This window comes from Dromiciops gliroides, chromosome 3, assembly GCF_019393635.1.
Source record: "Dromiciops gliroides isolate mDroGli1 chromosome 3, mDroGli1.pri, whole genome shotgun sequence".
In the NCBI taxonomy this organism is placed as follows: Eukaryota; Metazoa; Chordata; class Mammalia; order Microbiotheria; family Microbiotheriidae; genus Dromiciops; species Dromiciops gliroides.
In genome coordinates, this window is record NC_057863.1 from 239230104 (window position 1) to 240383536 (window position 1153433).

The window sequence follows — 1153433 nt, forward strand, 5'->3', positions numbered from 1 at the left end:
GGAAAAAATAAAGTAGAACAAAGGAAAATGCATTAATGAAAAGTGAGAGTCAGAACTTATAATGCATGCCAAAAATCATGTAATCCATTTTTGAGGCAGGCTAGAAGCATACATTAAGAGCTGGAAGAAGTTCTAAATATCAAGTTCAGAGGAACAAAAATTAACATTTAAATCCTTAAAAATAAAATAAGATAAAAAAGTGAACCCCAAACTGGTCATTGATCTAATCTCTTCATTCACATAAGGAACCCCAAACCAAGAGAGGTTTAGTGACTCATCCAAAGTCACACCAGTAGAAAGTGGCAGGGCCAGAATTCAAAAGTAGGTCCCCTGACTTGAAGACTAGTACCCTTTACACTTTAAAGAGATCATGAAATGAAAATTCTAATTCAGAAATTAATTTGGTAGCATTTGCTTATGTAATTTAAAATAGATCTGGTCTTCCTAACTGTGGATTGAGTTATTTTGAAATTAATAAATGAGTTTATATCTATAGGATTTTCTTATTAGAAACAGAATTGTGTGCCTACATTTTTTTTAGGCAGGGCATTGAGGGTTAATTGACTTACCCAGGGTCACACAGCTAGTAAGTGTCAAGTGTCTGAGGCCAAATTTGAACTCAGGTCCTCCTGAGTCTAGGGCTGTTGCTTTAACCACTGTGATACCTAGCTGCCCTCTGTGGCTACATTTTGTTTTTGTTTTTGTTGTTTGTTCGTTTGGTTGGTTTTTTTTGTGGGGCAATGGGGGTTAAGTGACTTGCCCAGGGTTACACAGCTAGTAAGTATTAAATGTTTGAGGCCGGATTTGAACTCAGGTACTCCTGAATCCAGGGCCAGTACTTTATCCACTGTGCCACCTAGTTGCCCCCTGTGCCTACATTTTTTTTTTTTGCAGGGCAATGGGGTTTAAGTGACTTGCCCAGGGTCACACAGCTAGTAAGTGTCTGAAATTGGGTTTGAACTCAGGTCCTCCTGAATCCAAGGCTAGTGCCTTATCCATTGTGCCACCTACCTGCCCCCCCCTTTTTAAAAATCTTTTTATTTTATGTATTTTTGGGGGTTTTTTGTTGTTGTTGTTGTAGTTGTTTTGGTTGGGCAATGAGGGATAAGTGACTTGTCCAAGGTCACACAGCTAATAAGTGTTAAGTGTCTCAGGTCAGATTTGAACTCAGGTCCTCCTGACTCTAGGGCCAGTGCTCTATCCACTGCACCACCTAGCTGCCCCTGTGCCTACATTTTTAATGAGTGTTAATGGACTTTTGTGTCCCTGGTAAGAGCTTCTCAGTTGACTAGGCCTTGAATGGTTCTTTAGCCCTAGTCTGCAAGCCCCCTAATTTAAAGGTTCCAGTAGATTCAGGGTTGGAAAAATATACAGAGGATCAGTTGGCAGCTCCCCCACATACTTCAGATTCTTAGACTTAATAATTTCTGATTCCTTTCAATTTCTCACTCCAGCAATATGTTAAATCTGTCACAGACAATATCAACCTCAACAGAAACTATGAGCCTGGGTCTGAGTAATGGACAGGCAAGTCATAATCCTGTGAGCTTGACAGTAGTGGTGATGCTTTGTCTTCTTGCTTCTGGTTGTCTTAACACGGGTTCAGGGAGATTCAAAATACCAGCAGTCCAGTACAAGGAAAATCGAGCTCCAAGATAGCAAAAGAAGCCAGCTTTATTGAGGGGTAATATTCATAAAGTGCAGGAAAGTCAGGGAAGTTTATGGAAGCTGGGCAGGTCTTCTGGGCCTGCTGGTGGAACAGGGCAATGCATTAACGTCCTGGAAAGGATGGGGCACCCTTTCCTCCAAACAGTTCAATCTTCTGAGTGTTTAAAGGGTTCTTATCTAGGTCTAGCAGAACTAATTATCATGGAGAAGGAGCAAGGAGTTGAGATATGGGGGCTGGTGCTGATTCATGCAAGTGTGGGGGATGGGGAAGAGAGGAAAGACTTCTCAGGAACTGGAAGCCAGTTGATATTAAAACTGTGCTAATAGGAAAAATAATTTTGTATCGTTCTGGCTTTTCTTATTCTCCCAGAGGTGACTTTCCCCTGTCAGGGCTTTGTGAGCTTCTCTAGGTCTTCTTTATTTATCTGATTAGGGAGGCTACTATAGTTATTTCTTAGTCATCCACCATGGTATCTTTGAGTTCTGAAAGGTCTGTATCAAAGATGGAGAGCCAGTTTATAGTCTTTATTTTAACAATTAATGAACATATTCAGCTGCCTGAAATCCTACCACTAGAAATTCATTCTTTCAGGTAAAGACTAGAATTATTTCTCTTGCAAATATCCCTACATTGGAGTTAACACATGAAGTCAATGACAACAATGAACACCTTAGCATGAATTTTTTCAGCACACAGTTGATGAAAGAGCAGGAAAAGGGGTTGTGTCTATATACCCTAGGCATAAAACAGCATGGCTCAGGTGGAAATTTTGCATGAGAAAATCTGCCATTCTTCTATGACTCCTTCTGAGATGTTTTTTCTGACCCAACTAGCTCCCTACCCCAATCCTGCTCCCCTCTATCTCTCTTACTCTGCTACCTTCAGGGTCTGGATCAGTTGTCCTGGAATTCATTCTGAGAGCTCTGTCTAGCCCTATCATCTGGTTACCTCTGTCAGTTCTTTTTGGCAGTTGATCTATTGCAGGGATTTCTGTTTACTCTTTATTACTCTTTCAGATAAGAACTTAAAGAATACCTTTTGTTTCTTCATCCAGACTCTTCTCTCAAGGAATGTTAATTATCCCCAACCCCCATTTCATTTCATGGATTGGACAGAAGTGATTTCTTTCTTTTTTTTTCTTCTTGCCTTCCTGCCTTTCTGTCTTCTTTCTCCCTCTCCCCTCCCTCTTTGATTTATTAAAAAAAAAAAAGTACCACAACATATTTACATTTCCTTTGGGAGAAGGGAATTGTGTTTCCTTATCTAGAACCAAATTTTGCGATTGCATTTAATAAATCCTGTCGCCTTTTAATGTTGTATTACATAGTGTTCTTATAATTATGCTTTCTTTGATCTACATTGACTAAAACAACTTTTCCCTTGTTTCTCTGAAATTTTTATATCCCTCATTTCTTATGGCACCCTGTTATTTCATTATATGTATACACCACACTTTCCTTAGTCATTCTCCAATCAATGGGCAGCCATTTTTTCTAGGTTGTTGTGACTAAAAAGTGCTCCTATAAAGACTTCTGTGTGTACAGATACTTTCCTTTTGTATTTGACTTCTTAGGGGGCATGGGGATAGAATTGTTTTTTTTTTTTTAGATTAGCTTCAAACATTTTAAAAGACCTGAACATATGGGACTCTGACATATATAAACTGACTGTGGAGAAATAGAGATAAACCCAGAACAAATGTCTCTATCAGTGGAGAAAAGATGTACATCATTTTAACAATTTATAAGAACAATTCTGAGTTGCAGAGGAGAACTTGAAATATGAGCGAGAAGTGTAATAGTTCCGGGCACCACTGCAGAGAGAAGGAGGTTACCTAAAGAGGGGTAATAATAACTAACATTTACATAGTGATTGAAATTCACAAAGTATTTTCTACACATTGTATTATTTGAGGTTGTGAGATAAGTATTGCAGGAATTTTTGTCCTCATTTTGCAAACAAACTAAGACTCAAATAAATGGCTTGCCCATGGTCATAGAGTTAGCAAATGTCAGAGGCTAGAATTGAACCCAGTTATTATCAAAGGACCCCAAATCTGTTGTAGTCAATCTAACAATATGGCTGCTCTGAAGAAAGGGCAGGTGTGAAGGCAAACAAGATCAAATACAATCTATTGTAATTTTGTCTAGTGATGAATCTGGACCTGTTACCATACCCTTTCACCTGACCAACATGCAATACCTACCTCAAGGAGACTGGAAAATTAAAAAGAATATTTTTGCAGTCCTTGCTCAAGACTCAGGCTAAGGACTGAATACCCAAAAAAGAAAATCAAAGAAGCAAATATATCTTAATAAAAATGTTCTGAAGATTCACACAATGCATTCTGAACTATATTTCCTTTTGGATTAATTGCCCATTTGTGCACACAATCTATCGTATTCCCTCATTTAGGAACGTTTTATTTAATTGGATTCAGTCCCAGTTTAAAATGTCTGTCAGACATGGAACAAATGATCATACCATTTTGATAAAAACAAGATGATTATCTACTCTATACTCCTAATGAGGGCTTCCATTATTTTCCACCTCCATCAGAGTCCATTCTGAACATGCCTCACAAAAGCTAGCCTAATACTTAACAGTCTCTCACATCTAAGTATAGTCTTTCTGCATGATGTTCTTTGTCTGAGACTATGCTGGGATAATTCATATAATCTGGAGAACTGGTAGACCCTCTCATTTTGGTTCAATTTATTTCTTTTCAAAGCAGTGTTGTATGCATATCAAAAGGTAAAAATTGAAATAAATTGATTGAAAAGTAGATTACCTAGCAGGATATTATTTGTGTTTTCAGCTTCATTAGCGAAGATACCAAATTTCAAAAAATGAAAGTACCCTAAGAGAAGACATTTTGCAAAAATAATATGTAACATCTTAGTATATTTAACATTATATGGTAGTTATATAGCACGTTATTATAAATATAAATATCTAATCGACATAGAATCCATTCCATATTATATGGATATATATCAATCTATAATATTTAATATATCATAACATTTTTTCTCATGTCTTTCCTGCATCACCCTCATTTCTCTTTCCAGTTTTTCCTCTATCTCTCTAACTTTATCTTCAAAGTCCTTTTTGAGCACCTTTATGGCCTGAGACCAATTCATATTTTTCTTGGAAGCTTTAGATATAGGGGACCTGATATTGACTTCTTCCTCTGAGGGTGCCCCTCAGTCTTCCTTGTTACTGAAGAAACTTTCTATGGTATTCACCTTTCTGTGTCTGCTCATCTTACCTTTCTTTTACTTGACTTTTAGCTCCTTAAAGTGGGGCACTCTTTCCAGGCTGCAGTATCCCAAGCTTAAAAAGTCCCAGGTGGTATGATTTAAGAAGGATCAGGTTCTTTACTCACCTGGCCTGTTCTCTGGTGACCCCAGACCAACTTGCTAATCAACCAGCTTTTTGTGTTGTAGTTGTTAGCTCTGATGAGCCTGTGCAGGGGTATAAAATCCAAGTTTTGTCTTAGCACCAGCATAGACCCCTGTAGTCTCCCCCCTGCCCAGGGCTCAGCCCACTCACCAGACTGTGAGCTTAGTTCCAGACAACACTGGCACTTCAGCTGATTCAGAGGCTCTGGGGGTCTCCTTCTCTGGTGAGGCCTTCCGGGGACTGGATCTGTGTCAGTGTGACTGTGGGGTTGGGCTCAACTCTTTTATTAGCACAGCAGCTCCCTCCTTCTGACCTTCCAAGCTGTTCTTGGTTAGAAGATGATTTCAGCACATTTTTCTGTGAGTTTTGCTGCTCTGGGCATTTTCCTATGGTGTTATTTGGATGTTTTTTGGAGCGATTGTGTCATGAGTTCGGGAGCTCATTGCCTTTCCTCCACCATCTTGGCTTTGCCCCAAAAGTCTATCTTAACATTTTAATAGAATTATATGTCTTATAACATTATATATTTATATATCATAAAATACAAAACAAAGACAATATTATATATAATACTTGATGTGGTTTTATATATGTATTATAATGTTACAATCATATTTTATCTTAATGTATTATATAATACATAATAATAAAGCTAAATATATTTAATAATATTTGATATGTTAAGATATAGGATAATTTATAAATATTCTAAAATATAATAAATGTCATAGATTGAGATATTGATATAATGTGGAATGTATTCATAGGCAATATATAATTAGAAGTAGATATTTTTTGTTATGCTGAGTAATATTTCAATGCCACTTTTTACCTTAAGAAGTCAGCAGAATATAAACTCCTTGATGGCAGGCACTTTTTGTTCTTGCTGTTGCACCAGCAGTTCCTAGTTCAGTTCCTGAAACATAATGTCAGAGTGGTTGTTTAATAAATACTGATTGGATTTGAAGTCTATTGTCAGAAGGCTGGGGTAATGAGGCTGGGGAAGGTTCAGTAACTTGCCTAACAAATAATCCTTCTAGATAAAGTCAAGGAGGGAAATCCTGAATAATGTTTATTCTTATATGCTTTCATCAATTTAGACTCTGGACCAAGTCTTTAAGAGTCAAACCTGGGGGCAACTAGGTGGCACAGTGGATAAAGCACCAGCCCAGGATTCAGGATGACCTGAGTTCAAATCTGACCTCAGAAACTTGACATTTACTAGCTGTGTGACCCTCAGCAAATTACTTAACCCTCATTGCACCACAAAAAAAAAAAAGAATCAAGCCTACCAAATAATTTGCAGATCTTATTGAAAAAGAAGAGATTACTTAATGAATAAGAAACTACATATGGGGTATAAGGTTAAAAGCACATGAGTTGCCTTTAACAACAAATTTAAGGAAACACATCAGAATATGAAAATCTTCAGATTCAGGGTAAATCAGAGATAAAACTGCAAGTTAGGCAAAATCAAGCTTTGTGGTCCTTCTAATCTCACAGTTGATAGTTACCTTACAAACACCTGCAAAAGTAAGGCAAGCACATAAAATAACTTACAGTAGTGGGCAGTAAATAATGCATGGTAAATGAGTGCTACGTACATTGTTTTCTGGGTTGAGAGAAAAATGTCACCTATAGACAGGGTGGTCAGGGTAGGCTTCATGAAAAGGTGGGAAATGAACTGGATGTTAGAGGAATGATAACATTTGAACTGGAAGGAAACAAGGAGGATGCTCCAAAGGGGGTGGGGGGGTGGGGAATGGCATAAAATAAGAGAGTAGTGGAAGTTCATGAGAGCCAAGTCTAAGCCTCTGCAGGACCCAGGACCAAGTATGTCTATGTGCCTGTATGTTATTATAGTAGTGAAGGGATTAGAATGATCATCAAAGACAATCTTGAAGGGGGAGTAAGGATGTCATAAAATCACGATATTCGATTGGAGTCAGTATTTGTAAGTAAGTAAATACAGGCCTGTCTATTTCGCCTTCACAAAAGGAAGCAACAGCAAAGTTAGAGGAGCAAAGAGGTCACTGTCAGGCCAGGAGTCAGTCCTAAGTAACTAAGTCTGCACCTGGATACATGCCATGATAGAAATAAAATCAGGCAATAAATGATCTGGAGAAAGAAGCAAAAGACAAACAGGCAGGAATTTAGACAATCAATCAACAAGCATTTCTAAAGCACTTAGCATGTGCCAGGTACCCTGCTAAGTGCTGAGGATACAAATTAAAAGCAAAAATAATACCTGTCCTCAAGGAGCTTACATTCCAGGGGGTGAAAGCAGCAATTAAAAATACAGAGTAGATACAAGTTTGCATTAGGGAAGAAGGCACAAGCTGCTGGAGTCATCAGGAAAGGTATCCTGTAGGAGATGGCCCTTGAGTTGAATTTTTTTTGGGGGGGTTGGGGCAATGAGGGTTAAGTGACTTGCCCAGGGTCACACAGCTAGTAAGTGTCAAGTGTCTGAGGCTGGATTTGAAGTCAGGTCCTCCTGAATCCAGGGCTGGTACTTTATCCACTGAGCCACCTAGCTGCCCCCCCCCACCCCTACCCTTGAGTTGAATATTAAAGAAAGCCAAGGGTTCTTCTAAAAGTCAGAGGTGAGCATGGACAGCATTTCAGGCATGGTGGGAAGTCAATACAAAGGTGGATGGTACATATGTCCTGTCTTCACCTCTATATATACTCTGGCTCTATAATAAAATTTTGTATCCATTCACAGATAGTCTCAAGCCTCACATTTTCTGGGGTTTTGTCTTTTAGTCTTCTTGCTTCTTTCAGTCATAGGATCTAGGTCTGGAAGGGATCCAAAAGCCATCTAGTTTAATACCTTCATTTTATAAACGAGGAACCTGGGGTTGGAGGAGGACCAGTACTTGCCCAAGGTCCCACAGGTAGCAAGTATCAGAGGGAAAAAGAGAACCCACATTCTATATGCCTTGAAAAAAGATGCTTTTTCCATGAGATCACTTTTAGGAATTTTATCTCAGATATAATCTTCTTGCTCCAGCAGAAGGGACCTATCAAAAGGATTTTTTAGACATATGTTGGACTAGGCAAGGGATTCTTAACCTGAATATCTGTAAACTTGTTTTTTAAAAAAATACTTTAATAACTATATTTCAATATAATAAATTTCTTTTGAAATCTCATATATTATATTTTATACATCCCATGTATTTTATTTTATTTTAATATTTGCTTTTTTTTCTAGTGAGGCAATTGGGGTTAAGTGACTTGCCCAGGGTCACACAGCTAGTAAGTGTTAAGTGTCTGAGGCTGGATTTGAACTCAGGTACTCCTGACTCCAGGGCTGGTTCTCTATCCACTGTGCCACCTAGCTGCCCCAATATTTACATTTAAAAACATTATTCTGAGAAGAATATCCAAAGTTTAAGAATGTCTGATCTAGAAGATCTCTGACTTTCTTCCAACTCTCACATGCTGTGATTATTTTACTCTTTTCTCCTCACTCTTTATCTTATTCTTATCTTCTTTCTTACTCTATCCTCAATCTCCTATGTTCTCCTCACTTGTCCTGCTGTCTTATCTGCTTCTTTTCCTTATCTAACTTTTCCTCCACTCTCCCTTTTTTACTTCTTTCTTTTGCTCCTTTCTCCATTCATTTTCACTATAACCCATTTCTCTTTAAGTCTTTTCTTATTCCTCCTTTCTCTCACTCTCTTTCTCTTACAGTTTTTACCAATCTTCATATCCTGCAGTAACCCATCTGAAGCATGTTGACTTTATATTAACAGAAAATTACCCAAGAGAGTGGATTAGCCTAACCATCATATTTAACTCTGTCAGATGCCTTTACTTTAAGCATTTCGGTGTTGCTAGATTGCAGTTTTACAAAACAAACAAGTTCTTTCATGTAGGCCATTTGGTAAAGTAATGACATCTTTTTAATTCTGATTTAGTTTTATCACTAGTTATGTTTTTATTGAAATATGGACAGCAAATAGAAAACAAGTTTTGTGATATTTTTTTTACATTTTGCATTTAATACCTAGTTTAACAAGGATCAAAAAATTATTTTAAAAAATTCAGATTGTAGGTAATATTCAAAAACACTAGGGCAGGCTTTCTGTGAGCCACATTCTTTCCTAGAAAAGAATGGCAATCAAGCATATGGTGGAATCAATCTATACTAATCAGCATTGTGCCCAATTACTTTGTAACTTACAGAATTTTATTAAGGGCTCTCACAGAATACAGTCTTATATTCATATGCATAGACTCTTCAGATGATTAAATATTAAACCAAACTGTTCTAAAAATTGTATAACTTGTAAGTAAATAAAAGAAATACCATTTATTCTCATTTTTTTTCCTCCAGAGAAACTTCCACAAGGTCTTTTAGAGCTATTTTTTTCATAACAAAAATGTTTATTAATTAAAAGTGAAGAGTAGTAAGAGAATAATACAGTGGGACACAATGTCTAGACCTATGACTCCACTGATTTATGGAAACTTCCTTCACCAATGCAGATTGGCAACTGATTGTAACATTTTTATATCATAAATATTTTTATTTAAAGTTTTGATTTCCAAATTCTACCCCTCCTTCCCTTTCTCCCCTCCCTAAGGAAATAAATAATCAGATATATGTTATATTAAAGCTAAAGTTCTAGCTAGTCTGTCTAAAATATCTAATGAGTGGTCGCCAATAAATTATAAGCTTTAGCAAGAGTTAGACTTTTAAGCATTTATTAAGGAGAATAAGAATTTGGTAAAGAGAGAATGGCCTACATTCATCTATCTATTAAAGGGAGAGCGCATTTCTAGCTCCGCTCTCCACCAGAGTCCTCAGGAAAAAGCCCCAGTCAGAGCACCAGGCTCCCCCCTTCTTCCTCCCACCAGCAAATGTCACTTCCTGATGCCAAAGAAAAGACTCCTGGTCTTGCCCTCAAAGACCTTCACTTCATGGTGGAGCTTTTCTACAGTAAGTCTCCAGCAGGTGGTGTCATTCCAATCATTACAGTTATACATATGTAATTATGTAAAACGTTACCATATTAGTCATTTTATATAAGAAAACCCAAATAAAAGGAAAAAGATTTAAAAAGTGAAAAATATCATGCTTCAGTCTGTTCAACAAATATCAGTGCTTTCTTTAGAGGTGGATAGTATGCTTTACCATTAGTGTTTTGGGATTGTCTTGAATCATTGCATTGTTAAAAATAGTCAAGTTGGGGGCAGCTAGGTGACACAGTGGATAAAGCACTGGCCCTGTATTCAGGAGGACCTGAGTTCAAATCCAGCTTCAGACACTTGACACTTACTAGCCATGTGACCCTGGGCAAGTCACTTAACCCTCATTGCCCTGCAAAGAAGAAGAAGAAGAAGAAGAAGAAGAAGAAGAAGAAGAAGAAGAAGAAGAAGAAGAAGAAGAAGAAGAGTTAAGTCATTCACAGTTCTTCATCAAACAATATTGCTGTCACTGTGCACAGTGTTCTCCTGGTTCTGCACACTTCACTGTATATCAGTTCACATAAATTGTTCCAGGCCTTTCTGAAATTGTCCTGTTTGTCATTTCTTATAGCACAATAATATTCCATCACCATCATATACAATGGCTTGTCTAGCCATTCACTAATTGATGAATATTCCTTTGATTTCCAATTGTTAGCCACCACACACACAAAAACACTGCTAGAAATATTTTTGTACAAACAGGTCCTGACAGAACTAGACTTATGAAAGCCTGTGAAGTAGGTGCAACAAGAATGTGTGAGAGATGTCTAGGGTTTAAGCACAGCAGTAGGAAGATGTGGCATTGATGCTCCTTGACTCATCTTTTGTGAAGGAGTAGAGGTAGGGGATGAGGGGAGGGAAATTTTAGCACATTCCAAGAATTCATCATGGAGAAGGTTATAGAAGCATTCCATTTACTGGAATGCTAGGGACTAAAGGAATATTGCAGAAAAAGCAACAAATAGAAGTTGCTGGGGCAACAAGATGGAGGTAGGAAGGGAAGAAAATAGAATATAGAAGCTCCCTTCAGAGATGAGATTTTGCATTATGGAACTGGTTTGGGGCTCACTAGTTTAAGGGTCTTTCAGGCCAAAAGACCATTGAGAGAGAGAGAGAGAGAGAGAGAGAGAGAGAGAGAGAGAGAGAGAGAGAGCGCTAGCTTAGAGACCTTTTAGCTGAAAGACTAGTTGAATGAATATAGTGTTATTCCAGTGCTATGACAGAAGGCCCCTGAAGTCACAGGAGTCACATGATCCCAGGAGGAAGGAAGAAAAGAAGTGGTATATAGGTTCTACTATGGGAAATATGGCTGCAGTGCATGTCACAATGAATTTACCTATTGTCACTGTGAGTTTTTCTTGTAGAGAATGGGGGTAATTGTCTAAGAGAGGTAAGGAAGAATGGAGGAAGGGATCAAGGGAAGAAGGAAGAGAATGATTCTCACAAGATTGTAGGGTGATCACTATTCACTATTGCTTTGGCTAAAGGAGTCTAGGGTTATTGGGCACGTCTTTGTTCTATACATGCTTTGAAATAAATTTTGCTCCATTCATGGAACTAAGAATTAAATAAATATTCTTTGGGAAGCCGTGGAGCTTTGGCTTTTTTGTAGGACAGGAAGTTAAATTTATCTCTTAGAGATCACCTCAGAGAGCAAGATATTGATGTTTCCCAGTGATATTCTAAATAGGGGCATAAGGCATATAGGTCTACCTGTTGTACAGGGTTACTGTTGCTTAGCAGAACTAGTTACTCCCCTTGGCTAAGAAGTATTTAAAATTGTTGAGCAGCTAATCAGATCAAAGCTAAAGCTTTGTAACCCATTATCAGCAATTGGTGAAGGGTTGCATTTTGGAGATTTGTCTGGTATTGTAGCTAGGCTATCTGTGCTAGCTTTTGCTATCAAGGATACATTGTACTAGTCAAGAAGTTCATGCAGCAGGGGATTCCTGGGTGCTTAGGCATTCTTCCATGAAATCCAAGCGAGGGGGCAAGAGACAGCTTCAGAAATGGAAACATTATGGCCTAGAGCTGAATTTTTGAGCTTTAATTGGTCTTGTGACAAAAGGGTCTCTGAAATAAGCCACAAAGGACAACTGATTCCATTGTTTTGAAGGTCTGCTGTCATCTTGATCCTCCCTGCTTCAGTCTCTGTCTCATTAACCCTGTCTAAATGAGTTCATTTGTGTAAATTCTGCCTTATAAGAATGAGTGAAGTATGACCAAAACGTTATTTTGACAGAACACATATAATTTTCATATCTTCTTTATATATATATGTAAGAAGAACCTATGTATATATATATATATATATATATATATATATATATATATATATATATATATATATATATATATATATATATATATATATAGGTTCTTCTTAGAAGTCACCCTTGTTCCTGTTTGAACAAGCTTCTGATGCTCTCTATAAGAGTTCCCAGGGTTGGATGGGGCAAGGGAGGGAGAACTGCTCCGTCCCTCACAGACTCAATTCCAACTTTCTTTTTCTTATCCTACCACTAGTGACAGGCTCCCAGATGCTGGTTTGATTTATTTTCCCTGGCAGACCAGGAAGCAGTGATTGGCTTTCAAGGAGAAAATTTGTGTGGTACTGAAGCTATTGACATTCAGTCGTGGAAATTTTAGTACTGCTTTGCAATTTTGAATCAAGAACATGATCCAACATTTCCATCCAACATACTTTGATCCAGCAATCAGAGCAGGGGACTGGATGAGACCCCTGGGAGACTGTGCAGGATGGGGAAAAAAAGAGTTTCCTGGTCCTGAGGTTGTGAGGTGAGATTATAACAAGGGAGAGGTTCTGCTCTCAAAGAACATTAAGTGGATGTGTGTAACTGATAAACCTTTTATTTTTTTTTTTGTTTTAATTCTGTATTTATTGGGGGGATTTCCAGTGGTATCCTATTTTATATAATGTTAGGCTTTCATTATAGATATATACTTTAAAAATATTTTTTAGCATTTAAAAAAAAATTAAGTTCCAAACTCTATTCCTCTTTCTCCTAACCCACCCATTGAGAAGGCAAGATCTATATCTATATCTATATCTATATCTATATCTATATCTATATCTATATCTATATCTATATCTATATCTATATCTATATCTATATCTATATCTATATCTATATCTATATCTATATCTATATCTATATCTATATCTATATCTATATCTATATCTATATCTATATCTATATCTATATCTATATCTATATCTATATGTCTATATATACAAGATAGATAGATATAAATTATACATGTGAAATGATGCAAAACATATTTCTATATTAATCATGCTGCAAAAAAGCAAGAAAAATTGAGAAAGTGAAAAAACTGCACTTCAATTTGCACTGAGTTCATCACTTGTCCCTTTGGACATGGATAACATTTTCCATAATGAATCATTTGGAATTGTCTTATATCACTGTATTGATCAGAGTAGCTAAGTCTTTCCCAGTTGATCATTGTTATAATATTACTGTTATTGTGTACAATGATCTCCTGGTTCCATTCACTTCACTCTTCATTAATTCATATAGATCTCAGGTTTTTCTGAAATTATCATACTCATCATTTATTATTATATTTTTTAAAGGCATTCTTGTTCATTCTTCATTCTCAAAGAAAACCAATGACACCACAGGGGTAATGTCTTGACTTGTGCTTGAATTGGATATGTGTGGGGCAGAGCTGAACAAAGTCATCACCCTCATTCTCCTTTATAGTCATCAAAGCCCAGTGGCAAGACAAAGATCAAGATGACTGGCAAAGGCCTAGGATGCAATGGGTGGCCTTAGCCTTTCTAAATTAAGGTTTTTCCTAGTTGTGTTATCTATTATGGGGAAGATGAACTCATTTAAAAGTTCAAAATGGCCCAACCATATGCCTCTGCTTTTGCTAAGTTATTAAATAAAGTTTTTAACCATTTAAAAAAAATGGTTCTTAACTTGGTGTGTGGAGACTGAAATAAAGTTTAACAATAAAAATTGCCTTAAAAAAGCATTCAACTCAGCAACCAGTCATTTCAATAGGACTTCCAAAACTTTTCTTAATCAAGCCTTAGAATAAGTACGGACTAAGAGCAACATAAAAGATGTTTTAGGGCAATAGCTTTAGCTGACCTCTTACACTTGGGAAAGGGGATGACTTATGCCATCTTCTGGGATTTGAGGAGAACTTCAGGAAGAATGAAATGCTACTTGGAATGGAAAGGAGTACCACAATAAGAAGCATCAATACGGAATGAAGTTGCATTAAAGCAGGTTTAGATTAATGTGAGGGAAAGGTTACTCACAATTAGAGATCTAAAAGCAAAATAGATGGTCCCAAGGAGTAGTAGATTCCTCCTTAGTGGAGGTGTCCAAACAAAGACTGGATAGCCATATGTTAAGTTGGTATGTTGTAGAAAGAATCCTTGTTTAACTACAGGTTTGCCTAGGTAACTTCTGAGGTTTCTTGGAATACTTGTTGATTGTTGAAGAGAATGTTGGAAGCAGTGAACTGTGAGAAGAGCAATGGAGCCAGATGACATGAGTGATGGGCGGTGATTTTGTGCATATGGTTAGTGAAGCTGAGGATAAAAGTACCACCTTGGATAAGGCAACACTGGAGAACCCCTGCTAGGACCCTACCAAGGGTAAATTTGCAAGGGAGATTAAAAAGGCTTTTTAATAGAATTCCTTAAAGTTAGATATTGTTATTTTTTAGGTGCTCCCATGTGCTCCTTAGTGTTTTCTGACCTGTCAATAAATCTGGTTATTCTTTGAGTCTGTGAAACATTGCTTGAAAACAAATATAGTAACATTCTGGTGGGATCAGATGAAAAATTCTTCTTTTGAGCCTTCTATTCTTTGTGGAATCTGGTTTAATGGAAATGCATGGGTCAATTTCTCCCTCCATCTTCATTTTCAGTAAAATTGTCAAGTGGGCAAAGTCTGTCAGCTGTCAGCTGCCTGCCTAGGACCTCCCATTTCATTGTCCTACTAGAGTGGTGCTTCTCAAAGGCCCAGGGTGATAGGCATGTTGAAAAGTTTTAGATGTTATATCATTGCAGATAAAATAAAATTTATAAATATTTCTAATGTGAAGTGTCTAGTTTAAAGCTTTAACTGCTGTATATAGTAAACCAAGTATAGTATTCATAAAACAAGCAGAACTTTTCTGTTAATTTTATAACCTAACCTTGAAAAAACTCAATGCTAGATAATGAATTTGCAAAGGCAATAAAAGGCTACCCTTCTTAGAGGGAAACTGCAAAATTTGTATCTACTTTCACAATACATTCTAAAATTCTGTAGAGACCTTGAGCGCGCTTTGTATCCCTTTTTCTGACCTTCATGTGAGCACTTGCCTTGTGTGAATTCTCCATAAAATAATTTTTTAGGCAAACATATATTTGACATTTGCGAAACATGGCCTTCCCATTGGAGTTGTGTTCTCTGCAGTAGAGTTTAAATGCCTTGCAGTTCAGCTTGAGAAAGGACCTTGGTGTTCTGTACCTTATCTTTCCAACTGAACTTTACAACCTTTCTAAGACAATTCAAATGGAAGTGATACCATTTCCTGGCATGATGCTGGTAGACTGTCCAGTTTTCATAAGCATACAACAGCGAGTTCAGCACAATGGTTCTGTAGACCTTCAGTTTGGTAGGCAGTTCAATACCTCTTATTTCTCATACTTTCCTTTGGAGCCTCCCAAACACTGAGCTACCTCTGGCAATAGGTGCATCAACTTCAGAATCTACGTGTATATCTCTCGAATGTATACTGCCAAGGTAAGTGAACTGATCCATAGCATTTAAAATTTCACTATTTGCTGGAACTGACAGTTCTATGTAAGGATGATGCACTGATATCTGGTGTAGAACATCTGTGTTTCTGGTTTTGATTGTCAGGCCAAAATTAACACAAGCAGCAGAGAATTGATCCATATTCTGTTGTATCTCAGTTTCAGAGGCTGCACTGAGTGCACAATCACCTGCGAACAAAAAGCTGCATACCAATTCCCCCCTCTAATTTTGTATTGGCTTATAACTTTTTCAAGTTATAAAATAACTTACCATCAGTGTGGTAGCTGACTTTGATGCTGTTTTTGTCTTCATTGAAGGCATACAACAACATTGCTCAAAATAATAATTTTCATGCTAAAAAGTATGGGAGCAAGCACAGAACCCTGCTTGACTCCATTGGTGACTGGGAAAGTTTGTGAGTATTGTCCATTATCCAGAATCCATGCAAGCATCCCATCATGAAACTGGAATACAATAGTGATGAACTTTTCTGGGCAACCAAATTATGCCACGATCTTCCATAAGTCCTCGTGACTGACAGTATCAAAGGACTTCATTAGATCAACAAATATTGTCTATAAACCTCTCTTCTGCTCCTGGCATTTCTTCTGGAGTTGTTGGGCTTCAAACACCCTGTCAACCATTAGTCATCCCTTTCTGAAGCCACACTGGCTCTCAGGTAGATGACCATATTCCATGTGAAGGATTAGTCCATTAAAGAGGACTCTGGCAAGAAATTTCTGACAAAGACTAAGAGAAAGAACATCTGGCTTCTCCCCTCCCCCCATGATTGTCACAGGACAATCTATTTCCTTCACCTTTGTAGAGATAGACAATGGAGGCATCCTTGAACTCCTGGGTGATACCCTCCTCTTGCCATATAACTCAGAATATTTTGGTCAGCTTTTGTATGAGCGACGCCCCCCCCCCCCAACCTTGTAAATTTCAGCTGGAATAGAATCACCACCAGGATTTTTGCCATATGAGAAGAACCTAATTACATTTAAAGTCTCTTCTTCAATTGGAATTTTGGGTAGAGAGAGATTGACTTCAACCTGAGGTATACAAGAATGGCTTCAGCATTTCTTGATGACAGTCTGTTGAAAATGATATAGAAGTGTTCAGGCCTTCTCTTCTTATAACTAAATCAACATGGCCCCATCATGTTGAGTAGCTGAGATGCACCATAGGCCTTTGGCCAATAAATAGCCTTCAAGGCATCATAAAAGTGTTTAGGGTTGTTACTAAGAGTGTAAACTGAATTTCATATGCTTTTTTTACTGAGCCATGAATCCTGCATTTTTCTAAGCTTCACTTCTACTTTACTTTTAATGGAGTTAAATGCTGCCTTCTTAGAGACAAACTATTCTGCTGGTAAACTCTTAGGAGTTTTATTTTTTGTTTAGTGGCTTCTAAATTTCCCCATCATTTCATCAAACCAATGTTGATGTATGTAAGTGTTCTGGCCCAGATGAGTAAATATGATGCTGTACACCAAATCTCTGAAAGCTGCCAGCTCCTTTTCAGATCCACTGTTGCCAATTGTGTGTAGGCTCAGCTTTTCCTCCAAATTAGCAACAAACTGTTCATGTACAGAGAAGCACTCTAATTTGTTGACATCGTCTTCTATTAATCATCTTGCCTTGGGGCCTTCACCTTTGTTCAATGTGAATGTTTAGCTGGAAGAGGATAGATTGGTCCAGCACTCTGCACCACATATTGCCTTCATCATTCTCACATCCTGTCTATTTCTTCTCACAATGAAATTGTCTATTAAATGCCAATGTTTGCTGTTAGAGTGCATGCACAAAATTCTATTACATTTAGGTAAATGGAAGAGTGTTGGTGATGAGAAAGTCACAAGACTCACAAGTCTTCAGTAATAAGTGACTTGCTGTTGCTATTGCTGTTTCTGATTCCATTCCTCCCAAAGACTCCCTGCCATGTATAATAGTCTGTCTTTACTCTGGCATTAAGGTCACCCAGAATTACAAAGGTTGTTTTCCTTCAGCAAATGGATGGTGAGGGACTCCAGGCCTTCATAATTTTTTTTTCTTTTACCTCATCAGTTTTCCTCACGGTGGGAGCATAGACTCTGATGATGGTGGGGTGGCATGTTTTCTGAAAGTGGCAATCACATTGTCATGTTGTTCACTCATTTTGGAGGCATATAAGCTTGTTGATTAGATTAGTTTTGATTGTGAAATTTATGCCCACTTCACAGTGTTCCCCCTTACTGCTACCACTTCAGAAAAATGTGTATCAAGCTCTGACTTTGGTAAACTGGCCTTCATTTACCAGACTTTTTTCACTCAGGACTATGATTTGAATGTAATACCTTCTGAGTTCTCTTGCAACTAGAGCTGTTCATCTTTCAGGTCTATTGGGTTACACATTGTCCATAAGTGTATGCACATTCCATGTACCAATGGTAAGTAGAATTGTCTTTGCAAAAGTTTTTGTATTTTTTTTTCTTTTTTTACTGAAGAATGGGATTCCCACCTCCTGTAGTAAGAGGGCTGGGGTTGGATGAAGTAGACAAATTTTAAGACACTTTTCTAGCCCCTTCCTCATGCCAAGAGATGAGAAGTATGGTCCTTTAAAAAGGCTGATCAGAAACCCAGGGGGCTGCCAAATCCCATTGTTGCTACAATCCAGTGAGAAGACAACCCTATGACCTGGGTCACCTGTGTATATGGTTGTGACTACAGCTCCTCATGTATCTGCACCTGCTTTATCACTTATCTGTTGCCACAGTCCTTTGGGGGTAGATAAAAATGGTAAAATGGTATAGGTAATGGCTTTTCATTTGTACATAAATTAGATTTAAGGGAGATAGAACTGCACAAAATCATTGACCTCAGTCTGTCTTCCAGAGTCATTGGAGTTCAGTAGCAAGACAAAAGTCAAGATCATTGGTAATGCTTCAGGATGACCTTGGAATCTTTGATGTCTAAACACACTCTAATCACTCCATAATACCTACTTCAGCTATCTTCATTGCCATTGGAACAAATTATTCTCATCTACTTATTCCACTAAAGAAGTCTTCGTATGTTTGGCTTGGGGAAAAACACTCCCCACCTCCAACTTACTGACAGGCTTGAGGCTCCTCACTTAACCTCAAGCTGGTTTGACCCATTTACCGAGAAAATTTACTGGAGTGTGGCTGCTGTGCATGCTGTAGCTTCTTGGAGGCACAGGTGAGAGTTGGTCGAATCAGGCACACACTAAAGGTGGATGAGCAGCCCTGAAACAGGCTCAGTAGCCCTCACAACAGAACTATCAGTGCACCCACACATCAGGCACTTATTAAAAATTTGTGATTAGGTTGAAATTGAGTAGCTTTGAATTTCTTTCCTTTTGAAAACCTACTTTCCTCTACAACACCTACTACTATGCTGTGTTTAACACTCTATAGGGGGGCAGCTAGGTGGCGCAGTGGATAAAGCACCGGCCTTGGACTCAGGAGGACCTGAGTTCAAATCTGGACTCAGACACTTCACACTTACTAGCTGTGTGACCCTGGGCAAGTCACTTAACCCTCATTGCCCCACAAAACAAACAAAAAACCAAAACAAACACTCTATAGGACCTGCTCACTCTGTGACCCTTCACCAGAGCTTCAGAACACAGACTGACATATGAGAATGTTATCTTAAAGACCTAACCATTCTGCCCAGGAGAAAAGACTGTGTTCAAGTTGGAACAACAGGAAAGTAGTGAGCAGGAGAAATGGCAGAAGGCTCAGTCATATGATTGAGGAGAAAGTTGTGTCTTCTTAAAATCCTGCCCTAAACCCAAGAAAGAGGCATAGAGAAGAGGAAAAGAATAATTTTTGAGGTTCTGATGGTCAGGTTATGGTTATTCTCCAAATGCAACCTGTTGCATTCTTTCTTGCATTCCCCCCCCCCCTTTCTCCAGACTTGCCCTATGCCTGAGGTGCATACCAGCCTCATCTTTGCCTTTCACAATTCTTAACTACCTTCAAGGTTTGGTTCAAATGTCACTTCTTGCTTGAAGTTGTCCCTTCTTCCTTCTCTCTCCTCAACTTTTCCGAGAATGTATTGTATGAATGACTTTTTCTTTTAATCCCCAGCATCCCCTATCTAAGCTGCTAGAGGTCAGGGACTGTATTGTTTTGGTATTCCCAGGATCTAGCAAGGTGTCTTGCAGACAGTATGAATTTACCTAGTCTTGGTCAAATTCAGTTTGTGTGGTGTTTAAAAACACCTCACTTCAGTATTATAGGAAAGATTCCATTGGAGCAACAGGTTTTAGTTCAGTAGAGGATGAGACCAGGCTTTGGACCTTTGCTAAAGGAGATATACAACCAAAATGTTCTGGTTTCTCTCCATGTGCAACACCTCACCCCACCCCATCCCCAAAACACAAACAAAATAAATCTCATGTTGGAAGTTGTGTCATAAAGATTAACCATTTCTCCCTCTTTTGGTCCATGGAGAGTATGGAACTCTCCTTATACTTCCCGTGGTGAGAAAAGTATCCTCTCCCCGTTCCAGACAGCTCTTTTTTTTCCATTTAAAAATTTATTTTATTTTTAATTTATGGAATGAGACAAATGTCCATAACAGCATGATAACAAAAGATGATGGCACGTAAAATTTAAAATGTATTATGTACAACTTGCTATTCCTTTCAAATATATAATGAATTTATCACTTATTTTTTCCTTTCCCCCTCCACCATCCTACATATTTCTTTTTTTGGTGAGGCAATTGGGGTTAATTGACTTGCCAGGGTCACACAGCTAGTAAGTGTTAAGTGTCTGAGGTCATATTTGAACTCAGGTCCTCCTGACTCCAGGGCCACTGTTCTATCCACTGTGCCACCTAGCTGCCCCCATATTTCTATTATTAGACACAAATAGGTGTGTGCGTGTGTAAAATTATTCTTTATATACTTCTATTTATTAGTTCTTTCTCTGGATGCAGATAGCATCTTTCTTTACATCTTTCTTGAACTATGGAAGTATAAATGATGGAGTTACTTCCCTTTTTGAATCTTCAGTTTCTTCATCCATAAAATGGGGAGATTGGGCTAAATGATCTCTAAAGTGACTACTAGCCCCAAATTCTATAATCCTCTTTTGTCAGCTGCAGATAGGAATACTTACAGAGAGCCATAATAAAGAAAGTGTTTTGTAAAACTCACAGCATCTTATAAAGCTATATAGGATCTATTATTACCTTAGCTTTGCTTACTTTTTTTTTTTAGGCAATGGGGGTTAAGTGACTTGCCCAGGGTCACACAGCTAGTAAGTGTCAAGTGTCTGAGGCCGGATTTGAACTCAGGTACTCCTGAATCCAGGGCCGGTGCTTTAACCACTGCGCCATCTAGCTGCCCCAGCTTTGCTTACTTTTTAGGTAAATAAGCTAGTCCCCAAGACAGCTACATTCCTACATCGAACCAGGCTCTCTACATTATTCTCGCCTTTCCCACTTAAGCCAGCAAGACCCCTTGTAAAGAAAATTCCCTTGAGCAAAGGAGTCTTTGGGCATAGGAAATGCATGCTCCTTCTCTAGGATTTTTAGTCTTCCAAACCTAGGGCATACAGTAAAACAAGACCAGGGACTTGGGCCTTAGGTTGGCATTTTAGGACTTTGGAATTCAAATCCAACCTCCGGTCTGTGTCCTAAAGTTCAGCATTTTGGCTTACATTACATTGTTCTTTGTCTCCTGTTTAAATCTTGTCACTCCAACAAAACATAAAGTTTCCTGACTAGTGACTAGAGGCACAAAAGCCAAGTAGTGAATGCTCTATAAACAAGCACTGGAAGGCAGTGGAGGTGTGGCTACTAAAATAATCCTTCAGTTAAGCTAAGAATTATTTTGCAGAGTAAAATAATTACCATTTAATCTATTTTTCTAATTGGGATTTTCACAGGATCGTTGAATTCATATGTTTGGAGTTGAAGCAGATATTAGAGGTCATTTAGTTTAGTCTCCTCATTTTATAGCTGAATTGTCAGCATGGTCTGAGGGAATAAACATTGGTTCTGGAATAGGAGGAATCAGGTTTTATTCTGCCTCTGATGCACTTACCCACTGAATTTGACCAAGTCACTCAAAACTCTTTGGTACTGTGAGATTAAAATTGGATATTAGATCATAAATCTACCCTACTTAACCTTTCCCTTAATTTATCTCCCAGACTAGTAAATGGAAGAAGCTTCTGGTTTTCTAGATAGAGCTTTTATTGTATGGTAGTCACAAGGTGATGTTGATTAGAAGGATAGGAAAGTAGAAATACAATACAAATCGTCTTAAGTCTAGGCTTAGTCTATATTCCGTATAAAACTCACCAAAAGTGGAAGGCCACCTTTGGGGCGAGAGACCGAGTCAAGCGCGTGCTGTTAACCAAGAGCCGGGCCGAGTCAAACTCCAGTCCTCATCTGTCTGTGCAACGCAGCCAGGAGACCAGCGGAGCAGGAAAAAGCCCCACTTCTGTTCTCTCCTTGCCTTTTAAGCTCGCACCCCGGAAGTTGAGTGCTCAGCAGGCAATCTGGCGTGCGTCACAGGTGGACTGGAGTGCATAGCTCATGCTGTTGGTCTCCTCCCCGAAAGGGTGGTCCTAAAAAAAAACTGGCGTCTCTCCATTATCTAACCGACTGTTAAAACTTTTTACCACAGTACTCACTTTCCTTGTTGGAAAATGAGATGGTTGAACGAGATGGCCTAATAGGTCTTTCCAGAAATAGCTCTATGAACCACCTAGGAAACTGAAGCCCAAGGTTAAATAGGTAGTGTAAGGATGGAGGTTTGGAACTCAGGACCACTATATTCACATGCAATATTCTTTCCATTATTTTTTTAAACTTTCATATTGTTGTAAATCACCTATGCCTTTATGTTTTTATATATTTTAGGAAAGAAAAAGTCCTATTTCTATTCATGGGACAGAACTCATAGTATGTATTCACAATTAGATACCAAAGTTCAGGGCCAAGATAGTCCTTTCTTGGCCCAATAATTAGCATTATTGCATGATAATATAATTCCAACTTTTGGAATAATATATAGTGAGTGACATAGATCGAGTCCCAAGAAGGCCTCACCCCCAAAGCCTCTGAATCAGCTGAAGCACCAGTGTCATCTGGAACTAAGCTCACAGTCTAGTGAGAGAACTGTGCCCTGGGCAGGGGGGAGACCACAGGGGTCTATGCTGGTGCTGAGGCAGAACTTGGATTTTTCATCCCTGCTGAGAACCAGGAGGTAGGCTTGAGTAGCAGTAGCTCGGGTTGGGGAGGGGCACAGGCTTGTCAGAGCTAACAACAACAACACACAAAGCTGGTTGATTAGCAAGTTGGTCTGGGGTCATCTATGGACTAGGGAACAGGACAGGTGAGTGAAGAACCTGATCCTCCTTAAATCATACCACCTGGGACTTTTTAAGCTTGGGATACTGCAGCCTGGAAAGAGTGCCCCACTTTAAGGAGCTAAAAGTCAAGTAAAAGAAAGGCAAGATGAGCAGACACAGAAAGGTGAGTACCATAGAAAGTTTCTTCAGTAACAAGGAAAACTTAGGGGCACCCTCAGAGGAAGATGTCAACATCAGGGCCCCTATATCTCAAGCTTCCAAGAAAAATATGAATTGGTCTCAGGCCATAGAGGTGCTCAAAAAGGACTTTGAAGAAAAAGTTAGAGAGGTAGAGGAAAAACTGAAAAGAGAAATGAGGGTGATGCAGGAAAGACATGAGAAAAAAGTCAACAGCTTGAAAAGTCAAATTGGCCAAATGGAAAAGGAGGTACAAAAGCTCTCTGATGAAAATAATTGCCTAAGAATTAGGATTGAACAAGTGGAAGCCAGTGACTTTATGAGAAACCAAGACACAATAAAGCAAATCCAAATGTATAAAAAAATAGAGGGCAATGTGAAATATTTTCTGGGAAAAACTGCTGACCTGAAAAATAGGTCCAGGAGAGATCATTTGAAAATTATTGGTCTACATGAAAACCACGATCAAGGAAATAGTTTAGACATCATCTTCCAAGATATTCTCAGGGAAAATTGCCCTGAAATTCTAGAAGAAGAAGCTAAAATAGAAATTGAAAGAATCCACTGGTCACCTCCAGAAAGAAATCCCAAAAGGAAAACTCCTAGGAATATTATAGCCAAATTCCAGAGCTCTCAGGTCAAGGAAAAAATATTGCAAGCTGCCAAAAAGAAAGAATTCAAGTACTGTGGAGCCCCAGTCAGGATAGCACAAGATCTAGCAGCTTCTACATTAAAGAACTGGAGGGCATGGAATATGATATTCCAAAGGGCAAAGGAAATGGGATTACAACCAAGAATCACCTACCCAGCAAAACTCAGCATAATCTTTCAGTGGCAAAAATGGGACTTTAATGAAAAAGGAGACTTTCAGATATTTGTGATGAAAAGACCTCAACTGAATGGCAAGTTTGACTTTCAAATACAAGAGATGGGGGACATACCTGGGGTCATACAGTGAGCGACTGTCTTGTGTCTGAGGCCAGGGTTTGGCTGGGATCCCCCTGGGTCCAGGGGTGATGCTTTGTCCACTGTGTCACCTAGCTAGGTGATGACATCTTTAGGGTTAAATTGAGGGGTGAAGGGAATGCACTGGGGGAGAGGAAAGGGCAGAGGTGAAATCCTACATGAAAGAAACAGGAAAAGGCTTATGGAGTGGGGGAAGAGATGGGAGAGGAGCAGGGCAGTAAATGAATTTTACACTCATCAGAAAAGGCTCAAAGACCTTAAACTCATCAGAGCTGCCTCAAGGAGAGACTAACACACACACACACACACCCAACTGGGTGGAGTAATCTATTTAATCCGGGCAGTAAATGAGCCTAACACTCATCAGAATTGGCTCAAAGACCTCAATCTCATTAGAATTGGCTCAAGGAGGGAATAATGTACACACTCAATTGGGTGGAGTAATCTCTCTAACCCTGCAGGAAAATAGGAGGGGAAGGGGACAAAGAGAGAGGGGCAAAAGAAGAAAGGGCACAGTGGGGGAGGGGATAGACAGAAGCAAATCCCTTTTGAAGAGTGATAGGATGAAAGAAGATGGATAATAGAATAAATATCATGGGGAAGGGAATAGGATGGAAGGGAAACAGTTAACAATAGTAATCATGAAAAAGAGAAAAGGGGGAAAATTGTACAAAAAATATTTATAGCAACTCTTGGCGGAGAATTGAGAATCAAGGGAATGTCCATCAATTGAGGAAAGATGGAAAAAGCTGTTCTATATGATTGTAATGGAATGGTCTTGTGCTACAGTAAATGACAAACAGGATGATCCCCGAAAAATCTGGAAAGACTAATGAACATCAATGTATAGTGAAGTGAGCAGAACTGGGAGGACATTGTGCATAGTGACAGCAGTATTGTTCAGTGAGTAATTGTGAATGACTTAACTACTCTCAGCAGTGCAATGATCCAAGACAATCCCAAGGAACTAATGAGGATGCTTACTATGTACCCCCATAGAAAGAACTGATAAAAAGAACCCTTGTGGATTGTACATGTATAACCTGGTTGTGTTCTTGTGGATGGGGGAGGAAAGGAAGGGAGAAAAATTTGGAACTCTAAATCTTATGAAAATGAATGTTGAAAACTACCCTTACATGTAACTGGAAAAAATAAAAAATAAATGTTTGTTGCTAAAAAAAAATGATTTCTTCTTAAAAAAAATAATATATAGTGAGAGTCAGAGGCTTATATTTTGCAGTTTTGCCAAAGAAAGGCCCATATAGCTAAACAATATAGTTATAACTGCAGACCCATCAGAACAGATATAAATGCAAATCAGGTAAGTAGATGAGTCAAAATGTGAGGAAACCAAGCTTAGTTCTTCTACATGCTTAGGGAGGAAAATTCTTAACCACCCATCTGTCTGTCCATCTATCCATCCATCCATCCATCCATCCATTTGGCACCTCTCACTAGTCCAGCTTCTACTCTGCAGCTGAGGCAGGACAGAATCCTTTGCCAGAAAAATCTCTGCACTGTCACTCATTCTGAAGCTGTCATAACACCCTGTTCTTAGGATGGATTGACACAGAGAAATGGAGCCTACCGCAGAACCCTGGATTTCACACAGCAAATAGCAGGGAGGAAAGACTGGGGACACAGGCAATTTTAAAAGAATAATCAATGATTGAAAAATGTGGATTCAATGAACCCAAACCAGCACCACTCCATTACAATGCATTCTGTAAATCCTCCCTATGTGTACATTGCTAACAGGGGCTGCCAGCTCAGCTTTCTGCACGATTCATTCTACCAATGGCCAGCCAACAAGAGAATGGTAGCTTGTTTGTTAGCATCAGAAGGCCTGACTCAGAGCTGGAAACAAAAAGAGCTCTGGCAATTTGTTCCAGGGAACATGTGGGTAACTTCTTTGGATGGCCATTAGTCTAGCATGTGCTACTGTCATCAGAACTGTGGGATGATAATAGATATGGACAGAGTGTCCAAAGTGGTCCAGCTACAATGATAATAGATGTGATATAAATTAATTTGAAAAATAGGATGTAAAAGAATGTGAATTTTAACGAGTTGGGAGAAAATGTCTTTGATCTCACATTTGCATCCCATCTCTGACTCCTACTCAAGAAACCTCCTACCCACATGGAAACAAACAAGTCTATGTAATAAAAAGGATGCCATTTACAGTGAGGCATAATGGCATTGCAAAGGAGGAAGACTGAAATGGAAATTTAAATCAATTTTGTGAGTGTTCAGATGCTATTGGGAGTGTCAATGATAAATAGGTTATCCAAAATGGACAATGGTTGTTTATATGGCCAAATGGTAACTGTGCTTATATTTGGGGAATGAACAGAGTATTTCAATGTGACTTGTAGACCATGAAATCCTAGGAAGGGAATGTTCATAAACAAAAAGGGGCAAGGCTAGAGAGAACCTTTACCAAGGATTCTCTGGTACAGGTCCACTGACTTCCTCAACATTGTGTGGGTCTTTCTTGGAATGCCAAAAATGTGAAATTAGAAGACTCCATAGCTGGCCACTTCATTCCTAATGTCTCTGAAACACAGCTCCCAGGGAAACCAAGTTGGCAGGTTCATTTTCCCATTCAATTAAGAGTAAACTTGGAGAGGGCTGATATGAGAGACTGCTCGTCCTTTCATCTCCAAGGACACATGGAGAGGACACTCAGTCTTACTCAGGAGAGACAAACATATAATTAATTGTATGACCTTCAGAAAATAATAATGCTAATCAGTAAAAGTTTTAAAAAATGAAAAGAATTACCAAATGTTGGCCTTTAAGTCAGTATCACATGAAAGCCAAGGCCTTTGACAAGAAAGATTTTAGGGATGTTGGTATTAGGAATTACTTTCTTTTTTAGGAATAATGAGAAAATCTTAACAACAACAACAGCAACAACAATAATAACCTTTTTAAAGCCCAGCCCATTTTTCATAAGGTATAGTGATTTGGGTGATAGGGGAGGGAGACAAGGACAAAGTAGGGGAAGCTTATATAGGGTGATATGCAATGGAGACACGTGTGCACCGTGAAATTGTTTTGATAGCTTGGAAGGCCAAAGCCTAGAAGCAGCCCTGAAGTGCTGTCCAGTGTATTGATCTATTAATAGTGTTAATATACTGGTTGGTGTGATACAACTACTCCTAAGGGCCAAACAAATAAAGCGGTGAAGGATTATGGGTTGGCCCTACTTCAGAAGGGAAGGGGGAAGGGGGAAGGGAATAAGCCAACTGAAAGTCATTTTAACTGATATGAGCCAAAGCAGTTGAAAGGACAAAATAATTTAACATAAATAAAAAATTTTACTACAGAAGCTTGAGAAGCAATAACAACAAGAAAGGGGAGAAGAAGAAGAAGATGAATGTGGAATATTTCTTATTTTCCATGTGTTTATACCCAATACAAACAGTACAACAGAACACATGAGATCAAACAGAAAACAAAAAGTTCATGCACCATTAATGCAATATTGAAACAATAGTCATATCTAGAGAAATAACTGAAATTTAAGTTTTTCTATAAAAGTGGATGGAGGGGGGGCAGCTAGGTGGCACAGTGGATAAAGCACCGGCCCTGGATTCAGGAATACCTGAGTTCAAATCTGGCCTCAGACACTTGACACTTATTAGCTGTGTGACCCTAGGCAAGTCACTTAACCCTCATTGCCCCCCCCCAAAAAAAAGTGGATGGAGGAAGATCAAAAAATATCTAAAATTATTGGCTCAAACACTTCACAATGACACAAGTATCAATAGAAATCACTATACCAGCTTCCTTTCATATGTGAGCTTGATCCCACCTTTCATATGCAAGCTGATGCTAGATCTCAACATGAGAAAAATACTTTGTTTCATATATTTCTCTCATTTCCCATCTAAACTCTTGTCATAAACCTATGTTTGAGAAGCAAAAATACAGTAAATATTTAAGTTTGAATCTCAAGATCACATTGAAGCAATAACCAAAGGCAATATTCATAAATATCTTCATCTTCTCTAGACAAGATTCATTAAATATAAAGCTATCAAGGAGATAGCTATAGCTAAATATAACATTAAGAGACTTATGTTTTCCCAAAATCTGAATGGGAAAAGCTGAATGGGAAGAATATGTTTAAAGGAATTAACAATTCAAATTACCAGTCAATATATACTTTTGGACCTGACAAATGGAGCATACTCTAATGGGTGAAATAGGTGGTAGGGGTCCTTAGGTATTCCCCTTTAAAGAATTAAAACTCTCATACAAAATCCAATTGGAGTAAAATGGTCTTTTATTTGGGCACTAGAGAAGGTGACCAAGAGGGAAGACTTCTGTCTTGGAGAGGAGATGGCTTAGAGACATACATCTTTTCTCCTCCTCCCAATGGAAGGAGGGCCAAAGCTTTTATAGAGCGTGGATGGGGTGACTGACCACCTGACAATGGAGGGGTGGTGGTCCTGACTTCTAGAGTTATCTCTGTCCCCTGGTGCTGCTCAGGTAGCAGTCAGGCTTAATGGGCTTATCTCCCTTACTTCTTGGGTGTGTCCATCCCTTAGTTTAGATTCTCAAGGAGAGTTACACCAGACCTATATCAATACTATATTTGTATCTTCCCTAGTAAAAACCCATATATTATTAACAAAGTACAAGGTCCATTGTCCTAAGGTAGTTTTGGAAAGATCGATGTTTCCTTACTAAAAACAAGGAAAAGGAATTATACATCAAAAGCTCACTGTTTCAAGGACTGGCATATACTAAACCTTATATTACAAACATAGACCTCAAAATAGCCTTGAAAACTCAACCAATAAACCATACCAGAACCGGACAATTATCACAGACTGAGCTTTGGCCCACAATCACCCAGGAATAATACTGATCCACAAAAATAAAAACAACAATTTTATCATGTTTCCATGCCAATATTCATAAGCTCCAAGTTACATAGAATGAAAAGCTTTCAAGACATGGAGATCTAGGAGAAATCAAAATCATGTGAAACAATATGAGAGACATATCATACCCATCATCCTATCTGTTGTTGGAGTTGTTTTGAGGATAGTGCACATCCTGGTAATTTTATTCAATTTCAAAAAATAGTTATTTTACCCACCTGTGTAAGAATTCACTTAACATTAAGCCTAAAAAAGTAATAGCAGGATAGTGACTTTTTCTAGGATTTTTAAAAATCTGAACTCCATGGAACAAGATAATTAATTTTCAATAATAATAATAACAACACAGCTATATAGTGTTTTAATTTCAATTTAATTCAACAAGCATTTATTAAGTACCTATTCTATGCAAGGCATAGTGCTAAACACACAAAGCTATTTCTTCATAATAACCCCATGAGAACAGTAGGCTATATAGTTCCACTTGCAAACTTTGATTATGTATGTAAACATATTCCCCCATCTTTCCTCCCATTTTCCCCAAATGTATCCTTTCCTCTTCTTTTAATTTTTTTTCTGCAAAACCAAAGATGACCAGATAACAAGAAAGACATGTCAAAGCACTGTTAACAGTTAGATTGACCAACTATATATCAGGACAGACATGCTTAAGAAGTAAGGGGAGATAAAATTCTATAGCAGGAAAGTCACTTAGGTATGGCTACTACTTGATGAAAGGTAGGAGACAGAGATAACCCTGGAGGTCAGGATCATCATTCAAAAAAAAAATCCCTCTGACTTTTAGAAATATGACAAGCATCCAAGCTTTCTCTACCCCACCTTCAGTTTCTTGGAGATCTTTTTTTTTTTTTTGGTGGGGGAGGGGATTTAAAGTCAACAATTTTAACACAATCATGATCCTGAGTGTAGTTGGGTTCCCATATTCTCTCAGGGAAGAAAGTGGCTGGGTTGAGAGCACTACACCTGGAGATAGTTACGTTAGGCTTGGATAGTAAAGAGAACTCTAATCCTTTAAGGTGGCTGGCACACACTGTTAGCTAATATCAAATCACATAAAAACTTAACCTGATAACAAGCAAATCATAAGTTTTCTTTAAATACTTTTATGTCCTTTTTGAGACAAGTATAAAAGGAGAAAAATGAAATAATTTTTTTGAAGGCTGGAGATCAGGGGAGCAAAGGAGTAAATCATCTACATACTGAAGGAGGATGGAGCCAAAAGAAAACTTAAGGTCAGCAAAGTCTGCTTTCAAAATTTGTGATAAGTAGGAGGGGCTCTCTATATAGCCCTGTACTACTGGTCCTCCCAGGTAAAAGCCAAAAGAAATTGGCTCTTCACATCAAAGGGCATACTGAAAAGGGCACTACACAAATGAGCAACAGTGGAAAAAAAGTGCAATCATGGGGAATAATATTTAGGAGGGTATAGGGATTAGGGACCACAGGTGTTCTAGGAATCACAAGCATTGCTGCTCTGAGGTTTTGGACAGGATGCCACCAGTCTGCTGGGCTCACAAACAGGAAGGATAGGAGAATTATGAGGACTAGTGTGGGGGATTAAGAGGTCAAAGGGTAGGTAGTCTTTAAAGAGAGGCCTGATCCCCTTAATTGCCTCACTGGAGAGGGGATACTGTCAGACTCAAGGAAGAGGTCTGCAAGGATCCAAGTGAATCTGGATTGGAGAGGTACTAAGAACCTATCCAATCTCAGAAGAGTTAACCACCCAGAGGGAGGATGAGAATTCTTCAAGGGGTGGAGAAGAGCAAAATAAAGATAAGGGATGTTAGGGGATGGGGGAAAGTAAGATGCATTTAAGGAAGAGAGAGCGAGAGCTGGATGTCATTTTGGGGACAGAACTTGATCATAACTCTGAATGCCTGGAGAAAGTCACAGCCTAGACGGTGGAGAGGCAGATCTTTTACATTTTCATTAGAAACTAATCCTAACAGTCATCATACTTTTCAGGGAGGAAAGAAAAAATAAAGTTAGAAGATAGCTCATTAAGGTGGCTCTGATACATCACATTTGGTATGAAAATGCAGTTTGCCTAAAAATACCATTATAGTGACAGGACAATATTTTAAAAAGTAGATGAATGCTATAGAAATGTGTAAGCCTGGCAATGAAACAAAATTATATTAAGGGAAGGAAAAAGCTTAAAACAGAATGAATGTTTTTAACAAAAACACCAGGTAGTAATAAAACAAATTCCAGTTAAATGGCCTATTTTGAAATAAAACTATTATTAAAAAATAATCAAGTACCTATTAAAGGTATCAAATACACAAAGCCATCATAATATTTGAATGTTAAGAACATGAAAACTTGAAATAACTGTGAAGTTTACAAAAAGACAACAGTGAGACTGAAATATTATGTAATTGGTCTGACTTTTGATTAAGCAACTGCTTAACAGAGTTATTGAGAAAAATTGTCAAATAGCACCATGGCTAAATGGAACACTTTTCCCTGGCCTAGTAGGGAAGCCTCCAGTTTTCAGATTTAAAATTTTCTTTCTATTTACACAGAGAAGCCAAATTATTTTGCCCAGGGTCACACCTTCCTTATGATGAGGGGGTATCGCAGAGAGGAAACTTGAACCCAGGTATTCCTGACTTTGAAATCACTTCTTTGTAAATTCACAGTAAAAAAATTGAAAATAACTATTGCATTTCTAAACAATCAGTTTCAAGCACGTGGCATAAGTCTATTAACAGTTGAATCTATAACAATGTACAACCTTAGGTGTTTGTTATGGGGTAATAAATTCAGAAGATGAAAGTGACCCCCAGTTTATAAAGATGCCTTCCCTCTTCCTGAGAAGTCTGCTTGTTCAGAAGCACTGTCAGGAGCATGCTGGGGCCTGGGGCAACAAGATCCAGCCCATTAAAGCCTCCATCATTACTCAGGTGTTCCATGTGCCCCTGGAGGAGAGGAAGTACAAGGGCATGAACCAGTTTGGGGAAGGGGAGCAAGCCAAGATCTGCCTCAAGATTATGCTGAGGACCAGTGCTCACCAGAAGTTATGCCTTGTCAAAGACCAAGGCCTCTCCATCATGGTCTCTGGGAAGCTGGAAGCAGTCATGAAGTCTCCAAAGGACATAGTTGCAAGGCTGCAGACACAGGCTTCAGTAATGGTGGCCATTCCCAAAGAACATCATCGCTTTGTCATTGGCAAGAATGGTGAGAAACTACAGGACTTAGAGCTCAAAATTGCATCCAAGATCCAAATTCCTTACCCAGAGGATCCTAGCAACAAGATCAAGATCACTGGCACCAAGTAGGGCATCAAGAAAGCCTGGCATGAAGATTTGCTGATCTCAGCTGAGCAGGACAAGCTTGTAGTGGAGAGACTCAATGTGGAGAAAGTATTCCACCCTTTCATTGCAGGGCCCTACAACAAACTGGTGGGCAAGATCATGCAGGAGATAAGCATCCCACTGCCCAGTATGAATAGTACTGAGATTGTCTTCACTGGAGAGAAGAAGCAGCTGGCACAGGCTGTGGTCTACATCAATATGATATATTAGGAGAAGAAAAAGAAGAGCACCACCACTGTGGTGGAGGTGAAGTAGTCTCAGCACAAGTGGGTCATCGGGCCGAAGGGCAACAACCTGCAGGAGATTCTGGAGAGAACCTGAATGTCGGTTGAGATCCCACCTACATGCATCTCAGAGACTGTGATCCTGTGAGGTGAGCCTGAGAAGTTGGGCCAGGTGCTAACCGAAGTCTACACCAAGGCCAACAGCTTCACAGTCTACTCTGTCTCTGCTCCATCTTGGTTTCACCATTTCATCATAGGCAAGAAAGAGTAGAACCTGGCCCAAATCACACAGTCCAAAAAAGTGATATTGTCCAACTGAGAGGACCCAAGAATGAGGTGGAAAAATGTACAAAATACATGCAGAAGATGGTGGCGGATCTGGCTGAAAATCGCTATTCCATTTCTATTCCAATCTTCAAACACTTCCACCAGAACATCATTGGGAAAGGAGGCACAAACATGAAAAAGATCCAAGAGGAAAGCAACACCAAGATTGATCTGCCAGAAGAAAATTGTAACTCAGAGACCATTGTCATCACAGGCAAGCAAGTCAATTGTGAAGTTGCTCAAACTGGATCCTTTCCATTCAGAAAGACCTGGCCAACAACACCAAAGTGGAAGTGTCCATTCCATCCAAACTTCATTGGCACCAAAAGCTGCTTGATCTGTTCCATCATGGAAGAGTGTGTGTGTGTGGGGGAGGGGGTTACACATTCATTTTCCTACTGAAAGCTCGGGCATCAATACTAGTCATCAGGGACCCTGCCTCAGATGTGGAAAAAGCCAAAAGACAGCTATTACACCTGGCTAAAGAGAAGCAAGCCACGTGTTACATTGTGGATTTCCATACCAAACCAGAGTATCACAAGTTCCTGATTGGCAATGGGGGCGGGAACATGAGCAAGATACTTGACCACACTGGAGCCCAAATAATCTTCCCCACATGTGAAGACAAGGATCAGGAGCTGATCACAATCATTGGAACAGAGGAGGCTATTAGAGAGGCCCAGAAGGAACTGGAGATTCTCATAAAAAACCTGGATAATGTGGCAGAAGACTACATGCTGGTGGACCCTCAGCATCACCACCATTTTGTCATCTGAAGAGGCCAGGTCTTATGGGAGATTGCTGAGGAGTATGGTGGTATGATAGCTTCCCTCATTCTGGTACCCTGAGCAATAAAGTGACACTCAAAGGAGCCAAAGATTGTGTGGAAACAGCCAAGAAATGCATCCAGCAGATCATCAAGGACTTGGAGGCCCAGGTAACAATGGAATGCACCATTCCCCAGAAGTACCATTGCTCCATCATGGGCCCCAAAGGTTCCCAAATCCAGCAGATCACTCATGACTGTGGTGTCCAGATTGAGTTTACTGATCTGGAGGAGAACCCAGGTCCTGTTGTTGAGCCAGCTGTTCAAGAAAATGGAGAAGTTGGGTGAGGGGAGGCTCTGATCTCTCAAGCCATCTCTATCCCCTTTATGCCACAAAGACAGCAGCCACACCTAATCTTATCTCCCTAATGGGTGGGGGAAACTGTAATGAAGGGTGGTGGTCTTGAAGCTAACAGTCCAGATCTGGTGCAGCTTATCTCTTTAGGTGAGTCTGTCCTTTGGTTTAGTTTCTCAAGGAGAAGGTTCCTTGATTTCCCCCAGAAAACTTCAAGCCCATAATAGTATTCCTTAATAAAGAATTACATTCTCTCACACAGTCCAATTAGAATTAAAATGTGGGTTTGTTTTTTTTTTACTTGATACCAGGGTAGGTTACTGAGAGGGAAGTTGTCAATGGGAGGAACATTCTCCTCCCAGAACAGAAGGAAGGCAAAAGCTTTTATAGAGCATAGATGGGTTAACCACCTGAAAGTGGAAATTCCTTTTTGGGGTGGGGAGGAGAAAGCTTAGATGCTTGTCATATTCCTAAGAGTCAGAGGAATTTTTTTCAAATGATGGTCCTGACCTTTGGGGTTATCTGTCTCCTTGCTCTGGTCAGGTAGTAGCCACACCCAAATAACTTTCCTGCTATACAATTTCATCTTCCCTTACCTCTTAGGTGTGTTTGTCCACATCAGGTCAGGACCATCATTCCTAATAAATAATCCCCCTCAATTCTCAGGAATCACAATCATCCAAACTTTCTCCACTCCATCCCAAAAGGAACTCAGGTGGTCACCCCATCTATCCTCCATAAAAACTTTTGCCTTCCTTCTGTTCTGGGAGGAGAATCCTTGAGTCCTACCCAGGAGTAAAGTCTTTGACTTCCCTTGGTCACTTTCTCTAGCACCAAATAAAAGACCATTTGAATTCTAATTGGACTGTGTGTAAGAGTGTAATTCTTTACAGAGGAATACCCTAATACCCTCCCTGTCCCGCCCCCCCCCCCCCCGCCCCGCCACAATGTTCTTTTCACCTTCATAGTGATAACTGCTAAAATTTGTGCCATCCTGATGGTGGTGCCTTGATATTTGAGGGTTTTTTTTTTCTTTCTGGGAGCTTGAATTATTTTTCATTTTATCTGAATTTTTTTGGGGGGGTGGGGCAATGAGGTTTAAGTGACTTGCCCAAGGTAACATAGCTAGTGTCAAGTGTCTGAGACTGGATTTCAACTCAGGTCTTCCTGAATCCAGGGCCAGTGCTTTATCCACTGTACCACATAGCTGCCCCCCCATTTTATCTGAATTTTGGCAATGACATTCCTGGGAATTTTCTTTTGAGGGTTTCTTTCAAGAGGTAATAGATGGATTCCTTCTATTTTCACATCGCCTTTTTATTCTAGTAAGTCTGATGATATATGGATGCAATGAATGCTATTGTGCTATGAAAATGAGGAAATTGATGATTTGAAAGAGACACAGAAAGACTATGAATTAATGTAGAGGGAAGTAATGAAAACCAGAAAAATAATTTATAACATCAATATCATAAAAGTGAACAATTTTAAAGACTTTTACAAACTAGTGAATAATGAAATGAACAGAACCACAACAACTTATATAACATCAACGCTGTAAAGTCAAATGACTTTAACAGTTATAAGAACTATGATGGATGCAATGACCACCCATGATTCCAGAGGACCATTGATGCAACACACTATATACTTCCTGACAAAAAGGTGATAGACTTAGTGTACAGAATGTACAGAATGAAACATATGTGTATATGTGTATATGCATGTATGCATGCATGTATATATGTATATATAACCAATGAGGGAATTTATTTTGTTTGTGCATATTTGTTACAAGGAATTTCTCTCTTTTTTCTTATTCTTTTTTCCCAATTGAGTTGGGAATAGAGGGTGAGGAAATAGATTTCTGTTCATAAAAAAAAAAAAACACTTTTTAAAAAGAGAGCAGGGGAGTGCTACAGATACAAAATGTTGCAAGCACTTTCAGATGAAATTTTATTAATTTTGCTTAATTGTTTTATTTTGTTACAAGAGAGTGCTAATGGAGTGGCGGTAATCTGTAAATGTTTGTAATATTAAAAACAAAGCACAGATATCAAACTTTGAAAGAGAGAATAGTAGTGTAAGTTCCTTCAGGGAAAATGAGGGCCAAAGCAGTCAAGTGACTTACTGAAGGTCATACAACAAGCAAATGATAATTTGATCTTGAAGCTAGGTCTCTTGACTGTTATTCTGCTCCACCATACTAACATGGGAAAAACTAGAAATTGGTATTTTTTCCACACTCATTTGGTCAGGTTACTCTAAGTGCTACTTTATCTCAGAGCAGAGAAGTACTCATTTTGAAAGTGAACTTTAGAGATCACCATGACCCTGATTATAGAACCCAAATCTCAAAATATGGAAAATGTTTTGTTCCATATACTTTTCTTTTCCAGCATCGCAAAACCTTCATCACTATCCTACATTTGAGGAGCAAAGATATAGTAAGTGTTTTTTCTTTAAGTTTGTTCATCTCCTAAAAAGGTCTGTGTGACTATAATAATGATGATGATAACCATAGCAGACATTTATATAATGATTTCAGGTTTCCAAAGCACTTTTCTAATATTATCTTATTTGATCCTAAAAACTCTGTTAGGCAGATACTATTATTCTCATTTTACAGATGAGGAAATTAAGGCTAAGAGGTTAAATGATTTACCATGGCTCATATACCTATGAATGTGTATGTGAAGCAAACTTTGAACTCAAGTCTTCCTAAATACTATTCCAGTGTTACATTTAATGTCCTTGCTGCCTAGCTAGGGGACTAATAGGTTCATAGACCTGGAAGGGACTTTGCTAGCTGGAATTTTGTTATGTATGTGGTTATTGCTTGACATAACCCACTATCATAAAAAAAATAGGGATGGAATGGACTCTGTTCTTATTCAGTACTTTCAGTTATATCCAATTCTTTGTGTCTTCATTTGGATTTGCTTAGTTTTGTTGTTTGTTTTTGGCAAAGATACTGGAGTGGTTTGCCATTTCCTTCTCCTGCTCATTTTACAGATGAGGAAACTGAGGCAGAGTTAAGTGACTTATACAGGGTCACACAGCTAGTAAGAGAATAGACTCTGAATCTTCATCAATCTACTTTTCAAATGGGAGTACTTCTCTTTAGAGGGATGGCAAACAGAAAGTGTGTTGAAATTGGAATAAGTCTGACAAGTTTTAATTTCACTTCAAACATTTATTAGCTATGAGACTCTATAAAAGTCATTTAACTACTTTGAGCCTTAGTTGCCTTATCCGTAACATGATGGAGGTTGGACTCAACTTCTATGGTCCTTTCCTGCTCTCAACCTCTAGTCTATACATCTAAGGATGAGGAAGCTCATCAAAAAGGTTCAAATAAAAAAAAACTCAAAAAGGTTCAATTAAATTCAATGAATATCTACTAAGTGCCTGTGGTGTACAAAGTCGTTTGCTTGGTACCAGGCTCAAGAAAACAAAAATACAACATGGATACAACATGAATGTAGAAAATACAACAGGGATACAACATGAATGTAGAAAAATATAATTTTAGGTAAACTGAGGGAGGGAGCACCAACTGATAGGATGACAGAAGGCTTCCAAGAAGTAAGTGGCACTTGAATTGAGTTTTAAAGAGATACAAGAATTTTGAGAGGTGAATGAGGAAGGGTGCATTCTGGATATGAGACATACTTTATGTCAATATACAGAGGCAGGGGACAGAGTTCCCAGGGTAAGTTCAGTTAGATGAGAAACTTAGAGGAGAGGCAATCCTAGGTAGTTAAAGTTGTACTAGAAAAGAGAGAAATCTATATGGCAGGGATGAGAGGTGAGGGGTACCAGTGGTAGTTGAAGGCAGAAGCCAAGAGATGGGCTGAGCACAGTGAGGTATAGGAATGGTGGACCAGAATTCTACCAAAGAGAAGAAATGAGTTTCTACCCATACATAAAAGTACCTTGGGATGAAATTGCAAGTACATGTGATTTTATCCTGAGATATAGTAGTTGTTAAGGTCAAGAGAGTTGCTCCTAAACAGGAATTTTTCCTTGAGTTTGCACTTTTCCTAATGATCTAGGTGACTATCCTAACTGTGGCTCTGATAGCTACAAGTCTAGTTTGACTGAAGTACAGTTTGGGTAAGGGGAGAATATAAAAATGAGCTGAATAAGCAGACCTCTTGAGAAGTCTAATCTGTACAACTTTCATAGGTATTGTAAATTATTCTCACGCTTACTAGTGTTCTCAAAGAGGGTTAGAAAATATTCCTTATGCCAGATCATAACGTTATAAGGCAGCAGAAAATAATATATTGCATATTACAATTTTAAATGTTGTTCCTTTTTTTGGTTTAATAGAAAGGAATAAAAAAGAAAGAAAAGAGAGAGGAAATAATGAGAAAAGAGAAGGAAAAATAAAAAAGAAAGAAAGAAAGAAAGAAAGAAAGAAAGAAAGAAAGAAAGAAAGAAAGAAAGAAAGAAAGAAAGAAAATGCTTAAGCAAGAGATTCTTCTGAGATTACTTTGGGCTACTGTGGTTGGGTTCCTGATCACTGATATTTCTCCTTAGAATAATCCATTCCTAATATAGTGTTTGAACATTCTTCTCTGTGCGTTAAGACATAATAGCCTACAAGACAAGAACAGGAAATCAGAAAGAATGTTGAAAGTATGTGGTGTTGCTTGCTGTGTTATGCATGCTCAATAGTGCTTCTCCAGATATGAGGAAGATATAATGACCATTCTTTGTAAATCTGCATCTCAAAAGGATTTATATCCTGGGTGAAGGCACAGAAAACTCATTATCAGGTGTGGCATTCTTTTTTTTTTTATTTTTTTTTTTTGGTGAGGCAATTGGGGTTAAGTGACTTGCCCAGGGTCACACAGCTAGTAAGTGTTAAGTGTCTGAGGTCAGATTTGAACTCAGGTCCTCCTGAATCCAAGGCCGGTGCTCTATCCACTGCGCCACCTAGCTGCCCCTAGGTGTGGCATTCTTAATGAATTAAAACGAACTACTTAATGTCAGCTGTTCAACTTAAAGTTTAGAATCATAGAAAATCCAATTTGAGAGGCACTTTACAAATCATGTTAGAACATGAGGCGTTTATGCCTTCTAGTACATCTACTAGTAGCAGTCCTATAGCCCGTGACTGAAGACAGTCAGTACTAGAAATTATCCCATCTCTTAAAATTGCATTTGGGGATTGCCCTAAATGTTAGGAAATTCTTTCTTACATTAAACTAAAATCTGCTTCCTTGAAGCTTCCATTTTTGATTCTAGTTAAGTCTTTTGATACCAACCAGAAAAAGTCGCATTACTCTTTTATGGATCAAATCCTTAAAATATGCACATGCATATCTGATTGCTTACCACGTTAGGAAGTGGGGAGGGACAGGGAGGGAGGGAGGGAGGGAGGGAGGGATAAAATTTGGAACTCAAAACTTTAAATAAATTTATTTAAGGAAGGATGGAAGGATAGAAGGAAGGAATGGAAGGAGGGAGGGAGGGAGAGAAGGAGAGAGAGAGAGAGAGAGAGAGAGAGAGAGAGAGAGAGAGAGAGAGAGAGAGAGAGAGAGAAAGAAAGAAAGAAAGAAAGAAAGAAAGAAAGAAAGAAAGAAAGAAAGAAAGAAAGAAAAAAAGAAAGAAAGAAAAAAAGAAAGAAAGAAGCAAGTTTTCTTGATAAAGTGAGGCTGCCAGGGATACAGGATCTGAAAGTGTGAGTATGGCTTTCATTGTTTCTGCAGACACCAATTGTTGCAACCACTCTTGCTTTCTTCTTCTGTTTTCTAATCATTTTCCCTTCACAGTATCCAGGAGGCTCCTGTGATTGAGGAAGGAAGCTGAAGTAGTGACATAGTCTCCCCTTTCTACCTGCTTTTTCATCACTTTATGTCTTGTCTTTCCCCATTAAAATGTAAACTCTTTTAGCATAGTCATCATCTTTCTTTTGCTTGTATTTGTATTCCTAGTCCTTACTTAGTGTAGTGCCTAATACATCATAACCTCTTAATAAATTCTCTCTCTCTCTGTCTCTGTCTTCCTTGACTACTTTCCCTGCCCTATTGCCATGTCTACTAGGGAGAGAATCAAATCCCTATCTGGGTCAGGATTTGTCCTCTTCACTCCCCAAGACCCCAACTTAATTCCTGCTTAGAAACTCCAGTCTGCTGTAGTTAGGTCAAAGAAGAATCCACTGGATATTTCTCCCATTGATTTTTCTGGTCACTTTGTTTTCCATAGTTTAGATGGTATTACAAGGCCCTGGGACTCTGGTTGGTAGAGGAAAGGAAGGACAAAACAATTAATAATTTAAAAAAATTAATAGGCTATGCCTTTAGTTACCTGACCTTAAAATCTATAAATGACTCTCTAAGGCAAAGTTGAGGGCAGGAGAGAGCAGGGTACAAGTAGGGAAGTGCTTTTTTAGCTAAAAAAAATTTAAGACTGAAAAGGTTAGTCTATATTTTAAGGAAAGGGGAAGAGTTTTATTAATGAGTCTTTTGTAAAGTTTTTAAAGGAAAGTTTGGTTGTTAATTTTTAAAATTGTTTGTTGAACTTTTAGGGGTTTTAAATTTTTTTGAGAAATAAAAATATTGGGGTTATTTTGCATTTGATTATTCATCTTTAATTTTTTTAGTTCCCTGGGTATATGCCTCAAAGTTATGCATGGTATGCCAAATATGCCATAATGTTAATTAATGTAATCTCTTGTTTAACTTGTTTAATAACCCTACCAAAAAAGGAAAAGAGATTAGTAGCACATATCTTGTATTTAATGAACCCATGATAGCTTGAAGTGATCATCTCTTCCCTTTCTAATTAAAAAAAAATATTGCTCCTTTAATTCTAGAATATTTACAGTTGTCACCATAAAATTCACTGGCCTATATTTGTAGAATACACTTTTGCATTTAATCTCCAGTCCTCTGATACTTTCCCCATTCTCTACAATATACATTCTCGCACTTAAATACTGATATACAATGAAAAGATCTTTTCACTCCCACACATCTTTGAACTAAAATATGAATTTGTACATTAGAGAAGACTTACACATGCCTTTCAAGATGTTGACTAGACATCTAATTTTGTTTTAAAAAATGGATTGTAAGTTTATACTTTAGATTGATGAACTTCTAAAGTCTCTATTTCATGTTTATATACAGTGAAATTTTTTTCCAGAGCATACAAGATATGGAATTCCCTTTCCAAAATTATTTTTGCACATTCAGCTAATCAACATAGAGCACCATTCCTCTATAAATTAATAGATAATCATGATTTTTAATGGCAAAAATCCATGTTTTGCTAGCCAGTCTTGTCATGAGTCATTCCAAATTTATCTGGAATGACTCTCAAATGTCATATATATATATATATATGTATATATATATATATATATATGTCCATGATTCAAATTTTTTCAACTTTGTAAGACCTGATAGACTTTATATTCTGCTGGTATAATTTTCAGGCATCCAAAGTAGTTACTGTAGAAATTTACATTTATAAAGTTGTTCTACTCCATAATAAGGCAACAGAGTAGAGGTTTAGCCCAGGACTAAATAAATAAGTCAGCTGGTAACATTTATGTCCTAAAAGTTCACCTGTTTAAATGCTGTTAAGTACATAAATATCAAGAATATTTTAATTTCTATAAAAATAACCAGATATCAGATTAAAATCCATCATATATTTAATAGAGATAACCTGTCAACAAATAAATATTATGCTTATTTTGTGCTGACACTGTGCTAGGGGCAGAGGACATGTTGAGTTTAATATGTATGTGGTGGTATGGGACTAAAGCTCAGGAGAGAAACTATGGCTTGATTCACATATCTGAGAGCCATCTTCATAGAGATAATAATTATACCAGTTTGAGCTAATGGGTTACCAAGACAAAGCATAAGAGGGAAAGGGGGTTCTGCAACAAAGCCTTGGAATACACCTACAATTAGAGGGTAGGAGTAGATGATGATCCAAAGTAATAATCAAATAAGTAGGAGGAAGATAACCCAGAGAGGAGAAATTATTTCAGAGGAGAGGCAGTTAAATTTTCTATGCTGTTGCCATTCTTTAAATATTTTTTTATTTAAAATTTTTTTGTTGCATATTAAGTTCTGAATTTTTTCCCTCTCTCCCCACCCAGAATTAGAGAAGGCCACCATTTCGCACACACACACACAGATACACACACACACACACACAACCATACTATGCATACTTCTATTTATCAGGTTTTTTTCTCTGGAGGTTGATAGTATTTTCCTTCATAGTTCTTTGCAGTTGATTTGAATATTTATAATACTTAGAATAACTTAGTCATTCACAGTTATTCTTTTTTTTTCGGGGGGGGGGGGCAATGAGGGTTAAGTGACTTGCCCAAGGTCACTCAGCTAGTAAGTGTCAAGTGTCTGAGGTCGGATTTGTACTCAGGTCCTCCTGAATCCAGGGCCAGTGCTTTATTCACTTTGCCACCTAGCTGCCTCAATTCACAATTATTCTTTAAGCAATATTGCTGTTACTGTACACAATGTTCCCTTGGTTCTGCTCATTTCTGCTTCATTAATCCATGCAAGTCTTTCCATGTTTTTCTAAAATCAATCAGGTCATTATTTCTTACAGCAAATTAGTATTCCATCACAATCATCTACCAAAATGTGTTTAGCTATTTCTCAAGTGATGGACATCCCCTCAATTTCCATAAGCATTTATTTCTAAGCATCGTTGGGAGTGTTTCCTAATATAATCTGTCAACATTATAGAAGTATGATTGAGTTTTCAATTGGCTTGGCTTAATTTTAAAAAGAATATGTGATAAATTCTGTTTTCACACTAATAAAATCTGTTATATGTTATTATGCTAATAGAGATCAACAATCTATAAACTTAGAGCAAAAAGTTCTTAACCTTTTTGAATATTATGAACCCCTTCTGGCTGTCTAGTGAAGGTTATGGATGCCTTCTAAGATTAATGTTTCCAAATGCATAAAATAAAATACATAGAATTAGAAAGGAAACCAATTATATTGAATGAAAGTTATGAAAATATGAAAAAATCAAACCCCAGGTTAAAACCCCCTGATTTAAAGCTTGGAGAAAATTGCTTTCCAGAAAATGTTTCTATGGTTAATTAAATTAGAATTACACTGGGATTTTGTCTTATTAACTCCCTTTATAATGGTAAGATAACAGTGAAATGTCAAAGAAGTTTTCTACATTTGAAGTGTGCAGAAGTGGTCCCCAAAGAGTGATAATATTCAACATGATGTCCAGCTTCATAATGGATTTCTAGTTAGAACTTCATCAGCAAATAATATTCTCAAACCACATACTCAGGAGAACAATTAAAGAGCCCTAATTATAATAGCATGCATGCTTTCCCTAAAGAACATTTCCATGTGTCAGATTATGTCACACATGATGAGGTGGTGCTTTTGCTATTATGAATTGTTAGGTTCTGTTTTACTTTTACTGTATAAAATACTTTTCTCGTAGACCCTAAAAGGATGCTAAACAGACATATGAATGCCTACAAACACAAAAGCTTAGAGTTTTTTTTTTCCCCAGATGTGTTTTATTGAAAAATATTTCCCCCTACAATTGACTCTATGTTTTGAGTTGGTCTCCAGGTCTTACTAAAATGAAAACTGGCCAGAGCCTTTCTCAGAATAACCATAAGAAAACAACAATAGTTACATCATCTTTTTAAGCTCATTGGACTAACATGTCATATCTGCTCTTTATAGTATGTGTGTGTGGGTGTGTGTATTTGTAGTAGATGGATATTTGGCCTCAGAATCAGAAAGTTTAAATTATATTTATGACATATAAAAGTTATGTGATCAGAGGCAGGTTACTTAATTTCTAAGTTCTCTAGGTAACTTCCTTAGAAGTATAAATTACAGGGGCAGTTGGGTGGTGCAGTGGATAAAGCACCGGCTCTGGATTCAAGAGAAACTGAGTTAAAATCCGGCCTCAAACACTTGACACTTACTAGCTGTGTGACTCTGGGTAAGTCACTTAACCCTCATTGCCCCACAAAAAAACCCAAACAAACAAAAAAAGAAGTATAAGTTACATGTGAGAAAATAATTATTAATAATGGATTTCTTGGATCAGGTTCTCAGTCCTTTCTCTTTTCGGTTTTAGAGATCTTCTGGGTCTTCTAGGTCTACTGAGCTCTCAGGTCTCCTTGAGACCACATGCTATCTCTGTGGGCAACAGCATGAGTCTTTTGGGACTTTTCTCCTTCTCATACTAATTGACATGTTGAAGCTCTCTCTCCCTGTTTTCTCTACTACACAACCTGAGACCTTGAGAAGTTAGGGAGACATGTGGTCAATCCTTTACTGGTATATAATAATGACAAATTAAAATATGATTACCAAAAATTGATATCTATGTAAGCAGTAATTATTTAAAAAAACACATACAGATAGGTTTAAGGTGGACAGAGGTTTTCTACACCAAACATTCTCTGGACTAGTGATATCATAAGTTTAGAAAAGAAATTATTAAAATCTATTAAAAATGAGTCCCATGAGGCAGCTAGGTGGCACAGTGGATAGAGCACCAACCCTGGAGTCAGGAGTACCTGACTCCAGTTCAAATCTGGCCTCAGACACTTAACACTTACTAGCTGCATGACCCTGGGCAAGTCACTTAACCCCAGTTGCCTCACTAAAAAAAAAAAATGAGTCCCATGTTCATAAAAGGAATACTGTACCTTTAAAATTTCCCTAATATGTACATATAAACATGTTTCAGTATATCTAATCAATAAAGTAATGATCAAGTAATATATGCAAACTCTATACCTCAGAATATATCTGAACTTGAGTAGGATAATTTAGGAAGCATAGATAGAAAATATCAGATCACAATTGCTTTTACTGGAGTTGATGTTTTCTATTAGTTCTTTACCAAGTTTGTAAATGTGACTCTATTATATTTATAAAATAAATATTTGTCTTTGGCTTGAATTGCCTTTGTTTCTTAAAGAAGCTTACCTATAATGATATAATTTTCATTCATCCATCAAATGATCAAGTTTCTGTTGCTTTTGGGAAACATGGATTGAAATATGGAGTTTAAAAAGTTGAAGATTTTACTCACCTTTGTGACCTGGTGAAGACATGACTTTACCTTCTGCAGAAATGAGTGAAGACATAAGAAACATTTTTTAAAAATCCAGACCATATAAAACCAGAAAAGGCAGCATATCAGTTATGTAAGAAGTTGTTTGTTGTTGTTCAGTCATTTTTCAGTAGTGTCCAACACTTTATGACTCAATTTGGGGTTTTCTTGGCAAAATAACAGAGTGATTTGCCATTTCCTTCTTCTGTTAATTTTCCAGATGAGGAAAACACAGTTGCAAATGAAGCAAACACAGTTAAGCTACTTGTCTAGCATCATACAGCTAGTAAGTGTCTGAGGCTGCATTTGAATTCAGGAAGATGAGACTCCCTGATTGCAGGCACAACACTCTATCCACTGTGCCACCTAGATGCCCACATAATAAGAGGGAAACCTTTAAGACAGGCAGCTCATGTATGAATTACTATCCATGAAATGGTAGAAGACCCAGGGGAAGTTTTCTAGTACATTGGGTAAATCCAGTATGATGGAGCAGGAGGAAGAGGAGGAGGAGGACAATGATGACGGTGGAAAAAGCATTAACTTTGGAGTCAGAAGACCTGTATTCAAATTGTCCAAAGATTCTCACCTTTGTAACCTTGAGCAAGGTTCTCCACTTTTATGGAACTCAGTTTCTTTATCTACAAAAGGAGATATTGGACTAGATGATAGAGCACTGTCCTGAAGTTAGGAAGCTCTGAATTCAAATCTAGACTCAGACGCTTACTAGTCATGTGACTCCGAAAAAGTCACTTAACCTCTGTGTGTGTGTGCCATGGTTTCTTCAGTTTTAAGATGGGGATAATAACAATTCCTACCTTCTAGCATTGTTGTGAGGATCAAAGGAAATAATATTTGTAAAGCACTTAGCAGTGCCTGACACATTGTAGTGCTTAACAAATACTTGTCTTCCCATCTTTGCTCCTCTCTTCTTCCCTCCCTTTCTTCTTCCTTCCTTCCTTCCTTCCTTCCTTCCTTCCTTCCTTCCTTCCTTCCTTCCTTCCTTCCTTCCTTCCTTCCTTCCTTCCTTCCTTCCTTCCTTCTTTCCTTTCTTCCTTCCTTCCTCCCTTTCTTTTTTCTTTCCTTCTTTCTTTCCTCCCAGTTCCAGATCTATAAGTACAAATATACATGGAGTAAGAAAATGGAAGGAGATTCACCCATAGAGAAAGAGAACCATCTAGAACTTCAAAAAATGAGCCATATTTCTGGTCCATCTCATTAGATTTTCTTTTCTCTATAATGAATTTTATATAAATTAGCCACAGATAGCCAAATAGCAAGGGTCATAGAATTGCATATATAGTATTAATCACATATAAGCATGTAAGTCAATGAGAGGCTCTTAGGTTTGGTCTAAGAAGTAAAGGACTCATGTATCTACTTTATCTTTTCTATTTCTATACTCCCTCAAATTCAGAACCATAACTGGAGGAACCCCAGGAAGATAAAATTTAGAAAGTTATCATAGCCTTTGAAGTTCTTCAGCATCTGGAACCAACTGAATTTAGCATCTAATTTTTAAGAAATAATTAACTAAAATAGGAAACTAACACCTGACATTTGATATCCAGGTATAGCCTTGGTATATCAAAGTAGATCAAGACACTGGGAGATAGATGCCTTCTGGTCTATGCAGAAATATCCCAAATTTCTCCTTCACACCAAGGGGATTTGCTCTGACTTTATAACTAGGCAGGCTGTTTTTGACTCACAAGAATGACCCTGCCATTTTTTTTTTAGATTATGGGAAGAGGAAGCCAAAAACCCAAAGGATTCAGAAGTAGGTAGAAATGGGAAGAGGCAGAGTTTCCATGAAAGAATGGGTAGGTTTACTAGACTCAGGAGCTAATACATCTGAGTAAATTCTCCATGAGTCATATTGTGATGACTGTGTACTGATAAAATGCATTCAGGCTGTAGACTGAAGCTGGTGATTCTTCACTCCCCTCTCTCAGAGTGTGAGGGCCTATTTCCAAACCCAACATTTCCTTGGGGCATGAGAGACATGATCCATGTGACTTAAAAAGTTATCTTATTTAAAGTTTTTTTTTTGAGACCACAAATATAATAAAACTGTTCATGAAGGAACTGCTAAACTGTATTACTGTTGCTTGAATGTAGCATTAATGTAGGTGATTAGAAACAGCCTAGGAGGGGAAAGAGAAAAAGAGAGACAGAAATTGACAGAGAGACAGACATAGTGAAAGACACACACAGACATAGAGAGACAGTGACACAAAGAGAGAGACACAGAGAGAGAGAGACAGAGGGAGAAGGACAGAGAGAAAGAGAGACAGAGAGAAAGAGAGACAGAGAGAGAGAGAGAGAGAGAGAGAGAGAGAGAGAGAGAGAGAGAGAGAGAGAGAGAGAGATTTTAGTTGTAATAATTTTGCCAGGGGACGTGGAGTTAGAAAATTAAAAGACAATTATTGATGCATTTGTATAACTACTCAAGACACAGAGAATATATTTACTAGATTTTTCTCTGGTCAGGTGAGTCATTGGCAGTAGCTTACTGGTTTGACTAGCATTAAAAAGCATCCCTTAGCATCTAGATGGCACAGTGGATAGAGCACTGGCCCTGGAGCCAGGAGGACCTGAGTTCAAATCCGGCCTCAGACACTTAACACTTACTAGCTGTGTGACCCTGGGCAAGTCACTTAACCCCAATTGCCTCACTAAACAAAAACCAAAAACCAAAAAACAACAACAAAAAAAGCATCCCTTATTACTAAAGCATGGTTTAAGAGAAAACAAGTACTCTAGAAAAGGAAGAGCTAATGGAATGCAAGAGAAAAAGTCAAACACCAAGGAGGAGAAGCCCAGTCCATACAAAGGTATGCCTGAGTGGGGAGGATGAATGCACCAGAACAATAACACCATAGCTAAATATCACATTTGAATATCGCCCACATGGGGTTGGAAAGCCATCAAGACAGCGAAGGCAAACTGGAATAATAGTAAGAATACTGGGTGCATGTGGTTGAAAAGCTTTAGGTAAGTATTACACACAGTTTGACCAGCCCAGGTGACACTGAAATGGTACCATTCAAGAGATTTTATAAAGTGGATACTCTCATGCCCTGGCTGGTGATTCTTCTGATAGTCCTGGCTAAGACTCCTATATAGATGTCCTGGGCTCCAGTCCACTTATCTTTGGGAGTATATTCCTATTGAAATTATATGTAGGGTTTTGAGACAATATGTTGTAACACAGCCCATGGACTTCTGATTGATTTCTCTGGGTAATTGAGGAGTTCATATCTTCTTCCTTGAAGGTTGGGGCAGTATTTGATCGAATCTTTAAAGGGTTGTGTTTTACTTATTAGATTGCACAGTCTAATTAAATTGCACAATCCATGGCATGCTTGGGGATTATACTTATTGGGGTAATACAGGCAACTGAACCAACTTCTAGTGATAGATTGATGTCAATCAAGATAGAGGAGAGGTTGAGAAGAGGACATATTTCAATGAGATTTTTCTCACTGGTCAAATTAAATAATTGACCCTTATAACTGTAACACCACCAGAAAAAATGTAGCAAGAAATAAGTATTGAAAAACCCTTTAGTTTATGTACCTAATACACCATTTTGATGAGCAGAAAATAGCAAGCAAGAGAAAGATTTGTAGACATCCTTTGTCAGAGAATCCTTTATATTATATTGGATATGTGTGTAGATATATGTATGTATGTATATATGTGTGTATCTATAGATATATATATATGTATGTAATATCCTTAGAACTAATTAATGTTCATCCAAGGGTCTTTTGCTGTTCATCCAAGGGTCTTCTAATGAATATTTAATGAAATATTTTTTGTAATATTGTGAACTGAGTGCTTGCAAGTAGAGATTAAGGCTCAGTATGCTGGAAATTACCACTCATACAGCTTTCAAAGCTGATGGAGTGAGAAGTATGAGCCAAGAGATGTGAGAACATCCCTCAAAGAATACTTAGACCTTTCATATCATAAATTGTTGGCACAAGGATTACGCATGCTATCTGTTGTATGTGATATGCTTGTAGTGATTCTAACATCAAGTGGAAAGCTATATTTAATGACTTCCTTGGGTAATTCCCATTCCTTTTAGAAGACAGTTTGTTGATATAAATCTTAGAGTAATGGCAGAGGAGTAAAGGTAGTTCCTGTAGTTATTTTCTTTGTTTTCCTTGTCTTACTCCTATCCAAGATAAAACCATGAGAAGTCTACAGTGAAAACACACACCATTTAAATTTTTGCTTAGTATTTCAGACATTGAAAAGAGGATTTAAAAAAAAGCTTATCAATTTTGTAAACTGGCTGATGCTGTTGTTTAAAACAACATCTTGTTGATCTTTTGTTATTACATCACCTTCATTTCCAAAGTTATGCCTCTCCATCACCTTCCCAGAAAACCATCCCCCGTAATGGAGAATCAAAAAAGAAAACAGAAAGAAATAAGCTTTCAGATTTCTAAAATAAAAGTTAGAATGTCAATTTTTTCTCCTCCGAATAGTTGCTCCTTCTAAAGCAGTAGGAAGTCTGTTTTTATATGGATAGAATTAACTATTCATGCTTTACTCTGCAAAGAAAGCATTGCAGAAGAAAATGCATAAAGTACATAAATATTTCTGTGCCATAAAAGAAAATATATAGCACTAATCTTGATTCTGACAAAATACTTGGTAAAGATATTCATTGCCTGCTTCCCAGTCTTTCTACATTTTGATAGAATGGGCATACTCATTTCTTTTTGTAGAGGATGCTTTATAAACTTTTAAGCTCTATACAAATGCCAGTTATTCTTATTAATTATTCTTATTATTCCTTCACATTATAACCAAATAATCAAAGAACATGAAATCAAATCTCACCTTTGCTACTGACTACTTGTATGACCTTAGTCAAGTCTCTTTGCTTCAACTAAAGTCCTACTCTGTTGTCCCATTGGCATGTAGAGGTGATCTTGGATTTTGAAGACAATGCCAGTAGAAGGTAAGCCCTATTAGATCCTACATGGCTTAAAATTTTCATTTATAGGCCTGATTATTGACTATATATAACACATATATAGCCTAGTTAAGTTTGGAGAGGTTTATTGTCAGTTTGGCCAAAAAGCGATAATTGTTTTTTGACCTTACAAGCTAGAAAATACTCTATTAAGTCAAGAAAGAATTGCAATCTTTATTGATGGAGTGAATACCTATATCTAGGAAATCATATATTCTTTTAAAAAAATTATTTTCAATTCAAAGGACAAAACAAGTATCTCCATAATAGTACAATAAAGAAGATGATTGCACATGAAACTACAAATCTATCATGTATAATTTGCTATTCTCTCCAAATAAACAAGAAAGTTACCATATATATTTCTTTTTTCCCTTCCTCCATCCTAGAGATGGCTAAGATTAGATACAAATAGATGTGTTTGTATGTGTGTGTAAAATTATTCTATACATACTTCCATTTATCAGTTCTTTCTCTGCATGCACATAGCATTAATTGGGGAAATGGCTGAACAAGGTGTGGTGTATGGGTATGATGAAATACTACTGTGCTATAATAAATGATGAACTCAATGATCTTAAAAAGGCATGGAAAGACTTGTACAAAATCATGAAGAGCCAAATGAGCAGAAACAAGAGAACATTGCATATAGGAAGAACAACATTGTTTTAAGAATGACTCTGAGATGAGAAAATAGACATAGTATTAGATAGTAATTAATATAGTCTCAATCACCTTTTTTTGGTTATTTACATAATTTATCATTGTTAATGCCATTAAAGGAGAATTTAAGATCCCTGGGGACAAGGACTATTTGTCTTGATCTCTGTACCCTCAGTGCCTAGCATAAAACTTTTTGTTGTTGTTGTTGTTTTTTGCTGGGCAATGAGGGTAAAGTGACTTGCCCAAGGTCACACAGCTAGTGAGTGTCAAGTGTCTGAGGCCGGATTTGAACTCAAGTCCTCCTGAATCCAGGGCCGGTGCTTTATCCACTGTGCCACCTAGCTGCCCCCACGCATAATATTTTTAATATACAGTAGCAGGTGCATGATCAATGCTTGTGAGAAAATATAGAATAGTGCAGATAAATGTGCATATATGCATTCAAATATATCTAGATGTCTATAAAAATGAATGAGCAACTGTCATTTTGACAAAAATAGAAGAAATCATAGATTCCCTTTTTTTTTTTTTGCGGGGCAATGGGGGTTAAGTAACTTGCCCAGGGTCACACAGCTAATAAGTGTCAAGTGTCTGAGGTCAGATTTGAACTCAGGTCCTCCTGACTCCAGGGCCGGTGCTCTATCCACTGCACCACCTAGCTGCCCCCAGAAATCATAGATTCCTAAAACACTGATCTATCTTACCAACAAACTCTGATGCCATCTCATGAAATGCAGGTGACACTGGTTTCTGATGGGCCATGCTAATGAGCACAAGTTATGACATATTGTACCCAAACTGGGAAAGTATCAAGGATGGGCTTGGTGATGGACTTGTGAGGCTCAGGCTAACTAAGTATGATGAGATTTATCATTGAATTAACCATTAGGAGATGGATTTTTATTTATTTATTTATTTATTTTTGGCTTCAGATTTAAGATCATCTACCAAGGTCAGAGAGGAGTTGCTATTTGCAGCCAATACTACCACCATTAAACCAAAGACAATAATGAATCATTGACAAGGACAATAATAAAAACCATAGAGCTCTGTGACACTGATGTATCCCCCTTAAGAGGCAGTATGATGCAGTGGACTGAAAGGCACCTTCTAGGGATAAGATTTTATTATTGTTCAGTTGTTTCAGTGGTGTCTGACTCTTGACAAAGATACTGCTTTGCCATTTCCTTCTCCAGTTCATTGTATAGATGAGGAACTGAGGCAAACAGGACTAAGTGACTGCCCAGGGGCACACAGCTAGTATGTGTCTGAGGCCAGATATGAACTCAGGCAGATGAGTCTTCCTGATTTTTGACCTTGCGCTCTATTTACTGCAATGCCACCTAGCTGCTCCAGGACATGAATAGCTAGATTCATTTCCTGTTTAAGACCTGGAAATTGTATGGCCTTGAGAAAGTCACTTCAATTCTTGGTACTCTAGGAAATTCTCTCTAGCTATAAAATGCTACTCCATATTGGTAGGAGCTTCTATACTAACAATTTCTTCATTGATGAAATCATAGGTCTGGACAAAAAATAATAATAATAATTGTGAGCATCTAAGATAGTACAGTGGATAGAGTGCTAGCTCTAGAATCAGAAAAACCTGAGTTAAAATCTGGCCTTCGACAATCACAAGTTGTGTGACCTTGAGCAAGATAAGATTGTTGTTTATCCTTCATTCTCAAAGAGGACTGTGACATCAGGAGGTGATGTCATGACTTGGAGTGAATGAATTTAAGTGAGGGAGGGCTGTGCAAAGTCACCAACCTCACTTTCTCCTCCAGAGCCACCTGGGTCCAATAGCAAGACATACATCAGGATAACTGGAGATGACCCTGGATGTTTGAGGAAATCAGGGTTAAGTGATTTGCCCAGGGTCACACAGCTAGTAGTGTCAAGTGTCTGAGGTTGGATTTGAACTTAGGTACCCTTGACTGCAGGGCCAATGCTCCCTGCCCTGTACCACCTCACTAGGCTGTGTAATCCTGGGCAAGTCACTTAACCCTGATTTCCTCAAACATCCAGGGTCATCTCCAGTTGTCCTGATGTATATCTTGCCATTGGACCCAGGTGGCTCTGGAGGAAAAAGTGAGGTTGGTTGACCTTACACAGCCCTCCCTCACTTAAATCCAATTCAGTGCAAGTCATGACATCACCCCAATGTCATGGTCCTCTTTGGGAATTAAGGACAAACAACAACAACCTTGAGCAAGCTCTTGGAAGGAATAAGCTCTGTTTGCTCAGTTTCTTCCACTAAAAAGTGGGGATAATAGTAACACCTACCTTGCAGGATTGTTATGAAGATTAAATGAGTTAATAAATATTTTTAAATCACTTAGCACATTGCCTGGAACATAGTAGACATTATAGAAATGCTATCTATTATTATTGTTATTATTATTGTTATTATTATTATTATTATTATTATTATTATTATTATTATTATTATTATTATATACCATTCAGAGCTACTCCCTGCCAAACAGTTATCATACTATATTATTAGCCGTAACTAAACTGAGACACAGGTAAGCCAGGTTTGGGGAAGACATACGATGCATAAAACTGGGAGGATGACCTATCATTTTTCCAAATTCTTATTCTCAAAGTAACAATTCTCTTCATAAAATTATCTATGCCTCTGTCATTCTACCCCTAAAATGGGGACAATCATATCTGCAGTATTTAACTTATAGAATTATTGTGAGGAAAGTGTCTTAAAAACTTTAAAGTTGAGGAGGGATCTTAGGTCGATAAAATAAATTGCAAACATGAGATGTTTTTTTTTTTCTTTTTGGTCTGAAATTGGTCACTCTTTATGTTTCTGAAACTGGAAGTACAGTGGTCATGCATGGGACCAATTCCACCATTGAACAAGGGAGCTCCGACTTGCTTCATTTCCAACCTATACCTCTTCACTCCTCCTTAAGCAGCTTGGTGACCGAGAGTTCTCCATCGTGGTGCCAGACTTAGTGCAAACACCCAGTTATATCACTATAGCTCACAACTTCCTTTTTCTTTCTCTTTTTTTTTTGTTTGTTTTTTTTTGCAGGGCAATGGGGGTTAAGTGACTTGCCCAGGGTCACACAGCTAGTAAGTGTCAAGTGTCTGAGGCTGGATTTGAACTCAGGTCCTCCTGAATCCAAGGGCCGGTGCTTTATCCACTGCGCCACCTAGCCGCCCCCTCTTTCTCTTTTTAAGATACAGATTTTTCTTTTTCTTTTCTTTTTTCTTCTTTTGTTTTCTTTTTTTGCAGGGCAATGTGGGTTAAGTGACTTTCCAAGGGTCACACAGCTAGTAAGTGTCAAGTGTCTGAGGAAAGATTTGAATTCAGGTCCTCCTGAATCCAGGACTGGTGCTTTATCCATTCAGATTTTTTTAAATAAAAAAATTAACACTGGAAAATTGTTGTAAATTCCCCCCTTCCACCAGTTTCCTTTTGTCTTCCAATTTTAACAGCATTGATTTCATTTGTGCAAAAATCTTTTTAACTGAATTCAATAAAAATTATCCACTTTTTCTCCTTTGATCTCTGTCTCTTGTTTGGTCATAAACTCTTCTTTTCCATAGATCTAACATCTAATTTTTCCATGCTTCCCAAATTTGCTTTTTTGTTTTTTTGGTTTTTTTTTAGTGAGGCAATTGGGGTTAAGTGACTTACCCAGGGTCACACAGCTAGTAAGTGTTAAGTATCTGAGGCCGGATTTGAATTCAGGTACTCCTGACTCCAGGGCCGGTGCTCTATCCACTGCGCCACCTAGCTGCCCCTCAAATTTGCTTTTTTAATGTCAAAATTGTGTATCCATTTTTGAGCATATCTTAGTATGAGAGGTTGGTCTCTATCTAGTTTCTGCCAGACTGCTTTTGAATTTTCTTAGTAGTTTCAGGTCTGACTGTGACCCGATAATTTCCCTACTAAATAAACTTCAATAGCTCCTTGTTACTACCAGGGTAAAATATAAATTTCTCTGTTTGTATTTAAAATCCTTTACAAGTATCTCTACCTTTTCAGCATTAATAGTTGACTCTCCTTTGTATGCAAGCTGGCCTTGTTCTTCACACACACAGCACCACAGCTCCTATCTCCATGTCTTTGTACCGGTTGTTCCTTCATACCTGGAATATTCTTACCTCTGCTTCTTAGAATCCTTACTTTCCTTCAAAGCTCAGTAAAAGCATTCTCTCTTTTTTTTTTTTTTGGTGGGGCAATGGGGGTTAAGTGACTTGTCCAGGGTCACACAGCTAGTAACTGACAAGTGTCTGAGGCCAGATCTGAACTCAGGTATTCCTGAATCCAGGGCCGGTGCTTTACCCACTGCATCACCTAGCTGCACCCATTATCTTTTTTCTGTAAGATGTCTTTCATTATCTTAACCATAGCTAGTACATCATCTTCATATTTATATCATAAATGTATATATGCACACACATAGATATAGAAATACATACATGTATAATAGAATGCATATTATCTATCCTGATAGAATTGTCTTCCATAAATATACTTGAGGGCAAATGTTATTCCATTTTTGGTTTTGTGGCTCCAGCACCCAACATGGTGCCTGTTGTCTTTAGTTCAGTTGCCCATAGTTTATACTCCAACTAACCCCTCATGCTACTTGCGCTATACAATCATTTGTATATTGGGGCATATGGTGGACAAAGTGGCTGGGGGCAGAGGAAAGGGTGCTATGGGAAGAGAAAGGAAAGTAGAGAAAAGCCCATGACTATCAGGGAGGGTCAAGGAGAAATTTGCTTGTGGCATTTGCTTCTCACTTCAGATACCTATTTTAGCCTTGATGGAATCAAAAGGTAACCCCCCAGATTAACCCTAAAACTGATCAACCCTAAAACATCCATGTGAGTCTGCTGTTTTGAAACAAGAGCTTTTCACCTAGAGTTCATAAATTTCTCTTAAAAATATGATAATAATAATGTTTTAATAACTTAAAATTACACTAATGCTTTTGGGATAGCCTTTAATTTGATATAATAGATTTCCTTTTGTATTTTATTCAGTTAAACACATTATTCTGGAAAGGGGGACAGAGGCTTTAGCAGACATCAAAGGGGCCCATGATGCAAAAAAAATCTTTAAGAACTTCTGAGGAGACTGCTTTTTCATCAGTTTGCCTATATGATCATACCCTCCTTGGGATAAATAACAGTATTGATTATAAATCCGAAGGCCATTCAAATTAATTATGAAAATGAATCATAAAATTAAACATATATAACTTTATCATTAGTAATTTTAGTAAGTAGTAACTTTAACATTAGTAATATATTTAAAAGATAAAAGACAGTCACAAGTCAATAATAACGCCCAGTCACAGTTGTCTCCTCTATTTCTCATTGAGGTTCTTTCGCTTACTTCTAGATTTTAATACCATGGACAACTTCATTGCATTTTCTGGATACTGAAAAGTTAATACCTTCTTTATATTTTTAATATTAAAATGGAGCATCTTTTGCCTGTGGGCAAATATTTATGAGAACATAGCTGAACAGAAAAGAAGCCTTCCATTTGATTTCCTTTCTGCTTAGCAGCTTCCCCTGCCTGTTTAAGGCAATGACTAATTAAATATCAACACTGGAGTCATGTTGGATTCAAATGTTCTACAATTTTTAGCAAATGAGAAAAGAAAGAAACTTAGCCTATTCAGTATCGAGAATTGTCCAGAATAAGGAGAAAGGATAGTATGACCTGGATTATTTTTGTAATGGGGGGAAATGGGGTATGGGGTTGATTAGGGGTTGGGGTTCTTAGGAATTCCTCTTTAAAGAATTACACCCTCTTGCACACAAAAGTAGTTAGAATAAGGTGGTAGTTTATTTAGGGGCAGGGGAAGTGAAGGGGGGTGGGGGTGGGGAAGGGAAACCATGACAGAAATCCTTGGGCTTCTCATGGGGAGATAGGCACAAAGCACGTGGCTCAGAGGTACCAATCTCCTCAAGCAGGAGACTAGAAGGTACTTTTATAGAGGACTGATGGGGGGAGGGGTGACCATTTGACTATGGAAAGTTCCTTTAGTGAGGGAGGACCATCCCCCACTGGTAGTGACTAGAGGAATTAGGTGAGGGGTGGCTATGGATCCCTCTTCAGGACACAAAGGCCCAGCCACATCCAAATTTATCTCCCCAGGGTAAGGGAGACCAGAATGAAGGGTGGGAATCCTAAGCTAGCTCAGTCTGATTTGGTTCCACTTATCTCTCTAGGCCTTATCTGTCCTCTGGTTTAGTTTCTCAAGGAGAAGATTCCTTGATGTGCCCCAGAGAACTTCTGGGGTGCTCTGCACCCTATGACATTTTGATGTAGAAAACCCCATCTACAGTGGAAATATCAACAGAAAGCCTGAAATAAAGATGTTAACCTGGAAATTAAGGAAACAATCAATATAGGAGAAAATAAGGTCTTTAATCAGGGCAGAGGAACTATATAGCTCCTGGTATCTCAAAGTTCTGGAAGCTAGGAATACTCAAAAATGGGAACAGAGGACAGGGTTTTTAATGGGGTAACAGAACAAAAAGGGAACCAAAAGATTGCTCCAGAGTGACATATAGCTAATTAATGTAAATGAACCTTTAACAAAAGAAATAATATAAGTGCTCCTAAGTTAAATATAGGCGTTACTGACTCTGAATAGAAACTAATTAATGTAGGTGGACCCTTTTTACATAATAACATAAAGTCCAGGGAGTAAGGTGGGGAAACATTGGGAGGGGATAAGTTGCTTGGGGGAAGGTACATAAGTCCATCAAGAGTCTGGAAATGACAAAGACAGTCAGGCCCAGGCAATTCATTTGCCTGGGAAAGAGGGGACTGGGTGGGGAATGGTTCTCAGTAAATTTTGCAGTTCTCAAAGGATAGTCATAGTTTGAGATTCTCAAGATAAAATGTTCATTTTTTTAAAAATTGTGTTCCTTTACTCTCAAAGGGTAGATCTTCAACCCTTACCTTCCATTTGCTTGCAAATCTTAATGTAAATTACTCTTTCCTTGGCAACATGGTGCAGATAGCCAAGTATGCCACCTGGTGGTATAAAAGGAAGGTGCAGGTAATCTTTGGGATGATTTTTAAAATCAATTAAGGGGGCAGCTAGGTGGCACAGTGGTTAAAGCAGCAGTGCTGAATTCAGGAGTACATGAGTTCAAATCTGGCCTCAGACACTTGACTCTTACTAGCTTAGTGACCCTGGGCAAGTCACTTAACCTTCATTGCCCTGCAAAAAAAAGTCAATCAATTATAAAAGTCAATAGAAACACTGAGCTGGCATAAATAATGGGCTCAAACACACATAAGGGTTAACTTCAACATTTTGAAAGTAGGAACTGCATAAAAAAGAATGCAAATGTTTTGACTTCTGATGATATTGTTATTTTTTGTCCTTCATTCTCAAAGAGGACCATGACATCAGGGTGATGTCATGAATTGCACTGAATTGGATTTAAATGAAAGAGAGCTGTGCAAGGTCTCTCCTCCAGAGCCATATGGGTCAAGTAGCAAGATATACATCAGGATGACAAGATGGCCTTGGCTGTTTATGGCAATGAGGGTTAAGTGACTTGTTCTGCTTCACACAGCTAGTGTCTGAGGTGACATTTGAACTCAGGCTCCCCCAACTTCAGGGCCAGTGCTCTATCCACTGTGCTACCTAGCTGCCCTGTTATGATAATAATTACATTATTAAATATCCCCCCAACACTCTCCAAAAAACCATAAAAACCTGAAACACCATTTGTCATCACCTTTGGGAAAAGATTCTGGTACAGTAGAAAAAGTCTTAGCTTTAGGCTAAAAGACTCAATTCTTATCTCACACCTGCTGCTTGCTGTTGTGTGACCTTGGGTAAATCACTTAAATTCTTTGGGCCTCTATTTCCTTAAATGTACTGGATGGCCTCCAAGGTCACTTTTCATTTAAAATCTGTAACTGTATAAATGAAATTCCAGATTCACTTCCCTTTAAGAAATGACATATAAACAATTTCTCAGCTTATGAAATAGATTGTCAGATTCTTTGCTCACAAAAATATTCTTCCCTTTACAAAAGAATTAATTGCAAAGTTCCTTTAAATATGTTTACTTAACAGATCTGTATGACAGGCTAACAAATCAAAAATTAGTTGCATCTGCTAGTGGATGACAAACCAGGCAGGAAAGGAAAGCATTTATGAAAAGCAAAATGTAAGTATAAACCAGGCACATTTAGACATGGTTTGTTCACCTAATATTTCTTTTTTTATATGATAATAATAAGCTTTTGATAATAAGTTTTAATAACTTATAAGGAGGTGCCTTTGAGGGACCTTTTAAGCATATCTAGGTTGCCTAGCATGGAGGCCTCTTCCCCCTTTCTCTTATGAGTGAAGGTAACCTCTTTTGATTTACTGCTTTCTGGGAGAATGAGCCGTTCTCTCTTTTTGCTACTCTTTCAAGAGCTTTTTTCAAGGTGTCAAAAAAGTTCCCATTACAGAAAAGGAGAAACCTTGAATGATATAATACAAAAGGAGAAATACAAGTGTTGTATAGAAATTATGATTTCAACAGTGGAGGAAGTTCTCATTAAGGACTTTCTTTACTCTTTTGCAGCTTAAAGTCTTAAAGAGTTGCCTGGAGCACCCAGAAGTCAAATAACTTTTGCAAGGTCACACTATTGCTATATATCAAAGGCAAAACTTGAACTCTGGATTTCCAAGATTTCAAAGCCAGCATTCTATCCATGACTCCACAACTATTATTCCTCATAATCTGTCAGAAGCCTTATTTTGTGCCCAATCTGAATTCTGAAGAGCCATTGAATATCTGGCCATTATGAATTGTCTCTGTCTTCTTCCCTGTGAATCTATGAACCTTGTCTCTCCTCAGTCTTGCTCACCTAGCATTACTTGGTCATATTAATGAATTAGTGAATCAAGATTCCAGCTAACAATTGCCTTAACAATCTCTCCTCCCTTGTACCAGCCCTGGATTCAGGAGGAGCTGAGTTCAAATCCAGCTTCAGACACTTGACACTTACTAACTGTGTGACCCTGGGCAAGTCACTTAACCCTCATTGCCCCACAAAAGAAAAAAAAAGAAAAAATCTCTCCTCCCAACTTCCCTATTTCTACTGAGGAAACCAGCATTTTCTCATTCATACAAGTTTATTTTCTATGAGTCTTCCACAACTCTTTCCTCTCTCTCTCACCCTCCCTTTCATTAATCCAATCAGTTGCCATGGTTTATATATTCTATCTATTTAACTTCTCTCACAAAGGTCCATATGCTTCTTTCTCTATATTTAGATCTCAAACACAGTAGTCCAGGCCCTCATAACTTCTCATCTAAATTGTTACAAAGGTTCTCTCATTTGTCATCTCCATTGATCCAGTCTCTTCCCTCACTAATTTGTCTTCTATGTAGCTGCCAAATGTATGCATATATATATATATATATATATTTGTGAGGTAATGAGGCTTAAGTGACTTGCCCAGGGTCACACAGCTAGTAAGTGTCAAGTGACTGAGGCCAAATTTGAACTCAGGTCCTCCTGAATCTAGGGTCAGTGCTTTATCCACAGTGCTACCTAGCTGCCCCTCAAATTGATATTCTTAAGTGTTGTTCCTAACATATCATTCTTCTGCTTAAGAAACTTCAGTGGCTCCCTATTGCTCTTAGCACAAAATAAAAACTTCTCTGTGATTTAAGGTCTTCACACACTCTACATTGAAGCCAAATTGACCTACTTGCTGCTGCTCCACATATACCGTATTTATCTCCTGCTTCTTTCCACTTCCATCCTGACCCAGGCTCTGTCCCCACCCCAAGGTGAGTTATCTCCTTAGAAACATACATGACTTTCATTACTTGCCAAATAATTATGATTCTCTGGTCATGGTGGTTCATTATCTTCCAACCACAGGCCATTTTTTTCCCTCCCTCCACCCCCCACTCTAGCCAATGGGGAAAAAGGTTCACTACTTTCTGATCCTGTAGTGTTAGTAGATTAGGAGGAAACTATCACAGAATAATTTATTTAAAGCTGTAAGGGACTTTAGAGACAATTATTGCAATCCCCTCATTTTACAATTGAGGGAACTGAGGCATTGATAAGTTAAATAATTTCTATGTTTGGTTATCAAAAATTCAACATTGAACAAAGCACTATTCTAGGCACCAGAGATAAAATGATTTTTAAAAATTTCTACTCTGAAAAAGGTTACAATCTAATGGATGAGAGCTATGACATGCCTTCAAATAAATATGAAATAGTATTATATGATAAGGACATTAGAAAAATCTAGACAAGCTGTTCTAATAAAATCTGATGAAAGACAGTTTGCTTTAATGTGGGAGAATTTTAAAACGCTTTAACAGAGGCAGTGACATTGTCCCTAGGCCTTGAAAGAAGAAACTGACTTACACAGACAGAAATGTGAATAGAATGCACTTTTTTTAGGGTTGGGGAGATGTACCTTCACAAATGTAACAAGATGAAAAGGACAGGATGAGTTCAGAAAACAGCTTCTATTACAGTGTGGCTAAAATGTGGAATACATACAATGGATTTCTACCAAACCACATATTTTACCTCCTTTTTGGAAGCCCTAAGAGGCCTGGTTTTTCCTTTGGTCCTACTTTGACTCCTTGCCTCCTCTTCCCCACATCCAAGACTAGAGTTGTGCCTAAGGCACTTGAATTCAAAGCAACCTAACTCAGGCTGCTACAAGCAGTTCCAGAACCTTTAGCTGAGGAAAAACTGGCCCAGATTCATAGGGACCCTTTTGTCTTTTTTTATTAAGCTTACAAATACCAAATATTAAAAAAATAATCACCAGAAGAACTTCTCATACAAACATAGCTCATCAAGATCTCAGTCATGGAAATCTCTAACATTCGGCAGAAACTTATATTACTGACTTATTTAAATTCTATATATTCTCTGAGTAGCCATTGGTATGTTCCATTAGCCACCTGTATGAAACCAATATGCAAATATGCCGTATGCAAAATTCATGAACAGTCAGGGCTAGTAGAGCAAAGCAAAGCAATTTCAAAGGCGAGAATTAAATCACAAGTTATGAATAGACCAAAAGGACAGAACCAAAACTGAGTTAAACTTCCTGCTATTTGTAGACTGAGACAGAAATTAGAGGGAAGTTAAGTTAATACACACCAGGTTTAGTAACCCCTCAAAGAACAGTAGCTCTCAGCAGAGTTCCTATAATAAACGGAGAAGCTATGGGAAGTCCCAGCTGCATCAACACTCATTATTTGTCCACATACAAAGTTTCTGCCTGCCATTGCACTGTTCTCACAGACTAGTTTCTTTTCTTTTTTTTTTGTCTGTGTCTCTTTCTCTTACTCTCAAATTGCAATCCTAAAGCCCTTCCTGTAGCAGAAACTCCGCCCTTTAGCTCAAAGCTACATGAAAGATTCCCCAGTCTCCCCCAGGAGAGGGAATGCAATTCCCTCCAGGACCAAAACTCCTTGGGTCCCTAGCTAATTTCGAACCTTTTGTACCATCCACAGGGAAATTAATCTATGATTGTGTTATAAAAGGAAAGAAAGAGAAAAAATATCACACCACCAGGATTCAAAGTCAAATCTTCCTCACCAATTAGAGACAGTCCAATGACATGAGGTTTTGTTTTGTTTTTTCTTTAAGGCTACTCTATAGAGAGAAAAAAAACAGACCACTATTCAATCTCCCACCATCTGCTTTATGCACCCATCTTCATTCACTCGATAACTCTCACTTCTCCCAATTTCTCACCTGATCAAAATAGACTGGAGCCTGGGGGAGGTTTTTTTCCAAAAACTCTAACAAATAAGTCATATACAGAGGGGATTTTGGTGGACATGCAACCTGCAGTGTACACATTTTACCAGTTAATTTCATTTAGAAACAAAAAGCTGTTTTCCTTAAACTAATATTGTAGGAACATTGAGTTTTATGCTAAGATGAAGTTGCTTAGTTTAAAATAAAAATTGCCTTATTATTCACATGATAATACTGATGCAGTCTTTCCTTTTCATGTGCTTGTACTTAAGAAGGTATTACATGCTGCTTAGCAGAGAGTTTGTAGAGGCTTCAAAGATCATCAAAATAGGTATCTTGAAAAACTCTTTTGAGAGGCAGTACAGAACAGTGAAAAAAAGCAGTGGACTTGATGACAATAAATTTCAATTGTAATACTGTCCATTCATCTATAAAATAAAGAGGGAGGGAAGAGAATATATGCTTTATAACATCCCTTTCCACACTAAATCTTTTGTTCCTCCAGTAATTTACCAATGAATGCATTTGAATATTGGCAGGTCACTTGATCTTTATGAGCCTCAATTTATTCATCTACAAAATGGAAATGTTATTTAAGAGTTCACCATATAAGAGTTCAAAGTATTTATGATGGAAGAATTAATTGGGGGAGAAAAAACCACAATGTTTAATAATGGACCATATCTTTACCATTTCATAATTAGCTGAAACATGTAAAGAATCAAGATCCCATTGGGAATAATGATTATGAGAAAACTTTTGATCTGGTAGAACAAAACACTTTACAAGTTCTTCTTTTACCACAAGGTATCTTCCATCCATACATCCAAATCACTCATTATTTCTTGGAAGATGTAACAGAAAGACACTGTTCAGTGACACAATGATAAGAAATATCAGGAAAGGCATATAACTAAGGAGATTTTTGCTTTACAAAAGTATTTACCACTCTGAAGAAGGAGATATAGCACAGAGTTCAGGTATAAAAGGATTTCAATGTGGTTGGTGAGATGCTCCTGATGTTCCTGTTTAAAGATGACATTGTGCTGAGTATAATAAGGCCCAAAACATTGGAGAGCCTCCTGGAATTTGACTGTCCCATACCCACATAGGAAAGACCAAATAGATGAAGAATGCCTAATACCCAGAAATTAACAAACATTTGCATGGACACTCTGTAGACTTTTTCCATCAATATGCATATTTTGGACAGATGGACAAACAGCTGGATTGAAAAAGATGAGAATGGGCTTCATAATCTAACCTCAGGCTTTTTGTAAAAGCAGAAGTTCCCAGTTTTCTGCTTTTCTTCTGATCTTGTCTACATTTCCTTTATTTGTACAAAACTTTTTAAATTTAATGTAATCAAAATTATCTATTTTATACCTCACTGCTCTCTATCTCATTTATTCATAAATTGCTTGACTATCCATAAGTCTGATAAGTAATATGTTCCATGTTCTTCAAACTTTCTTATAATATCACTCTTTATATCTAGGTTATGTATACACTTTGACTTTATCTTAGTAAATGATGTAAGATATTGGTCTATGCCCAATTTCTACCATACTGCTTTCCAGTTGTCCCAATAATTTTTACCAAATAATGAATTCTTATTAGAAAAACTTAAATTAAAAATAAGAAAGTAAAATATAATAAAAATGGCAAGGGGGCAGAGCCAAGATAGTGGAGGAAAGACCTTAAACACACAGAGCTCCTGATATAATTACCCCAAAAACAGCAATAAAAGAACCCCTGAAGCAGAAAAACCCACAAAAATATGGGCTGATATTATTTTCTAGCCATAGACAGATTAAAAACAGAAACTCCAGGCATGATGCAGCAGAGGAACTTAACACCTGAGCCTCTGAATCAGCTGCAGCACCAGTGTCTTCTGGAATTTAGCTTGTGGTCAGGTGAGAGGGCTGAACGCCTGGTGGGGGGTGGGGTTGGGGAAGTGCAGGGGTGTCAGCGGGACCTAGGGAGGAATTCGGCTGTCCCACCCCAGTGGGGAACCAAAAAGAAATCCTGAGTGATGGGAGGCCCAGGTGGGGAAGGGGTGCAGGCTCATGGAAGCTAAGAACCACACCATAGAAAGTTTTGCTGGTTAGTTATTTAGTAAGTTGGCTTGAGGTTATCTTTGGATAAGAGAACAGGCCAGGCAAGAGAAAAACCTGCCCTCCATCAAACCAAAACACCTGGGACCCACTGAAGCTAGGGACAGTAGTGTAGCCTAGAAGCAGGGCCCCCAAGTGGGGAGTTAAAAGTCAAGTAAAAGATGGCAAGATGAGCAAGCAAAGAAAGTTGAGAATTATGGAAAGGTTCTTCAGCCACAAGGAAGATAAAGGTGCACCCTCAGAAGAGGATAACAACCTCAGGGCACCTACATCCAAAACTTCCAAGCAAAATATTAACTGGTCTCAGGCTATGCAAGCTCTCAAAAGGAACTTTGAAGAGAAAGTAGGAGAGATAGAAGGAAGATTTAGAGAGAGGGAGGAAAGAATGGAAAGAGAAATGAGAGTGATGCAGGAGAGTCATTAGAAAAAAGTCAACAGCTTGAAAAGTCAAATGGAAAAGGAGATAAAAAAATTCTCTGAAGAAAATAATTGCCTAAGAATTAGCATTGAACAAATGGAACCTAGTGACTTTTATGAGAAACCAAGGAACAGTAAAGCAAATCCAATTGAATGAAAAAATAGAGGGCAATGTGAAATATCTCCTTGGAAAAACAGCTGACCTGGAAAATAAATCCAGGAGAGATAATTTGAAAATCATTGGACTACCTGAAAACCAGGACCAAAATAAGACCCTAGACATCATCTTCCAAGAAATTGAAAGGGAAAATTGCCCTGATATTCTAGAAGCAGAAGGTAAAATAGAAATTGAAAGAATCCACCGATCACCCTTTGAAAGAGATCCCAAAAGGAAAACCTCTAGCAGTATTATAGCCAAATTTCAGAGCTCTCAGGTCAAGGAGAAAATATTGCAAGCAGCTAGAAAAAAGGAATTCAAATACTGTGGAGTTCCAATAAGGATAAAATAAGTTATAGCAGCATCTACATTAAAGGACTGGAGGGCATGGAATATGATATTCCAGAGGGCAAAGGCACAGGGACTAGAGCTAAGAATCATGTCCCCAGCAAAACTGCATATAATCTTTCAGAGGAAAATGGGATTTCAATGAAAAAGAGGACTTTCAGGCATTTGTGATGAAAAGACCTGAACTGAATAGAAAATTTGACTTTTGAATACAAGACCCTGGAGAAGCATATAAAGGTAAAGAGGAAAAAGAAACCATGAGGGACATTAAAAAGTTAAACTGTTTACATTCCTACACGAGAAGATGATCCTTTCAACTCATAAGAACTTTCTCAGTAAGGACTACACAGAGGATACAGGTCTGAACTGAATATGAAGGGATGATATGTAAATCATTCATTTTTTGTTTATCCTTGTTCTTTGTGAGGCAAACAGGGTGGGGTGTCTTATGTCTGGGGCCGGATTTGGGTTCTGGGCCTCCTGGGTCCAGGGCTGGTGCTTTGCCCACTGTTCCACCTAGCTATCCCATGATGACATCTTTAAAATAAGGTTGAGGGGTATGAGGAATAGACTGGGGGAGGCAGAAGGGGAGAGGTGGAATGAGGAGAGGTAGGTCACATGAAGGAAACAAGAAAAAATCTTATGAAGGGGAGGGGAAGAGGGAGAAGGAATAGGGCAGTAAGGGAACCTTATTATCATCAGAATTGGCTCAAAGAAGGAATAACATACATACTCAAGTGGATATGGTAACAAAGTTTTGCGCTGTGGAAAAGTGAGTGGGGAAGGAGATGGGGGAGGAGAAGAGGGGAAGGAAGGAAGGGAAGTTTGGGGGAGGTAGCTATAAAAAGCAAAACACTTTCAAGGAAGGTGAAGATGTTCTGCATAACAGCACATGTATGACATATATTGAATTGCTTGTTTCTTAGGGAGAGTTGAGGAGGGAGAGAGGAAGAAAAATTTAAGAAATCAGAATTAGCTCAAAGACCTTAACCTCAACAGAGTGGGCTCAAGGAAGGAATAACACACACACCCAATTGGGAGGAGTAATCTATTTAACCCTACAGGAAAATAGGAGGGGAATAGGATAAGGAGTGAAGGGTGAATGAAGGGAGGGTAGAGCAGGGGAGGGGGCAGTCAGTAGCAAAACACTTTTGAGGAGGAATAGGGCAAAATAAGATAGAAAATAGAGTAAATGTCATTGGAAGGGAATAGGATGGAGGGAAATAGTTATGATGACTGACTACAATGGCAAAAGGTATGGTACTTACTCTGCTGGGCTACAGTGAAGAAAATTCTTTGTTAAGTTTAAGGTACTATATAAAAGTTTTGATGAACAGGATGCTTTCAGAAAAGCCTAGAAAGCTCTACATGAACTGAAGCAGAGTGAAATGTACTGTATACAAAATAACAGCAATAGTATAAGATGATCTGCTGGGAAGCATGTGGTTATTTTCAGTAAGGCAATGATCCAATATAACCCTGAAAGACTTATGAAAATTGCAACCCATCTACAGAGAAAGAACTGATGGTATCTGAAAACAGACTGAAACACAATTTTTTTTGGACAACTCCTTAATCTGAAGTCGTTTTTATCTGTTCTCTCACAACCTAGCTAATGTAGAGGTATTTTCCATGACTACTCATGTATAACTTACATTGAATTGCTTGAGTTCTTGGGATGAGGAGTGGGAAGGGAGGGAGGAAGAGAAGTTGGAACACAAAGTTTTAAAAAACTGATGTCAAAATTTGCTTTTACATGTAATTTGGAAAATAAAATTCTAAACAATGAAAAAGAATAAGAAAGTAAAGGTTCATCTTTTCAAAACTAACATTCTACCAGTGCTAGCTGCTATATATCACTGAGAAATGAAGTACAATTACCTTTAAAGAACTAAAAATGAATATCAAATAGTGGACATTGGAGAGGGGCACGGTGGATATAAGTTGGCTGCAACATGTAAACAATAAGGATCTTCAAAGAATAGGAGTAAGATGTCATCAAGAAATTATATAATTGGGGCAGCTAGGTGGTGCAGTGGATAAAGCACTGGCCTTGGATTTAGGAGAACCTGAGTTCAAATCCAGCCTCAGACACTTGACACTTAACTAGCTGTGTGACCCTGGGCAAGTCACTTAACCCTCATTGCCCTGCAAAAAAAAAAAAAAAAGAAATTATACAATTAGGAAAAGAAGATGGACTGGTCACATGGCAAGAACAAGAGATGATAAATGGACAACTAGAGTGCTTCACTGAAACCCTCACAATGTCAGGACAAATAGAGGAAGACTTCCATCTTGAAGTCCTTGTGGGAAAAACATGGACAAGGGTTATATTGGATGGATAGGGATGGATGAGTTCAGTATACATTGCTGTAGGGATAAATAAATGAGTTCATAGATCTTTTGAATATTTTAGATTCCTTGGTGTCTAAAGCAGTGACTGGTACATGATAAACACAATAAATTCGTATCAACTGATTTGTTAAAAGGGAAAGAGAGGGAGGGTAGTCTCTTCGAAGACCATATTACAATGGACTGACTCCAAGGAACATGTGATCAACTTATCAAAGGGTGGGAAGATGGGCAACATCCTTTCCTCCCTAAAATAGTCAATATGAGTCAATCTGACACAACCACACCTACTCTGGCTTTTAAAACTCCTCATACTGTGAACTTATTACTTTTCCAATCTTTTTATACCTTATGTCCCTCTATGTAAATAAACATTCACTGACAAACTTTTTCCAGGAGCTCTGGTCTCCTTATTTTTCTTTGCATAAGATACTCCATTTCCTAACTCTACATTTTTACTGGCCATCTCTCATGTTAAGAATGGTCTCCTTTGTTGTCTCTAATTCCTGATTTCCCGACTTCCTTTGAGTCTTTCTTCTGTAAGAAGCCTTTTATGATCCACATTAATATAATCCCTTTCTTCTAAGATGATCTCCAATTTATCCCACAAATATCTTTTTATACCTTGTTCGTGTGTTTTCTCTCCTTTTAGGTTCTGAACTCCTAGAAGGCAAGGTTTGTTTGTTGTTGTTGTTTAACATTCTTTATAGTCGCTGTGCTTAGCAGAGTGCCTGAAATATAGTAGGCACTTAACAAATGCTTCTTGACTTGACTTGAATTGATTATCTTTATTCCCAACTCTCCTTACTTTGCCTTCTCACTCCCTTATGCAATGGGCTCTAATCTCTTAAATCAGCTAAAATCTAAATGTACTCAGGGACCCACAGCAGCATCTCTGTAGGTGCTAATTGGGAAAATTCTTTTTCTCTCCACAACCACTCTCATCTTGGCATCATTTCTATCTCTCCTCCCCCTCCAAAAAAAAATCTCCTCATAGCTGTTTCTACCTCCCTAGCATTTATTGTATATGTCTTTTTTTTTGTGAGGCAATTGGCATTAAGTGACTTGCCCAGGGTCACACAGCTAGTTCGTGTCAAGAGTCTGAGGCCATATTTGAACTCAGGTCCTCCTGAATTCAGGGCTGGTGGTCTATCTACTGTGCCACCCAGCTGCCCCTGTATATGTCTCTTAATCTCTAATAAGAATAACTAATATTTGGTTTTCAAAGTGCTTTACATTTGTTGTTGTATTTTTATTACAACAACTCTGCAAGATGAGTGATACTATTATCAGCATTTAACAAATAAGGAAATTAGGGTCAGCTAGGTGGTACAGGAGATAGAGCACTGGCCTTGGAGTCAGCAGAGCCAGAGTTCAAATCTAGCTTCAAACACCTGCCCAAGTCACTTAACCCCAATTGCCTCCCCCTTACCCAATAAATGAGGAAACTGAAGATGAGAAAGGTTAAGTGATTTTTATAAGGTCACATGGCTAACAATTTCCTGAATCAATATTTGAACTCAGGACTTTCCGACTCCAAGTCTAGAACTCTATCCACTATGACAATTTATAGCTACCTCCCTAATTCAAACCCTCATCGCCTCTCATCTTTACCACTTCCATAGGCTCCTAAATGGTCTTCCTTCCTCTTACTTCTTTCCAGTCCATCCTCCACACAACTGCCAAAGTAATCTTTCTAAAGTGAAGGACTGATCACGTCACTCCTCTACTTAATCAATGATAGTGGCTCCCTTTGACTTTAGGTTATGTTATATTTCATCCATGTCTTATTCTTTTAAAAATTTTTTATAAGTTTCATAATATACATAATTAATGAATAAATTTGTAAATATACACATTTGGAGGGTCACATGCTAATTTTTTTATGATTATGGATACACAATTCAAAAAATTTAGAGACTACAGTTACAGTGGATTGAGACTTCTTCATCAAGAAGACCTGGGTTAGGGGGCAGTTAGGTGGCGCAGTGGATGAAGCACCAGCCCTGGATTCAAGAGTACCTGAGTTCAAATCCGGCCTCAGACACTTGACACTTACTAGCTGTGTTACCCTGGGCAAGTCACTTAACCCCCATTGCCCTGCAAAAAAAAAAAAAAGAAAAAGAAAGAAAGAAAGAAAGAAAGAAAGAAAGAAAGAAAGAAAGAAAGAAAGAAAGAAAGAAAGAAAGAAAGAAAAAAGAAGACCTGGGTTCAAGACCTGCCTTTGACACAAAGGGTCTGCATGTGTCACCAACCAGACAAATCACTAAACTTCCCACCCAGTCAACTCTCCCAGGCTTTAAATTTTGGGATAGATACTGGTTGGCATTAGTTGAAAATGTTTTCTCATGGATAGTTACATAATCACCATCCTCTTCATCATAACTTGTTGTTATAGCTAACATTTACATAATGCTTTATGGTTTACAAAGGACTTTATAAAAAATATCTCATTTGATCCTCACAACAACCATGGGAGATAGGTGTTATTTTTATTTCCATCCTACAAATGAGGAAACTGAGGCAGGTGGTGGATAAGTGACTTGCTCCAGGCCATGTAGCAAGTAGTCAGTCTGAGGCTAGATTTGAAGTCAAGTCTTCCTGATTCCAGGTCTATCAAAGATGGTGAAAGAAAGGATGAGGCCACTAAAGAGAATGAGAGAATGCTTCCAAGACATTTCATTTACTTTAGGGTTTCAGCTTCAAGAAGTCATTTTAATTTGCTTGAGAAACTGTTAATACAATTTACCTGTCCTTTGGATTATATGAAGCCTCATCCTGTGTTTCTGCTTTATTCATATGAACAGGAAAAGATGGCCAAAACAGGAAATGTCTGCAAGAATTGGAAGAAATTAAAGCATGCCAGTTCTCTTCAGAAAGTAAAGCATAGCAATGAAGTGAGCAGAACCAAGAAAACAACATACGCAATGAATACAATGATGTAAACAAAAAGAACCCTCAAAAAAGGAAGCCCAGCTCTGCATCATATTAATGACCAGTTTTGACCCTGTGAGGAGATATAGGAATGGACCCCTTGGCTTTTCTTGGGAAGACTGAGGAATTTGGGTGCCAAATTCTACATATGTTGTCAGATACAGTTGCTATGTCACTGTGTTTTATTTCTCATATTGTGTTGTGGTGGTGGTGATGCTTGATGTTACAAGGAAAAGCTCACTGGCTATAGAGGTGATATATCTGGGGTTTTTTGTTTTGTTTTGTTTTTTAGTGAGGCAATTGGGGTTACGTGACTTGCTTAAGGTCACACAGCTAGTAAGTGTTAAGTGTCTGAGGCCGGATTTGAACTCAGGTACTCCTGACTCCAGGGCTGGTGCTCTATCCACTGCGCCACCTAGCTGCCCCTAGAGGTGATATATCTGGACATGAATATAATTTAAAAAAGAAAAAGAATTGATCAAATGGTATTTTTTTTTAAATGAAAGCATTGTCTCTTTAAAGCAATGACGTTCTCATGATGTTAACTTTATTATTACATGTAAAAATAGAGGCAGGAGGAAGATATAGGGGATTCATATTCCATGCTGAGTATTCATAGAAATTAGCTTTAGTGTGATTATTCTTTAAACAGATGAGTGTGGGCCCAGCTGAGGAGAATGTGATTAGAACTCTGCTTCCATGTCATCCAGACACTAATTCCATGGCACACTGCCTCTGAATCACATGGATTATCACTGAGTTTGAGATTTGGGAGCACTTTAGCAAATGATCTGCTTGAGCGGGCGAGTGGGCAGCCTCTTTGTAAAGCCGCCTTGAAAAGAGAAAAATTAAATTACTTATTTGAATGAGTGAAATAAAATGAGGCATTACTTATTTAAGCTTATTTAAAAGCTATATTATATAAAATACTCCATATTATTCTTGGCTTGCTGTAGTCTAGCCCTTCAAATGTCTTTCTGTCTGGACTGCAGGGGTTCTAAACCTTTCTTATATATCCGGCATCCCTTTTACAGTTTGGTGAAGCCTATGGACCCCTTTCTAGAATAATGTTTTGGTGCCTACATTTGTTTATTGTTGTTGTTGGTGGTGGTGGTGGTGGTGAGACAATTGAGGTTAAGTGACTCACCCAGGGTCACACAGCTAGTAAGTGTCAAGCTTGGATTTGAACTCAGGTTCTTCTGATTCCAGGGCCAGTGCTCTATCCACTGTGCCTACCTAGCTGCCCCTGGTGCCTACATTTGTAAACGAAGGGAATGCTAGATTTAAGTTAATAGGGGAAAATGTTGTCATTTTTCTCCAAGTTCACAGACTTTCTTAAAGGGATTCATAGACCTGAGGTTAAGAATACCTGTTTAAGGGGAAGCTTGGTGATGCAGTGGATGAAGCACCAGCCCTGGATTCAGGAGTACCTGAGTTCAAATCCGGCCTCAGATACTTGACACTTACTAGCTGTGTGACCCTGGGCAAGTCACTTAACCCCCATAGCCCTGCAAAAAATAATAATAATAATAATAATACCTGCTTAAAAGCCACAAATGATTATCTAGGAAGAGATATTCTTAACATTGTTATTGGTTATAAACTATTATGCATGTATATATGTTTCTGTATTAGTCTTAGTTAATATATATTCATATATATATAACATGTAGTCTGTATTTCATTTATATATCTATCTCATCTATGGCTATAGCTATCTGTCTTCCATCTATGTCTATGTCTATATTAATCTATATGTATATTGATCTATCTAGATAAAGACTAGATCTATGATTTCATTAGTATGGGGAACACCCAGATGAGTTAGTTCTCTCTATTAATTCAGGTCAACACTTTCTCTTCAATTTTTACTCTTAGACAATAACCTAGAGCACTGAGAGATTGAGTGACTTGACCAGGGTCATACAGTAAAAACATGTCAGAGGTGAACTTGAACCTGTGAGGAATAATTATTAATAATCAATATCTCGGGGGACCCAGTGATCTCCCCTTATTTTCTAGTCCTTTCTGCCTCCCCCTTCACCACTCAAAGGCAAGTTCTCCTGGAGAGATTCCATTAAATCTCTTCATCTGCATCAAGCCAAAGACAACCTTACAAAGGAGCCTTGGGTGGAAACAGATCCTTTTGTCTAGATAGCTGAAAGACTTTGGCCTGCACGAGCACATCTAGGTGAAAACTATTTTGCCCTGGTCAGCTTGAGTGTGTGTGTGTGTGTGGGGGGGGGGAAACCTACATTTTTTCTGTGATGTCGTCTTACCAAGATCTGTGTCACATTTCCCTGGACTTCATTTTAATATAACCCCTCTAATCATGTCAACCAATTAGATTTGATTGTTGTTAACCAATTAGATTGGATTGCTATGTGATGGACTTCCTATAGTTGGAAGGACATATGAACTGTGACCCCACCTCTCTAGAGGGAACATGGTGTAGTGGATAGAAAGCTGGATACAAAGCCAAGAAGATTTTGGTTCAAGTCTGTATTTGACACAAACTGACTGTGACCTTGGACAAGACATTTAGACTATGTGTATACTAGACACCTTATAAGTTTCAAAGAATTTTCTGATCTCCTTTGGTAGCAAGCATTTCCTAACTTGGGAGTTCCATACACTAATGAAATCAAAGGTCCAGAACCTAGCCTATATTTCGCCCATTGTTTCAGTCTGTCAAGATCTTTTAAGACACTAATTTGTCATCCAAGGTGTTAAAAATCCCTTTCAAAACTGTTACACACAAGGTAAATGACCTTGGGCAAATACTTTAATATCCCTGGGACTTAGTTTTTTTTAATTAAAATGAGGAAGGTGGACTAGAATACCTTTATGGTCTCTTCCAGCTCTAAATCTGCAACCCTATAATCCTATACCCAGTATTCCCTGACTCTTCTTGCAAAAAGTACATAAAAGATAACTGTGAATCTACAAAGGTGTCTACAAGTCTTTGTCCTCTTTTACTTCTTAGTTTCAAACCATATTTTCCATCATATTTTCTATTCTGAACATAATAAGCAATAAAATAAAAGTAGTTCTATAAGGGCAGCTAGGTGGTGCAGTGGTTAAAGCACCGGCCCTGGATTCAGGAGGACCTGAGTTCAAATGTGGCCTCAGACACTTGACACTTACTAGCTGGGTGACCCTGGGCAAGTCACTTAACCCTCACTGCCCTGCCAAAAAAAAATAGTTCCATATATAAAGTCAGAGAAACATGTGTTTATATATATATATATATATAGACACACACATACATATACATATATAGACACACACATACATATACATATATAGACACACATATACATATATATAGACACACATACATATACATATATACATATACATACACATATACATGCATACACATATATATACATACATACACATACACACCTATACACACACACACACACATATATATATATATATATATATATATATATATATGATGACCATAATAATGTAAAGGAAAGCAACTTTGAAAAACTTAAGAACACTAACTAATCATTACTTCAGAAAGTCATCATTTATGTCTCTCATCTCTTGGCAGAATTGGACTAGAGGCGAAGAATGAAACAGATTTATTGCCTTAGCCAATGTGTCAGTCAAGTCAATTTTGTTACTACTTTGTCAAATTTAATATACACTTTTGGGGGGGAAATAACTATGGAACAATTCAGTTTCACATAGAATCCTCTTTTAAAAATCCTTTTTCTAAATGCTCTAGATCATTATTGATCAGAGAAATGCAAATTAAAACAACTCTGAGGTATCACCTCTACCTATCAAAGTGGAAAATATAACAAAAAAGGAGAATATTGGATTTTGGAGGGGATGTGGGAAAACTGGGACACTAATCCACTGTTGGTTCCAAAGGTTTGTCATGCTGGGGTGGGAGTGGGGATAAGCTCCCACTCTCTATAAAATGCTCCAATAGCGTGCGTCTCAAATAGCCTCTGACAACCGAAGCCCAACTCCTGGCCTTCTCGTGGCAGGACTGTTTCCACTAACAGGAGAAGGGGTGAAGGCAAGTCACTGGCACCTTAAAACCAGTCACTTCGGGCAGGTGGGGCTCATTAGCCTTAGCAGGCAACCCGCCTAGGGGAAGGAAACCCTCATTTTAAACCTCCGCTGCCTTGTGGCTATACCCATATATGAGAAAGGCTTCCGGAGTTAACCCCGAGGAAAAATCAGGAGTCAGAATCCCTTAGGCAGTTGGATGTTGGATTTCACATCCCTCTGGCAACTCCTGCGGTGGCACTGGTGCCAAACTGTATTGGCTCTGCCTCTCCTTTGGATCCACCAGTGTCTCGGAGAGGGAAAACCTACTGCATGGGCAACAGCTTGTTTTTCATATTGATCCGCCCAGGCCAGCGCCCTGGAGAGGACACTCCAGCTAAGCCTCATGGGGTAGATACAACACAGGATGTGGCAGTTACCGGTTATAAGTCACTCAGGAGCTGCGGCTCCTGTATTGGACTGCATAGCCACACTGTGGCCTGTGGCTCTTCAAGGCGCTGATCCATGGTTGTCCTCAACTGATGGAGGCCTACTACTAATATAATCCACTGTTGGTGGAGTTGTGAAAAAAATCCAACCATTCTGGAGAGCAATTTGGAACTATGCCCAAAGGGCTACAGAACTACACATACCCTTTGATCCAGCAATACCACTGCTACGTTTATATTTGTCCAAAACTATTTATAGCAGCTCTTTTTGTGGTGACTAAGAATTGGAAATCAAAGGAATGCCCATCAATTGGAGAATGACTATTTACAGCTTATTTAAGCTGTAGTATATAGTGGTGATGGAATTATATTGTGCTATAAGAAATGACAAGCAGGATGATTTCAGAAAGGCCTGGAAAGACTTGTATGAACTGATGCAAGCAGTGAAGCGAGCAGAACCAAGAGAACATTATGCACAGAGACAGCAATATTGTTTGATGAAGAACTGTGAATGACTGAACTGTTCTCAGCGATACAATGATTCAAGACAATCCCAAAGGACTAATGATGAAGCATACTATCTACTTCCAAAGGAAAAAAAAAACCTACTATTGATGGATCACAGACTGAAGCATGCTATTTTTTACTTTCATTTTTTTCTTTTATTCAAGTTTTTTTGTACAAGCTGACTAATGTGGTAATGTTTTACATAATCGCATGTGTATAACCCATATCTCATTGCTTACCACCTCAGGGAGGGGAGAGGGGAGAGAGGGAAGGAGGGATAAAATTTGGAACTCAAAAAAAAATCTTTTTTCTGTTTATTTTTTTTTTTGCCAATGATTAAGTTCATAACATGAGAGGGATAAAACCCAATAAATTCTGTACCTGAACAAGAATTCCCTTTACAACCTAAGTCATTACCCAATATCCCCTTGAAGGCCTTCAGTAATGGGGAACACTCTACCTCCCTGAGGCAATCAATTACACTGTTGAATAGGTCCAGTTGCTAAGAAGTATTTCCTCATATCCAACAGAAGTCTATATCTTTGCAATTCCTACTAAATGTACTATTTCTGTTTTCTCCATGACACTCTTTTCTTCTCCCTCTATACTATTTTATTTGGTGATATCATCAGCTTCCATGGACTCAATTATCATCTCTTTACAGATGATTCTTATATCTATGTATCCAATTCCAAACTTTTTTCTGACCTCCAGTCTCACATCTCCTATTAGATATCCTATTGGATATTTCAAACTAGATGTCTTGTAGATATCTAGTCTCAACATGTCCAAACTCAACACGTCTAGACTCAATATGTCCAAAATCAAACTCATCACCTTTCCCTAAAGCATTCACTTCTTCTTAACTTCCTAACTGCCTGGCATGTAGTACGTGATTAATAAATGTTTGTTTTATTTTTTATTAATAAATGTCAATAAACATTAATTGACTTCACAGTTACTATCAAGGGTACCACCATCTTCCTAGTTTCTAACTCTAATTCTGCTCCTCAACTACTCACTCTCTCAGCCCCCATATCTAATCTGTTCCCAAGTCTTTTCAATTCTACTCTCAAATGTTGTTAGCAACATCTTTTTTGTATGGCCCCTTCTTTCCTCAGATACTGCCACCACCCTATTTTAGTTCCCATCACCTCACATCTGCATTACTTGACTTCAGGTTGGCCTTCCCACCTCAAGTTTCTCCCTTCTCCAGTCTATCCAGATAGTGTTCATAGTAGTCTTCTTAAATCACAGATTTGATCATGTCACTCTTCTATTAAAAAAACTCCACTTGTTCCACAATTAAATATAAAATGCTACGGCTTTTTAAAATTCTTCATAATCTGGCCCCTTCCTACCTTTCCAGTTTTCTTTCACTTTTCTCCCATTTACATATTCTATAATGCACTTACTCTGGCCTCCTGGTTCTTCCTTGTACATGACATTCCCTCTCTAAACACTGCATTTTCACTGTAGTCCCCTAGGCCTGAAATTCTCTCCTGCTGCCTCCCTGCTTCCCAGCTAAAATCTCACCTTTTGTAAGAATCCTTTCCCAAGCCTACTTAATGTTAATTCCTTCCCTTTGGGATTAGCTCCCACTTATATACATATTGTTTATACATAGTAGCTTGCCTGTTATCTTGCTCTATTAGATTATGAACTCCTTGAGAGCAAGACATTTTTTTCCTCTCTTTGAATCCACAGAGCCTTAGTATAGTAGCTGTCACATAATACATGATTAGTAAATAAATATTCATTGACTTGAATTGATATAGTGAAGATATTTTCCAAATTTTGTGTATTCATTCAGTATGTTAGTAATTCCTGATTTAATAAGTCATTTAAAGCTGTATCACACTAAATAAAAATACAATCTTAATTGTTTTTAGATAGAGGCATTTTATAGTTTTTGAGACATATAGCTAAAGAGACAAATAAGATAAACCTCTATCTGAATCTCAGAGTGGAAGGAATTCTTTCTTTCCTTGCCCTTCACTGAGGGCTCCAGAGCTAAAATCAAGAAGGATTCTTATTAATAATTTTAAAAACAAACTTCCCAAAAGGCAGAACCAAACAGAATCTGGAATTTGACTCTCCCCTAGGCTAAAAAAATAAGTAACTCAGAGTGCCATTTTGCTGAATGGTAGAAGGTTGGACTGTTAAGCCACCCTGTCCTTCTCAGTGTTTTCTTCCCAGGTGACCAGGGAGTGAATCCAATACAGTGGGAGGAGAACTTGGAAGAATTGAGAAGAATCTGGCCTACCCATATTCCAAAGGCCAATTACAGAGGAGGAAGTAAGTTCTCCTCCCTTCCTATAAAAGTCCAGCTACTACAGGAACCTTTCTTCTTTCAACTTTAACCAAAGGAACCTTCAAACCCACATACCACAGAAGGCTATGCTTGTATTGTTCTTAAATGTTTTTATGTCTTCTTTATAGGCAGATAAGAATAATAGCTTAAATTCATACAGTACTTTAAGATTTGCAAAGCACCTTAAGTGAATTATCTTGATGTCCATGAAAACTGTATAAAGTCATTGCTATTATTAGACCCATTTTATGGGTGAAGAAACTGAGACTAAGGCATAGGTTAAAAGACTAAGCCAGAATCACATAGATAATAAGGGTCTCAGACAATAAGCAAACTTAGGTCTTCCTGACTCATGCTTTTTCCAGTCATAAACTTCTTGGAGCTGAGACAATGTCTTATGTTTCTCTCATATTCCTCACGTTTCCAAAGTATAAGCCAAATAGCTAATGCACTATAAATCCCTGATTGACTGAGTTAATTAGTTTAATATTGATTGCAAGTAGCCTAATTTTTGTAATTGTTAAATAATTCCCAGCCTCGATTTTTGTTCTTCTAGAGGGGAAGACAAAAGTTAAAAAAAAAAAAAGTCAAGATATGTTAACTGCATAGGCTGTTCAAAGATCATCATATGATGGAAAATTCAGAAATCAGGGCATAACAAAATACTTTCAACCAATCTGAAATTTTCTAAACAATGAGAGAAGATGGGGGGGGCGGGGAAGGGGGAAAAGGTAATGTTGATATTGGAGCTTGGAATGTTGGGGGAAAAACCAACTTTATAACGGGATGTGCTGGCAAATATTTAAGGATATGTTCTTGGGGGGGGGCTGGGGAGGAAGTGCATACAAGACACACCTCTAAGTTTAATCTACATCAATGACACTTTCTCCATGACCTTGTTAAGTCTAGACAATCAAGAAAACAATAAATACGGCATGATTTATAGGGTTTGCTGAATTGCAAGGTAGAAATGCTCAAAATGAAAATTTAGAAATTGGCTCTCCAGAGACTATTTAAGCTGGCTTCTGCTGACTCCTATGTGATTAAATAGATAATCAAATCACATAAGAGATTTAGAAAATTCTAAAAAAAATCCTAGAATGCTAGATGTGGGGCAAGGTACCTCAGGTTTCTTGACATCCTAGAGAAGCGCCAAAAATTTAGATTGTCCTACAACCCAATAGACAAATGCTCAGTTTTTGAGTCATAGCTTGTTATAATAGAGAGAGTACTGGATCTGAAGTTGGAGAATATGAGCTTGAGTGCTGGCTCTGACCTTATGGTAGTTATTTATTTCTTTGAGTCTCAGTTGCTTCATTTGTAAAATGAGGAGATTGGACTAGATTATCTTTGAGGTCCCTTTTCTCTTTAAATCTATGATGTTATGATTACTTTCTTGGAGAATCCAATGAATTAGATCATAAGGAACTGTAGTAGTGTTTACCATTTCTTGCCATTCACCACAACATTTGGATCCTGTTTCTTCTGTGTATTTGCTCATCTCCCTCACCTTGTGAAGCCATTTTTCTTTAAAGATTGTTTCACTTTCTTTTCTTAACTATTGTAGATTGTAAACTCCTAGAGGATAGGGTCAAATACTTCATGTTATTCTTTTGGACCAAAGTGCATTAGAATTACACATGTAAATAAGCGATGAATACATCTTTTTTTTTTTTTAATAAAGAATTTAGATACTATAAATCCTCTAAAGCCATGGAATTTGAATGTGTTTGTGTGCAACTCAGCAAGAGCTTTGCCAGTGGCAAAGGAAGGGAAATGTATTTTTCATCACTTTTTTAGCCTTACAGATATATTTTCCTTGATACTATTCGTCACAAACTTCTCTCAAAATAATTTTTTAAAATTAGGAGGAATTTTAAAAAGTTTGACAATGAGCATTAATTAAATGCTACCCTGTTTAAAGTGATATGTTAAGTGTCATATTCAATTAACTACCTGGTGGCAAGATACCAAGACAACTAGGTGTTTGCTGTACAGTGTAATGATTAGAATAACGCCACCTGCTTGAGATTTACTGTAGAAAAGTTCCGCCATGAAGTGAAGGTCTTTGAGGGCAAGACCAGGAGTCTTGACATTCGCTTGTGGGAGGAAGAAGGGGGGAGCCTGGTGCTCTGACTGGGGCTTTTTCCTGGGGACTCTGGTGGAGAGCAGAGCTAGAAATGCGTTCTCCCTTTAATAGAATGTAGGCCTTTCTCTCTCTCTTTACCAAATTCTTATTCTCCTTAATAAATGCTTAAAAGCCTAACTCTTACTAAAGCTTATAATTTATTGGCGACCACTCATTAGATATTTTAGACAGACTAGCTAGAATTTTAGCCTTAACAATAGGGAGTCTGAAACAAATAGCAGAAGAGATAGGCCCTAGTAGAATGGAAGCTCCTCAATACCAGGGACTATTATGTTTTTGTCTTTGTATGAGATATATCATAACGAATGAAGTAATGTACATAAAACCCTTTGCTAGGGATGCCCATCAACTGAGGAATGGCTAAATAAGCTGTGGTACATAATTGTAATGGAATATTATTATGCTATAAGAAATGACAAGCAGGATGGTTTCAGAAAAACCTGGAAAGCCTTACATGAACTGATATGTGAAGTGAACAGAACCAGGAAAATGTACACAGTAACAGCAATATGAATTGTGAATGACTTAGCTAGTCTCAGCAATACATAGTCCCAAAGGACTACTGATAAAGCATACTACCCACCTCCAGAGAAAGAACTGATATTAATTAAACACAGACTGAAGCATGCTATTTTTAACTTTCTATCTTTCTTTTTTTATCTTTTATTCAAGTCTTATACAAAATGACTAATATGGAAATGTTTTACATAATTGCACATATATACCCTATATCTGCTTGCTGACCACCTCAGAGAGTGGGGAAGGGGAGGGGAGAGAAGGAGGGAGGGATAGGATTTGGAACTCAAAAGTTTAAATTAAAATGTTTATTAAAAATAAAAAAAAATTTAAAAATATTTTGTTTTACATACATCTTAAAGAATTATTTAAATGTAGCATTATATATACATATACACATATATTCATCTCTCTCTCTCTCTCTCTCTCTCTCTCTCTCTCTCTCTCTCTCTCTCTATATATATATATATATATATATATATATATATATATATATATATATATATATATATATATATATATATATATATATATATATATATATATATATATATATATATATATATATATATAAAGAAAATAATGGGCTTTGCCAATGCCCAAAAGTCCCAGCTTGGAGGGATTGATTTAGGCTGATTGGATTGAATGAATGTGACTGACTTTGCTGATTAACACACTTAAAGTTAATCCAACTGAAGCCATACCTGCCCGGCCCTCAGAAGCCTCAATATCGGACCACCCTCAAGTCCAGTGAAGCAATGGATTTGGGTAATGCTAACTTGAAGCAGTATGGAAGGAGTGCCTCTGCTTGGGACACAGAGGAAGCTTCAATGCTCAGTTCCTGTCTTGAACAGGCTGGTGGTAGAGAAATTGAGGAAGAATCAGGTGAGGCTGGAATGCTAGACTAGATAGGCCTTTTCTTAACTTTCTGACCCAGGTGTTCTCTTTTTTGTAATAAATGCTTAATGCCCCCAAACTGGTGCTAAAGCTTCTAATTTATAAGTAAGTCCTAGCTAGCTTTCCCTATACTGGGGACAGGAATAAGGCAACCACACATTTAATTTGAAACCTGTGTGTGTGTGTGTGTGTGTGCATGTGTACCCTGACTTCTTAGAGAAGGACATGTGATTTGGCTCAGTGTTTAAGTATTTGTGCTTTAGGATGAAGTAATCCTTTATCAGTAACCATGATTAGAGAATCATATGTAAGACAATCGGTGACTGGGACAACAAGAGGCACCACTTCAGAAGCCAAGAAGAAAAATGGAGAGCAACTGTTGCAGATAAGAAGTTCTTATTCAGAAGGGCTCTAGGGCATTATTTCCCTTGTATTTCTATCAAGTGGGAAGAGATTTCGCTTTCATCTTCTCCTCCCCCACTGGTCTTTGCAGTGCACAAAACAAGCACATGAAGTTGGCATTCAACATATGCTTTCCTAGATGAGCCTATGAGTGGACTTCAGGTCTTCTTCTTTTTGTGTTGTCTTCCCTGAGTACAGGTTGCAAAATGGCAATTCTAAGAAATAAATGGTTTCATCCCTGATGTTTATCTCATAACTCAGGTCAGGAGGCCTGGAGTTCCTGAACTAGTGCAAGGTATCCAGTTTGAGGTGCTTCCTGCAATAAAGGGGAAGATATAGCATTGCCAGGAGCAAGTAGAAGGACAAAGCTGGAGCTAAAGGGCCTGATAAAGCCCAAACATTACCCTGGATTTCCAGGAGATCTTGACTTGTGAATTGTGTAGACAGATCAGAGGTGAAAATGAAATATATGTTAATTAATCTCACAAAATGCCTTAATCTTTGGACAGAGTATAGTAGTTATGACATGGTAACTGTGTTATGTTATTGCTTTATGTTTTAAATATCTGTTAATGAGTGCTTATAAATATTTTGTATTTTAAGCATTTATTTTGTGGCGGAAGAAATAAATGTGTTGATGAATCATTTTCAGTTGTGTCTGACTCATTGTGACCTGATTTAGGGTTTTCTTGGAAAAGATAATTGAGTGGTTTGCCATTTCCTTCTCCATCTCATTTTACAGATGAGGAAAATGAGAATAGGGATAAGTGATTTATCCAGAATCATTCAAGTAGTAAGTGTCTGAGGCCAGATTTGACTCAGGAAGATGAGTCTTCTTTACTCTAGGCTTGGCATTCTATCCACTGCATCACCTAGGTGCCCAGGAGCAGCTGTCCTATATCTCATACATACTCTATACATTGAACACTTTTTGTCGAAGAGATCCAATTAGTACTTTTAGAGGAGCCCCTACACAAGAAACATACCTAAACTTTGTTGTAAACATTTCCCCTAAAAGTATTGTGTGGGGACTCAAGCCAGAGAATTTGAAAAAAAAATTGATTCCCCCTCTTAGGGGTCTGATTCTCCCACAGTAAACTTGAACTTAGGTCACATGAGTCCATATCTAGAGACACTGTTATTGTACAGGGAGGGACCTCCTAGATCACAGTTCATATAAATATCAGTTGTTGTGGTTATTTGCTTTCCTACTGCCTAGTAGCATGCTTTATACATATTTGGCACTTGATAAATGGTTGCTAAATTAACATGAGTAGGCTGTTAAAATTCCTGAAGATAAAGTGGAAGCATCATACCAAATAGAAGCAGGCACAGGACACTAGGACAGAAAGCAAGACAGATCAGCATATAAGAATAGAAAAGGAGAACAGAAGATGAATTTAAAAAGTGTTAGAATAAGGGGGTGGCTAGGTGGCACAGTGGATAAAGCACTGGCCCTGGATTCAGGAGGACCTGAGTTCAAATCCGGCCTCAGACACTAGACACTTACTAGCTGTGTGACCCTGGGCAAGTCATTTAACCCCCACTGCCCTGCAAAAAAAAAAAAAAAAGTTAGAATAAACTGATTTGTCAGCACCATGGATAGGGATACCAGTCAAACTGATTCTGAGCTGTTCATAACTGAATAGCATTATGTGAAATTTCAAGGGACAGGAAGACAACAATAACAGTAACAAGAATAACAAAAATAATGATAAACAACTACATTTTTATACTGTCACAGCAGCTTTTATTATCCACATTTTACATAAAATGGTAAGATTCAAAGACCTTAAGTGACTTGAACAACATCACACAGCTTGTAGCAACTGCATCTACAATCCTGCAATCTGCAGGAGCATTCCCTGACACAAATATTTCCCTATATCTTTTCTGGTACACTCAACATAGGGAAGGTAACCAGGGAAACTGAAGTTTATATCTGCATTTTTCTTACTCCTAGGGATCTAGTATACTTTGTCTATGCCAGATACTTTCTTATTAGTAGGAGGTCAGTGTTCTGATACAGGTGTGTGTGTAGTGATAAAAGTTCTCCAGAGACTCAGCTTCAACAAGGCAACTAAGATTCTGTCATTATCTTTAGGGTATATTTGAAAGCTCCAGGGATATTAGGAGAAGTCAGTTAGGTGAGGTATAAATATAACAAGAAGAGTTCAGACTGGTGGATGAATGACAGATTGACACAAACACATAATACCTGCTTTAGCCTTGAATCCTTTCATGCAGGGTTTCCATATGTCAGCCACATCCTCTTCTATTCCTTTAAATAAAAAAAAATGATGTGTGGTGGTCATATCACATATGAGTTCCACAATCCAGGCATTTGGAGAGATACCAAGATTAAAAAAACAGAGAGCCCCTGACCTCAAAGAGTTTATAATCTAGTAGGAGAGAGGAAACATATACACAAATAACTTTAAGCAAGATAGAATATGATAAATGTGTAAAAGAAAAAAAAGTATCAAAAAGTGCCACAATACTGGGGAGAAATTTGGCTTAGAGGGGGAGGGCTGGAGAACCAGAGAAGCAACATTTGAGCTTGCACTATAAAAATTCAGATGATAAATAATACTAATAGGCAAAGATAGGTTCAGCAAGGACATTCTAGGGATGGAGAATGATGGAAATATTGGAGAAGTTATGGAAAGCTGAAGGATTTGTGATGAAGATAATTTGGTTTGACCAACAGAGTTTGTGAATGAAAGTAGCTTGAAAGAAGGCTGAAAAGAGGACCCATTTTATTATTTCCCAATTATATGTAAGGTAGTTTTCAACATTCATTTTTTTTGTGGGGCAATGAGGGTTAAGTGACTTGCCCAGGGTCACACAGCTAGGAAATATAAATGTCTGAGGACAGATTTGAACTCAGGTCCTCCTGACTCTAGGGCTGGTGCTCTATCCACTGTGCCACCTAGCTGCCACAACATTCATTTTTATAAGATTTTTTAGTTCCTAATTTTTCTTCCACTCTCCCTGCCTCCTACTGAAGCCAGCAAGCAATCTGATATAGGTTATATGTTATAATCATGTTTAACATATTTCCACATTAGTCATGTTGTAAGAGAATAATCAGAACAAAAGAAAAAAAAACAAAAGAAGATACAACAACAACAAAACCCAACAAAAGTGAAAATAATATGTTTCAATCTGCATTCAGACTCCATAGTTCTTTTTCTAGATATGAAGAGCATTTATCATGTCTTTTGGCATTTACTTGGATCATTGTATTGCTGAGAAGAGCTAAGTCAATCACAGTTGATCATCACGCAATGTTGTTGACACTGTATACAATGTTGTCTTTGTTCTCATTTCACTCAGCATCAATTCACGTAAATCTACGTACTCATAATTTCTTTTAGCACAATAGTATTCCATTATATTAATATACCACAACTTGTTTAGCCATTGCCCAACTGATGGACATCCTCTCAATTTCCAAGTCTTTGCCACCACAAAAAGAGCAGTTGTAAATATTTTTATGTGTGGGTCCTTTCTCCTTTTTCATCATCTCTTTGGGATATAGGTCCAATAATGGTATTTCTGGGTCACAGGGTATGCACAATTTTATAGCCTTTTGGGCGTGGTTCTAAATTGCTCTCCAGAATTGATGGATCAATACACAACTCCACCAACAGTGCATTAGTGTTACAATTTTCTACATCATCTCCAACATTTATAATTTTCCTTTTTTGTCATATTAGCCAATTACAAAGGTGTGAGGTGGTACTTCAGAGTAGATTTAATTCCCATTTCTCTAATCAGTAGTGATTTAGAGCATTTTTTCATATGGCTGTAGATAGCTTTAATTTCTTCATCTGAAAACTGCCTGTTCATATCCTTTGACCATTTCTCAATTGGGGAATGACTTGTATTCCTATAAATTTTATTCGGTTGTCTATATATTTGAGAAATGAGACCTTCATCAGAAACACTGGCTGTAAAAATTGTTTCCCAGATTTCTGCTTTCCTTCTAATCTTATTTGCATTGGTTTTGTTTATACAAAAACTTTGAAAAGGTGGACCTAGAGCCAAATTTAGTGTTTTAAATGCCAGCCTGAAGAAACTGGAGAATGTTCAGTAGACAGTAGGAAATTATTGAAGTTTTTGAATGGTAGAGTGATTTGATCAGAGCTGTATTTTGGAAATAAAAGGATGGATTTGAAAAGAGAGAACTGGAAATAGGAAGGCAAGTTAAAATGCTATTGGAATAAGCCAAACCAAAAAAAAAATAATGAGGGTCTGAATTAGTGTGGCCTTGGGATAAGTTCACCAAAGAAGAGGGTGAAAAGGGAAGAGAATATGGCCAAGAACAAAATCTTAAAGTATGTCTCCAGTAAAGGATGGGAGGAAGGAGATCTAGAAAAGGAGAGAGAAATAAATTTTAAAGGTAGTAGAATCCTGAGAACCAAAGGACTAGAGAGTGTCAAGGAAGTAATTAAAAGAACTAAATTCTACAGAAAAGCACTAAATTTTGAGAAAAAACCCATTGCTGACCTTAGAAAGAAGATTTTGAGGGTGAGTATTGGTGCTGAAAAACAGATTACAAATGGTTAGGGACTGAATAGTTGGTACAAAAGTTGGGTTTTCCAGCACAGACTACTCTGTAGAAATTTAGCAGTGAAAAGGAAAGAGAGATGGGACTGATGATAGTTTGAGATGGTAGTAGGGTCAATGGAAGCTTTGTTTTTCTAAGAATAAAACAGACCAAAATATGTTTTTAGGTAGAAAGGTTTTCAGAAAAGGAGAAATTGAAGATGTAAGACAGGTGATGATTTTTGTTGCTAGGTCCTGAGGGAGGGTAGAAAGTCTCACCTTGTCAAAAGAGTCACCTCTTCTCTGATATTAGACAAAGAAGGAAGGATATTGGTGAAGACAGAATTTGGGGGCTTGGGAAAGGACTTGCTGGAACTTACACTGTATGAGCTGTCTCTTTCCAGTAAAGTTAAATGGGTGGCCATCTTCTAATAGTGAGGGTGGCCTAACCAGGATCTCTTGGGGGTGAAAAGAGTGACTTAAGAGGAACAAGCAAAACTATTTTTTCATCTCTAATGGTTTTTACTGTCATCCACTGTGTTTAGATTATTAAAAAGGAATACATATACATGTACGCTCATATACACACACTTATACATATATACACATATATGCATACACATACATATATATTATTCATATGTGTGTATATGTAAAACCACAAAACCATCATGCTTCATAATCCCCCTCCTCCATTCTTTCAGATCAGTGGAAGAAACTGTCATATTCCTTGATCTTGATATCAATTCAGGTTCATAGCAGGCTATGGTTAATGATACCATGGACATGACAGATTATAGTGTACTAAAACCCTGGCTTTGTGGGGAAATGAGTCGCTTACAATCTTGATTTTATGTGCTTCCCAAGGATTTTTTATCTTAAAAAATATATATAAAATAAATGATGGAAAACTGCAAATTACACTTTAAATCACACTGACAGAGATATACAGGGTTCACAGAGCTTTGTAATAGTCATTCATACTACACACATTCGTTCCACTGCTTGAACATAATCCTTGTATTTCCATTATGAATCAGTTTCCATTTCTTAAATAGCATCTGCTGGAAGATTTAGAAGAATTAGAAGAAGACGAAGGAGGAGAGGAGAAGAAGGAGAAGGAGGAGGAGCAGAAGGAAGGAAGGAAGGAAGGAAGGAAGGAAGGAAGGAAGGAAGGAAGGAAGGAAGGAAGGAAGGAAGGAAGGAAGGAAGGAAGGAAGGAAGGAAGGAAGGAAGGAAGGAAGGAAAGAAGATGAAAAGTAATTACTTATTTTACAAAAAGACTTATACTGGAAATGTGGAGAATATACATGTGTGTATAGTCCTTTAAACATCTGTTTAATACTACTGACACAATTATCACTTCTGTACAACCTACAAGAAATTAAATCTTACTATAATCTAGAACACATACATATTTTTACATGTATTTACACCTTTTCCAGTGTGAAACAAAGGGTGCATGCAGACATTATTTGTGACAAACTCCTCCTAAGCAGATTATCGGAGCTTTATTAATCAGCAAGTGATTGTTATTTCATAAGATCATAGGATTAGTGCCTAGTAATGCACCTTAGAGATCACCTTGTCTAACGCTCTCATTCTACATATGAGGATACAGACAGCTGAAACAAATATGTGGTTTTTCTAAAGTCAGACAGGTAGTACGTTTCAGAGCCAAGCAATGATTATCTCTCCTTTGATTTTGAATTGAATGTTCTTTCCACTACATCAATGATAAGAAACCAAATAGATGTTTGAAGGGCTGGTCATAAATATTCTGAATAAGATTAAGTCTCTGAGGGCAAAACAAAGCAGAGGATGTTTATATTAGTCAGGAATAAAAAGGGGGTTAAAGTACTATATTGCTTAAATTACCAGGTGAAAAAGTTTATTAGGCACATTAATTGCCTGGATGGTTGCCTCAATTTGCTGACCAAGCAATGTCTATGGACTACTTGGTGAAGGTGAGTGGAACATATTTTAATAATGGCATAAAATTGAAAAGTGATGCTCGGGGGCAGCTAGGTAGCACAGTGGATAAAGCACTGACCCTAGATTCAGGAGGTCCTGAGTTCAAATCCGGCCTCAGACACTTGACACTTACTAGCTGTGTGACCCTGGGCAAGTCACTTAGCTCTCATTGCCCTACAAACAAACAAACAAATAAATGATAAATAAATAAATAATAGACTTAAAGGAAAAAAAAAGAAAAGAAAAGTGATTCTCAGTAGCCTGGAGAATTAAAACAGGAAAACAAGAAGATGCGTGGCTCAGAGCAGTGACTTCAAGAATCCCAGGATATAGATGATGTGGAAGTAGCTTGATCAGAAATCGTGAACAAATGTGAACTGACTTCCTTAAGTAGGTGAATATAGAGAAAGAAAACAAAGGATTATGGGCTCTTATGGGGTTTTATATACAGCAGAGGAGAATAAAGAAGAAAAACTAATAAAGAAAACAACAAAAAAATGTCACAGAAGAAATTAGAGAGGGATAGAAAAAGTGTAAGGGTGTTAATGCATCAAGTACGCAGATTCAGGTGATCTTTGTATCAACCAAGAAGACCATGAACTATATGGCCAACTGTTTCTTTTTCAATGGTTTGAATTTCTGTGTATTTTGAAATACATTTTATGCTTGTACGATATGAATGCAATGAAATACAAGTTCTCCTGCTGTTATAGGTCAAGCTTTGATGTTTATCTACACTATAATGCTTTATCCCAATTGGGCCAATTCTACTATTACCAATCAATAGATTCCTTTGGAGTAATATTGCTCTGTAGGGGAAGCGAGGTGGAACAATGGGAACCTGGAATCAGGGATACCCAAGTCCAAATCCAGTATCAGACACTCACTGGCTATGTGACCCTATTTGCCTCAGTTTCCTCATCGGTCAAATGAGCTGGAGAAGGAAATAGTAAACCTCTCCAGTATCTTTGCCAAGAAAACCCAATATGGGGTCACAAAGAATTGTATTTGACCGAACAAAGATAATAAATATTGCTCAGAGTGCATAAAACTCATACTCCATTCATTGGCTAGATTTGAGCCAAAGAGATCTGAATGAGGGTTTAGCATGTCCCAGTCACCAGAAGTTCTGATATTAATCATGCTATTGTATATCCTAGATTTGGGAAGTGCTAGGGCTTTGGGAATTACATGCTGTGCCTGTATTTATCCTTTGTCCAATAAACAGCTAAATTAATTTGTTAACAATTGCACAATTTGTTAACAATTTCCTACTGTCTCACTAGAAAAATTTTATTGGCTTAACTAATACAGGATATAATTATAACATAGTTGATGCTGCTAGACTTCTCTACATGGAAAAGAGGATGATACACAATGCAAAAGGTAGAGGAAAGGTTGATTAGACTAAGAATTTGGTCAATGAGTCATTGATTAATCTAGACAGGTTAGGTAGAATACTGAAGTTTAATCACTTGATGAAGATAAAAGTTGTAGATATCTAAGCAGGGAAATAAAAGCTATAAATAGAAGAGATTAAATCTCTACTCACACACACACACACACACACACACATTTAATTTTTTCTCCTATCTACTGACTCTTTTACAGCTGCCTATAAAGATATTTGGGCATTCCCAATCCAAGAAAGCTCCCACTCCATCCCTCTACCTTGTCCCACTTGTATGCCATTTCTCTTCTCCCTTGCTTGATCTAATTTATTGAAAATGAGGCTCTGATGCAAGATCAATTATGACATCCACATCACTACATCTAAAGACCTTCACCATAAGTTCTTTGCCATTTTCTGTACTATTGACCACTCTCCTTCCGGAATATACCCTTTTCCCTTGGCTTCTGAGTCATTACACTTTCTTAGTTCTCCTCCTACTTCTTAACTCTTCTTTGTATCTTTGCTCCTCTGCTTCCTGACATCCAAATATTGGTGTCCCCTGTGGTTCTATCCTCAGTCCTCATCTCTTTTCTTTCTCATTCATTTCTTTGAGTATTTTATTCACTTTCCTTCCTTCAACTATTATCTATATGCAGTATAATTCACAGATCTACATATCCAGTCCTGACTTTTTTCTGGGCTTTAGATACATAGAGACATATCACACTACTGATAGTCATTTTCATTTAAAATCCATCATAGCATCTGAAACTCAACATGTCCAAACCCAAACTTATCTTTTCCTGAAGCCTGCTCCCTTTTCTGACTTCCTTCTTTGTCAGTAGAACTAATATTTACCATGTTTGATTTTCCTTCTCCCTCCACATCTAATTGTTAGCTCCTAACTCTTCTCCATTTGGTCATGGCCTCCTGAGGTGGTGAAGTAACTTAGAGCAATATGGATTTTTCCAAATACTTTATAGAGTTTTCATACCTCCAGCTAAAAGTGTAGGGAATGGCCTTGATGTATATACATAGTCCTAATGCCTCATAGCATCTGAAAACAAGACACTATATGCATTGTTATATTCCACTATCTTCCCATTCCCATGACATTCCAAGATATCACACCTCCTCCAATTTTCTCCAAATATCACTTAGTCCTCCCTCCTAACCTAGTCATTATTTGCTGTACTTTACATAGCACAAGTTCAATCTTTCTCTTCATAGCTATCTTTCTTTGCTTGCTTTCATTCCATTATTTCCCACAGTTAATAATGGGTCCATTTTCTGGCTATCATAACTTGGCTTTCCTTGATGCTGAATTCTTGTGGTCCTCTTAGAGGTTGTCTCCACTCATCATAGATTTGAATATAAGTGCCAATTTTTAAGATAAAGGGCCTTACCTCTATTCCTTGTCCCATCTCCCTTTACATTTTAAAGATGGAGTAATTTAAAAATAATACATTCCAAACATAAAGCTACATGGACAAATGTCCATTCAGCTGAAAGACCCACTTCCTTCCACTCTAAGCCGGGACTATTCTTTTTTTTTTTTTTTTAGTGAGGCAATTGGGGTTAAGTGACTTGCCCAGAGTCATACAGCTAGTAAGTATTAAATGTTTGAGGCCGGATTTGAACTCAGGTACTCCTGACTCCAGGGCCGGTGCTCTATCCACTGCACCATCTAGCTGCCCTGGGACTATTCTTTTTGTCAGGCCTTTTTCTTTAGCCAGACTTTGAACAGTTTTAATTATTATAACACTTATAAGCTGTCAATCAGATTTTATCTATATAATATTTCTTGCATCCATCCCCTCTTCCCTACTTCCACTACAGTCATATTAGTAGAGGCACTTTTTGTAATCCCTCTGGATTATTACAATTGCCTCTTTTTTAATTTTTATTTTTCTTTGTGGGTCAATGACTTGCCCAGGGTCACACAGCTAGTAAGTGTCAAGTGTCTAAGGCCAAATTTGAACTCAGGTCCTCCTGAATCCAGAGCTGGTGTGTTATCCACTGTGTCGCCCAGCTGCCCCCATTACAATTGTCTTTTAACTGGTCTCCCAAACTAAACTTTCTTCCTTTTTCAATCTAGCCTTTTATACTGCTAAGAAATTAATTAGTTATGCATAAATCCGATCAAGTCATTCCTAAACTGAAAGCTTCTGCTCTGCAATTCCTTGTTATATGTCAATACAGCAAGGAACTATAATCAAATTTAATATCTGTTAACACAGTACTCAAGGAAATTGAAATTTGAGAACCTCTGTATCCTCTATGTTCAGGCTTATTTCTCTCTCTGTCTCTCTGTCTCTGCCTCTGTCTCTCGGGCTCTGTCTCTCGGGCTCTCTCTCTCTGGCTCTCTGGCTCTCTCTCTCTCTCTCTCTCTCTCTCTCTCTCTCTCTCTCTCTCTCTCTATCTCTCTCACACACACACACACACACACACACAAATACACTGCTCTCCTCCACATACATTGTCCTCTAGCAAAACTGGACTACCATCTTCCTTGAATGTCTTCTTTCCTACTTCTGTACATTGGGTACTGTGGTTCCTTACTCTTGACATGTCCTCCCTCATTATCTCACCTGCTAAAATCCTACTTATTAATTAAGGTTCAGTACCTTATATCATCTTCTTCATTAAGGCTTCTATAATTCTGCAAGAAGTAATGGTTCCTTCTCCTTCAGACCTTGTCTAATATTCCAATTGCATCTCTCGTGTGTTTTTTTCTGGTATCTTATAGTATAGCTTTTCATGTGTATCTTTGTGTTTAAATCTCATGCTGTGGGGGCAGCCAGGTGGCACAGTGGATAAAACACCAGCCCTGGATTCAGGAGTACCTGAGTTCAAATCCGGCCTCAGACACTTGACACTTACTAGCTGTGTGACCCTGGGCAAGTCACTTAACCCCCATTGCCCCACAAAAACAAACAAACAAATAAATAAATCCCATGCTAAACTGAGAATTCCATTAGGGTTTGTTTAATCATTGTATTTCCTTCAGCATCTCAACCCAGTGTTTATGGACACTAACGGATGTACAACAAACACATGCTGAAGTTCTAGAGATTGTTCATAAGTGGGAGTAGAGATATGGAAAAGAACCCAGAAGGGACGGTGAGTTAAAATGACACTTTTTTTTAAAATTATGGATAAAAACTGACTGTTTTTAGGTGGTTAGATGACAGGAAAAAGTCATTATTGCCAGAGGAGGAAATAAGAGTAAAAATGCCTTGTAAAACAGCATGATCTCTCTATTTTTTTTAAGTGAGGCAATGAGGGTTAAGTGACTTGCCCAGGGTCACACAGCTAGTAAGTGTCAAGTGTCTGAAGCAGGATTTGGACTCAGGTCCTCTTGAATCCAGGACCAGTGCTCTATCCACTGCACCACCTAGCTGCCCCTCACATTATCTCTTTCTTGCATAAAAAGGTTCAAGCTAAAAAGAAAATAAATGGGTAGTAGCTGGTGAATTCAACAACCTAGAAATAATTTGGATCACGTGTCCAGAAGTCAGATATTCTCTTTCTCTAGGGGGTAGTCCTTTAGGGTAGACAACACATTCCTTATTTCTCCCGAGAAGGGGCTTCTTCAGGACTATTTCTGAATAGAAAACAAACTAATGAGTGCAGACAGTAGTCTAATCTCTCATTCTCTATAGCTACCAGCAGGTGCAAAAGATGTAATATCTTTTCTTTCCTTGCTTCAGACAAGAGGGAGTTTAATAAGAAGTTATGAGAATTACTGCTTCAGCATTCTCAGTAGCTTTATTCCAATGCATGCCTAGCCCATAGCCCATCTTGGCATATAAGACTTTCTTGACTGGTCAATCAGCTATATATTATACACAGAAAAATCACAGAATGTTAGACCTGAAAGGAATTTTCTTAGAGACCATCAAGTCCAATTTTCACATTGGTAAATGAGGAAATTGAGTGATCCACATAGTGTCACACAACTTCTTAGCAAAAGAGCTAGGACTAGAGGTCAAGTTTTCTGGCTTCCAGAAAGTGTATTTCCACTACAGTGAAGACCTTCCCATAAACCTCTCCTTATGTAAACTAGGAAATCATAGCATTTAGAAATGATTAAGCTTTATATTTATGTCTCTCATTAAAATCATACTATCACTCAAAATGATATTAAAGATTTAATATTAATACATGGGTCATAACATCCTTTATTAACTGATGTCAGCAATCACATCTACACTTTAATTACTATGCAGCAAGTATAATTGAAAATCTAACAAAATTTACCATCTTTACAACATCATCAATTAATTTGTTTTTCCCCATGAAAACATTTATTTAGCAATAGCTTCCCAGATCCATTAAATTCATCATAGCAGCCAGTACTATAAAAATGTAATTTCCACCCTCAGGCTAGATCTAATTTAGAAATCTTAAATTTGTCAATGATTTCTACCATTTTGCTGTAATTACAATCATCCTTCTTTTACTTGGGAAATGTAATGCACAGCTTGAAAAAGTCTAATAGTGGGAAACCCCTTCAGAGAGTAATATTCCATTTGGAAAGAGTCCCTTCTCACTTATCTGAAATAATAGAGGACATATATATATATATATATATATATATATGTGTGTGTGTGTGTGTGTGTGTGTGTGTGTGTGTGTACGGTATGGGCGTGCTTTGGTTCAGAGCTTGAAGGAAACTTAGAAAGCAGTCTAGTCAAATCACCTTTTACAGATGAAGAAACTAAGGATCAGAGAAATTAAGTAACTTACTGAGAGTAGTCAGGATCTAAATCCACATTTTTTGAATCCCAAAGCAGTGTGCTTACAAAGCATCTATGTCATAACTCCTCAAACCAATGAGGAACATTTAAAATAACTGATTATGGGGCAGCTAGGTGGCTCAGTGGATAGAGCACCAACGCTGGATTCAGGAGGACCTGAGTTCAAATTTGGCCTCAGACACTTGACACTTACTAGCTGTGTGACCCTGGGCAAGTAACTTAACCCTCATTGCCTAGCAAAAAAAAGAGAGATCTAGATTCTAGTCTACACTCTGTCACTAACTAGTTACATGACATTGAACAAATTACTTCACCTCCCTGTGCCTCAGTTTCCTCAGTTACCAAATGAGTTGGTTAGGGTAGCAGATCTCTAAGGTCTTTTTTGGTTCTAATAAAATTCTATGTCTTTTGCTTGCCAAATTGCCCTCTTCCCCTCTGCCAGGATATCAAGATGCAGATTATCTTGAATAACCATTAGTTTAGGGGAGCAATACAAATCTTATTTGAATCATGCTAGTTTGGTCAGGCTTCCTGCATATGGAAATTCTAAGTCTATAATAAACACTTGGTGTGGGGCAGCCAGGTGGTGCAGTGGATAGAGCTCTGGCCCTGGAATCATGAGGACCTGAGTTCAAATCTGGCCTCAGACCTTTGACACTTACTAGCTGTGTGACCCTGGGCAAGTCACTTAACCCCCATTGCCCCACAAAAAAATAAATAAATAAACAAACACTTGGTGAATCATAAATTCTTTAAAGCTGTTAGCAAGAAGGGTTCTTGATTTTTTTTTCTTGGTTTGTCAAATACCTCTCTGTAAGTACAATGAAAGCTATGAACAACATCTTAGAACGATGTTTTCAAATGCCTAGAATAAAATTCATAGGATAACAAAGGAACCTGATTATATTAAATACAGTTATCAGAAGAAACATACATGCATTCACATATGTATATGAATATATAGTATACATCATATATATGGTATATAGTAAACTCTGAATGCTAGTATATAGTACACGCATTTACATATGTTCATTTACACATGACTATATAGCTGTGTGTATATATGTGTATGGATGCACCTCCTGTAAGGGAACCATTCTCTGTACAGCTATCTAAAAGTTTCCATTACCATTTGGTTCAGCAATAAATCAGCTTGTTGGCAGGTATGATAAAGATAAATCATATATGTATATCTATATTTTAAATGTCTTTATGATGAAGTTAAATACAATTAACTACAGACTCAAGGTTCTTAGTCCTAGAAGGAATCTTAGAAGCAATTCATTTAAAAGCCTTTATTTTACAAATGAGGACACTTGATTAACAGAGGTGTTAAGTGAATTGTCCAAGAACATTATGCTAGTGAGGGTCAGAGTTGAGACTGTAACTAGTTCCTTTGGACCCCAGTCTAGAGTTCTTTCCACTCTGTAAATGACTGAAATGTTATATTTAAAGTCGTAACAAAATATGTACCTTTTTTTATAATGAACTCTCTCTTCTCTGAATCATTTTCAGACTGAAAGTACAGATACATGTAATCACAGTTTGTGTCATTGCTCACCTTTAGCAGATATGCTATAGATATAGAAACTGTCTTTTCTTCACTAAAGTGTTTTCAGACACTTGGGGCACATAAAGAGACATAACCACTGTTAATGAAAAACCTTAAGGGCAGACAACATATTCCTTTTAATCCCATTAGGTGGTGCTATCAGATAGGAAGAATTGAAAAATGTTGTTCAGTAAGTATTTGCAAACTGTACAATTCATATGTTTTTCCTATTATTGCTAACATTTACTCTGAAGGTTAGGAGATTTTAATACAATGTAAAACTTTCTCATGTATAATCATATGATTTTGTAGACAACATTACCTTATCTCTATTACCACTAAATGAAACTAAAAATTTCTACAAAAGTCATTTCTTCTGAAAATATTCTTCATACTCCATAATTTGATTTCTATGGTAAGGAGACTCCAGATTTAGGGTAAAGATTCTCTTTTTTCCTTGTTGGTACTTATATTTTTCATCTTTGATGTCAAACATATTTCTCTTCTAAAACTGTTGCATGGCCTCCAGCATTTTCCCCAAGATGATGCCTACAGTTCAGTAGATAACAAAAGGTGGATGTGATGGGCAAAGTATTGCAATGTTATTGATAGAAAGGGAAATCTAGTTCAGGGCTTCAACGTGTGGTGGTTTCCTTTACTGAGGCAGATCATGGCCTCACAGATCTTAGGAGCTACAACTAAAAGGTCATCATCATGTGATCAGTCTGGGGATGAGCCTTTGCAAACATAGAGACAATGGTTCTGGAACAATAACCATACAGACTATTTACCCTAACTAGAAGCTCTTTTTTTTAAATTAAATTTTATATTTTTAATTAGCAGAAATCTATTTTTTCTCACCCCCTACTCTATTAAGGAAAAAAAAAACCTTCTAACAAATATGTACAGTCAACCCCAAAAAATTTCCTCAGTGACTGTGTGTATGATTTATTTATATATTATATATAATATACAAGATTGTGTATGTATACATATATGCACATGCATATATGTGTATGTAACAAACATTTATAACATATAATAACTAACATACAGAGCTTTAAGATTTGCAAAGCACCTTAAAATGGTATGTCATTTGATCCTCACAACAACCCTGGAAGGTAGGTACTATTATCCTCATTTTTCAGATGAGGAAACTGAGGCAGAGGTTAAATGACTTGTCCAAGTTCACACAGGAAGTAAAAGTCTAAGATTGTATAAATGTGTATGTTTATCATATACCATATATAATACATAATATTTGATGCACGCATATAATTCTACTTCTTGAGTTCATCTCTATTAGAACTGCACCTCTCTGTCAGGAAGTGGATAAAGTATTTCATTGTACAACTTAGTAGAACCTACTAGAAAGTGTTCTCTGCTGGCACAATGGGTGATCTACACATTTACCATGAGCAAATGGAGGAGAACTTTGGCAGGAGGATGTGTGTCAAATTCAAAATATGTCTAAGGGAAACCTCCTGTATTTTTTTTTTTCGGGTCAATTGGGGTTAAGTGACTTGCCCAGGGTCACACAGCTAGTAAGTGTTAAGTGTCTGAGACCGGATTTGAACTCAGGTACTCCTGAATCCAGGGCTGGTGCTCCATCCACTGCACCACCTAGCTGCCCTACCTCCTGTATTTTTAGTGAGTTTAATCATTTCTTTAAAAAAGATAAACCAATTTCTTCCCCAGCCCCCTTTTTTAAAGAACAAAACAATAATGACAACTCTTACATATAGCTCTTTAAGGTTTGAATATGCTTTGCAAACATTATCTCATTTTATCTTTACAACAACATTGGGAGGTATGTGCTATTATTATCCTTACTTTACAGATTAGGAAACTGAGACAGACAGAAGCTGAGAGAATTGTCCATGGTCACACAACAAGTAACTGTTTTAGGTTAGATTTGAACTTGTCTTCCTCTCTCCAAATCCATTGTTCTAGTCTACACACACACACACACACACACACACACACCCCATCACCACCACCACCACCATCACATACATAAACAGAGAACATATATATGGCCAATTCACTTGTTCTAACTTCAGTTTAACGTCTGATAGGCAAGATAAACAATATGTTACAATGTTTTCATAATATGCATAGAATTATGACTTTTTAGAGGCAGCATAGATGGAAAGCCAACCTCAAGATCACAAAGACCTGAATTCAAATTCCAAATAGGATACATACTGACAATGTGACTCTGGGCTAGCTATTTAACCTCTTCGTGCCCCAAGAAACTTTAAGACAAGTACACAAAAGTTATCAATCTGTATGGCTAATAGGATTTCCTTAGACCTGTGGCATGTAAAACTATATGTCTAGTTGCCTTATTTCTGTCCCAAGTTTGGGGAAAATTAGCTGAGCTTCCTAATATAGTTGTTACTTATAAATTAGAAGCTTTAGCTGCAGTTTTGGAGCATTAAGCATTTATTAAAGTATATTAAATATTAGTAAAGAGAACGCACGTGTCTCTGAAAGTTAAGAAAAGGCCTATCAAGCCTAGAGGAAAAATAGAACTCAGCTTGGCCTTCTAGCTTAGAGGAGAGAATAGAACTCAGCCTGGCTTTCTAGCCAGAGGAAAAATAGAAGTCAGTCTGGCCTGCTTCTTCCTCCAAGTCCTCTGCCACCAAGAGTGCCTCAGAGAGAGTCTAACTGAGAGTAACTGGGTGAGGAAGCTTTTTCTGAAATCTGTAGCAGAGACAGTCCTTACACATAGCTTCAAGCTAATTTGCTAGCATCAACCAAATCCATTGTTTCACTGGACTTGAGGGTGGTCCTGTGTTGAGGTCAGAGTTCAAACCCTCTGAGAACACACCCTCTTGAGGGCCAGGCCCAGGTGTGGTTTTAATTGAATTAGCTTTAAGGGAGTTAATCATTCAATTCAAACAACCTTAATCCAATCAATTCCCTCTAGTGGGCCTTTGGGCATTCCCCAAACTCTATTATTTTATCACAGACTAATGAAATCACCAATTTGGGTTTTCCTGCGCTCCAAAAAATTTTTATTTTATATCACTGGCCTAGAATTCAGATTTTATTCTCAGAAACAAAATAGTTATTAAATATCAGATTGAACATTTCATTTACATCTTTTTAAAAGGCTATTTTTGGGGGGCAGCTAGGTGGCACAGTGAATAGGGCGCTGGCCCTGGATTCAGGATGGACCTTAGTTCAAATCTGACCTCAGACACTTAACATTTACTAGCTGTGTGACCCTGGGCAAGTCACTTGACCCCACTTGCCCTCCAAAAGAAAAAAAAGGCTATTTTTTTGTTGTTGAAAGTTAAATTCAATTTCACAATTACTTATTGAACATATCTGTTGTGTGCATAGCCTTGTTCCAGATGTCATTGACCAAAAGAAGTAGATATCTCTTCCTTCAAGGAGCTTAAAATCTTGTCAACAAGATTATGGATCCAGATATGGAATAATTAACTAAAAAAGCAGAGTGGTATATGATTGATATCTATGAGTAATATATTTATACTTAAGTACACTCATGATTTCATCTATGTGGCTACTCCCTCCCCTAGGGCAGGTATCATACCTACTCATCCAATGTGATTCCTGCCCATGTTTTCCATACATTTTCTAATGTGCCTGAGGCCATGCTCTTGTTCTCTTGGAGATAACTTGATAAAATCATTTATGCTGTCACTTATTATTGACATGCTATAGCTTGCTTATATGTGCCACATATTTTTCCATGGCCTTTTGGGTTATTTAAAATTTTCATTCCTTCCAAGATCATTGTACTTTATGATTTCCATCCATATGGCATCACTGGGAGAATCTTGCTATTGCAGAGAAAGAAATTTATAGCAATAAATAATTTGGTATCACAAGAAACACTGTGCAGCTTGTCAACTGAAATCTGGCCCAATATATGAGTGGTATAGCCAATATGTGCTATAGGAATTGGAGGGGTGGGAGTGGGGAAGCATTGTGGATTATTATAGTCAGGGAAGGCTTTAGGTAAAAACAATTCAAGGTGATAAACTTTGATGACCTGGGGTTCACACAAAAAATTACCCTTATTACAAAAATCTTTTCATTCTGCTTTGGTTTGAAATGCACAAAGACTATCTTTTTAAAACAGTCTACTTTGTTGGGAAAGAGCCTTTTCAACATATAATTGCAGGCCAAGTCTGCAATGCCAAAACAAGGGAGTTATCGGTGTATTTTCACATTCACATAATGTACCTTGTCCGTAAAGATGCCTATGCTTTTAGATTGGTGAATCTCTAGCTCAGACCTCCATTTCATGAGATGTCCTAGCTATAGTCATTTCACTCTCAATTCAACTAATTACCCAAATTTCTCCACCTCCTTAACCATTTGGTCTTGCCCCCACTCAGGCACTCCATTTTCTTTTCCAGCTTCCTTTTATGAGTTGTCTTTACCTATTAGATTGTGAGCTCCTAGAGAGTAGGAACCATCTTATCTATTTTTATTTGTGTCTCTAGTGCACAGGACCTGACCCATGGAAAGTATTTAGTAAGTGCTCTGTCTATTTCATCTATTTAAAATAAAGATTAGCTACCTCTGAGTTGCTGGGGAACCAAATGAGATAAAATATAAAGCACTTTGCAAATTTTAAAGCATTATAAAAATTCTAGTAACAATAATAACTATATCATTATATGTTTAATTATATGTATAATTATCATGTTATACAATGTTATATCATTATATGTATAATGTTATATCATTATATGTATAATTATATGTATAATTATCATGTTATACAATGAATGCTATAAGTATGCTATAAAATATTATTATTATACTAAAAGGGCTTTTCCTAGAAGGAATGGGTTGAGACCAAACCCACAACTGAGAGTATGAGAAACCACCTGTCTGGGGTCTGCCTACTGATAAGAACCAATGGTGGACTTTGAAGAAATAGAGCTACTCATTCAGTATGGAGCTGAAAGGAAATTCTTAAGTTAAGGGGTGACCTGTCATTTGGGTAGAGAGTGAGAAAGAGTTGGGACAATGGCAACCATATAACAGTCAAAAAATTGCAGAATTTCAGAGGTGACAGGGACCTTAGAGAACTTCTATTCTAATATAGACATACCTCATAGGTATTGTGGGTTTGGCTCCAGATCACAGCAATAAAATGAATTTTGCAATAAAGTGAATCACACAAATTTTTTTGTTTCCCAGTGCACATAAAAGTTACGTTTACACTATACTGTAGTCTATTAATTGTGTGTAGTATTGTCTTTTTGTGTGTGTGTGGCAATGGGGGTTAAGTGACTTGCCCAGGGTCACACAGTAAGTGTCAAGTGTCTGAGGCTGGATTTGAACTCAGGTACTCCTGAATCCAGGGCTGGTGCTTTATCCACTGCGCCACCTAGCTGCCCCCTAGTATTGTCTTTTTTAAAAAGTATATACCTTAATTAAAAAATACTTTATTGGTTTTTTTTTTAAAGCTAGAAATCATCTGAGCTTTGAATGAATCATAACCTTTTTGCTGGTGGAGGGTCTTGCCATGATATTGATGGCTATTGACTGATCAGGATGGTGGTTGTTGAAGTTTGAGGTAGCAGTGGCAATTTCTTAAAAAAAGACAACAATGAAGTTTGTCACATCAAATGACTCTTCCCTACAATTAAAAACTTAGAAACTATTGTAGGTTAATAATTGGACTAATTTTAATATTATTGTGTCTCAGGGAATAGGGACATCCAAGGAGAAGGAGAGAGACAGGGAATGGCCAGTTAGTGAAGCAGTCAGAGCACACATGACATTTATCCATAAGTCTGCTATCTTATATGGGCATGGTTCCTGATGCCCAATAACAATTACAATAGCCACATCAAAAATCACCAATCACAGAGCACCACAATAGATATAACAATAATGAAAAAATTTGAAATATTGTAAGAATTATCAAAATACGACACAGACATGCTGTGAACACATACTGTTGGGAAAAAATGGTGCTGGCTTTCTAGACATAAGGTTGTCACAGACTTTCAATTTGTTTTAAAAAAAATATAATATCTGCAAAGCTCAATCAAGCAAAGAACATTAAAAAAGGTGTGCCTATACCTTTATTTTACACATGAGGAAACTAAGAATTAGATTACGTGACATGCCTCCAAGCACAAAACTGCTTAAAGTCATTTTAAGGAAGAATTTTAGGATGCTTTTGGTTTTAATACCTCCTTTTGCTCTTTACTGTAGCCTAATACTTTTGGGGAACAGCAGAAGCTCTGGTAGCAGCTAAATGTAGGTTGAACATAGCATAGAACCAATTCATTAGGATTCTATTTTCCTGAAGCCCATAAAGGACTTAATATAATTTGACCCAAATTCTCTTGGGTAAAGACCAAAGGGTAAGTGGTAAATATCATGCCTCAATATATTTATTGATAGGACAGTATTTATAGATGTTACCACTAATGTTATTTCTATGTATAGTATAGTTATATACATATGCATATATATTACACACATAATATACTTTATACTATCATGTGTGTGTACACATTATGATATAGTATTATACTATAGTATAGTACTCTAGAAATGTTACTACTGTGTGTGTATATATAAACCCATATTATCTGTAAGGACAGAATTTATAGATACTACCACAAATAACATGTAACTATTTAACCACATATATTTTAAATAATAAAATCTGTAATTGACCTAGACATCAGAAGCCAACTAGTCTAATTACTCTACTTTATTATTGTGGAAACTGAGACTCAGGGAGAGCAAATGACTTAACCAGGGTGACACAAGTAATAAGTATGGGATGCAGGATTTGAACCCAGGTGTTCTGATGCTATACTATACCAAAATATTATAGATGTGACATCATTCCAGGGTATCAAATCTTGCATAATATCTTTGCCTAAGAAATTGATTTTTTTTTATCCCGGCACTAGATTCATTGCACTAGGATCTTTGATTTAGGATCACATGAGAAGCTTAAATTTTCATTAAAGCTAGTAAAAAATACTTTCTCAACTTAGATATGGCAAAATCTAGTGTAGGCTAACCATTGAATTCAAAGTGACTTTAGTACTCACATTTTCATGGACTGAAATTAACCAATTCAATCAGCAATGTTTATATTCTTAACAGGGAAAAATTAGGAAGTGTGTGTGGGGGGAGGAAACAAGTACAGGTGTTTCGGTGACTCAAGAGGAAATCACAGTGGAAAACTCAAAAGTCCAATTAAATTAAAGAGAAAAATCTTAGTCAAGAGCTGCTACTGGTTCATTTGATCTTTTATTTTTCTAATATTCTTTAAACTTAGTTGGCTAGAAAATTAAGCAAATTCTTCTTGTCTTCACATATAGGATAATGTGTTTCTCCCAATTTAAGGGACTGTGTTCACCTTTTAAACTTTATGTCTTTATATCTCAAGAAGTCTTGAGGTTGGTTTACATGAACCTAGTCAATTGGCTTAATAATCAGAATTCACACTTATATACCACTTTGAATTTATTAATTAAAAAGTTTTATTGATGTGGGGGTTTTTTACATTAAAAACACTTACATATTACTTCTGCTTCATGAGAGGTCTCTTGTAACAAAGTCAAACAGTTAAATAAAACTAACAATACAACTACTTCACCTGAAATTGCATGAAGCATTCCACATTTGTAATGCCTCCCATCTCTATTTAAACAAAATGAACATAAATCTCCTTTTTCTCCTTTCACCCCCATTCTACTGAAATGAAAAGAAAAACAGATTTCTTCTAACAAATATGCATAGTCCTGCAAATAAATTCTCTCAGTGACTGGAGCTATCCCATGCATGCATTTGCATTCATGCATGCGTATATTCATTTATATATGTATATGTGCACAGATACATATATGGCACACATATGTGCACATATTTTTGTGTTCATATATAACTATATAGTGTGTGAATGTACATGTAGGTACAGATATACAGATATACGACATATATCCACATGCACAGCACATATTTGTAATCGAGATATACATACATACATTTGTGCATGTATGTGTGTACACACATATTTGTATGTATCTATCTCATTAGGTACCTTAAATCCACTTTAAGATTACAAAATATTTTTTCTCACAAAAACCATTTGAGGTAATAGGGTAAGTATTACAATACCTCTTTTATAGATGAGAAAACAGACTCAGAGAGATATAAGTGGGTTTCCTATGGTCACAGAGATAGTGAATATTAAGAACCAGAACATGAAGCCAGGTCTAATTACTTGAGGTCAGAATTTCATAATATTTATGAACAAAACAAAATCAAATTGGATGAGAAAGAGCTGGAAACAACAACAAAGTTTTAGATGAGTTGCTTATAAGCATCAGAGAAAAGAGATTTCACACATAATCCTGAACCAAAGGTCTGGAATAGTAATGGTTTTGACAGTGTTATTTCTGTTGTTGTAAACAAAGGGCAGCTAGGTGGCACAGTGGATAAAGCACCGGCCCTGGATTCAGGAGGACCTGAGTTCAAATCTGGCATCGGACACTTGACATTTACTAGCTGTGTGACCCTGGGCAAGTCATTTAAACCTCATTGCCCTGCCAAAAAAACAAAACAAAAACCCTTTTACTACTCAAGCTTATCACAATCAATGGCTGTGAAGATTTTTTCAGCTCAGCTTCCATTATGAATCCCTGTTTTCAAAAAAACATGTTGGTTTCTATGAAATACAACTGAGTTTGGCTGAATTGACTCTACCAGTTTTGGGGGTTGCTTTGTTTGGGGTTTTTTGCATTTATTTAGACACAAATCCAAGTGTGCAAGAAACACAGGACAGTAGATATCTTCTCTATTCTGGTACTGGATTCGTGGTTGCAAAATGACAGGGGAAATTTCTGTACATTTGATAATGGGACCTCACACATACTCAATGAACACATATTTAATAAAAAGGGAAGCAAGAATCTCTGGAAGCCATTTGTGATGAAAAAAGAAGAAGGTCAAATCAAAAGAAATAGCATAACTGAAGCTAGAGATTTTTCCTGGGGCCGGGTTGCATTTATTTGGATTGACTTAGAAACAAATAGGGATGGAGTAGGGAACTGACACATAATTATTTATTTTATCAATACCACTTTAAAAAAATTCATTATTACTGACCCAAGTAACTCTTCCTCTTTCCATGCTGCTTCCCAATTGGCATCCAATAATATTGAAGGAAATGGGGGAATTAAGAGATATGTAATGGCTTTTTAAAAGTACCTTAGAGATTAAACATTCAAAGTGGGAATAGCTTGTCTTCTTTAGATTGTAAGAGGCTTCATTGCAATTTGTCTTTTTCTGCACAAAATGTTTGCCAACTAGTTTTAACTGTGCACAGCATGGGTTGAGAAAAGGAATTGGGCATTTTTGTCCCATTTTTATCACTGTACCTTTGAACAAGCAATCTCAGGTCAAGGATGGCCAGATGTTCAATTTCGGTAGGATTATCTCTGTTTTAGTATTTTTTACTCATCATTTTGACTAATCCTTTTTAGGTAGTAACATGATCCCCTTTTCCCCTTTACAAATCTGGTCACCTTATTCTGTTGTCAATAAGTTATCAAGAATTGTAGAGTGCCTACTTTGTGCCAAGTTCCATACAAGATAATATCTTTCCATATTCATGGAACAAGCAACACTCAACTACCCCCATAACCAAATCTATCGTGTAAAATATATGTCTTAATTTGATCTTGGGCATTTAAAATTGTAGCTAACCTCAGACACCATTTGAGAAACTGTGGATATTACTATTAACACAGTAAAAATTTTTATTTTTTTTCCAATCAAAGCAAACATGGTTCTAAAGTGCATTTTTCAATGTTCTAATTTTTACCATCATCAGTTCAATTAGAAAGTCTAGGGGCAGCTAGGTGACACAGTGGATGAAGCACCAGCCCTGGATTCAGGAGGACCTGAGTTCAAATCCGGCCTCAGACACTTGACACTAGCCATGTGACATTGGACAAGTCACTTAACCCCCATTGCCCCCCCCCAAAAGAAGTAGAAAAAAGAAAGTCTAACTTATTTCTGATATTTAACCTTATGGCTTACTCTAATGTTATCTTTGAATATCTTGTTGTGGCATGGCATGATCTCTAGGTTCTTAAAGGCTATAATATCTAAATACAAATTTTGGAAGGTCATACCAAGCTGGAAAACATTTAAGTGATTGGCTGGCAAGGGACTATCTGGCTACTGTCAAAGAATCAGTCTGGGTAAGTTCTGAGAAATTCACTATCAGAATGATACATTTTTGGCCCACAGCAACTCTTCAATACTGTGAAACCTTAGAGGAAGCTCTTCCCAACCCTTCTTAGTTCTAGTTCCTTCCCTCTGTTAATTATCTCTTATTTATCCCATATGTAGCTTGCTTCATGTATATTTGTTTGCCTGTTGTCTCTCCCATTAGATATAAACTTCTGAAGGACAGGAACTGTCTTGCTTCTTTTTATATTCCTAGCACTTAGCACATTACCCCATATATAGTAAGTGCTTTAAAATGTTTATTTTAATTTGAGCTATAGTTCATTTTTCCCATTTGCATGTATAAACAATTTTTAACATTTGTTTTTTTAAAAATTTTGAGTTCGAAATTTTCTCTGACCTTTCCTTCCTCCTCCCACCCATGGTAAGTAATTTAATACAGGTTATACATGTTCAATCATGCATTACACACATGATTAGTCTTAATAAATGCCTATTGATAGATTGGTCTAGTAAGTAGGGTTGTAATTTGTGTGAGTGGAGGGAGCACTTGCAAGAATTAAATCATATATTTCAAGTATTTTCTCAGCATTATCTTTCAACCAAAACATGTTAACCATCTGTGAAGTGCTATGAAAGGTTCTGGAGATACAAAAATGTGTATGATATGATACATGCTTTCAAGGAGTTTATGACCAAGTTAGAATTGATTGGCTCTATATAGGCTAATAACACAAGAGGAATGAGGTAGTAAAACTATCTCTTTTAGCAGACAATATTATACTTCGAAAATTCCAAAGACTCAACAGAAAAGTTAGTTGAGACAATATTTTTAGCAAAGTAGTGGGATATAAGGTAAATCCTCCCAAATCATCAACATCACTATATAACACAAACAAAGCCTAATTGTGTCTAATGGTAGTCATTGGGGAGGGGGGAGAAAAAAGGAAAGAGAAGTTACAGGATAACTTTATTATATATTAAAAGGAATAACAAGTTGTACATAATAGATTTTCAGTTTCATGTTCAATCATCTTTTTTTAATCTACTATATAATGTAAATCTTTGTTTTATTTCATGCATAAAATATTTTTTTTTCAAATGTGAGGTATAATATATATTTAAGAAGCAAAAAGTATAGTGTAGTGGATGGAGTGCTGGCCCCCCTAGGGTTAAAATTCCACTTCAGGTACATATTGGCTGAGTTATCTGTTGTTAAAGTTTCTATTGCAATGCTGTACTCTTGGCAATTCTATACATTATGGGGAAGATTGAAGCCTGAAGTGGTAAGAAAGTTTCTCAAGAGCAGCCTATGCCAACTTTCCCTAAATTCTTGTGAAATGGGACTCTATACATGCATACATATATTAATATAACCAAATATAAATTTAGAATGGTAAATTTGTTTATGTGTTGTATGTGGGTGTAACATAACATAATAACTTCCTTTTTCTTTTTTATGGATGCCAAGCTCACCTATAAATCCTTTCAGCAATGAGGAACAAAAATCTCAAACATAAAAAAAGAGCTAACTAGAGACCAGAAACTGCAGTTTGAAAAATCATTTTATATAAAGTCCGTGAAATGGAGAATGGGAGTATCTGGAAAATTCAGGTGGAATTCTGGTATGTAGAAGGAAAAAGTATATATCTGAATTACCCTTACTTGCCAAATAATTCACCACTTTGCCCTTAAACTTTGCCTTTTTAGACATGGTTTAAATAAATCAATTTACCTTTTTGCTTCATGAATTTATAAAGTACTGTGTGATCTAAGTCTCAGGTTTGTTCTAAAGCCATTTACAATAGATCACGACTTGTCAGAGCCATAAGAGATCTTAGAGATCATTTATTCCAACTCCACAATGTCCAGATTGTAAACTGGTGTACAGAGAAAGGAAGTGTCTTGTCTTTTGATTCAATTCATTAATAGATATTTATTAAGCACATATTATGTGCTTGGCACTGAGGTATGTACTAGGGATGCAAAGAAAAAAACACAAATAGTCCCTACTCTTAGGAATAGCATTCTATTAGCAGAGACAACATATCTTACATATATACACATGTAAACACACATATATTCAAGTATGTATACACATATGTGTATGTGTGTATATTCTAATCCAGTATGTATGTGTATATATATAAATGGTATATGTATGTATATCCATACATACCGAGTTAGAATATGTGTGTGTGTGTGTGTGTGTGTGTGTGTGTGTGTGTGTGTGTGTGTGTACACTCACATATATACATACACAAGGTGGGCCAAAAGTCACAAGGTTTTAATAACTTTTAAAACATATTTTTCTTTATTTTTTGCCATTTACAAAATTTGATTTTTCACACATAATATAAATTCATTTCCTACATATAGTATATATGATGCTATGGTATGGAAAATTAGAAACAAAAAAAGGAGTTATTAAATATTGAAATCCCCTTTTGACTTTTAGCCCACCCTATATATTTATATGTATCATGTATGTACCTATGTATATGTGTGTCCACAATACATGTATTTCATATGTACATACATGTAAACATACATACTGGGTTCAAATGTGTATTTTATTGTGTTATTCTGTATGTATATACTATTTTATAGAGAGAGCATATATAAATAGAGAATATTATATGATACAGAGACTATGTATAGATAATATATCATGTTATATATGTGTATGCATGTGTCTGTATGCATGTGTATGTATATGTGTGTATATGTGTGTGCTTATGTTCTAATCTAGTTCCAAAAAAGATATGATTCACCTTTAGCAATGCACTGTTGCAAGTTTTATTAGAGTAAATTGTGAGAAACAAAAACAAAAGTTTCTCAAGGAGCATGAAATACAATGAAGTTTGGTGCCCAGATTATGTGATCCCAAACTATTTACAACTTCAAGATGATCACTTGAATCTTATTAAGTTCAGAACAATTCTAGCACCTTGAGTATCCAAGTAAGCTTTACTATAATGCAAATGCATCTTTTCATATTCAAATTAAACTGCAGGAATGAGCAATTCTATGATGAATTTAGGCACAGTCAGACCAAGGCAAGTCAGCCATCTAAATTCACTGGGAAATTGTTGGGTTTATCTTGGAATTATCCAACATCTGGTTAGACACAATCCTATCTACGGTTTTTATATTACATGTTTCTCTTATAGATCAAGTTTGCCAAGTAATTAGGCAAGAAAGAACTAAGTATTGGTCTGGGATTAACAATAGAAGGCCAATAGAGAACAGGGGCAGGTAGCCCTGAATGAGACTAGAAAGTGAAAAGTAATTATAAATGAATTACCGGAATTTCAAAGAAGTTATTTGTCACTTTGATTCTATTATGAAGCTAGATTGTTCAGGGCTACAACACTGGACCAGTAAAAATTCAGCCTTGGACTATAGCCATTTGGACAAATCACTTAATCTGTCTGCCTGTTTCCTGAAGTTTAAAATGAGCATAACAGTGCCTACCTCCCAGTGCTGTGAGGATAAAATGAGATATTTATAAAGTGTGTTGAAAACGTTTGTAGCGTTATATAACTGCTAGCTATTGTTATGATGAGTATGAGGATGTAGATGAACATAATGATAATGATGATGGTTTTCCATATAACTTCTACTTAGCTCTTTATGCACAGAACTTGATTCAGCTGAGGATTGACAATACATGAGAGATAATGACCAACTGGAATAAACTGAAGCCTTATTATAAAGTTTTGTTTGTTTGGTTTTTTTTTTTTGGTTTTTGGTTTTGTTTTTTTAACATTTATTCGATTCAGTTGATCTTCCAAAATAAAAATGCAATTTGATGAAACCTCAGTCTTGGTAATTAGGAGATTTCCTCTTATGTCCACCTACAAACTTCAGCACTTTGCAGATTTACCTTGTTTGATGGCTTTATTGCTCTGGGCATCACTGTGGGTCTCTGATACACTCTGTAAACAAAGTGATATTTAGTCAGTCAGTCCTGGAGGCTTAGTTTTCCTTGCTAGAGTATTACGGAAGAATATCAACATTTGATGGGAAATACAGGTGATGCTAATTAATCATCATCTGTCACTTCCTTTCCTTCCCCCTCCCCAATCAGTTGCTGTAGATTTGCAGTATAGTTCCAGATTTACACTCTTGGTGCAGATTTACACTCACTAGCTATAGCCATTGCAAAATATATACAGTAATAAGATTCCTAAACATATAATTAGTAGTATGTCAATCAGCTAATTTAAAATTTGTTTAGCACCCTCCATTATTAGGACTCTTATTCAAATCTATGGCCTGAAAATCATTTTGGTATATGCAATCTCAAATTTACTCACATACTAAACATTTACTCAGCCATTCTAAATAAACTTTACATCTCAAATAACAGCCTTCTCCCTGACTCCATTCCTCAACCACCTTTCAGCAAATTTCTTTTCCTTTTCCTTCTTTCTTTTCTTCTTTCCTTCCTCTCTCTTCCTTCCTTCCTTCCTTCCTTCCTTCCTTCCTTCCTTCTTTTTCCTTTCTTTTCTCCCCTATCTCACTCAGACTGGAAGCATATTATCTAATCCCACTTCTGATTTTGCCACAGGTGCTTGGACCTGCTCAATTTCTGACATGGACCACTTCATCCCTTTTTAGGCATCCTTGTGGTTCCTCCCCCCGCCCCCCCAAAGTTCTTGTGTGGGGGGAGGTCAACATATTCATGCCATATTGAATGAAGACACCTGATCAGCTTAGTTTACAGAACTCCACCAACTTTATGCTCCACAGTATCAGAGATTATAGACACCCACATCAAACACATCAAATTCAGCAAATTTCAGAGAGACAAAGAAAAGCATTTCAAAGATAAGACCTAAGAACATACACAGTAGGTTTTCTTCCTAGAGCCTGATCATCATGGTACTTTGTATGCAAAACCAAAACAATGTATCCTTTCTTACCTTGCTAGTGCTAGAGGACAAAAACAAATAAACAAACAAAAATATATGACAAGGGACTAGGAAAGTGGATAAGAATGCAATCTGTTCCTGGGTCTGAATTATTTGGTTTGTTAAACCTTTCATGTTAATAACAAGCAAATGACTCTTTCTTCTTGCAGTCCCAATTGGGAGTTCCTAAATAATAGCCAAAATCTAATTGCCTCCTGATTAGCTAAGAAATTTTGCCTCAGCTAAGTTCCCAAGTAGAACACTACACAATGCTTTGGAAAGTGTCCTGGTAGAGTTCATATCATTTTCATATGTAAGGACAATTTTAAAAGTCAACATTAAGTATGCATGGTCGGGAGCACAAAAATCGTATAGTTTTCAATTCTTATGTAAAGTATACAGAAGATGATCAGAATGTAGAGACGTGATTTTCCTTCTATAGGCAGAATGTTGTTTGCTTGCTGGTTTTTGTCTGATGTGTTATTAAATCCTCTTCAGATAGTTGAAATGCAAGGTGACCTGCCCTTTGGCAGCTCAAAATTCGGTTAAGCTTTCCTCTACTACAGATAGTAGAAATAATACTAACACTAATACTGATGTCGTTCCCCAATTAATTCCCATTATCTGTATTTTCAGCTTTTTTTCCCACTACCTTAAAAGCTGCTACTCACAATATTTGCTATATACTGAACCTTTTCCTCTTTGACTTCCAAGTAGTGGTATTGTTGGGTAAAAGGATACAAACACTTATTGACTTTTCTTGTATCATTTAAAACTCCATCCAGAAAGTATAAACTAATTCACAGCTTTACAAAACTTATATGAATGGGCCTGTCTTTTCCTAGCCAGTCCAACATTAACTGTTGTTATCTTTTTTCTCTGTAACCTGTTTGAAGGGGATAAGGTCAAACCTAAATACTGTTTTAATTTTAATTTCACATATCACATTAATTAATTATTAATGTTCACATATCATATACTACAATCTTTCATAAGATTATTGATGGTTTTCAATTCCTTTGGAAAGCTATTCAAATCCTTTGACCATTTTTCTATTGGGAAATGATTCTTGATCTCATCTATTTTGTCAGCTCTCTTTGCCTTATATATCAGACTTTTTCCAGATATATTTAATGTGAAGAGTTTACTTTTTTGCCCCTGAACCATTTGTCTTCTTATTCTAGGGACACTGAATTTGTTCAAGGATAAGTTCTCTTTAAATTGAACTTTGTCTTTGAATTAGCAAACATTTATTTTCTCTCCCTTCCATCTCCTCCCTACTGGAAAAAATAGAAAAGAAAAACAAAACCCTTGAAACAAATGTGCATAGTCCAATAAAACAATTTCCCCCATTGGGCAGGCAGATGGTTAGCTTTCAAACAGCATCTGATATCACATACAACAATAGGCAAATGGGTGCACAGCCTAAATATTAAAGTTCACATCATAAGAAAATTAGAGAACAATGGAGATAGCTTTCATAACTGTGGTTAAAGAGGATGGGGAGAGGGCATCATAATCAAACAAGGGATAGAAAAAATGTTTAAAAAATTAAACATACTGTATTGATTTTATCAAGTGTCTCATATGTCTGCCATCAGAGATACTTGGGAAGACTTGTATGAGATACTTTTTTTAATTTGAAAGGCATCTTCTTTGATTCTTTTCAAATTTTCTTATGATGTGAACTTTAATATTTAGATTGCATTTTGATTTGCTTATTATTGTATATAGTGTCAAGTGCTAGTCAAAAGTTAACATACACCCAAGTGCATTTCAGTTTTCCCATTAATTCATGTTGAATAGAGATTCCTTCCTCCAGACATTTTTGTGGCTGTATTTATTGAAAACTAGACTCCTGTATTTGATTGCTTAGGGGGTCTTGCTAATCTAGTCATTTCCACTGTTGTGCCCATAGTGGACATATTATTTTCAATTCTGGATAACACAGCTTGGAAAAGACATTAATAAGGTAGAAAGTCTCCAGGGGAGGGCAAGCGAAAATGTGAAGGATCCTAAGTCCATATGAAGATTGATTGAAGAAACTGTGGTTATACAGTCTGGGGGTGGGGGATGGGGGGGAAACTCAGAGGTCATGATAACTATCTCCAAGTACTTGATGGCATGTCATGGGAGAGACAAAGTAAACTTGGTCAGATGGTAGTCTGGAAGCAAAGAATGGAATTGTCTAAGAAAAATTAGGTTTCAGATCAAGAAAAATTTCCTAAAAATTTGAGTTCTCCATGAGTGAAGTCAGCTATTTCTGGAAGGAGGAGGTTTTCCCTCACTAGAGGTCTTGTGATTCTTAGAAGCACACCCTTGTCTGTCCATTTATTATGGACTTCTGTGCTGTCTTTGGCAGTTAACTACTTCTCTGTGCCTCATTTTCCCTATCTGAAAAGATGGACTCAATAATACAACACCAGTTTTACTATAAGGGGGAAAAAAGGAACTCCATTTCTTCACCTTGTAAAGGAAATCACATGGTGGTATCTATGGACAGAAATTTCACTGATGAACGTGTGTGGATTTTGTGTGCTGAAGGAGGTGAGTGGATCAGAGAATCAAAGTATTCAGGTTTGTAAAGGACCTTGGAAATCAACTACCCCCACCACCCCCTCCCCCAAATCCATCATTTAAAGAATTCCAGGGGCAGCTAGGTGGTGGGTGCAGTGGATAAAGTACCAGCCCTGGATTCAGGAGGACCTGAGTTCAAATCCAGCCTCGGACACTTCACACTTACTAGCTATGTGACCCTGGACAAGTCACTTAACCCTTATTGCCCAGCAAAATAAATAAATAAATAAATACATAACTAAACAAACAAAATAAAGAATTCCATTGCCCCACAAAACAAAACAAAAAACAAGACAAACAAACAAACAAACAAACAAACAAAAAGATCTGAAGAATTCCAGACAGGTTAGGTGATTTGCCCAAGGTCACACAGGGAGTGAATAGCAGATTTGACTCTTGAATCAGTTTTCTGACCTCAAAATGGGGTTGAGGTTGTGTGAGGTCAATTTGTCATTACTCCTTCTTGGGTTTGTATTCTCTTTTAGTCCTGCTTAATGCAAATATTCAGTCTAATTATAATTGGCATAATCCTGAAGTCCATGACCCAGCTAGAGGCAAACATTTGATTCTAATTTGCTATATTCTTTAAGATGGAAAACCTTTTATAAGGATTATTCTTTATTCCTTGAATGCCATCACATCACACCACTTCTTTCTCCTACTTCCTCATTTCAACCCTCCCAAATCCAGTGTTCATTCTGCTCACCATGATAACACTCCCCTCAGACAACAATCACTCTTTCTTGACACTGATATGCAGTGTGGTATCCAGCTCTCTGCTCAAAGATTCCCAGGACTCAGAAGGGCAGAAAACCACATGGGCCTGGGCTTTCCTAAGTAAATGCATTTACAGAAGAAGTAGCTTATATTTCTCAGCTGACTGTTATACCAAAGCTCATTTCTGGCTCTACTCTACTTCATCCTATAAAACCTTGGGTAAGATAACAGAGTAAGGGACACATAAAAATAAAATGGGTTCTTCACAGGGACAGGTGTCTCATAGGCTAATTTTGATTATTTTCCCCCTACTCTTCATGTATGTACCTGCTAAGTCACACATCAGGAGCTTGACCCTCTGCCGATTGCAAACAGTCCCTTCCCCCCTTTTAGCATCCAGACTAGGGCAATCCTTATGCCTCCTTTCATTTGTTGTCAGTCACATCATCCTGGTCTCCAATGAAAAAAGAGAAAGGGGGTAACGTCGATAAAAACACTACTCACTACTGTACACTATAATTATAGATATAGCCAACACCCGGACTGCGGAGGTTTCTCTGCTGCACCAGTGTACGGGGGTGGGGGGAGAGAAAGGGGGAAAAGAAAAAAAAGAAACTGAAAGGCGGGAAGAGGTGCAGACCCCAAAAGAGAGAGACAGGAAGGGGGAAAGAGGGAGGAGGTAAAGAAAGAAATAAAGGGGAAGAAGGGGAATCAAAGAACGAGAAAGTAGAGAAAGGTGGGGGATGCAGAGAGGGAGGGAACGTCTCTTCTGGGTGGAATACTAATCAACCTGTCTCCCTGTCTGCAGCAACCCCACTGCCTGCGCTGCAGACTGACTGACTCTCTCTCTCTCTCTCTCTCTCTCTCTCTCTCTCTCTCTCTCTCTCTCTCTCTCTCTCTCTCTCTCTCTCTCTCTCTCTCTCTCCCTCCCTCCCTCTCCCTCCCTCTCTTTGCTCCCTCCCGTCAACCCCCCCACCCCCTATTCACCCTGACAGACTCTCACATGAAAGCACACGTTGGATTCCCTCCTTCCCACACCTCTCTCACACACTCCCCCAGAAGCACTAGAAGTAGACCCCTCTAGCTTTGGCGGCGGCTGCTTTTCTTGCAACTTACAGCCGCTGTCTGAGTCTAGTTCCCTCTACTAATCCCTTCTTCCCTGTCTTGGTGGTCCCCGGCGCCTTCACCCACCTTTCCAAGAGCATCCTGCTCCTTTGATGGCTATCATCAGAGACCTTCGCGAAAGCCTCTCTATTTCCACCTGTCACAGTAGAACTGTCTCGCAGCCCAAGTTTGAAGACACTTGGTTTGCTGCTGAAGCTATTGCCGCCGCCGCCGTCGCCGCCGCTGTTTCCTTCTCTACTTCTTCCTCCTCCTCCTCCTTCTCCTCCTTCTTTTCTTTCTCTTCTTTGGTGCGGGCTTAAAGCCGAGGAATACAACTGGAGCCCCGGAGCCCATGGCAGGATTACCAGCCTCCCTAAATTCTTCTTCCTCAGCCTTATCCTTACCTCCTGTGCTCACTCGCTTCCTCCGGGGGCAGCCTTTGGAGAACAACATCTGGAGCAGGTGAACAGCTGCTGAGGAGCTCCAGCCCAAGATCCGAGTCCGCTTTCGCCCCGGAGCTACAACACAATCTCTCTCTCTCTCTCTCTCTCTCTCTCTCTCTCTCTCTCTCTCTCTCTCTCTCTCTCACACACACACACACACACACACACACACACACACACACATACTCACACTCACACACACGCACACACAGAGACAGACGCTACACACTGAGAGAGAGAGAAACGGGGATAAGAAGAGAGAGAGCAAGAAGAACCCCATTTTTCTATATTTTGGTCAACTTGGCACGAACCACTGCAGATGCACCACAGGTTACAGTTGGGGGGTCTCGCTGCCTCCCGGTAGCGGTGCAGCAGGTCACGGTGGCGCCTCTGGTGTTGGCGCTCGGGTGTTGGTGTTGGCCGTGCGACGGCGGTGGCTGCTGCCAGAGACCGTCAGTATCCAACGGTGCCCTGGGATCGCCACCCGCCCCCTCCCTCCCTCTCCCCCGCCCCAACCTCTTTTAACCATCGCTAAGTAACCTTCTCCTCCGGCTGCCGCGGTCCCGGGTGACATGCAGTCCCTTATCTCTCCGGTGACCAAAGCGATTCTGGTGGCTTTGTTCATCTTTGCCATCCTCCTGATCCTCTATGTTATCCTTTGGTATATCTGCCGCGATGTGGATTGCGACCACGGCATCTGAGTCGGGCTGCGGGGCAGCCTTGGAGCTGGAGACTGCTTGACAGTGGAGTCTCTTAAGGGGGGGAAGGGGCTTGATAAAAAGAGAGCCAGACCCAGGAGAAGAGAGCTCGGGTTAAAAGAAAGAAAGAGTGAGAGAGGTGGAGGGAACGGACGGTGGTGGAGCCAAGGGAAAAAGGAGACAAGGTGGGCATGAGGGTGGGGGAAGAAAGGGAGCAGCCGTCAACCCCTCGGATCCGACAACCTGGTCGAAACCTGGCAGGCGAGAACTACATCTAAGCACCGGCGACCTGGAATTGACCTTCAGACAGCAGGGTGACCCTGGTGAGTCTCCACTTCTTGTTTACACGGCCCCGGGAGCAGAACCAGGAATGGGTAAAGGGGGCTAGAGAGAAAGGAGGATGATATGTAGAGAGGGTAAGGACTGAGGTACCACGAATGAAAAAGCCACAACTTCTGGGCAAATATTTGTCAGCTAGGCTCTATGACTAGAAAGGACCCCCACCCTCTCCCACCCAGGGTTGTAATATCAGATTGTTTTGGCTGTCTCAGGCAGTGGTTTGGGTAGGTGTGTGAGGGAAAGATACAGTTCTGGGTTTTCCCACTTGGAGGAAGGTTAACCTGCTCCAATCTTTTTAATTCTTGAGAGGTAATAAAGGAGGGGGACTGGAGGAGGGAAATAGCCTAAGAGTGTTATCTGTATTTCTTGCTATTGATTTGACCTAAGAACATTTCTTCTCCCCATTCTGTCTTAAGATGGGACATTTTGGATAGATGTTGGCGGCACAAGGCTCTATGCTTTGCATGTTTGGTCCAGGGTTGATTGTTTGGAAGCATGTTGGTTTTTTTGTTTTTTGTTTTTTGTTTTTGTTTTGGGTGGTGGTGGTGGTGGTCACTTTACCTTCACTAATCTTTCATAAAGATTATGGGGATGGGGGTTCGAGGGGGAGGTTTGAAAGTAAGTGGCTCTAATAGCTTTGCAGCTCCATATTTGTATGCACAAGATAACTGCACTGCTAAACAGACCATAAAGGTGAGCCCAGGGGATTAGGAAGCAAATGCTTCATCAGTTGTAAAGGGAAACCCATCTAGTAATTGAAAAAAGAAAGAGCCCACAGATTTGAAGCAGATGCTCACATTGGGGGGGAAAAACAGGCAAGTTTTTAGAAAAGAACCCAACAAGACCCTCCTCTTCCTCTCTGATTCAAGAGTAGATCAAAGACAGAAAATGAACCATCCCTTCTAAATAAGGTGTACTTGGAGTTCTGAAAGGCTGAAGCATTTGATTTGGTCTCAATAAATATTCTTCGTGTTAGCAAGTCAATTGCCACCCTTTTGAAATGTTCCTCTGGAAGGGGAAAAAAAAGAACTTGTTAGGAAAAAAAGTAACATACTCAAATATGTTGATAATTTATGGATCTGCAAATTCCCTGAATACATTTGTTTGGCAATCAGGTAGAGCCAGAAGCACACTGTAGCATGCAGAGTCTGCCCTATTATTTATGTATTGTTTTGTTGTACTGCTGATTCTGTATTATCTCTACTACTTTATTATTTATATAATTTGCTTTTCTGCATTTCAACAACTTGGGGTAAAGTATACAATCCTCCCTTAATCCTATCTCCACTAGTTCTCCCAGGAACCTTCAAAAATTGGGATGGGTTGAAAGCCCAGCTTGGAAATATGCTAAAATGTCATTTTCCAGCCATGATTAAAAGCAGTGTTTGAGAGAGGAGGAAGAAAACCAGCTAGCTTCTCCAATATCTACATCTCTAGGATTTTAGAAGGAGATAAACATATTTTCCAGAGAAGATAATGATTTTAAAAATAAAAGGTATTTCAAATAAAAACAATTCATATTGCCAATTTACTTTTATATTCTCATGGAAAAATACGATTTTAGACCTCTATCTAAAACTGTCAAAGTAAGCTTTTTAAAGAGCTCAGTTGTGTACCATCGCAAATTGTATCTTGAAGGTCCCAGATGTTAATATTCCTGCACCTCCAGCTAAGATAATGAAGGCAGCTGAGTTGTCTATTTATTTGCTCTATAATTAGGAATTCATTTGTTTGTTATACATAGACACATCTAGTCCTAAAATACCTCATGACAAAAAAGAAAAATTATCATAACATATATGGCAGGTGCCTCAAAAACTTCAGAAATGTTAGGGACTTACTTTCAGGTAATTAACTAAGTAGTATAAAGACAAAAACCTGATTATAAAAATCACAGATGAAAAACATTGAAAAACATTCTTGGCACTGTAGTAAAAGGCTACTTAAGCTTTACACTTTCACATCTCAAAGCACATCACATGATTTCTCCCCTCCAAAAACCAACAAAGCACATATCCAGCTAGCAATTCAAATAGGAGAAGAAAAAATTAATCCAGTCCTCTGTTTAGATTAAATTGGGGGTTAGCAGGAGAAATGGCATAGAAGTCAATCATCAGCAAACTTGCAAGGGATATTTTAATTTCTATCCAATCCTTTTAAATTACTTAACAACTATATAATACAGATTAATTCTATATTCAGCCAACTCAACAAACATTTAGGCATTGTGCTAGGCACTGGTCATGAGAAGATAGTGTAGCCACTCTCATATTTACTTGGGTTCTGTTCTAATCTAGTCATTTTCCAAGTTGTGTCTAAGCATAGATTTGTACATGAATGCCCTTTATGTGACAAATTTTCATCTCCACAAGGCAAGGATTATTTATTTAATGTTCCAGACAATGTTTCAGGATGAAATATTTACTTGCATTCTATACATGGTATACATACACATTCCACTGAGGAAGAATAGCTTAGATTTCTATTTGCATTATGCAAAAGAATGGCCACATTTAAATTGGTTCTTTGGATGATTTAGTGGAATCATATGATTAATGGTAATCATCATGTCTACTCAGAATTCCAACACAAAATCTTGACAAAGCTTAGTGTCTGAAAATTCAAACTTCTATCATAAGTACAAATTATAATTAATAAAGTTTTCTTCCTATTATAAATTAACCCCAAAATTAATAAATTAGGTGAAATAATATTTCTTCAAATAGTAAAATAAAATTAATAACTTAATAACTTAAACACATAACACTTCTGAGTTTACAATAGATTTGGCCCCATAACTTGACCCTCATAGCAAAGATAAGGGAAAAGCAGATATTTGATATATTTTATTGATGAGAAAACTGAGATTGAGAAAAGTCAAGTGTCTTCCCCAAGGTCATGTGGAGAGTGAGTAGATAAGACTAGATTCAAACCCAGGTCTTCTGATTTCAAGCCCAGTGTTCTTTCCACTCTGAATTTATGAATTTTTAAAAATCAGCAATATTAGTGCCTGTTTTGCTTTGCTTAGATCACTATACATGCAAATCCAGCAGACTCTAGAATTATAAATTGTAAGATTAGGAGTTTTGGAACATTCAGTTATTTTATGTATAAAGAAAGAGTGAAGAACAATGATGTTAAACCTATAGTTAATAAAGAATGCCATTCTCTTAATCCTAGTAATGACGTATGTTTAATAAAATTAAATGGAGATTCTCAGCTATTCAGAGAAAAATAATGCTAAAATTTTAGATCTACAACTCTACTTGATTTTCTGAGTCTCCAACAAATAAAAGTATTGATTAGTTTACCCCCAGCTATATTTCCATAAATGTGTATGAACATATACATAAAACCACATTATGTATCACCTTTATATATAATAGAAGTTAAAGAATATACTATGATTGCTGAGCTTTCCTCAGAGGTTTAGAAGTATTTTTTTCTTTTAAACTATATTGGATTATGGATTTGCAAGTATATTACATAACCCAGAGTCAGACATTGTGCATACTGATTTCATTTTTTAAAGAGATTTTTGTCAAAGTGGCATTTCTTCTTGAATATAGAAAAAATTAACTATACATATTAAAGGGTAATAAGCTCTCATTTACCACAATGTGAATGGTGATTTGGGTTTGGTTATTTGATTTTGTAAGGCAAAGGTGTTGGGAAAAAACCACTAAGATTGTAACTGTTCTAGTTTATTACACCTTTGCCTCACACAACCCCACTATAACTTAAATGACTTTCAAAATATGGAAGGATGGAAAATATTGTTACAAGCTCAGTCAAATATTTTCTCACATAGAAAAAATTATTTTTATATAATACAGTAATATAAAGATATCTATAGGAATACTCAAGTGGTAGTTTCTGAGGTTGTGTTCAATTCAGGGAGCTACATGTGTAGAAAGATATTGTGATTGTCAGTAATTATCAAGTAACCAAAGGAAAGCAGAATTACAAGGGATCTGAAACTTGAGTCATTTGAGGATCATCTGAAGGAAGTAGAGATATTTATCCTGGGGAGGATGAGATTTGGAAACAAGTTTGGTGGGGGTGGGGGGCAGGAGTGATGATAGTGTTCAGGTATTTAGAGGACTAGCACATGGAAAAGGGAGTAAAATATTTCTTTGCTGCTCCAGAACTCTTTGAAACTTCTATTAATGATAAACATTACAGAAAGGTAAATTTTCATTTAACATATGAAAGACCATGAGGTGTTAAATGAATGTTTTTGCTTCCAATGAAAGAAAAATAAGAGGGTGCAAAGACAATATGTTGTCATAGAACATTGTTTAACCATCTCAGGTTAACTAATACAATCCATGTCACCAAGAGTCTACTAAAAGTATTTGGAGACAGTTTCTATAGGGTCAATGTGATATTGAACAAGTTTTGACCAGGCAAGTGGAAGTTTTAGTAGCAATTAGCCTGACCTTCCATCTCCAACTAACCTCCTGTCCAAACGTTTTTTATCTCTTCCTCTATTAATTGGAGTAGAGAAGAATCAAGAGTAGTCCCTATGCAGTGGGGGCCACTGGCTTGCTACAACTTCTTGCAACAACTTGTTCCATGGTCCACTTTTGTGTACTTCTTTTCAAGTTGGTGAGAATCAAATAAAAAGAAATTTATTTTCATTGTTAAAAATGAGATTACACTAAAAACACAATGCAGTGATGAGCTTTCAAGGATGCCTGGCAACTTGGCACCTGGAATTTCGAGAATGCTAGTCTAGATGTTCCCTAAAGTTCAAATCGAAATTCTATGATTCACTGCACCAAAATATTCAGTGCACCAGTAGATATAGTCTCCAAACAATTTAGTAAGAAAATTCAATCAAGTGAAGTGTTTAATCTGAATTGGACAGTTTGAATAAACTAATTGGCCAGTATAATAAAATGGCTAGAATAGCAACTAATCTATCTGTAGACACAGCCTCTGTTTAATAAAAGCACTAAATGGGGTAGGTTTAAATCATGCCTAACTTGTTGATTGCTTTCAGAAATAATGAAAAAATACCATATTGGGGACACTACTTGTTTTGACTCATAATTTTATTTGTCTTAATTAAATAAAAGTCCAATTGAATTTCACAAAGGAAGAGGGTCAGTGAGTTGTTAAATGAGGATAGGATTGGTCAGAAAAATAAGAAGTTAAAAAGTATTATAGAAGACATAAAGAATTCACATTTTGACAATGCATAGTCCATAGAATGCAATGCTTATCTCAGGGGAAAGGAAACAGCATTCCTGCATAAATTAAGTTTTCACATACCTAGAAAAATTAGGTATCGAATGCTGTCTAATCATCAATGATAGATTCATTTTGTCCTCTCTTTTTTTTAACCCTGAAATTTAGGTCTTTTCTATACTTTTTTTTTCAGGGCAATGAGAGTTAAGTGAGTTGTCCAAGGTCACACAGCTAGTAAGTGTCAAGTGTCTGAAGCCGAATTTGAACTCAGGTCCTCCTGAATCCAGGACTGGTGCTTTATCCACTGTGCCACCAGCTGCCCCCTGTACTTTTTCTTTTAAGTAACAAGGTAGGGTGGGAAAGAATATAGAGCTTAGAGTTGGAAGACTCTAGTTCATCTCTGCCACTAGGAAACTATGACCTTTGGCAACTGAATTAACCTCTCTGGGTCTTAATTTGCTTATTTGTGAAATGGGGATAAAATAATAATGGTGATACTTAGCCCAGAGGGTCATCTGGAAGTTCAAATGATATAATTCATATAGAATGCTTTATAAGGATTAAGTGAGGCATAATGCATTTTGTTCATTATTTTGTAAACCTTTCTGGTGAAATTATATGGTGTTGATATTTAAACTAGCCTCAACCACAGGTCCCTCACTAAGGAATATTGCCATATTGAAATATTATGCAGAATTGTATCTTGTTGGCACATAGGAAATGTTGGATGTAGATTCTACACCTTAGTTTCTGCATATACTATTCATTGTAAAATTATGTATGTATATACATATATACATATTTATACACACATATATAATACACATATTTTTAAATGTAAAAGTGATGCAAATTGTAGAATAGTCAATGCAAAACTTACACAAAACTGTATTTAGTACAAAAGATGAAGATAAGGCTTAAGCTAAATATTAATCAATCAATAAACATTTATTAAGCATGAGACAGGCTGTATGCTAAGCTCTGGGGATACAAAGGGAGACAAAAGATGGTCCCTTCCTTTAAGCAACTTACAGTCTGGTCTAATGAGTTTACAGAAAACACCAAATAGAAATGCTGGATTTTGTAAGAACACTAAGGAAAGGGGATCAAACCTAGGCTTAAAAGTGGAAAAACAGTAAAAATCCAGTATGCAATGAGCCTAGCTCGATAATATTTGTGCAATAATCATATCTTTAAACAGAAAAAGCTTTCATACATTAGTTTTATAGATTTGATCTATAAATATTTTTATTGTAAATAATTAAATATGTGGAGTGTGACTAAAAGGCTATTTTATTTTTTGACATTAACAAACATCTCAATGCTGCTGCATCCAAATGAACTTTATTCTTTTCAAGGTGCTCATGGCGGCAGGGATCACATTCATTTCCACCATGCATTGTTTAAAAACTTTTAGAACTTATTTTCTCAATTGCTACCAGAGTTTATGACCATGTATGCAAGTTCTTGGAGGCCTGGGACTATATTCATTTTTGTCTCTGTACCTTCAATTCCATGACAGTGTCTAGCATATAATAGGTGCTTAATAAATTCTTGTTGGATTTCATGGAATTGAATGCTTCTGAATTTCTTCAATGGCATAAAATCTGCATCCTTGGAAAGTGCATTTCATTTTTTTGAAGCAGCCAAAAGTCATCCAGAGCCACTGGATAATGCCATTTGAGGTAAAATATGAGATGTAATTATAAAGTAATGACAGTGATTTTTGTGTGTGTGGTTTGTAAATTGCCAACACAGTTCACAAGGAGTTCCAAAAAAATGGTGTCAGCATTGTCAACATCACTGGAATGAAAAAAAAAATTAATAGCCTCTCAGGATGATGGCTTTTAGGGACAGCACACATTTGGGTACAGTTCTGTTATGTATTCTTAAAATTAAAAGCCTTATTGTTTTACAGACACCCCTTATATACTGAACCATGACTCAACAGTGATGGTTATCATCTAACCTTCAAATACAAGTACTGGATTTGGCAGGAACACTAAAAAAAAAAAAACTTATTATAAAATAAATACCTCTCTCTTTCTCCATTGTAATAAAATGACTTTGTGCTTTTCCACTTATATATTTCTACTAAATGAAGAAAATATATGCCCAGTGGTGACTATATAACTTGATAAGGTTATTGAAATAATAGATTTGCTAAACATAACAATTATAATAAAGTCTTTAGAGAAAATATACTGATTCAGGACAAGTGGGAAAACTATCTCCCTTCAAAACCTCTATCAATTAATAACCTAAAGATAATGTACTATTGCTTATTGTTATCTTTGTGAGATAGGCACAGTTTAACTGGGATTAAAATTTAAGGGATTGTCAAAGGCTTTCCTAATGACTTGTCTTTATTGTTTTTGTACCCATCCACCTAGTCTAATGGGGATTAGAAGAATGTAGAATTTAAATTCAATCAAATTTCAGAGAAGATAAAATGAAGTCATTTTAAACATACAAAAGAGGAGAAACAGCAGCACAAGAGGTGAATGAATAGTAGAAATAAATAGACTGATTCGGAAAGAATTAGGAGAATGAACATTCTAAAAAAAGAAAATGGTGATACCTAAAAATTAGGGAGCAGTGTGCATCACACAGACTTTTCTTCTTAAAGTTATAAAAATAGAAGTTTCATTTTCACGAGGTATTCAATTAAATGTGCTGTAAATTCATCCACAAAAGTCCTCATTGTAGATTGGATGTGACCCCGACTTTCTGAGACTAAACAACCTGATCATTAACTCTCTCTGGCACGTCCTATTAAACTGGAAAGTATGGGCCTGAAATGGATCCTGACACTATCTTTCAATGACTGTACCAGTTAAGGATCGTGAGGACCATTCCCAGGTGTTGGCCACTAAGAGAGGAACTTTTTTTGGTCATAGGAATTCATAAAACTATTTACTAAAGCTTAAAGTAATTGTGATTTGAATGACAGAATGAATGAAATCTCAGACCTTTCAATTATCAAATTTAAAGCTTTCTACAAACTAGCTTCTAGGTGCCTCAGTGTTTAAGAAGTTTTTTCCTTTGTTTTGTTTTTGTTGGTTGGTAGAGCTGAGGGCTGGATCATTTTTTTTAAGTTCTGTAGGTCTTGGGATGTGTTAAGTCTAATTTCCACCCACATAAGAAGCAGTTAGAAAATGCTAATGGTCACACAAGGTAAATGAGCTCTCCATTTTCCAGTTTCAATCAATCAATTTGTCAATTAACAAGCATTTTCTTAAACACCTATATTTTAAACATAACGAAGAAAATTTAGAGAAGGCTTGTATTATTTAAAGTGGCAGCTAGGTGATAGAGTGACTAAAAGTTCTAGACTTGGAGTCAGAATTCAAATCCTTCCTCAAAGATTACTTAGTTGTATGACCCTGAAAAAAGTCACTTATCTCTCTCAGCCTCAGTTTCCATGTCTTTAAAATAGGGATAATAATAGCACCTGTTTCACAGGGTTGTTGTGAGGATCAAATGAGATATAACATATGAATAGCTCTTTGCAAACCTTAAAGCTAAGTTCAATATTATCATTAATATTAACGTACTATTATTAATATTATTAATCACTATTTAGTGTTTCAGTGATATAACTAGGGTGGGGCAACTGGTGTTTTGACTTAGGATGATGAAATTTCAAGAGTGCAATAGCAGTTTCAATCCTATTGCAGTATAGCAACCACTGAGCTTGGCACCTAATTAACAAAAATAATTAATTAAAATGGGAAGTTACAAGGTGACAGCATCCTCTTCCCAGTGTTTAAATTAGATCAATTAGGTGTTATAGTAGATAGTGTTTTGGACTTCAAGTGAGGAAAACCTAAGTTTAAATCCTATCTCAGACACTTCCTGGCTATATGACCCTGGGTAAGTAATGTAGCCTCTATCTGTTTCAGTTTCCTTTTCTTCAAAAAGAAGATAATAGCATTTCCTTCTACGGTTGCTGTGGGGACCAGATGAGATTTTATACACACACATGCATAAATACATAAACATATACATGTACATATACATATGCATATACATATCACTTTGCAAACCTTAAAGCATTATATAAATGTTAGTTATTATTGTGGTGGTGGTGATTAATAAATTTCAGATAAACTTCTTAGTTTTACCTCCTTTCCCTTCCCCAGGTGATTTCCTTAACAGTGGCCTTTTAGTGTCTTAGGTCTCACCCATTAGTACAAGAAAAGGTAAGATCCTTAAAGGCAGGGACTCTAATTTTGTTCTATTTTTAAAATTTACATTTCCAGTGCCTGTCACAGATCATGATACATGGAAGGTGCCTAATATATGTTTAAAAATATTGGGAGAGCATTCTCAACCGTCCATCTACCAACTGAATTTGTGGTGTATTTCTTGCTACTTTCCCCGGGCCCTAGAGTTACTATTCCTGGATCAACGCATGCTAAGTTAATTTTGCTAAATTTTTGCCCCCAAAAGCATTACATTGAATAAATAATTACTCTTCTCAAGGAGAGGGAAAGAGGGGGATATAAGCCAATCCCTTGGAGGTCAGAGTTTTATATAGTACAGTGTGCTATTAAGGGAATTTGGGGACTCTGGCCAAAAAAAGTCAGCAGTCCAATCAGACCAAAGCAAGTTGTTTCAGGGAGCCCAGAATCCACAAATATACTGCTGCTTCCCATCTAAAGTAGATATTTGCAAAGCAATTTTCTGGACAGTTTGGAGGATTTTTGTTGTATTTCTTTTTAAACAACAATGGCAAAATAATAAGCTGGAGCTTCAAATTTTTGTCTTTGATTCTTTCTTGAACATTTAACAACATAGAGACTCGAGTCTTTAATCATTCTCTGAGCTCAAGAAATGCAAGTCCAAAAGACACTAAGATACATTAATCTACTTTATTACTTGTTTATGCTTTATTTTATAACTGGCCATTTTGTTGAGTCAAGGACAAGAAATATGATATAAACCTAGAAGGGAAGTAACATAGAATATATTAATGTAGATAGTTTTTATTGTTATATACCATAGTTGTACCAATTCTTATAAACTGCAAAATCTTTTACATAAAGAGACCAAATTTTAGTCAGATTTTGCTATCTCTAAAAATAAAAACTTCATGTAAGACAATAAAGTAGACTTTAAAAATAATTTGGATATTTTTGAAACTAATGGGACTGACAATAACTATGGCATCTATGGGATTTCTATTCCATTGAATAAGTATTTATTGTCTACAAGACACTGTGTTAGGTGCTGGACCATACAAAGACAAAAACAAAGACCCTGCCCTCAAGGGGCTTGCATTCTATGAAGGCCAAGGACAACGTACACATAGATATACAAATATAAATATAGGAGAATAATTGCAAAGGAGGGAGATAAGTTAATTGGTAGTCTCTTAGGTACTATGGTTAACACTTAAAGGAAACTAATGTTACCAGCATGTGGAAGTGAGATGAGAGGATATTCAAAGCATGGGGGGAAGGTCTTCACAAGGGCATGGAGGCAACAGATGTAATGTCCTAGGTGGTGCAGTGGATAAAACACTGGCCCTGGATTAAGGAAGACCTGAGTTCAAATCTGGCTTCATACACTTGATAATTACTAGCAGTGTGACCCTGGACAAGTCACTTAATCCTCATTGCAAAAAAAAAAAAAAAAGAAGAAGAAGCAGAAGAAGCAGAAGAAAGGACAAGTAGGCCATTTTGACTGCAACATATAGTGAGTGACAGAATAATATAACATGAGCCTGGAATACTAGCCTACAGCCATAAATTCCTTAGAATATTTAAAACTAAAATTTTGTCCCATTGAACTGTTACTGTTGCATTTTCACTGGATACATTCAATTGTGATCAGGAGTCCAGAGCACAGTATATTATATGTAGCATAGCATGCCATGATAATAGGAGTAGGGGAGGCTTAGACATGAGTGGAGTAGGTAGTTGCCTATATAATATAATTCCAAAGATAACAAGTGAACCCATCCTCATAGATAATATCTCTTAATCCAGTGCTATAATGGCTGACGTTTAATAACTATAGAATCATAGAACATCAGCTTTAGAAGGTATCTTAGTGGATAGCTAGTCCAACTCATATCTGAAAAAAAGAATGACTATTACAGCATAACTGATTAGTGGTAACTCAGTCTTTATTTAAAGACCTCCATTCAAATGGAACCCATTACCTCCAGAGGCAGAACACTGCATTTTTATCCTGTTCTAATTGTTAGGGAGATTTTCCTTTTATTTTCTCTAATATATCAAAGATACATTTTTCCTCTTTCCAACTTCCATCTTCAGGTACATGTCTAATCCCTTTCTACATAACAGTACTTTTTTGGAGATTCATTGCATCTCTATTTAGAAATACTCTCTTAAAGTACGGACACCCCTGTACAAAATGGCACATTGTTAGTATGATCCAGTGGAAAAGCAACTGGGCTGGGATCTAGTCCCATCTCTGTCACTAACTAGCAAGGAAAGCTTGGACAAGGGTTCAGTTTCCTTATTCTACAAAATGAATAATTGAACTAGTTAGCCTTAGAAGTCTTTTCCAGCTACAGGATTCCTTATGACATTCTGAAAATCATTTTTTAGATCATACTTTAACAATGGATGATAGGATCACCCTAGATCTACTTGAAACCACTGGGTACTTTGGGGGTGGAAGAGAATTGATGGGACATTGAAAGGAAAGGAAGACAAGAGCACAGAAAAAGAAGGTGAAGGGCAACGAAGGCAATATATGTCTTCCTCATAATTATGCCTTGTGTTTGTCACGGGCGGGCTAGTTCACTGCATTTTTACTTTATTCTGTGTTAAAGTGTTATATAGGAAATATGGATGGATTTATGATATCTTTAGCATGAGGAATTTTCCATGTGTAACCTCTCTCTTTATATATATATACACACACACACACAATATACAATGATATATATATATATACATATATACATATACATGTACATATACATATGTATATGATATATATATGTCATTGTAGATAAGTTCTAGGGAGTTACCTGAGATCCATAAAAGTTAAGTGACTTGCCCAGAGTCACACAGCCATTAAGAGTCAAAGGTAGGGGCAGCTAGGTGGCGCAGTGGATAGAGCACCAGCCTTGGAGTCAGGAGTACCTGAGTTCAAATCCAGCCTCAGACACTTAACACTTACTAGTTGTGTGACCCTGGGCAAGTCACTTAACCCCAATTGTCTCACTTAAAAAAAAAAAGAGTCAAAGGTAGACTTCGAACCAAGATGTCTTCAGTCCAAGCATTATACTTTCTTCACTCTGCCATGGAACCTTCATTATGCAATGCTTTACACTTAATAAATCCCTACTTTTAATGGTTTATTTTGCTTAAAGTATAAGCATATTTTTCATTACATGTAAGCTGGGATAAAAAGAAGTCTAAAAGCTGTTTCAACATTTAAAGACCTCACTTCACTCAAACATATTCTAAGTACACCTTTCATGTTTGCAATTCCTCTCCTGACTCCTTCCACTTGGGAGACTAGACTGCTGTGATATATATTTCTCTTCCATGCTTATCGAACCCAACCTAGGCACTTAGGAAGCCCTATTAGAAAGTTTATTTGTGTGCTGATCTCACCTTGCCTAGGAACTCTTACCTGTTAAAATTCATAGCAAACAATTTCTATAGTGTTTCTAAACCATAGTCAGAAAAGACTGTGGCAACAAAGGAAAATTGTATCTTTTGCCCTATACATTAATTCAATATATAGGATCATAGACTTAAAAGGAATCTTAAAAGATTCCAATGACCTCATTTTGAAGATGAGGAAACTGAGGCCTAGAATAATTCAATGGTAAGTGTCAGAACCAGGATTGGCACCCAAATGATCTGACTCCAAACCCAATGTACTTTTCATCGTACCAAGTAATCATCCAACCCATGCCAACGATTTAATGGCTTATACACTTTAGGATGATTTGACTTTTTTGCTTTTCTTCCCTCACACATTTGCCAATTATATACCTGAAAGACAGTTATCAGTTACCAAGTCCCAGCTCAGATACTTACTAGCTGTAAAATCTAGGAACAAACCCTTGTGTTTAAAATGTGGTTATTAATACTAGCTATGTCTACGTCAAAGGGTTATTGGAAGGAAAACAAAACTCTTTGTAGAAGATGAGTGGAAAGGTAGATGGGGGTCAAACTGTACAGGGCTTTGAATGTCAGCTTAAGGTGTAGAACCATTAAAGTTGAAAAGGGGTGGCATAATCAGGACTATACATTAAGAAGCTCTTATTGGTGAATAGAACTGACCGAGTGATATGTCATGGAGCTACTACAATAGTCCAAACAAGAGCTAATGGAGGGAACAGATTCAAGTAACATTTTGTTAGCAGAAGGAATGGTTTTTGATGACTGACTAACTGAAAGGGACAGGAAAATGATTACAAAGTTTTCAGCTTAGGTGACTGGAAAAATGGTACTGTCGTGAACCAAAAAAAATTAGGGAAGCCAAGAAAAGCAACAGGTTTAAAGATGATGAATCTAGAAGGCAATAGGTAACTTCACTCTCTTCTCCAGCACCATCTGGGTCCAAGTGGCGAAATATACCATCAGGACAACTGGAAATGGCCCTGGATATTTAAGGCAATTGGAGTTAAGAAACAGATTCAGAAGGAACCACTTAAAGGCAATAAATCAAAGTAATAGAACTAGAGAGTAGAAAAGATAGGATTTGGTTGTAGGCAGGGGTGTCCTTATCAAATGAGATAATGTCAAACTTTGTAAACTTAAAAGTACTCTATAAATGTCGCATATTATTGTTATTATTGTTCTTGTTGTTGATATTGTGGTATAGTCATCAGAAGTCCACTCTGGGGTGATGACTTCATTCCTGGGCCTGCTACTGTGCTCCCTCTGAACTCAAACACTAATTACAGAAAAATCAGGTAGCATGCTGGCAAATGTTTAACTCTCGGCGCTGGGGGCTGGAGTGGTGGTGCAGAGAGGAATGTATATACACATTTTTAAGTTAATCTCCATTTTCAGCACTTTTTTAAGTCTAGAAAATCAAGTGATTGACAATTTCTGAGATGTAAATATTTATGCCAAAAATTGAATAATTGACAAGAACAAGCCCAAGAAGAGAGAGAAGTTATAGGCATGTAGACCCTTCCAACAAAGAGGAAGCCTGATATAATGGGTGGAAAATAGCCTCAGAGGTAGGATCACCTCCACTCAAGTCCTATCCCTGATACCTACTAGCTCTGATTCTGATGGCATACTCAGAGCCTGCAGGCAACTCTTTTAGGCTGCTGCTAATCAGTAATTAGAAGGAGCTTCCTCCTGGGCAGTTCTCTATGCCAATGAAATCACAGCCCAGAACAAAATGGATAAGGCTTTTCAATAGATGTTGAGTTTATAGATACCCAAAAGTGAAAAACAAGTCCTACTCTCAGGGAGCTTACATTCCCTTTGGGTTATCAGGATACAGTACTCACAGACAAATAAATAGGAAACAATCAGATGACAAGCATGATACAAAAGGGGATGGTACTTGTAGTCACAGAACAAATAATAATAAAAATATACAATAATGATGTTTTTGGTAAGGTGGCAGGACCCAGATAGTTACATATTATGTTAAATACATCCAAAAAGGGGTCAAGGAAACCCAGAAAGTTGTTAGTTAAAAAGTAGAAAAACATCAGATGAACATTTTTTGAAACTGAAAAACACTAATTTCCAACTAATGTTTTGGATCAAAGGAGGAGGTTGAAGATGCCCTGGAAATGTCTTGATATTATGTGATAAAGAGTGCTTTTGATCATTTTAATTTTCAGATTTTCAGTCTGGCACATAAATTCCTTTCATGACCTCCAAATTGTGACAGTTAATTAGAGCAATCACAGAACTTAACTGGCATATTCAATGGAACTGGTGTAAGAGTTGTACAATGTATTCTGTTTTGTTTTCCTCAAGGACATGGATAGAAATACAGATGTGAACTCCTTAGCCTCCTATAATGTGACAAACCCTGTTCTTATAGAAAGCTAAGCCTTTCTTTTGCTTAAAATTCCAGAATACTCAGAGGGATTTCAGAGGTCACATAATTCAACCTATAACCAAACAGGAATCTCTCCTACAACATTCCCGACAAATGGTCATCCAGCCCCTGCTTAAAGACAAGAAAACTACTACCTCCCAATACAACTTATTCCATTTTGGGACAGCTTTAAACTTTCCACCCATTCATTGCTCCTGGTTTTGCTATCTGGGGACAAGCAGGGAAAACTGAACTCTTCTGCTGCGTGCTAGCCCTTAAAACACTTGAAGACGACAGTACCTATAAACTTTCTAAGTCTTTTTTTCTTCAGTCTAAATATCACCAGTTCTTTCAACCAACCCTTACATGGTATGGTCTCCAGTCTTCTTCCCACTCTAGTCATATTCCTGTTGACCCCCTCCAGTTTGTCAATATCCTTTCTAAAGTGTGAAACCCAGAGTTGAATACAATATTCCAAATGTGATCTAATATAGTAGGCATATATAGGATTTAGGGAGGACAGGGGCATCTGAAATTATTTTGCTACCTCCCCCCATGTTTGACAGATGAGGAAACTGAAGTCCAAAGAGTTTTTGTTTTGCCCAAGATCATATGAGTAAGTCAGGATTTGAACTCAGATCCTCTGTCTCCAAAGCTGGTGCTCTTTCCAATATATTACTCCCACTTCAGTGGGATTATCACCTCCATTATTCAGACCACTACACAGCTTAAGCTCTTATTAACATTTTTGTCTTTCTTTATAGCCTAAGGTGACTCATATTGAGCTTTCTAGAACTTCCATAATTTTTTTCAAATAAACTATTGACTAGCTTTTCCTCTCCTATCTTGTAGTGAGATCAATTGACTAGCATTTATTGACAAAGCCAGTAGGGTGAGCAGCTACCTATTTGGTGTGAGTTGAGAGACTCCCAATAAAAGATCAGTATCCCTGTCTTCTGCAAGATTACCCTAACTTTCTGGTCACAGTGTCTGAAAATTCCACCATTAGAAACTGATTCCAGACTTCAGGTATTATGTTTTCCTAGAAGCATTAAAGTGCAATTATCCTTGAAAAGAGGTAAATGGAATCATCCATTTTTACTCATTGACTTCTCAGTCTAGAAGAGTTTATCAAGTAACTAATTGGCCCCTAGGAAAATAAAGGCTAGGGTTGTGAGAGAAAGAGAGATAGGACAGACACAGATCTTGGACAGAGATTGTTCCAGCTGGAAAGTCAGGCAGCCAATGAAAATTTCTTAAACACCTACTGTGTGCCAGGGGCAATTGTTGTTGTTTCTCCTTCCAGTGTTCTATTCACTGCTCCATCAGGTATAATACTAAGCTCTGGAGGCACTTTGCTAAACTTGACACCTCGGGGACCATGTATTTCAGCCTTTTTATTTTTCATACAAGAAAACTGAAGCCTAAAGGGTTGAAGTGATTTGCCAAAAGTTACAAAATTATTTGCTGGCATTTCTGAGATCAGAACCCAGGTCTCCTGGTCTGGTACTATTTTGACTGTGCCAGACTTAATGTAAAGGAGTAGAATCTCAGAACATGGGAAACAAAGGAGGATAGGTCTAGGTAATACAAAACAATGGGGGCATAAGGGGCATGACTAGTACACTGTTCATTTAGAGGGCACTGAATAATGCAAGGAAGACTGAGAAAGTGGAGATTGTGTTGATGCTGAAAACAAATCCTACAATTTCATAATTTTACATTTATCTGGCTCTGTTATATGCCTATCTTTGGTACTATGTCTATAAAGATATCAAAGAACATGGTTTTGTTACCAAGGAATCTACAGCCTAAAGTAAGCTCCAAAAATAATTTCAATTAAGAAACCCTATAAAATTATTCTTGCTTCAATTACATTGGTTATTTCTGTACTGATTCCCTTGCCAAAATCACTTAGAATACAGTTGTTTCAGAGTAAGATTTTTTTAAATTGAAGGATAGTAGCATAGATGAATTTAAAGGTATTTTGTTTAATAATTTGTTATTATATCATGAGAGGCAGCATAGAGTAGTGGCTAGAGATCTGGCCTTGGGGACACCAAGACCTGGGTGATAGTCTTGCTTCTAACAGAAAGTAACTGTGTGATCCTAATCTCTCATTGCTATTGGCAACAAACACTATAAGGATTTATGTTGCAGAGAAGGTGCCAACCTCCCTTAGTGGAGACAGTGTCCTCATCCAGGATTTTCCTGTACCAAAAAAAATATCAGAGGTCCAGTCCCTACAATGTTCTCATGTTATGGCTAGGTTAACTAGGTGGCACAGGGGATAGACAGAGCATTAGAACTAGAATGAGAAAGACCCTAGTTCAAATCTGGGCTCAAGCAAATTTTAGCTGTGTGATCCTGGATAAATTATTTAAATTTGGTCTGTCTCATTTTCTTCATCTATGAAATGGTATTTGTTGTGATGATCAAATGAAATCATATTCATAGAGTGCTTTGCAAACCTGTAAAACACTCTATAAATGCTGGCTATTATTATATTCACACAATCAAAGCAGATTTGGATATAATTGGAAAACCCATTTTCCTCTGACTTGTATATGTGAATAATGGGAATCTAGGCATTTAGCATTAAAAGGGCATTGCCAAACACTTTTCAAAGTCATTATAAAATAAGGTCTTAGAAAAATAGAGTGAAATGTCTGTCCTGCATGATTTAGCTTTTTTTTTCCATTGGGTTAACATTGATTTTGTTCCTTTCCCCTTGTGTATTTTTTTCTCTTCTTTCCTTCCATTTAGTGCCCAGTGAGGGACTTGAAAGCTCTGGACAGTGTGGAGTCATCCCTTGCCCTACTACACCACGGGCGCAGCACAGACAGGCATACATGGTGCCACCAAGGTGCCATGATTCTGATGTGGAGGGACGCCTTTGAGGGATGGAAGGGGGAGGCTTTGGCCTTGCTCCTGGGACTGCCATGTCAACAAGAATGCCAATGATGCTATTTTGTGGGGATGAGGGTGGGGTGGACACTATATGGATTGAGGCCATCAGCAGCCATCACCCATCTCACCAAATAGTCCAATGAGAACTCATGGTCCCTCTCAACAGCTGGGGCCAAGGCCTCCATCATATCTCTTTGCTGGTATTCTGAGCCATCCCACCTGGCCTGTCTCTCTTGTGGAGTCTTCATCAGCCTCTTCCTTGCTTGTGCACAGTACTGAACCAGCAGGGCTCTCTGTTTAAAATATCTGTGAGGCAGCTTTGTGGAGATTTTTACTTTTACATACATGACTAGAGAAGTCCTGAGGACAATCGGCATCAAATTGTAACATCTATAAGGTAGGTGACATCTGGGCCCTCGCCTACTTCATTTTCAAATGGATTTTCTCAGTCAACTTTGTAAACAAGTTAACTATCTTGTAGCTTGTTTCTGCATGAGAGATGTTCTCAAGGGAACACTCATAAGTAATTAAATTATGGCCCTCTTCTTTTTAATTTTTTCAAAGTTAGCCCAGATAATTCTGTTGTCGTGGTCATAATAAAAAATATGCTGCTCCCAGAGAAAAATAGCCTAATAACTACACTACGAACTTTCGATGTGAAAGAAGAAAGCCAATAGGCCTATAGTACGCCAGCATCTCATTCACATTGGAGTATTAAAAAACTCATTTTTATGACATAATGCAATTTCATTGCATAGTTTGAGGGGCACCAAGGCTGTGCAGTTTGGCACTTTTGTTGAAAACTTCAGGGAAAACACAACATGAGCATGAGAACTGCCAGGTGATATTTGTATTATCTCTATGAATGTATTTGAAAAGTCATAACCCAGCAATGTTAGCTCTCCATACCATCCATATGCATCATAATGAATTATTTTGTAAGCTTTTCTAAATGCTATAATAATTCTGTCTTTCAGGTTTGATGTGGCACCTTAGTGTTGTCTTGTCACATCTCTGTCTCTCCACATGAAAAGAGGCAATAAAGACAATGCTCAGACAGTATGGCTATTCAAGAAAATAAAAAATATTTTTGAAACTGCATAACATAGTACAACTCTTTGATTCATAATGTGCAAAGAAAACCACAGCTCATGAAACCACACATGGCATTAGCAATTTGGGGGACAGTACACAAACACTGCAAATTGTGGTCCTTCTGAAGAGCAAGTGTTAAAAGGATGAAATGTGTTATTATCCAATGGTGAATTCTGCAGACTAAACCTTTGAGGTCATAAGAACATGATTCCAATCTCAGATCCTCTAATGCTTAGGATATATGTTGAAGGGTCTTTTTTATTATGGAAACATCTTTTGTTAAAATGGTGAAAAGTATAAGCAAGATTTTTCTTATGATTTAAAAGTTAAAGATATTTTTGAGATATACTAAATTTCCATTTGTTTTCTTCATTAAAAAGGCCACACTGCTCTATATCTCAGAGGACATAAGCGATACATTCTTCTCTAGAACTGAGAGGAAACATCTCAGCTGGACCATTTCCAAGGTTCTCAGCTTGAACTGGGTTCTTGCCTCATTTGAAGGAAGAATTGATACCTTGGGTGTAGCAGTTCCCACTGAGAAAGTAACTATTATGAATGAATTTAGAAGTAATTTGGATACATATCAGAATGGGCACAGTAATGCCTCAGTGAAATCACAGCATACCAGGGATATTTTGCTTGTGCATAGTCTGGTCCTGCCACTATTTCATTTATGAACCCCATTTTCCTATCCCATTCAGATTCCCACCAGTGTCACCATCCAAAGATTGTTAATTAGATTCATTCAGGGCTTTAACACTCCTTTGCCAAGAAGAAAGTGACTCTCCACTATCCTGTGTCAACACAGACTAATATTCCCACATGGCCTCACACATGAACAACTCCTTCCATTATTCCTAGGGATCCGGGAGAATGGACCTCATCATTTGGGATTAGAAGATGATAATGAATGTTTTAAGCTGCTTGAATGGTTATATGAAAAAACAGGTGTATAATGAAGCCTACAACCATTCTTGCTGATTAAAAAAAAATTGTCCTGTACACAACCAAATAACTGACCACAAATAGTCATTTTACCCACCAAATACTCGGCAAAGTATTTAACTCACTAGAAACATGGTCTAAAAAGAAATGGATTTCCAACTCATGTCTAAAGAATTAGAAGCTAAGGGTTTTGGTTTCTCCTTTCTATTGTAAAGGACTTTATCATACTTTAAAACTATTTGCTCATACTACAGGCTAGATAGGAAGAAACTCATTTTAGTACAAATCATGTGGACCTCCCTTTTACTCTTCCAGAATCAGCACATTTTTGGAGAGAATTAGATGCCAATCAAAGGTTAAAAGATTTGAGATGACTTTAATTTTATGTGGTAATTCTAATGCTTTGAAGATCTAAATTCTAAAACTTTAGAATTGTGGCCTCATTTCCAGCCCACTCCCCTCAAAAGTCTGAATAAGTTTTAGGTAATTCTTAAAAATGCCAACCTGTGGGGCAGCTGGGTGGTGCAGTGGATAAAGCACCGGCCCTGGATTCAGGAGTACCTGAGTTCAAATCCGGCCTCAGACACTTGACGCTTACTAGCTGTGTGACCCTGGGCAAGTCACTTAACCCCCATTGCCCCGCAACAAAATGCCAACATGTCCTATAGTTATATCGGTAAGTAATAAAGGGGGCATTATTTCTGAAATTATCACTAAAAGAGTGAAGTAAAAGATTAATTTAGTTTAAGAATTTTTCATTTTCCTGGATTCTGTCAAGGCAAGAAGTTAAATGAAACTAATGAGGTTACTATAGCAGAGAGAAATTACTTTAGAAATGGAAAAAAAGAGAAAGAATCCAAACCAATCTCTTTCATTTTTTTATCTTGTGAATGGAGAGAGTAATAATTGAGAACTTGTCAAATATTCACACATTTTACTGTTGAAAGAAAGTCATTGATCTTAGCTCTTACCTTTATGCCATATCTCATCCTTCCAAAGATTTCCATATGAAGACTAATTTTACTTCTTTGGAGAGTTATGAGAATATTACATTATCACTGAGCTCCTCGGCAGAGCTAGCAAATAGATCACTTTACCTTGGACTCTGTTCTCCAGCTAACTCCTTGAAATATATTAGAAGAATTTAATGTGGAAAGGGGTGGGAGCCAACAGTGGAGAAATGTGCGGTTTGTTCCAGTATATTGAGTAATGATGTGCTTGGAGTCAGGAAGATCTAATAATCCTATATTTGATACTTACTAGCTGGATGACCCTGGGCAAGTCACTTGATCTTGTTGAACCTAAATTCTTTCATCTAGAAAAGGGGTACAATAATACCTGTAGCATATACTTCATAGAAATTCTCTGAGGACCAAATGAGATAGAGTACACAATATACTTTATAAATGTCAGTTATTGGGGCAGCTAGATGGCGCAGTGGATAGGGCACCGGCCCTGGATTCAGGAGGAACTGAGTTCAAATCTGGCCTCAGACACTTGACACTTACTAGCTGTGTGACCCTGGGCAAGTCACTTAACCCTCATTGCCTTGCAAAACAAAACAAAACAATAAATGTCAGTTATTATTTGTTATTCTAATTAATTATTATTTCCAGTTCAGATGATACCTAGAAAGGAGAAGCAGTACATTCCCTCCCAATCCTCATAAGGAAATCAGTATAGCCCCCTAAAAACATAGCCTGAAGAGGGAGGCAGAATCAATGAGTCTGTTTTCTGTTTTGCCTTCCTCTTGGCTCTCCTTATCCAGAATGTAGATAGTTAGACAGAGGGGATAGAAAGAGGGGCTTTGGGGCAGCTAGGTGGCATAGTGGATAAAAGCACCGACCCTGGATTCAGGAGGACCTAACTTCATTCAAATCTGTCCTCAGACACTTGACACTTACTACCTGTGTGACTCTGGGCAAATTACTTAACCATCATTACCCCACAAAAAAAGAGGGGCTTCAAATGTCCATCAGTTGAAGCCACAAGTAGCATACAATTGGATTTCTCAAAGCACCTTGTTCTCCATTCCTCCAAAATTAGTCCAAGAGAAGAACATTCAGGACTAATATTAGTAGAGGCAGCTGGGTGGTACACTGGCTAGGGTCCCTAAACTAAATTCAGGAAGACATCACTTCAAATCCAGCCTCAGATACTTACTAACTGTGTGTCCCTGGGCACATCACATTAATAGCCATCACTTAACATCCTTTTAATATTCAGTGTCTTCATCTGTTAAAAATATAATAAAAGCACCTATTTTATAGGGTTCTTGTGAGGATAAAGTAAAATAATATTTGTAAAAACTTTGAAAGTCTTAAAGCTCTACGCAAATTTATTTTTAGATTTTGAGCAAGCAAATGAATTTCAAAAAGCATTTATTAAATTTTAAAGATCACTAATTTTTATGTGCAAAGAACTGCTCTGAGCGCCAGGGATACAGATAGAAAAATGAGATAGCTCCTGCTGTCTAGGAGCTTCCATTTTAATGGGGAAACAAAAATATAGAAAATTTCGACAGCAAAATGGAAAGGTCCCATGAAAGGACCCAACGGCAAAGCAGATGAAAACACATCATCTTTAATGTCAACTTCACTGATCAGATTATACTAGTTTCTGATATTGAACCATTTGACACTGCCAAGGATTTAGGTGAAAAGAACATTATTTCCTGGGTCTTCCGTAGCTAAGGCTATAACGTTAGAAGTTAGGCTAAATCTTCACAGGACTTGCTTTCTAGGAAGATGGCCAGTTGGGCATGTTGTAACTCACAGAGCTCTTATCTGGGACATTTAATCCTGAGCAAATCTTTGGAAATCTTGACCCATTAACATACACTGTGCAGATGAGAAGTTTCATGATACATAGAAAGAGGGGCCATGTAGCCTCTTGAAGTATGCTTTTATTCTTTTTTTTTGTCAGGGCAATGAGGGCTAAGTGACTTGCCCAGGGATACACAGCTAGTAAGTGTCAAGTGTCTGAGGCCATATTTGAACTCAGGTCCTCCTGAATCCAGGGCCAGTGCTTTATTCACTGTGCCACCTAGCTGCCCATGCTTTTATTCTTATTGGGGGGCTAGGAGATCCAGCCTTAGACACTTGACACTTACTAGCTTGTCTCATGCAAGGAAAACAGGGAGTCTTCACATCCTGGAGAAGCCCTGGGAAATTCCAAAGGAGAATGTTGGTAGGATAACTGACAGAACTGGTTATTAGTATATTTTGCCTGCAGTTCTCTCATCAAACCTGGTCAAGCATAGCATAAATGGGGGGGCTTGATAATTATGATTTTCTTCTCCTCCCTCACATTACATAGATAATTCAGAAGTCAATACAAGCAAGCATGCAGGTAAGTATCTTCCTAAGCCAAGCAGAGATATTTTTTTTCTTTTTTTTCTCTTTTTTTGCAGAGCAATGAGGCTTAAGTGACTTCCCCAGTGTCACACAGCTAGTAAGTGTCAAGTGTCTAAGGCTGGATTTGAACTTGGGTCCTCCTGAATCTAGAGTTGGTGCTTTTCCCACTGCACCACTTAGCTGCCCCCAGAGATATTTCTTTTTTCCCCCACAGATATTTCTTAAAAGAAAAGTCATAATGCAAAAGGAGGTTTCAGTTTGTCTATATGCCCCACAGGGCATAGATCTCCTTTTCATCATGCCAGAAACCAGCTGTAGTATTTAGTTTTTATATTAATAAATTACTTCTATTTCATAGCTATGCATTGGCCACATTTTGGTTTTGATAGTTAAAATTTCTTAAATTCTAAAATAAAACAATGATAAACATTGTAAATTGTAAAGTACTATGTAAATTGTTATTGTTATTATTAACTGTTAGTTATAAATATTTTGGGTTAAAAAATATCTCTTCTGAATGACTCTCTTGAACCAGCATAGAGCCAGCACTGGAAAGAGAATCAAGATAGAAGCTTAAATCCTAGCTTTGCCACTCATTAACTGTGTGGTCTTGAGGAATCTCCTTGAATTCTTCAGTTTTCTCATCTGTAAAGTAACCGTATTGGAATAAATGTTTTCTAAGGATTCTTCTAGTACTAACACTCTGATTCTAAAAGAGGGCATTTACATGGTACACTGCATGGGACTAAGTTTGTGAGTATCGCATAACCAGGGGCTTCTTAAACTTTCCACTTGTGACCCCTTTTCCCTCAAGAAATTTTTATGCAACCCCAGGTATATAGGCATATAAAACAGGTGTACATAACCTTTTATTGTTGCCAAATGTTTTGCAAACCTAACATTCAGTTACTTAACCCCATGTGGGGTCATGACCCACAGTTTAAGAAGCTTTGGCATAGGCAATGTTAATGACAAAGAAGAGAAGAAATGCTTTTAAGGCAATAAAATAAATGGTTTGTAGAATTAGCCTCAAATACATTTCAGCCCCACCATCTCTCTGTGAAAAAGTATTTTATCTTAAGTCTTCTGGAAGTCTAACCTGAGTTCTCTTAGTAAATAAAATGAACAGTACAGTGGAATGAGTGTCCCTATGGTATCTGCGTGACCTGGGATAAATCACTTAACCTATATCAGTTTTCTCATCTGTAAAATGAGTAGGTTGGACTAGACCTTTAAGTGCTCTTCCAGTTCAAAAACTCTGATCTTATGACTGGTTGTCCTCAACTCTCTACATGAAACAAAGGGCCACCAATGATCTCAAAGGAATTTAGAATTTAGAACACTGAAAGATATGTATATGTATTTATGTGTGCATGTATGTGTGTATGTGTGCATTATGTATATACATATATGCACATGCATGAGTACTTGTCTCCCACATACATCAACATATAATTACATTTGTTAATTTTGGCTCATTTGAGCTGTGATTCCAACTACAATCAAATTAGTAAAGTCACACATTTAAAATTATGTGCAACTATTTTAATTTTATCATAAACTTAATAAAGAGCTTTTATTTTGATCTCACTATTTTAAAAATCAATGAGTGTTCTTTAATTAACTTCATTGTTAAATTCTAATTTAAAATTTGTTTGTGACTAAATATTAATTGCCCATTTAAACAAAGTTATTAAGTGCCTAGTATGAGTGAAGAAGGCACTGTTTAGGTGCAGAGAATATTGATACATCATATCATTGTTCCTGCTCTTTTGGGCCTTACAACTTAATGTGGAATATGCTGGGTGCATAAATAAGTGTGATTCAAAGTAGAACACTGATAAGGAAAACAAAGAAGAAACTTGGTTTCTAGAGACAAGTTGGTAATAATCCTGCTGTACTCTGCCTTCTTCAGACAATAATTCAAATATTGTGTTCAATTCTGGGCATCACAGTTTTACAAATGGGATATTTAATTTATTAATTAATTTAAAAGATTCATTTTGTAATTGCTTATTCTCTCCTCCCTAGTTCCCTTGCATTGAACAATGTTTTTATTCAAAAAATAAAACCCTCATAACAGAGTCCAGCAAAAAAAAATCTCATGTTGGCCATGTTAAAAAATGTACATCTCCCTCTGGATTTTAAGTTCATCATCTCTGTGGCAGGAGTATGGTGTTATGTTTCATATTCAGTCTTCTGGGCTTGGGGTTTATCATTTAATTTATTAGAGTTCTAGAGTGTTTCAAAATTGTTTTTCTCAATAATGTTGCTGTCATTTTATAAATTATTCTCCTGGTCATGCTGACTTCACCATGCATTAGTTCATAGTGTTTTCCCTAGTTTCATATTAAACTGTACATTTTGTAATTCCTTGTGGCATAATAATATTCTATCACATTCATATTCCATAATTTGTTTAGCCATTCCCCAATAGGTGGGCACTTCCTTAGTTTCCACTTTAGGGCTACTCTGAAAAAAGTTGCTATAAATAAATTTGTACATGTAGATTCTTTCTCTCTTTCTTCAGTCTCTTTGGTATAACAGTGGTATAACTAGGCCAACTGGTATGTATAGTTTAATAATTAATAATAACAATAATCAGAATTCCAAATTGCTTTCCAGAATGGCTAAATCAAATGATAGGTCCACCAACTATGCCTGTTTTTCCACAGCCCCTCCAAACATTGATAATTTTCCATTTATCTTTGCCAATCTGATGGGTAGGAAATAGAACCTTAGCGCTGCTATAAATGTTTATTTCTCTAATAATTATTGTTTTGGGATGTTTTTCATCTTGGCTTTCTTTCTTTGAAAATTTTCTGTTAATATCCTTTGACCATTTATTGACTGGGTAATGGCTCTTACTCCTACAAAATTTAATCAGCTCCTTATGTAGCTTGATTTTGATTCCTTTGTCAGAGATACTTGTTATAAAGCCTTTTTTTTTTTGCTAGGCACCTGTTTCCCATCTAGTTTTAACTGCATTAAATTTGTTTGGGGGGGGGGCAGCTAGGTGGCACAGTGGATAAAGCACTAGCCCTGGATTCAGGAGGACCTGAGTTCAAATCCAGCCTCAGACACTTGAAACTTACTAGTTGTGTGACCCTGGGCAAATCGCTTAACCCTCATTTCCCTATAAGAAAAAACAAACAAGCAAAAAGATTTGTTTGTGCAAAAACTTTCAAGGACTATATGGTCAAAATTGAAAAAGGACAATTTTATAAAGGCTATTTATAAATTGTAGAGTGTTATAAGGATGGCAACTGGAATAATAGTGAATGACCGTATATCCATATCATATGAGGATCAATTGAAAGAACTGGGAATGTTCATCCTGTAAAAGGGAAGACCTGGGGAAGGGTCATACTTCAATAGTTATCTTTAAGAATTTGGAAGGCTATTATGGGGAAGCAGGCTTAAACTTGTTCTAATTGACCTCAAAACTAAGACCAATTGATAGAAGTCACAAAGAGGAAAATTTGGCCTTGTTCCTAACCTTTAGAGATGTAAAAAAAAAAAAAAAAAGGAATGGCCTACCTGGAGGGATCCTGGATTCTTCTCACTGGAGATCTTCTAGCAAAGGTTGCATGACAATGCCAGATGTTTCCATTGTGATATCTTTTAAAGATATGGGTTAAATTACATGTCTTCTGATGTCTCCTTTGATTCTGAGATGTTGTGATTCTTAGAGGATCAAAGAAACTGCTCTGAAGATTTTGAAGAGATTGTGTTTAGCTGGTAGGATCAAGAAGGCTTCATGAAAGGAGTAGTACTTGGATTGTTGAGTTCAGTGTTGAAAAAGGAGAATAATTTCAAGAGTCACAGATGTAAAGAGACCGAGAAGACATTGAACAAATGTTTAGGGGTAGGAAAAAGAGCAGGATGGGAAATAGAAAGCTAGGAATCCACTTTGGCCAGGACATAGAATGACTGAAGGAGCACTTATCCAAATAAGGATAGAAACATAGGATGTAGTCTGACTGTGAAGGGTTATAAATTCTGTCTTAAGGAATTTACATTTTTTCCCATGAGCAGTAGGAAGAACATTGAGGACATTTTGTTTTTTTAAACAAGAAAGTAACACTAACAGTAAATTAGAAACATTGTTTAGGAAATTGTGATGGATGGATTAGAAATGGGAGAAGAATTTGGAAGTGATTGCAATAGTCCAGGTTAAAGGAATCACACTGTGAGAAAAGAAGGGGAAGATGCCAAGAGCTGTGAATCATCAGAATCAACATTAACAGAACTTGATAATTGATTAGCTGTAGGAATTAAGGGAGACTGAAAAGTCAAAGGTGACTTCTAGATTTCAAGTCCTAATTAGGTAGAAGATGATGATGTTATCAAAAGAAATAAGGGTGTTGAAAGTGAGGAAACATTTAAGGGGGGAAATGATGCATACAGTTTTGGATTACTGAATTTGAGATGCTAGTGTGACATCCAAGTGAATGGAGATACCTGGCAGGCATCTGGAAATGAAAAAATAGCAACAATCAGCAAGAGATTGAAACTCAATATATAGACATAGAAACCATTTGAATAGAAATGATAAGTGAAATCATAAAAACATATACAAAAACTAAAGATTTATAGAAATAGAAAAGGTAAAGGGCAACACTTTAGGGACATTCACATTTAGTGGATGAGAGGTAGATGGGTAAGCAAAGGAGAGTATGATGAGACAGGAGTAGATCAGTAGAGAGCAGAATCACAACAGTCATGGGAAGATAGTGTATACAGAAAAGAGAATAGTCGATAGTACAAAATACCACCAAAAACTCAAGGAGGATGAGACTGAGGATTTAAAATAAAATGTTTGTCTTGGAATTTAGTCATCGTTCATTGATCTTGAAGAGAAATAGCATTTCCTCTATAAGCTGGGGGACTGAGAAGTGTGTTGGTAGAGGAAAGTAGTATAAACACCTTTTTTTTTTTTTTTTAAATAATGAAGGAATCAATGTCAGGGTCAGCAGACATGGACCACATCTGTGATTTCATTTGCATAAGAAATCCCCTGATGAGGAAATTTCTTTTACTAGTGCTCCTTTACTGCAATTTAGAGTTCTAGAGACCTTTCTAGGGCACTAAGAAGTTAAAAGACATGCTCAGGATTATACAGCCAGTATATATCAGAGGCAGGGATTATTCTTAGACCTTCCTGGATCCTAGACAGACTCTCTATCCACTATATAAGAGGTGACAAATACTCATTGCAGATGACAACACTTGAATGGGGCCCAAACCAGATTAAAATGTAATTGGGAAGCATTTGACAAAATAAAGAGAAATACAACACAACAGAGATAATCTTAATATAGTAAGTAGTTTTCTAAGTCAATATGTAGTCATGGGATCCTTATCATGGTTTAGTGGCCACCAATTCTATATGAGTTTGACACCATAGTGCTATACCAATACTGTTGTTGTTCAGTGCTTTCAGTCATGTTCAACTCTTCCTGACCCCCTTTGGAGTTTTCTTGGCAAAGATACTGAAGTGGTTTGCCATTTCCTTCTCCAGTTCATTTTACAGGTGAGGAAACTAAGGCTAACTGGGTTAAGTGACTTGCCCAGGGTCACACAGCTAATATATGAGGTCAAATTTGAACTCAGATACTCTTGACTCCAGGTCTGGTGCTCTATTTACTGTGCCGCCTACCTGCCCTGATATAACATGTTGCCTTCTCTGAAAGTGGAGAGATAAGGCATTAATTTAAGGTGACAATGAGGTGAAAGGATTTTTTCCCCTTTCTCCACTCCCCTCTTTGTCTCTGACTCTGTTTCTTTGTGTATCTAACTGTTTGTCTCTTCCTATCTTTCTCTGTCTATCTGTCTCTCTGTGCCTATCTCTATCTTTGTCTCTTTCTCTCTCTCAAGCATTATCAATAGAACAAGGTTCTAGGAAAACAGGAAGGAATTGGGACCCAGAGCAAAAACGGATGGTTCATTTAGCCTGGTCATGATAGAGGGTAAGATCATCCTCTGAAACTGGAGTAAAGGAAGAGAAGCTGAGTGAAAACATGGAGAAGTTTTAAGATGTGAAGGAAAGAAGTAAATGTAGTCTATTGTGAACTGCCTCACTTTCAGAAGGTGCTAGGGTAGGGTAAGGGAGTTGAGCAGAGAGGAGAAACTTTGGAATAGTTACTATGGAAAGTATAACTGGGAGTCAGGAAAATAATTTTAAAAAAAGAATAAATAAGAGCTTTGATGTATAGGAGCAAGGATCTAGCTGATATTGTATAGCATGAATTTATTGTGGACCTAGTCAGTAATTTCACAAATTCCTGACAGGAGTGCTTGATGGTTAGAAAAGAGGAGTACAGAAGACCTCTACTCCAACAAGAATTGGAGACAAGAGGAGAAGAAAACAGTGATGGACCTGGATTGTTCAAAAGACTAATTATAGGATTAAGACTATGAAGAATGAGAAGCAAAATTAGAACAGGGGTGAGGCACTGGGAGTCTAGGGAATGCTTAGGGAACTAGAGACATGGTGGTAGAACCAATGAGAAAAGAAACTGGTTTCCATATTTTAAAAAAGTACATTCACATTACATGAATGCAAAGACACTGAGGGTTATTCCTCCAATATTATGATACAGTTGAATGCATGTATCCTCACTTTGTTAACTGGTTCCCCTTACAAAGAAATAACATGTATTTATTTAGGAGATTGCTCACAATACTAGCTAGACTATTCCCACGGCCTCATTAACATAGTGTTTTGTTTTGTTTTGTTTTGGTGGGGCAATGAGGGTTAAGTGACTTGACCAGGGTCACACAGCTAGTAAGTGTTAAGTGTCTGAGGCCGAATTTGAACTCAGGTCTTCCTGAATCCAGGGTCAGTGCTCTATCCACTGCACCACCTAGCTGCCCCAAATTAGGCCTAGTTAATTTTTCTTTTCTTTTCTTTTCCTTTCCTTTCTTTTCTTTTCTCTTCTTTTTTCTCTTTTCTCTCTCTCTCTCTCTCTTTTTTTTTTTGGGGGGGAATGGGGGTTAAGTGACTTGGCCAGGATCACACAGCTAGTTCATGTCAAGTGTCTGAGGCCGAATTTGAACTCAGGTACTCCTGCATCCAGGGCTGGTGCTTTATCCACTGCACCACCTAGCTGCCCCCTAACATAGTGTTTTAACAGTAGGATAAAACATCAATGGATATATCTATGTTTAATCTCATATTTTTCATTATGTTTAGCTGTATATTTATATGAATAAAAACTTGCTATGAATTCATGTAGCTTACAAAATGAAAACATAATTACGCAAAAGTGTCCCACACCTTTAAAAAATAACTTTGAAAATGGTGATTTGATATTCTACAGTACTTGCAGCAGACAATATACTCATGTAACTCTCCCACTTTTTCTGTTCTGCATTATCAAGCTCAGGCAATTTGTATGTATCAAAAGAGAAAGGATGAAAGCAATAAAGAAAATATTGTCTGAGGTTGCTCAATGAGGCATAAAGGATAATTTGAAGAATAAAAAAGTAGCTTGGGGGTGTTAATAACATCAGTTTGTGTTCTTTGACTTAAAGTGACTATCAGCTCTCACCTTCACCTCCTTTTCAAAGTGTTATAGTAATAAAATCCTTTGAAATAAATAATCAATTAGTCAATAAGCATTTATTAAGCAGCTACTACTATGTATATGGCACTGTGGGTGCTGGGGATAAAAAGATGAAAAAGAAATGACCCCGGGGCAGCTAGGTGGCACAGTGGATAAAGCACTGGCCCTGGATTTAGGAGGATCTGAGTTCAAATTTGACCTCAAACACTTGCTATTTACTAGATGTGTAACCCTGGGCAAGTCACCTAACCTTCATTGCCCCACAAAAAACAAGCCAAAAACAACAACAACAACAACAACAACAACAAAAAGAAAAAGAAAAAAAAAGAAACAACCCTGTCCTCAGAGACCTTATATTCTATTGGGGAATACAAAATAGACCCACATGTGTGTACCAAGATTTATATTCTTGTGTACATATAAACAAAAATATATGTGCGCAAGATGAATATATACTTATACCTATATGCACATATATCCATACATGTATACATACACAATAATTTGGGGGCAGGCTATTAGTAGCTAGGAGTCAGTAAAAACCTCATGTAGGAGTTTACTGAAAGAACCAAAGATTTCCAAGAGATGGAAGTAAAAAAGGAATAAATTCCAGATGTGGAGAATCGTCAATTGGTGAATATGAAGGCAGGCAATAATATTATATATCAGGAACAGTAAGCAGACTAATTTGTCAGGACTATAGATTGTGAGAAAGGGAGTAACATAATAAGGCTGGAAAGGTAGGCCGGAGTTAAATTATGAAGGGCTTGAAATGTTAAACAGAAAAATTTGTCCTGGATTTTGGAGGCAACAGAGAACCAAGAGATTTTATTGAGCAGAGAAGTGGCATGCTCAGACCTGTGCTTGAGAAAAATAAATGGCAACTGCATACAGGAGAAACTGGGGCAGGGGCTAGGAGGGAGTTGAGATTTGAGGGAGGCACATGCATCAGGCTTTTGAAATAGTTCAAATGAGAGGTGATGAGGGCTCAGACTTAGAAGGTAGCCATGCAAGTAGAAAGAAGAGGTTGGCCAGTCGGGAGAGATGTTGTGAGGCTCAAATGAAATAATGGATATGAAGCACTTTCTAAACCTTCAAGCACTATATAAATACCAGTTATTATTCCAGTTTGATGATGACTTCATTTCCTGTACCTCCTACTGCACTCCTGCTGAGCCCTAGCAATGTTTATAAATCAATACAAGGGTATTCTGGTACATGTTTACCAACTGGGTTCTCTAGGGGAAAAAAAGCATGCACACTTACTTTTAAATTTAATCTGAATTATTAAGACTTTTTTTTAAGTCTAAACAATCAACAAAACAATGAATCAATGCCAGATTTGTAGATTGATGATTTCTGAGGCATAAACACTCACACTGAAAAGTTAAACATAGCTTTTTGGCTCCTGCATATTCCTAGCTAGAATCCATATTTAGCAACTGGTTGGATATGAAGACTGTTGGGAAAGTGAGGAGGCAAAGGTTATTCGGAGTTGTGAACCTGAGTGACTGAAAGAATAGTAGTTCCATTAACATAAAGTATCACAAGACCCTAGATGTAGAACTGAAATGGATCTTAAAGGCCATCAAGTTCAACCCACTTATTCACAGATAGAACAACTAAGGCAGACTTGACCAGGGTCATAGAACTAGTTAAGTATCAGAGACAGTTTTTGAACTCAGGTTTTCCTAATTCCAAGTCCAACGTGTACTGCTCCCTCTTTAAAAAAAAAAGATAAATTGAGGGGTTTTTTGGTAGAGATTTTTTGTTGTTGCTATTGTTTTCTGGTTGGTGGTGGTGGTGGTGGTGGTGGTGGTGTGTGTGTGTGTGTGTGTGTGTGTGTGTGTGTGTGTGTAGGCTATCAAGATTAAACTACTTGCCTAAGGTTATACAACTAGTAAGTGTCTGAGGCTGGATTGGAACTCAGGTCTTCTTGACTCCAGGGCCAGTGCTATATCTACAGAATAAATTGTTTTTTGTTGTTTTGCATTAGAGCTTTTTATAGGGGGAGAGGGTTCTGTTTTGAACATGTCTAATTTGAGATACTTATGGGGAATCTAATTCAAAACAGATTCAAAATTGAAGACAGTTCAAAATTAGAATACATGAAGAGTAGATTTGAAGCCATTTTCTCAACAATTCAGACCAGAATGACACTTACTACCTTCTTCTTCCCCCTTCTCCTATTATTTGATTTAGATGATCCAGAAAGAACACAGATAATAATGACTTTAAATATATTGATTCTCCCTTTCCTTTGTCTACATAGCAAAAAGATGACTAGACCTGGGCAAGCAGAACTTTGCTCTACAGCACCAGTATTTCTAGGGTGTATGTGTGGCAGGGAGAGGGATCACACTTCTTGCTTTTTAGCAGTGATCACCATCTTTCTGTATCTAATCTCGAGGCTCTCCAGAATCAGAAAGTACAATCATACATAGATGCTACCCACTGAGTCTCCTCACCATGGTCTCTCTCTCTAGTTTTATTTTCCCATTTCCAATCCTGGTAGGGATAGGGACAGGCAATACCTTCCAAGCCTGCGCTCGTTAGAGTCTCTGTATTCCGAGGTGGGCATAGATTTTGATTAATCCCTTTTATCTTATTGTTCTTTATGGATTTTTCGTGAGTTGGACAAACTTGTACATGATATAGTTTGCAATAGTCTCCATGCAAAACTGCTGAGAAAGTCTGATTTTTCCATCTGCTAGATTAGATTCATTATCTAATCAACATTATCTTGAATTCATAATAAGGTATATACCTAGAATAGAAGTAGATATATTTGACCAAATGTTGGAATGTGTGGCTGTCATTTAAATTACCTTGCTATTGAGTTGATAGATAAAATACCATTTAGAGTTAACTTTATGTGTAATAAATATATGAATATCTAATTGATAATGGGTAGTATTCTAAAGTGATAGGTAGGAATAATTTCCTGTCATAACTGAAATTTGGCTCCCCTAATTTGGAGAACTTTGTTTTTTTAATGCAAGGGTCTATTTAGAAAAGAATATTTAAGTCCATCAGATCACAGCATCATTGCTCCCCAATACTCTGGCAGTCATTTCTTGTGCCTTCTATCTGTGGCTCATCCTATCCTCTGCCTCTGACTCTCTGCCTTTCTCATTTTGTCCCTCCATCTTTCTGTCTCTTTATCTCTTTTGCTGTCACTCTCTTTATCTCATACACACATACTACTTGGTATTGTGACCAATATTAATCGTACTTAAATATTCAAACACACTGAGACTAAAGCTCGATAACAATGTGTCCCAGCATAATATTTTAACATTAGTTTAGTTTCCAGATTGATGTTTGTAATTTCTGAAAGGTATAGAACCAGAGGATTATGGTACTTTGGGGAACAATAGTACATGAAACTTTTGTTTCTCGGTCTTAAATTCTAAACTGTTCAAAAACAAGAGAATACTATTTTCATGACTTTGAGTCTGCTGCAATATGATCTGAGATCATAAAGCTAGTCTATCAGGCTTGCCACCACAAAGCAGTATGGTGTAGGACAAAGATTCTTAGATTGGCGAGCAAGACCACTCTGTTCTACACTAAACTCTGCAATTAATTGTGTGACCATAGGGAAGTCACTTATCCCTGATTCTCCTAGCCTACTGTGCAAAATGGAAACAATCAATTAATCCATGAAAAAAGTACTAATTAAGCTCCTTCTATGTGTCAGGATACCATGATAAGCATTGTGGAGACAAGGAAAGGAAGAAAACAGACCTTGGCCTCTAGGCATTCCCCCTCTAAAAGGGAAGACTATGTATAAATATAAATACATACAATGCAGATAGTAGAGTTGGGAGATTAACTTCGGAGGGAAAGGCACTAACAGTTTGTGGAAATCAAAGAAAGACCTCTGGGGGCAGCTAGTTGGTGCAGTGGATAAAGTACTGGCTCTAGATTCAGGAGGACCTGAGTTCAAATCCAGCCTCAGACATTTGACACTTACTAGCTGTGTGACCCTGGGCAAGTCACTTAACCCTCATTGCCCCACAGAAAAGAAAGAAAGACCTCCTGCAGAGATTTGATGTGAGTCTTAAAGAAGCCAGGAAAGCTGAGGGCACTAGCAGCCAGGAAAATCAGTAAAAGATGGGATTGGAACCAAGATGTCTATTGCTTATCTTTGCCTAGCTAGGGTGGGTGTAAGGAAAGTGCTTTATAAACTATAACATGCTATATACATGTGAACTTTAAAAAATTATCTGTCAGGAGAGGGGATTAGGATAGATAAATTAACATGACAGTAGTTTAGATTTACATATGGATTTGAGGCCTACAAAGAGTTTGAAGCAATAATACCATAAAGTAGGCATGATTACTGTTCCTATTTTTCAGATGATGATAATGAGTTTAAGTGACATGCACAGCATCCACACAGCTTATAAGTGTCTGAAGCTAGATTCTCATTTAAAGTCCAGGGATATATCCAGGTCTTCCTGAATTTGGGTCTATCATACCATGCACTATTCCATGATGCCTCTTTTCCAAATGTATTACTCTAGTATCAGACAGGTGTTCCCATCATAACAATCATTTCTTTTCAATTAATAGGCATGTAACATGTCTTTTTTCCTACTCTCCCTCCCCCCATTAAAAATTGTAAAATGAGGGGCAGCTAGATGGCTCAGTGGATAAGGTACTGGCCCTGGATTCAGGAGTACCTGAGTTCAAATCCAGCCTCCGACACTTAACACTTACTAGCTGTGTGACCCTGGGCAAGTCACTTAACCCCAACTGCCTCACCAAAAAAAAAAAAAAAACCCAAAAAAAACAAAAAATGAAAAAAAATTGTAAAATGAGATAAATTTGGGGACATGTCTAATGTGAGAATTTGTGTAGCTTGACTACATCAATCACATGAAAGTGTTTATTGATGTTCTTTTTTAAAAATAATTTTATTTTTTTCCAGTTACACGTAAAGATAGTTCTCAACTTTTGTTTATACAAGCTTTCCAATTTCAGATTTTTCTCCCTCCCTCACCTCCTTCCCCCCTCCCCTACACAGCAGGCAATCTGATATAGGTTATATATACATATACATATATAAAACATTAAACATATTTCTGCATTAGTCATGTTATAAGAGAAAAATCAGAGCAATGAGGAAAAACCTCAAAATAGAAAAATAACAGCACCAAAACCAAAAGAAATAGTATGGTTCAATCAGCATCTATACTTCACAGTTCTTTTTTTCCCCTGGATTTTGAGATCCTCTTCCATCATGAGTCCCCTGAAACTCTTCTGTACCATTGCATTGGTGAGAAGAATCTAGTCCATCACAGTAGATCAACACACAATGTTGATGACACTGTGTACAATGTTCTTCTGGCTCTGCTCATCTCATTCATCATCAGCCCATACAAGACCCTCCAGGCTTCTCTGAACTCCTCCTGCTCATCGTTTCTTATAGCACAATAGTATTCCATTATATTCATATACCATAACTTGTCCAGCCATTCCCCAATTGATGGGCATCCCCTCAACTTCCAATTCCTTGCCACCACATAAAGAGCAGCTATAAATATTTTTGTACATGTGGGTCTTTTTTCCCTTTTCCATGATCTCTTTGTATTCAAGTCACTTCCAAATGATACTTTCCCCAACAGCCCCTGTAGATCCATCTCTTGTCACAAAGTATTTTTAATAAAAAAAATCAACATGTTGACCACATATAATAATATATGTCTCATTTTGTACCCATACTGTTCTACCAAAGGCTGAGAGGAATGCTTCATCATCAGTCCTCTGAAATCATGATTGGTCACTCCATTGTTCAGAATTCTGAAGTCTTTTAATGTTATTTTCCTGTACATTAACATAGTCAACATGTAAATTGTTCTGGTCTTCTCTGCATCAGATCACTCAAGTCACCCAAAATTTCAGGAAAACCCCAGATATTGCTTTCTCATAATTCAATAATATCCCATTGTATTCCTGTACTGAAATGTGTTTAGCTAACTCCAGTTGATGGGCACCCACTTCCTTTTTAATCTTTTGTTGTCCCAAATAGTTCTGCTATAAATATTTTTCTATTTGTGAAAGCTTTACCTCTGTTTGTGACCTCCATGGAGTATATGACTAGTAGTGTTATTGCTGGATCAAAAGGCATGTACAATTTATTGCATGTGAATGATTTGGGGGAAGGAGGTAGCAATCTCAATAGAAAGCTTGATCTAAATCCATAGATAAAGAGAGTATAAGGTGAGCTATGTATGTCTCTGGATATCCCCATTTCCCCCACCTCAATTAATTTAGATAGTTCAAACAGAAGCAAGTTTGTTATTTACTTACCAAGACAATTGTGATTTTAGATGTCTAGATTGAAATCACAAAGGTAACCTACAGCAAAAAAACTTCATAGCTTCCACCCTATGTTAGGTTTGACGCTTTCATTTCCCATCTCCTTGCACTATGCCCCAGGTTCATAATCCTATCTTTCCAACAGAGATAAAGAAACACTGAAGATTTTTCATGTTATTTGCACCCTTTTCAGAAGTAATGCTGTTTGGTAATGAAAAGAAAGAATTCAGGTCATTGAACTTCCTTTTTTTCATAGTTGTCAACTGCTTTGGGGATGGTGTTGAATGGGTAGGGTGGTGGAGAAATCTCTGGCCTGGGAGTCTGGCAATACACTGGTGAGAATCAGGCCTCTGCCACTTACCATGTGAGCATGGTGGTTTGGAAGTTCAATTGATATAATTAACGTAGATTACTTTGTAAAACTTTCCTATAGAAATATCAGCTATTGTTCAAGGAATGCCACAAAAGTAGGGTTGTTGTTTTTTTGTTTGTTTGTTTTTACAAAATCATTTCTGTATGAAGATATCTATTATTATTGAATAAATAAACCTTAGCTCTTGCCATCTTAGTCACAAGATTTACATATAAATGTGGGGTTTTTTAAGGTTCAGTGACTTCAGCAAAGGCAAAAGTTCTCTTGCATAATTTTAACTAAATAAATTAATAGGAAGGCACTGTGATAGAGTAAAGAGAATACTAGCTCTGGAATTAGGGGACCTGGATTCCAATCCTGCCTCTGAGTGACCTTAGGCAATGTAATTAAGTTCTCCAGGCATCAGTTTCCTTCTCTGTAAAACGAAGAGGGTTAGGGTTTGATGGCCTCCAACATTGCTTTAATTCTGCAGACATCTGTGATCCCATATATATAGAGTTGTCCCTCTAAAGTGGTTAATTGCTTGTCACTAAAAAAGTACAATTTGCTGGTAGAAACCAGTGATTAACGATAGTAAGATTTCATACACATGTAAAATACAGTATGGGAAACCCATTTTTTCTAGTAACCCTATAAGCAAATATTAAATGTCCAACTTTTAAAGAAACTCTCTTAGATGGTTTTATAGATTAGTAATATCATTTTTATTATGATCCATACAACACTCAGGAGGCCTTCATATCATTCTTTTCATAGTTGAAAGTCCCACTGTACTAGTCAGGCATAAATTGCCTCTAGTCTCTCTTTACTTATCTCTCATTCTTTCTACATGTGTAGTCCATCTCTTTTTTCAGGCATAGATTTTTTTATGATGTCTTTGATACCACTTCTTGTGGGAGGCCTTCATTGGTAATATGCTACTACCAACTTTCATCTTTCCTTGACGTTGGATAATTTTTATTCTTCAATGGTTGTGGAATTCCATGAATTACAATCATATAGCATCACCAGAAAAAGTTTTGTGTGAAGGGGAAGTTTGTTGTTTGAAGTGAGGTATTTGAAAACACTGAAATTCCCCAAACTCAATCCAGTATAATTGCCTTGTCCTAGTCAATTTGGGCTCAGGTCACCATCCATCAGAGACAATTATCTAATAGATAGACAAACGGACCTATTCAATGAGTTTTCTATCTAGTTACATTTCATAGTCTAATTAATGTATTTTAAATCTACGTTACCCCACTATGGATGGTTAGACAGATCTCTTGTGTATTACCAGGTATTTCAATAAGTAAGTTTTGCAATGTTCCAATGCATGTTATTTACTTATACATGCATTTTATATAGGCTCTTGACTCAAGTCTAACATAAATAGTTTGTTTGAATACTGCCTTTGTTTATTTCTTTCTGTATGACCTTGTCAAGTCGCTTAATCCCTTAGTCCTCAGTTTCCTCATCTATATAATGAGGAGGTTAGACCAGATGATATCTGGGGTTTCTTCCACTTTTAGAGTTAGATCATATTTGTGTATCAAAAAGTTAGGTTTTGGGGCAGCTAGATGGCGCAGTGAATAGAGCACTGGCCCTGGAGTCAGGAGGACCTGAGTTCAAATCCGGCCCCAGACACTTAACACTTACTAGCTGTGTGACCCTGGGCAAGTCACTTAACCCCAACTGCCTCATTAAAAAAAAATTTTTTTTAAAGGTTAGGTTTTCATCACCATATAATTAAACCATATAGTACTAAGGGGAAATAGTTTTGCAGTCCATATTAAATGATAATCTATGGAATAAATGTCTGGAACCTTCTTTTTTATAAGCAGACAGATAACTCTGCAAATAATGCTACTCATGTTAAGAAAACAGTCAATACTACTGAATATTAACATTTCTTTTCTATACAAAAGTAGCATTTGGCAGCTGCCACTTTTCTCTTTTTCAGGAATGATAAGTGTTACAGGCGTAATTTTAACTTTAATTTCATGCAAGGTAACACGAAATACCATAATTATGAGCCACTTTTTCTAAAGAACCACACAAATGCAAATTATCCACAGTGTGTTTAATTTTCTACAATCTTCGTCTTTCTTGAGTCCCAACCCCAAAATAAACATTACATTTATAGCATACACATAGCTGTACCAAATCTGTACCACTAAAAGCAATTTCTTAGTTGATATAATTATTTCCAAAATTGGTGTCAGACTAATTTTCAACCAGAAAGACATATTATCAAATAAAATTTCCTTTTTTTCAGAGGAAAAAATTACAGAATTAATGGTGTAGTATAAACTATTCAGAAAATAACAGGCTACAACACAGTTGTTAATGAAGTATACATGTGATGATAAGAAAGAAGCCTCTCCCATTCCAACTTTATTGGGATAACTGAGAAGGGGGGGGTGTGTGGCAGGAGTCAGTGGAAATCCTGAAAAGAACAGATGTATGAGTCAGTTTGTAGAATGGAAGATAAGAAATCCTTGGATGAGTTAAACTTTCATAAATGAATATTTGGTACAAAATAAGTGGAGGAACGAGAATATAGAAATACAACTCTGAATTCTCTGACCTTTCCTTTGATTTCAGTGTGTTCTTTATACCTATGGGTAAGACAAGATATTTGAGGTACAAAAACATTGAAGAATGGCTATATAACAGATATTCTGTAAGCGCTTATGATGTGTTTTGCCGGTATGAGAGTTACTTGATACAAGTTGCTTAAACCATTCTGAGTCATGGAAAATGTAGGAAAAGTTTTTTGTTAATTGTAATATTTAGTGGTAGTTGGTATCTTTTTTTCTTTGACATGATATTCATTACTGTCAATTACAAGGCAGCCCATAGTCTGAGTTGTGGTTTTTTACTATGAAAACCGTAAGGCTTAATAGTATGGTCTTTTGGGACACTGATATCGTTCGGTTTCCTGCGCGCCCAGCATGCCTTTCATTGTAATGACAAGCAAAAAGGAAATAGAAAAAAAAAATCCGGCTGCATCAAAACCAAAGAATACATCAGTTATGGTCTGACAACATATATAATATTCCGTGACCAAAGGTACCCCACTATTTTATTGTTTGTTTGTTTTTTACAGGGCAATGAGGGTTAGTGACTTGCCCAGGGTCACACAGCTAATAAGTGTCAAGTGTCTGATGGCCGTTTTGATCTCAGGTCCTCCTGAAATCCAGGGTCTGTGCGTTATCCACTGAGCCACCTAGCTGCCCCCCATAAACACTTTTTTTTTTTGTGAGGTGATGGGGGGTTGTGACTTGCTCAGGATCACACAGCTAGTAAGTGTCAAGGGGCAGGATTTGAACTCAGGTCTTCCTGAATCCAGGGCTAGTGCTCTAATCCACTGCACCACCTAGCTGCCCCTGTACCCCACTATTTTAAACAGGGAAGAAGGTGCATTAGGAAATAATTGTAGTAATTAGATCAAGGTGAAAATAGATTGTCATTGAGAGAAGAGCAACTTTGAGAATAATGGCTAATTATGGATCCTATCTTCAAGTCAGTAGGAATGATGCTTATGGATGGTTTAGATGTATGGGAGTATGGGGAAAGTCACTATCATCACTTTTTTCCTATGAGGCAGCTCTCCTTTTGCTCTTCTCCAACATGTCCCAATGTGCCTTTCCCCCTCTTATCCCCTCCCCCACTACCTCCTTGTCAGCTTTTTTTGTGTGGTTGTTCATTATCTTCTCCCTTCAGATTGTAAACTACTTGAGGGAAGAAGCAGTCATTCTTTTTTTATAGTTCGTTTCCCAGCATTTAACATAGTCCTGGGACACTGGTGCTTAATAAATGTTTGTTAGCTAACTTACCACCATCCAACCAATATGAAATTCATTATGGAGAGAATCTCATGCATAAGGGCACTGTGAAGGTCTGACACCGGAGTTGTGCATAGGATGAGTGCTTCCCACCCACCCCTGAGACCTTCTCTAAGGGGGAACTACATCGTGGAGAGAGGACTAAGCAAGCTGGCTTTACTAGGCAACAAAGTGCCCTGAAGGGTGGGGGGGGGACAGAAGACAGGTTAGTCAAACCATTGCTTCCATATGGACCACCTCATTCCCTCAGACACAAGTGGAGAAAGTCCAGAACCCTTTGCCCAAGGAGAATATTTTCTCCTGGGTTAGCATCCCTGCTTCCAGGAAACACCCAATCCAACCATCATCTAGAGAAGAAATCAACCCCTGTGGAAAGAGGTGTTATGGGGTATTACTAACAACAACTGCTGACCAACTGCCACCATTAGCCAGGTAAGCTGAATAGTCCTGGGAAGAGCAACCACAACCCCTCACCTCCCCCCCCCCCCCGTTATTCAAAGAAGCAATCTGTGGACATGTGACCTGGGAGCTACCTCTGTAAGTGCTTCAGCCCCCACCTCTTTAGCAGCTGAAGATCCAAAAAAGAAAGTTCTCACCACCAAAATCCTTGGTAAAGTTAAATGGTTCAACATCAAAAGTGGATATGACTTTATTAATGAAAATGACACTAAAGAAGGTGCATTTCCATCTGCCTTGTTGTTATACCCAAAGCACCACTGAGTCTTTCCAAAGGACTTGCAGTTGAAACCTCCACTTATTAGAATGTAAGCTCTTTGAAAGCTTACTCTTACTTTCCTATTCATATCCCTAGCACTTAGCATGGTTCTTTGCATATAGAAAGTGTTTTAATAAGGGCTTTTTTTCAATTATTTGGTGGCCTAAGGTTAGAAATGAAATTAAAAGAATGACTTTCTAATAGGTTTGGATATTTCGGGTTACAGGGGAAGAATTTCAGGGAGAACCAACTCCCCTGTATCCTTGGAGAGAAAAAGATATAGCTCAAAGTCCACCCCTGCACATGAAAGGGAAGAATCTGTCTATATGAGATTTAGACAACCTTTATCATGCACCAGGGCACCCTTTCTATGTCCAAAGGTTTATCCAAGGGTGATAGGAGAGCTGTTATCCTCTCAGTAATTCTTCCACTGAGCCAGCTGGCTTCCCCGACTTGAGGAGACAATCCCTGGCAAGTAGCCAACCAAAGGCCTCTGTTCTGGATGCACAATAGGAAGGTAGGAGGGTATGATCACATTTTACCTGGCTATTCCCTTGCACGCAATGGGCACTGAATACAGGTTATTTCACAGTCTGATTCTAAAGAAGACAGACAAGAAAATGATGGCAATTGTACTCCCAGATGCTCTGGCTTGCCATAGCTCCAATATGAATTGACCAAACCCCCATTAACAATTCCTGTAAAGAGAGACAGAAAGACCTGCATTGCTTTCTCAACTCAAAACACCCTAACGATGGTTATTATAGCATTACATAACCTTACAGTAGGCAGCTATCCAAGACAAAAAGAGAGAATCAGGTTGAATAAATGCATTTTCAATCCTTTTTTTAAGGTGAGTGATTATTCACATGAAAACACACCTATAATCATCCCAAGATGATAAGTAGCTTGTGAAAGTGATGTTGGATAAACCTGACCACTTTTTGCTAGTATGAAATTGGCAGGATATCTTCTCTATGGCAGATTCTGCAGGCAAGCGCAGCCTTAAGAAAAGATGCAAAAACATTTCAAGCTGGAGCATATTGATCTCAAACATTTTTTTAAACTAGGAACATTTTTCTGAGCAACAATATTGTGTGAAAACGATTTCCAATTTTCCCTACTCCTGAAAAAAATGAATGGAATTTCTCTCTGTTTGCAAATTTGCCGTCTCGTAATGATGCTAGCATAAATCTCTTCAACACAATAATCAACCTCTTGGGCTTTACCATTTCCATCCCTGTCAAACTAGCTAAAGCCATTCCTCATGGGAAAGGGATCAGCCTCTTGTACAGTAATTATGGCCCATGGAATCTGATCTATCATTGAAATTTTTTACTTCCTGTCTAAAACTCTTATTCTAATATTCACTCAGTATCTTTTCATGTGCAATAGTGCTTCCAATATACCCCCAACCTTCTGTAGAATTCTTCACCTGTCATTCAGTCCTAAAGAAAGGTTTTGCACAACACTCTTTCCATAGTATGACAGGTACCAACAAGTTTCTGTCCTTTAAGTTTTATCTAAAGCATTGTAGAATTAAATATTTCTGCATCATCCTCACATTGAACAACATTATACAAAGAAATTCATTCAGGTGATTTGGCATCTTCTGATGCATTCTCTGACTATCATATAATTTTGCCAGAGTTGGTAACAAAGGTGCATGTGTTTCACTAACCCCTTGATCTATGAGCCATCAACCTATAAAAGTCATACCAGGCAAGGCTGCTCATTTTGGATCTGCTTTGCTTTAACCAAGGTTTATCTCTAAGTGGATTAGCTTAGAAACCTTCTGTAGCTGTTCTGGCTTTTCTTAGAACTCTGGGCCACCCCTTTCAAATGATATGTGATCATCTATGAGAAACAAGTATGTGAAGTACTTACCATCATTCCCAGATCCACTTTCCTGATAAAGGTGTGAAAAGAAAACAACAAAAATTTTAAGGAAATATTTTGAAAGGATCTAGCTATCTGATTAAGTCAAAACAAATGATCTTCAATGACAGTAGCAATGTTAGATTTCAATATTTGGTCTTGTACAGCAGAGCTGTTAGCCCCAAATGATAATTTAGACTGATTAGGATAATAACATAAAATATTAGAATGGAAATAAAATATTTTCTTCCAAAATATTTTTATTTTTTTAAACACTGTTCAAATGACATATTTCTGTTCTATAATACATTTGCTATAAGATGTTATGAATTCATTTGAAAGTTCAATCCAAAATAGGATGAGGGGAGTTGATACCATGACTTGACTAAAAACATGACAATGACAATTTTTAAAAATTGGTTTGCGTCAGGGCCTATGGTGGTGTTTAAACAAATTTTTAACATTTTTAGTAATGTTCTGCAGAAAGAACCTCTAGGATACCTTCAAATAGCAGGAAATTAACAAAATTATAATTAAAATTTTTAAAATCTGATTGGAATATTGAATTATTTATTAATATAACAAAGAGTTACAGAAGCATTCCCCCACCCTGAAAAATTAAAACTTGTGAAGGATATCATAAAGGTAAGAAATATGTGCAAAAGAGAATGAACAGGAAAGCTTCATCTGGCAAAATGAAAGCGAATACCTCTGGGAGAAAATAAACAGAATCACAACAGACACTCTTGGGAATAAAGTGGGAAAAGTGCAGCACTGAATTAGACCTGAGGGGAAAATGACCGCAAAGTAATCTTAGATTCATTGTGACAATATGACAGAAACAAACCGGCAGACAGTATGATTTTAGTTGTTATCCTTAAAGACATCTTTTCAGAAGATTTTTTTGGGGGGTGCTACTTGCTATTCACCTCTCAAAGGGGAAAGTTGTGCAACCCCAGTCATTGGGTATGGCTTTTGTGGAATAACAAGAAAAATATGTATGTATTTATTTATCTGTTGGTTTAGATGTACATAAACATATGTATACACACACACATACATATGTACACATACATATATGTTTCAGGCATTCAAAAGACAAATAAGGAGGGAAACCAAAGAAGAAAAATATAGGTGTGTTAGCTAGGCATTTCCCCAATAATTAAGTAGGTTAAAATGATCAGTACTTTAGAAATGAATTTGGAAGCCTTATTTGAATCACTTAAAATTGTCTCAGATATATTCAAGAAAAGGAATTAGCAGGAACACCTTTATTTGCAGGGAGAGGGACATAAATGCTTTGCCATCTCTTGCTTTGTTTTTTTTTTAATTCTATTTCATTTTATTTTCACTTCCAAATTCTTTCCTTCTTTCTTCTTCCCCCAACCACTGAAAAAACAAGAGAAACAAAACCCATTTATTTTATTATGACTTTAAGCATAGAAATCCTTATTGTTAAAATAGAATACTGATCAGAGAATCTAAAATTCTTTGAGACTAAAATTAACTCTCAGATATACATTGCCAACTGAAGAGGAAAGTAAATAGTCTAATGGAATAAATAATACATTATGGAAAAGCATCATTGGTTTAGGAATTAATTATGTATTAAATCTACATACACATATATGTACATTCATGTATAGAATATGTAACTAATATGTTTATTCATATATGTAAACTGGCAATACTATGTATCTGGTTTTCCAAATGTGTTTTTCTTAGATTATTATTATCAGAGGCTGTGTGACATAGTGGATAAGAGCAAGTCTCAGAGACACTAAGAATTGGATTCAAGTTTTACCTCTAAAACATACTGATTGTTTTACCCGGGTAAATTACTTAACCTTTCAGTGCTTTAGGTAATTTTTATTATTATTATTATTTTTCTAATTACATGTAGAAATAGTTTGCTTTCAGAAATTCTTAAGACTAATTGGCAGGGGGCAGCTAGGCAACACAGTAGATAAAGCACCGGTCCTGGATTTAAGAGGACCTAAGTTCAAATCTAGCCTCAGACACTTGACACTTACTAGCTGTGTGACCCTGGGTAAGTCACTTAACCCTCATTGCCCCGAAAAAAAAAGGCTAATTTACAGAAAAGTTGCATTAGTAGAAGGAATTCTCTATATCAATAAAATCATAAGTTCTGTCTTCTTCTTTCTCCTATTATTAAAATTGAAATGGTAAATTTCATATTATACATTTAGAGCTTGAAGACACCTTAGATAGCCATGAAATCCAACCCTTTCATTTTATAGAAAAGGAAAATGAGACACAGAGAGATTAGTGGATTTAACCATGGACTCATAGCTAATAATTTTCTGAGGCAGGAATTAATTCAGATCTTCCTAACCCCAAGTCCAATTCCCTATTGACTGATCCAGGTTGACTTCCAAAATTAGATTATATATTCCCTTACTATATACAAATTGTGAGGTTTCCCAGAGACTGGAGAGGAAGGCAGCTAGCTGGAAGTAATTTCTGATGGCACCTGGCTTCTTAGTAAAGTGTGATTTGCGGTGGTTAATTTTATTGTAGTGGGAGAAACACCAGATTCCTAGAATCTTCTGCATTTGTTCCATATGAGATGAACAGACATGTCCTCTGATTCCTAATCCCTAACCCAGTTGCTGGCCCATGACCTAGTCTTATGCCCCAGTTCTTAACTCTAGTCACTCTCTGACCCTGTTCCCCAGCACCTACCCTTACATATGATCTCTCTCTCTCTCTCTCTCTCTCTCTCTCTCTCTCTCTCTCTCTCTCTCTCTCTCTCTCTCTCTCTCTCTGTCACACACACACACACACACACACACACACACACACACACATATATATACTTCACACTTTCCCTTTCCTGCTCCCAGGCTTGCTCCTTAATCTCTGCCTTAGGCTATTTGCCAAATCCTGCTCACAAGGCAGTGGTATATGTCATCTCTTACCAATCTGTAAGCTTTTTTTTTTTTTCTGTGTCAAAAGATAGCTTGGTCTGCCAACAATAACATTAAATTTGGATTTAGGTGAACTGGGATTCTATCTCAGTGCTTTTGTTCTATTGCTTTGCTCCTGTGGAGATGTCATAGAACTGTTCATTGACTATGGAACTTTTCCTCTTGCAAAATAAGCTGCCTATTCCCAATGACATTTTAAAAACAAACAAACAAATAAACCTCTTGTGTTAATGGGATGACAGATTCAGTTCTTCTGTTCATGAGCTGGAAGGTCTGAGTTATGTTTCTTCCTGGGTAAGAAGGTAAATCAGTATGTCCTACACTTTTATACCCACAGCCCCATCTTCATTATTTTCCAAACCAATAGGACTATCTCTGCCAGAGGAGTCTATAATAATAACATCTTATATGATATCTGGCTAGAGAAAAGGATGGCCAAAAGCCAGAAGCCAGCAGAATTTCCTAAGAGACTTTTCTTAAAATATCAATGCAGCTGACACAAAACTTCATTAACTTAAAAACTTACCCCCCCAGAGAATGAATTACTCTCCATTATGCTTTTTGATAAAATGAGGTAAGTCAATGTTCCCCTTCCACTTAAGGACTTTAAGTGACTTAGCCATAATCAAACAATTAGCATTGGTTGTAGCCATCCTGTCATCCCGGAACACTCAAAAGCTACAGTTTCCTAGGGAAGGATTTTTTTTTTTCGGCAGAAAACAGGACATTTCCCCAGAAAAGCTCTATGAGTACCCTTTCTTTAGACACGAGTAATGACAAAAATAAAATTTGAGCCATTTTCAGGAGTTGCATTTGGGCTAAAATATTACCTCAATGGGGTGTTTACTTCTGCAAATACAGAATAAGACTTCCTGAGGAGTTTTTTTAAAATCCCTTCCTCCTCTTAGAGCTGTTCTGTATAGCTGTTTGAAAATCTTCTCATCTTGTTGCTTATAATAATCAAATTGGAGCTTGAGTTCAGTGACTGAAGCAGCTAGCACTTTGTTGTTATTTTTGTTACCTGAAAATGGCTGTGATAGAAAAGGAGAAATTTTCAGGGTTTTTTAAAATGGATTTTGTTTAAATGACTACAGTGTGAGCAGTAGCTGTCAGAATTAATTTAGGTAAATGAATCAATCAATTCCAGGATTCATTTCTTGCATATATGCAAACATGTATGAAAGATATTCATATATATGTGTATACATATATGTGTGCCTGTGTATATACGTATATTTGTGTGTATACATATCTATATGTATCCACATATATCTATACATTTATCTATTGACATATCTCTCTATATATATATTTGTATATGTATATGATTTTACCAGTGGCCATGAGAAAGCAGGTTATATAGAAGATCAAATAAGAAAAGAGACCATGGAATTACCAAACAGGATGGCAAGACATTGAATTAATCAAATAGAAATTCCTCTGTCATTTAAAGTTCTTTATAGCCTGACCCTTACTTACCTTTCAAGTCTCCTTATATTTTACTGCTTTCCATGCACTATACAATTCAACTATATGCTGTTCTTGGAACACTCCATCTTTTTTCTTCATACCTTTAAACTGGTTATCCTCTCCAACTACCATGAGATGCTCTGCACCTTGCCTTTGCTTAATTTCCCCGGTTTCCTCTAAGACTGAGCTCAAATCTCTGCAGAAGGCCTTTCACTGATTCCCATAGATAGTAGTTCCCTCTCCCCTGAGATTGCCTTCTACCTACTTTCTATATATCTTATATGTTCTTATTTGCATTATGTCCCCCATTAGGATATGAGCTCCTCAAGGGAAGGCACTGATTTTTGCCTTTCTTTATATCTCCATCTCTTAGAAGTTTCTAGAATAGAGTAAGTACTTAATAAATGCTTTTTGAATGACTGACTCATACTTGGCATCAAGCAAAATTCTTATATCCTCACCAAAAAATAAGCAAGATGAGAATTAACTCTGGATTTTTAAAAAAAGCAACATATTACATCTTAAAAAATTAGGTCAAATAATATCAAAGCAAACTGAACATCAGATGTCCATACTACCTACAATCTTTGATATTAAAAATGAAAAAGCTGACTTTAAATGGAAAATGACAGCATAAAGCATAAAACTGGAAACAAAAAGTATTGTGGAAAAATTGTGACTTGAATGGAAGAACAGATTTGAAGCACAGTCAGAGGCAGTTGAGAATAAGACAAAGGCTGGACTCTATCTTGGGCACTGCACAAAAACAATGTGAATCAAGCTGCAACAGACACAGCTGGATGTCAATGTGGTTGAAAGAACTGAATAAGCTGAGAGATGTAGCAATTTAGAGGAAATAAAAACAACAAGAAGGAAAGATATGAGTTTGAGGATGAATGAAAGATTGGTCAAAGTCGATGGATATGTGGGCAGCTAGGTGGTGCAGTGGATAAAGCACCAGCCCTGGATTCAGGAGGGCCTGAGTTGAAATCTGGCCTCACACACTTGACATTTACTAGCTCTGTGACCCTGGGAAAGTTACTTAACCCTCATTGCCCTGGAAAAAAAAATCACTGGATAGAGGCAAGAATGTAGAAATGGCAGTAAAATACAAAAATAAAAAAGACTAAGGACAGGGTTTTAAAGATCACTTAAGTGTAAAATAATTTATACTTTAATACTTCAAATAATTAAATTTATACTTTAATACTTCAAATTTAGTCAGTCTAAATATTCCCTCCACCCATGTGTATCTCAACCCTTCCAACTTAGCTGATGATCTTTGAGAACTACTAAGGCTACAAAAAAAAAAAAAAAGAAAAAAGAAAAGAAAAGAAAGGAAAGGAAACAATTGGGGCAGCTAAGTGGCGAAGTAGATAGAGCACTGGCCTTGGAGTCAGGAGTACCTGAGTTCAAATCCAGCCTCAGACCCTTGACACTTACTATCTGTATGACCCTGAGCAAGTCACTTGACCCCAATTGCCTCACCAAAAAAAAGAAAAGAAAAGAAAAGAAAAGAAAGAGAGAACTACTAAGGCTAAAAAGTTCTCCACTCTGTAGCCACCTTAGCAATGACTCTCTACAAAACTATAGAATTTTATAAAGGAAGATTTCTTCTAGGCAGCACCATGTGTACAATGATGGACTTTGATTTTGAATCTTGCCTCAGACAGTTACTAGCTGTGTGATTTGGGATGTCATTTAATTTCTCTGGGCTACAGTTTCCTTATCTGTAAAATGAAAGTGTAGGAATCTTTAAGGTCCTTTACAGTTCTATATCTATGATCTTAAATATTAAAGGCCTGCACATGGAAATAAGATAGAAAAAAATGAATGAAGCATTTTTTAAAGGTTTTTTTTTTTCATTTTTGTTTTGCAGGGCAATGAGGGTGAAGTGACTTGTCCAGGGTCACTAGCTAGTAAGTGTCAAGTGTCTGAGTCTGAATTTGCACTCAGGTCCTCCTGAATCCAGAGCTGATGCTTTATGCACTGTGCCACCTAGCTGCCCCCAAAAGTTTTGAATGGATCAAATTTATCTTATTATCAAGCTCATAGGCATATTTATTTATTAGTTACTTATTGTAGGAATGCAAATGAAATATAAGACACAGTCTCTGCCTTTAAGGAACTCATCATCTACATGGAGAGCCAGAACATGTGTTCATCAAAGAAATCATCATGTGGCTAAGTGCAAAATGGAGTCTCCAGGTGCCATAGATTTTCAGAACTGAGGTTGGTCAATGCAGGCTGGTCAGTCTTTGTGGAGAATGTAGGATTTGATTAGACCTTGAAACAAAGCTAAGGTTTGAATGGACAACACAGTAAGGTAATAATGAAAAAGAATAAATATCATGTGCAACCAGAAATGAGCATGAATCTTGTTGAGGTTCATGAATGCAATGGTTCTATCATGGAAGTCCTTAATTCATCATTCTATTTTTTTTCCCCTCTCTGATAACACCAAGACATTCTTTTATGGTTTCTCAAAAGTCATAATTCTTCCTCTTCCACTGAGCTCATCCTAACACTCTTTGTTTTGGCCTGTAATTAGTAAATCGATCTGCCATTTTATTTCCGTTGGGTGTGATTCCAAAGTGAGAAACAGTCCCTGAGGACTAGGGGCTTCCACAGCGCAAAATAATGGGTCCAAGAGCATGGGGCAAAATTGTAGTAAGGAAAATCGTTTCTCTTATTGGTTTCTACCCTGTTTTGACCATGGCTTATTGACATGGCTAAAAGAGGTTACTGACAGACTGATTTAATGATGATTTGATGATGAAGTTGTGATAATTTGGGGACTCCCAATCACAGTCGCATTAAAGTCACAGAACACTAAAGCAGAGAGGGACCTTAGAGGCCAATTCTCCCACTTCACAGATAAAGAAATTGAGTTGCAGGTGGCAAATACATAACTCAAACCTAGGTCTTCTAATTCTAACCCTAGTACTTTTCCCATTATACTACATTTTCTGGATCTGGCTAATTCACATTGTATAGCCCTTTGCTTGCTTGCAAGCTCCATTTTCCCTCCCTCTCCTCCCTAGAAAAACAAACAAAAATATTAGGGAACTTGAATGGAATAACCCTGTTGCAAGGTTAACCCTGCTTTTGAGCTTGAATATCCAGCTCCCTCATGGCTGAGAAAAGTCTTTGATTAATCTGTTATAAGAAAGCTACTGTTGCTGTTACTGCTGTTTTTTTATCCCACCTGCCCCACTGTCCTCACATGAACACCTCTCTTCCTATCCCCAACACCATATGGGACTGTGATTCTATACCACTGGGATTCTCCTTTATAAATTCTGTTCACTAATGATAAAAGAAAAGAACCTGATGTGACTAATAAAGCTACCTTGTCTGATATTCAGTGAAGAATAATGCTGTGAAATATCTCCTATTTTTAAGTCAAGGAAGGATTTTGAGACAGACTTTTTTTTTAATAGGAGGCAGAACACACACAGGAAACAGTCTTTGGAATATCAAAAGATTTTGCAGCTCCTTAAGGAATGGCTAATGTGTCTTTTTTGGTTATTGAACTCTGGATTGAAAGAAAGACCAACACATAGCCAGAAAGTCAGGATGGAATGCCAACCACAGATTCTGTATAATATCTAGTGGGAAGACCCATAAGACTAATACCATTATTGATTATGATGATGATGATAACAATAATAGTAGTAGGCATGTAAATAGTGTATATCTATATCTATTTCTATCTATTAGGCACGTATATAGCACTTTAAGCAAAATGTTTCTATTCAGCAACACTAGGTACAAATACATACATACATACATGCATATTGTGAGTCTTGTAATTAATGAATGATACTTCATGTGGAAGAGAATTTAGCTACAATGAAAGATTATGAACTAAACATGTATATGCATATGTATATGCATATGTATATGTGTACATTTATGTCGGTGTGCTTCCTTCTCTTTAAAAAATGATAAAACAAAAAAAAATAAAAATAAAAAAAATGATAAAACCAGCCTTCTGAAGTGAGGGATTAAGAACATTAAAACAAAGGCAATAATCTAGTCAGAGACTTAGAGTTCACCGAAAGTCAGGGACATGTAAAGACTGCTAATGTAGCACCCAGATCTGTCATGTAAATTAGCTCCCCTAGATCACCATAAAAACCTTCAGAAAAAGAAATAAGAAAGATGAATAATTTATTTGTTTGATTTTTAAAAGTGAGCTCTTCACAATTTTGCCCTAAGGCCCAAGCACAAGGAATTGACATTATAATAATAATTTCAAAATAACATAAGGCAAGGCAGGAAAGCATTTTACATACACTTACAACTTTAATAACAAATTGATTTTCTCTACTGGTAAACATATAATATTTTGTCTCTTCAGAGATGAATGTCACCATAAAAGTTTTATTGGTAAATGAAGTAATATTATATATGGTAAAAAAAATTCTTCTTTAAGAGGCAGATGGTACCAAAAAGGGCAGTTCTTGAACCTAATCTCAGTGGAATTAGTTCTTTGGTATCTCATTCGGCTCTTTTAAAATGTCTAAAGAGTAAGTAACAAACTAATTACCCCCTACTATGAAACATAGCTGGGAGTCATTCAACAGAGGCTAAATGTTCAGACCTAGAGCAGGATTAAGTCCTAAGGGATGTTTACTTTATGTTAGTATTGTAATGTATCAACAACAGCACAAGTAAGCCCCAGATACCATCTCCACTCAAGCCATTGGATTTTCTATTAATACACTGACCCATTGAGCTTAAAATATCATAGACATGCATGACATATATGACTACTCTATATTATCTTTTCTACCTTAGATTTTTTTTTCTATAGTAAGGTAATTTCTGGTCTAGGTCATTAGGGCTACCTATGACCTTTTGGTCAATCCAAAAATTATCTATTGAGAAATGAGTATTTCTCTATGGTATTAATAACTAATTATTGTATCAGAACCAAGGGTTTCCCTCTTTTCTACTTCCTCATCCAGAAACCAACAAGTGTGGGAAATCTTAGCCAGAGATATATCCAGACCAAAATCTAAACAGACAGTAAAAGAATTCCTAAGTTTGGGCTAATGGGTACATTCCTGCTCATTGTATTTGTTCAGGCAGGTCTGGGAAGTTGGATTCTCCCTTTTGTTGGGAAGGTGATATGAAAATTGGTAAGTGTTTTTGAAGATTTGGATGATCCAAGTGACATGCCCCAAGATCTTCATTGTTAACATAGCCTAGCCTCTCACTGTAATATTCACTTACTCATTAATTGTTAACCAATCAGAGTTGATTGCCACCCTCAAAAAACTGTGAGCCCACCACCATTAGAGGTCTTTGGTCTAAGAGATATGGCCAAATGACCATCCTTATGTTAATAAATGAGCTGGCTTTGTTAATAAAATGATTGAATTAACCAGAAATTATGTCTCTCCAACCTTTTAAAATGCCATATCTTAACTGAGCTATACTTTTCACTATGCACTCATGCAGTATTTGGTTAAAAACATACAACAAGTCTCATCAAATGATTCGGTGAAACTGTAAATAAAATCACAGTGTTTGTAGTTAGAAGTAGAGATATGTTGGAACTAACTCATGTGGGCTTTACAAAAGCCGATTGTTAAATTATTGGTGTAAGTATTTACACCTCAGATATCAGAAAATGCAAACAAATAAGGACTTGATTTATTGTTTTATTGATTGTCTAGATTTCAGAAAATGATGGAGAAAATGTTAATAACCCAGGTTAAACTTAAAAGTGTGTCATAGTTTTCCCAGAGAGCTAGTTGTTAAACATTTACCAGCACCTTCCTGGTTAGAAGGGATGCTAAATTGAAACTTACTAATTTTATAGTTGAACACATTGAGGCAAAGAGAATTTCACTGATTTGTTCAACATCACACTGTTAGCAAGCAGCAAAGTAAGGATTCAAACCCAGCTCCAGTGATTGCAAATCCACCCTGTTTTGACTGTAATATCAACAAAAAGAGAATAGGGAAAGGAACAAAAAAAGAACAACTACTCTGAGGTGGTATATCAAATTTGTTTACATATCTACATAATTATTTTGGGTTGATGTTTTAAGCATTTGGCTGTCTGCCAATCCAGATGTTATCTGCACACATTTTCCAACCTTTTAAGAAATATGCTTTTAAAATCCAATCTCTAGTTATGTCTTTCTTCTTTTTTTTGTTTAAAGAAGCAGATATTAATATTAATTCATTTGAGAGTTGGATATGCCTTGCTGCACAGAAAATTTCATCAGCAGTCATCATCTGCTTTGTACGAACATGTTTATACTAACTGTATTCCCTCGGATAAGCTTGTTAAGCTGGGAAGACTGACACTTGTACCATACAAATATGACACAGTTATCAGATATTAGAATGATTCATCTGCTCCTTTAGCACAGCAGCTCAATTTCATTTCAAATCCAAACTAGTCTGAGTCACTTTTGGCACCAAGGAGGCAAAGAAAATGTAAATAAGTGGACCACATTAATGAAAATAAAACCAGATCTAATACCACTTATTAAAGAAATAACTATTGCCCCATCCTAATATTCATCCCACAAAGCAATATTTCATAAGGGAACATTGAAAGACACATAGGATGTATGAGTACTCAAGTATATAAAATTATGATTGCTAGCTTAAAATGATTTTTGGTGACACTCTCACCCCCTATGGTAGCTTCCTAAGAGAGAAAAAGAGATGGATAACTATGGGCATATCAGGTCATGGAATAATAACTAATGGTTACTATTATATATAATATATGGTTTTGCCCAATATTATAGGAAAGACCTTAAAATAATTTAAATTTTGAATATATGCTAATTATCTTCCAGACCACCTGAATTTGAGGCTTATAGTATTGTAAAAATGATTTTTTTTTCATTTTTCAGCAGTCTAAATTATTTAACATTTCATTGGAATTCAATTCAATTAGAATTCATTGGTAGAGTTGCTTTTATTTCTCAAAATAATAAGTATGAATAGATCTTAAGGATGTTATTGCTTTAAAAGGACATCAAAAGATTATGCCCTATTTATTATTCATTAGTAAATTTAGAAACCCTGGGTATTCATAAGCACAAACTAGAAATAAGTAAGCACAGACCCTCCAGGTTTAACTTCAATCCATTTAAACAACTTTATTAAGTGCCTATTATGTGTTAGGTGTTAGAGGGAGATGGGAGAGAGAATACAAAGATTCATTCCACATATCTGTGACAGATGAAAAACCCCAAGAGACAGAATTTCTGAGTAATTAATAAGCAAATTTTTATAAATTACTAATTTATTAATTAGGCTAGCTGGCAAGCAATAAATTGATAGCTCTCAGTAACCAAAGACAAGCCATGGGGAACCTGAAAGCTTTAAATAATCCTCGAAAGGGAATTCATTCACTTGACAACTGAAAATGAACCCTGCTTACCAAACATTTAAGGACATTTAAGGAGGAGGTGGGCTAAAAGTCTTCAGCTCCTCCGGCTGAGAACATGACTTGATCATGAGACTCAGCTGTCTCCAGAACTCTGGATAGGGGAATCCATCTCCATCCAGAACACTCAGCTTGGTTTTTTCTTTCATGAGCTGGGTTACCTAAAACTGTAATGGAGAGGTACAAGGACAGGGGCTTTTCCCTAGGGTAAGAACTCCAGAAACTAGATTCTGTTTATTCTCTAAACACAAATAAGGTCTTGGTGTGGTCCCACCCAACATTGAAGAGCATGTTCTTCAGCGACTGAATTTTTAAAGGGGTTGGGCTTTAATGAGGAAATAAAGGAGAAAAGCCTGGTTCCCAATTTGATAATTAGTTATTTATATAATAGTAAAATAATGATTTCTCTCTTGCATTTAAGAATTTTTAGTGTAGAGTCTAGTAAGGGGAAAATATATGTAATAGCTGAAGAGTTATGTTAGGTCAGTAAAGGAGACACCCAGGAAAGTTCTATGAAGGATCTGAGCAGGAAGACTTTAGTTTTGTCTCAGGGTAGGGTGGGAAAGTTTTGACAAGAAGGAAAAAAAAACCCTCATAAATCAGAGCAGTAAGGAAGGAAGGGATTTCAAAAGATGAAATGGTTGAGGCTAAGGGGTGTAATGATTGGAATGACGCCACCTACTGGAGACTTGCTGTGGGAAAGCTCCACCATGAGGAAAATGCCTCAGAGGCATTGTGGCTTTTCCTTGGCGTCAGGAAATGACATTTGCTCATGGGTGCTGTCTATCAAGGCTACCAGCCAATCAACTTGAGGAGCCTCCTATGGTCTGGGAGGAGACAGGAAGGAGGAAAGGGAGCCTGTGCAGAGAGCGCTGGGGCTTTTGGCTTCCTGACTTGATGGTGGTGGTGGCAGAGGACTTCACAGGAAATTTGAGGAAAGATAGGAATGCCAGGCTGTTAGAATTCTGTTCTTAATCTTTTTCTTTCTATTTTCCAATAAACCCTTAAAAACCTAAACTCGTTTTATCAGTGATTTTTAGTCAGTTTCCCCCAAACTGGGGGAACAGATTAGAATCCACATTTAGAATCTTAAATTACACAGTTTGGCTGACCACGAAGAGGAAAACCGAACGTTCATCTTCTGATCTTCTGATTGGGTAAGATTTCCCCTCCCTTGTCCCCTTAAATTGGAAAGAACTACCAAGTATAGGCTATTTTAAATTTCAAATGGATCTTTTAAACATCCTAAGTACCCCTTTTCTAGCTTTACCTTCACTAATCAGAGATGTTGGCCAGTTTGAATTTGAATATATTTTTATTACTCTTTTTGGTTTTGTGGGGCTTTGCGGTATGGTAAGGAGAATTTGGCATGCCCTAGATAATGTTAGAATAAAGATGATTCCCTGGGATTCCCCATTAGGAAAGCTACTTATGGATTGGAATGAGGGAAAACTTAGACTAAATACAACCATGACCAGAGGAGAGCTTATCAGACTGTGTTTTATGTGGCATGAGGAATTACAGGAAGAATGGCCCAAATATGGGTCATTTGATCCCCAAACATTGAGGCATTTGCAAAGAACCCTAAGTAGATGTCCACCTGAACATTTACATTATTGGAAAATCTGGGCCACAGTAAGCGAAAATTATCATACTAAAAATATAAAACAAAGAAAATCCAGGCCCCAGTTTACATCTGAGTCTGCCACCCAAACTGAAACAGTAAACTGGCAGAAAGACATGGCCTCCCAAACCGAAACGCCCAATAATACAACTAAATCCAAGGCCATTCAGACTGAAATTCCAAATGACCCAGCTCTTATTCCCTCACCCTCTTATTCCTCCATGCCAAAGAAAGAAAGAAAGAAAGAAAGAAAGAAAGAAAGAAAGAAAGAAAGAAAGAAAGAAAGAAAGAAAGAAAGAAAGAAAGAAATGATTCCCCTGTAGAGGAGACAGAGAAAGTAAAAATTTTTCCCCTTCAAGAGATCCTCGCCCATGGTCAAAAAGGTACGCCCATGGTCAAAAAGGTACGTATAGACGTAAGCTCAGACAATACACACCTTTTACACCCAAGGATTTGGCTTTATGGGGACAAAGCACTCCTAAATTTGATGAAGATCCCACAGCAGTTATCAGGCAGTTTAGAGCAATTTTTAGAGCATATCAACCCACTTGGAATGATGTTACTGACCTTATGGAAATAATATTGTCCCCAGGAGAAAGAGCAGATATAGTAGCTGCAGCAAACAGCCTGGAAGCCATGGGAAAGGTTGATATTGGATGGCCTATTCAAGACCCTGACTGGGACCCCAATAACCCTAAGCATTTTGATATGTTGAAAGATGCAAGGGAAACATTGCTGAAGGCAATGGAATCCTGTATTAGAAAGACTGATAACTGGAAAAAATTTATAGATACAGTTCAGGGACCTGATGAGAGACCTAATAGATTTTATGACAGGCTGTGTAAGTATGCCAGGCAATATGCTAGACTAGACCCATTAGACAGTAGAGACGCCCATATTATCTGCTCTCATTTTGTAAACCAGTCATTACCAGAAATTCGGAAATATTTTAAAAAGCAATGTCCTGGGTGGAATAGTTTGAGTCCTGACAGACTTAAAGAAATAGCAACATATATTTACGAAGGAAAAGAGAGAGAGAAAGGCCTAGATTTCTATCTATTAAAGAGAGAGCACATTTTTAGCTCTCTTCTCCGCCAGTGTCCTCAGGAAAGAGAGCGAGACTGAGCGCCAGTCTCTTCCTTCCTCCTCCCATTAGCCCGCGTCACTTCCTGATGCCAAAGAAAAGACTCCTGGTCTTGCCCTCAAAGACCTTCACTTCATGGGCAGAACTCTTCTACAGTAAGTCTCCAGCAGGTGGCGTTATTCCAATCATTACAGTTCTCCGCTTTGTTTCCTCAAGAAACGGTACGTTTCCTTGATGAAACAGTCAAAAATAACAGAATATAATAACCTATGCTAACAATATGTTAATAACAATATAGAAAAGGAAGAGAGGAAAGTTTTTGTCCAGAGGGGCGATTTTTTTTTTGTCTTCATGAACCGATGCTTTGACATTAGTCTTGCAAAGGGAGGGCCTCTGCAGAGAATACATGTTACAGATGGTGTATATTATAACAGAAAGAGAAAATAGAAAAAAAACAAAAACAAAAACAAAACAAAACTGTTCATTTAAAGTTTCTGAAAGTCTTTTCTCAGATGTCCTCTAGGTGTAGTAGTGGAATGGAAGTCTTTTCAGGGGTTGATGTGTGGATGCTGGTAATCAGCCAGGAAAATTTCCTACAAAATTGAGCTTAATACAACTTTAAAATAGCTTTGTCAATAATCAAATCAAACAATGAAAGTTCTCAAAAACATGTCTAAGGGAATACAGAATCTTAGTGGTTAACATGTGAAACATACAATAAAACAAAAATTGAACCATTCTTTAAAATTATATTATTATTATAGTCCCCCCTTATGGAGAGTAATTGAGAAGACAATTGCTGCGATATTAATTTTTAAAAATAATTTTTATCTTTGTTTCATCACTTTTTGCATCATCTGCCTAATTATCCTCATGCCATTATGAGAAATTAGAAAATCTAATATAATTGATAACAGGTGTCAAGGCCAAATTCAACACTGTTATTTATCATGACACCTGAGATAATTATGGGGGTTACCATAAAAGAACAGAGAAATGATGGGATATGAGCATTCCCACACTTGAGCAATATGTACTGCCCATACAGTATGCTAGGCTTAAAATAGGTGGATGGAATATATGTCCATGCCACCGAACATATTGGAAGAAACTGAGTCAGACTTAATCAGATGCATCGGATTGAGATGTCCATGGCATCAGGCATATAGGAGGGAGCATAGAAGCCAGGTGTAGATGTGAGATGGGTGGGATGAATACTTCCAGCCATCTGTACAATATTGTGGGGAAAAAGAGAATAAAATATTAAACCAAGAGAATCCAACCTCAACATTTGTCAAAAGCCGTTCCCTCGGCATACCTGTGTTGTTCACATATTATTAGTTAGCAATAGTTATTATATTCTTTTTACTGTTCCATCAAGGAAACATTTTGTTTCTTGAGGAACAAAATGGGGGACTGTAATGATTGGAATGACACCACCTACTGGAGACTTGCTGTGGGAAAGCTCCACCATGAGGAAAATGCCTCAGAGGCATTGTGGCTTTTCCTTGGCGTCAGGAAATGACGTTTGCTCATGGGTGCTGTCTATCAAGGCTACCAGCCAATCAACTTGAGGAGCCTCCTATGGTCTGGGAGGAGACAGGAAGGAGGAAAGGGAGCCTGCGCAGAGAGCGCTGGGGCTTTTGGTTTCCTGACTTGATGGTGGTGGCGGCAGAGGACTTCACAGGAAATTTGAGGAAAGATAGGAATGCCAGGCTGTTAGAATTCTGTTCTCAATCTTTTTCTTTCTATTTTCCAATAAACCCTTAAAAACCTAAACTCGTTTTATCAGTGATTTTTAGTCAGTTTCCCCCAAACTGGGGGAACAGATTAGAATCCACATTTAGAATCTTAAATTACACAGGGGCCAGAGATAGTCTCCTCTACTGGAAAGCTTAGAGGTGGGAGAAGAAAGCACTAGAACAAGATAGATGGAAAACAAAGTTCAATTTTACTGAAATATAGAGAATTCAAAAGGGAATGGAAAGTAGTATGGTAGGTACAAAAGACAGGCAACCTTCCAATTTGGGGGTCTTGGGTTCTAGTCCTGCCTTTGACATATTTCTGGAAGCAAGCCACTTAATCTCTAAATTATAGATCTCAATTGCTTACAAAGTTTTTATACTAGGAGTTCTTTAAATCAATGAAGTTGTGGGTCTGGGTGAGAAAATAACAACAGCAAATGAAGGAAGTGAACAAAAGTGTCAGGAAATAATAGAGAAAAGAGTAAGAAGTAAATCTGGAAAGGTAGGTGAGAGCCACATGTTGGTCTTGAGTAGCAAGGTGAGGAGTTACTGCTGCTTTATTTGGTGAGCACCAAAGATGTTTGAGGTGAGAGAAGAATAAGGTGATTACAGGACCACTAGGACAGCATAGGGAAGGGTGGAGAATGATAGACTGGAGGGAGTCCTATTGGAAGACTGGCAATAATCCAGGCAATAGAAAGTGAGAACTTGAACTAGTAGGGAGAAGCATAAAAGGGGTGTTGGTATGAGAGACATTACAGAGATAAAACAGAAACAATTTGGCAATTGAATGTGAGCAGGAGTTGGGGGATGGAAGGAGGGATAAAAGGAAGAGGGAAGACTGAAAATTGGCATTTTGATTTCCAGTCTGGGTTACTGTGAGGATAGTACAGGAATAGTTGGGAGAGGAATTGGGGGCTGTCAGTTGCAGAGGCTGGGGGTGATTAGGAGTGCATTATGATTAGGAATTTTATATATCTTGCCTATGGTGCCAGACATCCATGTCAAGATATGCAGAAGGCAATAGGGAAGTATGGGAGTAGATCTGGAGACAGGCTGGGGGTAATGGCTTAGATTTGAGAGTCCTCTGCATGGAAGTATTCATTTAAGCCATGGGAGTGGGGAGAAGGAGGGAGGGAGAGAGTGAGAGAGAGAGAGAGAGCGAGCGAGCGAGAGAGAGAGAGAGAGAGAGAGAGAGAGACAGAGAGAGAGAGAGACAGAGAGACAGAGACAGAGATAGAGATAGACAGAGGTAGACACAGAGGCACAGAGAGCGACAGAGACAAAGAGAGAGACACAGAGACAGACAGACAGACAGAGAAACAGATAGAAAGACAGAGACACAGAGAAAGACATGCATACACAGAGACCCAGAGACAGAAAGACAGAGAAAAAGATAGAAAGACAGAGACACAGAGAGAGACATACATACACAGACACACAGAGACAGATAGACAGAGACAGAGAGATAGAGAGTGCCAAGGATAGAATCTTTGAACAATATAGAAAAGGTACAGAGAGCTAGGAGGAGAACCATGAGAGTTCAACGTCAGTGAAATAAAAACTAGAGTTGTCACTTCACCCTCACCTTTAGTTTCTTCATCTATAAAATGAGGAAAATAAATGAAACATGGCCCATGGGATCATTATGAAGATCATATGAAATAGCATATATAAAGTGTTTTACAAACATTAACAAGCTATATAAGTATGATGGTGGTGGTGATGAAGAAGAAAGAAGAAGAAAAGGACGAGGAGGAAGAAGAAGAGGAGGAAGCGGAGGAGGAAGAGGAGAAAAAGGAGTAATCAGTGATGTGAATGTTTGCAAAAATCATGGGACTTTTTTTTAAAAGCCACTGGATTTAGTGGGGTTTTTTTGTTTGTTTGTTTGAGGTATTTTTTTGTGGGGCAATGGGGGTTAAGTGACTTGCCCAGGGTCACACAGCTAGTAAGTGTCAAGTGTCTGAGGCTGGCTTTGAACTCAGGTCCTCCTGAATCCAGGGCCAGTGCTTTATCCACTGCACCACCTAGCTGCCCCTGGATTTAGTTTTTTTTTTTTTTTTAAATAAAGGTCATTAATGTAATTGCAGAAAACAGTTTTCGAGGAGTGGTAAGGAGTAAAAGAAGATTGAAAAGGTTTGAAGAGTGGGTGGTGAGACTACGGAGGCAAGGAACATAGGCTACTCATTCTAAAAGTCTGGCAGTGAAGAGGACAACAAAGAAAGGATGATGCTTTGGGGGTAGTAGAGGACAAGGAAGGATCTTTTTCCCCATGGATGAGAGATTAGTATTTTAAGATTGAGGGAAAGGAACCAGCAGAGAAGGAGAGACTAATGATACATAAGAGACGGTGATGAATGAAGGAGCCTGAATCTTCTGCACATTTTAGTCCTTGAAAAATACATTTACACCTCATAACCATGTGCAAAGAGACAGGGATTAAATTTCTCATTGAACAAAGGATGAGGAAACTCTTTTTAGATACATTAAAAGCTGTGTCATCTGCCAAGTCCAAAAAAAAAGAGTTTCTAGTCAGTTGAACACTGGTTAGCTGTGATTTAAACAACAACTAAAGTTCTTACTCACCTTGATCAGGAGAGAAGCCCCTGGAGCTACTTTGGGTCTGAGGACAAAAAGGATCTGAGTTCTTTGAACTAAGCAGCATCCACCTGTGGTGCAGGGAGTGCTAGATTTGTGTTTTCTACTGTAACTAGGCATCTAGACAGTATGGTGGATAGAGAATTAGACCTCAGTCAAGAAGACCTGAGTTCAAATTCATTCTGAAACACTTCCTAGTTATTTGGCACTAGGTAAGTTACTTAACTCTAGTCTGCCTCAGTTTCCTTATCTCTAAAATGGATAGAATAATAGTACCTACTTCCCAGGGTTGTTGAAGGGATAAAATAAAATATTTGTAAAGCACATTACAAACTTTAAGATACTATAAAAATGATAGTTATTACTATGAACATTTTTACTAAATTAGATTAGTTATATCTGAAATTCTGGTTTTTAAAATATTCTAGCTGACAAAAGTATGGAATAACTCAATTTATGCAGGAATGATATTAAAGCTTCAGCATTTGATAGGGAAAGAAATGCCATTTATTGTTATAGTAAATAGCATCAAAATAGTCATTGAAAGGGTTGCATCATTCATTACCCAGGTCAGACATCTTATTGACATGTCACATGCCTTTCATTTCCTGAATAGAAGACAACTGCAAAACATTAATATGTTCCCTCTAAAATTAGTGGAGGGATTTAAAGGGAAAAGTAAAGAAAAGTTAGGGATTGTGGGTGTGTGGACTCTGAAATCTGACATTTCTAAATATGATCCCAAATGTTTTCTCAGACATCTCTGAGTTTATTCAAGCTGAGAGATATTTGTTCACCTTTCTGAAATGTCAGATTTATGGTCAAAGAAAATGGGCTGAGTACACTTCTAACCAACCTGGAGCAAAACACTACACCAGGACTACAATAAAGTTGGTACCAAAGAACCTCCTTAAAAAACAAACAAACAACAAAAAAAATCTCTTTGCCTTAAATAACCACTTCATAGATAAAAGCTTTAAGTATTTTTTATCATTTCATTTGATATCACTTTACCTTTATCCAAAATCCATTCATATTCGAAAACACATTTTTTACTGATAACCTTGGGAAATCTTGGAATAGGCTTGGAATAGACTTACAGATGAGGAGTTCAGGAACATATCACAAGCCTGGCAGAGGCATGATACTACAGTAATGTCCAAGCTTCTGCAACAGTTCACTGTCTTCTAAAATCAGAACAACTTAACAGTTTCTTGACTTATGTTAATGATGTTTCATTCTTCAAAAAGTGAAGAAAACAATGTGAAATTTTATTTTACATCTTTTTTTACCAAAAGGAGACACTGTTTGTTGAGGTAGAAATAATAGAAACTTTGTTGGGAAGTGAATACTACGTCTCAAAAATTTTGATAGGGAAGAGGAAATTCAGGAATAATCTCACAGGTTCTCCAAGTACTGGGGAAGAATAAATTTCAATGGATTGAAAAAAAGGAAAGGTGGGTTCCCATGAACTAAAACTCTACAGGGAAATTCAACCTAGGAATAATGGGAAGTTCTCAAGAATAAAATTCTGAAGACACAAAGAGAAATCTGATAAGATACAAAGGGAAGAGTTGTCTAAAGTAACTAATGTGTCTGCATAGGGAACTCACCAAACAACTTAGATTTTTTAAAAAAGATAAGTACAGAATATGGAAGTAAGAACATATAACAGAATGACTATAAAGACATGGCATGGATCTTATGATGTTCTGAGTCTGGTGAGGAAAGGTAGAGATAACAATGAGGTTTTCCCCCCTTTTTTGTAGTTATGATTGGAAAAAGACAAGGATCATAAATGGAAGAGGATCACTGCACAGGTGTTAATGTGTCAAAAATAACAGATGACAGATGGAAAACAAAGCTGAAATTGAAAATCAAGGTTAGCAAAGCAAGCAGAAGGATCAGAGTAACAGTGTTAACTATATGCAGCAAAATTACCACTCCCAGAAATAACCACATTCTTTTAATCCAACTAACTTGTTTTCTATTTTTTTCTACCAAAAGAATGTTCTTTGGCTTGAGAAAGACAAAACAAAATGGCAAATTTTGAGTTGATGCCTTAAACATGGAAGGAGCAACTAAGAGAGCTTCCCTTCATGAGCCCAGGTCACTAGTGCCAGATAAACCATATCTAGGTTTGGGAAATAATTGGGAGATGACTTTATTGAGCCACTCTCAGTGATCTCTGATAGTAGTAAAGAACCAGAGGAGAAGTACCACAATACTGAAGAAAAACAAATGCTGTCCTAATATTCAAGAAGAAGAAGAAGAAGATGATGATGATGATGAAGAAGAAGAAAAAGAAGAAGAAAATAGAGTCTATAAATTGTAGACGAGGAAGCTTGACTTCTAGGATGCACTGGGTTAGGGGTAAGAAAAAGGACAAAAGGGTAGTTCTGAAGGTTCAAAGGAAGAAAGTTTGGTCAGAACCTGGTGGAAGGGCAGGACCTAGCTGAGCAGAGGTAACAGGATTGTATGATTATATTTTGACAGGGAAGAGGAAATTTAGTAATAATCTCACAGGTTCTCCAAGTACTGGGGAAGAATAAATTTCAAAGGATTGAATAAAAGGAAAGGTGGGTTCCCATGAACTAAAACTCTATAGGGAAATTCAACCTAGGAATAAAGGGAAGTTCTCAAGAATAAAATTCTGAAGACACAAAGAGAAATCTGATAAGATACAATGGGCTTTGCCCCCAGCATATGTAAGTTAAGGTACAACATACAGTTCTGAAGGTTCAAAGGAAGAAAGCTTGGTCAGAACTTGGTGGTAGGGCAGAACTTAGTTGAGCAGAGGTAACCGGATTGTATGATTATATTGATAGGATGATGAGAGGGGAACTAACATCTCTCAGTTGTTCATTTGAGGGTGGGGGAGGGAAAATGATTCTCTACTGAAGGAGTAACTTCAGTTCAGCATCTGTAGAATAATTCAGAAAGAGCACAACAGCCTCTTGTCCCTGCCCATTTACTATGGCCTGGGAAGTCAGATGTAGGCATCTCTGCTCTCAAGTATTTTTCTACATCTCTTTGATTGTCTCCTAACTAAGCTGAAATGCAGGAATAATCATGGGGATGGGAATAGAAAGCAGTTCCCAAACTCTAACCTTCCCAAATGGGGTGGGCTTGGTTATTGGGGTACAAAGGAGGCGGGGAGGATAGAACTTTGGCTATCCCCTAAACCATATGGTCTCTTCAGGCCTCAGTCTTGGCAAATCTTATTTCCCCTCCCCCTACCCTATCTCTACCCCAAGAATGTCTAAAGAGATACTTGGATAAGTCCAAGAAAGTAACACAGAGTCTGACTGAAGTAGGATCTCTTGTGGCTGGACTTCATCTAAAAGAAGTTGGAGGAGTGGAGAGAGATGCCTGGGCTGGTATAAGCCATAAAACTCCATATGGCTACTATGCTGTTATGTTCTCTTCTGCAGTGCCCTTATTCTCCAAACATATAATTGGAGGGTAAGACCACACATGAAATTAGCTAAGGTAAAGTTGGCAAGTAAGTTCTTGCCATAAAAAAGCAGCTCTTACCTAATATCTTGGAAAGAGAGAGAGAGGGAGAAAAGGAGTGGGAGAGAGACAGGGAGGGAGAGAAGGAGTGGGGAGAGGGAGTGAGAGAGGGGGGGGATGGGTGCCTGAGGTTGAGCCTGCACACGAGAAAAAATATTGGTTGAGGAGAGACATAGGTAGGTAAAATTGGATCTGCTCCACTCCTAAACCACATCCTGGACTGGTTTACATATGGTTTCACCAACATCTAGGTAGCAAGACTCATTATTTAAATTAGGAAGCTTTTGACCCATGCATTTCTTCCATTTCCCAATCACTTCCCCATAAAAGCTTTTTCTACTCTTTCATTCCACTTTAACTACTCTCATTCACTTTCAATCTGACTATAAACCTAACCACTCAAATGAAACCACTCTTTTCAAGGTTGTAAGTAATATATTAACAGAACTGCTAAATCCAATGGTATTTCCTCAGTCCCCAGCTTTCTTAACTTTTCTGCAGCTTTTGACACTGTCAATCACCTCCTCCTCCTTGTTGATACACTCTATTCCTGAGACTTTTGGAGCACTATTCCCTCTTGGCTCTTCCACTTTCTATTTGATCATGTCTCCTCAGCCTCTTTGCTGGATCATCATCCTTATCCTGTGTACTCTAACCATGGGTGTCCTCCAAGTGTCTGTCCTGACTGGAACCTCTTCTCTTCTGTCTCTTCACCCTCTCTCTTTTAGTGTCTTACCAGCTCCAATGGCTTATTAGGGTTAGAATTCTGGCTCTCTTTATCTAGTCCTGAGCTCCAGTCCTACATTATCAAAAGCCTGTTGGGCATTTCAAATTGGACACTCCATAGACATCTCAAACCCAGTGTCCAAAACATTACTGATTCTATTCCTACCCCACCTGCTAACTTGAAAAATGATTGATGTAAAATCTTACGCTTGGGTTCAAGAATTCAATATTACAAGCACAGAAATGGGAATGTATGGTTAGACAAAAGCTCATATTAAAAAAATCTGAATGTTTTAGGGTACTAAAAGCTCAATATGAGTTAATATTATTATATGGTAGCTGAGAAAGGTAATGAGTTCTTAGGTTGCATTAAAAGAGTCATAGATTCTAGAAATAAGGAGGTAATGATTCTACTGTACTCCTTCTTGGTCAGACTATATATAGATTTCAATTCTGGGTCAGACCACATCTGGAGCTTAGTTTTGAGGGTCATATTTTAGTAAAAACATTTTGAATGTCCTTAAGACTATCCAGAGGAAGTAAATTATAATAGCGAAGGTCCTCAAATGTATGCCCTATGGAGATACATTGAAGGAACTAAAGATATTTACTCTGGAAAAGAAAACTTGGTAGGATAGGATAATAGTTATTTTCAAGTATTGTATGTGAAGGATTACCATGTGTGGTAGGATTAGGTTTCTACTTGGCCCCTGATGGCAAAACTGAGAGTAAAGGGTCAAATTTGAAATGGGGCAAATTTAAGCTTAACGAAGTAAAGAACATTGATTCCTAACAATTAGATCTATCTCAAAGGGGATTTGGCTGCCTTAGGGATAACCTGTCACTTGAAGTCTTAAATAAAGATTTGATGATGACTTGTTACATATGTGAGAGGGCATGATTTTTTTTCAGGTATAAGTTGTGCTAGATAGCCTCTGAAGTCCCTGTCAACTCTGAGATTCTGCGAATGGATAGCATTGATCTTAATCATAATTGACAATTAAAGGTCAAGTGTAGGGCCAGAGGTATGGAAGGATAGTGAGCCAAAAGTAAGGACACTAGATTTAGTATGCTTGTTTTGGAGATAGTAAAGTGATCAGTTTGCTAAGAATGGATAAAACACATACAAATATGTATGTCTGCATATATGTTTGTGTGTATATAAATATATATATGCACTTACGCATGCATGTGTGAATGTCTATATGATAATGTGTTTAGAAGCATAAGTTAACATGACCAGAACCATATAGCAAAAGTTTTGCTCTATTTCTCATAAATATAATTGAAACCAAGTCTAGACCTAAGCAATCATCAAGAGTTTTCCTTTCCTTGTGAAAATATTAACTATCCCAATACTGATGTTTAATGGATCTTAACATTTGATTTTTAGAAGTTTTGTACCATTTAGTTTGTATTGCCAAAGTGTTAGGGAAGACACCATATCTCTTTAGAATCAAACAATCTCACATCAACAACTCAAATTGATTATTTTGTTCAGATGAAATTTAATTTTGTGTTCTCATTTCTTTTTCTTTTTTTTTTTTTTTTTGTAGAGCAATGAGGCTTAAGTGACTTGCCCAGGGTCACACAGCTAGTAAGTGTCAAGTTTCTGAGACCAGATTTGAACTCAGGTCCTCCTGAATCCAGGGCTGATTCTTTATCCACTGCACCACATAGCTGCCCTCATTTCTTCTTAATAGTACTCTACCCTTTCTTACATCATTAGATAGGATAGCATCTGTTTGATGACCACAAATGAGACTTTCTCCACTCTAGTGACTTCATTGAAAAGGTGACATCAACCTTCTTCCTCTTTCATTTCCATTTCCAAAGGAAATCATTTCAGTTGAAAAGGTTTTGCCCTATACCTATCTTGCCAAATGACCTAGAACCTCCAGCTCAAAATAGACTTCTCTCCTTATATAAGATTTCTATTTTTATTGCCTTACTAGGACTTTAGACATTTGGGGAACCTCAAGGCTATTATTTCCTCTACATGTAGAATAAGCCATATAGATGTATAGACATACACACATATGTATGTACATGTGTGTTTATGCAGACACACATGTATACATATATATTATTTTAGTATTTCCTCTCAACTATTTGTGTTTGGGGAATTTTTTTCTTATGATATCTCTAGAAGTCTACATAGTCATATATGTGGCAATGAATGAAATATGCAAAGGTGAGCTGAATATCTTTTCATACTGTCACTCTCCAGTGAGGCAAAGAAAATTTTCCAGTCACAAATAGGATTTTTTGTGACATGATTTAAGTTAACTTTACTATCAAGTCACAAGGTTGGAAATTCATTATTTTTCAGTTTCATATGCCTGTGGGAATTTTTGTAAGTATATATTACATTTATATTTTTAAAATGTATTACCTATTACCCAAATATTTAAAAAAAGAACTAAATCTGCTTTCCATGTGACTCACTCAGCTACTAGTTATTATTTAAAATTCTTTTTATTGGAATTATTTTATAATTTCCAAATTTTTCATCAGCTGTTTTCTCCCTTCCACTAAGAGGCAATATAGTTCAGTGGACAGAGGGCCACTTTGGAGTAAGGAAGACTTGGATTGAGTCCAGCCTTTGACATACTAGCTTTGGAATCAGAGACATTTAATCTCTTAGTGTCTGCCACCGGGTAACTCTCTCACACTATGCATGGCTGATCTGGATCAAAGGAGGGAATTCCCTCACTGAGGAGCTCTCTAAAGTAATGAAATCAGAGGTCTATCCTACCCTTTCCCTTGGTCTGCAAAAAATAAAATAATTTATATTTCTAAATGATTTATTATGATGAAATATCCATTAAGTAAAAAAAAAGAGGAAACACCTTGATATCAGGAACTGTTTTGGTTTTGTTATTGTATTTCTAGTACTTAGCATAGTGGCTAACACATAGTAGGCACTCAATAAATGCTTGCTAAATTGACTTGAAAGACAATAACAAGGCTCCACTTTTTTCAAAGTTTGAACTTCAGCAGATGTCTGGATAATTGAAGCTCCCCATCAGTCTAATATCAAGCATCCATGGCAACTTTGAGATTTATTTCCTAAACTCCTTATCTATCAGCTCCTTCTGTCTGCAGGTGAACTTCAAAATGATCCTAATACAATAACAATTGTTTCTGTTTCTCCTGTAGATTTTACTCAAAGACTTTCTGCCTTCCATATATATTCCCTTTTTTTTTTTTTTTTTTTTTTGCTTTTCTTGCAGGGTAATGAGGGACAAGTGATTTGCCCAGGGTCACACAGCTAGTAAGTGTCAAGTGTTTGAGGGCAGATTTGAATTCAGGTCCTCTTGACTCCAGGGATGGTGCTTTATCCACTGCACCACCTAGCTGCCCCCAATCTTCCATGTATATTCAATGTTATTCTATCAGTCATTTGGTCTGTTCACTTCCATTTGAATGAGGTATATTCATCCACAGCTAATTCCAGTTATTCTTCCTATAATACCAAATATAAATCATGACTATAGATAATAAGTACAGGAGACAAAATTTAACTCCTGACATTATAGCATATACTAGGTGCATTTCTGTATAGATATATGAGTCTATGCCTTTTATTGTTGGTTCCCTCCTTGGATGCTGTCTTCTATGAATTACTATGCTCTTTCTTGGTATTCTCCCTGTGTTGTGATTTCTGTGGTATCTAGCTTAGAAAATGTCTGGAGGCACCTTTTTTCTAGCCTCTACATTTTTAGTTTATAGTTGTACTCTTCAGATTAAAAAATAAGACTCTAGGCAAATATATTGTGATCAGCCCTTGTTAGATGAATAACTTCTCATTCCAGGTGCCAATCATTCCATTATTTTAAACTGTGGTCCATAAATACAGATCTCACTTTTAGGCATCCCAGTATTAAACAACTATTCACTCACCTAACTAACTATCCCTTCTGAAAACTTCTAACTTCAATTTGTAGTAGTGATGAAAACACCAACTGTGCCCCTAAGGTCTTCAATTTCTTTCTCAAGAGTACACAATCCTTATCGACATTTTTTGGGTTCTTTCTGGTGATAAGATTTATATCTACATGAATTATTAGGAGTGGGAAGCAGTCATGGATTCAGTAAGTCTTGGAAATTTCTTCATCATATCCCAGATATAAACCCTGGGAATAAAAATAATAACAGCTGGGATTTATGTGGCAATGTAAGGGATGCAAAGCACTTTATAAATATTATCCCATTTATTCATCACAGCAATCCTGGAAGGTAGATGTTATTATTATCCCTGTTTTATTGCTGAAGCAGATGGAAGTTAAATGACTTACCTGAGGTTACACAGCTAGTAAGTGTTTGAAGCTGAATTTGAACTCTGGTTTTCTTGACTCTAGTTCTATTATTCTATCCATTTCACTACCTACCTGCTTCTAACTCCTAATTTTTCATGTATGGTCAATAAGTAACTCTTTTGGTACACCTCAGCTCCAACCATCAGTACTCATTTCTGTCCATTGACCCTAAGCAGATAATCTTTTCCCCAAAATACCAATCCCATCCCCTCCCCAACCCTCCACCTCCATTTTCAACACCAAATTACCCAACTACAAGGAGACTCATACAATCCTTTCCTTTCACCTCTCAAGCCCCAACCTTCTACGTTCCATTTTTCTGACACAAATTAAAATTATTCTCTGCATCTTCAAAGTATTTTTCTGTTTTCCTTTTGAAGACTTTTCTATTTTTTTCATGATGTTAAGGGTTTTTGTCCTGTCATGTTCTTTTGGGAGACCTATGATCCTTAAGTTGTCTCTTCACATCCTGTCTTAAAGATCAGTATGTTTTGCTTGTATAGTGAACATACTTTCTTATTTAACATTATCGTTTTTCTCTTCTCTTGTTCTAAATTGTCCTTCCTTTCTGTGTATTTGCATTCCTAATCTATTGTTCTCTCTTTTATTTTTCTGGTAAGGTTTGCCAATGCAGATTCCAGTTTTTTTCTATTCTGTCCTTTTTTTTTTTTCAGGGAAAGCCATAATTTGTGCTCTCGTAATTCTCATTTCTCTTTTAAACAATGCAGGAACACCATATTATGATTCCATATTCTCTTCAAATTACACGGGATCTTTTGTTTCATCAAGTATGGGATCATTTTCTTTTGTTTTTAGTATTTATTCATAAATGCTGAACTCATCTACTAGATTTGGAGCATATATTTCCTTCTGATGTTAATGTTCTTCATGTTAATTTATCTGAAGGTCTTTGGGTTTTATCTTTTTGAAATCTTTGGCAGTTTCAGTCTTTTTTTATCCTTATTTCACCAATCACTTACTTTCTGATTTCCTCACCTCTGATTATGGTATTCCTGGGGACTGGATCTCAAAGTGTCCCAGCCTCTTTTCATGCTGGGCAATTTATAGTTCACCAGCCTAGGTTTTTTTGCCCAAGTGACTTTTGAGTGATCAAAACTGGCCCCAGGTAGATGCTGCACTCTTTCCCTCAGTCTTCATGTGGAGCTGCACAGTGCTTCCCACTCCCACCCAAAGTATTTTATCCCTGTTCGTCTGGTTCTTAGTTCTTTGGCCTGGCACCATCAATTTGGAGCTTTACAGTGATAGGGCTGTCTGCCCTAGCACTGGTTCTGTTGGGGGATTGGGGTCTGGCATTGGCAGTTCTGAGATCTGCAGCACTGGTGCTACAGGGTTGTGGCCCCTGCCTGGTTTTTGTTTCTGCAGGGCTATGCCAACCTAACTGTTACAGCCAGGGACAATTTTTGTACCCTGGAGCCAGCATCTCCATAGGCCTGGAAATGAGGGGGGAGGGATTAGAATGTGGTAATGAATTTTGTGGGAGAAAAATGCTGAGTGAACTCAGAGTCAATGATTGAGAGTCCAAGGGTTTTTGTTTGCTTCTTAACCTTCTTTTGAGTTTGGGGTATTCTAGACTAAGGAGATAGCTGCAGCTGTTTTATTTTTGGTGCATGATTTCTCTTTTGGAATAGTTTGAGAAGTTGTGAGAATCAGAGAAAATGTCTACTCTTCCATCTTGTTGTTCTCCCAATTTTTTTTTTTTGGTGGGGCGATGGGGGTTAAATGACTTGCCCAAGGTCACACAGCTAGTAAGTTTCAAGTGTTTGAGGCCAGATTTGAACTCAGGTACTCCTGAATCCAGGGCCAATGCTTTAACCACTACGCCACCTAGCCACCCCCCCCCTCCAATTTTTTAAAATAAGGAAAATCACTCTCCTTGCCTATCTGGAGAGTATAAATTCATTGCATCAGCCCTTTTAGCTTTGCTAGTAGGAAAACCACTGTAGTTAAATAATAGAATCTATTCATTCATTTATAGGTTACAAACACTCACAACAATCCTATGAAGTTAATAGTGCACAATTGTTGTCTTTACTTTGAATAACCAAAGAAACAACCTTCAGAGAGGTCACAGAGGGTATGTGATTTACTGAAGGCCACAGAGCTTTGAGTGGCTTTGCTGGCATTGGGACATTTACAACTTTTCCAGTTAAGACATTTTACGTAAAATTTTAAAAATAATAAACAATATTTTAAATTCTAAAATTTAATACAGCCAAATCTAATTTCAAACATTTCCAAATTTTCTGAAAAACCAGCAGTATCTAGTATTGTCTAGGCATATTATTAAAAAACCTATCCTGTATTTCATAGGACCTTTTATATCCAAGTATTAATTACAATAGATTTTCCCCGTACTTTTGGGACAAGGAAAACAAAGTTAAATGGTTTTTACCTTTCCTGCATCAGGTATCTTTTTCCTCAGGCAGAATTATCACATTTAATCTAGAAATACAAACCAATTATAAAAATAGGCAGACTTCACACTTCTCTGCATTTCTCAGATAAATAGATCCTATGATGAAATAAAGACAACTCATATTTACATAAGATTTCAAGGTTTATGAAATGATTTTTTGTAACAACTTTGTGAGTTAGGCAGGTCTTACTATCCCTACTTTGTAGATAAGGAAACTGATGCTCAGCATGATTATGTAACTAATAAATGTCAGGGCCTAGATTTGAACTCAGGTTCCTTCCCTTAAAATGCAGGACTCTTCACTACACTGCATTATTGTATGATTATTGACTGTATTATGAAGGTACCATTTTGTTAATGAAAATTATTTCATATTTACTTTAAAGTGTTAAAAGTAGAGACATGGTACTGAAGCATGTTGTTTATGGTGCTATAGAGAAAAACTATACTTAATTCTTCCCTGAAGATCCCCAAAAGTAGTAAAGGTAAACCTTTGTTTGGAATGATTTTGATCCCCTAAAATATAGATCAGATAATGTGATGGTCCAAGTCCCTTAAATTTTTAACCCTATTTATAAAATAGAGGAGGCTCCAGTGCAGCCTTGCCAAAATTTAAAGGATACAAAGATGAAATATATGTTCTCTTCTAATAGGTGAACACAATGAACTTAGTGCAAAAATGATCAGTGAAAATAGGAAGCAACTTTACAATAGCAAAACTGGTCAATAGGGCGTAATAGTAATTAATTCCCCTTCCACTCAAATGAATTTATTCTAATTATTCTCTTTATTATTTCATATTCTGAGTTACAAAGTTAATTTGAGGACATAGTTTGTGTTGCTTCTTCTGAGTACCAATATTGCTAGCTCTGGCTCTGGAGGTAGGCAATATATCATTGTGGGGGGTGGAGTTAGGGGAAATGGACTTAATGATTTTCTAGAAACCTGGAATATGCTTTAGCTATATGAACTCTTGCCATGATTTCAAACTGAGCTATCTACATATTGCACTTCCTGTGAATTGTTATGGACAGGAAATATGTCACTTTGTTAATCAAAATTTGGGGTTAAATAAAGAATTGTCTTACTAACTGCACATTAGTTGTAAATCTTCAAAGAAGTATAACACCCTATAATATATATCAAACAAAAACTATACTGAACTCATAGCCCTTCTTAATCAAATGTTATTTTATGGTATTAAAATACCTTATATGATCATCACTATGAAGATGAATGTTGATTTTAATATACATGTGGCAGTTATTCATAAACTCAGAACAACTGAACATCACATTGCTGAGATTTTGTAATACAGCATCAGGCCATATAAATAAAAGGCAAATTCCTCTTGCGTCAGAAATGTGACCGAGGGTAACAAGTTCAGTGATTCTCATAGCATTAGGACAAGTGGAATGGTACGGTTTAGTGCATATATATGGGAGAGAACACTTGCTTTTTTTTCAATAAAACCAAATGTTGATAACACATTGAACCAAATATCTCAAAATGATTTTCACCATTATAGTAGTCTTTTGAGGCATCTTGTCATATTCTACATATACAAGAATCATAGAAAAAGGTTTTTTGGTTTTGTTTTGTTTTGTTTGCTTTTTACTGCTGGTCTTAATAAGACCAAGGAAAATCTGAAAAGCAATTAGCTACTTCTTCTTGGTGAATAAATAGATATTATTGTTGGGGGATGGGGAGGAGGAACTGATGAATTGTGTTTTCTTCATTTCTTCTGGTTTTATCCTAGGGGATGCTTTCTCCCTTTGATATTCTCCAGTCATCACAAATAATTTCCTCTAAGGAAAGAATTTACTGACTGAATTTAAGAAAAGTAAAAAGGCTTTACACAGAAGACTATTGAGGAGAGACTTTAAATAGGAAAAGACATTGGCCTGAAAACAAATAAATGGGGAATACGCCTGTATGAAAAAGATCGAACATTGCTTAGAAAATATTGGTTCAAATGAACCATAAATGTAAGGAAAACAGAATCTTCAAAATCCTGGTTTGGCTATATTAAAAGCTTAAGAGTACTAAGTAAATGGTTCCAACCTGATTTGCCACTATCAATTTCTGTGAACATTTTGGAAGGAAGTAGGACACAAGCTATATATAAACATTGCAACAAATGTACAATGCCTTTTAACACTTAAATCTTTCCTCAAAGATAATTTTGCTCCTGGCTTCTTGCTTGATGGATAACATCAGACTGAACTTGTAGCATGAGGGGTGGTGGGGTCTAGGATTGCGCTAGTTTTCTCTCCTCCTTAAATTTAACTATAGCAATGGGATTATATGACTGAATGAAAAGATGAGAATGAATATAAAATTAATATTGTTAAGTACATTATACTGAGGAAACATGAAATAAGATGTAAAATATACTTAGCAAAACTTACAGAAGGAAATGGAATGCATATTTAAAGATGGCAATTCAAGAGAGGAGTCAGTTATATGTGCTCTAAAAATATGTGGGGAAGTGTGTTTGTTGGAAGCACTGTCTAATGATCTTTTTTTAAAAAAAAATGATTAAAATAATCTAGAGCAATAGAATTTCCATGCATCAAGAGTAATTGCTTATGTCCTCATAAAGCATTGGTGGAATATTAATCTCAAAAGAATAAGGATTGTCCATTTCTCATGGCTTCAAGACCTTTATAATCAATACATTTCTTAATCATCAATAGTCTACTGTGAAATAATTTTAAATGACAATAATGCAACCAAAAAGTAAAGAAGCATTGTTCCATATTGATTCATAATGATAAGCTAATGGAGATCTGCCTAAGTCAAAATGTATTATTCTCCCTTCTCTTTGTTTGAAAAGGGGAAAGAGGCATAAGGTAAAATGCCATAGGTGGAGTAGCACACTATTCAAAAACCATAAGAATGGATTTCCAAGATTGAGTCTAATTAGAGAACTTTCTCAAAACTCTTAAAAATTAGAAATACAATATTGAAATTATATTACATTCTTTTCTTTATTAAATGAAATTAGATCTTTTAAGACTCATTTTCCTATTGAATTCAAAACTAATTACTTCATCAGTGTGGCACTGCATGTGGCCAAACAGCTTATTATAATTTGCTTGTCTTACTTTCCCTTCAGGAGCACATAAAGATTTTTAACCTCCATTTTTTTTATTTTTAAAAATTTATTCACAAAACAGATATTCAATGTATTTATCCTCTCAATGTACTGTTACTCTCCTATACCCTATGCTGTTTGTTTGATATCTGAACCCGCACTTTATATTGTATATGGGGCTCAGTACTTAAATGACAGCCATAGAGTTAGAGGAACCTGTAAATCTTCATCTGTGTATAGATGAGAAAATTGCACACATGGTTAACAGTGAAAATACAAGATCAAGCACTTCTATGTAAGAAGTATAAAGCAGAAGAGGAATTCCACTAATTCTGAGGCAAGTTCTTCACATTTGTTAAAAGAAAAGAAAAATACTCTTCAAAAACATGTCTTTGTCTTACATCTTGAAATTTTATTTTTCATTACTGCTGAGTTTATTTTGCAAAAGGATATTTTAATAAAGTTACACTTTAAACATTAAATGTTTGTTGTTCTCTTCTTAAAATAAGATTACACTTTCATTAATTTGAGATGCATCTGTGATTTCATTGGTATGGAGAACTCCAGGTGAAGAAACCCTTTCAACCAATTCAGATAGGACAACCTGTGTGATTCATAGTCTTAAAGAGTTGACTGAAGCACTGAAAGATTAAATGAACTTGCCCAGGGTCACACAGCTAGTGTGTGTCCGAGACCAGATTTGAACACAGATCTTCCTGATCCTGAGGCTGGCTCTTTCTCCAAGATTACTTTAAAGGGTTGTTTGTGTTTATTTTTGAAAGCATATTTCTGGATTTCTTTCCTTCACAAGCATGCTACCTGGTTTAAATAATTATGACAGGTATAACTAAAGGGGGCATTCAAAAGGGTAAGTTTATTTTTAGCACTTGGAGTCATTTTTTAAATTATTGATTTCCTCATGATGCCATGTGTGGGACTCTTCCTTTCCTGTATCACTCTGTTCATTTTGGTTGTAAACTAGAGAGTCAGGAAAATGTGTTCATGCTCTCTGGCCACTACAATACCATTTATTACATTGTATAAGTTACCAATCCAACATGTGCAGTAAAGTAAGGAAGCTAAAAGGACACTCTGGAATTCAGAAGTTCTAGGTTTGAGTTCTACTTCTAATATTCTAGGTGACCCTAGGCAAATTATAGAATGTCAAAGCTGGCAGGGACCTTATATATTTCATCTAAATATCTTCTATTTTTTAAGACTACATGATTTTTTTTTCTTATGATGGGAAAGAGAATTGATTGATTTGTTCTAGTCATTTTTATTGCTTTATTTGGGAGTAAATGCCCATACAAACAAGTGATTTGGTGTTAAATCAGCAGTCATAATAAAAAAGGTAAAAGAGTTAGACTCCTCCCGCCAAAAAAAACCATCTTATGTATCCATATGGCATTTAAAATATTATTAGAGGCTATTTTTCAACTTCCCCAATTGAATGCTATTCTTTAGTACCCTCAGGAGGGCTAGAGAAAAAATAGATACTTTAAATATTTCATCAATCTATTGCTAATGGAGAAAGAAGAAAAGTAGAATAGCAGTAAGTAGCCTTCCCCTTCACCTTTTCCCTGCAAAAATTGCTGCTATGACCATAGGATGATTTAGAACTAAAAGAAACCTTATAAGCCATCTAGTCCAATCCCCTCATTTTATATGTGAGAAAATTGAGGCCTAGAGAGGTTGAGTGACTAGCTCAAGGTCACACACCTTGTAAGCAGCCAAGACAAGCTTGAAGTTGGGTCCTATAGCTTTTTTTGTCTTTTTGTTCATTTTTTGTTTTTGTTTTGTTTTGGTGAGGCAATTGGGGCTAAGTGGCTTGCCCAAGGTCATACAGCTAGTAAGTGTTAAGTATCTGAGGCTGGATTTTTTTGTCTTTTAATCTAGGAAAAGTCACATCTTTGTTAAGTGTATGATGGTGTCACTCATTTTCCTTCCTTCTCAGGGATTTTAGGACAACGATTGTTGGAGAAAAAGCATTACCTATTATCTCTGCTTTCAGAATCTATGGGAATTATAATTGTTTGAGGGGAAAACACATGAGAGAGCCTATCATAGGTAATTTTGGAATATATGATCTCATAGAGATAGGGATTTGCTTGACTCTGAGAAAATTGCCTAGTTTTCATGTCAGTTCTTAATCAAGCATGCACACTTATTAAATGTCAATTATTACAGATAAGATGGTGCAGCTAGGTGGTGCAGTGGTTAAAGTGCTGGCCCCAGAGACAGGAAGAGTCATCTTACTGAGTTCAAATCTCACCTAAGACATATACTGGCTGTATGATCCTAAGCAAGTCTCTTAACTCTATTTGTTTCTGTTTCCTCATCTACAAAATGACATGGAGAAAGAAATGGCAAACTGCTCAGGTATCTCTGCCAAGAAAACACCAAATAGGGTAATGAAAAGTTGGACATGACTGAAAACGACTGAACAACAAAGAGATAGAATAGGAACTGAATCTGGGATTTCAGTAGTATAGAGAATTGCCAGCTGAAAACATTCCCTCTATTAACACACCTTCCCTGAAGGGCAACACTTGTAGTCTTAGAGAATTGCCTGGAATACTGAGTGACTTGCCTAAGGTCACAAAGTCAGTGTGTGGAAAAGCAGCTCTTTTTACATTATGTCATGCTGCTTTTCTGGAGAGAGACAAAAATGAGTATCTCTGCCCTCAGGGAGCTTACCTTGAGGGTGAAAAGCATGTACATAAATAGTAAATACCACAAAATTGCAAAGTACATACCAGGAAAATTTGGAATGAGGTAGCACAAGTAATTGGGAGGACCAGAAAATGACTCATATAGCTTTAAAAGAAGCCAGGGTTTCTAAGATGTAGAAATGAAGAGGAAAAACATTGCAAGGATGGGGAAAACCTAGCAAAAACCTGAAAATAGGAAATGGAATACCACGGATAAGGAATAGTAAGAACAATAACTTGGCTATAACATGGAGGGGAGTGAAGGGCAGTTATGAACAATAAAAGTGGAAAGGCAGGCTGGAGTCAGATTGTGGAGCACTATCTCCTCTTTGGTGGGATTGAAATCAGGCTAAACAGCAAATGCAGAATGGAATGAATAAAAAAGCCCAATTTCTGCCCTCTGTATTGGAAGGCACTGGGACAAATTTTGTATTCTATGCTCCAGTCCTCCAATCAGAAGGGAGAGGAGACTGAGGGAGGTTGTGTCAGTTAAGGCTTCAGTGAATATGGTGAGGAGATTAAAGTTGATGAACTTAACCTGGGAAGAACATGTTCCAGGGGTTGAAGCCAGGCAGAGCAGCAGATGAAGAGTGGAGGACCAAACAATGGTATTGGAGCAAAGATGTTGAAGTTTGTTCATGGCCTGATTTTGTGAATTAACTCTTTTTTTTTGTTTTGTTTTGTTTTGTTTGTTTTGTTTTAGTGAGGCAATTGGGGTTAAGTGACTTGCCCCGGGTCACACAGCTAGTACATGTTAAGTGTCTGAGGCCGGATTTGAACTCAGGTACTCCTGACTTCAGGGCCGGTGCTCTATCCACTGCGCCACCTAGCTGCCCCTGAATTAACTCTTACAGTCTCCTGAGCCTGTCTCTAGATTCTAAAATTTATTAAAGGTGACATAATTTTGTTGTTGTTCAGTCATTTTCAGTCATGTCTAGCTCTTCGTGGGTTTTCTTGGCAAAAATACTGTAGTGGTTTTGCCATTTCCTTCTCCCGCTCATTTTAAAAATGAGGAAATTCAGGCAAACAGGAGTAAGTGATTTGTCCAGAGTCATATAGCTAGTAAGTATCTGAGGACAGATTTGAAATCAGAAAGATAAGTCTTTCTGACTCCAGGCCCTGCACCACCTAGATGCTCTATAGGTATCATAAACAGGTTAACATTTACTCATGGCCTTTGGTTTAATAGTTCATTCAAAACATTGGAATGTTTTGAATCTATGAAATGGGCCAACAGATAATTATCAGTAAGGAAGGAAGCAAGCATTTGTTAATCAACCACTATGTGCTAGACACTTTATAAATATTATCTTATTTGATCCAATTTATAGTTATGGAAACTAAGGCAAACAAAAACCAAGTGATTTGCTCAGCATCACACAGGTAGTGTCAGAGGTGGAATTTGAACTCAGGTTTTCCTGACCCCTGGTCCAGCACTCTATCCACTCTGCCACCTAGCTGCCGCTGTCATATTTACATATGATAACTTATTCACCTATTCCAGAATTTATGGGCACCCCTTAAGATTCCTATTTTTTGCCACGCCAAAAAGAGCTATAAATCCATAGTTAAGAGCATGTTTAGTTTAGAACTAATCCCTCTCTTAATGTATTCTCCCTCTAATTCCCCCTTCTCCCTTTTCCTTTTTCCTTCCTATTTCATTGTCGAGTGAAATATATTTCTGTAAGCAACTTATGTGTGTTTGTATGTGTATTCTTCCCTTCTTTGCCCAGTTCAGATGAGTGAAGTTTGATGCCAGTTAATTCCTTGCACCCCCATTCTTTGTTTGTAGAAATGTCTACTTGTACTCTCTGATTATGTAAGAAAATTTCCCCTAACCTTACTTCCCCTTGCCCAACCAACCCAATATATTCCTTTTCCCTTCTTTTATCATTCTTTTCTTATTATTATCAAGATACAGCAGAACCACTCCCAGGTCTTATCTAGCTGGACTCTATGAACCCTGATGATAATAGGGATCAGAGAGGACATATGCATTATCTCTCCATATTTAAAGGAAAGATTATTCTTGTTTCATCCTTCATGTTTACCTTTTTATGTTTTTCTTCATTGTTATGTTTGTTTGAACTGCAAAGTTTCTACACAGCTCTAATCTTCTTATCAGGAATGCAGGGATGTCCTTTACCTCTTTAAATGTCCATTTCCCTCTCTACCATTATACATAGTTTGTTGGCAAATTATTCTTGACTATAAGCCCATATCCTATGTATCCATGTCTGGAACATCAAATGCCAAGATCTTTACAGTAGTAGGTGCTGAATTGTTTGTGATCCTAACTGTGGCTCCTTGGTACTTAAATTCTTTCTTTCTGGCTGCTTGAAGTATTTTTAATTTGACCTGAAGACTTTGTTTTGGGAGTTTCTGGAGGTGACTGGTGGATTCTTTTTATTTCCACTTTTCCCTCTGGTTCTTAGAGATGTGGGATATTTTCTTTTAAGTGTTCTTGAATTAGGATGTCTCGACTCTTTTTAAGTCATGGTGTTCAGATAACTAAATTATTTTTACATCTTTCTCCTAGATCTGTTTCTCAGGTAAGTTATTTTTGCTGGGAGATGCCATACATTTATTTTCTTCTATTTTTTTTAGCTTTTTGACTCTGTTTTAATGTTTCTTGTTGCCTCATGGTGGCATTAACTTCTATTTGGCCCATTCAGATTCTCAGGAAATTTGTTGATTGGGCAAGGTTTTATACCCATTTTACTAAGCTATTAATTTCCTTTCCAATTCTTTTTTCCATAGTTCTTGTGTGTGTGTGTGGTTTTATTTTTTTGGCAGAGCAATAGGGGTTATGTGACTTGCCCAGGGTGAGACAGCTAGTAAGTGTCAAGTGTCTGAGGCCAGATTTGAACTCAAGTCCTTCTGAATCCAGGGCTGGTGCTTTACCTACTGAGTCACCTAGCTGCCCCCATAGTTCTAATTTATTTTCCATGAACTTATTAATTTACATTTCTGTGATCACTGCATATGGTGCATTTTTGGTTGTACTTCATCAGTTCACAGGAATTTTCCTGTGTTTCTTTGATTTTCTCAGTATTTGTTACTGCCTAATATTTCATTTCATTCAAATTTGTTTCTAGTCATTCTGCAATCAATAAGCACCCACTTTGTTTCCAATTCTTTGCTAATGAAAAGAGAGATTCTCTCAATACTTTGGTATACATTAGGCCATTGTTTTCCTCTTTGATGTCCTTGGGGTATATATGTCAAGGTTTCTGAGTCAAAGAATGTGGATAGTTTAATGACTTTTCTTGTATACTTCCAAACTGACAGACAGAATTATTGGACCAATTAACATATGTTTTTCCCCAGAACTCTTCCAAAATTAGCCTTTCTTGCTTTTTGTCATCTTTGTTAATCTTCAGGGTATGAGGTAAAACCTCAGAGTTCTTTTCATGTGCTTTTCTCTTATCATTAATGAAATGCATATTTTCAAATGGTCAAATATAGTTTGTGATTCTTCTTTTGAAAATTGTTAATATACTTTGACCACTTATTTAGTGGATGAATGACTCTATGGTGTAGTTCAAGGGTTTCATTTCATCATTGATGTCATATATTATATATTCTTCAAATATCTATAATTTTATTCAATGAATGCATTTTCCACCATCACAGATTATAATCCCCGTATAGCTATTGTGACTGAAAAATTCAATACTCTGCAGTCAACCTGTTTTTATTATATATAGTATAATAATTTTGAACCCATAATAATTTTATTACTGATAGTATTTCTGGTTGCTTATCTGGGATTTTTCCAAAGTGCAGAATTAGACATGCAGTGAAGTTGACTAAGATGTTATATTGTCTTTTTTCTTCTTATCACATTTCATCTTGGCAATGTTCCACCTATCTTTCCTGCTGCCAAAGCCCATCTCTTCTTTGGATCAATCATTACCATTTATATCATCTTCCTTCTTGAAGTTTGTTATTGAGGAATAAGCCTGATGTTAAGTGTCCCTTCTAAGGAGGCATCTAGAAAGCATTTATGGAAAATTTTAATAGTTATCTTCTTGAAGAATTTACTTCCCAGTTTTAATAAAATAAGCACAAAGAAGTCAAAATGCTCTAGTATTGAATTTACATAAATAGCCTTTTGGATAGTCATCAGGAAATTCTCTCAAATCAATTTTCTTAAAATTAAATAATTTGTACATTGGTACCAATTTTAGAGATAGGGTTTTTATGGATCTAAATGCCCTTGTGTTAGCCTGTGTGTACAGTGACTTCCAAGATATAATTTTTATTTTGTGGGCTCTCTATATGGCCTTCAACTAAGTTCAAAACCTATCTTCCACAGGGACACATGAAAAATCCCAGATAGTTTTTTGCCTAAGATCATGGTTAGATTCTGTTTTTAAGTCAACATGATGCATATAGATGGGATATAGGTTAGAAAGAGAGAGAGATAAAAGAGTCTTTCATGACACTGTGGCCACAAAGACATTGCTGATCAGAAATCCTTTGATATAATCTAAGCTTCCTAGATTCACAAAGACAAAGGTATTTTCCTGGTAATTTGTAAAGCAGGTATTGTTGTTGTTCAGTCATGCTCAATTCTTCAGACCCCCTTTTTTGAGGTTTTCTGGGCAAAGATACTAGAGTTCTCTGCCATTTCCTTCTTCAGCTCATTTTACAGATGAGGAACTGACTTGCCCAGAGTCACATAGGTAGTAAGTGTCTGAGGCTGGATTTGAACTCATGATTCTCCTGACTTCAAGCCCAGAACTCCATCTACTATACAACCTAAGATATGTCTATATAGACAGTTAGAACTTAGTTACTCTTTTGTTCCACTATAACTGCTCTGCTGTTAGGTCTGCGTACCTTTAATGATAGTGCTGTGTTTATGAAATTGTCTTTCACTGGTGAATCTCATTCCAAGAATCCAATGCCTACTGTTTTGTTTTTTCTGGTGTCTCTCCTTAAGACAAAAGACATCACATATATAGGCACTACACCTTTAAACAAGAGCACTAGTTCTGGAGTCAGTAAATTTAGATTGAAATTCCTCCTCTGACACTTACTACCTGTGTGACCTTAGGCAAGTCACTGAATCCCTGTACCTTATCTTTTTTTTTTTTTTTTGGTGAGTCAATTGGAGTTAAGTGACTTGCCCAGGGTCACACAGCTATTAAGTGTCTAGTGTCTGAGGTCAGATTTGAACTCAGGTCCTCCTGAATCCAGTGCCAGTGCTTTATCCACTGTGCCACCTAGCTGCCTCTAGTACCTTATCTATTGGAGGAGAGAATTGGATGGGAAGGTCTTTGGGGTCCCTTCCATCTCTGTATCTATGATCATATCTTACCCTGGCAAGTCTTTTGAAATTTGCCTTTGTTCGTTCTTTGTTTTTCAAGTGTGTTCATGTACACTCTTCATTTATCATCACAATAGTCCTTTGAAGTAGATAAAAGTAGTAAGATTTCCATTTTATTCATGAAAAATCAGGAACAGAAAAATAAGTGATTTGAGATAGAACTAGAACCTATGTCTAACTTTTAGTTCAGAACTCACTTCACTTTTAGACTACCCAGTCTCCAATGAGCATGGTCCTTAATAAAAAGCCCACCCTCACTTTGCTAATAAAGTCAAAGATTTATTTGAATGTGACATAGATTTCAATGTTTGTGAATGCTTCTACTTTGCTCCTTATTTCATTAAAATGATGGATTATGGGTATAATATCCCATATGATTTTGTTTGCTTACAAAGAATGCTTGAAGGAAATTAGATTGAGAAAGAAATGGGATAATTAATTTTAGAAAACTCACTGATAGGGTAATTGCACAATTGTGAAACTACCAACTTTGATATCTGTGTTTAACTCCAGAGGTTTACGAGTTTAAAGGTTAGGACAAGACCCAATTTCATTATTGAAATATTCTCTCTCTGTGATATAACAATAAATACCAAATAAGGAGCTTAGGTGGCATTATTGCTCTTGGATAAAAATGCCAATGAAAAAGAGGGGTTGGATTATAGGGAAAAGGTTTGAGGTGGAAGAATTTTGGGACTTAAATTAGATCCCATGAGATAACCCTGTTTTTTCCAAAGGTTAACAGTAAGGTAGCATTTGAAGCTTTTCTCAGTCCTAACAAAGCCAAAGAGAAAAGATATCTGGGGAAAAGATATTTTGCCTTGTGTTGAATCATATATTTATTTTTGAATATTTTTTTAATCCCTTGGAAATGTTTTAATATATATTTACATATATATAGTTTTAAATATTGTTTGATAAACCTCACACCTGGGTATTAAAAATATGGTAAAAAAACCTGACTCTACAATAATAAGTTTGATGCATCTATTGGTTTTTAAAATCCTTACTAATTATGGATGATATACTGTAGGGTGAGCTATACGTATAGATTTTATTTGAGGGTGAATTTCACAAGGTTCCTGAGTATTATTATTGAAGCCCACATTAAAGAAAGGAAAGAGGACCTAAGGAAGAGGCAGATAGGCATTACATGGTGCCAAGTGATCTGCACCTGGCTTCTTTGTCATTGTGTTTATAACAATGGCACAGAATACATTTGGATAACAGATTTAGTAACTGATTTCAAAGGCCCCTTCCACCCCTCTTAGTCAGATACTTCAGATATAAACATTATTACATGAACACCCACACAATCAGTAGCTAGTAAGGTCACAGCTGCTCCCAAAATGAAATAGTGCAAAAGAGCTCAAAGACCAAAATGTCAGTGGTTTGGATTTTCCTGTACAAAATTACCCAAAACTGTTAACAAAGACAACACAATAACTGCATAGTTGCCTCCTGCAGTACAAACACCACAAAGGATTTAGGGAAAAGCTTCCATGGAAATTAGTTACAGGAGAGTTTATGACTGCATTTTTCTTGCCACTAAATTTGGTGTGTAACATTTAGAATATGATTTTGAATCTACATATCAAGAAATCTATGTTTACAAGGTACCACCTCATCATGATTATATCAGTTTGTTTATACCTATTGTTTTTTTTCAGATGGAAGCCATAGGCATTAAATACAAAAGTATATGTTGACTTACTTACTGAAGCAGTCCTGATTAGAATTTTGAACTTGATCCCTTAGTCAGAATGTTATCTATCCATGGTTCCAAAAAAAGTATAGAGAAGCAGTATGGTGTAGATAATGGAGTGCTGGATTTGGACTCAGTATTTCAGTTCAAATCCTAGCTGTGATGCTTACTGACCATGTCAATCAGTCACTCAACAAGATTTATTAAGGACCTAATATGGATCAGTCACTTTGCTAAGCACTGAGCAAGTTATATAGCTTCTCTGAATCTCAGTTTTTTCATCTGTAAAATGGGGATATTGGACACGATGAATTCAAATGACTCTTCTAGTACTAAACAATGATCCTATAGGTATACTGAAAGCTATTGGTTATAACCTGAATTGTATTGTTTTAGACCTCTGAAAAAAATACTGTTGCCACATTCTTCCTCCAAAGTGTGAAAGGATGCTCAGTGGAGCAAGGAAGGAAATGAGTACAGTAGGGTTATTCTGCCCCAAATTCCTGCTTTTCTATTTCGAGAATTCAGAATTATAATAAGGGCCCCTTTTATCAAGTTCCCATATCTAGTAATTATAAATGTTAGGGGAAATGAGAAATTTGGGGGCTCCTTAATCGGGCCAAGTTTCTAGAAAACATGGGAATTTTGTACCAAGTAATACAGAAATACTAAGTATCATAAAAAAAAATTATATGTGCAGTTTTAAAAAGGCTTTGGAAAAGCCTTCTGATTTCAATCATTGGGACCAGAAAGTCTAAAATGAGACATTTGAACAGCACAATTAATTCCATTTTACCTTGGAACTAAAATACTGAAGATGCTGTGGTATCCTATAAATCTTATGGTAAAGGACCTTATTTCAACATATAGGCGTAATAGTGTGATCTAAGAATATGGTGATAGGGTGATATTTCAGAAGTTTTTATCTCATTGATTGTAAATTAATTTTAACTCATCTTCCTGAATTCATATCTCACTTTAGACACTATGTGACCGCAGGCAAGTAATTTAACCCTGTTTGTCTCAGTTTCCTCATCTATAAAATGAGGTGGAGAAGGAAATGTCAAACCACACCCGTATCTTTTCCAAGAAAACTCCTTAGGGTCAGGAAGAGTCAGATATGACTGAAAAATGACTGAAAAACAAGAAACTGTAAATCATGTTAGCCTGACTTTTCTTGTTCATTTCTTATTACTGAATCTGAATTGGGGTGATAACAAGGCTTATTATCTGTCCAATAGAGTTACCATGGTATCCATTTGTAATAGATAATGTAATAGAGAAATCTTTTCTTATCCTGGATGTTCCACAAACAAGACACTCCAACTCTCAGTTCCAGGAACCTTCTCAGGCTGTCCCTTATGCCTGGAATGCTCTCCCTCCATAGTTTCAACTGCTGACCCCCCTGGCTTCCTTTATGAACCAAAGAAAATCTCACATTCTACAAAAAGTCTTCCCCAACCCCTCTTACTTCCAATGAATTCCTTCTGTTAATTATTTCATATTAATTCTGTATATAGATTGCTTTGTATAATTTGTTGGCATGTTGTCTTCCCCATTAGATTCTAAGTTCCTTGAAGAGTGGGTCTGTCTTTTGTCTTTTTTTAATCTCCATTGCTTAGTACAGTGCCTGGCACATAGTAGGTGCTTAATAAATGCTTATTGATTGATTGATCATTTGAACCAATTACTCCTATGTCGCTATACAAGAATACAACTGAAACAATTGAAGTCTTTGGGTTTCTGTGGCTAGCAACTCTTGGTAGCTGAATCACAACTGGTTCAACCAAGAAGTAGAACTAGAAATGTTATGGCCTCACAAAGTTAATTCTGGTAATTTTCTGTCCCCACAAGTATATATACAGCATAGAATTACATGTCTAAAATCATATGGTATAATCAGAAGAGGGGTGGCACAGTGGATAGAGTACCAGCCCTGGAGTCAGGAGTACCTGAGTTCAAATCCGGCCTCAGACACTTAACACTTGTTGGCTGTGTGACCCTGGGCAAGTCACTTAACCCCAATTGCCTCACTAAAAAAAAAAAAAGGAGTGAATGTGGAACACTGAAATTGGAATCAAGGACTTAAGTTCACATTCAAACTTTGTCAATTACTGTTTGTGTGATCTTGGGCCAGTCATTATACCTTTCATGGCTTTAGTTTTATAACCTGTAAAAAGTATGTGTGTTGGAATAGATTATCTCCAATGTCCCATCCAGTTCTAAATCTTTGTTCATATGATACAATCCAGTTGTATCAAGCTCAAATAGAAATGAAACCATGCTACTGCACATTGACATAGAAAACCACAAATTAACATCACCTAAGTTGTATTGTATTTTTATTTAGTTAAACATAACCCAATTACATTTTAATCTTGTTCAGGCTGCCCTTGGGGTCTACACACCAACAAGCCCCAAGTTTGACACCTCTAACAGTGAACCTAAGCAGGATTATAGGACATGTTGGTAAGAAAGAGGGAGCTTGAGTTAATAAGGTTTACCTATCAGCAATAGGAAGTGGATAGTTGAAGTCATTTTTCTCACAGTTCAGACACATCTTTTTGTCTAGCTTACTTATTTCGGTTTTTAGAATTTAGGAATTTGAACAAATAGGTATTACTATGGGCTGGTGGGGGGGAGGCAAAAGTAGATTTCAGTAGTCCAACTTCCCAATACCTGAGAAAATCACTATTATCTGATATCGTCGCTCCTTAATAGTTAATAAAACCCATCTTGCACATCTGGTTCACGTTTACTCAGAGGAAATAGCACAAATCACATTGAATAGAGCACTGGCCCTGGAGTCAGGAGAACCTGAGTTCAAATGTGGACGCAGACACAACACTTACTAGCTGTATGACCCTGGGCAAATCACTTAACCCAATTGCCTCACCCCTCCCAGAAAGGAAGGAAGGAAGGAAGGAAACTATCATTAAAAAATAGCACAAACATAAAATTCAGGTAATTAGGTGAAAACCCCCACAATATTTTATTGGCTAGGGTCAAGGATAGGACCTACTATTTCATTGCTATAAGGAGCATCCTAACAAGAAAACTCCTACCATAGAAGGTTAGTGCCTTACTCTATTACTTAAGTATCAGAGAGTTGTCTGGGCTATAAGAGTTTAAGTCAGACTAATACAGCTGATACAGTCAGAAGTGGTAGAAACTTGGCCCTAAAAAGCTGGCAAAACCTTTTTCATTTATTTATGTTTTTTTGTTTTGTTTTGTTTTGTTTTTTTAGTGAGGCCAATTTGGGGTTAAGTGACTTTCCCAGGGTCACGCAGCTAGTAAGTGTTAAGTGTCTGAGGCCAGATTTGAATTCAGGTCCTCCTGAATCCAGGCTGTGCTGCTATCCACTGTACCACCTAGCTGCCCCTAAAAACTTTCTCATAATGCATTTTGAGAACTAATGACAAAAATGGCAAATGCAGATAATTAAGAATAATTATTATATATATACTTTTTTTTAAGTTAGGCAATTGGGGTTAAGTGACTTGCCCAGGGTCACACAGCTAGTTAAGTATTAAGTGTCTGAGACCAGATTTGAACTCAGGTACTCCTGACTCCAGGGCCAGTGCTCCATCCACTGCACCATCTAGCTGCCCCAAGTACAATTATATTTTGAGGTGATCTACCTAACAGGTAAGGGCTGGGCTTTAGTACTTAAATTCTAATACCAGATCTAACCCATACTTATACTCTGGTCAAAACTTATTTTCATGAGGGTTTTTTCAATTAACAAATATACACAATTATACAAATGTTAAATACTATACTATTGCATAATAAATTGATTATATCATCAAAAGCAAGGATGGGGAGAACCTATTCCATGTGTAGAGCTTAGAAAATGGAAGTAGAATCCAGACAAAAAAAAGAAAATAAAAACAAAACAAAAAATTGTGACTAAGAGCTCAAAGGGTTCACCTTTGATTTTTTTCATTGAATAGAATTTTATTTTCCAATATATATATATAAAAACAAAGTTTAACATCAATTTTTAAAAAAAATTGTGTTCCAACTTCTCTTTCTCCTTCATTCCCACCCCCCACCCACCAGAACTCAAGCATTTCAAAATAAGTTATACATGAGTAGTCATGGAAAACATTCCCACATTAGCTAGGTTGTGAGAGAAAACAGTAAAAAAAAACCCCAAACTTCAGATTGAGGAATTGTCAAAGAGGAAAAAAAAATTTTTTAAATGTGTTTCCATCTATTTTCAGATACTATCACTTCTTTCTCTGTAGATGGGTTGCCATTTTCATAAGTCCTTCAGAGTTATATTGGATCATTGCCTTGCTGAAAATAACCACATGCTTCCAGCAGATCATCTTACACTATCACTGTTAATTTGTTCATAGTACATTTTACTCTGCTTCGGTTCATGTAGGTCTTTCAGGTTTTTCTGATAGAATCCTGTTCATCATAAACCTGAATAAAGTACTTATACCTGACAAAGAATTTTCTTCATATTAACCCGCAAAATAGGTGACCATATGTTATGCCACTTCTACTAATTCATCATTAACTATTTCCTCCATTCTATTCCCTTCATGATATTAACTTATTTTCTATCTTCTTTTAACTTATTCCTCCTCAAAAGTGTTTTACTTCTGACTGTCCCCTCCCCTACCTTGCACCTCCCTTTTTTTCACCTTCTTCCTTATCCTCTTCCCCTCATACTTTCCTGTAGGTTAAATAGATTACTCCTCCCAACTGGATGTGAATGTTATTCCCCTCCTTGAGCCCACTCTGATGAGATTAAGGTCTTTGAGCTAATTCTGTGTTCTAAATTTTCTTCCTCCCTCCCTCCTCAACCATCCCTATGAAATAAAGTAATTCAATATGTCATACTTGTGCAGTTATGCAGAACATCTTTACCTTCCTCGACAGTATTTTGCTTTTTACTGCTCTCTCCCCCACTCTTCCCTTCCCTCCTTCTCCTCTCCCACCCCCGTTATCTCTCTCTCCTCCCTCAGGGCAAAAATATATTACTATACCTACTTGAGTATGTATGTTAGTCCTTCTGTGAGCCAATTCTGATAATATTAAGGTTCACTCACTCCCCAATTCCTTCCCCCATAAGCTTTTTTCTTGTTTCCTTCATGTGAACAACATCTCCCCAGACCATCTCTCCCCTTCCCCCTCCCCCAGTCTATTTCTCCTACACCTCGACCCTATTTTAAAGATGTCATCATGGGTTAGTTAGGTGGCACAGTGGACAATGCACCAACCCTGGACCCAGGAGGCCCCAAGCCCAAATCTGGCCCCAGACATAAGACACCCCACCCTGTCTGCCCCACAAAGAACAAAACATAAATGCTTTACAGATATCCTTTCATATTTAGTTCAGACCTATGTCCTCTGTGAATTCCTTACTGAGATAGTTCTTATGAGTTTGAAGTATTATCTTCCCATGTAGGAATATAAACAGTTTGATCTTTTAATAGCCCTCATGAAGTCTTTTTCTGTTTATCTTTTTATGCTTCTCCAGGGTTTGTATTTGAAAGTCAATTTTTATTCAGTTCAGGTCTTTTCATAGCAAATGCTTGAAAGTCCTTCTTCCTCATTGAAATTCCATTTTTTCCCTCTGAAAGATAAAGCTTAGTTTTCTGGGGTATGGATTTTTGGCTGTAGTCCCAGTTCCTTTGCCCTCTGGAATATCATATTTCCATGCCTCCAGTCCTTTAATGTAGAAGCTGCTAGGATTTGCTTTATCCTTATTGGAGTTCCACAGTATTTGAATTTCCATTTTTCTAGCTGCTTGCAATATTTTCTCCTTGACCTGTGAGTTCTGGAATTTGGCTATATTATTCCTGGAGGTTTTCCTTTTGGGATCTCTTTCAGGAGGTGATCGGTGGATTCTTTCATTTTCTATTTTAGCTTCTGCTTCTAGAATATCAGGGCAATTTTCCCTCACAATCTCTTGGAGGATGGTGTCTAAGCTCTTGTTTGGTCATGGTTTTCAGGTAGTCCCATTGATTTTCAAATTATCTCTCTAATTATTTTCCAGGTCAGCTGTTTTCTCCAAGGTGAATTTTACATTGCCCCCTCTATTTTTTCATTCACTGGATTTGCTTTACTGTGTCCTTGGTTTCTCATAAGGTCACTAGCTTCATTTGTTCAATCCTATTTTTTAGGCAATTATTTCCATAGACAGTTTTTAAATCTTCTTTTCCATTGGTTTTTTCAAACTGTTGACTTTTTTCTCAGGGACTCTCTGCATTGCTCTCATTTCTCTGTCCATTTCTTCCTCTATTTCTCTGTATCTTCCTTCTATTTCTCCTACTTTCTCTTCAAAGTCCCTTTTGAGAGCTTCCATGGCCTGAGACCAGTTCATATTTTTCTTGGAAGCTCTGGATGTTGGAACTTTGACCCTGTTATTATCTTCTTCTTCTGAAGTTGTACTGTGGTCTACCTTTCCCCCAAAGAAGTTTTCGATGGTCTTTTGCTTTCTCTGCCTACTCATCCTGGCTTACTATTTCTTGGCTTTTTACTCCTTAAAGTGTAGCACTGCTTCCAGGACACACTGTTTGTGCTACAGCGTGGCCCAGGGGGTGATTGGGCTTCTTCTCAGCCTGCCTGGCTTGTGAGTAATCATGGCCTCACCTTTGATTTTAAACATCATATGAAGTATAGTATTTTGAGTCACCACTGAGAGTTTAGCTTTGACTTAATTCTCTAATCACAGCCAGGCATAAATCTGGCTGCTTTAGGGAGTCCAGCATAGGGATGAGGGAGTGGGAGAGAGGATTCTTTTCATATATGAGAAGCGTAAGAACGAGGGAAGGATCGTTCAATATTTCAAACCTGGGCTATAATTAATCATATAAGCCATGTAAATAATAATTTCATCAAATGGGATCATAGGTTTTAAAGATAGAGTAGACCTTTGAGGTAATGTAGTCCAGCTCTGTCATTTCAGAGATAAGAAAATTGAGGTCTAGAAGGGAAAGTAAGTTGGCAAGACACAGAGATAGTAAGTGGCAAGAGTTTAGATCTGAATCCAGGTTTTTTGTATCTAGTTCATGTTTTCATACCATATCACAATGGCCATTATCTTATATTCAAAGACTCACACATACTTTGATATATCAAAAAAGAACCCTGTTAATTTTCCTTCTATGCAGGATCCTTCAACCAACATAAGTTGTATCCCATCTATGCTTCTTTTTAGATGACTGAATTGCCTAGTCTAGCAATGGGACCCCCAGCTAGTCCAATTTACCCTTAGTCTAGCAATGGACCCATCAGTAGTACAATTCTCAGGTGGAAGTCATGACCAAGCCCTACATAAAAGTCTTTCCTCATTCACCTATCCCTGCCCAAGGGTACCACTATCTTCCCAATCACAGACCTCTCAACATAGCTGTTATTCTCTACTCCTCAACCTTCCTTCCCTTCCCATGTCTGACCAGTCTCTGTTGGTTCTAACTTCATGATATCTCTCATATATACTCCTTTCCCTCCATGACCTTGTCCCACCATACTGTCTGCCTAGATGATTACAATAGCCTGCTAGTGATTTTTCCCCCCGACAAATCTCTCCCATTCTAGTCTATCCTGATTCAGTTGTCAATTGATCCCACCTAAAGCACAGGTCTGCCATACCATGTCAACCTTAGGTCCCCCCTCCACCCCCATACAAAAACTTTAGTGGTTTCTACATCTACGGATCAAATATAAATGTTTGGCATTTAAGCCCTTCACAATAAGGACCCTCCTAGCTTTTCCTTCCATTCTTACTTCTTATTTTTCTTCATGTACTCCATGATCCAGTGAAATTGGCCTCCTTGTATTGCTCAAATACTAACTTCACTTCATCTCCTGACTCTAACATTTATCCTAGCTGCCTCTCATGCCTGGAATTCACTCACTCCTCTTGTCTGTCTCTTGGCTTCACTGGATTCCTTCAAGTCTCTAAGTTCCACCTCCTGCAGGAAGCCTTTCCCAGTCTTCCTTAATCATAGTGCCTTCCCTCTGAGACTATCCCCTACTATATTTAGCCTGTACATATCTTGTTTATACATACTTGTTTGCATGTTGTCTTCCATTAGACTGTGAACCTATTGAGATCAAAGAATGCTGCCTTTTTTTGTCTTTTGTTTTATCCCCATTGCCTACTACAGTGCCTAGAACTAGTAGATGCTTAATCAATCCTAGTTGCCTCAGCATGGCATAAGAATAACCCTTAGCTCTGGAAAGCTTTCTCAGTGGAATGTTCTTGCTTAGGCCTTAACAAGGACTCTTAACTAAACATGTAATAACTTCCCTGATGTAGACAATTCCGTCAGAGAAATATAAGACTGAGGCGATTGACTGGCAGGGACACTGTGGAAAGCTATGTACTGCACAGGTGATATTTTAATTTGCACATTGTTTCCTTGTTGGTATATTGAAGAAGAATCCTATTCTGACATATGATCTTGCATAACAGTTCTCTTCCTATCACCATATGTTGGAAGTGGAGGGTTCCCAACCTGCAACTGACTGTAAAGGGAAATTGAGATTCATCCTAGGCAGTATTGGCTTCATGATGAAGTTACTTGGAGCAAGCAGGGAAGGAAGCAACTAAAGAGAACTAAAAATTATGATGCTGATGATGTAAGTGCTAGGTTTTTCAAAGTTTTCTTCTTATAGCAGCACAGTGATGTACATAGGGCATTATTATAAAGCACATATTGCAGTAGAGGAAAGTGGGTAAATCTGAGTCCTTTGGCAATTGTCCACAGTTAAGTATAATCTTAAAGACGGGTTTTTCAAGACAACTGAAGTAGCCAATGCAGCTTGTACCAAGTATAGGCCTTATATATTTAAAATCAAGAACTTTTTTTATTATGATAATATAGTAGAAAATAGCTATGCTACTATTGGAGGGGTGCGATAATGTGATCATGACGGCTGGGGAGGAAAATTCTATACAGTGGTACAGAGGTCCAGGCCACACTTTGAGCATACCAACTAAAAATGTACTAAGATATACAACAACCATTTTTATTTCCACTTTGTCTATTGGTAAACATTGTAAATGTGATTTTGGATGACATCAGTAGGAAATTTACAAGAAGATCACCAAGTAGAAGGTTGATGATATGAAAAGAATGCATATGCTAAGGGGTGATCAGTTAACCTCTACTTTTATTGCCATCACAGAAAAAGTAATAAGCTTCATGCCTGTACTGTGCAATTCTCAATAGTATGTAAAGTGAATGTAGTTACAGGTCTAGCTCTTATATTTCAATATTCCAGTGGATCTGTGATCTCACTGATGTGACCAGCCTCTCCAAAGATGCAGACCACAACCCAGTCATATCCATCCTATTTAGCTTTCTACCACGTGCTTTCCATCAATTTGTCTCAGGGGTCCACCAAATATGTTCGATTGCTTTCTCTCTCTCTTTTCTCTCTCTCTCTCTCTCCCTCTCTCTCTCTCTCTCTCTCCATACATGTATACACACACACATATATATATATATATATACATACACACACATGTATGTGGGGGGGTACCAATGGACCACATGGGTTGTCCTTTGAATTTGCTAAATGACATCTGCTGTTTTTTATGTGCCTCTAATTTATTTTTCATACATTTAATACATATTTTTCTGATGATGTCCTTTACAACTGAGTAAGGTTTCCAGTCTTGAGGAGTTATAATATATAACAGGAAACAAACATACAAATATAATGCTTAAAAAGACAGTTTCACTATAGTAATAAAAAAACAACTAATGAATTTATATTAGTTTTAGAAATGGATGCAAGTGAACCTGACATTTTCATGAAATATTGAAGGTAGGGAATATTTTTGTCCACAATGGTCTTTGAAGTGTCCCCTGTCTCCCACCTCCTCCATCCCCCTCCCACCTTCCACTGCCTATCTCAGATTGCTATTGTATAGCATTTTGATCAGTATAATCTATGGTGAGCTGTGAATATTACAATGTAGTAAAGCTGGTTAGCTAAATAAAACCCTTAGTGATTAATAATAATAATAGCTAGCATTTGTATAGCACCTTAAGGTTTGCAAAACACTTTATAAATATTAGCTCATTTTATCTTCACAACAACCGTGGGAGGTAGGTTCTATTATAATTCCCATTTTACAGATGAGGTAACTGAGGCAAGAAAAGTGACTTTCCCAGTGCCCACTATATTTGAACTCAAGACATTCTGACTCTGTGTCTAATGTTCTACTGCTCCACCTCCCCCTATTTTTCCCCACCTCCCCTTATTAAAGATTTATCCCATTTGGAACTAACAAAGTGCAAGAATGACTCAAGAAGGCAACTCTATTCTTAAGAAGGTACCCAATGGTACAAACATTTATAGTTGTTCTCCCCAAGAAGCTTCCTTACTCTAGCTGTGAGGAGGGCCACCAGAGGGCCTCAGACTACCTAACCTCCTCCCTCTCTACAGTATTCTCTAACTTCTGTCTTGGCCTCTCTCCATGCCCAGTTAGAGAATCACAGAATTTTAGAGCTAGATGGGGAATTGAAATGACTTAGTCACTTTACAGATAAAGAAACAGAGGTCTGTAGGTGGTTGTGATTTGCCCAAGGTTACACAGAGTGTTAGTAGTAGGACAAAGATCTTAGATTTCTTGACTCTTGGGTCACTGTTCTTTCTAAAAAAACACCATGTTGCTACTTCCCTTTTCTGTTGTTGTTTGTTTTTTTGGAGGTAATTGGTGCTAAGTGACTCAATGTGGGTCACACAGCTAGTAAGTATCTGAGGTCACATTTGAACCCAGGTCCTCCTGATTTCTGGGCCAGTGCTCTATTCACTTTGCCACCTAGCTGCCCTTACTTTTTCTTTTCTTTTCTTTTCTTTTCTTTTTTTTTTTGCGGGGCAATGGGGGTTAAGTGACTTGCCCAGGGTCACACAGCTAGTAAGTGTCAAGTGTCCAAGGCCAGATCCGAACTCAGGTACTCCTGAATCCAGGGCCGGTGCTCTATCCACTGCGCCACCTGGCCGCCCCCGCCCTTACTTTTTCTTAAAGGGGTTTATCAGTCTTGTCCCTTGTATTTTCTTACATGCTAAATTCTACTTTTTTCATCAGTAAGAAAAAAAATGGCTGTTAGGTGGTACAATGAATAGAGCACTGGACCTGGAGTCAGGAGGAAGACTTGAGTTTAAATGTGCCCTTTGACACTAGCTTTGTGACTCTGGGCAAGTCACTTAACCTTGCTTGACTCAGTTTCTTCATCTATAAAATGAGCTAGAGAATGAAATGGAAAACAATTTCATTATCTTTTCCAAGAAAACCCCAAATGAGGTAACAAAGAGTCACCAACGACCAAACTAGAAAAAAAAAAAAACAGTGTTAATGGAAATGCTATCCACAAAGTAAGAGCTACAAGATTTCTACCTATTCTTTTAAGTCCTAGAGTCTCCCTGGGTCAGTTGTATGACTTCTATGTCAGATGCTTTTGAAGATGAAACAATGTCCAGAGGCTTAATATTAAAAAATTCAAGTAAATATATTGGACATCATTACCCTAATCATTTTCCTTTCCTCTGGGAAAAACAATCAAAAATAAAAAACAAACAAATAAAAACCTCTATCTTATTACCTGGAAGACAGTTTTTATTTTCCTCCAGAGAAAGAAAATGCAAACCAATTCTAAAAAAATAATTAAGTAGCGAGTTGCTAATGACAACTAACATAAACTGTGTGGTGTGACCAGCAAAGTGGTACAAACTGTGCCCTAAACAATTAAAAATAAAAGGAAAATACTATATCTTAATACATACTTGGTAAATGGGTTATGGTATGTACAGGGCAAAGCTTCTTAAACTGTGGGTCTTGAAAAACTTTGACCACAGTAAAAGGTTATGTATACCTATTTTATATATCTATATACCCGGAGTTATATAAAATTTTCTCGGGCAAAAAGGGATCTCAAGTGGAAAAAGTTTAAGAAGTCCTGGTTTAGGTGGAGATGTGACAGAGGAGTCAGGGAAATCTAAGGGCACAGTACTGGAAAAGACTCTGATCCATTGAAAACAAAGTGCCCTTGAGTGAATGGTCTTTTTTTGGTTTTGCCTCAACTCTGGGACCACATACTTGCAATAGGAATCAACATTTTTTTTCTTCCTTAAAAGGTCTTTCAATGTCTCTCCTCACCTGTCCCAAAGATAAGGGAATGTGTCTTGCCCTGGAGAAAAGCAAGTGAAAGGAGCACTTCATTCTGTTGCTTAGTCACTGAAACTTTCTGAGCATCAGTTTCCTTATATTGTCTTCTCTCAGTTCCTTACAATATTCTATCTTTCAACTCTGAACATACCTTATGCCTTGAATGCACTCTCCTTATCTCAGTCTCATAAAGTCCCTGTCTTCTTTTAAGAAGCAGCTCAGACACAATATTCCGTATGAAGCCTTTCTTGATCTCCAGGATGCTGGTGCCCTGCCTTGTATTTAAGCTCTGTGTGTTTATACATACACACATATGTTTTTGTATATACATACATACATATATATATACATACATGAATACAAACATAACTTTATTTTTATGTTGCATATATTTTCATATGAACTTACTTCCCCAATTAGCATGTAAACTCATATTGAATAGGGATTATTTCATTCCTTGTAATTGTATTCCTAGTACCTAGCACAGTGGTAAGAACTTAATAAAGGTTTATTTAGTTATTTCTCAGATGATTTGTAACTGTAAATTATGAACCCAGGAGAGTAGAACATTAGGTATGGTATATGTAATCTTTTCTCTATTTTATTGATTAGTTTTTCCTTTTATTTGTCTGTGGATTGATCTATGTCATGAAAGAAATTCTGACAAAGTTCTGAGCATGATATATTTATTATTAGCAAGGCTAGCAATTGCAAATAAATAGGGTCAATGGTTTCTTTACCAAAGGCTCATAATAAAGGCTCATAACAGGGTCTTTTATAGTGGTTATTAAGGTGACAGAGCAAAATCTTGAGCAGCATAGATGTATCTTTTTCTGACTGGTTATAAAGTAAAAGACTGCGTGAAAGATCAAGTCATGAAGCAAGGGTAAAGATACCACTCATAAGAATGGAATTCTGACTCAAAATGAGGTTGCCTGAATTTCCAGAAAAGAATTGTAACCCAAGTGACCTAAGGTTAACTGAATAAATTTGCAAGGGTAAGGAACAGTGAAGGTGAATATTAAATCTAGCTTGATTTTTTTATTTGTTTGTTTTTGTAGGGCAATGAGGGTTAAGTGACTTGCCCAGGGTCACACAGCTAGTACGTGTCAAGTGCCGGATTTGAACTCAGGCATTCCTGAATCCAGGGCCGGTGCTCTATCCACTGTGCCACCTAGCTGCCCCCACTTGATTAAGTCTTAATGAAATAGAATTAAAAATCAGTTTTCAATTTCATACCAACTCCCAGAGTGAAACAAAATGAGAGCCACATAGTTTCTATTTCTTTCAGCAGAAGAAAGTATTACATGTAGACCTGGGGTTTTAGGTTGTATTATAGCTGACTATGGGATCTACCTTCATATAGCTGTGGTATTAATCAGACTGGAATTGCTAGAGATGAAAAAGACATTGAGCAGTAATGATAAACTTCCATATTCTGTTGAGAATCTATGTCCTTTTAAATATGGTACCATAATATGTACTGGTTTTAGTTGATTGGCATAGCATTTGTATTGCTTACTAATACCACTAACTTGTAAGAGGGGCCTGTGTTGTGCACTCTTTAACCTTTCTTTCTCTGTGTGTTTCAGGCTGCCTTCCAAAGGCACATGGAATTCATTTCTTCTTATCCAAAAGTGATTTCCATGCCCTTCATTATCATTTCCATGTTAATGGTTCTTGAGAGAGGAAATAAGTGAAGACAGAATCAGTTGGACTGCATACTTGACAAGACTTCAACAATCTGTAATTTCCTTGTTATGGGTACTCATTCTACCTTTAAAGATCTTAAATGTTTAGTGACCTAGTAGATCATCTTTGAGAGTTCCTGTGTGCAAAACATTTCATTATCCTGAAGCTAACGTGGTGATAAGCCTCTGGAAAGTTAGCTAGATTAGTCTTCCAGCAAGAGAAAAGGACATTTCATCTTTGGGTCCTACTTGCAAGCCTTGGCAGCTTAGCCTAGAATCTGCCAAAAGTTTGTATTCCACGGCACATCTTTCTGGAACCCACAGCCTCATCCATTTCATGCCACTGAACTCCAGAACTTTAGTGGTCACTGACTCAGTTCAGGTACTCCAATACTCATCTCTTCCTCATCTTGGTCTTCTGGCTTCCCTTGCCTTCTTCAAGACTCAGATCAAATTCCACCTTCTGCAAGAGGCCTTTCCTGGTCACCCCTACTGCTAGTGCCTTCCCTGAGAGAGACTACCGTACACTTCCCCTGTATGTGTCTTCTATGTCTAGTTATTCATATTTGGTTTCACCCATTAGAGTGAGAGGTCCTCCAGTGCAAACAGCCATGTTTTTGCTTTTCTTTTTAAACATGCTCAGCACCTAATAAGTGCTTAATAAATATCTCTTGACTGACTAAAGTGGCTGTTGGAAAAAGATAGAGAGAGCCACTGGGGGAAAAAAAAAAGAGAGAGCCACTGGGGAAGACAGGACCAGTGGCTTTAGTTTAAGCATATCAGTTATTAACCAATCAACATTTATTAAAGCATCTACTGAGTCAGGCGCTGCGCTATAGGTCGGGGATACAAAAAGAGGCAAAAGACAGTCTCGGTGTCCTGAAGTGAGTCACAAGTTGTGTTTCCGAGCCCCTCCCCCAAAAGAGCTGGGCTTTGATTGACACCTGTCTTCATGCCTCCCTCGACTGCCACTTTTCCAAGCGGCTTCCGATCCAAAAATACCTTTCTCCTCAGTGTCAGCCTTTGGGTTTCTCTTTATGTGGGGCCCCACTTCCCTCAAACTTCCACTTCCAAAATTTCTTTGGGCTCCTCGCACAACATAGAAGGGGAAAGGATCCGGCCGTACCCGCGGCTGGCGGCAGAGACCCAGAATCCGTAGAGTAAAAAAAAAAAACAAAACGCTTCTAAACCCTCCGGGGCAGGGGGCGCTTCGGGTCTCGGGAGTTCAGGTGTCCGGGAGGAAGCGGCCGACCCGAGGGCCGGGGGTGGGGACGGAGGCGGGGTGGTTGGGGGGATGGCTAGGAGAGGAGCGTTCTCTTCTGTTGTCCTCCCGCGGCCTCGCCCCCGGCTCCGGCCTCGCCCCCAAGGTGAAGGTGAAAGTCTCCTGGGTCGGTCCCGAGTGCGGGTTCAGACTTCCAGAGGCCGGCAGCCGCCACTAGCGGAACTGTGCAAGAGAGGAGCGCTCGTTTCCGCTGGGTGTGGGCTCCGCGGCGCGGTCTGTCACTAGCCCGAGAGGAGGGATAGACATAGACATCGCCACCACCACCGCCGCCACCGCCACCCCTCCCGTGTGCACGGAAGAGAGGAGAAGGAGGAGGAGGAAGAGGAGGAGGAGGAGGAGGAGGAGGAGGAAGGGGAGCAGCCATGTCGCTATTGTCTCCGATCCTCCCGGCCTTCAAGGTCTATTATGCGGCCAGTATCGTGATCCTCTCGCAGCTCTACCAGCGCTACCGCTACGGCTTCTCCTTACCAGGTTAGCAAATCAGCCCCGCTCCATTTCCTCCGGGCTCCCCGGGATCTGTCAAGTGTGGTCCGGGGCGTCCGGGAGGGGGTGTGTGTGTCTGTGTGTGTGCGTATGTGTGTGTTAGGGGGAGGGCGGAGGAAGGAGAGAAGGGGGTGTTCCTTGTTCCTCTTTTATTACGGAGGCGTGGGGGTGGGGGTATGTGTGGGGGGAAGGAACCTGAATCTGGGCCTCGCTTTCCCAGTGGTGCCTTTATTCTTTTTACAGCCTCCGAACTTTCCTCCCGTGGGGGGTGTGCGCGTGTGTGTGTGTGTGTATGTGTCGGTGTGTGCGCGCGCGTGTGAGTGTGTGGGGGAGATTCTTCCCTCCCCCTTCCCCGCCGCGCCTTTGCCTCTCCCCGAACCCTCCGCAGCCTTCTCTCCTAGTCCAGCTGGGCAGGGATGGAGTGGTTTGTTTTGTTTTTGGAAACAGTAGCCCGAGACATAGGGAGGGGGCGAAGGTGGGAGAGATGAGTCACTTTTCTGCTTTGCTCCTCTCCTCCCCCCCACTCTCACGCCAGGACCCTGCGGAGAAGAGAGAGGGGGACGGGGAAGGGAGAACGGAGGAGACCCCGGGGGCTGACTTTGCAGCGTAACACCCAGAAACTTGACCTTGGCCTGGCCCAAAACAATGAGTTTTCTGCCCCCTTCCGCCTCAGCCCTGCCGACCCCTACTGGGCTGGCGCGGAGTTGGGGCTGGAGCACGTTGGGCGGAGCCTATAACCCCCTCCTCTCCCCCCGCCCCCACCGCGGGCCGCTGCTGGAGGGGTTTGCGAGGGGGAGGGGGAGACTGGGCGGAAGCGCAAATCACCGGTCCCCGGACAGAGTTCGGAAGCCGGTCTGGTGCGCAAGCGCCTCAGTGCCTGGGCCGGCTGACTGGCTTCTCATGGCCGCACTATCTCGGTCCCCAGTTGCCAGGTCTTCAGTAGGGGTCTCTAGCTCCGCTCCAGTAATCCCCGTGGGCTGTGGTGCTGGGGGTGGGGAGGACGGGAGGCCAACCTCCGGCCTAGCCCCGGCTGCTGCCTGGCTCCTCCTCCTCCTTCCCTCATCCCCACCCCTCTTCGCACCCCCCTCCCCCCCTTGCATTGCACACTTGGCCGACCTGGCTTTTCTGCTTGCTGCACACCCTCCCTTTCCCTGCCCAACCTTTGTCTCAGCCACTTTCAGGGTCTCTTCTTCTTTTGCTTCTTGAGGGCCAGGAGAGTTGGGCTCTTATAACTTGGCTTAAAAAGAAAAAGCAACATTGCTAAGTTCTTTGTAAGAAATAGCAACCTCTTGTTTATCTGTTTGGGGTTACCAATCTCAGGTCGTTTTCCAACTCCAGATTATTTTTGGATGTGACAGCCCAGGGCATGCCTGCAGTATGTAACTTAGACCAATTTTACCTGGCTCTCTTGCCCTCCTTCATTCTTTTGAGTTTGCTGCCGAACTGCACAGTCAGCATTACCACCTTGCTCTCCCCCGTTGCCCATATGAAGGAAATGTGGGTTTCCAGAGAACTTTAATATTGCTGCAGCTGAGTTGTAGGTAAGGATTGGATTCTTAATGCATGACTAGAAGAGAAATTAAATTTATAATTTTCAACTTCTTGAAGTTGATAGGGGATGAAGACTGGGAATGGATAAAGAGAGGTAATAACCTTTGTAAGTTTTCTTAGGTGCCACACACACAAAATGTGAAATGAATATAAGGTTTGGAAAGTACAGATGCCATCACACCTAGTTAACTGGATAACTTTATTTCTTCAACTTTCTTTTTGTTTTGTTGTCCTTAAAAGAATATGTAAAATTGTTAAAAATGAGGCCGAATTCCCCACTCTTCTAAACAGATTGTAGAGCCTAATTTAGTTTAAAGGTCAACTAAACATTTTTCTAGCCTTAGTTTTTCTGACTGGAGGAATTGGGGCATTCACAGCCGCATTAGGTAACACAAAATCTGTAGTAATTAGAACAGAATAGAAAACATATGCCCCCTCCCCTCCTCCCCTTTTAAAGAATTGTGAATTCTACCTAGTTCTAACTGGTAAATTGAGAAACATTGCTGTTGTGAGAATGAGACTAGAAACAAATTTCTTAGTATGAATCGGACTGATAGTTAAGTACTGATAGACTTAAAACTTTATGATAAGCAATTCATTACTTTGTAAAGGACATCATTAAGTTTAGAGTGGTTAAGTAATAGACATAAAATCTCTTTAGTAAAATAGTTGAAATGGCCACTTTAGACTTTGTTGTCATGCATCTTAAAAGAAAAATGTAAAAAAACCAGTGGTTTGTAAATTTTTCTGCTTAAAGGTAATATAATTGTCAAGAGATAACTTAAAATATAGCACAAACTTCAGGAAATGACAGGTTTTAGAAGTTGTATAACTGCTACTAACATCTCAGATGAGCACCATCTCCAAATAAAAAGATATCAAGTTAAACTCTTAAAGGGGTGCTTTTTTTTCCCTTAAAAAGCTGATCATTCTCTATCGATGAGAATAGTCCTATAGTGGGGAAAGATCACCATTATTTTGTTTATTCTTCAAGATCCATACTACATACTGTTATTTCTTCAGTAGAATTTATCTTGGCTTTTAAATTTATCCAGATATTTCTATTATGGTAAAACTCATTGCTTAGAATGTTGAATGGAACTTCAGTAGGCTTGAAGTGTTCAAAGGTCATAAGACTGCCAAACTGCTAATAAAGTTACAAGTTTCAGATTTCAGAATGGAAGTAGCTGGAAAGTCTTTTGGGGAATGTTGAAATTGAATGGGGTCTAAGGAGTTTAAAAAGATAATTTTAAGAAGGTATGAGTTTAGGGGCTATTTTCTTTAATTGAGTTTAGACTAAGTAATTTATAACCTAGATTAAGTAGAAAAAGTAGGGGAAAATTATTTAAATGGGTTAAAACTTCCTTAAAGTTATTTATATTGTTCTTAATTCAAATTCTTCAAAAACACATCATTACAGATCATCAGTGTTTATTTGACAGTTATGTGTTTACATTTATTACATTAGTAATTACTGTATTCTTCTTCCTCTCCAAATGCTTAGTTTACTTAGAAATTTATGCATTTAGAAATATCTTCCTAAAGGTGTGATATTACCTCATAATCAGGTTTTTAAAACAGAAAATCTAGTCAATATTTTTAGAAGGATGAGCTAATTCTAATTGTGAAATGAACATCTCAACATTGTAATGACTTGTAACCCCTTAAAGGCAGAGAATTTTAGAGCAAGAAACAACCTTAGTGCTTATCTAGTCCAACCTCTTCATTTTACAGATGGGGAAGGCCCATAGAGGTAAATAAATTAAACTGCCAAATATTCACAAATAGTGTGTGGAGGAGCTGGGACTAGAACCCAAGTCTTTTGATACCCAGATCAGGAATCTTTCCACTACACCAGGTAATAATAATACTGTGTTTCATCTCTTTGAAATCATGTTGGTCCTGCTCTACTGAGTAATTGTGTTTCAGTGACAAGATTTCTCCATTTCTTAACTGTGGGAGTTATGCTACTTAGAGAAAATTGCCAGAATATGTGTTTTACCTTCCATTTTTAGTTGTCTTGTAAAATATGTGTTGTGTTTTCTAATTTAGAAGAAGTTTGTTAATATAGATCTTGAGAAATCAATATCCAGGAAAATGTGGCCATAGTTTAGAAGATCTGAGAAACTTACATAGCATTTTTTTTGGGGGGGGGGAGAGTTAGCATCTATAGATTTAAAAATGAATAACTTATTTCATTAAAATATTTTATGTAGGAATCTCTTTTCTTTTTTATCCAGCCAGTTTCTACATATAATAAATATATTGAATATTTTTACAAAGCATCATAACAATATCGAATATTTTGATATTAAGAATTTGAGAGTTTCAACCATCAATCTTACCAGGATATGTGAGGTGATGATAATGTGTGCAGTGTATGTATGTAAGTAATGTGTTGATTTACTAAATATAGTTTATGAAGAGGAAGCATTATAATTTACACTTAGTTCTGGTTAATTGTGTGCTTTGTGGAGAGCCAATGACTGTGGGGCATTTTTTATGACAAATAGGAAAGTGCTTTAAAGGTAAGGTGCGTTATGACATGGAGAAAACTGTCTGTGGACAATAATATTAGTCACTTGATAGCAGGTTGTAACCCTAATGGAGCATTCGGGACAAAAGAATTGTGCCTCAGAGACCAGATGTAGAGTTTTGACCCCTAGAAAAAAATCTGCAGTGAGAGTGGCATATGATCCCACTTGATTGTGGAGATGGTAGGCTAAGCCACTGCTCCTTTGGTTGTGCTATATAAACAAAGTCAGGCTTTAAATATTCTTCTAGTAGAAAGTCATTGTATTTTCTTAAGTGAAATTTTAGAATTTGAGGAAAATTGCCCGTATCCTCTTATAGCCAATTAGAAACAAAGCCCAGCCATGTTCACTTTTGTATAAGCAAGTAATGATAATAGATAATGAGGGTCTCATTATGTTGCCATTTTCAGTACTTTGAACCTTGGAGATGAGATTTTTGTCTGGGCTCTAGGTTGTTTTCTCAGTCTAGGATAATTTATAGCAACATATTTGGAAAGTCCTTATTATTGGTCAGTCATTTTTCAGCTGTATCTGATTCTTTGTTGACTCCATTTGGTGTTTTTATTTTTTGACAAAGATACTAGAGGGGTTTGCCATTTCCTTTTCCAACTCATTTTTACAGATGAGCAAACTGAGGCATCAAGGTTAAGTGACTTGCCCAGGGTTACATGACTCAGTAATTACCTGAGATAAAATTTGAACTTGGACCTTCCGACTCCAGACCTGGCTATCTACCATACTATCTAGCTGCCTTAGGAGGACTATATTTACTGCTTTCAATATCAATCCCATGCAAAAGTAGCAGTAAAGTTCTAAATTAAAAGCTACCGAAGGGGCAGCTAGGTGGCACAGTGGATAGAGCACCAGCCCTGGAGTCAGGAGGACCTGACTTCAAATCCGGCCTCAGACAGTTAATACTTACTAGCTGTGTGACCCTGGGCAAGTCACTTAACCCCAATTGCCTCACAAAAATAAAAACAAAAAAAAGCTACTGAAGGAATGACAATGCTATACTTTTTTCCTTTTCCTTTTTTTTTAATTGATCTGTTATTTTATAGCTTGTTTTTGGTTGGACATCATTCTTTGCAATAAACCTAATTTCTTTTTCCAGGAATTAACATGTTCTTATCCAGTCCAATAAACATTTATTAGGTGTCTACCATGTGCCAGGCACTGTGCTAAGTTCTGTGGATACAATTAATAAAAAGGACAGTCCTTGCCCTCAAGAAGCTTAGAATTTAAAGGGAGAGACAGCACACACAATTTTTTTTCTGATGTTCTTCCAGACTTACTTTGAAGTATATTATAGGAACATAAGCTCATTTAGATTTAGAACTGCAGATGCCCTTAGATTTCATTTAAGTTCAACTATCTCATTTTACACATGAAAAAACTGAGACCCAAAGAGGATATGTAAATTGTCAAAGTCACTCAGATTGTAAGTAGCAGAGATGGAACTTGAACCCAGGTCCTTTGACTCCAAACCCATCAAGCTTTACACTAAACCGTGCTGCCTCTTTCACCATGAATATTTATAATCCAAGATACATTATACTTAAATACATAGGTTCCCTTTTGTATTATAGCCTATTTAAGCCATTATAAATGATACAATTGGAGGCTCATATAAACAGTGATGATAATAAAATGCATAAATGCTTGCCAGCATAAATCCTTAAACAATTAAGATGCACAATTAAACTATTTTTTGTCATAGTTTTCCCCTTCTAAACCATATTAAAGTAATGTATTGTCTTGAAGCCATTGTTATAGGATGTGATCTTTGCAATATTCATATTAAATCACTGAAATTACTTAGTCACAGGAATAAAAGACATACTAAAATTTAAATAACTTGTTATTTCACTGAAATTAATGAGGTTTGTTGCTTATATTTAAGAATTTATTAAGCACCTACTATGTGCTAGGCTCCTATACTAAGCACCAAAAACTCTCTTCAAAGTTCAAAAATCACACCTTGAATGGGGACATGAAGGAAATAGGAACAATCGGACATTTAGCTGATTTCTAAACTTCAGGGGACATTTCAATTTTTGTTAACCAACTCTTGAAACACTCATTTTTATTTGATTTTTTTAACAACAACTACAAAGAACACACTCAGGGCATGTTAGTCAAGAAATTCCAAGGATTAAGGTATTCATCCTTACTCTAATAAAGCTTATTAATATATTATAAACAGAACACTCTGTATGTTAAATAGTGCTTATTTCTTTAGATGGCACAAAAAAGTTTGTTGCTTGTTCAGAACTTTCTTTTGTATCAAAGGTCTTATATAATGGTACTTCTACTTTGTTGACATACTCCATTTCAGGCTAGTTTTTGCCTTAAGTGCTTATAATATATTTCAAGTATTATCAGATTCTCTAGCAAGGCAGTAGCAGTAAAAATGCTAACTCTGCCTTAATTTACAATTTAGTAAATGTATGTGCCTGCATGAAAATGTGTGTGTGTGTGTGTGTGTGTGTGTGTGTATACACTTCCATAAATAGAGTTTAAAGTTTTGCTAATTTTCTGTAAAACTTCCCTATTCAGTACTTGGTAAGATCACCAGAAACAGTTAAAACCAAACAGTTAAAATCAGAAAATGTAAGATAAAGATTTGCCTGCTTTTAATGTTAACTTTGTCTCAAGATGTTCTTTTGAGTGTAAAAATAAATTTTATGTTGGAAGTAATAGCATCAAATTTATTTATTTAGGATTTTTTTTTTTAAGTGGAAGCCTTCCTCCATTAGCTTTGAAAAGACAGTTGTCAAGCTGGGCATCTTTTATAGACCGTAATTCCTGGAGACATCATCCTAACTTCCCAATCTAGTTAGAAGAGTGGGTTTATCATTGAATTTGCAAATGTGCTGATTTCAGTTCTGTAGTGAAGCTGTGATCACACCAAGAGTACTTTCTCATTTTTTGTTTATGTTACTGCTTTTTAGCAGGTACTCATTAATGAGTGAAGGATCAAAAGGCAGGACGGTGGTGGAGAAGCAATGGAGAATAAAAGCTTAGAAAGTTCACCATCAGACCTAAAGTTAGTGGCCCACCCAAGAGCAAAAAGCAAAGTTTGGAAATACTTCGGTTTTGATACCAATGCAGAAGGATGCATCTTGCAGTGGAAGAAGATCTACTGCCGCATTTGCATGGCACAGATTGCCTATTCAGGAAACACTTCCAACCTTTCATACCACCTGGAGAAAAATCATCCAGAAGAATTTTGTGAATTTGTAAAGAGTAACACAGAACAGATGAGGGAGGCCTTTGCTACTGCTTTTTCAAAACTGAAGCCAGAATCCTCACAGCAGGTTGTTCAGGACACTTTAATCATGAAGACCAGCCACAGCTATGAAAACAAAAAGCACCAGGAGCTGACCTCTGCTGTGATTAGCCTAATTTGTGAGGGCATGTATCCTTCCTCCATAGTGGATGAGCCTACATTTAAGATGCTTTTGAAAACAGCAGATCCAAGATATGAACTTCCTAGCAGAAAATATTTCTGCACAAAAGCAATTCCTGAAAAGTACAATGCAGTTAGAGAAATCGTCTTGAAAGAACTGACAGACATTTTGTGGTGTGGAATATCCACTGATATTTGGAGAAGCCAAAACCAGAATAGGTCCTATGTAACACTTGCGGTTCATTTCCTCAATAGCAGCTCCTCTCATTGTTTGGCTGTTAACTCAAGATGCTTAAAGACATTCGAGGTCCCTGAAGAAAACACTGCAGAGACAATTACCAGAGTCCTTTATGAAATCTTCATTGAGTGGGGGATCAACACAAAAGTCTTTGGTGCTACAACAGATTATGGTAAAGATATTGTAAAAGCTTGCTCACTTCTAGATATTCCAGTTCAGATGCCTTGTTTGGGTCAGACATTCAATGCAGGAATACAACAAGCTTTCCAGCTCCCTAAGCTGAGCAGTCTCTTGACAAGGTGCCGGAAACTGGTGGAGTATTTTCAGCAGTCTACAGTAGCCATGTACATGTTAAGTGAAAAACAGAAACAGCAGAACATCATGCACTGCATGCTTGTGAGCGATCGTGTTTCCTGGTGGGGAAGCACACTTGCCATGTTGCAACGATTGAAAGAACAGCAGTTTATCATTGCAGCTGTTTTGGTGGAAGACAGCAATAACCACCACCTTATGTTGGAGACCAGTGAGTGGAACACCATTGAGGGGCTGGTGGACCTGCTGCATCCCTTCAAGCAAGTGGCTGAGATGATGTCTGCATCCAAGTATCCCACAATAAGCATGGTGAAACCCCTCCTTCATATGCTTCTGAACACAACCCTGAACATCAAAGAAAATGATTCGAAAGAAATCAGTATGGCAAAGGAAGTGATAGCCAAAGAATTGTCAACAACATACCAAGAGACCCCTGAGATAGACATGTTCCTCAATGTGGCAACATTTCTGGACCCTAGGTACAAGAAGCTGCCTTTCCTTTCTGCGTTTGAACGGCAGCAGGTTGAAAACAGAGTTGTAGAGGAAGCAAAAAGCCTTTTGGAGAAAGTAAAAGAAAATACTTTCAGGCCTGAAGAAAAGCTGTTTTCAATATCTGAAGAGCCGCCCGTGAAAAAAATGATCATTTCTTCCACCCCACCCCCGACTAGTGCAATTAATAACATGCTGGCAGAAATCTTCTGCCAAACAGGGGGTGTGGAAGATCAAGAGGAATGGCATGCCCAGATTGTGGAGGAATTGAGTAACTTTAAGTCTCAAAAAGTACTTGGTCTAAATGAAGATCCACTTAAATGGTGGTCTGACCGATTGGCGTTGTTTCCTGTCTTACCAAAGGTACTTCAGAAGTATTGGTGTATTTTAGCTACGAGAGTCTTCCCTGAACGACTTTTTGGTTCATCTGCCAATGTTGTAAGTGCTAAGAGGAACAGATTAGCTCCAGCTCATGTGGATGAGCAAATCTTTTTATATGAAAACACTCGTAATGGGTCCGAAGCTGAACCTGAAGATGAGGATGAGGGGGAATGGGGCTTGGAACAGGAACAGATTTATACTTTAAGTGACACAGTTAATGTAAGCAACAATTTCTTTAATATAAGGGACAGTGGATTCATCTGACAGTGATACTAACAATGCATTAAAGAAGAGGTGTTTGTCTTAAAAGTTACCAAAAATAACCTGTTTGATGCTTTCTTGTAAATATAGAACAGATGTAACAGTGGCTTGGTTTTTCATTTTCATGTATTTGTGCCTGCCATCCATGATTTCAAAATACAAAAGAAAGCTGGTCTTTGATATTAACCGAAATGAGAAAGGTGAAGTGTTCACCTTAGGTTTTGACTGTGACTCCTTGCCCCTACATAAATAATAGTGTTGCTTTTTTTTTAAAAGCAATGAAATTAGAGGTTTAGAAACCCACTTAGAAAAAAATCCCTCTGAGGAGTTTATTAATAAAAGAATTAAAGGGGAGAGTTTTGCTTTTAAATTGTTTATATCCATTTAATTCATTCACATTTTAAATAGTATTTTGGAGAGATCAGAGAGCAAGTAGAAAAATAATGCCTTTCTTAGAGCTCTAGGTAAAAGGTCATAGTTTTAAAAAAATTTAAATATGTAAAATATTTACTTTTTAATTTAAGTGGGAACTTCTTTCAGAAAATTCTGAAAGCCCTTTAGTAGAAATATTCTTTAAAGAGAAGGCAAGCTTTTAAGTTTAGTCTCAATGTGCAAATGAGCATGTAGAAGCACTTACCCTCCCTATCCCTCCCCCAAATATGAGGTGTTAAATTTTTGTTGTTTCTTGTCACATTGCCAGTTCTGAAACATATCTCTCCCTTTTGCCAAAATTCATCTTGTAGAGGTGGTTAGTCCAAGCTGTTTCTAAAGTTATTGGATCTTTTTTCTGGTTGATGTATTCTTATATATATGATAGTTTGCTTTGTGTCAGAATGCTTAAGTGTTCTGCATTTCCTAAAAAAGAGTACTTTTTTGCAGGCAGAAATAATGTCTCTCTTATAAAGAGTTGCTTTTAAAACAAAACAAAACAAAACTTGCTAGCCTGCTTTCTGGTTTGTTACATGAAGGTAGCCAAATGCCCATGAGGATTTTTAGATCTTGTTATTTAGGAGAAAAATGATTTAATCTTTTTATCTTTAACTCTCATTAAAAGCAGGGACACTTGTTTTTGTGTTTAAATCCCCAGTACCCAGCCCAGTGCCTTGCACAAAGTAGGCGCTTAATAATTATTTGATTAGTTGAAATGAATTTAATTCTACATCGCTTGTCCAAATAAATTTGCAAAGTTGCCCTCTTTTGGTTTACCTCTTGAGTCAGTTTGAGGTTTTTACATTTAGTAATTCAGGGAAGTATGAAGGAATATGCTAAATTTTGGTCCATTATTTGGTCTTGAAAACTTTGATTGCTAAGGAATTCAGATCTTTTCTGTGCTAGATTCACCTCACTGGCTATTCTGTGCATCTATTTAAGCAACCCATATTGGGAAAGACAGCATATAAATGGTTTAGGAATGACCATTTTAGCTAATTACTAAATTCTGCCCTGGGGTTGGAGTGTAGATATGTTTAAAAAAAAAAAAAAGTTAACCCTGGAGTTGGTGAGAATTTCATGTGCCTTTTGGAGGATAGCATCTGGTCTCTGTCATCAGTGATGCATGGTTTTAGGAAATAAATTTGCAGGCTAAAAGCAATCAGAAAAAAAAATTCCTTTTAAAGGAAAACATGATGTTAACTTTTACAACATACTGTATAATTTTAGGCGTTTTGTAATTCATTTGTTAACGTACTGAGACACTGTCATGTTGGAGGTGAGAAGGTGGTGTCCAGGTTGGTCATGGTATAATATGGCTAGTAGGATTTACCTCTATTCTCTACTCTAAGACTCCTAAGGCTGGAAATACTGTACAGTGCAACTTGTATTTGCCCTTAGTTGTGTTTTTTTTTAATAACAGTACAGTGCACTGTCCTGTTCTTGAAATCTCTGAATAATGAAACTGTAAACTGTTCCAATGAGACTAGTCTCATTGCATTTTGTTTTTGTTTTTTGTTTGTTTTTGTTTTTTGCTTTTGTTTTTATTTTTAAAACCCTTGTTGTCAGTCTCGCCCATTGGCTATGTTTTCTTATTTAATGTTTTAGGCTTTGACTATTGTTAAATAAACCAGAGAAATAAATTAGCTTCTAATTTATTTGTCTGATGTGTGTTCATATTGGTAGCACTTTGATTAAATTCTAGCAGAGAGGTGGTTTTTTTAAAGACATTTTTTCAAGGCATTCATAAAAACTTGATATTTTATTTTCTGACCTTTTGAAATATAGACATGTTGGAATGCACAAAGATCTTTTTGGATTAAAATCTCTAGATATGTAAAAAATCAGCAGGTTGAAAATTTTCCTCAAGTGGGGATTGCTTTCAGCTTCCCTTTATTGCCCTGGGAATAGAGTGGATGTGGGTGGTGAGAAGTTTTGAGGGATTTATCCAGCTTTAGGTAATAATTTTGGTTGGAAACCAAGCCTAACTTATTTTTACTATAGTTAACTGTAGGATATTTTATTCTTTTAAAAAGTGAAACAATTAAAGAAAAGAAAAGCAAGCCAGTTAACAATATGTTGCTTGATAATGTCTCATTCCAGAAGGCAATCAAAACATCAATTATTAAACCTTAGGTCAAAATAGGCCAATCTTTGTTTAAGTTTATCCCTAGAATATTTTTTCTAATTTTTGAATGGAGAAAGCCTTGATTTTATTTGTTGCATTGTTATTTAGGATTATGCATCCTATTAGAATTTAAGGATCATTACATTTCTTGGGAATGTATCTTTATATGTATTTTTTCTGAGCTATTATATTTATCTTAACTGTGTGTATGCATATATATCATATATATACACAGACACACATACTCAAACATATCTATTTTCTTATCAGTGATTGTATGTGACAAACTGTTTCCTTGCACATGATTTTAATATGAAATCATAATTCTGGACAATGATTTTCCCCTCATTGGCCCCCCACCACCCCAAAAATGTTTCTTTCACCTGAACTTGGGGAGAGGCTGGTTAAACTTTTAAATGTTTGTGTTTATCAAGTTAAAAAAAAATTCCATGATAGCTACAAAGTCAATATACTTTAATTTCACTGTTTTAAAATTTTTCTTAGTTCCAGGAAACTTTGAAAATGAAGTAGTTAAATTTAGAAATATTGTGCATAGGCTCCATGAAAAAAAAAATCCACTTAGCTTTGAATGCTGTATCTATTTCAAATCTTGCGCCCTGTCTTTTAGGTTATTTTTAACTTGAATGTCATTTCATATATTGGAAATTCCAGATTTTGCACACCTAAATCAATGTACTGTATTTTTATTGTTAACTCAGGGATAATGATTGTCTGAATTAGAATGATCTGTGTTGTGTCTAATTGTTTCTCAAGTCTAAAAGGGAAACACATTTGATGGTGTAAAAACTTGTAACCTTTATCTCATTGACAGAGAATGTGAAATCAGACTTGGCCTTTAAAAGAAGATGATTTTATTTATTTCTTTTCAAGTTTCTTCTTCAAAACACTTCTGGAGCCCCTTCTTGTCAACTCTCATGTGGCTCATGCTGTCTTAGGCTTTCAGCTTTTATAACCTTTCTATTGGACCAATGTTAGGACTACCAACAGCTTTTTTATATGATGCTTTTTCTTCCATTTTGGATGTTACATTCAAGAAAATTCCTCTGTTGTTTTGACAAGCCTGTTCTATCTCCATGATGCCTAGCACAGTGTGTCATCATCATCAGTCAGGACTGTGGCTGAATATTTGCACAACATGGTCAGCAAGGGACCTGTGTGTTGTTCTAGTTGCTTGAAGATTTAGTTTTTCAAAGATTTTAAAGCGATATCCTTGAAATGAAGTTACTCTGAAAAACTGTTACCTTCCCTTTTCTGTAATTTATTTTAGCAGATAAATTGCACAGTATCTGAAAACATTTATGTGGAGGAAAAAAACCTTGTTTTGATTACATTTTGGTGTGATGTACTTTAGATAACTAATCATACTCTGTATAAATCTTTGGTGTATAGAACTGTTAGTGTGACTTTTCTTTTAAACTTTGTCTATAACTTGCTGATGAAGATCTTTGAGGTTCATTTTCTCTTATTACATTATCTCTGTTACTATTCTGAACAACTTATTCTTTCTTGGATTGAAATCATTAGGAACTTAGCTATGAGAATGTACCAAAACCTAAGTTACGGTAAGATTGCAGGATTTAAAATCTTTTGTTTTTTAATGTCTGATATTTAAATTCTTTATATTTATTTTTATAAATAATAATTAAGTAATATTTTATCTGACCTAGTCCTATGGACTCCTTACTGAATTTTAGGTGCTACTTCTGCCTTTGTTTGAATGGTGGTATCTAATAAGATTATATATTTGCTGTAGGTTGTTATCAGATTACAACTCCTGTGCCTTTTTTATTAAGTTATATAGTCACTGGTGATGGCAAACTTTAAATTTAATACATTTAAAACATGTTACTATGCTTAAAATAGTAATAAATGGTATAGAGAAGTTTATTTCCAAAAGTCTACTAATTAATTATAGGGTTTTTTTTTTCTCTTTTGGATGATATGATTTGAATAAGTATTGATGTACTTAAAGGAGTTATTTTCTTTGGAAATATGTAACATACTGTGATATGCAAAAATGTATTGATATTAAGAGAAGACAAGGTTGGATTAAGTTAACTTTTTAAATAAATGTACTTATATAATTATAACTTGTTTCAACTATATACTGAGTGTCTTGAAACTGAAATATAGGTTTGTTTGTTTTTTTTTTTACAATTAATGGAAAACAAAATCTTGGAGTTAGAAGAAGCCTTAGATGGTCAACTAGTGTTCATAGGGTTTAACATTGGAAGGTACCACAGAGGTCATTTGGTCTAAAACCCTGTGGAATGCAGGACTCCTTTCTGATATATCCCTGACAGTCACCCAGCTTTTGCTTCAGTTGTCTAATGCCAACCTTTTGAGGCAATCTCCCTACCTTCACCCCTGGCCCCTAAGCCTTCTGTTCCTTTTATTTGTTCTTCAGCTCTAAATAATAGAAAGTTACTTTTTCTCTTGAGATGAAACCCACATAACAGAAATTATCCATTGGCTTTAACACTACCCTATGGAGTAACACTACTCCAAGTATATTCTGACTCTTAACATGGAAACACTTCAGAAATTTGAAGGTAGTCTTTACACTCTCACTAAGTCTTTTCTTCTCCAGGCTGAACATTACAGTTCCCTAGATGTCCTTCCCATCTTGTGGTTTCCAGGCATCTTACCATATTGATAAGCTTCCTCTGGATGCCCTCTAGTGTGTTAGTATTTCTGTGGTAATTACATCATTTGCAACATTCTAGAATCTGGTCATATCAGCACCTAGTACTACGAGTTGATTGTTATCACTTTTTACTTGGTCATCATACTTTTATCAATGAAGCCCTGTTTTTGTTGTTGTTTTAGTGTTTTTAGTGGTAGCTTTATCCTGTTGATTTGTAGTCAGTGAAAACTCAAGGTTCTTTTCATGTGAACTTCTGTCAAGCATCTTCTACTCCTGTACAACTGATTTTTTGGAGCCTAAATTGGAGGAACCTTGCATTCATTTATCAAGACATATCTATTGAGTTTTTGAAGCACTTTGCTTGGTGCTTTATTCCTGTTAACCCATTGAGATATCCCAATTTGTTATATGACTTATTAGTCAATCCTATCAGCATTGTTCCCAGGTAATTTGATAAGCATCCTATAAATTCACCCAATATTTTTACAGAAATGATGATCCCATGGCCAAAATACAGCCCTGTTACAAACCATTAAAAACTTCCATCCTGGTTAATGTTTAATCTCTTTGGATATAGCTCATCCAACTCTGAATCAACATACTGAAATTATATTCTTCCATGTACATTATTCCACCAAGTATATAAAAATATTATGAGAAAATATCGAATGCTTTATTAGATATGGATTTTTATGTCAATCAGATTCTGATTCTCTCATAATCAACTAGTCTAATAATTTTACAACTTAGAGGAAATTGTTAGAGTCAGTTTTTATTTTAAACCTCAAAGATGTGGCAATATGAGTTTATTTGTTTCACCTCTATTCTACTTTAATAGCATTCTATTATGTAAGAGCATTAGAAATAATTTTCTTTGTATTTACTAATATCTTTTCAGTGTATATTATCTGTCACTTGAAAGAATACTTTTTTATTAAGTACATTTTTAAGTACTTTTTTATTTATTACATTTTTTTTCATAAAATTATTTTGATGTGGGGGAAACAGTTAAAGTCTCACAAAGGTTTCATTATTGCCTTTGAAGGAATGTCAAAAATTTATCCTTAATATCTTGGCTTTGGGAGCAAATAGAATTATTTTTGAAGGTACTTAAAAGGCGCAATTTTACACATTATCCTTAATATCTTGGCTTTGGGAGCAAAATAGAATTATTTTTGAAGGTACTTAAAAGGCGCAATTTTACACATTATTGAAATAAGTGAATTTGATTTTCCATTTAACTTAGGAATGAAACATTTTTAATTATGTACATTATGTTAAATCATCAAAAGAGGCCTAGGATACAGCTAGAAGATCAGGAGGCAAGCTTAGAAAAGATATATATAGCACTTTGAAGTTTTATCAGTGCTTTTCTCAAGATAGTCCAGTGAGGCTATTTTATCATTTTCCCGATTTTATAGATGAGGAGGATGAGGATTAGAGAGCTCTTATGCAAGGTTATACAACTAGTAAGGTGACAGTTCTGTGACTCAAACCCATGTTTTCTGACAGCAAGCTCATTGTTTTTATCATTTATTTCACTGTCTTTCTTTAGAAAGAGGCCTATATCCTAGCAATCTATCACGAAGCATTTCTGACATCCCTACCATGTGGCAGGCATTGTGCTAGATGGTGGGGGTACAAAGACAAAAATGAAACAGTGCCTATTCCTAAAGAGCCTTTATTCTTTTGTGGCAGATAACACGTAAGTGAATACAAAACATATAAAAAGTATTTTTTTTTTCTTGGAAGAAGGCAGTAGCAGAGAATATGAGGGAGGGCATCATGTAAAAATGTCTCAGGTGGATGTGTTGCATTACATAGCTAAAAATAAGTGATTTTGGCTTATTTGTTATTTTGTATCTTGCCTCTGTTCCCTGTGTGTTATTTTATATAATCAAAAACGGGTTTTTTTGAGAAGCAGAAAGTGAAACTTTTTAATAGCACGGAGAGATAAAGTAATATAGAAAAAGTTAAGAAATAACAGATGTGAAACTGCACTGGGGGATTGGCCAATGAGGGCCCAGTTCTGGGAAAATATAAATGTTTAATGAGCCTGCTTCTGTAAGTGGTGACATGATTTAGAAAAGTTTAGCTCTCCATTGCAGAGCATGGACAGGCATTTTAAAGATACTTTCGGTCTGTTTTCTGTATGGTGAAAGAGTTTCTGTTGATTGGCTGCTGAGCCAGAAGCAAATGCATGCAATAGACAGTAATGGGCCAAGTCTCTCTTTCTTGGTGGTGAATGAGGCAAGGAATGCTATAAATCTCCTTTTAGGGGGAGGGGTCAGGGATTTTTGGGGGGAGGGGGGGAGGGGAGGGGGGAGAGAGAGAGAGAGAGAGAGAGAGAGAGAGAGAGAGAGAGAGAGAGAGAGAGAGAGAGAGAGAGAAAGAGAGAGCGCGAAAGAGAAACACTAATGGGCCACTTTCTAGACCAATTTACAGCCATGAGCATGTTTAATGTCTTTGTTGTGTCACTTTTTCTTGGGTAAGGGAATATTGAAAGTGGCTTCAGACTTTTGAAATTCAGAAGATTGCAGCGATTTAAATTGAGTTATAATATGATAAGGAATTGTTCTTTTAAATATTTTTGTCTAGGCTGATGGATAGTTGCTTTCAAGTGAGCATTCAGAAAACTAGAGGAGGGAGAGTTGTATCTGACTTGATACTCTTTTTTCCATAAACTTGATAGGCTGCCCTTGAAAAGGAATGAAATTTTTCAGTATAATAATTGAATATATCTTTATAAGTAGGATAGGGTCTAATTTAATGGTTTTGATGTTTAAAGATTGAATTGCTGTCCTTAGAGGTATATATGATCAAATTTTGATGAAATGGGTCATTGAGAAGTTAATTATTAAGTTTTCTAAGGTTTAATCTTGCTTTTTATTTAGTGGAAAACTCTTACATTTTTTTTTGGGGGGGTGAGGCAATTGGGGTTAAGTGACTTGCCCAGGGTCACATAGCTAGTAAGTGTTAAGTGTCTGAATCCGGATTTGAGCTCAGGTCCTCCTGAATCCAGGGCCGGTGCTCTATCCACTTAAATTTTTATAAAGATATTAAAGATAAAATTAAAGAATGGCAGAAAAAAAAAACTGTTGAAAAACTGTCTTGCCTAGTGTTCTTTGAACTACTTATTTATCAAGAATTACATTCTTTGGACTGATTCCCAACCACCTTGTTACTCTCTGTGTGGCAGAATTTTCTAGAATACTGGTGGGGATACACACACACACACACACTTAGATATATACACATTACATATATGTTTGTATAAATACATGAATGTAGAAAGAAAACACTACAGCATATGGGAGGAATAAAAGTTTCATTTTAAGTTTAAAAAAGACTAAAAGACACAGTAAAAGAAATGTATGTGGCTTGGAAAAAGTATATAGTTTTTGAATACCCAAAGGGTTTTTGCCATACAGAAATAGTCATTGAAATCAACAATTTTTGTTCAAGGAAATTCTTTTTGAAAAATGGTAGTGCCAAAAGTATGTACTTGAAAAAAAAAATTAGTTCAAACTGAATTAAAAAGTTACTATTTTTATGACCTTCCAGACTTTCCCATAATGAGTTCCCTTGTGTTTTTGTTGTTTTGTTTTATATACACATCTTTATACACACCACTTGCTAGAATTCTCACATTCCAGAAATGCTTGCAGTGAGAACTTTTGTTTCTGGATGGGGTAATTGGTAATCTGTAGCTTAACTTTAGTATAAAGCCCACTGAATTATGAGTAAAAAAGTTGACTGGGTTTTCTCCCCTGTTCTCATATCATGATGGGGCACTTTTTCTGGGTGCATTCTTACCAAAGTTTTGCTCAAAAACTAAAATCAATGTAATTTGTAGCAAAATTTTACTTGCCTGATGTGATAGCAGTAGCCCTTTAAATTATGATCTTCCCTCCAAAACAGGCAATCAGACTAACATGAACATCTTTGGCTCCTCCTTTTTATGGGAGTTTGAGTGAATTCTTAATATCATACATACACTTGTATAATCCAGTCCTGTAAGATGATATAGAATTGCATTGTTAAGTGGTAATCAGATTGATGGGAATGCTACAGGGTACAAGGTTAGGTTCACAAAACCTATAGGTTTTAAAATTTACGTACAGAAATTCTTTACCATATTTGTAGGATTTTGTCAATTAAATACATGCATGAAAATCAGCCATGTTGCATATCTTTAGGGAGATCTTTCATCTGGGACACTGAAAAGGTTTCACCTCACTGATGGATGAGCTGAAAAATAGTACAATCTCATATAATATAATTTCTTATAGTGTTAAAACCTTTTTCTTATAACTATAAAATTTCAAAAGACAATACCTGATTATTTTTTATAAGAAATAAAACCATTTATTTGAGAAAAGATTTCCAAATGTACTATAAAGTATTAAAAGTACCATTGGGCTACTGTAGTACTATAAAAGTATTCATTTGTAAATATTAAGCTTTTATGGTGAGTTAACTTTTTTTTTTTTTTTTAGCAATTCCATCTAGGGCAGTATGGTACAGTAGAATGAATGCTGTATTGGCAGGCAGAGGACCTGAGATCAAATCCTGGGTCTTTGTGACCTTTGACAAGCCATTTAATTATCTCTGGGCCTTAGTTTTCTTACTTGTAAAATGAGAGGGTTGTACTAGATGACCTCTAATGTGTCTTTCAGCTCAAAATATATGATTCTCTTACCAATAAGATCTTTCTAATCTGGTCTGATTTTAGTTATATGGTCCAGGTATGTATGTGTATATATATCTTAGAAGAAAATGGAAATTATCCTTATTCTATCAGAAGCTTAAATGGAATGAAAAGTTTGTTTTGTTGTTTTTATACATAGAAGATAATTCTTTATTTCCTTTTATTCAGATATATAATTCTATAATGAATTCATTTTGAGGTTGACTGGCAGCTTTGTATAGTTGGAAGAACATTGGATTTGGAATCAGATCAAATTTTGAGTCCTGGTTCAGATACTTATTTGCTCTGTTTTTTAACCTCATCTATACAATGGAAATAATTTTTTCATTCCCTATCTTTCAGGATCAACCTGAGCCAAGTACTTTGTAACCCTTAAAGTGCTATGTAAATGTTTGTTGTCATCTCATCAGTGCCCAGTATATAAGTGCTTACTAATGGATTATTTCTTTATTTGACCTTTGTTAAAAAAAATTTAAAAAGTGCCAGATTTGGAGTCAGAAAGACTTGCCTTCTTGGGTTCAAACCCAGGCTCAGATATTGCTAGTTGTGCAAGACCCTGTTTATCTCAGTTTCCTCATCTGTAAAATGAGCTGGAGAAAGAAATGCCAAACCACTCCAGTATCTTTGCCATGAAAACCCTAAATGGGGTCACGAAAAGTCGGACACCACTAAAAACGACTTAACAACAGCCACAAGGACAAGAAGTGGGATAGATGAATTAAAGTTCCACATTTGGAAATATAGTACAAATCCACACATTTACATTTGAATGTGAAGAACAATTAAGCCACAAGGCATTTGTTAACCTGATATAAGGTTTAAAAATCACAGTTCCTCATTCTTCTGCTCCATTTTATAAATTTTGCCCATAATGTACTACTTCTTACTTGAGTCTTTGAACCGTAATTTTAGTACAAGCAACTTGAATCATCTGTCACCAAAAATTTTTTCATGTGGCACAGAGAATGGCCTTTTAAAAAATAATGCTAATTTTCATCCTGGCGGTCACACCCTTACCTCCCCATCCATTGCCTTGCACTCGTTGGATAGCTACATCCTTTTCCTGTGCCTCGTCTTGGTACAGTAAGGACTGTATTTAGCCTTTTATTTATTTTTGGTTTTGTATATCAGGTGACCTAACTGTTTCTGTACAGCTGTTTTAAAAACATGATCTAGCAGAGATGCCTGGGGAATTTTGACTAGCTCTCTATATTTAAGTAAAATTGGATTTTATCGTATAGACACTTATTCACTTTGATAAGAGTGTGTGTGTGTGTGGGGGGGTGGGTTAATGATATTTTAATAATAGATTCAGAAATTGATATTTATTTAATTCGTACAAATAGCCTCATCACAAAAGCTAATAAATTTGAATTTTGTATTGAAGCTGAAGGAGTTACTGATTCTATAAGATAAAACTATGCTTTCACTCTCATTTAATAGTTAGAAAGTAACATTCAGTTGTGAGTGAAGGAAAAAAAAAGGTTTCTTGCAAAAGCAGAAAAAGTGAAAGTACCTTACTAGGGGTAGTACTAGAAATTTCAGATATTTCTTTATGTTTATGTAGGAAATTGCTGATGAACTTTTTGAATTGTGGGGTATTTAAAGACTTTTCTAAGTGTATTATGTGTGTGCATGCATGTTTTGAATGAACATACAATGAATTTTGCCACAATAGTTTTACATTCTGTTAATTTGCTTTGGGGTTGTTGAGCCTGTCTTTTGGCTGAAGTGCTTTATTGTGAGAAGAAGCACAGTATAGTGGGGATAATACTTCCTCTGGTATGGGAGGACCTGGGTTCCAATCCTGTCTCTTATATGACCTATGTGACTGAGCAAGTCACTTAACCTCTACAGGGCCTGGATCTAGATCTGTAAAAATGAGGAGGTTGTATTAGCTAGCTTCTGATGTCCTTTCCAGGCCTAGATCTGTGATTGCATGTATAAATATAAAACCCTTGATTCTCAAATTGTTTCTCTAACAGTATTTAGGGAGGTACATGATCTAATCTCACTCTCTTGTTTCCTTTGAGAATGAGGCACACTTTTTCAGATAGCTAACTGGGGAGGGTAAGGATGCATTCTTCTGTTTTCCAGCTAAGCTAAGTGGTTTATTTAGGGCTTTATTTGTTGGTTTAGGCCTTGTTTGCACTATTCTCTAACTAGAAATTATTCACAGGCATTATTTCTGTCATATTTCTATAAAGTTGCTACTCTTTTTGTTATCTGCTGTGAAAATGGTATGCTTCAGTGACTAGAGTTTGGATGCCAGAGGACCTAGATCCATTATTGGCTCTGCCACTTAACTGTCCAAAGTCACTCTCTCTGCACCTGTTTCCTAATCTATAAAATGAGAGTTGGATTAGATGAACTCTCTAATGTCTTTTTCAACTATAAATGTTATGGTGTGTGAGATTTACAATGGATCTTATGTTTGCTAAGAGAGTTATAGATACCTAGGATTTAGGACATGTAAATCTACTTGTATCTAGGAAGATGGAGGCTACTTTATTGTAAGTGTTTAATAGTAGTAGTAGTAATAATAAGTAACACTTACATAGCACTTAATATGTACCACACACTTTGCTAAGCACTTTACAACCATTTGATCCTTACAACAACCTTAGGAAGTAGGTGTCATTATCCACATTTTTCAGATGAGGATACTGAAGCAAACAGAGGTTAAATGACTTGCCCAGGGTCACACACCTACTAAGTATCTGAGACTAGACACTTGACTCTGAGCACAGTGCTATATTCACTGTTCCACCTAGCTGTCCCTGTGTCAAGAACAAAATGTTAACCAGTTCTACCAAGATTTCTGCCAATACATCTAGTATTCCAGGATGCATATGGGTAGGAAATAAACAATTTAGGATAATTTACTGTAGGCAACGTATTATTCGATAGGTGATTCTTCAGTTTGTGCGTTAGCCAGACACTTTGCCCTTCTTTTTAGTTATTTCTTACTTTTGACCAAAAATCCTTTGATATCCCTACAGTAGGTAGAAGAAAGTATAGTGAGTTCTGGGCTTAGAAGAATTGCAGTCCCAGCAGATCTGAGCCTTGATTTCTTTATCTATAAAATTGAGTAAATAATGCACTACCTACTTCAAAGGATTGTTGTGAGGAATGTGTTTTGTAAACCTCAGGGCCCTCAGTAAATGTGCTCTGTTCTTTAAGAGACCCATAAATTCTATGATGTATATCTAATGACTTCTTCCTAAGCATGGTTCTTTGTTGTGTCTTCCTGTAGCTTGTTGTTTGGTTCTTAGTTTTACCTGGAGTTTTTTGGTGTGTTTCTAAGTAGTGAGGGGTTATGGTTTGAGAACCTTTAGTTTACCTTATTATTTGTGAGGGGTAGGAAAGAAGAACTGTGATTTTTGGGAATCCCATTGAGGAAACTCCCACTACTAATGTAGATTGGCACCTTGTCTGCCACTTACAGCATTAGAGAGTTTCTTGGGGGTGAGTGACTTGCTCAGGGTCATACATGCCAGTTTGTGTATAAGGGGGGCTTGAATCCTGATTGATGTTAGCGCCCTACCCTCTCCACCATGTGGCCTTTCCTTCCTTCACATACTGCCAGATACTGATGAGTGCTAAGTAATGGTATCCCCAATGTCTTTGAGAGCACAGGAGATGAAATGTAAACCTTCTACTTTAAGGAAAGAGGTGAAAGGAAACTAGTTCATTTCTAAAAATTGTGAGCATTTTTTTGCCTTGAAGTTTGATTTTTTAAAATATAAACCTTTAATTTGGGAATCACAAGTTTTGATAGTATAATTTTGACAAACATTTTATAAGAGCAGCTTGGTGTAGTGGAAAGAATTGTCAGAATTTAGTCAGAAGGTCTGAATTTGAATCCAAGCTCTGTTATTTACTACCTGTGTGACTTTGAGAAGATCCCTTAATCTTCATGAGCTGCATTTTCCTAATCTGTAAAATTATGGAGAGGAGTAGTTGATCTTGGTCTAAATCCTGTAATCAATTCAACAAACACTTAAGTGGAACAATAGGAGCTGTGATTTAGTCAGCTTAGGAAGATCCATCTATTACTTAATAGAAAGTCTTAGATGCTTGTGTGAGATCCAGAATTTGTCATATCATAGCATCAAAGATCTACAGCGTGTAAAGCCTAAAATTCTAGCTGTGATGTCTAAAATCTAATGAGTGGTCGCCTTAAATTGGAAGCTTTAGCAAGAATTTAGGCTTTTAAGTACTTATTAAAAGTGTATCAGAAGTTAGTGAAAGGGGGAAGCAATCTTCATCTAGCTATCTAAGAGCCAGCCTTCGTCCTCATGCCAAACCCAAATCCTGAACCGAAAAAAACCCCACTGCTCTGCTGCTTCTCCCAGAAGTCCTCTGTGAAACAGGAAGCAGAGCTGTCCACACACACAGCTAATAGGCTGGTAACTTTGATAGACATGACCCACATGCATCAGATATAACTTCCGGACGCCAAAGTCACATGATTTCTTTTCATGGTGGAGCTTTCCTGCAATATTTTTCTCAGCAGGTTGGTATTGCTCTAATTCTCACACTCCCCCCTGGTCTTAATGCGAAGAAACATCGTTTCCTCACATGAAGCAATAACATTACAGATACTTATGACTAACAAAGTAAAGGGGATGAAAAAAGAGAAAAAAGAAATTGAGCTATGCATTAACAACTAAAAGTAATTGCATAATTTTGGAATGTATACGTATTGAATCATTTTGGCTACCGAATCCAGTTATTAAATTTTTCTTCCCCTAAACTGGAGGTTGTTTAGTTGGGGAGCAGCCATGGTGGGCTGAAGTATCAAAATCCTTCTATAAAGGACATGAGGGCACGGAAAGAGAACAAACCTGAAAACCTCATTTCCTGGTTCTGCCCCCTGCCCCCCACCCCATACTGGCTCCCCATTATTTCTTCTAGTGTTTGCATGTATTTCCTAAGTACTCTTCCTTCCTTCCTTCCTTCCTTCCTTCCTTCCTTCCTTCCTTCCTTCCTTCCTTCCTTCCTTCCTTCCTTCCTTCCTTCCTTCCTTCCTTCCTTCCTTCCTTCCTTCCTTCCTTCCTTCCTTCCTTCCTTCCTTCCTTCCTTCCTTCCTTTCTTTCTGTTTCTTGGGGCTATTCCTTTTCTTTGGTAGAAATGCAGGCAGCCCTTTTGTATTGTCTTCATCCATCGAGCCTGAGTGGCATGTCTTACTGATGCTTAACATAAATATTAGGAAACTAGAACCTTGTATTTGTATTCACATTATACCAAATCAAATATAATCGTTGGGTCTAGATGCAGTATGGGAATCCAATTAGACCTGAAAGGGACATTGGAGATATCTTTTACAGATAAGGAAACAGGCCTATAGCGTGGCTAACTGAGATGTCCAAAGTTCTTTAGCTTGTTAGTGACAGAGCCAATATTAGAACCCAGGTCTCTTGTTTCTCAGTCCAGCTTGCTTTCCTAGCTCTGACTCTTAGATTCATTACAGTTTTCTTCCTTTCCCTTATCTTAATAAGAACTATGGCTTTCCTTTCAAATGCAAGCTTATTTTGATGTGGAAAATTACACGTAGGCTTTGACCTTGTCTGTTGCAGAAAGGCTCTAGCCTTGCCACGTCCCAGCTGAAGCTGTAGTCCGGTTTCTCCTTTGTCATTTGTAAGGTAATCTCTGCCCTCTGACGTTGTCTGTTGCAGACAGACTCTGGCCTTGCCATGTTCCAGCTGCAGCTACAGTCCTGTTTTTCCTTTGTCCTTTGTAAGGTAATTTCTGCCCTCATCCTTGTTTGATGAACTTGTATGCATCTTGCTTTCCTGTAATGATGACTATACCACTATGCTATGCCTACCTCTTTTTGTATATAACCAGGTGGGCTGAAAGAATCGGGGCCCATTGTTGGAGGTCTGACCCCTGTGGCCCCGTGCATAATAAATTCTCTCTCTCTCCACCTCGAGTACCTGGCTGAGTATTTTCTGTGTCTATCGTGCAGTAACAGTTTAGGCCATCTCCATTCCTGCAACATAATACTTGGTTTAGGAATTCTAATGTTGTAATTTTCCAAAAGCAGTGGTTGCTTCGCTTCTTCCCTGTATGTTGTAGTGATACTTGAATATATTTCTTCCTTTTTCTTTTTCATCAGCAGTCAAAATAGTAATTGCCACATTAAGACATATGTCTCTTTGTTTAAATTTTTACTTCAAGGCTAGTGTTTGTTGACATACAGAGGTCTTGTTACAGCTTTATTAGCTTAACACTGTACTAAAACTTTTGGGACACCCTATAATTATTCTCTCAATCTTAACTGGGAAATGAGATATCAGTTCTGTGAATTAAAAAAAAGATTACAATAGGTCATGTACCTGCACACACATGGATAAAGCATGTATTTCTTACAGTATACAAGATAAATAGCTAATGGAATAAATAAATAATTTTCATCTATTCCAACAGTTCACTGATATGATCCCTGAATACCAAAAGCAGACAAATTAGATATTGCTTCTCAAAAAGCCCAAAACAGTTGTACTTAAAAATTGAACATTAGTGATTTTCAATTTGTTTTGTTTTCATTTATGTATTTATTAATTTTAATTCAATAATATTTTCTCAATTTTTTTCTTAAAGAATGGAAGAATTTCTTATCTCTTACCTCTGAGGAAAAATATCTTCATATTATTTTACCCATTTTGGTGTTATTCAGGTCCTCACTTGAACTGTGATTAGGTGGTTCCCAAATATATTAGTTTATAGATCTCTGGATCAAGGCAGGTAACTTTCAGATCACCTGCAGTATCTGTTCCTGTTTGATACTGCAAAATATCCACTTTGTTTTCTGCTAGCCCACCAGCATTTCCTCTCAAGGCCCTGGCCTTTAGACCAGCCAACTTTGCTCTCAGCTACCTGACCATTTCAAACTGAAGATGGAGAGGAAGGAATAAGAGGAAAAGGCTTAGCCAAACATGAATGATAAGTGGAAAAAAGCAAGACCATAGTCTCCAACTGTCAACTGTGGTCTCCTTCAGAGGATTTCCATTGGTCATCTCCTCCTCCCCACTGTTGCTCCCTAGCCCTCACCATCATACATAGTTTCTATTTCCCCCTCCTTACTCAAGATGGTAGCAGCATAATAATTCTGTCCATTACTTTTAAGGCACAGGTTCCAAAGTCACTTAGAGATAAATAATTGTTCTCTATGTTTTCCTTTCTGTACTTATTGGGGCTATTATGCAGATATCAGCACATTTTACTTTGATAATTCGAACCAACTCTAGGGCAACTTGTGGTACTTGGATCAAATTTGTAGCTGTGTGCCTAGGGATGGTATGAAAATGCATATTCTCATAGTACTGATGAGAATTGGTAGTGGAGAATCACAAATATCTTTTGAAAACAATAAATGAATGGAAGAGATAAAAGAAAGGAACCTTCCTCTTTTGGAGAGGTGGTGAAGACACTATATATAGTGTCAGACTTTTGATGTATTGTTTAGTATTACCTAACCATCCTCCCCCCACCCCCTTTCTTTTTTAATTTATTATAAGGCATGGCTCTTGGGGAGGGGGAGGAATACATGAAAAAATATAGAGGACATAAGATAAAAAATAACAATAAACAGAATAAGATAAAAATTTTAAAGAAAAAGCAATGCATGGAATGCATCAACAAATTTTGCTAGATGAGGTTTATTGATAAAAGGTAACCTTAATTAGGAGTGTATCTGGATTCAGGAGGGTTCCTGACCAAGAGAGCACAAGTGTTTTCTAAGTCTTTGTAGGAAGGCACCTAGAAATTTGAGGGAAGTTCAGCTTTCTACAGTTTAGCAGTGAGTGAGTGAGTGTGTGTGTATATGCGTGTGCGCGTGTGATTTCCTATTGTTTCCCAAACAATATTTCAAGATAAACTAGTGAAAATCACTAATAAATCTAGGACCGAGGAGAGGTGATGTTAGAGGGGAAAACATAGTTAATAAGGGCATTAATGGTAGGACAGGTTGGAAAAATAGATGGTAGATAGACACAGGGTTAAATAGTTTTCACTGCGATGGCAGTTATAAAGGAAAAGGCTGTACAAATAAGCCACATTTAACTTCATAATTCTTGTCTTTGTTTCTCTTGTAGCTCCTCTACGTAATTCTCAGGAGGCAGCATTATAGATACATTAGACACCTTATTGTTTATTTGTTTTGGACCTATCATTTTTATTGGGAACTCCTACTGAGGAAACTCCATCTACCCATGCAAAACCATTGACTATTCTGCGATTTATAATCTCAGAGCAAGGGGCTGTGAACTTTTAAAGAAAAATTTAACTATTTCAGTATAGCAGAGTCTCTTTGTAATCCTCTGTTACATTTTATATATTTAAAACATTAGTCAGCCTAAGTTTCTTTTTTCTGTGAAATGAGGCCCAGAGTTTGAACTGGGTGAACTCTGAGGTTCCTTCCAGCACTCCAAGGTCAGGTAATGTTGTTGACGTGGCTAGTCTCCCAGTCTCCATACACTGTATCTCCTCTATGACTTAGTAGTTGACTCTGGAGAGTTGCTAGCTCCAAAACAGTTCCCATTGCCATGAAATAAGTGATGAGATTCTCCAAACTAAGCTAGGATGGTCCTTGAACAGTAGTCACACAGTCAGTCCATTCCTAGACCCATAATTGAAGCCATGCAGCTTTGTTGGACCCACCAGAGCTTACTTTCTGCTGATATAGCCTTTGGGAACTCACTGTCACCAGGAAACAATTATGACGCATTTTGGCAGGACTTTAGTGGAAAAATAAGAAGAATAAAACACGTCCAGGATAAATGTATGCCAATTAAGATCTCATCACTTGGGGGCAGGTAGGTGGCTCAGTGAATAGAGCATGGGCCCTGGATTCAGGAGGACCTGAGTTCAAATCCAGCCTCAGACACGTCACACGTACTAGCTGTGTGACCCTGGGCAAGTCACTTAACACTTATTGCCCTGAAAAAAATCTCATCTTTTAATTCACTACTCTATGACCACATGGTATGAACCAGGAGCTCCCTAGAATTTTTCTTCTCTGGAAATGACTTCTTGGGGGTTCCTGGAAAGGCCCTCTCCTTTTTCTCTTGAAGCCTTCCTAGGACAATTTATGATTTCTTAAAGTGTCCTTAAAGGTTCTTGAAGCTCTAGAGTCTCTATAAGGTTACTATGGTGGTATGCAGTCTCTTATTGCCAAGCAAGTTTAAGGAATAACCTGTAATAAAAACAAAACTCCCATGAGAGGTAGAGAATTGGAAAAGCTCTTGGGTGTTTTTCTGCTCAGCCTGTATTTGAATAAGATATTCTTTTCAATTGATTCTTGTCTGCCTACATGACATTTCTTAGGGAGAAAAAAAAATAGGTTATTTGAAAGTGCTGGGGAAGGATCCTCGTTTAAAATTTTGTTTAAAAGAATCTTCCTGGGGATTGAGCAACCTTATTTCAAAATCAGATAGTGAAGGAGCAGGTCCAGACCTTTGGTAGATAAGTAATGGAATAAGTTAGTATCTAGGCTAAATGTACATTTCTAGGCTGATGCAATATTCAATTAGTATCACTTTAATCTCAAGTTGGAATCTTAGAAACAGGGAAGGTGTAGATGCAAATCATAAGGAACCATGAAAAAGTATTACAGTTTATTTCTTTTGAGCCAATATCAGGAATTAGAGCAGGGGCCATCCTGTACCTCAGATATCATCAATCACTTTTAAGGCTTTGTCCCTGGTGATATTTTCACAAATAGTCTTCCCTTCTCTCTCTCTCTTTTTTTTTTTTTACATCAATGGCATGTGACTTTATCCATTTGTGAATTCCCTTCACCATTGTAACCCATCAGTAAGTTAGAGTCTTACAGAGTCACTGGAGGCTTAGAGAGGTGAGATGACTTACCTATGTGAGCATTGCTCGAATGTGTCAGAGGCAACATTTGAACCCAGGTCTTCCTAACTTTAGGCCCAGCACCCCATCCACTGTGCCACTTAGCTGCATTGGAGACAGGAAATGGGATGTTTTTGAGAGGAATAGTAAGAAGGCCAGTTTTAATGGAACATATAGTGAGTGAGGATACAAGGATACAAGGGGTAGATACAAATAGAGTATATGCATATATATATATATATATATATATATACCTAAACATGAATATATATACTCTTTTAAGTATAATGAGTAGAAATATGGTTACATACACATACATATATATGCATATATATGCACATACACACGTACATACAATAAATAGAAAAATACACAAAGTGTCCCTTTTTGCCTTTTTTTTCCTTCTATGCATTTCCCCCCAAATATGTTCTCTTCAAAGTAGCCTAAGCTACCTGAGGGGCTGCATGGCCATCCCTACTTCAAGGACCTATATATTTTGGTAGAGTGGAAAGAATGCAGGGTTTTTAGTTAAATGACCTGGGTGGGTTTGAATCCTGATTATGCCACTTTCTAAATTATGTGATTTTAACAGTAACTTAATCTCTATTCTTCAGTTTCTTCTTCTATAAAATTAGGGGGTTTAAGTATATGACTTCCAAGACTCCTTTCAGCATAATCTTATGCTCCCATGATTTTGCATTGTGGGGGAGAAGTGAAAAACAGGGAAATGCTTACTATCTGTGTTAACTTTGACAAATTAACCTCCCTAGGCCTTTCAACCCTCATGTCTAAAATGATGAGACTGCATAATCTCTTTGGTCCCTTTAAACCCTAGAACCATGAGCCTATGATGCTAATCATATAATAATGAGTAGAACATGTTTAGAGATTTTATTCTCTTCTACTTTAGTAATAAAATAATGAGATCAGCATGATCAATATAGCAGTCCCTGGATTAGACAGTCTTTTAAGTTCCTTCTCACTCTATCTAAATCTCATGTTTTTATATACTACTTTTCATAGATGTTTGCTCAGAGAAGTATTTATTTACCCCTTCACTTACTAGTAGCCTTTGAGTCAATTTCTTTCTCCCACTCCTATGGTACCTCCATTTTATTATTAGATTTTAATGTGGAACTTTGTAAGAGGTGTATTGAAAGCTGAAATAAATTGTGTCCTCTTTTTTTTTCTTGTCTTGTCAACATACTTAACTTTTGCTCCTCAAAGAACTCTAGTAGGTGAATGAGGCATGATAAACAAATAATAGGTTTATTAGCCACCCTTAAACATAGTCTTGTGTGTTCAATGATCCTAGTATTTATAACTTATGTAGTTTCCTTAGATATAGCTATGGAACTTACTGGTCTATGAATCCTAGGATCCTTGCAGATGACTTTCTATATTCAGGTGTTCCACCTGCCATTCCTCTGGTGTGGAAGCCGTTTTTACTGTCAGGTTATGAATATTAGTCCATTGTTTTTCCTGACCAATTTGAATTCTTTCTAAACTCTTGGCCAGATGTCTCCTGTTTGGTGTGATCTTAATACTCAAATAGTATCTAGTTGGTCTTTTGACTGGGTTTCCTGGCTAATCCTTCTCCCTAACTGCCATTTTTTGAGTTTACCTGTTCTCAGGATGGTTTTCTTGGCAAGGTCTTTCTATCGATCTCCAGAACATCTAGACAATTTTTTATGTAGTTCTGGTCCGGGTGGAGAAGCTTGCTTTTTATTCATTTTGGTCTTATTTATAATTATTTTCCTGGCTTATTTTTGGATATCTGATCAGCTTTACATGGGAGAGAAATAGGGTTTCTCCATAAACTTTCATGTAATCATCTTTTTTTTTTTTGGAACAAACATTTATTTTATTTTTTCCAGTTACATGTAAGGGTAGTTTTCAACATTAATTTTCATAAGATTTTGAGTTCCAAATTTTTCTCCCTCCCTCCCTTTCCTCCCCCTTCCACAAGACATCAACCAATCTGGTATAGGCTATATATGTATAATCCATAAGTGCTCTTTTTATCAGTTCTTTCTATGGGGGTGGATAGTATGCTTCATCATTAGTCCCTTGGGATTGTCTTGGATCCTTGTATTGCTGAGAGTAGTTGTCATTCACAATTGCTCATCGAACAATACTGCTGTCACTATGTATAATGTCCTCCCAGTTCTGCTCAACTAACTATACATCAGTTCATATGAGTCTTTCCAGGTTTTTCTGGGATCATCCTGTTTGTCATTTCCTATAGCACAATACCTCATGTAGTCATCTTAATCAGAGATCTTTATTCATCTTTTGAAGTCCATCTGAAATTTCATTTTCTCCACGAAACTTTTCCGGTTTCTCTTATTAGGTGAATGACCTTTGCCCTCACACCATACATTTCCCTTTGTTTTGCAAAAACTTAATGCATATGTCCTATGATATTGTCTGTCTAGTTATCAGCATTTATCTTTCTCTTCCTGGGCTGTAAGCTCCAGGAGAACATTGTTAAATCTTTTTTTTCTCTCCCCCTCCCCACAGGCCAAGTACAGTGCTATGTACATAATAGGTCCTTAATAAATGTTTACTGAATGGATGGATAAATGCATAAACAAACCCCATGACTATCCATTTTGTGATGTTAAATGTTCTTATGTCTTTTCCTGATCCACTACTGTTTGTTCACTAGGAAATAGGCAACAGTACTTTGGCTTTCTTCTTCTTTTTTTTTTTTTTTGCAAGGCAATGGGGGTTAAGTGACTTGCCCAGGGTCACACAGCTAGTCAGAGTCAAGTGTCTGAGGCCGAACTTGAACTCAGGTACTCCTGAATCCAGGGCCGGTGCTTTATCCACTGTGCCACCTAGCCACCCCCTGGCTTTATTCTTCTTAAGACTCTAAACACATGAGGAAATGAGCCTCAGAGAAATTAACTGATATAAGGGTCAAGCAACAAATTCATTTTGGGGGATGCATTTGAATCCCTCTTGGCTCTGTGCACTCTCTCCTGTGCCAGGAGTCCCAGTTTATTCAACTGTGATTCCATATCTCCTTGCTCACTCTAAACAAAGAGAATCCAGTAGAATACTAAAGGAATCATGGGGATGGGCAGTATAGATTATAAACAGGATTACAATGTTGTGTGCTTTCAACATGGCTAGATTCTTGACCTTTCTAGACCATGTCTTTTCCCCAGTCTTCCCTCTTTGTTTTGAGATCTTCTGGGATGCTAACAACAGCAACAACCATCACAATAGTAACAACAAATGTGCAGGGCATTTTGCAAGGTACTAGAATCCAAAGACAAAATGAAAACTAGTTCCTGCCTGCAAAGAGTTAAGCATTCAAAAGCTGGAGAGTTCCAAACCTTGGATCAGTGGTGGTCATGTACCTATAAGACTTTTCTTTTTTCTGTTTGTTTTGGATAATTGTTGGAATTCTTGTTAATAGGGGTAGGGAACCATGCTTAACTAAAAGATAGCCAAAGTGCTGTTCATAGTCTGGGTGCAGTGATATACTGGCAACAGTGCTGTTTGACTTGGTTTATAGGGGATACTAAGTGGTAGAGAGCACTTGGACCAGGGGAGTGTGTTGCTTCAGCAGGATGTAAGACCCTCCAGAGCAGAGACTAATTTGCTTTTGACATTTCATTTCTAGCAAAATGATGACACTGGTCCTACTAAAATGTAGTCTTGTTACCTTCTTGTTATGTTTGAATCTGGTGTCTTGGATGTGCCCACATGTGGTCCTTCTGGTCTATCACTTCCTACCTTAGTTTAGTGAGATATTATTTGCTTCTGACTCAAAAAGCAAATCAAGCCCTGGTCTTTCATGTAAAACATGAGTCAAGGTGCCAACTTGTTAAATTTGAGTTTGTTAAATTCTTTTTAGGGAAAGAGAGCTATTATCCCTATTCAGCTCTGCCACAACTATTTGTCAGCAACTCTCCTCACCAGTTCATTCAATATGCTCTACTTAGCTGGCTTAAAATTTGCCAATGTAGCTATTTGCACTAAGCAATTAGTTACAGCTCTTTGCACTGTGGAATGTGATACCTTTTATGCACCTGTATTTCACTTGAATGTTTGAATATAGCAATAACTGGAAGATGGAAGGGAGATAGAAGCCAAGCCATTGAGTTGCTGATGACCTGAGACACCATTTAGCATATTATTTTAGAACCTAAGCACAGTGTTGTTTTCACTCTTATTGTTTTTTAAATTTGGTTGAACTGTTTTCAGAAAAGTGTATTCCTCAGGTTTTCTCCTAGTAAGCTACACTAAAGATTAGGTTATGCTGTGTACCTGCACATCAGAATATGAAGAGTACTTTGCAATTAATGAAAAAAAAATCTAAAAGTTGAAAAAACAACAAACTTTTTTATTTTTTAGTTTACTAAAAAAAAAAGCCTCTAATGCCATTTCTAGAATGATCTCTGTCTTCATCTTCATATCTTAAGCACTGCTTCTTTCAAGGCTCAGCTCCAGTGCCACCTCCTTCAAGAGGCTTTCTTGATTTCCCCAATTGTTAATGTTTGCCCAACTGTCTATTTATTTTGTACATATCATTGTATTATCCCTTCTTTATCCCCTGAAGAAGAAAGCAATTTAAGAAACTGACATTCAAAATTTGGGATTGAACTAACTGAACTTGGTGTCATCAGTCTGGCATTGTGGAACAATTGTTGGTTGTCCTTCCTTCTTGAAGAGGACCAATGATATTTCAAGGGAGATGTTTTGACTTGATTTCAAGTGAATTGAGTTTGAGTGAAACTGAGATACACAAAATCATCAGCCTCACTCTCTTCTCCAGAGTCATGGTAGGCCAGTGGCAAGACAAGAGTCAAGAAAATTGGTGATGGCCCAGGATGCAGTAGGTGGCCTTGACCTTTTTAAAATTAAGGTCTTTCCCAGTTCTCAGTTTGTCTGAAGAATTGCACATTCAATGACTGGGGGCTAGGTTAAGAATTGAGGCAAAAGATGGTCTAGTTTACCATCACAAAAGTATCAGTCTGGGAGGGGAAGACTCTCTTGACAGACAACAATTGCTATTTGCACTCACTCTAAGACATCAAAACCCAAACCAGGAGCAACAGAGGCTTAGGAGCTATTATTGACTATTCAATTAAGAGCTAGAGTGATTTGTTTTTAAAGGCACAAGTCAAGTAACTCCATTCGAAGCACAATTTTTTTTTTAAAGTCAGTTTTTTCAGAGCTATACTTCAAAAAATTATAAATGAAAACTGCTCAAGACAAAGAGTAAATTGGCCCAGCTTTTTCAGAAAAAAAAATAAAAATATTAAAAAGAAAATCTAGCCTCCAAACCCAAGATATCTTACAAAATATAAGTGACCAAAAGTTTTTGAATGATTAAGGTATTAACTAAAAGAGTCTTGGGGGTATCATCATCATGGCTGCCTTCTCTGGTGGGAGAGATAAATAGTTTCATAACTTAGATTCCATTGTATAATTCTTAGAAATTATGGTGAATGTCTTATTTTTTCTGCTTCTTAATCACTGTGGTTCCAACGGAACAGAATTCTTGCTGATGTCTGGAATGAATTAATTGAATTTATTAAAATTTTTGGGTGTTCCTCACTTTTATTTTTTCTTAATTGGTCCTTATATTGAAAGAGGATGTTTATAAATGCTGTTGTACATCATATACAGGTCTGACCCAGTCATTTTTCTGCTCAAGCAGTGTCCCCCACCCCCACCCCCATCCCTACTCTAGATACATTTAGGCTAAAATATAAGCTCCTCTTTTAGGTTTTTAAAGCCTTTATACTCCCATCCACATATACCTTCACACAACCCATGATCAGAAATGGGGTGGAGATTTTAGGCATGGGAGGAGAAGTTAATATTAATAAGTCTATTAAGCAAGAGCAGTAGTGACTAGGGTTGAACTTTTACCTACTTTTATTAGAGCACTGCCTAGAGTCAGCTCAAACTGTTTTTTATCAGTTCTCTCTCTAGCCCTGGAAAACTCACTTTTCTAAAATTCTTAAGTTGATGTAGTTCTGAAATTAAGGTGATGAAATTGACCATGAGTTGTCCCAAATGAATTACAAGACTCAGTGACTCAGTTTCACAAGTTTTATTGCAATACTGTGAGTGACCACAGGGAGAGCACCATGGAGGTATCTCTCGAATAGGGGAATGAAAATGGTTATATTTATAATCAGAAAATAATTGATCATCTCCTCATTATCCTAATCTTCACCTTAGGGAGGTACAGGGGAAGGCCTATCCTAATTTGGAGTTCCTAGGGACCTAAGCCAACCCCAGAGATGGGTACTGTTTTCCCTGGAGGTGTGTTTTGGGGGTTTATATTTCATAAGGTGAATTTGAGGACACATTTGGCCTTTTCTGCACATTACCTCAACTTGCCAAGGTCAGAGTGTCCCTGTGTTTTTCATTCTCAGGCCTAGTTTCTGGGTATTAACATTTATCAGTTAGAGTTTCTATAACCTGTCTCTTTATGTTTTTGTTTTAGTTAAGGTCCTTAATGTTTTTGTTATGAGTAGTGATTAATGGGGGTAATTAATAGGTGCCAGACTTCCAGGTACCAGGAACCTAGGCCCTGCTTCTGATGAGGGCCTAAGTCTTAAGTTATACATTTTTTGGAACAAAGTGCCTCAATTTACCCAAATAACTCAAGGAGACCATGAAGTCAAGCAGAGACAGGTTTATTACATCTTTTCAAGGACAGGCAAACTCAATTATAAATTGAAGTTTTGCAAAGATAGGCCCAATCTTTTAGGTTTTTATAGTAATCTTGAGGAGAGGGTATCCCCAAGTGCACTTAGGGTGAGCTCACAATCTAACATCCAATCCCGTCTCACCCAGGGTGCATGCTTAGCTTGTGATCCATGTATGGAGACATGTCCAAGAACAAAGGGGAAAAGGGGAGGGGGTAACAAGTCTGAGGAATGTCAAAGAAAGAGGGAGGTAGAAATCACTCCTTTATCTGACTGCAATTAATCCATGACAGGGACTGGGATTCTGACATGTGAGGGGGTAGACAGACTAGTTGGTTTTTATTACAGGTCATAAACTAAGGTGTAGCTGGCATGTGGGACCTAAGCAGAAGTAAAGTAAATAATACTAATTGGTAGAACTGACAAGTAATAAAATTACTGGGGGACTGAATATCTTCCAGACCCCATCCCCAGAGTTTACAGAACTGACCCAAATCCATTATCACATCAATAAAACTTAAAGGAGACAGTGAGAATTTAACAAGCAATTAACTTTTAGGCAAAGTGAGAGACTAACTATACTGGGGTGGGGCTTGGTATCTTTGAGACTCCATCCTCAGAGTTTAATCTGACTCAAATCCATAATTATCCCACACACCATTAATCCCTTTCAGAACTGAAGTCTGTAACTTATAGCCCCTTTTGGAGCTCAGATCTAAATTAGAGCTTGGGTCTTGGGTTTGTCTATTAACCCCTTCTTTACCTCCTATATCAGTTCACTAGATAATATTGCGTTGCTGTTCCTTATATGGGCATGCTTTTCCCTGACCGAGAAGAGTCCACTACTTTAACAGGTTGTTACCATATCTCAGAGTGGTGAAATAGTTAGAATACTGGATGTGTAGTCAGGAAAATTTGAGTTCAAATCCTGATTCAGACTTTTATTAGCTCTGTGACCCTGGGCAAGCCATTGGACCTCTGCTTCCCTCAGTTTCCTCATCTATATTATTGAGATAATAACACTGTCTACCTTCCAGGGTTGTTGTAAAGATAAAATGAGATTTTAAAAATGCTTTGCAAACCATAAATTGCTATTTAAATCTTAGCTATCATCATCATCATCATCACAGATTGATGTGTATAAGTGCGGCTCAGCATTTGATGCAGTTACTTAGCAGTTGCATCTACTTTGGGTAGGGCCTGTTGCAGTTTGTGGTATAAGGAGATGCTTAGCACTGTCTACACATTTTCAATTATTTCTGTCTCATTTACTGTGTAATTCACTACTATAATCTTTCTTTGATCCATAATTCTGGCATGTAGGTGACCAGGGTTCTCAAAAACATAGTGTAAGCTCCAGTATATCCTACCAAGATGTCTGGCAAGTTACAAGTATGGATGAGCCCAGTGATAATGATATCTACAACATTGGATGCCCTGCCTAGATATGGTCAGAAAGTCTTAACACCAGGTTGGATGCAGGACGACTAAAGGTTAAGGCACAAAAATTCTCAAAGATTGTCCGTAGAGGTATTGTGAGCCCTGGCTCACAATTCCCTTTGGAGGAGGCACCCACAGTTATGCATGCCCATATTACATAGAAATCTTTAGCTTGTTTCCTTTTTGAATTGAGAACTCTCTAGACCGGTTTATTCTCTTTCTTCTACTACTGTTATTTCAAGACACTAAGGCTTCACTGTTGCCTCTTCTAGCCCAGCCTTTTTTATTCTAGAGATCTGAGTCAGACTGAAAATGAGCTGTTCTCTCACAGCCTATATAAATGGTAGTCATTGTGTGCTTTTTCTGTTAGGAACTTTTGGTTGGCAGTGCATCACCAAATCAATGAAATCATGCTCATGTTGGGTTTTGAAGTCTTAGAGTTCTATATTACTAATAACTGTCTTCTGGAGTTCCAGATGTGAATTTCCAAATGCTTGTTGTGTTTCTACTTGGATATCCTGATGGTATCTCAAATTCTACATGCTTAAAACCCACTTTATCATGTATAATATGCTCCCTGAAAGCTACTTCTTTTCCCAGGTTCTTCACCATTCTCCTGGTTGTCTTTGTTGGAAGCAACTCCTTTTCCTAGTTTCTTCACCATTCTCCTGGTTGTCTTTGTTGGCTCGCTTTGGCTTGATATCCCATGTCCAGTTGGAAATCTCATCCTGTTAGCTCTGTCTGCAGTATCTCTGACATTCATCTTCTCCTACTGTCCCCATATGTTGGCTTGCCATTCAAGACTTTCCAGAATTTGGCCCCCAAACTACCTTCTTCATTCTACTTCACACTGCTCCAACTCATGTACTCTCTTTTATAGCTAGATTGCACCATTCACCTCTATATATTCCTGACTCTGACTCTTGCTTACATTGTGCTCCTCACCTGCCATCCCATTCCCCCCTGACCTTCCCCAAAAATTCTGCAGGCTGAAATCATAAGGCTCAGATTAAACACTTTCTCTATCATGAAATCTTGGCAGATCTCATAATCAGAATTATTTCTTCTTTATTTGAATTTATAGTACTTTGCGTCTGTATTATACATGTATATCACACTCGAATTTGTATCATCAGTGCAATAGAATGGAAAGAATACTAACTCTAGAGTCACAGGAACTATGTGTGACCTTGTTGAATTATATTACTTCTCTGGGTTCTTCCCATTTTATCAATGTGGTTCTAACATTCCATGTCACTAGTTAGTCAATAAGCATTTATTAAGCACCTACTATGTACCAAGCACTGTGTTAGGCATTGAGGATACAAAAAAGGGGCAAAAGATATTCCCTACCTTGGAGGAACTCATGTAGGAGGGACAACATTCAGAAACCATGTAAAGCAAATTATATATGGAGAAATAGGAACTAATTTAAAAAAGGAAGCTACATGGTACAGTGGATAGAGTGTCCAGCCTGGTGTCAGGAAGACTCATTTTCTTGAGTTCAAATCTGGCCTGAGACATTCTTTAGCTTTGTGACCCTGGGAAAGTCACTTAACCCTTTTTGCTTCAGTTTCCTCTTCTATAAAATGAGCTAGAGAAGGAAATGACAAACCACTCCAGTATCTTTGCCAAGAAAACACCAAATGATGTCGTGGAGAGTCAGACACAACTGAAATAACTGAACCACAACAACATACAATGGGAAGTCACTAGAAGTAAGAGGAGTTGACCAAGGCTTTCTATAGAAAGTGGGATTCCAGTTGGAATTTGAAGAATGCCTAGGAAGGCAGGAGGTAGAGATGAGGAGGAAGGCATGGAGCATAGGTAGACAGAAATGCCAGAGCTGAAAGATGAAGTATCTTGTTTGAAGAACAGCAAAGAGGCCAGTGTCCCTGGACTGAAGAGTATGATGCAGAAGTGTAAGCAGATGGGACAAGTGGGAGGTGGGGGGTTGGGTAGGTTATAAAGAACTTTAAATGCCAAGCAGAGAATAGAACTATAAGCTCTTTGAGGGCAAGGATGGATGCTATATTATTTGTCTTGATCTTTCCAAAAGCCATACATTACATATAGTAGGATTGAAAAACATTTTTGTTGATTTAATGAACTCGGTTTTTTTTTTCAGAGGCTGAACTTGTTTTTCCTTTCCTCATCCTCTTATTGCTCTAATGTCCTCCCCCACCACAACTACCTTCTATGTAACTATTTTTTCATATATTTGTATTTGTTCTTTTTATCTTTGTACTCTATACATTTATACATGTCCTTCTCTTTCCCATTAGAATGTATTTTTTGTTTGATTGCTTTGTTTGATTGTTTCAAACTTTGTACTTTATCTCCAGAGCATCATGCCTAGAATATGGTAATAATGCTTAATAAATGATAGCTTTAAAAACCCAAACAAACCCAATAACAGCAATCCAGAAAATAGCCCTTTGAATACATGCTTTTGCAATTGGAAAGAAAGCGTTTTCTTTACTATGTGTATTTTGTATATTTCCCTTCCTGCTTATTTTTAGACTGAGAAGGTGGAAATGATTATTCTGGAGGATGCTAAGGAATCTCAAGTATTATTTAGCATGATTTTATCAAAAGGAAGAAGGATGGGGACATTCATAAAGCCTAAAGTTTGGGTATGAGTGGCCTGTTTTAAAATGTAATATGTTTCGGGGCAGCTAGATGGCGTAGTGGATAGAGCACCGGCCCTGGAGTCAGGAGGACCTGAGTTCAAATCCGGCCTCAGACACTTAACACTTACTAGCTGTGTGACCCTGGGCAAGTTACTTAACCCCAATTGCCTCACTTTAAAAAAATGTAACATTTTTTACTCTTCTCTAAAATGTTTTAAATTTGAATTAATGTGATTTCATGTTTTATTTCCTGTGTAATCACTTTCCTTAAATGACACATCTGAATGGAGGAAGGAGGCATGGCTTGAGCGATACTTTATTTTTCCCCCTTTTTTGTTGTTAATCTTTTAGGCTTTAAATCATGTCTTTTTGGAACATTTTTTTTTAATCTCTTAAGGTATCTTTTCTATACTTATGTTAACCCTTTCATGCTTCCCTCTCATCTATATAGAGCTGCTATAAAAATTCATGTTAAGGCAGATATGGTACACATCTGTCCTGCTACAAAGCAGGTTAAGGCTGTCATATCTCTTGAGCTCCGGATTTCTGTCTTGCAGCCAATTGAGTGTCTAAACTAAGTTTGGCATTAATATGGTGAGTGCTTTGGGGAATTGGAGAGGCTACTAGGTTGCTTAAGGAGAGAAAAACTAGCCCAGGTCAGAAATAAACAGGTCAGAGCTCTGGTGTTCAGTAGTCAAATTAAGTCCTTGAGTAGCTTCTGCACTTCTAGCCTGCGTAAGATAGAGAGATGGTCTCTTAAAAAAATAAATATCCACATTAAGAAGCCCCCATTATATTGTGCTTCTCTTGGATTTACCACAAAATCATGGGCCAGAAATTTGGGAAGTAGGTTCTAAAATGAATGATTATCTGCACATCCTCTAGATACACCTTTTGTCCAAGACAAACACATTGTGGCAGATTCTTTGGAATGTGTAAACTGTTACTGGATTGTATGAAATGGCACACTTTGGGATGTGGAATATCACTGGCATACCTGGAAGATCTGGCCTCTCTAGTTCCCTTTATCTCTTTTCATTAGTTAGACTTAATGAGACTCTTAATCATTTTGGATTTTCATGACTTGAATTAATTCTTCATTAAATTCCTAAATTGTTCTGCTCATAAGAAAAATATATTCTGGAGCCATTTGTATTGAGTGCTTGGTGCATGGTGTTTTAAATCTATTTTACACATCTGAAACCATGGTGGAAGATTTTTTTTAACATGCTTTTACAAAGAAGACTTTTATGTTTTTACAAACTGGAGTCAGGAATACCTGGATTCAAATATTGTCTCTGATACTTCCTAGCTGTGTGACCCAGGTAAGTTCCTCAACCTTAATGAGCCCTCATCTGTAAAATGCGAATAATAATACCTATGTAAAGTGTTCTGTAAACTTTAAAGCACTATATTGATGTTACTTATTATTAGCAGCAGAATAAAAAATCCACTTATCCAATTGAAAGTGGTCCTCTGCATTCTGTAGGCATGCTGACCATGAGTTTATCCTTTGTTGCTCTGCTAGATCCTGTGTCATTGCTGTAGTGCTTCAGGGACCTGGCCAGTGGGATCATGATTACTGTTTGTTTCTATAGGGTGTGAATAATTGTAATACTCAGAATAGTTTAGCCTTTCACAGTTATTCTTTGAACAGTGTTACTATATGCAGTGTTCTCTTGGTTATGCTTATTTTATTATTCATTATTTCATGCAAGTCTTTTCTAAAAATTTTTCTAAAATTAACCTACTCATCATTTCTTACAGCCCAGTTAGCATTACATCACATTCTTATACCATGACTTGTTTAGCCATTCCCCAATTGATAGGTTATCCACTCACTTTCACCACAAAGAAAATTGTTATAAATATTTTAGAACATATACGTTCTTTTCCTTTTTCCCTTATTACCTTGGGAAATAGACTTAATGGTGATATTGCTGGGTCAAGGGGTATTCACAGTTTTATAAGTCTTTAGACATAATTCCAGATTGTTTTTCAAAATGGTTGGATCAGCTCACATTTCGACCAACAGTGTATTAGTATCCAATTTTTCATCACCCCCTCTAGCATTTGTCATTTTAGCTAATCTGATAGGTATGAGATGATACCTCAAAGCTCTTTCAATTTGCATTTCTCTAATCAATGATTTAGAACATTTTTTCATATGATTCTATATAGCTCTGATTTCTTCATTCAGAAACTGCTTGTTCATATCCTTTGACCATTTATCAATTAAGATATTACTCATATTCTTATAAATTTGGCAAAGTTCTCTATATATTTGAGATGAGACCTTTATCTGAGAAACTGTTTATAAAATTTGTTCCTTAGTTTCCTGCTTTCCTTTAGGGTATGCTGTGAGTCTAAGGCTAAAATAAATGATTTATTCTCAGATGCCTATTTTTTTATATTACCATCATTTGTTGTTTTAACCCTAGTAAATGTGTTGACCTGGGCATCTTTGCATAGCTTACCCATCTAGTTTTCCTTCTTGGGCTATGTAACTAATTCTTTCAAACTCTTGCAAGTCCATGTCACCTAGCATGGTCACATTAATGGAGTACAGGAAGCCTCCTTAAAAAAATTTGTTTTTGAAGGTCTGAAGTTGAACTAAGGGCCAGGAAGTATCGCCTACTTATGATTTCCTACTGAGGCATTTCTGTCACCATCTCAGAAATGTGGCCTTAAAACATAAATCAAACTTAAAAGCATATGGAATTAGAGAGTCAGGAAACACAAGAACTGAACGGCCTCTCGAATATTGTTGTGGCCCTTCTCATTTTCCAGATGAGGAAGTTGAATCCCAGAAAGAAGTGGATTATTAATGGCAGATCTTCAGGCTGTAGTCCAGCAGTCTTTTCTGTACAATTCTAGACTGAAATAACTAGTCCAGACAGAACATACAAATTAATCTTACTAATATTTACTAACCTGGACTCTAAAAATTTTTTAAAATGAATATACTTGTATATTTTCAGCCTAAAATAATTACATTGACACAATCTGAATGAATTAATGATGTCTTACCTACATTACTACTTCCTTTCTATATGAAACATCTGTGATCTTAGTGTGAGAAGCTCTCTGTATGGAAACTCCTTCTACCAATGTAGATCTCAAACTATCTTTTTTGTTACTTAGTAGAAAAATCCTAGACAGTTGCATTAGGCAAAGAGACTTTCCCAAGATTGTACAGTTAGAGAGAATATTTGACCCTAGGTGTCATTGACTCCAACTCCAGAAATTTGACCACTATTAGATCCTTCCTTCATATCACATTATCACTGTCACATATTTATAACTGTAGGCTTAAATTTGTGAATACTTAAATCTGCCAAAAGTCAAAGCTTCTATCTGTCCATTTGAAGATCCCTATGAAAAGTCAAATCAAAGGAGATTGTCTGTCCTTCCTTCCATCTGTCCCTCCCTCCTTCCTTCCTTCCTGCCTAATTTTCTTCCCTCCCTCACTCCTACTCTTTAAGCATGGACAAATGAGCCATAGTTGTTTTAATGGTAGCATAAGCATTCACTACCTTGTTTATTCAGTAGATTATCATTGTGGATAACAACAACAACAACAACAAAAAATACACAAAAACCCCAGCCTAAATAACATATTAGTCACTGGTATATTGTTAGGAAGTTGTTGATGTTGTGTGGCTTCCAGAATAAATTTATGTATTTACTCATAAATTATATGAAAATATATAAGAATTTTGTTTTATTTCTGGCTAAGCTGGGGCTGGGAAATAAAATATTGGGATTTCCTATCATGTTGGTGGAAGGGTTTGTGAATTTATTGAAGGTTTGCCCCTTGCCTTTCTCATCACCTCTCCAAATCCCCACTACTCTTGGACATCTCATAACCTATAGAACATATATAGATACCAAATCATAGCAGCTTAAAGACCTAGTAAAAATTAGTACACTACACATTGAACCTAGTCCCTAAATTCCAAATCCTTGCTTCTGTAGCCATTTCAAGTTAGGCATAATCTCAGTGTGGTTTCTTGTCATGGATTTTTATCTTGGTTCTCTAGAATTGAGATATCATCTTGCTCTTAGAGGTACAGTGGATAGAGTGGTGGGCCTAGACTCAGTAAGACCTGAATTGCAGTATGACTTCAGACACTAGCTGTGTCACTCTAGGCAAGTCATTTAACCCTGTCTACTTCAGTTTCTTCAGTTGTAAGATGAGATTTAAAATTGCATCTACTTCCCAGGGTTGTGGGGAGGCTTAAATGATATATTTATAAAATGCCTAGCACAGTGCCTGGCACAAAATAGATACTTAATAAATTCTTGTTTCCTTCTTTAATGATGAGTTGCAGGTATTGGGAGATGAGTATTTCCCTTGGCCTTATATTCTTCATCTTTATAATTGAGGGGTTGGATTAGGTGAACTCTATTTCCTTTTGATAATATTATGTTTCTAGGTTAAAGGGATTGTAAAGGGCTTCATCCTGTTATTTCACTGGCAGAGTTATACCACTGTAGTTTCTAGGGATCTGCCTAGGGAATGGGGATGAGACATCAACCTCATGATGTCATTGGTCCTTTTCAAGAATGAGGTACAAACAACAAGGTGACAAACATGTGACTGTCACAACACTCCCTAGTGCCGCCCAGCCCAAACCATATTAAAGTGTAATTGGGAAATATTAATCAAAATAAATAAAAAATACAATAAACAGATAATATTAGAATTTAAAATTTAGTCAACATAAGGATGCAGGGATCTTTATGTACAGATTAGTGTCCCTAATTAGAAATTAGTTTTCAAGTTTTATGCCATTGGCCTAGAACACTAAAGAGGTTAAGTAACTTTGCAGAGTTATATGTGAAAGGTCGTACTTAAACCCATATTTTACTGACTCAGAAATCAGCTCTCTGTCTACTCTAACATGCTACCTCTCATATGATGTTAAACTATTGTATAAATCATGATTTTTATATAATTCTGTCTCTCATTTGAGCTCCTAAAATATGGAGTTCATTGTTGAGGAATGAGGTCAAGATACCAATTTAAATCTGCAAGAGGGGGAATGTAATTAAGGTTATCTGAAGATAATAGATTCTGAAAAATAAAAACAGACCATAAGTTTATGTTTATAATCATGTTATATTTTAATGGCTTTTTTTGAGGGGGCCTGTGTTTCTGTTTAACCTTGGAATTTTAAAGAAGATATAACTCAAAGTAAAGTATAATTTACAAAACTGTGTATGTTTCCTTAAGTTTATGAATAGATTGTGAACTGAACACCTTACAATCCCTTGGAAGATAAAAACAATCAATAAACAGGGTAAAGCATCCTACCTTCTTACACAGTTATCCCTTTCACATCACGGGGGTTAAAAAATGGGATCTGGAAAAACCGCATACAATTTTTTGGTCCTTCCTAAAGCTAATCCTATTTCTAACTATATGTATAATTGGTGTCATGATTGAAATTAAGGGAAGCTGAGGCACAAAGTTCCAAGCGCATTCACTATATTGGAAAAGCTATCAATTACCAATTCAATGGTTCTTTCAGCTCCTCAGTAAGTTAAAAGACCACATAGTAGGGCTTATTGGCCTTCATATAGTTTTGGGAAGTACAAGAGAACAAAGAACAGGAAGCATCACAGATGGAAAACAGTATGATTGGTCACAAAGTCTATAGTGTCATAGATGATGGGAAGCAATATGATTTGTTGGAAGTCTGGAATGTAAAGCTATCAACACCACCTCCTTTATTCTTATTGCTAGGAAAAGCACACTGATGGTGTCCACCTCCATCGCTAGTTAGTGTCACAGCAATAATAGACCGGACTTTCTTGAAGTTATTAATATATTTTTTGAGTTATTAGTGACTTTCCCCCCTTGATGACATTTTTGCAATGTACTTTTTTGTATGCATTATAGCCCTCAAATTAGATTATGATGTTCATAAAGGTTGGACCTCTAAACTTTACCTGGGACCCAGCTTAGTGTTTTGCACATAGTGGTTGCTCTGGAACGTGTTTATTTTGGGGGGAGCTGTAGGTTGACATGTCTGTGTGTGATTACACCATATATCTTATTGTTCCATACTCCCTATTTTGCAGATTGACGAGTTCCAAACCACCTGAACATAACTTCTTGCCCCTTGTCTAAAATACGGCCCTGAGACATGTTTCTAAATTTGACTTCTCCTTCTCCTATCTTGATAACTGTTACTTTTGAGATTCATTATATTCTAGCTTGTCCTCTAAAATCCTGCCTGCTACTTTATAGCTTTAAACTCAACCATCCTAGTTAATCATGATAAAATTCTTGGAATTCTCTTCAGGTATTTTAATTTATGTCAAATATTAGTGTCAGTTATGTGCTTAGCACTGTGTTCAGAATAAGTGATTTGCTATCCTTAAAGTATTATATAAATTCTAGCTGTTATTGTTAAAGTTAATGCTTTGTATATATTTGTTTACACTTTTTCTTTCCCATTAGATTGTAAGATTCTTCAGGGCAGGGACTGTCTTTACTTCTTTTTGTATCCCCAGGCACTTAGCACAGTACCTGGCACATAGTAGGTGCTTGATAAATTTTATGGTTGGTTTGATTGAATTTGAGAATGAAGTAGAATACTATAAAGTGATAAGTTTTGTAGTATAGGCACTACAGTCTGAGTTGAGGAAAGTCTATAAAACTGATAGTTCAAGGGATTCCAGTTTAGAAGACATTTTATTTAGTTCATCCATCTGTCACTATAGGACATGCAAGGCACGTGGACAATGAGCTGGACCTAGAATTGGATAGGATGGAAAGAATGGATTTGATCTTGTTTGGGAAATTGCATTTTCAGTGACCTCATGGTACTCCTCGACTCAAATGCACATCTTTTTTGACATAGATATCTCTTGGTGATCCTCTATGGCTGTGCAATGGAACAGGAGAATCATATTTGCCAGCGACTCAAAAGGCAATGCAGAAAAATATGTAAGAAGGCACAAATATGTGTATGATGTATGTAAGAAGGCAGAAACATGTTGCCAATGTTTTCAAGGAGAGGTAGAAAAGAGATCTTCCAGGAAATATATGAGCATTGTGAGAATGAATGATGGCTGCCCCAGGGGCAGTACCAGTTATCCTATAAAGACTCAGAAGGCTATCTGAATTTCTGTTATCTGTGACATGACTACACACACACATACACACACACACACACACCTATGCATGTGTGTAATTATATATATTCACACATGCCTATAGACATGTATATTGTGTATAATAAAAATACACACATAAAAATGAACCACATGTTAATATGTAATATATATTCTATGTTTATATATTTATATACATACTTAGCATTATATTTATAAACATATATCATATATCATAAATTAAACACACTATATAATATGTATTATACAATATATTAATATAATATGGGTATATACATTTATATATGCACATATATAGAGAGAGACATACATGGAGGTGAAAAGCTATATATGTATGTATAATAGATAATATACATACATACACACACATGTGTACCTCATAGTGCTCCACCCAGAGATGTTAGAATTGGGGCCCACAAGCAGCAAAACCCCCAAATGCTGTTGGAACCAGATTAAAATGTGATTGGAAAATAGTTAACAGAATAAGTAAAAATATAGTACATAATAATGTTAATTTGTCTATTTCGGAGTTAAAATGTGTCCTTCAGGGATCCTTTTTTACTTGAGGTTACACCACTTCTCTAGGTCTATAGTCTCTAAGACTACAAGTTTCAGAGAGGGTGCTGACCTGCATTAGTAAAGGCAGTTTCCTCATCTGGAAATTACAGGTGTAATCCCTATCCCTGTTTTTAAACATATTTTGTCACCACCCTCCCCTTTAAGCCTGTCTTTGCTTTAACATTACTTAGTATCAGTGTTTATCTGTATCTCTCAATCTCTGTAACAGATATTGGAACCTGAATAACAATTGTTATGGTGATCTTTTTGCTTATACCTATTGTGAATATTGAAAAGAGAGATGTACAAGTGATTTATTGCCTTTTGGCACACAATGAGATCAATTCCATCACCTCCTTTGCTTACCTGTTCAAGAAAACTGTAAGCTCTCCTTTCACTTAGCTGCAATTTCCTTGGGTCTTTTGGATTCGTTTTTAGCTCAAATGTCAATATTAATATAGTTCAATTCCTTCAATTGTATATCTATTTATTGGCCATTGTGCAAGGATCCGACACAGAGAATACTAATGATTAAGTTGATGTTTATAGTTATACTAAAAAAGGAAGGAAATACAAACAGTTAAACATATCATAATACTCAAATTAGCTAATAATAATATAAAACCCAAGATAACCTCAAAATACTACATTGTAACCCCTTAGAATGGAAAAAATTGTAAAAAAGTTACAAAACTCTTATCACTGTGGCTATGAGGAAATAGGAACTCTAATGCACTATTGATAGGAATTACAGACTGATAAACAAAAATTTTTGAAAAGCAGTATGGTAATATGCATGTCATAAAACTGATCATATGTTTTGACCCAGTAATTCCATTGCTAAGAATCACTATCTTAAAATACCACAAGAGTAAGAGGATCTATTTATTTTTTAAGTATGCTTTATTGATGTCTTTTGTTTCTTACATCATCAGAGTCATCTTTAGTATCATTCCTTCTTCCCCTCCCAGAATTTCATCCCATATAACAATATAATTTTTTTAAAGTGGAAAAAAATCAGCACAATTATTGATACATTAAAAAATTGAAAACATGTGCAATGTGCAACATTTGTGATCTCTCACATCCAAAGAGGGTGAGTTGAGGCTGTCTTTTCATATCATTTCTATTAAATCATTCTGGACCTTTATAATTTTGTTATTCCCCCCCCCCCATTTGATGGGTATCTTTATTCTAAAAACTTGGTTATTGCAAAAAGTGCTGCTGTCAATATTTTGGTGTATATGAAAATTTCATCTTATTGGTTAGCTTTCTTGGATTATAAACCCAGCAATGGAGCCTCTGATTTAAAAGATATAGACATCTTAGTCACTTTATTTGCATAATTCCATATTGCTTTTCAAAATGGTTCTACCATTTCACATCTCCACCAACAATATATTAGCGTGCCTATCATTTCACAACTCCTCCAATATTCAATATTGCAATCTTTTTGTCATCTTTGCCAGTTTGCATGGTGTGAGGTCAAACCTCAGGTTTGTTTTGATTTGCATTTCTTTTATTAGTGATTTGGAGAATTCCTTCGGCTGGTTGTGAATAATTTGCAGCTCATCTTTTGACTACTGTTTGTTCATATCTGTTGACCACTTATCTATTGGGGAGTGGGTATTAGTCTTATATATTTGTTAATAGTTTATATAGCTTAAATATCAAACCTTTATCAGAGAGATTTGATAACAAAAATTTTCCCCATGTGACCTCTTCCCTTTTTATTCTATGTATATTAATTTTGTCTATGCCGAAGCTTTTTAGTTTAAAGTAATCAAAATTTTTTATTTTATCTTTTGAAATTGCCATTATCTCTTATTCGTTAATACCTCTCCTACCCATAGCTATAAGAGGAAAATGATCTTTTTCTCTTCTAATTTTTCAAAAATAGTATGATTATCAATAATAAGGTTTCATATCCATTCAGAATGTATTGTGGAATATGGTGTACAGTGTTGATTTAAGCCTAATTTCTGTCAGAGTGTTTTCCAGTTTTCCTCACAATTTTTGTCAAATAGGGAATTTTTTACTAGGTAATTTATATTTTCTACTTTATCATACACTGGACTATTTAGTGCCATTGTTTTTATTTTTTTCTTGTTTAGCCTGTTCCCTTGATCCATTTTTCTATTTTTTAATCAATAATAAATGGGTTTGATGACTACTGTTTGGAGGTTTCAAAGTGCAATTCCCCCTTCATCCCTGCTTCTTTTCATTATTTCCTTGGTATTCTAGATGTTTTTTTAAATGCATTTTAAAATTATTTAATCAAGTTCTATAAAGTTTAAAGGAACCCATTTAAAATATTTATAGTTGTTTTATTTATTCTGAAATTGTTTCTAAACAATAAGAATTGGTTTCTAAATGTGGTAACTTTTGGAGAAAGTTATCAATCCATTTGGATTCATGAGAGAAAAGCAGAGGAAAGTCAGGCATGGCCTCATGTGCATCCAAGATTAAGCAGAGTGGATTTCAAAAGTTTTAAAGAAATCATAGACAGGAGTCTATTAATTAAAATTCTCCTAGGAATGCCAATGCAAGAGGGATGAAATACCTTCAAGAATAAATTCTAAAGATATAAAATGCAACAACAACAACAACAACAACAACAACAACAACAACCCAATTTTAATGAAGAAAAGAACTTGTCCAAAGAAGCTTATATGAGTACATAGGAAACTCATGAATCAACTTAGTTTTTTTGTGTGTGTGTGGGGGGCAATGAGGGTTAAGTGACTTGCCCAGGCTCACACAGCTAGTAAATGTCAAGTGTCTGATGTCAGATTTGAACTCAGGTTCTCCTGAATCCAGGGCTGGTGTTTTATCCACTGTGCCACCTAGCTGCCCCCGAATCAACTTAGTTTTGAAAAAGACATGTATTTAAGACAGAAGCAAGGACAAGTAATTTAGGATGAATATGGCATAATAGTGTAAGATTAAAGATGAATGCTAACAATTGGAAACATGCCAAGGTTAGTATGAATAACTATGGTTTTATAAAATTATTTTTTAAAGTTATGTGGGGAACAAGAGATGTATCAAAGAAGGGACAGATCTGCTGTCCTAGATATATGCTGGTGAAGTACTGTGAAGAGAAAGCAGAATTATTTATCTCTTACAGTACTTTGATTGCCATACTGGGAAGATAGAACAAAAATTATTAACAGGGAGTTGAAACTCAACATAACCTGAGGTGAAATGGAGAGTATATCTGAAGGCCATCACTGAGTTCAGTCACTAGGCCTGTATTACCTACAAGGTATAGAAAGAACAGGCAGATGTGATTCCTGAGTTGCTGTTGGTAATCTTTAAAAATCATGGAGAATTTGAGAAGTAGTGCAGGACTGGAGAAAGGCAAATGTCTTCACAAAAAAAAAAAATTCCAAAGACAGTTTAGACTTAGATTCCTAGAAATATATATGATTCCTAGAGTATATATGATTAAAAGATGGTTTGTAAGCATTTAGAAAGGGAATCAAGTATCATTTAAAATCTTTGAGCTTTGCATCTTTTCTAAGAATGAAGGGGGGTTTTGACTATATGTTTTTCTTTTTTTCTTTTTCTGTCTTTCTTTTTTCTTTCCGGTGGGACAATGAGGGTTAAGTGACTTGCCCAGGGTAACACAGCTACTAAATATCAAGTGTCTGAGGCTGGATTTGAACTCAGGTCCTCCTGAATCCAGGGCCAGTGCTTTATCCACTATGCCACCCAGCTGCCCCCAACTAGATGGTTTTTAAAGATTCTATTAGCTCTAAAACTATCATTTTTAAGATCCAAGATGTCCAGATAACATTGTTCCCTTTTTTGATAGGGTTAAGATATTGATGCATCAGTAGGATGTCATAGTTCATGTTCTAGGAGTTTATCAAAACGTTTGACAGTTTGTTTCATACTATCTTGGGGATAAGAAGGAGGCAAGTAGGGTGGATTGGATGTTCGTACAATTATAAATCAGATATATAATTGATAGAGCAGAATTGATTTATAAAGACAAAAGTAGGTTAATTTATTTTGAAATTATTTTCATTTTTTTGTTTTTGTTTGCAAGGCAATGAGGGTTAAGTGACTTGCCCAGGGTCACACAGCTAGTAAGTGTCAAGTGTCTGAGGCTGGATTTGAACTCAGGTCCTCCTGAATCCAGGCCCATTGCTTTATCCACTGTGCCACCTAGCTTCCCCCTAAAATTACTTTTAAAGCTAAAAAGTATTTATTTCTTTAACTCCTAACTTTGTTCCTAACATTGGGGAAAAAAAGCTCTTGTAATAAATATGCATAGTCATGTGAAACAAATTCCCATATGACCTATGTCTAAAGAGGTGTATCTCATTCTGGGTACCATTTTAGATTATCAGGTTTTGGAATCATGGTTGAATATTACATTAAGTCTTTCTTAACTCTTCCAAAATTATTCCTTTTTTAATGTGTTATTATTTTGCTGATTCTGACTGAAAACATTCATTATTTCTTATAGTATAATAGTATTCCATCTATCATTTGTTCCACCATTCCCCAATTTGTTGGCACCACCTTAGTTTCTAGTTCTTTGCCATTAGAAAAGAGAAGCTATAAATATTTTTGCACAGATAAGACATTTTCCTCTTTCCTTGGTATTTAGACATAATAATCAAATCCTTAGTCAAAGAATATGCACAGTTTAACAACTTTAGGGGCATATTCCAAACAGTTTTCCAGAATGCTTTTTAGTACCAAGCCATAGCTTCAACAACAGTGCTCTGTGTGCCTGTTTTTCCTATAGTCTCTCCAGCATTTGCCATTTTCCTTTTTTGTCACCTTTGCTAAACTGATGGCTATAAAGTAGAACCCTAGAGTTCTTATAATGTGCATTTCTCTAGTCATTACTATTTATGAACATTTTTATATGGCTATAGAGAACTTGAATTTTTTTTTGCCTTTGATAACTTCCTATTCTTATCCTTTGACCATTTGTCAGTTGGGGATTGGTGGGTTAATTTCAATTTAGGTCCTGGCTACCTTACTTTGACTTTCTTTCCCATCGTGTAACTTGATCCTCCTTCTTTATTCCCACCCCCTTTTGCTCTTTTTTTCTTCTCCTCTCTTTAATTTGTTTTCAATAACTCCTGAATCACATGCTAGATTCCTTTTGCATTTTAGAAAAAGGGAGACCAATAAGCTCAATCAGGACCATGGCCTTTTAGTACTGTTTCTAATGCACTGGAGTACAGAGGATGTTTCTCATTTTGGGGGCCTCTCTCAGTTTTGCCAATTTCTACCATTCTGCCTATCAACTAATCTTAGAGTGAAGATAATAGGAAATTGTAGCAGTACTAACTTTGAGTAAGGGCAAAAAAATACCCTTCATTCAAATTGTATACCAGTGTTTCATCATGGCATGGAGGAACCCTGTATTCTTTTTTTTTTTTTTTTTTTACAGGGCAGTGAGGGTTAAGTGACTTGCCCAGGGTCACATAGCTAGTAAATGTCAAGTGTCTGAATCCGGATTTTAACTCAGGTCCTCCTGAATCCAGGGCCGGTGCTCTATCCATTGTGCCACCTAGATGCCCCTGGGGACTCTGTATTCTTGAAGGCTATGCCCATGGAGCACAAGCTCTGGCAGGTCCCACCAAGCTGGAAAATCTTGGGCTGGGTGGCAGCCTGTGTGTGTCTATTTTCTGAAGATCATCCTAGCTAAATGCAGAGAGGCTGGTCATCAAAAACAAACTACCTAAGATGGATTCTTCTTTTTCATTGTATCTCTTAAAGGCAATCTAAGATGCACAGTAGTTTGAAGTGGTGAAGGGAGTTCCTACTTGAATCTTTCAAGGTTAGGAAAGAAAATAGATTGAAGGGTTAATCTTCCAATTCCACTCTACAATTTTTAGTTTTATTGAGACTGCTTTTGCCCTCCTTAAATATTTTATGTGCAGTACAGTCATAGATAACTGATTTCAGCATCAGATAGACCTCAGTTCAAATATCACTTCTGACAAACATGCTATGTGAGCCTAGGCATATCACTTAACTTTTCAATCCCCCTGAAAACTCCCTTAAGAATATGAATTTAGGAAGTGTAGTTGGGCTGCATTGGTAGAGGAAATTTCCTTATTTGAGATCTCCTTATGAAAATGAAATCACATATTTTTGGGGAAATACATGCTAGTTGGATTATATATGAATGGGTATAATACTGTGTCTCTCAAACTTTATTATTCTGTAGGGCATCTCTTCATTCAAAATTTTACTACTCCAGACTTATTAATAGACAATTGAGTTAAAAAGTTATTGTCTAATTTTTCAACATAAATATCACAACAATGAATTATTTCTCATTAAATATCTACAAATCATAGGCTTTATTTGCACTTGGATTTGACATGGACAGTTGACAATTAGAAGGCCTAAATGAGATAAAAGTTCTTGAGCCTTTATCACAATACTAGGGTTCTATTATAGCACTTTAAGTCAAGAGCATCTATTGAGAATCATCTGTGTAGTATTTCTAAAGCACCATTTGTGATTCAAAAGAAAGAGAAAACACAATTCCTGCCCTTCAAATCTGTTTGTGAAAAGAAAAGTTTGAGTGCATTTATTTGTTTTTAATTGAAGTAATAATTGCCATTGACTGTATTAGTGTTGAAGTCTCGTGGAGTAAAGGAATAATCACAAACCAGTGGGATTCAGTAGGATGTTAATGGCTTAGAGTTCCATGTTTAGAATGCTGTCCCTCTCACCTGATCCTCTTAGAAATCCTACCTGCCTTCAATGTTTCCTTTTTCAAGAGGCTATGTCTGTCCCCACCTCCTAAATAATGATTATGCATTTATTTTTTTAATGAATCCTATATTTACTTATCTGTGAACGTGTTGAATACTTCTATTGGAATGTAAGCTGTTTGAGGGCAGGGACTGTCTCATTTTAAAATTTTTATTCTTAGCCCCTTGCATAGTGCCTAGCATATAGGAGGTATTTAATAAATTCTTTCTTGCATGCTCTTCTTGTACTTTATGCCCTTACCAAAATGGACTGCCACTTTTTTCCCCATTAATTTCCCACCTATTTGCATTCACACAAGCTCAGAATATCCTTCCTTCCTACCTTAGCCTCTCAAAACTCTTGAGATTCTTCAAACTTCCAAGTATTACCTTTTCATTGGAGTCTTCCTGGATAATATTACCATCCTCTAGAGTTAGTTAGTGTTATCCCTCAATTTACCTTGTATGTACTTAATTGTGTGAATGTTATCTATCTCCCTCCCCCTCCCACCTCAGAATATATTCACTTTGAAGATGAGGACAATTTCTTGATTGTTTGTGTATCTTCAGTACCTCACACAGTGCTTTCTACATATTAGATGTTTAAGGAAGGTTTGTCGAATAGTCGAACCGCTGCTTTATAGCATGTGTTTTGCCCTTGAGTTGAGAAGACCAATTAAAGTAATTACAGCTTCACTACTTATGAAAACTCTGATCATAGTCAACTCATGACAGTAAAAGCTTAAAAGAACCTTTGTTTCATCATCTATTTTCCAGTGCCAGAACATGTTGTCAGGTGCGACAAGGTATTGTTTACAAAAGATTTGCAGGATAATTGCAGCAAGTTATTTCTCGTATTAATTCCATAAATCACTTGCGTGACTAAAGTATCACTTCTGCAAACTTGAGCTGCATTTGTAATTGGCTTCCTAACCTCTTATTTACATTCATTATTAATATTATTAAGTATGCTTGGTGATGTTGGCATCTGAAGATAATGACTATATGAACTGGTGATGCTGTTATGACTACAGATTGTTTTTCTGACGGTATCATTTGAAGATATTGTGATTCTCAACTCCTCAAGGAAGATAAAAGGAATGTATGTGCATTGTATATTTCTCCTGATATATTTGTTCATAGGTCTAACTCCTCTGAAATTTTGTAAAATGGGAATGCTGTTGTCACGTTTCAGATTTCTTGTTAATTCTAAAATCGACACTAGTGCTAAAGAAAGGACCAAAGGGCAAAACTGATCTGCTTCCTGGAAACTGTACGTTTTGTTGTTTTGTTGTTACAAAGAAAATATATTTTTTTCAGTGATTTTTTGGAGGGAAATCCTCAGGCAATTAAAGAGACTTTCAGGTGGATGAAAAGATCATAAGGTAAGAAGATCAGGCAGAAATATTAGAGGTCATTCAGCCCAACACTCTCATTTAACAGTGAAGAAAATAAGGCCTAGGGAGGTTAAACGATTTGCCTGTGGTCATGTATGTAATAAGTAGATGAGTTGGAATTTGAATTCAGGTCCTCTGTAGTTTAATTCTTATAATATTTGAAATATTAATTGGACTTTTCATCTTCAGATCCTAACTCTTCCATCAATATGCTTTCTCTGAAGTCCCTTTTCCAAATGTCTCCTCATCCCTTCATGTCTCCAACCCCATCCTGTCCTTACTCTGACAGAAGGCCATCATCCTAACTAATGTCCCAAGAAGGCTGAGACCATCTGATAAATATTTGCTCAACTCCTTGCCCTCAAAACCTCTATGTCTTCAGTCATCAGATTATCTTTTCTTTCTGTCCCTGTGAAAGAATTGATTCTTCTTTTGGGTAAGTCTCTGTACTCCATCATAACCCTTCCCATCTCTTTCTGGGTCCTACTTAATCTATCATTCCTTCCTTTTCTTCTTGTCACCTCCTTTCCATTAGTGCAGAGTATACCCCGGTTTCTCTTATCCTTGAACAAAGAAAACCAATATCCTAATATTTCCCTTGACTCTGCTGTGTTCTCAAGCTGTCCCCTAGGTTCTTTCTTTCTTACTACCAAATGTCTGATCCATTAGTTTTCATTCATTGCTTCCACATTAGCTCTATGCTATCACCCTTCTATCCCTTGTAATCTGGCTTCTATTCCCACCATTATAAAGATGCTTCCTTAAAGCTCACCAGTGACCTCCTAATTTATCCTCCCCACCCCTTATCTCTTTGTAGCATTTGAAACAGCTGACCTTTTATTCATTTATTCATTCAACAAGACTTTATCAAATTCTTACTCTGTGGCAGGCACCCAGCTATGTTTCAGATACATAAAGGCAAAAATGAAACTGTTCTTGCTATCAAGGAACTTATATTCTTTTCAAGAGGAACTCATATTCTTTTCAACATGTACGTAGCCTATTCTTTTTTAATTTAATAAACATTTTTATTTTAAATTTTGAATTCCAAATTATATCCCTCTTTCCCTCTCTTCCTTCTCTCCTCCCTGAGGCTGTAAGCTATCAGATATAGATTATACATGTACAGTTATGTAAAACATTTCCATATCAGTCATTTTGTATAAGAAAACTTGAATAAAAGAAAAAATGAAAGAAATAAAGTGAAAAATAGAATGGTTCAGTCTGTGTTAAATCAATATCAGTTCTTCCTTTGGAGGTGAATAGTATGCTTCATCATTAGTCCTTTGAGATTGTCTTAGATATTGTATAGCTGAGAATAGTTGTCATTCATGGTTCTTCATCAAACAATATTCTTGTCACTTTGCACAGTGTTTTTCTGGTTCTGCTCATGTCACTATAATCAGTTCATACAAGTCTTTCCAAGTCTTTCTGAAATCATCCTGCTTGTCCTTTCTTATAGCACAATAAAATTCAATTATAAGTAGCATATTAAATGAAAAATATATGAAACAATTTCTGGAGGAAAGGTACTAGCAACTGGGATAGTGAGTAGTGATCAGGCTAAGCTTCTTATAAGAAGTGGCACTTGAGTGAGTTTTAGGAAGCTTGAATTCTAGGAAGAAAGAATACATATCAGACCGGGGGGAGGAGTGTTTTGTTGTTGTTGTGCTGTTTCAGTTGTGTCCAACTCTTTGTGACCCTATATGGGGTTTTCTTGGCAAAGATACTGGAGTGGTTTGCCATTTCCTTCTCCACCTCATTTTACACATGAGGAAACTGAAGCAAACAGGATGAAGTGACTTGCCCAGAGTTACACAGCTAGTAAGTGTCTGAGGCCAGATTTGAACTCAGAAAAATAAATCTTTCTAATTCCAAATCCAGTGCTCTTATATACTGTGGCACTTCGCTGCCATGAGAGAGGTGTATAGATTGTGCAAAGGCATATAAATTAGGGGATATTACGTTGGATGTGAACAACAGACTTTTCCTATTTCTGCTTTGTTCTGGATATTCTTCTCTCTATATAATCTCCCCCTTGGTGATCTCATCTCCTCCCATGATTTAGACTATCACTTTCATGGGCACAATTCACAACTCTAAATCTCCAGTCCTCACCTCTCTCCTGAATTCCAGACTCACATTTTTAACTGCCTATTGGCAGTCTCCAACAGGCTGTTCCACTATTCCCTTAAGTTCTGAAATGCTAAAACTGAACTTAACACCTTTCCCCTAAAACTAGCTCTTTCTGATTTCTGCATTCCTATTGATGGCACACCCAGATTTCTAGTTATCCATGCCTGTAATATAATAATTTTTGACTCCTCTTCCTCTTTCATCATACAGATCCAGTCATTCACCAAGTCCTGCTCTTCCCACCTTCACAATAACAATATCTTTGGCCCTTATCTCTTCCTTACCATTACCATAGCTAGTACAGTAGTTTGCTCCTCATCACTTAATGCTTAGATTGTTGCCTCCGAACAGGCTGGCAGCAAGCATTTATTAAATGCTAACTTTGTGCCAGGAACAATATATTATAAGCTCTGGGGATACAAACATAAAGAGAAAGCTGGAATTTGCTCTCAGAAAGCTTAACTTTTAATGGGAGAACACACATAAAAAGGAGTGGAAAGACTGGAGAGCAGCCTGGAAGATACTCCTGTGGGGTTATGGTGACAAAATCTGCAGAGTTAGAAGTACAATAGGTCTTCTAAAGGGTCTCCCTGTCCCTATTTTTTTTTTTTTTTAATTTTCCAACCTATCTAATGCCAGACTGGTCTTTCTGATGGCCAGGCTTGGCTGTGTGTGCTATTTTACTGCTCAAAAGCCTTCAGTAGTTTTTCATTGCCTACTGAATAAAGATCATATTCCTTAGCATGACAATCAGAGCCTTTCCCCATCTGGCTCCTACCTTTTTGTCTAGAACTTTCTAATACTGACCTTTTAAGCCTTGTATGCTCTATGCTTTAGCCAAACTAAACTATTAATGGTCCCACACTTTCCTTCTCTTTCTGTTTGCTCACTACATTGCCGAAGCCTGAAAATCCCTTCCTTCCAATTTCCAACAACCTACTTAACCTTCATGGCCAAATTCAAAGGCTTCCATTAAGCCTTCTCTTTTCCTTAAATCTGGCAGTAATTTATCTCTCCCTCTTCTGCTCTCATAGAACTTTATATTTCTCTTCTGTATTTATCACTTGCTATTTAGTTGTCTACATATCTATAAATTTCTTTAGGGCATCTTTTTATCTTATTTATCTCTGCCTGTCTCTTAGTGCCTGGCACAGTAGTTACTTAATAAATGTATGATGGGTGAATCTTTATTCCACTGCATAATTTTTAATTCAACAGACATTTAGTATGTGTCTACTATATACAAGGGGGTCTGTACAAGAGATACAATGATGAAGAATGGATAGTACCTACCCCTAAGGAATTTACAATCTAATGGAGAAATAGAACAAATAACAATTAATAATAATAATAATAATAATAATAGCATTTATATAGTGTTTCAAAAAACTTTATGAATATTATCTCATTTTATCTTCACAGCTTTGGGAGGGCTATCTTTATCTCCCTTTTACAGATGAAAAAACTGAGACAGATAGAGGTTAAGTGACTTGCCTAGCATCATATAGCTAGTAGGTGTCTAAGGCTAGATTTGATCTCAGGTCTTCTTAAATCGAGGTCTAGTACTCTAAGCTACCTCACCACCTCACCACCTTGTTAAATCTGGAGAACTTACTCTAGAAAAATTTGAGGAGATAATGATTACTTTCACTTTGTGTTTAGTTGTAGGGGAAAAAGTACTAGACTTGCAGTCAGGAGAGTATTAGGTTTGACCCCTCTTACCTTCATTTAGTCACTTAACCTTTCTGATTCTCAGTTTGCTCATCTGTAAAATGGGGAATATAATGCCTATAGTGCCCATATCATGAGGTTGTTGTGAGGATCAAATGAAATAACGAAATGCATTGTAAACCTTAAAGAGCTTTGCATATATCAGCTGTCATTATTGTTATTATTTAACACTCATAAGTATTTGAAGCATGAAAGGACCCTTTAATTTTTCTTAGGACAAACATCAGAAACAGGGGGATGGATAGTTGGGTAAAAAAGTAAAATAAACTATGGCCCCAGAGAGAACACTAACACCCTATTGAGAGAAAGAAAATACTACTCTCTTCCCACCTATAGCTTTGCTCCACCCATAACAGCAAAGAAGAGAGAGATGGGAAGATGAGAAAGTCTTTGGCAAGAATTGTTTGTGTCATCATAGATTAAGAGCTGAAAGGACCCTTGGAGAGACCATTGATTCCAACCTTCTTATTTTATAGATGGGAAAACTAAGGCACAGAGAAGTTAAGGGATGCCCTAGATCATACATAGTAAATATTTGAAGCAGAATTTGAAATCAGGTCCTCCTGATTCCAAGATCATCATTCTATCCACTGTGGCACTATATTAAGATGAAAGAAAATTCCTTTTTAGGTTTTACTAATAGACTATTAAATTTTTTTTCAAGACAAAATCCTTCATCTTTCCTGTGAGTTTTATATGTTTTTGAGTTAGACTCTATCATGACAGATTGAATCCTGAATTTAGATCTTGGAAGACCTGAATTCAAATTCTTCTACCAAACACTATCTGTGTGACCACGAACAAAATTTACCTTCTCTGTGCCTGTTTGCCCATCTGTGAAAATGTAATAGTAATAACATCTACCTCAGAGGAGAGCAAATGAGATCATATTTAAAGTAATAACCATGATGATGATGATGATGATGAAGAAGATGAAGAAGATGAGGAGATGGAGGAAGAGGAGGAACAAACACCAGAATTTATCTTGAAATCATGAATTATAATTTTAGGACCAAGAGATAATGATCATCTGATCAGAAAGATAGAGGAATGGGCTTTGTAATTTGGGGGCAAAGCTCTTTGTGGGTTACCAGTAAGATGAGAGGTTTTGGTTTTTTGCCTTCCTTAAGAAGTAAACAGTGGATTTCTCTCCCCCAGCTTGCTTCAGAATAGAGGGTTGTTTTGCCTTGTGTACCCAGGACAGGAGGAGAAATTTTTAAGAAGTACTAGTTTATGTTTGATTCTTGAATAGAATTTCAGAGCAAAACCATCTAGTTGTATCTAGTTTAATCCTTACATTTTATAGATGGGGAAATTGAGGCCCAAAGCTATTAAATAATTTCACTGGAGTAATACAGTTAGTAAGTGGCAGTGCCCAATCCAAGGTCTCCTTATTCCCAATGTAGTGTTTTTTTTTCCTGCCATGATATACCAATGTTCTCAAAGTGTTCTCTTTAGTGTACAGATTCCTCTTTGGTGTGACCAGAGTTGAGAAGGTGATTATTTCCACTACCACTACCACCACTACACGATCATCATCAACATAATTATCATTAATAGCAATGATTATGATTGTTATTTAATAAGACATTTAAATAATCAGTTGAAGAACATTTGTTAAGTTCTTACTATATACCAGGTGTGACCTCATTAAACCAAAACTTTTCTCTCCTAAGTGACCAATCATATTTTAATTCACAAATCTAATTACCTTTTTTCAATCTTTATCTTTCTTGACCTCTTTGTAGCCTTTGACACTTCATCCTCTTCTTGATACTCTCTTCTCTCTAGGATTTTGAGACGTGTCTCCTTGTTTCTCCACTTAACTATCTGACCACTCCTCAGTCTCCTTTGCTGGATCATCATCCAGGTCATGTCTAGACCATGAATATCTCTCACAGAGCTCTCTATCTTGAATCCTCTTCTCTCCCATGGATTAAATTATTATCTCTATGCTTATGATTCTTTTTTTTGTTAGTGCATTTGACTTTATTGAAATATAAATTTATTTATTTAGAATTTTCCCCAAGTTACATGTAAAAACAAATTTTCACATTGATTTAAAATAAAAAACCTTTTTTGTTCCTAATTCTCTTCCTCCCTCCCTAAGAAATCAAGCAATTCAATATAAGTTATACATGTACAGTCATGTAAAACATCTCCACTTTAGTCATGTTGTGCAATAAAACAGACAAAATAACTTTAGAAAGAGGAACTAACAAAAAATATGCTAATGGTTTTTAAATCTACTTATCCAGCTCTAACCTCTCTGCCGACTTCCAGTCTTCCATTTCCAACTGCCTGTTGGACATCTCAAATTGAATTTCCCATAAACATCTAAAACTCAACATGTTCAAAAACTTTATCTTTCCCCCCAAATCCTCTCCACTTCACAACTTTCTTATTACTTGTTAAGGGTACCACCATCCTCCCAGGCCCTCAGGCTCGCAACTTAAGTGTCATCTTTGACTCTCCACTCTCTCACCTTCCCTTCTCCCCATATCCAATCTCTTGACCAGCCCTATTGAGTTTATCTTAATGACATCTATTACATATGTCACCTTCTTTCTTCTGACACTGCCACTACTGTGGTACAAGTCCTCATTACCTCATGCCTGGACTATCTCTTAGACACATCTCTGCCCATTTTAGTTCATCCTCCACTCAGCTGTCAAATTGATCTTTCTAAAGCACAGGTCTGACCATGTCCCTCCCTCTACTCAATAAACTCTAATGGCTCTCTATTACTTCCAGAATCAAATATAAGATTCTTTGACTCCTTCTAGGCTTTTTGTATTTTATACACTCCCCTCCTTCCCCACCTTTTACCCTGTGACCCATGGACATTGATCTCCTTGCTGTTCTTTCAAAAAGACATATCATCTCTAGGTACCAGACATTCTCAATGGCCATCCCCCATGCCTGGAATGTTTTCTCTCATTTGCACCTCCTAGGTTCCCTGGCTTCTTTCAAGTCCTACCTAAAAATCACACTTTCTTTCTTTCTTTCTTTTTTTTTTAGTGAGGCAATTGGGGGTTAAGTGACTTGCCCAGGGTCACACAGCTAGTAAGTGTTAGGAGTCTGAGGCCGGATTTGAACTCAGATACTCCTGACTCCAGGGCCGGTGCTCTATCTACTGTGCCACCTAGCTGCCCCCCAAAATCACACTTTCTACAGGGAGCCTTTCTGGATCCCTCTTAATCTTAGTATTCCCCCTTTGAGATTACCCCCAATTTATTGTGTATGTAAGTATATACGTATGTATATCTTTCTTTCTTTTTTGCAGGGCAATGAGGGCTAAGTGACTTGCCCAGGGTCACACAGCTTGTAAGTGTCAATTGTCTGAGGTTAGATTTGAACTCAGGTCCTCCTGAATCCATGGCTAGTGCTTTATCCACTGTGCCACCTAGCTGCCCCTGTATATCTTTATCTATATCTAGCTATATAGTTTGTACAGTCATTTGCTCTAGTCTTGCTCATTAGACTGTGACTTTCTTGATAGCAGGGATTATTTTTTGCCCTTTTTTGTATTCACAATGCAGTGTCTGACACATGGTAGCTAAATGAATGTTTATTGACTGATTGACTACTATGTGCCAGGTATTTAGAAACAGGTTTTTGCTCTTAGTCTATCAGATTGTAAAAGACAGAGTTGGGACTCAAAAGCATATCCTTGAACTCCTGATTCTGCATCCTTTCCATTTTACCCTGTTGTTTCTCTGTATTTTTTTTCTGATTCTCTTTAAAAAAAATCCTTCCATTTTGGATAGAGTTCTGTATGTAGGCCAGGGTTATGGTATGTGAAGACATAATGCTTAATGTGGTTCCCACCCTGGATTCAACCCACCCTTTTCTCCCCAGTTCTCATTTATATTCCTTTTCCTAGCTTGATCATTGTGAGGAGAGTGCTTTGTAAAATGTAAAACACTAAATAAATCTGAGTTCATCACTACCCTGTCTTTGGATTCACTTCCACGGGGTACACCAATTGTAGTCTAACTTGAGCTCCATTGTTATCTCTTCCATTAGGCTTAGTGTCATCCCAGCTGTGTGGCCCACTTGGCAGTGAGAACTGCCTGTTAATAACTTAGTGCTACAGCCCTTTGTGGCCCTCTGCCAAAGAGAACAAATGTGGCATACCCCTTATCTGGAAATGTTATTAGTACCAGAATATTCCTTAAACTTTTATGTCTATTGCTTTTAGATGAGAACAAATTGCCTTTAGAGCTAATTCCTGCTCAGAGAAACCATGACTCTATGAAAGGAGCAATATGAAATTGGAAAGGTGCAGGACAAAATAATTTCTCTTCCTTTACAGTATAAGTAATCTCTAGACTGATTAGTCATAGAAAAAGGAGTTGAGTAAGGATGGTGAAAGAAAGGCATCCTAAAAAATGCCACCTCAGATGAGTATCTTAAAACACCACCAAGGAATATAAACTTAGGCCAGAGCCCTATATTCTTAGTAGCTATTGTTTGTGGTAAATCTGTTGAACAATTTTCAAGAATACATTTGAAATGTAGATATAGGGATTTACTTCTTAGTGTGAGTATCAAGGTTTTGTTCTTATATTTAAACAAATTTCTTTGAGCTTCTATCATCTAGGGCGTTGAGTTCCACCATTTAGCATGTAATTGGTAGGATTATATCATCACACCTTTCTTACCACCACCTACTTCTTGTCCTTATTTCACTCAGCAGAGCATTTTAGTTTTTGTAAAACATCCCTCCTGTGCCAAACTGATTGTAAATAAATGCCTCTAGGAAGTAATTTAATGCCATAGGCTTCAATTATATTTACTTTGTGGGAACTTGTTAGATTGAGCTAACACAATGTTGGGCACTGCCATTTGGGTGATGGGTGCTAATCTTTTTAGTGGCTATTAATATGGGTGCTGGAATGGCCCCAAATTATACAACTGGGGATCAGAGTACTTTCCCTTTCTTACATTTTAGGTTCCAATCTTTACTTGTTAACTCCTTCCTTTGCCAAGAAAGCACAGTATGTTTTATATATGGAAATTAAAATCTAAGATACATTCCAAGAGAACCCATAGTATACTTTTCATGTTGTAGAATAAAAAAAAACATTTATTTGCCTTGTATATAATAAGCAATTGATAAATATTTGTTGGATAAATGATCAAGCTCTGTACTATCTACCCTTTAGAATGTATTTTGGGAGTAGAGGAAGAAACTTAATTTAATGGGCTTCTGCCCAGATATTCGAATTACAAAACAGTTTAGGACTGCCCACAGTGTTTCAAGAAGTCAAGAAGGGACTGTATTTTTGTATTTGTATTGTAAAATGCTTAGCAAAGTACCTGGCAAATGGTAAAATGGCATGCATTTAAGCAATTAATAAACAGTGCTTAATAGCACCTACTTTGTGCCCCAGGCACAATGTTAAACTGTAGAAGTACAAAAAGAGGCAAAAGATAGTCCCTGCCCTCAGAACAACCTGCAAGCACACACACACACACACGTATATATGTATATATATATATATATATGTATATATATATATATATATCAAGCTATATATTGAATAAATAGCAAATACTTAAAAGAGGGAAAGCATTGGAATTAAGAGGGGCTAAGAAGGGGGGCTTCTTGTGGAAAGTGGGGTTTTAGGTAGGTCAGTAGTTGGAGCTGATGATGGAGTCACGGGACACAGTCCCGGTGATGGAGTGTCTTGTTTGTGAAACAACCAGGAGGCCAGTTCATGTGTTGGGGAGTAAGGTATAAGAGGACTGGAAATGTAGGAGGGGGATTGGTTATAAAGTGATTTGAATGCCAAACAGAGAATTGTATATTTGAACCTGAAGACAGTAAGAAGCTACTGGAGTTTATTAAGAAGAGGGAAGAGGGGTAAGATCATTGGAACATCCTCTTAGGAAAATCACTTCAGTGGCTGAATAGAGAATGGATTTGGAGTGGAGAAATTTGAGGCAGGCAGACCCACAGGTAACCTATTGTAATAGTCCAGGTGTGAGCTGATGAGGGCCTGCACTAGTGCAGTGGCAGTGTCAGAGGAGAGAAGGGGGCATATTTGAGAAATGTTGCAGAGGTGAAATTGGCAGGCCTTGGGTGGGGAGTTTGAGAGACAGTGAGGAGTTGAGGATAATTCCTAGGTTGTGAGCCTGAGGGACCTGAAGGATGGTGTTGCTTTCTACAACAATAGGAAAGAAAGGAGAGGAAAGGGGTTTAGGGGCAAAGATAATGAGTTCTGTTTTGGATATATTAAGTTTAAGATGTCTATTGTGCATCTAGTTCAAGATGTCTGACAGACAGTTGTTGGAAATGTGAGATTGGATGTCGGCAGAGAGATTGGGGCAGGATAGGTAGATTTGAGAATTATCATCTTAGAGATGGTAATTCAATTCATGGAAGTTGATGATATTACCAAGTGAAGTAGTATAGAGGGAAAAGAGAAGATCTGGGATGGAACTCTGTAGGACACCATAGAGGGCTTGATCTGGTGAAGATCTAGCTAGGGAGACAGTGGAGGAAGTCAGGTAGGAGGAGAACTAGGAGAGAAGAAAGCATCAAGACTGGGAGAATGATCAAAAGTGCCAAATATTGTAGAGAGGTCAAGGAAAATGAGGATTGAGAAAAGGTTATTGGATTTGGCAACAGAGAGATCATTAGTAACTTTAAAGAGGGCATTTTTGGTGGAATGATGAGGTCAGAACCTGAATTGTAAGCGGTTAAGGAGAGAGAGCAAGAAGTTGAGGCACTTGGAGATGGCCTTTTCCAGGAGATTAGCTAGCTATAAAGCCCAGAAGAGATCTAGGACTCTAATCAACAGGAATGGAAGGACAAGTGAGGGTTTTTTTCAGGAAGGGGGAGACATGGAAATATTTGTAGGTGGTAGAGAAGAAGCCAATAGGCAGGGAGAGAGTGGAAATAAGTGAAAGAGTGGGGATGACTGAGGGGGCAATCTGTTGGTGCGGTTGGTATATAATAAAATCACTTGAACAAGCAGAGGGTTTATCCTTGATAAAAAGTAAGGATACCTTATCTGAAACAGGGGTGTAGAGGAGAGTGACCAAAGGCATCTGAATGATAGGCAATGAGGAAGAGGGGAGAAGAGGGAGTTCACAGGAAATTGCCTCAATTTTATCTGTAAAATAGGAGGCAAGGGTCTCCACTGAGAAAATGGGGTTGAGGAGGAGTCATAAGAAGTTTGAGGAGTGATGAAATGGCTTTGGAAGAGCACCCTCTCCCCACCTTCTGTATGGAAAACTCCAAGCATAAAAAGTATTCACTAACACAGTTGGACAATTTATTATCAAAACAGCTCTAGGACATTGAGAAGTTGTGACTTGCTTCTGCCTACTTTCTGTCAGAATCAGGACCTGAACCTGTCTTTCTGAATTCAAGGCCAGCTCTCAGTTCACTTTGCTGCACTCCCTTTCCATTACTAATTATTATTTTTTTTATGATTAATATGCTACTTAAATATTCTCACCTTTTACTTTTAAGGGTATATTCTAGAAAGTTTAATTGTTCTTTTATTGAGTGCCTAGTGAAGTTTTATTTGTTAATGACTCCATTTTGATAGGTTGTGTTTACAATTCTACCATTCTTGGCTAGTGAAGCAATGATAATGGCCCCAGTGTACTCTGACCCAGAATAAAAAAGGTGGGAACTGTGTGACTGATATTCTCTCAGTTCATCATAATCATCTGACACCTCATTTCTGGCAAGACTGGGAGCTCTTGTAATCTCTTAACCTGTTAATCCTTTTATCATTAGCATCTGGAACCTGACCTTGGCTTCTATAGTTGATTACAGTAATGTCCCCTTTCTTTGGAATTTATAAGCATAATGCAACACCTCATTCTTTCTTTGTTAACTGTGTAATTTATGGGTTGGGAAGGATAGCAACCTACTTGGAAACCTTTTACCTCCTCAGAAAAGACTCCCTTTTGCCCAATAGGATGGTTTTAGATCTTTTATTTCTTGATTTCTTGAGATGTGGAAATCGCCCTTTGGCTCCAACAAAATATAGGAATGCTTCAAAATACTTTGGCAGAAGTGGAGGGTTTTTTTTAATTAGGTTCTAGGCTGTAAGTAGAGAATCTCCTTGATTGACTGAGATGTTTAATGATTCTTTTTTATGTTGTCTTGGACTCAGGTAACATTTCTTTTGGTGGAAGTGAGGGGTCAAGTACTTTATCAAGTGCAAAAGGTAATGAGGATAATTCTTTCCTGAGTACTTAAGTGTTAAGTATTTCATCATCAATAGCTTTATATTTTATTTTGTGGTTATTATTGCATATTATTGCACAAAATTAATTGGCATCAGTAGACAAATGTCATTAAATATTACTTAGACACAAAGACATAGAGTGCCTTTTAGAGAATCAGGGCCTGTAGACTCTGTTATGGGAAAAAGTATTCTTCCATTTGGAGTTAAAGGACTTGGATTAAAATCCAAGCTATGCCATTATATGACCCCAATCAAGCCATGTAAACTTTTAGAGGCTCAGTTTTCTCATGTGGTACATTTGTACCAGATGACCCCTAAGTACTCTTCCATCTCTAAATTTACAATCTTGTGATTATTTGAGAACTCTTTGGCCTGGAATAAATTATGTCATGCCTTTTCAGTCAGTCAACAAGCATTTATTAAAAATCTACTATATTTCAGGCACTGTGCTAAGGGCTGGGGATACAGAAAGAAGAAAAAAGACAGTCCCTGCCCTCAAGGAATTAAAAATCTAGATTTTCTGTAGCCCAGTTCCTTTAGTAGAATCAAAAGATCGTTTAGCCCACTTTCTCCTGCTTAGCACCCTAGGTCTATCTCACCAGAATTAATAGTGAGGAAGATTCTAAAATGGCAGTGTGCTATTTTATTAAATATGATTAGAAAATTATTCTTTTTTGGCAGAAATGAAATTACAGACATTATCCTACCATAAACATGAATATATAAGAATCTTGCCTGTGAATCATCAGTCTAAAGAAGTATCATGAGCTACATTTTGAGATCCACTGCTGGGAACATTTTGTTTAAAAATCAGGTCTTATTACTGAGAAACAAGGACTATAATATTGCTCATCTGCTTCAGAACAATTTCTGAGTTAATATATGTTTTAAATAATTTTTCAAAGCTACTAATGAAAGTTTTCCATAAACACTGAGTTTTAAAATGACATCCTAAAAGCATGAAAGGGTTGGCTTTTTTTTTTTCAGGCTATGATCAGTCATTTTGGGGGGAGAATTTTGCTATATTTGTTCAGTAACCAAGGGAGATGGTATCAGGGATTGATGAGTCAACTGATTTACATTTGTGAAAACATTAATTTATTGAGTTATATATCCATAAGTTAGAAGGAAGTATCCTGAGATTTCTATTCCTCCTTTGCTCATCAATAATTTTAGGTTACTAAAAATATTAGAAAGAGAATCAGATTATTGAATATAAACAAAATTGTGAGTTATGTCAGAATCATGGGATCATAGAAATCATAGGAATAAAAATATATCTGATATGCTTGTTATATGAAATTTACTCTTGAACCTTATGTTATCCTGTAAATATATGTATATATATTTATGCTTCTCTACTGCAAGAGATCTGAACTTGATATAATCTGTCATCAACCTAAATATTTTTTATTACACCAGTCTTTTGTAGCTCTGCCAGTTATGTAGTATATAGGCATAATATTTACATGTAAATGAATTTCTAGAAAAAAAAAGATTCCATAGCTAAGATTGATCATTTCCAGCATCATGGTGTACTCTACAGACACTGAACTAAGATCCAGGAAATGGGAGTGCTAGGCTGAGTTCTTTTACTAACTAGTTATTTGACTTTGGGCAAGTCATTTGACCTTACTGAGTCTCAATTTTCTCACCTGTGAAATAAGAAGCTTGGACCAATTAAGATTCTTTCTTACAGCAGAATCAAGTAGTGCTGAGTGTTACATGTTTGCCATAGCTAGAAATGAAACTGGCATTCTAATAATTTTTGTTCAGTTGTTTCACTCATTTCCAATCCTTAGTGACCCCATTTGGGGTTTTCTTGGAAAAGATGGAGTGGTGTGTCATTTCCTTCTCCAGCTCATTTTACGGATGAAGAAACTGAGGCAAACAGGGTTAAATGATTTGAGGGTCACAGAGCTATTGAGTATCTGAGGCTGGATTTGGACTCAGGAAGATAAATGAGTCTTCCTTACTCCAGACCTGGCACTTTATCCACTGTGCCACCTTGTTGCCCCTTATTATAATATAATAGGTATTATAATAGCTGACATTTAAATCATAGTTTGAAATTTACAAATCATTTTACTTGCAATAATCCTGTGAGAGAGGGCAAATATTACTATCCTCATTTTACAGATAAAGAACCTGAAATACAACAATGTATTATGGTGGGAAGAGTCCTGGACTCCCAGGTTTGAGCCCTAGCACTTTCTTTCATAGTCGGTGCAACTTTGGGAAAAACACATCACCCCCTTTGCACTCAATTTCCTCATCTGTAAATGAGAGGGTTGGGCTAGATGGCTTCTTAGTTCCATACTACCTCTGAATCCAGTGATAGACATATTGAAATCATTAATTCTTTTCTCTCATGCTTCCTAACAAGCAGATCAAGGAGGAAGAATGACATTTTTCCTTACTTCTCTCTGCCATTTCCAGACCTCTCCTTTGCTACTATCACTGGGCAACCCTCTCTCCTTTGAAATTCATTTTGTTTATTTCTATCATCATGTCTAAAGCCTTGTTTCTATCCTCATACCTTAATGAGTTTGATACATAGCTCAATCTTCTTTACCCCTAGTCCTACCCTTATCCTTGATCACTTCAGAATTCATGTTACATTCCAGTTTGAACATTCTGTCCTTAGAATTCACCATCCTGTCTATCACCACTCTGCCTGGGCTGCTCACACCTTAGACTGCTCCCATTACCAAAAAACTGAACCTTCATCCTCACCTTGAATTCCGGAATCCCCTTTTCTAAACAGTCACTTGTCTTTCCTCCTCTTCAATCCCTCATCCAAAACTTGCTCTTTGTTCTCATTCTGACTTCTAGTCCCTCCATCCTTCCCTGCCAAGTCTTTCCATTGTTTATGTCTCAATCCTGGCCACCCCATTATTTGGCTCCTTTGATTCTGCGTCTAAGCTACTGAACTCTGGTGGAGGAAATCAAAATTAAGTCCATTTTCAATTAATGTCATCTGATTTCAACTGGGTCTTGACTGCTTTGTAGAAAGAATTTTATTAACTTATGATGGATTCACTGTTTCAAGTCAACTTTCTCTAAATCCTCAACTTCATACCTCCCTCACCTCACCCCTTTAGATCAGGTCTTAAACTTTTTCCCACTCATGACCCCTTTTTGCCTAAGAAAATTTTATGTGATCCCAGGTATACAGATATATACAATATGTATAAATATTTTTGCTTAAACTTTTACTGTTGCCAGATTTTTCTCAACCCCCACATTCAGTTACATATGATGACCCCCCCCCCAGTTTAAGAAGCTAGGCTTAGATGACTATGCCTACTACTTTACTGAGAATAATGCCATTCCTCATTTCCCTCATTTCCATTATAGGGAGTTCCCCTATGTCAACTCTTCCACACCTTGGAATTTCTTTACATCTTTACCTCACTATCTTCTGTTTTTCCTTATCTACTATGACTTCCTTGCAATTATCTAGAAATATACTTATCTCCTGTGCCTCAAAATGAGCTGAAACCCTTCCTCTGACTCTGCCTCCATCCCATTTCCTATTATTTCCCCCTCCTCCTTTCACTGCTAAACTAGACTCTTCTATCCTTGCTGTCTCTCTACCACCCATTCAGTTCACATCTCCTTGTCATCTCACTTCTGACGCTACCACTCTCCTGAAATTTTTCTGCTCTCTCAAAGATTACTAATGAGCTCTGAAACACTAAAGCAGATCACTTTTTCTCAGCCTTCTTATGTCGTCATCTTTCATCAGAGTTCATCAGTGTTGACTATTCCCTCCTCTTTGACTTCTGTAGGTGTGCATACCAGAATCACAAGATAATATGTGATACATTGGGATTTGGGGGGGGGGATTTTTTCTGTCATTATGATGGTTTCATTATGTGGGAGACAAAGCCCAGCATCACAGGAAGGGTGGAATACCATTCATTTTTCCACCCTCCAATTGATTGAGCATGTATGCTTTGGGATCATGTCATGGCTCTCCCACTTTTGAAAAGACAAGGCCTAACCATGCTTTTTAAGACACTCCAAATTTAGTACAAATTTAGATTTTTAGCATCATATCTCTTATTCCCCTTTACTTACTCTACATTTCAGCTAAGCTCATTTACTCTTTCTTCTCCACATATTGTCTCTTGTTCTAGATATCTCTCATATCTGGAATTCAGTCCTTCCTCATATGTAACACCAGCTTCTTCAAATCTGTTTCCTTTTTTTTTTTGTGGGGCAATGAGGGTTAAGTAACTTGCCCAGGGTCACACAGCTAGTAAGTGTCAAGTGTCTGAAGCTGGATTTGAACTTTGGTCCTCCTTAATTCAGGGCCAGTGTTTATCCACTGCACCACCTAGCTGCCCCCTGTTTCCTTTTTTAAAGAGATAGGGGTAGGGATTTCATTGGTATAGGGAGCTCTCAGATAAGAAAATTTCTATTGATGCATGTCAGCATTTTCTCTGCAACTTAGACTCTTTTAGAGCATTGCCTCATTAAGAAGAGTGTAAGTTATTTGCCTGGGGTCACACAACCAATATATGTCAGAGTAGGGTTCTCATCTGTAAAACAGGAAAAATAATACTTGCACTAACTACCTCATAGGATTGTTCTGAAGAAAGTGCTTTGCAAACCTTAAGCTGCTATAGAAATGTGACTGATTTATTATTGGTATCATATAACTTATATTTTGAAGGGATTCTGTAGATCACCTAATCCCACCCTTGAATGTTACAGTGGATAAAGCTGTTTTATTGCATCGTTCCCTTTCACAGTCTAGCTCCCAGGAAGGCTCTTCTGTCATTACTGTCTCTTCTACTTGGGGGTGGAAGGGGAGGATGAGGACAGGGTTGTGGTAGGGATAAAAAAAAGAGGGATGAATCTGAGAGAATTAGCAGGAGTTCATGACTTTAACCCATTTGCTGGATTTAGTTAGAATGTTACCACATTAGCTGAATTTAATTGGAATATTAGATTGGCATTTTCCCATATGTCTCATTGGCTCATTGCCTTTGAAAGCAAATCAGATAAAAGTGAAAGCTGATTTGTGATTTTTAGTGGATTGTTCTTTGCTTCAGCTTTAGAATTTGGATCAGGGACTAGGGCAGATTTTGACGAGAATTATTGTCTCTACTTCACAATTAGGTCTTTATTACATACTATCTCATTCTATAATTGTTTCAAGTATGCATGTCTTGGCTTCAAGCTAGGCTGTAAGTTCTATGTGTCAAGGACTGTGTTTGTCTTCTGCCAGCAGCCAGGGATATAATTACTCTAAAGTAATAAGGCCAATTACTCAAATTACAGCATTTTTTAAAAGTATGCTATAACACCCAATTAAAGGCATCAGAAAAAAAATAATTGAACAGACTCTGGAAAACAAAAGTGTATTAAAATTCTAGATTTTCTTAATTACGAACTAAAAGTCAAAAGGTTAAAGTGGTATAGGATGTCAAAGTAGGCCCAAAAAGAAGATAAAGACTTCAACCACATCAACCAATAATTTTACAACAGAGACTTAAGAAGCAAAACTTTAGCTAGAGAGAATATTTTTTGTCTTTCCTCCATCATGACTTTGCCAGACAGTCAATAAACATTTAGTAAGCATGTACTATATGCTAGGCACTGTGCTAAGTGTAGAGTCCCTTATTGGTCTACCTACTGCAGGGCTGGAAGCTGGCTTGAGGAAAACAGTAGAGTAACTAAAATAAGCTTTGGGGGTTGCTTTTGATTTCACCTTTGAAAAGTGTCTCTTCTTCTAGGAATATATAACCACTCAAACAAACAATTATAGGTATACAGTAGAAGAAACTAGGACATTATTCAGCTTCACTATCTTGAATATGTCTCAGAATTCCACAAACCATTTACTGAATGGTTCCTCTTCCAACTTCTAAGACATCTATGACATACCACTAAAAAAGTATTATTAATTTATTCTTACTATTCTTTTCTTTTTAAATTTTGTATTCTAAATTCTCTCCTACCCTTTCTCCACCCACCGATAAGACAAGCAAAATGATGCCAATTAATTATTCAGGTGAAATCATATAAAATATATTTTGATATTAGCTTAATCACCAAAAAAGCAAAAAAATTAAAATTAAAGCAAGCAAGAAAATTATGATGCAATTTGTATTCAGAGTTCATCAGTTCCCTCTCTGGAGGTGAAATGCATTTTTTCATCATGAGTCATTTGGAATCATCTTGGATCATTGTATTGATCAGAGTAGCCAAGTCTTTCAGAATTGATCATAATTACAACATTCCTGTCATTCTGAACAATAGTATTCTGGTTCTTCTCACTTTATTGTCTATCAGTTCATATTGGTCATGCCATGTTTTTTCCTGAAACCACTCCCTCATAATTTTTTTTCTTTTTTTTCCAATTAATGAATTAATGAATTTAGAATTTCCCCCCTTACATGTAAAAACAAATTGTAACATCGATTTTTAGAACTTTGTGTTCCAAATTCTCATCCTTCCTCCCTATCCCCTCTTAAAAACTCAAGCAATTCAATATAAGATATACATTTGCAGTCGTGCAAAACATAGCAGACAAAACAACAACAACAACAACAACAAAACTTTAGAAAAAGGAACAAACAGCAACGACAAAATATACTTCCATCTGTATTAAGGTGCCATCAATTCTTTCTCTGTAGATGGATTACATTTTTCATAAGTCCTTCAGAGTTGTATTGGACCATTGCATTGCTGAAAGTAAGTAAGCCATTTGCAGCAGATGATCTTACAATATTGCTGTTATTTTGTATACAATACATTTCACTTTGCATCAGTTCATGTAAGTATTTCCAGGTTTTTCTGATAGCATCCTGTTCATCTTCTTTTTTTAATAGTAAACTTTATTTACATAGTGCTTTATTTTTTTTGAAGGATGTTGATAGATTTTATTACTTTTTACATAACCTTAAACATATTTGTGATAAAACACTTTATAAAATTAGTAGAGACTCTGTTGCCAGATAAGGAAGTACAGGATGGGGAAATAAAAGAGCCTCCATTGATGCCAAAATATTTACATCAACCTCTTTTTTTTTTTTTGTAGTTATATAGTACTTTAAAGGGAGATTTCCTTGCAAAACTCCCATGAGGTTGACTATTGTAACAACAATAATAGCTAACATTTATATAGTAACTTATACCTGACAAAAAATTTCCTAAACAATAATCCAGCAAAGTAAGTACCATCTTCCTCCTCATTATCCTCCTTGTCATCTTACATTGCTCTTGCTTCTGCTTCAAATTTTTTCTGTTACTATTGCTAACTCTCTTTACTTCCATCCTATTTGCTCCCCGATATTTACTCTATTTTCTATCTTCTTTTACCCTATCCTTCCTCCAAAGTGTTTTGCTTCTGATCTCCCCATCCCCAATCTGCTTTCCCTTCCCCTTATCCCCTTCCCTTCCCACTTTCCCTCAGATCAGGATATATTAATATACCCATTTGAGTGTGTATGTTATTCCTTCTTTGAGTCAATTCTGATAAGAGTAAGGCTCACTCATTTCCCTGATCCTCTCCATCTTCCCCTCCACTCCATAAGCTTTTTCTTTCTTCTTTTATGTGAGATATTATACCCCATTACATCTCTCCATTTCCCTTTCTCCCTGTGTAATCCTGTCATCCCTTAATTTTATTTTAAGGTCATTGTGGGGCAGCTAGGTGACACAGTGGATAAAGCACCTGACCTAGACCCAGGAGGACCAAAGCCTAAATCTGGCCTCAGACATAAAACACTCCCTGACTTGCATCTTTTTCTACATGCTCATCTTGTCAGGCTATTTCTTGACTTTTAACCACTTCTTTTTTTTTTTTTTTTTTTTAGTGAGGCAATTCGGGTTAAGTGACTTGCCCAGGGTCACACAGCTAGTAAGTGTCAAGTGTCTGAGGCCGGATTTGAATTCAGATCCTCCTGACTCCAGGGCCGGTGCTCCATTCACTGCACCACCTAGCTGCCCCTAACCATTTCTTAAAGTGGGGCCCTGCCTCCAGAACACACTTTCCCAAGCTTCAGAGGGTCTCAGCTTGATCAATTTAAGGAGAAGCAGGTTCTTTACTCCTCTGCTCTGTTCTCTGGTCTGTAAATAGCCTCAGGCTTGCTTGCTCTTTAACCTGGAAACAGAATTCTGCTTCACTATCTTTGCTAGCTTTGGCGTGCCTGCACCCCTCCCCTACCTGGCCATACAATTCAAGACTGCTTCCTGGTTCCCAGCATGGGCAAGCCAAACAAGTTCCACCTCAGCTCCAGCAGCAACCTCTGTAATCCCCTTGGTGGCCACTCGACCTTCTCACCAGACCCTGAGCTGAGTTTCAGAAGTCACAGCTGCAGCTTATTCAGCAGCTCTGGAGGTCTCTTTTCCTGGTGCAACCTGCCTGGGACTGGATCTGTGTCAGTGTGGTCTGGGTCTGGACTCCACTTCTACCCTGGTACAACAGACATTTCCTGCCGACCTTCTAAGCTGTCTTTGGCTAGAAAATGATCTCACCTCATCCTTTTGTGGGTTCTGATGCTCCAGGAATTGTCTTATGGCATTATTTGGAGGTTTTTGGCATGATCGTGTGGGGAACTCAGAGAGGCCTTTCCTCCACCATTTTGGCTCCATCCCCCCAAGGACCACCCCATATCATTTCTTGTAGCACAATAGTACTCATTTACAATCATATGCCACAACTTCTGTAGCCATTTCCAATAGATAAATATCCTTCCAGTTTCCAATCTTTTTCTCATTACAAAAAGAATTGCTACATAAATACTTTTGGACAAATAAGTCCTTTTCCTTTTCCTTTGATCTTTTTAAGGGTGCAGACCTAGTAGTGGTATTACTGGGTCAAAGGGTTATCTATGCACAGTTTTAGGGCAATTTGTTCATAGTTCCAAATTATTCCCGACTGTGGTTGTACCAGTTCACAACTCTACCAGTTTATTAGTGTACCTATTTTTCCACATCTCCTCAAGCATTTTTCATTTCTGATTGTTTTGAGGTGGTACCTCAGAGTTATTTTCATTTAAATTTCTCTAATCAATAGTGATTTAGAGCATGTTTTGATATAACTATAAATGGCTTTGATTTCTTCTTCTGAAAACTGCCTGTTCATATCTTTTGACCATTTATCTTTTGAAGAGTGGCTCATATTTTTTGTAAATTTGACTCAGGCCCCTATATATTTGAGAAGTAAGGCCTTTACAAGAGAAACTTACTATAAACACATTTTGATATTACTCCATTGTCTATGGTACTTTTTAGCAAATTGTAGTTTGCCTCATTATCTCTTTCAATTAGGTCTTTTTTTTTTTTTTTGCTTTTGCTTTGTCTGAGATCATGATTGCTATCATTGCTTTTTTTTTTTTACTTCAGCAGAAGCATAATAGATTCTGTTCTAGCTCTTTATTTTAAGTCTGTGTGTGTCTTTTATTTCAAGTTAATCTCTTGTAAACAACATATTGTTGGATTCTTGTTCCTAATCTATTCTGCTCTCTAATTCTGTTTTATGGGTGAGCTCTATGCATTTACATTTACAGTTTTGATTACTGTATATTTCCCTCCATTCTAAATTCTTCTCTCCCTCTCTCTCTCTGTCTCTCTGTCTCTCTTTCCCCTTCCCCTCTCTTTTTCTCTTTCTCTTGTCTCTCCTCAAAAGTTTTTATTCTGTTTGACCACTGCCTCCTTTAATCTGCCCTCCCTTTTATCATCTTTCTTCCCCCATATCTCTTATTGCCTTCACTTTTTATTTGCCTGTTGGGTAAGATATATTTCTATACCTATATGAGTGTGTGTGTGTGTATAATTTTTTTCCTTCCCTCTTTGAACCAATTCTGAGAATGAAGTTCAAACAGTGCCCCTCCCCCCTTGCTTTCCCGTCCACTATAAAAGCTCTTACATGTAAGCCTCTTTTATGTGAGAAAATTTTCCCCATTCTACCTCTTCTTTCCCCCTTTCCCTTTTCCCCAGTGCATTTCTCTTTCTCACCTCTTCATTTTATTTGGAGATCATTCCAACCTAATTGATTGACACTTATGTCCTCTATCTATGTAGACTCCTGCCAACTGTTTTGATAATGGTAATATTCTTAGGAGTTACATGTATTGGCTTCCCATATTCACAGAGGACTAATATCTTTGATGTGAGGACTTGCAGAGCCCTTTTCAGGGCTGCTCATTCACCTTTGGTTTTCATCTGGCACTCAGCTCTCTCCTGTGGCTCCAAAGGAACTGTAGTGCATACAGCAGCCATACCCCAGTAAACAGTTTTGTCAGATGGGCTAAACCAGCTAAAGGGTAACTGATGATTTACAAACCCATCAGTGATTTAGGGGGATGCCTACCATGAGCATGTTTAGAATTCTGCTGGTGGAATGGGTGGATGAGAAAAATTTGTTCCAGTAGTCATGAAGGTGATGTGGAGTGCTTAAAGCATGGTCAGACATCAAAGATGCCACGGGCTTCCTGGGCCATCACCAGTCATTATGACTTTTGTTTGGCCACTGGACTTCACAACTTTGCCTTCACCCAAAAGTCAAGACATCACCCTGTGATGTCATTGGTCCTCTTTGAAAATGAAGGAAAAACAATAATCCTCTCCCCATATCTGAATGCAAACAGTTTAGTTTTATTGACTCTTATGATTGCTCTTTCATGTTTTCCTTTTTATGCTGCTCTTGAGTCTTGTGTTTGAATGTCAAATTTTATATTCAGCTCTGTATTTTTCATCGGGAATTCTTGGCAGTTATCTATTTCATTAAATGTCCATTTACCCCCAGAAGGATTATACCCAGTTTTTGGTAATTCTTGGTTGTAATTGTGGCTACTTTTCCCTCCAGAATATCATATATAAAGCCCCCCAACACATTAATATAGAAGCTGTTAAACCTTGTGTTATCCTGACTTTGGCTCCATTACATTTGAATTGTTTCTTTCTGGCTGCTTGCAATATTTTCTCCTTGTCTTGGGAGGTCTGGAATTTGAATATAATATTCCTATAAGTTTTCATTTTGGGATCTCTTGGACTCTTTATATTTCTATTTTATCCTCTGTTTCTAATATATCAGGGTAGTTTTTCTTAATAATTTCTTGAAAGTGGATGCCTAGCCTCTTTTTATTGTTGTTGTTGTTTGTTTTTTGATTATGGCTTTCATGTAGTCCAGTGATTCTTAAATTATCCCTCCTCAATCTATTTTTAGGTCAATTGTTTATCCAGTGGGATATTTTGCATTTCCTCCTTATTTTTTATTCTTTTGACTTCATTTATTGTTTCTTGATGTCTACTGGAGTCAAGCTTCCACTTGGCCATTTCTAATTTTTAAGTAATTTTTAAATGAGTTTTTGTACCTCTTTTTCATTTGGCAAATTCTGCTTTTTAAGGATTTCTTTTGTTCTGCAAATTATCTTGCTTCTTTGACCATCAGGCCAATTTTATTTTTTTAAATATTATTTTTAATTTATTTAAATAGTATTTTTCTCTTTTCCTAATCTTCTTCTATCACTCTCATTTCTTTTCCCAGTTCTTCCTCTAATTCTCTTTTTTAAACTTGTTCATGAATTCTTGTTGGGCTTGGGAAAAATTACCTTTTTTTCTTTGAGATTTTGTTTATAGCTATTCCCAGTGTTTAATTTTTTTCTGAATTTATAACTTGGCTTTCTCTGCCACTGTAGTAGCTTTTGATGGTCAAGTTCTTTTTTTGTTGTTCTTGTTTGCTCTTTTTCCAGCCTATTTCTTGACTTTTAATCAATATGTTAAAGTTGGGTTTCAGCTCATTTCAGAGTGGGGAGGCACTGTCTCAGGCATCAGGCTTTTTCATGCTGCAATTTTCAGAACTAGTTTTATGGGGCTTCAAATTTTTGGTGTTTCCAGGGTGGAGTTATCTGGAGAGCGATGTGGTCACTGCTCTTCTGGTCTTTGCCCAGTAATGGCCTGTGAGAGCCTGAAGCTATAAGTGCTAGGAAATATTTTAAAGTTGTTTGGAGGGGAATGTTGGGAGAGTTCAGCTGGGTTGCCTCCTGTGTTCTGCCATCTTGGCTCCTTCAGATACATTTTTATTTTTTGTATGTGTGTGTGTATGTGTGTGGGGTAAATGGGGGTTAAGTGACTTGTCAAGTGTCTGAGGCCAGATTTGAGCTCAGGTCCTCCTGAATCCAGGGCCAGTGCTTTATCCACTGCGCCACCTAGCTGCTCCCTTCAGATACATTATTTGTAAAAGTAAATAAAACTAAAATACTTTTATTATTTATCTAGCTCTGAAATCACAAATCAGATTTAGGCATTCATTGCCTATTATATTTTAATGCTCAGTTGGATCTGTGATCTCATCTTTGTGATTGTTCTTGACTATAGATTACAACCATTTCATACTTTTCCACCCTGTCTCCTTCTCCATTTTCATAAATCTACAATAGGGCATCCACCCAATACACAGTTATCCTTCCTTTGGTTCTCTGAATGCCTCAGAGGTATGTTTTATGACTGATCTTTTTTCTGATGTCTCATGGATGATTGATACATGGCAATATGCACTGGGACTTTGATTTGGCAGTCCTTCACACCTAAAATGCCCGTCCATCACCTCTGTGTTTACTGGAGAATCTTTTATTTCTTTCCCAACTCAGCTCAAACGCCTTGTATATGAAGCTTTTCCTAATCCTTCCTAACTGCTCCACCTCATTACCTTTTATACGTTTTGTATATACTAAAACATAGCACATTATTTCCTCCAGCAGAATATAAACTCGTGGAAGATAGGTAATTTTATTTTTGTTATTGTATTCCTAGAGCCTACCATAGTTCCCAGCACATTAAAAAGTACTAATAAATGCTTGGTTCTTATTTATACTCACTACATATTTTTGTAATGTTATATGAGTCATTTGAAATTTTGATTTTTCTGAGGTATTGGTATACCATGAATTGTTGCTATAGTGTGGACCTTCCTCAAGTGCTAACTCCTCTCCCTAAATGGCTGATCTGCAAAGCATTCTTTGGGGCATCATCTACTCAAAACCTCATAGGTTCCCAAAGATACTTTCTTTCCTAGAGCAGGCAGGGGACACAAAAACTCACTTACTTGAAATAAAAGGCAAGTTAAACTACATAAGATTAAATCAAGCAGGGTTAATCAATGAACCCAACAAAAAACATGATTGAGTCCTCCATGTATGAAGGAGAAGAGGAGGAATGATAGTATGATAGCATGCAAAGGTGTTCAGTGTCCTCAGCAGTCATATTATGTGCCCTGGACCTTGGCTTTACATCAGTGAATCTTTGCCTCTTATGTCTTTAATCCTCGCCCCCCCCCCCCCCAAGAGTTCACACACTCTATGGTAGAAGGACTCTGTAGTTAACTCATGAGTGAATATTGTAGCTTACAGCCTTTGGTTACTCTTCACTTTGCCCAGAATGGTTGGCCTTGGCATAACCCTTTGGGCTAGGGAAAAATGAACATCTGTTCCTATTGCCAATATGTTTTTGTTTCTCTTTTACTGCTGGTTTTCCAAAGACCTCCAACCTTTGAAAAGGTCCAAGTATCTCCTCTCTACACAATCCTGGGGAAAAGAGTCTCTATGTCTATGGTTCTAAAGACTTATGGGAATATGACATATTTCTATACAGTATCTTTGGGAGAATGTTGGTGTTAAGAAGAGGGGCTGTTCTAATAGTTACTAGCTTAAGGTTATTTTTTGTTTATATTAGCAAAATTATTTGATGTCACTCTAATGAGGATTTACCTGTATTTTTCCCCCCATACAGATTTTTCTTCACAACATGGAAGAGTTGCTATAGTGACAGGAGGGCTCTGTGGAATTGGCTTTTCTACTGCAAAACATTTGGCAAAACTTGGCATGCACGTCATAATAGGTAATAATTTTGATAATGAATATGCATTTTGTGTGCCGGGGGAAAATGAGTTCTTCAGTTTCTAAGATATACCAGGTTGGTTCTTTGAAATATGATTCATAATCAAACAAAACCACAGAATGTGGTTATGTAAAGCCAGTAAAGTAGAATCAGGAATAACTCTCCAAAGGGGAAAAAAAAGTTAGGGCCCCAAAAGAATTAATTAACTGGGGGAATAAATGTGTTCTATTTTTCTATGCAATTTACAAAAATGACTGTAAAAACAAATGTCTATGATGCTTGGATTTGGGCCACACTCTTATCATTTCTCAAATTCTTATTTGCTGTTCATCTACAATATTTTCATACTAGCAAGCCTCATTTATTCAAAGTTGGGTTTCCTAGTAGATTTCTTTTTCCTTCCTTTTTTGCTGCCTTTTTGTTGTCACCTTAATATCTCAGTAGCTTATCCCTAGTTAGTTGCTTCTCTTTGACAAGGAAGGACAGCATATCATCAACAATGAAATAATACCACAGCTGAAATTAAAGTTTTTCAAATTAGTCATTGTAGTACAGATTCTTAATTTAGGGTCTTGTGAATTTTTTTGTGTATATTTGCATTGTAAGTATATATATATATATGTATATATAATATATGTGTGTATGTATGTATGCATATATATGTATATATGTGTACACATGTATATATATGCCCATGCACACATATATATTATTTCAATATAATTAGTTTCTTTTGTAGTTTTCTGTATTCTAATTTATTAACTTAAAATCATATTTTGAGAAGGATCCTAGGCTTTAACTGACTTCCAAAAGGATCACAACAGTATTTAATACAACAGTAATAAAGAAACCTTACAATGAAAGAGTCTTCTTGTTATCATATCACCCAGAGACAAAATTTATTGAATCACGATAAAAGCACCATCAAGGATTCAAGTATGACCATTTGATAACTTTGTGAAATTCAGCAATGGACAAAACACTGTCCAGTAATGAAGTAGGTTACCTTACTAAGTGCTAGGATCTTTGTCCTTGGAAGGTTTCAAGCATGGGCTGGATGATTTGCCACCTCCCTGTAAGGCATGCTGGAGTGGATATTTCTACATGAGGTAAAATGAGATGATCTCTAAGGTTCTTTCCAATTCTAATATTCTGTAATTCTTATTTTCAGAAGACTGGAGTTCCAGCATAGTCAGGGAAAATTTAAATCTCTAAGGGGAAATGGCATTTTGGGAGTGGTTCTGAATTTACATTCTTCATGGCATTTTAACAATCCTGCTACCTGCTGATATTATCTTATCAAGTCTATCTGTACCTGATGAGTAATTATTTTTATTTACAAAAGAAAATCCTATTAAAGAATGTTTTCTCTTTTCTTCAGCAATTTTCACAAGACACTGGCAAAATGTCCTTTTGCTTGTTCTTAAGCCAGTTCCTGTCTCTTTATGAATGGCTCTAGCACCTTCTTTCCGATTATGGAGCTGCACTCAAGCTCATGAGTTTTAACATTTTTGTGTTTCTTTTAACCTTCTTTTCTGAAAAACGACTGCAATATTTTTCATTTCCCTATTCTGTGCTCCTCCTATATTTCACCTGCCTTTCAAATACAGCAATTTCTTCAAATGATTTCCTGCCTCCTGTGACCCATCTTTCACTTGTGTGGAATAGAGCCTGTCTAATGAAGCATATTTATCAGGCTTCACTAACTTTAGCTCATTACTTTCTCTGCTTCAATGTTTTTCTTTCTCTTCAAAAATACTTTTATTTTAAAGTATTTTTACTTTTATTACCACTTATATTTTCTTTCCCTTTTTGGTTATTGGGGGTGAGCTGAATTGCATTAAAGTTTCTTGTAGCTTCTTTTGATATTCAATTATATTAGTGTTTACAACTTTGTGAATTGTTTGATTTTTTTATTTTGGTTATTGTTGTTATTTCTAATAGCTTTGGATTTCTAAAATCATTAGAGACAATTTCCTGACAGAACTGGAGGTCCAGGAATTTATTTTATTTTATTTTATTTTATTTTTTGGCAGAACCAAGAGAATATTGTGTACAGGGACAGCAATATTGTTTTTTTCTGTCATAAAAGTATTTTATTATTTTCTCGTTATATGTAGAGATAGTTTTCAACATTTGTTTTTATAAGATTTCTAGTTCAAATTTTTCTCCCTCCCCTCCTTCCCTTTCCTCCCCCCTCCCCAAGAAGCAAGCAATCTGATACAGGTTATATATATACAATCACATTAAATGTATTTCTGCATTACTCATGCTGTGAAAGAAGAATCAGAGCAGAAAGGAAACACCTCAAAAAAGTAAAACAAAAAAAGTAGAAATAGTATGGTTCAATCTGCATCTAGATTCCACAGTTCTTTATTTTTAGATTTGGAAAGCATTTTCCATCATGAGTCCTTTGAAACTATCTTGGACCACTGTATTGCTGAGAAGAGTCAAGTCTATCCCAGTTCATCAACACACAATATTGTTGATACTGTGTACAATGTTCTCCTGATTCTGCTCATCTCACTCATCATCAGTTCATGTAAGTCCTTCCAGGTTTCTCTGAAATCTACCTGCTCATCATTTCTTCCCATTGATTTTTTTAAAACTTTGTTTTCTGGGGGCAGCTAGGTGGCACAGTGGATAGAGCACCGGCCCTGGATCCAGGAGTACCTGAGTTCAAATCTGGCCTCAGCCACTTAACACTTACTAGCTGTGTGACCCTGAGCAAGTCACTTAAGCCTCATTGCTCCACCAAAAAAAAACATAATAATAATAAATAAAACTTTGTGTTCTAAATTCCTCCCTCCCTCACTCTTCAACCTTCCCCATGGAATCAAGCAGTTCAATATAAGTCATACATATGCAGTTATCCCAAGCATCTTTATAGTAGTCAAGTTGTGAAAGAAAATAGAATAACTTTAGAAAGGAACTAACAAAACTATACTTCAATCTGTATTCAAATACTATCAGTTCTTCCTCTGTTGATGGTTTGCATTTTTCGTACATCCTGCTATCATCCTGCTCATCATTTCTTTCACAGTTACTACTGCTAACTGTATTAACCTCCATCCTATTCCCTCCCCTTGATATTTACTCTATTTTCTATCTTCTTTTACCACATCCCTCCTCAAAAGTGTTTTGCTTTTTACTGCCCCATTGCCCCAATCTGCCCTCCCTTCCTTCATTTCTCTCCCCCCCCCACCTTTCCCCTTCCCTGCCCACTTTCCCTCAGGGCAAAATATATTACTATACCCACTTGAGTATTTATGTTATTCCTTCTCTGAGCCAATTCTGATGAAAGTAAGGTTCACTCACTCCCCCGCTCCTTCCCCATTTTCCCCTCCACTCCATAAGCTTTATTTTCCCACCTCTCCCTTTCCCTTTATTCCAGTGCATTCCTCTTACCCCTTAACTTTATTTTAAAGATGTCATCATGGGTCAGTTAGGTGACACAGTGGACAAAGCAACAGCCCTGGACCCAGGAGGCCCCCGAGCCCATATCCAGCTGCAGACATAAACCACCCCACCCTGACTGCCCCACAAAAAAACAAGGATAAATGCTTTACAGATATCATCCCTTCATATTCATTTCACACCTGTTCCCTCTGTCTAAATATATTCCTTTCAATTTACCTAATACTGAGAAAGTTCTTATGAGTTGGAAGTATTATCTTCTTACATAAGAATGTAAAAAGTTTAACTTTTTAATGTCTCTCATGATTTCTTTTTCCTGTTTACATTTTTTATGCTTCCCTAGGGCCTTGTATTTGAAAGTCAAATTTTCTATTCAGTTCAGGTCTTTTCATCACAAATGCCTGAAAGTCCTCTTGTTCATTGAAGTACCATTTCCCCTCCCTGAAACATTATACTAAGTTTTGCTGGGTATGTGATTCTTGGTTGTAGTCCCAGTTCCTTTGCCCTCTGGAATATCATGTTCCATGTTCTCCAGTCTTTTAATGTAGAAGTTGCTAGATATTTTTCTATCCTGACCATGGCTCCACAGTATTTGAATTCCTTTTTTTTCTAGCTGCTTGCAATATTTTCTCCTTGACCTGGAATCTTTGGAATTTGGCTATTATATTCCTGGGAGTTTTCATTTTGAGATCTCTTTCAGGAGGTGATCAGTGGATTCTTTAAATTTCTATTTTATCTTCTGCTTCTAGAATATCAGGGCAGTTTTCCTTGACAATTTCCTGGAAGATGATATCTAAGCTCTTTCCTTGATCATGTGTTTCAGGTAGCCCAGTGATTTTCAAATTATTTCTCCTGGATCTATTTTCTAGCTGTTTTTCCAAGGAGATATTTCATATTGCCCTCTATTTTTTTTTTATTCAATTTGATTTGCTTTACTGTGTCTTGGTTTCTCATAAAGTCACTAGCTTCCATTTGTTCAATCCTAATTCTTAGCCAGTTATTTTCTTGAGAAAGCTTTTGTATCTCCTTTTCCATTTGGCTTTTCAAGCTATTGACTTTTTTCTCATGACTCTCCTGCATCACTCTCATTCTCTTTCTGTTCTGTCCTCCATCTCTTTATATTTTCCTTCTATCTCTCCTACTTTCTCTTCAAAGTCCCTTTTGAGCACTTCCATGGCCTGAGACCAATTCATATTTTTCTTGGAAGTTTTGGATATTGGAGCTTTGACTTTGTTATTATCTTCTTCTGAGGTTGTATTCTGGTCTACCCCTCCCCCAAAGAAGCTATCTATTGTCCTTTGTTTTCTTTGCCTATTCATCTCCACGTAGAAGCAGATGTCTGATTGAAATCTGATAGTCTATAGTCAGAAGCTTGGCTTGCCTGTGCCCCTCCCATCCTGGGCCTCCACCACTGGATTTGGCACAATGGTTCAGAACCAGGGCGCTTCTCCCCAACTCCAGAAGAGACCGCAGTCCCTTAACCCCCCGCCAACTGCCAAACCCCCTCATCGCTCCCTGAGCTGAACCTCAGAAGAAGCTGCTGATGCTGAAGACTCTGAGGCACTGGAGGCACGGTCTCTTCCTGGCTGGGTCCCAGACATGTGCTGTGCTCCTCTCTCAGTAGGTGATCCCAATTGTTGTCTTTGGCTGGAAAATAGTCTCACTCTGTTCTTATGTGAGTTAGCCTGCTCTTCGTTTTTGTTTGTTTGTTTGTTTTTTTATGGCATTATTTGGGAGTGACTGGACGGGTTTATTGGGAGTTTGTGGGAGTCACAGCCCCTCCTCTGCCATCTTGGCTCCCCCACCCCCCAGACTTTCTTTTGTTAGATTTTTTTTCTCTTTCTTTGCCTTGCTGGTCTCTATCATCTTCTAGCTCACACTCATCCAAAGAGAACTGGGGCCATTGCTTCTCCTCCACCCAGCCCTTCACCTTTACTCCTATAGAAATAGATGTGTAATACTGTAAATAAAATTCTACTTTATATAGGAACAGTACTAAGGAAAGGAGAATTATTCAGAAATATTATAATATACATTTAACCTTCTCTTCCCTCTTGATTTGAAGAGTGAGTTCAATAGGTGGGATTTGAATTCCTATAAACAACAGGTGTTTCACTGTCATATATCAGCCTGTCCCCCACCTTCATACCTTTTTATGGAATCTGAGGTTATCAGTGCACAGATACTTCCTGACTCTTTTTCTGTCTCTTACTGGTTTCCCTTGTATCCATGACTGTTTGGTGGCCAGGAAGAGAAATGGGATGGGAATTAGACAATGGAAATTCCTGTATATTTTCCTCAGGCTTATAACTTACTCATTTAAAGTTTCCTAGATACATGAAAACATGGAGAAATGCAAAGAAGGAGTTTGGAGAAAGATATATACAGTCTTCCTTTTGTGAGATTTAAAATTGGATATTAGATCATAAATCTCCCCTACTTAACCTTTCCCTTAATTTATCTCCCAAACTAGTAAATGGAAGCAGCTTTTGGTTTTCTAGATAGACCTTTTTATTTATAGTTATGATAGTCACAAGGTGATGTTGATTAGAAGGATAGGAAAGTAGAAACACAATACAAATCGTCTTAAGTCTAAGCTTAGTCTATATTCCTTATAAAAACTCACCAAACCGAAAAAAGGCCACCTTTGGAGAGAGAGTCTGTGCCGCGCCGTCAGGAGTCCCGCCAAGCAGGCAAAAAGGCTCCTCTCCTTCTCTCCACCCCGGAAGTCCAAAAAACCCCCGCAGGCAGTCTGACATGCGCAGCAGGCGCACTGTACCTGGCAGGCAGTCTGACATGCACAGCAGGCGGACTGTTCATCTCCTCCCCAAAAGGGTGGTCCTTGAAAAACTGGCGTCTTTCAGTTATCCTAACCGACTGTTAAAAACTTTCATATTTTACCACACTTTTCCTCATGGGGTATGGTCAGTTCCTCTTCCTTAAGTGTTTCTTATGTCTGTCCCAGTTTACCATCTATCCTGATGGGACTGAACTTTTCCATGGCCCACCAGGGAGGAAAGTTGAGTGAATGGAAAGACAGTTAGGGAAAGGGAATTGAGGCAAGGAAGGTTGGAGAAGGAGAGAATAGGATTCCTAACTCAGTCCCAGCTCCTTTTGAAGCAAGGAAGAAACCTGAACCAAGAATCAGGAACCCAAACTTCCTGGTATTTCACTTTTCATTCATTCATTCAAAATTCCTTGCACATTTAGTATTGACAGTTCTTGTTTTACATAAATTCTCATTATGCAAATTTGACTTTGCATAAAGAATTATGGAAGACATAGACAGATGTAACAGAAATATGTGTGAAGAAAGTTTGGAAAAAAGTGTGCCTGCAGTTCATTCCTTATTTTTGTGGACTTGGCAAAGATGAAACTTTCAAACAAATAACAAGGTTGTAAATTTAGTACAGGAATTGGAGCTAGAAAAGGATGAGGATGATGTACCGGAGTTCAGTCTCATGGAGAAAAACTGTCAATTGAGGATCTGATTGACCTCCTAGCTGCAAAGATAGCAGAAGAAACAGAAGCTTCAGAAACTGAGGTTGAAATCGAAAGGTTCAGAACAAAACATTTGGTATAAGCATTTTGCCATTTGGATGAATTTATTTTCTTGTATTGAAAAGATGTTTACAAATACGTCAAGATTTTTAAAAGTTCAAAGATTCATTGAGGATAATATTGTTTGCTATGTAACGATTGGAATAACGCCACCTGCTGGATACTTACTGTAGAAGAGTTCTGCCCATGAAGGGAAGGTCTTTGAGGGCAAGACCAGGAGTCAGGAAGTGACGCGGACTAGTGGGAGGAGGAAGGAAGAGACTGGCGCTGACTCTGGGGCTCTTTCCTCTGGACTCTGGTGGAGAAGGGAGCTAGAAATGTGCTCTCCCTTGAATAGATAGGAATCTAGGCCTTTCTCTCTCTCTTTACCAAATTCTTATTCTCCTTAATAAATGCTTAAAAGTCTAACTTGCTAAAGCTTATAATTTATTGGCGACCACTCATTAGATATTTTAGACATACTAGCTAGAATTTTAACCCTTAACAGCTATCATCAGATATAGAAGGGAAAAAAGGGAGCCGATGTCCATGCATCTCTCTATAGCTTCATTTAAAAAATTTGTAACCGGGGCAGGTATGTGGCGCAGTGGATAGAGAACTGGCCCTGGAGTCAGGAGTACCTGAGTTCAAATCTGGTCTCAGACACTTAATACTTACTAGCTGTGTGATCCTGGGCAAGTCACTTAACCCCAACTGCCTCACTAAAAAAAAAAAAAGAAAAAGAAAAAGAAAAAAGAAAGAGCTGCCTAAAAATGAATGAATGAATAAACAAACAAGCAAACAAATAAATAAAAGTTGTGTAACCAACCACTGGTAATAAAGGTTATATGCAGTGGGTGGGTGGGGAAGGGGTAACATACTGCATACCTATGTTAACTTTTCTGTATAGTACTGTGTACACTTTGTCATTAACTTTACCTTTCATTTTATAATTCTCTTATTATCGGTACAATACTTGCTATGTCTGCCTTCTGGTCCATTTTATGACTTTCATAAAGGTATTATTTTGGGTATGACTATTTTATTTGGCTTAGTGAAGTAGGTATATAGGGGCAAATTCTCATTACATAAAAAATGGCTTTAGGTCTGTGGAACAGTCTGCTTACATAAGGTGAGAGTTGTCTATGTATATGCAAGGTATTAAAGGGTTACCAAGATGAATATTATATAGTCCTTGGCTTCAAAAAGATTACAATATATGTAGGTGTGTGTATGTGTATACAAGGTGTCACAAAAGTCTTTGTTCAGTTTTAAGCTTTTATATATATTGATGAAGGGATTAAAAAAAAAAAAAGAGAACAACCATATTTATTAAGTGCTTACTTTGTGCCAAGCACTGCTTTAAGCCATAGTCATTGCCTTCAAGGAGCTCACAATATAATAGAGACAATATAAATAGAAAATTTCATCTAAAGGGCAGATGTCAAAGACCCTATGGTATTAGGATCGGGGTGCACATTGACTCCTAATAAATGTTTTCTCATTTGATCATTCATTCATAATTCAGTGGTTCAAGGGGTATATTTGCTGGATGAATTTACAAGGCCCAGGCTTCAGGTTGGTGAAGTAGCAAGCAGATGTGAAAAATCTTTCTACAAATATTACTGTATTGGGATTCAAATCTCCACTCAACTTTAATATCTATTCCATTTTGGGGAAGTCACAGCCTCTCTGGGGCTCAATTTCTTCAATTGTGAAATGATTCAATTAGACTAGATGTTCTTAAGGGTCCCTTCCCTGGAACTTTTGTAAGAAGTCAATAATAATAAGAATAATAATTAACAACAACAAAGATAATAATAATAAGCTATAAAGCACTGTGAGAGTTCCAAAACACTTTACAACTACCATCTCCTTTTGCCCACACAACAGTTCTGGGAAGTTGATTCTATTATCCCCATATTACAGATGAGGTAACTGAAATTGAAAGAGGTTAAGTGATTGGCCCAGGGTCACACAGGTAATAAATATCTGAGGCTGGATTTGAACCCAGGTTTTCTTTTTCCATGTGCCATACTCTGTCTGTTATGCTACCTAGCTGTCTGTGCTGTATTATTGGTAATCAAGCAATTCAATTCAATAAACATTGATTCAGCATCTACTATGTGCCAGGCACTATGTTAAGCACTGAAGATACAAAAAGAGGCAAAAGAGAGCCCCTGCCCTCAAAGAACTTAATCAATGAGTGTAATGTTAAACAGATTTTGCTCTTTCATTGATATTTTTAAAATCCTTAGACTTAATATGAAGTCCAAGATTGAAAAGAAAATGTATTATTTAGAAGAAGCAATTAGGTCACTGTGGGGGTGGGGGTGGGGAAAGTGTTATTCCCTTGATCTTTGTATGAGAACACAAAACAGTCAAAATGCTTTTGGGTCGAGAAAACTGCTAAATTATTAGTTTTTTATTTTTTTGATGTTTTATTGATTTTTTAAACAACTATCAGTTTCTAAAGATCTCCCTCCCAACAATCCTTGAGAGAAGTATAATTAAATAAGGCAAACTAAAACATTTTCTATTCCTGACAACTAGTCCCTTGTACTATAGTTTTCTTGTCTATAGTTTTCCATCTCTTTGCTTAGAGAATATGAATTTTAATCTGAATTCAAGATTTGTCATCGTAAAAATTGATAAAATATAACTAACGATGAGTAGATAGACTTATTGCAGACTTTCTGATAGTGTATCCATTAAAAATCACTTGGGATCAGACACTTGTCACTTACTAGCTGTGTGACCCTGAGCAAGTCACTTAACCCCCATTGGCCCACAAAAATTAAAAAAAAAAATCACTTGGGTTATGAAGAATACTGATTTTCTGACCATTGGGAGGTCTGCTTATCCCTAAATTTTTTCTCCTCTTCTTAAAGATAAAGAGAAAGCAAGAATCTTTAAGCCATTTCCTTTGTTTGAAAGAGTTTCTAATTTTCATATTTAATGTCTCCTTTGGGTTTGAGGCTTTATGTACTCAATCAATCCAATTAAATATGGAACATTTGCAGCATAAGGGTGACTTTGAGAGGCCAATTAAACACCTTCTAAAGGGTTCAGTTTTTCATTCTCCATGACAATTTGATTTAATTTCACTTCTTGAAAAATTATATAAGACTTTCTATTTAATACAAGAAATATATTAAGTCAGATATAATTGAATTCTGGTATTTTAAAAGTCTTTTTAATATATTATGAATTATTAGTTAAATAATTAAGACTTTTTCATGGGCTTTATTTTATTCTTAATTTATGAAATAAAACAAGTATTTCCATAGCATAGTACAATAAAAAAGTGAGTATATATGAAACTGCAAATCTAGTATGCACAACTTGCTATTCCTTTCAAATATACAACAAAATCCTGTAAATTTCTTTTTTTTTCTTTCCTGCATGCAACTTTACTGCAACCCCCCCCCCCCCCCCCCGCAAACACACATATACACACAAGAATTAAGAATATAACCTATTTTTAACTCAGGTGACTTTGTGTTGCTTTGAAAATGTTAAACTGTCTGACTTTAAAAACAAGTTATAAATAGAATTGCTTTAAAATACATTGGCATTTTTATTTGGGTTATGAATTTTTTTTTTTGGTGGCTTTTTATGCTTTCTGGTTTACTGAATTCTCCAACTGGGTAAGCTAAGGTTACATTTCTGGTAGGCTAGGTTTTGGTTCAGACCGGTGAAAATTTCCAGTGTGCAAATTCCTCTATAGGCTGTTTCAAAAGTCTTAGGGCCATTAAATGACACTGAGACTTTTGGCACACCCTGTATTTTATGGTCTTAGAGGCATTCCTGGGGCATTGAGAGTTGGAGTGACTTACCAATGATGACCCAGGTAATAAGTGTCCCAGGCAGAACTTAAATCCAGTGATTCTTAACTTTAAGGCCCATCCACTTTCCAGTGCTTCCTTTTAAAGCTAGTAAGCTGTGCCCTGCCAGAAATTTTATTCTTTTGTTCAGGTCTGAAGATGTGCTCTCTAAATGTCTAGAATTGTAGCACTTAAAAATGGAAAAGCTCAGCCCTTCCATCAGTGTAGGATAAAAGTGACAGTGAAGTGAGAACACATTAGCAGCTGGGAAAAGGTAATGTAGTTCCCTCTTCATGCTTTATCAGATGGCATGCATCAACCTCAAAAATAATAGAAAAAGAAAGGAAGGAAGAAAGCAACAAAGAAAGGAAGGGAAAAACAAAAGAAGAAAAAGAAAACAGTTAAACAGAGAAAGAAAAATAAAGAGGAAAGAAAAAAAGAAATTAATTCTACTTTTGTCGAGTTGCTATAGTCTAGGTTTGTGGTGTTCAGTATATTTGAGACATGGAGGGTTTTTTTTTGGCGGGGGCAATGAGGGTTAAGTGACTTGCCTAGGGTCACACAGCTAGTGTCAAGTGTCTGAGGCCAGATTTAAACTCAGGTCCTCCTGAATCCATGTTCAGTATATTTAAGAATTATATTCTTGCCTCTGGGAAAGTTACTCTACAAAAGCATGTTAGCTAAGGAGTGTGGCGTCTCCCATTGGCCCTTCCCTGAGGGGCACAACTTGGCCCACTATCCATGTGCTTCTGTGTGAGTGCCTACTAGGTGCAAGGCACTATTATGTATATATACAAAGAGAAACATGCCATGTTTTATTTTTCTCTGTGCACAGGATAATGCCTTATACATAATAAATGCTCCCATAGTTGTGCATAGACTGTGGGTTGGATGCACCCCTCAGATCAATGGGAACACTTCTTTTTGGTGTACTGGCCGACTCCTATGCTTATTGCATGCTTTTAGGTGCCCACTGACAATGTGCTGTCAACAGGCAATCATAACTTCATAAAACTTATGTGAAAACTAAGTTTATTACCAGAGAAATTCAAATGCATCTGGAACCCAAAGACAGAGCAAAGCATTCATGGTCCTTAGAAATGTTTGCATATTTATGACAGCAGGACAAAGGAAGTAGAGATACCAGATATCTCCACCTAAAGGGGCATGGCATAGGAGGGGGAAAGTAAAAAAGGTGGGAAAGAGACAAAAGCCCTCTGGAAGCGTAAGATCAAGGTGATGACAAAAGCTGCAGTCTTCTCACTCAGGAACTGTTATGAGGGTTTGCTTATCTGCAAGGGACCCAGCTGCCCAAGGGGTTTCTCAGTCTGGCACAGACTGGCTGGCACCTGTCTTACCTTCCAAAGACCCAAAGGGAATCCAGCTTGGGGTGCAAACAACAAATTATGTCACCTTGGGGTGGGGTTGGAGGCTTAGTCCATGGCCCATTCAGCGCCTCCTGCATATTCTGGGTCCTGTGTTTCAGGAAAATACAGCAACTGAAGAAGACAGGGTCAGGGGAACCCCTAACAGTCCTTAACAATGTTTATATTAGATACTCTCCTAAACCTTCATGTTCTTAGAGATAACAAAAGACTTAGCTATTAAATGGCCATGTGTATGATTTAAATAATGAGAAAATAAACAAAATGCATACAGTTAGATGGCACAGTGGATAGAACAGTGTACCTGGAATTAAAGAAGATCTGAGTTCATATGCAGCCTCAGATACTTCCTAGCTGTGTGACTCTAGGCAAGTCAATTAATCTCTGTTTGCCAACCTTTCCTCATCTTTAAACAGAGATAATAATAATAGCACCTACCTCCCAGGATTGTTGTAAGGATCAAATGGAATAATTATTATAAAGCACTTAGATTAGTGTCTGGCACATAGCGTTTATGTAGATATTACCGATGATGAAGATGATGTTAAACATATCACAACTTTTGAAAAAAATTTGTAAATTTACCTTTCTTAAATTAAAAAAAAATAGCACTTAGAGATGGAAAGGGCCTTTTAGATTAGCCCTTACATCTCTTGCCAGTCTAGATGTCCATGAAAGTAAAAATTGAATGTTATAATATATCTCTTTAAGAAAGCTTGAGGTGCAAATTACTTTTACTGATTTGTCTTCCTGCCGTATGCTACTTTGAATTTCAAGAATGTAGTTCACTTATTTATTTGCTTTAGTCTTCACCCAAAGGAGATTTGCTTTGCAGTATTAATTTCGGATTTCTCCAATGTGGGAGAAACAACCACAACCAACTTAAGCAGAAGATGTTTTCAATTTTATGATGACCACTCTCTTATTTGTTTGAAGTCATTCTTGCAAAATCATGAGAGAATTTAAAATGAGGTTTTCACAATGACTTATAAGCAGTCAGAGTGAGTTTGTGGCAGTGGTGATTACACATGTTAATGAAGTCATGATTTTATCAATGTAGATACTCCCTCCTGTGTTGTAGTAGCTTCATTGAGTTAAAGTATACATGGGAATGTAACCCGGGGCTGCACAGACCATGTACAGAGCTCACCTATGTATTTCCAGCTGACCAGGTGGGTTGGCTCAATACTTGTGTGTTTTGAGAATGAAAACTGCAGTATGCTCCCCTCTGTCACGTGGCAGACAGACATTAGTGCTTCAAGATGGTACTGCAAACTCAGTGTTGTCTCTTACACCCTCACTGCATTGAAGGCCAAAGCAGGAGACACTGTCACAACTGCATCAGATAGGTTTGACCATAAAGGAAAAAGGGCTGATCTCTCAATGGACTACCCTTAGAATACTTCTCCTTCCTCCCTTCAGGTGGCATCAGGTAGCTCCGAGACTTCCAGTGAGGGGTGGAGGAAACCCTCCACTCTGGCAGAATGGTAACTACTCCCAATGTGAGCTAGAGCAAAGGGACTCAATTAGGTGAACTTGCCTTTTCCAGATTTGTGTTTCCATTCCTGAGTAGGGGCCTGAACTTCAGCCTGGAGATTGACGTTCCCAGGCTTGAAGGTTACCTTGTTAGTTTGACATGTTTGGAGGTCCTGAATCTATTGGGTGTTGGTGACTAGAGGCTGACTAGAGTTTCTTCTTACAAAAATAAACTACCAGCAGAAGAATGAGGCCAATCCCTGGCCAGCCTTGTTTCAGCTGTAAAGGAGACAGCACAAAACCAAGTTGAAATATGGAATGCTTAACTGGTAGTCTCATAAACACACTTCATGTTCTGATGTTTATGACAGCCTCCCAGCCATTGGTAATGATTATTTTATTACAAATTACTGAAGTTTTGTCAGGTTTTTAAGGTGTGTGTGTGTGTGTGTGTGTGTGTGTGTGTAGGAAATATATCTATTCCATACTGGTTCATAGTATTCATACATGATTCTTACTGTTCAATCTATACCTTCCTATGCAACCTCTTGGGAAGCACCTAGAAATGAGCCATAGCCTGAAATATAAACAATGGCAGGGTGAAGGAACATAGCAAGCCAAAGACTGAGAAAGGTCAAGATCCCTCAGGCTGAGACCTGATCTGAACTAGTTGAGTGACACCCAACAGAGGGGCCTCTTAGGGGACAAAGGATGAGTGCAGTGCCCTAGCCCCTTGAGCTTTGTAACCAGGTTCTTTATTAGGTGGATATAATTTGCTAATACTGATGCATTTATTATTAACAGAAATACATTCTTTTAAAAGAATATCTTTCAGTGTCTTGCCAATTAAGAGAGAATTTAAAAAATGGCAAATTCAGTTCTGCTTAAAGGGAAATCCTATGGAATCCTTGAATAGATTTTCCAGAACCAGTATGTAATGGATTTGATGCTCCCCAATATCAATCTCAGATGACAATAGTGTGTTTCAAAACTCTGTGACTATGAAGCTTTATAAAATAACATCTAATCTCATTATTACTATTGTAATTATTTCTCACTTCAAACCTGCAAAAGATCCCTGATTTTAGAAGTCTGTTAGTCAATGATCACTTACTGAGCTTTTAATAGTGTGAGATACTGTATTAAATGCTAGGAATATACTTTTTTTTTTAAACAGCTAACATGTATATAGTGCTTTAGAATTTTCAGAGCAAACTTTGATCCTCACAACAGCCCTGTGAAGTAGATGCTTTTATTATCCTCACTTGATAGGTGGGGAAAATTAGGCTAGAAGAGATTAAATCACTTGCTCAAAGTCTAAGCTAAGCATCAGACCTATTATTGGACCTTGGGTCTTCTTGACTTAAGTTCAGCACTTTATACACTAAAGCAAAAATAGTCCATGTTCTCAAGAGCTTACATTATAATGGACAATATGTAAGATAACAAGAAACTGTGTCATTTAAAATATTCTGGAACTAGCCTGTTTCTCTCTAAATTATTAGGGAACTAGGCTTTTTTTTTTCTAAAATATTGCTACTTATAAATTAATGGCTATTGGACCCATTAGGTAGTAAGCATTTATTAAATCATATTAAATGGTAGGAGAGCATTGACTGCATTTAGCAGAAGCCAAAAACTCCCCCAGCACCATATTATCTCTAAGAGAGAGCACATGGCTCCAAGCAGAGTTCAGAAACCCTTCATTACCTAGAGGAGAGTGCTCAGATACTGGACAGCCATTTTCGCCTAGCGATTGTCCCAGAATGGCGTTCGCCTGGTGGTCTGTCTTTTTCCTCTTCCAATAGAGGTAGCTTTTACACACTGATCAAAGCTAATTGGCTGGAATCATTTAATTCCATTGGTTAACATGACCATATTAAAATGAGCTATACCAGTGCTTGATGACATCAGGGTCTAGTGGCAGATCCCCAGCAGGCAAAGGCACTTTCAGATAGGTATGGTTTTAATTCCTACTTCACTGACCTAGACACAAGGGAGTCTTATCCCTAAAGCACCTTTGGGCTGACTGAAAGAGACTAGCTAAAGTTATTGAACTAAACCTTCAAGTAGGGGTGAAGAGAAAGCTAAGCCTGGATCCCTGTGTCCCCCCAAGAAATTCATTATTAATAATTATTTTCTCACAATACATAGGGGGTAGCTAAAAGATGTAATTTCTGAGGTTAAAGCATTGGGAGTTTGGGGTGGGGGGGAAGGACCAGGAAGGGCCTCCTGGAATAGGTGAGATTTGAGCAGAGATGTTTCTGGTGAGGCAATTCAACTTTTCCATGCCTTAATCAACACATTTATGGGTTATAGTGCTCCCCCTCATTTCCCCAACATCCCTCTGCTGCATTCATTTTATGGTGAACCTTTCATTTATTTTTTTGTTCAGTCTTCAGGTGATAATCCTCTTGGCACTTAGTTCAGATTATAGTGTTTCAAAGAGCTTCAGACCCGTCCTCATAGTCTGTCCATTTTGGTAGGACCTTCCTCAGGCTGCACTTCACTGCTATGATTTTTGAGGTCATTTCCAAGCCATCCTGAGTCATTGGAGCAGGCCCAAGTAGAGAATTGCTACCACTACTATTATCATTATAATAAGGAAAAATTAGCTAGGAATGAGTTAGGAAATCAGGAGGGCACATTAAATCTTTCCTACTACAGAACAATAAATGTGCGTGGTGTCCTGAAGAAAGCAAAAGAGCCCTCCTAATGCCGAACTTTCTGTGAACCTAGTTGTAACTAGGCCTTGGGCAAAAGTGTGAAAGTGCTATAGGTGGTACCTCCCGACCTTACCTTATAGACTTATGCCCACTTGTACTCCTTTCCATAGATCTGATTGCTACCTCTACTGCCTCCCTCTTCCTCCCCTCCTTCTGCTATGCCCTAACTGCTTAATAGAGGTCCTAGGAGGGCATACTCATGGTGCCACACAAAGCTTTCTCCCCCATCCTCCCTCTAATGAAAACTTATTTCACAAGGTATCATTTCTGCTGGGATTTTGAATTGTTTTCCTGCCATTGCCATCTAGGGTGTTAGTGCATGATGATAATTCCTTAAGGGGATCACCCATTCCAGCTGCTTTTCATTTGAACAGGGAACAATGCCCCTTAACCTAGAAGAATGTCAGCAGTGGCAGAGTGCCTAGTAGGCTAGAATCTGATAAATAAACACACATTTTTTGGGTGCTTAAGAAAGGGGGTGGGGAGAGGGAAGAAAGACAGAGAGCTCAGGAAGAAAGGGAGAGATTGAAGGTGTGGTAATGAAAGACATGGACCATCAAAGATTAATTCCTAGCTTAGGACAAGTGTACAGATCTATAAAAATTATTACTATAGAAATTAGACCTCTTAAGTCTTGAAAATATGAAAAATAGAATTATTTCTGAAAGGAGGATGGAAGTGGATACCTATCCTGGGTTTAGCTGAGCTTCTGTTAGGCCCAAAGTCACTCAGGCCTCCTAACTCCTACAAGAGAGAGACAAACAATTAGAGAAAAAGTGTGTTGGTTTCTCTGTTACCCACTAGAAGAGCAGTTTTCTATGTATTTCTTTGCTCAGAAAAAGTTAAGGAGCCAGGACATTCCCTATTTCTCCATCATCCACAAGGGAAATGAAACTGAGGCAGCCGAAGTACTGACTTTTCTGTCTGGTAAGTACAGAAGGAAAAGATTTAGAAAGCTTAAATGCCCAGTTGAAAGGTTTTCATCTCAACATTAAGGAATGGAAGGTCAAGATCCAGGGACCCTAGGAGTCCTGTGTACTTTTTTTCGATCCCTCTGTAACATCTGGAGTGGTTGATTATCTTGTCTGAGATAATCACCCTTTTTAAGGTTTTTATGACTACTCTTTCCTTCTAGTTGTTCTCAGTCTTCTTTGCTGGTCCACCATCTATTTCAGACCCCTATTCTTGAATATGCCCAAGGGATTTGGTTTTTGGCCATCTTCCCTCTGTATACTGTTTCATTTGATGACATTAAATGCAGGTTTAATTTTCATATCTATATGGATAGTTTGGGGTTTCTTTCCTTATCTCCAGTTCTATATAACTCATTATTGCACATTTCAAGCTATATTTGATTTTGTTTAAACTTATCTCTGGTTCTATATCATCAACTCCCTATTGGGCATTTCAGACTTCAAGTCCCATAAATATCATAAATTAAACACATCCAGAAAATAATTATTTTTTACCCCAGTCATAGATGATGATGATGATGGAAAAAATAGAAATAGAAATAGAATAGAAATAGAAATAGAATAGAATAGAAATAGAAATAGAATAGAATAGAATAGAAATAGAAATAGAATAGAGATAGAATAGAAATAGAATAGAATAGAAATAGAAATAGAATAGAGATAGAATAGAAATAGAATAGAATAGAAATAGAAGAGAAGAGAAGAGAAGAGAAGAGAAGAGAAGAGAAGAGAAGAGAAGAGAAGAAAAGAGAAGAGAAGAGAAGAGAAGAGAAGATAGTCCCTGCCCTCAAAAAGCTCACATTCTAATAGGAGGAAGAGGCAGGGTCCTGCTTTGGGCAAGGATTCTGATGAGGAGGAGAACCAATCCAGAGAGTGAGTTGAGCTGGGAATGGAGTAAGTGTGCTTAGGGCCCCTCATGAAATGGTGATACTGGTTAGGAACTCACCAGTCAGGAGAGCAGGCCCATGGCAGAGGCATCTCAAGATTGTCAGGGCTATTGGTGAAGTGGAGTAGTATGCCAAGTTAGTTGAGCTAGGAGAAAACTTTTGAACTTTACTCTTCCTGTTTAGGGCACCACCATCCCTTCAGGCTTCTAGATTTATTACTGTGGAATTTTCGATGAGTGATCACTTTCCATTGCCCCATGTATCTTATCAGTTGCAAATATTTCTGTTTCTATCTCTATGACATCTCTTGCATCCATTCCCTTCTCATTACTCATACAATCTTAGTCCAGGTTTGGACACTTCTCACCTAGACTGCTACAATTTTCTTTTCTTTTCTTTTTTTTTTTAGTGAGGCAATTGGGGTTAAGTGACTTGCCCAGGGTCACACAGCTTGTAAGTGTTAAGTGTCTGAAGCCAGATTTGAACTCAGGTACTCCTGACTCCAGGGCCAGTGCTCTATCCACTGCACCATCTAGCTGCCCCTGCTACAATTTTCTCATGATTGTTCTCCCTGTCTCTTCTCTCCACTTCATTGCATCTGCCAAAGTAGTTTTCCTTTGATTATCTGTCCATATGTGTTCGTCACTCAATTTATTCTAATGATTTCCTATTGCATCTAGGATAACATATTTTGGGGGGATCATTTTTAATTTTTTGAAAATAATAAACATTTTTATTTAGTTTTGAGTTCCAAATTTTATCTCTCCTTCCCTCTCTTCTCTCCCCCTCCCTGAGTTAGTAAGCAATCAGATATGGATTACACATGTGCAATTATGTAAACCATTTACCAAGTTAGTCATTTGGTACAAGAAGACTTGAACAAAAGGAAAAAATTGAAGGAAAGTGAAAAATAGCATGCTTCTGTGTGTTCCATCAACATCAGCTCTTTATGTGGAGGTGGATAGTATGTTTCCTCAATAGTCCTTTGGGATTGTCTTGGATCATTGTATTGCTGAGAATAATTAGGTCATTCCCTGTTCTTCATCAAACAATATTGCTGTCTCTGTGCACTCTGTGTGTCTTCTCTTGGTTCTTCTCACTCACTGTTTGGGACAAACTGCCTCAGTTTACCCAAATAACTCGAGGAGACCACCACGTCAAGCAGAGACAGATTTATTACATCCTTATGAGGACGGGCAAAACCCAATTACACATTGAAGTCTTGCAAAGATATGCCCAATCCTCTAGGTTTTTATAGTAATCTTGAAAAGGACTGTCCCCACATACACCTAGGGTGGATGAGCTCACAATCTAGCATCCAATTCTGTCTTACCCAAGGTGCATACCCAGCTCATGATCCATGTATGGAGACATGTCCAAGAACAAAGAGGGAAGGGGAAGGGGTACAAGTCTGAGGAATGTCAAAGAAAGAGGGAGGCAGAAATCACTCCCTTATCTGACTGCAATTAATCCATGACAGGGACTGGGATTCTGACATGTGAGAGGGGAGTTTTTTATTACAGGCCATAAACTAAGGTGTAGCTGGCATGTGGGAACTAAGCAGAGGTAAAGTAAATAGTGCTAATTGTTAGAACTGTGACAAGTAATAAAACTTACTGGGGGACTGGATATCTCCCAGACCCCATCCCCAAAGTTTACAGAACTGTCCCAAGTCCATTATCTCAACAATAAAACTTAAAGGAGACAGTGAGAATTTTACAAAGCAATTAACTTTTAGGCAAAGCAAGAGGCTAGCTATTCTGGGGGGGGGGGATAGGTATCTTTCATACTCCATCCTCAGAGTTTAATCTGACTCAAATCCATAATTGTCCCACACACTCACTATACATCAATTCATACAAGTCTTTCCAGGCCTTTCTGAAATCATAGGATAACATATTTTTAAAATATCTTATTCCCTTTTGTTTTTTAAATCCCTTCATAAGCTTTTCCCAATCTATACTTCCAGTCTCATGATATATCACTACTCTTCCCATTTGATAGAATGTCAGGTCCTTGAAAGCAGTGAATTTTTTCATATTTGACTTTTTATCTCCTGTGCCTAGCAAAGTGTCTGGCATATAATTGATGGTGTGATGAGTAAAACTAAATGTATAGTTGCCTTATTCCTGTCCCAAATGTAGGGAAAACTACCTAGGGTTTACTTATAAATTAGAAACTTTAGCACCAAGTTTTGACATTAAGCATTTATTAAAGAGTAAAGAGAGAACACGTGGAGTTCAGAAAGTTAAGAAACTTATCTACCCTAGAGGAGAGATAAGAGTTTAACCTGGCCTAGTTCTTCTCCCAAGTCTTCCTCCACATGGCTGTTGGAGACATGAACTGTGTTTATCCAAGCCCCTTCCTGTGTCCCCGGAAGAGGCAGTACTTACACACTGCTTCAAGCTAATTGGCTAGTGTCACCCAAATCCATTGGTTCACTGGACTTGAGGGTGATCCCACGTTGAGGTGAGTTGAGACCAATACCCTCTTTAGAGTCAGGCAGGTATTATTTCAGCTGAATTAACTTTAAGTAGGTTAATGAGAAAGTCAATCACTCTCAGTCAATCTAATCAGTCCAAATCAATCTGGGACTTTTGGGAGTTGGCAAAAAGCCCATTATTTCCTTACAGTGGTTAGCAAATGTTTGAACAAAGTCCAACCTACTACTTCCCTTCTCCTTAGCTCATATATGCCAGGGCTATTATCTCAAGATCAGTGTTACCTCCCTTTTAAAGAGAAAAACAATTTCAGATAAGTCATTTTGATTTGTTATTGAATCACAAGTCTTGCTCCATTAATAAACATAAAGCTACCTTCTCAGTATAGTCTCCATAATTCAATAGAGCCCTATTATAACATTAAGAGGCATGGCTAAAATTTGAGATATTATCCTCCATTTCCCTCTTCCTCTCCCCTTCCCCATTCCACATAGCTGGATGGTATCAATTGTTAATCATGGTATTGCCAAGGATGGCTGCCTTTAATAGCTAATGTGTTTCCCCACAATTGACAAGCAAAGTTGAGCACAGGATTCCAGAGAGGTTTCACTGAGTCAGATTATCCTTGTTTTGGACACTAGATTTCTATTAATATTGAGATTGAAAAATCTCCTTTCCTTTGTGGCTATTATGTTACCACTGTTGATTCTTACACCCCATCTACTTGTGCAGTTGTTATTTTTGAACCCAAGTGAAGGACTTTACATTTTTTGCTAGTTACAGTTAGCCCATTGTACTACTGCTTTTATTCATCTTTTGAGGTCCTGACATTCACATCCATTAAATTAATCTTGATCTCCCACCTTTGAATCATCCACAAATATGATAAATTTGCCATATATGTCTTCATCAAAGTCATTAATCAGGTAATCAGTAAACATTTGTTTAGCACCAACTATGAGCCAGGTAAGTGCTGGGGATATGTATAAAAAAAGAAAGTTCCTGTTTTCAAAAAGCTTATAATCTAGTGGGGCAAGACAGCACACAAAAGTAAGCTGAAAAGGAAAAGTATCTAATAAGGGATTATGGAGGAAAAGACAGAGAAGTCCCCCCAAAGTGCAGCCCTGAGAAATGAGATGTTCTGATCTGGGCTCACTCTTTAAATGTAGGTTTTGGAGTTCATGGCTCCATTTTTCAATCAGAAGGACTGAGGGTGGTGATGAGGCAGAGTCTCGATGGAATGACTACAGGATGATAAGACTTTTCCCCCAATAATAAACTTCTTGGGGCTTGGTGAAAAAATTACAGAATTCCCAAAGTGAGAAATGTGAGAAATGATCAAAATATGATCAGAACAGGCCTAAGGACTGAATGCTGAGGTCCTCTCTTAGAGACCACCATGCAAGTTGACACAATTTCCATTAGTTGCTACTTTTTGGATCTGTTTTTTCATTGAAAAAGTTTTCCTGAGGCCCCAAAGAATTGGCTAACTTCTTGGTCAATGTATAGGTGTACTTGTACCTGGGGACATAGGGCTTTCCAATGGGCCAAACCTGGAATCATGATCATCAGGCTTTCTGCTCAGTGTGTCACATTATTCATGATAGCCAAGGGCCAGCCAACTGAACTTTTCTGCAATACTTTTGAAGGCCCTGGTGATAAAACAAACAATCCAACCAAATGAAACCAAACCAAGCGAAACCAAACCAAGCAAAACCAAACCAAACCAAACCAAAACAATAACCTTGCCAACTATGGAGTTCCAATAGCCTCTGTGGAGGTTTAATTTAATACTGGATTATGCTAGTTACCATCAGGGCTGTAATCTGCAATCTCAAATGCAACAAAGCTGTCCTGATGGATCAGTCCTGGAAAGTTTGGCCAACACAGTTCAAGATATACTTTCCTGAAGCAGTGACCACTTTTCTGAAAGATTTCATTCATTAGTACTTATTCATAGAAGTATGTTACCAGTCTTGCTCCATTATTGCCTTGCCATCCATCCAGCCCCAGGTCAAAGAAGCATTCCAATACTAGATTTGAAATAACAATTAGGTGGGTCTGGGCTTGATTAATCTCTACCCTCACTATACCCCCCAATTCCCCTTCATCCCCAATGATCAAAAATTTTGCAAGAAAGGGGGGTAGTGATTGTATTAAGAAATAAAGGATGATCTTCCTAACTTGGGAAATGTTAGGCTACAGACAAGAGGCTTACAGAAAAGGGGCTTCTGTTGAAATCTACCTCTATTCAAGTGCCTCAAATGAGACCCATCTGCATTTTCTTGCTATTGGAGTTGATTCTTCCTGCCTCCCTCCCCCCCCCCTCCCGCCCAGGATTCTTTGGCTACTATTATCCAAGAATATCTTGCATTTTCCTCTGAACCTTAGTGTCCTTTTTACTTTAGCTTACTTAAAGGTAGGCTTGCTTAAATTGGTACTTAATAAAATAGTAAATTAAAGGATTGCTTCTTTTAACAGTAGGTACCTTATTGTGTGGAAAAACTCCCATGCTGTAAGTCAGTTGAAGGGTTCAAATATATATTTGTTTTAAAAAAAGAATTAATGAAACAGTCAAAGAATAAACTCCCTTTAAAAAACAAACGCTATTTTAGAAAATTTTGCTCATTATACTTCTGCCTTTTTAGATGTTTTTGGGTCATGACTCTCACATCTGGTATATTAACCTACATCCCTAAGATTTTGTTATCCACATATTTGATAAATCTGCCATATTTATTTTCATCCTGTTGTTCAGTCATGTCCAACTCTTCATGACCCTGTATGAGGTGTTTTTGTTTTTGTTTTTGTTTTTGTGGGCAGCGAGGGTTAAGTGACTTGCCCAGGGTCATACAGCTAGGAAGTGTCAAGTGTCTGAGGTAAAATTTGAACTCAGGCCCTCCTGAATCCAGGGCCAGTACACCACCTAGCTGCCCCCCTGTATGAGGTTTTATTGAGAAAGATAATGGAGCGGTTTGTCATTTTCTTCTCCAGTGGATCACACATCTAGTAAGTATCTGAGGTCTGGTTTGAATTCTGGTCTTCTTGACTATAGAATAGAGGGGCTCACTCCTCTATTCACTGAACCACCTAGCTGCCTCCTAGAGGGTGGCAATAATGTAGAGTGCCAGTGAGGTCTTGATGATGGGCTGATTGTTTTCATCCTAGTCATGGATAAATATATTGAAGAGAACAGAGCCAAGGAATGAGCCCTGCAGCTACTTATAGAGACCTACATCCAGGTAGATACCATTTTTAAAAAATTACTTCTTTTGGGGTCTAGTTGTTCATTGAACAGGTTTATGTTTTCAAAAGCTTTTAGCATAGAAATCAGGCCATTTAAAAGGAAATAGAAGTAGCACCTAATTTATTTATTCACATATTGGAGGAGGAAGGATTCTAGATATCTGAGTTTTTCCAGATAAATTTAATACCATTTTTTTAACCTTAACCATTTTTTTTTGCTAGAAATCTCCCTAAAGTGTTTTATATACTTACCAACCATCTTAAAGGGAATATAGATAATATAATTTACCTGTTTTTGAATACTGAATATGAAAATCCATCATGAATAATGATTATTGGAGCCTGCCCTATGAAGGTGTATGTATGTAAGGGGGGGGGTAGTTCTTTAGGTGTGTAGAACTCTTATTTTGTTTTTGGTAGTCTGTTGACTCCTCAGTCAACATGTTAGTTATTTTCTGTCTTTTGTTATCTAGCAGACAACCCCACCCTTTTTACTTCAGAAGTCCAGGTCAGTTCAGCAGAATAAATTGCATGATCTAGCTTACTTCAGAGTTCAGAGCTATTTTCTAGATTATTCTGTTTCCAGGCCAGATAAGTGAGTTATTTTTATACTTCAGATAATTAGGTTAGAGACATTCTATATTATGCTTAAAAGCAAGAAACTGAACTTCTCAGTCAAGGCCTCTCTCTCTCTCTCTCTCTCTCTCTCTCTCTTTCTCTCTCTCTCTCTCTCCATCACACCCACCCACACACTTACACACATATACACATACACATACCACATACCTATTCACAGATGCATATACACACTTTCTATCTGTTGGTCTCTGTCTCTCTTTCCACATACCCTTTTCTCACATGCTTTCATATAGAACTAACCCCAAGAGACTGCATCTAAATTTTTTTTGTTGTTAATGGAAAAACTAAAATTAATCTTAAGGCTAACTTTTAAAATGGATTATTTACATTTTTTCAAGTATTTTCTTCCCCATATTAACTTTAACATGGGGGAAAAACTCCAACAACTCTTCTAACAAAATATGAATATTCACATAAAATAAATTCCTATATAGGTCACGTCCATACATGTCTGTACAATTCTTCATATTTAGTCCATCACCTCTTTATGAGGATGTGGGTAGTCTCCTTTATCATAAGTCCTCTGGAATCATGGTTGATAATTTTGTTGATCAGAGTTCTTAAGTCATTCAAAATTGTTCATTTTTCAAAGTAAGGTTGTTATAGTACACATTGTTCTCCTGAGTGCTTGTTTCACTCTGTATAAGTTCATACACATCTTCCCCTTTTCTTTGAAACCATCTCTTTCATAATTTCTTACAATAAAATAGTATTCCATCACATTTCTCTACCAAGTTTCTTCAGCCATTGATGGACACCTCCTTAGTTTATAGTTCTTTGCAAAAGGCTGCCATATAAAGAATTGGAAATCGGGGAAATGCTCATAAGTTGGGGAATGGTTGAACAAGTTGTAGTATATGAATGTCATGTAATACTATTGTGCTGTAAGGAATGATAAGTAGGGGGCAGCTAGGTGGTACAGTGGATACAGCACCGGCCCTGGAGTCAGGAGTACCTGAGTTCAAATCCAGCCTCAGACATTTGACACTTACTAGCTGTGTGACCCTGGGCAAGTCACTTAACCCCAATTGCCTCACCAAAAAAAAAAAAAAAAGAAAGAAAAAAAAAGAAATGATGAGCAGGTAGATTTTAGAAAAACCTGGAAAGACTTAAGTGGACTGATGCTGAGTGAAGTAAGCAGAGCCAGGAGAATATATTATGCAGTAACAGCAATATTGTGTGATGATCAACTGAGATAGATTTAGCTCTTCTCAGCTATACAATGATCCAAGAAAATTCCAAAGAACTCATGATGGAAAATGTTTTACACATCCAGAAAAAAAGAACTGTGGACTCAGAATGCAGATTGAACCATCTTGTTTCTACTTCTGTATTTGTTTTTGCTTTTTGAGGTTTTTCCCTTTTGTTCTGATTCTTCTTTCACAACATGACTAATGCAGAAATATGTTTAATGTGATTGTACCTATATAACCTATATCAGATTGCTTTCTGTCTTAGAGAGGGGGGAGGGATGAGAGGGAGGGAGAAAAATTTGGAATTAAAAATCTTATGAAAACAAATGTTGAAAACTATACTTACATGTAACTGGAAAAAAAGAATATTTTTATTATTTTAAAAAAGGCCGCTATAAATACTTTTGTACATATAGGACCTTTTCTACTTTCTTTGATCTTTTTGGACCAACTTCTAAGGAACACATTATTTCCATTAAATGAACTACATCTAAAATGTCAATAACAACACTAGGTTTGCAAAGAGCTTTTCATGTATTATCTCATTTGACCATTTGATCTAAACTTACCTATCTTTGGATTTCATGTATTCCTGTTACCACATGAAAATAAAGATTTTAAAAAATAAAATGTAAGTTATGGGGGCAGCTAGGTGGTGCAGTAGATAAAGCACTGGCCCTGGATTCAGGAGGACCTGAGTTCAAATCCAGCTTCAAATACTTGACACTTACTAGCTGTGTGACCCTGGGCAAGTCACTTTACCCTCATTGCCCTGCAAAAATACCCCCAAAAAACAAACAAAAAAATGTAAGTTATTTCTTAGAGATTGATATAAATGTTTTATTTATTTATTATATTATATCTTATTATGGTATAAGGTTTTATCAGGCTTTTGCAAGATAATTGCTAGTGGAGTTGCAAATTCTGAGATTATTTTTTACTCTGTAGCAAATATATGTGGACTTTCAGCATTTATATCAAATAACAAGAAAAAATATATTGTTTTAAATTTTCTTATTAGGCTTTTATCTACACAAAGAGTCAAATACAATTAAAATGTCTTTGTGGATGTTTATATACATATATATATATACATATATACATACATACATACATACATACACACGCACATATAACTCGTAAAATACTGGCTCTTTCTTATGTAGTCATTTTATTTCATTGAAAGAAAGCACTAGAGGCCAATAAACATTTATTAAGCACTACGTACCAAGCAGCAGGCTAAGCAGACATTTATATGAGAATCTCAGAGAAAAGCAGCTTAAGGAGAAATGTATTCTGAGGACCTGAGAGAAAACAATCCATGCAATAAAAGTACTAATGAAAACAAAATAGAATTGTGTTTTTTAAAAGAGAGATAAACAACTCAGAGGCAGAAATAGTCACTGATATTAGAGATGTCTGTAGTCTATTGTTTCCTAGAAGCTAATTTGAATGTGACTGTTTTCAGTATTTTGCAGTTTATTTTTGGGAAACTGCATCAAAGAATGATCTACCAACTAGGGTATTTGTGTCACATATGTCAAGGTTGTGGATTTTTAGTTTTCCAGCTGAAGTTAGAAATGGCTCACTACACATCAGGGAATTCTGATTTGAGACACAGAAGCCAGATCAAAAGATCAGTAATCAGAGACCAAAGTAGCCAGGTACAGAAGAGAGATCAGAGAAACCACTGAGAAATAGAAGTAGAGATATCAGAAACCAGAACACAGAAAATGAAGCCAATAGGATTGAAAAGCCAAGTGCTTGAAAGGCTAATAGAAACTGAAACCAGCTAAGGAGAAGTTATGTTGTTAATGCAGGGAACTGATCTGCTTGGAGGAAACCTCTGATATTTGATGGAGCTGATTGGAGGAAAAACAGAATCCTTTGCTCTGGATGAAGAGCTGGCTGTGGGAAAGGCTGCCTTTCTCTCTAATGTCATCTATAGTTGAGGCAGTGGTTAGAGCACTGACCCTGATATTAGGAGGACCTGAGTTCGATTCTGACCTCAGACACTTAACCCTACTAGTTGCTTGACCCTGGGCAAGTCACTTAATCCCAATTGCTTCAGACATCCTTTCCAGTTTTCCTGATGTGTATCTTGCCATGGGATCATCCTATTGTATAGCTTGACACTGGTCCCAGATGGCTCTGGAGGAGAGAGTGAGGCTGGTTACTTTGCACAGCCCTGCCTCATTTAAATCCATTTCACTGCAAGTCATGACATCACCTCTAGATGTCATGGTCCTCTTTGAGAAGGAAGGACAAATAAAAAACAACAGCAATAGCCTGATATGGGGAAACCACTCAAAGGCGAGCCTATCTTGCTTTTTACTGTCTTCTATGACTAGAAAATGGGAAAACCCTTTAAAAGAGAGCAATACTTGAAAAGTTTTACATATTTTAAAATTAAAGGGAACTGTTTCTTACAGAAGTGATGTAATTCCAACAATAGCAGGAAATACCTAGAAGAGTAGAAGACATATTTGTCCAACAGTAAAGTAGATATTCAAAAGAGGTATAGGGATCATATGTTTCAGACTCTTTAAAAAGAGGATAGATATCCATACTTATTATGAGTTGCCTTGGGCCTATGTATTTACCTACTCATGGTCCATACTGCTTGGTTTCTCTAAGTTTTTACATGCTCTTCCCTAATGAATACTGTATGCATTGCTGTTATAATGATTATTTCTTTTGCCTTCTTGTTTAGAAAATATCTGATGTTTAAGAGTTAATGGTGAGAATAATCTAGTCTATCACAGTTGATCAACACATAATGTTGATGATACTGTGCACAATGTTCTCCTGGTTCTGCTCATCTCACTCATCATCAGCCCATGCAAGACCCTCCAGGTTTCTCTGAACTCCTCCTGCTCATTATTTCTTACAGCACAATAGTATTCCACATTCATATACCACAACTTGTCCAGCCATTCCCCAATTGATGGGCATCCCCTCAACTTCCAACTCCTTGCCACCACAAAAAAGAGCAGCTATAAATATTTTTGTATATGTGGGTCCCTTTCCCCTTTTCCATGATCTCTTTGGGAAAAAGACCCCAAAGTGGTATTGCTGGGTCAAAGGGTATGCACAGCTTTATAGCCCTTTGGGCATAATTCCAAATTGCTCTCCAGAATGGTTGGATCAGTTCACAGCTCCACCAACAATGCATTAGTGTCCCAATTTTTCCACAGCTTCTCCAACATTCATTATTTTCATTTTTTGTCATATTAGCCAATCTGATAGGTGTCAGGTGGTACCTCAGAGTTGTTTTAATTTGCATCTCTCTAATCAATAGTGATTTAGAGCATTTTTTCATATGGGAATAGATAGCTTTGATTTCTTTATCAGAAAACTGCCTGTTCCTATCCTTTGACCATTTCTCAATTGGGGAATGACTTGGATTCTTATAAATTTGATTTATTTCCCTATATTTTTTAGAAATGAGGCCTTTATCAGAAGTACTGGCCATAAAAATTGTTTCCCAGATTTCTGCATCCCTTCTAATTTTGGATGCATTGTTTCTGTTTGTACAAAAACTTTTTAATTTAATGTAATCAAAGTCATCCATTTTGCATTTCATAATGTTCTCTATCTCTTGTTTGGTCATAAACTTTTCTCCTTTCCAAAGATCTGAAAGGTAGACTATTCCTTCCTCTCCCAATTTACCTATGGTATCACCTCTTATGTCTAAATCATGTACCTATTTTGACCTTATTTTATATAAGGTGTAAGGTGTTGGTCTATGCCTAATTTCTGCCATACTATCTTCCAGTTTTCCTAGCAGTTTTTGTCAAATATTGAGTTCCTATCCCAGAAGCTGGAGTCTTTGGGTTTATCAAACACTACATTACTAGTGTCATTTACTACTTCATTTCCTGTGCCTAGCCTATTCCATCAATCCTCCACTCTATTTCTTAGCCAGTACCAGATGGTTTTGATGAGTGCTGCTTTATAGTAAAGCTCCAGATTTGGTACCACTAACCCATCTTCCTGTGCATTTTTTTCATTATTTCCCTTGATATTCTTGACTTTTTGTTTTTCCAGATGAATTTTGTTATTATTTTTTCTAGCTCTATAAAATAATTTTTAGGTAGTCTGATTGGTATGGCACTGAATAAGTAAATTAATTTAGGTAGATTGTCATTTTTATTATATTAGCTCTGCCTATTCATGAGCAATTGATATCTTTCCAATTATTTAGATCTGATTTGATTTGTGTGAAGAGTGTTTGGTAGTTGTGTTCATAGAGTTCCTGGGTTTGTCTTGGCAAGTACACTCCCAAGTATTTTATATTATCTACCATTACTTTACATGGAATTTCTCTTTCTATCTCTTGCTGCTGGACTTTGTTGGTCATATGTAGAAATGCTGATGATTTATGTGGATTTATTTTATATCCTACTACTCTGCTAAAGTTGTTAATTGTTTCAAGTAATTTTTGAGTTGATTCTCTAGGATTCTCTAGGATTCTCTAAGTATACCATCATATCATCTGCAAAGAGTGATAGTTTTGTTTCTTCCTTGCCTATTCTAATTCCTTTAATTCCTTTTTATTCTCTGATTGCTAAAGCTAACATTTCTATTACAATATTAAATAATTCTTCTCACCAATCCAATGGTACAAGAAAGTTCCAAGGGACTCATGATGGAAAAGGCTCTCCAAATCCAGAAAAAAAAAAAGAGAAAGAAACTGTGGAATATGGACGCTGATTGGACTATCTCTTTTGTTTTTGGTGCTGTTGCTTTTACTTTTTTTGAGGTTTTTCCTTCTTGCTAAGATTCTTCTTGCATAACATGACTAATGCAGAAATATGTTTAATGTTATATATCAGATTACCTGCTGTCTAGGGGAGGGAGGCAGGGAGGGGAGGGAAGGAGAAAAAAATTGAAATTGGAAATCTTATCTAAACAAAGGTTGAAAACTTAAATAAAAAAAGAATTAATGGTAAAAAAAAACAGCACAAAAAAACCAACAAAACAACAACAAAAAAAGAGTTAATGGTGTCATTGTAATTGATTTATGTAAATGAGTAGTATATTGGTGGGAATTCAGGTACCACAGCTGTGTATATAGACATGTACTTCCAGTCTGCCAAGGTAATAACTGGGACTCAGAGTGATTTTTAGCAGAGTGGCCACCCATGGCTAAGCTCCTCTCTTGGAACACTCCTATCCCCATATACTTTTGTGAGTATAGGTTTGGGTAAGGGAATCAGACCAGAGAGTGAGAGGTATTTGGTGTTATCTGTTGGGGCCATATACTTTATACAGGGTTGCATTTTTGTTATGAATATAGTTGGAGGTAGTTAGCATATTTAACAGTTTGGTGATGTGCTCCCTACTAATTTGGATTTTTTTCTTTTTTTGAAGCTGGAAATAATGAGAGAGAAGGCCAAGAAGCTGTAAAAAAAATAAAGGAAGAAACTTTGACCTCCAAAGGTACACATATATAGTCTAATAGCTGTTCTTTTTTAATGGAAATGACTTCACAATTTTTCTTACACCATTGAGGAGAAGGGACAAAAGAAGTGGATGAATAAGGAGACTTTGAATGTTTATATGTAGGTTAAGATGAGTGTTCATTAACAATAAAATCCTGCATCAGAGTGTGGGGGAAAAAAGTGAAAGGGTGCCATTATTAACTCAACTGGTCACCCTGGGAAACTCAGTGAATCTTGGAAAGTAGAGTATGATGACATCAACCAGCTTTGAAATCTACTTTAGGCTATGAAATCTACCATTAGGTCCTTATGTAATAAGGACTCATAGTTTGAGAAAAAATAATGTTCCAAAGAAAATTAATCATATGATCTTTAAATGTTTTGTACATAATAATTTGCTTAGTAGTTTTCCATTCTGTTCATACACACTACATTTATAGACACCTTTTGTCCCTCTTCCTCCCATCCCCCACTATGGAGTTACAGAATCTTAGAGTTGGAAGGAATCTCGAAGGTCACATATTCTGTTTTGAACAAACTATATTCCACTGTACAAATGTAGTCATCCATGGCCTCTTAGTAATGTGGTAGTACCTTTTTAGTACTTTTTAGAGATGTACTACCTACATCTCTCTCCCCTCCTCTACCTGGCTAAATGCTTAGTACTGTTGGGGGAATATGCATTTAAATTTGCTGCTTATGAACCCTCACTGATATCTATTCCAAACCCAATGTCTTTAAATTTAAGAAAGGCATTTAGTGAAAAATTAATTAATTAGCAATTTGTTTAGTGAATAATTATTTACTTAGTTTTAATTTTATTTTAGTTGTTCTTATTTTACTAATTATTAATTAATTTAGTGAGCAATTAATTAGCAAGTAACAACATGGAGTTAAAAGTGTATCAAACTCTTTTGATATACATTCCTATATGGCTTCTGTCCATCTCTCCCAATGTGGTTTTTTTTTTAAGGGTACACCAGTTTCATTCTTAGTTAACCTCATTGGTTTCTCTAACATAATAATAGGGGGACAATATATGTCATTCATGGCAGGTGTAGTGGACTCCTCATGGCTCTGGATCCCACTTTGCTAGCTCTTAGGCTTCCCAACTCAGCACACAGAACTTTCTCAAGACTCTCATTGCTTCTACATTTGCTCCCATCTCTGGTCAATCCATTCCTTACCTCTAGTTATTCTATTTCTTCCTCAATCTCCAGTTACACTAATGTTGTCTATGTTCTTCCTACTCTTCCCAGTAAGATTTTTGGCCTCATTTTAATCCTGCATCCTCTAAAAGCTGCCCAGTTAGTGCAGTCTTCTAGGGGATGTAGCTAACAAAAGTAACCACAAGATGTCCCTTATTGGTCTTTCCATCTTGTACAGACATGACTCTTCTATTATGATATTCTTGATGAATAATTCTCAATCTACTTGAAGACTTCTAGTGATGGGAAAACCACCACCTATTAGAGCATCTTATTCTACCTCGTATCAACTTAAATTTTTAGCAAGTTTAGAGACTTTAAGTCTGCTTCTCTATAATTCTAGTTCAGCCCCCGGGGCCAGTCAGAACTAATCTGATTCTTTTATATGATAGCCCTTCATTTGCTTCAATTCAGTTCAATGAAACAAACTGTATTAAGTAAGTACTATGTGGCAGGCACTTGAAAGTAGCAACCTTTCCACTCCCCACATCCCCTTAAGTATTTTTTTATGGTAAACCTCCCCAGCTCTTTAACTATTTCTTTGTGTGCCAAATGGTTCACCACTCTAAGGGATAGCTAGGTGATTCAGTGGACAGAGTGCTGGGTGTGGAGTCAGGAAAACTTATTTTCATGAGTTCAAATCTGGCCTCAGATACTTACTAGCTTTGTGTGGACCTGAGCAAGTCACTTAACATGTCTGCCTCAGTTTCCTTATCTGTAAAATGAGCTGGAGAAGGAAATGGCAAACCACTCCAGTATTCTAGCCAAGAAAACCCCAAATGAGGTCATGAAAAGTCAGACACAACAGAAAAATGACACAACAGCAATATTAAATCTCTACTCTGGCTGGCTAATTGTACTGTGATTGTTTCTGAGCAACACAAAAGATAATAACTTATATAGCACTTTATAGTGTTCTGTCTTTCTCTTCTTTTCCAAGAGGTAGGGGAAGGGAAGTGATTAAGTATTTATATAGAACTTATGACATTACAGGCACTGTGCTAAGAGCGTTACAAATATTATTTCATTTGATTTTCATTAATCTATGAGTTAGGTGCTATTATGATTCCAATTTTACAGTTGAGGAAACTGAGATAGAGGTTTAAGTGATTTGCCCAACGTCACATAGTTTGTAAGTGTCTGTGGCATAATTTGAACTCAGGTCTTTTTGACTTCAGGCCCAGTGCTCTATCTGTCGCATCATCTCTCTGCCTTATTGGATTGTTGTTAGCTTGGGAGATGACAAGTTAATGGTTCTATAGTTTACAAAGGAAACCTACTTTGCCAAAAAGCCTTCCCTGATTTAGAACTCCTTTATCTGAAATTGAAACCATTTTCATGGAAGTTGGAGACAAAGTGAAGAAAATGGACCATGAGAAAGACCCAAACCTGTAACACTTTGAGGTCTATATCTCATGCCTCCATCACTGCAGGGGATGAAATCTCAAGATTTCTATCATCTTATTATAAGATTCATAAGATAGGACCCTTATAAAACTTATGCAATGTCAATTTTACCTTTTCTCAGGTATCTATTAAAAGATACAAAGTATCCATGGTGAGGTATATAGTTATTCTTGAATTTGAGATATGTAATTAAGATTTCTTTTATTGAATGATATAAGACAGTTGGTGCTGATAATTTTGAGTGTGAAATTCCATCTTTACCAAAGTCAGATCCTTTATTATAGGTTTTTTAAAAGGAAAACATTGGAATATCAATTTTTAAATATCAATTTTTTTCTTACATTTTTTTTTTCATTTTTGAGGTAGTTTGGTTGTAGTGGATTAGAATGTAAATTCTGTTGGTATTGGGATTGTTTCATTCTTTGTATATATATGCCCAGTGCCTAATACAGTGTCTGGTCCATAATAATGCCTATTGATTGATTGCGAGGCCTGGAGTTTGGTAGATTTTTTCAAGTCCTATGTCTGGTACATACATATTGGCTTTGTGATTCTAGGCAAGTAATTTAACCTTCCATTTATCTCTCCAAGACTAACACTTGCAAAATAGTCAATCAATCAGTAGCATTTATTAAGTTCCTTCTTTTGTGCCAGGCACCATACTAAATGTTGAGGATAAAAAAAAGGGCAAAAGAAAAGCCCCTGGCCTAAAGGAGCTTACAATCAAATGCAAACAGATAGAAAGCAAGCTCAAATAAATAAGAAATAATTAATAGGACTAGAAAATCAATAAATAGGAAATAATTAACAAAGAGATGGCACTGGAATTAAGAGGAGCTAGAGAATGTTTCCTGTAGGAGGTGGGATCTTAGTTGGAATTTAAAGGAAACCAGGAATGTCAGTAGTCAGACCAGAGGGAGAACATTCCAAGCATAGGGGACAGCCAAAAAGATTTGCATTGGTAGAGGGTTTCCTTGGTGGGAAGTTCTGCAATTATAGGTCTGGACCAAAACAACAATCAAAAAAAAAATTGACAGTTTAAAAATCTAGTTTACAGGAAGTTGCTTACTTCAAAATGTGACTCATATGAAGGCAATATGTCATTGCATATAACCTTTCACTTTCTAAAAAAGTCAAAACCTTAAACATGTTGAAATAACTACTTACATTTGTTAGAGAAATATATGCTACAAACTGAAAAACCGAGTAACTAAACAACTTGTCCAAGCATCTCAGTTTTTGTGTTTGGCTGCTGAAAACCTATGTGAACTTTAGTTAACTGCAAAATATAAGATTTCAAGTCCATCCTGGCAGGAAACAGAGAGCCAGTTTCGGGGCAAGATTCCATTGATGTGTAAAATACTTCATAATTTATAAGGATTACTCTCACTTAAGATAGCAGTGAAGTCACTATTTTAATATTTGATCACATATCAGGTACTCTAGTAGTTTTTACTTTTCATCAGATCACATCAAGTATAATCACTAAACTTGACATCTAACAGAGTCAACCAGCAATGGACTGTTTGTCTCAACACCTTGCCAGGAGCATCCAGCTGGAGGAGAGAACACAGAGTTCAGAAAGCAGCACAGAGGATGGAGTACCACTTTGTTCTTTGCTTTTAGCTTCACCAGCTCTCTGGCTCGGATGAGTTATTTTATGGGAGAAGAGGCCTTTTTCATCTAGAAGAATATCTATGAATGTTTAGCAGGCAAAGATGCTTTAGTGTCTCTAGTTCATATCTGTAGAGGATTTAAAAACTCTCTATAATGTATCACTAGGTATGAGGACTGGGCCATTACACATTGATGACCAGTCTAGAAAGCAGGAAGACCTGAATTCAAGTTCCACCTTTGATATATAGTAGCTGTGACCCTGAGCAAGTTATTTAACCTCCCAAAGATTTTCAGTTGCAGAGAAGATGCCAGTTTATATTGGTAGAGGGAATTTTCTTAAATCAGGAGTTCCTTGTATCAACAGAATCCCATCAGGTCCCTATATGATAGGATTTGTAAGGTACTTGGTAGTGCTGAAAATAAATTTCCCAAACAGAGTGGAAGGGGTCACTTTGACCTGCTCCTTGGAAATTCTTGCAAACCTCAAGAAAGATATGTGGCATAATCAGTTGGTTCAGGCACCTAACAGGTAAGAGTTCCAGATCTACTGCAATCTTGGTTTAAAGCATTGCTTTTCAAAGGAAAATACCCTTAGGCATAGTGACATATTGCACTCTTATGAGTCACTCACTGTGAATTCATTGAACACATCTCTTTCCCTTAGGACAGCTAACTAAGAGAATGATCTTGAGAGAATGGATGTTGTAATGGAGTGTGGGATGGGAGGGATGGGAGAGATCAATACATGCAAGTGGGAGGGCTGCTCACAGGAGTCAGGAGGAATGGGTCCCATGAAGGCCCTGGACGACAGGGAGCCAATGTTTTGTCTATGTCACACTTCGGTCTAGGAGAGGAGTACTGTGGCTCAGAGTGAAAGGGAGACAACTATTGACTTCCAGACTAGAAGGAAAAAATAAAGCTAGAGGCAAACTTAGCTTTCGATAAATACCTGTACACTATCAATTTAGTAAATTTTAATTTGTTTCTTTGTCTTTAATCTCTTCTCTCAGCAGCTCCTATGGGCACAGCTAATATTAATACCCCACCTCCCTTTGTTTCCCGCCTGCATACCCTTATTATCTACCTCTTATAGGCTCTGATCCTTAGTCTACTTTTCTAACCTATGTCTTGGTATTCTCCTTAATGAACCCTATTTTCCAGCTAAATTGAACCATATAATGGGAAGTTAGGTGTCATGGTCTATGAAGAGCTGGAATTGGAGCCAATAATAATACCTGAGTTCAAATCCAACCTTAGACACTTACTAGCTATGTAACTCTTGGTAAGTCACTTTAACCTGTCTGCCTCAGTTTCCTCAGTTGTAAAATGGGGATAAAAATAGCACTTACCTTCTAAGGTGGTTGTGAGGATCAAATGAAATAATGTTTGTAAAGTGCTTCCCAGATTTTAAATTGCTGCATCTATAACTTTGTTCATGGTGTTCTCTTTGCAAGGAATGGTCACCCCCAGCTCCTTCTTTTCCCCATTCTTAACTAATGTGGCAATGCTACTTCTCCTACCATATTTTTACATTACATTTGTAGTCTCTTTCTATATGTGTCTAATTTTCCCTACTGGAACTTGAAAGCAGGGGCCACATTTTATTCTTCTTGGTATCCCCTGAAATATCAGGCCAGTGCTTTACACAGATCAGGAGCTCAAATGAATGTTTGTTGGCTAATTAAAAATGAATACTGTAAATTGTATTTAGTCATATGATTGCATTAATATGCATTGTTTGTGCTTATCCTTATGTGTACATGTAAAACATTATGTTCTTTATGAGACTTAGAGGTCTTTTATTGTAGCTACCGCCCCTACCCTCTGCAATAATAATAAAAAAAGAAACAGAATGAAAAACAACATATCCATTAAATATGAATGCTTTGTCTCATTGACTCTGATTGAATCACCAGAAAAAGCAATTTGATGTCATCAGTCCAGGTCCAAGAGGACTTGGTCCTCTTTTTACACTTTTAAGAAGACTAGGAGAAGTAAATAATAGTAGTGTCTTGTCCTAGAAATTCTGATTACTTATTTGGACTCAGGACACTCTGCTTAGCATGGTCAGGGGTAGTATTTCATCCTTGGATGCTTCTGGATTGAATATGGAAGTGTATCCTTCTCTGAACAGAAGTAGAAAGGAGCTTTCTTTGTCAAGAAGAGTATCTGGAAACTAAGTAATACAGCAGAGGAGTCTTGCTATACACACTTTAAAGCAGACTTTCAGTGGTAGTTTCTTGGGTGACAGAATGACCGTGATTTTGAAGCTATTTTGCCCCAACTCTTCCTGTTATATTCTAGATCAGGATTTCTTAAAATTCTTCCACTTGTCACTCCTTTTTGCCTGAAAAATTTTTACGTGACTCTTGGTATATAAGTATATAATATAGGTATACATAAACTTTTACTGTCTCCAAATTTTCCATGATCCCCCACATTCAGTTATACAACCCCACATGGGGTTGCAATCCACAGTTTAAGAAGCTTTGTTCTAGATCAATGGTCAGTGGAAGTCTTAGATAGATTGAGTGTCACTGCCATGGCCACCTCCCTAATAAGAATAATTGTTGTTATTCAGTTGTGTCCAACTCTTCATGACCCCATTTTGCAGTTTTCTTGTCAAAGACACTAGAACAATTTACTTTTTCCTTCTTTAGCTCATTTTACAGATGAGGAACTGAAGCAAACAGGGTTAAATGACTTGCCCAGGGTCACTAGCTAGTAAGTGAATGAAGTGTATGAATCTTTGAGATTCAAAGCCTACGCTCTCTTGTTTCCACCTCCTAGATGCCCAGTAATAATAACAGCTAGCATTTATTTAGTGTTTTAAGGTTTGCAAAGCACTTTACGTATATTATTTTGATTGATCCTTATAACAACCCTATCAGGTAGGTCCTATTATTATATCAATTTTACAAAATGAGGAAAAGGATGACAGGTAGCCAAATTTTGTATATTTTCCCATGCATAAATTAGAGCTAGGAAAGACCTAGAAATTATCTCTCATATAATAGCTGAGAGAACTGGTTAAAGAGGATAGGTGATGTGCCTGAGGTCATAGTATGTTATCAATGGATTCTGATTCCAAGTCTCTTAGCTCTATGAGATGGTGGCTGAGAGAACTGGAGAACATTACTTGGCAGAGGTGGTTCCTTCTCTTGATCTCCAAAACATACTTAGGAGCCAGCTTATTCAGTTTCTCTTTTCTGACTCTTGCTAGCGTCTATGCCATTGTTCAGGGTAGCATTCTTACAACTAGGCATGAATACCACTGCATGATCAAGAAATGAGGAGGACATTATTTCTCCATTATGACAATGCATACTAGTAGCCTAAGTGTGTTTATGAAGGTCACTCTTCCTTACTAAGAATTTGATGGCAACCAGGGGAACTTTATTAGAGACAGCTCTGTACCTAACTAGTCATATGTCTTAGGGCAAAGTCCTTAAATCTTTGGGAAATGAAGTGGTTCAACTGCTAAAGGATTCCCAAGGTCCCTTCAATTCTAGAATTCTAGGACCTATCACTTTTTGATCAGATACTTCTTTACGTTTTATTTCTGTTCCATAGTCCCTAAATTGACTAGTGGTAATTATTTAAATATATTTCTTTTTTCATGGAAGTAAATAAAATATTATTTCAGCTTCAAAATTCTTTCCATATTTTAAGAACATCTGTACTCTTTTCTCTACTTATCTTCTCCAATATATTTTCTTTGTTCTTGATTTAATAACATCCTTTTTACAATTTCATAATTCATGCTTTGTGAAATCATAGTCACTTAAAATTGGTATATAACAAATATAATTAATTGAGCTTTCATAATAATAGATGCATAATAATTATTGTCAAGAACAAAACAGCCTGGTTTCTTTCCCTTTCTCAGACATTTTATTGTGGAAAATTTAGAAACTCTTATCATCACTTAGCCATATTGCCAAAACTTTGATTGCTTTTGTGGAATTATCTCCTGTTAAAAGGTCCCTCATTTTGGAATATGATCTTATTCAGAAAATAAAACAATAACCAACCAATCCAAATTGGAATTTTTAAATTGCATACCTTCCCTTCCATATTCCATGTACATTCCAGAAAAAAAAAGTTTTAAAAATCCCAAACAAATTTCATTTCACTAGATCACTCATCACAGAGTCATTAGACACAAGAGGACATCATGAGATTATTTGATCCTCTCCATGATTCTGATAGGTAGAACAAACTTAAAAATATTGTAATCAGTTGTATTCTTTAAAAGATTCAGAGTAGGATAGAGCACTGGCCCTGGATTCAGGAGGACCTGAGTTCAAATCCAGCCTCAGACACTTAACACTTACTAGCTGTGTGACCCTGGGCAAGTCACTTAACCCCATTTGCCTCACCAAAAATATATATATATATTCAGAGTAGGTGATCTTCTAACTTCCTCTATTAACCTGCTTTATTGTCTCAGTGTCTTTAAAATCAGAGATTTCTTCTTTATGCTTGATTGCTTTCTTTCCTATTGCAATTTTAGTCCTAAATACCTCATTGTACTGTTAGTAAAAAGGAGAACTGCTTGTTGCTACTGCTTCATACATTAGATATTTGTGTGGATCCTTCTTGTTTAGTTTTCTCTTCATCAGCTTGATTCATTCCAATTCATTAAGCATTTAATAAATGCTTACTACATGTGCAATATGGTTTTCATGTGTGGGTGAATGGGAGGAGAACTCAATGGAAGGTGAGTGGAAATAGTAGTAAGATGGTTATTGCAATGGTCTAGTTTAATGAAGATGAGAATTAGGGTGGTGCCAGTAGAAACAGAAAGGAAGGGAAATTAAAAAAAAATGTTTTAGTGATTCCTTTTGCCTTTGCTTTATAGGTATTTCTCATTCACCTCCCTCCAGATCAAAGTATATCTTGGGAACAAAAAAAAAAGCAATAAGCAAAAACTTTCCATAAAGAAATCTTGCCTTACAATCTATATGATATTGTGCCTTAGAAGTTCCCTAGCTTTCTGTCATGAGGATAGAAGTGTGCAGTTGTATCTTCTCTAGTACCTTCATTGATTTAGGTAGGAATAGATTTAAGAATTTGTAGAAGTATCATTGAAAGGACCTAACAATGAGCTGCATGTTACAAGGCAACATCCAGAGATGTTTCAAACATGACACCAAGTTTGGGAGCCTTGCTGATTATGAAAATGCTGTTTCTATTACCAGAAAGAAGGAATGGAGAAGAGCTAATTCTAGGCAAAACATAATGCTTGGTTTTGGACAGGTCACATTTAAGATGCTGGTAGAACATTGAAATGGAGATAGGTGTCCTGCTAGATTATTGAAAATGTGGCAGTGGAGCTCTAGAGAGAGGCATACATATGGGAATACATATTTGAGAGTCATTTGTATGAAGGTAATTGGACAAACATGATTTCTTATTCCTCTGAAATAGTAGAAAAGCTTGAAGTCTTAAATCATGTAGGCTGGTAGTTGAGGGAGGTCAAGGAACTATCATTTAATGCCAGTTTAAAAGCAAGTTCCCAGAATTGCAGTAGGAAGAGCTAATTGAGGAGAGGGAGAGGAAGAGGAATAAGCATTATTAAATACATACTATGGGGTTTTTTTTGTTTTGTTTTTTTTAGTGAGGCAATTGGGGTTAAGTGACTTGCCCAGGGTCACACAGCTAGTAAAATGCATACTATGTACGAGGTATTGTGCTAAAGTGCTTTAGAAATATAATTTCATTTCATCTTATTTAATCGAATACAGGTCAGAATTGTAGAAGATCAAATGAGGCAAGAGATTCTTGAAGTGATGGATAGAGCATTGAACTTTGGAATCAGGAAGATCCAAGTTTGAATGCCACCTCAGATATTATTGGTGTGACCATGGACAAGTCACTCACCTTTCCTCAGCCTGAATTTTATCATTATTTGTGAAATGGGAATAATAATATCACTATTAGAAACATGCATATTGAATGTAGGTTCTGTGTCAATAGTGCTGATCTTTGTCAGCACATAACTATCTCCCTGTTAGGTTGTCCTCATGAAGAATCTCTGTATACATGTATAGTATATATACATGTGTTCATGTGGGAACAAACATATGTTTATCTGTGCAGTTTGAAAACTGGTCTTTCACTTTTCTTGATAATAATGGAAGGAGACATCTGTATTAAGTGTTGTGTAGTCCTGACTTGAGAAAGGTGTTCAGCTTAGACCTCTAGAATATGCCTCTCATCTCTAGATTCAGTAATTTGATGGAATGTTCTTAATAGTATTTGTCTGCCTTAGAAGAAAAATGACTCTTTTTTTTTGGTAAGGGAATGGGGATTAAGTGACTTGCCCAGGGTCACACAGCTAGTAAGTGTCAAGTGTCTGATCCAGATTTGAACTCAGGTCTTCCTGAATCCAAGGCTGGTGCTTTATCCACTGCACCACCTAGCTGCCCCCGAAAAATGACTTGTTTAAGGGTTTCTATATGGAGTTCTTTAGACTTAATTTTTGTGACCAATTTGTCACTAGGACACTTTATGTTAGTTTTAAGAAGCTTATTTGTTGGGATTTTAGAATATAGTGTCCAGGGATTAGCACTAATAACATTCCATTAGAAATGTTCAATTCAGGGGACTGTTGTATTGGTACATCTCAGAGACTGTTATAGCTTTCTGCTTCTGCAAGGAAATAATATTAGTCAGCTTTTTTCAACATTTACTGCTTTCATTCTTGGTTCAGGGTCTTAGGCTAATATTCAACTTTTTCTTTTACAAGATAAAAAAACACATATGAGGGAGTTCCCTACATAAAACCAATTAAATTCTGGCTTTTATATCCTTTTTATCCTTAGAAATGATCATTCCACCAGGCCTGCAGGGCAGTCAAGGCCAGAGTGTAGAAAGCTTAGTTGCTGCTTGCTGCAACTTTCTCAGTTATAGATTTTAATGCCAAAAACGCCTCTATGTGATTGTTCCTTATTCCCTTTATTAATCTGGTCAATGAAAAACCTTGTTGTTTCCCATATATCTTTTTGGATGCCTAACAGTTATTTTTTTTAAAGAGGCAGGGTGGCAATCTACCATAGTTACTTTGCAAAGTACATATATTCAGAAGTAAGTGAAAAACTATTGGAATTAGAAAGGACATTAGAGATCAATTAACTCAATATATGGTGAACTACTAAACTATTTGAAGTCTTTATTTTAGATCATGTTGTATGCTATGGCTTTTCATGGTCATCTTTCAGTGGAGAGAGAGAGAGAGAGAGAGAGAGAGAGAGAGAGAGAGAGAGAGAGAGAGAGAGAGGGAGACTTATTTTTGATATTTTTGTTGATACCCTTAATCTATTACTTACTGTTTTTCTTTTGCATACTTAGTTCAGCTATTATTCTGAGACGTCATTGCTATGTAATCTCCATTTTTCTTGATTACTTTTATAAGAAATCAATACTACTCCTATTCTTGATCCAACTAGGTAAAACAGGTCATTAATATATTTGCTACATAATATTTGCCTAGATAAAAATATTTTCTAAAATTTTATCATCTTGATCCGTAGATATCTTGAATCTGAACAACCAAGAAACTCAAATAACTAGAATCTTTTTTTTTTAATTTTGGTATTAGTACGCAGTGGTAATGCATATAGTGGTCCTGAAGCAATATCACATCTGAGGGAAACCTCTGAATCATCAAATAAATATTATCTTTAGTATGGATTCAGGACTAAGTATATTTAATTGCTGTAATGAAATTCAGCATATTTTATTGTACTTGACAGTTTTGAAAATTGGCAGACAGAATCTTCAGAATTGCCTACATCCTGAGTCATTTTGAATAGGTGAAAGAGTTTTATTGTTGTTGTTATTGTTTTTAGTTTTTATCCCTGCCTCAGTATGTACTACAGGACCTAAAGTAAAACCAGACCAAGAATTAATGACATTCAGTTTTTGTTTCAGTGATGGCTTTATTAAAAGACCAGAAAGGCTACTTAGAAGGAATAGAATTAAACAGAGCTGGTTAAAATGAATGAAATGTTGCTTTAATTAGCTTTTTTAGTTCCAGAATGGTCTGAATCCTATGGCATTCAGTTGGCCATTAACTTGTACTTATCACACCCAGAAAGATACATCAATTGTAAACAGAGAAGTCATCTTGTCCCAAGCACTGGTGAGCTATCTTGGGTCTGTAGACAAAAGAGGAAACCAGTAAGACTAGGAACAAAAAAACCCCAGAAAAACTAAACTAAACTAAACATTCCTTAAGCTCTAATTATCTGCCAAGCACTATGCTAAGCACTTAGGGATACTATTAGAAAAGTGAAATAGCTTCCTCTCCTAAGGAGTGCACACTCTGATTTGGGGAAATAACATACCATACAGGAGGGTTCATTTAATGATACATGGAAGGGGCCCTAGGGACCTTAGGAAGCAGTGGTAGGGCAGATGGGTCACAAATGAGCTGAAAATGGAGGTCTAATGCCTGGTAGAAAGTGGGTAATTGGAGTTTTGTTGGAGAAGGGAAGTTGTGTGCATCCTGCCCTAACATCTGATGGAACTTATCCTGGTGGTCAGGGTGCTGTTGGTGAGACACAGTTGGGGAGGAAAAGGTCCCTGGCTCCCTTTCTGGGCATGTGATGGTGTCTAGTGGTCTCTCTAGTCCAACCATATGCTGGTGAGCTCCCTCCAGAATGAACAGTCCCTGGCTCTTGACTGTGGTTATTCACAAAGTTCATATTGACAGCATTTTAAAGTTTGCAAAATACTTTAAATATAGTTTCTCATTTGATCCCCCAACAACATAGTGAGGTAGATGCTTTTATTAATCCCATTTTACAGATAAGGAAACCAAGGCACAGAGCCTTGCCCAGCTTCACCCTGGTAATAAGTGTTTAAGGCAAAACTCATAAACTCATTTTTTTATGACTTCAAATTTAGCACTCTATCCATTATGCTATTGAACTGACTGTCTCATGCATGTTGTGGACGTGTATTAGTTATTGCCTTCTTCAAGTTATCAGGTAACTCATGACAATGTTTGTTTTCTATGCTTCCTTAGCAAACTTTCTTAGGATATTTATACCCTATGGGTTTAGCGATAGGTTGCTGTCTTAGATTAAGTCCATCTTAGTGCTTTCTTTTTCACTTATAAAGTACCCCCATGCTATCACACTTGTCTTCCCAGTCCCTAGTCTCACTGTAGCTGCATGTTTTTTTTTAAATCATAAAAGTATTTTTATTATTTTCTAGTTACATGTAGAGATAGTTTTCAACATTTGCTTTTATAAGATTTCTAGTTCCAAATTTTTCTTGCTCCCTCCCCAAGTCAGCAAGCAATTTGATAAATGTTATATATGTACAATCACATTAAACCTGTTTCTGCATTAGTCAAGTTAAGCAATTTTTCTTTCTTTCACATTGATTTTTTAAAACTTTGTGTTCTAAATTTTCTTCCTCCCTCCCTCCTCAACTCTCCCTATGAAATCAAGCAATTCAACATAAGTCATACATATGCAGTTATGTAAAACATCTTCATATTAGTCAGGTTGTGAAAGAAAATAGATAAAATGACTTTAGAAAGAGGAGCTAACAAATAAAATTATACTTCAATCTGTATTCAGATACCATCAGTTCTCCTTGACCTGGGATCTCTGGAATTTGGCTATAATATTCCTGGAGGCTTTCCTTTTGGGATCTCTTTCAGGAGGTGATCAGTGGATTCTTTCCATTTCTGTTTTACCTTCTGCTTCTAGAATATTAGGACAATTTTCCCTGATAATTTCTTGGAAGATGATGTCTAAACTCTTATTTTGTTCATGGATTTCAGGTAGTCCAATGATTTTCAAATTATCTCTCCTGGATGTATTTTCCAGATTAGCTGTTTTTACAGGAGAAATTGCCCTCTATTTTTTTTTTTATTAATTTGAATTTGCTTTATTGTGTCTTGGTTTTTCATAAAGTTGCTAGCTTTTGTTTGTTCAATCCTAATTCTTAGGCAGTTATTTTCTTCAGAGAGCTTTCGTATTTTCTTTTCTATTTGGCTTTTCAATCTGTTGACTTTTTTCTCATGCCTTTCCTGCATCACTCTCATTTCGCGTTCCATTCTTCCTTCCATCTCTCTAAATCTTCCTCCTATCTTTCCTACTTTCTCTTCAAAGTCCCTTTTGAGTGCTTCCATAGCCTGAGATCAATTTATATTTTCTTGGAAGTTTTGGATGTTGGAGCTTTGACTTTTTTATTATCTTCTTCTGAGGGTATATTCAGGTCTATTTTTCCCCCCAAAAAAATCTCTCTATGGTCCGCCATTTTCTCTGCTTACTTATCTTGACCGAGAAACAGATGTCTGATTGAAATCTGATTGTCCATAGTCGGAAACTTGGCATGCCTGTGCCCCTTCCCCACTGAGCCTCTGCCACTTGAGTCAGCTCCACTGATTCAGAACATGGGCTCTCTGCCCCAACTCCAACTGAGACTGCAGTCACTTCACCCCTGCCAACTGCCGAACTCCCTCACAATTCTGTGAGCCTAGCCTCAGAAGAAGCTGCTGGCACCAAAGACTCAGAGGCCTTGGAGGCAGTCTATCCTGGGCTGTATCCACACCACACTGAGCTCTTCGCTCAGCCCAAAGAGCAGGTGATCCTAGTTATCCAATTAAGCTGTTTTTGGCTGGAAAATAGTCTTGCTCTGTTCTTTTGTGGGTTGGGCTGCTCTGGGAGTTGTCTTATGGCATTATTTTTGGAAGTGTGTGGACGGGTTGTCTGGAGCTTGGGGAAGACACAGCCTTTCCTCCGCCATCTTGGTTCCACCCTGCAGCTGCATGGTTTTCAATGGAATTTGCTGCTCTAATAGCATTGCCTATTCTTGGATTTGATGGTATTGGTTCCTATCCCCATTCTTCTTATTATTAGCTGTTTGGGTCTGGGCAAGTTGTTTGACTCCTCTGGGCTTCAGTTTCTTCATCTTTTAACCTGCCTTCCTTACAAGGTTGTTGTAGAAATCAAATAATTTAATATATACAAAATACTTTATCTTTTACTGGGCCTACCAAAATGCCTTATTGTGACATGAAATAGACCCTGGGTTCTTGAAGGTTAATCTAGTGGAACTTCAGTTCTGGTAGGAAAGGCTTTGAAGTGACAAACTGTAAGTTTTATTGTCCCGTGACCAGCTCTGATAGGCTCAGAAAGGCTGATTATTAAAAGAACTGCCTAATTGGTGATGTGTCATTCACAGTAAGTCATGAAAACTATTGATTAATGCCAATTTTATTGAAATCACAAATCCTTGAGTAATGTACTTAAGTTGTAGTAATGTATTTAATAAATCTTAAAGAGGAGTATAAATATAAAATAGGATTATTATTCAAATTCTACTATATATTTTTAAGTTCTTAAGGGAGTACAGTTTTGATGATGGAATAGTTATTTGAAGAAGGAATTTGTGTTTTCTAAAATGGTACGTTGATAGCATTTTCCTCATCTCTGTTTTGGGAATTACACTTTAAGCCTGGAAGCCTCCTAATTTCTGAGTTTCACTGAGTCTTGTTTCCTTATCTGTCAAAATGGCCTAATGATCTTGTTCTGCCACTTGCCACCTGTGTGATCTGATCAAGTCACTTCATCTCAGTTTCCCCATCTGTAAAATGATGGCTAGACTAGGTGACCTTTAACACCTTTTCCAGATCTACATTTATAATCCCATTATTCTTAAGAGTACACAGTAAATTCTATAGAAATTGAAGACCTTGGACCTTGGTAGTTTGGGAGAAGAGCAAACTGCTGCTAAACTATCATCAGTATCTCAATAAGGGGAATTCTCAAAGTTCTCAGAGACTTCTCAAAGTTTTAGGGGTCATGTTTGCTGTACTACAAGATGAGTAGTAAGGGACAGGGAGTGGCTTTGGGCAGGTTGTGTAGAGGGAGGCAGTGTATAACTAAATGAAGAATTCAAATTTATATAAGGCTCTAAAGTTTGGAAAGTTGGCTTCTCACATCAAACCTGCTATGTAAGTAATTCTGATATTATCAGATCAATTTTATAACTGAGGAAACTGTAGCCCAGCTCATTAAATGACTTGCTCATATGCTGGAGTCTATGACTCTTCTTCATACTACAAGATTTTGTCTTTGTGATCTACCCTTATGACCTTGAACAAATCCCCTACTGTATCTGTGCCTCAGTTTCCTGATTTATAAAGTGAGGGAGTTGACCTAGAAAACCTCAAAATTTGTGTTCGTAGGATAGATTTTATGTATGGAATATTTTAAAGGCAAGTATATAGAATTTGATGAATTCCTATACCTACTTCTGCCTAGGGGAAGCTATATGGTGCAGTGGATGGAGTTATGGGCCATCTGGCCTCAGCCAGTTAATAACTGTGTGACCCTGGGCACTTTATCCCTTCTTTAGTTTCCTTAGCTGGAAAATGGGAATCATAATAGCACCTACCTCCGAGGATTGTTGTGAGATAATATGTATAAATTGCTTAGTGCAGTGCCTGGCATTTACTAAGTGCTTTTATATAAGTGGAATATACTAAGTCCTTCCCTTCCTTCCTTCCTTCCTTCCTTCCTTCCTTCCTTCCTTCCTTCCTTCCTTCCTTCCTTCCTTCCTTCCTTCCTTCCTTCCTTCCTTCCTTCCTTCCTTCCTTCCTTCCTTCCTTCCTTCCTTCCTTCCTTCCTTCCTTCCTTCCTTCCTTCCTTCCTTCCTTCCTTCCTTCCTCTCTACAGAGATCTGGTAGATGCAGGTGAAAGACAACTTAATTAAGAGTGGATTCATTATCCCTATGTTTATTTTCCTCATTAAAGAAAGCTTTGGGGAGAAACCAACTACATATCCAATGTTTTTTTATTAACTCAGGTTAATTAAGGCTATTAACTTCAGTGTACTGATGGAAACTATCTTATAAAGAAGGGGAAATGTACTGGATAAATTTGATTAAGTGCAGAAAATGTTGATATGAAGATATTTCTCTTTTTCATGAGATCAAAGGGAGAAAAACACCCAACTTTTCTTGTCTCCCTGTTTTTCCCACCTGTTCTTCCCACTTGGAATAAGTAACCTTTGGTAGATTAGACCCATCCTCATCATCAGTTAATTTAAACTTATTCTTTCTTTTGTCCCAACTTTTCCATGGTTCCATGTGGTAATAATAAGGAAAACCTTCCTGGGTGTGTATTATCTTGGTTTTGATTTGATTTAAAGCATTTTAAGCTTATGAGACACACCCTTTGGCCATTTGCCTAATACTCTACCCTGTGTGAGGTGATGTGCTGATTTGACACTTGCTTGGACAAGTCTTATGGGTGTTTATGATTACAACCTTTAATTAATATAAGTACATTTATATTTTGACAGTGGACAGATAATAAAGATATCAGTGCAACATCTTTGGCAGGTGATAACTTCCAAATCCTGTCATTCTATGGCTTTCTTCTCAGCTTATACCTCTGGAACACACTGGAGGCAGGTTCTTGTTACCATCCTCCATATCCAGACTAGCCCTTTTCATTTGGAACAATTTCCAGGGGAGGAAAAATAAGAATGAGAGCAGCCAAAAATCTTTAGGAGTATTAATTGTGAAATGCATTTTTATATAGCTTGCCTCTTTTCTTTTCCACAAAGCTCATACCAATGGAATGCTAGAGACCTGAGAAGTTTTATATGCAGCATTTACTCACCCAACAGGTTTCACCAGACCTTCATTTGACAGTGTGTCTGTGTATTTATGTTAAGTATGGATCACACCATTTGTGTATTGAGTTTTTCAATTTCTACACATGTTCACACAGGTGGCAAGTTTGCAGGGATTTCTTGCACTGAACGATAGAAAGCAGAAAGAACTTCAGCTAGAATGTAACCTTTTACAATTTTCTATGCTTCCCCCAAACAGATCCTACCTGATCCCTTTGCTTTGCAGCTTCCTGGGTCTGAACTCTGGAATTATGAACTCCTATTGAAATTATAAATCTGTATACACATAGATTTTTTCTATGTACACACATATGTATTGTATGTGCATACACACACCACATGTGTATGGCTTACATATATGACATGTGTATGTATATATTTATGCATATACTATATCTGCATGTATAATTATATCTGCATATAAGTATATACACAGTATAGTTTAAATGTTTATAATTGTAATCCACTGTATATAACCTCCGATGATCTCATAGATCTCAAAAATTAGAAGGGATATTAATTTAATCTCCTTACTTTACAAATGAGGGAAGCTAGGCTCCCAGAAATAAAGTAGCTTTCCTTTACATAGCTAAAAAGTCTTGTGACTTGGCCTCTGTAGATCTGATCCCAAGACTGTGCTCTTTCCATATGGTGCTCCTTACCCCTTTTCATTCCCTTCAGAACCTCATTCAAGACTCATCTCTTCTAGGAAAGCATTAAACACCACTTTTGCCTGGCTAATGCAATCAGAAGCTTCTTTCCTCCTGTCTCCTCATCCATCATCACCATATTATAGGGTCATAGATCTAGGGCTGGAAGGGAATTTAGAGGCCAACTAGTCCAACCCTCTCATTTTACAGTTAAAGAAACTAACATTCAGGGAGAATAAATAATTTATTTACCCAGGGTTACACAGATAATCAGCATCACATATGGGATTTTAATCATTTAATCCTTTTGAATATTTAGTTTTGCTCTCTGGGTGAAGTTGTTTTTTATATACTTTTTTTCAGTTGTGTTCTGGGCATTTGTCTGTGTTCTGTTTCTTCTCATTAATTATTAGGTCTTTGAGAGAAAGGCATCAATATCGTTTGAAGAAAGTTTGGAGTTCCAAGGTACAGTATAAGGAGAGAAGGCAGTCTCCCTTATATACCACAAATGTACACATACAAAGATACCCAGAGTTCCCTACTGGACAGAAAAGGGCTTTTATACATTATAGTGGGCATCACTTTGGCCAGGTTATTCAAGGGATTTCAGCTTCCTCAAGCTTCTTTATTACTGAACAGTAGCCTACTGTGGTCCTTACAGAGAGACTGTGGTATTCATTTCCCTAGGAACTTGTTCAAGAGTGTAAAAAGATACTCAGGAAATGCCTAGCAATGGTTTCCTCTGATCTGCTTTTCAAATGCACTTGTTTAAAGCATTAAAAAAAATTGTTACATAATGAAGATACTGGTTATTTTACAGGTGAATTACCCAGAAGATTATCAAGTGGTTTTAGTGTCATATAGCATATGCATTAGGTAACAGATAAGAAATGGTGAACATTGCAAAAAAGAAATATATATATATATATATATATATATATATACATGCATGTATTTACTAGCTGAGACATATGCATACCCAGAATACTCTGTTATTTATTTTCTGGGAAAGAAAATTAAAGGGTACATCATTGGAAAGCCACAGAGTAATTCTCAACTTAATTAATTTAGTAAAAGTCATACCCTTCCCATCAAAACACTATACAACGTGATTCAAAAAAATCCTGTTAAAGCTAATAAACCACCACATTTTTTGCTAATGAGTTGCATCATTTATCTGGATTCCTTTTTATCTATGAATTGTCCCTGCTTTTAGCTTTCAGATTTTTAATTGCAGGTCGTCATGCTAAATACTTTAAACTCAGATTAGAATTGAATATAGAAAATAAGAGAGCAAGAGAGGAATGGAATTGCCAGAGCAATGCCATTATAAAAAATCAATCAAATAAAATTGAATTTTACAAAAGCTACTGACTAGTTGGTGGAAACAGGGAAAAGTCGGCTACTCTAAAAGCACAGGAAACATTATTTTGTGTGATACTCAGTTATCTCACTTTGTCGAATGCATCATAAGCATAAGCAAATTATGAATAATTGCAGCTTACAAATCTTCTGTTGCAGTGGATGAAAGAGTAGAGAACTATGGAAAACTTGACAATATTTTCTAAACCAAGCCACCATATAAGTTAATATTTAGTGACATAAATGAGAATGCAGATGTGGAAGATTAGTAAAAATACATGTTGCTTTCATTTCACTTTCCCTTCTTTTCTCCACCTCTCTAAATCTTCCTTCTATTTCTCCTACTTTCTCTTCAAAGTCCCTTTAGAGAGCTTCCATGGCCCAAGACCAATTTGTATTTTTCTTGGGGATATAGGGGCCCTGAGGTTGCTATCCTCTTCTGAAGGTGGAACTCGATCTTCCTTGTCCCTAAAGAAACTTTCTATTGTTCTCAACTTTGCTTGCTCATCTTGCCATTTTTTACTTGAATTTTAACTCCCTCTTACAGTGAGGTCCTATTTCCAAGTTACACTGTCCCAAACTTCAGAGGGTCCCAGGTGTTTCAGTTTGAGGGAGGACAGGTTTTTCTCTTGACTGGCCTGTTGTCTGGTCCAAAGATAACCTCAAGTCTACTTGCTAGTTAATCAGCCAGCAGAGTGCTGTGGTGGTTTTTACCTTTGATGGGCCAGTGCCCTTCCCCCACCTGGGCTTCCCACCACTCGAGATTTCTTCCTCGTTCCCTGCTGGAGTGGGATAGCCAAATTCCTCCTTTGGTCCTGCAGACACCCCTGTATTTTTCCCCTGGCCACCTGTTCAGCCCTCTCACCTGACCATAAGCTTAGTTCCAGAAAACGCTGGTGCTACAGCTAACATGGACATTTTTGATTACATAAAATTGATAATTCAGTTAGAAGTTGAAGGTAACCAGTTAATTTGAAGAAAAACATCTTTGCAGTAGATTTCTGATAAATATCTGCTGTCTATGATATATTAAAATAATGTAAAAATGTAAAAACAAGAGCTATTTTCTAATAGCTAAATGGCAAAAATATATGAAAAGGGAGTTTTCAAAAGAAGTGGAAACTTCCAACAACCATATAAAAATGCCTAAAGCACTAATAAGAAAAACCTACATTAAAACAATTTTGAGATTTTACCTTATACCTATCAGATTGTCAATGATTACAAATAAGGAATTGACAATTGTTGGGGGTGTTATATGAAGACTGGCATATTAATGCATTGTTTGTAACTATGAAGTGGTCCAACCCTTCTGGAAAGCAATTTGGAACTATTCCCAAAAAGACACTAAATTGTGAATAAATTTTGACCCTTTGATCGAAGGATACCTAGTAGATATATAGCATAATGGGACGTAAGCCAGAAAATAACTATATTTTTATAGATTCTATATATATATTATACATTATATATCTATATGTAAATCATTCTATATTTTCCCTCTGTCTAATATCTTCATTTCTTCCCTGTTTCTTTGTCTCTCTCTTAACATTGTTAATAGCAGCAGTTTTTGTTGTAGCTAAGAATTGGAGCCCAATCAATTAAGAAATGACTGCACAAATTATAGCATATGAATGTAATGCCATAGTTTTGTGCTATAAGAAATGACAAAAACTTTGAAATACCTTTATGAATTAATTAAAAATAAAGTGAGCAGAAACAGGAGGCCAAAATAGACTATCACTACAATAATGTAAAGGAAAACACCAATTAAATACTTGGAAATTCTGATCATAATAAAGATTAGTCATGCCTTCATTTTTTTGTTTTTTCATTTAATAGTATTTAATTTTTTCTAATTATATATAAAAATAGTTTTCAACATTTTTTTACAAGATTTTGAATTCCAAATATTTCTCCTCCTGAATCCAGCAAGCAATCTTATCTAGGCTATATATGCACAATTATATTAAACATATTTTTACATTAGTCATGTTGTGAAAGAAGAATCAAAACAAAATGGAAAAACCACAAGAAAGAAAAAAAGAAACAAACAAAAAACAACAACAAAAGTGAAAATAGTATGCTTCGATCTGCATTCAGACTCCATAGTTCTTTCTCTAGATGTAGATAGCATTTTCCATCATGAATCTTTTGGAATTGTTTTGTATCATTGTAACACTGAGAAGAGCTAAGTCTATCACAGTTGATCATACAATGTTGCTGGTACTATGTACAATGTTCTCCTGGTTCTGTTCACTTCACTTAGCACTGTTTCATTTAAGTCTTTCCAGGTTTTTCTGAAATCTGCCTGCTCATCATTTTTTACAATACAATAGTATCTGTAAGGGGCTAAAATTCTAGCTATACTATCTAAAAATCTAATGAGTGGTCGCCAATAAATTATAAGCTTTAGAAACATTTATTAACTTTTAAACATTTATTAAGGATAATAAGAATTTGGTAAAGAGAGAGAGAAAGACCTAGATTCATCTATCTATCTCGGGGAGCTACAGTTCTGCTCCACTCTCCACGAGAGTCCTGGCGAAAAAGAGTGAGAGCGCCAGCCTCCACCTCCTCTTCCTCCCACAAGCAAACGTCACTTCCTGATGCCAAAGAAAAGCTGCATGGCCTTGCCCTCAGAGGCCTTCTCTTCATGGTGGAGCTTTCCTACAGTAAGTCTCCAGCAGGTGGCGTCATTCCAATTGTTACGTATTCCATTATATTCATACAGCACAACTTATTCAGCCATTCCCCAATTGATGGGTATCTCCCTCAATTTCCAGTTCTTTGCCATCAGTCATGACTTTAAATGAGGAATCATGCTAAGCGGCACTGTTCATAGAGTGACAGGCCTGGAATTAGGATGACCTGAGGTCAAATTCTGCCTCAGACACTCAATGACAGCATAACTTTGGGGCAAGTTCTTTAATTTCTCTCAGATTCAGTTTCTTTAGCTTTGAAATGGGGATGATAATAGCACCTATCTCCTAGGATTGTATTCAGGATAAAATGAGATAATATTTGTCAAACATTGTTACCTTATACTATACAAAGCTAGTGGTGTTGTTGTTGTTATATGTTTCCCACCTCTTGACAAGGAGGTGATTAAGTAGAGGTGCCAAATGAGATATACATTTTCCTGAAGATGATGATAATCATGATACACCAGCAAATATCTACTCATGTACTTTTCTCATCTCTGTAAAATATTTATGAGACAGACCCATCTGTGTATTGGGGGTATCCTTGAGGAAAACATGAGATGAGCAGGTCAACTTTTACAAACACTTTTCTCTAGTTAGAAAAGATGGGAATGTAGGAAGGAAGGAAAGGAAAAAAGGAGCGAGGTAGGGAGAGAAGGCAGGAGTAAAGGGAAGAAAAAAGGAAGAAAAAGGAAAGGGAAGAAAAGGGAAGAAACAAGCATTTCTTAAGCACCTGCCATGTGCCAGGTATTGTGCTAAGTACAAATATTATCTCATTTGATTGCCATAACAACCCTGGGAGATAGTTGCAATTAGGTTAAGTAACTTATCCAGGGTCATACAGCTAGCATCTAAAGGCAAATTAAAACTAAATTCTTCTTGACTCCAGACCCGGAACTCTATTTACTGTCACTCTTAAGTGTCTCCATGGTTACATGATTGATCGATAGTAACAAAAGGATTTGATTTGGCTGTTTATTATTATTAATATTATTGTCATCAGTACTGAATTTTTTTTTTTCTAGACATGTAATTTCATTGCTTTAATGAACTTCATATAAGGAAAACTCCCTCCAATGTGACTGTTTTGTAACTTATCGTTTAAGAGAGGTGCTGGTTAAATGTTAGCTCAGGGTCACACAGATAATACAAAGTTGTCCCCTCCCTTCAGAATCCCATCCTTTTAATATTTATTCTTCCTGGGGTACTATAAGTTTGTAAAACCTTATAAAATCTCTTTAACCAGAGAGAAAAAGTATATGATGACTAAAAACAGTGTATTCCCCATAATGATTTTTGCATGATAAAAAATAGCATTAGAAGTATCATTGGGAACTGCTGGGAAAACTGGAAAACAGGATGGCAGAAACTAGCTATAGATCAACACATACTAAAATATAGTCAAATAAAATATACTAAAATAAGGTCAAAATGGGTATATGAGTTACAAATAAAGGGTGATACCATAAGCAAATTAAAGGAGCATAGAATAGTTTATCTATGAGATTGATGGACAGAGGAAGCATTTAGGACCAAAAAATATATAGAAATGAATACAAAGTGTAAAATAGATAATTTTAGTTATATAAAATTTAAAAAGTTTTTGCACAAACAAAACTAATGCAACGAAGATTATAAAGGAAGCAGAAAACTGGGAAAGAATCTTTGAAACAAGTATCTCTGATAAAGGCCTCATTTCTTAAATATATAGAGAACTGAGTCAAATTTATAAAAATACAAGTCATTTCCCAATTGATAAATGGTCAAAGGGGATATCACCTCACACAGACAACACAGATTTAATCCCCCAGGCTAGTCACCCAGACCTGAGTCACACTGACACAGATCCAGCCCCAAGCAGGCCATGCCAGAGAAATTTACCACCGGAACCTCTGAATTGGCTGCAGCACCAGCGTCTTCTGGAACTAAGCTCACAGTCTGGTGAGAGGGTCAAGCAGGTGGTGGGACATGGGGCGAGGGGGGGGGGTGGACTACAAGAGTCTTTGCTGGAGCTGTGGCAGAATTTGGTTGTTCTACACTGGCTTCTGGGAACCAGGAAGCAACATTGAGTGGTGATCCCAGGTGGAGGAGGGACGCAGGCTTGCCAAAGCAATGAACCACAGAGAAACAGATTTTTTGTTTCCGGGTTAAAGAGCAAGTAGGCCTGTTGTTATTTACAGATCAGAGCATAGGCCAGGGGAGTGAAGAACCTACCTCTCCTTAAATTGTACCACTTGGGATCTCCTGAAACTTGAGATAGTGCATATTGGAAGCAGTGTCCCACTTTAAGAAGTAGTTAAAAGTCAAGATATAGGCTAGCAAAATGAACAGACAGAAAAGGGTACATGCAGACCACAGAAAGTTTCTTTGGTGACAAGGAAGATCAAAATGCACCCTCAGAAGTAGATAACAAAATCAAAGCTCCTACATCCAAAATTTGCAAGAAAAATATGAATTGGTCTTAGACACTCAAAAAGGACTTTGAAGATAAAGTACTAGAGGGAGAGGAAACAATGAGAGTGATGCAGGAAAGTCATGAGAAAAAAGTCAACAGCTTGAAAAGCCAAATGGAAAAGCTCTCTGAAGAAAACAATTGCCTAAGAATTAGGATTGAACAAATTGAAACTAGTGACTTTATGAGAAACCAAGACACAATAAAGAAAATCCAAATGAATAAAAAAAAAAGAGGGCAATGTGAAATATCTTCTTGGGAAAACAACAGACCTGGAAAATAGAACCAGGAGAGATAATTTGAAAATTGTTGGACTACCTGAAAACCACAATCAAAAAAAGAGCTTAGACATCATCTTCCAAGAGATTGTCGGGGAAAATTGCCCTGAAATTCTAGAAACAGAAGATTGAACATGGACTGAAGCATGCTATTTTTCACTTTCATTTTTTTTCCTTTTAGTCAAGTTTTCTTATACAAAATGACTAATATGGGAATGTTTTAAAAAGTATCATTGGGGAGGTTCATAACTGGAAATTCAGAGATGTATTGAAATCAAGGGATAACAGATTGGCAGTCCTAATGTTGCATTGGTACCCACGTTATATAAAAATAAGCTCCAAAAAATGTTCAGTGCATTGAGTTGATACCCTATGGAGGAGCTATAGAAAGACGTGGACAAGGATTGCACCAGAAGAGAAGGCATGGGTAATGCTAACTCAAGTAGTGGAGGGAATGCTCTATTGAAAAGATCACAGATGAATTGGAGTATCTGTTAGCCATTGTTGGAGATTAGCATTGGTTGAACTAAAGACAGTGTTATGATTCAGTGTTGGTCTGGGTCAGATTTTGAAAACTTAACAAAAGCTAAAGCATTTAATAGCTTCCTTTTTTAATCAGTTTCTGTACTCATTCTTTTCTTGCTTGTTTCTAATTCTGGTCCTTAACATTTAGAATCACAAAATTTTAGCTCTGGAAGGATTCCTAGAAATCATGTGGTCCAACCTCTTCATTTTACAGAGGAGGATACCGTGAGACAAAATGACTCAGTGACTTGCCTTAGGTCACATTGCTTGTTATTAGCAGAGCCAGAATTATGGCCCAGCATTCTTGACTCCCAGTCCTGTGCTCCTTCCCCTATACTAGGATGCCTCTTGTTTTTCACAGGAGAAGCCCATTAATTCTGAAGATTTGATGTGCCATGTGTTGTGATCATATTTAATTTTAGATAATTGTCAAAATGAATGTTGGGAGAAATTAATCACATCCCTCTTCTTTTTAAGCTGTTTGTCATTAAATGATTTTTCTATCTTTAAAATTTCTCCCTTGGGCCTAGTGATCCAACTTTTATTCTAAATATAAATAAGTCCCTTCCCTCTGATGAGACCAAATGAAGGAACTCATGTTTATGTTTGCAATGCCACTGATTTTCAGTTATGCCTACTTATTCAAATATTCACATAACATGACATGTATTCTGCTGGTATAGAATTCATTCGGTTCAACATTTATGAAGTGCTTACTGTTATAATGTTCTGTGAGAATTGGAATGACACCCTCTGCTGAGAGAGATATTGCAGGGAAGCTCCACCATGAGGAGAAACTATGTGACTTTAGCATCTGGAAGTTACCTGGCGTCTGAAAGTTACATCTATAGAACCACCCATGGAACCTGTCAATCAGAGCTACCAGCCAATTAGCTTGTGGTTGTGCATGTGAATGGCCCTGTTTCCAGTTTCTCAGGAGGCTTTGGGGAGAAGCCCCTGAGGAGGGGTCTTTTTGGGTTCCTGACCTTGGCTCAGATGCTGGGGTCTATTAGATAGTTAGAGAAAGTTTGCCTTTTACCTCTCTCTCTCTCCTCACCAACTTCTGATGCACTTTAATAAATACGCAAAAGTCTAAACTCTTGCTAAAGCTTCTAATTTAAGGCGACCACTCATTAGATTTTAGACATCATAGCTAGAATTTTAGGCCCCTTACAGTTCTGAGGTTACAAAGACAAGCTCCAAGAGGTAGAACTCATTTCAGTTTGGCAATTTGGGTTGGGGAGTGGGGCATAGGGAGTGGCAGTTTAGAAGGAAGGATCAGGCACTGGGGCCTCATGGGGAAGCAATATCTGAACTTGACTTTGAAGATTTGCAACAGATAGAAAAAAAAAATCTTCCTTTCCTGCTGTATTTCATGTGACTCGTTTTCAGTCACTTTGAGTTCCAGCTAATGTAGACATTCCATTTCCTGCCCCTCTGAATCTAAACAGGTTACTCACCCCCCCCCCCACTCCAATCCCACTGGCCTGGAATGTATTCTCTCCTATTATCTAGAAGTCAAAATCATATCATTCCCCTGTCCCTAGGTTCTTATGTCACTTATTCCTGGAAACTTTTCTGGTTCCACCTATTTATTTGATAATGTTCACTACCTCCTCAAATAGCCTTAGATTACACCCTGATTTATCTCCTCCTCCACTCAGTTTAATGTAACCTCCTTGAAGGTAAGGACTGCTCTGTTTTTCTTTAGGTAATTCTAGAGACTTGCATAGAGCAGGCGGGTAATAAATGCTTGTGAAATTGAATTGAATTGAGAAAGAGTAAGGTTTAATTCCAGGAATCAATGGAGGAAAGCATGGAATTAAAAATAAAAAAAGGACAAGATTAGGAAATGAAGGGAAAAACCATCATTTAAAGCCCAATTCAAATGACATCTCCAAGACTTCCCTCTTTCTTCCAAGTGGTAATGACCTTTCCCTGTAGTTTGCAAAGAATTGGTAATAAATTCTTCCCTCCTGGAGCTAGCATAATTCTTTGTTTTACACTTCTTCAGTGTACTTAGTCTGTACTATAGATATTTGTGTATTATATCTGGATATAATATGTTGTTATATGAGAGAAAATACCATATTTGGAATCTTCTCAGAGCCATGAGAAAAGAAAGTAAGTTTAGTTTCAAATCACAATTTAACTTTGGTTTCCTAATACAGAGCATTGTGATAAGGAAGAGCTGACACTCTTGCCCAGAATATATTAATGCCTGGTATCATATTTCATACAATGTGATTGGTAGACTTGGTATGATCTAATTGGTCGATACTGTATGTAAATAGAGGGATGGTAATACTGTAATAAGTTTGGTTGGGGAGAGACCCTTTGTGTATATAAATAGCTGTGTGGGTCTTCATTTCAATGACTCTCTGCCACATTCAGTAGAGTGCCCACCTTTGCAAAGACGTATTAAAGAAGCTGTAAGGAATTAATTGTGATTTGGAGTTTTTATAACCCCATCTTTGCTTCATCATGGTCAGACTGAAAAGATGCAAGCTTTAAAAGCCTAAGAGAAGTGTAATAATTGGAGTGACGCCACCTGCTGGAGAGTTATTGTAGGAAAGCTCCGCTATTAGGAGAAAATGTCTGAGGGCAAGCCATGTGGCTTGGGAGGTCAGTTCCTTGGCATCAGGAAGTGACTTTTGATGTTTCTAATTGAGACAAGAGGCTTCTGGGAGGAAGAAGGAGGCATCTAGTCCTTTTTTGTTCCTGACCTCTCCATGACAGGTTGGATGATGGGGTCTCTTAGAAATAGTTAGATTTTTACCTTTCTCTCTGATCATTAGATCCTAATGCTCTTTAATAAATACTTAAAAGCCTAAACTCTTGCTAAAGCTTCTAATTTATTGGTGACCACTCATTAAATATTTTAGAATGTATAGCTGGATAGCAACTTTATAGAATATGGGTATGTTTAAGGGATTATAGAACAAACAACAAAAAGAACATTTATTGAGTCAAAGTATCAAAATTAAGTACCTAAGCCCCATCTGGAGTTCCCCCATTCCCACATGGGCTTGGCCAAATTATAATGGAGACAACCCAGGGGGTATGTTGAGCCAATTGGAGACTCAGCCTGGCTATAGAACCACCCTTCCTGTGAGAGAGGCAGGAAATGGGGTAGAGAGTACTCTCTCAGGGAGAGACAGAGGAGGAAAGTTGAGAGAGAGAGGAGCAGGTGTGTTTTTAATCTTCAGACCTAACCAGGAGACATTGCAAAGCTGATGCTCCTTGGGACTACAGATCCCAGGGGGTGGTGGATTTATGTTCCTTCCAGCGAGGCTGGCTCGTTAAGCCAGCTGAGCTGGAAACAAGTGTAGAGTTAGTTTTTACCAGACCTAAGCTGTTCTGAGTAGCTGAGGAGGCAGAGCTTATTCCAGGTACCTGGGGGCCTTTTTACTCTCCACTTGTGTTGTAAATTTTGTTACCATTAATAAACCTGATTTGTTTGTGAAAAATAGGCTGTTAATCTCCTTTCTTATTATTCTTGGAGACATAACTGGGAAAAGAGGCAGTGTGGAGAAGGGGAAACTCTGGACCTAGAGGTCCCCCATTATTTTCTGAACCCCAGTATTACAGCAAGCTGCCCAATTAACTCTCCATACTAAATGTGGCCCTAACAAAGCCTTCAACCACACTCTGCTGTAAACTTGGATTCTTTGAGCTGCAACACTTACTGAGCTGTGAGCCTCTTTCCTAACATGATATATTAATATTAATAATAATAATAGCTAACTTTATATAGTGCCTACTATGTGACAGATGCTATGCTAAGCACTTTAGAAATATTATTGTTGTTCATTCATGTCTGACTCTTCCTGACCTGATGGACCATATCATACCAGGCCCTTCTATCCTGCACTCTCTCTCAAAGTTTGTCCAAGTTCATGTTTGTTGTTTCCATGACACTAATTATCTCATGCTCTGCTGTCCCCTTTTCCTTTCAATCTTTCTCTACCTAAGGATCCTTTCTAGTGAGTCCTCTATTCTCATTAGGTGGCCAAAGTATTTGAGGTTCAGCTTCAGTATTTGACCTTCCAGTGAATAGCCTGAATCAATTACTTTATTGACTGATTTGATCTCCTTGCTGCCCAAGGGAATCTCAAAAGTCTTCGCCAGCTCCACATTTTGAAAGTGTCGATTCTGTGATTCCAACTCTCACAGCCCTACAGCGCAGCTTTGACTATGTGGACCTCTTTCTCAGTAAAGTGAAATCCCTGCTTTTGTAGCATGCTGTCCATATTTGCCATAGCTTTCCTTCCAAGGAGCAAGCATCATTTAATTTCATCATTTATAAATATTACTTTATTTGATCCTCTCAAGAACCCTGGGAAGTAGGTGCTATTATTATGCCCATATTACAGATGAGAAAATGGAGGCAAACAAAGGTTAAATAACTTGCCCAAGTTCACACAACTAGTAAATGTCTAAGACTGTATTTGAACTCAAGTGTTCTTTACTCTAGGCCTGGTGCTCCATTCAAGGCTAGATTTGTTATCTTCCTCAATGTCTAGTATGCTGTTCTGCCCCGAGTAAGCACTTATTAAATGTTTTTGGAATTGGAATAAATTGAATTGAATTTCAGTTTTGTGGGAAAGAGAGTATGTGGATGGGAGAAATGTAAGATGAGGTTGGAAAGTTAGAGGCTGACTCGGAGCCAAGTTGTAGAGGGTCTTGAATGTCTGACTAAAAAGTTTGTCATTTATGTGATAAGCAGGGGAGTGGTGTGACTGGAGTTGTATATTAGGAAATCAAATCTAGCCACAGGATTTAAAATAGATTGGATTTAGAAGAGACTAAGACCAAGAGAATAGTTAGCTGTTGCAATAATCTAGGCAAGAAATAATGAGATACAGAACTACGGTTGCACTAGTGATTGTGATAGCAAGTGAAAATGGAAAAGAGAGATGGAATTTTTCTCTCATCATTTTATAATACCTTTTGACTTATGTATTTGTCTCTTACTATAATACCTAGACACTATACAAGTAAACTAAAATGAAGAATTCTCTTAGTTTGGAGAAACATGAATATATGGGACAATTTCAGAATCTTGGTGGAACTCTCCAGGCATTTTGTAACCATCTTAACCTGAAAACCTGTAATTGCAGCTTGATTCCAAAAATTTTCCTCAGGCTCACATATATACATTGCAAAATATGTCATATTATATGAATAGACTATCATTGTTTTGGTCACGTAATTTAAATATCAGAAAATAAGGAAAACCTAGTCACTCCACATTCTCTTTCTTACATGTGCATTTTCAAATATAAGAACACCCACAGATAGTAATTTATTATATATTATAAATATGTAATATATATTTCATAAAGATAATAAAAGTACCTTTTATAGGGAGATACATATACATACTTATATACATATAAACATGTATATACTTATGTATATACACATATATGTATATGTGTGTAATATTTTTATATATTAGACTGAAGTTTTTATTAGTGTTAACATGTATCCCAATGAAAGGAACTACTTTGAGGTTGTTTATTCAATGTATGATATATACAAATTCCATTCATCAGAGAAGTGATCTTTTCTCCTAGTACATATAGGTAGTATAATATGAGAATAGGAACTTGGGGTCCATTTTTCAAGCAAACATCAATTGAAATTAGTTCCCTTGACATCTTTTTGACTGTTATATTGATACATTGGCTTTAAGTGTGCATGTGTGCACTCACACACACGGTTAGACACAGAGACACAAGAATAATCTTTCAACAATTACTGAGATGGGTTATTTAACTGAAGTATCTTTGATATGCACACATGGTTGTGCTCCAGATTTTTCTGTGACAAGTGGTGCCATAATCACTGGAGTTGTCTGAGGAGGTGAGCTTGGTAATGCCTATTTCTCTTAGTAGGAACTGCGTGGGACTTAGTCTCAACCAACTATAGCAGAGGCCATGAGCATACAGCTATAAGATCTCTGTCTGTCTGTCTGTTCATCAATCTAGACAAAAAATATCTTTCTCCTCCTTAAATTTGTTTTGGTTTAGGAACATAAAACTGGTTTTTTTCCATGAAAATGTGTTATTTTTGTTAACATGTAGTACATTTTTTATTATTACTATTTTAAGGTTAATTAATAAATACTTTAAATTTTATTAATTTTGAACACAGTCTATATCAATAGATATAACCCAAAGAAACAAAAGCTAAGTGTGTAGAGTGGTCCTAAGAATAAAAAGTTTGAGAAACATTGATAGTGTGTAAAGTATATTGGATCTAGAGCCAGAAGAACTGGGTTCAAACTTTATCTCTATTGCCTACTACCTATGTGACCTGTGAAGGAAATAAGACAACCTGTTCTGCTGTTCTGTTAACAGACACAACAGTTCTCTTATAGTTTTCTTTTTCCTACTATTTTATTACTTCTGAACCCTTTCCCTAACCTTTTAAGAGTTAGAACCTATATGAATCACAAGTTAGAGTCCTGTTAACAGGATTGCATTCTAGGCTCTGGATTAAGACAAGAGATTGACTTGTTCACATTCACATTTAAGAAATATTTATTAAACACCTATTGTGTGGACCATGAAGGAAATTTAGAAAGTTTAGGGAAGATTAGAAAGGCTCAGTTCCTGCCCTGATGGAACTTATTTATAGTAATAAGGGGACAAACACAAATTATCATAAGACAAAACAAATTCATGTATAAGAGATGCACAAAGTATTTTGTAAAGTATTGCAGAGAGGGAATTAATGTTTTGGAGATTCAAGAATGTTTCATGAAGGTGTTGGCATTTAATTTAATGGAGGAGTTGGGCTTTAAAAATATGTAGGAATCCAAGAAAATGGAGGGGAAGAGATTGGGGGAAGAAAGAGGATATAGGTAAAGGAAAAGAGTGAGCAAAATGTTTCAGAAGTTAAAACAAAACAAAACAGTGAGGAGCATGTTTAGGGAATGGCTAAAATATAGATTATATCTATATACTCTATATTTACATAGGGAGTAGTATGACATAAAGCTGGGGAGATAGAGTAGTGTCCACTTGTGGAGGGCCTTTAATACCAATAGAATCTGAACTTTTTTTGGTATACAATAGAAATAATTTTGATCAGGGGTGATATAACTTTTGATCCATCCTTAAGGAATATTAATGTCAGTCATATGAAAGATGAATTGCATGGAGAATAGAGTGGAGGTAGGAAGTCCTACGATAAGACTACTGAAGTCTTGGGGGTTGGAGAGAATGTGTCATAGAAATGAGGGTCTGGTCTTTGGTAGCAACAATAGCAATCAAGAGGAAGACTCAAATGCAACTGATATAGAGGTGGAACCAGTGAACTTGACTGGGAATGAGAGGAAAAGAAATGAGAAGAGTTAAAGACAACACTGAAGTTCAAACATCAGAGGATATTTGGTTCAATGATGGACATACAAAGCAAAAGCAGAAGGAGAAGCAGGTTTGGAGAAAAAAATAAATTAAAACTGATTTTGCTGTGCTGGTAGAACAATAATTCTGGTGGAGATGGGCTGTATTACTGTTAACAATTACTTGGGTTCACTTTTTTTGCTGTTTTGTTGTAGAATACACTTACAATGGGAGATGTAAGCCATCAGTAGCTGATTTATTTTCCTTTCAGAGGTTTCCCTATGTTTTAAGCCTTTATTTAACATTCCATATGCCAGTATGCTCCCTAACTGAGATTGCTATTGATCCCATGCTGCTTGAGAAGGGGGGCTCTTAAGAGCCAATGTGAATTGGGGTGACAAAATAAATCAAATCATCTTTCAAACATTTAGTTTGACCTAGTTGAAGAATGATGTTGTCAGTATTCTATCTACTAAATATGAAAATCTATGGGCTTGATAACTATATAGCTATTGGGCAGGTTCCTTAGTTATGTAAGTCCTTTTATTATTGTCAAATCTCAACAGATCTCCATATTCTGCAATAGTTGAATAACATTTAAGGGAGGAAACCTTTGTTTTGATGAGTGTTGACATATTCCACAATTGTAAATTGTTACATATTCTTAGAAACTTATATGTTCCCATATAAATATATGTATGGGTGGAAATGTGAAAAGAAGAATAATTGAGGAACATGTGTTTTTTGGTACATTTGACCTAGGCTAAGTATAGCATAGTAGGCTTTATTGTTGTTAAAAATAAGGGTTAATTTATTTTTTCATGCAAAAATATGGTATATGACATCCCTTTCTAGGTTTGTGATTGGCTCACTTTCTTACCAAATGGAAATAAATTGAATAGATTCATTTTTATAAGTTTATAGCTCTTAAATTCACCATATTTTGATCTTTTCTCTTTTATGGACCCAGGTGAAATTTTTTTCATTAATTGTAAAGACAAAACCTGATTGTCAGTAAATGAAAAGAAACATTTTTAAAAAGTCATTCTCAGTCGTGTCTGCCTCTTTGGGACCTCATTTGGGATTTTTGGGGCAAAGATACTGTGTTGGCTTGTCACTTCCTCCTCCAGCTCATTTTACAAGTTATACAAATTAGGTAAACAAGGTTGAATGACTTGTCCAGGGTCACACAGTTACTAAGCATCTAAGGCCAGATTTGAACTCAGAAAAATTAAACCAGGTTTTCCTGACTCCAGGGCTGGCACTGTATCCACTGTGCCACCTAGCTGCCAGGAATAAACATTAGCAGAATAATTAATCAGGGTGTTGTTTGTAGTTTTGTTGTGAAACTTGTTCATTCATTAGCTGAATATAAGCACTATGTTATGATAATAGTTATATTGAATTAGTCTTATCTTTTAGTCTAGATTTTGTATAGAATTTAATTAAAAAAAACACCACCACCATTTCATCTAATATTTCACGAACATCATCTTATTTTGTTGATGTCTCTTTCTTCCTCTCATCCTCCCCTGCCCCAAACCTAGAATGTATTCAAGGAAAATATCCAAATATAGCTTAGGTATAGCTCAGATCTTATCTCACATTAAAATTTTTACCTTTGCATTCTGGTGTCTGACCTTACCATTCAACTGTAACTGCCTTCTCCAAAGTTGATAGTAATCTGTTATTGCCCAAATCTAAAGGCTTTTTCTGGATTCTTATCCTTACCTCTGCAGCATTTGACAGTGTTGATGACTTTCTCATACAGGATGTTGTTTCTTCTATGGGTTTTCATGACATTGTTCTCTCTTGACTTTCCTACTTGCCTACTCCTTCTTATCTCCATTACTGAATCTCCTTCCATATCATGTCCCTTAACTGTCAGTGTTTCCTCAAGGCTTGCTCCTGTTTCCTTCTTTTCTTCCTAAACTCTTTGTGATCTCATCAGCTGCCATTTGTTCAATTGTCATTTCTATGTAAAATATTCCCAGATGTATAGGAATACAGGTCTTGTCTCTCTCCTTAGTGCCCTTCTTGCATTGCCAGCTGCCTAGTGGCAGCTTTTCTTCTTAATAGTATTTTATTTTTTCCAATTACATGTCAATACAATATTTGACATTGATTTTTTTGTATTTATTTTCCCCTTTTCTCTTTTTCATGTTAACTTTTTCCCTCCATCGTATTCCCTTCCCCATGATATTGACTCTATTATCTATCTTCTTTTACTCTATCCCTCTTCAAAAGGGATTTGCTTCTGTCTGTCCCCTCCTCCAATCTGCCTTCCCTTCTTTTGCCTCTCCCTCTTTATCCCTTTCCCCTCCTATTTTCCTTCAGGGTTAGATAGATTACTCCACCTGATTGAGTGTGTAGGTTATTCCCTCCTTGAGCCAATTCTGATGAGTGTTAGGCTCATTTACTGCCTAGATTAAATGGATTACTCCACCCAGTTGTGTGTGTGTGTGTGTGTGTGTGTGTGTGTGTGTGAATACCTCCTTGAGGCAATTCTGATGAAACTTAGGTCTTTGAGCCTATTCTGATGAGTATAAAATTCATTTACTACCCTGCTCTCCTCCCCCATCTATTCCCCCACTACATAAGCCCTTTCCTGTTTCTTTCATGTGGGATTTCACCCCATGCTACCTCTGCTCCTCCCCCTCCTCCAGTGCATTACCCTCACCCCTCAATTTAACCCTAAAGATGTCATCATGGGGTAGCTAGGTGACACAGTGGACAAAGCATCTACCTTGGACCCAGGAGGATCTCAGCCAAAATCCAGCCTCAGTCACAAGACAGTCGCCCACTGCACGACCCCAGGTATGACCCCCAAATCCAATTTTTTATGGTTCTCTAGGGTCTTGTATTTGAAAGTCAAATTTTCCATTCAGTTCATGTCTTTGCATCATGAATACCTGAAAGTCCTCTTTTTCATTGGAGTCACATTTTTTCCTCTGAAATATCATGTTCAATTTTGCTGGACTCGTGATTCTTGGTTGTAATCCCAATTCTTTTGCCCTCTGGAATATTATATTCCATTCACTCTGGTCCTTTAATGTAGAAGTTGCTAGATCTTGTGCTATCCTGACTGGGGCTCCATAGTACTTGAATTGTTTATTTTTGGCAAATTGCAATATTTTCTCCTTGACCTGAGAGCTCTGAAATTTGGCTATATAGGAGTTTTCCTTTTGGGATCTCTTTCAGGAGGTGATTGGTAGATTCTTTCAATTTCTATTTTACCTTCTGCTTCTAGAATATCAGGAAAGTTTTCCCTGACAATTTCTTGGAAGATGATGTCTAAGCTCTTTCCTTGATCATAGTTTTTAGGTAGACCAATAATTTTCAAATTATCTCTCCTGGACCTATTTGGCATTAATTTTTAAAATGAAATTTTGAGTTCAAAATTTTCTCCCTTCTGCCCCTCCTCCCTCTCTAATGCTATTGGTCATATATGTGCAATCATATAAAACATATTTCCATATTAGTCAAGTTTTGAAAGAAAAAGTAGAACAAAAGGAAAAACTATGAAAAAATAAAGTGAAAATAGTATGCTTTCTTTTTCTGGATGTAGATAACATTTTTCTTATGAGTCTTTAGGAATTGTCTTAGATCATTGTATTGTTGAGAGGAGCTAAGTCTATCATAGCTTATTACCACACAATGTTGCTGTTACTGTGTACAATGTTCTCCGGGTCTGGTCACTTCATTTTGCATCAGTTCATGTAAGTCTTTCCAGGTTTTTATAAGATCTCTCTGCTCATCATTTCTTATGGCACAATAGTATTCCCCAACACACATTTCTAAATGGATATCTCATAGATATCTCAAACTCAACATGTCCAAAACCAAACTCTCCCCTTTTTCAAACTTCTCTATTTTAATAGAATATTCTGCCAATTTTCCAATCACACAGATTTGCAACCTTGTTGTCATTCTTGGACTTCTCACACTCACCCCCATATATATACATACATACACATATATATACACATATATATGTATGTATATATATGTGTATATATATGTATATATACACGTATATATGTGTATATATACATACTCAAATTACCAAGTGTTATTTTTTCCTCCACAATGTCTCTTCTATATATCTAATTCCCTCTACTTATTCAGCTATCACCTTTCTCCTGAACTATTACAGTAACTTTAAAAAAAATTTTTAATTTATTTTTTTATTTTTAATTAATTAATTAATTAATTTTAGTTTTCAACATTTGTTTAGATAAGATTTCCAATTTCAACAGCACCAAAAACAAAAGAAATAGTATGGTCCAATCAGCGTCCATATTCCACAGTTCCTTTTTTTTTTTTTCTGGAATTGGAGAGCTTTTTCCGTCATGAGTCCTTTGGAACTTTCTTGTGCCATTGGATTGGTGAGAAGAATCTAGTTTATCACAGTTGATCAACACATAATGATGATAATTACAGTAACTTTTTAACTACTCTCTCTGCCAAGCCATCTTCCCCATAGCTGCTAAATGACATCCTGAAAATATAGGTGTATCCATGTCATTCCTTTACTTGATAAACTGCAATGTCTTTTTTTTCTAGGATCAAGTATAATTTTATTTCACATATGAAGCTCTTCACAACCTGGCTTCTTCCTCTATTTCCAGTTTTCTTACATATTACTGCTGCCCATGATCTAACCATAGCAACCTTCTTGCTGTTTCTCACACATGACTCTCCATCCCCCCATCCATGCTTTTATACTGGTTGTCCCTCATCTCCAGAATGCTCTTCTTCCTCAACTCTGCCTCTTATAAATCAATGGATTCTTTTAAGATTAAGCTCAGGAGATCTTCACTGGTTCCCATTGCTGCTAGCTTCTTTTCCTCTAAGGAGAATGTATTTACTTTCATGTTGTTTTTCCTATTAGAATGTACAAGAAATGTGACATGGATTCATCCCAATGCAACCAACATTGCTGGAAGTGATTGGAAAGAGAGAGCTACCATTTGTTCCTCTCTAGAATCTCAGTCAGCAAATTTTACATATACACACACATAAATGTATATATGTATGCATCTATGTATATATATGTATTTGTGTATATATATATATATATATATATATATATATGTATATATGTATACACACACATAGTTTCATTTCAACATGGTTGTAAGCTAGTCATTAGGGTAGTCAGGGTTAGGAATCATTTTAGCCTTTTCTCCAGGATCTCCATCCTAAAAACTCTGGCTCATTTCACTGGCATCATGGGAGACAGTGGTCTCCAGTACCTGGCTGCCTGAGAAATAGAAAATCTTTCTATATGGGAACATGACTCTATCCTGGTGGTCTCTCTTTAATGGTGGGTTGTGAGGTTATTTGACATGGTTGTTTGTTGGAAGTGTCATCTGATCCTATGTCCTATTATCTCATTTTACAATACCCAATTCAGCACAACAGTTTAAAGTATTCTTGTCCTTTTTCAGTTCCAGGCAGCTTTCTCATAATTCTCTGATTATGTTTCCTCGAGTATATTTGCAGTTCTAGGTACTAAAAACTGTCTAGGTAAATGCTATAATTGTAATCATTCAAAGAGACCTCATTTCAGACTTTAAACTTTCAAATTTCAAATAAGCATGGCCATAATTAATTTTATAATAATTAATCCCTCCTAACTAGATATTACTTGAGGTTCTATCTTTATCCATGATTTAACACCTTTGCCTGACCATCTTTCATTAACCTTAAAATATGTATTCTGTCTAACAATTCCTACTTTTAAAATGTAGTAAACAAAGAATTTGTTTATTCCTTAAATCTGTATTTAATGTGATTTGAAATGAACTAGTCTTTACTTTCTGGGATGTGCATACATAGCTTAAAGTTAGGATATGTTTATAGACAAGCTTAGTTGCTAGATAAATTTTATGGAGTATGTTGTTTACTTATCAAATTATGATAGTTTTTAAATGGAACGAAGGACAGGAAAATATATATCTCATCGTAATTGATAGAAGCAGGGTAGTACAATGGGAAGAACACTGGCTTTGGAGTCAGCGTACCTGGGCCCAAGTCCTGCCCCTAATGCCTACTACCTGAGTGAACTTGGACAAGTGACTTGACTTCCCTGGCCTCATCTGCAGAATAAGGATGTAGACCTGCATGGCCGCTGAGGTCTCTTTCAGCTCCAGAGCTATTATTTCTTAACATCATAAGGTGGTATTCCTGAATTTCTTAACATCTTTAAAATACTACATGCTGCTGAGAGCATGATAGAGTGAATGGAGAGATAGCTTGGAAGCCAGGAAGATTTATGTTCCTGTTCTATTTCAGACTTGCTGGGTATGTGCCCTTGGGCAATTCACTTAATCTCTAAGTGCCCCTAGGCCAAGATCTAAAACTATAAGTAATAGAGTAGATGCTAATCAGTTTTAGTAGAAGGAGGTTCCTCTTGGGAACTGGGAGCCTTGGTAGGAGTTTCTTGATTGCCATAGCTCTCCTATATCAATAACATTAAGTCTAGTCCTTCAGGGCAGTTTGGTGGCAAAAAGAATACAGTGCTGGACCTGGAGTCAGGAGGATTCTTCTTCCTGAGTTCAAATCTGGCCTTAGACACTCACTAGCTCTGTGGCCCTGGGCAAGTCACTTAGTCCTGTTTCCCTCAGTTTGCTTATCAGTAAAATGAGCTTTAAAAGGAAATGGCAAAAAAATTTTAAAAAAAGGAAATGGCCAACCATTCCAGTATTTTTTCCAAGTAAACCTCAAGTGGAGTACGAAGAGTCCAACAGAACTGAGAAATAACTGAACAACTGCTGACAAAATAAAAAAGGAACAGGAGGAGGAAGAGGAGGAGGAGGAGGAGGAGGAGGAGGAGGAGAGAGAGAGAGAGAGAGAGAGAGAGAGAGAGAGAGAGAGAGAGAGAGAGAGAGAGAGAGAAAATAAAGCCAAAGATTAGGCTGAGCCTAAAGACTCTGTAATCCCAAACACTGATGCCAAATGTATAGTTTCTATTTTTGGTGACAAATCACCAAGCATATTTTAACCCATTCTAGAAGCAATGAATATAATATTGAACTTGTTCAGTGCCTATCGTTTACTAAAAACAAACTGTAGCTTCCTTATATCTGACACCACTGGGAGACAATTTTTGGATTAATCCTTTTAACTTTCCTTTAACTTCCTATACTTCAGTATTCATTCATTATTTTTGTACATATTTGGTTTCATAAATTGTCCAATTTGCAATTTTTCTTTTACCTTTGCTTATTCCAATAGTAATATCTATTTCGTGGTTTTACAGTCAATCAGCAGTTATTAAGTACTTACTACACAGGAAGCATGATGCTAACTTCTGGCTATATAAAGAAAGGCAAAAACATGGTCCCATTCCTCAAGGTGCTCATATTTTACTTGAGGAGAAAACAAACAAATAACTATAACTATAGATAGATAGATAGATAGATAGATAGATAGATAGATAGATAGATAGATAGATAGATAGATAGATAGTTGGATTAGATGCATGCCTGCCTGCATGCATGCATGCATGCAGGCATACATAGAGATTGAGGTAGGTAAATATATAAGTAGATAGGCAGACAGGTAGATAGTTAGATCTCTATCTCGATCTCAATCTCAATCTCTATCCTGAAGTTGTCTTTGTCCACAATTACTACCTTTGCCAAATTATCATTAACCATAACAGTCAGTCTCATAATTCTTTTAAAATTTAGTAAATACAGTCTAGAGAAAGATGCCAGTTCATCAGCAGATGAATTCATTAACATATTTCTTTCTTAGTTAAATAAGTTTGTAGTAAGGCAGATTCCCTATGAAAATATTCAAATAAGTGATATATATATAAAACAGACACACTTGTGCGTAGGCACACTCAGATGCATATATATATATATATATATATATATATATATATATATATATATATACATATATATATATATATATATATATACATATATATATATATATATATATAATTCATAGTTACCTATCTCCTTCTTGTGGTATATTCTTTCTGTTCTACGAGGAAAATTTGATTTGGTGCAGTATGTTTCACTGGTTCTGACCTTGGGTGTTCTTTGGAGGAAATGTCTGCTATATTCTTCTTGAAATGTTTATTGAACACTTAGATACGTTGATTGTTGCACAATACATGTATATCTTAATATCTACTGCATAGCAATTTCCATTTTAAGGCAGTAAGACACACTCTGCATATCCTGATATAAAAGATCTAACATAATTATATTTTACTGATCATTTTTCAGAGTGTTCTGCAAATGAAAAAGTGCTTCTTTACCTTCAGGCTATCTTTCCATATGCCATGGAATACTGAAGCATCTAACATAATACAATGCACATAGTAGGTACCAAGCAATTATTTTTTAAATATGCAATCCATAAATGAAGACATACCCACAAGAGAACGGTTTGTAGAGTTTGTGATTCTCTAAACCCCAAGTCCCTGCCCTAGCTTCCCTTCCCAGTGGACAGAGACCTCCTGAAAACAGCTACTATACCCTGGATAAGATACAGCGGTAGGGGCATGTGGCTAGAGCATGTGACTGAGGGGAGGTTTCTAGGTTATGTGCCTTAGAACTCTGGGAGTCCAAGTGATTATTGCAAGAAGTCAATGAACTGTGTAAACCAATATAATATTTTTTTTGAATATGGTATATGCCATATATACATTTTATATATAAATGTATATAGCTATTTTATATGCATATTAATGCTACTGTGATAAATGAAATACATATTCCAAAAAATTTTTATTTAATTTATATTTACTTTTCTGTTATATATTTTCTCAGTTAGTGAATAGTCACTGAACAACTATTATTACCAGAAGAGAATGAGACTAGGGTATTTGATTTTTCCCCCCCCCCCGCTATTCCTACTTGGAAAGATTGGGAACCACTGACATAGAGAAATGAGAAATATAATTTATGAATCTTGAGTAGGAAGGCTAAAGATTCAATGGTTATCTTATTTTTGATCTTTGTTAATGTTCACTTTGGTTAGGGGTCATTTGAATCCAAAATCATTTCATTTCCATTTAAACTCATCAAATGTGATTATTTTTTTTTCCCTATGTCTCCTCTTTTACACATAGGCTGCACTTAATACAAGTGACTATGTAACTGCTGAGGTGCTCAGAACCCAAAGAAGGTGTTTCTGGGTTAAAGAATACTCTCCATTGGCTTTTAACAAAGTTAATTTTCTGTTCCCCTCTGTTCATGTGCTTTGTTCTCACACCTTGCAATAAATGGGGTGGGAGTGGGGAGCAGCTATCAGTTTCCTGGTACAACTGGAAACACATTTGGGAGTCCCTGGTTTATTCTTCCTTTCTTTTAGAGGAACGTTTAGGGAAGTGGAGTATGTAGAAGAATAGTAAAGAAGGCTCATTCATCCCCTGTGTCTGAGTACAGATATTCCCAGCAGAGGAGGGAGATACAAGCTGATTAATCTTTCCTTTTTCTTATAAAGGTGTTTGCATTTTTCATAGCTCAGTTGTTGAATAAATATAAGATAATAATAATGACTCTAACAACAATGTGATAATCAGCAATTCTGTGAGTCTTTGATGTTGAATTTAGAATCATTCAAATGAAGTTTAGAGATGTCAGCAGGCATCATTAGTTAACAATATATTAATGGATGTCATCTGAAAGATAATTTGGAGGCACTCAGTTTCATTGCTGTGAGAGCACTGCAGAAAATCTTATAGAAACTATTAAGTCAAATGAAATCAGCAATAGTCAGCTTCATCTTCATGGCTACTAATAGATTCCATAAGAACAAAGCCCTGATATATACTGTGGCAGGTGGTGGATACCAGTTACCAGGAATCCTGAAACTGTGGTTACCTTGACAACTTGTCAGAGAGATTCAGTCACCTTTCTTTCTTGCTCACATCCAAGCTAGTATCTCTCAAAAACTCTTTTTAGTATATTTCAAAGGCAAACCTTTCAAGCCTCTCTACCATGATTTGTCTGAGCTAATAGTCAATTTTACCATTGGAACCTTTCAAAAGTGAGAAATAAAGATTTCTAATGGGTGCTGAATGAGCCATGATGACTGGAGGAATGGTTAGGTCTTTAGGCTATTTGTTTTCAGTCATTTTGCACATTTCATTTGTGTAGGAAAGTGACTTCTAATCTACCCTTCCTGTTTTATATTTGAAGATGTAGATGGGGAAAAGGCAGCATGAAATAATGAATAGAGATCCAGTTTCAGGGTCAAGACAACCTGGATTTAAGTTTGGCTTCTGACATACTGATTATGTGAACCCTGGGCAAACCATTTAATCTTGAAGTACTCTAGGCAACTCACTTAGGACTGTAAGTTGAGGAGTAGAGGGATAGGTAGAGGGATTTTCCTCACCAGGAATTCTCTATACCAATGAAATAACAAAAGGTGGGACTTATAATTGATAGATATAACTTTTGGTACTATTGTCAAATGAAGAAGGAGGAGGAGAAGGAGGAGAAGTAGAAGAATAAGAGGAGGAGAAGGGGGATTAAGGGAGGGGGAGGGAGAAAGGGAGGAAGGGTGGGAGGGAGGGAGGAAGGAAGGAGAGAGAGAGACAAAGAAAGAAAGAAAAGAAAGAAAAAAAGGAAGAAAAATTGCTTGATTATCTATGATCTATCACTGGGCCTTTCAACTTGGTAGGACTTGTCCGAGCTTATAATCTGCTGGCATAGTCTTTGAGAGCCCCAAATCACTCCCATGCCACAGTGAGATTCCAGGATAGTATTTAATACAGGCCCAGCAATCAACTGTATGCCTGTAACCTGAACACCAGCCTAATGACTAGGTTTGGAGAGAGTCATTTACATAGTAGCCACAGAGTGATGAATTTTTCAATAAGATCAACTTTCAAAGACTGTCTAATAAATCATTAAAGGAAGTATCCTTGTTTTAACAAAACCAAAGATTATTAAAGTATCAAGTAAATATCCTTGGTCATGGATATAGTAAGCCATGAAATATATGCCAGAAATACTTTATAGCTCCTCCTCAGTGTCCTACTAGGATGGATTGTTATTTTCTCCATACCAGCTGCACACTTTTATTGTTCTTTGGCCTTAGCAACTCTGCTTTGTTAATACCATTCCCTGCTTCCACGGTTCCCCCCACCCAATCTGTGATGGATAGAGTCCTATCCCTCCTTTGAAGTTATGCTTAAATGTCATCACTGCAGTGAAGCCCTTCATGAAAGGCTTTCTGCTCAACTAGATAAGATCTCTGACTTCCTGTAACTCATTGTTTACATCATTGAACACATTCTGCCTTGTATTATCACTTGTGTAAGTGGTTTACCCTCAGTACCCTCTTAGGCTATAAAGCCTCTTGAGAATAGGAACACTGTCCTATTTATCTTATATCTTTATATTTTTATATCACATAGCACTGTGGCTTGCACAGAGTCAGTGCCCAATAAATATACATTAAATGCATTAATTAACTAAGATCAAGTTGACAAGTGTTTATTATGCACTTACTGTGTGCCTAGCACCATGCCTATCACTGGTGATACAAAGAAAGGCCAAAAAAAAAAAGTACCTGCTCTCAAGGAGCTCATAGTCTAATGTGGGAGAGAGCTTACAAACATCTATGTACAAACAAGATACATATAGGATAAATTGGAGATCATCTCTGAGTGAAGTTAATATGATTAAAGAAGACTGGGGAAGTCTGCATTTAGAAGATAGAATTCTAGCTGATACTTGAAGGAAGTCAGGGGAGCCAGCAGTGAAAGATGAGGAGGGAGAGAATTCCAGCCTTGGGGGATACCCAGTGAAAATTGAGTTTTGAAATTCTTGTTTTAGAGGTATCAGTATTTCTGCAATCAGAGTGGATTTCTGAATTTTGATTGTTCCAGGAATGGGGGTGGATCTCATATATCAGAGACTGAAATGAAAGTAAATGGGTCCTCCTTCTTAACCTCTCTATAGTCTTTAATACTTGATCACTCTTTCCTTCTTGATACTCACTTCTCTCTGGGTTTTGGGGACATTCTCCTGTTTCTCATCCTGCCTATCTTACTGTTCTGTCTTTGTCTTCTTTGTTGGATTCTCTCCCAGATCAGCCTTCTCACTGTAGGTGTCCCTCAAGGTCCTGTCCTGGGCCCTCTTCTGTTCTCAAATATATCTGTTCTGCTCCAGTCTCTTTGCTGACCTCCAATGCCACATCTCCAACTGACTTTCAGATATCTTGAACTAGATGTCCAGTGGACATCTTAAACTCAACATGTCCAAAACTGGATTTATTTTCTTTCCCCCAAACTCTCCCCATTCTTCTACTTCCCTGTTACTTTAGAGGGCAACACCATCTACTCAGTCCCTCAGGCTCCAAACATAGTAGTCATTTTAAATATCTCACTGTCTCTCATTCTCCCTCTATTCAGTCTGTTGTCAAGGCCTGTCCATTTCACCTTTGCAACATCTCAAAAACTCCTCTTTTTCTCTTCTGATAACTGCCACCATTCTGGTATTGGCCATTATCACTTTAAGCCTAGACTACTGTAGTAACCTGCTGGTGGATCTACCTGCCTCAGGTCCTTCTCTACTCTATTCCATTCCCCATTCAGCAGCTACAGTGATTTTCCTAAAGTGCAGGGATGATCATATTCCCCTTCCCTCCTTGCATTCCCCTCCCCCCCAGAATAAACTTCCAGTAGCTTCCTATTTCCTCCAGCGTCAAAATAACTTAGCTCCCTCCTACCTTTTCAGTCTTCTTACCCTTTCTCCCTGATAGATGTACTCTTAGATCCAGTGATACTGACCTCCTGGTTCTCCTGGAACAAGACAGTCCATTTCTCAGCTCTAGGCATTTTCTCTGACTTCTCATGTCTATAATGTTCCCTCTCCTTTACTCTACCTGCTGACTTCCCTGGCTTTTTTTAAGTCCCAACTAAACGCTTTTGCTGGAAGCCTTCCTCAACCTCTCTTTATTCTAAGCTTTCCCTTTCATAGTTGTTTCCTATTTGTTCTGTATATTATTTGCTTTGTATATATTTCTTTCCATGTTGTCTCATCCATTAGATTGTAAGCTTCTTGAGGCCAGGGACTATCTTTTGCCTTCTTTTGTATCCTCAGTGCTAAACACAGTGCCTGGCACATAGTAGGTGCTTAATAAATGTTTATTGATTCTTTAGAGGCAGAATGATTGTATTTCCAGCTAGCTGATGGTAGCCCTGGAGATAGGGATGAGGACCAAGTCAGTGTAGTATATTAGATCTTAGGATAATAGAACCAAGGATCTAGAGCTGGACCTTCATTTTTTTTTTGAGGGGCAGTGAGGATTAAGTGACTTGCCCAGGGTCACACAGCTAGTGAGTGTCAAGTCTCTGAGGCTGAATTTGAACTCACGTCCTCCTGAATCCAGGGCTGGTGATTTATCCACTGTGCCACCTAGCTGCTCCCGGGACCTTCATTTTTAAGAGGAAATAATCCTAGTAAGGTTAAGTGACTTATTCAAGGTAACAAAGGTAAATTAGAATCAGAAAGGAGATTTGAACCAAGGTCCTCTAACTCGAGAGTTGGTGCTCTTTCTAAGGTATCTTATTAGTTGAAGAAGCCAGTTGATTGTTCCCAATATCAACCATGTAGCCATGATAGTAGGGAAGAGGTCCTGGAGCCGTGGCTTCAATAAACTGGAAAGCACTTAGAGTCCAGAGATTTGGGTTTAAACCATACCTCTGACACTTCCTATTTTCCTGTTTTTTTTCCTTAAATTGTTCCACTACAAGAGAATTTTTAAAGTGGCAGTATATAGTTTGTATGATCCCCAAAGTTTCTTAAATAGATAGCCCAATCAAATTCAATTACCCTTCTTGATTCCCTAATAAAACAAACTTTTCTTTTGCTGATTTAAAGGAATATTTTAATGCCACATTCAACCCTCCAATCAGTCTGAAAGAAAATGCCAGAGCAGCAAAATTCCCTCTGCTCCTCCCCGACTTCCTTAACCTAGCCAGTTTTTAGGGTAGCTTTAGCAAACAATTAAACAAAACTTTTCTTTCTAAATTCCAAGCACAAACTTAGACATACAAAATTTTCTTTTTTTTTTTAAATTTCCTTTCTTAATCTTAATTTAGACTGGTTAAAGAAGTTCCAATAGGCCAATTTACCTTATTATTTCTAGTCAATTCTAATCATTTTTGAACAACCTTTGTGCACATCAAAAGCATATTTCGTAACCACTTGCAATGCAACAGAACTCAAAGAGGGCTTTGCTAAATTAGAAATGCCTCCACCTTTTACTCTGAGACATTCTTAGCCCCTAGAAATAGTTTGATGGTTATCCTGTATTTCAAGCCAAAAACTGAATTTAGGCAGTGTGGTTCAATGATTAGAGACCACACAAAAAAAGTATTTTTCCTTGAAACTTCTACACATTACAAATAACTCCTGATTTTAAGCTACTCCACTACAAGAAGATCTCAAGACAGATATATGGGGGGTGGAGCCAAGATGGCGGAGGAAAGACATTAAGCTCATAGGGCTCCCGATACAATAACCCCAAAAATAGCAATAAAAGAACACTTGGGGCAGAAAAAAACACAAAAATGCGGGCTGAGAGTTTTCTCCAGCTATAGATGGATTTCAGGGGGCCGTGCTGAGCCACAAATAAAGCCTAACCCCACAATCAGGCCTACACACCAGACACCTGCCAGAGGAATTTGCCCCAGTGCCTCTGAATCAGCTGTAGCACCAGCATCTTCTGGAACCATGCGAGTGGTCAGACTAAACGGTTGGCCTGGGAGGGGGGCGGGGCGGTAAATGCAGGGGTACCAGTGGATTGGGGGGAAGGATTCGACTGTTGCACCCCAGCGGGCAACCAGGAAGAAATCCTGAGTGGTGGGAGACCCAGGTGGGGGAGGGGAGCAGGGGAGCAGTCTCATCAGAGGCTGAGAACCACACCACAGAAAGCTTTGCTGGTTGGTTGCTTAGTAAATAGGCCTGAGGTTATCTCCAGACCTGAGAACAGGCCAGGTGAGATTAAAGCCTGCCCCCCCCCCCAACCCAAAACACCTGGGACCCTCTGAAGCTGAGAACAGGAGTGGAACCGAGAAGCAGCCCCGCCCCCCATTCCCCAGTGGAGAGTTAAAATCAAATGAAAGAGAGGCCAGGCAGGCTGAGGAGAAGCCCAACCATCACCTGGGCCACACTGTAGCTTGAACAGTATGTCCTGGAAGCAGAGCCACACTTTAAGAAGTAGTTAAAAGCCAAGAAATAGTAAGCCAGGATGAGCAGGCAGAGAAAGCAGAAGACCATCAAAAACTTCTTTGGGGGTATGGTAGATCACAATACAACCTCTGAAGAAGAAAGAAGAAGGGTCAAAGCTCCAACATCCAAAGCTTCCAAGAAAAATATGAACTGATCTCAGGCCATGGAAGCTCTCAAAAGTCTCAAAAGGGACTTTGAAGAGAAAGTAGGAGAAATAGAAAGAAGATGTAGAGCAGGGAAATGAGAGCGATGAAGGAGAGTCATGAGAAAAAAGTCAACAGTTTGAAAAGCCAAATAGAAAAGGAGATTAAAAAACTGTCTGATGAAAATAACTGCCTAAGAATTAGGATTGAACAAATGGAAGCTAGTGACTTTATGAGAAACCAAGACACAGTAAAGCAAATCCAGTTGAATGAAGAAATAGAGGGCAGTGTGAAATATCTCCTTGGAAAAACAGCTGACCTAGAAAATAAATCTAGGAGAGATAATTTGAAAATCATTGGACTAACTGAAAACCATGACCAAAACAAAAGCTTAGACACCATCCTCCAAGAGATTGTGAGGGAAAATTGCCCTGATATCCTAGAAGCAGAAGCTAAAATAGAAATTGAAAGAATCCACTGATCACCTCCTGAAAGAGATCCCAAAAGGAAAACCTCCAGGAATATTATAGCCAAATTCCAGAACTCACAGGTCAAGGAGAAAATATTGCAAGCAGCTAGAAAAAAGGAATTCAAATACTGTGGAGCTCCAAAGGATAAAGCAAGATCTAGCAGCTTCTACATTAAAGGACTGAAGGGCATTGAATATGATATTCCAGAGGGCAAAGGAACTGGGACTCCAGCCAAACATCACGTACCCAGCAAAACTGAGTATAATTTTTCAGAGGCAAAAATGGGATTTCAATGAGAAAGAGATCTTTCAAGCATTTGTGATGAAAAGACCTGAACTGAATAGAAAATTTGACTTTCAACTACAAGATCCTGGAGAAGCATAAAAAGGTAAACAGGAAAAAGGCTTCATGAGGGATATTAAAAGATCAAACTGTTTACATTGCTACATGGGAAGATAATACTTTGAAATCATAAGAACTATCTCAGTAAGAAATTCAGGGGCAGCTGGGTGGTGCAGTGGATGGAGCACCGGACCTGGACTCAGGAGAACCTGGGTTCAGGTGTGACCTCAGACACTTGACAATTAATAGCTGTGTGACCCTGGGCAGGTCGCTTGGCCCTGGTTGCCTCACCAAAAAACAAAACAAAACAAAACAAAAATTCTTCACAATTCACAGAAGACAGGGTTGAATTGAATATGAAGGGATGATATCTGTAAAGCATTTATGTTTTGTTCTTTGTGGAGCAGACAGGGAGGGGTTTCTTATGTCTGGGGCTGGATTTGAGCTTGGGGGGCCTCCTGAGTCCAGGGCTGGTGCTTTGTCCACTGTGCCACCTAGCTAATCCATGATGACATCATTAAAATAGGGTTGAGGTGTAGGAGGAATAAACTGGGGGAGGGAGAAGGGGAGAGATGGTCTGGGGAGAGGTAGTTCACATGAAGGAAACAAGAAGAAAGCTTATGGAGGAGAGTAGAAGAGGGGGGAGGAGTTGGGGAGTGAGTGAACCTTAATGTCATCAGAATTGGCTCAAAGAAGGACTAACATACATACTCAAGTAGGTATAGTAATATACTTTTGCCCTGGGGGGAGGGAGGGAGAAAAGGGGGGGGGAGGGAAGGAGGAAAGGGCAGATTGGGGGAGAGAGCAGTAAAAAGCAACACACTTTCAAGGAAGATGAAGATGTTCTGCATTACTGCACCAGTATGACATATGGAATTGCTTTATCTCATAGGGAGGTTTGAGGAGGGAGGGAGGAAGAAAAAATTAGAACACAGAACTAGCTCAGGGACCCTGATCTCATTGGAGTGGGCTCATGGAGGGAATAGCTTTCATACCCAATTGGGAGGAGCAATCTATTTAACCCTGCAGGAAAATAGGAGGGGAAGAGGACAAGGAAGGAAGGGTGAAAAAAGGGAGTACAGAGCAAGGGAGAGCATAATCAGAAGTAAGGCATCTCTGAGGAGGAACAGGTAAAAAGAAGATAGAGTAAATGTCATGGGAAGGGAGTGGGATGGAGGGAAATAGTTATGATGATTGATTATAATGGTAAAATGTATGGTACCTACTTTGCTGGGCTTTTGTGAAGAAGATTCTTTGTCAAGCTTAAGGTTGATATAGAGGTTGTGATGAACAGAATGCTACTGGGAAAACCTGGAGACACCTACATGAGCTGAAGCATAGTGAAATGTACTGTATACAAAATAACAGCAATAGTGGGGGATGATCTGCTGGGAAGCATATGATTGTTTTCAGCAAGGCAATGATCCAATGTAACCCTGAGGGTCTTATGAAGATTGCAGCCCATCTGCAGAGAAAGAACTGATAATATCTGAAAACAAATGGAAACACATTTAAAATTTTTTTTTTATTTCGTCTTTGACAATTCCTTAATCTGAAGTGTTGGGTTTTTTTACTGTTTTCTCTCACAGCTAGCCAATATGGGAATTTTTCCATGACTACTCATGTATAACTTATTTTGAATTGATTGAGTTCTTATGGGTGGGGGGTGGAAATGGAGGAAGAGAAATTGGAACACAAAGTTTTTTTAAAAATTGATGTTAAAATGTTGTTTTTACATATATTTTGGAAAATAAAATTCTATTCAGAATTTAAAAAAAGACAGATATATACTAGGTGTTTGCTCTCTCCTCCCCCACAGTAGACAAAAGGGAGGGGGGCTTCCTTTTCTTTCTTCTTTCTCTCTCTTTTCTTTCCTTCTACTTTCCTTCTTTCCCTCTCTCAAAAATCCCAACTATTCACTCATAACCATTCATTCCTCCTTACTTACTTAACCAAACTTCCTCTTACCTTCTCAACATGCTTAAACCATCTAAAACTAGAAAAGTGGCAGCTTAGCCAATATTTCACTAAAGGACCCCATTTATATAGACCCCGGGAATTCTCTTCTTTGATCTGCCCATCACAAATTTAGGGTATTCCCTAAGAGCAAATTTATCACATTCACTTTTTTCCTTTGTTTACCTGAGGCTGCAGGGAATCCACATTCCAATGACCCAATTCAAATTCTGAGTAATTTACAATTCTACAACCTCTCCTTCCACTATCTCTCAGTCCCCTCTCTAACCCAAAGTGCTTAGCTTGTGATCCATGTATGGAGACATGTTCAAGAACAAAGGGGAAAAGGGGAGGGGGTAACAAGTCTAAGGAATGCCAAAGAAAGAGGGAGACAGAAATCACTCCCTTATCTGACTGCAAGTAATCCATGACAGGGACTGGGATTCTGACATGTGAGAGGGGAGTAAGCAGACTAGTCAGAGACATGATTTTTATTACAGGCCATAAACTAAGGTGTAGCTGGCATGTGGGAACTAAGCAGAAGTAAAGTAAATAATACTAATTGGTAGAACTGACAAGTAATAAAATTGCTGGGGGGGGCTAGCTATCTTCCAGACCCCATCCCTAGAGTTTACAGAACTGACCCAAGTACATTATCTCATCAATAAAACTTAAAGGAGACAGTGAGAATTTAACAAGCAATTAACTTTTAGGCAAAGGGAGAGGCTAACTATACTGGGTGGGGGCGGGGCTAGGCATCTTTCAGACTCCATTCTCAGAGTTTAATCTGATTCAAATCCCTAATTATCCCACACATACACCATCATAAATAAGTGAACACATTTGTGAGCTTTTTCAGCTTTTCTCGTGGTCCTTTGCTTAGTGGTATTTTCAGGTTATATCAAGTACTTCAGTTCCTCTGTTACTAAGATATTAGTCAGATAATACATAGTCCCTGTTTAGCCTCTACCCCTGTTCTGATTGTATCCAAACCTTGTGTAAAGGCTAAAATTCTAGCTATACTGTCTAAAATATCTAATGAGTGGTTGCCAATAAATTATAAGCTTTAGCAAGAGTTAGACTTTTAAGCATTTATTAAGGAGAATAAGAATTTGGTGAAGTGAAAGGGAAAGGCCTAGATTCATCTATCTATTAAAGGGAGAAAGCATTTCTAACTCCACTTTCTGCCAGCATCCACATGAAAGAGAGAGAGTCAGAGCGCCAGGCTCCCCCTTCTTCCTCCCATAAGCAAACGTCACTTCCTGACGCCAAAGAAAAGATGCATGGTCTTGCCCTCAGAGACCTTCACCTCATGGCGGAGCTTTTCTACAGTAAATCTCCCACAGCTGGTGTCATTCCAATCATTACACTTGTTAATCTCAATATGGATTAATCAGTGAATCAACGGGGCAGCTAGGTGGCGCAGTGGATAGAGCACCGGCCCTGGAGTCAGGAGTACCTGAGTTCAAATCCGGCCTCAGACACTTAACACTTACTAGCTGTGTGGCCCTGGGCAAGTTACTTAACCCCAATTGCCTCACTAAAAAAAAAAAAAAAAATCAGTGAATCAACAAGGCTCACTGTAAGGTGCCTCACCATTTACCAAAATGGAATAAGACACTACCTCAGAACTCAAAGGTCTTATACTCCAACTGGGGAGACAAGATATACATATGTAAAGATTCATTGAGTCATCCTTGGCTGGTGTTTTATTACAAGCTTTCCTCCACCTCCTTGTCTTTCTTTTGAGCTGCTTCCCTATACCACTCAGCTAATGTGTATGTGTATGTGTATGTGTATGTGTGTGTGTGTATGTGTATGTGTATGTATGTTTATCTATATATATGGAGGGAGAATACAAATTATTTTCAGTATTAGCTTGACTGGAATATAATGGAAAAGAATATCTGCAAAAGCACCACATAATTGAGATATGTGTGAATCTATGTTATATTTGATTGTATATATCATTCATACATCATATATAATGTTCATATACATACATGTATCTTACAAACATATATACACATATCATATCCATATATTATATATGTATACATCATACACAGGCATACTACATTATATAATACATATGTGTGTGTATATACATATATATGTGTGTGTGTATATATATATATATATAAACATGGTCTGTCTATCTACCTACCTATCTATGTACACATACACATACAGATATTATATGATGCTTACTTATGATACCTTGCAGTAAGAAGGCTGGATCAAGTAATTTCTAAGATCCATGAGAATTTTAGGCTTATTCTCTTTCTCCCCCTCTTTTCCCCCTTTCTGTCTCTCTCCCCCTCTCTTCCTCTCCCCCTTCCCCCATATTTATGCATTTAAGCATGTTATATGTGTATAAACTCCTACTTGTATGCATGTTATATTACCTATATATATTACAAATATCATGTTATTTTTTTTGCAAATTCCCTTTCCCAGTAATCTCAGTAAACACACATGTGTATACATGTATATGTATATATGCATGTCTCTATATACACATATACATCCATACCTATAAACCAGGTATAAATATAAATATATGCCTTTACATGCACAAACACACACACACACACATGCCTATATCGAGCAGTGGTATAGTGCCTAGAAACCCTGTGATCAAGTTCTATCTGACACAGAATGAATGTGAACCTGGCATCTAGGCCACTTTCTAGAGCAATAATTTACAGAAAAAGTTCTGACCTGCACAATTCTCTCATCAAATCTTCTCTTGTAATAATGAAATATCTATAAACAAAACAAATGGACAAAACTGATATCTGATAGCGTATATAGCATTTTAGCATCCATCATTCTTTACCTTTCTATTCCACTTATAACATAATATGGTCAGTAAATTTTGGATTTTGAAAGTGTAATAATTCTACCAGGCCATTAGGACACTATTTAGTAGTAGTATGTAATTCATAATATTTATAATTCTTTATGTGAATAGTTTAGAGTAGATGATGTCAAAGCCTTTAAAATTCTAAACCCATAATCCTTCTTCATGTTTCATTTATATGATGTTTTAGAGTATATAAAGTACTTTCCAACGCATTATCTTTGAAAAATTTGTCCTATCACAGTTAAATTGGGCCCTTAAATCTAGTAAACAAGCCTAGTATTCATCCTTGTTAATTTCCTAACATACTTCTCATAGTAACTATTTTAAAGCTTTTTTTTTTTTTTTTTTTTTTTTTTTTTACTATCTTACTATCTTCAGGCCCCAAATCTTATCTTTTCTGCCCTTTACTCCTTCCTCAGCCTCCCTGCTACTTTTCTCAGACTATCTAGGCCAGTCAGCACAATGTAGTTCTTCTCAATCTGTACCTTAAAATATCTTTACTCTATATTAGTTATTTCTCCCCTCTCATATGTTCTAGAGGAAGAGGTGTCCTTTATCTCCAAAGAGAATGCTTCAAACTGTTCTTTATCTGACCTTTCTTACCTCCTTCAGTATCTTGATCTTTCAAATGCACCCTCTCTTTTCAGCATTTTAAAAATATTTTTTGTTTTTATTTCACCTAGATTTCTACCTTTATCTCTTCCACTTTATGTCAAGAGGTAAGCAGCATGCTTCATCAGGTGTTCTCTGGAATGATGATTGGTTATTGTATCAATTAGTGTTCTCAAATCTTTAAAGTTATTTATCTTTACAATGTTATTATATAAATTGTCCTTCTGGTTCTGTTCATGACTCTATGCATCAGTTCATACAAATCTTCCCAGGTTTCTCTGAAACTGTCCCCTTAATCATTTCTTATAGATCTATGGCATCCCATTGCATTTATATCCTATAATTTGTTCAGCCATTCTTCAGTGATTAGTATTCTTCAGTTTCTAGTTCTTTGCTACCATAAAAGAGCTACTTTAAATATTATATCCATATATGTCCCTTTCCTCTTTCTTTGACCTCTTTGAGATATAAGCTAATATTTCTGGGTCAAAGGGTATATACAATTCAGTAACTTTGTTTTTTTCTAAATTGCTTTGCACAATAACCCTACTAATTCACAGTTCCACTGATAGTATATTTATGTGCCCCTCCAACATTTGTCAGTTTCTTTGTCTGGGGAAGGGGCAATTTGATGGGTGTCAACTGGAATGTGAGTTGTTTTTATTAAGCTTTTTTAATAATTAGAGGTTTTCAGTGTTTGGTGTTTTTTTTTTTAAGTAGCTTGGCTTCATATCTTTTGTTTACCATTTATCAATTGGGCAATGGCTTATGTTATCATAAATTTGAATTAGTTCCTTATATACTTTGGAAATGAGATCTTTAGCAAAAACAAACAAACAACAACAACAAAACAAAACCCTAACTAACTAACCAGCTGAATTGGACTTGTTTGTGCAAACTATTTTCAATTTAATGTAACAATTTTTTTTTGTCTTGTGTGATCTCATCCTTCGTTTGGTCATGAACTTTTCCCTTAATCCTAGATTTGAAATGTATCATTTTCCTCTAAAATGTGAACTTTTATATTGCAGACATATATCCATTTGGAGATTATCTTGGTACATTGTGTGAGGTTTTGTCATAAGCCTAATCTCTGCCATACTTGTGTCCAATTTTCCTAGGAATTTTTTGTTGTATAGTCTCTCTACTCCAGTAACTGAAGTTTTGGAACACTAGAATACTTAGGTTTATTTTCCTTAGTATGTTGTATACATAATTGTTTCCACTAAACAATTAAAATAATCAGTACCAAATAATTCTGATAATTATTGCTTTCTTCCTTTAAAAAAATCCCTTGAGGTTATTTACATTTTATTCTTTCAGATAAATATTATTTTTTTCTAAATTGATAAAGCAAATCCTCTGGTAATTTGTTGCACATACCACTTGATAAGTAAATTAATTTAGGTAGGCTTATAATTTTTTTATTATATTGGCACAGTCAACCCATGTATAATTAATGTTTCTCCAATTATTTTTGTCTCTTTACTTCTGTAAGAAAATGTTTTGTAGTTGTATTCATATAATTCCTTTATGACTCTTTGCAGGTTAACTTTCCAAGTATTTTATACATTTTATAGTTAATTTACATAAAATTTTACTATTTAAATTCTTCCTGTTCGATTTTCTTGGTAATATGCAGAAATGTTGATGGTTTGTACGGATTTCTCTTATATTCTGCAATTGTGCCAAAATTATTGCTTCAATTAATCTTCTTTTGTTAACTCTATGGGTTCTTTAAGTACACCATTGTTTGGTCTTCAAAAAGTGGTTTGTCTCTTCTTTGCCTGTGTTTATTCCTGAAAATTCTTTTTCTTTTCTTATTGCTATAGTTAGCATTTCTAGCATCATACTTAATAGGAGTACTGAAATTGCTATAATTTTTAAACTATCTGATAGAATAGTTTCTAGATGTTTCTATTATCTGTATATTACTAGCTCTTTAGCTTTATGTAGATACTTAATTTCATATTAAGGAGAGGTAATTTTTTCCTAAGTTATCTTATTTTCTAAGTTTAAAACAAAATTAGTGTTGTATTTTGTCAACAGTTTTCTCTGTAGTTATTATGTGATTTTGTAATTTTTGTTATTCTTATTACTAATATGGCCTATTATATTGATAGTTTTCCTAATATTGTACCATGTTTACATTCCTGGTATAAATCTAACTTGGTCATAATGTCCAACTTTTATGATATGTTTCTGTAGTCTACTTGTTCATATTTTATTTTAAAATTTCCCTTTCTAATTTTATGAAAATTTTTGGCAATTTTATTCATATATTGTAGGGCAAAATGATTTCTATTAATTTCCTTTGTTATGAATTCTTTTTAATTTTTGATACTAGTAATTTATTTTCCTTTCTTTTTTAAAAAAATATCCACCCTATTACAACATAATAAAATTTCTTTTCATTCATGAACCTCATTGTTTGGCATTTAAAAAAATTCTCTATATTGACTTCTTTTTAAATATGGATATTAAAGAGAGAATTCTTTGGGCATAAGGTTCAATTTAATTAAAAATTCTATCAGGGATATAATTTGTTTATATTCTATTCTTACTATGTATTGAGTCAGATATAGAGATACTTAAAACCATATATGTATATATACATATATGCATGCTTGTATATATATATATATATACAGATAATTCATTCATTCTTTCATTTGAAAATATTGACTACTAGTATTCTATATGATGTGAATGAAAGAGAAGTAAAAGTAAAGTACTCATTGATTCTTGGGGATAGAAAAATCATTTGTACTTGCAGGAGTTAGGGAAGTCTTCTTGAAGGAAAAATGAAGCTGGAATGATAGATCCATAGATTTAAATTTTGGAGACACCTTAGAGATCATTTAGTTCAACAGTTAAGGAAACTAAGACCCCTATAAATGAAGTCCTTTGCTTAATGTGACATAAGTAGTGTCAGAGTCAATGTTCAAACCAGTTCTACAAACTTTAAAATCAAGTGTTCATTTGGCTTCACTACCCTATTTCTACAGGTCTAGCCAGGGACTTAGGACAAGTTGAAGAGATGCCTAGATTTCAACAGGCATAGATGGGACATGAGGTTTCAGGAGTGCCATTCTAGAAAATAGCAAATAGTATGAGTCAGAGCATAGTAGCACAAAACTGCATAAAGGATCTGGAGCAGTGGCAAAGGAATACATTGGTTGGAGCATAGTGGAATTTGTGAAATAATGCTGGAAAATATATATTGAGGTCAGCTATGGAAAGCCTTGAATGTCAACCCAAGGAGTTGAACTTTTTATCAGTAAGGAATAGGGAACCATTGCACATTTCTCAACAATAGAATGGAGAGGGTGGTAAGAATAGGAATTGAAATATAAGGGCAGATGTGAGAGATTGCAGAAATGGAAGTGTTTGGATCTGACAAATGGTAATTTAATGTGAATGTTGAGGACTGGAGAGGAGTCAAAAATAGAAAAATATGAAAGGGGGAAGAAATGGGTGGAATGATAAAGAATCTAGGAAATAAAGGAGTTTGGATTAGATAACATAGATCACTTATAACTATCCCTTCAAAAATATAGAAGCCTAACTATTGCCTTATTTTCCTTCTTCCTTTCCACTGCCGAACATTGTGGGTTAGTATGATCTGTACCTCTCCACTGTTTTACTGCCTGCCTTCCATATTCTTTAGACCTATGCAGTATGCAGAGAATTAGGGATATGAATTGAATGATGGACAGGGAAAGGTCACACATTTGGAATAGGACCAAGAGACAATAGTGTCACAAAAACTCAGAGGGCAGAGAGTGTGCAGGAGGAGAAGATGATCAATAGGATCAAATTCTGCAGTGAGATGAAGCTAGATTAAGATTGAAAAAAACCCATCAAATTTTTTCAAATTAATTTTAAAAATATCAGTAACTTTGGAGACAGCAGTTTGACTTGAATGAGGGAGTTAAATGCCAGAGAGTAAAAAACTAAGCGTGTGAAAGGATAAGAAATGGAGGCAAAGAATGGAAACTGCTTTTTTCTAGGAGTTTGACTTTGAAAGGGAAAAGAGAAATAGGAAGACATTGTTTCAGGGGATGGTAGGATCAAGTGAGGAATTTTTTTTCAGGATGGGGGAGATGTAGACATATTTTAGAGATAAAAGAAAGAACCATTAGATAGGGAGAGGTTGAAGATGGAAGAGATAGTGGGGATGATTTGGGGAACAAACTGCTGGAGAAGTTGAAAGGGGAAGAGGTCAAGTATACATATGGTGAGGTTGGCTTTGGTGAGGAGAATGATTATCTTTGCATCAAATTGCGATAAAGTAGGAAATAATAAGAAATGACATTAAAGGATTTTGGGTCAAAGGGGATAGACTGTTTAATAACACATTGGGTATAATTCCAGATTGTTCTCCAAAATGGTTGGATCAGTTCACAATTCTAGTAAGAATGAATGTCCCAATTTTTCCACATCTCCAAAATTTGTCACTTTCCCCTTTTATCATTTTAGCCATCATTTTAGGTAGGCATAAAATGATATCTCAAGGTTGTTTTAATTTTTAATTTCTCTAATCAATAATGATTTAGAGCATTTTTTCATATGGCTACAAATTGTTTCAATTTCATCTCTGGAAAACTGCCTGTTTATATCCTTTGACCATTGACTAGTTGGTGAATGATTCATATTCTTATAGATTTGACAAAATTCTTAATATATTTGAGATATGAGACCTTTATCTGAGAAACTGTCTATAAATTTTTTAGGAGAGAAGAGGGAGCTTAAGGCATAAAGTCTATTTTCTCTGTTAAGTGATAGGAGAGATTTCAGCTGAGATGTGGTAGGACAGGGATGGTGTCCTTGTCTTGAGAAGGTAATTTAGGAAATCCTCTATGAGGAGTGGGTTGGGAAATCAGTTATAGAGAAGCAAGAAAAATATTGTCTTATGGTAAGGACCCACTTTCCTGGTCTTCTTCACACTTAGTACTTCATCTACCATTGTGGTGCTTGCACATTAACTGTCTCCTTTTCATAGAATTCATTCCCTTCTCACCTGTGCCTCTTGGACTCCCTTTTTTACTTCCAGTCTCTGCTACCACTTTCTACATTAAGCCTTCACTGATCACCCCAAATACTGATCATATTCCCACAATAGACAAAATAATAAACCTGACTTCTGACTTCCCAATTTCTGTTAATGGGAATAATATTCCCCCAGTCATGAAGACTGAAAAAAATTTGGTCATCTTTTGTTTTTCCCAGCTCTGACCTATATACATCCCTTTAATCAGTTACCACATCACAGTGACTGTTTGTCCTTCATAACTTCTCACAAATCCTTCTTTACCACTACTCTGGATAATAGTTCTTTGTCCCTTGTGCCTATCTTACCTTTGTCCATCCTATATGAGAATAAATGAAAGATCTATGATAACTCCTGCATAAAGATTTCACAGTATAGGAACATTCTTCACCAACTGAGATTCCAACCAGTCTAGAAGCGAGTATATAATTGTTAGGCACTAACTTGAGACACACAGACAATAAAGGACTTATCCAGGATCACACACATGGTAGAGATTTTGATTCCAGGTCTTCCTGACTCTTAGCCCAGAAGTCTATCTACTATAGCAGTCGATATTTGCATACCATGTACACTCTGACCTATATCACTCTTCTGTTCAACATCCTTCTTTACCGCTTGGACATCAATATGCAGCCAATTCCAGTTTTTTAAAACTGCCTGCAAGCTAACATAGACAGACAGACAGACAGACAGATAGATAGATGGATGGATGGGTAGATGGAGGGATGGAGGGATGGATGGATGGATGGATGGATGGATATAGATAACTTAAAGTCTTGGGGGCAGCTAGGTGGTGCAGTAGATAGAGCACTGGCCCTGGATTCAGGAGGAACTGAGTTCAAATCCAGCCTCAGACACGACACTTACTAGCTGTGTGACCCTGGGCAAGTCACTTAACCCCAATTGCCTCACCAATAAAATAAAATAAAATAAAGTCTTATTCTGTTTAAAAATGGAAAAATAAATATTCTTGGCTGAGGGCCAGATTTGGTCCTCCAGTGGTAGTTTGTTTATTCAAAGCCAACAGCATCAGGGCTAAAATCCAGGAAAGCCTTTTACAATCTGTCACTAACATACCTTTCCAGCCTTTTATCTCATATTCCTCTACATGAAGACTTCTTTCTAAACAAACTAGTCTGTGTGTTTTCTCCCTCCTTATCATAACTTGTATTTTACTCATGCTGGTCCCCCTACTTGGAATACTTCCCTTCCCTTCCTGTCATGTTTTCCTTCCCAGTTGTATGGACCTCAAGCTCACGGTCCTGATCAAATACTTCCTGACTTGCTCCAGTCACAAATGATCTCTCTTCTCTGAGTTTCTACAGCAGACTTGCTGTATGTATTACTTGTAGAGCACTTTCCATATGCTTTCCTTCCTTCCTTCCTTCCTTCCTTCCTTCCTTCCTTCCTTCCTTCCTTCCTTCCTTCCTTCCTTCCTTCCTTCCTTCCTTCCTTCCTTCCTTCTTTCTTCCTTTTCCCCCCCTTTTTTGACAAACTCATTATTTCATTGGTTCAAAAAGCTCCCAGAACTTCCTCTACCCATGCCTATGGTCAACTTCTCTGCAATTTCTCCTAAAGAGTTGTCTAAGAAATTGTTTCCTTACTCAGCCATGTAGCAATGATGTATCAGAGGCAGTACTGGACCCCTTATTGTCCCAGGTTTCCCTCCACTGTACTTTTCACCGCTTTCATACTATGGTATGTGTGGAGCAGTAGGTCTTGAGTTAGAAAGACGAGTTTAAATTTGGTTTCAAATACTTATTAGCAATTTGGCCAGGGTAATGTCATTTAACCTATTTGCATCAAATTCTTCAGTTTGAAATTTCAGCTCAAAAGTATGGATTAAACTAACATTTACCTCCCAGTATTCTTTTAAGGAACAAATGAGATAATAATTGTGAAGCATTTAGCATAGTGTCTGGCATACAGTAGATGCTATATAAATGTTTATTCCCTTTCCCCATTTTAGTCATACACACATATACATACAAATACATACATACAATGTATATAGCTCAATGTATATATGTGTGCCTATATTTGTGTGTCTATATCTATGCTAACTTTCTAACAAACTCAGAGTACAAGAGCCAATTCTTAAATGGCTTTGTATCGTACTCCATATCTACTCAATTAATAATTTGTAATTGATTGGTAACTAAATACAGAGCTAAAGTAAAATGCATTGTGGCTCCCTAGTCTAGTTTTCTGAAAGAGTTAATGCTTTGGATACAGTGATTTGGGAACTGGGGGAGAATAGAGTGAAAAAATCCTTATTATATTTAGATTTTTCTCTCCCTTGCCACCTGCTTATACATTTGACTCAACTCTTATTTCAGGAACTTCTCTCTTCCTCCTAACATTAGGAATCTGAATCGAGAAATTTCAAGTATACAAATGGTTTTGTAACTTTATAATTCTAAGAGATTTTTTCTTTTACTGTCTGTTTTCAGAACATGGGGACAGGAACAACAGATTCACCACAGGAAGCATCACAAACAGTTCTTTTATTCTGCAGTTGGAGAAATTGTTGTTTCACAGCTTCTCTCTTATGCACAATTTGGCTTTCTAAAACTATGGGGTTTACTTTTTCTGTGACTTCAAGCTAATTACATTTAAATAATATTCAAAAAACCCAAATCTGCCCATGATTTGAATACCAAGGAAAAAACAAAGGCACAATGTGCTGCCCAAATACTTGCTTGGTTTATGGTGCTTTTACAACTGCCTAGTGGCAAATTAAGGACTAGAATCTGGGTCTCTCAACTGCAGTACAGGATTCTTTACACACTGCCTAGCATAGAAATAATATTTTTGCCAAACTCCACAACTCTTAATTATTATTTTTTAACTTTTTTGTATCATAATTTTGATGAAGATAAACCACAGGAACATTTCCAAACAAAGGACAGAAAATGGTTATTAATACAGGGAATCTCAAATCTACTACTTACAGTTTACTCCTTTTTAGCATACACTAGACTTAATGTGGTCGTATTAACTTTGCTCAGATTACCTGTGACCTTCACTGAAGCCCTCTCTGGTCTCCACTGTGTATTTCTTAAATGTTTCACTGACACTCTTTTTCTTTCTCCTTTTCCTCCCTCCCTCCCTCTCTTCCTTCCTTCCTTTCTGTCTTTCTTTAATCTCGTGATATATATGCCAACTTGTATTATCACTGGGTCAAAGAGTGTACACACTTCAGTGAATTTGAGGGTATAGTTAAAAATTGTTTTCCTGAATGGTTGGACCAATTCATAGTTCCAACAGTGGGGCATTAATGTCCTGATTTTACTATAGCCTCAGCCTACTCCCCACCTCCTTGCCTCATGCCATTTTCTTTTTTTTCTTTTTTCGTCATCTCTGCCAATCTATAGGATATAAGGTGGAACCTCAGAGTTGTTTGAATGCCTATTTTTCTTACTTGTTCGGAACATTTTTCTTAAAATCATTGATAACTTGGATTTCATCACTTGATGAAAGCTTATTTATGCCTTTTTTAAAAAAAAATGGGGCAGTGAGGGTTAAGTGACTTGTCCAGGGTCACACAGATAGTAAGTGTCAAATGTATGAGGTTAGATTTGAACTCAGGTCCTCCTGAATCCAGGGCCAGTGCTTTATCCACTAAGCCACCTAGCTGCCCCATTATTAATACCCTTTTGCCACTTATCTTTTGGGAAATGGTTCTTGTTCATATCTATTTTTTTCCATTTCCTATATCTCTCAGATAGTAGACCTTTATCAGGGAAATTTTTTTTTGCAAATATGTTTCTCCAGTTTATAATTTCTCTTCTAATTCTCACTGTACTACTTTTGTTTATGGACACCTTTTCATTTAAAAAAATCAAACTTCCATTTATTGACTATAATCCTATGCCTTGTTTGGTGTAGACCTCTTCTTCTATCCATAGTTATAAATAATGTTTTCTTCCTTTATCCTATAATTTGTTTCTAATGTACTCTTTTATATCTATATTATATATTTCCACTTGGACCTTATTGTGGTATATGGTATATAATGTTCATCTAAGACTAATTTCCCTCCAGATTTCTTTCTAGTTTTCCTAGTACTTTGCTGTTCTTATTGTTATTTATTTTTTTGGGGGGGGTGAGGCAATTGGGGTTAAGTGACTTCCCCAGGGTCACACAGCTAGTAAGTGTTAAGTGACTGAGGCTGGATTTGAACTCAGGTCCTCCTGACTCCAGGGCCTGTGCTTTATCAACTGTGCCACCTAGCTGCCCCTCTTATTGTTATTTTAATCAATTATTCTGTAATTCAGTAGTAGGTGTCTTTGTGTTTATCCAACATGAAGTTTTACTGTGTTCTGATACTTCTGGATTTTGTGTACTGAATCTCTCCCATTGAAAAACGTTTCTCTTTTTTGTTAACCAGTAACAGATATTTTTCTATTTTTTCAACCAAATTGGATGATTGTCACTTTGTGGTATAAGTTGAGATCTGATAAAGCTAGGCCCTTTTCTTTTCATTATTTTCCTTGAGATGCTTGACCTTTTGTTCTGTTAGATGATTTTTATCATTCTGTCTATTGTACAAAAATAACCAGTTGGTACTTTGATTTGTTTGGCCCTAAATCTATAAATTACTTTGGGTATTATTTTTATTTTTATTCAATTAGCAGGTCACAAGCAGAATCAATTAATTCTTCTCCAATTATTTGTATTTCTTTATTTTCATAAAAAGTGCTTTATAAAAGTTTAATTTTATGAAAAGTGTTTTGCTTTATATATTATTTAAGTGTGTCTTGGTAAGTGGACTCTCTCTGTCTCTCTGTCTCTGTCTCTGTCTCTGTCTCTGTCTCTGTCTCTGTCTCTGTCTCTCTCTCTCTCTCTCTCTCTCTCTCTCTTTTTCTGGGTAATGAGGGTTAAGTAACTTGCCCAGGGTCACACAGCTAATAAATGTCAAATGCCTAAGACCTAATTTGAATTCAGGTCTTCCTGAATCTGGGGCCAGTACTTTATCCACTGCACCATCTAGCTGCCCCCAATACTCATATTTTTTTATGTTCTATAGTTATTTTGAATGGAATTTCTTTTTATGCCTCTTACTCCTGGGTATCTTGGTAATTTAAAGAAAGGTTTATAGTTTGGAGTTTATTTTACATTCTGCTATTTTGCTGAAGTTATTAATGTTTTCTACTAATTTTAGAAAAACAGGGTTCTCAAAGTAAAATTTTCATTTTTTCTTCTATTTTTCTAATTTATTTTCATGGCATAACTTTTATTTATGTAAAACTTCTTTTCCCATTTTTATTTAATCAAATTTCCATTTATCTACTATGATCATATCTGCTGTTACTATAAGGTCCAAATGGATATGTGGTCTAGATATAAAAGAGCATATCATTTATTCTATTTTTCTACTGTATTATCCATTTTTTCTTAGCTTATGGCTATTTCAGCAACTTCTCTTTCTTCTCCAATTGCTATATTTGGCTAGTATTTGTAGAAGTGTATTAAATAATATTGGTGATAATTGACATTTTTGCATTGCCCCTTACCATTAGAAAGGGTTCTGATGTTTATCCATAATGTTTAATCTTAGTTTTATATTGATACTGTTTAGCACATTAATCAAAAGACCCACTTATTCCTATACTTTTAAATTAAGAAACAGAAATGGTCTTTGTGTTTGGTCAAAAATCTTTTCTTCATCTAGTGATATAATAATGTGTTAGACCTATCTTATTTAGCTTTTTCGAAAATTCACTTCAGTTGGGGGCAGCTAGGTGGCACAGTGGATAAAGCACCGACCCTGGATTCAGGAGAATCTGAGTTCAAATCCAGCCTCAGACACTTGACACTTACTAGCTGTGTGACCCTGGGCAAGTCACTTAACCCCAATTGCCTTAACAAAAAACATTTAACCCTCATTGCCTCGCAAAAAATCCCAAAAAACAAAACAAAACAAAATTCAATTCAGGTTCTCAACATTTCGTTCATAGTTTTGTTAAATTTATTCATATCTGAAGATGGCACAGTGAAATTCCCAATTATTACCATTTTTTTTCTGTTTCTCTCTGTGATCCTTCAAATACTTAGATCCTATTCCATTCAGTGCCTACACATACACCATTCATATAGATAAACACACACGTGTAGAATATCTGTACATATATACATATAAAGTATTACTATAATTTATTATCTATATCTTTAGGCATAATGTAATTTCTTGCTTATTTATTTTAACATCTATTTTAATGTTGTCTTGATGTTTGCTACTCTAGATTTTACAAATTTACCTAAAACTCCATAAATTATTTTGCTTCCTTCTTCCGTTTTATGAGTGATTTTATCTCATTCACATTCAAGTTTATAATTATTGTGTATCTATCAGATCTCCCCCTTGCATCCCAGTTTTACAAAGAAGAAGTAAGAATAGGAAAATGATCTCTCTAGTAGTCTATAATTCAAGCAATCTTCTTTATCTGTATGGCTCCATGTCTCTTCACCTTGCTCAGTCCCAAATGACAGATTCTTATCCTTTGTTTCTTTGTTTCTTCCTTCCTTCCTTCCTTTCTTTCTTTGTTTCTTTCTCTCTCATTCTTTCTTTTTCCCTTCCTTCCTTCCTTCCTTCCTTCCTTCCTTCCTTCCTTCCTTCCTTCCTTCCTTCCTTCCTTCCTTCCTTCCTTCCTTCCTTCCTTCCTTCCTTCCTTCCTTCCTTCCTTCCTTCCTTCCTTCCTTCCTTCCCTCCTTCCTTCCTTCCTTCCCTCCTTCCTTCCCTCCCTCCTTCCTTCCTTCCTTCCTTCCCTCCTTCCCTCCTTCCTTCCCTCCTTCCTTCCTTCCTTCCTTCCTTCCTTCCTTCCTTCCTTCCTTCCTTCCTTCCTTCCTTCCTTCCTTCCTTCCTTCCTTCCTTCCTTCCTTCCTTCCTTCCTTCCTTCCTTCCTTCCTTCCTTCCTTCCCTCCTTCCCTCCCTCCTTCCCTCCTTCCTTCCTTCCTTCCTTCCTTCCTTCCTTCCTTCCTTCCTTCCTTCCTTCCTTCCTTCCTTCCTTCCTTCCTTCCTTCCTTCCTTCCTTCCTTCCTTCCTTCCTTCCTTCCTTCCTTCCTTCCTTCCTTCCTTCCTTCCTTCTTCTTTCTAACTCTACTTTGTGAAACTTCCAGTTTGAAGTATTATCTACTTGTGATTTTTCTTTCCCTCTCAAACCTGACCCTTCTCTTTCCCTGTGCTTGACTATTTCCCCATTGAGCTTAATGTATTTCTACCCCAAATCTTTGTGTTTGAGTGTGTGTGTGTGTGTGTGTGTGTGTGTGTGTGTGTGTTTAGTCAACCCTCTTTTTTCTGGTTGTGAGAATCCCACTCCTGCCATTCCTTCTTCAATATTTGTGTACGCTTCTCATGTTCTTCAATTATAATAAATAGAAAAGGTCTTCCTTGTTCCTCATTCCCCCCCCCCCAAGAGTAATTCCTTTTTCTTTCTTTTGCTTTTCTCTCTAACCATTAAAATGGAGTAACACAAGACCTGACCTTGTGTTTGTGTTATTTAACTCCCTCCATAAGCCTTGAAGACATTAATATTCTCAAAATACATATTTCCCTTCTATTCTTGTTATTATGTAAATGCGACATCATCATTTCCCCATGTGAATGATTACAATCAGGCTTTCAGGGTACCTTGTTCCTGGGCGTAAATTTATCTTTTTTCTTTTGAAATGTTCTATTCTAAGATTTTTTTTCTTCCTTTTAAAAATCTATTGCTATTATAGTGTAATCCTGACTGTGATCCCTTGGTACTTGAATTCTTTCTTTCCAGCTGTTTGCAGGTGTTTTGTTTTGGTTTTTACTTATGCCATTCCTGGACTTTTCAATTTAGGGTTTCTTTCAGAAGGTGGATTCTTTCAAAAGGTAAATTTCAGAACTAGATTATTTCTATTTCCTCTGCCCTCTGACTCTAACAGATCTGAGCAGTTTTCATTTATGCCTTCTTGAAATATGACATCCAGATTTTTTGCTTGGTCATGGTTTTCAGGGAGTCTAATTATTCTTACACTATTTCTTCATCATTTTTCCAGGTCAGTTGTGGTTTTCTTTTTTTGTTAAAGAGTATATACCTTATGGTTAAAAAAAAATTGAAAATTGAGGGCAATGCCCATCAGTTGGGTTATGGCTGAACAAGTTTTGGTATATGAATGTAATAGAATACTATTGTTCTATAAGAAATGATGAGCAGACAGATTTCAGAAAAACCTGTAAAGACTTAATAGACTTATGCCAAGTGAAGTGATCAGAACCAGGAAAATATTGTATATGGTAACAGCAACATTGTGTGATGATCAACTGCGATAGACTTGGCTCTTCTCAGCAATATAATGATCCAAGACAATTCCAAAAGACTCATGATGGAAAATGCTCTCTATATCCAGAAAAAGACCTGTGGAGTCTGAATGCAGATGGAGGAATATTTTCACTTTTGTTTTTGTTTTTGTTTTGTTTTTTTCCTTTCTTGAGATTTCCCCCTTTTGTTCTGATTCTTCTTTTATAACATGACTAATGTGGAAATATGTTTAACATGATTGTATACATATAACCTTATATATATGCATATACATGTACATATATATGCATGTATACTATATATATATATATTCTAATTTATTCTATTCTTTAATCTGTTGATTTTGTTCTAATGATTTTTTATTTCCTGGAATCACTGAGTACTGTTTGTCCATTCTGAGTATCAGAGGGTCTACTACTTCTGTTCTGTGCTATTTATTTTCCTTCCAGTTTTCTCCTCATACCTCTTATTTCATTTAAAAAATATATCTTGTTTAAATTCTTTTGGATGCTTTTGCATTCCTTCCATTCAAGCCATTTTTTTCCCTCTGAGTTTCTGTTTATAATTATTGTAGAATTCTTCTCTTTTGAGCTTATGTCTTTTATGTTGTTGGTTTTTTTGGGGGGGTGTGAGGCAATGGGGGTTAAGTGACTTGCCTAGGATCACACAGCTAGTAATTGTTAAGTGTCTGAGGCTGGATTTGAACTCAGGTACTCCTGAATCCAGGGCCTGTGCTCTATCCACTGTGCCACCTAGCTGCCCCTTCCTCTTCTATGTCTTGACACTTTTTTCATTGTGTTTGATGCCCTCTGTTTACTCACATCACTATACTTTATTTCCTGATTTGAAACAGTATGCTAAGGCCAGGCTTCTCTCCCTCCTGAATTCTTGGATGAGGTGTCATGGCCCCTAGCAATAGCCTAATCTCTTTATCCTTAACAGGTTTGGATAGTTTTTCCTTTAAAGGTATTGAGACATTCCTTAAGACTGGGCTGGCTCTGGGGATAAAGGGCTCAGACTGCTGAAGGCACTTCTTCCTCTCTCAGGTACAAAGTAGACACAGGGAGCTGGGGGAACATTTAGATGCTTTGCTGGGGATTGTGATTAGCAGTTTCATTTAGTCATTCAATCCAAGGGGTTCTCAATGTCTATCCTTTTTTAAATATCCTCCTCCTCCTCCTATGGCTAAGTAAACCTCTTTTATTAACTGTTGAGTGACTTAGAAATATCTCATTTTTATTGCAATTTTGAGCTTAACTCACCAGAAAATTGGCCTCAGGCCCAAAATAGAACAAGTGGTCAGGTCTTCTTTACCTTGATCCTGACTTTGCTTTACTGAGTTCTTGCAGCTAGTGTCTTCTCTCCAGTTGTGTCTTTGCTCAGAGTATCGGCCCAGTTTCTGGGCCTCCCTAGATTGTCTGAGTTCAGGGTTCATGCCCTTCCTTCCCCTCACCCTGGACTTGCCCTACAACTGTAGGGCCCTACTACTTGCTCTGCAATTGTAATGTTTGGACAGAAATCTGACAAGCTTCAGGCTTATTTACCTGATCGCAGCCTGTATTTATTCCCTGGTGGGATCCCTCCCCACGTATGCAGGTTTTTGACTGTCTCTGCAGTCTCAGGCTGAATAAATGTGTTTCCTTTTGTTTCTTTTGGGTTTTTTGATCATTATTATATCTAGTTCTATTTTTAGAGCTTTTATAAAGAATATGTGAGAAAGTTGGGCTCCCATGTATAACTACTAGAAGTTTATTGAAATAGAATTGAGACTTGTACATAGTTAATTGTATTAAACATATTTCTTCATCCTTTACTAGTCTAAAGACAAATCTTATTGTTTTCATTGAATTTCTTCTTGAAAATAAAATGTGTTGGATTTTGAGAGGGTTTTTTTTTTTTTTTGCTTTTAAAAAAAAATGTTTTTACATCTCAAAGGAAGTCAGTGAGGAACTCTTCCCACCAAGTATACAATCTGTCTGCAGTACCATACACAAATCCCCAAACGCATTAAAAATCACACCATGGTTTTTAGATACAGCTCCTAGAGTATATTTGATCAATCATTTGCAATTCAGTTGGCATACATGGAAACTTTTATGAAATCAGACAGCGTATTCAAAGGAAACCTCTGGAGACTTATACAGCTCAGAATTGGCCTTTGACTGCAGAAGAGCCTGATGTTGTCAAGGTTAAAAAAAAACCCAGCCCCTCACACTAAAAAACTTAGTGATCTATTCAAGTCAGAAACACATTGGTTATTTTGAACATGAAATTGGCTTCTGTTTAGTCTTGTTCTTGGAAAATGTATAAATAAATATTAGCCTTTGAGCAGGTTCTTTCCCTACTTTAGCTGCCAGGGTACTGAAGAAGGCTATAGAGCCAATTCTGTGTCAGAGAGCTAGAGAGTACCGGGGTTGGGGTCTTTTAAGCTAAAAAATCCTGATAGGTTTCCTCTATAACTTGCCTAAAGCAAAATTGTTGTTTCTAGGTAGCTCATTTTTTAAAGCAAGAACCTTTTTATTTCTGCATAAAATTGATTCAATTACAAAATTGCTGGAGGGATCATCCTTTAATGTTTAAAAACATGATATATTCAAGTTCCAAAACAATTTCATAGTTAATAAAAAATAAAATCTTTCTGAGGATAGGTCACAGTGTGTCTAGACTCTAGGCTTTGGGGTCAAGAAGACCTGGGTTCAAGTCTCATCTAGGACACATAATATGTGACCCAAGACAAGTCACTTAACCACTCAAAGCCTTAGACAAATGTCTAAGACTTTAAATTTCATGGAACCAGTTCATTTATATTGGTAGACAAAGCTCCTCATGAGGACCTCCTTTTACCATGAAATCACAAGTTCTATTCAAAACAAAAAACTAGAAACTTTTTGAGTACATTTTTTCTTAGGTTTAGCTTGGAGTAGATGTCCTCAGAATTCAATTCTCACTTCTAGAGTGTAATTCTTTTATGCAAACAACACATAGTAATCACAGTGAATTCAGTCAATCTTGTTTTTCAAAAGAAATTAAGTAAACCACACTTCTTGATCAAAGTTAAGGTTTCTATACCCTGTTGCAGTTCAGTAAGATGTTGTCATTAATGGTAAACCCAAGGTGTACGCCTTGGCCTGGGAAGAATAAAACCTGGGAAGAAAAAAACTGGAATCCAAGTTCCAAACCACCAAAATCTAGGGGAAGGAAATTCCTTCTCTTCCCCACTTCCCCTCTATGTCTCCCTGCTCTGATCCACTATAAATCAACACTGTCTTCAGAGGTGGGTAATAAACTCAATAAATATTATGAAGAAGGAAGGGGTAGAAAAAAAGTATTATGTTGAATTCATAGCCTCAATTTTCTCATCTGTACACTGGGGAGAATAATGCTTCGAATGAATAAACTAAGATTGTTATGTGGAAAGCCCTATATCCACTTGAGAGGCAGTATGTTGTAATGGTTGAAGAGCTGTTAAAGTGATCCAGATGTGGATGTAAGTTTTATCTCTGATTCAAAGTGGCTATGTGATTCTGAGCAGGTCACTTAACCCTCAGTTCTTCAGCATCTGCAGTAACTTGCTATAAATTTCAGGGCTGATGCTGATTTGCATTGATAGGTGAAATTTCTTCACTCGTGGTTCACAACACTGAAGAAATTATAGTTTTGCAATTTTTTAAAAACCTGACTCTTGTTGTTATTGATACCAGCTCACTGGACCCACATCTTAGATAGTGGGTCCTGGGCGTTTTGTGCTTTTCCCTATTAACGTTTCCCTCTTCTGAGAAATTTCTTATGTACCTGGAGTTGCAGCTTTTCCAGTAATACTTTTAAAAGTCTTAAGTGCATGCTAATTGTATTTGATCCTATTTTAATACCCCAAAAGAAAGCCAGGTAAATCATGGGGAAAATGTATCTGCTGAACTTTGGGGAATAGAATTAGCATATATTCTTTTTTCTCTTTATGTAGGTTTTAATAAATGTATACACTTTGAAGGATGGCTAGGAAGAAATGATCAGTTCCTATATCTCTCATCATTCTTTCCCCTCCCCTTCCCCTTGGCTCCCATGATAAATACAATGTTGGCTACTTCTCTTTTCCTCCTCTTGCTTTTATATGAAATAAAAAGGGAAAAATTATAAATATTTGGTTTCATCCTTGAAAGTCAGAAATGAAAATATGCATGAAATCTCCTATCTTATAAAATAAGGCCTACCTAAAATAGCTAAACTATCCTCTCCCTTTGTTTTCTTACATGCATATGTTGGCTTGTCCAGATTCTCTTCTTTTCAGAGATCTGTTCACTATATATTTCATGGTAAGTCTTCTTTACTGTACAGGCATAACTTGTTTTATTGTGTTTCACTTTATTGCACTGTGCAATGTGTTTTTTTAAACAAAAGATTTGTGGCAATCCTGCATCAAGTAAGTCTGTTGGAGCCATTTTTCCAAAAGCATGTGTTCACATTTGTGTCTCTGTGTCACATTTTGGTAATTCTTGCAATATTTCAAACTTTTTCATTATTATATCTGTTATGGTGATCTGTGATCAGAGATCTTTGATGTTACTCTTTTAACTGTTTTGGTGTGCAAGAACTCTGCCTATGATAAGATGCAAACTTAATTGATCAATGTTGTGTGTGTTCTGACTGCCCCATTGACCAGCCATTTTAGTCTCTTTCCCTCTCCCCAGGCATCCCTATTCCATGAGATGAACAATTTGAAATCAGGCCAATTAATAACTTTACAATGGCCTCTTAGTGTTCAAATAAAAGGAAGAGTCCATCAATAAGGAAAAATTCATTGTTGTTGCCACAGTGACCCCAATCTTTAGCAACCGCCACCATGATCAGGGAGAAGCCATCAACATTTAGGCAAGACCCTCCACCAGCAAAAAAGATGACAACGACAAGACCCAGATGATGGTTAGCATTCTCTGGCAATAAAGCATTTTTAATTAGGGTACATACATTTTTTAGACATAATACAAATGCACACAATAAACTATAGTATAGTGTAAACATAACTTTTTTATGTACTCGGAAACCCCAAAATTCTTGTGACTCATTTTATTGTGATATCCATTTCATTGTGGTGGCCTGAAACCAAATCCATGATATCTCTGAGGTAGGCTCCTATTTGTTTTCATATCTTTACCTCCCTTTTTTATGGCCACAAGTGTACTGCAAGAAATTCAGTTTAACCAAAGAAGACAGACAGAAAGGAAGGAAGGAAGGAAGGAAGGAAGGAAGGAAGGAAGGAAGGAAGGAAGGAAGGAAGGAAGGAAGGAAGGAAGGAAGGAAGGAAGATAAAAAAAGAAAGACAAATTAGTAAAATTAAAAATTCCTTCATTAAAAAAATACTGCTTCCACCTGAATTGGATTAAGTGCCTTCCCATATGTTTTTGTTCCTTTAAATTGTTTCCTTAAGATTTGCTTCAGATGGAAAGATCAGTGTTTATGTTTGTATGCATGTGTGTTTTCTTTCAAGCATAGTGACTATAAGTGCTTACATAGTGTTTTGTACTGATATCTGAGGCGTTTCTATTTTCTGAATCTCTGCTTACTTTCATTCAGTTTATTGCTCATGTAATCTGAAGGCCTGTTTGAATTTTCCTTGGCTTTTGTGAATGGAAACACTCAATTTTTTTCACAGGATCATAGAATCATTATCTAAGTGAAAGGGTTGAATTGTATTTTTTTGTTGTTTTGTTTTTGTTTTTTTTTTCAGGGAGACCTATTAATGGTATTATTTGGCTGCCTCTGAAGGCAGGAAGTGGGTTAGACTATTGTTTTTATTTTTTTTTTAATTGTATCAAGATTTCTCCTGTGCTATTAGTTTTCTTTGACTTCGTAGTGAGGCTTCAGACAGTCATCAGACCAGTGGGATCAGAGAGAAAAACATAGTTTCAACAAATTTATTTTTAAATTTTTCTTTTAAAAACAACATGAACTTAACTAATATTGACAAATGCAGACATTTCTATATTATTCTGTTTCATTTTGACAGATGCAGACATTTCTGTTTCAAAGAACAAAAAAAGGATTGCATAAGAAGTCATTCTTTATTTTGTTCAACTTGGAAAAAAAAATGTTTCACAGGCTAGGACACAGTCCTGCTTGTCTGAGTCTATTTCTGAACTTCCTTTTAGTCTTTCCTCAATTGAGAGTTTCAAGAGTCACAGGAAAGCAGGCTGTCCAGTGTAACACTTTTTAGCAAGAGTAGTATTTTACTTGAGCTGATAAAATAGTGGTATTGATGACAAAATAGCTCATACATATAAATAATTTTTTTTTGCTATTTTCAAGGCCCTTTCAATTGTAATGTCTTGCTTTTGTTTTCACACTAACTCAGCCAAGTAGGGGCAGTTATTATTTCCCCTCTTTAAAAGATCAACAGACTGAAGAAATAATGGCCCAGCTTTGTAGTTTCCTTGGCCATTTCATCACAACTAGAAACTAGATCTTCTAACAAATATTTGGTACTATCCCCATTTTCCACCTGCCCATTTATGTTCTAAATATTGATTTCTAGATTATGCTAGATTTCCAATTGCATGTTAAATATATTTTTAAGGACACAGAGCAATTGGGTAAGGGTAGAAGCATTTATTAAGCTCCCACTGTGTTCCAGTTCCTGCCCTAAGCGCTTCACAAATATTATTTCATTTGCTCCTTATAACAATCCTGAGATGTAGGTGTTATATCTCACATTTATACCCATTTTACAGTTGAGGAAATGGAGGCAGAAAGAGGTTAAGTGATTTGCCTAGGGTCACACAGGTTGTAAGTATTCAAGGCGAAATTTAAACTCAGATCTTCCTTTCTCCAAGTCAAGCATTTTATCCACTGTCCTGCCCATATTATTGATAAACTCTTGATATTCTGAGGAGGCATAGTGAATAAGTATACAGTTCAGGGGTAGTGTTAAAAAAAAATAAAAGCCGAGTGTCCTCAGAGTCATAATCAGCAACTTTTGCTTCCAGGACAAGTGGCATTAAACACCTTCAATCAAGTTGGAGAAGGGGTTGGTTGTCATCTTTAATAATTGAAGAGGACCAATATGATGTCACTATATTGGGGTTAGCGTACAATGTGTCTGACTATGGCTGATCAGACCAATACAGGTTTAGAAGTCTCTATGACAGGTTGGGTGCAGATAGTCTATATGAATTTTTGAAATGCAGATATCTCTAAATTTGTGCATCTCATTTCTTTTGAGCTACTGCAATTCTGCTTTGGTTGTAGAGCACAGCACTTTCTTTGATATGAGCACGACATACTGGATGGTCCTGTGCCAGTTTCTCCTATGCCTCACAATCCATGCTAAAGTTCTTCAGAAAGGACTTGAGGGTGTCTTTGTAATGCTCCTTTTTATTTCCATGTGAATGCTTCCTTTTTGTGAGTTCTACATAAAATAGCCTTTTAGGTAAACATATGTTTGGCATTTGAGCAATGTGTAACTGTTGGAAATCTAAGGATGAGTTACTGGTGCTTTATTATCATGAAAACATTATCATGCTGCATAAAAATACTTATTTTTATTAGGATAGCTTAGGGGAGAAAAAAAGATCTGTAAGGAAAGAATAAAAGAACTGTTACTTACAAGAAGAAGGCAATGACATTAGGACCATCAATCTAGATTTGAAAATGACTTTACAGCCCATCTAATCCAATCACCTCATTTTCCAAATGAGGAAACTGAGACCCTGGGATTTTAAGTAACTTGCTTAAGATCACAGAGTTAGTGAGGATTTAAACCTAGCTCCTAATTTTTTACAGCCAAGGCTTTCTGTACATGAAGGGTTGTGGTTTATTCATTAGTTACCTATAAGAAGACTCCTTAGAGGTCATATATATATCAACTTCCCATTCAAACTAAAAAAAAAATGTGGAATTTGTAGAATTCCACATGTCGGTAGATGGTCATCAGAATTCAGCCTTAGTTTTTCCAGTGATGATTGCCTACTACTTTGAGACGCCCTTCTATCATCAGCTTTCATTGTTGGACAGTATTTTAGAGAATTTTTTTAGAGAATTTTCTTATTTTGAAGACAGAAGTTTGATTTGACAATTATAGGTTGATTCTTGGTATACTCAGTGAGTAGTAGAAGAGCATTTATATAAAAGTTTTAGTAATTTTCTGTTCAATGTACTGCAAAAATATATTCCTCTCAAATGCTAGAATTGCTTTTATGGATTATTTTTTTCTTAGAAGTAGGTGAAAATTATAAACCAGGATTCAGGTTCATAAAGACATACATTCCATTTGACCACAGAGTATGAGATTTTGGTTTTAGCTATTGTCCCATATTTGTCTGATGGTTTTTATGTACGTTTGAGGAGGTTGAGATGAGATACTAACTGCAGAGTAGCCAGCATCTGACAGATGTTATTCTAAAAAGAGAAGGAAAAGTATCCAATATTCCTCTCCATGAGCTGCCCATCAGACAGTCTAGTTTAATTCAGTGTAGAAATGTCAGTTTTATATCTGGACAGATCATAAAATAAGATAAGAAAGTTTAGAGGATTATGATTATATGCTTTGGAACAGAGAAAGCCCCAGGGTGACTTGGTAAACAGTTCACTATATGAAAGGTTAGGCATTTATTTGAATAATGGATGCCAGCTTTGTTCTATTTTATTTCAGGAAAGGAGTAAAGATGATGGCAGCAGGAGGCATTTAGTTGGATGAGAAGAGAAATATTTCAGTAGAGTAGAAAACATTGGAATCTATTATAGAAAGTGGTACCATAATCTCCTTTTCTTAATTAAAAAAAATATTACAAATGTCCAAATGTGTAAAGTAGCTAAAGTAGTACTACTAGAGGCAGAGAGAATGTTCAGTGGTTCTATAAATGTTCAAGAAAATGACCAGATTTATTATAATAAGTAGCTTTGTTAGAAGGTTAATGTGTTTTTAACTGCTTAATTCCTGTTTTCCCTCTACTTTACCATTCATTATTCATTCTATTTCATGTGGTATCTGCCACCTTTCTGATTTATAAAGGCTAGTTAGAGTGTTTTTAAATCTAATCAATGCTTCTCCACAGTTTTGTAGAAAGGGTAGGATTCTCATATGCCTGAAGGTCTGGATAATAAATGATAGACTTTAAAGTGACCACATAAACCTTATTTTGGTCACCTTGAAGACTGGCTTCATATATAGTCATCTTGAGGACTGGCACACACATATGTGTGTATGTTTGTGTATCTGTATTCAATCAAATGAAGTATTCCATTTCTCCCCCGTTGTGATTTTTGAGGAGCAAAATGGAACCCCATTTTCTTAGCTTTCTATCTACTAAAATTGCAGCTTCAGCTATTGAGACCATTGTTTAAATATATAAATTAACAAAATTTTATGGCTTGCAAATGGTTTCATTACAGTCCTCCAGCCCACCCCTTCAACTTCCTGCTCCCTGACAAACAGATATTTAGTTTCTAAACCATTTGGACAGAACTCTTATGATATTGAGCAGTGCTTATTTTAGAGGAAGATTGTTGTCCATTCAAAAACAGCATGGGCTCGAAGAAAGACTCTGACTGTAAAGGAACTTGTTTTTTAAAAATGTGTTTCATTTTTTTAATCGCTTTGTCTCTGGAGCAATACAATAGATCTGTCTGTGTATATGTGTAAATTCATATGTATGTAGGTGTTTGTGGATGTGTAAACAGTTCTCTTCTGCATGAAAGATTGATTGCATAGGGAAATAAAAGAAGACAGGAAGGAATTGCATTAAGATGAAATTAATCAGATGGAATTAAAGTATTTGTCTCTAGAATAAGAAAGGGAACATATAATTGCTGATAAGAACTGGATTGTCTGAGTTCTGAGCTGGTAGCCAAGAAATATTTACAGATCCAGAGAAAGTCTTCTATTATGATTCTCTTTGGGGAAGTTTATGGATAGATAGTGATAAGAATTCCAAAGAATGAGAAGGTATGTATGTGACAGGCTCTATACTGTTGAAAGTATCACAGATAGTGATACCATCACAGGTGCCATTGAAACCTAAGAATAAACTTGATACACTTGAGAGTCACATACCTACGAAAATTCATGTGCATTGCACCATGGAGGGCCTGTTTATACAATTCTAGTCCCTGGTATCTAAAAGCACAGTATGCCTGATCTATTACATATTTTTCTTTAGCAGTAATGTAGATCCTGACTAAATGAGTTGGTTCTTTGAATACAGTAGACATTCCAAGAAATAAATTATATGTTTAAGATTTTGTTCATGAATAAATTGTACCTTTAGAGTAGAGATAATGTTTGTCCTAATGTAGAAGGGATTTAGAAATAATTACTGTCCTGGGTTTAAAGGCAAGTTTGATTTAGTTTTGAATGGAATTATTTTCTATTAACAGATCAAAAGAAAGTTGCTTTATTCCTATGAGATTAGCTTTTTTCTCTCTCAGTTTCTTCGTTATTCTCGAAGTGCTCCCATTCTAATATATTTGTTGTTCAATCGTTTCAGTCACGTCTGATTCTTTGTGACTGCATTTGGGGTTTTATTGGCAAAGACACTGGAGTGGTTTGCCATTTCATTCTCTAGCTCATTTTACAGATGATAAAACTGAGGCCAACAGGATTAAGTGACTTGCCCAGGGTCACACAGTGAGTAAGTATCTGAGGTCAGATTTGAACTCAAGTCTTCCTGACTCCAGTTCTAATGCTTTCTCTACCGTGCTACATAACTACCCTATAATAATGAGTCCTAGTCTGTATTCACAGTCCAAGGTCCAACTTGACTGACCCTGGGCTGGTCTTAAAAGTTTAGGCAAGGGGGTGGAGCCAAGATGGTGGAGGAAAAGCAGTAACTGCTCAGACTTCTTGACACAATTACTCCAAAAAACAAACAAACAACAACAAAAGCAAAAACCTTCAAACACAGCCAGAAAACAACTCCTGGAGCAGTAGGAACCCAAAAAAGACAGCTGAGATTATTTTTCAGCCAAAGATACCTTAGAAGTTCTATAGAAGGGGGAGCCAAGCTGGTAGTGAAGTCCAGCCCCAAGAATCACGCCAACATAGATACAGCCCCAGGCAGGCTTCACTGGAGAAACTTACCCCTGAGCCTCCAAATCAGCTGCAGTGCCTGCATCTTCTGGAACTAAGCTTACAGTATGGTGAGAGGGCTGAAAGACTGGCCTGGGAGGGAGTCTATGGGGGTGTATGCAAGAGTTAAGGGGGAGATTTGAATGTCCTACCCCAGCAGGGAACCAGGAAGAAACCTTGAGCCATGGCAGCCCAGGTGGGGGTGGTGTCTAGGCTCATCAGAGCTAGCAACCATGACACATATTGTTGCCTGGTTAATTGGCAAGTTGGCCTGGGGTTATCTACGGACCAGAGAAAGGGCCAGGCAAGTGAAGAAACTGTCCCTCACTAAATTAACACCTGGGACCCCTTGAAGCTTGGGACAGTATATCCTTCAATCAGGACCCCACACTAAGAAGGAGTTAAAAGTCAAGTGAAAGACAGGCAGGATGAGCAGGCAGAGATAATTGCAAACCATAGAAAGCTTCTTTAGTGACAAGGAAGAGTGAGACTCACTCTAAGAAGAGGATAGCAACATCAGGGCCCCTACATCTAAAGCTTCCAAGAAAAATATGAATTGATGTCAGGCCATATAGGCATTCAAAAAGGACTTTGAATATAAAGTCAGAGATGTAGAGTAAAAAATAGAAAGAGAAATGAGGGTGATGCAGGAAAGACATGAGAAAAAAAAGGCAACAGCTTGAAAAGCCAAAGGAAAAGCTCTCTGATGAAAATAATTGCCTAAGAATTAGGATTAACAAATGGAAGCTAGTGACTTTATGAGAAACCAAGACACAATAAAGCAAATCCAAATGAATTTTTAAAAATAGAGGGTAATTTGAAATATCTCCTTGGAAAAACTGCTGACCTGGAAAATAGATTCAGGAGAGATAATTTGAAAGTTATTGGACTACCTGAAAACCATGATCAAGGACAGATCATAGACATTATCTTCCAAGAAATTGTCAGGGAAAATTGCCCTGATAGTCTAGAAGCAGAAGGTAAAATAAAAATTGAAAGAATCCACTGATCACCTCCTGAGATTCCAAAAGTAAAAGTACCAGGAATATTATATCCAAATTCCAGGGCTCCCAGGTCAAGGAGAAAATATTGCAAGCAGCCAGTAAGAAGCAATTCAAATACTGTATAGCCATGGTCAGGATAGCACAGGATCTAGCAGCTTCTACATTAAAGGATTGGAGGGCATGGAATATGATATTCCAGAGGGCAAAAGAATTGGGTTTACAACCAAAAATCACCTACACAGTGAAATGGACTATTATGTTTCAGGGGGAAAATGGGACTTCAATGAAAAAAAGGACTTTCAGGCATTCATGATGAAAAGACCTGAACTGAATAGAAATTTAGACTTTCAAATGCAAGACCCCAGAGAAGCATAAAAAGATAAACAGGAAAAAGAAATCATGAGAGATGTTAAAAGGTTAAACTGTTTACCTTCCTACATGGAAAGATAATATGTCTAAATCATAAGAGCCTTCTGATTATTAGGGCAGATGATAGTAAGCAATTTAAACAGAGAGCACAGGTGGGAATTGATTATGAAGGTATGATACCTGTAAAGCCTTTATTTTTTGTTTCTCTCTTTTTTTGTGTGTGGGGGGGCTGGTCAGGGTTAATGAGTGTCTTGTGTCTGAGGCCGAATTTGGGATTGGGTCCTCCTGGGTCCAGGGCAGGTGCTTTGTCCATTGTGTTTCCTAGCCTCCCCATGATGACATCATGGGGGTAAAATTGATTGGGGAGAGGAATATACTGGGGGAAGGGATAGGGGAGTGGCAGAATGGGGTGAAATCTCATATGAAGGAAACAAGAAAGGATGTATGGAGTCCGGGCAGGAAGAGATGAGGGAGATGTGGGGAAGTGAAGGAGCCTTATACACATCAGAAATATCTCAAAGACCTTAATCTCATCAGAGTTGGCTCAAGGAGGGAATAACAAACACACCCAATTGGGTAAAGTAATCTATGTAACTGCAGGAAAGTAGGATAGGAAAGGGACAAGGAGGGAAGGGTGAAAGAAGGGAAAACAGGGCAGGGGAGGGGGCAGTCAGAAGCAACACGCTTTTGAGGAGGAATAGGGTAAAAGAAGGTAGAAAATATAATAAATATCATGGGAAGGGAATAGGATGGAGGGAAACAGTTATGATGATTGATTATAATGGCAGAACATATGGTACTTACTTTGCTGGGCTATCCTGAAGGAAATTCTTGGTTGGGTTTAAGGCACTATATAAAAGTTATTATGAACAGTATGCTATCAGAAAAACCTGGAAAGACCTACATGAACTGAAGCAGAGTGAAATGTACTGTATACAATGAACAGCAATTGTGTAAGATGATCTGCTGTGAAAGACGTGGTTATTTTCATCAATTCAAGGATCCAATATAATTCTGAAGGACTTATGAAAGTTGCAGTCCATCTACAGAGAAATAACTGTTGCTATCTGAAAACAGATTGAAAAAAATTTTTTTTGGATAGTTGCTTAATCTGAAGTTTTGGTTTTGTCTGTTTTATTTCACAACCTGGATAATGTGGAGATGTTTTGTATGACTACTCATACATAACATATTGAATTGCTTAAGTTCTTGGGGTGGGGGGTGGGGAGGGAGGAAGAGAAGTTGGAACACAAAGTTTTAAAAATTGATGTCAAAATTTGTTTTTACATGTAATTTGGAAAATAATAATCTAAAGATAAAAAAAAAGTTCAGGCAAGGCTCTGGAGTTAGCCCCTCAAGTGGGGGGGGCCTCTGGGTCCCCCAGAACCCCATTATTTTCTCACAGTATATAACATATGTTTCTTATGCATATATTTCAGTTATATATATTCTATTTGCTTGTGCTCCCCAGTTATTTGCCTTAGCTACACATCTTTCCTAAATTTGCCTACTCCTTCCATAGATGTGGTTGTTCAGTTGTTTAGTCATCACAATCCCATGGAACATAATGTCCATGGAGTTTTCTTGGCAAATATCCTAGAGTGATTTGCCATTTCCTTTTCCAGTACCTGAAGATAATGGATATATTTTCCAAAGATAGGGGGTACATTTTTGGAAAATGAGTTCCAGTTTTATGGAACTTTTCTTACTATACTCTTCATATAATATAATAAACTCTGCACATATATAAAATATATGATATATAATATAGGTAATATAAATATATAATAAATTGTATATAATATGCTATTCTCATATATGTATAATGTATGAATATATATTCATAATATATATGAGTGGTATAGTAAGAAAAGTAGTATAGATAAACAATATATAGAGAATAATTTAATTCAATATATTATATATACATATTGAATAGGGAAATGTTATTCATATATGTATGTGTGTATACATATATATGTATATGTATATACATATACACACATATATGTATGCACACATCCATGAAAATGCCGTTTATATATATAAACAGTATATATGTGTGAGTATATCTATCTATCTATATATAAACAATATTTCCCTATTTAATAGTAAAAAGAAATTTCATGGATTGAGCTCATCATCTAAGATTTTTAAGTGTATATGGACTCATAAAAATATAGCACAAATATTACTTATTGACAAAATCAATGTCATGCCCATGTAAATTCATTTTATAATATATTTGATATGTAGTGACATGAGAAACCGATGCAATTTTGGCCACAATTAGAAAATTATTCTAAGTTCTATTAGTATATTATGATGGAAATATGTGGGAGGAGGAGATAAATGCCAGATCTCCAATTCACAAAATGATTACATCCTGCCAATTTTCTTAATGAAATTTTCCTTTTAATATGTCTCTGATGCTTTTATATTCTTGCCTTTCCTTTTGGTAAATTCAGATTAAATTAATACTTTTATTGCTATTTCCATAGAGCAGAAGAAAGAAAAATGCTGATAATATTTAGTGCCTAGTCCTGGTTGAATTAAATTTCTAGTTGGCATTTCAAGAAGAGAGCAACAATGCCTAATCTTGCTGTTTTCGAGCCTAAATGGTATATGGTATTATTTGATTTATATGAGATTATAAATGTGCTTTCTTTCTTTCTTAGTAAGGGAGAAAAATAAAATTATATATCTAAAAAATAAATAGAGTCCTAAAAGGAAAGGTGGCAAAGTAATTTTACTTATTTATTTATTTGTTTGTTTGTTTATTTTACTTTTTCCTCTGCCATCTTGTCCTATGCAATTTTATTTTATTTTATTTTTATTATTTTCCTGTTACATATTACATATAAGGATAGTTTTCAACATTTGTTTACATGATTTTTAGTTCCAAATTTTTCTTTCCCACTCCCCTCCCTTCCCTCCCTCCTCCCCAAGAAGGAAAGCTATCTGATATAGGCTGTATATGTACAGTCACATCAAACATATTTCTACATTAGTCATCTTGTGAAAGAAGAATCAGAGCACAAAGGAAAAACCTCAAACAAAAAAAAAAAACAGTCCAAAAGTAGAAACAGTATGATTCAATCTGCATTTATAATCAACAGTTTTTTTCTAGATGTTGAGAATATTTTCTATCACGAGTTCTTTGAAACTGTTTTGGATTGTTGCACTGCTGAGAAGAGCCAAGTCTATCCCCATTGTTCATCACACAATGTTGCTGTTATTGTGTACAGTGTTCTTCTGGTTCTGCTCCTCTCAGTTAGCATAAATTCATATAAGTCCTTCCAGATTTCTCTGAAGTCCTCCTGCTCATCATTTCTTACATCACAATAGTATTCCATTACATTCATATACCACAATTTGTTTAGCCATTCCCTATTGATGAGTATTCCCTTGATTTGCAATTCATCAAAGTAATTTTAAAGCACTAAGTAATAGTGTAGAGCAGAAGTATCAAATTCAAATAGAAATGGGGGCCACTAGTCTGTACATGGCTGCATATTGATTTAGTTTTAAAATGTTATGTTATGGGGCAGCTAGGTGGCGCAATAGATAGAGCACCGGCCCTGGAGTCAGGAGGACCTGAGTTCAAAGCCAGCCTCAGACACTTAACACTTACTAGCTGTGTGACCTTGGGCAAGTCACTTAACCCCAATTGCCTCAGCAAAAACCAAAAAAAACCAAAACCAAAAACAAGTCATGTTATTTATGTTTCATATTATTTTATAATATTTTATAATATAATATTTTAATTTATTTTGTTAAATACTACTCAATTACATTTTAATTTGGTTCAGGCCACATTTTGGTGTGTTGTTGATAAGTATTTCACACTTACATTTCTGGTATCTAGGATAGAGAGCCATAAGCAGTAGTAACAATAGTAGAATTGGAAAACTTGACCACATTATCTCTAAGTGTCCCTCCACACTTGGTGATTCTTTGGGTTTGGATTCTGAGGCAGTGGCTATAATGGATAGGACACCCATGTTAAAATCAAGAGGACCTGAGTTATAATACTACCAACGACACCAAGTGTCTCTGAGCAGACCAGTTAACTTTTCTTGGCTTCAGTTTCCTCATCTGTAAAATAAGGGGATTAGAACTGATGACCTCTGAGGTCCCTTATCACTCAAAAGCTAGGATCTTGTGCTTCAATTATCTATTTAAAAGCATCTCTTGTGTTTCAATTACTCCAAATTAAGTTTCCTTTCAGTGACCTTTTAAAGTGCATTGTTGCAGTCACTAATCTCCAGTGTTCTTTTGCTTTTGCTTAATTGATTTTGCATTTGCTAATTCAAGTCTCATTTTTCTAAATTTCTTCTACCTACTATTTCTTACTGCACACTATAATATCCCATTGCATTTATATACTATAAAGGTTTTGTTCGTTTGTTTTTAGCAGCCTTGCCATAGCAGATGGGCATCTATTTTGTTTCCAATTCTTTGTTATCATAAAGACTATTGCTTTGAATATTTTGATGTAGAATTTTTGTTTCAACTTTTTTTCTTGGCATTTCTTTGCATTTGATTAGGTATGGAATTTCTGGGTCAAAGGATATGGACAGTTTCATGAATTTTCCTGCAAAATTCTAAATTGATATCCATAATTGTTAGATCAATTGATAGGTACACTAACAGTATATTAACATGCTTGTGTTCCTATAGCCTCTCCCAAATTAATTGTTCCCACTTTTTGTCATATTTGCCAGTTTTCAAGGTATGAGGTGAAATCTCAAAATAAATTTAACTTACTTTTAGTGATTTTGAATGTTTTCATATATTCATTTAAAGGTGGTAGTTCCTTGCAATACCCTTTGACCCAGTGGTACCACTGCTAGGTCTATATCCCAAAGAGACCATAGCAAAGGGAAAAGGACCTACATATACAAAATATTTACAGAAGCTCTCTTTGTGGTGGCAAAGAATTGGAAATCGAGAGAATGCCCATCAATAGAGGAATGGCTAAACAAGTTGTGGTATGGGGCAGCTAGGTGGCGCAGTGGATAAAGCACTGGCCCTGGATTCAGGAAGACCTGAATTCAAATCCGGCCTCAGACACTTGACACTTACTGGCTGTGTGACCCTGGGCAAGTCACTTAACCCCCATTATCCCACACACACAAAAAAAAGTTAACAAGTTGTGGTATATGGATATAATGGAATACTGTTGTGCTGTAAGAAACAATGAGCAGGAGTTCAGAGAAACCTGGAAGGACTTATATGAATGGATGCTGACTGAGAGGAGCAGAACCAGGGGAACATTGTACACAGTAACAGCAACATTGTGTGATGAACAATGGGGATAGACTTAGCTCTTCTCAGCAGTGCAACAATCCAAAACAGTTTCAAAGAACTCATGATAGAAAATGTTCTCAATATCCAGAAAAAAGAACTGTGAATTATGTATGCAAATTGAATCATACTGTTTCTACTTTTGGACTGTTTTTTTTTTTTGTTTGAGGTTTTTCCATTGTACTCTGATTCTTCTTTCACAAGATGACTAATGTAGAAATATGTTTGATGTGATTGTGCATATACAATCTATATCAGACTGCTTTCTGTCTTGGGGAGGAGGGAGGGAAGGGGGGGGTGGAGAAAAGAAAAATTTGGAACTAAAAATCCAGTGAAAACAAATGTTGAAAAATATCCTTATATGTAATATGTAACTGAAAAATAATAAAATAAAATGTAAAAAAAGATGGTAGTTCCTTTTGGGGAAACTGTTCATACCCTTTGAATACTTTCCTAATAGGGATGCAGTGTCATTTCTAATTCCAAAGGAACACTCTACACTTGGATGTTTCTCCCTTACTATCTTTTTGGAGAGTGGAGGAAAGATCTGTGATTAAATTTTTTTTTAAATAAACATTTTTCTTAAAAAATTTTGAGTTCCAAATTCAATTCCTCCTTCCCTCCTCTCCTCCCTCCCTGAAATAGTAAGCAATCAGATATAGGTTTTACATGTGCAATTATGTAAAACATGACCATCTTAGTAGTTTTGTATAATGAAATTCAAAGAAAAGAAAAAAAGTGGAAAAATAGCATGCTTCCGTTGGTGGTCAATCAATATTAGTTTTTTCTTTGGAGGTGAATAGTATGCTTCATCATTAGTCCTTTGGGATTGTCCTGGATCTTTGTATTGTTGAGAATAGTTAAGTCATTCATAGTTCTTTGTCAAATAATATTGCTGTCACTTAGCACAACATACTCCTGATTCTGATCACTTCACTATATATCACTTCATATAGGTCTTTCCATGCCTTTATGAAATCATCCTGTTTGTCATGTCTTAAAGCGCAATAATATTCTATTACAATCATAAACCACAGCTTGTTCATCCATTCCCCAATTGATGGGCATCCTTTTGATTTCTAATTCTTAGCCACAATAAGAAGAGCTGCTATAGATATTTTTGTACAAAAAGGTCTTTTTCTCTTTTTTGGGATGCCTTTGGGATATAAATCTAGCAGTAGTATTGCTGGACCAAAGAGTATGCCCAGTTTTATAGCCCTTTCCCAGTTCCAAATTACTATACAGACTATACCCAAAGGGCTATGGGACTGTTCATACCCTTTGACCCAGTGGTAGCGCTGCTAGGTCTGTATCCCAAAAAGACTATAGAAAAGGGAAAAGGACCCACATGTACCAAAATATTTATAGCAGCTCTATTTTTGGTGGCAAAAAATTGGAAATCGAGGGAATGCCTATCAATGGGTGAAAGGCTAAACAAGTTGTGAACTATGAATGTAATGGAATACTATTGTGCTGTAAGAAATGATGAGCAGGAGAAGTTCCAAGAAACCTGGAAGGAATTACATGAACTGATGCTGACTGAGAGGAGCAGAACCAGGAGAACATTGTACTCAGCAACAGCAACATTGTGTGATGAACAATGGTGCTAGACTGGGCTCTTCTTAGTGGTGCAACATTCCAAAACAGTTTCAAAGAACTCATAATAGAAAATGTTCTCAACATTCAGAAAAAAGAACTGTGAATTATGAATGCAGATTGAACCATACTGTTTCTACTTTTGGACTATTTTTCCCTTCTTTTTTGAGGTTTTTCCCTTGTGCTCTGATTCTTCTTTCACAAGAAGACAAATGTAGAAATATGTTTGATGTTCTTGTGCATATACAACCTATATCAGACTGCTTTCCATCTTGGTGAGGAGGGAGGGAAGGGAGCGTGGAAGAAAAATTTGGAACTAAAAATCCTGTGGAAAGAAATGTTGAAAACTATCCTTATATGTAACTGGAAAATAATAAAACACTTAAAAAAAAACAACAAATTGCTATCCAGAGTGGTTGGATCATGATTCAGTTGTTATAGGGAGCTCCTGATGTGGAAACTCCCTCTAGCAAAGCAGATTAGAAACAGTTTTGCAATTTATAGTATCAGAGAATTCCCAGGAAGATGTTATTGTTGCTGTTGTTGTTTGTCTTTTTTTTTTTTTTTAAGAAGAAGAAGAAGACCAGTGACATCACAGGGGATGTCTTGACTCTCACATGACTTGGATTTAAGTAAGGCAGAGTTGCACAAAGTCCTCAGCCTCACTCTTTCTTCCTGAGTCTTTGAATTCCAGTGGCAAGACAAAAGTTAGGACAGCTGGTGATGGCCTGGGCAAAGCTCTAAGCCCTCCCCATCTCCTGCTTCAACTGCCTTCATGTCCATTGGAATGAAGTGTTCTCATCTGCCCATTCTGTTGGGAAAGTCTACATATGTGTGGTAGACATCCCCCTAACTCACCAATATATTTGAGGCCTTTCAGTTGCCCTCAACCTGGTTTAGCTTGTCTGCTAAGACAGGTTTACCAGGGTGTGGCCACTGCACATGCTACAGTTTCTTGGAGTCACAGGTGAGAGTTGGGGCACAGATGGACACCAGAAGTGGATGAGCAGTCCTGAACAGGTCATGGCAAGCTCTGGGAGGCACTGAGAGGCTAAATAACAGGATCACATAGCCAATATACAACTTCACTGATCTGTCCATTTCAATGCTTGTGGATCAGCTACCTCAGAATCCAAATCCATAGCATCACTGAGTCAGAGGGGACATTAGAGCTCCTATATCCAGATTTTTTATTACTACTCTTGCCATTATTGCTTATTGTGCCATTGGTAATATGCATTCCTATTGTGTTACCTGAAAAACAATGTTCAAAAGATCCAAATCCACAGCATCACTTGATGAGAAGGAACACTAGATGTCATCTAGTCCTTGCTTCTACCTTATCTTGTTATCAGTTGTGTGACTTTGAAAAAATCATTTAACTTCCCTGGATTTCAAATGATCATTAAAGTGCTTTAAAAATAAATTATATCTCTACCATTTCCAAATGGTATTGAAATAATCCAGGTGAGAGGAAATGATGTTCTGAACTAAAGTGGTGCCTATGAAATGGAAAGAAGGGGATGAAAGATACTGGGTGTTTTGTTTTGTTTTTGATTTTGTTTTTTATAAAAAAATATTTTATTTTTGTTACATGTAAAGATATTTTGCAACATTTTTATAAGAATTTTAGTTCAAAAATTTCCTCCCTATCTCCCTTCCCTCCCCCCTCCCCAAGACAGAAAGCAATCTACTATAGGTTATATATGTACAATCACATTAAACACATTTCTGCATTAGCCATGTTGTGAAAGAAGAATCAGAACACATGGGAGAAACCTCAAAAAAAAGAAAAAGAAATAGCCAAAAAGTAGAAATTGTATGATTCAATTTGCATTCAGAATCCACAGTTCTTTTTTCTGGATGTGGAGAACAGTTTCCATCATGAGCTCTTTGGAACTGTTTTGGATCATTGCACTGCTAAGAAATGCCAAGTCTATCACAAGTTGATCATCGCCCAGTATTGCTGTTACTATGTACAATGTTCTACTGATTCTGCTCCCTTCACTCAGCATCAGTCAACTTAGTCAACATCAGTCTTTCCAGGTTGGATGGAAGATATTATGAAGGAAAAAATGACAAGGTTTGACAGTGGATTGAGACAAGAGTAAGAATGTGAAGTCAAGAATGACAATAAGGTTGGGAAACTGGGCGGCTAGGGGTATAGTGTTGCCTTCAGCAATAATAGAGAAATTGAGAAGAGGGGAATGTTTTGGGGAAAGATAATGAGTTCTGTATTAGGTTAGTTGAATATAAGATATCTATATGACCTCCAGTGTGAGATGTCCAAAAGGTAGTTGAGGAGGTGGGAAGGTAGCTAAGGAGACTAAACCTAGACGTATGCACCTGGTTGTCACCTTTACTTTAATTGAACCCATGGGCATGGATGAGATCACCAAGTGAGAAAGCAGAATAAATATTTGTTGAATAACCTGTGAAATGCAATTATATGTGTGGAAATTCAAGCATTATTTTTTTTATTTATTCTGGCCAATAATGCTTTAGTGAAGAAATCTTTCTTTAAATCAACCTTATGAATAGAAATCTAAAGAAGAAGGCAATCTGGCCTAATGGAGAAGAGTTTTGGATTTGATTTCAGAGGACCTCAGTTTAAATCCCACTTCTACTATTTATTATTTATGTTTCCTTGGACAAATCACTTCATGCTCTGGACCTTAGTTTATTTATCTGTAAAATAAGAGGACTTATCTAGATGACTTCTGATATCTTTCAGCTTTTGGTCTATGATTCTATTCTCTATCACCACAAATAAATTGTTCTTTATGTGAATGTTGGCAAATATTTGGTAACCATGATATATATATATATATATATATATATGTGTGTGTGTGTGTGTGTGTGTATATGTATATATATATTTATATATATATGAATACACAAGTATAACAACATTATGACCGATTTCTTTGAATATAAAATTAGTATGCATATTCTTATTTATAGTGAGTTAATAACTATTTAGAATAAAATCTATTCTAGTATATAACTTTTGTATTCATTATAGCTTTTGTATGATGACTGTCACATGATTTAACTCCATCTTAAACTATAATAATATCCTTGAGAAGGTACAATATGTGACATATTTATACAAAATCCAAAGATTAGTCAAAAAAGCACCCATTTCAAATTCATATTTTTGTCAAATTGTGTTAATAATTGTGGGTATGAATAATTCTGGGTAAGAAGCACAGAGGTAAATTTTATGCACAGAAAAATTCTCTTGTGCATTTGCTAGCCCACTGAGTTGTGCCACACCAACCAAAAGCAGTAATGACAAACATAATTGAAACTAAGAAATACTTGCTACTATGACAAGAAAAGAGAATAGAACATTCACAGAGCTTTCTAACAAAATAAAAATAACAATCCCCCTCCCCAAAGACAGAATTGTTCTATTGAAAGGCAGACCCTTTCTATAATAGAAATAGGTTTATTTATTTCCTGAAAGCAGCTAGCAGTACACATAGGAACAAAACAGTGTTACAGAATGATAATGCAGATTCAAAGAAAGACTTAAAAAAAAACCTGTTCTTTGGAAACTGTCATTCTACACATGTAGCATAATTACTAGGTAGAATTCTGAGAGCACATCTGAGGGCTAAGAGATTACTTTCCTGTATTGCTGTGGAAATATGTATTTTCTCTACTGGAAATATATGGAAATATGTATTTTCTCTTTATTTATCAGGGGTGGATTTTTTCCATGGACATGCATTCAGGTAGCATCTTTGTGAACAGTATCTGCTGAAGAATCAGGCCAGGATGGTGTGCTTTTAAATGTGTTAATGTATTTTTTAAAAGGAAAACCAGATGTTCCCATTTTAGTGCTAGCCATTTAAGTCAGGGATACAAATATAAATGTGTTACTCACAGGTCCATACTTTTCTAGTTAAAAATTGGAGGGAGTGGGCCCCATTTAGGAATGATGGATAAATCTATTACTTATTCTTTTTACTTTTGTTAACCTCAGGTAAAACTTGCTTTTGTCAGAGCATTAGTTACTATCTCTACACCCTCCCCACCTTTACCATTTCAGGCCTAAAGAGAAACTGTAACTTGATCTGAAATTACCCTACCTCTAGGCAGGAAACTGTTAACTTGACAGTGATTATGTTGTTTCCTGCTTCTCAGGGCCATCTCCTTTGACAGAACACCTGTAAAAGTAGAGCTGAACCATTTGCATGCATTATCATGTTAACAGGTGAGATACTTTGATTTTGAGGAGCCAGGATCCATGGCAAGTTTGAGGTAGTCTGTATAAATATATAATGCCCTACTTTATCATTTATAAGACACTTTCAGATGCTTTTGCACATTTTACATTTTTTCCTCTGTCTTACAATAACCTTGTAACATAGGAAGAGCAAGTACCATTATTCCCATTTTACAGATGTGGAAACTGAGGCTTGCTACTCTCATTATGTACATTAATTCAGGGGTGCACTGGAGCTATGTCTAAAATATATATTAGTTATTCAGTCATTTCAGTCATCTTCTATTCTCCGTGACCCCATTTGGGGTTTTCTTGGCAAAGATACTGAAGTGCTTTGCCATTTCCTTCCAGCTCATTTTACTGATGAGAAAATTGAGGTATACAGGATTAAGCCCTGACTGTTAAATTTTCCGTGAAAGCATTTACACCTCAGAATGCAGCAAGGAAGGCTTGACATATTGTTATGTTGATTGCCTAGACTTAAGAAAGTGTTAATAAATAAGATCAAACATAAAAGTGTGTGTATACATTTCCCTCCTAACCCCCAGCCTGAATGTCAAATGAAGTTATCACCAGATTTGAGAGACCTGGTAACTAGCATAACAACAACAATAACAATAGATATTTATATAGTGTTTTAAAGTTTACAAAGCACTTTACATCTTTTACTCATTTGAGCCTTGTGACACCCCTGAAGTAACTATGATTTATGTAATAATGTAGTACAATATGTTATGCAACAATAAGATCATATGAAGAATGATAGCCAAGCTATGTATTAGTAAAACTGTTTGTGAAGTCCTGTACCTCAATACTTTTTAGACTTCTTACCAATATTTGCTTGTCTAGTTCTGGGTTTGCTTTTTCCCTTAAATATTCTGTTGAGCTGACTCTGGTGAGATTTTTTCCATCAGTTATATTTTTGCCCCCCAAAATATGATGTCTACTTTATATAGCAAACTCAATTGTTCTAGTTTGTAAAAGCAACTTCCTTAGTCTAGAGCACTTTGGTACCTCTCTGGGCACTAAGGTATCATTTGGTATATAAAAACAAAAATTTACTAATTTATTTCATTAGCTTGAAAGGACTTACATGGTGTTTCCAAACTAGGGAATGGCTTCTAGTTCAATGGATAATATATATGTTCATCATTATTAATAGATTTATTTCATCCTCTTCTAAAGGTAGTGTGGTATAGTATTAAGAACGCTAAATTTGGAGTCAGAAGAGCTGAGCTAAAATGAAGGCTCTGCTGTTTCCCAATTTCATGAACGTAGACAAGTCATTAGACTATCTGAGTTCTCATTTGTCCTAAGACACTTAGTAGCTGTGTGACTCTGGGCAACTTCTGTCTGCCTTAATCCACTGGAGAAGGAAATGGCAAGCTACCCCAGTATCTTTGTCAAGAAAACCCTATGGACAGTATTAGCATACTGTGGCCTACCAGGTCACAAGGAGTTGTACACAACTGAACGACTTTACAGTAACTATGCATTGAGCACTTTGCTTACTAATAGGGATATAAATTCAAAGAATGAATCAATTCTTCTCAAGGAAGTTACATTCTATCAGAAAAGATGTACATAAATGCTCTACTCTTTCCTACTTTACCCTACCCTACTCTACCCTACCCTATCTTACCATTCTCTCCTGTCCTCTCCTCTCTTCCCCCACTTTATGAGGTTATTCTATACTATAGCATTCTATATTCTACTATTCTATATTATATGGTATTATACTATTCTATTCTCTATGATTCTGTTATCCTATATTTTATTATACTCTACTGTTCTGTGCTATAATCTTCTATGCTATGCTATTTTACACTATACTATACTAGTCCATTCTATACACTATTATTCTATATTATTTATTCAATATTCTTCTGTACTGTGCTATACTATAATCACTACCCTATACTATATACTATATGCATTACAACACTAGATTACACTAAAATTATATAATGTGTTTTATTATGATGTTATAATATACCATACTCACTACCCTATATTATATATACTATATATATTACTTGACTGTACTACTTTACTGCTACAATACTATATAAATTTAATACTATACGTTATAGTCTACATATAATATAGGATATACTCTACATGATATATTTTAGAATACTTACCTCATACTAGTGCTGTGAAAGAAACTTTGTGAATTGTAAAGTACTATGTCAATTATGAGATAGTATTGCAATTACCCCTACCACTTTGCCTAGAAGAATAATCTGTTTGAACTCTACAAAACTCTGCAAAACAAAAACCCTGAGGTGTCTTCCTGGAATTTAAAAATATTGTGACTATAAATATAATATGTAAAAGTTAAGGGCAAAAGTCATCGTATACAATAGACATCCTCAGGCATTCTCTTATTTGTTTCTATGAAAATCTAAGGCTAAGAGCAGAAATTCTCCAATACCTGATCTAAATGTCTCTAGGAACTCTCTTCAAACTTTAAGACATGCCACTTCACCATCCTTAACTCCCCTCTCCCCTTAGAGCACTTCTACAAAACCAAAATTATGAGAATGGTGAGCCATAAATGCTCATTGAGGAAATGTAGCTATAATGTCCTTTCATTTTCTTAGTAAAGAAAATCCTTAGGATGACACTAAACTCATAAAAACCAGGACATAAAACTCAAGACAGTGTAGCTAGGGGAAACAGCAAGTAATTTCTATAAAATCATAGTTAATAAATTTTGAAGCAGAACTGCATGCTGCTCGTATTTAAGTATATTTAGTTAAATATTCGACTGAATGCATGAGGTATCTTTGCATCTTTAGAAACAGTGAATATGCATGGCTGTCTTTACCTGATTCAATAATGAGTTGAGCTTAGGGTCTAGTCTTCCTTCTTAATGGCTAGGTGACCTTTGCTTAGTTATTTAATCTCTCTGATTCTCAGTATCTGCCTTTAGAAAAGGAAGTTGATCACACTCACATTACTACTCATAAGATGGTTGTGAGAAATTAATGAGCAAATTATGTTAAACACAATAGAAATAAAAACATTAACATTAGCTCGTATCTTATATGGTTTTGTGGTTTGCAAAATGCACCTCTCACAACAGTATGGTGAGGTAGGATCATAGATTTACAGCTGGCAGGAACTTTAGAAACTTTAGGAACTTTAGGCAAATCCTCTTATGTTACTGATGGGCAAACCAAGGCCAAGAGAGGTTAAATAATTTGTCTAAGGTGATACAGTAATGTGGGAGAGCTGGAGTTCAGGCCTAGGTCCCCTTGATATAAATGCAGTGCTCTTTTCACTGTACCACACCACAAGTGTTTTATAGCATTTCACAAAAGATGAAAGTTATTTGTAAGTATGACATTATTGTTATTTAAAGCAGAGAAAACAGTTTGCAGTTACTTAGTTTCTTAGAGCAGCAGATTAAAAATTACCAGACCAAAAAAAAAATCACCAGACCAGTGTGATGAAATAATGAGATTTAGCAGATACTCAAAGACCCACCTGGAGATTAATCTAGACTGATTGAATCAAGTGAGAGTGATTAACTGCTGATTAGCCTACTTCAAGTTAACTGGATTGTAATCACACCTTGAGAACACCTTCAGAACCAATGGATTTGGATGATGCCAACCAATCAGCTTGAAGCAGCGTGTAAGGACCGCCTCTGTTCCAGACCTATAAAAAGCTTCCACAATCAGTTTGTTAGAGAGAGTTTGTGATTGAAGCAGGCTTGGTGCAGAGGACTTGAGGAAGATCCAGACCAGGCTGGAACTCTAGGCTAAATAGGCTTTTTTCTTAACTTTCTGAACTCCATGGGAATATCTGTATGCTTCAATAAATGTTTAATGCCCAAGGACTGGTGCTAAAGCTTCTAATTTAAGGTGACCACAATTTTGATGTTAAACATCACACCAGCGTGACTATATTAGATGGCTTATTGACTAAGGTATATTTGATTGAAATCAAGTAAATTATGATTTTAAAAAATGATTTTGAACAACATTATATAGTCATCCCTCCATATAAAAGTGAATATGCAGTGAATGAATATCTAATCATAATTATTTACAATTCAGAGGTAGAAATGAGTTGTTCTAAATAATATATACTTAGAAGGAATTATGTTTTTGATATTTTTCAACCTCCCCAGAAAACTCAATGTTGGTTTGGTCATTTAATTTATAAGTATTGGAAGATGAACTATCTTTGATTAAATAGATTAATAAAAAATATTCAAGGAATTTTTCACTGCACTGTTTTAGGTTGGCAAGATGCCATTATATTGCAAAGAAGCAAAGGGACAATATGGTTAGGTTTTGTTATTATTTTGTTTCTTGCCAAAGTGAGTTGGGAGGTTGGGGCTGGCTTCAATCCCTCCTGTTTCCAAAGCTCATACAATGAAAAAGCTGTGATCCTTAACACCCCCACCCCTTCTCTCTCTCTTCTCACCAGCTTTCCTCTTCTCCATCTCCCTCCCTCCCTCTATCATTCTCTTTATCTACTAAAATGAATCTTAAGAAAAAAATATGGAAAAACATTTCACAAAATATAGGTTAGAGTATATTTTTAAAAGAACATTTATTCTAGAATTACTAGTTTTTCTTTAATCATGATTAGATCTCTTACTATGCATTTGTAGCTTTAAGGAAACAGAAGAAATAATCTGACAAAAATAGAAAATCTGAAAGGAAATATGGTAAAGAAGACTCTATGAAATCTATTTCAATTGATAGAGAATTCTTAGAGAAGACCATGAAATCAATAAGCAATAAACAAATACCTATCAAATGGATACAAGTACAAGGAATAAAACCCATAGCTACTTGTAATTGACCTACATTCTAAAGGAGGAGACGTAAATATCAAGTTAATAAAAACATTTATACAAAGTAGTTAAATACAAGGTGTTATGGGCAGGAGGCACCAGCAGCTCAAGAAGGGGATCTTTAATATTAATATTTTTGCCTTAACACAAAACCTCCTTGTCACAGGGGAAATAGGTGGTAGGGGTCCTTAGGGTATTCCTATTTAAAGAATCACACCCTTATTTAAGTGCATAGAGAAAGTGAACAAGAGGGAAGTTAAGGACTTTAGGCAGTAGCTACTCCTAATGGGCTCATCTCCCTTTTTTTTTTTTTTTTGGGTGGGGCAATGAAGGCTAAGTGATCTCTCTTACTTCTTAGGTGTGTCCAACCTGATAGACAGTTGGCCAGTTTAAACTTCAATCGTCCCAACCCCCATGTTACTCCTCTATAGAGGGTATGCCCTTATGACTACATCACAAACAAATGATCAGAACTCATGAGTAGACTTAATAGTCATTCATCTGGGCTATCAATTGCCCTTTAATACATATGCTGTATTAAAAGGAAGGTAAATATACCAGAAAGATTCATATTGTGAGTTAATTAGAAAGATAGTCATGTATAGGAATGAAAAGTTCAAATATAGAACAAGAAAGAAAATGCGTCTATAATGGGTTGGCTGGATTTACCAAAGTTCTGCATCTTTTTCTCTAAGACACCAATTTTAGGTTCCTTCCTCATCTGTTAAGCTGGTACTCTTCTCATAGGCAATGTGATTAATGACCACTGAATGGAAGGGTTTTTTTTTTGTTTGTTTTGGTTTTTTGGTTTTTTGTTGTTTTTTTTAGTGAGGCAATTGGGGTTAAGTGACTTGCCCAGGGTCACACAGCTAGTAAATGTTAAGTGTCTGAGGCCGCATTTGAACTCAGGTCCTCCTGACTCCAGGGCCGGTGCTCTATCCACTGCGCCATTTAGCTGCCCTGAATGGAAGTTTTTAAGTTAATTTTCAGGCAGGTAAGATACTATTATATCATCTTTGGACAAAGTTCTGCCTTATCTGTGTGTCTGTAATGTGCAGTGAAATTAAAGCTATATGCGTGTGTGCACCTGAAGAGAGAAAGGGTTAATTTGCTCTACTTTCTTTAATAGAAATATGTAGAGAACTCTGTCTTTACATTGGTCCCTGAATTTCCTTTTGCAGTCTATGCTTCATCCTGGCCAGACTACAGTCTGGTACACTTGATAACAAGCTAGGCATGTCTTGTGGTTGATGCTTGTCAGACTCCTGTCAGCAGTATCTAGAAATATTTGATAGCATAGCTTCTGATTCACAGAGTTGATTCTTAATATCAGTAAACCAGCAACTTTTATGCTCTTGTTCCTCATCTGAATACTATATAAATGCTACACTTTTAAAAGTTTCTGCTTAATCTGTCTGGGGGAGAGGGAGACTAGGAAAGCAAGGGCTGTATTGAAAATATTGTCAACATCCTTTGGGAATTGGTTGTACCTACCAGGGGCAGCAAGGTGGCACAGTGGATAAAGCACTGGTCCTGGATTCAGGAGGACCTGAGTTCAAATTTGATCTCAGACACTTGACACTTACTACCTGTGTGACCCTGGGCAAGTCACTTAACCCCAATTGCCTTACCAAAAATACATAAATAAACACATAAATAAATAAATGGATGAATGAATAGATAAAAATAAATAAACAAACAAATGGAAAATAAATATATAAATAAACTAAAAGCACCCACCTTTCAGGGTGGTCATGAGAATCAAATGAGATAATAACTGTAAAGTGCTTAGCACAGGCTTGGCACATACTAACCACTATATAAATGTCAGCTATTGCTAGCTATTATTATTATGCTGAGTAGACATGGTTTTTGAAGATGTTGACTCTTCTCTGAACCATCTTGACTAGTTGCGAATCCTGGGAGACATGGGATTTAAGAAAAGCATGAAAGAGAAAGTTACTTGACAAGTAAGAGGTGAGAAGCAGTAGATGTTTTTTGAACCCTGTTTGCCTCAGTTCCTCATCTGTAAAATGAGCTGGAGACGGCAAAACACTTCAATATCTTTGCCAAGAAAAGCCCCAAATGGGGTCATGAAGAGTTGGATTTGACTGAAACAACTGAATGACTAAAGGGGTATAGAGGAGGGTTTAACAAATAAGAAACAATTAAGCTTGTTCATATGCTTTAGGAAAATGTATTCTATATTTGCATTTAAATTTTCTATAGAGCATAAGTTTTGAGAACTATTGCTATCTCTATCAGTTGGGGGAAAATAGTCACTGTAGTTGTCTAGTTCACAGGATCGATTTGTGCCTTAAACTATTTTTCAAGGTTTCTGGCCCTTGCTTCTGGTGCCAAGAAGCAGGGGTAGCTAGCTATCCATCTGATCCTTGAAACTGCACCCTGGATTCATCTGAATCTGTGGTGTAGAGGGAATACAGATGACTTGGCTTTGCTGTTTTGCCCCCTAACAGCCTCCAGGTTTTCTCTCTTCTTTTTTGCTTAAGGATTTATGTGATTTTTTTTTTTTTTTTGTAATTGAAAAGTATAGTTCTGGGTAAATGTCTTTTGAGAGTTTTATGCTTTGTGCATTGAAAGAACTATTGAATTTTAAATTTGTATCACACCATAGAACAAACACACACACACACACACACAATTAACAGTAACTATGTGTTCCATTAAATACACCCTTCAGCAAGTCAGAAAACATTCTACTTGTTTCTTTTATTTCTTGACTTTTGTCTTGCCCCTGGACTTTGATGACTCTGGAGGAGAGAGTGAGGCTGAAGACTTTGCACAGCAAGGCCCCACTTAAATCTAATTCACCTGCAAGTCGAATCATCCTCCTCCTGATGTCATTGGTTCAAGGACCTACAGCAACAACAATAACCAGTGGAAAAGTGAATGATGAGAAAGAAAATCAGGCAATATCCTCATCCCATTCCCTCAAATCATCTTCAACGAATCCTTTCTAAGAAATGTGTTCTAACTTTCCATATTTAAATCTGATGCATGCCCCAGGTGGCTATGTTATAGAGGAATAGTTGAAAGGATCAGTGCAGGAACAGGCGTGATAACTGGTGTTTGCACAAAAATGACTCTATTTGGTTTGCAGCTATTCCCACTGTTTATAGAGTCAGTTATTGTTTAAAGCTCTGCCTCTCTCTGCTGCCACTGTTCACTGGCATCCCAGAGCTGTATTTTGCTCTTTGGGGTTGCATTTAACCGTTCTGCTTTTGTGCTTCTTTTGCCTACTCTAATTACAATTGTCCTAGTTCTATTAGTCCAACCTTGCGGTCATGTTAGCTTTTTTTTGCATAGTTGTATCATCTTGTTGATTCATACTAAACTTTCAGTCAATCAAAATCCCTAAGTATTTTTCATACAAATTACCATCTGGTGCCAAATTCCCCAATCTGTATTTGTGCAATTGATATTTTTTTTTTTAGGCTAAGGTGCATAATCTTGATACTCAATTGTTTTTCAGTTGTGTCCAACTCTTCATCACCCATTTTGGGGTTTTCTTGGCAAAGATACTGGAATGGTTTGTTATTTCCTTCTCCAGCTCATTTTACATGAGCAAACTGAGGAAACTGAGGCAAATGGGTTAAGTGACTTGCCCAGGGTCACATAACTAGTAAATGTCTGAGGCCAGATTTGAACTGAGGAAAGTAACTCTACTTGTCTCCAGGCCTTCAGTCTATCCGCTGTTCCACCTAGCTTCCCCTGGTTCCCCAGAATTAAACCCCAGTCTCCTGTGTGACAGGTGGGATACTTACCACAGTACCAACATCTTCCTTATTAGATGTAATTTTGTTATATTTGACCCATTAATGTATCTTTCCCTGGTCTCTTCATAAAGGCATCCAATGAATTTGCTATTATTCTTGCCTTCCTGTCATGTGAAAATTTGATAAGCATGCTATCTTTGTCTCCATCTCAATACTTGATAATAATATTGACTTGAACAACAATAATATTAATATTGATATTATTAATAATAAATAATAATAATATTGACTAGAACTGGGCTCTCTCAGTGGTGTACCACTAGAGACCTTCTGCAAGTTTACTATTGATCAAAATGGGTAAAAAAAATGAGCAGTGGGTAAAGGAATTTACCCAATTTCAATTACTAATCTATTATCCAGCATTTAGTTTTACTTTAAACACATGACTATTATACAATACTAGATAATTCAGTAGATTAAAGATTGATCAATATATAGATAGAAAATAGACTAATTATTAAGTACGTGTTGTGTTCCAGGCAGTGTGTGAAACACCAAAAATACAAACACAAGAAAATAATAAAGTGAGGGAGACAACATATCAAGGGGAAGATGGCCTGGGAGTCCAGGGGGGTGTTACTGAAGTGGAAGTGAATCAGTAGGTCTACAGATGGATCAGACAAAAGTGAAGTGAGTAGCATGTCCTGGACTTCTAAAAATATGGCAGTTATAGGCAAGTACTCAACAATCAGAGTTGGCCTCAGGGAGAAGTTATCCTGGAGGTTGGGGAGTGGGAATTAGGAAGAGACTGCTAGGGTGGATGGAGGTGGAGCAGAGCTGAGATTAAGCCTGGAGGGAAGTGAGGAGTGCAGCTGAGACTTCTGATGATAATGGCAGTTCCAAGCAAGGACTTGAATTTATTATGTCTACAATATTCTCCTGATCTTTCAGACTATTAAACCCATCAGTAAAGGAAATGAGGTTAACCTCATATGACTTTTTCTACAATGATTCGACCTAGTTCACATTCCTATCATTTATCAGCATTTTTCCTTCTAAATGCTTGAAAATCATCCATTTGAGAATTTGAACACAGTTCCCGCACATAATAGGTGGTTAATGGATGCTTGTTGATTTGAATTCTGTTAATATTCCCTCAGTGCTGTGAGTATAGAATCAGATAATGTATGAAAAGTGTTTTGCAGCTCTGAAGTGACACATGCATTTAAATCTATTGCCATCATCATCCCCGAAGCTGTCACAACCAGCTCCTACTGCCACTATAATCATTTTTTTGAGGACAGTTAATGTTACATTATAGGGGATTTGCTAACATTTTCACTACCCTGTATGGCTTATAGCTGCTGTTCCAAATTGGACTAAATAATCTATAAGGTTTCTTCTATGTGCAGCAGCCTATGATTCTAAAATCCAAGGCTATAAACTCTTACGTGGCGATGAAGGAGTCAAACAACAGTATGTTTCTGATTTTTGTTTTTCCGAGTTCACTAGACTTCTAATAAAATCCATGCCCACCTGTGTTTATAAATATAATTGTGTTGGTGATATTCATAAACATTTCCATAGCTACTTATAGCTTTTTCATCTAGAGAAAACCAGCCAATAACATTTCTTTTGTAGTGGTAGCATACCAGGTTTTCACTGAATATATAACACTGTGCTAATAAAAAAAAGTATTGTGTTTTTTTCTTTATCAATGCACTAAAACTACTTTGTAACTGGGTATTCAGCTAGACATCTGTCTTGGCACAGAGAGTTTCTGAAACCAAGTTGTGAATTCTAGTAATTGTTATCCTGGGCAAGATGATACTGTTTTATACTTGCCATGGGTAGGAAAATGATCACTGGTGTGCTTGGACAGCCACAGAGGACACAGCCAAGGCATCTAGGCTGGAATCTGTTTCAGTTTTGAAATGAGTCAATGGGGTAGTAGTTTGTGGATGCTCCAAGGGTCTTTGAATGGGAAGTGAGATAGTGAGCTGACAGTGTTCTCTCTGTCTCTATTTCTTTGTCCTTTCTCTCTCTGTTTCTGTTTCTGTTTCTGTTTCTGCCTCTGTCTCTGTCTCTGTCTCTGTCTCTGTCTCTGTCCGTCTCTCTGAATCTCCAGGAAGAGGAGGAGTGAGGCTGGATTGTACCAGAGCTGTGATTAGCAAAAGGGTGGTGAAAGTTGAATCTTTCCTCCATCATCTTCTGTCTGCAGATAACAAAGATGTACTTTTACATTTCTCTATTTCTTTAAGGTCTTCTTAATTTCTCATTTTGACATTAAACAATGACACATCATGACCTCTTTGCAACTATTGTTAGTTTTAGTAGGCAGATTTAAATATTGTTCTAAAATTGCTGGAGTTTTTTGGTTTTGCTTGTTAAATCTTGGGTTAGGGGTTCTGAGCTATCTATAATCAGAAGAGAATCTCATGGCCTTTATTTTAGTAATACTTCTTATAAGCTTTTCAAAAGCAGAGAAGACTAATCTCATGACTCCAGGACCAGCCATCCTTCCCCTCCCCCAATTTTATTAAGTCATGAGGAAATAGACTTGCATTGCAAAAGGAGGCAGGTTTCCCAGACAGAATTCACTTCCCATTCTTTTTAGGCAATGTATAGTTTTCCCAGGGCTCTGAAGTGAAGGGTAGAGGACATAAAAGAACTAAAGAATGATAGAAGTAGCATATCCAAGCACATAAGTAAAATGTTTTTAGATCTGTTCCCTGTTAGATGCAAACCACTCCTTCTCATGCTACTCTCCCTCATGCTCTGTCCTCCTTTGGCAAAGGGAACTCAGAAGTGCTGCATCTAAAGGTTACCAGAATCAAAGGAAACAACAACATGAAAATGGATATCACATGAAACATCACATTGCGTCTTTGGTTATATTGCCAATCCATAGTTCTAAAGAAGTTCATAGTTCAGGAAGAGCTTAGTTCAAATCCTCAGTTCAAAGCCTCAGATATTTTCTTACTAGCTATTGCCCCTTTAAAAAAAAATACTAGTATAATCCTACGCAGGTCATCTCTGTCTACCTCAGTTTTCTCATCTATAAGATAAGGATACTAAGAATATCTACCTCCCATTGTTCTTGTGAGGATCAAATGAAATTATATTTTAAGTGCTTTGCACAGTGCCTGACACATAGTAGGTGCTTCAAAAATGCTTGCTCCCTTTTTAGTGGAGCGCCTCACTTGTGTTTCCTGATTACTACTTCCTTCATTCCTCAGAGAATTATTCACTTGATGTTTGAAGCTATTTATGCCTTTTATTCAAGACTTATATAACCCAGCCCTATTAAAGGATCTGTGGTTCATCCAGGTACACTGAGAGAACCTGGACACTAATCTATGGCAGATATGGACATAGAAAACAAATTTGTGTATGTTTACATCTAAAGGACATATATGTGAAATTGGGAAGAGAAGATATTTTGCTTTCATGTTAGTCTTAGTGTCTATTTCACTGGTAAGGTAAAAGCTGTCTGGGAAAGGACCTCTTTCACTTCTTTATCTTTTGCCACTTACATACCTTCCCTGTTGCCGATGGTCTTGATAACCATTTGAAATATTCTCTTTTGGTCCAGCCCTTGACATTTAGCCTCTTCCTATCCTGTGACAAGATGTGCTAGGGAATATCTTGTCTGCCCTCTCACAGATGATCCTGCAGAGTATTATTAGCCAGGGATTACTGAGTCATAGTGACATTCATAACAGAGGCATTGTTGTTTGGCCTAAAGGGCAAAAGGTAAGTTTCCTGCATCTTGACTGTTTAATCCATTATTTTATTCCTGATGGTTTTATTACACTCAGTTTTTGCTCAATGTCATTATTTAGTCCATATTTTTCATTCCTGATCATTTTAAAATACTATCATATTAATCTTTCCTTTTAGTAATTAGTTTCTGTCTTTACTTTGTTTCACTTAATTCACCTAAATGGGTATTTGCTGAGCTTTTAGTCTCCTTCCTGAGTACTTATTTTTTTTTTTTATTTCTTAGAAAAATATCCTTAAAGATTACATAAGAGTTATGGTAAATTGAATACCTCTACAATGTGATTGACTCCAAGAAAATAAAGGTGCAATCAAGACATTTAAAGTGGCTTAGTTGAAGAAAACAGGTTAGAAATGACACTAAGAGAGAGCCATCATGGAGTAGTGGATAAAGGGTCTGCCTCAGGATTAGGAAGACCTGGGTTCAAACCCTACCTCTGGCACACTGCCTGTGGAAATCTGACTAAATCACTTAACCTCTCAGTGTCCCAGACAACTCCTTAAGACAGTAAATTGCCAAGCAGCTACAGATCACATTGATAGAGTGAGTTTCCTTACCAGGAAGTTCTTAGACCAATGAAATCATAGATCTGGACTTCACTGCCCAACAAAAATAACCACAATAGCAAGTGTAATTAAGATCAGAGATTTAGAAATCCAAGATGGAAAGGAATTTAGAGTGTGCTTGTAGGCTAACAGAACATTCTTTACTTTGGTTACCCTTTACCAACAACAATCCTTTATGTTTGTTCCTTTCCCTTCAGTACTTTGCAAATAATACTGTTTGGTTTGAAAGGCTAAAAGAAATTTCATAATATTCACAATAGTCAGTTAGGATAATGGCATCGTCAATTTAGTACTTAAGGAGGTCTCTGAGGTCATTCAGCCCAGTAGTATCAAACTCAGATGGACACAGGGGCCAATAAATCATACAAATGGATCCATGAGGCCTTCATATTGACTTAGAAAACCACATATTAATGACAAATATTGGAAAGAATGTGGAAAAATTTGGACACTAATACACTGATGGTGTAACTGTGAACTGAAGTAACCATTTTGGAGAATGAGATGGAATTATGCCCAAACAGTTATAAAACTGTATATACTGTCTGACCCAGAAATACCACTATTAGGTCTCTTTCTCAAAGTGATTGAGGAAAAAGAAAAGAACCTATATCTTCTAAAACATTTCTACCAGCTCTCTTTGTGGTAGCAAAGAACTGGATATTGGAGGAAGATGCTATCCATCTCCAAAGAAAGAATTGAAAAATAGAACTATGCATCGTGTAGTTTTACATATATTTATAAATCTGTGTCATATGGTGGTCTTCTCCAGTGTGTGGTGGAGAGGAAGGAAGGAAGGAAGACAGCTTGGAACGTAAAACAGTAGCCAAAAAAAATTAAATGAAAAACTATTGTGTTCTATTGCATTTTTATTTATTTTATTAAATATTTCCCAATTACATTTTAATCTTGTTTGGACAGCATCTGAGAGTATTGTGAGGAGCTGAGGTGTGACACTTCTGATCAAGGCATAGGATTTTAAGATCTTAAATATAGAGTTGGAACAAACTTGGGGGATCATCTAATCCATCACCCTCATTTTACAGATGAGAAAAATGAGGCCCAGAGAGGTTAATTGACATGCCCAGTGTCACACAGATAAGTGGTAGAGCTGGGATTCAAACCTCACTCCTTTGACTAAATCTAATCCCTTTTCCACAGTAGTGTGCTTTGAAATCATCAGTTAACAATCAATATCCTGAACATTCTACATTGAGAATATTGTTTTGCTGAGTCCACTTTCTACTGAGATACTCATGTGAAATCACACTATTTTAAAGGGTAAAAAAGGGACGTTATTGGGCAACCTTGAATTATTTGGTTGCTCAGTTCAATTTGTAGGATTCAAAGTCTTAGTTATCTGTAAAGTCAGGTATTCCTATTTGTCGTTTTCCCCTGTCATCATACATGCTTGACTACAAAGCTCCCAAAGTACTCTGTGTATATTTTAGGATATGACTGTTCAGGAATCTGTAGAACTAGAATTAGTCACGGAGTTCAGGTAACCTTTTTGGAATATGTCCATGAGAAGGTCATTTTTATGGCTTATGGAGAAAGAAAAACACACACATACATACAAACACATAAACCTTTTCCTATTCAAATAAAAATCTTCATTTTCTATATCATAGGAAAGCAGATTTTCTTTTATTCTGAGATGAGAGGCATATTTTTAATAGAAAAGTATTATTTCCCAAACCATGGAATGATAGCAAAAAAGCTGTTCAATCAGAGATAGAAAATGTGGCTCTTTTCACAAACTACATTTTATCCTTAAATCCCGATATTGTAGGATTAAAAACTACTATATTAAGTGTTCAATAATAATAGCTTTTTTACTTAACCCACTGGAATTTGCTTTGCATATGATTATGTAACATATACTCAGGATAAGTTGGTTGAAAAATAGAACATGAATGCCCTTAGCATAGTGCCTGGCACATAGTAGGTACATAATAAACGTTTATTGAATTCAACTCTCAGACTCCTTTGGACCTAAAGAATCACTAAGAAGAATTTTGTTACTCATAGATTCAAGATGTGAATAAAAAGAGGTAACATACATGGTATGGTTGATTTTGTACTAGAAGAAGTACAATGTAGTATAAAGAACATGGGTCTTGTGGTTTGAATCCTGCCTCTGACACTTCATAGCCTTGGAACCATGTCCAATTTATCTTTTTTGTTTGTTTTGTTTTTGGTTTTGTGGGGCAATTAGGGTTAAGTGACTTGCCCAGGGTTACACAGCTAGTAAGTGTTAATCAAGTGTCTGAGGTCAGTTTAGAACTCAGGTCCTCCTGAATCTGGGGCTGGTACTTTATCCACCATACCACCTAGCTGCCCCATGGCCAACTTATCTTTTCTGTGCCTTGGTTTCCTCATTTGTAAAATGGACATAATAATACCTACCTCATAGGATTGTGAGAACCAGATGAGTCAGATTGTGGGAAGATGGTCATGCATAATGATCCAGAGGAGCCCATACCCACTATAAATACTCCAGTAAAGTTCTAAACCTGCACCAGAAGGAATGCTAAGCAAGGACATCAAAGAAAATCCTCCATCCAGGACTTCAAAAGAATACTTCTGGAAGCTCTCAGCGGAGACAAACCCTGGAAGGTAGAAGGAAAACACGGATGCAAGGCCAGACTAGTACTCAAGCTGTGTAAGCTGTCTAATGCCTAGGCAGCCTAGCATCCAACACCCCAGCAGCTCAAAGCTCTGACAGCCCAGTGCCCAGGAAGACTTGCCCAAGGCAAAGAAGAAACCACAACCAGAGGTAGGCCTAGCACCGTGTCTGGAAAGCGCCTGGGATCTTAAAGGAGGCCTGTTACTAATACCAGCCTGCCAGTTATATTTATTACAAGGGCTTTGTCTTCTTCCCCTTCCCCCGACTAGGAAATTTTGGGAAATTGAATATAGATAGGGGTAAAATGGAGGAAGGAAGGAAGGAAGAAAGGAAGGAAGGATAGAAGAAAAGAAAGAAAAAAACAAAGGAAAGGAAAATGTATGTTTAGCAAAGACATCAAAAGGAAAGCAAGAAAAAAAAAAGAAAGATGAAGAAAAGAAGAAAAAAGGAAGTTTTTTTTTTACAGAGTAAACAGAAGAAAAAACAGAAAGAACCACAGAGAATAATGCTAGCCCAGCAAAACAAAAGCAAGCTGTGCATAATGCAGATCTGCAGTTTCATACCCAATCCTCTTCTTCTGTTATACTATATTTCTATATGCATAAGTATGTATATAAAAATGATGATTTTATTTGGTGTTTGTTTAGTTCAGGGGGAAAAATGTATTGGTGCCAACCCAGAAATTTGTAGATGTTATTTGGTCTTAAATGTTTGAATGGAATTCTTTGTTATACACGAGACTTACTTTATTGCATGGAATAATGATTGAATTATGTCAGCAAAACCTCAAAGCCCATGATAAAATGTGGTTTCCTAGAACATAGTTTTAGTGCTGGAAAAGACCTCAGAGGTCATCTAATCCAACAATCGCATTTTATATATCAGGAAACTAAGGAACAGTGAAGACGTGTGATTTGTCCAAGATCACACAAGAGACAAGAGGCAGAAGTGGGAATCAAACCTGGTTCTAACTCCAAATGCATTGCAACTCCTGACAAATCAAGACCTGAATGTTCTGTGAGGAAAGTGACAGACACTCTATACTCGCTAAGCATCGGGGTGTGAGGCTCACTATAATGTAGCTTTACTAGGCACATCATGAATAGTTGGGTAAGTGCAATCAGTGTCTAAAAAAGCCCTCAGAAATTTAGCCCACTCCAAACTATTGATGTTACACAGTTATAAAAAGATAACAAGGATAATGTGCCAATGAGTTTTGTTGGTCACACATTTTTCTCAACTATCTGTCTGTTTTCTGAGAGGCAAAGAAGCATATTGTCATTTCAGGACAACCCTCTCTTCTCAGAACTAAAGATTAGGGCTGAATTGTGTCAGCAGCTGGAATAGTGCCGTTTTATATTCAGGCAAGCAAAGGGAGCTGGATCCTTTCTCAAATCAAGAATAAAGGACAAACAACAAATGCATTAGGCAGAAGTACTACAGACACCTTTTGGACACAGCAATCATGAGTGAACTAAAAGATGAAAACAAGAGTTTCTAAAAAGCTATCTGGTGTCATGGACCAAATTCATAATTTCACGAGTCATTCTAGCTGAATCTCTCTGAATTCTACTCTGCTTTCTCATGGTAGAAGGGATTCCATCTAGCTAGACCATATCAGCATGTGAGCATTGAAATGGAGTATATCATTTAAGATGTCATTTTAGGTGATTCTGCCAAACGCATTAATATTCCCTGTAAATTTTGACACTGTACTTTCTCACGTCCATATTAGTTACATCAAATAACTGAAAAGTCATCAGAATAATGGAAAAAAGAGTTTTCATTTATTTTTAATTATATTTTGGGAACATTGACTGTATTTTCTTAGCTTTTCAGCTTTTAGTTTCATGGTGTTAATGATGTTTTGTTGAATGTCTATTTTGCTGGGATCCTTTTCTGTAGCACATAATGTTATTATTTGAAAGATATTTGAAGTAGGAGTTAACATTCTATTTTTGAAAACCCTGACTTGTTTGGTAAAGTAAAAGGTAAACTAACTTTTCATTCTTGTTATATAATGAGTAATTATTTCAAAATAATAAGAGAATAGGAGCTAAAAGAGGAAAAAGAGGAAGGTATTCAATAGTGAGCTGCCAGGCTGTTTTTAATGCCCAGGAAAAAGGGAGGAGATGTCTTGAGAAGGGAAGGAATCATGGTTAATATTGGGGGGAGGAAGGGAGGAAGACAAAAAAAAATGTACATGGTTATTTTGTTGTATATTTGAAAGGAATAACAAATTGTACACAGTAGATTACAGTTTAATACCCAATCATCTTTTTTATTGCACTGTTACGGAAATGCATGTTTTATTCCATAAACTAAAAATAAAATTTAAAAAGTCACATCTAAATCTAAGACATAAATTGTGGGAAGTACAAGAGTCAGGTTTCTGAGTCTGAAAGCAAGATAAAACAATGAATTATGTTGTTTTTGTTTGTTTGTTTGTTTTTTGGTGAGGAAGTTGGGGTTAAGTGACTTGCCCAACGTCATACAGCTAGTTAGTGTCAAGTGTCTGAGACTGGATTTGAACTCAGGTCCTCCTGAATCCAGGGCCAGCGCTCTATCCATTGTACCACCTAGCTGCCCTGTTGTTGTTGTTGTTTTTATGAAGATTGTGTTCCCTGGATGAGTACACATATTTTGGGTAGTCAGCTTTGATGGTAAAACAATAACAACAAAAATCAAAGTACCTCACATTTATTAAATTGACAAAGTTAATATAAAATTCTTGATTTATAAATATCCATTTTTAATTTTTGAAAAGAATTCATTCTTTGGGGATGTTTATTTGAGGATCAAGTTACACATTTCATGTTTTTTTAATTCATAAGACTGCATGGTATGGTGTAAACAATGCTGCATTTAAACATGTATAGTATAAACAGTGCATGAACTCCTCCAAAAGATTTCATTTTAAAGAGGGTTCCTAGGCCCTCTTCATTTCCCACCAGGCTTCCCTCCTTTGGATTATACTCCATTATGACCCTGTGCTGAGTACTTTTTCTTTCCCATTTTTTCAGCTTCCTTTTGGTTGTTGTCTTTCTTTGTAGGCTCTTTTAGGATAAAAACTGTTTCCTTTTAAAATCTGTATCCTCAGCAATTAGTACAGGGCCTAGAACATAGAAAGTGCTTATTAAATGTTTATTGACTGAGTGATTTAGAATGAAAAGATTTGGCTTTCAATTCTAGCCCTGCAACTTGCTAACTGTGATTTTTGACATTTCACAATGTTTTTAGACTTCAGTTTTCTCAGTCATAAAATAAAGAAGTTGGAACATATGAATTCTAAGGACAATTTCAGTTCCAAATCAATCTATATTTCAACTTTAAGTTTTTCAATTTTGAATAAAAGTCTTAGAATATTCAAAATAGTTGTTGTAAAAATATATATGGCCTGGCCTTTCTTCTTGGCTGAGTTTAGAATCAACTCTTTGCTATTGTAATCTCCATGCTTGCAATAGTGTGCATGGGGGAGTTAATTTTAGTTGTTATTGTTTTTCTCCATTGAATCTTATGAAATCTGTATCTCCTTTCCAATCAGGCAGGAATTGTTTTCTATGATTTTCTGAAATATAGTAGTCAGATTCTTCTTCTCCATGTATTCTTACTTCTCCCCTTGATCAATGATTCTTAAATTATGCTTCAAATGTATCATACATGTTTATGATTGATTTCTGTATTTCTTCCAGAAATTTTTCAGTTGAACAATTTTCTGGAATTTTCCCCAATTACTTCCATTGTTCCATCCATCAGTATGTATTTTAGTAAAATTATTCTAGTTTTCAACGATTTTCTTCTTTTGTTTTAATATCCACGTTTGTTTCTAAATTCTTGTGCTTCATCATTATCTTTTCCCTAGATCTCGTTTTTGCTGTTCCATTTTTCTGCCCTTCTTTAAATTTTTTTGTTCTGCTAATTTCATGTCTTCTTTTAATTCCTTAAGTTGAGAGAATTCTAGCTTTTTTCCTGATGTATTGCTTAATATAATTTTATTACTTTCCTCCTCCCATACCTCTTGCTTTGTTTTTAGCATTTGTGTCTTTTCATTCATAATATATTTTCATTGTGTTAGAGTTCTTCTTTCATTTCCTAATTCCTTTGAGTGATTTTAAAATTTTTCTTTTGAGCATATGTGGTACTTTTTCTTACTTTTGGTGTTTCTATCATTGTTTTTTCAGGAAAAATAAGGAGGTAGATTCTTTCTTGACCTTCCAATCCACCATTTTCCTGGAAGTCATTCTGTTGGGGGAAATTTAACTCTGTATTATAGCAAGTTTTATACATGCTTTTAAATACAGAGGAATTAAAAGGTGCTTGCTTGTGGACAAAGGAAAGGAATCACTTCTTATGTTCCATCTTCTTTTTATCTACTCAGCCTTTACAGACTGTTGCTCAATGTACTGCAGACAGCTTAAACTCAACATGTCCAAAACTAAATGAATATCTTTCTTCCCTCTCTACTTCCAAAATTCTCTGTTACTGATAAGGCAATCACCTCCTCCGCCTGCCTTCCAGACTTTCAAACTAGATGTTATACCTAACTCCTCACTACTCTCACCTCCCCATTTCCAATCTGTTTTTGATCCCTGTTGATTTCACCTTTGTAGCACCTCTCAATACATGTCCTTCTTTCCTCTGATATGCCTCTGCAGTGGTATAGGTCATGATCTCCTCAAGCCTGGTGATTGCAACCTTTTCTTGGTTGATCTTCCTTTCACAAGTTTCTCCTCATTTGAGTCCATTCTTCCTTCAGCTAACTACCAAAGTGATTTTCCTCAGCTCCCTAATCAAAAAACCTATAGTGGCTCCCCTACCACTTCCAGGATATCACTTCCAAATATAAAACCCTCTATTTGGTGTTTAAAGCCTATCATAACGAACCCTTCTCCCTTACTTTTCCACTCTTCTTACAGTTTATACCCTTCACCTGCCCTACTCTTCAATCCTGTGACACAAACCTTCTTGCTTTTCTTAAACAAGATACTTCATCTCCAGACCCTGTATATATATATTTTTTTTGGGGGGGGTGAGGCAGTTGGGGTTAGTGACTTGCCCAAGGTCACACAGCTAGTAAATGTTAAGTGACTGAGGCTGGCTTTGAACTCAGGTCCTCCTGACTCCAGGGCCGGTGCTCTATCCACTGTGCCAACTAGCTGCCCCTGACCCTAGATATTTTCACTGGCTGTGCCTCATGCCTGGAGTAGCTAGGTAGTATGATAGAGTGCTGGACAGGCAGTCAAGAAGACTCACTTTTCAGAGTTCAAGTCACCAGCCTCAGATGCTTACTAGCTGTGTGGCCCTGGGCAAATCACTTAACGTTGTTTGCCTCACTTTACTCATCTGAGAAGGAAATGGCAAATCACTTCAGTATATTTGTCAAGAAAACCTCAAATGGTGTCATAAAGAATTAGACAGGACTGAAAAATGACTGAATAGCAAGCTCTATGCCTACAATTCTCTCCCTCTTCATCACCAACTCCTGCTTTCCCTGGCTTCCTTCACATCCCAGATAAAATCGCACCTCCTACAGGAATCCTTTCTCAATGATACTTAAATGGAATGCTGTTTCTCTGTTTGTTATTTCCTATTTACCTTTTGTATAGCTTGTTTGTGCATAATTGTTTACATATTGTTTCTCTGGTTAGATTGTGAGCTCCTTGAGGGGCTGGACTCTATTTTTGCCTTTCTTTATATCCCCAGGTCTTAGTGTAGTGCTTGGCACATAGTAGGTACTTAATAAATGCTTATTGACTGACTGATTACAACTGCATGTACGTACTCCTTTGAAGAGTTTCTCTGAACATGAAGTCTTACCAGGACATAACATAGAAAGGAAAGGAATAATTCTACCAGTTGACTTCCTGAGAGCATTGTTGTTGGACACAGGCACTCGATCTTACAAGGAAAATAGGACATTTCCCATGCAATTGAAAGAAAAATATCTAGGCTAAGAGTTCAGTCTCTTATGGTTGGAGGAAGATTAATCTGGAGTATTTGAGCTTAGTCCATCTCCTGTCTCTACTGACACATACAATTTGACATTTCTTCTAGTAGAGTTAGGGCATGTAAATTGAGAATTGGTAGTTCAAATTTAGATTTTTGAGAAATTGCCAAGATTTCCTTTATATACTTCAGTATCATTCTCTTAAATTTTCTTACACATGCTCTTATGCAATGTGGTCATGGTAAGAATTATCAAATGAAACCTGTTTTATCGAACTAAGATCTTTCTCCTAAGGGAGGGAGATAACTAAGCACTAGTTGTACAAATAATTAGAAAATTCCCAATTTACATTCAGGGAATTATACTCTGTAATTAATTTTAGCACAAAGGAAAACTAAATGCCTTACTACTGATGAACATCCAAAGTATTATCATCAGAATGATATTTCATGTTTATTCCTATTTTAAAATCAGTTCGATCAGTTAAACTTCAATCAGTTTAAAAGTATTTCTTGGGGGCAGCTAGGTGGTGCCGTGGATAAAGCACCGGCCCTGGATTCTGGAGGACCTGAGTTCAAATCCAGCCTCAGACACTTGACACTTACTAGCTGTGTGACCCTGGGCAAGTCACTTAACCCCCATTGCCTCGCAAAAAAAATAAAAAATTAAATTAAAGTATTTCTTGAATATCAACAGTGTTCCTAACTAGGTGGCATAGTAGATAGATTTCTACGTCTGGAGTCAGGAAGACCTGAGTTCAAATATGACCACCATTTTGAGATCCATCAAACCAATCCGTGTTTTTCTTGCTAGGCTCCAGTATAGACAGTAATATGTATTTAAACTTAACTTTAAAGGATGGATATTGATTTTTCCCACATCTTCATCTGAGCCTGTGATATATACTTTAAATACTCTAATAAATGTTTGTTGCGTGAATCTCTCTCTCTCTCTCTCTCTCTCTCAGTGGAGGGAGTTTAACTCCAAACTTCCCAATTAGCCCTAAGGGCAGATATTTTTAATTAAGAAAAAATATATATTAAATGTCTAGAGAGGTTAGATATACAATAGAAAATTTAATTTAGTTGGTATCTAAGAGATGTTGTGATATAGTGGAAAGAAGGCTGGTCTTGGAGTCATGAAAACATCTTTAAATCCTGTCCTTGATTCATATTGACTGTGGGACCCTAGGTAAGTTACTTAATTACTCGAACTCCAGAAGAGTCTCTAGTAGAAATAGTTGCAGATAGCTTGATTATCTGAAGTGATGGAAGGAATTTCTACCACAGGAGATTACCCACACTCAATTTACTGCGCCACACACCTTCCTCTGTGTCATCTTGCTGTTTCTAAATCATGACATACTAGCCCAGCTTCCTTAGGTCTGTTGAGGCTCTGAAGTAAGAGCCCTTGAGTGACATGAAATAGGGATGGAGATGCTGAATTCTGAGAAAAAAATCTAATTCTGGACCTCCAGCCTTAACCGCTATTTTGAACTCCAGATCTGAATTTTTATTTCCATCTGGCTGCCCTGTCGATGACTCAAACTTCCTATTTCCAGGAAAAACCAAATTCATTACTTTAATCTTCAAACCAGCTTTTCCTCCTGACTTCCTCATTCCAATCAATCCAACTGTCTAGTTAGTTTCCCATGTTTAAAACTTTAGCATTGTCTTTGACCGTTATTTTTTCCTTGCCTGCCATATCTGGTCCAGTTGCATATGCTAAGGAAATTTGTTTCACCTAAACACTACTCCTAGGTTCAGTTTAGCCAGAATTTTGAGCTAACTATAAAAACTGATCCCTGCTATTGACATAACAATGTTGATGTAAAGCAACTCATCAAGTTGACTATCTAATGAAGAAAACAGAATCGAATAGTGCATATTTTCCCAATTTACATAATACCAAAGAACAGGATTGTGAAACCAATCATTAGCAGATATTTTATTATAATTTCTTTTAATTATATTAAGTGAAGTATTATGTAAATGTGTTTTCATGCCTGCCATTTATGTGGACTTTTTGATTAAAACATTATTTTTACAATGGTGATCATAACATGGTGATGGAAGTGTACTTGTAGCATTAGATATTTTGATCTTTAATTTAGACAGAGATGGCCTAGTAGAAAGTGCTTCATATGTGAAATTATAAATTCCAGTTTTAACAGTCAAAAGATTAATTTTTTCTGAGATCTTAGATATGTAATTTTCCCCCTCTTGTGATTAAAAAAATGCTATTTTATGGGAAGATGGCCTTGCTGTAATCTTCTTGCCCTGTTTTTGACTTATAGCTGACTCTAACCTGGGGTCCCATGCTTCCGATCAATGAGTATTCATATCTAGCCTAACCAGGCCAACCAAGATACATACTCCCTGCTATCTTTTTTTCTTTTCTTTTCTTTTTGTTTTTTTGCTGAGGCAATTGGGGTTAAGTGATTTGCCCAGGGTCACACAGGTAGTAAGTGTTAATCATCTGAGGCCAGATTTGAACTCGGGTCCTCCTGAATCCAGGGTCGGTGCTCTATCCATTGTACCACCTAGCTGCCCCCTCTCCCTGCTATCTTCATGTGGTATGTGTATCATTCCTTACTTTGGTCCCTTTACCCTATTAACCACCCTCTCTCTCCATTCACATTTCCTTTGCTCTCTCTTGGAACTGTAATCAGATCAACATGTTCCTGGAAAGGGTATATCCACCATTTCCCAATGATTCCACATCTCTGGAATTTCCTTTCCTTCCACTTCCTCCTTTCAAATGTAAGCTTTTAGAGGGCAGGGAATGTCTATTAATTATTATCCAAGGAAGATGATCATATAGTAATATGATGATCATTGGATCATGGAACTATAATGGAAGGCAACAGCCAATCTGATTCAGCCCTACCTTAGTATAATTCTGCGGCCAAAGCATTCAATGGAAGAAAACACATTCCTCTATTAATTCAGCATGTTGAGCTCTCATGTTGAGCCCTCTATCAGTGCAATTGGATACCTTTTCTAAAGCTTATAGTCTTACAGAGTTGCCTGTGAGTACTAAATTGAGTAACTTGACTCTCTCACACAGTAGATGCATGTCAGAAGTGGTACTTAAGCCTAAGTCTTCTTGACTCTGAGGCCAGCTCTTTATCATCTACTCTGTGCTGCCTCTCAGCTTGATTATATGTGATTCTATTATAGCAGATGTGATCTAGAGGAATGTTAGATTTTCCAGATACTTGGTACTAGGCAATCCTCCTTCCTACCCCTCATTGCCTTTAGAAGACTTTGAAAAGTAAGAACTCTTTCCCTCTAGATACCTTTCCTTATAGCATAAGTTGTATTTTCGAAGTATGGGCCCCTCCATACTTAGTTCAGTATAATGGAATTATGTTATATGTTATGATTTATGGGTATGGACCTCTCCATAATTAGTTGAACTAATCTTCAGAAGGCATACTAGATCTGTTATTAGGACTGTACTGAAGGCCTTTACAGAATCATAGAACTTAACAGAGCTTACATTGTTGTTGTTGTTGTTGTTGTTCAGTTGTTTCAGTTGTGTCTGACTCTATCAGCATAGTCCAGGGTCACAACTCTATGCCAGGCCTTGGTCAGTTAAAGCTCCTAAATCTTCAAGAGTAATTGAAAAGTAGGGCCAGTGAAAAGAAATAATATAGGAAGTAAAACGTTTTCCTCTATAAAAGCAAGATTAATCCAGCCTATAATTGCTCAAGACTTTTCTCTCACATGGTGGTTGTTTTAATACATTGAATGTTTGTGGAAAATCAAGAATTCTGTAGTTCTTGAGAAGTATACCCTCAACTGGAAGCATCTACTACAAGATTGGAATCTTTCTCACTCCCTGTATTCTCAATACATCTGAGATAACCAGCTTGAGCATATCCTTCAAAAACTTCTACTGCAATGAGTATATCTATCTATCTATAGATCTATAGATAGTATGTATATGTGCATGCATACACACATGTGTATAGATACAGATACATACATATACATATGTATATGTATATGTATATATAAACATATATAGGGATTATGCATTAGGTTTCTCTTTTACTTTTCAGCCAAGAGATAATATTTTCTATGTAACCATCCATTTAGAGAACATTTGCTGCTAAATGTTGGGAAATGAGTAGTATAATTTGACCATTTCTGTAATGTTTAGAATTAAATCCATGTATCTAGGTTAACCAAAGAGAGCCTCTTCATCTATAGAATCATCTGTTTGAAACTTTACTTAGAAAACAACAACTTATTCTTTTTTCTTGATGACTCAGGAACTTGGAAACCATGGAGCATAAAACATTTTATATTGCTCTCTTTGGTAAATAATGCAAGGGCCTAGTGATTTATATGAGATGATTGTGTATCCTGACACCTACTTACATTTTCAGCTGTAGGTACTTTCTGATATGCAGAGCCCAAGACAACTTGCTCTGAGTGACATCAGACCTCTCCCTCATTCAAGCTGCTTCTTACTCTCATTTTTTGTTTTTAGTTTTATGATCTTTAAAACTTTATTTAGGGGCAACTAGGTGGCTCAGTGGATAAAGCACCAGCCCTGGATTCAGGAGGACCTGAATTCAAATCTGGCCTCAGACACTTGACACTTACTAGCTGTGTGACCCATGGCAAGTCACTTAACCTCAATTGCTTCACCAAAAATAAAATAAAAATAAAAATAAAATAAAACACTTAGATCTGGCTGCTTCATCTTAAAAAAACCCTTTATTTAGCATCAAAATCATGGGTTATTTATATGAGAAGGTAAAAGTACTGAATAACCATTGAATAGAAACTCAGTGTGTGTTTGTTTTTACTCCACTGAAATTATATTTCCTTACATTTTCATTAATAGCTTGACTTGTTTGTCACCACTTACTTCTCCTGTCACCCCTTAACCAAATGTGCTATGTTATTTTATTCTGCAATGTGTCATCCTATGGTTTTCAGCCATAACCCGATGGATGGCTTTTTATTTAATTAGCCAAAATTCAGTCATAAATTAAGGGCAAAACCTTTACCTGGAGAGTTTGATTTACAAAAATATAATGCATCTGAGGCTTATTATGTTTATAATTATTATGTAGAACAGTTCATCTATCTTGATAAATTTTTCAGGTTTACTATTGAAAAGGCTCACCTTAATAAATCAGAGTCAATTATTTCTCCCTTGATTCATTACCATGCAGTTTTTTTTAAATAAACTGTGATTTGATATCTCAACAGGATTTAATATGTGTCCTAAAGTCATAGGATCACAGATTTTAGAGCTGGAAGGGGCATAAAAAGCTATCTATACACCAAACCATTTTTGAGTAGAAATCATTTAAAAAACATCTCTGATAAATAGCCATGCAGTCTTTGTTTGAAGACATTGGAGGAAGAGGTAATCTCCACTGAGGCAGCCTATTCTACTTTTGATGATTTTTTTTTGGTAAGACAATTGGGGTTAAGTAACTTTCCCAGGGTCACACAGTTAGTAAGTGTCAAGTATCTGAGGCTGGATTTGAACTCAGGTCCTACTGAATCCAGGGCTAGTGCTCTATCCACTGCGCCACCTAGCTGCCCCTCCCATTCTACTTTGAACAGGTGTAAATGTTAGCAAGTTTCTTAAGGAAAACAGACCTAAATTTACCTCTTTGAATCTTCTATCCATTCCTTCTAGTTCCTTGGGGCCAAACAAAACAAATCTAATCTTTTTTCCATATGACAGCCCTTCAAATATTTCAGGATCATGTTCCTGCTGAATATAAATTTCTTTAGGCTAAAAATTCCCAATTCCATCAACAGATCCTGGCATGAATTCTAGGGTCTTCAGTATCTTGGTTGCCATCTTCTAGATAGATTCCAGCTTATTATTTGTTGTTCAGTCATTTTTCAATTGTATATGACTCCCCATGGCCCCATTTGAAATTTTCTTGGTAAAGATACTAGTGTGGTTTGCCATTTCCTTCGCCAGCTCATTTTAAAGATGAGGAAACTGAGGCATATGGGGTTATGTGTCTTGCCCACGGTCATACAGCTGGATTTGAACTCAGGTACTTCTGACCTAGGTACTTGCCATCTAGCTGCCCAGTTGTGTTTATTATTATCTTTATCCAAATGTGGTACCCATACATGAGCACAATTAGAGCTCTAGGTATGTTCTAACCAGGACAGACCAAGTGAGACTTGTATGTCCTTAGTCCTAGATACTTTGTTCTCATACTACTACCTAAACTGCATACCTCAACCCTGGAGGTAAACCATTAGTAATTCCTTTGAATAGCCTTGATATGTTGTTCTGTTCTTGTGCTATTGATATGGTTTAGACAGAAGCAAACCTTTTGGGACATTCTCAGCCTCAGAATAACATGCTGAGTCTATGGCTGGTATCCTTTACGTGGTTCAGATTGAGTGATAGGGATCTGGGGGAAAAGGGGATTTCAGATAGGGCCAAGTCTAGGAACTGAAGTTCCTCACAAACTCCCAATTCACCTCTTTGGATGGTATTTTATTTTCAGAGATTGGTTGATTTGAGGCCATCCTGTACTACTGTGTACTAACCCTTATTTGGAGTTGGATCTTCTGAAGTGAACTGTGTTGTACTACTTTTGATTTCCCAAAGGTAGCAAAATGTCAGATTCTTCTCATACTATTGACAATTCTAATTAATTAAAATGAGTCATCTTAAAAACTCTTCCTCTGGAAAGTTGTTGGTACAAAAAAGTAGTGGTTACTCAGGGGAAATGATTTTATTATCCTGTGTTCCTATAAAACAGAAGGAATTTTTGATTTATGCTGTTTCTGATTTATATTGTCTTCCTAAAAATTTAATTCAATTATTTTGAATTAAATAATTGAAGTCAATAACTTTCTACTCTTTTAGTTGCATTTGTTCCAGACATAGAGGTAGGTAGCTATTCTGACACCTTCATTGATTAACTAAGATTATTCAAGTCTGATATGATTTTGTAAGGAGTTTTATTTAAACAAGAATGTTTTCATAAAGGAGATAGAAGTAATTTTAAGGCTCAATGAAACTTACACATTAAGAAAAAACAACAACAAAGTTTCAGTCACTTTAATCATCTTAAATTTAGGAAATCAATTATAATTGAATGTTTAGGAGGACCCTTATTTTTTATATTAGTGCAATAGAATTTTCAAGATCTGGAAGTTGGGTTACCCAAATCAAAGCAAATCAAAGTAAAAGAAAACAAAATTAAATACAGCAAACAAAAAAACTTGGATACAACATGACATGTTAGTATGAGTGACCCCAGATTATCATTACTTGGCTACCATACATAATTTGTCACCAGTCATTATCACTTTGACTCAGTTTAGATTGATGATGGTAATGATGATGATGGAGGATAGCTATCATCTATATAGCACTTTGCAATTTACAAAGTACTTTACAAATGTTATATCTTTTGACCCTCACAACAACCTGAGATATAGATGCTTTTATGATCCCCACCTTACAGATAAGGAAACTGAGGCAGATAGAGGATAAGTGACTTGTCCAAAGGTGGCAAAGCTAGTAAGTATCTGAGGATGAATTTGAATTCCAGTCTTCCTGATTACAGGTCCATGGATCTCATATGGACAACAGCACAACTCCAATACTACTTCCGTTCAGTCATAGATCCCTGCTAACAACCAGATTTTCAGCTAAAACACCTGGCAAGTCAGTCAAAGACCAAATGGCTTCTCTTGCTGAAAGCAAACTTAGGGCACATGTAATACAGTCCCCTCATTTTAAAGATAAAGGAAAAATCAATACTCTTGTCTGTGGTTATTTAGGGAGTTATTGCTTGAACAGGGTTTAGAAACCACATTCTTTGACTCTCAAAACAGTGCTATTTTGAGAACCCACCCTTGTACAAAAGGAAGGAATCAAACATTTATTGTGTCTAATATGTTCCAGGCACTGTGCTAAGTACTGTAGAAATATCTCTAGATAGTCATATTGGCCCTGGGGGAAAAGGGGGTGGGGCAAGGGTGATGGTGTTGTAGAAAACAAAATAAATTTACATGATAACTTTTGTATTTAAAAGGAATAGCAGGGGTAGTTAGGTGGTACAGTGGATAAAGGAGCAGCCCTGGATTCAGGAGGACCTGAGTTCAAATCCAGCCTTAGATACTTGACACTTACTAGCTGTGTGACCCTGGGCAAGTCATTTAATCCCAACTGCCTCACCAATAACTAATTAACTAACTAAATAAATAAATAAATAAACAAACAAACAAATAATGAATGAATAAATAAATAAATAAGATAAACAAACAAACAAATAAACAAACAAACAAAATAATTAATTAATTAGATAAACAAATAAATAAATAAATAAAATTTTTTAAAAGGAATTGCAAGTTGTACATAATAGATTTGCAATTTCATGTGCAATCATATTTTTGTTATAATGCTATGGAAAGTATTGTTTTATTTCATAAATTAAAAATAAAATGAATTTAAAAAGTAAAAAGTAGAAATATCTCATTGACAATAATAATGGTAGTGTATTATCTTCATTTTACCATTGAAGAAACTAAGGCAGATAGAGGCCAAGAGACTTGCATAGAAACACTTAGCTAGTAAATGTCTGAAGCCAGATTTAAACTCAGATCTGACTCAGGGCTCATTGCTCAAGCCACTGAATTGCCTAGTTGCCTCGAAAGAAAAACATTTAAGAAAAAGCAACTGTCAGCAATGTCATCTGTCAGCATATGCAGCAATCTGTATTCTTGGTCACCTAGGATCATAGCTTTGATTTAGAAATTAAAGGGAAATGTCTTTCATCATCTATTTTTTAAAGACTGAAATTGGTAATTACAATTATTTAGAGTTCACCTATACTGCAGTATCATTTTTATAGCTTGTATACTTCAGTAACACAAATTCAGATTGGTGTAGAATTGGCAGTTTCTTCTTTTAGGAAGCTCAAGAGAAAATTGCCATGAGGAGGCCAACAACCACCACAAAATTGAGACAACTTTTAAAAAATCAGTACATAGTGGCGCAGTGGATAAAGCACCAGGCCTGGATTCAGGAGGACCTGAATTCAAATCCGGCCTCAGACACTTGACACTAAGTAGCTGTGTGACTCTGGGCAAGTCACTTAACCCTCATTATTGCCCTGCCCCCCCCCAAATCAATATATAAAAGCACCATCTGGATTAAAAGGCTAGGCCTCAAAACTTAAAGGTTTCAGACAAATCAGTCCTTGCATTAATTTATTCAGCAAATATTCATTGGAATACTTTCTTATTCATCAGACATCAAAGGAGATATCATAGGTAAACTTTAAAATGCTATAATATGTTGGCTCTCATTTTTTATAAAGAAATAATCAGCTAATGAGAGAACATGATATATGATATATGGCATTAAAATACATTACTAAGGGGGGCAGCTAAGAGGCACAGTGGATAAAGCACCACCTCTGGATTCAGGAGGACCTGAGTTCAAATCCAGCCTCAGACTCTTGACACTTACTAGCTGTGTGACCCTGCGAAAGTCACTTAACCCCCATAGCCCCTCAAAATAATAATAATAATAATAATAATAATACATTACTAACCTAAGCAATTAGACAATAGGCCATTTTAAAATAAGGTCATTTGACTTTATTACAGTTAGAAAGGACCTTAGAGACCATCTAATATACATCTTACACATGAGGATCTTGGCTGTAAAGAGTTTAAATTGATTTGTCCATTGTCCCATAGTTATTATTACCAGAAACAGTATTTGAACCAAGTTCCCCCTACTCCAAATCCAGCATTCTTTTCCTGTACCACAGTTTCATATTTCATAAGGCATCACAATCTGGCACAAAGAAATAGATATAGGAAAAGTTAATATGTGTTAGAGTTGTTTAGGGAGGCTTCATAGAGGAGGTGAGTTTTTAATTGCATGGGGAAATTTAATTTGCACTGAACTTTATGACAGATTGGAAATGAGAAACCTGGAGGACATTCTGGTATTTTAGGTATTTGGTGATCATGGATTCTTTTTAGGATGCTGAAAGTAGAAATAGAAATAAATGAATAAATAGGGGACATTTTATGAAGGAAATATTTTAAAGACATTGACCAATTAGATATACAAGGTGAAGGAAAGAAGGAGTCAAAGAAAATGTATTGGCCTGAAGCTTGAGAGTCTGAGAATTGTGATATCATCATCACAAATGAGAAGTTTGGAAAAAGAAGATAATCTCGGCAGGGAAAATGAGTTTGTGTCTCATATATTAACTATAATCCTTTTTGACATTTAGTCAATCCAGTGTTGTGAATGTAGTAGTATCTCAAATAATTATTTAATAAATGAATGGTCTAAAATGACAGAAGGCTATATCTTCCATTAACCAATTATGCTGATTCTAGATCCAGCCTAGTATTCCCTCGATTGACCAACATGTTACTTATCACAGAACCCATCACTGTCAATTAATAAGTCAACATAATGATTCTTGAAACCTGGAGAATAGAGTTAAGATAGATCTAGAAGCAAGTGGAAATGAACAAGGTTGAGATTCATCAGACTTCAGATAACCCTCCCACCCAGGAACTAGAAATAGTATGATTTTCAGAATAGCTCCTTAAGTAAAGCTGATCTAGTGGGTGCCACAGGCAGGTCAATATCATTAAGCATTCAGTAAACGCTTAAAAATATGAACCTACCTATTTGTAGTCTGTTTCTGCAAGCTGCTGATAATATTGGGGGAAAAAGCAGCAAGGAGTTTAGTAATTTTTTCTTAACTTCTGTTCCCAGTTGTAATAATGTATTCCCTTACCCTTTCCACCTTTGCTCATGCTCATGAGTGTTTTAGATTCCATTTTGTCTATTGCAGTTATAAGCAGAGGTCAGTGCTACAACCTAATTATATGGTCCAATTCCTGGGCAGGGATTTCTTCACTTTATGGTCCTTCTACTTTTCATTTAACTAACACCTTTTGCCTGAAGAGATCAAAGCACTTTGCCAATATTAACTCATTAATCCTCTCAACAGCCTTGTGAGGCAAGTATACATGCATTGTTGATTTCTTTGGCTATATTAAAGTGAGTGACTAAGAGCTCTGACTCAACCTGTTGACAGCGTTAAGAGAGGAGTACTTACATCCTTCCCATAGGAATGATGGTAATATACTTAGATGACATTTTCCTCCCACCCAAATCAGGCAACTTATGACTTCTTCATATATCTTCAACCTTAAAAAAGCACACTTCAGCATATCTAAGCTGACTATTTCTGCAGGCCATCTGCTTTTCTTGAATTCTGCTTTAGGTCTGCTCCTCCAAGACCACCAATAGCTTTCCTTTGACTAAAAATATTTCTTAAAAATCAATGTTTAAGAAACTCACCTGCCCTTACTTTACCCTTCAGTTTTCTTGCTGTTTAATTCCCATGATACTTAATTTACATTCCATCTCCTTCCCTGACCTGACAGAACATGTGCTGTGAGTTGTAGGAGATGCATAAGTCATCTCATACCCATGACATGTACCCTATCATTCCTCTTTCCCCTTTAATTTTAAAATAATTTTATTGATATCAATTATATATCACCAGAATTTCTTCTAGGATCCTTCCTCTCTTCCCAGAGAGTCATCTCATGTAGTAAATTCTATTTTTTTAATTAAAAAAGGAAAATAGAAAAGAAAAAAAAATAAGAAAACTGATTAATATGTTGAAAGGGATAGGTGGGACATCTTCTCATATATCTTCTTTGGAGTGATGCTTGCTTTTTATAATTTTGCAATGTCCACTTTTGAATTGTTTGTGGCTGTTCTTTTTGTTTTCATAGTTGTAGTCACTGGGTATGTTCTTTTCTTGATTCTCCTTACTTCACTCTGCCTCAATTCATACAGTTGTTTTCATGCTTCTCTGTATTTATTATATTTGTTATTTCTTACAAAGAAGTAATATGCCATTATATTCATGTACCACAAATTGTTTAGCTATCTTTCAATTGATAGTCCTCTATCTTGCCTCCAAGTCTTTGCTACCACCAAAAAAAAATGCAGATATAAATATTTTGGTGTATGAAGAGACTTTTCCCTTATTATCAACCTTTTGGGGGCATAAACCTGAAATCTCTGGACCAGAGTATGAACATTTTAGTCAGTTTATTTGCATAGTTTCAAATTACTTTCCAAAATGATTGACTTATCATAGCTCTACTATCAATAGGTTAATATTCGTGTTTTCTACAACCTTTTCAAAATTCACCCATATGCTTTCATCTTTGCTCATTTTATTTTTTTACATTTTTTTTTTTTTTTAGTGAGGCAATTGGGGTTAAGTGACTTGCCCAGGGTCACACAGCTAGTAAGTGTTAAGTGTCTGAGGCCGGATTTGAACCCAGGTACTCCTGACTCCAGGGCCGGTGCTCTATCCACTGCGCCACCTAGCTGCCCCCCATCTTTGCTCATTTTTAGGGTGTGAGATGAAACCTTAAAGTTGTTTTTGCATTTCTCTTATTATTAGTATCTTTGAATATTCTTTCATATTATCGTTCATACTTGGCAATGCTTCTAGTATTTTTGTATCCTTTGCCCACTTATTTTTTGGGTAATGGCTTGTGTGTGGTCAATGAGCATTTATTTATTGTCTACATTGTTCCAGGTACTATACAAAGTGTTTGGGATACAAAGAAATAATGACAATGATGATGATGAAGGTCCATGCCCCCCAAGCAGGAAATAACATGCAAACAAGATATACATTAAGTATAAATTTGACACAATATCAGAGGGAAGGTGCTATGATTAAAGAGGAGTGGGAAAGGCTTTTTGCAGAAGATGAGACTTTAGCTGAGACTAAGATCATCTCTATATATTTATATATCATGAATGCCAAATCCTTATGTAAAAATATTACATGAAAATTTTCCCTATGTGACCATTTTCCTTTTTCTTTTATCTTCATTAATTTTAAATATTTTTCCAGTATCAATAATTTGCCTTCTTTCCCTCTCACCAACACACAAGTACGCACTAAAGAAAAATAAAACCCTATTACAAACATGTAAAATCATAAAAACCCAATTTTTTTCATTAGTCATGGTCACAAGAAAAGAAAAATGTTTATATTATATATAGTATGTACATATATATGCATGTGTGTTTATGTATACATGCATATACATAGATTGTGTATGTGTGTATATATAGGTCTTAATTCTGCACTTTTTATCTTTCACTTCTCTATCAGTATGTATGTATCATATTTCATTATTCCTCTGGAATTATGGTTTCTTATTATGTTAATGAGGGTTCCGAAATCCTTCATAGTAGTTTGTCTTTATAAGGTTGTGGTCATTGTAGAAATTATTCTCCTAGTTCCACTTACCTCATTCTTCACAAGTTCAAACAACCTATCCCAGGTTTCTCTGAAACTATTCCTTTATCATTTCGGTTTTTTCTTTTTTCTTTTTCTTTTTCTTTTTTTTTTTTGGTGGGGCAATGAGGGTTAAGTTACTTTCCCAGGGTCACACAACTAGTAAGTGTCAAGTGTCTGAGGCTGGATTTGAACTCAGGTCCTCCTGAATCCAGGGCCAGTGCTTTATGTACTGCACCACCTAGCTGCCCCCTACCTTTACCATTTCTTATAGCACAATAGTACTCTACCAAAGTTATATACCATAACCTATTCAATCATTGCCCATTTGATGGACATTCCTTCAAATTTACCTTCCTTCCCACCTCAGAATGAGCCATAAATATTTTACAAAATAGTGTTTGTTTGTTTTTTACTCTGTGAGCTGTTCTTGCTTATAAGCCTATGTCCTTTGCTCTCTGAAATATTGTGTTCGAAGCTCTTACTCCTTTTTGGTTCTGGCTGCTAAATTGTATGTGATCCTGATTGTGGTTCTGCAGTACTTGAATTCTTCCTTTCTGACTACTGGCAGTATCTTCATAATCTATGTATTTGTTTGTATGTTTGCTTATTTATTTATTCATTCATTCATTTGTTCATTCATTCGTCTATCTATCATCTCTCTATTTATCTATCTATCTATCTTTCTTTCTAGGCAGGCTTGGAAGCTGTGAACTTGGGCTATAATGTTCCTTGACATTTTTATTTTGGGGTTCTAGATGTATTAATTTTATTTTTGCATAAGTTTTTCAATTTCACCTAATAAATGTTATCTACTAAATAAATAAATAAATGTTATCTACTTTGTGTTTGGTAATTGCTTCTATTCCATGTTTAGTTAAGAATATACTTCCTACCTATGACTCTGAAAGGTATGTGATCTGTTTGGTCTAAGCCTACTGTCTGGCAGAATACTTTCCAGTTTTCTAATAAAATTAATTAATAGTGTATTTTGTTGTTTGCTTTTAAAAATCAGTTTTATTTATTAATTTTATGTTTTTTTACTTTGAATTTTTTAATCTCTCATTTAATTTTTAGGATTTCTTTTTTGCGTTTAATTTGGAAGGGGTTTTTGTTATCTCATTTTTTGCCTTCTCATTTCATCGATCAGCTCTGTCTCTCTTTTATTGATGAAAGAATTTGGAGATATTAATTTTCCACTAAGTACTATTTTGGCTGTTTTTCCAAAATTTTGATATTTGTTATTATTGTCATTATTTTTAATGAAATTATTGGTTCTTTTGATAATTTGTTCTTTGAACTCCTATCCTTTAGGATTAACTTATTTAGTTTCTAATTCAAGGCCCTTTTTTGAATATAATTTTTATTGGATTATGGTGGGAAAAGATACACTTAATATTTCCTTTTCTGCATTTGTTTTTGAGGGGTTTATTCCCTAATTCATTGCTGATTTTTGTAAATGTGCCATGTGCATCCAAAAAAATTGGTATACTTCTTTCTATCCCTATTCAGTATTTGCTAGAAATCTCAATGTATCTAACTTTTCTAAAATTCTACTCAGGTCAATTTCTTTTTTGGTTTTTGGCTTGATTTATCTAGGTTTGAGAGGGGATATGGTACTTTTTAAGGAGATTGTATAGTTATCCCTCCACATTGCAACTTTCCCCTTTGCAGTTTTGATATATTGAAGGTCTACATAAGAAATTAAGTGGTAATTTTGGGGGAGTTTTGCAGAAGCTTCAGATGACATGAAAAGGCCAGCCGATGACATAGGAAAAGTTTAGAAACTTCAAAATGCATATAATATATGTATAGTGCTTTGTAATATCAACCCAAATTTTATAATAAGGTACTGTAAACATAAAAAGAAATTGGATTTTCCAGATTGCAGGGGCACTGCATCTCTAACCCTCAGGATGTGGAAGGGATAACTGTAGTTTTTTTTTTTTTTTTACTTATCTCTTTTACTTAGGTCTGGTTTTGCCTTTGCTTTTTTCAAGATCATATTTTCTAGCCATGCCTTTATTATTTCAGCTATAGCATAGTAGATTCTTCTCCTTCCCTCTATTATAATTCTGTTTTATCTTTATGTTTCAAATGTGTTTCTTCTACACAACATATTTTTGGATTCTGATTTCTAATCCATTCTATTATCTTTTAACATTTTATGGGGGCAGCTAGGTGGTGCAGTGGCCCTGGATTCAGGAGTACCTGAGTTCAAATGTGACCTCAGATACTTGGCACTTACTAGCTGTGTGACCCTGGGCAAGTCACTTAACCCCCATTGCCCCACCCCCAAATAAATAAAATAAAAAACAACAGAAAAGAAAAAAAAAACATTTTGTGGATGAGTTCGCTCCATTCACATCTACAGTTCTAACTATTAACTGCTGATTTCCTTCCATCATATTTTCCTGTACTTGCCCCTCTCTTTTTTCCCCTTTAAGAGTCTGTTTTGCTTCTGACTTATGCTTCCCTAATCTACTCTTTCTTCTTCTCCCCTTTTCCCTTAACCTCTTTCCTTCCTATTTCCTTATTGGGAAAGATGCATTTTTAAATCCAGTTGTCTGTATATTTATTATTTCCTTTTTACCTACTTCAGATGAGAGTGAAGTTCAACTGTTGTCCACTATGCCCCATCCCTGTTTGTGTACCTCCTCTTTGTGTTCCTGATTTATGTGAAATAAGTTACTTCATTCTTTCTCTTCACTTATTTCCCAGTGCATTTCTCTTCCTTACCCATTTTATTTTAAGTGATTATAAAATTCTGAGGAGCTACATCTCATCATATAAGAATATAAATAGTTTAACCTTGTTTAGCCCCTTATGATTTCTCACTCATGTTTACCTTTATGTTTTTCTTGACTGCTGTGTTTATATGTCATATTTTCTATTCAGCACTGTTCTTTTTATTAGGAGTATTTTGAAGTTCTCTTTTTTGTTAAAGATCAATCCCCTGTAAGATTATACTCAGTTTTGCTAGGTAAGTTATTTTTGCTTACAAGCCTAGATCCTTTGCTTTCTACCAAAGAATATTCTCAACTCTATGTACCTCTATAGTGATGGCTGCTAAATCCTGTATCATCTTAATTGTGGCTCCTCAGTACTTGAGTAATTTCTGTTTGCTGTCAGTATTTTTTCCTTACTTGGGAACTCTGGATTTTGGCTATACTGTCCCTGAGACTTTTCATTTTGTGGCTTCTTTCAGGAAGTTACTGGTGGATTCTTTCAATTTTTACCACATATTCTGGTTTTAAATATCTGGGAAAGTTTATGATTTCTTAAAATATGATTTCTAGGCTCTTTTTTATTCATGGCTTTCAGATAGTCTAATTATTCTTAAAATATCTCTCCTCAATGTGTTTTCCAGGTCAGTTTTTTTCCTGTTAGATATTTCATATTTCTTCATTTTTTGAGTCTTTTTTGACTTTTTTTCTATTGTTTCTTAATATCTCATGGAGTCACTAACTTTTATTTGTCTAGTTCTAATCTTCAAATTTATTTTCATCAATTAGATTTTATATTTCTTTTGCCCAGTTTTTAATTCCCAAAATCTCACACCTAGCAAGTGTGAAATTTGAGTTCAAACCATCCTTGCTCTAGACCCTGTGCTCTATCCACTGTACTACCTCACTGTAATAAATGCAAAAACACCCAATTTTTAAAAGTTATAGGACTTGGATTAGGAACAATACCTAGGAAACATCTAGTTCAGTTTCTTCATTTTGCAGATGAGTAAACTGAGGCAAAATGAGGTCAAATGACTTTTTCAAAAATAAATAGGGCGGCTATGTGGCGCAGTGGATAAAGCACCGGGCCTGGATTCAGGAGGACTTGAGTTCAAATCTGGCCTCAGACACTTGACACTTACTAGCTGTGTGACCCTGGGCAAGTCACTTAACCCCCATTGCCCCCCGCAAAAAAAAAAAAAAAAAAGATAGATAGCAGACACAAGATTTAAAACCGAGTCCTCACTCCAAATTCAGGGCTCTTTATCTGAGACAATGTTTCTTTGCTTCCAAGTAGATTAGAGGCAAATGTCAACAAATCTAACAAAATTAAGTGTTTATTTTATGAAAAAGCACCATTTTTGGTACTAGGGATCCAAGGACAGTAATGAAATCATAATGCTTATATGTTAGTCAAATAGAGCTTACCATTCCCATCACAGATATCACTGTAATTGAGAATTCCTTGGATCACTGTGATTGAGAATTCCTTGAAAGAATTGTTTTAATGAGTATTGATATGGTATGGCAAAAAGCCCTAGATCTAGCCCTAGCTCTATCAATTCACCTTGTGACCGTGAATATATTATTCTACCATCCTAAGTCTCATTTCCTTGTGTGTAAAATAAAGGTGTGGGATTGAAATAATTCCCCCCTCTCTTCACTTTTTACCCCATTCTAATTTCTAGGAAAATTGTTTTTATTCCTGAGTTATTACTTTATTGCCCTAATGTCCTGGAAGAATGAATACCAGTTCTTGAAAATGACATGAGTAAATGCTTACATAAGTAAATGATGTGCCCAAAGATTAGTTTATGTTTTGTCACATTTAATCCAACAAACACCCTTTGGCATTTGACCTCTAGCTTGTACAATTTTATATTTTAATAAGAAACTTTATTATGGGAAGAAAGATGTATTAACTTAACTGCTACCACTCCATAACCAAAATAATAATAATAATAACCTTCCATAAACTGCTACATTTAACTATAAATTATTATAGACATCTGGTTTAATATAGCATGTTAAGAAACACTTTAAATTTGCTTCTAAGTAATTTCTTGTAATTATCTTAAATTTTAAACCCATTAATGAGATACTTACTCTTCAGAATCTGATTAGAGGCTTTAAATTTCACCTGCTTTGTTTAGACTATTTAGTCACCTTGATAAATGGCAAATTTCCTCTCTCCTCACTCCTAACCTCCAACTCTGATGAAAGAGATTCATAGCACAGAATGAGCTAAGGCTGGTGAAAAATGCTAAATACAAAGAAGAGGGGTTTTTTTTAAACTTTTGATAAAAAGGTTGAAGAAGTAAAAGACCCCATTGCTTTGGTTGATTGAGTTGATGGTAACAGATTTTATAGAGAGAAGATAGAATGATTCCTTTGTCTCTGTTTGCTCTGCAAAAGAGGATGACATTTATACTGAAATGGACAAAATAAAAATGACAGATATGAAATTAAAACACAAGATAATAAGGAGGTAGCAAAAAGAACCCCCATCTACTCATGATAATTTCAAATTCCCATGCCCAGAAGGTGACTACCAAAAAGATATCTGTCCCCAGTGCCCTAGTATAATCCCTTGCCCATGACAGGCACTTAATAAAAGATTGCTTACTGATTATTCTAGGAACGTTAGGCTACATCTTCTAAGATGAAATTTAATAAGAACAAATGTAAAGTCATATAACTAAGTTATTTTTTTTCATAAGTATAAAAGGGCAGTGATGACTGCTAGGTAGTAGGTCATATAGAAAAAGACATGGAAGTATTAATAGATTATAAGCTTGATATGAGTCAATTCTATTATATGGTAGCCAGAAAGACTAATGCAGTCTTGGGCTTCATTGAGAGACAGTATTAATGGGGAGATGCTAGAGTCCCATTGAACTCTACTCCACTTAGACAGTATCCGGAGTATCCTGTTTAGCTATGGTTACCACATTTTAAGAAGGTCATTAGAAGCTGAAGAGCATCCCAAGGAAATTAATTTGCATGATGAAAGTGCTACGGAACATGCTCTCTCTCTTTTATATATATATATAGATATAGATAGATAGATAGATAGATAGATGTATGTATATGTATTTGTATATGTATACATATACACACACATATATACATATACATACACATACATATATATACATATACATACATACATACATACATACATACATACATACATACATACATACATACATATATACATATATATATACACACACACTCATATATTAAACGAGCTGGAGATATTTGGCCTGGAAAAAAGTGGACTTAATGGAAATAAGATAATCATTTTTAAATATTTGAAGGGTCATATGGAAGATGAGTTAGACTTTTTGTGTGTATGTTCAGAGAACGTACTTAGGATCTATAGGTTGAACCCATAGAGAGGCAGCTTTAGGCTCAATGTAAAGAAAACTTTAGTCCCTAAAGTAGAATGGACTGTGTGGGGAGGTAACAGGCTTTTCATCACCAGGTCTGCATAGGAATATAAAAAAACCACCTGGGGAAGATGTTGGAGAGATAGTCATGTGTCGACTGATGTAGTTGGCTTCTGTGGACCCTTCAAACTCTCACGTTCTATGATTCTCTGAGATGCTGAGCTAGAGAGATGTTGAGAAAATTAAGATTGGGCTAATGTTTACTTCAGTAAAGCTTAGCAAATTATTGGCTACTTTTAAAACCTATTTTTAAAAATTAATCATCTTTTTAAATATTTGGCTTATTTCCTAGTTGTATTGGTTTGCTACTTGCATTATTTAATGTTGCACAGAACCAGCAAATTAGAATTCCCTTAAAGAAGCATGAGTTTTTTTATTTTAAATTAAATTTATTTTAACTGAGTTCAAATTCAGCCTCAAACTCTTATTTTTTAGTTGGTAGCACCTAGCACATAGAGGCATTGCCCAACTGCTTGTTAATTGATGGGCTATGTTAAGTAAAGGCAATTCATTTGACTCCTCTGAGTTATGATTTTTCATCTATTAAATTAGATAATGTACATGAAAATCTTATAATCTGTGAAGTACTGTTAGATGGAAAGTATTTTATGACGAAGCTTGGATGCTTTGTTAAAAAATGATTTTACTTTTTTTTTTTCACAACATGTTATGGTACCTTTCATTTTGTTACAGTCTGACAGCAGGTGCTACCTAAATATACCTAGAAGCAGAAAATGTAGAAGCCTGGTAGACAAGGTTAGGAAACTACTACAGAACTTATTACTGTGTACAGCACCCATCTATCAAACTGAGAATGGAAACGTAGTGAGAAGAATAAGGTTGGGCTAATGATTCTTTCAGCAGAGCTCAGCTAGCTGTTACTTTTCACTTTAGATTTTCAACCTTGCACCATCCTGGAAGATGTTCATCAACGCTTGTCACAATTCCCAAAACATGATGTCCAGATGTGTAAATGACAATACTGGCTCTATCACAAATATGTTGACTTTTTATTTATTATACTGGCAAAATACAGAAATAAAAAGCATATTGGATCAATCATATTTTATCTGGGATAAACCAGCCTTAAAATACTAATCAAATAAAAAATTTTGGACAAACTCGAAGAACAGAAAACCTTTGGAGTACATGCATGCCCTCTTGAGCTACAAGCGGATGGGAGACAACCACTTCATTATGGAGCAAATTTGTTCCAAATCCTTTCTCCTAGGACTCTTTATCATGTTTCTTTTTTGTTTTGTTTTGAGTTTTTTTGTGGGGCAATGAGGGTTAAGTGACTTGCCCAGGGTCCCATAGCTAGTGTCAAGTGTCTGAGGTCGGATTTGAACTCAGGTCCTCCTGAATCCAGGGCCGGTGCTTTATCTACCGCGTCACCTAGCTCCCCCATCATGTTTCTTAATAGCTTTTATGTTGGTCACAATGAACCAAATAATTCTTTCCAGAAAGCAGAACTTTTATTCCCAGTTGTCTATGTCCTTGGAAGAGAGAATAACAAGGGCCACCTACTACTTAGATTTGGAGCAAACATCTTTAGTTTGGAACACCTGAGACAAATGAAAGCCAGTAAATGGGGAGGATTTCATAATTCTAAAATTGTCCTGAAAAAAACATGACTTTCCAGCTGTATGGTACCAGATTCAATCATAGAACATTTTATTGAGAATATATTCTAAGAGGAACCTTTCCAATTAAAAAGTATTCCTGCAAATCAATCTATCATAAAAAGAACAAAACATAGCATTGTTGTTTGCGGTCTTTTTTTTTAATTAATAAAAAAGTTAAGTGATTAAGTGAGAGAATGAAAGTATATGGGAATCATCAACCTTATATCACCTGTTTCAGGATGATCCACACATATCAAGCATGAAAAACATCACACAATGGAAGATGAGATAGGGTTACAAAATATACTTTTAAAAACTGGCTCCTGCTTAACTCAAAGAAATCATTATAATAGCATTTATATAGTGCTCAATGGTTTAACAAGTGCTTTACAATATTCTTTATTTTGATCTTCATAGCAACCTTGAGAGATAAGTGCTATTATTATCCCTATTTTACAGTTGAGGAAACTGAGGCAGATAAAGGTCAGGCTCACACAGCCATTAAATATTTGAATCTGGATTTGAACTCAAGTCTTCCTGACTCTAGGCTCCTATCCACTGTACCATCTAGCCAGCTCTCATATACCATCATAGTAGCCCCCCTTAAGATGGGAACAGGTTTTTCCAAGAAAAATAATTCCTATTCATGCCAAATTTTCTACCTTTAGAAATAAAATCTGGTTGTATGATTTAATCAGCTTCCTGGGAACATGAGAATAATTTCTTGGATCTTTGCCAATACTACCTTTGAGTTTTAGCAAGAACATTTCATACCAAGGATAATCCCTCAAAGCAGCTATTTCAGATAGAGTAATGGAGAGAGTGACTATTTGACCTTTATTCACAAGGAAAGACATAAGAATGCAGGAAAAATTTGCTTTCATAGCAAATTACAAATATATTATAGTCTATATGAGACAGGTAGACAGCCAATTTTTACTTCCATTTTATATCTGGAAGGAACTGGTTATACTACCATTGCCACAACAAATGAGGAAGTGAGGAGTTCCAGATTGGCTTTCCTATCCTACCCACATGTTTATTTGTTTGTTTTTTTTTCTTTATTTTCTAAGCCTATTAAGTGGAAGTGATAGCACTTGTCATGTAGCTTTATCTCAACTATAATCAAGCCAACATTTTTACAGGAGAGTAGAAAAAATGGTAGACTTTCATTTATTTTTTAGGTTATACAGTACAATCATGTTAAACATTTCCACATTAGCCATGTTGTGAAAGAAATATCAAAACAAAAGAGAAAAACCACAAGAAAGCAAAAACAAATAGAAAAAAAGGTGAAAATAGTATGCCTTAAAATATTCATTCAGACTCCATAGTTTTTTCTCTGGACATGGATAGGATTTTAAATCATGAGTCTTTTGGAATTGTCTTTTATTGCTGAAAAGAGCTAAGTCATTCATAGTTGATCATCGTACAATGTTGCTATTACTGTGTATAATGTTATTCTGGTTCTGCTCACTTGACTCAGAATCAGTTCATGTAAGGCTTTCTAGATTTTTCTGAAATCAGCCTGTTCATCATTTCTTATCATGATCTCTTGCCCAAATGATTATGATAGCCTCAAGATAGTTTTCTCTGCCCAAAAACTGTCCTGAGTCTTCTGTGCCTGGATTATACTCCCTCTTCACTCCCTCTTCACCTAGACTTCTTAGAATTTTTAACTCCATTCATCAGTCAGCTCAATGACAACCTCTTCTTTGAGGCTTTTCCTGACCTCCTCCCTAGCAGCTACAGACTCCTGAAATTATTTGGTGTATTTATCAATATACATGTTGCTTTCCTCTTTTAGAATGTAAGTTCTTTGTTCCCCCAGAACCTAATAACATTTGACACAAAATACGTGTTTAATACATGTTTGTTGACTAATTAATTGATGATTTAACCTTTTTTCAAGGATAGGAGAAACTTCTTACAAGTATGTTTTATTAGCTTTTTAGACTTGAAATCAAAACAATCCACTGTTGCCAAACTGAAAGAATGCAGGAATATACTATGGAATGTTCCTTTGGGGAGAGGTTGTGTTAATTCCAAATCCCCACCATCACCACCCTTTTTAAAGTTCTTTAATTCTTTTGTTTTTCTTCCTCTTCAATAAAGGCTAAACTATGCATTGAATGACCTTAAGCCAAAGTTTCTATTCTAAAATATTACTCATCTTTATAAAAATGATTTCTGACCAGTTCAAAATATAGTAGAGGATATAATATTAGAACTCCATTTTCATACAGAATCTTCCCCCTAGATGCTTTTAGAAAGATCAACATTTTTATTTCTGACAGGGGAGTGCCTTTTGCTAGTGGCAAGGTCCTTTTAAGACAGGATATTGACTCTATTTGTTTGATTTCCTCATAGTAGTTCAGGATGGCTGCAGGTGGATGCAGTGTGGCATACTGAATATATATTGAATTTGGAATGGAGACCTGGATTATTGGCATTTCTTTCCCACTGATTCTGTATTTTTGTAAAAAATGTGACCAGAATTTTACACTGGGACATAATTGTTCCCTCTGTTCATTATTTTCTGATCATCTCCGGGATAGTGAACAAGGTGACATGTCTTAAACTTGGGATATACTATCTTAAGGAAATAATACTATGAACATAAGTTTAGTCTCAAGTTGAAATTATGATTTCTATTCTTTATGCAGTACTTCATCTCTAGGATAAGCATAAGTAAGAATAACTTTTATTCTTACCTATTCCCTTTATTCTTTGGAGTTTGTTAAGGGATCTATGAGGAAATGTTATCATTTTCTTACCTCTCCTTTGCCTAGGATTTCTGTGAACTCCAAAAAATAGTAAGAGATCAATCTATTCATATCACTTTATGATTTATGACATTGACTCTCCTCCTGGTTCACTGCACAAGACAATAGTCATCTTAAGAAATCTTTTTTTTTTAAACTTTTCTATGATGGCAGCCTTAAAGAGACAACAATAATAGAATTTCCAGAACATTTTATTCAAGAAATATATATTATTTTTTTTTCTCCTGGTTCTCTTCACTTCACACAGTATCAATTTTTATGACTTCCTAGGTTTTTCTGACACTATCCCTTTCACCATTTCTTATAGCATAATTTTATTATATGGCATTTATATATCTTAATTTGTTCAGCCATTCCCTAGTTAATGGACATCTCTCGTATCTCTATTCTTTACCATCTTGAAAAGAATTGTATTATTTTTTGAGAATTGTTTTTTTTTTACATCCATAGAGTTTATTTTGCTTAGGACTAAGCTCTCCCTTAATTGAATACCACTTTTACTGAACCCTTTTCTCCTCCCCCATTCCCCTATTTCCCTGTTATGTGCAATGTTTTTTTTTTTTCCTGTACCTAACTCTGTGTGTGTATTGCTTCTTCCTTTCACTTATTCAGATGAAAGTGAACTTCAACAGTAAGCTAATACCTCACCCCTTCCTCCTTGTTTGTATATACTTCAACTTGTGCATTTTATATAAGATAATTTTCATGACTTTCCTGCATCACTCTCATTTCTCTTTCCATTCTTTACCCTACCTCTCTTACCTTATCTTCAAAGTCGTTTTTGAGCACTTCTATGGCCTCAGACCAATTCATGTTTTCCTTGGAAGCTTTGGATGTAAGAGCTTTTATATTGTTATCTTCTTCTGAGGGTGTATTTTGATCTTCCTTGTCATCAAAGAATCTTTCTAGGGTCAGCATCTTTTTCTGTCTGCTCATTTTGCCAGCCTATTTCTTGACTTTTAACTCCTTCTTAAAGTGGGGCACTGCTTCCAGGGCACACTGTCCCAAGCTTCAGGGGATCCAAATTTGTATGATTTAAGGAGAGGCATGGTCTACACTCCCCTGACCTGTGCTCTGGTCTATAAGTAACCACAGGCCTGCTTGCTCCTTAACCTGGGAACAGAATTCTGTTTCATTGTGGTTCGAAGCTCCGGCATGCCTGCTCCCCTCCCCCACCTGGGCTGCCATTCAAGATTGCTTCCTGATTCTGTGCACAGCCAACACAACAGAGTTCTGCCACAGTGTCAGCAGAGACCCCTACAATCTTCCCCTGGCCAACCTCTTGACCCCTTCAGAACATGAGCAGAGTTCCAGAAGTAGCCATTGCTGCAGCCAATTCAGAAGCTATGGAGGTCTGTTCTTCTGGTGCAGCCTGCCTGGGGCTGAATCTGTCTGGCAGGCCCAGGTCTGAGCTCCACTCTCATCCTGGTACAACAGATCTTTCCTGCCAACGTTCTAAGCTGTCTTGGCTGGAAAATGATCTCACCCCCATCCTTTTTGTGGGTTCTGCTTCTCCAGGAATTGTCTTATGGCATTATTTGAAGCTATTTGGAGGGATCATGGGGAGAGGTCCAAAAAGTTACTCTGCCTTTCCTCCACCATCTTAGCTCCACCCCCCCGTAATATAATTTTCCCTAACCTTCTGGTTCCCTACATTCAGGGCATTCCTCTTTCTCTTCCCAGTCTTCTTTTAAGATTATCAAGATATACAGAACTACTCCCAGGACTTTTGTCTAATTAAACTTTATAATCTCCAATGATGAGATGGTTCAGAAGGGACACATTTATTATCTACCCATATTAAAATGTAAGCCCTTTATCCTTGTTTAGTCCCCTATGATCATTTTTGTTTACCATTTCCTTTTCTCCTATCACCTGTGTTTGAACTTCAGTTTCTACAAAAAGCTCTAGTTTTTTCATTAGGAATGTTTGGAAGTCCTCTATATCATTAAAAATCCATTTCCCCTCAGTATGATTATAATCAATTTTCTTGGGCAAATTATTCCTGCCTGTAAGCCTTTTGCTTAAATGTCTTTTCCTTTCTGGTACATAATATTCCAAATTCTCTACTCCTTCATAGTGGAGGGTGCTAAATTATATGTGATCCTGACTGTGGCTCCTCAATACTTGAATTCTATAGTATTTTTTTCTTTGACTTTGTAGCTCTGGATTTTGGCTAGAAGATATCTGGGAGTTTAATTTTTGGGCTATTTTTCAGGAATTGATTTTATTTCTAGGGTTTTTTTTATTCTAAAAGATTAGGGTGATTTTCTTTTACAATTTCTTGAAATGTGTTGTCTAGGCTTCTTTTTTTCCCCTTTATTTATTTTTATTTATTTTTGGTTGTAAATTTCAGGTAGTCTAAAGATACTTAATTTTTTTTCCATTTTGATCTGTTTTACAGGTCAATTGTTTTGTTCTATGAGATACCTTACAATTTTCTATTTTTTCAGTCTTTTGATTTTATTTTGATAGTTCTTATCAACGCAGAGTTATTGGCATGTATTTGGATGATCCTAATTTTTAGCGAGTTTGGTATTGCAACAAGATTTCCCAATTCTTTTGCCAAGCTGTTAATTCTTTTTCAATGCTTTTTTCCTTATTTCTCGTTTTTTCTAATATTTTCCTCTAACATATATTTCACTCATTTAAACAAAACACATTTTAAAACACTTTACTTCTTGCTTCATATCTTTAGAGAATTCTAGTTTAATTTATGTCCAGGCTATATTTTTCTTCGCAACTTTGCTAATTGATATTTTGGAATACTTCTCTTCTAGGTTTTAAGTTTCCCTGTTACCATGATAGTTTTTCATGGTGGGATTGTTTTTCTTTCATCATTATTTCAGCTTTCTTTTGGATTTTTTTTTTATATTTAGAATTTAATTTTCCAAATTACATGTAAAAACAAATTTTGACATCAGTTTTTAAAAATTCTGTGTTCTAACTTCTCTTCCTCCCTCCCTTCCCACCCCCTGCCCCAAGAACCCAAACAATTCAATATAAGTTATATGTGAGTAGTCATGGAAAACATGTCTACATAAGCTAGGTTGTGAGAGAAAGCAGATAAAAACAAGATTTTACATTAAGGAGTTGTCAAAAAAAAATGTGTTTCAGTCTGTTTTCAGATACCATAATTTCTTTCTCTGTAGGTGTATTGCAATTTTCATAAGTTCTTCAGTTTTATTGGATCATTGCATTGCTGAAAATAACCATGTGCTTCCCACCAGATCAACTTACACTATTGCTGTTATTTTGTATACAGTACATTTCTCGCTGCCTCAATTCATGTGGGTCTTTTCAAGTTTTTCTGATAGCATCCTGTTCATCATAACTTTTATATAGTACCTTAAACTTGATAAAGAATTTTCTTCACAGTAGCCCAGCAGTGTAGGAACCATACATTTTGCCATTGTAGTCAATCATCATAACTATTTTCCTCCATCCTATTCCATTCCAGTGATATTTACTCTATTTTCTATCTTATTTTTTCCTATTCCTCCTCAAAAGAGTTTTGCTACTGACTGCCCCCTCCCTCTCACCCCGACTCTATCCTCCCTTCATTCACCCTTCCCTCCTTATCCTCTTCCCCTCCCAAGATTACTCCTCCCAAATGGATGTGTATGTTATTCCCTCTTTGAGCCCACTCTGATGAGGTTAAGGTCTTTGACCTAATTACCTTTTCTTAAATTTTTCTTCCTCCCTCCCTCCTCAACTCTCCCTATGAAATCAAGCAATTCAATATATGTCATACATGTGCTGTTATAGAGAACATCTTCACCTTCCTTGAAAGTGTTTTGCTTTTTTACAGCTCCCTCCCCCAAACTTTCTTTACCTCCTTTCCCTCTTCTCCCCCGCCATCTCCTTCCCCAACCCCCCACTTTTCCACAGGGCAAAAATATATTACTATACCCACTTGAGTATCTATGTTATTCCCTCTTTGAGCTAATTCTGATCATAGTAAGGTTCACTCACTGCCCTACTCTTTCTCCCTCTTCCCTTCCCCTCCATAAACTTTTTTCTTGTTTCCTTCATGTGAGCTACCAATCTCCCCAGTTCACCTCTCAGCTTCCCCCTACCCCAGTCTATTCCTCCTACCCCTCAACCTTATTTTAAAGATGTCATCATGGGTTAGCTAAGTGGCACAATGGACAAAGCACCAGCCCTGTATCCAGGAGGCCCATAGCCAAAATCTGGCCCAGACATAAGACACCCCTCCCTGGTTGCCCTACAAAGAACAAGGATAAACAAAAAATTAATGCTTTACAGATATCATCCCTTTATATTCAGTCCAGACCTGTGTCCTCTGTGTATTTCTTACTGAGAAAGTTCTTGAGTTGGAAGTATCTTCTCATGTAAGGATGTAAACAGTTTAAGCTTTTAATGTCCGTACTGATTTCTTTTTTCCTGTTTACCTTTCTACGTTTCTCCAGGATCTTGTATTCGAAAGTCAAATTTTCTATTCACTTCAGATCTTTTCATCACAAATACCTGAAAGTCACTTTTTCCTCTGAAAGAGTATACTCAGTTTTGCTGGGTACATTATCCTTGGCTGTAGTCCCAGTTCCTTTGCCCTCTTGAATATCATATCTTGTGCCCTCCGGTCCTTTAATGTAGATATTGTTTTATACTTATTGGAGTTCCATAGTCTTTGAATTCCTTTTTTTTAGCTGCTTGCAATATTTTCTCCTTCACCTGGGAGCTCTGGAATTTGGCTATGATATTCCTGGAAGTTTTCCTTTTGGGATCTCTTTCTGGAGGTGATTGGTGGATTCTTTCATTTTCCATTTTACCTTCTGCTTCTAGAATATCAGGGCAATTTTCCCTTACAATTTCTTGGAAGATGATGTCTAGGCTCTTATTTTGGAAATGGTTTTCAGGTAGTCCAATGATTTTCAAATTATCTCTCCTGGATTTATTTTCTAGGTCAGCTGTTTTTCCAAGGAGATATTTCACATTGCCCTTTGTTTTTTCATTCAATTGGATTTGCTTTACTGTGTCTTGGTTTCTCATAAGGTCACTAGGTTCCATTTGTTCAGTCCTAATTCTTAGGCAATTATATTCTTCAGAGAGTTTTTTTTAATCTCCTTTTCCATTTGACTTTTGAAGCAGTTGACTTTTTTCTCATGACTCTCCTGCATCTCCCTCATTTCTCTTTCCATTCTTTCCTCCCTCTCTCTAAATCTTCTTTCTATCTCTCCTACTTTCTATTCAAAGTCCCTTTTGAGCACTTCCATGGCCTGAGACCAATTCATATTTTTCTTGGAATCTTTGGGGCCCTGAGGTTGCTATCCTCTTCTGAGGGTGCACCTTGATCTTCCATGTTGCTACATAAACTTTCTATAGTTCTCAACTTTCTTTGCTTGCTCATCTTTCCATCTTTTATTTGACACAATTAAGTTTTTATTTTTCATATACTAGTTTGATATATGGGGAGAAACAATGGTATAGTAGAAAGACTGCTACATTTGGCCTGAACTCTGGATTCCAATTGCAGTTTCTCTACTTGCTAACCTAGAGACCATTCATAAGCCACAGTTTCCTCATTTGTGGAACTGGATTAATAATACTTGTATTATCTTCTTCACATGGTTGTTATCAAGAATTTGCTTCATAAACTCTAAAGCATAAATGAGTGTTCTTGTTATATACTTCAAGGAGAGCTAGCCTTGTGGAGTGAATAGGGAGCCAGTCATAGAACCTAGAAATCTTGGGTTTAAATCTCTTATCTGACACAGATTGGCTGGGTGATGCTTAGCAATTTCTTTAATTTTTCAGTGCCTCTAAGCAATTCTCTGAAACTAAATGTTACAGATGAGTTGCTTACCCAGCTTGGCATAGAGTTTTTCTACTCTGGGAGTTGGATATTGATGACAGTGTAAATCCAGTCAAACATCTTCCCCCTGTCTCCAACTTCACTGTCCCAATACTTAAATTTGTGATATTACAAATAGGGATACTACTTACATACGTACATATTGCAACCTATCAGGGCCTTCTAATTTTATGAGGCTTGTTCATGTTATCCTACAAATTCTCCATAAAGAACCTCCCAAACTCATTGGAATCCCTTCCTCTAGGTCTTTTTCAAGCCTTTAAACATTTTGTTTGTACCCAGGTACCATTCAGGCTACCTATTTAGTCCCCTACTTTTGTTCCATGACCAGACCACCTCCTTTTCCAATCAAACATTTCCTGAATTATATCCCTTACATCACCTCACTGAAAAGATGCTATGATCTACTTCCATAGATGTTATTCTTCTCCCCCTCCCCCCTCCCATACACATATACACCATATTGCTCCATTTTCATTTTTATCTTCCAAAACTTTGGTTCTTTAAAGATGTTTATGTACCAAGATTTTGAACAATATAGCATCATTAGAAAAAATGTTGTTGTTAAAAGATTGTTTTATTTTTGTGTCAGGAAACAGTTTAGGATTATTAAAGGCATTGCCAAAAATGCAATACAGTGTTTGATCTTCCTCCTGCTCAATTCTGGGCTCAACTGATTGTCCATCTGGGCTTCGGGTTGGGGAGCACAAAACCTCCAGTGTAAGACTTCTTAGAACCAGGTTATCTTGATGGATAAAATCAGTTTAGTGGATAACAATGCTGCTCAATAGTTCAAAATAAGTGAGCATTGGAACAAGTACTACAGATAGAGAGTCAAGGCCAAGATTAAGCATTTCATTAGGAAGTGGTATATGATAGTGATTCCTATAAATAATATAATGTCATATAGTTACTCTATACTATTATATACTACATTATTCTTATATGTTACTGTTTTAAAATTCCACAATAAGAATTAGACCTTTCATTAAATCTCATTTGGTATCTTTTATGGTAATTATTTTACATTTTTTTTAGCAAACTAAGGGCATTTCATTCTGTAAATAAAATCCTTTTTTTCAAGCAATGCCCCTTCATTTTTCTAGATTCCAACCCTTTCCTCCCTTAGTAAATTATCCTATTAAGTCATGGTACCAAAAAATTTAATTACCTAGTAGATAACATTATCACCTAGTGATAATACTTTCTCAATCTATCTTTGCTAGTCTTTGGACTATGAACATACAGATTGTCACTGAACCTGAACTTGAAGCCTTTCCAGCTTATTAATGCCTATTGGGACTTGTGCTCTGATGGCATAACCTTAGAGAATCTATCTTCATGCTATATTACATCATACCAAAATAAGACATTAGAGAAAATTGAAGTACATATTAAAATTAAAATCTTAATGATAATGGATACCTATATACATTATTGTTCCCATGGTCTCATTTTTTAATGTCATGCCTGATTTTTTCTTTAGGGAAAACCCAAATTGTTTATTGGAAAGAACATTTTTTTAAAAAGCTGAATTCACAAAAAACGTGGATAGCTGAAAAAATTATGGTAAATAAATGTAATGAAATATTATCACATGCTAAGAAATGAGGAAAGGGACAGAAACATGGGAGGTATTAGATGAATCTTTACCTGTACCAAGTGAGTAGAATCAAGACAACATTTAGGCATTGTGATGAAAAACCACCATATAAGACTTAAGATTATATATGATCATCATACTGACTAATCATGATTCCATGAGACTAATAATGAATCATATTCTCCCTTCTGCCCCTCACCTTGACCAAGAGGTGTTGAACTACAGGTGCAGACTGAGCCATACACTTTCAGACGTGGCTAATTTGTGAATCTATTTTGCATGACCATACTTAATTGTTAAAAGGGAGAGATTTTATTTTGTTGTTGTTGTTGAAGAGAGGAAGGGCAGACATAGTGATAGTAATACTGAAAAAAAAGAGAAAGAAATGAAAAAATAGAACATCCGAATCATTCTTAAAAATACATAGAAGAAAGCAGAAAGAAGTTCAGAATAGAAACAAACAAGCAGCTGCCAAGTTTAATGAGCAGCATACACACTGTATATAGTGGCACTCCCAAATTTCTGATGCAGTCCTCTTTTTCTGTTCTTCTTTGTATGGGAAAATGTTCAAATTGCTTCATGTCCATCAGGTTCATCATCATCATCATCATCATCATAAAATGGAAGATTTAACAACAACAAACTAAAATGGCAACAGAAAAGTTATATGATCTAATTCAGTTGAATTTCAACTCACAGTTTCAGAATTCTTAAAATATTATTAATTCAAATGAGGGAAAAACCACTATTAAGAAATTTAAACCACAATTGAGTTTACTTTTATTTTCCCCTTTTCATTATTTGTTGAAATTTCAGTATGAAAACCAAAAGTGACACCTTTATTCTTGACATATTTCTTGTTATTATACTATTTTCACTCTTGTATGAAAAAAGATATGGCTGTCTTTTCATTAATTTTGTGTTTAGACTATGTCTAGTCATATTTGCTTTGGCTTGATAGTAACCTGTGGGAATAAGCTTTGTGAGGCTGCAATTTTTCAGAAGTTGTTCCTTGAAAAGAAAAATAAATACCCTTTTAAAAGGTAGCCTTCAGAGAAAGGAAGTCCCCCTCAGGACAAAAATTCACTCACCTGGAAAAAAAACAAAATAATTATGGTATCTTCATGCTTTGTTTTCCCATCAAAGGTTTAACAGTCTTGATTAACAGGTTCTGCCAAACCTTAATGTGTTCCCTTCCACCCCCAAGTTAAATGATGCAGAAAATTGATATGGCATGACATCAAAATTATCCTAATCATTTTGTGGATGCCACCAACCTTACTCCATCCATGATGGGGGCTCCAGAGCTCCATGCATACTGTTCATAGCAACTGAGCCAAACTGTTTTGCCTCACAATGAGAACAGTTATTTCTTAGTAGAGAGAAGAAAAAGAGTTGTGAGTGGTTTACTTTGTGAGAGGCAGCTAGGTGGCACAGTGGATTGAGCACTGGAGCTAGAGTTAGGAAGACCTGAATTCAAATCTAGCCTCAGACACTTACTAGCTGGGTGATCCCAGGAAAGTCAATTAAACTCTGTCTGCATCAGTTTCCTCAGTTGTAAAATGAGGATAATAAAAACAACTACCTCACAGGGTTGTTATGAGATGATATTTGTAACACACTAGTAAGCACTAAGCACTTTGCATGCACTTCATAAATTCTGATTTCCTTATTTCTTTTTCTTCTTGACTCCCACTGCAGCTTAGCAGGAAAAACTGTTAAAAAGGTTGTTGTCATTCCAAATCATCTCCTTCAGGAGTGCCTTTTTGAAATGGAAGTGAAATCTGTAGAGGATTACTAATGATCATTACAATGTAGCAGATGAGTTGTTAATATACAAGTAATCCAAAAATACATGTATACAAGTAATCCTTTTTTTCCAAGGTTAAAGCAAACTAGAATCATCTTGTTATCAGTAGTTCAAAGCTATACATGCACCTGCACATACACACACACGCACACGCACGCATCTTATGAAACGAGACTACATCGCTAAATGATAAACTATGGGTAGTAGTATAAAGATTTCTAAAAGATGATGTCCAATCAAAGACTTTAATGCTAGAGGAGAACTCAGGGAAATCCATGATGATACAATTGTGGAGTTTGGAAGAGACATAAGACATCATCTAATCCATTCCTTTCATTTTATAGATGAGGAAATAGACCCATAAAATTTAGGTGACTTACAAAGTCACATTGATAGCATGCAGCAGAGCTGACATTCAGACTTAGGCCCTGAAATTCCAAATTTACAAAATCCTGGGATTCTAAGTTCACAAATTCAACACTTCCCAATCTGCCAAGTTGGAAGTCTTACTCCAAGCAAGAATATTCTCCATGTAAATATAGAACTGTGGAAAGATACATCAACTACATTGCCCCATCCCAGAACACCTATGAGGCAAAGTGGCATAATGGGAAAAGTACAATATTTTAATTGATATTCAGCTTTACTTCTTATTACTTTTGTAATCTTGGAAAAATTACTGGTTTCTTCATTTGTAAAGGAAGGGTCAAACTATATAATCTGTAAGGTCACTTTGGACTCTGTATGGGGCTAAAATTCTAGCTAGTCTATCTAAAATATCTAATGAGTGGTCACCAATAAATTATAAGCTTTAGCAAGAGTTAGACTTTTAAGCATTTATTAAGGAGAATAAGAATTTGATGAAGAGAGAAAAAGAGGCCTAGATTCAGCTATCAATCTCTGGGAGCTACAGTTCTCCTGCTCCACTCTCCACGAGAGTCCTGGAGAAAAAGAGCAAGAGAACCAGCCTCTCCCCCTCTTCCTCCCACAAGCAAACATCACTTCCTGATGCCAAAGAAAAGCCACCTGGCCTGCCCTCAGATGCCTTCTCCTCATGGTGAAGCTTTCCTACAGTAGCCTCCAGCAGGTGGCGTCATTCCAATTGTTACAACTCCGAAGACTTAAATCCTCTGATCCTTTTACTAAGTTACTGTGATACTTTGACAGAGGGGAAAACAGATTCCTAGGATTTAGAGTTTAAAGCTAACTCTGAGACTATCTAGTCCTACCTCCATATATATCATGTTTGAGGGAATTGAGACCTAAAGAATTTAAATAACACCCTAATGTCTTGTACACTTCTTTTTGGTATTAATAAGACCTGTGGGGGGTTTTTTTGCATGCCTTTGCTCTACCCTACTACTAATAAAAAGGGAAAGGAAAAATGTATACGCATATTTCCTTTTTCCTTCCTCCTTTCATTTCACCTTCCAGTGGAAGAGAAATGGTGATTGGAAGAGAATATTCAAGCTGAATTGGACTAGTGTGAATTTGGAAGGGTGTTAAAGTCTTCTAGATAATGTTATATCTGGCATTACTAGGGGCACCCAAGCTAGCTCTTGCACCATAGGGAAGATCTCCCAACTTCTTTTCTAAAATTTTAGCATATTAGCATTGTTGGGGACCTTTCATCTCACAGATAAAAAAACTGAGCCCTGGAATGTGAAACATTTTACCTCAGGTCTACTAACAAGTAACAGCTGCCTTGGTACAAAAACTCAAGAACTTCTTAACTCTTTGTCCTCCCTCATTTCTCCATATTCCTTGTTTACCCAGGCCACTCTGGTATATTAGGACTTCTGTAATTTCTTTACTGCATTTTGGCCTGACTTCCCACTCCTAAATGTCTTTTTTTTTCCTTAAATGTCTTGCCTAAATGTCCTTCTAGCCCCAATCAAACCCCTATATTCTATGAATGGTATAGTAGGTGTTGAACTGATTGTCTAATAAAAAATGATTCATACTAAGGTGTGTGCCTAAGACTTAAGACATAGTTCATTAGGGAGCCATTTGTATTCAAAAGTAGAAGTGTGTTTGATTATTTGGGGGAGTAGATTCTGAAGCATATTCTGGTGCTTTTTGATTACTTTTGATTACTCTGACTTCCTGCTATCTTTCATAACAGGAAGTGAACAACAGGGAGCTAGCAACACAGTGGTAAACAATCTACTTGGTTTCCCCATCATTGTAATGCTACTCACTAGACATTGAAACCAGGATCAACAAAATACAAATATTCAAAACTGTGTTTCATGATCCCTAGAATCTGGGTAGTATCCTGCAGTGCCATTTTGTGTTGGCTCAAAAGGTTGTATTGATAATCTTGGGAAAATAGAGCTGTTACTAAAAAGGGAATATCTCTGTGTGTGTGTGTGTGTGTGTGTGTATTGATATGCATACATACAAATATACACATATACATAAATGTGGCCATACTTATTTGAACAGCTTTATTTACCATACATTCTTTCTGTGTGGGATAATTATGGATTTGAGTCAGATTAAACTCTGAGGATGGAATCTGAAAGATACCTAGCACCCCCTCACTCCCCCAGTATAGTTAGTCTCTCACTTTGCCTAAAAGTTAATTGCTTGTTAAATTCTCACTGTCTCCTTTAAGTTTTATTGATGAGAAAATGGACTTGGGTCAGTTCTGTAAACTCTGGGGATGGGGTCTGGAAGATATTCAGTCCCCCAGTAATTTTATTACTTGTCAGTTCTACCAATTAGTATTATTTACTTTACTTCTGCTTAGGTGCCACATGCCAGCTACACCTTAGTTTATGACCTGTAATAAAAACCATGTCGCCAACTAGTCTGTCTATCCCCTCTCACATGTCAGAATCCCAGTCCCTGTCATGGATTAATTGCAGTCAGATAAAGGAGTGATTTCTGCCTCCCTCTTTCTTTGACATTCCTCAGACTTGTTACCCCCTCCCCTTTGTTCTTGGACATGTCTCCATACATGGATCATGAGCTAAGAACGCACCCTGGGTGAGACAGGATTGGATGTTAGATTGTGAGCTCACCCTAAATGCACTTGGGGACACCCCTCTCCTCAAGATTACTATAAAAACCTAAAAGATTGGGCCTATCTTTGCAAAACTTCAATTTATAATTGAGGTTGCCTGTCCTTGCAAGGATGTAATAAACCTGTCTCTGCTTGACTTGGCGGTCTCCTCGAGTTATTTGGGTAAATTGAGGCAGTTTTTCCCAAACATTTCTATCCCATCCAAAGAGGTAACTGAGTAGATTTCTTTGCTACCTGAAAATTGAGAGGAGAGCTGTTATTTATTTAGATACCCAGTTTGTTTAGCTTTCCCCCTCAGCCACTGTTTTCATTTTGTTAGAAAGTGTAACTTTTAAAATAGATTTTTTTTAAAGGACTTTCTTTTAGAGCCCTTCCAATTAGCAAAGTAGTATTTCAAAACAAAACAAAGCAAAATATGTATAGTGGACTTTACAAAAGGACCTAGTGGGGCAGCTAGGTGGCACAGTGGATAAAGCACCGGCCCTGGATTCAGGAGGAACTGAGTTCAAATCCAGCCTCAGACACTTGACGCTTACTAGCTGTGTGACCCTGGGCAAGTCACTTAACCCCCCCTTGCCCTGTAAAAAACAAAACAAAACAAAACAAAAGGGCTTAGTACCAGGAATAACCAATAAAGGATAGGTGAGAAATCAAATTAATGAATGTGAAGGGTCTATAGGAACTGAGATGTTCTTTTTTTTTTTTTTTTTTTTTTGCAGGGAAATGGGGGTTAAGTGACTTGCCCAGGGTCACACAGCCAGTAAGTGTCAAGTGTATGAGGCCGGATTTGAACTCAGGTACTCCTGAATCCAGGGCCGGTGCTTTATCCACTGTACCACCTAGCTGGCCCGAGAAGATATTCTTGAGGGAAAAAAAAGGAGGAAGTCTCAGGGATTATTGGAGAGTTTTAATTTTTTTTTTTGAGGTGGGGAGTACCACACCTATGACTTTATTTTTATTTATGTATTTCCTGTGAGAAAACTCCATTTATCAAGGCAGACCTTCTGTACAACTTATTGCCTTGAAGAGATGCCTAGATCAACAGGCTAAGTGGCTTGCCCAGAGACACGCTGATGTTTTGAGGCCAGCTTTCTACCCACTACAGTGGAAAAAAGAACAGCATTGCTACTGGAATGCACATGGTGGAATTTCAGGTCTATCACTTATTATCTATGTGATCTTGGGCAAATCACTTAACCATCCTTGCTTCTGCCTTTCTTATTTGTAAAATGTAGAGTCTCTAAGATTCCTTCTGGCTTTGAGTCTAGGATTCTGTGGTTTTATATTATTCTGTATCATCTGTAGTGGGCTGCCTCATTGGCTATGAGGGCTCATAAAAGCTAAAGTCTGAATTTTATAGCTGCTCCTATGGGACTATATATGTATACATGTATAAATGCATATGTTTATGCATATATATATATATATATATATAAATGACATAGATATATATAGCTATGAGGAGCCCACTGCAATAATTAATTACACCATATTGTGTTAACTAGGTAAAACATTGTGGCTGCCATAACTTCTCTCATCACTCCATCGTATCCATCCTCGCTCTCATAGCTAGGGATTCTTTCTCCTAGTTTTCTACTCTAATCTCTGGGAGACAAATATAGGTTCATCACTGGTAGCCTAAGATGTCACCAGGGCACATGTATATCATCACTTTGCAATTCTTGCCTCCTGATTCCTTTGGGTCTAACCAGCATGCTATGTGTACTAGCATTTACTGTCAGCAGTAGTCATAATAACAGCTGCATCTGGGAATGCTTTTGACACATAACAAGTTTAGATGGTTGGTTATACAACTTTTTTTTTTTCATTCTGTGACATCGTTTTGCTCCTCCATCAAAAGCAGAACAGAAAAGGTGGAATTTTCATGTTGTTAAAGGTCAGAGAGTGCTATAAGCGCAAAATTTGAGACAGGCCTATTGGTTTTTACCAGTTTGAAGATGTTATATATTCCTAGAGTGGCAAAATGTACAGATGATATAGAATTGTCTAAGAGGAAACAGCAGCACAATGTATAGTTTTAGATCATTTGGTTAGCTTAGTTTTAAATAAGAAAGCACAAAGTAATAAAATTATTATATAGAGAGAGACAGTACTATATAGTGAGAATAGCAATGGCCTGAGTCAGGAGACCCAGGTTTAAATCCTGTCTCTGGCGGGTACTACCTGTGTGACTTTGGACAATCCAATTTGTCTTTCTGGGCCTCAGTTTTCTTAACTGTAAGTAAGGAGGTTGGACCAGATGGCTTCTGAGTTCCTCTCTACCTCTAGCTCTAAGATCCTGAGTCTAATTCAAGATCTGCCATTATATTTACTATGTGATCTTGAATAGGTTACTTTGTATCCATTTCTTCATCTCTAAAATAAGTTGGATTTTATTTCTTAAGTTTTTTTTTTTCCTCTTAGGTCACTGTGGTTTTCTACTATATATGTTTGTGTGTTTATCTGCATATGAAATATATATGTAAACAGACATGGCTTTATTCGGTTATTTAAGGGATCTGAGCTATCACTGACATATGGCTGTCTCCACAAAAGGGACAGATCACAACCCATGTACAACTTCTCATCCTATGAAATCTTCATTATATTCGTCCAGCAATCCTCCAGAGAAGATGCAATGGAGATATTCCTCTAGATGTTTGAACATTTTAAGGGTACAAGTGTATCATTCAAGTTATTTCTGTGAAACAGAAAAGGTTAAGTCACTATCCTTTGGTCACACAACTATTAAGGGAGGATTTGAAAAGTGGGGTTTATACCTCAGTATCCCTGACTCTAAGTGTAGTACTCCTTCCATTATTTCACCCTGCTTCAGTGGTTTGGTATCTTAGGAAATCCTGTATGTGATACACACAGATATACACATATACACATACATATACACATACATACATACACACGTGTACATGCATGCACATATATACATGGACATATACACCTATATTTATGTGCATATGTGTGAATGTGTGTATATGTATATGTGTAAGGATACATACACAAACACATACATATAATGTTTATTATAGGAATGCATTTAAGTCTACATTTTATTTTACTAAATCAAATTTAATTGTGTTTTATTTTATAATTAATAAACAGTTTGCCCTAATGCATCACTGGTAGAGCTGTGAATGTACCTATGATGGTAGACATGTGATTCTTGAATGGAATGGAATGTAAATGTTCAGTTAGAAACAGTGATTAATGATGAATATATGGGAACCATGGGAAGACTTATAGAAACCAATATAAAGTGAAGCAAGCATAACAAAGAAATAAGACAGAGATAGATAGGTGGATAGATAGATAGATAGATAGATAGATAGATAGATAGATAGATAGATAGATAGATAGATGTATATAAGCATAATACAAGGTACATATATATATATATATATATATATATATTTTCCATTGGCTCTCAATAAAATTGTTCTCATTCTAGTCCATAAAACCTAGAAGAGTTTATTGATGTGGGATTCTTGGAATTATTGCCCCTGGTTTTTTCAAAGGTGTTTGAAGAACAAAATGTAGAGTGAAAAGCAGACAACACCCAAGAGGCATTCAGCAGTGAGTACTCTGCAGTGGGAATAAACATCCTTTTAATTTTGGAAAGCTTTCCATGGTACAGTTATGACATACTTGAGTTAAAGCATGATGAGCTACTTCAGTTTAAACCATATCCTTCCAGCAGCATGTCATTATGTTGATGCAAATCACTTGGCTGAACACCTGTGCATTTTCTATCTCAGAAAGCAGAAGAGGAAATAATTTTTAAAAGTTATACAAACATGAGTTGAAGCAAAGTGTCTTATAATGAGTGCAGGTACATATTGGGGAAAACCAGTATGGCAATATTAAGCAACATTCACCTTTTGAAAAAATGGCTAATAAAATAGATCAAGATTAAATAATCATCTTTGGTATTCCTAGTTCTTTCATTTGCTGATTGTGTTATGCTGGATTATATATCTATATCCATATCCATATCCATATCCATATCCATATCCATATCCATATCCATATCCATATCCATATCCATATCCATATCCATATCCATATCCATATCCATATCCATATCCATATCTATATCTATATCTATATCTATATCTATATCTATATCTATATCTATATCTATATCTATATCTATATTATTCATTCAGTCAAAAGAACATTTATTAAGCACCTACTATGTGCCAGACACTATGCATAGCACTGGAGATACCAAAAAGTACAAAAGGCAAAAACTGTCCCTCCTCTCAAGGAGCTACTGAATGTTAGAGATTCTATTCTAGCCCTTACTTCTATGTGTATCTTTATTTCAAGTGTATTTCTTATAAACAATTGATTCTGGTTTCTAATCCTGCTATCTGCTTCCATTTTGTGGGTTAGCTCATCCCACTCACTTTCACAGTACTGATTACTAGCTGTGTAGCGTGTATTTTCTTCTGTCCTATTTTCTCCTGTATACCTTTCTTTATCTTTTTTATCCTGTCCCTCTTCAAAAATCCCTTTTGTCAGGGGCAGCTAGGTGGCTCAGTGGATAGAGCACCAGCCCTGGATTCAGGAGGATCTGAGTTCAAATTAGGCCTCAGACACTTGACATTTACTAGCTGTGTGACCCTGGGAAAGTCACTTAACCCTCATTGCCCCGCAAAAAAAAAAAACAAAACAAAAACAAAACAAAAAAATCTCTTTTGTGTTAGACCACTGCCTCCTTTAATCTACTCTCCCTTTTATCAATGCCCTCTTCCCCCATTATCTCTTATCCCCTTCCCATACTATTTCAGTATTAGGCAAAATAGATTTCAATACCCAAGTGAATGTGTGTATGTGTGTGTGTGTGTATCCCTCTTTGAATTATTTCTGATGAGAGTGAGGTTCAAGCATTGCTCACCCACCCATTTTCCTCTCCACTAGAAAAGTTCTTCCTCGTGCACCTCTTTTATGTGACAAAAAATTGCCCATTCCCCTTTCTCCCAGTGTATCCCTATTTCTCATGCCTTCATTTATTTATCTATATTTAAGGAAAGATCATCACAACATAATCAACTTACACTCATATCCTCTATCTATGTCCTGATTGGCCTAATAATGATAAAGTTCTTAGGCATGACATATATGTTCTTTCCATATAGTAATGTAAACAACTTTATTAACTCCCTTGTGATTACTCTTTCATGTTTAACTTTTTATGCTTCAATTGAGTCGTGCTTGAATGTCAAATTTTCTATTCAGCTCTGTTCTTTTCATCAAGAATGCTTAGAAGTGGGGGCAGCTAGGTGATGCAGTGGATAAAGCACCAGCCCTGGAGTCAGCAAGACCTGAGTTCAAATCCGGCCTTAGACACTTGACACTTACTAGCTATGTGACCCTGGGCAAGTCACTTAACCCTCATTGCCCTGCCAAAAAAAAAAAAAGAAAAGAATGCTTAGAAGTCCTCTCTTTCATTAAATATCCATTTTCCCCTGAAGGATTATACCTCAGTTTTGCTGGGTAGGTTATTCTTGGTTGTAATCCTATCTCCTTTGCCTTCTAGAATATCATATTGCAAGTCTTCCATTCCTTTAACTTGGAAGCTACTAAATATTGTGTGATCCTGACTTTGGTTCTAAGAAAATTTGAATTGTTTCTTTCTGGCTGCTTGCAATATTTTTTTCCCTTGATCTGGTAGCTCTGGAATTTGGCTATAATATTCCTGGTATTCCATTTTAGAATATCTTTCAGGAGGTGATCAGTAGATTCTTTCAGTTTCTATTTTACCCTCTGGATCTAAGACATCAGGACAGTTTTATGTGATAATTTCCTGAACTATGATGTCTTGGCTCATTTTTTTTTATCATGGTTTTCAGGTAATTCAATAATTCTTAAATTATCTTTGCTCAATCTATTTTCTAAGTCAGTTGTTTTATGATGAGATATTTCACATTTTCTTCTTTTTTTCATTCTTTTGAATTTAATATCTTATAGAGTCTTTAGCTTCCATTTGTCCAATTCTGAAGTGACTTGCCCAGGGTCACACAGCTAATAAGTGTCAAGTGTCTGAGTCTGGATTTGAACTCAGGTACTCCTGAATCCAGGGCCGGTGCTTTATTCACTGTGCCACCTAGCTGCCCCCTTCTTCAGTATTTTTTGAGCCTCTGTTACAAGTTATTCTCTTTTCATAATTTTTTTGCATCTCTGCCATTCCCCCTTCCCCAACTTTTCTTCTACCACTTATCTTTTTCCTTAAATCTACTAAAATTTTTATTGGGCTGGGGTCCAATTAGCATTTTTCTTTGAGGCTTTTTCTGTAGCTGTTTTCACATTGTTGTTTTCTTCTAAGTTTATGTCTTGGTCTTCTGCAGTTTTTTATGATCAAGCTCCTTTTTTTTTGTTGTTTGCTTATTTTTCTATTTCCTGACTTTGAACTTTTTGTTAAAATTCAGCTTTGATTACCTGAGGGTCAGAGATAATATCACAAGATTCAGGCTTTTTCATGATGCTGTTTTCAGAAATAGTTCTGGGGGTCTAAGTGTTTTTGCTACTTCCAAGGTGGCATGATCCAAGGAGATGTGTGGTCAGTACTCTCCTGGTCTACACTCTGGTGTTTACACAGGAAGGGTTCCAAACCCCTGCAAATTTTAGTGCTGCTTTTGGTTCTGCAACTGTGTCCAGGTCTTCCGTTCCCCTGCAACCACAAGTACTAATGCTCCTCTCTACCTGTAACTGTGATGCAGAACTATGTATAAGCTATAGAGTTGCCTATCTATACCAGTTTCACCCAATATCAGCAGAGGGTTCCCTATAATCTCTTTCTGAACAGTTGTCCAACCACCTTCCCATCTCTGGACTGAAAGCTACCAAAGTTGCCATTATTGCAAAAGCCCCCAAAGCTTGCCTCTGGTGCTGCTGCTTTGCCCTAAACTGACCTCAATCAATTCACAGAATACTCCTTCCAACCTCTTAAGTTGTCTTAGGCTGGAAAAATGTGTCACTCTGATCTTTGGTTGGCTCTGCCACCACACAAATTGTTTTGAGGAATTATTTTAAAGTTTCTTTTGAGGGTATGTTGGGAGAGTTCAGCCACATTGCTGCCTGTACTCAACCATCTTTGCTCTTCCCAAGATGGTCCATTATTAAGATTTACAGAAACCGCACTAGAAAATTAGACCAATAATTTAAAGCCAGTAGGTTCTGAATTTGGCTTGTTTTAGGGAAGGCTATGTGGCTTATTTAAATATTCCCCAAAGTAGGAGAAAGACAACAAGAGAGAAGAGGACAAGCACACAACCAGGGTGATTGTGAGGATCAAATGAAATATTTGTAAAGCACTTAGCACATTGTCTAGCACATAGTAGGCACTTTAATAAATGTCTGTTCCTTTTCCCTTATTTTGTGCCCCACTGTGAAGCATTTCATTCAAGAATTATTGATCATATCTGCATCCACAATTTTTCAATTCTTCAGAAAAGCTAGAGTTTCAGTAACCTCCTTGACATAACCATTTTGGTTTTTGTTATATTAACAGTGGAAAAAGTTTTCTGTTTCATGATTAATCCATCAGTGTTGTTTGAAGTGTTAGACTTTTTGAAATCATGTAATTTCTTCTTCTTCTTTCTTAAAGGATTATGTTCTTCCCTGATGTTTTTGCTTCTCTAGCCTCTGAAGCAAATTTTCTGATTAATGTTGAATTATTTTTTCTTTGTATTGATTTAACTTCTTGCTGCACTTGAAGATTTTGATATTTGCTTTCAAATGCCAATTAAGGAAACTTAGAATTTCTCATATACTTTTGTTTCCTGGATCCCAATCTATATGTTTCATTTTGCTCTCCTTTAATTGGGTAATATGATGTCCTTGTCATCTTCTAAATGTACCAGCTAGATCTTGATGAAATCTTTCAGTACCTTTCCACCCCAAGTTCTTCAAAAACTCTCTGAAGTAGATTTTGTCATAGTAAGATCTGATGCCTATACTTGGTGATACTACTCAGTGGTGCCACCTTTGCTGCTGTGTATCCCACCATGGCTACAGTCACTATACAGACTGTTGTGTACAGGTCTAGAAACAATTTGAAACTCTTTGTTAAATATTGGGGGAAAATACATTTATTCATGATTGCTTTGGCAAATGCCAGCTTTTAAAAAATTACTCTATTTTGGTAAAGTTGCCTGCTAGTTGGATTCATTACATCAAAATTTTAAAAATTAAAAAAGGGGGCAGCTAGGTGGTGCAATGGATAGAGCACCGGCCCTGGATTCAGGAGTACCTGAGTTCAAATCCGGCCTCAGACACTTGACACTTACTGGCTGTGTGACCCTGGGCAAGTCACTTAACCCTCATTGCCCCGCAAAGAAAAACAACCAAACAAAAGGGATTTAAAAATTAAAAAAAAATAAAACCACTTTTCAAGCTTCTGGCCTAAATTGTGTTTCTATCCTACTATAATCAGTTCAAACGTCACTTTTGTTTTTGCCATCTATTTTGTTATCAGTTTCTAGTGTTTATATTAACTGACAGTTTTCAATGATCTCAGGTTCTTCAACGTTTCCTTCTTCAGTTTCCTTCTTCAGTTTTCCTTCTTCAGTGTCTCTTCAATGTTGGCTGTTATTTCACTTTTTTCATAAGACTCCACCTGGGGCAGTGGAACCGCCAATAGAGGCACCCTTGAAATGGTCCAGGAACAAGTCACTGTCCTACTATTATTATTTTTGTATTTTATCTTCTTGAACTATTACACAGGTTTGATAAAATAACTTTTTTGTAGTTAAATAAAGGTCTTAGGATATAAGCTTACCTTCTGTATGCTCGCTGAAAGCATCGTTGGTATAACTCTAATAGCAGACAGGACCACAGGGATGAAATGCACCTCAGCGTGTTCCTATGTGATTTTGATCACCTCTGCAGTCTCTGATGTTTTCAAAGCTTTTCACTCCCCCTCTCTTGGTGATTAGAGAGGTAGCATGGTGACATCTGTTAAAACCATCATTCTTGAATTTTTTATGGGTCACTGCCAAACCTATATGATGATTTTAGGATGATAGATTTAGAGATGGAAGGAACTTTAGGGTCTGTTTGAGTCCAACCTCTTCACTTTACACATGAGGAAAGCAAAGTGACTTCTAAGGGTCACAGAACCAGTTAGTGTCTAATGCAGGATTTGAACTTAGGTCATCCTGATTCAAAGTCCAACACTGCATCCAGTTCACCACCTAACTGCTGCTACACCATCATCACAATGCAGTGGAAAAGGAAAGCACACAGAATCATTGGACCCAAGTCTGACTGACTTCAAATCTGGCTTCAGAAACTTATTAACTGGGTGAACCTGGGCAAGTCACGTAACCTTGTTTACTTCAGCTCCTCATTTATAAGAAGAAATGAATGAGCTATCAGGAAATGGCAAACCACTTAATTATTGTTGCCAAGGAAACTCCAGATGTTTCTCATGAAAAGTTGGATACAAACAATAACAACTTGGATAACTCGTGTCACCTCTGTGGGCCTCATTTTCCTCACCTGTAAAATAAAAGGATATTAGATTATCCTTAAGATCCCTTCATTTTTTTCACTTTGATTCCTTGGTTCCTGGAAAGTACCATATACTGCATTTCATTTGAGTTGCATGAAGTCCACATAAAATATGGAGTTTGTTAGACCTGCATGTAATCATTCCCCAACATTGATCACTCTCTGAAATAAGATACAAGCTAGAAAAGACATTATTCTTTCCCAGAAAAAAAATCTATATTCAACTTTCAAACTATCCAAAAGATATCCTACAGAAATGTTTATTAAACAGTAAGGAACTCCTATAATATTTTTATACCCAGTCAGTTTTTCAAGATCAATGGTTTAAAAGAAATGGATGTCTCAGTCTCTCTCTGTCTTTCTCTCCTGTTATGTTAAATAAACTATATTGAAACCATCCCATTACCCCAGACAAAATGACAGAATTATTAACCCAAATCCCCCAGATATAACATTTGTCCACAAAATAAACATAATGAACATTAAAAACATTTTGTAGTGTTTGTCAACATGCTGCATAATCATAATTTCCAAGCTACATTAAATGAAAAGCTTTCAAAATATAGACACCTAACAGGAAGAAAAAATACATGTGGGAGCAGAATAAGGTTCATATCTGTCATCACTATTGTTTGGTCTATTCCTGGAGTTTTCCTAGAGATGCTTTCAGTAAGCCTACAGCAGATGAGTTTACAACTTCTTTTCATTTACAACAAAGCAGTTATCTTATCCCCCTATGGATTCATCTTTTAAATACAAAAGAATAATAATAACAAGATAGAGGGAATGTTTTTATCTGAACTGAAGAAAAATGAGAAGGCACCTCATATCTAATAACTCATTTATACAGAATTGTAAGATTTACTAAGTGTTTTTTTTTTGCCATAGTCCTGTGAAGTAGATTGCAGAATTACTATTATTATTCCTCTTATAAGTAAGGAAAATGTGGCAGTTGAGGAGGGAATCCATTCCAGGCCTGAGGAATATATAGAAGAGTGTGATTGGATGTCATGTTAAGGGAACATTTTCATCCTGTTTCGTTTAGTTCATAAAAGAGTAATATGAAAACAAGCTGGGAAGATAAGTTGGAACCAGACTGTGGTTGAGCTTAAATGTCAAGTTTGAGGAATTTATGGTTGAAACTGAAAGCTAGAGAGAGGCTTTAAAAGTTTTTGAGCAGGGGAGGGATAAAATCCAAATTTAATCTATTAAGTTACTACAGACAGCCACAAATTGGATAAATGCTGATAGCCAAAGATTTGGATGAGTTTAAGTACTTACTATCCTTTAATGGTCTTGTAAAGGGTAAAAGCCCTTTCTGGCCCCTCACTTAGTACATACAGAGAGCAAAAAGGGGAGGCATACACACACATCTACAAATCCAAATTCCCCACTTTAACCTTTGTGCCTTTAAAACAAAGTTCATTGTAGAACAAGAGAAAAATGAGACCCCCCAAATTAGAAAATGCTACTGAATGAAAGTGCTTCAAATTAATCACTGTACTTTTATTAATGTTGTTCTCAACAGAGTGCTTCTCTTGCCTTTCCAGGAAAAGTGGCAGTAGTTTTTGAGGTTTGCAAAAAAAAAAAAAACAAAAAAAAAACAAAGCAAAACAAAAAAAACCCAAAAAACAAAACAAAATCAAACAAAAAAAAAACCCAACAACAATAACAACTAAAACAGAAACCCATCTGCTTCAGTGGTTGGGGTGTTTGATATTTTAAAGGGAAACACAATCAGTACAAACTTGATTATATACATTTTTTTCCTTTTCCTGTGTGACAGATGTTATTTTCACACGGCTAGAATGTGTTAAGAGCATCTACTTGCAGTACATAGGAACCAAGTTTAAAGGGAACCCAATTAATAGCACTCAGGATAAGTGCCACATTTGCTAACTTTGCTTTGATAATGGCAGACAGATGGGTAAAGACTCTAAAATGCTTTTTCCAGGGTCTGAGAGTACCAAGCACCAGATTATTACGTTCCCACCATGTATTAGTGCACTGCATGGGAATAGTGCTGTGTCACTATGGTCTGTTTGAAATAAATGTAGTGGTAAAAAATATTATTCTGAAAAACATTATTATGCCTTTTCACCTTTTCACTTAAACTTTTGGAAGCTTAAAAGTAAAGGAACAACTTTGTTATTTTTAAACTGAATAATAATAATAACACTAAACAACAGCCTATTATGTGCCAGGGACTGTGCTAAGCACTTCACAAATATTATCTCAGTTGATCCTCACAACAACCCTGGGAGGTAGGTATTATTATTACCCCCATTTTACAGTTAGGGAAACGGAAGCAAAGAGAGGTTAAATAACTTGCCCAAATTAAGTGTCTAAAGTGAGATTTGAACTTGGGTTTTCCTGACTACTCTATAAACCACCAAGCCACTATCCACTGCCCAGTGCTCTATGTACTGCTTTTGTCTTTCCTCTTACTTTGCCTTTTGGAATTATATATGTTTTATGTAGCCCCACACCCATATATATGTATATATGTAATATAGAAATACACACATATATACATTTTTGCATGGATATATGTCTGTACACATGCATACTTATCCTTTTAGGGGGAGGAGGGTGTCTTTGACACCCTCTAATTCCATTTTCCCATCTTTATTCTGCCCATAGGTCTAATGGCTTTTGAGTGGGATAACCCCTCCTTGACTGGGGTATGAATTAGCCTGAATTCTGAGCAAGAGGGAAAAAGTGGGAGGAATGCAGAAGGCTGTCTAGCCCTTGGAGACAGGAATTGGCTAAATCATAGAGATCTGGCTCCTGGGCATAGGTGGCAAGGAAGTCAAGTTATTCTACTTTGGGAAGAATGGGAGGCATCCATTACTGTCCCTAGGTCCTAAGGCTCATGGGTCCTCATTCTAGGGAGACACTGGCAAGGACCAATGGCGCAAGGATTATGCCATCCCACTCTTGATCTCAGAATATTTGTGGGCAGACCAGGTTCTCTCTCTCTCTCTCTCTCTCTCTCTCTCTCTCTCTCTCTCTCTCTCTCTCTCTCTCTCTGTCTCTCTCTCTCTGTCTCTGTCTCTGTCTCTGTCTCTCTCTTTCTCTCTCCCCCCCTCTCCATACACATATATACACACATGCATACACTTATTCCAGTAAAGATTTGCTAAGGTGAGATTGCTAATATTAATATACTTAAATGTTAGGGAGTCAAAAAGCGAAACCTTTAGTGGAGAAGAATAGTCAATATTCTCAATATTCTAATATCTCAGTATTCCCTACAATTTTCAGCTTCTTACCAAGGAACAGATACTTCTCACTCTAATCATCTTCACTACTCAATGTTTTAACCAGTCTTTTACCTTGTTCAGGAACAGAATCTCTTAGCCCTAAGCTAGTGGTTCCACATTTAGTTGTCAGCCAGACATCATGGATTTACCTCTAAGAGGTACATGTGAACATTTTACAAAGAGAGGTAAATAAAGGGCTTAAAGATCTTTCTTTAATTTAGGAGAAGTTAATTGACTCCAAGCCTCTGAAATATTATGTAGAAATTGGCAATCAGAAGCAACTGAGAATTGTACTGTTTGGCTCCAGGTGGACAGGATGATAATTTCAGAAAATCTGCAGACATCTAGGCTTTTCTGTGATATAACTGGGATGATGCCATAGTCAAGAGTGGTAACTAATTAAATCTCTATGACCCAAAATGCTCCCCAGAGAGTCTAACAAAACAGATGCCATTTCATTACCATTCAATGATTTATCTCATCTTAATCTTTAACTTCATCACAAACATAGACTTTGTCCCAAGAATCTGAATGGGTTATTGATTGTTGTCATTTCCAGGGGGAGCTGATTTAGTTGTTAGGAATGCTTGACTATGTATGATTATGGACACAGGCAACATTGTACATTTCTATTACTTGGTTAAAACTAAAGAAAAATATAATGGAATTTGTAGTCCATTATTCCCATAGATCCATTTTGATAGAAAATAATTTTTATGATCAAGATATTATAAATACACAATTTTAAATCAGTTTAAGGCTAGTGTATTACTAATTTTTATTCTCATGACTTAGAGCAGCACTTAGCCTAAAGTACATTCCAAAAGACATAGATTATTCCTATATAGGAGAATTGGATTTTGACTTAGAAGGCCTGAGTTCACGTGCCAGCTCTGTATGATCTCATACAAGTCACTTAAATTTCCTGGACTCACTTTCCTCATCCGTAACACTAACAGAGTAGAAGTAAAGGGCCTTTTGACATGATCCTATGTTTGGGGCTTTCCTGTGTTAGAGGAAAGGAGACATACTATATTTTCTCCATGTAATTAGGGACCACTGTTTCATTCAGACTTATAGCTGAAAGTAAAGCAAATGTTTCAGAAGGAGCTTTTGTTATATGTTGGCACCTGACACATAGTAAGTACTTAATAAATATTTATTAATTGCCTGTTGTTGGGGATACCGCTTCAGTGACATTTGGCAAGGCATGTAGTTGGTGCTTAATAAATGTTTATTGATTGATTGGGAAGTGGAGAAAGGAGAGGAAGGGGAAAAAAGAATAAGCATTTCTTAAGAGTCTACTATATGTCAGGCAGTCATACATACTTTCCAAATATGTCGTTTGATCTAAATTCAGCAGAGGACGTGAAATTTAATGAGGCTTAGGTATGTTTAAATATTCTGTATTTTATATTCAATAATTTCATGTCTTTGAATATGTCTCATGATTATATTTTTAATAGTATCTCAGTTTAGAAAACCTTTCTTTTCTTTGATAGTGTATCTATTAACTTATTTTTTTTTCCCATTACGGTTTTCAAAGGAAAGTAAAGTTACATTTTCTCTTGAAATCATTGCCTGTAACTATTCAGAATTTTTTAATAGGAAACCTATAATTATTGTAAAACAAAAAAGAAAAGGGCTATAAGGGGCATCTTAGCACCAGAGGGATTTGCTTTTTGGCCCTATTAGTAATATAGTCAATCCTTGAACATCTTTTAGTAGTGGACTGGCAAATGATGGTGAAAAAGTATGTTTAAATTTGTCACAGCTACTAGTATTCATTTATAATAATTGGAGTCCTCAGATTGTTGCTTTATTCTTCCTCCAGATTTTATGAGAAACATCCATTTCCATTTGATGACTAAAATGCTGTTTCCATCTTAATGATAGCTAGTGCTCACTGAAATGAAGAATGTACACATAACACAAAGGAATGGAAAAGAAAAAGAATTTTAAAATATAAATGACATCTATATAAATAAACACACACATAATCGAACTGTAGTGAAGTACCGATTTTCAATGAAAATGTTATTTTTATTTCAACAATAAAATAATTTTCAGATTTAATGGATAATGATCTTAACCTCTCATTTGAACTTTTTTGACTTTTTCTATTATTTCTGTGTGCCGGGCTTTTTTGAGAAATTAGTAAGAACTGAACTTTTTCACTTATAGATAGTCTTAATTAGATTCCATATATTTCATTGCATTTAAAATTATGCTGAAATATTAGCTATATTAGAATAATCTATATTGTTTCATACTTTTTAAAAAGATACATGATTACAAATTCCATAGCATAATGGAATGCATAATGGAAACACACTTATATAGCATATGGGGCCCCTCACATGGTGACATCCCAGGAAAGCTCTGACTGGTTTGCATCATTTGGAGGGTTAGTACCATAGTTCTCAAAACCATATCTCTGTGTTTACAACCCAGAGGATATATTAATCCAGAACAACAACAAAAAAACCAAACACTTAAACAACATGACATATAAAGAAACAAGAAAAGATCTCTCCATGCATACAGAGAATACACTCTCCAACAAGTTAACACAACAGCAGTGTGGAAGGGTACACATTCAGAGCATATCTGTGACTTGGAAATCTACACAAAAATTATACTTGTGACTACACATAGAATTTGTGTTTGTGTGTGGACTCATGTGGCCATAACTTCTTCCAATTCTGTTGCTACTAATACCCTCTGTAGATGATCATCTCACTACCCTATCTGGGTGACATGTTTCTGATCTCCTTTTGGAACTCCTTAGGAAACTCTGTATGATCATAAATCCATAGCTTCCATCTGCTAAGATCCACTACCTAGAAAGCCTTCTCCCCCGACAAACACAGGTTCTTAGCTCTCTACTTCATAGTTGAAGGGCAGTTAGGAGAAGCAAAACTGTTTTGCATAACCTTAATCCTAAAATTATTTTCTTTTGACTGCCAATGAATGGTAATGATTCAAAGTCCATGGTCCTAGAGCACTGTCTAGATAGAGAAATTTTTTTGTAACTCTGATTTAACCCCTGATAGTGGTTTAGTGCCTTCCCCCTAGACAGGCAAACATTTTAGGAGCTTGGCCAACATAACAGGCTGGACTTGTGAAGGAGTTAGAGTGATAAAGTGCATTTCACTGCCTAAAACCTCTTTGATTGGCATGCAAATGAAGTTAAACAAAAACAAAAGCTAAGAAAGCAAGGCCTTGCAACTTCTGGGCTCTCTATGTGTGTGTGTATGCTTTTATCATATATATATAAAGCATATTTATGCTTTTATTTATATACATATATGTATGCTTTTATTATATATGTGATATATATATATATATATATTTGTTACTGGTGTGTGTAGATATACATGTAGATGTAGATAAAGATACAGATATAGATATGAATATCAGTAACAAAAACGACAAGAAAATAACCTTAGCTTTCACTGGTATTCTGGCCAGCATAAAACCATACCATCTCCTTATACTTAAATATGACAGATCGAATTGAATCAAGGTGATTTTAACTTTTGCTTGTGTCCCACAGTATCTTTAGAAGATAACTAGCTGCTTTCTGTTTCTTTCCAGTGGAATTTTTATTCTGTGACCTGGCTTCCATGAAGTCCATTCGACAGTTTGTTAAAGAATTCAAGAAAAAGAATTATCCTCTTCATGTGCTAATCAACAACGGTGAGTTTTGCTCAAACCTCTAGTCCATAGATGATACTGTTATCATAAATGTTGCTGTGAAAGCAAAAGATGGGGTAAATCCTTCAGGAAAAAAATAGCCTGACAAAAAACTAAAAGGTTTTTAGTTTTATTCTGAAATTAAATGGATTTCCTTATTTATTTCAAAATTAAATGTTTTCTTTGACATTACTGAATTAATTTTAAATATTTTACCTTGAAAAACTAGCAGATATTTTGCTCCTTTTTTTTACAAAAACTGTTTCTCCTTGCCCACCATTAATGAATAAATCCATTCAAACAATCTTACTACTGGACATGGCATTCAGAAAAGGAAAATGTTGCATTCTGTACCTTGAGTCAATCACTTAGGAAATAGGTAGCATCCTTCATCATTGGCCCTCCATAATCATAGTTCGTCATGGTATTTATCAGTGTTCTTAAGTTTTTTGAAGTTGTTTTTCTTTAGAATGTTACATAAATTTTCTACTGGTCCACCATACTTAAGTGCATTGATTTCTACAAGTGTTCCTGGATTTGTCTGAAACTATCTTTTCTTATACATTTATCTTCTCTTAGTCATTAATTTTATTCCATTATAATTACATATGATCATTTATTTAGCCATTACCAATCATTGGGTACCCCTTATGTTCTAGCTTCTTTGCTATAACAAAAAGAGTAGATGCCTATATCTGTCATGTATATGATATATAACATATATCTACACACATATATTATATGTACATTAACATATATTATATGTACATTATATATATATATATACACACACACACCTATACCTACAATAACTATATCATCCATCTCTATATGTTTATCTATTTATATTTATGTATGTGTCCTTTTCCTTTGACCTCTTAATATAGGCTTGTAGTGATACTGTTAGGTCAAAAGGTATGCCAAATAATGGGCAGCTAGGTGGCGCAGTGGATAGAGCACCGGCCCTGGATTCAGGAGGACTTGAGTTCAAATCCAGCCTCAGACACTTAACACTTACTAGCTGTGTGACCCTGGGCAAGTCACTTAACCCCAATTGCCCTGCAAAAAAAAAAAAAAAGGTATGCCAAGTTTAGTGACTTTCTGGTATTAGCTTAAATTGCTTTCAGGAATACCTGGTGCACATAAGCATGCCTGTTTTCCCAAAACCTCACCACCAATTGCTAATGTACTTTTTTGGTCACCTTTCCCAATCTGCTGGGCGTAAGATGGAACCTCAGAGTTCCTTTAATTTCAATTTCTCTAATTATTGGCATTTTGGAGCATTTTTTTCACATAGTTGTTGACAGATTGGATTTCTTCCCATGAATACTGTGTACATTTTCCTAAATTATAGATGTTTTAACTGAAACTGTTTATGAAATAGTCATTTATAAGGAATTTGTGCATAGGAGGTGATTAATAAATGTTTGTTGAATGAACAAATAAATATTTAAGAATGAAATGAGCGACACTGATGATGTTACTGTGTACAGGAAAACCTTCATTGTTTGCTCCAATGCACCCACTCCTGTGTCAAGGACAGCTGTCAAGTGAATGGGTTGCTTAGATGGACTGTGAGGCCCCTTCTTGCTCCAGATCAGATGTTCTTAGCTTTCTTTGTGTCTTATGCTTATTTGCAGTCTTGGTGAAGCCTTATAGACCCCTTCTTACAATGATGTTTTTAAATGTATTAAACAAAATCTATAGGAATACAAAAGAAAGTAATTCTATTGAAATTCAGTCATAAAAATATTTTCTAAATAGTTTAAGAACATTTGCTTTAAATCTGTAACCCCAAATCCTCATAATCAGCCCTAATCACCTCTACAGTCTTATCTGCATCTACTCCAACTCATAGATCCCTATGTTCCTATTCAACAAGACTAAATGTTTTCCAAACCAATCTTGTCCCCACTTGCCTTAAGCATCCAGGACTACCTCCAGTCAGTCTGATGTATATCTTGCCACTGGAGCCAGATGGCCCTGGAGGAGAGAGTGGGTTTGGTGACGCTGCACAGCCTTTCCTCTCTTAAATCCAATTCAGTGTAAGTCACGACATCACACTGATGTCATGGTCTTCTTCAAGAACAAGAAACAAAGAACAACAACCTTCCTAACTTTGTATTTTTTTTCATCTACTATTCTCTAAGATTGGAACACTTGTCTTCCTTTCCCCTATTGAAATCCTACCTATTGTTCAATAACGAGTTCAAATATTACAACACTTCATTTACATATCTCTTCTTGCACTTATATTCTGCCTTATGTTATAATTACTTGTATAGTTATACATTTTGTCTTCTCTAATAGTAAACTCTCTGGGCTAGGGACCAGAATCTCATTTTTGTATCCCATTCATGCACACAGCATGATGCCTTGCACAGAGTGGGTAATCAATGAACATTTGTTCAAATAAAATGAATTAAAAGCCTTTCTAAAGCTTCAATTAAATAGATGGCATCTGCACTCTGGGAAAATTTCTCAGAAGTACATGAATAATCATGTAGAGAATGGTAAATGTTCTTCCTGAATAATTAGCCCAACTCCTGACAATCACATGTTGCATCAGAAGACTGATGCTTTCTGACCTGCTTGGCTTCAACACATTATCTATTACTGTGATGATAATGTGCCCATCATAGAAAGTTTGAACTCTTCTTAAAGCAGAAAATGGAAAAATGGTAATGATTCATCTGGGGTGATTAAAATCAATAAAAAAAAGATTAATAGCTTTATTTTGATACCAAGTGCTTTAAATGTTCCTTTGAATAAATTCATAAAACTCAGGTGACAGAAGCCATATATTTTAATATTAAATAGTAGCACATTTTAAGTAAACTAACTCCATTTTTTTGACAGTACTTAGGTGGTCTGCACTATATAATCAACATTTGTTCAAAGTAGATTTTTAAAATCCAATCTGCAATTTGAATGTTGAAGTAGTCCTAAGTCTTTACAATCCAGATATAGCATAATTATCTATGAAAAACTTGAAAATTGAATTTCATCACAGTGATATCCTTATAAGAAAGGCAAAAATTTTAGGACCCCTTATAGTAACATTCTGTTATATTGCCAATATTTTTAATTATATATTTCAAATTTTCTGTTTATTTGTCTTTAATGTGCTTTTGTCAATACGTCACTTGTTTCTGACGACTTTGAGGGTCTCTAGGGGCTAGATTAATTTTTCATAATGATTATTTAATGATGACTATATGAAAATTTAAATAAATAGATACACATATAAATATAGCTCTTTCTTTAATAGTGTAATGAATGACCGGTTAATCTTTGTAAAAATTTAAAACAAAACATAGCTTTGTTAATCTTGTCAAAGTATCAAAAGCTTAGCATATTGTAGATGTCTGGTACTTACCTACTGATTATAAAATTTCATTCCAGGAACCAAATATTTCAATTGCTTGACACTAATTTCTAGGATATTCCCTCCCCTCCACCCCTACCAAAGAATGACATATTTTCCCATCATCTGGTAAACAATGAAAAAGGTTTTGTTGTTGTTGTTGTTTTGGTTTGTTTTGGGGGGAAGGGCAATGAGGGTTAAGTGACTTGCCCAGGGTCAAACATCTAGTAAATATCAAGTGACTGAGATCAAATTTGAACTCTGGTCCTTCTGAATCCAGGGCCAGTGCTTTATCTACTGTGCCACCTAGCTGCCCCATGGTTTTTGTTTGTTTGTTTTATAAACTTGACTAATACCTTGGTTCCTTTGGCTGCCTTCTCTACCTTCCTAAGATGTCCCTTGATTATCATTATATCCAAATATGGTCTTTAATCATGGACTTTGATTTTTTTAATATTTATTCAACTAGTAATCATTTTTATCCCTCTTAATGAATTAATTATAGAAGGCGTCTTTCTTTTCTTGATAAGCTAATAACTGCCTCCATCACTCCAATTTATACCCTTATATATTAATCAAGTTTGCTCTTGACTAATATTTTCTTCCAATTTCTCACTCAATTTTAACTGATGACCAAGAATGCTGATTCCTGGTTCTTAAGCCTCAAGAATCTTTTAAAATCTATGATGCAAGAACAGTGTGACACCAATATACCTTAACCTTTCCTTTCCTAAAACTGTGCTGCTATTTGATATATATTAGATAAGGAGAGAGATAAGGACAAGATACATAATCTCATTGGTATAGGGAACTCCTGCATGAAGAAGTTCTGTTTATCAATGCAGTTTGTCACCTTTCTATTTTTTTTAAATAAATAAATTTTAGAATCAGAGAGCTGCTTAGAGCACTAAGAATAAAGTGATTTGTCCATGGTCACATGGTTAATATGAGAGGAGCAGGACTTAAACTCAGGTCTTCTTGCCTCCAAGGCCAGCTCACTATCCTCTATGCCACATTAAAGACGATGAAGTGCTTGAGAGAAGGGACTCTAAGTTTTCCTTACTTAACACAGTGTCTGCCACATGATAGGTGCTTTATAAATGCTAGCTGACTGCTTGATGCTGCCTCTCACATATTAGATATGTAGTAAAATAAAAAATATAATGTCCTAATTACCTCTTACAGATACTTCTTAGATAATATAGCATACATGTGCAAAGAGGTACATACACATACATCAAAGTGTTGATAAGTCCTAGTGTTAGCTAATCTGTTCTGACTTTGCTAGGTAAAATTATTTACGAAACACATTTTCAAATAAGTCATTGCTTTGTCTAGCAGCATTTTAATCTTAGCTAGTTTGTCTTTTCTGACCTTTTCTCATTGAAATAATGATAGCAGGCATGGCCAGAATAGTAAGTAATTTGACACAATGTATTAGCCAAAATAAACTGGGTTTTTTTAAACTGCAACTAATGATGTATTACAGCTTTGTGTGTCAGGAGATTGGGGATTAGAGGGGGTAGAAGAAAGGAGAGGGAAAGAGGAAAAGGGGAGAAGGAAGAATTGATTTGAAGACTAACATGAATTTGGAATTTCATTTTTAATTGTTATATAATTTAACTACATGTGTTGGTTTCACTATAAAGAAGATTCACTGTATTTTTTTTTTTTTTTGCGGGGCAATGGGGGTTAAGTGACTTGCCCAGGGTCACATACCTAGTAAGTGTCAAGTGTCTGAGGCTGGATTTGAACTCAAGTACTCCTGAATTCAGGGCCAGTGCTTTATCCACTGTGCCATCCAGCTGCCCTGTATTGGGGTTTTATAAAGTAGTATTGCTTGTATAAAACAATCTATGGAATTTCTTTATATCACTTAACAGAAATGAGGTTTTCTTAGTAGTCACCTTTAAATTTAAAATGACATTTTATTAGAGAAAAATGTCTATTGTAGAGATAGTGAAAGGGTCTGACCCTTTTATTGATATTCTCAATGAAATGAAAAAAACGACACTTCATTATATATAAACGAAAAGCAATTCTCCTTATAAACAAAGAAGCATATTTGTTTGACCAGATTCTTCTTTTCTAAAAGATTTCCACCTATGTGGCCATTGCTTGAACCTTTGATACCCCTGAAGGTTTAGAAGACTGTTGACTTTCCATTTGAAATTGAAACATGTATACCTTTTCTTATAGTGTGTTATCAGTGCACTATTTTGGTGTATTATATCTATTACCTTGCCCTGTGAAATTATTAATTTTGTCATGTGTTCTCTTAGAAAGACTATATTCTTTTTTAGGCCTTGTAACAACAAGTTTTTATTCTTGGTGTTTTTTTGTAAACCAGTACTCTGCTTAATTACCGTTTGCTTTTGGTTAATGATTAATAACATTGGTGACTCTAAGTTTTCATGCTGCTAAAAATGAAAGTGGTCATTAGCATGCTATAAGCAGGTACATTACTGTGCATAATTTGTTAGCTCTCTGGTACACTTGCTACTTGAGTGGGGGGGTAGGAGGGTTCTAAGTTAGTTTTTAGATACTTCTGATTTGATTTTTCTCTCAACTTCAGTCTGTAAAAGTAGGGGATCAGATAAAAAATAACTGTGGAGTAGGGAAAAAAAAATCAGTGTAAATTATAATGGGTATCACCACAGAGTCAACATCTCACCATTATGATTTTTTTTTTTTTAGTGAGGCAATTGGGGTTAAGTGACTTGCCCAGGGTCACACAGCTAGTAAGCGTTAAGTGTCTGAGGCCGAATTTGAACTCAGGTACTCCTGACTCCAGGGCCGTTGCTCTATCCATTTCGCCATCTAGCCGCCCCTCACCATTATGATTAATAGTTCCTTCCTATTCAATCAACGTTGCTCAGGTCCAACTGAAACTAATGTGGGTGCTTTTGAATGACTGTTCTCCATTCCTATTGTTATTTTTTCCCCACAATAAGTTAGGCATATTCTGCTGCCATTTCAATGCCCAGACCTCATAGAAAATATTCACTTCCCATCTGTCTTATTTTGTCACTGTTCATTTCCAATCTAGTAATCTTAGATACCCTATATATAAAACTTCATAGTTTTTTGTATCTTAAGGATGTCCTCTGACAAGACACAATCATTTGCAAAAAATGCATGGGATTATCACCAATGACCATAATTTTAGCTGGGTTTTCTAGCTTTGTATATAAGAGCTATTCTTTTTAATGATGGAGAAATCTTCTCACTTACAGTGATGGAAAGAGTGCCGCCGAGACTGATGAAATTGTGAATCTTTGAGGTCCTGAAGTAATTAAGTAATTGAGGCTGTCTGTCATGTGAAAATCCATTGAGTAGGGCATGTGACAAGAAAGACGGCCAATGGGAGCATTGCCTAACCAAAAGGACTGATCTGAGGGCACTACAAATTGCTGATAGAAATCCTGAAAACTTAATGAGATGAACCTTGTTCAGTGATTTGGACAAAAATTAAAAGCATGAAAATGTGGAAACATTAATTTTGTTGTTCAGTGGATCTGCACCCTCATAACAAGGAAATTAGAATATGAATTGGTTCAATTCACAAATAAATATTTTTAAATTGTCCTTCATGCACACACACACACACACACACACACACACACACGCACGCACACACGCACACTTCTTTTATAGAAAATATTCTCTAATTTCCAGTTTCCAGTTCTTGCCCATGTCTTCTTAACCATTTGGTTTTGGGTTTGGAAAATGATTAATAACATTGGTGGTTGTGGGGTTTCACTGTAATATAAAGAGGTACTACTAGGCCTGGTTCTCTAGTCGTCTGGCAACCTTGCTATTTTTAGGGAGAAGGGAACTAAGACAGATTTCCCCCCACAATTTGGGGTTTGAATAATCTGTGGCATGGATTAAAGGAGGGAGTGAGATAGGAGATAAGTGGGAAATAGAAAAAACAATGCTTTCTGACCAGTTCATTAATCCTTCTCTTGAGAGCTCACCTGCCCTTTGCTTCCTTCCTTTTTAAAAATATATTCTTGCACTTAGCCACCTGGAATGCTTCTAGGGAAACCTTGTATCTGAGCTTCCTTTAATTATCATTCACTAATATTTATTATTCACCAGTTACAAAGGTAGACTGGAATAACAGTGATTTTTTCCTGTCTTTATATTCTCAGAAAATACAAAGTTGTAGTGAAGTGCTTTGTAAACCTCAAATAACTCTATAAGCATAGCTAAAATTTTCACCAGGAGCGTTTTCTTACTAGTAAGATAAAATAGTAAGTTGAACTTAGGCAGATAGTGTGAAGATTCATGATCCTATTCAAAGGATAAGGCAGCAAAGGAGATAGAGTGCTGTGTTTGGAGTCCTGAAGATCTAATTTCAAAACTAGCCTCACTTCCTTACTATTTTTGTGACCCTAGCCAAGTCACTTAACCTCTATCTGCCTCAGCTTTTTCAACTGTAAAATGGGATAATAATAGCACTGATTCCCCAGGGTTATTGTGAGGGGGGAAAATGAAATATTTGTAAAATGCTTAGCATAGTGCCTGGGACATAGTAGGTGCTAAATAAATACTTATTCTAACCATCCAAAAGAACAATTTTTGTATTAAATAATTTGAAATTTTATTCATTCATTCATTCAACAAACATTTATTAAATGCTTGCTGCACAAAATGTGCTGTTAGGTATTGGAGTATACAAATATGAAAAAGACATTGCACTTGCTTCCGAGAAACTTCCAATCCAGTTGAATCAATCATCAGTTAGTCAGTCAATAAAACATATTAAGAATCTGCTGCCTAACAGGCAGTCTGCTGAGCACTGGGGATGCAAAGAATGGCAAAAAGACAATCTTTGCTCTGAAGGAGCTCATGGTCCATTGGGAAAGACAAAAAGCAAACAACTATCTACAAATGAACTATATGAAGGATTAAGTTGGGATAATCAACAAATGGAGAAAGAACTTCTTAGGTACTTTTTTTCCTTCTAGATCTTTCTATAGATACTGCTAATGCAGAATTTCTCCTTGCATGATTTGGTATACACCTGGATAAGTTTATTGTGTTTAAATACAGCCTTAGAGATGCATTTCCTGCAGCATCTGACAAAATTAATTTAGCCAGTCTGAGATTCAGTTTCTTCATCTGTAAAATGAAGATGGTACGATAGCTGCTACCTCATAGTGTTGGTGTGAGAATCAAATGAGAATCAAATTTATAGAAAATAAATGTTTTGCAAATTCTCCCAGTACTATGAGATTATCATCTTCTATGATTTTTATTTTTTTATGAGACATACTGTTCTTGGCCAGTACCTATTTAAATAAGATCATTGTAATTAATAAAAAGTCAGAAAATTACATTCAAGGCAACATCATTAAGGCACAGATAATGAGGATGAGGATGATGGCACTACTTTATGTTGCCTTTATGATTATTGACTCCTGATTCACTGCCTGAAGCATTTTAAAGATTTTGACTTCTCACCAAGCATTCTAAAATAACTATGCGTGACTACTATTATATTTTTTCAATATCCCTTGGCCATCAAAAGGATAAAAATTATAGTGGAATGACCCAATTCATCATGGAATTTGACACAACATGGATCTTTTCTGAACTGCTGGCAAGGTAGTAGAATTATGTAAAATATGGTGCAGACCTCATTTATGAATCCCTCTGTACATATTCATCTGGAGTATGAGGCTCTACTTTTCTATCTCACTGGGGATAGATATTTACAACATTTACAACATAAAGTATTTTAACATTTACTAGTATGATATGGAAGAAATGTTCAGTGCCCCCACATGAGAATTCTCCACAGCACAGAAAGAGGAAGTGTCAAAAACATCTTATCAGACATGCACTCTCTAGCACACTCTGGAGTGTGGTTACATTGCTGCCTCATGCTTGTAGTAATCTGACTGATATTTGTCCAGTCCCTGATTTTCTCCTTCCTTCCTCCCTGCATATCATCACATTTTCAGACCTCTAATAGAGGAACCATCCTGCACTGGCACACACACACCCACACACACACAGAAAAGAAAGAAAATCACAGGACTTGAAGTGTCCTTGGATAACAACTACTGCAGCCCTGTCATGTTATGGATGAGGAAATTAAGGTCTGAAGTAGTGAAGTGATTTTTCCAGGATTATTTGAAGCAACAGATCCATATCCTTCCCACTTAATAGTATTTTTTCCAATTATATGTTAAGATAGTTTTCAACATTCATTTTGTAAGGTTGAGTTCCATTTTTTTTCTCTCTCCCTTCCTCTTCTCCCTCCAAGACAGAAAGCAATCTGGTGTAGATTATATACGTACAGTGATGTTAAACATATTTCCACGTTAGTCATGTTGTGAAAGAAGAATCAAAACAAAAAGGAAAGACCACAAGAAAGAAAATAAACAAAAAAATGAAAATAGTATGCTTCTATCTATATTCAGATTTCATAGTTTTCTTTCTCTAGCGATGAATAGCATTTTCTATCATGAATCTTTTGGAACTGTCTTTGATCATTGTATTGCTGAGAAGAGCTAAGTCTATCACAGTTCCTCATCTCACAATGTTGCTATTACTATATACAATGTTCTGGTTCATATTCATATAAGTCTTTCCATGGTTTTTTCTGAAATCTACAGGCTCATTGTTTCTTATAACAAAATAGTATTCCTTTATATTTATATACCACAATTTGTTCAGCTATTCCCCAATTGATGGTCATCTCCTCAATTTCCAATTTTTGCCACCACAAAACGACCTGCTATAAATGTTTTTTGTACATGTGGTTCCTTTTCCTTTTTTACAATCTCTTTGGAATACTTTGGAATACTGACCTAGTAGTGGCATTTCTGGGTAAAAGGTGAAAGAGTATGCACAGTTTTGTAGCCCTTTGGTCATGGTTCCAAATTGTTCTCCAGAATGGCTGGATCAGTTTACAACTCTATCAGCAATACATTCATGTTCCAATTTTCCCACATCTCCACATTTATCATTTTCCTTTTGTGTCATATTAACCAATCTGATAGGTATGAAGTGGTACCTTAGTGTTGCTTTAATTCTCATTTCTATAATTAACAGTGATTTTGATCATTTTTTCATGTAACTGTAGATAGCTTTAATTTCTTCACCTGAAAACTATTTATTCATAATCCCTGACCATTTATCAATTAGGAAATGCCTTATATTCTTATAAATTTGACTCAGTTCTCTATATATTTGAGAAATGAGGTCTTTATCAGAAACAATGGCTGAAAAAATTATTTCCCAGATTTCTTCTTTCCTTATATTCTTTATTGCATTGCTTTTATTTGTGCAAAACTGTTTTAATTTATGGGGCAAATTATCTCATGTAAAAGAGGCAAAAAAAACCCCCACTTTTAGATGAAGAGGAGTGGGTGAACCTTACTGTCATCTGAATTGGCTCAAAGAGGGAATAGCATTCACACTCAGTTGGGTATAGAAATCTACCTTGCCCTACAGGCAAATAGGAGCAGAAGGGGATAAGAGAAGTGGGGGGGGGGCAACAGAAGGGAGGACAGATTTGGGGAGGTAGTCATTAGAAGCAAAATACTTTTCAGTAGGGACAAGGTGAAAGGAGAGAGAGAATAAAATAAACAGAAGGGGAAACAGGATAGAGGGAAATACAATTAGCAATCATAACTGTGAAAAAAATTTTGAACCACATTTCTATGAAAAAGGCCTCATTTCTCAAACATATAGAGAACTGAGTCAAGTTTACTAAAAAAGAGCCATTCCTGGGGCAGCTAGATGGTGCAGTGGATAGAGCTCTAGCCCTGGAGTCAGGAGTACCTGAGTTCAAATCCGGCCTCAGACACTTAAAACTTACTGGCTGTGTGACCCTGGGCAAGTCACTTAACCCCAATTGCCTCACCAAAAAAAAAAAAGGAGCCATTCCCTAATTGATAAATGATCAAAAGATATGAACATCAAAACTATAGACATGAAAAAATTCTTTAAGTCACTATTGATTGGATAAATTCAAATTAAAACATTTCTGAGGTAGTACTTCATACCTAATATTGACTAATAGGACAAAAAAAGGAAAATGACAAATATTGGAGGAGATGTGGGGAAATAAGTTGTGAACTGATTCAACCATTCTGTTGAGCAATTTGAAACTATGCCCAAAGGGGTATAATTAAAAAGGTTTACCCTTTGACCTAGCAGTGCCACTACTAGGTCTGCATCCAAAAAGAGATAAAAAACAAAAAGGAAAAGGACCTATATGTACAAAATATTTATAGGAGCTCTTTTCTAATGGCAGAGAATGGGAAATTATGGGGATGGCCATCAATTGGGGAATAAATGAACAAATTGTGGTATTTGATTGTGATGGAATACTACTGTGTTCTAAGAAATGATCGTGAGGATGCTCTCAGAAAAACCTGGAAAGACTTACATTAACTGGTACAAAATGAAATGTACTGTGTACAAAGTAAAAAGCAATATTGTACAATAATCGGCTCTGCATGACTTGGCTATTCTCAGTAATACCATGATCCAAGAAAACTCTGAAAGACTTAATGATGAAAAATGCTATCCATACCCAGACAAAGAACTGATGGTGTACAAATACAGATTGAAGCATACTTTTTTGACTTTCTTTATTTTTCTTGAATTTTTTTGTGTGTCTATGTTTTCTTTTACAACATGACTAATATGGAAATATGTTTTGCATGACTACACACATATAACCTATATCAAATTGCTTGCCTTCTCAGTGGGGGTGGGGAAGGGAGGAATGGAAAGAATTTAGAACTCAAAGTTTTAAAAATGAATGTTATAAATTGTTTTTACATTCAATTGGGGAAAAATAAAATACTAAACACATGGGGAAAATCCTTTTTAATTTTAATGTAATCAAAATTATCCATTTTGCATTTTATAATGTTCTCTGTCTCTTGTTTGGTCATAAATTCTTCCCTTCTCCATAGATCTGGCAATTAAACTATTCCTCTTTGATCCCATAATTTGCTTTTGGTATCTCCTTTTATGTCTAAATTATGTACCCATTTTGACCTTATCTTGGTATATGGTTGTGAGATGTTGGTCTCTGCCTGGTTTCTGCCATACTATTTTCCAGTTTTCCCACCAGTTTTTGTCAAATAGTGATGAACCCATATCTTTTAACTCCAGTCATATGAGTCTTTTTATTGTACTGTGTTGTATTTAGAGAGCAATAAGAAAAGGGAGTCAATTGCATTTAATTTAACAAACATTTATTAAGTATTTTAAAAAATAGAATACACTATAATTCATAGCGAGGAAACCATGAAACATAAATACATTATCCCTCCCCTTATGTGGCTGTTAGTCTAATCAAGTATTTATAGCACATAAATAAATAACCAGAATGGTGATATGAATGTGATGTATGGGGTCTGAGGGAAGAAAGGCCATTACTGATAGACAATCAAGAATAGGGCCATGGAAGAGATGGTATTTGAGCTGGGTTTTAAAAATCAACAGTACAATACAATACAAACTATTAATGTGCCCAATTCTGCTGTATTGTTGCCATCTTCAACTTTCAGTCTGCTGGGACTCCCCATGGAAAAGAATAACAAAGGGCCATGAACAAAAAGTATTTGGGAAGCACTAGTCTAGTCCAATGGCCTTTTACTTATGAGGAATCTATGATCACACAAAATTAGCATTTTAATTCAGGTTCTTTAACTCTCAATCCATTGTTCTCTCTTCTATAACATACTGCTTTTCTGTTCCATATAGAAATTATGCATATAGCCTTGGGGCCCATTAATACCTCACTCCAATCACATATCCATATAAAAGTCTCTTGCATGAATTGGAAGGTGTGAATTTAAATCTTGCCTCAGATACTAGTTGTATACCTCCTCTTACAACTTCAGTTTCTTCATATGGAAAATAAAGATGCCTCATTTGGCTATCATGAGCAAAACATTTTTCCCTGCTCTCTCTCTCTCTCTCTCTCTCTCTCTCTCTCTCTCTCTCTCTCTCTCTCTCTCTCTCTTTCTCTCTCTCTTTTTTTTGTAGGACAATGAGGGTTAAGTGACTTGCCCAGAGTCACACAGCTAATAAGTGTCAGGTGTCTGAGGCCTAATTTGAACTCAGGTCCTCCTGAATCCAGGACTGGTATTTTATCCACTGTGCCACCTAGCTGTTCCTACAAAACATTTTTCAAATCCTAAAACATTATATAAATGTGGGTTACCTTTATATTCTCTCTTTGTTCTTCATTTAAACAATATGTTAAGAATATTCATTAAATTTATTTTCTTACCATCTTTTCTTTCCTAGTTTTCATTTTCTGCCCCACTACAAAGCTCCCATGTTGCATTATGTTGAATGTTTGGTGCAGTCTCCAGTGTTTCATTTTTATGAGAGGTTTCTCTGTAAATCTAGTATTTTTGTTTGCTTGTTTGTTTTTGTTTTTGGCAATCTTTTCCCAAGTCCCAGATATTACTTCTTTCTCAGTTTCTTTTAGAGGAAGGATTTAGCGACCTCTCTTACTTCCTTCCTGGTATATTCTAGTCGTTTGAATCATGGGATTTTAAATTTATACCTTACATCACTTATTTAATTTTCTATTCTCTCATTTTTGCCTTCCCAAAGTCCAGTGCCCTAATGTTTAACTCATGAAAATCATAGCCAGTGGAACTAAGTCTGAATGGTCTAGTTGTTTGAACAATCAGTTGCTCTAATGGGAGATAATAGTGCATGCTACATTCTATAATGCTGTACTTTGACTGTTACCTAATGGCTATGAGTTTACAATGATTCTGTTTTGACTCTATTTTCCCATTTACTCATCATTTTCTTAATAAATTTCTACATAATAATTGACCAAAAATGTAGACTGATTTGGAAGGAAATTAATTTGAATTAGTGAAAATCCTGAATTTCATACTCTTTGTATAGAGATTAACCTTTAATATTTTCAAGTAGAAGCAATTTGGTGAAATAGAAAAGAGCACGAACCTTTGCTCATGTTTCTATATGGCTTTCATATTAGCTAGGAAGACAAGACAGATGCACACAAAAGTATGGCATAAGGCAAGATATTAAATATTAAATTAGTCCTTCATTCCAAAGTAAGGACTCAGAAAACATACATATGCATAAAGTGATAGATATATATGTGTGTGTGTGTGTATACGTATATGTGTATATAGATCTAGATATAGAAACACTTACATACATATATATTTTTCCCAAAACTCCACTGCATCTTCTTTGGATTAAGGGTTAAGTTAGCAAAGAAAGAGTTTTATTCCTACCTGGACCTAGGGAGCCAGGGAATTTGGATGCCTAGAAGCCAGTAATAGGGTGGTAGAAGTGAGCACTGAACAATCATTTAAGTCATCATCCCATAATTTCAAAGCATGATAAATTTCAAATAATAATGATAATTAGAATAATAACATCTAGCATTTTAAAGTTTGCAAAGTGGTTATTACTAAGACATTATACTGGGGGATATATTTCATGGGGTAGGGGGAATTGCAGTAAGAAAGAGATGGACTTTGACAGAGAGGGGGAAGAACAAGGTGTGGGAGCAGCACAAATAAATGTGTAATAGAAAGAAGTCCCACATTTTTGGTTGTTCATTCATTTCAGTTGTGATGATTCTTTGTGACCCCTTCTGAAGTTTTCTTGGCAAAGATACTAGAGTGTATTGCCATTCCTTCTCCAGCTCATTTTATAGATGAGGAAATTGAGGCAAACAGGATTAAATGACTTGCCCAGGGTCACACAGCTACTAAGCGTCTGAGGCCAGATTTGAACTCAAGAAGAAGAGTCTTCCTGACTCCAGGCCCAGCACTCTATCCTCTGTACCACCTTCCTGCCCCACATCATACATTCTATTTTGGGAAATGATTTGTCTAAAGCTGGGGAACATTTGTGTAACTCAAGATCGCTCTGCCTGCTATTCTTTCAGACCAAATTGTTTTTTGTTTCTAAGACAATTAGAAAATCATACCTTTTTAATCAGAAGGGACCTTACGATCACGTAGGTGAACACTTTTTTTTTTAAGATGAGGAAATTGAGGCCCAAAGAGGTGAGATTTTCAAGGTCAAATAGTTAAGGGCAGAGCTGGGACTGGAATTCAGGTCTTCCATCCCCATCTAGATTCACTCTCCATTATGCAATATATCTAGGATTATTTTCTTGTACTTGTTTGCATGATTTACTGAACCTAATTCCTCTATGCTCTTTGCTTTCCAGCTGGAGTTATGATGATTCCTCAGAGAAAGACCATAGATGGGTTTGAAGAACAATTTGGTGTGAACTACTTGGGACACTTCTTGTTGACAAATCTCCTCTTGGATAAACTCAAGCAGACAGGCTCTCCAAGCCACAATGCAAGAGTCATAACAGTCTCATCAGGCACCCATTATGTAGGAGAACTGAACATGGATGACCTACAAAGCAGGTATAGTTATTCTCCTAAATTAATAATGGTAGCAAACTTAAGTGGTTGGTGGCTGAGAATCATCAGTTAATATTTATTGAAAGTTTTAGGAATTAGGAGGATTTTTGATGGAAGTATGTATGCTTTAGGCAGTTTGCATTTTATTGGAAAGTAAAGGAAAGACAGTGGAGCTTGATGTTAAATTAGGATCATAAGAAAGGTATATGCATGCTTCACTCTGCTATATATTAATGCTTTTGAACTTCAACCTGAATTTCATTAATCCTTTTCCTTCTTCTGTAGTTAAAGTCCTGTTGGAGGGCATCAATGATCTCCTAATTGGCAACTCCAATAGCATTTTCTCAGTCTTTTTATCACTTGACCCCTAAATTTAAGCTTCCTGAAGGCTAGGACTTCTTGTTTTTTGCTCTTTTTATGTTTAGAGCATTGTACAGTATGAAGGGATAGAGACAAAGAAAACACATATGTATGTATATTTGTGGAGGTATATATATATATATATATGTGTGTGTGTGTATGTATATATTTACATATATATGTATACATGTATATATGGATCTAGATATATATGTGTGCATATGTATATGTATGAAGATAGACATATATAGAAAAGACCATTTTCCTATACATAAGTATTCTACATATATGAACACACAATTTGCAAATAATCATAGTAATAATAATTTCAAACAATTAACAACCTTAGGAAAGAATGCTCCAACTCCTCCTACCTCTCTCTCACTAATTTTTTTTTCTTGGCCTTGCTTCCTTATTCTTCTCCTGAGACTGTTATCTTTTATTGCTTATGATTATCTTTTATTCTGCCTATATATTATTTTTCTATTAATGATTTTATCTCTTCCGATAGCTTTAACTATGCAAAAGACTCCAAAAGCTATAGCTCTAATCTGTACTTCTCTCTTGAGGTCTAAGCTCTTGTCTCTATCTTCCTGCCCTTCTGCTATATCAAAAATGATCTCTATTCTCATACTGCTTATCATCCTATATTCTTGATAAAAGCTTCACTGTTCAGCCAACCACCTGGATTCAAAATCTCAACATAAAAGTTTGCCTGGGGGGAGATTTCCCAAAGTCTCTAGGGAGAGGGGCATTATTAAGGTGCTGGCTCCTCTACATGTTATCTTCTCTCCTGGACCATTCTCTTCCTTCAGGGCCTTGAATAGAGTTTGGAACCATTTGTCTTCTCTTTTAAAACTGGAGACAAGAGGATCAGGGTTTCTCTTCTCTCCCAAGCTCTGCCCCTCACATGGGCACAAAGCACTGAGTGATCAATCTCTACCATATGCAATATCCCACATCCATGGTCCCCCACATCTCTAAAGTCTTAGCCTTTAAGATTATCTTCTAAGGCCAAGGATGGTTTTTGCCTTTGTTTGTACGTCCAACTCTTAGTATAGTGCCTGCTGCAAAGTGCTCAATAAATGTTAGTTGATTGATTTCTCATTAAAGAAAAACCAGCAACATAATTTTCAAGTCTTCCTTCTTCCTCCCTACTAAATCCAATCATTAAGTCTTACCAGTTCTACCTTCACGATTCTATTGAATTCATTGTGTCATTTGCAATCCTACTGCCATCACTCTAGCTTAAGTCCACATTAACTGGAATATTGCATTTACCCTATAACTCACATCCTGACTTAAGTAAGTTTTTCCTCCATTTCCATCTTCCCATTCAATTCCAGAGGGAAAAACTCAATTCAGTAAGTATATATTTAGCATCTATTAGGCACAGAACACAGCAAGATGTCAGAATAATATTCCAAAAGCAAAGCTCCCACCATTTCACTCCTCCCCCAATATTTCCTGAATAAATTCAAAACTCCTTACCCTTTCATTCTAGGCTATTTGTGCTTTGTCTTCAGTTTTTCATTTCAAGCTCATCTCCCACTCCTCCCTTCTCTAACTTCATTCAGCTTATACTTCAGACAAAGTTGACTAGGTGCTGTTTACCTAATATACCTTATGCTTCCTGTTTCTCCCTAGAGGAAAGTAATCTTTCTCTTTTATACTCATAAAACTTTTTTCTTAATAAATTCTGCATTATATTATTTTTCTGCTATTTCTTATCATTCATATTATGGTGAAGGCACTTTGAAAAGTTGGACCTAACCTAATTTATCCTCATATTCCCTACATTACCTATCAATAGGACCTTACATTATTGGGCATTCAATTCAACAACAACTAAAATTTAAAGCACCTAATATATGCCAGGCATTGTACCTGGTATAATATTTCTTCTTCACAGCGTTATGATAAAGCAGGTCACAAATAGTTTTGAGAGGAAGGCAATATACTATAAGGGAAAATGTTCTTGAGCTTTGGAGTCACAGGATGACCTGGGTTCCGATCCTAACTCTGTCACTTACTGCCTGTCTGACTTTGGACAAGGCACTTCCCTTGCTGGCCCTCAGTTTCCTCATGTATGAATTAAGGGCATTGGATACACTGAACTTCCAACTTTTACATCCTTTGATGTTCTCCTTCAAGAAAATAAAAGGGGTAAACTTTGGGTTTGTTGATCACCATTATTCCCAACTAGCACAAGGCACCCTCATGGAAGAAACACATTACTGCTAGGGAAGTCTATGGCAGAACTTGAAGCCACTGTCAAGAATGGCTTTGTGCCACCTATGCAGAGAGGAAACTCAATGCGTGTTGTCAAAGGGCCTCATCGGGGTTTTGATTGCTTGGATAAAGATTCAGAAGGGAGATGATTGCTCAGGTAGGCAAATCCCAGGCCAGACACAGTTCTATAATCACCAGTGATTTGAACTGCTCCCAACAGCTAATCAGAAGCTAATGAATAGGGAGTCTCAGTGACAGGTGTCTCACATAGTTTGTACAGCTAAGCGAATGAGAAGTTATACTTTGCATCACTTTGAGCTCTCTAGGGTCTTCAAGGATACAATCAGCAGAAAAGCCTAGTGCTATACAGGGTATAAGAAGCTTTAGTCACCTCTCTTAAGGACTAGTTGAATTACGTAGAATGCTTCTATTGTTCAACATATTGTATCTTTTAATACCACAAATATGCACAATTTCTTTTCTTTTTTTAAAGTTAAAATAAGCAAAAAGTTAATGTTTGTAAAAAGAAAATGAAAGCCAACAGATAACACATAAACACTAGTATTTTTACTTAAAATTTATCTACATATAGCCTATGACCAAATACTTAGCTGAGATTTTATAATAAGGGACTGTAAACACCTCATAAAAAAAAAGTTCAGACCCCTTCTCTCATAAGGTCAAAAATTTTTATTCATATTTTCCAAGATTACGGAGGCATTGTGTACCTAACCCTTTCCCCATGTGGTAGGAATAACTATAGTTTTCTATCCTCTTCCCCTACTGCCCAAACAAATATTCCACTCCTTCAGTTCACTTACCTAACAAAGCTGTCTGATTTAGCTGCTAATCTATTTTAAGGCATTTTAAATATGGATAGGTTTCTCAACTACCTACCAGCATTTTCTGGTTAACCCATAAAAATTAGTCTCTGGTGAAATTTCAGGAAATAATAAGGTCTCCCTCTTGTTCTGTAGGCCCTGAATTCAACCCCAGGGACTTCTCCCAGGCTTGGAAGGATTCAACCATAGAAACAGTTTTGTCATTGTTATTAGTCTGAAAGGGGCCAATGACATCAGGAGGGTGATGGTGATGTCTCTACTTGTAAGTGAATTGGATTTAAGTGAGGCATCACTGTGCAAAGTCATCAGCTTCACTCTCTCCTCCAAAGTTCAGTGGCAAGACATAAGTCAAAATGACGGGTGATGGCCCTAGATGCTGTGGGAGACCATACATAGCATTTTTTTTGTTGGTTTTTTGGTTTTGTTTTTTGCAGGTCATTGAGGGTTAAGTGACTTGCCCAGGGTCACACAGCTAGTAAGTGTCAAGTGTCTGAGGTCAGATTTGAACTCAAGTCCTCCTGAATCCAGGGCTCGCGCTTTATCCATTGTGCCACCTAGCTGCCCCCTGTGGGAGACCATACAGTAAAAGATCTCCATCTAAGTCCATACAGAGTCAAAAACGTCTCCCCCCTTTATCTAGTGATTCCTTTTCTTACCCACCCTCACAAGGACCTTGTCTGATTCCTGTCATTCAATCAGGTGATCAATAAATATTTATTAAGTGTCTGTTCTATGTCAGGGACTGTGCTATATTCTGGGCATGTATTGGGTAATATTTAAAATACTCTCCTGCATGGGGCTCTGGCTAATAGACTGAAATCAGAAGGATTTTGTCCTCCCTCTTGGTTCACCCATGTTGAACTGCCACTTGTGTTTTCCCTTCCTGTAGTTCCTCTCTATCATCCTCTTTTGCTGCCTTATGTTTTATTCTTCCTGTGGCTCAAGCTTTGTCTTTCTTCTTTCATGTGCACATGAATGGAAAAAAAATGTTGTATCTCTTCTTTCTGAAGACAGTTCACAATGCAAGATTAAATGCCATGTACTCTTATCACTAGAAAGGAGTAATTTTCTCTATTCCACAGAAATGATACATGTACCCTTTATTTTACTATTTGTCATTTTGATTGACCTCTATTTTTCAGATATTTAGTCATTTAACATTAGAATACATGTTCTCTATCCTTGTGTCATTTGTTTTGTTCACATTTCACATACATAATTTTTTAAAATCTAGGTTTTGAAATCATAAAAGCATAAAATCACAACCATCAAGCCTCTAAAATATTGTGAATATACCATACACTTGAAAATAAATGTGTTTTTAATGCTGAAATATTGTAAGACATTAGTTTATAATGTGTGAAACTGGCTGTCTTTTTTTTAAAAAAGCAACAACTTAGTATATTAGTGTAGCTTAACAGCTACACTCCATGCTCAGAATATTAATAGCAGTTCACCAGAAGAAAAAAAAAAATTGCAAGCTTCTCTAATGCAGTGAGGCAACTGGCAAAATTGTGGTTATTTTTTCCCGTTTTGTAATTATCACTACAATATATTTTAGTACAAAAATGGAAATGTCTATCCTGATATGGAAGAATGTGATAGAAGTGATTATATAGGGGATGAAGGAAGCTAGGAATGAACTGATGTTCATAATGTAAATGAATAATCTGTGAGTTTCCTCAGTATTGGAGTAAGAGTGTGTGTGTGTGTGTGTGTGTGTGTGTGTGTGTGTGTGTGTGTGTGTGTGTGTGTGTGTGTGTGTGTGTGAGTGAGAGAGAGAGGGAGGGGGGAAGGAGGGAGGGGCAACTGGGGAAGACAGGTGAGTAAGCTTATATACACTAGCAATCTGCTGCTCTCTCTACTATAGCAATAAACATCAAAGATATAGTGACCAGATGCCATAAAGAGTAGCCAAGCCTCATCGAGGACAGCAACATAGAATTTTGTGACCTCTATGCAAACTCTGTTATAGATGATAGAAGGTTGGATATAACATTTGGATACAGAATTTGTGGCTTAGTAAATATAACAGTGGATCTGGGATCAGGAAGACCAGAGTTTGAATTTTAGCTCAGATACTAGCTTACCAACTCTTTGAAACTTCAGTTTTCTTATCTACAAATCAAAAGGTTTGGACTCAATGTCTCTTCTAGCTCTAAATGTATTATTTCAGTTAATCAGAGATAGAGCAGCATAAGCCAAACAACATTTTGGATAGTTTTATTTGAAGCTTAAACATTGCTAAGCCAAAGCCTTCTTGAAAAAGTACTACCAGATAAAGAGTTTTTGAGACCTATCAAATTCAGTAATCACAGTGTCCTATAAATGAAAATGTATGAACAGTTTCCTTCATATTTTTTCAACAAGGTATTGAATGAGGATTTGTCCCTCATACCTTGGCTAGTTTATCTTTTAACTGTAACTGAGTAGAAGTGCTTAACTGAAATCGTAAGGTTTAGTTAAGCAGGTCTTCAAAGATGCCAATTTGGTGACATTGTGTTTTGATTTTGCTTATTTTTCTAAAATGTCTCATTAACCAGAGTAATGTTGACATTGACCAGAAGTTGGACTTTAGTTGTAACATACACATAGACACATCTAAACCGTGCATATCTGATTGATACCTATCACTCACATAATCTCTAATTATAGCAAGTATCTTAGACCTTTTTTTCTACAAACAAGACAATCTATGAATATAATAATATGCTGAAGGTATATTATTCCACATACTACTATTATATTAACAAGTGTTTCATTTCCTTTACCCAAGATATTTTTGACCAAAGAATTCCTCCTTAGCCTAATCAATAAATATTTACTTGATATAAATGTAGCCTTTAAATGCTTTAAATATAAAACTCATAAATGTAATATATTACTGACTTATCCATATACCTATGTGTGATGCCAACCTTCCAAAAAACCTACTTTAGCACATTGAGAATACTCCTCATACCTTTTAAAATTCATTCTTCTAGGAATTATTTTAATTTATTACTTCTTCCATTCATCAAATAGCTCTTGAGTTCTCTGTGCTGATCATTGTTCTAGATGTTGCAGTGAATACAGAGAAGAATAATACAGGATCCCTGTATTTCTAGAGCTTATCCAGAAAGGGTTGAAAAGATAGGTACACATGATTCAAAACAAGGTAGTGTTTTAATGATGTTCTTAAAATACAAGTAATAAAAGAAAGGCCAAATAAATATCCCATAAGGTCTCCAAACTGGCAATAGGATATTTACCTTTGGACATCACAATATAGGAATGATTTGGGGAAGTTAGGGAACAAACCAAGGAGGTCTGCCTGTATAGTTAAAAATCCTCAAGTTCTTGCCATATGAGGATCATTTGAAGGAACTAAGAATGTTTAACTTGGAGAGGAAAAGACTTAGGGAGAATTTTTCTTTTTTTAAGTATTTGTGATTTGTATTTGAGATTAAGTATTGAGATTCATCTTTAAGTATTTGAGAGGCCATACATAGAAAGGAATTTGAATTCTGCCAAGCCTCAGAGGACAGAACTAGGAGAAATCAGTGGAATTTGTAACAAGGCAGACTGGATACAGAGAAGGATTTCCAAACAATTAGAGATATCCAAAAAAGGAAGTGGCTGTAGGATATTTTTTCCCTCACCTGAAGAGGGCTTCAAGCAAAGGCCATATGAGGACTTGCTGAGTATCCTAGAGAAAGGATGCCTATTAATTTATAATCAACAAGTGCTGTGCCCTATAGTAGTCTCTGGAGATGCAAACACAAAATTGAGAGTCTTTGTTCTAAAAGACACTTGCATTCTACTAGGGTGTGATGGCCCATGTTCACAGGAAAATACATACAGGATACAGACAAATTAAATACACCATGATTGGGTGGGGAGCTGGGAGGTCATAAAAAGTAAGGGAATCATCAAAGGCCTCTGAAAGGAGGTAGTATTTGAGAGGATCCATAAAGGGTGCTAGGATTCCAAGAAATGGAAGTGAAAAGGGAGAATATTCTGGGCACAGCCTGGTGTAAAGCCATAGAGGCAAGAGATGGAGTGATGAGTATAAGGTACTGGAAGTAGGCAAGTAGACTTTTGAGGTAGAAATTAGATGAGATGACTTTTTAATCACTTTCTACATCTGAATGCTTGTGATTTCAGGATATTTAACAGAACCTTGGAAATTAAGGAAAAGTCAGTTTTCATCCAGCAAAATCAATTTTTTATTTAGGATCATCTTTTTTTTTCTTTCAGTGTCACTATTAATTTTGCTCAGGAGGCAGCTAGGTGGTACAGTGGATAGAGCACTGGCCCTGAAGTTGGGAGGATCTGAGTTAAAATAAGACCATAGATACCTACTAGCTATGTGACCCTGAGAAAGTCACTTAACCCTAGCTGCCTTAAACATCCAGAGCCATCTCCAGTCAGCCTGATATCTATCTTGCCACTGGACCCAGATGGCTCTGGAGGAGAGAGTGAGATTGGAGACCTTGTATAGCCCTTCTTCACTTAAATCCATGACATCTATTCTCAATATCATGGTTCAATTTGAGGACAAAGGACCAACAACAATAATAACTGTGCTTATCAAGAATAGAACTGACAGGCATATTGGTGAAACAAAGTACTGTTTAGTGCTCATTTGGTTGTACTATTGAATCTTTTTTAGTCACTTGTATCCCTAGCATGATACTTGGCACAGAGTAGGTGCTTAATAAATGTTTATTGACTGATTGATTGATAGGGTATCACTAAGTGAAGGGACAGACAAAAATGTTTTGGCCATATGCTAAGTAGGGACACCTGGAGGAGAGGTCAAGTTTGAATATGAAGAAGCCACTGATGGCAGCAACTCAAGACTCATTGCTTCTATCAAAATGCCTTGGTCACCAAAGGAGTCACACAGGGGAGACTAAAAAAAGCCATTAGCTTCCACAGTGGATACGGTTGAGTGAAAGATCCCAGAGGGTGGTGATGTTGAAAGTGATTGGGGCAGCTAGATGGTGCAGTGGTTAAAGCACCGACCCTGAATTCAGGAGTACCTGAGTTCAAATCTGGCCTCAGACACTTGACAGTTACTAGCTGTGTGACCCTGGGCAAGTCACTTAACCCCCATTGCCTACAAAAAAAAAAAAGAAAGTGATTGCTGTGCCAGATGTGACAGTCAAATCACATTTTACTTGTTCATCAGTCACCCTTCTAGCATCTTCAACCTTATGAAAAAAAAAATCACAAACATTCATCATGGTAACGTTCATACTGTGTAAGCCCAATGCAATAATAGTAGTAACCCAATTCTATATATCCCTTTACAATTTATAAACTTCTTTCATCATAACACCCTCATCAGGTAGAAAGTACAAGTAGTACTATCCCTATTTTGAAAGTGAGAAAACTGAGGTCCAGAGAGATTATGTGATTTGCCTAAAGACATATGAGTAGTAATTGTCAGTGATAAATCTTTACTCTTTCTCAGGAGTTTGGCCAGAACTTCTCTCTCCTGACTTGTTAGATACTGCTACCTCATTTCCAAAATTGACTCAATATTTTGAAAATGACCCAAAGGGCACAACCAGGTCTTCTCAGCTAATCTGAAACATACTTCCTATGGAATGTCACTTTAGTTCATCTAATGACTTTCACAGATTTTTTTTCACTTAGTCTAAAGCCTTTGATTGATTGACTGATGGGCTGAGACATGTTCTCACCTGATTAAGGTATTAGAGTTCAGTATCTTATCACTTATTTTTAAGTATGCTAACTCAATGACCCCCTACCCTTACATTGAACTACATAATACTTTAGTAGCTAAAGAGTTACCAAAGAACTCTAAATGAAAATATGCAGCAGTTTAATCAGGATCCACCCAATATGCCAATAATTGGATTTTTTGTTAACAGCATTAAAACCAAACATAGCAAATTAGAAAAATGACAAGCATAGTGCTCTTTTCCTCATGCCATGCCACACTGCCTTTTCCACAAAGATGTCACTTGCAAAATATCAAAATGAGATGAGACTGAGACTTAAAGTGACAAGTGAACACATAGTTAAGGAGTATCTGGAGTTAAACTGTCTAAAATATCTAATGAGTGGTCGCCAATAAATTATAAGCTTTAGCAAGAGTTAGACCTTTAAGCATTTATTAAGGAGAATAAGAATTTGGTAAAGAGAAAAGAAAAAGGCATCTGTTAAGGGCTAGATTCCTATCTATTAAAGGGAAAGTGCATTTCTAGCTCCCTTCTCCACCAGTGTCCCCAGGAAAAGAGCTCAGACAGAGCGCCAGTCTCTTCCTTCTTCCTCCCACTAGCCAATGTCACTTCCTGACGCCAAAGAAAAGACGCATGTTCTTGCCCTCAAAGACCTTGCTTTCATGGCGGAACTTTTCTACAGTAAGTCTCCAGCAGGTGGCGTTATTCCAATTGTTACAGTGTAGAGTTTAGTCCTCTCATTTAATATTTTGTTTATTTCTTCCTTTGAGAGAGACTAAGTGTATGTGTCTTTTCATAATTTTCAAAGTTTTTACTTTTGTTGTACCTATTAAACATGTTCTTTAGTGGCTCGTTATAAAATAATTTTATTTAAGCAGCAAAAGTCTGTCTGTAGAAGCCTTAACAGCTACTGTTTTAGTGTTATTTCTTTAAGCCCTTCTCTATTAGAAGCCACTTTGCAAGTGTTTGTCATTTCATTTCTTAAAATACACAAACAATGACAAGTCTTAGGATGTCTTAGACAGTGCTAGAACATACTGCTTTGTTAATGTAAAAGGGTTCGTTCCTGGCTTTCACCTGGTGTAAACATTCAAAACAATTAACTTTAATTGCAGGGATTGATTTACTGGCTTGGAAAATTAGAGTTCTTGTAAAGACATAAATCACAATATTGTAAATTGTCGCAAAATACAAGTGGGTTGTTACACATGGGGAGACTTATTTCCTCAAACTTAAACATATCCTTGATAAAAATATATTGTTTTAAATCCAGCATGATGGAAGAGGTGAATGGAAACATGAGTAGTGGCTAGAGCTCAGGAAGTCAGGAAGGACCAGATTCAAATCCCACCTCAAATATGTGCTGCCACATGAAATGTGCATTTAACTTTTCTGTAGCTCAGTTTCCTTTTCTGTAAAATTGGGAGTAGGAAGTTGGGAGTATTGAACTATATAGTCTTTAAGCTTATATTTTATAATATGATTACAATCTTAGGTTATAAATCTTAATCTGAAAGCTCTAAATCTGTGATGCTATGATTTATGTGACTATTACCTAAAAACATGTATTTTGTTGGTGCAACCACCCAACCAAAAACTGGACAGATTAATTAATAAATACCCAAATGGATCTGTGACATCAACAATATGGGTCTTTTCTGTAAGGATTAAGGTTGCATCCTTGCTTCCCCTTTCTTTATGACTCTTATCTATATTATCAAACAAATTCACCTCAGGGAATTCACCCAAATTTCTTCTGTAATCTGTCTTGACGTTGCAAAATCACCAAGGGAGCACATGAGTCCTTTGGCCATCTACTGCTCTTGCCATGTATAATAATCCTATCTCCTTTTTAAAATCACATATTTCTTTGAAGATATCCTTTATACCACTTCATAATTCTTTTTTAAAAATATATTATAGCTTATACATAACGTCATTGGTGTTAGAGTGATCTTCAATCTCACTTCTTTAGAAAATGGTAGTTTTCTATTATTCATAGCCATACCACAGCACCTAAAAATGGTGTTTTCTTTTTTTCATGTTGAATTTTGAGGTCTTTAAATGAACTTTGTTCTTTTTTCAGGGGCTATCCAAGATCTCACTCACACATACATACACACACACACACACACACACACACACACACACACAGATGGAACAGCACTAGAGATTGTCTGTTGAGTGTCATGTAAAACTTTGGATTATAGGCATCATTGATCCACTTGGGTTTTCCACTGTAGAGAGTTAAACCAAAATCATTTGAGGAATTATGGAGCTCCTTTACTAAGTTCAGAAATGTTCTTGGAATTGATGTAATCAATACAACGTCATCCAAAAATACAATCGTCTGCCAGAACTGATTGTATCCTCCTCAAGTTAGACTTTGTATAGCAATGTGATTAGCACGTTTGGTAAACGTAAGTCTCCTTTTAGGCTTCAGTTCACATTAATTATCAGAGAATTATTTAATACGATTATTTCTTTTGTTATGTCTTTCATAGAATCTTATGGTATTTGATGTGTGGTTCGGACAGAGATACCTTGGTAAAGCATAACTTTGAAGGTGGTGTTGGCCGCTACTGAATCAAATTTTCATAGTCTGTAAACAGTCATTGACTTAGTGAGATCCTATATTCTTTACCTATTTCAGTCATTTGTGTTACAGCAAAAGTATAGTTTGCTATGGAGTGGAATGTTCAATAGCCCACCTTATTCTTTTCTAAACATATCAACAATGCCTTTAAAGCAGGAATCAGGTATAAATTATTCTCATAAAATGTTTTGATGTATGGGAAAGTAGGCATGTGGATAAGTAGCATTTTTTTAGTCAAATAATTAGCCAAATCTTTACTATCTTACTTCTTCTTGATGCCTTGAAAAATTGCCTCCAGCACCAAATTCTTCTATGTGTAGGTTCAAATGTTTTCCCCATATTTTTTTTTCTACAGTGTCATTTTGTTTCCCTCAAGAAACACACTCTACACTTTAACAGTATCTAAATATGGTAGCTCCATTGTCCTTAATAGTGAAAATATTTGATTATAAAACCCTCTTGCAGGGGTGGCTAGGTGGCGCAGTGGATAAAGCACCGGCCCTGGATTCAGGAGTACCTGAGTTCAAATCCGGCCTCAGACACTTGACACTTACTAGTTGTGTGACCCTGGGCAAGTCACTTAACCCCCATTGCCCCGCAAAAAAAAAAAAATTAAAACCCTCTTGCAAAGATTTCCCATCTTATGTTTTATGTCCTTCTTTCAGCTTCATCTTTAAATATCTGCAAAGTACCATTGCTAAGTTGGCTCTCTCACCAAGCTTTTTTTAAATTAGATTTTCCCTCCATTATTTATTATTTATTTATCAGGTGATATTGCTCAGAATCTTGCATCATCCCTCTTCATAAAATTTTTTACCAGATTTATTTTGTAAACTGCCATTAACCTTGGCCACTATATCTTTCTATGTGGCAAATGGTTTTTAACATTTACTAACTACAGTTGTTTAGTCATATTGGTCTTCTCATTATTTTTTTGCATCAGCAAATTACTAAATAGGAGAATGAAAGAAAATATGTTGAAAATTATTATAATTACTTCATATAAAATTTCAGCTGATATAAATCTGTTTACTATAATGAGGAGACCAATATGGCTAAAACAACTGTAGTTAAAAACCATTTGCCACATAGAAAGATAGGTTAGAGTTGTACAAATTGCATATGACTTTTTTCTCAATATTTTTGTTTTAACATTGTATTTATTTTGGCCTCTTCTAACAAGTTAGTGATCTGACTTTACATATCCCACTGATTTAGGAGCTATGGATACAAAGAAAGGCAAAAGTGTGGTCCCCACTCTCAAGGAGCTCCCATTCTAATTGGGTAAAATAATTAGATAGATAGTGATAGAGATAAATATATACACACATATATATATACACACACATGTATGTATTTATATAAAACCATGTGTATAACTATATATAGAAATGTGTGTGTGTGTGTATAATATGTGTAAGTAACTGTGTATATATGAGATGCACAGACGATGTAAATAGGAGATAATCCCAGAGGGAAGACATTAGCAATGAAAGAACAGTAAGCAAGCCACTTTGACTGAATTGTAGATAGTATAGACAGGAAATGTGTAAGAAGACTGGAAAAAATAGGGAAGGTCCCTAGTTCTAAATCATTTTAAAGGCTTGACAGAGGAGTTTATATTTGATCCTACATGTAATAGGGAGTAATTTGGTTTTATTGGGTAGGGTTGAAGGGGTCAAGCCTGTACTTTTAGGAAAATGACCTTGGTTATTGTGAAATGGAGAACCTCCAAAAGTCCTATTCTTATGTCTCATTGTAGCTTGGAGGTGACTTTGGATTCTGCCAATGAAGAATAAGCTTTGGCGAATTCTATCATGATGATAAATTCTTTGGACATAGTAACACATCAAATAAAGAAAGAAATGCAAAATAGCCTTCAAGCCTTCCTGGAAAGGTAAAGAAAGGAGTTGACAGAACATATGTCATTGTATACTCAGGGGGCAGCAAGAAGTACTAGTTCATAAGATATTTTGTCATCATATATTACAACATCAATGATAACTATTTGCAAAGTACAATGAAAACATTTGCAGTTTATGCATAAACATTCAGAATTAAGTGGTAGAGAAATTCTAGAAAAATTTGATAAGAACTTGTAAGTCAGATCAACATATGCCCTGATACTTGATGACCTCAATGCAAAGGTAGGAAAATGTGTGAATGGCCAGAAATGTATGAGAATGCATGGTTCCAGACCAAAGAAAAAAGAGTCAAAAACTTGTAGGTTACACAGAATTCTCATGGCTCTAAATGTTCATGAATACTTTCTTGAGAAAAAGAATTACCATTTGCTGGACATGATGGGCTCCAAACAATCTCAAAATAAATGAAATAGATTATTTTAACAAACAGGAAAAGAATTTTTGTTGATGTGGAAGTTAGCCCTGAGTTAGTCATCTGTACTGTCAGACCGTTGACTTGGCAGAGCCAAAATCAAAGTGAGAAAGATACTAGAAGAATGGCAACATGGAAAGGATATAGTATACAATTGAAATTATTTAAACAAGTAACTGAAAATTTTAAAAAAAGAGAAATGGACAACGGAAATGACACCAGACCCAACTTACCCAGAAATCTTATCCAGAGTTTTAAGAAATGTAAATTAATTGTCACAAGATCAAAAGAGCTTAGAAAGCATCTTAGTCAGTAAACATCTGATTTATTTTCCAAATGGAGAAAGCTGGCTGGCAAATGCAACACTGGAACTGAATATAAACTCATGTTAAATTTTATGAAGAAGGATGATGGATGATTATGACATCTCGTAAAGCAGAGAGAATCAGTGAAGGAAAAAATCAATTTCAAGTAAACTTGGCAAGATGTCCAGCTAAGCAAAGTCATCCCAAGGAAATTGAAGTATAAATATGGAAGAAGAGCTACAAATAGAAGAAAAATAGAAAAGATTTGCAAAAATCATTTTAATTTACTTTTCTCCATGAGGGATGGTAGAACCACCATACATGGGCCCTAATCACAGACCCAAATGGGTTCATAGAGGATGTAAGGCGCTAAAATTGTAGCTATACTGTCTAAAATATCTAATGAGTGGTCACCAATACATTATAAGCTTTAGCAAGAGTTTATATTTTTAAGCATTTATTAAGGAGAATAGGAATTTGGTGAAGAGAGAAAGGCCTAGATTCATCTATCTATCAAAGGGAGAGTGCATTTTTAGCTCCACTCGCCCCAAGAGTCCTGACGAAAGAGAGGGAGAGAGCCAGCCTCACTCCTTCTTCCTCCCACAGGGAAACATCACTTCCTGACGCCAAAGAAAAGCTGCATGGCTTGCCCTCAGACGCCTTCTCCTCATGGCAGAGCTTTCCTACCGTAGCGTCATTCCAATCGTTACAAGGAGGGGAAATGGTATTCAAATAACAGACAGGAAAGGCAGTCAGATAGGAGATCTATGCTAAAGAGGATACAATTAAGAGGACATTAACAGAGTGATGATATACAATGTATCTGAAGAAGGGGAAGACTCCAAAGGCATGCATGGGGAAAAAAATTGAACTTTACAAATCCTGGTTGAAAAAGGGATTCCCTGTGTAAAGTCCTCAGTAAGCATTTATTAAGCACCTACTATGTGCCAAGCACTGTTCTAAGCACTGGACATACAAATAGTGGGAGGGGGAACTGTCTCTGTTCTCAAGGACCTTACAATTTAATGGGGAAAATAGTACACAAAAATAAATTGAAAAGTGATGGGAAAGATGGGGGAGAATAGAGCCTGATGGAAAATGGAGAGTTACCTGGGAAGTTATGATCCCTCTATAATGGAAGGCTTTTGGAGGAGTTTATTGCTCTACAGATGGGAGAAGCAACTGAAGGAGCTAAGAAGGTACTGAGTATCAAAAACTGAGTCATTCTGCATGGTGATGAGATATCAAATGGTTAGTTTATCCTGAAGGAGGCATGTAGTTCAAGGAACAATGAAAAGAAATGCTCCACATTCAGAAAAGTAACTATGGAGTCTGCATGCAGACCGAAGCATACTATTTTCACTTTTTTGGTTGCTTTTTTGTTATTGTTCTCATTCTTTCTTGCATTTTTTTTCTTTTGTTCTGATTAATATAGAAATATGTTTAACATGATAGTAATGTATAACCTATATCAAATTGCTTACTGGCCTCAGGAGAGGGATGGGAAGAGAGAGTGGGAGAAAAATTTGGAACTCAAAAAATATCTTTAAATGTAATTGAGAAAAATTAAAAATTTAAATTTGAATGAAAAAAAAAAGAAAAAGAAAAAAAGAAATTAGCCGGTCATGTGGCAAAAGCAAGTGTTACAGGTAGACAGAATACACCATCAAGAGCCACATCAAGTCAAAAGAAAGTTAGCACAATGGGTACACTGCCTATATTAAACTTTCAGGAGAGCATGGATAAGATTCTCACAAGATGGATGGAGCAGTCATAGGCTGCATTTTTGGAGGTGTTATTGTCCAGACTTGACTCAGGCAGGTCTGTTAGTTCACATTTTTATTTGGAATAATGTAGATACTTGCAGACCTTCTAGCAGATGACAGAAGGGAATTTACATAACCATAGCATGAAATGTATATCCAGCAAAGATACAATATTTATTCATTTGAGAATAGCTTCCTTGGCCATATGTTAGCCATTCTGGTTCATTGGCCTAGACTGATATTGGGGTTCCTGACTCTTTATGCTCTGGCTTTAAAATATTAAGGCCGTGAGAAAGCTATGTCAACGGTTCAGGTATCAGCACCCAGAATCAATTAAGTTTCAAGGATAGTTTCAATAACTTTTAAGGAAAAAAACTAGCTTATCTTGGAATGGGGAAGGGTGAGTAGGGCCTTAGGAAAAACTATCCAACCCCATATGGCATGGATCCTACTGGACATTGCCCTTGCCATAGGAAGTAACTTCTAATTCACTTTTCTCACAGAACCATTTGAATTTGGAAAATGGATTGGAATGGGAAAAGACTTAAGGCAGAGAGAACAAGTAGGAAGGTATTATAGTAATCCAGCTTAGAGGTCATGAATTAAAGTGATATCTCTGTGTGAACAAAGGTAAAACGAGTAAAGTCTTTTCTGATGCCTCATTGTAATATGCAGGTAACCCTGAGTTCTTAAAGGCTATGTCTATAGATCACAGGTTCTGGTAGATCTTGCCAAACTGGAAAGGCATTTAATAGTGGCCCCACAATGATCTTAACTATGTTCAGGAAGGCTTAAAAGCAAAAGGTTTACCACTAAGTCATGCATATTTTGGGCCATAACTATTCACAGAGGCCATTATGTAGAGTGGTTGCAATCCACATTGGTACTCAAGTCCATTCTATTGAAATAGCAAATCTGATGTCAAAGCAATCAAGTCAGTAAGCATTTATTAAATGACTACTACATGTAAGGTACTATATTGATGCTGGAAATATGAAGACAAAAACCCAAATAATAGTAGAAGTGCAAACAAATGAATAGCTATTCCATTCACACATAATATTTAACATATATTGAATTTCTATTAGGTTTCTCATCTTACAATTATGCATGAATACTTTAAAATAGATAGCTTGGGGACAATAATGTGACTGATTAAATATACAACTAATATTTTCAGTTCCTTGGATGGTTGAAACCCTGTGTTGTCTAGCTATTTACTGAAGTAAATACATAAGGAATGATAATGTCATCCATTAATCAATATAAAATTAAAATCATCCACTTAGATGATGGCATTACTCTTGCTATATAAGCAAAATGAAACTATTCCTTAGAGACACAGCATTCACCATTCATTCTGGGCACATTTTTTGAAGAATCCATCTTCATAAGGCTTGATCACAGTACGTGCTGTCTACTTGATTGCCACTTGTTTGAGCAGATTTTATTTTAATATGACCAATGAATTTTGCAGAGGAAAAAAAATTTTTAATATCAGGGAGTTTTTCCTTCCCATATTAGAAAGGATGCAAATTTTATATCTTCTTTTTTTCTCCTTGCTTTGAGTCAGGAAGCTAAAATTTAATTACTTGCTAAATAATATCTCGTACCTATTAAAAATTGTTGAATCAAACCAAATAGATATTAATGGTTAGGTGAATACAATTTAGTTCAGTTTTTCCAAATATTTATAAAGCAGTTCCTGTATATAAAACATGTGTTAGGAGTAAGGAGGAAATTTAGATATTACAAGTGTTATTATTAAGTACCTATTGTGAACAGATTACTAGACTAGTATTTTGGGAGATAGAGCTCTTAGAAAAGTCATGCCCTGAGCATTTGGGCCTTATAATCTGGAAGATAAATAATACCCACATCCACACTAATACCCACACCTAGTTGTAATAATATGTTATATTACATAATAAATGCATTTGAGTTTATCCTACAGTTCTAAATTTGAGATTGAAGGAGTAAGGTAATTACTGACAAGGGGAACAGAAAAGTCTTTCTTGGAAAAGTGGCAGTGGATAGGTAGAAACCCAGCAGATGAAGAAAGGGAAGACCTATATAAGGCATTATAGTGAAAGGAAAATAGGACATATAAATGAGCAGGGACATAGAGATAAAGGACAAAATATGTTTAGAAGACATGGTTATTTAGGGCAGTTAGAATGAAAGTGTTTGGAGAGGAAAGTGATATGAAACAAAGTTGGAACGGTATGGTGATGTCAACTTATGAAAGACTTTTAATGGCAGGCAGAGGAGCTTAGACTTTACTATTTAGGCAGCAGGGAACTAGAAAAAGTTTGTGAGCAACAGTGTCATGATCAAGCAGATCACTGCACGAGAAAGATTTTTCCACCTCTGTTATGAGATATACATTATAGGTGCTCTGGAAATTAAAGATAGGAAGCACTTTTAGGAGACATGTATTGTAAATTGAGTATCCTCTACTAGGCTAATGGCAATGGGAATAGAGAGGAGGGGGAGAACAGCTGAGAGAGAGAGAGATTACCAAAGTAGATTCTATATTTTCTGATGACTAGAGTCATAGGTCATGGAAAAGTCAAAGATCATTTTATGTTTCCAAAAATGAGCTGAAATGATGGTATTGCAAAAAATGTTGACTTCAGGAGAATGAATAGTTTTAGGTAGGAAAATTATGATCTTGGTTTTTGAATTGAGTTTGAAGTACTGGTTGAACACAATATAAATGTGAGCTATCATATCTAGCTCTTAATGATAACCTTATTATGCTACAGTTGTATCATTGTGTAGAAAAAGCTTTATAGTTTTAATAGCCAGTTGTCATGCCACAGATAATTAATTGTTCCATACCCCACTACATTTAATTAATGCAGGTAAGAGTCCAAAGGGTTGAGAATTGAAGTATCTTCAAATTTGTAATGTGCCCATTAATTCTTTAGTCAGTTATTAAAAGTGATTTCTTAAACGCATGAGCTATGTAATCTTATTTTTCCATGCACCTTTTAAATCTAATTTGGAAAATAGATTTAAAAAATTAACTCTAATTTTTATCTCCAATTTTATTTGAGATTACTCCTTGAAATGCTATGGCAAGACTTTAAAAACACTGGAGCTTCGATGTAAATGGTTACTTATTTTCATGGGGTTTGTCTTGCCTGTTGCCATTAATTAGAAAATCAATGAATTTAAAACGTAATTTTTAGAGCCTGAGGTCATTTGGATAAGGCATTAATTTCATTCAACTCCTCATTAATTAGGAGACTGCTGTTTCTCCCCATCTCCCCACCTCACTACTAATGACTTTGGGATGGCTCATTTGTTGTTATGCACCTTTTTTTTAAACTAGCTTCAGCACAGATTCCCTTTGTCAGTTCTCATATTTCATTTGTAAACCTTAAAGAGATATGGCAGAATCATCATTGGTCCCATCTTTTCTTCTTTAGCTTCAATGTAATACTTTATCCACCTCTGAGCAATTCTCTCTGTACTCTATTCCTGTCTTGCTCCCAAGGAGGATTTTTTTTTTATTGTTATGGTTTTCAATGGTAGTGCTTTTAAGAGTCTTAGCACTTTGTTCTGCACATTGCACCTATATTTATATTAATATTCTAAGTCATTTCATCATTGAAAAACAAATATATTTTTGCAATTATTCTAAATAAACTCTTCTGAGAGGACTATTAGATCGTTAATCCTAAACATGTTATATGAACTACCTTAGTAATATTGCCCACACTCTCTTTGACTTGTCTTTTTGAGATTTTTACAGTCAAATTGTGCCTGAAGCACTGAGATGTTCAGTACCTTACCCAGGATCATGTAAGCAATACATATAGTATATGTCAGAGCATAAATACAGATTGTCCTAACTCTGAGGTCAGCTTTGTCTACTATTTCACAGTGCACATCTACCCAGAGAAAAGCTCACACCTTCTCCCTTTTTATAATTACCTGTTTACAACAAGTTCTTATTATTGTCAATTAGGGGATGAAGGATGGGAAGAGTTGATCTGAATATACTCTTTTGATAAAGAGAAGAACAAAAGTATGCCTTCAACAAATTGAAGCAATTTAATCTGAGTTCTACAAAACCATTTCTATTAGTCTCTTCAATTTATGTATATTCAGAGCTCCCCCCAAAAAGTCCTATGGCATCCTCCTGCCCAAAACTCTGTGGGGATCCTTTCCCTTGTTCTCTGGTTACATGGTGGGTAATGAATAAAACTGGAGGAAACTGCTACACTGTACCAGGAAATAAAGAATGCTACAAGACATTTCTTCCACTTTTAATGGAACATACCTGTTGTGTTTCTTAAGCCTGAAAATTGGAACGATCTTAGTCTAATGCTGGCTTTTTGCATATGGTATTTCATTAAAAACCACAGCATGATAGCACCATCATATGACAGTTTTAATAAAGAAGACAGAAGCTGACCACAAAATAGCCTAAAATGTCATGCATACTTGCTAGTCCTCCCCTACTTCATCTCCTCACTGCCCCAGGATAAAGACAGATTTAGGGCATTTGGATTTTTATATATAAAATAAGCAAATGTATTTTGGAAAATCCACACTGTAAGCCCAAATTAGATCAATTATTGCTATTGTATCCTAGACTCAAAACATGTATGTGTTTTACAAATATTGGGCCAAATAGAAACTTGTGAGAATCTTTAGGTCCTAGTTGTCAGTTTCTATTCTGATCATTGTAGAAAAAATGTAAAAATAAGTTGAAAGGGAATATTTTACATACAAAGAAAAACATTAAAATGGGTTTTAGTACATCATCAATTCTGGTTATTTGTGATATTCTAGAACAACAGAGAAGAGGGAAAAAATGAATCTATTTTAACTTTTTATCCCCTCAAACTTTACTTTCTACCATTTGGACCAAAACAGTCTAATGCAGGGGTAATTATCTTTTTGTTTGTTTTTTATATCATGGACTCTTTTGGAAGTCTGATGAAAACTATGACCACTTGTATCACAAAAGAGTCTGGAATCATGATCAATCTAGCAGCAGGTCTAATAAGTATAACAACAGCTGTAATATGTTATGAAAAACATGATTTTTATGGGTGACTATCCATGTGGCCTACATCCATAATTATAGGAAATACTAAATTTCAGTAAGGGGTTAGTGAAAATTAAGGTGCATTTTTTCCTATCCAAAGTTCATGAACACCCAACCCCAAATCTTTCCCAAGATCTCCAAGGCGAGTATGGACTATAGTTAAAGAACCCTATTAACTGAGGAACAAATGGAGAAGTGTTCTTAGATAATGAACTGATGAACCAATATTTATTGAGCTCATAAGAAACAAGATAATTGGAGCCTAATAATCAAGAATCAGTTAAATCATGGAGCCTTGGTCTTTCCTCATCTGGAATAAAGGGATGGAGAAGAACATAGGATGATGCATAGGATGGTAGAATATATAATGAAAACCTAAGAATAAGACTTATTTTTGATCCACCCTGGCTTTGTGACCATGGTCAAGTTGCTTGGTCTCTCAGTGCCTCAGGCAGCCCTCAAAGATTATAACATTCAGACAAATGTCTTATTTTGTACCTGGAAGTCCATATACTGAGAAAATTATAGTCCTCAACTTAAAAAAAATAGATAATTTGATACAAAGTGAAGTAAGCAGAACTAGGAAAATAAAATATAGTCTACAAAAAAGAAAATGGAATCAACAAAACAATTGAAACTGAATTGTGCAAAATTATAATAACCAAGGTAGGCCCTAAAGAAGACATAGGGAAAAATCTTTCACTCCACTTTGTAGATATAGGGGACCACAGCTGTGGAATAATGCATATGACATCAGACTTTTTCAATCTGTTGATTGGTTTGCTAAACATTTATTCTCCTTTTAAACAATTCTTTGTATAAAGTATGGATCTCAGGGAGTAGGAAGGAATTCAGGAGAAATGAGGGTGATATGTTTGAGTGAGCTGAGGCCAGTTTGTAATTGACTCCTGAGGGCTGGTTGTTAAACCTTCAATGTGAGCATTTACACATTGAAAGTTATCAAAGGCTACAAATTAGGTCTGGATTTATTGTTTTGTTGATTGTCTAGACTTAAGAAGGTGACAGGAAAAATGCTACAAATGCAGATGAAACTTAAAAATGTGTGTTGTATTTTTGGAAAGCCCATTGTGAAATTCATCGCAAGTTATGTAAAAACAAAATATATCAATAAAATCTATCAAAGTAGGAAGAATATTTGTACTATGTAACTCACAGTTTTAAGAATCAATTGCCTTTTGACCCTTAAAGTGCCTGATAAATGTCAGTTATTGATATTATTATTATTAAGCAGGTGCATGAATAAATGTGTTATAAATACTGTAGTTGTGAACCAACTATGTAGCTTTTCTAGTCAGAGACTTCGTGTTATTTTTAACTTGTATAAACCATAACTATTGCTCATTTTGTTTACCAAAGTTACTTCTGAAAGGTATAACCATATTCTTCTCATTGATTGAATCTTCTTTCAAAATCTTGGGACCCAGTTCTACTTACTTATATTGCTCAAATAGGCAAAATTTAAAGCTCAACTGGCATAAATTTACTCTTTATCTCCATTTTTCCATATATTGAATTAGGATAAAAATTACTTTTTGAACAGCTTTCAAAATCCCTGGATAATGAGTACTACTTTGAAATGTTATCATATTATGTTCAGGTATTCCTCTGTGTACCATTCAATAGAGTCCTGCTCTTCTGATAGAACCACATTCCACAATAAACAGTAATAATGATATCTTTCCAAAGTGTACTCTTTACTGTATTTTTGGTTTTGATGTTGCATATTGGCTCTGATGACATTATTGCTACAAGTGACATAGTATCATGGAAGACTTGGAATAAATGCTTCCTAAGGGATGGGGATATTCATTTGAATTTTTCTGTAGTAGCTTATTATTATTATTATTATCAGATGCATGACAGATATATTATCAATACAGTATTTGTGGAGGTGATAGCTTCCCTTTTCTAGCCATTTTTAAGAGCTCCCACAAGGCCCAGACAATTATTCACAGTTAATAAATGTATATCTCCATTGTGGTTTTTGGGGAAATATGTTTTCCTTTGTTTTGATCTCTTGAACCTATAGTTTAATGTTGCTGTTTTTCTATGACTACAAATAACCCCATCTTGTAGTGGATAGTGAACTATCTTCCAGAAATGAAGTTGCTACCATTTCCTTAATGTAAGGGTGTTTTGAAATATGGAATGGTGCAATATTGTTACTGTATTTCTTTATAGTTATATCTACATCTCTTTGTATTCTTAAACAGATATCCATTTATTCAAAAAAAAACCTTTTTCCCCTGAAATGATTGATTATAGGAAGGAAGGAAACAGTCATTCATATAGCACCACTGGGTGCCAGCCATTATGCTAAGTGCTTTCCAAATATTTTTTATTTGAGCCATACGATGACCCTGGTAGATAGATGCTTTTGTATCTCCATTTTACAGTCTAGGAAACTGAAGCAGATAGATCTTACATAACTTGCCTAGACTGTCAAAGCTATTGATCGTGTGAGACTGGATTTGAACTCAAGTCATACTGATTCCAGGCCCAATACTGTATCTATTGTGCTACTCTCTGTCTCATTAGAATGAATGCTTCCATAAAGAGTAATTATGAAAAGTGGCTAACACAAAAATATGTTTTATTTTATTTCAATTCCATTGTACTTTTTTTAAGTGAATCAGTTTGCTTACAAGTACAATGGTAAATCTTAAATTTTATTTATATCACTCTGTATATTAACTGAAATATAAAATTATTTCTGTTTTAAACAGTGGGGTTCTTTTTTGTATACTCTGACCACCTCTACTACATATTATTAATATACACCTACTTTTTTACATAAAACTAATTTAATACTAGGTAAAAGGATTTCTGTTACTGAAAGGTCTCATAAGAGTTTGGTAAATCCCTGTGATATAATTCATGTTGACTTTTGGACATTTTTTACTGACTTTCTGTTAATAACTTTGTGTAGACTTCAACTTTGACCCAATGAAAATATATGAATGCAACAATTATGGAAACTAGAAAGAGGACATCAGTTGTGAAGGGTGTTAAATTAAATTTTCTATAAGCCTACAATAACAGAAGGTATATTTTATCTGCAATGTGGAAGTGAAAAGAGACATATTTATGTTTGGACAGTATACAATGCAATTAAATTTTATTAAATAGATAATAAAACTCTAACTTTGATTTCATTCAAACTAAATTGAAAACCAAGCCACTTCACACAGAAGTCAAGACATCACCTGATAATCTCATCGGTACTCTTTGAAAATGAAGAATGAATAATAAAACAGCAAATAATTTTACTTTTTAAATTAGAAGCCATAAAGATACTGTTTTTGTTTTTCATATGTAGGTCTGTATTATACATAAAGACCAAATGTAGACCAAAAGAGAATATTCAAAGTCTGAAGTCAGGAAGAAAAAGGAATAAATTCAAAGGTTTCGATACTCTTTATAATGCTGTATGATTGAAGCCAGTAGTTACTATGGGTAAATGATCATGGATTTGAATTTCTGAAATCTTAATCAATGTTTGCTTATATTGACACCTGTCATTAAATATAGAATCTGTCTTAAATTATAATCCTTTACAACAAAACTACAAATAAAACTAAACTGTAGTTCATGAATTTGCTGTGTTTTGCTCTGCAAAAACAAAAACATGTAGCTGCTTGTTTACATACAAACAGCAAAGGGTATATCCAGGAACTACCCACAAAGTATGAGGGGCATTAGATCCAATCAGGTGAAGTACAAATAATAATGACAGAATACAAAATAAGTTCTTTGAGCACTGCTGGGTTACATGACCAATATGATGGAAGACTGCACAATTACTCTGACCTAACAATCTTTCAGACCTCTCCAAAATAGAAATTATGCACAAGGGAAAATGCAATCTCATCTGCTTCCAAAGTCTGACACCAAGAACCCTAAAAGGGTAATCATAGGATGAAGTAACAGCAGAGAAAGCTGATCCTTAACCCTCATGTGTTCACTCAACTCCCCCTCCCCTCCCACCTACCACACCTTCACAGGGCTACACATGCCAACACTTGGATTTGTAACAAAACTCAACTCTAACCCCTCAGTGGCACAGAAAACCAAAAGATAGTAGCTCGTCATGGCTGGGACATCAGCTTCACTCTGTGTTGTAAAAGAGCTCAGCTAGAGAACTGAGAAATGGAAGAACTGGGCTGTATATGGGGCTATGAGGCCCTCACAGGAAAAGAAATAAGCATCTAGATGGACCACATCTGTCCACCCCAGAAGTTACCTGGGAAAGAGACAGAAGCTGGTGAAGTGTGAATTTTCTAGTGTGGCTGAAAGGGTTTGAGGACTTTCCCCTGGGAAAACCCACCACAATTGCAAAGGTGGATAAATCATTGATCTTAGATTCAATTTCTTAATTTGTAAAATGGTCATAACAATATCGACTTTACCTCAGAGAGTTGCTGAAAGCATCAAATGAAATTATGAATGAAAGTACTTTATAAAGTAGTATATAAATGTAACCTACTATTATGTTGGTGATAATAGTACCAATCAATCAATAAACATTCATTACACATTGTGAGAATTAATAACCAATGTCTCGAGGGACCTAGTGATCTCGCCTTCTTTCTTAGTCCTTTTTCCTCCCTACCCCCCCACTCCAAGGTCTGAGTTCTCCTTGAAATTCATCTGGGTCAAAGGAGTCTTGAATGGAGACAGTTCCTTTTGTCTAGATAGCTTCAGGACTTTACCAGTGAGATCTGGCCTGCAAGAACCAGTTCTAGGTAGGAACCATTAGGCTCGGATCAACCTGGGTGGGAGTCTTACATTCTTTCTCTGAATTCTTACCAAGAGTTGTGTGACCTGAGTCATGTATCTCTCCAGACTTCATTTTCATATAACACACCTCCAAATCATGTCAACCAATTAGATTTGATTACTATGCGATGGACTTCCGACAGTGGGAAGGGTATATGAACCCTGAGCCCGCTGCCATTAGGGATCTTTGGTCTGAGAGAAATAGCCGATAGACCTCCTTTTATTAATAACCTGCCAGACTATTAATAAAATGATTACATTACCCAGAAACTATATCTCCCATATTTTTAATCATCACATCTTCTGTGTGCTAGACACTATGTTAAGCACTGGGGATAAAAACATTTACATAGGATTTAAAGTTTGCAAATTTCTCCCTGCCTCAGTTTTTCAGTTATTATTTCATTTTATTCTCATAACAACATGGGACAGCAGGTGCTATTATTATCTCCATTTACAGAAGAGGAAACTGAGGCAGGCAGGTAAAAATGATTTGCCCAGGGATGCAGAAGTAGTGAGATCAAATTTGAACTCAGCTCTTCCTACTCCAAATCCAGCATTCTATACACTGCATCACCTAGCTACCTAGATGATGACTAAGGAATCCCCATATAAAAGATCAGGAAATGCTCTTAATAGGTAACAAGGCACATATACCTGAGCCCATTTGAGAAAACAGTAAGGAGCTGAGGGAAACTCTCATTCACTACTTTTCAAAAAAATATCACTTTCTAACTGGAAAATAAAAAGGCTATGATTGATTTGAGGATTAAATAGAGAAAATGAGCTAGAAAAATTCTGAATGTTTAAATGTTTTCCTTTCTCATGACATTCAATAGAAAAAAAAGGCTTTTCTTACTTTCAGTGATTGTCAAAATACGCAGTAGGAGTTCCTCAAAGCTAAATTTCTAAAATGAGGATACATGTTTTCGTGAAGAGAACATTTGCCACAAGCCTTGTGTTCCTTTAGAAGGATGATTTAGTCTATCACCTAAAATATCTCAAACCAGATATTAAAATAAAAATTAGAGATGAAACAATTTTAAGAAAGTTTTTTTTGACTCAGGACTGTTTCCCAAAATGTCAAAAATAATCACAGAAATAGCGTTTGTTTCAAGTAGGAGTTTTTGGAGAAGATAGTGACACCCCAGCAGGAAAGATTGGGAAGATTTTGTTTTTTTGGTCTGTTATTAAGTAAATGATATGGAAGCATATCTAATACAAAAACTCCTAAATTCACCAATGGTTGTAGAGAGACATTCTCTTATGGTTGGTTGGATCTTAACAAAGACAAACTACAATTGGACAGATCCTGAAGAAAATTTATTTCTACTTACCTCTCATCTCCTCTGTCATGTAAGGATATGAGTCATCCTTCTTTCATCTACATAGTGTGAATCTTTCTATCAATTCACCCTATGTATTAGAACTAGTCAAGTCAGAAATCTTGGTAAAATTCTTTGATAATTTATTTAGGATCCATAACAGCAGATTCTTTTATTCCTGAAAATTTTGTGTTCATAAAATGATTGGCTTTAGTTTTATGAATAAGGGGTCTTTTCTTCCTTTCCATGATTCCTCTCCCTCCAACCAGCTGTCTTTTACACATATGAGAAGCAATATAGAATGGCTAGCAGACTATACATGAGGATTGGTCAAAGAAATTGGGACTGTTTTGCCCAGAAATGGAAAAAGAGTGGAGGGCATCTTAGCTACCTTTAAGCATTTGAAGAGTTACCCTTTGGAAGAAGAATTAGATGCATTCTACTTGTCTCAAAAAGGCTTAATTATCTAGGCAAGATGAGTAGAAGTTGCAAAGAGAGAAGTTTAGTTTTTAATCTAAGGAAAATCTTCCTAACAATTAGCGTTATCCACAAGTGAAAGGGATTGCCTCTAGAAGGATGAGTTTCATCATCAATGGAGTCTTCCAGCAAAACTTTGAATGTTGTAATGGAATTATTTCTTTATATATGAATTGGACCAGGTAGCTTTCGAGGTGGTAATAGCTTGGGACTGGAGTCAGTGCCATCTGTATTCAAATCCCATCTCAGACACTTACAAGCTCTATGACTCCAGGCAAGTTATTTATGCTCTACTTGCCTCAGTTTTCTTATCTCTAAAATGGGGGTAATGGTAATACCTATCTCCCAAGGTTGATGAGAGGATAAAATTATTTAATATTTGTAAAGGGCTTTGTAAACCTTAAGCAGGTGGTGCAATGAATAGTGCCAAGAGTCAACAAGACCTGATTTCAAATCCAGCCTCAGACACTTCCTAACTGTGTGACCCTGGGCAAGCCACTTACCTCTTTTTGCCTCAGTTTCCTCATCTGTAAAATGAGCTGGAGAAGGAGATCAAGAACCACACCAGTATCTTTGCCAAGAAAACTCCAAATGAGGTAATGAAGAGTTGAATATGATTGAAACCACTGAACAACAACAAACCTTAAAGTGTTATAGAACTGTATGTATATGCTCAACTGCATATTATTACAAGCTCATTTTCAATTTAATGAGAAGACAAAGTTTCTCCCATGCAACAACTATGTTAAGAAATTAATGCATCATTAACTGACTGATGAGGCATCTATTTAGTCTGTGGTTTGTTTGTTTTCTGTGCACTTTGGTAAAGTAATCAGGTGACTGATGATCGAACCTTTTGAATTTTCCTCATGGCAGCCACCGTCTTTTCATTTGCAGGCATTGTTACTCACCTTGCGGAGCCTATGCCCAAAGCAAGCTCGCCCTGGTACTTTTTTCCTATCAACTACACCAGCTCCTGGCAGACGAAGGGAGTCATGTGACTGCCAACGTAGTAGACCCTGGAGTAGTGAACACTAACCTCTACAAGCATGTCTTTTGGCTTACAAAATTGGTGAAGAGGCTTACTTATTGGTTGTTGTTCAAGGTAGGTGGTCATTCAATGGATGGGAGTACATATTGTTGTTCTTTTTTTTTTTTTAATACTCTATTTGGCTTTTATTTTGCGGGGCAGTGAGAGTTAAGTGACTTGCCCAAGGTCACACAGCTAGTACATGTCAAGTATCTGAAGCTGGATTTTAAATCAGGGCCTCCTGAATCCAGGGCTGCTGATGCTTTATCCACTGCGCCACCTAGCTGGCCCCTGATGGGGGTACGTGTTTGCATGGGTCTATATCCTTATGGTTATGCTTTTGTGAAATCTGTCTGTGGATCTGGGAACCCCTCAAATCAGCCTGTGGATGACATAGTTTGATGCAAGCAACTTGGCTTTTTAATCTTATATCAGCTAATCAGTCAGCAAGTATTTATGAAGAATTTGCTACAATATACCAGGCACTGGGGATACTAATACAAAGATTGAAATAATCTTTTTTTTTTTTTTAGTGAGGCAATTGGGGTTAAGTGACTTGCCCAGGGCCACACAAAGTGTCTGAAGCCGGATTCAAACTCAGGTACTCCTGACTCCAGGGCCGGTGCTCTATCCACTGCGCCACCTAGCTGCCTCGAAATAATCCTTTCTTTACCAGATCCTTTGGAGCTCTGAACTGTCTGAACAAAGTTCAGGAATTTCAGAATTCGCTACCCAGAAAACTGATTTGAGAAACAGAGTCTGCACTAAGAGTTTGCTTGCCAAATGATGATCCAGTGGAAAGATTACTGCACTTGGTATCAGAGAACCCAAATTCAAATCCTGTCTTTGCCACTTACTACCAGTGTTTAGATAAGGCACTTCTCTTAACTTCAGTTACTTCATCTGTAAAATAAATGTACTGAACTAGATGATCCCTTTAGGTCCCATCCAAGTCTAAATATGTGACCTTCTTCATGATCCTGTGATTTTCATTGGTATAGGCGTGCTGAAAGTCATTTAGATGATAGACTGACCATTTAGAAACTGAACAGGATGTCATTTCGATGACACAAAGGCAGCGTAGGTTTTGGTGCCAAGAGTGAGTCAGACAGTTAGTCATGCTGGCTGTTGTATATCCTCTAGTTTCTCATATCTGACAGAAGACGCTAAGGTAGAGAACAGTCCTACAGCTATAATCATAAAGCAATGTCTGTATTCTTTTGTGGACAATAAAACAGATTTAGAATAGCCAGCCAATGGTAATGCACGTTTTTGAAGACCATTGAAGGGTTTAGGAAAAAACAAAATTACTTTGATGACAGAATGAAAAAACTGCAAAGCAGGGACTGCATCTGGATAGCATTCAGGTTCTAGAAACATGTGGCATAATGTTCCCTGATACCTGATATCTTACTATGTTTGCTGACTAGTAAAGACTGGTACATACAGCAATATTCCACAATACCAATAATGAACATAAAGGTAATCCTTAAATATTTCTTAATGATGCTGCCTAGATTTGACTCTGAGTCCAGTAAAGTAAAAAAAAAAATACATTAAACTACTTGATAATTCTAACAGGGCTTCATCCATTCTTTCTCAATGACTTCATAACTCAGTTGCTCTTCTATTTGAACTGTCCTTCAGTGGCATTTGTCTTCTCCTTTCAAGAGTACTGTTTCTCTTACATGCTGAGGTGGCATATTGTATTGAGTGTTGACTTTGGAGTTAGGAAAACTTGGGTTCAAGTCCAGCATTTAACAGATATTGGCTGAGTGACCTTGGGTAAGTCACTTAACCTCTTGGTGCTTAGGCAAGTCTCTAACACTGTAGTTTTGGGTGGGGATCAGTTGCTGAACTGCACTGGTAGAAAGGGTTTCCTTACAAGAAGTTCCTTATACCACAAGGATCACAGGTATGGACCAAAAAAAAAGATAAAAAACAAATTCCATGAACTGAAATTCCCTAGACAATGAGTGATAGAGTCAGACTCATCTGAAGTTTAAACATGTTATGGACACTGACCACATTTATCTAAGAGTATATCAGCCCTTAAGTTAAAAGGTATGTAGGAACCAAATAAAATAATGTTTGTAAGAGTGTCTTATAAGCTGCAAACTTGTATTCTCCAGATGTAAGGTATGTGGGTGACTTGGAAAATGGATCAGTCAGGAGCATTTGACCAATAGAGGAAGCCTAAGAGTAAGAACACTACTGAAATGTGTCCCATATGTCTATAATTTCTCCCCCTCTATTTTTCTGGCTTTGTACCTGGAGAAATGGGTAAAAAAAACATATGCTATCCTATGAAATCAAAGGATTTAGAGTGGGAAAGAACCTTAGAAATCATCTAGTCTCATGTTCCACCCTCTCAAGTGCTTATCCCAGTCAGTGGCTGGCATGTAGTAGGAAACAGAACCAGAAAGGTCTAGTGATTTGCCCAAGGTCACACAGGTAGAAAGTAGCAGGACCACCATTAAAACCTATGTCTTCTGACTCCCAGCTCAGTGTTCTTTCCTAACAATTACAAAGAACAACAGTGTTGATTACTTATAATGCCTTTCCCTCTGTGGTTGTCAGAATTGAGGAGAGCTTCTATGGAAATTTGAGAAGAGTAATTGGAATATTACATAAGCTTGCTTCATATTTAAGTGGTGGTCAAACCTTTTCAACTCCCTTCAGAATGAGCATTGGCAATCTAGCTGCTACCGGTGGCAGTAGGCTTGGCTTTTCCCATCATCCTATTGGCTATAGTTACCATAAATCAACCCCTCTCTCAAGTTGAATAGTAAATCATTTCCTAAAAATTGAGGGTGAGCAAAGCATTTTACCAGAAAATCCAGGGCTAGAGTTACCAAAGCTGATAAACTTAAATCATGAGGTATATGCTTCTTCTGAAGGGAAAAAAAGTGAGTTGTTATCTAAGAAGAGAATCTGGCTCATGACCCAAGAGTTGATATTTCCCTGTGATTCCCTGAAGTTGGCCAGATAGGGAAACATTGAGCTTCCCTTTTTGTTCAGAATCTTTCAGTTGGCTGGCAGGTGGCAAAGCCTCATGCTTAAAAAATTGCTTCATTCACTCCCTCAGGGTTTCTTAGATACTCATATGTCTGTGATCTCACCATTGTGTGTGTTCCTACAAGTACAGATGACGACTCATCCACACCTTCTTGTCCCATGTGATTTCTGTCCACATTTTGTTTGTTCATTTGTTTTTACTAAAGTTCTCTGTAGAAGATTGAGTCAGTGTGTACTGGAGGACTTCCTCTGCTTGAGTATCTGAAGAGCCACCACAAAGGAAATACTTGGGGATGGCCATCCATCTTCTTATACAATTGATCCATCTCTTTGATTGTAGCTTTTCCCAAACTGATCTCACTATGGTAGAGAATTTGGAAGGATTCTCCTCTGCTAATTCAGACCAACTTCTGTTTTGCAGCTACTAGTTTTAGAGTTGTCTCAGTTAATAAGATGTTAAGTGGGGGCAGTTAGGTGGCACAGTGGATTAAGCACTGGCCCTGTATTCATGAGGACCTGAGTTCAAGTCTGGCCTCAGACACTGGATACTTACTAGCTGTGTGAGCCTGGGCAAATCACTTAACCCACACTGCCCTGCCAATATATATATATATATATATATATATATATATATATATATATATATATGTGTGTGTGTGTGTGTGTGTGTGTATATATATATGTATATATGTATATATGTATGTATATATATATGTATGTATATATATATGTATGTATATATTTATATATATTTATTTATATTTATTTATATGTGTGTATATGTAAATATATATTTACATGTGTGTGTATATGTGTGTGTGTGTGTGTGTGTGTATAGCAGACGCACAGGTGGTTCATCACGGTCTCCTCCCTGAAAGGGTGATCCTTCAAAAACTGGGGAAAAAGTTTTAGCTTGGATAGGAGGGTGACCAAAAAGCACTATGTATCAAAGGCTAGACTTGAACCTAGATCTTCCCAGCTGTAAGGCATAATGCCATTTATCTCCACCTACTTCATCTTGTCATATATTCCTGTCATTATGTCTCCTCTGGTGCAAATCACCATTGTTAATCTCCTGAAGCCTACTCATGCCCACTATACATATTTCAATGTTCTTTTGGGTCACCTATAATTGTGATTCTTCTGAGAACATGGTGTTCCATGATGTGCCATATTCCATCAGGATCCCTAGTGATCTTTTAAAAAAAGAAGAGCTTTTGTGACAATGAACAGTTGGGGCTAACTGAAAGTGCTTTATGGTAACACATTGAGTTTATCACCTACCATAAAAAAGTGAGCAGTATATAATAGAGATTTATAGATTTATATCATATACTCATTTTTTTTTCTGTTCCTATATATATGTATATGAAAAAGGCAATTTGTTTTCTTTTGGTGTTTGAGCAGAATAAAGAAACACATTATTTTTAAAAAAGAAGATAAATGCACAATTTCCACAGGCATTTTATCCAGATCTCCTGCTGCTATTCAAGCATGGGCCCAACTGACTATGTATCTGGGGCACCTGCCAAAGGTCTAAACTATTAGATTGACTCAGTCAGCTGTCTCTCCCAACTACACATCCTGAGCTGGGCAAAATGTGTTTTCCATAGGATTATAGGCTTTAGAATGAGAAGAAACCTTAGAGATCAGAAACCAAGGCCTGGAAAGGTCAAGTAATTTTGTTCAGGTTACATAGCTATAAATTCAGTGTTCTTTCCATCACATTTTTTTTTCATTCTCTTTGTCTTTTGAGTGTGAGTTGTTAGATTAATTCTTTCAAGGGACTATAGGGAACTTTGTAGTTTTCCAGGGCTCCAGGAACTTAGTACGATGGGACCTGCAAATGGGGACATTTGGGAAATAGGATAATCTTTTTTATATACACTTTATTCAAGACATCCTTCATGACAGTGGTGAACACCATAAAGGCAAGAACTTTGCCTGCCTCATATGTTATTAACAAACTTGATAAGTCATTTAACAGAGTCATCTCTGGGGTTCCATCAATCAGGTTATCTTGTATTATTTTTGTTTTGTTTTGTTTTTATTTGTTTGTTTTGGTGAGGCAATTGGGGTTAAGTGACTTGCCCAGGGTCACACAGCTAGTAAGTGTTAAGTGTCTGAGGCTGGATTTGAACTCAGGTCCTCCTGAATCCAGGGCCAGTGCTCTATCCACTGTGTCACCTAGCTGACCCTCTTGTATTATTTTAACATATTTTCACATTCACCTCTCTGGGCATAAGTTTCCTTATCTATAAAATGAGGGGTTCTGACTGGATTGCCTCTAAGATACCCTCCAGATATAAATCTACGATCCTATTTTAACATACATGGATAACCTATGACCATTTCAGTACTGTGTAAGCTCTAATAGGGCCTGCCCAGCTAAAAAATGCTTTGATTTGACTATTGGCTCTGTGATATATTCATCAGTTCATTCATAGGTCTTTTATCAAGGGCATGACACACTGAGGTTCAGAGAACCTCATAAACAAGTTGTTCATAGGGTTAATTTTTTGGCCTTAACAGCTTATGAGGACCATCAACAAGTAAGGGATCACAATCAACAATGGTGGAAAAAGTATCTTCTCCAACAAATATAGTAGATTGTTGAAGTATTGAAGCATGTGTGGTAGACAGACACTCTCTTTGAAGAGAGTTTCTTTAGTACTTATAAGATCATAGATATAGAGCAGGAAGTGACCTTGGAAGTCATATAGTCTAACTTCTTCCTTTTTACAGTTGAGGAAATTGATGGCTAGAGAGGTTATGACTGGCCCAAGGTTACACAGGAAATAAGTGGCAGAATTTTAATTTCAGGCTCTATGACACTTTCGTTTCCAATGTAATAGCCATCTACCTCCCCCTACTACATTTCAGTTGTTTGAAAAAAGTCATTTAAGGTAGAATTTTATTCTACCAAATTAAATGCTTTTATTCATGTATATAGGTATGTATGTGTATATATGTACTCATTAATGCATTAATTCATTCGTTTATTTCTTGATTTGTTGATTGAAACTAGCAAATAATACATACAATAACTCTTTGTACCCCTCAGTTGTGACTGTACTTTGGGATAGGAAATTGTCTATGGATAGAGCATTCACATAACAGACTTACAGAGATGAGAAAGTAGAGGTATCAGCTAATCATCACTGGTGGATTTTTTTTAATCTCCTTTGTAATACTAAATAAAAGTATAATTCATGATCTTTCCTTTTTTTTCCTGTTCCCTTTTAGGTGTCTTTAAAATCAATCTCTGTGTGCCTTTATAATTTGTTAATTCTAGTACAGTTGTCTTCTATCTGTACTTAGATCTTCCATTAGTCTATAAGCTTCTTAAGGTCAGGGACTCTTTTTTCCTTTCTTTATATCTCTAGTACTCTTCATGGCATATAGTAGGCACTTAATAAATGCTAATCAAATGACTTTTTCTGTAAAGTCCATTGGCTCTTCCCCACACAGATATATCAGGTATTAGAGGTTGGGGGCAGCTAGGTGATACAGTGAATAGAGTATCCAGTGTGGAGTCAAGAAGACTCCTCTTCCTGTGTTCAAATCTGGCCTCAGACACTTACTAGCTGTGTGATCCTAGGTAAGCCACTTAATCCATTTTGCCTCAGTTTCCTCATCTATAAAATGAGCTAGATAAGGAAATGGCAAACCACTCCAGTGTCTTTACCCAGAAAATCCCAAATGGGATCACAAAGAGGTGGACACAGGAGAAATGACTAAACAGCAAAAACAGAATGTGGTAGTTCCACTTGTCTTCAATCAGAACATATCATTGTAGGAACCTCAACTAATGTTTTCTCTTTCATTTTTTGTTCATGTCTGTACATCTGTTAGCCTTTGGGCTTTCCCTTTGTTTTTTCCCAAAACTATTTTCCAGTGTAGTTGTGTGGGACAGAAACAACCACCCACTCAAAATAAACATTTGGAGTCAGAGAGTGAAAGTAGAAAGGAAAAATTTATTTTCTTTCTCAAGAAAGGGCACACACCTGAATATGGTAAGTGTGCGCACAAGTTCAAAAGCAAGAGATAGATAGATAGATAGATAGATAGATAGATAGATAGATAGATAGATAGATAGATAAATAAATAATGTTCCTAATGCAATACCCCCTCCCATTTCTGTCCAACCCCCATTGGCTGGTCGTTAAGACTTACAATCTATATGAGAAAGCCTTACCCAATCAAAAGACAGCACGATACATAGCATGACCTGATCACAAGCACATCCAGGAAGAGTGAGGACACAGCAGGGCTACAGGCTCTTAAGTGATAAAAGAATGTCACATATGATTATTATGAGAAGTGGGTTTCTGAGAATAACACACTGCCCCCTTTTATTGCCGCCATAGTTTTGTCCTGTCCTCTCCTGTTTTTACCTTTGCCTTGAAGCATGATGTTGGCTTAGTTTGGAGGATCTTGTCAAGTTCTTTATATACTTTGTGTAATACTCCTTCATTTTGTTCAAATGATCAAACTATCTCAACTACAGTTATATCTCTCCCCATCATGAGCACTGCCATGAGGCACAGCCAAATGCACCATGAAATGAAGTTTCTTGTTGCCTTTAGGCACACAATGAAACTAATCCCACGGTTATCTTTATTTGTCTTTCTGAGGAAAACTTCCAAGCCATCTTCTAGTTAGCTAGCAGTTATCCCTAATTAACTCACTGGCTATTTGACTTAGATTATGTATTAAAAATACCAATTATTAAATCAACACTTGTTTAGAGTCTAACAACTCTGTGATTCTCACCATCCTCCCCTCCCTTCTCTGCCACTTAACTAATCTCTCTGCCTTAAATCTCTCCCAACCACAAATCAATCCTCCACTTAGCTCTCAAGGGGTGACTTTCCCCTAAAGTTTAAACCTGATCATGTCACCACCCTGCTCAGGGAGCTCCAATGCCCCAGCATTAAATATAAAATCATGCTTTTAGACATTTAGTAATTTTCATAATCTGGCTCATTCCTACATTTGCAGTCTTCTTATATGTTACTCTCTTCCTTCTAGCCTGTGATCCTGCTATGCTGGAACTTACCCTTGAGCACAATACTATATCTCTTGTCTCTGTCTTTGCAAAGACAATTTTCTTAATATCCCTGGCCTTCTTCAAGGCTCAACTCAAATCTTACCCTCTTCAGGGAGTCTTTCCTGTTTCTCCCAGCTGCTAAGGCATTCTCTCAGATAACTTATCTAGTCTGTATATATGTATACCTAGTTATTTACATGCTGCTTCCTTCATTAGAATGTAAATTCCTTTAGGGTAGAGACTGGTTTGTTGTTGTTGTTGTTGTTTGGGGGGGGTTGTTTGTTTGCCTTTCTGTGTCACCAGAGCTAAGCACAATGCAGGTCATACAGTAAGTGCTTAATAAACAGTCTTTGACTTCACATCACTTTAGAAGCATAAGGGCATAGCTCTAAAGATGTTTTGGTGTTTTTATCTGTTTGATGGGCCAACAAGTTAATCACCTAGTGGCTAGTCTTCTGGTATTCAGTTTCTCTGTCCTTAGATAAACTACTTCTTGTATAGCAGACACATCTTCTCACCAGACTATAGCATTCCCTGACATTTGATATGAAATACTAATTTTAAAAATCATAAAAATGAGGGGCAGCTAGGTGGCGCAGTGGATAAGAGCACTGGCCCTGGAGTCAGGAGTACCTGAGCTCAAATCCGGCCTCAGACACTTAACACTTACTAGCTGTGTGACCCTGGGCAAGTCACTTAACCCCAATTGCCTCACTAAAAAAAAAAAAAAATCATAAAAATGAGAAAAAAGGCAACAAAAAGAATTCCTGCTCTTTCTCTAAAATATCATTATGAAATTACCAGTCCCCACTCCCCTAAGGAAACAAGCCCTTCTAGGACATGCCCTATTTATCACTTGTATTATCTCTAATCACATTATCACATCATCTCTAATCAAGGGTAAGCATGCTCCAGAAAGGAAGAAAGAGAGGAAACCATTTAGACAGCAAGGTCAAAGTAAACCTTGGTTAACTTTTGTATCCCATTTGTTTTTCATGTACTTGGGTATAGCTGTGCAGGGAAAGTTTGCTTTGAAAAAAATAAAAAATATGACCTCTGCTACAAAAATTAATTTGAAAATTATTTGATTCTGCACAAAAGTTTAGAGACATATATATTGTGTGAGTGTATAGATACAGTTATGAATTATTCTCTACTATATGTTATAAACCACGGAAAGAAAAAACACTTAAAAGTATATGCTGAAACTGGCAAAATTACCTTCTGTAATTAAGCTTATAATGGGTCTGTGTATCCTGTTATCTCCCTCTATTTCTTTCACTTCTTTTTACTTAAGGGCTTTAAAAAGAGACCAAGGAAAACCCTAGTAAAAATGTTATAATAAATGGTCTTCTGCTGCCCTTCTCTCTTCTTTCTTTCCATTTCCCCATCTAGGCTGTGATTGTTTTTGCACTGGGCCTCACCCCTGACACCTGAGCAACCTAAAGCTCCCCATTGTAAAACACCTTCCTTGACCCATCTTCTTTCAATAAAATGCTCTATTTTCAGACTTTCTGATCCTTTCCATCCTATCAAAACTTTCTTCTCCTATGTATAATTCTCTCAGGATTGTCCTGTCTTCTTTGTCTTTTTTTGAGATGCCAGCTAGTTAAATGATAAATTAATCATTGCTAAGGTATTAATGCTAAGGTATTAATGAGGTAATATGTCATTCCTCCTAGAAATATCTAAAATTTCATAGATACTCTTAAAGGGGCAGTACCATTATTTGAAGAAATCCAGAATTAATGGCAGGAACTTCAGATGTTGTGTTAGACTAGTAGGAAAAATATTTTGAGGCAGACTAGCCTTTCGTTGTCCTTCAAATAACACCATGTGATCATCTGTACAAAGGGATAACCCTGACAGGTTTTGCTATTTCCTGAAATCCAGAACCTTTGAAGGGCTTTAATGAACAACTTGAAACTGGGTTCCTACAGTCAAGGGCCAAGTTGGATAGAATGTCTTAACAGCTGGGACATTTTTTATTTTTTTGTTCCCTGCCTCTTGACATGGAAAAAAAAGGGGGGGTGTCATAGACCTCTTCTATTCGCTCCTCACCTTTAAAAGAACAAACAGATTTAGGAAAAGTGAAGGTTCAAAACTAATCTTTGAACAGCAAAAGAATCTGCATTGTCTGTTAGGGATCTGAAGTCAGTACACATCCATTATGATATGAGATGCTACATAAAATGTTAAAAAATAATTCCATTAAAATATATACATATTGCTATTCACATGATTGATTAAATTCACACACACACACACACACACACACACACACACACACACACGTGCGTGCAAACCCCCTTGATGTATGGTTGATATCCTTGAAGAAGGGTTTTGTCACAATGATAGTTTCATAGGACATACAGCTGGGAGGGATGTTAGAGATCTACTAATTTCTGATTTGACAGATGAGGAGGTTAAGACCTAGAGAAGTGAAATTATTTTTCCAATGTCATATGAGCAACCAATAGCACAGTCTGGGTTTGAAATTAGCCTCTCTTACTCTAAATTCAATATTCTTTCCACAATAGGCTACTATCTCTTAGAAGTCATATTAGAAGTAGAAATCAACCACCAGTTAGATTTTGTGACCCCTCTTTCTTTGAATGTACTATTAGAAGTGCTTGCTACAAATGTCTGAACATAGAAAACATCAAGATCAGTTATAGAGAAGGGTGTACTTCAATTTGTTCTTCTGAATGTTTGTCACTGACTAGTATGATAATGTTTTACATAATTGCACATGTATAATATCTACTGATTGCTTGCAACCTTGTTGGGGGGGGAAGGGGAGGGAGAGAGGGAATGAGAGAGGGGTAGTATTTGGAACTCAGAACTTCAAATAAATAAATAAATGTTTGTTAAAAAAAACACTCAAATATAGATACTTTGACATGACCCATTTCTGTTTCTCCATTGATTAGTTTGAGTAATTTAAGTTATTTTACATGTACATATTACCTATTTTTTGTCATTTTATGAGCAATAAGCATTGTTCATCTATATAGTTCCCTGCCCTCCCATTTGAAGTTATCCCAAATTCTTTAGAATGATTGTGTTCACTTAGAAAGCTCTATAGTGTTCTAGGACTTGATGCAATCAGCACAATATCATCTACAAGGGAATATCTGCAGGGCTTTATCATCTCTAAGGAATCCTTCCTTGACTTGGGTTCTGTGCTGAATCTCTTCCAGGATAATAACAAATACTTGTGATAAACATATGTCTCCCTGTTTTATGCCTTGCTCAATGTTGATAAAAAGAATGATATCAAATGACGATATCTCTGTTGTGTCTTTCAAGGGATTTTATTTAATTTTGATACCTTGATGGAGAAGACCTTACAAGGCAGAGATTTTCATGACTGAATCATATTTTTAAATAGTCAGCAAACAATAAACACAGTGATGTCTTGTATTCTCTACATCATCTACTCAATTATATAATAGTAAATGTGTAGTCTATTATTATTATTATTATTATTAAATATTATTCATGAGAGTCTGCTAGCTGCCTAATTATATTCTCAATGTACATGCAGATTACTTTGGTAAAATTTTTATATAATGAGTAAATAAATATATGATTTAGTAGGTGTTGGTCATAGATTAAGACTGAAAGGGATCTTAGAGGCTAATGTCCCATCCCCTCATTTTACAGATCAGGAAAATGAGACCCAGACAAGTTAGGTGACTTACCCAAGGTCACACAGTTGGTAAGTGACAGAGACAGGATTTGAAATAAGGTTCTCTTACTCTAAAGTCAATATTCTTTCATTATACCTCTCATGTTGGTTCAGTGCCTAACATGTTATTCTCAGAGTAACCTCTTTTGGAGGATGAGATTATTTTTTTCTCCATCTTTAGGATCTTTTTATCCTTCAGACACCTTGAAAATGTTTGCCTCAAAGCCCTTGATATGATAAATCCTCCAACATGGACCACTTTTATACATATTGGTCTAATCCAGCTTCTTTAAAGGGATGATATGATCACGTATTTTAAAAATTGTTATATGGAAAAGAGTAGGCATTGTTGACTTACAGGATTTAGAATCAAGAAGATCTGGGTTCATATTCTGACTTCCAATATTAACAAATTGTGTGGGAGATTCACTTAGTCTCTCAGCCATGGTATCCTCATCTGTAAATTGTAGATGATCAGATTTATGATCCCTATTTTCCAGGGTTGTTCAAATGACATATGAGGCTCAAATGATGTTATGTATACTTGATAAATCTGAAAACATTAAATCAATATCAGTTGTTGCTATGACTGCCACTGCCATAATAGTTCTAAGTGTTTTTTATCTTGGTATTCTCATATTATTTCATTGATGTTCATATGGAAATGAACCTAGGACAGAGTGCTATCTTTCTATTAATCTTTATTGCTTAATATTCTATGGACTATTGCAAAAGTGAATAAAATGGTTGCTTTTTATTATTAAATAAAACAGTTGCAATCTCAGCCCATCTTCTGCACTGAAATCATCTTCAGGATAACTTTAGCAGCAGACAGGATGATGGGGATGGTGTATATACTTCATCTCTTTCCACATGGTTTTGATTTTTTTCTTCCATGTATATATTTTGAAACTTTTTCATTTGCATAACTTGGAAAGAGTGAATATTCAGTATCTCTATTCAGAATGTTCTTAAATTCTTTTTAGATTAATTGTATATCCAGATAATTATGGTAAAGAGTTCTATCAGTGATAATGCCACACTCATGTTATTATGTTTTGTTGAATTCTCAAGTATATTTTCAGGTCTGTATTTATAGTTTGGAGATTTATCATCTGTTAGTTTATGAAAGGTAGTGAGCTTCTGATTTATAATTTTAGCTACCAGGTCATGTATTACTAAGCATTCAGTAAGTGCTGAATTTTTGCAGGCAGCAAAGATGTGTTATACAGTTCCTATCATTATCTAAATAATGTGCATTAATCAATGAGTTAGGACCTTTCTCTAATCCCTAATGTCACTGACATGGCCCTAAACTGCCATCATAAAATTCTCTACTTGTATAAACAAATATACATGACTCATCCATTTAGTTGATGTCTCTTTGTCAACATTATTGTTGTCAGAGTGCATTCAGCTGTTACCCATCTGGGCCCATCTCCATCTTGCCAGAGGAATTGATTCTCTATTAATCCAAACAATGTGAGTGGAACTGCTTACTCCACAGTTGGTGGGACTAGAAGAGTCCAGTCCATGACTTTAAAGAAGGGAAAAGCAGGCACTCTAGGCTTTTTCCTATATGGGTGAAAAGTTGGGGTGGGGTGGTTATCGGCATCCATGAAGAGAGTAAAGGAAAAGGCAGCATTGGCAATAAGTTTGGGAAGAAAGTTTCCCTATTGCCCCTGCTCTGCTGACACTTCTAGTGTCCTATTACTTGATAAAGTGCTATCTGTCAGTCAGCCTGCATTAATTAAGTCTTTACTATCTGCCAGGCATTATGCTTGGTATTGGGGATACAAATACAAACAAAAAACCAGTGCCAGCTCTCAAGGAGCTTACAATCTGATGGGGAAAAATACATAAAAGGGAACTGAAAAGCAGGAGGTTGAGGATGCCAGTGGAAGAAGTACCTGCATAAGAGCATGGCAAAAGAGTAAAAAGATGCAGAAGCAGAGCCAAGAAAGAAATGAAGATTGGGTTACCTGGGGCCCTTTCTCAAGATGGAGGTGAGGAAAGGAACTCAACAATGGAAGAAGTAGACTGCAGAGATGTTCCAGGGTAAGAAGAAGGCCGAGTCATGTTAGTAAAGTCCAGAGAGTCAGAAGCACAACTGGTAGAGGAATGATGGCTTAGCTGGCCTGGTACCCTTTGTCTAAATGGAGATTCTGGGAGGAAATCATCAATGGGAGAAGGGTAGCACAGGAGTAAAAGTATGTCTGCTTATTCCAAAAATATTTCTGTAGGTTTCTGACCTATTTGTTATGAGTGTAAGAATGTCTAGACAAAGAAGCATGAATCTCGATCTAGGTGTCTATAGGATGTTGTTTCCTATATTTGTTAATATTGTACGGAATTGTTAGAAGACTTCTGTTATTGTCCATTTTACAGTTCCAAGCAGGTGCCTTCAGAATGATATTGTGAAGGTGTTTTAAACATGTCCTTCCTAATGAACTTTGATTTTAGGATACCAGAAAGTCTCTTAATATTCAGCCATAGCTTTCTCCTTGATATTTTTATGCTTGATGTGTCTTGCTTAGAAGAGACTAAGGTATTTGTAGGTATCTCTTTCATCTGTTGGTTCAATGTGACCTCCACATGTAATCTCAAAGCCTTCAACCTTTTGTTCTTTTGGTACTTGTTAAGACTATTATCAAGTCAAAATAACTTTGTAACATTGGGGAAAGATTTCACAAGATGAAAGAAATATTTAATGTCTTTTGTGGTGAAGTCATGTCATTTAATTGTATTCACATACATAAAGTAATTAATTTTTTTATTCCCTCTTTAATTTGGAAAGTATAGTTGGTCTTGGTAGAGCCATAATGGACTTAAACTTTCTGTCTGAAAAATGCCACATTTTATGTCAGTTATTCTTGATAATGTGTTGGTAGCGTTTCTTAAATAATAGAGGCCTATATTCCACAGTACTACCATGATAATCATTATCTTCATTAGGTTTCAGATAGCAGACCTAGGACTAGGAGGCTAATTTTAGTTCAATAACAAGAACAATAAAAATAATTACAACTACCATATACATAGTGCGTAAGGTTTTCAAAGCATTTATAAACATCTCATTTTATCCTCATAACAACTGTGGGAGGTAGGTGCTATTTTTAATCCTAATTTTACAGATGAGATAACTAAGAAAAAGGTTAAGTAACTTACTCAGAGTCACACAGCTACTATGTCTGAAACCAACCAATATGAGGAAAATTGCGCATAGTTTAGAACATTTAAAAAATGAAATATAGGCTGTGACATCTCTATCATTATAGTTATTCATATAAAGGCCCAATGACACTTGGTAAGGAAAATTGTTCCTCAATTTTTGAGTTAGTTCAATTGTTGAGGAAATTAAGAATTCAAGTAAGGGTTTGGACTACATGGCCTCTATATTTCCAACACAAGAATCTCTTCTATACTTTACCATTTACTTTGTACCATTGAAGTAATATATGACAATCCAATTAAACTCTATTCCACAGATTTATTTAGTACCAATTGCACTCTGTTACTAGGTGCCAGGGATATAAAGATGAATAAGGAATAAGTTCCTACTCTCAATGACCTTACAGTCTAGTAGAGGAGATAAAATATGTGCACAGAAAACTATATTATAAATCAAAACATCATTGGTACAAAGAAGCACCACGAGAAATTCAAGGAGTACAAGAATATTCAACAAACATTTGTTAAGTAACTATTAAGTGAAAGTTATTTATTGCACATAAATATTTTAAGAAATTATTAACAAAATTACAAAAATACTCTGGATGCCTTTAGCAATTTAACTCTTCCAAACTTTTGGAGCCCCAAGCCTATAAAGATTGTCATAGTATGTAAAAAATACTAATTTTATTTTTGCTAACAGCTTTCTCAGTTTGTTTCTAATGTGATTTCTTCTGTAGTTTTTTAAGATTGTGTTTATTCTTATTGTAAAGGTTCATTTCCACATAGATTTTTAAATGCAACTCGGTAATAAACTTTTGAGGGAACACTTATGAGAAAGGAAATTGAATATGTTGTTTTTATTACATTTACTGCCATTCTGCTTCATTTCTGCATAAAGGGAGTAATTTGATATCACACTGACCATTTAAAAACTAAATAAGATGTCACTGAACACATGTAAAGAAAGTGCTTTTGGGACAGAGTTGAAAATCTCCACAGCTACGGCAATGGGAATTGTTCTGTGGCACCAAATCCTTCTGAATTCTTTCTTGTGAAGTGCTAGACTACAGAACATTGCCTTTCTGTTAAGCAGAAAAGGAAAATAATGGTTTTATTTAACTACTATTATTGGTCATCTGAAAGGAGATTCTAAGGCCTTAAAGAATTTAGTGGATTTTTCCAATTTTTACTTTCAAGATTTTAGTCTTTGAGGACTGCTTATATTCTTGCATTATGGGCATACATACATTGATGAAAGCAATTAGTTGTGTCTATTGTAGCCTTTATTTTGACCAAGAAAGATGCTGAGAATTTTCTCTGTTCCTTTCTCCTAAACAGCTTAAATTACTTGTTTGGAAATAATCTCCCTGACCATTCATATCTAGGATTTAGAAATCATTTAAGAGAGTCATGTGACTAAAAGGATGGAGAATGTGAAAGTTGCTCTAGTCCTCACTTATTCCTCCTACCTTCCCCCCCCCAAAAGAATGATGTTGCTTTTGCAAGAACAGAGATCATAATAAATGTAGAACAAACAATGAGTATCAAAACATGTAAAAGATTACAAATCTCTTCTAATAAATAATACAAGGCAAGAGAAGGAAAAACACTTGAAGAAACATGGAATACTATGGATTCCCAGGAGAGTTTAGGAATGTTCCAGGATATTGTAAAATGGCTCAAGAGAGAAATAAAAATCTCGAGAGAAGTTATAACAAATGACAGAATTTATAGCCTGCACAGAAAAAAAATAGAAAAAGTTGAATCAATGGTAATAAGTTTCTCCAAAGAAGCAAGGCAACAATAGATTGGTTATGCAACTATGAATAGACTAATAATCTAGAAGAAGAGAAATGAAAAGCAATCATGTTTTTAAAAACCTGCTCTCTATACAAGCAAAAGCCAATGATTTTGAAGACATGGTGTATAAACCAAACTTAAGGATCATAGGTCTCCCAGAAGAATATTATAGACCAAAAAATTTCAACACCATAATTCAGGAAATAATATACAAAAATTTCACAGTATTTCTGACTACAGAAAACACACTATCAATCAATAGAATCCACAAATTACCTCCAGAAAAAAGGAAAAGAAATACCTATGCTTCCAACTGTAAGACATATAAGGGTTAAATTTAACAATTCCAATGACAAATAACACATTTTGCAAGTGACTAATAGAAAGACCTTCAAATATAAAGGAAAGGAGATTTAAATAACAATGCTATTCTTCACCTACCAAAAGTTGTAGAAGAGAATGGAATAATATATTCTGAAAAACAAAGTAGTTGAAGATGTAATCCAAAAAAACAAACAAACCAACAAAAAGGAAGGAAGGAAGGAAGGAAGGAAGGAAGGAAGGAAGGAAGGAAGGAAGGAAGGAAGGAAGGAAGGAAGGAAGGAAGGAAGGAAGGAAGGAAGGAAGGAAGGAAGGAAGGAAGGAAGGAAATCCTGCAACCCTGAGTCTAATCATATTTAACAAAGGAGGCATCGAATTTTTCTTGGAAACCAAATACAATTATTGACGAAAGAATAACTACTGAAGAAACAAAAATCATTATAAAATGTGGAAATATTTTAAATTATATTATAATTAGACTTTGAATTACCAGGCTTGATCCCTTTTAAAAGGTAAAGTCATCTGCTGGTTAAGATCAATCAGCTTTGACTTGTTAAAGTTCTTGTAGAATTCTGTTAAGCCTTGCACTAATAGAAATAATTTTACAGGGAGTTTAATTGAATGTAGGTTTATAATGAGAACTAATTTTGTCATTTACTCTGTACTAAAACGTCAAAATAACTAACTTGGAATATCAGAGTTAGAAGGAATTTTAGAAGTCATTTAATAAAACCCCCACCAGAAAAAATAATCCCCACTTTAACACACCTGGATGATGGAATTGAAAGAACCTTGGTCTAGGAATTAGGTGATGCTAGTTTTATTTTTGGTCCTTTCTCAAAATAGTATATAACCTTGCACTTATCACTTGAGAAGTATATTCTTTGCTTTCATTGATGGGAAAAGAGGGAGTTGAACTAGATGATTCTAAAGTGAGTCCATCAATATACATTTATTAAGTGCATATTATATGTCAGGTCACCTTTCAGATACTAACTTCCTATGACTACTTACCTTTTAACACTAGGAAAAAGTTGGCATCAATACAGGGTTTAGTACTTAAGGGAGAAGTTTGATATCTTCTGCCTAAAGTATGTAGGCAGCTAGATGTCTCAGTGGATAGAGTCCTCGACCTGGTGTCAGGAAGACTTGAGTTCAAATTCAGCTTCAGACAGTCACTAGCTATGAGATTATGGACAAATCACTTAACCAGTGTTTATCTTAATCCGCTGGAGGAAAAAAAAATGGCAATTCGCACTAGTATCTTTGACAGGAAAACCCATGGACAGTATGGTATGGTCCATAGGATCATAGAGTCAAATATGACTGAATGACTAAACAACAGCAACAACACCTAATTTATGAAAAATGATAATAGTATGATGGAAATAGATAGTGTCACTACTCAGGGTGTCTTTCCCCCACTGCTTACTCTCCTTCCCCCATCTCCAACTCACCAAAACCCATCCTGTCTCTTAGACTGTTCTCATGAGTTGGATGAAAAATAAGTCATCAACTCTATTTCTTCCAGTGAGATAGAGGATCACCAGGCTTATCATTTTCCTCCAGACCATGCCCACTCTTTCCACTGTCATGTGACATAGCTAAGGACCTCTTTATCTTTCCATCAGCCCTACTCTTTTCAAGGAGTCCCCAATTAGAGTTCCTTGAGAGCAGCTTCACTTTTTCTATGTGTATCTTAACTGTATAGCACAAAGTAAGCACTTAATAAATACTTTTACATTCATTCATTCATCATAGTTGTCTTCTCAAAAGTAGAATTCGTGGTTAAGGTTTCTTCTGTGTTTTACAAAATCTTCTGAACACTTTATAGCTTTCTAGGAAGAATAATGGGAAAGTAAATTTTAATGAATCTGAATTTGTTTTTCATAGTAAGGAACTTCACACTAAGGATCTATTCAAAAGGATGCCCTTGGTCCCATACTACTGGAAACCCAGAAAATATACTTTATCATTATTTTGGGGTATGTCAGAAAAAGTGTGTCACCTCATATTAGCAACAGTTGTACAGGAAAAAAACAATACTATAGCTAAAATTAATTATTCTTCAGCTTCATTGGTCTTTTCTACAACTGGAAATCTACAAGATGATGATAACTTTTTACCTTGGGACATGGCCCATAGAAAAAGGGGATAAATTTATAATTTTTCTGCCATTTGTAATGTTTTCTGGGGATAGTTTTTACACTAATAAATAAACAGTGGAATTCTGTACTTCATACAAAATTCTATTTACAATGTTAATGAATTTATGAATTAATAAAAAGAGAATGATTTTCTTACTAGTTTGTAGGGTCCATGAGGTGTAAGACCATATCTTGTTTCTTCATTTTCTAGCACAATGGCTTACACATAATACATGCTTTGTGTGTTTTTAAATTCTTTTTGATTTAAAAAAATTTTTGCATCTATGATATGAAAAAAGTAGAATACGGAACATTGCTGGATCATAACGGCACAAGAAATTGCCTGAAATTCTTTGGTAATGGACACTTAATTAGTGTAGGAGAAGATGGACTAATTTGTGTTTGGGATGCAAAGAGATGAGACTGTTTGAAGTCTATTAAAGCATATAAGGGACATGTGACTTCTTTTTCTGTTCATCCATCTGGCAAATTAGCACAATCAGTGGAAAAAGATAAGACATTATGAACATGGAACCTTATTGAAGGAATATCCACATTCATAAAAAATATAAAAGAAAATGCTCACACAGTTGAATGGTCCCTTAGTGGAGAGAAGTATGTTGTTGTCATAATAAAATGAAAGCTGGAAATGTAGTGTCCATCAAGAAAAGAAAATTAGAAAGTATACTATAAGAGAAGAAAAAAAGAAAATACAAATCACTGAATAAATCTTTGAAAATGTAAAAAATATATTTTTTTTCATACAGAATTCCACAGACAAGTGAGAAGCTCACTGATACAAGAGCTTTAAAAAAATAAGAAGCCTGTTAAGTGCAGGATAATGTTCTGATCTTGACCTTGTTGTAAACAATGTTTAGGATTCCCAGTCTGTTGTGGGACTGAGAATGTTACATAGAAATAGCAAGACCCCAAGAACACTACTCTTAATAGCCTGAGCACAATAACTGCTGCTTACTGACAAAAAGGAATCCTTTCCTAAGAAGGAAATGCTTTGATAATCCACATGAGACACCTCTACCATCAGAAAAAATAACTGTTTTGCTTCACTATTATTATTACTACCTAAATCTGTTCTTCTTCATGGGTGCTAAATATAAGCTCCTTAATGGTAGGATGTTTTGGGTTTTTTTGGCCTTTTTGTTCCCCCAGGGTCTATCAGTGGGATCCCTAGGTCAAATGGAATAGACATTTTAGTCATGTTTAAGCAAAGTACCAAATTGCTTTCTAAAATGCACATAGTAGGAACTTAGAACAGATTGTGATTTTCTTCAAGGCATAGGCAGTGTTGTTTTCCACTGTGGTATCCCAAAGACCTACCAAAAAGTTCCTGGTGCAGATTAGCACTTAATAAATGTCTTCTGAATTAAGTGGGATTAGATTGAATTAAACTGAATTGAATTTCTAGAACTGAGCAATTCATCTTTTGAGATTAATGGCATCCTTCCATACAGCTGTGAAAATAAGCATTTGCAGTCATCAACCTTTGTTTCTCTCGGTTGGCAAATAAGGCCATAAGAGTTGCAAAACCTCCAAGTTAAACAACTATGAAAAGTAACTACTCACAACATCTGAGGTTTCATACTAATTACTGGATATAATTTCCAAGAGCCTTTTGGGGTAAGAGGTATGAATAGGCCACTGATAAATATTTATAGTACTCAGTATCAAGGCATCATGAGGAACCTATTCTAAATAGACCTAAACATGTTAGAAGTTATATTTAGAGTTAAGATTTAATTGGTGTGGAGAGTTCTTAATGAAGGAGCTCCACCACTTCAAATTAACACTTGCTTGCAAATTACAGTCTCTGAAAATGTAAGGGGAGGGGGATGGGAGATTAATTGACTTGCCTGGGGTCACAGAGCCAGTATTTGTCAAAGGTAGGACTTGAACTCAGATCTTCCTGACTTTGAGGCCAGTTTGAGGGAATATGTTTGTTTAGAGACTTATGTAACCATTTTTTCATATTTAATATACAAATTTCCATACTTGATGTATCCATGTTGTTGTAGATACTTTGTTCCCATCCCCAATTTCTTTTACTAAACCCCACACTTATATATATCACAATTACTCTACAGTCTTTTAGAAAGTTCTAAGAGCTACTATGAAAACTTCTCATCCCTAGATGTGAGTACTATATAATCTATTTACCTGGTATTATGTAGTCTATTACTTAGTTGGGCAATCCCTCTTTCAGTTCTAGAACTTTCAGAAGAATTTCTCTAATATGTATGATAAACAAGAGGTACCATAATGTAGTGCATATAGCGCTGGCCTCAAAACCTTAAAGAACTAGTTTTTTAAATCCTGCCACAGATTGTCTGTTTGAGGCTGGGAAAATTATTTAGCCTCTGAGTGTTCCAGGCCAAAGGTGTCAGACATAGCTGGCATGTGGGCAACACTGCCAAGTGAGGCCTAAATCAGATTAAAATGTAATTGGGGAATATTTAACAAAATAAAATTATAATAGAAAGTTAATAATGTTAATGTGTAGTTTTCTAAGTCAGTATGCCTCCATATATCCTTACTCTGCTGTCTTCTCTCACTCAGCCTTCCACTTACTCAAGACAGATGCTTTGGATACTACACTAACCTCAAACACTGACACCTTGTTGTCCACACATACTTAGGTCACCTAGGTTTGTCCTATTTATAGTTTATCACCCACTATACCTTCTACTTATCAGTCACTATCTCTTAGTTAGGTCTTGATGTTCAGATCCTATCTTCTCACTTCATTTTTGACTGCATACACCTGCATCTTTTCCCTCACTGAAAGGTATAGAAATTAGTGAAGAAAACACATCTGATATACTAAAATTGCTAACACAATTTCCTACCTATGGTTCCAAAACCATGTTTCAAGTTTCTTCTTATTTTAGACCTACCATTAGCAGATCGTTTATTATTCTGTGTTCTTTTTTTCCACTAAAGGTAATGGATTATGCCTCAATACAATTTTTATTACTTTCCCCTAGCCTCCCTGTACATTTAGCACTACAGTTTTTTTTTATTCATTAGAGGAGAATAGATCACATCTACATATCTGTATTCCATAAACCAGTCTGTGTGTGTGTGTGTGTGTGTGTGTGTGTGTGTGTGTGTGTGTGTGAGAGAGAGAGAGAGAGAGAGAGAGAGAGAGAGAGAGAGAGAGAAAGAGAGAGAGGCAATTGGGGTTAAGTGACTTGCCCAGGGTCACACAGCTAGTAAGTGTCAAGTGTCTGAGGCCAGATTTGAACTCAGGTCCTCCTGAATCCAGGGCCGGTGCTCTATCCACTGCGCTCCCTAGCTGCCCCCATAATCCAGTCTTGACAGCATACATTCACTAGTGGGTACCTGGGCTGGGACAAAGGAAACAGTCTGTATCCATGAGGCAAATTAAACCTTGTGAATCCCCTTTGAATCACAGATCCTAGAACTGGCAGTACCTTCAAGATTATCTATTCCAACCCCTCATGTTACAAATGAGGAAGCCTAGACCCAGAAAAATTAAATGATTTGCTCAAGGTCACAAACTTGCTCAAGTTCTTGGATTCCAAATCCAATACTCTCTCTGCTTTAGTACTCTGCCTCTTGTGGCTACCCACGAGAAGAGGATGCAATCTGTGACTTTAAAACAGAACTGGGGGCAGCTAGGTGGCGCAGTGGATAAAGCACCGGCCTTGAATTCAGGAGGACCTGAGTTCAAATCCAGTCTCAGACACTTGACACTTAACTAGCTGTGTGACCCTGGGCAAGTCACTTAACACCCATTGCCCTTAAAAATTTTTTTTAAAAATTAAAAAAACAAAACAGAACTGGTTTCTGTTCTAGTCAAGTGGGCCCATTTGGGCATCTAACCCATAACCATCCCTGAGTTATCCAGTGCCATGCTGTGACCCACAGGCTTCCCATGGACCACTTCATAATTAGATTTTAAACATTTTGCTACTAAATGGAAAAGCAGCTTTTCATTATCATGGGTGTGAAAGCATACCAGCTTATGTCAAGATTCTAAAATCTTTAACACTGAAATGCCAACCAGCTCGTTGGTGTATTTTCTACCCAGAATAAGATCACATGTTCAGTTTTGATAGTAAACTAAATTAAAGTGGCCTTTAATTTTAAGTCATCATTTTTAAAAATTATTTTTCTGCAAAAGTGACCCAACCAATTAAAGAATAAATTTATAGTCAGTGGGATAGACAAAACCTCAAGAAGCATCAGCTCAAAGAATACTTTAATTTCTGCCTGTTTATCAGTGTCATTACAAATTATAGAGAAGAAACATTGCAATTATCCCTCAGTTAATATACTTTTGAATCAGAAGAAAGGACAGAATTGTGGTGCAACTAAGCAGCCATTGATCCACTTTTATTTCAAATCACAGATGCTCTTCATCCAAGCTTCCTAATGACATGGTGCTAGCCAACTAACAACACTTGAAGTTTGATAGATGACACTCTACTCTTTTCTTAGCTGAGAAACACTTCTAAAAGATAGAAAAGTAAGGCTCCAAGTTCAGTGTCCAATAGCTTCACAGTCATATGTGACATATTTAGTTGGATACTCTTGAATGATTCAAAATTAAGAACTACATTTGATTCAGCAAATTCAGAAAACATTTATTACTAAAGGAATGAAAGAATGTGTACATGAATTCATGCATGAAATAATGAGTGAATGAATGAATGAAAAAGCATTTATTAAGTACTTTAGTGTAACTAGGAAATAATTATGAAGTGGTTTATCTTAGATCAACTTTGTCTATATAATTAGTTACATTTGATGGCAAAGATGTTATTTTCCCAACTGTAATATAATACATATATATATGATGTGTGTATACATATGCATATGTAATATATATGCATGTACATATGTATGTATATATGCATGTATTCCGTTAGACTCAGTGAACCTAGAATCAAAGGAGCCCATATTACAAAATAGGAAAAGGAGAAACAGAATTATATAGGAAGTATTTTTCAGCATCTTAGAAGTATTAAATAGGCTAATAATAGGCTTAATTCTGCAAGAATAGATCATGATGTAGAAATGTCAGACCACTTTAAAAATATAATCTCCATATATTCATAATGGAATCCTGTGACCACCCTAAAGGACTATATAGGTGCAGTGATGGGCTTTTTAATCTACTCTGCTATCTACTTCCATTTTGTGGGTGAGTTCATCCCATTCACATTTATAGTTACAGTTACTAACTGTATTTTGCTCCATCCTACTTTTCCCCCTGTTTATCTCTCTCTTGCCCTTCTCCTTTCACGCTGTCCCTCCTCAAATGTTTTGCTTCTGACATCTGCGTCTCCCAAACCACCCTTCCTTTTATTGGCACCCTACTTCTTTTATCCTCCATTCCTCTGACTTTCCTGTAGAGTAAGATAGATTCTATACCCCCACTGAGCATATATATATATATCCCTCTTTGAACCAGTTTTAATAAGAATAAACTTCAAGCATTGCCCACTCACTGCCACCATCCATCTTCCTTTCCACTGTAAAAGCTTTCACACCTCTTTTATGTAAGGTATTTTACCTTATTATTATTCTACCTCTCCCTTTCCCCCTCATGCAATGCATTTATCTTTCTTCTTAATTTAATTTTTAGATATCATCCCATCATATTCAATTTACTCTCATGCCCTCTCTCTCTCTCTCTCTCTCTCTCTCTCTCTCTCTCTCTCTCTCTCTCTCTATATATATATATATATATATATATATATATACACATACACACATACACACACACACATACATATATATATATATATATACACACATTCCTAACTGTCCCAATAACGATAAAGTTCTTATGAGTTATAAGTATCATCTTCTCATCTTCCCATGTAGGAATGTAAAAAGTTTAACCTTATTAAATCCTTTATGTTTTCTCTTTCCTGTTTTGCTTTTTATGCTTCTCTTGAATCTTGTGTTTGAATGTCAAATTTTCTATTTAGCTCAGTTCTTTTTATCAGGAATTCTAGAAAATCTTCCATTTCATTAAATAATCATTTTCCCTTGAAGGATTTTACTCATTTTTTTTTCTGGGTAAATGGTACTTTGCTGGAATCCTAGCTCCTTTTGCCCTCTGGAATATCATATTCTAAGCCATATGATCCTTTAACATGGAAATTGCTAAATCTTTTATCCTGAAAGTGGGTACATGATATTTGAATTGCTTCTTTCTGGTTGTGTTCAGTATTTTCTCCTTAACCTGTGAATTCTGGAACTTTCTATGTAATATTTGTTTGAGTTTTTATTTTAGTATCTCAGGAAGTGATTGGTGTATTCTTTCAATTACTATTTTACTCTGTGGTTCTAGGCTCTCAGGGCAGTTTTCCTTGATAATTTCTTGAAAGATGCTGTCCAGGCTCTTTTTTTAATCATATCTTTCAGATAATCGAATAATTCCTTAATTATTGTTTCTTAATGTGTCATGGAGTCATGAGTTTCCACTTTTCCAATTCTAATTTTTAAGAAGTTATTTTCTTTAGTGAGTTTTTGTACCTTCTTTTCCATTTTGCCAGTTCTACATTTAAAGGAGGTGTTTTCTTCAGTTAATTTTTTATACATCTTGTTTTTTTCCATTTGGCCAGTTATGCTTTTTAAACACTTGTTCTCTTCAGTAGATTTTTTTTTGGGGGGGAGAGGGCATGGCAATGAGGGTTAAGTGACTTGCCCAGCATTACACAGCTAGTAAATATCAAGTGTCTGAGGCTGGATTTGAACTCATGTCCTCCTGAATCCAGGGTTGGTGCTTCATCCACTGTGCCACCTAGCTGCCCCTCTTCAGTAGATTTTTGTGCCTCTTTTACTATTTGGCCTATTCTCTTTTTAAGGTGTTATTTTCTTCAGTCTTCTTTGTGCCTCCTTTACCAAGCTGTTGACTCTTTTTTCATGATTTTCTTCATTTATTTCACAATTTTCCTCTACATCTGTTATTTGATTTTAAAATACTTTTTTCACTCTTCCAGTAATTCTGTTTTGTGGTTTGTTTGTTTGTTGTTGTTGTTGTTGTTGTTGTTTTCCTGAGATCAATTCACATTTTTCTTTGAGGCTTTGCATGTAGCTATTTTTAAACATTGTTGTCTTCTAAGAGTGTGTTTTGATCTTCCCATCACCATAGTTAACTGCCTATAGTTGCATTCTCTTTTTGTTGTTTACTCATTTTCCAGCCTATTTCTTGACTTTTAACTTTCCTTAAAGTTGGGCTCTGCTTTTGTTGTTATAGCGGCACTGTTCCAACCTTCAGATTTTTCATTTTGCTGTTTTCATAGCTAGTTTGGAGACGAGGTGAAGGGTTGTGTAAGTTTTCAGTTCATCCTAGGTGATATGCTATAAGGAAAGTTGTGATCACTGCTCTCCTGGTCTATGCTGTGGTCCATGTGTGCCCATGAGGACTCTTTTCCACCCTGGAACTGTAACCAGGGTCCCCACTCATTTTAGTAGTTTTCCTCACTCTGTGACTGTGACCCGGAACTTCATATGGGCAATTGGGCAATGCAACAGAGTCCTTCCCCCAGTGCCAGCAAAGTGTTTCTTGTCATATTCTTCTGGACAGTTGACCGACCTCCTTATAGTCTTTGGGCTGAGAGCTCTGTAAGCTACTACCACTGATTCATTTGTCCCCAAGCCTTGCCAGTAGGCTTGCCTGGCACAGCCTGTGCTGGACTGTGCTCCACTCTCAACGCAATGAGACAAATCTTTCCTGATAACCTTCTAATTTGTCTTAGGTGAGAAAATTATTTTACCCTATCTTTTTGTTGGTTCTGCTGCTTCATAATAATTTTGAGGTGTTATTTTAATGCTGTTCAGAGGGGAATTTAAGAGAGCTCAGAAGAGTCCCTACCTTTTCTCAGCCATCTTGGCTCCTTCCCCTACTTATTTATTTCCTCATTTAGAATGCCCTCTCTTTTCCTTTCTGCTTAGCCAAATTCTACCCATGATTCAAATCCCAGCTCAAATCCTATCTCCTCTAAGAAATATCCTCTGAGACCACTTAAACCTTTCCTCTGAACTCTCATACATTTTATTCCATTACTTTTCAGTTTTATACTTGCCTTGTACTATCCCCTTTTGTTTCATATAAGACTAGGTTCCAATTAGTACAAATAACAGCTCCTATGAAATGTTCTCATTATTTAAATTTTCTCATATATTTCCTTTGGGCTCTAACAAATCACCATAGTTTACATAATTATGACTTCAAATAATGCTCTCTGCATACATGTAATATTTCACAGGATTCATTATTTACACTAATTAGGATCTGGTTATATTAGTCTTATCTCCCTAATTAAACTGTAATCTTCTTGAGTATAGGAATTTATGTCATATTTCTTTTGAATTCTTCCCCCACTGAGTGCCTATTATAATGGTACTTATATGGTAAAAAAGCATTTCTTAGTATTGAAAGATTTACAAACTCTTTTGATAACCAAAATATAAGTGCTGGAATCTCTATCACTGAAGAATCTAAGAATCAGAGAGGTTAGTGATTTGTAGAAGATCACATAGCTATTGTACTGGAGACAATGTCAAAATCCAGTTTTCCTGAATGATCAATTAATCGATAAGCACCTATTATTTTCCAGGCACTGTTATCTAGTACTTTAGATTAATGCTCTTTCCATCATATTGATTGAGTCCTCTAGACTTCAAAATAGGATTCCATGATGTATGTTGGGGATGTGGGAAAACTGAGATGCTAATCCACCGTTAGAGTTGTGAACTGATCTAACAATTCTGGAGAACAATTTGGAACTATGTCCAAAGGGCTGTAAAACTGGGCATACCCTTTGATCCAGCAATACCACTCCCAGGTTTATATCCAAAAGACATCCCAAAAAAGAGACAAAGACCTTTTTGTATAAGAAAAATATTTATAGCAGCTCTTTTTGTGGTGGCTAAGAATTGGAAATCAATTGGGGAATGGCTTAAACAAGCTGTGGTATATAATGGTGATTTAATAGTATTGTGCTATAAGAAATGACAAGCAGGATGATTTCATAAAGGCCTGGAAAGGCTTATATGAACTGATGTATAGTGAAGTGAACAGAACTAGGAGAATATTGTGCACAGTGACAGAAATATTGGTTGATGAAGAACTGTGAATGACTCGACTATTCTCAGCAGTAAAATGATCCAAGACAATCCCAAACCACCAATGATGAAGCATACTATCCACCTTCAAAGAAAGAACTGATATTGAACACAGATTGAAGCATACTATTTTTCACTTTCTTTCTCTTATTTGAGTTTTCTTGTACAAAATTACTAATATGGTAATTTTTTACATAATTGCACATGTATAACCTATAACTGATTGCTTACTTCCTCAGAGAAGGAGGGGAGGAAAGGGGGGATAGAATTTGGAACTCGGAGGCAGCTAAGTGGCACAGTGGATAAAGCACCAGCCCTGGATTCAGGAGGACTTGAGTTCAAATATGGCCTCAGACACTTGACACTTACTAGCTGTATGACCCTGGTCAAGTCACTTAACCATCATTGTCCCACAAAACAAAACAAAACAAAATAGAATTAGAAACTCAATACTTTAAATAAAAATGTTTATTATAAAAAATTATTCCAAGGATAGTGCACCCTTACTCCTTCGTCAAAACTATCTGCTGTTAGAGGTGACTAGAGAGGAAGATTTATGAATAAATTATTTGCTCTTCTGAATCCCTGATAGTTTCACTTAGCCCAGTTTTATTGTATTTTTAATCCCTAAAATACTTTGGCATCTTATTCTAGTCTTCTATACTTCACCTTAGAGACCATGAAACTCATTGGTAGAAGAACTAATTTCTATGCATATGTAGAATGTTCAAGGATCCCTTGAGATGAAGGATGTAATATAAATGTAAGATATAATTAATTGCTATAATTACTGTTTTTGAGAATCTGATTTTTCCCTAGAGGATCATACTTTTATTTTACTAGCTATGCATAGCTGACTTAATAATAATAGTGCCTGCCTTGGTAAAATTTAGAATAAGAAATCATTATTCATCATAATTATATAGAAGGTATTAGAGTAATAGAGTATCCTCTTTGTGACTTACTTAGAATCAAAAAGAAAATAAAAGGTGACCAAATCTTAGGATTTATAGGATAGTTACTTCTCTTTATGGTAGAATTTTGTATAAACATCACTTTTTCTAGTCATCCTAAAATTACTTTGTATTACTTACCTATACCCATACTGTATTCCCTCCAACAGATGGAAACTCTTTGAAAGCAAAAACTTTTTTCATTTATTCATGTGCTCAGAGCATACCACAGTGTCTGGTACATAGTATGTACTTCATAAATGTTTAAGAGAATGAAGAAAGCCTGTGAGCACATTATAGACTTTCTTTAATACTTTCACTAGCTCCAAGAGGTAACTCCAGAGAGATATGCAGATCATTAAGACCATCTAACAAGTGTAACAAACCTTAATGACATCCCAAGTCTCATGTTTTAAATATATATGGCTTTTTTTCATGATGTACATTGGAACTTTTATAAAACCTATTTCCCCCTTTGTTTTTGTTCATCAAAAGATAAATATTAATTGTTTCTAATACCTCACCAGTGGTTTTAAAAGAACACCTGATTTTCCTTCCCAAAATATAATCCAGTATGTTGCTTCTAGGGAAGATGGCATCTGGTGGTTTAAGAGGTGTTATACAAATAATCCTTCATTTTGTTTTTGACACAATAAAAAAAAAAAACAGTGATGTCTCCTGTCATCCAATACCTTGGGAAATAAAGGTCTTGCTAAATTTATCTGCTGGAACTAGATGCCATACCAAATTTTATTCCCTATCCTAAGCTTTAGTTAAAACTAAAATAAAAAAGGACCTTTGTAAAAATAAATAAATTCTTAAGTTATTTACAGGATTTTTGGCAAACCTTTACCTATCTGAACAGAGTTGACCATTTAGGGAACAATTAAGAGGGATAGTCTTCCTTCTAAGAATGGAAATGACATGGCCTTTGTGTCTAGGGAACATAGTAATAGGCCTCTGGTTTGCTCCATTTGATTTGTTCTACAATCCACCAGAAACCTACTGGGCATCTTGCAGATTTACTTTGAAGTGACACCACGGTACGTCTTCTGTTCCCTCCTAGTCGTGAGCATCAATAGCCACAGACAGTGAAAAGCCGTCTTGTTAGCACAGCACTGGGCTTTTTTTAGATGTGAACAGGTGAATAATGTGGTTCTTTTCTTTGAAATCTAGAAAGCCCCACCCTCCCAAAAATGTTAAGTTTGTAGGTCAGTTTGAGTGGCTCTTTTACTCAGTGCACAGAAACACAGATTGAAGGTCAGTGGCAGCAGGGGCTTTCTCAAGAGAACAAAGTTTCTAACAGAAGAATAAAGAGTAGCTGTAATCATACTGAATGGAAGTTTTCATTCTTCAAAAGCACATTTTCTCCCTGCAGATGATCTCAAAGGTCAGAATTCTAAAAGATTCACACTCTGTCCTCAAATAAGGGGGCAGTCCCCAAATACAAGTTAGCAAAGATTGTGGTTTCTATAAGAGTTTCCCCCCTAAGGTGCTGTCTTTTGAAGTTCTAAGGCTATTGGCACACAGCTAGTAGAACACCTACAAAAGCTGCTTTTCCAGGAGTTGTGATGGGTTTGTGCTGATCTACCTGTCTTCTTGACTGTTATCCCTTGTGAGCACTGACACATACTGGTCAGCTATGGTCACAGAGACAGTCTGGGGCCCCAGAAAAGATCTGTTTTCCTTATGCAATCACCTATTTTGAATAGGGATTGAACCTCCAGCCTCAACAATACTGTCCTCAAAGACTGAGCCAAAAGCCCTCAAGGATCAATACTTTTTGCCAGTGAATCTGATGACACCAGGAAGGTGCTATTTGCTTCTCACTTGAGGATATTTCTCTAAAATGAAATCTAAATAACTGGTAGATCAGATAAATACTAATTCAATAGGCTTATTTTATTCATTAAATCAACCAATAAATTTTTATTTAATCCTGGGCTCTGTAGAAGATAAAAAGAGAAGTTTAAGCCATGGTCCTACCCTCAAGGAGCTTGAAGTCATTTATTAGTCAGAGGAAGAGGTGGTCATGAAACATCAAAGACATAGTTAATTGCTAATTATATGGGATAGAGTATAATAGAAAATTCAGAGGAGTCAGCTAGAGTTGCCAGGGACTGAAGCTAGGCCGTGAAAGATGGATAGAATTTGGATAGATTGAGGGCAATAAAGAACTTGGATAGATAGAGATAAAGGAAGTATTATGAGGTAAAGCGGGAAGGAACTTGAAATGTTCAAGGCAAGGTAGATGAGCCTAATTGAATGAGATTAGTGAGAAATAAATTTCCATAGGGAGAATGTGACCAGTTTAGGCAAATTTGGACTTTATACTATATAGAATAGAAAGCTCTTAACATTTTTGGAGGCAGGAAGAGAATTGGAAGGTGAAGAGTATCATCAAAAAGCAATTCATATAAGGAAAATCAGACAGACATGCTAAATTGATTGCAGACACTGGAATGGGGGAAGCCAGTAATAGTTATACGCTATTAAATAAATAGTTCTAGTTATAAGCTGTTAAATACTAGGACCAGGATAGTATGCATAGGGATGGAAATAAAGGTAAGAATTTTGAAGAAAAAATTGACAAGATTTAATGACTAACAAAGTCCATCATGTTATGGTTATAGATTTATATCACTGGGTCAAGTGGTTAATAAATGTTCATTCTGCTATTTCATACAAGTCTTCCCTTATTTCTTTATATTTTTATAGTCAGTCATTATCATACAATAACATCACATTGCTTCTATATACCACAGATCACAGTATTGGAAAGTTGAAACCTCAGGGGACATCCAACTCAGACATGAAAGAAATGTTCAGTATACTTAACATATGAGGAAAGTGGTCATATAACCTCTGCTTAAAGTCCTTCTAAGGAGGGAGAGCCAATCTCCTGTTGAGCCAACCCATCTCAGTTTTGAATGACTGTCATCATTAGGAGAATTTTCTTGACATCAAGCCGAAATTTGCTTCTATAAAATTTCTACCTGTTTCTCTTAGTTCTGTCCTCTGGGGCCAAAAAAAGAACAAGTCTAATCATTCCTCTTCCACATGAAAGCTCTTAAAATACTAAAAACAGTGATTGTCTCCCTGAGGCTTCTCCTCCAGTCTACACATCCCCAGTTGTTTCGACCAATCTTCCTAAGACGTGAGACTCAAGGCCCTTCACTGTGCTAGTTATCGTCCTCTGAATACTCTTCAGTGGCAAGGGGCCTTTCCTTGATCCATGAGATAGATCATCAGATAAATACAGGCGGACTAGAAAATGTTTCCACTATATCTACCATGTCCCTCTTCATATGTCTGCTAACTTGAAGTTTATCTATGAGATGAATCCTTAAGACACAATAATACTTTCTAACATATTATCCATCTTCCCTCTTTAAAAATCATCAGCTTCCTTTTGATTACCTTCTCTGAGATTTGGCAATCAATTACTGGCCCTTTTCCCCTCCATGACACCTCAAAGGGATAGTACAGGGTTTTTTTGGTTGTTGTTGTTGTTTGTTTTTGTGGGGCCATGAGGGTTAAGTGACTTGCCCAGAGTCACACAAGTAGTAAGAATTAAGTGTCTGAGGTCGGATTTGAACTCGCGTCCTCCTGAATCCAGGGCTGGTACTCTATCCACTGTGCCACCTAGCTGCTCCCTGATAGTGCAGTTCTTGCTTCCTACAGAATGTAAATTCTTTAATTTACTAATTATTCTTTCATAGTTAAACTTTTCATTCATTGTCAGTTGACTCTCCTAAGATCTTAATACCCTCCATGTAACTTTCTGGACCAAAATACCCATCCCCTGATCTTGATTCCTTTATATATGTGTTGTCTCCCCTGTTACAATGTCTTTGATGGTCTTAAATTTTTTATTTATATTCCCAGTGCTTAATACATAGTAATCACTTAATAATTGCTTCTTCATTTATTCAAATACATTATTCCTAGTTAAGGATCTTGTTGGGGACATTTTGCATATGGAAGGTCTAAACTAGATTTCCCCGGCTCTTTAGAAATCTCTGGAAGATCTCATGCAAATTTTAAAAACATTTTGTTGCGAAAAGATGTATTCAGTTTTGTTCAATAGGTAACTAAGGTTTGTGAGCCATTATTTCTTGCTTTTTATGCATCTATAGTTCATCTTTTAAAATTTCGCCTTACATTTGAGAATTTCTCTATGATTTAAATTAGTGTTTTTTGATATGTGATGATTCTTCCTAAGCTCTTGCAATTTCTTCCTTTGGCCACTGAAACTCTGCAGTTTAGTGGTTATATTTCTTAGAGAGCTGAATTAAAGATTGCTTTCTATCAATGTCCTTTGTTTTATGTCAATTTTACTCTGTTGTGTGCAATATCTTTGAGACATATTCTTGTATGATTTCCCAAAATATGTCGTTCAGACTCTTTGTTTCTTCACTTTTTTTTTTCCAGAAGAGCATTAATTCTCAGTTTTGCTTTTTTTTTTTTTTCCTGAGCTCTGTCTTCTGGCTCCCTTTTCTTTCATTTATATAATTCTCAAGTATTCCAATTGTATTGTTCTCTGATTTTGTATAGTTAATTGTTCTGCCAACTCTGTCACTTTTTCTTCCATCATAACTTTTCTACTGTCATAATTTTGACAGTTTTGTTAAGAATCTACATTGTATTTTCCAAGCCGTTAAACTTCCTATTAATGTCTTCATTCTTACATTAATTATTTTAATTCCATTTTTAAAGAAGCCAGATCTTTCTTAATTTTTCTCATTGTACATATTAACTGCTCTGGCATATCATGAGGTTTACATGCTTTATTTCCTTCCAATATTTATTCTTCAATTTATTTTACTTTATAATATCCAAGCACTAGGCAACTAGGTGGTGCAGCGACCAATCTTGGAGTCAGGAGGACCTGAGTTCAAATCCAGCCCCAAACACTTAACTAGTTCCCTAGGCAAGACACTTAATCCTGTTTCCTTCAATTTACTTATCTGTAAAATGAGCTGGAGAAGGAAATGACAAACCACTCCAGTATCTTTGCCAAGAAAACGCCAAATGGGGTCAAGGATAGTTGGACATGCCTGAAATAACTCAAAACAACAAATATCTGGGCATATTTGAAACCTTTTCCCCCATTATTCATTTCTTGAACTGATCTTTTTCTATGTAAGGTGATGTTCTTCATGAAGAGTTATTGTTTTAAATTCATTTGTTCTTATACTGTGTTTGGTACATTCCTTCATTTCTGAGGTGATAAAAATCTTGGTTGAAACATGACTCTATTCTCAGCCATTTTGCTTACCCTCAAAATTGAACAGTTTTACTCACTATAAATAAATTTAATTTTGAATATTCTAAAAGTGGGCTTTATTTAACATCACCAAATTGATATACTAGAAGAATGAAACCATATAAATATTGACACGCTTGTTATAAATAGAGCAAAAATGCATAAGGAAGCTGCAGCTATATAAAAGTAGGGCTCACAAGGTCTTCTTAGAAAGGTAAATAAAGAGACTGAGTTAGTGTTATCATGTCCCCAAATGTAACAAGAGACATTTCATTTTTTGTTTTTTAGTTGTTTTTTTTTTTGGTTTTTTGGTGAGGCAATTGGGGTTAAGTGACTTGCCCAGGGTCACACAGCTAGTAAGTGTCAAGTGTCTGAGGCCGGATTTGAACTCAGATCCTCCTGAATCCAGGGCCAGTGCTCTATCCACTGTGCCACCTAGCTGCCCCGACATTTCATTTTTTGTCACTGGACTATGCTCAAAATAAACCTGGGCAATATGACCACCATGAAGATAATTGTAGCTTATGACCAACATGTTAAGCCAATAAGAGGCATTTTATAAGATCCTACAAACCAAGTCATTATACCATTTGATACACGGTGATTTCACTAAGGTGACACAGAGAATGATACAGGAAAGGACAGTGGGAAAATATGTCTGATAATATAATAATAAACAAAAGATGCCAAAGACTTAAAGACTACCAATATCATCATACCTGTGTCACAAGCATCACATATGTTTAATATGCTTTGGACATAGAGATTACTGAATAGTCATACAAAAAAAAGAAATCTATCATATATCAGCAGATGGGAAATGATTGGTTCCTGGTATGGGAGGTATTTCTCAGTTATCTGTTGAAGTATAATAATTTAATAGCAATAAAATAATTAATAACAATAACCAACTGGCATTTATATAGTGCTTGAAGGCTTACAAATATATTTTAATTTGATCCTCACAATAATCCTGGTGGCTAGTCACTATTACTATTCCCATTTTACAAATGATGAAATTGAGGGGCAGCTAGATGGCGCAGTGGTTAAAGCGTTGGCCCTGGATTCAGGAGTACCTGAGTTCAAATCCAGCCTCAGACACTTAACACTTACTAGCTGTGTGACCCTGGGCAAGTCACTTAACCCCCATTGCCCCGCCAAAAAAAAAAAATTACAAATGATGAAATTGAGACCCACAGAAGTTAAAGGACTTGCCTAGCAGCATACATTTAGTAAGTATTTTAACCCATGTCTTCTTGGATCCAGGTCCAGGGCTCTATCTCCTATGTACCTGGCTACCTCTATTATAATTACATAATGATCTAGTTGTAAGAAGCAACATGATAGAGTGAATAGAGTCCTGGGCTTGAAGTCAAGATGACCTGGGTTTGAATTTTACCTTATGTACTTACTAGCTTTGTGACTGTGAACAACAAGTTGCTTAACTTCTGTGGGCATGAGTTTCCCCATCTGTAAAAATGAGAGGAATGATGTGGATGACCTTCAATGTCCATCCCTTCCAGCTCTATATCTGTAATCCTATGGTCCTAGTTAGGGCAAAGGTGAAAGCTAGTGTCATAATTACATGAAAATGTAAAGATCAGAAAATACTTTTTTTTTCTTTTTTGTGGGGCAATGAGGGTTCAGCGACTTGCCTGGGGTCACACAGCTACTGTCAAGTGTCTGAGGCCAGATTTGAACTCAGGTCCTCCTCAATCCAAAGCCAGTGCTTTATCCACTGTGCCACCCAGCTGCCCCCAGAAAATACTCTATGATTTTTATAGCTACCACCTTAACTACTTAAACAAGCTCAGTTCCCCCCCACCATGGGAAATGAATAGAGGTAAAGACATTGAGCCTAATTATCTTCAGTTCATATAGAAGTTTAACTGATTATAAAGTAATTCCCAAAAGGAGGCCAAAAGAACCAGGAAGCAAAGCTGAGATCTCCTTTTTAAGATTTGGTAACCAAGCAAAACACCAGTTTAGAGGACAAACTTATGGCCAAAATATTACAGAAGAGTATTGCAGCAGATTATGTGCAGTATTGTCTCATAGAATAGTGAAAAACAATGGAAAAGAAAATGTTTGGAGAAAGCTTGGCATTAGACAAAAGTGAATCAGAAGATCCTAAGAACATTTATAGATGAAACTGGAAAGCAACCAGTAGATGACACATAGAATATATTCCCCAGTGTATCTTTAGTGACATTCTCATCATGTATGAGGAAACCAATACATTTACACTCTTAACACCTTAGTGTTATGATGGGAGGAAGAAGGAATGGCACAATGAAGCTAAAAAGAGAAGCTAGTCCAGATGAAGTTCACAAAAAGAAATTTATGCTATTTTTTAAAAATTGTAAAATTATTCAAAGATAAATCTCCAAGATATCTAAAATAGGGGATTTGTAGGATTATAGAAGTGACCTCAGAGTTTAGTCTAATCCGACCCCTCATTTTACAGATGAAATAACTGAAGAGTAACAAGGTTATGTGACTTACCCAAAGTTACACACATAGTAAGTAGCAAAGTTGGAGTTTGAACCTAGCCAACCCATATGCTTCCCACTTCAATATGCTACTCTTGGAAAGATATCAAATGATTAGAAAAAATCATGAATGATTTTACCTTCGAATATGCCTGATTAGACTTAAGCATCTACTGATCCATATTCTTACTTTTAATGTAAAATCCTTATAAGAATGATCCATGCTAGGGCAGCTAGGTGGCGCAGTGGATAGAGCACCAGCCCTGGATTCAGGAGGACCTGAGTTCAAATCCGGCCTCAGACACTTGACACTTAGTAGCTGTGTGACCCTGGGCAAGTCACTTAACCCTCATTGTCCCCCCCCCCCAAAAAAAGAATTATCCATGCCCATATCAAAAGTTTGCTTGATGAAAATGAGTTTTTGAAGATGATTTTTGCTGTATCAGAATACATCTTCCAAGCCACACAGTTAACTCAAAAGTTTAGAGTACACAATCTCATCGTGTTGATAGTTGTTGATGATGTTTTTCTTTTTTTTTTTTTTTTTTTTTTAGTGAGGCAATTGGGGTTAAGTGACTTGCCCAGGGTCACACAGCTAGTAAGTGTTAAGTGTCTGAGGCCGGATTTGAACTCAGGTACTCCTGACTCCAGGGCCGGTGCTCTATCCACTGCGCCATCTAGCTGCCCCTGATGATGTTTTTCTTGATACATTTGGCTCAGCATAGTTTTTTTTTTAAAAAAAAGCCTTAAAAGTTTCACACCAACATTGTATTTCCCATGCACATGTTAAAATCATACATAATTTTGGTAGATGTAACACAGGGATAACCTTAGTCATTGATTATATAGACATTTGTATATTAGATGTCATTATTCTGACCCTATCTAGCCACCGAAGATTATAGGAGCTGTTCATTGAGGTCCAAGATCACTTGAAAGAAATTGTCATAGTAAACCCTACTAGAAAAACTAGGTGGATGAAGAATCCCTGTTATCCAGACTAGGAAGGCATTTGGTTGTGCAGTCACAGATTTTGTAGATCAGTTGGATGAACAGATCATAGATTTCAAGTTTGGAGGGAACTCAGAAGTGAACTAGTACAGCATCCTCATTTTTGAGGGCCAAACAGGGAGGGTGGCTTCTCCAATATCATAAAAATACTAAGTGACAGCAAGCATTTTTTTTGGGGGGGGGGACGGGGCAATGAGGGTTAAGTGACTTTCCCAGGGTCACACAGCTAGTAAGTTTCAAGTGTCTGAGGCTGAATTTGAACTCGGGTCCTCCTGAATTCAGGGCCAGTGCTTTATCTACTTTGCCACCTAGCTGTCCCTACTGACATCCAGAATTTGAATCCAGGTACTCTGACTCTAAATCTAGTTTGTCACAGCAGCCTCTTAATGAATTAGTCCATCAGTATTCTGTATTATTGCATTGTGTATCGTTGTTTTTGAGTTGTTTCAGTTGTATCTAACTCTTCATGACCCCTTTTGGGGGGTTTCTTAGCAAAGATACTGGAGTGATTAGCCATTTCCTTCTCTAGCTCATTTTATGGATGACAGGCAAATGTGGTTAAGTGGCTTGCATAGGGTCACAAGCTAGTAGTGCTAAGTGTTTGAAGCCAGATTTGAATTCATGAAATTGAGTCTTCCTGATTCTAAGCCCAGGTCTATCCACTGTACCACCTAGTTGATTTGTGTGTGTGTGTGTGTGTGTGTGTGTGTGAGTACACACAGAGATGTATATGTATATATGTGTGTATGCATACATGCATGTATATGTCTATATGTGTATTCATGCGTGTGTGCATACATATACATATATAGACATATACATATATGTCTATATCTAATGCCTATGTATGTATATATCTGTCTATATGCATGTTATGTAGATATATAGATGTCCTAGACAGACAGTGGATTGAAAACTGGCCTCCAAGTCCAGAAGACCTTGGTTCAATTCCCACCTCTCATCCACAATGGCTGTAGGACATGGACAAATCACTTAAGCTTTCATTGATCTGGGAAATTCTTTAAGATTATAAATTGGGGGGGGGAGTGTCAATCTATGTTGGTAAGAGAATTTCTTCATTTGAGAAATTACCTTTACCAAGGAAATATCTAATCCAGTTCCTATGTCTATATCTAGTTACCAGTGAAGATGGAAAATAAATAAGGCTCAAAAATGTATAGAAGGGTTTGGATTTGGGTAATTGTGTGATACTTACAATGAACACAAACTGTTCACACACACAAATCTCACTTTTCAATACTAATATTCTCCCAATAATAATATATGACTCTCAGGGGCGGCTAGGTGGCGCAGTGGATAAGCACCGGCCCTGGATTCAGGAGTACCTGAGTTCAAATCTGGCCTCAGACACTTGACACTTACTGGCTGTGTGACCCTGGACAAGTCACTTAATCCCCATTGCCCTGCCAAAAAAAAAAACCCCAAAAAACAAAAAAAATAATAATACATGACTCTCAATCTTGCATATCATAATCTCCAAAGAATCAAAATGTGCGTGACTTAAAAGAGTGAAGAGCTACAGAGTGAGCATCAGTCAACTGAATTATATTGCAATGATTACTTGCCCAGGATGTGTAGGATAGAAAGCATCATTCAGAAAACATGTGATCAGCAGACAATGTGGGAGGCCACTTAGCAAGAACAAGCAATAGTAGTTGGATAGTTCTTATGTTAATCTGATATTCATGAAATCCTAGAGGAGGTATTAGAGTGCTTTTCTTTGTGTTGATACCATGTAAAGGATTTATAGGAAACATGGGAAATAATTACAAAGGTAAAGAATGTGAAAGTACATTGCACTCTTCTCTGTTGGAGGGAAAAACCACATAAATGATACCAAAAACCCATTGAAATATTTGTCAATGTTTTATATTTGAGTTCAAATGGTTAACTTCGCATGTACAGGATGAGGGTGGGGCGGAGCATGATTAAACATTAGTTCATGAAAAAAAGACTTGGAATTTTTTGGTGGCTTCCAAGATCAAAATTTTTTAAATGATGTCAGTTAGATGTCCTGAAGTCAAGAAGACTCATTGGAGTTCAAATCTAGCCTCCGTTTTTTACTGTGTTGCCCTTGGCAAAATCACTTAACCCTGTTTACCTCAGTTTTCTCATCTATAAAATGAGCTGGAGAAGTAAATGGCAAGTCTCTCCAGTATCTTTGCCAAGAAAACTCCAAATCATGTCACAAAGACTTGTATATGACTGAGAAATGACTAAACAAGATCAAAATAAGTTGACAGAGTGTCATGGAAGCTGTAAAACCTAACATACTATCTTAAGTTTCATTAAAAGGAGTATAATGTACCAACCAAATTAACTAATAGTATTACTGGTGGTCAAACTATGCCTTGAGTACTGGTTGGTTGGTTTGTTTGTTTGCTTTTCATATATTACAAAAGAAACTGACAAGCTGGACTATATCCAGAGGATGACAACAAGGAAAGGGTCTAGAGACTATACCATATACTATGTAGAACTGCAGGCAGCAGGAGTTGTTAACTTGAAAAAAAAAAAAGAAAAGATTTAATGGGAGCACAATAACTATCTTCACATATTTGAAAGACTATTGAAAGAAAGAGGAATGGTACTTGTTCTGTTCGGGGCTTGCATGAGAGAGTACAGCACAAATCCACCTCAAATGGGCATTATGTCCTTATGTTAGAGAGCAGCATAAAAAAGTCATGATAAATAAGACATACCGTGTCTTTCTCTCCCTGCCACCCCTACCCCCTCATTTCTTATTTAGCATTCATAGACTGTGAGTAGAGATTCTTCCCGTTAGGTCTTTTCCCCAATCTGTCTTATCAATCAGTCAGACAACATTTATCACACTTTGAACCAGGCACCTTGCAACATTCTGGGGATACAAAGACAGTACTTAAAAGGTTATATTCTAATGGTAGAAACAATTTTCACATTAAAAGTTTACATTTGCCTTATTTAACTGCTGTTTGAACTAATCATCCCTATGACTCTCAGTCATTAACTGTCATCCTCTGTAGATAGATAGATAGATAGATAGATAGATAGATAGATAGATAGATAGATAGACAGATAGATGAATAGATAAATAAAGAAATAGAGTGGATGAATGAATGAATGGATGGATAGATAGATAAATGATAGATGGATAAATGAATGGATGAATGAATCAATAAAAAATAAGGAGGGGGTGACAGGGAAGACTGGTTATACCTTATATTAGTTATTTGTATACTTTTCTCCTCAATTTGACTATAAGCTTCTTGTGGGCATGAATCATAGCTTATATTTCTTTGCTTCCTCTGAGTTCATGAAAAAGGCATTATATCATGTCATTTTAGAGCCTTAACTGGGATTGATATTAATGTGTTCTTATAAAAATCTAAAAATGCAAAAAGAGAGAGGCATGGGGTAGGAATGAGATACACAGAAGAAAACAAACATCACGGGAAAGGGGACTGAGTAGAAGAATTGTGCTGGCAGGAAAATATTTGAAAGATGGTAATCTTTCTGGGGGACCAGTGAACTGTAGCAGAAACATCTGGGTGTGGTTTTTCTAACTATTTAGGTAATTCTTAGAGCCTGTGAGGCTGGGGTGTTGAGAGGAATAGAAAATTGAAACTAATTTGAAATGTTGAGAAAAGGCTAAGTTAAAAGAGACATTCGAATAAATTTGAGACTCAATTTGCAGTTTAGCCTTGCAGTTTACCTTTAAGGTCAAAAGCAATGTGTAAATTGAATGAGCTTTAAAACCCACTGGGAAATCTAGAGAATCCAGGGAGACTGTAGTTCTAAAATTAGGTAGGAGTTTATTTGTCTGAATAGTCTATCTCAACTCTTCATTTGGGAGATAAGTATATGTTTAATTACCTATTTCAATAGCAGAGGAGCAGATTTTCCTGAAATATCACATAAATAAGTAAGAGGAGGAGCCTCTCAATATTTCCTTGGAATGATGTCAGGATAATGTATATCATGGAAGAATTTTAAAGTTTTATTTTCTTAGTCTCCAAAAGAAAATAACTTAGGACATTCTGTTTTTATAGCTGGTCCTAAAAATGGTTATGAGAATTGGCAGGGAAGACTGCATGTGATTATTCAGCCCCTTTGGAGGAGAAAACATAGCTTCACTTCCTAAGTGCTTTCATTTCTTTTTATGGGGTTGTCTAGGATCTTGTCTTGTCAGGGCACACTTTCAGCATTGAAAACTTATCTTGATTTAGACTTATGTGCAGACACTTTCAGTGTGGGACATGGAAGCTTTGTGATACATTTGTAAATGTTTAGGTAGTGTGTGTGTGTGTTTCTGTGTGTTGCTAAGATGCTTGCTTTTTGTTTACCTTGTTTTCTATGTAATTTGTTGGGTGAAAGATTGATCTATTTGCTAATCAGGTGGTGAGGATAGAGACTGGCAATGATTAAAACTATTTATTTTGCAGAATGCCAGTTCACTTTGGAATTTAAAAAAAAAAATGAACATTTAATCTATTGCCCTCACTTATTATATGCCTGTGGCTTTGAAAATTTTTGCAAATGACTGTGAATTTGTTCTTTTATTAAACCTGACATAAATAATCTTTTTTCAATTAAAAGATAATAGGCTAAATACATATTATTTATCCTTTTTAGAGGACATGCTAAATTTGGTTAAGAAATACTTCTTTTTAAAAAAAAGAAACACTTCTTTTTGCATCCATTTCTCTGTAAACAAGGCTGCACAACTTCATATACACCCTGAAAGGAATAAAATTTGCTATGGAAACATCTTTGTCAAAATAAAATTTAATCTCCTCTACCTTGTCTTCCTTGGAAATGGCCAGATTTTCTATGAGATCGCATGGCATTTGTACATTAGGAGCTCATTTCTAAGAATATTTAAGGTAGTATCTTAACTTTTAAAAGACAATGTTTATCATTCAATTAGCTTTATTTGTCCATAGACTTATTATCCAAAAATAGCTGTTGTGAGCCTAGAGGTAACACTCAGGTAAGATAATCTTGTAGGTAAATGAATAAAGCAAAAGAAAGGAAGGAATTACCACACCCATCTAAACTGATGACAAAAGAAAATGTGGGAAGTCTTTATGTATGTGGGTTTGATAGAAAAGATAATATCTCCAAATGCAGTTGGCATTATATTTAGCTAAAAAAAAAAAAAGACAGTGACTAAATACCATGAGGAGAAAATAATTGAGAAATTCTGACTCTTAATTCCAATATTGCCTTTGGCCTATAGAAAACCTTTGTGCATCAGTTTCCTCATTTTCAAAGGAATAACAGCATTGATCTGGAGAACTAATACAAGTAAAGCTCTTTGAGACCACTGCATGAAAAGGGATATGGAAAAAATTACAATAACTTCTTTATAGCTGTCATTAGGATTCACTTCTCAGACAACTCATTATCAAAAAGCATTGTGGTAGATTCCATTCAAAACAAGTTAAACATCCTTGACCTTTATGACCTTGCAATCCAAGCCTAATATCAGCACTGTGAAGCATTTCACTATTTTGCTGTTTAAATCATCTCCAGCGACAATGTAGTCATAATTGCAATCTTTAGCTTCTCTGCTTGTAGTTGGATGTTTTCAAGTTATATTGATTACAGTGGAGGAAATTATAGACTGAGGTTCTTGTGGTTTCTGGTATACATTATTATTATTTTTTTTTTAGTGTTCCGTCAAGGAAACATTTTGTTTCTTGAGGAACAACAGGGGGGACTGTAACGATTGGAATAACGCCACCTGCTGGATACTTACTGTAGAGGAGTTCTGCCCATGAAGGGAAGGTCTTTGAGGGCAAGACCAGGAGTCAGGAAGTGACGCGGGCTAGTGGGAGGAGGAAGGAAGAGACTGGCGCTCAGTCTCGCTCTCTTTCCTCTGGACTCTGGCGGAGAGCGGAGCTAGAAATGTGCTCTCCCTTTAATAGATAGGAATCTAGGCCTTTCTCTCTCTCTTTACCAAATTCTTATTCTCCTTAATAAATGCTTAAAAGTCTAACTCTTGCTAAAGCTTATAATTTATTGGCGACCACTCATTAGATATTTTAGACAGACTAGCTAGAATTTTAACCCTTAACATTAGTGAGGCAATTGGGGTTAAGTGACTTGCCCAGGGTCACACAGCTAGTAAGTGTTAAGCGTCTGAGGCCGGATTTGAACTCAGGTCCTACTGAATCCAGGGCCGGTGCTCTATCCACTGCGCCACCTAGCTGCCCCTCTGGTATATATTATGAAGATAAATCAGAGACTATAGCAACTTACCTTGAGCTGTACTGACACAGGTCAGATGTTCTATGTAGATCAAATACTGTACAACTAGTTCTACTTCCAGCTCTGCTGTTAACAGTGATGCTGGGCAAAGTACTTCCTTCCTTTCAGCCATAGCTTTCTCATCTGGAAAATTAGAGTTGGTCCTGACCTCCCAAGTTCTTTCAACACTAACTTTCTATGACTTGCAGGCTGTTACTTGGATAGTTGTAGGTACTTCCTGCCCTCGGGAATTACTTTGTATATATTTTATATTTAATTATCCTTGTATGTGTTTTGTTTTTTTTTACAGTAGAATAGCAGCACCCCCTCAAGGCAAGAATCATTCTCTCTCTTTTTATCTTTTCTTTGTATCTTTATTGCCTAACATGCTTTCTGTCATGTTTAATAAATGTTTGTGGAATTGAATTCAATATATAAAGCTTAGTATCAGTCTTTTCAACAATCTGGACAGGGTATGATGGCATCAGAAATATAGCCTATATAAAACCTTTAGGGACAACCAGATCTGTGATGGCATTGACATAAGGAACTCCCAGTGAGAAACAATCTCCAAATTCAGAGAAGTGCCTCCTAGGGCATTGAGAGGTTAAGTCATCAACTTAGAGTCATATAGCTAGTATATGTCTTTTTTGGGTTTTTTTTTGTTTTTTCTTTTTAGTGAGGCAATTGGGATTAAGTGACTTGCCCAGGGTCACACAGCTAGTAAGTGTTAAGTGTCTGAGGCCGGATTTGAACTCAGGTACTCCTGAATCCAGGGCTGGTGCTTTATCCACTGCGCCATCTAGCTGCCCCAAATAAGTATTTTTTGTTGTTGGTTTTTTTGGGGTTTTTTGGTGGGGCAGTGAGGGTTAAGTGACTTGCCCAAGGTCACACAGCTAGTAAGTGTCAAGTGTCTGAGGCCGGATTTGAACTCAGGTCCTCCTGAATCCAAAGCTGGCGCTTTATCCACTGCGCCACCTAGCTGCCCCCCACTAGTATATGTCAAAGGAGACATTTGAACCCCATCTTCTACTCTGCCATGTTCTTTCTTAATAAAGACCTTATCAATAAAATGTGGGATGGTGGGAGTAACCAGAAGCTCTGATATAGCATATTTTTAAAATTAGGGGAAAATGAGCCCAACACCTTCTTACAAAATGAGGCATGCAAGTATCACTTGTCTCCTCAAAAACCAAACTGGTTTCCTATTCCCTATAAGACAAAATCCTACCTTCTGAGTCTGCCACTTGAAACCTATTTACAAAATGGCTCCCTCCTCCTTTTCCAGTCTTACTATATTTTACTCCTCTTCATGAATTCTGGGCAAGTCACTGTGATGACAGATTCTTTGTACATGGTATTTCATCTCATTCTTCCATACCTTTAAACAGTTGATTTTCCATTCCTGGAATGGACTCCCTCTTTACCCTTCATTTCTTAGTATCTCTAGCTTACTTCAAAGCATATCTCATGTTCTACCTGGTAACTGAGCTTGTGTGTATCTGCATGTGCATGTATATACTTTGCATGTGTATACTTTGTATCTACTTATGATGTATCCTCCCAGTAGAATGTAATTCTTTGAGGGGAAAGATTGCTTCATCTTTGCCTTTTGTATCCCTAGGATGTTAATAAATGTTAATTAAATTGAGATGAAGTTGTTATGATGGTTACCTTTAGCAATTTATTTTAAAATGATAAGCCCATGTTTTAGGATGGATAACTTTAGGGAAGATTCCCATCGATTTCCTGTGGATTTTTGTTATCTCAATCAAAGTGAACAAGATCACTATTATACTGCTATATATTGTAACCAGGAATAAATTTTAAGGATTTCATAGGAATAGTCATGACTACAGATATATATGTGTATACATATATACAGATATATGTATATTTTCACACACAGGGACGCATATGCTTATTTCATTGTTCTAATGCTCTCCAATGAGGAATCTCCTACAAATTCAAATCAGAATTCCTTTGCAGTTTATACTCTTAGAGAATTTTCTGAGGCTTTAAAAGGTTGAATGACTGGCCCAATCAAGTGAAGAAGTCACTAAGCATTTAAGTTTTGTTTTTGTTTTGTTATGTTTTATACAAGGCAATGAGGGTTAAGTGACTTGCCCAGGGTCACACAGCTAATAAGTGTCAAGTGTTTGAGGCCGGATTTGAACTCAGGTCCTCCTGAATCCAGGGCTGGTGATCTATCCACTGTACCACCTAGCTGCCCCCAAGCATTTAAGTTCTTACTATGCACCAGGCACTGTGCTGGGTGCTAGGAATATAAATACAAACACAAAGAAAGACAGTTCCTGCCCTCAAGGAACTTATATTTTAATGAGAGAAGAAATCCAGAGAGTCATAAGTGGAGCATACAGGAATAAAGAACTGACTGGCCTGGAAACTTCCTTTAACAAGGAAGTCCTGGGAGGAACCTGACAGTCAAAGTAAGAATCTGTATGGGTCAAGTGTACTTCCAGGGCAAGAAGTCCAGGAGTGGATTGAATTTTCAGGTTGAAGAAGCTCCTATATCATGATAAGTCTGGGAAGTCAGGGGTAGAGCATGTAAAACAAGCTGTCAGGAACTGGATTTGAATCCAGGCCTTCCTGACTCTAAGATCAGCTCTGTATCCATTATACTATGCTGTCTCTCATATTGCATACAAGAAATCTATAGACTATATATGTTGTTCTTTTTTTTTAATTTGCCAGTTCTTCAGGATCTATAAACCATTATCAATGTCAATACTTTTCATGATGTCAGGAATGGTATAATTAATTATCATCACCATAAGCTTAATGTCCACACCCCATATTTTCAGACATGTATATGTGATCCACACACATATTGAAAAAAGTTTTGGGATCATATTCTTCAATAGCTGAAGTTCTCTTGACCCTAAGCCACCACTTTTTCTCCCATATATTGTAATGAGTGCATCCCAGGACATACAATTCCAAACCCTTCTAGTTCTACCTTAAGTGCCCCCTGCCCCTGCACTTGACAAGACTGGAGTAGTTGTTCCCTTTCTGTCACACCCCAAGCCAGGGAAGGCTCAGGGAACAGAAGGCTTATCATACTGTGGTTTTCCTGCTCAAGGGAGGCCTAGAAACCACTGTACAAAGGTGACGGAGCACCTAGTTTTCATGGTTCAGGAGGAGTGTGCCTTGGGTCCCTCTATTTTTGTGAGACTGACACAGACAGACAAGAGGGAACAAAGAGAGAGTAATGGAAGTGGGCACAATTAGGGCCCCTTCTGTTCCTTTTTTAAATTTTTAAAAGTTTTATTGAAGTATTTTCTTTTTACATTATATACACAGACTATTCCCACAAAGTAAAATAGTTAAGTAAAATTAATAATACAGTGATTTCAACTGAAAGTGAATGTAAAAGGAGCAGCTAGGTGGCGCAGTGGATACCCTGGATTCAGGAGGACATGAGTTCAAATCCAGCCTCAGACCCTTGACACTTACTAGCTGTGTGACCCTGGGCAAGTCACTTAACCCCCATTGCCCCGCAAAAACCTCAAACAAACAAAATAAATGTCATGGAAAAAAAAAAAGAAAGTGAATGTAATATTTCACATGTATATTACACACACACACACAGAGATATCTCTAAAAAAATAACAAAAATCTGTTTTCTCTCCCTCCTACCTCCACCGCATTGTAAAAGACAAGAAAAACAAATTTCTTGTAACAGATATGCAAACAAAACAAATTCCCTATTGTTCCTGTTCTCCAACTCCCAGCACTCCACCTTTTAAAAGTAAGGCGAATCTTTCTCCCAACCCCATCTGACATACTGGAAATTATTGGAAGCCGTTGCCTGGAAGTCCTTAAGTGGAGCCAAAAGCCTAATAAATGCCAATACTGAAGCTGAGCAAGGCAAAACATTGTTTTGAGTGTGTTTCAGTAAAAGTAAACAGTGCCATTAGATCTTTTTTTCCCCTGGTTTGATTAGGGGAAAGGTTTAGAAAGCAATATGATGTAGGTAACCAGAAAGAGAAGCAAGGGCCTAAGGACATAATGCAACTGAGAGAAGAGAAAGGGACAAGAGGAAAGTGGGAAAACCAAGCACAAACTTTACTAAAGGGGCATTGTGCCAGCCCTGTTTATCTTCCTCTGTGTGATAATAATTGCATTAAGAGCTATCCCATGTCATAAGTTGTAGGTATATTGGCAAAAACTATTACAAGTGAGAAGTTTGAACCAAATTAGAGTTATGACTATTTAATATGCTAGGCCCTTGCAACATTTTGTTAACCAAATATGCCAGTTAAATTGCTAAGAAAGGGTTCTTTTCTCTGAAAGGGATGCAATTTGTATCAGAAAATAATCCCTGTGCAGAATTGCAAAGAACAAGCACAACCCCAAAGAAGAAATATGAGAAAACATCTCACACACACACATGCATGCACACATGTGCACGCGCACACACACACACACACTCCTTAGCAGAGGTAGAAAGTCCAGGATTGTCAAACATTATCAATATGCCCTAGGACTCAGGACCATCTGCAGGTATTCCTCACTCATGAAGAGTGATAACTTGATGCTCAATGCCTGTGTGGAGAAGAGTGTGGGAAATGAGAAAGCCAAGTTCTTCTTGCTTTCAGGGTTGAGGGGGGACACTCATGGTTCCTAATTCTTTTCAAGGAGGGGTCCCTGGAGGAAAAGAACGACTTTGGGAAGAAGCCAACATGGTCAAGGCATTGGCTCCTTTTTAAGGATGACTTTGTGTTGATTGTGCTTTGTAATGTAGTCATCATGGTAAAAGGAAAAGGATGTTGGGAGTAGTCCAAGGGCTAAGGTTTGGCAAGAAATTAGTGGTAATAGGTCTAGGGACTACCTATAGCAAAGCATCTTACTATTGGGTCGAGGATGGAGAAGGAGGAAAGAGAATTCAGAATCTAGGGTAATGACTTGAAAAAGTACTGAGGGGAGGAAAAGGGGAGTAGGAAATGGAAGTCTCAGTGAGGACAAAGAATGGGTTTACCTGAGGTGAAACATAGGGAAAAGTTGAATGAGAAGGTTATGGTTAGGGGAATGTCTTGATTTCTAATTAGGGACACAATACATATCTGAATAATTGTGAGATCTAGTGTGTGACCATTCCTATATGTGGCTGAAGAATGAAGAAGTAAATCATAAAATTTAAAGAGGCTAAGGAATTGGGAGAGTAGGGAATTTGCAGAAGAATCTAGGTGAATCTACATGAATATTAAAATCTCTTAGCATAGGGAGGATCACACAACCCTATTCTCTAAGTAGATGATTTTGCCTCTTTTCTAAGAGGCATGTATTGTGACCTCTCTTTGTCCTACTTCTTAAAACCCTTCTAAATCTTTATCTAACTGTTCTTCCTTTGCATCAGTTTCTAAGGTGATGGCATTTTTTTTTTGTTCTTGTTAAGGCCAAGCCTTCAGCTTGTATCCTTGATCCTACCCCTTCCCATAGTTTGCCTAATCAGTAATTACTTCTCTTTCTCTCATCTTCAAGCTCTCACTTTCTCCTAACTCTGATACTATCTACAAACACTCCTAGGTCTTCCTCATTTAAAACACACACACACACACACACACACACACACACACACAAAATGACAACAGCAACAACAAACCTTCACCCTGTTATTCCCTCAAGCTACAAGATTAAATTTCTTCCTTTTCACTGAGGGGTAAAAGGCACCATTTCTTAAAGGATACAGAAAAGAGTAGATTGAAACAGAGACATTAGAAAGAATTTGTCTACGCCTGCTGCTAGCCCTTCCTCACCAGCCACCTATTTCTCAGTTATAATTGGATTTCTGACCCCAACATATTTTGAAACTGCCCTCTCCAATAATATCAGTGATTTGTTTCTTTACCTGCTAAAGCCAATGACCTCTTCTCAGCTCTCATCCTTTCTGACTTCACCTGTCCTTTCCTTTTCCCTCTTTTACCATTCCCTTCCCCTCTTTTCCCCACTTTCACTCTCCCATTTCTTTCCATTAATTCTGCTGAGGCACATAGGATTACTTGTTATGCCCACTGAGAATAGATAAGCATGGTTCATCAGAGATTTTGTGGCCCCACAAAAATGATATATGGATCAAAAAAAGCTTGAGAAATTCTGCCCTCAAAGGATCTAGCTGACTAAGCATTCATGTGCTTCTAACAAATTAAATGGCTGTGAAAAATAATTTGGGAAAAGGCTACTCTGCCAGTGCTTTTAAAATTATTATTAATTGGAAAATCTTGGTGCAGTGGCAGCTTTAGTGCTAAAGCAAATTAAACATTCATGATTCTGTGGGCTTTTTCTGTATGAGGTGCCCAAGACTTGCAGGGTTTTGAAAGAACTCACCATGCTGATACTGAACTGAACATTGATCCGACATGATGCAAAGCAGAATGCCAAAATGAGAGCATTTTCAAAAAGGATCGTGGTTTTAATTATTTTTCCTTTGATTTATTTACTGATTGAATCATATTTGAAAAAAAAACAAAAGGAAGGGATTGTAAGCCATTAGAGGAAGCAGATGTTGCACCCTTTAAAAATCAAAGCAGTCCATTTGGATGCCATCTTGTATTGGGGTGAAGCGGAGGCTTATTTTCATACTTAGACTGCTGAATTAAACATGACAGCTTTGAATATATTCCAGCATTTAAATCTACCATAACATGGAATGAATTATGTTAATTCCATTTAAAATAAATATCTGCTATATGAACAATTCTTAGTATCAATTTAGATGTTCATTCCAAAGATTTGGTGTGAGGAGTGGGGGAGTCTGGGAAGAAGAAAACATTGTTAATATTACATTCCAAAAAGAATATGTCACAAAAAGAAATGACTGGGTTCTATTCTCTATGTTCTTTATTCTTTTAAGAAGATTGTATTTAGATATTCATTACAATGTCTAGGTTACCTGAAATATTCTGCAGTGGATGCGCTTGTCCATACTCTCAAAGAAAGCCCCTATCTCCAGTGGGTGTTACATGCAATTCTTTGAGTGTTAGACAGGACCTACCTTATGAACAGGCAACTGCCTATTCATACTTATATACTGTCCTTTGAAGGGGATTTGACTCAGATCTCTTTTCCAGAAATAGTTCCCTTAGTACAATCTTAGCTCGTTAATTTCACTGTTTAAAAAAAAAACACTTTTAAGAAGACTTAAAGACTCTTAAATCTTGAATGCTTTTTTAGTCTTCTAGAGTTTCCCATTAAAATATAACTTTCCTGGGGACAGCTAGGTGGTACAGTGGATAAAGCACTGGGACTGGATTCAAGAGGACCTGAGTTCAAATCTGAACTCAGACACTTGATTGACATTTACTAGCTGTGTGACCCTAGGCAAGTCACTTAACCCTCATAGCTCTGCCCCCAAAAAAATGTAAATGTCCATGATTGAAATATCACCTTAAACATTGTCAATGGACACTATTGTGTAGATTGTTGTTAGGCAGATAATAAAGGTGTTTTGTGAGGAAAGAGACACAGGAAGAGGAAAGGAGAATAATCTAAGAAGGGGGAGAACAAGGAAAAGAATAGAGGACAAGTGCCAAAGATGAAGATTGCTTTTATAATCATTTTGCTTAAAATAGCTCCTGGAAAGAGACCCTAAATTCAAGGTTCAGACCTAGCGAGATGATGAGACTTTCCTGTTCATTTTCCCCATCATTTAGAAGCATATATTTTCTAAATGGGAGCTTTTTTTTTGCAAGACAGTGCCCCCCCACACCAAAAAATTACATATCTGAAGAATTTTTCAAGGTCCTTGGTCTCATGAAAAGTACAGGAACACAAAATCTGAGCATCATTTTTTTTTTATCAGGGGGTTATATTCCTTCAGGCTTTCATGGTGTCTGGCTTTAAGCCCACTATTGACTGCAGAATTAATAATTAAGAATTGTATTGTAAGCACTAACTCTTGAAAGGAAGGTACATGAAGAAAGCAGAAACCTAAGGATGAAGTCTTTGTCTTCCCTCATATAGACCTTGCCTACTCCTATGGTCTACTATGTTTTTGTTAGTTTCCTTCTTCCCTCAAAAATCTATATCCTTTGAGGCTTAGGTGGGGGCAGGGTCCAAGGCCAAGCTTGCATTTAATTTTATATTAGTTCTTGGTTTTCAGAAACCTTGGACTTAGGTCTCTGGGAAGATATTCTTATCTGCACACTTATCAGAGACCATGAATGATTTTCCATATGAACACTTTTATCTATGGCCCTTTAACTTGTGGTCAGGAAAGGTTCCCTCGTTCTTAGAAATATGACTGATAATTAACAAAAGACCTTTAATATATATTGAATGTATGTATATGTGTTATTTATATATATATGTGAATATGTACTACATACATGTGAGTGTATGTATATGTCTATATATTGTGATATATGTGTGTGCATGTGTGTATTATAATTAAAGGAAAGTTAGCATGGAACAGGTAAAGAACTGATCTCAAAGCCAAGAAGAACTGGACTGAAATCCTGTATCTGATACATGCTGTCTATAAATCCGTCAACAGCTATTTACAAAGAACTTACTGTCTGCCAAGCACTCTGCTTGAGCATTTGAGGATACAAAGAAATTCTGTGTGACCTTGGGCAAATCACTTACAATCTCAGTGTTTTAGGCAACACTTAAAGTTTCAGGGAAGATGCTGCTCTTTGTTGGTTGAGGCACTTTTTTTCACCTTTAAGTTTATTACAGCAGTGAACCCACAGGTTCAGTCTCTATTTTTATATGTATGTATGCCCACTATTCTCACTGATGCTGTGTGAATTTGTGGTAGAGTGTGTCTTAGGTTGGGGGAAGGAGTGTTTTGTTACTACCATTCATGAAATTCCATTTCAGTAAAAAACAAAAACAAAAACTATACATACAGATAATTGTGTTCTTTGGCTAACTTTTAGATGTAAACATGTATCTGGGAGCTTATGAGCTATATAGTTTAGGAATTATAGAATACCTTGAAACCAGGGTAGATGTTCTCTTAGGGGACCCAGCCCACAAATGCAAATTAAGGAGAGAGTACCCTAGAGAAGATGCTACTCAATTATTTTTCTTAACTTAAATCTAGGTTAGGAAATGCTTGCATGCCTACAAAAGACCTAGCATACAAAAACTTCACTATATTAATTAGCAGCAAATCTATTTATCTGCTTTTTTAATTACTAGTATAATATTTCTTCAGGCAAATGGGAACTTATAGGTTTGTTTTTCTTATAATTTGAGCTAGGCTAGTTTAATAGAAAATCAAAGAAGAGATATTAACAAAAGAAAAGTACAGAAATTCTTATGCATTGGTAGGTTTGGTTTAACATATATACGAATTGAAGGATCTAAACTAATCTTGATTTGCAAAGTTATGATGATACTAAAAAAGTACTTTCTCCCTGCTCCCAACCCAAGAAAATCCCTTGGATAGGAGAAAGAGAGCATTTGGTAAGTCTCTATTTTCAGAAAAATAACTTCTGCATTATTTGGAAATCCAAAGGTTGTTTTCACTCATTTAAAAACAAAACAGTGGGGGCAGCAAGGTGGTGCAGTGGATTAAGTAGAAGTGTGTACCTACATTATCATAACTTTACAAATTGGTATAAAGAACTCCCAGTGAGGAAATTCCCTTTATCTTGACCCCTGTTCTACAATTTATAGTAGAGTTGCCTAGGTAACAAAGAAGTCAAGTGACTTGCCCAAGCATGGGGCAAAAAACATTTGTAATAGAATGGTCAGGAGTCAGAAAAAACCTGGACTAGAGAGAAATGAAACTTCCCTAACTAACCTAATGTTGAGAATGAATCCTGGCACAATCTGGCAACTTTTTCTGGCATTTTGAAGGTAAAAGAAATGTATCTTTTCAGAATTAATTGTGGCTTCCTTAAATGTAATTGAGCCCATATATTGGTGAGGAAAAGATGCCTGCTTCAAGGTAATATATTTATTGAAGAGAAAATATTACAAGTATTAAATGAGAGCTTCCAAAAAGTTCAATTTGAGTCTCTGAAAGAGGATAATTCACCTCCCATGTACCTGCTTTGCTTTCACCCCAATCCCAGAAATATTTTACTTCCAAGAGAAAGCAGCATGTTTTACTCACCTTATACCCCTCAGAAACGTGGGTCCAGTAACAGGAAAGGAAATTGAATGGCATTTTAGCTTGAGTATCCCTTTCATAGAAATCTTATCAAAGTCTGGTACTGTGTGTATTACAGATATTTTTGGAAGGTAGAGATAAAGTATTTATAAGGAAGAAAAATCCTCTTATTGATACAACTATAAAAATGTAGCATTTACACCATAGCTGTCCAGTGGCATTATGAGATTAAAGAAAGAGAGCCTTGCTGGTTTCTATTTTTAAATTTATTCCAGTTCAATTTTAAGTTCTTGAGTAAAATTTTTAGAGAAAATTATAATATCCATTTTAGAGTTTATTTTTATTGAGAGAAGATTAAACTTTAAATCTCTCTGCTTCCCTTGTTAAAGTCGATCAATCAAGTAATCAACAAATATTTTTTTAAATTATGTACCTTTCACTATCCTAGACACTGGAGATACAAGTACAAGAACAATCACTACTCTCCATAAACTTAATTTCAGAAGATAGTGCTTGAGCTACTTCTTTAAAGGAAGAGAGGGACTCTCTCTGAGACATAGGTTAAGGAGGGAATTTGTTCCAGTTACTAGAGCAAACAGAATAAATTAATCTCTCTAGTTCTTAGATTATTTAATGTTGACAAGAAGCATGCTACTTGCAATTTTGTATTTTGTTGAGAAGATTTGCATATTCATTGCAAAAGCTAAAATTCTGACTATAGCATGCGTAACTCCATCCTGCTCATATAAATAAAGTGAATTCTTCAAATATAGCAAATCTGTTTTCTTAAGTTATCAAGAAAAGTCTCCTGAGCTTGTCAACTTGTCTTCTCCAATGTCCTTATGCCTCTTTTTCTGACAGGATGGCTTCAACCACTTTCTTCCCGTCTGTAGCATAGATTGGACATTGGAGTGAGTCCAATGTTCTTTCCCAGAGACTATATTGTTTGGATTATGAAAAACCAGTCATTTCATTAGGCTCAATCCCACCCCTTCCATCAAAACAGAATCAGTTCAATTCAATAAGTAATTTTTATGCACCTACTATCTGTTTGTATTAAGCAAAAAGACAAAAATGAAAAAATCTCTGCCCTTAATGGACTTGTATTCTACTGGATCACAAATTCCCCACATTTCATGAATTATTTCATGAATTTCAGTGGCTAAAACAGTTATCCTGGCAGCCGAATTTCTGGTGATTTCCTTTTCTTTTTAAACTTAGATAGGCTGGTCTTTGAAGGTCAGAGATCCATCGTTGACCTGTACTTTAAATCTTTGCATCTTAGTATGACTTCCTAGAGAAGACTTCCTCTTCTGTTAAAAATCCAATAAAGAACCATCTTCTTCATCATACAATGAGACATCAGAATAAGACTTTAGAGAAGGAAGAGACTCCTAGTCCATAACAACATGTTTTCCTGGACCCAGCCTTTCTGGTAACAGGCTCTGTTCAAGTTACTCCTTTCTTGTTCCTGGTTCTTCATTCTACTCCTTTGCTGTATACATCTTTCCCACCCCAACCCTCACCCATTATCACAATCTTCCTTTCTAGAAGCTTCTAAATCCTTTGTAACTTGGTTAAGCAAAGAATTTCTGCCCTTGATATTATAGGTGAGAAACTAATCATATGTACCTAAGAGTCCTTTCCAGTATAACAGAGAGTCGACATATACTCTAGTACCATGAAGAAAGAAAGGAAGTGAATGAATGAATGAAATGCATATATTAAGCATTAAAAAGGCACAAATCATTGTGTTAAATGCTGGAAAAACAAACAGAAAAGCATAGACAAACTGATCCCAAGGAACTGCTCTTCCTCCTCCTCCTCCTCCTCCTCCTCCTCCTCCTCCTCCTCCTCCTCCTCCTCCTCCTCCTCCTCCTCCTCCTCCTCCTCCTCCTCCTCCTCCTCCTCCTCCTCCTCCTCCTCCTCCTCCTCCTCCTCCTCCTCCTCCTCCTCCTCCTCCTCCTCCTCCTTCTCTCTTCTTCTTCTTCTTCTTCTTCTTCTTCTTCTTCTTCTTCTTCTTCTTCTTCTTCTTGTTCTTCTTCTTCTTCTCCTTCTTCTTCTTCTTCTTCTTCTTCTTCTTCTTCTTCTTCTTCTTCTTCTTCTTCCAATGGTTAAGTGATTTGTCCAGAGTCACACAGCTAGTGTCAAGTGTCTGAGGCTGGATTTGAACTCAGGTTGTCCTGAATCCAGGGCTGGTGCTTTATCCACTGCACCACCTAGCTGCCCCCTGGAGCTCTTCTAATGATGGAGAAAATACCTATTGGACATTTTAGCTACAAGCTATGTGGAAAGGTACCAAGGTCTTTAGGATAAAGCAGCAAAGCAGATCATAAAGTATCTTCTTTAATGTCATTACCACGGATAAAATAATATGTTGAACCATTTGAGCATGCCAACAGCTTGAGTGGTAAGAACATTCTTTTTAGTGTCTTCAGTAGCACTTTTGAGGGTGCAGGACTATAGCAGTTGCAGGAATGGTTGCTTATAGTAGTTTCCTGCAGGGACTGCTGTGAGGACTGGTCTGGAAGCAGCACAGGTTGTCTGAGGTATGATGCTATTCCCAGGACTCATAGTCTTACCTGCTGATTGGTGGCAGTTAATTAGCAGTTGGTATTGGTGGTGTCAGAAATCTTGAACTCAAGGGATCCAGCAGCAGCAGGCTGGGATTACAGGTTGGACATGCCTGGCCTCAAAGAACTTCCATTCCAATGGGAGTGAGAACACATGACTAAATTCCTCATATGAAATAAAATGTGGCTGTATTAAAAGGCCAATTACCTGGAGTATTATTAGTAGGCTTGCTTTTTCTATGAACATCTCTAGGTTTCCTAAAAGCATCTATGCTGGGTATGACAAATTAGAATTAAAAAACACAGTATAGTAGAGGTATAAGTAATGGTCCTAAAACAATCTTTTGCAGTATTCGGTGAGGGGATTAGAGATGGGGAATAGATAGTTTTCAAATTCTAATATATTCTTATTTTCCAGCAAGATATTTCTAATTTTTTTTAATTTTACCTTTCAACTTGATGGACAATTACAAGCGGTAAAAAAGGTGAATTCGCAATTGTAACTTGCCATGTTATATTCAAAGCAGGACCTTTTTGATGTCTTGATATTTCATCTCATTGAAAAATGTTGTTAGTTTAAATAGGCTGAGCACTCATCTGCTTCAAGTGAAATTAATAAGCTTTTCTCCTTAATAAAGAGTTGTAAAAATTGATAATTACACTAGGGATTTTAAAATTCTTTGTTTGCTTACTGGAATGTATTAACCCAACATGTGAGAAACATACCACTGGGAGATTTATTAATGTATGCATATGCTCCAGAGAAAACTAACATTAATAATGATGCTTTCACCAAAGAACTTCTTATCACAGGCTACCAGCCCTGCATCAGAACCATAAATTTATTTAAAAAACAACTGTATTATTAGTTAATTGCTAGACCACAAGTAAGAAGACATGGATTCCTATCCTGACTTAGCCCTTAACCATGGGGACCTATGGCAACTCACTTAATCTCTCTGGGTCTGTTTTATCATTTCTCAAATGAAGAGACTTGCCTTTAAAGACCCTCCCAGTTCCAAGAATCTATGGTTTTTATTCTATCATCCAGTCTAGCATCTTGGTTGTTTACTAGTGCTATTGTGACCAATACTCTGAAAGTTGACCATTTTCATCTTTAGTTTTTTGTTGTTTTTTTTCCCCTCCCACAGACTCCAGATGAAGGGGCAATCACATCTATCTATGCAGCGGTTGCACCAGAGCTAGAAGGAGTTGGTGGGCGTTACCTTTGTCATGAGAAAATCATTAAATCTTCTAATGTAACCTATGATGAGGACCTACAGAAGAAGCTCTGGGCAGAAAGTTGCAAGATGGTCGGAATACCTAATGTGATCAACAAAGTCATCTCAACCTAATTGTCTCCTCTTTGGAATCGAGTAAATCTCCATAGTCTCATGTATTTCAAACACAGTGTATGCTGACCCTGTAAAATTGTATTTTTCATATGGACCTTGTGGCTTTGCCCTAAAGATTAATGAGTGCCACTCTGCCAATAAGTCCCCTGATTTCTTCAATTTTTAATGTATTTTTAATTTTGTCATGGTGGCTACAGCCACTCCATCCTTGCCTGCCCATCCTGTGCAATTCTTGTCAATGTTCTCCAATAAATCTGCAGATCTACCAAGGGATCCATGGTTGGGGGGAGGGAGGGAAACATTCCATCCACTGTGCTAGGTGCCTTCCTCTAGTTCTCTTGCCAATGCATGAAAACCAGAGTGGGAGAAAGAATCCTCACACGGAACTGGGTAGGATCTGATACCCAAGCCAATAACATATTTTGTATTCATAATGTTTCAAGTTGTCATTAAATAATCTGTAATAACAAGTCTCTGATATAGGTGTGTGATTTATTTTTCTCTTGGTCATCTCAAAGGAAGAGATTGATTTGCCTCATGAATAATAGGGTAATGGTGAGATGGGTCATCTGAACATCTATCTTAGATACATTTTAATAAGGATAGATCTTGTTTGGACTGTTGGGAAGCTTACAATTTTTATTAGCACTTTCTCTTTTGTTTTGTTTTGTTTTACTCAAATAATAAGTGACCATTGTGCCTATAGGCATGACTTTGACCAAATACACACAATTTCCATTGGCTGTGGGTTTCTACACTAGAGAACTATGTGAGGCCAACTCCATTATGTTGCTTTACTCAAGAAGTACAGTAAAGGTTTTCTTGTGGCTTCCTAACTGCCAAGAGCCATTGTGCAACCAGTGTAGTACTAGGATGTTACTGAGAACTAGAGTTCTTAGCTAAGAACATGCTCTTAGGAAGCACATCTGACACAGGATAAACCTCATTCATTCTTTTTTCTTTTGTTAAAAATTAACATGCATTTATTTTTCTTTCTTTCCCACCCCAATTAATCCTCCCACTGGAAAAAAGAAAGAAAGGGAAAGGGAAAAAGAAAACAAAGGGGAAAGGGAGGGAAGAAAGGGAAAGGAAAGGATGTTGTTCCCAGGGAAAATAAGGGAAGGAAAAGAAAGAGAAGGGAAGGGGGAAAGAGAAAGGAATAGAAGTAAAGAAGAGAAAGGGATTGAAAAGAAAAAGAGAAGGGCAAGGAAAGGGGGGGGGAGGAAGGGAAGGGAAGAGCAAGGAAGAGATGTACTTCCTTCTTACCTCCACCTCTTGGAATCCCCTCATTCCCTTCAAAGCTCAGTTCAAGTACCACCTTCTACATGAAGCCTTTCCTGAGCCCCAGACAGGTATTTGTGACTCCCTGAAAAAAAATCATTTTGTATCTCTCTTGTGTATAATTTGTATATACTTTCATATGCTCATGTTGTTTCCTCTGATAAAACCTAAGCTACCTGAGAGCAGGGACTACAAATTGTTCACGGGTAGACTGAGTCAATATAATGACAATACTGTCTAAATTAATTTACTTATTAATTGCAACACAATAAAATTACCAAAGGAATTTTTAAAATCTTTTTAGTCTAACATTTCACACTGTATACCAAGATAAACTCTAAATGGATATAATTTAAGCATAAATAGTGATATCATAAATGAATTAGAGAAAAAATAAGTAAGTTAATAAATGAATGAATGAATGAATAAATACATGCATACATACATACATACATACATACATACATAAATAAATTAGAGGAGCAAGAAAGAAATTACCTTTCAGATCTCTGGATATGGGAAGAATTCCTGACCAAACAAGGAATAGAGAAGATCACAGAACTTAAATGGATAATTTTGATCACATAAAAAATAAGTTTTTGCACAAACATATTAACATATTTCCCTTCCCTTCTTTCTCTTTCCTCCCTTTCCCTTCCCTCCCTTTTTGTTTCTTTTCCTTTTTTCCCCTTTCTTTTTCAAATATAGCTCTAATTTAATGCTCATAGCTACTCTGAATAGTAGGTGCTATTATCTTCATCATACACATGAGGAAACTGAGGCTGAGAAAGGTTAAGTGACTTGCCTAAGAGTCATATAACTAGTAAGCCTTTTTGGCAGGATTTGAACTTGTCATCCAAATTATAGGTCCAGCATTACATCTACTACCTTTATAGTTTAAAGCCTCATTTCTTTTTTTTTTTTTAATAGTATTGTGGGGTGGAGCCAAGATGGCTGATAGAAGCCAGCGAGTTGCCTGAACTCTCCCTCAGTTCCCTCAAAAAGAATATTAAATCAAGCCTCTGGACAGATTCTGAAACTACAGAACTTGCAAAGAGACAGTCAGGCACAGTCTTCCTACCTGAGATAATTTAGAAGACTTCAGGAAAGGTCAGTCTCACTCAGGTAACAGGGAGGCATGGCGCACCGCATCACAGTGCAGCATGGAGGGGGTTGGGGCAAGTCAGCAGAGAGCTGTAGGCCACAGCCAAGCAACTGAGGCCCCTGGATCCTGGCTCAACAAGCTGGTGGCACAGCAGGCCAGTGGTGAGACCCACCAGCACCAGCTGAGAGGGCAGGCTACCAGCTACAGGGCCACCTATAATACAGGCATGACCAGGCCTGATCATCCCAGCACACCAGGAGCAAGTGCAAGGATCAAGCACAGGGTGGTGAAAAATCCACAAGCCATGGTGGCCTCAGCATAGAAAGCCAGTGACACAGCCTCTATACCCCAGCAAAAGAAGCTTGAAACAGGGACCCTGGTGCCCCCTGAGCAGACCTCAACTTTAAAAATAAAAATAAGCTGCAATATGAATAAGAACCAAAAAAGAGCATTTACCATTGAGAATTTCTGTGTTGACAGGGAAGAAGCAAACACAAATTCAGATGAGGACAATACTCTCAAATTTCCTACATGTAAAGCCTTAAGAGAGAAGATTAATTGCTCTCAAGTACAAAAAGCCTTCTTGGAAGAGCACAAAAAGGATTTTAAAAACCAATTGAGAGAGGTAGAAGAAAAAATGGGGAGAGAAATGAAAGCAACGCAAGAATATTATGAAAAAAGAATCAGCAGCTTGGAAAAGGAAGCACAAAGATTGAAGAAAACAGTTCCTTTAAAAAATCATTTGGCCAAATGGAAAAAAAGGTGCATAATCTCACTGAAGAAAACAAAGCCTTAAAAATTAAAATTGGACAGTTGGAAGATAATGACTCCATGAGACACCAGGAATCAGTCAAACAGAATCAAAAGAATGAAAAAATAGAAGAAAATGTGAAATACCTCATTGGAAAGACAACTGACCTGGAAAACAGATCCCAAAGAGACAATTTGAGAATTATTGGACTGCCTGAAATTCATGATCAGAAAAAGAGTCTAAACACTGTGAGTAAGATTTTCCCCACCCCTTATTTATAAGAGATTTAATATGGTTAAAAGTGATTTAATTATGATAATCAGCATATTAACTGAAAATTGTGATTTATTATATTTAGATATATTATTTTAACTGTATTAATAGATTAAGTCTCTCTTCTTACTACTTAATAATGTCAGTTGATACTTTCCAATGCCAAGCATTAAGTAATATCACAAGATACAATAGTCAGCAATACTATGTTTTAGAAACCACAAGTGTTATTTTTGACTCAAGGGAGTCATACAGCTCACTCATGATATACTTGATTAGAAGTGGTCATGCAGCAGAATTATGACCCTGTTGCCACAAGAAGTATGATATGAGTAATGGAAAAAGTTGACATTTGTCATGTAGGCAGTTCCTCTATTTTCCTGAGAAGATGCTTTAATCTTAGATACCTTTGGATTACGATTATACAGAAGCACCCAAGCTCTGGAAGGGATATAAAAACCCATTGATTTTGTAACTCAGGGTCTTTTGGCAGGTTCACCCCTGCTGGAGGCCAGCTTTGTTGTGAGATAGACCTTCTCTCAATAAACCTATTTTCTATGGCTTGGAGACTTTGTTGTTTCTTTTTCCTGTCAGACTTAGAAATTTTCCTGACAACACCATATTCCAGGAAATTATCAAGGAGAATTGACCTGATGTTATAGAATCAGAGGATAAAATAATCGTTGAAAGAATCCACTGACAACCTTCTGAAAGAAACCCCAAAAGGAAAACTCCAAGGAATATTGTAGCCAAATTCCAGAATTATCAGGGAAGGAGAAAATACTCCAAGCAGCCAGAAAGAAGCAATTTAAATATCATGAAGCTACAGTCAGGATTGCTCAGGACCTGGAAGCTTCAACATTAAAGTATCACAAGGCTTGGAATATGATATTCCTGAAGGCAAAGGAGCTTGGATTGCAACCAAGAATCTATTACCCAGCAAAACTGATCATTCTCTTCCAGGGAAAAAGATGGACATTCAATGAAATAGGGGATTTTCAAGGTTTCCTGAAGAAAGACCAGAACTGAATAGAAAATTAGATCTTAATATACAAGACTCAAGAGAATTTTACAAAGGTAAACAGGGGGAAAATTTTTATCCAATAAGTTAAATTGTTTACATGCCTACATGGGAAGCTAATACTTATAACTCTTGAGAACTATATATGTATTTGAGCAGACAGAAGAATTATACACAGAGGGTATAAATATAAACTCTCTTTGATGTGATTATATAAAGAAATTTAAGGGGTTAAAAAGGGAGTTTATGTGGAGAAGAGGAAAGGGGAGGTAGAATGCGGTGAATTACATCATATGAAGAGGTGAATAAAACTATTACAATAGAGGGAAAGATGGGAGGGGTGAACATTGTTTCAACCCTACTCTCACTAGATTTGACTGAAATAGGGAATAACATACATTTATTTGGATAAAGAAACTTAGCTTATTCTTTAGGGAAGTAAAAGGCTAAGGGAAAAGGGGGGGACTGATAGAAGGGAAGGCAGAAACAAGGGAGAAAAGGGTAAAGAAAAGAGGGTGGTGATAAAAGGGAGGACAGATTGGGGAAGCAGGGGTAAGAAGCAAAATGTGGGTGAGGAGGAATAGGGTGAAAGAAGGGGAAAAAGTACAAAGGGGGCAAATAGAATGGAGGGGAATAGACAGCTAGTAATAATAATGGTGAATGGGAATGGGATGAACTCTGATATAAAAGAGAAGCAAATAGCAGAGTGGATTAAAAACCAGAATCCTGCAATATGCTGTTTACAAGAAACACATTTGAAGCAGAGAGATACACAGAGAGTAAAGGTAAAAGGTTGGAACAGAATATATTATGCTTCAGCTAAAGTAAAAAAAAAATCAGGGGTAGCAATCCTTAGCTCAGACAAAGTAAAGGCAAAAATAAATCTAATTAAAAGAGATAAGGAAGGAAACTACATCTTGCTAAAAGGTACTATAGATAATGAAGTAATATCAATACTAAACATGTACGTGCCAAGTGGTATAGCATCCAAATTCTTAGAGAAGTTAAATTAGTTAGAAGAGGAAACAGAGAGCAAAACTATACTAGTGGGGGATCTGAATCTTCACCTCCCAGAATTAGATAAATCTAGCCACAAAATAAATAATAAAGAAGTTAAAGAGGTGAATAGAATGTTAGAAAAGTTAGACATGATAGATGTCTGGAGAAAATTGAATGGGTATAGAAAGGAATGTACCCTTTTCTCAGGAGTGTATGGCACATATTCAAAAATTGACCATGTATTAGGGCACAAAAACCTCATAATCAAATGTAGAAAGGCAGAAATAGTAAATGCATCCTTCTCAGATCATGATGCAATAAAAATTAAATGTAATAGGGGCAGCTAGGTGGCACAGTGGATAGAGCACCAGTCCTGGATTCAGGAGGACATGAGTTCAAATCCAACCTCAGTCACTTGACATACTTACTAGCTGTGTGACCCTGGGCAAGTTACTTAACCCCAATTGCCTCACCAAAAAAAAACTACATGTAATAAACAGCCAAAGAAAGGTAGACTGAAACTTAATTAGAAACTAAATAATTTCATTCTAAAGAATGAGTGGGTCAAACAACAAATCAAAGAAACAATCAATAACTTCATCCAAGATAATGACAACAGTGAGACAACATACCAAAATCTATGGGATGCAGCCAAAGCAGTGCTTAGAGGAAATTTTATATCTCTAACTGCATACATGAATATAAAATAGAAAGAGGAGATCAATTAATTAGGCATGCAACTTAAAAAAAAAACTAGAAAAAGAACAAATTAGAAATCCCCAATTAAATACTAAATTAGAAATCCTGAAAATTAATTGAAAGCAAGAAAACTATAGAATTAATTAATAAAACTAAGAGCTGGTTTTATTAAAAAAAACAATAAAATAAATAAACCATTGGTTAATTTAATTTAAAAAAAAGAAAGAAAGAAGAAAACCAAAGTACCAGTATCAAAAATGAAAGGGGGTGATTTTACCACAAATGAATTGGAAATTAAAGCAATAATCAGGAGCTATTTTGATCAACTGTATGCCAATAAATTTGGCAATCTAAATGAAATGGATAAATATTTACAAAAATACAAACTGCCCAGGTTAATTGAAGAGGAAATAAAATCCTTAAATAATCCCATATTAGAAAAAGAAATTGAACAAACCATTAATGAACTCCCTAATTAAAAAATATCCAGGACCAGATGGGTTTACAAGTGAATACAACCAAACATTTAAAGAACAATTAATTCCAATATTATACAAATTATTTGGAAAAATAGGTGAAGAAGGAGTTCTACCAAATTCATTTTATAACACACATATGGTGGTGATAACAAAACCAGGCAGAGCAAAAACAGAGAAAGAAAATTATAGAATAATTTCCCTAATGAATATTGATGCTAAAATGTTAAATAAGATATTAGCAAGGAGATTATAGCAAGTGATCACCAGGATAATACACTATGACCAGGTGGGATTTATACCAGGAATGCAGGGCTGTTTCAATATTAAGAAAACTATTAATATAATCAACCACATCAATAAGAAAACTAAAATCATATGATTATATCAATAGATACAGAGAAAGCATTTGACACTTTTTTACACAAATCAAATCAGATCTAAATAATTGTAAAAATACCAATTGCTCATGGAGAGGCCGAGCTAATATAATAAAAATGACAATTCTAGCTAAATTAATTTACTTATTCAGTGCCATACCAGAGAACCTAAAATTATTTTATAGAGATAGAAAAAATAATAACAAAATTCATCTGGAAAAACAAAAGGTCAAGAATATCAAGGGAAATAATGAAAAAAAATGCACAGGAAGGTGAGTTAGCTGTACCAAATTTGAAGCTCTACTATAAAGTGGCAGTCCTCAGAAGTATTTGGTACTAGCTAAGAAATAGAGTAGAGGATCAATGCAATAGGCTAGGCACAGGAGACACAGTAGTCAATGACTTTAGTAATATACTATTTGATAAACCCAAAGACTCCAGCTTCTGAGATAGGAACTCAGTATTTGACAAAAACTGCTGGAAAAACTGGAAGATAGTATGGCAGAAATTAGGCATAGACCAACATCTTACACCTTATACTAAAATAAAGTCAAAGTGAGTACATGATTTAGACAGAAAAGGTGATACCAGAGGTAAATTAGGAGAAGGAATAGTTTACCTTTCAGATCTTTGGAAAGGATAACAGTTTATGACCAAACAAGAGATAAAGAATATTATGAAATGCAAAATGGATGATTTTGATTACATTAAATTTAAAAAGTTTTTGTACAAACAGAAGCAATGCATCCAAAATTAGAAGGGAGGCAGAAAGCTGGGAAGCAATTTTTATAGCCAGTACTTCTGATAAAGGCCTCATTTCTAAATATATAGGGAACTAAATCAAATTTATAAGAATCCAAGTCATTCCCCAATTGAGAAATGGTCAAAGGATATAAACAGGCAGTTTTCTGATGAAAAAGTCAAAGCTATCTATTGCCAGATGAAAAAATGCTCTAAATCACTATTGATTAGAGAAATGCAAATTAAAACACCTCTGAGGTACCACCTGACACCTATCAGATTGACTAATATGGCAAAAAAGGAAAATAATAAATGTTGAAGAAGCTGTGGAAAATTTAGAACACTAATGCATTGTTGGTGGAGCTGTGAACTGATCCAACCATTCTGGAGAGCAATTTGGAACTCTGCCCAAAGGGCGATAAAGCTGTGCATACCCTTTGACCAATACCAATATTAGGTCTTTTTCCCAAAGAGATTATGGAAAAGGGAAAAGGACCCGCATGTACAAAAATATTCATAGTTGCTCTTTTTTTGGTGGCAAGGAATTGGCAATTAAAGGGCTGCCCATCAACTGGGGAATCGCTGAACAAGTTGTGGTATATGAATATAATGGAATTCTATGGTGCTATAAGAAACAATGAGCAGACGGATTTCAGAGAAACCTGGAAGGACTTGCATGAACTGATGATGAGTGAGATGAGCAGAACCAGGAGAACATTGTACACATTATATGTTGATCAACTGTGATAGACCTGACTCTTCTCAGCAATACAATGGTACAAGATAATTCCAAAGGACACGTGATGGAAAAGGCTCTCCAAATCCAGAAAAAAAAAAGAACTGTGGAATATGGATGCAGATTGAATCATACTATTTCTTTTGTTTTTTGTTGCTGTTGTTTTTCTTTTTTGAGGTTTTTCCTTTTTGTTCTGATTCTTCTCTTATAACATGACTAATGTAGAAATATGTTTAATGTTATTGTACATATATAACCTATATCAGATTACTTGCTGTCTTGGGGAGGGAGAAACATTTGAAACTATAAATCTTATAAAAACAAGTGTTGAAAACTATCTCTACATGTAACTAGAAAATAATAAAATGTGTTTATAATTTATTATTTTGTTATGATTTTTAATATTTTTATAATTTTTAAACAGTATTGTATTTTTTCCAATTACATATAAAGTCAATTTTTTTCAATGCAACAAACATTTATTTTATTTTTTCCAGTTACATGTTAGGATAATTTTCAACATTCATTTTCATAAAATTCAGAGTTCCAAATTTTTCTCCCTCCCTCCCTTTCCTCCCCCCTCCACAAGACAGCAACCAATCTGATATAGGTTATATATGTATAATCCACAAATGCTCTTTTTATCAGTACTTTCTATGGGAGTGGATAGTATGTTTCATCATTAGTCCCTTGGAATTGTCCTGTATCATTGTATTGCTGAGAGTAAAGACAATTTTTTAATATTCATTTTTAATAAATTTTTTGTTCCAAATTTTCCTCTCTCCTTTCTCTTCCTCCCTCCTCCCTAAGATGATGAACAATTTGATATGTGTTAATATGTGCAATAATGTAAAATGTATTTCTATTTTAATCATGTGGTAAAAAAGAAACAGAATTTAAGGAAAATACTGGAAAAAATGTGAAAATAATGTTATTCGATTTGCATTCAGCCTCCATGGCATTGGTTTGGATCATTGTATTGCTGAGAAGACCTAAATCATTGACTAATGACTCCTTTCTAAAACATCTTTGAGAATTATATCAAGGAAGGCAAGCAAGTACACTACAGTCTTATTTATTTATTTATTGGCAGGGCAATGAGAGTTAAATGACTTGCTCAGGGTCACACAGCTAGTACGTGTCAAGTGTCTGAGGCTGGATTTGAACTCAGGTCCTCCTGAATCCAGGGCCAGTGTTTTATCCACTATGCTACCTATCTGTCCCTGTCTTTTTAATTTTCCTTTAGATTGTACAGAATCCCATACTCTTCAAATCACCCTTGCTTTTTTAAAAAAAAACATTTTAACTAATAATTATTTAGTGCCTACTATATTCAAGACAAAGATATGTTAAAAAATTCTCATTGTTATACTAGTTAATGGGGATACAGAGATGCAAATGTTTATGATGCTTACTTTTTGCGTGTGTGTGTCTGAGGTAGTTGGGGTTAAATTACTTGCCTAGGATCACACAGCTAGTAAGTGTTAAGTGTCTGAGGTCAGATTTGAACTCAGGTCCTCCTGACTCCAGGACTGGTGCTCTATCCACTGCACCACCTAGCTGCCCCAATGATGCTTACTTTTTAAAAGTTTTTTGGTGCCCTGGATGAGACAAGAACCATAAGAGCAATGTGACACAAGGCAAAATTCAGAATGGGAAAGGGAGTTCTAAGCAAATTACTCTAAGAAATGTGTGGAAGGAGAGTTCAGTTTTAAACATGTTGAGTTTGAGACGTTTGTGGAGTGTGTCCATTATGCAGTAGGAGATGTTCAACCAGATATTACCAGACTGATTTGGGCTAGAGGTTCAGATCTGGGAGTCATCTGTTTAGAGGTAATAAATGAAGCTGTCAAAGTGGATGTGCTCACCAAGAGAAGTGGAGAGAGAGAGAGAATAATAGCTCTGTGAGGTAAGTGTCTCATTTATCCACATATTACAAACAAGGAATCTAAGGCTTGGACAGATAAGATAGTTTGCCCAAAGTCATATTGCCAGCCATTTGATAGAATGTGAGTTTGAACATTCCTAATTCAGTGATCTTTCCAATATACCATTTTACCTCCTTGAATCTGAGCCTCTACCCATTCTGAACCACTCTGTATCTGTAGTTTTTATACCTCCTGTTTCAGCTTACTTGTCCCTGTGCTAAATGGTCCTCCCCACAGGTGTCACTACCTTTGCTATTAAGGTCCCTTTGCAGCCATTCTACAAATGACTAACAGTGTCGTCAACTTCTATTGTTCAAGGAAGTGTAATATTTATAAGCTCTGGGATTCCCTGGGTCAATTCCCATTCCTGCCAATGAATCTGGTCCTCCAGGACAGGGCTCCATCTCCCCGTGATGATATTAGGAGTGTCCCTGAGGAGTTATGAAGGTCTTCTCTTATGCTATGGCTAGGACCATCATTCTAGAGTCTTCTCTCTAGTATCAATTTCCAGTGATTAGCACCCCAGTTCCATTGAAAAGTTAACTTTAATTAGCTTTTACAAAGGGATGTTTCTTGAAAATATTTACCAAGAAACCAAAACAAAGTCCATTCCCCCCAACACCAGAGGGTACTTTCTGACTGCCCTTTACCACCTCAATCCCTGGAGGAAATAGACTTAAACTTAATATGACTACTGCAAAACTTTTGCCCCAAGAAGTTCATTTCTAAGTTTGAGGTAGCTGATAGAAAGAGTTCCTCACTTGTAGAACATTGAATCTAATCTTCAGGGTTTACCCATAGCTGGTCTGAGTGCTGGTGACTTTTTTTTTAAGTTCATTATTTATTTTTAATATTCTTTTTTATTGAGCTTTTAATTTTCTCTCTCCCACACCTCCCCCCACTTATTGTGAAGGCAAGAAATGTGATGTCAATCATACATATGAAACCATACAAAACATTTTCTGTAATAGCCCTTTCGCAAAAAAAAAGGTAAGTAAAATCAAGAAAGTGAAAAAAATATGTTTCAATCTTAATTCAGATTTCATCTCTCCTTTCTTTGAAGGTGGATAGTATTTTTCATGATAAGATTTTTAGAATTGTCTTGGCTCATTTTATTGATCAGAATAGCTGTTATTTACAGTTGATCATTGTGAGAACCAGGGTGCCACCCCCTGCTGAGAAAGACATTGTGAGAACCAGGGCCCACCCCCTAGCAAACATGTGGCTTGGCTAGGCGTCAGGAAATTGTCACTATTCATAGAATCGCCTGTAAGTCATGTCAATCAATGGAACCAGCCAATTAGTTTGGAGCTGTGTGTGGGGACTGCCCTGCTTCCTGTTCCAAAGGGGGTTTCTAGGATAAGCCACTGACAATCACCCCTTTTTTGTTGGAGAACTGGCTTGTGGTGGCAGTTGGTGGTTGAAGCAGGCTCATGGTGGAGCACTTGAGGAAAAACCAGACCAGGCTGGAACTCTAGGCTGGATAGGCATTTTCTTAACTTTCTGAACTCTAGGTGTTCTCTTTTTACTAATACCTGGTATGCTTTAATAAATGCTTAATGCCCAAAGACTAGTGCTAAAGCTTCTAATTTAAGGCAACCACACATTTAGATTTTAAACATCACATCATTCACAATATTGCTGTTACTATGTAAAATGTTTTTCTGGTTCTGTGCATTTCTGTGTATGAGTTCATATAAATCTTCCCAGGTTTTTCTGAAACTCTGCTGCTCACTATTTTTTTTTAATTTTAAATTTTTTTATATTTATTATTTTATTATATTTTCTTATAGCACAATAGTATTTTATCACAATTATATATGACACTGTTCATTATCCAATTGATGTGCACCCCCATAACTTCCAATTCTTTGCCACCACAAAAAGAGGTGCTATAAATATTTGTGTACATATAGGTCCTTTCCCTTTGATCTCCTTGGGATACAGATTTAGTAGTGGTAATGCTGGGTCAAAGGGTATGCATAGTTTTATAACCCTTTGGGCAGAGTTCTAAACTGCTCTCCAGAATGGTTGGATCAGTTCACAACTCTACAACAATGCATTAGTATCTCAATTTTTCCACATTCCCTCCAACATTTGTCATTTTGGTTTTCTGTCATATTAACCAATCTGAAAAATGTGGGGTGATACCTGATTGTTTTAATTTGCATTTCCCTAATCAATAGTGATTTAGAGCATTTTTTCATGTGACTAAAAATAGCTTCTGAAAACTGTCTGTTCATATCCTTTTACCATTTATCAATTGGGGAATGACTCATATTCTTATAAATTTGACTTAGTGCTCTATTTATTTGAGAAATGAGGCCTTTATCAGAGGAATTTGCTATTAAATTTTCATAAGCCTACTGTAGATCCATCTCCACATACTACATCTCCACTAGTCACAGCTACTATGTAAAAAGTAGTACTCGAAAATAATTCTTACTGGCTTTTGAGGTTAAGTCTTTGTCCATACAGCACTCCCACGCCAAGTTTAAATATATTTAATTTTTGTGCCTCCTGTGGAAGTTATCAGGGTTGTGAACTTGAGACTCCATGCCAGCTTCAGGTGAGAGAGGACCTCTTAGGCCCCTCCTCAACCTGGAGGCACACAACAATCAGTCCTTCTATTTGTTCAGTGGGGAAAGAAAATAGCTGTTTCCCTCTTCTGCCCTCCCCCCAACACCATTCTTTTGTATACACTCCCATTTCTGTCTCTACAGTTAATCTAAAGTATATATATATATATTTTTTACCAGATCATTAGCAGTCTTGAAACAGACATACCTTCTTATACTCTGAAGTAGAGAATTGGGTCCCCCATTTTACATTTTTACATACTTCCAGAAATTATTCACCAGGCTTCCCAATGTAGTTTGGCAGCAAACTAGAGCCTATCATGTCTCCTCAGATCATGGGGCTCCCATTGGCCAGCCCAACATCACACATGCTAATAGTGAAGCTCTCCTCTGATTCCCAATAGTAATAATGACTAGATTTCATGCAGGTGAGCAGTAAAATAACTGAATAATGAGGGGTTTTAATATAACTTTTTTAGTCTCTCTTTTTTTGACATTTGTATTGTGCCTATTAAGGCACATGTAGCTCAGTTTTGAGTGTCTGATGATTTTCTAGGCAAAGCTGTCACACAGATGCAACTTTGGCCATCACTATACTGCCCATTGGAATGCTTTCAAGAGAAGTATCATATACATATCCATCTGCTGCACATTCTGTCTGGAGGCAGGTGACCTTCTCTTAGCCATTCATCTACAGACTATATATTTTCTTATTTTACAATAGCTCACAGCATAGGGTAGATTAATAGCTATAAGGAGGCTCCTATTGCACTAAGTTGCAAAGATAACTGGCATTATCCACCTGAATAGGGTTCAGACTTGAAATACAGAACACAGAAAGTGCTTTGGCATGCCCATAGGAAATGGAGTCATACTATTAGAATCAGACCAGCAGTGAGGACCCAAAGCTTCTTTTTCCCCAAGGGGGTAAGGAGTTCAAGGAGATTAAATATCAACTAAGAAGTTTTCTGGGTCTCTTTCCTGCCCCTACTAACATGAATCAGCACCAATCCACAGTTCCAGGCTCTTCACTCCCTTTTCCCAATGCCTGGTCCTTCTAAATCTAGATAAGAAACCTAACCCCCCCCAAAATACCAGACTTTACTGATTGGGAATAGGGTATCCCATCCCCTCTAGAAGTCTGAACAGGTCTACCAGGGACCCCAGAAAGATGCCCAGTTCCACCAGTCTCAGTGAAACTAATCTATTTTCATCATTGTCCCTGACTATCCTTCATTTTGTGATATCTCTGTTTAATAAAGCTGGCTTTATTATATTGTGAGAACCATGTTTCTTTACTATATTGTGAGAACCATGTTTCTTTACTATATTGTGAGAACCATGTTTCTTTGTGCAAGACTGACATTCCAAACCTTGCTAAGTCTATATTAAGACATTTGGAAGGTGTATCTGATACATATATATGTACACACACATATACATATATACTTATATATTATTAAAGGTATGAATTATTAAAAATCAATGAACTGGTACTATAAAATAATTTAATAGATTAATATAGAGATATATAAAATAACTACATCTAGAAAAATAGATATATCTATGATATGTAACATATATAGTTTTATTTCTATATAGTATATATAGACATATATATATAATATATATGTATATATATAATATATATATGTGTGTATATATATATATATATTACTCAGGGTCTGAGTTGTTCAAAGATTGATGACCTTGTGCTAAAAAATAATTTAATACCCATAGTTCTTCTGAAAGAAAGCTTTATTTAATAGCTACTTAATAAGATATGAGATAATGATTCTAGGTAGATTTTGAATATTTACAAAGAACTGGTAATCAAATAACCTTCATTTTACCTTGAAGGGCAATATGGCATTTTTCTTGGTTTGGCTTACTAATGTGCAAGTAACTAAATGTTTATTTTAAAAGATAATGGAGCGGGGCAGCTAGGTGGCACAGTTGATAGAGCACCGGCCCTGGAGTCAAGAGGACCTGAGTTCAAATCCAACCTCAGACACTTAACACCAACTAGCTGTATGACCTTGGGCAAGTCACTTAACCCCAATTGCCTCACTAAAAAAAAGATAATAAAACAGCTTCTTAAAATTTAATATCTCTATCTTGAGGCCTAGAGAGATAAAGAATGCTATCAAGTCAGTATTTTGGTGATTCAAGGTTCAAATTATATGTATGAGTGTGTATATGGAAAAAGTATCACATTAATTATCTTGCATCAGGAAGAATGCAATGTTCTACACAAGTGATTTTATGAAGTAATTGAAACTTACCCTTTTAAATGGTGCATTTTTTTTCTGAATCATTGACCATGCTATGCCTGGGACACTCTCCCTCTCTTCACTTGTTGAATTTTGAGGAATTGGAAAGTGTTGGGTTTTTTTTATTGCTGTGACAAATATAGCTATCCCTTCTTTAAAGTTCAATCCATATTACCTCCTCTGCTCCCCAGCCCTTGGTAAAGCCATTTCCTCTGAGATCTCACATAGCACTTTATATCTCTCTATGAATCATATCACTATGAATCACCTATTGCTTTTATTTTAGTTATCTGTGTTTGTCTAATTTCCCTACTAGATTATAAGTTCTAAGAAACAAAAACCATTAATTCCCCCGATATTTCGTGCAGTATAGATAGTAGGTGTCTGATAAATGCTTGTTGATTGATTCTTTTAAGGCTCTTTCAGGCATGGCCTGGAAGAAGCAAGTGAAAGGACAATGCTTATGCCTCCCCCAAGAAACATCTTATATTAGGAACATGCACAAAAATACTCCCTGCCCACACCCTGGCCAAGGATGTGCAAAAAAACCCCAAAACCAAAAAACAAACAAACAAAAAAACCCAATTAACAGGTGGAATGTGAATTGGAAAGAGAGACCATTGCCTCATAGAAGCACCTGGAGAACCTGTGATGATACATAATGAAAGTACCTTGATCCCAAATTAACAGCATGTATAGACATTCCGCAAGTGGTTATTCTTTTGCCGATAAATGATGTGGAAAAGAGGAATCTTTCTTTCTGATTGACTATGGCTTCAGAACTGAGATGCATTAGAAATGCACTTGTCAGCTAAGATGAATCTCTTGGCTAAAGTTTTCGTTTGTTGGTTGGTTTTGTTGTAGTTGTTTCAGTCTGGCTGGCACAGGTCAAGGAGGACAAGTTGTGGACCTCTAGGTGTGGGAAGGGCCTCACTACCTTTCTCACCTGGAGTCATCATGAGCCTAGAAACTCATGACCATTGCTTCTGTCTCTGTTGTGTCCATACTTTCCTGCTGTAGGTGAAGGAACTTGGAGATGACTATAACTTTGTGAGCTTCGAGAAAGGAAGCCTGGGAGCCAGAGTCCATGCAAAGGTTTGCTAATATCCCGGACAGTGAGGACCAGAATCCCAAAGCCCCAAGCCACCTTCCTTGCTTAGTCTAACAGTAGCTGAGATGCAGACTAATCTACCCATTGGCCATGCTCCATTTGAAAGTGAACTTGGCAGTATGAATACTACGTAGAAAGTACATAAGTCCAAGCCCACTTTTTCCAGGGACTAAGATGGCAAAGAGGAGAGAATGTCCCTAGGTATTGTGGGAGAAAGCTCTTTAATCTCTGACTTTGCTCTATATTCACAGTAAATATCATCCCTTAGTAGAAACTAATTTTTAAAAGACTTTTTTATTTTGTGCTTTGTTGAATTGTTAAGTTCTTTATGGTCGAGGTGGTTAGAGTGTAAGGAGTGAAGGCCCTCTGGTATCATCCAACTTCTTCCAGCTCTAATCCATTGGGTGTTGTCCAGAAAAATCTCTGTTTTTTTTAAACCAATTCTCTCTCCATTAGACAAAGCCATCTACATCTTAGTTGTATCCCTTCCTTCTGTTTGGCATCCTCTTCTTCCTTGTCTCTTCTCAGGAGCCTCTTATACCTGGGATTTTCTTTTTAAAACTTTGTCTTTTTTTTTCAATGAAAAATAATTTTAAAAATAATCTACCCCTCTTGCTATCTACCCTCCCTTGAACAAACTGAAACTGAAACTAAAAGCCTAAATGCAAAAAAGAAAAAATTAATTAAGATTTTAAAAAATAAGCTCTTGGTAGTTAGCTGCATAGTCTGGAAAAACAAATTCTTACCTTGGGGCAACGGTCATATGGGGCAAATGTCATACCTAGAATTTTTTATCCTCAGAAAATATCCATCTGGAAACTATAAGTATCTTAGCTCCAGGGCCACACCCAAAGTGGAGTTCCCTGAAGGCTAAGGGAGGTAAATGCCGATTGACTCTGGAACACATCCCTTCTGCCTGCCATGCCTGAAATTATTCATAAACATCCTGTCCAAAACTCTTTGAGCCCTGCTTCTGTCAACCTCAATCTGCCTTCACTGTGCCCACACTGAAGATGTATGATTCTTTTGTAGAAGAGACAAATCCAGTATTTGACATGTTTATATCCAAGGAATTTAAGTGAATATCAATTGATCTGTGCTTTAACCTAAGTGATGTTTTCAAATAGCTGGTCCTGCATAACCCAAAGTAGACAAGTTTGAAGATATGCATTCAAAGTTCTGGATTTGCAATCCAAAGCCCTAAGTTCAAATCCTCTCTGTCACATTTGGGCAAGTCATTTATCCTCTCTGAACCTCAGTTTCCTCATATGTAAACTGAGGTGGTTGTACTACATAGACAACTATGTCACTTCTTGCTTTGATCTGAGGATGCCATGAATAAAGAAGGGAGTATGTATAATATTCACGATGTAGCAGGGAAATTGACCGAGTGTGCCCCAAATCCACTTGACACAATTACAAGGTATAGATGTCCCACTGAGCTTGTCACTGGGTGTGGTCACTTGCTAAGGGACATAATTGCTTTTGATAACTCCTCTTTCTTTTCCTCCTAACTACAGAACTAGACCTGAAACTTTCTGTTTTCAAGAAGTTTTCTCCTTGATCCAGAATTGTTAAATGCTAGATATAATTATGAGCCTGCCTGTGCTCTTTATGGTCCCTGTGACTCAGTGGTTGTGTCAAAGATGAGCATCCACTGAGGTTTAGAAGGATGGATTTTAGTCAAGCTGTGCATTTATACATATTGGAAACAGCTCTGTCATTTTGGGTATCTCTTTTAAGATCTATGTTTTTCCTTCTTTGGACAATCAACAGAGTAGGGAGGAGGCTACTCTCCCTTTTACCACTTCCCAACCCTCTATAATAGAGGATTGCATCTTGAGCACAGCAACATTTGGAGGGCAGCTGGTGGTGCGGTGGATAGAGCACTGGCCCTGAAGTCAGGAGGACCTGAGTTCAAATCTAGCCTCAGACACTTGACACTTACTAGCTGTGTGACCATGGGCAAGTCACTTAATCCCAATTGCCTCACCAAAAACCAAATAAACAAAAAACAACAGGAGACACATTTGTCTAGACAAGGCTGTGATTTTACTTTGAGACCTTGCATTCTTCATTTTGTTCTTTTCCTTGAGCAAAGGTCATTGATTAGTGATTCTGAGAAATGCACATTACTAATCCTGTTGGTAGGCAGCTTGATGGCTCAGTGGATAGAGAGATAGCCTGGAGACAGGAAGATCTGAGTTCAAATTTGGCCTCAGACACTTATAAGCTATGTGACCCTGAGCAAGTCACTTAACCTCTGTTTGACTTAATCCACTAGAGAAGGAAATGGTAAACCATTCCAGTATCATTTGCCAATAAAACCCCATGGGTAGTAGGGTCCACAGGGTCATAAAGAGTCAGATATGACTGAACATTAACAACAAGTCCCATTCATAAGCTTGTGGATGAGTTCCCTAAATTTGGGATGGAGATTTCCATAACATACTTTTCAGATCTGAAAATCCTCATGGCCAATAGTATCCTATACTTAATGGACAAAAGAAAACCATGCCCTGGCTGATCAGGGGATCTGTCCCTTGTTCACTAGGTCTCCTAAGGGGAATGTGAAATATCTGTTCTGGAGTCTTACAAAGGACTTTTACCTTCAAGGAAAGTATTTTCAATATTTCGTGTTATCTTATTTGTTATACATGTTGTGTTTTGAAATGTTTCTATCTAAGGAATTTTGTTGAATATCAACTGATTTGAGTTTTAACCCAAATAGTGTTTTCAGATAGCTGACTACATATCCTATAGCAGACAAGTATGAAGAGATTTATTAAAAGTGCTGGATTTGGAATCAAAAGACCTGGGTTCAAATCCTATCTCTGTCACATACAACTTAACCTCTCTGGGCCTCATTTTCCTTATATGTAAAATGAGACTAACATCCTTTGGACCTTGTGTAGTTTTGGTGATGGAGGGGAAAAATATAACAGCTCTCCTGTCCCACACCTATATTATTTATTCAATTTTTTTTCTATACTGTAACCTGTTATACACATTTTGGAGTGACATCATATCTAATCTCTGTTTTAGAGATTTCCCTGAAATGACACAGGAATTGGAAAAGAATCAGGAATGGTAAAAGCTTGAGCCATCTCATAGCACAGGATTCCACCTCCCACCCTTATGGCCTCACCCCAGATGAACTTTGGGTCCGTGTGAGTTCATGGCCCCTTCCCTTGTTGGTGCCAGAAACTACAGGGTACACTAATGGTAGTGTGTTTCCAAACAACCTAAAGAGCAATCATAGCATATAATTTTACACAAGTAGTAAATGTTTTCATTAATATTACAAATGTAGCAAGCCCAGTGCATGGCTCCTGAGGAGGTGATAGAATGTCTCCTAAGACAACAAAACACACACACAACCCCCTAGTTCTCCGCTGCTAACCTGGAATTCGTAGCACTTGACAGATGCAACAAATTCCCATGCTGAAAAGACCCGACGACAAGTGTGATTTGAATCTTGTACGATTCTGGCCTTCAATTGCTCTTTCTCATTACATGACAGCACTTGTGTTCCAGCTCCTCCATGAGAGACGGAGAAACAGATTCTAAAAAAGTGAACATGCACTACTCGTCGTCAGATCATAACATTCTCCTTAGTTAGGAGACACAGCATCTTACTGACAGTTGTAAGAATGTCACAGATGGCTGGATTAATTTGGCTGTACTGGTGATACAAGTAAATTCTAAGGAACTCCAGACACTTAAGAACAAAGCTACTGGGGCAGCTAGGTGGTGCAGTGGATAGAGCACCGGCCCTGGATTTAGGAGGACCTGAGTTCAAATCTGACCTCAGACACTTAACACTTAACTAGCTGTGTGACCCTGGGCAAGTCACTTAACCCCAATTGCCTCAAAAATTTAGAAAAAAAAAGAACAAAGCTACTATAAGGGCTTTTGGCAAGGTTCTATCCCTCATCACTTCCCTATACCCCACACCTCAGTGTGTTCAATACACCAATTATGGATATCCCCTTTAGTGTACATGATCTGATCCCATGGGAGATTGCCCCATCATAAAATATTACTCTTGTTATATGTAAGAACTCTCAGATAGAAGAGTGTAACTCTATTTTTATATTCTTTGCTGTCTGTGGAGTCTATGAGTTTTCCTTTGGACCATCAGTAAATAGGGCTACCACAGAATGTGTCAGAATAAAAAAGGAAAGCTTTTTCTAGTTCTGTTCTGGATATCCATTTCATTTTAAATGCCTATTTAGAGTACAATAATGGAATCTGCCTCTTTTATCTGGGCCATAGACTCCTTTTGATGATGAAAGGTCTATTGAGGGCAGAATCCATTTGTTGTTTAGTCCTTGAATCTCTCCCAGTGATTAGCATAGTTCTTTGCATATAGTATGTAATGTTTGCTATTTGAATAAATAATTGAGTGAATTTTAAATTAAACAATTGTTTTATTGATGGTCTTTTTGGGATAACACTGTAAATTCCCAAATGACTTCCCAAATACACACACACACACACACACACACACACACACACACCCCTAGAAGCATCCCTTATACCAAATCAACACCTTGGCTTAGGCTAACAACATGTGCCTCAATCCATACCTATTGTTCAACTCCTCTCTACAGAATGTAGGGAGTGATACTTGACACTAGATTTCTTCAAAAGCAGATATGATCTGATCCCTTAACCAGACAGTGAACTCTCATTTAAGCACAGGCCAGAAATGGAACACACAAAACATCCTTCCACTGCTCTCCCTTGAGCACTCTTGTCATGATTTTGAAGGCATCTTTTCTCCAACTGGGTGTGTAGTGTGGTGAGTAAAACTATATAAGTGGTCGTCTTATTCCTATCCCAAGTGTAGGGAAAGCTAGCTAGGGTTTACCACCAGTTTGGGGGCATTAAGCATTTATTAGAAGAAAGAGAGAATATCTAGGTCAGAAAGCCAAAAAAAAAAAAAAAAGAAAAAAGAAAACCCCCCCAAAACCCTATCTAGCTTAGCGTCCTCAATTCTCCCACCACCAGCTGTTCAAGAGATGTACTGTGTGAGAAAGCAGTCTTTACACACTGCTTCAAGCTAATTGGTTAGCATCATCCAAATCCATTAGTTCACTGGACTTGAGGGTGGTCCCATGTTGAGGTGAGCTGAGAACAATACTCTCTTCAGAGTCAGGCAGGTGTGGCTTCAAATGAATTAACTTTAAGTGGGTTAATCAGTGCAATCCATCACTCTCAGTCAATCCAATCAGTCCAAATCAATCTGGGGCTTTTGGGCACTGGCAAAACCCCATTATTTTCTTACAGTAGCTTGACCTTTGGTTTCTGCAAAATGGAAATAACAAAATCCACACCTAGCTGTGAGTCTCCCTCAGAAAACGGACCATGTGAAAGTGCTTTGAAAAAGTTCCAAGTCCTCTTGAAACATAAGCTATGATGGTGCAATCTATTTTCACACTTTTTAAATTACTGTCATAGAAAGAGCAACATGCAGTTGTGATTTTGATCTCTGCTCTTGAATCATTCACTTGTTTCACAAAGGCCACCAACTAGCCCAGAAGTGGTGCTTAGTTCTTAACCTTGACCAGATTGAAATGGGTGACCTAGAAGGAAGACTCTCTGTCCCTAATTAGGAAGGCCTGGAGCTCTCTGATCCCCTTGGGTCTCTTAAGAATTAGGCCCTTTCTTTCCCAGCCTGAAGCATCAGCCTTTTGATGAGAGATTATTGCAGGTTGAAGGCCCAGTAGGGAAGGAATGGCAAGAAAAACAATTCCCTCTGCTGGGATTTTGCAAATGATCATGCTTTTGGTTTCTGTGGCTTAGATTCCTCTTTGATTAAACTGTTTTTCAACCAAATCTGGGCCCTATTTGAGAATTTCTTGTCCACACATGTTTGCATTTCTATTCATGCAACAATTCATATTTGCAACCTTTCTGGGAATCTTTGTATCAGCACAGAGTGTCAATGAGACTATTGGGGGCAGGAATCTTTCTACCACCTCCTAAACCACCACTAGGGACTTTGAGTAAGTCACTTAACCTCTATTTGTCTCAGTTTTCTGAACTGTAAAATGTGGATAATAATAGCACCTACCTCCCAGGGTTACTGTGAAGTTCAAATGACATAATATTTTTGTGGGGGAGGGGAGAAATGAGGGTTAAGTGACTTGCCCAGGGTCACACAGCTAGTAAGTGTTAAGTATCTGAGGCCAGATTTGAACTCAGGTCCTCCTGTGTCCAGGGCCAGTGCTTTATCCACTGTGCCACCTAGCTGCTCCCCAAATGACATAATATTTTTAAAGCATTTTGCAGAGTGCCTGACACATAATAGGTACTATATAAATGATAACTATAATAATGACCATAATAACTGGTGAGCATGGCATCAATAAAGGTCCATAAGGTATGCTCAAGGGATGGTAATTTGGATCAGATGGTTTGTGTTTGGGAGGTGTGGAAACAAAATCAGAATGGAAAATTGAGGCCACATTGGGGTGGTCCTTGAATGCACAGATAAATATTTTAGGATTTGTCCAGTAGACAATGGAGATTGACCAAAGCATTTTGAACCAGGACTAAACATGGTGAAACTGATGGTTTTTAAAAATAATTAACATTTTTATTTATAGTTTTGAGTTCCAGATTTTATTTCTCCTTCCCTCCCCTTCCCCCTCCCTGAGATGGCAAGCAATCAGATATAGGCTATACCTGTGCAATTATGTAAAACATTACATATTAGTAATTTTGTATAAGAAAACTTGAAAAAAGAAAAAGTGAAAGTGAATTAAAGTGAAAAATAGAATGCTTTAGTCTGTGTTCAATCAATATGAGTTTTTTCTTTGGAGGTGAATGGCATGCTTCATCATTAGTCCTTTGGGATTGTCTTGGATCATTGTATTGCTGAGAATAGTTAAGCCATTCACAGTTCTTCATCAAACAATACTGCTGTCTTTTGTGCACAATGTTGTCTTGGTTCTGCTCTCTTTACTTTATCAGTGCATATAAGTCTTTCCAGGACTTTCTGAAATCATCCTGCTTCTCATTTCGCATAGATTAATAATATTCCATCACCAGCATATATCATAGATTGTTTAGCCATTCTCTGATTGAGGGGCATTCCTTTGATTTCCAGAAATTGATGTTTTAAGGAGATAAATCTAGTAGCAGTGTGCATAATGGATAAGAAGAAGTAAATCTTAGAGGCAAGGAGACCAGTTAAGAGGCTATTGTAGTAGCTTAGGCATGAAATGATAAGGGCCTGAATTAAATTGGTAGGTGTGGGAATGGAAAGGAAAGAACTGAAAGACACATGATGAGGGAGGGAAGGATAAACAGGAACTAATGACTGATTGGACAAGGGGCATTTATAATGACTTCAACTTTTCAGGGTTGAGTGACTGAGGAAATTTAGGATGGTGTAGTAAACAGTTAAAGATAGGCATTGCCATGCTAAGTAGCACTCACTACTTGTGTGTAAGCAAGAGCTAGCCAGCTGTATCAAATTTAAAGGTTCTTATAGAAGAGGGCCCATGACATGTGGCCTGACATAAAAATATAAGTAAGCCAGAAGCAGACTGTAAAGCAAAATAGAGTAACTATGGAAAAATTTAAAAAAAATAAAATAAAATTATTTTTATGTCTTTTTTGGTCTTTTTTTATGCTTTGTAATTGTAATGTCCAAGATTTTCTCCAAGGAAGAGGTGAGAAAATATGTCTCTTTCTCTTCTCTGCAGAGGTGGGAACAGGTATAGATTTGCTGTTGTTATTTGTCCTTCATTCTTGAAGAGAACCATGTCACATGTCATGGCTTGAAATGAATTGGATTTAAGTGAGGGAGGGCTGTGCAAAGTCACCAGCCTCATTCTCTCCTCCCAAACGAACTTGGTTCAATGGCAAGATATGTTATCAGTACAACTGGAAATGGCCCAAATGCAGTGGGAGACCTTGGCCTTTTAAGCTAAGGTCTTTCACAGGTCTCAGTTTGGCTGAGGCAACACCCATTCAATGATTAGGGCTAGGTAAGAAAGGAGGAAAAGAAAGGCCTCTTTTATCTAGTTAAAAAAAAATAGACTGGTGATGGGTAGGGGGAGAATACCCTCAGGTTTTCTGACCTAAAGAGATACAATTGCTATATAAACCCACCGTGAGCCATGATGAAGCCAAACAATGGCAAAATAAGACCTGGGCTGAGTAGACCCTAAGAAATCTTATGAAATTTGTGCAGACAAATTTGTATTTCTTTGGGCAGAGCTCCTGCAGGTATGGGTATGATCCCTTATACAGAAAGAGGGAGAGAAGAGGAAAGAAGAATGTACTGGGGGAGGGGGAAGGGGAGAGGTGGACTGGGGAGAGGTAGCTCACATGAAGGAAAGAAGAAAAAAGCTTATGGAGGGGAGAGGAAGGAGTGGGGGAGTGAGTGAATCTTATTATAATCAGAATTGGCTCAAAGAGGGAATAACATACATATTCAAGTGGGTATAGTAAGATATTTTTGCCCTGAGGGAAAGTGGGAGGGACAGGAGATAAGTGGGGGGTGGGGGAAGAAGAGGGGAAAGAAAGAAGGGCAGATTGGGGAAGTGAGCAGTAAAAAGCAAAACACTTTCCAGGAAGGTGAAGATTGTATGCATAACTGCACATGTATGACTTATATTGAATTACTTGATTTCACAGGGAGGGTTGAGGAGGGAGGGAGGAAGAAAAATTTAGAACACAGAATTAGCTCAAACACCTTCCAATTGGGAGGAATAATCTATCTAACCCTACAGGAAAGTAGGAGGGGAAGAGGATAAGGAGGGAAGGGTGAAAGAAGGGAGGGCAGAGCAGGGGTGGGGCAGTCAGAAACAAGACACCTTTGAGGAGGAACAGGGAAAAAGAAGATAGAAAATAGAGTAAATATCATGGGAAGGGAATAGGATGGAGGGAAACAGTTATGATGATTGAGTATAATGGTAAAATGTATGGTATCTACTTTGCTGGGCTATTGTGACTAAAATTCTTTGTCAAGTTTAAGGTACTACATAAAAGTTACGATGAACTTGATGCTATCAGAAAAACCTGGAAACACTTACATGAACTTAAGCAGAGTGAAAAATACTGTATACAAAATAACAGCAATAGTATAAGATGATCTGCTGGGAAACATGTAATTTTTTTCAGCAAGGCAATGATCCAATAAAACTCTGAAGGACTTATGAAAATCACAATCCATCTACAGAGAAAGAACTGATGGTATCTGAAAACAGATTGAAACAATTTTTTTTGACAATTCTTTAATCTGAAGTTTTGTTTTTATCTGTTTTCTCTCACAACCTAGCTAATGTGGAGATGTTTTCCATGCCTAGTCATGTATAATTTATATTGAAGTGCTTGAGTTCTTGGGGGTGGTTGGTGGGAAGAAAGGGAGGAAGAGAAGTTGGAACACAAAGTTTTAAAAAATTGATGTCAAAATTTGTTTTTGCATGTAATTTGGAAAATAAAATTCTAAATGAGAGAGAGAAAGAGGGAGAGAGAGAGAGAGAGAGAAATAGAATACTTGATCCCAATCATCTGTTGCTGATGGTGAGGAAGTTGGAAATCTTTCTGAAGAATTCAATGAGATCCTCCAGATTAAGTCAACATATACCTTAATTACTCAATGACCAGTACAATTATGGGCACAAAAGAGGATAAAAATATATTGGGGAAATATATTTCAAGGTTAGGAAATAAAAGAGAAAGAAAAGAAGGAAAAACAAAAAGAAGAATGGCCTACCATATAGGGAATGGAGGAGAAGGATATTCAGGAATGAAGGTGATATGAAAAATAAAATAGAAATATTTTAATGGTTTATTAGAAATGAGACAGCATGTAGTATATTGGAAAGATCATTAGAGTCTGAAAACGTAAATTCTTAGCTTACTTTATTATTATGTAATTTTAGGCAAGTAATTTAGCTTTTCTAAGCTCCAATTTCTTCACCTGTAAAAAGACATGACAAAGGAAAAAAAATACCTTAATACTGTACTCATTTCATTCACAAATCTATCAGCAATAAATTTTATTAATTTAATATTAATTTTATTAACCTATCATTTAATATTATGAAACATTTATAACTTTTATAGAAAAATATCCAAACTGGTACAGTGTCTCTTTCCCATACACACACTCCCTTAAGCACATCTTTTACAACAAGACAATTTGAGGCAAATTTTTTTTCTTTGTTACAATTCCTATAAATGTTACCTAAAATGTTCTTGGAAATAGAGACAATTCCATGTTAGCCAATAAAATTTAAGCACCATTGTGCCATGCACTGTGCTAAGGCATCAAGGATTCAAATGCAAAATAGTCACTGTCCTCAAGGATCTTACAATCTAATTGGCAAGAGAGGGGTGAGAAAACTACACCAGTTTGAACATTCCTTTATTTTAGCTATACTTAAAAAGAAAAGTAAGTACTACACAATAGAAATTAATCACTTTACTGACAATTCCCTCCTGATCTACAGTGAGGTATTGAAATGCTAATTTTATTTGGTATGTGTTAAATTCAGAATAAACCAAAAAAGAAAAAAAAATCAAAGGAAAAAAAGAAAGAAAACCTTTCTTAACACAATGATATGAAAGTTATAGTTTATATAACTGTATAATTCTATATGTGCATGTTTCCCATGTTGGTTTTGTGTCCACATGAGAAATACTTGTTTAGATGTGACTCACAGTGAGGCATGAAGATAGTTCTATAGTCTTCTCCACCCAAGAGAGATTTGGATTCCTGTCAGAAGGGGAGAAGGAGATTGGAGTCATAATGCTTGGTCATGCTACTCTCCTTAGACGGGGGAACTGATCTGGAATCATGTCTGTCTTTCTCCTAAATAATTTAAAAAAAAAAAAAAAGAAAGGAAATTGTAAGGTAGGGTCAACCATTTGCATAAAACTCTCCTCATTGGGGGAGATTGGATTATTCAGTGTTCTAGGTGTTCCTGAGAGGCCAGAATTGGTGAGAGCTTGGAAGAGATTTATGGTCCATTTTGGAAGGAAGTTTGTCAATCTTTTGTATATATAGCTTCTTTGTAGCTCTTTCATTAAGGAATAAACATCAGGAGTGCAATTTGAAACTAAAAATTATTTACCGTAGACTAACTGTTCTTAGAAGCTCTTATCATTGTATCATCTGGTTTAATATTCAGATGAGATAAAGTCCCAGCACCCATGGAATGCATTTAATTGAGGGCAAAGCAGTATTCCATATTCTTAGTATATCTAGGATAAGACAATAATATAGATAGCTATAATACACAAAGTCACATACTAAGTGGGTGAGAAAGCTGTAAAAAAAAAAAAGTATTATTCTGCTAGAAAGTAACCTCCTTGGGGACAAATACTTTTCAGTACCTACCACAGTGCCATCTGCTTACCACAGTGAAGCTTAATTAAACCCTTGATAGTTTGAATAGGAAGGATTGGATTAGATTATGTGAAATCTGAATGAGGTCATTATGAATGGGTGAGGGGTGGTCTAATGATACACCTTCTACTGAACCACCTTAAATCCAACAGCTTCATTTTGCACCCTTCATTGAGAAATTTGTGAGATGGGGGCATAATCACATTTTCGCTCAAAGTGCATCAAAGCCATAAGGTAACAGTATCTAAAAGGGCCTTTTTGGAGAAAAGTGTGCCCTAGAAGATAGAGATTTTGAGGTTATATGGTTCTAAAAGCTGCCACAGAATAAATATATTAAAATAAGACTTTTGCATGGTTCCTTGGTTGCTATGCATTGCTACTGTGAAGACAAATTATACTATCACTCTGGTGTGTACAAATGAAAATGCTAGTTGATAACAACATTGTAAAGACCAACAGTTTTGAAAGAGCTTTAATCAATGTAAAGACTAATCATGATTTCAGAGTACAGATGATAGATAAAGCATTCTATCTACCTCCTGACAGAGAGGTGATAAGCTCAGGGTACAAAACAAAAGACACACACACACACACACACACACACACATACACACACACACACACACAGAAAGAGAGAGAGAAGGGCAGATTATACACAGCTACATATAGGTATGGACATGCACACAGACATCTGTATATGTTTTTTATGCAACATTAATACACACATAAATAGATAAATTTTATTCATATATGCACACATGTGTGTACACACATATATAAACATACATACATACTTACGTACATGTTTATAAGTATATATAACCAGTAAGGGAAATTGTTTTGCTTGACTATACACTATTGTTATTAGGGCTTTCTTTGTCTATTTTTACTTTTTTTCTTTTCCAATGTGAGGTGGGGGTAGGGAATCTAATAGAGAGACCATAATTTTTATTCATCAAAAACAATCCATTTAATTCAATATTAAAAAAGAAAATATTAGGAAATTTAAGGCCTTAAGCTCTTTTTTCTAATATTTGCATGTTCCTTTTATTCTTTTACATCTTAATAGTATTTTTTATAATTACATGTAAATACCATTTTCAACATTCATTTTTGTAAGATTTTGAGTTCCAAATTTTTCTTCCTCCCTCCCTTCCTTCCCTCCTCCCTAAGACAGCAGCAATCTGATATAGGTTGTACATTACAATCATGTTAAATATATTCCAAAGGAAAAAATCATATTGCCACATTAGTCATGTTGTGAAAGAAGAATCAGAACAAAAGGGGAAAACCACAAGAAAGAAACAAAAACAAAAAAGTGAAAATAGTATGTTTTAATCTGCATTCACACTCCATAGTTATTCTTCAGGATATGGAGAACATTTTCCATCATGAGTCTTTTGGAATTATCTTGTATCATTGCATTGCTAAGAAGAGCTAAGTTCATCATAGTTGATTATTGCACAGTGTTGCTTTTATTGTATACAGTGTTCTCCAGGTACTGCTCACTTCACTCAGTATCAGTTCATATAAGTTTTTCCAGGATTTTCTGAAATCTACCTGCTCATCATTTCTCATAGCACAATAGTATTCCATTACATTCATATACCACAACTTGTTCAGCCATTCCCTAATTGATGGGCATCTCCTCAATTTCCAATTCTTTGCTACCACAAAAAGAGCTGCTATATTTTGTATATGTAGGTCCTTTTCCATTTTTATGATCTCTTTTGGATACAAACCTAGTAGTGGTATTTCTGTATCAGAGGGTATACACAGTTTTATACAGTTTGGGTATAGTTACAAATTTTTCTACAGAATGGTTGGATCAGTTCACAACTACACCAACAATGCATTAGTGTTCCAACTTTTCCACAGCTTCTCCAATATTTATCATTTTCCTTTTCTGTCAAGTTACCAATCTGATAGGTGTGGGTCAGCTATATGACACCGTGGATAGAGCACCAGCCCTGGATTCAGAAGGACCTGAGTTCAAATCCGGCCTCAGACACTTGATACTTACTAGCTGTGTGACCCTTGGCAAGTCACTTAACCCCAATTGCTTCAACAACAAAACACCACCACCACCACCAACAACAACAAAACAATCTGATAGGTGTGAGATGGTACCTCAAAGTTGTTTTGATTCGCATTTCTCTAATCAATAGTGATTGAGAGCATTTTTTTATCTGACTATGGATACCTTTAATCTCTCCATCTGAAAACTGCTTGTTCATATCCTTTGACCATTTCCCAATTGGAGAATGACTTTTATTCTTATAAATTTGACTCAGTTCTCTTTATATTTTAGAAATGAGGCCTTTATCAGAAAAATTGGCTGTAGAAATGGTTTCTGCTTTCTTTCTAATCTTGGTTGCATTGATTTTGTTTGTGCAAAACCTTCTTAATTTAATGTAATCAAAATGATCCATTGTGCATTTCATAATGTTTTCTATCCTTTCTTTGGTCATAAATTCTACCATTCTCCATAGATCTGACAGGGAAATTATCACTTTCTCTCCTAATTTGCTTTGTTTAAATCATATACCAATTTTGACCTTATCTTGGTATATGGTGTGAGATGTTGGTCACATATTCCTTTTCTTCTTCAGAGCATGTAACATCTCAGTGACTTTTTATACTATATATTGTTTGGTTTGTCAATAGAAGAGATCATGTATAGAATTTGTATAGCCAGAAAAACTGAGGTGTGGGACAGAGAAGTCACACTAAATGGTATTGGTGGCATTCAAGCTTTCAAGAAATGTGGTATAAAAGAAAGATCACTAAGATGAGTATCAGAAAACTTGAATTCCAGAAATGCCTGACCTGGCAATTATATAACTGTGTTATATAGTAGGCTCATTGTTTTGTATAGGCTAGGATGGTTTTCCTTTAAGGAGGCTGTCCTCTGCATTTAGTTGTTGCAGAAAACTAGGGGTATTAAAAAAAGAAACAGTATGTGGGGAATTGATGTCCCTGATTGTCTGCCAGATTAGGTGATCTGGGGTTTGGGGATCAGGATATGATGCTTCTTACTGTATACAATTATTTGTGAGGCATATTAGTGCCTCACAAGAAACCTCCAATACTCTCTGTGTGCTATATAATCAGATTAAGATCCTTCCAAGAAAGGCAGAAATTGGGTATTGGGTCCATTATCAATAAGGACATGGAAGTCATGATCTTATTAATTAAGGACAAGGCAACTATTGCTGTTCAAGAATGTTCCTCAAGCTCATTAGGCAGCCCACCTTTGAAAGAGCAGTATAGAATGATCCAATGTGTTTCCTGACTAGCCTCTGACTAATAAAGTGATCATATTATTTCTCTTCCCCCGTCTCAGGGCCAAAGGTTTGCCCTTAATGCAGTTGGTGCTTTTTCAGCATATGGCATTTGTGGTGCCAATCAAATCTACCACTTCAGTAAATATTATTAATGCTCTTACAGGATATATTCTTTTTCCTTATGGACTCTCCCTACCACTCCTGTACCATTGAGTCTATACCTATTTTACCATGAGGTGGGTTCAAGATTTGGCCTGCTGCCATCACATTCACTGAGTTTTCCATTACCTGTTTCATTCTCCGGTAGCTGGTACTCTTGAGCACTAAAATGGACTCTTGAAATATCAAATTCATCAGCATATCCCTGATTAATGTAGTCTCTCTCTCACTGGTAAGTTCCACCTCAGATAGAAGTTCCAAGGACTCAATGATGCAGATTACTTTTCCATTCTTCCCCTCCATCCCTTCTCCTACCATTTTATTTTTGTTTTCATCCATCAGAAAATGTAAATTATTTGAGGGCAGAACCTGTCATTCTTTTTGCTTGTATTTGAATTCCTGGTGCTTAGCACAGTGCCTGGCACATATTAAGACCTTAAGTAATACTTTATCTCAATCTAATCAACTAGGGTTGAATGACTAGCCTCTCAGAAGTAGTAGTCTATGATGAATTGGTAGAACTGCTCTTCAATGATTTCTTAGATCAGTCCTCTGGGAAAACTCTTCTGATAGAGATGGACTACATTTAACAATCTTTGTTGACTTCTCTATTCTTTCCATATTCCATCCTGGACATGTGTCTTAATGCTTTTGCTCCCCCAGAAGGTTCCACATGTCCTAGGGAAATGATTCATTTTCCCTTAATTGCCATGTATCCTTGTCCCCAGGAAGATTCAGACAACTCTTTTCTAGAAAGTACTTGAGGAATCAGATAGTTGGATTTGGGAAGATTATGCTTTGCTAATGTTTTAGGGGAGTTAAAATCGTGGTCTTTTTTTTTTTAATTCTCATAGGAATGTGCATTCATCTGGAAGAAAGAGGATTCTTCAGGTGACTTGGTGGGAATCTTGAGTCCCTGGATGAAGGTAAGGGAGCCTCTTCATCTAGTCTTCACAGAAAGATAATAATAAGCATTTATGTACAGGGAGGGCCAAAAGTCACAATATTTTAATAACTTTTTGAATATTTTTTCTTTATTTTTTTGCCATTTATAAGATTTGATTTTTTCACACATAATATAAATTCATTTCCTATATATAGTGTATATGATGCTATGGCATTGTAAATTTTAAAAAAATAAAGGAGTTATTACAAACTGAAACCCCTTTGTGACTTTTGGCACACCCTGTACAAACACAGGTGAAGCACATTTTTTGTTTTGTTTTGTGTATTTTAAGATTCTAAATGTGGATTCTAATCTGTTCCCCCAGTTTTGGGGGAAACTGACTAAAATCACTAATAAAACAAGTTTAGGTTTTTAAGGGTTTATTGAAAAAAAAAAGAAAAAGATTGAGAACAGAATTCCAACAGCCTGGCATTCCTATCTTTCCTCAAATTTCCTGTGAAGTTCTCTGCCGCCACCACCACCACCATCAAGTCAGGAACCCAAAAGAGAGAGCACTCTCCGAGTAGGCCCTCTTTCCTCCTTCTTGTCTCCTCCCAGAAAATAGGAGGCTCCTCAAGTTGATTGGGGGGTAGCCTTGATAGACAGCACCCATGAGCAAACGTCACTTCCTGATGCCAAGGAAAAGCCACATGGCCTTGCCCTCTGAGGCATTTTCCTCATGGTGGAGCTTTCCTATAGTAAGTCTCCAGTAGGTGGCATCATTCCAATCATTACAGTTTTTATACAAATAGCACTTGATTTAATGCTCACAACAGTTTTGTGAGATAGATGCTAATATTATCCCAATTTTACAGTTGAGGAAACTGAGGTAGACAAGTTAAGTGACAGCCCAGGATCAAACAACTAGTAAGTACTTGAGTTTGGATTTGAACTCAGGTCTTCCTCATTGGGGGCCCAGCACTTTATCCACTGCGCCACCTGGTACCATTGTTCAGCAGAGGCCTCAAATGATCAAGTATTTAGCATTATCCCTTTAATGGGGACTCTGGGGAAGGAGAAGTTTTGGCTGATGGGTGGTGAGTGAGGGGTGTCATTATCAACTTAGATTTCAGGACAGGTTGCATGCAACGAGCTTATGGCCTTTTAGCTATGTTGCTTTATATGGCTTTGACCCATGATGGAGAACAGTGACAATTTCATCTGTTTAGTTATTCCTGGTGCTATTCCTGTTTATCATTAATGTTTCATATCAAGAGATCTATTGTGAATCACCTCCTATTATCCCCCTTGAATGGCCTATATATATATTTTTTTTTTTAGTGAGGCAATTGGGGTTAAGTGACTTGCCCAGGGTCACACAGCTAGTAAGTGTTTAGTGTCTGAGGCCGGATTCGAACTCAGGTACTCCTGACTCCAGGGCCGGTGCTCTATCCACTGCGCCACCTAGCTGCCCCTGGCCTATACTTTTTTAAAGAGACAATTATATCTTTGGATGTTTTAATCTTTTATTATTTTTATTAAGTTCTTCCTCCAGTATTGCTTCTTCTAAATATCTGAGTTGTCTTTTAAGTGGTCAAAGGTCCCCAAGAGGGTTTTTAGGTCCTTATCACTAAAAGATTGAATGTGATAGGAACAACATTCATTCTAAATATATTGGGATGGTTTCCCTTAAAAAAAAGCAAGGAGACCATCCTTGAGATTTGGTTAGTCTGGAGGACTAGTGATTTAATAACAACAATAACAACAAAACCATAGCCTATAGGAAGTTCATAGCTGGTATTTCTGAGATTTGGTAGAGTTCCCACTGCTATGTGGGACATCTTTTTGATCCAGCATTACTGCCCTGACAAAGGCAGAGGTGGAGGGGATCAGTGTTTATTTATGGTAAGTATAAGTCTCTTAATCCTTTGTTATAAATAAAGTCATTTTAATTGCATTTTTTGGTCCACAAGTATTTCATTATGTTTGAATTCCAAACCTGAGTCACTAGACTGGACTAGAATATTGTGTAACATTGGACAAATCATTTTCCTTAACTGGCCTTTATTTTTCCCAATTGTAAAAGAAGAGGGTTTGTCTAGATGTGATCTAAGGTACCTTTCAACTCTGACATTCTATGTTTCTAGATGCTAATTCCTGCTCTGGAACATAATACATCTCTGTTGCTTCCCCCCCCCCCCATTGCATTAGGAAATGCATATGAAATACTCTCTGAGACACTTGTTCTGAGCAATAATTCCCTATGCATTGAGAATGAGAACACAGTATCAGAGAATTTTAAGCTAATGATTATAGTATTTGCATACATGCAATTATGAATTATGACTAACTAGAAAGATCAACCGCCTCCAAGTTTCCAAGGATAGAGATTAGAGACTAGCTATTAGATACCCTGGATAAAGTTTTCATTTTTTAAATAGGGCAATTGGCATGCAGTTAGATCCTTTTAAAATTGAAATTCCCTTAATTGGTGAAAATGTAATAATTGATTTCTTTTCCAGAAAAAAAAAAACACCCTACAAACTAAAACCAGCAGATTTTGTTTGGATGCTGTCTGCAAAATGCTAGCACTTGGAGTTTTGATGATTTTATTTCCAAGATTCATGCTCCATAATCTTCTTCCATATGCTCCACCACCTTCTCTTTCTGACCCCTCAGGGTGAGTCATGTTGTGACCATCATCAAAGTCTTGATTTGATAAAAATGCATAGCTATTTGAAGTAGCAATGGAGTTAGTGAGAACAGAAAGCAGTGTACTAATGCTGAATTCTTTTTGAGTCTAAAAAAATGTCTTCTTCCTGCTACTTAAAATCTCAGTGGCCTTGTCACTAGGCTCTCTCCATCTGGCAGAATGCCAGTCCCTCTTTCATGTTTCATGGGCCACATTTATTGTCATTGTTATTTTTCAAGATGGTCCATATCAGCTTCACTTTAGCCTTTTATGAGCACCTGGGCCAAGGTAAAGCTACATTATTCCCTTGCTGAGTTATTTCCAAACCAGTTTCACTAATACAGCCTCAGGAAAAATAATTAGTTTTGTCTAATTCAATTTTAATATCTGAGATGAAAAATTCAAAAATCAATGAAGAGCTCTTGGCTACTTTTCAAAAGAAAGATAATATGGTCAATTTGATTCAAACAATATGCCGAGACTCATATTTTTTCCACAAAGGTTTCTCAGCGAATTCTACAGAATTCTATAGAATGGTAATGTATTTAAAAAAGATTCTCATTCTCCTAATCTATTCCCTTGCTGTTAGTCACCTCTAAGAAACTATATTTGTCCATCATAGTCCTGGATATAATGGAGAGCCTTAATTTAACATCATAGGGACGACCATTCTAGTTCAGGTCCTCATAACCTCTTTTGTGGACTATTGTAATAGATTCATAATTAGTCTCCCTGTCTCCAGTGTCTCTCCTCTCCAATCCACTTCCTACATACCTGCCCACTGATAATCAGAAAGTACAAATCTGACTATATCACTTTCTTGCCTTAAAAATCCCAGTAGTTCCCTCATGTCTCAAAGCTAAAATAAAACCTTTTTGGTTTGCCTTTCCTAGCGCTTCACATATGACTCGTGACTCTCTTTGCAGTTTTATAGAACATTTTATCTTCCAGCTCCATGCCTTTGTATAGGCATCCCATAAAATCCCTCCATCCCTCTGATTCATATAATCCCTAACTTCTTTCAAAGATCAGCTCAGGTGTTACCCCTTATCAGAAGCACATCCTGGTCTTTCTAGTCACTAGCACCCTATCCCCAGTAAATATCTTGTATATATTTGGTTTGTTTTCAGTTAAAAATTGTTCCCATATATGTTATTTTTCCTCAACAAAATTCAGTCTCCTTGAAGCAAAACATTTTCACTTTTGTCTTTATAACCCCAGAATCTAGCACAGTGTCTAATAAATAGTAGGCATTTATTAATTGTCTGTTAAATTGAATTGGAGACATTCATGAGACAAAGCTAAGAAGGTAGGATGACACTAGATTATGGAAGACCTTGAATGTCAAGCAAAAAAATGCCAGTAAAAATAAAACTTTACTTGCCGGACAGTAGGGAATCACTATGATTTTTTGAGGACATCTTTTCCTTCAGGCAAGAATATCTATAAGACCTAAAGCAGGCAGCAGATATTTAAAATTATATAATTATATGAACAGATATATGTATATATTAGAAATAGGAAATCATTCCTTTTCATTCTCAACTTATCTGCTTTAAAACATTTTTCCTTATTATTATGAAAGTGACAAACACCAACAAACATGAACATTTCTCTGTACAAAGAACAGAAAAAGGGGCCTACTTATGAAAGTATGAATCTCTACTATGTACAATTTAGTTTTTAAAAGTATATTTCGGGGGCAGCTAGGTGGCACAGTGGATAAAGCACTGGCCTTGGATTCAGGAGGACCTGAGTTCAAATCCAGCCTCAGATACTTGCCATGTAACTAGCTGTGTGACCCTGGGAAAGTCACTTAACCCTCATTACCCTGCAAAAACCCAAAACCAAAAACCATCCAAACAAAAAAGTATATTTCAAATTTAGTATGTTAGTTTCAACATTCCAGAACATCAATGATGAAGAATTCTATCCATCACTTGGAAGAGTAGTGATGGACTCAATATGCAGAATGGGACACATTTTTAGACATGGCCCATGTGGGAATTTGTTTTCCATGATTAAGCATATTTGTTGCAGGGACTTTCTTTCTCAAGTAGGAGAAAAAGGTCTGAAGACACAAAAGTTGTGTTGGGGAGGGGAACAGATTGATAGAAAAGAAGTACTTGCTAATAAAAAATGTTAATTAAAAAAATTGTGAGCTCCTTGGTGATGGGGATTATTTTTGCCTTTCTTGTGTCTTCAGTATTTAACACGGTACCTGGCATATAGTACATGCTTCATAAATGCTTATTGATAAACTGATTAGCACTTCCCTGCTTCTTTCTGTTCTCTTCTGTGCATTTTTTTTTTGGTGGGGCAATGAGGGTTAAGTGACTTTCCCAGGGTCACACAGCTAGTCTGCATCAAGTGTCTAAGGCTGGATTTGAACTCACGTCCTCCTAAATCCAGGGCTGGTGCTTTATCCACTGTGCCACCTAGCTGCCCCCTCTGTGTCTTTTTAAATAATCTATTGGCACTCTTCTCTCTCTCTCTCTCTCTCTTTTGGGGGGTATCACTATCACTTCTATGTTACTCCATAAGTCTCCTCCCCTATCAATAATAAGTGCCTTCCCATATAACATATAAGTAGAGTCAAAGAAAACAAATCCACATATTATTCCTCTTTTTCCACCTCTAGTCAATCACTTTTCTGTCAAGAGGTAGAAAGCATGCTTTGTCATCAGGCTTTTGAACATAATTAGTCATTGCATTGAATATAGTTGCTAAGTCTTTCAAAGTTGTTTACCTTTACTATTTTGTAGACATTATATAAACTGTTATGTAAGTTCTGTTGACTTCACTATGTATCAGTACATAAAAGTCCTCCCAGGTTTCTTTGGATTCATCCCTTTCATAATTTCTTGCACAATAAAAATACTCCATTACATTATTATATCATAATTTGTTCTACATTCTCCAAATAATGGACAACCATTATTTTTCTATTTCTTTGTTATAACTAAATGTATCCTCTCTTTTTGATGTCTTTGAGGTATATGCCTAATGGCATCATCTTTGACTCAAAGTTTAGGATTTTAGGGAGTATAGTTCTAGATTGCTTTCCAGAATATAAATTCACAGTTCCAACAATAGTATTCCTGTATAACAATAGGTCTTCTAACAACTATTAACCCCCTCCCCCTTTTGTAATCCTTGGTAATTTGTTAAGTATGAAGTGGAACCTCAGAGCTGTTGCATTTCTCTTCTTATTAGTGATTTGAGATGTTTTAAATATGATTTTTGATTTCCTTTCTTCTTTTGAGAACTTTCTCATTTTTTCTTTGAACAATTTTTTTTTCTGTTGGGAAATGGTTTTCCCTATATATCTTGAAAATGATAACTTTTACATCCTCCAAAAGAGAAAATAACTTATTTGTACAAAAATATTTATAGCAACTCTTTTCATGGTGGCTAAGAATTGGAAATCAAAGGAATGCCCATTAATTGAAGAATGGCTAAACAAACTGTGGCATATAATCGTAATGGAGTATTATTGTGCTATAAGAAATGATAATCAGTATGATTTCAGAAAGGCCTGAAAAGACTTGTATGAAATGATGTATAGTGAAGTGAGCAGAACCAAGAGAACATTGTGCACAGAGACAGCAATATTGTTTAATGAAGAACTGTGAATGAGTTAACTATTCTCAACAATACAATGACCCAAGACAATCCCAAAGGACTATTGATAAAACATACTATCACCTTCAAGGAAAGAACTGATATTAATGGAACACAAACTGATTCATGCTATTTTTCACTTTCATTTTTTTCTTTTATTCAAGTTTTCTTGTACAAAATAACTAATATGGTAATGTTTTAAATAATTGTACATGTATAACCCAAATCTAATTGCTTACCATCTCAGGGAGGGGATAGGGGAGGGGGGGAATGAGGGATAAAAATTGGAACTCAAAATTATAAATAAAAATGTGTATTATTTTTTAAAATTGAAAAGTATTTCCTTGAGAAAAAAAAGAAAATAACTTTTTCAGAGAAATTTTCTAAAAAATTGTATTTTCCCCCTAATTTTATGTAGAGAGAATTGTCTATTTTATCTCCCATGATCCTCTCTATTCTTTGCTTAGTTAAGAACATTTGTTACATTCATACTTCTGAAAGATATCTCTTCTGTGCCTCTAATTTGTTTATGACATAACCTTTTATAAGTAGGTCATGTGCTTCTTTGGAACTTAGGTGTATGGTGTGAAATGATGGTCTAAATAGAATTTTTGCCAGAGTGGTACCACTTTTTTTTCAGGAGTCTTTGTTAGATAGTAACTCCTTACTACATTATGCTACTTGTGCCCTAGAGGGAGGAGGGAAGTGGGAGGAATGGTATCAAATCCAGGAAAGGTATAAGTAATGTTGAGAAGGAAGTGAAGGATAGCAATACTGGTCTTCAGAATGGAGACACAGAAGGAACTCATCATTTTTAGAAAATAACTGATATGGCAGAATATTTTTCCAGGATGAAAAGGTTGTAGTGGCCAATGGATATTCCAAGGTGAAGAGGTCCCAGGAATTGAAACATGGTGATAAAATCTAGAAAGTCAGAAGAAAAGACAGGGAAGGAATGAAGATAGTCAAGCCTAAGCCTCTCTTCAAAATAGATGCTGTAGGAAATGTTTAGCAGTGGGAAAGGGGAAATGGCACAGTAAGAGGATCTTCCAGAGTGAGAAAGCTACAGTTTCTAAAATTCATTCCAGACTTCTTTCCTCTTCTTATTCAACTCTAAGACAAACTCATTATCCATTTCTACTATCAGTCCAAGCTTTATATATTGACTGACCAAATCGATATGATGTCAATTTAACAGCATGTCAAAATATGGGCATTATTCATTTCTATATATATATTTAGTTCTTCCTTATATTATAAGGCCATTTTGGAGGGAGTGATTATAGATCTTATTGTAGTCTCAGTGTTCCTGGGATTGATGCCCCCGCCATAACATTGTCTTCAAAGAGGAACATCTTACATACCCCACCATCTATAGATTTCCCTCTTCATTTGGCCTTTGTGTAAGACATCTGTAATTATCATCAGTGATGATGGAACTACCACATTTGGACTACACCATATCAGTAGCCAAGGTACTTTATGAACTAAAATGTCACTTCTGATGGAATTGATAACAATTGGTGGTCTTGACCAAATACAGAACAAATATATACCATAAGCAAGACATTTGAAAATTCCTCCAGGGATTATTTTTCAAGATTTTTTGTAAAGAAAGAAAGATTCCAAGATGGCAGATGGCACCATTACCAAACAAACAAATAAACAAAAAGATGGAAAGTGCATCAACTTTCTCATTTCTATAAAATGCTTTATGTACTTGTGGTGAGTATCTGTTATGAAACCAGGAGAAAGAAATGTGCAATTTAAAAAAGAAATCTTTTTCTCTAGGAGACCACAAACGTATAGTCTTACAAATAATGGAAGGAGTAGTGAACAAAATATAGACTCTAACTGCATTCATCATTTGATAATATTAAAAAAAACACCTTGGTGGAATAAAATGTGATCTTAAAATTTTTTTTTTTTTGATCAAGGTATGTCCAGTGCAAATGTTAAGATAGTACATGATTAGGGGTAGTTAGGTGGTGCAGTGGATAAAGCACCAGTCCTGGATTCAGGAGGACCTGAGTTCAAATCTGGCCTCAGTCACTTGACACTTTCTAGCTGTGTGACCCTGGGCAAGTCACTTAACCCTCATTGCCCTGCCCCCCCACAAAAAATAAAGATAGTACATGATCTCTTAACAGAAACAACCACCATGAAGATAATTTGCTTTAAGACTTTAAAGTATCATACAGGGAAAAATATATCTACCAAAGGCATTTTCATTGTCATGGAGGATGTGTTCCTGAAGACATATTTAAATAATCTTTTCTCCAGGGGCCTTTACTCTTGTATGAATTCTATATATCTGCAATAGAGAATTGAGATTACAATTATATTCTGTCAAAGTAGTTTAATCAGGGTGGGGGTTAACATTCCATGTAGATGTCAACACTAGGTTATGAGCAAATTAAGGACAGGGAAGAAGAGAAGGGAATGAAGTGGGAGTTGAAGCAGGCTTGTAGCACAGATCACTTATTACAAGGCCTGAAATTAAAGTCAAGGTCAAGTTTAGGACATCAAGCTAAACTGACTGACTTGAATTTTTGAATATCTGTATTACCTTTCAAACTTGGATTATAAACCACCCCTAGCCTTTTGACTTTGATCTCAAACTTTGCAGCAACTTCTCTCCTCACCAACCTGTTCCAAATTCTGCTCCATCTTCTAGTCTTCTCTGTCCTTCATTTGTCCTCAATGCATCTTTGACACCTAGCTTCAGTGGCAATCCCAAACCCTGACTCAGCTTCCATAATGAACAATCATTGCCTCCTCATTTCCCCATTGGAAAGAATCTAGAAAAAAATCTGGGATTTCCTGTTCAGCTTCACTGCCTTTCTTATGCTAACAGAGCACCAGACATGGTTGTCTATTTAGACCTCTGGTATCTTGACAGATTCTTTCAGTTTGGCTTTTGTTTTTCTGTCCCTTTACTTATGTACAACCCACACCAAAATGATCTCACACCTCCACCAGTTGAAATCCTATCAAGATCTTGCCCCAATGCCACTTCCTCTATGATGCTTTTCCTGAGCCTTCCCACAAATGGAAACAACCTTGTTTAATAGTCTGTGCATACCTCTCATCAACCTTGGTGATTAAGAGTATGATGGTACCATCATAGGAAATAGGGAAGTTGGAAAGAGGGTCAGGAAGTAGGGAGAAGATGATGAGTTCAGTTTTAGATATGTTGAATTAAAGACATAAATGTAAAATCAATGGACTATTGAAAATGTGAAACTGATGCTCAGTGAAGAGTTTGATAAAGGATACAGATTTGAGGGAATTCACATAGAGGTGGTAGTAAAAGCCATGGGAGTATATACATTTGCTAAATCTATTTTGTATTTTAATACTTTTTAAGTCTTATTTCATCTACTAGTCATCTAGGTAGTACAGTGGCTTAGAACTCTGGGCCTGGAGTCAAGAAGCTGCTGTGGTGTTTGAAAATATATGGGGATGCCTATCTCTGTTCTAGGTTTTAGGTAACTTAGCTGGGGTTTCTAATATATTATTACTTATAAAGTAGAGGCTATCGCATCAGTCTTTGGCATTAAGCATTTATTAAAGCATACTAAATGTTAGTAAAGAAAGAGCACACGGCCCTAAATACCTAGTTAGAGAAAGAAGAGAATGAAAGCAGTGTGTCTGCCTCCTCTAGCATCTGAGGCCAAGAGAGCCCATGAGAGAGCATAAGCTCCCCGCAGTCTGGAGGAAAGGCGGCCCTTACTGCTCAAAGCTAATTGGCTAGCATCATTCATCATTTACTGGACTTGAAGGTGGTCCATATTAAAATGCGCAGTACCTGCTGAGGTCAGAGCTCAGAGGGCAAACCCTCTGAGCGGACAGGTAGGTGTGGTTTTAATCTCTATTTTCTCTATTCAGAGTCCTGGCTCCAACTTTACTGACTCTGAGTTAGCTCTGAAAGAGATCAGGCAAGGCTCCAGAGTTAGGTCCTCAAGTGGGGGGCCTCTGGGACCCCCCCCCAAAAACCTATTATTTTCTCACATTGCTATTCAATAATTTCAATTGTGTCTGATGCTTCATGACTCCATTTAGGATTTTCATGACAAAGATGCTGGAGTGGTTTGTCATTTCCTTCTCCAGCTCATTTTACAAATGAAGGAACTGAGACAAACAGGATTACATACTTTGCCCAGGGTTACACAGCTAGTAAGTGTCTGAGGCCAGATTTGAACTCAGGTCTTCACTCTAAGGCCCAGTCCTCTATCCACTGAGCCACCTAGCTGCCTCCTTCCAATGTGATTGCTAAACCAGTATTAATAATTTTTAAAGAAGGATAACTGTGAATAGGAGACACTTTGCAGTACTGGAGGCAGGCAAATAAATGCCCTGGTTTTCAAAAGAAGGATGTGAGATTTAAAATTGGATATTAGATCATAAATCTCCCCTACTTAACCTTTCCCTTAATTTATCTCCCAGACTAGTAAATGGAAGAAGCTTTTGGTTTTCTAGATAGAACTTTTATTATTATGGTAGTCACAAGGTGATGTTGATTAGAAGGATAGGAAAGTAGAAACACAATACAAATCGTCTTAAGTCTAAGCTTAGTCTATATTCCTTATAAAAAACTCACCAAAACCGAAGGCCACCTTTGGGGAGAGAGAGACCGTCTGTGCAGCACAGTCAGGAGACCAGCAGAGCAGGAAAAAGTTCCACTTCCGTTCTCTCCTTGCCTTTTCAGCTCGCACCCCGGAAGTCGAGTGCATAGCAGGCAGTCTGACATGCGCAGGAGGCGCACTGGCGTGCGTAGCTCATGCCATTGGTCTCCTCCCCGAAAGGGTGGTCCTTAAAAAAAAAACTGGCGTCTTTCAGTTATCCTAACTGACTGTTAAAAAACTTTCATATTTTTTTACCACAAGGAGAAGGTGAATATTTCAAATTATAGATTAATAATTTTGACATTAATTCTCAGTAATGTTTCAGAATGGATTACTAAAGAAACAGTTTGTGGAAAGAAGTAGAGGTAAGTGATAGGAACTAGTACAAATTCCTCAAGAATGAGTTATGACAAGTTAATCACATTTCTTTTTTTTTCAGGATTATTCACTTATTAAATCAGGGGAATTTTATGGTTATTATATACCTGACTTATATGAAGGCATTTGAAAAAGTTTTTCATACTATCCTTGTAAACAAGGTGGAGAAATAGGGTTAGATGATAATACAGTTCCAGTTAGGTAGCTTTGAAATGAATGACCTAATCCAAACAATGTTGATCAATGGGTCAACATCAAGCTAGAGAGAGATCTTGAATGGAATGACACAGGTCTCTATCATCCTGTTGTATTCAAAATATTTGCCAGTTATTCAACTGAATACAGAGTTGATATGCTTATTAAATTTTCAGATCCCACAAAGTCAAGAATGATAGTTAAGAGCTGACAGAATCATGTTCCAAATTTTTTTTGACAAGCCATAATTTGGGGCTAAAACAAACAAAATGACATTTAATCATGATAGGTATAAAGTCCTTAATTTGGCTTAAAAAAAATCAATTGTGTAAGTCCTGGATGGGGGCGGGGTGGGGGTGGGGGGAGAAATGGCTAGAAACTAGTTCATATGACAAAGACCCCAACATTTTACTACACATCAAACTCAATCTATGACAACAATATAATGGGAATAAAAATTAATGTAGTAGCCAGGCATGGTGACTCATGTCTATAACAGCTACTGACTAGATGCTTGATCTCTGGAGTTATGAGCTCCAGTAAGCTAAGCCAATTAGGTATCCTCTCTCATGGACACCAATATAATGAACAACCTAGGAATTAAGGACCACCAGGCTACCTATGGAAGGGCAAACTGGCTCAGGCCAGAAAAATGAAGCAGGTCAAACTTCTGTGCCAGATAATACTGGGATAGGTTTTGGGAGTGGCTGTTGAACTTCCAAATTTGGGTGAGATAGGGAGATCTAGGTCTCCCCTAAAATCTACTAAACATAATGTAATCTATTGAGGGAGGAAGATTGATTTGTGATACCAGATAGTAAGAAGATTCTCTCTACCAATGAAGATCAACAAATAACCTACAATTTATAGTCTTAACCTTAAGTCTTAAGTGATTTAAGCTTTGCCCAGTTTCATACAGTCACTATCTGTCCAACAAAACTTGAACTCTGGTTTTTCTCACTCATTTAACTCTCTGGCCATAATACCATGCTTTCTCTCAATATAATCTTAGAAGGTAGGAATAGAAATATGTTTCTATAATTAAGCAGGTGATCAAACCACTCTATACCTTCCTGATAAGATAGTTCTGGACATGAATTTTGCATGCTATATTTTAGAAAGGACAACAATAAACTCTGAAGCTAAGTCACCTTTGTTGTAGGATCAGATATCATCTCATTGTACTCTAATCATTCAACACCTCTGACTTTCCACAAATTGAACTATGACTACTTAACACCTATGGTGTATATTTTAGCAGAATCCTATGGGAATCAACCTCTGTAAAATAAATAGTTTCTAAGATAACTTCTGCACTAAACTTCTGGCTACCACTTTGGTCGCCATGTCCCTGTTGACCAAGCCATACTTGTTCAAGAGAAGACAGAGAGAGCTTGGACAAAAGTTAATCTGGTGTTGGCTCCTTCCCCAAGAAAGCCTTGCCTCTAACCATACCAAAAGTTATTTATTCTCACCAGTGCTCAAAACAAGCCTGCTTCATCTCTCAAATGCTTTTAAGTGGAAAAAAAATATTTACTTCAGACTTAATCTATGAGAGACATGCTGTTATTTTTGTTGTTTTCCCCCCCAGCTATATTCTCTTTATGTTGACAGGCTTTTCTGGTGCTTGAGTTAACAGTGCAAAGGATAGGGTTAGTCAAGAAAAATTATAAAACTGTAACAAATACGCAGAAATTTCTAACTGATCATTTTGTTTATTACTAGAAGAGGACACAGATTTTCCTCTTTTTTTTTATTCCCCCAAACCTTTGATTGTTGCTACTGAGAGAAATGATTATTAATAACTAATGATTTGGGGAGATATAGAGCCTCCCAACCCCACCCACCCCTTTTCTAAAGTCTTGATTTCAAAAGCTCAGTCTCTAGAAGGATGTTACTGATAATGAGATTGCATTAACTTTCTTAAAAATCTTGTTCAGACCAGACCCCACTCAGGTGGGGAAGCCGCTATATTCTACTCAGGTTTGGGTGGGGATAAATTTCTTGAATAGATTGCCCAAGGCTGGGGATGGTTTGGGTATAGGGGTAGTCTCTCTTTGACATGTTGGCACTCTCAGTTCCTCATTGTAATATTCATTCTCTCATTAATTGTTAAGCCATCAGAATTGATTGCCACCTTTGGAAACACCCTTCTTCCAAAGGGCATGTGTCATGAGCCTGATGCCATGACTGCCTTTGGCATTCAAAAGTGCCACTGGTCCTTTTATTAAAATGCTGGCTTTATTATAAATAAATGATTAAATTACCCAGAAATTATGCCTCTTGAACCTTTTAAATACCACACTACTAAATTCACTTACTGCTTTCTTTATGACCTTGGGCAATTGACTTGATTCTGAGCCTCAGTTTCCTCAAACCTAAAATGGGGCCTTATAATTTGCATTACCTACTTCATAGGATTGTTATATGGCAAAAACCTTTTGGATTGTAAAACTCCTTGTAAATGTGAGCTTATTATCGTTGTTGTTATTTGTTATTATCATTTCTCTAAACTTTAGCTTTTATCATGTGATTCCAAAAATCTTAAAAAAAAAAAACCAACAACAAACCACCAATCCTCCAATGGTTCCACATTGCTTATAGAATTAACTCCTAAATGATATCTTTGGCATTATGCATTCTCCACAGTGCAGTCTTACCTAGCAGCCAATCAGGTTCCACTCCTCAAAATAAGGTCATATAAATAAAACATATTGTATTATTCTATTACAATAAAATGTTCTATAGCATAGTTATGTTGTTATTATATTATATATTAAGTTTCTAGTGTTGTGTTTTTTACCACTATATGATATACTACCCATCTAACATGAAAAGTTGTAATTATTCAAATAATTTTAAACAACCAAATTCTCACTGAACTTCATGATTCAGTTTGGTTGTCTTCACATATCAAATGAATTGAATAAAGTCCACATTTCCACTTTGTGCTGAATTTCCAACTGGTTATCATCTTTTCTCAGGTCAAGAAGAAATGAGATCATAAATATAAGTCTCTAGTAGAAGGAAAATTATCTCCCTTTCCCTTTTCTTTCCACCTTTCTTCTACTTCTTTCACCATTAAACAGTATAATGTTGCAGTATAATCCATGACAGAACTCCATAAATAAAACAGTAAGTTAAGTAGCAATATGGAATCACAAGACTGTAAAGGAACTTGAGAGTTCATTAACTATCCTCCACCCTCCACTGCCCATTCCCTCTAGGCAATATTGCAGTAAACCAAGTGAGACAGATTAGAATCCAGTCTAAGAGATTCTAGGCAGAGAAGATTCCCAGAAGGTCTTTGTTAATCCACACATTGTGATATTTAACAATTCTCATTGCCTAGAAATTGTTCTCTATCAACAAATTTAAATCTTTACTGTAGAATGTAGCTGCAAAACTTTATTTCATAGGGGGATTGTCCAAACTGTGTGTTTATGGGATGGAAAGGGAAAGACAAATATAGACACAGAGAGTGAGAGAGAAATGGGGGGTGGGGGCAGGGAGAGAGAGGAAGAGGAAGAGGATAAATGGAAGAGAGAGCAGCCATTTAGCTTAACATCTATTTTGCAGATGAGAAAGCTGGAGGTTAAATAATTTTCCCAAGGTCACACAAATAGCAAGGGTGCAGTTGTAACCCAAATCCCCTGTCTTTGAAGCCAAGGTTTCTTTCACTGTTTGTTTCTCTCAGTGTATGTTCCATATTCAGAGTCATAATTTTTGTTTTTGTAACCCAATCCTAAATAAGAGATCTGGGACACAATAGGTACTTAATAAATACTTGTTCATTGATTGCAAAAATTATTCAACTTCACCAGGCTGAAAGTTCTTTGAAGACAATGGATTTTTCTTACTCATTTTTGTATCCTTCATAAAACCTGGGACAGTATCTTAAGTACAATGACATCTGTTCAAATCCAAGGCAAACCATTCAATATCACAGTAATAAAAAATTTATGTTCCAATCCTTAATGCTGAAGAGGCCAAAGATGATCAGTTCTATAAAGACCTCCAATAGCTTCTAGAAACAATGCCAAAAAAGACATCACATTCATTATAAGGGGTTGGAATGCTAAAGCAATAAATCAAAAGATAATTTCAATAAGAGGCAGGTTTGACCTTTAAGTACAAAATGAAGCTGGGCAGAGACTAATAAAGTGTTGGTCAAGATAACTTGCTTGTCATAGCAAACACTTGAAAAAGACTACTTTACACATGGATATCACCAGATGGTCAATATTGAAATCAGATTGATTGTATACTTGAAGCCCAAAGGAGGAGAAACTCTATACAGTCAGTTAAAATAAGACCTGGAGCTGACTATGATTGAGATCATGAGCTTCTTATTAGAAAATTCAGACTTAAATTGAAGAAAGTAGGGAAAACCATCATACCCAATAGATATGTCCTGAAGAATATCTCCTTATGAATATGAAATGGAAGTGCTGAATAGATTTAAGTCATTAGATATGGCACATAGAGTGCTTGAAGAATTGAGGACAGAGTTCCACTATTGTACAGGAGGAAACAACAAAAAACTTTTAAAAAAAGAAGCACAAGAAAGCAAAATGGCTGTCTGATGAAGCTTTACAATAGCTGAGGAAGATGGTAAGTGAAAAGGAAAGAAGAAAGAAAAAGATATTGCCCAAGTGAATGTAGAATTCCAGAGACTAGAAAAGAGGGATTAAAAAAAAAGGTTTTCTTAATAGCAATGCAAAGAAATAGGAGAAAACAATAAGACTGGGAAAGACAGAGATCTCTTCAAGAAAATTAAAGATATCAAGGGAATGCTTTGTGAAAAAATGGGCATGAGAAAAGACAAAATGGTAGAGACTTAACACAAATAGAAGATAGAAGTGGTCAAGAATACCAGAAGAACTACACAAGAAAGATCTTGACTCACCAAGAAGCACAATGGTATGGTGTCTTGAGACAGACACCAGGGGGCAGCTAGTGGCACCAGTGGATAAAGCACCAGCCTGGATTCAGAGTACCTGAGTTCAAATCCGGCCTCAGACCTTGACACTTACTAGCTGTGTGACCCTGGGCAAGTCACTTAACCCCTATTGCCCTGCAAAAAAAAAAAAGTAGAGATAGACACCTTGGAGAATTAAGTCAATGTGGGCCTTAGGAAGCATAGCTAACAATGACTTGATGGAATTCCAGCTGAACTCTTTTAAATCCTAAAATATTGTAGTAAAAATTATTTGTGGTAAAGATTAATGTCGAAAGTTTTAGCCAAATCATTTGAGAGATTGTGCATGCTACTGAAGCGGCTTTTGAAGGACCTCCCTTTTTGGGGAGGAACATGCGAAGAACTTCTGGGATGCTAACTTAAAAGTGAGGGCAGGAATGGAAGTTCTCTCTTTCTGGCTGTTAACTTAGCTGTGGCGGCACTCTGGTGAGAGGAGTTCGGAAGCACGTGGTTGGAGTTCGGTCTTGGGTGTGCTGCTTTGCGGCCTGACAGGCAGTTTGGGATTTCAGTGAGTTTTATAAAGGAAAATCCTAAATTCCTTTAAAGCAGCTTAATCTCTGGGATCGAATAGACTAAGCTTAGATCTCAGACTATTCATCTGTATTTCTACTTCCTTATTTCCCTATTTGGTTTCACCTTTGCTGTCTAATTAATTCCCAAGGAATAAAAAACTAATCCCTCACAGATTAAAACTCAGAGGCTTCTTTTTTTTTTTTTTAGACTTTTAAGCATTTATTAAGGAGAATAAGAATTTGGTAAAGAGAGAGAGAAAGGGCTAGATTCATTTATCTATTAAAGGGAGAGAGCATTCCTAGCTCTGCTCTCTGCCAGAGTCCATGCAAAAGAGAAAGAGTCAGAGTGCCAGCCTCCCCCTTCTTCCTCCCACAAGCAAATGTCACTTCCTGATGCCAAAGAAAAGATGCATGGTCCTGCCCTCAGAGGCCCTCTCTTCATGTTGAAGCTTTCCTACAGTAAGTCTCCAGCAGGTGGCATCATTTGAATTGTTACAGTCCCCACTTTGTTTCTTCAAGAAACAGGGCGTTTCCTTAATGAAACAGTCAAAAATAACAGAATATAATAACTTATGCTAACTAACAATATGTTAATAACAATATAGAAAAGGGAGAGAGGAAAGTTTTGTCCAGAGGGGCAGTCCCTCACAAACTGGCTCTTTGACATTGGTCTCACAAAGGGAGGCATTCTGCAGAGAGTACATGTTACAAATGGTGTATATAATAACAGAAAGGAAAAAGAAAAACAACAAAACCAAACTGTTCATTTAAAGTCTTTGAAAGTCTTTTCTTAGATGATTCTTGGGATGTCCTCTGGGTCTAGTCATGGAATGGAAGGTTGATGTGTGGCTTCTTTTCTTATTGGCCTGGGATATATATATATATATGTGTGTGTGTGTATATATATATATATATATATATATATATATATATATATATGAAAGTTCAAAGGGGGAGATTAATGCTCCATATATCCTATTCTGAATCTCACAATATGATATCATTAAAGTGCTTCACTCAATATGCCAGAAAACTTAGAAAACCAAACAGTGGCCATTGAATTAGAGAACAGCAATTTACATCCCAATCCTAAAGAAGGGCAATACCAAAGAATGTTCAAATTACCAAACAACTGTGCTTGGTTCACATGCCAAAAAGGCTGTTTACAATTCTACACAAGCTAGGCTTCAGAAATATTTGAATGGAGACTTACCATAAGAGCAGGCTGGTTTTCAAAGAGACAGAAAAACTAGAGACCAAATTGCCAACATTTACTGGATTATGGAAGAAGCAAGAAGTTCCAGAAAAACATCTACTTCTGCTTCATTGACTACACTAAAGCTTCTGATTGTGTGGAATACAACAAAATGTGGCAAGTCCTCAAAGAGATGGGAATACCAGATCATTTTACTTGTTTCCTGAGGATCCTCTATGTAGGACAAGGAGCCACAGTTATAACCTTGATGACAAAGGTCCATATAGTCAAAGCCATAGTTTTTACAGTAGCATAGTATGGCTATAAGAGTTGGACCATAAGAAAACTGAGCTCTGAAAAATCAACACTTTTGAATTGTAGTGCTGGAGAAGATTTTTGAGAGTCCCTTGAATGGTAAGGAAAACAAATCAGTTAATACTTAACAAAATTAATTCAGACTATTCACTGGAAGGTCAAATACTGAGTCTGAAGCTTAAATACTTTGGCCACATAATGAGAAGACAGGACTCATTGGAAAAGACCCTGATGTTGGGAAAGATTGAAGGCAAATAGAAAAAGGAATGGCAGAAGATGAGATGGATAGATGGTGTCATGGAAGCAAATAACATGAGGTTAGACAGACATTGGGAGATAGTAGAGGATAGAAGGGTCTAGTATGCCAGCTATAGTCCATGGAGTCATGAAGACTCAAACTTGACTGAATACCTGAACAACAACAACAACAACAACAACAATGCTGAATAAATATTCATTAAATTGAATTTGATTTCCATATGGTGAAAATATTTGGTTGTTGAAATTGCAGAAGTTAAAGAGACATTCTGCCTATCTTTTAGATCAAATAGGATAATATTTGTAAATCACTATGTGCCTGACATATAGTAGGCAATTGATAAATGTTTATTCCCTTTCTCCCCTTTTGCTTTCATATGCTAATTAACAAGAACAACAACAACAACAAACCCTCTTAGTTGAAATGATGAACTAACTGATAGTAAAGATGCATGCAGGGAAGCCTATTAACCTAACTTTTTCCTTTTCTTCTTTTTCTTTTTTCTTTCCTCTTCTGTTTCTCCACTTATCCTTTATTTCCTCTGCATCCTTTTTACTATGGTACTATCTTCTGAATTTCTTGAATATGACTATATAACAGTAGCAACAATAACTCACATCTATATTTTGTTTTAAAGTTTTTAAAGTATTGAAAACACAAAACCTTCAATGTAAGTAGTATGCACACCATATTGTCACTCCCATTTCACAGACTAGGGGGAAGAGAAATAAGAATTTCTATAGAGCCTCTGTTTGCCAATCACTGTTACACTAAGCACTTTTCATAAATATTATCTCACTTAGATCCTCACAGCAATTCTGTGAGGTAAGTGCTATTATTATCCTCATTTGACAGTTGAGGAAACTGAGGCAGAAGTTAAGTAGCTTGCCCAGGGTCACAAAGGTAGTAAATATCTGAGGCCAGATTTAAACTCAAGCCTACTTGACTCCAGGCCCAGCACTCCATCTACTGTACCACCAGCCTCTAGAAAAATAAAGCTCAGAGAGTTTGAAGCTCAGGGAGATTGAGACATACACATCCATTTCTCTCTCGGCTTGCTTGCCTGCTCCTCTGATCAGCTGGCTCCTTTCACATAGAGATCCCATCCCTGCCTGGGAGCAGAGTACCATTTCCTGATTAAGCAGGTACAGGTATTTTTGCCTTTTTTTTTAATGCCCAGTGACATAAGATCAAAAAGAACATACAGTACCCCTTGATAGAGACTCTGCTAAGGTAACAATCTTAATCTGTTTCCTGTTCTGAAATATAAATTCCATCCTTAGCAAATTGCAGCTCACCTCAGAGTCTGTATAATTCTGTCTGATTGAACAACAGTATTTTGCCACACCACCCCCAAAAGTGTTTATTTAAACAGGAAAAAAAAAAAAGATTGGATAAAGATGTCATATACCTGTGGGTTTTTGGCAACAAATTTCTACTCCACAGGGCTCAAAAGGGAAATCCTCTTTTATGCCCCATGGCATGTCTTGGAAATACCAAGGTGCTCACCAGGAAGTTGCTTGTTGTCCTTTTTCTCTTTAGCTCCATAACACGGGCCTCTTAGATTCTGAAGGCTTCAAAAAACTTGTTTGGATATCGTGGCTCATTTTTAAAAAATTCAGAACAGTATAAGAAATGCCACTAGATAAGATTTCTATTACAATGGGTCCATTCTTGCACGGCAACAATAGGCCCAGGGACGGAGCCAAGCTTGACTTCAAAGTCCAAAGTTCCGAGCAATTGGAAGCTCAGCTTTTGAGAGATACAGTCCCTATTCAGAGCTTCTTTTGTGAATTGGTTTCTTCTTTCAGGTGTACCCACTGTTTCTGCTTGGAAAGTTCAGCGACCCATGACTCAGTCCTAAGAGCTCACTGTGTTCTTTTGTTTGAGAAAAGCCCCTGAAACAAAGATGCTGAACACCTATGTCTCTATGGATATCAAACAACAGGCTTGGTTCTGTCTGTCTTCTAGTTATGTTCCCCAATAGATAGTGCTACTCTGCCTATCTGGGGAACATGGGAAATTGATCCAGGGCATGTAATTGTTATTGTGACTGCTGAAGAAAAAGTGCCATCCCCAGCCTTGTAGCAATATTCCACCCTAAAAAGGAGGCATAAACAGGATCTAGGAATAATATCATCTGAGTGTCACTGCCTTGAGGGTGGAGGAGGCCCTAGTGTGAGGGGCAGCTAGGTGGTGCAGTGGATAGAGCACTGGTCCTGGAGTCAGGAGTACCTGAATTCAAATCCAGCCTCAGACACTTAACACTTGCTTACTGGCTGTGTGACCCTGGGCAAGTCACTTAACCCCAAATGCCACACACACACACACACACACACACACACAAAGATGGCAGTGTGGTGCATGTCAAGAGTATTGACTTTGATTTTAGAACATCTAGCTTCCAATTCTGCCTCTGTTACATGGTTGTAGCTCTCACTGGGCTTACTTCAGTTTCCTCCTTCCCTGTGAGCTCATTCTCATTTAGAGCAATGTCTACTCCTCTCCCCAGGGTTAGAGGGGTAAATCCTGAGATGCTGGGATTTTTAGTACTGTCATTTATGAGCCCTCATGTATTCCCCAATATTGAGCAACCATTTGGCATCAATTAACTTTTACAAGAGGGTATTTACTTAGAAACTTTTGGAACAATAGTAGTTACAGAACAATCCCCCCAACCCTTGGGTATACAAGGGAAGAGTCCCTGGGGAGAGTAAGTTTATACCTAAGAATACAAAGCAGTGAAGAAACAAGAAGAGAACATGTGAGGCCAAGGGGTAATTTGTGTCTCCTGGCCCCAGTAGTCTTTTGCCTTTGAAGAGTCCCATCAAGTTTGCTCTGGGACATTCTTTCAGAGATTAGAGGAATCTCTCCCAGGCTGAATCGGGCTGGCTCCTTGGCGGGTCTAGTGTCTTGTCTGATGTGTCAGTCCACTGCTAGGGTGGGTCATCAGGCCACTCAGATGCAGTGCTGGCTCCTCATCAGACTGAGCTGCCACTGCCATGGGCAATAATTGCTAATGAGACCTTTTTTGATGTGTTTCTCAGTCTCACCAGTTGCCAGGGCACTGTCCTCCCCAGATACTTTTTTGGCCTAAGATCAGGAAAGACTAAATACAATATAATCAGAATTGCCATGCATTCCTGGATATATGAGTGGGAGATAAGGAAGCTGATGCCCTTCCCACATCCTGTGGCTCATGGTCATATAGATCTTGTCTCTCTGCTAGGAAGAAACACACACACACACACACACACACACACACACACACAAACTGAGGGAAGGGTATATCAATCCACTTGTATATAAATGCAGTTGCCTCCTGAAGCAGCAGTCTTTCCAGTCCCAAGGCACTTATATGACTTTCTACACACACACACACACACACACACACACACACACACACACACACACACACACCACAAACTATCAAATCCCTGAGTCATCATGAACAACTAGTTTCCTCCTGTTTTCCATGAGCTGGACTGACAACGAGCAGACAATATCTGCTGGTGTTTTAGGGACTGGCTCTTCAATTGAAAAAAAAAGAAAAGAAAAGAAAGGAGAGGGGTAGGAATTACATGTAAAATCAGGGCGTTGCATGGGATAACCTCTAAGGTCCCTTCTAGCTCTAAATAAATGACCTTAACTAGATATCCATACATGCATTTTTATCGAGAGCATATTCTGAAAAGAAAGCTGGCTTAGCTATTTCCTCCCTGTCCACCTTTACTCTTTCTTTTGTTTTTGTTTTTGTTTTTTTAATTTTGTGAGGCAATTGGGTTAAGTGACTTGCCCAGGGTCACACAGCTAGTAAGTGTTAAGTGTCTGAGGCTGGATTTGAACTCAGGTACTCCTGACTCCAGGGCGGTGCTCTATCCACTGTACCACCTAGCTGCCCATGTCCACCTTTATTTTTAAGGGAACAAGCACTGTACTAGATATTCAAAGCTGACATTTGGTGATGGGGGCTTGTGAAGAGGAGGCTCTGTGCATGTAGGGTGAGGGAATAAGGCTTAAATATTGAGTTTATACATCTATCTAGAACTTTTCTAGAAGGATTATAGGTTTTATTAATAATTTCCCCCTTTCTGCGAGTTTCCCTAAGTTCACTAATAGGCCACAGGGTTTATATTACCCATTCTGGTTTTTTTTGTTTGTTTGGTTTTTGTTTTAACATGAACTCCCTTTACTAATGCACATCAATATCTACTCTATAATTCAGTATAGTCTTAAAGAGTAACCTGGATTGAAACAATGAGAAGCTTTAAGTGACTTGCCCAGGGTCACAATTAGTATATATATATGGTGAGGAGCAGGACTTCTATCCAGGTCTTCCTGACTCTGAAGCAACTCTTCTTGTGAGATAGCTGGTTAGCTTTCCTTCTCACCGCATTCTTCAAGACTTGAGACATAACTGACACTCCACCCAGGGAGCTGGTGATTTAATGTGACAGCAGGGGTTAGGAAAATTGTTCAACTGTGAATAGCTTCCTTCCCCTGAGAACAGAGAGGTTTTGAAGATGCTTCAGAACCACTGCACAGGCAGTTTTAAAGGATGTTTAGGGAATGGGATGTCCTCATAGGTTACTAAATGTTGGTCTTTGATTTGGAGAAATAATGGCTTACTCAGGAAGATATAAAGAAAGCCTCCTTAACAAAGACTTGCTTCTCAGAGGAAGGGCAGGGACCTTGGCTGACTGTTTGCTCAGTCTGAGAAACTAGAATTGGCTAAAATATACTTTTGAGGATGCTGGTTAATGAGTTGGCACAGGCATAGCACTTGACTGCTCCAAAATTTTCCGCACTGGAAAAATCTCACGAGCCCAAATGTATATCTACCACTTCCCACTGATTTTTACCTTTACAAACTTAAGGTCACTATAATTCTCATGAGATTCTGTGAAGTTTAGTAAAGAGAGGTCTGGACTTAGAACTGAGAGTCTTATATTTCACGACTTAGTTTCATTATTGAATAAAAGAATACTCCTTCTCCACCTCAGCTCTCATGTCTGAGTATTGAGGTTAGTCATTTAGCCACCAGCTTTTATTAAGAGCTTATTATGTGCCAGGCATTGTGCTAAGCACTGGGGGATACAAAGGGAAAAAATGCCTGCAAGGAGTCTATGTGTTGAACAAAGAAAGGTGTGAAATGGGAAACGGAAAGGGGAGGGCTAGTGGGGTAGGGTAAAGTGGTGTCCAGGAGAAAGATGTAGCTGCTGTTGAGAGAACAGAGAAATTGAGCAAGCATGCAGCCCTCTATGTCCTTGCATGGGAGATAAACAAATGGAGGTGGAGAAAAATAGAGTATGATAGTAAATCAGTCATGGAGGTGAGACTCTCAGATCAGGACTCCCCTCAGCCATCAGAAAATAATTTGTGGGAAGAAGTTTTGATTGGATTTTCCAAAATAAAGCTGGCAGCCAGAATACCCCTAATTCTGAGTTTAAAAGGATAAGATTAAAGAGGAAAGTTCAACAACTGAGTGGTGAGACCCCTTGTTCTGGATGGGATCAAAGAAGATAAGGAGAAGCTACAGATAAGGGCATATAAAAGACTACTCATGCTTTTGCCCTGATTTTTCTGGCATCAAGAAATTGGGCACCTGTGCCACAATTTACCCTCACTGTTAGTCTTGTCCTGGAAAACATGAGCTTAGGCATCAATATAATGGAATCATCAGTATTTGTCAATTTTCTTTAGAAGGGTCACTTCAGGTGGTATCCCAAGATAGTATGTGAAACCCAAGCCCCTTCTTCAACTTGTAGGTCATTAAGTCCAACTACCTCATTTCATAGATGAGGAAATTCAATAAAGTCACAGGCAGCAACCATATGTCACTGGAATTTAAATCCAGATCCTCTGACTTCAAATCCATGAAAAAAAAATAACCAAACATATAGGAATAGACAGAAAAAGATACTATATAAATTTTGTCGTGGTTTTAAATATTTAATTTAGATAAAGTTGTTTTATTCATTTTTGCCATCACTGATTTTTTTTCTTCTTTGCCTTCATTATCTTTAATCATTGTTGCTCTTTATAGGGTATTGCCAGCTTTGAGAAGGGAATTCCATTCAATCATTAAAGAAATAATCCTGGAGTTCCTATAACATAAAATCATACTATTTACTGAGGAAGCCAAGACAGAAAAAGAAAGTAAATAGTGCTTGAATTCAAGGAACTTCCAGTATGAATTATTGGAGGGCTACCCTCACAGTCAAGTGATATCATGTATGTAAAGAACTTTGCAAAACTTTAAACTCTCTACAAATACTTACCTACTGCTTGAAGATCAGGTATGTCTCATTTCACCTCTTCCCAGGGTTCTTTAGTACTCTCAAGAGGATCTGAGAGAGTCTAGTTTCTCTGTCATTTGTTCAAGCCCCAGAGGCTGCATTCTTGCACTTTTAGGGATCCTCTGCACCCCAATTACACTTAAGCACTTAATAGTTAAAGTAGCTTTTATGACAGCAGCTAGGTAGTGGATAGAGTGCAGGACCTGGAATCAAGAAGAAGAGTTCAAATCCAGCCTCAGACACTTACTAGCCATGTGACCCAGGTTATTACTTATTCCTGTTTGCCTCAATTTCCTCATCTATAAAATGAGCTGGAGAAGGAAATGGTAAACCACTCCAGTATCTTGGTCAAGAAAACCCCAAATAGGAGGCAGCTAGGTGGCACAGGGGATAGAGCACTGGCCCTGGAGTCAGGAGGACCTGAGTTCAAATCCAGCCTCAGACACTTGACACTTACTAGCTGTGTGACCCTGGGCAAATCACTTAACCCCAATTGCCTCACCAAAAAAAAAAAAGAAAAGAAAAGAAAAGAAAGAAAGAAAGAAAGAAAGAAAACCCAAATAGGATCACTAAGTCAGACATGACTAAAAAGGACTGAACAATAACAATATTTACTTTGAAGGTTATTATCGTTGCTGTTTGTCCTTCCTTCTTGAAGAGGACAACAATATCGGGAGGTGATGTCATGGATTGCAGTGAATTGGATTTAAGTGAAGGAGGGAGTATAGGAAGAATAAATATATAAACATTCCTCTTCCTACCCCCCCATCTGTGGGGTATAAATCCTTATCACCTTATACCACTGCATTATCTGAGGAAGAGCGGATTTGTTTTACAGCCTAATTTCGTTTATAACACAATCCCACTAATTTCCAAGTCCTCCTAATATCCAGTCCCAGCACCCTGGCTTCTCAGTGCTTCCCTACTGAGTAGCAGCAATATCTGGCCAGAATTCTGATTCCAAGGTCACCATATTTCAAGCTCTGAGGTCCAGGGGCTCCACCAACTGCAACCAGAACTGAAAAGGACATGTGAATCAGACACAATCTGAAGCCCAGTCCCCAGGGCCACAGGGACTAGGTGGGGAGGGAGAAATGGAGCTTCCTGGAGGAGGTCGTACTTGAAGTAAGCCTTGTAGGAAGATAATGATGGTGATTGGCAGAGAACACAGGGAAGGGTTCTGTAAATTCATGGAGATGGGAGATGGAATGCTGAATTCAGAGAAGGGCAAGTAAGCCAGCTTGGCTGGATAGTGTTATATGTGAGGGGGAGTCGTGCAATCAGGATGAAAAGGTAGGTTGGAGCCAGACTATGAAATACCTGTAATGGCAGGCTGAGGAGTCTGGATTTTATCCTAGAAGCAACAGAAGGATGTCATTGAAGATTTGGGTGTGGGGGAGGGGCAGGGAGGAGAGGCATGATTAGACTTATTCCTTAGGAAGATTATTTTGGCAAGTTGGTAGAGAACAGAATTAGAGAGGGGAGAGAATTGTGGCAGGGAAATCAACTGGAAGACTATTACAATAGCCTAGGGGAGAAAGGAAATAGTGCTAGAGTTGTTATGGGAAGAATGAGTAGGATTTAGCAACTGATTGGATATAGGGGAGAGGAAGGTAGAAGGAAGAGTCATTTGGTTGACTGAAAGGGCAGTAGTAAATTCAGTAAAAATAGGGAAAATGGCAAGAGGGGCAAATTTAACAGGAGAAGAATTTGGTTTCTGACATACTGAACTGGAAATGTAGGCCTAGAACTTAGAAGATCAGAATTGGAGGAAGAGAGAAAGATGTGTATATGCATACACACATATGTATGCACACACATATATACAGATGTGCATTATGTGCTTGTACTTTCATACACACATGTACACTCAAACACACATTTCACATGCAGGTGTAGTTTACATGTGTGTTGTGTGTGGTTTACACATGTGATAAATATTCACATTGTATGTTGCATGTATTTGAGAATCTAAATACAGAATCTGAGTAGTTTGGGGATGCTGGCTTCCCTCTCATAGGGATGGGGGTGAAGGTTTCATGTCCAGTCAGGAGAGGGGAAAGAGAAGCCTGCATTGGCTAGAAGGTCAAGGGAAAATACCAGTGTTACTCTAAAGATACACCTTCCCTAGTAGATATACCTTGCCCTCCAATGTGGATTAAGGAAGGCTCAAGAACAATATTCTCAGACATGAATCTAGTTATAGAATCATAGGATCAAACCATTAGAGGTTTTTTAGTCCATCCAACTCCCTTATTTTACAGATGAGAAAACTGAGGCCTATTTATAAGTTATACGACTGGTCCACTGTCAGGTAAGTAGCAAGTACTAAGTAGAAGAGCTGAAATTTGAATTTGAGTCTTTTTACTCCAAATCCAGAGCTCTTTCTACTCCACCATGAATCAGCTCTCTGGCATACTCTATTTCCCCAATTAATTCAGACTGTTCTCAGTGCTGGTAGGATTGGGGTGAGTGGCATAGCTATTAGCAGTGGCTAGTATCCCTGATAATATCAATCAATTAGAGCAACCCTTTGACTCTCTCCTCTCACCCAGAGATAGATACAGGCCAATCTCTGCTCCCTTAGGAACATAGTTGCCATTTATATAACACATTGGTATTTATAAAGAATTTTCAGGTACATCTATTTTTGTAATTTTTAAAATCTTTTTTAATTTTAATTTTTGTTTATTTTCCCCCTTCTCATCATCTAATTTGATCTTGACCACAACCTCGCAAGATAGGTAGTAAAGGTCTAATTAACTCCATTTCAGAGATCAGGAAACTAAAGAACAGAGAGGTTAACCAATTTGCCCAAGCTAGGTGGCATAGTGGATAGAGTTCTGTTCAGCTGTTTTTCAGTGGTGTCTGACTTTTTGTGACCCCCATCTGGGGTTTCCTTGGAGTGGTGTGCCATTTCTTTCTCTAGTACATTTTACAGATGAAGAAACTGAGACATGTAGACTTCAGTGACTTACTCAGAGTCACATAGCTCCATTTGAACTCAGGTCTTCCTGTCTCGAGGCTCAGTGCTCTATCCACTCTATTCACCTAGCTGCCCATGTTGTCTTTCTATGGCACTATCCCCAAAGGAAATCCCCTTTGGCATACAAGGTTAAGGTGGGAGTAGGAAGTGTCGGATTTCCCTGGATTTCCTCATTATATTAGTCCCCACATGGAGCTTCCTGACTTGATAAACAAAGAGCCACCAACTAGGCAATAACTCCTCAACAGGGTTGGAAAGACACTGTTCATCACCGTCAATGTAAAAGCCTAGGTTCTGCTCTGTAGAGCTTCAGTTTTATGGCTTCTAGGAGGGGGGCAAGAGATACTGATCCCAATAGCTCATGGCTATTGTGGTGCCTCCCATGATGTTGTTTATAGTGCACTGGGCCTTGATGTCTGAGCCCCCGTAGGTGTCCCCGCTGCAGAGCTGTAAACATTGTCACTTGTAAAGGCTCCAAACAGCTGACAATTACACTCAATGACAAGAAATGCCTTGAGTCCTCCTGATTTTGATAGCAGATGACTCTAAGGTTGTTAGGTAGCAGAATCGAGAGCTCAGGGCCACTATCAAATCGAAACACTGAAATTGTTTCCACCAACCTGATTTTAAGATTGGGTCTGACTGGTGTCAAATGCCTCTTGTTGATAGGAACAATTTATGCAGCAAATATCCCCTGCGAAAAGATTTCAGTATTTATTAGAAAAATAAGGATAGCTGTTAGTAATATGGAAATCAATCAAATGAACTAAACATGTTCTCCTTTAGAACTGCATGGATTGATGCTATCATATGAGTGAATTATTTTTTTAAAGGCCTGGCTCCCTCCAGTCTGCTAGCAAATGAGGCAAGCTTTCAGAATCCACTCCATTGAGTCAGAGATCATATTGATTAAAGACTGCACAGCAAGTCCCAGCACAATTTGCCAAGTAATGAGTCTGGTGCTGGTGGTTGTAATTAAAAATAAAGGTTTGTTTATCAATTTGAGTAACTAATGATGTGTGATGTGATGTGTGTTTCTCTTAGGCTGTGATGCCAGTTGTGGGTGTGGGAAGGTAAGGCATCTGGTGCCCACAAAGGTGCCAAGAAACTGTGGCACCTATCCCATGTGGCACAAGCCTTTGATGAAAAAATGTACCAATGTCCCTATGGACTGGACCAGGGTAAATGATCAGCATGGAATATGCCTTTGGCACCCATTCACCTCCCCTCTTGGCACGGCTTTCTCCCTATCTAAGATATCCTATTCCCTTGTGTGGTACTTTTGGCTTCCAAGGCCTCCATTGTCCTGGAACAGTGCTTTATATTCTCTTTTTATTTTTGGATGAGGCAATTGGGGTTAAATGACTTGCCCAGGGTCACACAGCTAATAAGTGTCAAGTGTCTAAGGCTGGATTTGAACTCAGGTCTTCCTGACTCCAGGGCCGGTGCTCAATCCACTGTGCCACCTAGCCGCCCCAGTGCTTTATATTCTAAACCTCTTTCTTCTCTTTTCCTGTATTCTTCTTGGGTCTTGAGGGGATCTAAAAATGAATTCACAGTAAGGTATTAGAAGTTACATAAAGTAGAATGAGCAGTTGTCTATAGGTAATGAGTTCCCCAACACTGGAGACCAAATAACTATTTACTGGAACTATAGAGAGTGTTCTTGATCAGATATAGATTGAGTTAGGTGATTCCTGAGTTTTCTCCCAGCTCAGTGAGTCTATGATTCATGACAGATAATATTTTTCATTTTCATATGAAATTTACAATGTTCTCTCTTCCCAACAACCCTGTAGTGTCAAACCATCAACAAGGATTTAAGTGTCTATTATGTACCATGCACCATGCTAGGCACTAGGAGTACAAGTGAATGACAGTAGCATAGTCCTTCCTCTCAAAGGACTTAGAACCTAGCTATGGGAGATGATGTATGGTACACATATTGTTATATATATATATGCAGGTATGTGATTCAATAGAAAGGGCTCCTGATTTGGAGACAACAGACTTAGAATCAAATCTTTACCTGATAGGTTCTATCTGCTTGACTTTGGGCAAGACCTTCCACCTCTCTGGGTCTTACTCTTCATAAAATGAGACAGTTAAACTAAACAGCATCTAAGATGTGTTCTAACTCTAATGCTATGAGCACTAGCATCAGCCAGTCAGGGAGTGTAGGAGGTTTACAAAGATAAGCACCTCTGTTGTGAGGGCTTGCTGAGCCCTTTACAGGGCTGCTCATCAACCAAATTTAGTGTCTACATGACACTCAACTCTAACGTGTAGCTTCAAGAAGCTATAGAATGCTCATTGACTACACCCAGGTCTGGGCAGATGGGCTAAACCAGGTTAAATGTAACTGACAGTCCTCAAAGCCATTGCTGAATTGTGTGTGGGGGGGTATCTCCCCAAGCATGTGAAGACTTACTCCAGTGGCATGGGTAGATGAGAATAATTGTTTAAATGGCCATTAAGATGACTGATGCAGATGCTATGGAATGCTTAGAGCTTGGTCAGATGTTGGTGACTTTTGTCTTGCCACCATCCCTTAATGACTCTGGAAGAGAGGGTGAGACATTGGACTTTCTGCCTCATTTAAGTCCAGTTCCCAAATGAGTCAATACATCATCCCATGATGTCATCGGTCTTCTTTGAAAATGAAGGACAGGAAAAAAAAAAGAAAGAAAATGAAGGGCAGAGCAGTTAGGTGGTGCAGTGGATAAAACACTGACCTGGGATTCAGGAGGACCTGAGTTCAAATCTGACCTCATACACTTGACTCTTAGACACTTACAAGCTGTGTGACCCTGGACAAGTCACTTAACCCTCATTGCCCTGCAAAAAACCCACTAATATTAAAAATGAAGGGCAAAACCCAATATTTGTTGTGTGCCTACTATACCCCAGGCATTCAGTAAGCACTGGAAATACACATACAAGCAGAAAGACTATCACTGCCTTCAAGGAGTTTACATTCTAATGGAGGAAAACAACACAGAGCAGAAAGTTGAAATGGGGAATTTCCAGTAGGTGGATTCCAGGTCTAGTGTGACCTTCCAGGCTGAAGGGTTCTCTGGGACATTGTGTATAAAACCTAGAGTGTAGCTTGAAGAAAAACTCAGGATCAGGAAAGATTTCAAGGTAGAAGGTGGTGATGGGTGAATTGAGCTTTGAAGATGGCTAGGAATTTGAAGAAGTAGAGGTCAGCAAACAGTATATTCCAAATATAATGTCAGAATTATTGTTCACATTTTATAGATGCAGAAGTGGAAGCTGAAAGATGTAAGTGACTTATCTATGGTCATGTAGGCAGTAAATGGCAGACCTGGAACAAAAATCCTAGTTTCCTAAGTCTATTGCTCTTTTTTTCTTCAGGCTGTAATCTTGCTATTGGTTCATAGAGATAGTTAAAGCATTCATTAAGTACCTTTACTGTGTGCCAGACACTGTGCTAATATACAAGAGGAAGAGGGGCAGCTAGGTGGCGCAGTGGATAGAGCACCAGCCCTGGATTCAGGAGGACCTGAGTTCAAATCCAGCTTCAGACACTTGACACTTACTAGCTCTGTGACCCGGGGAAAGTCACTTAACCCCAATTGCCTCACCAAAAAAAAATATACAAGAGGAAGTCAGTGAAGTAAATTTTCATCCTTTTGTTGATACTTTTGTTTTGCCAAAAGTGATTACATTGCTATATGTCCTCATTTTTGTTGTTGCTATTTGTTGTTGGTTTTTTCCCCACCTCTTTGTGACCCCATTTGGGGTTTTCTTGGCAAAGATACTGGAGTAGCTTGCCATTTCCTTCTCCAGCTCATTTTATAGATGAGGGAACTGAGACAAACAGGGTTAAGTGACTTGCTCAGGGTCACACCATTAGTAAGTATGTGAGGCCAGATTTGAATTTAGGAAATGAGTCTTTCTCACTCCAGGCCTGGCACCCTATTCATTGTGCCACCTAGCTGCCCTACTTTTACTGTGCTCAATAATGTCATCCTTTGCATTGAAGTCAAATCAAAGTATATGATATATTTGTATTGGACAGACCTGGTATTCTTTGTAGAGTTTATTTTTTCTATTTCTTTATTTTCTCTAAGTGATAATGACACATAAACTGTGACTATTTTGTCATATCAGTACTGCAATACAGAATGACCAAATGTCTGAGCCCAGATTTGAATTTAGGAAGATAAGTCTTTCTGACTTTAGGTCTGGTACTCTATGCATTGTGTCACCACTACCTAGCTGCCCCATATATCCTCATTACTAATATCTAAATGCAATGTTTCTGCAATATAAAATTTCAATGTTTCTATTTATTTTTTAAAAGTATTTTAGAGCTATACTTAAGTTTATTTTACTTGGTGACTTCCTCTTTTATCATTCATTACAACCTCCCCATCCCAAGAAGAACTGCATTTTGTTTATTTATTTATTTGTTCATTCATTCATTTGTTTGTTTATCCATCCATCCATCATCTATCTGTTTGTTTATTCATTCATTTATTTATTAATTATTTATTTTGTGGGGCAATGAGGGCTAAGTGACTTGCCCAGGGTCACACAGCTAGTAAGTGTTAAGTGTCTGAAGTCGGACTTGAACTCAGGTCCTTCTGAATCCAGGGCCAGTGCTTTATCCACTGCGCCACCTAGTTGACCAAGAATTGCATTTTAATAAAGGAAAAACCAAAGTAATTTCTAATGTCATTTAATTAAAGCAGATGTTTTGGCCAGGAAGGGGATCGCTGTTCCATCCCCTTTCATCACACCATGTAGGTAAATCCAGAACTCCATTTTCCTCCACCAACATAGTATACCTGCCCTAGCCTTAGGGAAATAATCTGGTCAGAAAAGATTACTCAAATCCATTTAACAAATACTCCAAATAGCACATAAGTATTTCTTATGTGGTTTAGGTAAACCTCTTGACTAGGGAAACAAGAAGTTTAGGGCCATCTTCTGATATTTTAGGAGATTGAGCTTAGCAGAGAAAAGCTAATTACGTGATATACACAAGACACTCAAGTTTCTTTTCAAGCAGTTATTTTGCTGGGTACTTTATTGTGGATAAAGACAATATCTTAATGTATAATCTTTGTAATATGTTGTATTTTATGTGTATAGTCAGTGTTCAATAAATACTTGTTGAATTAAAAGAAAAGACAGTATCTTGTTGCTCCCATGAGCAAAGTTCTCATGAGAACTTTAGAGGCAGATGTCACTCTAGAGATTGGCTACTTAAAGGCCCTCATTTTGTGGATGTGACAACTACCATGTGCCTGACAGTATGCTAAGTGCTAGGGATATAAAGAAGGAAAAAAAGAAAAAGAAAAACAAACAGTTTCTTTCCTCAGGTGGTATACATTATTTCTTTTTTTAATAATAAACATTTTTATTTAAAGTTTTGAGTTCCAAATTCTATCCCTCTTTTCCTTCCTCCCCTACCCCCTTCCTGAGGCAGTAAGCAATCAGAAATAGTTTATACATGTGTAATTATATAAAACGTTACCATATTAGTCATTTTGTATAAGAAGAGTAATAAAAGGGAAAAAAGAAAGTGAAAAATAGCATGCTTCAGTCTATGTTCAATCAATATCACTTCTTTCTTTGGAGGTGGGTAGTATGCTTCATCATTAGTCCTTTGAGATTGTCTTGGATTATTGTGTTACTGAGAATAGTTAAGTCATTCACAGTTCTTCATCAAACAATATTTCTGTCTCTGTGTATAACGTTCTTCTGGTTCTATTCACTTCATTACATATCAGTTCATATAAATCTTTCCAGGCCTTTCTGAACTCATCCTGCTTGTCATTTCTTATAGCACAATGACATTCCATCACAATTAAATACTACAGCTTGTTCAGTCATTCTTGGCCACAACAAAAAGAGCTGCTATGAATATTTTTGTACAAATAGGTCTTTTTCTTTTTTGGGGGGTTATAAACCTAGCAGTGGTATTGCTGGATCAAAGGATATGCACAGTTTTATAGCCCTTTTGGCACAATTCCAAATTGCTCTCCAGAATGGTTGAATCTTTTCACAACTCAGCAAGCAGTGGATTAGCATCCCAGTTTTCCCATATACCCTCCAACATCCAATATTTTCCTTTTTGGTTATATTTGAAGTGGTGTACAGTCTAAAGGAAAAAAAAAAACCTCTATACTATGATTAGCACTGATAATAGTCCCTTAATCTTTCTGTACCTCAGCTTCCTTATCTGTAAAATGGACACAATTATAATTGTCAGAACATCCTTATAGTGTTGTGAGGTGCAAAGGAGTTAATATCTATACAACTCTTTGGAAAACTTAAAATGCTAGGTGGATGCCAGGTGTTATTGTTATTATACTGAGGCCCAGAACAGTCAATCAACTTTCAATGTAAAGTTAGTAAGTGGTAGAAGTGGGATCCCAAACTTAGGTCTATTAAATCTAGATCCTGAGACTCTATACAATGGTGTCTTCACCTTTTAGCTGAAATAACTCAGAAAAAGTCTGGCTGGAATGCCTAATGTTGACTTTACCTTTCTTACTTTGTTTCTTTAAGAATATATGTTGTTTTTCATAAAAAAGATTGTTGTTGTTGATCCTTTATTTTTGAAGAAGCCCAGCGACATCAATGGTATATCGTGACTTGTGTTTGAATTGGATTTAAATGCAGAAGTATGGCACAGAGTCATTAGCCTCAATCTCTTTTTCCAGATTATTGAAGTCCAGTGGCAAAACAAAAGTCAGGATGACTGGTGATGGCCCAGAATGCAGTCGATGATCTTGGTGTCTTCAATGTCTGACCAAGCTCTAAACACTCCACAGTAACCTGCATCTGTCACCTTCATGGCTGCTGGGACAAATTGTCCTCATCTTCCCATTCCATTGGGGAAAGTCTTTACATGTTTAGAGTAAACATCCCCTTAACTCACCAACAGATTTGAGGCCTGTCACCCTCAACCTGGTTTAGCCCATCTGCCTAGATTAGTTTTACCAGGGTGTGGCTGCTGCATATATTATAGCTTCTTGGAGCCTCAGCACTGTGGCTGACCAGTCCAATATGGAAAGCTCTACCACAAGTTGGGCACAGATAATCCATTTAAATATTGGGGGTAGAGATGTCTCTAAATTTGTGCATCTCACATTTCTTTTGAGCTGCTTTGCTCATTTCCTTCTTTGATGCGGTCATGCCATGCTGACTGGTCCTGTACCATATCTCAATATTGATAATAAAGTTCTTTAGAAAGACTTGAGAGTGTCTTTATACCAGTTTGGACCTCTGTAGAGGTGTTTGCCTTGTGCGAGTTCTCTCTAAAATAGCCTTTTAGGCATATATACATTTCATATTTGAGCCATGTGTCCAGCCAGTCCATTAGATCTGCACACTCTACAACAGAGTTTAAATGCTTTGGCAGTTCAGCTCTCATATGACCAAATCAAATATTATACGACGAGAACAATTCAACTTAGGAAACTGAGCTATGAAAGGAAGAGTAGCAAAGGCTTTTCCCTATCATGTAATTTATATAGAAAAGATAACGAGACCAGGTCATTAATGCACCTCTTTTGCTCTCATGAGGCTTCCATGGTCCTTGTGCTGGTCCAGAGTTTTATAGGATGCGTGTAGATGTGCATCAATTTATCCAAGATGGGAAGAAGGGAGTGGTATTCTCTCCCAGACTAACAGAGATCTCATTGATCTGGCTATTCCCCAAAGTTCCCAAACCAATTCTCTCCCACCTCCCCCTTCCCCCCGCCCCATGCCAAGTAAACACATTGGTTCATGGAGATATTCTGGCCTACAGGGCTAGGGCATTTTAGGCCTCTAACTTTCAGAGAAAAATCCATTTGCATTGTCCTAAGGGAAACTGTATTACACGGGCAAATTGAGGCCTTTAAATGAGACCAATACTAAGGCTCAAGAATAAGGAAAAGGAAAAAAAAAGAAAAGAAAAGAAAAAAATAAGGAAAAGGTGGGAAGTTGTGGTGGATTATGAGGATTTTGAAGATTTTGAAGAGATGTAGCAATGATTACAACTAATTTCATTTGGCACAGGATTCATCTTTCCATTTCTTTTTAAAATTTTTTTTCTTTTTTCTTTTTTTTTTTAGTGAGGCAGTTGGGGTTAAGTGACTTGCCCAAGGTCACACAGCTAGTAAGTGTTAAGTGTCTGAGGCTGGATATGAACTCAGGTACTCCTGACTCCAGGGCCGGTGCTCTATCTACTGCACCACCTAGCTGCCCCCATCTTTCTATTTCTAAGATGAAAATTCTAACCTCTGCTCCCTGTCTATGGCTGAGGCTATGTATAAATTCAGAATGCTTAATAGTCGCATAAGCAATGTGAGATGAATGGCTCAGGAAAGTAACTAGGTAAGGTTGGATGGCCTTAGGAATAGTTAGAGTAAGCAACCACTGTCACTTCAGGGACACTGAAGAGAACTCTGCAAGTATTGGATCTACCACTTATTAGTGTAATGGATGAATGATGTCAATTTATGCTGTGGCCATTGGTACAATTTGGGCAGCTTACAATTTGTCCTAGCTTACTTACTTAGCCAGACTCTTGTCTGTGCTCTCCCATAAGTCCTATGAAGAGGAAGCTAGGTGTTATGGCGGAGAATGATGGATTTGGAGTCAAGACTACCTGAGTTAGAATCTTGCCTCAGAAACTTATTAGTTATGCAGTCCCAGGCAAGTCACTTTATCTTTCTCACCCAGTTTCCACACCTATCAAATGAGGAAAATAAAGTACCTACCTCACAGGGTTGTTGTAAAGATCTAGTGAATTAATATATGTAAAAAACTTTGGTGGCAAAAGTATTGGTTAAGTTAGTTAACTCTGGTCAAAATTTCTTGGTCAGATTTCACAATTATATCAAAGAGAAAGGTTTTGCAGCCAATAAGTGAAAAAACTCTTTAAATTCTAAGGAGAGATAATCAAAACAGCACAGACTAATTCTATGGTTACAAAAAATCAAATGAAATAAAATTTATAACATGATATTCTTTTTTTTTTTTGCTGGGCAATGGGGGTTAAGTGACTTGCCCAGGGTCACACAGCTAGTAAGTGTCAAGTGTCTGAGGCCGGATTTGACCTTGGGTACTCCTGAATCCAGGGCCGGTACTTTGTCCACTGCACCAGCTAGCTGCCCATAACATGATATTCTTAAGAATGAAGGAAATTGGTTGGCACAGAGTGATCATATAGCATATAAAACTGAGTTTAAACATAAAAGAAGGGAAATGAGCATTTAGTTTTGTGTGGTTCATTTAACATGCAAACTGACCCAATAGCAGGAATTAAATAGAGGGTGTCCCCAAAACCTTAATTCATTTTTAAAACTTTAATAGCTCTGAGAACACCCTGTGCTTTGAGATAGTAAAAAAAGGACTACAAAATGAAATGTTTGTTTTAATGTGACTAGTGTTAGACAGGGGCACAAATGTTATGGGGAAGTCTTTGTGTTTGTTGTTTAATTTTTTTTTTTTGCAAAAAAAATCAAGAAACAAAACAAGGGGCAGCTAGGTGGCTCAGTGGATAAAACATCAGCTCTGGATTCAGTAGGACCTGAGTTTAAAGCTTGCCTCTGACATTTGACACTTACTAGCTGTGTGACCCTGGGCAAGTCACTTAACCTTCATTGCCCCTCCCCCCCCAAAATCCCTATGCATAATGCCTTGCCTACTGGAAATCTAAAAGGGAATATGTTGTGAACTATGTGATCTGTATATCTTGGGGATGGTGGCCTTCCCCCCTTAAATTTAGAGAAGATAGAGGAAATATCACACTGTATTTGTGGATTGGAGACAAAATTTTGGAGTGGGATAAGCTTGAGTAGAAGAGGGGCTTGTATTGGGACACAATTAGGCAGGGAAAGAAATAACAGCCATGGATGGCCTTTGGAGATGGGGAAGCAGAGCAGTGCTGGGCAGAGCAACTGTGCCTCCCCCTGGAGCAACCAGTGGAATTGTTTCCAGTCCTCCAGTCCTTTGCAATGTTTCTCCTTCCAGTCTAAGGAGGTGAGGTACAGTGTGAGGTAGGGAGGAACTATAATTCCTAAGATGCCTCACTTTCCTGATTCACTGCATGTGTCTCAGAGATTTTTGGCAGCTAGGTTATTACTTGTGAATTAATTGAGTGACAGTGAAAAGGTGGTGGTGGTCAGGGAAGGGGGAGAGACATGAAGACTAAAGAATCTTGTGAATAGAAGGGAAAATTCAAGAGGAGAGCATATAGAAGTGATTAACTATTTTGAGGGAGGGGCAATCTCTTCCCTTTATTAGTAAAACAGTATTACAAGAGTAGGATAATACAAAAGAATGTCTTCTAGATGGAGAGAGGAGAGGGTGGAAAAAAGGGATTCAGAGGTAGTGAGCAGTAAGGACTTGGGAAGAAAGATGGACAAGAGCCTTTCAATTTCTTTCCCGGTCTTTGTGGTAGTAGAAGTATAAGGCTAAAACACTTGGGAGGTGCAGGGTAGGGAGGTCAAGGAAGGCAGGTCACCAAAAGAGGAATGGGAATTGTATACAGCTAATAGAAAAGAAATGATGTGGAAACATCTAGACAGAAAAGGGTCTTGTGGTGAAATCTGTTGGGGGATTTAGACATTTAAGGATACAATTATTTTATGAGAAGGGATTGCTAGCCTCAGTAATAACTCCCTCAAGGGCAGGGGTTATTAACCTTTTTTTGTGCCATGGCACAAACCCCTCTGGCAATCTTGTGAAACTCATTGACCTCTTTATTCATTTAAAATGCATAAAATAAAATATATAGGATTACAAAGGAAACAAATTTTGTTAAATAAATTTATCAAATTAAAAACAAACACACACAAGTTCATGGATCCTAGGTTAAGAACTTTTGGACTGGGAGTCCAAAAAGCAAAAAGAGGATTGAAAGAGATTTAGAGGTAGATAGTGGTTCAGTTAATAGAGTGCTGGACTTGAAGTCAGGAAAACTTGAGGTCAAAGCCAGCCTCAGATATTTATTAGCTGTTTGACACTGGATAATTCATTTAATCTTTGTCTGCCTCAGTTTTCTCACATGTAAAGTAGATTTTAATAATAACATCTACCTCCTAAATGCTGTAGTGAAGATAAAATGAGATCATATTTCTAACACAATTTGCTAAATTTAAATTGCTGCATAAATGCAAACTATTAATATTATTATTAAATAGAAACTTATAGATTGAAGGGAAGAATTGAATGACATTAAAAAGAATAAGTGAAGAGGAAAAGAACAGAATCAGGCCTCCAAAGTTTACAAATTACCTTCCATTATACACTGCTATCCCTATTCAGAATGAACCTTTCAGGGACTCAATTGTACAGAAAAACAGAAGAAGAAAAATGGAAGAAAGGGGGTAGAATTAAAATGATAATTCTTGGAAAGGGATATAAAAAATACTATTGAAATGATAGATAAAAGAGGGTAAGGGAGGGGCAGCTATATGGTGCAGTGGATAGAGCACTAGCCCTGGAATCAGGAGGCTCTGAATTTAAATCCAGTCTCAGACACTTGCCACTTGCAAACTGTGTGACACTGGGCAAGTCACTTAACCCCGATTGCTTCCCAGCCCCTACCCATCCCCCCAAAAAAGAGGGTAAGGAGTTAAGGGATGGAGAATTAGGCACCATACTCTTTTCTGATTTAGGAAAAAGAAAAATAAAATATAAAAGAAAGAGAATAAAAGTAAGTTGAAAGAATTTGATATTTAACATCATAAGAGGAATTGGGGGGAACTAGTGGGAGGAAACTAGATTCACACATTGCAGAGAATAAATGCTAACTAAAAAGAAAAAAATACGATACATACATATGCATGGTGATATATGTATGTATACATATACATACATCTATGTATATTAAATGTAAGAGAACACCAACTTCATAATTTTAATACTAATTGTGAATGGATTGAATTTTCTAATAAAAAGCGAAATAATAGAACCCTGGTTAAGAAAACAGAACTCAACAATTTGCTTTATGTGCTCCTTTGAGGCTCCTTGCCTTTCTTTGTATTATGGCAGGAACAGTGCCTGCCATATAGTAAATGTTTAACAATTAACAAGCATTTGCTTGTTAATTGACTAACTGGAACAGAGAAATCATATTTTAAAATATAAACACAATGAAAATGGGGATGCAAGACAGTCTATTATGCTTTAAGTGACTTGATAAAGTCAAGTGAGACAAATGGAAAACTTACACTGTGCTTAAAGACACCATAAACAGTGAAAAAAATAGCAACACTTTAATTCTGTATGTATCACATGACCTAACATCTCAATTCACTGATAAAATGGCTAGGTGAATTGTACATATATATCTCTAACAACATAATCATAGTAGGACATTTTATATTTCTAGCTCAGGGTTGGCTAATCTGACATAATAATAAAAAATAAGTAAAATATAGAAATGAACAAATTGTTGAATAAGCTAGATTTGATTTACTCAGGGTGACTGCTGAATGGGAATGTTGAAAATGCACATTATCCTACATCTTGTTTGTACCTTTACAAAAATTAATTATGTGCAAGGGAATAAGGAATGATAAATAATTTAAAAGAGGCAGCCATAGTAAATATGTCTTTTATAATGTCACAATAAACATATATCACAATAAAAATCACAAAGGTTTGAGCATGATTAATTTATTAGTATGGCTATCAAATACAGATATAAAGGATCTAAGACTCCTCAGTAGTCAAGGCTACATCTGACAGAGCAGCTCTTTTATACAGTTGAAAAGGTAACACCTTATATAGGGTACCAAAAGTAGTCCAGTGATGCATTTAAACTTGAGATTGTGATTGGTCTGACCAAGAGGTGGAGGTTAGGCTATAGTTGGCCTGACTCAGAAGGGAGTTTCCATAACCCAGGATAACAGAGAAAAAAACCCCACCAAGTTGACTAATTTCCTTTGGAAAGTCTCATAATTGGTATGTCTTATCACCAAATTGACTTGTATTCCCTGATGGTCAGTCAAATTCACATATTAGAAGTTTTATGGTTGGATTGTAGCCCATTAGAAAAGGGGAGTCAGACTCTTACAAAATGTACAAATAGAACCTAGTTTGAATCTGTCAAAGCCTATACAATCAAATATGAATTTGATTCACAAATATTGATCCTGATTAGATATACTCATTGGATGTAATTATCAATCAATAATTAATCATCAGTTCTTATCTAAATTTTACAGTAAATGTATTTTGTGTACATCTAATAATCTTTCTCACTCTCTGTATGTAATAAATACCTGACACAACAACATAAAAATAAAATAAATGAACTATGATCAAAGATACAAAATCGAATGAAGACTAAGTCACAATATACTAAAAAGCAACATGATAAAGAACAGATAGTAAAAACAATTAATATGTTAATGATAATAATAAAAAACATGAAAACCTAATAGTTGTCTATAAAGCATACCTCAAGGGGGAAAATATGTATATGAAAGTTTAGATTAATAAAATAGAAAAAGAAAGGATATATGGATTGAGTATGCAATTAAAAAGAATAGAAATAAATGAACAACTATGTAATAAGTACAAAATATTGAAAATTAGAAGTATAATAGCTAGCATTTTATACAGTATTTTAAAGATTGCATATATTATCTTTACATGTATTATCTCATTTGATCATTGCAACAAATCAATAATTCATGTCAACAGCACTATTTGCCAGCCACTGTGCTGCATTCTGGAGAGACAAATGCAAGCAAAACTAAAGACAATTTTTGTTCTCAAAATGCTTATAGTCTGAAGGGAATAAACAACACATACAAGGGAACTAAAAAGTAGAAACATGAATAAAGATACCACTTGAGAAGATGGTAGAAAAGTTCAGACATTAAGAAGTAGAGGATGGAGAGTAATGAAGGAAAGTTGGCCAGGAGTATTCCTCAAAATGGATGTTCTGGAAGGAACTCATCAATGGGAAAAGGGAGTGAAGAGATATTTCAGAGTCACAGGTCACAGGCACTGAAGTAAATTCCAGGATAAGAAAACAGTTGAGGCAGAATGGTGAAGTCTTAATAGTAAAAAACTATAGGAGAATAATTTGTTAAATAGGTGTGTTTATTATTTCTTTCTTACAGATGAATAAATGATCAAAAGTGACTAAATCAGTTTCTCATGGTCACATAGAAAGTCTCTGAGAAAGAATTCAAACTCAGGTCTTCCTCATCCCTAGGATAGCATTTTATTCATTGTGCAATCTAAGTGCATAAATATGAAAAATATGAAAGCAACATTACTATTTTTTTGTGGCGCAATGAGGGTTAAGTGACTTGCCCAGGGTCACACAGCTAGTAAGTGTCAAGTGCCTGAAGCTGGATGAAAATTAGGTTACCCCCCCAAAAAAAAAACCTCTCTCAATGAAGAAATAAATAAGAACAAGGTAAACAAAACACATACTAGAGACTCTATAGAACTACAGGATCTGAACATGAGAATGGCAAATCTGAAACTCCAAAGTATAGGAATAGAAAAAAAGTGTCAGAGGGGGAAGCAAAAATCAATAATTTAATATGAATTCTATTCAAGTCAAATCAAATGTCCTTGATAATGTGATGTTCAGAAATAATTTAAGGATAATGGGCCTCTGAAAAATATAAATAAACAAAAAATAAAACCTAAACACATCAGGAAATGATACAAGAAAACTGCATAAAAGCTTTAAAACCTATAAAAAGCCTGACTGATAGAATCCACAGGCCATCAACAGAGGAAAAAACCCAAGCTTGGAAGTCCAAAATATATAGTAGTTTAATTTCAGGATTTCAGCATTGAATAACAAACATTATAAACAGCCAGATGAAAAGCCTATAATTCTGAAGGCAAACCAATTAAAATCTTAGGAACACTGAATCTATGAAAAATCAGAAGAGATTAGCACTGAACATTTGGGGAGGGAGATGATATTGAATTGTTCTGAGCTGGGCCTGATTCAAGTTAGTCTCTTGGTAGTTTGGGTTTGATTTGGTATGAAATGAGACATTAAATAAATAAAACAATTAACAAAAATAGGTTTAACTAGACAAGGATATTCAAAGGGGTACTGAGGATACTTCAAGATGATTCAGCTGAGATAGCCATTGTGATATCTAAGCCAAGCATCAGAGACCCCTTGTAGTATTTTTGTGGCTGCTTTTAATTCAGAAGATAAGGAAGTGATCTCAAGAATCTATGCCTTTAATCCCTTGAGGTCGTAAGGAAGGTTTTAAAGGAAATTTAAAAACTTTTTTGAGGAGAAATGTTAAGATATTACTCCAACTATAAGGTTGTATCTCCAAACAAAATGTATCCTGCAAAGCTGAACCTAATAATCAGGAAAACATAGATACTTTCAATAAAAGTCGGCTCATGTGTGTAGTGGGGCAACGAGGGTTAAGTGAATTGACCAGGGTTACCCAGCTAGTAAGTGTCAAGTGTCTGAGGCTGCATTTGAACTCATGTCCTTCTGAATCCAGGGCCTGTGCTTTATCCACTGTGCCACCTAGCTGCTCACCTCATTTCTTTAAAAGGAAGGAAATCAGCAAAGCAATTGACTAGGAAACACTCCAGACAATACTATAGTCATCAGGAAAAAACCAATTAATGAAATAAATAATTTTAATGTTTTGGGGCAAAATAAGAACTTTTTCAGGGCAGGAGATATTATAGAATTGTGATTTTATCTTACTTCATCAGTATGGAGAGATCCCACTGAGGAATTCCTTCTACCAATGAAATCCAGCATCTTCTCAATAATTCCACTGATAAATGATAGTATTACACAGACTAGCAAAAAAGGTATCTAGTTTCTTATCAACAATAGGAATTTCTTGGAAAAAAAATTTCCAAGCTATCTCAGTGAAATCCGAATATGGATAATTTTTGTCACTCAGCTCTCCCTGACTAAATCTCTTTAAGAACTTTTTCTTTTCTTCAAATATCTCTTATAAAATGACTGGAACATGATGTTTGTTTGTGCTCTGCCATCTGGGATATTAGCACAATTTGCATGCTTGATCTTCATTGTCACCTATTTTCAAGGTCTTATGTGTCTAAGAGGAAAAGCTTAATAAAGAATTGTGGTTTTTGTGGGGCAATAAAGAATTGTTGATGGAAGTCATACTCACTACTTGCATGGACCTAAGTGGCTCCTTTTCCCAAAGCTGGACCTATAGCCCTTGTCTATACCACCAAAGCTAAATTCTCTTCTTGAGTGCATGTGGCCTACTATGATCATCTTCTTCACAGATATAACAGAAAATAGTTATGCCTTTTGAGTTTCTCTTGATGGTTAGCCTGGGATGGTCTCTAACACTGGATATGTCCTTCTTGGGATAAACTCTTTTTTAAAGTTAAGACAAAGATAGAATAATCACAAAAAAGAAGCCAAAATTCAAGATCAGGTTTGACTAGGAAGGACATGGGGTTTAGAAGAAATGTGTTTAGTAGATCTTAATTTTTTGTAGGAGTATGGACAGAGTGATCCCTCTCTCTCTCTCCACCCTTCTAGGAGAGCTATTTGCCACATGAAGAAAGGAAGGAAGGAAGGAAGGAAGGAAGGAAGGAAGGAAGGAAGGAAGGAAGGAAGGAAGGAAGGAAGGAAGGAAGGAAGGAAGGAAGGAAGGGAGGGAGGGAGGGAGAAAGAAAGAGAGAGAGAGAGAGAGAGAGAGAGAGAGAGAGGGAGAGAGAGAGAGAGAGAGAGAGAGAGAGAGAGAAGGAATCATTCTCTATGGTCCTTTTGGGTCTTCCTGCTTTGGCCAATAGGAGGATTGCCTTCACATTTTGTAGGGACCAATTTTTAATTGGAGAATGTTAGCTATGCAGCTTGCCACAATATTGGGGCAAGAAGGAGACCGACAGCCTCCCTCAAAAACAGAACAGGATTTATTAACAAGAATGAACTTAAAAACACAAGAAAGGCCTGTAGAATTGAGGAAAAGGAAATAAAATGGGGGGAGGGAAATAGTACAACCTGAATAACACCACCACTGAGGAATCAGCTGAGAACACAGGCCTGCATCCTGTCGCCTTCCAGCTTCAAGCTAGAATGGCAAATCTCCTCCCTTCTTCTTCCCAGCAGACCCCAGGCTGACCACACACAGCCCCAAGCCAATTGGTTGGCAGCCCTGACTGACAGTCACATGATTGCCCTCACTGGGCTTCCAGTCATTATAATTTTGCCAGGCCCATGTAGGCATAAGCAAGTTGTGATGAAGTGAGGTGCCAGTGCCATGGTGACAGCTACAACCAGTGGGTGGAGCACCATGCGGTTTGCGGAGGCACTGCGCCTGAGCCCCAGGCCATTGCATACTGTTTTTTTTTTTTTTAAATTCTAGCCAAAAGATGGAGTCATAAAACCCTCAAATAACAATTAATTCTTTACAATTTCAAAGCACCAGGCTCCTTTAGTTTTAAGCCCCCAAGTGCTGATTGGATATGTTTGTTTACTTGGAAATAGGAAGAACAGCTTTGTACATGCCCTGTTCAACCCCTAGTTCTACAGGCATTTCAACCTGGTATAAAGATGTATCATCACCCAAAATATTTTATACTCATTAATTTGATATTAGTCTTGGGTATATATTTTTAGAGTATTCAATTACCTCATTCATAATTATAATCATGCTTGTAAAAGGACTCAGTTTACTTGGCTAAGGATAGAAGCCTTGGTTTCTTTCCTTTCTATTGATTTGATTCCAGATATCTGAGACATGGAAATGTATGTGCAATACATGTTCAAGGGAAAGAAAGCTGACCTATGATCAGCAGCGGTGGGTCTGTGTATGGCAGTATTCAGAAAGAACTTAGGGGAGGTCAATAAAAAATAGAATACAGAGAACCTTGAGTGTCAATGTAGTTAGAAAAAATTTTATCCTGAAGGTAATAGAGAGCCTTGGATTATTTCTAAGGAGGAAAATACCCTAATCAAAGCAGTTTTCAAAAGAAGATTAATTTAACATCCTGTTCATCTCTTTCTATCTTGTACTGAAGATAAATCTAATGTTTACTTCAGGGCATAAAAAAATTAATGTTTAGAAGTGTCCTTCCCATTCATGGATACTTATGATTTTCCCTCCTTTAATTATTCTTCTTCATAATTGAACATTCAATAGGAATAACATTCAACAGCAAAATGCCATCTAATATACAGGATATTTTTTACAACTTTCATTTTCACCCCACTGTTTTCATTAAGAATCTCATCATCATCAAATATTTCACTTTTATCAGTTTGAACCTAGCCATAGGAAAGTATTTTTAGTATAAAACTCATGCATATGAAACATTTGCCCTGCTGCAAATGACCAGAGAATTATAATCGTACTTTGAAAAGGAACTCATTTACTTTAATTTTAGCACAATGTACAGAAATATATAATTCTGCCAAGCTGTGCATTAATTTAATGAAAGGGCTATAACTGTGGAAACAATAAGGGTAAGCTGATGGGCATGAGCACAGCAGTCAAATGAATAAATTGGCTTTGATTACATAAGTATATTCAAATCTGAAGTATTGGTCTTTTTTCCTCAAATTGATAGTAATTGTTTGCAACTCAGAGTGTGGATAACTGCTTTATAGCAGGAGTTGACATTAAGCAATACTCACTCCTTCACATTTCTGAAAGTGCTGATTTTTTATTTGGGCAGAGAAGGGAAGAAAATGCTGCTCTTTCCACATTTATTTCCCTACTTTGCAGGATTTGAACTCAGGACTTTCTGAATATAAGTTCAAACCTTTTTCCACTGAGCCATCTATTTCTTATGGTATAGGAGAGGATGTGCATTGAAGGCAAAATAGTTCTGGACTTTCTCCGAGAGAGAAGGTGTTTGGAATCTACCTGACACCATTATATTTGAAAGATGATGTGTTGGAGTGAAATGAGCTGTGGCGTGTAAAATTAAATGTGGTTGCCTTATTTTGGTCCCAAGTTTAGGGAAAATTAGCTGGGGTTTCCAATATATCTGTTACTTATAAATTAGAAACTTTAGCACCAGTTTTGGGCATTAAGCATTTATTAAAGCATACCAAATATCAGTAAAGAGAGACCATTTGGCTTAGAAAGTTAAGAAAAGGCCTGTCTAGCCTAGAGCTCAATCTGGCCTGTTTCTTCCTACAAGTCCTCCTTCACAAGCTCCTCTGTCCGAGAGCCTAACCGTGTGGAGAAGTTTCCTCCAGGTCTGGAGGAGAGGTGGCCCTTCCACACTGCTCAAAGCTAATTGGCTAGCAGCATCCATTTCTATTGGTTTACTAGACTTGAGGGTGGTCCATGAGGAGAGCTTGCTGAGGTCAGAGTTCAGAGAACACCCCCCCCTGAGGGCCAGGCCTTCAGGTAGGTGTGGTTCCAGTCAAGTTAACTCCAAGAGAGTCAATCAGCAAAGTCAATCCAATCAATCTTAATATAATCCCCTTGGGGGGAGGTGGGGGCGGTGCTCTGGGCATCCCAAAATGCATTTTCTCAAGGAGCCCAGAATTTAGAGTTGGAAGACCTTGCTTCAGTTCCCATAATAGGTATTTGTAATCTGTGTCAATTAATACATAGTTCAGGGCAGTTTGTTGGTGCAGTAGATAGAGCAGCAGACCTGGATTCAGAAGGACCTGAGTTCAAATCCAGCCTCAGACCCTTGACACTTACTAGCTGTGTGACCCTGGGAAAGTCACTTAACCCCCACTGCCCCACTGAAAAAAATTTAATAGATAGTTGTCAGCAACTCATTTACTGTTTATGAGCCTCAGCTTTAAAATGGAGGTAACAATACAAAAGAGCAGTTAGTTGGTGCAGTGGATAGAACACTGGCTCTGAAGTTGGGAGGACTTGAGTTCAACCCTCACCTCCTACACTTACTAGCTGTGTGACCCTGGGCAAGTCACAACCCCAATTGCCTCAAACATCCTGGGCTATCTTCAGTTGGCCTGATATACACACACACATATATATATACACACACATATATATACACACACACATATATATATATATATATATATATATATATATATATATATATATATATATATATACACACACATACATATATACACACACACATACACACACACACACACACACACACACACATATATATATATATAAAAATATATATATCTTGCCACTGGATCCAAATGACTCTGGAGGAGAGAGTGAGGTTGATGACTTTGCACAGCCCTCTATCACTTAATTCCAATTCACTGCAAGTCATGACACATCACCTCCCTAATGTCATGGTCCTCTTCAATAATGAAGGACAAACAGCAACAACAACACAACAACAGTGAAACAAAACAAGTTGTTGAAGAAAAAGTGCCCTATAAACCTTAACCTGTTTTGTAAATGGATGCTATTACATGCATTGCTGTTTATGTGTATATATGTATATGTATACACACATACATGTGTGCATGTAGATACATATATACATGTGTATATGCACATTCATGTATATATGCATATATAGGTATATATACACACATATCATCTACACACATATATATGTAAAATTTATAGGTGAGGCATCAGTTGTCTCTCTACTCACCCAAATATGAATGCATACCTGATGAGGGATTCTCACTACATTAAAATATCAGTAAAAGAGGGAGTAGAGCTTTAATTTCATTGGGATAAGGAATTCCCAGGTGAGGAAATTCTCTTTATGTAAGTAACTTCTCTGCAACTTATATTTTTAGAGATACTTGTGACCCCTTTTCACCTGTGAAATTTCTACATGACTCTGGGTATAAAGGCATATATTATATTACACATATTATATATAATATATTATGTTATATATTATACAATATTTTATATATTTAATGTTTCTGTATTGCGTATTTGTATATCATACATTATTTTATATATGTAATATAAAAATAATATATATTATATACACATAACCTTTTACTGTTGCCAAATATTTTGTGGCCCCCACATTCAGTTATGTGACCCCATGTGGGGTTGTGACCCAGAGTTTAAGAAGCTTTGGCCCAGAGCACCAAGAGGTTAAATGGCTGGTCCAGGGTCATACAATTAGTATGTGTCAGAGGCAGGACTGGAACTCAGGTCTTCTTCTAGCTAGTTCTTTTTTCTTTATGACCAACTGCATCTCTGGAGTTGGAAGTGTGATGATTATAATAGGAGAAAAATGGAGCCTAGCAATATGCAAACTTTCCTTATTTTAGCTGTCTACACATGAGACTAAATTAAATTGTTTGGAGAGAGTAAACAAATTTTTAAATGTAGCTGGCTAAATGCTTTGTCTATATCAATAACAAAAAATGTCTTTAAAAACTTTTAATTTAAATGTTTTGTCACTATTTACACATAATTTTTGAGTCTTACTAAGCAAACAAGCAATTTCTTTTCCTCAGCACTTGCTAAATTAGCATATGTGCTTTTGAGCTTCAATGGGATTATTTTTTTTTCTGTTTGCTTTTCATATTGTAAGATACTGTAAAATCCTTTTGAATTAAAAAAATAAATAAATAACATGTTGCAAGAACTACCTTAGGAGACAAGACAGAATTCACAATATAGTTGTTTTCTGAAAACAGAACATGTGCCTTGGTCCATGATTGATAGAGAAATTTCATCTAATGATGCCTTTTGTTGTCTTTGCAATGAGGGAGAGATCCCTTAGGATCAATCCCAAATTAAAGACACAATGTGAGCAACACTGGGATGCTTGACAGACTGTAATCCACCAAGAGCTTTTGATCTCTTCCATCTCACTCCTTTTGGGTTATTTTTATTCCTAATGTTTTTGTGTCTGTAGTCCTGAGCTGTAATTAGGGCAGGGTGACTAGAGCTTTTCCCCAGGGTGCCAAAATTTAGAGGGTGCTGACAGCACTTAGAACTCCTTTAGCATCTTAGAAGCAAATGAACTTAACACCTCCTTAGAAAGACTAATTAAGTAAAATAGGAAACTACCATATGGCATGGCTTCCTTCCCTTCTGGTTGTTGTGCTCCAAGTGACCTTTGTCTCTCCTACTATTCCCTACAATGGAGTTGCTCCCTTCTGCTTTGAGTCTCCACCCTTGGGGACTCATATCCTAGGGTCCATGTGTCCACCAACCACTGCCCTAACTGCATTTTTCTTTTCTTTCCTTTTCTTTTTCTTAATGGAAGGGCAATGAGGGTTAAGTGACTTGCCCAGGGTCACAGAGCTAGTAAGTGTCAAGTGTCTAAGGCTGGATTTGAACTCAGGACCTCCTGAATCCACGGCCAGTGCTTTATCCACTGTGCTACCTAACTGCCTCCAAATGCATTTTTCTTAACAAGTTAATTTGAGGGCGCTTTCCTGGGGAGCGTTTTGTGAAGCTCACACTATTTATGAAAATTGCAATTCTGTTGTAGACAGCTCGCTATTACCATTCCCTAATGCAGAGACCCTTAACCTAGGGTTTGTAAAATTTACTTATGAAAATATTTTTATATCTGTATGCCAATATAATTGTTTTCCTTTGTAATTATCTGGATTTAATTTTTTTGAATTTTAAAACATTCAGAGGATTCCATAAGCTTTACCTGACTGCTGAGGAGGTCCATGAATTAAAAAAAAGGTTAAGACACACTCTATTATTTCCTTCAGTGCACCTTATATTCATCTCCTAGGTGTAAAGTACATGTATTATTAAGCAGTATGTAATAGGATCATGGATTTAGATATCATAATCCATCTAATGCAACCCCTTCAGTGTGCAGAGTCCCAGTTAAGTGATTTCCCAAGGTCGCACAGAAAATATCAGATTTGAACTGGGATTTGAACTCAGGTCCTCTGACTTCAGAATCTATTCTCTTTCCACTACATAATGCAATAAATAGCACTTTATGGACATTTATCAACAAAAGTATAATATTGAGATGATAATTCTAGCATCTCTGATTTTATCTATGTAGATAATATATCTTGATGTAGATAATATATCTTGATGCAGATCTCAATCCCTCATCACCTCAGTTGTAGTAGCAGTAATACTAATTATAACAATGATATTTAAAAGCATTTTAACATTTTCAAAGTGCTTTTGACAGACTTAATGTGTTGTTCTATAAAAAAAACCAATCACATGGTAGTTACCTTTTATTCATTTATTCATTCAGCAAGCATTTATTAAATGCCTATGTAACGACTGGAATGATGCCACCTGCTGGAGACTTACTGTAGGAAAGTTCCAACATGAGGAGAAGGCCTCTGAGGGCAAGACCATGCGACTTTTCTTTGGTGTCAGGAAGTGACGTTGGCTTGTGGGAGGACGAAGGGGGAGGCTGGCGCTCTGACTCGCTCTCTTTCCTGAGGACTCTGGTGGTGAAGGGAGCTAGAAATGTGCTCTCCCTTTAATAGATAGATGAATCTAGGCCTTTCTCTCTCTCTTTACCAAATTCTTATTCTCCTTCATAAATGCTTAAAAGTCTAACTCTTGCTAAAGCTTATAATTTATTGTTGACCACTCATTAGATATTTTAGACAGTATAGCTAGAATTTTAACCCTTACACCTATTTTATGCCATGTACCATGCTAGATGCTGGGGATACAAAGACAAAAAAGAAACATGGGGGGGGGGGCAGCTAGGGGGCACAGTGGATAAATCACCAGCCCTGGATTCAGGAGAACCTGAGTTCAAATCCGACCTCAGATACTTGACACTTACTAGCTGTGTGACCCTGGGCAAGTCACTTAACCCTCATTGCCACCCCCCCCCAATGAACCTCCCTTTATCCTTATGAGTATTAAATAGTACTTCCCATAAATGGTTCTTGTTGCTTGGAATAAGCCTGAAGTTTTGTATGGGGTTGATTTTCCTGGGATTACCATGTGCTGTTTTATGTCTAAGAGATCAGAACAGATAGCTGGGAAAATATAGGCCCAGCACAGCTGATTAGCAAATGTATTCTCATATTCTTTTTATATGTGTTTAGCATTTGTGGTTTTTATACAATCAATAATAACAAATGACATTAATATAGCACTTTAAAGTTGGCAAAGCACTTTACATACATCATCATATTTGAGCCTCACACAAAACCCTTGTCATGATCAGAAAAAGAGGCGGCATTAATCATGTAGCAAGAATGAAAGTTAACAGATGGACAGGCAGAATACTAATGCTAAAAATATTTAGAAGAAGAAAGCCTCCCAAAACCCATAGTGGAAGCTTTCCCCCATCCTTTATTAAAGATGTAAGGGAGAAAAAAAGATGAGAATCACCTCAGATGAAAATGAATGGATGGTTTGGAAGGAGTACCCATTGGAAGGAGTGCCCTTATTTTTGACATCATGAATCCATTGATGAAAAGAAGGAGGGAGGGGAAGGAAGGAAGGAAGGAGGAAAGAAGGAAGCAAGAAAAGAAGGAAGGAAGGAAGGAAGGAAGGAAGGAAGGAAGGAAGGAAGGAAGGAAGGAAGGAAGGAAGGAAGGGAAGAAAATAAATAAGCATTTGTTAAGAGCTTACTCTGTGCCAGGCACTGTGCTAAGTGCATTATAAATATTATCTCATTTGATCTTCACAACAATCTCACAAGGTAGGTGCTATTATTATCCCCATTTTATAAAGGAGAAAACTGAGTCAGGTAGAGGTTAAGTGAATTGCTCAGGGTCTCACACTTAGTAAGCATCTGGGGCTGAACTTGAATTCAAGTTTTCCTAACTCCATTTTCAGTGCTCTATGTTCTGTGCCACCTAGCTTCCAAATAGTATTCCAATGTAGTATTATTTTATCACATAGTATAGTAATGTCACTAGAAAAATGTAGAAAGAGTTCAATATTGAATTCTTATTTAATGCATACTTGAAAAGATTTAGAAATATACAAAAGCTTAAATGATAATCAAGCATATGTTATCAAAGGATATTTATTGTGTGACAATATGTAATGTAAGCCTTAGGTTCCAAGAAAAATGTTCAAAAAGTTCTTTTTAAAAGCCTTTTTAAACTGAAAAGTAAATCATTTAAAAAAATTTATTGTTTTATTTCCCCCCAATTTTATGTAAAATGACTTTAACATTTATTCATTTTTTTTAAATTTTGAGTTCCAAATTCTCCTCTTTACCTCCATCCCTCCTCACCCCTCTCATTGAGAAGGAAAACAATTTGATGCAGGTTATACATGTACAGTCTTGCAAACCATATTTCCATATTAGTCATGTTGTAAAAGAAAACATAGATTTCCCCCAAACCCCAAGGAAAATAAAGTTTAAAAAAAAGTATGCTTCAATCAGTATTCAGACTCCATGAGTTCTTTCTTTGGGGATGGATGGCATTTTTCATCATAAGTCCTTCAGAGTTGTCTTGGATCATTGTATTGCTGAAAATAGCTAAAGTCATTCACAATTAATCACCTTGCAGAATTGATGTTACTGTGTATAATGGCCTCCTAGTTCTACTCATTTCACTTTGCATCAGTTCATGTAAGTCTTTCCAGGTTTTTCTGAGAGCATCCTGCTCATCATTTCTTTTAGAACAAGAGTATTTCATTGCAATCATAAATCAAAACTTGCTTTTCCAATTCTTTGCTCCTAGATAAGAGCTGCTATAAATATTTTTGTATTTTTTTAAAAAATCTTTTTGTTTTTTAATCTCTTTTGGGATACAGACCTAACATTGGTATTGCTGGGTCAAAGGCTATGCATGATTTTATAACCCTTTGTGTAGTTTCAAATTGCTCTACCTAATTGTTGAATCTGTTCACAATTCCACCAACAGCGCATTACTGTCTCAATGAAAAATAGATATCTAATAAAAAATGCACCCTACTTCCCTTGACCCCTTCTGTAGTGCAGGGCCTGTGTAAGTAATACATGTTTCAATGCAGTTACAAATAAAGCAAAGTTTTCATGAGCACACAGTATTCAAACCTGAGCATAAAACAATATATCCTACTTTATTCTCATGGGTATCCTGATATTATAAGGAATTGAGATACCCAAGAGCCACTTCTGTTCCCCAAACATTTTCATTTCCTAAGAATGAGGTTTGTACAGTATCTTGATATGTTAACTGAATCTCCAGATTTATCCAGGACTTGTCAACCTTTGTGATGGTTTAACCAAAAAGAGAATTTCACATGTTTTCACTGTCAAGACATTATTACACCTACTTTTAAGAGTTATTGGGAAGATATGCCTGGCACATAGTGGGTGCTATATAAATAAATGTTTATTCCCTCTTTCGATTCATCTCTTTGCATTATAAAATGTTTCCACTGATTACAACTAGTACACAATTTTCAATTCTTCAAGTTACTCCTTGCATTCATTTCAATGTGTAGAATTGAGGAAATTCATAGGAACCTAGAGGATAACATACATCCAAAGCCTAAAATTATAGACAAAAATTTCCTCCGCTAGGATTTTCAATGAAAATAATTACCTGATAACTGTATCATAATCTTTCTACTTTTTGTAAGGAGTTTATAAAATTGACACATAAATACATAAATAAAATAAAATATACCATGATTGTGGCAACTGCATCAATGGGACTTTAAATCAGCAAATATTTAAATTCTTTATGGAAAGAATTAAGAAAATGGTCCCTGTTCTTAAGAAAATTTAAAAATGTGTTGCCCAATGAAAAGGGTCTCCCACCTCTTAATTGTAACACCTACAAATGCTGGTCAGATTATGAAATTGAATGTGTTGATGAATATTCACTCATTATATTTTTTCTCTAGGGTTAAAAAAAAGCCCAAATATGGGTCAAGTCATCTGAAATACAAGTCGTCATAATGTCTTTCTAGTGCTGGTGCTGCTGATAATCTGATAGAACTGATTTCCTCAGTATAGAAAATCTTTTCACAAATGTAGATTGCCACCCATCTACAACTTTTCATCCGTCATGATTCTTTTCACTGTTTACTCATATATCCTTATAAAGGATTCATTCAACGTATTCATTATCTTCCTTATGGATCTTTGCTTTCATGGAGGTAGGAAATTCCAGAGTAGAAATCTTTCCACCAACAGAAATTGCAACTTGTTTGTAATTTATAATCTTACAGAATTATATGAGGCTTATAATAAGTAGTGTGTAGTTTCTAGCATGCATCAGGCACAGCATTTGAACTCTTCTTCCAGATCCAAATTTCAGCAGTTTCCCTGCTATTTGTAAACATTGCCTTCCATATATATATATATATATATATATATATATATATATATATATATATATATATATATATGGTACATTGTATATATTATCAAATACTCTAATGAATATGTAATATTGTTGATATGGATATTGCTTCTAATGATGAAGATTCCAGCCCATTCAATGTTATTCTTGTGTATGTTTTCCCATAAATTGTCCCCAAGATATTCAACCAATATTTGGGGATGCTTTTTTTTTTTTTTTAGTGAGGCAATTGGGGTTAAGTGACTTGCCCAGGGTCACACAGCTAGTAAGTGTTAAGTGTCTGAGGCCGGATTTGAACTCAGGTACTCCTGACTCCAGGGCCGGTGCTCTATCCCCTGCGCCACCTAGCTGCCCCTGGGGATGCTTTTTAAAAAAATTTACTTCTAATAATACAAAACTATTATTGGAGCACATGGGCTGTCCATTCCTCACTCTCAATATGTGACTTTTTAAAAGTCATACATATTTGGGGCAGCTAGATGGTGCAGTGGATAGAGCACCAGCCCTGGATTCAGGAGTATCTGAGTTCAAATCCAGCCTCAGACACATCCCTCAATAATACATAATAACATATTACATAATACTCAATTATTGACAATACTTTTTAGTTTCCTTTTGGCAGTGATTTGACTTTTGATTATTTTCTCAAAATAAAAATATTCATGATGACATATATTTGAAACTTTTGAGTAGACTACATGTATTGCTCCTCTCTTCCTCCAGAATCATGTTTTCCAACATATTTTTGGTTATTGTTTATTTTTCCAATTCTTCATGACCCCATTTGCAGTTTTCTTGCAAGGAAAGAGTGGTTTACCATTTACTTCTCCAACTCATTTTACAGAAGAAGAAACTGAGGCAATTAGGATTATGTTGACTTGCTCAGGGTCACAAAACTGGTAAGTGTCTGAAGCTGGATTTGACCTCAGGAAGATAAGTCTTCCTGACTCTAAGCCCAGCATACATAGCTGCTCTACTTTTGACATGCTCCATAATGTCATCTTTTGCATTGAAGTCACAAAAAATAAAAGTATATGACATTTATTTTGGGCAGCCTTATGGCGTTCTTTGCAGAGTGTTTTTTTTTCTATCCATCTACTCTAAGTGATGAAGACATAAGCTGTGATTATTTTGTCATATGAGCACAGCAATACAGAATGACCAAGCATCCCAAGAAATGATGTTTCTTGTTGTCTTCGGAAACATGATAAAATCAATTCTGTGAAATCCATTTTTTTTTTGCTTCTACAAAGAGAATCCTTTTATATAGCTACAACTTTGTCTTTAGGTTTAGTTTATAGTGAGAATGTCAAGATTAATATCAAATTGTCCTTTCAGTATCAAGTTCACTCATTTGTCACCAGGCAACAGTCTCACACAGATAGCACCAAGAGTTAAATTAGTATTTGTAGATAATCTAAAAACTGTGTAACATTTTATGACACTCTGCCACTGTCACTACAGAAAGTGGTTACACAGGTCTGGAGGTGGTTATTTTTTGTTTGTTTGTTTGTTTAATGGTTTACCATGATAAAAATAATTCTTCACAGCATGAACAGCTATATGGCTTGTGATTCCCATGTCTCTTGAGTATTCTGCATGTGCATTTCGTCTTGTGGTGCTGTAATATCCCATTAATTTATGTGCTATAATTTGGTCATTCCTTGGTTGTTGCATAGTTACTTTCTTTTCCTTTCTTTGCTACTTCAAAAAATGATGCTATAAATATTTTGACGTGTATTATATCTTTCTATCTTTGACCTTGAGGCATATGCCATTTCAAGTTTTCCCTCTGCCACCATTTACAAATCATACTGCATGTTATCTGATCATCACTCATCTTCACCTGCAACCATCGCACCTCAACCTTCTACTCTTCCCCTGGGATACTAGGCTGGTCTGCAATTAAGACTCCATATCTCTTTCCAGCTAGCATTTAATTTGTATTTTTATTATTAGTGATTTGAAATGAGATTTGTTAGCATTGTTGACAGACTGCAATTCTTTCAAGAAAAAATTTGTTCATATTTTACCCACTTAACCATTAGGTCCAAGATAATTATTTTATATGTATTTATTTGTGTTATATTCTGGATATCAGTCCTGTTTCAAACATGTTTGATGCAAACCAATTGACCACATCTTTTCTTAGTTGCATTTGTTAGTGCAAACACTTTTCAATTGCAAGTTGGATTTATACTAAGAAAGCAAAGATATCCCCCCTCAAAAAACAAAGCAAAGATGTCTCCGTGTTAGAAAAATATTTAAATAATTAATCACTGGGGGCACCTAGGTGGTGCAGTGGATAAAGCACTGGCCTTGGATTCAGGAGTACCTGAGTTCAAATCCAGCCCCAGACACTTGACACTTACTAGCTGTGTGACCCTGGGCAAGTCACTTAATCCTCATTGCCCTGCAAAAAAATAAATAAGAAATAATTAATCATATAACAAATAAAAACATCTCAAACTATATGATTATATCAATAGATGTAGAAAAAACCTGTGGCAAAATATAGCATTGTTTTATACTAAAAACACTACAAGGAATAGGCTAAGGACTTTAAAAGGATAAGATAAAAAAGATGTCTAAAGCCTAAGAAATGAAGAAACAGAAACTTCTCTAAATAAACATGGAAGCCAAACAATAATACCTCAATACACGTTATTTAATATGGTTTTAGAAACACTAGGATTATCAATAAGACACGAGAAAGAAATTAAGCATTTAAACATAACCGATGATATGAAACATCATTTCCTGATGACACAGTGGTTTAACAGGTAAACACCAGAGAATCAGCAAATAAATTAATTGTGACAAATAATAGCTTCACTAAGTAGGTTACAAAATAAACCCACAAACATCAATAGCATTTATATTCTGTAATAACAAAACCCAGGAGGAAATCATAGAAAAGGAAGTTCTATTAGAAATAGCTACAAAATGAATAAATTTTCTGTGAGTCAAGGTGCTAAACTACAAAATATTTCTAAAAGAAATAAAGAATGGCAAGTAACAGGATGGATATTCAATGCTCAAGACTGAGCACCAAAATTATATATACATATATAATATTACATTACATATGTTATATGTAATATTGTATATGTGTGTGTATATATGTATATGTGTGTGTGTGTGTATATATATATATATATGTATATATATATGTATATATAATGTTCACAGTATGGAACATGACCTGTGCTTCCCATGTCTCCAAGTAGTCTTCATATTCATAATTTATTATGGCCTATTAATATCCCATTAATTTATGTGTTATAATTTGATTGGCCACTCCCTGTTTGATTGATAACTACTTTGTTTCCCTTCTTTTCTACATTAAAAAATGTTTTGAATATTTTTATATGTATTAGATATTTCTATCTTGGAGTTTGAGGTAAAAATGGATGGATATTCAATGCTCAAGACTGGGCAACACCAATATTATGCACACACACTTAATATGTTAATAGCATGAACAGCTATATGAACTGTGCATTATATAAATATATGTGTATATACCTGATGCTGCCCAGACTTGAGGATTAAATATCTATATGTACATCTATATCTATCTATCTACCTATCTATCTAACTGGTGCAGCCCAGCTTGAGCACTGAATCTATATCTATATCTATATCTATATCTATATCTATATCTATATCTATATCTATATCTATATCTATATCTATATCTATATCTATATCTATATCTATATCTATATCTATATCTATATCTATATCTATATCTATATCTATATCTATATCTATATCTATATCTATATCTATATCTATATCTATATCTATCTATCATCTATCTATCTCTCCTTGATTAATTTATAGATTTGATAATCAAAGTATCAAGAGTATACTCTATAGAACTAAACAAAACAGTAAACAAATATTCATTTGGAAGAATAATAGTTATAGAATCTAAAAAGAGAGAACAAGGGAAAAATATTCAGTAAGTCAACAGGCATTTATTAAGGGACTATTGTGTTCTAGAAGTTATGCTAAGTGCTAGGCATATAAAGATAAACAGCACACCCTAAAAGTGTACCTATTGCCAAATAAATATACATATTAGCAGAGAATACAATGTATAAATGACCATGTGTATACAAGGTGTATACAGGGTAGATGATGTTTCTATAGAAACTGGTGTTTCAACTGAGGATTTAAGGAAGTCTGAAAAACTGGAAGGTGTAGGTGAGGAAGCAGAGCATTCCAGGCTTAGAATTTAGTCTGTATAAAGACACAGATGTGGAAGATGGTGCATTGTGTTACAAGAACTAAAAGCAGCCTAGTATCCCAGTTTTCCCACAATCCCACAATTCAACCATTCTAGAGAGCAATTTGGAACTATGCCCAAAGGGCTATAAAACTGTGCATACCCTTTGATCCAGCAATACCACTACTTGGTTTATATCCCAAAACATCCCCCCAAAGAGAAAAAGACCTATTTGTACAGAAATATTTCTAGGAGCTCTTATTGTGATGACTTAGAATTGGAAATCAAAGGATTGCCCATCAACTGGGGAATGGCTGAACAAGCTGTGGTATGTGATGGTGATGGAATATTTTTGTGCAATAAGAAATAATAAGCAGGAGGACTTCAAAAAAGCTTAGAAAGACATGTTTGAAATGATGTATTGGGAAGTGAGCAGAACCAAGAGAACACTAGATTGATGAGGAACTGTGAATGACTTGACTATTTTCAACAACACTATAATCCAAGACAATTCCAAAAGAATATTGATGAAATATACTATCCACCTCCAAAGAAAGAATTGATATTGATGGAACAGACTGAAACATGCTATTTTTTACATTCTCTCATTAAGTGACACATATGATGATGTTTTGCATGATCATATATGTATAACGCATATCAGATTGTTTGGCTCCTCAGGAAGGGGGGAATGGAGGGAAGGAAGGCAGGATGGAGATTGGAAAAGAAAGATATAAATAAAAATGTTTAAGCTGAAAAAAATAAAAGCAGGCTAGTATAGCTGAACTTTGAATTTCATGAAAGGGAGGGAAGTATGAGAAGACTAAAAAGATAGGAAGGGGACTAATGAGGAAGAACTCTAAATGACCAACAAAATACTTGGTATCTGATCCTGCAGCAAACCACTGAAATGCATTAAGGAGGGACAGGAATGGAGGGAGGGTGTGACATGATCAAACCTTTGATTTAGAAAAAATCACCTTGTCAACTGAGTGGGTGATAGAATGGGAAGTGATTTTTCACAAGTAGACAAGCTAGAAAGTTATTGTAGTTCAGCCAAGAGATTATGAGAGCCTGAACTAGAGTTGTGTCTTCTTGTGTCTATAGAAAGAAAGGGAGGTATATGAGAGATGTAATGGGAGGAAAATGACAAGATTTAGCAAGAAAATGGACATGTTGGGGTTACATAGATGACACTGAAATTCTGGACTTGGGCAGCTAGGAAGATGGGGATAAGGAAATTCTAAAGGAAGAAGGGTTTGATGTTTGAGTTAGGATATGTTGAGTTTGAGGTCTCTGTGGTGTAGTTGGAAATGAAAAGGCAGAGATTTGAGACTGTAGTTCAGGAGAGAGACTAGGGATGAATATATGGATCTGAGAATCATCTGTATAGAAATGGTAGTTGAACTCAGAGAGCTGATGAGATTATCAGTTGATATAGTTTTTGGTTTTTGGTTTTTGGTTTTTGGTTTTTTTGGTGAGGCAATTGGGGTTAAGTGACTTGCCCAGGGTCACACAGCTAGTAAGTGTGTGTTAAGTGTCTGAGGCTGGATTTGAACTCAGGTACTCCTGACTCCAGGGCCAGTGCTCTATCCACTGTACCACCTAGCTGCCCCTAATTATCAATTGATATAGTAAAGAGATAAAGGGCTTCTGTATAGATCTTTATTAGGAAGATGGTAGCAGCAGCAATAGTAACTAACATCTATATAGTGCTTACTATTTGCCAGACACCAAACTAAGTCCTTTTCAATTATTATCTCATTACAAAATCAGCCCGTGAGGTGGTTGCTAAATTTCCCCATTTTACAGATGGAACTAAGGCAAAGGTTAAGTGACTGACTTTCTCAGGGTCACATGGCTAGTGTCTAGGATCCTGGTTTGGAAGAACTTTAAATGTAATACTGTATTTAATCCTGAAGTTAATAGGAAACATTAGGCATTAAGAAGTGATAGTAGGGGCAGCTAGGTGGCGCAGTGGATAGAGCACTGGCCCTGGATTCAGGAGTACCTGGGTTCAAATCCGGCCTCAGACACTTAACACTTACTAGCTGTGTGACCCTGGGCAAGTCACTTAACCCCAATTGCCTCACCAAAAAAACCCAAAAACCAAAAACCAAAAAACGAAGTGATAGTAGTAGGGATGATTGCATGACGTGGTTATGGACGTGTAGATTTGTGGGATTGACATGAATGAAAAATAGGTAAAGGAGGCTAAGAATGAGTCATTGGGGATAGAGGAGGAGGACTAGGGAAGTGAAAACCTAGAGAGAAGAGAATATCCAGGAGAAGAAAGTCACCAGTAGAATCAAAAGCTGCAGAGAGCTCAAGGATTGAGAAAAGGACAATAGCTTGGACAATTAAGAGATCATTAGTAACTTTGGAGAGGGCAGTTTTAATTGAATGATGAAGATGAATGCCAGATTTTAAAAGGTTTGGAAGAAACTAAGAGAAACACACTGATTGTAGATGGCTTTCTTTAGGAATTTATTTATGAAGAGGAGGATATAGGATGATATTTAATGAAGTTAGATTAAGTGAGACTTTTTAAGCAAGAAACTTCTTTGACTGGCCCATTAGTCACTGGGCTACCTCGAAAAAGACCGATGACTGGGGCAACTAGGTGGTGCAATGGATAAAGCACCAGCCCTGGATTCAGGAGGACCTGAGTTCAGATAGACCTCAGACACTTGACACTTACTAGCTGTGTGACCCTGGGCAAATCACTTAACCCCCATTGCCCTGCAAACAACAATAACAACAACAACAAACAAAACACCTGATGATTGAGAGAGATGGGAAGCAGATATTTACCATACTAACTCCCCCCCCCCCGCCATGGTCTATAAGAGTGAACTGTAGAAATAATTCACCCCCTTTGTCCTTACTTCTTTCCTTTGGGATATGGGTAAGGATTATGTTTGGGGGTAGGAATGGAAGGGAAATAACACTTCCAGACCTCAAATTATATTATTAGCAATCATCCTCCATAATATTTGTTACTGTTTAAAAATACAAAAGTAGATCAGTGGAACAGATTAGCTAATTATGGTTTAGAAACAACTAAACTAAAAATTCAGTGTTTAGACTTCTAGGTTACTATGAGACAAGGGTAGGAGGAAAGAATTTTCTCACCTTTAGCTGCAGAAAACTGAGTCAGTGGGAGAAATGTGTTTGCTTAAGTGATCCTGACATTGTAGGTCCTAGACTTCACTCTTCTGATTACCTTCCTCTGAGCTTTCTGTTTCTTTGGCTGAGCACAGGTCATTGACTAATGATCTAGAGAAAAATTACTTCCTTAGATCAACCTGATTTTAAGTATCAGGCACCTGCTTCCTAGAGGGAGAAGATTTCTGTAACACCATGTTTCTCTAAGGAGACAAGGATGATCAATAGGAGGATCCCACAGGTGAACCACTAAAGTCATGCCATGGCTGGCAAGGAGATCTTTGCCAGACTTTTGTGATTACTGCTGTGAGTTGCTTGAATTGTTCAAGCCAAGGTGAATGTGCTGTTCTTGAGTCTCTCAAATGCTATTTACTTTCCAGGGCAATTATGATAGATAATAGACAATTTGTGTATTTTATGTTTCCTATATTTGTTCATATGGACTTGTTCCTTTATACTTTATATAGTTTGTCATGGAGAAAATAAAAGCCTAATGCTTATATTATACATTGAGTATCTTAGGGTCTGCAAAGTACTCTCCTCACATCCCTTGCCCTGCCCCTTATACATGAGCCATAACCAAGCTATGTTTCAGGGATTTTCTTGGAGGGATCCAGGTGCATATGCTAATGAGCCAGAAAGAAAGAAACCGACCTCTCTGGGGAGAGGTTTCTAGGATTGAATCTGGGCTTGTGTGATCCTAGAGTACCTTGGGGGGGGGGCACAGAGGCACATATTGTCATATTCCTTAGTTTCTAGATACAACTGTACACTTACTCGTTAACACTTGCTGATGTTGAAGACAAGGATTCTTGAGATAACGGGCTGACAAAATAGGTCATGGCCTGATAATTCAAAACAATGATGCCTCCATATCCAATTTCATCTGATCAAATTATACTCAGCAATAAGATACTTTTCTTCATCTTTCTCAAGCTGTTGTCTTATTATTCTCTTGCAAATCCTAATAGTTTCCGAGGGCCTTGTTGCTGTTGTTTGTCCTTCATTCTCAAAGAGGACCATGATATCACCCTGATGTCATGACTTGCACTGAATTAGATTTAAGTGAGGGAGGGCTTTGCAAGGTCACCAACTTCACTATCTCCTCCAGAGCCATCTGGGTGCAGTAGCAAGATATATTATCAGGACGCCTGGAGATGACCCCAGATGTTTTTGTTTTTGTTTTTGTTTTTGTTTTTGTTTTTTGTTTTTGTTTTGTTTTTGTTTTTGTTTTGCAAAATGACTTGCCCAGGGTCACACAGCTAGTAAACTCAGCTCCTCTTGAATCCAGAGCCGGTGCTTTATCTACTGCACTACCTTGCTGCTCCAGCTCCAGCTGTTTTAAGGCAATGGAATTTAAGTTACTTGCCTAGGGTCACACAGATAGTGTCTGAGGTAAAATTTGAACTCAGGTCCTCTAGACTCCAGAGCCAGCGCTCTATCCACTGAACCACCTAGCTGCCAGCAAGTGCCTTAGATAGTATCTAACATGATGAATGATAGAATTAATAGCAGTGACAAGAGCTTTGGGTACTGTTTTAAAGTTGAACTTAATGGTCATTATATAGAGTGTATGTAATCATATTTGGGGAGCTATATCTCTGTTTCCTCTCCTAGCTTAATGAAAGTACATACACTGATTGCAGAATAGCCTTAATTTTTCCTCATTATGTGAAAATATCCACATCTGAATTACAAATGCCTTTTTTTTCACTTTCTTGCTTTTTTATTCTTTTAATGTTTAATGTTCTGCAGAATATTGTACAGGTGGGTAAAATGCATTTTGTGATTAGATAAAAAGTATTGGAAGGTAAACTCTTCCTTTTTTCTTTGGAAAAACTCTGAACTTAATGTACATCAAGCAAAAGGAATATTGCCCTATATATGTAGAATGTAAGGAGGAGATTTTATGTGAAACTACAAATCTCTATTATGTAGGATTTATTCTTCTTATAAAATATATAATAAATTCAACATATAAATCTCAGAGCTTCCCTCTTTGTGATTCCTTTTGGTTTTAATGTGATTCTCTTTTCAGATTTTTTGGAAGGACCTGTACCTCCTAACACTCCCACTGGAAAAAAAAGAAAGAAAAAGCAGACCCTTGTAAAAATGTTCACAGTGAAGCAAATTCCCTTATTGGGCACAAAAATTTAAGTCTTATTTTTCATATTGAGTCTATCACCTCTGTCAGGAGGTGGGTAGAATGCTTCCTCGTTGATCTTCTGGAATCATGGTTGATCATTACATTAATCAAAGTTCTTAAGTCTTTCATATTTGTTTTTCTTTACATAGCTGTAGTTAATTGTACAAATTGTTCTGCTTTTTTTTTAGAAATTTAATAATTTTTAATTTAATTTTTTTTTTAATTTTCAACATTTGTTTATATAAGATTTCCAATTTCAAGTTTTTCTCCCTCCCTACCCTCAGTCCCCCCCTCCCCTAGAAAGCAGGCAATCTGATATGGATTATATATACATAATAACATTAAACATATTTCTGCATTACTCATGTTATACGAGAAGGATCAGAGCACAAAGGAAAAACCTCAAATCAGAAAACCAACAGCACCAAAAACAAAAGAAATAGTGTGGTCTGATCAGCATCCATATTTCACAGTTCCTTTTTTTCCCCCTGGATTTGGAGAGCCTTTTCCATCATGAGTCCTATGGAACTTTCTTGTTCTGTTGGATTGGTGAGAAGAATCTAGTCTATCACAGTTGAACAACACATAATGTTGATGATACTGTGTATAATGTTCTTCTGGTTCTGCTCATCTCACTCATCATCAGGTCATGGACGTCCTTCCAGGTTTCTTTGAACTCCACCTGCTCATCGTTTCTTACAGCACAATAGAATTCCATTACATTCATATACCACAACTTGTTCAGCCATTCCCCGATTGATGGACATCCCCTCAATTTCCAATTCCTTGCCACCACAAAAAGAGCAGCTATAAATATTTTTGTACATGCGGATCCTTTCCCCTTTTTTTAATGATCCCTTTGGGAAAAAGAGCCAAGAGTAGTATTGCTGGGTCAAAGGCTATGCATAGCTTTATAGCCCTTTGGGCATAATTCCAAATTGCTCTCCAGAATGGTTGCATCAGTTCACAGCTCCACCAACAATGCATTAGTGTTCCAAATTTTCCACAGCTTCTCCAACATTTATTATTTTCCTTTTTTGTCATTTTAGCCAATCTGATAGGTGTCATCTCTTTAATCAATAGTGATTTAGAGCATTTTTTCATATGGCAATAGATAGCTTTGATTTCTTCATCAGAAAACTGCCTGTTCATATCCTTTGACCATTTCTCAATTGGGGAATGACTTGGATTCACATAAATTTGATTTAGTTCCCTATATATTTTAGAAATGAGGCCTTTATCAGAAGTACTGGCCATAAAAATTGTTTCCCAGGTTTCTGTATCCCTTCTAATTTTGGATGCATTGCTTCTGTTTGTACAAAAACTTTGTAATTTAATGTAATCAAAGTCATCCATTTTGCATTTCATAATATTCTCTATTTATTGTTTGGTCATAAACTGTTCTCCTTTCCAAAGATCTGAAAGGTAGACTATTCCTTTTTCTCCTAATTTACCTATGGTATCACCTCTTTTGTCTAAATCATGTACCCATTTTGACCTTATTTTAGTATTAGGTGTCAGACCAATTTCCCTAATGAATATTGATGCTAAAATCTTAAATAACATATTAACAAGGAGATTACAGCAAGTTATCACCAGGATAATACACTATGACCAGGTGGGATTTATACCAGGAATGCAGGGCTCGTTCAACATTAGGAAAACTATTAACATAATCAACCACATCAATAAGAAAACTAACCAAAATCATATGATTACCTCAATAGATGCAGAGAAAGTTTTTGCCAAAATATAACACCCATTCCTAATAAAAACAGTAGAGAGCCTAGGAATAGGTGGAGCTTTCCTTAAAATAATAAGCAGTATCTACCTAAAACCATCAGCACGCATTATATATAATGGAGATAAATTAGAGGCCTTCCCAATAAGATCAGGGGTGAAACAGGGATGCCCATTATCACCTCTATTATTTAATATTGTCCTAGAAATGTTAGCTTTAGCAATCAGAGAAGAAAAAGGAATTAAAGCAATTAGAATAGGCAAGGAGGAAACAAAACTATCACTCTTTGCAGATGATATGATGGTATACTTAGAGAATCCTAGAGAATCAACTCAAAAATTACTTGAAACAATTAACTTTAGTAAAGTAGCAGGATACAAAATAAATCCACATAAATCATCAGCATTTCTATACATGACCAACAAAGTCCAGCAGCAAGAGATAGAAAGAGAAATTCCATTTAAAGTAACGGTAGATAATATAAAATACTTGGGAGTCTACTTGCCAAGGCAAAGCCAGGAACTCTATGAACACAATTACCAAACACTTTTCACACAAATCAAATCAGATCTAAAAAATTGGAAAGATATCAATTGCTCATGCATAGGCCAAGCTAATATAATAAAAATGACCATTCTACCTAAATTAATGTACTTATTCAGTGCCATACCAATCAGACTACCTAAAAATTATTTTATAGAGCTAGAAAAAATAATTTAAAAATCCATCTGGAAAAACAAAAAGGCAAGAATATCAAAGGAAATAATAAAAAAAAATGCACAGGAAGGTGGGTTAGCTGTACCAAATCTAGAGCTCTACTATAAAGCAGCAGTCATCAAAACTATCTGGTACTGGCTAAGAAACAGAGTGGAGGACCAATGGAATAGGCTAGGCACAGGAGACACAGTAGTAAATGACATTAGTAATGTACTGTTTGATAAAACCAAAGACCCCAGCTTCTGGGATAGGAACTCAGCATTTGACAAAAACTGCTGGGAAAACTGGAAGATAGTATGGCAGAAATTAGGCATAGACCAACAAATGCCTTTTTGGTCATTGTGGATTTTTTTTAAATAAAGTTGTCTTTTGAATTTTCACTGCTTGTGTGTTAAAAGCTTGTTAAAGCTTTCCTTTCAGGACATTTGTATTGATTAATAAAAAGTGAGTAGGGGAGGAGAGAAGAATGCAATTGATTCTCCACTTAAATCACAGCTCCATTTCCTTTGGAAGCCCTTCCCTCCAGCTCTCCACCATTTTCAATTAACTTTTTTTTTTAAATCTTGCTCCTCTGCTCTGTATCTCAGACAAAAAAAAAAGTACTAACTCTCCCTTTCTGTGTTTAGTTCCATGCCTTTATCTGATACTTCTGTCATCTGTTTTCCTGTTTGAACTGAGAAGATGAGTCTCAAGTTCTGATGACAGAGAACATGATTTCCCTGGTGGTGAGAGATATAAAGCATCCTCGTGAAAAACCATCAAACAATAATTACATTGTATTTTTAAAAATTAATAAAGTTTATTCATTTGTAAGTGATTCCTTCTCTTAGTTGCTTTCCCCCTAAATCTGTGGGTAAAATTGTCTGTGCCCAAACAAACCAAAACTGGAACCAATACCAAACCAAAACCCAAAATTAAGGAACCAGTGAAGGTTTGTTGAGTTTGCTCCCCATGGGAGAAACTCCCTGAAGGAAGAGAAGGATCAAGCTTATATAAGTTTCAATTTAGGCAGGAGGTGAATTGGATATGGGATACTTCAGGACTGAAAAGGACTATTGCTGAAGGGTTTGAAGAGTAGGAGTAGGGGATGAGGTTTTCTTTGATTGTGCAGGTTTGTTGCTGGGCTAGTAATAAGAAAGGTGCTTCTATGGGTTAGCTCTCCCTTGTAACCCTGACTTAATATAGAGGACTGTTCTTACTGTTTCAGCAGCAAAAAAGGCCTGGGAGGAGAGGGAGGAGAGGACATACAAATGGGTCAGGGTCAAGATAGAGAAACTTCAGACAAAATTGAGTTGTGTCAGCTGTCTTGGCTACTCACAAATCCAACATTAAAGATTATATATTAAAGAGAAAGCATTTTCAACATGAATATTTATACAGACACATATACATGTAAAAATGATCCATTAACTATATAAAAGCATGTTCAATTTGATTAATGAAAAAGCGTTTACTAAGTGCATACTTAGATACAAATGAAGCATTGGAGATACAATGACAAAAAGTGAGATATTCATTGGCTTGAAAGGAACTTTAATTCCTTTTTTTCTTCAAATTATATTTTTTAAATTATTTAAATTACATCTTTTTTTTTTTTTTTGTGGGGCAATGAGGGCCATGTGACTTGCCCAGGATCACACAGCCAGTAAGTGTCAAGTGTCTGAGGCCAGATTTGAATTCAGGTCCTCCTGAATTCAGGGGCAGTGCTTTACCCACTGTACTACTTAAATGTACCCTACATTTTTTCTAAATTTAAATACTACCCCCCCAAAACCAAGCCCCAAACTGATCATTTTCATACTCAAAGTAAAACATAAAAAGATTGAATATGAAACTAAATCTCTATCCCATGCTGCTTTAAAAAAAAAGTGTATCACAGATTCATTATTAGTGTCAAAACTGTCTTGTTTGTGCTTCTTTTTCTTCTTCACTTTAAAAAAAAGTTACAATAGCCCTCTTTTTCCTTTGCTTCATTTTTTTGGTATTACCATTACCACCTTCTTTTTCTACTCCCTCTCTCTCTACCAATTAAAAAAGTGGGAAAAACTTCTTACAACAAATAACCATAGTGAAACTAAAGAAATCCACTTAATAGTCAATTATATATGTCTTGGTGCCTTGAGTCTATCATTACTTTATTAAGAGATGGGGAACATGCTTCTTAATAGACCTTCTGGTGATTTAATTGACCATTTCTTTAATCAGAGTTTTTTTAAAGTCTTTCAAAGTTGTTTTTCATTATACATTTTTCTTTTTCTTTCCACATCACTGTATTTCAGTTACGATTTCACAGCATTCTCCGATATTGAATCATACTTTTATTTCACAATAATATTCCATCACAATTCATCTACAATTTTTTTGTCCAAGCATAACTCATATGATAGGCACTCTCATAGTTTCTCGATTTTGGCTGTGTTTTTCCCCTCCTTTCAACATTCCCTTCAGGAATAGGAAGTTTATTTTACTTGTAACTATTCCCTACCAAGTATTATTTTTTTCTCTTCTAGCTCTACTTATTTCCCTGAGTTTGAGAGATTTCTTTCCAAATTTCATGTGTGTGTGTGTGTGTGTGTGTGTGTGTGTGTGTGTATATATATATGTATGTATGTATGTATGTATGTATGTATGTATGTATGTATATTTGTGGGTATATGTGTTTAACTCATGTTTCCAACTTAAATGAGAGTTGAGGTTTGTAACGATTGGAATAACGCCACCTGCTGGATACTTACTGTAGAAGAGTTCTGCCCATGAAGCAAAGGTCTTTGAGGGCAAGACCAGGAGTCTTTTCTTTGGCATCAGGAAGTGACGCGGACTAGTGGGAGGAGGAAGGAAGAGACTGGCGCTCACTCTCGCGCTCTTTCCTCTGGACTCTGGCGGAGAAGGGAGCTAGAAATGTGTTCTCCCTTTAATAGATAGGAATCTAGGCCTTTCTCTCTCTCTTTACCAAATTCTTATTCTCCTTAATAAATGCTTAAAAGTCTAACTCTTGCTAAAGCTTATAATTGATTGGCGACCACTCATTAGATATTTTAGACAGATTAGCTAGAATTTTAGCCCTTAACAGGTTTATCTGATTCCTGTTACCTTCTTCTTCTTCATGTTTGTGTGCTCTTCTCGTAATGCACCCTAATTATGAGAAAGATTAAGTCTCACCCCCTTTTTTCTCCTTTTTACATTAACATATTACATTTACTCTTTCTAATCTTGTCCCTCTTCAACCTCTAAGAACAGAACCAATCTATCTTCAGTTCCTCTGTTATTATTTAAAATTTTACCCTTTCAATACCCCTTACAGATATTAAGGTTTTGAAGGGACACTAGTTTCTTCTTTCCCTATTATAATGTTAATTCTTCATTATCACATCCCCTTCCAACTGCTAAAAAAAAAAGTTACCTTTTTTGGTTTCTCTTGACTCATGTTTCAAAGTGCCTATACTTTTTTTAAAGTCCTCTATTCGGTTAACAATCTGTCTTTCTCCCTGACCCACTTTAGAATTATACTTGGCTTTGCAAGGTAAGTCATTCTTGCCTTTAATCCTATATCTTTGCCTTAGGAAATACTGCATTCTTAGATCTCCTCTCATTTATAGTAAAAGCTGTCAGATCTTGTGTGATCCTGACTGGGATTCCTTGGTACTTGAACTTTTTTATGACTGCTTTCAATATTTTTTTTCTTTCACATGGTAGCTCTGTATTTTGCCTATGAAATTCCTGAAGCTTTTTCTTTAGAGGTTTTTTTCAAGAGCTGAGCAGTAGATTCTAATTTTGCTTTGCCCTCTGATTCTAATAGATCTAGGAAGTTTTTGTTTATTCTTTCTTGAATTTTAGTGTCCTAGTTTTTTAAAAAGAGGTTTTTAAGGGAGTTTGATGATTTTTAAATGATATCTCCTTGAACTGTTTTCCAGTTCAGATGTTATGAATGGCAGATACTTTTTTTTTTTTGGCTTGGCAAAGCAGAATTTCTATACAAGGAATTTCCCTAAGTGATGAAATCATAGATTCACCCTTCTACCCCACCAATGTGCAAACATATATGTAGTAATAAAATATAAATAATTCATTACTCAAGGAGATGGAAACACTGATTTATCATCATTAACATATTTCTATTACTGGTTGGGTCTTAGAATGTATGGAAAAAAGAGAGAGAAGTTATTAAGTGGAGATGATGTAAGTTGGACCTGATGCAAAAAGAGCCTCTTTTGTCATCATGATTGATTTGAAGGACTAGGTTCCAAGTCTGTGTGAAATATGGAACTCATTAAGTCAAATAATAAAAACACTATATTTTATTTTTGCTGCAATCTGTTTTAATATCATCCATCTAATAACATTTGTCACTCATTATCTGAATGACTATCTTGTTATCTGCCTCTTTATAATATCTAACCCTGTCCTTTGATGTGTGATGATAACTTTTCAAATTCATTCTCACCACAAAGGTACTCATGGGTGAGGGCCAGCTAGGTGGCACAGTGGATAGAGCACTGGCCATGAAGTTGGGAGGACCTGAGTTTAAACCTCACCTCTGACACTTACTAGCTATGTGACCTTGGGCAAGTTACTTAATCCCAATTGCCTTAAGCATCTAGGGCCATCTCCAGTTGTCCTGATAACATATCTTGCCACTGGACCCAGATGCCTCCAGTACAATAATTTTATTATTCATTACAAGTCATGACATCTGTCGTGGTCCTCTTCAAGAATTAAAGACAAGCAACAACAACATCTCAAAGGTGTTAAAAGTATTAAAATTAAAGGCTATTAAGAAATGGGTGTGAGAGATCTTCTCTTTTTTCTTTCATCTTTCCTGCCACCTTAACGAGGTACTATAGGTGATATAATGCAGTATTGACAAGATCACAGAATTACAGATTTAGAATCATAAGGGAACTTAGAGGTTTTTCTAACCTAACTCACATTTTGTAGATGAGGAAATGGAAGTCCATTGAATTTAACTGTCTTTCTCAATGAGATTATTCCCTGGTTTGAGGTTATCCTTTTTCATCCTAATTCTTGCCCATTATGCTAAAAATCAGAAAAACAAAGAGGTGGCCCTTATTGCAAAGGCAAACTCTTCAGCATGCACAAGTGAACTAATCAATTCCCATAGATTCAATTATCCTCTTCATGAAGATGATCCTTTGATCTACTTATGCTTTAACCTTTTCCCTGAACTTTTATTCCCATGTCTTCATCTGTCGATTAGACATCTCAAACTGAATGTTTCATAGACATTTAAGACTCAATACATCCAAACTTGAACTGATGATCTTTCTCCCCAAACCTTCCCCCCTGATCAACTTTTACTTTAGGGGGCAATACCATCATCCCAATCACTGAGATTCACAACCTAAGTGTCTTCCTCAACTTTTCACTGTTCTTCTCCCTTCCCATATCAAATCACTTGCCAAGTCTTGCTGAATTTCTTTTCATAATATCTGTTGTATATCCCTCCTTTTCTCATCTGACACTACCACAGCCCTGGTAAAGAACATCATTGGCTCATGCCTAGACTACTGCAACATACTTTGGGTTGTTCTCCCTGTCTCGGGATCTCTTTCTTTTTTTTTTTTTTTTTTTATGAGATATTTTATTTTTTCCGTTACATGTAAAGATAGTTCTCAAGGGATCTCTTTCTATACCAGTCCATCCTCCCCTTAGGTGTCAAATTGATCTTCCTCAATGGCAGATCTGACCCTATTATAGACCCTATTATCTTTCTATTCAATCAAATCCAATTGGGGCAGCTAGGTGGTACAGTTATAGAGCACCGGCCCTGGATTCAGGAGGACCTTAGTTCAAATCTGGCCTCAGACACTTGACACTTACCAGCTGTGTGACCCTGGGCAATTCAGTTAACCCCAACTGACACACACACACACACACACACACACACACATCCAATGGCTATTGCCTCCAGAATTAAAATAAAATCCTCTGGCTTTTAAAGCTCTTCATAGCCTGATCCCTTCCTATATTTCCAGTCATTTTATCTCTAAATCACCTCTAACAATTTATAAACCAGTGACACTGGCCTCCTTGCTGTTTCTTAAACACACAAAACATATTTCCTATGCATAGGAATTTTCACTGGCTTTTCCCATGCCTGGACTTTTCTCCCTCCTCATCTCTGTTTCCTCTGTTCTCCCCCTCTCTGGCTTCCTTCAAGTATCAATTAAAATTCTACTTTCTCTAAGAAGTCTTTCACAATCCCTCCTCCTCCCCATTTCCCACTATGTTAGTGCCATCCCTTTGAGATTAACTCCAATTTATCTTGTACATATTTTGTTTGAATACAGTTATTTGCATGTTTTCTCCCCTCTTAGACCAAGTTCCTTGAAATCTAGCACTACTTTTGGCTTTCTTTGTATCCTTGGTGCTTAGCATAGTATCTGGCTTAATAATTGCTTGATGACTTAACTTGACTTAATATAATTATTGATATTCCCTCAAAAATCCAAATCTCTCAATTCATCAGTCTACTCAATTCTCATGTTCTACTCTACCATGCCACCTAAATAGATGGTTACATCCTTTATCTCTCTCTCTCTCTCTCTCTCTCTCTCTCTCTCTCTCTCTCTCTCTCACACATACACACACACACACACACACACACACACACACACACACACACACACACACACACCCCTACAAGTGTTCTACTTCCATAGTTAAGAATTCTGAAATTCCTTTCTTTAGTCATAATCATACCACTCCAAAACCTATTCTTCATTTTCATGATGATTTACAATCCCTCTATCCCCTAGTATTTTTCTGGGCCATCACTCCTGCTCTGACTATACTCTCAATACTTTATTTGTGTAATTCTACACTTTCCCATGCTCTTGATCTCTTAAACACTTGTTCTATCATCAATCATACCTTGTCAAACACTAATCCTGAATTACTTCTACCATGTTTTTTTCTCTCTAATAATTATTTTAAATGCTTGTTGATTAATAAATCTTAATTAATACTAATCATTTCACTCACACTAGGTCATAGAGATAGAAAAAGAGAGAATTGACATTTGAATCCAGGTCCTCTGAGCCCAGATATATGCCTGGTCCAGAACTCAGTTAACACCTCATTGTACTTTTCATGCCTTGTTTTTTAAAAAGACAAGGTCTGTTTTGATACACTAGGTCTATTGGACTTAGGATGAAAACCAGTGGTCGATTTCCATTCGAAACATCTGAGCAATATTCTTTAATCCACGTGGATCTCTTTTCATTACATTAACATTCATCACATGGGCAGTTGACAGTCAAGCAACATTATTTAATTTACCAATCATAGGGTATCATGTTAGGTTAATAACCTATGATAAAATGTCTAGACCAGGTGTTAATCTTGATTAAGTACTAAATATTTAGAAATCTCTCTTCTTTTATGAAGAGCTGGTTCATAGAAATATAACTACCTCTCCCCATCTACTGATGTAGGAGGTTAAAAAAAGGGTTAACAGAAAAACCTAAGACCCAAGCTTTAATTCAGATATTAGCTCTAAAAGGGAGTCAGACCCCAATTAATGGATAACTTACAAGTGAGGATGCTAGGTTCTCATACCAACATAAATCAATGCCCATAAAAGAACAGAGGGAAAGAGACCATGAAGGCCTAAGAATATAACAATAAAGGAATTGATAAGTCTATAGAAGCTTAAACCAGAAATAAATGAAAAATGAATATGTTTTGAAACTAGTCATGGGAAACAGAAAGAGACATGTGCAGAAAAGACCAAATTTGTCCCCAGATTCACCTTATGACATGTAAATCCCCAAAACACACCTCCACTGAAAAAGGTACCTGCCTCAGGGGTTGGCTTAGGACCCCAGGAACTCCAAATTAGGATAAGTTCTCCCCAGTACCTCCCAAAGGTGGAGAATATTATAATGAGTAGGACAGGCCCTCCCCTGTACATCCCTAAGGTGGAGATTATTATTATAATAATGAGACTGATAATCAAATCACTATTTGAGAGATACTTTTCCACTATTCTGTTTCTCTCCCTGTGGTTACTCACAGTATTGCAATAAAACTTGGGAAACTGAGTCACTGAGCCTTGTATTTCTTTTGGGATGACTCATGATCAGTTTGACCACAAATTTCTGCCCACATCACTGCTAGTTTTTCCTTTCTTTTCTAGAATAACTTTTTTACCTAGTCTGTCTATATGCAACCTCAGATGTTGCTATGTTAGGCTCATGTTTGATGAGACAGATTTTATTTTATTTTTTTTCTGTTGAGAATTCTATATTCTAAAATATATGTAAAAACAAATTTTGACATCAATTTTTTAAAACTTTGTGTTCCAACTTCTCTTCCTCCCTTCCATCCCATCCCCAACCCCCAAGAACTCAAACAATTCAATATAAGTTATAAATGAGTAGTCATGGAAAACAACCCAACATTAGCTAGGTTGTGAGAGAAAACAGATATAAAACAAAATTTCAGATTAAAGAATTGTGAAAAAAAAAATGTGTTTCAACCTGTTTTCAAATACTGTCAGTTCTTTCTCTATAGATTGCAATTTTCATAAGTCCTTCAGGGTTATATTGGATCATTGCCTTGCTGCAAATAAACACGTGCTTCCCAGCAGATCATCTTACAGTATTGCTGTTATTTTGTATACAGTACCTTGCACTCTGCTTCAGTTCATGTAGATCATTCCATGTTTTTCTGATAGAATCCTGTTCATCATACCTTAAACTTGACAAAGAATTTTCTTCACAATAACCCAGCAAAGTAGATACCATACATTTTGCCATTATACTCAATCACCATAACTATTTCCCTCCATCCTATTCCCTTCCCATGATATTTACTCTATTTTCTATCTTCTTTTACCCTATTTCTCATCAAAAGTGTTTTACTTATGACTGTCCCCTCCCCCGCTCTGCACTCCCTTCTTTTACCCATCCCTCCTTATCCTCTTCACCTAGTACTTTCCCGTAGGGTTAAATAGATTACTCCTCCCAATTGGGTGTGAATGTTATTCTTTCCTTCAGCCCACTCTGATAAGATTAAGGTCTTTGAGCTAATTCTGTGTTCTAAATTTTTCTTCCTCCCTCCCTCCTCAACTCTCCCTATGAAATCAAGCAATTCAATATGTCATACCTGTGCTGTTATGCAGAACATTTTCACCTTCCTTAAAAGTGTTTTGCTTTTTTCTGCTCCCTCCCGTAATCTGCCCTTCCCTCTTTCCCCTCTTCTCTCCCCCCCCCCCTTATCTTCTTCCCCTCCCTCTTTCCCTCAGGGCAAAAATATATTACTATACCCACTTGAGTATGTATGTTATTCCCTCTTTGAGCCAATTCTAATGTTAGTAAGGTTCACTCACTCCCTCACTCCTTCTCCCTCTTACCCTCTCCTCCATAAGCTTTTTTCTTGCTTCCTTCACGTGAACTGCCTTTCCCCAGTTCACCTCTCCTCTTCCCCCTCCCCCAGTGCATTCCTCTTAACCATCAACATCATTCCAGGTTTTTCTGATAGCATCCTGTTCATCATAACTTTTATATAGTACCTTAAACTTGACAAAGAATTTTCTTCACAATAGCCCAGCAAAGTAGGTACCATACATTTTGCCATTATACTCAATCATCCCTCCATCCTATTCCCTTCCCATGATATTTACTCTATTTTCTATCTTCAGGCATTTGTGATGAAAAGACATGAACTGAATAGAAAATTAGACTTCCAAATACAAGACCCTAGAGAAGCAAGAAAGGATAAACAGTAAAAACAAAACAAAACAAAAAAACCATGAGGAATATTAAAAGATTAAACTGTTTACATTCTAACATGGGAAGATAATACTTCTAACTCATAAGAACTTTCTCATATTAGGGCAGCTGAAAGGAATACACTTAGACAAAGGACACAGGTCTGAACTGAATATGAAGGGATGATATCTGTAAAGCATTTCTTTTTTGTTTATGCTTGTTCATTGTGGGAAAACAGGGTGGGGTGTCATGTCTGGGGCTGGATTTGGGTTTAGCGCCTCCAGGGTCCAGGGCTGGTGCTTTGTTCACTGTGCTACCTAACTAATCCATGATGACATCTTTAAAATATGGTTGTTTTATTGCTGTTTTGGGGAGTAATTGTTTCAGGAGCTCTCTGTGTTTAATGTCTTTTCTCCACCATCTTTGATGAGACAGATTTTAAAAGACCTCAAGTTCATAGCAATACTGCTTTTGGTGAAAATATAGCTTTGAAAAATGAAAGATGGTTTGTGATTGTTAGGGAAGAGACAACTCTCTAACAATGTGTGGGGTTTTGAGACACCAGCTCTACACTAAGAAAAGTCACTTTCCCCCACATGGTTCTCAGAACCGTCCTAAGCCCTCATGTCCCAAATGATGGGACATGAGGAAATACAGGGATGGCAATTTTTGAGAACTAAGGTGTTATTAGTGAGTCAGATACTGTCATCAATAGAATATAAGGACATGATTAGGAAGGGGTGTTTGTTAAAGTCCTCTGAACAAAGATAGGGAAAGCAGAGGAGGTGAAGATCACAAATTCCTTGGGTCTATTTTACCCCTTGCTTTCCAGACACCTGAGGGAGCTACCTTTGATTAAAAGAAAACAAAACAAAACAGTCACATACCCCACACTTCTCTCTTTCGCTTTCACCTCCTGTGGTCTTGCTTGAAGGCTTTGGTGTAAGGAAGGGAACTGCAGATATTGCTGTCACTAGCTGCTGAAATTGTGACAGGGGAAGGACCCTGGCAGTTCTCTTTTCTCCTGTCATTTCTTTTCTTTCTTTAAGAGATTCTCCAAAAATTCCCGATGTAGGAAGAAAACCCTACCCTACAGTCCCTATCTTGTTACCTTCCTCTCTTTCCGTAATGAGGAGAAATATAACTTCCAGGCTCTTTTGGACCGACCCAAGCTATACCTAGCACATAGCAATATGCTGTGGTGCCTGACATCTACTAGGTGTTTAATAAATGCTTATTTCCTCTCTTCTTCTTTTAAACTTCAGGAATTTGAAAATGAAAGGAAAACTTGAGCAGTTTCTCTACTCTTTTCAGTTCTTTCATTTGGAGGCAAATACTCTACATTTTCCATTAGTGGCTCTGTTTGGTTTTGACTCCAGGGTTGCTCATGCCTCCCTACCAAGATAAGCTGATCATCTGAAATTTTATCACCTTTCTGAATGACTCAGTTTTTGATACTCAACATCTTGCCTCTCCCCTGTGATTGGAAGGCTGGAGGGTACATTTTAAATACCTCTCAAAGTCTTCAACTTAGAGGTTAAGAATTTTGCAGATAATCCTGTTTTCTATCAGCAGTTTTGCTTGGTTTCAGTTACCTGAACATCATTTCCCTGGGCTGGCTCCCCACTGCTTCCCCCTTACAGCTTCCCTTTGAGTATTGTCTTCCTGCATTAGATTATAAACTCCTTGAGGGCAGGGACTATAACTGGCTTTGGGACTTAAGTTACACTTATTTGTATCTACAATACTTAGTGCAGTGTCTGGCATATAAAATGTGCTTAAAATTGTTTATTATCATTTTTAAAGACTTCTAAAGGGAAGGAATCCATCCCTTTTAGATTTGGCCCATTCTACTTTCAGACACTCTAATTTTTAGAAACGTTTTCCTGACATGAAGAATATGTGCTTTTTGTGTACTTGACATCACATTTCTTGCCTTGAAAATGGGTAGGGGAGGAGTAGAAGGGAAGGAGAGAATGTGGAAGTCAGCATTTAAAAAAAAATGTTAAAAATAAATAAATAATGCCTTTGATTTTTTTCTTTTTAAAGAACATGAGCTTGAAAAAAACATTTATTGAATTGAAAATGTCTCTCCACATGAGTGATTACATGCTTACCTATGTGATATAAGTAATATGACTGTGTATAAAAGAGATATTTATTGAGTGATATTTATGGCTGGCTAGATATATGACTGGGATATCATGGACCTTCAAATCTGCATCCAGATTGGGGTGATGGTGTGGCAGTTCCCTGGACGGGGTACATGTGACAGCTCCAAAGATAGATTACAAAATTTTGCTTTTGGAATAGGAAAATGTCTATCACTGACATATTAGAAATGGTCCCTTCTTATAGGATCTTCCATGCTGGTAATTAGTGAGGAGCATAATGTTATCAATGACCTATGATTCTACATCTAAGGTTTGGCATATTTGAGCTCATGATTATTTGAGAATATGGGACTGAAATGTTCCCTGCTTTACTTAAAATTAACTTTCAATCTAAAGAAAAGCAGTGTGGCACAGTTTGATGTCAGAAAGACCTAGGTTCAAATCCAGGCTTTGCTACAGATTGACTCTTAGAAAATTACTTAACTTCTCAATGATCTAGGAAACTTTCCAAGACTAGAAATAGCAGAGAAGATGTATGCTTGCTTTTGTATAAAGGGATTTCAGTATCTGGGAGTTCCCTATACTAATGAAATCACAGGTCCAGTCCCTATCCCTAGATAATAAGGAGGATATGGAGAATCTCATCTATGATATTAGGAGCCATGGCTGTCTGAGTCTATGAAGACAATCAACAAGTATTGACAGCCTACTATGTATTAACTATTATGTTGGGAATACAAATACTAATTAAAAAAAATAAAAGAAATAATTTCTACACCTAAGGAGATAGCATGTACCTATTTAAGTATTGAAATACAAAATAAATTTAAGGTAGTTAAATAATACAAGGTAATTAGTTAGGTAGGGAACCAGCAATTTAAGAGATCAAGAAAATATTTCTGTAGTTTGCTGCTTAAGCTTAGTCTGGCAGGAAGGGGGAGTGGGAAGAGGTGGTTCTATAAGGTAAAGGTAAAGAGGGAGTGTGTTATAGGAATGGGGAATGGCAAGTGCAAACATTCAGAGAGAGGAGATGGAATGCTTTGTTTTAGGAACAGAGTGGCTCCTTTGGCTGGATTGTAGAGTTAAGGGAAATAACATAATAAGACAGGAAAAATAGGTTATATTTTGTTAGAGGTTATTATTGAGCAAAGAAAGGGACACTTCAACCAGTCAGTCAATAAAAATTTATTGAGCTCCTCTTAAGTGTTAGGCATTACACTAAGGCCTGAGGATATAAAAAAGGCAAAAAGACTGTCTTTACTTGCAAGGAGTTCACAGTCGAATGGAGGGGACTACAAAACAAAACAAACAAACAAAAAACAACAACAAAACAACCTATCTATATGCAGTAAATTTAGAAGCAATCCCAGAGGTAACAGTTAAACACTAAGGTTTTTTTTGGGGGTGGGGGAAAGCAAAAATCAAGGGATGGTTAACATAGGATTCATACCAATTATCTATCAAGTGTCAGGAAGCTGGCCTTTAGTTCTTCTTACAGGTGAGGAATCAAAGACTTTATAGAGATGTTGATTAATTAATCTGTTTATTATTTGTTCATTCATGCATTCATTTATCTATGATATTTCTGTTCCTTGATTATTAATTGTGACCCATCTCCCTTGGAATTCTGTGAGTGAAATGCAGACTCAGATTCCATTGGTGGGAGGAGGGGATAAATTTCTAATATACAAAGATTCCAATGAGGGGATAAAATCCTTTTTATTAATATAGTTAATGTATAAATATGTGTATGCATTTGATAGTAAGCAATACTGATTCATTTACATTCCTCAGGGTGAGAAACTGCTCTTCTAGTTACAAAATTCTAAGAAGCAAAACTAGATCTTTCTAAACATAATAGAAAAGGAGTAAAGAATTATGGAGATCAGATGTTAGAAAAGGATTGCTCTGGTGAAATTTATGTTGGTCCTACCCCAATATGGTGATCCTAGATGTAAAAGGCAAATATGATCTGAGCTGATTTGTCCTTAAGTAAACCCTCAATACAGAGATGGTTAGACAGAACATAGAACTGAAAAACAGCCCAGTTTCTGAATTTTCTCACTAAGAAATAGCCTCAAGGATCTCTTGTTCATCAGAGGAATTTCAGATAATCACCAGAGAACTGAGAAGCTAAAAACACAGATCCACACTTTAAATATGTTAGTTATTAAGTTGTGCTTTAAAAGAGAGCAATTTACTGGCACCTAAATACAGGACTGGTTTTGTTTTCTTTCTTTCTTTCTTTCTTTCTTTCTTTCTTTCTTTCTTTCTTTCTTTCTTTCTTTCTTTCTTTCTTTCTTTCTTTCTTTCTTTCTTTCTTTCTCCCTTCCTCCCTCCCTCCATCCCTTCCTTCCTCCCTTCTTCTATCCCTACCCCCCTCCCTCCCCTTCTTCTTCTTTGTCTTCTTCTTCTTCTAAAATACATTGCACATTCATACAATTTAAACATTAAGAAAAATACTGAGATTTTGAAAGTGGTTAGACTGTAACTATAATTTTATTTATTTTGTCTCTAAGTCATTTTTGATGATGGGTTTATCTCCATGTCACAATTTGCCAGTGTTTCATTAAAGGATTCCACTTGCCCCATCCCTGATGATTCATTGGCCAGTGAAGGGTTGGAAGAGCAATGAGGGTGGAAGTGGAGAAGGAGTGAAGAGTGAAAGAGAGAAATATTGGGATTGTTATACCCCTGGATCATTTTTTCCTTCACTGTCTCCTAAATCTGAATTATAGAATTATAGGATTTAGAGCTGGGAGAGACCTTAAATATGCAGTAGTCCAAATCTTTCATTTTACCTTGTGAAGAACTGTGGTCCAGAGAGTTACTTGTCTGGGTTATACAATTAGCAAGTGGCAGAATTGAGATCCAAACCATTGTCATCTAAAGCCATTCCAAATCTTATCCTCTTTCCACACCCCTCCATATGATGTTTACTCAGAAAACAAGAATCAATGACTGTTCAACACACCCTGAAATTCAGGCTTGAAAGGCCAAGTTCCCCTGAAGCCAGGTAAGATATTCTGCTGGAGGGAGAGCAGGGAGGAGAAGGAGATGGATATTCAGAAACTCAGCAAACCCATTAATAACAAGCATTTCACGGGGACACTATCTGCACTGTTTGTTTTACTAAGAGACATATAACTGTTGGGCCTAATTTAGGTTTGGCCCTTCTATCACCTTTCTGTCAACTTGATTTCTCCTTAGTTGGATGTAGGTAGAATGGGAGGGTTGGTGCAGTGGAAAGAAGATTGTAGACAGAGATCTGGGTCTGAGATTCAGCTCTGCCATTAACTAGCTGTGTGACATTGGGTAATTCATTTAACTTCTTTGGGCCTTTCTTCATCTATAAAATGAGAGAATTGGATCAGATGAACTCTAAGCTCTAAAAATCAGTCAACTGGATCATAGAGGAAACCTTTGTCTTATCTTTCTGTGCCTATTTATGATACCCACTCCTCTTAGATCCTCATACTCTTCTTCTCCACCCCAACCAACCAAAGGAAAAGAAGGGGCATGTTGAACCTAGAACTAATTTTTGACATCTAAGAACTTTCACAAGCCAAATTATTCCAAGTTACATTATACATTCAACCCTGAGGCTGGCTAAAAACAGTTCTTAAAACATGACATCTCAGATTATATTTCTGAATGGCAAATTTTACTGGATTATCTCCCTCCCCTCCCACAAGTCAGACAAGAGTACCTTGTCGACTGTGTCATTCACTATCACTAAACCTGACTTGCTCAGTTTGGCTTGGACAATTACTTAATATAAGAGAACTAAATTATGTTTCTTAACTGATAAGGCCCAGCCTCTTCCTGGGCATTAGCCTAGATCTTCTACTCTCGACATTTCAAAATGTTTAAATAGAATGGATTTTAAATGAAGTCATATTGAGATTTCTTCAACAGAAACTATATATACCTTTCTCCAAGATTACTTCCCATCTATTATTTTTCTGTTTTTTGTGTTGTTTTTTTGGTTTTTTTTTGGTGAGGCAATTGGGGTTAAGTGACTTACCCAGGGTCACACAGCTAATAAGTGTTAAGTGTCTGAGGTCGGATTTGAACTCAGGTTCTCCTGACTCCAAGGCCAGTGCTCTATCCACTGCACCACCTAGCTGCCCACCCCCATCTATTCTTTACATATCTTGTATGTACCTAATTTTGTTGTTGTTGTTCAGTTGTTTCAGTAGTGTCCAATTCTTTGCAACCCCAGCTGGGGTTTTCTTGGAAAAGATACTGGAGTGATTTGCCATTTCCTTCTCCAGCTCATTTTGCAGATGAGGGAACTGAGGCAAACAGGGTTAAGTGACTTGCCCAGAGTCACACAGCTTGGAAGTGTCTGAGGCCAGATTCGAGCTCAGGAAGATGAATATTACTGACTTCAGGCCTGACAGTCCACCCACTGAGCCACCTGGTTTCCCCTTGTACCTAATTATTTACATGCAATTTCCCTCATTAGAATGTGGGCTACTTGAAGGCAGGGACTAATTTGTCATTTCTTTGTATCCTCTATGCTTAGCATTGTTCTTGATACATATTGAATGCATAATAAATGCTTTTTGATTGATCTTGATTATTTTATAGATTAGACAAATAATATCTTATGATGTTGTTGTTCAGTCATGTCTGATTCTTTGTGACCCCATTACTTGTCCATGGGTTTTTCTTGGCAAAGATATTGAAGAACTTTGTCATTTCCTTTTCCAGTGTGTTCCCATTTTAAAGAGGAGGAACTGAGGCAAATGGGGTTAAGTGACTTGCCCAGGATCACACAGGTAGTGTCTGATGCCAGATTTGAACTTGAATCTTCCTGACTCTTTCCCCAGTGCTATATCTACTGCATCACCTAGGTGCCCCAAAATATCTTATATAGCACACAAATACTACAAGTAAATGAAAATCTATTTTAATAAAAGTAATTTCTTTTGGGGGGGAATACTACTTTCTTTTAATCTTCATGTCTCCAAAGGCCTACCACAGTGTCTGGCATATAATTAACATTTAAGAAATACTTGCTGATTAAGTGATTGTTAGGATGACAATTGTAACAATATTGTGCACTTCATATATCCAGTACAAAGATCCCAGTCCTTTTCCTCTCTTACTCTACAGGCATGTTATTACAATTACAATGACTTCAACTAAACTTCTACAGGGCAGCTAGGTGGTTGAATGGTTAGAGCATGGGGCCTGAAATCAGAAAGATTCATCTTGAGTTCAAACCTAGCTTCAGACACTGACTAGCTCTATGACACTGGGCAAATCACTTAACGCTGCGTGTCTCACTCTCTTCATCTGTAAAATGAGCTGGAGAAAGAAATGGCAAACCTCTCCAGTATCTTTGTCAAGAAAACCCAAATGATGCCATGAAGAGTTGGACATGACTGGAAAATGATTGAAAAACAAAACAAATCTTCTACAGACATGGTACCCGAAAATACTCACATACCCAACTCTTAAGCCCCCCATGTCATACCTGGTGTGACTCTTGTCCATGTCCTCAAAAAGTTCACTACAATGATTCCATCAAACATATTTGACCCCTTTCTAACTTTCTCCCTGTATTGCAAAGGTATCAGTGAAACACTCAGTCCACCTATTATTCCTCATTCTAGCCAGATGACCAGCTCATCTTCCCTTTCTATAATGTACTTCTTTGACATCTTTTACTCATGTTTTTTCTCATTGGTTATGTTTTGAAGACTGTTCAAAGCAGCATGTGCCTTTCTACTTCCATCTGTGTGATATTCATCTTTAATTCTTCAGAGACGGTTGCATTCCATATCTGGCAACAATGGTAGAGAGTATGGGAGAATTTACCATTGTTGCTATCTATTGAGAGCAACAATGGTAAGTTGTTGTTATTAAAAACTAGGTCTTTATTTTCATGGACCCTTGCCATTTGTTGAGGGCAATTCAGCTTACTCTCCTCCCACTACTCTATTCTGGTCGTGATTTGTCCCATCTGTACATTCTATTCCAGGTATACATGTTGCTGGATGAGCTTTATAATGTGTCCATCCAAACACATGTTAAAATATGGGCAGTAGATATTTTTTTATCCACTTAGTCTTTCCTCCCTCTATTCCTTCCTCCCTTCCTCCCCCTTCCTTCCTTTCTTTCTTTCCTTCCTTCCTTCATTCTTTCTTTCCTTCTTTCCTTTCTTCTCCAGAGATTTACCACTATGTCATTGCTTTGAGGAGGATCCATTTATAACTTGACCTTAAGAGGCATTTTGGAATAACTACAATTAAGGAATTATTATTTTTTAAAAAATAGAATTGACTGCTGAAAACATTAGGTATTAAAAATCATATGAGCCTCTCTCATCTCTTTAAACCTCAGAAGTCCTTATTAAAATAATCATAGCTAACAATGGCTAACATTTATTTAGCTCCTTAAGGTTTGCAAAGCACTTTATATATTGTCTCATCTGATCCTGAAAAGAAGGAAGAGCCTTCAAAGTAGTTCATAATGAATCATGAAATACCTCAAGATAGAGAATTCATCTTTTATAGTTCCAAATGGGTTGCCATGGAGTGAAATTGTGGATCATTTTCAGATTTTCACTGTAGAGTTCAAAATCAAAATGACTGTCATCTTTTTATAACCTGCATCTATTGTGTGCAATATCATGGTGGTTTGAGCTGTCACTCTAACAACCACTACCAAATTCCAGAGATTCTTTCACAACAGCCATTATAGCACATTGCAGGTGCTCCTTAAATATTTGTTGACAGTCAAATACAAATAATTGGCACCAACAGGTGGTTTGTTTCATTTAGTGTGTACATACTTTAGTCCCCAGAGTAAACAAGGATACATTAGTATTTCTAGGGATAACATCTCTCCAAGCTTTCTAAAGAAATGGCATTCTGTAATATTTCAGTCAGCCTCATTTGTATATTGGAAGTCTAGTCTACATTTTGTTATTTTAAAATAAAAGGAAAGAAGAAAAGTGATAATGTAAGGATTTGCAAGACTAGAAATTCCTGAAGTATTTGTGTTCATCTGGTCTAAATGAAATAGGAATAGACATGGTTGAATAACTTTAGCAACTGATCTGTTCTGATGGAGTGGGTAGTAGAATGTGTGTGCCTCAATTAGCATTACTCCTGCAAGATAATTTCATAGATAAGAAATAAGTGAGAATATATAAAGCCTTTTGGATGGTTTTTTTTTTTTTTTGGCTGTAACTGCTTGACATTGATCAATGAGAAGGTGTCCAGAAAGATCAGGGCAAACATGTTTAGTTCCATGGCATGCTTCAAGATGCTGGTTGATAAAAAGAAGAGAAGGTTCAACTCTACCCAGCATACAATAGAGAAAAATATGCAAAAAAACCCCATTTCTATTGGATCCCATGACCAATGAGGAGCTCCATAGATAGTCAGGAGTGGCAGGTGTATTGTAGGCATGTTATCTGTGGGTAGGTCATGAAGCAAGGATAATAGACAAAAGATGTACTGGATGACTATCAGACAGACTCATAAGACCATGAATAGTTAGTAAGGAGGCTGAAAGCTCAGAGGGATGAATCAATGTTCTGGATGTTTGGACAGATATGAGAACAAAAGAGTATTGCATTACAGGTCTATTCTTACATCATGATGATCAACAACAAATTAAAACAGAATATCATTTGTAATGATGTCATGATCACTATTTAGCAGTACTATAACAATCAGAAACACATGATCCAGTTCCATTTTGGTTTCATATTCTATTTTAATGACATGTAAAGAATGTTTTCTAAGGGAGGAATGAAGTTAAGGAGGGATGGGCTACTACTTACCAAATTTGAGTATTTACACAAGAAGCAGATAATATCTTAGGCTTAGTTGTAGGAGCAGTCATGTATGTCATCTCCCAACAAAGGGCCACATTGTTGAAGATTCTGGCAGAGTGGGGTGTAGAGTAGCCATGCAAGTTGGAGCAAATAAATACCAAAATGACACATACAGGAAGAGATAAGAAGTTTTTTTACATGATGACATCTTTAAAAGTTTTTTTCCCAACCCCTGCTTCCCACACTCAGTGTCCCTCATAGCTTTCTCTCTTTTTAATCACAGGGACCAAGAAATATGGAAGACTCTTTTTTTTTTTTAAGAAAACTAGAAATTCCTTTGCCTTCCAAGCACATTCATAGAACAAAACACTGAGTCCAAAACTTGGAATCTGTGAGGAAGACCATTTACTAGACCATCTTATTACTCTGGTAAGTTTACCTCAGGGTTCCCCTATCTAAGAAAGAGAGGAAGGAAGGCAGGAAGGAAGGAGGGAAGAAAAAAGAAGGAGAATGAGAAATCCAATAAAAATAAAGAAAAGAAAAAATAAAAAGCAAAAGAAAAGAAAGGAAGAAAGAGAAAAAAAGACAAAAGCTTAGGAATGGAGACATCTAAGTTGGACATGAACATGAGAAAAGACCAATAACAATAACAATAGCAATAGCAATTTCCCCTTCCACTGAACCTCAATTTGCAACATCATAAAAAGGACCCTAGTAGATTCATTGACACTTGAGGTACAAAATGATATGCAGAGCATTCAGCTGACTTCTGCCTAACATGTCAGTCAAAGAATTTGGGTAAAAGTCAATGAGAAATCATGATTTCATGAATAGATAATAAAATATACCTTCCTTTTCTTTACAAAGATGTGAGTGACCAGCAACTGTTCTTTTTGCTTAAGTATTTTAATTTATTATATTGGATTATATTTTTAATTTCAATCTTAATGGTATTTTATTTTTTCCAGTTACATGTAAAGATAGTTTTTAACATTTGTTTTTATAAGATTTTGAGTTCCAAATTTTTCTCCCTCTCTCCCTTTCCTCCCCGCTTCCCAAGACAGAAAGCAATCTCATATAGGTTATATATGTACAATCTCAAGTATTTTTTTTAACAAGAATGGGTGTAGGGGTATGGTAGTATTGAGGTTGGATGTGGGACCAGAGAAAGGCTAAGACAAGAAAGTGCTGTAATATAAAAACAAAAAGGCACCTGTGTAATGATGATGAGGATGAGGATTGTCGTTGTTGTTGTTATTATCGTTATTACTAGGACTGTATTGTAGGCTAGGAATAATATTGAAATTTTAAAGAATTTAAGAATTCTTATCTCTGATGAGTCAGTTGAAATTACCTAAGGAGGGAGAAATCAAAAGAAGAGGATACGAATAGAACAAGGAAAAGTAAAAGAAGATCTAGGAAGAGATAGGAAGAAACCAGAGGAAGTAACCCTGAAGCTTATGGCTTACTGGGTTGCTTCAAGATCCTGTGATTTCATTGGTGTGGGTAACCTTAATGCCAAAGTACAACCCCATTTTTATTTGGTAAATGGTCTTTAAAATTCGCAGTAGGCAAAATATTCATTGCCCTGCAACCAGAGTGATAATGACCTATGTACTAACTAGCTGGTTCTCAGATGACACATGCAAACTGATTCTCAGCTAAGCACCTTATATTTACAATCTTCTGTGATTCTCTTGATGCCTGCTTCTTGGACAGAAGTTTCCTTCATGGTGCTAAAAGGAAGTCATGTTTCTGGCCTTTCTAATGAATCAGTTTGACATGGTTAAGCCCTCAAGGCTATTCTGTGCTTTAAAACTCTGGTCCCTGTTCAACAATAAACTAGGAAGGTTTGAACATTTTCAAAACAATATGCATCATGTTATCACCCACCGACTGAACTTGTAGCTAGCTTTAAGATTTACAAGATGCTAGCCTTTAAAACAGTCCTTTAGATAAAGAACAACTCTTTTTCTCGTCCTCCGTCTCTGTCTCTTCCTCTCCATCTTGCTGCATTTGTCTTTCTATCTTTGTTTCTCTCTACTCTTTCTTCTCTGTTTCTCCTCCTTTCTCTATCTCTCTGTCTGTTTTTCTGACTCTTTCTCTCTGATGGACAAAAACTTGTAGGAGGAGAAGATCTAGGAAGTAATAAACCTCTGTCACTAGCAGGGATCTAGCAGTCACAAACAATTAATTCTTTCCATGAGTGGTCCAAGGTTAATTTTAGCTTCCTAAACTGTCTCCTGCCAGATCTGATCAGTTTCCTCCTTTAACTCCAGCTGTCTGGTTCCTGATGGGATTTGGCTACAAGGAAGTTGGCATTATCAGTCCATTAACCATCACTAGCAGTGGAACTGTGAGGCTGATGAATATTGATCACCTGTTCTATGGGGTTATCAGATGATGCTGAGTGGATCTGACATTTCCTGGTTGCCATAGGCAGCCTTTATTTCACCCAACTCAGAGTACTTTGCTACACAATTTTGCCCATGGGGAAGGAGGAGAAGTAGAGAGGAGAGAAAGAACTTTCATTCAACCTTAGATACCCGAGTTGACATGAACTTATAGCAAGAGAAGACTTCAACTGTACTCCTGTTTATTGCCTCAGGCCAGAGGTGAACACTGAGCTGATGGGAAAGTGCTCTAAATTATCTCTTTCCGACTTGGTTTGGAAAATGCTTTGGTTAAAAAATCAATGAAACAGAAAGATTTCCACTACAGCTTTCTAGAATTGGACTGGGATATCTCTTGCCTGATCTCCAATTCAGGCTCCCTCAAAAGCATTTGACTATCATCAGTGGAACTTTTCTTCTTGGGTTTTTCAATTTACCTAAATCATCATCAAGGAATTAGCAGGATTAATTCAGATCAAATCTGAGTTTTAAAAAAAACACACACCTTTATTTTCAAAAAGATAGTGACCCCAAAGGGCTTCTATTGGCTTTTTTCTTCATATGCAATAGTCCTCAGTCTCCCCACCAAAAAAACTTTCTCTATATTCAAAGGTTCATTAGTTCTCAAGATGAGTTGGAAGTAAATGTATCTTTTAATCAACATTTTTGCCTAAAATCCCTACTGGGAGAGAATAAGTAATCTTTATTTCTCCCCTTTTCCCTCCTTTTAGGAAGAATTTTTTGAAATTTACTCTAGCTCATGACCTATATTGTTAACCAAACTGTTTTAGAGAATTTGTTTGAACAGAGAGATCATCCATCTGAAGGGAGTTTAGCTTCAGGAAAGTTGAGTTGTTACAAACATTAGGCTGTAAAAAGACATCCCAAATAATCCTATTAATGGCTGCTTAGAAAAAGTAGAGAACTGACTGTATTGGAATGGAACAAAAAAATGAATAGCTAGTTAAAAAGTATTTTTTAAAAATCATATAATCCTTTGCTTTAGGTAATATGAAGAAGCTGATTGGCTCATTTAAAAAAATTAATTTAGTTGATTTGAATTGAATTTAGTTCTTGAAGAGGATCAATGAAATCAGAAGGGTAATGTTTTGATTTTCAAGTGAAATGGATTTAAGTGAGACAGAACTATGCAAAGTCCTCAGCCTCACTTTCTACTCCAGAGTCATCATAGTCCAGTGGCAAGACATAAGTCAAGATGACCAGTTGATGGCCCAAGATGCAGGGGTTGGGGGTGCAGGGAACCTTGGTCTTTTTAAGCTTAGGTCTTTCCCAAGTCTCAGTTTGTCTGAGGCAATGCTCATTCAATGATTAAGAGCTAAGTTAAAACTGTGACAGAAGATGGCCTAGTTTGCCTTCCCAAAAGAATCAATCTGGAAGAGAAAGACTCTCAGAGTTTCTGGCCAGAACAGAAAGCAATTACTATTAGCACTCACTCTGAGCCATGAAAATCCAAACAAACAATGACTGAATAACTATTTTGGCATCATATAAACACAGCATGAATTACAGGGAGCACATATTTTATATGATTGAAGGAAGGGAGTGGGGTGGGTTGTGGAAGGGGAGGGGGGATAAAGAAATATGAAAAAAAGTGAATCTAAATAGCAAGAACCTTGAATAGCTTCTTATGCTATTGTAAGAATTGGAATGACACCCCCTGCTGGGAGGGACATTGTGAGCTCTGGACCGAAAAGAAAGCATGTGACTTTAGCATCCGGAAATTATCTTTTCTGGGGTTTCTTGGGGTCAAGAAGTTGTGTCTGCTGTCTGTGGGTAGCTGTCAGTCAGTGTTACCAGCCAATTAGCTTGGAGCTGTGTGTGTGGATGGCCCTGTTTCCTATTTCACAGGAGGGTTCTGGGAGAAGCTATGGGGGAAGCAAGGCCTTTTCAGTTCCTGACTTGTTCTTGGCGGCAGAGGCAGCAGGGACAGGAAGAATAGGGATATTTTATCCATGTGTTTCTCTTTACTAACCCCTAATATACTTGAATAAATACTTAATGCCCAAAGAGTAGTGCTATACACTTTCTAATTTAAGGTGACCACTCATTAGATTTTAGACATCACAGCTAGAATTTTAGGCCCTTACACTACTCTTGGAATAACTAAGAAGAATTGACATTATGGTGCAATTATAGTCTCCATATGTCCTTCTCTATACCAATAAAATAACAGGTCCAGTTCCTATTCTTATTCTTGAACCGTCTTATTATAAAAATGGGAAGTCTTTGCTATCTTTCAACTTTAAGGAGCAGCTCTGTATAATTAGTGGTGTGGTGGATATAGACTAAAAATAGCTACCTTCAGCATGATCTGCCTTCAAACCTTAATTTCCACATACATAGGAGGGATTCAGTTGTTTGTACTCTGCCCTGGATAACCTCAAACTTGAAAGGGTAAATCACTGAAGAAGCTCTTCTTCCTGCCTGACTCCATTTGGTGATGGATTGGGCCTGTCATCAATAAAAGGAACTGAAATCTCTTCTTTGATTTTCATCACAGCCAGCTATACTCCCTTGCCGGAATTAGAAATAACAACAGACATATGGTGTGAGTTCGATGTAATTTATAAAACTCAACTAATGCCCCAAATCCCTTATATGTTACATTACAAGCTAATCCCTTGTAGTGATTTCAAATAGAACAGTGCATATTTTCTTGGTTAAAGGCTGTTGGAGCTCAGTTTCCATTACTGTTTTTCCAAATCAATTTTGAAGATGTATCCATAAGCAATTCCCATACATAGTCTTCTTAGTTAATGTATATGATTGTATTTCCTCTTGTAACAGCATGTTGGAATATTTTATTTGGGGATGAATAGCTTTTCCCTAAAACCTAAAATAAATGTGTTCAGAGCAAGAAGAAACAGACTCAAAAAAAATTGACAGTTGGGTGTTTTGTTGGCTTGTTTTTGGCAGTTCAAAACATCTTTAGCTTTTGCCATTCATTTCTGAAAAAACTAAAATGTCCTAAATGAAGGTTGTAGACTGTGCCTTGGGAATGAGATCACCATTATACTGGAAAAAAACATTAAGGGATCTTCTGAGCAAATTCTCTTGTTTTGAGGCAACTACTACACTTGTGACATCGCAGAAGGAAAAACCTCTGCTCATTTTTTTTTAATGTATTCAGAGGAAGAGATGCTTCTCTCTTTATTGTGGGTAAAAAATAAGTTTCTTGAAGGCACGTCTTGTTTGTTTGTTTCTGGTGTGGTTTTGCATGTCTAGAATCTAGCAGATAGTACAAGCTTATAAATGCTTCTTGAATTGAATTGGTAGTTTATACCAACCTCTTGCAACTCTTATGAGCAATCAGCTCTCCTTCAGTTTCAAGCCACTTCCTCCCTAGAGGAAGAAGGAAAAAAGTTATTTATCACTACTCTTCACTATACAATTTCTTAGACAATGTGTGTAATTTCCTTGATTTCACCACCTTATCAATCCTAATTTCTCTCCAACTGTTTTTGGTTTTGGTTTTTTGGTGGGGCAATGAGGGTTAAGTGACTTGCCCAAGGTCACACAGCTAGTAAGTATCAAGTGTCTGAGGTCACATTTGAACTCAGGTCTTCCTGAATGCTTTATCCACTGCACCACCTAGCTGCCTCCCTTCCCAACTATTTTCAATCTTCAATACTATTGACTATCTCTTTCTTCTCAGAACCCCTTCCTTCTTTGGCCTCCATGACTCTGAATGATATTGGTCTTCCTATTCCCTCTATAATTAAACTTCCCCCTCTTTTTTCTTTGCTGACTCCTCTTCCCATTCAGATAACTGAAATATAGACGTTCCTTAATAGCTGGTACTTGAGAACATCCTGGATCTTCTCTCTGTACTCTTTTCCTGGGTGATCCAGGAAACCATTAACAACTCTGTGCTGATGACTCCCATGTCTATATTTGTAGTCCTAATATATTACTAGAGGCTCTAACTATATGTAAGCACCTGTCTATTAGTTAACAATTTTATATGACACTCAGTATGTGTTTCCCAAACTTATATCATACCCATTGTATTTCTGGTGGTTCCCAAAATGATTATCTTCCCCCTCTCTAACCAGCTCCTTCTCCCAAATCTCTTCTTTGGGCAATAGCACCATCCTGCACCATCCTTCCAGACAGCATATTAAAAAGAGAGCCATCACCTTGCTGACAAAAGTCCATATAGACAAAGCTATGGTTTTTCCAGTAGGAATGTATGGTGGTGGGGCGGCTAGGTGGTGCAGTGGATAAAGCACCGGCCCTGGATTCAGGAGTACCTGAGTTCAAATCCGGCCTCAGACACTTAACACTTACTAGCTGTGTGACCCTGGGCAAGTCACTTACCCCCCATCGCCCCGCAACAAAACAAACAAAAAAAAGGAATGCATGGTGGTGAGAGATGGACTATAAGGAAAGCAGAGCACCACAGCATTGATGCCGTTCAATGGTATACCTGGAGAATATTTTTCAGAGTCCCTGGGAAAGCAAGGAAATCGAATTAGTCAATATTTAAAGGAATTGATTCAGGCTATTTACTGGAAGGTCAAATACTGAAGCTCAAGCTTAAATACTTTGACCACATGATGAGAAGACAGGACTCATTGGAAAAGACCCAAATGTTGGGATAGATTGAAGGCAATAGGAGAATTGGGTGGAAACAATGAACATGTGCTTAGATCGACTTTGGGAGGTAGCTGAGGATATGTGAAGCTGGCATGCTTTGTTACATGGGGTCACAAAGAGTTCTACATGACTGAACAAGTGAAAGATTGAACAACAACAACTATTCTCCCAATAAACCTGAAACCTAAGAATCTTCTTTGAGCATTTACTCCTTTATCCCCAAGTCCAAGTCTGGAGTAATGCTTTCATCTTTCATAATATCATAAAGATTTAAATTTGCACAATGTGAATCAATCGATAAGTATAGATGCCTTAAAGGGAGCTTTCCTTAATTTCTTGTCGAAATAACCTGATTTTGAAACACTGTCATTAATCTGTCTGTTTCTCTAAACAAATCTCAGTTATTTGTTTGATACAACAGTGTCACCATATTGTTTCTTGATTGATGTAGATTTCATTCATGGGGTGCTTTCCCCCCTTATTTTTGCAGGACAATGAGGGTTAAGTGACTTGCCCAGGGTCACATAGCTGTCAAGTGTCAAGTGTCTGAGGCCAGATTTGAACTCAGGTCCTCCTGAATCCAGGGCCTGTGCTTTATCACTGCTTCACCTAGCTGCCCCCAGTGGGGTGCTTTTTTATTCTACCCTTGGCTCTTAAGTTATTGACTCTATCTGTAGGCAAGCAGTATGTGTTTACTTTTGACAAATCCAGTGGTATGTACCGGATTTATCCTAAAGTTATTTCTATAAATTTTAAAATTTGTTTCTTGTGTGATCTGAGAACACCTTTCCTCTTTAATATTGAGGATGTATTAATCTTTCTGTAACTGCTTTGGGACAATGAGCTATATATTTCATGAACATTTTACTAGTTTTTATTTAGACACCTTTTATATCTAGTGTCGTTCATCTCACTGTGCTAAAAAGTGTACCTTAAGATTGATATTGTGTAGGTGTTAATTGCCTTGGTATCAGAAAGCAATTCATTTCTTTGATACATATGGCCTCAACTTCCTTGTTTGCTTGATCTATCTTGCCTTCAGAAGATCAAGGCATTTGTAACACTTTCCTTCCTACTTTTCAAAAATTATCTTCCTAAAATGAACTCTGCTTCATCAAGCCTGTCTCCTAAACATAATATATTCATATTGAATTCCAATAATGATACAGCAACTCATTTCCTCACTTCTCCCAGGGCATTCCTAGTATACTGCACCAACCTAGGTCATAGCCACCTGTGTCCCCATCATTGTCTTCATCCAAGAATCTTTCTTATCAATCTTCCTGCAGAAATCTGCTCTCCTTCTTGTCGCCATCCTAATCTTTTCCAGCACTCTTGCTATACCAATTCAATCCTAGGTCTCCTGGCTTTTATTTTCACCTCAGGGCCTTCTCTAGCAGTCTGTATAAGCCCTGCAGGACAGCCACCCAACTCTAGCCTTTGTCCTAGCTTTAGGGCCTTCTCCTGCACTTCAAGGTGTACCCCACATTAGAATATTCCAGTCTCTCCACCACCACTTTTTTTAGTCTTTCACTCCTGCCACCTGTCTAGGCTTTTTTAAAAAACAGAAATGAGGGGGCAGCTGGTTGGAACAGTGGATACAGCACCGGCCCTGGAGTCAGGAGTACCTGAGTTCAAATCTAGCCTCAGACACTTAACACTTACTAGCTGTGTGACCCTGGGCAAGTCACTTAACCCCAATTGCCTCACTTAAAAAAAAAACAACAGAAATGAAAAGAGAGACTCAGAGAATTTAGGTAATGTTGTATAGTCAATTAATTAACCAATAAACAAAAAATGGCTACCATGTGTCAGAAATAGTGCTAAGTGGTATGGATGCATACATACATACATGTATACATACATATATACATATATATAAATGCATATATGAAGAAAAATAGTTCCTGCCCTCAAGGAGCTTATAATTGAATGGGGGAAGACAGCACATAAAGGGAAGCTGAAAATGAAGGAGGAGGGAGGAAGAAAAGGTACTTTGAAGCAGGGGCAGAGTGGAGAGAGAAGTCAGAGAAATCCCAGAATAGTGCAGCCAGGTGAAGACTGAATCGATGCCTGAGCTGAGCTGTCTTCATAGGTATTACTAGTATGTGGCAGAGCCCTTTGTGAAATATAGGTCTTTTGAATCAAAGTCTAAGACTTTTTCCACTATGTCTCAATTTATCATGTTGAAAAAAACCCCAACAATATTTTACCAAAGAGTAAATCAATGTGTTAAGTTGCCCGTGCCCTTGCCTAAGGAGAACTTCTTTTCTTTTGTAAAACTTACATTATACATTTTTATAATATGAATAATGTTTTTATAATATTTTATAATCTTAGATTAGAAATTTATAAATTTAGATTACAAATTAATATTTCTTTTTATACAAAACATATTTATAATATTACATTACATTACATTATATTATATTACATTACATTACATTATATTATATATTAACCATGTGTGGGCAATATAGTGTAGTAAAAAGAGTACTCGATCTGGAAGCAGAAAACTTGAATTCAGGTTCTCCCTATAACACATACTGGCTGGGTGGCCATGGGCAAACTATCTAATTTCCTTGGGTCTTAGTTTCCATATTTGATAAATGTGCATGATGGACTAGACAGTTTTAGGGGTCCCTTCCTTCTCTAAATCTATGATTCTTGATTTTTCAGTTTGATTTTGGACAAGATCTTTGATTTCACTGATTTAAGAAATACCCAGTGTGAAAACTCCCTCTACCAATACAAAATGGCACACACTTTGCAACTTCTGTTCTCAGAGAATTATCAGTGGGCATGGAGAGGGTTGTACAGACATATATGTCATAGTTTAGACTTGAACTCATTCATTTTTGACTCAGAGGTTGGCTTTTAGGATCTCTAGCCACTATGCAAAGCTACTTTTGGACATTTTCTCTCTCCCTCTCTAATAAATTCATATATATACACACAAACACATGTATAATTTCTTATATATTCTAATATATAAATTTTAATAAGTTCGTATATATGCACATATATGCATACACACATACACATACACATACATATACACATACACATACACATACACATACACATACACATACACATACACATACACATACACATATACATATATGTGGGGAAACTAGGTGGTACAATGGATAGAGCACTGGCCCTGAAGTCAGGAGGACCTGAATTCAAATCTCACCTCAGACACTTACTAGCTGTGTGACTCTGGGCAAGGCACTTAACCCCAATTGCTTTAAATATCTGGGGCCATCTCCAGTGGACCTGATATATATCTTGCCACTGAACCCAGATGGCTCTGGAGAAGAGGGTGTGGTTGGTGACCTTGCACAGCCCTCTGTCACTTAAATTCAATTCAATACAAGTCATGACATTGCCTCCTGATGTCTCAGTCCTCTTCAAGAATGAAGGACATACAACAAAATGTGAGTATATGTGTGTGTGTGTATACACATGCATGTATACGTGTATATTTATATATAAATATACACACCATAAACACACATCCACACAATATGCATATATATTTATATGTACATAAAGCTATATATTGTGCACACATTCACACAATATATAGACAATAAACACACATGTATATGCATACTTATATGTATACTGGTACAGACACATCAATGGGAATAATCAGGAAAGTCCCCTGATCTACTGGACTGGTACACATCCCATAGAACTGTCCCCTTCAGGTAGACGTATGTGCAGACCAGTGTCGGTGTTTCTGAATGGTATACACAGCCAGAGACTCCTGGTTGTTCCCTTTATTGCCATAGTGGGAGGGGGTGGGTCAAAGATGATTAGGGATGATTTGAACTAGGGAGCTCCAGTTGGGGAAAGCCACCTTTAGAAATGATCCATCACATGGGGCCCAAAAGAAGGGCCAGGGCCCAGGTTCAACTCCATGAGAAGTCCAGTCATGTATCTCAGAAGGTTTTGCTGATTACCCTCGTTAAATGTAGAGATGCACATACATATAAGCACATGTACAATATTTGTTTAAATCTATACACATATACATAATGCATCTATATATAGACAAGCACACACATGTATATTCTCATATGTTTGTACATACACATCTATATGTGTGTTGTTTTAGTAATTTCTCCCAAAAAAGAACACACTGCTTTTTAAACTTTTCTTCCTGTTACATATGCCTGGGAAAGCCAATGTGACAGATGAACAAAACACTCAAACTATAAGCATAGACTTTGGAGGCCTGGGTGTCCTGAAAGTGCATTTATTCAAACTATATGATGCTATTTCTAAGAGAGATGAAGGCATCTGCTACATGTCTAGGCCATTCCTGATCTTCCCTCTTCAGGGACAAGTAGAGTTCAGAGGAATGGACAAGATATATCCTAAGCTGGGGTGTTTCAAGGACAAGCCAGTCTAGTGTACAGCAGAACAGTATCTCTGCTGACTCACCAACCATGATTCAGATCCTTGCAGACTATTTTTGTGTTGCTGCAAGGGTCTCATCACATTGAAAATAGACTCCTGAATGTTTTAGTTTGGGGTTGTCACAAAGAGTCCCCCTTCTGCTTTTTAGGAGGTCTTAATGGAAAAAATAACCAGAGAGGGTTTTTTTTTTTTTATTTCTTGATAATGCTGTGTGCCTATTGCATACCAAAAATTTCACTCTACTTTGGTAAAATGTCCCGCCTTGTTCCTTCTTGGCATTGGAAGAATCATAAAATCATAAGGGAAGAATTGGTCCTTGATGATTGTGATTCTGTTGTTTTTATGTTCCAGTGATTCTTACCAGGTCTATAATAGTCCAAGTAAGAATTTAGCTAAGCTTGGGAGATGAAATGTCTTGTGCTAGGAACAACAAATAAGACCCATGTCACTTGATTGTAGAAGGAAATAAGCTGTAACAAGACTAGAAAGATAGGAAGTGGCCAAGTTATGCAAGTTTTTAAAAGGCAGAGAATTTTATATGTCATCCTAGAAGCAATAGGGAATTACTACAATTGATTAAATGGGGAGGGAAGACCTATGTTTTAAGAAAATCAATTTGACAACTAAGCGGAAGATGGATTGGAGCAGGAAGATGAAATAGCAGAATATTGAAATAATTCAGGCATAAGGTGATGGGGGCCTTTACCAGGGTGGTGGCAGTGTCAAAGGAGACGAGGGGGAATGTATAAGAGATGTTATAAAGGTATGATAAAAAAGATTTGGTGAGTCATAGGATATTGGGGATGACAGTGTGAGGAATTAAAGATGACACCTACTTTGTGAGTCTGAGTGACTAGGCAGATGTTGGCACCCTCAAATATAATAGAGATGTTAGGAAGAGAGAAGGGCTTGGGAGAAAAGCTAATGAGTGGTGTTTTGAACATGTCAAGTTTTAGTTGTCTAGGGAACATCCAGATAGAGGCATTCAATGGGCTGTTGGAAATGAGAGAGTAGAGATTAAGAGAGATTAGGACTGGACAAGTAGACTTCTAAATCATCAGCATAGAGATGCTAATCAGAACTAGGGGAACTGATGAGATCACTAAGTGAAATAGTATAAAGGTGGAAGAGAGGAGGACCCAGGACATAGTCATGGGGTTCTCCCACTATGGGTGTGTGTATGTGTAACATGAATGAAGATCCAGCAAAGGACACAGGAGGAACAGATGGGTAGTAGGAGAACCAGGAAAGTGTCATGAAAACTTAGAGAGAAAAGAGTATCAAGGAGAAGAGGGTGATTGACAGTGTCAAAGGCTGAAGTGAGGTCAAGAAAATGGAGATAGGTAATAAGCCATTATATCTGGCAATTGAGAGCTGGTTAGTAACTTTGGAGAGAACTGAAGAGATAAAAATTGAAGCCAGACTGCAAAGAATTAAGAAGAGGATGAGAGGAAAGAAAATGGTAGTTGTGGTTCAGTTGTTTTTAGTCATATTCAACTCTTTGTGAACCCATTTGGGGTTTTCTTGGCAAAGAAACTGGAGTGATTTGCCATTTCCCTTCTCCAATTCATTTTACACATCAGGAAACTGAAGTAAACAGGGTTGCGTGACTTTGTCAGGGTCACACAGCTAGTAAGTATCTGAGGCCAGATTTGAACTCAGGAAATAGAATCTTCCTGACTTCAGGTCCAGCACTCTATCTACTGCACCACCTAGCTGTCTTAAAGTCAATGGAGGCACCTATTATAGACAATCTTCTAAAGTAGGTTAGTCACAAAAGGGAGGATAAACACAGGACAATAGAAAGCAGGTATGGACGGATCAAGTGAGGATTTTCGGAAGATGAGGGAGACATTGACATATGTGATACAGCAAGGAAGATATTGAAGATTAGTGAGAGTGGGGATGATAGATGAGGCAATCTGGTGGAGAAAATAGGGATGGAATGGGATCAGTTGTGTATATATAGAGAGGTTTACTTGGCAAGGAGAAGGACTACTTTGGTATGCAAAGCAAGGCTGAAAGAAGATATAGTGGAAGAAAGCATCTGAGGGGTTTGAGATGACAAACAAGGGGGAAGAGGGAGCTCTCTACAATATCCTGAACTTCTTAGTGAAAAATCACTTAACCTCACTGAATCTCATATTTTTCACCCATAAAACTGGTATAATAATACCTCAGACCATTAGCAGGTCAGAATCCTGAGCCTCAATCTTGGAGTTACCCCAAGACAACCATTAAGGCTGATACTACCCAGGAAACCTCCCTTCCATTTTTAGAAGGACAGATTTTGGGTTACACTGCCTAGGAAATCTATTTCCTTATGAATCCAAGAGGACTATATTGTCCAAATACTCCTCTCTTGGTCCACCAACTATATGTCTTCATCTGGCATGTTTCTTTCAGAAACTACCATTAGTAGCTCTTGGTGGGGAGAAAGACAACTCCTTTCCCTCCCCACAAATTCTACTCTCAGGATCTCTCTGGAAGAAAGGTGGAAAGGAAAACATGACAACAGTCAGTCAGTTCTCTTATAGCACAGATTCTCAAAACTGAAACTGAAAGTCCCATAGACTTTGCAAACCATATTAACTCCTCTTTCAGCTGCTGGTAGGTACATGGAAGAATTGGTGATTGATGCAAATCTGAATGTGGCAGCACCGGGCTCCACCCAGTTCAGATTGTCAGTTCATTAGCATTCCATTCCCATGACTTCATTAGGCAAGCCACAATATGAATTCCATATAGATGTGGTACCTGCTTTTCCCACAATGGTCTCTCATCTAAGATTCTCTCACAAGAGAGCATAGGCCAAGCAATTCTTCTTGCGGGCAGTCCCCATCAGTGAAACCCATCCTTTTCAAGGTGCTATGGGGCACATTCACACCCTGTATAGGAAGATACAATAAAAAATTCCACAGGAAAGCTCACATCCTAGTAAGCTTATCAAATTGATCAGGGAATTCCCCAAGGCAGCCACTCTATTTTGGATTATTTTAGAGATTAAGGAATGTTTTCAGTAAACTGAAATCTGATTCTGCACACTTACTCCTCTTTATTCTATCTTCTGAGAAAAGCAGAAGAAATCTAATCCCTTCTCTTCATGACAGATCTTCACATTCTGGAAGAAAATGATAATTTTTTGCTCTTTTCCAGGCCAACCCTTTCCTTCAGTCAGTTTATATCCAGCATGTTCTCCATTCCTGTTTCAATCCTGGTCACCCTCTTTTACATGTGATTCAGTTTGTCTATATTTTTGGCAAAATGTTTCTCCCACTTTACTTTTAGATAATTGGGGTTTTAAGTCCAGAGCTTCAGAACAGAAAAAGAAGGGTAGTTGTATTATTCCCAATTCTTTCAGTAGATAATTAGCTCAAAATTCAGATACAATTTATTGCATGAAATCATGATTTATACTATTGAATCATGTTTGTCCCTAACTTGGTGACTAGAACAGCTACAACTTGCCCTTTTAGCTTTAGGGTCCCTTGTTCTTAATGGGGACATTCAATAGATATAGGACTTACTGACATGAAGTCCATACTTGTTTGAATTAGTTGGTGGACATGAAGATGCTATAATTAAAGATTTTAAAAGAAGTTGCTCAGTGGAAAGGAATAGTTTGTTAATTCATCAATAAGTTGGATACCATTATATGTTTCTCCAAAGTTGTTTTTGTTTTTCTTTCTTGGAACAGGATCAAGTGGACTAAATTCTGTTCTCATTTTGACTATGGAATTTTAAAAAATATGACTTTAAAATAGTCTACTTCATTACCTTTACTTATAAGATGAAAAGACTTATATTTGTCACTAAGTAATATATCAAAGACTCTTGGAAGTATTCTTGCAGTCTTTTGTGGGTAATCAATTCTTCCAAATTCTCTCCACCTTCTTCAAGAATTATTGCTGTGTCTCCTTGGTAAAAATCAAGCATGGGGCTGAGGATATCTACATGCAACTGCTGGTAACAGGAACTGAGTTGAATGCATGGATAGCCTCCACAGATATCTCTGACCCAAACTTCATTTTTGCAAATGTTTTCAGTTACCTTCCCAGCAAATCTTTTAGTAGAGCTGCTAATGAATAGCAAAATTAAAACGCTTATGTTTTGCCTCCTGTGTATTTCTTCCTTGGTCCTTAAGACACACACACACACACACACACACACACAAAATATGGAATAGATTATCCCATGGGAAATCCTGGTTCAGGACCAGTCAGTCTTCTGGGAGACTCAGAATAACATAAAGGACCTAGCTTCATGAAATCATATAACTATAATGAAATTGTGCAAATGGAAAGATGAAAGCAATAAAACAAGAATTCAACCTTGCATTCCCTGTGTGGAAGGATCAATCCCAAACTGTAGCAAAAACCTGTTTAGGACAGGCTCTCCTCATTACCTTCAATAAGACACATACTGATCATGGGTCATCTTTGTCTTTAAGAGTTTGTTGTTCATGATTTCTTCCTCAATCAAATAACTTATGGAGAAGGATAGTAAGGAGAAAACAGAGAAGGGGGTTGGTTGGAGAATTCACAGGTAGCCCTTGAATAATGGAGAGTTTGCTATTTACAGAGAATAAAAGAGAAATAAAGGCCTTACTGTCTATTCATATTATATGTGTAATAGAGTGACGGGTAGATGAAGGCCCAGTCCCTGAAGCAGGCACAAATACTCCTTGTCTGTTCTGAGTCTAAGGGACCACATGGAAACTTGGGGAGAGCTCTGAAAGGGGAGGGATCAGGCAATGGGTGAACCATTAATGTCATCAGAGGTCCCACCAATAAGTGAAGTATTAAAAGAAGCTATTGGAGAGGTAATGACCAATATTACAAGTGCCTCCAGATGGAGGGGGGAAGTCAATTCCCTAAGCAGGAGGATTGACTTTAGGGATTGTGATCCTTTGTGATAAAGAGTAATCTTGTCTGTGTTCTCTAGAAAGGTACCAATCTACAGAGTTCAGCAGAGAACTACATCTGAAGGCATCAACGAGGACTAGATGAAGAATATAAAAGATTTCTGGGGACAAGAACAGCCACACATTCTCTAAGCATATACCTCTCTAGCATTGTTTTTAGTTTTCTGTTATTTGCTACTGCAAAAAGAGCTGCTATAAATAATGTTATAAATAATGGTCCTTCTCTGATCTCCTTTAGTATTCTTGGGTCAAAGTGCATATGCAGTTTAGGCACCACATTTTATGAAGGATATTGCAAAGCCAACAATAGCCCATAGGAGGACAATCAGAATGGTTTGCATCTGGTATGAGGAATGATTGAAAAAAAATTGGAGATGCTTAGGCTGGGAAATTAAATGCTCAGAGGTCGCATAATAACCATCTTTAAGAGAAGGAAAGGCTATTTGTTCTGTGGAATAGGGATTATACTTGCTTAATTTTGCCCTAGCAGGAAGGACCAGGTACTATGGATGGAAGTTGCAAAGAGGAAGATTTAGATTTGCAATAGGGAACACCTTCTTAATTTGAATGATTCTATAGAGGAATATATGGATTTGAGGGATGGTGGGTTTTCCTCACTATAATCTTAAAGGAAAGACTAAATAGTCACCTAGTGGGTGTGTTGTAGTGGGACTTTTTTTTTGAAGGGGTAATATTTGGATTAGATGGCCTTTGAGGTCCCTATCCACTTTGAAATTCTGAGATTTTTGTGAGTCTGAGAACTTTCTACTATAAATTTATTAGGGTTAGGCTTTCCATGAGTTGTACCCCTTAAAAAGACATCATCTATCCATCTATAGGATAGGGGAAATAGGAGGGAAGGAAAAAAATTATATGTTAACTTTATTATATATATTTAAAAGTAATAACAATTCATACATAATAGATTTGCAGTTTCATGTGTAATCATCTGTTTGAAAATTATTATATTATGGAAATACTTGTTTTATTCCATAAATTAAAATGAAATATTTTTCAAAAGGCAGCAAATTCTTTTTTGTGGTGGCTAAGAATTGGAAATCAAAGGAATACCCATCAATTGGAGAAACTCTGGTATATGATGGTGATGGAATAGTATTGTGCTATAAGAAATGACAAACAGGGTGATTTCAGAAAAGCCTGGAAAGACCTATATGAACTGATGTATAGTGAAGTGAGCAGAATGAAGAGAATGTTGTACACAGAGACAGCAATATTGTTTGCTGAAGAACTGTGAATGACTTAACTATTCTCAACAATACAATGATCCAAGACAATCCCAAAGGACTAGTGATGAAGCATACTATCCACCTCCAAAGAAAGAACTGATATTGATTGAACACAGACTGAACCATGCTGTTTTCCACTTTCTTTCATTTTTTCTTTTATTCAAGTTTTCTTGTACAAAATGACTAATATGGTAATGTTTTACATAATTGTACATGTATAACCTATATCTGATTGCTTACTACCTCAGAGAGGGAGGAGGGAAGGAAGGGGAGGAGGGATAAAATTTAGAATTCAAAACTTTAAATAATAATGTTTATTATTAGGAAAAAAGACAGTAAATTACTCGCCTTAGAAAGACTTTTACCATCTGGGGATTCTCATGAACATTTTTGTTATTTCATGTTAAAAATCCTGGGTTGACATAGCCCTAAGCTCTTGGGTTTATGAGTAAAGAGCCTGACAATTTGATCAGGAAGTCAGTGCCTTCTTTGATTCCCTGAATAGTTTTTAAGCAGTTGGATAGATACTGACTGAGTACAATGTGACTATTATCTTCCTATGTCTAGAAGCTAAATCCCTCTTAATGTACCCTAAGATCAGACTAGGTTGGTTTTTGTTTTTTGTTTTTTTTTGTGGTTTTTTTTGGCTTCCATATCATTCTGCTGACCCATATCAAGCTTGTAGTACACTAAAACTCTCAGGTTTCCCCCTTCCCCAACTTGATTATTTCTACCTTTTCTGTGTTATACTTGTGAGGTTGATTTTTTGTACCTAAGTGCAAGACTTTATATTTGTTCTTATTGAATTTCGCTGTACTAGATTCAGTAAAAAAGCATAGCCTGTGAAGATACTTTGGGATCCTGTCTTTGACAACCACTCCATCCCAGCTTTTTGTCACCTGCAAATTTGATAAGGATACCATCAATACCATTATTCGAGTCTTTGATTAAAATGTTAATAAGATTGAAGCAATTCCCCCCTCTTTTTCCTTGCTTTTCTTTTTGAAAATGTCTAATGAGGTACTATGCTTTGCATGACTGTACATGTATAATGAGTATTGCATTTCTTGCCTTCTCAATGGGTGCAGAAAAAACTGGAGGCAGGGAAAGAATTTGAACTGAAATTAAAAATAAAATAAAAAATGATAAAAGTGTTAAATAACACAAATCCCTTGGGTATCCTACTGGAGATCTGAAATGTTTATATTAAACTCAGTTATCCAACCAGTTTTGAATCCATCTGATTGTATAACAATTTAATTCATAACTCCATATTTTTGATAAAAATAATAGAAGATACTTTATCAAAAGCTTTGCTAAAAGTTAGCTAAATTCTACCCATAGTATTTCCTTTATCTGCTACTTTATTAATCCTGTCAGAAAAAGAAAAAAATAATTAGTTTAGTCTGGCTACACCTATTCCTGAAGTTTTGGGGGCTTTCCAATAATATCTTTAATTATCCTTTCAAGAATTTCTCCAGGAACTGAAATCAAACTCACTTGTATTCTCTTCTATTTTTTCCCCAGGGCCAGGAGAGAGAAGGGGATTGGAACATTTTCTCTTCCCTAGTCTTGCAGTACTTCTTCCTTTTTCTATGGTTTTTCAAATATGAAATGTGACAGGAGTCACATCTACCAGTTCTTTCTGGACTCAAGTATGTATGCCATCTTGGCCATGGTTCTTGAAGTCACTAAGGACAGCTAGGTGCTTTCTTAATATCTCTTCATTTCTGTTGGGTGCCAGCATCTGTTAGCAATTTCTCTTCTGTCCTGAACAGTGTAATTGTCATTCTTCCCCAAGGCAATGAAAGTAAAAGAATAATGGGGCAGCTCTGCTTTTTCTCTGCTGGCAATCCTTATCCAGACCACCCCAAGGAAAGTTCCTGTTCCTTCTTTGATCATGTTTACTTCCAATATTGCTCTAAAAAATAACTAAAGCACTCATCCCTCAAGTTTTTTTATCACCTTCACTCATCAACCTCAGCATTCCACAAACAACATTTATAGGCCTGTGCCAGGCTCATATATTGTTATCTAGACTTGTTTTTATTTTCTGTACACTTCTATTAAATAAGGACCAGAATTTAAGAATTCCTTGAAGGACATGAATAATGTGGAAATATGTTTTACATTACTGCCCATGTATAACCTATATCAAATTGCTTGCTGTCTTGGGGAGAGGAGGGAGAAAAATTTGGAACTCAAAATCTTTCAAAAAATGAATGTTGAAAGTTGTCTTTCCAATTGGAGAAAGATAAAATATTAAATTAAAAAAATATTGAAGGATCAGATGCATCTCTCTTTTTCTCTCTCTTTCTCTCTCTCTCTCTGTCCTCTCTTTCTCTCTCTCTCTCTTTCTCTCTCTCTCTCTTTCTCTTTCTCTCTCTCTCCTCCCACCCCCCTCTCTCTCACACACATACAGTCAAACTGGTGGGGGTAGCATTTCTAGAAAAGAGTGCAAATTCAAAAATGTGAATGCTGATACATTGAACCTATGGGAAATAAGTTAGATTCTTACAATGACTAAAATTATAATATTTCTCTAGAGATTGCTGAAAATATACTTTTCTATATACAATTCTTCATAACAAAACTAATTCTGATAATATGCACTTTTCCTGATACAGAGTAAAATGTAAGGGAGAGGAGAGGAAACACAGGATGGAATGGGAAGGGGCAGGGGCAGTTATGTAAGAAGGAGCACCAATGTAAAAACAGAAAAGGGAAACTTTTGGTTCTGTGGTTGAACTGTTCCCAAATGAAAAACACACACCTTAGCCCCACAGCTCCACACTGCACTGGCTGAGAAGGCTAGCCAAGATGGTGGAGCCGGCGGGGCGGGGGGTAACCACCATCTCATTTACCACAAATAGCTACTTTTCCATTTTTTCAGTTCCCTCATCATGCTCTGTTTTTTAAAAATTTTTCTTTTTTTAGTGAGGCAATTGGGGTTAAGTGACTTGCCCAGGGTCACACAGCTAGTAAGTGTTAAGTGTCTGAGGCCAGATTTGAACTTAGGTACTCCTGACTCAAGGGCCGGTGCTCTAACCACTGCACCATCTAGCTGCCCCACCTCATCATGCTCTTAAGAGCACTTTCTAGAGTACATTCATGAACACTTTTATGAACACTTTCCTCTTTTTCATGGATATAAACTTGCATTCATTGAATAAAGTATTCCCATCTAGATGCACATATATATATATATATATATATATATATATATATATATATACACACACACACACACACACATAAGATAAATCCATAAGACAAAGAAAATAGAGATAGGATTACATTAACATAACATTATGTCCTAAGAAAAGATTACATTACAATAACATTTCTGTAGCAATTGACTTCCCTAGTCCTTCTACAGTGTTAAAATCTAAGGTGGTTGGTGAGTTCTCAATGTATCCATTGGTCTCTTCTGATGAATCCCATTTTCTCTCCTCATTGAATTGCTTCCATTTGAGTCTTGAGAATTTCCTTTTTTGAGTCTCTTTTGTCCCTCCTGGGCTGACTTCCTCTGAACATTTTATTCCTTAGGATTTCTGAAATATGAAAACTACTTTTGCACAATTTAGTCAGGTTGGATTATGCCCAACATGAATTATCACAAACTCTAGGATGAAATGAGCACTTTACCCGAAGGTTCCTATCATTTCCACCCCAAAAATCAGTTTCTCCTTGTTATTGAGAATCAGTACTAGAATAGAGTTTCTTCATGTTCTTTCCTCTAACTTTGAAGGATGAGATTATCTGTGGGGCAAGTTAAGAAATTATTAGCCGTGCTGCTCTTGACAGAAAGAGAGATGTGGTAGATGTCTGGATAATTGACATCACCATCACTACTATTTTTCTGTGCCCGACTTGTGATCTCCTCTGCCCCCCCAAAACCCCAAACAAACAAAACTGCTCATGTATTTCTGTCAAGGTAATCTGTAGTGTACTTCAGTGATAAAAATCACTTACATTTCTCCCTCCTCTGATCTTCACCCTGATACTCTCTGTCATACTTCCTCACTTTTGTTCCTGGATTTCATCATATATACATATATACATACACACACACACACACACACACACACACACACACATATATATATATATATATACTTTCTTAATTTGCTATTCTTCTTTCCCTTCTTCCCAACCCTCTTTTAACCAAGTCTTTTTCTTTGGAATAAAGTATTCCTATCTATAGCCATAGATCAATCCTGACCTTCATTGTACCAAGACTCAGTGATACTTATGAGCTCATATTTGCCCTATTCCTATTACATTTGGACAATGTTTCCTACCATGTGTGTGTGTGTGTGTGTGTGTGTGTGTGTGTGTGTGTGTGTGTGTGTTTGAAATGGACTACTTCAGCAGTCCGGTGAAGGCTATGAACCTCCCATTACTTAATAGAGAAACTGCCATTACATTATATAGGAAAGACTGAGTAATGCTTTTGTTCCCCCTTAACAATTACAAAAAGAAATGACACTAGTTGTTTCTGGTGTTGTTGTGATCCCAATTAAAAATCCATATAATCTGTTAAGATAATTAGAACGACCAGTTTGGCTATTTCATATTAGGTGTATAGAAGTGGCTTTATTTGACATTTGAGGGATAAAGACTGTAAGAAAATAATGCCAATACCTACTGAGACACATGCTCAGCACACTGTCCTGTGGTGTCAGATTGTTTCCCAATGATTCAACATTTTTAAAAAGTCCTGAATTGCTATTTCAAGCCTTTAATTTGTGTTTAATGGGGATTATACAAATTGATGTGAAAATCCCTACTCAGAAGAGACTAGCTAATGCTACACAAATGAGGAAGATATCCCTGGCCCTGGAGGATTTTCAGACAGATTTTTATTAGCTTTCAAAACTAAATTTTCCAAAAAATAAACTTATAACTTTTTTAGGACCTTGTATATCAAGCCTTTTCATTTTACCAAGAAAACTGAAACTCAAAGAATTTCAAGTGACTTACTGAAGACAAACAGTCAGGTAGTGACTTAACAGGTCTTCTAACTTCCAGGACAAGGAAGTTTCACTTTATCAGACTGTAATATAGCATGACTTATGGGTAATTTTGCTTTTATAAATTCTGGATTTGGACATGCCACTTAAAATTTCTGGGATGTGGTAATTCTACAAAACCACATATAAGTTACAAAACATTGCATCTCTACATTCATTGATAAATGTAATTTATGGAAATTTTGGTACCCCAATGAAATCATGGGTTCAAAATTCTGTCTGTCTTTCTCTCCCCCTTTCTATACATATATGTGTATGTATATGTATAAGTATAGGTAGGGAGCAGAAGAGAGACAGAAATAGAGAGAAAGAGAGAGAGAGAGAGAGAGAGAGAGAGAGAGAGAGAGAGAGAGAGTTGCTGTTCACCACATTCAGATTGCATTTTCATCTTGTAAACTGGAACACGTTTCTGAGTGGAGTGGATCCTCTTTTATTTTGTAGTGGGTATAAAATTTTGAGTGGGCTTATATATACCTAGTGAAGGATGTGAGGCTTTGAGGAGCTCATTTGTATTTGAATAGACCAGGAAAGTAACTGAGCAACTATCAGACACAAGGAATTTTCCCCTAGTCCATAGTTTGCTTCTCCAACTTTTTCCAACCCACTTATTTGCATTGAGGAAGAGGAGAGATTTAGAGATGAAAAAGACGGAGGTACTCTGAATCCCAGAGTAGTTTGGTGACTATTGGACAATTAGTCACTGCCTCCTTATGATCTAGTTTACAAGGATGAGGATTTGGGAAATCTATTGGATAATCACCATTTATTAGGAGGAGGTTTCTCACTGATAAGCCCTAGCCCTTTACCAAAAAGGGCTGTTGAAAGGAGAAGCTTAAAATCCATTGGTTTCGCCAGTTTTATATTCTGTCTGTGAAGTGGTTGGTTTATGAATCGAGGCTCCAGGAAAATGAAACTGGGGAGGTTTCTGCCAGTCCAAGGTCAAGCGGTCAAGGTCAAGGAAATGGTCCTACATATAACCCCACCCTACCCCACCCTGGTGACATGTAAATTACAAAAGACTTATGATTTCACCTGTTGAGGGAACTCCCAACACTCTGTAAGGCATCTCTTAACCTCTTAAAGGTGAACTTATATATAACAGTTATTTAAGCATTTGGAAACTGATTTGAGTTATCATGCTGTGACTGAACTGACTTCCCAGAACAACCAAATCCAGTAGAGATGGTTGAGTTTTTATAATGTTTTTTGTTGTTGTTGTTGTTTTTTAGTGAGGCAACTGGGGTTAAGTGACTTGTCCAGGGTCACACAGCTAGTAAGTGTTAAGTGTCTGAGGCCGGATTTGAACTCAGGTCCTCCTGACTCCAGGGCCAGTGCTCTATCCTAGCTGTCCCCCACTGCGCCACCTAGCTGCCCCCACTGTGCCACCTAGCTGCCCCTATAATGTTTTAAATACAGTTTATACGTGTGTTGCAAAAGCCTTTGTGAAATTTTAATTATTTAAGCTATTCTTTAAACTATTAAAATTTAGAAGCACACTAAGACTTTTAGGACACCCTGTAGAATGTTTTAAAGTTTGCCAAGCACTTTATGTAAATTGTTTTATTTGATCCTTATAAGACTTGGAGAAAGGCACAGTGACTTGCCTAGGGCTCATTCAGCATGTAGTGAGAGGTAGAATTCAAGCCCAAGTTTTTCTGACTGTGGATCCAGCATTATACCCACTATGCTATGCTGGGTCTCCATAAACTTACGATAATATATGCATATAGTGTGTATAAAATAAAACAAAAAACTCATGTTAGCATTGTTCACTGAGTTACCAAAGTTAATGAGAACACGTATGTGGAAAAAATAATGCTGTGCCATGCATGAAACACAAAGCTAAAATAGGAATTATTTAAAACCCTTTCCCTGCCCCACCCCTTCAAACAGAACAAGTCTAGTACACTAAGAATGGAGAATTCCATAGGGAACATTGAGCAAAAATTGAAAAGACCCCGGGCACCTAGGTGGTGCAGTGGATAGAGCACTGGCCCTGGAGTCAGGAGGACCTGAGTTCAAATCCGACCTCAGACATTTGACACTTACTAGCTGTGTGACCCTGGGCAAGTCACTTAATGCCAATTGCCTCAAAAATAAAAATTGAAAATACCTAAGGCAAGATAAATACTCACATAAACTGTCTTATCTAAGAGGTAGAATTTCATCATTTATTTTGGATATGTTTGGTGTTGAGGAAGTGAGATCTCCCTTCTCCTTCCTCCCACTTTTCCATGTCTAGAAGTCCCAATGAGCACAGTACTTCGGCAGCACTGATTGCCTGTCATCTTTGGAATATCTAGATAGTAACTTTGGCTGCAAAATGATGCCAGCTTCAAAAGACATAAAATATGCTAGATTTAATGAGTTAATTACTAAACAGATATTCTCCTTTCTAGTTCCCCAAAAGCTTTGGAATCTAGGGGTTATCTCCCTTTTTATGTGCAGATGCTCTCCTTGTATTTCTTACCCAAATGAGGCCTAGCTTCCTGGTACAAGCAGTGTTTTCATAGTCTTCTGCAACACAGAAGGAAATTCCCCAACAAAAACTGCCATGTTCTTCTCCAGACGGCTATGGGCATTTCTGCCAACAGCTTTAATTATGCCAATTAATAAACCCTCCAAGTTCTTTTCCTGGACAGCAGGGGACAGTGAGCAAATGGAGCCATGTAGAAGAAATAAAGCATTTCAAATAGAAGAGCTTCTGATTTGAGGGAATACAGAACCTCAGGATTATTAGTATATATAGTTATCCTTTCCACTTCACTTGGGGTATGTGTACAGCACCCGGCAAGCTGGAAAACCTACATAAATCTCTTTGGCCTCCCTTTATACCAGAGAAGAAATCTGAATTTTTTCTTTTATGGGGTGTTTACAGTAACTTATTGTAAAATTTGGGTTAAGTATTTGGTCATAGGCTATATATAGACTTAACATTCTATAGGAAAAAGTACTATATGAAGAAATATTTAAATATGAAATAATATGAATTTTTTTAAAAAATGAAACAAATTTGAGGAGAATAATACTGAACATACTTCAATATAACAAAATACATTTTTTAAAACAACCATTGAGGGGCAGCTAGGTGGCGCAGTGGATAAAGCACTGGCCCTAGATTCAGGAGTACCTGAGTTCAAATCCGGCCTCAGACACTTGACACTTACTAGCTGTGGGACCCTGGACAAGTCACTTAACCCCCATTGCCCTGCAAAAAAAAAAAAAAAAACCCAAAACATAAACAAAAACCCAACCATTGAGTAGACTGTGTAGTGTGCCTTAAATGTCCACATTACCCCCAATCAAGAGGCTAAAGGAGAGACATTGTGTTAGGTCACATGTAGATGATTTCAGTGCCTTCAATGTTGGATTTATGGGGTTCTGGGTGGTGGTGGAGGTGTGGGGTGGGTCATTCTCTAGAAGCAATAACACCTTAAAGGGTAATTTCTTGCTAGCAAGGTGTTTTCTAATCTCCAGCACAAAACACTGATGGAACCATCTGATTTCTCATGCTGACTTGGTGATATATCAAAACTGTGATGGAGAAAGTCATGATGTGGAATTACTGAGCAATGGCAATCATTACCACCATGTTAAAATACCTCCACAAAGGACTTTCTTCAGCAATGCTTAGTGATATGGAGGTGATCTTGAGTTCTCAAATGCTGTGTATGCCAGCTGAGCACAACCTCTGGCAGATTTTACCAGACTGGAAAGCTTTGAATCCAGGCCTGGCAACAATGGCTGCTTTCTGAGGGCCAGCCTGGATGAATACAGAAAGGTCTATCTCCAATAAACTGAACACATACAGATGAATTTTGTAAAAATTGTATTTTGTCATTTTTTCTAATTTACAAGAATTTATTTTCCCTTTAAGGCAGCAAGGTTGTGAAGTGGATAGAGGGCTGGTCCTGGACTCAGGAAGACATGAGTTCAAATCTCACCTTCAATACTTCCTAGGTATGGGACACTAAGCAAGTCACTTAACCTCTGTTTGTCCCAGTTTCCTCAACCACAAAATGGGGAATTATAATAGCACCTACCTCACTGGGGATTTTGTAAGATTCAAATGAGATATCTCTATAAAATGTTTAGCATATTACCTGACACATAGTAGGTGTTTACTAAAAGCGGTTTCCTTTCCCCTCCTTTTTTTTGCATTCTTCCCTTCTCACACAATTAAACAATGTGTTATTGTTTTTTTAACAATTAAACAATGTTAATAAGTAAATGGATAGATAACTAGCTAACTAAATAAAATAAGCCCCCATAACTAATATGCACAGTCAAGAAAAGTAAATTCTCTTATTGGTCATGTCCAAAAATGCAAGTCTCATTCTGCATTTTGAGTTCACCAGGTCTATAGTATGTGAATAGTACACTCCCTTATTAGTCCTCTGGAATCCTTGTTGGTCATTGCATCAATCAACTTTCTATAGTTTTTTAAATTGTTTTTCTTTAAAACGTTGTTGTCATATGAATTGTTCTCTTGGTTCTCACTTTACTCTTAATAAGCTTATGGTTCTGTTGTTGTTGAGTCAAAAGTACTGGCGTGGCTTGCTATTTCCTTTTCCAGTTAGTTTCAATAGAGGATATGGAGGCAAATAGTGTTGAGTGACTTGCCCAGGGTCACACAGCTAGTAAGTCTCTGAGGCCAGATTTGAACTCAGAAAAATGAGTCTTCTTGACTCTAGGTACTATCCATTGTGCCACCTAGCTACCCGCTCTAATCACAGAGATCTATTCAATTTCCTCTGAAGCCATAAATATTTTCATTTCTTATGACACAATAATATTCCAAAAATTCATATATCAAAATTTGTTTATCCATTTCCTTTATTATCCATTTAGTTTCTAATGTGGGACTTCTACAAAGAAATAAGGGTTTTCCCCCTCTTTTATCTCTTTGAAGTATATAAAACACACACACACACACACACACACACACACACACACACACCCTTATCTATTAGACAACTCTAGTTACTAGAGTATTGCACTTGGAGTAAAAAAGTATTGGGTTCAAATCTAGGCTCAGCTGGATGACCCTTGCTAAATAATTTAGCTTTTGTGTACCTCATTTTACTTACATATTAATAATTAAATAATAAATCCTACCTTTCAAGGTCATTGTGAAGATAAAATTAAATAAAATTAAAGTGCTTTGCAAACCTTAAAGCACCATATGAATGTAGTTATTATTAGCAATTATTAGCAAGGATATCGATGAGTCCAAGGATATGCATAGATTAGTAACTTTTTGGTCATAGTTCCAAACTACTTTACAATGGTCCAATCCAAGGCTTGACAAACAGTTCATTAATATGGCCATTTTCCTATAGGTTCTCCAATATTTAACACTTTCGTCTTTTGTCATCTTTGTTAATCTGATAGAGGAAACAGAGTAGCCTTAATTTATGTATACCTAAGTATAAGTGTTTTAGAACTTTTTTTTCATTTGGTTATTGGTAGTTTGGTTGTTAATAGTTTCTCATTTTCCCCACCAGGTGCTTGATAACTTGGATTTCTTCCTTTGAAAAACTTCCTGTTCATATTTTTGACCATTTATCTATGGGGGAATAGCTTTGTAATTTTTTTCATATAATTTTGAATGAGTTCCTTACATGTTTTGCATCTACCTAAGACTTTCATTGTAGAAACTTGCTGCAGTTACCTGTTTTCCTTCTAATTTTAGCTGCATTAATTATGTATGCTTAAAATTTATATATTCAAAATTGTCCTTTTGATCCTCTTTGATTCTATTTATCTCTTGTATGGTCATGAACTCTTTTTCATCTGTAGATCAGGAAGGTAATTTCTTTCTTGCTCCTCTAATTTGTGTATAATGTGACATTTTACATCTAAGTCATGTATTCATTTGTAACTTATCTTGTGTGTGGGGTGATATCTAGTTTTGTATCTAGTTTGTATGTAGTTTTTGACAGAAGGTCTTCAAGTTTTTCCAACAGTTTTTGTTAAAAAAATAATCCCTACCTTAGAAGTGGTGTTTGGGGATTTATTGAATAATATGTTACTATGTTCATTAACTTCTGCATGTTGTTTACCTAATCTAATTTGATGACAAATGTCTCTATTTCTTAACCAGTAACAGATAATTTTGATGATTATTGATTTGAGGCATAGTTAGGAATCTGGGACTGCTAGACCTCCTTTCCAATTTTTTTCTTAACCTTTCTTGATATTCTTTTTTTTTTTTTTTTTTGGCGGGGCAATGGGGGTTACGTGACTTGCCCAGGGTCACACAGCTAGTAAGTATCAAGTGTCTGAGGCCAGATTTGAACTCATGTATTCCTGAATCCAGGGCCGGTGCTTTATCCACTGCGCCATCTAGCCGCCCCTGTTCCTGGATATTCTTAACATTTTATTACTCCAGATGAATTTTGTTACTGTTTTTTCCCCTCATGTCTTTCCATTTGCTTCCCCAGTGCCATATAGGAAAGAATCTCAAAAGTGTCAATGCAAAAAAAAAAATCACAATTACCCTAAATACCAACTTTTGTAGATCAAACAAATAAATAACATTTCACAAAGTCTACCAAAGATTTGTTATTTGCAAAAACTAAAGGCAACTCCCCCCCCAAAAAAAACAACCAAAAACACAATGATTTCCTATCTTGGATGGAAACCCAGTCCACATAAAGCTTTCCAAGCCACATGGGATTCTTCCAACATAGCTATGGACCCTGGTGTTGAATAAGCATTACCCCTTCACTTTTAGAGGAAAAAAACTGTCCTGGGAGAAAACTCTTTGATAACTCCCTAAGTACTTACAGCTACCTAACTGGGGTCTAGACACAATTTTCTAAATGTATCTTTCTACAAATGGTTCACCAAAATTTCTCCAAGGGTCTCTAAACTATAGGTGATCAATCCATTTAGATGTCTAAGCAAATTTCCCCTGGGTCTTTATTCCAAAGCATACTTGAAAATTTCCCCCAGTGACTCCTTGCCACTGCAAAGGCAATCCAAATGGAATTGTAAATTCACCCAACAGGAAAAGTAGGCTCAATTAGAGAAATAACAAATAAAATCAAACATTTGAAGTATTGTTTCCAGAGTATGCTTTAGTTTTTAATGCAGTTCTGGACTATATGGAAGAATTTATAGCTTATTCTTTCTTTAAAAAATCGGGTAATTTTTAGTTTGTTTTTTTCACGGTAGATCTGGAATCTTCTAAGAAGTATGCTGTCATGTTCTCATTGGCAATGAATTTTTTTGTCCATGAAGCTCTGTAAAAAAGAAAAAAAATCCAAAACAATTCTTAGTTCTCTGTGGCTTTCTTTTTGCCTCTCTAATAATGGTTGCTGAGTGGTGAAAAAGAATTCAGGGTGTTCTAAGAATCACAGTTTTTAAAGCATATAATAAACATTACCTCTTGGTAATCTAAATGTGAGAGTCCTGGGTGGTAACCAACAAGTTTATGTACAAATGGAAGAAGTGAAATAAATGTCTACTGACATTCTTACTTTAAATGAAGACAGAAGATGTAAAAATAAAGTTAGCTGCAGCAGAATGAAAGAATGTGCTTCTGTCCCAAGGAAGCTATTAATGGCTCCTAATGGGAGAGAATGGCATGAATACAGGCTTCCCTCTCTTCAGTTCCCAAATCTGCTCCTCTCTTAAGATCATGAAGACCAAAACTAATGCAGTCAAAATTGGAATGACAAGAGGAAACCAGAAAAAATCAACAAGTTTCTTTGATAAAGGTCATGCTTCTCAATTATTCAGGGAAATGAGTCAAATTTATAAAAATAAAAGCCATTCACCAATTGATATGAAAGAGGATATGAAGAGGCAGTTTTTGGAAGAAGAAATTAAAGTTATCTATAGTTATATGAAAAATGCTCTAAATCACTATTTATCAGAGAATTGCAAACTAAAACAACTCTGAGGTACAACCTCACAACTATCAGAGTGACTAATGTAACAAAAAGGGAAAATCTTGGATGTTGGAGGGGATGTGGGAAAACTAGGATGCTAATCCACATTTGGTGGAGTTGTGAACCAATCCAACCATTCTGGAGAACCATTTGGAACTATGCCCAAAGAGCTATAAAACTGTACATACCCTTTCATTCAGCAATACTGCTGCTAGATGTATATCATAAAGGCATACAAAAAAGAGAAAAGGATCTATTTGTACAAAAAATAATCAGCTCTTTTTGTGGTGGATAACAACTAGAAATCAAAGGAATGCCCATCAGTTGGGGAATGGCTAAACAAGCTTTGGCATATGATTGTAATGGAATATTATTGTACTATAAGAAATGACAAGCCGGATGATTTCACAAAGACCTGGAAAGACTTATATGAATTGATGTATAGTGAAGTGAGAAGAACCAGGAGAATATTGTGCATGGTGACAGCAATATGGTTTGCTGAAGAACTGTGGATGATTTGACTATTCTCAGCAATACAATGATCTAAGACAATCCCTAATGATGATGCATACTATCTACCTCCAAAGGAAGAATTGATATTGTTTGAACACAGTTTGAACTGTGAGGGCCAAAGTTTGATATATGGAGCATTATTTGGGTGACTCATCTTATTGGGATCCTGGAAATATGAGGGACTTTTAAGGTTTATTCTCCCTTCTGAACTGCCCTTTTTAGATATTTCTCCCAGGCCAATAAGAAAGGAGCCTCTAAGCTTTAGTTCACAAAAGGATCAGATTTTATTACTTGGGAATTAATTAAACAACAAAGGTGAATCTAATAAAAATCAAAGATAAGGAAATAGGAAAATAGAAATACAGAGGAATGCTCTTAACTCTAAACTTAGCTTAAGCTGGTTCAAAGGAATTTAGGGTTTTCAGTAAGTATCTCACCAACCTGAACAGCCCGCCAGTCTAAGGTTGCTAGGGAACCACCAACCAGGACCTCAGTCACCAGCCAGAGAGAGCAAACTTGCATTCTGGAAGTCATTCTAGAGTTGGCGTTCCAGAAGTGTCTTGATAGCTTAGCATTCTGGAAGTGCCCTTTAACCTCCCTTCAGGGAGCATTCAATCTTTTCTCCCCCCAAAAGAGAAGTCCTTCAAAAGCTCTCTATACCATAAGTAATTTTTACCACAGAACAATGCTACTTTTTACTTTCTTTCATTTTTTTCTTTTATTCAAGTTTATACAGAATAACTAATGCAGTCATATTTTACATAATTGTGCATGTATAAGCCATATCTGATTGCTTACCACCTCAGGGAAGGAAGATTGGAGGGAAGAAAGGAGGGATAGAATTTGTAATTCAAAACTTTAAATAAAAATGTTTATTAAAATTTTTAAAAAAGAAATGCAAATTAAAACAAGTTTGACCTGAACCTGAGCAGGATCCAGAGCCAGAGCCATATTTGCCAGAGCTGGAAGACTGCTTGGAACAGGAACTATGGCCTTGTTCTCCACAACTGCTTGACCATACACCTGAGCTAGATCCATGACCCTTGCTGCTAGATCACTAACCTGAAGCAGACCCATGTTGACCAAAGCTGGAGCCAGAGCATGAGCCACATTTGCTAGAGCTAGAGGACTGATGGGAGCTGGAACTTTGTCCTCTACGCCCAGAGCATCCTGACTCCTCATCTGAGCTGGACCCGTGTCTTCTGTGAGAGGAGGATTGACCTGAGCTGGAGTCTGAATGACAACTACTCTCAGCAGTGCAATGATCAAAGACAATCCCAAGGAACTAATGAGGAAGCATACTATGCACCCCTATAGAAAGAACCGATAAAAAGAACACTTGTGGATTGTACATATATAACCTGATTGCGATCTTGTGGAGGGGGGAGGAAAGGGAGGGAGGGAGAAAAATTTGGAACTCTAAATCTTATGAGAATGAATGTTGAAAACTACCCTTACATGTAAATGGAAAATAAAATAAATGTTTGTTGAAAAAAAAAGTTTGAGATACCACTTCACACCTCAAATTGGCTAAAATGACAAAAAAAGGAAAATAACAAATGCTGGTAGGGATTTGGAAAGATTGGAATACTAATGCACTATTGGTGGAATTGTGAATTAGTATATCCATTCTGGAGAACAATTTGGAACTATGTTCAAAGCGTTATAAAACTGTGCAAACCCTTTGAGTAAGCAATAGTACTACTAGGTTTGCTTACCAGAGAGATCAAAGTAAAGTGAAAAGGGCTTATTTGTATAAAAACATGGATAGCAGCTTTTTTTGTGGTGGCAAAGAATTGGAAAGTGAGGGGATCTCCATCAATTGAGGAATGGTTGAGCAAGTTATGGTATATGATTGTGATGAAATACTATTGTGATGAAAAGATAAGCAGGATAGTTTTAGAAAAACATGGAAAGACACATATGAACTCATGAAAAGTAAAGTGAGCAGAACTAGAAGTACATAGTTCTTGCAATAATGTAAGGATGATCAACTATAAAAGACTTAGCTATTCTGATTAAAATTGATAGAAGACAATTCCAAAAGACAGGATAAAAAAATACTATCAACCTCCAGAGAGAAATCTGATAACTCTGAATGCAAATTAAAGCACAGTTTTCATTCTTTCTTTTTCTTTTTCTACGTGTTTTCTTTTGCAACATGGCTAATATGGAAATATATTTTGCATGACTTCACATGTATAATCTATGTCATATGGCTTGCCTTCTCTATAGGTGGGGAAAAGATGAGAGGGAAGAAGATAATTTGGAACTCAAAGATTTAAAAAATAATGTTAAATGTTTTTTTACATGTAATTAAGAAATCTTTGATGAAATAAATAAATATAATTTTAAAAGATCGTGAAGACAAAGAATAAAGAAGCTCCCTCATCCTCCCCACCAAAACAACTAAGCAGGTCATTTTGATTAATTTCTTAGGCTAGGACAAAGAAATGGCTTCTCCAACAGATGTTATCTTCCTAAAAGGCTCATCAAAACAAATACTCTTGTGGACCACCCAAGAAACTGAGCTGCAACCAGGATATATGATTTGCCCTCTTACGAAGTTACCAATAGGTTGAATCACATATGTTGAATAAATGGGTATTACACAATCAAAGGTTCCACATAAAAGTTCACCTCCCAGTTAATGCATCAAATTATGCAAGGAACTCACTTGATCAACTCTCTCTCCACACTCACTTTAAAGGTGTAAAATATATTTAGGAAATATATGAGCAAAAAAGAAAGTAGACCAACCATGTAGGAAGAGTAAGAGATGGAAAACCAAAGTACTGCATGTGTTACCCACAGATGTTAAAGGTATTAGGAAATGGTCTTTAGTGCTTTGAGAAGACAGATGGTTGAGAAATTATGGGAAGCCATGGACAAGAAGTACAAGATAAGAAGATATATATGATTTTCGGTGATGAATTGCATAAGGAATACACACACCAATGAGATCATGCATCAATCAAGTTGGTTTTTTTCCCCTCCTTTTCATTCAAGAAATTTCTTTTATATGGTCATAAAAGGTATTCTCCTTTGAGTATATCATGAATAGCTCTTCTTCCCATCATGGACTACATTCAATCACACACATCTCAAAAGCAGCTAGAAAGAAACATTTTTATCTAACTGGCATTAGGATTATATAAAACAACAAATATGCAGCTATAAAGAACAAAAATTTTTTAACATCTACACTCTCTTATAGAGAAAAAGAAGGGAAAGGGAGCCGAATTAAGGTACTTAGGTGCCTTCAAAAGTCCCAGAAATGAGTTCTATATGTCTCAGTCTTTCTAACTAGAGTCCTTCTGGAGTCCAGACACATGAAGATGAAGGCAGCTACTAGAATGCCCAGTTAGTTGCTTCAATGCGTCCTGGTCACTAGTCACTAGTCTCTCAAACCAGCCTCCATTCTATCTCCTTTTTCTTCTGTGTTTAATTTTCTTGATTTGCATCCCCCCAAATCAGAAAAAAAAGCACTGGACTTGGAATAAGAACTGACTTGAATTTGACCCCTTTCTGATGCTTGTAAGTCACATGAAAACATGCAAATCATTGAACCAATCAAAGTCCCTCCCTCATAACCTGGCCCCTTCCTACTTTTCAATGCTTCTTATACTCTATTTTCCTCCATGTACTCTGTGATTCAGTGATACTGCTGGAGGTTTTGGGTCATTTTTTTGGCCATTTCTCAGGGTAGAACCTCTACCACTAAACTTCAAGCATTTTAAATGGCTCTTCTTCATGCTTGGAACAGTCCCCTCTTTTCTGATTCCAGGCTTCTCTGGCTTCATTCAACTTTCAGCCAAAGTCTTGCCTTCTGCAAGAAGTCATTCCTAGTCCTGCTGCATCTTGGTTCTTTATCTCTGAGATTACCCACACTTTATCCTTTATTTATGTGGTTTGCACATAATCGGTTAGCTATTGTCTCCCATATTAGACTATGAGCTTTTTGAGAGCAACAACTCTTCTTCTTCTTCTTCTTCTTCTTCTTCTTCTTCTTCTTCTTCTTCTTCTTCTTCTTCTTCTTCTTCTTCTTCTTCTTCTTCTACTCCTCCTCCTTCTCCTTCTCCTCCTCCTCCTTCTTCTGCTGCTTCTGTTTCTCTCTCCCTCCCTCCTCCTTTCTACTCTCTTTCCCTCACTCTTTTCTCCCTCGCTTCCTCCTTCCTTCCTTCCTTCCTTCCTTCCTTCCTTCCTTCCTTCCTTCCTTCCTTCCTTCCTTCCTTCCTTCCTTCCTTCCTTCCTTCCTTCCTTCCTTCCTTCCTTCCTTCCTTCTTTCCTTCCTTCCTTCCTTCCTTCTTTTTTTTTTGGTATCCCCGTGTTTAGCACAGTGTCTGGCACATGCTAGTTGACTGACTGAACCTGAATTTGTTTTTCGTTCTTGAAGAGGACCATGACAGATAGCATGACTTGCAATGAATTGGATTTAAGTGAGGAAGAACTATGCAAAAATCACATGCCCCACTCTCTCCTCCAGAGCCATTTGGGTGCAGTGGCAAGATATATTATCAGGATGACTGGAGATGGCCCCAGGATGTTTAAGGCAATTGGGGTTAAGTGATTTGCCCGGGTCACATAGCTAGTAAGTGTCAGGAAGACCTGAGTTCAAATTTGGCTTTAGACACATACTTAGTAAGTGTCCTTGAACAAGTCATAATCTCTGTTTGCCTCTGTTTCCTCAATGCTAAAATGGGGATAATAATGGCAACTACTCCCCAGAGTTATTGTGAAGATAAAATGAGATGATATTTATAAAATGTTTAACACAGTGCCTAGCACCTACTAGACTATAAGAACAAATTAGCAAAAATAACAAGGGTAATTATTGAAAAAAATAAAATGGAGGGAGAGATATTTATAATGCAAGATCTCAAGTTATAATATAAAGCAATATTTGTCAGAATTATCTGATACTAGATAATAATGGAAAAAATAAATGTATAAGAAGTGAAAATCCAGAACTAGCACCAAATAATTAGTGTTTAATAAATTTAAGATTCTAAATCAATTGTGGGAAATAAGAGTTTGATAAAAATTGTAAAAATTGAATAGAAGTATGACAAAAATGAGATCAGTCCCATATCTTACAGGATATGTGACAAAAATTTTAAGTCAATTTTTTTTTCTTATTTAGAATTTTATTTTCCAAATTACATATAAAAGCAAATTTTGACATCATTTTTTAAAAACATTTGTATTCCAATTTCTCTTCCTCCCTCCCTTCCCACCCCCCACCCCAAGAACTCAAGCAATTCAATTTAAGTTATACATGAGTAGTCATGGAAAACATGTCTACATTAGCTAGGTTGTAAGACAAAACAAATAAAAACAAGACTTCAGATTAATGAGTTGTCAAAAAAAATGTGTTTTAGTCTGTTTTCAGATACCATCAGTTCTTTCTCTATAGATATATTGCAATTTTCATAATTCCTTCAGGGTTATATTGGATCATTGCCTTGCTGAAAATAATCACATGCTTCCCAGCAGATCATCTTACACTATTGCTGCTATTCTGTATACAGTACACTTCTCTCTGCCTCAGTTCGTGTGGGTCTTTCCAAGTTTTTCTGATAGCATCCTGTTCGTCATAACATTTATATAGTACCTTAAACTCGACAAAGAATTTTCTTCACAATAGCCCAGCAGAGTAGGTACGATACATTTTGTCACTGTAGTCAATCATCCTATTTCCCTCCATCCTATTCCCTTGCAATGATATTAACTCTATTTTCTATCTTATTTTGCCCTATTCCTCCTTAAAAGTGTTTTGCTACTGACTTCCCCTTCCTCCACTCTACCCTCCCTTCATTCACCCTTCCCTCCTTATCCTCTTCCCCTCCTACTTTCCTGTAGGGTTGAATAGATTACTCCTCCCAATTGGGTGTGTATGTTATTCCCCCCTTGAGCCCACTCTGATGAGGTTAAGGTCTTTGAGCCATTTCTGTTTTCTAAATTTTTCTACCAACCTCCCTCCTCAACTCTCCCTATGAAATTAAGCAATCCAAAATATGTCATACATGTGCTGTTATGCAGAACATCTTCACCTTCCATGAAAGTGTTTGCTTTTTACAGCTCCCTCCCCCAAACTTCCCTTCCTTCCTTCCCCTCTTCTCTCCCCCTCCCCCATCTCCTTCCCCCACCCCCCACTTTTCCACAGGGCAAAAATATATTACTATACCCCCTTGAGTATGTATGTTATTCCCTCTTTGATCCAATTCTAATGATAGTAAGGTTCACTCACAGCCCTACTCCCCCCTCTTTCCCTCCCCTCCATAAGCTTGTTTCTTGTTTCCTTCATATGAGCTACCTCTCTCCAGTCCACCTCTACCCTTTCCTCTTCCCCAGTCTACTTCTCCTACCCCTCAACTCTATTTTAAAGATGTCATCATGGGTTAGCTAGGTGGCACAATGGACAAAGCACCAGCCCTGGACCTGGGAGGCCCCTAGCCCAAATCTGGCCCCAGACATAAGATACCCTATCCTGTTTTCCCCACAAAGAACAAGGATAAACAAAACATAAATGCTTTATAGATTTCATCCCTTCATATTCAGTTCAGACCTGTGTCCTCTGTGTAGTCCTTACTGAGAAAGTTCTTATGAGTTGGAAGTATTATCTTCTCATGTAAGAATGTAAAAAGTTTAACCTTTTAATGTCCCTAATGATTTCTTTTAACTGTTAAATCATTTTTGCTAGGTACGTGATTCTTGGCTATAGTCCCAGTGCCTTTGCCCTCTGGAATATCATATTCCATGCCCTCTGGTCCTTTAATGTACATGCTGCTAGATCTTGTTTTATCCTTATTGGAGCTCCACAGCATTTGAATTACTTTTTTCTAGCTGCTTGCAATATTTTCTCCTTGAAGTGGGAGCTCTGGAATTTGGCTATAATATTCCTGGAAATTTTCCTTTTGGGAATCTCTTTCTGGAGGTGATCAGTGTATTCTTTCAATTTCTATTTTACCTTCTGCTTCTAGAATATCAGGGCAATTTTCCCTTACAATTTCTTGGAAGATGATGTCTAGACTTATTTTGGTCATGGTTTTCAGGTAGTCCAATGATTTTCAAATGGTCTCTCCTGGATTTATTTTCTAGGTCAGCTGTTTTTCCAAGGAGATATTTCACATTGCCCTCTATTTTTTCATTCAATTGGATTTGCTTTACTGTGTCTTGGTTTCTCTTAAAGTCACTAGCTTCAGTTTGTTCAATCCTAATTCTTAGGCAATTGTTTTCTTCTGAAAGCTTTTGTATCTCCTTTTCTATTTGCCTTTTCAAGCTGTTGTTTTTTTCTCATGAAGCTCCTGTGTTGCTCTCATTTCTCTTTCCATTCTTTCCTCCCTCTCTCTAAATCTTCCTTCTATCTCTCCCAATTTCTCTTCAAAGTCCCTTTTGAGCACTTGGCTTGAGACCAATTCATATTTTTTGGAAGCTTTGGACGTAGGGGCCCTGAGTTATTTTCTTCTGAAGGTGCTCCTTGATCTTCTATGTTGCTGAAGAAACTTTCTATAGTTCTCAACTTTCCTTGCTTGCTCATCTTGCAGTCTTTTACTTGACTTTTAACTCCCCACTGGTGCTACACTGTCCCAAGCTTCAGAGGGTGCCCAGGTGTTTTGGTTTAAGGGAGGGAAGGTTTTTCTCTTGCCTGACCTGTTCTCTGGTCCGAAGATAACCTCAAGCCAACTTACTAAATAACCAACCAGCAAAGCTTTCTGTGTTGTGGTTCTTAGTTTCCACGAGCCTGTGCCCCCTCCCCCACTTGGGCCTCCCATCACTCAGGATTTCTTCCTGGTTCCCTGTTGGGTGGCTCAGATGAATTCCTCCCTAGATCCCACTGACACTTCTTCACTTTCCCCCACAGCTAGCTGTGCAGCCCTCTCACCCAACCATAAGCTGAGTTCCAGAAGGCGCTGGTGCTGCAGCTGATTCAGAGGGTCGGGGTAAATTCCTCTGGTGCAGCATGCCTGGGGTCTGTGTCAGTGTGATTGTGGGGTTGAACTTTACTGGCAGCCCAGCATAGCCCCCTTTCCTTTGTCTATGGCTGGAAAATAATCTCAGCCCATATTTTTTCTAGTTTTTTTCTGCTCCAGGGCTTCTTTTATTGCTGTTTTTGGGAGCTCTGTGCATTTAAAGTCTTTCCTCTGCCATCTTGGCTCTGCCCCCCCCCCCCATCAATTGATTTTTTAAAAATACCAAGAAAACTTGAAGAAAAAATGACAAATTTATTCCAACTGTAGGAAAGATAAATATTCCTATTTATGGGAAGAATCATTGAAGCTAAAGTCTAGATTAGACTGGTAAATCAAAAAATGTTGTAAAGTTGTTTTATTTTGGGTGCCCCAATCTCAAATATATACTTCTAGAAAAACTACCCTATGTTTAAGCCACTCTGTGGGTCATTACCCCCTAAAAACTAGCTAACAAGCCCTAACCATTATGGAACTTTTACTAAGCGGTGAGAGGATCTATTTATTTAAACAGAAGCCATGTTATCAAACAGAATATAAAATAAAATGTCAAAAAAAATTCCTGCCTTCTATACATTGGACACATTCTTTCATAGGTTACTGCTTTCCCACATGCCATAAGGCAAGACCACTTACTCAGAGGTCATATGTTATTAGGTGCCATACAAGCAAGACACCAACATATGTATAACTCAATACTTAATGACTAATATGTTTTGACTAGAAAACCTCTCCCTGTTAAAAGTAATTCAACAGTGAAGGAAGGACAGTTCAAAAAACTAGGGAGAGTACCCCTGGATTATGTTACTCTTTCATTTCCTGGTGCTGAATTTAAATTAGTTTTCTCAGACAACTAATTCATGTGGAGTTATACATTCCTTATAATTTTTGTCTCTCCTTTTATGCTAATTTTCACTTGAAACCCATTTCCAGAGAGTTCTCCCAAGGGAATTCCACCGGAGTTTTGTAGAAGGTAGGGGTACAAAACCCATTTCACTCCCATTATCCTCAGGGTTTGCCTGCAAATGAATCTAAGGAGGAACAAATAAACAATTAGGACATGATCATTGTCTTTCTCCCTTCCACCCCATATTTGTGCCACCATTATGTCTCTCTTTCAGCATCAGTCAAAGCCAATCAATGAACTAAAAAGAATTCACAAAATAACCATAAAATAACACTCTAACAGCATGGTTAATAGAAAACCTCTTTGTCTACAATTAGATTTTCACAAAATCTCTCATGCTATTCATATGAAAAGATGGAGATATGGGCTAGCTGAGATTACAAGTGCATTTAGATTGATGGTGAGATGAGACCCAAAGAATAGTTATTAATGGCTCAATGTCAACTAGGAAGGAAGTTTCCAGTGTAGCACTTAAGTGATTTGTACTGGGCTTTGTATTGTTTAGTATTTTTATCAATGATTGGAATTATGACATAGATGGCATATTTATTAAAATTTTAGATGACACAAAGCCAGAGAAATAGCTAATGCACTGTGTGACAAAAATCGTAATCCAAAACCCAATCTAATAAGCACTTCTGTATATCATATTAGGTACTAGAGATACAAAGACAAAAGGAAATGGTCTCCACACTGAAGAAATTTCTATCTTAATGCTAAAAGATCTTGAAAGGCTTAGAAGCCATTTAGTTCAACTTATTTTATAGATGAAGAAACTGAAGCTTAGACACATTAGGTGACTTGCCAAAATCATATAGTTAGCAAGTGCCTGAGTAGTATTCAAAGCCAAGTCTTTCTGACTCCAAATCCCACTCTCTGCTATATCACACTGACTTAAAGAGTAGTTTTAATGATGAAATATCAATATGTAAGGAGGTCTTCAGTGGAGTATCCCTTTTCCCCCCTTTCCCCTCCTTTTTTCCCCTTCCTGTTTTACATTAATAATTTGGATAAAGGCAGTGAAGGCCTACTCATCAAATTCAGCCTGTAGGTTTGGGCTAAGTTCTGACCCAAGCTAGCCTTGTGCCCTCTGAAATACCACTTGGAGACTACTACCCCCATGGCTGTGTGGTACCCACCACTACTTTTGTGGCTCTTCCTGTTTTTCTTCCTATTTCTATTTTAATCAATTACTGACTTTATAGGAGCAAACCACTCCCAATCCCCACCTCCCATTCAACCCTAATCCACTCCATTCCCATCCTGCCTGCCTTTTACATTGTAACTTCTGGAATTTTCAATCTATAATAAACTAATTGTCTTTCACACTGGACTTCTTTGTTCCACAGCTCTTCTCCCTCTTAGCCCTCAAGGAGATCTGACTTCTAATGATGACACTGCTTCCTAATTGTACTTTCTCTAATAACTCACCTCCCAGTACACATACTGGTCCTAGAGGGAGAAAAGTCCTTCTTCCCCACTGTCACTCCCAGAATCTTCCTTTACCTCCATCATTTAGTAACCTTTCCTCATTTAATATCCACTCAATCAAAATTTTCCACTTAACCAAATTATGGTGGCTGTATATAGATTAACAGATCATTCCCTTTATTTTCTCAAGGAGTTTAGTATCTGACACATTGTATTCCCTCCTCCCCAGTCCCTGTCCTTATACTGGGGCACTTCAATATTCACATAGAAATTCCCTCAAGTGGTTTAACTTCCCAATTCATCATGACCTATTGTGATCTACTCCTTCAGTCCCCCTCAACTAAATATTAGGATGGTCACACACTAGGTCTGACCATTACCCACACATGTTCCCACTTCTCTAATTAGGAACTCTGAAATTCCTTTGACTACAACCTCCTTTAATTGCACTTCTCCCTATATTTAAACCTCTTCAACTTATTATTTGTACAAATAAAGATCTCCAGTACCAGCATCTCTCAGGCAATTACCCCTGCTCTGATCTCACTTTTCTTCTCTAATTTCACCTCAATAGTTAGTCATTTCAATGCTACACTTTCCTCTGCTCTCAAATTCATTGTCTACTTGTCCTATAACCACCCAATACTTGCTCAACCTCAGCCTTGAATTACCTTCACCATCTGCTTCCTCTTTTTCTACTCATGGTTTTCTAAATGTAGCTGGAAGAAGTACATTATAAGGTCATGCTATTCACCCTCAAATGGGCCTTTTATTATAAAGGAAGACAAACCTCTTATTCTTTAATAGATTCCCTATCTTAGGCCTCACTGAACATATTCCAAACTTTCTATTCTCTCTCCAAGCCTCTCACAGATCCATGTCCCTCTTCTCTCTTAGCTGAGAATCTTGCCTCTTATTTTACTAGAAAAATGAGGCTACTGTATGTAAGCTCATTCTTCTTCCATTCTTTCCATCTCCACTGTCCTCCTTTCCTGAAGCCTGACAAAGAAGTGGTTCCCCTTACCAAAATCAATCCTTCACATATGTACGTAATCCTATCCCTCATCTTCTAATTATCATTATTATGATCAATAAGTAAATGGTTTCTGATCTCAAAAAAAACCTCATTCTAGTGGGGGAGATCACATATAAACATGCATGTACTTACAAGATATATAGAGTATAAATGGGAGGTCATAGAGGAAAAACACGTGTGAGTGAGTGGAGGATGTGGCAGTAAGGTAAATGGTACTAGGAAAGGTCTCTTGCAGAAGGTAGGATTGGAACTGAGTCTTGAAGTGAATCCAGGAAGCAGATATGAGAAGAGCATTCCAGGCAAGAGAGACAGCATGTGAAAGGCACAGTCAGGAGATCAATAGCAAGAAGACCAAAATTGCTAGATAAGAGTATGCTAAGGGGAGTGAAGCATAAGCCTGGAAGGGAAAGGTATCAGGGCTTTAAAGGATAAAAAGAGGATTTTATAATTAATTCTAGAGGTAAAAGTGATCCAGTGGAGTTCATCGAGCAGAGTGACATGATGAAACCTACATGTTAAGAAGATCACTTTGTCAACTGAGTGGACGATGAACTAGAGTAGGGAAAGACTTGAGGCAGGGACACCAAACACAAGGCTAATTGAAATAGTCCAGATATGAGGTAATAGGGACTTATACCTGAGTGGCAGCTATCCAAGCATAACACTGGCTACCTTGCCCCCCATCCCCTACTCTTTGGAAGCCAAGTATGTCATATTCCATTCCAACTCCAAAATTCTCTGATACCCTTAAGTCCCTCCTAATGCTGAGATTCCCTAATCCTGTGATTCTTTGATTTCTTCCAGGAAGATGATGGCATGGGCTATTGGAACAGGTTTGCAGGCACTGTTAGCTAGGCAGTGCCTCTCTATTTGTGGCCTGTTTGAGAATGTGTCTTCTCTGGGAGCTCCAGTGTTCTGTATTCAATACTACCCAGAATAATTGGAAATATCAAAAGGGGTGTTGTATGTTCTGGTTGTCATTTTGGGGTTGAGGAGTCAAGTGGGCCAGAATTTTGGGTAAATTATGGTTTTCATTCCCACCCCTTAACCCCCTAGGCCCCAATCCCTGCCTTGACAGGTTACTCATTCTTATACTTTTACCATGTGCTTAGTGAATAGGCTGAAATAATAAGGAAGCATTTTTCTTCAAGTGATATTTCTTCCATGGAGCACACAACCCAAGGGGAGATAGAAGCCAACAGGCCTGTTCTAATGTCTCATTTCACCTTTCCTGATGATTTGGGATGGTAAGAAGATCTTCGATATAGGCCCAATTCATTAGCACTTGGATTGGGAAGGGGGCACCTTATACACACTCACACATATACACACACATATATATATATGTATATATGCATATATGTGTGTATATATGTAAACACACACATATCTACAAATATATACGTACACACATATGTATACATATACACACATACATACATATATATATATAGAGAGAGAGAGATACACACGCACATATATACATATATACATATACACACACACTATTTGAGGCCTTCAGTGGTAGAGGCTGGGTCAAGCCACACCATGGCTTGGATATGAATGGACCTGTGATTTCATTGGTATGGAGAACTCCTGATGACTAAATTCTTTCTATCAATACAGGTCAATACCTGCCCTATAACTTATTGTCTTAGAAAGTCACCTGGGAGCACTGAGGTTGAATGACTTACCCAGGCTCACACAGTAAGTATGCATAAGACATGGGACTTGAATTAGGACTTTTTGACTTTAAGGCAAACTCTTTAGACAATAAACCACATTATCTCTCAGGCAATACCATAACTTGTATAAATAGTGCTATGTGGAAGGACATATTTTTATCACTGAAAGAAGGGAAGGGGCCTGCTGTAGTTACCTTTCCACTTCTTATGCTTGGGAAAGCATCCTCTGTGGGGGTTGTGTGAGAACTGCTGCACTTGGAACACTGTGTTGTTATTCTTGGTCAGCAGCATTCCTTGTTGTTGGGCCCTTTGCCACCCCTTGACTCAGAGCCCACTTGTTGGATTCACCTCAGCAGCTGGAAACTGTGCTGGACCTAAATGCATAGCTTATAGCACAATAACCACTACAGAAATAGTCCTTTGAGCAGGGAAGGGGGAAAGGAAAGGGGAGGATGAGGAATGAAGAAAACAATAACCAAAGCAATAATAGTTGACATTGATATAGTACTGCAAGAAGTACCAAGTGCTTTCCATATATCATTTCACTCAAACTCCAAAACAACCCTGTGAGGTAGGCCCTTTAGGCAATATTATCTTAGCTTTGCAGATAAGGAGACTGAAACCCAGAGACGCAAAGTGTTTCACCCTCAGTCACATTGTGAGTAAGCAGCAGACTTGGGAATTTGAGCCCAGGTTTTCTGATTCAGAATCCTGGGCTCATTCTCTTCCTACTAAATTACAGCTTCTTCTATCTTTGTGTCCCTCCTTGGGCCCAGCATGATACCTTTCACAGGAAGAAAAGCAAAAATTATTTTTGGAAATGAAATGCAGGTATTATTTCATGTTATCTAAGTGTAACTCCCTCATCATAACTGCACAGTGATGCCTTCATTCATCTCTGATGGTGTCTCCATCATAGTCCACATAGCTGCTCTCATTAATTTACTGTCTCTCCGAAAGATCCTCCACATATTTTTATCAGTGGCAGAAGTTGAGGTTTACTTTCTTTTTTGCTCTAACCAAGTCCCTCCACTGAAGCTCCTGATCCTATTCAGTATTCTTTCTTCTTGCCTCTCCTTTGAAGTGGAGATGTCTAGCAGGCAGTGTGCTCATTAATCATTGAGTACTCTGGTTTCCCCCAAGCAGAATATGGAACAGATGACATACTTTGAACATTGTTTCTTCTTTTTTTTTAAAGTCATTTTTACTGATATATTTAATTTTCATATCACTTTTTTCAACTATCAATCAATTTTCTCCCATTTCCTTCAAACCACTCAAAATAGAGGGAAGGAAGGAAGGAAGGAAGAAAGGAAGGAAGGAAGGAAGGAAGGAAGGAAGGAAGGAAGGAAGGAAGGAAGAAAGGAAGGAAGGAAGGAAGGAAGGAAGGAAGGAAGGAAGGAAGGAAGGAAGGAAGGAAGGAAGGAAGGAGGGAAGGAAGGAAGAAATAATATAAAATCCTTGTACCACTTAAGAGTAGTCAAGCGAAATTCCCATGTTGGTCACATCTAAAAACATATTTCTTATTCTTCATATTAGTCTATCATTTCTTTTCACAAGGTGAGCAACATTCTTCTTTATCATTTCTCTGAAATCATGGCTCATCATTTAATTGTTTGGGGGTTTTAAATCCTTCAGAATTGTTCATTTTCACAATATTGATATTAAAGTATAAATTGCTCTGGTTCTACTTCATTCTGCAGGAATTCATAAAAAGTATTTCCATTTCTTTTTGAAACTATCTTTTCCCTCATTTCGTCTTTATTTTGACTATTTCCCTCATGTCATCCCTTGTTAGAAAGATTAGAAAAGAAAGAAAAAGCAGTTCAGAAAAAAATCAATGCATCAAAAATGCCTGATGGTGTATATAATTATAAAGACACAGTTATCCACCTCTGTAAAGAAGGGGAGTTCTTTTTCTCAAATTATCTCCAGGACCATGCTTGATCATTATAATTCCAGAGCCACCTATTACTCCTTTAAAAGTAAAGAACAGTGTGTGGGCAACTTGGAATTTTTTCTTAAGTTTGCTTGTTTATATTGGTCTCCTTGTGGTCTTAGCATCTCTTCTCACCTCTTGCTTCCTTGTTCCTGTCCAATTTTAGTTACAGGAATACTCTTCTTATAAACTTTAAATTGAATACATATTTAGAAAGTGTAACTTGAAGTGTTCCTGAGAACTGCTTAGCCTACATATTTCACATTACTCTTTCAGACACATCTCAGGTCACCTCTATAAAAAGAAAAGATTAGGAAGAATTAGTTGTAAATCCATGCAGTCTACAGAGTGAGTTCAGTCATGTGTTCTAGAAGTGACAGGTCTAGGTGTTTGCATTTTTAATGTGCATATTATTCTATGTGACCCACAGTTACCTACTGCTGTGCTCCTAGGAAGAGAACAAGAAATCAGGCTAAATATAAGGTGATTTCCAAAAGAAAGAGAAAATGCTAAGTTCTAAGACACAGGCTATCAACTTCATACTTTCTCCTGCCAGTATGACTAATTATTGGCTGTGATGTAATTTAGGTTTAATTTATGCATGCCTGTTCCTCGTTTTAGAGAAACAAAAAAAAGAAACAGCAGTAGGGCTATGAAACTTGTAATTTTAACTGTCATTGCTATATCCCTTTGTTGAGAAATTTTTATAAGTTCAATCTCATAGTTTAGATAAGTATTTGGCCAAATAATAATAAAAAACCAAACAACAATAATAGCAATGATAGATGGCACTTATAGCACACATTATGGCTTACAAAACATTTTGCATCATCGTGTCTTATTTTCAGTCTTCTGTATTATTATGTCCATTTTACAAATGAGGAAACTGAGGCTCATTAACTCATCTTAAAACAATATTTTCAAGTATAATGAAGCAAATTCAATCACTTTACTAAGACCAAAATAGTATTAATAAATTTTTGCAATAATAATTCCAACAAGCAAATATATTTACTGTTAAAATTTATTTTTAAATATTATTTCACCATTGTCATAATCTTTATAATTTTTATATAAATATTACAAAGTGCATAATATATAGTATAGTAATACATGAATAGAAACATGTTATTTAAACATACCCTCTGTGTAAATATATATGTATATATAGGGATATATATATATATATACACACATATGCATATAGACATGATATGTTTATACATATATACATATATATCTCCTCTCTCTCTCTCTCTCTCTCTCTCTCTCTCTCTCTCTCTCTCTCAACTATCTATCCATGGGAATAAGGATGGGACCTAACATTTTAGTGATATAGGAAATCCTGGATGAGAAAACTCTTCTACCAATTGAAGGTTGGCATTTTCTCTGTAGCTGATAGTTGCAGAGAGTTTTCTAAGTCTCTTAAACCTCTAAAGCTCCCTGAGGAGTCTATCACCTGAGAGGCAAGTACTGCTTTAAGGTAAAGGTGAATGGATTCTTGAGGGTTCTTATGTTGGTGGTGAACTTTGAGAAACTGAAGACCAAAAGGGAATAAGTATTTATATAGTGCCTACTATGTGTCAGGCACTTTACTAAGTGCCACCCTCCCTTCCTCCTTTCCTCCTTTTCTCCATATTTTTTAGAAATGAAACTCTCAGTCCTTGTTCATTCTTGAAGATTGTCACAAAGGCTGTTTACAAAGAGCTAAATGCTATAGGCTATGAGTCCTGCAAAGTAGTTAACCCTGATACTTGACAGCTGGTCAAAGCAATGTCCCATTGTCATATTTTATAATAGTTTATTCTGACCCAGAGGCCTTTCTGTCAAAGATAATGGTTAAACCTTCCTCCTCCTTACCCTCAAGCCAGACACACAGATTCTTAGATAGCGAACAAATAGTAAAACTTCATGTGCTCAAGGAAGGGGCAAGAGAGATGCACAAATGTGAAGGTCCAAATGGGAAGAATGGAGCAGTGAGAATCGTACAGTTGAGAAAGCTTTTTATGAGGCAATCAATCAAATATTTACTGAGTCAACACTATGCTAGGCACCATGTTAGGCTCTAGGGACTAAACAATCTTTACTTCCTTATTAAAATAATAAGAATTATATGAATAATAATGAACCAAGACTGGTGATATTATGTGGCTGCTTGCTTCCACTCATCAAATCATTATTGAAACAAATAATTTAATGTCACAGTAAGAAATCTTGGAGCACCTTTCAAATCAGAAACCTTTTTGCCTATGTTATTGGGACTCCTTCCTTTATTGGTGTGAAGTGGTGGAAGGTACTTTCCTTTTGTATAAAGTAGTTTAGTGTTTAAAGGGGAAGAAAAAAATACATTGTGTATAAAGAAAAAGAGTTATGTCAAATATCAAATGATTTAAGATAGTGTCTTCCATGCATGCACACTTTAATGCTTGAAAGAAATTGGAAAATAACTTTCAGTTTAGAATAAACTAAAAATAATCGTATAAAAAGGTTTCAGATGGGGTCTGAGAAGTTTTGGACAGAAATTGCCTTTAGAATAGCTGTAATAGCTTAAATCACTTGTAAAAGATACAAAGTTTCATTTAGATGTAAACATTTTGATGATTTAAATGGTGTTAAAGAAAGAGCATTTACTTATTAAAAATAAGAAAAGATAAGTACAAAGAAAAACAGCTTTCATGAACATAGTATGTTACTGAATTGTGGTGAGAAATTAATAATGGGAACTACAGGAAATCAGTGTCTCAACTCATTTGCAAGTGACTATTTTAAGACTTAAGGAGGTTTGTAAAAAGACAAATTAAGAAATCATATAGCTATAGGAAGAGTGAGGATGATTAAACAAGGACTTGTGATCTAATGGGGTTATTTTTTTTAATCAGTAAAAGTAAGTCACTGAGTATCAAGAGACTAATTTAAGACACTGAGGATTTAAGAGACTGAGAAACTATTGTGGTGGTATCAAAGAAGTTTGCAGGAGGGGCATATTCTGCAGGAAGTAAAACATAGTTTTGTTGAAAACGTTAAAAGAAATAATTTAACTGGCAAAAATACTTCAGCTGCAAGTTCCTGATGACTGACCAAAGATTGAAATTTATTGAATAAAAGCTTCAGTTCCACTTACTGCCCTTTAGTGCCACCTAGAGCTTAAGAGACGTGGTATGTCTCAGAAGTGCCCTTTTTCTCATTGCTAACTCCATCTGATGTGAGAGGGTAAAGTAGAAAAGGGGAAAGACAGATCTTGTAGCTGCTTTGCTGCATAAGAAGAGACACAGAGCAAGTTAAATAATGCAAAGTCCTTGTGAGTGAGACAAGACCTGCTACTTATGTTTGTCTGTATAACCCAAAGAGAGGTAAAGATCATTGTAAAATGAGCTGGAGAAGGAAATGACAAACCACTCCATTATCTTTGCCAAGAAAACTCCAAATGGGGCCACTAAGAGTTGGACACCAATGAAAACAACTGAACAAAAACAAAACCATAAGTTGAAAGAACTTGTACGTTATCAGTTTAAGAATAGGGAAGAAAAGGAATTTGACATGCTGGACAATAGTCAAGACCAGTGGACTAGTAAAAAGCAGAGAAATGACTTCATAGGATGCATTTTCTGAAGAGATATTATATCAAAGCCTGTAGTCCAGAGTTGTGAGTTACACTGATCACATGAGTTGTCCTTTTCTCGTGTACTTCACTGACAGGTTCCTATAAGTGTGTACACTCTCTCCAGTAGATTGTAAGTGCATTGGTGGGGCAGGGAAACTCAGGCTTATGTATGGATTGTAATGTATTTATTATTGCTATCTTTGCTTTAATGTATAAATATTATGATTATACCTTTTGCCTTATTGCTAAATAAATGTCATGTTTAAGATATAAAAACAATGAAAAAACAAAGGAAGAGCTTGTAAATGTTTCTTTGTTTCAAGAATAATATAGGAAGGGGTCTTGTCAAGCTGGAAAGCAGTGAGGACCAACAGACAAGCAGTTATCAAAGAAGCTGTTGTATGTGATACAGATGTTCCTGAACAGACTATTTACACCAAAGCCTATAGTCCAGAGCTATTAATTACTCCAAGGATATGGATTTTCCTGTTTCATGCAGTTCTTTTCCAGGTTGCTATATGGGAATTTTAATGTATGTATTATTCTTGCATTTTTAATATATGAATACCTATGATGTTATTTATTTTGCCTTATTATTATTAAATTGTTATGTTTATAATCAAAAAGTGTCATTGTTGTGAATGGCTGGTTTGGGTTAAAAGGAAACATATTGGTGGGGGCTCAAGAGCTAACAAATTGACTTTTAGCAAGGTTATCTCTAGGACACAGAGACTTTGAATGTAACTGTCTGAAGTCAGGTCTGCCATTCCATGGTAGGCTGGAGTAAGTAGATGTCCACATACCCATGTGAGATGTGTGAATAGCTATAGTTTAGGTATAGACACCCCATATGATGAGTTACACTGCTATGATAGAAAGAACATTGGCTCTGGAGTCAGAGATCCTGGGCTGCAGTATTGCCTCTGATTCTTATAGACATTGTGTCCTTGGACAAGTACCTGGGCCTTAGTTTCTTCAATTACACAACAAAGGGATTGGATTAGGTGGCTTCTAAGGTCACTTTTAGATCTAGATTTATGATCCTAGGTGTCCTTTAAAATACGTCCATTTTAGCCTGTGTCCAGGAGTCACTGTAATATCCTAATTTACCAATAGGGGAAAAAAAGATTGACTTAGTAGCTACAATAATTTTTTTTTTTGGTGGGGCAATGGTGGTTAAGTGACTTGCCCGGGGTCACACAGCTAGTAAGTGTCAAGTGTCTGAGGCTGGATTTGAACTAAGGTACTCCTGAATCCAGAGCCAGTGCTTTATCCACTGCTCCACCTATCTGCCCCGTAGCTACAATAATTTAAACAAAACCAACCTTTGGATTTGATCCTTTGGCAGTGTACCAGGGGAGTAGGTTTCACTCCCAGGGAAAAAGGAGGCCTCCGGAGCTGTGGTGGTTGCTATTGGCCCTCCTGCCCCTCCCTTTTTTTTTTTTTTTTAATGTATGAGGTATTTTATTTTTTCCGTTACATGTAAAGATAGTTCTCAACTTTTGTTTATACATGCTTTACAATTTCAGATTTTTCTCCCTCCCTCCCCTCCCTCCCCCCTCCCCTAGACAGCAGGTAATCTGATATAGGTTATATCTATATATCTCTATACATATACATATAGATATATATATACACACACATATATATACACATAATAACATTAATCCTATTTCTGCATTAATCCTGTTACAAGAGAAAGAATCAGAGCAGTGATGCAAAACCTCAAACTAGAAAAAAAAAACAACAGCACCCAAAACAAAAGAAATAATATGGTTCAATCAGCATCTATACTCCACAGTTCTTTCTTTCTTTTCTTTTCTTGGATTTGGAGATCCTCTTCTATCATGAGTTCCCTGGAACTCTTCTGTACCATTGCATTGGTGAGAAGAATATAGTCCATCACAGTAGGTCAACACTCAATGTTGATGATACTGTGTACAATGTTCTTCTGGTTCTGCTCATCTCACTCATCATCAGCTCACGTAAGACCCTCCAGGTTTCTCTGAACTCTTCCTGCTCATCATTTCTTACAGCACAATAGTATTCCATTGTATTCATATACCACAACTTGTCCAGCCATTCCCCAATTGATGGGCACCCCCTCAACTTCCAATTCCTTGCTACCACGTAAAGAGCAGCTATAAATATTTTTGTACATGTGGGTCCCTTTCCCCCTTCCATGATTTCTTTGCTGCCCCTCCCTTTTGCCTTTTTAAAAGCTTCTCTGGTATAACCTAGAGCCAGTCCTTAATATAACACATTAGAAAACAGGCAACCAGTAGGTAGGTGTGAGGGAAGAATAGAGATTAATTCTAACCACCCTGTATTTCTCAGAATCACAACAGTGATTCTTCACAACAGTGTCCTTTGTCCTCCTCATCTGTTACCTAATCCCTGCTGTGAGTCAGCCTAGGGCATGAATAAAGACAGAGTTGCATAAAGAACAGTAGAGTCCAAAAAATGTGGGAATAGTAAAGTATAGAATAGACTTAAGTAAAGCTTATATTTAGAATCTCCCAACTGTAGTGTCCCAACTAGTCAGTCTCAACATTTGAGAGAAACAAACCTCATCCATCCTACTTGTTAGAAAAAAAATATAGAACAGGGAGGGGAATAGGCTATGGGGATGACACGAGTAATGGGTCTTCAGAAAAAAAAAAAGAAATGGTGGTAAGAAGAATACTTTCCCCATTTATCAAAATCAGCAGAGATTGAAAATGACAGAAAAAAGAGAGAATCGGGAAAAGCCTCATGTTGGAATTGGAGTTTGATCTGAACTCTAAAGAAAATTAGTGATTTAATATTCCAGTATGAAAAGGAAGAGCATTTTATATATGGGGGGGGGAAGATAGCCTTTTCAAATACATGGAGTGGAGAGATGAAATATCGAGTGTGAGGAGTGGCCAAAAGGTCATTTTGGCATATGTGAAGGGCATAATGTACCACAAGCCTGGAAAGGTAGTCTAGATCCTGGTTGTAAAAGGTTTTAGATGAAAGAGGAATTTGGATTTTATTCCAGAAGCAAAAAGCAGTCACTGGAATTTACTGAGTGACATGGTTAGACATATGCATTAGAAATATGACTTTTGTAATTGTGTGGAGGATTGATTGCAGAGGGGAGAGATGTGATCCAGGAAGACCAAATTGGGAGACTATTATAATTGTCCATGTGAGTTGGCGAGAGCCTTAACTATGGTGATGGCCATGTGAGTAGTGAGAATAAGCCAGATATGAATGAGGTGCTGTGGATTCCTTAGATTACTTGGCCATGAGTAGTCCTCCTAGTTACTGTCCCTAATCTCTATACTGAGCAGCTAGATGGTACAGTGGATGGAGTACTGAGCCTGGAGTCAGGAAGGTTCATCCTCATGAGTTCAAATCTGATTTCAGACACTTAAGAAGCTATGTGACCCTAGACAAGTCACTTAACCTTCTTTGCCTCAGTTTCAGTAAAATGAGCTAGAGAGGGAAATGACAAAGACTGCTAAGAAAACTCCCAATAGGGTCATGAAGAGTTAGACATGACAGAAACTACTTAACAACCTCCATAGTTTCTGAAAGCCATGATTACAGAGTTTGATTCAGGAAATGAGTGAAACTTATTTAATGGTGGAGTTATATTGACAAATTGAAAGGTAATTATAGTATATTGGATATGTCTAAAGTAGTTTGTTGTTTTGGGGAAAAACATTTTTAGCACTCATCTGGTGAGCTCCTGATTGCAGACTTAAGAATATGCCAACCAACTGTTGGATGGCTTCTTTTTCTTTTTCTTTTCTTCCCTTTTTTTTACAGGGTAATGAGGGTTAAGTGACTTGCCAAGGATCACATAGCTAGTAAGTATCTAGTGTCTGAGTCTAAATTTGAACTCAGGTCCTCTTGAATCCAGAGCTGGTCCTTTATCCATTGCACCACCTAGATGTCCCCAGATGGTTTATTTTTCAAAACTTTAAGATTTATCAGCTTCTACATTAAAGGATATGAGGGTTTAAATATGATATTCCAGAGGGCAAATGAACTGGGATTACAACAAGAATCACCTACCCAGCAAAATTGAGTATAATCCTTCAGGGAATTCAATGAGAGAAAGGACTTTCAGACATTCTTGATGAAAGACCTGAGATGCATAGAAAATTTAACTTTCAAATACAAGGCTTAAGAGAAGCATAAAAAGGTAAACAGGAAAAATAAGTCAGAAAGTATATTAAAAGGTTAAACTGTTTACATTTCTACAATTTGAAGATGATACTTGTAACTAACTCATAAGAACTTTCTCATTAGGGCAGCTGGATGGAGTATATTTAGACAAAGAACACAGATGTGAGTGGAAATGAAGGGATGATTGTCTTTAAAACTAATATTAAGGGGTGAGATAAGAATGAACTGGGAGAAAGGGAAAGAGAGAGGTGGAATTAGGTAAAGTATCTCACATAAAATAAGCAAGAAAAAGCTTATATAGTGGAGAGGAATATGGAGGAGGTATGGGGGAGTGAGTGACCAATTTCATCAGAATTGGCTCAGAGGGAATAACATATATACTCAATTGGGTATAGAAATTCATCTTACCCTGCGGGACAGTAGAAGGGGAAAGGGATAAGGAATATGTGTGATCGAAGGGAGGGCAGAATTGGGGAGGGGGCAGTCAGAAGCAAAATACTTTTGAGGAGGGATAGGGTGAAAGGAGATAGAGAATAGAGTAAATGTCAGGAGGGAATAGGATGGAGAGAAATAGCAATAGTAACTGTGAAAAATTTCTGAAGCAAGTTTATTTGATGAAGGCCTCATTTCTCAAACATATAGAGAACTGAGTCAAGTTTGTTAAACTAGGAGCCATTCCCCAATTGATGAATGATCAAAAGATAGGAAGTTTTCAGATGAAACAATCAAAGCCATCTATAGTCATGAAACAAATGCTGTAACTCAATATTGGTTGGAAGGATACAAGTCAGAACAATTTTGGGGTACAAGCAGAGGAAAAGCATAAATGTTGTAGGGAATGTGGGGAAAGTAAGTCATTAGTGCACTGTTGGTGGAGTTGTAAAACTGATTCAAACATTCTGTAGAGCAATTTGGAACTATGGCCAAGGGACTGTGAAACCATGCATGCTTTTTGACCTAGTGATACCACTACTAGGTTGGTATCCAAAAAGAGATTTAAAAACCCAAAAGTTAAAGTACCTATATGTACAAAAAATATTTTTGACAGCTCTTTTCTGGTGCAAAGAATCTGAAATTGAGGTGATGCCCTCCAATTAGGGAAAGGCTGAACAAATTGTGGTATGTGGTTATGATAGAACACTATTATGCTATAAGAAATGATGAGCAAGATGCTCTCAGGAAAACATGGAAAGACTTTCATGAGCTGATGCAAAGTGAAATGTACTGCATACAAAGTAACAGCAATATTGTAAGATGATCAGCTACGAATGACCTTGCTATTCTCAGCAATACAATGATCCAAGACAACTCTGAAGGACTCATGATGAAAAATGCTATCCATCTCCAGAGAAAGAACTGATGGTGTCTGAATATAGATTGAAGCATATTTTTTAGTTTTTTAAAGTATTTTTATTATTATTTTATTATTTTATTTTTCTCGAGTTTTTTTGTCTGTTTGCTTTCACAACCTAATATGGCAATGTTTTACATGACTACACATGTATAACTTATATTGAATAGTTTACCTTCTTAAGGTGTGGACAGGGAGGAAGGAAGATAATTTGGAGTACAAAGTTTTTTAAATGGATGTTAAAATTGTTTTTACAGGTAATTGGGGGAAAATAAAATTCTAAATAAATGAAAAAGAAACTATTTTGTGGCTGATTTCAAGCTTCCTATTCATTCTAAGTAGATTCCCATGATTGGGGTTTGGCAAAGTGATTTTCCAACTCCTAAAATACTTTATTATAGTATTTGGTTTATCTGGAGATGACTTCAGTAAACTGCTGAAGGTTCTTGACCAGTGATTATTGATGATTAATGATTGATTAATATAATGCATGATTATAAGGCAGAAGGAAGCCCTATAGCTAAAGCTCAGAAACCAATGGGAATTAGCTGTCCATGATATTCTTCACTGTCATCTTTACTATTCTTCAGATGTGCAAGTTTGAGCAGAATTGCCGTAAGAAGCCTTCTTTGTTCCACAGGTGCCATCCTATGTGCTTGAGTTCCCATCTGAGCCAGTCTTACAGATCCATTGGCTACTCAGAAGCATAGGCATGTCCAAGTTTAGGAATTCCAGATGAATGAAACGTGATGACTTTTTCATAGTAGGCACAGAATCTTCTTTTAAAGATGAATATTTTTATTATATTAAATTTAAAATGTTTTACACAAACAAAACCAACCCAGCCAAATTTATAAGCAAAACACAGAACTGGGAAATCATTTACAGCAAGTTTCTTAGATAAATTTCTCAAATAAGGAACTGAGCCAGATTTATAAAAAATAAGAGCCATTTCTTAGTTGGTGAATGGTTAAACAACATGAACCATAAGAAAAAATGCTGTAAGAACTAGAAGAACATTGTACACAGTATCATCAACATTGTGATGGACTAGATTCTTCTCACCAATGCAATGGTACAGAAGAGTTCCAGGGGACTCATGATGGAAGAGGATCTCCAAATCCAGAAAAAAAAAGAACTGTGGAGTATAGATGCTGATTGAAAATACTATTTCTTTTGTAAAAAAATGTTCTAAATCACTAATAATTAGTGAAATTAATTTTTTCTTTTTGAATTATGAAAGTATTTTATTATTTTCCAGTTACATGTAGAGATAGTTTTCAACATTTTTTATAAGATTTCTAGTTTCAAAATTTTTCCCTCCATCCCCTCCTTCCCCCGCCCAAAACAGCAAGTAATCTGATATAGTTTATATATGTACAATAACATTAAACATATTTCTATATTAGTCATGTTATAAGAGAAAATCAGAGCAAAAATGAAAAGCCTCAAAAAAGAAAAACGACAGCACCAAAAACAAAAGAAATAGTATGGCTCAATCTGCATCCATAATCCATAGTTCCTTTTTTTCTTTCTGGATTTGGAGAGCTTTTCCATCATGAGTCCTTTGGAACTATCTTGTAGCATAGTATTGCTGAGAAGAATCTAGTCTATCACAGTTGAGAAACACATAATTTTGATGATACTGTGTGTGTACAATATTCTTCTGGTTCTGCTCATCTCACTCCTCATCAGTTCATGCAAGTCCTTCCAGGTTTCTCCAAACTCCTACTCATAATTTCTTGCAGCACAATACCACAACTTGTTCAGCCATTCCCCAATTGATGGGCATCCCCTCAGTTTCCAATTCCTTGCCACCACAAAAAGAACAGCTATTAATATTTTTGTACATGTGGGTCCTTTTCCCTTTTTTATGATCTCTTTGGGGAAAAGAATCAGTAGTGGTATTGCTGGGTGAAAGGTTATGCACAGCTTTATAGCCCTTTGGGCATAATTCCAAATTGCTCTCCAGAATGGTTGGATCAGTTCATAGCTCCACCAACAATGCATTAGTGTCCCAATTTTTCAACAGCTTTTCCAACGTTTATTATTTTCCTTTTTTGTCATTTTAGCCAATCTGATAGGTGTCAGGTGGTACCTCAGAGTTGTCTTAATTTGCATCTCTCTAATCAATAGTGATTTAGAGCATTTTTTCATATAGCAAGAGTTAGCTTTGATTTCTTCATCAGAAAACTGCCTGTTCATATCCTTTGACCATTTCTCAATTGGGGAATGACTTGGATTCTAATAAATTTGATTTAGTTCCCTATATATTTTAGAAATGAGGCCTTTATCAGAAGTACTGGCCATAAAAATTGTTTCCCAGCTTTCTGTTTCCCTTCTAATTTTGGATGGATTGCTTCTCTTTGTACAAAACCTTTTTAATTTAATGTAACCAAAATCATCCATTTTGAATTTCATAATATTCTCTATCCTTTGTTTGGTCAAATACTGTTCTCCTTTCCAAATACCTGAAAGGTAAACTATTCCTTCCTCTCTTAATTTACCTATGGTATCACCTTTTATGTCTAAATCATGTACCCATTTTGACTTTATTTTAGGATAAGGTGTAAGATGTTGGTCTATGCCTAATTTCTGCCATACTATCTTCCAGTTTTCCAGGGGGAGTATTTTGTCAAATACTGAGTTCCTATCCCAGAAGTTGGAGTCTTTGGGTTTATCAAAGAGTACTTTACTAAAGTCATTGACTACTGTATCTCCTGTGCCTAGCCTATTCCATTGATCCTCCACTCTATTTCTTAGCTAGTATCAAATAGTTCTGATGACTGCTACTATATAGTAGAGCTTCAGATTTGGTACAGCTAACTCACCTTGATATTCTTGACCTTTTTGTTTTTCCAGATGAATTTTGTTATTATTTTTTCTAGCTCTATAAAATAATTTTTAGGTAGTCTTGTTGGTATGACACTGAATAAGTAAATCAATTTAGGTAGAATTGTGTAGGCACAGAATCTTGGATCATTTCCTATCCCCTCCCATATACATACTGCAGGGGAAAGAGATGATCAATAAAAATAACCCAATACTTTCCTGAGTTTAGCTCTTGGACAACTAACATGAAAAGCCCCATAACTATTAAAAACACAGAGACAAAACATTATTGATTCAAACCCTGAATCCACTGAAATCAAACTATCTCCTCTTCTCAGAGAGGCAACCTCTCCAAGGCCCTTTTGGAGTTAAGACCTTAAGTTTTATAAAAGATATTTTACTTTGTAAGGTTTGTGTTTTGAAATATATATGTCTGTCGATCTGTCTGTCTGTATCTATCTATTTGTCTGTCTCTGTCTGTCTCTGTTTATCTAGTTATAGATTTCAATCTGGAATGGACTTTAGAGGTCCTCTCATCCAGTCCCCTCATTTTATAGATGAAGAAACTGAAGCACAGAGAGCTTAAGTGAGTTTTCTACATAAGCAGGAAATAACTGAGCTGCAATTTAAACCTAGGACCTTTCTAATTCTTTTTCTGATGCTTTTTTCACTACAGGAGGGTATCACACTGAGACATTCCATTTAATGATTATCTTTCCTTCCCTTTTTCCTTCTCCCAACCCTCCTTCATTGGACTTAATTTTTCAAGTCAAGATTGTGATTTTTCTAGTTCTGATAACAGACATCTCTTATTAGTGATGAGTGAATCTCCCAGTTGTAGATGTTCTTTTAGGATAAGCAAGCATAATCAAATTATTTCCTTGGGCTTTAGAAGAAATTTCCATCCTTTTTTAGTTAATTAAACAATAGAATCATAACATCTTACAGTTTCAGAATTGGAAAGTATAACAGAGGCCATCCAGCCTAAATGATATAGAAAAATAAATTCTGCTGCAGTGTTACTGAAACTGGTTATCTATATGCTACTTAAAGACCTCCAGTGAATGAGAACTTACTCCATTTCCTTCACTACCAGATATCCCCTTTCTATTAATCAGAGTTTTCATTTATGATGTTTTTCTTCAAGTTGAAATGAAATCTGCCTTTCTCTTACTTTACTATATTAACCCCATTTCTACTTTCAAATGAGGTAATATTTGTAAGGCACTTAGCACAGTGGCTGGCGCATAGTTAGAGTTTAATAAGTGCTTATTTCCTTCTCAAGAAGCAGAACAGGTCTAATTTATCCTCTTTTAAAACACTTGGAGTATTTGAAAACTGCTATTATGGCTCCCATACTTCTCTTCACAACTGATCCTTGTAAAGAATGATTTCAAAATAATTCTCTTTGGGCTTACCATTTTATGGTTCTTCATTTTGTCAATTGCTCTTCTAAAATATAGCCCTGAATTAGATATAGTACTCTTGAGTTGGCCTGATTAAGATATTTTAATTATATATTTTATTTTTTATCTTAAAAGTATTTTATTCTTTTCCAGTTACAGGTAAATATTGTTTCCAACATTTGTTTTCATGAGATTTTTAGTTCCATATTTTTCTCTTTCCCTCCCTTCTCTCCACCCTCCCCAAGACAAAAAGGAATCCAATATAGGTTATATATGTACAATCACATTAAACATATTTCTTCATTAGTCATGTTGTGAAAGAAGAATCAGAACAAAAGGGAAAAAACCTCAAAAAAGAAAAAAGAACAACAACAAAAAGTAGAAACAGTATGGTTCAATCTGCATTCAGATTACACAATTCTTTTTTCTGGATATGGAGAACATTTCCCATCGTGAGTCCTTTGGAATTGTCTTGCATCATTGTGTTGCTGAGAAGGGCTAAGCCTATCACAGTTGATCATTATACAATGTTGCTGTTACTATGTACAATGTTCTCCTGGTTCTGCTCACTTACTCAACATCAGTCCACTTAAGTTTTTCCATGTTTTTTTTTCTGAAATCCACCTGCTCATCATGTCTTATACCACAATAGTATTCCATTACATTCATATACCACAATTTGTTCAGCCATCCCCCAATTGATGGGCATCCCCTTGATTTCCAATTTTTTGCCACAACAAAGAGAGCTGCCAAAAATATTTTTGTACAGTTGAGTTCTTTTCCCTTTTTTATGATCTCTTTGGGATATAGATCTAGTAGTGGTATTACTGGGTCAAAAGGTATGCATAACCCCTTAGCCCTTTGGGCATAGTTTCAAATTTCTCTCCAGAATTGTTGGATCAGTTCACAACTGGCCTGCTGTGCTACCAGCCTTCTGATCTAGGACCAATGGGCCTTAGCTGCTGATATGTGCTGTGGCCAAGAGCCTCCTGCTGACTTGCCCAGACTCCCCTGTGCTAAGCTGAGCTGCACTGAACTCCCCTTTCACCCAAGTGAGACAGACCCTTCCTGAAATCTTCTAAATTATCTCACGTTGGAAGATTGTGTCTCTCTGTCTTTTTGTAGATTCTATAGTTCCAGAATCTGTTTAGAGGCTTGATTTATTGTTGTTTATAAGGGAAACTCAGGCGACCTCAGGCAACTTCCTGGCTTTTCTTTGTCATTTTCCTGATTAAAGTTGTGATATATAGTTATAACTTCCCTTGCTTTGGATTCTAAATTGTTAAGTCTACCAGCACAGCCTGAGATAGTCTTGCTTCTCTACAGTAATATTCTATAGCCTCATAATTGGGAGGTGCTCTTTGTATTTTTTTTTTTTTGAGATATTTTATTTTTTCCGTTACATGTAAAGATAGTTCTCAACTTTTGTTTATACATGCTTTACAATTTCAGATTTTTCTCCCTCCCTCCCTCCCCTCCCTCCCCCCTCCCCTAGACAGCAGGTAATCTGATATAGGTTATATCTATATATATCTATACATATACATATAGATATATATATACACACACATATATATACACATAATAACATTAATCCTATTTCTGCATTAATCCTGTTACAAGAGAAAGAATCAGAGCAGTGATGCAAAACCTCAAAATAGAAAAAAAAAACAACAGCACCCAAAACAAAAGAAATAATATGGTTCAGTCAGCATCTATACTCCACAGTTCTTTCTTTCTTTTTTTTTTCTTGGATTTGGAGATCCTCTTCTATCATGAGTTCCCTGGAACTCTTCTGTACCATTGCATTGGTGAGAAGAATATAGTCCATCACAGTAGGTCAACACTCAATGTTGATGATACTGTGTACAATGTTCTTCTGGTTCTGCTCATCTCACTCATCATCAGCTCACGTAAGACCCTCCAGGTTTCTCTGAACTCTTCCTGCTCATCATTTCTTACAGCACAATAGTATTCCATTGTATTCATATACCACAACTTGTCCAGCCATTCCCCAATTGATGGGCACCCCCTCAACTTCCAATTCCTTGCTACCACGTAAAGAGCAGCTATAAATATTTTTGTACATGTGGGTCCCTTTCCCCCTTCCATGATTTCTTTGGGCAAAAGACCTAAAAGTGGGATTGCTGGGTCAAAGGGTATGCACAGCTTTATCGCCCTTTGGGCATAATTCCAAATTGCTCTCCAGAATGGTTGGATCAGCTCACAGCTCCACCAACAATGCATTAGTGTTCCAATTTTCCCACAGCCTCTCCAACATTTATTATCTTCCTTTTTTGTCATTTTAGCCAATCTGATAGGTGTCAGGTGGTACCTCAGAGTTGTTTTAATTTGCATCTCTCTAATCATTAGAGATTTAGAGCATTTTTTCATATGGGAATAGATAGCTTTGGTTTCTTCATCAGAAAACTGCCTGTTCATATCCTTTGACCATTTCTCAATTGGGGAATGACTTGGATTCTTATAAATTTGATTTAATTCCCTATATATTTTAGAGATGAGGCCTTTATCAGAAGCACTGGCCTCAAAAATTGTTTCCCAGCTTTCTGCCTCCCTTCTAATTTTGGATGCATTGCTTCTGTTTGTACAAAAATTTTTTAATTTAATATAATCAAAATCATCCACTTTGCATTTTATAATATACTCTATCTCATGTTTGGTCAAAAACTGTTCTCCTTTCCAAAGATCTGATAGGTACACTATTCCTTTCTCTCCTAATTTACCTATGGTATCACCTCTTATGTCTAAATCATGTATCCATTTTGACCTTATTTTAGTATAAGGTGTAAGATGTTGGTCTATGCCTAATTTCTGCCATACTATCTTCCAGTTTTCCCAGCAGTTTTTGTCAAATACTGAGTTCCTATCCCAGAAGCTGGAGTCTTTGGGTTTATCAAACACTACATTACTAGTGTCATTTACTACTGCATTTCCTGAGCCTAGCCTATTCCATTGATCTACCACTCTATTTTTTAGCCAGTACCAGATAGTTTTGATGACTGCCGCTTTATAGTAAAGCTCCAGGTTTGGTACCGCTAACCCACCTTCCTGTGAATTTTTTTTCATTATTTCCCTGGATATTCTTGATTTTTTGTTTTTCCAGATGAATTTTGTTATTATTTTTTCTAGCTGTATAAAATAATTTTTAGGTAGCCTGATTGGTATGGCACTGAATAAGTAAATTAATTTAGGCAGTATTGTCATTTTTACTATATTAGCTCTGCCTATCCATGAGCAATTGATATCTTTCCAATTATTTAGATCTGATTTGATTTGTGTGAAGAGTGTTTGGTAGTTGTGTTCATAGAGTTCCTGGGTTTGTCTTGGCAAGTAGACTCCCAAGTATTTTATATTACCTACCGTTACTTTAAATGGAATTTCTCTTTCTATCTCTTGCTGCTGGACTTTGTTGGTCATGTATAGAAATGCTGATGATTTATGTGGATTTATTTTATATCCTGCTACTTTGCTAAAGTTGTTAATTGTTTCAAGTAATTTTTGACTTGATTCTCGAGGATTCCTTAAGTATACCATCATATCATCTGCAAAGAGTGATAGTTTTGTTTCCTCCTTGCCTATTCTAATTCCTTTAATTCCTTTCTCTTCTCTGATTGCTAAAGCTAACATTTCTAGTACAATATTAAATAATAGGGGTGATAATGGACATCCCTGTTTCACCCCTGATCTTATTGGGAAGGCCTCTAATTTATCTCCATTGCATATAATACTTGCTGATGGCTTTAGGTAGATACTGTTTATTATTCTAAGGAAAGCTCCCCCTATTCCTAAACTCTCTAGTGTTTTTATTAGGAATGGGTGCTGTACTTTGTCAAAAGCTTTCTCTGCATCTATTGAGATAATCATATGATTTTGGTTGGTTTTCTTATTGATGTGGTTGATTATGTTAATAGTTTTCCTAATGTTGAACCAGCCCTGCATTCCTGGTATAAATCCCACCTGGTCATAGTGTATTATCCTGGTGATCACTTGCTGTAATCTCCTTGCTAATATCTTATTTAAGATTTTAGCATCAATATTCATTAGGGAGATTGGTCTATAATTTTCTTTCTCTGTTTTTGCTTTGCCTGGTTTTGGTATCACCACCATATTTGTGTCATAAAACGAATTTGGTAGAACTCCTTCTTCACCTATTTTTCCAAATAATTTGTATAATATTGGAATTAATTGTTCTTTAAATGTTTGGTAAAATTCACCCGTAAACCCATCTGGCCCTGGGGATTTTTTCTTAGGGAGTTCATTAATAGCTTGTTCAATTTCTTTTTCTAATATGGGTTTATTTAAGGATTTTATTTCCTCTTCAGTTAACCTGGGCAGTTTGTATTTTTGTAAATATTCATCCATTTCATTTAGATTGTCAAATTTATTGGCATACAGTTGGGCAAAATATTTCCTAATTATTGCTTTAATTTCCACTTCATTGGTGGTAACATCACCCTTTTCATTTTTGATACTGGTAATTTGGTTTTCTTCTTTCTTTTTTTAATCAAATTAACCAGTATTTTATCTATTTTATTGGTTTTTTCATAAAACCAGCTCTTAGTTTTATTGATTAGTTCTATAGTTTTTTTGCTTTCAATCTTATTGATTTCTCCTTTAATTTTCAGGATCTCTAATTTAGTGTCTAATTGGGGATTTCTAATTTGTTCTTTTTCTAGCTTTTTAAGTTGCATGCCCAATTCATTAATCTCCTCTTTCTCTTTTTTATTCATGTAAGCATTTAGAGCTATAAATTTTCCCCTAAGCACTGCTTTGGCTGCATCCCATAGATTTTGGTATGTTGTCTCATTATTGTCATTCTCTTGGATAAAGTTATTGATTGTTTCTATGATTTCTTGTTTGGCCCATTCATTCTTTAGAATGAAATTATTTAGTTTCCAATTGATTTTCATTCTACTTTTCCCTGGCTCTTTCTTACATGTAATTTTTATTGCATCATGATCTGAGAAGGATGCATTTACTATTTCTGCCTTTCTACATTTGACTATGATGTTTTTGTGCCCTAATACATGGTCAATTTTTGAAAATGTGCCATGTACTGCTGAGAAAAAGGTATATTCCTTTCTATCCCCATTCAATTTTCTCCAGACATCTATCATGTCTAACTTTTCTAGTAATCTATTCACCTCTTTCACTTCTTTCTTATTTATTTTTTGGCTAGATTTATCTAATTCTGAGAGGGGGAGATTCAGATCCCCCACTAGTATAGTATTACTATCTAATTCCTCTTGTAACTCATTTAACTTCTCCTCTAAGAACTTGGATGCTATACCACTTGGCGCATACATATTCAATATTGATATTACTTCATTATCTATAGTACCTTTAAGTAAGATGTAATTTCCTTCCTTATCTCTTTTAATGAGATCTATTTTTGCCTGCACTTTGTCTGAGATAAGGATTGCTACCCCTGCCTTTTTTACTTTAGCTGAGGCATAATATATTCTGCTCCAGCCTTTTACCTTTACTCTGTGTGTATCTCTCTGCTTCAAATGTGTTTCTTGTAAACAGCATATTGTAGGGTTCTGGTTTTTAATCCACTCTGCAATTCGCTTCCGTTTTATAGCAGAGTTCATCCCATTCACATTCACAGTTATTATTACTGACTGTCTATTCCCCTCCATTCTATTTACCCCCTTTGTACTTTTCCCCCCTTCTTTCACCCTATTCCTCCTCACCGACGTTTTACTTCTTACCCCTGCCTCCCCCGATCTGCCCTCCCTTTTTATCACCCCCCTCTCTTTTCTTTACCCTTTTCTCCCTTGCTTTTGTCCTCCCTTCTCAGTCCCCCCCTTTCCCTTCCCCTTTTGTTTCCCTAAAGAGTGAGTTAAGTTTCTTTATCCCAATGAACGTATATGTTATTCCCTCTTTGAGTCAAATCTAATGAGAATAGGGTTGAAACCATGTTCCCCCCTCCTTTCTTTCCCTCTATTATAATAGGTTTTTTTCCACCTCTTCATATGATATAATTCATCCCATTCCACCTCCCCTTTCCTCTCCTCCCCATAGACTCCCTTTTTATCTCCTTAATTCTTTTGTATCATCACATCAAAGACAATTTATATTTATACCCTCTATATAAAGTCCTTCTCTCTGCCCAAATACATTTACAGTTCTTAAGAGTTATGAGTATTATCTTCCTGTGTAGGGATATAAACAGTTTAACCTAATAGGGTAACTTTTTTTTTCCCCCTCTGTTTACCTTTTTAAACTTCTCTTGAGTCTTGTATGTTGAGATCAAATTTTCTATTCAGTTCTGGTCTTTTCACCAGGAAAGATTGAAAGTCCCCAATGTCATTAAATGTCCATCTTTTCCCCTGAAAGAAAATGCACATTTTTGCTGGGTAATAGATTCTCGGCTGCAATCCAATCTCCTTTGCCTTCCGGAATATCATATTCCAAGCCTTGCGGTCCTTTAATGTTGAAGCTGCCAGGTCCTGAGCAATCCTGACTGTGGCTCCATGATACTTAAATTGCTTCTTTCTGGCTGCTTGGAGTATTTTCTCCTTCACCTGATAATTCTGGAATTTGGCTACAATATTCCTTGGAGTTTTCCTTTTGGGGTCTCTTTCAGGAGGTGATCGATGGATTCTTTCAATGATGATTTTATCCTCTGATTCTATGATATCAGGGCAGTTCTCCTTAATAATTTCCTGGAATATGGTATCTAGATTCTTTTTCTGGTCATGGCTTTCAGGCAGTCCAATGATTCTCAAATTGTCTCTCCTCGATCTGTTTTCCAGATCAGTTGTCTTTCCAATGAGGTATTTCACATTTTCTTCTATTTTTTCATTTTTTTTATTCTGCTTGACCGATTCTTGGTGTCTCATGGATTCCTTTTCTTCCAACTGTCCCACTTTAATTTTTAAGGCATTGTTTTCTTCAGTGAGATTATGCACCTTTTTTTCCATTTGGCTAAGTGAATTTTTTAAGGTATTGTTTTCTTCAGTGAGATTATGTACCTTTTTTTCCGTTTGGCTAAGTGAATTTTTTAAGGTATTGTTTTCTTCAGTGAGATTATGCAGCTTTTTTTCCATTTGGCCAAGTGAATTTTTTAAGGCTTTGTTTTCTTCAGCTTCCTTTTCTAAGCTGCTGATTCTTTTTTCATAGTTTTTTTGTGTTGCTTTCATTTCTCTCCCCATTTTTTCTTCTACCTCTTGCAATTGATTTTTAAAATCCTTTTTGAGCTCTTCCAGGAAGGCTTTTTGTTCTTGCGACCAATTCACCTTCCCTTGTGAGGCTTCAGATGTAGACAATTTGAGGCTATTGTCCTCATCTGAGTTTGTGTTGGCTTCTTCCCTATTGATACAGAAGCTCTCAATGGAGAGGGCTCTTTTTTGCTTCTTACTCATTATTGCAGCTTATTTATTTATTCTTTAAGTTGAGGTCTGCTCTGGGGGCACCAGGGTCCCTGTTTTGGGCTTCTTGTGCAGGTGTATAGGTGCTGTGTGACCGGGCTTTTACTCTGAGGCCTTTATGGTGTGTGGAGATCCCCTGTCCTGCACTTCCTGTCTGATTGTGCTCGGCCAGCCAGGCGCCAGACCCCGGCGTCTGATCCCGCCGTTCGTGGCCCTCTCGGCCGGTGCAGGTAAGTTTTTCCACTGTCCTTCTTGGCCACCAGATTTTTGAACCAGGTTCCGGGAGCCTCAGTTGTTCGGCTGTGACCCGCAGCTCCTGCTGATTTGCCCCGACCCCCTCGGCGCTGGGTTGCTGCCCTGCGCTGGGCCTCCCTTTTGCCCGAGTCAGACCGACCTTTTCCTGAAGTCTTCTAAATTATCTCTGGTTGGAGGACTGTGTCTCTCTGTCTCTTTGCAGGTTCTGTAGTTTCAGAATCCGTCCAGAGGCTTGATTTAATGTTCGTTTTGAGGGAACAGAAGGAGAGCTCAGGCAGCTTGCTGCTTCCTCTGCTCTTTGTATTTTGAAAGCCTATGGCAATGTAATTCATGCACTGCCAGGCTATAAAAGGATAGAAAGACTTAGAAAAGGCCTAGTTTGCATGTTGTCTAAGGATCAGGATATGTAAGTTCTAAGCTTGTCAACAGCTTGGTTAGTGATGCATTTTTTCAACCACAGAAATTAATATTGCGTACTATATATAGCAGAGAACCACTGTGATAAGTGTGGGTGAAAAAAGTATATGCACTAATCATGGATCCTTAAAATGTTGAAATATATGATGACATTATATGTTTAAGGAGGTATATCATACTATTGATTCATATTGAGCTTGTAGTCTCTCAAGTCTGTTATATGAACTAAACATTGAAGCCATCCTTGTGACGGTGATTTTTAAAAGATTAGTGTAAGAGTTAATAGATTCTTTCATACCTGTGATTTCATTCCTGTAGATCCTCCCTCAAACTGCATAGTTCAAAGGCCAGTCACATCCTTTCTGTCTATGAAGTCACATCTGCACCCATGAATTCTCCACAGTGAGCCTACCAAATGGGCCCAGGATCCCTTTATAGATCTCTTGATACTATGTGCAAACGATTGGAGCATTGTGGTTACCCATCTGTTATCCCTCACTTCTATTTCCTTCCATACATACTTTCTTTTCCAGTTATACATCTGGCTGATAGTAAGCATATTTTATACTATTTCTATTGAGGATATATTTTGGCTGACACATAGCTACCATGATCTCTCCATTGCCTTTTAAGAAAACGATAACTTTTAGTTTCTGAAGACTATATTCAATGTAGTTAATGAAATATTTTGTGGCCATAAAATATCAGAATATCACTTGAAAAGTTGTTTTTGTTGTTTTTGTTGTTGTTTCATGCCCAACTCTTCATGACTGTATTTGGGGTTTTCTTGGCAGAGATACTGGAGTTGCTTTGCCAATTTTCTTCTCCAGCTCATTTTATAGATGAAGAAACTGAGGCAAACAGGATTAAGTCACTTGTCCAGGGTCACACAGGTAGTAGGTATCTAAGGATAGATTTGAACTCAGGAATCTTACTGATTCTAGACCTAGTAGTTCTTTATCCACTGAGCCAAGTAGCTGGTCCAGCAGGAGAATGAGATCCCTAGTGATGAAGACTTTATCAACCTAGTGTCAACATTGTCTGCCTCCCTGCAAGGGGAGCCCTTGGGGGCCCAGATGCTATTGATGGAATGATGAATGGAGAATACTACTGAGAGGATAATGGTCCATCTAATAGAAATGCAGCTATTTCATAAGTGGGTCAATTACAGTCAGAACCAGAGGAGTATCTGTAATTGGAGAGAAAAACAAATAGGAATTCGTGAAATCCTTGGTGCTAATTCTCAGAAGTAGGAAGAATAATGGGGGGAAAAGCATAAAGAAAGAATACTGTGCAAAGATGAACAGCTACAAAACCCAAGTAAATAAAAGGGCAGCTGAAGAAGCTTTTGTAAATCATGTTGAAAAGACTTTCTCCTGGAACTGAATGGAAACCTATGGCTAAGCTGTGTGACTTTAACCACAAGGATGCTCCCCTCCCCCCAATCCAGTTTACTGAAGGGAAGCCCAATGAGAATACTAGGATTGCAATATCTTAATCTTACTCAATGGAGCTGTTTACAATAATTAGATTAATTATGCTGGGTTCTTTGGGATCAAACCCCTTGTCTTTAGAGCTGATCATTGTGATTGCCTGTTTTCTTCAACTGTTTTCTTCCTGGCATTCCAAGTGGGAGGGAAGTGAGAACCTTCAGGACAATAGCCTCTTGTGCTTTTATGTATTTGACATTTTCAAATATATTGATAATAAAATTATCTTTCAGATGGTTAAAAAAGATGGGCCTTTATTTCAGGAAGAAGATGGGCATGATTAAAAACTCTAACCATTTTTCCAAAGGCTATCCAACCACTCTCCTTCTACTTAGCTATATAAAGTGTTTGTCCAAGATTTATGCCCTACTGGGCAAATTCTAGAGGTTGTCCACCCAATTATATGCCATAATATGGGCAAGAGCCATTACTTATCCTCTTTGGGGGAGGGGAATTCAGGGTTATTTCTGTTTCTGATTAGGCATGTCTCTCCCTCCCCTTTCCCCACACTCCATTCCTATGCTGGGAAACAGACTTAAATGCTTGACTTTCTGACCCTCATTTCTTCTTAGGTGGTTTATAATATATCTTTTTCTTCCACTGGTCCATCATACTCCATTGTCTCACCCTATTGGTGATGGGGAATTCTCCTACTAGTGACATGTCAGCTCTTTGTCTAAAAACTCTATAAATTTGAGTCTTTCCTGTGTTGCTCCAAGCCCTAGAATGAAATAAGCATCCTGTTCTATGTCAGAATCATGCATGTTGACCATGGAATTATGGGAAAATAGAGGCCAAATACTTTTGCTATTCCCTATTGACATCTTTTCTCCAAATTACTGCTATCCCTGTATGGCAGGGTCACTTTTCAGAAATAACTCCCTCTCCTTTTACACTGCATTGTCCTTAACCTTCAAGCTCCAATCCTGTGTATGATATTGTGTCTTAAATCTTACCAGTAAAAGTCCTGATCACAATTAAGACTATAGGCAGATAAATCCAAGATCCCTAGGAAGGAAGGACAGATCCCTCCCAATTCCTTCCCCTAACCACCAGTCCTACTTCCCCTTCAGCCCCTAGAACTATCATCCAGGACAGCAACCCTTATGGAGATAAGACATTGTATTTGTCTCTGCAGGTGCCTTAACCCCTGGGTCCCCAGTAGTTAAAAATATTGAAGAAGGAGATAATACATTTCTTACTGCTAAATTTCTTGGTACTATTAAATCGCTCAACATGTATGGTTTTATGAATGGAAATGATATTAAAATATATGCATTACAATCTTCTTTGCTACTGCGCCATAGGGAGCACTAGGGTCTTTCCATCTGACTGAAAAATGAAACCTTTTGGGGGCAGGTAGGTGGCACAGTGGATAAAGCATCTGCCCTGGATTCAGGAGGACCTGAGTTCAAATCTGACCTCAGACACTTGACACTTAGTAGCTGTGTGACCCTGGAAAAGTCACTTAACCCTCATCACACCACAAAAAATTAAAAAATTCAAAACAAACAAAAAAACCCCAAAAAACCCTTCTAAATGTGTTGCCATCCCTGGTTGTACTATGAACTTCTTAGGATCAAGGATTATCTTTTCTATTTGTATGCTCAGTGCTTAGTTCAATACTTTGCACATAGTAAGTTCTTAATAAATGCTTTTTTTTACTCATTCATTCAAGACAACTAGAAATTGTCTTGGTTCTGCTATGTTTGTGAAAACATTATCTCTGATGTACCCATTACTTACACTTGACAAATCCTTTACATTTTTCATCTCTTTTGCCCTTCCAGGTTCACCCTGAAAAAGCCCTCAGACTGATCTGGCTTAATTAGGAGTCTCATCAAGCTTAATGAAAATTTGCTTTTCCTTCCATTATTATTCTGTTGTGTGGAGTAATACTGTTTATTACCTTCTCCTATCCTTTCCCACAAAACTTTACAAATGAGTTTACATTGTAAGCTAATGTTTTCTTTGGCTGCCTAATTTCTCTGGTTGGCAAGGAGACCAGTTGTTTGCTGCCTAAGGAATTTTCTTGACTCTTTTGTCCCTTCTTTGTAGCAGTTAAATTACATTGCCCAAATTCCTTAATAATGGTAATATTTTGTGGTCATGGCTTATTTTATCAGTTTCCCACTTTCAGCATCAATGCTTTATTCACATAGGTTGCAACTAGCTGGTGCAGTTGATAAAGCACCAGCGCTGGATGCAGGAGGACCTGAGTTCAAATTCGAACTCAGACATTTGACACTTACTAGCTGTGTGACCCTGGGCAAGTCACTTAATCCTCATTGCCCCACAAATAAACAAACAAACAAACAAATAAATAGGTTGCATTTATCAGTAATTTCCTGTTTCATATCATCTTCAAATGTGATGGATATACTATGTCTTTTTTTTGTGTGTGTGAGGCAATTGGGGTTAAGTGACTTGCCCAGGGTCACACAGCTAGTAAGTGTTAAGTGTCTGAGGCCAGATTTGAACTCAGGTACTCCTGACTCCAGGGCCGGTGCTCTATCCCCTGTGCCACCTAGTTGCCCCTATACTATGTCTTTAATATAATCAATAATAGATATGGTGAACAAAACAGGACAAACACAAGATCTCTGAGACATAGGAGAGATTCTCTTCCAAATTCAACAACTTTCACTTTAATGAGCATTTATTAATCCCCTAGTACTAGAGATATAAATATAAAGATGAAATAATACCCACTCAAAGACTTTACAGTCTATTAGGGTGACACTGTATACTAAATATACAATACAAAATAATTTGAGAAGGGAATGAAGAGTGATCAGAGAAGGTTCCATGCTGCAGGTTGTATCTGAACTAAGCCTTGAAGGAGGACAAGGATTCACAGAGTTAGAGTTGAGGATGGAGTACATTTCAGGCATAGGTGACAGCTTGTAAAAAATTGTAGAAGTAGGAGATGACATAATGAGTTCATGGAACGGTTCATATTCTACTTTGGATGGACGGTAGAGTTTGCAAAGGAAAGTGATATGAAATAAGGCTGGACATACTAGTTGGATACAGATTCTAAAAGAGCTTGGATGCTAGGTTAAGAAAGTTATTTTTATCATGAAGATACTATGGAAGCTCTAATGATCTATGAGCTGCAGAATATCATGGTCAAACCTGTCCTTTAGGAAAATTGTTTTGGCAGCTGTGCAGATGATGGATTATCAACAGGAGAGATTGGAATCAAGGAGACTAATTACTATGGCATTAAGATAGTTCAGGTGAAAAGAAGTAAAAGTCTGAGCTAGGATGGTGAGTAGGTAAATGCAGTAAAGGAAAACATGAAAAATCTTAGAGCAACTGAAGGACTTAGGATCTAATTGTATTTGCAGAGGTAGAGATAAAGGAAAATGTAATATGTCTCCTCGGTGACTGGAGTGTAGTGAATATTAGGGAGTTTAGAGGAGGAATAGTTACAGAGGGGAAATGTTAAGTTCTACTTTGGATTTTGAATTTTAGATGCCAACGGGATGTACAAGTAGAAGTGTCTAATCGGATAGTGGTTATGTATAATGTGGGAGTCATTTGCTTAAGGATGATAGTTGAATCTGTGGGAGCTGATGAAATTCGGAATTTAGAGATGAATAAAGGGTGTAGGGCAGAGCTTAATGGGACAACCAAGTTTACAAGATGGATGATGGACCAGGTAAGGTGATATAGTCAGAAAGGAAGGAGAAGCACAGAAGATAAGGAATAGCCAGGAATAGGGGTGGTATTGATAAAGTCTTAAAGCCTTCAAAGAGGACAAAGATAATGGAAACTAAGAAAAGGGCAAAGAAGTTGAGAGAATCTCCAACATGTGAAAATGCACTTTCAGTAGATGAGTATGGTTGGAAGTTAGATGGCAATGGGTCAGAGTGAGTAGAAGGATGAAGCAATGGAGGCAATGAGAATAGATATTCCATCAATCCAAAATATTTGGGCACAGTCAATGAGAAAGTTCTAAACCCACATAAAATGAAGTTCATCTCTTCCCATTTTGTCAACAATGACAAAATGAGAGCCTTTGCTAAAGACCTTGAGGAAATCTAGATATGATATAGTCATGACAAAGTAGAAAGTGGACTGGAATTGGAGGAAGGAGGTTGCATTTAAATCTTGCTGGTATCGTATATTTACCATTTATATCAACATGGGCAAATCACCTCACATCCTGAGCCTTAGTTTTTTTATGTATAAAATGGTATTAATAATAGTATAATTTCTAGTATGCTACATATTAATATGCCATAGCTCACTACACATACTACATTATATTTCACTTTTTAAATAATCTGTCAAACTTGAATATTTAAATACTTTCAGATTCTGTGATTTCATATTTTTGAGTACTCCTACTGACATAGATTGCTACTCTTCTTTAAATTACTGGAAAAGGGCTAAGGATAAAAAAGTTATCATGCTGCCAGCCTGGAGATGAGCCAATCTGAATTTGCACACTGTCATCAGGTCCATACCCCAGGCATTTTCATCTTAATAGAGACTGGCAGAACCTTTGCTCTATTGGCATCACATTTGAGAATACAGGGTCACATTCACAGAGATTGGGGTAAATTCTTGTGCACTGTAATCCTTTATTCACTTATTTTCAGTAAACTGTGAGTACTCTATGGTAATGATATCATTCTATTTTAAGTATTCACAAGTTTTCTTACTAATGATCTTTTTTTCCAAAATAATTTTTATTGTTAGGATTCTGGATCCTAAATCTCCCCCTGTACAATCTTGGTATTCCTGAAACCAACTGGTGCATTGAGTAACAAAGAGACTGAATTCACTTCTAGCTGGGGCATCTCTGTGAGTGGTACATATTTTGCCACTACACTGGTGATTATCTCTTCAAGAGGGATGTTTCATAGGGTTCACAGACATACCAAAGACACAGGACCAATCTTCCTTCTTGGCTTTGCAAGTCAAACTTAAAGATGGGCTTATCAATAGAAACAACATGAAACACAGGTCTATTTGCAAAAATGATAGCTTTATTAGGCCTGAAGGTTGCTACATCTGAGGTTTTTATTTTGTTTTATTTTTTGGGTTTTGGTTTTTGGTTTTAGGACCAGGTAAGATCACTATGTCATACTTTCTAGTTGCAGGGGGATAGGGTTGGGGGGTTGGGGAAGGTTGCCTTGGTTACTAGGTTTTTCTTCTAGCAGCACACAATGCTAACTTTTAGGTATTGTGGCAAGTAGGAAGGCCTTGACAATGTTAATATGAGATTTCTTAGGTTGGGCATATTGACCCATAACTATAATCCCAGCTAACAGGAAGCCTGAGATTGGCAGATTTCTAGAGTTTGGCAGTTCCGAGCTGAAGTGGGCTAAGTGCGTGGGTTGTTCCTATTAAATATGCATTACTATGGTGAGTCTCTGGTATTGGAGGGCTAGTAGGTTGTCTAAAGAGGGGCAAAACCACCTGGATCAGAAACAAAAAAGTTCAAAGCTCTTGTGTTGATTAATAATGGGACTGAGTCCATGAGTAATCACTGCACTTTTGGCCTGGGAGAGATAGAGAGATCCAATTTTCCAAGTAACAACAACAGCAAACAATATTTTACAATCTGAGTTTTCTTGCCTTGGTATATAAATTGGCTGATACGGATGCCATTAGGGGAAATTAACATTTTTTTCTTCTTCTTTAGCTGGAAAAGATCCCAGGAAAGTATGTTTTCAAAGGAAGAACCTCAGTTTAGATGATGGGTCAATTCAAGAGTCAGTAAACTGTGGCTTGAGGGCCAAATCCCACCCACCATCTGTTTGTGTATGGGCTAAAAACTAAGAATAGTTTTTTTTAATATTTTTAAATATAATAAAACTTTATTTCAACTATGCATAAACCATTCTTATCTTAAGGGTACCAAAAAGAGGTCAAGGACTAAATTTGGTCTGGAGGCCATAGTTTGTTTACTCCTGGTTCATATCCTTCATGGTATTCTTTTTTGTTTTTTTTTTTGTGGGGCAATGAGTGTTCAGTGACTTGCTCAGGGTCACACAGCTAGTAAGTGAGGCCAAATTTGAACTCAGGTCCTCCTGCATCCAGGGCCAGTGCTTTATCCACTATGCCACCTAGCTACCCCCAAATGTTACAGCAGATGACCTATGTGAGGACTTCATGGAATTCTTGATGAAGTCATACCTCTCAGTAGTCTTATAGCCCACATCATAGTGGTGCCCATCATGTGCTTTAAGTGAGAGTAGAAGACAGAACCATAACCATCCCTTTTTTTGGCAGGGTGGAGGGATCAGGATAATTCTTTTCTCTCTCCTCCTTTGGAGTGCTTCTTTCTATTTTCCTTGATTCAGAGAATAACAAAATCTCAGAGCTGATAAAAACATGAAGCTATTTATTAAAATAATTATCAATTACATTGAATAACAATTATAATACAATTATTAAGATAAATAATTATTTATTATAATAATAGAGCCAGGGACTAGTCCTGTAATTTCATTGGTACAGGGAATTCCCAAAGGGGAAAACCCTCCTACCAGTTCAGGTCAACTCCTCCTCTACCACAAATAGTCTCAAAAACTGTTCTAGAACATAAAGAGAGGTTAATGGATTTTCCCTGGATCACACGTTCAGTCCATGTCTGCAGTGAGAGTTGAATCCAGGTCTTTCTGGCTCTAAGTTTGGGTCTCTTCCCTTTGTACCACACTGCCTTGCTATTTTAACCCATTCATAAACAAAAAGTCCTGTAAATGACATTTTGGTAAGTGATTATCCAACCTTCACATAAAGACCATCAGTGAGAGGAACCTACTATCACCCAAAAATACCCTTCCCATTTTAAAGTACTTTTATGGTCCAGATTTTTTTTTCATGAATCTGCCATTCTTTATCTCTTTTTTCTGGTCTGATGCCTATGGAAAAAGAGAAGCTCATTCATTCATTCATTCATACATTCACAAGAAATCCCATCAAAAACTTGAAGTTAGCTACCTTGTTCTCACAAGAGCTTGTATTTACAAGGCAAAATGCCAAGTTTCATCAAATGATATTCATATGGCGTGTTCTACAATCCTCTCACATTCCTGACTGTCCTCTTTTGGAGCCTTGTTAGCTTGCCAGGGTCATTTCTACAATATGGTGACCAGGACTGAACACAATACTCTAGATGTGGTCTGGCCAGGACAGAGTATAATGGAAATTGAACACCAGGCCAATCAATGATACCTTTTGGGCTGTCATGTTGTTCTATTGATTTTATTGAGCTTTTTGAAATCCCCCAAATTCCTTATTCTACAAATACTGCAAAAAGAGCCATGCACTTTACAGTGTAATTCAATCCAGAGCTATAAATTGTTTGATGTATTTCTAGGCCCTGTTAATTTTTAAAGTATTTCTTCCACCCACTCTTCTGAAATGAGAACTTTTATTTTGCTGGCTAAATTATGCAATAACAATGTCTCAGCTAAAATGTGCAAATAGTAGAGAAATTGCTTATCTTTATGAAACTGATGCCCAATTTCAGTATTATTCTCCCTCTTCTGCCTCCCTTATTTCTATATCCTATCATTATTTTAAGCCTTTATCAATCCCACACTTCCTTTTTCTTCTTTGTCTCTACAGTGAAGTTGCAAAACTGAAATTTAATGTAGCAAGTAGCCACATATAAAGTATGATTTTAGGGACTCTAGGAATGGGAACTACAGAAAGGTATACCATCTTTTAAAAAAATTTCCATATAAATATTTTATGATTTTCCAGTTACATGTAGAGATAGTTTTCAACATTTGTTTTTATAAGATTTCTTGTTTCAAAATTTTCTCCCTTCCTTCCTTCCCCCCCTCCCCAAGACAGCAAGTAATCTCATATAGGTTATATATGTACAATCACATTAAACATATTTCTGCATTAGTCATGCTGTGAAAGAAGAATCAGAGCAAAAAAGGAAAAACAACAATAGAAATGGTATGGTTCAATCTGCATCCAGATTCAACAGTTCTTTTATGTCTGGATTTGGAGAGCATTTTCCATCATGAGACCTTTGGAACTATATTGGACTATTGTACTGCTGAGAAGAATCAAGTCTATTACAGTTGATCAACACACAATGTTGTTTATACTGTGTACAATGTTCTCCTGGTTCTGTTCCTCTCAGTCAGCATCAGTTCATGCAAGTCCTTCCAGATTTCTCTGAAATCAGCCTGCTCATCATTTTTTTTTTTTTTTTAGTGAGGCAATTGGGGTTAAGTGACTTGCCCAGGGTCACACAGCTAGTAAGTGTTAAGTGTCTGAGGCCGGATTTGAACTCAGGTACTCCTGACTCCAGGGCCGGTGCTCTATCCACTGCGCCATCTAGCTGCCCCCTGCTCATCATTTCTTACAGCGCAATAGTATTCCATTATATTCATATACCACAACTTGTTCAGCCATTCCCCAATTGATGGGCAGCCCCTCAATTTCTAATTCCTTGTCACCACAAAAAGAGCAGCTATTAATATTTTTGTACATGTGGGTCCTTTACTCTTTCAGCTTTGATCCTGGTTGGATGACAAGCTTCCCTCCATGGGGAGGGTTAAGGTGGGGGGAGAACTTTAAACTTTGATGCATCATCAGGACTTAAATCACGAAGGCTTGGCTTCCATTTCTATCTCTGCCATGAATTTCTCCTACTTCCTAAATTTCCCTTAAATATAACCTACTATGCTGGACTGTCATTGCCTCAACCAGCAGCTTAATTAACATTTTGGTTTATTGTTGTTCAGTTATTTTCAGTTGTGTTTGATTCTTCATGACTCCATTTGGGGTTTTCTTTATAGAGTTACTAGTGTGGTTTGCTATTTCCTTCTGTAGTTCATTTTTACAGATGAGGAAACTGAAGTAAACAGGATTGACTTCCTTAGGGTAACACAGCTAGTAAGTTTCTGAGGACAGATTTGAACTCAGGAAGATAAACCTTCTGACTCAAGGCCTGGTGCTCTATTGACTGCACCACCTAGCTGCCTATATATTTTGATTTACATTCCCCCTTATAACATGAGTGCTAAAAATAGATTCAGGTAGAGGACATATATGGAGAGCTGCACATGCAAGGAACATATGTGACTATGGTGTAACATCTAAAGAAACTGTCTGAGGTTCATACACGTGGGGATCACATGAATTCAAGGAAGATATGTGGAACGCAACTCATACTCTGGAGGAGTTGTCTTCCAGTGACATCATTGCAGTGCTCAAATTATGCTAAATCTCTAAGTGGTCTACTAGATTAGCTTCATAGTCTCTGTTGGACCCTGTTTGACCAGACAAGCAGTCCTTCCAAAGGAACCTTTACTGATTTTATCATCTCTCAGATGAAATCCTTTGTTCTCAAGGAAATCCTTGACTTTCAAGGGAAGATCAGCTGCTGCCATGCTTTTTCAGCTTAATCCCTGTAGGATTTCCTCAGCTCTAGAAAAAAGAATCAGAAACCCATGTCTGGGACCAAAAAAACAACTCATTTCAGTTCTTTCTTTCTTCTACTCTTAGCATCTTTGTGACTCCTCTGAAAGAGAAAGACTGATGCTCATACACTTGAGAAATTACCTGAAGTCTTTTGTGTTAATTGTGCTAAAAAGATGACAGGACCATATTCCTTGATAGCTTCCCATCAAGACATTCTGGTTCAATTCAACAAGCATTTATGAAGTGTCTACTATATGCCATGCAGTGTACAAACTGCTGGGGATACAAATACAAAATGAAATAACCCCTGACCCCAGGGGGCTTATATTCTGTTGGGGGCAAATAATATGTACAGATGCAATAATATACACAAAGGAATTTCTGGGGGAACATCATAGGCCCAGTATGAAGGGCACTTTGTTAACAATAGTGCAGGCCTTCTTGAAGGCACGATTGAAAGGTAGGAAAGAGAAGGATAGGGACACTGGAGAATCACAAGGATTCTGAATGGAGTAATAGAGCAGTAGATTGTCACTATCTACACGGGAGCAAAGAGGAAATTATTTTCATAGTATTTAGGCATGTTCAAGCAGGAGTTCAGAAGCCTTTGATCTGAGATCCTAACACTATCCCCACACTGCCACTTCTATACTTAACTAGTCATGACCATGTCGGATCATGTGAGCCAACTTCAGTGTTTACCTATAAAAGTCTTATTTGGTGATGTTAAAACAGCCTTGTGGTTATAATTCATTCTGGAAGAGAACCATGACAGCAGGGTGATGTCATAACTTGCAGTGAATTGGATTTAAGTGAGGAAGGATTGTGCAAAGTCACCAACCTTACTCTCTCCTCCAGAACCATCTTGATCCAGTGGCAAGAGATAGAGATAGAGATAGAAATAGAGATACAGACAACTGGAGATGGCACCAGATGTTTAAGGCAATTGGAGTTGTGACTTGCCCAGGGTCACATATCTAGTAAGTGTCTGAGGTAAAATTTGAACTCAGGTCCTTCAGACTCATGGGCCAGTGCTCTATCCACTGTACCACTTAGCTGCCCCACAAGCAGTCTAACATAGTGAAGAGAGCACTAGAAATAGGTAACCCTGGGTTCAAGTCTTGCTTCTCAGCCACCATCTCCAAACCATACCATCTATATTCTAACCATAATTCTTATCCTCTTTACCCCCACTGGAATGTGCTTAGATTCTGATCCTTGAATCACCTTGAACTTTAATCCATGTGTTTTCAACCTTATCTTTTCTAGAGCCAAGCCTCTACATCACTCTGGCTATTATTGCTAAACTATTGCCAGACCATGTACCACTGTCCTTTCCTTACAGCTCATTTTCCAGCTCTCCTTTATGCACTATCTCCCTTTACTAGAACAGAAACTTCTTGAAATCATACATTCTCATATGTGTGTCCCTAGTTTTTAGCATGGTACATGAAACATAATAAACACCTACTAAATGCTTTGTCATTCATTTATCTGTTCATTCATATCAGCTACTTACTAGTTGTGGTACCACGAGTAAAGACTTTAATCTTCAGTTTCCTCTCTTTAAAATGAGAGCAATAATATTTGTATTATTCTGCTTCATAGGATTGTGGTCATATTCAAATAAGATTATATACGTATATATATATACACACATATATACATATACATACATACACACACACACACACACACACACACACATATATATATATATATATAAGTACTTTGTTACCATAAGGTAAGTCTGATGTAAACAACATATACTAAACACAAAAGTAAATGCTTTTGGCTTCTTAATCTTTGGAATTTCATCACATGTATTCCTGTTCTCTTTTGATAATTGAGATAATTGAATCAACTTCCTTTCAAAAGTGCTAAAAGTCCTTTACTATACCTTGTACCAACCTTTCCCTATGTTTCTATCAATAGGATAAACCACCAAAGATTTTTGAAAGGTCATTTGAGTGTCAAGTTTTAACATTGGATTCAACCAGATGACAGATTCCAATTAATGGCATTATAAATGCATTACAGCTAATCCAATGATGAGAGATATTTTCCCTCTACAAAGCAATTTTTATTCTTGAATTTTAAGGCCCCGTATTTACATTTGTGGGTGAGAAACTGAGCCAAATAGTGATTAAATGACTAAAGCAACAGTGGCCCTTGAGTGTAGCAATAGTGAAGCAAGAGAAAGAGCTTCTATTTCCATAGACATATTTCCATTATTTCACCATCATCCTCAAGGATACTGAGTACCTATTGTATGTTTATCTGAAGTTGCTTGAAACGCCTTATGTTACACAAATGATAAATCTGTTATCCTCAAAATAACTCACTTCAGACAGGCATGATGGCAGATATGATAATAAGGTGGAAATATTGGAGGGGTTATTCCAAGTCTACAGTTACTTCAAGAGCACTTCATAGCTCTATGCTATGTATTTGAAGAGGTACAGAGTTTAAATAAGACACTGACTGCCTGATTGAAATTTACTGTCCAGTAAAGGAACATGACACAATAACAAATAAAAGTAATACAAAATAATTCATGCCACATTCATAAGAGCAGTGTAAGATAAAATGAGAGGCCTAAGAGGGGACCAGGAAGGTTTCATGAGGGAGGTGACACTTTAGTTGGGCCTTAATATATGGCTAGTAATATAATAGGCATAAAGGAAAAGAAGGACAATAGAGAATGTCATGAAAAAAGCCACAGGGATAAGAAAGCATGAAGCAGGCAGGAGAGAGATGACAAAGACAGTTTGGCTAAAGTAAAAGGGAAAAGTACTATGAATTAATGCTGGAAAGATGGTGTGAAAGGCCTTCAGTACAAAGGCCAAGAAGTTTGACTTTTACTCAGTAGGCAATAGGGATCCCTAAAATGATTTTGAACAAGTGAATGAAATAGAAGGATGTCATGATTGCTTATATTTGTATTTGTCACACTTAGCACAGTATCTGCTACATAGTATTTAGAAAATGTTTTCTCTGCTGGAATCTATCTATTTATTTAATTAAAATGTCAATGCTTTTAATATCTGTGTTTTAATTAGTGGAGGGCATTCCTCCACCAGTGCAGACGGCTACTTCTCTACATCTTAGTAGATTTTCTTCATGAAACATTCTGGCATAAGAATTTACTATACTGTGACAAATATAGTGATTAGCCCCTCCCAAATTAATGAAAGTAGTCTTCAGAAAACAGACTTACAATTCATCACTGGACTCCATGTTCAAAGTTCTTCCAGTTTGGTAAAACCTGCCAGTGTTTCCTCATCACCACTATATCCTTGAGAATTTAGGGACAGCTCCATAGGGTAGAAAATGGAACTATGATATCACTGGTATGGGGAAGTAAAGTGAGAATACTGCCTCCAGCAATGTGTGTTGACACTCTCTGAAATGTATAATCTTAGAGAGTTATCTAGGACACCAATGGGCTAAGTGATCTGCCCTGGGTCACACAGCCAGTTATGTATCAGAGACTGGGCTAAACCCAGGGCTTCTGGCTTCAAGATGTGTTCTTCATCTACTCCACTACATTTTATCTCATAATAGTTTACATGAGACATATGGATCTTGTAGGGGGAAAGGACGACATTTCAGAAGTTTCTTGCAACAGTTCAGATAAGTATTGGCCTGTACTAGGGTAGTGGTGGTATAGTTAGAAAGGAAGGGATGCATGTGACAAACATTACAATGGTAGAAATGACAGGGCTTGGCAGAAAATTAGATATAAGCAATGAGGGAGATGGTTGAGTCAAATATAATGATAGACTGTCCAAATTTGGGAGGATGAGTTGATGATGATACCACTGAGAGAAACATAGGGGTAAGAAAAGGAGGGAGAGGTACCAGAACATACATGGAAAATACTTTCCAATCTAGACATGATAAAAAAGGAAGTGAGCATTAATTGTCATGCTTTTAAAACATTTCTATTATTATTGTTATTGTTATTTTATTTTTATTTATACTGAGAGGGAGAAGAAAACCTTTATGTGGGATTTAGGGGAACGGTGAATTTAGCATTTCTAGTTGTGGGTTGAATGGTACCTACAGTATCTCTCTTTCTCTTCAACCACCATCCCAAACACTGCTTTCCTTTACCCTATCTACAATGTTTGTAAATGGGGTTGAATATGAAAGTCACACAATTTAAATGGGACATGCTTACTGAAATCCATGCTCATCTATCTCCCTGTTAAAAAATATCTTTGACATTTCTATAATCAAATATGCAAAAATAACCTTTTATTGTTTTTGTTTTTGCAGGGCAATGAGGGTTAATTGACTTGCCCAGGGTCACACAGTTAGTAAGTGTCAAGTGTCTGAGGCCAGATTTGAACTCAGGTCCTCCTGAATCCAGGGCGGGTGCTTTATCCACTGTACCACCTAGCTGCCCCCAAAGGAGGGTTTTTTTTGTAGTGGGGCAATGGGGCTTAAGTGACTTGCCCAGGGTCACACAGCTAGTAAGTGTCAAGTGTCTGAGGCCGGATTTGAACCCAGGTCCTCCCAAATCCAGGGCTAGTGCTTTATCCACTGCACCACCTAGCTTCCCCACAAAAAATAACCTTGGGGCAAACATGACATTTGATTCTGGGTTTTTAAAATTTGTGATACCAATGAAAATCTGGAGGGAGGTGTCATGTAGGCGGCTGGAATTGTGTCTGTGGAGCTCAGAAGAGAAGTCAGACAGAGAATCAGGTTTGTTAATAAGTTTGGCAGAGGTGGCAGTTGAAGATATGGGAGTGATTGTTGTTGTCAAAGGAAAAAATATATATTGTCTCTATTATCTCTCTCTCTTTCTCCATATATGTGTATATATATGTATACACACATATATATGTATATATATGTATGTATATGTATGTGTATGTGTGTATATATATACATATATATATATTATATATATATATATGAGGGTTGAGGGAGTATGATGTAGTGGAAAGTAGGAGGCTTAGCATCAATGGAACCTGAATAGAAATCTTGCCTGAAATACTTACTGTGTGATGTTGGAAAACTCATTTGACATCTCTGAGCCTCAGGTTGATCAAATGTATAATGAGAAGGCCAGAGTGAATGACTACTAAGTTTTTTTCTAGTTCTAAATCTATGATTGTATGATCCTATGATTGTATGGGCACCTAAGTTGTATAGTGCATAGAGTGCCGGGCCTGTAGTCAGAAAGACTTGAGTTCAAATCTGGCCTCAGACACTTGGTAGCTGTGTGACCCTGGGAAAGTTACTTAACCCTCCTTACTTTAGTTTTCTCATCTGTGAAATGAGCTGGAGGAGGAAATAGTAAACCACTCCAGTATCTTTGCCAAGAAAACCCCAATTGGGGCCACAAAGAGTTGAATATGACTAAAACCATTGAATAACAACAATGATTATATGAAGAGGGAAAGGATTAAAAGCCAGCAACAGGAGCAAAGAAAAAAGTTCATACAATGATATAAGAATTAGAAAAATCTGCTGTCTCTGAATCCAAGGGAAAAAGTACTATTCTTTTTGTTTGTTTGTTTGTTTGTTTGTTTTTTTGTTTTTTTGGTGAGGCAATTGGGGTTAAGTGACTTGCCCAGGGTCACACAGCTAGTAAGAGTTAACTGTCTGAGGCTGGATTTGAACTCAGGTTCTCCTGACTCCAGGGCCAGTGCTCTATCCAAAAGTACTATTCTTAAGGAAAAGGTAGTCAGTGATGTTGTATCCTCTAGAATGTTCAAGATAGATGAGGCCTGAAATAAGATCAAATTCAGGAATGAGATGAGTGCAAGTGACCTTAGAGAACAGTTTCAGTGGAATGGTTAAGAAATAAATCTAACTAGAAGAGACTGAGAGGCAAGTGGATAGTGAGACAGGGGGATCAGATATAGACCACTTTTAATTATTACTACATTTTGCTTTAATATAGCTGACAAACATAAACCACAAATGAAGCATACTCTCTGAAAACCTTAATTAAGACAATGCAAAATAGCATTTAGAGTTGGGGATTCATATATAAGGGGTCTCAAAAGCTGATCCACCCAGAAGCTAGTCCAATCTTCTCATTTTACAGATGAGGAAACTGAGGTTAAGGGGACTAAATAACTTGCTCAGGTTTACATAGGTAGTGTGTGTGGCAGAAACAGTATATGAATCCAGGTCCTCTGACTTCAGAGTCAGTACTTTTCCACTGTACTGATACTATATGCACTTTTACCCTTTTAAAATTTACCACTTGGGGAAAAATGTTTTTACTTTTAACAAGGCAGTACTGATTCATTCTATTTAATCCACATTTTATTGCTATTTAATGTTCTGTATGTAGGTGGTGTGGTGGATAGAGTCAGGCAGGGAGTCAGGAAGACCTGGGTTTAAATCCAACCTCAGACACATTAACTGTGTGACCCTAGACAAGTCACTTAACCCCTGTTTGCCTCAGTTTCCCCATCTGTAAAATTAGTTGGGGAAGGAAATGGCAAACCACTCCAGTATCTTTTCCAAGAAAACCCCAAATAGGGTCACAAGGAGTTAGATATGAGTGACCAACAACAACAAAAAGATTACTTTGGGGTATAGCTAGGTGGATAGAGCTAGGCTTAGAATTAGGAAGATTCATTTTTATGAGTTCACATCCAGCCTCAGACATTTAATAGCTGTGTGACTCTGGATGTATCATTTAATCCTTTTTGCCTCAGTTTCTCATATGTAAAATGAGCTGGAGGAGGAAATGGCAAACCATTCCAGCATCTTTGCAAAAAATCAACAACAACAACAACAACAAAATGATGTCACAAAGAATTGGACACCATTAAAATTACTGAACGACAAAGAAGACTACTTTTTTTTTGCAGGGCAATGGGGGTTAAGTGACTTGCCCAGAGTCACACAGCTAGTAAGTGTCAAATGTCTGAGGCCGGATTTAAACTCAGGTACTCCTGAATCCAGGGCCGGTGCTCCATCCACTGCACCACCTAGCTGCCCTGAAGACTACTTTTTAAAGCCTTGTGACTGAGAAAGGGAAGAAAGTGATGGATGCTAGCTGGATGGTATATATGGACCTATCAAAGGGCTTTGTAGAATTGTGAAGAGCTGGGCAGATTTATAAAAAAATGGAAAGAAGCAAGTAGAGAGGAAAAGATGGAAGATATGTGAGAGAACATGGTTACTAGAGCAAAGTCCTAGAGGAGGTAAGAGTAGGTGGCCATAAGGTAGAGAGTTAGTCTTAGTGATATGTGTGGATAGCCCTCCCTTTAGGACAAAGTAAAGGACATGGAGAATGGGTTATGATGGTGAAAAGTTTTGAGGAGTAGAGAATTATAGGTTATTCCCTAAGTTTGCCTCATTCTTCTAGGTGAAGTTGGAGGCAATGCTATCAATACAGTTGGTAGGAATGTCATTATGTACTTGTTGAAAGAAAGAGGAAATCATTTGGAACTTTTGTTATGGAGAACAACTGTAACAACAACAACAATAATAAATGTACCCAGCACTCTAAGCTTTACAAAACACTTTCATTCCTTCCCCCACAAAAAAAAAAACACCAAAATCTGTTGAAGTTGATATTCATTCAATCAACCAACTATCACTTACTTAGCATCTCCTATGTACTAGGTACTAGGGCAAGAAAGACAAAAGTGAAAAATTCCTGCCATCAATGAGCTTTCATTCTCTCTGCATAGTGTAAGTATTATGATCTCTGTTCTATAAATGAAGAAACTGAGACTTGGAAAGACTAAGAACTTTTCTCGGGGCAGCTAGGTGGTGCAGTGGATAGAGCACCGGCCCTGGAGTCAGGAGTACCTGAGTTCAAATCCGGCCTCAGACACTTAACACTTACTAGCTGTGTGGCCCTGGGCAAGTCACTTAACCCCAACTGCCTCACTAAAAAAAAAAAAAAAAAAAAAAAAAAAAAGAACTTTTCTCACAGATATCTAGTTTAATAGGTGTTAGAGTCAGAAGTAAAATCAAAGTCTCCTGACTTGAATGCAACAAAAAGGTCTGAGGTCACATTATGGAAGAGCAACTAGGTAGTGCAGTGGCTCTCTTCATGAGTTTGAATCTGGCCTCAGAAATTTACTAGCTATGTGACCCTGGGCATCATTCAACCTTGTTTGCCTCAGTTTCCTCATTTGTAAGATGAGTTGGAGAAAGAAATAGCAAACCACTCCAGTATTCTTGCCAAGAAAACCCTAAATGAGGTCACAAAGAATTCAACATGATTGAAAAATGGCTAAACAACAACAAATGACATTATGGAACACAAAGTTTTAATGAGTGAAACCAACAGTATTTGGTGACCCCTAAAGGTAAAGCTGAAAGATGACTAGATTTTCAGTATACTTTTTATATAATATTGAACATTTGTTTAAGTAGGTTGTATAAAAAGGCAGAAAAATATGTTTTTACTCTTTTTTTGTCTCCTCCACTGAAGAGTCCAGTATTTTGCACATAGTAGGCATTTAATAAATTAGTTGCTTAATGAATGGCTGAATGTCTCAGTTGCTACTTCATTAATGGTAGTTTGTAACAATGGAAGGAGAATCACATTGGAAATGTGAAGATCTGGCTTTCTAGTCCTGCTTCTGTGATAAATTGGTTGCACAGACTTGAACAACTAACTTCACATCTATGGGCATTAGTGTTCTTTCAAGTAAAGTTGTCAGGAATGATGCAGAGGAAACACATTCAGCTAGAGGTTAGGATAGATGACCTTTGAGTTTTACTAAAACATAAGACTTATAGAAGAATTTCCAGATAAGCAATATAAAATAGTAACCACATTTTCTTGAAGGAAGGTTTCTACATTTGACAGCAAACTCACAAGCTTACTGAGGATTGTAATATTTAATGATCGCAATTTTGTTCAAACAAGTCTAAACACTTCAATTCTAAATTGAGATGATCCTTATTTTGAAGGTCCTTTCCAAGCCAAATGTGTGGACAATTTCAGGCTATCACCTTGCCAGTCTTTTTGGAAAAATCAAATTCTATCATCTCTGTCTCTGTCTCTATCTCTGTCTCAATCTCTATCTCTGTCTCTGTCTCTGTCTCTGTCTCTGTCCCTGACTCTGTCTCTATCTCTAGCTCTATTATCTCTGAATTCTCCATCTTTATCTCTACACACGCACACACACACACACACATATATATATACATACATATGTAGTTATATATGTACAGACACACAAAGATATATGAAATGTACTTTTTTAATCATAAAGTGCCATGTAAATGTCATTATTTCATTAGTGAGTCCACACAATGACTTATATAACAGTTACCCAGCATGTCTTTCTACCTGAGGCTTTAGCTACAAGCTCACTTGAATGTGGGCTAAAACTAAGAGAGACTTTCAGGGCACCCTGGAGTTTAGAAGCAAGGGTCAATTTATACTCCTCAGAACAGATGTCAGACAGAGTTATCTTCAAGTAGTTCAGCCCTTTGGGAATATCTTCAAATAGAAACATTAAGAGATTATGTAAAATGGAATGAATGATCATTGGAGGATCAACTTAAGAGGGTTAAATTTGTAGGGTGGCAATTACTCAATTCCATATGACTTTGGGTTTTGATGGACTCATTTGAGGAGGAATTAGTGAATTAAATAACTAATCTGAATAGATGTTCTGTACATGTTTGAGTCATGAAGACAGCTACTCAAAGCCACTTTGCTGTATATAGATTTGTAGGTACAGATTAGACTAGAATGAATGGTGTCAGGTCCCTACTCCCAGCCCCTCCCCACCTACTTTCTTGACGACTTTGAAGTTAAGAAAAGTTTTCTCTTCTGAAAATGAATAAGGATTGAAAGTATAAGTTGTTTTGTAAATGGGAAAGTGACTAGAACTCTACTAATATCAGCTTTCTCTTACTGCCATTATCTTTTTGACTGTGGAGACACTTCTCAGAAATCCAAAGTATTCTGACATAATTACCCTCAACATAAATTTTGTAGAGGTGACTAGGTGACATAGTGGGTAGAGTGTTGGATTTGGAGTCAATAATACTGTGTTCAAATTCTGCCTCAGACACTTACTAGCTGTGTGAAAGTGAGGAAGTCATGTAATACCTCTCAGCTACAGTTTCCTCATTTATAAAATAGGGATAATAAGGGCATATACTTCATAGGGTTGTTTTGATCATCAACCAAGATAATATCTATAAAGTGCAAGCTCTAAAGTGCTCTATAAATGTTAGTTATAGGTTTGCCTCAGGGTGGTTAAAATTATTACTCTCACCCACAACTTTGAGCTTAGACCCCTCTGAAGTTTGATAATTGCTTATTACTTCTAAGTACTCATTCCACATTTTCATTTTCTCATCAACAGCAAGAATTATTCAAGTGTAAATGGGAGGGTTAGGGCATGTGCTCTGAGGCTACTCTGCTCATTGAGTTAAAGCCAAGAAAATCCTGACATAGCCCCAAGGATAAGATGATTTGCAAACCAGTTTAAACAAGACATTCAAACAAGTTGGGATGCCAACCAGATCTAAAGGTACTCTATGCTTGAGAGTTCTAGGAATAACACTGTCATTAATGGTTCTGCCATCAAATGAAGATCAGAAAGAAGATCCCTTCCTTCTATTTTGCCCCCTCCAATTTTAGCAACTCTAATATCTCCTGCCAACATATACTGGTATCTTAGGTACTTTGCAGGCATTAAATAGGAACCTTCTTTGGTTGAGCTATTCAAGAGGAAAATGCTATAAAGTAAAAAAAATGCTATAAAGTAAAAAAATGCTATAAAGTAAAAAAAAGTAAAATGCTATAAAGTAAAAAAAGTAAAAAAAAAGTAAAAAAAAGTAAAATGCTATAAAGTAAAAAAAAGTTAAAAAAAATTCTAGATGTTTTTACCCCAAATCAGGCCAAAAATCCATTCAGCTTGGGCCAGGTTTGTATGTTGTCATGTGACATAGCTCATGTCCTTGTGACCTGTAATTGGTCAAGAAACTTTGTCTAAGTAACAACAAAAAACCAGGTTGCATTAATTTGTTAATGGAATGTTTCAATAATTGAACTCAATAGATATTTATGTGTCAAGTAGAACCTTCTTTACACATAGTGGGTCCTATATATGCTTATCAGATGAAATAGGGCTGGATGAGAAGAAAAACCTGTTCCCTTGATTCCTAATCTTTCTGAGTAACCTTCGGAGAGTCCCCTAAACTCTTTGAGCATGATGGTTTTGTGATGGTGGTAGAACATCCATGAGGAAACATTTAGTAGTTAGTTTGAAATAAATAAAAGAGTGTGGAATGAAGCCGAGAGGTACGGGCTGTGTTTAGCAAACTTCTGTCTAGAAGACACAGTTGAAGTTGTGAGAATGGATGATCTCTTTGAGACAGAATTTGTTCTACTTCTAGTGAAAGCCTTTCTCATCACTCTGATTTGCCTCTGCACAAAGGAACAAAGTAGGGACAAATCTTGCCCATCACTGTTCCCTGCCTTTAGCTTTCTCTTCTTCTCATTATACTCATATATCAATGAGAGGGTAAGATAGTCCCTACTCTCTGCCTCTATGGTTTCCCTTTCAAGGCTGGAAGACAGAAGTAAATGAGAGTGAATAGCCCAAATTCCTCAGAGTACTGCATGGCTAAAAGCATCCTCCTCTCATCAAAAACCAAATTAAAATGCTTAGACTCAACTGACTCCTTGGCCAGTGATTAGGGCTAAAGGAAGTATGCCTTTTCAGTCTTGGTGACAGTTCCTTTTTTCTTGCGGGGCAATGAGGGTTAAGTGACTTGGCCAGGGTCACACAATTAGTAAATGTCAAATGGGAAGCAGTGGAAAACAATTTTGGCTAAGTAGCATGGAATCAGAATGTGGAAGACTTTGGAAGCCAGCTAAGAGTCAGCTTGTCAGGGAGGTGACATCAGGAAAGATGTGTTTTAGGAAGGTTACTCTGACAAGTATATTCAAGAGGGATTAGATGGGTATGGCAGAGCAGAAAGACTAAAGGCCAGCCAAGAAGCTGCTGCAGTCACTGAGACTTGATCTGGTGAGAGTCTAGAGTTTGATTGGCAGTAGAGATACTAAATACAGAAATGCATGAGATTTGAAAGAACTAGAAAAATGTGTTGGCAGATTAGACTTAAGGGATGATAATGAGAGAAACAGTAATGATAACTAAGGAGGTCTCTACCCCTGGAGACTAAAAGAATGGCAGTGCCAGTGACACAACTGAAATAATTTAAAAGGTCTGCAGGTGTTGAGAGATGGGATGAGAAGTTCAATTTCGAACCTGATGACTCTTTGGTGATGGCAGGACATCTACCAGTCCCACATCTACCATCCACTAGTCAGTTAACAATACAGGACTGGAAGAAAAGGAAGAATTTATGGGTGGATTCAGGAATTGTCTTCTGGAGGTAATAGTTAAAACTGTGAAAATAGATTAACTCTTTGAAATGTTGGTATAATGAGAAGAAGGCGGGGAACAGTGATGGGCAAGGTTTGTCCCCACTTTCCTCCTTTGTGCAAAGGCAAATGAGAGTGAAGAATAAGATTTTCACTAAGAGTAGAACAAATTCCTTAGAGTAGGATAAGGGACATCCTTTGCCTTTGACCAGGTTCAAGGGCATTCTACTTTGAGCAAAGTGAGACCATTATCTATGGAACACACTGTGGTAGCCTTGAGGTCCCAGTGCAATTTGGCAGGAGAAAACACAGGAAAGTGAAAGACTAATAGAATTATCTGATATGAAAACTGGTCCAGAATATTTTAGGGCAATAAAATTTACAAGCTACAAAGGACTTTAAAGATTGTGTGGGCCTTCATTTCATAGGTAAGGAAACTGTGGTCCACAGATTGTCCAAGGTTACACAATGAGTTAGTAGCAAAGCCAGTGGGTAAAATCTCATGTCTCCTGGCTCCCAGTCCAAAGCTGTTTCCAGTGCTTCTGAAGTCAGTGGCAACTTTGCAACTATAATTTCCATCCCCTAGTTTCCACAAGAAGCATAATTAGCCGAGCTCACCTGAGCACTGTAATTTTGAGTAATGTGGATGCTGGGCTGAATAAGATTTAGCCAAGAAGCTTCACCAAATGTGAAAGCAATGACTCACTGTTTATATATACCCCACGTTCTAGCTGGATCCTCCAACTAATCCAATTGCCTGGTTAAGGGATTGCCTGTAAATAGCTTCTGCTGTCAAAATAATTTCTATCTGGGTAGAGCTTTCCCAAGGCTTCTTTTCCCTTTCATTCCCAGTGATGAAAGAAAGGTCAAAAGCACTAGCTACTCTTCTTACCATGAAATAAAAATTAATTTCATTCCCACTTCAGATGCCGATAGAATTTTTCCTTTTGCTTCTTACTCTTCATCTTACCATTGATAGCTTTATTTGTATGTTTCAGAATATTTTTATTTCCCTTGCCTTCCTTATGGATCATGTATTATAGCTGATGTATATTTGGTAACCTACATTGTAGTCAGAGTTTGAATTTTGCCTTGAGTCTGGAAACCTTTCACTTAGAATAATCGCAGCTCTGTGTGCACTCAGGAGTATGATTTGTCTGTATCAGACACTGTATTAAGTAGGTGGTGATGGGATAGGAGCCAAACCAAGGTATCACATTGTTTTCATAGTGTCACTGCTCAGCAAAGATATGGATGCATGGTATAATGTTAAAACATAGTGGGGTGTGTGAAGATATAATTAAGATGGTGTCACTTTTTTTTTCTTCCATTTTCAAACCTGCATGCATTTGTTCAACTCCCAAATCGAAAGAACTTTCAAGGTGAGAACCATTTTTCACTGAGAATAAATTGCAGATTCTGCTTTCCTATAACCCATTTCAAATTACACTTGACCTTACCAAACTGTAGCTGGAGGATGCCATTATGTTGAAGCTTTTAGCCACTAAAACTTTCAGCTAACAGGAAGTGAATGTTCACTATTTTCCACACTATTTAAATATGAGGGGCCTGGTGGGTCCTGAAATAAGGCAAGGTGGGAAAGAACAGGGAAAATAAATAGAGATATCATTAAAACCTACTAAGGGTAAAAATGGAGATCTAGGGATAGTATGATGGTTGGAATGCAATTCAATTAAGTTCATAATTATTAAGCATGTACTATATGCAAGACACTTTAATGGCACTGCTCTGGGAAAACAACAGTTTGATCCATGGCATAAAGCTCAAGATTTTTTTTTTGCAGGGCAATGGGGGTTAAGTGACTTGTCCCGGGTCACACAGCTAGTAAGTGTCAAGTGTCTGAGATCGCATTTGAACTCAGGTCCTCCTGAATCCAGGGCTGGTGCTCTATCCACTGTGCCACCTAGCTGCCCCAACCTTAAGACTTTTGTTTGTTTGTTTTTTGGGGTTTTTTTTGCAGGGCAATGGGGGTTAAGTGACTTGCTCTGGGTCACACAGCTAGTAAGTGTCAAGTGTCTGAGGCTGGATTTGAACTCAGGTACTCCTGAATCCAGGGCCAGTGCTTTATCCACTGTGCCACCTAGCCACCGCAACCTTAAGACTTTTAATGATGTAACATCCTGTGATAACAATTATCTAACTTTAAACTTAGGAGGAAATACAATGACCCCTGAGTTCTACTCAGTTTCCTTTACTTTGACTTGAGGAAATATGTTTTAGATGATAAGTTCTGAGTCCAGTAACAGTCACTCAGCCCCCATTTAGAAAAACTAACACTTAAGCAGTGGTTGTCTCCTCTTCCTGACATTATATGTATATCCATCATTAATTATAGAGCAGTTGGATGGCAAAGCAGATAGAGTGCCAGGCCTGCAGTCAGGAAGACTCATCTTCTTGAGTTCAAATCTGGCCTCAGACACTTACTAGCTGTTTAAGCCTGGGAAAATCACTTAATCCTGTTTGTCTCAGTTACCTCATCTGTAAAGTGAGCTGGAGAAGGAAAAGGCAAACCACTCCAGCATCTGTGCCAAGAAAAGCCCAAATAGGGTCATGAAGAGTTAGAAACTATTGAAGAACAACCACAAAACCATAACTCCAAACCTCTTTGTGGTCAAAGCAAAATTCAATTTTCTAACAACATTTGGATAACAAAACAATCAAGACACTCAACCTCTTCCAATTCAGAGAAAGTTTCTCCCAAAATGCTTAGGGCTTAGTCCAGCCTTTCATACAATGGCTTTGTTTGATTCAAGGAGGTGTACAGGCCCTGTTCACACAAAATTCTGATTATTTAATTCAATCAAAAAAGTGTTTGCAGTTGTTAAAGCACAAGAGCCAAAAAGGATAGCTTCAAGCCCACGCTTAGATGGGGTCAAAAATGTATTGTTTTGGGGGGCAGCTAGGTGGCGCAGGGGTTAAAGCACCGGCCCTGGATTCAGGAGTACCTGAGTTCAAATCCGGCCTCAGACACTTGACACTTACTAGCTGTGTGACCATGGGCAAGTCACTTAATCCCCATTGCCTAAAAAAAAAAAAAAAAAGTATTGTTTTGGAAGTGTAGTTTAGTTTTATTTTTGTATCCTGATGTCTCAAGCTGAAGTGCATAGGAAAAAAGGAAGCAAGATACTGGCATCTAGAGGGTGTTAGTGCCTTAAGCTATGTTCTGCATTAAGAAAAATCATATGAAAACATGAATTTATATAAAAGACAAGTTCATTCTTTCAAAAAATAGTGTATCATAAGGTTTCGCTAAATATCACTGAACTTCCTCTAAGTCTCTTAGTGTTTGTGAATTATTAACTGATTAGCTGAGGCCAAGTGCTTTACACATACTAGCCAGAATGAATGAATGAATGAATGAATGAATGAATGAATGAATGAATGAATGAATGAATGTATGTATGCATGTATGAATGAATATAATGAGAATAGATTCACAGATTTAAAGCTTTAAGGGACCTTAAAGACCACTGATTCCAATACTTTCATTTTTCAGATGAGGAAAGTGAGACTAAGAGAAATTAAGTACCTTCTCTGGAGTAACACAGCTAGTAAGTGTCTATGATAGGATTAAAACTCTGGTTTTTCTGACTCCAAGTACAGCTGGCATTGCACCATACCACCTAAGAGTCTCTAAGAGTGGGTTCAAGAGGAGATTCAGCAAGTCATCCAGAAAAACTCAAAGCTGCTGTGTTTTTAAGCATGATGATTCAAAGATCAAAGACTAGTCCATTTGGTTTGTGAAAATTGGATTTATATAAAAGCTTCAAAATCACATTTAGATATCTTCCACTGTATGATGCCAGCCTAACTTCTGTTCTGTTACCAAATATTCCAGTGGTTCATTAAAAACCTATGTAGAAACAGATTTGTCTCAAAATATCAAATCAAAGCAAGAGACCATATCTTCAATATTCTGAATTTCCTGGGTTCTGCAACCCATGTAGCTCACATTAGCCTCTGGGCTGGCATCATACTATAGTTTTCTGATGTTAAGATAGCTGTTTACCCAGTCATCTATGTCTGAATGTGAACTAATACTCTGCCTAAAGGTGCCAGGACTCAGAGGAGGCCATTAGTGATTTGAAATCCTTGAAGATTTAGAAGAAAGGAAATGAAGTTCTAAGGATGCTTGTGATGATTGTGATTACTCAAGATTCAGGGTTTTTTCTTTTATTCAAATACAGAGAAGTGTCATTAAGTGATAAAACAACCATAGTTCCAGTGAAATATTAGAAATCAGAGACAGCCACTCCTTTGTACGTGGGGATAGGGAGCAGACCTTCAATTTCATTGGTATAGGGAACTCCCATATGAGAAAACTCCCTCTACCAAAGCAAGTTGCTACCTTCTCTGTAACTTATTGTCCTAGAGTTGTCACACTGAGAGTGACATGCTCTGTGTCACACAACCATTATATGTCAGAGGCAGGATGAGAGTTTAGATCTTCCTGGACTTCAGACCAACTCTCTATTCATTAATCCACATTACCCCCTCTCAATTTAGATAAAAACAGTTATTTCAGTTAATTATACTATAAATTCACTAGATACAGTGACAAATGATCAAAGATCTAGAGAAGGAAATGACGTCATGGTCATCATTTTATCCAAGTCCCTCTTTGTATAACTGAGGAAACTGAGACCTGGAGACATTAAGTGGGTCACAAAGGAAGAAAAAGAGCAGACTTGAGATTTGAATCTAGGTCCACTGACTCTAAAATCCAGTGTGTGTCCTGCTATACAATTCTGACAAGAAGATTATGAAAGAAAAAAAATATATGATAGCAATTCAGATAGCACCTGCTCCAGAAGTTATTATGACTACAATTCAATACATTTATCTGCTTTCATGAATTCATATACTCTCTTTGGAGAACCTGAAACTATACTTCAATATTATTTTGACTGAATTTATATAATAATGATAATAATAATAATAAATAGATAATAAGAGTAGAGTTTTTGTTAAAAACCAAAAATAATTGTTATGAAACAGTGACTTTTCATAATCATTATAATTTTGACATTATCTTCTTTGCAGATTTTTAATTAAATTATTGAGAAAGACAATGTGATATGATGAATAATGAGCTTTCCTTAGAGGCAGAAAACTCTAGGGTAGCTAGGTGGTACAGTAGATAGAGCACTGGTCCTGGAGTCAAGAAGACCGGGGTTCAAATCTGCCTTAGACATCTATTAGCTGTGCGACTATGGCCAAGTCACTTAATCCCCAATTGCCTAAAAGAAAAGAAAAATCTGAGTTTAAGTCCTGCCTCTAACACAGCCAGGTGTCCTGGTGTCCAGAAGACCTGAGTTCAAATTTTAAATATAGTCTAAGGCACTTATTAGCTGTGTGACGCTGGGGTAAGTCACTTAATATCTTTTTGCCTCAAATTCTTTACCTTTAAAATGGGGGTAATAATAGCATCTAACTCTCAGAATTATTGTCAGGATCAAATGAGACAATAATTGTAAAGTGCTTAGCACAGTACCTGGCACTTAATAGGTGCTATATCTGTTAGCAGTGGACAACGCCGATGATGGTGGTGGTGGTGGTGATGATGATGCTGGCTATGTGACTCCAGAAAGTGCCACTGAGCACTTATGGTTATAAGTTTCATGATCTTCAATCAAAACAAATTTCCCCAATACCAGTTGCTTATGCCATTGAAATAACAGGTCCATTCCCTCCCCAAATTCTTGCTGAGATGTGTCCTATATTTAGCACCATAAGGAGAGACAGAATAGCATCAGACACGCTTTTTGCCCTAAGGAAGCTTATCATAGTTTGGGAAATTTATGACATATATATGAAATAAATATGAAACAATAAAATAATTTGACTGAGTATAAAAAAGTGACATAATATAGTTTGAAGAATAGAACTGTAGGTGATCAGCAAAGAAGAAGAACAATGTTGGTTAAAAGGAATAATGCAGTTGAGAGGTAGATAGACAGTAGATAGAGAACTGGTCCTGGAGTAAGGAGGACGTGAGTTCAAATCTGGTCTCAGACAATTATTAGCTGTGTGATTATGGACAAATCACTTAGTCCCAATTGCCTAAAAAAAAGAAATAATGCAGAAAAGAGACTTGCACTAAGCCTTGAAGGGGCCATGGGATTTGGTATGGCATAGAGAAGCAAAGAGGCTATTCTGGGTAGGGAGAAAAAGCATGAGTCAAAATCGTAGAACTACTTGGGGTATGATTCATTAATGATATTCATTTATCTAACCCCAAACCATTCACCCTCTACTATCTTCATCAAGTCACTGAAGCCAACTTAAGGTTTATAAAACCCCAAGAAGACCATAACCTCTCTCTCTGAAGTAAAAATCATCTCTTTTATTAATCTCTTATAAAACTCTAGTATGTTCTCCAGTTACTATTATAAACCATTTCCTCTCAACCCAAGCAGTCAAATCTCCTGTCACTTGTCCTCTCACCCAGCAGATTGGCTCACTTCCCACTTCTCAGGAGAAATGGAGTGCATCTCTATGCATTTGCCATGTTGGATTGGCTAGATGTTTTTTTTCTTAAAAGGCTTTGCAATTGTCTTCAGGACATAATTGATTCAGGGAATGAAGACCTGGGTTGTTGATACAGGTACTTGGTGGCCCAAATACAAAAGCCAAAACATGAATAGATAGGAGTTGTTCTCCCTCAGACTTGACTACTTGCATACTAGCATGGCCAAAACAGAGGCAAGGATGCTGCGTTCACCAGAATTAATGCTTTATCCTTGCTGAGTAGCCTTTTTGTTCCATGGATATCTAAGAATATTTTGTTAACTTGCTGGCCTAATTTGGGGGCTAATCTGACTGGAGGACTAATCTGGGGACTTACTAACTGGCTATCTGACTGCTATTAATTTAATATGGGCCGTTTATAAAGTTCCACCACAGGGCTCCCAAATTGATAAGCAAAATATTAAGAAGCCTCTTAACTAAATAATTAAAGCAGAGTTTATTTATGAGATACTATTTAAAATAAAGAATTCAGGGAAATAAAATGTACAACCTGACTGCGTTCAGCAGGTCTCTTTCCTGCTGGCCTGGAACTTTTTTAATACAATAAGGGTCTTAGCCACCTCTTGCCTTAGGGTATGTTCCACTTTCACTACTCAGGTCCTTTATTCTAACTCTGAGCCCCTTTCACTTTGTAAATCCCTCTGCTTCTAACTTTCCTCTCCTTACTGCCACCACTGAACCCCTGTGTTTCTCTCTCACCGACCTTTCCCTCTATTTTCCTAGTGCTCCAGTCCTTCTGCTCTCTTAATCTCATCAGCCTCCCTCAGTCTTGTCTGAAGGTCTCCTAATCTTGTCCTTCTGCCTCCTTCTTTATCTAACTCCCAGGTCTATACATATTTTCCTTTTCTCCGCTCAAATCTCGGACTTTTTATCGCCCCCACAGACCCCAGGCTAATCTACCAGCCAGGGCTGCAGCTGGAGCTGGGGTGGACGCTTGAGCATCACGTGCCTCAGCACAGGCTACACCAGAGCCTGGCCTGGACAAGCCCAGGATCTCTGGGATAGATCCGCTCAGGTCAGAGGGAGCTAGCGTCTCATACAGCCCACAGGGCTTTTTGGCTCAGCTGCAGCAGAAGGGGAGGGGCACCAGCACCTCCCACACAGAAGAGACCCTGAAGGCCTAAGCCTTTCTAATTTCAGCCCAAAGGTAGGGTCCCAAAATCAAAATAAATTTCCATAGATAAGTAAGTATACTTTTGTTAACATGTTAGATATTGTATCTCATTCTCTTCTACTTCCAGTCTTGAAGCATCAGACTGACCTGAGTCAAGAATGGATTATAATAACTTGCTCTTCCAGGAGAATATAAGATCCTTCTCAGTTGAGGGATTGTTTCATTCTTTGCATTTTTATGTCTAACATGTGTGGAATTTTCATAGAGTAATTTTAGTAGAGTGGCAGTCCTGAAAACCAGACTTTGAAAGGGTTTACAGTGACTCACTTGCCAGGAAGTAGAGATAGTGAGTATAGACTAATCTTTTTTAAATTTTGTCTGTGAAGGAGGATGCTTTCAAGGAAAATCAAAATCAAGGTATTTTATATATAGTAGTCACTTAATAGTGGATTGACTGTGGATTGATTCCACATTTCAGAGCTATATGTTTTCCCATCCTTTCCTCATTATTAGTGATCTTAGGGGAAGAGATGATTAATTCTGTTCATCAATGCCAACCCCTCTACCTATGATCCCAAATCTTGTCTCCACTGGAGTTTTCCTCCATGATTCATCCTGCAGAAGTTTGTTTTATTAACCCAATGCCAATCTTTCCTTCTCTACTGGTTCTTTTTCTGAGTCATAAAACTTACACAGGACTACACCATTAAAAACAATCCTTTGATTTTGCTTTTTCTTAAAAGCATCCTCCTTCACTGTCAAAGTTTGGAAAAGATTAGTCTATACTCACTATCTCTATCACTATTTTTGTAACAATTTCTTCATCTGGTTCCTGACCTTATCATTTACCTGGAACATCTTCCAAAGTCACCAGTGATTTTTTTTTTTTTAGTGAGGCAATTGGGGTTAAGTGACTTGCCCAGGGTCACACAGCTAGTAAGTGTTAAGTGTCTAAGGCCGGATTTGAACTCAGGTACTCCTGACTCCAGGGCTGGTGCTCTATCAACTGTGCCACCTAGCTGCCCCAAATAAGTATTTTTTGTTGTTGGTTTTTTTGGGGTTTTTTGGTGGGGCAGTGAGGGTTAAGTGACTTGCCCAAGGTCACACAGCTAGTAAGTGTCAAGTGTCTGAGGCCGGATTTGAACTCAGGTACACCTGACTCCAGGGCCGGTGCTCTATCCACTGCACCACCTAGCTGCCCCCACCAGTGATTTTTAAAGGACAGATCTAATGTTCTTTTCTGCAAACTCATCTTCTTTGCAGCTTAGGATTCTGTTAACCATACTCTTCCTGCATACTCTCTCTTCTACAGGTTTTCATGACACTGCTTTTTTCTGGCTACCCCTACCTATCTGATTGATCCTCCTCAGTATTCTTTGCTGATTCAGCATCTGCATAATACCTCCTAAGTAGTTGTCCCCCAATATACTGTTTGGAGGCCTCTTATATTTTCTCTTTACACTGTCTAACTTGGGGGACTTTTCCATTTCCCCTTAATTTAATAATTATTTCCATCCAAATGATTCCTACATTTATAAACCCACCTTGTGAATTTCTCTCCTGAGCTCCAGTCCCACATCATTAATTGCCTAGTAGACATTTAAGATTGAATATCCCGGAAGCAATTCAAACTGAATACCATCAAAACAGAATTCATTGTCTTTCTACCAAAATCCTCCCCTCTTCTAAACTTCCATATTATTGTCAAGGATACTACCATCCTTCCAGTCCCCTAGGTTTGTAAATGGTGTCATCCTTAACTTATTCTCCCTCACTCCACAAAGCTATCAGTTGCCAAATCTTGTTTTTATCTCCATTCTCACATCTGAGTCCTTCATGCTCTCATAACAACCAGCTTAGTAAAGTCCCTTATCACCTCTCACCTGGACTATTGCATATTTAGTCTCCCTTCCTCAAGCCTCTCCCCATTCCCATCTATCCTCCACAAAGTCACCAAAGTAATTTTCAAAAAATACAGGTCCATAATATTGAAATGTTTTACATGATTGCACATGTGTAATAGATTATCAGATTGCTTACTGTCATAGGGAGGGGAAAGAAGAGGAAAGGAGGGATGGATATAAAATTCAAAACTGAAAAATACAAGGAATGTTAATATTTTACATATAATTAGGGGAAAATATTATTTAAAAAACATAGGTCTGTACATGTTACTTTCTTATTGTGAGAGTTGGAACGATGCCCCTGCTGGGAGGAACATTGCAAGCTCTGGCCTGAGGGGAGACATGTGACTCTAGTATCTGGAAGCTGGCCAGCTGGCACCCAGGCACTTGTCTCTGTAGAGCTGCCTGTTAGACTTGTCAATCAGAACTACCAGCCAATTAACTTGGAGTTGTGTGTGTGTGGATGGCTTTTTTCTCTGTTGGAAAGGAGGCTTCTGGGAAGAGGAAGGGGTGAGGGCTCCCTTGTGTGGAGGGGAGATGAGATGCTGGCTCCCTTAGATAGATATATGAAGGCATCTTGACCTCTTTCTCTGCTCACCAAATTCTTATGCTCCTTATTAAATGCTTAAAAGTCTAATCTCTTGCTAAAACTTCTAATTTATTGGTGACCACTCATTAGATTTCTAGACAGTCTAGCTAGAATTTTAGCCACCTTACATGTAGCAACTATTTATTATTCAACAGACTCCAGTAGCTCTATTGCATTAAGGCTCAAATATAAGTTCCTTTTTTGGTGTATTTAAGGCTTTTCATAACATGGCCCCTTCCTGCCATTCCAGTCGTTTCATACATTATAGTCCTCTCCATTCTCTATAATTTACCCATACTGGTTTACTCACTGTTCTACATCTTCTATCTCTGTTCCTTTCTTCTGGCTATGTCTTAGGTGTGAAGTACACTCTCCCCTCAGTTCCATCTCCTGGAATCATTGTTTTCCTTCAAGACTCAGCTAAAGTTCTACTTTCAACATGAAGCTTTTATGGGAGTTGTCCTACCTCCCATGTCCACCTTATATTCATTGTGTGTATATGATAAGGGTAATTATAGGATTATTTGTTTATTTCTCCATTTGACTGTAAAATCCTTGAGGGTTGGCATTGTTCCACCTTTGTCTTTGTATTCTCAAAGCTTAGCACCATGATGCCACATAATAAGTGCTTAGTAAATGCTCGTTGTTTGGCTGACTAACTAATCTTCAAAATGCTTGGATGGATTTTAACATCCTTTTTAGCTCTAAAACTTGTGATCCTCATGCAGAAATATGGCAGAATTTGACCTATAACATAGGTCTTTAAACTCCCAGAGTTCTTCCCTATAACCTCCCTTGCTTCTCTTTATGAAAACACTGGGATCCTTAGAAGAAGATAGAATGGGAATTGATGAAAGAAAGAGCTAGGAACACTGGAAACAAACTTTTGCATCACTGCTTTGCCAGGGTCATATAGTGAGCCATGTATGTTTTATGCCTTTCATACCTCACTTGGCAGTTTTCCAAGTTCCTTTTCTATTTTTTGAAATGTTTAGGTGTAACATTTACAAGCCCTATTCATCTAAATAGTGCCCTGTTTGAAGGAAATGGTCATGGTGGGTAATCTTCCTGCAGATTTCAATAATGACTCCATCACTGTGTTTTGATTGCTACCAGACTGTCTGAGTCAGTCAAGTAAGCAAACTAAGAAAGGCAATAAATCTACATGAACAACAGAAAAAAATAGTCACTGGGCATTTAACCTGCAGGAGGCGCTCTTATTCACCATGAACTGGAAAACCACCCAGAGTTTTCAATCTAATTTGTCCAACATTAAGTGTTTATGTCTGGCTGTTAGTGCTTCCAGTGAATTGGGCTGTTTTCCTAAGCATCAGTGAAAAGGAGTTGGAGTCCTACTTTACAATCAACAGTGAAACAACTTTGGAAAGACAGTTTCTTGGTATTTTCACAGAAATCAAGAATGGGAGGGAAAATCTCATAGGCTCTCAGATTTATATTTTATCCCTGCTATATGACACAGGAAGGCAACTATGTGGTGCAGTAGTTAGAGAACTGGACTTGAAATCAGGAAGATCCGGGTTCAAATCAGGCCTTAGACACTTACTAGCTGTGTAACCCTGTGAAAGTCACCTAACCCCTATTTGCCTCAGTTTCTTATCCACAAAATGGGGACTCCCCAGAGAAGGAAATGGTAAACCACTCCATTTTCTTTGCCAGGAAAACCTATAAACAAGTCCCTGAGGTCAGAAAGTTTCAGATGCAAATGAATGACAAGAAAAACACATGTGAAGCAGGTAATCTTTATCTTTTATTTCTTCTTTTTTATAAGAACAATCTATTTCTGATAAAATATTTTTTTTGCCAAAGACAATAGAGGCAAGTCCAGAAATAATAAGCTTTGGCTGCAAGCCAGCTATGTTTGTTTTCTTACTTGAATATCCAAGGTCAGGAATATTAGAATGAAAGCATTTGAGTCAATCTCAATTTCTACCTTGGTGGTCATGGTCTACTTTTGGGAGAAAGAAAGCCTGGCAGTGGCCATGGGAAATGTGGCAAAGAGGGATGGAGCATTGTGCTAAACTCTTTGAAATTATTGTCTTCTTTAATCCTAGCAACTCTAGGAGGTAGGTGCTATTAGTATTCCTATTTTGCAATATAGGAAACTAAGGAAAATAGAGGTAAAATGACTTGACCGTAGTTAAAGAGCTACTAAATGTCTGAGACCATAATTGAGCTCAAGTATTCACTGTGTCACTTGGCTGCTTAGCAGAGGGAGGAGATAAAATGAACAAGAATTACTTTTGTTTTTCTTAATTCACCACTGTAATTATTCTCTGTTAATTTATTTCACACATGAATTTTAGATCTCAAAAATTACATGATTGAAAATTGTCAGGGTAGCTAGGTGGCACAGTGGATAAAGCATCAGTCTTGGATTCAGGAGTATTTGAGTTAAAGTCCGGCCTCAGACACTTGACACTTACTATCTGTGTGACCCTGGGCAAGTCACTTAACCCCCATTGCCCTGCAAAAAAAAAATGTCCTTTTTCATAAAGTTCAGATAGTCACATTGCAATCTCATAGAAAATAGCAAAGGGCCAGGGATTTATTTATTAGTTAGATTTTGTAGACTGAAACAAGGAGACACTGAATTTTAAGTTATCCAGATTCTTTCTTAACATTTTTAAAGGTATGGCTTACATTTATAGCACCAGAACTCAGTTTTCTATTTGGTTTCCATTTTTACTCTGTAGCTTAAAGATGAAAATGTAATAGCTAATGACTGCAGTAGCCTAGTCAAATGTGAATTGTCCTGTCTAGTTTTAACTTGGTTTTGATTACTTTTAATATTGGTATAAATTGAAATATTTTCATTATTCCTTTTATTGTTATCTTATTCTTTTTTTTACCTAGATGTAGTTCAGAGAGAAATGGTCTGTGGATAGGTGCCAGTCCTGTTATTTAAGTATCTTGTGGGCTATTACCTAGGTAGATAAAATGAATATATTTGAATAAAAGTATTTGGATATAAGCTCATCATATGTAGGCTCAGCAAAAGGTTTTATTATTATGATTCATGTTATTATCCTCTTTTCAATAGAGTTCAGATTGAAATGGTCCCAGCACAAGTTGAAATCTTGCTATTATTATTTCATATTCAATATTCTCTGAACTATTGAACAAGTAGATAAAATAATTGCTTTTTATAATTGAATAAAATATATTAAGATATAAGCTCATTGAAAGTGCCTTTGGTACAATTCCTGGGGCAGACAGAATTATGGCTATGATATAATCTCATCCTGTTACCACTATATATATATATATATATTTATATGAGTGTATATATATATGTATATATGTCATCATAGTGCTACACTTAGAGCCAAGAATTGGATTTCATACTCTAGCTGGGTGACACTGGACAAGTTACTTTGCCTTAGTTCCCTCATATGTAAAAAAGGAATAGCAATAGCACCTACTTCAGAGGGTTGTTATCAATATCAAGTGAGGTAATGTAATAAAATATTTTGTAACCCCTCACAAAAATAACATGAGTATGTTAATAGATGCAGAATAAAATTTTGACAAAATGCATCACTCATTCCTGTGAACAAACACTCAAAAGAATAGGAATAAATAAATCATTTCTTAAAATGATAAAAATGTTTCTATCTAAAATTATCATAATCATTATCTGTAACTTGAATAAACTTGAAACTTTCCAAATAAACTCAGTAATGGAACAGAGCTGTCCATTTTACCAGTTTCATTCCATATTGTACTAAAATTTCTATCTATCACAATAACATAAGAAAAAGAAATTAAAGGATAAAATTGGGCAATGAAAAAATTAAACTTTCACTCTGCAAATAATAGGATGTTATAGTTAGAAAACCCTAGAGTCAACTAAAAACTAGTTGAAACAATTAATATCTTTAGCAAAATTGCAGGATATAAAACAAACTCACATAAATTATCAGCATTTCTACACAGTACAAAACCCAGTAGCAAGAGATAGAAAGAGAAATTTTATTTAAAAAGTCTTCAGACAAAGTAAAAAACTTGGGTGTCTATCTGCCAAGGAAAACCGAGGGATTATATGAACACAATTACCAAAAAAAAACAAAAAAACTTTTCACACAAATAAATAAGTAATTGGAGAAATACAAATTTCTTATGGGTGGGTCTGCCCAATATAATAAAAATGAAAATTCTACCTAAGTTAATTTACTTATTCAGTATCATTGCCATGAAACTAGCAATTATTTTATAGAGCTAGAGAAAATGGTGAAAAAAAAATTTGGAAGAACAAAAGTTTAAGAACATCAAGGGAATCAATGAAAAAAGAAAAATTAAAGAAAGTGGCCTAATAGCTCCTGATTTTAAACTATACTGCAAAGGGCTAATCATCAAAACAATCTTGTACTGGTCTTTTTTTTTTCAGGGTGATGAGGGTTAAGTGACTTGCTCAGGGTCACACAGCTAGTAAGTGTCAAGTGTCTGAGGCCAGATTTGAACTTAGATCCTCCTGAATCCAGAGCCAGTGCTTTATCCACTGTGCCACCTAGCTGCCCTTGTACTGGTCTTTTGAGGTGAGAATACACCATGAAAAAAAATTGCTGGAGAAACTAGAAAGCAGAAACTAGGCATATACAACATTTCACGCCACATACCATGATAAAGCCAAAGTGGGTAAAATGATTTAGACATGAAGGGTGATAACATGAGTAAATTAGGGGAGCATTGACAAATGTACCTGTTTTATCTATGAATACATCCAGTGGTTTTGACTAAACAAGAAGCAGAAAGGATTTGGGGAAGTAAAATAGATAATTTTGATCACATGAAATTAAAAAAAAAAACCTTTTGCATAAACAAAACTAATGCAGCTTAAAGTAGAAAGAAAACAGAAAATTTCAAAAAATTTGTGTCTCAAATATATAGTAAGAACTGAGTTAACTTTATAAAAAAAAGAGTCATTCTTCAATTTATAAATGGTCGAGGGAAATGAATAGGCACTTTGCAGAAGAAGAAACCAAAGCTATCAATTGTCATAATAAAAAAAAATACTCTAAATCACTCCTGGTTAGAGAAAGGCAAATACAAAAAAAACACCTCTGAAATACACTCCACAAATATCTGATTGACTAACATGACAGAAAAGGAAAATAAGAAATTCTAGAGGGAAATGAGAAAATTGGGACGGTAATTCAGTGCTGATGGAGTTGTGAACTAATCCAATCATTCTGGAGAACAATTTGGAACTACACTCAAAAGCTTATAAAACTGTGTATACTTTTTGATCCAGCAAAGAGATCAAAACACGGTAAAGAACATATTTGTACAAAAATATTTATATCAGCTCTTTTTGTGTTTGGCAAAGAATTTGAAAGTGATAAGAGGTCCATCAGTTGAGGAATGGCTGAACATGTTTTGGTATGTTTGTGAAAGAATACTATTTTGCTATAAGAAATTATAAACAAGATGGTTTCAGAAAAACCTGGGAAAATTTGTATGAACTGATTCAAAGCGAGGCGTGAAGAATATTGTGCACAATAACAGCAATATTGTAAGGACGAGTAACTGTGAAAGGCTTATTTACTCTGATCCAGATAATGATCTAAGATAACTCCAAAGGACTTATATTGAAAGATACTATCCATTTCTAGAGAACAGATGAACTCTGAATGGGGAGTGAAGGATATTTTTTTCACTTTCTTCACTTTTATTGTTTTATGAGGTTTGTGTTTTCTAATTGCTAATATGGAAATATATTTTGCATGATTTCGCATGTATAACTGATATCAAAATGTTTGTCTTCTCATTGAGAGGGGAAAGTAGGGAGGGAGGGAGAGAATTTAGAATTCAACATTTTAAAAACAGAATTAATTTTTTTATGTGTAATTGGGAGATATTTTTTGAAATAAATAAAAATAATTTTTAAAAAATTTACCTTTATTTTGGATCCAACTTATGACTAGTTGAATGGCGGCAAGAGTTTTACTTGTGATAATATTCTAATTTTAGTACAATTAATTTGTTGAATTCTCAAGACTTTTTCAAGGTATTTTTTTTTAGCATAGGAGATTTTCCATTTGTCAGTTTATGAAAACTCTATAAATTGAGCCACTAGATCATCTCCCTTACAAATCATACTTGCTGGTCATTTTAGATAAATGATTTTATATCTATTTTAGACAAATCCACTTAAGCCTCTTCTCCCAAATGTTTTTAATAGAAATGAGTGTTGAACTTTATCAAAAGCTTTTTCTTCATATATTGACATAATCATATGATTTTTAAACTTTTATTATCAATCTAATCAGTTATGTTAATAGTTTTCCTTGTGTTAAATCATCCCTGCATTCCTGGCATAAATTCCACTTGATCATAATGCATAATTTTTATAATATATTGTTGTAATATTTTAGCTAGTATTTTTTTTTGAGGGGCAATGAGAGTTAAAGTGATTTGCCCAGGGTCAAACAGCTAGTAAGTGTCAAGTGTCTGAGGCTGGATTTGAACTCAGGTCGTCCTGACTCCAGGGCTGGTGCTCTATCCACTGCACCACTTAGCTGCCCCCTTAGCCAGTATTTTATATAGGATTTTTGCATCCATATTAATTAATGAAATTGTTCTGCAATTTTCTTTTTTGTTTTTGTTTTTTTGGCAGGGCAATGAATGTTAAGTGACTTGCCAGGGTCAACTAGGAAGTCTCAAGTGTCTGAGAATGGATTTGAACTCAGGTCCTTCTGAATCCAGGGCCAGTGCTTTATCCACTGTGCCACCTAGCTGCCCCCTATAATTTTCTTTATCTGTTTTTGTTCATTCTGGTTTAGGTATAAGTATGATATTTGTTTCATAAAAGGAATTTGGCAGGAACCCTTCTTTATTATTCCAAATAATTTATTTAATATTAGAATTAGTTAATCTTTAAATATTTGACAGAATTCAATGATAAATTCATCTTGTTCTGGTGCTTTTCTCTTAGGAAGCTCATTTATGGCCTGTTTCATTTATTTTTCTAAAATAGGACTATTTAGATATAACATTTCCTTTTCTGTAAATCTAGGCAATTTATATTTTTGTAAACATTCTTCTATTTCACTTAAATTTTTTAATATATCAGCATATAATTAAGGAAAACTATTTTTAATTGCTTTAATTTCATCTTCATTAGTGGTATATTCACCCTTTCCTTTTTCAATACTAGTGATTTGGTTTTCTCCCTTTTTAAAAATCAAGTTAACAAATTATTTGTTTCATTTGTTTTTTATAAGGTTACTTTTTATTTATTAATTCAATTGGTTTTTTACTCTTAATTTATTAATCTCACCTTTAATTTTTAGGATTTCCAATTTAGCATTTAATTGAGGATTTTCAATTTGTTCTTTTTCTACTTTTTAAAATTGCCTACCCAATTTTTTAGTCTGCTCTTTCTCCATTTTATTGATGTAACCAATTAGACATATTTTCCTCTAATCACTGCTTTTTCTGTGTCCCATAGGTTTTGTTGTGTTGTCTCAATACTGTCACTCTCTTTAAAGAAATTATTGTTTCCATGATTTGTTTTTTAATCCACTCATTTTTAAAGATTAGGTTGTTTAATTTCCAAGGAGTTTTTAATATATGTTTTCTTGGTCCCCTATAAATATAATTTTATCTCATTATGAAAGAAAAGTTAATTAAAAGATAATATTCCTTTTAAACACAAAATTTTATGTATTAAAATATAGTCAATCTTTGAAAATGTACCATGAACCACCGAGAAAAAAGCTGTATTCCTTTCCATTTTGACTCAGTTCTTTGCAGATATCTATCATATTTAGCTTACCTTATATTCTATTCATTTCCTTAACTTATTTCTTGTTTTGAGAGGTTGACTTTACCAAGTTCTGAGAGGGGAAGATTAAAGTCCCCTACCATTATAATTAACTTTTAAAAATTTGGATGCTATACTAATTTGTGTATATAGGATCAGTATTGATATTGCTTTCTTGTCTTTGGTATCTTTTATCAAAATGTAGTTACCCCGTTTCTCTTTTAATTAAAACTATTTTAGTAATAACTTTTAGATAATAATTGCTATCCATGATTTTTTTCATAAGACGAAGCATAATAAATTCTACTTCAACCCTCCATTTTAATTCTGCATGTATCTCTCATTTTAAAATACATCTCTTTGAAACAGCTTATTGTTGGATTCTGATTTTATTTCATTCTGCTATGTTTCTGTTTTATGAGCTTATTTTTTAAAGAGATCACTAGTATTCTAATTTTTGTAATAGATATATGTTATCTACTGTTAAATAAGTTAAGGCTGCCATCTTTTTTTTAATGTATAAAGTATTTTATTTTTTCCGTTACATGTAAAGATAGTTCTCAACATTTGTTTATACAAGCTTTACAATTTCAGATTTTTCTCCCTCCCTCCCCTCCCTTCCCCCTCCCCTAGACAGCAGGTAATCTGATATAGGTTATGTCTATATATCTCTATACATATACAAATAGATATAGATGTATACACATACATATATATATATATATACACATAATAACATTAATCCTATTTCTGCATTAATCCTGTTACTAGAGAAAAAATCAGAGCAGTGATGCAAAACCTCAAAATAGAAAAAAAAAAAAAAACAACAGCACCCAAAACAAAAGAAATAATATGGTTCAATCAGCATCTATACTCCACAGTTCTTTCTTTCTTTTTTTTTCTTGGATTTGGAGATCCTCTTCTATCATGAGTTCCCTGGAACTCTTCTGTACCATTGCATTGGTGAGAAGAATATAGTCCATCACAGTAGGTCAACACTCAATGTTGATGATACTGTGTACAATGTTCTTCTGGTTCTGCTCATCTCACTCATCATCAGCTCACGTAAGACCCTCCAGGTTTCTCTGAACTCTTCCTGCTCATCATTTCTTACAGCACAATAGTATTCCATTGTATTCATATACCACAACTTGTCCAGCCATTCCCCAATTGATGGGCACCCCCTCAACTTCCAATTCCTTGCTACCACGTAAAGAGCAGCTATAAATATTTTTGTACATGTGGGTCCCTTTCCCCCTTCCATGATTTCTTTGGGCAAAAGACCTAAAAGTGGAATTGCTGGGTCAAAGGGTATGCACAGCTTTATTGCCCTTTGGGCATAATTCCAAATTGCTCTCCAGAATGGTTGGATCAGCTCACAGCTCCACCAACAATGCATTAGTGTTCCAATTTTCCCACAGCCTCTGCAACATTTACTATCTTCCTTTTTTGTTATTTTAGCCAATCTGATAGCTGTCAGGTGGTACCTCAGAGTTGTTTTAATTTGCATCTCTCTAATCATTAGAGATTTAGAGCATTTTTTCATATGGGAATAGATAGCTTTGGTTTCTTCATCAGAAAACTGCCTGTTCATATCCTTTGACCATTTCTCAATTGGGGAATGACTTGGATTCTTATAAATTTGATTTAATTCCCTATATATTTTAGAGATGAGGCCTTTATCAGAAGCACTGGCCTCAAAAATTGTTTCCCAGTTTTCTGCCTCCCTTCCAATTTTGGATGCATTGCTTCTGTTTGTACAAAAATTTTTTAATTTAATATAATCAAAATCATCCATTTTGCATTTTATAATATACTCTATCTCTTGTTTGGTCAAAAACTGTTCTCCTTTCCAAAGATCTGATAGGTACACTATTCCTTTCTCTCCTAATTTACCTATGGTATCACCTCTTATGTCTAAATCATGTATCCATTTTGACCTTATTTTAGTATAAGGTGTAAGATGTTGGTCTATGCCTAATTTCTGCCATACTATCTTCCAGTTTTCCCAGCAGTTTTTGTCAAATACTGAGTTCCTATCCCAGAAGCTGGAGTCTTTGGGTTTATCAAACACTACATTACTAGTGTCATTTACTACTGCATTTCCTGAGCCTAGCCTATTCCATTGATCTACCACTCTATATTTTAGCCAGTACCAGATAGTTTTGATGACTGCCGCTTTATAGTAAAGCTCCAGGTTTGGTACCGCTAACCCACCTTCCTGTGAATTTTTTTTCATTATTTCCCTGGATATTCTTGATTTTTTGTTTTTCCAGATGAATTTTGTTATTATTTTTTCTAGCTGTATAAAATAATTTTTAGGTAGTCTGATTGGTATGGCACTGAATAAGTAAATTAATTTAAGCAGTATTGTCATTTTTACTATATTAGCTCTGCCTATCCATGAGCAATTGATCTTTCCAATTATTTAGATCTGATTTGATTTGTGTGAAGAGTGTTTGGTAGTTGTGTTCATAGAGTTCCTGGGTTTGTCTTGGCAAGTAGACTCCCAAGTATTTTATATTATCTACTGTTACTTTAAATGGATTTCTCTTTCTATCTCTTGCTGCTGGACTTTGTTGGTCATGTATAGAAATGCTGATGATTTATGTGGATTTATTTTATATCCTGCTACTTTGCTAAAGTTGTTCATTGTTTCAAGTAATTTTTGACTTGATCCTCGAGGATTCCTTAAGGCTGGCATCTTAAAAGTATCTTATCAAGTGCTTTGTTAGTAAATCATGAATATGGATTAATAAAGCAACTTATCAATATGACTATGAAGTGCAGGATAGGCCAAAAGTCACATTGTTTTAATAACATTTTGAAAATAATTTTTCTGAATTTTTTGTCATTTCCAAGATTTTATTTTTTCACACACAATGTAAATTCATTTCACACACACACACACACACACACACACACACACACATATATATATATATATTTATATATACATATATGCACTGTATATGATGGTATGGTATTGTAAATTAAAAACAATTAAATATTGAAACCATTTCACGATTTTTTACTCACCCTATATTTTTTCACCATTGATTAATAATCTTATCTGACCCCACTAAATTTCTGGTTTTGGAGAGCAACTAAAATTTCAGTCAACTCCCTTCATGTATCTATTTGTTCTGCTGCACTAGATCTCTATTTTTATTTGATCCAACTCCAGTTTTGATCATGTTGTATTTCATGCTACCATATAGATGAACACAAATATTCTTCATCCTTATTATTTTATTCTTTCTCTTTTGATATTGATTTCTTTATTGCTCAAATTTTTGTATAAGTGCACTTAATCCATGGATTTGCTTTTTTGTTTGTTCATTCATTTATCCATTTATCTATTTATTCAATCAGTCATTTGCTTATTTATTTATTCATTCATTAATTCATTTATTTGTCTGCTTATTTGTTCATCTATTTATTTATCTATTGATTTATCTATTTATTTGTTTGCTTATTTGTTTATTTGTTAATTTTTTTTTTTTTAGTGAGGCAATTGGTGTTAAGTGACTTGCCTAAGGTCAAGCTAGTAAGTGTCAAGTGTCTGAGGCTGGATTTGAACTCAGGTCCTCCTGACTCCATGGCTGGTGCTCTATCCACTGCGCCACCTAGCTGCCCCCATTTATTTATTTTGCATTGCTTTGAATGTTCTATAAATTTGACTTTTTCAGTTGGTAATCACTAGATTTCTGATATGCTGTCATTATCTATTATGTATTATATTTTTTCATTATTCTTTCAATTTAATTCAATTCAATATGTATTTATTAAATTCCTATTATGTGTCAGCCACTATGTTAAACATTAAAGATACAAATAAGAAAAAGAAAGACTTTTTTGTCCACAAGTAGCTCACAGTCTCATGAGGGCAGACAACAAATGAAAGGAAACTGAAAATTGGGATAGGAGAGGAGCCCATGGGGGTACCTGCCTGGGGGCTCAAAGTTCCCTGAGGAAAAACCAAGTTGATGATGGAGAAGGAGTTCTGAGGCTTTGGGAGTTGGTTTTTCTGTTTTTGTTTTTGATTGTTTTGTTTTTTACTGCTTTTAGTTACTCTACCCAGAGCAGCTAGATGGTACAGATCACTAGCCCTGAAGTTGTGAGGACCTGAGTTCAAATCTCACCTCAGACACTGTGTGACCCTGGACAAGTTACTTAGCCCCAAATGCCTTAAACACCCAGGGCCATCTCCAGTCATCCTGATATATATCATGCCACTGGGTCCAGATGGTTCTGGAGGAGAGAGTGAGGTTGGTGACCTTGTAGAGTCCTGCCTAATTTAAATCCAATTCACTGTAAGTCATGACATCACCCTGATGTCATAGTCTTCTTCAAAATTGAAGGACAGACCTCCTCTAATTAAAAGGCAGAAGTAACCAAAAGAAAGACAGCCAAGTGGAACAGCTGATGGAGCTCCAGACATGGAGTAAAGACCTGAGTTCCAATCCAGTCATTTCCTTTTTTTTCACCCTTCATTTTCAAAGAAGACCAATGATATCATGTGTTGATGTCTTAACTTGTGCATGAATTGGATTTAAGTGAGGCAGAATTGTTCAAAGTCATCAGCCTTGCTCTGTCTTTCAGAGTCTGTGAAGTCCAGTGGTAGGACAAAAGTCAAGATGACTGGTGATGACTTGGGATAAAGTGGATAACCTTGGTGTCTTCTATGTCTGACCAAGCTCCACAGAACCTGTTTTAGCTACTTTCATGGATGTTGAAAGAAATTATTCTCATCTGCCCATTTAACTGGTGGAAATCTTCTCAAGTTTGGAGTAGAGATTCCTTTAACTCATCAACTGGTTTGAGGTCTTTCAGTTATCCTCAACTTAGTTTAGCCTCTCGCTGGGACTGTTTTACTGGGGTGTGGCTACTGTGCATGCTACAGGTCCTTGGAGCTCCAGGTGAGAGTTGGGTGACAGTTGGACACCAAAGGTGGATGAGCAGCCCTGAAAAGGACTCAACAATCCCTCACAGCAGAGATGCTAATCCTCACTGAACACTCATACAACCCCCTTAGACACTTACTACCTATGTTACCTTTAGCAAATCCAGTTACTCTGTTTTCCCAAGTTTCTAATGTGTAGAATTAACTGGAGAAGGAAATGGCCAATGACTCCAATATCTTTTCCAAGAAAATTTTAAAATGTGTAATGAAGAGTTGGACAGGCTCAAACAACAAAAACTGAAAGAATTGAGGTGCTCAGTATCTAACACTGAGTCAATTAGCATGGTGATGAGATTTCATGTGATCAGCTTACCCTGGAGGAAGGCATGACATATTACATTTCCTTTCTGCCTTTAAATGACTAATATGGTGTTCCAATTTTCCATTCTGTATAGCAGCTGGACAATGATGTACTCTTCTAATGTCTCTCCTTAGATTTTTTATAGTTATCTCAAGTCACTTCTTCCATGCTGCTGTTTGCCACCGGTCCCTATGTTCTCATTGACACTTCTAACTTACCCCCTATGGCTCTTACCATTGCATATACTGCCACATACACTGCTTTGCAAAGGTCCCAAAGCATTTTTTTTTACAATTTCTGACAAAAAAAATGCAGGAAAATGCATTCATTCCTGAAGGTTACCAGCTACTACTGAAGGTAGCTACCAGCTTTTAAAAAAATTACTCTGGTATAACTTTGGTACTTCTGTCTAATCATCCTAGTTGACTCCATACTGTCAAACTTTTTAAAAAGAGTTTTTCTAATGGCAAGATAAGATGGAGACCCATTCATTCCACTATCCATCCTTTCTAACTGATCATTATGATAGTTGAATATAGCGTCAGCCTGCAATCTTATGTGAATCATTTCCTTTTCAAAATAATTCGAAGATCTCTGTGCTGTATCTTTTATCCTTTTTTGCAGAGCAATTGGGGTTAAGTAACTTGCCCAGGGTCATACAGCTAGTAAGTGTCAAGTGTCTGAGGTCGGAATTGAACTCAGGTCCTCCTGAATCCAGGGCTGGTGCTTTATCCACTGTGCCATGTAGCTGCCCCCTTTCGTCCTTTTAAAAGCAATTATTGTTAGGTATAATTACTGGAGTTTACATTAAGTGAATTTGTTCAATAGCTTCAAGATCTTCCTTCAGCTTTTTTTTTCAGATTTTATGATTTTATCTCTTATTTCATCTAATCTAGGTATAGGTATTAAAAATTTATCTACACTGATCTTTGACAAAAATATTACAAAGTATGAAGCACTATGAGATCCATTTCCAATCTTACTGTAATATAGTACTAGTGTATAATGAAAGTATTACCGTCTTCAATCTATTTCCTGTACCTTTGAGGTCTGCTTGTATCAATTGTTCGAGTCATCTGTACAGAAGTACTTATAGTGGGTGGGTATTGGAATTTCTAATTTGTATTTTGCCTTCTTGCGGCACCAGAATATGAAGAATTACCACTCACTTACAGGTTTTCTCTGCTGCTGAAATGGGGCTATATTCATTTTGTCTTTGCTCCTTTTTCCTCCATGACATGACAATAGTTTGAATTTTGAGGATGTTATCATCATCACCATGATCGTCAAGTTTCTGAATAACAATGATGATATGATATCATTATTATTATGGATGATAATGATATGACAATGATCATGATGAAATGAAGACAATATTGGGACTTACTATACTTTTTTCCTCATCAATACACCCCCCTCCTCCATATTATCTATTGAGGGGTTTTGTTTGTTTGTTTAACATTCTTATCTCATCTAGTTTCAGGCAAATATAACACTTGACTGAGATAAGGAATAAGGAACTTGGAAGAAAGAACTTTGATGACAGTTATTCTGGAACTGACATTTATTTATGACATTGTAGAGGAAGGAAATGACTTTTCATTGAGACTATTAAGGGTAGTAATACACCATGATTGGCTTTCCCTCATTCTATTTGTATTCTTTCAATATTTCTTCATAATGGTTCTCTTTCCCCTCCATGATAATTACAGAAACTGTGAATTACTGGGTTTTATCACTGAAGCTCATTGGCACAATTCTAATAATGAGGGTGAAGCAAGAAGGAAACTTCCCTGAGATTCCTGGCTCATTCATGGTATTATTTTAAAGCAGGCAATCAATTATTAGCCTGTCTCCCGATGGTATTTACTTAAGAGGCTCTTATTGTCATGTGTTGACCAATTATAACAAGTTAGAATTTCAGATTCAAAATATTTGGATGAACTTTCAGTATTTTACATGGAAAAGCTAACTGCTGATTAAAGAAATTATTTCTGAAATTGAGTGTCTATCTCATCTGTGAAAGGAACCCAGAACAGAAGACATCGCAGTCCAGGATTTAATATTTCCTCATAAAGATACATTCTTATCTACATTTGCTGTACTTCTCATTGAATGAAAAAATGGTCTGTATGGTGGTGGTTGTTTTTTGGGGGGAGGGTAGCAGCAGTGGGAAAAGTGAGAAGGTCATGAGAGCTAACTGCAATGCCAGTTAAGAAGATAACAATATATTTTATTCATTTTTTGTGCAATAAAGAATCCAAATTCATCTGCCTGGCATTTAAAGCCCTACATGATATGGTTCCCCCTTGCCTTTCCAGTCTTATTTCATATTCTGCCCTTAGCACACTCATAATTCCATTCAAACTGATCTCTGGGATGTTAAAACAGCATGGAAGACTCATTCTATTCTCCTACATCCTTCTCTTTGCTGAGATGGTCCTTCATGTCTATAATGGACTTACTCTTCACCTTGTGAAATTTCTCGTTTCCTTAAAAGCATAGCTCAAATGTCAATTCCTGAACTAAAACTTTTCTGATCCCCTCATCAGTGGAATTCTTTCCTTTTAAAAATTATTTTTAACACCAAAAATCTTGAGTATTTTCCTACTTCTATGATCACTTCTGTTTCCTTCTAGGATTTATATGCCCCTTACTGAAGATACAAGAGAGATGCAAGAGTAGTAATAATGATATTACTATGAAAAAACATAGACACATAGATGTGCTCCAAGAGTCCTTCTAAGGCTCTCTTATTTCTCTATATTCTTTCCTTTTACAATCTTAACTACCTCTATTATTTAAAAGATAACCACTATATAAATGACCCTTAAATTTCTAGGAAAAATCATTGTCTTGCTCCTGAGCTTAATTGAATTTGTCTAGACATGTGGCCTGGATGTCCCACTGGCTACCCAAGCATAACCTGCTGAAAAGTGAGTTCATTTCCTTTTTTTCCAAAATCTGTTCCTCTTTTTTATTTCTCCCTGTATATTTATGGTAGTATCATAATCTGAGTTTTTCTTCACTGATTCTTCCCTCTCCTCCCTTTTTTATGTAATTAATTGCCCAATTTTGATTTTACTTCATTGATCCCTGTTGCCTTTATTCTTTCCAATCCTGTTATCATCACTCTATTTCCAGCCCGTATTGCTTCGCAACTGGGTTATTGTTATAAGTTTCCAAATATTCTCCCCATTTCCAGGTCTTCTTCCTTTTAATCCATACACTGTATTGCTACCAGGCTAATCTTTCTCAAAACACAACTGGTCATATCACTCCACTACTCAAACATATCACCATTGTGTACCATAAAATGTTTAAAATTCTGGTAGAAAGTAAGTTTTCTTGAGGGCAAAGCCTGTTTCCTTTTCTGTCTTTATATCCTCAGTGAATAGTAGAGTTTCTTGCATATGGTGAGTGCTTAATAAATGCTCATTGAATTGAACTTAATTGAATTCTTGACTTGGAAAGAAACACATCCTCCCTCTGGGATTAGTCCTTTATAGACACACTTCTATATACCCACATGTACTTTTTTACACACACACAAACACACACATTTCTGTATCTATGTATATACAGATGGATGGATCATATTCACCTGAATTCAAATCAAGTCTACAAAAGAAATGCCTATCTTTGTAGCTTTATCTATATATTTTGTGGCAAGTAATATAAAATCATCACTATCATTCAACTAAAATACCACCTCTGCTTTCTGCCTCCATGTCTTTTCCCACACCATTCACTAATTGCAGAATTCCCTCTTCACTTTCTTCACCAGTTGAAATCCTGTCAACCCTTCAGTGCTCTTTACAAATTCTATCTTTTTCATGAAACTATTCCTGCTCCTTCTGCGAACAAAATATATTTCTTTTCAGGTCATAGTATTTTGTAGGAGTATAGATTTAAAGCTAAAAAGACATCATAGAAGTCCTCTCATCCAATGGGGGTTGCCTCATTTTACCGATGAAGAAGTGAGACCCAGAGATGTTGTGACTCATTCAAGGTCACATAAGTAATAAATAGAAGAGCTTGAACCCAACCCTGCTTCTCTGACTCTAGATGCATATGCTTTCCACTGTACCATGATAACTAGTGGTATATGTATGTTCATATATATATGTGTGTATGTATAGTATAATTCACATGCATGATCTCTTAACATCTGGTCAATCCAATGGGGGATGAAACAAAACAAAAAACCCAAATCACAATAAGAACAACCAAAAAACTATAGTCAAACTGTTTCTTGGTGTCATGTAAGATGATGGTTTTAGAATTGAAACACACATATGTATATGTTAGTGTATATATATATATATATATATATATATATATATATATATATATGCACACATACATATACACAGATCTGCATCTATATCTGTATCTGTATCTATCTATGTATTTTTAGAGGTTGTCTAGTCCAAACAGAGATGTTCAATGATTTGTGCATGGTCACACAGGATACATTGCTGACTCACAAACCTATTAGAAATTATTTTTTATAAAAGATATTTGTGGGGGCAGCTAGGTGGCTCAGTAGATAGAGCACAGGCCCTGGAGTCAGGAGTACCTGGGTTAAAATCCGGCCTCAGACACTTAATACGTACTAGCTGTGTGACCCTGGGCAAGTCACTTAACTCCAATTGCCTCACTAAAAAAAATAATAATAATAAATAAAATATATTTGTGTATACATCATCCCCCCATTAAATGATCAATTTCTTCAAGGCACCATGTATTTAACCTTCCAGTGCCTAGCATGGTGTCTTAAACATGATAGACATTTAATAGATGCCTGTTGAAGCAAATTACATATAGGTAGCCATCCCATCCCTACTAGTATTTCATGGAATTGCAAATTAGGAAATTCACCCACACTTAATGAATCATGGATAGAAGCCTTACAATTTGTGAGTTACAATCTTTTTCAAATGGGTCTTTATATAGCACCACCACCCTAAACCTAGCTAGCAATTTTTTCTGGCCTTTTGAATTAATTGTGATAGGCAATTAGGAGAACCTATATTTTTCAAGGTTTTTTCTTTAAAGAAAAATCATGTTAGCTGTGCAGTGAGAGTTTGGTGTTGAAAATATGTAATTCTCCAAAGGATGGATTATATTCCCATATTTTCCACTGGATTAGAACAAATAGTGTTCAGTGTTGTTTCTTCCTGACCCTTTTCTTCTCCAGGTCTTTCTCAGTGATCACATCTTCAATACCATAAGGAGAAATCATGGTGATTGCATCATGAAATGAGGGTTTTTTTACAGTCCAAATTATCTGAAATTTGAAATAGAAGGAGATTTTATGAGGCCACATCCCTCTTATGAACAGTTCTATCTGTTCTACATGAACAGTTTACACCTGTGTCAAAGCCTGTTGACTAAATAACAGATAAAACCTCACATAGAAGTCATAAAGAGAGTAATGTGATGAAATGATGCCATGGGCAATAAAGTAAACAAGCATTCACTATATGATGAAATGTAACCTGAGTTCCACTTTTAGGAAAACCCCAGCCCACTTCTAAAACATGTGCTGAATTTATAAAGTGGATACCTGCCACATACACGACCCCAAAATACTGCTTCTTCTGATATTTCTGGACTCCTTGTCCTTGAAGATTGTTAATAGTGCTAGAATTTCTGGCCTGAAATTGAACTAAGTGATGCTCTGCGAAAATGTTGTGATTGATAGCATATGGAATATAGGGGACCCAAATATCCCAAGTCTTCTAGAAAACCTTTTTTTGGTTTTAATTTTGGAATTTCCACTGTGATTTCATCGCTTGAGGGAACTTCTGATGTGCAATCCATGTTTCCCCCTTCCCTCACTGTAACAGTTCTGCAATTTGTGCTTATAGTATGAAGCAATGACCTAGTGTTTGAGAGGTGGTAACTCGACCAAGACCGTGTAGCCAGTTTGTGTCAAGGGTAAGACTTAAACATGGGTCTTCCTGATTCAAAGTCACTTTAGCTGTGTATTTATTAAATCACATTATTAAAATCAAATGAACACAAGTCTGTGTAAAAAGACTGATTCTTCCAATACTGATATTCTTTTCGAGGGGAAACCAGATTTGTGAGTTCACTGGTAGGGCTTTTTTTCTCAATGTTTCATAGTAAGTAAACACAAGAGACAGTTAATAAATGATCAGTTTTGGTAAACTGTAGTGAGCCTCTATTATCCTCTCCTCTCCTCTCCTCTCCTCTCCTCTCCTCTCCTCTCCTCTCCTCTCCTCTCCTCTCCTCTCCTCTCCTCTCCTCTCCTCTCCTCTCCTCTCCTCTCCTCTCCTCTCCTCTCCTCTCCTCTCCTCTCCTCTCCTCTTCTCTCCAATCTCTCCTATCTTATTCCATCCTTATTCCATCAGGATCATCTACATACTAAACATTATACGATCATGGCTTTTTAAATCTATGCAAATAGAAAACACATATATGAATCTGGACACATGTGTGTATATATACATATGTATCTGTTTTAATATGTGTATACATACATGCATTTACACATATATGCCTACACTTATACATATTTTTATATTATATATGTATCAAACCATTTGCTTTGGTTTTTGTCTTATAAAAAATCTCCTGACTAGGAATCAGGAGACTTAGATTATAGTCTTGATTTGGAAACTAACCAGCTGTGCAACTTTATGCTAGTTACTTCCTCTCTATGGGCCTCTTTTCTGCAGCTCTAAGATGATGGAGTTGGAATCTTTCAGCTCTTTTTCAGTCTGTGATTCAGTGAAATGAGAGATGAAAAGAGCAACTTTTTCTTCAGGGGTTGAAAGGATGGTTCCCTTATCTAGCTGCATTAAAGATGAATTTCCTTCACTGTTTGGCAATGCCCAAGGATTCACAACATCATAGTTTCCTGTTTCAGGCCTGTTCTTCTCTTGATATTCAGTCATTTCAGTTGTGTGTGACTCATCGTGAACACATTTGTGGTTTTCTTAGCAAAGATACTGAAGTGATTTGCCATTTCCTTCTCCAGCTCATTGTACAGAGGAGGAAACTGAGGCAAAAGGGTTAAATGGCATGCAGGGTTTTACAGGTAGTAAGTGCCTGAGGCCATATTTGAATGTGGATCTTCCTCACTGCATGCCTGGCTCTCTATCCATTATGGTACCTACCTGCCCCCTCTGCTCTCCTCTAGGAGTCCAAAGAGAGAGTTGTGAGCTTCTGTTTAAAGAATACAGGAATTTCTCAGGCAAGGTCTCAAGGATGTATAATATTGAGCAGAAAAAGATCTGACTCTTACTTAATTGCAGGTTAGTCTTGCAGAAGAGATAAATGCTGGGAGACTAATCCCTGGCAATGTGGATGAGGCTCAAAAATAGAAAAACCTTTTCTAAAATCCTGAGCAATAAACTAGTGGCTATCAGCATCAAGGATAATAAGGATTCCTCCACTAAAAAGAAGCTATTAAATACCTGATATAGTGTTTGCCATTTAAGTGACTCTAGTCCTCACTCCCCACCAAACCAGCTTAGATTATAACCAGAAACAAAGTCTGAGAAAATTGGGGTGTTAGAAATGTGCATGTGTTTTCAGAAGATTAAAAAAAAATTATTATTCACTTGGTTCTGAGCTGATGGCTTTGTTCTATAGGCCAAGCTAAAGTGTTGTTGGTATTCAATTCAAACTCATTTTTTAAATGTGTTAAACTATGAAGGGAGCTAGTATGGTGTAATGGATAGAGAAGTGGTCTAGAGTCAGGAAGATTGGGGATTAAGTCTTGCCATTGTCACATCCTGGCTGTGTCAACCAGGGTAAATTGTTTAATCTTTCCATGACAGACAACTCTAAGTCTACAGAGCTTCCGATTTCCTTTAGTGGAAGGAGTTTCACTCTAGGAATTTCCCACACTCAAGAAATCACATCACTCAACTAGCCCCTACCCAAAGTATGAATCTCAGGTCTTTCAACTTATTTTTGTGATTTTCTCCACTCGCTCATCAATCTTCTCATTTTAAGTTATCCTTTCTCAGTAGCTGATTACATTATCCAGGGCGTTCTATCCTAAGTGTTGATTTTATTTCATTTTTAGAGTAGACCTGTAATCTTTCCTAAGAATTATCAACCCTTGCTGCTCCCTATTTCTTGTGCTCATAATTCATTATTCCATTCTATTTTATAATAATGAGTGGCATTTATATAGAACATTAAAGCTTACAAATAACTTTTCATACATTTTTTCATAAAGAGAAGAAGGAGAGAATGAACATTTACTAAGCAACTATTATGTACCAGCTACTTTATAATTATTATTTCACTTGATCCTCACAATAAATCTGTAAGGTAGGTATTAATATTGTTCTAATTTTACAGTTGAGGAAACTGAGGCAGATGAAGTGACTTGTCCAAGGACATATAATTAGTTTCTAATAAGAGGCTGGATTTGAATTCAGGTCTTCCTGACCTGGATGTTCCTGTCACTTAGCCTCTGAAGTATTGAGATAGGCTTTTCAGTCAAGTACTATAGGTATCATTAACTCCATTTTTGTAGGTCAAGAAACTTAGGGTCAGAGATGTTGAATCACTTGCCCACAATCCTAAATCTAGTCAATATCAGAGATGGGATTTGAAGCTTGGCTTTGCTGAATTTAAGACTAGCATCATGCAAGTTGCATGTTTACCTCAGTTTCTTATCTGTAAAATGAGCTAGAGAAGGAAAAGGAAATCCACTCTCGTATCCTTGCCAAGAAAATCCAAATGTGGTCACAAAGAGTCAACAACAAATTCTGATATAAGCAAAAATTATCTTTTTGTATAGATAAATCAGTATAGATGTTAGCTATTGAATCAAAAAGCAAACTCCCAGTAATATTCCCACTTTTGGTAATGCCAATAATAAAGAGCTTTTTGGCTTTCCCATCTTTGTATAACCATCTTCTTTTCAAAATCATTGGAGCTGTCATTATTTTTTTAAATCCATTTTGTTATTAGGTGTAATTTTTGGAGCTTATATTAAGGTGAATATTTTCAATGACCTCAGAGTCTTTATTATCCCTCTTCAGACTCTAGTCTGTCTCTGTTTTGTCTAATCTAGGCTTAGGAAAGAAGTTATTTTTTTTATGATTTGTATGCACTTGTCTACAATACATTGTTGTGTGACAGCAAAAAAAAATATGTGATGCTCATGATGAGACCTGTTTACATTTTTTTAAAGATCTAGTGCTGGTACCTAAGGAAAGTATCTCTTCCATCAGTCCATTTATGCACACACAGGGTGTTGCTACTGCTCCAATATATTTCCATCATATGGGGCATTGTCTAATCTGTGCTGATGTATTTGTCTCCTTATGAAATCCAGTGCCATTTACTTGCCTTTACTTGGTGTCAAGTTGATTTTCATGAGTGTTTTGAGTAGGACCAACTTGCAACCTCTGCCATGCTTTCTGTATCTTTGATGCACAACAGCAATTTAATTACATTGACCAGGCTGCTCCTAAGCTAATCAGCATTCAGCCAGAGCCAAACTGGCTGATGTTTAAAGGTTCTTTCCAAAACTTCACAGCTATTTGCAACAATCTCTGGGCATACAAAATCCTTGCAGTTTCTCACCCTGGTTCACATTCACTTGGGTTTGAAAGGCTCATCTTATTTGTTGTTGTTCAGTTATTTCAGTAATATCTGGCTTGTTATGACCCCATTTGGGATTTTCTTGGCAAAGATACTGGAGTGGTTGGCCTTTTCCTTCTTTGGCTTGTTTTACAGATGAGAAAACTGAGGCAAATAGGGTTAAGTGACTTTCCCAGGGTCACATAGCAAGTAAGTGTCTGAGGTTTTATTTGAACTCAAGAAGATGAGTCTTCCTGACACCAGGCTAGATACTCTGTACAGATTTGGCTTTCTACTCACTCATTTCTTCCATAAGTATTTACTAAGCACCTACTGTGTGCCAGGTACTGATGCAGAGACAAAAATAAAGCTGTTTCTACCTTCACAGAGTTTATATTCTTTTGAGGGAAACAATACATATGAATTTATGACTTTTCAGTATGTTAAGGGCTAAAATTCTAGCTAAACTGTCTAAAATATCTAATGAGTGGTCACCAATAAATTATAAGCTTTAGCAAGAGTTAGACTTTTAAGCATTTATTAAGGAGAATAAGAATTTGGTAAAGAGAGAGAAAAAGGCCTAGATTCCTATCTATTCAAGGAAGAGCACATTTCTAGCTCCGCTCTCCACCAGAGTCCAAAGGAAAAAGCGTGAGACCGAGCCCAGTCTCTTCCTTCCTCCTCCCACTAGCCCTCGTCACTTCCTGACGCCAAAGAAAAGACTCCTGGTCTTGCCCTCAAAGACCCTCACTTCATGGGTGGAACTCTTCTACAGTAAGTCTCCAGCAGGTGGTGTCATTCCAATCGTTACAAGTATATGAGCTATCATTTATCATTATAATTAATCAACAAGATTTTATCAGATATTTACTCAGCTTTGTCACATTATTGTTAGTGTAACCTGAGACACAAAGCTCATTTGCATAATACTCACCTTTTTGATAAAAGTAGAGTACTAGATGCTCCTTGTCCATATGAGGGACAGAGTTGACAAGAAAAAGGATTGGAGAGCATGGAATACGATATTCCAGAGGGCAAAGGAATTGGAATTACAACTAAGAATCACCTATACAGAAAAACTGAGTATAATATTTCAGGGGGAAAAATTGGACTTCAGTGAAAAAGAGTACTTTCAGGTATTCATGATGAAAAGATCTGAAGTGAATAGAAAATTTGACTTTCAAATACAAGACCCTAGAAAAGCATTAAAAGGTAAACAAGAAAAAGAAATTAAGAGGGATGTTGAAAGTTTAAACTGCTTGCATGCCTACATAGGAAGATGATATGTCTAACTCATAAGAAATTTCTCAGTATTAGGTCAGATGATAGAAATAAATTTAGACAGAGGGCACAGGTGGGAATTGATTATGAAGGGATGATATCTGTAAAGCATTTTTTTTGTTCATCTTTTTTTGTTGGGTGTTTGGAGTTGAATGACATGTCTGGGGTCACACAGTGGGTGAGTGACATGTGTCTGAGGTTGGATTTGGGCTCTGGTCCTCCTGGGTCCAGGGTGGGTGCTGTGTTCAGTATGTCACCTAGCTGCCCCATGATGACATCTTTAGGGTAAAATTAAGGGGTGAGAGGAATGAACTGGGGAAGGAGGAAGGGGAGAGGGAAGAGGTATAATGGGGTAAAATCCCACATGAAAGAAACAGGAAAGGGCTTATGGAGTGGGGTAGGGCAGAGATGGGGGAGTGAGGAAGTGAATGAGCCTTACACTCATCAGAATTAGCTCAAAGTCCTTAATCTTATAAGAGTTGGCTCAAGGAGGGAATAACATACATTCTCAACTGGGTAGGGTAAGCTATCTAAATCTGCAGGAAAGTAGGAGGGAAAGGGGATAAGGAGGGAAGTATGAAAGAAGGGAGGACAGATTGGGGGAGGGGGAAATCAGAAGCAAATCACTTTTGAGTAGGGATAGAGTGAAAGAAGATAGAAAATAGAATAAATATCTCGGGGAAAGGAATAGGATGGAGGGAAATAGTAAACAATAGTAAATGTGAAAAAAATTGAAGCAGAGGCAAGAGTAATGTAAGATGATGATGATTGATGGATGGGTAGATGGATTGATGATGATTGGATAAAGATGGGTATTTATTCATGATAATGAGGATGGATTGATTATGATGAGGATGATGATGAGAATTGATTGATGATGATAAAACATATGGTACTTACTTTGCTGGGCTATTGTGAAGAAAATTCTTTGTCAGGTATAAGGTACTATATAAATGTTATCTAATACTATTGTTGTAAGAATCAACCTCATGGTTTTATTGTAAGTTAATCTCTCTTTAAAGTATTATATAAATGTAGTGTACTATAAAAAATGATGAGCAGGATGCTATCAGAAAAACCCGGAAAGACCTACATGAGCTGATGCAACATGAAATATACTGTATACAAAATAACAGCAATACTGTAAGATGATCTGCTGTGAATGGCTTGCTTATTTTCAGCAATGCAATGATCCAAGACAACTCTAAAGGTCCCATGAAAAATACAATCCATCTACAGTGAGAAAATTGATAGTGTCTGAATACAGATTGAAGCATTAAAAAGGCTTATGATGAACTCATGCAAAATGAAATGAGCAGAAGCAGTAGAACATTGTACACAGTGACAGCAGTATTGTAAGAATGATCAAGTATAAAAGACCTAACTCACTGATCAAGTCAATGACCCAAAACAATTCCAAATAATTCATGATAAAGAATGCTTTTCACCTCCAGAGGGAGAATTGATGAATTATGAGTACAGATTGAAGCATGCTTTCTTTTTTATTTTCCTTATTTTTATTGTTTTATTTTATTTTGTCTTCTGTTCCAACATGGCTAATATGGAAATGTTTTGCTTTACTGTACATGTGTAACTTATATCAAATTGATTGCTTTCTCAAGGAGGGGAAGGGGTGGGAGGGAGGGTAGGAATTTGAAATTCAAATTTAAAAAAATTATTGTTAAAAAATTTTACATCAAATTGAGAAATATTTAATGAAATGAATAAAAATACTTTTTAAAAAGCAAAAAAAAAAAACCCAAGAAGAAGAAGTGGATACCTCACTGCTCACTTATTAAACCACAGACTTTGGGTAACTTTCCCCTTGGGTGTGCCTCGTACTCTCTCCCTTACCCCCCTTTCTCCCTCTCAATCTCCTCTCCTTCATCCCCCCTCTCATTTTCTGATTTATTCTTACCTGTGTGTCCTTTCTGATTTAAGTTTACTATCAGTTAGGATAAATGGATTATTTGCTAGTTACTGTGTGTAGTCCTTGTGGAACTTGAATTTGGCAGGATGGGAAGAAAGCCTTGGATATGTATCTTGAAGCACATGGTTAAAATAATAATGATCCAGAACTAAACTTGAACTTAAAATTATTTTCACTTATACTAACAATACCCTTTTATTTGATGATAGTAGACTGGCCAAACTCTGGTACCAATCTCTTGCTTCTCCTCCTGGCAGGAATTAAAGTCTCCTTTGGAAAGGCATGGACAAAGTATACTCTAGAGATACCTATTCATGCTTCTCTGAAAGCCACTTCTAAATTGACCCTTGAAAATATGCATAACTTACATGAAAAAGACACATAGTCATATTGCCTTCCATTGGGCTTTAGTATTAGAAATACAGACATGAAAAACTCTCTCTCCTCTTCTACCTACATTCCATTGCATGGCATTATATGTACAAATGTATCTATGCATGTATATATAAACATTTACATATACAATATAAATAAAAATGTAATTTGTACAGGTAGGAGAGTAGGTGGGGGCAGGAAAAACCTCATATAAAAGGTATTATTTGACCACCAGGATATACACGATATACACAGAAAGGAATTATATGACTATAAATTCAAGATGCATTTTTACAGAAATAAAATCATCTAAATAATTGGACATATATTAATTACTCAGGGTTCAACTATGCCAATATAATATAAACGCCAACATTACCCAAAGTAATTGTCTTATTCATTGCCATGCCAATTAAACTATCAGATGTTTAAATTATAGAAATAGAAAAAATACAAAATTAATCTGGAGAATAAAAAGGTTAAGAATGTCAAGTCAAATAGTGAAAAAGAGAATGAAGAAAAGTTACCAAGATGCACCAACTCATCAAGAACTACAAACTGTCATCATAAATGCTGTTTTGTAATCGTTAAAAAATAGAAAAGTTAATCAGTGGAATAGAATAAGTATTTGAGATCCTAAAGTAAGTGAATATAGTAGCATAGTATTTGGTAAAGGCAAGAACCCTAACTGATACCTACTGGGAAAATGAGAAAACAAATTAGAAGAAATTAGGTTTACATCAACATCTCACTCAAACTCCAAAAGGATGCATATTACAAAAAAAAAAAAAAAGAGAGAGAGAGAGAGAAAACAGGAGAGGAGGTATGTGTAATGGAAAAGTAAAGTCTTATTTCTAAGATAAATAAGGATCTTATTCAAATGCATAAGAATAAGAGCCAATTGGTAAATTGTCTAAGGACATGACTAGGTAGTTGCCAAGAGAAAAAACCCAGGCAACCTATAGTCATGTGAAAAAATGCAAACTAAAGCAATTGAGAGGTTCCATTTCATACCTATGAGATTACCAAAAATGACAAATAAGAAAAATGATATATGTTGGAGGATCCATGGGAAAACAGACATATATTTGCACTGATGAAGGACTTGTGATAAAGATGACAATTTTGGCTGACAGATTGGAATTACACACAAAAAGTCAGAAAATAATGTGTGTCCAGCTATACAACTGCTAAGCTTATATCCAAAAGAAAGCAAAGAAAGAAGAAAAGACCATGTGTAAAAAATATTTATAGCATTTATTTTATGATTGTAAAAAAATTTAAACTAAAGAAATATACATTCATTATATTTAAACTAAAGAAATATACATTGGGGGGGCTGAACAATTGCAGTATATTAATATGATGGAATTATTATGTTGGAAGAAGTGAGGAAATTGATGATTTAATTGAGTGCACTCTGATGCAGAGTGAAGTAAGTAGAACCAGTGGAGCAATTTATACCATATGATTAATATTGTAAAAACAAACAATTTTGATTACCTTTATTAACTGATGAAGAATGAAACGAGCTGAAGCAAGAGAACAATTTACAGTGACAATACTATAAAGACAAACAACTTGGAAAACTGTAAGAAAAATGACCAATGCAATAACCACCCATGATTCTGATGCTGAACCATGCTGTCCACCTCCTGAGAAAAATTATGAATTCAGGATTCAGAATAAGAAATATATGTGTGTATGTGTGTGTGTGTATATACGCACACATGTATATATGTATATATGTGGACATGTACATATATGTATATGTATACACACATACCCCTTGATCAGTGAGACTAGCTTGTGTATGTATATTTGTTACAGGGAATTTTTTCCTTTTTCCAATGGGTGGTAGTGAGAGAGGGCCATGTCTGTTAGATGTTTTTAAAAATTAATAAAAATTGTTTAGCTAGACTATGTTTGTTAAAGGGAGGACTTTTTGTTGTGGGTGATGAGAATTGAAGAACAGCAAAGGGAAATACTAAAGAAACAAAAAATAATCAATGAAACACATTAGAGAAGAGAAGAGAAAAGAGAAAAGATGAGAGAAGGAAATCTAACGAGAAGAATAAAAAAGCAAAACAATTTTGGAACTGACAATGAATTTGTTTTATATTTTGCAAAAGGAAGTTATATATAATGACTATTCATATTTTTTTGCAGGGCAATGAGGGTTAAGTGACTTGCCCAGGGTCACACAGCTAGTTAAGTGTCAAGTGTCTGAAACTGGATTTGAAATCAGGTCCTCCTGAATCCAAGGCCAGTGCTTTATCCACTGTGCCACCTAGCTGCCCCATAAGACATAACCTTTTACTGAAGCTGCTCCTACTATTCATATTTTTAAATGTAACCTTCCCTTTCTGTTCTTTGCTTATGAAAATTTTCATGTTTGTTTATGTTTATGAATTTCAGAATAACCAAAAATGTTAAAATCCTAAAAAAAATTGGTGGTGATTGGACTAAGCTTTGAAGGAAACTTGGGCTTCTTTTCCAGTCAATTTGGATAGCATAAGCAAAGACGAGATAGGAGTCAGTGTTGTATGTAAAGTAAAAGGCTTATTTGGCTAACTTCTAGAGTGCTTGAAGTAGAATGATATTTAATGTAGGAAGGCGTCAGGTTGTAAAAGACTTTAAATGCGAAACAGTAGAATTCATACTTGACCCCAGAATTGATAGGGAACCATTGGAGTTTTTTGAGCAGGAGATACTTGGGTTTTAGAAAAATCACTTTGAAAATGGTGTGGAAAATGGTTTGGAGAGTGGAAAGACATGAACCAATAATCCAGGGAAAAAGGTGATGAGAATCTGAATTATGGTGGTATCTGTGTGAGAGGAGAAAATGGAAATATGCAAGAGATGTTAAGGAAATAGAGATGTCAAGATTTAGCAACTGATTGGATATGTGAGATGAGTGAAAGTAATGGGTTGATTGATATTATTATTTTTATTATCATTATTATTAGCCAGATCCCAACTTCACTTTTTACTGTCAGCAACAATCAATTTTGTTCTAGATTAGTCTCTAGTTCTCCTATTTTTCTCCTATTGATTAGGAGACCTTCCTACAAGGAAATCAATTTGCTTTTCAGATACTCTGATGGCAATCTTTCAACATGACACTGGAGTTCATCCTCATCCTTGTAGGATGGATGGACAGATATCCATATTTATCATTGTTTAGATTCTATCAAGTGCTCTTTCACAATAGCATGCAAGTTTTATGGGGATTGCTCAGGGACCTTTGCAAATTTTACCTGCAAACTGTTTTATTCCTGTTTCCAAGTGTTCTTTCCCCTTTGATCTAATGCAGGGCTTCTTAAACTTTTTCCACTTCCTACCCCTTTTTGACCAAGAAATTTTTACATGACCCCAGGTATATAGGTATATAAAATAAGAAGACATACTTTTTTTTTTTAAGTGAGGCAATTGGGATTAAGTGACTTGCCCAGGGTCACACAGCTAGTAAGTGTTAAGTGTCTGAGGCCGGATTTGAACTCAGGTACTCCTGACTCCAGGGCTGGTGCTTTATCCACTGTGCTACCTAGCTGCCCCATAAGACATAACATTTAACTGTTGCTAAATATTTCAAGACCTTCACATTCAGTTACGGTTATGACCCATAATTTAAAAAGCTTTGATCTTATGTACTTAAAAATACCACCATGCAAAACAGCAACTCTATTCCTAAATACATATTCAAAGAATATAGACTACATACATGGTCAGTATTGATTAGGTTAGTAGATAGGGATGTTCCCCAGCAATGAAGCTGCATTTATTTCAATTTACAGAGTGGGCAAAAGTCATAAAGGGGTTTTAATAATTTTTGAATGATGTTTTAATGATGATTAATTTTATGTTTTAATAACTTTTTAATTTTATCTTTATTTCCTTACAAATATATTTATTTCCTATATGTATTATATATTATGTTTGGTATTGTAAATTAACAACAAAAAATAAATGACATTAAATATTGAAATCCCTTTGTGACTTCATGCCTTTTGGCCCACCCTATAATTACAAAAGAAAAAGCTCAGTTAGTAACTAATATCTAAGATAGATCTGGATAGTAACAATTTTAACAATTGGAATGATGCACACTGTAGTGTTTCCTTGATGAAACACAATCTTTTGCCTACAGAATACAATGCTAATCCATTAGCCTGGATTTCAGGGCCTTTCATAATGTGACCTCAGATTGCCTTTTCAATCTTATTTCATGGCCTCTTTTTATCATAAAAGTATTTTATTGTTTTCTAGTTACATGTAGAGATAGTTTTCAAAATTTGTTTTTATAAGATTTCTAGTTCCAAATTTTTTTTCCTCCCTCCCTTCCCTCACAGCTCCCCAAGACTGCAAGCAATCTGATATAGGTTATATATGTACAATCACATTAAACGTATTTCTGCATCAGCCATGTTGTGACAAAAGAATCAGAACAAAAGGGGAAAACTTCAAAAAACTAAAACTAAAAAAAGTAGAAGCAGTATGATTCAATCTGCAAACATATTCCACAATTCTTTTTTCTGGATGTAGAGAGCATTTTCCATCATGAGTCCTTTGGAATTATCTTGGATCATTGAATTACTGAGAAGACCACATAATGTTGATACTGTGTACAATGTTCTCCAGCTTCTGCTCACTTCACTTAGCATCAGTCCACTTAAGTCTTTCCAGGTTTTTCTGAAATCTGCCTGCTCAACATTCCATTACATTTATGTACCACAACCTGTTTAGCCACTTCCTAATTGATGGGCATCACCTCAAATTCCAATTTTTTGCCACCACAAAAAGAACATCTATAAATATTCTTGTACATGTGGGTCCTTTTACCTTTTTTGTGATCTTTTTGGGATAAAGACCTAATAGTGGTATTGCTGGGTCAAAGGGTTTTGTAGCCCTTTGGGCATAGTTCCAAATTGCTCTCCATAATGGTTGGATCCGTTCACAGCTCCACCAACAATGCATTAGTGTTACAATTTTTCCATGGCTTTGCTAACATTTATTATTTTCCTTTTTTGTCATATTACCCAATCTGATAATTGTGAGGTGGTACCTCAGAGTTGTTTTTATTTGCATTTCTCTAATCAGTATGACCTCTTCTTTATGCACCCCATGATCTAACCAAACTGGCCTCAATCTCTCCTTACCTTGATCCATGTTTTTATACACTTCTCTCTATATATGGAATGAAATCGAAACCTTTTATTCCTTCCTAATTGATTCCCCATCTCACTCCCCACAGAAGTTATTCCAAACCTTCCTTTCTGTCTTCAAGCCTCCCATCCCTTCATCTTCTCTCTCCTCGCTAAGGAACTCACCTCTTACTTTACTGTAAAAATTTACATTCTCTTACTTTGCTTAAAAAAAATTCCTTTCTCTTCATCTCAGAAATCCCTTGACATAATCTATCACTTTCTCTTCTTTTCCCCTTAGCTTCTTATCTTGAGATGACTCTTCTCATTGCCAAGCACAAGTTTTCTACATATAACCTTCATCTCACTCCTTTCTATAATCTCCAGCAGATTTCTACCTCAATTATCCCTCTTCAAATATCTAAGTCTACTCCATCCTTTAAAAAATCCTTCTCTAGACTCTTTCATCCCCTCAATATATTGTCCCATATCTTTTCTTTTCTCGGCCAAATTCCCTGAAAAAAGTTTAGATTCATTGCCTTGACTTTCATTCTAAATCTTTTACAATCTAGCTTCTGATTTTATCATTCAATGGAAATTTCTCCCTCCAAAGTTACAAATAATATTTTAATTACCAATCTGATGAACCTTTCTCAGTTTTCTTCCTTCTAAACTTATTTATTGAATTTTATGCTGTTGACCTCTCTCTTGCTCTCAAAACCCTTTTCTCTTTGGGTTTTCATGACATTGCTCTCTCCTAGTCTTTTTACTTGTTTAATCACTCTAATTCTCCTTTATTGGTTCATCATCCACATCATGCTCCCAAACTGTGAGAGTTTTCCAAAGCTATGTCCTGAGTTTGCTTCTCTTCTTTCTATAAATTCTGTGACCTCATCAACTTCCATGACCTTAATCACCATTTCTATGCCAATAAGTTCCAGAACTATATATCTAAACCCAGGCTCTCCCCTGATTTTAGCTGGATGTGTCATAAGAATTTCAGAAAGGTGGGGATGCTGCAAGGAGAGACAGCTTCCACATTTTTTTCTCTTTAGTTATCTGATGAGATAAGAACTTTTTGGGGCCACTCTTTGGAAGGATAGGAAATGAAGTGATGCCTCTATCCAGTTAATATGATAGCTATGGAAGATATAACAATAGACACATATCCACCTATGGGTAGACTGAGCCTTGATCTTTTGCTTCTTCTTCTGTTTGGTTATTTACTGAGTATAGCTTTTTGACCAGTGATCCTGGGATTGATGTTTCCATCCATGGAGGCAGAATTATGAATTCATGTGATCAGGTACCAGCTGAACTTTAAGAGAGATCACCTGAGGGCAGCGAGGTGTCACAGTGGTTAAAACACTGGCCCTGGATTCAGGAGGACCTGAGTTCAAATCTGGCCTCAGACACTTGACACTTACTAGCTGTGTGACTCTGGACAAGTCACTTAACCCTCATTTTCCCATGCAGAGAGAGAGAGAGAGAGAGAGAGAGAGAGAGAGAGAGAGAGAGAGAACCTTCAACTACTGAATAATTTATTGGAGGAGATGGCCACTTTCAGAAAGATGAGTCTGACCCCTGGTTTGGCTTACTAGGAAATATGGACATGGCTATATTTGTATGGACAGTGCAAAGCTGTGGTAAACATTAAATATTGATTTAGCAAATCCATAAAACGTTTAATTCTTTGATGCTTCAAGTATCACCTCCCTGGGGAGTATAATAGTAGTAATATTACTACTAATGCTTGTATTAGACATACTTAAGTCAGATATTCCCAAGAGTCTCCTATGTTAAGTATTTCTTTTGTGTGTCAGAAATGAATGACTGACCTATACCTTTATTTATGCTATATATTGAGTACCTTTCTACTCTCAGGTGACCAAAAGTGATTTTCCTCAGGGCTTCTGGGTGGAAGTAGTAAAACCCAGAATGTTTGAGGAGCTTAGCCTGTCTCGTTTGATACCAGATTTCGCCAGGACTAAACCCTATCTGTGATCATGGATTCAGAGCTGAGAGGGGTCTCATAGTAAAGAAGGAAAGTACAAGTACCCAAGCATAAATAGGCTTAGTGATTGAGTTCTTACCATGACACAAATAATCTTTTAAAGTTCTTGTAAAATTTTTTATTTACTTATGGCTTTGGCCTTTGTTTATCTATATAAGTGACTTAAAAACATATAGCACCTGTCAGGTTTTGAATGAAACCTTGGGTTATAAATCTTTTCTCTTATAAATCTTGACTATAAAATCTAGAGTTTTTCTTTCAGTAGAAGAAGTCCCAGGAACAGATTTCTTATACTTTGGTTTTGAACCTCAAAATGTGCTCAGTCATATTAAAGAAAGAGTTAGATTTTGACAAAGACGTGAAACCCATTTTCAATCCTGTTTGGTTTCAATTTTATAACACATTTCATTTAGGGTCAGATTTCACAGACATTTATTTTCTGAAAGCTTTCACGACTTTCAACTCTGAGGCAAATAGGAAATTCTGTATCATAATTGTAAGGTCTTATAAATGTGTTTTATTGTGATAATATTAAATACTTAGTCAGGCTTTCTTAATTGGTGCTCTAGTTTGTCTTTGGCAACCCTAGATAAGGTGGCCAAGTGTCCTAGTTTCTGCAGTGACAAAGCTGGTTTAGTAATTGCCCCCTAATTTGTCTATGGCAACCTAGTTTTTAATGCCACTAGGGCTTTCTTTTTCTATATTTGTGCTAAGTTTTCAAATACTATCTTGAAATGATGGGGAGAAGTTTATGAAAGGTAATGGCACATTGATATTTAGAGAAATGTCCTTTCCATCATTTGTTAGAAAGAAAGATTTCAAAAAGGAATTCCCTAGTCACCCAATTGATCTCTAGATCCATATGGAAGCACTTTCTCCCCACATCTCCATTTTCTATGTGCAATAAGAAAGGATCACCTTTTCTCAAAGATCAGATTCAAAGACATTGTGTTTTTTATCCCATTTGGCAATGTTGGATGGAACAAACAAAGCTCAAGAGGGCAGCTGAGTGATGACTGGGAATCATGGAGGATCTTTGGCGTACATATATAAGGAAGTCTTAAAACCTTGGGGGACTTGGACTTTACTATTGTTAATTTCTCTTTATGGATTGGGGAGGAAAAGGTGGAAAGGACAGGACCTGGTAAGGGAACTAAGACATCAGATATAAGGTTTTAGAAAAAAGCAGAGTAAAATACCAGTTGAAGTTGATATAACTACAAATTTGGTTTATGGCATGGAAATGAAATGAATAGATATAGAATAGATGAGAGGGAAACTGAGAATCAGGGGAACTTTTTAATCATAGTAGCTTAAGGTCATAGATTTATAATTGGAGTTCATTCACAACTTCAAAGAAGATCTTGGGAGCCAGGTAGGCTTCTTAGTCCCAGCTTCTGTATAGCTCTCATGGCTTTTGATGACTAACAGAGGCCCTAGGTGAGTTTTTGACAAGAATTTTAAGTAAGTATGATCTCATTCCATGGATTTTATTGCTTAGTAAGGAAATAAAACACAAACAAGTAAATCCTATAATATTACATGAAAAGTGCCTTAGAGACAAGGCGCTACCTGAAGTATTATTGAAAGAACTCTAAATCCTATGGTGATGATTTGTTTGAGAAAAGATGTCTAGTCCAAGCTTTCATTTTCATTTAATTTCATGAAAACTAAAATATGCTATATATTTTTAAAATCAGTTATATGAATTAGCAAAAAACCCATTAAATCATAAGTAAATATCTTTAAAAACTTGAAATTTTTATTTGAGTAATAATAAAAAACACAACCACTAGGTTCATGAGTGTTAAATACCTCTATATATAGGCCCTTCTCAGCTCTGTCATCACACTTGACTTGATCCTGGGGAAGCCTAATGTCCAAAGAGAGAGGTTAGACTCTTGCTCAAACTCTCTTATTTTTTCACACCTCCCTCTTGAAGCTCTAGAGAAAGTCAATTTTGGTCTCCCTTTGAAGAGGAAATAGAGCTGGTTTAATATTAAGGAAACTCAACATAATTGACCATATCAATAAACAAAATGAGAAAAATCATATGATTATCTCAATAGCTGCATAAAAAGCTTTTCACAAAATACAACACCCATTCCTATTAAAAACACTGAACATCATAGGAATAAATGGAGCTTTCCTTAAAATTATAAGTACCATCTACCTAGGACCACCATTATTTGTAATGGGGATAAGGTAGAAGCCTTCCCAATACTATAAGGGATTAAGCAAGAATGCCCATTATCACCTCTATTATTTAAAATTGTACTAGAAATGTTAGCTATAGTAATAAGAGAAGAAAAATAAATTGAAAAAATTAGAATAGGCAATGATGAACAAAACTATCACTCTTTGAAGATATGATGGTATATTTAGAGAATCAACTAAAAACTAGTTGAAATAACGAACAACCTTAGCAAAGATGAAACAAAAAAAAATCAGCACTTCTATATATTACCAACAAAGTTCAGCAGGAAGAGATAGAAAGAGAAATTTCATTTAAAATAACTGTAGATAGTATAAAACACTTGGGAGTCTACCTGCTAAGACAAACTGAGGAATGATATGAACACAAGTTCAACACTTTTCATACAAATAAAGTCAGATCTAAATAATTGGGAAAAATATCCTTTGCTAATGGGTACGTGAAGACAATATGAGAAAATGACAATTCTACCTAAATTTATTTACTTTTTCAGTGCCATACCAATCAAACTACCAAAAATTATTTTGTAGAGCTAGAAAAAATGATGGAAAAATTCATCTAGAAAAAAAAGGTCAAAACATCAAGATAATAAAAAATGCAAAGGAAGATGGCCTGGCTATACCTGACCTAAAACTATATTATAAGGCAACAATCATCAAAACTATATGGTATTGGGGCAGCTAGGTGACACCGTGGAGAAAGCACCAGCCTTGGGTTAAAGGGGACCTGAGTTCAAATCCGACCTCAAACACTTGACACTTGCTAGCTGTGTGACTCTGGGCAAGTCACTTAACCTCAACTGCCTTACCAAAAAAAAAAAAAAAAACTATATGGTATTGGCTAAGAAACAGAAAGGAGGATTAGTGGAATAGGTTAGGCACATAAAACACAGCAGCAAATGATGATAGTACTACTGTTTGATAAACCCAAGGACTCCAGCATCTGGGAAAAAGGACTCAATATTTGACAAAAACTGCTGGGAAAACTGGAAAATAGTTTGGCAAAAACTAAGCACAGACCAGCAAAATAATGCCAAAATGGGTGCATGATTTAGACATAAAGGGTAATACCATAGGCAAATTAGAAAAGATATATTAGATCTATGGAGAGGGGAAGAATTTCTGACCAAACAAGGGATATAGAACATTATGAAATTCAAAATGGATAGTTTTGATTATATTAAATTTAAAAAAGGGTTTATGCTAACAAAACCAATGCAACCAAAATTAGAAGGAAAGCAGAAACCTGGGAAACATTTTTATAGTGTCTCTGATTAAGTCCTCATTTCTCAAATGTATAGAGAATTGAGCCGAATTTATAAGAATACATGTCATTCCCCAATTGATAAATGGTTAAAGGATTTGACAAGGCAGTTTTCAGATGAAGAAATTAAAGCTATCTATAGTCATATGAAAAAGGTGCTCTAAATTACCATTGATTAGAGAAATGTAAATTAAAACAACTCTGAGGTACTACCTCACATCTATCAGATTGGTGAAAATGATAAAAAGGGAAAATGATAAAGGTTTTTAGAGGATGTGGGAAAATTGGATCTCTAAAGCATTGTTGGTGTATTTGTGAACTGATCCCAACCATTCTGGAGAGCAATTTGGAACTATGCATAAAGGGGAAGCAAACTGTGCTACCTTTTGATCCAGAAATACCACTAATAGTTTTGTATGTGGAAGAGATCATTGAAAAGGGAAAAAACTATTTGTAGCAGCTCTTTTTGTGGTGGCAAAGAATTGGAAACTGAGGGGATATGCATCAATTGGGGAATGTCTGAACAAATTGTGATATATAATTATAATGGAATATTATTGTGCTATAAGAAATGATGAGCAGGCAGATTTCAGGAAAACCTGGGAAGACCTATATAAACTGATGAAAAGTGAAGTGAGCAGAAACAGGAGAACACTGGACACAGTAACAGCAACATTGTGCAGTGATCAATTATGACTAACTTAGCTCTTCTCAGCAATACAAAGATCCAAAACAATCCCTAAAGACTCATGATGGAAAATCTTATACACATCCACAGTAATAACTGATGGAGTCTGAATGCAGATTGAACTCTCTCTCTCTCTCTCTCTCTCTCTCTCTCTCTCTCTCTCTCTCTCTCTCTCTCTCTCTCTCTCTCTCTCTTTCTCTTTCTTTCATCTTCTTCTTTTGGCCTGCTTCTTCTTTCCCAGAATGACTAATATAAAAATATGTTTTATATGATTGCACATGTCTAACCTATATCAAATTCCTTATCATCTTTGCAAGGGGAGGGACACAGAGAGGGAGATAGGGAGAAAATTTAGAACTCAAAATTTTGTTCTAAAAAATTTAAAAATTGCCTTTATATGTAATTGGAAAAAATGCTTTTTTTATACTTAGCAGCTAAAAAAATTAAGTAAAAAACAATTAAGGTAAATAAATTAAAAGGTAAGTAGAAAGGTAAACATATTATATATATATATATATGTACAAACATCTATAGACATTATATATGTGTGTATATATGTATATATTTTGTGTACCTATTTTTCCTCATTCTCCCCAGCATTTATTATTTTCCTCTTCTGTCATGTTAGCCAATCTGACGTGTGAGTTTTAATTTGCAGAGTTATTTTAATTTGCATGTCTTAATCAATAGTGATTTAAAGCATTTTTCATGTGACTATTGATAGCTGACTTCTGAAAACTGCCTTTTCATGTTTTTAACCATTTATCAAATGAGAAATATCTCCTAAAATAGGAGCTTTTTAAAAATAATAAGAAAGCAGAGAGACAGATGGGTAATTTCAATGAAAAAAGAGGAAAATAAAGTTTAAATTTGCAAAACCAAATAATTCATAGCAGAAGAATAATAAAAGATTGTATCAACAGATACAAAAAGTATAAAAATTACATTGAATTGTGTTAAAAAGGAATCAATTGATATTTATTTACTGTGGTAGATAGTAAATATCTAAGATAAAATCCTATCACTTTGTATATTATCATTTCTTAAACAGATTAGAGAAGGGAAGGAGACACCTTTCACAAGTATGGATAGGGTAAGAGTTCTTGACCAAATCAAGAATAGAAAATATTACAGGAGATGAAATGTACATTTTAATTATATAAAACTGGAAACCTTTAGCACAAAATAATTCAAATTAGAGGAAAAATAATTAACTGGGGAAAATCTTATCAGCACATTTCTGAGATTAAGATTTAATATGTAAAATAAAGGGAATTGATACAGATATGTATATACATATACAGATATGTATATACACATATAGATACATATAAGCATACCTAATAGACAAAAGATAAAAAGAAATATGAATAGTTTTGAAAGCATTAAATGCAAACTATCAGAACTTATGTTTTAATGCTATGAATTACTAATAATAAAAGAAATAGAAATATAAAAATGCTTATGTTCCACTCTACCATGATCAGATTAAAAAATATAATATAATAATTATTTTTTTAATTATTAGAGGGTTTGCAAGAAGACAGAAGTATTAATGTACTATTGGGGAAAGATATTTTACCAGTCATTCTGTAAAGCAGAATATTTTGCTTTATTATACTTACTTATAAGAAGGGAGAACTTTTTCTTTGAGGAAAGGTATGTGTGTGTATGAATAAGTGATAGTAACATAATAAAAGAAAAATTGTCCATGAAACACCAAACATGCATGTGTATGCATTTGTGTATGTGTGGGAATATGTGTATGTGTACATGTAAATGTGTATTCATGTGCATATGTATGTATTTAATGTGTGTATATACATGTTTAATGGATATAGATATATGATCTGTTTAATATACATAATAAAACATGATGCATGTATCCGTATATATATTACATCTAATACACATACATGTTATATATATATATATATATATATATACATGTGTGTATACATATATGATGTATTACGTGCAGGTGTACATGTGTATGTCTGTTCAGAAGTGTACACAGATAAACTGTCCAGTGTTGGTAGTATCATTTTAAATTGAATTTACTCTTTAAAAAAACTAACTCCATAATATATGTGTTTTTACTATTCTTTGTATATTGAAATGATCACATTTATTAATAAGTCCATAATAAAAATTAAAATAAAATGTAACATTGTTATTTTGAAGAGAGTTGTCTCAGTTGAGTGGTAAGTTTGTAAGCTTTATTGACAGGTGTATTAGAGGAGAAGAATTAGAAGGAGTAAGTATAGAAACCATTTTCAAGGAGTTTTACTTTAAGAGTATGATGGCTTCAGGGGATAGTGGGGGTATAGTGAAGGATTTTTAAAATAATGGGTAAGACATGGCTCTGTGGTTAGGCCACAGCGTAGGAAGCAGTAGATAAAGAGAAATTGAAGAGAAAATGGATGATTGCAGGGTTACAATATGGCTGAGGACATAGGAAGGCATAGGACTAAGGGTATGTGTAGAAAGTTTACTTAGAAATGATGTCGGGGGTAGCATCAAGGGCATAGGTAGCGGGATTGATCTTTCTTAGTGAAAAATAAGGAAGTAAGAGGTATCTTAGATTAGTCTGTGAAGGACTGGCCTGTGTCCAGGAAGGGATGGGTCCAAATTCTGCTACCAGTCAATACTCTGTGTTTGATTATAGGTAAAGGAACAATTCTTTAAGTCTTAGTTTTGTCCTTTGTAGAATGGATATGATAAAAACTGAAGTAACGCCTTCACAGAGTTCCTGTAACATTCAAAAGAGATAACATATATAAAATGCTTTTAAACTTTAAAGTAGAATGCACATGTCTGTGATTTTTATTGCCTCTTTGGTGACCAGGCAAAAACCTGAGATTATACAGCACAATGATGTGCAAAAATCATGAGGAATGAAATAGGAGAGCTGAAGGAGCACGTGACTGGAGAGAATCTTTTTTTTTTTTCCCCAGTGATTTAGGACACTATATTACCTACTAAATTAGGTGAGGCCTGGGGAAGGGGTATAGTTAGGGGCTTTGGGGAGAAATTTAAAAATTTAGAACAGTCTCTGTGGTGAATAAGGTAATAAAGGTAGATTTAGGATTATTGGTTATTGATCACTAACAAAGGAACAACTGAGATACCTTAGAGGTAGCTAGAATGGCACACTGGTTAAAGTGCCAAACCTGGAGTCAGGAAGACATGAGTTCAAACCTGGCCTCAGACACATTAGTTAAATGATGTTGCACAAGTCACTTAACCTCTATTTACCTCAGTTTCTTCATTTATAAAAAAGGGGATAATAATAGGTCTTATTTTCCAAGGTTGTTGTAAGGTTAAAATAATATAATATGACTAGAGCATTTAACATAGTACCTACCACATAATAGGTGTTATATAAATATTGGCTAAGGACACAAAATTTACTCCTCAGCCTCCTCAGAAATTGGGAGAAACTAATCTGAAAAGACAAGACAAAAAGCCACACTAACCAGCCATAGGCTTTGGATCCTGATTGGAACCTGACAAATTCAAACATCATTCAACAATATTTCAGACAAAATAGATGATATTTCAGACAAATACATCAATGATGCAAAACTCTTTCAGTAAGAGGGAATGTACCGAGAACAACCCACTTTACCAATACATCAAACCCGGAAATGAGAAAAAAAATGTATTAGCTCTATTTGGGGACAATTTTTTAACCTCCCTGGATGATTCATAAATAATCCTTGACTGCAGAGAAATGATGAAGTATTTAAGCTTCACTGAGAAGTCTCAGCTTCTGCCTCTTGGTGTGAGAATATTTCACAGCAGAGGAACTGGGAAAGTTTTGCAGTGTCTACTGCATGCAAAACAAGCCCAGCTATTTCTGGTAAATAGTGTTCCAATTTGTTGAGCTCCCAAGGGGCAATGGGTCTCAGCCGCTAGTTATTTGACATTAAAAAAATGACAATCTAAATACAGGCTGTTCACAAGATGTACCCAGATTGCAATTAAGAACCTTCAACAAGTCTTCCACATTTCCCACCTGTTTCAGGCTGTTAGAGCAAATCACTGTCAGATTTCTTAGAAGCTCTGTCAGCTCTCCCTTTTCAGGAAGGGCTTTATGTCTTGGCTTGTCTCAGGTGATGATGAGAGATGGTTTAAATGGAAAGTACCCACTATCAGCTCTAAAGACAACTATTTCATTGTAATCAGTGTAGACTAACTTTATTGAAATAAAATCCTGGCAGAAGATTTGAGGAGTTAGCCATGCAGACTGTTGGTATAGCATGGTATGATTAAAAGACAGAAGAAACATGGGCAGTATATAGAGGGCTATGATTGTATTCAGGAAGAGCAGGGTACAAAGCCTGTCACTGACAATTACTGTGTGACCCTGGTCAAGACATTTAACTTCAAGGAATTCCCTAGGACATACCTACCAACAATAGGTTGCAATCTGATATGATAAAGAGAGCTCCCATGTTATTAATTCCTTATCCTGATGGAAGCATAGATCCTTCAAGTTTACTTTTCACACTGTGAAAAGAGCATCAGACTGCAAATGAAAAGATATGGGCTTAAACCATAGTCCTGCCACTGACTTAAGTAATTAGCTTTTAGTGAAATTACATGTCTCTTCCTTTTTCCATTTCATCTTTGAACAGGAAATTTCCACACCTCTTAGAATGGGGGCCTTACAACTATACTGCTTGAATAATGTGAATTTCCAATGCATGAATTGCCCATTCCAAAAAAAAAAAATTTATATCTGGAAGTATATAAAGTAGACAGAGTTTTGTCCTATCCCTATAGCCAGTGTTGTACTGGTAAGTGTTTAAAAATTGACTATGTAAAGAGAAAAAATACTTATGCAAGATAGACTTTTGAGTTTAATCTGAATGATTCACATTTTCTCTATCATTTTCTTAAGTCAAGACAATCAACAAAACAATAAATCAAATCCTGATTTGTAGCCCTTGCCAATTAACAGGATATAAATGCTGACACTGAAAATTTAATAATTGGCTCTCCCAAGCTGGTCAAAGTGGCTCCAGCTCACCCTTGAGTGTATAAATAGCAAGTGTTTCTGTTTTGACCAGAAACCCTGAAGATCTTCCCCTCCTCAATTAATTAATTAATTGATTAGTTAATAAATGTATTTATTTTTGACTAGGTAAAGGCAGTCATTCTTTGCATCCAATTTCTCTGCTAGGTAAAGAACGCAATTTCATATAAAAAGTACGTTTGTCCTAAGCAAAGAGCTCAATTTTATATAAAAAAGTATATTTCTGGCCTAGCTCAGGGAGGCAAATATTGCCCATATGGAGATGTTGGGAGTTCTATGTAAAGCTGATGTGTTTCCTAAGTATGTGATTGCTGTTTCTCATCCCTCCTCACCATAATAGAACTATAGATCCCCCCAGTTATCTTTTCTCTTAGTCTTTTTCTATTTTTAATTAAAAAATTGTGACTTTTTTTGCTGATCCTTGAAATTTGATGCTTCCCTCCTCATACATAATATGTGAGCATTCTTGCTTACCACAATAGTAATGAAATGAATGGAGGGTACTATATGCATTCTTACCATAGCTTCCTTCCTCACCACTTCCTTCTCTGCCATCTTTACCTTTCACATGAAAAATGGCCTCATTCCAGTTATACCTACCTTCCACACCACACATACTTTAACTGAATTGTTTTTCTCTACTTCTTTTTCTTTCCTCAAGTGTAGGGTCTTCCTTTAGCACAAAATTCACTAATCATCCTCTGGTATTCTGTACCACAGTGGTAACACCTGGGTAAGGTTCTTCTGTCTCACCCATCCTCCACCCTTCCTGATTGATTCACTTGTAAAAGTAGTTAAATACAATTTTAGTTCTGAGGAATAAAGACACAGAGTATATTCTTATTATTTTTTGTTTAGGTTAGTGAGTAATGATTGCTGGGACCATGTTAGTACAAAGGGGGAAAAAAGAAAGAAAAAAGCCTGAAAGCACTGAAGTCAGTTAGGAAAGCCTGATGGTGAAAAGGTTCTTAGCAATCCATTTTGTACATCAACCAAACACTAGCCCTTAGGCCCTTGAACAAAGCAAATATAAGAAAGACCAGAACCCCTGGAAAGGGAAACAAACACACGTATATATAATAGTTGAGAATCAATTTCAAATGATTATCATAGCCCTTTCAATATATGTCAATAATCATGCATTTAGTGCCTCCTATGTACGAGGCAGTGAAGCTATAGAAAAGTCCCGTGATACTGGACTCCCCTGTATCCCCTCCTCTCCTTATTTCACAATAATATGGAGTAGATATAAAGTTAGAGTGGAGACCACAGGTAGGCAAGTTAACCAGATGCCCAGGGCAGCACCATATTGGGAAATATTTAGAAAAATAAATGAAAATACATTTAAACATAATGTTAATACGTGGTTTTCTAAGTCAATGTATGCCTATAGGGATCCTTACATACAGTTCAATGAACCTTGTTTCTATTTGTTTGATGTGATTGCCTTATATTAATAAAACTACTATTAATTACTATTAATAAAATTACAATGGAGCCTAAGTCTTGATAGGTTATACCAAACTAGGAAACCTTCAAATAGGGGATCGGTGAAGTACCATAGATGTGTCATCTGAGGCCTAGCCCAATCAAGTTTACAGAGTCTCAGCCCCAGGACCCCAAAGAAAGAAAAACAAATAAATGAATGATTTTTAAAATATTTTTAATTGATTGTTTCTCCCCTATGGGTTAGTGGTCCCTTTATAGTTAAATATTTCTCCCTCCTGCATTAGAGAATAGAGGTATTATATATACATATATGTATATATGTGTATATATACATATACATGTATACATGTACATATATGTGTATATATACAAACACAGAGATATTCATACATATATATGTATATATGTATACACACACACACACAAGAAATATACTAAAATGCCCCCCTAGAATTTGTCAACTCACTTGTCTTTGGCATGGTAAAATTTAATTTACAGAGGAAATTTTAGAGATTATGCCTACATCTGCTGACATATTCAACTTCAGTATTTTCAGATTTTATTTAAAAATAGATTTTCTGGGGCCAGCTAGGTGATGCAGTAAATAAAGCACTAGCCCTGGATTCAGGAAGACCTAAGTTCAAATCTGGCCTCAGACACTTGACACTTACTAGCTGTGTGACCTTGGGCAAGTCACTTAACCCTCATTGCCTCCTAAAAAACAAAACAAAAATAGATTTGCCTACTTATCTATAATTTAAATTTACCCCGAGGCAACCTTGGCTTCTGAGGTAATCTAGATCCAAGGATGTTACCCTCATGTCTCATATTGAATTTTTTTTTCTCTGTTGGGTGATTTCATTGCAATAGAGAGCACCCTTGTTGGGGCACTCCCTCTACCAGTATAGACCCACAAGTGTTCTGTAATTTATAGCCTTAGAAAGTTGCTTGGGGTACTGAAAAGTTAAGCAACTTTCCCAGGTTCACATTGCCAGGAAGTGTCAAACCCACAGAAGTGTTAACCCCTGTTCGTCTTAACTTGGAGGCAGCCTCTTTGTCCACTATTCCACATCACCTCTCACACTAAGATCACATTATCAAAACAAGTCAGAATGTCTATGCTCTGTATGGTAATAAACTCTTAACAATGACCCTAAAGTGTGGGTTACAACAGATAACACTTATATAGCACTTTAAAGTTTCCAAAGCACGTTACCTATATCATCTAATTTAATCCTTACAAGAACCCTGTATGGAAGCTACTATTATCATTCTCTCTTTTACAGATGAAGAAATCAAGACTAAGGCAGGTTATATCAAAGGGTCATATGCTACTAAGTGTGTGAGACTTGACTGAATTCACATCTTCCTGACTTGAGGTCCAGGGTTCTATCCACTAGGCCACCTGGATGTGTTATAAAAGATGGGAATTTGACATGAGCTTTCCTTCACAATTCATAAACACTGAAAATCTTCTGGGATGCTACTATCTAGAGAAATTCAATTTTATCAACTGGTACAATGATGAATACCTGCAAATTATCAAAACTAGTAACAGCAAACTGTGTTCCAATTTTCCCACAGCTTCTCCAACATTTATTATTTTCCTTTTTTGTAATTTTAGACAATCTGATAGGTGTCAGGTGCTACCTCAGAGTTATTTTAATTTGCATCCCTCTAATCATTAGAGATTTAGAGCATTTTTTCATATGGCAATAGATAGCTTTGGTTTCTTCAACAGAAAACTGCCTGTTCATATCCTTTGACAATTTCTCAATTGGGGAATGACTTGGATTCTTATAAATTTGATTTAGTTCCCTATATATTTTAGAGATGAGGCCTTTATCAGAAGTACTGGCCACAAAAATTATTTCCCAGCTCTCTGCCTCCCTTCTAATTTTGAATGCATTGCTTCTGTTTGTACAAAAATTTTTTAATTTAATGTACTCAAAATCATCCATTTTTCATTTTATAATATACTCTATCTCTTGTTTGGTCATAAACTGTTTTCCTTTCCAAAGATCTGATAGGTAGACTATTCCTTTCTCTCCTAATTTACCTATGGTATCACCTCTTATGCACAATGACTATTCTTATAAAGATATTTCCCCCATAGCTCCTCTTATAAATTTAAAAATATTTTTCTCATGCATTTCAAAGCATTGTTTCATAAAGATCTGATTTGTAGACAATTCTCCCAAAACATATCAACTGCTAGCCTTCAGATGTCCATGAAAGATGCTGTACCAGAAAAACAGGTCAGGCATTTAGCAATAAAATCCAAATTTGGGGGAAAAAAGTGTCTCTTCCAAATAACAATTTCAATGAAGCTTTACATTCTTCCAGATTCAACCTGGAAAGGCTTTGTATCCACAAAAAACTCCATATGCATGAGCAGATATGGGAAGCTGGGGTAAAGGATGCAGCTAGAGCCCAGTGATTGATTGTGTAAGTGCTGCCATTACTCAATTCTCAGACAATTACAGTTGCTTTAACTGAGTTAATATTATGCCGAAGCATGAAACAATATGACGATCTCTAAGATCTTGCTCATTTACTCCCTACTGCCTTGCTATCATGTTCCCTGCATAGTGTTTGGCAATCTCGATAATTTTGTCTGGCATGCTTCATCTTGTCTTTTCAAGGTTTTGTTTGTTTTATTCTATGTGTCTGGTGAGCCCAATTTATGATGGAATCTCTCTCTCTCTCTCTCTCTCTCTCTCTCTCTCTCTCTCTCTCTCTCTCTCTCTCTTCATGTTAGAAATTGCTTTTATAATTTATATGGCAGTGCAGGTAGGATACCATAGGTTCACAGAATGTTAGATCTGGAAAGGATTTTTGATATGATCTAGATCTAGGCCAAACCCCTCATAGGATAAATGAGGAAACTGAGAACCACAGAGAATAAGTGACTTACCTAAGGTCACATAGATATACCACAATATTTTTTGTCTCTATTTATAAGCTCTTTTGTTGATGACTTAAAAAAATTAGTCTGGTGAAGTTAGTTGACATTTAGAGGTGGGAGGGAAAATAAGGGGATATTAAACTGTTCTTTTCTAAATGGATGCTTGGTTTTAATTTACTTTACACTCTCTCTGCTCCATAGGTTTCCCCACCTTTTGTGGGAACACTGTGTTTGTGCCTTTCCTTTTAGACCTTAGGTAAGTGAGTAAACTAGATATGCTGGATTTTGTATTATATAAGAATCAAAATGGAGTTTGGGGGCTTTAGGACTCTTTGGAATATTGTTTCTATGACCTTTGAAATTGGATAAATTTTCCTAATAATAACAGTCGGCAAATGTTGATAGAACAGCACATGCAGATGTGAGTCATTGTATCACTCATTATGAATAAGCTCATATACTCCTGTAAAGAGGTGATTCATTTATAATCTGACACATGTTGACAAATTCTTCTTAACCATAGTTGCTTTTTCCAGTTTCTCAGACCACAACAACAAACCTGAGGCCAAAGTAGTGAAAAAACTGTGTAGGGTACCATGGCTTTAGCTGTATGGCTGGGTGTCACAGGGAAAAATCTGACCTCTCATTCACCCTGTTACATAAGGGGAGGTATGTGTGCCTGCACATCTTTCAGGAACACCATAATACTGTTAGCCTGTCTTTGACCGTCTTGGAGACTTTCTTATCAATAGTTTCTCAGGGAAGTATAGTTGGAACATGGGATCCAAGGCATACAGAATGGAATATCCAAATTAGGAAGAGACTTCCATGCTGCACTTGAGGTGCATACAGTATGAGCTAGCCAAGCATAGGGAAATCACACAACCTTTTGACCAATCAGCTTCCTGCACATGTGCCCCCTCTACATCTGATTTGAGCTTGCATCCACAAAGAAGGCTTTCTGCCAGGTATGCTTATATGTATAAATATCAGGGAATGTTGGGGAGGAGCTAGACAGGAATTCACATAACATCCACTGGCTGTCTCAGACACTGACCCCCCTGTAAGTAAATCTCCTTGAAATAAATTTCATCTCTTTCACTCTGGAGCTGCCAATGGTTTTCTTCAGTATTAGGTTGTTATCTCGGGGTACGGGGCGGGGGAGGGGGGTAATACATCTGAGCCCCTGCCCATACCCAACAATGGGCATAGTCAGCAGGATACCATACCCAACACACTTCTTTTTCTCCTGTGTGAAGGCCTTCTGAAGGCTCTCTTTGAGGTTCTCTAGATTTGAATCCTTTACTCCTCACTCTTTCCTAGCACACATAGTCAGTCATTTACTACATCTTGCCATTTCCACTTCTACAACATCTCCCCTAGACTAACATTTAGAGTCCATGAAAGAGCTGGCTGGTAATCACAGACAAGTCTGTTGAGAAGCCATCCTGGATGAACAACCTGCATAACACAGATCAGCTGTGAAATGGCCAGGGAGCTGAGACATCACATGCTGCCAGCAAAGGAGTGACTTTGATCATGAATGCTGAACCAAGAAGTGACCTTGATGGGCAGGGGGGCGGGGGCGTGGCACAGAGTTTTGTAGCAACTACTCTAAAGTTTGAGGCCACTATCCCCAAGAACCAAGGTGGTAGAAGAGAGTATATTCCTGGTTTGTGATGTTATTATACTTTGGCTCTTGCTATCCCTCCTCAGAAAATACCCTTTTGTAAAAGAATTAATTGATAAAATTTATATTAGGGAGCTATTAACCAGGCAATTGATAATTTTGGAGTTACAAACAGGATAAGGTTTCTGAATAATACTTTTAGAACCCTCAGTCCATGAATTCTAGAACCTTGAGGGAAGATGTAGCCATCTATATGCTGAGGACCCCACCTGTTGGTCCAAGAGATGATGGGAAGGCCAGCCTCAGAGTATATGCCTAATTTCCCCCTTCTCTACTTCTAATTGACCCTAGAAACATTCTACCTACATCAAGCCCCACAGTCTGTCCTCTACTTTCCTTTCATTAGCAATTAAATTGTGAATTGCTGTCACCTGGGCCCAAATCTTTATTTCTAAACAGTAGTTTAGCTTGAGTTACAGACTCACCTTTGGTAATGCCATTTCTAACTGAAGTATTTCCCTAAAAAATCCCACTGACCAGGCAAGTCAGCTTGGGTTTGGAATATCTTGTTTATTGGCAGGAATTGCCCTGGACAAAATTGTGAATTAGATATGGTTTGTCTTTGGGCTTTTCTATCCTCCTTATTATGTGTGACCTATTGTCATTTATCACAATAATGATATGTCTTTAAATATATATATCAAATGAACTTAAGCACAAAATGTATTTTATTATAACCCTAAACTTTGTCCATGTTTTCTAAGCCTTAATAATTTGTTGTCTAAGTAGAATGACTATCTGCTTACAGTTGAAAAATAGAGGGAATATTGTTATTGAGTTTTTTCCTATCACTTTGGAAGATTCTTTCTCTTTAGCGTAATCATGGGAAGTTCATGAAAACTGCTCACCCAGACATGGGTGACCACATGGCTCAGAACTTTAAAAAAAAGGAATATCGACCTTGGCAGAATTGGGACTCCACACAAATGCACACACACACACGCATGCACGCACACACACATTTCATATCAACTTAGTACCACAAATTTCAAATAAAAAAAAAAACAATTAGTACTTCCCAGTACTGTCCCAACAGATCTCTCTGCCACTATCAGAGCTTATGTTCAGGCACAATTTTTCACCTTCCCCCAAAACACACACACACTTTTGCCAATAGTAACAAGAACTAAGGCCTGTGGGTGCTCTCACCACAAAATGTGACTCATGAAGCAAATCTAGAGTTGGCTCAGAGTCCCCAGGAGCTATAATATGTAAGGCCCCAAATGGTACTGAGCTTTTGGACTTCTAATATCACCATGATGAGACACGAAACTGGTAAAATTGGCTGGTGGCACTAAACTGACAGATGTGAGCCTGGGGCCAGTGGCTAGATATACCAGTAAGCAGGACACTCCCAGACATCAAAGCAAATGATCTCTCAATGTGACTATAGGGAAAAAAAAGTTACCTAATAGTATTTTTTTTAAGGAATGGAGGAGTTAAAGCATTTTTAAAGGACATGTCATTCTATCATTTGTCCTAAGTGATCCTTCAAGAAATGTGGTTACATAAGTACCAATTTTTTTAATTAAGTGGAAGGATAATGTGGATTCTTACCTCTAGAAAACTCTCTTCAGAATAAAAAATAATCAAAAGACCAAAGTCTTTGTTTTGCTACCCATTTTCTTTAAAAGTATGTTCTTAGACTAGGACAAAACCTGTGTATTCTTTTCCTATAGCAGAAAGAAAATATTACTTGAGGAGCAGGAGGAAGCTCCTTCTTGGCTGTCCCATAATAGGATGGAGGTGATGCTGAGTTATTATTGTTGTCTAGCATTTACTTTGCATGATAGCTTATATGTTTATGCATGCACTTAATCTACCCCCAATAGAATGTAAGTCCTACCTTACATTCTATATTGAAAAGAGTAATAAATTCTTGGGGGAGGAGGCTATTTCAATTTTTCTCTTTGTATCCCCTGTGCATAGCATAGTGCCTAGCAAACAGTAGGTACTCAATAGATATTGATTGATTGAAGGTTGTGCCAGTAGATCTTGTGCTCTGATGATCCTGGCAAGTTGTAGAGGCTTCAAATATTGATTTGTTTTGATGGGCAGTGTATTGGTCATCTGAGGATGAATATAGATTTGGATAGACTTACCACCAGATTGGCTAGAGAGGATGACTTTTTTCTTTTGCCTCGGACAACTCACGAAGACCATCTACTAACTACTATGTCAAGGGTTTTCAACTTTTTCATGTCATGGACCACTCTGGCAAGTGTGATGAAGATTATTGACCCCTCTTATACTTAATATTTGTTTAAAATCTTATCGAAGTAAATGCTACATTTCAGGTAGAAGCTAGAGAAAATAAAGATACAACTTGTTTCCCCATCCAAGTACATGTGCTGCTTGAGAACTGTTGGATCCTAGATTAAGAATGTTTGGGATAGAGGTGTAATGATTGGAGTGACACCACCTAAAGTTCTGCCATGAGGAGAAAGCATCTGAGGGCAAGCCATGTGGCTTTTCCTGGGCATCAGGAAGTGATGTTTGCTTGTGGGTACTGTTTATCAAAGCTACCAGCCAATTAGCTTGGAACTGTGTGTGTGTGTGTGTGTGTGTGTGTGTGGATGGGATGTTTCCAGTTTCACAGGAGGTTTCTGGGAGGAAGAAGGAAACGTTGGGTCCTTTTGGTTCCTGACCTTACCATGGCAGGTCGGATGATGGGGTCTCTTAAAAATAGTTAGATTTTTACCTTTCTCTCTGATCATTAGATCCTAATGTTCTTTAATAAATACTTAAATACTCTTTCTAAAGCTTCTAATTTATTGGGGACCACTCATTAGATATTTTAGACAGTATAGCTAGAATTTTAGCCCCTTACAGAGGGATTGGATCTGCATTGGTGGAAAGTACACTGAGCGCGGTGAAATTATGGACCACTGAAGTCTATAAAAGACACCATGCTGGGATGCTGCTATCAATGTTGAGGAATGATCTTTGCATATGTCATGCAATAAAACTAGTAGACTTGCTGGCTATAAAAAATATTTCCCTTGAAATGTGTGGCTGCATTAAAGTCCTATTTCAATATCTCATCATGGCATGATGCTGACCTGGGGGTCTCACAAACTTAGTCAGAACAGATTGTGCATCTGTCATCCACAACATTGCCTTGCTGAGAAGGAGGTGGAATACTCATCACCAGAAGCTTGGACTCTAGGAGATAGATTGTTTTTGGCCATGGCAGCTATGACTCCATGGAAGAGTTATTGCTATAGTCAGTGGAAAGAATAAGCATACTAAGAAAACTTACCAATCTTTCAGAGTATCCAAGTTAGTACCTGCCATCAAATAAAGTCTTGTCTTTGACCTTATACTTTAGTTGGTATGAAATGTGTGGCCAAGTGTTATAGGCTCAAGGCCCTATTCAATGCTCTCTCCTACATAGCTATCTCCATTACTTAGCTATAGCTTCTGCCTTGACGGAAGTACAATGTGTTCAGAAATAAAATTTCTGGAGGTAGGGTAAGGGTAGGTCATAGCTCAAGTGAGGAGAGTTCTGTTGACTTGAGATCTTTGTCTTTGTCTTTTTTTCTTTTCTTTTTTTTTTTTGCCTTTTCCACATTTTCTAATTCATTCTAAAAACATTAGTGGCAGTATCTGTTACAGCTAAAGCATCTAATATCCCATCTCCCCAACCCCCAGTGGGCCCACTGTGGGAATTAAAATGAATGAAACTTGGTCCTGATTCATCTTTATGTATAATCCAATTTCAAAGGAAATGACAGTTTTATGTCTTAAGTGTACTCTCTCCTCACTTCCAACTCTATATTCCTTTAAAGCTCCACTCAAATGCCATCTTCTACTTGAGACCTTTGCTGATCCCCAATGCTAATTAGCTTCTGCTTATCACAAACACACACACATATATATATGTGTGTGTTTATGTGTGTATGTATTTATTTATATACACACACATATACATATATGCATATGTATACACATATACATACACACATATGTATATACACACTATATATGGATGGATAAATATTGTACATGCATATACACATACCTATACAATACATACACACACATGCATGTATGCATGCATACATACATACATAAAGATGTACAGTTATCCCTTCCACATTATGACTTTACCCATTGTGGTTTCAATATATTGTGGGTTGGCTTTGGAAATTAAATGAGAATTTGAGAGGAGTTTTGCAGAAGCCACAAACAATGTGTGAGGGGCAGGAGACAACACAAAAAGGTTAGAAACTCAGATATGGGTAAAATATATGTATAATATTATAAAATAGCAATGCATTTTCTTTTAATACATTAATAATTCATATTTCTTCTCTGGTATGAAAGGAGGGCCAAAAAAATTTAAGCAGATTTTCCAGATCATGGCACTATGCTTCTAACCCCCACAATATGGAAGGGATAACTATGTGTGTGTGTGTACACACACACACACACACACACACACATGCATGTTATTTTCCCCCATAGAATGTAAGCTCTTTGAGGGCAATGATTATTTGATTTTTGTCTTTGCACATTTCTTTCACATAATAGCTGTTTGATACATACTTGTCAACTGGATGATAAATGAACATGATTGATTGGAAAATGGATTTGAATGATATTTTGGGGATGTTTATGTAATTTTATAAACTAAGCCTTTGTGAATCATAATTGATTAATAAAGAGAAAGCCAAAGAGCACAGGTATATTTTATTTTCCCTGATGTTAGTTTCAAAATATTATTTTAGAACTGTTTTCTGGAAAATTAATTTGATAGAACAAACTTGGTTTATAAAAAAGGGATTTAGCAAAACTATTATCAGAACATCTAGAGAAATAGAATTCAAGAGAATTGTCCCATGTGAGCAAGCTATGAATGTGAACTAAATTGCCCCAGCTGCCGTAGGGATGTACTATATGCTCAACCAAATAAACACTTTCAATGAACTGAACTCAAGTGGTTTTCCTAATTTGTCTTCTTTCAGTTTATATCATAAGTACGACATGCGGGGTTTGAAGCTCATTGTTGCAGAAACCTTAGCGGGATTCATTTAATGGATATGAACATGCAAAGACAGAGATTTTTTTTTAAGTCTAGATGTTATAGTGTGTGATGCCACAGAAGTATGAGGGCAAAGCAAGAAATTAACTCACTGTTGACTACAGTGGGGAATAGAAAGCATATATAGTGAAAATGTTTTAAATCTTTAAATTGAAGACATAGCCTGGTTATCCCTCTTGTGTTTTCATCCTGCATGTTCTTGTTAATTATCTTTTCATGCTGCTACATGATAAGTTGTTTTTTTTGTTTTGTTTTTAAGAAATGAGCAAACTTGCTATGAAGCCTAGAAAACATGCATATTGGCCATGCTAATATCACAAGAGAATGAGGACCCACACCTTTTACAAGATTCCATAAGAAACAAACAACCAAATGAGGAAGACTTGGGTAATTATCCCAGATCAACTGGCCTTGTTCAAATGAGAGATGTGAGATGTACCTTGGATGAGTCCCAGGAATGAATGGAAATTCACTAGGGAAGTTTCTCTCCCTCTCACTTGTGCTCGTGCTCTTGCTCTCTCACACTCATGTTCTTGTTTGCTCACGCTCATGCTCTTGCTCTCTCATTCTCTCATTCTTGCTCTCTATAGCTGTTTCCTTACCTGTAAAAAACTAATCCTTTCCATCTCAAAGCTTCTATGAACATATTTTCCACTGTAAAATGAAGCTCAGCACTGCCCTCTCATCAACCATTCCCATTTTGTTCTAGTGCTCCAGGTTACATGCCAACAGCTGAAGATGCGAACAGGTGGTGCTAGTTAGGCCTTGAAACAGCTATAAAACTCAGGGCCAATGAGCCAGACAGATGTAGGGATTTTATAGATTTGGGCATTTTACTTGCCAAGCTATATTTGATTAATGAGGCATAAAGCCCAAATGACAGAAAGGGAAGTAATATAACTTTTATGTGAAACTGTCAGTCATCACCATTGTCACCATATGTTTGTTTCTTGCCAAGGTTTTCATATTCTTAGTTTGTTGTCTGTATTTTTCATTTTAGAATGATTACTATCATATTTTTACAAATACTCTCTCTCCTATTTTTATGAGATTGTCTTTGAAAAAACGGGGTGGGAGGCCAAGGCAATTATGTGACCATCTGCATTCCCATGTCTTTAGTACCATCAACCATCCCAAGAAGCAGATAATCAATTTTCAAATATAGTTCCTGTTTCATTCTAATTTTATAAGCTCTAGATCTGAAAAAGATCTCAAGGGATCAACTAGTCCAACCCTTTCATTGTACAGATGAAGGCTAAGGGAAAGGGAGAGTGCCTTGCTACAACTAGTGAATAGAAGACCTAGAATTAGAACAAGGTTGTGCTTCTAAAAATTTAACAAGTAGATATTGAGGGAAAACAAACAAAACTATTTATGATACAAGTCAAAGTTTAATCTGCATTATTATCATTTTCTGTATTGCTTTCTTGAGTTTAGATTGTGATTTGTATAACCCCTTTTCCCCTGAGAAATTTTCATGCAACCCTTGGTATATAGGCAAATAAAACAGCCAAAATTTTTGCAACCCCCACATTCAGTTACATGACCCCATATGGTGCAACAGTGCATCCTTACATGTGTCTGCTGTAAGAAATTAATTGTGATTTGGGGTTTCCATGACCACATCTTTGCTTCATTATGGTCAGACTGAAAAGATGTAATCTCGAAAAGACATGTGGCTTCAGCATCGGGAAGTGATGTTTGCTCGTGGTTCCTGTCAATCAAAGTTTCTAGCCTGGAGTTGTGTGTATGGACGACCCTGTTTTCTGTTTCACAGGAGGCTTCTGGGAGGAGGGAGGAGTGAGGGGTGCTTTTTTTGCGTGTGTGAAAGAGAGGGAGAGATGCTGGGGTGGTGAACCTTCAGATTGAGCCAGGGGACACCGCGCAGCTGATTCTCCTTAGAACTGCGGATTCCGGGTGGTGGTGAGTTTGTGTTGTTGAAGCGAAGCTAGCTCTTTGGGCTAGCTGAGCTGGAGGCAAGTTTAAGGTCTGAGTCATTTTTTGTTCAAGCCAGGCTTGTTCAGGGTGCCTTGGGCCTTTTTGCCCTAGAGAGTTAGATTCTAATCATCTGGGAAATGGGTCATATCTTTCCCTTTTTCTATCCCCTTTCTCATTGTCCCTGGCTCTATTAACTTCACCTGTGAAATAGATTTGTTCCCATTAATAAAACCTGATTTGTTTGTGGAAAAGAGGCTTTTAATTTCCTTTCTTACCCCAATATTATGGTGAGCTGCTCAATTAACTCTCCCCATACTAAATTTGGCCCTTACACTGCCTACATGCATATGTACGCACACATGCATAAGATAGATAGATAGATGGATAGAGAGATAGAGAGATAGATAGATAGATAGATAGATAGATAGATAGATAGATAGATAGATAGATAGATAGAAAATACATGAACACATGCACAGAAATTATCATAATTTGGGGGCTTCCTGTTAATAGAACAGTGATATTTTTCATTGGTAGAGTCAAATTTTAGACTCAGTGCCCTTACTCAGCGGCTGTTTTTTGGTAGCTTTTTGGCCAGCATATTAGAAGGAAGGTGTGGAAAGGGTCAGTTATGTTTTTGGCATGAATTTTTTTAAAAAAGGAACATAAACTAGGAATCTTTCTCAGTCCTAAGTATTTTATTTTCTAAGAATGTTCAGAAATATTATACAGCATTAAATTTCCATTTTCTACAAATCTTGTGATATACATATATATATACATAAAAACATAACCATATATGTATATATAAAATGTTTTCTATGTTTAGTCAGCAAATGTGAAAAAAATCTAAACATGGAAAAATAATCAAATTGGTCATTTGGTGTCATGTAACATAGCATGCCATATCCTAATTAGCTATTTTGTAAAAGAAAACACAGACAAAATAAAACAATAAAAATAAAGAAAGTTTAAAAAAAAACTATGCTTCACTCTGTGTTCAGAGTTTATCAGTTCTCTCTCTGGAAGCAGATAGCATCTTTCATCATGGGGTCTTTGGAATGGCCTTGATCAGTGTAACTAAGTCTTTTACAGTTTATCATCTTATGATACTGCTGTTAGTGTATACAATGTTTTCCTGGTTCAGCTCAATTCTCTTTGCATGAGTTCATATAAGTCTTTCCAGTCTTTTCGGAAACCATCCTGCTCCTCAGTTCTTATAGCACAATAGTATTCCATATATCTTGGTATGAACAGTTAACAATGGTGTAGTAGATAGAGCACTTAGGCCTGGAGTCAGGAAATTCTGAGTTCAACTCTGGCCTCAGACACTTGCTATGTGACCCTGGGCAAGTAACTTAACCCTGTTTGCCTCAGTTTCCTTACCTGTAAAAATGAGCTGGAGAAGGAAATGGAAAACCACTCCAATATCTTTGCCAAGAAAACCCCAAAAGGGGTCACAGAGTTGAACACAACTGAAATGACGGAACAATAAAAACTATTTTCATTACAATATATTTGTCTTGCTTGGTCTCAGAAGAAATAGTATAGACATTATAAAGAAACAGATTTCAACTCATTATAAAGAAAAATGCTTTCTAATAATTATAGCTGTCCAAAACAAAATGGCCTATTTCAGGTATTAGTGCATGCTTCGTTAATGGATCACTTCAATAAAACTTGAAAAATAAAAGCACAGGTTAGATTGATAGGGGATTTTATAGAACATTCCTGTCTCAGGTGACCTTTGACCTTCATGAAGCAACCTTTGTTCTGTGGAAGAAGATTGCTTAAAGCCAAAGAACTTGAGATAGCATTTGTTCTCTAGTACTCATTACCCATATGATCTTGGGAAAGTCACACACTCTACAGAGCTCAGTTTCCTACTCCATGAAATGCTAGATTTATTAGATGAACTCTATGTGTTTTCCAGCACTAAATCCTATGAATCACAGAGGTCCTTTCTAACTCCTAGTTGTGATGGTATTATTTTAACCATTAAATTCTGAACATCCTTCAATTTATAAATGTCATCTTAGCTTGTTACTTTATTAGATTATTTTTCTATTTTAAAATCATTATTCCTGAATTGGAACTCAACTGTGCTGGTGAAAAGGTATATATAATAAAGTGGTTCCACTGCTTTCACCAAAAGAGGTTTGAGGGGGCAGCTAGGTGGTTCAGTAGATAGAGTACCAGCCTGGAGTTGGGAGGACCTGAGTTCTAATCCGGCCTCAGACACTTGACACTTACTAGCTTTGTGACCCTAGGCAAGTCACTTAAACCCAACTGCCTCAACAACAACAACAAAAAGGTTTGAAACTCACTGAATTTGAAAGTCATAGGAATCAGAGAAGTAAAAAGAGCCTTACAAATCAATCAGTTCAACTTTTTCCTTTTGCAAATGAGGAAACTGAGGTCCATGGAGGTGAAATGACAATAGTAATAATAATAATTAACATTTATACTATGTGCCAGGCACTGTACTATGTGCTTTAAATTTTTTTCATTTGATTCTCACAACAACCATAAGAGGAAGTTACCATAATTATCCCCATTTTTCAGATGAGGAAACAGACAAACAAGTTAAGTAACTTTCTCAGACATAGCTAGCTAGTAAGTATCTGAGTCTGGATTGGAACTCAAGTATTCCTCATTCCTGGCCTGGTGCTCTATCCATTGTACCACCTATATTTCTTAGGTCATACAGTTAGGCTCTACTCCTAACAAAAACAAACAAATGAACAAAACAAAAACAAAAAACTCCTGTGAGAAGTAGAGATAAGTAAAGTAAGTACCTTGAAGATTTAAAGAGATAGAGAAGTCATACAAGATTTTAATAATTGGTTTGGTTTTTTTTGTTTGTTTCATTTTGTTTATTTGCGGGGCAATGAGGGTTCAGTGACTTGCCCAGGGTCACACAGCTAGTGAGCATCAAGTGTCTGAGGCCGGATTTAAACTCAGGTCCTCCTGAATCCAGGGCCAGTGCTTTATCCACTGTGCCACCTAGCTGCCCCTAATAATCATTTTCTAAGGAAGGTAGTGAGGAGGACTGAAAACATCATTATCATCTTAAAGTGTGTTTCCATGTCATCATTTAATAATTTGTAAGGACTAGAAAGAAAGGAGTTCCCCTGTTAAACTAATTCCCCTCTACATTTGTAATTTTATTGCTTCATGATAAAAATTATTAATAAATACAACTTTGGGGACTCTAAATGCGGTAAAGCAAGAAGAGGAAGCACAGAGGTGCTCTGTAAAGCTATTCAGTAGCTGAACACCTCTCTTTTATCCACAGCCCCTGCTGCGAGCTTGATAATTAGGAGGTTATTAAGCTGAAAATGATTTGCTTCTTTCTGACTTCTTCCTACCAGCCTAATTATGCCAGATAATTAGTTCAAAGACTCTGTGTGAAAGAAATGCTTCATATGCTATCAAATAATTATTTTCGAAGGCATCAGTCCTCAATACTGTTTTAGGGTATTTTGGTTGGTTGGAACAGTAGTGGTAATACAGTGTATTAACCAAAAATGAATCTGTGAACCACACGACTGTGTTTCTCTTCCTCAAATTGAGGAGGTGCTATAAATTGCTTAAACTAGCCCTGGAAGTTGTGGCATGTTGCTACAGGCTCCCATGCAGCAGAAATTTCCAATTTACTTACCAAGTACCTAATGGAGAACACCATGACATTTCACAGCACATCAGTAAATACAGTGACTTATGTTAACGGTAAGTAAACTGTACCAGCTGTGATTTGCTCAAGTGCTACATTGCTCCTTTCATTGTTAAATCTTATGAAGGTGGAGAAATTAGCAGCCAATTTCCTATATCTAGCTGTGCCAAAGTCTAAATACTGACTTCCAGCTGCCTAACCAGTGGAAAAAAGGAGAGGAGCCTCTCCCATTATGATTGACCTCTAGCTTGATTTCTTTCAGCCCACAGAATGTATATATGGAAAAGTTCAGTAAATTTTGGCTGCCAGGGATCCAGGACCTCTGATAAAGAAACATTCAAAGAATAAGGAAGATGCCACAGTTATTGTCAAGATTAGAATGTTAAATGATCCCTTGACACACAGTCTCTATTACTCAAATTCTTTTGCATACTCTGTCTTTCCTCTGTATTTTTTGTCTGTGCCCAGCATTTCAAGTAACTTAAAGCATGAATTGGCACATGATATTTTCCCTAAGGATACATGCAGCCAGGAAAATACAGAGACACATCAAAGACACCCACAAACAAGAGCTATCCAGATACTATCTCTTCCACAACAGATTTCTCACCTGGTTGACTATTTTCTCCACCTTCCATAGACAGCTATGCTGAAGGCAGGAAGTGATAAGAGTAATTTACTAGTTAGTGAACCTCTCTTCCCTCTGCTTCTTCTCCTTTGTGTAGCTGTCTTCTTTTCATTGTTTTGTTTCTTCCTTTCTTTTTTTCCCCTTCTCTCAGTGCTCTCTAATGTCTTAATTGGACATACTATGGAATAGCTATATAATTAAAAATATGTCATAAGTATAGTAACTTGAATGAAAACATTGTCTTAACATTTTATCATATTACGTTTTAGTTTTTGCCATCTCATGGTTATGGTCTATGTCAGGGCTTCTTAATCTTTTTCCATTTGTGACCCCTTTTTGCTGGAGAAATTTTTATACAATCCCCGGTATATAGGTATGGAAAATAGGTATATAATAGGCTTTACTATTGCTAAATTTTTCATGACCCCCACATTCAGTTACTTGACTCCATATGGGGCTGTGACCCACAGTTTAAGAAACTAGGATGTATGAGACCTGACAAGCTGTCATCCTTCCTTTTATACTAAGGGGCTAGTGTTTGTTCCTGCAATCTTCTACTTCTGATAGCAATGGTAAAACTTGGCCAACTTGAGATTGAGTGGGAAGTGGTTTTGACAGGTACAGTTGAAAGCACTTACATTTTGGCTGTGTCTGAATTTCAAAAATCAGTTTAAATTGAATTCTGGTTTGGTTTTCTTTTTAACAATTGGAGTCGAAGGATGTTTTGTAGACTAGATCTAGTCAGAAGAATGAACAACAACACAGTGGTTCTGTTTCTTCTTGCTTTAATCTGTGTCTGAGGCAAGTAGTCTCAGAGTGGAAGAATCTAGAAAGAAAATTGAATGAGATAATAGATGTTACATAAATGTTAGCTCTCACCAGATGTATTACTGGCAGCTGCTGCTTGTTACTCAATAAATGCTGATAATTATACAGGCAGTTCAGTTTCTCATTTCACTGTGCTGCTCCAGTAGGTATAAAACTTTATGAATTTTTCTTTTAAAAAATAGAATTAGTTAATTAGGAACATACCTCAGAGGATACCTAGTCTAGTTCCTTACTCATTGAAACAATCCTCTGTACAAATCTCTAAACAAATAGTCCTGCTTGAACAGCTCCAGAGATGGAGGTACTCATTGCCTATTGAGCAGTTCATTCTATTTTTGAATAAATTTTATTGTTAATAACTATTTTTATGTAAAAATCAACATCTCAGTTATTGTAAATGACATACTAGTCCAATTTCTCAAGGTACTATGCAGAGCTGCTTTTTATAGTTAGTAAATCAAGTGTTCAACAAAGTATTTAAATCATGTTTCACCGGTCTCACATTGGTAGTCTTTGGTGAGGGTTTTGCTCTGAATTTGAGTTCTTTGCTAGGTCAGGTAAAGTTAGAAATCACTGGAGGTTCAAATGATGATGTTTGATATGCTGGCACAAATGAATAGATAATATAAATGAAAACAATATGCTATAATTTTTATCATATATTAGAATATGCTATTTTATCGTGCAACTTATGGTATGCAATATATCACACATCACATCATAGAATATATTAATTACATTACATTATATCAATTCTATTATATATCACTTCCTTTGCCTTGCCTTGCCTTGCCTTCCCTTGCCTTCCCTTTCCTTCCCTTCCCTTGCCTTGCCTTCCCTACCCTTCCCTACCCTTCCCTACCCTTCCCCTCCCTTTCTCTTCCTCTCTCTAACTTGTCCAGGTTGGGGAAAATGCAATTATAATTTCCCCTTCTTAAGCAGCCTGCTGTCAACTCCAACTTGTTCTGGAGGGCTTATCATATTAGTGCCAGACTTAGTATATATGTATAAGCAATCAACTTTAGCCCTACTCCATCTCAGAATTCTTAAACTGAAACAATTCAATATATAATTTCATACAAAACTGAAAAAAAATCACTTAGAAGAAGTAAGGGATGATAAGTATATATCCTGAATGTTCCACTGGTATCCTTGTGGTATTAGGAGAAAGCAAACCAGTTCCACAGTATATTGGGTTACGACCTTGTGTCAAGCTTATGGAAGGACATGGACCAAGTTGCATAGGATAGGCAAGTGTGGATAGGGTACCATTTGGGTCATTGGAGAGAATATCCAAATTGATAATATATCACAATTGCATTTTATTTGAGAGGCACAACTACAACCAGGTATAAACACATTTAGTGGTTGAATTAAAGATAGAAGAAAATATTTTTATTTTTGAGTGAAGCCTAAATTCCTTCCACAATTTTCGTCAACAAAAAGTATTCTAGGATAGTGATGGAAATCGTCTCCTCATTCTTCTCCTTTCTCTTCTCTCTTCTACCTTTTCCCTTTATGGATCAGTTATTAATCAAAGTCAATGGCATATGAGGAAAGGTGAATCCTAGTTTTTACACAAACCATTTCAGTTATCAGGTGACAAAATCATGAAGTTGGAAGGAACTTGAGAAATAGTATAGTTTTATTTTACTCTTATTTTACAGATGGGAAGTTTCTTTTCTCTTCTTCCCTTCTCAATTTAAGTATTACATAGATAACTATTAAATTGAGGTTAATATATTCAGTTCAATTAAACAGGCAATTATTAAGTGATTACTGTTTGTAAGGCACTGTGCTATACACTGGTGAAACATACATAAAATGGAAAAAAGCCTCTAGTTTACAGGCTCATCAATGTATTATAATTTTCAGTTATCCCATATCTTAGGGTAAAAGTGCCTTAAAAATGGAAATATTCTTGATAACCTTCTACTCAGCTTATTATGAAATTCATCCTTTGAGCTTTATGCCATCAGATTATACCATCTGTGCCCCATTTTCCCCTTCCTATTATCTACTAACCTTTGGGACACTATAACTTCTTCCCCAATGTTTTGGCACTTGTCTTAGTCTTCCTTTCCACCCCCTCTGCAATCATCATCCTTAGGGACCTTAAAAGCCATATTGATATTCCTTCTAATACCACAGTCTCATATTTCCTCAAACTCCTCAACTCCAATGAACTCCATTTCCATTCTAATTGTTGTTTGATCATTGTCAAATCTGAGTCTTTGTGACCCTGTCTACCACACTGTCCATAGATTTTTCTTGGAAAAGACATTGCATTGGTTTGCCATTTCTTTCTCCATGTAAACAGAAGTTAACTGACTTGCCCAGGGTCACATGGCTAGTAAGTGTCTGAGACTGGATTTGAACTCAGGTATTCCTGACTTCAGCCCAGTGCACTATCCACTGAGCCCCTTAGCTCCTTAAACTACCTGTATTATATCAATATCTATGTCTATGTCTATGTCTATGTCTCTGGCTAAGCCTTTAGCTCTAGCTCTAGCTACCTATGATCTACTCAGCTTATTATTATTATGGGATATACAAAAGCAGCAGAAGGACACAAAAGAAACACACTCAGACCTGTTATCCCCTTCAGAGGTGAACAGAACCCAACTCTAACATAAAGTCCAAAGTAAAAATATAGGCTGGAAAAAAATTGAGCAGACAACAACAATACCAATTAAAAAACTAAACAGAACAAAGTAGCTGAACATAAAAATCTACTATGGTGACAGAGAAACTGAAGACACAAACTCAAAAGAATAAAATGACTTAAAACATCTACAAATAAAGCCTCTAACCCTAAAGAATGAATGGGTCAAAGAAAAAATCATAAAAACAATCAATGATTTCCTTAAAGATAATGAAAACATACCAAAATTTGGGGAATGTAGCTAAAGCAGTATTTAGGGGGAAATAAGTCTCTAAATGCTTATATCAATAACAGAGTAAAAGAACAGATCAAAAACCCAGGCATGCAACTAACCTTGCTCCCCACAAATTAAAAATCATCAGTATCACACCAATATAGAAATTTTTAAAAACCAAAGGAGAGATTAATAAAATTGAAAGTTAATAAAAAACTATTGAACTAATAAAAAAACTAAGAGCTAGTTTTGTGAAAAAATAAAATAGACAAACTATTGGCTAATTTTATAAGAAAAATAAAGAAAACAAAATCACCATTATCAAAAAAAGGAAAGAATGAATGTATACCCAATAAGGATGAAATTAAAACAATTATTAGGAATTATTTTGCCCAACAATATTTCAATAAAATTGACAATCCAAACTAGATAGATAAATATTTCCCCCAAAATATAAATTAATCTAGATTAACTGAGGAGAAACTAGAATACTTAAATAAACCCTATGTTAGAATAAGAACTTCAATAACCTACATATTAATACCCTAAAATGAAAAAACAAAACAAAACAGGACAAGACAGATTTATAAGTAATTTCTAACAAACATTTAAAGAGCAATTAATTCCAATGCTATATGAATGATTTTTAAAAATAAATAAGAGTCCTACCAAATTCATTCTTTGGTAAGTATATAGTTTTAATACCTAAACCAAAAAGTAAAAAAAAAAAACAGAAAAATAAAACTATAGACTAATTTCCCAATGAATATTTATGGAAAAATTTCAAATAAAATGCTAATAAGGAAACTATAGTATTATATCACAAAGATCTTACACTGTAACTGGGTGGGGTTTATACCAAGAATGCAGGACTGTTTCAGTATTAGGAAAACTATAAACATCATTGACCATATCAATAACAAACACAACAAAAACCACATGATTATATCAATAGGGGCAGAAAAGGTTTTTTGACCAAATACAACATCTATTCTTATTAAAATACTAGAATGCATAGGAATAACTATAGCTTTTCTTAAAATGATAAGTAGTATCTCCCTAAAACCAAAAGTATGTATTATCTGTAATGGGGATAAACTAGAAGCCTATCCAATAAGATCTGAGGCAAAGTAAGGATGTCCATCTTCACCACTGTTATCCAATATTGTGCCACAAATACTAGCTATAGTAATAAGAAAATTAAATTGAAGAAATAAGAATAAGCATTGAAGAAATATAATAGTAACTTTTGTAGATGATGTGATGGTATATTTAAAAGCCATAGAGAGTCAACAGAAATTTTGTTTGAAACAATAACTTTAGCAAAGTGGTAGAATATAAGATCAACCCAGAGGAACCATTAGCATTTCAAGCACTAGGAAAAGATAAAGAAATTCAAACTAAAATAACTATAGACAGTATAAAATACTTACGAATCTACATACTAAGACATACACAGGAACTATTCGAACACATTTACAAAACACTTTTCTCACAAATAAAGACATATCTAAACAACTGGAAAAATATCAATTGCTCATAATAAAAATGACAGTACTATCAAAATTAATTTACTTATTCAGTACCCTATATATCAAATTACCAAAGAATGTCTTTATGGGATAAAAAAATGATAAACTTAACCTGGAAAAACAAAAAAAAATCAAGAATATTAAGGGAACCAATGAAAAAAATGTGAAGGAAAAGGATCTAGCAGTATCAGGTCTCAAACTACACTTCAAAATGGCAATCCTCAAAGGAATTGGTACTGGATAAGAAATAGAGTGTCTGATTAATGGAAGTGATTAGGTACATAATAAACAATGTTTTATAAACCCAAAGTTCATAACTACTGAGGCAAGAATTCACTGTTTGGCAGAAACTGATGGGAAAATAATAAAGTAGTATAGCAGAAACTAGGCATAGACCAACAGTTCATGATATATAAATGATAAACTCAAACTGGGTACATGATTTAGGAAAATAAAAAGGTGATATAAGCAAATTGGAGGAGCAGGGGAAAAATTACTTAGAATTATGGATAGGGAAAAAATGATGACCAAACAAGGGATAGAGAGGTTAACAAGAGGTGAAATGGATAATTTACATGATATTAAATTCAAAAGGGGTTGCACAAACAAAACCAATGCAGCTAAAATTAGGAGAAAATCAGAAAACTGGGAAAATTTATAACAAATCTCTCTGATAAAGGTCTTAGTTCTTAAATATATAAGGAATTGAGCCAAAATTTACAAAAATGAAAGCCATTCCCCAATTAATAATTGGTTAAAGGATAAGAGTAGTTAGTTTTCACAAGAAAAAATCAAAGCTATCAATAATTACATGGGAAAATGCTCTGTCACTAATAATCAGAGAGATGCAAATTAAAACAGCTCTGAGGCAATACCTCATAGCCTTCAGATTGGCTAATGTGACAGAAAATAAAAAGGACAAATGCTAGAGGAGAAGCTGAAAAATAGGTACACTGATGCACTATATAGCTGTAGCTGTGAAGTGTTCTATCCATTCTGGAGAACAACTTGAATCTATGCCCCAAGGGTTATAAAACTGTGCATACCCTTTTACCCAGAAATACTGCTGGTATGTCTGTCTCAAAGAGTTCAAAGAAAGAGGAGGACACACAATATAATATTTATAGTAGCTCTTTTTAAGTGATAGCATAGAAATAGAAACTGAGGGGATGCCCATCAATTGGGGACTTCCTGAACAAATTGTGGTATGTGATTATAGAATATTGTTGTGCTGTAAGAAATGCTGAAGGGGATCCTTTCAGATAAACTTGAGAAGACATATGAACTGATATGAAAAGCGTTTTGTAAATGTGTTCATATAGTTCCTGTGTATGTCTTAGCATGTAGATTCTCAAGAACAGTAATATCAATATTGAAATGATGATCCACTGTGAAAGACTTAACAATTTAACAAATACAATAATCCATGGCAATAACTCTCTAAGTTTCGGTTTCCTCTTCTACATTCTTCATCTACCTTTCAGGGTTGTTTAGATTATCAAATGAGATAACAAAAATAAAATGCTTTAAAAGTTTTAAAGAGCTGTGTAAAGGATATTATTATTGTAGATCGGGAATCTTCTGCATAGAGACAATATTTAAAACCAGAGGAATTAATGGAAAAAAATGAGGAAATGAAGAAGAAAAGAGTGACCAGGATAGAGCCTTAGGCAACCACTCACCGGAAATGAGATATTGATGATAAACCTAGAAAGGAGCTTGAAAAGCATCCAGTTAAAACTAGAAATGGAACTTAAACAAAGCAGAGTCATGAAAACCTGGGGAAGAGAGATAATTTGGGGGGAAAGAAAGGATTCAGAGGTTTTTATACCTATAGCAATGACAAAAATGTTAAGTCCTGAGAAAAAGTTAATGGGTTTAGAAACAAGGAAATTATTAATGTCCTTAGAACAATTTCAGTTGAGTGGTGAGTTGAGTGATGGGGTCATGAATGTTCTTATGGATGACTGAAATAGATTGAAGATAAGCAATTTGAGGAGTTGAAAAAAATGTTCATCTCCAAGATCCTCAATTCTGAAATTCTTTATTCTCACAATAATCATCTTCAGCTACTATCCTTCTCCCACTCCCTCCCTCATCCTGCATCAGTTTTTCATCTTTATTATAGTCTCCTGTACCTCAACCTCTTTTATTTTCCTAGGCACCTATCACCTTTGTTTTGACTTTTCTTACCTCCTTTACCATATGTAAACTCATGATTTCCATAATAGCCTTACTTCCACCTTAGAATACCTTGTCCCTTAAATATTTGCTGTTTGTGCCTTGCTAACATTCATCTCTGACTAATCTGATTTGTCTTTTTCTACTTGTAAGTCATTGAGAATCATTTAAGGAAGGAAAGAACCTGAAACAGTTTTATCCATAATAGACTGATGCTGTATAACCTCACTGCTACTTGGAAATTTATTAGAAGTTAAATTAAGTTAATTTTTTTTGGTGAAGCAATTGGGGTTAAGTGACTTGCCCAGGGTCACACAGCTAGTAAGTGTTAAGTGTCTGAGGTCGGATTTGAATTCAGGTACTCCTGAATCCAGGGCTGGTGGTCTATCCACTGTGCCATCCAGCTGCCCCCAAATTAAGTTAAATTTTGAATTAATTTAAGGGAAAACAATAAAAAAAGAAATGTTAGATAGTAGAATAGGGTCCCTCATGAAATAGTGAGTTTATTCTCATTAGTTATCTCCAAGCAAAGACTACAGTCAACTTGTTAAAATTATTACAGGATGGGGGCAGCTAGGTGGTGCAGTGGATAAAGCACTGGCCCTGGATTCAGGAGTATGTGAGTTCAAATCCGGCCTCAGACCCTTGACACTTACTAGCTGTGGGACCCTGGGCAAGTCACTAAACCCCCATTGTCCTGCAAAAAAAATATTACAGGAAGGATTAGAACAGGCCAGGTGGTCTGAGGTCCCTTGAAATTCAGAGTTGTTGTTTCTGTGAAATTTGTGTATTCATTCCCAAATTCCACCATAAGTAGGTATAATAGATGTTGGAATTGTCAGCAGGCAGAGCAATACTAATACATATCAACAACCTACAGCTAATGAGATATGAGGTATGCTGACCAGACATCATGGGCATTACTAGAAGCCACATCATGAACTTCATTGTTAGTGACTCCCTCTGTAGTTGATGCTTTGGGTTGGTTTTCAGTTACCTCCTTGATGAGACTCACTTACATGGCTTCCTTATTTCTGCTGCCATTGCTGCCAAGTATATCAATTTCTTTGAATCTCAAACCTACTTAAGGTGCTTTGGATTCTTGTTGTCCACTTAAGACTAATGACCCTTTCCATCCAAAGCTCCCTATATGACTCAGCCCCTCAGAAAACCCCCTTTTCCTCTCAACAATTGCTCATCAGTCCTTAAACAGCTCAATTCCTGAGGGACCATCATAATGAATGAGTAGAAATTCATTTGTTAGACATTTATTATGGGCCAGAATTGCAATCCCCAGATAACCGTATAAAGAATAAAATCGATTCCATTTTAACAGGCAACAAAAGGCTTGTTATTGATGTGGGAATTGTCTGTGAGTCAGCATTCTGTGTAGAGTCTAACCATTGACTCAACAGAAATAAGATCAGCATAAGGGGGAAAAAACTAAGGAGAATAATGAGGAAAAGATTAGACATGCAGCCATTGAAATGACAACTATGAACTGTTTAAAATGGTCATTGAAAAATGAGATGAGGGTAACACAAATTACATAAACTATAATTAATCCAGAATTTAAACATCAATATTAATTGCCATAAGGAGACCCAGAGATCCCAGAAATTGCCATAGCAATAACAAACATAACATATGTGATAAAGAGAGAAAGATGACTGCCAAAGAAAACTTCAGGTTGGAATCTAAAATCATAAGAAGTATCATTTCATAAAGAAGATTGAAGCAATGGAGAGTAAAACCAGTTTATAGAAAACAACAAGATATTTAAATAAATAAACTTATCTCAAGGGTATTCAAGGATAAAAATGGAAAGATGACTGCAGACACAAGAAAAGTGTGAAAAAATTAAAAATTAAAAATTATTTCATTTATCAAAGATAGTAGAATTCTAGTACTTGAACCCTAAAAATCACAACCTTAGATATGATCATTAAAAAGCAGAAAGAGGGGGCAGCTAGATGGCATAGTGGATAGAGCACTGGCCCTGGATTCAGGAGTACCTGAGTTCAAATCCAGCCTCAGATACTTGACACTTACTAGCTGTGTGACCATGGGCAAGTCACTTAACCAGAAAGAGCACAAATATGGGGGAAAGTAACTGAATTGGACCAAATATATAGCAAGGAAATCAATTCTAGAGGTGAATATAATTGTTAGAGAGGCGAAGGATCAATATGGAAGAAAACTGAAGGTTGAGGAGATTTTTAAGATAACATCAATAACTATTGACCTATATGCCTACTTGCCCATCTCAAGATATTTATGAGTCATTTATACATGTATCATGAAGCTTTTAATAGAGAACAAGCAATCTTTGGGGAGTGGTGTTGAATAATCAAACATAACAACAAAGTGTCTCTTTTCCATATGTCAAGATTATTCAAGATTCCTTGGAAGATGTAATGACAGATATAACTACACTCAGTGACTAATAACAAAAAGCAGATGAGGCATAAAACAAAGATATATGTTTACTACTACGAGGAAGGAGATACAGTGTGGAATCCAGATTGATCAAGCTTCCCAGAGGATGGGAAGCTCATACAAGTGGTTCTCCTGTTTGATGATGACATTGTTCTAATTGTATCAGGCTGCCAAATATTTCAGAAACTCTGGGAAGAAAAATAATCACTCAGAGGAGACACTCCATGTTGCCTTTCTTGCCATGAATAATGACATTTTAGAATAATCTTCTTTTTGTTTGTAAATAGACATCTCTGTCAAACACCTGTTTCGCCTTCCTTTAGACCAATGCTTATGTAAGGATAAATGGGCTCTCTCATGTTGGAGACCATCTAATTCAATTATAGTTTGGCAGATTAGGAAGCTTCTATTCTCTCACTTGAGACGCAACAAACTGCTCCCCAAGGCAAATGACTAACTGTGAAGCAAGTGTGTTTTGTTCTGATTTTTTTTTTAATACTAAAAATACCAGTGGGAAATGGCTTATGTGTAGAAGCCCACTTGTCCCGTAGACTTTCTTTATGTGTCAACTGATAATTTTCCCTGCCTTGTTTTATAACTATGATGAAACAAAGTCTTTTTTTTTTACTTGTATTCTAAATAGTAAATACTGGTTTTCTTTTTTGTTGTTTTGTGAAATCATACTAGCAGCCATTCTTGTTTAAGATATTTTTTGCAACAGAGCATGCTTTTTAACATAATTTTATCCTTGGATTCCATGTCATGCTGGTTGGTTATATGTTTGTATATGTATATACATATATGTGCACACACATATACACATGACATGTATATGTATTTGTACGTATCTGTGTATGTGTATGCATGCATGTGTGTGTGTGCATATACACATTCACACGCAAAATTTTTGATGGCTGATGGAATTTCTAGCCTCTTTTGACTTCCTGCCCATATGAGGCATTCAATAATTGATTACTGAATTGAATAGAAATAGCTTTGTGATTAATATTTGTCTCTAAATATACTTGTTTGTCCTAATGCTCACTGCTAAGCAACATTAACAAGAGTTCCTAAATAATATGCAAACTGGACATTATTTCAATGCCTATATTTTCCAGTTCTCATCTGAATAAAATCAGCAAGATCAAGCAATCTTTGTTTTGTATTGGGACCATAATTAGCTTCCTCTTTTCTCTTCTCCTCAAAAAACCATCGCTGTCAAACAACTTTAAAATGCTTTGAGCAAAATTCATTGACAAACCGAACATGAGTTCAGCAAGTACCACTTTGAGCAATTAAATGAGGGGCCAAAGATCTATTCACTTATAGTCTAGTGTTTCTCTTTTTCCAAGCTGACAGTGAGATTTTGGGACATTAAGAAGCAACTATAGGGGCAGCTAGGTGGTGCAGTGGATAGAGCACTGGCCCTGGAGTCAGGAGTACCTGAGTTCAAATCCGGCCTCAGACACTTAACACTTACTAGCTGTGTGACCCTGGACAAGTCACTTAACCCCAAGTGCCTCACTAAAAAAAAAAAAAAAAAAAGAAGCAATTATAAAGAAAATGGACTCCTTGGAATGGAAAACAATGGTTTCAATTTATATTCTGCATGATAAAATGCCCATTTCTTAGAAAATGTAAGAATTTCAGGTGCTTGTCATGCTAGTTATGATAGGCTGCCTGGCTGCCACTCCATTTCCTGGCTCACTAAACTTAGCTTTAGTGGGCAGATTTTCATCCAGAACAAACCTTTTGAAGTCCCAAGAAAAATTAGGATGAAAACTTTTTGATAAATGAAATATTCAGCAGGGGAATGCATACATGCACAATGCATACATACATACATACATACATACACACACATAAATACATATGTATAAAATGTATGTATGTGTATATATGTGTGTGTATACACACACACATTTATGCTGATAAATCCTTTTTACTTTAAAGTGTGTCTCAGAAAGCATAAGGGAAAAATCTGAGTCAAGCCAGCTGTAGTATATAACTAAGAATTTCTGACCAAGGGCTCTGAGAGAAATTGAGTTTGATGTATACTAAGAAGTAAAAGAGTGACGGGTATTTTACTTGTCTACAATCCAAATAAGTCTTAATAATGAGGATATTTAATCTGAGTCAAAGAAAATGAATTTGAATAAAAAGCTTCCTTGAAAAATTCCAAGTAAACATTTAAAAACGCAGTGTTCTATTAACAAAGAAAGGGATAATAGTGAAGGGGAGCAACCAAGGAAAAAAGGGGAACTCATGAACTGTAAATTCAGGACAAACCTTTTGCAGATTCCATTTTACTCAGTGATCTAGTTTTTAGAGAAGGGCTACTTATTTTATGCAGCAGCGATATTATCTTTCAGCTTCTCTTGAAGGTATTTAAACAATTTTCCTTCTCACTGTGAACTGTTCTGATTATCAGTAATATTCCTTTCCTTCTCCCATACCCTTTTTTCCAGTGCATTCTGGGACAAAAAGAGATAGTTATTATGAATAAAAGACAGCAAGGAATGGACAGGGATGAAGCTGGGAAGTGGTTGCAATAAAGAAGCCATCAGAGATCCTCAGATGTGCAGAGCCATCATTACTAATTTTTATATCTGGGACAAGAACCACAGAAATGTCTGGAATAGGCAACATTAAGCATACTCTCTGTTGAGGGGGTAGACAAACTAACCACCCTGAGATGGTGAGAAAGAAACTTTTGACATTTAGCCAGCCATCAGGTGGTATGCTATTTTAAGCAATGATTCTTGATACCTGGGTGCTAATTTCTGCAGTTTGTGTGCTGCTGAAACACTAAGAAAAAGTCCTACAGACAGACCTGAAGGTCAGCGACCTGGGGTAAAATCCAAGTTACTCATTCCTAGTTATAGCTCTGAAGTTCTGACAGACCTTTATATTGTCAGATCCCTGCCAAAGGAATCCAATCTTCCTGGCAGTAAAAGAGGAAGCAACTTCAAGGAGGAGCAGCAAGCAGTTTTCAACATATAGGATGAATCTGTCCCATTCTAGCTGTTATAACTTTGTGAAGTTCCTGACAAATGCACATTTTCTCACAACAGAAAATAATTAGCCTATTCACGAATTATCCTGTTTACTTTTAAGTTTCCCCAGCTAAGAGTTATTTGGCTTAAGTCATGCTTTATATTTTCATCAGAGATGTTTTCATATGAAGGGGATGTCTCCTGCATGGTAACACAAGGTTTGTGAAATTGAAACAGTCCTAAAAAAAAAAAAAAGAAAGAAAAAGAAATTGAAACAGTCCTATTTAGTAAAGCCCCTTAATAGTCTATGATAAAGGAACTACCTGCTAACTAAACACACAATTGGCTTATTTCTTTGAAGCAGAAATAGAGAATTCACTTATTGTTTTTAAAATCTTTGATATTAACTTTACTCAAAATATTTGTTCTGACTTTTGAAAGTGAAGCCTTGACATTAGCCTATGAACCACTTCCCCTTATGCTTATAATTTATTCCTTCTCAGGAATGACATGAGTAGAGACAGAAAAATAGGTGGTGCAATGGATAGAGTGCTGGGCCTATAATCAGGAAGATCAAAATTCAAATCCAGCTGTGTGATGCTCAGCAACTCACTGTTTGCCTCAGCTTCCTTATCTGTAAAATAAGGATAATAATAGCACCTACCTCCTAGGATTGTTGGGAGGATCAAATGAGATAATTGTAGATTGCTTAGCACATTTCCAGGGACAGAGCAATGCTCGATAAATATTAGCTATTATTATTAAAATCAGATGTCCCTATCATGCTTAATGCAACTATTGAAGAATCTAGATGCAAAACATTCTCAGAAAAAAAAAACCATGATTCTAGTTTGTATGATGAGGAATTCTGGGAAGTCATATAAATTCTATTGCTACTTGACTTTGCTTGGACAGCTGGTGAAAAGAGGTCTCTGGGATTGTTAGATTGAGGAAAGCCCCCAGTAAGAGTGTATGTTTGTAGCGGGCAGATAGGTGGTGCAGTGGATAAAGTACTAGCCTTGGATTCAGGAGGACCTGAGTTCAAATCTGGCCTCAGTCACTTGACACTTACTAGCTGTGTGACCCTGGGCAAGTCACTTAACCCTCATTGCTCCGCAAAGAAAAAAAAAATCTTAAAAAAGTGTATGTTTGTGTATGTGTGTGTTTGAGACCTTAGAACTGGCTTTTTGGAACTCTAATGTGATGCTCTGGGTCACAGTGAGCAACCAAGTATAGATAATCTTTAGAACCTAATAATCCTACCCAGGATAGGCCCAGAAGTATGGGATTCTGCAAACTAAGACAAGTTGTGAAGCCAGCCTAAGGGTAGTCTGATAATCCTCAGTTTGGGTATCTGGTACAGACATGCTATATAGCAAGGATTTTACTATCTACAATCTTCTCCACAAGAAGAGTGAAAAGGAGGATGTTCATCACATATTGACAGAAAAGTCACAAATTTTCCCATGCATACATTTCCACCTTAAAGGAAATAATTACACTGTGTTCTGTTTTTTTCAAATTAATGACTGAGTTTTGTAGGACATGCCAATCTTTTAGTGGCACAGAAATTACTATTCATTACCACACCCCAGTGTTGAGACATAGGAAGCTGAAATAAGTAGAATGCATTTTACACATGGCATCTTAGTAATTTTAATTTTTGTACTTTCCACTACCATTTTTTGAATCACAATCTCTAATATTCAGAATAAGAGCAATGTTAATGGTCCTATAATAATTCTCTAATCCCTATTTTTGGATGGAAGACAAGGGTTTGAATTCAATGAAAAAATAATACATTATGTGTTGAATGCAGCATTTTTTCACCATTTAATTACTCTATGATTCAACAGTGTCATTCAAAGGATTTCCTTAGTCCCAGCCTCAAAGATTTCCTCTCAAGATTGTGAGGGCTTGAAATGACTCCTCTGGCATTGTGAAATTGCAGTAGGAAGAGAAAGAAAATATATAAATGACTAAGTCAGGAATAAATGGGCTAGGTTGTTACTCCAGTGACATCTTTAAAAATACTTTGGTGGACCAAAATAAAATGCTCATCACCATGAAATCTGGTGTAGTTTAAAAACAAACCATCCCTGAAATTGTACCAGTGAATAAAACCACAACTAGGGAATTTGGCGATATGGTGAGACATGTATGAGTTGTTTATTTAAATTTTAGTGATGCCTTTGTTTTTTTTTTTGTTTTTGTTTTTGTTTTTTTTTTTTAACATTTTTTTTAAGTGAGGCAATTGGGGTTAAGTGACTTGCCCAGGGTCACACAGCTAGTAAGTGTTAAGTGTCTGAGGATGGATTTGAACTCAGGAAATCCTGAATCCAGGGCCAGTGCTCTATCCACTGCGCCACCTAGCTGCCCCTGCCTTTGTTTTTATATTCCGGTTTATTTTCCAAAATAATCTGCCACCACTTCTCCTCCCCCTCAGTAAACTGTCCTTCCCTTGTCACAAAGAAAAATATTTAAACCAGCACAGATTCCATGTCTGATTACATTTGCAATATTCCACAACTTTTGTCCCCTGGCCTCTCCACTCAAAGTATATGTTTCATCTTTTACTCTCTTAGCCATCTTCCTGAGATTGGTCATTGCAAATAATCAGAGTTTGGCCCTATGGTGCTGATAATACTGATTTCATTGTTATCTTATTTATATTTCTGCTCCATGAATATATTTCTATATGCATAAATATCCAAATCCCAACTATATTATTTTAATATATTATATATCACCTGTAATATAATTATAAAACACATAGTTATATATAATATTATAATATATTATATACGTATCATGAATTCCCTGTGAATGGAATAACTTCATGATTTCTAGCATACATAAGTCCCAGAGAATAAAGAAGGTTTCAAAAGGTCTTGTAAAATATACAGGTGACTTTGACCTTGTAGAGGAACATCAGTATTCCTTAGGCCTTTGTGTGCATACTAAACTATGAGAAAACCTCTAGGATCCTGCATGTGGGGGTACCATGACTTTAGCCATGTTTAGGCCAGGTCTCACAAGGAAAAATAGGTGAAGTATGTGAGCATAAACTTCTTTCAGGCACAGTGTTATATCATTAGCCCATCCTTTACAGTCTTAGAGACTTTCTAATCAATATTTTCCCAGGGAAGTATAGTTGGCGTGTGGGATCCAGGATATGTAGAACAGAATATCCAAATTAGGAAGAGACTTCCATGTTTCATGTAAGGTACATGCAGTATGAGCTAGCCAAGCACAGGGATGTATACATCTGAGGCCCTGCTTGTACCCAATAACTAATGGAATCAGCAGGATCCCATATCCACCACTGCAATATGGTCCATTACATAAGACTCTCCCAAGAACCACAACACAAATAAATACAATTCAAAATAAGGAAAGTCACTGTGACAACCACACTGAGGTCTTACCTGGCTTTCCTGCTCTTTGTCTTGTCAACCTGTGGTACTAAAAACCCATTTAGGAATATAACCCCAAAGCTTGGGCAAGCTGTTACCTATAGTCTGCCTCCATCTGGCAGAGACGCAGATGCCTTCATTTTGTTCTTGTTGTTGTCGTTTGTGTTGCTGGATTTGTTGTTTTGGTTGTTGTTGTTTTGCAACAGTTGAGTACTTCTTGCTTCAATAATTAGCTGTCCTTGGGGGCAGCTAGGTGGCATAGTGGATAAAGCACTGGTCCTGGATTCAGGAGTACCTGAATTCAAATCCAGCCTCAGACACTTGACATTTACTATCTGTGTGACCCTGGGCAAGTCACTCAACCTCCATTGCCCCGAAAAACAAAACCAAACAAAAATAAAAAGTAAAAAAAAAATAATAATAATTAGCTGCCCTGCCTTTCTAATTGCAGCCACGCACTCATGGCAACCATAATACTACCAGTATGCCTTGGTTACTACCACTTCAACTAAAGGTAACTAGATGGCATGACACACTAAAGATGTCTTTAGGATGTGTCCATGTGTCCCTGAAGAGTGTTTGAGAATCTGTTCCCCTAGTAGCAAGGAAAAAATACTGATAAATCTCTTCAAAGGACAAAATGATTAGTTTGTGTTTTTTGAGTTTGTGTTTGTTCACATAAAAAAACTAGCAAGAAAATGCAAAGAACTTAAGAAGATAAAATGTTTGTCTAAAAAACCACACCCCTGATATATATATATACACATACATATAGATACACACATATATATGTGTGTATATGTGTACATGTATATATGTGTGTGAGCATGTATATATATGTATATATAGGTAAGTTTGTCCATATATATGTAGATGTGTATGTATATATAAATATATGTATATGTGTTTGTGTGTACACACATATGCATATATATGAACCATGTGATATAATTAAGCATTTGTTATCAGTATGTTCATTTTTTGGTGTCAATAAAAAAAATCTCCTTAGGCTTTTCTGAGTTCTCATTTCCTCTTGCAGCATTCTTAGAGTTATATGCTTTCACTAGATAGGATGTTCCTGTCTCTCTCATGATGACTACTCTTTGAAATCACAGAGTTTGGGAGCTGAGAGGGACTTCAGAGATAATCTAGTGCTGAGAATCTATCATGTGGGATGGACCACTTCAGCAGTTTGTTGAAGCCTATTGACCATTTTTTTTAAATATGTTTAAATGCATCAAATGAAATATGTAGACTTACAAAGGAAATAAATTATGTTGAAATGTAGTTAACAAAATATATTTGAAAAGTTCATAGATTCCAGATAAGAAGTCCTGATTGGTCCAAACCTCTCACTTTACAGATAGGGAAATTGAGGAATAGAGTGTCATAGGAATGTGCCTGAGAACACATTGCTAGTCACTGATAAAACCAGATTTAGAACTTCTGTCTCCTGACTCTCAATGCGATTCACTTTTCAGAATAGAATGCATTCATCCTATTCTAGGTTCTTGTAGGATTTTGAGATCGTGTCAGATTAGTAACTTCTGATAGCCTTTCTCCTCCAATAATCCAAGTCTCACTGTTAGCTTAAAGTCTAGAGCTCCATTGACTGTCAGTGAGGCTAGAAGAATAAGATTGAATTTGTTATTTTTAGGCTCCTTTTTATGTATTTAGAAATACCATAGAAAAACTCAGGGGCATCTGGACCTTTCAAAGCTTTGAAGACCTCTGATTAAAAGAGGAAAAACTTTTTCATAGGGGATTACTGTCTGAGAGCAGTGAAAGGCAGATTTACTAAACACAAGGGATTACTAAGCAGAATTTTTATTGTGCCCCTTGCAGTATCCCCTTCAAGAGCTGAACTAGGAAGGAAATTAGAAATGTTATCATTGCTCTTTCTCATTGCTGATGAGCTTAATACTAGAAATCAGGAGTGGAGCCAGAATTAAAATCCGTAGTATCAGAGATATGTAACCCATCAGAGCTTGACTTCTGACAAATGATCCAGGTTCAATCAAGGACAGCCCTCTCTAATTACAATCTCTGTTGTTTACTTCAGCCCTACACAGAGTGCCTCCTGGGAACATCAGAATCTGGTTCATGGAACTGTGGCTATCAAAAGCATTAGCCACAAAACAGGGTTATTAAATGAAGAATATGAATAATTAAATGAAGGCTATTAAATGAAGATTATCACTGAAGGACCTTAAATTCAAGTGCAATAAGAAATCTCTGCAGAACCTCGGCATTCTGTCGCTTGCTTGATGAACAATTGGACAAATGTAGAAAAGAGAAAGTGTCTCTTTAGAAAAATGGTAATTATGGGTCCCTTCCAATAATAAAGTTCCTGCTTTGTAGGATATTGCCCTAGGCCTTGAAGTCAGTTCAGTGTTAGCTGCTCTCCTTCCCTCTAGGGTCTGCCATACCTAGCATTCACATAGCACATCATGCCTGTATTCTCTTCTGTCTGAGTTTCCATTTCTCAGCATGGTGCTACAGTTTCCTGGAATTGTACAGGAGCTCTCTATCACTCATTGCATTTCCTACCACTCTCTTTATATATTCCCAGAATTCATCTGGCAGCACAGTTGCTGCTACTAACTGGCTCCACATTCCTCAAGGCAACCTCAAGCAGAAACTCTCCCCCTTTTCTATTTGTATATCATTCTCACTTTCTATATAGTCCCACAATAGGAAGGGAAAGGAGAATTTGAGTCCTTTCTGCCTGAATTCTTTCGGTGTGTCCACTGCCCCTAAATAATGGGATTTGAAAGGGAGGGGGACAAGTATTTATGAAGCATTAAGCTAAATGCTTTATAAATATTATTTCATTAATCTTCATATCAACCTTTTGATGTTGGTGCTATTATTACCCCTATTTTACAGTTGAGGAAACTGACACAGATAGAGGTTCAATAACTCGCCCAGAGTCACTTAACTAGTAAATATCTGAGGCCAAATTTGAACTCAGGTCTTCCTGACTCCAGGCCCAGTGCACTCTCCACTGTGCCATCAAGCTGAAGGCCACATGTAAGTCACTGCTACTTCCAAAGCATTTCATTCAATAACCCACTTTAAAGTATGAAATCTTATCATTGAGGGTTGATTTATGTCTTCATGGTGAACTGTTATCACTCAAATATCCCTGGGAAGGATAACACATTAATCCAGTATAAGTAGAAACAAGTTAGAATGATTTTCTGATTTATTTTCTTCATATTTTCTTTCAACAAGGTAGCTAGCTTAGTGCCAGACTCTGATAAAATATGATATAAACAAAATTTACTGAAAGGAAGACTGATAGGTATTATGTGTAGGGCACTGAAAGAGGCAAAGTAGCATACTGGCAAGCCAGCCTTGGTGTCTAGAAGAGCTAGGGAGTCTAAAGGAGTTTCTTCATCAATAATTCCTTAGATGAGGGGGGCAGCTAGGTGCTGCTCTGGATAAGGCACCGGCCCTGGATTCAGGAGGACCTGAGTTCAAATCTGGCCTCAGACACTTGACACTTACTAACTGTGTGACCCTGGGCAAGTCACTTAACCCCCACTGACATGCAAAAAAAGAAAAAAAAAAGAATTCCTTAGATGAGTGAAATAATAGATATGGTCCATCAGGAGGGTAAAAGGAATAGAGACTTGGACCTCTAATTTCAGTGTCATAAAGAATTCCCTGGTGAAGTAATTCCCTCTACCAACCAAGGTTAGCACTTTTTCTCTACAATTCACACAACGAGTAAATATTAGAGAATGGACCAGACCCCAAGGTATACTGGCTCCCAGGCTAGCTCACTATTTACTATGCCCTGCTATCTCTCCATTATTATAACAAAATAAAACACTGAACACTGAGCCAGATCTGGGTAAGCAGAATAAGCATAAAAATAATGATAGCAAACACTCATTTAGCACCTACTATGTATCACCTGCACTATGCTAAGTGATTTAGAAATATTATCTCATTTGATCCTCACAATAACCCTAGTAGCTAGGTACGATTTTATCCCCATTTTATAGATGAGGAAAGTAAGGGAAACAAAGGTTAAGTGACTTGTCCAGAGTCACACAGTCTATAAGTGTCTGCATGTCTGATGTTTTTACTTAGGTTGTCCTAATTACAGGCTCTACCCACTGCTCACTAAGCTGCCCAAGTGTAACAGGAAAGTAACAAAACTTTGTGCTTCTTTCAAGGTTTATCGATACAAACAAAACAAAGCAAAACAAAACAAAGCAACGCAAAATAAAACAAAACAAAAAAACACTTTGGGCATTGCTCTAGAACTTTGAGGGAAGACAGGGAGGATAGTTCTTCCCTCCTTTATTTTTCACACTAATACTATTAGTAATATTAGTAATTCTAATAGTATTAGAATATATCTAGGTATATCTAGATGTAATAATGTAGAAATTTCACATTATATATGTCATATATGTGTGTACATATTATATCTATATGTGTATAAAATATAATATATATCACAAATAAAATAATTTTTTTTAAATTAAGTGCACTTAATTCTTCTTTTTTTTTTTTTGCATATAGTCAAGATGTAACTAAAATATATCCCTTTCCACATATCAGTGTACTAAGAGGCTTAAACAATCTGTATTTTGCCTCACTTGATTATTTATAAAAACTTAAGGAGAAAAAAAGCAAATATAATTCTTCTTCAAGATCAAGTACATTCCTGTGTGATATATAGACAAAAAATAATCCTGTACTTTAAATTTAAATAGTACCCACAGTCATCCGTTTAGTTTGGTTGTTACAGATAATTATGTTTACAAATTTGTTTACAGGTACATTTATAGTCTTGGTTTACAGGTAGCAATAATTATTCTCTGAATAACCTGTCCATGCAACTAAAAGAGAATGTGTCTAGGGAAACTGCTCAGGGTTATATATTGGTAGCACTACTATAGTCACTTTTATGGTGATCAAATGGAATTTATGGTTCCTTCAAGGCCTAAAAGAGTTAACTGTAGAAGTGTTTTTAGCAAGAGTCCTCTAGCATGCATTTTAAAGAAGCTGAACAAAAGTTGCCTGTTACCTGATTCCTTTTCCCCTGGAGCCAAATGTGAGGTAAGAGACAGTATGAGATAAAAGTCTTGTTGACCTGGTAGCTGGTAGCAAGGTAGAAGCCAATTTGCTAAATAAGTAAGCAACAACTCCTCTTCCCCAGACCCTTATTGGACCAAGTCAGACTTGCCTACACTCAGATGGACATCAATTGGACAATGTCTTTGGAAAGTGAGAAGATGAAAGTAGAAACTTCCAAACCTTTCTTGGTCACAGAACAGAAAGTGACGGAGTCAAATACAGAGTTCCTGGAAATACATTTCAGCCAGCAATTTAAATGCTCTCCTGGGCCCTCACATCAGCAAGATATTTTAAGCAATTGAGGATCACTTAAAAACAAACCAAAATAAACAAACCAAAACATAGGGTGGGCTAGATTATATCACAAAATATTTTTATTTGTAATCATGTGAAAGTTTTGTAAGAGATATAATTATGAATACCAATAGACTTCTAAGAAATACTGAATCCAGAAATAGTTCAGGAAGAAATAGTTGTGGTAGGGCACACAGCAGAGAGGACTGTGCAACTCTGGGTGCACTTGACACAGGTGAGGGTTCTAGGGCAACAGAACTCTGTTCTGGACAACATGGCTATGTGGGCTGGGAGAGGACTGCAGCATTACCCCAGGAAAAACGGGTATCTTTCAGAAAAAGGAATGTATTCTTCATTCCCTACTATTTTCGTGTCACTGGGCAAAAGTCTTTTTGCCCAGTTCTAGTTATGGCTCTGCTTTCAAGACTGACAAGCCTCTAAGAGTGGGTCCAGAAGGATTAAAATTTAAATATGATACAGCTAAGGAATTAACTTTGTAGGTCATTTCCCCAAATGCTCCCCTAAACCAAGCTCTACTAATGTGCTGAACTGGCCTTTCACTGATTCTGGATAGAGCCATACAAAGGTCTTTTCCCATGGAAGATGTTTGCCATGGCTTTGATAACAGGGCATATGAAATTACTTGTCTCCATGGAAAGCTTGGACCAGGCTGTAGACAAATTGGTTGCCTTCAGCCTTCACTATCCCCAGAGAGACAAGCAGAAGAGAAAACACTGATGACAGCTTGACTGGCAGGCTCTTAGATATGTGTGTTGACATATATTTGTTCAACTACAGTATACTTGTAAAGATATTAAAATTATTTGTTCTTGCTGTCTAACAATACCTGTTGGGAAATGGAAACCTGATTCATTGTGGACATTATGCTTAATTGCTTTGCTCTGGCTTCTCTTCCTTCACTGTTTCACCTTTTTCCTTCCTTAATGGATTTAGAATGTGCACATATACTTCATGATGCTAGAAATAATGAAATTTTATATGGAAATAAAAATGATATTTTACCAAGACAAACACGATAAGCCCTGTTTTTTGTTTTGTTTTGTTTTGTTTTTCAGTTAGGGAAAGCAAGACTCCAAGAGGTCAGATGTTCTCTGTGACTAAGCTAATACTGGATGTCTTGTCTTTGTTCTATCTCTGTGTGTGAAGAGGGGAAGTGGTAGTGGTAAGGAGAAGCAGGCACTTGTCCATGTTCTCTATTCTACTATCCCTGGTGTCCCAGACAGACTGATGGAATCTGTCCAAAACTCAGTGTCCAAGGGTTCACTACTCCTGAAGTGCATGAGACTTATCTACAACATGTCTTTTTGAGTTGGAACAGTCACTTCAGAAAGCCATAAAAAACCCAACACAATTGAATACCACCATGTATATACAAAGCCCAAGACTATCTCCAGGACTGAATAACATGACATGCCTGTGCTCTATATTTCGTCTCAGGAAAATCGTATCTGGCTGGTCCATTCATCAATAAGTCTCTTATTCTGGAGTTCATGCGTTTTATCTTTACTGTAATTAACATAACTTCTAGGGTTCAATTTCACCAGGAGTATCTTCACTATATGTCAACATTCTTTGAATCTTCATGCTATTACTCCCAATGTCAGGCTGAGGTGTGACTACCCTGTCTCTACCGATCTTATTGCTGACAGTTCTTGCTCAATCTGTTGAGTCATACCTCAGGTACTCATGATTGTGAGAGCTAGTATATCTTTTTCAAATTTCTGTTATGATACTGTATGATGGTGCCAGTTATAATGTCACTTTACACATAATGTGGAAGATTTAAATGACTGACCCGTGACCATTCCCCACACTTTTTTTTTCCTCTGAAAGTGCAAAGAGCCTATCTTCTGCTTAATTAATATGGCTTTCAGGGCTTGTAATTGTTTTGAGACTTTGCTTCTCATCTTCCTCATCTACTGGTGATCTTTGCTTAGAATTAATACCAAACTCCACACCAAACAATAGCATTCCATACTGGTCTGCCTTTAGTTCTCCCTCCCACAGTCAGTGGCCTTCTCACATTGTTTAAAGTACTTTATTTTTATAATAGTTGTCCTCTCTGCTTTTATGGTCACTCCATGTTGGGTCACTTCAACATATGAAGGCTTCACAAGGGTCATAGAATTTAATTAGGAGGGACCTTAAAGATATCTAACCCAACGTTCTCATTTTATAGATGATGAAACCAATTCCAGGAGAGATTAAGTAACTTGCTTGAGGTAACACAGAGAGTAAGCAGCAAAGATAGCATTTGAATTCCAATCTTATAATTCTAATTCTAGTGTGCCTTATGATATACCATTATTCAAAGATTAAATGTATTTTCAATCATGAAAAGTAGAATTAGGATCAAAGGGTACAAGAAATAGAGTAGCTAATTTCAACTAAATTTAGGGGAAATTCTTCCTAACAACTAATGCTAAGAAAATCTTAAATACAAAATTACTTCATATTTATTTTTATAAAGAAGTAGCATGGCATAATATATAGAAAACTGGCATCAAAGTCAGGAAGATCTCTATTTCTGTCTGGGATTCTGATATGTATCATCTGCATGACCCAAGACAAGTAAGTCACTTGATCATTTAACACTTTACACAACTGTTTAAAACTGGGATTTGTAGGGAAAATACCAACTCTCAGAAGTAAAGAAAGTTTTCTCACATTACACTTGTTTTTGTTTTGTTTTTGCAGGGCAATGAGGGTTAAGTGACTTGTCCAGGGTCACATAGCTAGTAAGTGTCTGAGGTTGGATTTGAACTCAGGTCCTTCTGAGTCCATGGCCGGTGCTTCATCCACTGTGTCACCTAGCTGCCCCTCACATTACTCTTAATAATGAGATCAAAGTTCCAGTACTTATCTCTTTACTCTGAATATATGATATAATATATGTGCATATATGTGTGTTTCTTTCTGTGTGTTTTACATGTTGTCCCTCTATGAAAGGTAAGCTCCTTGAGGGCAGAGCATGTTACACCTTTGAATCTCCAGAGGATTTCCAAGTACCTGAAATGTAATGGGAACTTAATAAATACTTGTATGATTGAAGGTAGAGAATTTCTTACCACTTACCACCTCATGCCTGTCAGATTGGCCAACATTATAGAAAAGGAAAATGATGAATTATGGAGGAGATTTGGAAAACTAGGACACTAACACATTGTTGGTGGAGTTGTAAACTGTTCTGTATCTGCATTCTGGAGAACAATTTGTAATTATACCCACACAGCTACAAAACTGTGCATATCTTTTTCTCTAGAAACATCACTACTTGACCTGTATCCCAAAGAGATTTTTAAAAAAGGAAAAAAGCCCTTTATGTAAAAAAACCAAAAAAAACAAAAACAAAACAAAAAAAACTTATAGCAGCTCTTTTTGTGGTGGCAAAAATTGGACATTCAGAGGATGTCCATCAATTGGGGAATGGCTGAACAAATTGTGGTATGATTGTAATGGAATACCATTGTACAATAAGAAATGATGAGTAGGATGGTTTCAGAAAACCCTGGGAAGACTTACATGAACTGGTGCAAAGTGGAGAAGAATGAGGAGAATATTGTACACAGCAATAGCAATATTGTAAGGATGACTGACTGCGAAAGATTTAGCTATTCTGATCAAGACAATTTTTTGTTGTTGTTGTTGGGGTTTTTTTTTTTGTTTTTTTTTTAGTGAGGCAATTGGGGTTAAGTGACTTGCCCAGGGTCACACAGCTAGTAAGTGTTAAGTGTCTGAGGCCGGATTTGAACTCAGGTACTCCTGACTCCAGGGCCGGTGCTCTATCCACTGCGCCACCTAGCTGTCCCCAAGACAATTTTTAAGGATTTGTGATGAAAAAGACTATCTACTTCCAGAGAGAGAACTGATGAAGGCTGAGTTCAGATTGAAACATAATTTTTAAACTTTATTCTTTTTGATGTTTGCAACATGGCTAATATGGAAATGCATTTTGCATACTTTCTTATGTACACTTGTTATCACTTTGCTCTCTCAATGGGTGGAGGAGTAGCAGGAGAGAGGAAGAGAATTCAGAACTCAAAATGTTTTAAAAGTGTTAAAAATGAATAAAAATTATTAAAAAAAAATAATTCCTCAGAACTACAGATCTTCTAACAGAGGCTGTATAGATATTTGCCAGGGCCTTTGTGGAAGGTATTCATGCAATAGGTACAATTTGTACTAGAATCAATGGTTCTTAACCTAGAGTCCATGAATTTAAAAAAATATATTTTTATGACTGAATTTCACTATAATTGGCCTTTTTGCATTTAAAAACATTATTCAAAGATAGGATCAGTAGGCTTCATTAGACTCATAATGGGACCCATGACTCAAAGAAGGTTAAGCATCCCTGGACTACATAACAACAATAATGCTAATGATTATGATATTCATGTAGTCCTTTATATATTGTCTCTTTTGATCCTCACAACAATGCTATGAAGTTAGTACTATTATATGTATGTATGTACATATATATATATATATTTATGTGTATATGTGTATGTGTATGTATGTGTATATGTATATGTATATGTGTGTGTTCACACACGTATGAGAAGAAAGCAATATTCAGAGAATTACTTCCTTGGGGTATATACAGTTAGCACATGTCAGGCTAAATTCAAATCAATTTTTTCCGTCTCCAAATCTAGTTACCCTATCCAGTATCCCACAGAATCTCCCCTCTTCAATGCTGTAATTTCATGATTCCATTATTTTAGCCACTAAAAGAGTTTCTTGGCTGCTCCATTAGTGTCTACTTCTTCATGTGTATAGTCCAAGGAAGTGGATCAACAAAGCTGCAAAGCTGAAATATTTCTTATACTTGTGAAATTTGACACTTCACTGGTACCATTTTATAAAGCTTTGTGTGGATAGTAATAGCAATAATAATAATTTTATGGAAAGTCAATGCAATGGGTATCATTTGGACTAGATTCGGGGTTCTGATTAATAATAATAAATTATTATTTTTTAATAATAGCTATCATTTAATTTTTGCAAAGTGCTTGACAAATATCTCATTTTAATCTCACAAAAATCCTGGGAGGTAGGTGCTAATATGATTCTCATTTTACAGATGAGGAAACTGAGGCTGACAGACATTAAGTGATTTGCCCAGGATCATACATGTAGGGATTATCTGAGGTAAAATTTAAAGTCGAGGCTTCCTTACTTCAGAATCAGCACATAACAATAGACTGATTTTTTTCTGCAATGGCAGACTAGCTTTTCTAATCTGGCTCTTGGTTTAACTCCATGTCATTTGTCAAGACCCTACTGAGGAAGCAGAAATCAGTGATCGTTCTATATTCCATATCACCAAGGTTTACATTGGACTGATAATACCCCCTCCCACTGCACTTCAAAAGCTAGGTTTCTTCAGACTGCCTGTGAGACCATAGTACTGGGTTGACACTTTTGCCATGTGACCTCTTGATGTGGGCACCTCCAGAAAAGTAACACATTCTGGGCCAACTAGCATAGTTCAGCAAATACAAAACAAAGTGCAAGGTTTATTTAGAGAGACTGGCAGGTGTTGGTCCACTTCTGATTCATCTCATCAGACTTGCTTACAACTAGTTAGCAAACACCCTTTAAAAGAATCTTCTTAGCAGCTGCGCTCAGTTGTACCTGTTCCCAACCACCTGGACTGGTATTTCTATTTGCCAATGGAATTTTCTCCTCAGACATTGATTCCAATTTGGCCAGTGCTCAAAAGAAAAGCTGAAACACTACAAAAATGAACACTTATGAAGACTTCAAAATTCTGATCAACACAATGATAAACCAATATTCCAGAGAACTGATGGATAATGAATCTGGCTGTCCACATCTTCACAGAGGATGAACTTGGGATACAGATTAAGACTTTACCATTTGATGAATGCTGGGATTTGCTTTGCTCAAATTTAAGTATGTGTTAGAAGGAATTTGCTTTTCTTTCTCTTTCTTTCATTAGCAGGGTAAGTGGTTCAGAGGGAAAGTAAATAGATTTTTATTAATGAAAAATAAAATTTAATTTTTAAAAAGCAAAGTGAAACAACAACATAACTACCTGTTTTTTGGTTTTGGTTTTTTGTGGGGCAATGAGGGTTAAGTGACTTGCCCAGGTTCAGTTTCTGAGGCCGGATTTGAACTCAGGTCCTCCTGAATCCAGGGCTGGTGATTTATCCACTGTACCACCTGGCTCCTCCCTACCCATTTGTTTTTAAAGGTAAATATATCTGTTATGTTATATTTCATACATATATTTTTTCCCCTGAGGGCAATGAGGGTTAAGTGACTTGCCCAAGTTTACACAGCTAGTAAGTGTCAAGCATCTGAGGCCAGATTTGAACTCAGGTCCTCCTGAATCCAGGGTTGGTGCTTTATCCACTGTGCCACCTAGCTGCCCCCTGTTATGTTATATTTCCAGGATTGATGCCTCATTATTTCCTGATCTGGAGAGGCTCACCTGGAAGATCTGAGTTAGCCAAGACAATAGTGGCTACCACAGTGGCTATTATAAATGTGAAAAAATCAGAGAAGCACAGGAAGATTGTTATGAACTAATGATGAGTGAAAACCAGAGTCAACATTGTACACAATGTCAACAATAATATAAATTTTAAAATCAATAAAAGGATGTCAAACTCTGAGCATCTAGATAAAACCCATGAGGGACCATGAGAGTAGACAATAAATTTTATTGTCTACTTTATGGTGAAGAAACATGAGATTATGAGGGCACAATGCTATATACATTGTCAGGTATGGTGCATTGAAAGTCTTTCCTTGCTTCTCTTTTAATTGTTGCCTTTTTTCATAAAGAAGGTGAGGGGATGTCTCTCTGTAGATGACTGTGATATAAAGATAAAATGAATCTATAATCAAAAATAAAAATCAATAAATCAGCAGGCTTGCTGGGCCCCTTGGGGCTGGGGTGCTCATCATCTCCCACTAAGAAGCCCTTAGATCTAGACTCAGGCTTATAGGACTCAATCCTAAGGGAGCCAGGCCTCTAAAAAGAGAAGTCATCCATCCACCATTCTCTGACTCTTTACAATCTCCACTCCACTCTGGCTCTTTACAATCTCCACTCTGAGCCTCCAGAGAAAATCTTAGATTTGGCTCATGTCAATGGTCTCCTTGAAAAAGAGTTAAAAAGGAGTTCAAAGTACAGCACAGATCTGATATAATTCAGCAATGTATTTCCTCCACAGAAAAGAAATGCTTAAAACATAAAAGACCATATGTTTGTAAGTTTAGTACTTAAACTATAATATAGGAACCCCAAATTCCTATTGCATTTGCCTGAGATCTTGATATTTACAACCTTAAATTTAAATTTAATATTTAAGAATACTTTCTAAATTATTCTGTATTCCTTATGGTGTGTTAATGTCAGAGGTTTGGGAACTGTGAACATCAGATAGACACTTTATCTTTACCTCAGCTTTGCACTGTTCAAACAATTCCAATCAAGGGACCACTGTTTGGTCACTTATATTCAGGGAAAGAAACAGAAAACAGAAAAGGTAGCCTTGGCCTTCAAATGATGACTCAAGGTTACCTAGATAAACACATACTCTAGCTGCTATGTGGGAACAGCTTCCATAGATATGTGTGTGGAAGAGTGGTCACCTTCCCCCTCCCAATCCTGGGATATCCTGGAAGATCTAGCCAGGCTATGTCATGCATTCCAGAGAAAGGAAGAATAAGAGGAGTCATTTATCCATTTAAAATCTATCAAAGTTAAAAGTTCTTCTTGTCTCAGAGGCCATCATATAATAAGGGTCTAATAAGGGGATTATTTTGTCACACCAAAGTGTAAGTCTTTCAAAACTGAGCATCCTTCATTGTGGTAAATGTCCAAGAAAGATAAGCTCATTTTCACATGTGTTGTAGTAGAATATGCACAAGCCGGAGCAGATGGATGGGAAAGGGTGGGAAAGGGTAATAATTACATTCATTACAGAAGGAAATTAACAACAAAAAACATCCCTATGTTGACAAAAATAAGGTTTTGTGTCCCTAAACATAATTGAAGTTCATATATCAATTAGATGTCTCTCACTTGGAATATTGTATAATTACCAAATATTTTCAAATTGATCTAACTTCTCCCTTATCATAATAGTAGCAAATCACTACTGAGTTTCTCTCGGTAGCCCAGACATCTATGAATAATCCTTCTCAGCGAAATGTTTTTTCACTGGGAAAAAATAATTATGTAATCATCTTTATTGGAAACAAACACAATTCCTAACCTTTATTTTAAACAAAAGAGAGCATACATTCTTGCAGTTTGAGAATACTTCTCAAAATTAACAAAAATAGAGTCCTTCTTATAAGTAATAGGAGTGGGGACAGCGAGGTGGTGCAGTGGATAGAGTACCAGCCCTGGAGTCAGGAGTACCTGAGTTCAAATCTGACCTCAGACACTTAACACTTACTAGCTGTGTGACCCTGGGCAAGTCACTTAACCCCAATTGCCTCACTGAAAAAAAATAATAAGTAATAGGAGTACAGAAGGGTTATCACTCAATTTCCATTGCTTCCAAAGCCCTTGCTTGTTTTGTTAGAAGGGGATGTAGAAAAGAAAAAAAGGATTGTTCAATTGTCCATGTGAATTTTACAGAAAAAAATACTGTTATAAATAACCAAAATATAACATTTGCAATTACTAAAGACTACCAACTATGATTTTTTCATGATAGGGGATTATATTCATTTGGTGTATCCTGTAAAACTTTGCTACTTGAAGTATTAAATGTTTTTCAACTCCTCTTTTACTTCCTGTGAAGTTGCTTAGTGATGGGAACCATATATCCTAGACTTTCATTCAATGTCAGGGTCTTACACCCTCTGTTATCGAGAGTTCCCAATCCTCTGACAGTAAGACACCATAAAGAAGAGAGAATATTTTAGAAAATATACTTTTGGGAGGCAGAGCAATGAGATTTAAGTGACTTGCCCAAGGTCACACAGCTAGTAAGTGTCAAGTGTCTGAGGCTGCATTTGAAGTCAGGTCCTCCTGATTTCAGGGCTGGTACTTTATCTACTGCACCACCTAGCTGCCCCTGAAAATATTCTTAAAGATGAAACTTTCATTGACCGTATGGCATATATTCAATCAATTAATCATCTATAAACAAACACATATTGAGTGCTGTGCTAGGTATTAATAATTCAAAGATAATAGTTCCTGTACTTAAGGAGATTACATTTTATTATAATAATTATTTCTCACTACTTTAACATAGGCCCAAGACAATAGTCACTTTGCCAGTATGTCTGAATACACATAATACACACCTCCTGACCCCACATCTCCCACAGCAGAATGTTCACAGTTTCTAAAGACACAAAACCACCTGCAATGCCTTTCAAGTATTAGGTATATGATATATATTTATTGAATTCAATTGAAACAGGGAAAGATACCCAAGAATAAATAATCTTAACCTCAGGAAGATTCTTGTTAGGCCTATAATGAGACTTTCTTGGGAGACCAAACCCATGGTGAAAAGGGCATCACTTGCCCTTATACTTGTTCCATTCCCTACATATATCTTGATATTTTACAGTTCCTTCCTTTGAATTACCATTAATTAAAGTTCTAACTGCTATGTTAGAACCTTAAGGTCAATTTGAGAAAAGGTGCATCAAAATTATAATCAATCTGGGCAAAGATAATGCTTCCTGAACCCTTTGAAGTCATGATGACAATCTGTAAAACTAACTAACTTTACTAATATTTCCTGTAGTAGAAGACTTTCCTACCACATCAAGCCTTCCCTCAGTCATGGCAATTTATTCTGGAAAACATAGCTGCTAAAGTAACATTCTCTAGCTCATCACCAAACTTTGGATAATATAGGTCTCAGAATCAATCTGGACATGTGCCCCTGTTTAATCTGTCCTGTGCCTTGAGTCTAGTTAAATTATGCTTTAGCCAGCAGATTTTCTTTCTTTATAGTTTTGGTGCTTCCTTAATTTGATCCTGGAGGGATTTCTTCATCCAATTGGCTATTGATTTCAAGTGACAGCAGCTACATTACCAGAACCTCATGTTTAAGTAAGCTTGGTATGGCCATGATGTGAGTTATTGATGCATCCAACTAGCAATTATTTGTCATCTCAAAGCTTTCACATAGACATCTTAAACTCAGTTTGTCTAATACTAAGCTGATCATCTTTCACTCAGTTTTCTCTTCCAACTTTCTCTATTACTGTTACCATCATCTCAATCACCCAGGCTTGCAACATAGTTATTATCCTTGATTCCTCACTTTCCTAGATCCCTCATATCCAATATGGTACCAAGTCTTACTGATTCTACCTTCACAATATTTCATGTATAAGCTTTCTTCTCTTTTCTGACACTGCTGCCTCTCCAGGGTAGGTTGTCATTACCTAACTCTTGGATTATAAATATAGTCTTATGGTTTGGCTCTCTAGTTGTTTGCATGTAGTCTCACCAATTAAAATGTGAGCTCACTGAGAACTAGGATTGTTTTGCTTCTTTGTATTCCTAGTGCTTAGCACAGTGCTAAGCACATACTAAGAATTGATTGATGAGTATTGACTAACTGATTTTCTTGCCTTCCTAATAATATCCATCTATATTGCCTAGATTATAGGTCTACTAGTACTACTGCTAGGTCAAAGATAAGAAGTACCACCTTAATCATTCAATCAACAAACTTTGATTAAGTGTTTACTGTATGTTAGAATTGTACTCAGTGCTGGGATAAAAAAAAGGCAAACAACAATAAAATCAAACAACAACAACAACAAAATAAAATAAACCTCTACCCTCAACAGACTTACATTATAATAGGAAGACAATATGTATATGTAAGGAAGAAAGTCACCTGTACTTAGATGAAAGGTAACTTTAGAGAGGAAGGAACTAGCCGTTATGGGGATCAGAAAACTCCTCCTTCAGAAAGTAGGATATAAGCTAAAACTTAAAGGAATGTGGCAATTAAAATTATGTGTGATTGCACTATAATTGTCCCAAGTTTTAGGGAAAATTAGCTGGGGTTCTAATATATTGCTACTTAGAAATTAGAGGCCACTGCACCAGTTTTGGGGCATTAAGCATTTATTAAAGCATATTAAATATTAGTAAAGATAGAGCACATGGCTCTGAAAGTTAAGAAGGAGAGATAGTGGGGAATGAGAGTGGGTGGCTGCTCCCTCCAAGTTACAAAACCAAGGGAGCATCTGTGAGCCAGTAAGCTTCCTAATGTCTGGAGCAGAGGTGGTCCCTACACACTGCTTCAAACTAATTGGCTAGCATCATTCATATCTATTGGTTTACTGGATGTGAGGGTGGTTCATTGCAGTATGTGCTGATGTCAGAGTACGGAGCCCTCCAAGGGGAAAAAAGCCTTCAAGTAGGTGTGCTTTTGAGTGAGGTAACTTCTATTGTCTGTATTCACAGTCCAAAGTCCAAATATATTTCCTTTGAAATTCTCCTAACTCTGGTCTGGTCTTAAGAAAGGTCTGTCCAGGGTCTCTGGGTTTCATAAAACCCCATTATTTTCTCACAGGAAGCCAGACATTTTAAGAGGTGAAGGCAACAAAAGAGAGGAAGAGAGAGAGACAGAGACAGAGAGAGAGAGAGAGAATGAGAGGTCATTAAGTCATTATGTCTGGCCTATCAAGTGTGTAGAGGGGAGCAATGTCTGAAAATACTGACAATAGAATCTTGTCCACAACATTGCTGAAAAGTGTTTACCCTCCCCTTAAGGTCCCCTAGTTAAGGGAAAATCTGCCTCCATTATTGGCATCAGGATTTGCTTCTGGAGAACTAAAATTGTTAGACAGTTTCCCTCCCCTCTTATTTCCTTAGCTCATATCTACCATTTTATATCTTCATCCCCTTGTTCCCATTTCTCACCTCTAGGATGAATCTGAACAAGTCTAAATTCTTTCCCATGTTTTAGCTTTTCAAAAAAATAAAGATATCCCCACTTAAGTCACATCTTCTTCAGGTTATACATTCACAGCTCCTTCAATCAGTCTTCTAATGACACATTTTTTCATTGTTCACAATTTTCATTGTCTTCTTCTGGAAATATTCCTACTGGACTTGTGAAAATTGTTTTGCTGATCTTCTGGATAACATACATAAAGTGTTCAAACTTTGATTGACGTTTGTTTATTCTTCTATTTCTTCTTATTTTATTCATCATGTCATTTAATGCTCTTTTTCGATCCTGACCTGGTCATCTGAGGTACTTGCGATCCTCTCACAATTGTACTAATCCTGCAAAATTTCTGCAAATTTTTTCAAGAATACTCTCTATGGCTTTACCCAAGAAATCAATAGACATGGTGAACACCCCAAATCAAGAATAGATAGATCACTGGGGAATATAGTAGAGACCTTCCAAATTGACACCAGTCTATTAATGACTGGTTCTGAGGCCTGAACATCCAATCAGCTCTCCCACATCTCTCCATCTTGTCCTCAAGGTTAGAGTGATACTTGGTCAAATGTTTTGTGGAAATATGAGTATGCCTATGAAATTATTTTGATGTACTAGTATAATTCCTCTGTGTGTGTTTTTTTTTTCTTTTTTAAGAAAAAGGAAGTAAATATAGATTGGTAACACCAGCTTTTTGTTTTTGAAATCATATAGGTTTGCAGTTATCAATATGTCCTTCTCTTTATCAAATGGCCCCAAAAATCTGTTTAATATTTTTAACTAGAGTCTTGCCAAATTCATTGGCCTGTACTTTGAAGACCCCATCCTTTTGCTTCTCTTGAAAACTGAACTTTTGTTATTCCTGTGGTTGCTTTCTCTTTCTCCAGAGTTTTTCAGAGATCACCAAAAGTGGTCCCACAACTATATCTGTCAATTCTTCTAGAACACTAGTTTTCAATTCATCTGGACCTCATGACTTAAACTTCTGGGGGCAGGTAGTTATTCTATTACAATCTCCTCACTTACCTTTGATCTTAAATTCCTCAAAATATTTTTCTTCTATCTTGCCCAGTCCAAAGATCATTCTCTTTGGGTTTTTTTTTTTTTAAGTGAGGCAGTTGGGGTTAAGTGACTTGCCCAGGGCCACACAGCTAGTAAGTGTTAAGTGTCTGAGGCTGGATTTTAACTCAGGTCCTCCTAACTCCAGGGCCAGTACTCTATCCACTGCACCACCTAGCTGCCCTGATCATTCTCTTTGAAAGAGAAAGGAATACAATAAAACCTTAGTATTTCTTTCATTATTATCACTCTGTCCATTTATGAACAGAGATCCTAAACCTTTTGCCCTCCAGATGGATTTTTTAAAAAATAATTTTTTTTCTCATCTATGAATTCATTGAAAGGAAATATGACATAGTAGATAGAGACCTGGCCTTGCAGTCAGAAAGACCTGATTTCAAGTCTCTCCTTTGATTCATATTGACAATGTGTCTCTGGGCAAGACATTTAACCTCATTGCAGCAGGCACCTCTATGACTGTTCAAAGAATAGTTGTGGATCTGCATTTGCAGAGGGAAGTTTTTCCAGTGAATTCTTTGTAAGGTCCAGAAGTCTGGAACAAAAAAATAATAATTTCCTATTCTGGGCGTTAATGTTCCTGGTAACATTCTTAAATAATATTGCTTCTTTTTGCCATTTCTTTCAGTTATCTTCTAGCTGTTTGACCCTGGCCAAGTCATTAAGCTCTGTCTGCCTCAGTTTCCTTATCAGCAAAGTAGAGATAATAATAGCACTTACCTCCTAGGATTGTTGTGAGGATAATGAAAAGATAGTTATGAAGTGCTTTGCAAACCCCAAGGTATGATTTATGTAAATGCTCATTCATTATCTCTTTAGGTCATCCTCATTTCCTTTTCTTGGGAATAATTTCTACTTATGTCACCGGAGACTTTTCTATTCTGTCACTTTCCATTAAAGTATATTAGACCAATATATTCTACTTGTCCTTGGATCCACTTTTGGGGAAGCCTGAATATGCGCATACCATTCCTTTTATTTAGCTTTCCCTAGTGGTTTTATGTTATGAAGGGGACAATGAGCCAAAGAGAAAGCTCACATTTGGGGGTAGGGGTGGAGATAAAACCCCAGGATTGAACTGGGGTTTGTCTAAACCCAGAAACTTTAGAGAGGGGGTGGGAAAGCTAGTCATAAACTTAAGTGAAAAGTAATTTTAGAAGCAATTTACCAAAGTCAGCGAAATTTCAGCTTATCTAGTCACCACATATGTCTAAAAATGGACCCAAGCCAAACTCTCTGAGGTTAAAGCAAGTGATGAGGGAGGAGGTAGTTTCCATAATGTTCGTATTTTTGTCAGAGTTCTGCAGTTTCTCTAACTACAAGAGTCTCCTAAACAGTAGAATTAACACATTCCAAGGAGAAAAGGATTATTCTAAGGTCCTAGCAATGTGGTAGGTTTTACTGACGTGGCAACAAAGATTTGTATCATCCAGGTCCTTTGGGGTCCTTCTTGGAGCTCAAGACCTTGGATGATAGGATCCAGAAATACTAAGGAGTTGAAACAGATTATCATTCTGGAAAGTTTCATATTCATCTTGAATGCACTTTTCCCTAAATAGACATTAGACCACAAGATCCTAACTATCCTTGGACCCAATTTTTTTTTTTTTGGTAAATTTTAAAATTCATTTTAAACTTAAATACAAAACAAGAAAAGGAAAAAAATAGAACATTGCCATGTATAAAATAGAACATAAGAGAGGATTCAGTATAAAACAATACATTTCCATTTCAAGAAAACCTATTTGATAAATACTATGTTGTTTTCAAAGCTACCCAGCTTTTCTTTGCTTCCTGGTAGATTTTCTTTTGTTCTCTGCTCTGTACTTTTTAATGTTTTTCCCCCTTCCTCACCTCCCCACCCTAAATAAGGCTAAAGTAAGAGGCAGTGGGTGGTACAGTGGATAAAGCACTGGCCCTGGATTCAGGAGGACCTGAGTTCAAATCCAGCCTCAGACACTTGACACTTACCAGCTGTGTGACCTTGGGCAAGTCACTTAACCCTCATTGCCCCACAAAAAAAAAAGAAGAAGGCTAAAGTTAAACATGGATATATACACATATACAGATATCTGTAAACATACACACACACATATATACATATATATGTATATATACTCAGATATATATATGCAAGACATATATATATATATATATATATATATATATATATATATATATATATATATATCTTTCTCTGAAGGTGGATAGCATCTTCCTTTATATAAGTCCAAGTCCAGATCATTTGCTACACCACAGCATTATTCCAACACAATCATACCCTATCTGAGAGATTGTCTATGAAAGGTTTTTTGCCCAGTTTTCTATATTCCTTCTAGTCTTGGTTACACTGGTTTTATTTATACAAGAAATTTTAAATTTAAAATAATCTAATTTATTCTTTTTATACTTCAATACTGCTCTCACCTTATAATATAGTTTATAGTCTGATACTGCTGAATCTGCTCCCTTTACATCTTTTTCCCTCTGGTTTCTTTGAAATTCCTGATCTTTTGTTCTTCCAAATGAATTGTGTTATTATTTTTTCTAACTCAATAAGGTTATGTTTGTTTATTTGTTTTTTGGGTTTGTGTGTGTGTATGTGTGTGTGTGTGTGTGTGTGTTGCAGGGCAATGAGAATTAAGTGACTTGCCCAAGGTCACACAACTAGCAAGTGTCAAGTGTCTGAGGCCAAATTTGAACTCAGGTCCTCCTGAATCCAGGGCTAGTGCTTTATCCACTGAGCTACCTAGCTGCCCCATTTTTTTAAAAGTAATTTAATTGGGATGGTTTTGAATAAATAGATTATATAGGTAAAATTGTCGTTTTTATTATATTGGTCTTACCCATGAACAATTAATATTTTTTTCAATTATTTTAATTTGACTACATAAAAAGTGTTTTATGTTTATGTTCATATAGTTCCTACATCTTTTTGACAAATATCCTCTCAGGTATTTTATACTCTCTAGATATTTTAAATGATCTAAGCACTATTGAATAATATTGGTGACAGTGTAGTTTTCCTATCTTTCTCTTTTGATGAAATCTATTTTAGCTTTAACTTTATCTGAGATCATAATTACTATTCTTGCTTTTTTTTACATAATGTATTCTCCTCTTGTCCTTTATTTTATCTTTGTGTGTATCTCTCATTCTTACAGTGTTTCCTGAAAGCAATATATTGTTAAATCAAATTTTTAATCTTCTATCCATTTCTATTTTATGGGCAGCAGGGTAGTGCAGTGGATAGAGCACTGACTCTGAAGTTGGGAGGACCTGAGTTCAAACCCCACCTCAGACACTTACTATCTGTGTGACCCTGGACAAGTCACTTAACCCCAATTGTCTCAAACACCCAGGGCCATTTCCAGTCATCCTGATGTATATCTTGCCACTGGATCCAGGTGGCTCTGGAAGAAAGAGTGACTTTGGTGACCTTGCACAGCCCTCCCTCACTTAAATCAAATTCAGTGCAAGTTATGACATCACACTGAAGTCATGGTCCTCTTTGAGAATGAAGGACAAACAACAACAACAATGGGCAAATTCAGCCCATTCACATTCTAAGGTATAATTACTTGCTGTGTATTTTCTTCCTTCCTATTTTTTCTTCACTCTCCTTCTTATCCTATTTAGCCTATCCTTCCTCACTCTTCTGCTTTACATCTTCCTGTTACCTTGCCCTCTTATTCCTTAACCTACCTACCCCTCCAAAAGTCCCTCCATTATCCTTTCTCCCCAATGCTATCCCCTTGCCCTTTTATTTCTCTCTGATCTAAAAGACTTTTATATATCCTTCTAGATATATATGCTGTCCCTTCTTTTCTTTATTTAAAAAAATTTTTTTTTTGTGAAGCAGTTGGGGCCAAGTGACTTGCCCAGGGTCACACAGCTAGCAAGTGTTACGTGTCTGAGGCCGGACCCAAACTCAGGTACTCCTGATTCCAGGGCCAGTGCTCCATCCACTGCGCCACCTAGCTGCCCCTGCTGTCCCTTCTTTAACCCATTCCCAATTAAAGTAAAGTCCCAGCACTGCCTACCCTCCTCATTTGTATAATTACTCTTTTTTACCTCTCCCTAGAATCACCCCATCATACACAATTGAGTCCTAGCCTTTCTTTTAAACTACCCCAATATTGATGATGGTCACAAAAAGTACTGATAACATTTTCACATACAAGCAATTTTACCTTATTGAGTCCCTTATAATTGGTCATTTATGTTAACCTTATATTTCTCCTGGATCGTTTATATGTTGAATTTCCCTTGAGTTCTGCTGGTTTTGTCACAAATACTTGAAAGTTTTTCAGTTTGTTAAATGTCCATTTTAATTCCATTCAGGATTTTACTTAACTTTACTGGGTAAGTTATCCCTGGTTGTAACCGCAGTTCTTTTGCTCTATGAAATGTAATTGTATTGGGTATTGTAGTTCCATGATATTTAAAGTATGGTGTATTTTTTTTCTTGTTCTTGCAATATTTTCTCCTTAACATGAGAACTTTGAAACTTGGCTATGATATTCCTGTAAGTTTTTCTCCTGAGATCTCTTTCAGTTGGTGATCAGTGGCTTTTTCTTCTATTTCTGCTTTGCCTCATTATTCTAGAACTTCAGGGAAATTTTCTTTGATTATTTCTTGTAATGTGATATGAAATCTTTTTTAATCACATTTTTCAGGTAATCTGACTATTCTTATATTATTTCTCCTCTATCTGATCTCTACATCAATTGTTTTTCTTTTGGGATGTTTCAAATTCTTTTCTTTTTTTCATTCTTTTGATTTTGTTTTATTATTTATTGGTATCTTATGCTGTCATTAGCTTCCTCTTGTCCAATTCTAGTTTTCAAGGAATCATTTTCTTCCTTAGGTTGTTGATTCTTTATTTCAAGGTCGTTGACTTTCTTTTTATGATTTTCTTGGATTGATCTTATTTTTTTCTAACTTTTCCTTGATCTCCCTTATTTTAGCTCCATAATCTTCCTCTGAATATGAACCAAAATCTTCTCTATTCCCATCATAGCTAACGATGGTTGGGTTCTTTCTCCTTTGCTTACTCATTTTTATTTTTATTTTGTTTTTTAGCAGCTAATAGCATAATCAAATTCTGGTCCCAAGGTTTGGAGAATGATGCCCAAGAACTCAGGTTCTTCTTACTGTTATTTTCTGAGGTCTGTTCTAGGGCCCAAACTTTAGCTTTCTTCTTTACTTCCAAGCCATCGTGAGGAACCCCAGGCACACTGTCCTGCTCCCTGTGGTCTCTCTGGTGGCTGCAAAGTACAGCTTGCCTCTCTTCCCTGCAATTGAAACTAAAGACTCTGTTCTCCTGCAAGTGCCCATAACCAACAAAGTCCCCACCACTCTGTTACAGTACTCACCAAGTATATGAAATTTCCTTCTCCCTGTAGCTTCAGCACAGGATGCATCCAATCAGCTCAGTTGTACTTATAGTCCGTAGACAGTGGAAGATCCTTCAATTTTCTCCTATTCAGCAGTCAGACGCCCCCACACACACAAACAAACACACAAACTGTGAGTGAGTTGAAAGTTTCTGAAAGACTGAGGCTGCCTCCCAACCTAGCTGCCAACCAGGGATTGCTTTTTGTTGCTTTCATAAGAGGTGTTTGCACTTCACTCTTGATGAAGCTCCATTCCTGGATGTTGGGTGTTCCCCAGGGTTTTCTCAAGTTGTCTTAGGAGGACAACTGTTTTACCTTAACTTTTGTTTATTTCTGCTGCTCTATGTTCCCTCTGAGAGGATGCTCTGTCTTTTTTTTGTGGGGGAAATTTGGAAAGCCAAAAGTTTTCTGACCTATATGAAGGAAGATGTCTACCATTTTCCCCCTTGTGCCCACTTTTGAGAAATAACTCGCTGAAAAAGTATACCAATGCTTTATTCATATTTTTCAACAAGTTTTAAGTATGGAAGCAATAAGCCAAAGACCTCATGGTAGCTTTCTGTCAGACCCTAACTTACTTAAAGTGCATTATGGCATACTTCCAATGATAGTATTTAGCAAAGGTAAATTACTCATTCTTGAGTATGGAGATGAATGGAGCATATAGTGAGAACTACACTTGATACTAAATTTACTGAGTTGGTAGGAGGGAGAACAGTATTGTGTGTGTGTGAGAAGGAGAAAAAAAGAATTGAATGAATGACAATCAATGTGACATGTATGAGGAAGTTTGGGAGACCCAACTGTTTGTGCATAGGTATAGAGTGAGAAGAGGCTCTGTGTGTGTGTGTGTGTGTGTGTGTGTGTGTGTGTGTGTGTGTGTGTGAGAGAGAGAGAGAGAGAGAGAGAGAGACAGAGACAGAGACAGAGACAGACAGAGACAGAGATAGAGATAGAGAGACAAAGAGACAGAGACAGAGAAAGAGAGATAAAAGAAGGGAGATAGAGATAGAGAAAGAGACAGACACAGAGAGAGTCAGAGTTACTCAGAGAGACAGAGAATAGGAGATACTCAGAAATGGAGTAACAGGGATAGATAAACAAAGAGATGTAATGACAGAATCAGAAAGAGAATAAAAAAGAAAGAGACAGAAAGAGAAAGAAACCTCCAGAGAAAAGAGAGAATTTAGTTTCAAAATGGTTATTTGCATGTCAGGGAAGGAAAGTCAGTAAGAGTTAAGGTTAGGATCTACAGACCCAGAGGTTGCCGGAGGGTTTTGTATAAGAATATATGAGTCGAGGGGCAGCTAGGTGGCGCAGTGGGTAAAGCACTGGCACTGGATTCAGGAGGACGGGAGTTCAAATCCAGCCTCAGACACTTGATACTTACTAGCTGTGTGACCCTGGTCAAGTCATTTAACCCGCATTGCCGCCCCCCCAAAAAAAAGCATATATGAGTAAATGTTTTGTGTTGTAGTGCCTCACACAACACAAGGATTTGAGGTTATGGTGGAAAAAGTCTGTTAAGATTCGATAATGTAGAAATATATGAAGAGCAGATACTTGAGTTGTTTTATATTTCCCTAGGGAAGAAAGACTGCTGGTAAGAGTGGATCATAAAATGGAACAAGAATAAAGTGGATGTGGGAGCAGCTGGGTGGCCCAGTGGGTAAAGCACCAGTCCTGGAATCAGGAGGATCTAAGTTCAAATCCAGCATCAGACACTTGACACTTACTAGCTGTGTAACCCTACGCAAGTCACTTAACCCTCATTGCCCTACCAAAGAAAAAAAGGACAAGGTCTCCCACTGCATCTAGGATAATCACCAGCCATCCTGATTAATATCTTGCCACTAGACCCAGATGGCTCTGGAGGAGAGAGTGAGGCTGGTGACTTTGCACAGCCCTCCCTTGCTGAAATTCAGTTCACTGCAAATAATGACATTACTCCTGATGCCATGGTCCTCTTCAAGAACTAAGGATAAATAACAACAATTATTTTTATATATATATTTTTTTTATTTTTGCAGGGCAATGAGGGTTAAGTGACTTGCCCAGGGCCACACAGCTAGTAAGTGTCAAGTGTCTGAGGCCAGATTTGAACTCAGGTCTTCCTGAATCCAGGGCCGGTGCTTTATCCACTGCTCTACCTAGCTGCCCCCAACAATTATTTTTTAATGGAGAGAAATGGTATATTGGAAAGAACTCTAGACTTCAAATCAAGAAAAGTGAGTTTAAATCTTTGCTCTGATGCTTACTGTATGAACACAGACTAGTGACTATTTCTGAAGTACAGAGGAGTCACAGAGCTAAAAGGACTCTCTATTCTAATCCATATATTTCATATAACAGTAAACTGAGGTCAGTGTAAAGTGACTTGTCTAGAGGTGCATAGTTAGTACATCAGGAAAGACCTTGTTTAGGATATGGTACTTGAGCTAAGCCTAGAAAGGAGCTATGGATAGGGAGGAAGAAATCAAGACAGGGTATACTGCAGGCATAGGCCTGTGGGGAGAAAAAAATGCTGATTTTTATAAATGAATTATACTCTTTGCTATACAAATATTGTTATTAAAGGTTAGAATTTATATATATATATATATATATATGTGTGTGTGTGTGTGTGTGTGTGTATGTATACAAACATACATACACATATGATCATAGATCAGGGCTGTTGTCTTTAAATTTGCTGTAAAGCATTTTTCACCTAAAAATGAATGTGGGGCAGCTAGGTGGCGCAGTGGATAGAGCACCAGCCCTGGAGTCAGGAGTACCTGAGTTCAAATCCGGCCTCAGACACTTAACACTTACTAGCTGTGTGACCCTAGGCAAGTCACTTAACCCCAATTGCCTCACTAAAAAAATTAAAAAAAAAATGAATGTGAATTATTTCCTCACTGAAGAACAAAATCCATTTTCAGTTCTGAAACAAACCTAACTTCCAGTTTCTCATATATACAAAAGCATAATATTATGTTCACATTTGTACTAGGTAATATTAATGCTAATTTTTGAAAATGTTCTTTTCCATCAAAAGTTTTATAATTCAAATGATTCTCTGTAAGCCCTTATTGAGCAAAAGTTTTCTGTCTTTATTTTAATGAGGTTTTGGATTTTAAATGGATTATTTTCAAATCAATATAATGTTAAAGATTGGGCTTTATTACATGAAATTGTAGAACGCAGCAGGTTCCCCAGATAGAGGCTTGCCTGTAGTCCATTGTAGATTGCTTCTAAGAAATATACAGCTCTATTTTGAGGTTTGGCATCACTGCTCTGATTCTTTCTCTTGTAACAGGATTAATGCAGAAATAGGATTAATGTTATTATGTGTATATATATATGTGTGTGTGTATATATATATCTATATGTATACGTATAGAGATATATAGATATAACCTATATCAGATTACCTGCTGTCTAGGGGAGGGGGGAGGGAGGGGAGGGAGGGAGAAAAATCTGAAATTGTAAAGCATGTATAAACAAAAGTTGAGAACTATCTTTACATGTAATGGAAAAAATAAAATATCTCATTAAAAAAAAAAGAAATATACAGGATTGCATTTTTGATGTGGCGTCAAAGAGACTATCTATTTCAATTGCTTTAATATCTAGAAAAAAATTTGAGTTTTAAGGAAAAAGAGAATGGTCAATAAAAACATTACCTAAGAACTAATAAAGACATGAGTCTGAAGAGATCAAAGGTAAATAAGGGAATAAGTAAAGAAATAATGAATATAAATAAATAAATGCAGAGGACAGTATGGTACAGTGGAGAAAATACTGAACATGGTCCTCAATCTGACAGATTTGTGTGGATGGGGCTTTCAGAATTAGACTATATGTGGTCCATATGTGAGGACCACATTGTGGTCCAGAGGGTACTAGTCAGTAGTCCTCACTCCTCTTTGTGAACCTTTCCAAAGAATTCTTTCAAACCCTTCTGTAGATCACATGTGGATACCCGCTTCTTATCTCTGCCTCTTGTAATCACTAGCTCTCTTCAAAGGTCAGCTTAGATGTTACCTCCTACTCTAAACTTTTCCTGATCTACCCAAGGGTTGGCACTTTCTGGCCCTCCTCTACTCAGAAATTACTTTACGTTTGCTTCACATATATATATTTATAAATATGGTTTATCCTTGCAATAGAAAGTGAGCTACTGGGGGCAGCTAGGTGGCGCAGTGGATAAAGCACTGGCCCTGGATTCAGGAGGATCTGAGTTCAAATCTGGCCTCAGACACTTGACACTTACTAGCTGTGTGACTCTGGGCAAGTCACTTAACCCTCATTGCCCTGCAAAAAAAAAAAAAAAAGTGAGCTACTCAAAGGCAAATTTGTGCAAGGAGAACTATATAAATTTTTTAAATAGTGGAGACAATGGTTCTCTTTGCTTTACTCCTGACCTAATTGGAAAGGATTCTGGAGTCATGATTAGTTTTTTAATTGAACAACTATCTGGTCTGTCAAAGATGTTTTCATTTAAAATTGTGTGGTGTGTTTTTTAATAAATAGATTTCCTGGTCACCTTGAATCACTTCGGATTGTTTGGGAAGAGGTACACTAATACACTGTTAGTATGCCTGTGCAATGGTTGGGCAATTCTGGAAAAAAATTTGGAACTATACCCCAAAAGTCACACCCACAAACTCAACAATACCCTTACTATGGTTATACTGCAATGAAATAAAAATAAATGAAAGGAAGGACCCACATCTATAAGCATGTTTATAGCAACACTTTCTGTTGTACCAAAAAATCCCCAAAGGGGTACCAATCAATTAGGAATTGGTTGGATGAAGTATGACATAAATACAATGGAATATTACTATGCTAAAAGAAATGACAGAAGTGTAATGCAAATTCAATATGTGTTAGTATATTGGAGCCTTCTAAGATATCATGCTGTCCATATAGGAGACCTGATTTTCAGAGCTCTTGACCAAGGTACTTTAAATACCTTCCTGAGTGCCTTGGAAGCCAATGTAGAAGCTGCAGGAAGAGACTAGCCCAGAGTACCCCTGAGTAAGTAGAAAGCAGCAAGAGGATTATACTAGATGCCTCAAACCAGAAGTTCAATAGACCACCACAAAAGGAAGGGCCAGCACAACAACCTTTCAGCCACAGCAATGGACCTTGTATTTAGGATTAGGGTAATCCACTATCTATATCTATTAGAGACTATTAGAATAACTGAAGCAGAAGTTTGTGCAAAGAGAACTATATTTTTTTTAAATAGTGGAAACAATAGTTCTCCTTACTTTATTCCTGACCTAATTGGAAAGGTTTCCAATTCTTTATTTTAAATTAAATATAAAGCTAGCTCTTGTATATCTTCTTAAGAAAAAATCCATTTAGTCCCATGTATACACTGTGTCAAAATAGTTTTCTATATCTAGTGAGATAATTGCTTTCAGTATTTCTTTAGCCACTTTGCTAATAATATTATTTGATTTCTTTACATCCATATTCATTAAAGATATTGTCTATCCTTTTCTTTCTTTGATCTCTTTCCCTCAGTTTGGTATTAGTACTATATCTATTTAGGTACTTACTATTATCTCTTTTTGGTTTACTTCATCACTCTTCTAGTATATTTTTAGAACTTTGCTAGACTTTTTGTGGAAGAACCCCACTCCTCTAGAAAGAGAATATCTGTACAAGAAAAGAATTATATCTATCTTAGAAATCACCTCTGCCTGTTTTAATGCAATCTAAAACTGTTTTCATTTTTTTTTACTTACACATCACACCAATGACTCACATTGAGCTTGCAGTATACCAAAAGCAAAACAAAAACAAATTAAGGGGCAGCTAGGTGGCCCAGTGGATAAAGCACTGGTCCTGGATTTAGGAGGACCTGAATTCAAATCCAACCTCAGACACTTGACACTTACTGGTTATGTGACCCATTGACCCACAAAACAAAAGAAATGAAAACCCCCTATCTCTCTCTCTCTCTCTCTCTCTCTCTCTCTCTCTCTCTCTCTCTCTCTCCTACCCCCCAACCCCCTTACTTCCCCTCTCCCTCTCTCTCTAACTGCTATATTCCCTTCCCATACTGTATTTGTGAAGTTCATTTTTTAAAAATTGAAATGAAATATTTTGTATCTAGCCTTACTGAATTTTGTTTTATTAGAGGCATATTGTTACTATAACAACAGCCACCATTTATGTATCACTTTAAGGTTTGCGGAGCACTTTATATCTGTTATATCATTTGATCTTTACAACAACCCTGTGGCATAGATGGTATTACTTTCCCCATTTTATAGATGAGGAAACTGAGGCTGGGAAGGCAGAATTCACTTGCCAAGGGTCACACAGCTGGTATGTGTAGGAGGCAAGATTTGAACAAAGATCTTTCTGGCTCCAAATGATGGCCCTTCTAACTTTCGTTCATCTGCAGATTTGGTGGGAAAAAATCATGAAATCTATGGGTTTACTCAAATCATTGTTTAAATGATCTAATTCATTGATTAAAATATTATATAACATAAATCCAAACCTGTTCTTGAGATACTCTACTGGAAACATCATTCCAAGTTGACATTGAAGCATTGACTATTGTTCTTTGGGTTTGGTTATGTAACCAGGGATTCATGTAATTGTATGTTTATCTAGTTCAGTAGACTCCATGAACAGACTCATGTACATGTGTTAAATCATTTGGAAGATGGGAATATAGGTTGCATCTACTCTCCCTGTGATAGCAAATTGTGGATTTATCTCAACATAATTATATTGCCTCTTCATCCGTTTTAAAACAATATACATCTAGGGAAAACCTCCCATTTTGGCCTTTCAGTGTTGTGTCCATCAAGTCCCAGGATTTTTATAATCTAACCTTAAGCTAAGGAAACCCAGCAGCTTTTTTTTTTTAATGGGACAATAAGGTTAAGTGACTTGCCCAGGGTCACACAACTAGTGTCAAGTGTCTGAGGTCAGATTTGAACTCAGATTCTCCTGAATCCAGGGCCAATGCTTTATCCACTGCACCAAATAGCTGCCCCCACCCGGAAGCTTTGGAGAAAAACAATTTCCTGCCCAAATCTCTCTTCATCCTTTGGTTGAAGCAAACACTTCTGCAGGATAGTGACTGGTGAATAAGAGTCCAACCAACATACCCTTTTATTTTTGGGGAGGGCAGGGAATGAGGAGGCATGGAAGGAATCAGTTGCAAATCATCTTCCCCCCTAAATCCACCCCTCTTCTGACCTCCTCTATTTCCATTGAGGTTATTACCATCTTTCTAGTCTCCCAGTGATCTTATAATTTTGCAATCTAACATTCTTTTCTCAGATTTCATCTTTCTTGATCTCTATCATTTGGCACTGATGATCACCATTTGCTACTAGATATTTACTCTGCTCTCTGGGTTCTGGTAAACAATGTAAGTGTATCATCTTTTAAAGAAATTGCACATTTTAAAAAATCTGAAAACACAAATTTTAACCTGTTTAAAAATCTTCTTGAAAAAGAACATTAGAAGGTTTTGAACTTAATTGTCAAAAAATATGAAAATTCAAACCCTGTTGATTAATTTGAAAGAATAGCTGATTGACATTGGAGAAGATGGAAATTTACTAGCTGAACTTCATAATTTGCAGAATTAGTGGATGGGAATGAAAAAACAAGTATCATGATTAAGTCAGCACAGCTAATAACGAACTTCTATTGGCATCAATATATCTTTGTAAAGTATCTTTGTTCAGCTATGACAGCCATTAAAACCAACTATTGAAATAAACAACTTGGAAACTGACCTTTGAATCTTTGTATCACAGTATTAAAATAAGATTTAATAAATATTAAAGCATTATTCTCACCAAAAATAACTTTATTATCTTATTCAAAACAGAATGCTTTTGTATTAATAAGTAAAATATTTTCAAATATTACCCTATGTTTAACTTATTCTGTTCATTTCTATTTTGTTTAAATTTTATTATATATAATTATTAGTGCAGTAGCATACATAATCTAAGTAAATATAAATATGTTAGGAGTATATGTTCAAAAAATTTTTTTCTGTTAGGGATGTGAGATCAAAAACATTGAAGAGAACACTGGTTTCCATCTTTTTAGGATAATATTATAAAAAATAATATCAAATGCTTTACTCAAATCTAAGTAAGGTACACCTATAATATTCCATGTGTTCTGCTAGTTTTCCTACTTTGTCCGAGAAATAAATGAGATTATTTCTCCTCTTTCTTCTTTTCCTCCTCCTCTACCTCCTCTTTCATCTCTTCTTCCTCTTCCTCTTCTACCTCTTCCACCTCCTCCCTTTCTCCTCTTCCTCCTTCTCTTTCTCTTCCTCTTCCTCCTACTCACTGATAAAAAAAAATTGTTTATTCCTCTGAATTCATTTGTGTAGGGAACATTCCCAGGGAGGGAATTTCTTCTACCAATTTCCATATACAGTGGTGATGCAGTTTATAGTTTTGGATAGTTGCCTGTAGCACTGAGAGTTTTAGTAAGTTACTTTGGTTCGCAGAGCTAATAGAGGTAGGAACTTGGACATGGGCCTTTCTGACCCCTAGGCCAGCTCTCTATCCATTATATCTTTCTGTTCCTGAAAGAATGCAAGCTTCTGAAGGACAGAGGCTATTTCATTTTTAATATTTAAATAAGCTCATAGTAGGACCTTAATAGTTACTTGTTCATCAATTTATTTCCACTTTACAGTTGAGAAAACTGACACTCAGAGAAATTAATTGCCTTGGTCATGATCACATAGTTCATCTGTTTCATAGATGTGACTCAAACCCAGGCCTCCCAATTGATATCTTTTCAATTAGAATATGATAAGAGCAAAATTGTAGTATCAAGAACTAGGAGATCAAATGCTAGAGAAATCACTTCAAATGGTAGGAGGGGAGAAGCATCAGGGAATGATCTACTCAAAATATGGCATATGAGCTAATCCTGAAGGGTAGGATATGCAAAGGTCTGCAGAGATTTGGAGGCTGGAGGTGATAGAAAGCTTTAAAGGTATATGGAAAATGACATTTAGAAAAGGTGAGGAAGCACCAAACAAGTTCAAAATGCAGGCAGTTTGGATGGAGTCAAGCATATGTCACACATAAGTTTCTAACATCCATAGAAACCTGTGAATGGAATATGAACTGACACCCACCTGGAAGAGAGGTAGGACAAAGCTTATTTATTCTCCAATTCATCAAGATTTCCATGCATAAAAGGAAGGATACTAGACCTGGGTTGGCCATCTTACTCAGCTTCTGTAGATCTGAAAGTCCAACATAGTCACTCAAAGGTGACAAACGAAATTCTCAGGAGTCCAACAGGGCTTTCTAAGGACGCTATCGGAGTCACTTACTCATAGCTGCCATCCTCCCCCTGAGGTAGTCTGAGCCAGACACTGTGGTATGATGAGAAAGGATGTGTATTTTTTTCTCTCTGAAGCTTGATGATCATACCCTAGTCCCCCTCTCCCCCTTCCTCTTCATCTAAGGTAGCTGCAGAGAATCATATTCAATAGCATTAATAATTCCTCACATTCCTTTCCTCTGGTACAAATGGAAGCTGCACTCCCTGAAAAACAGAGGGTCACACACAACACTGTGTCTGAATGTTTGTCAACACATTGAAGTCATTTCTATGCTGCCATCTGGATTCTCTGGCAGATCCACAGGCAATCATGTTACAGGCTCCCAAAATGCCTCAGGGGTTCTCAAGTGGTTAGAATGAGTTGTCAGCTCAGAGGCCATCTATCTCTTTGAGTTGTCTCTACTCTTTCAGGTTTGGAGAAATGTTCTCCACTTGAAAATACAGTTCTTTGTGAGGCAAAGGGCCAGGATCTTATGACATTACTGGGTTTGTCCTTTCTAAAAGTCACAGCAGCAAAAATTACAATGTGGATAAAGATATGAATCACAAGGACATGGAATTAAAGCAATACTGCTAATTATTGGCAGACCACTTACCTACCTCTGCAGACAGATCTCTTTGTCAGCTGGCAAAATATCACTAACAAGAAATTAACAGGGACTTTGGATCAATGTACCAAGATTATTTCTGGAGATGATCCAGTAGACTACAATGGAAGAATGCAATTCCTATATGCAATTGTTTTGATTAGCTCATCACCATATTTTCATCAAGGAGGGGTATTCTTCTTCACCACTGACAAACTTTTGTGGCCTTAACATGTCTTTTGAGATAATAAGGTTGATTGAAATGGTAATAGCAAAGTGATATCACTCACTATCTTTGCTGTAGCCCCATGAAAAGATTTTATTTAGTGTTTGAAATAGAGCTGACCAAAAATAATAAAGGTATACATAATAATTAAAACCTGAAATTCATGAGAACTTAAGATTTTTCAAAGGGCTTTATCCTTTTTGATCCACAGGATAAACCTGCAAAGTAAGTGCAACAACAGATATTATGTCCTTTTCACAAATGAGAAAACTGAGGCTCAGATAGGCTCAATGAATTGCTTGGGATCATGCAACTCTTATGTGCCAAAGACAGGATTTGGGATAAGGTCTCCTGCTTGCAAGGTCAATAGTCTTGCAACTTTACCCTTCTGTCTTCCCAAATCACAAGTGAATTCATAATATAAAATGTCCCCAAACAGATATCTGATAGACCATACCTACAGGGTAAGAGAGAAGCAAGAACTGTGAGATTATCCAGTTAAAATATCCCATTAAATAGTATATTTACAGGTTTTGACTATGGAAAATAACCTCAATAGGAAAAATAGAAAAACAGAGCCCCAAGATATCAGACAGACCCATTCAACTCAGGGTAGACACTACAATTTCATATAGGTAGATTCCAGTTAAATTTCTAAAATGTCTATTTAAGTGGAACAGAGACAAAAGAAAGAAAGGGAGGATGGAAAAAGAAGAGGGGAAAATGGGTTACCAGAAAGAGAGAAATATGTTTGGAAGCTTTACAAACATTTTATTTTTCTCCTCAGAGTTGACAGGTATTACATTTGCTTCAGATTCCTAAAAATGTTACTATATGTCTACATTTTTTTTTTCAAAAATAGGCTTACATTTTCATAGCCCCTGTATAGCTGTCCTATGAGGCTGGTAATTAAATTTACTAATGTAACAGTGACTACTCTGGTTCCCACTGCTTCAAAGCCAGGTGTGTTATATTTCATCCCTCACCCAGATATTTAAAGTACTGTGTAATTTAAGATGTGGGTTCTAATCTGTTCCCCCAGTTTTGGGGGAAACTGAATAAATCACTGATAAAACGAGTTTAGGTTTTAAGGGTTTATTGAAAGATAGAAAGAGAAAGATTGAGAACAGAATTCCAACAGCATGGCAATCCTATCTTTCCTCAATTTTCCTGTGAAGTCCTCTGCCACCACCACCACCACCACCATGAAGTCAGGAAACAAAAAGAGACAGACATCTCTGCGCAGGCCCTCCTTCCTCCTTCCTTTCCCTTCCCAGAAAATGGGAGGCTCATCAAGTTGATGCTGGTAGCCTTGATAGACAATACCCATGTGCAAATGTTACTTCCTGACACCAAGGAAAAGCCGCATGGCCTTGCCATCTGAGGCATTCTCCTCATGGTGGAGCTTTCCTATAGTAAGTCTCCAGTAGGTGGCATCATTCCAATCATTACAGTATCATTAAGGAGATTTGGTTATACTAGGCTATGCCATTAGCTCAAGCCCCCACCAAATGTGTTCACCCAAATTTTAGGAAGGCAAACATTCCATTTCCATTTAACAATTAACTCAGATTAGCAAATAGCTTCATAAGTACAGCAAGAACAAATATACCAACATCCCCTTCAACTCCTGGAGGAGGGAACTGGAGTGAGGAGGTAGATTGGATTCATGACTGAACTTATTTCATCTATACCAGTAGTCCTAACAAATTCCAAGTCCAAAGTCTTGGGCTTCAATCCTAGCACTCTGACTTCTCAAGGTTTCCTGGCTCTCCTGGTAGCAATAACCAGCCTGGAGTCCTGCTTCCAAGAGTACCAAGTCTTAAGCTCTGGGTCAAGGACTCCACTACTTCCACCTATAACTGAAGGAGACAAATAAAACAATAATCAAAGCTTCAAGCCCATTTCTCAGAACCACAGGGACTCCAGTGAAGAGGAAATTGGCCTTTCTCCTCCAGCTTAGTCCGTGGTGAACAGATGCTGCAGGTGAACAAGAACCTTACCCCACGATGACACCAGAAAGAGAGTGTGACCATGCTTTTGTCAAGTAGATTTAAAGATGCAAGCAGTCCCAGATGCATAGTCAATGTAGAGAGGCTGTTCCCAACCACTTGCTAAGGCAATGCAATGTTTTCTCCCAGAAGGAGTTAGTTGGAGTTTCTTAAATGGACGCCTCCATCTTAAGTAATCTGAGACTGTATCAAAGACCCATCATACTCTTATTCCCTGTTTGAAATGTTTGTCATCCCTGGCAAAAAATGCAAAAAAAGAGGTATGCTTTAAACACAACATTTCCCCCAGTTCAGAACAGTTATCAGGGAACTCTGTAGAGGTATATGCACATGCACATACACTGGCTTCTCTAGGAAAGCATCTTAAAATGGCCAATGTTGCATGATCTTATACAACCTCATATGTACAGATATACAAGGTTTATCAAAGATTAATTGCAGGGCAGCTAGGTGGCAAAGTAGATAGAGCACCAGTCCTGGATTCAGGAGGACCTGAGTTCAAGTCCAGCCTTAGACACTTAACACTTATTAGTTGTGTGACGACGGGCAAGTCATTTAACCCCAATTGCCTCACCAAAAGAAAAAAAGATTAATTGCTTGCTCAGTACTCAATCAACACCTTACTCGGTGCTCAAATGGCCTAAGAAAGAGACAGACAGACACAGAAAGACAGAGACAGAGACAGAGAAGGAGAGAGAGTTTTTGTTATTTACTATGTGCCAGGAACTGTGCATGCTGCTAGGCACACAAATAAAAGCAAGTCAGTCACTGCTCTCAAAGATATTACATTTTAATGAAAACTGATAGATAAAAGCATAGTAGCAAGGGGAGGGGGTGAGGTATACATGGATATGCTAACGGAGGGAGCTAGGTGGCAAAATGGTTAGAATACCGGGCCTGGAGTCAGGAAGAACTGAGTTCAAATCTGGCCTTAGACACTTACTAGCTTTGTGATTCTGGGCAAGTCATTTCACCCTGTTTGTGTTAGTTCGTCATCTGTAAAATGAGCTAGAAGGGGGAATGGCAAACTACTCTATATCTTTTCTAAGAAAACTCTAAATGGGGTCATGAAGAGCTGGACATGATTGAAAAAGGACCGAACACCAAATATATTGAATGATTTATTATGTACATACTACATATGAGGATGCATTTTGTAGTAGATAGTCAAGAAGATTATTTCAAATCCCATCTCAAACATACACCAACTGTACAACCTTGGGCTTGTCATTTAACCTCCAAATTCTGTCTTCAACTCTCTAAAAGCCTAAGTTGTAAAGAAATCATTGTTCTGTATTGGTAGAGGGGTTTCCTTAATCTTAAATTAGGGGTCAGCAAATTGATGGCCTGAAAAACAGACCTGACCCTAAGATCTGAGCTAAGAATGTTTTTTACTTTTTAAAATGGTTTTTGCTTATTTAAAAATACAATACAACTTTATTTAAAGATGTAAAAACCATTCTTAGCTTGTGCAGTACAAAAGCAGGTGGCTCAGGTAAGGGTTGTCAACTCCTGTCCAAGACCAGTGAAAGCACATGTCCAGTCACTATCGCTTTATAGATAGCACTGAGGTCGGTGCTTGGGGAGACACATTTTAAAAGTAACATAATCCTTGCCCTTAAGAATATATTATTTGGAGAGGAGATAGAACTTGAGTGCAGGTAAGCAAATAGAAAATAATTTCCAGAGGAAGAGACTATAATGAGGAAGATCAGGAAAGTATGACAATGAGAGTCCATGTGGAAAAAGGAAGAAAACAGCATTATATATGCACCCACTATGTAAGGCAATGTGCAAAGCATTTACAAATATCTCATCTGAGTCTCCCAACAACCGCCCGAGCTAGGTGCTATTATCTCCATTGGTTGAGGAAACTGAGGCAGATGGTGGTGCCCAGGGTCACACATAGTCTGTGTCTGAGGCTGGATTTGAACCCAGGTCTTCCTGACACTAGGTTCTGTACTACATTATTTAGCTGCTGTTTTGTTTATGAATTAACTTGAAAGTAAGGGTTGGAAGGCCATGCCTATTCGAAATTTGTCTTTCAAGTATCATTTTAGAAGAGAAATTTCTCATAACATTGATTGTTTTTCTTAAAATAGTAAACTGAATGTATTTTAGACAACAGTATTCACTTTTTGTTTGTTCCAAGAGAAGTCACAAGGCCTTCCAGCTAGACTGTCCAAATTCATGTCATAAATCCAAACTATAGAAGTATAGAACTGTTGGGGAATTTGAGGTAATATCCTTCTTCTACAGATGAAGAAAATGGAGACTAAAGAGTGGAGGTGATTTAGCCAAGGTCACATGGAAAGTCGGCTGCTAAACTCTTTTTCCCCAATCCAATACTCTTTCAATGTAGCCTCTTCAGAATATTACCAAAAGAACTATTGTTATCTCTGGGGAAATAGATATTCCTGGGAAAATGCAAATATATTTCCTTTATACCATAACTTATTATAAGAATAATTAGTTTTAAATGTCTGATTGGGGTCAGAATTTATGGATTTAGAGCTACAAGATAACTTAGAGATAATGTAGTCTAATACCTTCCTTTTATAGGTAAAGAAACTATGGCCCGTGTAGACTTACCCAAGCTCTTAGAGATAGTAGTAATAGTAATAATAATAATAACAACAATAATAATATGACTAGCATTCATATAGTGCTTTTAGGTTTGCAAAACACTTACTCTCAGTTTATCTTTTTTTTTTTTTTGGTGAGTCAATTGGGGTTAAGTAACTTGCCTAGGGTCACATAGCTAGTGTTAACTGTCTGAGGACAGATTTGAACTCAGGTCCTTCTGACTCCAGAGCTGGTGCTCTATCCACTGTGCCACCTAGCTGCCCCAATCTCATTTTATCTTAACAAAACCCGTGGGACATAGATGCTTTATTATCCACATTTAATAGATGGTAGTAATAAAACCAGGAAACCATTTCATTTGTTTGTGTCCCCTTCTTAACTATTATTTATTCTGAATATTTTTCAAAATCATTTTGGTTTTTTGCATATTATTACTACTCATTCAACTCCCACTCCTATTTTCCCCAACTGAGAAGAAGAGATTCCTTGTAACCAAGGAATGTCTAGAAAAAACAAATCAACATATTGATCAGATCTGAGAATGAAAATAGTACATGAGATTCTCATGAGGTAAGAGATACATATCATCATCAGTCTTTTGAAGTCACTGTTATTTGCTGCTTTGATTAGAGTACTGGATCATTCAAAGTTGGGTTTTCTTCATATTATCAATGCCATCATAAACTGTTCTGCTGGTCTGTCTAATTTAATTCCGCATCAACTAGTATAAGCCTTTAACTATTTTCATGAGCTATTCTCATCTCTAGTATCTTTTGGCCTGATATTATTCCATTGCATTCATGTACCACAATTTGAAGATAATATAAATGATTAACAAGCAATATCCAACAGCACAATGCTTTACATATATATAGAAGGCACTTAATAAAGGTTTGCTAATTAAATTAATGTTCATGTTGTGATGTGTCATGTAGAGACACATTCTCCTTTTTTCCCCCTTCCTACCCTCATTCTCTGGTTTCCTCTAAGGGAATGAGTCTATATAGCTTAATCATTCTTGATGAAATGGTTCTCTGGGAGAGCAGAGCTGAAGGGAATTTTTAGGAGACCATGCACTGCTTTATACTGAGTGACTCTGACGGTCACCTAGAGGGATTAATGCTACAATTGATTAATGCTATAAGCCACATTTTATCTTTTCTACTGACCTTGACAAAGGAGAGTGTCTGGCTGGTGTAATTTGCTGGCTTTTGTATCTCCCTCAGCAGAGAGAGTAATCATTCCTGTAGCATTGCTTTACAACAGGACTGGGCGATCTATAACCCTCATTCCTCTGCGTGGTTTCTGAGCCAACTGTTGGTAACATTCTGCTACTCTTCCCCATGGCATTCTCTTTCCTTCTGTCTTTCCTTTCTCTTCTACATCTCAACCTTGTCATCTGGTTTCAATTTAATTTAATTCATATCATAGATTCAAACTTAGCATGGACTGGAGAGAACAGCTAGCTAAATTCCTACTCAAAGCATGAATCCTCTCTAAACATTTCCTACAAGTGAGGATGCCTCTAAATGAAGACGTCCACTTATGGGGACTTCACTTCCTCCTAAGGCAGCCATTTGTTTTTGGATGGCTCTCAGAAGTCTCTCTGTCCTGTGTTCTAACTTCTACCTATTCATGCTAGTTGTGTGCAAAATCTCTTCAGGAACCTACTTCTCGTGACAACCTTGAATACAAGTACCATGTATACAATAAATCTTCTCTTTTCTAGATTAAATAGACACAGTTCCATCACTCCATAACATATGGCATACTAAGGGGTGTTGTGAGACTCAAATGAGATAATGGATGTAAAGTACTTTGTGCTATATAAATTATTATCATTATTATAATGATTATTATTTAGTTACCAGGCCCCAATCTGGTGATTTCATTCCTTGAGCCTTCTGCTCCATTCTTGCTGAGTTCAAATAATGTTTATAGATCAATTCAGGGGTGAAACAATGTTTATAGAGCAATTCAGGGGTGTATGCTGGTAAATGTTTAACAACGCAGCTCTCCTAGGGAGGAACATGTATACACACACTTTTCTGTTTAATTCTCAGTATTAACACTTTCTTAAGTGTAGACAATTAGCAAAACAATAATAAATCAATCCCTAATTTGTAGACCAAGGATTTCTGAAGTGTAAAAGCTCACACTAAAGATTGAACCATGGATTCTTTCAAAGCTAGTTCTAATGTACCCTGGTACACTTTTTAAAATTCCCTCAATATCTTGATTGCCACTCTGGAAGTACTGTAGGTTTGTACTGTTCCTCTGGTTTGAGGGCTTGTCAAACCCTTTTCAGGGCTGCTCATCCATCTTTGGTATCCACCTGGCACTCAACTCTCACCTTTGACTCCAAGAAGACAGTATAGTGACCACAGCCCAGTAAAATCATCTCAGCGTATGGACTAAAGCAGGTTGAGAGTAGCTGACTGGCATCAAACCTATTGGTGAGTAAGAGGATGTCTACCCTAAGCATGAGAAGACTTCCCCACAGTGGAATGGATGGATGAGAACCATTTGTTCCAACAACAATGAAGGCAGCTGAAGCAGGCTCTATGGAGAGCTTTGAGTTTGGTCAGACATTGCTGTTGCCATACGCTGCATCTTGGGTCATCACCAGTCATCTTGACTTTTGTCTTGCCATTAGACTTGGATGACTCTGGAAGAGAGAATGAAGCTGATGACTTTGCACAACTCTGCCTCACTTAAATCCAATTCACGCATGAGTCAAGATATCACCCTGTGATGTCATTGGTCCTCTTCAAAACCAAAAGACAAAAATAACCAGCTTGTCAATGTATATTCTAAAGCATAGTATCCATAACTGGACATCAGATAGGGAAATTTTAGAGTTCAAGGTTTTAGAAATAGAGTAGTTTCACATGTTAGGAAAGTCTAAGGAGGAACTGCCCTATGTGGTTGGCTGAAATATAATGGAGATGAATGTCATGAAAATTGAAGAGGCTAAGGATTTGAAGGTGCAAGGTATTAAGAGGGGGCAGTGAAGTAATACTGAAGTAGCAAAGGCTGTTGATCAGAGATGTAGTAGTGGAGAATCATAAATTTTACCATCTTTTCAAAGTCTAAGTCAGGTGCTAAAGTCATTGAGAGTGTCCTGAAAGTCAATAGGTAATGGCAATGACCAGACTCAGGAGAGAGTCTACTAAGTGACAATTTATCTAGCAAAGGAGAATTCACTATGTATCAAGAGAGATTGTTTTATTTCAGAACAATACATAGAATAGACATAGAAGAATGGTAATGCTCTCCACAGCATATGATTTGAGGAAAGCTAAAAGGTCTCTTCATCTCCAAATCCATCAGTCAATCAACTGACATTTCGTGAGTGCCTATTATATGGCAGACATTGTTCTAGGTGCTAGAGACAAAAAGTAAAAAGAATAAAAAAACAATTCCTGCTCTCAAGAAATTTGCCTTCTAACAAGAAGACAGCAATTATGTCTATAAGGATATACAGAATAAATACATACAGAGTTAAGTATAAAATAGCAAAGAAGTACATAACATATGGGGAATTAGGAAAGGTATCATATTGAAGATGAAGCTTGAATCACATCTCTCTCTCTCTCTCTCTCTCTATATATATATATATATATGTGTGTGTGTGTGTGTGTGTGTGTGTGTGTGTGTGTGTGTGTGTGTGTGTGTGTATACTGTATTTGCAATTGCAACATCTTAGTATTATTATGGAAATAGTTTTGGCCTTATAGTCTTGGTATGCTCCTTGACTACACTTTGGAAAGGTCTTCCTTAGCCCAATGTAGTTCATTAGAGAAACATGAATAGTGAAGATTTACCTGAGGGCTGGGAACTGAGAAAGCTTCTGATAATGGAGCAGTAGAGCAGAATATCTTGGGCAGCCACAGTGCAAGTAACATTAGGGTAGTGGGCTCTTGATGTGGGAAGTGGAAGAAAAGAAGGGGATTTGAAAGGGATTGGACCAACTTTAGACAAAAAAACAGTTTTGCTTTGGGCCTGTGATGACCAGCCATCCCAACTACCTTACTTAACCTCCATTGGTGGTCTCAAGAGGCTGGCCAGGGACTATCTCTGGTTCCCAACACATAGCTATTGTCCTTGACAGTTGGGTTGAATTTAATAAATGCATTTAGCACAGTGCCTGGCAGAATAGGTGCTTAATAAATGTTGTTTGATTGAATGAATGGATAATTGATATTGATGATCCCTCATTCATAATTAATAACTATTTGAAAGAATCATGAGACTGATATTGAAATTAGTACTAACCTCAAGGTACTTACAAAACAGACAGGTTAGCAGCAGTATATCAAGTCTCTTTTAGGTTGTCTACTTTACACCTGAAATGCCTATATACTAGTCATCTACTGAAATAACATTTTTAATGCTCTGATGAAGTCTTGTTAGCCTTATTTATTGTGAATGACACATGCCCAGAGTAGACAGGACTTTCCAGAGGAAACGTATGTCTACACTTCCTAGCCAGACCTGCTGATGTGCTAGTGCTCTATTAAGTCTGATATATGGTTCAGAGCTCTTGCCATACAAGAGATAAATGGTAACAGAACCTCAAGCAAAAATTAATTTTTGTAATGACAAATTTTCAAAATATTTCTGCAAAAGAGTAATTGGCTTTGTGAGTTCTATATAGGATTCAACTTATATTGAAAATTGTTTTCCCTTTAGGCTTTTCTTTTTGCTTTGGTTGTTGCTAAATACTTGAATATCAAAATGTTTCTAAATGTCTACATCATGAAACAAAAATCTTGAAAATGTTGTATATATTGCAATAGAAAGACAAAGGTTGTATGGATCCAGATGGATTCAAACAGAAATAGCTTAAGTGTTCCCAATATACCAATTTCTGTGGATTAAGTAAAATCCATTTCTGCACATTGTCTTCGTTACTCATTACCATGTATGGAGATTCATCAATATCAGTTTTCAAATTAAATAGAGCTATTCTTTCCTTGGTTTATAACTGTTTAAACTTATTTTAGATATTGAGAATGACTATTGGTAGATCTCAAAGTTCCCAATAAAGGAGAGATTTTAGAAAGTAAAATCATTAGGAATTAAGCATTATTGGAGGTTGAAGGTGTAGACGTGATTTTGTTGGTACAGGACATTATCTATGAAAATATTCCCACTCCCAAGGCAGATCTGCACCTGTTGCCCAATTTATAGTTTTAGAGAGTTACCTAGGCAACAGAGAGGTTAAGGAACAAGCCCCAAATCAAAATTATTATGTGTCAGATGGACTTGAACCTAGGTATTCTTGACTCAAAGAGGCAGCTAGATGGCTTAAGGAATAGAACACTGGGCCTGGAGTCAGGAAGATCTCAGTTCAAGTGTGATCTCAGACACTTACTAGCTGTGAGACCCTGGATAAGTCACTTAACCTCTGTTTGCCTTAATCCACCAGAGAAGTAAGTGACAAACAACCGCAGTATCTTTGCCAAGAAAACCCCACACATAGTATTCATGTGCTTTTGTCCATAGGTTCATAAAGAGTGGGAGACTGAACAACAACAAAATTCTCAAATTAAGGCAACTTCTCTATCTCCTATAGCTGTACTTCCTCCCAAGAACCACATCCTTTCATTATTTTATGTCCCTAAATCTAACCATATTGTTGCACTATGACTTTAATTGTGATATTGCTATTTTTATAACAGATTAAATTATTTGTTAATAATTTATGAACACTCTCTTATGACTGGGAATGGGCAGAGTGTTAGACTTGGAACCAGGCATGAGTTTGAATCCTGATGTAGGCTGCTATTAGTTCTGTGATCATGAGAAATTCATATAAACTCTCAGGGACTCATAGTTAATTTGGAATTGATAGTACTTGTATTCCCTACCACACTGAGTTGTAAGGGAAGTACTATAGACATATATGTTATTATTCTGTATGTTCATCCTAAAACTGGTACTATCAATTTTAGACATGGTTTTGATTCAACAAACCTTTATTAATCAATGATCATGTGCTCCAACTTCATTTGATTTTTTAAAAATTTCTACCAAATTAGGAGGGCTGTCTATTTAACAGGTATGAATTTTATTTCCTTAAAAAGTAAGATAGGGACACATAGAGCAACTGGGTGGTGCAGTGCATGGAGCCCTCAGCTTGGAATCAAGAAGACTCATCTTCATGAATTCAAATCTGGCCTCAGACATGTGCTAGCTGTATAACCCTAGGCAAGTCACAATGCTGTTTGCCTTGGTTCCTCATTTGTAAAATGGGCTAGAGAAGAAAATGGCAAACCACTTCAGTACCCTTGCCAAGAAAACCCTACTTGGGGCTACAAACAGTTAGACATGAATGAAATGACTCAATGCAGCAACATGAATGATGAACAAATGATATATTTTTGGGTGCCTTTTATCTCTTTGGTAGCTGAGTACAATTACCCTATTCATATATTTTTGCATGGGAAAATCCTCATGTTCAAAGACTCAGTCCCTGACTTGGGAGTAAGGAAGATAGGTGTTCTAGTTTGGCAAGATGTCTCAGTTTCCTAATTTATTAAACAAGGGGGTTGGTTAGGTTAAATGATTTCTAATGTCTTCCAGTTATGAATTCTGTATTTAAAAAAAAAATTGATTTCTGTGATGCCACTGATTCTGTTAAGATTGAACAATAATTTTACTGTCTCCCTTTTCTGGGCTTACTTGAGCTGAATTAGCCCTAAACAGGATTGTGAAATGTATGGAATTTGTTTTCACTCATAACAAATCCATCATTTCCAGACTTTCCTTTTCAAGGCCATTTCTCCTTCTTAATGCTGCTCTTTCCTCAAGTGCCCAATGTCTTTATTCATTCACGTATTAAACAAACATATTCTAAGCATCTACTATTTCTATGATGCTTACAGAGAACACAAATCTTATGAAACACATATTTTTTCTAATAGTTATTACATAAATATAAGAAGAATCTGAATGGTATGGATGTAGGGTTAATGGGTGGTATTTCACTAACAAATGCAATTAATGTGACATTTCTTTAGAAGCAATATAGCCCAGATGAGTTGAATGGGCGAAGACCAATGAAGTGAAGCCAAGGCAGGATGTGGAAGCCTCCCTTCAAAAAAAAAAACGCAAGAGAAAAATTAATAACAGTAAAGAGTTGGAAGATTTCTTCTGTCTGTGCCTCATCTGCCTTGGATTTCAAAAAGCAAGGGTCTTTTCTTCCCTCCCATTTCCTCTAGCAGGGTCATGAAGCTTTACCCTTCAATACCAACAAAATTTTAGCTGGTGACACAGTAGGGAAAGCAAAGCATTCTGGGACCATAAAGAAAAATAAAGAAGTTTTCTTAGAATAAACATAGATCAGACTAAATCTCATGGTAGCAGTGTAGGGGGAATTGTAATTTGTGGCTAACGTGAAAATGAGGAAAGACCCAGTTACTGTCACAATCCTGTTAAACAAATAAATTCAAATATGAAACAAAAATTACACAATAGAGCTGATGATGAGTGAGATGAGCAGAACCAGAAGAACATTGTACACAGTATCATCAACATTGAGTGTTGATCTACTGTGATGGACTATATTCTTCTCACCAATGCAATGGCACAGAAGAGTGCCAGGGAACTTGTGATAGAAGAGGATCTCCAAATCCAAGAAAAAAAAAAAAAAAGAACTGCGGAGTATAGATGCTGAATGAACCATACTATTTCTTTTGTTTTTGATGCTATTGTTTTTTTTTCTATTTGAGGTTTTTCATCATTGCTCTGAGTTTTTCTCTTATAACATGACTAATGCAGAAATATGTTTAATGTTATTATGTGTGTGTATATATATATATATATATATATATATATATATATATATATATATATATATATATATATATAACCTATATCAGATTACCTGCTGTCTAGGGGAGGGGGGAGGGAGGGGAGGGAGAAAAATCTGAAATTGTAAAGCTTGTATAAACAAAAGATGAGAACTATCTTTACATGTAACGGAAAAAATACTTTATTAATTTAAAAAATTACACAATAAATTTGTCATGATATTTTGGTTGATGTAATGTGTCCTGACCTTGAAGCCTGACCTTCTTATTTCTCTCCATTCTTCTTGAATTCTTCCCTTGTGCCTCCCAGTAACATAATTCACCTGCCCCAGGTCTCCATTTTCTCTCCTTTGAAATTTATAAACTAACCTATGCTACAATAAAAAAATAGTGATTTTGTGTTAGTGTGCTGACTCATATATTTGTATTTTAACAGGCATTTTCTTTGATACAAAGTGGAAATTAGGAAATTAAGACACTGTGACAAAGTTGTTAAGGAGAGAGAACATTTCAAGATGATCTTTTAGTACACCTTAAATCTTACTGTCACTTGCTTTTTATTTTTTCTCTTTAGCAGCAGTCCTGCCCCTAGGTAAAGGATAAAATACAGTTAAGTGATACTTAAGATTTTCCTTTCACTCAGTTCCTCCAGGCAGAGGGGGAAATCAAGCCCACATCTGATAAAGATACTGCTGCTATAACATGACAGGGAAAGACCGTTTCTTTGAATTGTTGCAGAGGTGTATAGATTTTCTGTAGAAATGTTCTCATTATTGATCCTTGGTAACAAGGTCAATTTCTTTCCCTTCCTTACATAGGGAAGAGTAGATGCTCACTACAGTTATTTTCTCATGAAGATTTGAGAGAGGAAAGAAATAAATCAGAAAGCTAGGCAGGAGTCTCAAAACAATGTTTGTTTCTCTTCTCTGTTAGACACTCTGACTACACCTATATACATGAACATATAAACTAGAAATTAGGCCAGTTTTTTGAAAATCATCCCAGGAAGTCACTGGATAAATATGGAGTTCTTAAGCCTTCTCGATCACATGGTGCTCTTCATTAATCTCTAAGAGAGTAAACACCTCAAGAAACTAATTATTCATGGTAACAGCATTATATAACATTTTAAAGTTTTCAAAGAGCTTCATATATGTTAATTCATTTGGTACCCAGCTAACTCATGTTTGATACCCAGTGTGCTTTGCCATGAATAGAGTTGGTGCTACTATATAGTTCTTTCTCAAGTAGCATTCTTTATTTAATTGCTGTTCAAGTTCGCTATAAGGCTACTTAGGCCATTTAAAGTGCAGAGTTGAGGGCAGCTAAGTGGCGCAGTGGATAGAGCAGCGGCCCTGGATTCAGGAGTACATGAGTTCAAATACGCCCTCAGATAATTGTCACTTACTAGCTGTGTGACCCTGGGCAAGTCACTTAACCCCAAATGCCTCACAAAAAAAGAAACAAAAAGCCTAAAGTGCAAAGTTCAGATAATTAATTACCTAGGTAAACTAAGTATCCAAAACAGAGTATGCTTAAAGTTAAAAGGAGAAGGGGAGCCCACACTGGGCACTGTTTTATTTTTCTCGTTGTTGTTGATAATGTTTTTGCCAGAATTGTACGTTTATATCAACTGAATAAAAAGGGATGTCATAGGCCATCCAATACATTAGTTATTTTATATTTGAAGAAACTGAGGCCCTAGTTGTGACTTCATTCAATCATTAATTCAACAAACATTTATTAAGCACTTACTACAAATGGGATATCAAATAAATATATAGCAAAGCAAAGCACATGTTATATAGAACAGAAGAGAAACTTAAAAGACATTCTTGGCCAGAGTCTCTGCCCTCTACTTGCAAATAAACTTTCATTTCCACATAGCTGGAGACTGACAATTATAAGAGAATGTTAATTTCCTATTAGGGGCAGCCAAGTGGTGCAGAGGATAGTATGCAGGACCTAGAGTAAAAAAGACTCATCTTCCTAGGTTCAAATCTTGCCATAGGCACTTATTAGCTGTGTGACCCTGGACAAGTCACTTAATCCTGTTTGCTTCATTTTATCATCTGTAAAATGAACTGCCTATTCACTTGTTATCTCATCTGTAAAATGAGCTGCAGAAGAAAATGGCAAACCTACTCCAGTGTCTTTGCCAAGAAAACCCCAAATAGGGTCATGAAGAGTCAGGCATGACTGAAACAATGAAACAACAACAAAATGTTCTGTACAGTTTCTTATTGTTAAGGGCTAAAATTCTAGCTAGTCTGTCTAAAATATCTATGAGTGGTCGCCAATAAATTATAAGCTTTAGCAAGAGTTAGACTTTTAAGCATTTATTAAGGAGAATAAGAGTTTGGTAAAGAGAGAGAGAAAGGCCTAGATTCCTATCTATTAAAGGGAGAGCACATTTCTAGCTCCCTTCTCCGCCAGCGTCCTCAGGAAAGAGAGTCCCGAGACTCCGCGCCAGTCTCTTCCTTCCTCCTCCCACTAGTCCGCGTCACTTCCTGATACCAAAGACAAGACTCCTGGTCTTGCCCTCAAAGACCTTCGCTTCATGGGCAGAACTCTTCTACAGTTAGTATCCAGCAGGTGGCGTTATTCCAATCGTTACAGTCCCCCCTGTTGTTCCTCAAGAAGCAAAATGTTTCCTTGACGGAACAGTAAAAAGAATATAATAACTATTGATAACTAATAATATGTGAACAACAATATAGAAAAGGAAGAGAGGAAAGTTTTGTCCAGAGGGGCGATTTTTTTTTTTTGTCCTCATGAACCGACGCTTTGACATTAGTCTTGCAAAGGGAGGGCCTCTGCAGAGAATACATGTTACAGATGGTGTATATTATAACAGAAAGAGAAAAAACAACAAAAACAACAAATCAAAACTGTTCATTTAAAGTCTCTGAAAGTCTTTTCTCAGATGTCCTCTAGGTGTAGTCGTGGAATGGAAGTCTTTTCAGGGGTTGATGTGTGGATGCTGGTAATCAGCCAGGAAAATTTCCTACAAAATTGAGCTTAACACAACTTTAAAACAGCTTTGTCAATAATCAAATCAAACAATGAAAGTTCTCAAAAACATGTCTAAGGGAATACAGAATCTTAGTTGTTACACATGAAACATATAATAAAACAAAAATTGAAACATTCTTTAAAATTATAATCTTACTATAGTCCCCCCTTATGGAGGGTAATTGAGAAGACAATTGCTGCGATATTAATTATTAAAAATAATTTTTATCTTTGTTTCATCACTTTTTGCATCATCTGCCTAATTATCCTCATGCCATTATGAGAAATTTTAAAATCTAATATAATTAGTAACAGATGTCAAGGCCAAATTCAACACTGTTATTTATCATGACACCTGAGATAATTATGGGGGTTACCAAAAAAGAACAGAGAAATGATGGGATATGAGCATTCCCACATTTGAGCAATATGTACTGCCCATGCAGTATGCCAGGCTTAAAATAGGTGGATGGAATATATGTCCATGCCACCGAACATATTAGAGGAAACTGAGTCAGACTTAATCAGATGCATGGGATTGAGATGTCCATGGCATCAGGCATATAGGAGGGAGCATAGAAGCCAGGTGTAGAAGTGAGATGGGTGGGATCAATACTTCCAGCCATCTGTACAATATTGTGGGGAAAAATAAAATAAAATATTAAACCAAGAGAATCCAACCTCAACATTTGTCAAAAGCCGTTCCCTCGGCCATACCTTGACTTCATGCATGTCTCCCCTCATGTGACAGTTCAGTGTCTGCTCTTGCATGTATTCCTCTTGTGATTGGATGGCATCTTGGCCAACTGGCATCTGATAACTCAGAATAAAGGTAATTAGTGTCTTAAATGATAAGTTCCCATAATCCAAGTCTCATATGGATTTAAAAATTGAGGATAATAAATGATTGCAAAAAATGTGAATACATCTTGACTCAGAACACAATATATAGTTATGCAACAATTTCAAATAATATCTTTTTTTTTACTTAGTATACAATTACTTTTGTGAAAAATCTGAACATATTTAAATACAAGTTAAAGCACAACACAATCTCAAAGACAACTTTTACAAATGTTCCCCTCTTTTTTTTTTTTTTTTGGAATATGCTTATCAAAAATAATACTTCTAGAATCAATTTACACTTGCCATGGCAACCAATTTGCCAGGGAAATGCTTTAAAGAGTTTGATCAAATAATCAGTTGAGAAAAAATAACAAAAACAAACAACTCAGAATATGGGAGCACAATACTCCTAGAATTAACATTGTATAATAAAATCAAAACCATCTTGCAATGTTTCAAAATTAGATAGACAAATGAATAGAAGAAAATACACATGGAACAATAAAAGACAATGAAATTCAAACTAAGGAAGTCTAAATGAATGTGAACTTAATATTAATAAGAGTATTATAAAATATAAACTTGATCACATGACTATAAAAAGCTTTTACAAATATTCTCCTTGTTTTAAAAACTAAATATAAAACACAATCTCAAAAGCATGAAAATCTCTATGAAAATAAACCCATACCATTAATTTCAAAATGTATATGTAATAGCATAGAAATCCTATGTAACCTCTGAACTGATATTAATACTCTGAGTGAATTCAGAACACCTTTGATTCCGATATCTAAAATCCCCAATACTCATATCAATACCTTGCTGCTTACTTCTACATTTCTGTAAAATATATACCCTTCCATGGCAAAAGAAGCGGAGTCTTGAACTATGTTGATGATTGTCATTCTTATTCGGCTTAAGTTTTTCTTCTTTAACCCCTCTATATTGTCTGTCGGGCTTTTCACCATACAAATGCTTTATAAGATTACTAATTAAAGACAAAAGCAGGTTAGCAAAATTATGAACAAATTGAGCATATCTGGAGTTTAAAGGGTTTTCTAAGGTTGTCTCAGAAGCACAACCAGGCTGGGGAAGGACTGAGCCTGAAGCTGCAAATGTAGGTAGAGAAAGTTGAGCATGCGCATCAGATCTCTGGACTTCCCAGGCAGGGGAAGCAATGGGCTTGGCCATAGGAGGAGTAGAGGGTGGGGTCTGGAGAGGAGGGGAGGGACCAGAGCAATTTGAATCAGACTTGATTTTGAACTCAGGCCTGGATTCCTCTTCCCCCACTTTGCCTCCAGGTGCTAGGGGATTAAAAGCTTCTAGAGGGTGGGTCATTGCCTCCAGGCATGCAAAATTAGAGCAACAATTAGTGTTAGAACTGGGAAAAGCTGCGGGAATCTCTTCAGGTTTCTCTGAAAAAGCATGGTTGGGAGAGGGAGAGATATTTCCTTGTGTGAGTAAGTTGCTGGCTCTTTTAACAAAAATAAAAAGAAAAATAGAAAATCCACAAAAACAAAGCATTAACATGATCTTATCTCCCATTTGTCTGGTTAAACAGACTAAAATCAAAAATAGGCTAATTAGGGAGTTTAAAAGGTCCATTCGAAAAAATTTAAAGGGAAAACACAGCCAGTACGCCAGTACTTAGCAGTTAAAGGGAGAGGGAGGGGAAATTTCTTACCCAACCAGAAGATCAGAAGACAGGTTTAGCTTTCCTCTTCGTGGTCAGCCATCTGTTAAGGGCTAAAATTCTAGCTAGTCTGTCTAAAATATCTATGAGTGGTCGCCAATAAATTATAAGCTTTAGCAAGAGTTAGACTTTTAAGCATTTATTAAGGAGAATAAGAGTTTGGTAAAGAGAGAGAGAAAGGCCTAGATTCCTATCTATTAAAGGGAGAGCACATTTCTAGCTCCCTTCTCCGCCAGCGTCCTCAGGAAAGAGAGTCCCGAGACTCCGCGCCAGTCTCTTCCTTCCTCCTCCCACTAGTCCGCGTCACTTCCTGATACCAAAGACAAGACTCCTGGTCTTGCCCTCAAAGACCTTCGCTTCATGGGCAGAACTCTTCTACAGTTAGTATCCAGCAGGTGGCGTTATTCCAATCGTTACATTATTAAAGAAACATCAAAGTCTTTTCCAAAACATTTCTAATTGTAGCACTGAAGGCCCTTCCTCTACTTATACCCATCTCACCATTTCCATATGTTACTAGAAGTTTTCATGAGTAACTAAAAAAATGATCATCTAGAAGGAAATCTTAGAGTCATGCACGTCGAGGATCTCAGCTAGTCCATGGGGCACAAGGATTTCACAAGTCCAGTGTTTAAAATCTTTCCAATTTGATGAAATCTGTCAGAGTTTGCATTCCACTAACATGGTCCTGGTATATTATTAGAGAAGGATTCAGAATTTGTCAATGTCCTGTTCAACATGCTTAGTTGTTACTTATTATCATCTCAAATTTTAATTATCATAGTATTTGAATTATAATAGTATTTGAGCCCTCTTAAAAAACTTTACTATTCTTCCTTGGGGATAGCTCCTGGTCACATTAGATAATGTTTATTATCATAAGAATTAATTCATATTAATAAACTAGACTTTAGTCAAAATATTATTTTAAAGCAAAATAACTGAAAGCATAAAACAAACAAAATTACAAAATAATTCATTATATTGCATTACATTTTATTATAAAATATTATCAAAACAAGAAGCCATCGAGAATTCTTTTTGAAATTCTATGTTTTAGTAAATCTAGATTACTTGGGTGCTTCCAAAACATGACTCATTGTGTTCTATCCTACATAGTTCCCTGCACCTAGAACACCTTTCCCCATGCTCTAATATCAAACAGCATTCTATTAATGCTTCAAGGCCCAGGTGACATGTCAAGAAATCAATTAAGTTGACCTGTTTCCCTGTATTTAGAAATGATTTATCCCTGTAATGGCCTCTCATAGTACCTTGTGAGAGACTTTATTAGGCAGTTAGCACATCTAATTTTATATTGGAGTTATGCATGTACATTTCACAAATCTATAATGAGGAACTGGCATAAATACAGAGGGATGTTGATGCAATAGTATTAGAGAATAGCATTGAAATATAATGGAAATGGGGGCAGCTAGGTGGTGCAGTGGATAAGGCACCAACCCTGGAGTCAGGAGGACCTGAGTTCAAATCTGACCTCAGACACTTGACACTTATTAGCTGTGTGACTTAACCCCCATTGCCCTGCAAAAAAAGAAAGAAAGGAAGGAAGGAAGGAAGGAAGGAAGGAAGGAAGGAAGGAAGGAAGGAAGGAAGGAAGGAAGGAAGGAAGGAAGGAAGGAAGGAAGGAAGGGAGGAAGAAAGAAAAAGAAAAAAGAAAAAGAAAATAAATATAATGGAAATGATTTGGAGAGTCTTTGGAATCCCATGTGTAAACATTCTGTAATTGACTTAATTCTAGTGGGTAACATACTCTTTGATTTGGATTCAGTGGTAGATCCAGAATCAAAGTTTCCTTCAAAAAGGCATTAGTCAGCATTGGGCTATCTTTTGGTCAGAATACTTCCTCTCTTCATTTGACTCTTTGACTGAAGGTGTGAGGTGAGAAATCATACCTTAAGGGGAGAAGACTTAAATCCTCTCCCTCCAAGGCCATTGGGTAGTCTTATAAATATGGACCTTGGTTTGTGGCCTACCTTTGTGTTTGTTCATTTTAGGTAAAGAGAGTTGGGGGTAATGATCATGTGAATTTTAATAGCTCAGGGGGTAGCTAGAGCACCAGCTCTGAATTCAGGAGGACCTGAGTTCAAATTAGGCCTCAGACACTTGACTAGCTGAGTGACCCTGGGCAAGTCACCCAATTACCTCACCAAAAAAAAAACAAAAAACAAAAAAAACTCAGGAGAATTACCTACCTAAGAGACTGGGAGCCTCTGAAAGTTGAAGAGTCTCTCCACACATAGCAAGTCTTTGGCCCCATTCTCCCAGACTCAAGTTGACTAATTTTCCCCTTCAGGAATCTAGGGATATCCTTTTCTATTGTCATTAGATCAAGCACCAGTTTTTCTAGGTGTGTTATTCCTACTGTTTAACTGTTATTAACTTGCATTTAACCTCAGTTCCATTTTAATAAATTAACATAACAGCCTTTTTTTTTTCTTTTTTGGAGACTAGGTCACTCTATCTTGACCAGGCAGAAAAAACAGTAGCCATTTGTGGCCTTAAATTCACTGCTTAATAGCAGAGAAGCTTTAGTCTGTTCTGTTTCCCATGGGGGTTGGTTCATTCCTCCTTATGTAATCTAGCGGCCATCACCATATTGATGCCAAACTTAATAAAACAACCCAGTTGACTTTAGGCCTTCTGGAGCTCAGAACTTCTGAACTAAATTGATTCACTGATCTGTCTTCTCTAATTGTGAGAATTTCACACATATATAACCACAAGTGGTGTCAGTTAACTTTTACAAAGGGATATTTACTTCAAAGACATAATATGAAAACAAATACAATTTTTTTTCTACCTCGGACTCTGAGGGGAATAGATTCAAAGAACAATTTCTACCTATCATTGGTTTCGCCAAGTTGAAACCTAAGTACAGCTGCCAGATGTGTCCTCATCTCAGCTGCCATTGTGCAGGGTCTCAATCATTTTTCCTTGCCCTTCAGGGGTGGCTGCCAAACCTGACATGTGCAAGACAGGTAGACAATGGGATTCTTGAATTCACAGGTTCAAATAGCTCACTCTGACTTTTAAAAATCCACATAGTCATAAGTCCCAACTACCTTTAACTAAAATGAAAGAATACAAGCATGAAGATAGTCAAAGATTCAAGGCCTATTACCATGGAACTACATGCTGTCCTTGGAGGAATGGACCCTTATAGCATTATGTCTCTCCAGATGCCTCTACAAAAGGGTCATACCAATAGCAGAAGTACAACCAAAAGATAGGCTTTGGATGATAATGCCCTTTAAAAACATACATTCCATCACTGAATCCAATCAAATAGGCTTCTATCCACAATATAATTAGCAGATTAGAGCTAATTATAGAATGTCAATGAATGTTTAAAAGTCTTTCTGGGGAAATTCCATTATCCATCATCGTGACTGTGCTGGAAGTAGACTCTGTCAGGCTTTCTTATACATGGGGAATTGTATAAGCAGCTGTCCATGTATTTGCCAGTCCACTGTTACATTCATTATTAGACTGTAAACTCTTTGGGATAAGAGATTCCTTTTTATATATCTTCTTATCCCCCATAGTATCTATAAGAGTGTTTATATACTACATATGCTTCATAAACATACTTTGGAATTACTGACTGATTAACTCTTAAAATTGGATGGGACATGAGAATATAACAGAAAGACTAGTAGGTTGTATAATTATACAAATGGAGTTCGTTTTATTTTTGAGTAGGCATAATATCACAAAATTTGTAATACTTTTCTTTCCTATTAGCTTGAAAATCATCTGCAAGTGAATAGTGAATAACCATATCACAATTAGGCATAAAAAGAGATTTATGAAGAGAAAATCAAGCACGATAAACTTAATAGCTTTTTGGGAGACAGAATTACAAGATTGTAGATAGAGTATATTTGATGTCATTTTATTTGAATTTCATTAATGCATTTGATACAGAGTTTTATAAGATTTAAGCTGTAAAATTAATTCAAATTGGCTACATTGTGAATAGAGACATGTGTACAAAGAACTATACCAAAAGACCCCAAAACATAATAGTAATAGATCTCACTATCTGGTCAGGGGTGGGTTGTTCCAGGGATGAGTTTGTATCAGTTTTCATTACAAGCAAATTAATGACTTGGAGGAAAGATGTTTTATTTTTTATTACTCTTTTTTAAAAATTATAAAAGTATTTTATTATTTTCCAGTTACATGTAAAGATAGTTTTCAACATTTGTTTTTATAAGATTTCTAGTTTCAAATTTTTCTCCCTCCCCAAGACAGCAAGCAATCTAATATAGGTTATATATATATGTGTGTGTGTGTGTGTGTGTGTGTGTGTGTGTGTGTGTGTGTGTGTGTGTGTATAATAACACTAAACATATTTCTGCATTAGTCATGTTATAAGAGAAGAATCAGAGCAAAAAGGAAAAATCCCAAAAAAGAAAAACAACAGCACCAAAGACAAAAGAAATAGTATGGTTCAATCTGCATCCATATTCCACAGTTCTTTTTTTCTGGATTTGGAGAGTTTTTTCCATCACAAGTCCTTTGGAACTATCTCGTACCATTGTATTGCTGAGAAGAATCAAATCTATCGAAGTTGATCAACACATAATGTTAATGATACTGTGTACAATGTTCTCCTGGTTCTGCTCATCTCACTCATCATCAGTTCATGCAAGTCCTTCCAGGTTTCTCTGAAATCTGCCTGCTCATCACTTTTTTACAACACAACAGAATTCCATTACATTCATATGGGCAATCCCTCAATTTCCAATTCCTAGCCACCACCAAAGAGCAGCTATAAATATTTTTGTACATGTGGGTCCTTTTCCCTTTTTTATGATCTCTTTGGGAAAAAGACCCAAAAGTGGTATTGCTGGGTCAAAGGGTATGCACAGCTTTATAGCCCTTTGGGAATAATTCCAAATTGCTCTTCAAAATGGTTGGACCAGTTCACAGCTCTACCAACAATGCATTAGTGTTCCAATTTTTCCACAGCTTCTCCAACATTTATTGCTTTCCTTTTTTTGTCATATTAACCAATCTGATAGGTGTCAGGTAGTACCTCAGAGTTGATTTAATTTGCATTTCTCTAATCAATAGTGATTTAGAGTATTTTTTCATATGGCAATAGATAGCTTTGATTTCTTCATCAGAAAACTGACTATTCATATCCTTTGACCATTTCTCAATTGGGGAATGACTTGCATTCTTATAAATTTGATTTAGTTCCCAATATATTTTAGAAATGAGGCCTTTATCAGAAGTATTGACTATAAAAATTATACTTATAATTACAGATTGTTTTTCCATAGATAGGTAGATAGATGATAGTTACATAGATACATAGATGATAGATACATAGATACATAGTTATATAGATACATAGATGATAGATAGATACATAGATACATAGATACATAGATGATAGATACGTGGATAGAGATAAATAAATATATATGGCATGTGTAAATATATTACATGCATGTATTGTATTTATATATACATATATACATTTATATATGAGACATCAAATATATATACATCATATGAGACACATATATGAGATCATATATATCTCTACATATGCATTATATATGACATATCTAAGTATTTCTCTCTATATAGCTATATATCTCTCTATTTCCATATGTGTGTATGTATATGTGTGTGTGTATCTGTATATATGTGTGTATACATATACACATATGACATCAAATGCAGATAGTCCCTCTGAGGATCTCTTGTGGTTGATTCCTCTTTTCTGTGTCTGACTGCTGACAAAACTTCATTGTAGCATATGCTGGTCATTGTTTACCTTTGTCCTCAATTGGGTAAACAGGATTACCTGTGAATGAGAAATAGACAAGGAGACATAGATTAACCATTTATTAAACACTTACTATGTGCCATGCACTGTGATAAGTACTGAAGAATAATGGCAAGTTTCCTATAAGAAATCCACCAAGGAGGTAAGTGTAATATGGATCTTGTGCCTACAGTGAAACCTATGTTCATACTTGTAGTGATGTAATAATATTGGGAACTGGGAGAATTAGGAATTAATCAACAAGCTTTTCTTAAGTGTCTTCTGTATACTGAAACCATGACAGTTGCTAGGGATATAAATCCAGCAAATAAAATACTCCTGTACTATATTGATCTCACCATATATGACAGTGTTCCCTTGCTTGCCTAGAAAACTTAGTTTCTTCAAGAACTCAATATCTGAGGAAGTTTTTTCCTTGTTTTTCCTTCCTTCCTTTACTTCTTTCCTTCCATATTTCTTTTCTCTTTCCTTCCTTTTCTTCTTTCCTTCCTTTTCTTCCTCTTTCCTCCTTTCCCATCTTCCTTCTTTTGTTTTCCTTCCTTTCTTCCTCTCTTCCTTCTTCCTTTCTTTCTTCTCTTTAGTTCCTTTCTTCCCCCTTTCTCCCTCTCTCACTTCTCTTCTTTTAATTTCTTTCCTTCTTCCTTCTTTCCTTCCTGTCCTTCCTTCCCTCTTATTTTGCTTCTTTCTTTTTCTTTCTTCCTTGCTTTTTTCTTTTTCTTTGTTCATTGCTTCTTTCTCTTTTTCCTTCTTTCTTTCTCTCTCTTTCTTTCTTTCCTTCCTTCCTTCCTTCTTTTCTCATGTATGTCTCCCTCAACAGTTCACTCTCTTGCTTGAAAATTTAGAAAATTCTAAAATCTCAAGAAACTCACACAATAGCATCATTGTTCTTTTCCCACAATATTTTATCTATGTTTCAGGAACACCTAAGAAATACTCAACTAAGAAATTTGTCATAATTCAGCAGTATTCCACAAACCAGTAGTGCTTTGAGTTCATGTACATTCATATCAAGGTCTCCCCTCAAACCACAATATACAGCACAATAGTACAATGCTTACTAGACCCATAGCCTGCTGTATCTTTCTAAGGTATCCTACGTAGACACAGCAAGTATAATTCAGAAGTATATGCTTTGGGAAAGGCAGTGAGCTCTTGAACTCATTACATGGTTGCTCCAAAAAACATCCAAATAAGGTCATAGGAAAATGCCCGGAGCAGCAAAACTCATAGAACAATGTGCTGAAATCATCTTCTAATCAAGAACGGCTTGAAAGGTCAGAAGGAGGGAGCTGCTGTGCTGATACGGGAGTCGAGCCCAACCCCAAAGTCACCCTGACACAGATCCAGTCCCAGGAAGGCCTCACCAGAGAAGGAGACCCCCAGAGCCTGTGAATCATCTGAAGCACCAGTGTCATCTGGAACTAAGCTCACAGTCTGGTGAGAGGGCTGAGCCCTGGGCAGGGGAGAGACTACAGGGGTCTATGCTGGTGCTAAGGCAGAACTTAGATTTTACACCCCTGTTGAGAACCAGGAGGTAGGCTCCAGAAGCTGTGGCCCAGGTTGGGGAAGGGCACAGGCTCATCAGAGCTAACAACCACAACACACAAAGCTGGTTGATTAGCAAGTTGGTCTGGGGTCATCTAGGACCAGGGAACAGGCCAGGTGAGTGAAGAACCTGATCCTCCTTAAATCATACCACCTAGGACTTATTAATCTTGGGATACTACAGCCTGGAAACAGTGCCCCACTTTAAGGAGCTAAAAGTCAAGTAAAAGAAAGGCAAGATGAGCTGACAGAGAAAGGTGAGGACCATAGAAAATTTCTTCAGTGACAAGGAAGACTGAGGGGCACCCTCAGAGGAAGATGTCAACATCAGGGCCCCTATATCTAAAGCTTCCAAGAAAAATATGATTTGGTCTCAGGCCATAGAGGTGCTCAAAAAGGACTTTGAAGATAAAGTTAGAGAGGTAGAGGAAAAAATGGAAACAGAAATGAGGGGGATGCAGGAAAGACATGAGAAAAAAGTCAACAGCTTGAAAAGCTAAATTGGCCAAATGGAAAAGGAGGTACAAAAGCTCTCTGATGAGAATAATTGCCTAAAAATGAGGATTGAACAAAAGGAAGCCAGTGACTTTATGAGAAACCAAGACACAATAAAGCAAATCCAAATGAATAAAAAAATAGGGGGCAATGTGAAATATCTTCTGGGGAAAACTGCTGACTCGGAAAATAGGTCCAGGAGAGATAATTTGAAAATTATTGGTCGACCTGAAATCCATGATCAAGGAAAGAGCTTAGACATCATTTTCCAAGATATTCTCAGGGAAAATTGCCCTGAAATTCTAGAAGAAGCAGCTAAAATAGAAATTGAAAGAATCCACTGATCACCTTCAGAAAGAGATCCCAAAAGGAAAACTCCTAGGAATATTATAGCCAAATTTTAGAGCTCTCAGGTCAAGGAGAAAATATTGCAAGCTTCCAAAAAGAAGGAATGCAAGTACTGTGGAGCCCCAGACAGGATAGCACAAGATCTAGCAGCTTCTACATTAAAGGACTGTGGGGCATGGAATATGATATTCCAGAGGACAAAGGAAATGGGATTACAACCAAGAATCACCTACCCAGCAAAACTCAGCATAATCTTTCAGTGGAAAAAATGGGACTTTAATGAAGAAGAAGACTTTCAGATATTTGTGATGAAAAGACCTGAACTGAATGGCAAATTTGACTTTCAAATACAAGACCCTAGAGAACCATAAAAAATTGGAGCTGGGGGACATACCTGGGGTCGTACAATGGGTGACTGTCTTGTGTCTGAGCCCGGGTTTTGGCTGGGATTGCCCTAGGTCCAGGGGTGATGCTTTGTCCACTGTGTCACCTAGCTAGGTGATAACATCTTTAGGGTTAAATTGAGGGGTGAAGGGAATGCACTGGGGGAGGGAAAAGGACAGAGGTGAAAATCTTACATGAAAGAAACAGGAAAAGGCTTATGGAGTGGGCAAAGAGATGGGAGAGGAGAAGGGCAGTAAATGAATTTTATACTCATCAGAAAAGGCTCAAAGACCTTAAACTCATCAGAGCTGCCTCAAGGAGGAACTAACAGACACAACCAACTGGGTGGAGTAATCTATTTAATCTGGACAGTAAATGAGCCTAACACTCATCAGAATTGGCTCAAAGATCTCAATCTCATTAGAATTGTCTCAAGGAGGGAATAAGGTACACCCTCAATTGGGTGGAGTAATCTCTCTAACCCTGCAGGAAAATAGGAGGGGAAGGGGATAAAGAGAGAGGGGCAAAAGAAGGAAGAGTAGAGTGGGGGAGGGAACAGACAGAAGCAAATCCCTTTTGAAGAGTGATAGGATGAAAGAAGATGGATAATAGAATAAATATCATGGGGAAGGGAATAGGGTGGAAGGAAAACAGTTAACAATAGTAATCATGGGGGCAGCTAGATGGAGCAGTGGATAGAGCACCGGCCCTGGAGTCAGGAGTACCTGAGTTCAAATCCAGCCTCAGACACTTAACACTTACTAGCTGTGTGACCCTAGGCAAGTCACTTAACCCCAATTGCCCCACTTAAAAACAAAACAAAACAAAACAATAGTAATCATGAAAAAGAGAAAAGGGGGGGAAGTTGTACAAAAAATATTTATAGCAACTCTTGGTGGAGGCTAAGAATTGAGAATCAAGGGAATGTCCATTAATTGAGGAATGATGGAAAAAGCTGTGCTATATGATTGTAGTGGAATGGTCTTGTGCTACAGGAAATGACAAACAGGATGATCCAAGAAAAAACATGGAAAGACTAATGAACATTGATGTATACTGAAGTGAGCAGAGCTGAGAGGACATTGTGCATAGTGACAGCAGTATTGTTCAATGAGCAATTGTGAATGACTTAACTACTCTCAGAAATGCCATGATCCAAGACAATCCCAAGGAACTAATGAGGAAGCTTACTATCTGCCCCCATAGAAAGAACTGATAAAAAGGACACTTATGGATTTTACATATATAACCTGGTTGTGATCTTGTGGAGGGGGGAGGAAAGGGAGGGAGAGAGAAAAATTTGGAACTCTAAATCTTATGAAAATGAATGTTGAAAAATATCCTTACATGTAACTGGAAAAAATAAAATAAATGTTTGTTGCTAAAAAAAAAAAGTATATGCTTCTACAGCCAATATCAGAAATCCCCTTAAAAAACCATGCTTGTGTCAGATTCCATAATGTGAGGCCCCAGTGTAGTTTGGGGAAATTTTTCTTGACTTATCTCTAACCTAGGAAACTTAGCAAAAGCATCCATTATATTTCCCAATATACTGAGAATGATTCCCCATTTGCAAGCAGGTGGCTCATAATATTATAGAAAAATATTTTAAGGAAAGGAAGAAAATACAAAAAAGACTCTGGCATGATCAAACATTAATCCTAAAGATTTATTCATATCTCCAGAATGTCTTATAGACATGGATATGAGAACTTATCTTGGCAAAATCTCTCCAGGTACTCTGTCACCATAAGCCTTTTCTCTTGCTCCATGCCTTTGGGCTAAGGGTATGTGTGATAATACCAGGACATGGATCAAGGTCAAAGAAAGTAGGCCATATGTAAAAGACAGTTCACAAACAGGTCCTTATAATTTTTTTTTTACTTTCTTGAGCTACCCCCACCAGTTTGACAGCTTTTCAGAAAAAGGGCTATGGAAGAGTGGCTGAATAGTCTAGAGGAGAACACTGGGAATAGAAGGTAGATGCAAGTAGCTATTTCCACACATGGGATGTTTGCAAGTTGAATATTCATAACTTGAACTGTCACTGAATATTCCATCATGAAAGTGCCACTTTTTTTCTTCAAAAAGAAACACTAATTATTCTGTTTCATTTGATTCTAACTTAGGTGTTTTGAGTTTTGTCTCAATTTATTGTAAGGATGAAACAAATCGATGCAATTTTCAGTTCTAGGGGAAACAGTCAGTGAAATGTTTACAATGCTCTCTCTTTTCACTGAAAATGAATGTTCTCCTTCTTGGTGGTTATACTTACGCATCCGTCTTCTCAGAGACAGCACCCAGTAGAGTCTTGTACCAGTATTGACTTGGCAACAAAGATTTAGTGGCTGTCTGTCAAGCAAGGTCTGATGGAGGGGTGGGGTAACATGCATGATGGAGTGAACAGCAACAGACAGTGTCACAGGGGCCAATTGAAATGAAATTAACATATTGCTGAATGTTACCTACAAGTTGAAGCACATTGATCTGTATTCATATAAATTTAGATTTTCTTTTCTTTTCACACTGAAGGTAGACTAAGATGACTATGTTGAGGTCCTCAATATTTCTAACAAGTAACAGAAAAATCTCCTTCACAATAAACCAAAGTGAAACATCATACATTGTCAAGTTCTGGTTTTCAACAGGAAAGGCCACATGTTCAATCAACATGTTCAAGCCATGATCCATGGTAGATATTACTGAGATATTTGGAAACTTCAATACAGTGAGACTATTGAAAATAATCTTTGGGAATATGCAATCTTTTTGCATGTCCAGCTTGCACTTTTGATGTATAAATCAGTGGAATTATAGAAATTTAAAAGATTAATAAGAAATAGTAGCACAAAAGTTTGTTTGTTTGCTTGTTTGTTTTTTTAAGAAATGGCCCTGGGCAACTAGGTGGCACAGTGGATAAAGCACGAGCCCTAGATCCAGGAGGATCTGAGTTCAAATCCGGCCTCAGACACTTGACATTTACTAGCTGTGTGACCCTGGGTAAGTCACTTAGCCCTCATTGCCTCGCAAAAACAAAACAAAACAAAACAAAAAAATCTCATCTCAGACACTTACTAGCTGTGTGACCCTATGCAAGACACTTAACTCCAATTGTTTTTTAAAATATCCAGAGCCATCTCCAGTCATCCTGATAAAGGACCCTAACTGCCAAGAACATATTTTATGACAAATTATTCTCCACTAAAGTCCTTCTATGATGTCTCATCATGGAAATCCCTGTTTCTTAAATGCTATGATACTGAAGCACCAATTCTAATAGGTTCTAAGTTGGAAAAACACCTAATATGTTTTCAGTGACAGACTATACTTTTGATACAAGGATCCAGTCAAACAATAAGCATTTATTAAACACATCTGTGTTCCAGAAAGGATAGGACCTCATCACCAGCAGATGAATGATGAATGTGATAATTTTTTTAAGTCACAGAAACTTATGAAATAAAAAACTACAAATAGTTCATAGTAACTGTACAATAAATGAATGAATGATCATTTGTTAAGCACTTACTATGTATAAATAATATTAGCCCCCTTCTAATTTGGCAATGATCATAGTAGAGTGATAGAAAATGGGATAAAAGGTCTGAGAATTACAACTTTTAGACCAACTACAAATGTTCATTTTATGACTGATACTCCAAAATGTGGGAGCAGCTAGGTTGCACAATAGGTAGAGTGCCAGCCTGAAGTCAAGAAGACTCATCTTCCTGAGTTCAAGTCTGGCCTCAGACACATACTAGCTGTGTGGCCCTGGGCAAGTCACTTAACCCTGTTTGCCTCAGTTTCTACATCTGTAAAATAAGCTAGAGAAGGAAATGGCAAACCATTCCAGTTTGACAAGAAAATCCCAAATTGGATCATGAAGAGTCAGACATGACTGAAAAATGACTGAACAACAACAGTTCTAAAATATGAAAGGCAGAACAGCATAGGACAAAGAGAAATAGTTTCAAAGCTACAAAGACCAATCATCAAATCTTACCTTTCATGCATGCTGACTGCATGACCCTTAGCAAGTGACCTAACCTCTCCCTGTTCTAGGCAGCCTTCTACAAATATAAGTTGCAAAGAAAGTCTCTACCTGCAATCTCAGAAGAAGTTTTTTTTAATCCAGGAGTTCCACATACCACTGAGGGTTCACCATATAAATGAAAACTTCATTTTTTTTTTACTATCCCTATCCTAAAACTAGGTTTTTCATTCAATGGCAAAATAATTGAAATATATGATAAGAAATCTTGATGGATGAAGAATACTCTGTAGCATATAGTTGGATAGCCTATCCTTGGAGCTAATCCAATAAACAATTGCTTGTTGTACAATATGTTGTACATACAACTTATTTATTTGTTTGTTTGTTTGGTTTTTAGTGAGGCAATTGGGGTTAAGTGACTTGCTCCGGGTCAAGCAGCTAGTAAGTGTTAAGTGTCTGAGGCCGGATTTGAACTCAGGTACTACTGACTCCAGGGCTGGTGCTCTATCCACTGTGTCACCTAGCTGCCCCCATACATACATCTTAGAGAGCCACTGAAGTTAAACAATGTTTTAAATCCAGTATTGAACCAAAGGTGATGGATAGGTTTGATTGCACTTAAGAAATTGTGTAGTCATGCCCCAGTGATGCCAAGCTGCTCTCTGACATGAAGCCCTAAGCCAATTTATTATCAATGACTATTATTAATTCCAATTATTATCATTGGTTATTAATGTCAATATGCTCTTGATGATGTTAAGACTAATGATCATTTGACACCATGATCTTCCAAGAATTAGAATTATTATTGATCCAACAAGCAAAAGAGAGAAGCATAGTAGATGTGAAATCAACAAATTAAGTCGGTAGGCATTTGCTAAGCATTTATTTTATGAAGAAAAGAAAAAAATACTCCTGCTATCAAGGATTTAGCTCACATTCTAATTTCAGAGACCATATAAAAACAACTATGTACAAATAAGATATGTGTAGGATAAATTGGAGATAATCACAGAAAGAAGGCATTAAGGGGCAATATACAAGAAAGGCAGGATTTGAAGGAAGCCAAGGAAGATAGGAGGCAAAATGAGAAAAGGTAAGGGAAGAGAAGAGAATAAGCATTTGTATAGTGTCTACTATGTGCCAAGCACTATGCTAAATGCTTTGCAAATATTATCTCATTTCCTCCTCAACCAGCCATCCAGGAAGGTGTCATTATTATCCACATTTTATAGTTGAGGAAATGGAATCAAACAAAGGTTAAATGACTTGCTTAGGGCGATATAGCTAGTAAATATCTGAGGCCAGATTGATCTTAAGTCTTCCTTACTCTAGGTCCAGCATTATATCCATTGCATCACCTAGCTACATAGGGGAAAATGCACTTCTGGTGTTGGAGAAATAAAAAAGAGGTTGGTATCTCTAGATTGAAGGAAGAGTAAGTTGTTATAACCTAATAGAGGATTTTATATTGATTCTTCAAGTTCATAGGGAGCTATTGGAGTTTATTGAATGTGTATGGGTGTAGGACAGGGCAAGAGAGGAGCATGGTGGGTGTGTGACATGGCCAGATCTGTGCTTTAAGATCAGTTTGGCACCCGAAAGGACAGTGGACTAAAGTGGGATAGATTTAAGTCCGGGAGAACAATAAGAAGGCTATCACAGTAGTTCAGGCTTAAGATGATAAGGGACCACACACCAGGGTAGTAACAGTGTCAGAGGAGATATTAAGACACACGTAAGAGATGTTATGAAGGTAGAATCAAGAGGACTTGTCAAATGATTGGATGTTAGGGGATGGTGAAAGAGAGTGGGTAGTTGAGGATAACACCTAGGTTGTGAATAGGAATAATAGGAAATAATAACAGGAAGGTTAGGAAGAGGGGAGAGTTTGAGGGAAAAAGATAGTGAGTTCAGTTTTGGATATATTGAGTTTAAGATGTTGAGGGGACAACCAGTTTAAGATGTTCAATAGGCAGTTGAAGATGTGAGAAGAGAGGTCAGGAAAGAAACAAGGCCTTGATAAATAGATCTGAAAATCTTCTGTGTACAGTTGGTCATTGAATCTACAGGAGCTAATGACACTACCAAGTGAGGAAGTATAGAGGGAGAAAAGGTAGCCAGCACAGAGACTTAGTGTGTAGAGGCTTCAGCAGTTGTGTGTATGTGAAGATAAAATCTGCTGGGAAGGTGCCAGGATGAGTTTTAAATGCTTGTTCACATTGACAAAGGAAGGCAAGCAACAGCTCTCACTGCTTTATCAATACAGGAGTTGATATTATAGTATTGTCAGGAATGGGTATGACTACTGTAGTTTGTATCCCTGGACAGGCATCCATAGCAAAATGAATAAGATGCTCTTGCTATTTTGATACTGTGGGGGCTAAATTTAATATAGGGAGAGTTAATTGAGTGGCTCACTGTATACTGGGGTCCTGGAAATAATGAGGGACCTCTAGGTCCAAAGCTCCTTCCCCTCTGAACTGCCTTTTTAGATATTTCTCCCAGGCCAATAAGAAAGGAGCCTAACAGCCTGTTTTCCACAAATGAATCAGGTTTTATTAATGGGAATAAAATAAACAGCAAAGGTGAAATTAATAAAAATCAAAGACAAGGGAATCAGGAAAAAGAAACATCGATAATCCTCCTAACTCTAACCTAAATCTATACAATCCCCAAACTCGCTTCTAGTTCAGCTAATTCAAAAGATCATGTTAACTTGCCACCTGGGGACCATTGCTTCAATGGAAAAAAGTCAGGGCCCACAGAACAAAAGCTGCTAAGAAAGAACCTCTTTTTCATCTCCTGCTGCAGCTTGCGCCACCAGAAAGAAAGTCATTCCGGAAGAGACTGAGCTTCCCTCAGTGAGTGTTTCCTATCCCTCCCCCAAAAGGGGAGGTCCTTTAAATTTACTGTGGAGAGTGGTTTCTCCTGTTGACATCAGTAGCATATGTCACTCAGGGCAGGCCAGGTGTGGCCCATCCCAATCAGTATGCCAAATTCCAATAATCTTACCACAATACTCAAGAAGTCACAACTTATAACTAATAGAACTGCTCCTCAAACCCTTGAATAGCTCCAGAGTGTTAGGTGATGGAAGAGTAGATTTCAGAGTGCTGAAAAGACTCTTGAATCTTGGCTTTCGAAACATCCCCCATTGATTTCAGTTGAGACTGAGGGCTACAGTCATGCATCGTGATCTCTAAGTAAATGATGGTTCATCGCAAATTCACTATTATGGAACAAGGGAAAGTTCATAGGAGACTACATGAATAGTGGCACAAGTGATGGAAATAGAGTCAGAAGACAGAACAAGATTTTTTGAGAAAGATAATAAGCTTCATTTGAGGCAAGTTGAGTTTGCTGTGCCAACAGAATATATAGGATGTTCAATACATGGTTTGTGAATGTATATCTGGAACCTCAGACACAAGTCAGAGCTGAAGATAAAGATCAGTGAGTTGGTTGATAAGAAACCATTGAAACCATAAGAAGTTTTGAGTATACAACCACTAGGTCTATTTCTAAAGATGATTAGGAAAAAGGAAAAATAACATATCTTCTAAAATATTTATAGCAGCTCTCTTTGTGGTAGCCAAGAAGTAGAAATTGCAGGGATGCCAATCGACTGGGGAATGACTAAACAAGTTGTGGCATAAGATTGTGATGGAATACTACTGTGTTATAAGAAATGATGAGCTCAATGATCTTAAAAATACATGGAAAGATTTGCAAGAAATGAAGAGCAAAATGAGTAGAAACAAGAAAAGATTGTATACAGTAACAATGATATTGTTTTGGTGTGTGTGTGTGTGTGTGTGTGTGTGTGTGTGTTTGCAGGGCAATGAGGGTTAAGTAACTTGCCCAGGGTCACACAGCAAGTAAGTGTCAAGTGTCTGAGGTCAAATTTGAACTCAGGTACTCCCGAATCCAGGACCAATGCTTTATCCACTGCGCCACCTAGCTGCCCCCAGTAATATTGTTTTAAGAACAACTTTGAGCAAATAAGCTATTTTGACTATTATAAATACTCAAATTAGCTATAAGGAATATATTAAGACTGATGCTACCTGCTTCTAGAGAAAGAACTGATAAACAGAAGGGGCAGCTAGTTGGTGCAGTGGATAGAGCACTGGCCTTGAAGTTGTGAGGATATGAATTCAAATCTCACTTCTTCAGACACTTCGTACCTGTGTGACCCTGGACAAGTCACTTAACCCCAATTGCCTTAAAAAAAACATCCAGAGCCATCTCCAGTCATTGTGATATATATCTTACCATTGGACCCAAATAGCTCTGGAGGAAAGAGTGAGGTTCGTTACTTAGCACAGCTATCTGTCACTTAAATCTAATTCACTGAAAATCATAACATCACCCTGACATCATTGTCCTCTTTGAAAACAAAGGACAAACAACAACTGATAAATAGAAGTATGTAAAGATTAATTTTACACTGACATACACACACACACACACATATATACATATACATGTTTGTGTGGCCATCTTTAGAGCAGAATGGAGAAAAAAAGAAAAAAATTAATTTAATTTACATGATAATTTTATTGTATATTTAAAAGATTTGAAGTTTCATGTACAATTGTCTTTTTTATTAAACTTATGGAAATGCTTGTTTTATTTTGTAAATTAAAAATAAAATAAAATTTAAAAAAATAATTTTTGAGTTTGTTAAGAGAAAAGAAAGCCAAGGACAAAACTTTGGGTATCATTTGTTTTAAGCCACAAGGAAGAAAATAATGAGACAGTGAAGGAAACTGAAAAGAAGGAGTTAAATAGATAATAGGACAACCAGAAAAATGTGTTGTCATAGGAGATAGGGGAGGAGAGAGTATCCATTAGGAAATGGAGATCATCAACATCAAATATGACAAAGGTCAAGGAGAATGAGGATGTTAAAAGGAAGGGCTAATTAATTGGCAAAAGCAATATATCTAGTCAGTCGTGTGGATTGAGAGCATTAAATGGAGAAAACTATTGAACTATGAGTGCATTAGTTCACGTTTCATTGAATTTTGAAGATGACAGGTGTCTTAAAGATCCTGGATGCTCCGTAACAAGAATGTGTTTCTTACTGCCCTTTACCTTTTCAAATCCCTAACTCAGTTGAGGCTCAGTTCAGGTGCTGCCCTGGTACAGGAAGACTTTCTTCTTGCCCATTGTTAATGCCTTCGCAACCCCTTGGAAATTGCTTTGGTTTTGCCTTGCAAACATTTTGTATATATTGTAGGGGCCCCTTCTACCTGCTTCTTAGCTCCCTTTTATGTGTTGTCTTCCCCCCATTAAAACATAAGAGGGCAGGGACTGTTTCATTTCTGTCTCTACATCTAGAACACAGCGACATGCATAGTAGGTATTTAATAAATGCTTATTGATTCAAATGCCATTGAACTTCCTCATTTTGCAGATAAGGATAATGGGTTCAGAATCATTAGCTGGCCACATCACCACTGGTAAAAAAGATGAGTTGAATTAGTTGCCCTGCCGACAGTGTCACAAAAAGGACAGCATGTTGCCATTGGGTAACTTAGCAACAGCTGAAAGATGCAGAGATGAGCAGCCTTGGTACTGAGTCTGAGAGAATTAATTTAGTCTACATTAAAGTGATGCCTGAAATACCAGTCGATTGATTCAAACCAATTCATTGGATTTTTTATTTAATATTATCTACATACATTGACAGATTTTTTTTTTCTCCTTTCATTTTTCAGCTACCTCAAGGAAATAGAGTTTGGTGGGCATTTGATCATCTTGTACATCAGATCAGATGTAATAAAACAACACATAACCCCTTCGCTAAACTGACTATATAAAATGTTGACTTCCTGCAACATTTAATCAGGCAATGCTGATTAATAATAATAATTAATAATAAACAATAATATTTTCCCCTTAATAGCTCTGGCAGATAGATGCTTTTATTATTCCATTTTATAGATGTGGAAACTGAGGTTAAGTGACTTGTCTAGGGTCACATAACTAGTAAGTGTGTGAGATTGGATCTGATTCCTGATTTCAGATCTGATTTTCCACTGCAGCACCTAACATCGATTTGGTTAGAAGCCTAAAAGTGGTAAAGGAAGAGACAAAAATGAAAAAAAATGAAATTCCCTGCTAGACAGATGAACCATCATTCTCATCATTCAAATGCTACTCTGTTCTCATGTTACTCGAGATCTTCAGAAGACATTAAGTTTTATTACTCCTGTCTTTGTTCCTGACTCTGATCTTGCATACGTCAGTATCAGCTACCGGTCACTTTGAAGAGGCCTCCATTGCTAGAGCTTCTTCCTGCAAATGGTGACTTTCTGCCTCTATTCTCCATTGGAGTAAGTTCCTAGGGCATCTATGTTACTTCTCCTGCTCAAGTTTCTTCTCCCTCTCCCCTTTCCACTTGTTTTTTTATTTACCTATATTTGTTGTCTTTCCCCATTAAAATGTAAGCTCTTTGGGGCTAGTGATCATCTTTCTTTTTGCTTGTATTTGTATTCCTAGTGCTTACTTACTGCAGTGCCTGTTACATGATAGCCACTTAATAAATTCTCTCTCTCCCCATCCCCCTCCTCCTCCCCTTCTCTTTCCTCTCCTTCTCCCTCTTTCTCTCCTTCCCTCCCTCCCTCCCTCCTTGGTGTGCCTATTACATGATTCTTGGGGCAGCTAGATGGCATAGAAGATATAGAGTCCTGGCCTTGAGTCAACAAGACCTGAGTTCAAATATAGCCTCAGACACTTACTATCTTTGTGACCCTAAGCAGGACACTTAACCCTAGTTGCCTTAGTTTCTTCACCTGTACAATGAGCTGGAGAAGGAAATGGCAAACCATTCCATTTTCTCTGGCAAGAAAACCTCAAATGGGGATCACAAAGAGTCAGACGTGACTGAAATAGCTGAACAACAAATACGATGGTGCTGGGAAGGGAACTAGCTCTACCCACCCTCTATCACTTTTGCAGTTAGCCTTCCTCCTCCAAATAAGGACCTCTTCCGATTTTTCTTCTACTTACTATATGAAGTAGTAATTCTTGGGTTCACAGTTTATACTCTCCACAGAATTTCACAAATCATTGTTGCTTTAATCTACTTTCCCACTTAAGGAAAAAAAAATTCTCAATCTGTCCCTGCAGTCTTCTAGAAGCTATTCTCATTTTAACCTCATACCCTACTGCCTGGTGTTAAGTTATCTAATCAACTACCAAAAGTGCTGACAGGAATAATCCTTCCAACTTTGGAGAAACTCCAATTGCTTACCAGCATTTTAGCAGCACTTCTCTGAACCCTAATCTTTCCCGGAAGTTTTGTTACAAGCTCCCATCCTTCTCTCAGCTAGTTGAGACCCCATATGGCTTCCCTTTCAGTACAGTGCTTCCTTATATGAACCTCTGATGGGATCACAAACAATTGGGTCTGTGTGGGAGCTAAGAGGCATGAGGGTAGAGGGTTTAGGGAGACAGAACTCACTTCTTTGCAGTAGGTCATGGGATAAGGCACTTCTTAAAGAGCTTTAGCTTTCTTACATATTCCAGGCAGCCAGCACCAGTGACTGTAACAGCTGCCAAGGACAATCCATCTTCAGAGGAACACTTACCAGTACAATCTTTGTATGAACAACCTTATAGGGTTTTCCTTTCTACCTTTCAAACAAAATACACTTGACAGAATCAATTTATCCTACACATAGACGTCATTCTATATCATTTATTGCCACTGTTATTTTAGAATAGAGATGATTTCTTCAAAGGAGACAGGGCAGAAGAGTGAGATAAAAGATGGGAAACATGGGATGGATTAAAGCTATTGTTAATAATAAAATGATGGATTATACTGTCTGAAAGAACATGGAATGATAAATAGCTCATATATAGTAGCATGTGCTGAACAGAAACCTAAAGTTGTCAACAACTATGTTTCTTAGGCTACTTCCCATGTTGCTTTAGCTCCAACTTTGTCAGAGCACAGCCAAAATACACTAATTGTGGGATGTTAACTACTGATGGGATTTCTCATTGTGGCCTGGCATGCTAATGGAGTTGTTCCCATCTCAGACTACAAAATTCTTCAGGAGGTCACTACAAAAAAATTCCATAGATGGAAGTAGAACCAAACACACACAGATGGAATACAGAACCATCTAAGTGGTAGAGTCTGAGGGGTATGGGGAGCAGCCTCAGATACACAAGGGATAAAGTGCTTGTGTGCCCTAGGGAAGCAATGAAAACAGTACCTTCTCCCTTCAACTATATCCACAGAAGAGAGCAAAACCAAGAGAACATTGTGCACAGAGACAGCAATATTGTTTGATGAAGAGCTTTGAAAGACTTAAATATTCTCAACAATACAATGATCCAAGACAATCCCAAAGACTAACAATGAAAGATACTATCCACCTCCAAAGATGAAACACAGACTGAAGAATGCTATTTTTCACCTTCTTTCATTTTTTCTTTTATTCACGTTTTCTTATACAAAATGACTAATATGGTAATGTTTTGCATAATCACACATTTATAACCTATATCTGATTGCTTGCCACCTGGGGTGGATGGGGGTCGGAGGGCGGGAAGGAGGAATAAAAATTGGAACCCAAAACTATAAATGAAAATGTTTATTACTTTAAAAAAAACACAAAAACAAAAATATCCACAGAAAGTATTTTGAATCTTCACAATAACCCATGAGCCTTGAATTATCAACTAGTGTACTCTGTGGAGTGGACTTTATTACATTAATATGTGTATAATATATATTCATATATATGTGATATTGTATGCATATACAATTAGGGATGTGTATATGTATACATATAATGAGAGGCTATGCAATCTAGTGGAGAGATAAATGACCTCTGAATCAGGAGAATCTGGGCTCAAGTCCTACCTTTGATACATATTGTCTGCATCACCCTGGACAAGGGAAAATCTCAGTGCTCTAGGCAATTCCTCAAGACTATAAATTGTAGATGTTGTTATTCAGTTGTTTTAGTTATGTTTGATTCCTTGTGATCCCAGTTGAGGTTTCCTTGGTAAAGGTACTAGAGTGGTTTGCCATTTCCTTCTTTATTTCATTTTACAGATGAGGAAACTGAAACAAGTAGGGTTAAGTGAGAAGGTTTCAGCCTACATTGGTAGGAGGAGTTTCATTATTCAGTACTTTTTTAAACAAACTAAATCAAAGTCCTGTTCCTATTAAAAAAAAATAATAGAAGGCATATTGAAGAGCTGACCTCTAAATCAGGAACACCTGTGTTTAAGTACAGACTCCGTTATTACTGGCTATGTGACTCTGAGCAACTCACTTAACCTCCCAATGCTTCAGGACACTCTCTCTGACTAAAATATTAGAAGCAGTTTCTTACCTGCATTGGTAATAGATTCCTCATAAAGAATGATTTATAATAATGAAATAATAGGTTCAACAAAAAATAATGTGTTTAATAATTAATTATTAGGAATAATAATTAATGTGGTTTTAAGTATGCCTCCTTATATTCCCCAGTGTTTTGTACCACAGGTAATACACTAATTTACCTAAATTTAATCCAGGATTTTCAGCCATGTCATCAAATAGGGTAAAACTCTACCTAAGTGGTTGATCCCACCTAATGGCATAGATTTGAATTTTCTTTTATAAAGCTAGATCTCTTTACATCAAGGTTAACTTCAAAATCAAGTGCCTCTGGGAATGGACTACACTTTAAGCTGTTATCAGTCCTTGATATCTTCTTGGAATGAAGAAGCTGTGAGACTTTTGTAAGTGGGGATGATAGGAATATGAATGGGAGGAAACGGTGCCCCAAAAGATTGAGGCTAGTGGATCTTACTTTTTCTCACATTTGCACAATCTCTCACAGAGTTTGAAAAGAGGCATTCATCAAGTAAATAGGAAAAGCATTTTCCCTTTCTATGAAGGGAGAAGACAAATAAAAATGTAGTGGATATTTTTTGTATATACTCCATTTCTGAATATCTTGGGCTTCATTTCCAAGTTTATACTTTATGTATATAGTATCTCCTTTCCTCTGTCACTGGGGGAACATATATAGACTAATCTGGTACAAGAAAAGGACAGGAGGAGGCAGTTGTCATTGATTGATATATAAATCTATTTATTTGTTCATTTATTTATTTACCAATTGATTGATTTTTTTTTCTGGTGAGGCAATTGGGGTCAAGTGACTTGCCCAGGGTCACACAGCTAGTAAGTGTCAAGTGTCTGAGGCCAGATTTGAATTCAGGTCCTCCTGAATCCAAGGCCAGTGCTCTATCCACTGCACCATCTAGCTGCCCCCCAATTGATTGATTTTTACTGACAACTAACTTTACCTCTAGATTTATAAACATTACAAGAAGAAAAGAAAAAAACCTCACAGACTGCTCCTGCCTTACTCACTGCACCATGGAGATGAACCCAGTTTCTCAAAGTCTAGACCAGCACATCCCAGCCTTCGGACAGTTCTACCATGTTGGAAAGGCTTTATCTGACGTTCTAGTTATAGACTATAGCTATGTCTGTTTTCTGAAAACAGGGATAACTAAATAAGAAGAGACCTTACCAGTAGGTTGGCTACTTAGTGAAAAAAATGCTATAGTCATAGAAGGACATGGAAGAAAGAAACATACTACAGAATCTTCTTCCTTCCCATGTTGTAGTGATTGTAGCAGAGTGCTAAAATTGATCGAGTATAGAAGGCTAAGAATTTATTAGTTTTTAGATGTTGAGTGGACATTAACATAACTGTTGAGTACTCTAAATGTAAGATCCTACTCCAATGAACTGTGAATCATGTCAACTGTCATATTCTCACTACAAATAAAGCCCAAAGAAACAAGGAAGATACAGATAAATAGTTACTAGTTTTATGACCTTGGGAAAGTCACTTGCCCTTTGCCTCAGTTTCCTCATTTGTAAAATGAAAGTATTGGACTTAATGAATTCTAAGGTCCCTTTCAGCTCTAAGTCTATGATACTATGAAATAAAGAAATAGAATTGGTATAATCATGTGTCCAATGGTAAGATACATCTTTTCATGGGATACTTGTTTGCCTTGCATTGCAGTGCTCATCATAACCATTTGCAAAAAGATTATCATTAAGATATTTGCAATGTATATGCCATAACCATTGCAGAGGCGGAAGAAGTAGAAAAAAATATACAAAGAACTCAATAACACCTCACAAATTAAATAAAGATATATTTTAATCTTTAGTGGGCACAGGTGAGAAGTAATTTTGGTAAAGATTGTCTGAGTGAAAAATGAGAGTGTCCAAAAGTCTGGGAATATTTTCTTCAAGAAGAGAAATAACATCACACACAGAAAAAGGAAATTGATTATACTTTAACTGACAAGCATCAACTCTCTATCAATTTTGGTAATTTCTGAATCAGCTATCTCTATTTCCCATCTTTCTAGGCAAAATATATAATATTAATGACAAATTTTTAAAAAATGAACAAAGACTTTCCAACCTGGTCCTGGGCAGGATGGCTCCCGCAAAGAAAGGTGAAGAGAAAAAGAAGGGATGCTCTGCCATCAATGAGGTGGTGACCAGAGAATACACCATCGACATTCACAAGTGGATTCATGGAGTAGGCTTCAAAAAGCAAGCTTCTCAGGCTCTCAAGGAAATCCAAAAATTTGCCATGAAAGAAATAAGAACTCCAGATGTAGGCATTGACACTAGACTCAACAAAGCTGTTTGGGCCAAAGGAATAAGGAATGTTCTGTACCGTATCTGAGTACATTTGTCCAGGAAATGCAATGAGGATGAAGATTAACCAAACAAGCTGTATACCTTGGTTACTTATGTGCCTGTCACCACTTTCAAAAGCTTACAGACATTCAATGTGGATGAAAACTAAATTGAACTTCATTTAAATAAAATTACAAAATGTCAAAAAATAAATTTAAAAAATGAACAAAGATGATAAGAAAACATGGTACACAAAGCCAATTCCAACTTGTACAAATTAGACTGTAATGCTAAAATAGGTAAAATGACAAAAGAACAAATATCAGTACCATCACCATATTATGAGGAAGTTTAATCAATGTAAATAAATCACAACAATGAGGAGAATCAAAAGAACCTAGAAACCAATTGTATCAGCAAACACTTAATATAATTGCCAAAAGGTATATGGAAGCCAAGGATGATGCCGGTTTAGAATAAAAACTTGTTTGTAAAATTTTAAGAAGCAGAATTAAGGAAGTTAAGGAGCATTTTTTTAAAACTGGACGTGTGATTTCATTGGTATAAGAAGGTCTCAGTGAGTAAATTTGATAGTCTGCCTACTAAGACAAACCTACAGATTATATGAACACAATTACAAATCACTTTTTAACAGAAATAAAGACATCTAAACAATAGGGAAAAATAATTATTTCTTATGGGTAGGCTGAGCCAATATATAAATGACAATTCTGCCAAAATTAATTTACTTCTTCGGTTCCATACCAACTAAACTACCAAAAAATTTCATTATACAGCTAGAAAATATAGTAATAATTCATCTGGAAGAACAAAAGGTTGAGAATGTCATGGGAGGATTATGGACCCTGGTCACCCCAACAATTCTCTGGAGGGTTCAAGGAACTTTTTCCTTGAAATCTCAGGGGTTTTCCCTTGAAATCAAGTAGGCCTCTCCTTGAACACAATCAAGGATACACACATGCACCTAACGGAGATAAGCGGCACTGAGCATGCTCCAGGACCATCACCCTACTTTCCAGTCATCCTAAGCATCTGGATGAGGTAATTCAGGAGAAGACCACCTGGAACCGCCCATCAGCAGACTGCTTAGACCCATCAGGACAAAGTTGATACCCACCATCAGATCTCTCACAAGGGATTCTTCCTACCCCAGTGCAATTCGGGAAGACCACCAGCGCCTCACGCAATAAGAGATTCTTACCCACCCCCATCTAAACCCTATAAAATGGCACCCCACAAGTTAGCCAGGGAGGAAAGTGTTTTGTTCTGGCAAAACCTTCCTCCCGGCCAGTTTCTCTTGTACCCCAATAAACCTGTTCTCTTATTCCTGATTAGGTCTTGTTCGAGAGTGTAATTCTTTACAGAGGAATCCTAAGGACCCATGTGCATTCTCCTATCGGTTTCTCCCCCATAACAAGACTATCAAGAGATTCAATGAAAAAAATTTAAATGAGGTGAGCTAGTTTTCAAACTATATTGTGTTAATCATCATAACAATCTGATACTGTCTAAGAAATAGAGTGGTAGATCAGTGGAATAGATTAGGTACACAATTGTATTGCTGTTGTCATTGTTCAGTTTTTAAAGTCATGTCTGACTCTTTGCGACCCTGTTTGGGCTTTTCCTGACAAAAATACTAAAAATGTTTTCCATTTCTTTTCCAGATTATTTTTACAGAAGAGGAAACTGAGGCACAGATGGTTAAGTGCTTTGCTCAGCATTACACAGCTTATAAGTGTTTGAGGCCTAATTTGAACTCAGGTCTTCCTGACTCCAGGACAGATCTTTATCTATTGTGTCACCTACCTCCCCTTGGGGACACAACACTCAGTAGTAAATGACCATAGCAATCTAGTGGTTGATAAGCTCAAAGATCAATGCTTTGGGGGTAAAAACTAGACATAGATCAATATCTCATAACATATACCAAGATAAGGCCAAAATGAATAAATGATTTACATATAAATGATGATATCACAAGTAAATTAGGGGAACATGGAAAAATTTACCTGTTACGTCTTTGGATAAGAAAAGAGTGTATAACCAAGCAAGAGATAGAGAGCATCACAGGGTGTAAAATGGATAATTTTGATTGCATGATTTTTTAAAAATCCTTTTGAACAAATAAAACTAATGCACTCAAAATTAGTAGGAGAACAGGAAACTGGGAAAATAACATAGCAAGTTTCTCTGATAAGTGCCTTATTTCTCAAATATATAGGGAACTGAGCCAAATTGATAAAAATAGGAGTCATTATCCAGATGATAAAAGGTCAAATGATGAGAACAGGCAATTTTCAGAAGAAGAAATCAAAGCTATTGATAGTCACATGGAAAAAAATTCTAAATCACTACCAATTAGAAAAATACAAATTTAAAACTCTGAGATACTACCTTACAACCATCAGATTGGCTAAAATGACAGGAAAGGAAAATGACAAATATTAGAGGGCATTTGGAAAAATTGGGAAACTAATGCACTATTGGTGGAGTTGTAAACTATTCCAACCATTCTGGAGAACAATTTGAAACTAAACCCAAGGAGTTATAAAACTATACAAACCCTTTGATCCCACAGTACCACTACTATGTCTGTATCCTAAAGAAATAAAAGAAAATGGAAAAGGACCAATTTATACAAAAATATTTATAGTAGCTCTTTTTATGATAGCAAAGAATAGGAAACTGAGAAAATGCCTATCAATTGGGGAATGGCTGAACAAGTTGTGGTATGTGATTTTGATGTAATATTATTATGATATAAGAATCAACAAGCAGGATGGATTCAGAAAAACCTGGGAAGACTCATATGAACTCATGAAAACTGAAGTGGACAAAACCAGGAGAACAGTGTATACAGTAACAATACTGTAAGTATGATCAACTGTGAAAGACTTAGCTACTCTGATCATGGCAATGATCCAAGACTATTCCAAAGGATCCACAACTGAAAAATGCTATCTACTTCCAGAGAAAGACCTGATGAATGCTCAGTGCAGATTAAAGCATTTTTAACTATTTATTTTTATTGTTTCATTCTGTTTGTGTTTTCTTTTGCAACATGGCTAATATGGAAATATATTTTGCATGACTTCATATATATAATTGAAATCTTACTTCCTCAAGGAGGAGCAAGAGAGGTAGGGAGAGAATTTGAAACTCAAAATGTTTAAAGATGATTGCTAATTTTTTACATGTAATTGGGAAATATTTAACAAAACAAAAACTATATTATTTTGAAAAATGGATATGCGTTTTTATTGGTATAGGAAGATCCTAGTGAAGACACTCCCTGTTCCCATAAAAATATGCCTTGACCCTGCAACTTATAGTATTTGGGAGTTGCCCTTGTAAACTCTACCTTCCGTGAATATGCTTATCTCATTAAATAGTCAGAAGCAGTAGAGAGAATCACATACAAAAAGCTCAGTAAAAATCATCCAAATTCATCCCATGAACATGTCAAAATCATCTGCCTCCTTGAAAAAATGGAATTATAAACATAAGTTTGTTTAACAACCCTCTATTTATTCATCAGAGGCATAAAAAGGAGACAAAAGCATGAAAGCTATTTGCTATGTAGTCTTAGGGGATTTTCCGACTAGAGTCTAAGTAGAAAAAGAATCCCCTATCTATAACAAGGTCCTCCATGTGTTTCTGTCTGCAGGTGCCATTTTTTATATTGCCTCAAGCCATAAAACATTATAGCATATCCTAAATGAAATCAATAATCACTCTAAAAAGTTTAACCCAACTATCTATGCTGTGAAAACCAAGTGATGAATATTATCTCTTTTTCCAGAATATGATAAGAAATTGAATGTAAAACCATTATTTTTGACCCTTCAAGACATATATATTATACAAAGACTTCAGAGGGAGAACAAATTAAGTCCAGAAATAAACAGGAAGAAGAGAGAGGGAAATTGCCTTTGGGAAATTGTGTAGGGGTTTCAAAATCTCCAACCTTCTCCCCATGAAAAAGGACGATCAATATTTTTTCCTATGCTACTGTATGACTCTGAGTCATGCAGATTATGGGAGGGATATTGACATGCTTGTCAAAGGACTGGGTGCATGCATTGGGTGAACATATTGTGAAGGATTATAGGAAGGATATTAACATGCTTGTCAAAGGATTTGTATTGTGATCTATACCATAGAAAGAAGCACCATAACAATAATAGATCCAGTTAAGTATTAAGAAAAAACCTTAAAAAAGCAACTAAAGCCCTTTCCAGCATCTCATTTTCAATTTGGGTAGCAGCAGCAGTAATAGCAACACAATCAATGGCACTGAACTTTTCCACCATGCTGCCTTCCCATTCTCTCATCCTTTCAGTCATGCTATCGAGTTTATGTCTTCATAGGCTCTGGTTGCTCACACTTTAAGGTGCTTGGCATATAAACAGTGGCAGAGGCTGACAGAATTCCTTTCCATACTCTAGCCTCCAGATTCTCCCAGTTTTGTTCCTTTTCTTTTTTTTATGTGAGGCAATTGGGGTTAAGTGACTTGCCCAGGGTCACACAGCTAGTAAGTATCAAATGTCTGAGGCCAGATTTGAACTCAGGTCCTCCTGAATCCAGAGCCAGTACTCTATCCACTGTGCCACGTAGCTGCCCCTGTTCCTTTTCTTTTAATGTAGTGAAGGCATTCTCTTTGGCCTTGTCTGAGCCATGTTCAGGCACTCTTCACCAGAGTACCTTGCTCACATCTTTCCTTTTATTAGATTTCTGGTTTCTTTCTCCTTCAGTAGTACGGACATGGGGGAATATCTTTTCCCTGAGTTATCATAGCCTTCTTTGGTCCTTGAATCAGAATACGTTGATGCTTTTGCTAAAAGCATACATCTAAGCTGTACTCTAACTTCTTGCGTAAAGATGGCTAAAGTATGTTTAATAAATTGTGGTTTTAAAAAGTGGTTTGTCTGTGTAATAATACAAATATAAATGGTTATTATAGAGAAGTGGATGTCATAGAAAGTCACAGATATTATCTTATAGTATTCCCCACCCCCACCCCAATAAACCCAAGCAACAATTTTCTATCATAGTCCTAGAATTCAGAATCTATGCTAGTAAGGGTTCTTTCTTTCCCAGCCCTTTTCCAGTCTGACGCTTGACAGGTTTGGGTGGCTTCTGCATGGATATAGAAAACTGATTAATTAATGTCACACATATAGGATTACAGAAAATAGGACCCAAGTCTGGTTTTGTATTCATAATACCTCAAATGTCACTTGGAAAAACCCAACAAGTACAGTCTGAATCCAACCATCACATTCATATTGTGTATCAGGCACTGATCAAGAGAAGTACAAATATGGTAGTTTCTCTTTCTCAACCAGTGAGAATGAACCAGTATAAAATACCATATGATCAGTTCCATTTCCTGTCTATTTGCTTTACATGTTTCATCTATAAATGATCTCAAGATGATCTGGCCTAGCTTGACCTTACATCAAGATCACTACTTACTTGATTTCTCTTCAAATGATTTTTTTACTGTTTTGTGAAGCAAGATTGACTAATGTTGGAATCAAGACAATCAAAGAATGGGTTAAACTAATGTTGAGAGTAGATGAGGCAAGGATAATAGATGAAGGAGAAAAGAAAGAATGACAACTTATTTTATTTTGCCTGTTTCCTCTAACAGGCCTGGAAGGGATCGAACGAAAGTGATCAAAAGTTGAAATGAAAAATGATAACAGAGTAGCTAGCTGCCCTCAGAAAGCCTAAATACTTGGTCCAAACTATATCGCAGATTTATTACTGGCAGATTTGATGACTGAGCTCCTGTTAGCAATCATCAAAAAATTCCCTGAAAATGTAAGAAAGGTTCCATGTGCCTGACAAAAATCCTAAAATGAAAAAATGAAAAAAGCACACCATTCAATATCTATAAACTGATTAGTAAGACTTTAATTCCTCTAAAAATTCTAGAACCTATGATTAGAATTGGCTTAATGGATAGAAGGAAGCCTTAGAAAACCTAGGATCAAGTCTTGCTTATGGAATATGCTAGCTCTGAGATCCACTTAGCCTCTTAGTGTCCCAGGCTATTCGCTAAGATTATAAGTTACAAACAACTTCTGATCTGCATCAGGAGAGAAAATTTCCACACTGGGACTGCCCTATGCAAATAAAATCATAGGCAACCCTCCCTCACACATGCAGGCACAAGATAAAAACAAAAGACATCATATAGTTAATGTCATTTTGTTTGATGGAGTTTAGTGCTTCTTTTGTCTAGTACCTTGAAACTGAGTGTGATACATCTGAGTTATCACTTTGATTCTTTCATTTTTTTTATCTCATTCCATATTTTTGGCACAATTTTTGCTATCCTTCCTGTGCCCATGTACATTGCCAATGATGAGATTGAGTACTGAGGACAAGGTATATGTATCTATAGGTAAGTGTATAACATGTATACTTGAGATATACACATATGTATATATGCACATATACACATGCATGCAGCAAATATTATATATATATACATGTATACACATACATATGTTTTATATATATATATATATATTAGATATTATACAAACACTTTGAAAGATTTTGTCAAGTTCTTTGTGAAATTTCTCTACCTTTTGATCTTCTGCATTGGATGGTGGTATATAAGTACCTCCAGAATATCTCGAGAATAAAATATTTTTTTTATACCTGGCACTTAAACCTTTCATAGTCTGGATTCAGATGATCTCTACATGTTTTTTTATATATTCATCAACATCATTTCTCTACATTTCACCAAAACTACCCTTCTTGTACTTCTTCCTAGAACTCCTAGCTCCCTTCAAGGATCAGCTCCAGTTTCATCTCCTTCAGGTCTTTTTGATTCCCCCAGTTATTAGCCCCCCCCCATAATTGGATAATTATTTTGTATATGTTTATTACTAACTTCTCTAGGAACTTGCATCCCCCAAGTAGAATATACAGTGAGCTCTTTGAGATCTGAGATTGTTTCACTTTTATCTTTCTATCCCCACAGGCTAGCATAGTGCCTGGCCCATGGAACATACTCAAAAGCTTGGGGATTGATTCAGTGCTAAAGTGCAGTAATTATCATAGTGTTTCATTTGTGTACATTTATTTATTTATTTGTTTATTTATTTTGGCAGGGCATTGGGGGTTAAGTGACTTGCCCAGGGTCACGCAGCTAGTAAGTGTCACGTGTCTGAAACCTGATTTGAACTCAGGTCCTCCTGAATCCAAGGTTCGGTGATTTATCCACTGCACCACCTAGCTGCCTCCCCCTACCACCCCACCCCATGAAAGTTTATTTTAACAAGTGCCTCATGAAATGCTATTTTAATAAGAAAGTTCATAATGAAGAAAATTTCTATAGGGACCCCTTTGAAGAAAATCTACAAAACATTCTTTTTTTTTATATATGATTATTTGAATTATTTTCCTTTCAATTGTAGCAAGAATATCAATATGAATATGGTTCACTTCTTTGATTAGTATATCAGGGCAAATATTAAATAAATGCCAATTGTTAAATCATTATTTATAGATAAGTTAAGGACTTTATTGTTCCTAGTATATCATCATCATCTTCTTCTTCTTCCTCTTCTTCTTCCTCTTCCTCTTCTTCCCCTTCTTCCTCTCCTTTCTCTTCTTCCTACTGTAACAATTGGAATGACGCCACCTCCTGGAGACTTACTGTAGAAAAGCTCCACCATGAGGTGAAGGTCTCTGAAAAAAAAAATGTGTTTTTCTTTGGGGTCAGGAAGTGACATTTGCTTGTGGGAGGAAGAAGGGGGAGCCTGGCGCTCTGACTCCGGTTCTTTCCTGAGGACTCCAGTGGAGAAGGGAGCTAGACATGCGCTCTCCCTTTAATAGATTAATGTAGGCCTTTCTCTCTCTTTACCAAATTCTTATTCTCCTTAATAAATGCTTAAAAGTCTAACTCTTGCTAAAGCTTATAATTTATTGCAACTACTCATTAGATATTTTAGACAGTATGGCTAGAATTTTAGCCCTTACACTATTCTCCTCCTCCTCCTCCTCCTTCTTACCATCACTGTTGAAATGAAAGTGCTTTGCAAAGGTCTGAAGAATGTTTTGTACTTTTTGTCCATTTCTGGCTTGGCAACACTACTGTGTCATTTGAAATATTGGGGGGAAGCCTGTCTCTATTCTAAATTATTGGGGAACTTAGCTGGGGTTTCTAATATATTGCTATTTATAAATTAGAGGCTATTACACCAGTTTTGTCAGCAAACATTTATTATTAATTTGACCGCGTCTGAAAAACTTCTCCATTACTTATACACCTACCATGGAGTCCTAGGAAGGGAGGCTGAGGAGAGCCAACCCCGGGCTAAGAGAAGCAGTAAACGAGTAAGAGAGGAAAGAATGGCAAGAGAATGAGCCCCCTTCCCTGGAGGGATTTTTATCTTCCCTCAGGTAGAGGTGGGTCACCACACATTGATTTAAGCTAATTGGTTAGTATCATTCAACTCCATTGATTGACATGACATGAGGGGTGGTCAAGGTGAATTATCTTCCCCTAGCAAGTCAGGAAGGTCAATCTGTGTTCCTTTTGTAAAGCTGCAGGATCTAGGCAAGGGGAGAGAGTAGCTTCTGGATTTCTCCTAGTAATCCGTTATTGATAATTATTTTCTCACACTACTAACCCTTAGAAATGTGGCAAAATGGCCAACTTTATAGTAGGGAGTTTCTCTACAATTAGCTACAATTGACCAATGATAACAAAGTCTATCTCTAGAGTCACACTCAAAACCTTACCATTTTAAGAAAACTTTTCAAATCTGACGAATATGAGGATACTTTTATTCTTCCATGAACTATCTGAGGACTTTAAAAATATGATTGTTTATGTAATAAAATATAATTTTTATTTCTGTTGATATAGGGAAACAATAGAGCATAAAATTCAATAATTATTTACATTAAAATTATAATATACGTTCCCCTTAGTACATTTATTTTTCTCCTTATAGTGTCATTAGTCTAATATTAAAATCAGCTTGAATTGTCTAAGAAAAATTATTTTCTGAGCTCTGTGTTAGTGTAAGAGGGAAGAAGGCTATACAACAAGAGAAGAAGTGGGTAGATTGCCAGGATTTTGCTGGAGAGAAGAAAGGAATCCAAACCAAAATTATCATTTTGGATAATTTTATAAAGCAAATGCTCTAGATACAGATCATCAAAAATTGAAGAATTATGTTTAAAAATGAGCTTTTTTCTTCTAAGTTTGTCTTGTTTTGTTTCTTCCCAGTTGAATTATATAATCTAAGAAGGTTTCTCTTGCACATGTTACAAAGTAGTAGAAGATAAATTCATATGAGGGGTGAATGAAGAGATTCTGCTCTGTCAATTTATGGAACAAGAAGTAAGATTGTAGGTATTGTTGACATTGCAGGTGTTCAAAGAGGGGTAGACTTGCACTTGTGAGTGTTTTAGTACAGGATATCCCTACATTGGGGAGGGAGATTCATATAAGCTATACTACAAGACTGGACTTCTTAAACATTTTCCACTTGCAACCCCTTTTTGCCCAAGAAATTTTTATGCAACTTTGGGTATATAAGTATATAAAATAGGTATACAAATTAAACATTTACTGCCAAATTTTTCATGACCCCCACATTCAGTTACATGACCCCAAATGAGGGCATTTTAAGAAGCTTTGCATGCTTAGAGGAGTCTCTCTGGACTACATAGAATTCTATACATCTAGATTATGTTTGGTCATAGTTTATTTAGCTAGATCAAGGTAATGCTATATTTTCTAGGAAATGAGCCAAGTGAAACTATCCAAATTTTCTTTCTCAGCATATGCAAAAGTGAGAAAAGTATTACTTGATCCCTGCTAAAGATATGATATCAATGCTGAATCTTTAATAAGGCAAACCAGTTTGTAGGAACAAGTCTTGCAAGTCAGGTGAAAAACAGACAAAACCGCAAAGGACTTTTCAGGATTGTCTTTAAAATAAGAGTAGAATATGTGCCCCATGCACACTTATTCTGTACACCATTTACTAAAAAGGAAAGAAAAAAAATTTCAATTGAAAAATATCAGAATTTAACTCAAATAGTTTGAGTTTGAGTTACGCTATGATGGAAGAGGAAATGCATAAAGTATTTGTCAATTGGCTAAAAGTCAGCAAGACTTTTGTAGGCTTATGAGATACCCCCCATTCATTCATTCATAATCATTAACGAAATGCTAACTATATTACCATTTGCAAGAAAAAAATTAGTCCACATTTTTAAACAGGCTGTGACTTTTCTGATTTTCCCATGTGAAGTTGTAACAATATGACCAACTATCATCCACACTAGCATAGGGGAGCAAAGTATGAATCGTTCAAAATAATAGGGAATCTAAGTCTCACTTTTATTTGGCTTTGAAATTTTAATGCTTTGTCAAAAATCTGAGACAAAAGGTATATTTGAAAATAGGTGTGACTACTCTTCTGGAATTTACAATATGTCAAATAAAATAATAGAACTATGCCTTGAACAGACCAATAGGGGAGTAGGAAGAACATCCAGCTTGCTCACCTTTGCAAATGTGTTATGTAAGTAGAGGAAGTAATGATCTCACAGGGAGGGCAAAAGCAAGAAAGCTATATTAGGATGACCATGCAGGTAATCTTACCAATCACATTTCTGCCTTCATCTCTCTCTCTCTCTCTCTCTCTCTCACACACACACACACACACACACACACACACACACACACACACACACACACACACATATTTGTTCATTCACTCATTCATTCATTCGTTTGTTTGTTGTTTGTCCTTCATTCTCAAAGAGGACTATGATAGATGTCATGACTGGCAACTAATTGGATTTGAATTTTTAAGTGAGGAAAAGCTGTGCAAAGTCACCAGCCTCACTTTCTCCTCCAGAGCCATCTGGGTCCAGTGACAAGATACATTATCAGGATTACTGGGCATGGCCCCAGATTAGGATTAAAGCAATTGGGAGTTTCTCTACTTGCCCAGGTCACACAACTAGTAAGTGTCTGAGGTCAGATTTGAGCTCTGGGACCAGTGCTCTGTCCACTATACCACCTACTTGCCCCATCCCATCCCTTTAAATATTAAATGAGTGACAGAAATATTTCACGTATATTTGTATTATGCACATGTAATGTGAATTTCAATAGTGTGGATAAACCTGCCACCAATGCAGATCATGTCTTAGACAATTTTTTTAGACAATGCAAACAATTCAACATCTAATGGTCAATATTTTGGTGATAAGCCTCTTTAATGTTATCTAGGATTGTCTCTGCTTGTACAATGGTAGAGCTTGGTAGAGGATACTAGATTTTATGTTCTACAGGCAGAGACTCCACAAGTTTCATTCCCATTGGTGGATGGGATTCCCCTGAGAACGGTTAACTACTTCTCCACTCTGAATTCTAGGGATAAACCTAAGGTTCTGAGATTCTAATATTCATGAGTCCCCACCAGTGTGCTTCTTAATAATAGTAATAAGCAAGACTTCATTTAGCTTTTAGGAAAAGGAATTAACTGAAAGGTATAGTTAGAACAATAAGTACAAAAACACCTCCCTTCTCTCAAATTCTAGGGTCTTCTGTATCATTTTAATATTCCCCAACTTATCTCTGTGGCATAGATGTACACAGAGTTTGGTCCAGGTATGTTGGGTCACTGCATTCATGTTCTATCAGCACTATGTTCCTAACACATCTTTCCTTCTCAACCATTCCTTCCTCCAATCCAATCTATCCTATATAACCTTGCTGGGTTAATCTTTCTAAGATGCAGTTCTGATTGCATCTCCTTCACCCTTCTGATTGCACTCCCACTCCTCATGTGATTCAAAATTATTCAGTTACTTGTCTAGTCTATTGAATAAAATCCAGACTACATGACCTACCATTCAAAACTCTCCATGGGTTCACTAGCAAATGCAATAAAGGTAAACTGAGGTACATACTACAAGAAAAATCAATTTAACAGTGACATGCATAAATATTAACAGGGTCAGACTGACCACCTCAGTAAAGTCTATAGAAGGGAGGACCTTCTTTGCTGACTTGCAGGAAAGAAGGGGGTCTAGGAACATTACAATTGGATATGCTAAGAAAAGTTGGTTTGCATTCAGTTGTGGCTAATCTTGCTCCTCTCTAACAGTTAAAGAATGTTATAGTTGTTTTATGGGACTCATCTGCCTTTTAAAATTGGTTCTAGGGGATTACCACCACCAGGCTTACTGTGTTCTTGGAGGAGAGCAAATGTCCCCTAGTTGCACAAAAACACACAACATATCTTTTAAAGAATAGCACCAGGTTAAGTTGGTTGGGGCTTACAAATAACAAGCAAATGTCCCAGGAGCTAATGATATGAGTGATAACAACTTTCCTTTAAACTAAGTCAAAGGGAAAAAAGGTGTTCCTGAGCAAGGTGAGTTCAGGCACATACTAACTCAATTATAAAAATCAATGCAGCATAAAATCAATTACATTAGAAAATCAATACAGTAGAAATCAGAGGTAATATTAATTGTGATCCTATCATATTGGTTTGTAGCTAACCTACTTTCCTAGCCTCATCACAAATTGCTCCCCTTTGTGCACAATCTCCAAACTCCACACAAATAACGTTGCCACTCACCAATCAGAGGGCAGTTAGGTGGCATAGTGGGTAGAGTGTTGGGCCTGGAGTCAGGAAGATCCAAGTTCAGCCTCAGATGGTACTTACTAACTTTGTGACCCTGCACAAGTCACTTCACCCTATTTGCTTCAGTTTTCTCATCTGTAAAAAGAGCTGGAGAAGAAAATGGCAAACCATTCCAGCATCTTTGCCAAGAAAACCCCAAATGGGGTCACAAAGAATCAGACATGACTGAAAAATGTCAAATGACTGAACAACACCAACAAAATACTAGTCAGACTTCTTTCCCCATACTTGGCTCTCTTTTCATGTTTTTTTAAGTGTTTTTTCCCCCCACCATCTCTGTTCTTCAAAATTGATAGTATTCCATAGGATTTCAAGTTAACAAGCACCTTAGAGGTGATTTTGTCTGATCCATTAATATTACAAATAAAGAAACTGAATTAAGCTCCAGAGAAACTAGGTGGATAGCTCCAGGTCACACATGTTGTAAGGCACAGATGTAGTATTCCAGTCCACATCTTTTAATGCCAAGTCCAGTGCTCTCCTTCCTACTTATCATGGACTAGCTCAGACTCCTCTTCCTCTTGTGGTCTTGCTTGCCTCCCCCAAACAGAAAGACACTATCACTCATCAAACTTCTGTTCCTGTACATCTTTTGAGCACCTACTAGCATTTATTTTTTAGAGTATGAATTGGCCTTATTTCTCCTCCTGGGTTGTAAGCTCTTTGAAGATATGGATCATGAGTTATGCATCTTCCTGTTTCTCACAGTGCCTAGCTCAGTGATTTTCAAACATATTGGGTACTTAAGAAATGTTTCTTGGACTGAGTTTTGTCAAAGAGAATAAAATCTAAGTGCCTTTTTCAGTCTATAAGGATATTTAGCTGTTAGAACTGCCTATGTAACATTTCTTTATTTATATTCTTAAAAATAATTGTGCTTTGGGAAATATTGAGGCTACTTCACACTGTCAGCTTCAGAATAAACAAGCAGTAGTGATGTGACTTATCTCTGATTGATTTATTTTGCTTTATAAAATAGGCTTTGGCTCTGGGCTAATACATTCCAACACCTCACCTCTCAGAGTCATTAGTAATTCAGGAACACTTTCATGGTTTAAGATATTTACTTACAGTAATGTGATCCCTTAGGTAGTTCTGTGGGATTTGACATTGAAACGTACACATATATTGATTTGAGTCATATTTTAAGTCTCAAGCAGCTTGTGGTTTTTCTCCTAAGCCCCAAATCGGGTCAGTCCTATTGTGCTCTGATTTTTGTTCTAACCCACACTTCAAAAACTCATAATTAACTATCACTTCCATGACTGAAAAAGTTAGTGTCTTAAGTAAGCTACTCTAATTCTCAGAGAGGCTAATAACTTTTCCAAGATCATACACATACTAAGATATAAAGCCAGTAAACTGAGGGCATTTTCTGTTGTTGTTTTTCCTATCATGTTTTTCTATCTTTTTCTCAGGAGGAATGCACTTAGTTACCCAGGAAGCCTAGCTCAGACTCCACCGGGACATGCTTCTGGGCAAATGAGGAACCTTTACTGAGCTAGCTCCTCCTAATATAATGTGGAGATTTTATGATCTGCCTTAGGCAGGCTTTATGGAATAAAAATATAATTATAAAATCATTATCATATGGTTTAGCATTTCACAAAATGAACAAACAGGGCGAGAATTGTGTCAATGATTAACAACCTTAAGCAATCTTTTTTTTTTTTCAGTTTTGGGGAAAACCTCATAGGATCATGAGCTTAAGGAATCCTTCCCCCACCCCCTCACTTTTGCAGATGAGGAAACTGAGGCATAGTGAGGTGAAGTGACTTTACCAGAGTTACAAAGTTAGTAAGTGTCTGAGTTAAGATTTGAACTTATGTTTTTCAAATGCCAAACATTGACAAATGTCCCACTGCCCTTGTAGGACACCATGGTGCCTCTTATAGTATCAGAATTTTAGCTCACTTAAAGGACAAGCTTGAGTTGTTGAAACTGGAAGAAAATGGATTTATATTTTGAAGAAAAAATAAAATATGGAATTTTATGCACACACACATACATATACACATGCATATATTTGTGCATACATATTATTTGTCCTTCATTCTCATTCTCAAAGAGGACCATGACATCAGGAAGGTGATGTCATGACTTTCAAGTGAATTGGATGTAAGTGAGGCAGGGCTGTGCAAAGTCATCAATCTCATGCTCTCCTCCAGGGTTATCTGGGTCCAGTGGCAAGATATAGATGAGGACAAGTGGAGATAGTTCCTGATGTAGTGGGAGACCTTGGCCTCAGTGAGAGACCTTATCCTTTTTAAGCTAGGGTCTTTCCCCGGTCTCAGTTTGTCTGAGGCAATACCCATTCAGTGTTTAAGGCTAGGTAATGTAAAGAAATTCACTAGGTTAATCAACTCCTGGTTGACTTGCCAAAAACTGTGGGGATCAATTTTTAATTGGGGAGTGCTAGCTAAGCGGCTCGCTGCAATATTGGGGCAAGGAAGGAAACCGGCAGCCTCCCTCAAAACAGAACAAGATTTATTTTAACAAGAATGAACTTAAAAAAAAAAAAAAACAGAAACAGGATCAGTAGGATCAAGGGAAAGGAAATAAAAATGGGGAAAGGGAAATTATAATACCTGAAAAATACCACCACCCAGGAATCAGCTGAAAATACGCAGCAGAATGCCTGTTGCTCTCCAGCTTCCACCTAAAATGCCCAATTCTCCTCCCCCAAACCTAGAAAACACCCCACACAGTCCCAGCCAATGGGATGGCCGCTCTGATAGTCACATGACTGCCCTCACTAGGCTTCCAATCATTATAATTTTGCCAGGCCCATGTAGGCGTTGGCGAGTGGTGATGACATGAGGTGCCAGAGCCCTGGCAATGGCTACAACCAGTGGGTGGAGCACCCTGAGGTTTGCGGAGCCCCAGGCCAGTGCTTGCCCCGAGGCATAAAAACCTCAAATAACAATTAATTCTTTACAGTAAGAAATAAGACAAAGAATGGCCTTTTTTTCTGAGTCAAAAAAAAAAATCAATCTGGGAGGGCAAAACTCTCAGGGTTTCTGGCCAAAACAGAAATAATTGCTATTTGTGCTTACTCTGAGCCATCAGAACCCAAACAATGAGTTTTGGGCTGGGCTGGGACCTATTGTGGGCCAATCAATGAGAGCTGGAGTGATTTGGGTTTAAGGCATGATCCATAGAAAGAAATCTAGTGTGTAAACCCCAAGATATCTTGCTAGGTTTCAGTGATCAAAATTTATATCCCTTTGGCAGGTAAGGATATAATTCTCTGTGTGGACGGAGGGAGAGGAGGGAGGGATTGGAGAGAGAGTGAAAGGAAGGAGGGAGGGAAGGAAGGAAGGAAACAGAGAAGGAGGAAAGGAAGGAAGTAATACATAGTGCTCCAAAAATTTTGGAATACCCTGCCTATGCTTATATGTATTATATAAGTATATGCATACATAGATATCTATGCATCCATATTTAAAATATAGGCAGCTGGGGGTACAGTGAATAAAGCTCTGGCCCTGGAGTCAGTTTAAAACTGGCCTCAGATATTTACTAACTTAGTGTGACCTTGGGCAAATCATTTAACCTTTGTTTGCCTCAGTTTCCTCAATTGTAAAATGAATATAATAATAAAACCTACCTCCCACGGCTGTTGTAAGTATCAAATGAGATAATATTTACAAAGTACTTATCATAGTGCCTGGCACATAGTAGGTACTATATAAATGCTAGCTATATTTTGAAACAATGAAGGTGATTTGTAACTGTTATGTCACAGAGAGGAAGTATGGTATAGTGGGTAAAGAGCTGGTATGAGAGTCAGGACCATCTGGTTTCAGACTTTGCCCCTGATATTTACAATGTTATCAAGGGTAAGTCACTTAACCTCTCTAAAGTTGAAGAAAGTAACCTGACATATAAATCTCATTTGCAGAGAAGTTTTGAATATCAGATTTCCTATGCATTGACATTGATTGTCATAGGCATTGTTGTTTGTAGATTTGACCTATTTGTTTATTAAATGCCACCACTTAGATAATCTGATTTAAAAGCTTTCAACAGAAAATTCTATCTTCTTGCAGTGTTGCCCTTAGTCAGTCTTTACTTTTAATGGCTTCAGGATGTTATTTGGCTTTACTGAATCACTAATGTCATTGCCAAATATAATTGTTCTTCTCTGCTATGTTCATAAAATGTATTAAACACATTCTTGCAGTGATCTTGAAAGGAGAGGATCCACACCCTGGATCAATATTTGGAGCATATTAATTAGGCTCTGTTTTAAAGCAGCAAGCATCTTTCCTCAATTGGCAAAAAAGAGAATTCTAACTGCTCTGAATAAGTATCCCTCACAATCAATGTTAATCATTTTCAAATTGTTTGCTTGTTGAATTTTCAAGGATGCCAAGCAATCCTTGGGGCAAATTCTCTGCATCACAAGCCAAACATTCAGTTATTTAGAAAGGAAATGTTGTATATTTTCCCTTTGTGTTCTACACTTGACCTTTAGAATGAAATTGTCATGTATTCAGACAACAGCATTGGACTTTCAGGCACTCGGGGGTAATAAGGTTTGGTTAAGCTGCCCATTCATGTTGAGGAACATTTAGAATTGCCAAGTATATTGTAGTTTACATTAAACATTACATTGAATGATTTGTTGTGGTTTACTATCTTCACATGCAGTAAGTTTTCCTTTCCTAACTCAAGATGTGTCCGGCTGGGGTGCAGCTAGGTGGGGCACTGGATAAAGAACCAGCCTTAGATTCAGAAGGACCTGAATTCAAATCTGGTCTCAGACACCTGACACTAGCTAACTGTGTGACCCTGGGCAAGTCACTTGACCCCCATTGCCCTGCAAAAAAAAAAAAAAAAAATGGCTGACGCTAGTTCTTTTGGCCTTGCGCCATATGTTATCAGATGTTTGGTAATTGATTAGACAGTGTCATATATGATCTAAAATTCCTTGAGATCAAAGTTTGTTTTATTTTTGTCTGACTTACTAACCCCTGCCATAGTGCCTGACACATAATAGGAAATTAATAAATCCATATTGTTTGTTCATTTGATTAATTGATTGATAAACCAATTTACTGAGCTTATGAAATAATAGACCTTTGAAGGAAATGGGTCATTCAAGAAAGTAAGGGGTATTAAGATTTATAACCAGCTTGGAGAGAAAAGAGATTTGGCCCAAAGTGTCAGGGGAGGCACTAGTAATTGGGAGAAAACAAGAAAGGTTTAAGGTAGTACTGGAACTGAGTTGAATAAAACTGTGGATTCCAAGAAAGATCTGGAAAGGGAAATACATTCCAGCTATGGGAGACAGCCAATGCAAAGGAAGAGGCAATGGGATGTCATGTGGCAAGGACAGTATAAGGACCAGCTTTCTGGTATATGGAAAGCATGCATCAGGATAATATACAATTGAGCCAAAGAGTATATTTGAGCCACGTTGTAAAAAATGTTAAATGTCAAATAGAAGAGTATATAATTGATCCTAGAAGTAAAATGGAAGACTTAGAATTTTTTGAGTAGGGGTGTAACATGGTTAGAGCTATACTTTAGGAAAATCACTTTGGTAGCTGTATGGAGAATGGTTTGGAGACAAGGAGAAACAATAGGGAATGAGATCAATGAGGAAACTATTGTAATAGGTAATGCTCAGTTAAGATAGTAACTGAATAAATAGAGAAAAGGGAAGATATGAATGTTGTAGAGATAGAATTTATAGTACTGGGTAACTCAATATGAGAGAGTGCATGAGTGGTGGTATCACTGACAGAAGTAGTATAGCTAGAAAAGGGATGTGATTTGAGGAAAAATAATTGACCACATGGACCAGTTAATGCCAAGTGACTTCCTTTTTGTCACTTGCTGGGGCCCACAGAGAGGATCAGCTTGGATCAGATTGCATGAATTCCCTGAATTGTTTTGGGATGCCATTTCCCAGCAGGCAATATCTGGGAGGGATTGAATCATGTCTCTATTGGAAAATATTGGCCAAAAGTCAAGGGTGTTGCTGTTAACAGTATTGCAGTTTCCAGCTTCCTCTCACAGGACTCCAACTTCCTGTCAATGTCCCTGTTGCCAATGATGATGATAATGATTACTATCCTCCTGCTTCCAACTCTTACTGTGGGTAATGCTCACTCTGACCTTCCCCTGCCCCAGCCTCTAGCTGTATATAAAATGGAAGGGAAAATAGATCCAAGAAGACTTCAGACCATCTCTAATGAATCCCAACCTCCCAGTGAGAGTAGGATGGAATTCACTTAGATCATTAAAACAGGATAACTTTCATGGAATCCTTTCATCTTCCAAGTTGAAATTTGGTAAGAGCTTCCTTCAGTGCCAGCTGTAATCCTGGCACAGAATTGAAGCATAAAGTCACTAAACAAAATCATAATTTTGTACTTGGGTTTCCTATTGAGATTTCTGCCAGTTGGGGCTACCATGTCATGGCAGAAAACACCATCAACAATAGTTCTGAAAATAAATTGAACCTCTAGGAGATAATATAAGTAGCCCTTAGAGCCCCAACACTGCCATAGATGTATGTTCATTATTCACAGAAAAATTTGCTCTTAATTATATTATTCTTTCTACAATTAGCCCAAATACAATTCTATTAAGTTATTGTGCTAAATGAAATATAGGTTTCCCTGAAATATAGGCCAGATTTCCTAAAATGAGACTTCTTTGAGGGGGGCGGGGGGGGGGAATGCATGCAGAGATGTATATAACATACATCTATATGTGTATATATACATATATGTTTATGTATGTGTGTGTATATCCATAATGCAAAATAAACATTGAAATTATATAAGATAGAAGATTGAGGAGGGCTGGGGGTAGTCATTTGATAGCAGGGAGCCAATTAGTTTAGGAGCTTATTGTCCAGTAGTCATCTGAGTCAGATGGAAAAACTTGCAAAATGTCCTTACTTATTCATTTTTGGGATGACAATAATCATCCACTGTGCTTAATCACCTCTTTTCCTAGCAAGTGATGTAAATGGCGACAATGATGATGACTACTACTACTACTACTACTACTACTACTACCACCACTACTACTACTACAACTACTAGCTAATAGTAATAAATAATATTTATGTAGCTCTTTGTGGTTTGAGTGTATTACAAGTGTTATTTCATTTGATCCTCGCAAGAACTCTGTCAGGGATTTATTATCATTTGCATTTCACTGAGTTGGATAGAAGTTAGATTTCTTATCCTTGTCACATAGCTAGTAAAGTTTGAGGGAGGATTAGAATTCAGGTGTTCCCAACTTCTATACCACTTTAATGCCTTATTCCTATGACCTTCTCCCATTGACCAACCCTATGGCAAGGGGACATGAGAAGTTATAATAAAAAACAAAGTTCACAATTCTCTCCCTTCAGTTTGGTGGTTGCAAGAGAGCAAATAAAGAATGAGACTTCACAAACCTAGGTTATGAATTAAAGTGGGATACTGATTGACATTTCTGACAGTTTTTGCTACTAGAGCTACTATTGCTTATATTGTTTGCATTCAATAATTAGATTCTTCTGCTTTTGTTAACAAATAAGGCCTAGGAGGATTAATAAAATTTTAGAGCAACATTAAGCATTAAACCCCAGCCCCTTCATAAATATTCCAACTAATATTCTAATATATATTCTAAGAAGGATGCCAAACTAAGTAATGATGGGGAAATCAAAGGAGAAACCTCAGTTGGTCATTTTCCTAGCCCAAGATCATGAATTTTCCCCACAAGCAAGGGAGCAGGGAAGGAACTGTGGGGGGAAATTTGACCTGCAGAGCATTCAGTCTTATCACAGAGAATTGCTAAAACACTTAGGTTTAGAACAAGGAGCAGGGCAGCTACATGACTGTTCTAATCTCATAGTGATATACTGGCTCAGGCCAGAGGTAGGACTATGGTTCTGTTGTTCTGAATCTGCAAAATCTTTCAGCTACCAGACAGGAGCAATGTCAGTAAATGTTTCTTGATGCTGTACTTTCAAGCAAATTTCCAGTTGTGTTACCTAAGCCCAACTGGGGATGATAGCTTGAAAAGTCCAGCAAGGCAGAGATCAGAGCAGGCCTTAGACTAGATGGCTTAGAACCCATGAAAGTTGACAATTCCCTGCCCCAAGCTACTTCTGTGATCCTTAAAGAGCACCATATATAATATCTGCAGAAAACAACAGCAGGAATTGCTGCTGCTTAAACCTTAGATAATACAAAGAAAGGCCTAGCATTTTCTCCAGGAATGCTCAAGGCCTGGCCATAACACACTCTCAATCTGGGAAGTAAGCCTGGAAAATTCAATCAGTCAATAAACAATAAGTACCTCCTATGTGCCAGGTTCTGTGTTAAACACTAAGGGATAAAAATCCAAATGAAAACAGTCTTTTCCCTCAAGGAACTCACAATCTAATTGGAGAAGAAACACAAAGGAAAAGCTGAAAAGTATGGGAGTGAGGAGGAGAAAGGGATGAAAGTGTCTAGCGTGGGAGGCATGATCCCTTCCAGAGAAGTCCAAAAGTAGTGTAGCTGGTAAAAATAAGGCAAAAATGTCCTGAACTCCTCCTTTAAATAGAGGTACTAGAGCCCATGAGCCTGCCCTGTAAGGAAAGAATCCAATCGGAGAAGCAGACAGTACTGATGAGATTTGATTATCAGGCTTACAGCATAATGAGATTTCCCAATGATGAGTTTCCTAGGAAAGGAAAGTCTGATAGAAAAATGAGTAAACAGAATATTCACCCATTGTAAAGAGCTTTATAGTATTGAGGATGTTTAAAACACAAACCCAAAAGAAGAGAGTAACTACAAAATACCTTCAAGCAAAGTTTCAGAGAAAAACAGAATGACCACAAGATTAGTTAGAATTGCTTGAAGAAATGATATAAATAAAAGTTTTAAGAGTTCAATAACTTCATGTTATATTTTGAAATGAGAGTAATAAAGGAAAGAATTGGAGAAGAAATGAGAGTTATGGGGGAAAAAAAGACTTGGAAGGAGAATTCATAGTTTAGTAGAAGAGGTACCTTACCCAAGTAAAAGATTTCTTATTAAAATAGATAAGGAGTTGGCAAACAACAGCCCATGGGCCAGACCTGACCTAGCTCCTGCTTTTGCATGGTCTGATGGTTAAGAATGGTTTTAATATGTTAAAATAAAATATTATTGTATATTTTAAATATTATTTTTTTTATCAAGGGTGACACAAAAACAGGCAGTGGGCCAGATTTGACCCTCAAGCTATATAGTTAGCTGAACACTGAAATAGACCACACAGAAGTGAATGATTTCATGGGACAATAGATATTAAAATAAAATCAAAAGATTGAAAAGACAGAAGAATTTGTAAGGTATCTCTTATGAAAAACAACTGACCATGAGAACAGATCAAGGCAATGAGAGATAATTTAAGAATCATTGTACCAGCTAAAACACATGACCAAAAACAAAATAAGCCTGGACATTATATTTCAATAAATCATGAAAGAAAATTGCCCAGACCTATTAGATCAAGAAAATAATGCAAAAATAGAAAAAAAATTCACTGATGATCTCCTGAAAGAAAGTCTACAAAGAAAATTCCCAGGAATACCACAGCTAAAATCTAGGGCTTTGAGGTCAAGGAAAAAAAGCAACACAACAATTAAAATAAAACTTTAGGTACCAAGGAACTGTAGTGAAAATAACATGAGAGTTGGCAACTACCACTATAAATGAGCAAAGAGCCTGGAATAATATTCCAAAAGACAAAATATACAGACTTACAACCAAGAATAATTTACCTAGCTATACTAAGTAGAATCCTATAGCAGGGAAAAAATTGATTGTTTTTTTTTAATGAAATAGAAGGCTTCTAAGCATTAAGGATGAGAAATTCAAAGCTTAGTAGGAATTTCAAAATATAAATGTGAGTCAAGAGAAAATATAAATGAGCAATCAGAAGGAACTACACAAAGATGAAATATTTACATTCTAATGACTAGAGATGAAGATGATACCTTATGTGATTGAAGTCCTAGAGAGAGTCTGAATGGTCGACTAATTTATGGAATTATTCATTGAATTATTGTACAGAGAATTTTTAAAAAACACCTGGAAAAGAACACAAAATCCAGCTCTTCACCTTTGATTTTTTTTTTAGTGAGGCAATTGGGGTTAAGTGACTTGCCCAGGGTCACACAGCTAGTAAGTGTTAAGTGTCTGAGGCTGGATTTGAACTCAGGGACTCCTGACTCCAGGGCCGGTGCTCTATCCACTGAACCACCTAGCTGGCCCTCACCTTTGCTTTTAGCCCTTCAATTTATTGCTTTCAGCTCATTCAAGGTTAGGAGTGGCTGTAAATAGCTTGTAGTCTGTCCTGGTATTCCTAATCAGTGACTAAAGGAATGGGACTGTTAGATCCTCAGGGTCTAGGAAGGGGCAGACACACCTGTTTTGGAGGGTAATAGCCAGGAGTGACTATTATGACAGCAAGCAGGGAATGATACTTCAATGACACTTAAATAAGGCATACAGAGGCAAATAGCATAGGAGTACAGTGGCAGACACCATATGGATGGGGGGTGGGGAGGTAGAAGGAAAAAGGCAGCATAAGGAAGAAAATGGGAAGGGGGAGTGACACAGAGAGACACTTGCAAAACTATGAATTAGGATTGAAGCACTTCAACAGCATGGACCCATAGCAGATGGAAAAGTGCTTGGGGGAAGGTTTGGGTCCTCATTTTAGAGGGTTTTGGTATTGGGGCAGACTTATTTATGCCACTTTAGGATTAGTTCATTAACAACAGTCATATCATTTTAAAGTTATCAACAACACTTTAGCGTTAGTTCATTAGTATTATACATTGCTGGCATTCTGCTGGTCTTAGTACACATGCCTGGAGCTTCTCTGATGCATTATAAACAGACCTTGGGGCCTTTAGCAAGACTGAGAAGCTCTTATAGTAAGTCCTGGCTGGTTTTCCTGAATTTAGCACAGAATCTCAGGATATGGCCTTAGTTAATTTATGTGACAGTTAGCTACTATACTTCCCTAACTTATGAGACAGTTTGAAAGTAATTGTTATAGTCTCTCAGTTTATAGGATAGTCTGATAAGGGACTTCTAGGTTTTCCTTTGCAATCTTACTTCCTACTATTGTTACCTTATATTAACTGTTTACAAACTTATTTACTATACTAGCTAAAAAAGGCAGAATGGGGGCTGGGGTGAGGAGATCAAGGGAACCAAAACAAGATCCAATATTAACTGTGTTCAATAAGACAGAAATTCTGGGAAGTGGTTTTTTGATATTTTGAAGATTTTGAAAGAAAAAGGAAAAGGAAAAGGAAATAAAAGGGGATATACTAGGTAAGAAAGAGTGAGAAAGGGACTTGGAACTTATTTCCCATAACAGTATAAAAGTAGAAATCTATACAAATTAAGAGAGGGTGAGGAGAACAGGCATCACAATGATGTGGGATGGAATTAGGGTCAAATTGATCGTGAATCATCCCAAAAGAATTACAAGACTCAGTGACCCAGTTTCCCAAGTTTTATTGCAATACTGTGAGTGATCACAGGAAGAGAACCAGAAAAGTGGAAAGGTATCTCTCTAATAGTGAAAGAAAAGGCAGTTATATTTCTAGTATGGATAAATTGATTATCAGTTTCATTATAATAATCTCCACTTTAGGGATTTATAGGGGAGGGCCTGTCCTACTCATTATAATATTCTCCACCTTGGGGAGGTACAAGGGAGGACTTATCCTAATTTGGAGTTCCTGGGGTCTTAAGCCAACCCCTGAGGTGGGTACCTTTTTCTGTGGAGGTGTATTTTTGTGGTTTACTCTTCATAAGGTGAATTTTGGGACAAATTTGGCCTTTTCTGCACATGTTTCTTTCTGGTTCCCATAACTAGTTTCAAAACATAATCATTTTCTTTTATTTCTGGTCTAAGTTTCTATAGGCTGTCATTTCTTTTATTGTTATTTGACCTGATCCTTTATGGTCCTGTTTTGGGTACTGATTTCTGTGGGTAAGAGAACCTAGCATAAGTTATCCATTAACTGGAGTCTGACTCCCTTTTAGAGCTCATACCGGAATTAGAGCTAGGTTTTTCTATTAACCCCTTTTTGCCTCCTACATCAATCTGAACCTCACTTTCATATGAAACTGATCAAAGGAGGGTAAGAGTTTTGTAATGGGGGAAATGGGGTACGGGTGGGTAGGGGTTGGGGTTCTTAGGAATTCCTCTTTAAAGAATTACACCCTCTTGCACACAAAAGTAGTTAGAATAAGGTGATAGTTTATTTAGGAGAAAGGGAAGGGAAGGGGAGGGGGAGGGAAACCATGAAAGAAATCCTTGGATTTTCATGGGGAGATTGGCATAAAGCACATGGCTCAGAGCTTCCAAATCTCCTCGAACAGGAGACTGGAAGGTACTTTTATAGAGGACTAATGGCGGTGGACCATCTGCCCCTGAAAAGTTCCTTTAGTGAGAGAAGACCATCCCCCACTGGTGGTAGCTGGGGGAATTGGGTGAGGAGTGGAGGACCATCCCCCACTGGTAGTGACTAGAGGAATTGGGTGAGGGGTGGCTCTGGATCCCTCTTCAGAACGCAAAGGCAGAAGCCACACCCAAATTTATCTCCCCAGGGTAAGGGAGACCAGAATGAAGGATAAGAATCTGAAGCTAGCTCAGTCTGATTTGGTTCAGCTTATCTCTCTAGGTGTTATCTGTCCTCTGGTTTAGTCTGTCAAGGAGAAGATTCCTTGGTGTGCCCCAGAGAACTTCTGGGTTGCTCTGCACCCCATGACAGTTTGGTATAGAAATACATCCTCATTAGTTGACAAAAATCAGTACAGAAAAGGAAAAATATATAAACAATGACTACAACAGTGTAAATGGAAAGAACAACCACAACACAGTTAGAAATGTTTAAAAAAATTATAAAGAGCAAAGTGGGTCCCATAGAAGACCAATGAGAAAACACCTCTTCTCCCCATCTTCCACTTCTTTAGTGAGATGGGGTTCCATGTATATATGAAACATTGCATTTGTTGTAAGATTGATTTTGCTGGATGTTTTTCTCTTCCTCAAAAAAAATTGTTATAGCTCTCTAGAATAGGGAGGGGAAAAGATATTGAGAAGGAACAGTTAATGCAAAAGCATGAAGATGGGGGAGAAATTGTCATGTGTGAGAAACAGCAAGAAGTCTAATTAGCATGAATAGAAGTCTACAGGAATAGTAGCAAAGCATAGTCATGTCACTTTATGGCCATTTCTAAGCCATGGCACATGCACTCTAGTCATCCTCTCCAAGCAACTTTCACTGGAATCTGGATTTTGGAGCCCTAGGCTCTGGTAAGTGACCTTTTACCTTATCTAAACCAGCAACCTGACTTCTCATCATTTCCTGGCCTTTTCAAATGAGACTATTGCTCTTGTGCTCCACCCCATCCCATTCTTCCTAAATCCTCTTTATGCATTGCCTTCTCCCTCTATTTAGCTTCTTAAATGAAGGAATTGTTTTGCTTACTTGTTTTTCTATCCCTAATGCAGAGTGCAATGCCTAACATATGGTAATTACAAAGTAATTCTTTTGCATTCATTCATTCAAAAGTTGCTTGGGGACAGATTGGGAAGGGACTTAATTGCTATGAAGAGAAGTTTATATTTGATCCCAGAAGGAATAGGAATTCACCAGAATCTTGAATGGATAATGACTTGGTCAGACCTGCACTGTAGAAAATCACTTTGGCAACTAGATGGAAGATGGAATGGAGAATAGAGATTTGAGGCAGTAGTCCTTGCAGTCCAGGTGAGAAGTGTTGAGGGCCTGAGTTGTGGTGGCTGTGTGAGTTGAGAGAAGAGAAGAGATGGGAGATGCTAAGGAAGAAGGAACAAGTTTTAGCCAATGATTTGATGGAGAATGATGAATCAGTAAAGATCCAGAATGCTACCTTAGAACCTGGAAGAAAGGTGATGCTCTTGATAGAAATATGGAAGTTCAGAAGAGGGGTGGTTTTGGAAGGAAAAAGATATTGAGATTGTGATGTAAATTGCAACCTTTCCATGCTTTCTCAGCCAGTGTGACTCATTCTATCTCAGGGAGCTAAAAAGGGTAGCATAGTTCTTATTAGCCCAGAGCTATCCAAAAGAAAAGTATTGAGGTAATGTGGGAGTTAGGGTGTGGGGTACAATGAGGGGAAAAGGGAATTTTCCCATTAGCATTTGAGCAGTTTCTGCTACTTCCTACAGTGGATTATGGTTAAGTTATAAGCAAGAAGAAGGTGGAGTGGAAGAATATTGGGTGATAATAGACAAAAGTATTGGAAATGGTTTGGAGACAAACACGAGTGGTATGCTGGAGGCAGCTAAAATGGCTTGTGAAAACCAATTGGAAGATAAACACTAAAAATTGAGGGTTGATTTATTGTTTTGGTAATTTCTAGACTTAATAAAGTGATGAAGAAAATGTTAATCTTGGACATATTCACACACCTCCATAGAACTAATTTTTGAACAGTTACTTGCACACCTCTAGGTGAAACTATTTGAGGTTTTTTCCTACCCTCTGATGGATTGGATATATCCATGGTTCAGCTCATGGCCCCTTTTGAGTCTCCAGACCCCACTTTGGAGGCAACTGTGTTAAATTATAATAGTTTAGAGAAGTGGTAAAAACAAGGAGGATGAAATGGTAATGAAAGACACTTCAGAAATAATTTATTGGATGTGAGAAGAAAAAGAGAAAGAAGAGCCAAAAATAATATCAAAGTTTTAAAGAGAATATGATAAGCTGGAAGGTAACCAGAGAAGGGTGGACAAGGGAGGTGAAGGGTATCAAGATGATACCATATAATACAAAGCTTTAAAAAATGGGATTTTTAAAAACAAAAACAAAAAAGGGGGGGGGGCAACTAGGTGGCTCCGTGGATAGAGCACTGGCCCTTGATTTAGGAGGACCTGAGTTCAAATCCGGCCTCAGACACTTGACACTTACTAGCTCTGTTTCCCTGGGCAAGTCACTTAACCCCAATTGCCTCACGAAAAAACAAACAAACAAACATAAAAAAATGGGCATTTTTAGCCTGGAGCAGACTTGGAAAGGAAAATCTTCAAAATTCTTAAGGATTGTCATATAGAAGAGGGATTAGACTTAGTCTGCCCAATCCTAGAGGGCAGAACTAGGAACAATAACTTCCTTAGTTGTCCTATCACATTGCTGACTCATCTTGAGGTTGTAATCCATCAACCTTCCTCCTGCAATCTTTCCCCCAGAATTTTTTTCTAACTACATCTGCTGCATCCATTATTTGTATGGATGATTTTTTTTTAAAAATTCTAGTGCATTTGGCCTTTACAATGATTAAATTTTACATTGTTAGTGTAAGCCCATTGTTTTAATCTCTTTGAATCCCAATTTGGTCATCTAGTAGCTACCTATGTCAGCTTCATCTTCAAATTTGATATACATGTCATGCCTCAATCTAGGTTGCTAATAAAAATAAAGAAGAGAAGAGGGCCTCCATTGCAGACCTAGACAGTATTCCATTAATCATCACTGTCTAGGATCAGTCAACCAGTTAAAAATCCATCTACCTCTACTATTCTCCAATTCACATCAATCCTTTTTGTCCACAAGGATACCATAAGGGGCTCATAGTTTCTATAGTACTTCTTCCAAATTAGTTTCTTACCACAGTCATAAATTGCAAGAATTATTAACAATATCTTCATTATAAGGATAGAAATGAAAGTTGTAAGTGATCTCTCTTCTCCTCTTTGAAATTTCTCCCATGAGTGCAACTTAATGCAGATGACTCCCAGAGAGATATGCATGGTATCCAATCCAAAAGAAACATTTTAAAGTATCTAGCCATTGTGGGATTCAAAGACCAAACCAAATCAGCATCATGATCTTCATCATCATCATCATCTCTACCTTCAAGGAACTTACATAAAAATAATTTGAAAACACAAGGTCTAAATGATTGCAGTGTGTTTTGTTCATGAGGCTGAATTTGAAAGGAAATGGGAAAGTTTAACTTTTCCAGTTGAACATGGCTCAATGAAAGTAAAAAGGGGAATTTAGGAGTAATGAGTCCTCTCAATATGAACTATATATACACACATAAACATACACACTCATTACATTTGTGGTTGAATTATTGTATTTCCAAACCTTAAAATGCCACATAAAAATGTCAAATAGCATTAACATCATTGTGCTTCACTCCTTTCATCTCTCTGATGAGAGGAAGTATAGGATTTAGTGTTGGAGGGGACCTTAGGTCTCTAATTCAAAAAATTTACTTAATACATGAGAAAACAAAAGGCTGTAGATGTGACTTACTCAAAGTTCATACAGTTATTAAGAAATCATTAGATGATCTCTAAATTCCCCTTTAACTCTAAACTTCTAGCTTTTTATGTTGCCAGACATATGACCAAGAGCCTTGATGATGTTGCAGAGAGAACACCAAATTCTGAGTAAATATCCTGGGTTCAAATTATGGCTTGCTAGTTTACTCCTTGTATAACCTTAGGCAACTCAATTCCTATTCCTTGTCCTCATTTCCTCATCTGTAAAATGAGAGGGTTAGGCCAGATGACCTATAAGATACTTTCCAGTTCTAGATCTATAATTCTTAGAATGTTGATAGCACAAAAGATTTCCAAAGTATTTTTCAGTTATAATTCCTATGACATCTGTAACAATCTAGTATATTTATCTGGATCTTGGTTTAATCACCTCTAAAATGTATCTAGTTTTAAGCTCTTAGGTTAGCTCTGAGGAGTGATTCTAAAATTCTTTTCAAATTAAAATTACAAACATATTATTAATTAACTTTCTACTTTTAATGCTAGATACCAGTCGTTTATATTGCTTCACTTTTCGTGTTATGCCAAAATTTCAAAGGGAATTCCACCATGGGCTAATTTTCCATCCATATGAGCTTCAGAAGAATAAAAAAAGAGGAATGGTAGAAAAGCTTTCCTAGAAGAAATAGATGCATATACATGTAAGGACATATTCAGTGGAAGAGTTTTGTTGTGGTTTTCTTTTTTTTTAATACACTGAACTGAGAGTTAAGAAAACTAATTTCTACTTCTACTTTTGTCATTAAATAATCATTTGGCTAAGTCATAAGGAATTTCAAAGTAATAGAAATGCATATATCCATATCTATATATGTGTGTGCATACCATATGTGTCTCTGTGTATATGTACACATGGAACTAAACCCTTCATTATCCAGTGGCAACTAATAATTGTGTGTCACTGTCATGGAATCAAGGAAGAGGTTGTGGTAAGTTAGAAGTATATATATAACTGTAATCTTTTTATTAGTACATATAGTTATAGCTATATCAATATATGTATATGTATATAGATGTTATGAATCATATATACATATATATATATATATATAGAGAGAGAGAGAGAGAGAGAGAGAGAGAGAGAGAGAGAGAGAGATAATAAAGGTAAAGCCATCATCTTTATTGGTAACCCAGTATTGGAATTCTATGAGTCTAATTTACCATCAACCAATTTGAAATTAACATTAAATAGTGTATAAGATTTTCTCTATTTTTTACTACTATAAAAGGGCAGTTTTTAAAATGGTAACAGTATGAGGAAGACAAGAAAGGACTTGTTGGAAAAAATAGTAAGTTGATTTCTTTACAAGAGGATTCAAATGAGTACTAAAATACGTACTTCATCAGAGGTTTTGTTTTTATCTGCCAAGTGTAGATTTCAAAGCTGCTATTGGCAAATCCTGACAATAGAAGAAATGACCACTGATGGAGCAATAAGGTCCTAGGAGCTAAGATGGCAGAGGAAAGGCAGTGACTTCCCTGAGCTCTACCCAAGACCCCTCCAAATACCTTCAAATGATGCCATAAGACAATTCCTAGAGTAGCAGAACCCACAAAAGGACAGGGTAAAATCATTTTCCATCCAAAGACAACTTAGAAGGTCAGCAGGAAAGGTCTTTTGTACTGGGCAGAGAGTGGAGCACAGCCCTGAGCAGCCCACACCAGCAGAGACCAAACCTCAGCATAAGTCATGCCAGCAAACCAGGCCTAGGGAGCTTTTGAATTGTCTGTGGCAGCAGCTGCTTCAGGAACTCAGCCCACAGATAGTGAGGAGGTTGAGCAGTAATCCAGGGGGAGATTACAGGGGTCTCTTTGCTGGTTCTGAGGCAGGACTCTATTTATTTACCCATGCTCACATCTGGGTTTCAGTCTTGGGTGGCAGCCCAGGTGGGGGAGAAGTGCAGGTGTGCCAGAGCTTGCAGTCACAGTGCAGCAGGACTCTGTTCTGGGTTGGAGGGCAGAGAAGCAGGAATGTGAATGCTTCCAGATCAGAGCACAGGACAGGGGAGTAGTGAACATGCCTCTCCTTGAATTGTACCACTTTGGAGGACTTACAAATTCCTAGAAATATCTCAGAGAACAGCTGCTCAAATCCCCTGAAGCTTGGGACAGTGTGCCCTACACCCTGGAAGCTGTGCCCCACTTTAAGAAGGAGTTAAAAGTCAAGAAATAGGCTGGGGAAATGAGCAAACAGAAAAAAATTGCTGACCCTAGAAAGTTTCTATGGTGACAAGAAAGATCAAAATATACCCTCAGAAAAAGATAACAAAGTCAAAACTCCTACATCCAAAGCTTCCAAGAAAAATATGAATTGGTCTCAGGCCACAGAAGCACTCAAAAAGGACTTTGAAAATAAAGTAAGAGAAGTAGAGGGGAAAATGGAAAGAGAAATGAGAGTGATGCAAGAAAATCATGAAAAAAAAAGTCAATAGCTTGCAAAGCTGAATTGGACAAAATGGAAAAGGAGGCACAAAAGCTCTCTGAAGAAAATAATTGCTTAAAAATTAAAATTGAAAAAATGGAAATTAATGACTTTATGAGAAATCAAGATACAATAAAGCAAAACCAAAAGAATGAAAAAATAGAAGGCAATGTGAAATAGCTCCTTGGAAAAATAACTAACCTAGAAAATAGATCCAGGAGAGATAATTTGAAAATTATTGAACTACCTGAAAGCTATGACTGAAATTGTCACTGCTGGGTATAAAAAAAGAATTAGTCATCATATTTGAATCTTAGAAAACAATGGAAACATTATTTAAGTTTTCCTAATACCATGGCTATACAAAGGGCCTGATTCTGCTTGCCAAAGGTATACTAACAAAAAGTTTAATGTCAACAGTTTTTTTCCTGTTTGATCTGATCAGGTTCATTCAACTAATCAGGTGTATGAGTAACTAAAATTGTTTCACAATTGTTTCACAATTTTATTGTTTCCATCAATATGAATATCCAAAGGTTTGACTGGAAGCTTCTATAACAACTATCATGGTTATCCTTAGGTACTTTTGAGAGGACCTATTCCTGTAGAGTGTAGATTGTCTATTGGAATCTTGATAAGGGAACAGAAGACAACTCTGGATTAAATTTCATTGACTGGGACTGCTCCAAGATGAATTGCCTGACTCTTTGCTTATAAAAGTGAGATAGTATACTTGCTTGGAACAGCTAAGAATAGAGCTAACTTCTCTAGGAGGATGGGTAGATGAGAGGAGATGTACCTGCACACAAACTCAGGTTGGGGCCATAATGAGCCAAAGAGACACTGACCTGTGCAGGAGGCACCTGAGATCAGATCTAGTCCATATGAGGTCAGAGATGAGATACAGATAACACAAGAATGTGAATCCTTTTAATGCAAACATGGAGAATCTATTTATGATTTATTGTTCAGGCAGATGTATAATCTATTCACTCTGTACTTCTCTCTGAGCCCCTCACTTAAAAAAAAAAGTGCAATTCCCTACAATGACTAACTGCTTGATCATAAGCAAGCTGACCTTTTAAGCATAAAGTTTGCTTTCAACTTAGGTTTCTTAGCAGATAAAACCTTCTCTAGTTTCCCTAATAGTACAATTAGCCACTATTTATGTCTACTTCTACTCCTGCCTATATCCCCAAATCACTTGAAAAGAAAAATCTTTTAAACTAAACCACTTTGCTACCTACTCTCTTCCAAGAAAGTAAAGACAAGTTGCAGGCAAGAGACCAGTTTTGTATAAATTAATGCTTTGTGTGATTCTGCAAGGCTTGGCAGGACACAAATGGAATTTTGGTTAACAACTTCAATGTCTGTGTTAAGGCTTTATGATATGGCTTCATTATAATATAAGTAATAAAATAGTAATAAAATCACCAACTTCAAATATAACTACAAATGTAATTGAAAAAAATTTATCATAAGCTATTTTAAATTATGTGTAAGGAGTCGCCTGCATGATGTATCTTGTACAAAAATCCTTCTGACCAAAGGTCACCTCTTCCACAATTTGTTTTCATCTGTGCCTGATATTTTCACCAATAATGCAACTATTCTTTTATTTTAATGCCTTTAATTACTTTAATGTCATCATGATGTGGAATCAACATTGGGTTCTCCAATATTATACTAAGGAAATGCAAGCACTGGTTGTTCTTATCAAGTTAGAAGGTCTTTAATGATGAGATAGATTGACTTTCTATCATCTTTGGATAAGTATAAGTGTGTAATGGCTCCAGTCCAGACTTACTGTATTTTGCACATTTGTAAACTATATAAATCATCATTTAATTATATGACTACTATAAATTTGACCTATGTAAAAATCACTTGCTCAACAACTCTGGCAGTGTGAAGAACCATTAAATTGAATTGGTCTCGTTTCCTTTTTTATATTATATACATATATGCTTACAAATATAATTGACAAGTAGCTGAACTTTAAAGAATTTTGTCCAGTTATTTATTTTTTTAAATGTTTTACCCCCTTGTAGCAGTTTTCAGTTCAGTTGCTTCCAAATGCTGAAACATGTTTGCACATCTTTGATGATGTGAAAGAAAAAAAAGTAATAGTTCAGTGACTAGCTTGCACACAAACAGTAAGCTACAAGTAGGAATGGTGACTCAGAGAGAACTATGTACAACTTAGAAGCTCCGTGGTTCTTCACACTGCCAGAATTGTTGAGCAATTGATTTACCTAGGTCAAATTTATAGTAATCATATAATTCAATGATGACTTACATGGTTTACAAATGAGCAAAATACAGTTAAAATATAGATTAGCATTTTTAATTCAGTTAACTTTAAATTGCTACTTGTCAATTAAAAAAATACTTCTCCTTAGAAGCATTTATGCTACTTGCTCATACATTTGATAGTCCTACTCTTCCTGTCTTTGATATACAGTAATGCTAGTAACAGGAAATTTTAGATAATTTCTTATTATACTGTTTTAAAGTAATCATATTTGAATAAAATCTGCATAGTAATGTATGAATAACTTTTCATAGATATCTTATTCTTTTTTCCAAACTATTTTTCATAATCTAAATTTTGTCTTTTGGTAGAGATGGGGAAACAAACTAAAAATAAATCTTTGGAAAACTTATCCCCCCCCATTAGGAATTTTATATTTATGGCTGAGATCAAATAAACATTTCAGCATATCATGAGTTATATGGTCTAACATGAGTATGTTGATACAACAATGGCATGATTTGAGTGAATATGGATGGACAGCCCATACTTTCCACAAGCTAAGGCAGTGTGAACAAATCCACAAAGCTTCCTTTTGTTTACACTTCAATGATAAAAGCAAACTGTTAGTTTATGAAGCTTTATAATTCAGTAAGTGTTGAATGCAGTTATTGACTGAATTCTGCCTCCTGGTGTAAAAAATATGTTCACTACTTGGCTCCCCACATTCTTCTATTGTAGACCAACCTAAACCCTACCTACAAGCGTAGCCTAGCCTCAGACTGCAAGATTAATTCTATCCTGGGGCAAACGAACTCTACTACAGTTATATATTAGCTTACTAAATTTTGATTGCTCTGACCTTGATATTTTAATGGAAAGAACACTGAATTGGAATCACAGAACCTGAATTCAAATCCTGCTTTTGCCACTTAATAACTTGCCATTGCATCTGAGGCCATCTCCAGGAGTCTTGATGAATATCTTGCTATTAGACCCACATGCTCTGGAGGAGAGAGTGAGACTGGTGACTGCACAGCCCTGCCTCACTTAAATCCAATTCACTGGAAGTCATGACATCACCTCCTGCTGTCTTGGTCCACTTCAAGAATGAAGGGCAAGCAGGGGGCAGCTAGATGGCGCAGTGGTTAAGCACCGGCCCTGGATTCAGGAGTACCTGAGTTCAAGTCCGGCCTCAGACACTTGACACTTACTAGCTGTGTGACCGTGGGCAAGTCACTTTACCCCCATTGCCTGCAAAAAAAAAAAAAAAAAAAGAATGAAGGGCAAGCAATAACAACAATAACTTACCTAATCACCAAGTCACAAGCCCTTCAGATTTCAGTTTCCTTATCTGTAAAATGAACTAAAATTTAAATGTAATTAAATTATAAAATGGACTGTATTATATTCAGGCTCTCTTTCCTTGTGGTTCAGCATTTCATTCAATATATCACTTAAAGCCTGAGCGTTGGAATAAACAATCCCTGCAATAATAACCCCTTGTAACCTCCAGGAAAAGACAGAGTGATAAGAAGAAATCCAGCAAAGTTAAGGCTAGGACAACATTAAAAACAATTGGCAAGGAGATTTCCTGGGGTCTAAGAAGCTTGTCGGCCAAAGTCCTAAAAATGTTTTTATATTTTCTTTGGCCCAAAGAACCAACAGCTAGGGCCCGAAGCATCTACCTGGGGAAGTTCATTCAAATGACACCAGATATGCTCAATAGCTTCTGAGCTCCCCAAAGCTTTGGTTGGTGTTGTGGCAGTGTGAAGGTTAACTTTAGCCTCCCCAGACCCATTAGTGTCCTAGCCCACAAGAGTCTTTTCCCAGCTCTGAGCCTATGATCCAGTTCCCTAATGACTAGATGCCCCTCATTCCCCTGTAACAGTGTTTGTTCTTTGTCCTATATTCTAGTTCTTCCATGACTGAGTTACTATTTTGTGCCTTAGTTTCTCCATGACTGTTTTTTTTTTTAAATCCTGTCCCTTAGGACAAGTCCTTCCAAACTCCTCAACTTGATTTTCAAAATATTTCACAGTCTGGCTGTGGCTTCCCTTTCCTGACATTGCAAGTTATTCTCCATCAAGGTCTCTGTGTTCCAGACAAACTGACCTTGTTATTCCTGGAATCCAGGATTTCATTTTCTTTCTCTACACCTTTACACAGGCCCCCATGCCTGCAGTTCCCTCCCTCATTTACCTCTTTTAGGCTTCTTAGAATCCTTAGCTACCCTCATGATCTGGAACATCACCATCAACTTATTTCTTGCCACTGGACTCCAATGATTCTGGAAAGAGAGTGTGAGGCTGATGACTTTGTACAACCCTGCCTCACTTAAATCCAATTCACTTACAAGTTAATACATCACCCTCATGATGTCATTGGTCCTCTTTGAAAAAGAGGTAAAAGCAACAACCACCATCTTCATAATTCAACTTATGTGACAGAAACCTTTTTTTCCCCAGATCTCTCTACTTTGCAGTTCTTTCTCACTCCTCAAATTATGTCATTCTTATTTATCTGTTTACATGTTTTATTCTTCCAGGAAAATGCAAGTTCCTTAAGGATAAATGATTTTTGTGTGTGTGTTTTTATCCTCCATACTTATCACAGTATCTTGCACATATTAGATGTTTAATACCTACTATGACTTGAAAGACTGGTTGAATGAATGAATGGATAGATGGATGGATGGATGGATGGATGGATGGATGGATGGATGGATGGATGGATGGATGGATGGATGAATGGATGAATGAATGAATGGACAGTTTTCTGCTGTCAGATCTCTTCTGTAATGATTGGAATGATGCCACCTGCTGGAGACTTACTGTAGAAGAGTTCCACCCATGAAGTGAAGGTTTTTGAGGGCAAGACCAGGAGTCTTTCCTTTGGCGTCAGGAAGTGATGCAGGCTAGTGGGAGGAGGAAGGAAGAGACTGGCGCTCGGTCTCACGGTCTCTTTCCTGGGGATGCTGGTGGAGAAGGCAGCTAGAAATGCGCTCTCCCTTTAATAGATAGGAATCTAGGCCTTTCTTTCTCTCTTTACCAAATTCTTATTCTCCTTAATAAATGCTTAAAAGCCTAACTCTTGCTAAAGCTTATAATTTATTGGCGACTACTCATTAGATATTTTAGACAGCTTAGCTAGAATTTTAGCCCTTAACACTTCAGTATAAAATATCTCCTATCCCTGCTTGTACTAGACATTCTTGACTTTTGACTCAATTTGAATCTATTGTTAATAGTAATCACATCCTACCTATCTTCTCCCTGGAGATTAAACTCACAGTTTTGAACTTAATGTCAGGATTTAGTCCTACATTTCTGACACCCTTGGCCTTGACCAAAACCTACAGTATTTATCTCAACTCCCATTCCTGATTACCTCCCATTATTGTTCTTAGCACTTTCTGAAACATTTCCAACTATGCAGACTGTCTTACACTCTACTCTAGCTAGAATCTCTACTTTGTCCCCACACAAATATCATATTTCCCCCCTGTAGTTATCCTGGACTTTCATAGTTCACATTTGCCCTTATCTTGCTGATCCTTCACTAGTTGGTTATTGTTGTTTAGTCATTTCAGTTGTGACTGACCTTTTATGATCCCATTGGTGGTATTCTTGGCAATGATACTAGAGTGATTTGCCATTTCCTTCTCCAGCTCATTTTATAGATGAGGAAACGGAGGCAAACAAGATGATGTGATTTGTCCAGGGTCACACAGCTAGTAATTGTCTGAAGTCAGATTTGAACTCAAGTCTTCCCTGACTCCAGGTGCAGTGTTCTATCCACTATGCCACCTAGCTCCCTCCACAAGCATACCCACATATACCTCACTTTTATGTATTGTCTTTCCTCATTAGAATGTAATCTCTTTGAGAGAAGTGATTGACTTGCTTTTATTTGTATCCTGGTACATAGTAAACAAGAAAAAAAAATATCTCTGTCTCTCTGTCTCTGTCTCTCTCTGTCTCTGTCTCTGTCTCTGTCTGTCTCCCTCTCTCTCTTTTTCTCTCTCCTTGTTCAGATAGCCAGACATTCAGTCTTTTCTGCCATTGTCTATTGCATGATTCTTAAACCCAAAGAGTTTCACTTTTTAGCAGTCCTTTCTTCAATGGGAAAATTCTTGGGTAAATAAATAAACAATTACTTTTCATAATTGAATTGTAAACCAGAGACCAATGCATGAATTGACTTGTAATTCTTTCTTTCTAGGACAGTAAACAACACAAGTCTCATTACTTTGCCCCCATGATTAAAAGAAATGTTTATGTTAGTTTCATTACTAGGTTTGCTTTTAACTGGAGATCTGATTGCTAGCCAAATATACCATGGAGGTCAAAGATGTTTTTTTAAAGTCCCATGAACATAAAAATATTTATTGTTTCTCCTTTTGTGATAACAACATATTAAAAATAAATTGGTTGCCCTTAGATTAGGCAATTGTTAAATAAATTGTGGTGCTTGAATGTATTGAATTTTGCTGTGTTATAATACATAATGAATATGAATAATTCAAAGAAACACGGGAATATTTATTACAAACTCATACTGAAACAGGAAAAAAATATACAACATAAATGGAAAGACAAAAACAACAAAAGCAACTAAACTTTGTGTTTTTATAATGAGAAACCTTGTCTCCAAAGCAAAGGTTTAAAAAATGTAGAAATGTATCTATCTCTTTTCTTTGAAGAAGTGGAAGACTATGCACATATATATATGCATATATATGTATATATACACAAATATAGATGCCTATATAAATATCTTTATATACATACACACATATATGTATATGTATATCTGTGCATATACTGAGAAGTCAGAGTTGTCCAATTCAGTTGATGTGGTTAATTTTGTTGAACTTTTTCTTTTCTTTATTCTTTGTTATAAGATATGGCTCTCTGGGTAGAAGATAAGAAGGGATAAATTCAGAAATGAATGTTGTATCAAAACAAAATATAGAAAGGGAAATGGAAATAAAAAAACATCAGGTTTATTTCTATTAGAGAAACATCAGAAAACAACCAAAGCCACCTTCAAATTTATAAAAGTAATACATGAAAATTCAAATGGATGCATTCAAGCTTGTTAAGTCTATATTCTGAGGGTTTTTTTCCTTAACTTTTTTTTTTTTTTTGGCGGGACAATGGGGGTTAAGTGACTTGCCCAGGGTCACACAGCTAGTACGTGTCAAGTGTCTGAGTCTGGATTTGAACTCAGGTACTCCTGAATCCAGGGCCAGTGCTTTATCCACTGTGCCACCTAGCCACCCCTTTCCTTAACTTTTTGAAAGATGTTTTCCACTCTTTATTTTTTAAACATCCTCAATAACAAGAAAGGTAAATGCAAACAAGAAGATGAAACCTCAATAGCATAGATGCCCAGTTTTGATGAGTTAGGAACTAAATCAAGGGATCTGTTTGTTTCTAATAAGTGGAATCTTGGTTTTAGAGGAAAAAATATTTTTGCAAAAAGAATTAGATCCAAAGAGGGAGAAAATTATAGCTTGTTAATGTGGTAAAATTATTAGAATTGGGCTGACTCATTTGGGAGGGGCCACACCTGGCCTGTCCTGAGGTTACATATACTAATGAGGTCAGAAGGAGAAACCTCTCTTCATAGGCAGTTTTTGAAGGACCTCCCCTTTTGGGGGTGGGGGAATTGGACCCTTACTGAGAGGGAGGCTGAGTCTCCTCTGGTGCTCACCTTCTTCTTCCCTCTTCCTCCCTGGTGGTGGCATGAGCAGGAGCAGCAGCAGCCGAGTCAATCAAGCCTGGTTGTAAGTGGTGCTTTCCATTGAAGCTACAAGCTCCAGGTGGTAAGGTACTCTTCTCTTTTGAATAGACTTAGGTTAGAGCTAAGAGGATTAACCGTATTTCCTTTTCCCTATTTCTTTGTCATTGATTTTATTAATTTCACCATTGCTGTTTACTTTATTCTCCCTAATAAAACATCTGTGGAACAGAGGCTGTAAGGCTCCTTTCTTATTGGTCTGGGAGAAATATCTAAAAAGGCAGTTTCTGAGGGAAGGGAGCTTTAAACCTAGAGGTCCCTCATTATCTCCAGGACCCCAATATTTAGGCAAGCGACCCAATTAACTCTTCATATTATTAAATTTGGCCCCCACATTAAGAAGAAATGATCACATCAGATTTGGTACCTGAGAACTATCTTAAATGTAGCACATTGTTTCCACAGATAAATCATAAAGTAAAACAGTATTTCATATGGTGAAAAAGTTTCAGGAGAGATGATAAACTTGGATGTGGGTTATCTGTTAGGATGTCATAATACCACAATCATTATGACAAGATTCACATTATAATTCTGTATATGAGCAGGATTATAGCTTCACTGGCATCCTCAGTATACCAAGGAGGCCAATTTAGCAGGAGAAAGTGAAGGAGACCTCCAGAATCTTGCAGGGTAGGGAAGCAGCCTCTGTGTTGAACTCATAGGAGATATAAAAAAGAGTTAAGGAGGCTGTGGGGCCATGGAGTCATTGTGATCTGCATCATTGGAGGCAACATACAAATTGATGAGGTCATAGAGGAATTTGAGTATTTGATTACAAGATCATAAAATATCAAAGTTGAAAGGGACCTCATAGATCATCTAGACTAACCCCAACCTTTTATGGATGAGGAAATCATAGCCCAGAGAGACTGAACAACTTGTCCAAAAGCAGACAGACAGTACCTAGTAGAGACAGGGTTGAAGCCCAGATCTTTTGACTCCTGATCTAATTCTCTCTCTCTTCCATAACACACTGTTTCCCTTATATCACATACTCATATGTTGTCATACCACCCACATACATTTTCCTTCCTGTCTAGGGTCATTCCTTCACCTAGTTTTACAATAATTATTTGTGGAACTGACAAAAAATGAGATGAGGTAACTTTCCTGAAATCTTATTTTCCAAAACAAGAGAAAAGGAAAAGCATACTTAGAGTATTAATTTATTCGAATTTCTGAGATACTGAAAATACCAATATAACCAGTGCAATTTGGTATAGGATAATACCAGTGGAAACTACTTGGAGCCCTCTTTTTTCACACAGAATTTAGCATTGAAATCTACTACAGCATGTTCACCCTATGAAGGATACCTAAGGCATGTATTCATTTTCTAATTTCTATCCTTTAAAACTTTAATTAATTTTGCATCCAGAGAACTGTATGAAGTTGTTATAACATTTTTTTTGAGGGGCAATGGGGGTTAAGTGACTTGCCCAGGGTCACACAGCTAGTAAGTGTCAAGTGTCTGAGGCTGGATTTGAACTCAGGTACTCCTGAATCCAGAGCCAGTGCTTTATCCACTGCGCCGCCTAGCTGCCCCTGTTATAACATATTTAACAAAGCTCAAGAAGAATTAAGTACTCACATGTTTGCAAACCAACTAGCAGAAACAGAGAAGTAAACAAGGGTGGAGCTCACCTTTATCTCTGTAAGGGCAACATGGCAAAAACATGAAAAATTGTTAGCAAGCCAAACAGGAAAACCAAATGAATCAATGTATAAGAGAAACAATAGGTTCCTTTTTTTTCCTCTCTCCTTGCCTCCCTCCTCCTTCATTCTTTCCTTCCTTTTCTTCCTCTTTTCCTCCCTCCCTCCCTCCCTCCCTTCCTTCCTTCTTTCCTTCCTTTCTTTCCCCCCTTTTTTTGCCTTCCTTTCTTTTAAAAAACAATCAAGCAATCAATGATGTGATGATAAGGAGGAAATACTTTCTGTTAGGTGTCAGTAGGAATGAGTTCTAGTCTTTTCTCTGTCACTAACTTCACTATGATGCTTTAAGCTACAGCAGGGCCTAGGGGAAAGAGCACTGGGTTTAAATACAGAGGATTTGGGTTTGGATTCTGGCTATCCTACTTTTAGTACCTCTGGTACTTTAGACAATTATTTCACTTTTTATGGGCCTTCGTTTCGGCCTCCTGAAAATGACCATATTAATTTAGAGCAAGAAGCCAACTTAGACACCATCTAGTACAACTCCCTGCTTTTACCAATGAGAAAGAGGTGAGGTTACTTTCCCATAAGTCACACACCTAGTTAAGTGTCAGAGATAGGATCTAAATGAAAGTCCTCTGATTCCAAGTTCAACATGTTAACCATATATATACCATCACTGTAGTTCTTCAAGTGTAGACTAGATGTCCTTTGGTTGAAGATATTTTAGAAGGGATTACTAAGACCTATAATCCTATCAGATCTAACCCCTATTTGAGTAATCCCTTCTAAAATATCTTCAACCAAAGGACATCTAGTCTACACTTGAAGAACTACAGTGATGGGGAACTCATTACATTCCAAAATATCCCATGACACTTATGAAGTCTTTTAATTGTTAGGAAAATTTTCCTCATGTAACCCTTCTGTCACAGATTGTCTCTTGGCACAGGACTGCGGTTTGGTTTGGAAGATTTTTCCCATTCTCTTGGAACATAGTTCTCACTCAGGAAACATGAGAAAATTTATAGATGGTGGTCTGACCCAACCACCTTCACCCCCTGAACCCCAGGACTCTAACATCAACTTCCCATTTGCAAGTATACAGTTTCCAGCACTACAAAGGAAAATGTTACTGAGGTGAAAAAAAGGAAAACAAATTGTAGAATGGACAATGAAATAAGTAGATAATTCTGAGATTCAATTTCAATTCAATGCATTGAAAATGTGAAATATAGGGGCAGCTAGGTGGTGCAGTGGATAGAGCACTGGCCCTGGATTCAGGAGGACCTGAGTTCAAATCCGGCCTCAGACACTTAACAATTACTAGCTATGTGACCCTAGGCAAGTCACTTGACCTCAATTGCCTCACCAAAAAAAAAAAAGAAAAAGAAAAAGAAAAAAGAAAATGTAAAATATAAAGTTTCCTCTGCTGTCAAGTCCATCCTTGCCAAGTCCCACATAGGCCTAATGATTTCTGCTAATTGAAGACAGGCTGAGGGTAGAGAAGGGAGAGGTTTGTTTTTTTAAACTCTCCAATGTCTAATCCCCTCTTATAGCACCCCAAGCACTTCAAGACAGCCAATTAGTTTCTTGGACAAGTAGCTATCAAGTCTCATCTTGTAACAAATCAAGGGAAAAATCCTTTAGGATCTTCCTTTTTTCCTCAGTAGCCATTACTCTCACTCTGTAGGCTTTTCTCTCTTCTCAGAGACCATCAATTTAGATTAGAAGGTACTATGAAGTTAGAATTCTAGGCCTCCTTTATTTTGATATGCTCCTAGAGCATTTGATCTTATTTCAAAGTCCTGTGGATAGATGCAAAATTGATAAACTGAAAAGAAAAAAAAATGCAGAAATGTATTCCTTTGAAAGGAGAAGGCTTTTCTAAATAGTTAGCTCAGTGCCTCCTGTGCTTGGCACCATGGTTAACATGTAGTAAGTGCTTAATAATTGCTTGTTGACTAATTAAGCAGAACAATCAAAAGCTACTAAGCTTCAGTAGTTCAGAATATTCCAATCACAACTCACTCACTGTTCTGCTAACCAGGCTTTCATCAATCACTTTTTGTAATTTCCTTTCCCAGTGCTATACTACCACTAATTTGTCTTTCAACTGTGATAAGACTGTCAAACCAGTTGTAATACTACAAATTGGTCAGTCAGTCATTTAGAAATCAATCAAGTATTTACTATGTTCCAGGTATTATACTACATGCTGAGGGTACAAAGAAAAATGAAAAACAAGGGGGAAAAAAGCCCAGTCCCTACACTCTACCATCTCATGGTATAATGGAAAGCAACATATGAACAATTATGTGCAAATAAGATATACCTTGTCTAATTCTGAAAAATGCAGATTAGAGAGTTAATTCTTCATGAGCACCATAGAGATGATGAAATCCAGCCCCTTTATTTTGTAGATGAGGAAGCTAGAATCCAGAAAGGAAACTGAGGCTAAATTATTTACCTAAAGTCACACAAATTATGCTAAAAAAGGATTGTAGAATTAGCTAACAAACCCTGTCTACAACACCACCATGAATAAATCACAAATCACTTCAGGCTTTTTCTGGTAGAAAATATGTCATACTTCTTTGAAATATAAGACAGCAGTCTCATCATCATGATGAGAACATCAAAATGGGAAAACCATGGGTGAGGCTAAAATGTGGGAGTTTAAACTAAACATAAAACTAGGAAACTCAGGCCCCATCCAGTCTATATTGGATAAAATGTTTTATGTGTATTTTTGATTGTCTGCTTCTAATTCTTGATACTTATATTCTATACTTTTGCCTTCTAAATAAAGTTTTGTGGTCTGGTGCATGTAGCTAGTGGGATAAGAAGGAAAAGAGGGAGCTAGTGTCTCTATTAGGTAACAAGATATGGCAGCAATGACAAAAGAATGGGGGAAGATAATTAGAGATCAGCAAAGTATAAAATTATAATTATAATATCCAATAATTTGCAAAGGCTTATAAATTCTGTCCCTGTATCACTTGCATGAACCCCTTATTCTCAACTCCAAAACCACCATACTACTTCTAACCCTCATCCATTTTTGCCTGAACTACCACAATCAATAGCTTATTAAATGATCTCCATCTTCATTCTCTCTCTATCCCAATCTACCCTCCACACAATTACCAAAGGGATATTCATATAGTACAAAGCTGACCAGGTCACCTTCTTGAAAAGTTCGTGGCTCCCTATTAACAGTAGGATCAAATGCAAATTTCTCAGGCTAGGAAGGAAACAAGAATTTAGTAAGAGCCTACTATGTTCCAGGCACTGTATTCCTGTATTTATAAATATTATCTCATTTGAGCCTCACAACTATGCTGACAGATGTGTGCTATTATCACTCCTATGTTGCAGAGAAAGAAATTAAGGCAAATAGAGGTCCAGTGTCTTGCCCAGGGTCACACAGTAAATAATTACACAAGTTCGAATTTGAACTCAGGTCTTCCTGACTTCAGACCCAGAACTTTATCTACTGTGCCATCTAGCTGTCTCTGGTTGCTCACTTAAAGCTTTTTACAATCTGCCTCCAACCTATTTTAACATATTTATCCAACACTACTCTCCTTCACATATTCTATGGCACAACCAAATTGCCCTACCTTTTCTTTCTCACAAATGATCCCTTATCTAGTATTTCTATTCCTCAGAGCAGGCTTTCACTGGATGCTGAAATACACTGTTTCTGTATCACTTCCTCTTAGAGTCCCTACTCTCCTTCAAAACACATTTTAGGCCCTACAAAAAGCCTTTCTTAAAACTCAAGCAGCTAGTATATCTCCCCAATCCCAAAGATTACCTTGTCTTAACTCTTTCTCTCCCTGTTTATCTGTGTCTCTGTCTCTCTTTCTCTTCATATGTATATACACACACAAACATATATGCATGTTTGTATGTACATATATATGTATGTATGCATATACTATAGTTCCTCTGATAAAATGTAAGTTTTTTAAAGGGATTGTAACAACGGCAACATATCATATGACATTCTATTCTGTACTGTTATTCTATTATGATATAATTATATTATACCATATCAATAATGTTATATTAATTATATTACATCATAAGATATCATATAATATTATACAATGCTATGTGTTATATGGTATATTATAGCATATTATATTATTACAACAAAAAGATTTTTAAAGGACACATGATTTGTTTTTCCATTCAACCAAGAAAACCTACCTCACTTGCTTATTAATTTACTTTGTTTGTTTGTTTTTTAGTGAGTCAGTTGGGGTTAAGTGACTTGCCCAGGGTCACACAGCTAGCAAGTGTTAAGTGTCTGAGGCCGGATACGAACTCAGGTACTCCTGACTCCAGGGCTGGTGCTCTATCCACTGCACCATCTAGCTGCCCCAAATTCTTTTTTTTTTTTTGCAGGGCAATGGGGGTTAAGTGACTTGCCCAGGGTCACACAGCTAGTAAGTGTCAAGTGTCTGAGGCCAGATTTGAACTCAGGTACTCCTGAATCCAGGGCTAGTGTTTTATCCATTGTGCCACCTAGCTGCTCCCTTAATTTACTTTTAAACATTAAGAAACCATACAAATGTAAGTGATCGTTCTTTTAGATGAATAAAATCAATAATTATAAAGATAATGGTTATAACAATAAGAAGGAAATAACTCTTCATGAGCTAATTAATTGGGGTGTTGTTTATAGCTCTTTCATTGTTCAAATCATTCATCTCTTAAATAACAAAGCATCTCATTGAAAACTAATATTCTGTGAAAATATTGACTGAGGCTACACTCCCAAATGATTCTTATGTACTTGCTTGAATTAAGTTCATCATTTTTTATCAACAAACAATTATGTCTATAATTAACTAAGACTATGCCCATCTAAGGAAAAAAAACTACCCCCAAATGATGGAAATATACAATGTAAAATTCTTCTTTCAATAAACCATTGAGTGCCTATTGTATGCAGACCCATTAATAGGACCATAAATAAATATTATTTATGAATGATTTTGTTTTAAATGACTTAAAGTTCAAGTTTGTGCTTTAGCAGTGACATGGGGAGATTCTTATGAGCATATGCATAAACTTAAGTGAGTTTAAGAAATATTCTTAGAATCAAAACTAAATGTATTACCTAAAAATATATCTGAAATTCCAATAGCAGGAATTGTGTATAAAAAATACTTCCTAGAAATCTATTCCTCAGTGGACAAATTAGAATAATTAACCAGTATATTAAAGTAGCCATAAATCAGTTTTGCAAACAGGTATAACAAAATTAGAGCATTATCCCCATCCCTCTGAAAAATCCACCTGAATTCTTTTTAGGAAGAAGACAGAAAAGTAAAGCAAATGAAAAAATCATTTTTTAACTCTGAGGGGGGAAAAGGCTTAGTGTGTGTTTAAAAGTAACATAGTAAATGCATTATATATTTATGAAAGCAAACTAAATGTATTAGGGATTTATGGTTTCATATATAATTCTGGATTTTCAGTTCTACTTTGTATATTAAAATATTCTTTGTTATTCATTAAATTGATTCAAGGATTCATTAAATTCAAAATTTTTAAATGATGCACACCCCTCAAAAAAAAAAAAAAACAAAACCAGAATGGAACAAAACAGACAGCAAGTCCTCAAAAGAGAGTTAGATAAGTTAGATTTAGAAAGATCTAAACCAGGAGATTATGCTATCATGGGAAGCCAAGGTAGAAGAGTTCTCATAAATAATGGAATGCTCAGGGGCAGCTAGGTGGCACAGTGCATAAAGCACCAGCCCTGGATTCAAGAGGACCTGAGTTCAAATCCAGCCTCAGACACTTGACACTTACTAACTATGTGACCCTGGACAAGTCACTTAACCCTCATTGCCCTGAAAAGGAAAAAAAAAGGATGGAATGCTCATCATGTGCTAAAGAGAAGTCAAGAAGAACAAGGACTAAGGAAAAAAAATCATTAGTATGACAGCTGGTTGGTTACTTACTGATGATCTTTGAATAAGCAATTTGAGTATTGTGGTGAAGGTAAAGACTAGATTTCAATAGCTCATATTTATATAAATGGAGTCACATCATCCAGAACTTAACATAGCACATAGTAGGTGCTTAATAAATGCTTGCTGACTTGACATGCTATTAAATTCAGGCAATTTTCTCTTAGCTCTCTCTTCTTCCCTTCTCCCCATCTTATGTCCTCTTGAAATCATGCCCCACTATTTCATCCTTTGATTCCATTCTCTGATTAATAATTGGCCCTTTCTCAAGGTTAGCTTCTATACAAGTACCTTTAATCCCACCCTTTCCCATCTTCTTCAGGAGGTTGCATCTTTTTTTATTATCTCTGACTTAGTCTTCAATCTCCACCTATCTAATGGTCCCTTCCCTGCTGCCTACAAACATGTCCAAATTTTCCCCATTCATTAAAAAACAAAAACAAACAACAACAACAACAACAAAAAGCTTGTTAGAACCTATCACCACTAGGTTTTGTCTTGCATCTTTCTTCTCAACAAAACTTGAAAGAAGCATCTATACTACATGTCTCCATTTCCTCTCTTCTCACTTCCTTTCAAACATTTTAGACAAGAGGCAGCTAGGGTTAAAGCACCAGCGCTGGATTCAGGAGGACCTGTGTTCAAATCTGGCCTCAGACACTTGACATTGGCTGTGTGGCCCTGGGCAAGTCATTAACCCTCATTGCCCCACCAAAAAAATCAAAAAACAAAAAACCTTTTAGAACAACCCATCTCATGATTCAACTGAAGCCATTCTCTCCAAAGTTACCATTGATATCTTAGTTGTCAGATCTAATGACCTTTTCTCAATTTTAATTCTTTTTTACTTTCCTGTAGCATATTATATTATTGACCACCCTCTCTTCTTCTAGGTATTGTCTCCTTCCAAGCTTACATGACACTGCTTTCTTTTAGTTCCCCTCCTTTCATTCTGAATACTCCTCAATGTCTTTTGTTGGATCTTGATGCATGTCATACCCATTAACTATGGGTGTACCCAAAGGCTCTGTCCTGAGACCTCTTTTCTCTCCATGTTCTCTCATTTGGTTATCTCAACAGTTCCTATGAGTTCAATTTATGTATGTGTAGATTATTCTCGGATCTTCTGTCTCTCCTGAGTCCTACATTATGAATTCCCCATTAGATATTTTTGAAACTAATATCTTATATGTATCTCTAAATCAGTATGTCGAAAAAGGAACTCATCTTTCCCAGATAATCCTCTTTTTCCTTTATTCCATGTTTTCAAATACTCTATATATCCAATAAGTTGTCAAATCACATCATTTGCACTACAATAAATCTTATATGCATCACCTTCTTTTTTTTTTTTTTTTTTGGTGAGGCAATTGGGGTCAAGTGACTTGCCCAAGGTCACACAGCCAGCAAGTGTCAACTGTCCGAGGCCAGACCCGAACCCAGGTCCTCCTGAATCCAGGGCCAGCGTTCTATCCACTGTGCCACCTAGCTGCCCCTATGCATCACCTTCTTTGCACTTATATAGCTACCAAACTAGTTAAAACTCCCATGATTTTTTTTTGCCTGTTCTATTATAATCATCTCCTAATCCATATCTCTACTTCAAGTCTCTCCCCACTTAGGGAAGGTTTCCAATAAAAGATGGAATTTTAGATGGAACTTAAAAAAAAAAAAAAACAAACCCTGGGAGGTCAGTAGTAGAAGCAGCGGAGGGAGCACATTCCACACATGTGGTATAGCCAGAGAAAATGCCCAGACTCAAGAGATGGACTGTCTTGGCTATGGAACAATCATGAGGCCAGTGTCACTGGATTAAAAAATATGTGTAGGGGGTGGCTAGGTGCAGCACCGGCCCTGGATTCAGGAGGACCTGAGTTCAAATCCAGCCTCAGACACTTGACACTTACTAGCTGTGTGACCCTGGGCAAGTCACTTAACCCCCATTGCCCCACAAAAAAAAAATTTATAAGTGAATGAGTTGCAGAAACCCTGGAAAGGTAGGAGAAGGCAAAGTTATGAAGGACTTTGAATGTCAAACAGATCATTTTATATTTTATCCTAGAGACAATCGGGAGCCACTGGAATTTATTGAGTAAGGTGGTAAAATGACTAGACTTGCTCTTTAGGAAAACCATTTTAGTGAACCAATGGAGGATAGATTGGAGTGGGGAGATACTTGAGGCAGACATATCCACCAACAGGCTACAGCAATAGTTCAGATATGAGGTAAGAAGGGACATATTTGAGAGATATTGCTAAGTGAAATCAACAGGCTTTGGCAACAAATTGGATACGGGGAGGGTTGGGGTGGGATGAGAGAGAGTGAGGAGTCCAAGATGACTTGGTAGGACTAGGAAGATATTACCCTCTATAGTAAATAAAAAAGGGAGGAAGGGATACGGTTTAGAAGAAAAGATAACAAGTTCATTTTTAGGCATATTGAGTTAGAAATGTCTGAAATGCAGTTGAATATGTGACTTTGGAGGTCAACAGAGTGTTTGAGGCAGGATAAAGGATTTGAGAATCAGCAAAAAGATGGTAATTAAATCTATGGAGCTGATGAGATCACCAAGTGAAGTAGTATAGAGGGAAAAGAGGAACCAGTCAAGGTTTAAAAAAGAAGTTTCTCCTTAAGAATTCTCTTCATTCTTCTTTCAAGATAAAAAATAAAGTTGTTTCATAGGAAAGAGGATCCCTGAATTTTCTTCCAACTTCTTTTTAAGCAAAATAGGAAAACAAATCCTTACAGTTTCCTATTACTCTTTTTTTTTTAAATGGGGCAATGATGGTTAAGTGACTTGCTCAGGGTCACACAGCCAATGTCAAGTGTCTGAGGCCAGATTTGAACTTAGGTTCTCTTGAATCTAGGACTGGTGCTTTATCCACTGTGTCACCTAGCTGCCCCCAATTTCCAATTACTCTTTTTTTTTTTTTTGCGGGGCAGTGGGGGTTAAGTGACTTGCCCAAGGTCACACAGCTAGTAAGTGTCAAGTGTCTGAGGCCGGATTTGAACTCAGGAACTCCTGAATCCAGGGCCGGTGCTTTATCCACTGCGCCACCTAGCCGCCCCCTCCAATTACTCTTAACAGTCTCTCTCTCTTTCTCTCTCTCTCTCTCTCTCTCTCTCTCTCTCTCTCTCTCTCTCTCTCTCTCTCTCTCTTTCTCTCTCTTTCTCTCTCTCTCTCTCTTTCTCTCTCTCTCTCTCTCTCTCTCTCTCTCTCTTTCTCTCTCTCTCTCTCTCTCTCTCTCTCTCTCTCTCTCTCTCTCTCTCTCTCTCTCTCTCTCCCCATAAAGTTGTCTTTATATTCATAAGTTCATAGTTCTCCCAATAAGTACAATTTTTCCTAACCTTTATCTCTCTTTCCTTCACAGAGTTTCTCAAATGATCTCTACTATCTGTCTTCTCTTCCTCAAAAAATGCCTCCCCAATGTCAAAATAGTATATGTTTCATTTGTTTCTTAAGACTACAGAAACAGTAACTATAATACCTGTATAGAGGTTTTGGGAAAAAAAATGTAACAGGGTTACAGGCTCATAGATATAGAATTAGGAGGGAGTTTAAATGCCATCTAGTCCAACTCCTTCACTTTGGAAGAAGGGTGGGGAAAGGCCTGAATTCCAGAGAAGTATAGTGACTTGTTCTAGATGACGTTGCTAGTTCTGATCTAGTACGTTGCTGTTCTGATCTTCTGACCCCAAGTTCATAGTTCTTTTTTTTTTTTTTTGGTGAGGCAGTTGGGGTTAAGTGACTTGCCCAGGGTCACACAGCTATTAAGTGTCAAGTGTCTGAGGCTGGATTTGAACTCAGGTCCTCCTGAATCTAGTGCCGGTGTTCTATCCACTGTGCCACCTAGCTGCCCTTCATAGTTCATTTCAATGATCATATATCCATGAGTGAGTGTGAAATGGGAGAAGTATTCAGCAGAACAATAAAGCAAAAAAATCTACTGTTTCAAGATTGGCTTTAGTTCCCATAGAACATGGAGTAATTTGATAAATTGTGAAAAATGTTCTATTCCTATGGCCTCAAACCCAAGTCAGAGCTTGAAGTAGTTAATCTGTCAGTGTCTTATAGATAAAGTAGAGTCTAGGAATATAAAATTGAAGGTCCAATCGAGTGCTCATACCCTAGTAGTAAAATTGCCTAAACTGTCCAGAGAACTAAAACAAAAGACATTTCCTTTTGTTATTTTGATTTAAATCATCTGGACAATGGTCTCCATATATAGCTGGTGCTAAGCAAATATTTGTGGGTGACTAAATGAATGAATCTTCTATTTCTCTTTTTCACTACTTATTTGGCAGTCATCTTCAAGTATTCCAAAAGGTATCTGTTGAAGTTTTCTTCCCCAGTTGCAATTGTTGCATATAATCCTTTTTGTTGTTCTCGTTACTCAATATTCGGCCCCTCCAATCCATTTCTGCTTTTCACACTTTACTCCTTTACAAATCCATGGTCAGAGTGTACTTAATTTAAAATGCCACTCCAGACAATAATAAAAGCAATTTCAGCAGGCCAAGCCTACCTAGACTTTGGAAACTTCGTCCGAGGATATGATACATTTATTGCCTTCTCTCATAGCTATTTGTTCTGTTTCACTTGCATTAATATACTGGGAAGATTTGAATCCTATTTTCTTTTGGAGTCTTATCTGAATTGGGCAGCCTTCTGTACACTGCATGGCATATTTTAAAGGATTACAGAATGCAGGTGGAAATTTCCAACTTGATTTTTGAAAGCCTTTGAGGAAGATCTGAAAAATCTTTTCTTCCCTTTCCTTGTGACATTTCTACCTGCATTCCTTTTTTAGAGGGTAAGAAAAATAGCACATTTTCAAACTGGTTTGAAAGGTGGGAGCTGCATAGCATCACATTATTAGCACCTTAGTGATCTGGGAAGCTAGTTTCTAGTCTATTGTTAAAAGACTTTCAGGGAGATTCCACCTTTTTCCCTTGAGAGATTTAAAATTAGGCTGGATGGAAGATGAGGGAAGAGATTCTCATGAAGTGTCAAACTGAAGGAGAAGTAATTGGATTACTCATATGATTTTTTCATTCATAATCCGACATGAATCTGTGAAACTCTGGAATTTAAAAAATCATTCCAATGACACAACAGGAAACTCATTACCTTAAAATGTCAGCTCAGGATAAACAACACCTAGGGGGAACAATTTCCAGAATGCATTCATTGCTGCACCTTTAGTGGGTCATCATTTCTGTTGCTTAGATTATATGTTAAAAGCAAGAAGTTGTTAAAATACTTTTTCCGATGACTGTGGGAAAAGAAAATAACCTTTTACATGCAGAAAAGAGAGCAGGAAGATTATATTGTTTACTGTGGCATCTTCTGCCTGAATGGCCTCTTTTCCCATTGGATTTATTCATTTTGTGGTAGAGAATACTCAAGTAGCCATCAGCATCTGTGCAGAGCTATAAAATGTTGTTCCTAAAGCTTCCTCAAATATACCCCCAAGCCATAGGAAAGAGTCTGAGAAAGCTGACTCAGATATGTAACTAAGTTGAATTTGAAGTGTCCTAGCATTCTTCACCCTGATTTTAAGGTGAGGTGTCAAGCACATCTATGGTATATGATTAGCCTGAGGGAGAAAGGAACACAGACAAGCTACAATTCCCTCTCCCTCCTACCACTTTCTATTTTGTTAGCATGACAGTGGACTAGTAGAATACATACAACATAACATGGAAGGAAAATCTGCAGCTCACCCAAACAGCTTTGGTCAAAGTAGATCCTATCTAGATTTCTTGTTTTCTCTTTTCCTATTGGAAAAATGTCCCATCATAAGTGTTGTAAAGGCAGCCTCCTAGACTTTGGAAAGAACAATGACCTCTTCTATATATCTTAGATGAATGCTACTTTGATATGTTGGAAATGGTGGCAAAGTAATTCCTAAAGGAGCATCACCCACTTCCTTTTGTTCTTTCAACTCTTCTTTGTTAATTCTATTAATATAACAGTAGGTCAAGGTTAGAATCACTGTTAGACCTCCCACCAACTCTGACCTGCTCCTTTCCAACATGATTCTATCCATGACTCCTTTACAGGCCATGGAAGCCAGTATGCACAAAATTGCTCTTAGTTGCTAGGCAACCATGTAACAAACACCACTATTACCTCCACTATCACCACCTCCAGTGTCTAAGTGTATGTGACATTTTACAGTAACAAAGTGCTTTCAAATCTTACCCAAACCACAACAAATCTAGCTTGAACTTTGGGGCAGATGAACTCTGTAAATATTGTCAATTAAGTTCATTCCTATGGAACATGTCACATCAATCTACTTTCTGTTATACTGTCTCTCCAATACTAGTCATTCACTATCATTGTTGTAGAGGCTGGTAACATATAATACTAAATAAAGTCCCACACTTCCCACCACGACTGCTTAGCTTCTGTTTCTCCCATCATTTTTCTACTAAATCAACTCAGTCTTTATTGTGACCTTTGATCTTTATTCACCAACTTAACTTGCCTCGATTACCTAGTCACCTGCTATGTTGTTTCACTAGCTATTCTTCTAGAATTGCTTGTAATTCGGACCTGCCCTTATTGACCTATACATCCTTAACCTTATGTCTAAGTCACTCTTTCCACTTGATTGCTTAGTTCTTTGCTCTAAATAAGGTAGATATCACTGGAGAAAATAATGAAATTAAGTCAATTTAACCTGATACAAATTCATAATATATAACATCAGGTAGAGCTATGATATTACCTAATAATTCTTTTATTCTACTCTTGTCACTTCCTTATCCCTTTTCCTACTGCAACTATTCTAAATCTTTTCTTTCTATGAGCCCCAAATTCCATACATATTCCAGATTACCCTAGTCTCCTATTTCACTGCATAATTGAAGCCATTTGTTGTGAATACTTTCAGTTTTTATTCTCCTTTCCTTATAACCTTAGTATTATCATTCATTTTGCCCCTCCTTTCCTCTAATCACAGAGGTTAATCTTCTACCTTAATTATTTTTGTTTGTTTGTTTGTGGTTTGTTTGTTTTTGTTGTTGTTGTTGTTGTTGTTGCTGTTTTTGGTGAGGCAATTGGGGTTAAGTGACTTACCCAGGGTCACACAGCTAGTAAGTGTTACGTGTCTGAGGTCGGATTTGAACTCAAGTCCTCCTGAATCCAGGGCTGGTGATCCATCCACTATGCCACCTAGCTTCCCCTTCTACCTTAATTCTTAATCCTACTTCTAACTGTTCCTACAAGACCTTGCTCCAGAATGCTCTTCTATCTCATAAATCTTGCATCTATCCCTGACTGCTAGTTCCAGCCTATCTGCCCACAAGCAGACTTAGAGCTTCTCAATTCTTAAAAACAAGAAAAAACAAAATTCCATTCCCTTGGCATTTCTAGCTCTCTTTAAAAATTGGCTTCAACCACTGATAGCTATGTGGCACTTTGGAGAATATTGGACATAGAATCAGGAAGATTTGAGTTCAAATCCAGCCTCATACTAGCTGTGTGACCCTGGACAAGTCATTAATATTTGTTTGCCTCAGTTTCTTCAATTGTAAAATGGGGATAACAACACTTGCCTCACAACATTATTATGAGGGTCAAATGAGATATTTTAGAAGCACAGCCCAGTACCTTAAGCATAGTAGGTTGTATCTAAATGCTTATTCCCTTCCCTTCCCCAAATACTCTATTTCACTCCCATTCTATCTCCTTAACCTTTACAGTTGAACTTCCATGACACTGCTCCATTGAAACTGTTATCTAGAAGATCACAAAATCATCTCCTAGTCACTAAAGCTTTTTTTTTTGTTCAGCTTTTTATTTGCCCAGACTTCGGTATAGCGTTTGACTTGTGATCTCTCTTCTTAACTGGACAATCTCTTCTCCCTTTGCTTCAGGGATACATACTTTCCTGACTCTTCTTTCCTGCCTAACTATTCTATTTCTCCCTTATTAACTCCTTCATTACCCCACCCCAAACCTGTAATAAGGATGTTTACAGCTATGTCAAGTCAATAAGCATTTAAGTACCTACTATGTGTCAGTCATTGTGCTAAGTTTTGGGAATTCAAAGAAAGGTAAAAAAAAAAATCCCTGCCTTCATGGTGTTCAAAATCTAATGAGGGGAAGCAGCTAGGTGGTACAGTGGATAGAGCACTGGCCCTGGATTCAGGAGGACCTGAGTTCAAATCTAGTCTCAAACACTTAACACTTACTAGCTGTGTGACCCTGGGCAAGTCACTTAACCCCAATTGCCCCGCAAAAAAAAAAAATTTTCGAATGAGGGAGACAATTTACAAAGAAGTAGACAGGATAAATTGGAGTTAATTTTCATTCTCTTCTTCTTTCCATTTTCTCCCTTAGAAATATCACTAACTGCCATAGCTCCATGTATATCTTAATTATAGATGACTTCCAAATTACCATCTTTCTTTTGAAGCCTGGTCTTTTTTTTTTTTTGTAACAATTTTATCCTTCTATTGAGGGTATCACCATTCACCTAATGTCCAAGTATGTAATTGTATGGTCAACCTAGACTCTTCCTTTTGCCTCACTTCACCTATGCAATCTGTTATCAGGTCCTAGTTAGTGTCCCTCCCCCAAACTTCTCATATTTAGTCCCTTCTCTTTCTTCTGTCCCACCATTAATGTGGTACAGGCTTCTACTTTCATTCACTCAAACATTAGAATTCGGATGATTCTTCTTTCCTTCATTGTCTTCTTCCTTTTGCTCTATTCTTCAAACGGTTGTGAGTAGAATGTAATAAGTAAACATGAAGTAATTTTCTTTCTGCGTGTCCTTGTTATACTCCACATTCTCTCTGTATCAGTAAAATAATTTAGGTCAAAGAACAGTCCTTGAAATTAAGAATTAGGTGTGTATTCAAGCATACAAGTTATATTTTCCCAAGTCTGTTTTCTTAAAATGGAAAATCCATTACTAAAACAGCAATAACAATAACAATAATAATAATATTATAGAGTTGTTATAATAATAACAATAAGTAAAATTTAAAACATTCTCAGCCCGCTGTGGTTAATATTTTCAGTTAGATAGAAAAGAAATAATGCTATTGGAAAGCAATATTAAATGTAATTCCTTTGAAGGACTATAAAGTACTGCATGGATGTCTATCCAATGAAGATTTTATATTTATATTTACACACACACACACACACACACACACACACACACACACAAACCACATAAATACAGCCCAAGACAAGTTAGAAGATTGGTAGAAAAGGTCTGTCTCACTGGGACAAGTAGAATAGGGTACAGTCTAACTCAAACCATACCCCAATAAGCCAGCAGCAGGCATTGGGGGTGACTGAATTGGCAAGGACAACTGAATTGGCAGGCAGCTTCTATAGTTCTCAGCTCACAGATAACAAGGGGGCCAGACAACTGGTCAGGAAGAGATGAATTAGAGGGGTACATTTACTGTCATTGAGTACAAGACTGTTTCATTGCCCATACATGGTTCTGGATCATAGTCTTAGAGTGAGGCAAAGGAGCACTAGGACACTAGAGCGTGTGGACACAAGGGCATAGGTACCCTGGTCACAGTTTCAGGGAAGAAAAGAGTGCTTGGGGTCACTCATGGACCAGAGCACAAGTCAGAGGAGTAGTAAACATGTCTCTTCTTAGATCATACCACCTTTGAAGAACTAGAAACTTAAAGACCCCCAGAACTAGTTTTGAAAATAGCAGTACCAAAAAACCTGAAATTTGGAACAGTGATCCCTCTATCCAAGAAGCAGGGCCCAACTTTAACATAAGGTTAAAAGTCAAGAAATAGGATGGAAAAGGAGCAAATAACAATAGGAACTCATTATTTGACAAAAACTGCTGGGAAAATTAGAAGAAAGTATGGCAGAAACTAGGCATAGACCAATATCTTACACCTTATACTAAAATAAGGTCAAAATGGGTACATGATTTAGATATAAGAGGTGATACCATAGGTAAATTAGGAGAGGAAGGAATAGTCTACCTTTCAGATCTTTGGAAAGGAGAACAGTTTATGACCAAAGAAGACATGGAGAATATTATGAAATGCAAAATGGATGATTTTGATTACATTAAATTTAAAAAGGTTTTGTACAAACAGAAGTAATGTATCCAAAATTAGAAGGGATGCAGAAAGCTGGGAAACAATTTTTAAGGCCAGTACTTCTGATAAAGGCCTTGTTTCTAAAATATATAGGGAACTAAATCAATTTTATAAGAATCCAAGTCATTCCCCAATTGAGAAATGGTCAAAGGATATGAACAGGCAGTTTTCTGATGAAGAAATCAAAGCTATCTATTCCCATATGAAAAAATGCTCTAAATCACTATTTATTAGAGAGATGCAAATTAAGACAACTCTGAGGTACCACCTGACACCTATCAGATTGGCTAAAATGACAAAAAAGGAAAATAATAAATGTTGGAGAAGCTGTGGGAAAATTGGAACACTAATGCATTGTTGGTGCAGCTGTGAACTGATCCAACCATTCTGGAGAGCAATTTGAAATTATACCCAAAGGGCTATAAAGCTATGCATACCCTTTGACCCAGCAATACCACTTTTGGGTCTTTTTCCCAAGGAGATCATAGAAAAGGGAAAAGGACCCACATGTTCAAAAATATTTATAGTTGCTCTTTTTGTGGTGGCAAGGAATTGAAAATTTAGGGGTTGCCCATCAGTTGGTGAATGGCTGAACAAATTGTGGTGTATGAATGTCATGGAATACTATTGTACTGTAGGAAACAATGAACAGGTAGATTTCAGAGAAATCTGTAAGGACTTACATGAACTGATGCTGAATGAAATGAGCAGAACCAGGAGAACAGTGCACACAGTATCAACAACATTTTGTGTTGATCAACTAAGATAGACTTGACCCTTCTCAGCAATACAATGGTCCAAGGAAGTTCCAGGGGAGTGTGAGAACCAGAGTGCCACCACCTGCCGAGAAAGACATTGTGAAAACCAGGGTGCCACCCCCTGATGAGAAAGCATGTGACCTTTCTTAGGTTTCTAAGGTCAGACTAGAGTCCCAGAAATTTTACTAAGCTTTAAAAAAAAAAGGAACATTAGCAAAAGTTTTTCATATTCATATAATCAAAGTTATTATTGTCATAAACAGGGGTATAATTTGCAAAATAATAATATGTGATTTGGAGATTTTATATATAGACAAAAATATTTTAGGTTTACTCAAAAAAAGTCAGTTCAAATGTTACATGAAGGTTTCTTTTTATGCTATTGCATCTACATTTTGAAATTAATAGTATGGGCTTATTTTCATAGAGATTTTTATTCTTTTTGGATTTGTTTTAACATATTAAAATATGTTCTGATTTTTACAAATATAATTGTATACATAGTAAAAAAGTTATTACTTGGAATTATTACATGATTGAATATTATATTCTGAGTCAAGGCAAATTCACATTTTTTGTGGTCATCATTATCCTCCATTTTTAAATCCATATGAGACTTGGATTATGGCAATTTACCATTTAAGACATTAATTGCCTTCATTCTGAGTTACCAGATGCCATTTGGCCAAGATGCCAGCCATCCACAAGAGGAATGCATACAAGAGCAGGCATTGAACTGTCCCAAAAGTGAGACACACATGAAGTCCAGGTAGTGCACTGCCTTGAGAATGGCTAAGAGAATGGCCATTGGCAAGAGTCAAGGTTGGATTCTCTTGGTTTAATTTTCCCCCCACATGGCACTGGGTGGCCAGGCTATGCCATTTCATTCTATGCCTGACTTCGATTCCCCTTCCTATATGCCTAATGTCATAGACAACTCAATCCTATACATCTGATTAAGCCTAACTCAGTTTCTCCTCTGTTCTTTTATGGTAACCCCATAATTATCTCAGATGTCATGATAAATACAACGTTGGATTTGGCCTTGTCATCTGGTACCAATTATATTAGATCCTTTAATTACTTATAATGGCATGAGTATAATTAGGTAGGTGATGCTAAAAGTGATGAAACAGATAACAATTATTTTCTAAATTAATATCACAATTGTCTTCTCAATTTATTCTCCATGGGGCAGGGGGTGGGGAGGTAGGAGTGTAGTAATATTAAGTTTTAGAAAATGTTTAAATTTTTGTTTTTATTATATGTTTCATGTGGAACAACTGGACAATAATTGTAAAATCTCTAAAAGATACTGAATTTCCTTAGACATATTTTAGAGAAGTCTCATTGTTTGGTTTGGTTATTGACAAAGCTATTTAAAGTTGTGTTAAGATCAATTTTGTAGGAAACTTTCCAGCTGGTTACCAGTATCTGAAGCACCTGACTCTTTGATCACACCAGAAAATTTACAGTTGAGACTTGTTAGTGATCATCGGCATCCACACCTGAAAAACTTTCACTCCACAGGAGACATCCCAAGAACCATAAGACTTTCAAAGGCTTAAATGGACATTTTCCTGTTTTCCTTTTCCCCATTGCATACACTATTTGTAATATTCACCTACTAAAGGGGAGTGCCCCCTTTAGTTTTTGTCAATGTGTCGCTTAATTTCTTTTCTCTTTTCATTCCCTTTACTTCGTTAGCCATAAGTATCTGTAATGTTATTGCTTCATGTAAGGAAATGATGTTTCTTCATGAAGCACATGGGGGAGTGTGAGAATGAGGGTGCTACCCCCTGCGTAGAAAGACATTGTGACAACCAGGGTGCTGCCCCCAACCAGAAATCATGTAACATTTCTTAGGTTTCTAAGGTCAGACTAGGGTCCCAGAAATTGCCTGGCATCCTGGAACTTGCCTCTATTCATAGACTGCCTTTAGGTCATGTCAATCAATGGACTTGAATGTGACCAGCCAATTAACTTGGAGCTGTGTGGGGGGACACCCCTCTTCCTGTCTGGTGGAGAGAGCTTCCGCTGAGGAAGACTCAGGATCAGCTCTTTGGGTTTGGGAACAAGCTGGTGGTGGCAGAAGAAGGAGGAGGGTAGACAGGTTTCCTAACTTTTAGAACTTCACATGTTCTCTCTTGGATAGCTAGGTGATGGTGGCTTTCTCTCTCCCTCTCTCTCTCTCTCTCTCTCTCTCTCTCTCTCTCTCTCTCTCTCTGCTAATCCCTCATATACTTTAATAAATGCTTAAAAGCCTAATCCATTGCTGAATTTATCAGTAAATCTTAGCTAGTGTGCCCCCCCTCAAACTGGGGGGGGGGCAGGTCAGGTAAGGACACAATAAATTTTAAACATCACAGTTCTCATGATGGAAAGTGTTCTCCAAATCTAGAAAAAAGAACTGTGGAATCTAGATGCAGATTGAACCATAGTACTTTGCTTTTTTTGTTTTACTTTTTTGAGGTTTTTCCCTTTTGTTCTGATTGTTCTTTTACAGCATGACTAATGCAGAAATACGTTTAATGTGATTGTACATATATAACCTATATTAGATCGTTTGCTGTCTTGGGGAGGGGAGAGGGAGAAGGAGAGAGAAACATTTGGAACTAGAAATCTTATAAAAATAAATGTTGAAACCTATCTCTACATGTAACTAGAAAATAATAAAATGCTTTTATGATTTAAAAAAATTAGAATTGAGCAAGTGAAAACTAAAAACTCCATGAGATATCAAGAAACAATTAAAATCAAAAGAATTAAAGAATAGAAGAAAATGTAAAATATCTCATTGGAAAAACAACTGTCCTGGAAAATAGTTCAAGGAAGATCATTTAAGGATTATTGAACTGAGGGGAAGGTAGGTGATGCAGTGGATAATACCGGCCCTAGATTCAGGAGGACCTGAGTTCAGATCTGTCCTCAGACACTTGACACTTACTAGCTGTGTGACCCTGGGCAAATAAATTAACCCTAATTGCCCTCTCCCCACCCCCTCCCCAGAAAGAATTATTGAACCAGTTGAAAGCCATAATCAAAGAGCCTAGACATCATCTTTCAAGAAAATTTCAAGGAAAACTGTTCTGATATCCTAGAACCAGAGAGTAAAATGCTATTTGAAAGAATCCACTAATTGCTTCTTTAAAAAGATCCCAAAATTCCAGAGCCAAATTCCAGAGCTCCTATTTCAAGGAGAAAATATTGCAAGCAGCCAGAAAGAAACAGTTCAAATATCATGTAGCCACAATCAGTAACACAAGATTCAGCTGTGGCTACATTAAGGGGTCTTGGAATATGATTTTCCAGAAGGCAAAGGAGCTAGGATTACAACTAATAATCACCTACCCATAAAAACTGAGCATAATCTATTGGGGGGGTTGATATTTAATGAAATAGAGGATTTTCAAGCATTCCTGACAAAAAGACCAGAACTGAAAAGAAAATTTGACTTTCAGATGGAACTAAAGAGAAACATAAAAAGGTAAACAGAATAGAGAAATCATAAGGGATACAATATGATTAAAGTGTTTACATTCCCACACAGGAAGATGATATTTGTAACTCTTAAGAACTTTTTTTTTTCATTTTTAGGAAAGTTAGAAGTATACATAGACAAAGGACACAGGTGTGAGTTGATGATGATGGGATGGTATCTAAGAAAAACAACATTAAGGAGTGAGAAAAAAGAGATGCATTGTGAGGAGGAAGGGAGAGGTTGAAAGGAGAAAATTATATCCTGTAAAAGAGGTAAAAGAAAGCTTTTTACAGGAGAATATAGAAGGGAGGTGGACAATGCTTTTACATTCTTTGGAATTGGCTCAAAGAGAGGATAATATACACAATCAGCTGGGTATACAAATGGGTCTTACCCTACAGAAAAATAGGAAGGGAAGAGGATAAGATAAGAGGAGGGCTGATAGTAGGGAGGGTGAATTGGGGGAGGCAGAAGCAAAACCCTTTTGAGGAGAGGAAGGGTGAGAGGAGAAACAGAGAAGAATAAATGGAGGAAAATAGGATGGAGGGAAGTACATAGTCATCATAACTGTAAAACATTTTATAGCAAGTTTCTTTAATAAAGGCCTCATTTTTTCAAATATATTACTGAAACCTGGATCTCCCTTTATGATACAGCCACCCTGGGCACCCTTTCCTGGCTGCACCTTCACTGGTTCCCCTCAGCTCATTGTCAAGGTGGGGGAGTTGTAATAAATACTCCTTGCACCCCATCACCACTTCTATGTTCTCACCCTACCTCCATCATTTAGTAATAATCTCTCTTCCTTTGAGCAATTCATTTCTACCACCCAATGAAAATCCTGGTTGCTGCTGTCTATAGATTTCCAGATCACTCCACTTACTTCTTCAATGAGTAAATGACTCACAATTTTTTTCTCCTCTGTAACTCCTGTCCTCATAGTTCTGGAATTAAACATGTGCATTGCCTCTCCCTCAAACACTTTAACCAATAAACCTTAACCTATAGATTTTTTAGTCATACACAAAGGTGATCATACCCTCCATACTTAAGAGTTCCAAAAATCCCCTTATGCAACCCCCAAATCCATTAATTTTCTAGCTATCCCCCGTTTACCTTTACCAAACCCTGCTCTTTGTTCATACCATGACTTCCAAAGCCTCAACTCCTCAGTTCCTTCCTAGGCTATCTCCTCTCCACTTGTTACTTTCAACTCTTCTTATCTTCTTAAATCCTTGGTGAACCAATTCTCCTCTATTCTGTTCCCCTTTTTTGAATCCCTAACTCCCCTATCATATCACTGATTAGACCCAGCTAAGCTCAGCTTTGAATAACTTCCACCATTAACTACCTTTGTTCTCACACAAGTGCTGCTGAATGAAAGTGGAGAAAATCATTCAACCATTCTGACTAGGTCCATTAAAAATGTATGTTACATAATAAGCTCAATTGGCCTCTCACTGATGCTAGGCAATAACTCTGTTATCAACTCATTATCACACTCCCCAAAACAACTCTTCTAAACTTTGGATGGATCTCCCTACCCTCTCAGTTGATAACCTTGCCTCATATTTTAATGAAAAAAATGAGGACACTCACTATAAGTGCCTTCCCTCTTCTTCCCTGTTCTTCAACTCATATCACTCATATGACTTCTGCCACTTCCTCATCCTTTACTCCTGTCTCATATGATAAAGTAGCCTTACTTCTTACCAAGTCTACCTGATCAAGCAATCCCTAGTCATCTTGTCTGCAACAGTTATTCCTCAGTCATCCCCACTCCATCACTTATCAGTTTTTCTTTATTTACTTGCTCATTCTGTACTGCCCCAAAATATGCCTATATCTCCCTCATAAAAAAAAAAAGCCAACCCAAAACAAACAAACAAAAAAACAAACTTCACTTGACCCTTCTATCCCTGTTAACTACCATCCTATGTATTCTCTTCTGTTTGTGGTTAAACTCCTGGAAATGACTATTTACAATAGATCCCTCCACTTTATTCTCATTTGCTTCTTAATTCCTTATAATTCAGTTTCCAATTTTATCATTCCACCAAAGATCCTCTCTTTGAAGTTACCAATGATTTCTTAATTGCCAAATCCAGTGGCCTTTTCTCAATATTCATTCTCCTTGACCTCTCTGTAGCCTTTGATTCTGTTGATCACACTTTCCTCCTTGATATGACCCCTCCAGGCTTTTGGAACTACACTCTCTCCTGGTTCTCCTAGTGATCTGACCACTCCTCAGTATCCTTTGCTAAATCCTTATCCAGATTAGACCCTATTACTGTAAGTGTCCCACAGGGTTATGTCCTAGATCCTCATCTCTATATATATCATTTCATTCAGTCATCTCATCAGCTCCCATGAATTTAACTACCATCTGTATGCTGATGATTCTAAGACATATCTATCTTGCCCTTATCTCTCTGATGACCTCAAATTTTGCATCTTCATTTCCCTTTCAGACATCTCAAACAAGATATCCAGTAGACAAACATCTTAACCTCAACATGTCCAATTTAAAACTCTTCCCCCTGATTTAACCCTGTCCCCTTCCTACCTTCCCTACTACTGTAAAGGGCAACACCATCCTTCTAGTCCCTCAGGCTCACACATTAAGAGTCATTCTGGATTCCCCATTAACACTACCCCATCCAATCTGTTGCTAAGAAGTGTCAATGTTAGCTTTTTGATATCTCTGAAATATGTCCCCTTCTCTCTGACATTGCCACAATCCTAGTGAAGACTTTCATCACCTCACACTTACTCTACGGCAATAGCCTGCTATTAGATTTGCCTGCCCCAAGGTCCTTCCCACTTCAGTCCATCTTCCATTCAGCCACCATAGTGATTTTCCTAAAAAACCAGTCCAATCACATCAACCCTTACTCAAAAAATTCTGATTCCCTATCATTTCTAGTAGCAAATGCAAAATTCTTTAGTGTTTAAAGCCTCTCACACATAACCCAGCACCTTTCCTACCTTTGCAGTCTTCTTACTCTTTATTCCCTATCTTGTATTCTTAGACCCAATGGCAGTGGCCTCCTTACTGTTCCACAAACAAGATACTTCATCTCTCAGCAATAGGTATTTTCTCTGACTTCCCCATGCCTAGAATGTTCTCTCTCTTCATCTCTGACTACTGACTTCTCTGGTTTTAAGTCTGAACCAAAATCTCTTATTCAGCAAGAAGCCTTTTCCAACCTCTCAATTATTTCCCATATATAATGCACATATTCTTAAAAAAAAAATTTGTGGAGGCAGCTAGGTTACTCAGTGGATGAAGCACTGGTCCTGGATTCAGGAATACCTGAGTTCAAATATGGCCTCAGACACTTGACAGTTACTAGCTGTGTGACCTTGGGCAAGTCACTTAACTCTCATTGCCCTACAAAATAAATAAATAAACAGATAAACAAACAAACAAATGAAAGAATGGGTGGATGAGTGAATAAATGAATGAATGAACAAACAAATAAGTGAATAAATAAATAGATGGCTGAATAGGTAGATAAATAGATAACTGAATAAATAAATGATTGATAAATAGATGAATGAATGAATAAATAAATGAACAGATAAATAAATAATTGTTTGCTTACTGTCTCCCCATTAGATTGTTAAATCCTTGAGGACAGGGACTGTCTTTTGCTTCTTTATGAATTCCCAGTGATTAGCAGAGTTATTGGAACATAGCGGGTACTTAATAAGTATTTATTGCCTGACATATGACCTCTGAAAAGTAATATCTCTTTTAGCATCAATTTACTCATCTGTAAAGTGAAATAATAGCACCTACCTCAAAGGATTTCGATGATGGCCAAATGAAATATGTATAAAATGCTTCACAAGCCTTATAGTGAGTTCTCATTATTTTTGAGAATTAATAATAATAAACACTCATTTGCATAACATTTTGTCATGTATAAATTTGTTTCCTCACAACACCTATATCAAGTGGCATCTGAGTGAATATGATCTGCTCAGAGAAATAAGAAGTATCCTTCCCCCAGACAGAGTAGAACACAACAATAGGAGAATGATAAAGGGGTAATGAATGAACTTCATCTATTGTGTCAGACAAAAAGGTTGGAAAAGATGAAAAATGTCCAGAAGCTAGGATAAGAGTTTTTAAACACTTTATTTTAATTTTTTAATTAAATTTTAATTTTTTTTCAGTTCCAATTCTCTCTCTCCCTGCTCTTAACCACACCCATTGAGAAGGCAATAGAAAGACCATTACAAATATGATTTTATGCAAATCAAATCTAAATATAATTTAACATAGTAACTGAGCTGTCTTTGGGGAAAAACAGGTATTCTAAGAAACAGAGGTGAGGAGGGAGAGTCATGGAAGATGCTCAGCACAAAATCATGGAGATGGGTAATGTTGTGTACTATTTGAAGGATAGCAAGTACAGTCAGTATGGTGAGATTATAGAATGCCTAGAGGGATATAATATGTAATAAGGCTTGATAGGTCATATGGGTCCAGTTTGCAAAGAACTATAAATACCAGTGAGCAGAGTTTATATTTGATCTTAGATGAAATAGGACGCTCCTTGAGCTTATGTAACAGGGAGTGGGGCAGTACCATACCTAGAGAAACCCAGAATTTAAGGGAAATTATTGTGGCAGCTGTATAGAAAATATATTGGAGTGAAGATAGCCTTAATGTAGGGACCCCAAATATGTGGTTATTGCAGATAGGAGATGAGGACCTAAGATGGGTTTGTGGTTGTGTGAGTGAAAAGTGGGGTAGGCATTTGACTGATGCTGTAGAGATAGAAATGACAAGATTTGGCACGGGATTAGATATGTGGGCTAAGAGTAAGAAGGCGAGAATGACATTGAAGTTGTGAATCAGGTTGACCAGAAAAATGGTGGAGCACTTGACAGTATAGGGAAATTGAGTGACTCCAAGAGTCATGAGTTAAGTGACTTGACCACTGCCACATAGCATTTATGTTTCAGAGGAAGACCAGAACCCATGTCTTCTTGATTCTGAAACCAGCTCTCTTATTCACTCTATGGTGATATGATTTATCTAAAAAATATAGCTGGTTCACAGTATATCTGGTACTTCAATGCAAGTCACCTTACTCTCAATCCACTGTTGTTTTTTCTACTTATTCATGTCACCATTTAGCTGCTCAGTACCTATTTTCTTTTATTGCTGTTTTAACAAGACTATTAGCATGTAACCAAGGGGGCAGCTAGATGGCGAAGTGGATAGAGCACTGGCCCTGGAGTCAGGAGGACCTGAGTTCAAATCCAGCCTCAGACACTTATCACTTACTAGCTGTGTGACCCTGGGCAAGTCACTTAACCCCAATTGCCTCACTAAAAAAAACAAACAAACAAACAAACAAAAAAAAACATGTAACCAAACTGTCACAAGGGAAATTGGTGGGGGTGGGGGTGGGTCCTTAGGTTTTCCTCTTTAAAGAATTATACCCTGGGGGCAGCTAGGTGGCACAGTGGATAGAGCACTGGCCCTGGATTCAGGAGGACCTGAGTTCAAATCTGGCCTCAGACCCTTGACACTTACTGTCTGTGTGACCCTGGGGAAGTCAAAGTCACTTAACCCCAAATGCCTCAAAAAAAAAAAAAGAATTACACCCTCTAGAACAAAAATCCAATTAAAATAAATTAATCTTTTATTTAGGTGCTAGAGAAAGGAAACTAAGAGAGAAGTTAAGGACTTCTCTCAAGGGGAGACCATATAGAAATACCTATTTGATAGGTATCTGAGATACCTATCTCCTCTAACAGGAGAAATGCAAAAGCTTTTATGGATGGTAGATGAGCCCTTATTGGTGGTGGGATGTGAGAAGTTGCGTGAGGGGTTGTTGTTCTGATTTCTGGAGTTATCTTTGTCCTCTGGCAAGAACCAGGCAGCAGCCACACCTAATAGGCTTATCTCCCTCACTTTTCAAGGTGTGTCTGTCCTTTAGTTTAGCTGGCCAGTTTATATCCCAACCCTATAAACAAACTAACTTGTTTTGAGTTTCATTTATTATTATTTTTCTTATCTGATAGATCAGCTAAAGACCAGTGATGTGAACACAACAACAAAAAAAGACCAGAACCATTAAGCTATCAAGTTATTTTTTAAATTTAATCTGCATGTGAAAACCTATTAGAAAAATTTGGATATATGCATCCTCTTCTATTTTTCTCCTCATTTTAATCCTGTATAATGACTTTCTATTGAGCCATGACATGTCTGCTCTTTTAGAGTGTTACATGTGTTAAAATGTCAAATCAGAAATTATAATTAAAAGCATCTTTCACTGGAGGCTAAAAGAAAAATCACATGATGGTCTCTCTTTACAATGGAAAGTCTGGGGCAATAATTCTAATTTAATTTTCTGACTTTAGAATGTCAAGATGGAGAAATGAAAACTAACATTCTAATGTGAACCATCAAGTATAGTTTGGGTTCATCCAAGTTTAATTTTAAATAGATAATATTGAGTCAGCTGGGATTGTTGATTTTCAGGTTTTTCATATGGCTCTCATCTCTAAGAAACTGTCAGGGCACAACTGAAAGGGTAGTCAGGGATAATGTGGTCATTCAGCAACAAAATCTGGAAGTCAAATTCACATGTTCATAGAGTTTGCTTTATGCAGAGATTTTTAGGAGCTTATCCCTAGCATATTATTGACCCCAGTGACACAGGGATTTTATATCTTTAACTGCAAAATAGCAAAGGGTGACCTGGTAGACAGTAGAAGGTGCATTTTATATTTGTAAAGAATCAAGGAATTAATTATTATCCCTAAATCTATAATAGAGAGTTAAGGCTGTATGCTTCTAGCTGCTGTTAAGGATGCAGGAAGCAAATACTGAGAAAAGGAATCATGATCTCTCATTACTACAAAACAACTCCTATCTATCAGTCAGAACGGAACTTACAAGTAGGTGGAATGGGAGGATACCTACTGTGGTAAAAGTACGCCAGTTTTTGAAGGACCACCCTTTCGGGGAGGAGACCGACGGCCGTGCATGGGCTACACAAGCCAGTCTGGCTGCTAAGCACTCCACTTCCGGGGTACAAGCTTAAAAGGCAAGGAGAGAACGGAAGTGAGCTCTTTTCGGCTCTCCTTGTCTGCTGGCTGCACTGCACACACAGAGGCTGATGGAAGTTGGACTCGGTCCGGCTTGATGTAGCAGCACGTGCTTGACTCGACTCTCACCCTCAAAGGTGGCCTTGGGTTTTGGTGAGTTTTATAGGGAATATAGACTAAACTTAGACTTAAGACTATTTGTTTGTATTTCTACTTTCCTATCCCTCTAATCAACATCACCTTGTAATTTCCAAACAATAAAAGCTCTAACTAGAGATCAGAAGCTTCTTCCATTTACTAGTCTGGGAGATAAATAAGGGAAACAGTTAAAAGGGGAGGTTAATGCTCTAGTATCCAATTTTAAATCTCACACTACCAAATGTGCTTTGAAATGTGACAAAAAGCTTTTCTTTTCCACCTCAACACACACACACACACACACACACACACACACACCTACCTTAATATAGTGTTTATAATTCTATCATGGATAATAGAATCATAGAATTATAGGTTTAGAATTGGAAGGGACCTTGGAAGTCATTGAGCTTATCTTCTCATTTTTTTTAGGGGATCTTGTGACCTGGATTGGGGCACTAACTCACCCAAAGAATTGGAGGCTCATCACGAATCTTATAAAATAAAAAGGCTTTTTAGGAGAGGAATATATGGTGAGGGAACAGATCACCTTGGTGACTGTCCCTCTGGAGTAAGAGAAGACTTGTCTTTTGTATCTTTACAAAGAAAGGAAAAGGAGTTACAAAGCAAGAGGAAATGCAAAACCTGGGGCCAGATAGCTAAGAGGTGGATCTTTGATAACCCAGTATCAGTTGGACATGTAGCATCCATCCATATCCTGCATATCCTCTTGCAGACTTTAGTATTGGTTATTAGCATACTGGAGTCATGTCCTGCCACACTTCATACCTGAGGCTGGAGAGAGAGCTGCTTTTCCCTTGATCTTGGGGGGGTTGGGATCTGTGATAAAATAATGGGATTTAGCAGGATACTCAAAGACCCACCTGGAGATTAATCTAAACTGATTGAATCAAGTGAGAGTGATTGACTGCTGATTAGCCTACTTCAAAGTTAACTAGATTGTAATCACACTTGGCTAGCCCTTAATGGATTTGGAGGATGCCAACCAATCAACTTGAAGCAGTGTGTAAGGACCGCCTCTATTCCAGACCTATAAAAAGCTTCCACAATCAGTTTGCTAAAGAGTTCCTGATTAAAGCAGGCTCTTGGAGGAGGACTTGAGGAAGAACCCAAGCAGGCTGGAACTCTAGGCTACACAGGCTTTTTCTTAACTTTCTGAACTCCTTGTGAATACCTGTATGCTTTAATAAATGTTTAATGCCCAAAGACTGGTGCTGAAGCTTCTAATTTAAGGCGACCACAATTTAGGTTTTAAACATCACAGATCTTTAGATTTCTTGGGGTCCCACTGCACTCCCATAACAATTTTACATATGAGGAACCTACAGTGCTAAAAGGTTAAATGACTTTCTCACAGTCATATATCTAGCAAATGTGTAAGACAACGTTCACACCTAGCTCTTCCTGACTCCAAGTCCAGCACTTGATTCCAAGTTTTCATTTTGGGTTAAGGGATTGTGTATTGCCCAGATTATGATAAACAGTTGAATGGACAACATATAGAACTTGCCCTTGAGTACATGCATCTATGATAAACACATCTTTTTCTATGGCTTATTTTTGTGATGATATCTTTTATTTAGATCTTTGTTAGTAACATGCTGCTGCCTGCTCACATCCAACATGTTAAACAGACACTAAAAATGACAAAGTAGTTGAGTGAAGCATTAACCAGGAAAGAAGAGAATGTAGAATTTGAAAATTGCAAAGTTTTATTTTTTTATTGACCCCAAACTTCTCCCTGGGGAAAAAAAAATAAGCCCATCTTTTTAATGGAAATTTCTTTCAGTATTATTGTCTGACTGTTAGTCACTGAACAAAGGATTAATGTTGAAAAGCAGCAGATGGGTAGTGGAAAGGCTTCATCTTGGGCATGAACAGGACTAAAAATATTACAAACAAAGAATTATGAAGGAGAAACAGCAAAAAGGATGTCATCAAAGAAATATATGAATATGAAGGACAAGTAAGAAATAACTGTTGGACAACACCACTGGTATTCTTAATATTGTCAAGAAAAAGTGATGTGGAAAAAGTGGGCCCCCCCCCCTTCAAAAGTTGAAAATGCTAATATCCACAAATGGGGGAAGGTTCCTCCCAGTCTAAAAAGGACCTGCCTCCTCTCTCCCTCCCCAGTGAACCGAATCACATGATGAGGGAGACCCAAGGCTGGTCATATTGGGGAGGAGTTTAGAGGGCTGTCTCTGTGTCACCTAACCCCATTGGCTACACTGCATTCTGATTGGCTAGTTTGGGGCACCAGAGTCTTGGTGAACAGATTGTAACAGAGGAAGAAGTGAGGGGCCATCCATGTTAAGAGATAAAAAGGCTCAGGGGCCCACTTCTTGCCACCATTCCATTAGGGAACAGGCCCATTCTCTTGAGAATGTAAATAAAGACCTTTGATACTTCTCCAACACTGAGTCCCAGAAATTTTTAAATGGGGTTTCTCACAAGTGAGAAAGGCTCCTAGTACTTTCAGTAGATTTCACAAGATGAACTTTAGGAAGGACATGAACAAGAGTCACAGAGAAAACATGGGCATGATTAGCTTGTTATCTGTATCATTGAAGGAAAGCTCCACTTGTATGTCAGCACAGGTACATTTGAATTGAAGAATTGCCTTGACTAGAATTAACTGTGTTGTATCTCCCAGATATGATAAAGGTCATAGGATTATGGATTTAGAGCAAAAAAAGAATATTAAAGGTAATTTAGCTGTTTATCCTAATTTTACTGATGAAGAAATCATGGTAAAGAGAAGTTAAGTTGTTCACAGTCATTCAGTTAGTAAGTAGTAAAACTGGAATATAATCCTAGCATCACTCACTCTAAATTCAGTTACCCTTCCACAAAACTAATGCTGTAGGGGCAGCTAGGTGGTGCAATGGATAAAGCACCAGCTCCTGGATTCAGGAGGACCTGAGTTCAAATCCAGCCTCAGACACTTGACACTTACTAGCTGTGTGACCTTTGGTAAGTCACTTAACCCTCATTCCCCCACAAAAACAAAAACAAAACAAAAAACAACCCAAAAAATTAATACTGGTTAAAATGAAGATGTCTTTGCTACTGATGGAAAAGTTAACACATTATAATTAACTTGACTTGGCTTTGGTAACTGAGAAAGAATGGGGCATAGAAGGAATAAAAAAGGAAAGAAGTATTCTAGCTTGAGGGAAGCTACTTGTAAAAAAAAAGAAGACCTGGGTAAAAGATAGTCATGAATGACTAGGTATTCAAGAGGATGTAATTCAAGTATTCAAGAGACTAGGGAAAGCTTAGAGAAATGAAATGGGAGGTGATAAGGCACCACAAAAAAGCAATATTTCTCCCAATTTTGTATAAATGCAGGACTGTCATTGAAAATGCCTATCTTCTAAAGGGTGATACCATTAGCAAATTAAGGAAGCATGGAATGATTTGTCTGTCAGATTTATGGATAAAGGAAGAATTTATGACCAAACAAGAGATGGAGACAACAAAGGATATAAAATGGATGATTTTGATTACATTAAATTAAAAAGGTTTGAGCAAATACAACCAATGCAACCAAGATTAGAAGTAAAGCAGAAAACTAGAGGGGGGATGGGATTTTCTGCAAGTTTCTCTGATAAAAGCCACATTTTTCAAATATATAGAGAATTGAATGAAATTCATAAGAATAAAAGTCATTCCTCAATTGATAGTCAAAGGATATAAATAGACAATTTTCAGAAAAAGAAATAAAATCCATTTATAGTCATATAAAAATGCTCTAAATCACTATTGTTAAAGAAATACAAATTAAAACAGCTCTGAGGTACCACTTCACACCTATCAGATTGGCTAACATGACAGAAAAAGAAAATAATAAATGTTGGAGGAAAAGTGGGAAAATTGGGACACTAACATGCTATTGATCAAGTTGTGCATTGATCCAACTATTCTGGAAAGCAATTTGGAACTATGCTCAAAGGGCAATTAAACTGTGCATACCCTTTGACCCAGAAATAGCAATACTAAATTTGTATGCCAAAGGGATTTAAAAAAGGAAAGGGACCTACTTATACAAAAATATTTATAGCAGCTTTTTGTGGTGACAAAGAATTGAAAATTGAGGGAATTAAGGGGATGTTCTTCAGTTGGGGAATAGCTGAGTAGCTGGTGGTATATGATTATAGTTTAATACTATTATGGTATAGGGAATAATGAATAGGATATTTTCAGAAAAACCTGGAAAACTTACATGAACTGATGCAAAGTAAAGTGTGCAGAACCAGGAGAACATTGTACACAGTAACAGCAATTTTGTACAATGATCAACTGTGAATGACTTAGTTATTTTCAGCAATACAATGATCTAAAACAATTTTGAAGGACCCATAATGAAAAATGTTATCTACTTTCAGAGAAAGAACTGATGGAGTCTGAATATAGAATGAAGCATTGTTTTCTTTCCTTTTTTTTTTTGGTCTGTATTTTCTTTCACAACATGAATAATATAATATGGAAATATGCTTTGTATCACTGCACATTTATAACCTATAGCAAATTGCTTCTTTTCTCAACATGGGAGAGGGGAAGGAAAGAATTTGGAACTATTTTTTTTAATTAATGTTAAAATTTTTTTACATGTAATAGGAAAAAACACTTTTAAAAGAAAATGTCTTTCCTTTGTGTTGGTAAGGATACAAATATATACATACATGTATGTATATGTGTGTGTATACACACACATTTTTATGCAGTTCATAATGTTGATTTGGAAAGTTGCCAAGGATTTGTACAAATGAATAGTATCCTAACTAAATATACATCTTAGAATTCTCCCTGGAGGCATTATATTAAGAGGGAAATGAAAAATGACAAATTACTACAATGTGTAACTCCATATGGACATACATGTCTGCCTTCTCTTTGTAAAGTATAAGCAAAGTACATTGTAAAAAATTAATTATACGCCTTTTCTAAGCCCTGCAGTTGAATCACTAATACCTTATGACCATCTGCACAAAAGGATAGCTTTTTATCCATTAGGATCAGCAGAAGAATTTTGACCAGTGTTCACTGCCTACAAGAGCTCCTTCATCAGATATTGCAACATTCACTTTGCGTTGGTTTGTATATGTGCCCAGAGGTGCAGGAAAAGGGGATCCAAGATAAATCAAATCAACATCACTGCCACCTCACGCAGAACTTAGCCCTTGAGCTATAACATAATTGAGAAACATCCCAGAAAATCAAAACTACTTGATGCTATTGGACTTAGATGGTTCTCTCAGGGAATTGTGAGTTTTGCTTCTTCTCCTTGTCTCTTAAGCGGGGGGGCGGGGGGGGGCATATATCTAAAATCAACATTTTTGATAATGAGACAAAATTAGTTCATGTGAAGAGTTGAAGTACAGTTTGCTTTAATATGGAGTTCTGAAGGAATGCATTGCCTTATTGATGAAGAAAATGGTCTGTTATTCTTTATTGCGAGGGTTGTTTTTTTTTTTTGTATTCTGAACTTAGATGATTGAAAACCATCAATTTATGGAAGGGATACAGGGGAGAAAGAATGGAGTAGGCAACTGGATAAAAGAAAGTTGGTTGTTTTTTTTTTTTTTACATAGGTAGCATTTATTATTTAACCTCTGCTCAGTAATTGGAGTCAAGATAGTTCCAAAAAGGATTATACCAAGGGGGAATTGGGTCATAAGAATTAGAGATCAGCTAAAATTGATCATTGATGAGGGATGACAGACTGTGGAGGGTGAAAATTGAAATGACTGAGGAAACGAAGGTTCAATATTCTGATCATATTGATTTATTAAGGAGTGCATTCCAATTGCCTAACAAAACAGGACCAAATCCCCTCAGCTTAGGGCTAGATCCAGAATACAGGGGAAGACATACTTTTATACATAAAAAGAATTAATCAAATAAGACCAATTAATTAAAAGGAAATAATACAACTTTAGGTAGTAATCTAATTTTTAATTGGATGAAAAATTAGGGATTTCCCAAATTGGGAGGGGGAGAGCTAACAGGTACAATTCCTTGAAATCAGAAAAGGAGATGTCTATAAACAATCAAAGAAACATGGAAACAGTAATTGACTGATCAGTGTAGGACCAGTTTTTAAATGAGATAAATGGGTTGTTTGCTATATACAATTTTGAGAAAACTCCTTGCAACAATTTTAGAATCCAAGTGGATCTCTGGTCATCAGAATCTAGGTCCTTGGTTAAGTATCTCTAAACAGCAGAAAGAGAGGTAGTCCAGTTTTTTAGCCACGCAGGGATAGGTTCAAAAAATGCAATAAGTTTTTCTCCCAATTCCCAAAATTGAATAAAGTTTTCTCACAAGACAGAATTTGGACTAGAACCATAATTTAATAGAAACTAAGCTAGGTCTAGAACTAAGTCATGTGGAGCCTAAAATTCTAACTGTGATGTCTAAAAAAATCTAATATGTGGTCACCTTAAATTAGAAGCTTTAGCACCAGTCTTTGGGCATTAAGCATTTATTAAAGTATATTAGGAGTTAGCAAAGAGAAACATGTGGAGAAAAGGAAAGGAAAGGGGAAAGAAAGAAAGAAAGAAAGAAAGAAAGAAAGAAAGAAAGAAAGAAAGAAAGAAAGAAAGAAAGAGAGAAAGAAAGAAAGAGAGAAAGAGAGAAAGAAAGAGAGAAAGAGAGAGAGAGAAAGAAAGAAAGAGAGAAAGAGAGAGAGAGAAAGAAAGAGAGAAAGAGAGAAAGAAAGAAAGAAACCTCACTCCCTCCACCTGAAGCTGCTCCTCTTGCCACCTCCAACAGAAAGTGAAAAATACCCTTCTCTTGAGCCAAAGCCCTCTGTGGGCCTGCCCAGGCATGGTCCCTACACACACAGCTCCAGGCTAATGTGGAAATTTATTTTGATTTGGGGATCCTGCCTTTAGGCTGAGATTAGAAAGCCTTAGGCCCTCAGGGTCTCTCCCCCTCCTCCTCAGCTTCAGCTGAGCGGAAAAAGCCCAGTTGGCTATACAAGACGCCAGGTCAGACGGCTGGGGGAAAAAAAAAAGCCCCACCTCCCTCTGACCTGAGCGGAGCTATCCAAAGATCCCGAAGAGCCTGTGCTGAAGCACGTGAAAGCTGGGGAGTGCACACCCCCCCCCAAAACCAGCCTCAGCCCTGGCTGGCGGATCAGCTTGGTCTGTGGGGGCGAAGGAAGCCCCGAGATTTGAGTGGAGAGAAGAAAAGGTATATATAGACCTGGGAGTGAGACAGGAGGGGGAGACGGACGGAGGAGACGGACGGGCTCAGGACGGACTAGATGGACTAGAGGGAGATGGACTAGATAGAAAAGGAACAAGGACGGACTAGAAAGAAGGAAGGCTGACTAGAAGAGGACAAACTAGAGGAGACTTGAGGATGGACTAAAGGAGCAAGGAGGGGCTGACTAGAGGGGAGCTTGGACAAGGATGGAGGAGAGTTTGGTTGGGAAAAGGAGAGACAGGGCTAACAAGGTTACAGGCCTTAATACAAATCAGGGAAAGTGTAACGTGCCCTGAGACAGGAGGTGGTTAAGGCCCTTATTGTATTCAAGAAGTTCGAAGAGCAGCAGGTGGGAAGGAGATGCAGTGGAAAGAGACCACAGGAAAGCAGTCAGGTTGTACTTTATTTCCCTGTATTCCTAATTTGTAATAGTATCTCATAAATAAACTCTGCTTTGATTATTTGGTTAAGAGGCTTCTTAATCTTTAGTCTATCAGTTTGGGAGCAGTGTGGTGGAACTTTATAAACGGCCCACATTAAATTAACGAAGTCAGATAGCCAAATAGTCAAAAGTCCCCAGATTAGTCCTCCATAGTTTAGCCCCCCCAAAATTAGCTCTAGTCATCAAAAATATTCTAACACTAATTGGCTGATAGCATTGATAGATAAGACCCACAGGCAGTAGACATAACTTCTGGATGCCAATCCAACCTCTGAAACCCCAGAAAGGTCACAATGTCTTTCTCAGCAGGATTTTGGTGCTCTGATTCTCCCACTCACAAAATGGAGTCAGTGTGGTTCACTCAAACTCTACAACTAACATCTTGCTGTCCTCATCCCCTCGATTCCCTTTAGGCCCAGGGATAGAGATAATGGTTTTAAGGCTCATGGGATTAGCATAACAAGGTTTCTAGCAGAGAAGTCAAAAATATAGTTAAAGTACAGAAATAGCTATTACAAATAGCCATTGAACTTATTTTATACAAATTAATTAACACAAAGATTAACAAAGACAAAAATTAACCAAATAAGCAGGAGTAACCAAAATAAGTCATGGGTATGGGAGAGTTCCAGGGTGAAGAATGAATAAGATCTTTCAGCTATAAACTTGCAAAATTTTTGTTCTTGTTAATTTTAATTGATCCCAGACTTCATCCAAGAACAAAGAACCATTTTTTAATGTAAATCTCCCAATGTTGTTATCTGTTTGTGAGTCTTTGAGCAAACACTTTCTTTAAAGAATTCGTGTTCAGGACAACCAAAAGGGCAATGGAAAAGTTCCTGCTTAGTATAGGAAATAAGAAGGGCAAGGAAAATTTTTGGAGGCCCAGGCAGGGTTGATCTTCTCCAGAGAACCAGAAGAAAAAGTCATGAATGAATCTTATCCAGTGAGAGAGCTGATTATAAGGTTGGAAGTCTAAGGAAGGACACCTTAGGGAAGTCAAAGAAGGAAGGGCCTGGGATAATCTGCCAGAAGTCAAAATGAGGAAGCAGATTTTCAAAGTCCCAAGACAGCTTAAACCTTTGCCAAAGTGACTTTTACTCCCTTGAAAGTGTAGCATTAGGCATTTGCCCAGAAAACAATTCAACATGCTCATTTCTGAAGATCTGAAACAAGGGCTAGAGTCAGGCAATATGGGGGGGGCCAAGAATATTTAAGGCCCAGTACCACACAGATTGGCAAATAGAACCATTGGTAACTGTTATGATCTTACTAAACATATAGACTTTCCCTTTATTCGTTCAATTCAAACAAACACTATGTTTCCATGAAGCTAAATAGTAAAACCCTTTAATATAAGGATGGGAAAAGCCTGTATCACATTTTGTAGACAAATCTGGGTAGTGAAGGAGAAAAGAGGGCCAAAATAAGGCATGGAAATGAGAAGAAACTAATGTAGGACACCAATGAGCAGGGCTTCCAAACTTGTTACTCAAAGGAAAAAAGTGGAGTTCTAGTAGCATGGAATAAAGCAGAGGTGTCAAAAACACAGTCCATAGGCCACATGTGGTTTATAACACATCCAAGTGTGGGCTGAACCAAATTAAAATGTAATTGGGAAATACCTAACAAAATAAACAAAAATAGAAATCAGCATAAACAACATTACATTTTAAAACTAGGTCAATCTGCAGCCAGCCTGTAGGGGTCCTTATGTTATGGCTTACTGGCCTCCATTCTTATTTGAGTCTGACACAACTGATATAAAGTATAGAAAACTAGCCTGTTAGATATTCTGGGTTCAAGTCTCATTTCTGCCACATATTGGAAACTTACCCCACCTCTAGTGATCTAGGCAAGTCCTTAATATTAAGTCTGCAAAAAAAGGTGCCACACTACATTGATAGAGGATATTCTTTATTGGGAGCTCCCTGTATCAATTAAATCAACAGGTGTAATCTAAAGAAAAAGGAGCCTACTAAAGGCATTAAAAATCCTGACCTTTATTATTCTATCTATTCAAACTTTTATTAGTGCACAAGACTGAAATGTATGTCCTAGGATTCTTACTGGCAGAAATAGGACTGGTTCTGCATCTATCACTTGTGAAATTTATGATGTTGTGTGGGAGGCTTTGGGCTTGGCAATTTAGTTAAAGGAGCATCAGGATGATGCTGTGGGCAGTGACATCTAGTTATTCAAATTTTGTGGTATAATAGGAGGTAGAATTATACATACATACATATATGAACATATAAATACTTATACATGTCAATAAAAAAAGTTACAATAAAGAGATTGTTTTTAAAAATCTCTATCAAAAAAAGGTTGGAATGCACAATACAAGAAAGAGATTATATTATCCAGTTCTTAAGTTAAAGATATATAGGAAAGAAAATTTTATTTCTTTTCTTTTTATTACCCACATTAAATTTTGTTGAGGTATAAATATCTAACAGTTGAGGTATCAACTTGCATAGGCTTTTATGAAATAAACAATTTCAAACCTCAGCATTTGGCTAATACTTGTTATATTTCAGCACAAACCATTTATCTCCAGTTATATATTTCTCACTGGATAGAGTTGTATTGTGATTCTATCACCTTTACCCCAAAGTCCATTTCTGAACTTTAATTTGGAAATATGTTTCCTCCCCATTTGTTTTTAATCTTTAAGAGATATTGGAGGCAAATAACATTCAAAGTGAATAGTGGTAGTGGGGTTTGGTATTTGTTTTCTTCCTGTGCTTAAGGCTACCACTCCCAAAGGAATTAAATGTGGTTTAATGTTAGGTTGTCACCTCTTCCACTTTCCTTAAGAAGCAACAAAGCTAGACACACCTTTGAAATGAAAATGAAGTGTATTTGAATGTCAAGGCAGAGAGGAAGCTGGCCTAGCAGTGGTGAATTCATCCTTTCTTGTTTGTAGCAAAAATGGGGTTTTGAATATGATGGTTGTCATTTCCCATCCTTTAAAAAGAACTCAGACTTAAAATACAAAAACCAAATAAAACAAATGTAAGCATAAATCTTACTAGTTGGTTTCCTTAAAGTAATTATGCTATCTTTTTTTTTTTTTAAAGACTATTGAGCCTTGGAATAGTGGCACCTGTAATCCCTGTTACTAGGTAAGGTTGATGCTCATGGGTCCTTTGAGTTTAATAGATTTGAGTTGAAATAGGGCTGAATAGGATTTGATATCTCCATTCAATGTGGCATTATTCTGGTGATCCTATCCAGTGGAGGGGCACCAGGCTGCCTCAGGAGGGGGTGAATTGGACCATCAGAAAAATGGAGCAAGTTAAAGCTTCCATAGTGATTAATAATGGAGATGGGTCCTTGAGTACCCACAAAATTTCCAACCTGGGCAAAATAGGGAAATTCAGACTAAAAAAAAAAATAAAATAAAAGGACACCTATTTTAAATAGTAACTTTACTTAAAATAAATTGATTGGAATTTATACAAGACACAATTGACATTCAAGATACTCCAAGAGAAAAATAATCCATTCCCCACGCCTTAAGAAAAAATAACAAGAATAGTATAATAGAAATGATTTTCCAGCATATGTTTTGGTTATCCTTACTTGAATTCCTTCTCTAAAACACTCTCCAAAACTTACCATTCTTATTCACCTGAAATAAAAATAAAAGATGAGTACTGTATGAAGCTTCCTTAGGAGATCTAATCTTACCAAGCAAGAGATTAGATAAGGAATTTGAAAATTAAAATTCAAAATATATTTTTGTTTTGCCTTCTTATGACATCTGCATGAGGTTCACTTTGTTATGGGCCCCTGAGTATCTCAGAAGTTTTCTGGGATAAATCAAAGAACCTTCTTCTTGAGAAACTAAACCAAAGGACCAACTCAGCTAAAGAGATAAGTGGCACCAGATCAGGACTAAGTTAGCTCCAGGACCACCACCCTTCATTCCAGTCTCCCCCACCCCTCAGGGAGATAGGATTAGGTGTGGCTGCTGCCTTTGTGGTATGAGGGAGAGAGAGATGGCTTGAGGGATCCTGGGCTGCCCCTCACCCAAATTCCCCCAACCAACACCAGTGAAGGATAGTCCTCCCCCATAAGGGAACTTTCCATGGTCAGATGATCATGCCATCAGACAACCATCTGTCCTCTATAAAAGTATCTGCCTGTCCCCTGTTGGAGGAGATAGTTATCTCAGAGAGCCACACCTCTGTGCCATGCCTTCTCCCCATGAAAAGAAGCCCAAGGATTTCTCTCTTGGTTTCTTTTCCCTAGCACCTAAATAAAATATTATTTTATTCTAATTGGAATAGTGTGAAAGAGGATGTAACTCTTTAAAGAGGATTTCCTAGGAACCCCTATCCCAAACCCCAATCAATTTCCCCCTATAACAACTATGTTTATACTTTTTTTTATTTTAAGAACAATCTGGTTTATTAAAACTTGGACAAATTTTTACACTGAACACAAGTAACTACACAAAAAACAACAATAACAATAATAATAACTAACATTTATAGAACACCTACTGTATGCCAGGTATTGTGCTAAATGCTTTACAATGATCTCAATTGTTCCTCACAACAACTCTGGGAGGTAGGTATTATTATTATCCCCATTCTACAGATAAGGAAACTGACAAAAACAATTGGGATACTAAGTCCAACCCATCTTTGTCATTTTATTTATCTATTCTTCCTCATACTCATAATACTAAGTTAAGTATGAAAATTTATAAACTATCTTTTTCATTTAGACAAATACAATTTTCCATATTCTCATTTGCTTCTTAAAAAATAAAAGAAAAAATAGAAAAAAAAGCATCATTCAAATAGAGGTTAGTTCATTAGCTATCATTTTAGTGGTGGCAAAAAATAATTGCACCTTCTTAATTTAAAAAAAAGATGCATAATTTCAAATATTCCTTAATGATTCTTATGAGATTGATTTGGTTACTTATTACTAAGACCAGTTCTATGCTGGACATTGAAGTCACTCTTTTTACAATAGCTCAAAAGAGTCATTGTGAGCAAAGGCCCTGGAACATCAGTAAATTCTAAATTGCTTCTCCCAAAAAAGGCCATTCACTATTCTGTGATAAGTGATATAATTCCCTTCCAAGTAACTAAAGTCATGAGTAGTCTTGTTCTACTTCTGTTAAAATGTCTTGAATATGGGGGGCTTTCAATAAGTTTTGTTGCATGCAAATAAATATATATCATTAGTATATACTTGGTCTAGGGCAAACACTTTTTGATGAAATGATATGGTCTATCAAGAAAATAGTTACTCTTCATACCTATAAGAATTAGCCCTGTAGGAATAGTGTGTGAAAGGCACACCAACAGATGTATATAAAATTTTGTTACAAGAATTTTAGATCATGTCATAAAAATCATAATTTAAAGCAAATGACAAAAATATATTAAAGTAGTCTGAAATAAAAATTTAACTGACATTTTAAAAAATGTTTAAAAGTTATTGGACATGGGGGGGGCAGAGCCAAGATAGCAGAGAGGAGCCAGCGAGTTGCTTGAGCTCTCCTGTTCCCTGAAAAAGAATATTAAATCAAGCCTCTGGATTGATTCTGAAACTACAGAACTGGCAAAGAGGCAGAGAGACACAGTCTTCCAACCAGAGGTAATCTAGAAGACTTCAGGAAAGATCAGTCTCACTGAGGCAAAAGGGAGGCGCAGTGCACAGAGACAGCGCAGCTACGAAGGGGTCATGGCAAGTCAGCAGGAAGCTGTGGGCCACAGCTGAGCAACTGAGGCCCCTGGATCCTGGCTCAACAAGTTGGTGGTACAGCAGGACAGTGACAAAACCCACCTGCACCAGCCAATAGGGCACCCATGGGACAGGCACAACCAGGTCAACTTATCCCAGCACACAGTCAGCAAGCCCAGGGCTGTGAGAAATCCACAAGCCATAGGGGCCTCAGTGTAGAAAGCCAGTGCCACAGCACCTATACCCCAGCACAAGAAGCTTGAAACAGGGACCCTGGTGCCCCCAGAGTAGACCTCAACTTAAAAAAAAGAATGAGCTGCAGTATGAGTAAGAAACAAAAAAGAGCTCTAACCACTGAGAGCTTCTGTGTCAACAGGGAAGTGGCAAACACAAACTCAGATGAGGACAATACTCACAAATTGCCTATGTGTGAAACCTCAAGAGGGAAGATGAATTGGTCTCAAGAACAAAAGGCCTTCTTGGAAGAGCTCAAAAAGGATTTTAAAAATCAATTGAGAGAAATAGGGAGAGAAATGAAAGCAACACAAGAAAATTATGAAAAAAGAATTGGCAGCTTGGAAAAGGAAGCACAAAGATTGACTGAAGAAAATAATTCCTTAAAAAATTAATTTGGCCAAATGGGAAAAAAAGTGCATAATCTCACTGAAGAAAACAATGCCTTAAAAATTAAAATTGAACAGTTGCAAGATAATGACTCGATGAGACACCAGGAATCAGTCAAGCAGAATCAAAAGAATGAAAAAATAGAAGAAAATGTGAAATACCTCATTGGAAAGACAAATGACCTGGAAAACAGATGCAGGAGAGACAATTTGAGAATCACTGGACTGCCTGAAAGCCATGATCAGAAAGAGTCTAGACACCATACTCCAGGAAATTATTAAGGAGAATTGCCCTGTTATTATAGAATCAAAGGATAAAATAGTCATTGGAAGAATCTACCAATCACCTCCTAAAAGAGACCCCAAAAGGAAAACTCCAAGGAATATTGTTGCCAAAATCCAGAATTATCAGGTGAAGGAGAAAATACTCTAAGCAGCCAGAAAAAAGCAATTGAAATATCATGGAGCCACAGTCAGGATTGCTCAGGACCTGGCAGCTTCAACATTAAAGGATCACAAGGCTTGGAATATGATATTCCTGAAGGCAAAGGAGCTTGGATTGCAGGCAAGAATCTAGTAGTAGTAGGCCTCCACTAGTCATGTATGACCATGGATCAGAGCCTTGAAGAGCCACAGGCCACAGTGTCTGTGCAGTCCAAAACAGCTCCTGAGTGACTTATAACCAGTAACTGCTGCATCCCATGTTGTATCTACCTCATGAGGAATAGCTGGAGTGTCCTTTCCAGGGTGCTGGCCTGAGTGGATCAATATGGAAAACAAGCTGTTGCCCATGCAGCAGGTTTTCCCTCTCCGTGACATTGGTGGATCCAAAGGAGAGGCAGAGTCATTACAGTTTGGCACCAGTGCCACCGCAGGAGTTGCCAGAGGGATGTGATGTCCAACATCCAACTGCCTAAGGGACTCTGACTTCTGATTTTTCCTAGGGGTTAACTCCTGAAGCCTTTCCCATATATTGGTATAGCCGCAAGGCAGCTGAGGTTTAAAATGAGGGTTTCCTTCCCCTAGGTGGGTTGCCTCCCAAGGCTAATGAGCCCCAGCTGCCCAAAGCGCCTGGTTTTAAGGCTCCAGTGACTCGCCTTCGCCCCTTCTCCTGTTAGTGGAAACAGTTCCACCACGAGAAGACCAGGAGTTGGGCTTTGGTTGTCAGAAGCTATTTGAGATGCATGCTATTGGAGCATTTTATAAAGAGTGGGAGCTTATCCCCACTCCCACCCCAGCATGACAAACCTTTGGAACCAGGCAAGAATCTATTACCCAGCAAAACTGATCTTTCTCTTTCAGGGGAAAAGATCGACATTTATTGAAATTGGGGCCTCTCGGGGCAGCTAGGTGGCGCAGTGGATAGAGCACTGACCCTGGATTCAGGAGTACCTGAGTTCAAATTTGGCCTCAGACACTTGACATTTACTAGCTGTGTGACCCTGGGCAAGTCACTTAACCCCCATCGCCCTGCAAAAAAAAAAAAAAAATAAGAATGAATGGGTCAAACAACAAATCATAGAAACAATCAATAAGTTTATCCAAAGGAATGACAATAATGAGACAACATACCAAAATCTATGGGATGCAGCCAAAGCAGTGCTTAGGGGACATTTTATAGCTCTAACTGCTTACATGAATAAAAAAGAGAAAGAGGAGATCAATGAATTGGGCATGCAACTTAAAAAGCTAGAAAAAGAAAAAATTAGAAATCCCCAATTAAATACTAAACTATAAATCCTGAAAATTAAAGGAGAAATTAATAAAATTGAAAGCAAGAAAACTATAGAATTAATCAATAAAACTAAGAGCTGGTTTTATGAAAAGTTATTGGACATGAGAACTCATATACGTATCCTCTAATACCATGGTGACTGAGGATAGTGAATCTCTTGAGTTCAGGAGTTCTGAGCTAAAGTGAACTATGCAAATCCAATGTCAATAGTAATTTAGGTATTAATATTCTGAGCCTCTGGGACCAGGGGACCATAAATTTGCCTAAGGAGAATTGAGCCAGCCCAGGTCAGAAATCAGGCAGGTCAAAGCTCCCATGTTGATTATAGTAAGATCTAGAGTGTGTGTAACCCTTGTACTTCCAGTCTTGGTGAGATATGGAGATCTAGACCTCAGGGTTTATTTGTTTGTTTTAATGTTTAAAAGTCTATTCTCTGGTCTAAGACAATTCTAAAAGAACCATAGTGAAAAATGCTATCCACCTTCTAGAGAGAGAACTGATGAACTCTGAGTGCAAATTGAAACATACTTTTTTTCATTTACTTTAATTTCCTTGCATGTGTGTGTGTTTGCAGGACTTCACATATATAATTGATATTGCCTTCTTCATGAATGGAGAGGGACAGGAGGGGGGGATAAAATTTTGTATTCAATTTCTTTTAAACAAATTTTAAAGGAAATTAACTTTACATACTTCACTCATGGGTATTGTCTATGATGCAATGATGGCAGGGTGATTTTTAAAATAGTTATATGAAATAAAACGTTCTATAGTACTCTGTGGGGAAAAGTCTATTGTCAATATATGTGTTCATTTATACCAACTCTTTCTGTAAAAACAATGCTTTGTTTAGCTGGATTCCGTATGTATCTGTATCTAATATATTTCTCTATATAAAATATCAGGTATACAGTTTCAAAAGTGAAAGAAAAATAAAATAAAATCCTGATGTACACAATCATTTCAGTTTGTTTCAAAGTATATCTAGGAGCCAGCTAAATTGTACAGTAGAGAGAGTAATGTGGGATAGAATTAGGGTCAAATTGATAGTGAGTCATCCCAAAAGAATTACACTCAGTGACTCAGTTTCCTGAGTTTTATTGCAATACTGTGGGTGACCACAGAGAGAGAACCAGAATAGTGGAAAGGTATCTCTCAAATAGTGAAAGGAAAGACAGTTATATTTATAGTATGGATAAATTGATTATCAGTCTCATTATAATAATCTCTACTTTGGGGAGGTTCAGGAGAGGGCCTGTCCTTCTCATTATAATAATCTCCACCTTAGGGAGGTACAGAGGAAGGCCTATCCTAATTTGGAGTTCCTAGGGTCCTAAGCCAACCCCTGAGGTGGGTACCTTTTTCTGTGGAGGTGTGCTTTGGGGATTTACACATCATAAGGTGAATCTGGGGACAAATTTGGCCTTTTCTGTGCATGTCTCTTTCTGGTTCCCATAACTAGTTTCAAAACATAATCATTTTTCTTTTATTTCTGGTCGAAGTTTCTATAGGCTGTCATTTCTTTTATTGTTATTTGACCTGACCCTTTATGGTCCTGTTATGGATACTGATTTCTGTGGGTAAGAGAACCTAGCATAAGTTATCCCTTAACTGGGGTCTGACTCCCTTTTAGAGCTAATATCAGAATTAAAGCCTGGGTCTTAGGTTTTTCTGTTAACTCTTTTTTCACCTCCTACATCAATTCCCCCTTTTCATATACCCTGGGGAAAAAGGACAAAGATAAATTCTTCTGTATCTACTTCCTGCTGAGTTGGGGAAAAGTAGGGGCCCAAAGGGGATTTATGAATTGAGGGAGATCTAGGAGCTAGTGTTACAAATGCAAGAACCATAACACAATGCACAAATGATTTACAGACAGACCAAGGGGCAACATGGACCCTAATACAGAATAAATCTAAGAGTTCCATGAAAAACTGGGTGAAGCAAGCAGTTGTGAACAGTTTCAGTCATCCAGGTAATCTCTGTACAGCAGTCTGGAGTAAGGAAGATCTGAGTCCAAATCTGACCTCAGATACTTACTAGATGTGTGATGTAGCTAAGTCACTTAACCTGTGTTCTTCAGCTTCTTCATCCGTAAAATAGGGATGATCATAACATCTACCTCCTAAGTATTTTGTGAGGATCAAATGAAAGAATAATTATAAATAAATAAATATGCATTCTATATAAATATTAGCTGTTATTATATCTAAACAAACCACAAGAAGTAAGTTACTGTCTTTTTTTGGGGGGGGGGCATGAGGGTTAAGTGACTTGCCCAGGGTCACACAGCTAGTAAAGTGTTAAGTGTCTGAGGTCAGATTTGAACTCAGGTCCTCCTTAATCCAGGGCCAGTGCTTTATCCACTATGCCAACTAACTGCCCCAAGTCACTGCCTTTGGATCAGCTCCTGATTTCATTAATACGAGCTAGTAGACAGTGATTAAAAAAATGTCCATCCTCCTGAGTCACTTCCTGGGTATAAAAATTAAAAACAAACAAAAAAACATGATAGGCCAAAAATCCCCAAAAACCAACCAATGAAAGTTTGGGCCTTGCCTATTTTTCCCACAGTGCACATGTTGAGCAGGAAATCACTGAATCATACCCAGTAGCCTCCTTCAGAGTTGTAGCAGGATGCAGCTTACTGTCCTGAGGCAAACTATTTCCCATGATGTACCACTACAGCAGACAAATCAAAGATAAAGCAATCTGGTCTGAGACTGTAAAAGCTCTGTGACAGTCAGGCACAATGTTTACAATTTCATCAAAACTGACATGTATTCCTATTTTTCTAAGATTACATCCTGGCCACCTTAATCATTTAAGGCAGCAATTCTCAAGGCATTATCTGCCAACCCCTCAGGGTCCCCAAGACCATCTCAGGAGGTCTGCAGAGTCAAAACGATTTTCACAGTAATACTAAAATGTTATTTGCCTATTAAAATGCTCTTCCTTTATCCAACTACATAGCTGAGTGAGGCCAGATTTTCTTCATATATTTCAACCAAAACAACAGATTGCAATGGATTGAATACAGAAGCAGACATGAGAATGCAGCTGCACCTGTCTTCCATTGGGAGGAGATCTTGGGTGAGTTACCAAAAAGGAACACAAGTTAGATCACAAGTTAGGCAATTCATTACTAAGAGGCATGCAAGGACATGTGCCCCCCCACACACACACAGATTTTATCTACAGATAAACAGGGGCAGTGGTAACACAGATACATGGTGGGATGAATACCCCAATCAAGAGCTGTGGAACTTTGCCTTTATATCTGATCATCCCTGCTAAGGATATTGATAAGGATTGAATGGGGAAGCAATCAGTAGATACCTCTACTATGATACCACCCCCTCCAACTATCGCAGGGTTATCGTGTTTAGGGAAGTTTGCTAACTTTGCTTAACTAGATCAAATGGTTTGCTAACCTGATGATGATCAGGAGAGCCTTGCATTCCTTTACTGAGTGAAGATGACTCACCTAGTTATTAGGTACATGGGAATTTCCTGCTACATAGGTGGTCAATTGGAAGTCAAACACAGAGTCATGTCTGTCAGCTAGGGCTTGGTAATAGGCCAATCCTCACATCTATTAAGCCAGATATTGAAGACACTTACAAAAGTATACAAAACAATGGCACTCTTCTCACTAATTTTGGAAGATATACTTATTTTTCATGAAAAATATGTTATTTATAGTAACATAGAATAGGTTTGTTGTTGTTTTTAAATGAAATAAATATTTGAGAATTTTATCAGTTTTAATTTAGAATACAGTAAATATTAATAACAAAAATTCAAATAAACAAAAGCTCTTTAAGGGTCCTGTAACATTTTAAAGAATACAAAGGTGTCCTTAAGACCAAAAAGTTTGAGAACTTCTCATTTCAGAAGCAGAGGCAGCCAAGTGACAGAGTAGATAGAGCTGTGGGCCTGGAGTCACGAAAGCCTGGGTTGCAATGTGGCCTCAGGCTCTTACTGACCAACCTTTTGGTAAAAAGGCAGGAAGGAGATTAGAAAGCCATTTCTTTTCAATTGCAGTGGCATCTTTCTGGAAATTCCAGTGATAGGTGGCAAACAAACTCTATAGTATTTAACCTATTATCACATGGTAGACATAACCATTTGCAGTTGGGGCTGCCATCTTGCTTTCTACATCTGATTTCCTTTCACAGACTTATCTATTCTTATTCTCTGGAAGATAATTCTCATATTGAACTAAAGTATCTTGCTGAAGCCTTTTTTCTTTTGCCTTATCATGGGTTTTTTTTGTTTTGTTATGTTTTGTTTTTGTTTTTGCAGGGCAATGAGGGGTAAGTGACTTACCCAGGGTCACACAGTTAGTAAGTGTCAAATGTCTGGGGCTGGATTTAAACTCAGGTCCTCCTGAATCCAGGGTTGGTGCTTTATCTACTGTGCCACCTAGCTGCCCCTGCTATCATGTTATTTTAAGTGGAGTTCTTAATACTTTATTCCTTCCTCAAGGAACAATAGTGAATATTTATCTTTGGGATTCTTAGGTTAGATATTTTCAGGACAAAAAGAGTCTGAATTGGGGGGGTGGGAGGGGTGGGATACCACAACTTCCCTCTTTCCTACTCCCTTAGTCTTCCCTCTTCTTTTCCTTTACTCCTTTTGTTCTCTACCAGTTACCAAGTATGCCTCCTGCTATAATTTTTTAAAAGTTTTACTTTTGCCATTCATTCATTCATTCATTCATTCATTCATTCATTCATTCATTCATTCATTCATTCATTCATTCATTTATTCATTTATTTTCTTTAGTGAGGCAATTGGGGTTAAGTGACTTGCCCAGTGTCACATAGCTAGTAAGTGTTAAGTGTCTGAGGCCGGATTTGAACTCAAGTACTCCTGACTCCAGGGCCAGGACTCTATCCACTGCGCCACCTAGCTGCCCCCTGCCTTTATTTTTGCTCACCTAAATAGTTCCTTCTAAACTTGAGCTTCCGTTGAATATTCCCTTAAAAAAAGAAAGCTACTTAAGTGAAATCAATAGTATAGAAACCCTATCTGATACTGTATGCCACATTCTATGGCTGCAATATCCCACATTACTATTGAGAGGAAAAAAAAAGATGGGGTCTGTTCTTCATCATCAATTTTCTTCTTGAACATCTTGGTTGGTTATTACAAAGAATTAGAATAAAAAATAAAATAATCAATCAATTAGAGGTTTTAACTGACTTTTACATTCATTTATATTATTACAACCATTGTATATACCAGGCTCTGCCTTACTTCTACCCTTCCTTCCTTTGGTTTTTCCAATTTCCATACTGTAAATGCTCACATTGAAAAATTTAACAATTGACTCTTGTCAATCAAAGGAAGTTGGCTACAGCACATTCCTGGGTAGGCAAGAGACTTGATGATTGTCAGGATGTCATATAGAAGAGTTTTACATAGAGAAGAAAGAGAAGTTAAAAGAAAGCTGAATAATTACAGCTTAAAAACAGATTTTAAGCTTTTCTTAGAGAAGGAGGAAGAGAATGCTCTGAGCTCTAAGCTGCTTGTTCTCCAAAGAATGATATAGTGGAGCTACAGAAGCTATGATGTGAGAGACCATTCAGTAAAGGTCAGAAGTAGAAAGAAGAGTAAAAATTGGTGATTCTCTGCTTATGAGTACGAAAGTAGTTATTTGTCAAACTGACAACAAACATAAAGAATTCTATTTTCTTCTCAGGCAAGAAAGAAAGAAAAAAAGAGAGGGAGAAAGCAAGGAAGGAAGGAAGGAAGGAAGGAAGGAAGGAAGGAAGAGAATTTATTAAATCCTTGGTATGAGTGAAGCACTACGTTAAGTACCAGAGATACATATAAAAAAGCAAAACCAAACTTGCTTTGAACATGTTCACATTCCAATAAGGAGAGATATTATAAAGACCCTCCCAAGATTTATCAAAATAGATGGCAACTGTTCACTACTGGTGATTCACATGGACATCGATGATACTTCCAAAAGACACCTAAAAATATTGCCATTGATTATTGAATACTAGGCACAAAACTGAAGAGCATAGGGGTACAGGTTATCTCAAGGGATGCAGGAGAATTAGATGAGAATATGCCACCTGAGAATGGAATTAGAATTCTTTTCCACAGAGGTAGAGTGAATGTAATGAAGGCTAATAACAAGGCGCTTACAAAGAGATTTGAAAAACATATCAAAAGGACTTTAAGGAGGCAGCTAGGTGGTACAGTGGAAAAAGCACTGGCCTTGGATTAAGGAGGACATGAGTTCAAATCTGGCCTCAGACACTTGACACTTACTAACTGTGTGACCCTTAGAAAGATATATATTATTCAAATGATCAGGATAGTTAAAATATATGCTTTTTAGAGTAGCATGACATATTAATAGGAAACAATTTTATGAGAAAATGCAGGAACTAGGTAGAGGAAGGGAGAATATGTGTATAATCATCCATGAAGTCAGAAACAGTAGTGATTTTGGCATTGGAGCACACATAGATTATCTGAACAAAAGGAGGAAACAGGTAATGAATTTAGAAAACAGATCACAGGTCTACCATGAGGTTATAGAAGACTTCAATTATCCAGATATCTTCTGTAACTTTCTGACCAAAAAAACCCCAAAACAAACAAACAAACAAACAAAAAACAACAGAACAGCTAATAATAATTACCAGCATTTATTTAGCACTTTAAAGCTTGCAAAATGTTTTATAGATATTATTTCATTTGATCCTCACCACAACCCCCATTTTACAGATGAAGAAACTGAGGCAGACAAAGGTTGATTGCCTTGCCTATATTCACACATTTAGTAAGAGTCTGAAGTTAAATTTTAACTCAGGTCTTCCTGATTCTATACACAGCACTGTATTTGTCGTGCCATCAACTTTCTAAAATCTTCTTGACTTCCTTTAACGATTTCAATCTTCTGATGGTATAGTAACTTAAAAGGGGAAATGATATTCTTGATGATGGTTGCTGAAGTGAAAATGATGGGAACCTTGGAGGAAAGAAACCACTTTCCTTCCTAAAGTGTGTGATGGAGAGGAAATCTAGCCATAGTATAATGTTCATCTTAGATCTGGGGAAACTAAATTTCAAATGGTTAATAGAGTATATAGGTAAAATATCATGGACTAAAATACTAGAAGAAAATTCAAAAGAGAAGAGATGGGAGATGCTCAAGAATTAATTTTGGGAAACACAAAGAAAAACCATCACAGTAAGGAGGAAAAATGGGATTGGCTACGTGAGGAATTCACCAAAAAACTTAGATTTTTAATAAATATATAAAAGATGGAAGCTAGGCCTGGTAACAGGATACATATATAAAATGTGGTGTAGCCCTCTAAAAATACTATTGGGAGTACTGAGTCTGGCCAGGAAAGCTAAACAGAACAAAAAATTATAATGTGTATTTGTCTCTGACACCACTGTCCAAGAGCCGGGTCTGTTACATTTTATACTCCAGGGTTCTCCAGGACTCTAGTTTCTCAAACCCTGAGAGATTTGGGGAGCCACTATTCTTCTGCCACCAATCTGAGTTCCTTATCAATTGTGTTTCCTCTTGGTTAGAGATCTATTGACTAGGACCTCAGTTCAATTTAACCACTCAACATCAAAATAGATTTCACGAAGGAATATTTACTTGAAAGATATAGAAAGAACAAACATATATACATTTCCCCAGCATCTCAGAGCCATAATCTCTACCTCCACTACCTTAGTCTCTGAGGTCCTACACATCATTAATAATACCAAGTTCAAGTCCAAAACTCCATTCAGGTAGCATCCAAAACCATTTTCAATAAGGTTTCCCTGAAAAGCTGGCTGCAAGATCCAACCTGGATTCCTAGACTACAGGATCCATATGACTCAAGTTCCTGGACAAAGAATCACTCTATAACTATGATATGAAAAAGACAATGAAACAGACCAAAAACTCATTCTCATTTTTCTGACTGCATAGCCTAAGGGAGATGGTAGACTTCACATCTTTCCTCCTTACCATATATACTCACCTGTTGTGAGTGAATGAGTCTTTTACCCCAAATGAGGATACAAGAAAGAGTGAGAGTAGTCAACCAAGTAGTCTAAAAACACAAGACAGTTATGACTATGCAGCCATTTGGAAAAGATTGCTCCCTTTGAGGAGGGATAGGGTGAAAGAAGATAGATAATAAAATAAATATGATGGGGGAGGGAATAGAATAGAAGGAAACAGTTAACAATAGTAATTGTGAAAAAGAGAAAAGGGGGAAAATTGTACAAAAATATTTATAGCAACTCTTTGTGGTGGCTAAGAATTGGAAATCCAAGGAAAGTCCATCAATTGGGGAATGACTGAACAAGTTGTGGTATATGATTGTAATGGAACATTATTATGCTATTAGAAATGACAATCAGGATGATTTCAGAAAAACCTGGAAAGACTCATATGAACTGATATAAAATGAAGTGAACAGAACCAGGGCATTGTGCACAGTGACAGCAGTATTGTTCTATGAGCAATTGTGAATGACTTAACTACTCTGAGCAATACAATGATCTAAGACAATCCCAAAGGGCTAATGATGAAGCATACTATCCACCTCCAGAGAAAGAACTTATATTGATTGAACACAGACTAAAAAAAAGAGTATTTGTAGATTGTACATATATAACCTATACCAGATTGGTTGCTGTCTTGTGGAGGGGGCAGGAAAGTGAGGGAGGAAGAAAAATTTGGAACTCTAAATCTTACAAAAATGAATGTTGGAAAAGATTGCTCCCAACAACATGATAGATCAACACAGAACATCTACACGTATATTAGTACTCATGTCTCCCAGGATCAGGTCCCAGATATCTTTCTTATAGATAAAACCAATTTAGGCATGTGCTAAACTGCATTATACAAATGGAAATATGTTCGGTATTGGGTTGTTTTTTTGTTTTTTGTTTTTTAATGGACACGAGAGTGAAAGCAGAGCTGCTCAATTTTTATTCTGCTTGTTTTCTTTATCAGGGATGATCTTTGTACTGGAAACAACAAAACAAAAATTACTAACAGTGAGTTGATACCAAAGATAAATAAAAATTTAGTAAGAGAGCACCCAAATGCCCTCGATGAATTTAAGTCACCTGGCCCAGATGAACTCTATCTTTAGATTCTGATTGAATTGGTAAATATGATTACTGAGCCACTGTTAGGAATATTTGAAAGATTATGGAAAATGGAAAAAGTAGGATGAGATTTTGGAAGGAGTAATTGTTTTCCTGATCCTTAAAAAAAGGGAAGAGAACATAGCAAACTATAGGCTAGCAAGCATGACATCAATTCCTTGGAGAACTATAGAATTGCATATTAATGAAATGGTTTGTGAGAACATTTAGAAAGGGAAGCAATGATTACAAGGATTAACAAAATCAAGAACAAGCTGTCTAGACTAATTTTATTTCCTTTTTAGAACACAATTAATAATATATGAAAGGAATACAGTGGATATACTTTTTTGATAATAATAAACATTTTTATTTAAAAATTTGAGTTTCAAATTCTATCCCTCCCCTCCCCCTTTCTGAGGCAATAAGCAATTAGATATAGATTATAGATGTGCAGTTATGTAAAACATTACCATATTAGTCATTTTGTATAAGAAAACTTGAATAAAAGAAAGAAAATGAAAGAAAAAATTTAAATGGAAAGAAGAAAATGAAAGAAAGTGAAAAATAACATGCTTCAGTCTGTGTTCAATCAATATCAGTTCTTTCTTTGGTGATGGATAGCATGCTTCATCATTAATCCTTTGTGATTATCTTGGAGAATTGTATTGCTGAGAATAGTTGTCATTCACAGTTAGTTCTTCATTAAACAATATTGCTGTCACTGCACACAACGTTCTCTTGGTTCTGCTCACTTCACTATACATCACTTCATACACATCTTTCCAGGACTTTCTGAAGTCATCCTGCTTGTCATTTCTTATAGTATAATAATATTCCATCACAATCACATACCACAACTTGTTTAGCCATTCCCCAATTGATAGACATTCTTTTGATTTTCAATTCTTAGCCACTACAAAAAGAGTTGTCATAAATAGTTCTGAACAAATGGGTATTTTTCTCTTTTGGGGGATGTCTTTGGAATATAAACCTAGTGATGGTATTACTGGATCAAAGGGTATGTCCAGTTTAATAGCCCTTTGGGCATAGTTCCAAAGTGATTTCCAGAATGGTTAGATCAGTTCATAACTCCACAAACAGTGGATTAGCATCCCAGTTTTCCCACATCCCCTCCAATAGTCAACATTTTCCTTTTTTGTTATATTTGCCACTCTGATAGGTATGAGGTGGTACCTCAGAGTTGTTTTAATTTGCATTTCTCTGAACAATACTAAATTAGAGCATTATTTCACAACTATAGATAGCTCTTATTTGTCTGAAAACTACCTGTTCATATCTTTTGACCATTTATCAATTTAGAAATGACTTATATTTTTATAAATTTTACTAATATATTGACTCATATATAGAAATTTGACTCTCATATATCCTCTATAGATTTGAGAAATGAAGCCTTTATCAGAGATACTTACTGTAAAAATTATTTTCCAGTTTTCTGTTTTCCTTATAATTTTGGTTGCTTTATTTTGTTTTGCAAAAGCTTTTTAATTTTATATAATAAAAATTATCTATTTTACATTTTGTAATGTTTTCGATATATTCTTTGGTCCTAACTTCTTCTCCTGTCCACAAATCTGACAGTTAAGTTATTCCATGCTCTCTTAATTTGCTTATGGTAAGCAGATATACTTTTGAATTTAACAAGACTTTTGACAAATCTGTCTATATTCTAATCATCATCCTCAATTCCCCACATCTATGTTCCAATTTTGGCCTCTGCCCTTAGGTTTTCCAGCTCTGATAATTGAATATTTCCTTATGGCCCATAACCAGGCCTCTTTCTGGCCATTACCACACCATACCCTGCTTTCCAAGTCCCTTTGATGTGTTGTTTTTCCCCATTAGAATGTAAGCTTCCTGAGTGTAGTGACCACTTTGATTGCTTGTCTTTGTATACACAGAGATTATCATAATGCCTTACATTGTAAGCCCTTAAAAATGTTTTTCTACCTACTTATCTATTATATAGGCTGTCCCAAAAGGCTTGGTGCAATCTTAAGTTTCATTAAACTGAGAATTTTGGGGAAAATTGTATATATGGAAATGATGAAGAGACATGTATTCGATGATAATCCAATTAGTTGGAATCAGGAATGGTTGAATGGCCAGACTGAAAGAGTTGTTATTCTTTCAATATCAACATTGGTAGTTGGTCTCTAGGCATCCATGCTGGTTCCCATTGCTGGTTAATATTTCTTAGTAGTGATTGATAAAGCCATCTTGGTATGCTCATCAAATTTCCAGATAAGAAAAAGCTAGGAGGAATAAATAACACTATGGATGACAGTGAGTATCCAAAAGAATCCTGACAACCTTAAGCTTTGAGATAAATTTAAGAAGATGATGCTCAACAGAGATAAATGTAAAATCTTTCACTTGAGTACAGAAGGATCAACTTTTAAAAAGTATAGGATGAGGGAATGCATGAAGAGACAGCAGTTCTAGAAAAGATCAAAAGCCCAATATGAATCTGCAATGACATGAGGCATCCAAAAAAGCTTATATATTAAAGAGGCATAGCTTTCAGCAATAGGGATTTGCCATTGTATTCTACTTTCATCAAACCTCACATGGAGTATTGTGTTTAGTTCTGGATGTCATGGTTTAAGAAGAACATTGATAAACATTGATATCTGGAGGAAAGCGACCAGCAGAGTGAAGAGTCTGGAGTCCAGGATCAGCTGAGTAATTAGATATGTTTAGTCTGAAAAAGAGAACAATTGGTGGGGTATGACAAATGTCTTTACATATAGGAAAGGAGGAAGGATCAAACTTGTTGTCTTGGACTTCAAATGATAGAACTAGGATTAATGGGCAAAAGTTGTAGAGGGACAAATTCGGGTTTGCTGTCAGGAAACACTTTCCACTGATTTCAGTTCTCCAAAAGTAGAATAGTCTTTCATGTGTCATGACCATGGATCATAGTTTGTCCCTTCTGGAAAGTTTACAAGCAGAGTCTGAATAGCTGATAGGATATACATAAATACATATATACATACATACACATACAAATGTACATATAAGTATATGCATGTGTATACATAATACCCACCTTATATTCATGTAGGTATATATACATGACTATATGTGTATCTATATCTATATCTTAGAGACTTGTGACATGTCTCAGTAGATGATTATTGAGGTCCCTTACAGTTCTAATTCTGTGATTCCATAATGCATAAAGACTTTTTTTGTTGTCTTAATCTTTGTTAGAAAACAAAAGATGGGTCTTCACTGGAACTTTCCTATAGCTATGAAATCACAGGACTGGGGACATTGAACCTGTGATTTCATTGAACCTGTGGAAAGAAACTATTTCTACTACCTGAGATTGATACCTGCTCAGTAACCTATAGTTATGAACTTTTAAAATCCCTTATCTAATCACAATCTATTTTCATTCTGCTTCTCCCTTTGCCTTGCAACCCCCAATTGTTATTCTTCATCTTCCCTGTGACTGCCAATCTTTCTTCCTCTTAGTTCCTTCCTAAGCTATCACTCCACACTAGATGCTTTCTTTCCCCTTCCCTAGTTTGACTCACTAGTGAAACAGTTGAGTTTTACTTTTCATTAATCCCTTGTCCCATATCCTATTTCTGATCTTGCCATGCCGACCCCCAGTCCTAGATTACTTTCACCACCTACTGCCTTAACTCATACTTTCATCATGACTAAAGAAGCTGGGGTGGGGGGGGGAATCACAATACCATGCTGACTGGATTCACTATAAATTTGTGCTATCCATTCTCAACTGCTACAAGGAAATCTTTTTATATCTCTCTAATTACCTCACTGTCCCACTTAGCACAGCAGTTTTTTTTCAAATCTTTTCATTTCCCTTCAAACCTCTTACAGTCCTCTCTACATCCATCACCCCTTTTCAGCTGACAACCTTGTCTCATATTTCTCTTACTATCTCTGCTTTTGCCATTATCTCACACAAGGTGGCTTTTTTTTCTTTGCCAAAGCAAGCCCCTTTGTATTCACAAATGATTACTTTCTATGGCATCTTATCCAGTAGATTGACCCTACTATCATCCCTACTATCTCACATATTTTCAATCTATTCTTATCTACAGGCTGCTTTTCTACTGCCTACAAACATGTCCATATCTCTCCCACCTTCAAAATACCCTCACTTGAGCCATCCATCCATCCACCCATCCATCCATCCATCCATCCATACACTCATCCATCCATCCATCCATCCATCCATCCATCCATCCATCCATCCATCCATCCATCCATTTCTGTTAGCTAGCATCCCATAACTTCTCCATTTTGTGTCTAAACTCCTTAGGAAGGCTATAAGCATTTATACGTAACTCTTTACAAACATCAACAATTCTGCTTGGAAATTCCAGATACCCTATATGTTCTTGAGATGAAGTCATTTTCTTTTCTTTTTTTTTTTTTTGCGGGGCAATTGGGGTTAAGTGACTTGCCCAGGGTCACACAGCTAGTAAGTGTCAAGTGTCTGAGGCCAGATTTGAACTCAGGTTCTCCTGAATCCAGGGCCAGTGCTTTATCCACTGCGCCACCTAGCCGCCCTGATGAAGTCATTTTCACTAAGACTACAGCATTCTAGTTTTTCTGTAGCTGTGAAGGTAAAATTGATCAGATATAATGATCTCCTAAGGCCCATTAGTAAACATGGCCAAAAATTTTATTTCCATAAGCTTTATAGTCACTTTAAATCATGGTTCTATGAGACCAAGAGTAATGGAACCTACAGGTTACTGAAGAAAGATCTATCATTTCCAGTTAGCTAGAGTAGCTTTTATTCACAGTTCCTTTGTCATATCAAATTTGGCAACCTATAGTTTCTGGTTACCCTTCTTCTTGGGTTCATTAAGCACACAGGTTTCCATTCTGTCTATATTCTTTTTTTTAATTTTAAAAAATTTTTTGTGGGTCAATGAGGGTTAAGTGACTTGCCCAGAGTCACACAGCTATTAAGTGTCAAGTGTTTAAGATCAGATTTGAACTCAGGTCCTCCTGAATCCAGAGCCAGTACTTTATCCACTGTGCCCCCTATCTGCCCCTGTCTATATTCTTTATGTCTATGCTTTCAAGCATGTCCTTAGGGTGATGGAGTAGAATATCAGAAGGTAGAAAGAGAAGGGAATAAGCATTTAAAAAGCACCTACTATGTGCCAAACACTGTGTTAAGTCCTTTATAAATATCAACTCAGAACAAAGTGTATACCCGAAATGCAGTGAGAGGCCTCTTGCTGAAAAACCTTACCAGAAAAGATTGACCTCTTCATATTTAGGAATTGTACCAAGCACTGCCACAAGATACTCGATATCCAGCTAAGGAGGACATGGGTGTGCACTCCATACACACACACAAACACACACAGAGGAGTCTTTGACAAAATACCAGAGAGGAGACACATTCATGTCAAGGAGTTTTTTTTTTTAGAAACTCAAAGCAGTAATGCTCTTCCCATGGTCCAAAGGTTTGCTTGGGTATTACTTTCATTTTGTGAACAGTGTAATAGCACTGACAAAATAATGTATGGCATAGAAAATGATTGTGACTGCATATGTACCATAGCATCTTACTGGATTATGTAACAATTACTGGTTCCCATTCAACGAAGGAGAATTTATTCCTTTAAGTACATAGCTTTTTTTAAATTTTTTTTTTTGGTGAGGCAATTGGGGTTAAGTGACTTGCCCAGGGTCACACAGCTAGTAAGTGTCAAGTGGCTAAGGCTAGATTTGAACTCAGGTCCTTCTGAATCCAGAGCCAGTGCTCTATTCACTGTGCCACCTAGCTGCCCCAAGTACATAGCTTTTTAAAAATAAATGTGCCTTAGCATGACTAATGCAGAGATATGTTTAATGTGATTGTACATATATAACCTATATTGTATTGCTTGCTGTCTTGGGGAAGGGGAGGGAGGGAGAAAAAGTTGAAACTAGAAATCTTATAAAAACAAATGTTATATGTACCTGGAAAATAATAAAATACTTTTATGGGGGGGAAAAAAACCCAAACTGGAAAAGAAAAGAAATGTGCCTAACTTTTTAATGGTTCTTACAATTTTTAAAATATGCATGTCATTTGTTTGCTACAAACATTAAACACACTAAAGTAACACTAAACTACATTTCAGAATTCATAGCTTCAAGTGGGTCAGTTACATCCCTTGGGACTTTTAAAGTGCTGATTTCCTTTCCCACTCCTCATCTCAGTGTTGAACCTCACTGATTCCTACAGAAATGGAGACTCAAACTCCATCTTGGAATGAAGCCTTCAAAGCCTATATTTCTTTGTTCAACTACAGAGACAACATGCTTTGGAGTCAGAGGACCTGAGTTTGCATCATGACTGTTACTTTTACCTGTGCAAATTGGGCAAGTCACTTCATATTTCTGGGTCTTGTTTTTCTCATTTATAAAATAAATTGCTGAGGTTCTTTCATTTCTAATCCTTCATCCTAGTTTCCACTATTAAGACTAGAATAGGAATCTATTTGGACAACTTTTTGTTTCTTCCAACTTTATTTAACTCCTTTCTTTCTTCTTCCCTGATCAATTTTTAATCAAGTATGAGAAATTGAGAAGCTAGACTTGCTTTTTGTAAGCAGAGGTAGCTGCAGTTTTTGCAAGAACAATTTATCATCTTGAGACCTTTGGTATTCCTGAGTACACTTGATATGGTCCAAAATACTCTAAGATAATTGTACTTTTAATCATCACTTACTTCAGTCTTTTTTCTAACATCTGTAAAATGGAAAGTTCTTTACACTCCTCTTGGGTTGTAGTAAGGAATTTAACATGAAGTCACCATTCCAAGGTGCCCTCAAATATTCAGACCCTGAAGCTGTTGTATTTTCAATTTTTAACACGTACAGCTCTTCAAATACCTCGACTGATAATAGGCATCTTCATCTCTAGTATCTGACTCTTGCTGACTTTGTAGCATATCAATAGAATATGCCAAATAGAATTGAAGTTTCTTCTCTCATGCTAGATATATCCTAATAATAATAGAAAGGGAAGCTAGATGGCTCAGTGGATAAAGCACCGGCCCTGGATTCAGGAGGACCTGAGTTCAAATCCGGCCTCAGACACTTGACACTCACTAGCTGTGTGACCCTGGGCAAGTCACTTAACCCCAATTGCCTCACCGAAAAAAAGAAGAATAGCGACTCCCTTCTGGGATCTGGAGATCCATTAGGAGTCCAGTTGTAACATCTGTCTCATAACTTGCCTTAGGGTTGGGATCATAATTCTGGTAACATGGTCACATTTGGAGCTGGAAAAGTACTCTTCCATTCTCATAATTTTATCTAATGATATTCAATATAGTTCCTACTTCCTTCCCAACATAGGTTGGCATCTTTGTATCTCAGGTGGAGGGCTTTGTGATTAATTTCCTTTTTGTCCCACCCAGCACCAGATATATTGTTAGGAAATTTGGAAAGTTATTCTTTTCTGCTCTGTCATCTCTTCTTTAGTATTTATCCACTCTTTATTCTATACTGGATTAGATATTACAAAAAAAAAAGTGGTGAAAGAATGCAGAATCTAATCTATTTTGGTTATAACACAGAGTGAAAAAACCCTAGAAGGGTAGACTGAAAACAAATTGTGAAAGGCTAGGAAATCCAGCCCAAGTATGTATAATTTCTTTGGAATACATTGGGAAATAACTGCATATCTGTTGCATGGGACAGTAATATAATCAGACCTATGCATTAGGCCAAAGTGTGAAAGATTAGAGTGAAGAGAGACTGAAGGAGACAGGAATACTAGTTTAGAGTCAATTACAAGATTCCAGTACAGGCAATAAGGGCCTGAACTAAGGTGATGACAGTGGGAAGAGAAAGGAAGGGATGAATTCTAATTAGGCTGACAAAAGTGCTATTTCTCTGGAGTGTACATAATGTAAGAACTATTGGACCATTAAAAATTAATTTGATATCCATCATAATAGGACCAATCATAATAAACTCATCTGCTATGTGCACATGACATCCATTCCCAAAAGAGCTCTCTGGTAACACAGCCTGGCTGAAGTAGTACTGAACAGACATCAGAAATGAACCGGCATTGCTAAAAACAAAAAACAAAAAACAGGCAGAGTTGGATCTTGATGGACTGTCAAGGGAAGTTGAGGCTCTCCCTTCCTTTATTTAAGTCATTAGTTTTTTCCAACATTAGTTAGAAACTCCCCAGAGGAGGCACCTGTCTTTGTTAAAATGATCATTTTGAGAGGAAATATTTCATATTCTTCTTAAGAACCATTGTTTTACTGCTAGTGTTCTGAATTAATTATCTGAGTAATACAGCTTTATTCTGTCAGTCACAAGCTTATTTTGGTATTGTCAGAGCATATGTTATTTCAACAAGATTTGCTCAATACCTTGTATTTGCAAAGCACTGGGGTAGGAGCTAGGGAAGCAAGCACAAAAAAGAAGCAAGTTCCTGTTGTTGAGACATTTACTTTCTATGGAAAAGGACAATATAATGTTAAAAGATAAATGCAACAATTGAATATAAAAGAAAAGAAAATTCTATATATGTATATATAGAATCATAATATATACTCATATATATATTTGTAATGTGTAATATATGTAACATATGTTTATCTATTTATCTATCTTTCTATCACCTGTCTCTCTCTCTCTCTCTCTCTCTCTACATATATATATATACATACATATACATATATATATACATATATATACATATATATACACATATATATATATGTATATATATATATAAATTGGACTCCTGGCCAGAGAGTATTACCATAGAGACATCAGACTCTGGAAATGGAGACTAGACTCTGGCCCAGAGTTCACCATTTAGGTGATGTCTTTTATTTTATTTTATTTTTTTGTGGGGCAATGTGAATTAAATGACTTGCCCAGGGTCACACAGCTAATAAATATCAAGTGTCTGAGGATGGATTTGAACTCGGGTCCTCCTGAATCCAGGGCCAGTGGTTTATCTACTGCCCCACCTAGCTGCCCCAAGGTTATATATTTTGAACTTGGTTTTGGACCCTTTTGTGAAGAGCAATTTAGATCTGCCATCATGTTTCCATTATGTGGGAGAAAATAAGCTTTGAAGGTCAAGTGATGCATCTGATTTCTAAGGAACTTCCTCATGCTTTCACCCATGCTCTCTTCTTCTGCAACACTGTGAGTTCCTCTTGAAGAGGATGCATATTAGAATCTGAGGAGCAACCCTTCTACTACCTCTCAGAATTGATGAGGAGTGCTGGTGAGATAGGACGGCAGCTAGAAGGAGTTTTGCTTCCCACCTCTTACATTTCCTATGTAGCCTGAGCATGGAACTGACTTCCAAATTTTCCTAGGCTCTTTTTCTCCCCAGGCTGGGACTGACTTACTTACTCTACCTACAATTTACTCTGGTGAACTGCTGTTACAATTCAACTCTCTGAGCCATAAGGTAAAGGGGAGAATAAACTCATTTCTCACCATTCTAGCTCCTGAACCCCCAATGGCTTGCATTGCATTTATATGAAATCCATCACAATGACATAGAATAATCATAATAAGTGACTTGACCAGAGTCACACAGTTGGTAAATATCTGAGGCTGAAGTTGAACTCAGGTGTTTCTAACTCCAGGCTCACTACTCTATCCATTTGTACCACCATCAATCCCAGCTGGATGTCCCAGAAGGAAGAGAAATATCCTAATGAAACCCTTAGGTAAATGCAAGTTTTCTATTAAAAGAGAAGAATATAAGCAGATACAATAATGCATAAATATAAGAACTATACTAGAGTTGTCTCTAAAGTCTATATGTCTGTATGTATATATATATATACACATGTATATACATATATGTATGTGTATATTTGTATATGTGTGTATACACACAACTGTGTGTGTGTGTGTGTGTGTGTGTGTATAATCTCAAGAGTTAACACAATTAGGCCCTTAAGGAAAACATGAGACTAGGAAGGACAACAAGGCATGTTCATGATTACTATTACAAGTAAGATGCCTAGCCATTAAATATGGCTGATGATAAATATATAAAGTAATTTTGTAGCACAATGTTTAGCACAGAAGAAGCACACAATAAACACTTGTTGACTGACTGACAGAAATGAAGTGAAGAGTAAGTGTATTCCAAGAATAGAGAACAAGCTGTGCAAAGACACAAAGATGAAAAATGGATTGTCCTACATGGGAAATGATATGGACAGCTAAGTGATGCTGTAGATAGGGGACCGGACCTGCACCTAAGTGCAAATCTGACCTCAGACACTAGCTGTATGAACCTGGGCACGTCACTTAACCCTGTTTGCCTCATTTTCCTCATCTGTCAAACGAGCTGGAGAAGGAAATGACAACCACTTCAGTATGTTTTTGCCAAGAAAACTCCAAATTGCGTCATGAGTCAGACACAACTGAAAGGACTAAAGAACAACAAAATATTGGAAACAATAAAGAGGTTAACTATGTAAACTACTTAATAGTTAAAAGAATGAAGAGGCAATCAGAGAAAAGACATTTTCGCCTATTCTCCATATTGTTTGAACATAAATCAGTCCAAAAAGCTATTAATCTAATTGAACCTCAATGTCTTCAGCTAAAAGAGGGAGTAAAAACCACCTATTAATAGTAAGAATTAAGAATTGCCCAGAAGCTGTCTCCAAGGTTCATACAATAGTGCAGACAAAACTTTTGGACTAGACTTTCTTAGAATGAAATCCTCTCTAGCAGCTAGGTGTCACAATGGATAAAGCACCAGCCCTGTATTCAGGAGGACCTGAGTTCAAATCCCACCTCAGACACTTGACACTTACTAGCTGTGTGACCCTGGGCAAGTCACTTAACCCTCATTACCTGAAAAAAAATGAATGAAATCTTTCGTGCTACCTCAACAATTAAATTCCAATGGGTAGTTGCCTTAAAATGAAGGTCATCCTCCCCAGTAATGAGAATTGTGTTACAATAAGATCCTAGTAGATGGATGAAAAACACGGAAATATTATGGGGTATTCATTCATTCATTCATTCAGGTATTTATATACACACATACATAGACTTTTGATTTTTTAACATTGTAGAAGATGCCAAAGCAGGTTGGTGTTTCCTGGGGTTTAAAAAACATTGGGCATTAAAGCCTGTGTAAACAGAAGGTGTTACTAATTCTGAAAAACAGGGGAGGCTCATTCTATCCATTTCACCACATACATTCTCAAATGGATCATTAAAATGAATGGCAGAAAGTGAAAATGACCCAAATGCTGGTCCCTAACCATTTACATATTCACAAACTGCTTTTCGAAGCCTCTTTTTGCTGCTAACTATGCAGTCTTGGCTTGTCTTTAACATATGGCTTGTAAGGTATTTAACAGGTTAGATGCTTCTAAAAGCACCATTAAACTAAAGTAAAATTTAACAGATGTAGCCGCCCACTTTGGAAATATCATTCATGGGGGCAGCTAGGTGGTGCAGTGGATAAAGCACTGGCCCTGGATTCAGGAGGACCTGAGTTCAAATCCAGCCTCAGACACTTGACACTTTCTAGCTGTGTGACCCTGGGCAAGTCACTTAACCCTTATTACCCTGAAAAAAAAATAAATAAATAAAAATTAAAAAATATATAATAAAACAAAAAGTGGAAATAGCATTCTTGTTGTACTACAGTTTGAGGAAAGGAATTACTAATATTCTATCTCCTGACAGCATTTTTAGACTGGACTTCCCATGGTCCAGAATATATTTTGATAAGTGTCAATCATCTCGAGAAATTCATTTTCCATGTAGTAGACTGAGTCTTTCATCTCTTTTCTGTGAATTTAAATATTATATTCTTGCCTGATTTGAGAATGATACTCATTCAAAAACCCCTGTGAAATTACTAACAGACCAACAACTTTAGTAGGAGGAATGTCTTCACACTTTGTCAGTCTTGAATGATTATAGCATGTTAAACACGGAAGTCCATACTATGTACTCAGTAGAGAGTCAGTAAGGTGTAGTGGGTAGAGGACTGTCTTCTTATAAAGAGTCAGAAAGACCTAGAAAAATTAGCTGTGCAATCCTAGGTTCATGACTTAACCTCTCAATGATCCAGATATCTCCATATGATTAGAAATTAGTTACCAATCTATAAAGGGGGAGTTTCCACATTATGAGTTTATTGTACTGATGAAATCTGCCATCCTTTCTGTGATCCACCTACACTTAGGGGTGAAAAAAACTAAACCCAGTTCCATGAAAATCTATGGAAGGAAATAAGCAGATACAAATAAATATGATATTGACACCATCTCTAATATTATAGAGTTGATATTTACAAATATGAAGCTATTACCACCCAAAATGCTTTTCAAAGCATTTTTCTATTATGAATTCTCTGCTTTTCTTTGCAATCTAGCCCCTAACCTTATCATTCAACTGAAACTACTCTATCCAAAGTTACTAATAATCTCATAATTGACAAATCTGAGGGTCCTTTCTCAGACCTCATCCTTCCTAACTTCTCTGCTGAACTTACCACTATTAACTACCATTTCTTTCTAAATGCTCACTCTTCTCTGGGTTTGCATGACACTATTCTGGTCCTACTCCTACCAATGTTAATACTCATTCTTACTTTCTTGACTTGTACATTACCCATATGAAGCCCCCTAACTATGGGCATTTCTCAAGGCTCAGTTCTGGACCCTTTTTTCTTCTCTCTGTAGCATGGGCATAGAACTGACTCAATGTAGGCAGGCTAGTCTGGGGCATGATGTCCAATATGATACCTGCATCTCCCTTCTCTCTTTGTGGGCCAGCTCACTCCCAACCAGTTCTCACAGTAGAAGGATGGGGAGGGTAGTCTTAAAAGGGGGCTAGTTAGGGTGAGAGCTACACCGATATGAGATGGTACACACCTACTTATCACCACTTTATCTTCTGAACTCCCATTGGTGTGCTTCCAATTTAAATAAGACAGTCACAATGATATCACTAACTCTAAAGCATAAAATATTTATTAATGAGAAGGCAAAAGCAGTAATATAATAACATTTACTGAATAGGCAGCAAGAATGGGAATAATCAAATATAACCCTCTCCCCAAATTCCTTAGTCACTCTCTTTCCATCAATGTTTACACAATGTCCATGGGGGAAAATGGGTAGACTTATAGAAACCTAATAATGAGGCCCATGAGTAGGGAAACCCATATGTCTGGAGCAATCCATGACCCTGGACTGCAGGTCTTGATGTTGGTAGTCTGCTTTAGAGAACACTCTGCTTTATATGTCTCCTGATCCTCTTCTAAGTCTCTTTGTTCTGTTACTGAGCAAAGCCTCTTTTCTGATAGCCTAAGACCACTGAGGCAATGCTAAGCTCTTTTAGAAAAATAGCAGCTTTTTTCAGTGAAGTGGTACTTCCCTTAAGTCTGGGATCCACCAAGAAAATCAATTCTGCTCTCTATAGGCTATGAGGGATTTCCCCTCTCTCAAGCTATAAGGCAATGCAGTGTGTTGTTTTTCCCTAGACATTCTTCAAATAACAAAGAATTATATTTTCTCTGACAGCTCTTAGCAAAGTAATACCTCTTTCTCCAATCAGCCCATCAAAGAAGATTTAAAGCCTATCTACCTCTGTTTCTCCCTCTAAAGCCATTGGAGGCAGTAAAAAGCCACAAGAAGCAAGCCTCTGAGAATTTTCCTCTCTGAGATGAGATCCCAGTTGCAGAGGCTGCTTGACTTCCATCAGTTCTCTCATTGTCTTCCACCCAAAGCAATTCTTCTCATCTTCTGATATTCTTGTGTACTGCTTCTTTCAACAAACAGGGGGAAATTCCCACCATCAATTTCTTTTCTTTTTCAGGTGGCTGCTGTATCCATGACTAGATATACTAATTGGTATCTTGAAGAGAGAAAGCAATTTTGTATTGAAAGTGTGATCCTAGGGATGCATAATAACTTTGACCCAAAGGATAGAAAGCATTGGGTTTCTTGATTCTTTTTTATCAGTACAAAAGGACCAAGAGATAGCTTCCTAATGAGGCCCAAAAATATCTACTCCCTTACAGGGAGATGTACCTTTTATCCTGTCCATCTGTGCTCCTAACCCTAGTCATGCTCCAGAATGTTCCAAAATATCCTAAAATGACTCTTAGAGGGGTTAATGCTTTTTGGGCTCATAGTATGACATAATATTACATAATTTGACTTTCCCATATTATATGATACTCATATTATAGACTCTCCAGTCTATGCTGAATCCCTCATAATATCTCTTAATTGAATTACTCTTAATCAAACACTCTTTGTTCAAACTTTTCTTAATCTCTAAAATACCCCCCAACCAAGTCTCTTCCTCCTACTTCTTCAGGGAAACATGAGATAGTCTGATTACCCTATACATAATTATCTATCTTTTCCCATACCCTGTCCATGTGCCACAGACCTATTCAAGACATTTTTTTGACCTTTGTGAAAGCATATTAACCACCCCTTTTATAAATTTATCTAAAAGTACTGAGACAATATTTCTCTATTTTAAAACACCCTTTCAGACTTCCCTGTTTGAAGGCAGATTAGGTGGAGGACCAAAGGCCTCAAGGAAATGGAATAAGGATGAAATTCTTGTCCTTCTGCCTCTTGTCAGATTAAGAACTCCTGATAAAGATGGAGCTCTAGAAGAGAGTGTGGCTCAAGAGACATTAGGAAAGAGGAACTAAAGATATCATAACAATTCCATTCTCCAGTCATATTACAAGCACAGGCTGTACCCAAGCAAAGGTTGAAGGAGCATGAAAAGGATTTCTGCCCAAGCTCTGATTAGTTGGTAAAAGGAACAGTGAACTAAGAAGAGAAAGGATCATTTGTTTCCCCTATGCCCAAGGCAAAATATAATTATTGTCTTTTTCTTTTCAAAAGGGAGATTTTATGCACTTTCATTTGAGGAAAGTGAGCTGGATTCAGACTGAAATGGACCATACTTTTTTTTTTTTAATGTTTTATAGATGTTAGTCATTAAGTAGTACAATGGACAGAGCACTAGGCCTGGAGTCAAAGAGAACTGAGTTTAACCTTCCTGTTGTGTCTATTTACTTTAGTCTTCTCACCTATAAAATGGGGATAACAAAGGCACCTACCCCCAGAGGTTGATTTGAGGATCAAATGAATTAATATTTGTAAAGCGCTTAGCAGAGTGCCTGACACATAATAAGTGCTATATAAATGTTAGCTATTATTATTATTAATAGTAATAATAATAATAATAGTTTTACATTACATTTACAGATTAGTCCTATGTATAAGAGGTCTTTTAAAACAAAGTAAAACAATTAAGTAAAAAGGAATAATAATGCTTTCATCTGACTATGCATTCAACATTTCACATCCGTATACCTCCCCCCTCTATTTTTTTTTTTTGGTGAGGCAATTGGGTTAAGTGACTTGCCCAGGGTCACACAGTTAGTAAGTGTCACGTGTCTGAGGCAGGATTTGAACTCAGGTCCTCCTGATTCCAGAGCCACTCTATCCACTGCACCACCTAGCTGTCCCCCTCTATTGTTTAAATGAAAAGAAATTTATTTTCTCTTCCTCCCATTCCCCACCTTATTGACAAAAGAAAAGGGGAAAAGTAAGTTTATTGTTACAAATATGCATAGTCAAGCAAGACAACTTTCCTCAGTGGATATTTGCAAAAATCAGTATATCTCATTGACACCTTAAATCTATCACATCTCTGTCATGGATAGCATTTTTCACCATTATTCAAATGGCTGTGATAGATGCAGATGACCAAGAGAACACTGATCCACTATGATTATGATAATTAAAAGGAGCAGTTGGCTGATTTGTGGTCCATACATTTCATACTTATGCACATAGCATCAGGTTCTATATAGAGATATTATTCTGATTTTGTCTGGATTTGTAAATAGCATTAGAAATTTTATATGATTTTTGGGGGGAAGTGGGAAGAAGGAGAGAGATGAGAGGGCAGGGGAAAGAGTCCAAGTCTAAAATCAATCCAAGGTTCACATAAATTGCTGAGAAAAAAAATTTCCCATATTGAATCTGAAGTTGGTCCTCTACTGGATAGCACTGAGATGAAGAGGCAATATGAAGAAAATGATTCTCAGTGGCCATTGGGCAAAAGTAAACAGGTTCAATTCAAAAAATATTTATCAAGCCTCAACGTGCAGAATTCTATTCATAGCATCTCTTCATCTATGCATAGGTATCTAGATACACAGGCAAGCAGGAGGGACCCTTCAACACAGGTTTAAAAAATTAGGGCCACAAGTAAAATTACAAACTGACTTTATAGGCCAGTAGCCCATAGGCATAACAGAAAAAATCAATATCTCATAGCTCACATCGATCCTTTTTCAGAATGGATTGAGGCAGGCCCCATGCAGAGCAACATTGCTACAACAACTGCCAGGTTGTTGGCAAGGAGGAATTTTATTTCTAAAAGCCCTCCCCAAACCTATTGATTCCAAACAGCATTCTCATTTTGTATGGGAAATTTACACAAGGTAAGTAATGAATACATTAGGAATTAATCTTAGATACCAAATTCCATAATATCTAAAGTTCTGGGGACAATGAACTGAGAGAACTTGCAAATGGTACTAGGAAATGGTTATTGAACAAATGTGTGAAGAACAATAGGGGAATGCAGAAGAACAACTTGAGGGAATCTTCCTTCAATTAGTTAATATATGAGGACCCTAGAGCCACTGTGGCTAGGATCTTGCTCAGAACATGACTCATTAGCAGTTGTCTCTGAGGCAAAGGTATGACAATTGGTTGGTTGGATAATCAAGACCTGGTATATTCATATGTTGACAAATTGTGAGAACATAGAGATTGATTGCTTAATAAGAATGTATCAGACATAGACTAGATTCTTCTCACCAATCCAACAGTACAAGAAAGTTCCAGAGGACTCATGATGGAAAAGGCTCTCCAAATCTGGGGGGAAGAAAAGGAACTGTGGAATATGGATGCTGAGTGGACCATGCTATTTCTTTTGTTTTTGGTGCTGTTGTTTTTCTTTTTTGAAGTTTTTCCTTTTTACTCTGATTCTTCTCTTATAACATGACTGATGCAGAAATATGTTTTATATATATATATATATATATATATATATATATATATATATATATATATATATATAAAACCTATATCAGATTTCCTTCTGTCTAGGGGAAGGGGGAGGGAGGGAGGGAGAAAAATTGGAAATTGGAAATCTTATCTAAACAAATGTTGAAAACTAAAATTAATTATTTTTTAAAAAATTGGAGACATAGATCAATGGAGCAGACCAGAAAAAGGAGAATCAAAAACAATGGAACACAATAACCCCGTGTTAAATAAAGTAAAAAACATAAATTACTTAGGAAAGAACTCCTTTTTGATTAAAAAAAAAGCTGTGGGAAATAAATGTGACCTTAATATTTAATATTATAAACATTTTAAAAATTAAAGGGAAGCAAAACAAAGACCTCTCACAATTCTGAGTAGATGTATTCTGAACCAAACAAGATAAAGGCAATTACCAAAGATAAAATAGAAAACTTTGATTACATGAAGCTGAAAAGATTCTATAAAGATAAAAGCTTTAACATTTTTTTTAAAAGAATGTATCAGACAAGCTAAAGGAAACAAATGATCAAGTTATGATCGGAATATTCAAGTCAAGTTGCACAAGAGGTTAGCCAGCAGTGATTAAGCTGGGAGCACTTTGCTCACAAATTTGAGCAATCCAATCTCTAATATTATGAGATTTAAGTATGATTTGTTCTTATCATTTCTGTAGCTGGATGAGTGATATTGGGTTGTGTTTTTGTTTTGTGTTGCTTTGCTTTATTTGCTTTTAGCCTGACCTTATACTATCACTAGTAGCCAAGAGCAAAAGTCTTTACTTCTGAGCTGCTAAATTGTTATATTTCTGGATTTGGGGGTATAGCCACTATCTAGCCAATTTGTAACTTTGGAATAAATGTATGTTGTAAAGTGATTCAACTTAACATAATATTAGGTAACATGTTATATTGGAATGAGCACAGAGTAAAGAGTCCATTGTTCAAAACCTTTTTTCTGAATTTGGAAGGATCTGAGTTCAAATTTCACCTCAGACACTTACTAGCTGTGTGACTCTGGGTGAGTCACTTAATTCCAACTGTCTTAAACATCTGGGCCATCTCCACTCAACCCAGATGTCTCTGGAGAAGAGAGTGAGGTTGGTGACTTTGCACAGCCCTCCCTCATTTCAATTCAACTCACTGCAAGTCATGACATAACCCTGATGTCATGGTCCTCTTCAAGAATGAAGGACAAGCAACAACAACAACAGTTCTGACTCTTAACAGTGGTGTTATGCTTGGTCAGTAAATTAACTTCTCTGTGCCTCAATTTCCTCACCAGTAAGATGAGAATAATACTTATCCTGTCTGCTTCTCTAGGTTGTCATGAGGAAAGTGCTTTGCTACTCTTAAGGCCCTCTATGAATGTGAGCTATTATTATCTAAATTTAATTGGATCCTCAAGTCAGAGGGCTGACATGATAAGACCTTAAGCACCTTAATTGGAGGTTTATAAAAATTTTATAATATTTCTTGAATCTAAAAGTTAATGTCTAAAATACCCGAATTCCTTGCTGGGACAACTAGAGGACAACTAGAGGACAACTAGAAAGCCAGCAATTATTGTACTCAATTTGTTCCTGAGAGATGTCCAGAAAGCCTAGGAAAAAAATAATATAAGTTTAAAAACAAAAAATAAAAACAGGAAGAAAGTGGTAAAAAGTGAACTTACTATCTTTTGTCATAATGAAATATCAGGTAGAAATGGCACTCTTACATAACGTCGGCCAAGGCAGCACCGAGATGCTGTGCAGTCACAGGTCTTACCGGGCCTACCAAAGAATAACTGTGATATGACTTTGACTTCCTGGCCTGTTGACAGAGTCTAATTATGACTGGAAAATATCTGGGAGGTTTTGCAGACTCCAAATAATGAATACTTTTTATTCACTTGCATTCACTTGTTCACATATTGATTCAAACATTCACTGCTATTGGAGACTGGGTGGGTGGCAGGGAGGAGGAAGAGAAGGAGAGAGAGAGAGAGAGAGACAGAAAGAGAGAGAGAGAGAGAGAGAGAGAGAGAGAGAGAGAGAGAGAGGGAGAAAGAGAGAGAGAGAGAGAGAGAGAGAGAGAGAGAGAGAGAGAGAGAGAGAAAATTTGGCTTGAGATGGTCAATATTTCACAAAGTAGCAGGGAATGTAAATTGGTCTATTATAAATCACAATGGTAGTACCATAAAGTAAGAAATGTAGTGTTCTCAGGTAGGAAATAATCAAATACATCTTTTCAATGACTGCTTGATTGCATTCAGATGGAATTCTGGAGCTGGAAGGGCCCTGAAGATGTGTACTTCAAACTCTTTATTTTTCAGATAAGAAAATTGATGTCTAGGGAAATTAAATGGCTTGCCCAAGTTACATAAGTATTAAGTATCAGAGGCACATTTTGAACTCAGGTCCTCTAACTCCACTGTTGGTTAAGTCCATGTAGTTTAATGGGTTTCATTGTGTTCCATGACCACCGACTGAGCCTAACCATTTTGTTATGTGATTCATCAATCCTAGGATACAGAGTATATATAGAAGACAAAGGCACATAGCTACTACAAAGAAAAATAATTCAATAGTCATGACTAGTGGTTATTAACATCATGTTCATATGCCATGGTGATGAGACTATACAGGCCTGGCTCCTACTCAAACCCAAGAGGAAGGGAAAAAACAGCCTAGATCAGCAGCAGAGAGCAAATATGTTTGGTTGATTCATCCAGTAGGATCATATAGCACCAAAAATACAGTGCCAAGCAAAATATGCCCTCCTTCTGACTTTCATGTAATTTGTATGTGAGTATAAGGTTGGAGATTTACTTACTTCAAATTGATGGCTGTAAAAAATGCTGTTTTATTTGTTTTTCTGTTGTTCAGTTATTCAGTTCATGTCCGACTTTTTGTGGCCTTGTAGATCATATGTCCATGGGGTTTTCTTAGCAAATATACTAGAATGGTTTGCCATTTCCTTTTCCAGTGGATTAAGGTAAACAGAGGTTAAGTGACTTGCCCAAGGTCACACAGGAAATAAGTATCTGAGTCTGGATATGACTCCAGGTCCAGTACTCTATTCACTGAGCCATCTAGCTGCCCCTTTTTATTTGTCTACTTATTAATATAAAACACTGTTGCCCCCAACCACCTTGAGTCATTTGGATTTGGCCTAAAGTTTGCCTGAAAACTTGTCTCTTCTAAACATATGCTGGATCAAAATCAAAGAATTGGGATTCAGAGTGGTAGGACATGGACAGAATACACATATCATCTGTATCATCTGTCCATCGGAATGGTTTCTAGTTATCCTAAGTATAAGGGCTCCTTCTTGGTATTCTAGATAAGGCATCAGACATGAACCTATAACAGTGATTGTTGTTCATCCTCCATTTTTCAAGAGGACCAATGACATCTGGAAGTTGATGTCTTGACTCACAAGTGAATTGGATTTAAGTGAAGCAGGGCTGTGCAAAGGGCTGTGCAATGATCAATCAACAAGTATTTACTAAGTACTCACTATGAGCCAGTTACTATTTTATATGTCAGGCATGCAAAGACAAAAATGAAATAGTCCCTTATCTCAAAGGACTTGCATTCTCCAAAGGGTGATAATGCATTCAAATAAAAACTTATATGAAATATACACAAGGTACTTTTGTTTGGAGTGGGAAGGCTGGGGAAATCTGGAAAGCCAAGTTGGGATTTGAGCTGACTTTTAAATAAACAAAAGATTGGAGGTTGGAGCAAAAAAAGAGTGCATTCTGGGCATGAGGCAAAACCAATAAAGATACAGACATGGGGGCAGCTAGGTGGTACAGTGGATAAAGCACCTGCCCTGGATTCAGGAGGACCTGAGTTCAAATCAAGCCTCAGACACTTGACACTTACTAGCTGTGTAGCCCTGGGCAAGTCACTTAACCCCTACTGGCCCACCCTACCCCCCCCCAAAAAAAAGATACAGACATGGAGCTTAGATATGTAGCATGTAAAGAACAATCAATCACTAAATATTTATTAAGCACCTACTATGTGTTGGTCACTGCTACATGCGGGAAAAAAGAAGGGAAGAAGGGTAGTGTGATGGGACTGCAGAGTGTAGGAAAAAATATGCAAAAAGTTATAATAGTAGGTGGAATCAGGTTGTGAAGAGCTTTCAAATAGAAAAGAAGAGTTTATATTTGATTCTAGAGTCACTGGGGAACCACTGGAGAATATTGAGGAGAGAAACTACATTGTGAGAACTGACTTTTATGAAAATCACTTTGATAGCTGTGTGGGCGATGGATCAGAGATGGGAGAAACTTGAGGAGGAGAGAGACCAATTAGGAACCTAGTACAATGGCCCAGGTAAAAGCCTGAACTAAGGTGGTGACTGTGTGAGTAGAAAGAAGAGAATAAATATAGGATATGCTGTGGAGGTAGAAATAGCAAGATTTGGCAATTGGTTGGAAATTTGGGGTAAAAAAAGTGAAGAGTCCAAGAGAATGATCAAGTTGCAAATCTGGTAAGTAGATTAATGGTGTTTCCCATAACAGAAAGAGGTATGTTCAGAAGAGGAATGAGTTTGAGGCAGATAGAAAATTCAATTTTGGACCTGTGAAGTTTTAGATTTTCCTGGGACATCCAATATGAAATGTCTAGTAGGCAGTGGAGAGAATAGGTTGATTGTATACATCTGGGAATCTTCTGCATAAAGATGATAGTCAAACCCCTGGAAATTGGCTAGTAATGTCACAAAGTGAGAAAATGTAGCGAAAGAGGGGGATGTGGCTTTGGACAGAGCCTTGGAGCTTACTCACTATTAGGGGGCATGATTTGGATAATGAACTGGTAAAGGACACAGAGAAACAGTCAGACAAGGAAGAGACAATTAAGGAGAGAGTAGATTCATGAAAACCCAGGAAGGAGAAATTATCTAGGAGGAGAGCATAATCAAACTGTCAGGTACTCCAGAGGTGCCAAGTAAGACGAAGATTGAGAAAGTTCCAAGAGATTTGGCAATAAGAGTCAATAGTGACTTTAGAAAGAGCAGTTTCAGTTAAGCAATGAGGCCAGAAGTATGATTGCAGGGGACTGAGAAGCAAGAGAGAGGAAAAGAAATGGAGGAAATAAGTGTAGATGACTTCTAGGAATTTGGCTATAAAAAGGAGGGATTTGGGGTAACAGATTGAGGGAATGGCAGAGTTTTTTGTTTTTTGGGTTTTTTGCAGGGCAATTGGGTTTAAATGACTTGCCCAGGGTCACACAGCTAGTAAGTGTTAAGTGTCTGAGGTGGGATTTGAACTGAGGTCCTCCTGAATCCAGGGCCGGTGCTCTATCCACTGCACCACCTAGCTGCCCCCGGGAATGGCAGAGTTTGATGAGGTTTTTTATAAGAATGGCAAAAACTTGGATATATCAGTAGGCAGTAAGAAAGGATATAGTCGATAAAGATTAGAGGGGGTGAAATAATAGAGAGGACAGCAAGTTTCAAATGTGATTGGCTGATTCAAACAGTGGGATGATATTAAAATACTGTGCCAATCTATATTGGAAATAATATGCAGGCCTAAGTAACTTCAATCTCACTGCTTCCCTCTTTTTTTCAAAAAATTAATTAGTTTGTTTTATTTTTTTTTAAGTAATAAACATTTTTATTTATAGTTTTGGTTTGAATTTTTATCCCTCCTTCCCTCCCTCCTCTCCCCACTCCCTGAGTCAGTAAACAATCAGATATAGGTTATAAAGGTATGATTATGTAAAACATTACCATATTAGTCATTTTGTATATAACAACTTGAATAAAAGGTAAAAAAAAATGAAAGTGAAAAATAGCATGTTTCAGTCTGTGTCCCACCAATATCAGTTCTTTCTTTGGAGGTGGATATTATGTTTCATCATTAGTCCTTTGGGATTGTCTAGGATAGTTGTATTGTTGAAAATAGTTAAGTCTTTCACAGTTCTTCATCAACGAATATTGCTGGCTCTGTGCACAATGTTCCCTTGGTTCTGCTCTCTTCACTTCAGTTCATACAAGTCTTTTCAGGCCTTTCTGAAATCATCCTACTTGTCATTTCTTATAGCACAATAATATTCCATCACCATCATATATAACTTGTTCAGCTATTCCCCAATTAATGGGCATTCCTTTGATTTCCAATTCTTACTGCTTCCCTCTTTAGCTAGAAACTGTAGTTATTTCTTTGAATTTGTGCTGTATAGAATGAATGCAGCTTTAAGTTATTCAGTTCACTTGGAGTGACATTTATAAAAGAACAATATGGGGAAAGAGAACAGTAGAGGAAAAAAATGATGGTAATTCTAGTGATTATAATCCTGGGAAATAGATGGAAAATGATTCCCCACTAAAACCATAATCAAACCCGGTGAATATGCTTACATTATGACCAAAATCTAATGTTATACTTCATATGTATATATGGCAAACACACCATAATAAGAAATAAAATATATTATTAAAAATTTAAAATAATTATAAAAATAGTGTGTATGAATATGCAGACTTGAAGGTTTGGCTTTGTGATTTCATTGTTTTAAGGAACTCCTGGGTGAAAGAATTCCCTCCACCAAGGCTGCTTGGCAACTTCTTTACAACTTAAAGTCTGAGAGAGCTGCCTAGAACACTGAGAGGTTCCGTGAATTGTTCTGGGTCATACACTCATTGTGTATCAGATGGACTTATCAGTCTAGTCACATCTCCCAAATCCCTCAGCACAACAGAATAAAAATAGGCCTGGGGGGGGGGCAGCTAGATGGTACAGTAGATAAAGCACTGGCCCTGGATTCAGGAGGACCTGAGTTTAAATCCGGCCTCAGACACTTGACACTTACTAGCTGTGTGACCCTGGGCAAGTCACTTAACCACCATTGCCCTGCCCCCTCAAAGAAAAACCCAGGTCTGAGTCTTGGTATTCCAATCTTCAAACTGTGGTGCTTCCTAGCTTAGATTATTGATACTTCAGCCAGAGGGAAATGGAAAATCATGGCACCTGGAATCCATGCATTCAAGGAAATTCAAGGGAAAGACTTTTATCTTTAAAGGGGGATTGAGGGAATAACAGTAGTTCCCACAGAAGAGTAATTCTAGAATGTAATTCAATATAGATAATAATAAATCACGTTTATTGTTGTCATTCATTTGTGCCTGACTCTTTGTGACCCTATGCACCATAGCACACCAGGTTCTTCTATCCTCCATTATCTCTCAAAGTCTATCCAAGTTCAATTTTCTTGTTTGTATGACACTATCCATCTCATCCTCTGCCATCCCCATTTCCTTTTGCTGTCAATCTTTCCCAACATTAGAGTCTGTTCTAATAAATCCTATCTTCTCATTATGTGGCCAAAATATTTAAGCTTCAGCTTCAGCATTTGACCTTCCAGTGAATAGTCTAAACTGATTTCTTTGAATATTGACTGATTTGATCTCCATGATGTTGTTGTTATTCAGTTGTGTCCAACTCTTCCTGACCCCATTTGGAATTTTCTTAGCAAAGAAACAGGGATGGTTTGCATTTCCTTTTCCAGCTCATTTTATAAATGAAGAACCTGAGGCAATCTGGGTTAGGTGACTTGCCCAGAGTTATACAGCTAGCAAGTGTCTGAGGCTAGATTTGAATTCAGGAATGGGAATCTTCATACCTCTATGCCCAGCACTCTATCCACTTTGCCAACTAGCTTTCCAAAATTACATTTATATAGTACTATTTAATGTTTTCAAGGAACCTATATATGTATATACAGAGAACACACGCACACACACACACACACACATATATATATATATATCTTTTTAAATCTCATAACAATTTATGAGGTAACCTCTATTATTATCTCCATTTTTCATATAAGAAAATATCAGAAGCTGGTTAGCAACTGAGGAAGAATTTGAATGAGGTCTTCTGGACTGTGAACTTATTACTCTTTCCACCACCACATGCTGTCTCCTACATAAAGATATTACAAAGTTGGAAAGGACATGTCAAATAGGTGTAGGAGACTCTGTGAACAAATGGCATGTCTACAATATATGACACAAGGAAGGAGAAATATTTTCACATGTCACTTGTGAAATAACTCATGACTTCATTATTTAACCTTATATATTGACCTGATATTTTAAAAGGTCATCTGAGGGGTAATTAATTAGTAGGCAATTTTTAAAAGTCATGTCCCATCTGTGCATCACCATAGATGTATGTGTGAAAATAGCATACTTTTAAAAATGTATAATACATTGATTAAAATACACTAAATGACCAGCTGCAGAGGACAAATATCCTGAAATAGCAGCAGCACGCCAACTTCAGGAAACCACCCATCAGGAGATGCCTCCTTAAAAAGCTTTCCACATATTTCAGCAACTGTGGATTATTGTACTAGCTCACCATGGAGCTGACCCCAGACTTAGTAATGCCATAACAATTGTGGTGAATTATGTTTTCACTTTTATTTTTTAGAGTAATATGGAAGATTTTATGAAATTCAAATCTATCAAATATGTTAAATCACTAATAATGGCAATATGGATGTCTCTACCAAGATAGACATGTTAGAGAAGCTAGGAAAATGAGAGGGAGAACAAAGAAAGGAAAATACTGCTGGGTACCTTACTGCCTGCAAGGAAACCTAAAAGATGAAGGTCACCTGGAACTGACTAAATACCATGCCTCTAATTCATCCATCATGAGAGATAAAAAAAAAGATTTTTACTGGATTGCTTTTATTTCTTGTACTGAAATAACATGCGTCTATGGGGGAAATAAACCATTTATTTGGGAGTTAGGATGCCTGGATTCTAGTCCAGCTTCCATCTTTGCCAATGTGATTTCAAGTGAGCAAGTCACTGAACCTCTCCTCACCTATAGAGAGAATTGGATCATGTACCTTACAGCTTAAAATTCTGCAATGATTCCAAGCTTCTGTGAGCTAACAGTAAATGTCCTCCTAGCTCTTTCTATAGATGTCACAGACTGCAGCAAGATGAAATCCAAATTCATCCAAATGGAGTCATACTATTTTCCTTCCTCTCATTCTAAATGCATTTGTGAAACTACAGTGCCCTAAATAAGACTCATGACTATCTGAATTTTCTTTATATATAATCTCAGATCGCAAAAGCTATGTCAGCGCAGCATGACCCAGAGGAATGGAAAGACTTCGGCAGTCATTTGGTTGATGTGCTCAATTTTGACAATCATTCAATTATCCTACTGGCCATCCTAAAGAAAATTGACTCTACTGGCAAACCCCCTCTTCCTTTTGTCTCAAGACAATCTGTTAAATATATCTAAACTACTACAACTGGTAAAGAACCCCATGGGGGAGGGAGAAAAGTGATTTCTAAGTTAAGATGGCAGTACTCATAAAATGAGTCATTTGCTTCCACTCCTGTTCTAGAAGTATAATTTGAAATATAGTAATGTGACTGTAAAATAATCCTTCAATGATCTAAAGTAATCTAAATCTCCTTGGATGTGTTTTACTTGTTTACATCAATACAGCACTATCATCCCTTGCCATTTAATAATTCCAGGTTAGGATGACCTTTTGCAAATGTAGTTTTCATTCACTACAGCAGTATTTGATGTGTAAATAAAATTTTCTTCAATGCAATTCAGGATAAGCAGTATACTATAGTCTAAAAACTGACATTATTGCTTCTTTTGTACATAGCAGTTTAATGAATGTTGTTTTAAATAGACAGTCATCTCAATATTAGGATTCTCTACCCAGTCCTGATATGTATATCTGAGCTTGGTTAATAATGTAAGTCTGTTTGGGTTTCTCAGAAAGTTTATTGTGTAATTTTTTTAAATGCAAATGAGCCTAGCAGCAAGAAGCAAAGGTAGCACTATTTTCATGTTTCAGGAGACAGGAAACAGTTGCATTAATCCAGAACAAGAGCTTGAGATACATTCCAGGGGCTGATGGCAGTCATCCATTCACCCTGCTCTTATTCCTTTTTATAAATGTGAGCAGTCAAAAATGTGGCATGAGCAAGTGAGCAGGGACCACAGTGGGGAGCCGACCGTCAAGCAACCTTATTCACAATTCTTTCTTTCGATTAAGTTGATGATTTAGTGCTAAATGAATAGTGATAAAGTCAGCATAGGTTTAGCCATGGAACATTATTTATCAATGGAAAGAATGAGCATCAAGGCCACTCCTGCCAATTGCTGGTTAATTGGGTATATAAAAGTAGGATTCAGCTTTTCTCATCAGGTCATTCATAAAAAGAGGCACAAGAGAGGGCCTTGCAGTTAAAGGGCTAGATAATTTAAGGATATTCCACTACTTGGTTTTGAGCTATGCTTCACATCAAGGGCATAACAGAGTTAATGCCATCCTATCTTAGAATTGTACACCCTAAAAAAAATTAAAATTAAAAAAAGAATTGTACACTCTCAGAGTTAGAAAGGTCCTTAGATGTCATTTAGTCAAATAGCTTCTTAAGTAGAAAATCCTTCTATAATATCCATGAAAAAATAATTATTCAGCTTCCATTTGGTCACTTCAAGTGATAGAAAAATCATTAGTATTGAGTAAAATAGTTCCAGTTTTTGAGAAACCAAATAATCAGGAAGTTTCTCCTAATCTAGAGTTTATATTTCCACCAACTGACTCAGTTCTTTCTTTTGATGCCAAGCTGAATAAATCTAATCTTTCTTCCCCCATATTAGTGCTTAGAGTTGTAGCACCTCCCAGCCCACAGGGTAGATCCCACAACAGGGTACTATCCCAGTTTCAAGGTACTCTTTACCTTGCATCCCCTAAAACTATAGTGCATAAGCCCCCATCCATATGTTTACCTTTAATAGTCAACCAAAAGACATAATTAATTAAAAGCAAAAGGTTTTAATTAAATGTAATAAGAATAGTGGAAACAAACAAACAAAAAACAACCCACAGACCATTTCCTCCCTAAACCTGGATGGAGTATAGTTCCCTAAAAAATAAGTATACAGAGGACATGCATGTACATGGAGAGGAAGTTAGGGAATACATATAGACAAGGTATACATATGAAAGGATGCATGCATAGTGAAAACATGGCTATTGCACATATATGGAGGAGAAACTCAGACATGTGCCACTGAAGGGCCAATGATGGTCTCTTAGTGATACATACCACTGTTCTTTTTCTACTACTCTACTAATGTCCCTGCTGGTCTTATAGTCTTTGTCGGGCACTGTTCAGCTGGACATGTAGTCTCTACTTGATGTGACTTTAGGGAACATAGTTGAATATCTAGAAAACCCTCCTTTGCTTCAGCCTCCCCCACCTTCAGCTTCTGGCTCAGCTGAAACCTTTAGATATTCCATCCTCAGTAAAGCTTAGGTTGTTCTGTACTTTCTTAGCATAAAATCTATAGGTTATCTCAAACTCTTTTAGAAAAAAGGGGGAGAACTCCCCCTTCCCTAGAACTAGTAGAATGCTCCCCATCTTGCCCCAATGACTCTGGCAAATTAGTCCTTTCATCTCAACCCCAGTAAGACAATCTCAACTGTTAACTGCCAACCTGTGGAGAACAATGAGCAGGTTCATTCCAGTTTGTTAAATTCCCTAGACTTAGGATTTTCTTTAGACTTCTCCTCCTAGGAAAATGATCATGATTATTCCATAGACATCACATACAGGATTCTATGCCCAATTGTTAGTTGTTTAATAATTCTCAGATGGCTCTTAGAATTTGGCATTTTCCAGTTTCTAATGTTGTCTCTTCTCTCCCATGCCAATGAGTGACTGAATGAAAAATAGCATGGAAAAACAAAGCCAATTTCATGGGTCAAAGTCATTTCTCTGTCACCTAATCAACTATATCCCTGGACTTTTTGTATATAGAAGCAATCAGTCAAATTCCCCATACTGTTGCCTGAGATGGAAGAGAATATGTATTTGTCCTCATAGATATTACTTTTTAGGTAGTCTTCCTTGGAATTTTTCTCACAATCCTCATCCTCTTTCTTTCTGAACCTTTACCTAAACTAATCCATGCCAATGGAATAACTTCCCCATTAACTCAATATGCCATATCCCTTGCTTTCTATAATTCATAACTCTCAAGATCCATTTCTCCCAGGATCTCATCCTTTTTCTTCCCTTTTCATTCCCAGATTAATCTAAATCTCCAACCTGTCAACATAATCCCCAAGTCATTCTCCCTATAGACCTACCTGTAGCTCTTGTATTTCTATATCTTTGTTAATTACCTATTTCTTTGTCATGTCTCCCCTATTAGATCATGAGCTCCTTGAGGGCAGGGACAATTTCTCTTCTCTAATATCAATTCTACATGTCTTATAAACTGGAGTGCCCCCTATGGGCACTCAATAAATACATGATGACAGATTAATAAAAACTACATGCTGGAAGATACAAAAAAAAAAAAGGTCATTATGACTATCCTCTTGGCCTTAGGCAGCAGTACTCATAAACCTAGACAGATAAAAAAAAACTATACTCCTTATTTAAGATGTCCCTCCATTCTCCCCAATCCTAGAAGATTCCCTGGTTTCTCTTGGCAATAGCTTTTAGTGTTTAAAAAAACCCCTTCACTCAGGAAATTCTTCATGTCTATGATGAATCAAAGCAATTTTCTAAAATTAGCTTGTGGAGAGAAGCTTTTAGAGCAGTTTTCAATATGTTCTCTCTATACACACATACACACACACATATATATACATATATGTGTGTGTATCTCATACATGCATATATACATACATATACATCTATAAATTGGAGGTGAGATTACAACAAAAAATAAAGAAGATACCTTTAGTTCAAAACAAACTTAAAAGTTCAAAACAAACAAAAGCTTATAGGGTCTTAACATTTATATTACTTACATAGAGTTTTGATTGGTAAAGCTCCAAATTCTGAGACTGTTTAATCCTTTGCTCACATGAGGCACACCCAGTCAGGAATAATTGTTTCATCAGTGAAGCTTGCTTTTTCTTTTTCCTAGCAACAAACATTTATTTTATTTTCCAGTTACATGTAAGGGTAGTCTTCAAAGTTCATTTTCATAAGATTTAGAGTTCCAAACTTTTCTCCCTCCCTTTCCTCCCCCCTCCACAAGATTGTAACCAGGTTATATATGTACAATCCACAAGTGTTCTTTTTATTAGTTCTTTCTATAGGGGTGCATAGTAAGTTTCCTCATTAGTCCCTTGGGATTGTCTTGGATCATTGCATTGCTGAGAGTAGTTAAGTCATTCACAATTGCTCATGGAACAATACTGCTGTCACTATGCACAATGTTCTCCCAGCTCTGCTCACTTCAGTATACATCAATGTTCATTAGTCTTTCCAGGTTTTTCAGGGATCATCCTGTTTGTCATTTCCTGTAGCACAAGACCATTCCACTACAATAATATAGCACAGCTTTTTCCATCATTCCTCAATTGATGTAGATTCCCTTGATTCTCAATTTTTAGCCTCCACCAAGAGTTGCTATAAATATTTTTTGTACAGTTTTTCCCCCTTTTCTCTTTTTCATGATTACTATTGTTAACTACTTCCCTTCCATCCTATTCCCTTCCCCATGATATTTATTCTATTATCCATCTTTCATCCTATCACTCTTCAAAAGGGATTTGCTTCTGTCTGTCCCCTCCCCCACTCTGCCCTTCCTTCTTTTGTCCCTCTCTCTTTATCCCCTTCCCCTCCTATTTTCCTGCCAGGTTAGAGAGATTACTCCACTGAATTGAGTGTGTACATTATTTTCTCCTTGAGCCAATTCTTATGAGATTGAGGTCTTTGAGCCAATTCTGATAAGCATTAGGCTCATTTACTGCCCAGATTAAAGAGATTACTCCACCCAGTTGGGTGTGTCTGTTAGTCCCTCCTAGAGGTAGCTCTGATGAGTTTAAAGTCTTTGAGCCTTTTCTGAAGAGTGTAAAATTCATTTACTGCCCTGACTTCAATCAATTATTCCTATACCTCTCCCATGGCAAATCTTTCTCCTAAAACTCTATTTACCATCAACATAACATTATTTCTCTTAAATCTTTCTTATCTTTTCAGTCCCTCACCTTTGTCCTGGCTTTACTTTCTTCCCTTAACACTACTGTCACATTGGTTAGTCATTTCAAGTCTAATCAACTACAATTAGAAAGTGTTTATTAAGCATTTACTATAAGCCAGACACTCTGTTAAGAACTGGAATACATTCCAGCAATTCATCCTCCTGTACCTTCAAATCCTCTGGCTTTTTGTCCTTCTGACCTTCAGGTGTCAGGTGGCACCTGGATTAAAATCCTGCCACCAGCAAATATTTATTACTTGACCTCAAGCCCCAACCTTCATTCTGTTCTCTTTCCATCACAATAAATTATTATTCTCCTACTTTTCTGAGGTCCTGGCCATTTGATAACTTCCTCTCCATTCTCTTCTTTCTATCCATTCTTGGAAGAAGAGGTGGCTCCCTTCCTTGCCAAGGTTAATTCGTCCACTTGTGATTTTGATCACATCTTCTATATCCTTCAGAAATCGGCTACTCCACATTTAATCTCTACTTCATTGCTGGTTCCTTCGCTTTGGTAGACAAATACTGCTTAGGTCTCATGTATTTTAAACAAACAAAACTTTCCTTTGATTCAGGCTTATATTCAGTCTTTCTCCTCGCCTTCCTTGACAGACTTTGGGGGAAAAAAAGGTCCGTAATAAATGTTTCTATTTAGTCACTAGAGTTCCTTAATCCATTCCAGTCCAAATTCTGTCTCCATTTTTTCTTTTTGCTCCTTCCTTCCTTCCTTCCTTTCTTTTTTCCTGTCTTCCTTGTTTTCTTTCTTTTTGTGAAACTGTTCCCTCCAATATGGCTAATGAGCTGATTATTAAGAAATCCAATGTTTTCCCTGTTTCTTCTTTCTTCTTGGCATTTCTATAGATTTCATTCTGAACAAAAGGTCAGAATTCATCCTTCTAGAGGCATTTAGATGGCACGGTGGATAGAGTGCTGGCCCTGGAGTCTAGAAAATCTGTGTTCAAATCTGACCTAAGACATTTACTTGCACTGTGACCTTGAGCAAATCACTTAACCTGTATTTAACTCAGTTTCCTCATCTATAAAATTGGAATAATAGTCACATCTACCTCCTATGGTTGTTATAAAGATCAAATGAGATAATATTTCTAACACCTAGCACAATGCCTAGTATATAGGAGGAACTAAATAAATCATTATTTTCTTCCTTCCTTGTTAATATTATCTCCACCTTCCATGATTTTTCTTCTAACTATAATGCATGTCTACTATGGCCCTAAATTTTTCATGGTTCTCAAGAAATCAAAAATCAATCCACATTTATCAATCCACCTACTATGATTTGGACACTGTCCCGGATGATTGAGGTACTGTGGAAATTTATTTTGATTTGGGGACCCTGCCTCTGGGCTAAGATTAAAAAGCCTTAGGCCCTCGGGTTTTCTCTGTGTAAGAGGGGCTGGTGCCCCTCCCCCTCCACTTCAGTTGAGCCAAAAAGCCCCATGGGCTTTACGGGATGTCAGGTCAGAGGACTGTGGGAAAAAGTCCCAGCTCCCTCCGCCCTGGGGGGATCTACCCCAGAGATCCTGGGCTCGTGCAGGCTGGCCTCTAGCAAAGCTCCTGTAGAGGTCTCAGGTGCACAGCAGGGGGCACGGCCCCCTCAAGTGCCCGACCACAGTGCTAGCATAGCTGGTGGTTTAACTTGGCATGTGTGGGGGTGCACAGAGCCCAAGGTTTGATGGGAGAGAAGGAATATATTTACAGGGGAGAAGACAGGGAAGGGGGGACACCGGAGGACTTGGAGGACACAAGGAGGCCAGTAGATTAAGAAGACAGTAAGGGAGGAATAGACAGAAAGGGAGCTGCTGCAAGGATGCTAAGGAAACTGAGGCTATGTAAAGAGAGGGGCTGACGGAGATGGAGAAAAAACTAAGAACAAGGAGGCTGGAGGACTCTGGAGCACTAGGAGAATGGAAGGAAAGGTTGGTGAGAGAGAAACACAGGAGTTCAGCATGGTAGTACAGAGAAGAAAGTTAGATGGGAAGGGTGATCAACAAAGTGAAAGGGGCTTGGAGTTAGAAGAAAGCAGCTGAGCAGTGGAAGCACAGGGATGCTGGAGTGAAGGAGAAAAAGAGTGAAAGTTAGAGAAAGCTGGAGCATATCCTAAGGCAAGAGGCAGCAATAGCCCTTATTATATTAAAAGCAGACAGGTTGTATAATTTGCATTTCTTAATCCTTATCATTTACATTGATTTTTATAAATAAATTCTGCTTTGATTATTTAGTTAAGAGGCTTCTTAATCTTTTGCTTATCAGTTTGGGAGCAGTGTGGAGAAATTTTTAAATGGCTCATATTAAATTAATAGCAGTCACATAGCCAGTGAGTCAAAAGTCCCCAGATTAGTCGTCCAGTTAGATTAAGTCCCCAGATAAATTGGGCCCCCCAGTAAGGTAAAATATTTTCACAGTACAAAGACAAAAGCAAAACAGTCTCTGTCCTTCAGGAAGCTTATAGAAATGGCATATACATAAATATATAAAAAATAATGGTTCATACTGGCTAACACTTATATGGAACTTGTTATGTGTCAGGTATTGTGCTAAGAGATTTGCAAATATCATCTCAATTGACACAAAAACCCTGGAAAGTAGGTCCTACTATTATCCTCATTTTACAGGTGAAGAAACTGAGGCAAATAGAGTTTTAATGACTTGCTCAGGATCACACAGTTGGCATATATCTGAGGCTAGATTCAAATTCATGTCTTCCTGACTCCAGATATGGCACTCTCTCCATTCTACCACTAAGATGCCCATATATGTATACCAAATAAATGTAAGGTAATTTGAGGGAGTGATGGCACTAGCAATTACTAATGGTAATCAAAAAAGATTTCCTGTAAAAAGTTTCACTTAAGAAGAGTTTTGAAGAAAATGAATAATTCTAAGAGGCAGAAAAGAGGTGAATGTGCATTCTAAGCATGGGAGAAAGCCATGCAAAAGTGAGAAAATGGGAGATGGGAGATGAGAAATGGGATGTCATGAGAGAAGAGCTGCATAAAAGCAACTTTGATTAGATCATAGAGTACAAGAAGAGGAGTAATGTATAGTAGGTTTGAAAGATAGGTGAAGGCCAGATTGTGAAAAACTTTAAAAAGTAATCAGAGGAGAATACACTTGATCCAAGATGTAATATCAAGCCTGTGGCATTTTTTAAAATGAGAGTGACAGGCTCAGATCTGAATTTTGGGAAAATCACTATGGCAACTATGTGTAAGATAACTTGGAGAGAGGTGAGCCTTGAGGCAGGGATACTCTCAGAAAACTATTATATTATTGTGATATAAGAAATGCAGGCAGGATGATTTCAGAAAAACTGGGAAGGACTTATGTGAACTGATGTAAAGTGAAGTGAGCAGAACCAGGAAAACATTGATTAGAGCAATGGCAATTGCAAGATGAAGAACTGTGAATGACTTGACTATTCTCAGTGATAAAGTGATCCAAAACAGTCCCAAAAGACTCCTCATGAAGCATGCTACCCACTTCCAGAGAGAGGTCTGAATATAGATTGAAGCATAGTGCTTTTTTCTCTTTCTTTCTCTTTCTTTCTTTCTTTCTCTCTCTCTCTTTCTTCCTTCCTTTCTTCAAGTATTCTTGTACAATATGACTAATATAGGGAAATTTTTACATGATTGCATATGTATAACCTATAGCAGATTTCTTACTGTCTGGGAAGGAAGAAGGGAAGGAGAGTTAGAATTTGGAATTCAGAAGAAAAAAATGTTAAAAATTGTTTTAACATGGAATTGGGGGGAAATATTATTTTAAATAAATGAATGAATGGATGTTAGTTTCCCAATGGTGTATAATAGTAATAATAACTTCCTGCCACTGCTTCTTTAAGACCTTGTCAATTCATGCTTTTGAGTTATTTTATGTCTAGGAAATAGCTATCATATACCTAAAAAGGGTGGGGCTGTTGCAATAATCCAGAAGAGAAGTCATAAGGGACCAAACTAGTGTACTGATTCTTCATCCTCCTCCTCCCACTTAAACATAGAAGTCAACCAAACTTCTCTCCTCATCCTTCTTCACATTTTTCTCTTGTAAGGGGCTAAAATTCTAGCTAGTCTGTCTAAAATATCTAATGAGTGGTTGCCAATAAATTATAAGCTTTAGCAAGAGTTAGACTTTTAAGCATTTATTAAGGAGAATAAGAATTTGCTGAAGAGAGAAAGAGACCTAGATTCAGCTATCTATCTCAGGAAGTCTGCATTTCTGCTCCACTCTCCATGAGAGCCCTGATGAAAGAGACTGAGGGAGCCAGCCTCTCCCCCTTCTTCCTCCCACATGCACACACAGCTCCAAGTTAATTGGCTGGTAGCTTTGAAAGACAGTACCCACAAGCAAACGTCACTTCCTGATGCCAAGGAAAGGCTTGCCCTCAGACACCTTCTCCTCATGGAAGAACTTTCTTACAGTAACTCTCCAGCAGGTGGCATCACTCCAATTGTTACACTCTATACTCTGCCTTGATGATCTGATCCACACCTATGATTCCATATTTTTTTAGAGATAGCATAATAACATTGAATTTGGAATATGAAAAAATGGGTTTACATTTTGGTTCTAATAGTGAAAATCTGTGTGACCTTGGAAAAGTTAACTTTTCTGGCCTCAGTTTTCTCATCTGTAAATTTACTGCATAAGGCTAAAATTCCTTCCAGTTGAAAGTATTTCAGGATTTCTTCCTTTCATCTTATTCACATACTGAGTGTGTTCATCTTCATTCAGTTGGCTGACAAAAAGACACTTTGAGCTCTAACATCTCTTTAGAACCTTCACCTAATATATAATACTTATACTGTTATCTAATTTATAATAATACATGATATAATCCTTATTATATATATATGTATTATATAATATATAATAATAACCTAATATGTAATACTTATAGTATTATCTCCATTTTTCAGATGAAGATATTGAGCCTTGGAGAAGTTAGATGCCTTATCCTCTTCTCTCTTTTTGTGGCCATCATTTTCAGGAAGTAGCAAGTGTATGACTGAAATCTGGTTCTTGTGATTTGGTGTTCCAAATCTAGTGCTCTTGCATTATGTGTCACCATTTTGAATGTCCATTGAAGTCTACAGAGGGAACCAAAAACAGCATAAGAGAGAATCCCTAACTTCAAAAGACTTTACAATTTAGTCTATAGAAAAAAATTAAAGAATAGTAAGAAATGGCATAGGATCAGAGCTCTAGAACTAGAAAGGACCTTGAAACACTTATAATCCAGGCTCTTTGTTTCACAAATCAGTAAGGAAAGATCCAAGGAGGTTAGATGAATTACATTTCTGTCTCTATCTGGGGACAGAGAATAATGACCTCTCCCTGGTGCTGCACATACTGGGAGTTCACTCACCAACACATTTCTGAAGACGCCTGATAAGTAAACAGGAATGTGTGAAACATACTGTATTTCTTTTTAGCCTGCTCTCTATTTCCTTTGGTTCTTTGGACATCTGGGCACATACTCATTTCCATAATTGATCCAACAGTACTACAGCATATGGTTCTAAGCATAAGCAGCAGAGAATTTAATGCTTTAAAAATGATGATTTCCAAAAAGAGTCTTGGGAAAAAATAACTAGCCCCCTTCAGGGCAGTGTTTTGCAAACTTCCTCATCCCTCAGATTGTTTTGGCAGGGTTGTAGACCCCATAGACCACCTATTCCACCTGTTCCTGCTGGCTCTACTGCAAAAGCATCTTCACCATAATTGATGGGGAGAACTTTGTTCCTTTTAATGAGATTTTAATGAGGTCAGAGTTGTGTTTTTAAAATAAATATCAAAGACAAAGTATTAATGCATGTAAAAAAATAAAAGTACAGTATGATATGGGAAGCATTTATGCCATGTGGCCCACACTTGATATACCTAGAGGACTTTTGTGAAACCGGAGTGAGCCTTTAAATAGCTGAAAAAAACTACAAGTGGATGTAATTTTCCCCTAAAGAAACACCTTTGGGGTAACTGTTAGTTGAACCAAACATTGCATTGAGTAAGTCCTTTGATACATGTGGGCTAATCTACCTGTGTGACCTTATCCATCTAATTTAATCTTTATAGGCTTTCATCTTTTCATCTATAAAATTAGGGCTTTGGAATAGATGTCCTCTGAGGTCTCTTCTGTCTCTTGATTCTTTGAACTTCAGGGAAACCAAAATCTGTAATTGTGACACTCCACCCCAACACCACCAACCAAAGCACTCTCTCCTTTTAAAATTCCATTTGACAGTATTTATTTTCAATCTGTAGGGATACTTTTTGGTTTTCTATAATCTTTATTTTAGAAGAGGTCCCTAAGCAGTGAGCCATTCCTTAAAAAACACATAAAAACAAAGAGAAAAACAAGAATTCAACAAGATTAACCAACATAACAGCCAAATCCAACATTATATGTAGTCTTTCACACCACTAGTTCCCCAACTAAACAAAGAAGGGAGAAAATTCATTTTTACTCCCTTCTCTGGGACCAAACTGGTCATTATAATTATACAGTGTTCAGTTTTTATTTTTCTTGGTCTTTCAATTTATACTGTGAGTGAACAGTGAGTCAGTTCATATAGCTCTTCCCAAGCTTCTCTGATTCATTCATATTTATATTTTATGGCACATTGATATTCCTATAAATTAACGGAGTCAAGTCAACAAGTATTTTTATATTAAGCACTTGCTACATGCCAGAAAATGTTCTAAGTGCTGAGAATACAAAACTAAAAATTGTCTGTGCCCTTAAGGAGCTCACATTCTAATGAGGAGACAACAGGCAAACAATTATCAATCTACAAGCTATATTTAAGGTAAATTTATAGTTATGTTAGAGAAAAGGCAATAGCACTTGCATAATGGGGGTCATGAAAGACCTCTGGAGGAAAGTAAAATTTAAGTCGATTCTTGAAGGAAGCCAAGGAAGTCAAAAGGTAGACATAAGAAGAGAAAACATTCCAAGTATGGGAGTCAGGACTTGTATTACAATTTGTTGAGTTGTGCCTTAATTGGAAGCATCTACTTTGTTTCTAATTCTTTATTATTACAAAAAAGTGCCATTATGAATATTTTTGTGCCTTTAACATCTCTTTGGTCCCTCTGGGTTGGATCACTAGGTGCAAGGGTAAGGATATTTTAGTCACTTTCTTAGCATAATTACAAATTGCTTTCCAGAATGGTTGAACCCATTATAGCCCAACTAATGGTTCATTAGTACCTTTCTTTACAAAGCCCTTCCAACATCTACTATTTTCATCTTTTGTCACTTTTGCCAATTTTCCTGGAATGAGGGAAAACTTCACCTCTTTCTTTTTTATTATGCTATTAATGATTTCAAGCAATCTTTCATGTGGTTGTTGCTGCTTAATAATTCTTTGAGAACCTTTTTTAAAAAAATTTCCTTTGACTAGTTATCCATTGGTGGACGTATTTTGGTCCCATTTATTTGTGCTAGCTGCATATATCTTTTGGATATTAGACTTTTATTAGAGACAATTTTCACATTTTCCCTCTAGTGAACTATTTCATTTCTTATCCCAGTTGCATTAGCCATATTAGTACAGGAGCTCTTCAATTTTGTGTTATTAAGATTATGCATTTTTAAAATAAAGATTTTCCCTTTAGTTTTAGTTGTGAATGGTACCATATGTTGTTCTCTTCTCATTAAAAAAATGTCATATATCCATTGTAAGATTTTGGTCTCAACCTAATTTCTGCTTAACTGCTTTTGGTGACTCGTACTTCTGGGCAAACAGCAACAGTAAACAGCATTTATTACATTGAAAGACACTATTCATTAAAAGACAAAAAATAAATATTCTCTGTCCTCAAGGAGGTTATATTCTCTTATTAAAGGAAACAACAATACATAGATAAGTAGATACAAACTATTTTTCATAATGTATCAGTGATTTCATTGGTTTAGATAATTCTAGTGAAGAAACTCCCTCTACCATTGCAGATCGACATCTGCTTTGCAACTTAGAATCTTAGAGCATCATTTAGTACCGTGTTTTTCCTGCTATCAGAATGCATCAGAGGTGAGACTTTAATCCACATCTTTCTCAATCCAAGGTCAGCTTTTGTTCACTATGCCCCACATTACCTCTATTTGTAATTTTGCAACAACCAAGTATATACCATGAGAGTACAAAATAATTTAGTCTGGGGGCAGGAAGACATTAACTACTGGAAGGATCAGGAAAGACATCCTGCAGGAGGCACCTGAGTTATGAAGGGAGCTACAATACACAAGAGGCAGAGGTAAGGAAGGAGAAAAATCCTGACAAAAGAATAATCTGTACAAAGACACAGTGGCAGAATGTTATGGAGGCTAATTTGACTGAAATGTAGTGTATATAGAGAGAAGAAATGTATATATACTAAACCTGGTAAGATAGACTGCAGCCAGGTCATGAAAGGCTTCAAATTCTAAACAGATGAGTTTGCATTTTAGCCTAGAGGACATAGGGAACCATCATACTTCCTGAGCAGGAGAATGATATTGGTACATTTTTTGAAGTACTATATTTATTGTGCTCCATACAGATACTTTGTTAAAGTCCTAATCAATTCAAATACCGCCTCCTTCATAAAATGATCCTCAGTTACATAGACTGGAAGGGCTCTCTCCCTCCATGCATTCATTAGTCATGGTACTTTGTATTTCTTGTGAAAATTTAATATGTCTTGATGAGGGGAAGTACTATACTTCTCTGTGTACATGCTTTAATTCCCCTACTAGACTGTAAGTTCCTTGAGGTCAGGGACCATGCCTTGTTTATCTTTCTAACTTCCTTAGTACTTAGCATAGTTCTTTTTAGCTGAAGACTCAAGATCAGTTACTCACAAATATTTGCTGAATTGTATTCATTCATTCAAAAAACACTTATCAAGTGCTTATTTAGTGTCATGCACTGTGTTAGGTAGATGGAGGTAAAAGATGAAGATACTTGCCCCTTTCCTCAAGGAGCTTAGATTCTGTTGATTTATCAGTCATCTCCTCAGGTAAATCATAAGCAGCAGTTTCATAATGTTGTGTGTAACTCAAACTATTCTAGTCCCATTTGCCCGAAGGCCAAGTAAATTCTCTTTTCACTCCTACTCCAGAGCCCTCCAATACCCTTAAGAGGATTTGGGGAAGGTCGTAGGCTTTCTGTAATGGCTCTAGCCCCCAGTAGTGTTGTGCCTGCAAGTGTGAGGGACTCCCTTGCACCCCAGTTCTATTTCATGATTAATGATCATATTAGTCTTTATGGAGAAATGTTTACTTCAAAAGGTATAATCACAAGCATACAGATTTAGTCCCCTAAATCATGGGAGGTGTCACCTCAGTCTCTTCAGAGAGGAAAGGAATCAGGTGGATAACTAAGCTCAGTTACCATAGAGCAAAACTTAAACTGTGAGTCGTGACCCCATATTGGGTCATGTAACTGAATGGAAGAGTTGCAAAAAAATTGGCAGTGAATGTTTGATTTATATACCTGGGATGGTGTGAGAATTTCTCAGGTGAAAAGGGGTCACAAGTGGAAAACGTTTAAGAAGATCTGCCATAGAGCACAGTCCCAGTTGCAAGTCCAAATCCCTGTGAACTTGAATGCCAGGCACCTTTGCTTCTCAGGGCTTCTGTGTTAGGCTGACAGACTGCACCACCCCACCTACAATCCTGGCTTCAAGGTTGTCATGCCTCAAACTACTGTGTCCTGTGAGAATGATATCCAGCACCTGCTGGATAGAAATAGAACAGAACAGAAACAAACAGCTCCAGGCCTATTTCTCCACATTGGGGCAAAAGAGAGAGAGACAGAGACAGAGACAGAGACAGAAAGAGTAGAGGAAGAAAAGTCCTGCCCCTCCCAATAGTTCAGTTCATGGTGTCCTCACTGTAGGTGAACAGGGACTTCTGGATTCAGTTAATAAGAAAGGAGCAGAGAAAGACTGAACAACTCAGTCTCTTCAACTTTAAAGATGCAGGAAGACATAAAACAGATGGCTAACCCCACACATGTGGGAGGGGATGCAACAGGATCCATATTAGGTGAAATGGACATGCTCAAATGACCTATCAACAGCATTTCCATGTTAGGAGAAATGGGCAGACCCAAAGAAGCCCAGGTTACACTTGTATTATAGTTTGGGGGGCATGTATATGTGTATAGAAATATATGTGTGTGCATATGTGTGTGTATATATACACATATACTTATAAGTATATATATGCATATATATATTATGTGTGTATGTGTGTATACATGTATATAGATAATTGCACTAACAAGACAATTTAAATCATTTTAAGCAACTGAACTAAGACCTTTCAAATATCCTGTGTATACATTCATACATACCCCTTTTCTTTTTCTTGATAGATGGTTAGCATTTTGAGCAGATATAATTTTGTATTCTGCTTTGTGTCTCCTGCAACACCTTATTACGGGATATCTTGCACAGCCAATGCTAAAAGAGAAAACAAAAACCCAAAACAAAACCTGTTGATTGATTGATGACTATGGGAGTTTTAGCTTTACTATGTGAATGAGATTGATCACATAACTTCTCAACCAACCAAACAAAGCCTAATGCAAAGAAGTTGTCTTCTGCTTCTCCCAGTATCATCACAAAAGTGAAATATTGAAAGGGAGTAAAAGGAATACAAAAAGACTACATCATATATTCAGAATTTAATCAGGATCATTATACCCAGAAATTTAGGTTAGGTTATCAAGTTAGAGTCATTTGGAATAAGCTTCAGGCTCAAACTTATAAAATATTCTGGGCAGTACCCATGGAAAATAGATTCAGATCCAAATTTAAGTGTGTGACTTGAAGCCAAGGAAAAATAGATAAAACTATGCATACCCTTTGATCAAACAATACTACTACTAGTTCTATATCTCAAAAACATCAATAAAGGGGGAAAGGACCTATTTGTACAAAAATATTTTTAGCAGCTCTTTTTCTGGTGGCTAAGAATTGCAAATTGAAAGGATACCCATCAATTGGGAAATGGCTAAACAAGCTGTGGTATATGATTTTAATGGAATATTATTGTGCTATAAGAAATGATGAGGGGGCAGTTAGGTGGAGTATTGGATAAAGCACCAGCCCTGGATTCAGGAGGACCTGAGTTCAAATCCAGCCTTAGACACTTGACACTTACTAGCTGTGTGACCCTGGGCAAGTCACTTAACCATCATTGCCCCACCAAAAACAAAAAAGAAAGAAAGAAATGATGAATAGGCAGATTTCAGAAAACCCTGGAAATGAACTGATACATAGTGAAGTGAACAGAACCAGGAGAACATTATACACAGTGACAGCAATGTTGTACAGTGAAGAACTGTGAATGACTTGGCTATTCTAAGCAATTCAGTGATTCAAGACAATTGCAAAGGACTAATGATGAAGCAAACTATCCACCTCCAGAAAAAAAAAATGATATTGTTTGGATATAGACTGAAGCATGTGATTTTCCACTTTTTTTTCTTTCATTCTTTTTCTTTTATCTGTTTTTTTTGTGCAAAATGACTAATATGGAAATGTTTTACATGATTGTACATGTGTAACCTATATCTGATTGTTTGGCATCTCAGAGAGGGGAGGGAAAGGATAGAATTTGGAACTCAAAAATTTTTTTTTTAAATTAATTATTTGAACATGTGATTGAGGGGAAAATAAAATACATATTTTAATAAAGAGCATAATGGGAAAAAAAGAATTATTGAGGCCTCCAAAGAGCTTTTGTGTATATGGGTTCAATCCATATTTAGTATATTCAAAATCAAAATGTATAATTTAAAAAACATTGACTAATTCATTTAAAATAACAATAACATGCATATATGTTGACATAAAATATTTTATGAAAAAGAATTATATTTTCAAAACAAAAACAATAGTGAGAATAGTGGCATTGTCTTACATATTTTTCTAAATCTCTTTGATGTCTTATTTAATAGAAGAAAATAGCTTCAGCCTTCCTGACCCCTTGAAAGAGCCTTTGAAATTTCCTAGGATCTGAAGGACTAGACTTTTAAAAAACAGAATGAGCAGTAGGTTGTGGAACATGCCAGCACATCCCAAAGCAAGCATTAGCATTAGTTCACAGCTCAGGATATACTGTCCAATACGTTCCACCATCCTATCTATATTTTATGCCATAATACTAGACAGAGTTCCAAGCAATTGCACTTCCTATACTATGTTCTACCAGATAGTGTACAAATGGTCATCACTCAAAACTTTGTCTAGTGTTATGGTATAACGGGAATTGATGAATCATGCTTAGTCAGGTGAATTGCCATTCTCACATCTTTAACTTGGGTAGAAGTCAAGATAAATTGTAGGTATTCTACTTTTTCAGAAGTTCCTCTCAAATCTCTAGTTAGGAAATGAAGCTAAAAGTATGGTTTAGCTATTATGGTTAAATATTTATGGAAGTGTGGTCAGTCAGTCAACAAATATATCCTAATAGAGGAGATAGCATTTATAAACAACTATGTATAAACAAAAGATATACAAGATATATATTGGGGGCAATCTCAGGGTGAAGACAATAGCATTAAGTGTGGGAAGAGAAGCTGGAGGAAAAGTATATTATAAGATCAGAACCTGTTTTATGTTAGATGGGCTGGTACTCTAAATGGGGTGGTGACATAATTTTGCTTTCTTGCTACCTCAGGCATAAAATATCTAAGCTATAGTATGGAACAGAAGTGTCAAACATATAGATCACAGACTGCATGTGGTCCAAAGCACTCCCATGCAGACCACCACACTCCCCAGTGCCACCCAAATCCATTACAATCCAACCTAGATGCTGAACCACTAGACAGTTCTGAGCTGGTCCAGAATTAGATAGGAGTAAGGCTTTCTCTTTTTAGTTGCTCATCTTTCTTAAGATGTGAAATACACAACAGAAATTTCTGTGGTAATAAAGATCATATCAATATTTATAGCAATTACAGCATTATTTCATGGTTCCTACTTCAATTAGTCAATGTTTATTGAATCCTTATTATGATTCAATTTACTGTGTTGGAGTCTGTTGGGAATTACAAATGAAGTATGAGGCATGTTCCTTGTCCAAAAGGAGTTTATAGTTTTGTTGGGGAAATGATATAAGAAGGAGACATTTAAGGGGGAAACTATCTATTGAGGTATGGATGACAAATGTACAATGATTTGGAGACCCTAAACAGGCTGGAGTTATCAAAGGAAATATCATGGAGAATATAGGACTTGATTTCATTTTTGAAGACTGGTTAAGATATGGATAGGCAGAGAGAAAAAGAAGTGGTACTTTTTATGAAAAGAGTAGAGAATGAACAAAGGCAGGGACATAAGAACAAACATAGTGGGGAGTGGATGCAATAAGATGCCCAGACTTCCTAAAGTAGAAGTTTGCTGTTGGAGACCAATGGGATGGAAATTTGGATTAGTAGATTAATAGAATCATAGAATTCAGAACTGTAAGTAACTTAAGATATCATTAGTAAGAACAAAGCTTTGATTCATCATTCCAATACCAGTGTATGATGCAGTAACCATCCATAATTTCCTTTATCAATGACACACATTTGCAAAACAGATGGCTGAGGAAAAGGGACACAGTCTATACTATGAAAAACCAAATGAGTTTATAAACCCAGTCCCATAAGAATCTGTGGAGATACCCAACTGAGCTTCCAGAACCCCACATTAGCACTGTGATTAAATGAAATAGTGGTAATCTTGTGTTAATCTTCCCTCTAGAATCCAGACTGTTTCTGAACTCTGATACCATCATAACTCTCGTCTTTAAATCAATAAGGAGATAACATTCAAAATGGTGACAAAAGGACACAACCCTGATCACTGTAAAATTGAACTATGAATATTGAAGGTGCCAGGAAGTAATTGAAAACTACAAAGCTATCTGCCAATTGGAAACTTTTAAACCAAAAGCATCATCTATAGGATGAGAGAAATCCAACACATGTCCTTGAAAATATATGATCCACATGTTCTTATGCATTTTTCCAGTTTAGAGAACTACAAAAAGCAGGTGGTATTGGTGGTGGTGGCAGCAGCAGCAGAAGTAGTAGTAGTAGTAATAGTAGTAGTAGTAGTAGTAGTAGTAGTAGTAGTAGTAGTAGTAGTAGTAGTAGTAGTAGTAGTGGTGTACTTTTGTGGAGGTGGGGAGGCTGTAGGGAGGGAGAGAAACAAATAGGGAACTGAAGTTGAGGATACCATGCCAATTAACAAACTGTACTGTGTAGAGGAGTTCAGGGCTTTGTTTCTTCTTGTAAGCATACAATGCTTAGAAACTCTTCATTCTCTCTCTGAAAATGAAGCTGATCCTAAATAGAGCTATTATAAAAGATGAATATGCAGTGAAATACTTTTATAATTTTCATGTCAGGGACTAGTTGTTATCAGTTAACTCTGTTATCACATATCAAAGAGAGAGAATAGAGCACTGGGACTAAAGTCAGAAAGACTCATCTTCCTGATTTCATCTCTGGCCTCAAGATACTTACCAGCTGTGTGACACTGAGCAATTCACTGAACCCTGTTTGCCTCAGTTTCCTCATCTTTAAAATGAACAGGAGAAGAAAATGGCAAACCATTCCTGTATCTTTGCCAAGAAAGCCCCAAATGGGCTCATAAAGTCAGATATGACTTAACAAAGCTATTACATAGCTTTTTCAATATGCAATTGCTGTGCTTCAGGAGAATAGAGCAGAACAGAAGGGAACAGAAGTGTAATGGAGGGAAAGGGAGCAGATTGGAAAATGTAAAGTAGATAATGCTGTGGTTTGGGGGAACTTGTGGAGAAGAAATAATGAATTGAATTTGTGGATATGATTGTATCTAATTTTGTGGACGGGGCTAGAAATTTGCTTATTCTGTTAAGGGAATAATGCTTAGAAGTCCTTTCCCCTCTCTCACTAAAAGAATGTATGCTCTCAGTAAATGAAATTGATCCAGAAATGGGACTATTAGAAAAGTTTAATATACAGTAGAACTAATTTATAATCCTGATATTAGGAACTAGTGGTTTACAGCTAATTATGCTATTGAAGAGTTTTATTTTTTCCAATATGAAACTGCTGTGGTTCAAAATAGAACAGAACAGACCATGCACAGGATAGCATAGCATAGCATAGCATAGCATAGCATAGCATAGCATGGCATGGCATGGCATGGCATGGCATGGCATGGCATAGCATAGAATAGAGCTTTGGCTATCCCTAATAGCTGAAATGATCTGCCTCCTCACCTCCTTCTCTGGCTTCCTTCAAGGCTTGTCTGAGGTCTTTCCTATCTCTGTGATTGCTAATACCTCATTTTTCTTATTTCTTTCCATCTACTCTTCATATAGCTTGTCTATAATTAGCTGTTTTCACATTGTTTCCTACATCAGAATGTGAGTTCCTTGAGGACAGGAACTTGGTTGATTTATTTGGCCTTTTCTTATATGCTTAGATTTTAGCATAGTACCTGGTACATAATAATCACTTAATAAATATTTGTTGATTGACTGACAATAAATTGCACCAGGAAATGGATTTTAGGGTTATTTAAATCCAAACCACTCTCTTTAAAAATGAACAAACATAACCAGAAATGGGGCAACTAGGTGGCACAGTGGATAGAGCCCCAGGCCTGGAGTCAGGAAGAATTGAGTTCAAATCTAGCCTCAGACACTTACTAGTTGTGTGACCCTGTGTAAGTCACTTAACCCTGTTTGGAGAAGGAAATATCAAATCACTCCAGTATCTTTGCCAGAAAAACCTCAAATGGGGTCACAAAGAGTTGGACACAACTGAACAACAACAAACCAGAAAAATTATTTATCAAATACAGCTAGAAAATAAGCATCAGCAATATTTTTCCTAGATTATGGAATATTTCTTTCCTCTTAAATTCACATGCACCATTCAGGAGTCCCTGGTATTCCTTCAATTTTTATTAATTATTTTAAATAGCCTATAAATTTTCAGACATCATATCTTCTGCTAATAGATTTATATTGAATGTCAGAAGGTGTTTTTGAACAAGTTATCAATAATAATTCAACTCTTGATAGTCATTAGATTCACACTAAAAGACTAGAATTACCACCAATCCCTGCCAAATAATTTCCTTAATTGTGATTGAGTTATAAATATTAGGGAGATCATTTGTGTTATTTTATTTATTCTCCCAATGAATATTCCATATTCCCTGAAAAATTATTAGCTTACATAGCCACCAGACAAAACTGCCTCCAAATCATTATATTGCTAAAGCAACAACTAGTCTGGTAATATCTCACCAGTGATATTCCCCATCCGTAAGGGATACTTATCTAGATAAATGACTAGCAGCAGAAATTAAATTATTAGGCCAAGTCAAGCAATATGGTTTACATTATGGAATGGATGAGGTAGGGAGAGAGAACCAAGAGAGCCAAATGTCAAGAGCTATTTTAATAATGTTGACAACTTGCAAGAGGACAAAACTCAGGATTACTTGTATTAGCTAGATGGTGCCCACAGATTAAAGAAAATGAAGGGAAAATCAGACAGTAAAATGGAACTTAAGCACAAGTTACACACTTGAAGCCTGTGGGTTTAGATCAAGAGAGGCCTAGTCTACCAAAGTAGGTTTCCTTATTAGAGAAAGATGAGCTATATTCATGCCATGACTAATAGTGTTGTTCCTCTGCTAAGATCAGACACATATTTCAAAATTCCTTTCTGAGCTCAGGTATTGTAAATCATGAAGCTATCTATCCTTTATATGTCATGGGACAGAAATGGATGGAGCTTGCCTTTGAGATCTTATTTTCAATCATCTCAGGGCTCAGGGTTCTTCAGCAACTTAGACTGTATTGATGAAAATGTAGATATGTGTCACCTCCTCTCTCAGTTGAGCTAAAAGGCACCTTCCTTTCCTTTCAAAACTGGACTTGATGTTTTATTCAGGCTTGAAGACTATTATACAAAATAATCTGGGCTAGCATCAACCCTCAGTTATATAGTCTAAAGATCAGTGGACTTCTATACTCTCAAGGTGGAGAAGAAGAGAATATGCACTCATTACGTTGTACATACATGAGACATCCAAAAGAGACAGTTTGCTCAGGTCTGATGGCAGTGGATTTTTTTTTTCTGCACACCCTTAATAGATACCATAGGCTTCTATGTCTGAAAATCTCTTTTCTTCCTCTTCCTCCTCCTTCTCCATCTCTTCTATGGTCAGTTTTTCTAGGGATTTTCTAGGGTTTTGATTTCTTTCATTTCACGTTTCTTCCACTTGGTATGGTCTGTGCAGCTAAGTCAACGTAATCTATTAAATGTTTTCTTAAGATTTTTTTATGTTTAAACATTTAGTTGTTAATTTAGCTGTCTGTTCTGTGGGACAATACTTCTGCATTCTATGATCCTTAATTCTCTGGCATAGGCAGCAATCTTTTCCTCATATGCTTCCCTGCACTAGAGTGTGATAGGCAGAAAGGTCCTTGTTTATTCTTAGGATGGACATTTGGTTGCATTGGGTACCCCTCTGAAATAATGTCAGCTAACATTTATATGTAGGCAGTGGGATGTGGTGCATAAAAAGCTGGCAATGAAAACAAAAAGACCTGGGTGTAAGTTCCACAATTCACTGGGGGACTCGGGGCAAATCATTAAACCTTTCAGTGTATTTAAGGTGACTCTAAAACTATATGTTGTAGTTGATGATCAGCATTGGTCCAGGGGATGCTAAGTTATTAAGCATTTTTAAGCACTTACTCTGTGCTTGGCACTGTTCTAGCACTGGGGATACACATACAAGCATAAATAAAGACAGTCTCAGGCAGTTAGGTGGCACAGAGGATAGAGCACTGGCCCTGGATTCAGGAGGACCTGAGTTCAAATCCGGCCTCAGACCCTTGACACTTACTAGCTATGTGACCCTGGGCAAGTCACTTAACCCCAATTGCCTCACCAAAATAAATAAAAATAAAGACAGTCTCTGCCCTCAAGAAGCTTACATTCTAATGGGGGAAAGACAACAAATAAAAAGAAACTGAAAAGTAGGGCTTCAGTAAAGTAAAAAAGAAAAGTAGGGGGAAGATGAAAAAATTGGTCAGGAAAGTCTGAGGCTGATGTGGGTGAGAGTAAACATGGCGGGCATGGGTGCTTCCTCAGATTGAGGTTCTTGGGAGAAACTCACCAATGGAAAGATGGAGCTTCCTGAGCAGAGGGATCTTTCAAGATGAGAAGACAGCTGAGGAGGCACAGTAGAGAAGTCTGGAGAAGTCAGAAGAGAGCCTGAGGAAGGAGCAAAGAGTCTTCATTCGGAGTGCTTTACACAAATGAAATGTCGAGTCTTTGAAAAAATGTGTGTGTGTGTGTGTGTGTGTGTGTGTGTGTGTACGAAGTAAAGAGCTTTACATAAGCCACTTTTCATTCCTCAAAAAAATCCTGTGAGGTAGGTACTATTTTGGGGGTATTATTATCTTGATTTCCATTTTTCAGTTTAGAAAAGTGAGACTTGGAGGGCAGAGCCAAGATGGCGGAGGAGAGGCTGTGACTCCCACAAGCTCCAGACAAATCCGTCCATTCACGCCCAAATAATGCAATAAAAAATCAAAACCCAGAACAGCCTAATGCTCATAAGGACAGAGTGAGGCTATTTCTCCACAAAAGAGGGCAATTCTGATCACCTATTGATCAGGCTTAACAGCTTAGTGTGCAGTCTAGACCCAGCCAGGGACACTGCTTCCAGCACATGTCAGAGTCTTCAGCTCCAGCAGTTTCTGAGGTTCCAATCACGGACTGGTGAGGCGGTTCGGCGGTAGGCTGGGGTGAAGTGGAGGCAGCATCTACTGGAGTTGGGGCAAAGCACCCTGGGTCTGAACCAGTGGGCTGAATCAACTGGTGGTGGCCGAGTGGGGAAGGGAAAAAGCACACCAAGCTTCTGACCATAGAGAATCAGAGTTCAATCAGACTTCTGTTTCCAGGTCAAAGAGAAAGCAGCTGTGATTACTCAGAAGCTAGGCAGGCTGAGAAGAAGCCCAATCACCCCCTGGGCCACGCTGTAGCATGAACAGTGTGTCCGGGAAGCAGCGCTACACTTTAAGGAGTAAAAAGCCAAGAAACAGTAAGCCAGGATGAGTAGGCAGAGAAAGCAGAAGACCATCGAAAACTTCTTTGGGGGAAAGGTAGACCACAATACATCCTCAGAAGAAGAAGATAATAACAGGATCAAAGTTCCAACATCCAAAGCTTCCAAGAAAAATGTGAACTGGTCTCAGGCCATGGAAGCTCTCAAAAGGGACTTTGAAGAGAAAGTAGGAGAAAGAGAACAAAGATGTAGAGAAAGAGAGGGAAGAACGGAAAGAGAAATGAGAGCAATGCAGGAGAGTCATGAGAAAAAAGTCAACAGTTTGAAAAGCCGAATGGAAAAGGAGATTAAAAAACTGCTGAAAATAATTGCCTAAGAATTAGGATTGAACAAATGGAAGCTAGTGACCTTATGAGAAACCAGGACACAGTCAAACAAATCCAAATGAATGAAAAAATTGAGGGCAATGTGAAATATCTCCTTGGAAAAACAGCTGACCTGGAAAATAAATCTAGGAGAGATAATTTGAAAATCATTGGACTACCTGAAAACGATGACCAAACCAAGAGCTTAGGCACCATCCTCCAAGAGATTGTGAGGGGAAAATTGCCCTGATATTCTAGAAGCAGAAGCTAAAGTAGAAATTGAAAGAATCCACTGATCACCTCCTGAAAGAGATCCCAAAAGGAAAACCTCCAGGAATATTATAGCCAAATTCCAGAACTCCCAGGTCAAGGAGAAAATATTGCAAGCAGCTAGAAAAAAGGAATTCAAATACTGTGGAGCTCCAATAAGGATAAAGCAAGATCTAGCAGCTTCTACATTAAAGGACCAGAGGGCATGGAATATGATATTCCAGAGGGCAAAGGAACTGGGACTACAGCCAAAAATCATGTACCCAGCAAAACTAAGCATCATCTTTCAGAAGAAAACATGGAATTTCAATGAGAAAGAAGATTTTCAGGCATTCATTATGAAAAGACCTGAACTGAATAGAAAATTTGACTTTCAAATACAAGACCCTGGAGAAGCATAAAAAGATAAACAGGAAAAAGACTTCATGAGGGATATTAAAAGATCAAACTGTTTATATTCCTACATGGGAAGATAATACTTAGAACTCATAAGAACTATCTCAGTAAGGAACTAACAGAGGACACAGGTCTGAACTGAATATGAAGGGATGATATCTGTAAAGCATTTATGTTTTGTTCTTTGTGGGGTATCTTATGTCTGGGGTCAGATTTGGGCTTGGGGCCTCCTGGGTCCAGGGCTGGTGCATTGTCCACTGTGCCACCTAACTAACCCATAATGACATCTTTAAAATAGGGTTGAGGTGTAGGAGAAATAGACTGGGGGAGGGGGAAGGGGAGAGATGGTCTGGGGAGAGGTTGTTCACATGAAGGAAACAAGAAAAAAGCTTATGGAGGGGAGGAGAAGAGGGGGAAGGAATTGGGGAGTGAGTGAACTTTAATATCATCAGAATTGACTCAAAGAAGGACAACATGCATACTCAAGTGGGTATAGTAATATATTTTTGCCCTGAGGGAGGGGAGGGAGATAAGGGGCAGAGGGGAGGGGGTGGGGAAGAGGGGAAGGAGGGAAGGGCAGATTGGAGGAGAGAGCAGTAAAAAGCAAAATACTTTTGAGGAAGGTAAAGATGTTCTGCATAACTGCACAAGTATGACATATTGAATTGCTTGATTTCATAGGGAGGGTTGAGGAGAGAGGGAGGAAGAAAATTTGGAACACAAAATTATCTCAAAGACCTTGAACTCATCAGAGTTGGCTCATGGAGGGAATAACATTCACACCCAGTTGGGAGGAGTAATCTAACCCTACAGGAAAGTATGAGGGGAAGAGGATAAGGAAGGAAGGGTGAAAAAAAGGGAGTGCACAGTAGGGGAGGGGGCAGTTAGAAGCAAAACACTTTTGAGGAGGAATAGTTTAAAAGAAGATAGAAAATAGAGTAAATATCATGGGAAGGGAATAGGATGAAGGGAAATAGTTATGATGATCAAATATAATGGCAAAATATATGGTACCTACTTTGCTGGGCTAATATGAAGAAAATTCTTTGTCAAGTTTAAGGTACTTTATTTAGGTTATGATGAACAGGATACTATCAGAAAAACCTGGAAAGACCTACATGAACCAAAGCAGAGTGAAATGTTCTGTATACAAAATAACAGCAATAGTGGGGGATGATCTGCTGGGAAGCATGTGGTTATTTTCAGCAAGGCAATGATTCAATATAACCCTGAAGGACTTATGAAAATGGCAACCCATCTACAGAGAAAGAAGTGATAGTATCTGAAAATAGATGGAAACACATTTTTTTTCTTTTTTTGGTGAGGCAATTGGGGTTGGGTGACTTGCCCAGGGTCACACGACTAGTGGGTGTTGAGTGTCTGAGGCTGGATTTGAACTCGGGTGCTCCTGATTCCAGGGCCAGTGCTCTGTCCACTGTGCCACCTAGCTGCCCCTGGAAACACATTTTTTTTTCCTCTTTGACAATTCCTCAATCTGAAGTTTTGGTTTTTTTTTTTTACTGTTTTCTCTCACAAACTAGCTAACGTGGGAATGTTTTCCATGACTGCTCATGTATAGCTTATTTTGAAATGCTTGAGTTCTAGTGGGTGGGAGGTGGGAATGGAGAAGGAAGAGAAGTGGGAACACAATTTTTATTTTTTAATTGATGTTAAAATTTGTTTTTACATATATTTCAGAAAATAAAATTCTATTCAATAAAAAAATAATAAAAAAAAGAAAAGTGAGACTTGATATGTCTCCCTAAAGATGGCCTACCCATTCAATGTCAGAGGCAAGATTTAAACCCAGATCTTCTACCTTCTAAACCCAGTTCTCTTCTTTCATCTCTCTGCTCCCTCTAAGCACCACTCCCGAGAGAACACAATAAATTTTTGTTTATTAAGCAACCAGAGACAATCCTTTTAATTTTTCTTTATCCCCTTTCTCCCTTCCATTGGCCAATTGACTGAATTGACCAGAGTAAACTATTTTTTGGAGATCAATCAAGCCATCACCAAGAATTTATTAAGTATGTACCATTGATCAGGCACTGTTCTAAGTACTAGAAATATAAATACAAATTAAACAATGTCAGCTAGAATGAAGGTGATTTTCTAATGGAGATGGCATAGTAGAATCTGAACCATTAGGCAGTTATAGGAAACCTTGAGTCAAACATTATGGAAATTTTACTCAGCACAAGCTAATTTTTCTCATTTATCACATGAGATAGATAATTATAGAATAAAAGCAACTGCTGGAGGATTCATGGAAAGAAAAAAAACGCATGCCAAAGTGACCTGTAGAAATGTCATAAGGTCACATTTAACTGTGACTTAAAATAATTTAATATGCCCATTGGGTAAGCATTACTCATCACCTTAAGATTGAAACCTTCAAGTTTTATGTGTTTATGTGATTTTTTTTAAGTGAGGCAATTGGGGTTAAGTGACTTGCCCAAGGCCACACAGCCAGTAAGTGTTAAGTGTCTGAGGCTGGACCTGAAGTCAGGTACTCCTGACTCCAGGACCAGTGCTCCATCCACTGCACCACCTAGCTGCCCCATGTTTATGTTATTTAATAACAGAGAGACAATCTTGTGACACAGGTCCTTACAATGTGCATTGTGAGTCATAGTGAAAAATACAGATGTTAAACTCCAGTTGTCCTTCCCTGACATTACTTTTTTTAGGAGAGATGTACCGATGAGCAGAAGAGCATTTGCTTTGGTGAAACTAAAACAAAATTATATGGGTTGTCATATGAAATTCTGCTAAAGCAAATCAAGGGGAAAAATAGAGGTGAATGGTAAAGCTAAGATAAAGTTGACTTAACTGGACAGACCCTACCAAGTGAAAAGAAATATGGAGTCAAAGAAATTGAAGACCAAAAAAGTCCCTTGGAAAACTAATGATAGAAGAGGAGAAGGAAGAAGAGAAAATGAAGAAGGAGCAGAAGGAGGAGGAGAGACAGGGACAGGGAAATAGAGAGTCAAGGACAGAAACAAAGAGAAAGAGAAAAGACCTCAGAGATAGGCAGAGAAAGAAGTGAGACAGAGAAAGAGAGACATAAAAAACTGGCAAACAGAGATAGAGAAAACCACACAGTTACAGAAATAGAGGGACAGCAAGACAGAGAGAGTATATAACTAAAGTGTAGTGAATATTAGTAATATATGGGGACTGAGAAGCTTGAAAAAAAAAAAAACAGAAAACCAGATTTCAGTGGAATCCAAATCTGAAAAGGATTTTATATGGGTTCAAAATGAGGAAAAGTAAAACATAGAACCAAACAAACAAAAAAACAAATGTGGTACCAATTGCTGAATCAGCAAGCAAGTTATCAAAGGCTTGCTATGCTATAAAACAATTCTCCTAATATTAAAATATAAAAGGTTCAGGGGGCAGCTAGGTGGCACAGTGGATAAAGCACCGGCCCTGGATTCAGGAGTACCTGAGTTCAAATCCGGCCTCAGACACTTGACACTTACTAGCTGTGTGACCCTGGGCAAGTCACTTAATCCCCATTGCCCTGCAAAAACAAACAAACAAACAAAAAAATATAAAAGGTTCAGATGTCTTTAAAAATAAATGATCAAGGTGAGATGGTGAGTCATGGTGAAGCAATGATTAAATTAGAAAAGATTAAAATGTTTCAATTACTTGGCTAAAACATCTTTGAAAGATATTTTTGGAAAATAGAAAATGGCTAAGCAGCCAATGAAGTCATTTTTTAAAAAGCTTGTGCATGATAATAAGAAAATGGAAATTAATTGCTAGAAGTCAAGAAATTTTTATAATGAAGTAATTTGAATTTTATACTGACATTAATGAATCAGCATTTAAAGTCTAAAATATGTCTATAACTAATCTGGTTATGGTGTTTTTGGTTTGTTTGAGGGTTTTTTTTGCCTCAAAGTAAACTCAACAACTTTGAAAATCTTAGTTTTCTTCTTGATAATCTAAGCTGTTTTTAAATTGCTTTAAAGAGAAATTGGTCACAGAAAATCCTAGGAATGAATTATCAAGCTGTATTTCCCAATCTGTCATGATTGAAAAACGTATATTTTTTTAAATGAAGCAGGAGGAGAAAAGGGATGGAAAGGGACCACCAAAATCTGTGTCTAATTGTATTATATCTGCGTAACAAAGAAAATGAATACCAACATCCTGAAATAAATTAAAATATAAAAGTAAAGACAGTAGTTATGGTTTCTACATTAAAAACAAAACATAATCTTTCAGAATCATTTTGAGGCAAAAGAAAAAATGTTTATTGTTATTACTGAGATCAAATGAATATAATTATCAAGGTATTGGATCCTGACACTTAAAAAAAAATCATCTCCCTTTAAGACACAATTATGGTTAAGTGGCAAATGTCTTATGAATGTGGGTAATTCCCTTTCCAATGCTGCCTTTAAAAAAAAACAGTAAAAAAAAAAACAACAATAAAACATCCATTTCCTTTTTTGTCTCATTAAACTAACTTCACCCAAGAATGTTCAAGTCACTTTTTTCTGTTTGTTTTTTTTTCTCCCAAGCACCTACCACAAAATCTATGAGCACGTTTTCAGAAACACAATTATTTCTGAGATGGGAATGTGTTTCTTATTTGGAGGTAAAACAAACACATCAAAATTTAACTCCCTCTTTATTCACTCAAGAAAATCCTTTAAACAATGTCAATTAAATGGGTCACAGAAGGGCAAAAAAAAAAATGTTAGATTTAAGAAGTCGGTGTGATATAACAGAAGAATTACTGGATTTGGAGTCAGCAAACATAGGTTTGAATCCCAGTTCTATTTATGAGCTGTGTCATCTTAACATCACTTCACTTCATTGACTTTCCTTAATTTAAAAATATAGCAGGTTGGGAAACATGAGCTCTATTTTAGGTATAAATTCTATAACCTCCTAATAAATCTTGTTTCTTTTTCTACCAAGCCACTGTAATTCCATCCTCCATCACCTTGGCCAGATTGTGTGAAAAGTATCCTGGACAGGTGGGTATGTATCCAAATCTTCTTAAAGTCTTCCAGAAAATAAAACTCTCTATCCTATTAATTATATGCCTTTGAAATCCGGGTGATTATGTCATGGAACCTTAGGATTAGAAGTAACTTCAGCAAATATTGTAGTTATCTATTGTCCTTTTCAACAAACCACTTTAAGAATCCAAGAAATGTATTTCTTAATCTCATCCAAAACCCTTTTAAAAAAGAAATATTCTGTAATTTCTTTTTTCCTTAGAGATATCCAGTATTTCACAAGTTTATAATATCATTTTTTTTTGGTCTAAACCTATGTTTTCATCAGTATAGAAAGTTTCTTCTGAGGAAGTTATTTCTACCAAAGACAATGGCACCTATTCTGCAATGAAGCTGGTCTCAAGACTCTGCTACTTCTCCATGACTCATCCAACAAGCTTCTTTTCCTGACAACACCTCCAACCCTCTGCGTGCCTCTTCTTGTTTGGGAAAAGTTCCCAGAACCTCCATTTCAGAAAATATCTATGCCATCTATGCTCACTTCCAGCCCAGACTAGCCCCTAACTCTCTAGGGCACTTTTCCACCTTGCTCTTGCTTTGATACCCTTCTTCTTATCCACACTTCAACCCCCAACTTTTCAGTTTTTTATATGTTATCTTCTTTTGATGTGTTATCCCACATTAAGTTGTAAATGCTTTGGAAGTGGGGGCCATTTTTGTGTTCGTATTTACCTTCTCAGGACTTAGCACAGTGCCTGACATAGAGAAGGGGTTTAATAAATACTTATTTGGATCTGATATGTTACTATTGATCTATAAATATGTGTGTATCTATCTATCTATCAATCCATCATGAATTTTTGTGTCATCCTTGTGCAGGGGCCATACTAATCTTCTCTGCATCATTCCAATTTTAGTATATGTGCTGCCAAAGCAAGCACTATCTATCTATCTATCTATCTATCTATCTATCTATCTATCTATCTATCTATCTATCTATCTATCTATCCATCTATCATCTATCTATAGTTTATAGCTTTAAACACGTCTGGGACACTGAAATACTAAATAATTTGTCCAGTGTCATACAATTACTATGTATGAGAGATAGGACTTCAACATGGGTCACCCCAATTCTGAGGCTAGCTCTCTATCCAATATGCTATGCCACCCTTTTTATTGCATGATACCCTTTATAAAGGGAATTCCTTTTTCTCTTTACTGAAAATAGAAAGTTATCAATTACTACCACTTATACAGTAAGGTGGCTAAGTGGCAAATTAGAGTGCTGGGCCTGAAGTCAGGAAGACTCATCTTCCTGAATTCAAATCTGGCCTCAAACACTTCCTAGCTGTGTGACCCTGGGCAAGTCACTTAATCCTTTTTGCTTCAGTTTCCTCATCTGTAAAATGTGCTGAAGAAAGAAATGGCAAACCACTCCAGAATCTTTGTCAAGAAATTCCCAAAAGGGTTCACAAAGAATCTGATGCAACTGAATACATTATATTCCATATGTAAAGTCTACTATTTAATCCCAGCTAAGTTTTCTCTAGGAAATACAAAGTCATATCAAATCTATTTTGTTTGTTTATTTTTTTTCTTAAATGTCCTTTCCCCATACTCTATTCATACTGCTTTCTCCTGTATCTTCTTCAATCCCATCATCCCCTACTGTCTTCCCCTACAAGTCATGCAAACAAAAGACAATATGGTATTAAACTTCTGACCAAATTGGATAAAGGAGCAAGATTCACTCACAACCAATGGTCCCTATGTGTTATAATCATATTTGCATATCCAGTGCTGTGCTCACTTTTAAATAAATAATATAAAATAAAAGAAGTATAAAGAGATGTGTTTATCTCATGTCCTATCATTAACTCCTGGCCCAAAACACCCCTTCTGGAATGAATCTGTTAGGTATATTAGATCCTCTTGTTCTCCCTTCATAAATACTCTTAGAATCAATGGGTTCTTTGTCTTTGTATTTGCTTAGCACAATAATTGTACATCTCGCTAATGGATTTTTTTTTAAGTTCTAAAGAAGACATCATTATTTCAGAAATGAATAGGGTTTATTAAACCATCAACTATGTAAGCACCAACCCAGAAGTGGGCTAGTTTGAAACAGCTCTCAAGTACTGATTGTTAAATTTTCAGTGTGAGCCTTTATACCCCAGTAATTGGGAAAATGCCACAAATCAAGGTTTGATTTATTTTTTCCTTAAGTGCTTAGACTTAAGAAAGTGATATGGGGAAAAGGTTAATAAAACAGATTAAACTTATGTGTCATGGGTCTTTTTTTTTTCCCAGAGAGCCATTGGTTAAGCATTAATCAACACACCCTTGCTCCAACCTCATTTTGAATGTGCTCCTGGATCTTTTGAAATTCAGCATTATCAAATGTCATCTGTCAACAGTGACTCAAGTCACTGACATTTGCTTCTGTCTGTGTCTTCTGCACAAAGTAATTCTTCATTCTTTGGACAGTGGTTCTCAACTTTTGTGTGTATCTCATGGTAGTCTGATGAAGCCTAGTGACCCTTCTCAGAATAATATTTTTAAATGTACAAAATAAAATAGGATTACAAAAGAAATTAATTATATAAAAATATAATTACCATTTAAGAAAACAAATTCATGAACCCCAGGTTAGTCTAATAAGATATGACTATAGAAACTGTGTGATATCATGGATAGAGAGTTGGGTTCAGCCTCATGATGAATGGAATTCAAGTCCTGACACTAACATTCACTATCTATACAACACTGGACTTAACATTGCAAGCCTACAGGCAATCCTCTAAGACTATAAGTTGCAGGGGGCAGCTAGGTGGTGCAGTGGATAAAGCACCAGCCCTGGATTCAGGAGGACCTGAGTTCAAATCTGGCCTCAGACACTTGACACATACAAGCTGTGTGACCTTGGGCAAGTCACTTAAACCTCATTGCCCTGCTACAAAAAGGACTATACGTTGCAGAAAAATATCTATTCTATATTAGGAGGAGACTCCACATCTGAAATTAATTTTTTTTTTTTTAGTGAGGCAATTGGGGTTAAGTGACTTGCCCAGGGTCACACAGCTAGTAAGTGTTAAGTGTCTGAGGCCGGATTTGAACTCAGGTACTCCTGACTCCAGGGCCGGTGCTCTATCCACTGCGCCATCTAGCTGCCCCCTGAAATTAATTTTACTGGTGAAATTACAGGTCTAGCTCCAAATATAATAGTAGTAAGGATATGAATATGAATAATAAATGGTTATCCATGATCAAATATAATTTTAGTACCCTGAATCTTCACCATAATATAGGAGTGAATTTGTATTCTTTTTTTTTTTTTTGGCAGGGAAATGAGGGTTAAGTGACTTGCCCGGGGTCACACAGCTAGTTAAGTGTCAAGTGTCTAGGGCTGGATTTGAACTCAGATCGTCCTGAATCCAAGGTCAGTGCTTTATCCACTGCGCCACCTAGCTTCCCCTTGAATTTGGATTCTTAAGGGTTATTCCAATAGAGTTCAGCATCTTACAGCTTTACCTAAAAACCTGGAAAAAGCTTTCCATGAAGGCTCAGAGATGGACTGCATGCATGTTGTCCATCAACTAGCCTACTTAAAAAAGATTAAGCATCTTTTTGACCAGAAGATAAGGCACTATTTGGCCATCATAACTCTCCAGGTATAATGGACTGGCTATCTGTCTCAGCAGAGTAACACCCATATCACTGAAATAACAGATCTTTGAGGTTAAAGTGTAATTCCTTTATTACTCCACGAAAGGCATCCTCAGAGGACTCATCAAGCTGTGAAGGTGACCCTTGGTTTTTGAAGGCTCTGCCTAGGAGTACAAAAGCTCTGTCAGTTCATGTGAAATTAAAAAGGCTTCAAGGAAGGTCCCTTAAACAGAGGATGAATCTGTTGTCTAAGGACCAGAAGAAGTAGGAAAAGAATCTACTAAAAGACCAATCAATAGATGATGTTGAGTTGTTTTTGTTTTTGTTTTTTAGGGGTTTTTTGCCACTGTGACTCTATTAAATGGATAAAAAGAGAAAGTTGCCTTTACTCATAATGCCCACATGATTTTGAGCTACTAATTTCCTGGAGAAATGCTAATCAAGACAAAAATAAGATTGCACCTTATGCTCAGTAGAATGGCCAAAATAGGGAAAACATTGGGATCCATTCTGGATGAATCAATATTTGAACCCAGATTCTCTGAATCCAAAAACAATATTGGTTTTGGGTTTTTCCCCCTCTATATTTATACCATATCATCTCCTTGAGGCTATTTATGATTTGTATCATTAAACTTGAACACCTACTGTAGCTCCCATGTTAAACTGACTTCAGGAGAGGACATTATTGAAGAGGGTAATGCATAATTCATTCTGTTGCATATATAAGGAGCTCACATGAGTGTATTGACAAAGCTGACTTTAGAAAGAAATCTCCTATCACAAAATCACATTGTTCCCATTATCACAGGATCATTACCCACACAGTTTGCTGTCACACAAACTCCTGCTGTTTCTTTTTCCTTTTACTGACATCCCAGTGCTCCATAAATGTTTGAACCTATGATGTATGAACTGTCTTCATGTTGAAAATGAATCAGAAAGTTCATGTTAGGGTGAGATAGAACAGGTGAAAGGTTTCTGCCAGAAGGTTTGCCTCATTTGTTTGTTTAAAAGAACCAGTTAAAATGGTGCATTTTGATGCAGTTATAATTCAATTCAATAAGGATTCACTGAGATTCTACTGTAGCTAGGTTTGGAACATGTATACAGATATGCCTTTAGAAGTCATGGAACATATCCCAGAGTTCCCCTGGAAACTTCCAAGGACCTAGGGATACATGTGTTAACTCAGGGCTAAATGACTTGAACACTTTGAGATGACAAAGCAATTCCCTTATTGCCTGGTATAATCCCATCCCAATATATTCTCAAACTTCTGCTACTTGACAATATGATAATAAGAATAACCTTAAAAGCTCCTAGGAGCTACTTCCTTTTCCATCCCACATCAGTGAAACACCCACAGTGTAACAGTAAGCTTAGTACCATAAGAATTCTATCACTTCAAGATTCCAAAACTTTGGAATTCAAGTGTCAGACCATAACCTCTTCCTTTTACATCTCTTCACTCTTTCTCCTTATAAATTGCAGTTCCATGAACCACTTCCATTCACTCTATTCATTCTGAGTCAACACGTACCTTTCTCATCACTCTGGTTTCCCTTGCTTCTATCCCCATCCCCTACAGTCAGCCACTTTAATATTTTGTTAACTATTGCATTGGGAAGGCAATGTGGTACAGTCGATAGACCACTGGCTACAAAATCAAAGGACCTGGGTTTGAATGACCCTTATGCATCCATGATACTTATTAGCTATGTGATCTTGAGCAAATAATGCAATGAAATTACATATTTGTTATGTGACAAGCCCCCAAATAACCAGGCATTTTTATTCTACCTCTGTCAGTATACCTGTGACCTTGGGTAAGACCTTCCAGGTCTTTATCTCTGATGTATGAAAAATATCCTGGGGGAAGTGAGCAGAACCAAGAGAACAACTTGTATATTAAGAACAACATTGGAAAAATAAACTTTGAAAGATTTCAGAACTCCATTAAATGCAATGACAAACTATGATTCCAGAGGGCTGTTGAAGAATATTGCCCACCTTCTGAAACAGAGATGATGAACTCAATACACAGAATGAAACAAATATTTTGCGATATAGCCAATGTGGAAATTTGGTTTGCTTTACTATGAATATTTGTTACAAGTTTTATTTTTCTCCCAAGGCAGGGGAAGGGAAGAGAGTAGGAAGAAGAGAAAGTTCATTGAAAACAGTAGTTTAACTTTTAAAATTGTTTGTGAGAATATCTTTTGGATGACATTCTGTCATTTCAAACCTTGGTGTCCTTGTCCCTGAGTAAACCCAAGTTTCCAATTTATTCTCTCCTCCTTCAGGTTTGTTGTATATCATTGGAGAAATTCACACAATCTAACTGTAGTCAAGGACTACAAAACCAAGGTCCATAACCTAGCCTAGACTCTTATTTCTGCTCAACAATTCTTTTTCTATGACTTTATTTTATTGTACTCTGTATGATCCAGTTCTCAATTCCCACAGTATAATATTTTTAATTAAATTTTATATTGGACATCAATACAATCAAATAAACTTTCTTAATAACTACTTATGCATAAATTACTTAATTCCAATTATAATCATAACTTTTTTCTATCATTCCTTCTACTATATCTTTTCATTCTCATCGACTTTTTCCCTTAGTTATAATTAATGTGCATTCCATTTTTCTCACAATTTCTATTCTTTTATGTGTCTTCAAATAAATTTATTTGTTTATTTTACATGCATTTATAATCTGTCCTTTGTTCTTCCTTTCTTCACAATGGAACAACAGCAGAAATTAAAATAGAACCTTCATCATCAAATGTATAGTTGAGCAAAATAAATTCAACATTGGTTATTCCCCGCAAAATACTTTTATCTGCATTTTAAGTTCATCACCTCTGGCTAGAGGTGAATTGTGTGTTTCACCTTCAGGTTTCTGGACTTGTGGTTTATCATTACACTGATCAGAATTCTATAGTCTTTCAAAGTTGTTTTTCTCTATAAATGTTGTCATTCTATAAATTGTTCTCCTAGATCTGCTCAATTCATTCTGTACCAGTACCTAGAGGTCTTCTCAGTTTCCTCTGAAACTGTCAAGTTCATCACTTTTTATGACACATTAAAATTCCATCCCATCCATATATCATTACTCACATAGTCATTCCCCAATACGAGTTGGTTTTCACTTTTTGGCTACTACAAAAGGAGTTGCTATAAAAAGTTGTGTTAATTCAGTCCTTATTCCTCTTTGCTTGCATTCTTTATAGTATAGGTCAAGTATTGTTATATCTAGGTCAAAGGTTATATACAGTTCATTAGCTTTTCAAGCATAGTTCCAAATTGCTTTCCAAAATGGCTGGAACAATTCATTAACAATAAACCAGTGTTCTTGTTTTCCCACAGCACCTCCTACATTTGTCATTTTCTCCTTTTGCTCTCTTTATCAATTGAAGTAATGTTTGTGAAGCACTTAGCAAAATGCCTGGCACATAGTAAGCACTTAATAAATACTTATTCACTTCCCTCCCAAACCCCTTTGCCAGTGTGATGAGTAGGAGGTGGAACTTCAAAGTTTCTTGACTATGCATTCCTCTGACTATTAATTATTTAAGGGATAGGTCTTCTTCAAAAATTAAGGACAGGAAACAGCTAGCTGGTATAGTGCATAAAGCACCAGCCCTGGATTCAGGAGGACCTGAGTTCAAATCTGGCCTCAGAGACTTGACACTTACTAGCTGAGTGACCCTAGGTAAGTCACTTAACCCTCATTGCCCCACAAAAAAAGGCATCAATAAAAATTCCTTTTAAAAAAATGAAAGACAAAGAACAACAATAAGAAGAAGGTAATCACTAAAATGCTAAAACATGAAACACATGGTGGGACTTATTAAATGGGATTTTGATCTTCACTTCTGTACTGTCATTGTAGTTACCTATCTTTTAGCAAACTAGGGCATGGCTTGGGTTCATTCTCCAGACAGTGATCATCTTCTCCTTCAAGAGGCATTAGAAATTCATAATGCCAAGTCTCTAACATAGAAAATCTTGAAAGGGTTCAGGGTCATTCTTTGCAGATATCAATTATAATTGTATAATAGATGTTTTTTAAAATCTTTACATGTAGAAAGTAAAATCTTGGATGAAATAAAAATGATTAAAATAACTCATAAAATCCAATGTAAACTAAAGAAATTATCTCTTCTTAAATTATGTCCTCTATTTTTATCTTAAATTTTAAAATCTTTATACAATTTTATTCCATTTCCCCAATATGAGTTGGTTTCCACTTTTTGGCTACTACAAAAAGAGTTGCTATAAACATTTTTGTGAATATAGGCTTTTTTTCTCTTTGCTTGAGTTCTGTATAGTATAGGTCAAGTATTGTTATATCTAGGTCAAAGGTTATACACAGTTTAGTAGCTTTTTGATCATAGTTCCAAATTGCTTTCTAAAATGGCCGGACCAATTCACCAACAATTGGTATTGTAGAAGCTGCAGTAAGCACCTCCCGCTGTCAGTTATCCTGACCTCCCCATGACTCCAGACCTTTTGTGAGCATGAGGTAGCTACCTAGGATAGAAATGTCTATTACTCATATGACTGCCATTCAGTCACCTGTGTTGAGGGAAAGAAATAAAAAGCACAAGAGGCTTTGAGGTCTAGTCTCAGTCTCATCTGGGCCAGCACATGTCCTCACTACTCTGTTCCCTCAGGCAGTCACTATTGTTGTTGCGGTAAGGAAGGGGAAGAAGAAATATTTTCTCCCATCACAGCAAGTTCAAGGGAGAGTCAAGTTTCAAGTCATGCATTCACAAGAAAGGAAGGAAAGACCAATAAAACAAAATATTTCCCTTTTACATCTACCAAGTGGGAAGCTTTTGTTCATACCCACTTTGCATCTTATCAGTCATTGCCTCTGTGTAATATTCATGGTTAATTCTTCAGAGATTGATATCTTCTATCTTGTAGTTAGAGCACAGTAATCAACTATCAGCATTAAAATGATGGAACTTTGTTTCTGAAAGGTTAGAATATTTATAAGAGCTTTGAAATTACCCTAAGATGAGCAGCTAGGTGGCGCAGTGGATAAAGCACTGGCCTTGGATTCAGGAGGACCTGAGTTCAAATCCAGCCTCAGACACTTGACACTTAACTAGCTGTGTAACCCTGAGCAAGTCACTTACCCCTCATTGCCCTGCAAAAAACAAACTAACAAACAAACAAAAAAAGAAGTTACCCTAAGATAATCCAAGTAACTTTCCTCTTCCTCTTTAATTCTGAGCTCAATTCACTGTCCATTTGTATTATGTGTCTCAGGCATAGGTTCTATTTGACAAGATCTGTAGATTGTCTGCCCAATTACATATTGGGCACATGAGCATATTGCACATGAGTGATAGTGAGTCTTTATCCACTTGGTCTTACCTATGTGTGTTGTCAGGCCAAACTCTTTTGAATGGCTACAGAGCCATTGTAGGAGGCTCTTCAGTAGACTAGTAATTGATATCATCAGAATGTTGGCAACTACAAACAGAAACATCTATAGGACTTCCCTATCCACAGAGAATCCCTCTCTGTGCTAGATCTCCTTATATGAAATTGAATGAGATTGTATAAAAATTTCAAAATTTGAGATAAAATTAGAGAATATAACTTAAGAAGAGATAGTTTCTTTAGTTTACATTGGATTTTATGAGTTATATTCATCAATTTTATTTAAACCAAGATTTTATTTCCTTATGTAAGGATTTTTTAAAACACCTATCCACAAAAAGGACCCTGAATCCTTTCAAGATTTTATCAGTTAGAGACATGGCATTGAGAATTTTTAATCTCCTCTGTTTTTCTACTGTTGATGGTTAGACAAATTGTTTTTGCATTGCTTTATATTTCACTGAGAAGAGTTTAATGTTATAGGGCTTGATGCAATTAGAACAATTGCAGCTTGGTTGTGCAACAGATAGAGGTGGACTTCGATTCAGAAAGACCAAAATTCAAATCCTACCTCAGATACTTATTAGCTGTATGACTCTGGACAAGACATTTGCTCTCTCTCAGTCTCAGTTTCCCCATCTGAAAAAGAGGGGTTTGAACTCAACAACCTGTAAGGTCCTTCCCAGCTCTAAATCTATGATCCTATTGATCTGTGAATAGGAAAATGTAGAGGGTATCTTCATCAATAGGGAAACATTTAAATGGCCTCTGCACTCGACAGCTTGCATATTAATGAACAACTTAGGTTGTGTCTCACTACTTTCAGTTTTACTTTCTTTCAATCCTAATATTAATAAGTATGTCTTGGGGCAGCTAGGTGGTGCAGTGGATAGAGCACTGGCCCTGGAGTCAGGAGTACCTGGGTTCAAATCCGGCCTCAGACACTTAACACTTACTAGCTGTGTGACCCTGGGTAAGTCACTTAACCGCAATTGCCTCACTAAAAAAAAAAAAACAAAAAAAAATCAAAAATAAGTATGTCTTAACTAAGTACATAACCTAAGCCAATGTTGCTTTTGACTGTGATGTCTATCTGGCAAGGAGATTGCATCTACTGACACATTCGCATTCTTACATCAAAATGTCAAGTGAACCATTGCAAACCTTTACTACTGCACACATTCTTTATCAGCCATCTTGAAGCCATCATGGACTATCATAAATAGTTTTTTGGGGGAACAACCCTCATATTACCCCTTATTGCAAATTGAAGTTGTTTCTTGATTTAAATATCCACCACTTATTTTGCTATTCTTCTGCTTGAAGGATTTTCAAAGAAACTGGTTAGCAATACTTGGTCAGGTGTTTAGTAGGATTTCTATGAGAGTGAAGTCAGTGTGCTAGGGATAGAAGAGAAGAAAGTCATGTATGAAGAAATTCAAAAGTTAATTTTTATATCAACATTTATAAAAATGAAACAGTATATACAATTAAACTTTAAGTATATTTGTCACTCAATAAATCATTTGTCATTGGCCAGTAGAAAAGTAAATGTTTTATATTGTAACTAGCTATTTTTCAAGACTTGATAAATGGCTAATTTTTTTAGATGAATTTTCATCTCAAAGGAGTAGAGCATGTAAAACTCTCCTACAATTTTCTACAACAAGCATTTCCAATTTATTTTTATTTTAAATAAAAATAGAGAAATAAATTTGATGGGGAAACAGATTTAAGATAGTATTTGCCATATATTGCAAACCTTTAAGTAAAAAGTACAACATTGATATAAAATCTATATGTGCCTACCACATAGGAAGCACTATAAAATGTTCCTTATTGTTGTTATTATTAACCATTATATCAAAGATTTTCTAAGTTTATTTATATTCCACAAAAGTTGTAAAATAAAAATATTAATATAAAGTTTTATAGATAATTATAAACATATGAGGTCTTACTAGATGACTTCTAATTTTTTATAGGCTGTCCAACATGGATTATTCATAATTATTTTATAATTATGGTTTTGTAATTTTATTCTTAGACCTACAGGTAGAATACAATTTTATGTTTATTATTATAATTATCTAATATAAATATTCATTTGGAGCTCTGGAGGGCAAAAATTATTGTAGTTATTATTGGAATTATACTTAAATCTAAATAATATTCTGAGCAGCATACTAAATTGCCCTGGAGATTCACAACACTTTTCTTGTTGATGTTCAATAAGTTTTTGAAGCAAAATATATTGGAAACCAAAGCTCAAGAATATCTACATATAAACCTCACATTATTTACACATATATTCAAGCCATTTCCTCCTCTCTTCTTCACTACATCACCTCAACTTGAGGATGATTTTTTTTTCCACGTGGCCTTTCATCACCTTTAAGATATGATTCCACAAATGTTTCCTGCTTGACTTTATTGAATATATCCTCATGATTGTTTAGTTTCTAAGCAATAGTTGACAATTTCTTTTCTTCTTTCTACTTGTACATTTTCATCTTCCTGGCACAGTAGGGAACCATCTGCCAAATAAAATTCATATTCTTCACATGTTGTCTGATCAAATGTTCCTGAACAGGTTATCATTCATTTTTCCTTGTCCTTGTGGACTTCTTACTCTTACATCTTGGTGGGGGGGTTTTAGTTTATTTTTAGAGCACAGTGTCACTAACCAATGGACAGTTAGTGTTGATATCCTTACCTCCTAAACTTACCTCATCATTTGTATCCATCATAGCAATACCCATTTTATATTGAGGGCTGCTAGATATATACACCATTGAATATTTTAAAACAGTTTCACTGTTTTGTAAAGTTTGTCCTTTAATCTGCTTGGATTTTAAAGAAGCAAAGTTTGCTGTTTCCATGTCCTATCCCAGGGCTTCTTAAACTTTTTCCAGTCCCGACTCCTTTTTGCCTTAGAAATTTTTATGCAACACCAGGTATATAGGTATATAAAATAGGTATACATAACCTTTTACTATTATCAATTTTTTGCAATCCCCACATTTTATTTATGCTACCCCATATAGAGAGGAGACCCACAGTTTAAGAAGCTTTGTCCTATCCTATGTTTTCTTTTTATTGACTCATGAGCAAGTGAAGAAGAATAAGGGGGAAGAGAAAGAGGAGAAGAAGGAGGAGGAAGAGGAGGAAGAGGAAGAAGAGGGGGAGGAGGAAGAGGAAGAGGGAGAGAAGGAGGAGGAGAAGGAAGAGACGAAGAAGAAGAAGAAGAAGAAGAAGAAGAAGAAGAAGAAGAAGAATTAGAGGCAAAAGGAGGAAGGAAAGAAAGAAAGAGTGAGCAATTATCTCTGTCAATTAATCATTCAACAAACATTTATTGAGGACCTAATATGCTAATATGCTGGGCATTGTGCTAGAAAATAGAGAAACAACTACAGAGAACAAAACAATCCCTATTCTCAATCAATGTAAATCAAGTTACATTCTAATGAAGGAATCAAAAATGCATTTATGAATATATATAAGATAAATATAAAGTTAATAAATTGATACACATAGATATAAAGTTTTAAAAATACAAGATACTTTGGGATGGAAGGAGTTAACATTTGGGAAGAACATGAAAGGGTTCATGCAGAAGATGGTACTTAAATTGCATCTTAAAGAAAAAGTAAAACTCTATGAGGCATGATGAAGAGAGAGTACATTCCAGGCACATAGGATGATTAGTGTAAAACCACAAAGATGGAAGATGCCATGTCATGCATGAGAAAAGGGCTATTTGGCTTGGTTTCAGATTGGGGAGGGGGGGGCAGTGCAGCATTAATATCCAATAAGACTAGAATCAAAGGTTGGGGACAGATTATATCTTGTTCTAGAGGCAATAAGCAGTCAGTAGTGTTAAGTAGGAAAGTCACATGGATCAATCTGTGTTTAAGAAAATTATTTTGGGGGGCAGCTAGATGGCGCAGTGGTTAAAGCACCGGCCCTGGATTCAGGAGTACCTGAGTTCAAATCCGGCCTCAGACACGACACTTACTAGCTGTGTGACCGTGGGCAAGTCACTTAACCCCCATTGCCTAAAAAAAAACAACCCAAAACAAAACCCAAATCAAACAAAAAAAAAAGAAAGGAAAAAAAAAAGAAAATTATTTTGGCACCAGTCTATAGTGGAATAGTGAGACGTTGGAGGCAGGAAGACTAATCAAAGGACTGTAACACTAATTTAGGTGAAATGACCTAAACTGAGGTAGTTAACTCTATGAACGAAGAGAAGGGGTCACGTGAGGGAAATGTTGTGAAGGTAGTCATGCCAAGATTAGGTGGCTGCTTGGATATAAGGAGGAAGAATGAGAAGTCTATCATAATTCTAAGGTTATGAACCATCTTTTTAAATGATCTTCCAAGGAATCATTCTATTTGTAGTTCTGTGTGTTTGTAATTGTGTTTCCTCCAGGGATCATTTACTAAAAATTAGAGAATACATTTCTGAAAATAGAATTCTTGGTAGTCTTTGCTTGAGCATATTTCTTCCATTTAAGGTCCCATGACTAGGGGAGAAACCCTCTGGAGTAGGTTTCAAAGTTTTATGAAGAGTCACTTGCTTGAATCAGTTTTTACAAGGCACATTTCCTCAGCTCTTTTCTTGACAGTGAATTGCTGAAAATTGGTCAGGAAGCTCCAGGGCATTATCCATTACAGAATCTCCAAGGACAGAAGGAAAAATATTCCCTCAAAAAGAAATGCATTCTCTTTGCCAAAAGAACCTTGGGTGCAACTTATGTCTTCTATTTTTTTCTTCAGTCATCTTTCCTTATTTGACCAGTGTGAGGTGATAATCTCCTGATTGTTTTAATTTCCATTTCTCTAATTAATTATTTGAAATTCTGAGCACATTTTTAGATAATTGTTGACAGTTTGTGCCTCTCATGTATAGACAGCATCAGCATGTCAACACATGATTTAAATGTTATAAAATAACACATTCAAAGTAATACTTGGAATTATTACAGTATTACACAATCTCCAAACTGCCTCCACCCTTTAGTGTTAACTGTAATATTTTTGCTTTCTATTTTCAGGTGCACTGGAGCAGTCAAAGCTAATAATTTATGAAATTGATTAGCAGCATGCTCTCATGCATCTGTTAGGCTACTGCCAATATTTTGGGGGGAGGGGTGGGCATATTTTAGAGGCTCTTTCCAAATTAGCATACCAAAAGAAAAAAAGGAGATGTTTGCCAGCCACTTATTGTTTCTGTCAGTTCATAAATGTGAAGAATATGTATAGACCTAAGAGTTTAGTAGTTCAAAGGATTCCCTGACATACTCTACTGATTCAGGTCAATACCTTTTCTGCAATTTATGCTCTTAGAGGGTTGCCTAGAATTCTAAAAGACTGATCAATTTACCCAATGTCATAGAGCCAGTATGTCAGTGGCAAGACTAGAACTTAAGTCTCCCTGATTCCAGAGCTAGTTCTCCATTCAATAAGCTATACATTTTTATGTTTACAAATCCTATTTTCATCACACTCATTTTTACTTATAAATTCTAATGCCTGCTTAGGGAAAAGGTACTCAAAAGCAAGAACAGATAGCATGTTCTATATAATTGCCTCCATCATAACTAGCCCTGGCCAAAATTCTAAGAGTAATGAAGTTTGGCCTGGTTTCTTCTGGCCCTTCTTGGGCACTAAGGTAGAGATTCTATTTTTGGTTAGTCTCATCTACATCTATGAAAAGCTGAGGCAGTCAGATGATGCTGCAGATGTGGTCATTGAATGTGGGATTATATTAGATGGATCAAGGCATTTCACAATTGAAAGGAACCTCAGAGGTTACCTGGTGCAACTTCTACCTAAACAATAATAATAATAATAATAATAATAACCCAACAAGTGTTCATCATCTTTGGCAAGCCTCTCCTTCAAGAACTCCAGTGAGGGACAAGCTACTCTCTCCTTATGTGATCCATTCCACCATTGCATAGCTCTAAATGTTAAAAGTTTAGTTTTGTTTTCCTCACACCAAGCCTAAAATCACCTTTCTGAAACTTCTACCCATTGTTCTTAGTTCTTTTTTCTGGAGTCAGGCAAAACTCTAATCTCTCTTCTATTTGATAATTCTTCAGATGATTCAAAACAGTTATCATGTCTCCCTTAAGTCTCTTCTCTCCAGGCTAGCCATACATTCATGTTTTTTTGCTCAAACAATCAATACCCACTTAGTGCTTGTACTTATGCTTCTCCACTGAAGGTGCTTGGCTATCTTGGTTGTGCTCCTCAAGACATTCCAACTCATCGATGCTTTTCTCAAATGGGGCCCAAGGATTATTCTTCTTCCACCAACTTGATTATGATGAGGTGAGTATAGAAACCATGGCATTTCCTTCCTCTGAATTCCAAGTGATATACAAAAATGAGCACAATGCTGAATATGTAGGATGATTCATAGAAACCACTTGCAGATTGATTGGCTGGTTTCCAAAGAACTAGAAAAAACAAAGATTGCTTAGGGGAACAAGGATGACAATAGTTGATTATAGGTAATAAAGGAATATTACTTTGAAAACCTTAAAATGCTAGCTATTTTAATCTATCATAATCACCATCATCTACTACTACTGCTGCTACCAACAACAACAACCAACCAAATAAATAAGATAAATAATAAATAAGATTACTGGGCACATATCCCAAGAAGCCAAACCAACAGAAAAGCGCCATGCACACCTAACTTTTAAATGTAGGACTTTGTGAGAATGGCAGAATAAAATTAGCCCAAACAAACAAACAAAACAAAAAACTGGAAATGAGATGGGTGTCCATTGATTAGGAAATGGCTGAACAGATTGTTGTATTCAAGTGTTACAGAAATTGACTTAAGAAATGATAGCTAGGGCAGCTAGGTGGCACAGTGGATAAAGCACTGGCCCTGGATTCAGGAGGACCTGAGTTCAAATCTTGCCTCAGACACTTGACCCTTCCTAGCTGTGTGACCCTGGGCAAGTCACTTAACCCTCATTGCCCCACAGAAAAAGAAAAAGGAAAAAAAATGATAGCTAAGGAGTAAACTTCTTTCAAATCTAAATTTTATGATTCTGTGATACAAAAAAGGCTGAATTGTTTATATCACTAGAAATCAATTTACCATTAATTAAAAAGGGACCCAAAACGTATTCATCAGAGAAACACTAAGCAATGGAGCCTTCAGAGGAATTTATCTCGATGGATGTGTTTATTTGATATGCCACATATTATATATGTAATGTCCTTGGTAAAAAAAAAAAAACAAGTTTTCATTACCCTCTAAGGAATGGAAACAAATGAAGTCTTATAATAAATAATTAACATATTTCCATGTCTTCCTTTCTTCATTTGGAACCAGAGGTGTCAAACACACATGGCTAGCTGGGGTGTTCCAACTATATTAAAATGTAATTGGGAAATATTTGTCAAAATAAATAAAAATAAAGTAGAACATAATGCTAATGTGATTTTCCATGTCAATATGTGGTTGCAGGGATCCTGATTATGTAAGGTATAGTGGCCCATTTCTATTTAATTTTTTTGTGGGGGATGGGTGGGGCGAGGCAATTGGGGTTAAGTGACTTACCCAGGATGACACAGCTAGTAAGTGTTAAGTGTCGGAGGCTGGATTTGAACTCAGGTCTTCCTGATTCCAGGGCCAGTGTTCTATCCACTGCACCACCTAGCTGCCCCTCTATTTAATTTTGATACCACTTATGTAGACAATGAGAGTTTAGAGATATTTTGGTAGGGGACAGCTAAATGGCACAGTGGATAAAGCACCAGCTCCCCCACCATACTTCCAGTTTTTGTTTCCTGTATTTCTTTACATGGGTTTACCCACAATAACCTGATAAAATTCCTCTGCACAAACTAGGTGATTAATAAATCTGTTGGATGAACTCAGTAATCCCCATTTTCTCAGGAAATTGATGTGGAATACAGCAAAGCGACATTGTAATAAAGAGAAGGTATAGACCCTGTTACAGAAATAAACAACAAGAATTTAGGTCAGAGAAGACAAACCTTGGTGATGTTGTGAGTAATACTGTAACAAACACTGGAAACAATGTTCATTATATATCTCAAAAAATATTTGCACCAGAATTTCTTTTTGGTCTGAAAATAAAGTGAGTACTCTTTGATAGGATAATGGCTGAACCAACCAGGTCAGCTAGGTGGTATGGTAGGTAGGGTGTTAGACTTGGAGTGCTGAAGACCTGAGCTTAATAAAACTTGCCTCAAATATTTAGTAGTTGTGAGACCCTAAGCAAGTCACCTAATCTTTCTGAGCTTCAGTTTTCCTATCTACAAAATAAAGGGGTGGGACTATCTGACCTCCAAGTTCTCTTCCAGATCTAAATCTATGATCTTAGATCTACATAACTGAATATCACTGGGCCATGGGGAAAAGTTGAATATGAAGAATTTTACAATTATATCACACATGTACATATGGCTGAATTTGGCAACCATTTTTGTGTGATTTTTTCTTTTTGATAAAATTGATTTATGTGATGTAAATTTTTAAAAAATACTTTTGTAAGGCTTTTCATACTATTCAGTAGAATAAAATACAAACCCAATAGAATGTAAACCCCTTGAAGGTAATGACTTTCATTTTTGTTTTTGTTTCCTAAATACCTGGCACATAAGAGGAATTTTAAAGTTTTGTTTAATTAAATTCAATTTTATTCAAATCAACAAATCAGAAAAAAAATGATCATTTGTCAGTGATGTATTCTAATTTTTGATTCAGAAAAATATGGCCACCACAGCTAAAGTGGACTTTGTACAAATGACTTACTATGTCACTCCTTTTCAAGTAAAATAGATATATTTTAGCAGTCTGTATATAAAAGAATGACTCCCATGATGATAATTTCAAATAATAGCACATTTATTTGGGTACAACACAAATATTGGGAGTACATTCAAATCATTAATTATAATAATAGCTCACATTAAAATATTGTTTTGTAGTTTATACATCATTTTCCTCACAACAACTCTATCAGGCATATTGCATAAGTTATGCTCCATTTAAAAAAAGAGATGAGGCAAGAAAGAGATGAGGTACAAGTAAGTGGAAGTCAAAATTCACATTCAGGAATTTTGATGGTATATATTCTCTACATTCCTTAATATACCAAAATATCTCTTTTTGGGGGGAGGGGAAGGGCAATGAGGGTTAAGTGACTTGACCAGGGTCACACAGCTAGTAAGTGTCAAGTGTCTGAGGCCAGATTTGAATTCAGGTCCTCCTGAATGTAGAGCCAATGCTCTATCCACTGCACCACCTAGCTGCCCCAGATATTCTTTTACTGTAAGGGAAAACTTCCCAAATATTTGGACTCCCCCAAAGCAAAATAAGTTGCCTTGAAAATTAAGTTGTCTCTGACTACAAGGCTTCAAGCAATAACCACAAGATCCTATATTACAGATTTTGTAGAGCAGATTCTTATTCTAGTAAATATTGAACTATATGGCCTTTGAGATTCTTTCCAAAGCTGAGATTCTTTGAGTGTGAACCAGTTCAAAGTATTCATATTCATGTGTCTCTTAGTGGGAGAGGTGGGAGGAGGCATGGGGTACCATGTATTCTGGAGAGGAATGCTGAAAGGAATAAATTCTAGGAGGGCTTCTAGAGGAAAATTTAATTTGCTTTATAATTTTACAAAGCCTTTATTCTGACTACAAGGGGTTTTGGCATGGAAGAAAATGCAGTGAACTGGGAATCAAAAATTCTGCATTTAAGTCCAAGTTCTATGACTAGCTTTTGGTTTTGAGCATTTTATCTCTCTTGGTCTCAACCTCCTTGTATGGAAAATAAGGACACTGGCCTAGATCATCTCCAAGGTCCTTTCTTACTTGTTATCAAGCTATCTAGGGTAAACATTTTAGAGGGAAATTCCCTTCCTTCTTGACCAATCTTAGTGAGCCTGTTTGCCTTCCACATCTGTTTTAAGGACTTTCTAATTATTTAATATTAGGGTGCTTAAAAGATTGAACCCCATAAAATAGATAGGACTGTGCTCAGAAGAGAACCTTTTGATGGAAACAATGGAGAATATGCACAGTCAGAGGATGCTCACTGTCCAACCATATTAGCCTACTTGCTATTCCCAATACACATGATACCTTCCCAGCATCCCAACTTTTCTCTTCATCTTCTATATTACCTACCCACCTTCCTTCCACTGCCTTTCCTTCCTTCCATAACCTGTACATATCTTTTAAGAACGTAAGTTGGTAAGTTCCTTCTGTATACACATTTGTTACTTTAATCTATTTTAAGTCTTTCAGTTGCATTTTAGTCCCTTTCTTTCTCAGAATAATTTGTTCATGTCATCAGTTTCATTCATGAGATTTTCCTTTTTCCTTTGTGATTTTTGAATAGGCTGTTTCCCATACCCATAATGCTATCCCTGTTCTCTTCCACCACTTAGACCCCTACCTTCCTTCAGGTTCTGCCTCCTTCAAATGGCCTTTCCTGATTCCCCAATTGTTAGTCCACCCCACCCCCAATCATTGTGTAAATCATTATGTATTTTTTATCTATGTCCTGGATTTCATTATCTGTGAACATATTTTATTCCTCTTGAAAAATGTATGCTCCTGGCAGATGGCAGGCACTTAACAAATGCTCAGTTTGAGCTATGAGGACTTCTCAACTCTTTGGAGAGGGATAGAGAGGAGAGAAAGAGAAGGAAGATGAGAAAAAGGAGAGAAAGAAAAAGAAGAGAAAAGAGAGGGGAGATAAGATGGAGAGAGAGAGTGAGAGAGAACTGATGCTTTTTTCTCCAGAAGATAACCAGTACATTGAAAGAAAGAGAGATCATCTAAAAAGCCCCAAAATCCGCTGGCTAGCTGGGAGAGGAAACAGAACCAAGGCACTACTATAGCTCTTATGTTAAGCTAGAAGGGAAGAGAGCTAGTGACCTGTTGGAAACCTCATCCACTACTTCCAGGCTATTTGGGTTGCATTCTCCCAGTCATATGGCTTCTTGCTAGGACTGAAACCTATTACCCAGTTCCTCCCTCAAGCAAGAGGCAATTTTTAATTGAGGGAGTCTGACTCCATTTATGATGGAAAACTCCCTCTATCTAGAGGTTTAAATCAGTGGAGTACTGCCCTATTCATTAACATAAAGCTACCTCCTTACCAGGACCTACTGGGCCTTTGATCAGCTGGCCGGAGTCCAGGGAGAAAGGAGATGTCTATGCCCTGAATCAGAATTTCAAAGACCTTAGCATTAGTTATTCACTCTGATTAAGTGTGGTCAAACTGAGGTGGCTTTGTAATTGTTCCCTATACCCTTTGGGTTGTGGATTCATGCTTAATCAATTTGCAATCATTTATTAAGCATTTATGTTGTAGTAAGTGCTAGAGATAAAATGACAAAAATGAAACAGCTCCAATCCCCAAGGAACTTACATCTAAGAGAGGAGAAAACATGAATATATACAAGCATATACATAACATATACAAAATGTATCCAAGGCAGTTTGGGAGGGAGGAGAGGGACAAGGTTGTTAATGATGTTGTTATCCCTCCTCATGTCTACAACATTATGAATAAGCTGATAGTCCCCTAGTGTATTAGCAGACCGCCTGGTTACAAGCTTTAGCAATCTGTAAACTTTCAGGTAAAAATATTGAAATTCAAAAAAACCTGGAAAGATTTACATGAACAGAGGCTGAGTGAAGTGAGCATAAGCAGGAGAACATTGTACAAAGTAACAGTAACAGTGTGATGACAAACTGTGATAGACTTAGCTCTTCTCAACAATACAATGATCTAAGACAATTCCAAAAGAGTCTGAAAGTAGATTGAAACATTCTGCTTTCACTTGAATTTTTGTGGTCGTTGTTTGCTTTTTATTTCTCATGGTTTTTCCCTTTTTTTCTGATTCTTCTTTCACAACATGACTAACGCAGAAATATGTTTAACATGACTGTACATATATAACCTAAATCATATTGCTTCCTGTCCTGTGGAGGGGGGAGAGAAGGAAGGGAGGGAGAAAAATTTGGAACTCAGAATCATACAAAATGAATGTTGAAAACTATCCTTAAATGTAATTGGAAAAAATAAAATGCTATTAAGACAAAAAATACTGAAACTGCATTTTATTTCTCTCTTTTCAAAAAATAACCCATGAACTCATCTTATTTACATAAAAAGAATATAAATTGTGATGAGTTCCCTTCTATTTGGAACCTTGCTATTTCATCTACTCTTTTAAAGATGATAGTAATAACTTCCTTGTCACCAAATCCCCTAAAGAAATACTAATTCTTCTTTTGATAAAAGCAGCTCTTTCCAGGCCTTTGTTTTAATAGGTAAAGAGCTATATTAGGAGAAGACAATATATAGATGTATATATGTGCATATATATGCACATATTCATATACACACAGTATACGTGTATACATATGCATACATGTGTGTCAAGTTCAAATGTTTCTTTGAGTGACTAGATACATGTAGATAAATAACAGAAGAAAGAAGCCCAAATTATATCTGCTCCAGGATATACTGGTTGTCTCTACATCTGAGTGAAATCCTGTCACTGTTGATGTATCTCTTAATTTAATGACCTGTGATCTCTGGGATAACAGTAAGCTTACAGATGACATTCATCTCTCTAGTATTATGCCTTTCAATCAAATGTTTGAAAATGTGAAAATCTCACCAGTTTTTGAAGGCATAATTAGGAGAAATTCTAAGATTTGATAAATATCTGGGGGATGGCAGGTTTAGGGGAATGAGAGAAGCTTTAGCACCTGATAGTACAGATAGATATTTGAATTATAATTGGAACTGAGGTCTTTTATGTTCTAATAGCTTGGTGATATATGGGATGAGTAATACCCAGAGCTTCCTCATTTCTGTCATATTCAAGGCTGTGCTAATTAAATCAAAGGAATGAGGATTATCTATAATATTTTGAAGTCACTCAACACATTGAAAAAACATGGTTTTGACAGTGATTTTATGACAGTTCATTAAATTCGTTGATGCATCCACGAACTTCTTTCTTCTTTAGAATCAGGTTTTTCTTTCTCACTAGATATTGGGAACAGTTTCTACTTTGTGTTACTAGATGAGGACTGACAGCCAGTTCAAAGGCTTCTGGCATAACAAATGTGACCAGCTGATGCCTAGAAGAGAGGGTTTTTCAATGTGTCACTGAATGCAGCAAACAAAGTTCAGCCTGACCTTATTTTGCTTTTTACCCAAGTTCTATTTGTATGCCTTTTACAATAAATGGGCTGACTTTGAGGGCCTTACCTTATCTCTCACCTGAGTAATCACTGAGGAAAAGTTGGAGAATAAGCATTTGTCTCAAGGCTGTGTTTACAAGTGGATTGAAAGATACAAACTACTGTACTAATATAAAATGGTTCTGTGACTTAACTTTTTCAATTTGTAAAATTTCCCTTTCTATCAGTATAAATTTGACAACAATTAGCATTTCCCTTTATAAAGAACAGGGAAAAAGGAAGTAAATGAAGTCATGAAAATCTATTATGTACACTTTGGGGTGGGGAGATTGTATGCTTCAAATTTAACAGTAGTTTCAACATTCATTTGCTTCTTTATGTTCCGTTCTGAACTTTTATTTTTAAATAGCTTTCTTTCTTTTTTCCTTTATCACTATTACTTCTTCATAGCATTTCCTTTATTCCTCCCACAAAAATAAAATATAAAAGTTCTCTCGTGTAACAAAATATTGTCAAACAAAAATAAGTCAACGCATTGACTAAGTCTGAAATCATTGCTTGTCTAGTCCATTAACCTCAGAAAAGAAGCATAATTCATCACCAGTATTCTTTAGTTGAAAGGTCATTGCATTGATCATAGATCGTTGAATCTTTTCCAGTTGTTTTTCTTTACAATGTTGTAGTTATTGTATAAATTATTTTTCTGGTTTTACTCATTTCACTCTATATCGCTACATATAAGTCCGCTTAGGTTTCTCTGAATTCATCATTTCTCATGCCACAACAATATTTCATTACATTCATAAACAATCATTTGGTTCACTATTTCCCAACTGGTAGGAATCTACTTTGTCTTAGTCAATCAAGAAATATTATTTAGGCACTTATTGTGTGCCGGGCAGTTTGCTCAGTGCTAAGAATATAAAGAAAGGCAAAAAGAATCCCTGCCTTCAAGCAGCTTATATGCTAATAGGGCAAATAACATGTAAATAAATAGGCATATATAAGATGTGTGCAGAATGGATAGAAGGTCATTTCAAAGGGAAGGTACTAGCTGCTGAGTAAACCAAAAAGACTTCCTGAAAAAGGTGAAATTTTAGTTGAATCTTGAAGATAGGCAGGGAAACTAAAAAGTAGAACTATGGGAACAGAACATTTCAAACATGGGGAACAGCAAATGCAAAAGCAAAGAGATAGGAGATGAAGTACAATGTGCTAGTAACATAAGCAAGCTGGTCTTCTGGATCCAAGAATGCATAAACAGAAATAAAGTATAAAAAACCAGAAAGGCAAGAAGGGGAAGGTAGCAAAAAGCTTTAAATGCTAAACAGAGGAGTTTATATTTAATTCTAGATGAATTCTTATATTTAATTCTAGATCCCTGGAACTCACTGAAAAAAGAATTGACATGGTCAGACCTATACTTCAGAAAAATCACATTGGAAGCTGTGGGTAGGATGGATTGGAGTGAAGAGAGATGAGACAGGAGGACCGGTTAGAAGGCTATTGCAATAGTCCAGGCAAAAGGTGATAAGAGCCTGAACCAGGGTGTGACTTCATGAATGGAGAGAAGTGTTGGAAAAGTTAAAATGGCAAGATTTGGCAATAGATTGGATATGAGGTTTGAGAAAGAGTAAGGAGTCAAAAAAACCACTGTGAGTCTGGGTGACCAAGTTGATGGTTGTGTCCTTGATAGTAATAAGAAAGTTTGGAAGAAATGAGGGTAGTGGGGGTTTAGTTGTACATAGTGACAGCAATATTATACAATGAAGAACTGTTAATGACAATTATTCTCAGCAATACAATGATCTAAGACAATCCCAAAGGACTAATGATGAAGCATACTATCCACCTCCAGAGAAAGAACTGATATTAATTGAACACAAACATGCTATTTTTCACTTTCTTTCATTTTTTCTTTTATTCATTTTCTTATACAAAATGATGATTATGGTAATGTTTTACATAATTGCACATGTATAACCTATATCTGATTGCTTACCATCTCAGGGAGGAGGGAGGGGAAGGTGGGTAGAAAGGAGAAATAAAATTTGGAATTCAAAACTTTAAATAAAAATGTTCATTTTTTTTAAATAAGTGAGGGGGGGCAGCTAGGTGGCACAGTGGATAAAGTACTGGCCTTGGATTCAGGAGGACCTGAGTTCAAATCCAGCCTCAGACACTTGACACTTACTAGCAATGTGATCCTGGGCAAGTCACTTAACCCTCCTTGCCCTGCAAAAAAGTGAAGGTTTGGGGAAAAGAAGAACTCTGTTTAAGAACTTGTTGAGTTTAAAATGTTTATGGAACATTCAATTCCATATGTCCAAAATTCAGTTCATTTTTAGGTGAGTCTGTCTGGAATATAGAGTATTTAAAGAAGAGTGATATACAATAAGTCTGGGAAGGTATCTGGGAGTAATATCGTGTGAGGTATTGAATTCCAAGCTAAAGAGTATGTATTTTGTCCTAGTGGCATCAGGAATCCACTGATGAATATTGAAAAAACAGTGACAAGGTCAGACTTGTGATTTGAAAAGATTAGCTTTTCATCTCCGTGGAGGATGAACTGAAAGTGTGAGAAAGTGGAAAAATTCAGACCAATTAGGAGATTTTTGAGCACCTGAAATATGGTAGTTGTCATATGAATAGAGAGTAGATGGATGTGATAGATGCTTTAATGTTGGAATAAACAAAAATTGGCAACAAATTGGTTAGAGGGTTAAATAAAAAGGAAAAGACAAGGATGACTTTAATGGTATGAACAGGAGTAAATGGAAGAATGGTTATTCACCATAGCAAACAGAAGACTTGAGGAGAGACTGCTTTACAAGAAAAGACTTCAATATTGAATAAATCGAGTTTTATGTGTTCATAGGACACCTGAATAGAGTTGTGTAGCAGGTAGATGGCAATATGGGATTAGGATTCAGGAAAGACTTTAGGGCCAGATATAATATAGATAATATAGATTTGTGATTCACTAGAGACAACATTTAGTATAGTAACTAAATCCATGAGAATAGATGAAATCACCAAGAGAGAAAACATAAAAAGAGAAAAAAAGTGTATAGGACAAAGTAGCATTGTCATCATTTCTGGAAGTATATTAGAAAGAGTTGGTTTTGCAGGCTCAGAGAGCTTAGAAACTTGACAATTCAGACACGTGATAAAAGACCAAGTCTAAGTAACAACCACTTATTGTAGCACCTTATTCCTGCTATTTCTCTTTCAGTCAAGACTGGGACTCAGAGTATCAAGCTTTATATATTCTCTCTTCACCTCTCTGCCCACTACACATAGCTCCATATTTTAAAACAGATGTAATTCTTCCTTGGAAATCTAATGGTAAGAAACTTAGGGAAATAGGAGCAGAGATTCCCAGAGAGACCCTTGGCATCAAACCTGAAAAGAGTTAGGAATTATGAGAAAAACTGATTCACAGTTTGTGTGCTTCTTGGTGCCTTCCACATATCTCAGTTCTGGTCTTTCTGGTTTTTCAAACTCTTTTCCATTGTGAAGGCTATAGTAGGGAATTCAGAAACATGATAACCTCAGCTGCTAGTACTTCCACTTCCAAAATTACTTTGTATCTGCTGTGTATATATCTTTTAAGTACCTAGATATGTACATGTTGTCCCCTTCATTTTGATGTAAAGTCCTTGAGGGCAGGAGTTATTTTGTGTTGTCTTTATGTCTCTAGCACTTAGCAAAGGGGCTGGCATGTAGTAGGCATTTAATAAATGCTTGTTGGATGATTGATTCACACATACTAATTCTCTCAGCTTCCACAAATGCTAGTTCCCATGATGGACTCTGCTACTGAACACAGTCCGACTACCCCACATAACAGCTAAGGTGCCATGGTCCCAGATAACAAACACTCCTCTCTCTCCCTCACACAGACTTCCTGAATAAAACTGATCCACTCTACAATATACTATATCCCTGTCCATTGTCCTTCTTGCAACAGCTACAAACTCATTTCTACCAAGTATCTTTAATATCAGTGTCAAAAGTACAGTTATCTCTTCCACATCACAAATTTCCCCATCATGGTGTCCATATATCATGGGTCAGCATTAAGAAATTAAATGGGAATTTGGGAGGAGTTTTGTGGAAGCTGCAGATGACACAGAAAAAGTATGGAAATTCAAAAATTCATAAATATATGTATAGCATTGTATAATTTCCACATATCTTATCTTTTAATACCATAATAATTCAGACTTCTCTGGTACAAAGGGAGCACCATAAATTTTTACACAGTTAAGTGCATGCCCCTAACTCCCCCTACCCCCTCAATGTGGAAGAGATAACTATATACCTCAATTCTCCTTAAGCCCAGAGACTAATTGGCAGTTGAAAACAACAGTATGCCTTTACTGCCTCCTGCATAGAGCTGCTTCCCCTCTTGCTGAATTCTCAGACTCTGACAGTCATTCGACAAAATGTCCCATGATATCTATGTGAATAAGATGGAGGGAAGTGACCTAAATGATAGCATAGTTGATAATATTTTAGACAAGTTAAATGTGAGGATCCAAGAGGAGTGATTAATGACTTCATGCCAACGTGAAGAAAGGTTTCTAGTAATATGCCATGGTTCTGTATCCTTGGCCCTATTCCCTTCAATCTTTTTATCAATATCTTATATGAAGGAAAAAAATTGTATGTTTATCGAACTTGTCCATGACATGAAACTGAGAGGGATAGTGAGCTTGCTGGATGGTGAAACTGGGATCCAGAAACATTTTGACAGGACAAATCTAATGAGACTAAATATAATACTGATAATTTAAAATGTTCCTCACCCTCAGGGACAAAAAGAGGGAGATATGACCAGGCTGAAATTCAGGGGGAAAAGACCTAGGGGTATTAGTGGATTTCAAATTCGATATAAGCTAACAATATAATAAGGGAGCCAAAAAACTAATATTAAAACTGTTATGATGCTAGGGTATGCTGAAAAAGGCATCATATCCAGACTGAGAAAAATCACAGTGTTTCTGTACTTTGCCCTGCCAGGCCACAGCTGGAATACCACACTGAGATGTGCATAGATCGAGGTGCCACCTTGGAGGAAGGACATTGACAAGTTGCAGCATGTCTAGAAAAGAATATAATGATGGGTTAGAAACCATACCAAAATAGGACTTGTTAAAGGCATTGGAAATGTTTAATCTGGAGGAAAGAAGACTTAAGAAAGATATGACAGAGGTCTTCAAGTATTTGAGAGACTTTTATTTTTTTAATTTTTTTAATTAATAAAGTATTTTATTTTTTTCTGTTACATGTAAAGATAGTACTCAACTTTTGTTTATACAAGCTTTACAGTTTCAGATTTTTCTCCCTCCCCCCTCCCCTAGACAGCAGGTAATCCGATATAGGTTATATATATATATATATATATATATATATATATATATATATATATATATATATATACACATATATATATATACATATATATATACACATAATAACATTAAACATATTTCTGCATTAGTCATGTTATAAGGGAAAAAATCAGAGCAATGATGAAAAACCTCAAAATAGAAAAAAAACAACAGCATCAAAAACAAAAGAAATAGTATGGTTCATTCAGCATCTATACTCCGCAGTTCTTTTATTTTTATCTTGGATTCGGAGATCCTCTTCCTTCACAAGTTCCCTGGAACTCTTCTGTGCCATTGCATTGGTGAGAAGAATATAGTCCATCACAGTAGATCAACACTCAATGTTGATGATACTGTGTACAATGTTCTTCTGATTCTGCTCATCTCACTCATCATCAGCTCACACAAGACCCTCCAGGTTTCTCTGAACTCTTCCTGCTCATCATTTCTTACAGCACAATAGTATTCCATTGTATTCATATACCACAACTTGTTCAGCCATTCCCCAGTTGATGGGCACCCCCTCAATTTCCAATTCCTTGCCACCACGTAAAGAGCAGCTATAAATATTTTTGTACATGTGGGTCCCTTTCCCCTTTCCATGATTTCTTTGGGGAAAAGACCCAAAAGTGGTATTGCTGGGCCAAAGGGTATGCACAGCTTTATCACCCTTTGGGCATAATTCCAAATTGCTCTCCAGAATGGTTGGATCAGTTCACAGCTCCACCAACAATGGATTAGTGTTCCAATTTTCCCACAGCTTCTCCAACATTTATTATTTTCCTTTTTTGTCATTTTAGCCAATCTGATGGGTGTCAGGTGGTACCTCAGAGTTGTTTTTATTTGCATCTCTCTAATCATTAGAGATTTAGAGCATTTTTTCATATGGGAATAGATACCTTTGGTTTCTTCATCAGAAAACTGCCTGTTCATATCCTTTGACCATTTCTCAATTGGGGAATGATTTGGGTTCTTATAAATTTGATTTAGTTCCCTATATATTTTAGAGATGAGGCCTTTATCAGAAGTACTGGCCTCAAAAATTGTTTCCCAGCTTTCTGCTTCCCTTCTAATTTTGGATGCATTGCTTCTGTTTGTACTGAGAGACTTTTATGTGGAAGAGGTACAATTGTTTTTTGGCTAGCCCCAGAAATCAGAATTAGGATAAATGAAAGGAGGAAAAGTAGCATTTGGCTAAAAATGAGGAAAAACATGCTAACAGAGTTATATAATAATAACCTCTAACATTTCTACAGCGTATTGAGGTTTACTATGTGTCTTATATGAATTTATCTCACTTGAACTAAAACTCTATGATATGAAGGAGATATTCCAATTTTAAGCATCTCCATTGGACAGATGAGAAAACTGAAGATAAATGGCTAAATAACTTCCCCAGGGTCATTTAGCTAGTAAGTAAAAGATGTAGGTATAGAACCCAACCCATGCCTAACTGCAAGACTAGAACTCTTCTTTCCATTACTCCACTACTACCACATTGGCTCTGTCTCAAAGTGCTGCCTTGGGGAGGTAGTGAGTTCCCTAACTCTAGAGATTTCTCACAAAAAAGGAGCAGGAAGAGGAGGGAGTAGGGAGAAAAAG

General features: G+C 36.8%; 2 protein-coding genes, 1 non-coding gene and 2 pseudogenes across 8 annotated transcripts; 4 read left to right on the forward strand and 1 right to left on the reverse strand.

Moving 5' to 3' along the window:
• The first annotated feature begins 15651 nt into the window (after positions 1 to 15651).
• On the forward strand, positions 15652 to 34262 carry LOC122747405 (annotated as a pseudogene).
• Positions 34263 to 117169: 82907 nt separating this feature from the next.
• On the forward strand, positions 117170 to 602346 carry DHRSX (dehydrogenase/reductase X-linked). 2 transcript variants are annotated; one of them, XM_043992090.1, is made up of 8 exons: positions 117170 to 117642; positions 135635 to 136175; positions 301648 to 301755; positions 332883 to 332951; positions 498821 to 498922; positions 514510 to 514717; positions 543416 to 543623; positions 601673 to 602346. In XM_043992090.1, the coding sequence occupies exons 3-8, from the start codon at positions 301740 to 301742 to the stop codon at positions 601874 to 601876; spliced, it is 807 nt and encodes a 268-aa protein (XP_043848025.1). In that variant the 5' UTR covers positions 117170 to 117642; positions 135635 to 136175; positions 301648 to 301739; the 3' UTR covers positions 601877 to 602346. The 2 variants fall into 2 exon arrangements, with proteins under 2 accessions (XP_043848025.1, XP_043848023.1); XM_043992088.1 differs by lacking the exons at positions 117170 to 117642; positions 135635 to 136175 and adding an exon at positions 220098 to 220225.
• Positions 220089 to 231386, forward strand: ZBED1 (zinc finger BED-type containing 1). Of its 5 annotated transcripts, none has more exons than XM_043992083.1 (3): positions 220093 to 220225; positions 223523 to 223646; positions 227274 to 231386. In XM_043992083.1, the coding sequence occupies exon 3, from the start codon at positions 227328 to 227330 to the stop codon at positions 229413 to 229415; it is 2088 nt and encodes a 695-aa protein (XP_043848018.1). In that variant the 5' UTR covers positions 220093 to 220225; positions 223523 to 223646; positions 227274 to 227327; the 3' UTR covers positions 229416 to 231386. The 5 variants fall into 5 exon arrangements, with proteins under 5 accessions (XP_043848020.1, XP_043848018.1, XP_043848019.1 ...); XM_043992084.1 differs by lacking the exon at positions 220093 to 220225 and adding an exon at positions 221360 to 221778; XM_043992086.1 differs by lacking the exon at positions 220093 to 220225 and adding an exon at positions 221360 to 221778 and having other exon boundaries at positions 227277 to 231386.
• A 371574-nt stretch (positions 602347 to 973920) lies between the features above and the next one.
• On the forward strand, positions 973921 to 974307 carry LOC122750901 (annotated as a pseudogene).
• Positions 974308 to 1124948: 150641 nt separating this feature from the next.
• On the reverse strand, positions 1124949 to 1125056 carry LOC122752198. Its single transcript, XR_006355989.1, has one exon. It is a non-coding gene; the product is annotated as a U6 spliceosomal RNA (small nuclear RNA).
• Positions 1125057 to 1153433: the final 28377 nt, after the last annotated feature.

What these genes read in the sequence shown, in the direction of transcription:
- DHRSX (XM_043992088.1), top strand. Translation starts at nt 220,117, where the DNA reads ATGTCGCTATTGTCTCCGATCCTCCCGGCCTTCAAGGTCTATTATGCG. An exon ending in AGAAACTTTGACCTCCAAAG is followed by an intron (nt 332,952 to 498,820) that starts GTACACATATAT and finishes GTTTCTTTCCAG; the next exon opens with TGGAATTTTTATTCTGTGAC. An exon ending in TCATGTGCTAATCAACAACG is followed by an intron (nt 498,923 to 514,509) that starts GTGAGTTTTGCT and finishes TTTGCTTTCCAG; the next exon opens with CTGGAGTTATGATGATTCCT.
- ZBED1 (XM_043992085.1), top strand. Translation starts at nt 227,328, where the DNA reads ATGGAGAATAAAAGCTTAGAAAGTTCACCATCAGACCTAAAGTTAGTG.